The sequence below is a fragment of the Pongo pygmaeus genome, chromosome 8 (assembly GCF_028885625.2).
Source record: "Pongo pygmaeus isolate AG05252 chromosome 8, NHGRI_mPonPyg2-v2.0_pri, whole genome shotgun sequence".
NCBI classification, from domain to species: Eukaryota; Metazoa; Chordata; class Mammalia; order Primates; family Hominidae; genus Pongo; species Pongo pygmaeus.
The window spans coordinates 108596697-109660324 of NC_072381.2; the positions used below are offsets into that span (position 1 = coordinate 108596697).

General features: G+C 46.0%; 17 protein-coding genes, 3 long non-coding RNA genes and 1 other non-coding gene across 60 annotated transcripts; 9 read left to right on the forward strand and 12 right to left on the reverse strand.

The window, feature by feature from the left end:
- Positions 1–11867: 11867 nt before the first annotated feature.
- Positions 11868–59669, reverse strand: PCGF6 (polycomb group ring finger 6). The gene is made up of 10 exons (XM_054435973.2): positions 59189–59669; positions 57397–57496; positions 57211–57307; positions 55913–55968; positions 55756–55815; positions 53529–53637; positions 42874–42901; positions 35485–35583; positions 23252–23338; positions 11868–13033 (listed from the first exon to the last, which is right to left on the reverse strand). The coding sequence occupies exons 1-10, from the start codon at positions 59546–59548 to the stop codon at positions 12977–12979; spliced, it is 1053 nt and encodes a 350-aa protein (XP_054291948.1). The 5' UTR covers positions 59549–59669; the 3' UTR covers positions 11868–12976.
- LOC129007005 (U11 spliceosomal RNA) lies at positions 21510–21642 on the reverse strand. Its single transcript, XR_008492187.1, has one exon. It is a non-coding gene; the product is annotated as a U11 spliceosomal RNA (small nuclear RNA).
- A 17217-nt stretch (positions 59670–76886) lies between the features above and the next one.
- TAF5 (TATA-box binding protein associated factor 5) lies at positions 76887–98000 on the forward strand. The gene is made up of 11 exons (XM_054436519.2): positions 76887–77478; positions 82319–82556; positions 87202–87517; positions 88572–88735; positions 88848–88983; positions 90706–90826; positions 92219–92348; positions 94320–94484; positions 96121–96298; positions 96461–96638; positions 96945–98000. The coding sequence occupies exons 1-11, from the start codon at positions 76920–76922 to the stop codon at positions 97160–97162; spliced, it is 2403 nt and encodes an 800-aa protein (XP_054292494.1). The 5' UTR covers positions 76887–76919; the 3' UTR covers positions 97163–98000.
- ATP5MK (ATP synthase membrane subunit k) lies at positions 97985–105530 on the reverse strand. Of its 3 annotated transcripts, none has more exons than XM_054436522.1 (4): positions 105345–105530; positions 101302–101397; positions 101122–101214; positions 97985–98101 (listed from the first exon to the last, which is right to left on the reverse strand). In XM_054436522.1, exons 2-3 carry the CDS (start codon positions 101386–101388, stop codon positions 101125–101127), a joined length of 177 nt encoding a protein of 58 aa, XP_054292497.1. In that variant the 5' UTR covers positions 101389–101397; positions 105345–105530; the 3' UTR covers positions 97985–98101; positions 101122–101124. The 3 variants fall into 3 exon arrangements, with proteins under 3 accessions (XP_054292497.1, XP_054292495.1, XP_063526297.1); XM_054436520.2 differs by lacking the exon at positions 105345–105530 and adding an exon at positions 103140–103337; XM_063670227.1 differs by lacking the exon at positions 97985–98101 and having other exon boundaries at positions 100989–101214; positions 105345–105482.
- On the forward strand, positions 105519–156707 carry PDCD11 (programmed cell death 11). Of its 4 annotated transcripts, none has more exons than XM_054436523.2 (36): positions 105519–105666; positions 107350–107462; positions 109308–109439; positions 112013–112180; positions 113933–114094; positions 116649–116772; positions 117273–117454; positions 120372–120479; positions 123790–123996; positions 124656–124780; positions 124956–125016; positions 125691–125837; positions 127182–127433; positions 128475–128615; positions 129138–129332; positions 130237–130407; positions 132046–132265; positions 133363–133512; positions 133919–134034; positions 135363–135904; positions 137718–137780; positions 142484–142589; positions 144296–144385; positions 144595–144697; positions 145145–145322; positions 148399–148455; positions 149069–149191; positions 150128–150250; positions 150670–150961; positions 151114–151230; positions 152209–152358; positions 152593–152843; positions 153533–153701; positions 154286–154439; positions 154896–155061; positions 155791–156707. In XM_054436523.2, exons 2-36 carry the CDS (start codon positions 107361–107363, stop codon positions 155960–155962), a joined length of 5619 nt encoding a protein of 1872 aa, XP_054292498.1. In that variant the 5' UTR covers positions 105519–105666; positions 107350–107360; the 3' UTR covers positions 155963–156707. The 4 variants fall into 4 exon arrangements, with proteins under 4 accessions (XP_054292498.1, XP_054292499.1, XP_063526290.1 ...); XM_054436524.2 differs by having other exon boundaries at positions 152596–152843; XM_063670220.1 differs by lacking the exon at positions 120372–120479.
- A 493-nt stretch (positions 156708–157200) lies between these two features.
- CALHM2 (calcium homeostasis modulator family member 2) lies at positions 157201–163365 on the reverse strand. 6 transcript variants are annotated; one of them, XM_054436525.2, is made up of 3 exons: positions 162570–163365; positions 159803–160515; positions 157201–157982 (listed from the first exon to the last, which is right to left on the reverse strand). In XM_054436525.2, exons 2-3 carry the CDS (start codon positions 160355–160357, stop codon positions 157566–157568), a joined length of 972 nt encoding a protein of 323 aa, XP_054292500.1. In that variant the 5' UTR covers positions 160358–160515; positions 162570–163365; the 3' UTR covers positions 157201–157565. The 6 variants fall into 6 exon arrangements, with proteins under 6 accessions (XP_054292500.1, XP_063526292.1, XP_063526294.1 ...); XM_063670222.1 differs by having other exon boundaries at positions 157201–158060; positions 162570–163189; XM_063670224.1 differs by having other exon boundaries at positions 157201–158060; positions 159803–160547; positions 162570–162964.
- Positions 163366–163653: 288 nt separating this feature from the next.
- On the reverse strand, positions 163654–169283 carry CALHM1 (calcium homeostasis modulator 1). Its single transcript, XM_054436526.1, has 2 exons — positions 168585–169283; positions 163654–166151 (listed from the first exon to the last, which is right to left on the reverse strand). Exons 1-2 carry the CDS (start codon positions 169134–169136, stop codon positions 165666–165668), a joined length of 1038 nt encoding a protein of 345 aa, XP_054292501.1. The 5' UTR covers positions 169137–169283; the 3' UTR covers positions 163654–165665.
- Positions 169284–183311: 14028 nt separating this feature from the next.
- Positions 183312–227981, reverse strand: CALHM3 (calcium homeostasis modulator 3). The gene is made up of 5 exons (XM_054436538.1): positions 227886–227981; positions 225881–225942; positions 189266–190514; positions 186799–187054; positions 183312–184212 (listed from the first exon to the last, which is right to left on the reverse strand). The coding sequence occupies exons 3-5, from the start codon at positions 190048–190050 to the stop codon at positions 183721–183723; spliced, it is 1533 nt and encodes a 510-aa protein (XP_054292513.1). The 5' UTR covers positions 190051–190514; positions 225881–225942; positions 227886–227981; the 3' UTR covers positions 183312–183720.
- Positions 204314–302058, forward strand: NEURL1 (neuralized E3 ubiquitin protein ligase 1). 4 transcript variants are annotated; one of them, XM_054436533.1, is made up of 6 exons: positions 204314–205082; positions 281409–281650; positions 282038–282359; positions 295049–295738; positions 300045–300191; positions 300663–302058. In XM_054436533.1, exons 1-6 carry the CDS (start codon positions 204998–205000, stop codon positions 300899–300901), a joined length of 1725 nt encoding a protein of 574 aa, XP_054292508.1. In that variant the 5' UTR covers positions 204314–204997; the 3' UTR covers positions 300902–302058. The 4 variants fall into 4 exon arrangements, with proteins under 4 accessions (XP_054292508.1, XP_054292511.1, XP_054292509.1 ...); XM_054436534.2 differs by lacking the exon at positions 204314–205082 and adding an exon at positions 265587–265853; XM_054436536.2 differs by lacking the exon at positions 300045–300191 and having other exon boundaries at positions 204368–205082.
- Positions 302059–304585: 2527 nt separating this feature from the next.
- SH3PXD2A (SH3 and PX domains 2A) lies at positions 304586–563524 on the reverse strand. Of its 5 annotated transcripts, XM_054436528.2 has the most exons (15): positions 563133–563524; positions 508888–508968; positions 474901–474976; positions 443543–443619; positions 432040–432131; positions 401644–401672; positions 377181–377225; positions 369868–369999; positions 335497–335610; positions 330790–330873; positions 325513–325630; positions 321190–321527; positions 319913–319962; positions 316332–316451; positions 304586–314319 (listed from the first exon to the last, which is right to left on the reverse strand). In XM_054436528.2, the coding sequence occupies exons 1-15, from the start codon at positions 563202–563204 to the stop codon at positions 312346–312348; spliced, it is 3402 nt and encodes a 1133-aa protein (XP_054292503.1). In that variant the 5' UTR covers positions 563205–563524; the 3' UTR covers positions 304586–312345. The 5 variants fall into 5 exon arrangements, with proteins under 5 accessions (XP_054292503.1, XP_054292505.1, XP_054292504.1 ...); XM_054436530.2 differs by lacking the exon at positions 330790–330873; XM_054436529.2 differs by lacking the exon at positions 377181–377225 and having other exon boundaries at positions 563133–563423.
- On the forward strand, positions 454616–459193 carry LOC129006635 (uncharacterized). Its single transcript, XR_008492038.2, has 3 exons — positions 454616–454917; positions 455648–455922; positions 457616–459193. It is a non-coding gene; the product is annotated as an uncharacterized LOC129006635 (long non-coding RNA).
- A 1182-nt stretch (positions 563525–564706) lies between the features above and the next one.
- STN1 (STN1 subunit of CST complex) lies at positions 564707–626207 on the reverse strand. Of its 11 annotated transcripts, XR_008491981.2 has the most exons (12): positions 625962–626088; positions 625325–625519; positions 618387–618482; positions 613094–613159; positions 608046–608207; positions 606860–606983; positions 605532–605703; positions 600127–600249; positions 597079–597151; positions 590658–590854; positions 568144–568297; positions 564707–565285 (listed from the first exon to the last, which is right to left on the reverse strand). XR_008491981.2 is itself a non-coding variant. In XM_054435928.2 (11 exons), the coding sequence occupies exons 2-10, from the start codon at positions 625455–625457 to the stop codon at positions 590697–590699; spliced, it is 1107 nt and encodes a 368-aa protein (XP_054291903.1). In that variant the 5' UTR covers positions 625458–625519; positions 625962–626207; the 3' UTR covers positions 571848–578827; positions 590658–590696. The 11 variants fall into 11 exon arrangements, 10 of the variants coding, with proteins under 10 accessions (XP_054291903.1, XP_063526299.1, XP_063526302.1 ...); XM_054435928.2 differs by lacking the exons at positions 564707–565285; positions 568144–568297 and adding an exon at positions 571848–578827 and having other exon boundaries at positions 625962–626207; XM_063670229.1 differs by lacking the exons at positions 564707–565285; positions 568144–568297 and adding an exon at positions 571848–578827 and having other exon boundaries at positions 625958–626072.
- A 39188-nt stretch (positions 626208–665395) lies between these two features.
- On the reverse strand, positions 665396–675180 carry LOC134740180 (uncharacterized). The gene is made up of 3 exons (XR_010127462.1): positions 674865–675180; positions 667582–667659; positions 665396–666137 (listed from the first exon to the last, which is right to left on the reverse strand). It is a non-coding gene; the product is annotated as an uncharacterized LOC134740180 (long non-coding RNA).
- Positions 675181–675795: 615 nt separating this feature from the next.
- Positions 675796–737065, forward strand: SLK (STE20 like kinase). 2 transcript variants are annotated; one of them, XM_054435934.2, is made up of 19 exons: positions 675796–676037; positions 698590–698754; positions 700510–700558; positions 700900–701049; positions 706778–706850; positions 706997–707191; positions 707748–707829; positions 709321–709449; positions 710048–711406; positions 713436–713566; positions 713787–713910; positions 716059–716238; positions 718689–718781; positions 726055–726184; positions 726677–726801; positions 727624–727812; positions 728379–728504; positions 729514–729627; positions 733414–737065. In XM_054435934.2, the coding sequence occupies exons 1-19, from the start codon at positions 675888–675890 to the stop codon at positions 733558–733560; spliced, it is 3711 nt and encodes a 1236-aa protein (XP_054291909.1). In that variant the 5' UTR covers positions 675796–675887; the 3' UTR covers positions 733561–737065. The 2 variants fall into 2 exon arrangements, with proteins under 2 accessions (XP_054291909.1, XP_054291910.1); XM_054435935.2 differs by lacking the exon at positions 718689–718781.
- Positions 737066–739127: 2062 nt separating this feature from the next.
- Positions 739128–796167, reverse strand: COL17A1 (collagen type XVII alpha 1 chain). 2 transcript variants are annotated; one of them, XM_054435937.2, is made up of 57 exons: positions 795965–796167; positions 790870–790932; positions 788328–788372; positions 787236–787340; positions 786112–786240; positions 784003–784050; positions 783029–783064; positions 781852–781899; positions 780250–780393; positions 774276–774434; positions 773586–773657; positions 772085–772156; positions 771233–771301; positions 769950–770111; positions 769469–769549; positions 767996–768040; positions 766827–767027; positions 765632–765853; positions 765255–765284; positions 764864–764890; positions 763975–764001; positions 763803–763865; positions 762919–763023; positions 762040–762102; positions 761365–761400; positions 760732–760785; positions 760505–760540; positions 759984–760019; positions 759302–759364; positions 757967–758002; positions 757651–757722; positions 756665–756691; positions 755675–755710; positions 753755–753790; positions 753431–753511; positions 752350–752385; positions 751416–751469; positions 751234–751275; positions 750996–751049; positions 750310–750369; positions 749933–749959; positions 749585–749617; positions 749422–749496; positions 749048–749098; positions 748383–748505; positions 747627–747764; positions 747037–747105; positions 746486–746626; positions 743304–743393; positions 743093–743203; positions 742460–742606; positions 741777–742166; positions 741071–741208; positions 740739–740801; positions 740511–740591; positions 740041–740127; positions 739128–739434 (listed from the first exon to the last, which is right to left on the reverse strand). In XM_054435937.2, exons 2-56 carry the CDS (start codon positions 790919–790921, stop codon positions 740072–740074), a joined length of 4497 nt encoding a protein of 1498 aa, XP_054291912.1. In that variant the 5' UTR covers positions 790922–790932; positions 795965–796167; the 3' UTR covers positions 739128–739434; positions 740041–740071. The 2 variants fall into 2 exon arrangements, with proteins under 2 accessions (XP_054291912.1, XP_054291911.1); XM_054435936.2 differs by having other exon boundaries at positions 739128–740127.
- A 34399-nt stretch (positions 796168–830566) lies between these two features.
- SFR1 (SWI5 dependent homologous recombination repair protein 1) lies at positions 830567–836712 on the forward strand. 6 transcript variants are annotated; one of them, XM_063670233.1, is made up of 5 exons: positions 831417–832461; positions 832994–833102; positions 833274–833395; positions 834019–834429; positions 835827–836712. In XM_063670233.1, the coding sequence occupies exons 2-5, from the start codon at positions 833072–833074 to the stop codon at positions 836016–836018; spliced, it is 756 nt and encodes a 251-aa protein (XP_063526303.1). In that variant the 5' UTR covers positions 831417–832461; positions 832994–833071; the 3' UTR covers positions 836019–836712. The 6 variants fall into 6 exon arrangements, with proteins under 6 accessions (XP_063526305.1, XP_063526303.1, XP_063526304.1 ...); XM_063670235.1 differs by lacking the exons at positions 831417–832461; positions 832994–833102 and adding an exon at positions 830567–830628; XM_063670234.1 differs by lacking the exon at positions 832994–833102 and having other exon boundaries at positions 831526–831626.
- A 5688-nt stretch (positions 836713–842400) lies between these two features.
- CFAP43 (cilia and flagella associated protein 43) lies at positions 842401–946200 on the reverse strand. Of its 5 annotated transcripts, none has more exons than XM_054435944.1 (38): positions 946142–946200; positions 944419–944672; positions 939259–939355; positions 927946–928113; positions 925690–925840; positions 919754–919913; positions 918053–918123; positions 915764–915895; positions 910039–910155; positions 908968–909048; positions 905972–906120; positions 904299–904402; positions 900375–900515; positions 899429–899601; positions 898084–898233; positions 897130–897260; positions 894800–894947; positions 892279–892371; positions 891475–891552; positions 884872–884997; positions 881192–881296; positions 880069–880185; positions 878939–879166; positions 876533–876739; positions 874755–874844; positions 874400–874480; positions 873475–873600; positions 865043–865162; positions 860347–860454; positions 858718–858804; positions 857932–858020; positions 855883–856096; positions 854738–854850; positions 853289–853448; positions 846078–846242; positions 844572–844652; positions 843789–843942; positions 842401–842772 (listed from the first exon to the last, which is right to left on the reverse strand). In XM_054435944.1, exons 4-38 carry the CDS (start codon positions 928065–928067, stop codon positions 842606–842608), a joined length of 4539 nt encoding a protein of 1512 aa, XP_054291919.1. In that variant the 5' UTR covers positions 928068–928113; positions 939259–939355; positions 944419–944672; positions 946142–946200; the 3' UTR covers positions 842401–842605. The 5 variants fall into 5 exon arrangements, with proteins under 5 accessions (XP_054291919.1, XP_054291918.1, XP_054291917.1 ...); XM_054435943.1 differs by having other exon boundaries at positions 918053–918120; positions 946014–946196; XM_054435942.1 differs by having other exon boundaries at positions 946014–946191.
- LOC134740181 (uncharacterized) lies at positions 880953–905975 on the forward strand. The gene is made up of 3 exons (XR_010127463.1): positions 880953–881050; positions 882631–882753; positions 905604–905975. It is a non-coding gene; the product is annotated as an uncharacterized LOC134740181 (long non-coding RNA).
- Positions 946201–968551: 22351 nt separating the features above from the next.
- Positions 968552–981350, forward strand: GSTO1 (glutathione S-transferase omega 1). Of its 2 annotated transcripts, XM_054435950.2 has the most exons (7): positions 968646–968936; positions 969137–969245; positions 973557–973779; positions 975992–976075; positions 976978–977076; positions 979977–980083; positions 981147–981350. In XM_054435950.2, exons 1-7 carry the CDS (start codon positions 968903–968905, stop codon positions 981298–981300), a joined length of 810 nt encoding a protein of 269 aa, XP_054291925.1. In that variant the 5' UTR covers positions 968646–968902; the 3' UTR covers positions 981301–981350. The 2 variants fall into 2 exon arrangements, with proteins under 2 accessions (XP_054291924.1, XP_054291925.1); XM_054435949.2 differs by lacking the exon at positions 975992–976075 and having other exon boundaries at positions 968552–968936.
- A 1350-nt stretch (positions 981351–982700) lies between these two features.
- GSTO2 (glutathione S-transferase omega 2) lies at positions 982701–1013252 on the forward strand. Its single transcript, XM_054435946.2, has 7 exons — positions 982701–983162; positions 988637–988901; positions 989176–989284; positions 991735–991957; positions 993206–993307; positions 1011417–1011523; positions 1012962–1013252. The coding sequence occupies exons 2-7, from the start codon at positions 988868–988870 to the stop codon at positions 1013116–1013118; spliced, it is 732 nt and encodes a 243-aa protein (XP_054291921.1). The 5' UTR covers positions 982701–983162; positions 988637–988867; the 3' UTR covers positions 1013119–1013252.
- Positions 1013253–1026103: 12851 nt separating this feature from the next.
- ITPRIP (inositol 1,4,5-trisphosphate receptor interacting protein) lies at positions 1026104–1050231 on the reverse strand. The gene is given in 3 exon segments (XM_063670237.1): positions 1026104–1028400; positions 1028403–1030041; positions 1050208–1050231. Coding segments are annotated over 2 exon segments (1647 nt in total). The 5' UTR covers positions 1030029–1030041; positions 1050208–1050231; the 3' UTR covers positions 1026104–1028379.
- Between the last annotated feature and the right edge of the window lie 13397 nt (positions 1050232–1063628).

Sequence of the window (1063628 nt, forward strand, 5' to 3'; positions counted from 1 at the left end):
ATGGAAAATGTTCAGAATCAAAGCAGAGAGGTCAAGGGAAGGAAAGCAAGTGACATCAACTGTTACGTAAACAAGACAACAAAATGAATCCAAGAGATGAGGGGAAAGCCTTCCTGCAGCATGTGCTAATGATATCCCATATGACTTTCAGATTCATTAGACAATTATATCCCCTGCATCCTGAGACTTATTAATAACAGCTAAACTTTATTCAGTACCTATTTACTATGTGTCAGATGCTATATGAGGTAGTAAACACAGAATTATATAAACCTCACAACCACGCATTAGGTATAGTATTTGTATCCCTATTTTACACATGAAGAAGTAGAACTTCAGAATAACAAGGTTAATGCCCTGGTCTGATATCACACAGGAAGTGGCAGAGCTGAGCTTTGGACACTTGTCTTCTGTCTGACTCTACAATGCTTGCTTTTCTTCCCTATTTTTTTTTTTAATGAGATGGAGTCTTGCTGTGTTGTTTGGGCTGGAGTGCAGCAGCGTGATTTCGGCTCACTGCAACCTCCACCTCCTGGGTTCAAGCGATTCTCCTTCCTCAGCCTCCCATGTAGCTGGGACTACAGGTGTGTGCCACCACACCCAGCTGATTTTTGTATTTTCAGTGGAGACGGGGTTTCATCATGTTGGCCAGGCTGGTCTCGAACTCCTGACCTCAAATGATCCACCCGCCTCGGCCTCCCAAAGCACTGGGATTACAGGTGGGAGCCACCACACCTGGCTCTTATGTTTCCTTTCTACATAAATCCCCTTGCTGAAGGGAGTAGAAATCTTTCTTTTTATCTTGTTCCACCTCTTTCTCACCATGTTTTACTTAAGGTTTCTCTGTCCCAGAAACCTTTTGCAACACCAAATCCTCCAGGCAAACTGCTGCACTTGAAGACTTCCTCAGCCGCTGCCTTCCTGCATTGCCAGGAGGTGGTAGTATCTCAAAACTGGACTTTGGGCCCAGCCAACCACAAATCACCTCTGCTTCTGCCAAAAATTACATAGACTTGGGCACTCGTTTTCTATTAAAAAAAAAAAAAAAAGGGAGGTGGGGTGGGCTTTCTTATAATTTAGCAAAGGAATTCTGTAGCTTCCCATCAAGGGGCCAGGAAAAGAGGGTGTATTACAGACGGGACAATTCTACAAAAGGTGGTCAATCCAGGACACTTAGAATTCATTCTACCGCCTTGGCTATCAAGGCAAAATCTGAACAACTGTCTGGAAGCTACAGCCCAAAGTTTAGCTCCAGAGTTAATGTAAGTCACAAATAATTGTGGGGATAAGCTTCTAGAACTTACTTGTAAACGCAAACAGAGGACGAGTGCCACCATTAATGGCTCTAAGGACAAACATGAAATAGCTTTTAAAATGTATTTAAGGCCGGACGCGATGGTTCACGCCTGTAATCCTGGCACTTTGGGAGGCTGAGGCAGGTGGATCACCTGAGGTCAAGAGTTCAGGGCCAGCTTGGCCAACATGGTGAAACTCCATCTCTACTAAAAATACAAAAATTAGCCGGATGTGGTGGCACGCACCTGTAATCCCAGCTACTCAGGAGGCTGAGAGAGGAGAATTGCTTGAACCCAGGGGGTGGAGGTTGCAGTGAGCTGAGATCGCACCACTTCACTCCAGCCTGGGCGAAAGAGCGAAACTGTGTCTCAAAAAAAAAAAAAGTATTTAAAAATCAACTGGGGCCAAGTGTGGTGGCTCACACCTGTAATCTCAGCACTTTGAGAGTCTGAGGCGGGTGGACCACGTGCCTCCAGGAGTTCAAGACCAGCCTGGGCAACATGGCAAAACCCTATCTCTACAAAAAATACAAGAATTACCTGGGCGTGGTGGTGCACACCTGTAGTTCCAGCTACTTGGGAGGCTGAAGTGGGAGGATTGCTTGAACCCAGGAGGTCGAGGCTGCAGTGAGCCATGATGGTGCCACTGCACTCCAGCCTGGGTGACAGAGTGAGACCATGTCTCAAAAGACAAAATACAAGTCTGCAACAAAAAGCAGACTGAAAGTTGCCAAGGCTTGGCTGGGCGCAGTGGCTCACGCCTGTAATCTGAGAATTTTGGGAGGCCAAGGCGGGTGGATCACCTGAGGTCAGGAGTTTGAGAGCAGTCTGGCCAACATGGTGGAACCCCATCTCTACTAAAAATACAAAATTAGACGGGTGTGGTGGCAGGCGGTTGTAATCCCAGCTACTCAAGAGGCTGAAGTGGGAAAATCGCTTGAACCCGGGAGGCGGAGGTTGCAGTGAGCTGAGATGGTGCCGTTGCACTCCAGCCTGGGCAACTAGAGCAAAACACGGTCTCAAAAAAAAAAAAAAAAAGTTGCCAGGGCTGGAGAGAGGGGGCAATGGGGCATGACTATTCATTGGATATGGGGTTTTATTTTGGTGTGATGAAAATGTTTTGGAACTAGATAGAGGTGGTGGCGGCACAACATTGTGAATGTACTAAGTGCCACTGAATCATTCACTTTAAAATGATTGATTTTATGTTATATAAATTTCACCTCAATTTTAAAAACCCGCTGGTAGGAAATTTGGCCGGGCACGGTGGCTCACGCCTGTAATCCCAGCACTTTGGGAGGCCGAGGTAGGCAGATCACGAGATCGAGAGACAGAGACCATCCTGGCCAACATGGTGAAACCCTGTCTCTACTAAAAATACAAAAATTAGCTGGCTGTGGTGGTTCACGCCTGCAGTCACAGCTACTTGGGAGGCTGAGACAGGAGAATCGCTTGAACCCAGGAGGCGGAGGTTGTAGTGAGCCAAGATAGGGCCACTGCACTCCAGCCTGGCGACAGAGCAAGACTCCATCTCAAAAAAATGAAACAAAACAAAAAACAAACCCACTGGTAGGAAATTTATGGAACTATCAGAAAAATATAATCATGAACGTCTCATACACTTTCTGCTCCAGCTGAGACCACTGTGTATAGCCACCCTGGGTCAATCCCAGTTAGAAGGAATCCCATTAGGAAAACATAAATCAGATCTAATAAGAGTATTGATTTCAGCCAGGCGTGGTGGCTCATGCCTGTAATCCCAGCGCTTTCGGAGGCCAAAGCGGGTGGATCACCTGAGGTCAGGAGTTCAAGATCAGCCTGGCCAACATGGTGAAACCCCATCTCTACTAAAAATATAAAAATATTAGCCAGGCATGGTGGGGGACACCTGTAATCCCACCTACTTGGGAGGCTGAGGCAGGAGAATCACTTGAACCCAGAAGGCAGAAGTTGCAGTGAGCCAAGATCATGCCATTGCACTCCAGCCTGGGCAAAAAGAGCAAAACTCTGTCTCAAAAAAAAAAAAAAAAAAAAAAAAACATGAAAAAAAAGAGTATTGATTTCAAAACAAAGCCCAAAGAAAAAGCCAGAAATCTCTCTGGATGTAAATGGGTTTAAACACACACACACACACACACACATACACACAGACACACACAGAGAGAGCTGGAAATGTTGCTTACTTATAAGTACCATCACTAAATTTCAACTAATATTATTTTTATTATTATATCATCAGATGTCTCTAAGTTCCTGAAAAACACCTAAATTGTAGGAATACTTTTATTTTTTTGGCCGGGCGTGGTGGCTCACGCCTGTAATCCCAGCACTTTGGGTGGCCAAGGCGGGCGGATCACAAGGTCAGGAGGTCGAGCCCATCCTGTCTAACACGGTGAAAACCCATCTCTACTAAAAATACAAAAAATAAGCCGGGCATGGTGGCAGGCGCCTGTAGTCCCAGCTACTCGGGAGGCTGAGGCAGGAGAATGGCATGAACCCAGGAGGCAGAGCTTGTAGTGAGCAGAGATAGAGCCACTGCACTCCAGCCTAGGCAACAGAGTGAGACTCCATCTCAAAAAAAAAAAAAAACTTCTATTTTTCTTACAACAAAATAAGTTTATGTACCTGAAAGTTTTTTTGGTGTGTGTTTTTGTGTTTGTTTTTGTCGTTGTTGTTGTTGTTGAGACAGAGTCTTGCTCTGTTGCCAAGGCTGGAGTGCAATGGCATGATCTTGGCTCACTGCAACCTCTGCCTCCTGGTTTGAAGTGATTCTCATGCCTCAGCCTCCTGAGCAGCTGGGATTACAAGTATGTGCCACCACACTCGGCTAATTTTTGTATTTTTAGTAAAGACGGGGTTTTGCCATATTGGCCAGGCTGATCTCAAACTCGTGGTCTCAAGCGATCTGCCTGGCTTGGCCTCCCAAAATGCTGGGATTACAGGTGTGAGCCACCACACCTGGCCTGTACCTGAAAATTAACACAGTAATTTAAAATGGAAATAACAGAGAGTGGCTTCATGGGCGTTTAAAGCAGAACTCACATGTGACATTTTATTTTTCTTTACACACAATACTGGCTTTGCAACATTTTCAAGCTTAAGATACGGGTTACATTGAAGTCATCATGCATTTTGCGATTTTGCCATTTTCAAAAGGGTGGGTGCTCCTGAATCTAGCCAAATAAAGGACTGTTTTTATTACATTACCATGCCCTGCTGCATACTCTTAAAGGATGAAGAGAGTGATTACTATATAGATCAAAGGGCTTCTCTCCTCCTTTATTCATCTCCCATAAGATGGTTTGATTTCCCCCAGGTTTTATGCTGATATTTCACAGGCTTACTAGCTGGGGGCGGAGACTAGCTAAGATTTATAAACCCGTTTTTACATTCCCTTTAAAACACGCACATACACACACACACATACACACAGCAGAATTATGATAAAATGGAGTGAGTCACACTGCAGATATTTCAATACTTATTTTTTTTGCAGTGTCTCAGGGATTCTGAATGAAACAAAACAGAGGAAGCCCAAGCTACAAAGAAAACTGAAGATTGATGTTAGAGGGGTCTCTAGCCTTGCTTCCTCATTGATTAATCACTGTGGATCACCACATGGCTATTCTCTCCCATAATGAGGCAAATGGTCTCTGTTCTGAGTCTGAGACATTTCATTCTAGTTCTATCATACACTCCTAAGGGTTATAGAATGCTCAATAGAGTGTAACCAAGATCATTTGTATAAGGACTAGAGTTTTGGAATACTAACGAGTGGCAGCTTTTAGTCAATTGCTGATTATTGCACACAGCAAAAATAGCATATTTTCTTAGAAGTGCTTATTAAAACAAATTTAACTCACAGGTTCATTTGCTATGCTACATGTATGAATAAGTGAGAGGTGTAATTTCAATCTTCTATGGTTTCCTAGGATAAGAATTCATACACGACATTTAAAATTCCTGATATTCTTTAGGGCTAAACAATACTTTATCTTAAACTAAGACTTTAGCTCAACAACAGGAACTCTTTCTGACAACTGAAACTCTCTGTCCATGGAATAATCTAGTCATAAAGCAGAAGCAGAAGAGCTAAGATTGGAATTAGGGTGAAAGCAAAATGCAGGTCCAACTTCTGCTCCTGAGATGTTAATCGCCAAACTGTATCCCCATTCCTCTCCTGGTTATTGATAGAAGCAGGTAAGGTGATAAATATGTAAGAAAGAAGAAAGGAAAAAATAGATGGCTCAACAGCAATCTTGTAATATTAATGGACCCCCTTATTCATCAGAAAGGAACTAACTCAGCAAAGTAATCTGAGAAGTGAATATGTAAGGCCCATATTTGAACTTGATAATAGATTGTGCCAGGTACTGTTCTCAGTGCTTTATATAATCACTTGATTCTCATGACAACCCCTTGAGTTAGGTACCATTGTTCCCTTTTACAGAGAAGGAAAACTAAAGTTTACAAAAGTTAAATAATATGTCCAAGATCACAGAGTTTGCAAGCAGCAAAGCTGGGATTTTATGTTTTTTGTTTTTGTTTTGTTTTTTGTTTCTTGTTTTGAGACAGAGTCAGATGGAGTGCAGTGGCACAATCTCAGCTCACTGCAACCTCCACTTCACTGCAACCTCCACTTCAAGCGATTCTCCTGCTTCAGCCTCCTGAGTAGCTGAGACTACAGGTGCTTGCCACCATGCCCGGCTAATTTTTATATTTTTAGTAAAGATGGGGTTTCACTGTGTTGGTCAGGCTGGTCTCAAACTCCTGACCTCAGGTGATCTGCCTGCCTTGGCCTCCCAAAGTGCTGGGATTACAGGCATGAGCCACTACACCTGGCCTAAAGCGGGGATTTTAAGCTCTGTAGTCTGGCTCCATGGTTTATGTCCTTAACGTCTATGCAATACTGCCTTTACATCTTATTTTATTTTATTTTTTAAGAGACAGGGTCTCATTCTGCTGCCCAGGCTGGAGTGCAGAGTTATAATTATAGCTCACTGCAGTCTTGAACTCCTGGGGTCAAGTGATCCTCCCGAGTAGCTGGGATTACAGGCACAAGGAACCGTGCCCGGCTCCCTGCCTTTATTTCTATTTGGGGGAAAAAAAATGTTCCTGGCAGCCTTTGTCTTCATCTTCTAATTTAAAATATTATTCAACTAGCTTTTCTCTCAGGGAAAATGTTTCCTGAGAAACCTTAGAAGAAAAAAATTGTTTCTCATTTCAATGAAAATGGTGTCATAATAAGAAGCCCTGTAAAATCACAGACACCATCAGCACCAAATCAAAATGCAGTATTGATCAAGCCATAATACCCATTCTGTGTAAGTACCTACTTGGCAGGCTTTTGGGAGATCAATATGTCATTTCATTTGTGAGAGGACTATTAATCTCTACAGGTAATAAAATTTAGATTTCACTAGTCCATATACACAACAACATAATGACAAAGGATAAAAAATGAGGACTTCCTCTTAAGACATGGTCTACCAAAGAAAAGAAAACAAAGATGAACATTCAGAATCAGCATGTGCTTGAATCTTCTCTATTATCAGAGGTTTCCAAGATAACAAAATACAGCATAGTGGTTGCAATCATTAGAGGTTTTTTTTTTGAGACAGAGTCTCACTCTGTCACCCAGGCTGGAGTGCGGTGGTGCAATCTCAGCTCACTGAAACCTCCGCCTCCCGGGTTCAAGCAATTCTCCTGCCTCACCCTCCTGAGTAGCTGGGATTACAGGCACACGCCACCATGCCCGGCTAACTTTTGTATTTTTAGTAGAGATGGGGTTTTGTCATATTGGCCAGGCTGGTCTCAAACTCCTGACCTTGTGATCTGCCCACCTCGGCCACCCAAAGTGCTGGGATTACAGGCATGAGCCACTGCACCCAGCTGAGAGTTTTAAAGAAAAGAAAAAGAGAATAAAAAGTTTAACAGTGAGTTACACATACATCTGATGAGAAAATATCTCCTGGTGAAATTATAAGAACACTTATCTAAGAGTGGATAATAGGGTACACACTTTGGATAAGCTGAATTGGACAAATACATGGGTCCAAGGTGTTACTTTCAGGAATCCTAAACCAAGTCTCCATAGGAGAGGGGTAAGAGTATGTCCAGGTCGGTGTTAGCTTGGAGTCCAAAGGAAGAACTGTTGAAACTAGGTAAGAATGCATCTGACTCAAGCAGGAGAGAAAGGCAGTGCAGAGGAAGGAAAGTGACGCCCAAGGTCAGCGGAAATGGCTGAGATCTATATTACAGAGAAAACGGGATGGCATTAAAAGACGAATAAGAAAACTGCTAAGCACTCATTCTGCCAAATTAAAACTACCACGAATGGCCAGGCACAGTGGCTCATGCCTGTAACCCCAGCATTTTGGGGGGCCAAGGAGGGCAGATCACCTGAGGTCAGGAGTTTGAGAGCAGCCTGGCCAACATAGTAAAACCTCATTTCTACTAAGAATACAAAAATTAGCCGGGTGTGGTGGTGAGCACCTGTAGTCCCAGCTACTCGGGAGGCTGAGGCAGGAGAATTGCTTGAACCTGGGAGGCAGAGGCTGCAGCCGGCTGAGATTGTGCCACTGCACTTTAGCCTGGGTGACAGAATGAGACTCTGTCTCAAAAAAAAAATAAATTAAAAAAAATAAAATAAATAAATAAACTACCATGAACTATTCCTCTGGGCATCTTTGCTTAATATTACCTCAGATAGGGATTAGGCAAAAACAAAAGGACCTGCAAATTGTCCCAATCAAACAAATCTTTCTTTAGCCATTGAAGTTAGGCTCTAGAATCTGTACTTCATATGCTCTATTATAAACTTTTGTGCAGATTTGGGTATCTAGTTTTGTTTCTGTTTCTGTTCCTAGTAAAAACTCCTTTTGAAAAAACTTTCAACCAGGCACAGTGGCTCATGCCTATAATCTCAGCACTTTAGGAGGCTGAGGCAGGAGAATCGCTTGAACCCAGGAGGCAGAGATTGCAGTGAGCTGAGATCCAGCCACTGCACTCCAGCTTGGGAGACAGAGTGAGACTCTGTGTCAAAAAAAAAATTAATAAAGTAAACAATCATCTCAGCTAAACTAAATGCATGCTGCTGGTGGTGACAATAAGACTAACACATGTATTCGGGCCTTATACACCTTCAGCAGAGATAAAGTGAGAACAGGTAAGTGGGGGAATCAGAGTGAATCAAGACTGGGCATTTGAGCCTGACATGGTGGCTTATGACTGTAACCCCAGCACTTTGGGAGGCTGAAGTGGACAGAAACCCCAACTCCACTAAAAATACAAAAATTAGCCAGGCATGGTGGCATGCACCTGTAGTCCCAGTTACTCAGGAGGCTGAGGTGGGAGGATTCCTTGAGCTGGGAAGACGGAGCCTGCAGTGAGCTCAGATCATGCCACAGCACTCCAGCCTGGGAAACAGAGGGAGACCTTATTTAAAAAAAAAAAAAAAATGCTGGGTGTGGTGGCTGATGCCTGTAATCTCAGCACTTTGGGAGGCCGAGGCAGGCGGATCATGAGGGTCAGGAGTTCGAGACCAACAGCAACAACAACAACAAAAGACTGGGCATTTTTTTTTTTTTTAAAGAGACAGAGTCTCACTTTGTCTCCCAGGCTGGAGTGTGCAGTGCAGTGGCATGATTGTAGCTCACTGTAGCCTTGACCTCCTGGGCTCAAGCAATCTCCTTGCTTCAGCCTCCCAAGTAGCTGGGATCAGAGGAGCACACAACCACGGCTAGCTAAGTTTTTTTTTTTTTGAAACAGAGTCTCACTCTGTCGTCCAGGCTGGAGTGCAGTGGTGTGGTCTCCGCTCACTGCAAGCTCCGCCTCCCTGGTTCACACCATTCTCCTGCCTCAGCCTCCTGAGTAGCTGGGACTACAGGTGCCCGCCACTACACCTGGCTAATTTTTTGTATTTTTAGTAGAGATGGGGTTTCACCACGTTAGCCAGGATGGTCTCGATCTCCTGACCTCGTGATCCGCCCACCTTGGCCTCCCAAAGTGCTGGGATTATAGGCGTGAGCCACCTCGCCCGGCACGACTAGCTAATTTTTTTTTTTTTTTTTTTTTTTGAGACAGGATCTGCCTCTGTAACCCAGGCTATGTGCAGTGGTGCAATCTCAGCTGACTGCAACCTCCACCTCCTGGGCTGACCTCCCACCTCAGCCTCTTGAGCAGCTGGGACTACAGGCTCGCCCCACCATACCTGGCTAATTTTTGTATTTTTTGTAGAGTTGGGGTTTTGCCATGTTGCCCAGGCTGGTCTCAAACTCTTGGGCTCAGGCGATCCTCCCACATTTAAGGATCCTCCCACAAAAAAAAAGGGGGGCCAGTAACAACAAGGTGAAACCCCGTCTCTACTAAAAATACAAAAATTAGCTGGGTGTAGTGGCGCATGCCTGTAGTCCCAGGTACTCGGGAGGCTGAGGCAGGAGAATCGCTTGAAACCGTGAGGTAGAGGTTGCAGTGAGCCGAGATCTTGCCAATGCACTCCAGCCTGGTGACAGAGCAAGACTCTGTTTAAAAAAAAAAAAAAAAAAGAAAAGGTAGAATTTTTTTGACTCACAGTACTTAACCAATAACTGCTTTTTATTAGATTCTTAGAGGTGTTGTAACCCATAGGCTGTGAGTTCCTCGAAGATAGATCACTCCTCTTTGAATCTTCTTGTCCACACAATGTCTAACAAGTGACACTCTTAACTTGCTCATCACAGAAGTATTTATCAAATAATTACATTTGATATTCTACTTTTAAGGAGATAAGTATTTTGCCATGTTACAGTAATGAATGGGATGGTAATTGAGGAAAATAGGGGGAAAATGAATGCTTACTCCAAGTCTACAGTTGAGTCTCTGTGGGGATAATCTCTTCCCTGAAATGGTAAAATTTGTAATGTGGCCGGGCGCGTTGGCTCACACCTGTAATCCCAGCACTTTGGGAGGCCAAGGTGGGCAGATCACTTGAGGCCAGGAGTTTGAGACCAGCCTGGCCAACATGGCAAAACCTGCCTCTACTAAAAAAATACAAAAATTAAGCCAGGCTCAGTGGCTCACGCCTGTAATCCTAGCACTTCGGGAGGCTAAGGTGGGCGGATCACGAGGTCCATGAGGTCAGGAGTTCGAGACCAGCCTGACCAACATGGTGAAACCCCGTCTCTACTAAAAATACAAAAATTAGCTGGGCATGGTGGCGGGTGGCCTGTAATCCCAGCCATTCAGGAGGCTGAGGCAGGAGAATTGCTTAAACCCGGGAGGTGGAGGTTGCAGTGAGCCGAGATCATACCACTGCACTCCAGCCTGGGCAACAGAGCAAGACTCTGTCTCAAAAAAAAAAAAAAAAAAAAAAAAAATTAGCCATGTGTGGTGGCACAGGCCTGTAATCCCAGCTACTCAGGAGGCTGAGGCACAAGAATCGCTTGAATTTGGGAGGCAGAGGTAGCAGTGAGGTGAGATCATGCCACTGCACTCCACCTGGGTGACAGCCTTAAGACTTGTCTCAAAAAAAAAAATAATAATAATAATCTGTAATGTTGAAAACAACCAAATCTGGGTTCTAAAGACAATAATCTTAACATCTCTTCAACTCTCGGTCAACTCACTTGTTACAAGTGGCACATTCTAAGTAGCTACTAAAGATCAGGCTTTTTTGAGACAGTGTCTTGCTCTGTCGCCTAGGCTGGAGTGAAGCGGCAGGATCATAGCTCACTGTAGCCTTGACCACCCAGGCTATTGATCCTCCTGAGTAGTTGGGACTACAGCCATTCACCACCATGCCCAGGTAATTTTTTTTTTTTTTTTTTGTAGAGATAGGATCTTGCTATGTTGCCTAGGCTGGTCTTGAACTCCTGAGCTCAAGTGATCTGCCCACCTTGGCCTCCCACAGTGCTGGGATTACAGGCATGAGCCACCATGCCTAGCTTATTTTTTATTTTTTTTTTGAGATGGAGTCTCACTCACTCTGTCGCCCAGGCTGGAGAGCAGTGGCACAATCTTGGCTCACTGCAACCTCCATCTCCTGGGCTCAAGTGATTCTCCTGCCTCAGCCTCCCAAGTAGCTGGGAATACAAGCACACACCACCATGCCCAGCTAATTTTTGTATTTTTAGTAGAGACGTTGGCCAGGCTGGTTTCAAACTCCTGACCTCAAATGATCTGCCCGTCTGGCCTCCCAAAGTGCTAGGATTACAGGCATGAGCCGCAGTGCCTGACCTGGTTTTTTTTTTTTTTTTTTTTTTTTTTTGTGAGATGGAGTCTTGCTCTGTCTCCCAGGCTGGAGTGCAGTGGTGCAATCTCGGCTCACTGCCGCCCAGATTCAAGCAATTCTCCTTCCTCAGCCTCCTGAGTAGCTGGGATTACAGGTACCCGTCACCATGCCCAGCTAATTTGTGTATTTTTAGTAGAGACAGGGCTTAACCATATTGGCCAGGCTGGTCTCGAACTCCTGACTTCAGGTGATCCACCTGCCTCGGTCTTCCAAAGTACTGGGATTACAGGCGTGAGCCACTGCACCCAGCCCTGGCCTGGTTATTTTTTTTTAAATCCACAGTAAACACTAACATTCCCAAATAGGTTAAAATACATTTTTATTAAATGTTAGAATAAATTTATACACAATTCACAAATTCTTTATAAAGAATTGCCAATCTTTGTCCAATTTTGTAGTAGTCTCTATACAGATTCAGAAATTCTGCTGTTAAACAGGATTTATAAAATATTTCTTTTAGAAAGCATCACAATGCTAATTTTAGGCAAATAATGTTTTAAAACTGAAGTCTTCGCATGGAGGTGAGCTCAAACACCCTTATTCTTTATTGCAGTGATGAAATAATGAGAAAAATAAACATTAAACTGACTTACTAAGAAAACAATGAATAAGTAATTCTGTAAACTTCTCAAATTCTCCTAAAATTTTTTATTACTTTCAGAAGCAATACTATTGCAAGGTATCAACAACCACACTATGTACCCAAATAAAATGAATGTCAGAAATAAAAATACTGTCACAAAGAAGCACCCCTTATTGGAAGATGTATTGAAGAAGTCTTATTACACTGAAAGTTTATGTCACAGACCATAAACTCAGAGTCTCTTCACACATAATAACAATTCATCCATTTTGAAATGAGTAACTTCTCCTTTGTAGCGTTGCTAGTATAAAAAAAGATACAGGTTCAAAATATGCTGGCAACATACAAAAGTGGCCAATAGTTTTGGCCTTTGAGAGTACACCCTGCAGTTTAACAAAGACTGGCTTTGAATCTTCCATTCAAAAGCACACTTCTCTTCCAAAAAGATGACTGCCCAACTGATGCCATCCCAGAGAGCAGATATCCCAACCACCAACTTGAAATGGCTGAACAAAGAAATCTAACCGATTACTTCAAAGATGGGAAGCAAAATCAACGTCAAGGTATTTAAAATCATAAGAAATTTTAAAATTCAATTTTTGAAAAATTTCCCCTGAGCTTTGGCTGCTTTTTATATAGTCTCTAGTAACAGATGCATTCCATCGTTCCAAGTTGTACTTATAAACGCTATAATTCTTGGTGCTAAAAATAGGTAAGTTATGTCTTGAACAGCAAAGTGGTAGCAATTACATTTCATGGAAATCTTTGGTGAGATGCAGTCCTGCAGAAGCCTCCTTTGTTTCCCTCCTCATAATGTGCTTAGAATCTTCAAGTTATCTTCAGAGGAGAAACCACAAGACCATAATGAAGGACAAGCAGACCATCCTGAAAAGGGGAGAAAAAAAGACGATTTTGCAGTTCTTTCAAACCAGTAATGCAAATGATCAAGTCAAAGCTGGCTTATTTTTTTTTTAATAATCTAACACTAAGGTGAAATTCTTTAATTTAAAGAAAATAAGTGGACCATATAGTTTCTTATTCACCAAACACTCCTTGTGAATGTGCTTTTTTTTTAAGACGGAGTCTCACTCTGTTGCCCAGGATGGAGTGCAGTGGTGCAATCTTGGCTCACTGCAACCTCTGCCTCCCAGGTTCAAGCAATTCTCCTGCCTCAGCCTCCCAAGTAGCTGGGATTACAGGCACCCGCCACCACACCCAACTAATTTTTGTACGTATGTATTATATGTATGTGTGTATATATTTATTTATTTATTTTTCGAGTCGGAATCTTGCCCTGTTGCCCAGGCTGGAGTGCAGTGGTGCGATCTCTGCTCACTGCAACCTATGCCTCCCAGGTTCAAGCAATTCTCCTGCCTCAGCCTACCGAGTAGCTGCAATTACAGGTGCGTGCCACCAGGCCCAGCTAATTTTTGTATTTTTAGTAGAGACAGGGTTTCGCCATGTTGGCCAGGCTGGTCTTGAACTCCTAATCTCAGATGATCCTCCTGCCTCAGCCTCCCAAAGTGCTGAGATTACAAGCGTGAGCCAGAACACCTGGCCCGACACCCAGCCCCACTTTTTTTTTTTTTTTTTTGAAGACAGGGTCTTGTTGTGTTGCCCAGGCTGGAGTTCAGTGGCCAAATCTGGACTCACTGCAGCCTTGACCACCTGGGCTCAAGCAATCCTCCCACCTTAGCCTCATGAATAGCTGGGACAATAGACACGCACCACCACCAGACTCATTTTTGTATTTTTTGTAGGAGACGGAGTTTCACCATATTGCATAGGCTGGACTCAAACAATCTGCCTGTCTCAGACTCCCAAAGTGCTGGGATTACAAGCATGAGCCATCTAGACCAGCCTGTCAATGTGTCTTTTTAATGACTCTCAGGAGCCAATTCTGAAACTATCATGTAGCCATAAACACAAACTGGAGTGCAGTGGCGCGATCATAGCTCACTGCAGCCTCAATCTCCCAGGCTCAAGTGATCCTCGAACCTCAGCTTCGCAACTAGCTGGGACCACATGCATGTGCCACGATGCCTGGCTACTTAAAAAAAATTTTTTTTCCCAGTATAAACGAGGTCTTGCTATGTCACCCAGGCTGGTCTCAAACTCTTGAGCTTCAAGCAATCCCCCCATCTTGGCTTCCCAAAGGTGGCATTACAGGTGTGAGGCATGCATTCAGCCCAGACTCTTTTTTTTTTTTGACACGGAGTCTGGCTCTGTCACCAAGCTGGAGTGCAATGGCGCAATCTCGGCTCACTGCAACCTCCGCCTCCCGGGTTCAAGCGATTCTCCTGCCTCAGCCTCTTGACCAGCTGGGACGACAGGGGCCCGCCATCACGCCTGGCTGATTTTTGTAATTTTAGTAGAGACGGGGTTTCACCATGTTGGCCAGGCTGGTCTCGAACTCCTGACCTCAGGTGATCTGCCCACCTCAGCCTTCCAAAGTGCTGGGATTACAGGTGTGACCCGCTGCACCCAGCCCTAGACTTCTTAATAGACTATTTAAGCATTAGATTCTCCTAAAAAAGACTCAACTACTACAACGCATCACAGATCTGTTCATTTCCACATAAACGCAGCTCACCACTATAATAATTGCTAAAGCTTTGAAACACTTACTCATTTAATGAAAGCCTAAAATATATATGTTTTACTTCTTCCTTAAAGAATGCCCTCAGCTGGACGCAGTGGCTCATGCCTGTAATCCCAACACTTTGAGAGTCCGAGGTGGGCGGATCACTTGAGACCGGGAGTTCAAGACCAGCCTGGGCAACATGGTGGAACCCCTCCTCTCTACTTATATAATTTCTTTTTTAAAAAAAAAAGGAAAAATAATTTTTTAAAAGAGTAAAGAATGCCCTCAGGGCAGTTGGGCAACTTAACCCCCATACTATATGATTCCAGATGCTATGTGTCCAAGTCTTTTTATCTACTTTTTGTGGGGTTCTATCTCCTTTCTTGATACCAGGTCTTAATTCTTTGGCTCTCACCAAGGCTGCATCCAGCAAGCAATCCACCTTTTTTTTTTTTTTGAGACGGAGTTTTGCTCTTTTGCCCAGGTTGGAGTGCAATGGTGCGATCTCGGCTCACTGCAATCTCCGCCTCCTGGGTTCAAGCGAATCTCCTGCCTCAGCCTCCTCAGTAGCTGGGATTACAAGCAGGCGTCAACACCCCCGGCTAATTTTTGTATTTTGAGTAGAGATAGGGTTTCTCTATGTTGGTCAGGCTGGTCTTGAACTCGCGACCTCAGGTGATCCGCCTGCCTTGGCCTCCCAAAGTGCTGGAATTACAGGCGTGAGCCACAACGCCTGGCCGCAATCCACCTTTTTTTTTTTAAGGGACTATTTCTAATTTCCTGCAGACTGGATAACTAGCTAAAAGGAAAGGTCATTGGGAAATGTGCCACAGACCTGAATTGAGCAACACAGAGAAGGGGTTGCAGCTCACATATCCTGTATTTCCAGTGCTGCTCTGGCTATTACTCTCTTTGGCTTCTTTGCTAAGCTTTTCCATGGCTCCACTTCCTCACTCTTCAACTCACTGCAATCTGGTTTGTGTTCCTGGCAATTACAGTAAAAACTCACCAGAATTCTAGAAAAAGGTTCACAAATTCAAGTGCCCATAAGGGCCAGGCCAGTAACATAAATGAATACATAAGTTAGGTATGTGAAGTCAATAGAGAATGTTGAAGACCAGTGGTAAACCAGAGAGAGCAGATGTCTATCTAAAGAAATTTAAACTCAAGGCCAGGTGCAGGGGCTCACGCCTATAATCCTAGCACTTTGGGAGGCCAAGGCAGGTGGATCACCTGAGCCCAGGAGTTCAAGACCACACTGGGCAACATAGTGAGACCCCATCTCTACAAAAAATACAAAAATTAGCCAGGTGTGGTGGCACATGCCTATATTTCCAGCTACTCAAGAGGCTGAGGTGGGAGGATCACTTGAGCCTGGGAGACAAAGGTTGCAGTGAGCCAAGATCATGCCACTGCACTCCAGCCTGGGTGACAGAGCCAGACCCTGTCTCAAAAAAAAAAAAAAAAAAAAACAAAAAAAAAAACAACAATTAAACTCAAGGCCAGGTGTGGTGGCTCATGGCTCATGCCTGTAATCCCAGCACTTTGGAAGGCTGAGGCTGGAGTATCACTTGAGCTCAGGAGTTCAAGACCAGCCTGGGCAACAAAGTCAGACCCATTTCTACAAAAAATAAAAAAATTAGCCAGTGGCACACCTCTGGTAACCAGCTACACGGGAGGCTGAAGCAGGAGGATTGCTTGAGCCCAGGAGGTTGAGGCTACAGTGAACCATGTTCATGCCACTGCACTCCAACCTGGGCAACACAGCAAGACCACACAGCAAGACCCTGTCTCAAAAAAAAGAAAGAAAGAAAGTTTATTTCATTCATTTGTTATTTTGAGACAGGGTCTTGCTCTGTCACGCAGGCTGGCATGAATGATCAGAGCACACCACAGCCCTGAACTCCCAGGCTTAAGTGATCTTCCCACCTTAGCCTCCCAAGTAGCTGGGACTACAGGTGCATGCCACCATGCCCTGCCAGTTTTTGTATTTTTTGTAGAGACAGGGTTTCAGCATGTTGCCCAGGCTGGTCTCAAACTCCTGGGCTCAAGTGACCCTCCCGCCTCGGCCTCCCAGAATACGGGGATTACAGGTGTGAGACACCATGCCTAATCTGAGTACATTTTATGATGCTTGCACAATCATTAAATTGCCTAACAATGCATTTCTCAGAACATATCCCTATTGTTAAGTGATGCATAACTGCATATATATTTGCAGACTTAATGACTATGGTTTATTGTGGAAATCTTTATTGAATTTTTAAAAATAAAATTAATTAAAAATGTTCTTTTTGGCCGGGCATTCTGGCTCACGCCTGGAATCCCAGCAGTTTGGGAGGCTGAGGCGAGCAGATCACTTGAGGTCAGGAGATCAAGACCGGTCTGGATGTCTAGGCAGAAGCCTGCTGCAGTGGCAGAGCCCTCACAGAGAACCTCTACTAGGGCAGTGTGGAGGGGAAAAGTGGGGTTGGAGCCCCCACATAGGGTCTCCACTGGGGAACTGCCCAGTGGTGCTGTGAGAAGAGGGCCACTGTCCTCCAGATCCCAGAATGGTAGATCCACTGAGAGCTTGCACCCTGTGTTTGAAAATGTCATAGGCACTCAACACCAGCTCGTGAGAGAAGCCATGGGGGCCAAACCCTGCAAGGTCACAGAGGTGGAGCTGCTCAAGGCCTTGGGAACCCACCCTTGCACCAGTGTACCATGGATGTAGGGCAGGGAGACAAAGGATATTTTAGAGCTTTTTTTTTTCTGAGACAGAGTCTTTCTCTGTTGCCCAGGCTGGAGTGCAGTGGTGTGATCTCTGCTCACTGCAACCTCCACCTCCCGGGTTCAAGCAATTCTCCTACCTCAGCTTCCCAAGTAGCTGGGATTACAGTAGTGCACCACCATGCCTGGCTAATTTTGAGCTTTAAGATTTAATGAGGGCCAGGCATGGTGGATCACGCCTGTAATCCCAGCACTTTGGAAAGCTGAGGCAGACACATTGCCTGAGCCCAGGAGTTTGAGACCAGCCTGGGCAACATGGTAAAACCCCATCTCTACAAAAAAATACAAAAATTAGCCAGGTTTGGTGGTGTGCACCTGTAGTCCCACCAAGCTGGGAGGCTGAGGTGGGAGAATCACTTGAGCCCGGGAGGCAGAGGTTGCAGTGAGCCTATCACGCTACTGCACTCCAACCTGAGTGACAGAGAGAGAGACTCCATCTCAAAAAAATAAATAAATAAAAATAAAAAAATTAATAGCTGCTGTTATGTGTTTCAGACTTACATGGGGGCATATAACCTCATTCTTTTGGCCAATTTCTACCTTTTGGAATGAGAGTTATTTGCCCATTGTTTATACCCCCATTATATCTTGGAAGTAACTAACTTGTTTTTGATTTGACAGGCTCATAGGCAGAAGGGACTAGCCTTGTCTCAGATGAGACTTTGGAATTTTGAGTTAATGCTGAAAATGAGTTAAGACTTTGGGGGACTATTGGGAAATCATGATTGTCTTTTGAAATGTGAGGACATGAGACTTGGTGGGGAGGAGGGGGCATGATTTGGGTGGAATCATATGGTTTGGATCTGTGTCCCCACCAAATCTCATGTTGAATCGTAATCCCCAATGTTGGAGGTGGGGCCTGGTGGGAGGTGACTGGATCACGGGGTTGGATTTCTCATGAATGGTTTAGCACAATTTCCCCTTGGTACTGTCCTCACAAAAGTGAATAAGGTCTCGTGTGATATGGTTGTTTAAAAGTGTGTAGCACTTCCCTCCTTATTCTCTTTCTTGCTCCTGGTTCCTATCATGTTTTTGCCTTCAGCCATGATTGGAAGCTAAGCTGCTATGATTCTTGTACAGCCTGCAGAACTGTGAGACAATTAAACCTGTTTTATTTATAAATCACCCAGTCTCAGGTATTTCTTTATAGCAATGCGAGAATGGACTAATACAGTATGTGAATTACATCTTAACAAAACTGTTATTTTAAAAAACAGAGTTCAGGCATGGTGGCTCACACCTATAATCCCAGCACTTTGGGAGGCTGAGATGGCTGATTGCTTGATCTCAGGAGTTCAAAACCAGCCTGGGCAACATGGCAAAACCCCATCTCTACAAAAAATTTAAAAAATAGCCAGATGTGGTGGTGCACATCTGTAACGTCTGTTGTCCCAGCTACTTGGGAGGCTGAGGTGGGAAGAGATTAATTGAGCCCCCCAGGTTGAGGCTACACTGAGCCATGATTGTGCCACTGCATTCCATGCATTCCAGGCTGGGCAACAGAGTGAGACCTTGTCTTTTTTTTTTTTTGAGACAGAGTTTTGCTGTTGTTGCCTAGGCTGGAGTGCAATGGTGCGATTTCAGCTCATTGAAACCTCTGCCTCCCGGGTTCAGGCAATTCCCTGCCTCAGCCTCCCAAGTAGCTGGGATTACAGGCGCCCGCCACCATGCCTGGCTAATTTTTTGTATTTTTAGTAGAGATGGGGTTTCACCATGTTAGCCAGGCTGGTCTTGAACTCCTGACCTCAGGTGATCCCCCCACCTCGGCCTCCCAAAGTGCTGGGATTACAGGCGTGAGCCACCACACCTGGCCCGACCTTGTCTTAAAAAAAAAAAAGAAAGAAAGAAAAGAAAAAACTAATCTCCAGTGACAAAATCAGAACAATGGTTGCCTTGGTGCTAGGGAGAAGAATTAACTGGGAAACAGCATGAGAGAACTCTCTGGGAGTGACAGAAAGGTTCTGTATGTGAAGGAGGGGTTTCAGTTAAACAGATAGGTATTTGTTGAAACTCATGCATTTCATTATATGTCAATTAAAATATATCATATGTACATTATGCACCTATAACTATGCATATGTGTATATTTTCTGCTTCTTCCAAGGAATTGTACAATTTGCATTAAGAAAATAATTCTTGGGAACAGATTGTGAGGACAAGAAAAAAACAAAGATAATTCTTATAATATTCACATCTTCTTCTGAGCAGTTGTTCCATTGAGACAAATGAACATAGGCAATTATACGAAAAAAAAAAAAAAGAATTATATTTCTTTTCTTTCTCTTTTTTTGAAAAAGGGTCTTACTCTGTCGCCCAGGCTGGAGTGCAGTGGTGTGATCATGGATCACTGCAACCTCAACCTCTCGGGTCAATCAATCTTCTCCCCCCTCAGCCTTCTAAGTAGTTGGGACTATAGGCATGTGCCACCACACCTGGTTAATTTTTGTATTTTGTAGAGATGGGGTTTCATCACGTTGTCTAAGCTGGTCTTGAACTGTAGGACTCAAATAACCCTCCTGCCTCAGCCTCCCAGGTAACTGGGACCACAGGTATGCACAACCATGTCTGCTAATTTTTCTATCCTTTGTAAAGATGGGACTCGCTATATTGCCCAAGCGAGTCTTGGAACTCCTGGGGTCAAATGATCTTCCCATCTTGGCCCCACAAAGTGTTGGGATTATAGGAACAAGCCACTATGCCTGGCCAAGAATTACTTTTCTTTTCTTCTTGAAACGGAGTCTTGCTCTGCCGTCCAGGCTGGAGTGCAGTAGTGCGATCTTGGCTCACCGCAAACTCTGCCTCCTGGGTTCAAGCGATTCTCCTGCGTCAGCCTCCCGAGTAGCTGGGATTACAGGCACCTGCCATCACGCCCAGCTGATTTTTGTATTTTTAGTAGAGATAGGTTTTCAGGATGTTGGCCAGGCTGGTCTCGAACTCCTGACCTCAAATGATCTGCCCGCCTCTGCCTCCCAAAGTGCTGGGATTACAGGTGTGAGCCACTGTGCCCGGCCTCTTTTTTTTTTGTGACATGGTCCTGCTCCGTTGCCCAAGCTGGAGTACAGAGCCACTCATGGGTCATTGCAGCTGTGACCTCCCAGGCTTGAAGCAATTCTCCCACCCCGCCTCCCAAAGTGCTGGGATTACAGGCATGAGCCACCACCGCACCTAGCCGCATTTCTTGTCTTTAATAGAGATATTTACCATATGTTTTCTATACGTAGATACACAAAATGTTTGTCCTTGTGTTATAATCACCCACAACATTTAATACAACAAACCAATCACATAACATAGAAACAGTGCATCACACCACACAGCCCTAAGAGGGAGCAGAAACCTGGATTTACCCAACAGGCCATGACTGTCAGCCAGGTGTGGTGGCTCATGCCTGTAATCCCAGCACTTTGGGAGGTTGAGGTGGGCAGATCACTTGAGGCCAGGAGTTTGAGATAAGCCTCGCCAACATGGTGAAACCTCATCTGTATTAAAAATACAAAAATTAGCTGGTGTGGTGGGACACCTATAGTCTCAGCTACTTGGCAGGCTGAAGTACTAGAATCACTTGACCCCAGGAGGAGGAGGTGCAGTGAGCCGAGATCACGCCACTGCACCCCAGCCTGGTGACAGAGCAAGACTCTGTCTCCAAAAAAAAAAAAAAAAAAAAAAAAAAAAAAAGTCACGGTTGGGCACGGTGGCTCACACCTGTAATCCCAGCATTTTGGGAGGCTGACGCGGGCAGATCAGGAGGTCAGGAGATGGAGACCATCCTGGCTAACACAGTGAAACCCTGTCTCTATTAAAAATACAAAAAATTAGCCAGGTGTGGTGGCAGGCGCCTATAGTCCCAACTACCCGGGAGGCTGAGGCAGGAGAATCCCTTGAACACGGGAGGCAGAGGTTGTAGTGAGCTCAGATCGCACCACTGCACTCCAGCCTGTTGACAGAGCAAGACTCCGTCTCAAAAAAAAAAAAAAAAGTCACAACTGTCTAATTTACACAACAAATAAGGGCTCCATGACCAATGATCACCAGCTACCCAAGTACCAAAAAATCATGCTTCTGAAATCTCTTGATGTTGATTCTGGCACCAAGAGCAAACGATGCCCTATGTGTGCCACTCACAGCAGAAGCTCTTTTTTCCCAAGAATTATATTTCTAGCAAACAAAAATTTGTTTGAGAGTTCATCAAATCTTCATTAGTACTTCATAAGCTTCTCAGAGTCATATAGCTCTTAAAACAATTTTCATGGCTGGGCACAGTGGCTCACACCTGTAATCCCAGCACTTTGGGAGGCCCAGGCGGGTGGATCACCAGAAGTCGGGAGTTAGAGACCAGCCTGACCAACACAGAGAAACCCCATCTCTACTAAAAACACAAAGTTAGTTGGACGTGGTGGCGCATGCCTGTAAACCCAGCTACTTGGGAGGCTAAGGCAGGAGAATTGTTTGAATCCGGGAGGCAGGGGTTGTAGTGAGCCAAGATCACACCATTGCACTCCAGGCTGGGCAACAAGAGCGAAACTGTCTCAAAAAAAAAAAAAAAAAAAAAAAAAAATTTCCACTATAGGTTCAGAAATACATTAGAATATGTGGTCCTATTTTCTCTCCATTAAACTTGTAGATCCTATCTTGGTTTTTATTATTTTGACTAGGAGACTTCACATTATATTCCCACTCACATTATAGGTTAATTAAAACATCAAAATAGTTACCTTGAGTTCTTATCTACTGTACAAGAAAAGCTAGGTGAATCTCTAAAGCAGGGGTGTCCAATCTTTTGGCTTCCCTGGGCCACACTGGAAGAACTGTCTTTGGCCAACATAAAATATGCTAACACAGGCTGGGCGGAGTGGCTCACCCCTGTAATCCCAGCCCTTTGGGAGGCCAAGGTGGGCGGATCACTTGAGGTCAGGAGTTTGAGACAAGTCTGGCTAACATGGTGAAACCCCGTTTCAACTAAAAATACAAAAATCAGCCGGGTGTGGTGGCGCATGCCTATAATCCCAGCTATTAGAGAGGCTGAGGCAGGAGAACTGCTTGAACCTGGGAGGCAAAGGCTGCAGTGAGCTGAGATAGTGCCATTGCACTCCAGCCTGGGCAACAGATCAAGACCTTGTCTCAAAAAAATGCATAAATAAAAATACAATATACCAGTACAAACAGTAGCTGACAGAAAAAAAAAAAATCTCATCACGTTTTAAGAAAGTTTATGAATTTGTGTTGGGCCCCATTCGCAGCTATCCTGGGCCACATGTGGCCTGAGGGCCACAGGTTGGACAAACTTGGCTCTAAAGCCTAATAAGTACTTGCAAGTTTTTCTTCAAATGTCCTTCTGGATGTATTGGCCTAGAAGCCTTCAAAATCGTATTATAGCACTGGACAGGCGGAAAAAAACAAGGCTTTTAGAATCAAACTGCCTAGAGTCTGAGCCCTGTCTCACCCACTGACTGTAGGAAGTTATATGTCTTTACTGTATCTCAGTTTCCTTTATCTTTAAAATGGGAAATAAAAAACTGCCTGCTTTCTTAGAATAATTATGAAGAATAAATAAGCTAATCTACATAAATTACTTAGAACAGTACCTGACACACAGCAAGAACTTGATAAATATTAAATATAATTATTATTTATAGTGTAGGTAATTTTAAGAGTATTGTAGAATATTTATGGAAACTTACTGATAACATGGAACTTTGTTCTTTCACTAAGTAACTTATCTGTTAGACATGGGTATGTCTATAACCTACCTGCATTGCTGCATCACCTATTGCACGTCGGATTTCCCTTAGAGTTTGATACTGCTCCAACAGGTGATCACCACAGATGATATCTACCTATGGACATGAAGAGAGTATTAGATTGATTTCTTGCTTCAAAATACCATCTGAAGAAATGAGGAAAAAAAATCAACATAAATTGTTTCCAAACTAGATTTTGTAATTTTATTTTAGACTGATTAAACACTCTTGAAAAGAGAGTTTTAGAAACTTTTTACAGAAGTAAATAAGGTAACATGGGAAGAGCATTAGAGGATACAGCAGGACAACAGCACAGTATAATTGATATTCAAAATGATTTCCCTGAATCTCAAAGAAATTAAGTCATGTTAGATGTATTCAACGTCAGGTAGCAAAGGAAAGTATATCTTTTTAAATATCTGTGATAAAAATTATTAAGGGCGGGCGCAGTGGCTCACGCCTATAATCCCAGCACTTTGGGAGGCAGAGGCGGGCAGATCACCTGAGGTCAGGAGTTCCAGACCAGCCTGGCCAACATGGCGAAACCCTGTCTCTACTAAAAATGCAAAAATTAACCAGGCATGGTGGTAATCATGGTGCCTGTAATCCCAGCTACTTGGGAGGCTAAGGCAGGAGAATCACTTGACCCCAGGAGGTGGAGGTTGCAATGAGCCGAGATCATGCCATTGCATTCCAGCCTGGGCCACAGAGCGAGACTCTTAAAAAAAAAAAAAAAAAAAAAAATCATTAAAAAGTATTAATGCTTAAAAAGGCAATCATCCATTATTTGAAAAAATTCTCTTAGGAGGAATATCTCATTTTCCAACAATGCCATATAAATCACAGTACAACACTGACTTAAAGTTCACACTAAGGAAACTGTTTTGTAGACGGAACAATTTCAACAAGGTCTTTTCAGCCCTTTGGTAATTGCAAAGCTCCAAGATATATCTTTTTTTTTTTCCCCCCAGACAGGGTGTCACTCTGTCACTCAGGCTGGAGTGCAGTGGCCCAATCATAGCTCATTGCAGCCTCAAACTCCCAGGCTGAGGCAATCCTCCCACCTTAGCCACCCAAGTAGCTGGGACCAGAGGTGTGCACCACCACATCTGGCAAATTGTGTGCTTGTTTGTTTTTTGTTTTTGTGGTGGAGTCTCGCTCTGTCGCCCAAGCTGGAGTGCAGTGGCACAATCTCGGCTCACTGCAAGCTTCACCTCCTGAGTTCACGCCATTCCCCTGCCTCAGCCTCCCGAGTAGCTGGAACTACAGGCGTCCGCCACCATGCCCAGCTAATTTTTTGTATTTTTAGTAGAGACGGGGTTTCAGCGTGTTAGCCAGGATGGTCTAGATCTCCTGACCTGGTGACCCGCCCACCTCGGCCTCCCAAAGTGCTGGGATTACAGGCGTGAGCCACCGTGCCCGGCCAATTGTGTGGTTTTCTTTTTTCAATTTTTGTAGAGACAGGGTCTTGGTATATTGCCCAGGCTGGTCTCAAACTCCTAGTCTTAAGTGATCCTCCTGCCTTGGCCTCCCAAAACACAGGTGTGAGCCAGTGTGCTCCCGCCAATACTGACTTTTATATAGAATTCTCTAGAGAGAATATTGTTGTATATATACATTTTACTAAGACTCTACTATACTTACTTGCTAAGATAGAAATGCAAATCTTTAATCTTTCACTGAGTACTACTCCCTTCCTATTACCTTAAAATGGGGTTAGATCCTCAACAGCCTCTGTGTGTGTGTGTGTGTTTGTGTGTGTGTGTGTGTATATATATATATATATAGTGAGAGAGAGATATATATCTCACTTAACTGGCTCCATCTCCTAACATTACTATTTAGATTATGGTATGAAATTTCTCCTTGTCTTCCATACCAGAATGTCACCTCTGCTTCCTCTTTCTTCTTTTCCTTTCTTCTTACATGCAATCAATTACAAAGTCCTATTGCTTCTTTCTTCCTATCTCTTGAATTCATATCATACCTTTCAACTACTGCCCATAGGCTTAAACCACTAAAACCACCTCCTAGCCAGACTTCTTATCTTCAAATACTGTTTACTCCAATAAATTCTATACACTGTCAACATGTTAAACTCTAAAAACTTTCAGCATGGTTGGGAAACAACAGTAATAGCAGCTGAATTTAAATGAGCAGCCACTATGTACGATAAGTTACATATGTATTTGATATGTGTTATCTAATCCTCATATTCCTATGAACTAGGTAACTACAATTCCGAATTTTACAGATAGGGAAACTAAGAAGTGAAGACATTAAACTTTCCTGAGGTCACAAAGCTAGTAAATAGCAAAGTTCAGATATAAACCCAGGTCTGTCCAAGATCTAACTTTTTCCAAAGCCTAAATGCCATCTCAGGGGTCGGCAAACCGTTTCTGCAAAGGGCCAAATAATAAATGCTTTAGGCTTTGTGGGCCATAGCATCTCTGTTATATCTCTTCAATTCAGCTGTTATAGCACAAAAGCAGCCACGGTGTGGCTGTGCTTTCAATTCATTTTGCAAATACCACTCTGTCAATTTAAAAGCTAGTAAGTCTAAAATCCAAAAGTTGTTACTAATCTGAGATTATATAGAATTATGAGATAGAACCCGGGTTGGCATACTCAAGGGCCAAATCTAGCCTGTCACCTGTTTTTAGAGTGGTATTTCCAAAATGACTTAAAAGTAATGATACGAGATCTTGCACACAGAACTTAGATCCATAAAAAATTAAAGAATTTGGTACCATCATTGTTTTATTAATTTTTTTTTTTTAAGACAAGAGTCTCACTCTGTTGCCCAGGCTGGAGTGCAGTGGCACAATCTCAGCACACTGCAACCCCTGCCTCTCAGGTTGAAGCGATTCTCGTGCCTCACCCTCCCGAGTAGCTGGGATTACAAGGGCGTGCCACCATGCTCAGCTAATTTTTGTATTTTTAGTAGAGATGGGATTTCCCCATGTTGGCCAGCCTGGTCTCAAACTCCTAACCTTAGGTGATCTGCCCACCTCAGGCTCCCAAAGTGCTGGGATTACAGGCATGAGCCAAAACACCGGGCCTATGTTTCATTAAATATTTAGCAATCCAAAAACCATCACTCTTAGTGGGCTTTACCACGTGGTATACATTCATGGTATTATTACTATATTTTCAACTTTGAATTTTTACAGATCTTTAAATTTTTTGTAAAAAGCTTTACAAAAATCTTTAAAAAATAATTCACTGTAACAAATTCAGAAAACACAGAGGTGCTGGGTACTGTGGCTCTCATCTATAATCTTAGCTGCTTGGGAAGCTGAGGCAGGAGGATTGCTTGAGTTTGAGGCAATGAGATATGATCGTACCGCTCCACCCCAAGCCTGGGTGACAGAACGAAACCTCATCTCAAAATAAATAAATAAAAAGACAGGTATATAGTAACAAACTTAAAAAAAGTGTAGAAAGTAGAATGATAAATCCTCACTTCAATCCTAGTCTCTAAAGGGTGGTCAGTTTCTTTTTTCTTTTTTTTTTTGAGACGGAGTTTTGCTCTTGTTGTCCAGGCTGGAGGGCAATGACACAACCTTGGCTCACTGCAAACTCTGCCTCTCCCGGGTTCAAGCAATTCTCCTGCCTCAGCCTCCCAAGTAGCTGGGATTACAGGTATGCATCACCATGCATGGCTAATTTTGTATTTTTAGTACATGGGGTTTCTCATCTTGGTCAGACTGGTCTTGAACTCCCGAACTCAGGCGATCCGCCCACCTCAGCCTCCCAAAGTGCTGGGATTACAGGCATGAGCCACCGCACCCAGCTGGGGTTGGTCAGTTTCTAAGAGTTTGATGTGTATGATCCTAGAATGCTATGTGTGCATGTGGGTTTTTCTGTTATTCATTTTTTGCTTTAAAAAAAAATGGGATCAACTGGGTGTGGTGGCTCACGCCTGTAATCCCAGCACTTTGGGAAGCCGAGATGGGCAGATCACCTGAGGTCAGGAGTTCGAGACCAGCTTGGCCAACATGGCAAAACCCTGTCTGTACAAAAAATACAAAAATAAGCTGGGCATGGTGGCAGACACCTGTAATCCCAGCTACTCAGGAGGCTAAGGCAGGAGGACGACTCGAATCTGGGAGTCAGAAGTTGTAGTGAACTGGGATTGCGCCACTGCACTCCAGCCTGGGTAACAGAGGGAGACTCCATCTCAAAAAAAAAAAAAGAAAAAAAGTCCGGGTGCGGTGGCTCACACCTGTAACCCTAGCACTTTGGGAGGCCGAGGCGGGCGGATCACAAGGTCAGCAGTTCAAGACCAGCCTGGCCAAGATGGTAAAACCCTGTCTCTACTAAAAATACAAAAAAACTAGCTGGGCATGGTGGCGGTCGCCTGTAATCCCAGCTACTCAGGAGGCTGAGGCAGAGAATGGCTTGAACCTGGGAGGCGGAGGCTGCAGTGAGCTGAGATGGCACCACTGCACTCCAGCCTGGGTGACAGAGCAAGACTCCGTCTGGAAAAAAAAAAAAAAAAAAAAAGTTGGTTTTGTTGGCACTCGCTGTCTAACAACTACCAAATTGCAGTTAGAAAACTTTTCATATTAGTGTAGGAAACTTTTTGCAGGCCTAGTTCCTAGATAGCCAAAGGCCAGCTTTGTAAGCAGGCCCTTCTAATGACAGCAGCCTCAAGGCTGATACGTTAACTCTTTTGTGCATAATATCTTACCCTCTGGAGTATCAAGAAGAGATAACAAAAATATTTTTGAATCTCAGAGCAGAAATCAGACCATGAAAGTAGTCTTATTAAAAGGAGAAAAAGTCTTCATCTTTTTAAAAGCAAGATCATGCTAGAGCTTCCAAGTTAAGATTTTTCAATCAATGTGCTTTGATAAGCCACACTGGCTCATTCCTTTGATCATACATACTCTTCTTTTCTTTTTTTTTGAGATGGAGTCTCACTCTGTCACCCAGGCTGGAATGCAGTGGTGGGATCTCGGCTCACTGCCACCTCCGCCTCCTGGGTTCAAGTGATTCTCCTGCCTCAGCCTCCCGAGTAGCTGAGACTACAGGCGTACCACCATGCCCAGCTAATTTTTTTTTTGTATTTTTAGTAGAGACGGGGTTTCACCATGTTGGCCAGGATGGTCTCGATCTCTTGACCTTGTGATGTGCCCGCCTCGGCCTCCCAAAGTGCTGGGATTACAAACGTGAGCCACCAGACCTGGCCATACATACTCTTCTTTGCTACTAAGTTCTTTTTTTCTGTGAGTCTGGCAAATTCCTATCTGTTCTTCAAACCCATTCCTGAGTTAAATCATTCACTTTTGTGTTATCTCTACTGTTGCATTCATTACATCCTATTGTTAGTTAGTTGTTTACTTATATATCTTTCCTACAAAACTCTGAGTCCCCTGATGGCATGAATTTTGTCTCATCTTTGTACTCCTAAGGTCAAATACATAGACCCTCAATTTAGTAACAATATATAATAAATGGTATGGAAACATCATATATTAGTCCTTAAAAAATTATTTGGAAACTAAATTTAATAGAAGGCTTAATATCATACACCAAGTAAGTAACAATAATAAATAACCTAACTTTTTTGAGACGGAGTCTTGCTCTGTCACCAGGCTGGAGTGCAGTGGTGTGATCTTGGCTCACTGCAACCTCCGCCTCCCGGACTCATGTGATTCTCCTGCCTCATCTTCCCGAGTAGCTGGGACTATACAGGTGCGTACCATCATGCCCAGCTAATTTTTGTATTTTTAGTAGAGATGGGGTTTCACCATGTTGGCCAGGATGGTCTCCATCTCTTGACCTCGTCATCCGCCCGCCTCAGCCTCCTAAAATGCTGAGATTACAGGTATGAGCCACCGTGCCTGGCCAACCTAACTTTTAAGATGGAATTAGTTATGGCAGGATTAACAAAATCAAATATCACATCTTATAGAAGAATTTTTAGTGATCAATGTGAGGTATATGTTCTAGATTTCATCTCATAAAAGCAAAATAAGGTCTGAATATCAAAAAAAACAAAATACAATAAGACATCAAAGAGTAAATACCACTAAATCAACCACAGTAACCCTGAGACACTGGAGTCTCTATGAGAAAGAAACATATTTGGATAATTATTGATCTCTAAATTTTAAATGAACTTAAATCTTTCTTAAGAACACATGATGGCCGGGCACGGTGGCTCACGCTTGTAATCCCAGCACTTTGGGAGGTGGGCAGATCATCTGAGGTTGGGAGTTCAAGACCAACCTGGCCAACATAGAGAAACCCTGTCTCTACTAAAAAAACTACAAAATTAGCCAGGCATGGTGGCGCATGCCTGTAACCCCAGCTACTCGGGAGGCTGAGGCAGGATAATCGCTTGAACCCAGGAGGTGGAGGTTGCGGTGAGCTGACATCATTGCGCCACTGCACTCCACCCTGGGCAAAAACAGTGAAACTCTGTCTCAAAAAAAAAAAAAAAAAATCTGTATTTTTTAAACTTTCGGAATTGTCTTGTTTTTAAAATTTGATCTGCCACAAATAACTTTAAAGTTTAACAGTCCCATGGGAATTACTCATTCCTGTTAGTAAATAACCACAAATGAAGGTCACATATCTATCTGTAAACCATGCACACATTTCCCAGCTAGGACTAACCGGTTCAAAGAAAGTCAGCATAGCAGGCTCAAGTGACTGCAGGACACCAAGAATTATAGTCTGATGACTAGTAAACCAGATCAATGTTTTGTTCGCATTAGAAGTAACTCTTAATTACTTACTCTATCTTAAATTTAGGCCTCAACAATTTTAGTCCCCAATTAATGGGTCTGTATATTTGATAATTCTATTTTAACATTTTGGTTACATAATAATTTATGAACATTATCAGCTATACAGTAGCTGAGTGGTAGAATATTTATTTAGAGAGCCAAGAGCTGACAAAGAAAATTAAAGGTTGAAACAAATTTTATATCTTTTTTTTTGAGACAGGGTCTCATCATGCACTGACGCCTTGACCTCCCAAGCTTAGGTGATCCTCCTACCTCAGGCTCCAGAGTAGCTGGGATTACAGGTATGAGCCTTTATATCATTTTATTTCAAAATGCTAAAAGCCTTAAATTCTATGATGTAAGCAAAAAAGAAACCCACATTTTTAGGTAACAAAATCAACTTAGAAGAGATATACTGTACAAGATGGTGACTATACTTAATAATGTATTGTAGGCTGGGCGTGGTGGCTCACGCCTGTAATCCCAGCGCTTCGGGAGGCCAAGGTGGGCGGATCACGAGGTCAGGAGATCGAGACCATCCTGGCTAAATGGTGAAACCCTGTCTCTACTAAAAATACAAAAAATTAGCCAGGCGTGGTGGTGGGTGCCTGTAGTCCCAGCTACTCAGGAGGCTGAGGCAGGAGAATGGCATGAACCCGGGAGGCGGAGCTTGCAGTGAGCCGAGATCGCGCCACTGCACTCCAGCCTGGGTGACGGAGACTCTGTCTCAAAAACAAACAAACAAACAATAATAATAATATATTGTAATTGCTGAATAGAAATTTCAAGTGTTTTCACCACAAAAAATGTGAGGTAATGGTATGTTAATTAGCTCAATTTTGCCATCCCACAATGTATACATATTTCAAAACATTATGTTGTATACAATAAATAGATATGAGTTATTTCATTTTTTTTTTTTTTTTTGAGACAGAGTCTCACTCTGTCACCCAGGCTGGAGTGCAGTGGCGTGGTCTCAGCTCACTGCAACCTCTGCTTCCTGGGTTCAAGGGATCCTCCCATCTCAGCCTCCCAAGTAGCTGGGACTATAGGCATGTGCCACCACGCCCGGCTAATGTTTGTATTTTTACTAGGGACAGGGTTTCACCATGTTGGCCAGGCTAGTCTTGAACTCCTGACCTCAGGTGATCCACCCACCTTGGCCTCTGAAAGTGCTGGGACTACAGGGTGAGCCACCTTGCCTGGCCTTCACTTCACTTATTTTTATTTTTTTTGAGACAGTGTATTGCTGTCACTCAGGCTCAGTGCAGTGGCACAATCATGGATCACTGTAGCCTCGGTCTCCCCGGCTCAAATGATCCTCCCACCTCAGCCTCCCTAGGAGCTAGGACTACTAGCATTACAGGTGTGCGCCACCACACTTGGCTAATTTTGGTATTTTTTGTAGAGCTGGGGTTTCGCTATGTTGCCCAGGCTGGTCTCGAACTCCTGGGCTCAAGCTATCCACCCACTTTGGCCTCCCAAAGTGCTGGGATTACAGGTGCAAGCCACCACGCCCAACCCAAAATATTTTGTTTTTGTCAATTAAAAAAACAGGCTGGGCACAGTGGCTTATGCCTGTAATTCCAGTACTTTGGGAGACTGAGGCAGGAGGATCATTTGAGGCCAGGAGTTTGAGACCAGCCTGAGCAAAATGATGAAACCCCATCTCTACTAAAAAATACAAACAATTTAGCCGGGCATGGTGGTGTGCACCTCTAATCCCAGCTACCTGGGAGGCTGAGGCAGGAGAATTGCTGGAACCCGGGAGGTAGAGACTGCAGTGAGTCAAGACTGTGCCACTGCACTCCAGCCTGGGTGACAGAGCAAGACTCTGTATCACACACACAAAAAAAGTCCAGCCTGGGCAACACAGTATGTTATCCTTGCCACCAAAAAAAAAAACCCACAAAACACAAAACACACACACACACACACACACACACACACACACACACAGACACATAAATAGCCATAGAATAATCTATATTCTAGAGAGGGTCCTCCTGGGTATCACTTCTTATTCTATAATAAGGGCAAGTCTTCTGACTTCTGCTTTTAGAAATAATAGGTTGTTATGGGATCACTCATAATTCTTAATCCAGGAGTCACTAACCAGCTTTGTCTCTAACGAAAACCTAAGAATAACCTCAAGTGTGCTGTGGCTACAAGGTAAAAATAAGTCATTTCTAGTTTTCAGCTGCCATGAGATATAACCAGGATATATCAAGCTCAGTTAGAGAAGTCATATTTCATTGGATTTAGTATATATTTACTACCAGTAAATATTGGTACTAAAAACACTAGCAAACTTTCAGTCACTTTTTTTTTTGAGTTGGAGTTTCGCTGTTGTTGCCCAGGCTGGAGTGCAGCGGCGCCATCTCGGCTCACCGCAACCTCCGCCTCCCGGGTTCAAGCGATTCTCTTGCCTCAGCCTCTCGAGTAGCTGGGATTACAGGCATGCGCCACCACGCCTGGCTAATTTTATATTTTTAGTAGAGATGGGGTTTACCATGTTGGTCAGACTGGTCTTGAACTCCTGACCTCAGGTGATCCACGTGCCTTGGCCTCCCAAAGTGTTGGGATTACAGGCGTGAGCCACCGCGTCCGGCCCCTTTTCTTTTTTTTGATATAGTCTCCCTCTTGTCGCCCAGGTTGGAGTGCAGTGGCATGATCTTGACTCACTGCAGCCTCCACCTCCCGGGTAAAAGCAATTCTCTGGTCTCAGCCTCCTGAGTAGCCAGGACTACAGGTGTGCGCCACCATACCTGGCTAATTTTTGGTAGAGATGGGGTTTCGCCATGTTGGCCAGGCTGGTCTTGAACTCCTGACCTCAGGTGATCCACCTGCCTCGACCTCCCAAAGTGCTGGGATTACAGGCATGAGCCACTGCACATGGCCAGTCACTGTTTTAACATATCTATTAATTTAACTAACAATACAGTATTTTATTATTTTATTTTACTATTTTTTTGAGACAGATTATCACTCTGTCGCCCAGGCTGGAGTGCAATGGCATCATCTAGGCTGACTGCAACCTCCGTCTCCCAGGTTCATGCAATTCTCCAGCCTCAGCCTCCCAAGCAGCTGGGATTACAGGAGTGTGCCACCATGCCAAGCTATTTTTCATTTTTTAGTAGAGACAGAGTTTCACCGTGTTGGCCAGGCTGGTCTCAAACTCCTGACCTCAAATGATCCACCTGCCTTGGCCTCCCAAAGTACTGGGATTATATAGGTGAGTCACCATGCCCAGCCACAATACACAGTATTTTAGATAAAAATTATTCTATAAAACTTCACACATGATGGAGAATAACAAAAATGCTTTTTAAATTTGACTAATGAAAAAGCAAAGCTATATAAATGTTCATTTTTACTAACTGGACCACATAACTAGAACTATGAGTATATTTTACTTTTATGTTCAATGATACATGAAGTTTAAGGTTTCCATCGTACAACAACAAGAAAATATTATGGCCGGGTGCGGTGGCTCATGCCTGTAATCCCAGCACTTTGGGAGGCCGAGGCGGGCGGATCACAAGGGCAGGAGATGGAGACCAGCCTGACCAACAACATGGTGAAACACCGTCTCTACTAAAAATACAAAAATTAGCCAGGTGTGGTGGCATGGAACTGTAATCCCAGCTACTCAGGAGCCTGAGGCAGGAGAATTGCTTGAACCCGGGAGGCGGGGGTTGCAGTGAGCTGGGACTGCCCCACTGCACTCCAGCCTGGGCAACGGAGTGAGACTCCGCCTCCAAAAAAAAAAAAAAAAAAGAAAATATTACATAGCTAGAACAGGAGATCTCTTTTAATCCATTAAAAAAACTAATAGGGCCAGCTGGGCATGGTGGCTCACGCCTGTAATCCCAGCGCATTGGGACGCCGAGGTAGGTGGATCACCTGAGGTCAGGAGTTCAAGACCAGCCAGACCAACATGGAGAAACCCCGTCTCTACTAAAAATACAAAATTAGCCAGGCATGGTGGCACCTGCCTGTAATCTCAGCTACTCAGGAAGGCTGAGGCAGGAGAATTGCTTGAACCCGGGGGGCGGAGGTTGCAGTGAGCCGAGATCACGCCACTGCACTCCAGCCTGGGCAAGAGAGTGGGACTCAGTCTCAAAAAAAAAAAAAAAACTAACTAATAGGGTCCCTGTTAGATAAATATATTTCACTTCTCTAGGTGTCCTGAACTTTGCTTGTTTTTTTGTTTGTTTTGTTTTGAGACGGAGTCTCGCTCTGTCGTCCAGGCTGGAGTGCAGTAGCACAATCTTGGCTCACTGCAACCTCTGCCTGCCAGGTTCAAGCAATTCTCCTGCGTCAGCCTCCTGAGTGGCTGGGATTACAGATGTGTGCCAACAGGTCCGGCTAATTTTTGTATTTTTTAGTAAAGATAGGGTTTCACCATGTTGGTCAGGCTGGAACTCCTGACCTCGTGATCCATTCACCTCAACCTCCCAAAGTGCTGGGATTACAGGCGTGAGCCACTGCGCCCGGCCAAGCTTGCTCGTTATACTTGAACAACTAATAAATGCAAGGATGTCCTATAAAGAAGAGTGGATGATAAGCAATATCTTTCTCTACTACCAAAATGGAAAGAACTGGAACTGAGCCCTCTTTAATATTTCTATCTTCAGCTTTTCTCTGACACTAATAGATTGCCATCAGTGGCAGTAGGAAATGGATACTAGCCTGGCACGGTGGCTAACTCCTATAATCCTAGTGCTTTGGGAAGCTGAGGTAAGAGGATTACTTGAGGCCAGGAGTTTGAGACCAGCCTGGACAATATAGCAAGACCGCATCTCTTAAAAAAAAAAAAAAAAATTAGCTGGGCATGGTGGCATGTGCCTCTAGTCCTAACTAATCAGGAGGCTGAGACAGGAGGGAGGACCACCCAAGCCCAGGAAAACCTCAACGTTGTAGTGAGCCATGATCATGTCAATGTACTTTAGCCTGGGCAACAGAAACAGACCCTGTCTCAAAAAAAGGAAAAAAAAAGAAATGGACAGTAAATCAAAGTGATTAAAGCTGGAGGTGTGAATCACTATGTATCAATATCCAATTAGCATTAACAATGTCCAGGCACGGTGGCTCACGCCTGTAATCCCAGCACTTTGGGAGGCCGAGGTGGGTGGATCACGAGGTCAGGAGATCAAGACCACAGTGAAACCCCGTCTCTACTAAAAATACAAAAAAAAAAATCAGCTGGGTGCAGTGGCAGGCGCCTGTAGTCCCAGCTACTCGGGACGCTAAGGCAGAAAAATGGCATGAACCCGGGAGGTGGAGCTTGCAGTGAGCTGAGATCGTGTCACTGCACTCCAGCCTGGGCAACAGAGCGAGACTCTGTCTCAAAAACAAAAAACAAAAAACAATGTCTACAACATCATAAAACAAAAATAACAAAAATAATTGCATGAAACCCTACAGAGTTCTTTCTTCAGTGTGCTAAAGGTAAGCTCACAACTTTACCTATTCTTTTACATATATGTACTGTACCTGACAAGCTGGATCAAGACCCATTTTTCTTCTGAGGAATTTTTCTACATGTCCAATAGTTGCTTCTCCTGAAACTCGAACAAACTTCTTTTCCAATGGCTACAAAAATAGACAGATAAAACTATTTTTAGGTTAAATATACCTGTACATGCATGAGGTATCTGTATATATATGTAATGTGTAAACATTAAAGAAAATTTTATAGCAAAGATGATTCAATAGACTCTTGAAAAAACTTACTATGAAACAAGTTAATACACATATCAGAGAAGAAAAATGGAAATTCTGCTTAGCTTTCCCTTTCTGAAAAGTATGTCAACAATTTTTCTAAATAGGCTTGCTGGTTTATTTTAATGTTTCATTGAAAAAACAAAACTCAGAGTAAAATGTACTCATTCATTTCAAGTACTGAACTTACACTTTAAAGACACAGAGAAAACACCCAATACCAAATGTCTAAAACAACTTTGAGGCCGGGCATGGTGGCTCACGCCTGCAATCCCAGCACTTTGGGAGGCAGAGGCAGGCAGATCGTTTGAGGTCAGGAGTTCGAGACCAGCCTGACCAACATGGAGAAACCCCGTCTCTACTAAAAATAAAAATTAGCTGGGCATGGTGGCGCATGCCTATAATCCCAGCTACTCGGGAGGCTGAGGCAGGAGAATCGCTTGAACCCGAGAGGCAGAGGTTGAGGAGAGCCAAGATCGTGCCATTGTACTCCAGTCTGGGCAACAAGAGCAAAACTCTGTCTAAAAAACAAACAAACAAAAAACCCAAAAAACTGCAAGGAAGAAAAAGCAAGATAGAGGAGGAATGGTGAGACTAAAAAACATTAAGGGGTGTAAATGACAAATACATTAACCAATTACAATGTATGGACCTTACTGAATCCTGATTGAAAAACTATCAACAATTTTCAGGGGACAATCTAGGAAATTTAAATAGTACATGAATATCTGATCAAGGGATTATCATTAATTTAAAAAACTGCAGTATCATTATTATGTTGCCATAAAAGGACACTTAACATGAATTTATAATTATTGGAGTGGTGTGTACATGGGAGTTCATTATACTATTCTGCCTACTTTTGTATAAGTTTAAAAATTTTCATAATAAAGGGATTTTTTTTTTCTTTTCTTTTTTGAGACAGAGTCTCACTCTGTCACCCAGGCTGGAGTGCAATGGTGTAGTCTCAGCTCACTGCAAGCTCCACCTCCCGGGTTCACGCCATTCTCCTGCCTCAGTCTCCCGAGTAGTTGGGACTATAGGCGTGCGCCACTATGCCCAGCTAATTTTTTTTTTTTTTCATTAGAGACGGGGTTTCACTGTTAGCCAGCATGGTCGCGATCTCCTGACCTCGTGATCCACCCGCCTCAGCCTCCCAAAGTGCTGGGATTACAGGTATGAGCCACTGTGCCCGGCCAGGGATTTCTTTTTTAAGTGAAAAATAAAAAGATCACTATCTAGACACATGTGGCTGGAATGTGGGACCCAATAGTTTGAGGTGTAGGAGGTGGTAAGTAGATGACAGAGTTTGAAAGTAAAAACTAATGCTTACCCAGCTCCCATCTCTCTGAGACAACTAACGATGCTACGACCTCATGCAAATGAAAAGCTGAAGTAATCAGAACTAAACAGTCCCTTACAGGAAAAGTACAAAGTGTTTTTTTAGGACTTACAGACTGGGAGGCTAGAATGGCTACCTAGGGAACCAAGGCACACATTTGTTCCATGTTACAGCACTCAGCTTTCCTATCTGTACAGTAGTTTGTTCTTAAGAACTTTCCCAACTAAAACTCAGAGTCTATATTAGATAGGTATTTTATTTTTCTAGGTGTCTTGGGCTTGCTTGTTATACTTGAGCAACTGACAAATGGTCTGTCCGTTATTACCACAATACAGCATATAGAATAGGTGTTGAGTGTAGGCACTCCAGGCAGACACCTGGGCTCAAACCCTGGTTCTGCCATTTTCTAATAGTGAGTCTTTGGGCAAGTTCCTGAACTTGTCTGTCTCTATTTGTAAAATAGATAAAAATAGCACCTGCTTCATACAATTATCATGAAAATAAGTTAATGTATGTAAATAACTAATAAAAATACCTGTCACATAGTAAGCAACTGAAGAGTTGTTAGTGTTGTGAGCCATTTGTCTCTAAGATTATTTGCATCATTTTGCTCTTTATGTAAAGGATTTAAACTTTTTTTTGTTTGTTTTTTGTTTTTGAGATGGAGTCTTGCTCTGCCGCCCAGGCTGGAGTGCAGTGGAGCGATTGTGGCTCACTGCAACCTCTGCCTTCCAGATTCAAGCAATTCTCTTGCCTCAGCCTCTCAAGTAGCTGGGACTACAGGCGTGTGCCACCACGCTAATTTTTGTATTTTTAGTAGAGACGGGGTTTCACTGTGTTAGCCAGGATGGTCTCGATCTCCTGACCTCGTGATCCACCGGCCTCGGCCTCCCAAAGTGCTGGGATTACAGGCGTGAGCCACTGTGCCCGGCGGATTTTAACTTTTGAGATGGAGTCTCGCTCTGTCACCCAGGCTGGAGTGCAGTGGCACAATCTCGGCTCACTGCAACCTCTGCCTCTTGGGTTCAAGTGATTCTCCTATCTCAGCCTCCCAAGTAGCTAGGACTACAGGTACCCGCCACCAACGTCTGGCTAATTTTGTATTTTTAGTAGAGATGGGGTTTCATCATATTGGTCAGGCTGGTCTCGAACTCCTGACCTCAGGTGATCCACCCGCCTTGGCCTCCCAAAGTGCTGGGATTACAGGCATGAGCACTGCACCTGGCCCCAATTTCTTAAACCTAGTAGAAAATGATTTTATTGTTTTATAGGGCTGTCATTACTAAAAGAGAAAAACTAAAACAAAGATTTCATGAAAAAAATATAACCAGTAAGGGGCTTAAACAAAAATTCTAACATAAGCATATACATATGTATGTTTTTGAGATGGAGTTTCGCTCTTGTTGCCCAGGCTGGAGTGGAATGGCGCAGTCTTGGCTCACTGCTACCTCTGCCTCCCCTGTTCAAGCGATTCTCCTGCCTCAGCCTTCCAAGTAGCTGGGATTACAGGCACGAGCCACCACACTAATTTTTGTATTTTTAGTAGAGACAGGGTTTCATCATGTTGGCCAGGCTGGTTTCAAACTCCTGACCTCAAGTGAACCGCCCACCTCGGCCTCCCAAAGTGCTGGGATTATAGGCGTGAGCCACCGTGCCCGGCCAGTTTTTTTGTTGTTTGTTTGTTTTTGAGACAGAGTCTTGCTCTGTCGCCTGGGCTGGAGTGCAGTGGCACGATCTCGGCTCACTGCAAACTCTGCCTCCTGAGTTCATGCCATTCTCCTGCCTCAGCCTCCCAAGTAGCTGGGACTACAGGCGCCTGCCACCATGCCCGGCTAATTTTTTGTATTTTTAGTAGAGATGGGGTTTCACGGTGTTAGCCAGGATGGTCTCGATCTCCTGATTCGTGATCCACCCGCCTCAGCCTCCCAAAGTGCTGGGATTACAGGTGTGAACCACTGTGCCCGGCCTGTTTTTTTTTTTTTTTTTTTTGAGATGAAGTTTTGCTCTAGCCCAGGCTGGAGTGCAGTGGCACAATCTCAGCTCACTGCAGCCTCTGCCTCCCGGGTTCAAGCAATTCTCCTGCCACAGCCCTCCTGAGTACCTGGGATTACAGGCATGCATCACCATACCGGGCTAATTTTTGTATTTTCAGTGGAGACAGGGTTTCCCCATGTTGCCCAGCTGGTCTCAATTCCTAACTTCAAGTGATCCTCCCATCGTGGTCTCCTAAAGTGCTGGGATTACAGGCATTAGCCACTGTGCCTGGCCAAGCATATATTGTTTCAACCAGATACATTTTTATATCCCCAAAATGTTTACACCAAGCAAATTACAAACAATGTTTCTATTCAAAGTTTCTATCAAATCTTGGCTTAGGTATTAAAAAAAAAAATCAACAGCTTTTTTGAGATGTAATTCACATACCATTAAATTCACCCTTTAAAAGTGTACAATTAAATGGATTTTAGTATATCTACAAAATTTTGCAACCATCACTGCTATGTAATTTCAGAATATTTTCATTACCCTAAAAAGAAGCCTGGCTGGGCAAGGTGGCTCACACCTGTAATCCCAGCACTTTGGGAGGCCAAGGCGGGTTGATCACCTGAGGTCAGGAGTTCAAGACCAGCCTGGCTAACATGGTGAAACCCCGTTTCTACTAAAAATACAAAAAATTAGCTGGGCGTGGTGGAGCGCGCCTGTAATACCAGCTACTTGGGAGGCTGAGGCAGGAGAATTGCTTGAACCCGGGAGGCAGAGGTTACAGTGAGCCCAGATCGCGCCACTGCACTCCAGCCTGGGTGACACAGCGATACTCCATCTCCAAAAAGAAAAAAAGTAACCTGTACCTCTTGGTAGTCACTCCCCATTCAGCCTCTTCCCCAAGCCTCTGACAACCACTAATCTGCTTTCTGCTCCTGTGGATTTTCTTGTTCTGCACATTTCAGATAAATGAAATCATATAATATATGGATGGCCTTTTGTGACTGGCTTCTTTTCCTTAGCATCATGTTTTCAATGTTTACCCATGTCAGACTATGTATCAGTACTTCATTCCTTTTTACTGTCAAATAATACTGTATTATATGAAAATACATTTTGTTTATCCATTCATCAGCTAATAGGTTATATACACTGTTTCCAATTTGGGGTTATTATGTTTTTTGAGATAGAGGTTCGCTCTTTCGCCCAGGCTGGAGTGAAGTGGCATGATCTCAGCTCACTTTGCCGAGTTCTCCGCCCTCTGGGTTCAAGTGATTCTCTTGCCTCAGCCTCCCAAGTAGCTGGGATTATAGGTGCCCACCACCACGCCTGGCTAATTTTTGTATTTTTAATAGAGATAGGGTTTTGGCATGTTGGCCAGGCTAGTCTCGAACTCCTGAACTCAGGAGATCCACCTGCCTTGGGCTCCCAACGTGCCAGGATTACAGGCATGACCCAATGTCCCCAGCCCAATTTGGGGTTATTATTAAAAATATATATATTTTTCAAATCAAATCCAAATAATGTGCATACAATGTAATTAATTTATATGTCCCTTAAGTTACTTTTATCAATAGGTTTCATCTGTAGATTTATGCGTCATCTCTTTCCTTTTTAATTTATTTGCTGAAGAAACAGAATTGGTTGCTATGTAGTTTTTCACTATCTTGATCTGGCTTATTATATTCCTACAGTGTCATTTAATACATCTCTCTCTTTTTTTTGAGACGGAGTCTCGCTGTGTTGCCCAGGCTGGAGTGCAGTGGCGAGATCTTGGCTCACTGCAAGCTCCGCCTCCCAGGTTCATGCTATTCTCCTGCCTCAGCCTCCCGAGTAGCTGGGACTACAGGCACCCGCCACTGCGCCCGGCTAATTTTTTTTGTATTTTTAGCAGAAACGGGGTTTCACTGTTAGCCAGGATGGTCTCGATCTCCTGACCTCATAATCCGCCCACCTCGGCCTCCCAAAGTGCTGGGATTACAGGCTTGAGCCACTGCACCCGGCCTAATACATCTCTTTGTCCCCTGTATTTCTTGTAAATTAGTAATTAAATCTAGAAGCATAATCACCTTCCTATATGTTTTGGCAAGAACATTTCAAGGTGATATTGCTACCATGTTTTTTCATTTGTAAGAACCACAACTATATATTCTGGGTTGCACATGTGTTTTTGAGGAAGCAGTAGACTAATACTTTATCTTTTCTGTTTTTAAGACAGAGTCTTACTCTGTCACCTAGGCTAGAGTGTAGTGACGTGATCACAGCTCACTGCAGCCTCAAACTCCTAGGCTCATGTGATCCTGCCACCTTAGCTTTCTGAGTAGCTGGAACTACAGGCCCATGCCACCATGCAGAGCTAACATTTTTATTTTTGATAGAGACAGGGTATTCCTGTGTTGCCCAGATTGGTCTTGAACTCCTGGCTCCAAGCAATCCTCCTGCATTGGCCTCCCAAAGTACTGGGATTACAGATGTGAGCCAACGAACCTAGCCTAATATTTCAATTCATTCTCTAGTTCTTTCTTCATGAGGTTTTAAAACTCTGTTGGACTGACTACTACAGGTTATTAGATAGACGTCTTCAGGGAACACTGGTAGCATATATCCCTGTGCTTAAACCATACAAAAACGTATCTGCCACTATCCCACCCACTACATGGCTACGAGAATTTCCTAAAGCTGAACACCACTGGTTTGATGTTTTACAACTTAGAAGAGGTTCAACGCTATCAAAAATCATGGGGATTTGTGGTCGGGCGCAGTGGCTCACACCTGTAATCCCAGCACTTCGGGAGGCCCAGGTGGGTGGGTCACTGGAGGTCAGGAGTTTGAGAATAGCCTGGCCAACATGGTGAAACACCGTCTCTACTAAAAATGCAAAATTAGCTGGGTGTGGTGGTGCATGCCTGTAATCCCAGCTAGTCAGGAGGCTGAGGCTGGGTTCAAGAATCGCTTGAACCCAGACGGCGGAAGTTGCAGTGAGCCAAGATTGCATCACTGCGCTCCAGCCTGGGCAACAGAGGAAGACTCCATAAAAAAAAAAAAAAAATCATGAGGACTTAAAGCTGCATTCCCTCTATCACATCAGTCTCTGAGACACATGTATAATATGCTTCATCCAGAGAATTACCTATCTATTCCTATGCTTTAATTCATGTCTCTGAGCTAGTGTGTTCATAAAACAGTACAGTATATCCAACTAGGTATAATTCACCTAACTTTCAGTACAGGCTCTTGACAAAGTCACTGAAAATCTAAACAGATCAAAGTCACCTATTCCTTGTATATTTACCTCCCAAGTAACTACAAGGTCTGATTTACCCCTTTTTAAAAAGTTACCTTTTCCTGATGACTCACATTATAGTAGTAACACTGTATACAATGGTACCTGTGATTTCGGAATCTTTAAATCAACTCTGAACTTAAATATGTTACAAAGGAGTTCATTCTTACCTCTAAAACTTCAGTGAATAATTGAAGTAACAAGTAGGGCAAAATAACTTGAGCAAAAAATGTTACATGCAAATAAAATTTTAAGCTCATATTTAACTCTAAACGCCAACTATGCAAAAAATGCTTTGAGACATTTTTTATCACCAAATTAACATAGCATTTGGTTTTAGTTTTAAAAAGTATTCACTTAATTTTCCTTAGACTACTGTTCTGAATGAACAAATCCCTACTTAACTTTTATTCATAAATCTATAAAAATATTATTAAATGTACTTCATATTTAAATAACTTATTTATACAATCTCCATTTGGTTGCTAATCTGACTCAAATTTGTGTGCTACAGAGTCCTCTTGTGAAATGAATGAAAAAAAAAGTAAAATACCTTAAAATGTCCCGTGCCTTCATTAGCACTGAAAAATGAGAGCAAAATTAATCAATATTTAATACTTTAAGCTATATGTTTAATCATAAAACAACATATATAAATATTTGAGAAACATCAATTCATTGTAATTCTAGAACACAGTCACCTGAAGTTCTATGAAATAAACAAATGTAATTGTCATTTCTGCCACCTAGTGGTTAAGGCAAAGGCAGTTTTATCCAGTATTTTACACTACCTTCTATACTTAATTTTAGAAGTTAAAAGTATATTCTTTTTTTTGATGGAAAATATGAGAATTTACTTATTTCTTCCAGCTTTATTAGGGAATAATAGACAAATTAAAATTGTATATATCTATAGGTTTTAAGATACGTATATACTGTAAACTAACAAAATCAAGCAAATCAACATATCCATCAGCTCACATACTTATTTTACTGTAGTGAGAACATTTAGGATCTACTCTTAGCAATTTTCAAGTATATAATACATTATTAACTGTAGTCATCGTGATGTACAATAGATCTCCAGGAAAAAGTATATTCTTAAATATTAGATTCCCCCTCACCCCACATTTAGCATCCTAACATTTTACAACTTAAAGTCTAATTTCATGTTTTTCTTTTAATCATAATGAATGTGATTTTTCTCTCTATAGTCATATTTACAATATAAAATTTCTTACAAGAAGGCTGCTATGCTTCCTATTGCTTTTCTTGCAGAATAATTACCTGCACATAATTTTACTCAGTTTCCTTTTCACCTAGAAGCCTACAGAATTCTTGGTTAAATCAATTACTTTTAAGCCATGAGGGAGACAAGGGGATCTAACTTTTTGTTGAGAAAATACTATGTGCCAGGCACTGAATTAGGTATTCATATGCATATGCATGTTTTTCATTTAGTCCTCACAATAGCCCCACAAATGAGGTATTAGTACCCCTTTCTACAGATGAAAAAAAATTAAGCTCACAGAGGTCATAACTTGCTTTGGGTCACACAGATATGGTAGGTAATAAAACTGAAATTCACACTCAGGTGTGCGCAACATCAAAGCCAATGTTCTTTCTTCCTTATGTTGTGAAGATTAGACAAGTTCACAATTGCATCATCTCCAAAGTATTCTTTTTTCTCTTTCATTTTTTTCTTTAAGAGATAGGGTCTTGCTCTATCACCCAGGCAGGAGTGTAGTGGATCACTGCAGCTTCAACCTTCTGGGCTTAAGCCTACCTGAGCAGCTGGGAGTACAGATATGTGCCACCATGCATGGCTAATTAAAAAAAAAAAAAAAAAAAAAAAAATTTAAGAGATAGGGTCTTGCTGTGTTGGCCAGGCTGGTCTCAAACTCCTGGCCTCAAGCTATCCTCTTGCCTTAGCCTCCCCAAATGCTGGAATTACAGGTGTGAGCCACCACACCCAGACTCCAAAGCACTCATTTTTTTTTTTTTTTTTGAGACGGAGTCTCACTGTCATCCAGGCAGGAGTGCAGTGGCGTGATCTCAGCTCACCGCAACCTCCGCCTCCCAGGTTCAAGCGATTCTCTTGCCTCAGCCTCCCGAGTAGGTGGGACTACAGGCACCCACCACCACACCCGGCTAATTTTTATATTTTTAGTATAGACGGGGTTTCACCATGTTGTTCAGGATGGCCTCGATCTCTTGACCTCGTGATCTGCCCACCTTGCCCTCCCAAAGTGCTAGGATTACAGGCGTGAGCCACCGTGCCCGGCAAAGTACTCTTTGTAAGAAAAAAATAGGCTAGGCTTGGTGGCTGATGCCTGTAATCCCAGCACTTTGGGAGGCCAAGGTGGGCAGATAATAAGGTCAGGAGTTCAAGAGCAGCCTGGCCAACATAATGAAACCCCATCTCTACTAAAAATACAAAAAATTAGCTGGGCATGGTGGCGCATGCCTGTAATCCCAGCTACTCGGGAGGCTAAGGCAGGAGAACTGCTTGAACCCGGGAGGCGGAGGTTGCAGTGAGCCGAGATCGTGTCACTGCACTCCAGCCCAGTGACAGTGCGAGACTCCATCTCAAAAAAATAAAGAAAAAGAGGCCAGGTGCAATGGCTCACGCCTGTAATCCTAGCACTTTGGGAGGCCAAGGAAGATGGATTGCCTGAGCGCAGGAGTTCGAAACCAGCCTGGGCAACAAATTAGCCAGGTGTGGTGGCATGCACCTGTAGTCCCAGCTACTCGGGAGGCTGAGGCAGGAGAATCGCTTGAAATTGGGAGGTGAAGGTTGCAGGGAGTCAAGATCGTGCCACTGCACTCCAGCCTGGGCAACAGAGCGAGACTCCGTCTCCAAAAAAAAAATTAAAAAAATAAATAAATAAATAAAGAGAAAAAAGTAATAGAGATACAGAAATATATTATTTATATATTATAAATAAACCTATAAATGATATATTATTTTATATGAAATTATATCAATATATAAATGTAAACTGTAAATCCGTAAATGTACAAATAAAATATACACATAAATAGAATGTTAAATTATATTATCTTAGAGTTATAAAATAAAACATCCCATTCATTATAAGAATTATCTCTGTAGAATACCTGGTACATGGGCATCAGCTTCTGCCTGAATAGCTAGACAGCTTAACTGACAAGTCAGCAATTTCATTTGTGGGTGACTTTGTTAGAAATTACTTGCTTGCAGCCAGGTGCGGTGGGTCACGCCTGTAATTTCAGCACTCTGGGAGGCCGAGGTAGGTGGATCACTTGAGGTCAGGAGTTTGAGACCTGCCTGGCCAACATGGTAAACCTACATCTCCAATAAAAATACAAAAATTAGCCAGGCGTGTTGGCACATGCCTGTAATCCTAGCTACTCGAGAGGCTGAGGCAGGAGAATCACTTGAACCCGGGAGGTGGAGGTTGCAGTGAGCCGAGGTCGTGCCACTGCACTCCAGCCTGGGTGACAGAGCCAGACTCCATCCCAAAAAAGCAAAAAAAATTACTTGCTTCCACTTAATCAAACACGCTTCACCCTGTAACATATACCTAGAAGTCATAGTTTTGCCTTCTGGTATTGTGAATCAGACCAATTTTTCTTTTATTTGGTAACCCTTTAAAGATTTTAAACTAATTTGAGGGACTTACCATTGCTTTATTTCCAAACGAAATATTTTTGTTCCTTCCACTACCATATAGGACGTATTTTCAAACTTTTACCATTCCGGTTATACCTGTTTACCAATATCTCTCTTAAAATACGGTACCCAGAGCTGAACACAATACTCTTGTTGGACTAAGGCAGCATAGAGTGGGATACTACTCTTGGGTTTACTAAACACCACTGAGCTTAAAATGGCATTAAATTTTTACTGTATCACACATCTTGTAAGACTCCATTTTCTTTGGTATTCAGGTGTATGTATTATAGCACCATGGACCACTTTAACCTTTATTTTTGAATGGCCCTGCATTATTTCAATACTCATACTGATAATAATTCAGACTTAAGAACATCATATGTTGATTCTTACAACAATCCTTTGAGTTGCTATTGTAACCTCCAATTTAGAAATACAGAAACTGATGATCAGTTCAGAGAAGTTACATCCCAAGGGTTACCTACTCTGAGTTAGTCTTCAAAACCTATACTCTTTCAACATACCATACTGTCTGTCTTGGGTTATTTCTTTTTATAATCTACTTTACACATAGAAACTATAGAACAAAAAGGGTAAGAGTCTATCTTAAGATCATAAAGCTGGGCACGGTGGCTCACGCCTGTAATCCCATCCCAGCACTTCGGGAGGTTGAGGTGGGTGGACAACCTGAGGTCAGGAGATCGAGACCAGCCTGACCAACAAGGAGAAACCCCGTCTCTACTAAAAATACAAAATTAGCTGAGCGTGGTGGTGCATGCCTGTAATCCCAGTTACCCAGGAGGCTGAGGCAGGAGAATTGCTTGAACCCAGGAGGCAGAGGTTGCAGTGAGTCGAGATCATGCCACTACACTCCAGCCTTGACAACAAGAGCAAAAGCCTGTCTCAAACAAACAAACAAACAAAAAAATTGGTCAGGCGCAGTGGCTCACGCCTCTAATCCCAGCACTTTAGGAGGCCAAGGCAGGCAATGAACTTGGGAGGCGGAGCTTGCAGTGAGCAGAGATTGCGCCACTGCACTCCAGCCTGGGAAAGAGCAAGACTCCATCTCAAAAAAAAAAAAAAAAAGACCATAAAACACACATACCCTGTTGCGTGCAGTGCCTCACGCCTGTAATCCCAATACTTTGGGAGGCTAAGGTGGGTGAATCACCTGAGGTCAGGAGTTCGAGACCAGCCTGGCCAACATGATGAAACCCCATCTCTACTAAAAATATAAAAACTTAACCGCGCATAGTGGCACGCGCCTGTAATCCCAGCTACTCGGGAGGCTAAGGCAGGAGAATTACTTGAACCCTAGAGGCAGAGGTTGCAGTGAGCCGAGATCACACCACTACACTCCAGCCTGGGCAAGAAGAGTGAAACTCCGTCTCAAAAGAAAAAAAAAAAATACATACCCAATTTAGGGGAGAAATCTAATTTCATATTTCAGTAACAGAGAAATTAGTGCAGAGGCTGAACCCACCTCAGTGTTTTTCCTCCTCCAAGTCAAGCAGAGTCAAGCACTGAACCAAATTTGCCCCTGTGCTTCCATCAGACTAAAACACCCCTTGTCCTGTCATGAAAACAGTTTCCTACAGGTTACCCCCAATAGCCTAAGTTTTGTGGTAACATAAATGCTTTTCTATGTAATAAAAAGGGTGAGGTGCAGTGGCTCCCGCCTGTAATCTCATCACTTTGGGAGGCCAAGGCGGGTAGATTGCTTGAGTCAGGAGTTCAAGACCAGCTTGGGCAACATGGTAAAAAATTAGCTGGGCATGATGGTGTGTGCCTATAGTCCCAGCTGCTCAGGAGGCTGAGGCGAGAGGATTGCTTGAGTCTAGGAGGCAGAGGCTGCAGCAACCCGAGATTGCACCACTGCAGTCCAGCCTGGGCAGCAGAGCAAGACCCTGTCTCAAGGAAGAAAAAACAGATAAAGGACTATGTTATGAGGTACACTGAATACCCATCATAATCAACAATTTCTAAGGTTCAATTTTTATTTACACAGCAGGACCTTAATATATACCTTATGAGGCTGGGTGCAGTGGCTCACGCCTGTAATCCCAGCACTTTGGGAGGCCGAGGCAGGCGGATCACAAGGTCAGGAGTTCGAGACCAGCCTGGCCAACATGGTGAAACCCCATCTCTACTAAAAATACAAAAATTAGCTGGGCGTGGAGGAGGGCACCTGTAATCCCAGCTACTCAGGAGGCTGAGGTGGCAGAATTGCTTGAAACCGGAAGACTGAGGTTGCAGTGAGCCAAGATCGTGCCACTGCCCTCCAGCCTGGGGAACAAAAGCGAAATTCTGTCTCAAAAAAAAAAAAAAAAAAAAACTATATCTATATCTATATTATACACACACACACACACATCTTATGAGGAGGGTGCAGTGGCTCATGCCTGTAATCCGAGCACTTTGGGAGGCTTAGGCAGGCGGATCATGAGGTCAAGAGTTTGAGACCAGCCTGGTTAACAGGATGAAACCCCGCCTCTACTAAAAATACAAAAAAAAAAAAAAAAAAAAGGTCAGGCATGGTGGTATGCGCCTGTAATCCCAGCTACTTGGGAGGTTGAGGTAGGAGAACTGCTTGAACCCAGGAGGCAGAGGCTGCAGTGAGCCGAGATTGTGCCTCTGTCTTCCAACCTGGGCAACAAAGCAAGACTCGTCTCGGGAAAAAAAAAAAAAATATATATATATATATATATATATATATATTTTATATACATACCTTATGAATAAAGAAAAGCAATTTATTCAAGGTTACAAAGATAGAAAACAGCAGAGCTATGACTTAAATCCAGATCTCCTATTCCAAGATAGGGCTTTTTCCTCTACAGCAGGGAACACATTAATAATGTAACAACTTTAGTAATGGTAATGACTGCCTTGAGCATTGTGGTCAAGTCTCATCAGGAAAGCCTGCTATGATTAATTATTGATTTCTGCTACAAGAAAGAAGAAATGGTGGCACACCCGTCACATGTTTACCATCATTGTATTACAATATCTGACTTTTCAAAAAAGGTATAAAAAGTGGATCCAAGTTCCTGCTGTGATTAGTGGAAAGTGTTACATTTCCCCAAAATAATTTTTTTTTTTTTTTTTGAGACAGGGTCTTGCTCTGTCACCCAGGCTGGAATGCAGTGGTGCAATCAAGGCTCACTGCAGCCTCAAACTCCCAGACTCAGTCGATCCTCCCCCATCAGCCTCCCTAGTAGATGGGACTACAGGTGCATGCCACCATGGCCAGTTAATTTTCTTTTTGTATTTTTTTGTAGAGACAGAGTTTTACCATGTTGCCCAGGCTGGTATCCAGCTCCTGGACTCAAGTGGTCCTCCTACCTCTGCTTCCCAAAGTGCTAGGATTACAGGCATGAGCCACCATGCCTGACTCTCAAAATAATTTTTTAAAAATATAATTCCTTAAGTTGGGCGCGGTGGCTCACGCCTGTAATCCCAGCACTTTGGGAGGCCAAGGTGGGCGGATCACCTGAGGTCGGGAGATTGAGACCAGCCTGACTGACATGGCGAAACCCTGTCTCTATTAAAAATAGAAAATTAGCCGGGCATGGTGGCCGGCACCTGTAACCCCAGCTATTTGGGAGGCTGAGGCAGGAGAATTGCTTGAACCCGGGAGGTAGAGGTTGCGGTGAGCCGAGATTGCGCCATTGCACTCCAGCATGGGCAACAAGAATGAAACTCTGTCTCAAAAAAAAAAAAAAAATCCTTTTAATTGTCTTTTTTATTTTTTTTGAGACGGAGTTTCGCTCCTGTCACCCAGGCTGGAGTGCAATGGCACTATCTCGGCTCACCACAACCTCCGCCTCCCGGGTTCAAGTGATTCTCCTGCCTTGGCCTCCCAAGTAGCTGGGACTAAAGGTGTGCACCACCATGCCTGGTTAATTTTTGTATTTTTTGTTTGTTTTTGTATTTTTCGAGACGGAGTTTGGCCCTTGTTGCCCAGGCTGGAGTGCAGTGGCATGATCTCGGCTCACTGCAACCTCTGCCTCTCGGGTTCAAGTGATTCTCCTCCCTCAGCCTCCTGAATAGCTGGGATTACAGGTGCAAGCCACCACATCCAGCTTTTTTTTTTTTTTTGTATTTTTAGTAAACACGGGTTTCACCATGTTGGCCAGGCTGGTCTCGAACTCTTGATGTCAAGTAATTTGCCCACCTAAGCCTCCCAGAGTGCTGGGATTACAGGCGAGAGCCACTGCGCCCGGCCAACTCTTTTTAATTTTCAAATTTTAATTAGCTAGTCATTAAAAGATATTACTCCAGCCTTCTTTTGATTAGTATGAAAACAAAACAAAACAAAAGTCACACTGTCACATGTGTAAAAATTCAAACACAATGGCAAGTAAGACTTTTTCCCATCCTAGACTCAATAGACTCCAGTGCCGCTTCCTAGGGGCACTGCCATTAATATGTTTTTTTTTTTTTCCCAGCAGTCTTTCTCTGTCACCCAGGCTGGAGTGCGGTGGCACAATCTTAGCTCACTGCAACCTCCGCCTCCCAATTCAAGCGATTCTGCCTCAGCCTCCCAAGTAGCTGGAATCACAGCCGCGTGCCACCACACCTGGCTAATTTTTTATACTTTTGGTAGAGACAGTGTTTCACCATGTTGGCCAGGCTGGTCTCAAACTCCTAATCTCAAGTGATCCGCCCACCTCGGCCTCCTCAAGTGCTGGGATTAAGAGTGAGCCACTGCACCCGGACTTTTTTTTTTTCCTTCAGACAGAGTTTCACTCTCATTGCCCAGGCTAGAGTGCAACAGCACGATCTTGGGTTACTGCAACCTCCACCTCCCAGGTTCAAGTGATTCTCCCGCCTCAGCCTCCCAAGTAGCTGGGACTACAAGCACCTGCCACAACACCTGGCTCATTTTTACATTTTTAGTAGAGACAGGGTTTCATCATGTTGGTCAGGGTGATCTTGAACTCCTGACCTCAGGTAATCTGCCCGCCTCAGCCTCCCAAAGTGCTGGGATTACAGGCGTGAGCCACCATGCCCGGCCAAGATGTTCTTATATGGCCTTTCAGGAATAGTCTGTGCACATAAAAAGTATACATGTACGTGCGTATTTTCCACCATCCTCTTTTTAAAAAACTTAAGTAAGCACATGGTACGTGTGCTTGCCTTTCTGCACCTTGCTTTTCCCACTTAATACATCTTGGAGATTATTCCACATCGTCACACATATTATTATATTAGCACATACTCATGTATGGGTATACCATTATTTAACCTACTCCCTTATAGAGATATAAATTGCAATACTCTTTAATAATAGAAATTGCTGGATTAAAATTTGGAATTACATGATTTCTTCTAATTTTTCCAAAGGGATCTTTATGTCATTATCAACCACTACTATGGGCTTCCTGGGGACATAAGAAATGTCTCTTGCCGTTTAGGGGTTCTTTTTTTTTTTTTGAGACGGAGTCTCTGTCTCCCAAGCTGGAGTGCAGTGGTGCCATCTCGGCTCACTGCAAGCTCTGCCTCCTGGGTTCACGCCATTCTCTTGCCTCAGCCTCCTGAGTAGCTGGGACTATAGGTGCCCACCACCATGACCGGCTAATTTTTTGTATTTTTAGTAGAGACGGGGTTTCACCGTGTTAGCCAGGATGGTCTCGATCTCCTGACCTCATGATCCGCCCACCTCAGCCTCCCAAAGTGCTGGGATTACAGGCATGAGCCACCGCGCCCGGCCTTAGGGGTTCTTAATAACAGTTGAGAGCACGAAGTGAATATACAAGGAGATAAATACAACAAAGCACATGCTAGATAATAAATGATACAAGTAGCCTAGAGTTATAAAGAGATGACTGAGAAGTAAAATAGTCATCAGTGATACAACATGAGAAATCTAGATTTTTTCCAAGAAAGGCATTTCAGTTTACTGGGCCAGCCAGTTAAGCGTTTGAAAACTACAGTTCGATACATGCCAACTCTGGGACCATGACGGTCTGTTTAACATTGCTGCACTAAAATGGAGTACACCATATGCTACAGTGTATGAAAGAAGCAATTTATAAGTATCTAGCCGGGCAAGGTGGCTCATGTCTATAATCCCAGCACTTTGGGAGGCTGAGGTGGGTGGATCACCTGAGGTCAGGAGACCAGCCTGGCCAACATGGCAAAACCCTGTCTCTACTAAAACTACAAAAATTAGCCAGGCGTGGTGGCAAGTGCCTGCAGTCCCAGCTACTCGGGAGGCTGAGGCAGGAGAATCCCTTGAACCTGGGAGGCAGCAGTTGCAATAAGCTGAGATTGTACTACTGCACTCCAGCTTGGGCGACAGAGTAAAACTCTGTCTCAAAAAAAAAAAAAAAAAAAAGAAAAAAAAAGAAAGCTATCTAACTAATTTGGCAAAATCAGGTAAAGTTGAAGAGGAACATACCCTAAGACTCAGTAAATCTACACTCGTGGAGAACTATCTATGTCACATATACACAGGAGATACATATGAATTTGTTTACAGCAACATTGTTTAAAATAGCAACAAGTAAATACACCAACAAACCTGGAAACAAACCTAAATATTCAACAGAACAGGAAAAGATAAGAAATAATATATTAATTTTAATGGAATGTCAGATAATGGTGAAAATGAATGAACTAGAGCTATGTATTTCAACAGGGATGAATCACACAATACTGAGTGAAAAGTATACCATTTCAAGTTTGGCAAAAACAATGCTACATATTGCTTAGGAATAGATATACACGTGGCAACCATGTGAAAAAAAAAGGCATGGGAATGACAAACACTTTTTTTTTTTTTTTTTTTTGAGACACAGTCTCACTCTGTCACCCAGACTGGAGTGCAGTGGCACGACCTCGGTTCACTTCAACCTCCACTGCCCAATTTCAAGTCATCTTCCTGCCTCAGCATCCCGAGTAGCTGGGATTACAGGCGCCTGCCACCATGCCTGGATAATTTTTGTATTTTTAGTAGAGACAGGGTTTCACCACGTTGGTCAGGCTGGTCTTGAACTCCTGACCTCGTGATCCGCCCGCCTCAGCCTCCCAAAGTGCTGGGATTACAGGCGTAAGCCACCATGCCCAGCCTTTTTTTTTTTTTTTTTTTTGAGATGGAGTTTTGCTCTTGGCGCCTAGGCTGGAGTGCAATGGCACATCTTGGCTCACTGCAACCTCTGCCTCCTAGGTTCAAGAGATTCTCCTGCCTCAGCCTCCCGAGTAGCTGGGATTACAGGCACCTGCCACCACGCCCAGCTAATTTTTTTTTTTTTTTTTGTATTTTTAGTAGAGACGGGGTTTCGCCATGTTAGCCAGGCTGGTCTCGAACTCCTGACCTCAGGTGATCCACTCACCTTGGCCTCCCAAAGTGTTGGGATTACAGGCGTGAGCCACTGCACCCGGCCCTTTATACCTTTTTCTAATTATTTCTAATATTCAATTATTTCCTAATTTTCAAAGGGGATGTCAGAAAACTTGATTTTACCTGAGTTCAGAATGATTTCCTATTAGGACTTTTAACATTCTTTATTTTAAGTTAAAAGGTAAATTTTTAGGGTACTCACCCAATGAACTCCAGTAATAAAGACATATCAAGTTCAGGTGGAATACGAAACACTGATTCTAGGACTTTTTTAGATCTTCCTTTGCTTGAAGGGACTGGCTGTGGAACAGCTATTTAATAGTCAAACAAAAATGTTAATTAAGAATAAAAATGTCATAAATTGAGATCTTTGGAAAAATACACAAGTATTATAACTATGTTGAGTATTTAAAAGATCATAAACCACTCAATCTCCCTGTCTTTAATGACATTGGCTAATCTGTCAAAGCCAGTGAAATGAGAGGCAAGCCTGGGGACCACTCCACAATGGAAGGCAGACATGTGGCTGGCTTATTAGGGCTGCAGAGAGAGCTCATTAGAACAGCAACATGTGTAGACAACCTTGCATAAGCACTACTATGTGTCAGGGCTCATACTTAGCACTTCACATGCATCATCTCATTTGTCCTTACTATAGTCCCATGATATAGGTACCAGTGCTAGTGCTACTCTTTTTTTTTTTTTTTTTCTTAACTAATGAAGAAACTGAGACCGCCAGTCGCCATGGCTAATGCCTGTAATCCCAACCCTTTGGGAGGCCAAGGTGGGTGGATCATCTGAGGTCAGGAGTTCGAGACCAGCCTGGCCAACATCAAGAAACCCTGTCCCTATTAAAAATACAAAAATTAGCCAGGCATGGTGGCATGTGCCTATAATCCCAGCTATTTGGGAGGCTGAGACAGGAGGACTGCTTGAGACTGGAAGGCGGAGGTTGCAGTGAACTGAGATCATGCCACTGCACTCCAGCCTAAGCGACAAGAGCGAAACTCTGTCTCAAAAAAAAAAGAAACTGAGGCTTAGAGAGAGTAAGCAATTTGTGTAAAGTCACCCAGCTAAGTCAAAGAACCAGGATTTAGGCCAAGCAAGGTAGCTCATGCCAGTAATCCCAGCACTTTGGGAGGCCGAGGTGGGTGGATCACTTGAGGTCAGGAGTTCGGGACCAGCCTGGCCAACATGGTGAAACCCCATCTCTACTAAAAATACAAAAAAAATTAGCCGGGTGTGGTGGCACATGCCTGTAATCCCAGCTACTCAGGAGGAGAATTGCTTGAACCTGGAGGCAGAGGTTGCAGTGAGCCAAGATCACGCCACTGCACTCCAGCCTGTGCAACAGAGCGAGTCCATCTCACTTTAAAAAAAAAAAAAAAAAAAAAAAAAAAAAGGCCAGGCGTGGTGGCTCACGCCTGTAATCCTAGCACTTTCGGAGGCCAAGGTGGGCAGATCACCTGAGGTCAGGAGTTCAAGACCAGCCTGACAAACATGGAGAAACCCCGTCTCTATTAAAAATACAAAATTGGCCAGGCACGGTGGATCAAGCCTGTAATCCCAGCACTTTGGGAGGCCGAGGAGGGCAGATCACGAAGTCAAGAGATTGAGACCATCCTGGCCAACATGGCGAAACCCCGTCTCTACTAAAAATACAAAAATTAGCTGGGCGTAGTGGCAGGCGCCTGTAGCCCCAGCTACTCAGGAGGCTGAGGCAGGAGAATCACTTGAGCCCAGAAGGCAGAGGTTGCAGTGAGCCAAGATCATGCCACTGCACTCCAGCCTGGTGACATCTCAAAAAAAATCATAATAAATAAATAGAAATACAAAATTAGCCAGGTGTGGTGGCGCATGCCTGTAATCTCAGCTACTTGGGAGGCTGAGGCAGGAGAATTGCTTGAACCCAGAAGGTGGAGGTTGCGGTGAGCTGAGATCACGGCATTGCACTCCAGCCTGGCAACAAGAGCAAAACTCCGTCTCAAAATAAAAAGAACCAGGATTTAAATCCAAATCTATTTCACATCCATTCCGTGACATTACATCATCATAAAAACTAATGTTTGAACAGTTACTGTGTGCCAGGCACTGTTTTAAGTGCTTATATTACTCAATATATTTTTTTAAATGAAGTGGTATGATTATCATTATTTTGTAGATGAGGAAACAGACATTTACATATGTAACTGGCTTGGCTTAAGTTATACACCTCATAAAGTGGCAGGGCTAGGAACAAACTCAGAGAATCTAGCTCCACAGTCTGCAATCTCTAATTTTTATAAACAAATTGGATTACACACAGCATTACCTTCAAAATCTCTCTGATCATATAATAAGCTACCCCCAAAAGGAACTTCAAAGGGCATATATTTTATTGTTAGTATTCTTTAATCTATAAGTACATTATGGTATACACCCAAACTTACCAGGTTTAGGTACTTCTAGACCTCTTTCTTTATAGAAATCATGCATTTGCTTTTTTTCTCCTAAAAAATGATAAAACACAGACTAAATTACACTTAAAATGTAACTACTAGAGTCAGAGATTCTGGGATTCACAACCATGTAATAAAAGAAACTTACTTTCCTCTAGATTGATCACTAATTTGTACACTATGTCTTGTAACTGTCGGTCCAACCTAATAAAAGGAAAGGATGGAGAATACCTCAGAATTCAGAAAAATGCATTTTGGTACAGAGTGAGTTAATTGTGTTTTCTCTTGAGAGTGGATATCTTCTTTCTCAGAGGTGAGTTACTTTTAAGTAGCATTTACAGTTCCTAAAATATAACTCACTAAAGAAAACCTTAAGTAAATATATGTAATCATAGTATTCACAGATTCTTGAATGGGTCACTAAACTTTTGTTGTTTTTTGCGTGTGTGTGTGACTAGGTCTCACTTTTGTTACCCAGGCTGGAGTGCAGTGGCTCAATCATGGCTCACTGCAGCCTCCACTTCCTAGGTTTAGGTGGATTTTTCCCACCTCAGCCTCCTGAATAGCTGGGACTAAAGGCGCATGACACCACATCTGGTTAATTTGATTTATTCCCTTCATAAGAATAGGAGTTGAGGGCAGAGACTGTATTTTGAACTTCTATCATCTGCAAAGCACTCCTGTGTGAAGGCAGTAAAAATCAATAGTATTTGTTGAATAAATAACAGTAATCTACTGTTAGTATTTTTCCTCTCTTAAGAAACTGAGTATGAACTGGAAATTTTAATAATCCACAATGAGCTAATGACAAATGGGCTTTACTAAAGAGGCCAGTTGTTTCAGGTATTACTTCTAAAACAATAGAATTTGGAATACCTATATACTGGAAATGAAAAGCCTAAACTAGCCTCATTAACCTGAGTAAGTGATGGGATTAAAATTCTCAGGAAAGAGGCCTGTGCCTGTTTTAAGTCCTCAGCAGATATTACAGTGCCTAGTACATAGTAAGTGCTCTATACATATTTCTTAAAAGAATATGTAGTTCCCTTTTAATTTTGAGAGGGGTCAAGAGTTTTTTTTCTTTTTGAGACATTCTCATCACTCTGTCGCCCAGGCTGGAGTACAGTGGCACAATCTTGGCTCCTGCAACCACTAGCCTCCCAGGTTCAAGCGATTCTCCTGCCTCAACCTCCCAAGTAGCTGGGATTACAGGCATGTGCCGCCACTCCTGGCTAATAGTGGAGATGGGGTTTCACCATGTTGGCCAGGTTGGTCTTGAACTCCTGACCTCAAGTGATCCACTCACCTCTGCCTCCCAAAGTGCTGGGATTATGGCGTTAGCCGCTGAGCCCATCCTGAGAGGTCAAGAATTTATTCCAACTATATAACTTCAAGCTTTCAGAAAAAGTATATTTAAAATACAATTGTAACATATATTCTTCTTACCTTATGTTATAAAGAGGTTGTGTCTGATGTACTACTATATTGCATTTTGGACATCTGTTGCTGTAGTAAAAATGTCTTACGATGCAGCTTTTACAAACTGTTGAAAAAGAAAATGTTGAAGTCAGGATGCTTTCAAGACATTTCAAAAACTGAAAAATTATTCAGAAATGTGACCGGTATGCTTACAGGTATGAAGACATTCTGTGATGGTAGTTGCATCTATTAAGTAACCTTTGCAAATGGAACACAAGATGTATGGGGTCAGCTCAGAGAGATTAATCAGGCGCTGCAAATAAATGGAAACAGTTTTAAAATACAGGTCCTTGCCTTTTTCAAATTCTTTTTTTTTTTTTTTTTTGAGACAGGGTCTCACTCTGTAGCCCAAGGTGAGTGCAGTGATGTCATCTCGGTTCACTGCAACCTCCGCCTCCTGGATTAAAGCGATTCTCCTGTCTCAGCCTCCCGAGTAGCTGGGATTACAGGTGCGCACAACCACGCCTGGCTAATTTTTGTATTTTTAGTAGAGATGGGGTTTCACCATGTTGGCCAGGCTGGTCTGGAACCCCTGACCTCAGGTGATCCACCCGCCAAGGCCTCCCGCAGTGCTAGGATCACAAGTGTGAGCCACCGCGCTCAGTTCACCTTCTTCAAAACCTTAAACCATAATCTCAAAATGTCATTGCAACACGGAAACAAATACCTCCAACCCATTAAAAAACTGCTGAAAGTTACAATAATAACACAATATAAATTATTGTTTCTTTCTTTCTTTTCTTTTTTTTTGAGAGGGAGTCTGGCTCTGTCGCCCAGGCTGGAGTGCAGCGGCAGGATCTCGGCTCACTGCAACCTCCGCCTCCCAGATTCAAGTGATTCTCCTAACTTAGCCTCCTGAGTAGCTGGGATTACAGGCGCGTGCCACCACGCCCGGCTACTTTTTGTATTTTTAGTAGAGAAGGGGTTTCACCGCTTTGGTCAGGCTGAACTCCTGACCTCGTGTTTCGCCTGCCTCGGCCTCCCAAAGTGCTGGGATTATAGGCGTGAGCTACACCGCGCCCGGCCAAATTATTGTTTCAAAAGGATCTTTACGCCGGGCGCAGTGGCTCACGCCTGTAATCCCAGCACTTTGGAAGGCCGAGGCGGGAGGATCACGAGGTCAGGAGATCGAGACCATCCTGGCTAACGCGGTGAAACCTCCTCTCTACTAAAAATACAAAAAATTAGCCGGGCGTGGTGGCGGGCGCCTTGTAGTCCCACCTACTCGAAAGGCTGAGGCAGGAGAATCGCTTGAACCTGGGAGGCGGAGGTTGCAGTGAGCCGAGATCGCGCCACTGCGCTCCAGCCTGGGCGACAGAGCGAGACTCCGTCTCAAAAACAAAACAAAAAAAAGGATCTTTACTGCCTAGTAAGCAGTAGCTTCAATAATTATACAGGACAGGCTACGTGGCTCACGCCTGTAATCTTTCGGAAGGCAGAGAAGGAGAATCGCTTGAACCCAGGAGTTCGAGAACAGCCTGGGAACATAGGGAGCCCTCCTCGCTACAAAAAAAAAAAAAATGTTTAATTAGCCCGGCGTGGTGGCGCGTGCCTGTAGTCCCAGCTACTCCGCAGGCTGAGGCGGGAGGATCGCCTGAGGCCAGGAGTTGGAGGCTGCAGTGAGCCATGGTCGCGCCACTGCACTCCAGCCTGGGCGACCCTGTCTCAAAATAATTATAATTATTAACAGAACGAATGAGTCGGACTCGCAGAGCCTAAGTGATCTGCAGGAACTTCACAAAATAAACCGGTAAAGACCCGGGCCGGGCCGGAGGCCTGTCGGCGCCACACGCCTAGGCAGCCGGGGCAGAGGTCGGGGGAGGTTGGCTCCAGTGCTCCGCGCGGCGGCGGCGCACTAGGATCGGGCCCGCGCCCGGCCGACGAGGGCCAGCTACGTCCCTTACGCCGCTTGGGCCCAGCCGGGTCGCGTGGGGGCTCTAAATACCTCCTCCTCGTCCTCCGAGTCCTGCCGGCCTCCCTCCAGCCTCAACGAGAAGTGACTCATCTCCTCCTCCTCCTCCTCTTCTTCCTCCTCCAGCTCCTCTTCTTCTTCCAACTCCTCGTCCTCGTCCTCGAAGCGGCCTCTGAAGCGGCCCAGGCTGCGCTCCGGCTCCAGCTCAGGGGGCCGGGAGCTGGAGCAGCCGGGAGCCCCAGTCTCAGACAGAGGTGCCGGTCCCTCCTCACCCGCTGCAGGTGCGGGGGTGAGGGCGGGCGGGGAGACAGGAGGCGGAGGCGGCAAGGCTGCAGCTCCCTGGGTTTTGGCAGCGCCTACGCTGCCTGCCGTCACCACCGCGACCCCCTCCATGGTCGGGAGAGACACCAGGCGAGGCGAGGCGAGGCGGTGGGAGAGCGCGGGAGTTCAGCCTGCCTCGGACGCCACCACTGCGCAGGCGCGGCAGCCTGAGGGGCCAGCCGGGAAATGTGGTTTAGCGTCCCTCACCTCCGCCGGGCGCAAACCCCGCAGCTCCCGGGCAGGCTTCGGGGCGCGCGGGCCGCACTTTAAAGGAATCTCACCAAATTTTCCCCTTGGAAGGGGACGCTGTCTTCGCCGCCTTTTAAAAACAACAAAATTGCTACCTTTCCAAGCAACAATATTCTGTTTGCATCACCTAATTCACAGAGCACTGAACTAGGTAGCATGTGACGTTGCATTACAAATAATAATTTCCACTTGAGTACCAATTATGCATTTCTTCTGTGGCAAATCACCTCCATCCAAGATTATTTCCCTTAGGAAGTATGAAGTTCCTGTTCTGAAGTATGTACTTTTATTTATTTTAAGGAATTATATAGTGTATTGATACAAGATGAAAATCTAATCACTACTCAAAGATCACCCATGTCACCCCATCCCATAAAGCCCATTATATTGAATTCAAAAAACTTTTTTTTGAGACGTAGTTTCGCTCTTGTCGCTCAGGCGGGGGTGCAGTGGCGCTCACTGCAACCTCCGCCTCCCAGGTCCAAGCGATTCTCCTGCCTCAGGCTCCCAAGCAGCTGGGACTACTGGCGCCTGCCACCACGCCCAGCTAACTTTTGTATTTTTAGTAGAGACAGAGTTTCACCATGTTGACCACGCTAGTCTCAAACTTCTGATCTCAGGTGATCCACCCGCCTCAGCCTCCCAAAGTGTTGGGGTTACAGGCCTGAGCCAGGGCGCCAGGCCCAACAAACATTTATTGAGAGCCTACTGTAGCAGAAACTCAGACCCACCCAGGTACACTCCACCCCATTGCCCAATTTTATTAAGAGAGGTTTGGAGTTGGCTTAACATTATCCTTGCTAGTCCCGGCGCGGTGGCTCACGCCTGTAATCCCAGCACTTTGGGAGTCTGAGGCTGGCGGATCATGAGGTCAGGAGTTCAAGACCAGCCTGGCCAACATGGTGAAACCCCGTCTCTACTAAAAATACAAAAATTAGCTGGGCATGGTGGTGCGTGCCTGTAATCCCAGCTACTTAGGAGGCTAACGCAGAAGAATCACTTGAGCCCAGGAGGCGGGGGTTGCAGTGAGCCGAGATCACGCCATTGCACTCCAGCCTGGGCTACAGAGTGAGACTCTGTCTCAAACAAAACAAAACAAAAAAACCATTATCCTTGCTAAGATAATGCCAGCTAATGTCACGATGCCTGCAAGCCAGATTCGGGAAGTCAAATGCTCCTAATCAAATAACGCCTGGCAAAGTCACATTTAAGAGCTGAATGTGACCAGGCACAGTGGCTCCCGCCTGTAATCCCAGCACTTTGGGAGGCCAAGGCAAGCGGATTACCTGAGGTCGGGAGTTAGAGACCAGCCTGACCAACATGAAGAAACTCCATCTCTACTAAAAATACAAAATTAGCCGGGCATGGTGGCGCATCGCAGCTACTGGGGAGGCTGAGGCAGGGGAATCACTTGAACACAGGAGGTGGAGGTTGCGGTGAGCCGAGATCGCACCACTGCACTCCAGCCTGGGCAACAAGAGCGAGACTCCATCTCAAAAAAACAAATAAATTTTAAAAATATGGCCAGGCGAGGTGGCTCATGCCTGTAATCCCAATACTTTGGGAGGCTAAGTCGGGCGGATAACGAGGTCAGGAGTTTGAAACCAGCCTGACCAACATGGTGAAACTCCGTCTCTACTAAAAATATGAAAATTAACCGGTCGTAGTGGTGCACACTTGTAATCCCAGCTATTCAGGAGGCTGAGGCAGGATAATCACTTGAACCCGGGAGGCGAAGTTTGCAGTGAGCCGAAATCGTACCACTGCACTCCAGCCTGGGTGACAGAGTGAGACTCGTCTCAAAAAATTAAAATAAAATAGCTGAATGTGTGCCAGGGGTGGTGGCTCATTGCCAGCCTGGGCACCAGAGCGAGACCCAGTCTAACAACAACAACAAAAAAGAAAATGCTGAACGTGTTGTCTAGGGAATTGATGAGGAAATCAAGTCATGGTGTTTCCTTGGGGAACAGTGAACCAAGTTAAGTATTTCCATTGCTTCTGGACCAGACCCCACCTCTCCTTCTCCAGTCCCAACATCTGGTCAAGCTTGAGATACTGAAGTCTGCAAGACCCAAGAAGGAATGGAAGGAAGAAAATGTCTCCTAAAACATGGAGGAGGTGTAGACTCCAGAGGGTTGGAAATAAAAACGACTATAGTATTGAAAAAGAGTGCCTCAAGTGGATGTTGGTGGAGCTCTACAGTAATTCCACGTAGTCAGGAGTTCAAGAACAGCCTGGGCAACACAGTGACAGCTCATCTCAAAAAACAAAAACAAAACATGCAATCCAATTTCAAAATGGACAAAGAATCTGAATAAACATTTTTCCAAAGAGACTATATCAATAAGCATATGAAAAGATGGTCAACATCGTAAGTCTTCAGGGAAATGCAAATCAAAATTATGATAATATGCTAGTTCACCCTATTAGGTTTTTTGGTTGTTTTTTTTTTTTGAGACAGAATCTCGCTCTGTTGCCCAGGCCAGAGTGCAGTGGCATGATCTCATCTCACTGCCACCACTGCCTCCTGGCTTCAAGCAATTCTCGTGCCTTGGCCTCTCAGTAGCTAAGACTACAGAAGTATGCCACCACACCCAGCTATTTTTTGTAGAGATGTGGTTTTGCCATGTTGGTCAAGCTGGTCTTGAGCTCCTGACCTCAAGTGATCCATCTGCCTCTACCTCCCAAAGTGCTGAGATTACAGGTGTGAGCCACTGTGCCCGGCCTACTTCACCCATTAGGATGGCTATAATAATAAACAGATAATAAAAAGTTTTGTGGAGGATGTAGAGAAATGGGAACCCTCACACATAGCTGGTGAGAATGTCAAATGGTGCAGCAACATTGAGAAACATTCTGGCAGTTCTCAAAAGGTTGAACATAAAGTTACCATGTAAGCCAGCAATTCCACTCCTAGGTATATAAAGAAAAATTAAAACATATGTTCACACAAGAACTCTTACATGAATGCTCATATCAACATTATTCATAGTAACAAATAATTAGAATGAACTCCAATATCCATCAACTGATAACGGGTAAGTAAAATTTCATTGATCCACTCAATGGAATATTATTTAGCCACATTTTATTATTTCATAAAAATGAAGCAATGGGCCAGGCGCAGTGGCTCACGTCTATAATCCCAGCACTTTGGGAGGCTGAGGTGGGCTCGCGGATCACCTGAGGTCAGGCAGGAGTTTGAGACCAGCCTGGCCAACACGGTGAAACCCTGTCTCTACTAAAAATACAAAAATTAGCCGGGCATGGTGGCATGCGCTTGTAGTCCCAGCTGCTCAGGAGGCTGAGACAGGAGAATCACTTGAACCCAGGAGGCAGAGTTTGCAGTAAGCCAAGACCATGCCACCGCCCTCCAGCCTGGGCGACAGAGCAAGACTCTGTCTCAAAAAAAAAAAAAAAAAAGGAGCAGCAATGGCCAATCAGCGTATGAAAAACTGCTAAGTATCACTAATCATTAAAGAAATGCAAATCAAAACCACAAGGAGGCTACTCACGTCTGTAATCCTAGTACTTTGGGAAGTAGAGGCGGGCAGATCACTTGAGGTCATGAGTTTGAGACCAGCCGGCCAACATGGTGAAATCCTGTCTCTACCAAAAATATAAAAAATAGGCTGGAGGAAATGGCTCACGCCTGTAATCCCAGCACTTCAGGAGGCCAAGGCTGGCGGATCACCTGAGGTCAGGAGTTCGAGACCAGCCTGACCAATATGATGAAACCGTGTCTCTACTAAAAATACAAAATTAGCCGGGCGTGGTGGTACACACCTCTAATCTCAGCTACTTGGGAGGCTGAGACAGGAGAATCGCTTGAACTCGGGAGGAGGAGGTAGCAGTCAGCCGAGATCGCGCCACTGTACTCTAGCCTGAGCAACAAGAGTAAAACTCCATCTCAAAATAAAATAAAATAAAATAATTATATATAATATAATTATATATAATATATATAATTATATGTATATATGTATATGTATTATATAATATATGTATTATATAATATAATACATGTATTATATTATATATTATATAATATAATTATATAATACATATATTATATTATATATTATATTATATAATATATTATATAATACATATATTATATTATATAATATATTATATAATACATATATTATATTATATAATATATTATATAATACATATATTATATTATATAATATATTATATAATACATATATTATATTATATAATATATTATATAATACATATATTATATTATATAATATATTATATAATACATATATTATATTATATAATATATTATATAATACATATATTATATTATATAATATATTATATAATATAATATATATTTAATATATTATATTATATTATATATAAAATATAATATAATATAATATATATTATATTTAAATATATAATGTATATTATTATATTAATATATAATATATGATATATAATAATATATGTAATATCATATCATATATATTATAGTATATATTATATATATTTATAATATATAATATATATTATATATAATATATATAATATATATTATATAATATATAATATATATTATATATTATATATTATATATAACATTATATATATTATATTATATATAACATATGTTTATTATATAATATATAATTATATTTTATATATTATATAATATATTATATATAATATATTTAATATATTATATAATATATTTAATATATTATATAATATATTATATATAATATATTAAATATATTATATATAATATATTATATATATATGTAAAAATCAGCCAGGCATGTTGGCATGAGACTATAATCCCAGCCAAGATCACACCACTACACTTCAGCCTGGGCAACAGAGACTGCACCTCAAAAAAAAAAAAAAAAGACAAATACTATATAATTCCACTTATATGCGATACCTAGGGTGGTTAAGGTCATAGAGACAGAAAGTAAAATCCTGGTTACCAGGAGCTGGGCAGAGGAGGAATGGAGAGTTTCTGTTTTACGGGTTTGGAGTTTCAGTTTGGGAAGATGAAAAGGATCTGGAGATGGAGGGTGGTGATGGCTGTGCAACAATGTGAATGTACTTAATGACACTGAACTGTACATTAAATATGGCTAAAGTGGTAAATTCTATGTTTTAGATATATTGTACCACAATACAAAGTAATACATATGATAAAGAATTAAGGCTGGGCGCAGTGGCTCACGCCTGTAATCCTAGCACTTTGGGAGGCTGAGGAGGGTAGATCACCTTAGGTCAAGAGTCTGGGACCAGCCTGGCCAACGTGGTGAAACACTATCTCTACTAAAAATACAAAAAATTAGCCAGGCATGGTGGCACATGCCTGTAATCCCTGCTACTCAGCCGAGGCAGGGGAATCCCTTGAACCCGGGAGGCAGAGGTTGCAGTGAGCTGAGATCGTGCCATTGCATTCCAGCCTGGGCAACAAGAGAGAAACTCCATCAGAATAACAACAACGAAAAATTAAAACAACACGAGAAAGTATACAAAATAAAATATTGAAGTCCTTTCCCATAATCCCCGTTCATGGACTTGAACACACTTACGCTTTCTAAAATACCTGGTATCACACCATCATATTCTTCAGAGGACAACCCTGTGAAAGCCAGCGCATACCTGATAATTACTTCCATACTTCTAGCAGTGGAATTGGTGGGTCACAAGGTAGAAACATTTGTATTTTGGCCACATGTTGAAATTGGCAAGTTTTTTTTTAGTGAAAATAGGCCTTTTTTTATTGCTGTTGACAGTGTAATCTGTACAACCTTAAAGAAAGCAATTAGGCTGGTGTGTTGGTTCATGCCTGTAATCCCAGAACTTTGAAAGGCCAAGGCAGGAGGATTGCTTGACCCCAGGAGTTCCAGACCACCCTGGCAACATAGTGAGATCCCGTCTCCACAAACATAAAAAAAATTTAAAATTGCCCACAGTAGTGGCATGTGCTGTAGTCCCAGCTACCTGGGAGGCTGAGGTGGGAGGATCACTGAGCCCAGGAGGTCAAGGCTGCAGTGAGCTGTGATCACGCCACTGCACTCTAGCCTGGGCAACAGAGTGAGATCCTGTCTCAAAAAAAATTAAAAATAAAAATGAAAAGAAAGAAATTAGTTAACATATAACAAGAAACTTAAAAATATGTACAACTTTTGACAGGCATGATGGCTCACACCTGTGATCCCAGTGACTCAGGAGGCTGAGGCGTAGGATTGCTTAAGCCCAGGTGTTCCAGGCTGCAATGAGCTATGACAGCATCACTGCACCTAGCACTCCAGCACTCCAGCCTGGGTGACAGAGAGAGACCATGATCTCACACACACATACACACACACACACACACACACGTTTAAAAATTGGAAAATAAATGAAAATTATCAAAAGAAATAAAACCAAATAGCTGAGTGTGGTCCTCATGCCTGTAATCCTAGCACTTTGGGAGGCCAAGGCAGGCAGATTGCCTGAGCTCAGGAGTTCGAGACCAGCCTGGGCAACCCAGTGAAACCCTGTCTGTACTAAAATACAAAAAATTAGCCGAGCATGGTGGCATGTGCCTGTAGCCCCAGCTACTTGGGAGGCTGAGGCAGGAGAACTGCTTGAACCTGGGAGGCAGAGGTTGCAGTGAGCCGAGATCATGCCACTGCACTCCAGCCTGGGCGACAGAGCAAGATTCCATCTCAAAAAAAAAAAAAAAAAAAAAAAAAAGAACAGAAAAGAAAAAATGCCAAATAGATACAAGCTTTTTCATGGAAACAGACATGTTGATTTTAAACTTCAATACATCTATGATACGTGATAGAAAAAAAAAAATGCAACAATAGCCAGGAAAACACTACAAAGACAAAGCCCCAGCTTGGGCAACATGGTAAAACCACATCTGTATAAAAAATACAAAAATTAACCAGGTGTTATGGCCTGCGCCTGTAGTCCCAGCTACTTGGGAGGCTGAGGTGGGAGGATTGCTTGAGCCAGAGAGGTTGGGGCTGCAGTGAGCCAAGATCCTGCCACTGCACTCTAGACTGGGCAACAGAGTGAGAGTCTGTCTCTAAAATAAATAAATAACTTTGTTAGGCTGAGGCGGGTGGGTCACTTGGGCTCTTGAATTCAAGACCAGGCTGGGTAACATGGCAAAACCCTGTCTCTAAAAAGAATACAAAAAATAAAAGATTAACTGGGCGTGGTAGCACTCGCCTGTAGACTCAACTACTGGGGGAGGGATAATGGGAGGGTAGGCTGAGGTGGGAGGTTTGCTTAAGCCCACGAGGTGGAGTCTGCAGTGAGCCATAATTGTGCCACTACACCCCAGCCTAGGTGACAGAGCCAGGCCCCATCTCAAAAATAAAATAAAAATCTATAAGATGTGTTAAAACTCACAAAAGTACATCAAAAAAGTTCAACTTTATTACATGTAAATTAAATGATGATAATGACAATAATAATAAACCATACTGAGATACCATTTCTCACCTATCAGAATGGCAAAAATTTAGGAAGTAACAATTCACTCTGTTGATGAGGCTGTGAGGAAATAGTCACTCTCACACATTGCTGACAGGATTGCAAATTGATACAAACTTTATGGAGGGGAATTCTGCAACACCTGGGAAAACAAATTGTCCACTTATCTTTTCACCTAGCGATCACTCTTCTGGAAATTTATTCTGAAGATACAATCCAACAATATGAAAATACATACACAAAAGGTTATTTAATGCAGCACTGTTGGTAATTACACAATTCTGGAAACTAAATGGCCATACATAGGAGAGTAGTTGAATAAACAATTGAACATCCACAAGATAGAGTACTGTGCAATGCTAAAAAAAAGAACAGAATGAGGAATTTCTCTAAAGACAGTTACGATTTCCAGGATACATTTTTTTGTGTGTGTGAGATGGAGTTTTGTTCCTATTGCCCAGTCTGGAGTGGAACGGCATAATCTTGGCTCACTGCAACCTCTGTCTCCCCGGGTTCAAGCAATTCTCCTGCCTCAGCCTCCCAAGTAGCTGGGATTACAGGCATGTGTCACCACACCCAGCTAGTTTTTTGTAGTTAATAGAGACAGGGTTTTACCATGTTGGTCAGGCTGGTCTCGAACTCCTGACCTCAGGTGATACACCCACCTCGGCCTCCCAAAGTGCTGGGATTACAGGCGTGTGCCACCTCGCCTGGCCGATTTCCAAGATACATGGTTAAGTGAAAAAGAGCAACTTAAAAAAGAGGATCTGTCGGGCACGGTGGCTCACGCCTGTAATCCCAGCACTTTGGGAGGCTGAGGTGGGTGAATCATGAGGTCAGGAGTTTGAGACCAGCCTGACCAATATGATGAAACCCTGTCTCTACTAAAAATACAAAAATTAGCCGAGTGTGGTGGTGTGTGCCTGTAATCCCAGCTACTCAGGAGGCTGAGGCAGAAGAATTGCTTGGAGCCGGGAGACGGAGGTTGCAGTGAGCTGAGATCATGCCATTGCACTGTAGCCTGGGCGACTGAGCGAGAGTGAGACTCCGTCTCAAAAAAAAAAAAAAAAAAAAGAGGATCTATGATCTATAGTATGCCACCTTTTGTTTAAGAAAGAGAGGCCGGCCGGGCATGGTGGCTCATGCCTGTAATCCCAGCACTTTGGGAGGCTGAGGTGGGTGGATCACGAGGTCAGGAGTTCGAGACCAGCCTGACCAACATGGTGAAACCCCATCTCTACTAAAAATACAAAAATTAGCTGGGCGTGGTGGTGTGTGCCTGTAATCTCAGCTACTTGGGAGGCTGAGGCAGGAGCATTGCTTGAACCTGGGAGGCGGAGGTTGTGGTGAGCTGAGATCGTGCCATTGCACTCCAGCCTGGGCAATAAGAGAGAAACTCCACCTCAAAAAAAAAAAAAAAAAAAAAAAAAGAAAGAAAGGCCAGGTGTGGTGGCTCATGCCTATAATCCCAGCACTTTGGGAGGCTGAGGTGGATGGATCATTTGAGGTCAGGAATTTGAGACCAGCCTGGCCAACATGGTGAAACCCTGTCTCTACTAAAAATGCAAAAATTAGCCAGGCGTGGTGGTAGGCGCCTGTAATCCCAGCTACTTAGGAGGCTGAGGCAGGACAATCGCATGAACCCGGGAGGTGGAGGTTGCAGTGAGCCAAGATAATGCCATTGCACTCCAGCCTGGGCGACAGAGGTGAGACTCTGTCTCCAAAATAAATTTATAAATAAATAAATAAATAAAATAAATAAAAAGAAAAGAAAGAAAGAGAAAGAAGAAAATATACTGTACCTTATCTGCACATTTGAAAAAGAAACAGAAAGGATAAAAAGGTGTGGTTAGAATGGGGTGGAACAAAGGATAGAAGGAATGGGTATGACACTTCCCTGAATATACTTTTTTAAATAGTTCTGAATTTTACATTTAAAAAAAGATGGGAAACCTTCTAAAATTGAATACAGCCGGGTGCGGTGGCTCATGCCTGTAATCCCAGCACTTTGGGAGGCTGAGGCCGGCGGATCATGAGGTCAGGAGATCGAGACCATCCTGGCTAACACAGTGACACCCCGTCTCTACTAAAAATACAAAAAATTAGCCGGGTGAGGTGGCAGGCACCTGCAGTCCCAGCTACTCTGGAGGCTGAGGCAGGAGAATGGCATGAACCTCGGGAGGCGGAGCCTGCAGTGAGCCGAGATTGTCCCACTGCACTCCAGCCTGGGCAATAGCGAGACTCCGTCTCAAAAAAAAAAAAAAATTGAATACAAAGAGAAATAAATTAATCAAACCGTGTTTCAAATGATTAAGATAACCACTGTGAAGGATGGGGTGGGGAATAACTAACCCAAATTACTTTTCAGCATAGAATTTGGACTATATATCCACAAGCTAAACACAAAAAATACAGAAGTTTCTTGCTTTGTTCAGTTCCGACATGTATGAATTTCAATTAACACAGTTTAATTAAATAACATCAGTCCAACAATAACATGGTTCAAAGGTAGTTACCATAGTATATTAACTGTAATTGCATAAAGTATAAACTTTGCTACTAGCTCTTCAGTCCACAAATCTCTAAGTAAACAAGAGACACCTGGTGATCGGTAACCATCATCTCAGTTCTTTCTTTTCTTTCTTTCTTTTTTGTTTTTTGAGATGGAGTTTTGCTCTTGTTGCCCAGGCTGGAGTGCAATGGCAGATCTCGGCTCACCATAACCTCCACTTCCCAGGTTCAAGCAATTCTCTTGCCTCAGCCTCCTGAGTAGCTGGGATTACAGGCATGTGCCACCATGCCCGGCTAATTTTGTGTTTTCAGTAGAGACGGAGTTTCTCCATGTTGGTCACGCTGGTCTCGAACTGCCGACCTCAGGTAATCCCTGCGCCTCGGCCTCCCAAAGTGTTGCGATTACAGGCATGAGCCACTGCGCCTGGCATCTCACTTCTTTCAAAGTCAGCTGGTGATTGGTCATTGTACTTACCCTATTCAGTTGTAGTTTTCTTGTCTTCTTGTCTGCCAGTGACTCACACATTTTATAAAAATGAATAATCAGGCTGGCACAATGGCTCATGCCTGTAATCCCAGCACTGTGGGAGGCTGAGGCGGGCGGGTGGATCATTTGAGCTCAGGAGTTCGAGACCAGCCTGGGCAACATAGTGAAACCCTGTCTCTATAAAAAATACAAAAATTAGCCAGGCATGGTGGCTCGAGCCTGTAGTCCCAGCTACTTAGGAGGCTGAGGTAGGAGGATCCCTTGAGCCTAGGAGGTTGAGCCTGTAGCGAGACACAATCACACCATTGCACTCAAGCCCAGATAACAGAGTGAGACCCTGTCTCAAAACAAACAAACAAATAAATAAATAATCAGAAGAAAGAATTAATGAACAAACATGAAAGTGTAGTAACGAAAGGAAAAGTGTTGGAAGTCACATTTCAATCACCCATAAATGGCAAATTTATTGACATAAATGATGAAATTTGTTGTTATTAAAAGGATGAAGATATCCCAGAGGAAGTGTTGCCAGCAAAAAAACCTCTGCATTAAATAGGAGCTCTCAGAGACATTTCACAACATTGAAAGCACAAAAGAAAAAAAATGCAAACTTAGAAAGGAGTACAACAATTTGCTAAGGAACGAAAAACATGCTATCACTATACTGTAAATTATAAGAGAAGAAGGCAAGCACTATTCAAACTATTCGTAATGAGTTTTTTTTTTCCAATAAGCCTTTTGGACTCCTATTATTCTTGATGAGTTTTTAACAAAGAAATGAAGCACTTTAATCCTCAATGTTTCTTTTTTTTTTTTTTTTGAGACGGAGTCTCACTCTATCACCCAGGCTGGAGTGCAGTGGCGCAATATTGCCTCACTGCAACCTCTGCCGCCCAGGTTCAACCAATTCTCCTGCCTCAGCCTCCCAAGTAGCTGCGATTACAGGAGCCTGCCACCGCGCCCGGCTACTTTTGTATTTTTAGTGGAGAAGGGGTTTTACCATCTTCGCCAGGCTGGTCTTGAACTCCTGACCTCGTGATCCACCCGCCTCGGCCTCCCAAAGTGCTGGGATTACAGGCGTGAGCCACAGCACCCAGTCAATCCTCAATGTTTCTAATATTTTAAATTACAGTGTACCAAATAAATATTAGTTTTACTATGTTTTTCATTTTTGTTTTTTTTGAGACAGAGTCTTGCCCTGTCATCAGACTAGAGTGCAGTGGCTCGATCTCGGCTCACTGCAACCTCCACTTCCCAGGTTCAAGCAATTCCCTTGCCTCAGCCTCCGCAGTAGCTGGAACTACAGGTGCACGCCACCATGCTCAGCTAATTTTTTGTATTTTAGTAGAGACAGGGTTTCACCATGTTGTCCAGGATGGTCTTGATCTCCTGACCTCCTGATCCACCCGCCTCTGCCTCCCAAAGTGCTGGGATTACAGGCGTGAGCCACCACGCCTGGCCTGTTTTTCATTTTTCTATACATTTACAACCAACAGTAAGAGACTGTTGAATATTTTCACATTTTCTGAAGGTCACAGAGCAATGTTAACATTAACATTGATTATTAATATCACTTTGCATGGTTTCCACTTGCAAACTTTTTTTTGAGATGGAGTCTTGCTCTGTCACCCAGGCTGGAGCGCAGTGAAGCGATCTTGTCTCGCTGCAGCCTCTGCCTCCCAGGTTCAAGTGATTCTCTTGCCTCAGTTTCCCAAGTAGATGGGATTACAGGTGCCCGCCACCATGCCTGGCTAATTTTTGTATTTTTAGTGGAGATGGGTTTTCACCATGTTAGCCAGCTGGTCTCGAATTCCTGTACTCAGGTGATCCGCCTACCTCAGCTTCCCAAAGTGCTGGGATTACAGGCGTGAGCCACTGCACTCGGCCAGCACACTTATTTTTTATGGCCCCAGACTATTGTACAAAGCTAAAACTGCCAGCATTCTAAAAATGATCGAATCTAATTAGTATACTTCTTTTTAAAAAGAGACATAGGTTAGCAATTCTGAAGCCACTTTCTGTACATCCTAGGATTGAGCAAGTAAGTAAATATGTTGTGAACAATGACAGAATTCTCACTATTGGAAAAGAGTGTTAAAAATACAGAAAAGGGAATGGATAGAATAAATTCTGCTTTACTAGATTAGAATTGGAGACATTTAAGGTGAACTTAAGGATAAAGATAAATGGATATAGATAGATATGTGTACATGTAGATGTATGTACATTTCTCAGCACTATCTGCTGAGAGGGCCTAGAAGCAATTACATACCTCACACTCTGGTCTTGGTTTCTAATACCAATAAAAGAACTGGCCAGGCACGGTGGCTCATGCCTGTATTCCCAGCACTTTGGGAGGCCGAGGTAGGTGGATCACTTGAGCCCAGGAGTTTGAGACCAGGCTGGGCAACGTGTCAAAACCCCATCTCTACAAAAAACACAAAAGTTAGCCAGGCATGATGGCACATGCCTGTGGTCTCAGCTACTTGGGAGGCTGAGGTGGGAGGATCACCTGAGCCCAGGGAGGTCGAGGCTACAGTGAGCTATGAACATGCCACTGTACTCTAGTCTGGGACAATATAAAGGGAGTGTAGAATGTCTCATTGTGCTAGAAATTAAGAAGGAAGTGCTCAAACAATTATGTGGCCATGTCAAAGAAATACAGGAGCCAGTTTGAAGGAGATCCTAATGATCAAATTTGTGACAAACAATATTAAAATAAAAATGATGATAGTAACTGCGTGAATAAATAAATAGGGAGACAGAAAATTTTTCTTTTTTTTTTGAGACGGAGTCTCCTCTGTCACCCAGGCTGGAGTGCAGTGGCATGATGGCGGCTCAATGCAACCTCGCCTCTTGGGTTCGAATGATTCTCCTCTCAGCCTCCCAAGTAGCTGGGATTACTGGCGTGAGCCACCATGCCAGACTTTTTTTTTTTTTTTTTTTTTTTTTTTTTTTTTAGTAGCGATGGGGTTTCACCATGTTAGCCAGGCTGTTCTCAAACTCCTGACATCAAGTGACCCCCACCCCGGCCTCAGCCTCCCAAAGTACAGGGATTACAGGCATGAGCCACTGTGCCCAGCCAAGAGATGGAAAATTTCTTCCTTCCACTAGAAAACCAACTAATAAGTGTAGGAGAAATGATGAAATTAGAAAATTACCAATTGGTAACCATGGTATTAATAACTGACACAGAAAAAAATCAGCAATGGATGCTAAAACTAGTATGTGAAAGTGTGAGGGGTTATGCCGGGCGCAGTGGCTCACACCTGTAATCCCAGCACTTTTGGAGGCCGAGGCAGGTGGATCACGAGGTCAGGAATTTCAGACCAGCCTGGCTAGCATGGTGAAACCCCGTCTCTACTAAAAATACAAAAATTAGCTAGGCATGGTGGTGCACGACTGTAGTCCCAGCTACTTGGGAAGCTGAGGCAGGAGAATTGCTTGAACCTGGGAGGCGGAGGTTGCAGTGAGCCGAGATCACACCATCGCACTCCAGCCTGGGCGACAGAGCAAGACTCCATCTCAAAAAAAAAAAAAAAAAAAAGAAAGTGTGAGGGGGTTATAGAATTATTACTATTATTATTTTTTAAACACAGGGTTGGCCAGGTGCGGTGGCTCATTCCTGTAATCCCAGCAGTTTGGGAGGCTGAGGCGGGATGATCACTCAAGGTCAGGAGGTTGAGACCAGCCTGGCCAACATGGCAAAACCACATCTCTACTAAAAATATAAAAATTAGTTGGGCATGGTAGTGCACACCTGTAATCCCAGCTACTCGGGAGGCTGAGGCATGAGAATCACTTGAACCCAGGAAGTGGAATTTGCAGTGAGCTGAGATTGAAAAAAAATTAATTCACTTAAGATCAATTTAATGGGTCACACTCAGTATTTTATTTTATTTATTTATTTTTTATTTTTTTGAGCCGGAGTCTCGCTCTGTGGCCCAGGCTGGAGTGCAGTGGCACAATCTCGGCTCACTGCAACCTTCATCTCAACTCCTAAAGTGCTGGGATTAGAGGCATGAGCCGCCACCTCTATCCCTAGATTAGCTTTGCATTTCAGTCTTGAGATCACTTTTGAACATTATGCTTGCACTTTCTTAATCAAACATTTACAGAACACCTTTTAAAGTGAAGTAGAAATAACCAATGGCTATTTATTACATACTAGGTATTGCATATGCATTACTTCATTTAATTCTCAAAACACTATGACGTAAGTACTATTATTTTTTTGTTAGAAATTGGGCAACTGGGGCCAGGCATGGTGGCTCACGCCTGTAATCCCAGCACTGTGGGAGGCCGAGGCAGGCGGATCACCTAAGTTCGGGAGTTCGAGACCAGCCTAACCAACATGGAGAAACCCTGTCTCTACTAAAAACACAAAATTAGCTGGGCCTGATGTGGCACATGCCTGTAATCCCAGCTACTCGGGAGGCTGAGGCAGGATAATTGCTTAAACCTGAGCGGTGGAGGTTGCAGTGAGCCGAGATGGCGCCATTGCACTCCAGCCTGAGCAACAAGAGTGAAACTCCGTTTCAAAAAAAAAAAAAAAATTAGGCAACTGGGACATAGTAAATTAAGTAACTTGCTTCAGGTTATTCAGCCAGTAAGCAAGGTCAAGCCAGGTGGTCTGTGCCTGTAGTCTCAGCTACTTGGGAGGCTGAGGTGGGAGACTGCTTAAGCCCAGGAGTTCAAGGCCAGCCTAGGCAATATAGTGAGGCTTCAGATCTCTAATAAAATAAAATATTTTTAAAAAGTAAGCAGGGTCAAAGCACGCTGGTAAGACCTCAAAACCAATAACTTGAACGGCTGTGCTAGATTTTCCCAATGTCTCAGGCTCATTTTTCTCATCTGTACCTATTCCACAGAGTTACAAGGTTCCAATGAGATAAAATATGCAGGAGGGTTTTATAACCTATGAAGCACATTGCAAAATGGCATATATGATTTTGTTTTGTTTTTTTTCCTGAGACGGAGTTTTGTTCTTGTTGCCCAGGCTGAAGCGCAATGGTACGATCTCGGCTCACTGCAACCTCCGCCTCCTGGGTTCAGGTGATTCCTCTGTTTCAGCCTCCCGAGTAGCTGGGATTACAGGTGCCCGCCACCACACCTGGCTAAATTTTTATATTTTTAGTAGAGACGGCGTTTCATCATGTTAGCTAGGCTGGTCTCGAACTCCTGACCTCAGGTGATCCACCCTCCTCGGCCTCCCAAAGTGCTGGGACTACAGGTACGTGCCACTGCGTCTGGCCATGATTTTTAAATACAAAATTAAAATGGTTTATTTGTAATAACGGATAATAGCATGAATACATAACGTACATATTTCACAACCACAAAATTCTGGTATTTAAAAACTTTTTTTTTTGAGACGGAGTCTCGTTCTGTCGCGCAGGCTGGAGTGCAGTGGCGGGATCTCGGCTTACTGCAACCTCCGTCTCCCGGGTTCAAGCGATTCTTCTGTCTTAGCCTGCCGAGTAGCTGGGATTACAGGGGCGCACCACCATGCCTGGCTAATTTTTTGTATTTTTAGTAGAGGCAGGGTTTCGCCATGTTGGTCAGGCTGGTCTCTAATTCCTGATCTCGTGATCCGCCCGCCTCGGCCTCCCAAAGTGCTGGGGTTACAGGCGTGAGCCACCGCGCCTGATGTTAAAAACTTTTTATTGAAATGTAATGTACATGGGCCAGGCGCAGCGGCTCACGCCTGTAATCCCAGCACTTTGGGAGGCCGAGGCCGGTGGATAACCTGAGGTCAGGAGTTTGAGACCAGCCTCGCCAACATGGCGAAACCCCGTCTCTACTGAAAATACAAAAATTAGCCGGGCGTGGTGGCACACGTCTGTAATCCCAGCTACTCGGGAGGTTCAGGCAGGAGAATCGCTTGAACCCGGGAGGCAGAGATTACAATGAGCTGAAATCGGGCCACTGCACTCCAGCCTGGGCAACAGAGCGAGACTCCGTCTCAAAAGATAAATAAATAAATAAATGTAATGTAATGTCTATGGTGTAAAGTTCATAAAGCATGCAGCTCGATTAACTTTTACAAAAGTAAAAATTGCAAAAAAAAAAAAAAAAAGTAAGCACTATTCAGGTCAAAATGTAAAACATTACCAGTATCTCGGAAGCCTCCCTCTGGCAAATGGTATATGTTTTTGAGCTAAATACGTGGATTCGAATGTTGACATCTGGACTTTCTTCTTGCCTCTGGTAAGTTATTTAACCTCTCTTGGTTTCAACTGAGCCATCTGCGGGGTGGGGATAATATTACCTCATAAGAATATTTAATTGTAGCAGTGCGTGGTGGCGCATGCCTGTAATCCTAGCTACTGGGGAGGCTGAGGCAGGAGAATCGCTTGAACAGCCTGGGCGACAAGAGCGAAACTCCGTCTCAAAAAAAAAAAGAAAAAAGAAAAAGATTATTGAATTGAAGGAGATCACATAATGTAAAACATCTATCATAATGCCTAAATATAGCTGGCCTGCAATAAATGGCAATTATTCTCAGGCAAATGTAATAGGTGGTCACCAATGCCCACTTCCTGCCTTTCTTTCGCTCGTTTTTGAAAGTTGCTCTCTTTCCTATTCCGTTTCTCCTTCCTTTTCGCTCCTCCTACTGCCGTAAATGGCCTACTAGAGTTGTCGTGAAATGCTCCTCCCCGCCCTCCATGTGGCGAAAATGCAATCACGCTTGACGGCGCGAGGTGGCTCAGCCGCAAGATGGCGGCGCTGGCGGAGGAGCAGACGGAGGTGGCGGTCAAGCTAGAGCCTGAGGGACCGCCAACGCTGCTACCTCCGCAGGCGGGGGACGGCGCAGGCGAGGGTAGCGGCGGCACTACCAACAACGGCCCCAACGGCGGCGGCGGGAACGTTGCGGCGTCGTCGTCCACTGGCGGGGATGGCGGGACCCCCAAGCCCACGGTGGCTGTCTCCGCCGCTGCCCCGGCGGGGGCGGCCCCGGTGCCTGCTGCTGCTCCGGACGCCGGCGCTCCGCACGACCGACAGACTCTACTGGCCGTGCTGCAGTTCCTACGGCAGAGCAACCTCCGCGAGGCCGAAGAGGCGCTGCGCCGTGAGGCCCGGCTGCTGGAGGAGGCAGTAGCGGGCTCCGGAGCCCCGGGAGAGGTGGACAGCGCCGGCGCTGAGGTGACCAGCGCGCTTCTCAGCCGGGTGACCGCCTCGGCCCCTGGCCCTGCGGCCCCCGACCCTCCGGGCACTGGCGCTTCGGGGGCCACGGTCGTCTCAGGTTCAGCCTCAGGTCCTGCGGCTCCGGGTAAAGGTGAGCCGTGGGGTCCCGGGTAGGCACGGCCGCCGCGAAGGGGAGCAAGCCGGTAAGGCAGGGGCTGGCAGGCCTGCACCTCTGCGGGCTTGTTTTGAATTTCCTGGGCCCGCCTCTAGGGCCACATGCCCGCCCCTTTCTCTAGTGCGCCGGCTGCGCAGTCAAACCCCCTTCCGAGCTGTCAGTTCCAGCGAGAGGCTGAGGAGAGCTGTTGAGCAGAGGGATGTATGGGGAAGGTGAGCGCGGAGAGGCGGGGACCTTCACGCTTTTGGTCCCTTTCCTCTCATTTGGGCTTTTGAGCCTTGGGCAGGTCCGCATGACACTAACAGTGTTTGTACGGTTTCGTACTAGCGTACTTTAGGTACTATAAGTACTTTATTCTCTCTTTATTTCTTTAGTTCCTCTTAAAAGATGTGTTAATAAATATTTTATATAATTTTTTTTTTTTTTTTTTTTTTTTTTTTTGAGACGGAGACTTGCTCTGTTGCCCAGGCTGGAGTGCAGTGGTGCGACCTCGGCTCACTGCAACCTCCGCCTCCCAGGTTCAAGCGATTATCCTGCCTCAGCCTCCCGAGTAGGTGGGACTACAGGCTCCTACTGCCAAGCCCAGCTAATTTTTGTATTTTTAGTAGAGGCGGGCTTTCACCATGTCGGTCAGCCTGGTCTCGAAATCCTGACCTCAGATGATCCACCTGCCTCGGCCTCCCAAAGTGCTGGGATTTACAGGCGTGAGCCACCGCGCCCGGCCGCCATACAATATACACTTGTAACAGTCCTGCACATCATGTACCCCCTGAATCTCAGCTAAAAGTTGAAAAGTTTTTTCTTTTTCTTTTTTTTTTTTTTTTTTTTGAGACGGAGTCTTGCTCTGTCGCCCAGGCTGGAGTACAGTGGCGTGATCTTAGCTCACTGCAACCTCTGCCTCCCGGATTTAAGCGATTCTCCTGCCTCAGCCTCCCGAGTAGCTGGGACTACTGGCACGCGTCACCACGCCCGGCTTATTTTTAAAAAAATATTTTTAGTAGAGACGGGGTTTCGCCATATTGCTCAGGCTGGTCTTGAATTCCTGACCTCGTGATCCACCCACCTCGGCGTCCCAAAGTGCAGGGATTACAGTCATGAGCCACCGCACCCGGCTGAAACTTTAAAAATATATATGGGCTGAGTACCACCAGTGTTAAGTCTTTGGAGGATGCAGGTTCCTGGGCATCACTTCAGACTTAGTGAATCAGGTCCTCTAGAGGTGGAATCTGGGAATCTTCACTTTTGAATAAGTGCTTCTAAGGAGTATTGACATATGGCAGCTTGAGAGCCATGTGTTTAGGCATGGGCATTGGACAGACCTTTTTGTCTTTGCTGCATTTACTTGTGTGATGCTGATTGCCATTATTTTTTTACTTTTTAATTTTTTTTACCTTCATGTTGGCCGGGCGTGGTGGCTCATGCCTGTAAATCTCAGCACTTTGGGAGGCTGAGGCGGGTGGATCACCTGAGGTCAGGAGTTTGAGACCAGCCTGGCCAACATGGCGAAACCCCCTTTCTACTAGAAATAACAAAAATTAGCCGGGCGTGGTGGCGCATGCCTGTAATCCCAGCTACTTGAGGGGCTGAGGCAGGAGAATCACTTGATCCTGGGAGGCCGAGGTTGCAGTGAGCCAAGATGGCGCCACTGCACTCCAACCTGGGTGATAGAACGAGACTCTGTCTCAAAAAAAAAAAAAAAATTTTTTTTTTACATTAATATTGTCAGGAGGCAAGTCATTCTCATGTTGAATTTCCTCTCTCTTTTAAATGAGTGGTTATGAGGCTTTTTTTTTTTTTTTTTTTTGATGGAGTCTCGCTCTGTCGGCCAGGCTGGAGTGCAGTGGTGTGATCTTGGCTCACTGCAACCTCCGCCTCCCAGGTTCAAGCGATTCTCCTGCCTCAGCCTCCCGAGTAGCTGGGACCACAGGCGCGTGACGCCACGCCTGGCTAATTTTTTTTGTATTTTTATTAGAGACGGGGTTTCGCCGTGTTAGCCAGGATGGTCTCGATCTCCTGACCTTGTGATCCACCTGCCTTGGCCTCCCAAAGTGCTGGGATTACAGGCATGAGCCACCGTGCCCGGCCACTTGAGGCACTTATAATATATATATGTAAAATGTTTGGTATGGATAAGTTTATGCCTCTGTATATGTCCCTGAAACCTGAGCCCCTCCTTTCTCCCAGCAACTGTTGTCACAAATCCATGCAGTAAAACTCATATACAATATAAGGTCTCAAAGGTGATCCTGAGCTAACAATAAATGTTTATTGAATTACCCAGTGCAGAGCTTTTAGCCAAATTAGTCTGTATGACGCCTAATTTTTGCAGCATTGCCAGAAATGAAGTATTCACACATAGCATTGTATTCATACCTCATTGTAATCCATAAATAGAAATGTGTGCAGATGTGATTGAAGGCCGGGCGCGGTGGCTCACGCCTGTAGTCCCAGCACTTTGGGAGGCCGAGGCGGGTGGATCACTTGAGGTCAGGAGATCAAGACCAGCTTGGCCAACATGGTGAAACCCCATCTCTACTAAAAATACAAAAAAATTAGCTGGGCGTGGTGGCATGTGCCTGTTGTCCCAGCTAATCAGGAGGCTGAGGCAGGTGAACCACTTTAATCCAGGAGGCAGAAGTTGCAGTGAGCCGAGATCAAGCCATTGCGCTCTGGCATGGGTGACAGAGCAAAACTCCGTCTTTACAAAAAAAAAAAAAAAAAAAGAAATCTTTTTTGAATGTTGAATTTTGTGAATGAACTATAAGATGAATTATATTGTTGGTTATTTTGCTGTAATCTCAGATCTCTTCAGAAACTTGACCTAATTATAGATCATAACTGAGAAATCAGTAAAAGAGGCCATCAGAGTAACCAAAGAAATTATCACATTTGTGCAGTAAACAGCAAAGTGTACTATAATGGCAACTTACAAAAATTTCCAACAACCAAATTCTGATTTAATTGACAGATGTATTGTTAGGTGGTGCTGTATTACCAATAAATACTTACGTTTTCTGTTTTGAAATGGTGGTTATGGAAATTGTCGTAAGCATATAACTATCTTTTGAAGATATAAATAAGGCATGGTCCTTCCCACCGTTAAGTACTTATATTTTATAAAGGGTAAGAGATGTATATAATGTGAAGGGAACACAGGATAGGATATGTTACAAGAATGTTACACAGTGCTTGGGTGGCTCAGAGAGCTGGGAATGTTACTGCAGTGCATGGCTTAGTCGTGGTGGGTGCCATTTGCACAGAGCATTGAGAGAAAGTTAATGTAGTTGTTTGATTTGCACATATCATCTTTTATACAATTTGTCTTTTACATAAGGTAGTTCCAGGAGAAATACTGACTCCTTGTTATTGTTTTTTTTTTTGTTGTTTGCTTGTTTTTTTGAGACGGAGTCTTGCTCTGTCACCAGGCTGGAGTGCAGTGGCACGGTCTTGGCTCACTACAACCTCTGCCTCCTGGGTTCAAGTGATTCTCGTGCCTTAGCCTTCTGAGTAGCTGGGATTACAGGCACGTCCCATCACACCCAGCTAATTTTTGTATTTTTAGTAGAGACGGGGTTTCACCGTGTTGGCCAGGCTGGTCTCGAACTTCTGACCTTGTGATCTGCCCACCTCAGCCTCTCAAAGTGCTGGGATTACAGGTGTGAGCCACCGTGTTGGCCTGTTATTGTTATCTTAAGATATGGATGTGCTGACGGGTTTCGGTTTGGGTGACTGAAACAAGTGAAAAAAATTCCATTAAAAGATTATGGCTGGGCACGGTGGCTCGTACTCTTTTTTTTGAGATGGAGTCTCGCTCTGTCACCCACGCTGGAGTGCAGTGGCGTGATCTCGGTTCACTGTATCCTCCGCCTCCCGGGTTCACGCCATTCTCCTGCCTCAGCCTCCTGAGTAGCTGGGACTACAGGCGCCCACTACCACGCCTGGCTAATTTTTTGTGTTTTTAGTAGAGACGGGGTTTCACTGTGTTAGCCAGGATGGCCTCAATCTCCCGACCTTGTGATCCACCTGTTTCGGCCTCCCAAAGTGCTGGGATTACAGGCGGGAGCCACCGCACCCGGCGGCTCTTACTTGTAATCCCAGCACTTTGGGAGGCAGGTGGATCACCTGTGGTCAGAGTTTGAGACTAGCCTGGCCAACATAGTGAAACCCCATCTCTACTAAAAATACAAAAATTAGCTGGGCATAGTGGTGCATGCCTGTAATCCCAGCTACTCAGGAGGCTGAGGCAGGAGAATCACTTGAACTCGAGATGGGGAGGTTGCAGTGAGCCGAGATGGTGCCATTGCACTACAGCCTGGGCGACAAGAGTGAAACTCCATCTCAAAAGGAAAAGAAAAAAAAAAAAAAACTATGTGGGCCAGGTGCGGTGCCTCATGCCTGTAATTCCAACACTTTGGGTGGCCGAGGCGGGAGGATCACAAGGTCAAGAGATCGAGACCATCCTGGCCAATATGATGAAACCCTGTCTCTACTGAAAATATGAAAATTAGCTGGGCATGGTGGCGCACGCTTGTAGTCCCAGCTACTTGGGAGGCTGAGGCAAGACACTCGCCTGCGAGGTGGAGGTTGCAGTGAGCCGAGATCTCCCCGCTGCACTCCAGCCTAGCGACAGAGCGAGACTCCCTCTCAAAAAAAAAAAAAAAAAATATATATATTATGTGATTGTGTTGAGGAAGAGACAGTGGGAAGAAAGAGACAACAATCTGAGAAACAACTCACCTCTGGGCCTTAACAATACAGCCATAGTCACATGGTCATAATAGGTCATTTTCTTAAAAGTTTTTTGTTTTTTAAATAGTTGGAAGTGTTGCTGTGGAAGACCAGCCAGATGTCAGTGCCGTGTTGTCAGCCTACAACCAACAAGGAGATCCCACAATGTATGAAGAATACTATAGTGGACTGAAACACTTCATTGAATGTTCCCTGGACTGCCATCGGGCAGAGTTATCCCAACTCTTTTATCCTCTGTTTGTGCACATGTACTTGGAGCTAGTCTACAATCAACATGAGAATGAAGCAAAGTCATTCTTTGAGAAGTATGTAAATTTTTACATATATATACACACGTAGTGTGTGTGTACGTGCATATATGTTCACATCTGTAACCACAAAAATGTAAGACTGAGACTTAAAAAGTACGTTGTGAAGGAGAGGTACCTGAGGCTATGAGAACTTAAAATGTGGGGTTTAATCTAGCTGGAGAAGTCAGAGAAGGCTTCCAGAGGAAATGATACTTGAAGTGAGATCTGAGATCTGAAGATTAGGTAGGAGTTAACCAGATGAAGAGAAGAGGGAAAAGCATGTGTAAAAGCTCTCTGGTGGGAAGGATCCTGGTAGGTACAGAGGCTGAAAGATGGCCAGGGTAGCTGGAGCAGAGAATGGGATGGGGGTGTGGTATACCATGAAGCTGGGAATTGGTTAGGGACTGGAACAGTAGGCAGGTTCTATTGTTAAAGTGAAGGCATTGAAAAAAAAGAATAGGCAGGTTTTTGGGCCATGTTGAGGGTCTTTGTTTATCCTAAGAGCAGTAGGGAGTTGTATTGGGTAGGATTAGATTTCGTTGAGAGTCACTGAAAACTCATCAACAATGGCATAAATAAAAGTTTATTTTTGCCTTTATCTTAAGAAAACTAAGAAGCAGTGTTAGGATTAGATTAGAATAAGAGTAACTGAGAACCCAAACAACAGAGGTTTAAATACAATAAAAGTTTATTTATTTTTCTCATAAAGGTGGGACATTCGGGATTGGTGTGGTGGGTTCTTCATTACCAGGGCCCCAAGCTCCCTCAGTCTCGTTGCTCTCCCATGCTTTTCATGCAATTTCCACCTGGTGGCATAAGATGGTTTTCCTGCTCTAAGCAGTCACATCAGTGTGCCAGTCAGCAGGTAGGGCACACGGAAACTTCACACACTTCTTCCTTTTATATCTTAACAGTCAGTGGCCACACCTAGCTACAAGGGAAATAAGAAATATGGTCTTTACCTAGGCGTTTATGTGCCCAGCTGATATTCAGGTTTTCTTTTATGGAGGAAGCCAGGAAAAATGGATATTTGGGGAGAGTGAAGCCTTTTTGCTACATTGCTACAGAGTCGTTAAAGGACCTTGTCACTATTAGATATATACTTTGAAAGGACCTTTATGCAGTGGGGAAAACAAATGGAGGATAGAATGACTATAGGGACAAGTTTTGGAAGTTATTGCAGTGGTTCTCAACTGGAGGTGGAATTGCTCCTTCCGCTAGACCATTTGAAAATGTGTAGAGGTGGCCCGTCGCTGCGGCTCACGCCTTTAATCCTAGCACTTTGGGAGGCTGAGGCGGGTGGATCACTCTGACCTCAGGAGTTTGAGACCAGCCTGGTGAGACCCAGTCTCTTCAAAAAAATGCAAAAATTAGCTGGGTGTGGTAGCTCACTCCTGTAATCCCAGCTATTTGGGAGGCTGAGGCTGGAGAATCGCTTGAACCTGGGAGATGGAGGTTGCAGTGAGCTGAGATTACATCTGTGCACTCTAGCCTAGATGACAAGAGTGAGACCCTGTCTCAAAAAAAAAAAAAAAAAAAGAGAAAATGTGTGGAGGCATTTTTGGTTGTCATAATGACTGGGCGGAGGAGCAGGAATACTAAATGTTCTAATATATGCACCTAGGTAGTCCCACTTTACAAAGAATTATCCTGCCCAAAATGCTAGTAGCACCCTTGTTGAGAAACACTGGACTAGGTTGTGGTGGAGGTGAAGAGAAGTAGACAAAGTCATGAGACACTTGATAGATTAGCTATGGAAGTGAGAGAGATGGAGATATCATTGAAATCTCCAGTTTTCTGGCCGCTCTAGCTGGATAGGGGAGCCAATTCCTGACACAGAAAACCCTAGAAGAGGACTTGATTTGTCAGGCCTTGGAATAATTTTGAGTTCTGATTTGAATATGCCTTTGACTCATTTAAGAAATGTCAAGTTGATAGGTAGATGATATATGAGAGCTCAGAAGAGAGGTGGGGACTAGAACTATTAATTGGAGTTGTATGCAATATTGATGGATATGGATGAGGTTGACTAGGGGATAGTATGAAATAAGTCAGTCAGTGGGCTAGGCCCAAGGAGCTCCAAATTTAATGGCCAAGTAGAAGAGATACACAGGAAGAAAACCAGGGGAGAGTTGAGTTATAGAAGCCAAGGGAAAGGAGTATTTAAGAAGGAGGCAGGCCAGGTGTGGTGGCTCACGCCTGTAATCCCAGCACTTTGGGAGGCTGAGGTGGGCAGATCACCTGAGGTCAGGAGTTCGAGACCAGCCTGGGCAACATAACAAAACCCTGTCTCTACTAAAAATACAAAAATTAGCCGGGCGTGGTGGCGGACACTTGTAATCCCAGCTGCTTGGGAGGCCGAGGCAGGAGAATCACTTGTATCCGGGAGGCGGAGGTTGCAGTGAGCTGAGATTGCGCCATTACCCTCCAGCCTTGGTGATGAGTGAAAGTCCATCTCAAAAAAAAAAAAAGGAGGCCGTGCTTAGCAGTGTGAATAAATTTTTTTTTTTTTTTTTTTTTTTTTGAGATGGAGTTTTGCTCTTGTCACCCGGGCTGGCATGCAGTGGTGCCATCTCGGCTCACTGCAACCTCCACCTCCCAGGTTCAAGCAATTCTCCTGCCTCAGCCTCCCAAGTAGCTGGGATTACAGGCATGCATCACCATGCCTGGCTAATTTTGTATTTTTAATAGAGACAGGGTTTCTTCATGTTGGTCAGGCTGGTCTTGAACTCCCGACCTCAGGTGATCTGCCCACCTTGGCCTTCCAAAGTGCTGGGATTACAGGTGTGAGCCACCGGGCCTGGCCTGAATGAGAAATGTTTAATACAAGCAGTAGAGCCTGAAGTCAAGATTTATCACTTAACACAGGGTAGTAGTAATAGAGGAACAGTAGAACTTAGCACCCCTGGCTTCTATGCCATTATAGTAAATTCATTATACTAGGATGCCTAATAGGAAGTATATAAAGCAAAATGTTCTGTAGCCAAGTGCTTTTGAAAAAAAAAAGAAAGGCTGATGACAGAACTTCTACTCTAGAAGCTAATTTCTCTTTAAAGTACTGTCATCTAAACACTCCATCCTTGGCAACATAGACACTGTCACTTAAAAAATCAAAAACAGCCTGGGCAAAAGAGCGAGATCCTGCTTCTACAAAAAGTAAACAAAAATTGAGCCGGGCACAGTGGCTCATGCCTGTAATCCCACACTTTGAGAAGCCAAGGCGGGCAGATTGCCTGAGCTTGGGAGTTCGAGACCGTCCTGGCCAACATGGTGAAACCCCATCTCTACTCAAATACAAAAGATTAGCTGGCCATGGTGGCGCGTGCCTGTAGTCCCAGCTGCTCAGGAGGCTGAAGCATGAGAATTGCTTGAGCCCTGGAGGTGGAGGTTGCAGTGAGCTGAGATTGCGTAAACAAAAATTAGTGGAGTATGGTGGCACAGCAGTCCTAGCTAGTCGGGAGACTGAGGCAGGAGGAACCCCTGAGCCCAGTAGTTTGAGACTGCATTGAACCACTGCACTCCAGCTTAGGCTTCAGAGCAAGAACCTGTCTCTAAAAAAGAAGGGAAAACCTTTTTGCTCTTCCAGTCTCATGGTGTAGCTGTCTCCCCACATAGGAAGCTGGAATATCATAGGGGATTCTCTGTCTTCCCATTATGGACAGTCTCACCGCTTGCCAGGACCCCATCACCACAGGAGGATAATGGGCAGTTACTGATATAAGAGGCTGAGATTTCTAATTTTATTCGAATCTTAGATCATATATTGATGAGTTGTAATGGGGTAACATAGTTAACAGTTTAGAAATCTGTTGGCTATGTGTTTATCAGAGCTGGAGCCCTAATATGTTTAGTTATTGTTTTAAAAATGTTTTTGGATTGATTGCTGTTTTTAGTGAATGCCAAATATATTGTCTTTAATTTTACTTTTTTAGGAAAATTAAGAGTTGTAAAAACAAAAGTACATTTAAGTTTACTAGTTGTTATCAAGGCTAAAGGCTTTATTTTATTGTCTTTGGTAATAGTGAGTAAGTGGAAGTACTCATTGTTTGGTATCAACAATGAGTACTTCCACTTTGTTGTTTAGTGATCATATTAAAGTATTGATATTTTAAAAATGTCTGGTATATGTTTCCAATGAATATAGGAAATCATTAAAAATGATGGGTTTTATGAGAATGTTATGTATTGATTATTGTTGAGATGCTGAGTACTGTGTACATTGAGTTCATTATACTTTTGTATACCTTTGAAATTTTCATAATAAAACTTTTAAAAGTGGGTTTTGAGAAACCATAACATTTAGTAAAGCAAGGGTTCTTATATTTTCAAATGTCTACCAGTTTCTTTTAAATGTCTCCATTCTAAAGAAACTGTCTACCAATGGTGGGTATATTATTTTTCACTTAGGATATTTAAGTTCTTTTCTTAAAATGTTTGTGATACATTTCATTAGAGAATTACATTTGTTCATTTTTAGAATAAATTCAGAAACTGAATTATAGTCATTTTGAAATGAGTTACTTCTTATCCTACAGCTCAGTTCAGGATTATTTAGACTACTACATTGAAAATATTCTGGGATGGTTTATAAGTATATGGGGGAAAGGCAGATCCCTTAATGATTACATTGAAAAATGACTTTTTAAAATCACTGAAACAGGTTCCATGGAGATCAGGAATGTTATTACCAGGATGACCTACGAGTATTATCTAGTCTTACCAAAAAGGAACACATGAAAGGGAATGAGACCATGTTGGATTTTCGAACAAGTAAATTTGTTCTGCGTATTTCCCGTGACTCGTACCAACTCTTGAAGAGGCATCTTCAGGAGAAACAGAACAATCAGATATGGAACATAGTTCAGGAGCACCTCTACATTGACATCTTTGATGGGATGCCGCGTAGTAAGCAACAGATAGATGCGATGGTGGGAAGTTTGGCAGGAGAGGCTAAACGAGAGGCAAACAAATCAAAGGTATGGGAATGAACCTAAGAACTCTGTAATGCAGATTATGAAAAATTGTAGCATTTCCATCTACATAAGTTACACATTTTTCTTATAGCTAGCTTGGAAACAATTCTTTTTGTATGTTTGTTTTGAGACGGAGTTTTGCTCTTGTCACCCAGGCTGGAGTGCAGTGGCGTGATCTCAGCTCACTGCAACCTCCACCTCCCGGGTTCAAGTGATTCTCCTGCCTCAGCTTCCCGAGTAGCTGGGATTAGAGGCACACGCCACCACACCCGGCTAATTTTTGTATTTACTTTAGTAGAGACAGGGTTTCACCATGTTGGCCAGGCTGGTCTCGAACTCCTGACCTCAGATGATCCACCCGCCTCCGCCTCCCAAAGTGCTGGGATAACAGGCGTGAGCTACTGCACCTGGCCGCTTGGAAACAATTTTATACTGTATATAAAATTTTGTGTTCTAAGGTTGATGTTTTTATGTGACAATTTGGGTATGGTTGCATTTTATGGAACCCTGAATGCAGTGGCTGAAACAATTTTTCTCCCATAAAATGAATTTCAGAGGAAGGCCCTCCAGGGCTGGCATGAAGGCTCCACAGTGCCATCAAGGTCCCTGGCTCCTTCTGGTTTCTGATCCATCATCTTTAGAATGTGGCTTTCTTCTTTGTGCTCACAAATGGCTGTTGCAGTTTCAGCATTGCAGCTCCGTTCCAAGAAGGAAGAAGGGGGAGGACAAAAGGCATATCTCTGCTGAAGCTTTCCCTTTTTAATCAGGAAAACAATATTTTTTTGATACAACCATACCCAATATACTTATATGGACAATCCTAGCTGAAAGGGAGCCTGGGAACAGAAATGATTTAACTGAGCACATTGCTACTCCAATAAAATCAGGGTTCTGTTAGTAAGGAAAAAGGGGAGAATGGCTATTGGGTAGACAAGTACAGAACCCTGCCTCAGAGTGTAAATTACTATTTTGTAATTGTGATTTATCCTATCAAGATGTAAAATGGGTGTATTAATGAATAAATAATTTTAAAAATGTTGGCTCTTTTGACTTGTAGGTATTTTTTGGTTTATTAAAAGAACCAGAAATTGAGGTACCTTTGGATGATGAGGATGAAGAGGGAGAAAATGAAGAAGGAAAACCTAAAAAGAAGAAGCCTAAAAAAGATAGTATTGGATCCAAAAGCAAAAAACAAGATCCCAATGCTCCACCTCAGAACAGGTGAGGAAAAAACTTCAGGAACTTGTGTGTGGAGGTATGAGACAACATGTTATAGAGAGTTCAAGTTTGTTAATAGTCAAAAGGTAATTTTGACTCTCTTTTTCTTTCACAGAATCCCTCTTCCTGAGTTGAAAGATTCAGATAAGTTGGATAAGATAATGAATATGAAAGAAACCACCAAACGAGTGCGCCTTGGGCCAGACTGCTTACCCTCCATTTGTTTCTATACATTTCTCAATGCTTACCAGGTTGGTAAAAAAATTGGGCGATTTCTGCCTGGAGAGTCATGTAGGATGATGATTTACCATTAAGAGACAAACAAATGTATTAGCTAAAATGGAGTTTCGTTATTTAAACTCCTTTTTTTTTTTTTTTTTTTTTTCTGAGACAGAGTCTCGCTCTGTCGCCCAGGCTGGAGTGCAGTGGCGTAATCTCAGCTCACTGCAATCTCCGCCTCCCAGGTTCATGCCATTTTTCTGCCTCGGCTTCCCCAGCAGCTGGGACTACAGGTGCACGCCGCCACGCCCGGCTAATTTTTTGTATTTTTAGTAGAGACGGGGTTTCACCGTGTTAGCCAGGATGGTCTCGATCTCCTGACCTTGTGATCCGCCTGCCTCAGCCTCCCAAAGTGCTGGGATTACAGGCATGAGCCACCGCGCCTGGCCGTTAAACTCTTAATACAATTTAAAGACAGCATTCAGGAAGAGAGAATTGGATACTGCACAGAATAGATAGAAGGCAATGTTTAATGGCATTTGTTTCACTGATCAGAATTCTGCTAGCCTTTGAGGAGGAGCAAATTGTGGTTCATTTCTGTTGAATTTGGTTTAAGTACTTATGTAAACTTATTTATCAATTTTTTTTTTTTTTTTTTTTTTTTGAGACAGAGTCTTGTGCTGCCACCTAGGGTGGAGTGCAGAGGTGAGATCTCGGCTCACTGTAACCTCTGCCTCCCGGATTCAAACGATTCTTGTGCCTCAGCCTCGGCCTCCTGAATAGCTGGGATTACAGGCACCCTCTACCATGCCTGGCTAATTTTCGTATTTTTAGTAGAGACAGGATTTTGCCGTGTTGCCCAGGCTGGTCTTGAACTCCTGACCTCAAGTGATCTGGCCACCTCGGCCTCCCAAAGTGCTGGGATTACAGGCGTGAGCCACCGTGCCCAGCTATATAAACTTTACTTTATTTCATTATTTTAATTTAATTTAATTTTTTGAGATGGAGTCTCACTCTGACACCCAGGCTGGAGTGCGGTGGTGCGATTTGGGCTCACTGCAACCTCCGCCTCCCAGTTCAAGTGATTCTCCTGCCTCAGCCTCCTGAGTAGCTGGGATTATAGGCATGAGCCACCACGCCCAGCTAATTTTTGTATTTTCAGTAGAGACGGGGTTTCACCAGGTTGGTCAGGCGGGACTTGAGTTCCTGAGCTCAGGCAATCCACCCGCCTCAGCCTCCTAAAGTGCTGTGATTACAGGCGTGAACCACCACACCCGGCCAAACTTAATATTTTATTTTTGTTTTTGTTTTTTTTTTTGAGTTGGAGTCTCACTCTGTCGCCCAGGCTGGAGTGCAGTGGCACGATTTCGGCTCACTGCAACCTCTGCCTCCTGGGTTCAAGTGATTCTTTTGCGTCAGCCTCACAAGTAGATGGGATTACAGGTGCCCAGCACCCTGCTTGGCTAATTTTGGTATTTTTAGTAGAGATGGGGTTTCACCATGTTGGCCAGGCTGGTCTTGAACTCCTAACCTCAGGTGATCCACTTGCCTCAGCCTCCCAAATTGTTGGGATTACAGGCATGAGCCCCTGCGCTTGGCTAATATTTTAAATCAAGAATTTTAAAAGTCTTTATATATTCTTTAAAATAGAGAATTGAGAATATATTTAGTAGAGTGTGAAAATGATTAACATTTGCTTCCTATCTCTAAATACCCTAAAATAGTATTGTTTAGTCTAACCCTTTTATTGGCAGGGTCTCACTGCAGTGGATGTCACTGATGATTCTAGTCTGATTGCTGGAGGTTTTGCAGATTCAACTGTCAGAGTGTGGTCTGTAACACCCAAAAAGCTTCGTAGTGTCAAACAAGCATCAGGTAACTGAGATGACCTTTTGGAATGTGAACTTGCCATTAGTCTATACCAATCTTGATTCCACGGAAAATACACAGGAGATTGTGTTCTTTACAGAAATTCACTTGATTTTACTTTAACTCAAGATTCTAACATTCCCAACAGTGAAAAGCTTTGGAGTGACTGGGGTGCTAGACTGGTTTAATTTCTTTAGGCCTCAGTTTTCTCATCTGTAGAATGAGTGAGTATTAAGCTAAAAAACTTAAAAATCTAACATTTTATGATTGCTTGTAAATCTTAAAAAATCTTTAAATAAGGGATGGTACTTCCTGTTTTAGTCATAAAAATGGCTAAAAAAGAACAAATAAGGTCAGGATTTTATTTGAAAGTTTTTTACTTTTTGTTTTTTTGAGACAGAGTCTTGCTCTGTCACCCAGGCTAGAGTGCAGTGGTGCAGTCTTGGCACATTACAGCCTCTACCTCCCAGGTTCAAGGGATTTTCCTGCCTCAGCCTCCCCAGCTCCCCAGTAGCTGGGATTACAGGTGCCCACCACCATGCCCAGGTAATTTTTGTATTTTTAGTAGAGATAGGGTTTCGCCATGTTGGCCAGGCTGGTCTCGAACTCCTGACCTCAGGTGATCCACCTGTCTGGCCTCCCAAAGTGCTGGAATTATAGGTGGCTCACTGCAACCTCTGCCTCCCGGGTTCAAGCGATTTTCCTGCTGCCACACCCGGCCTGAAATAAAGTTTTTTACTAACAATATTATTTAAATAAAACAATATATTTTAAATTATTTTAATATTTCCATAGGTTTTTTTTTTTTAATTTTTAAATTTTTTTTAGATGGGGTCTCACTCTGTTGCCCAGGCTCGAATGCAGTGGTATGATCACGGCTCACTGCAGCCTCTAATCCCTGGGCTGAAGTGATCCTCCCCCTTCAGCCTCCTGAGAAGCTGGGACTACAGGTGTGTGCAACCACGTTGGCTAATTTTTTATTTTTTGTAGAGACAGGGTTTCTCCATGTTGTCCAGGCTGGTCTCGAATTCCTCTGGGCTCAAGCAATCTGCCCGCCTCGGCCTCCCAAAATTCTGAGACTACAGGTGTAAGCCACCATGCCTGGCCCATAGTTTTCATTTTTGTGGAACACTGTGGCATAGTGGGCAAAACTGAGTTTCAGTCCTGGTTCCCACACTGAGTAGCTGTGTGCACTTTAGCAAATTATCTGTTCTGAACGTCAGTTTCTTCTCTTACACGCTGAGATGATACTGCCTAATTTAGAGGGATTAGCAAAGTGTGGTTGGTATATAGGAGGAAATTTTCAAATGTTAATTCCTCTCCTGAACTGTGATATGATTACTTTAAAAGTTTTGATGAATGTACTTTTAAAACATCAATATTTCTGGACCATTTTAGATCTTAGTCTCATAGACAAAGAATCAGATGATGTCTTAGAAAGAATCATGGATGAGAAAACAGCAAGTGAGTTGAAGATTTTGTATGGTCACAGTGGGCCTGTCTATGGAGCCAGCTTCAGTCCAGATAGGTAAAATACAAACAATAAAAATTAAATACTGCTATGTTATATTGAAATTATATAAAAGTTAACTACTGGAAACATTATGCAAATGCTGGGAAAATTCTGATAAAAATCTCATGGTTGTCTGACGTTCATTATCTTTTGGAATCTTGCCATTTGCTAATTCATCTTTGAATCCTGGTGTTTGTACATGGTAGCAATTTAATGTATACTCACTTTTTTTTTTTTTTTTGAGACAGAGTTTCGCTCTTGTTGCCCAGGTTGGAGTGCAATGGCGTGATCTCGGCTCACCGCAACCTCCGCCTCCTGGGTTCAAGCGATTCTCCTGGCTCAGCCTCCTGAGTAGCTGGGATTACAGGCATGCACCACCACACCTGGCTAATTTTATTTTTTTATTAGAGATGGGGTTTCTCCATGTTGGTCAGGCTGGTCTTGAACTCTCAACCTCAGGTGATCTGCCCACCTCAGCCTCCCAAAGTGTTGGGATTACAGGCGTGAGCCACTGTGCCCGGCCTGTATACTCAAATTTATAGAATCAAAATGCACAGTTTCAGGGCTTACTGGTTTTAAAAATTAGCTTTAATATTTTCTTTTTTTTTAAAAATTATTTTTATTTGTTACCCAATGGTAAATAACCAACCAAAGCTTTAATTTTATAGAACTCCATTAGGGGTTGAATTGCTTCATTGGGTCCCTGCATTGTGTCTTCTGGCTGCTTCATGAAATTTAAGACAAATTCCTGACATTAATGGCATATTAGCTAGTAATTGAGGATTTATCTTTCTATAATCAAAAGTACTAAGAGTAAATGAAAAAGGAAATTCGAAATTGGTTTGCTTCCCTTTAGGTATATGATTACCATGTCATCCTGTGTGTATAGATATTTGCCTGTTTTTCATGATCTCTAACACTGTAAAAATGGGGGGAGGGCGTTTTGTATTCATAATACCGTCAGTATATTCCTTGGATAGATAATAGCTTTCAGGCCGGGCACGGTGGCTCATGCCTGTAATCCCAGCACTTTGGGAGGCCAAGACAGGCACATCACCTGAGATCAGGAGTTTGAGACCAGCCTGGCCAACATGGGAAATCCCGTCTCCACTAAAAGTACAAAAATTAGCAGGGTGTGGTGGCGCCCACCTGTAATCCTGGCTACTTGGGAGGCTGAGGCAGGAAAGTCACTTGAACCTGGGAGGCAGAGGTTGCAATGAGCCGAGATTGTACCACTGCACTCCAGCCTGGGTGATAAGAGCAAAACTCCATCTCAAAAAAAGAAGAAAAGAAAAAAAGATAATAGCTTTCCATCCATCAAGGTTTCATCATTATGAAACTTTGAGAATTAGGTTTTTTGTTGCTTGGTAAGGTTTTGCCAGATGATACATTTTTATTTGAGGGAAACATCTGATTTCAGTGAAAATTGTAATAACCTTCTATCAACCTTTTGTGTTTATCCTTGAAACAGGTAGAGAATTATTAGCATGTCTGTAGTGTTTTTTTTTTTCTTCAAAAGACATTTCCTTTTTAATTCTTACATAGCTTACACAGCATGGGAAAATAGCATCTTTATTTTAGGGTCAAAAATTGTTGAATTTTAAGTGACATATTACATTTCTTAAACTTTCTCAATTGACCTTATTTGACTATACTTTGTTAATTACCCCTGGTATTTTTTTCTTGTGAAGAACTGTGATTTTCCCTAAGTTTTTGTATCATATTACCTCATTCATTAGGTGCTTGGTATATGTAGAGTGTCAGGGTTAACATTAGTTTGGTTAGTTCTTTCGATTGATACCTACTGTGAATTGTGTGTATGAATTAAAAGTGAGATGTAGCATGTTAGGTATATTTAATTTAGTCAAGTGTATATAAAATATTCAAATGTATATAAAATATTTAATGTATTCAAATGTATATAAAACTGGGCAGGTGACCAAAGGTTACTCTGGGAGTCAAATATATCACCTTTTCTTCTCTCAGGAACTATCTGCTTTCCTCTTCAGAGGACGGAACTGTTAGATTGTGGAGTCTTCAAACATTTACTTGTTTGGTGGGATATAAAGGACACAACTATCCAGTATGGGACACCCAATTTTCTCCATATGGATATTATTTTGTGTCAGGGGGCCATGACCGAGTAGCTCGGTAAGAACACTGTGATCTTATGACTGGGTCTATTCAATGAATAGAATGGTTTCTTGTTGGGAATTACACAGCCAGCCAAATTCATTTACACTTCCATTCTTGAGGATCAACTTTCTGAGAAGCTTTTGCATTTATAACTTATTTGAAATTGGAGCCGGGCGCAGTGGCTCATGCCTGTAATCCTAGCATTTTGGGAGGCCGAGGTGGATGGATCACCTGAGGTCAAGAGTTTGAGACCAGCCTGGCCAACATGGTGAAACCCCATCTCTACTAAAAATACAAAAATTAGCCGGGCGTGGTGGTAGCCGCCTGTAATCCCAGCTATTCAGGAGGCTGAGGCAGGAGAATCGTTTGAACCCGAGAGGCAGAGGTTGCAGTGAGCCGAGATCGCGCCATTGCAGCCTGGGGGACAAGAGCGAGACTTCATCTCAAAAAAAAAAAAAAAAAAAAAGAAAAGAAATTGAGGCAGGAGTATTATTATATCTGCAATTACATCTATATAAATCTTGGTTTTTAAAAAATAGTTAAATCCTCCCTCCCACCCCCATCAGATGCTTAACCTTGTCTTCCATACCACTGTGAGCACCTTTATGTTTCTCTGTCATCTGCTTAGAAGTTGAGGTTAAGGTAGTTCAGGTTAGAAACTATTTGGCCAGGTGCAGTGGCTCACACCTATAATCTCAGCACTTTGGGAGGCCGAGGAGGGCAGATAACTTGAGGCCAGAAGTTCCAGACCAGCCTGGCCAACATGACGAAACCCTGTCTCTACTGAAAAAAAACAAAAATTAGCAGGGTGTGGTGGCACGTGCCTGTAGTCCCAGCTACTCAGGAGGCTGAGGCAGAATTGCTTGAACCCAGGAGGCAGAGGTTGCAGTGAGCCGAGATTGCACCACGGCATTCTAGCCTGGATGACAGAGTGAGACTGTCTCAAAACAACTATTTGGTGGCCAGAACTAGGGGAAAATACTTTTCTGTGGTTTAGACTAGGAATAGGGGAGGAAGAAGAATATACAGAGAATTGGAGTTCTAGAACTTAAGTTTTGGCTGGCTACAGTGGTACACACCTATAGTCCCAGCTACTGGGGAGGCTGAGGTGGGAGGATTGCTGGAACCGAGTTTGAATTCAGCTTGGGCAACAGAGCAAGACCTCAGCATTTTTTTTTTTTTTTTGAGACAGAGTCTCGCTCTGTTACCCAGGCTGGAGTGCAGTGTTGCCATCTCGGCTCACTGCAACCTCTACCTCCTGGGTTCAAGCAGTTCTCCTGCCTCAGCTTCCTGAGTAGCTGGGATTACAGGCGTGCGCCACAATGCCCGGCTAATTTTTTGTATTTTTAGTAAAGACGGGGTTTCACCATGTTGGTCTGGCTGGTCTCGAACTCCTGACCTCGTGATCTGCATGCCCCGGCCTCCCAAAGTGCTAAGATTACAAGCGTGAGCCCCCACGCCTGGCCAAGACCTCAGCTTAAAAAAAAAAAAAAATTGTACCAGATGAACTCTTAGGACTGTTAGTCTCATTTTTCTTCCCCTCAGAACTAACTTTTCATATGGATGTTTCTGTATTTATTTTGTATAGATTTTTGGCATTTCACAGCTATCTACTAATTGTCATCTTTTGCTTTCAATAACTTTATAAAAGGCTCTGGGCTACAGACCACTATCAGCCTTTAAGAATATTTGCCGGCCATCTTGCTGATGTGAATTGTACCAGATTCCATCCAAATTCTAATTATGTTGCTACGGGCTCTGCAGACAGAACTGTGCGGCTCTGGGACGTCCTGAATGGTAACTGTGTAAGGATCTTCACTGGACACAAGGTATTTTACACTCTTATTATTCCAGCATCCAAGGTTGCTTTCAAAATAAAAATATTTTTTAAACAAGTGACACATAAATTTTAAAGATACCATTCTTACTACAAAACTTTAAAATTTTGTCTTATTTTCCTAGTTTGATCCTTTCTATGAACTTTTTTCTAGGGACCAATTCATTCCTTGACATTTTCTCCCAATGGGAGATTCCTGGCTACAGGAGCAACAGATGGCAGAGTGCTTCTTTGGGATATTGGACATGGTTTGATGGTTGGAGAATTAAAAGGCCACACTGATACAGTCTGTTCACTTAGGTTTAGTAGAGATGGTGAAATTTTGGCATCAGGTAAATGACTATTAATGGCTTTACGGTAAATGCTATGTTAAGAGGAAACAGTGTTGACGATTGCAATACTAAGTCCTTATGTTTTAGGTTTTACTTCCCTTTAGCTATGATTCCAGAGTGTCACCCTACATGAATCACTTCTCAGGTTAAAGTACCACTTGAAATGCTCCTTAGGAAGGAATAGAGTTGTTGGTCAAGTTTAGATTTTTCACCCAAAATGTACAGTAAATACATAGTGTACTGGACAAAATGTCCGAATGTAAATATGATGGATGCAACTAATGGTTTCCTTTGACTTCCTCTTAGGTTCAATGGATAATACAGTTCGATTATGGGATGCTATCAAAGCCTTTGAAGATTTAGAGACTGATGACTTTACTACAGCCACTGGGCATATAAATTTACCTGAGAATTCACAGGAGTTATTGTTGGGAACATATATGACCAAATCAACACCAGTTGTACACCTTCATTTTACTCGAAGAAACCTAGTTCTAGCTGCAGGAGCTTATAGTCCACAATAAACCATCGGTATTAAAGACCTTTTGGAAGCTACTGTTTTTAAAAAGGGAGACTAAAAGCAAATACCTCAGTGATTAATATTTAAGCTACAGAGAATGTTTTTGTCTATATGGATCTGGAAGTATGCTGCTTGGAAAATCTGAACGGGACAGTTCCACGTTTCTATAGCAACCACATTTGACTAATTTCCGTTAGTTGAATAAGAGGTATTATGATCATGGAGGGGACATTTATGGTGCTTTGGATTGTGTGGAAACTATGCATTTTCTGTTCAAATGCTATTTTAATTTATTACATTTAGAAAAAAAGTTGATTTCAATAATTCATCCTGCTTCAAGATTCAAATTCAGAAATATACTATCATCTTGAATTTTAGCTGAAGAATCCTATAAGCATGTATGTTTCTGCTGTAAAAACGTAGTTACTGTACGGCACTCAAAAACTATGTTAAATGATCTGCTAACTTTTTTTTTCTTGGCCCATGATTAGTGGAATGTATGTAACTAGGTAGGGTTCCTTTCTTAGATCTAGATGAAGTACAGCCACCCACTGACATCTGAATTTATATACCTGTTGAGTTTTGAGTGCACCCAAACACTCGATAAACCAGGTGAAATTTAGCTTCCATGTTCTACTTCAGCTAAAACAGCTAAATACAACCTAGTACACTTGAAGTCAGACAGACATTTCAGTTGCTTACCTCCAGTACTGAGCCTTGCTTTGGGAAACTAAAAGATTTAGACCAAGTCACTGCCAGTTTTTGCCTTTGTTGCATTTTGTACAGTTTTTATATTTTTGATATCTTGTAAATAAAGACAACCAGCTTTTCCAGGTTCATAATTTATTGTACAAATTGAATTATCACATGATGAGTTGGCATTAGCTTCTCCAGGCATGGGAACTTAACAGATGAGGTTAAGAACCGTAGACAGTTTAAAATCCTATAAACAAAGCAAACAGTTTAGATACAAATGTGGTCAGCTTTACTCTTAAGACATTCAAGAATTACTAAGATAACATGAACCCACTGAAACTGAATGTGAATTTATTAGATTGTCAAAGACGTAACACCAAAAAAATTAAAGTGTATCTCAGATTAATACTTTTTTTTTTTTCTGAGACAGAGTTTGCTCTTGTTGCCCAGGCTGGAATGCAATGGCGCAATCTCGGCTCACTGCAACCTCCGCCTCCCGGGTTCAAGTGATTCTCCTGCCTCAGCCTCCCAAGTAGCTGGGATTACAGGCATGTGCCACCACACCCGGCTAATTTTGTATTTTTTAGTAGAGACAGGGTTTCACCATGTTGGTCAGGCTGGTCTTGAACTCCTGACCTCAAGTGATCCACCTGCCTCAGCCTCCCAAACTGCTGGGATTACAGGTGTAAGCCACTGTGCCTGGCCTCAGATTAATACATTTTAACCTAACATTCCACCTTTAACAAATAAGCTACCAACAATTTAGTATGATCCTAAAGATATACTATTGGAAAAGTCTAGCATATAAAGTAACATCTTTTTTTTTTGTTCAGAGACAGAGTCTCACTCTATCCCCCAGGATGAAGTGTAGCAGCACAATCTCGGCTCATTGCAACCTCTGCCTCCTGGGTTCAAGTGATTCTCATGCCTCAGCCTCTCAAGTAGCTGGGATTACAGGTGCCTGCCACCACGCCTGGCTAATTTTTGTATTTTTAGTAGAGATGGGGTTTCACTATGTTGGCCAGGCTGGTCTCGAACTCCTGATCTCAGGTGGTCCACCCACCTCAGCCTCCCAAAGTGCTGGGATTACAGGCGTGACCCACCACGCCCAGCCTCTCCATTTTTGTAATGGGGATACTACCACCCTCCTGAAGTTACGAGGTAATTAATATAAAAAATTGGGCAAAATACTACCTGTTTGTCAGGAACAAGCCAGTGATCACTGCATTCTGGGATATGCAGTCCCTAAGGCCAACTGTTTTGAGACTGGCAAAGCTCTTAAGCATAGAAGAGGCCAGGCACAGTGGCTCATGCCTGTAATCCCAGCACTTTGGGAGACTGAGGCAGGTGGATCACTTGAGCCCAGGAGTTTGAGAGCAGCCTGGGCAACATCACAAAACCCTGTCTACCAAAAGAAAATACAAAAATTAACTGGGTGTGGTGGCATGCACCTGAAATCCCAGCTATTCAGGAGGCTGAGGCGGGAGGGTCACTTGAGCCCGGGAAGCAGAGGTTGCAGTGATCCGAGATCGCACTGCTTCACTCCAGCCTGGGCAACAGAGCTAGAGTCTCAAAAATATCCGGGCTGGGTGTGGTGGCTCACGCCTGTAATCCCAAAACTTTGGGAAGCCAAGGTGGGCATATCACCTGAGGTCAGGAGTATGAGACCAGCCTGACCAACATGGTGAAACCCCGTCTCTACTAAAAATACAAAAAAATTAGCCATGCGTGGTGGTGTGTGCCTGTAATCCCAGCTACTCAGGAGCTTGAGGCAGGAGAATCGTTTGAACCGGGAGGCAGAGGTTGCAGTGAGCCAAGATCATGCCATCGCACTCCAGCCTGGGCAACAAGAGTGAAACTCCATCTCAAGAAAAAAAAAAAAGTCTGTGAAGGAGAGCTACAGCAGATGAAGATGTGGCATTTGGGCTTTCCACATATCACCCATTGCCAACACAACAGATATTTAAAGGATGGACAAATGGGGGTTGGTGGATTATAAGAAGAAAAACCTATGGGGATTTAAGGAAAAGATAGAATTACATAAAAATTGGAAACTAGAAAAAGAAATATTTGCAACTGATATAAAAGGTTGGTTAATGATTACATAAAGAGCTTCCAAGTCACCCAATTGATAAATAAAAACATGTATAGGATGAATTGTATTTTCAAGAAAAATGCAAATAGTAAACACACAGAAAAACATGTCCTTCAGAAAGCAAGAAACACAATTTTTTTTACTCATCAAATTAGCAAAAACCAGATACTTACATTTCACATTGGCTGGGCAAAAGACACACCCATTTACAAAGCTGGGTACCCCATAATTGGGAAAGCACTTTTGCCTAAGATGACAATCCTAGATACAGACAAGGCTTCATGCTCAAAAGCATTCATTGTAGTATTACTAATTCTAATGGGAGCGAGAGTTCCTTTCTGAAATAGTTCATATATTTATAAACAGACATGCATTCAAATTAAAGATATATTTGGTATAAGACGAAATTACAGACATGATCATAGTCACTGGAAACCAAACAAAATACATGTAACAAAAATTGTTAGGGTCTTGGGATATGGGCAATATTTTTCTCGCTTTTTTTTTTTGAGACGAAGTCTCGCTCGTGTCCCCCAGGCTGGAGTGCAATGGCGTGATCTCAGCTCACTGCAACCTCTGCCTCTTGGGCTCAAGCTATTCTCCTGCCTCAGCCTCCCAAGTAGCTGGGATTATAGGCGCCTGCCACCACACCTGGCTAACTTTCGTATTTTTAGTAGAGACGGGGTTTCACCATGTTGGCCAGGCTGGTCTCAAACTCCTGACCTCAGGTGATCTGCCTGCCTCAGCCTCCCATTCTGCTGGGATTACAGGCACAAGCCACTGCACCCAGCCTCTTTTTCTTTTTTTTGAGACAGGGTTTTGCTCTTTCGCCCAAGCTGGAATGCAGTGGCGTGATCTCGGCTCACTGCAACGTTTGCCTCCTGGACTTAAGCAGTTCTACCCTGGCTAATTTTTGTATTTTGGTAGAGATGGGGTTTCATAATGTTGCCCAGGCTGGTCTTGAACTCCTGGGCTCAAGTCATCTGCCCGCCTTGGCCTGCCAAAGTGCTGGGATTACAGGTATGAGCCACTACACTAGGCCTCTGTTTTTTTTTTTCTTGTATGCTATAAATTTTGCAAAATGACAATGGTTTATTTTTATACTAAATGTTAGGGAAAAATCCTAACATCAAAATGGCTAAGTTATAAAGGTCTAAATGTCAACTTCTTACCATTTATGTTGCTTTCACAGCTGGAGTTTTTTTGGACCTTAACTTGAAATATAAGACAATCAAAGCAATGCTTCCATAGGTGGCCAGTACACACTGAGAAAGAAAGAAAAAAGTAAACAAGACTTCTTGTTTCATCTATATTATTTTAAAATATAACTGCTTAAAGTTATCAATACTTACGTTCAGTCTACCTGTGACAGTATAAGAGTTGAAATATTTTTTAATACCAGTGAACTGGTATTGCGCATCATTTTCTGGGCCTGCCATGATTTCAATCTTTTAAAAAAAGAAAGAAAGCAACAATAAATTGGTTTGGATGTAATTTAAAAGTAAATAAATTTTGTCTTGTTTTAGTCTAAAAACTCAAGGTCACTGTATATAAATACTGTAAATTTTTATCTATATCTCACCCAACACAGTAGTAGCAAAGATGGTGGAAAAAGCCTTCCCGATAAGAAAAGCTTTTGGAAGTAGGATTTTACCTTGATTGCTATTTCATGAACACCTCAGAATACATCAAATCACACAATAGCCCCTGCTAAGTTCATTCTCTGACCCAATACAGCTCAATATTTTCATTCCTGGCTCCATCACACCACAGTCCATTGAATTAATCCATTTTAAGGCTACTCAAAAATTGGAGCTGGTATTTTTCAAACATTCAACGGATGACCATCAATTAAACAGCTCAATTACAACCCCCACTTTTACAATTTTTCTTGTTATAAGTAATTTAGGACCTCCACTGGAGAAGGGAGAAGGGATAATTTATTAAATGGAGTTAATAATAGCTACTGGTGGTAGTAAGGAAGCTGGAATCCTTGCACCACCACCAAAATAGATAAAAGATTTAAATATAAATAGTGAAACCAAAAAGTCCTGGAAGAAAACATGGGGAAATATTTAAGTCATCTCAGGGAAGGGAAAATATTAAGAAAAAAAGCCAAAAACCAAAAAAAACCATAAAAGGATAACCAACCTATTGGTCAAAGAAATGTAAAATGAGATCAATATTTAATCATCAAACAAGCAAAAATAAAATTATGGTAAGTAGTAGTATTAAGTATGTGAGAAAACTAAGAATTCTCTCTCTGTTGCTTGGAGTATAAACTGGTAAAACCAGCCTGGCACGGTGGCTCATGCCTGTAATCCCAGCACTTTGGGAGGCCAAGGCGGGTGGATACGAGGTCAGGAGATCGAGACCATCCTGGCTAACACGGTGAAACCCCGTCTCTACTAAAAATACAAAAAATTAGCCGGGCGTGGTGGTGGGCGCCTGTAGTCCCAGCTACTCGGGAGGCTGAGGCAGGAGAATGGCATGAACCTGGGAGGCGGAGCTTGCAGTGAGCCTAGATTGCGCCACTGCACTCCAGCCTGGGCCACAGAGTGAGACGCCGTCTCAAAAAAAAAAAAAAAAAGTAAATAAAAAATAAACTGGTACAACCTTCAGAAAGTGCAATTTGGCAGTATCTATCGAATTATAAAATGAGTATACCCTTTCATCTAGCTGGTTTTTTCCTCCAGGAATTTACCCTTATTGAAATATTACAAAGTGGAAACACAGTGTGTGGTTGGTTCAAAGATGGTCAATTAAATACTGTTTATGAAAATCTTAAAAGTCCATCTATAGAAGACTGATTAAAAAATGATGGTTTCCATTAAACGACACACAATATGCACAGATCTTTGTGTACTGACATTGGAAGATGTCCCAAGTAACGTTCAATTTTGTAAGAAAAAATCCTATTTCTGGATTTTATAAAGCACGTCAATGGTTCTGAGTCTTGTCCCTAGACCAGCAGCATTAGCATCACTGGAAACTTGTTAGTGCAAATTCTTAGGCCCTACCTATTGAATCAGAAACTCTGGGTCCAGGAATCTATTTTAATAAGGCTTCTAGATAATTCTAAAGCATGCTAAAGTTTGAAAAATACTGCAGTAAATGAAATAGAAACATAGTAAGTGTATTAAAAAAACTCTGGAAGAATATATAGCAAAGGCAGCTTAATCTATAGTACCTGTGTATTTTACAAAGGCATGAATTTCTTTTATAGACAAGACGTATTCAAAAGGTCACCAGAACAAGAGCTGAAAATTCGTATGCATGACCGCCTATCTACCACGACCGACGCCACGCCGAGTCGATTGGCAACACAGACGAGCCGGTCGAGGTCCGGTCGAGATTGGTAGGCAGTGACAGTGACTCAGCTGGGTCTTGATGAAATGGAAGAGGGAGATATCTGTCAGGGAGTCATTGCTATGGAAACTGGAACTCCCCCATTCAAAGGCTTTCAGAGGCATTCTCGTGTAAAGAATTGGCAATAAATATTTGAGAAAAATGACCTTAATTTTCAAGTTTCAAGAAGGTTCTTGGAGCAATGAAGGAAATCCAAACTTCCTTAGGCCTCTTCAGAGACCTTGGCCAGTCTAGCCCAAGTAAGAAAATCTCCATTAAAAGTAACTTTATACACTTGATCTTAGCCAACAGAAGCGATAAAAGCAACTTTATAATGTAGCTATCAACTGTTCTACTTTACTAAACTTACTAAAGACATACTTCCCCCCGCCCCCCTCCCACCAGCTCCATTCATTTCATGATACATTTCTTAGGGTTTGAAGTAGGTTTTTAAGAGAGACGCTACAGAAAATAAGGGCTTCACTTTGACCATTAACTGAAAACCTCCACTACATTACATCTAACTAAACTTTTTAGGAGGATACGCCCAACAATACTATGGCGCTTTAAATTTCCCTTTAATTTACACACAATATGGAAGGAAGGCTGATGTTTTGTGATATCCCACAGAAGACTATTTCTGACTGCAGGGAAGTGCAAGGTTCAAGAACTGAAATCAATCACTCAAGTTAGTCTGGGTCTTAAAGGAGGAGGACTCTTGAGAGGCTCAAATGGAGGGCCAAATTGGGAACGGGATCGTTGCTGGTGAGATAATGGAGTAAGGTCGAAAAATTTGGTTCTGCACTCTTCAGCACGGTGCAGGTTACTTTAGGGCAAAGATAAAGGAACCCTTGTGTTTACAGTGCTCTTTGTAAGACTCCTACTTGTGATTTAATGTTGTTAAATGGTGGTATGTTTTAATTAAGCTGCTAACTGCCCTTCTTGAGACAAGGTCTCGCTCTGTCGTCCAGGCTGGAATGCAGTGGCGCGATCTCAGCTCACTGCAATCTCCGCTTCCCGGGGTCAAGCGATTCTCCTGCCTCAGCCTCCCGAGTAGCTGGAACTACAGGCGCGCGCCACCACGCCCGGCTAATTTTTGTATTGTTGGTAGGGACGGGGTTTCACCATATTACTCAGTATTACTCAGGCTGGTCTCAAACTCTGGACCTCAGGTGATCTACCCGCCTCGGCCTCCCAAAGTGCCGGGATTACAGGCGTGAGCCACCGCGCCCGGCCACTAACTGCTCTTAAATGTAACTAATCCTTCCGTGCCTCTCTCCACCTGTGAGATGGGCACTTCATTAAAGGTCCAAAGTGACCAGTAGCTCTTGTTACTTTCTCTGTTCCTCGATATTGCTATTTTCCTTTCTAACTTAACACCTACCTGGAATGGTGAGATCACGAGGTAAGGAAGGCAAAGATGAGTGAGAACCACTCAGGTAACAGAAGCAAACCTCTTGCATTCAAGGAGTTTACAGCTCTCTGTTCTGACTACCTCCTAGGAAAGGCCTTCCCACTGATCGACTACAAACTGAAATCTAACCCTTTTACAGCGAGCCTGGCGAACTGTAGGGGCCGGGCCACATTCACTCGCTTTGAAAAAGGCTGCAGCGCACCTAAAAGAGGCCCGGCTGGCCAGCTTCCTAAGCACAGCTCGGTGGGAACAAATAGCTATGGACATACAGAAGAAAAGAGGTTAATTCGGCCAGTGATGGGGATCAGAAGCCCTAGTCCTCGTCCAATATTACGTCACTGGGTGACCTCGGAGGACGCTTCGCGGAGGGCCTCATTTTTCTCCACTGGCGAATGCAATCTAAGGGTCTTCGGAAACTGTGGGAGCCCTTGGGCGCACCTATCCGCCTCACCTCGAGGCTTCTCACTCGCTGGCCGCCACCTTGCGCCCCTCGTTTTTTCTAGCTCCTTTCCTATTCCCCACCCCTTCTCTCCTCCAAAGCTAAGACCTCGAGTTGCTCCTCGGCCAGAAACGGCGGGCGGTCCTGCAACGTGCAGGCGCGAGGCCCAAGCCCGGCCTCCCCTCTTCACCCACCTGCCAAAGCCGCAAATTCCGCAGCTTGTGTCCTTCAACGAACGAAACCACCTCTCGGCCCGGCCGGAAGAAGCCACCTCCCCCGCACGCGTTTAGCCGGCCCTCGCGATTCGGCCTAATGCGACGATTGGCTATGGCTCCAAGTCCCGCCCTTCCGATTCCTGTCTCTAGGTTAGCTCCGCAACACCGCAACGGAAGTAGGGTGTTGAGCCCGCCCACACTTCCGGAAGAATTGCAGTGGACTGTGGGTATCCTTTTCTCCGCGTGTGTGAGTACCGCGGCGCGAGCTTAGTGGTAGCTGGGTGCTGACGCCGCGACGCTGGTGAGTAAAGGCAGAGGCGAAAAAGGAGGAAACCTCATGGCTGCCAGGTCTGTCCCAGGCCTGGTTCCCTGCCAGGCACACGCTAGATGAGTGTGGTTCGGCCACCTTAGCCCCGCTTCGAAGCCGGCTGTGTTCTAGCAGCCCCTGTAACCCCAGGCTTTGTGTTCGGAAAGTAGCCTAAGTATCTTCTGTGCCCCTGGATCGCCTTACTTTTCGGAGCCTCAGTTTCCCCTTGTTTGAAAGGAAATTAAGGGTGAAATTATCAGCAAACTAGACCCCCCCAAACTTTCCTGTTTCTTTGAATCATATACCCATCCCTGATTCCATATCCTTGGCCCCACCCGGTCATCACTTCTCTAGTCTAAAGCCCTTCTAGAGTCTTATTGCCAAGTGTCTGTCAGAACTAACCTCTCCTGTCTTCTGTTTTCACTTATACCCAGTTCTGGTTCTCATGGTTTCTCTGCTGTACTGTATTTGAATCCTTTTTTTTTTTCTTCTGTCACTGAGATAACAGGAAACAGTGCATTTGAATCCTTCTACCGAATTTACTTGCCTTCAGTACTGTCTCTCTTCATGTCCAATCTGTAGCCTGCAGTATATTTTTATTGCTTACCGTTCTCTCGCTTTCCCTGCTTAAAAGTCTCTGACTTCCCAAAGCAAACTACCCATATCTAATTCAAGGTCTTCCACAAAAAAGCCCAACTTCTCTCCTTTAATGTTTTTGAGACAGAGTCTCACTTTGTCCCCCAGGTTGGAGTGCAGTGGCATGATCTCAGCTCACTGCAACCTCCGCCTCCCGGCCTCAAGCAATTCTCCTGCTTCAGCCTCCTGAGTAGCTGGGACTAGGCGCATGCCACCAGGCCCGGCTAATTTTTGCATTTTTGGTAGAGACGGGGTTTCACCATGTTGTCTATGTTGGTATCGAACTCCTGACCTCAGATGATCCACCCGCCTCGGGCTCCCGAAGTGCTGGCATTACAGGTGTGAGCCATGGTACCTGGCCTCCTTTAAAATTTAACTTCAATTTTTATGCTTTAATTTCCCAGTGGTCTAGTTGAATAATTCTTCAGAGACAACAGCAAGCCTTTGAGCAGTTGTTTGATAGGGAAATTGCTGGTGTTTATTGAAATAATAGGCTTTTCCCATCCATGTCTTTTCTCACATTCTTTTTCTACCTGTCAAGCTTCTGTTCATCTTTTACCCTTCAGCTAAAAAAGATCTTCTTTATGAAGCTTGCCTCCTTTACTTATCCCTTCCTACACTGCCTTGTCCCTTCCTACATCTTTGTGATCATTTATAATCTGATTTGCATTTTAAGTTACTTGCATAATTGTTTTGTCTTCCAAAAAGTGCATGTTCTTTGAAGGCAGAGGATTATATATTCATCTATAGAGCTACAGTGTATCTCTGACTTAACTGTAGCTGCTTAGTTAGTATTTGCTACATTGAATCTATAACTTCTTTTTCTGGAAGAAGGTGGGTGGACTTGTGGTTTTGAAGCAGAGACCTTTGGAAAGATGAAGTATGGATTATTCCGGGCCTGACATCTAAACCATCTATGTTGTAGTCCTGAATGTTGTCTAGCATATTGCTGGAACAGTCTGTCTCTTGCCCGTTGATAACACCTTTCTGAAATCTGCTACCAAGACAACATGTCACCATTATCCTTTGCATTGTTTTTAGGAGACCCAAACATGGCAAACCTGGAAGAAAGCTTCCCCCGAGGAGGTACAAGAAAGATCCACAAACCAGAGAAAGCTTTCCAGCAGTCAGTTGAACAAGACAACTTATTTGATGTAAGTAGTATGCTTGTTTGGTGACACTCGCTGGAAACTTTTACTCTAGTGTCTTGTGAAAAATGAGCCTTATTTGAGAATGTGTTATTTTTCCAGATTTTTTTTGCGTTGAAGTCTACTTCTATAAATTTAACTCATTTAGAGAGGACATACCACCACAAGGCTGTATCTTTTGAAGCTTGGCATTTAGTATTAAAGTACTGTTGTCATGCCTGTAATCCCAGCAGTTTGGGAAGCCGAGGCAGGCGGATCACTTGAGGCTAGGAATTCAAGACCAGCCTGGCCAACATGGTGAAACCCCATCTATACTAATACCAAAACTAGCTGGGCATGGTGGTACACCTGTAGTCCTAGCTACTTGGGAGGCTGAGGCATGAGAATTGCTTGAACCAAGAAGGCAGAGGTTGCAGTGACCCAATATTGTGCCACTGCTCTCCTGCCTGGGCGACAGAGTGAGACTCTGTCTCAAAAAACACACAAACAAAATGAATAAAGTGCTGTTCCTTGTTCTTAGACACTCTTTGCCATGTGCCATGTTGATTAAGGATGGAGAGGAAGCAGTTTTTTGTTTTTTTTTTGAGACGGAGTCTTACTCTGTTGCCCATGCTGAAGTGCAGTGGCGTGAGTAGCTGGGGTTACAGGTGCCTGCTACCATACCTGACTAATTTTTGTATTTTTGTTAGAGATGGGGTCTCACCATGTTGGCCAGGCTGGTCTGAAACCCCTGACCTCAGATGATCTGCCCACCTTGACCTCCCAAAGTGCCGGGATGACAGGTGTGAGCCACTGCACCCAGCTGATGTTTTTGATATTTTTGTTGTTGTTTTTTCAAGCAATGGGGAGAGATGGATGTTTCACTCTGTTACTCAGGCTGGACTTAAACTCCTGGGCTCAGTCGATCCTCCCTCCTTAGCCTCCTGAGTAGCTGGAACAACAGGCATGTTCCACTGTGCCTGACTGATCATTGCATTTTTACAGGGATTCCTTGCCACATGTAATGGTCAGAATTTGCATTAGACTTCACAGTCTCACCTAGACTAGGCTGTGCTCCAAATGCTTTGGGAAAGGGAACTAACATTTGAGTGTGTGGCTTTAGGTCTATATTATGTAATCTTTTCAACTGTACTATGAAGCAGTGATTGCAGTTCCATGATGAGGAACAGTGTCTTGCTCTGTCACCCAGGCTGGAGTGCAGTGTTGTGATCTCAGCTCACTGCAACCTCCACTTCCTGGTTCAAGCGATTCTCCTGTATCAGCCTCCCGAGTACCTGGGACTATAGGTGTGTGCTGCCATGCTCGGCTAAATTTTTTTGTATTTTTAGTGGAAAAAAAATACAGCCTGTTGGCCAGGCTGGTCTTGAACTCCTAATCTCAAGTGATCTGCCCGCCTTGGCCTCCCAAAGTGCTGGGATTACAGGCATGAGCCGCTGTGCCTGGATTTTATATAATTTAGCTGAAACCACATAGCTTGTTATGGTGGAAAAGATGAGAATTTAACTTGGGTCTGTGTAACTGTGGTGTCCATTTTCATGCACTATTCTACATTGCTTCTCAAACTGAGGAACCCCAGTGTTCATCCCAGTCAAGAGAGGAAGAACACAAGAGAGAAGAGACTTTGGGAACATGAAGGAGGCTTCTCAGACCTTGGGCAGAGGGAGCATTGGTGGCCCCCTTTTTTTTTTTTTTTTTTTAAGCAAGAATTAAAGGAACAATTGGGAGTGGGATGGGGTAGGGTGGAGTGAAGGAGTAACAAAGCAAGGTGAGTGATGACCTAAAATAGGAGGGAAAAGTCAGATTGCTTCTTATTCTTTTGGGTCTTTGTGGGTTCCCCCTACCCGCTTCTAGATTTCTACTGAAGAGGGATCCACCAAAAGAAAAAAGAACCAGAAGGGGCCAGCAAAAACAAAAAAGTTGAAAATCGAAAAGAGAGAAAGCAGCAAGTCCGCAAGAGAGAAGTTTGAAATCCTTAGTGTTGAGGTTTGTTAAAGTTGGTTTTCATTTAAACAATTGACCTTGGTTGCTTAAGTTTGTGTATGTTCTTTCTTTCTTCTTTCCATCTTTTTTCCCTTAATTCCATTTTCCCCTTAATATATTATATTTCATGCGTGTGTGTGTAGAGATGCTTGGAATTTATGCTATGGAGTGAGCATGATTTCCTTCCATTGCTAACCGATGCCAGGAATGTTTTTTTTCTTTGTATTTGTTTATTATTTTCCAGAGACAGGCCTGACTCTTGCTCAGGCTGGAATGCAGGCATGATCATAACTCACTTTAGTCTTGAACTCCTGGGCTCAAGCAGTCTTCCTGCCTCAGCTTCTCCTGAGCAACTGGGACTACTAAAGGTGTGTGTCACCATGCCCAGCTAATTTTAAATCTTTTGTAGGGCTTGGATCTTGCTATTTTGCCCAGGTTGGTCTCAAACTCCTGTGCTCAAGCAATCCTCCTGCCTCAGCCTCCCAAAGTGTTGGGATTATAGACGTGAGCTACCCACCGTGCCTGCCCCCTTTTTTTCCTTTAAAGCTGCCATGGGCTTGTTTGTGTCGTCACAGGACTTGAGTTCTGATATATTCAGAGGTTAGAACGGACAGTAACTTTAGCAGTCATTCTAATCTTACCCATTCATTTCATAGATGTGGAACCCATTTCCAAGAATTGAAGTGGTCTGTGTTCCTTACATTTTAATTTTTTATTTTTTAATTTTAATTTAATTTTATTTATTTATTTATTTTGAGACAGAATCTTGCTCTGTTGCCCAGGCTGGAGTGCAGTGGTGTGATCTCGGCTCACTGCAACCTCTGCCTCCCGGGTTCAAGCGATTCTCCTGCCTCAGCCTCCTGAGTAGCTGGGATTACAGGTGTCCCACCACGCCTGGCTAATTTTTGTATTTTTAATAGAGACGGGGTTTCACCATGTTGGTCAGGCTGGTCTGGAACTCCTGACCTCGTGATCTGCCCGCCTCGGCCTCCCAAAGTGCTGGAATTACAGGCGTGAGCCACCGCGGCCAGCCTGCCTTACATTTTTAGATGATAACACCAATATATGTTAGTTGTAAAAAAGAAGTTAAATAACTTTGAAGGGGAACATTCAGATTTGGCTAGATTCAGAGTCAGTATTTTGTTCTATATGATACTTTAAAAAAAATTGTTAGACTTGGTGCCCACATTAGAAAACTAAAATTTTTTTTTTTTTGAGATGGAGTCTCGCACAGTTGCCCAGGCTGGAGTGCAGTGGTGCCATCTCTGCTCTACTCACTGCAAGCTCCGCCTCCCGGGTTCTCGCCATTCTCCTGCCTCAGCCTCCTGAGTAGCTGGGACTACAGGCGCCCGCCACCACGCCCAGCTAAGTTTTTGTATTTTTGGTAGAGACGGGGCTTCACCATGTTAGCCAGGATGGTCTCAATCTCCTGACCTCGTAATCCGCCCGCCTCCGCCTCCCAAAGTGCTGGGATTACAGGCGCGAGCCACTGCACCTGGCCAAAAACTAAAATTTTTTTTTACATGAAAATGTGATTTCTGGCTTCTTGTAAAAATTTGAAAGTACCAATAGCACAAGGCCCGTATTCCCTCATGTTTGTAATGACAAGGAGCTGAGTAGTGGTTGTGCCCTTTAGACCTGGCATGGTCACTCCAGACTGCCATTGTCTCCACTAGCTGGCTTCCTTCATTGTGTTGTCTGCCAGGCATTTGAGTTGGCGTTGCTCAGAATAATGTAAAAGGCAAAGGTGTCCTCCAGTATCCCAGTGCTGTTAACACTATTGTATAATCTAGACCTTTTACAGTGCTCAGTCAGATATTTGAGAAGTTCACTGATACATACACATGTGTATTTCTTTTCATTTATAAAATTCCTGTAGGTTTTAATTTTTTATTTATTTATTTTTTTTTATTTTCGAGACAGAGTTTCACTCTTGTTGCCCAGGCTGGAGTGCAGTGGCATGATCTCAGTTCATTGCAACCTCCGCCTCCCAGGTTCAAGTGATTCTCCTGCCTCAGCCTCCCTAGTAGCTAGAATTACAGGCCAGCCACCATGCCTGGCTAATTTTTGTATTTTTAGTAGAGATGGGGTTTTGCCGTGTTGGCCAGGCTGCTCTCGAACTCCTGACCTTAGGTGAGCCACCCGCCTCGGCCTCCCAAAGTGCTGGGATTACAGGCGTGAGCCACTGTACCCGGCTTATTTTTTATCTTTATTTTTTGAGATAGGGTGTCACTTTGTTGCCAAGGCTGGAGTGCAGTGGTGTGATCACAGCTCACTGCAGACTCAACCTCCTGGCTCAAGCGATCCACTCACCTCCGAGTACCTGCGACTACAGGCGTGTACCACTATGCCTGGCTAATCTTTTTTTTTGGAGAAACTACGTTGCCCAGGCTGGTCTCAAACTCCTGAGCTCAGGAAGTCCTCCTGCCTTGGCCACTTAAAGTATTGGAATTATAGGGCGTAAGCCACTGTGCTCGGCCTTATAGCTTTTAAATCGAGACTAGAAGCCAGACCTTCCAACCTTCCCTATTGTTGTTCCCGTCCTTATTGTACACATTTCACTTTTTCTCTTCTAGTCCCTGTGTGAGGGAATGCGGATTTTGGGTTGCGTGAAAGAGGTGAATGAACTGGAACTGGTGATTAGTCTCCCCAATGGCCTCCAGGGGTTTGTGCAAGTCACTGAAATCTGTGATGCCTACACCAAAAAGCTGAATGAGCAGGTGACACAAGAACAACCTCTGAAGGTAAGGGAAATCCGACTGAAGCCTGTTATTGAAAATAAGTGGAACACAAATAGATTTAAAATTACAACTTTGCCAGGTGCTAAGAAGGGAAGGTACAAGGTCCCGTGAGAGTTTATTATAAAGGAATTTTTGACTAAGTCTGGGAGCCTGGAAGACTGTTGAGGAAGGGATGCTTAAGCTGAGATCTAAAGAATGAGGGTTCCCTAGATAAAGAAGGAAAGGCGTTCAGGCAGAGGCAATGTGATATATAACAGAGAGAAGGCTAGTATGGTTGGGTAAGGAGAACAAGGGAGAGTGTGATGTGAGATGGGCAGGAGAGCCTGAATGGGGGCCAGGGCATATACAGCCTTGTAGATCATTTTAAGGATTGTTTTTAAATTCTAGAATCAATGGGAAGTCCTTGAAATGTTCTCTTTGGGGTACAGCATAGCATGTAGATTGAAGAGGCATGAGAAGTTGCTTAGAGACAAGTTAGGAGGCTCTTGTAGTCGTTCATGCCCTGAGATTGATGGTGACCTGGGTTCAGGATTTCCTGAGGACTGAGGAGGCAAAGTCATTGCTTGGTGATAGATTCAATATGAATGGTGGGGCAGATAGAGGTATCAGGGCTGAGTTCTAGGTTTCTGTTTTGCATGATTTGATGCTTGGTCATGACATCCTGAGATAGGAAACCCTGAAGGGGACCTGGATTGGGAGAGATGATCATGGTTTTTCAGTTTTTGAGACAGAGTCTCACTCTGTTGCCCAGACTGGAGTGCAGTGGCATGATCTCAGCTCACTGAAACCTCCATCTCCTGGGTTCAAGCGATTCTCCTGCCTCAGCCTCCCCAGTAGCTGGGATTACAGGTGCCAGCCACCACACCCAGCTAATTTTTGTATTTTCAGTAGAAACAGGGCTTCACCATGTTGGCCAGGCTGGTCTCTAACTCTTGACCTCAAATGATCCACCTGCCTCGGCCTCACAGAGTGTTGGGATCATAGGTGTGAGCCATCATGGCTGACCTATGATTTTTTTTTGTTTTTTTTGTTGTTGTTTGTTTGTTTTTGAGATGGAGTCTCACTCTTTCACCCAGGCTGGAGTGCAGTGACACGATCTCAGCTCACTGCAACCTCCAGCTCCCAGGTTCAAGCAATTCTCCTGCCTCAGCCTCCTGAGTAGCTGGGATTACAGGCAGATGTCACCACACCCAGCTAATTTTTGTATTTTTAGTAGAGACAGAGTTTTACCATGTTAGCCAGGCTGGTCTCAAACTCCTGACCTCAGGTGATCTGCCTGCCTCAGCCTCCCAAAGTGCTGGGATTACAGGTATGAGCCACCATGCCCGACCCTCAAGTGCTTTTTAATGGTCATGTAGGAGATAGACTGCAAGACTGACCACTGGATTTAACAATATGGAACTCATTGGTGGTTCTATGGGGAGATAAAGTGGTGGAGTGAGAGGAGTAGAAAGCAGATTGCAGTGAGCTGAAGAATGAGTAAGAGATGAAGTAGAGGCAGAAAGTGTAGACAACTCTTTTGACAAGTCATTTTACATGCCAGTTATGTGGAAATATTTGAAGGCCTTATGCTGAAATTCAAGACTGTGGCTAGGCCACAGACCCAACTTCCTTTATGGATGGGGGGTTATTCCTCACCCACCTTTTGGGTTCTTTGGGGTCTGAGGATGAGAAGTTACTGAGCCAAAGCTGGGTAATGGATTTTTGGTTCAGGAGAAGGGTGTGTATCAGGTCTTTCTCATTTGTGTTATGCAGGACCTACTTCACTTGCCTGAACTTTTCTCACCTGGAATGCTGGTAAGATGTGTGGTGAGCAGTCTGGGCATCACAGACAGGGGTAAGAAGAGTGTCAAGCTGTCTCTGAACCCCAAAAATGTCAACAGAGTGCTGAGTGCTGAGGCCCTGAAGCCTGGCATGGTAGGTATCTAGGGTCGGGGAGGAAGAGTGGCAATGTGCCTTTTCCCTGCCTCTGAGGGAGCGTGGCTAGGCCACCTTTTACTTTCAGCTCAACTGTTACACATTGGAGTGTTTCTTTTTCTGGAAGGAAGGTCTCTTGGGTTCTTTGGGTACTTAATGGACATTGAAGACTTGAACCTAATCATTACATTGGAGAAGAGAAAAGAGAAAGCAAGTCCAAATTTCTTTTTTTTTTTATTTTTTTATTTTTTTGAGTCAGAGTTTCGCTGTTGTTGCCCAGGCTAGAGATCAATGGTGTGATCTCGGCTCACCATAGCTTCCACCTCCTGGGTTCAAGCAATTCTCCTGCCTCAGTCTCCTGAGTAGCTGGGATTACAGGCATGCATCACCAAGCCCAGGTAATTTTATATTTTTAGTAGAGACTGGGTTTCTCCATGTTGGTCAGGCTGGTCTCCCAACTCCCGACCTCAGGTGATCCGCCCACCTCGGCCTCCCAAAGTGCTGGAATTACAGGCATGAGCCACTGTGCTCTGCTAAGCAAGTCCAAATTTCACTGGTGGCAAAGAAAAATGCCTCCAGGAAGCCTTAGCAGGGGACTTGGTGATGGTGAGAAGGAGTTCCTCATAGTGCCTTACGTACTGAAATTTCCTCACAGATTTGGTCTTTTACAAAGGCTTCTGGCATTTGTGTAGAATGCTTGAAAGCTGCTCTCTGAGAGCAGGTGACGAGGTAGTCAGCCAAGTTAGTCTGTCATCTGTATTGGATATCTTACTACTTTGTGTTCAGTCCTGTGGAGATTCAGAAGATGTTAGTCCTGGCTCAGAGCCTCCAAGTCTAGTAGGTACAAAAGAGTACATTTACACTTATATAGATAATATAAGTGCTCTTGTAATTAAGAGGACGGAGATCAATATGATCTTTGCAATGTTGGTTAGAAGCAGTAGGATTTAGGAAAGGCCTAGAAAGTTTGGTAGGATTTAGTTGGATAAAAAGGGAATAAAAAGCGGCTGGGCATGGTGGCTCACGCCTGTAATCCCAGCACTTTGGGAGGCCGAGGCAGGTGGATCACAAGGTCAGGAGTTTGACACCAGCCTGACCAACATGGTGAAACCCCGTCTCTACTAAAAATACAAAAATTAGCTGGGCATTTTGGCGGGCTCCTGTAATCCCAGCTACTCAGGAGGTTGAGGCAGGAGAATCACTTGAACCCAGGAGGCGGAGGTTGCGGTGAGCCAAGATCGTGCCATTGCACTCCAGCCTGGGTAACAGAGTGAGACTCCGTCTCAAAAAAAAAAAAAAGGAATAAAAGTAAGTTAAGTTGCAGGAAGCTGAAAAGTGTCAAGAGCCTACTATATGACAGGTGAAGTTTTGGGCACTTTGATGAAATTCTCACAGCAACCCTGTGTGGCAGGTTGATATTATTCCTTATACGTTTGAAAAAATGGACTCAGAAAGGTTTAAGTGACTTACCAAAGACCAGATAGCTAGTAAGTTTCAGAGTCACACTGCTTCCCATGTAACATAAAGGAGATTGGCAATATTTTTTTTTTCTTTTTTTTTGAGATGGAGTCTTGCTTTGTTGCCCAGGCTGGAGTGCAGTGATCCTGGCTCACTGCAACCTCCACCTCCCAGGTTCAAGCAGTTCTCCTGCCTCAGCCTCTCCAGTAGCTGGGATTACAGGCGCATACCACCGTGCCCGGCTAATTTTTTTATTTTTAGGAGAGACGTGGTTTCACCATGTTGTCCAGACTGGTTTCGAACTCCTGACCTCAGGTGATCCACCCGCCTTGGCCTCCCAAAGTGCTGGGATTACAGGCATGAGCCACCACGCCCTGCCAGCAGTATTTTTTTAATGTCTTGGAGGTGCTCAGAAAAGACATACTATGACAGTTAGAAGGATTCTCTCAATAGTCCTGGCTCTGGGAGTGCCCTTACAGGGTCTAGCAGTTCATCTCTCTTCGCATAATGTAAAAGTCTGCTATCTTTTTTTTTAAAAGATAGTCTCACTCTGTTGCCCAGGCTGGAGTGGAGTGGCATGATCTCTTCTCACTGCAACCTCCGCCTCCTGAGTTTAAGCAATTCTTCTGCCTCAACCTCCTGAAGCAGGGATTACAGGTGCCATGCCTGGCTAATTTTTGTATTTTTAATAGAGATGGGATTTCACCATGTTGGCCAGGCTGGTCTCAAACTCCTGACCTCAAGTGATCTGCCTGCCTCGGCCTTCCAAAATGCTGGGATTACAGGTGTGAGCCACCGTGCCCGGCTGAAAGTCTGCTATCTTTTGAAACCACTCGAGGCAAGAGACTCTTCTATATTGTTCCATCGTTCAGCTGTGTTAAACATTCCTCATTGTCTGGCAACCGTCAGCTCCTTCAAGCCTGGGAGTATTGAATTTGATGTCTGCCGTCTAGTGGGATTGTGGCTTAAAGTTTAATGTGGGGGTGGGATAGTGGCAGAGTGTGAGCTTAGTGGCACTAACATTCAAGTTTGGATGTTTTGTGTGTGTCCCATTACCTTTGAATTGGAACTTTTGGGACTACATTCTCTTCCCCAGCTACTTACAGGTACCGTATCCAGCCTGGAAGACCATGGCTACCTAGTGGACATTGGTGTTGATGGGACCAGAGCTTTTCTGCCACTGCTGAAAGCCCAGGAGTACATCAGACAGAAGAACAAAGGTGAGGGCAAGAAAAGGGGCCAGTACATGGTGGTGAGGTGATACCTGTGGGGATTATATTTAAGTGCCATTTTGATGAGTAACATGACAGAATGGTGACCCTGAAGGTGCTGTGGCTTTGGTAAAACCAGCACTTAATCCTAGTTAATAGGAAAGGAAAGATGTATGAAGGGCCAGCTAGTGGCAGGGTCTCACTAAGGTCTGATGGAACAGTGTCAGTTTTTCTAACCTGGAAGATTCCACTGCAATTTGGGCCCCCATGGCTTCTGAACCAGCAGTCTCCTGGCTTGTGTATTTTTGTGTGGTAACTGAATTCCAGATCAATTAGGATAACTTCATTTCCTTCTTGTAGTTGGCCCCTTAGAGATTGGGAATGTGGGGAGTAATTGATGCTAACTGGGCAGGTAGGCCATGGGTCTTTTCAGGTATTACTTGGGCCCACGTTAAAAGTCCTTCTCACAGAGACATTTTTCCTTTTGGGGTCTGGGTCTGGGCTTACAGGTGCTAAACTAAAGGTGGGTCAGTACCTGAACTGCATCGTTGAAAAGGTGAAAGGCAACGGAGGAGTTGTTAGTCTGTCTATTGGTCACTCAGAGGTTTCTACTGCCATTGCTACTGAAGAGCAGAGCTGGAACCTTAATAACTTGCTACCAGGACTGGTGGTCAAAGCTCAGGTACAGAAGGTAAGCTGTTCATTGCTACTACTACTTTTTAAAATAAAAATAATTCTTTTCAAAATATTAAATGCATAAAGTCTAAAACTACTGTCTGATAAAGGTAGTCAGTAGTCACTTATGCCCATTGAGCACTTCAAATGTGGCCAGTGCCATATGTTGAAATGATAATATTTTGGATATATTAGGTTAAAAAACTATACTAAACAGTCTTTTGTTTCTTTGTAGTTTCTAAAATGTGACTGCTAGAAAACTTAAAATTACATGTGTGACTGGCATTGTATTTCTGTTGGACAGTGCTGATCTAAAAGGTCAAATGGAATTAAAAGGTTTATAATGAAGAACTTATCCATCATAACCCCCATCTTTAACTCTTTTAGCTTATCTTTTGAAATTTCTCTCCATATTTTTGAGTAATAAGCTTCTGCTGGTATCTCTTGATTTTTCAATCTTAGGCATTGAGTTTTAACTTTTCATCAAGGTAGAAAAGATTTGGATCTCTCTTTTTTTAATTAAAAAAATATATATATTTTCCCAGCACTTTGGAGGCCGAGGCGGGCTGATCATGAGGTCAGGAGATTGAGACTATCCTGTCTAACATGGTGAAACCCTGTCTCTACTACATATACAAAAAATTAGCTGGGCGTGGTGGCGGGCGCCTGTAGTCCCAGCTACTCGGGAGGCTGAGGCAGGAGAATGGCATGAACCCAGGAGGTGGAGCTTGCAGTGAGCCGAGATTGTGCCACTGCACTCCAGCCTGGGCAACTGTGTGAGAGTCCGTCTCAAAAAAAAAAAAAAAAAAACAACAAAAATACATATATATATATTTAATAGAGATGAAGTCTCATTATGTTGCCCAGGCTAGTGTTGAACTCCTGAGCTCAAGTGATCCTCCCACCCTGGCCTCCCAAAGTGCTGGGATTACAGGCATGAGTGACCTCGCCCAGCATACTAGCATGACTTTCTTTTTTTTTTTTTTGAGACGGAGGCTCGCCCTGTTGCCCAGGCTGGCATGCAGTGGCATGATCTTGGGTCACTGCAACCTCTGCCTCCAGGGTTCAAGCGATCCCCCTGCCTCAACCTCCCAAGTAGCTGGGACTACAGGCATGCACCACCACACCCAGCTGGTTTTTGTATTTTTCGTAGAGATGGTTTCACCATGTTGGACAGGCTTTTGTCAAACTCCTGACCTTAAGTGATCTGCCTGCCTGGGCCTCCCAAAATGCTGTGATTACAGGTGTGAGCCACCACACCTGGCCTACTATGACCTTGAACAGCTTTTTTCCCTTGGAGTTGGCAGTCAGCTTTGTTTTTGTCATTTGTGAAATTCTCTTCCATCAGTATTTTTTCCTATACCTTCAACTTATTTTCCACTCACTACAATTCTGCATGCTTTCAAACCCTTTAAGTAAACTACTAGTTTCTTTTTCTTCCCACCTAGAACCCTTTTTAATGTCCTTGTGCTCTAGGATGAACTAGTTGCTCTGTAGGGCTCCTGCATAGCCGGTATCCTAGGACTTCCCTTCTTCTGTCTCCTCTGTCTGTATTGGAGCCTTCTTTGGTCCCATGTATTCTTCTTTTTGGGTTTACTCCCTCGTTTTAGTGTGGCACATTATCCAGAAGCATCCTGGGAGAGCCTCTCAACTTTAACTTCCAATTCTCTAGGAAGTTTTTGTTTAGATAGCCATATTATGAGTGAGGTACTAAAAAACTGTGAGCAAGTCTGTGTGCCTGTGTGGGATTGTTGACTTTTAAAAATTTTTATAATTTTTATAATTATTGATTTATTTATTTTTGAGACAGAGTCTTGCTCTGTCACCCAGGCTGGAGTGCAGTGGCATGATCTTGGCTCATTGCAACCTCCTCCATCCAGGTTCAAGTGATTCTCCTGCGTTAGCCTCCCGAGTAGCTGGGACTACGGGGACCCACCACCACGCCTGGCTAATTTTTGTTTTTGTAGAGACAGGGTTTCACTGTGTTGGCCAGGTTGGTCTCAAACTCCTGAGCTCAGGTGATCCACCTGCTTCAGCCTCCCAGAGTGCTAGGATTGTAGGCATGAGCCACTGCGCCTGCCTTCTTGTTGACTGTTTAACTTTTCTGTCAGGAACAGGACTAGCAGATTTAATTTGGGCACCCTTCTAATGTGATTGTTATAGGTCTTCTCTGGCATGTTAGATTTGTCTAGAAAGGATCTGGCAATCTCCACCCATGAGGGTCTAAGCCTGGCTACCCGAGAATGAGTACGAGAAAGGGGCTGGGTATTTACATGATATTTAGAATTTAATTGACGTGAGAATATTTACATGATATTTAGAATTTAATTGACATTTTCAGAATTTGCACTTTTCCTGTTTTTTGAGTCTGGTAACAATTTTCCCAGAGAATAGATTTCGTATTTTTGGGGGAGGTAAGAGAGAGGACTTAGTTCTCTGATTTCATTCATCTCCCTTACCACTATCTTTTGAGGGGATTGTCACTTTTCGATTTTTGGTGACTCTGTAAGGGTGACTTGGCTTGCTTGTGGTCAGTATCTCCCTTTTGCAAGCATTTGAGTTTTACCTTCCTATACTGGGCAAATATCTAAGTTAGTAACAATCTATTCCAGTTGTCAGTCTGGCAGTTCCCCAAGGATACATGTACAAAGCTCCTTCCATCCCGTGGAGGACTCCCAGAGAGTGGGAGGATTGATGTCCTCTCTTAGCTGGAAGGGAGGTGAGCCTACTAAGGAAGGAAACAGCCAATGCAGTAATTGTTCTGCCAGTTAGTTTTATAGGAAGAAAAGATTGATAAGAGTTAGCTGGGAGAGGAGAGATACACAGTTAGGGATAATATGGCATTGAGTGAGCATATGACACTGTGAGCAGTGTCTCACATTCCTGGTTCTTTCAAAGAACTTTTTTTCATAACTTGTTCTGTTTATTTCTAGGTGACTCCATTTGGCCTTACACTAAACTTCCTCACATTCTTCACGGGCGTGGTTGACTTTATGCACCTGGATCCCAAGAAAGCTGGAACATATTTCTCAAATCAGGCAGTAAGAAATGTTGAGCCTGTATTTTCTTGATTCCAGTTGTGGTCCATTTGCTGTCCAGTATCATAGCTAGCTACAGGGAGGTCCTAGGACTGCATGCATACAGGTGTGCAGAGAGGAGAGGAGAGGAATAATGAAAAGTGTTATGGAGGCCAGGTGCGGTGGCTCACGCTTGTAATCCCAACACTTTAGGAGGCGAGGTGGGCGGATCGCTTAAGGTCAGGAGTTCAAGACCAGCCTGGCCAACATGGTGAAACCCTGTCTCTACTAAAAATACAAAAATTAGCCAGCCGTGGTGGCGCATGCCTGTAGTCCCAGCTACTCAGGAAGGTGAGGCAGGAGAATTGCTTGAACCCGGGAGGCCGAGGTTGCAGTGAGCTGAGATTGTGCCACTGCACTCCAGCCTAGGCAACAGAGAGAGACTCCATCTCAAACAAACAAACAAAAAAAGTGTTATGGAAGGAAAGTAAGAAACTCTCAGTGGCTGAACTGAAATTAGAGAAGGAGCAGGTGGAGAAGAAGGCAACTTTTAGTTTTTACTTCATAGTCTTCCATATAGTTTGATTTTTTTTTTCCTTTGGTAGTAGTAGTTTTTTTGTTTTTATAATTTAAAGTAGTTTAGAAGAATATTTAACGTGGGAGAATAAGATACGTTTTAACAGCAAAAGGTGATTTTAAAAGTTGTATGAGTAGTATAGATCCAATTTTGAAAAAAATTTTAAAAAGTACCTGTGGTTAAAATACTGGAATATTATGCAAACAGGTGTTAATAGTGATGAATTCTGGGTGATTTTTCTGTTCTTTTCTTTTCTTTTTCTTCTTTTTTTTTTAAGGTCTTACTCTGTCTCCCAGGCTGGAGTGCAGTGGCACAAACACGGCTCACTGCAGCTTCAATCTCCTGGACTCAATTGATCTCCCACCTTAGTCCTCAGAGTAGCTGGGACCACAGATGCGTGCCACAATGCCTGGCTAATTAAAAAAAAATTTTTTTAGGCCAGGTGTGGTGGCTCACACCTATAATCCCAGCACTTTGGTAGGCCAAGGCAGGAGGATCACAAGGTCGGGAGTTCAAAACCAGCCTGGCCAGCATTGTGAAACCCCATCTCTACTAAAAATAAAAATAAAAAAAATTATCCGGACCTGGTGGCGTGTGCCTGTAGTCCCAGCTACTCGGGAGACTGAGGCAGGAGAATCGCTTGAACCCAGGAGGCAGAGGTTGCAGTGAGCCGAGATTGTGCCACTGCACTCCAACCTGAGCGACAGAGTGAGACTCTGTCTTTAAAAAAAAAAAAATTTTACAGGCGAGGTCTCGCCATGTTGCCCAGACTGGTTTTGAACTCCGGGGCTCAAGGAGTCCCCCAGCCTTGGCCTCCCAAAGTGCTGGGATTACAGGTATGAGCCACAACCCTGGCTCTGCTCGTATTTAAATATTCAAATTTCCTACAATGAACATGGATATTTGGGAAGAAAATCCTAATATATGTTATTCAGAATTTTTTAGAATTCTAAAATGATTTCTTTTCTTTTTTTAAATAGTAATGTGTGCTATAGATAATTTATTTATTTATTTATTTTTTGAGACAAGGTCACACACTATTGCCCAGAGTGGAGTACAATGGCACAATCACAGTTAATTGCAACCTCAACCTCCTGGGTTCAGGCGATCCTCCCACCTCAGCCTCCTGAGTAGCTGGGACTACGGATGCATGCCACCACGCCCAGCTAATTTTTGCTATGTTTTGTAGAGATGGGGTCTCGCTGTGTTGCTCAGGCTGGTCTTAAACACCTGGGCTCAAATGATCCTCCTGCCTAGGCCTCCTAAAGTGCTGGGATTAGCCTCCTAAAGTGCTGGGATTATAGGCTTCAGCCACTACAACTAGCTGAGAATTTTTTTTTTTTTTAAGTGAAACTAGGATTTTCTACTACCTAGTGATAAGACTGTTAATATTTTCCTAAACCTCTTTTTAGTAATTTTTTCCACCCTATAACCATTTGTGTATAGAGTTGAGACATTTTACATCTTTTAATGTTGTGATGAGATCAGGCTTTTTCTGTTAGTTTCAGAGGAGCCTTGGATGTAGTGACACCAGTACATGGTTTCTGTTGTATTACAGATACATCAGCTCCTTGGTGTTGAGGGGACACTTGGTATATAGTTTTCTGGCCTTGAGTAAACTTTCTGGCTAATTTTTATTTATTTATTTTATTATTATTTTTTGAGACAGGGTCTCACTCTGTCACCCAGGCTGGAGTGCAGTGGCACGATCATCACTCACTGCAGTCTTGACCTCCTGGGCTCACTCAGGTGATTCTCCTGCCTCAGCCTCCCAAAGTGGTGCACGCCACCATGCTTGGCTAACTTTTTTTTTTTTTTTTGGGGACTGAGTCTTACTTCATCACCCAGGCTGGAGTGCAGTGGCACAGTGTTGGCTCACTGCAACCTCTGCCTCCCCATTTTAAGTGATTCTTGTGCCTCAGCCTCCTGAGTAGCTGGAATTACAGGTACGTACCACCATGCCTGGCTAATTTTTTTTTTGAGATGGAGTCTTGCTCTGTCGCCCAGGTTGGAGTGCAGTGGCGCGATCTCGGCTCACTGCAGTCTCCGCCTCCTGGGTTCAAGCGATTCTCCTGCTTCAGCCTCCTGAGTAGCTGGGATTACAGGTGTGTGCCACCACACTCAGCTAATTTTTTGTATTTTTAGTAGAGACGGGATTTCACTGTGTTAGCCAGGATGGCCTTGATCTCCTGACCTCGTGATCTGCCTGCTACCTGCCTCGGCCTCCCAAAGAGCTGGGATTACAGGCATCAGCCACCGCTTCCAGCCTGACTTTTTTTTGCTAAAACTAGAGATGAGGTTTCGCTATGTTGGCTGGGCTGTCTCAGACTCCTGATCTCAAGTGATCTGCCCACCTCAGACTCCCAAAGTGCTGGGATTACAGGTGTGAGCCATGATTCCCAGACTATTTTTGTATTTTTTGTTGAGACAGGGTTTTACTATGTGCGCAGGCTGGTCTCTAACTCCTGAGCTCAAGTGATCCACCTGCCTTGGTGCCCCAAAGTGCTGGGATTACCAGTGTGAGCCACCCATACCTGGCTTGAGTAAGCTTTGGTTTAGTCATGCATAGTCCCTGTGGGACATTTTGACTTTTCTGCATGCTGCTTGAGTTTGGAAGCCAGTTTGAGTACTTACATACTAAGGATGTGAGTACTCACATACCTGGTTAGCATGTGGAAAGGCTTGATGCCTGGAAGGTCTGCTCTAGGGTGCTCCTGTGTGCCTCCTCCTGCTCACCCTGCCCTTCCTTTTGTCTAGGTGAGGGCCTGCATCCTCTGCGTCCATCCTCGAACCAGAGTTGTGCGCCTGAGCCTGCGCCCCATCTTCCTACAACCTGGACGCCCACTCACCCGACTCTCTTGCCAGAAACTTGGAGCAGTGCTGGATGATATTCCTGTCCAGGGTTTTTTCAAAAAGGCTGGGGCCACCTTTAGACTGAAGGATGGGGTTCTGGCCTATGCCCGGGTAAGGAGGCCTCTTTGTTTGGTCAGGGATCTTATCACTGGAAGGACTTTTGGAGCACAGGGGGCCATTTCTGCTTCTTTCATCCCTTGATGCTAGTTTAAAATTTTTGGATATTGTAGTTCTAATTCCTGTTCTTAGTGATTAGAACAACGTCTGTTGACTGTATTAGGATGCCTTAGAACCAGCTTGCCATATCTGATACTTGGTTAATGGTTAAATTAACCATTAACCATAAATATAAAGATGAGTTAGGATCCAGACCAGGGCCCAGCAGTTTTTCTTAAAGGGCTATGTCATAAATACTTTAGGCTGTGGGCCCTGTAGTCTCTGTCCTAATTGTTCAATGCTGCTGTTATGGCATGAAAGCAGCCATAGACAGTACGTAAATGAACGGATGGCTGTATTCCAATACAACTTCTATTTACAAAAACAGGCACTAGGCACAGTTAACTGACCTATGTTATGGACTTTCTCTGACCTTGCTGAAATTCTGTGATGATAAAGAGCAGTTTTTTAGTGTGAAGAATTACTTAACCAGGCAATCAAAGTACTTTTTTTATGGTACATGATAAGTGTTGAGTCCTCTCTATGGGCTGAAAGGTCTCATTGGCTCAGACCTGTTTTCCCTGGCTTGTCCTCAATCACTTGGTACTTTGCAGCTCAGCCATCTCTCTGATTCTAAGAACGTCTTCAATCCTGAGGCCTTCAAGCCAGGGAACACTCACAAGTGTAGAATTATTGATTACAGCCAAATGGATGAACTGGCCTTGCTCTCTCTACGAACGTAAGTCTGTCATTAACAGGTAGGGGTGTAGAGATGTGCACCTGTACATGTTCATATTCCGTTTCTCCTGGCTGTGCTTGGGGAGGGTTTTTTTTCTTGCCAGCATGTGGTAGCCCTGAATTTTAGGCAACCTCTGCCCTAGTTTATTTAATTCTGTGTTTTCTCCTTGTCTTAGGTCTATTATTGAAGCTCAGTACCTTAGATATCATGACATCGAACCTGGGGCAGTGGTAAAGGTAATACCTCAATCATATAATTAAGTACTCCCTCACCATCAGGCGTTCTTTAGTTCACGCACAGGTGACTGTCAGCCCGTTAGTCCTCATGTTAACACATTGAATATCATGTTCCTTGCCTCTGCCTGCTGACTAGAATTTCTTTCTCTTTCTTTGGGTAACTCATAATTAATTTCAAGGTAAGATCTTACTAGCACCACCCAGCTACACAAAGGCAGTAGATCATAAATCCTGAGATTTGGGATTTGATGGTGGTTAGTAGAACAGATCAAAAGTTAGTCCTGTGATTATTGATCTACCTGGGATATTAGTGAGAAGCCAGTTCCAGGTACCTGTCCTCTCCGACCATTTGGCTCTAATCGAGCAGCTCCCTTTATATGTAAAGTTTATTCCTTAGGAGACCTTGACATAGTCCCTTCCTTTGGGGAATATATTTTAAGGCACACAGAAAGCACATGCTCGCACTGAAAGATGTGAAGCCTCCCATAAATAAAGCTGACAGAATAATCCAGCTCAGTGTGGGGTGTGTGCTTCACCCATGTGCCATCTGGAATAATAGGCACAGTTAGCCCAGGAAGGTGGCTGTGAAGGGGAGGTGTGACATGCCTTGTTGTAAGAGGTGGGGGAAAGGCCATTCTTGAGACATTGCGGCAGCTTGTCTTTGGATTCTCTAGGGCACAGTGCTAACCATAAAGTCATATGGGATGCTGGTGAAGGTGGGCGAGCAGATGAGGGGCCTGGTACCTCCCATGCACCTGGCTGACATCCTGATAAAGAATCCGGAGAAGAAGTACCACATCGGGGATGAGGTCAAGTGCCGGGTGAGCCTCCTGAAGGGTCTTGGGGTTTTGGCTAGATGGGAAGAGAGCAGTTCTCAACTGAAGTTTCTGCCTTTTTCCACAAAGTGTGTGTGTAATGTCTGCAGTGTGTGTTGTGCTATACCTGGCATTGGGAAGAGAAAAGTGAGTCCTCGTTTTGTGTAGTATAATTGGGAGTTAAAATATTCATACGTGACGAGAGAGCAAGCCAGCCTGTGATCTTTTGCCATGTGGCTTGGTGCACGTTGTGTGCTGTGGTCACACCTGAGAAAGGGGAGGTGAGGGTGGGCTGGAGCAGCCAGAATTGTTGACGTTATCAATAGCGACTGCCACTAACAGGTATTCTGTGCCAGTTTCTATGCTAGGTATGTGACAAGCATTATTTCATTTAATCCTTGAAACAACCCTAACAATTAAGTACTATTATCTTCATTTTGTGGGTGGGGAAATTAAAGCTTAGGAAAGCCAACCATCTTGCCCGGAGTCACACAGCTAATACATGGCAGAACCAGTTTTCAAATTCAGCTCTGTATGACAACAATGTTTTCTAGATTTCTGGCAGAGGTGGAACTTGAACTAGAAAGGATAGGTAGCATTTGGAAGGTTGGGGAGAGCAAAGGGTGTGTTCCAGGCACAGAAATAGCCCTGGCAAAGCTGCCAAAACATGAGTGATTTATGACAAAGGCTCGAATCCCAAGGAAAGCTTCATAGGGTTGTGAAGATTCAACATGATGATGCACACAAGAGTGCTCCACGGGCAGGCACTCAGCATGTTAGATTTTCCTGTATTCATTTTATCTCATCATTATTGACTCAGCAGAGGTAATGATTGCCCATTGGTGCAAAATTTTACAGTAGTGGGATCAAGGGTTAAAAATAGTTTTTCTGTCTTTAAGGAGATGACCTTCTGAGGGGGTGAAAGACAGTTGCATCTCCATCTTATTTCATAGCTAATAAACAGCAGTACTAAGGTGGTAACTTGGTTCATCATTAGTTCTGTTAGACTAGATGCAAAGCCCACCAGGAAGGAGCCAAGATGGTGTAGAAGTTAGTGTAACCAAGACTCCGTAGAGGTGCTGTAAGATAATTAATGTTGCTTCATGGTCAGGAGAGGGTAGTTTGCAGCAATTTATGGGAGGAATTACATTTGAAATAGTGATTTGTATGCTCCAGATTGTCATACAGCAGGAAGCAGGAAGAATCTGCCACTGAGATGATTAGAGGAAAAGCTATAGCAGGTTCTTGGGGAATGGCCCCGTGGCTTTTGGGTTTAAGAGGTTGCAGAGACCAGCTCAGTGGCTCTCATGATAACAGATAACTTGATGACAGCCTGTGTCCCTCCCCTAGGTTTTGCTTTGTGACCCTGAAGCCAAGAAGCTGATGATGACCCTGAAAAAAACCCTGATTGAGTCCAAACTACCTGTCATTACCTGCTATGCTGATGCCAAGCCTGGTCTGCAGATACATGGCTTCATCATCAGGGTCAAGGACTATGGCTGCATTGTGAAGTTCTACAACAATGTGCAGGGACTGGTGCCCAAGCATGAGCTCAGTACCGAGTATATCCCTGACCCGGAGAGAGTTTTTTACACTGGCCAGGTAACCCTTCCCCTAGACAGGTCCCCTTTACCCTTGGTGACCCCGCAAACACAAATACGAAGGAGCAGTAAGTAGTGGGGCTGCCTTTAGGAGGCTGAGGAAGAGAGCACATGGGGCAGTGGTGTGAGCCGGCTAAATGGAGGAGACGGGGAACAGAAGAGAGAGAAAGCCTCGGCAGGGTTCAGCAGAAGCTGGCAAGGTGGTGGATCTCAGGCACGCATGGAAGAGGTCAGTCTTTACCTGTAATAAACCTGTGCCTCTCATATCAGAAATTGTTTTGAGGTCAGTGTCACCACACGGGGGCAGCGCTGTAAAACTAGTGAGTCTTGGTATCACTAGGAAAAACACTTTTTTATTCCTTTAAACAGATAGATAATAATTGTACATATTTATGGGGTACAATGTGATATTTCTTTTTTCTTTTCTTTTCTTTTTTTTGAGACAGAGTTTCCCTCTGTCACCAAGGCTGGAGTGCAATGGCATGATCTCAGCTCATTGCAACCTCCACCTCCCAGGCTCAAGTGATTCTCGTGCTTCAGCCTCCCAAGTAGCTGGGACTACAGGCATGTGCCGGCATGCCCGTCTAATTTTTGTATTTTTAGTAGAGATGAGATTTCGCCATGTTGGCCAAGCTGGTTTCGAACTCCTGGCTTCAAGTGATCAGCCTGCCTTGGCCTTTCAAAGTGCTGGAATTACAGGCCTGAGCCACTAAGCCTGGCCACCATGTGATATTTCAATACATGCTTACAATGCGTAATGATCAAACCAGGGTAATTAGCATCTCCATCACCTCACAGAGAAAAATGATTTTTAAGACTTAGATTGTACAAAAAAAGTTACTTATGTCTTCCGTTTATCCCAAAGGCTGCCCTGGGGGATTGTGTACCTCTCAGTGTTTATTTCTTCTTTTCACTGCCTCCTGATCTGATCCAAAGGCTTGGTAGATCTCTCAAGGCCTCTGCAGCAGTAGTGGAGGGCACGCTGCAGGGCCTGCAAGGCTTGCTGGGAGGAGTTGGCCAAGCCTGTTTGGTTTCTCACCAGGTGGTGAAGGTTGTCGTGTTGAACTGTGAGCCATCCAAAGAGAGGATGCTCTTATCCTTCAAGCTGTCGAGTGATCCAGAGCCAAAGAAAGAGCCTGCAGGACACAGTCAGAAGAAAGGAAAAGCCATTAACGTTGGGCAGGTGCGTGGACTTCTCTGGACAAGCTATTTTATGTTACAGTGGCAGAGAGCAGGGCACCACTAACACATGGCGTATTGGAACCCATGAAGCGGAAAGATAGAGGTAGCTAGATAAGATTTTGGGGCTAGAGGGGTTCTTGAGAGAGAACCTCATATGCATTCCTTCCTGTGTGTCAGAACAAATGGAAGCTGTCCATGAAAGTCCTGTTACAGTGAGGATTTTCAGCAGTGGGCTGCTGACCTCTTTCCTCTCGGGTCCCTAGGGCCAGCCTGCAGTTCTGGCTTTCCTGGGGCTCTGTGGAGGGGCTTGAGAGAGGAGTGTGATGGGTCCACACATGAGTCCTGGTGCATGTACACATGCATGCATGCTGGGTGGTTGGGGTGGTGGGTGGGGTTTCGAAGAAAGCTGCCTCTTAGAGATCCTTGATGCCAGAGTTTGATGCCTCCAAGCCCTGCCTGATCCAGACCAAGTTGTTCTCTGTTCATGACAAGTGCTATTTTTGTCTTTCTCTTCCCTGGGTAGTTGGTAGATGTGAAGGTTTTAGAGAAGACCAAAGATGGGCTGGAGGTGGCTGTCCTGCCCCACAACATCCGTGCTTTCCTCCCTACATCTCATCTGTCGGACCACGTTGCCAACGGCCCATTGTTGCATCATTGGCTCCAGGCAGGTGACATCCTTCACCGAGTCCTGTGTCTGAGCCAGAGCGAGGGGCATGTTGTATCCTTGACTGGTCTGTGTGGAGCAGAGGAAGGTGGGGGGCCATGGGTGCTTGGATGGGAAATTCTGGGGAAATTAGACAGCTATTTGACCTCAGAAATACCTCCACAAAACCAAACCAGTGAGGAAGCCTGTGCTATGGAAAGTAAGAGCAGGCCTGAGTAAGTGCTGCCAGCAGATGCCGGTGGTCAGGGCGGAGTAGCCTGAAAGGTTGCAGAGAGGGGGACTCTCGGGGGCTGGAGAAGGAGGCCCAGTGGGGTGCTCGGGAGCACATCTAGTTTTCTTGGGGCTTTCAGTGCTTGCCCCTTGGGTTAGAACAATTAATAAGGTGGCTTCTGTCCCCCTTTCCTCTTTTTTTTTCCCCTGTGCCTTCTCCCCTTGGGGTTATAGGCTCAGGAATATTCCCTTTGGTCTTTGCATGGGTGCTTTGAAGGAGCTTCTTCTCACAGAATGTAAAGTTCATTCTCCTTGGAGTAAAAATGGGCAGAGGAGGGAAAATGAGTTCATCAGTGTGAAGAGGGAATGGTGGAGGATTGTGTGATGGCTGATCCAGCTGCCAGACCAGGGGGATGAGCCATCCCTTTTTGGTCTCCTCTAGTAATCTGCAGATTAGTGAATCGGGAATGGAATAAAACCGTGATTCTCAGCTGTAGTGTGCAGTTGGGCCATGCAGATGGCTGGGCCACACCAAAGTTTCTAATTCAGTAGGTCTAGGTGGTGCTTGAGAACTTGCATTTCTCCGAAGTTTTAGGCGATGTTGATGCTGCTGGTCTGCACACTTAGAGAATCGCTGTAGGAGCAGAGATCGGCCTGCAGTTCTGTCTTTCTCTGTGGAGAAAGGAGATGGGAGAGATGGACATTTCATCTGCCCTTTCTGGAATATTCCTTGATGAAGTACCACTAGCTTCTTTGCAGGAAGCCAGCCTTGGTCTCCACAGTAGAAGGTGGCCAGGATCCCAAGAACTTCTCAGAAATCCATCCTGGAATGCTGCTCACTGGTTTTGTGAAGAGCATCAAGGACTATGGCGTGTTCATCCAGTTCCCCTCAGGTCTTAGTGGACTGGCCCCAAAAGCTGTAAGTTCAACTCCATGTACAAGGGCTTTGAGGAGAGATACAAGGTCACAGAACCTGAGGGCGGGTGGGGAGGAGTAGGATACTTTATTCTTTTTTTTGAGACAGTCTCATTCTGTCGCCCAGGCTGCATTGCAGTGGTGTGATCTCTGCTCACTGTAACCTCCACCTCCTGGGTTCAAGCGATTTTCCTGCTTCTGCCTTCCAAGTAGCTGGGATTACAGGTGCCCACCAACATGCCCAGCTTTTTTTTTTTTTTTTTTTTTTCTGAATAGTAGAGACAGAGTTTTACCTTGTTGGCCATGCTGGTCTTGAACTCCTAACCTTAAGTGATCCACCTGCCTCAGCCTCCCAAAGTGCTGCGATTACAGGTGTGAGCCACTGCACCCGGCCAAGGATACTTTACTCTTTTGAAAGATTTTCAGGGGTACCTCTTAAGGTGTGTGTGTGACATAAAGGCACCTGGGAGGGGTGAGTGCAGCCGAGCTTTTGGCTCATGTTCCTCTTGCCCAGCTATGTGACCATCTGGAGGAAGGGACACCTTTCCCACTCCACACTACACATTGAAGGCCTTAGTCTCCAGTGTGAAGATGACTGCACTTGTTTTTATTCTCTCAGCACATTTAGACAGGGAAATTGATCATCCTGAGCTACTGAGTACAGGTTTTGCAGACTTCTGAGGTTTTTGAGTTGTTAAGGGACCAGAATGTCCTTGAAATTATTACCCTCACCACCGCCATGTCATTGAGTCCTGCACTTTCAGTTGGGGACAATGCCAGCAGTCCCCTAGCAGAGCCTCCTGGTGTGCCTGGCATGGCAGCCGAGGCCTAGATGGGGGATGGGACTCACCAAAGTCATGGAAGACAGCCGAGCAAATGGCGTGCAGCTGATTGCTGCTGCAGATCATTTATCAGTATTTCTTCCCCTCTGTAGGCCTGTCTCCCTGGTGTTTTGCCTGGGAAAATCTCATTTGCATCCCCTGCCAGAAACATTTTAAAAATGGGAGCAGAGGGGAGGGCCCCAGAAACAAGCCCAGTGAGGGGCAGAAGGTTCCTGTGGGTTGTTAGGGGTGAGGACAGCCCTGGTGTCTGCCTGGCTTGCCGTGAATGTGCCTTCTTGACTGGGTGCCCTCTCCTGGAGGCTCTGTTTTTTGTTGTTGTTGTTGTTTGTTTTTGTTTTTGTTTTCTGAGATGGAGTCTCACTCTGTCGCCCAGGCTGGAGTACAGTGGCACAATCTCGGCTCACTGCAACCTCTGCCTCCCGGATTCAAGTGATTCTCCTGCCCCAGCCTCCCGAGTAGCTGGAATTGCAGGCGCATGCCACCACTCCTGGCTAATTTTTGTATTTTTAGTAGAGTCAGGGTTTCACCATGTTGGTCAGGCTGGTCTGGAACTCCCGACCTCATGATCCACCCGCCTCGGCCTCCCGAAGGGCTGGGATTACAGGCGTGAGCCACCGCTCCCAGCCAATCCGGAGGCTCTGTTTTTATGGAAGGGGAGTAGAGCTGTTTTCAGAGAGGGCTTGGGGGAGCTTCCTGGGCCCCATTTCCCCCCACTCACATACCCCTTTCCAGGGACATCAAGTGGGTTGTCTTAATGAAGAGCTTTCCTCTTCTCATCTCCTGCCTATTCTTCTCTTCAGATCATGAGTGACAAATTTGTGACCTCCACAAGTGACCACTTTGTTGAGGGCCAGACAGTAGTGGCAAAGGTGACCAATGTGGATGAGGAGAAGCAGCGGATGCTGCTGTCACTGCGGCTGTCGGACTGCGGTCTGGGGGACTTGGCCACCACCAGCCTCCTTCTCCTGAGTCAGTGCCTGGAGGAGCTGCAGGGCGTGCGCAGCCTCATGAGCAACCGAGGTGGGGCACCTGTGGGGCAGGGGAGGTGCGCCAGGGGTGGGAGGATATGTTGTAAATTACACCTGTTGTTAGGTGAGTTGTTGGGCTTCCCAGAACATAAGAAAAAAAATTTTTGGTTAACTTTTTTTTTAATCCAAGTATGACCTGCATAAAGTGCACAATTTTTTTATTATTATTATTATTATTATTATTATTATTATTATTATTAGAGACCAAGTCGCACTCTGTCGCCCGGGCTAGAGTGCGGTGGCACAATCTTGGCTCACTGCAACTTCCGCCTCCCAGGTTCAAGCGATTCTCCTTCCTCAGCCTCCAGAGTAGCTGGGATTACAGGCATCCGCCACCATGCCTGGCTAATTTTTGTGTTTTTAGAGAAGACGGGGTTTCGCCATGTTGGCCAGGCTGATCTCGAACTCCTGACCTCAAGTGATCCACCCGCCCTGGCCTCCCAAAGTGCTGGGATTACAGGCGTGAGCCAGTGCGCCCGGCAAAAGTGCACAGTTACTATGTGTGCAGCTCAATAAATGTTTATATTACATCCCTTTAAGATAAAGGATTACAAGCATCCTAGATGTCCCCTTCTCCCCACTCCCAGTCCAGAGTAAAAATTTCCCTTAGTTCTGTGGCTTTATATTTGCATTTGTTGTGAATTCACTCGCCTTTTCACCTTTCATTCCTTTATTCAGCAGATGAAATGGAACTGAGACTTGCCAGGCTTTGTGAGGGGTTATTATTCTGACCCTCTTAGACTTTGAACCATTGTGTGGGGTGGTTGTAACTTTAATGGAATTTCATAGCAGGAGGCTTGAGAGGGGACAGTGAAAATTCAGAAACCAAAGGAAAGCCTGTCTTCCTGGTATTTGTTGGCTACTCCCATGAATTATGGTCAGGTAGGATTATTAGCAGGGGGATTAGGTCTGTCTGCTTGTGACAAGAGTTTTCATGGATACTGAACATTTTTGCAAAAAGTGATTTTACCTTCTCAGTGGTTCCAGTGCTCCACTGTCCTCCGTGGTGATAGCACACTGCCAGAGGAAAAGAACAGTGAGAGTGTTGTTTCATGGTACTAATCCGTGTTTCCCTTGGGTCTCTGGCAGACTCTGTGTTGATCCAGACGCTGGCTGAGATGACCCCGGGAATGTTTCTTGACCTAGTGGTGCAGGAGGTGTTGGAAGATGGCTCTGTGGTATTCAGTGGGGGTCCAGTGCCTGACCTGGTCCTGAGAGCCAGCAGATACCATCGCGCAGGTGAGTGCTTCTGTCTTACCCATTGTGGTTGGTGGGAGGACCATTTGCCCATTGCTCCCTTTCCTGGATATAGAATTTCTAAATACTTAGGGTAGATGAGTTGATTGAGTAGAGATTTTTGGCGTGCCTATCTTGTGTGAATGCAAAGGCTTAGGTCCGAATCCTTTAATTGTTACAATTGGGTAAATCTAGATTTTTATATATTAGGTTACATAAATTAAGGCCTACCTGAACTTGAACTATGGGAGATAGACCCTTGATTTCCCTAATTATGGCCATTATGGACCCAGGACATGTGTCCTCTTTGCTTTTTTTGGATCTAAGGGGTAGCAACTCCATGTGAGAGGTGCTGCTCTCCCTTCACCCTGTTCCAGAAGGATAATCACACTGTGGTTCTGCACTGCAGGGCAGGAGGTGGAATCTGGGCAGAAAAAGAAGGTTGTAATCTTAAATGTTGATCTTTTGAAGTTGGAAGTGCACGTTTCCCTTCACCAGGACTTGGTGAATAGAAAAGCTAAAAAGGTAAGCTTGCTCCTGACTTCCATTTCCATGGTTTCACATGATGTACCCTTCAACCCCACTCCAGTTCAGGGATTCCAACTCAGATGCCTGTAGCAAGGGTAGCCCTATGTCTGGATGGATCCAGGACACCCCCAGTTTAGACCTCTTGTCCTGGTGTGGTTCATAGTGCTGACTTCTGTTCTGGTTCCAGTGATAAGTTACATGGGCACTCCATCTTTAGGGCTAGACAGATAAATAGTGTGTGCAGGAGTGGAGCTGGCTGTGTGGGCAGGGAGTGGCTGGCCTGGGACTCTGATGGGCTGGAGAGTGCATGCCCAGCCCACGTGGGGCTGAGACTGTTCAGTCCCGCCCAGTTGTTGCCGGGTGGGAATCTGGGGCTACTGCTGCTAAATCTTTGATTTTTAAGAGAAGGCAGAATTTGGATTTTTATTTGAAATAAAAGCTGAAAATGTTGGAAACTTATTTTTTTAAAAACATCCCATGAGCCAAACAGCATGTCTGTGGGCAGTTGAGACCTCCAGGCTGTGCATCCACACCCTCGCCTGCCTTATCTTCTGGACACTTTTGTGTGACATAAGAATGGGTTTGAGGGAAAAATTATTATTTTTCTCTGGGTGATGAATATATTTGGTTATTGTCTAAAGCACTTATTAGGCACCTAGTTGCATAGAGTATGGTGCAGTATAGATATAATCCTTAATTTCTAGTTGCTGACAATGTTAAGAGTTTAGGATAGACAGAGAACGGAAAGCAATACTAACTTCTCATTCAGTTTTCTAGCAGGACCCTGTACCATTTTATCACCTAAGGGAAGCTTGGGCATACAAGAGCATGAGCACATTTTGGATTTTGAGGAAAGAGAGGCTAGGTGCCTTGCACAAAATAAGCTCTCAGTAATGACTCTATTCATTGCTTGGGTGGAAGAGTGATTAAATTGGGGGTGGGGGAGCTGCAGGACAGAGTCAGGAACCACAGTGTCTCTAAGCTGAGAGAGCTGTTGGAGGTTGCAAGGCTGTGCATCAGAATTATCTCAATAACTTGTAAAATTCAGATTTACTAGATCTAGGATAGGGTCTTGCGATTTAAATTCAAAGCAAAACAAAGACCAAGCCAAGGTAATTCAGAGGCAGCCCCATGAGTTTAGTGTACAGGAGAGGAAAGCTAGGTCCAGGGAGTGAAGGCTAGTCTGTTCCAGCTCAGACCAGCCTTGGGTTCGCCAGCCTTGGAACCTCAGAGGGTTTCCTCAGCCACACCCTGCCCAGTGGGGCCATGAGTGAGTGACCATGCTGTGTAAGGAAAGCAGAGATGGTGGCTTTTCTCTCTTGTAGCTGAGGAAAGGCAGCGAACACCAGGCGATTGTGCAGCACTTGGAGAAGTCCTTTGCCATCGCCTCCTTGGTAGAGACTGGCCACCTGGCAGCTTTCTCCCTGACCTCTCACCTCAACGACACCTTCCGCTTTGACTCAGAGAAATTGCAGGTGGGACAGGGTGTCTCCCTAACCCTCAAGACCACAGAACCAGGAGTGACTGGCCTTCTTTTGGCTGTGGAGGGGCCGGCTGCCAAGAGGACCATGAGGCCGACCCGGAAGGACTCTGAGACAGTTGATGAGGATGAAGAAGTGGATCCAGCTCTGACTGTAGGGACCATAAAGAAGCACACTCTCTCCATCGGGGACATGGTCACAGGGACTGTCAAGTCCATTAAGCCCACCCATGTGGTTGTGACTCTGGAAGATGGCATCATTGGCTGTATCCATGCCTCCCACATTCTAGATGATGTTCCAGAAGGCACCTCTCCTACTACCAAGCTGAAGGTTGGGAAGATGGTCACTGCCCGAGTGATTGGCGGGCGAGACATGAAGACATTCAAGTATGGAGGCTCTCGGGGGTGGGCTGGCTTCGAGGGAGATTGTTGTTGTTGTGGGAGGACTGGGAAAGTAGGTCGGCTCCAAAAAGTTGCATGTAAGTCAGATTCTCTTTTAGTTAACCAAAGGCATTCACCAAAGAATTATTTTGCATGATTCTTTATTTTTTCTTTTTTTTGAGACGGAGTCTTGCTCTGTCACCCAGGCTGAAGTGCAGTGGTGTGATCTCGCCTCACTGCAAGCTCCGCCTCCGGGGTTCACACCATTCTCCTGCCTCAGCCTCCCAAGTAGCTGGGACTACAGGCACCCGCCACCACGCCCGGCTAACTTTTTGTGTTTTAAATAGAGATGGGGTTTTACCATGTTAGCCAGGATGGTCTCAATCTCCTGACCTCGTGATTTGCCCACCTCCACTTCCCAAAGTGCTGGGATTACAGTGCATGATTCTTTTTAAAAATATGGAATATATGGTGTGGTTGTTAAGAACATGGGTTTGGAGTCAGATGCGGGTTTGAATTCTAGATTAACTGTGACCATGTGGCAGTAGTTACTTAACTCCAAATTTTATTGTCTTAATTTGTAACGTGAGAGTCATGGTAGCAACTACCTTGTAGGGCCATGGTGAAGACTGAAAGAGAGAACGTGTAGTCTGTTCTTTGCCTAGTGGGTTGCCTGCCTCAGTTACTGCGCTGTATACATCTGCAGTTGTCATAATCCGTTCTCCACCTCCCACTTTAATTATCTTCATTTACTTTAAATCTAGTGCCGCATGTTACTGTAGCAGAAATTCTTGCTATAACAAGAACAGCAAAAAAAGAATTCAAAGTCTGGCCAATAATTTGCATATTAATTTCAGTAGCTAACTATGGGGTCTTCAGTAAGTCATTTATCCTCTAAATAAAGACCTCAGTTTCCTTATTTTTAGAACGAAAGAATTGGAGTATATAGACTGTAAGGAAAATTGTTTTCAGGATCTGATATGACAATCCTAAAAGATCAGGCCAGGCACAGTGGCTCACGCCTGTAATTCCAGCACTTTGGGAGGCTGAGGCAGGTGGATCACCTGAGGTCAGGAGTTCAAGACCGGCCTGGCCAACATGGTGAAACCCCGTCTACTGAAAAAACAAAAATTAGCCGGGCACAGTGCCTGTAGTCCCAGCTACTTGGGAGGCTGAGGCAGGAGAATCACTTGAACTCGGGAGGCGGAGGTTGCAGTGAGCTGAGATCGTGCCATTGCACTCTAGCCTGGGCAAGAGAGTGAGACTCCGTTTCAAAAAAAAAAAAAAAATCAGATGAGGCTGTGCGTAGTGGCTGAACCCTGTAATCCCAGCACTTTGGGACGATGAGGGAGGTGGAAAACTTGAGCCCAGGAGTTAAAGACCTGCCTGGGCAACATGGTGAGACCCCATCTCTACAAAAAAAAAAATAATAAAATAAAAATAAAAATTAGCTGGGCATGGTGGCATACACCTGTAGTCCCAGCTACTTGGGAGGCTGAGCTGGGAGGATTGCTTGAGCCCAGGAGATTGAGGCTACAGTGAGCCATGATTGCGCCACTGCATTCCAGCTTGGGTGACAGAGTGAGATCTTGTCCCAGAAAAGAAAAAAAAAAATCAGATAAGCCTGCTCCTTACTATTAACTGCAAAGGTTGGGAATGGAAACCTTCAGCCTGACACATCTACCTTCAGTGGTGGTGTGACAGTGGAACAGCGTGCTTTTGTGAGCTTGGTTTGGTGGAGAGTAGGGAGAAATCCTGACCTACAGATTACTGTGTTACAGAGATGAAGAGAAATGATTCAGCTTATTTGTTTCTCCAGGTATCTCCCAATAAGTCACCCCAGATTTGTTCGAACCATCCCGGAGCTGAGTGTTCGGCCAAGGTGAGGGGGACATTAGCAACACTGTCTTACGGAAGGAGCACTGGGCTTTGGAATTAGGAAACCTGAGTTCGAATCTTGATTTTACCAGTGTTAGGATTTATTTTTGCCTTTCTCTGTGCAAGTTTTCTTGTTTCTCTAGTGGGGCTATTTGGTTCTCCTAGGGCTAGAGGGATCATATGAAAATTAATGCAAAAGCTGTGTACAGGTTTTAAGTATCAATTTAAACCCTGGTTTCAGTTCTTTTTGTCAGCCTGTCACAAAAAGAAACATTTTTGCTCTCAACCCATTTTTCTATAACTCAGTAATTCCCTAAATAAGCAACATGTATCCAAGAATACCTGTTATTTCAACCTGGACGACTGCGTGGTGGGCTGGAGGCTGAGCTGGAATTTCAGGTCATGCTGGGGTAGATTCTGAAGAGAAGAGTGTTGCATGAGATACTCTGTGGGGAGAACGAGGAGTTCTCTAAAAGAACCCAGCCACTCAGATTGATAGACCCTTAGTGAATGAAGCTAGATGCGTGTGACCTTAATTAAGATAGGTTCTGTGGCTCAGTCCTGGGATCCAGCCAGGTTGTAAATCTTAATGCACCTAGAGATTTACAGAATGGTCTCCAAAGTAACTTCCAGAGCCGGGCACAGAGGCTCACGCCTGTAATCCCAGCACTTTTGGAGGCTGAGGCAGGTGAATCACTTGAGGTCAGGAGTTCCAGACTAGCCTGACCAACATGGTGAAACCCCATCTCTACTAAAAATACAAAATTAGCCGGGTGTGGTGGCAGGCGCCTGTAATCCCAGCTACTTGGAAGGCTGAAGCAGGAGAATCGCTTGAATTTGGGAGACGGAGGTTGGAGTGAGTCAAAATCTCGCCATTGTGCTTCAGCCTGGGCAACAAGAGCGAAAGCCGTCTCAAAAGAAAAAAAAAAACGAAGTATTCCTGGTACATTGAGTTTCAGTTGCTAATAACACTTCTGGAACTTCAAAGTAAGCCCTAAACTAAAGTTTCAGAATAATAAGATTTGGGGGATGAATTACATTCCTATTTGTTAACTCTGTGGTTTCTTAGTTTTGTAGATGTTGATTGTGTTTACTCTCCAGTCTTTGTTGGAAAAATGAAGAAACCTCTTCATATTAATGGTTTCAGCCTGCAGTATCTTCACCTCTGACATGTGATGTCTTGTTTTAATTAAACCCTTAATTAGGGTTGAGGTTAAGTAGTTTATTCAAACTAAGTGTAGATATCTTAATTTAACAGATATATGGGGGATGAGTCAGTGAACTCTGTGGGAACACTGAGATCCTAAATGGTTTTTGATCCTAGGAGTACTGAGGAACCCCTCATTAACACCGCTGGTGTTGGAAGACTGTGGTATGAGCCAGAGTTGGGGTACTTGGCTGTAGCAGAGTGGGCCACGTCAGGAATTGAGTGAATTTGTTAAGGAGGTGGGAGATGTAGAGTTATAATAACAGATAGACAGATGGCCAGACACACTCCCAGACAGATGGCCAGACATCTTCCACTTCCTCCATGGACCTTTGTTGTACTGTGACTTGTTTTAATCTCAAGGCTCTTGAGAAACATAGTGATATTTCTCATGCTTATGTTTTAAAATAAATATTTTGAAGTCAGGATGAAAAACATTTAACTGACAGTTTTGACTTAACGGAGGAATTATAGCTGTATTTTTATTCCTCATTTCTTATGGGGATCTCGTTCACAAAGAGAATGCTGTCTGTTCTAGAGCTGAGTTCAGAGGTGTTGAGGGGCACTCAAGGTTAAGATTCATCTTACCTGGTTACTCCTCTGGAGGGCTGAGAGGAAAGAGGCAAGGCCATTCAGGAGTCTTAAAAGGTGTCTCTGGCATTCCTGTTAGCCAGTGAGTTTTCTCATAGGTCCCCATTCAGTACTGCCAACCCTTCGTTTTTGGGGGGTTGCTCTTTTTGGAGAGGAAGTTTCAAATCACTTCAGGAAAAGAACAAAGGATAACGCTATCAGTATATATGGTGGGTTTGGTTTGGTTTAAATAACAGAAATTTCTTTTCTCACGGTTTTGGAGGCTAGAAGTCTGAGATCAAGGTGTTGACAGGTTTTGTTTCTTCTAAGGCCTCTCTCCCTGGCTTACAGATGGCCATCTTCTCCCCATGTCTTCACATGGTCTTCCTTTTATATGTATCTGTGTCCTCATCTCTCATTTTAAAAAATTATAGTAATTTTTAAAATTACTATAACACATACATTTACCCTCAACAATTTTCAGGTATACATTACCTGAAACAACATGCGTTGTTAACTAAATGCATGTTGTACAGAAAATCTCTAGAAGTTTTTCGTCTTGTGTGACTGAAACTATACCTACTGAACAGCAAATCTGCTTCTCCCTCTCTTCTGCCCCTGGCAACCACCATTTCCCCTTCCATCTCAGTGAATTTGACTATTCTAGTACCTCACTCATATAAATGGAACACATACAGTATGCGTCCTTTTGTGACTGGCTTATTTCACTTAGTGTAATGTCTTTAAGGTTTATCCATTTTGCAGCATGTGTCAGAATGTCCTGTCTTTTCCTTTTTCTTTTTTTAGAGACAGGGTCTTGCTCTGTCACCCAGGCTGGAGTGCAGTGGCGTGATCATGGCTGACTACAGCCTTGACCTTCTGGGCTCAAGTGTTCCGCTTCCCTCAGCCCCCCAAGTAGCTGGGGCTACAAGCACGCACCAACATGCCTAGCTAATTTTTGTATTTTTTTTTTAAAAACTGGGTTTTGCCTTGTTGCCCAGGCTGGTCTCAAACTTCTGAGCTCAGGCAATCTGCCTGCCTCGGCCTCCCAAAGTGCTGGGATTACAGGCATGAGCCATTGTGTTGGCATATCTAGTCATTTCAAGGCTGAATAATATTCCATTGTAGGTATATATGCCACATTTTGTTTATCCACTCATTGGTCAACGGACATTTAGGTTGCTTGTGCCTCTTGGCTGTTGTGAATAGTGCTGCATTGAACGTGAGTGTGCAAATATCTCTTTGTGATCCTGATTTCAGTTCTTTTGAGTATATACCTTTAAGTGGGATCACTGGATCGTATGGTAATTCTATTTTTAATATTTTGAGAAACTTCCATATTGTTTTCCATAGTCGCTGTACCATTTTACATTCTCATCAACTGTGCACAAAGGTTTCTGTTTCTCTATATCCTTGCCAACACTCGTTATTTTCTGTTTTTTTTTTCTTTTTTTAATAGTGGCCATCCTAACGGGTGTAAGGTGATATCTCATTGTGCCTTTAATTTGCTTTTTGTGGTAATTGGTGATGTTGAGCATCTTTTCATTTGCTTGTTGGCCATTGGTATATCTTCTTTGGAGAAATGTCTACTCAAGTCCTTTCGCTCTCTTTTTTTTTTTTTGAGATGGAGTTTCGCTCTTATTGCCCAGGCTATAGAGTGCAATGGCACAATCTCAGCTCACTGCAACCTCTACCTCCTGGGTTCAAGTGATTCTCCTGCCTCAGCCTCCCAAGTAGCTGGGATTACAGGCACCCACCACCACGCCCAGCTAATTTTTTGTATTTTTAGTAGAGACAGGGTTTCATCATGTTGGCCAGGCTGGTCTCAAACTCCTGACCTTAGGTGATCCACCCGCCTTGGCCTCCCAAAGTGCTGGGGCAATTCTTACTTTACTAGATAGGAAAGTTCCCATTTTCTGCAGTTGGGAACACTTGCTATTGTATTTTACAAATTTACTAACATTACTTGTACCAGTTTGGTTCATTTGGGCTTAGAAATTATTTGAATTGGTAAGCAGGGGTGGCAGTTCTGTGATTCCTTTGAGGTGATTGTGGACTGACAACTTTCAGGCTACATCCCTTTGTGGCTTTTCTGAGAAGAAAAAAGAAAATCAAAGGCTGAGTGCCGTGGCTGACATCTGTAATCTCAGCACTTTGGGAGGCCAAGGCCAGTGGATCACTTGAGGTCAGGAGTTCGAGACCAGCCTGGCCAACATGGTGAAACCTTGTCTTTACTAAAAATACAAAGAAATTAGCTGGGTGTGATGGCGGGTGCCTGTAATCTCAGTTACTTGGGAGGCTGAGACATGAGAATCACTTGAACCTGGGGGGTGGAAGTTGCAGTGACCCGAGGTTGTGCCACTGCACTCCAGCCTGGGTGACAAAGCAAGACTCTGTCTCAAAAAAAAGAAAAAAAAATTACTTGAATAAATGAATGCTCATTTTATTTAAAAAAAAAAAATGCTAATGGAAGGGTAGCATAGGGCAGAGAGCCCTGGATTTTGAGTCCGAAGCCCTGACTTTAACTCCTGGTTCAATAGCATAAAATGGGCTTAATATCTACCCTGCTGAACTCACACAGTTGTCAAATTCAGTGAGAGAATTTTTGAATGCAGTTTTGCAAATTAAAGCAACAGCCAAAGTATTATGAAAGAAGTAAAACAATTTTGTTTCCTGAGTTTATAAAGGCTATTGTGGGCTACCTGCTTTAAAAGCAGCTTGTTCATAAGTAGATGAATGAAATGTAAAAGATTAGCCTCGGGCCAGTATTGTGGACATTCCCCTTTGAAGAGAGAAACAAAGCCTTGGAGGGTGGGTATGAGTAGGGGAGTCCCGTACAGTCAATCCGTGGCCACTTGGGAGAGATGGTTTCAAACTCAAAGTCTTATCCAGAGGTAGGTTTACTCTTTACATTTACTTTCTGCAAACAGTGAGCTGGAGGATGGCCACACTGCTCTTAACACTCACTCTGTTAGCCCCATGGAGAAGATTAAACAGTACCAGGCCGGCCAGACTGTTACTTGCTTCTTAAAGAAGGTAAGTAGTTTTGCCACTCGGCAATGAGATGTCATTCTTCTTTCAGGAAAAAAGTCGTAACATTGGAGAGAAAAGCCATTAGCAGAGAAAGCCATTTGAGTCTGTGCTACCATGCTGGGTTTGTGGAGATAGTACATGGCCTCTGCCACTAGAGAACTTCTGGTCTAATTAGGGAGCTAAAATATGGCTTACACACAATTAGCAAGCAGCTCATAATTCAATATGTTGGTAGGTTAATTGCAGAAATGGAAAGTAAAATATAGGGCAAGATTTAGAATATAAATGTATATAATTTGGATTTTAGATTCATGCTTTTCATGAAATTCAGGTGCACTGTAAAACAACATAAAATTGGGTGCCAGATTATGTGTTCCAACCCCAGCTGGAACAGGAGTTCAAAAAGGAAAGAAAGCAGCCTGTACTGGTTGAAACATGTAGGAGAGGCAGCTGGATTGGGTTTGACCTTGAAGAATAACACCTCTCCATTGTTGCCAGATTCCTCTTCGATGAGCATCTTTGAGCATGTTCGTCACTGATGCTTGATCCCTTCAGTTACCTATTGTCTATAGACATTCATACGCCCCAGATGCCTTAGCGTGGCAGATAAGGCTCTTCATAATCTGACCTTCCTTGCACCTTGTGTTGTAGTCATTCTGAAAAGCTTCTCTGTCTTTTTCCCTTCCTGTCTTTATTCATGCTGGTTTCTACATCTGGAGTACCTTCTATTCCAATTGCCTACTGCCCATCAAGGTTCAGCACAGATAACCTTCCCTCGTTACTAGTTCCTGTAGCATGTTGTACTTCCTACATGTTGCTTGCTGTTGTAGTTATTTGCCCACCGATTTGACTTACTGCTTGTAGGCTGTAATCTCCTTAAAGGCAGGCCCTGGCTTTTATTTGTCATTATGATGCCATGTACATAGCAGCTGCTCGATAAATGATTTGTTAAGTTGACTTGAAAATTGGAGTACGTATTTATGGCCAGGCATGGTGGTTCATGCCTGTAATCCCAGCACTTTGGGAGGCCGAGGTGGGTGGATCACTTCAGGTCAGGAGTTCGAGACCAGCCTGGCCAACATGGTGAAACCCCATCTCTACTAAAAATACAAAAAATTAGCTGGGCCTGGGGCGCACACGCCTGTAATTCCAGCTACCCTGGAGGCTGAGGCAGGAGAATCACTGGAACCCAGGAGGTGGAGATTGCAGTGAGCCGAGATTGCCGCCACACACTCCAGCCTAGGAGACAGAGCCGTCAAAAAAAAAAAGAGAAAATTGGAGTGCATATTTAGGGCAAGACACTGCATAAACAGTGAAGGATCCAAATCCAAATTGGTTTAGAAATTAAAAATTGGCCTCTGGAGATGGTTAACAATCGCTGGGCACAACTGAGCTTGGAGGAGGCTGCAGAGGTCTGTGGGATTGGTTCTCCAGCTTGAGGACATCTCTGGAGTCTCTCTTGCCTCCTGGTCAGCTGAGACCCTGGAAGAGATGCACATTCTGCTAGGCTGGCAAAGGCTCTGAGCTGGAGTCTGAGGGAAGCTGGTGAGAAGCGGAGGTTGGGCAAGGGCAGTGGGATGGAAGGGTGGATTCCTGTCTCTTGGAAAAGTATACTGGGGCCCTTTCCACCTTGTGGTTTTAGGAAAGTTTTAATGGCGGGAAACCTTGTATTTGTATTTGCCCTACTCTGGTTCCTTTTTTTCCCTCAGTACAACGTGGTGAAGAAATGGCTTGAGGTGGAGATTGCCCCAGACATCCGGGGGAGAATTCCCTTATTGCTCACTTCTCTGAGCTTCAAGGTCAGTGTGCTTGAGATCCCTGGAGAGGGGACCCAAATTCCCTAGCTTGGCTCATTGTCTGGTGTGTGAGTTTACAGTGGATTTGAGGAATCTTGTTCTTTATTTAAGGGTTGGTTTGGGAGATACTTGCTTTGGAGACTTAAATGCTGTGGTTTTGGATAAATGACAGCCTTTCTTCAAGCATCACAGGAGTTTTTTTATCCTTCCAGGTTCTGAAGCATCCAGATAAGAAGTTCCGGGTTGGCCAGGCCCTGAGGGCCACCGTTGTTGGCCCAGATTCCTCCAAGGCCTTCTTATGTCTGTCCCTCATAGGTGTGGGAATGAAACAGTGCCTGGTCGGGGAAGGGAAGCGGCAGGAAGGGGTGGGATGGGTTTTCAGCTATTGCTCAAGTTGGAGGACCCCTTCAGTATTGGAATCCTCAGAAAGCCTGGTGTGGGACCTTCTTGGAACAGTTTTTCTCTTGGGCTTTGCTCTGGCCCAGTTACTCCACTGCTCTCTGAGTTACCTTTACCTACACAGGTTACCTTTACCTACACATGTGTTTTTGTCGAGTCCCTGGGAAGGAGTTGTCCACCACTTGGCCCTGGGGTTCTTGGCTACATGGCAGGGTGATCTCAGTCTAGATGGTTCTGGATCACTCAGCCCGGATACCCCAAGTCTGGGCAGCCTCCACCTTCCCCAGCCTGTGTGTGGCCGGCATTCCCGCTCCTCCCTTAGCTCATCTCCTCTTCCCTGAATCAGGTTGGTTCTTCCACCAGGTCCTCACAAGCTTGAGGAAGGGGAAGTGGCCATGGGCCGAGTGGTGAAGGTGACTCCCAATGAGGGGCTGACAGTCTCCTTCCCCTTTGGGAAGATAGGAACAGTCAGTATATTTCACATGAGTGACTCCTACTCCGAGATGCCCCTGGAAGACTTCGTCCCCCAGAAGGTTGTCAGGTAAGCGAAGTGTTCTTCCTCTTTTCACCTGTCTGTGGAATTGGTGTATTTAAAAAAAAAAGTTGTTGTAATGCATGACTTTTTATCAGAAAAAACAGGTATATGAAATAGAAAATGAAAATTTCTGTAACCCCTCTGTTTCTCTACCACTTTTTGCCATTATGTACTTTGACTTCTGTCTTTCTAGACTTTAATGCATATATATATAGTTTTTCTTTATATAAATAAAAGAATATCATTTGATATACTGTTTTTTTCTCATAGCAGTTTATCATGGATTTTTTTCCTTTTCTATGCTAATATATCAAAATCTATTTTGCCCTTTTACCTTATTTTAAAACGTTTGTTTAGTATTCTGGGGTTTTTTTAATTGAAATTTATGTAACCAATTCTCTATTGATAATACTTTTTTTTGATAGACAATAATGTTGAAGTATCTTTGTACATATATTTGGGTTTTTTTTTTTTTTTTTTTTTTAATTGAGACAGTCTGGCTGGAGTGCAGTGGCGTGAGACACAGTCTGGAGTGCAGTGGCGTGAGACACAGCCTTTTTTTAACTGAGGCGGAGTCTGGCTGGAGTGCAGTGCACAGGCTGGAGTGCAGTGGCACGATCTCAGCTCACTGCAGTCTCCTTCTCCCAAGTTCAAGCAATTCTCCTGCCTCAGCCTCCCGAGTAGCTAGGATTATAGGCATGTGCCATGACGCCTGGCTAATTTTTGTACTTTTAGTAGAGACTGGGTTTTGCCATGTCAGTCAGGTTGGTCTTGAACTCCTGACCTCAGCTGATCTGCCCACCCCGGCCTCCCAAAGTGGTGGGCTTACAGGCATGAGCCACGGTACCTGGCCCTTTCGCATATATTTGGATACTAATGTAAGTATGTTTGGTAAATAAATTCCTAGAAGTGAAATTGATGGGTTACATACCCTCCAAAATGACTGTGCTAATTTATGTCCCCATTAACTGTAAATATGACTGTCCATTTCTCACACCACTATTGGCACTGGATATTTTAAATCTGTATCTTAGCCATTGGTTCAGCAAAAATTGGTCTCTTGTTTTTTTTTCCTTTTTTTTTTTTTTTTTTTTTTTTTTTTTGAGATAGAGTCTCACTCTGTTGCCCAGGCTGGAGTGCAGTGGCACAATCTTGGCTCTGTTTTGTTTTGTTTTGTTTTGTTTTGAGACAGAGTCTTGCTTTGTCGCCCAGGCTGGAGTGCAGTGGCACAATCTTGGCTCACTGCAACCTCTGCCTCCTGGGTTCAAGTGATTCTCGTGCCTCAGCCACTCAAGCACCTGGGATTACAGGCATTGTGTCACCATGCCTGGCTAATTTTTCTGTTTTTAGTAGAGACAGGGTTTCACCATGTTGGCCAGGCTGGTCTCAAGCTCCTGGGCTCAAGTGATCTGCCTGCCTTGGCCTCTCAAAGTGAGCCCCCGCACCCAGCCAATTTGAGTTTTAAGACCGTTTTAATAGCCTGAATAAACTAAACTTGAGGAGACAGATTTCAGCTGCATCCAGTAGTCAACTGACAGTAGAGTAGATGCCCTTGGAGGCAGAGACTGGAAAACAGTAACTGCCCTCTCCTGTCTCAGCTGTCCCAGCCACCAGCACCTACCTGCCTAAATTCCCAACCACTCACAACCACTGCACGGCACAAACACGCCCTGGGCCTGGGAGAAGACAAAGAATGAGTCCTAGAGACAACCAGGATCATCTCTGGTTTCTCTTGAGGCTTAGATAATGAGGTTGTGGTTTTAAATGTGTTTTATTGTGGCCAAACCTATGATAAATTACTTGCCTAAAGGTAGACGGTCCCTTGAGGTTCTGTCCAGCTCTGACGGCTATGATGCCACGTTATCAAAGGCAGACATCTGTCGTGGGAAAATTTTTGACTGGATTTTTGCTGAGATCCTTTCTACCTCTAAGATTCTGTATATTATGGTTTTGGACTACTAATTGCCATTTTAGATGAAATGTTTAGAGATGCAACCCTGCTGTCCCTCCTGGAAGCGCTGACCTACCTCCTCTGAACTGCTCTTGTGTGTCTGTGGTAGTACCTAGCTGATCCCTTGGGCATGATCTCCTGGGGTTAGTGTGTCTCTCTGCTGAGATCAAACATTCTCAGGATCTAACACAGAGCTGGTTCTTCTTTTAAGGACATACCGTATGCCTCTGTGAGACTTTCTTTTCTTCTTCCCTCCCTCCCTCCCCTTTCTTTCTTTCTCTCTCAGGGTCTTACTTAGTTGCCCAGGCTAGAGGGCAGTGGTGTGATTGTAGCTCACTGCAACCTCAAATTCTTGGGCTCAAACAATCCTCTGTCCTCAGCCTCCCAAGTAGCTGGGACTACAGGTGTGTGCCACCACACCTGGCTTTTTAAAAAAATTTTTTTGTAGAGACAGGGTCTCGCTTTGCTGCCCAGACTGGTCTTGAGCTCCTGGCTTCAAGCAGTTCTCCTGCCTCGGCCTCCCAAAGTGTTGAGATTACAGATGTGAGCCACTACACCTGGCCCCAACACCCTTGTTAGGTAAGAAGAGTAGGCAGTGTTATTTCTTTTTTTTTTTTTTTTTGAGATGGAGTCTTGCTCTGTTGCCCAGGCTGGAGTGCAGTGGCGCAATCTCGGCTCACTGCAACCTCTGCCTCCTGGGTTCACGCCATTCTCCTGCCTCAGCCTCCCGAGTAGCTGGGACTACAGGCGCCTGCCACCACGCCTGGCTATTTTTTTTGTATTTTTAGTAAAGATGGGGTTTCACCGTGTTAGCCAGGATGGTCTCAATCTCCTGACCTCATGATCCGCCTACCTCAGCCTCCCAAAGTGCTGGGATTACAGGTGTGAGCCACTGTGCCCGGCCCGGTAGTGTTATTTCTATTTAATAGACTAGTAAACTGAAGCCCACAGAGGTGACGTGACTTGTCCAGAGTCCCTCAGCAGGTTTTCAACAGAATGAAGAAACATGACCAGAGTCTCCTGTCTCCTCACTCATGCCTATTGGTCAGCCTGGAGGAGAGGAAGCTGAGACCCTTTGCTGTTCACAGATGCTGAAAATTGAGCGTTTCCTTCTCTTTTGCCTTCATTCAGATGTTACATCCTGTCCACTGCAGACAATGTATTGACTTTGTCGCTGCGATCATCCAGGTGGGTTTCTATGTTGTTGAAACAAGAAAGGAGGAAGACCAACTCAGGATCAAGGGGAGGCTAAGTGTATCTGACACAGAATTTTGGGCTTCCCACCTTCTCTGCTCATCACTTTTTATCCTGAACCTCTTTTACCCAGAAAAGCTGAGGCTGTTCAGATTGCTGCAAGAATCCTGTCTGCTCAGGCTCTTGTTTTCCAGGGAAAGGGTCAGATATCCAGATGTGGGTGTCCAGGGTTGCAGATGGTAGTCCTGGTGAGGGGAGATGCTTTAGCCTCCAAGGTTCCATTGTAGGGGTGAGCGTGCCATGTATGGAGTTGGCTTGAGGTCAGCTTGCTCTGTGGTCAGACATCAATGTTAATGAGGCCAAGGCTTTAGGTTTGACCTCTCTGGCTTGGTCCGCCTCTCCCCATTTCTACATAGCCGGGCCCCAGGCACCTGCTTCTGGCCTGGCAAGATGTTAGAAGAGAGTAGAGTTGGGCTCTAAAGGTTATATCCTGCTGACAGGTCCAGAGTCATATTCTTATTTACTAAGTATGATGGTTGCAGGTGTATTGGGGGTGGCATGGACAGTGGAGGTTAAAGGTGTGCATGTAAGCCTTTTATTTCTTTAGAACAAACCCGGAGACGAAAAGCAAAGTAGAAGATCCAGAGATTAACTCCATCCAGGACATTAAGGAAGGGCAGCTTCTGAGGGGCTACATAGGGTCCATCCAGCCACATGGTGTGTTCTTTCGGTGAGTGAGGGGGCTCTGCACCCGGACCCAAGTGCCTTCCCTGAGCCTGTGTTGCTGTGGGGTCCACTGTGTTTCTCAGTCAACTTCTTTGATGGGAATATGAAGGGAGGAGAGTTTATGAGTCCCCACTCGTTTTTAAAATTCCAAGTTTTCTAATACTTTTAAAACAAGTGTTGAGTTATTAGTTATTTGGTGTTTTGGACAAAGAATATGGCATTTCTAATTTCTGTTCTAAATAAATCTGGGGCCGGGCGCGGTGGCTCACGCCTGGAATCCTAGCGCTTTGAGAGGCCGAGATGAGAGAGTTGCTTTGAAGGCCAGGAGTTCAAGACCAGCCTGGGCAACAAAGCAAGACCCCCATGTCTCCAAAAAAAAATTAAAAATTAACCAGGTGTGGTAGCATGAGCTTGTAGTCCCAGCTACTTGGAAGGCTGAGGCGGGAGAATTGCTTGAGCCCAGAAGTTCGAGGTTACAGTAAGCTATGATTGTGCCACTGCCCTCCAGCCTGGGAGGCAATGATACCCTGTGTCTAAAAAAATTAAATTTAAATTAAAAAATACGTAAATGTGGATGTTCTGTTTTAGTGTTTGATGATGATTTGTAAGTGATCGTTCTGTGAAATCACCTCATGTTCACAAGCACCTGATACTGCAGCCTTCCCTGCCATGCTGTTTCTGCACTTTGTCCTAGCAGTTTGTGATTTATATATTGTGATGCCATGATGTGGAGTAAAAAATACCCTCAATCATATCTTCATTATGCTTGATGATGATTTCTAGTGTACAAAGCCCACTTCATCCTGCTGAATGCCAGGAACTTATGTCTGTCACAAATCCTTGTCACAACTTGAGTCCCTGTGAGAGTGAAGTCCCGAGGCCTGGTTGGAATTCTGTTGTTGCATTTGTGACCACAGGACTCTTGCCTCTCTCCTTTCAGCCTTGGCCCCTCCGTTGTGGGTTTGGCTCGGTACTCCCATGTCTCCCAGCACAGCCCGTCCAAGAAAGCCCTTTATAACAAACACCTCCCCGAAGGGAAGCTGCTAACAGCCAGGGTCCTACGGTAGGTGCCTTCCCGTTCTCTCTCTCTCTGTAATGTGAATCAAACCCCTTTCCAGGAGCCCTGGGAGGAGATTTCAGGGTGAACTGTAAACAAAATGGCTTGCGTAGTGGTGTTCAGATGAATAAAAGGCCTTTGTTTGGAACCTTCTCCCCCAGTGCCTGTGAAAACAGGTGGTAACTCAACCCTGCATAGCCCCGTTGTTGGGGATGGTGGAGGGGGCACCACATCTACCCCCTGTATTTTTCTACTAAGCATGAAAAATTGTGCAAATCATTCTTGAGAATATTGAATGGACTCCCAAGGCAGAAAGGGTAGGACCCAGAATCGTGGGCTGATCAGGAGGAAGAAGGCCTGGGCTGCCTGCGGTGCCCTCTGCTTTTTATGATGTCTTCACCTCCCTCTGTCTTGCTCTGTCATAGCCTTAACCACCAGAAGAACCTGGTAGAGCTGTCTTTCCTCCCGGGAGACACTGGGAAGCCGGACGTGCTTTCTGCTTCCCTGGAAGGGCCACTTCCAAAGCAAGAGGAAAGGAAAACAGAGGCTGGGGAGAGAGACCAAAAAGCGGAAAAGAAAAATCAGAAAAGGAACGAGAAGAAGAACCAGAAGGGGCAGGAGGAGGTGGACCTGCCCAGCAAGGAGAAGCAACAGCCCCAGAAGCCACAGGCGCAGAAGCGGGGTGGGCGGGAGCGCCGGGAGTCTGGGAGTGAGCAGGTGAGGTCCCGCGGAGGGCTGCGGCTGCCTATCCTCCTCCTGGAGGGACAGCTGCGAGGGCGTGGGGACAGGGCGCCTGGTGGGGCCGAGGGAGGGTGTCGTCTGGGGCTGCAGGAGGATGCTCCTAGGCATTCTCCCACCTGGCCTCTCAGGAAAGAGTGAGCAAGAAGCCAAAGAAAGCCGGCCTGTCAGAGGAGGACGACAGCCTTGTGGACGTGTACTATCGGGAGGGAAAAGAGGAGGCAGAAGAGACGAATGTGCTGCCCAAGGTGAGGGTGATGTCGTGGGGAGGGGAAGGCTGCTCCAGGCGAGGGAAGAGCTGGGCCATCCTCTGCCTCATCCTCTTTTACTTCATTTCCTGTAAAATACGAAAGCAGGGGCTGTCAGTTACCTCCACTGACCATCAGCTTCTTGAGGACAAGGGACCCTTTTTACCCAGAGCAGGCTACATAAAATAAATTCTAAGGAATATTTATTGGGTGGAACTGAATTAAATTAGGAGGCTGGGCAGAGAAAGAGGAGGCTGAGCCGTTCTGAGCCTGCATCTTCCAAAAGATGAGAATAGTAATACCTGGGCTGAGAGGACTGGGTATGGGACGGCTTATACCTGTCTGGGCAGGGCCTCCCTGCCACCCTCAGAATTATTGTCATATCTCTGTCCCAGCTCTACTGTTATTTTTATTTTTATTATTTTGAGACAGAGTCTCGCTCTGTCACCCAGGCTGGAGTGCAGTGGTGTGATCTTGGCTCACTGCAACCTCTGCCTCCCGGGTTCAAGCAATTCTCATGACTCAGCCTCCTGAGTAGCTGAGACTGCAGGTATGCACCACCATGCCTGGCTAATTCTTGTATTTTTAGTAGAGAGGGGGTTTCGCCATGTTGGCCAGGCTGGTTTCGAGCTCCTGACTTCAAATGATTGGCCCACCTCAGCTTCTTAAAGTGTTGGGGTTACAGGCGTGAGCCACCACGCCTGGCCTCTATGGTTATTTTATATACTGGTATGCATATACATGTGTGTGTGTGAAAATTTTGTTACCTAAATAAACGTATTTACAAAGAAAACTTTTATGTCACTGCTATAAAGTTTCCCCAGTGGGCTGGGGCCTGGCATGGCCTAGGAGGAGAGGAGAGGAAAGAAGGGGTCTCTGGGCTTGGTAGGAGTCCATGCTTCTCTAGGTGGGCTGGGGCGGGGGAACAGGGAGCAGCCTGAGCTAGGTGCTTTCTTTAGCGCCTCTGTGTTCCTCCAGGAGAAGCAAACCAAGCCAGCAGAAGCGCCCCGGCTGCAGCTATCTTCAGGCTTCGCTTGGAATGCGCGACTAGACTCTCTGACCCCGGCCTTGCCTCCCCTAGCAGAGAGCTCAGACAGCGAGGAGGATGAGAAGCCACACCAAGCCACGGTGCTGTATTTTGCAGGGCATGTCCTTTTTGCAGGGACCGCTTGGTGTCAGTCTCTTGTGCTCTGTTCCTAGACTGGGTGTCTTCCTGGGTGAGTGGGGGAGGGGGCAGCGGCCAGTCCCAGGCCAGGGTGTATATATAGAGCCCTGGGCTGCCCAGCCAACTCATGGCTTCCACCACAGACCTCCCCTAGGCCTTGAGGAACAGATGACTCACTGTGTTTCTGCCTTCCGTAGCAGAAAAAGAAAAGCAAGAAAGAAAGGGAGTTGGAGAAGCAGAAGGCAGAGAAGGAACTGTCCCGCATTGAGGAGGCGCTGATGGATCCTGGGCGGCAGCCAGAGTCCGCGGATGATTTTGACCGACTGGTGCTGAGCTCCCCCAACAGCTCCATTCTGTGGCTGCAGTACATGGCTTTCCACCTGCAGGCCATGGAGATCGAGAAGGCCCGTGCCGTGGCTGAGAGGGCCCTTAAGACCATCTCCTTCAGGTCTCAGCTTTGCCCTAGGGAGCACTGTGTCTCTGCACGTTCTGGGCTGGGAAGTTTCTCAGCCTGTGGGGTAGCTCCTCCTAGGCGGGCCGGCAGCATTTTGGGTGGCTGCCACCAGGGGCCCATGGGTCCCCAGGCTTTCTGCCATAGGTGTGGCCATCTGTGAAATAGATCTACTCATTTATATTTTATAGTCCTCTTCCCTGAAACTGCTAAGGGTAACCTTCACAAGAGTCTGTACACTTATATGAGGGAACCAGTTTGAGCAGAAGCACATTAAGAAAAGAACTCACTACATACCTGGGCGAAATCCCTGTGGTGGCAGTTTTTGAGGCATAATGAAGAGGGAAGGCAGTCCTTTGCTTTATCCTCTTAGCTTGAAGAGAGAATCAGACCCAGGACTCTGCGTCCAGCCCAAACCTCAGGCCCATTTGGGATCTGGTGGGCATCCTTTCTAGGAATGGAGGCAGAATCCAGGAGAGCCTCAGACCCAGCCATTGGGGTTGGGGCAGGGGTTCCTAATGCTGTGGGAGCTGTGGGGACACAGCCTTTTAGGGTCTGCATTTGGGGTGGGATCTGAGGACACAGATAGAGTCTGGGAGGGGGAGATGGTTCCTGAGTCTGTCTGGATGGGGCGGGAGGCTCACTGGTCTCATGTGGAGCCCATGTGCTGACTGGTCTCCCTCCAGAGAGGAGCAGGAGAAGCTGAACGTGTGGGTGGCTCTGCTGAACCTGGAGAACATGTACGGCTCTCAGGAGTCCCTGACCAAGGTCTTTGAGCGAGCCGTGCAGTACAATGAGCCTCTCAAAGTCTTTCTCCACCTGGCTGATATCTACGCCAAGTCAGAGAAATTCCAGGTAGGAGGTTGGGCCACAGACGAACTCCTGGGAGACCCAGGGCCACAATCTCAGGGAAGAGCCCCTGGGGTTCTGGGTCCAGTCCTGCTGTGAGCTTGCCACCCAACATCGGGGCCCCAACTTCCCCATCTTCCAAGTAAGAGAAGTCATTTCCCTCACCTCTTCTTCAGGCCTGTGGGGTCAAGGTGAGAGAAGGAGTGGCTTTGGAAGTGAAGGGGCAGTGGACCCCTGGTGTGTCTGCCTTGGGCTGTTGGCAGGGCATCACAGACAGAAGGGGACATCCCAGCCCAGCATCCGCTCTGGCGTCTCTCCTACTCCCCCTTGTCATTCTCATGTTCTCCTAGGCTAGGACCGCCCTCCTATGGGTGCAGAACAGCAGGGAATCCCCTCCATCATGTTGTGCCTGTCCACTGTGCCCTTCTGTGAGCCTCCCTCCCGCTCCTCTCAGGTCTCTAGCATTAGGCCCTGAGAGTGATTTGGTGTCTGGGAGCCCAGGTCTAGCTTCTTGTGAGTGTTGCTGCTTGTCTGTCTTGTCCCCTCTGTAGTATCGCACTCTCCTCAGCGCGCCTTGTCTTTTCCCACAGGAAGCTGGTGAACTCTACAACAGGATGCTGAAGCGTTTCCGGCAGGAGAAAGCCGTGTGGATCAAATACGGCGCCTTCCTTCTGCGGAGGAGCCAGGCTGCGGCCAGTCACCGCGTGCTGCAGCGAGCCCTGGAGTGCCTGCCTAGCAAGGAGCGTGAGTGCTCATTCCCAGCTCCTGAGCCCATGAGCACTCCAGGATCGGGGAGTAGGGATTGGCCGTGGCATTGCTTCTTCTGAGTCAGGAGAGCCTTGTGAGGGCTTTCCTCTTGCTGCCTGTTGATTCTTTGCCCCTCAGCATAACAGTGCATGTTACATTTCAAATGCCAGGCTCCAAAACATGGAGGAACAAAACGCAGTTAGCACTAGTTCTGTTGCCCCTGCGATCCCCCACCTCTTCTGTGCCCAGAGAGTGGTGTGTCTGCAGTGCCCATCTGTGTATTTGGCCCCAAACCCACCCCACCTTCCTTTTGGGTCTTTGTCCCTCTTGTCACAACCTGGGTCTTGGGACCGAAGAGCAGGGAGTCAGGCACACGCCGACCCTGCGGAACACTGTGTTGTGGTGAGGGGACTGTCTGCTTGTTGGGTCTCTTGAGCTGTCCTTTCCCTGCAGATGTGGATGTCATTGCCAAGTTTGCCCAGCTTGAGTTTCAGCTGGGGGACGCAGAGCGGGCCAAAGCCATTTTTGAGAACACGCTGAGCACCTACCCGAAGCGCACAGATGTCTGGTCGGTCTATATCGACATGACCATCAAGCACGGCAGCCAGAAGGACGTCCGGTGAGTGGGGCAGCCGGCCAAGGCCGAGTTCCTCAGGAGAGGGCGTGGTAGGCACTGGTCCCACAGCAGCTTTCAGCATCCCAGTCCTCTTACTTGATCTAGAAAACCAGCTTGTGGTGATGCCCCAGGCCCAGTGACATTCACTTCTTCAACTTCTCTTTCTGCCTCAAAGGCCAGCATCTCGTCTGTGTCTGAAACCATTGGTAGGAGGTAGCCTCGTCAAGAGACTCGAGTTTCTCTCATAATTAACACTGTTCCTGGCTCTCATTGTAGACCACTTTCACAGGCATTCTCTTGCTTTTGACCCCAGCATCTCCACAAGACAGGGAGGGTTTAGAGATGAGTAGACTGAGGTCCAAAAAGAACAGGTGCTTCACCCAAGCCCTTCAGTGAGCTGAGCTTTTCTCAGAGAAAAGCTCACTATGTATGTTTCTCACTGTTGTGTCCCCTATCCCAGTATCTTTGTCCTGATCACTGCGTGGCTTTAGGCAGGGAAGTCCCTTACCATCTCTGGGTGTCCATCTGCTCATCTGGAAGATGAGGGTGGTAGTGCCTCTCCTCAGAGCATCATGGGAGTTCATCATGGATTAATAAAGATAATGGTAGAAGTGGGAGTCCTGGATGGGAGAGGGTCCTGGTTCCAGGGCTGAGAGCAAGAGGGTGAGTGCTAGGCAGGAAGCATGTGGCCTGGGACTGAGAGGCAAATGCCACTCTGCTTTTCCTCAACAGGGACATCTTTGAGCGGGTCATTCATCTGAGCTTGGCCCCCAAGAGAATGAAGTTCTTCTTCAAGCGCTATCTGGACTACGAGAAGCAGCATGGCACTGAGAAGGATGTGCAGGCAGTCAAGGCCAAGGCCCTGGAGTATGTGGAGGCCAAGAGCTCAGTGCTAGAGGACTAGTGGCAGGCTGGCTCTGTGGGACACTGTCAACAATGGGCCAGCCTGGCCCTGCCTCGAGTGCCTGGGCACTTGGAAAACTGTTACCTCAGGACTCTATTTAAATGCTGCTTTTTCTGCAGCACCCTTGGGGGAATCCTGTCAGGATGAAAAGGAATTTGAGATTTTTAAAATTCCTCTTCGCTTGCTTTATTTTCAATACCAACTTGTTATCTTTTTCCTTATCTGAGGCTATCTGGGGATTGCAGGCAGCAGGCCCCTGGACTCCCAGAAATACTGAGGGTCCCTCTTCCAGGGAAGTTCCCTGGGGAGCAAGAGTGGAGGGGCTACTCCCGAAGGTCTTGTGGTCAGGGTCCTGCTTTGTCCCTGGCAGGCTGTCAGTCCAGCCAGAGGGGGTCAGTAGGCTCCAGGGAGTGGACCCTCCCCTCCGAACTTGGAGCCACTGGGCGTTCCTTCAGCCTCAGCCTCACTGGTACCTTCTGCCCTTTAGGGGAGGCTATGAGTCTGGGACAGGAGGACAAATTCAGAGCCCAGAGGGGAAAATGGAGAAACCTGGGCTGCTGAAGAAGGCCACGGGTGTTGGCGTGAACTGATGATGTCTCATCCCACGCCCACTATGGCCACATTACCTAACCTCTCCATATCTGGGCTACTCAAGGTCTTGGAGGCCAGCACAGACCCAGCTAGTTGTTGAAGCCCATTCTTTTTTGGCTCGGTCATGAGGGAATTAAAAGTTTTCTCTGGCAGAGCTTTAAGTGTCCTGAGAGCTTTTCCATGGGAAGTGACTGAGTCATATGCCAGGAAGCCGGACAGGGCCAAGGGAGAGCATCCAAAGGTCCTAGAGGTGGGGCGGGTGGCGGGCAGGGATGGGAGGAAGGAGAAGCTGGGGCTGGCCTGCTTCTTGGACATGAGCACTAGGTTACAAGAGCTAGTTCTGGCCTGCCCACTGAGCGCAGAGTCTTCTGACTCGTGAAATTTCAGACTGTTTCCTTCTGAGAAAGGCCAGGCTTCATCTGTTCCCCACACCAAATCAGATAATAGAACCCAACTGCAAAGAGATCATCAGCCCCAGGGCCTTCCCCTGTGTTGAACCCCTGGCACTCCCTGCACCCTCCCTGCCACCCCTGTGGGCCATTCTAGTCCTGTCCCCTTCCCTAACACAGGGCACAGGATTTGGGCCTGGCCCTATGACCACCAGCCTGCTGTGGCATGCCCATTCAATCACGCAGACACCAGGCTAGTCCTTTTAGTAAGAAAAACTTTATCAAAAATTTAAATATATAAAATAAGGCCAGAGGCTGCACTGGAGGCCACTTCCCAGTGGTGCACTGCTGCGCTGGGTGTCCCTATGCAGCTAGACACATGTTAACTGCATAGAGTACCATAAAGGAGCCCACTGGTAAGCTTCAGTGTCACCTGGCCCTGCTGGCTGGGGCTTCCATTGTCTACTGGGTCTCTCCACACCCCAGACTGCCTTGTGGTCCTTTCCCCTGGCCAAGAAGATACAGTTTTTTAAAAATCCTCTTCTGATATGGATGTGAGCAAGCAGTGGGGTTCAGTTTGGGACCAAGTAGTGCCATTTACAAAGAGCATGGGAAGCAGCTCCTTAGGAGGCGAGCAGGGCCATCTCCACGTTGTCAGGGGCCGCGCCGTTGCCTGCCAGACCCTGGGCCCACTTGTGCAGGCGGCTGTAGAGTGGGAGGCCCTGGTTCTCACGGTACAGGTAGACGCCGGTGATGGCATTCCACTGTGGCCGTGGCTGTGTGCCTTCCACTGGGAATTTGGCAACCAGTTCCTCATCATCCTTGTTGAGCGCCACAAAGCCAAAGAAGCGGCGCACATTGTTGGCAGCGAGCACCCGAGAGTGCACCTCGGCCGTGCGCTGGAAGAGCTGGTCCTCATTGGCGCGGTACTGCGCCCAGTAGGCCTCCTGGCGGTAGCTGAGTGGTGAGCAGTAATGCTTGAGGCACTTGGTCAGGAACACCAGGATGGCCACCACGCCGATGAGCAGCCACCCAAAGAGCTGGCCAGAGAATGGGCACAGTTCAGGAGGGGCGAGGAACTGCCTGAGCCCTATCCCCCAGAGCGAATGGGCCCTATCCTGCAGAGCAAATGGAAAAGGAGCAAGTTCCGCTTGCGTAAGAGAAGCAGGCCCTTGTGGCTGTGATTCCATTGCTTCCTTACCCCCTTTAACTCACACTCTACTTGCTCTTAGACTTAGCCTGTGTTTTCTGCTGCCACCCCTGCAACCTTAAGAGCACCTCCTTCCCCTGCCATCATCTCAGTCCATCAAAACCCAGCTCAACCTGTCAGGCTCAGCTCAGATGCCACCTCTGGGAAGCCTTCAATGGCCCCTCTGGGAGCACTTGTGCCTTCCCTGAATCTCCCGTGGCCTGGTTCCTCATCACCATCTGCCTTGTTTGGAGGTCACACATGTGCTTGTCTGAAATGCTTGGAGGGCAAGGACAGGTAAGGTCATCCTTGTTTCACCACTTGCTCCTGTACAGAGATCTGGGGGCATTTGATCAGCATCAAATAAGTATCATTTCTTTGTCTACCATCTTCCAGCTCTGGTGCTGTCTCCAGCCTTTTCTCTCTTTACGTTTCTTTTTCTTTTTGTTTGAGATGGAGTCTTGCTCTGTCACCCAGGCTGGAGTACAGTGGTGTGATCTTGGCTCACTGCAACCTCCACCTTCCGGGTTCAAGCAATTCTTCTGCCTCAGCCTCCCAAGTAGCTGAGATTACAGATGCCCGCCACCACGCCTGGCTAATTTTTGTATTTTTAGTAGAGAAAGGGTTTCACCATATTGGCCAGGGTGGTCTCCAACTCCTGACCTCCAGTGATCCACCCGCCTTGGCTTCCCAAAGTGCTGGGATTACAGGTGTGAGCCACTGCGCTCAGTCTCTGTTTACATTTCTTATTTACCCAGAGAAGAAACCTTTTAGAAAACCTGTGCTCCCTTGAGGTCAGGAGTTTGAGACCAGCCTGGCCAACACGGTGAAACCCCATCTCTACTAAAAATACAAAAATTAACTGGGTGTGGTGGCTGCATACCTGTAATCCCAGCTACTCGGGAGGCTGAAGCAGAATTGCTTGAACCCAGGAGGCAGAGGTTGCGGTGAGCCAAGATTGTGCCACTGCACTCCAGCCTGGCAACATGAGTGAGACTCCATCTCAAAAAAAAAAAAAAAAAAAAAAAAGAAAAGAAAACCTGTTCTCCTTCCTGTCTCTCCCTCACCCCCTGCTTCTCTAAGTTAACACTTACAGCTGAGATTTTCCGCTACTTCCCAGTTCTCTTCCCTTGCCCTCTGTCCTTTGACCAACCTCCTCTCCTTCAGAGCCCAGCTAAGGCTCAGGATGGCAACTGCGTCTTCCTGACTCAACACTCCATCCTGACCCAAGGGACTCCCCTTAGGTCAGCAACACTTGAGGCTGACTCAGTGCTTGGCTGGGCCCTTCCTGGGATAGGAATGTGTTCATCCCCAGAGCCAGCCACACTCCACTGTCAAGGGCCCATGCTCAATCTGGCTGAGGTAAGGGGCTTATCTGTGATTGGAATTAAGGCCCAGACCGAGCCAGAAGAATGTTCCTTTAATTTGGTCATGTACAAGTGAGATTTACAGTGAAAAAAAAAAAAAATTGATAAAACTCTCTCTTATTTGTGTCTGGAATTGGCCCTTGCCTCACCATGCACCAGTTAACCAGCCCTGATACCTAACGCTAGTGCTTTCCCACAGACCTCAGCCCCTGAGGACCAACCCCAGTTTTAGCACTAGGCCATACCTGGACCTCCCACCAGCCACCACTAGGGAAGAGGAGCTTCCCTTTGCACAGCTCCTTACCTGGGACTCATACCTGAGCCTGCGGCTGACCTCCTCCCGGAAGTCTGACAGGTTGTCAGGGTTCTCCTTGCAGGGGAACCTGGCCAGGATTTCGGTAGCGTGGACTGATGGGAAGTGCTCTTCCCTGGCCGTGAGTGAGGAAGGGTCCACGAACTCACTGAGAGCACAGACATAAGCCTCACCACGCAGCAGGGAGATGACAGACCAGGTGACGGGGGCCACAGCCGCACGGCCCAGGATGGAGCTTAGAAGGAGGAAGGTGGGGGCGGCGGAGCAGTTCTTGGTCCTCCGGTGCTGGCACTCGGCCACGAGGTTCCAGGTGTGGTTGTTGAGGATGATGCCAATGATGAAGAGCACTAGGGCGGGCACGCCGATGGCCGCCAGCCCGTACAGGTAGTTCCGGGCCGGCGAGCAGGGGCAGTGGAAGGCCACCACAGAGAAGAGCTCCTGGCTGCCCACCGTGCCTAGTGCCACCAGGCCGTTGAAAATCATCACATCCTTGCTCTTGAAGAAAAGTGACAGGAAGCGGAAGTTCTCTGCGATCAGGGCTGCCATGGCGTTAGTCGTGGCGGGGTGGATTGCAGGAGAGGAGGCAAGAGGAGACGGGATTGACGATTGCTGGTGGTACTAGGAAGGGGCACAGGCTGGGAGGCGCTGGACAGCAGGGTGTGGTTGTGCTATTTTATCCCCAGCTGTGGTTGGCCTGGTGTTTCCTGTGGAGCAGATGACCGATAAGTGTTTCCCTCTGAAAACCAGGAGTTGAGGAAGATGCTAGTGTGGACAGGCTGGGGAGAAAGGAAGGAGTGCAGGGCCCAGGAAAGTGACAGTTGCCACTGTTCACTGAGTTCCTCCAGGGCGCATGGCACCCCTCATTTCCCATCCTCACACTCCCACATCGAGCTGTGTGCCCGCCGTGCACTAGGGAAAGTGAAGGCTTCCTGAGGACAAGTGGCTCGCCAGGGTCACAGATGAGAGGCAGACTGAGATTCAAGCTTGGGTGACCTGCCTCAAATGCTTAGGTTCTTTTTGCCACCACGAGCTTCTCCTGGGGTAGGGCTTGGGGGTGGCCCATGGTGCTAATGCATGTGGGGCGCTGACCGGCTTTCCCTTTGGGAGTCCAGGTGGCGCACATTAGCAGAGGGGCCAGGGACTCCTTGGATCCAGGGCATGTCCTTAGGGCCTCAGCCTTGAGGTTGTAAAAACTAGAGTGAGTGTCCGGGTGGATAAGGGACTTGGACAGGATCCTGCCGTGTGGGCTGGGGTGGGCACAGCAAGATGCCAGAATCCCTGGAGTTTGCAAGGACCTTATCTTTTTGGAGACCTCAGGGTCTGATCACACTTCCTGACTGTTCTCTGGGCCTCGGTTTCCTCATCAGTGAAAAGAGGATAAATCATCCTGACCCTTGCTCTTTCCTAGGGATGTTGGAGGGAAAGAAAATAAAAGATGCCTGATTGTGTTCTGTGTGAAACTCTCCATCTCTCCCACCCTGTCTTGTCTTTGGGGTGGGGATGATTCTCCTGCCTGCAAAGATCAGGGAACTGAGACCTGAAGAGGATAAAGTACCTTGCTGAGGCCAAAGAAATATAAAGGTGCCACAGCAGGACCTCTAACCACAACCTAAGGAGACTTGGGAAGTGGACAAGGGTGATTCTGCACTAAGTGAACCCTCTTTTTTTCTGTCTCCTACTGATCTTGCCGTGTCCATCCACGAGTGTCCCGAAGAACCTCCTCTTCTGCAGCCGTGACTCCTCTCCTATCCAGCAGCCTCCCAGCAGCCCTGCTCCACCCCGCCTGCCAGCAACAGGAAGCCCTGGTGAGACCAAAGGCTCAGCGGTGCCACCAGCTCATCCGGAGATTATTCTGCCTTGGTCTGGGCTGCAGCGATGCTGGCAACCTGCCGGGAAGTGGCCATGGCCTCGGGCAACAGCGAAGTTTAGCCCAACTCCCTTCCCAGCCTCCACCCACACAAGCCTGAGAGACAGGCCAGGGTGTGGCCCCATGTCCTCCCCATCTGGAGGGTGAAAAACAAAACTCCCCAGGCCAGAGGAAGCCAGGGAGTGGAGGGATGGGGTGAGCGCCAGACACAGAGGGACCTGGCCCTGTTCCCTTCCATGCTTCATGGAGGGATCACCCCTTCTAGATCACCCCTTCAGTCCCTGCCAAGGAAGGCTGCCAGAAGGGCTCAGGCAGAGCCATGTGGCCATGTGGACTCCAAGAAAAGGAGAAGCTGGAAGAGGAGGACCAGGAGGAACAACAGGAGGAGGAGTAGGAGGAGGAGGAGGAGGAGTCTGATTCTTCCCCCACTTCACAGCCTGGAGCTTCCAGCCTAACTTCCTGGGAAAGGCAGTTTGCATCACTGCTGGGGATGAATGGGTTAAAGTCAGCCCCCTCTGCCCCATCCTTTTCCCTTCTTGGCTTCTAGGCTCCTAATTAGCTCCCTGTGGAGGCCCTGGGTTCATAAACTAGCTCAAAGTGGGGTACAAGACACCTGCACAGGGTGGGTGGTGAGCAGAGGATGGGCCAGGCCGTCTTCTGAGACCACTGCCCCCAGGCCAAGGATGGGTCACATCCAGACCCCCAGTGGGACCTCCTCCAACATCGCTGACGACAGGAGACTGGCGGCTCGGGGAGGGGCGGGACTGCTCCCTGTTCAGCCGGGTGGAGGGAACCTCAGCTAGGGGCCTCTCTCCCCTCTGGGCAGCGTGGGACCGGCCCCACCATGCTCCGCTGACACCTGGCACACCCCAGGGAGGGCCCCTTCCTTACCTGGGGCCAGCTGTGGGCACTTGTGGCCATGGCCTCCTCGGGGCCGGACTCTCCAAGTGGCCTCCAGGAGGGCGGTGCAGGGCAGCGGCAGCCTCCGCCGTTCCCTCCCGCTTTTCTTATGCACGGGGGCCTGGGGCTGGTGGCGGCTTCAGACTAATCTAACTCCAGAAAAGAGAGAAGAAAACAGTGGGATGGAGTCTGCGCGCCAGTGAGTGGAAAAACAGCCTCCCCGGCGCCACCAGGCAGAGGAGGGCGGGTCCCGAGGGCGGCGCGAGAGGAGAGGAGCCGAGAGGAAGTTGAGGTGCCTGTTCTGCAGCTGCTGCGCGTCCCACCGACCCGCTGCTCGCCGTCCCTGGGCCGTACTGGCCCTCCGCCCTCGGCCCAGACCCGGACCCGGCCGTGCTCCACACCAATGGGACCAGTCGGGAGGGCCACGTGGGGGTGTGGAGGCATTGGGGAGATCTGACCTAGACCTGCCCCCTATGACAGTTTCAAGAGCACCCCACTACTTGACCCCCGCTGGGCAGAAGCTACCGAAGGAGACCCCGCGAGGGTCAGGGGAGGGTGTCGTCAGACCCGCGCTGAGCCCTGCAGGATGCTCAGGGCCAGGGCCCCACCCTCTTCTGGCCCTTCTCCCTCAGAGTTGTCCATTGACTGGACAAACCATCCCCAATGCTGGCTCTTTGACCCATAGTCAGCTAACTCCCCGGCACCTGCTTCGGATCCCTGGAGGGCTGAGGATTGAATTCAGGAGCCTAGGGATTCTCCGGAGCCTGCAGGCAGAGCTCCGACTGGTGGGTGAAAGTTACAAGGAGGCAGGTTTCTGAAGGAAGCCCTGCGTAATAATCAGAGCTGCCCAGCCTGTATCTAAAAGTGGTCAAGATGCAGGCTGAAGCGTCACGGGTAAGGAATGCTGCAGAGGAGAGTCTACGGACAGGCTAGATGACCCTTAGCATGGAGGGAGAGGACCCCTCACACCTGTCAGCTCTGCAGTGCTCGTGGTTCCGTCATGGTGGAGCTGCCGAGTGACCCGCTGGCCTCCCTAAGCTGGGCTTGACCATATGTAGGAAGGAAAGAAAAGGTACCAAGTTTGCTTGTTTGTTTATTTGTTTGTTTCAGATCCCAGCATGTGCTAAACACAGTCCCAGATCCTTCCCTAAAAGTTATCTTCCTCTATCCTCGCCACAATCCTGAAAATCAAGTCTTTTTAAAAAAATAATGTTTTCATTTTAAAAAAATTATAAATCTTCTTTTTCTTCTTCTTCTTCTTCTTATTACTTTATAGAGACAGAGTCTTGCTATGTTGCCCAGGCTGGTCTCCAACTCCCAGGCTCGAGTGATCCTCCCTCCTTGGCCTCCCATGGGCTGGGATTACAGGCATGAGCCACTGTGCCTGGCCAACCAGGTCTTCTAATATCCATTTTATAGACAGACACACTGAGGCTTAGAGTGGCTGGGTGACTTACCACAAGTCCTGTAGTGCTGGTATTTGAACTCAGGTGTGCCTGACCCAAAGCTTTGCTCTCCTTCACATTTGTACCTCCTGATACCTCCGGGCCTTCTCTTCCCACTGGAAGTGCTGCCGCCCACCAACATACACCTTGTTTTTTGCTCATCCTAATCCTCCCTGACTTCAGGGCCCACACCAACTCCTACCTCCTGGAAGAGCCCTCCCAGCCCACCTTGGCCCACAAAGATCTGAGCAACTCCTCCCAAATAATTAAGAGGAAGGAAACTGGACCCTAGAAGTGGGAATAGAGGGAAGGATGGACAAAAAAGGATGGAATCATGCCAAGATCAAAATGAATTCTTAGATGCTTGGGACTTATGTCTCAGAGCTGAAGGCGGTGCTGAGAAACCTATCTGTACCTCTGTTTCCTCTTCAACAAGATGGAAGCTCGAGTGTTTGTGTTGCTGTCTCATCCCTGCCCAGGAGGAAGGAAGTCCTTAGGTTCAGAGATCAACAAATACATTAGCCACCCTGTGCTGGGTGCCTACTATGTGCCAAGTGCTTTTACACACAGCAACCCCATGATGGCGGGCAGGGGGGGCCTCATCCTCATTGTATAGATGAAGAAACGAAGGCACAGGCAGTGATGCAGCTGGCCCAGGGACAGGGTTTGTGAGTGGTAGAGACACCATTTGACCCAGTTCTGTCTCACTTTGGAATCTGAGCTGCTTTCCCTTTACACTGCTCTCCTCCACCCTCATCCCACCTGGGCTAGAGCCTCGGAGCTCCTCTTAGCCTCTTAGAACTCCATCCCCAAGAGGTGGGGTCTTTGAGAAAAATGGAGAGACTTCAGCTTCTGTGTCTAACTTCTCAAGCCTTGGGGATGGTCTGATTTCCCCCGGATACCTGGATGTGACAGGGGTATTAAGGTGGTTTTCAAAGACCCCTCTACAGGAGGACTTTTGTGCTTGGTTGGTGCTAAATAAACACGCAGTCCACCTGGACAATTGTCACGTGACCCCCATGGTGACCACACACTGTGGTCTCTTCCATGTGAACCTAGCTTCTGACATCTTGTCTCATCGCCTGTCACCCCAGGTGTGTCACACCAGGTAGGCTGTGTGTCATGTCCTTATGGACCTGCCCCGGCCCACCCAGTCTCACCTAGGACATGCTTACCCAAATCAGAGGGCTCCCACTTCATGAGACGCCTGGATGATTCCCACTCCCTGAGCCCTGAGCATAAAGGAAGAAAGGTACTGAAAAGCCACAGACGAGAGTGGACCCTAGGGCAGGGATGTCTGTTGAACCTGGGAGGAGATGGCAAACATCAGCCTTGGAAGGGCTGGGCAGAGGGGAGCCATCGGTCCCTGTACCTGCCATGACAGTTCTGACCCCTTTAGACTAATACTGCTCATGGGCCCACTGCCCTAGGGCCATCCAGGGCAGTGTCACACCTGAAGGCATCAGATCCCCTTCCAGCTCCAAATTTCCTGCCTCCAATGGGCAGGCGAGTGCTAGGAAGTGTGGATCTGCCTAGGGGAGTACTGCCCAGCACTGAAACCCTTCCTTTTTCCACCTGGTTTTGGGGGTTGGAGGGGCTGTGGGCTCAGATCCCCATTCCTGCCTCTTCAGCTGGCCACGCCTCACACTTTGCTGAAGTAGGTGGCCACCTCCTTACGCGGAGGCCGGGGTCCACCCCCAGCCCAGCCGTTGCCCATCAGCGGCGGCTCCTCCTGGCCCAGCCGCAGAGGTGGTTTGCATTTGTGCCAGCTTGTGAGCAGCCTGTTCATGGTGCCTTGATCCGTGATGCCACGCAGCTTCTCCCTTTCCTCCTCTGCACCATCGGGGGTCGTGGGGGCAGCTTCGGAAGCAGGTGCCGTGGCCAGTGTCCCGTGGGTGTGACCCAGCTCCAGGTCATGGTTCATGGCCTCGAAGAACTGCTGGATGCAGACCTTGGCGAAGGCCTTGGCGTGCTCTGTGCACGTCTCGTCGAAGAGCTTGCGCTCGATGTCGATATAGTGGGACCAGTATTTGCTCTTGAGGAAGGCGGCCTGTGTGAAGCAGGGCCGCACAGAGCGCACCACGAATGCCAGCAGTGTGGTCAGCAGCACGAACGACCAGCCCAGCGCCTGTGGGGAGAAGAGAGAGAGTCACGGGGCACTGTCCTTGGGCCTCCGAGCCTGTTCAGACTCCCAAAGCACTCTTTACGCCAGTGCCTCTAGGGCAAAGAGCACAAATTGGGCAAGTGAGCCTGCCTCTTGGCCTCCATTTCCTCGTCTGTAAAATGGGCATAGAAATTGAAATAATGGAGATAGGTGCACCTCATGGAAAGAAGATCACGTGGGTAAAGCACCCACCATGCTGGCAGGGCACCCAGGGCCCAGGAGTTAAGTGGGCAGACCCTGGAGTTAGGCTGCTTGGGTTTGAATGCTGTCTCCACTACTTACTAGTTGACCAGAAGTAAAGCACTCAACTTCTCTGTGCCTCAGTTTCCACACCTATAAAGCAGCTGTTGGTAGCACCTATCTCAGAGTGTTGTTGTGAGGACTGAATGTGATAAGCTTAGCGCAGTGCCTGGTACCCAGTGCTCAGTGACTATTAACCATTACTGTTGTGCCAATAGGCCCTCACTTACTTACTGTGCCTCTTCTTTCAGGAAGCCTTCCTTGATCTCCCCAGGCCATAGTGGCCCATTTTCCTCTGAGTCTTGAACCTCTCCTTTGGCTCCTGGTATTGTCACCAGTGCCGTGCCAAGTGAGTACCTCCTCTGTGTCGGTTCTGAGCTGGGCCTTCAGGGGTCATGGAGGCGAATCAGGCAAGAACTCAAACTCTGCGCTGAAGAGCACCCTGCGCTTGGTTCCAGCTCTGCTCTGTCAGCTCGCTGCAGGGCATGGGGCAGGATGCTGCCCTGGCCCATGCTTCAGCGTTAGGCCCCAGCCGCACAGAGAAGCACTTGGGCAGATCAGGACTGGGGCTGAGGGCAAGCCCAGATGCCTATAGGGCCAGGCAGGTCGTGACAGAGCACACGGGGTGGGGAGCCACTGAGTATGTGCACAGGCTGGGGGCAGCCCAGGCTGTTCCAGGAGTACATGCGGGCCCAGTGGAGCTGGATCTTCTGGATTTTCCAACTTGGAAATCACAAAAAAAATGATTTTTATGTGAAAAATTCCGATTTTTATTTTAATTTTATTTGCTGTTTTGTTTTGAGACAGGTCTTGCTCTGTTACCTAAGCCGGAGTGCAGTGGCACAATTACAGTTCACTGCAGCCTTGACCTCCCACTTCAGCTTCCTGCGTAGCTGGGACTACAGGCGTGTGCCACCAAGCCTGGCTAATTTTTTTCTTTCTTTTTTTTTGGAGACAGGGTCTCACTATATTCCCCAGGCTGGTCTTGAACTCCTGGGCTCTAGCAATCTTCTTGCCTTGGCCTCTCAAAGTGCTGGGATTACAGACATGAGCCACATCGTACCCGGCCCATTCTGGTTTTTAGAAGATGCCAACAAATTCTAAAGTTGAATCTAGAATTCAGTCTCTGAAGGCCAAATCAAACGTGTATAGGCCAGGCAGCCTGTGGCCTTTGCGGCCCACTCAGCTTATGATGTGGTGGCTTAAAGTTCAGGTGGAATGGCAGCTGCCAAGGCCCTGAGGCCGGGGACGATGGGATGAGTGCCCACAGGAGAGGAGGCACAGGTTAGGGAGGAGAGGGAAGTAGAGTTCAGTCAGGATGCTCAGAGCGTGACATTCACCAGGGCCATCTGGGTGGTGATAGGGGCCTCCCAGGAGAGAGGCCCCTGCTAAAGTGGGAAGCCAGGGGTGTCTGGACTTGCCAGGGCAGAGTTTCTCCAGCCCTTGCAGGGCAGGCTGGCCCCAGCCCCTCACCCTGACAGCACCTGGTCTGCCAGCTGTGAGGGCGGGCTGTCTGGGTGGTCCTCCCCACAGGGTACTGACTGGGCTGGAGGAAGCCCGAGAGGCTTGGATGGGTGAGCGTGGAGGGGCAGAGGATGCGGGAGTAGGGCTGGGGAGGACCCTCACTCTGGCTGACCCGTCAATGGGCTCTCCAACCTGCCTTTCTGTCACATCCCAACAGGGCCTCTCTTTCACCCATGCACCCCCTTCCAGGACACCCTGGTCCTCAGCTCCCACTCCCCAGCAGAGAAGCACCAGATGGGGGCATTTGCCAGGGAAATGTACCCAAATGGCTTAGCCACCCACTGGCCTCACCACTGCCGAGGCCCGGAAGAGGGAAAGCATGCAAATTCCTCCAGCTTCCAAGCTCAGAGATCAGGATAGGGATGCAGGTCCACTCTGGGGACCTCAGGACAGGGGTCAGGCCCACTCACCAGAAGCCTCTGGACAGAGGGAGCCAAAGCACGTTTTCCGGATGGCCCTGGGCTGAGGGCAGACGTGTGGCTCTGCCTTCAGCCTCAGTTGGGGAGATGCTCCCCACACCTCGGAGCTCCACCTGAGCAGAGGCCCCATTTTGAGAGGTAGGGGGACAGGGCCCTCCCAGAGGGACCTTGATCTGCCAGGGAGACCCAGCGTGAGGCCATGCAGCCCCCTCACCTGGGAGATGCAGCGGAGGTAGCGCACGGCCACCTCTCGGGCCAGCAGCCAGTCGCCATCGTAGATCTCAGGGCAGGGCACCCGGGCCAGCAGGCGGGCAAGCTCGGGAGCAGGAAGGCCGGGTGCCAGGCTGCCGTTGCCCAGTGCGCTCACAGGCACGGCAGTGCAGAAGGCACAGAGGAAGCATTTGCCGTCGAGTAGTGTGACGGCCACCCAGACGACGGGCGCGATGAGGGCGCGCTGGGCCATGGAGCAGAACATGTAGCGCAACACAGCGGGGTCCTTGGCCCGGCGGCCCGGCGGCCGCTTCCACTCTTCGGCCAGCATGGACACGTTGTTGTTCACGACCAGGCCAAGCAGAAAGAGCACCAGGGGTGGCGCCAACAGGATGCCCGCACTGTAGGCTGCATTGTAGCCCGGCAGGCAGGGGCAGTTGAAGTCGAAGGCCGAGTACATCTGGGCACTGGCCAGGGCCATGATGCCACAGATGCCGTTCATGAAGGACTCCTGGTTGGACTGCAGGAACTGGAAGATCATCCGGAACTTGTCCATCGTGCCCCCTGCGGGGCCTGGCCTTCTCTTCCCAACTCACTGCTGCCTCCAAGAGGGCCCCTGCTGCCCACCCTGCCCAGTGGGTGCCCACCTCATGACTCGGGCTCTCCTGGCTGGGACCAGCAGAGCTCAGAGGCTGAGGTCACTGTCGCTTTGAGGAATCTTTAGTCAGGTGCTGGCTGAGAGGGTGCAGATTGACCAATCCTGTGGGTTCAGCCAGGGCTGTGCCCCTCCCTCCTGGGCTTCTCTCTCTCTGCAGCCGCCTCCACCTCCAGCGCTAGCACCTGCTAGAGACCAGCTTTCTGTGGGTGTGGGAGGGAGGGAGGGAGAGGCGGGAGAGAAGGCTCAGACACAGGCTGGGAAGACACTGTCTCCAGCAGGGCTGGAGTTTGGAGAGTCCAGGGCTGCTGCAGGGGCCTGAGGTCCTGGACCTTGTCTTCTGGGCTCCTAGGAAGCTCATCGCCCTCCTTTTGCCCTTCTCACTGGGGGTCTCCTCCATGCTGTATCAGAATCCTAGAGGGCTCCTCCATCAGTTCCCCAATGACAGTGTTGTGCTGCGGTGGTGGTGGCTGCAGTGAGGGTGCTGCTGGTGGTTGTGGGGATACTGGCCACAGAGGGGATGGCAGTGGTGGTGGTGGGGATGGTGCTAATGTGGACATGGCTTAGAAAGAAACATCCTGGATTTGCTGGCAGAGGACTTGAATTTGACAAGTTGCCTGGGCAGGGGCTGTGGCCTGTGAGTGTGCTGTAGGGGTCCTTGTGTCAGCCTGCCTGTGTCTCTGTGGGTGTGCCTGTGTGTTTGTGGGCTGTGGACGGCAAACCCTTTCCTGGCTCCACCTCCGACCTCTACTTCCCCAATCAAAAAATAAAGGGGTCTGCATGCTGACAGCAACGGGGTGAAAAAATTAAATGGGTGGGGTGATGGGGTTTCATGCCTGGAGTCTGGGCCTCCAGAGTGCCTGCAGAAACCTGGCCAGCCCTCCTCCACTGACACATCAAAGAGGAGGAGCTGAGCGTGCTCACTCTGATGCCCAGGGCTCTCCCTGACCTCCCACGGCAGGTCAGATCCAGCTCCAGCTGGGCGGCTCCTGTCTGGGGAAAGGGGTGGGGTCTGGGGCTGAGACAGAGCCTGGCCAGGACATCTCCATGGGGCCCACAGATCTGTGCCTCCCCATGTGTGTGCCCACACGTGAGCTCACTGTGCCTTTGGGCCTCTGCATCTGTGTATCTGTGTGTGTGTGCGACCATGTTAGTGGTCTTTGTGTCTGAGGGTCTCTGTATCGCTGACCAGAACCAGCATTGACCCAGGCTTGCCCTGGGTGGAGCACTATGGCAGGCACTTACATGCATTGCCTGTGTAACCTTTGTACGATCCTATGGGACAGGTACTACCACCCCCATTTTACAGAGGTGGGGACTGAGGCTTGGAGAGGTTAAGTTATCAGCTGAGAGTTACCCAGCTTGTAGGTGGAGGAGTGGGACTGGAACCCAGGCTAGCCCTCTCGTGGGGGTGGGAGTGGGGGGTGGAGGAGGGATTAGGAAATGTTTTTTGGCCTTTCTCTTCTGGGCGAATCAGGCTCCTGTTCTGCTGGTCTGGGTGGAGATGCTGGAATGTCACCAATAGGATACAGTGGGGAAGGATGTTGCTTCCCTTGCTATCAGGCTGGGCTTGGGGCATTTGGAGCCCCCAGGCTGGTAGCCTCTGGAAGACCCTTGCAGAGGCTCCCCAGGGAACACCATAGGTGGATGGCAGGATGAGGGAGGTCCAGTGATGGAGGTGACCTACCCTGCACGTCTCCTGCAGTGTTTGTGTGCATGGCCAACAGCAGGCAGCAGGTGTGAGCTGATGCCAGAGCTGGGGTGGGCTTGGGGTGGTCCAGGAAACCAGGAGGGGTGGTTTCAGGGGGCCACCTGGAATTCTGTCTTGTATATTGCACACAGCTCCCTGTTTGTAGACAGCGTGCCTTTCTAGTAGTGCCCATGCTGCCTGCTCTAACCACATATACACATTCTGCAAATTCTAAGCACAGTGTTATTTTTAAAATACTTGAGGCTGGGTACAGTGGCTCACACCTGTAATCTCAGCACTTTTGGGAGGCCAAGGTGGGAGGATCACTTGAACCCAGGAGTTTGAGGCTGTGGTGAGCCATGATCACAACACTGCATTCCAGTCTGGATGACAGAGCAAGACCCTGTCTCTAAATAATAATAACAACAATAATAATAATAATAATAATAATAAAATACTCAATATAAGACAGTTTGATTAGATTCTCAATCAATCATTCTCATTATTATAAGAATTTTGGTTGCAGAGTGGGCACTGTGGCTCACGGCTGTAATCCCAACACTTTGGGAGGCCAAGGAGGGAGGATTGCTTGAGCCCAGGAGTTTAAGACCAGCCTGGGCAACATAGAGAGACCCAGTCTCTATGCCCGAAAAAAAAAAATGTGTTACAGTTGTCAATGAGAGTGAAGAGTGAAGATTAATTCTTTTTTTTGAGACGGGGTCTCACTCTGTCACCCAGCCTGCTGTGCAGTGGCAAGATCTCAGCTCACTATAACCTCTACCTCCCAGACTCAAGCCATCCTCCCACTTCAGGCTCCCGAGCAGCTGGGACTATAGGTGTGCATCACCATGCCCGGCTAATTTTTGTATTTTTTCCTTGTCTCAAAAAAAAAATTATCACCTACTTGGGGTAAGTTTTTTTGTGGGTGGTGTTTATCCAACATTTGAAGAAATCATCATTAAAGAGCCTTCACGAGGGCGGGTGCGGTGGCTCACACCCGTAATCCCAGCACTTTGGGAGGCTGAGGTGGGCAGAGCACAAGGTCAGGAGATCAAGACCATCCTGGCTAACACAGTGAAACCCCGTCTCTACTAAAAATACAAAAACTTAGCTGGGCATGGTGGCGCACGCTTGTAGTCCTAGCTACTCGGGAGTCTGAGGCAGGAGTATCTCTTGAACCCAGGAGGCAGAGGTTGCAGTGAGCTGAGATTGTGCCATTGCACTCCAGCCTGGGTGACAGAGTGAGACTCCTATATCTCAAAAAAAAAAAAAAAGACCTGATGAGTTGGGAGTGGTGGCTCATGTCTGAAATCCTAGCACATTGGGACACCGAGATGGGCGGATCACTTGAGATCAGGAGTTCCAGACCAGCCTGGCCAACATGGTGAAATCCCGTCTCTACTAAAAATACAAAAATGGCTAGGTGCGGTGGCTCATACCTGTAATCCCAACACTTTGGGAGGCCGAAGCGGGAGGATCACCTGAGGTCAGGAGTTCGAGACCAGCCTGGCCAACATGATGAAACCCCATCTCTACTAAAAATACAAAAATTAGCTGGGTGTGGTGGCGGGCACCTGTAGTCCCAGCTACTTGGGAGGCTGAAGCAGGAGAATCACTTGAACCCAGGAGATGGAGGTTGCAGTGAGCCAAGATCATACCACTGCACTCCAGCGTGGGTGACAGAGCAAGACTCTGTCTCAGAAATATAAATAAATAAATAAATAAATAAATAAAATAAAGAGCCTCAAATAGGAATTGCCTGTGGTCTTTTCATGCAAAAAAAAACACCTGATATTAAAAAGCACTCACGAAAGCAAGCTCATTTCTCATTTTGAGAAGTTTAGGAGGCTTCATTTGGATGTTTTACACAAATCTTTCCTAATACCTTATATTTCATTTTTTCCTATCATAATTATATAAGATAAAGAAATAGTAATCTTTTTGTTTTTTTCACCAGGCATCCTATGGATGTCTCCTAGTTCTCTCCCTGTGGCCCAGTGTTGTATATCAGTGCCATCATGGATACACCTGCTGTGGGTGGTGATTAGGCCATGAGGGTGGAACCCTTGTGAATGGGATTGGTGCCCTTATAGAAGGGACCCTGGACCCTGGACCTCCACTCCGCAAGGATACAGTGAGAAGGCAGAACCCAGCCTCAGGTACACTCATCTCAGACTTCCAGCCTCCTGAACTGTGAGAAATAAATGTTTGTTGTCTGTGGTATGTTTTGTTACTGTGGCCCAAGCTGTTGGACACAGGGACACCCCTGGGCTCCTGGGTACCACCCTTCCCTCACGCTGCTGCTCTCCTGGAACACGGTTGTGCCTCACTGCCCATCCAAAGCCACATCTGGGCCCCACCTGCTTGCTCCTTGTTTCTTCCACTCAATGGTCAAGTTTTTCTCTTACCGAGAAGCTGGCCGGGTGCGGTGGCTCACCCTGTAATCCCAGCACTTTGGTGCGGTGGCTCACCCTGTAATCCCAGCACTTTGGGAGGCTGAAACGGGCAGATCATTTGAGGTCAGGAGTTCGAGACCAGCCTGACCAACATGGTGGAACCCCATCTCTACTAAAAATACAAAAAAGAAAAAAAAAATTAGCCAGGTGTGGTGGTGTGTACCTCTAATTCCAGCTACTCAGGAGGCTGAGGCAGGAGAATCGCTTGAACCCAGGAAGCGGAGGTTGCACTGAGCGGAGATCACGCCACTGCACTCCAGCCTGGGGGACAGAGCGAGACTCCCTCTCAACAACAAAAAAAAGCCATGTCACAGAGCTAAGAGCAACCCAACTAGTGATCTGGGTTCAAGTCTCAGCTCGGCCACACACTAGCCAGGGACCTTGGGCAAGTCACCTAACCTCTGGGCGCTGCAGCGTTCTCATCCGTGAAATGGGGAGAATGATAGCGCCTGCCTCCCAGGTGATTGTGAGGATTCAATCAGCTGTGCAGGTCAAGAGTTTCGCAGTGCGCCAGGCACACACGGAGTGGTCGTGAACCATCCTTACAACACTGTAATGATAATAGTGATCATCTCCGCACCTGAGCTTCAGTAGTGCATTTTCAAAATCTGTATTAGTTTTCTATTACTGCTGTAACAAATGTCCACAAATACAGTGGCTTAAAACAACGTGAATTATTTTTCTTGTAGTTCTGAGGTCAGGAGCCTATAACGGATCTTTGCTGGCTAACATCAAGTGGCTGGCAGGCTGTTCCTTTTGGAAGCTCTAGAAAAGAATCCATTTCCTCGTATTCTCTACTGTGTAGAGGACACCCACATTCCCTGGCTTGTGACATCACATTCCTCCAACCTCTGCTTCCCTCATCACAGCTCCTTCTCTGACTGTCATCCTCCTCCTACCTCTCTCTCTCTTTTTTTTTTTTGAGACGGAGTCACTCTGTCGCCCAGGCTGGAGTGCAGTGGTGCGATCTCAGCTCACTGCAACCTCTGACTCCTGGATTCAAGTGATTCTTCTGCCTCAGCCTCCCTAGTAGCTGGGACTACAGGCGTGCATCACCATGCCTGGCTAATTTTTGTATTTTTAGTACAGACAGGGTTTCACCATGCTGGCCAGGCTGGTCTCGAACCCCTGTCCTCAGGTGATCCTCCTCCATCAGCCTCCCAAAGGGCTAGGATTACAGGCGTGAGCCACTGTGCCGGGCCCTACCTCTCTCTTATAAGGACATGCAGGACCCACCTGGCTAATCCAGGATCGTTTCCTCATCTCAAAATCCATAATTTAATCACATCTGCAAAGCCTCTTTTGCCATGGAAGGTAACATATTCACAGGTTCTGGACATTAGGCGGTGGACTCTTGGGGGCCTATGGTTCTGTTTAACTTCAGTAGGGGTCTTCAGTGGTGCATTTATCAGTGCTTAGTGTATTCTCCATCTCTTCCCTATAACTCCCAGGTCACGACTAAATAAATAAAAAGCAGGATGTCATACACATTTTGGAGCATGGTAGCAAACTCAGCCATGGTCACCACTGTGGGATGTACACTCGCCTCCTGCTTCCTGGCCTTGGGGCTGTTGTCCAGGCACCCAGAGGGCACAGCTGGTGAGTGCCCTCTGGTTTGGAGGAGTTAGGGATGTCATGAAAAGCAGCATGCAAAGGAGGCTCCTGGGGACAGCAGGTGCCGTAGTTTTAGGAAAATGCCCAATTTGCGTAGGAGAGTGTGAGCGTGCGGTGCATCCAGAGGTTGGAGCAGTGGAGGAGGCAGGATCCAACAGCAAATGTGGCTGCCAAGGCATCTCAGGTGCTGGTAGGCTGGGTTATCAGAGGTATGAAGTCTACCTAAGAAAGATAAAATGCTATGTTCTCCTTCATCAGCCAAACCCTATGGGGGTGTACGCTGTGGCAAAATGGTAGCACTCACCAAGTCATTCACGTGTTCCCTTATAATTCTCAGACTCTGTGCCAGGGAGGCTGGGGCCTTGTGCCTGAGTCCTGGTGCAGAATCTACCCTCATCCTTTACCATCTTCCCATTCTTCCCTGAGGGTGGCCCTGGACGCCAGGTGTAACAGACACCTCTGTGCCCCACCCACTCCCCTCAGCCCTCACCACTATCTTCTTTTTTTTTTTTGATATGGAGTCTCGCTCTGTCGCTAAGGCTGGAGTGCAGTGGTGTGATCTCAGCTCACTGCAACCTCAGCTTCCTGGGTTCAAGTGATTCTCTTGTCTCAGCCTTTCAAGCATCTGGGACAACAGGTGCCCGCCATCATGCCTGGCTAATTTTTGTATTTTTAGTAGAGATGGGGTTTCACCATGTTGGCCAGGTTGGTCTCGAACTCTTGACCTCAAGGGATCCGCCCACCTCGGCCTCCCAAAGTGCTGAAATTACAGGCTTGAGCCATCACACCCAGCCTTTCACCACTATCTTCTAAAGGTTGCTCACTAAAAACAGCCCAGACTGTCTGTCTGAGGGCTTTTTTTTTTTCTGGCACTGGGTTTACATTTGGCCCAAGGAAACCTGGAGGTGCCCAGCTAGTGCCCCAGCCAGTGACAGCCAGAGATTGGTGGAGACATGCCACCTCCTCATTCCTGGGGAGCGGTTACTCATGTTGTGCTCTCCCCGAGCTCCCCAGTGGGATCATGCTCTGGTTGCCCACGGTGGTAACTGGCTGGCGGCTCCACCCTTGGTTGGCTTTCTTCCCTCTCCAGTATCACTTCTGTTCCTTGCAGGGTTCCCTGGAAGCAACATTCTTGTAAGCTATGTGCACTCATTTCCTTCTCTCAGGACCTGCTTCTGGGAAATACTGTGGGTCTTTAAAAGTTTTATTTGTTTATTTAGAGACAGGTTCTTGCTCCATCTCCCAGACTGGAGTGCAGTGGCACAATCATAGCTCACTGTAACCTTGAACTCCTGGACTCAAAAGATCATTAAGTCTCAACCTCCAAAGTAGCTAGGACTACAGGTGTGCACCACCATGCCCAGCCAGGTTGTTTTTTTTTTTTTTTGTAATCTTTGTAGAGATAGGGTCTTGCTATGTTGCCCAGGCTGGTCTCAACTCCTGGCCTCAATGGATCCTCCCTCGCCTCAGCCCCACAAAGTGCTGGGGTTATAGGCGTGAGCCACTCTACCCAGCCATATCATGTGTCTTGATGGTGGCATCACAAGATGGTGGTGTCAGCTGGGTCCCCAAGCGACTGTGTGGGGCAGATCCCCCTTCTTCAACCTCTCTTCGCTGTTTAACTATATCAGGTTTTGCTTGAGTGAGAAATACATCTTTATTGTGTTACGCTACTGACACAATAAAGATTTTTGTTTTATTTTTACTGCATTTTATTTTATTATTTATTTATTTATTTTTGAGATGGAGTTTCGCTCTCTTGCCCAGGCTGGAATGCAGTGGCACGATCACGGCTCACTGCAACCTCCACCCCCCAGGTTCAAGCGATTCTCCTGCCTCAGCCACCCAGGTAGCTGGGACTATAGGCGTGTACCACCACCCCCAGCTAATTTTTATATTTTTAGTAGAGACGGGATTTCACCATGTTGCCCAGGCTGGTCTCAAACTCATGACCTCAGGTGACCCGCCTGCCTCAGCCTCCCAAAGTGCTGGGATTACAGGCGTGAGCCACCGCGCCCAGCCTAGTGTATTTTATTTTACATTCCTAGCCTAGCCTAATACAATGTTTATGTGTGAGATTTTAAGCAAGACACGCAGAGTCCATTCTAACTCTGAAATACCTCTAATCTATAGATTCTCTCCATCTCCATCCTACTCCAAGCCCCATCAGTTCTTGCCTGCCTTCTGCAATTCACATGGGCCCCTATCAAGACACTCCCAGGCTGTGGCCAGGGGAATCTTTAAAAAGTGAACATCTGACTAAATTACTACTTAATTCCCTCCAACGGTTTAAGTCCAAAATCCTTAACAGGGCCTGTATGACCACGTGAGAGCTGGTACCAGGGTAACTCTCCTCCCAATGCCTCCTCCCCAGCTGACCAATTTGCTTTCAGTTTCTCAAACAGGACAAGCCCCTTCCCATCTCAGGCCTTTGCACAGGTTCTGCACATTCCAGCAATACTTCTCCCCCTATTCTCACCAGAGAAATTCCTGTGAATCCTTAAGGTCTCAGTGTAATGATTGTGTTGGGGCTCAGAGAAACAATACCCTGAAATGAAGGTCTCAGAAGCAAAGGACTCTTTATGACCCTCACCTGTGCCCCTGTCTCTGGCCCGTCATTCTCCTCCAAGGTTAGCCATAGAAACTAGACTCCCTCTTCCCCGGGGTGGGTCATAGAAACCAGAACCCCGTTCTCCCTGAAGCCAGCCTTAAAACCATACAACCTAAAAATATTACTCTAGGCCCAGCGGGTAGTGGTTCACGCCTGTAGTCCCAGCACTTCGGGAGGCTGAGGTGGGTGGATCACCTGACGTCAGGAGTTCAAGGCCAGCCTGGCCAACATGGCGAAACCCCGTCTCTACTAAAAAATACAAAAATTAGCCAGGCGTGGTGGCAGGCACCTGTAATCCCAGCTACTCGAGAGGCTGAGGCAGGAGAATCGCTTGAACTTGGGAGGTGGAGGTTGGTTGCAGTGAGTTGAGATGGCACCACTGCAGTACAGCCTGAGTGACAGAGAGACTCTGTCTCAAGAAAAAAAAAAAAATTACTCTAATCCCCACCCCCAACGTTTCTGTGTGAAAACTGGCCATAAAGAAATGATTTGACCTGCCTTGTTAGATTGCAGGTCACAAGATCCCCTTCTCCCTGTCCCATGGGAGAAAGAAGTGCTGCCCAGAGAGGCCTGGGAGAACCTAAATGGAAGCCTTGCTGGGTTTTCCCCCCAAGTCTGTAACATCAGCTCAGATCTTTTTTATCCAATCGTATTTCTGCGTGGTTGTTTCCATACTCTGTTGAACCTAAGCATAAAAATGAACCATTTCCTCTGTGTCTTTGGGTCTTCATCCTAAAAACTCTGGCATCAAATTAATATGTATGCTTTTCTCCTGTTGATCTGCTTTTTGTCAGTGATTTTCAGTGAACTTTCATTGGGTGAAGGGGACGTTTTCCTTCCCCTACAGTTCCTTCTTTAGAGAGGACTTCCTGAACCTTCTGCCGAGACCAGTCCTGCGGGTTAGAGGCTTTCAGAGCCCCCTGGATGTACTTTCCCTTCCAGCACTGAATACAATCGTAATTACTTTTTGAGGTGGGTGGGTTATTTAATATCTAGGGGCTCCCATTGTACCATAAAGGCTAAAAGTCCTCATCTGTTTTATTCACTACCATATGCCCCAATGCTTAGCACAGTGTGCCTAGTACATAAAGGATGCTCAGTTAATAAGTGTGAATGAAGGAATACATGAACAAGTGAATGAAGAAAAGAAGTGACTCTTGGACCAAGATAAATTTGTAGGGAGGCAAGAATTCAGACATAAAAGGGAGACAGCACTCACCTGTACAGTTCGGCGAGGAGATAAGACAGTACACTTCTGAGATGGCACAGCTCTGTGAGATGAGTGGGGGGCGAAATGCCTGTACAAAGCTCACTGCCATGGCAGCTGCCACCAGATCACCTCCCACTGGCCTCCTCTAGACCCTCAGGGACCTCTCCCCATCCCACATGTCTCAGCCTCCCCCATCAGAGCCAGTCAGCACAGGCAGGGAGAAGTCATTTCATGTGGCTGCAAAGGGCTGGGCAGAGCTGAGCCCCAAACAGAGAACTCCCTCATTTTCTTCTTCTTTTTTATTTTTATTTTTTTGAGACAGAGTTTTGCTTTTGTTGTCCAGGCTGGAGGGCAATGGTGCGATCTTGGCTCACTGCAACCTCTGCCTCCTGGGTTTAAATGATTCTCCTGCATCAGCCTCCCAAGTAGCTGGGATTACAGGTGTGTGCCACCATACCTGGCTAATTTTGTATTTTTAATAGAGACAGTATTTTACTATATGTTGGCCAGGCTGGTCCCGATCACCTGACCTCAGGTGACCCACCCGCTTCGGCCTCCCAAAGTGCTGGGATTATAGACATGAGCCACCACATCCAGCCATCTTCTTTTTTTTTTTAGAGATGGGGTTTTGCCATCTTGCCCAGGTTGGTCTTGAACTCTGGGCTCCAGTGATCTGCCTGCCTTGTCCTCCCAACATGCTGGGATTACAGGCATGAGTCACCATGCCTGGCTAGACTCCCTCATTTTCAATGACAGCCTTGGAAATGGAAGCATGTTAGTGTGGACACGATTTCTCTGCTCCCATTGTAGTCTTTGGGTCCCAGTGCCCTTCCCCGTATGGGGATGCTGAAGGTCTCTCTTGTATCATCATCACAAATTGGGGCAGGTGCCCAGGGATTTATATGAATCATATAGAAACCTACCCATCTGCTTGGCCAGGACTACCTCCCTGGGTGAGCGGTCCCCTCCCCTGGGAAGTTGGCAATAACCGGTGACTTTCCCTCTGTCCTTCCCCTGCTTGGTTGCTCAGAAGCACCACTAGATTTGTTGGTTCTCCTTCCTCTGTCTAAGAATTCTCTCCTCCCTGGCCTGCCTCTGGACTCTGCCTCTGTGATTAACCCTTTCTCTCCCTTGTTGCCTCCTCTTCCCACTCCAAAACTTTAAAAGTCTTAGTCCTTCCTCATCTCACACAAGCCCCTCTTCTCGATGGCCCTATCCATTTTCGCAGCTTCAGCATCCTCTCCACATGGGTGAACCCCAAATATCATCACTCTTCCTGACCTTGCTACCAAGCACTTGTCTCTCATTCCCAATTGCCAGCAGGATAAAATCAAAGTCCTGAGCTAAATCCTCAAGTCTCCTGCCATCTTCCCCTCCTCTTGCAAACCTAGCTGAGATGGGGACTGCAGCTGCCCAGGCAGCATGAGGGTGGGGACTGGAACAGCCAATGCCCATGCCTCCAGTACATTCCTGCCTTGTCTGGCTTGCCACTGTGTCTCCCGAAGAAGGTCCACATACAGGACACGGTGAGGGGTTTGAAACCACATTGGGGACAGAAGAGGATGAAAGATACCTTTGAAAGCTGTCAAGGACAGAGGATCAAGAGAATGTATTCCCAGGTACCGAGCTCAGGGAACGTGGCTTGATGGGACTCCTGGGCCCTCTGGCCAAGGTCTTTTGCTTTTGCCGGGCTGGACTGCATGCCTCTCCACTTGGCTCTTTGTTCACTTGTTTTCTCTCTCTCTCCACTTCCAGACTCGAAGCTCCATTAAGACAGGACTATCTGTCTTGCTCTCTGGCCACTCTAGTCATTCAGTGAGTATCTGCTGAATAAATAAATAGAACATGCTCTGCCCCTTGACCAACTTTATGCCTTTGTTCCTTTTTCTTTCTTTTTTTTTTTTTGAGACGGAGTCTTGCTCTGTCACCAGGCTGTTGCAGTGGCGTGATCTCGGCTCACTGCAACCTCCGCCTTCTGGGTTCAAGTGATTCTCCTGCCTCAGCCTCTGGAGTAGCTGGGATTACAGACGTGCTCCACCACACCCAGCTAAGCTTTGTATTTTTAGTAGAGACGGGGTTTCACCATGTTGGCCAGGATGGTCTTTATCTCTTGACCTCGTGATCCGCCCACCTCAGCCTCACGAAGTGCTGGGATTACAGGCATAAGCCACTGCGCCCAGCCTATGCCTTTGTTCTTATTTCTTCCCTTGAGATGCTCTGCACCCTCCCTCCATCTTTCTTTCCACATGTCAAAATCCTTCCCATCCTTAAGACCCATTCAAATGGCACCTTCATCGTGAAGCCTTCCCTCACCCCCAACCCCCGCCCCGCTGAGAGCCTCCTTCTCCCTGCTAACTCCCCGTGGCACCTGGTTTGCCTTTATTAGATCACTTACACCTTATGCTTTGGATTCTCATAATTTCTGTACCCACCTCTGTCCCCCTAATAAAGCGCCAAGATGTAGACTTTGCTCTCCTCTGGGCCTCTGCCCCTTGCTGATGACTCCCTTTCTCCCCAATCCCTGCCCCGCAGACGTCCTGCTATGGCCTCCATCAGCACAGATGTTGGCCACAGACAGCATACCCGGTTCGCCCCATGCTTTTCTACTTCCTCAGCACAAGGAAGCACAGCTCCTTGAGGGCAGGGGCAGGTCATCGGTGTATTCTCTCTTCCCTATTCCCTGGCACAGTGCTTTCTATGCAGTAGGTGCTCTATAAGTGCTCAGTATAGGAAGGTAAGAGGATCGATTGCAGTCGGCGACTTTTTACTCCAGATGCTGCTTCCCTGGAGCCCAAAGCAGCCTCCCTGAGCCTCCTTTCCCCAGGCTGGGACCTCACTCATGCAGACTGGACTGCCGCCAAGGTCTCCCTCCTTCCTCCTCACCCTATCACTGCTAAAGCTTTGCCTAAACCAGGTCCCAACCCAGCGCTATTTCAGACATTTGCATGGCCTGACCACAACCATTAGGTGGGGGGAGGCTGAGCTGCAGGGATTTTCTGGTCTCACAAGGTCTCTTGTCAAGAGCCCAGGAGCACAAAAGTTGCCTGATGAAGGGGGGCAGGCTCCAGGGTGGGGGGCATCCAGGGGCCCCCGTACTTCCTGGGGTGCTGAGGAAGTAGAAAAGCATGGGGTGAACCTGGGTCTGCTTCCTGTGGCCACCATCTGTGCTGATGGAGGCGACCGCAGGGTGTCTGGGGGTGGGGGTAGGGAGTGGGGGCTGGATGAGTCATCAGGGAGGGGCAGAGGCCCAGAGGAGAGCAAAGGCTAAATCTTCCCCAAACCCTTCCTGTTCGGGCTGCCAGAGATGGAGTGGCAGTTTTGTTTTTTTGTTTTTTGACACAGAGTTTTGCCCTTGTTGCCCAGGCTGGAGTGCAGTGGTACGATCTCGGCTCACTGCAACCTCTGCCTCCTGGGTTCAACCTATTCTCCCGCCTCAGTCTCCTGAGTAGCTGGCATTACAGGTGCCCACCACCATGCCCAGCTAATTTTTATATTTTTAGTAGAGACAGGATTTCACCATATTGGCCAGGCTGATCTCAAACTCCTGACCTCAGGTGATCTACCTGCCTCGGCCTCCCAAAGTGTAGGATTACAGGCATGAGCCACTGAACCTGGCCTGGAGTGGCAGTTTTTCCAGCAGAACTAACACTGGCATTTCAGGGTTTTTTGTCTCTGAGCTAGACCCCACACTCCTACTTTGCTCTGAGGAAATCCTCACCAGGGTGCCAACCTCTTGCTAAGGGCAGCAGTAGATACCCCTGGGAATGTCTAGGGGAGGGGGTCATCTTAGGAAGGGAACTTGCTGAGCCCAGGGCTCAGGCTAGCGGTGAGGCAGGTGGTGCGTGGAAGGTGAGGGAGGAGCGTCTGCCCCCGCTGCAGGAGAGCAGAAGGCTGAGAGGAACTGCGTCTTGAAGGAGGAACCCAGGCAGGGCTGCTCGGCTTTGGTTGGCCAGAATTGGTGGGGCCTGGGAAGGTAGGAGCTGGGAGAGTCAGCCCCTTGACATTCAAACACAGAAATATCCCCTCAACAGGAAAATATAAAAGTAGTCATCTGTAGCAGCCAGCAAGAGGCACTAACTAGTGGTTTCAAGAGGAACTCAACTAGCAGAGCTTGCTTAGAACTTGCTATGAGAACCTTGGTATAAGCTGCTAGAAACCCCAGAGAATTAAAGACACAAGCCCGGGCATGGTGGCTCACGCCTGTATATCCCAGCACTTTGGGAGGTTGAGGCGGGTGGATCACCTGAAGTCAGGAGTTTGAGACCAGCCTGACCAACATGGTGAAACCCTGTCTCTACTAAAAATACAAAAATTAGCCGGGTGCGCATGCCTGTAGTCCCAGCTACTCGGGAGACTGAGGCAGGAGAATCGCTTGAACCGAGGAAGCAGAGGTTGCAGTGAGCCGAGATCGCGCCATTGCACTCCAGCCTGGGCGACAGAGCAAAACTTCGTCTAAAAAAAAAACAAAAACGAAAGACAATTACACAAATGAAATTATCGAGGCAGCAGACTAAGGTCATTATTATTATTTAGAATTGACATCTAGAACCCAGAACCCATGGCAGATCTATTTAGATTCTTGCTACTCAAAGTTTGGTTCACTGACCAAAAGCACATCAGCCTCCAGGAACTTGTTTAAAATGCAGAATCTCAGACTCGGTCCTGGCTACACTGTCTGAACCTGTATTTAATAAGGCCCTCAGTGAACCGAGTCTACATTAAAGTTTGTGAAGCACACTGAAGGCCACACCCAGAAACTAGGCAGAGATTGGGCTACTTTAAAAAGGAGGCTAACAAGAGTTAGGGTGCCTGCCGTGGGGTCCCCACGGCCTGGAAAGGCTCCAGACCTTTGTCAGCGCGGCATTTCACCTGTGAACACTGCCTCTTCAAGCCTGGCCAGGACCCTACACGTCGGTGTATTGGGACAGCCTCGTGCTCAGTGCCAAGGTAGGGGTGCGGTGGCTAAGGCCACCCCCGCAGAGCCCGGGGGATGCAGCAAGGTCCAGCGGCGGCTTGCTGGAGTACCAGGTGCTTAGGAGGCGGTCCACCTGCTCCCGGCTGGAGATTGCGCGCAGGTGGGCCTTCCCACTTCCACTGTCCAGGCCTTCTGGGGGCTCAGGCACTGCGGGGGGCTCGAGGCTCCTGGCTGCATTGTCCCGGCGCAGCCCCCGCGCCTGCAGCTCACTGTGCATGCTGGCGAAGAAGTGCAGCACGCAGCGGTGCGCGAAGTCCCGCGCATGCTCACAGCAGGTCTCGTCGAAGAGCTTCTGCTCCAGGTCCACGTAGTTGCTCCAGTATCTGCGCTGCAGGAAGACTGTCTGGTCGAAGCAGGGTCTCAGGCAGCGGGCCAGGAAGGCCGCGATGATCAGCAGCAGGGTGACGCTCCAGCCGATGGCCTGCAAAGTAAGGAGGCCCGAGGTTAGGTGTGAGTGGGGCCTAATCCTATACATATGTATTTATGAATACTTATGTGAATATTGCATATTTAATTTCATCATGTCTACATAATAATATTCTTCATTTTCCAGTGGATTCAAATACTCCTTAGAGAATTTAACTGCAGTATACCACTCCAAACATCATAATTCATTAATCAGAGTATTGAATGAAATGGGACCAAATAAAATAAATTGAGAAGAATGAACACAAAGAAAATTGTGTGATCATCAGATTACATGTCCTCTTTTGTATCCCTGTGTCCTTGTAAATTGAATTAACTCTTAGAGCATCTGCTACTTGGGGAACTATCCTGTATAGTGTGGCAAAGGTATTCCAAAGTCCCTCCTTTTACATTTCCCATCCATCCTTCCTCAAATCTATCCACTTTCCTATTCAGTCATCCGTCCTGCCAACCATCCTTCATCCATTCATCTATCCTCCCTTCCATTCATTCTCTCATCCTTGCATCTAGCCACCCATTCAACCATCTCTCCACCTATCCAATCGTCCATCCTCTTGTCTTACTGTAAATCCGTCATCTTCCCATCCAGTCAAGCTCCTAACTATCCTTCCATCTGTCCATCATCTATCCATCTCTTCTCCCATTCATTCATGCTCTCATATGCTCCTCCTTCCTTCCCTTGATCCATCTACTCATCCACGCCCCCATCCAACCATCCATCATCCATCCTCTCATCTTTTTATTTATTTATTTTTATTTTTTGAGATGGAGTCTTGCTCTGTTGCCCAGGCTGGAGTGCAATGGCGTGATTCAGCTCACTGGAACCTCCCCCTCCTGGGTTCAAGCCATTCTCCTCCCTCAGCCTCCCGAGTAGCTGGGATTACAGACGTGCACCACCATGCCCAACAAATTTTTGTATTTTTAGTAGAGACAAGGTTTCACCATGTTGACCAGGCTGGTCTCAAACTCCTGACCTCATGTGATCCACCCGCCTCGGCCTCCCAAAGTGCTGGGATTACAGGTGTGAGCCACCACGCCCGGCCCCCCTCATCTTTTTATCCAGTCCTTTGTCATCCTTGTGTGTCCTTATCTGTCTGTCTTCCCATCTAGGCATCCACTGTACTATAGTTAGTGGGAGGCACTGTGCTAAGGACTAGGGACTCAGTCATTGCTCTCACAGAGCTCATACCTTAGTGGAGGAAATAGATGATTAAATAGGCGATGACTGGGTACTTGTCATAGAGAGGGAGTCCAGAGGAGGGACACCCAACCTGACTTTGAGGGCCAAGACTGAAGGCTGAATGACAGTGACACACAATATGAACAGGGGACAGTGTTCCCAGCCAGGAATGAGGACAAACTGAAGTAGTTCTCTAAAGCTGGGGCCCACACCTGGCAGACTCCTCTCCCTCCTCTCTACCTTCCAAAGCCATAGTCTCTTTAAGGCCCAACTTGAGACGTGATGCAATTGTGTGGACCCGGAGCAGGGAAGTCATGTCTCTAAACCACAGGGACATATTTGAATCCTTATCATTTACAGAAGTGATTTCCACGATTTATAAAGCTCTCTCATTTGGCATCTCACAGGACTTCCCCCACATCACCAAATTTAAGGTGAGTATTTTATACATGAGAGCAGAAAACCAACCAACTTGCTAAACTTTACATGACTGATAATTTACAGCTGAGTCAGGATTCAAACCTCAGTCTCACTGCAAATTCCATGCTCTTTCCACCGAACTAGGGAAAGCCTAGAGTGTTGAAGCTTGCAGGAGCCATCAAGATGGAGGAGCTCAAGCTCCCCTGTATTTTGCATGATAAACTGAGGTCCAGAGGGGTAGTCCCATGGCCAAGGTCACAGTCTGAGCCAGAATCAAGTGCATCCTGCACCCGGGTCCTCCCTCCATCGCACCACTGGCCAGCCCATGAGCCTGTCAGACTCCCCAAGGGGCAGGGGCTGTGTCTTTATTGTCTATAACCCTAGTGGTGCTCCGTGTGTAGTGGGTTCACATAAATACTTTTTGGTGGACACAACTCAGTGCTGGGGCCCTAGGAGCAGTGGTGGTGGAATCTGGAGTCTAGGCTGGGGGTAGAGCTGGGGTTTGTCCCCCAGGATAATAGAGTTGGTGCCTTTTGGGAAGATCAGCATCTGGAGAGAGCCTATATTGTTGGAAGGTGGTTAAGAGGAATAATGACACTCCTTCCGATCCCTGCTCTGCCTCTTATAAGCTGTGTGACTTTGGCCTTATGAACTAAACTCTCAGAGCCTGCTTCCTCACCTGGAGAATGGGATGATAATGGTTGTTCCACAAAGTAAATGAAATAATACATATAAAATGCTCACTGCAGTGCCTGGCACATAAATGCTCAATAAGTGGAGATCAGTATTATTTCTCACGGGTGGGAAGAAAGTGCGCAGTGGGCGCGGGCAAGGCAGAGCAGTGGTCTCCAGTGCTTCCTGCCTCCTGGGAATGGGCTGAGCCCATCATCTGTCCCTCCTCACCACCCCCCCACTGCACTCCAGAACCAATGCGGGGGATTTGTGAGGGTACAAGGGCCGGGGGAGGATCACCCCTGTTACCTGTGACAGGCACCGCAGGTAGCGAGACACTGCCTTCCGAGCAGGGCTATCCCTGACCAGCTCATCCTCCTTGCAGGGAACCTTGGCCAAGAAGAGCTGTACCTGGCTGGGGGTCATGTTGGCAAAGTCCAGAAACTTCTCAGGGTCCACAGAGCTGCTGAAGGCACACACCAAGCACTTCCCATCAAGGAGGGCCAGCAGGATCCAGACCAGGGGGGCGGCCAGCGCCCTCTGCAGCACAGAGGAGCACATGTACCTGGGAGCAGAGGAAGGAGGGGGGTCACAGGCGGCAGCTGGAAGTCAGCTGCAGCAGGGGAGATGCAAGGATGGACTGTTGGGAAGTCCCAGGCTGGGTTACATCAGACTGCAGCTCCCAGTGTAGAGGTCTCAGCGACAGAGGCAGGGAGGAAGGAGGGCGGGGGCCGCTGGGATCCCCAGGACTGGAGCACTGAGGAGTTGGTATTCCTCTTGCCCTAGGCCTTGCAGCAGACACTGCTGGTGCCCTACCCATGCCAGAGGCATCTGTGGCTGCAGTGGCTGGTTCTGTTCACCTGGAGGGCCCGAGGGCCTCCTACCTCAAGCACCTGCATTGTTCTACCCCCGGGACTTTGGAGGATTTTTTGCTCCAGAGAGGGGTAGGCTGGAAGCACTGAAAAGTTAACCCCCAAATCAACCTTCAACCCCAGAGGGATGGGGCCTTGTGGATAAATATCCCAGCTTCTTAAATCCTCAGTGGGACAATTCTGAGATGTGTTCTATGCATGCCCTTGGGGGGTCCCTTGAAGGATTGAGCCCCCGTTGCCCACTCATTATCACATTCTTTCCAGAGCCTGCTTTTGGAGGAGAGCCTAAGCTAAGACAGCCCTGCCCAGTAACCCTCCAAAAGCAGCACCTCTAATACCCCTACCCACAAGGCATCCCAGGAGCCCACCCTCTGACTGGCCTCAGGCGCCTTTCCTGATCAACTCCGCCCCTGCCTGTAGTGACCTCGATTGGGTGTTGGCCACAGGACAGGAGCCCAGTAGAGCTGTGCCCACTGGACCCCAGAGGAAAACGCCAAAGACGCACCCAGTGCCTGTGACCCACCCTGCACAGCTGAATTGCAGGGAGATATAATCCCTGAGAACATGGAACAGAGGCTGCGGGTGCACCGGATGCAGATGTTGTTTCTGAATTGGATTGTACACAAAACATCCAATGGTGTGTGCCAGGCATGTGTGTGCGTGGCCTACCCAGTGTGAGCTGTAAATATGTTCTAGGCAGTGGTGGCTTTAGCATTTTCTTTTCTTTTTTTCTTTTTTTGTCTTTTTTGAGAGTCTTGCTCTGTCACACAGGCTGGAGTGCAGTGGCACGATCTTGGCTCACTGCAACCTTTGCCGCCCAGGTTCAAGCGATTCTCCTTCCTCAGCCTCCTGAGTAGCTGGGACCACAGGTGTCCACCACCACGCCCAGCTAATTTTTTGTATTTTTTAGTAGAGACGGGGTTTTGCCATGTTGGCCAGACTGGTCTCGAACTCCTGACCTCTGGTGATCTACTCGCCTTGACCTCCCAAAGTGCTGGGATTACACCCGTGAGCCACCGCGCCCGGCCCCCCCACCCAATCTCTGGCTCTTTATTCTCCCCCCAGGCTAGCCATAGAAACTAGAATCCATCTTCCCCAAGGTGGGTCATAGAAACCAGAACCCCTTTTCTCCAAAGCTGCCACCATAAAACCTAAAAATATGACTCTAACTTCCCCCGCGCCTTTCTGTCTAAAAACTGGCCATAAAGAAACGATCTGACCTACCTAGTTTCATTGTAGGTCATAAGACTCCCTTCTAGAGAGGGTCCTGCCCCGTGTCTGGGAGAAAGGAATGCTGTATAGAGAGGCCAAGAAGAACCTAGATGGCCTTGCTGAGTTTCCCCACTCTGTCTGTAACACTAGTTCATCCCTTTTTTTAATCCAATTCTATTTCTGCATGGCTATCCAGACCTTGTTGAACCTAAGCATAAAAATGAACCATTTCCCCAGTATCTTTAGGTCTTTATTCTGAAGGCTTCTGTGGCACATAAAACGGTAATCAAATAAATTTGTATGCCTTTTCTCTTATTAATCTGCCTTTTGTCAGTTGATTTTCAGCAGAACTTCAGAGGGCAAAGAGGAAGTTTTCCCGCAGCCGCTAGAGTGGCCTGGGTAATTGGGAATCCTGTGTCATTCCTATGTTTACAGCACTGGCCATGGAAAGGTGACAAATGATAGGAACAGAAATATGTTTCCAGAGTGGAAACTGGCAAGTGGCTCTCTGTGAGCTGATAATTCCTAGTTGGGGAAAGGAGAGGGCGCACCTAGCAGTACCTGTAGGGTGGGTGGAGAATCCCCTGATAATGAGGATGGTTGGGGTTTGGGGGTGCACTTGGCAGTGCCTGTGGGGTGGTTGGGGAGCCCCTGGCAAAGCCCATGGGTCACTGAGTGGTGTGGGACCGCACCTGATGATGCCTGGGTCCTTCCTCCGGTGCCCTGCGGGCCGGCGCCACTCCTCGACCATCACCACAGACTGCCGGTTGGCGAGGAGGCCGCAGAGAAACAGGGCGAGCGGGGGCGTGAGCAGCAGGCCCAGGCCGTAGAGCGCATTGTAGCGCGCCAGGCAGGGACAGTTGAAGTCAAAGGAAGAGTACAGCTTGACGGTGACCGCAGCCAGCAGCAGGCAGATGCCATTCATCACCGACTCCGAGCTTGACTGGAAGTGCTGGAAGAGCATGCGGAATTTATCCATGGCTCCAGCCTGGATGGGTGGGCAGCTGTCGGGTGGGCTCAGTGAGGCTCTGGCCACCTTCCTGGTGTCTGCTGCGCTGGAGATGAGCCTGGGATCTGCAAGAGGTTCTCTCTCTGCTTCCAAGGGCCTGAGGGACCAAGGAGGAAGCAGTGCCCAGGCCCCAGCCCAGGCTCCTGGGGTCCAGCAGGCACTTAAGGCAGGGACAGGCTCTCTCCACAAAGGCTCCCCTGCCCAGCCCGATGGTCCCCTGGTGCCACTCCCCTCCTCTCTGGGGGAATGAGTCACCCTCTGTGACCAGGCAGCCCAAAGCACCTCTAGGCAAATGGGCCCCGCCCTGTCACTCCATTCCTCCCCGCCCATTTCTCTTTGCTTTAGGGTCTGGATGCTCAGGCTTGACAGCTGTTGGAGCTTCCTTCGGGGGACAGGCAAATTCTGGGTGTGATGAGGCAAAGATGCTGATGGAGCCAAAGTATATTTTCTGGTCTTGATCAAAAGCATGACTTTGAACTTGTCTCAGAGGCGTAGTAAAACAACAGCAACAACAACAAAAAAATATGACGACTCAGCTCAGCCCAGGGAGATTTCATGTTGGCTTTCCGGCTAGGAGGAGCCAGAAGGGGCACCTATTCCTGACTGAAGGCTTCCTGGAAGAGGAGACCCTTGAGAGGAGTCTTCAACCATGTTTCAGCATTTGCCATGAAAGGGAAAGCGGAAGGGGATGGCCTCCCTGGGAGACGTGCTAACCATTGTGCATTAACCACTGGGTGCCCATGGGAGAGGCTGCTCAAGTGCCACGCCCACACCTGCATGGCTTTCCCCCCGCCCTTCTTCCGTGTGAGGGGCATGCATTTGAAATCACTGCTTCTTCTCCTAACTCTCCGACGTCACTAGGTCTCTCCTTGTGTCTCAGTTCCAGCCTCTCTGAAGGATGACAGCCCAGATGTTTGAGGGACCCCTGAAACCTGCAAAATGAATTTTGTAAAGGTCACTTAGCCCATATTTTAAGTCAGATCATCCCAAATAAGTCTTGCAAATTTCATGACAATCTGTGTGGTCTGTACTTCTGATGAAGACAGACAGAAACCTGGGTCTTACTTATTATTATTATTATTTTGAGATAGAGTCTTGTTCTGTCACCCAGGCTGGAGTGCAGGGGCACGATCTTGGTTCACTGCAGCCTCTGCCTCCCGGGTTCAAGTGATTCTCCTCCCTCAGCTTCCAAGTAGCTGGGATTACAGGCACCCACCACCACACCCAGCTAATTTTTGTATTTTTAATAGAGACAGGGGTTTCGCCATGTTGGTCAGGCTGGTCTCGAACTCCTGACCTCAGGTGATTCACCCGCCTTGGCCTTCCAAAGTGCTGGGATTACAGGCATGAGCCACTGAGCCCGGCCACTTAGTATTTTTATTTTCCATATTTGTATGTTACTCTGGGTCCTATGAGACAGATTTCCCTGTGTAAGGGAAATGAGGAGGCGTTGGAGAAGATGGGGAGAGCCACCAGCGGCCCTGCAAGTCTGACTCTGAGCGGAGGAGAGGGCGGGGCAGGGGTGAGAAACCCTTCAAGCCAGGAGGACAATCAAAACCACATCCTGAGGTGGGTACAGTCCCAGAGGGGCTGTTGGAGGTCACATACCCTGGCGGGGACAGAGCCAGGGAGGAAGCTGGAATCCTCCATCTGTGCCTTTCAGCCTTAGTCACCCACTGGGCTGCTGACCAGAAAAGGGGACTGTCCTGTCCCAAGGCCAGGCTTCGTGACCCTGAACCAGCAGGGCTGGTGCGGAGCAGGTTGGAGAGCTAACTGGGCTGGGAGGGTCGTGAGCACCCCTCAATCGCATTCTAGTCTCAGGGAGGGATAGAGTGTCCTAAGGGTCCCCAGCCACTCTAACCTTGAGAGTTCAGAAAACAATAGACAATGCTTCTGGAAGAACACTTTGAAGAAAACTGGGTCAAAGACTCCGGGCCAACCTTTTCACAGCTCCAGCCTCTGAGACATAAGACAGAACTACCAGGTCAGCCTGGGTCCCTGGAGCCCTGCAGGGCAACAGGTGCTGAGTGACTGCAGAGGGGCTGACCCTTGCTGGGTATTTATAGGAAATAATACTTCAGCAAAGAAACAGGCCAGAAAGAAGCCCACCACAAAAGGGATATTATTTGTCAAAGAGAGGAGATGGCTTACATTTTTTTTTTAAATCTCTATTTTCTGAATTGTCGGCTTTTATAATAGTAGACATAATAAATCATTATTATAATCATAATAATGATTTTTAACTATTTCCAGTAAAAATCATAAAACATTTTAATTGGAAAAACATAAAAAGATAAAAGGACAAGGCAAAAAGGAGAATCCCATTTTGTTGCCTGGAGCCTGGCCCTGCTGAACTAGTAGAGGGAGAACTAGAGGCAGCAATAAATGGAGAAAGTCTTCTTTTACTCACACATATGGAAAGATATTAAATTGCACATCTGGCTGGGCGTGGTGGCTCACGCCTGTAATCCCAGCACTTTAGGAAGCCGAGGCAGGCAGATCGCCTGAGCTCAGGAGTTTTGAGACCAGCCTGGCCAGCATGGCAAAACCCCATCTCTACTAAAAATACAAAAAATTAGTTGGGCATAGTGGTGCATGCCTGTAATCCCAGCTACTTGGGAGGCTGAGGCTTGAGAATTGCCTCTCTTGAGGCTGAGGCATGAGAATTGCTTGAACCCAGGAGGCAGAAGCTGCAGTGAGCCCAGATCATGCCACTGCTCTCCAGCCTGGGCGACAAAGAGAGACTAAAAAAAAATTACATTTTTCTTTTTAATAATGATTTAATCTTTTTTTTTTTTTTTTTAAAAAAAAACCAGTTGTAAATATGTGTTAATTTGCAATTGGAAGATCTTTATAGAATAAATCTTTGGTACTTTCTTCGTGTTATTTTGTTTTATTTTCAAATTGGAGTCTTCCAGATTTTTTTTTTTTTGATCTTTGCAAAGGAGTCTGGATATTATTTGAGAAACACTGGCTTCACCATTCTCGGAATTCCTGTTATTGAGAAGGCTGTTTAGGAATAGATGCCCTCTATTGGAGAAACTCATTGTATGTGATGTGTGAGAGATGTGTCTATGTACCTGTGTATGCATGTGTGTACACATGTATGTGTATGTGTGTAGTGCATGTGTACATATTTGGTGTGTGTATGCATGTGTGTTTTCATAAATATGGGTGTGGCCGTCTTCCTACTTTGTATATGGTGAGTATGCCCTCCCCTAACGGTTCTTTCTTTTCTTTTTCCTTCACAGGGAAGGCATTGAACGTGCGTCCCACTTCTCAGGACTCGGAGACTATTGTTCTGTGTGTCTATCAGAGTGTGGTGCCCTTTCTGTCTCTCGGTGGCCTGATTCTCTGCTTCCCTGAGGACACAGGCTTTTGAGGGGTCCTGGCAGACCTGCGGAAAGCAATGTGGCACTTCTGTGGGCCCCATTCTGGTGACTCCACAGAGCCGTGTAGCCCTAAGGGCGGAGAGAGGCTGGAAATGAAATGGGGCCATCTAACAGATGGCACTGGAACAACTGGCTAGCCATTCGGGAGCAATCTCTACTTCATGCTTCATACCAAAATAATTTTCACATGGTTCAAAGATTCAACATAAAAATTAAAATCATAAAAATTCTACAGGAAAACGTACGCGAATTTATTCATAATCAGAGGCTAAGGAAGGCCTTTGTGAACAGACCCCAGAATTTAGTAGCTGTAGAGGAGAAGATGGACAAGTAAGAGTCATAAAAATTAGACGCTTCTATGGGCAAACATACCAATAAACAAAACAAAAATAACAAACTGAAAGAAGGGTATTTGCCACACAAAGGCCTCTTTTTCTTAATTTGCAGAAGGCTCATATAAATCAATACAAAAGACGAATAATCCTACAGAAAAATGGGTAAAGGATTTGAACAGGTTATTTGCAAGAAAAAAAAAAAGAGAGAAAAAAGTGACCAAACATCCTGAAAAAATTCTAATCTTCATTCATAATTAAATAAGAAATGAAACCACCAGTTGCCTTTAAAAATTGCCAAGTGGTTAGCAACTGAAAGATTGATACTTCCCAGTGTTGATGAGGCTTAAGGAAATAGCTATTTTCATACATCTATGGTTGGAGTACAAATGGGTAGGTTTTTCGTGGAACAGTTTGGCAATACATTTAAAGCAAAAATGTAAATACATACGTCCTTTGACTCAGTAATTACAAATTCTGAATTCATCCCATGGGTAGCTTTGCAGAAGGAGCCATGATAAACAAACAAGAATGTTCATTATAGCTCTTTTAATGACAAACTGGAAACAATCTAAATTTCATCAACAGGGGACTGTTTAAATAAAATATGACACAGCCATAAAATGGGATCCATGCAGCCATTAAAAGAATGAAGTAGGCCAGGTGTGGTGGCTCATGCCTGTAATCCCGTCATTTTGGGAGGCCAAGGTGGGCGGATCATCTGAGGTCAGAAGTTCGAGACCAGCCTAGCCAACATGGTGAAACCCTGTCTCTACTAAAAATACAAAAAAATTGGCTGGGCGCGGTGGCTCACGCCTGTAATCCCAGCACTTTGGGAGGCCAAGGCGTGCGGATCACGAGGTCAGGAGATCGAGACCATCCTGGCTAACATGGTGAAACCCCGTCTCTACTAAAAAATACAAAAAATTAGCCGGGCATGGTGGCGGGCGCCTGTAGTCCCAGCTACTCGGGAGGCTGAGGCAGGAGAATGGCGTGAACCCGGGAGGCGGAGTTTGCAGTGAGCCGAGATCACGCCACTGCACTCCAGCCTGGGCGACAGAGTGAGACTCCATCTCAAAAAAAAAAAAAAAAAAAAAAAAAAAATTTAGCTGGGTGTGGTGGTGTGTGCCTATAATCCCAGCTACTCAGGAGGCTGAGACAAGAAAATCACTTGAACCCAGGAGGCGGAGGTTGCAGTAAGCCGAGATCCCACCACTGCACTCCAGCCTGGGTGCAACAGAGCGAGACTCCATCTCAAATAATAATAATAATAATAATAATAAGATTAAAGTATTATTATTGACATAAAACAAAATAATCAGGTTTAAATCTTAACATTGTTTCTGACTGAGGAACAGAAAATGGAACTGTTTCCCTGGTTGATAATACTTTTTTTATTTTTTCTTTTTGAGACAGGGTCTTACTCTGTTGCCCAGGCTGGATGCAGTGGCACGATCATGGCTCACTGTAGCCTCAGCCTCCTGGGTTCAAGTTATCCTCCTTCCTCGGCCTCCCAAAGTGTTGGGATTGCAGGCGTGAGCCACGGTGCCCGACCATAATACATTTTTAACTCCTGTTTTTCTAAGAAGAGATAAATAAGCCTGAATTTTAGAATATTATTTTCTCTTCCCTCTCTTACATGACTAAGAAACTATAAACGTAGATTTTCTGCCCAAAAGGAAATGACATTTCCAGACCCTGAAGAGCGGGGCTGGTGCTCTGGCTAGGAGATCTTGCGACCATCGCATGTGACACTACATGTTGGGCCAAATGCAGAGACCTGGGGGCAAAGACAGGCAGGCTTCTTTGGGGGAAGAGGGCACCTGGATAGAGTTTCAGCTCTGGGGGTGTTCGGGTGCACAGAGGGCCAGGCTAGGAAGCACCTCTGTTGTTGACTACACACCCTCAAGCTCTGGCCATGTAGTGACAGATGTTCCCTAGGCATCTGCAGAGTGCTGGGGGCTGGGCTCACGCAGATGCCCATATTGGGTAACTGGACACAGCCAGAGGGGGCATCCCGGTGTGAGTAGGGGGACTCTGGAGGACTGTGACTCAGTTGAAGTTTGGGAAGCCTCGGCCTCAGTCCTGGGAGAGAGTCTCTGCAGGGAGCTTTGGCCTTCTGTCCTACGGTCACCATGACAGAGAGAGCTCCTCTGCTGCAGGAGACCCCATCTCAGGATGAAAGGTGAAAAGTGGCCTCAGTGAAGGGCACATACTCAGAGGGGAACATCTCAGTGATTGAAGAGGGGGCCAGTTTCCTCAACGATCTATTTTCTTTACCATGAAGTAGCTAATGGAAACTATAAGGGTATATGTTTTCCCAGCAAAACTCTTTTCATTTTGAAAGAGGAAAAGAGCAATCCGTAAACATTTATTTATTTATTTATTTATTTATTTATTTATTTATTTATTTATTTTTGTTTTGAGACAGGGTCTCACTCGCCTAGGCTGGAGTGCAGTGGCATGATCACTGCTCATTGCAGTCTCAACCTCCCCAGGCTCAGGTGATCCTCCCACCTCAGCCTCCTGAGTAGCTGGGTCTACAGGTGCACACCACCACGCCGGGCTAATTTTTGTTTCTTTGGTAAAAATGAGTTCTCACTATGTTGCCCAGGCTGGTCTTGAACTCCTGGGCTCAAGCGATCCGCCCACCTCAGCCTCCCAAAGTTCTGAGATTACAGGCATAAGCCACCACACCTGGCCTCATAAACTTTTTTTTTTTTTAGACGGAGTTTCACTCTTGTTACCCAGGCTGGAGTGCAATGGCACAATCTCGGCTCACTGCAACCTCCACCTCCTGGGTTCAAGCGATTCTCTTGCTTCAGCCTCCCGAGTAGCTGGGATGCACCACCCAGCTACTTGGTGGCATGCGCCACCATGCCTCACTAATTTTGTATTTTTGGTAGAGATGGGGTTTCTCCATGTTGGTCAGGCTGATCTCGAACTCCCAACCTCAGGTGATCCACCCACCTAGGCCTCCCAAAGTGCTGGGATTACAGGTGTGAGCCACCGCGCCTGGCTCTGGTAAACATTTTTAAGGTGTTTTGAATGGCTTGAGGGCTCCCCAAAAACGTTTGTCAGAGACAAAGGGGATTCCAATGGAGTTGTAGTGTCACCTAGTGGTGGCTGGAGGGAGGAATTGGGGTGAGAGGAAGGGAGAGGCGGGACACACAGCAGGTCTGCTCTTTCGGCTGAGAGAAAACCTTCCACCAGCTATTGTCCCTGGGAAGAGAGCTGCCCTTGGGTGTGCCTCTGGGACTGCTCTGGGGAAGGGTGCGTGAAAGGGAGATGTCACACTGCCAGCAGCAATTGGAGAAAAGTCTGCTCCCTGTCCTGGGTCTCACGCTAAAGGCATTTGGTGTGATTTAAGGCTGCTGGCTTCTTGGAGAGATGCCTCCTAACTCCTATTTGTCTTTCAACTTTGGCCATGAAGGAGTGTTACATTTTTATGTGGTCATATTTATCATACTTTTCCTTTATGATTCTCTGGTCTTTGTAACATTCTTAGAAGGGCCACCCTGCCAAGTAAAGGCCACTTAAAACATCTGTGAGAGAAAAGAGGATGCTGGGGGTACTGCAGCCATTTCGAGCATCTTTCTTTGATCTTATTGTTTTTTTACTCTGTTTTGTGTTCATCAGTAGCTGTGTGCTCCCTGGCTAACTTCCAGAAACCTGAGCTGAAGCCACCAGGCATCTTAGGTGTCCTCAAGCAGAAGGGGGCTGGTTCAGGAGCTCAGTGAGGAGGCCTCCTTTGCCACAGGTGTTTCCCTCAGGCTGGGGACGCGAAGGAATTCCACCCTGGTACAGGCACAGTATCATGGGAATCAGGACTCAGGCTGTCCTAGGGCTGTGACTCCATGCCTCCCCCATCAGCTCCTAGACTACTGACAGCCTCCACAAGCCTCGGGATTTTTATTTGTAAAATAGGAATAATAATAGTAATAATAACAAGAACAAAAATAGTACCTATCTCACAGGGTTGTTTCCAGACTTAAATGAACTAATGCATCTGAAGTGCTTAGACCAAGGCCTGGGCCATATGAGTAAGTGCTTCATAAATGTCACCTGTCACAATTATCTGAGCAAGTGGCCCTGGGATAGATCAACTGATGCTGGACTTTGAAGTCAGTACACAAGTTTCTCAGATGGAGGCACACTGTCCTCTTTCCGACATGGGGCATTTTCTTTTTTTTTCCCTTTTTTTTTTGAGATGGAGTCTTGCTGTGTTGCCCAGTCTGGAGTGCAGTGGTGGGGGTCTCAGCTCACTGCAACCTCCACCTCCGGGGTTCAAGTGATTCTCTTGCCTCAGCCTCCCGAGTAGCTGGGACTACAGGCATGAACCACCACGCCTGGCTAATTTTTCATATTTTTAGTAGAGATGGGGTTTCGCCATGTTGGCAAGGCTGGTCTCAAACTCCTGACCTCAGGTGATCCGCCCACCTCGGCCTCCCAAAGTGCTGGAATTATAGGCGTGAGTCACTGTGCCCGGCCAACATTGGGCATTTTCCTTTCTGCTTCGTGGAGGAACCTCCTTCCGTCCTTTCAGATACAGTCTTGGGAGTGCTTGACCTCAGGTCTGGATTTTTTCCATGGGTGCTATGGGTACTTAAGCCTATGAACTTTTAAAGCATCTGCTTGAGACCAGAAAAAAACATTACTGTCCTCAAGTTATGAAAGGAAAACTTCAAACCAAAATTAATAAATGTTCACTTAAATGCCTTTGTTGTATCAATGTCATTAACTGCTAAATGTAGTACTCATAAACATTTCATTATATTTGAAGACAAACATAGGTTTTTTCTCACTTGGCAAGACATCCAGCACACGCATGATTGCTTAGAAATAAAACCAGTTGTAAATTCAGTGAGTCCCTTGTCATCCAGTGATTCCAAAAGCCAAATTTGTAAAAATCCTTTCAAAATGTTTACTGCAAGAAAATTATGTTTAATGTGGAATGTGGTATATTTTAGTACATTTGGCCTGATGGGGTTGGGCTCCAAAATAAGAGTTTGGGGGTCTATGAAGACCTCACAATTGATCCTGCATTCAGGGGCCACCTCCCAGAGGGCAAGTTTGTCTGTGGGGCAGAGGAAGGGGCTGGGATTCATCCCTGCTACCTCCGTGCACAGTCACCTCTTCCAGTAAGTTAGCCCTGCTTGTGTGGCAGCCAGCACTGGCCTGGTCCCCATGGGGTGTCCAGCTTTCCCCTGAGAAAGCCTGTAGGCCTTCTTTAAACACCGTCTTTACAACTAGAACACGTGACCATGTGGAGCAGTTTCCCAACGTGTAATCAATAAATGACCTGTATCAGACTCTGTTCAATCTAAGTCTCTCAGGGTGAGGTCTGGGAGTCTGCATTTTAGTAACTTTCTCCCCCTCTCCCCAAGGCCTCGTAGATGATTCAGATGCACGTTTAAGTTTGAGAATTATTAGTCTAGAGTTTGTGCGCACCCCAGGAGGGCAAGATGATCCCTTTTTCAATATCATTAGTCTATTTAGTCTATGTTTCATAATATACACAATATGAATACAGTAGTGTATTTTTGGAAATTATAAATAAAGAAATATACATATATTGGTGTACACACTTTAAAAATTTATTACTGCTAGGGGTGTGTGATCAAAAAAGTTTGGAGCTCAGAGCAACCTGCCCAGCCCAGCTATGCGGTCAGACCTGCTGTATGTTCAGCTCTGAACCTGGGCCTGGGAGGTGGGGAACCGGGACTGGAGTGCACAAAAAGCAGAGGACAGGCTGCCCCACAGTGCTAGCAAGGAAACTGCACCTCATCAGCACCAGGGATACAGGTAGTGCTCAATAAATGGTCACTGGGCAATGAGTGAAGCTGAATCCCCAAAATACCTGGGAATAAGATGGCATAGGGCCCATTCCATGCTAAAATGGGCAGCACAGACTTCTAACCTTCAGAGGGAGGTCCTGACAGGTTAATCCATCCATCTCTTTATTCATTCATTTATTTAATAACTAGTTATTGAGTATGCACTAAGAATCAGGCACAGGCACTCAGAGATCTACCCCTCCAACTTGTCCAGCCACCCCCTGAAGTTCAGACAGGACACCACCCTCTCCCCCCACAGCTTTTCTGATAGCCTGATTAACTACGGGCTGGTGGCTGGGTGGACGTGGTGGCACATGCCTATAATCCCAGTGCTTTGGGTGGCCTAGTCCGGACCTAAAGCCAGGAGTTCAAGACCAGCCTGAGCAAGAAACTGAGATCTCATCTCTTACAAAACATAAATAAATAAAAAATTAGTCTGGCGTGGTGGCACGTGCCTGTAGTCCCAGCTACTCAAGAGATTGAGGTGGGAGCATCGTTTGAGCCCAGGAGATCGAGGTTGCAGTGAGCTATGATCATGCCACTGCATTCCAGCCTGGGTGACAGAGTGAGACCCTCAACTCTAAATACCAAAACCAGGCGGAGTGCAGTGGCTCACGCCTGTAATCCCAGCACTTTGGGAGGCCGAGGCGGGCAGATCAATTGAGGTCAGGAGTTCAAGACCAGCCTGGCCAACATGGCAAAATCCTGTCTCTTCTAAAATACAAAAAATTAGCTGACCGTGATGGCACACACCTGTAATCCCAGCTACTCAGGAGGCTGAGGCACGAGAAGTGCTTGAACCCAGGAGGGGAGGTTGCAGTGAGCTGAGATCATGCCACTGCACTCCAGCCTGGGTGATAGAGTTAGACTCTGTCTCAAACAAACAACAAACAAATAAACAAAACCCAAACAAAACAAAACAAAACAATGGGCTGGGACTTGGGGAATGGGAGGGTGCTACTTGTCGTAGCCAGGGATAGTTGTGGCTGTTTCCCATTTTAAGGTTAGTTTCTCTGCATGGAGGGAGGTGTCATGCCATTGACTAGGGTGGTCTCAATTCAGGGGAGTCCAGCTTGGCCTAGAGGCACCTCACTTTTGTCTGCCTGAGGAAAGGTCATCCCTCTGGTTGGTTTCGAACTCAGCATCCAGAGGCTCAGGGAAGGGAGTAGACTCTCAGTCAAATAAGCTACTATTTTATCAACACGGTAACTCTTCAAGACTTGAATAGATCTGGAAGCTATGGAGAGAGAGAAAGAGGAAGGGAGGTAGAGAGAGGCGAACCAGGCAGGAGCGGACAGCCAGGGTGGGAAGAACAGAGGCTGCAAGGAGAGAAAGTGACCAGAGTGGGAAGAAGCAGAGAAGGAAGGGCAGGGGGAAAGACGAGAGGGGGTGGGAAGCGGGTAGAGAGTGAAAGAAACCAGCAAGGGCCAGGTGCGGTGGCTCACTCCTGTAATCCCAGCACTTTGGGAGGCTGAGGTGGGCGGATCACTTGAGGTCAGGAGTTAGGGACCAGCCTGGCCAAACAAGGTGAAACCCCATCTCAATTAAAAATACAAAAATTGGCTGGGCGCGGTGGCTCACACCTGTAATCCCAGCACTTTGGGAGGCCGAGGCAGGTGGATCACGAGGTCAGGAGATAGAGACCATCCTGGCTAACACGGTGAAACCCTGTCTCTACTAAATATGCAAAAAATTAGCCAGGCGTAGTGGCAGGCACCTGTATTCCCAGCTACTCAGGAGGCTGAGGCAGGAGAATGGCGTGGAGCTTGCAGTGAGCCGAGATCACGCCACTGCACTCCAGCCTGGGTGACACAGCGAGACTCCGTCTCAAAAAAAAAAAAAAAAAAAAAAAGAAAAAAAAAATTAGCTGGACATGGTGGTGCGTGCCTGTAGTCCCAGCTACTCGGGAAGCTGAGGTTGGAGAATTGCTTGAACCTGGAAGGTGGAGGTTGCAAGATTGCAGTGAGCTGAGATCGTACCACTGCACTCCCACTGGGCAAAACTCTATAAAAAAAAAGAGAGAGAGAGAGAAATCAGCAAGAAGAGAGCAACAGGGAAGGATGGGAAGGTGGGAGTGGAGCTGCTGTTGAAGGAAGCTTCCCCAGGTCCCTGCCCGGGGCCTCCCTCTCCTGCATGTGTGTGTGTGCACTCACAACACCTACACATGCACATACAAGGACACAGGTGTTCGCGAGAGTGCACACGTGTGCACTGACACCCACCCCCTCAGGCACGGCCCGCAGAATCTGCACTGCCGGGTGTGTGGGTGTTGCCACGGTGACTGGTGCTGGAGCATCACCTTGTGGGTATTAATAGCTTCCCCTGAAGCCATCAAAACAGTGACTTCATCAGCCCCAGTCTCCCTGGCAGTTTCCTTCTTCCTCTTCCCTTCCAGGATGGGTCTGGGAAGGGTTCTCTGGATCAGAGCCACCGCCCAGGCACCCCACCCCCACCAGCTGCCTTGGGGAAGGATGGCAGGAAGGCCTCTGAGTTCTGCCCAAGGTCTGGGGGTAAGGAGACTGCTGGCCTTCTTTGACCCTCTGAGCTGGGTCCACCCTAAGTCCCTGCCAGGGAAGAGTTGCTGGGGCACAGGACTCCTCAGAAGGGCCACGCTCAACTTCTCTGAGTACTATGCAGCCACACCAACCTCCTCTAGGTCCCTTCCTGGCCAGAGACCTAGTTGACTCTAACAGTGGTGTCCCCTCTTCCAGTACAGAGCTCCCTGAAGTACTAGGGTGAAGGTAGAGAGGGGCCTAGGGCGTGAAATATAAGAGGCCCTCATTCCCAGGCTCGCGCCAAGTGCAAGGTTGGTATCTGCATGACCTTGAGAGTTGGCGCCTTCTTCAGTTTTGCGCCAGGGATGCCTTGGCTACCTCATCCTGTCCCAGCCCTGTTGATACTCCGATCAGCTCCTCAACCCTCAGTTCCCTGCCTTTGTCCCTGACGCCTCTCACCTTCCTTTGGGACTCCCTGGGATCACGCTGCCCTGAGTTGCAGAACCTGGGCTGCCTCTGGACTCGGGTGAGCGTCCACCTCTGGCCCTCACTTCCCTCCTTCCCTTTGACTTCTTCCTCTCTCCCCTGCTTTGCCCATAGCCCCAGGTCTAGGCCATGTGGGGCCTGTGACATCCCTTTGTCAGGCGCGGTGGCTCATGCCCGTAATCCCAGTACTTTGGGAGTCCGAGGCAGGTGGATCACCTGAGGTCAGGAGTTCGAGACATCCCCGCTGTGCTCCACCTTTGGGGCCTCATCCCCTCCCCCATTGCCCTGCCCACACCAGGCTTCCCCGGAGCCACCGTCTGTAAATCCTAGCTAGGCCCTTGTACTTCAGACACACTCCAGCAGAACGAGTCTCAACTATGCAAAGTCCTCATATTTGTTCTAACTTGTGAAAGGCCTGATTCTAGTGGCCACTCACAGTGACTTCGTTCCGGCAGATTTCAGGGGGAATATGTGTGTGTGCTTGTATAGGTGTGAGTGTGTGAAATAGTGTAGCGGTGTGTTAGCACATGTGTGAGTGTGTTGCCATTAAGAGCCTGTGGATTTCTGATGCATGAGTCATTAGCTGGGAGTGAGCCTTGGGAAGATACTGCCCATAAATAAGACAGCCATCCCTGACCTGCTGTGGCCATCTGCAGCTGCCTGCACACGTGATCCTGGGCATCCGGGAGGCTGGAGGCCGGGGTCGGGCTGTCTTTCCCTGCAGATTCCAGAGAGACAGCGGCTGTCACAGATATTTCTAGCTTGCCTGGAGTCCCAGACATTTAAAGGTAGAATGCCTGGAATGGGGATGGAGAGAGGAGAGCAGGAGAGGAAAATAAAGGGTGGCTCAGGAGGCTCTGCCCCCAAGGATCTCAGTGGAGCCTCCTGGCCCACAGTGGGAAGCATGCATCCCACAATTATTTTCTGAGAATCTGTCACGTGCCAGGCATTCCCCCAGTGGGTAAGGACACCCTGGTGAACATGACTGACCTGTGCTCTCCCCTCACAGAGCTTATGTTCCAGCAGGGAGGCAGAAGATAAACGAGGAAAGGCTACTTGTAAACAAATTCCATCTAAAAGCTATGAGGAAAATAAAATGGAATATTGTGGAAAGTGACTGAGAGTGGAGGGGGTCCTTTAGTTGGGACAGTCAGGCAATGTCAGGACACGAATTTTGCCTAGATAATGAGGAGCCGCCAAATGGAGACTCCGGGGAAGAACCTTCTATTATAGAAAAGGATAGATGAGATGTCCCCCTGCCCGCCCATGTCTTCACTGGACTCTGGATCAGAGTTGCTGAAGCCAGAGCAGGGAGCTAGAGATGACTAAGAGGAGCAGGAAGTCTGATTCCCTGGGGGGAACCTTGGAACATCTTCCATCCCTGATAGACCAGGAGAGATGCCCCAGGTCCAGGAAGGAGAAGAATGACTTCCGTTTCGCTTCCTGCAGGCTTCTTGGTGCAGTGTTGAGCTACAGGAAGGCACTAGCCACACAAGCAGGGCACTTGCTGAAACCCCCTTCCTCCAGGAAGCCTTCTTTGACTGCCATAGGCTGCAGAAGCTCCTCTCCCCCACCTTGTTATAGCAGACAGAACCACTCAGTTCCGAGCTGGTGGTCTTCTGATAATCTGTCCGGGAGATCTGTTCCCTCAGCTTGGCCAGAGCTCCAGGCTTGTGAGTCTGGTCCGCGGGCATTCAAAGGCTCTCAGTGGCATCTGTGCATCAGTGAGACTGCCCGGGATTCCTGCTCTGAACCCTTGCCCTAGTGCCCCTACTCTGGCTGAGAACGGAGGGTCAAGTGCCGGGGTCCTAATCTTAATTACTTTATCTAAGCATCCGCTCACTCATTTACATGTTTCCCTGGGCTCTCCACTATGCGCCAGGCCCGGTACCTGGAGCTAGGGAAACCGAACATTAGCGCTGGCTCGCCCGCCCCCGCGTCCGGGGAGCTCGGCGTTCTCGCGGCCCTGCTCCCGTTGTTTTCAAGTGCAAGTTCCATGGTTCCGTGCTGGGAATAAGGCCAGCCCCGGGGGCCTTACTCCCAGGGCCTTACTCCCAGGGGGCCTTACTCCCAGGTAAGACATACTCGCCTGACGTCTTACCCTGACCCGCGCCGCCGGGAGCTTGCGGCTACGGGAACGCGGCGCGCCCCGGGGCCACATCTGGCCTAGCGGGCGCGCGCGTGTCACTAAGACGCTCATTCACCGGCGCAGCTGTCACCATAACAACCGAAGCGAGGGAATCCTGGCTACTGCCGGGGCGGGGAGCGGGGGCGGCGGTCGCAGGAGGGACCCGGCGCGGGCGGGACCGCGGCGGTCGGGGGACACCAGCCGCGTCGGAGCGCCCAGCACGCCCCGCGCTCCGCCGAGCCCCGCTCCATGCAGACCCGCGGGCGGGAGGGAGCCACGCACATCGCCGCCGCGGCCGTCCCCAAGGGGCGGTGACCGAGCCTGCCTCGGAGCCGCCGAACGCCCACGCCGGGGACCCTGACTCTATGGCCCCGGGGGAGCGCGCCGGAGCCGCCGCGCCGCCCACCCCCAGCCGGAACCCGAGCGTCCGGGGGAGCAAGCGGGGAGCCCCGGGCGTCCCCGGCCCCGGCCCAGGGCCCTGCTTGTGGCCCCCGCTCCCGCCACGGGGCATGGGAGGCAGGTAGCCCCGCTCGCGCCAGGACACCCGTGGCAGGCGGGACTCGCCAAGGACCGCGAAGTCCAGAGAAAGGAAGCAGAGGAGAGGCCAGCCCGCCCCCGGCCGCAGCCCCAGCAGCGCCCTCCCCCGCCGGCGCGCACCCGCGCGCGCACACTCGCACACCGCACCTCAGCTCCTGCCGGGCCTCGCCCCCACCCGCGAGCGCCGAACCCCCTGGGGCCGGATGCCATGGGTAACAACTTCTCCAGTATCCCCTCGCTGCCCCGAGGAAACCCGAGTCGCGCGCCGCGGGGCCACCCCCAGAACCTCAAAGGTAGGCTCCCGGCCCGGCGCTGCTGGAGGACTGGGGCGCAGGTGGAGGGCCAGGGAGGTGTGGTTGGGGAGGGCGGGCAGACGCCACCTGTTGTGCGTGTCTGGAGGCCGGAGATGCGCCTCTGGTCGTGGAGTGGGCTGGGGGTGGAGGGCAGCCGGCGATGACGGTGATGGAGGATGGCGTCCCGCGGGGTCTGCGCAGTTCTGTCTGCTGGCACTGGGAACATTACTGGAGTCCCCTCAGGCCATGGTGTTAGGCGAGCCTGAAGAGGTGGGAAAGGATGTTTGCCAGGTCGATAGGGGAGTAGGGAGTGAGGAGGGAAGCTTGAGTCGTCCGTCTCCAGGGAGGCACCTCGGTGGGTCTCCTTTCCATCGGCCCTAGGGCTGGAGAGACCAGGCTGGGAGCACTAGTTGCATTTCCAAAGGGAGGGTTTTAAAAATTCAGGATAGGATTACAGCAGTCTGGAAGAAAGGGTCAGAGCTGCTGGTTCCTGGGGTCCTTTGCAGCCGTTGGGTTTTTGCATCCATTGAATTAGTTTGATTTCCGGTTTTCCCAAAGACCAGATATCCAGTCAGAGCTCTAGAAAACAGGGTCTTGGAGCCTTGAAACAGAGGGACATTTACCAGGAATGTCTTTGCTTTCCACCTCCCCATATCCACTCAGCACCCTCAGGGTGGCCCTAGGCCCAGTCTCCCCGTTTGGAGCCTGCCATTCCTGTCTTGGATCTTCCAATGCTGTCTCTGACCTTTGGAAGACACTACTGGGTCCTCCCGGGCCCTCAGACCCTACTAAATTCCTTCCGGAAGGTGCTTTTCTGTCACCTCAGAACCAGTGGCACTTGTCCTGGGCATGATGGCTAAAAGCCAGGAAGGGAAGCCCTTGGGCTTTCACAAAGAATACCCCACTTCCTAAGCTCCTCAGGTTATGAGAAGGATAACAATAGTGCCCTTTAACACAAGGCATCGAACTTTCTCAAACACATTTTCAGTGAGCATGCACACTGCTTAGGGTAGTCAGCAGAACAGAGCTAATCACACTATACCCATTTTACAGATGAGGAGAACCAAGGCTTGCTTCAGGTTCCCAAAGCCAGCCAGACCTCGGCGCTAGGTGCTAGGCTGTAGACCCCTATCTTTTGACTTGGAATTCTGTCCCTTCTTTTGCTGAACAGTTAACTTTTAAGACCAGGGAAGAGGAGGAGAGACTGTCCTGCATTCTAATACTCCAGCTCTTTCAGAACTTCAGCTCTCACTTGGCTCAGGAAAATCAATGGATTTGTTGTGTCTTTCTGGAAATTAATATGGCAATACATGTCAAGATACTTTAAAAATATCAATTTGTTGGCCGGGTGCGGTGGCTCACGCCTGTAATCCCAGCACTTTGGGAGGCCGAGGCAGGTGGATCACTTGAGGTCAGGAGTTCCAGACCAGCCTGGCCAACATGGCAAAACCCCGTCTCTACTAAAAATACAAAAATTAGCTGGGCATAGTGGTGCGTGCCTATGATCCCAGCTACTTGGGAGGCAGATAGGCAGGAGAATCCCTTGAATCTGGTAGATGGAAGTTGCAGTGAGCTGAGATCGTGCCACTGCACTCCAGCCTGAGCGACAGAGAGAGACTCTGTCTCGCTAAAAAAAAAAATCAATTTGTTGACCTTGTAATTCTACCTTGAGGAATTGATCCTAAGGAAGTGGAGATGCAGGAATATATACTTACGGCACTAGGCTAGGATGTTCATGGCAGTGTTATTTATACTAGGTGGATAACCTAAATGCTCAGTAATCATGGTATATATTCTTGGTGGAGTACTATGCAGTGATTACAATTATATTTGTGAAGAATATTTGATGACTGTGGAAAATGCTCACAGTATAATGACAGAATACAAAGTTGTGAAGACTGTATGATCCCAATTTTGTTTAAAAAGTGGTATGAATGCACAAAGCCCCAACAAAAACAAAACAAGTAAAAATGCTTGTAAAGTTTCCAAAAGGTTAACAATTATTTCCTCTGGGTATGGGATCATATGGGATTGCATTTTTCTTTTTTATATTTTGCTCTTTTCTAAAATTTCTATAATAAGAAAGTATTACTTTTGTAATCAGAAATAAGCTATCAGTGTTAGCAAGTATGAAGACTGTTTCTGAGCATTGGAAACAGATTCCTAATGAACCTATGAATATCGTTCAGCTCAACCTTCTCTGCAAGTGAGAATAATGAGGGAAAAGAATAATTATTTGCCCAAATTAAAGTGGCAAAACTAGGCCCTGTCCTTCAGGGGGCAGGGGTTAGCTGGGGGCAGGGGTTAGTTGGCCCTTAATATTCACAGACTATCTTCCTGAGAAGGCCTTGCTCCATCCTTGACTCTATGGAAACCCAGAGAGCTCCCAACTAATTGCATCTTTTTAATCTAAAATTTGGAATTGTGGGGATGAGGTCTCTGTGGCTAGGGTCTTTGGCAGAAGGCAGGAGTGGGGGCCCCATCCACACACCACTGTAGGTGACCATGGGAATTTTGATCCCACTCCTACTAAGCCTGAAATGAAGGACAGAGGGTACCCATGAAGGCCGCCAGTTGTTGGCTCTGTCCTTCACCCAAGGTCCACTGATCCTCCTTCTCAGCTTGACTTCTAGGGACTTCTTCCCATCTTTCTACCCTAATAGAGCCATCACCTTTATTCTGTAATTGTTTAGTGTTTATTCCCAATTCCCTTCTAAATGTATCAGCATTGACCTACGAGTCTTCTCTGATATATCAGTGGTCAGCCAGAAGTCCATTCTAATTGTGTTGGTGTTGACCTGATAGGCTGTGATGCTAACTGCCTACCTAGAGTTCTGCTGGGATGGCGTCTGTACTCAGCCTGAATTCATCTCTAATTCTTGTCAGTGCTCATCCAGAAATTTGCTGGGAGTAGGGGTGGAGTAACTGTCTTGATTTTTTTCTCTCCTTACATAATTGCAGTCTCTTGATTCCTCACCATTTTAATTAAAACAACTGGAAGGGACCTGGTATAATGGGGATCTGGGACTGATTGGAGATCTAAGATTGGTCTGGCTGTTAGGCTGACATGACATGGGACATGGGACCCCACCATCGCCTCTCGGGTGGTAGACTTTGGTCTTCTTCCTGGGAACACACTGACCCCACTCTGCTGCTGGTGATTCCCACTGGGTTCTGAACAGCGTTGGTCTAGGAGTGTTCAGGGGAGAGGTCCACAGTGTAGCTCTGGGCTTAGAACCAACAGGCAGTGCCCAAGGAGCTCCCATGTGCCCAGCTTGGAGATAAGACACGCCTGGGCTTTCCCAGGCTGGAGATCTACTCGAAAGGCATGGATGAGGGAGTGAATGGAATCAAGTGTTTGCTTGGTTGTACTGTCGAAACCCAGATGTGTGGGCAGAGGTCAGAGAAGGGGTATCAGGGGAGGATCTGAGCTGGACATGGAGGGAACTGCAGGAACTGGATAGACAGCAAGGGATGCAGCAGAGTCCTAGGGTGTGGAAGAAGGGGGAAAGGCACAGACAGTAAAGGCTTGGAGGGCCTTGAGCGTATATCTATATATTACATGAAATAGAAAGTATATGTATATGGAAGTTATGTATATATTTTCAGTGAGGGGCACAGAGTGACTGGGGTAGGGTGCACAGGAGGTTCATGCTTCATGGAGAAAAATACAAAGAATAAAGATTTTCCTCCTTGCCCAGGTCTTTCTGAGTGCCTGACTGGATGGGCTACCTCCTTTTTTTTTTTTTTTTTGAGACGGAGTCTTGCTCTGTTGCCCAGGCTGGAGTGCAGTGGCGTGATCTCGGGTCACTGCAAGCTCCGCCTCTCGGGTTCACGGCATTCTCCTGCCTCAGCCTCCCGAGTAGCTGGGACTACAGGTGCCCGCCACCACGCCCGGCTAATTTTTTGTATTTTTAGTAGAGACGGGGTTTCACCGTGTTAGCCAGGATGGTCTTGATCTCCTGACCTTGTGATCCGCCGGTCTCAGCCTCCCGAAGTGCTGGGATTACAGGCGTGAGCCACCGCGCCAGGCCCATTTTTTTTAATTGTAAAATTTACATAACCTGAAATTTACCATTTTAAAATGTATAATTCAGTGGCATTTAGTACATTTACAATATTGTACAACCACCACCTCTACCTAATTCCAGAATATTTTTATCATCCCAAAAGGAAACGCCATGCCCATTAAGCAATCACTCCTGTTACCCTCTCCCCTGAATCCCTGGCAACCACGAATCTACTCTTTGTCTCTATGGACTCGCCTATTCCAGGCATTTCATATACATGGAAGGATACAATATTTGTCCTTTTGTGTCAAGCTTCTTTTACTTAGCATAATCTTTTCAAGTTTCATCCATGTTGTAGCATGCACCTTTTTTCCTTTTGTGGTTGAATAATATTCTGTTGTAAGAGTCAGCCACATTTCACTTATCCATTCATCAGTTGGTGGACTTTAGGATGTTTCTACCTTTTGGTTTTCATGAATAGTGCTGCTATGAACATCTGTGTCTAAGTCTTTGTTTGAACACCTGTTTTGGGTTCTTCTGGATATACACCTAAGAGTACACCTCCCATCTTTCAAAAGGTGGTGCTTCTTGAATTGGATACTTCACAGAGTCACTGGTTGTGACAGCTGTAGGAAGGCCGTCCCCCTCCAGCTCTGGCTGGGTGTGATGCCAGCGAGACACCTGTTGTTTTCAGTCTCTTTTCTATGATGGCTGAGGCTGCTGGGGGGCTGAAGGAGGAGCTGCAAAGGTTGACTAAGGGTCTTGATTCTTGTGGTGGGCCAGAGTGTCTGTAGACCCTGAATTTCCTCACTACTCTCTGGGGATGAGAGCAGGCACAGGGGAAGGCTCATCCTTGGACAAGATCTTAGCTATTTTTCTTTCTCTCCCTCCCTCCCTCCCTCCCTTCCTTTCTTCCTTCCTTCTGTTCTTTCCTTCCTTCCTTCCTTCCTTCCTTCCTTCCTTCCCTCCCTTCCTCCTTCCCTTCCTTCTTTTCTTTTCTTTTCTTTCAGCTGGAGTGCAGTGGTGGATCTTGGCTCATTGAAGCCTCAACCTCCTGGGCTCAAGTGATCCTCCTGCCTCAGCCTCCCAAGTAGCTGAGACCACAGGCACACACCACCACTCTTGGCTTATTTTTGTAGAGATGGCATCTTGCCATGTTGCCCAGGATGGTCTGGAACTCCTGGACTCAAGCAGACCTCCTGCCTTGGCCTACCAAAATGCTGGGGCCACTGTGCTCAGCCTCTAGCCATTTTTCTGCATTCACGTTCTTGCTGCTACTTCCCCTATCTGAGTCCTCATCCCAGATATTGCCACAGCTGCCATCCTAATTGGCTTCTCTGCCTCTGGTCCCTCCTTCGATGCTGCCAGAGTGATTCTCCCAAAGTACAATCTTCATCATACCCTTACCCCCTTCAGTCACCATAATGGGATATTCAAGGTCTCCATTCTTTGGTCAACTCACAGATCTGCCCTCAGCTCTTGTCTGGGCTCCTTCCTTGGTTGTCATGACGCCTGCAGATTAGGTGAGCTCATCCAGCTCTCCGCCCCCGGGAATGCAGCAGACGGATCTGGGGGATGCCTGGTGGCCTCCTCAGAGTGACTGGCTGCGTCAGCCCTGTGTTGAACCCAGAGCACCCATCCTGCATGCCCTGTTGGTTTTCAGTTCAGTTTTACCTTTGAACCCTGTTATGTTAATTATCATAATAATATTTACAATAGCTACCATGCACTGGGTGGTTACTATGTACCAAGTTCTTATATGTGGATTATTTCCATTAATACCCTCCCAACAATCTACAGAAGGAGGTAGCATTGTCACTGTTTTACAGATGCGGGAAAAGAGGCTAAGAGAGGTTAAGTAACTTATCCCAGTCCACACAGTTAGAAACTGATGAGACTGGGATTCAAAGCCAGGGCTCTCAGACTTTAGAGTTTATTATTGTGATCGCTGTATTATCCTGCCCCTGTAGCATTTAGCCTTGGGTGGGCTCTGTCTTTCATTGTGGGAGAGAGATGGGGGAGTAATTTTTGAGTCTCTGGACAGAGCCCCAGGGCCGGGAAAGGGCACACAATGGGGTTCTTGATGCTTTCTCCCTTGGCTAACCAGAGGATCAGGAGGGCTGTGCTAGTCTGGAATTCCCAGCCTCCTCCCCCTTATGCTTTCTTCAGGGTTTTAGACACTTTGGAGGAAACTTGCGGTTCTTTGGGGCCAGTGTTTCTCAGAGTGAGGTTTTTCTACTACCTGCATCAGCATTAGCTGGAAGCATGTCTACCATGCAGGTTCCCAGCCCCCAGCTCAGACCCGCTGACTCAGAATATATTGGGGATGGGGCCCTCAAAGCTGCGCGTTTAACAAGGTCCTCAAGATCTGAGAACTGTTGTGACTCTGGGGCCTCAGAACAGTCCTACTCTTGCATGCTTGGAGGAGGTGGGACCAAGCTTCTCAGAGGAGGAGAGCCTGGAGTTGGATGGGGGAGATTTGGAGGGGAGCTAGAAAGGTATCTTGGTGAGTGGGCTGGCAGCAAAGGCACAGAGGCAGAGAAACACAGGGTGTGTTCAGGGATAGTGAGCAGTCCTCTTGCCTGGATGTGGGGTCCCCAGTGGGGAGGTTAACAGGTCGATCTTTGAAGGTAGGCTGGGGTCATATCTTGGAGGGCCTATGATATTAGGACAAGGAGGTTAGATTTTATCCCGTAGGCATTGGGAGCCATGGACAGCTTTTGAGCAAGATGCATGTAGTGATTTTATTTCAACAGCACCAACGGTGGTGGAAGGCAGGCTGGGGAGAGGAGGAGATGAGGCATCTTGAGCTGCTGAGAGGTTCACAGAGGCTGTCAGCCTTCTGTCCTAGGCCACGCTGAAAGGGCTGGGCGTGACGGCCAAGCTGACCTGCTCATCTGGAGTTCCCATGGGCAAGTCTGGAAGCATTTCCAACCCACAGCTATGGGCAGCAGGACCATTGCTCATAGGTGGAAAACAACAACAACAACAACAAAAAACCCAGCAATGAAAGGATTTTTAAGAAGCCCAAGTTCTGATGCTACGTGTATTCATGTAAATAAATTCATTTAATCTCCCCATAAAGGAGAGGTAGGTATTATTCCCACTTTATTATTTATTACTATTATTATTATTATTATTATTTTGAGACGGAGTTTCGCTCTTGTCACCCAGGCTGGAGTGCAATGGCGCGATCTCGGCTCACCGCAACCTCTGCTTCCCAGGTTCAAGTGATTCTTCTGCCCCAGCCTCCTGAGTAGCTGGGACTACAGGCACCTGCCACCAAAGTCCAGCTAATTTTTGTATTGTTAGTAGAGACAGGGTTTCACCATGTTGGCCAGGCTGGTCTCGAACTCCTGACCTCAGGAGGTCTGCCTGTCTCGGCCTCCCAAAATGCTGGGATTGCAGGCGTGAGCCACCATGCCCGGCCATTATTTATTTACTGTAGAGACAGAGTCTCTCTATGTTACTCAGGCTAGATTCGAACTCCTGGGCTCAAGTGATCCTCCTGCTTCAGCCTCCTGAGTAACTGGGACTGCAGGCGCACACCACTGTGCCAGGCTCTTATTACTCCCATTGTATGCACGAGACAGCTGAGATTAATGGATGTGAAGAGTGCTGCCCAGAAACACTGAGCTAGGAAAGAGCAGGGCTGGGATTTCTACCCAGGACACCAAAGCTGATCAGCGAGGAAACTGATCTTGGGGGAGAATTTCTCCATATTAGGACTCTTTTCCTGGGCCCTCTGGGATGGTGTCTTAGTCGGCTTGTTCTGCCATAACAAAATACTACAGACTTAAAGAATGGAAATGCATTTTCTCAGAGTCCTGGAGGCTGGAAGTCAGAGATCGAGGTGCCAGCACGGTCAGGTTCCATTGAGGGCCCTCTTCCTGGCTTTCAGGTTGCTCCTTCTTGCTGTGGCCTCACATGGCCTGTCCTTGGTGTGTGCATGTGGAGTGAGAACGATCTTTCTCTCTTCCTCTTATTATAAAGTCGCTAATCCTATCAGATCAGGACCTCACCCCTCTGACCTCACTTAACTTAATTACCTCCTAAAGGCCCTATCTCCAAATATAGTCATATTGGGTATTAGGGTTTCAATATATGAATATTTGAGGGGGCGGGTAAAATTCAGTCCATAGCAGATGGCATGTGCTCACTTACAAGGTGTGCACAGTGGGCACAGGCATTTGTTCTAAATCACAGAGCCCAAGATGGAGGCAGGACGAGCAAAAGCGGTAAGAAAAGGAGGAAAAGTGAGGACAGGAAGGAGGGTGGGAGCTGGGCACTGCCCAGGGTGTGCCAGGGCCGCCTGTTTCCTGTTAGTTTGTGCCTGTCTCATTCCTGGACCTGCATACCCAGGGGCTAGAGCTGAGGGGCTGCTTCACGCTGAGCCGGTTGCTTTGGCAACCCTGGGCAGGATGCAAGTGGTCTCCTTGGTAACGCCTGGGAAACCTGCCTCAGGGATGGAGGGAAGTGAACTGGCCAGCATCAGGCTCGGTGGGACAGGCAGAACTGGCCCCGGCTGCTGAGACAAGCTGGCCAATAGGAGGGCCAGCTTCCCAAATAGCCTGGGCCGCCTTTTGGCCATTTCCAGCAAGCCAGAGTCCAAAGGCCCTGTGGAGCCTGTGGGTCCCGCCTGGCCAGACCAGAGGCGCTAATGGGCCAGCTCAGGAAGTAGGAGATGGTAGGGGGGCTGGGGAGAGGGAGAATATAGCTTCTGGATGACAGATCCAGCTCCAGAGTTTATTAAAAGATGCTTATCAGGAGTCATTCCCTGGATGGCTTTGGGAAATGAGCAGGTGTTGACACTTGTAGGGGGTAAGAGGGCAGAACTTAAGAGAAAAAGAAGGGCTAAGAGAAGAGGAGGAGGGAATAAGCAGGAGTCACTGGGAGGCAGGTGGGAGGCCTTGGCTTATTCTCTGCTCTAGTGACAGTTCCAAGGGGAGGTGGGGCTCCGGCACTGGGCTTGGGAACTGAAGTTCTCTGAGGATGAGTGTTGGGATTTGTGGGATGCACTGATGGGGAGGGTAAGAGGTGGGTGGGAGAGCTCATTTCATTGTTTAACAAACTAAGCATCAGCTGAGGGCCATCAGCTGTGGGCTAGACACCTTCCTGGGCACGCGGATATGGTGAGAAATGCAATAGGTGAGCACTCACCACTTCCAGCTTACCCTTTAGTGGGAAGGCAGTTGGGAACAAAAATGACAAATGCATAAAAATGAATCTGGAGATCACAATTGCTAACATATATGTGCTAGAGCTCATGCTGTGCTCCTCCCCACTTTTTTTTTTTTTTTTTTTTTTTTTGAGACAGGGTCTTGTTCTGTTGCCCAGGTTGGAGTGCAGTGGTGTGATCACAGCTCACTGCAGCCTCATCCCCCGGGCTCAATGGATCCTCCCTCCTCAGCCTCCTGAGTAGCTGAAACTACCAGTGTGCACCATCATTCCTGGCTAGTATTTTATTTTTTTATTTTTATTTTATTTATCTTTTTGGAGACAGAGTTTCACTCTGTCGCCCAGGCTGGAGTGCAGTGGCGCCATCTCAGCTCACTGCAACATCTGCCTTCCAGATTCAAGGTATTCTTCTGCCTCGGCCTCCTGGGTAGCTGGGATTATAGGCACACACCACCACGCCCAGCTAATTTTTGTATTTGTAGAGAGCTGGGGTTTCACCATGTTGGTCAGGCTGGTCTTGAACCCCTGACCTCGTGATCTGCCCTCCTCGGCCTCCCAGAGTACTGGGATTACAGGCGGGAGCCACTGCGCCTGGCCTGTTCTCATGTTTTCTTAGGCTCCCTCCTCTTGGTTGTGACAATTTCTCATACTTTCCTTGCTTTTGATGACCTTGACAGTTTTGAGGATTACTGGTTACGTATTTATAGACTGTTCCTCTATTGGGATTTTTGTGGTGTTCTTCTCATGATTAGATTGCAGTTTTAGGTTTTGGAGCGAAAGACCACAGAGGTAAAGTGCCATTTCCCATCATATCAACGGCACATGCTGTCAACATGACTCATTGCTGTTGATGTTGACCTTGAGTGCCTGGCTGAGGGAGTGCTTGTCAGGTCTCTCCATTGTGCAGTTAAAGTTACACTTTCCTCCCTTTCTATTGCATTCTTTGGAAGGAAGTCACTGTGCAGCCCATACTTAAGGGGTGGGGGGGTTACGCTCCACAGGGGTGGGGTGTTTACGTTCCACCTCCTGGAGGCCAGAGGCCCCACTATCTTTAACAGTTCTCCACTATTTCTTTAATTTCTTACCCAAACAATTATCTCTGGGTAAAGGCTTTGAAGGAGAAACTAGGGAGCTGTAAGGGGGGAACTTGACTTGGTCTTGGGGATCAGGGAAGGTTTCTCTAGGAAGTGACCTGAAAATGAGTAGGGGTTGGCCTCAGTTCCTAGATGGGAAGCTACTAGCATGTTAGGCGTGAACTGTTCATTTCTCATCCTTGGCCCTTGCCGATTAAATGCCACTGGCCGCTCCAAATGCCAATGTGCCATTAAAAAAATAATAGCTCTCCCGTATTTTTTTTTTTTTTTTTTTAAGAAACAGAGTCTTGCCTTGTTGCCCAGGCTTTGGAGTGTGGTGGTCGTGACCTTGGCTTGCTGCAGCCTCAACCTTCTGGGCTTAAGCGATCCTCCCACCTCAGCCTCCTGAGTAGCTGGGTCTACAGGCACACAATACCAAGCCCAGCTAATTTTTTTTTTTTTTTTTTTTTTTTTAGTAGATGGAGTCTTGCTCTGCTGCCCAAGTTGGAGTGCACTGGTGCGATCTCAGCTCACTGCAACCTCCGCGTCTGGGTTCAAGCAATTCTCTCTGCCTCAGCCTCCCGAATAGCTGGGATTACAGGCACCTACCACCATGCCTGGCTAATTTTTGTATTTTTTAGTAGAAACGAGGTTTTGCCATGTTGGCCAGGCTGGTCTTGAACTCCTGACCTCAGGTGATCTGTCCACCTTGGCCTCCCAAAATGTTGGGATTACAGGCTTGAGTCATTGCTCTCAGCCCCAGCTAATTTTTTAATTTTTGTAGAGACAGGATCTCACTATGTTGCCCAGGCTGGTCTCAAACTCCTGGCCTCAAGTGATCCTCCCACCTTAGCCTCCTAGGGTGTTGGGTTTACAGGTATGAGCCACCATGTCCAGCCAGCCAGCTCTTCTGTATCTTAAAAAGCACCCTAGAGGGGGCAGTAGTACCCCAGTTGAGCTGGGTATGGAGGCCACATGAAGGGTGTTCTTAGGAGAAGGAGCCCAGGACTGGCTCAGAGCTGCTGCCAGGTACAGCAGGGCTGAGCCCTGGCCAGAGTCCCCCCAGCCCTCCTGGCCAAGGAACTTTCAGCAGAAAATCATTAAGTAGCTGCTTCCTTGCCTCTCAGAGGTGTCCCCACCCCCTTCTCACTCATTCTGTCTGTGGAAGTACATTGCTGGTCACAGACTGTGTGGGAACAGAGGAGGAGGAGGAGGAGGAGGAGGAGAGAGGACCCTTCTTGGGATGGGGGGACAGAAGAAGGAAGTATGTCTGCTGGCTTACCCAGATGGCCTTCTTTAACCTTGTTGCCCTAGAATGCCATCCTGGCTGCTCCAGCGGTTGGGGTGAGGACGGAAAAGGGAGAATGTTGACAGGCGAGGTTGCTAGGATTAAGATGATGGCAGGTCCACATGCTCTTGGCTTTCACCTTCATCCTTCCCACTTGGCTTGCCCCAGCCCCTGCCTGGTGTCTGCTGAGAGGCTGATGTTCTCCAGGGCATGGGGCAGTCCAGAGTATGTGTGTCCAAGTATGGGTGTCCAGGTGCCCCTGAGAGGGAGGGGAGGAGGCACTCTGGCCCAATCAGGGTAGAATGAGGCTGTAAGGATATTCCAGCTGATTCATTTCATGTATTGGTGCCTGCTCTGAACTAGGTATGGTGCTGGGTATGGAGAATTGAGAGGTGAGTACTGGGCATGGTCTCTGCCCTGACATACTCACGGCCCTGCCTTGTCCAATTCAGTCGGTCCTTATTGGCAGGAGGGTCCTCCCTTCTTCCTCCTCCTCCTCCTCCTTCACATCTGCTGTCTGCTTTTTTTTTTTGAGACGGAGTCTCACTCTGTCGCCCAGGCTGGAGTGTAGTGGTGCAGTCTTGGCTCACTGCAGCCTCCACCTCCCGGGTTCAAGCGATTCTCATGCCTCAGCCTCCCAAGTAGCTGGGACTACAGGTGTGCACCACGACGCCCAGCTAATTTTTGTATTTTTAGTAGAGACAGGGTTTCACCATGTTGGCCAGGCTGGTCTTGAACTCCTGACCTCAAGTGATCTGCCTGCCTTGGCCTCCCAAAGTACTGGGGATTACAGGTGTGCACCACTGTGCCCGGCCCACTTCTTTCTTTTCCTTTTCTTGCCCTGCTCTTTCCCGCTAATGTTCCTTTAAACACATTCTTCCCGAAGGGAGAAGGTCTGGCAGCCTCATGGAAGGGCTGGTGGCCACTGATTCAAACATCAGAACCCAAATGTATCATGGAGATTGTTTTGCCCTACCTGCTTTCTCATCTCAGGTCCCCTTGGCCCCAGAGTGGGAAAGTGACCTGCCCAAGGTCATACAGCTGGATTGGACCAAGCAGTAACAAGATCCCCAGGCTCCGACCTTGCAAGATGATGCTCTTAGGAGCTGCTGGAAGCTGACTCCAGAGGAACACCTGAGGGGGACAAGTGCTGGCCTTAAATGTGATGCAGATGCTCATCTGCTTGGAGTGTGATGCCTGAGGGGAACCATTGAAGAGCCTTAAACAGAAGAGTGACAGGATCACTTAGATGTGCTAGTAGGCTCCTGGGGCAAGAGATGGGGAGGGGTGGAGAGGGGCCAGGCAGGAGTCCACTGCAGTCCTCTATGCAAGGAGAGGGGTGTGGCTTCTGTCAGAGTTGCACAGGCAAGCAGATTGACTCGGGAGATACTTTAGAAGGTCAACTAGAAGCTCTGGAGGTGGGTCCAGGAGAGGGAGCTGTTGGGGATCTGCTTGTGCCATCTCTTAATCCTGACGTCTGCGGCAGTGGTCGACGTGCACCCGGGAGCTCTGTGGAAGGTCAGGGTGTGCACACTTGGGACCTGTGCTCCTGCCATGGGTGTGAGGTTTTACAGCCAGGAAGAGAGACAGGTGAGCAGGCTGGGCAGGCTCTGAGCTGTGGTTCCATCCCTACCCCTTGGGACACCATCAATTATTAATGTCCCCTCTGCCTGTCACAGGTGGCTCCCAGGAGGGCAGAGGCAGCACCTGCGGTGTGATGTGCACCTGGCTTCTTTTCTGCCAGGGACCTGCAGCCCTGCCCCAGCCAGGCTTTCTCAGGTGGCTCCCCTCCCAGTGGGTGCCAGTTCCCAGCCATACACACACAAGCCCCTGAAAGGTGGCCATAAATCAGTCGGGACAGGCCAAGGTTGCTCTGGCTTTCCCAGAGTAGAGATCAAAGCCCCAGACCCCCACCCTGGGGCTCAGCACTTATTAAATTATAAAACTGTCAAGGGATGGACAAGCAAGAGGGACTGGATGGATGGCCCTGTAGTAAAACAGAATGCGGAAGAGTGGATGAGAACCAGGCAACAGCTGGGAAAGTGGGGAGAGGAGGAAACGCCTGTTTGTCTCCGCCCCTGGGCTTGGGGACTTCTCACAGGGTCGGGTCCCTCGAATTTGAAAAGCATGTAACCAACCCCCCTCCTCTCCCATGACAGAATTCACAGCACACTTTACAGAGGAGACACTGAGTCCGAATTGCCACAGGACTGTGAAAGTCCGATCTTCCAAATCTTGCTCACATTCTTCCTGGGTCTCTTCATGGGGCCTCTTTGAATCAGCATTAGGGTGACATCCATTCTCGACTCTCATCCTCAGGATACAGCCAGGACCTCTTTCTGTCTCTGAGCGCCCTGACTTCTCTTCCAGCCCCAAGGGACAAAGGCAGACCTTGGACCCAATGGAGTGCCAGCCCTGTCTGGGTGGACAGACTTTCTCACCCACCCCTCTGCAAGTCCCATGCAGGAAACCCCCTCTTTGGAGGGCTGAGAGGGCTTAGCCAGTGCCTGAGAGGGGCAGAAGGGGTTTTCCCTTTCTGAGGCTGGTGTTTGCAGATCTGTGGGACTGAGGAGACCAGCCAGACCTGCAGACCCTGATGTGGGCCCAGGGGTTGGAGGAAGTGGTTGGGATAGGTCATGAGGAAGCAGAATGCCACTTACATGAAAGTTTCGGCCTCAGAGGGCAGCCCGCCGGGAAACTAGGGCTCTGCGTGCACGAGGGAGTCCTGCCTCCTTCACGGCAAAATGTGAAAGAAGCTGTTTTAGGGATCTTGGGTTTCCTCATCTGATCCCCCAAGTTGAGATTGTGTTAAAGAAACCAAATACAGGGTTGGGTGCAGTGGCTCATGTCTGTAATCCCAGCACTTTGGGTGACTTTGGCTTAGCTTCACCTCCTTAGCACGAGGCTGAGGCGTGTGGATCACCTGAGGTCAGGAGTTCGAGACCAGCCCGGCCAACATGGTGAAAGCCCATCTCTATTAAAAATACAAAAAAATTAGCTGGGTGTAGTGGCGCACACCTGTTAGTCCCAGCTACTCGGGAGGCTGAGGCAGGAGAATCTCTTGAACCCAGGAGGCAGAGGCTGCAGTGAGCCGAGATCGCACCACTGCACTCCAGCAGCCTGGGTGACAGAGCAAGACTCTGTCTCAAAAAAAAAAAAGAAAGAAACCAAATACAGTTGTGTGTGGCTTAACAGTGGGGACACATTCTGAGAATTGTGTTGTTAGGCGATTTCGTCATAGGGGAACAGCACAGAGCGCACTTACACAAACCTAGATGGTGTAGCCTCCTGCACAGCGAGGCTATGTGTTGTGACCTATTGCTCCTTGGTTACAAACCTATATAGCATTACTGTGCTGGATACCGCAGGCAGTGGTAACACAAGGGTAAGTATTTCTGCATCTAACCATAGAAAAGGTAACGTAATGCATTGCACGATAATGTTATCATGGCTATGACATCAGTGGGTGATAGGAATTTTTCAGCTCCGTCATAATCTTATGGAATCACTGTCTTATATGTGATCTGTCATTGAATGAAATGTCATTGTGTGGCTCATTTCTGTATAAGAAGAGGCCGGATTGGCTTTTGAAGAGACAGCTCCCTCCCCAAGATTCAGGACTTGTTCTGAAAGTGCAGGTTTTCTTTCTGGTGCTAAGGTTCTCAGTTCCTGAGGCATGAGGTGGTATTTTGGGGTGAAGGTGCTATTTCTGCAGGCAAGATTCTGGGCTGATCTTGGGGCTCCCATTTGGGAGTATGCGTTCCAGGTTGAGGATGAGGGTTCCATTCCCGGAGGGCAGGTTTCCATTTCAGGGTCCAGGATTTGTGATCGTGTTTGAGTCTTGTGGTCAAGAGTCCATTTTGGAGCTCAGTATTCTGGAATTGGGTTGAGGTTCTCTCGTTGGGTGGGGTTTGATGATCAGGGTGGAGGTCTTGTACCCTGGGAGGAAGGGAAGAGCTAGAACCTTCTTCCTCTTCTAGAGGAGACTTCCTGGGGCCATCAGCAGATGAAGGGGCTGGTAGAGCAACCTTTGAGCTGACACCTGGGAGGCCCAGGCTCCAGCCCTGGCCTTGGTGTGAGACTGTTTGTGGGTAAGTCACTTATAAGCTCTAGGTCTCTGGCTGCAAGCTTTGGCCGGACAGTGATGTTGACTCACAAAGCACCATCCATGTTCACTTGAGCTTTCCAAAATGACACTAATGGTGGGCTCCGTAGACACCCACGGCCACTGCTTTGCTTGGTGAGTCAAATCCATGGTGACAGGACTCAGGCTGCCTTGGGCACTGCCAGCTTGGTCCAATTAGTGCCAATTGGATCTTAACGTGTGCTGAGCGGCCCCTGGGGAGAGTGAGCACACATCGAGTGGGACATGTTAAATCTGGGTCCCTGGGGCTTGGCGTGTGGCTCTGTGGGGCGGGAGATGGGCCAGGTTGGGCCAACAGCCCCCTCCTTGTAGGCCAGCTCTTACCTAGGCCAGGCAGTGGGCAAAGACATGTGGCAAGCTGGGTTCTGAAGGGGCCTAGCTGTCTCCCTTGTGCTGTGCTGAGGGGCTGGGACCCAGAGGGGCTGTTCTTCACCCCTGGCTGGGCTGACCCCTGCCTGAGAAACATCTGTGTCTATATAGGACTGCCACACACACCCCTCCTCTGTTTCTCTCTTGCTATCTCCAATGTGGATCCTTCTCTTAGAGAGCTAAAGTTGCTGGGAAGAAAAAGTTCCATTCCAATTGTCCTGGGCTTTGAGCTCTGGGAAGCCCTCTTCCTTCCCGGGTGTTGCTCAAGACCCCCCTAGAAGTTTCCGAGGCAGGTGGTCTTGGCCTTATTTCCTGGATGTTTGCAGGCCACCCCCCGCCGCTGTTTCCCATTCCCACTGCGCAGGTCACACCATTGCCAGTGGGCCTTGAATGGGGGCGCTCCTGACTTGGCCTCTTAGCCCGCATCCACCCTGCTGCAGGTGGACTTCCCCGTCTCAGAGGCCTTCCTTTGTTTTACCAAAACAGGTGACAGGACAGGACTGAGTAGGGGACATGCTTTCCAGGTCTAGGGCAATCTCTTCTGTGCTCTGAAAGGACATCTTTGGGATAGAGTCCTTTCCCTGCAGCCCAGGAAACTCAGGCACTTGAGAAGAGGGGGAACTTTCTCCACCAGCCAGTCTGTCCCAGGGACACAGGGGGAGCTCTGGGTCTGCAGGTACCCCCAGGCCCCCTCTCTTGGCCTGGCCATGGAACCTGAGAGGCTGAGAGGCCTGGGGGTCCCACTGGGCTATGGAAACCCAACCCACATGCTGATGCTGGTGTAGCCCAGCAGGCCTCTGGAATTCTCCAGCAGCATCCGAGGGGACCTGGGGTGCAAGGAGGGAAGAGGAAAGGCAGGCAGGATGGAATGCACCGTAGCCGAGGCATAGACTCTGGAATTGGACTTTGTCTTGGCTCCCTGGGCCTCAAAGCTTAACATCTCCATGTCCTAATTCCTTGTTTGAGGTAATGCTTGACTAGTAGTAAAAGCATAATAAATATTAGCTGTGGTTACCATTGTTGGGCTCATCCTTCAGGTCTTCGCTTAGCTTTGCCTACTCTAGGAAGCTTTCCCTGACCACCGGGTGGGTTAGATGGCTTCTGCTGCCCCTCTCTGGCTGTCCTGGGCTTCACCGTCCTCGCACTGATCACACTATCTGCCAGGCCTGTTTGCTTGTCTGTGTTTTTTACTGTCTCTCTAGCTTACTGCCGTGTCTCCACCACCAGTGCCTGGCACACACAGTAGGCACTCAACTGTGTTTTGAAATTAATGCAGGAATGGGCTGATTCTGGGGAATTCAAACCTTTCTTCTATGGGCTCTTCAGGGCTGCCGCAGCCACATCCAGTTCTCTGTTGAAATGACATTTTCTGAATACCAGGCTCTGGGGCCCAGACAAGAGCAAAATGGAACCATTGCTTCATTCATTCATTCATTCATAGATGGCACAGATGTTCTTTGGGTGCTCTTTAGGTGTCAGGCCTTGTGCCAGGCTCTGGAGACAGACATGGTTCTGCCCTCATAGAACTTGTGCTGCTGATCACTTGGGCAGAGGGAGGTCAGAGGTCAGAGGAGAGAGTGGTCAGTTAGGCTGAATGGAATCAGGGAGAACTTCCAGGAGAAGGGGTTTGTTTTGAAGAATGGTGGAGAAGTTTGGATGGGCAGAGAGGGGCTTTCTCTTGGGAGTGGGCAAGGAGCTGATAGAGGAGATGGAGCCACCTGTGTGTAGCCATGAGGCAAGGCTGACCAGTGACAGTGTGGCCTGAGGCTGTGCAGCCAACTCACAGGACTCAAAAGCTGTGGGGACCACTGGTCCTGGCTCTGCCAGCCACAGATGGGTGACCTTGGGCAGGGCACTTCTCTGTCCCTCCAAGTGTTAGTTTAGTCATTTCTAAGATGGGAACTGGCTGGGCGAGGTGGCTCATGCTTGGAATCCCAGCACTTTGGAAGGCTGAAGTGGGTGGATTGCTTGAGCCCAGGAGTTCAAGACCAGCCTGGGTGACATGGAGAAACCCCGTCTCTACCAAACAAACATAAAAAGGATGGGAGCTGTGCTCCTCGGCAGTTTCCTCAGCGCCTGCAGGGTTGGGCTGGGCTCGAGGGCAGGTATGTGTGGAGGGAGGCTTGTGTGGGAAAGGGGAGGGCTTCAGGTGTCTCTGTTTTGTAAATAATTAAATTCTTATCTTAAGCTAGTTGTGTCCACACTGAGGGAGGCAGGAGGGGGACTGGGAACAAGGTGCTGTGTTGTCCAGGAAGTGGCTGGGTCCCTTCTCTCCCCTCTTCCCTCCCTCCTGGCCTCCCCAGTCAAGGCAGGTGGTGGGGGCCCCTAGGGTCTTCTCGTCTCTGGCTGCCTCACTCCTTCCCTGCGTCTCTGTCTTTCTCTCTCCCTCTACCTTCTCATTTCTGGTTCCCTGTCACATTCCCACCTCTACGACATAAAGGACCCCCTGCTCCTCTCCACTGACACCCCCCCAGGCCACCGTGGCCACCATCACCTGGTGCCCACCCTGCTTTGCTGCCTGCTGAAGTCTTGCTCGCTCCCCAGCAGCCCTCCCTGGCAGCCCCCAGGTCTGCTGAGCCTCTTGGGAGGCCTCAGGGGAGCACTGGCCTCTCCCTTGCCCCGGTGCTCCAGAGACAAGCAGGCACGTTTTCATTTTTAGTGCTTACTACTGGGAATGTGAAGGTCTGTTTAGTCTTGTCCAGCTAACATAAACCAGCCGGAACTGGGCTGTGGCAGGGAACTTTGCTGTAGTTCCCTTATTTGGAATGAAATTCATCGTTTTTCACTGGGAGGCATTGGGGGCTTTGGGGAGGCCCCACTGGGCCCTGCCCCAGGGTGTGGCCTGAGTGGCTTCTCCAAGGCTCACTAAGGTGCCTGTGCCACAGAGGCTAGCCCTGGGATACCTCAGCCCCTGCCAGGTTCACAGACTGCGGACAGCCGTGAGCCACGCCTAGTGCCTCAGGAATGGAGAGTGTCTGGGGTCATGTCCGACTCTGTCAGTTCACAGAGGAGAAACTGAGGCTCACAGAGGAGCAGGGACCTACCCAGACTCACAGGGCAAGTTGAAGCAGGTGGAGGTCTAGAACCCAGGGCCCCTGGTCCTCTGGTTCTCAGACCTCTATACTATGGGGCCAGGGTGCCTCTGGCCTAGGAGCTGGTGAGGGTGGGGGGTGGGAGGACAGGGGTGCTGATGAATCTGGCTGGAGTGGTCTGCAGCTTGGGAATCCCCCAAGGCCTCTGGGGCAGCCTAGTGTGAGGCCTGGGGCAGTGAGGCCAGGGGAGGGCTGTGGGAGAGGAGGAAGGGGAGGTGAGAGGAGAGGGAGAGGTGTCCAAGAGGCTGGGAGAACTGGGTCTGGCCCTGACCCCGCTGTTGTCAGTGTGACTTTAGCCTTGGTTTCCTCCATCTGTCCCGGAGGCTCAGTCTTTTTTCTTTTTGTACCTCTCCCAGGAGGTCTCCTGGATGAACTGAGTTGGGGAGTGTTTCTTTTTCTTTTTTTTTTCCTTTTTTTGAGACAGAGTCTTGCTCTGTTGCCAGGCTGGAGTGCAGTGGCACGATCTTGGCTCACTGCAACCTCCGCCTCCTGGGGTTCAAGCGATTCTCCTACCTCAGCCTCACAAGTAGCTGGGACTACAGCATGCGCCACCAAGCCCAGCTAATTTTTTTTGTATTTTTAGTAGAGATGGGGTTTCACCATGTTGGTCAGGATGGTCTCGATCTCTTGACCTTGTGATCTGCCGGCCTCGGCCTTCCAAAGGGAGTGTTTCTTACCTGCCATGGACTGCGTCCCCGGGCTGGTTACTATCCCTCTCTGTGCCCAGGCTCCTTTTCCTTGTCAAGTGGAGTGTGGACTCTCCTTGAGGTCTCTGCTCTCTGACCCCTCCTGCCCCAGCCTGGGCCATCTGCCTCTGGGCTTCTCTTCACTCTAGACTCCTGAGTCTGCAGGGTCTGGCCCCTCAGACCCAAAAGTTTGTCTGGGGAAGTCCTCCTGCTCAGACCCCCAGCCCCTCAGAGAGGGCAGAGCTGGTGGGGTACAGAGGGAGTAGCCCCTGGCACTGTGGCAAGGGAGTGAGCTTGACAGGCAGATCTTGGGTTCAAACCTTGACTCTGACACTTATTAACTGGGCTATTAATTTGGGGCAGCTACTTCAAAACCCAGGGACCCTAAGGTCCCTACCCCATACATAGGGTAGGGAGTAGGGCAGGAAGCATGCATGCCCAGGGCCACCGACAGGGGTGTGCTCAACTCTAGGTGCCTCAGGCCAGCCTTGGGGCTCTCTCTGGACAGCCCCCTCTCCCCGTCCACCTCACCACCCTGTGGCCTGAGCTCTATCTCAGTCTACTCAAGAAACATCAGGCTGGGCAGGTGGCTCATGGCTGTAATCCCAGTACTTTGGGAGGCCAAGGCAGGTGGATCACCTGAGGTCAGGAGTTCGAGACTGGCCTGGCCAACATGGTGAAACTCTGTCTGTACTAAAAATACAAAAATTAGCCAGGTGTGGTGATGGGCACCTGTAATCCCAGCTATTCGGGAGGCTGAGGCAGGACAATCGCTTGAGCCTGAGAGGCAGAGGTTGCCGTGAGCCAAGATCGTGCCGCCGCACTCCAGCCTGGGCAACAGAGCAAGACTCTTGTCTCAAAAAAAAAAAAAAGAGAAACATCAAGTGTGTGTTTAGATATTCTTTCCAGAGGAAGTTCCCCACTTCACGTCCTTTAAAATAACTTCTCATTTACTCACTTATTCTTTTCACAGGAAACACACAGCTGGGATGTAGGAGGCTGTAACTGACCAGTGTGGGACTGGAAAAGAAAAGAGAGATGTTACAAAGTGTGGGCCTGGGGAATCCTAACTAGAAGGCCCCTGGTGCTGGGGAAATTAGGGCAGGAGATGCTGCATTGTTTACTATGAAAATTCCAGTCACTGCTCTTTTAGCAGTCACGCTAGTACATTAGCCAAGGCTGTTTATAAACTTCTGCAAAGTAAGTGAGACACTCATTTACAAAAGATCGTCTTGTTGCCAAGAACAAATCACCACCTAGTGAAACATTTAGCTCAGTCATGAAAGTGAAAGCAGATGACGAATGAACTAGTGTCCACACAGACCCTAGGTGTCTCTGGGCAGTGGGAGCTATTGAAAGTTTTAGATTTGCTTTTTGGAAAGATCGTGCTGGCTACCCTGTGGAGGATGGAGTTAAGAGGGACAAGTTGGGAGACCACTTATGAAGGAAGTGAAGTTGTCTAGGGGAGGGATGCTGAAGCCTGAACTACAGATGTGGTCCAAGAGAGGAAGGAACACGTTTGAAACATATTTAAGAGGTGTGCTTCAGCCGAGTGCGGTGGCTCATGCCTGTAATCCCAGCACTTTGGGAGGCCAAGGCAGGTGGATCACTTGAGTCCAGGAGTTTGAGACCAGCCTGAGCAACATTGCAAAACACCATTTCTACAAAAATATAAAAAATTAGCCGGGTGTGGTGGTGTGCGCCTGTAGTCCCAGCTACTTGGGAGGCTGAGGTGGGGGGATCGTTTGAGCCTGGGAGGCGAAGGTTGCAGTGAGCTGAGATTGCGCCACTGCACTCCAGCCTGGGTGATAGAGTGAGACTCCATCTCAAAAAAAAAAAAAAAAAGAAAAAAAGAAAAAGTTGTGTTTGGCAGCACTGATAACTGAATGATGCAGGCGGTGAGGGTGAGGGAATAATCCAAGATTATTCCTGGTGCCACGTTTTCAGGTGACTAGGGGGATGGTGATCCCATCAGGACCCCAAGCAGAAGGCGGGGGTTGGAGGGAAATATGATAGGTTGAGTTTTGGCCAGGGTGTGTCAGAAGAGCCCTGAGATATCCTGGGGGAGACGCTGGCTTGGCAACTCCATGTGTGAGCTTGAATCTCAGAAGAGAGATCAGGGCTACAATGAGTTGTCAGCAGTGGGTGTCACTTAAACCATGAGAATGGTTGAAATATCACAGGGTGGACAGAACGAAACCATGAAGAAGGTGTGGGAGAGGTACAAGGAGAATCAGCAAAGGTCAGAGGGCCAGAGAGGACAAGGGAGCAGAGTTTAGAGGTGTGATATGGCACAGTGCGGTGGTTCTCTAAGGGCCTACGAATTGCCTGGAGAGCTTGGAAAAATGTAGATTCCTCCTCAGGGGACCTGGAATAACCATTACAATTCTGGAAGAAAGAAAAACCTGGAGGACTTACACTTCCTGATTTATTTCCTTTCCTTTCTCCTTTCTCCTTTCTTCCTTCCTCCCTCCCTCCCTTCCTTCCTTCCTTCTTTGGAAGAAAGAAAAAGCTGGAGGACTTACACTTCCTGATTTATTTCCTTTCCTTTTCCTCCCTCCCTCTCTCCCTCCCTCCCTCCCTTCCTTTCTTCCTTCCTTCCTTCCTTCCCTCCATCCTTCCTCCCTCCCTCCCTCCCTTTTCTTTTTTCTTTTTTGAGACAGGGTCCTACTCTGTCACCCAGGCTGGAGTACAGTGGCGTGATCTCGTCTCACTGCAGCCTCCACCTCCTGGGCTCAAGGGATCCTCCCACCTCAGCCTCCTGAGTATCTGGGACTACCAGCATGTGCCACCACACTCAGTTAATTTTTAAACTTTTTGTAGAGATGAGGTCTCACTATATTGCCGAGACTGGTCTTGAACTCCTGGGCTCAAGCGATCTTCCTGGCTTGGCCTCCCAAAGTGTTGGGATTACAGGCGTGAGTCACCATCGTGTGACCTGCCTGCCCTATGCCATTACTCACCTGCTTCAAACTTCTAATAATAAACAAGAAATATCTACTGTTTAATGACCTCCTACTGTGTACCAGGCCCTGAGCCCCAAGACCCACAGCTCTGACCTCATTTACTCAACACAATGGCTTTGTGAGCTAGGAGCTAGGCGGGTCAGCCTGAGGGGCTGGTTTCCTTAGTGAGTCCTCACCTGCCCACATCTGGCCTTTGCCTGAGCTGGCCCCAAATTTCATCTCCTCTGTGTCTCCTCTGAGTTGATAGGACTGGAAGCTCCTGGCTGTCTGTAATCAAGTCCACAGAGGTTCATGAATCAAATCAGAAGTCAATGTACTGTTTCCCAAAGAGAAATTTTCTGTCAGATGGACTTCCTGGCACCTTCTCCCCTGCAGCAGCTCTTTGAGTGCTAGGTGAACTTGCTCTAGGCCTGGCAAGTTGAGAACACAGTCTGAGAGTTCAGTGCCTATGGGCTCTGAGCCTTGCCCAGGCCACTTCACCAACAGGGAAATGCCTGCCAGGATGACCCAACACTTGGGCCTGTCAGGCCACCATCTCCTTGGCTCTGCTCCCAGGGGCCTCACCACGGTGTGCCTCAGTGACATCCCCTTTTCACCGATCTTTGGCAACCAATGAGCACATCTTTTCTTCACCTCCAGCCAGGTCTCCTTTATGTCTCTTGAGGGTAACTTTGCATGCCCTGCTTCATGAACAGTCAATTTCCTAGACTGAAATTTGGGAAAGCTTATTGCCAAGAGCCATGGACTGGGAGTACCTTATTTTGCCCCTTTCTCCACTTACTGCCCACACAGAGTTTCAGGAAAGAAGCAGTGGGTTAAGTAAATGATGACATCTATTCACAGGAATACCTTGCAGCTTTTCACATTAATGAGGTACCATGATTTTTAAAAAAAAGTCTACTGTATTATTAAGAGAAAAGAGCAAATTGTGTAATATGTATAGTAATATGTATAGTTTGCATTTAGAGTGCTACATTTTTCCTTCCCCCTCTTCATCTCCCTTCCCTTCCCTCCCTCTCTCTCCCTCTTTTCTTTCATTCCTTTCTTTCAACCAGTATTTAGTCAATGCCTACTGTGTGCCAGGCACTGTTCTAAGTACTAGGATACAGCAGGGAACAAGTCCTCTGTCTCATGGAATTACATTCGTATGAAGAGAGACAGATTTTTAAAACCCAAAAACATGACATATGGATGTCAGATGATGAAAAATGCCCTAGAGAGAAAGAAACCATGAGTGAGGCCGATGCAGGGATTATGAGTTGGGGGGTCTGGGGAACAGCACTTTGAATAGGTTGGCCAGAGAAGACCTGATGGCATTTGCAGGAGGTGAGGGAGTGAGCAGTGCAGGTATCTTGGGGAACAACTCTATTCTGTGGTTCCATACCTTGATATCTACCTGTGCATCTAGTTATCACTCAGCCATATTTACTTTGTTTGTTTGTACACACACAGACCAAGGCTGAGTGGATACCCACCCGACTGTTACCAGGGGCTACCTCTGGAGAATTGGTTGGGGTTGAGTAGTGTTGGGGAACGGGATGCTTTTACTCCACACAAATCAGTACTGTTATATTTATTTATTTTTAACAGTAAGCACATATTGCTTTTACAGTTTAAACTTTTACAGGCGCGGTGTCTCATGCATATAATCCCAGCCCTTTGGGAGGCCGAGGCGGGTGGATCGCTTGAGGTTAGGAGTTCAAAATCAGCCTGGGCAACATGGTGAAACCCTGTCTCTACTAAAAATACAAAAAAATTAGCTGGGCATGGTGGCGGGTGCCTGTAATCCCAGCTACTTGGGAGGCTAAGGCAGGAGAATTTCTTGAACCTGGAAGGTAGAGGTTGCAGTGAGCCGAGATCGTGCCACCACACTCCAGCCTGGGCAACAGAGCAAGACTCTGTCTCCAAAAAAAAAAAAGAAAGAAAGAAAGAAAAAAATACTTTTTTAAAAAATGAACTTTTATAGCCCTGTCCCTTCCCAAAAGAGAGTATGGTCAGCAGAGTCGACTTGCTGCTTTGACCAGTTGTATTGAGGAATAAATGAGATAATTGATACATGATTGCTAGTGGTTGTGCCTATGTCTAGAAAAGGTTAAATTTTGTTTCTTTCTCATATTCTTCCCCTCAGTGCCCAGGCAGGGCTAGGTATCCAGAAGTGCATAATATAACTGTAGTGGAGTCCTGGGCTCACCTGCCTTGGCGCAAGTTCCTGGGAATCAGTGCCTGGGCTCCACGTCTTATGCATCTGAGGGCTGGTCGGGTCTGGTTCCCTCCATAGAGATTAAGGAACCCCTTAAGGGCTTATCCAGAAGATGCCAAATCTCCCTTGAGCCTGTTGTTTTGGGCCACCTGTCCTGGACATCACATTACACCATCGTCATCACTTTTGTCACCATTTTAAACTCTACTACCATCAACAGCGATAGTTTTTTTTTTGTTGTTGTTGTTTTGAGACAAGGTCTTGCTTTGTTGCCTAGGCTGGAGTACAGTGGCGTGATAATGGTTTACTGCAGCTTAACCCCCCGGGGCTCAAGCAATTCTCCCACTTTAGCCTCCTGAGTAGCTGAGTCTACAGGCATGCACCAGCATACTCTGGCTAACTTTTAAATTTTTTGTAGAGATGGGTCTTACTATGTTGTCCAGGCTGGTCTCACACTTCTGGCCTCAAGCAGTCCTCCTGCTTCAGCCTCCCAAAGTGCTGGGATAAGAGGTGTGAGCCACTGCTCCTGGCCCAGATAGTTGCTTTAAAAACAGTTTATTGCTTAAATTTTTATAAAGGTAACATATGCTTTTAGGAAAATCCAAGAACATATGAAGGAAAAAATAAGAACTCACTTATAAATGATTAATGTCAGTGTCACATGCGTCCGTGTGAAGAGACCACCAAACAGGCTTTGTGTGAGCAACAAGGCTGTTTATTTCACCTGGTTGCAGGCGGGCTGAGTCCGAAAAGAGAGTCAGTGAAGGGAGATACAGTGGGGCCGTTTTATAGGATTTGGGTGGGTAGTGGAAAATTACAGTCAAGGGGGGTTTTTCTCTTGCAGACGGGGCGAGGGTCACAAAGTGCTCAGTTGGGTAGCTTCTGAGCCAGGAGAAGGAATTTCACAAGGTTAATCACTCAGTTAAGGTGGGGCAGGAACAAATGGCAATGGTGGAATGTCATCAGTTAACACAGGAACCGACCATTTTCACTTCTTTTGTGATTCTTCACTTGCTTCAGGCCATCTGGATGTTTACGTGCAGGTCACAGGGGATATGATGGCTTGGTTTGAGCTCAGAGGCCTGACATTCCTGTCTTCTTATATTAATAAAAAAAATAACATAAAATAGTGTTGAAGTGTTGGGGCAGGGAAAATTTTGGGGGGTGGTATGGAGAGATAATTAGCGATGTTTCTCAGGGCTGCTTTGAGCGGGATTGGGGCGGCATGGGAACCTAGAGTGGGAGAGGTTAAGCTGAAGGAAGATTCTGTGGTAAGGGGTGATATTGTGGGGTTGTTAGAAGGAGCATTTGTCGTATAGAATGATTGGTGATGGCCTGGATACGGTTTTGGATGAATTGAGAAACTAAACAGAAGACACAAGGTCCAAATAAGAGAAGGAAAAAACAGGTATTAAAGGACTAAGAATTGGGAGGACCCAGGACATCCAATTAGAGAGTGCCCAAGGGGTTCAGTGTAATTACTTGCTTGGTTGGTGAGTTTTTGGGCTCTATCCTTGACAGAGTCCTCCTTTTTAAGTTGGAGGCTGAGCTTGGTGAGGTGTGTTTTTAAAAGACCATTAGTCCGTTCTACCTTTCCTAAAGATTGAGGACAGGAAGGGGTATGAAGGTTCTACTGAATACCCAAAGCCCGAGAAACTGCTTGTGTGATTTGACTAATAAAGGGCCGGTCCGTTATTGGACTGTATAGAGGTGGGAAGGCCAAACTGAGGAATTATGTCTGACAGAAGGGAAGAAATGATCGCGGTGGCCTTCTCAGACCCTGTGGGAAAGGCCTCTACCCATCCAGTGAAAGTGTCTACCTAGACCAAGAGGTATTTTAGTTTCCTGACTGGAGGCATGTGAGTAAAGTCAATTTGCCAGTCCTGGGCGGGGGCAAATCCCCGAGCTTGATGTGTAGGGAAGGGAGGGGGCCTGAACAATCCCTGAGGAGTAGTAGAATAGCAGATGGAACACTGAGAAGTGATTTCCTTAAGGATAGATTTCCATGATGGAAAGGAAATGAGAAGTTCTAAGAGGCGGGCTAGCGGCTTGTAACCTACCTGAAAGAGGTTATGAAATGACGATAGAATAGAATGGGCCCGTGAGGCTGGAAGGAGATATTTTCCTTGGTCCAAGAACCATTTGCCTTGTGTGGGAAGAGATTGATAGCTGGAAGTTTCAGTGGCAGAGTAGGTGGGAGTGATCGATGAGAAGGAGAAAAACTGGCTGTAAGGGACAGAAGTTGGAATGCTAGCTGCCCGGGTTTCGGCACCAAATGTCACATGCGTCCATGTGAAGAGACCACCAAATAGGCTTTGTGTGAGCAACAAGGCTGTTTATTTCACCTGGGTGCAGGCGGGTTGAGTCTGAAAAGAGAGTCAGTGAAGCTCAGAGATAGGGGTGGGGCCATTTTATAGGATTTGGGTGGGTGTGGGAAATTACAGTCAAGGGGGGTTTTTCTCTTGTGGGCAGGGGCAGGGGTCACAAGGTGCTCAGTGGGGGAGCTTCTGAGCCAGGAGAAGGAATTTCACAAGGTTAATCACTCAGTTAAGGTGGGGCAGGAGCAAATCACAATGGTGGAATGTCATCAGTTAAGGCAGGAACTGGCCATTTTGACTTCTTTTGTGATTCTTCACTTGCTTCAGGCCATCTGGATGTTTACGTGCAGGTCACAGGGGATATGATGGCTTGGCTTGGGGCTCAGAGGCCTGACAGTCAGCATTTTGGTGTGTTTTTTTTTCTGGGTCTTCATTTTTATGTTCTTAAAAGTCCTCTTGCCAGGGATGGTGGCTCACGCCTGTGATCCCAGAACCTCGGGAAGCCGAGGTGAGCGGGTCACCTGAGGTTGGGAGTTCGAGACAAGCCTGACCAACATGGAGAAACCCTATGACTACTAATAATACAAAAAAAAAAAAAAATTAGCCAGGCATGGTGGCACATGCCTGTAATCCCAGCTACTCGGGAGAATCGCTTGAACCCAGGAGGCGGAGGTTGCAGTGAGCCAAGATCACACCATTGCACTCCAGCCTGGGCAACAAGAGCGAAACTCCATTTCAAAAAAAAAATGAAGTCCTCTTTGTCTCATGGAATCAGAATGAAACCTTATTGGTTTTTTAGGTAAAACATCAATGTAGGGAATAGTAGTATAAAATAATACATACATAAATATTTTCACCAAAACACACGAATTTGCATTTACTAGTTGGTGTCTTGATGCAGAGCCATGATCCACTGGTTGGAATTCCCTAAGTACCTCTTGTAGGAACCCTCCTAAGGCATGCTCTCCAGTAGTCAGTTTTGGCTGCTTTGAAGTGCAACAGGAGCCTAAAGATGCTTTTGAATTATTTAGCGGCAAAATCCTTCTAGTTTTTTTTACTGAGGATTTTATAGTTGTCTTGCCTGTATATAATTTGACAGTAGTTTTTGGCCTTTATTATTTTTAGTTGTCACATAATAATTGTACATTTTATGGGGTACAGTGATATTTTGATATATATATTCAATGTGTTATAATCAAATCAGGGTAATTAACATGTATATCAACTCAAACACTTATCATTTCTTTGTGCTGGGAACATTCAAATCCACTCTCCTAGCTATTTGAAAATATACAGAGCCAGGCTTGGTGGCTCAAGCTTGTAATCCCAACACTTTGGGAAGCAGAGGCAGGAGGATTGCTTGAGGCTAGGGGTTTGAGACCAGCATGGGCAACATAGTGAGACCCCCATCTTTACAAAAAATAAAAAAATTGCCAGGCATGTTGGCACATGCCTGTAGTCCAAGCTACTCTGGAGGCCAAGGTGGAAGGATCACTTGAGTCCAAGAGTTTAAGGCTGCAGTGAGAGACGATGGCACCACTGCACTCCAGCCTGGGTGACATAACAAGACCTTGTCTCAAAAAAAAAAAAAAAGAAAAGAAAAAGAAAAAAAAAGTACAATAAATTGTTGTTAGTTATAGTCACCCTATAGTGCTATAGAACACTAGCACTTATCCCTTCTATCTAACTGTGCTTCTGAATCTGTTAACCAACCTTTGGTTATCCCTCTCCCCCTTCCTTTTCCCTGCCTCTGGTTACTATTCTGTTCTCTACCTCTATGAGAACAACTTTTTTCACTTCCACATATGAATGAGAACATTTGGTATTTATCTTTCTGTACCTGGCTTATTTCAATAATGTAATGTCCTCTGAGCTCATTCATATTGCCATGAATGACAGAATTTCATTTTTTTTAATGGCTAAATAGTATTCCATTGTGTATATATACCACATTGTCTTTATCCATTTACTTGTTGATCGACACAGGTTGATTTCATATCTTGGCTATTATGAAGAGTGCTGCAATAAACATGGGCGTGCAGCTCTTTGACATAATGATTTCCTTTCCTTTGGATATATACCTAGTAGAAGGATTGCTGGGTCATATGGTAGTTCTGTTTTTAGTTTTTCTGAGGAACCTCGATACTGTTTTCCATAATGGCTGTACTAATTTACATTCCCACCTGCAGAAAGAGTTCCCCTTTCTTTGCCTCCTTGCCAGCATTTGTTATTTTTTGTTTTTTTGATAATGGCCACTATAACTGGGGTGCAATGGTATTTCATTGTCGTTTTGATTTGCATATCCCTGATGGTTAGTGATGTTGAACATTTAAAAATATATACTTGTTGGTTTTTGTCTGCCTTCTTTTGAGAGATATCTATTCAGCTCATTTGCCCATTTTTTAATTGGAGGATTTTTGTTTGTTTTTTGCTGTTGAGTTGTTTGAGTCTCTTATATATTCTGGATATTAACCCCTTGTCAGATGAATAGTTTGCAAATATTTTCTCCTATTCTGCAGGTGATCTCTTCATTCTGTTGATTGTTTCCTTTGCTGTGCAGAAACATTTTAGTTTGATATAATTTCATTTGTCTACTTTTGCTTTTGTTGCCTGTGCTTTGAGGTTTTCTTTATAAAATCTTTGCCCAGACCAATGTCCTGAAGCATTTCTTCTAGGTTTTCTTCTAGTAGTTTTATGGTTTTGGGTCTTACGTTTAAGTCTTTAACCAATTTTAAGTTGATTTTTATATATGGTGAGAGATACGGCTCTAGTTTCATTTTTCTGCATATGGATATCCAGTTTTCCTAGCACCATTTGTTGAAAAGACTGTTCCATCCCCAATGAATGTTCTTGTCACCTTTATTGAAAATCAGTTTTGCTATAAATACATGGGTTTATTTCTGGATTTCCTATTCTGTTCCATTGGTCTATGTGTCTGTTTTTATGCCAGTGCCATGCTGTTTTGGTCTTTTTAATATATTTTGAGGCTGGTAGTGTGATATGTCTAGCTTTGTCCTTTTTGCTCAGGATTGCTTTGGCTATATGGGGGGTGGGGTCCATACAATTTTTAGGATTGTTTTTCCTATTTCTGTGAAGAATGTCTTTGTTATTTTGATATGAGTTGCATTGAATCTGTAGATTGCTTTGGGTGGTATGGTCATGTTCACAATATTAATTCTTTTAATCCATAAACACAGATGTCTTTCAGTTTTTTTATGTCCTCTTCAATTTTTTTCATCAGTGTTTAACAGTTCTTATTGTAGAGATCTTTCACTTCCTTGGTTGAATTTATTCCTAGTTTTTTTTTTTGTAGTTATTGTAAATGGGATTGCTTTATTCGTTTCTTTTTCCACTGATTTGTTGTTGGTGTATAGAAATGCTACTGATTTTTGTATGTTGATTTTGTATTCTGAAATTTTACTGAATTCATTTATTAGTTCTCAGAGTTTTTTTGGTGGAGTTTTTTTTCTTTCTTTCTTTCTTTTTTTTTTTTTGAGACAGACTTTCACTCTGTTGCCCAGGCTGGAGTGCAGTGGCATCACCTTGGCCCACTACAACCTCCTTCTCCTGGGTTCAAGCCATTCTCCTGCCTCAGCAACCCAAGTAGCTGGGATTACAGGCGTGCGCTATAATGCTGGGCTACTTTTTGTATTTTTAGTAGATACGGAGTTTCACCATGTTGGCCAGGCTGGTCTCGAACACTTGACCTCAAGTGATCCATCAGCCTCCTCCTCCCAAAGTGCTGGGATTACAGGTGTGAGCCATTGCACCGGCGAGTCTTTTGTTTTTCTATATATGATAGTTTATATGCAAATAGGGACAATCTGACTTCCTGTTGTCTAATATGGATGCTCTTTATTTTTTTCTCTTCCTTAATTGCTCTGGCTAGTACTTCCAGTACTGTGGTGAATAAAAGTGGTAATAGTGGGCTTTCTTGTCTTGTTTTGGATCTTGGAGAAAAAGCTTTCAACTTATCCCCTTTCAGTATGATGTTGGTTATGATTTTGTGCTATGTGGCCTTTATTGTATTGAGATATATTCCTTCTATACCTAACTTGTTGAGAGTTTTTATCATGAAGGGATGTTGAATTTTATCAAGTACTTTTTGTGCATCTATTGAGAGGAGCATATGGTTTTTGTCCTTCATTCTGTTGATGTGATATATTGTGTTTATTGATTTGTGTATGTTGTATCCCTGAGATAAATTCCGCTTGATCATGGTGAATCATCTTTTTGATGTGCTGCTAAATTTGGTTGACCAGTATTTTGTTGAGGATTTTTTGCTTCTGTATTTACCAGAGATATTGGCCTGTAGTTTTCTTTTTTTTGTTGTGTACTTGTTTGGTTTTGGTATAGGGTAATGCTGGCCTCATTGAATAAGTTTGGAAGAATTCTTTCCCCCTTAATTTTCTGGAAGAGTTTGAGAAGAATTGGTATTAGTTTTTCTTCAGATGTTGGTAGAATTCAGCAGCGAGGCCATCAGGTCCTGTGCTTTTCTTTGATGGAAGACTTATTATAGATTCAGTCTTGTTACTTGGAATTGGTCTGTTCTGGTTTTCTATTTCTTCTTGGTTCAATCTTGGTAGATTTCATGTGTCCAGGAATTTCTCAATTTCTGCTGGATTTTCTTTTCTTTTCTCTTTTTTTTTTTTTTTTTTGAGACAGTCTCGCTCTGTCACTCAGGCTGGAGTGCAGTGGCACGATGTCAGCTCACTGCAACCTCTGCCTCCTGGTTTCAAGCGATTCTCCTGCCTCAGCCTCCCAAGGAGCTGGGATTACAGGCACACACCACCATGCCAGGGTAATTTTTGTATTTTTAGTAGAGATGGGGTTTCACCATGTTGGTCAGGCTGGTTTCGAACTCCTGACGTCATGATCCACCCGCCTTGGCCTCCCAAAGTGCTGGGATTACAGGCATGAGCCACCACGCTGGCTGGTTTTCTTTTAGTTTTCTGCATATGAATGCCAGGTTATAGCCACTAGGCTTTCTAATTTGTTTGTGTATAGTTGTTTGTAATAGTCTCTAATGATCCTTTGTACTTCTGTGGTATCATCTTTTTTTTTTTTAAGTAAAAGCAAGTTTATTAGAGAAGTAAAGAAACAAAAGAATGGTTACTGCATAGATAGAGCAGCCCTGAGGTCTCCTGGTTGGCTATTTTTATGGTTATTTCTTATCATATGCTAAATTAGGGGTGGATTATTCGAGTTTTCCAGGAAAGGGGCAGACAATTCCCGGAACTGAGAGTTCCTCCTCCCTTTAGACCATATAGGGTAACTTAAGGATGTTGCCATGGCATTTGAAAACTGTTATGGCACTGGTGGGAGTGTCTTTTTAGTATGCTATTGGCACTTTCATTGCTATCTTGGTTTTGGTAGGTTTTGGCTGGCTGGATTTTTTTATTGCACTTTTTTTTTTTTTTGAGACCGAGTCTCACTCTGTTGCCCAGGCTGGAGTGCAGTGACACAATCTTGGCTCACGGCAACCTCTACCTCCCAGGTTCAAGCGATTCTCCTGCTTCAGCCTTCCAAGTAGCCAGGATTACAGGCATGCACAACCATGCCAGGCTAATTTTTATATTTTTAGCAGAGACGGGGTTTCACCATGTTGGCTAGGCTGGTCTTGAACTCCTGACCTCAGGTGATCTGCCCACCTTGGCCTCCCAAAGTGCTGGGATTACAGGCATGAGTCACTGAACCTGGCCTATTGTATCTCGTTTTATCAGCAGGGTCTTCGTGACTTGTATCTTGTGATTCCCTATCTCATCCTGTGACTAAGAATGCCTAACCTCCTGGGAATGCAGCCCAGCATGTCTCAGCCTCATTTTACCCAGGCCCTGTTGAAGATGGAGTGGCTCTGGTTTGAACACCTCTGACATATTTCTCCCTCCCTTTTACAAGGGGACCCTTAATCCTATGGGTTGTAGAGGGATGAATATCTATCTTCTCTAACTTCTGCTGGCTGAATAGGGGTGATGATATTTCTATCTATTAGGGTCTCTTGTATTTAGAGTAGAGAGGAACTCAGTCAGAAAACGTTGGTATAAAGACTGGGCATAATGGCTCACGCCTGTAATCCCAGCACTTTGGGAGGCGAAGGTGGACCAATCATCTTAGGTCAGGAGTTCAAGACCAGCCTGGCCAACATGGTGAAACCCTGTCTCTAGTAAAAATACAAAAATTAGGCCAGGCACGGTGGCTCATGCCTGTAATCCCAGTACTTTGAGAGGCTGAGGTGGGTGGATCACTTGAGGTCAGGAGTTTGAGACCAGCCTGGCCAACCTAGTGAAACCCCATCTCTACTAAAAATACAAAAATTAGCTGGGCGTGGTGGCAGGTGCCTGTAATCCCAGCTACTCAAAGGCTGAGGCAGGAGAATCACTTGAACCCAGTAGGCGGATGTTGCAGTGAGCTAAGATCGCACCATTGCACTCTAGCCTGGGCAACAGAGTGAAACTCTGTCTCAAAAGAACAGAAAGAAAAAAAAAATACAAAAATTAGCCAGGTGTGGTGGTGTGTGCCTATAGTCCCACCTATTTAGGAGGCTGAGACAGGAGAATCACTTGAACCCGGGAGGCGGAGGTTGTAGTGAGCTGACGTGGTGCCACTGTGCTCCAGCCTGGGCAATAGAGCGTGACTCCATCTCAAAAAAAAAAAAAAAAAAGAAAAAAGAAAAGGAAAAGAAAATGTTGGTATGGTGAAGGTCATTCATAACTCTGACTTCTGACAAAAGGTGATATCAGGAAGATGAATAAGTGTTCAATGTAAGAAATTGTTGAGTAAGCTTATCCTGCATTCCTGCACAAAGAGTACAACAGCAATATGTTTCACAACAGTAAATCAATATAAGTAAAAGCATTTCAACAAAACTAAATGAGAAGTCTTTCCAGGAACGGGCAAGTGTTGGAACCAAGCTGATTTGGGGTTGCTACCCAATTCCAGTATATGCCCAGAATTAGAAGACTGATCCAGATTTTTATATTACCTATTTCTCTTGTTTCTTCTGAGCAGCAGCCAGAAATCACTAACTAATTCACAGAAATAAGCAGGGTCAATCTAAATTGCAGAAAAAAACTAAAAAACAACAAATAAGAGTAGAATCTAATAACAGGTGTACCATAGTTTTTGAAACACAGATTTTCTCTCTCCAGTCTTCATTTTTATTAAAACCAAATCATGGTTTCATTTGCAAAATAAGCTTTAGTCTTATTATAATTGTCTTGATTGTTTGTAGAAGTGCAGCAAGAATAATTATTTGCCATATAGGCACCTTTTAAAATTGCCTTTGATGGATCTTTGTTCCATAAGGAATCATGGATTAGACTTTTTAAAGCCTTGAGCTGAGCCATGGGTTTGTGACTGCAAATACCTGTATGAGCTGGGTAAATTTCTCTCCTCTCGAGGTCCCAAGATAACTTGAGGCTCCTAAGCCTGCCAGAAAATGACATTCTATACTTACCACAGGTAAGGAACCCTGTACAGAGACTGTGTAGACAAGATATGAGGCCAGTTTTCCCAAGGGGCTTTTATTCCTTAAAGGAATCTGTTTATATCTGAAAGAATGCCATTCCAGTCAAAGCCTTGGTAAAAGAACCAGTCTCCAAATGTGTTCTGTTACAAAAGAAAACAGTTGCTTTTTGCACTTATGCAAATAACTATATTGCCATAAGTTAAGAATACTCACAAATAGTTTCCAAATTCTGGAGAAATCAAATAGAGAGAAAGAAATATGCTCCAAGTTTTGCTTACAGGAGGATTCTTTACTCAATTGCTAAAAGCTGTAAATAATTGAAAAGTTTTCTTGACTCCAAAGTTGGCCGATTGATGCTGCAATCTATTTCCTTTGGGTCAGGGGTCTCTTCAGTATCATCCCTTTGTGATTCACCATGGAAGATGTTACTGGAAAGCAGTCACAATTCAGACCCCAAGAGAGGGTTCTTGGATCTTATGCAAGAAAAAATTTGGGGTGAGTCCACAGAGTAAAGTGAAAGCAAGTTTATTAGAGAAGTAAAGAAACAAAAGAGTGGCTACTCCACAGGCAGAGCAGCCTCTGTGGTATCAGTTGTAATGTCTCTGTTTTGATTTCTGATTTTATGTATTTGGGTCTTTTATCTTTTTTTCTTGGTTAGTCTAGCTAATGGCTTGTCAATTATGTTTATTCTCTCAAAAAAACCAACTTTTTTGTTGATCTTTTGTATTTTCTTTAGTCTCAATTTATTTTATTTCTACTTTGGTCTTTACTATATCTTTCCCACTACTAACTTTGTGTTTTGTTTGTTCTTTCTTTTCTAGTGCCTTGAGATACTTTACTAGATTTTTTTTTTTTTTTACTGTATTCATTTATTCCTATAAACTTTCTTCATGATACTGCTTTTGCTGTATCCTATAGGTTTTGCTTTGTTGTGTTTCTATTTTTATATGTTTCAAGACATTTTTAAATTTTCTTCTTAATTTCTGTATTGAACCATTGATTGTTCAGGATTATGTTATTTAATTTCCATGTATTTGTACAATTTCACAAATTGTTGTTACTGATTTCTAGTTTTGTTTAATTGTGGTCAGAAATGATAGTTGATTCTTTTTTTTTTTTTTGCTCTGTCGCCCAGGCTGGAGTGCAGTGGCACGATTTGGGCTCACTGCAACCTCTGCCTCCCAGGTTCAAACAATTCTCCTGCTTTAGCCTCCTGGCTAGCAGAGATTATAGGTGTGTGCCACCACACCCAGCTAATTTTTGTATTATTAGTAGAGACGGGGTTTCACTGTGTTGGCCAGGCTGGTCTGTAACTCCTGACCTCAGGTGATCCACCTGCCTCAGCCTCCCAAAGTGCTGGGATTACAGGCATGAGCCACCACACCCGGCCATGATTTCGGTTCTTTTAGAATTGTCAAGACTTGTTTTGTGGCCTAAAATGTGGTCTATCCTGGACAATGTTCTATGTGCTGATAAAAATAATATATATTTGGCTGGGCATGGTGGCTTACGCCTATAATCCCAGCACTTTGGGAGGCTGAGCAGGTGGATCACGAGGTCAGGAGTTCAAGACAAGCTTGGCCAATATGGTGACACCCTGTCTCTACTAAAAATACAAAAATTAGCCAGGTGTGGTGGTGTGTGCCTGTAATCCCAGCTACTTGGGAGGCTGAGGCAGGAGAATTGCTTGAACCCAGGAGGCAGAGGTTTCAGTGAACCAAGATTGTACCACTGTACTCCAGCCTGGGCAACAAAGCAAGACTCTGTCTTAAAAAAAAAAAAAATGTGTTCTAGAGCTGTTTGATGAAATGTTTTGTAAATGTCTTTACATAGTGCAGTTTAAATTTAATGTTTCTTTGTTGATTTCCTGTCTAGATGATCTATCCAATGCTGAGAGTAAGGTGTTGAAGTCCCCAACCATTATTGTATTGGGTTCTGTCTCTACTTTTTGAAACTTTTTTTTTTTTTTTTTTTAGAGATGGAGTCTTGCTATGTTGTCCAGGCTTGTCTTGAACTCCTGGCCTCAAGCTACCCTCCTGCCGTGGCCTTCCAAAGTGCTGGGATTACAGATGTGAGCACCATGTCTGGCCCCCACTTTTTTTGAGACAGGGTCTCACTTTATTGCCCAGAGTGAAGTGCAGTAGCATGGTCATAGCTCACTGCATCCTCAGACTCCTGGGCTCAAGTGATCGTCCTGCCTCAGCCTCCTAAGTGCACACTACCATTCCTGGCTTTTTCTTTTTTTTTAGTAGAGATGAAGTCTCACTATGTTGCCCAGGCTGGTCTTGAACTTCTGGCCTCAAATAACCCTTCTGCTTCAGTCTCCCAAAGTGCTGGGATTACAGGCGTGAGCCACTGTGCCTGGCCTCTGTCTCTCCCTTTAGATCTAATAATTTATGCTTTATATATCTGGATGCTCCATTGTTTGGCACATATAATTTATGATTGTTTTGTCCTCTTGCTGAATTGATCCCTTTATCATTATATAATGACCTTGTCTCTATTTGCCATTTTGACTTAAAGCCTGCTTTATCTGATGTAAGCATAGCTTTTCCTGTCAATTTTGGTTTCTGTTTGCATGGAATATCTTTATCCATCCCTTCATTTTCAGTCTATATGTGTCTTTACAGGTGAAGTGAGTTTCCTGTAGGTAGCATATAGTTAGGTCATTTATTTTCTTATCTGTTCAGGCAGTGTATATCTTTTAAATGGAGGAATTTAATCTGTTTACATTCAAGGTTATTGTTGATAGGTGAGGACTTGCCCCTGTCAATTTGTTAATTGTTTTCTGATTGTTTTATGTATCCTTTCTTTCTTATTGTTTATGATTGTGGTTTGGGTTTTTGTTTTTTTGGTGGTGATAAGGTTTGATTCTTTTTCTCCTTTGTGTATCTGTTCTACCAGTGAGTTTTACACTTTTATGTGTTTTCATGATAGTGATGATTGTCTTTTTTGCTTCCAGATGTAGGACTCCATTGAGCATTTCTTGTAAGGCTAGTCTAGTGGTGATGAATTCTTTCAGTTTTTGCTTGTGTGGGAAAGACTATTTCTCCCTAATTTCTGAAGGATAGCTTTGCTGGAAATGGTATTATTGGCCGATGATTATTTTCTTTTAGCACTTTGACTGTATCATCCCATTCTCTACTGGCCTGTAAGGATTCTGTGGAGAAATCTGCTCTTAGTCTAATAGATATTCCTTTATATGTGACTCAATGCTTTTCTCTTGCTGTTTTTAGAATTCTCTTTTTTTTTTTTTCCTTTTTTGGAGGCTTTCTCTGTGAACTTTCTTTATCTTTGACTTTTTACAATTTGACTATAATGGCCTCAGTGAGGGCCTTTTTGGGTTAAATCTATTTGGGAATCTTTGAGCTTCCTTGATCTGGATGTCCACATCTTTCCCCAGACTTAAGAAGTTTTCAGCTATTATTTCATTAAATAGGTTTTCTACACTTTTTTCCTTCTCTTCTCCTTTTTTTTTTTTTTTTTTTTTTTTTTTGAGATGAAGTCTTGCTCTGTCGCCTAGGCTGGAGTGCAGTGGCACAATCTTGGCTCACTGCAAGCTCCGCCTCCTGGCTCCACGCCATTCTCCTGCCTCAGCCTCCCGAGTAGCTGGGACCACAGGCGCCCACCACCATGCCCGGCTAATTTTTTTGTATTTTTTAGTAGAGACGGGGTTTCATTGTGTTAGTCAGGATGGTCTCAATCTCCTGACCTCATGATCCACCCGCCTTGGCCTCCCAAAGTGCTGGGATTACAAGCTTGAGCCACTGTGCCCGGCCCTTCTCTTCTCCTTTTAAAACTACTGTAATACAAATATTTGATTGCTTAATAATGTCTCATAAGTCTTGTAATTTTTCTTGACTTTTTTGTTCTTATTTCTTTTTTTCTCTGACTGGGTAATTTCAAATGACCTTTCTTTATTCTTTTCTTTTTTTTTTTGAGATGGAGTTTCACTCTTGTTGCCCAGGCTGGAGTGGAATGGTGTGATCTCAGCTTACTGCAACCTCCGCCTCCTAGGTTCAAGTGATTTTCTTGCCTCAGCCTCCTGAGTAGCTGGGATTACAGGCATGAGCCACGATGCCTGACTAATTTTGTATTTTTTTTTTTGAGATGGGGTCTTGCTCTGTCGCCCAGGCTGGAGTGCAGTGGTGCGATCTCTGCTCACTGCAAGCTCCGCCTCCCGAGCTCACGCCATTCTCCTGCCTCAGCCTCCAGAGTAGCTGGGACTACAGGCGCCCGCCATTACGCCCGGCTATTTTTTTGTATTTTTAGTAGAGACGGGGTTTCACCGTGTTAGCCAGGATGGTCTCGATCTTCTGACCTTGTGATCTGCCCGCCTCGGCCTCCCAAAGTGCTGGGATTACAGGCTTGAGCCACCACTCCCAGCCTAATTTTGTATTTTTAGTAGAGATGGGGTTTCTCCATGTTGGTCAGACTGGTCTTGAACTTCTGACCTCTGGTGATCTGCCCGCCTCGGCCTCCCTAAGTGCTGGGATTACAGGTGTGAACCACCACGCCTAGCTCAAATGACCTACCTTTCAAGTTCAGAGAATCTTTCTTCTGCTTGATCAAGTGCTGTTGAAGCTCTCTGTTGCATTTTTTATTTCATTCATTTAACTTTTTGGCTGCAGGACTTCTGTTTGTTTCTTTTAAAATTGTTTCTATCTCTTTGTTGAATTTCTCTTTCACATTGTGAATTGTTTTCTTGATTTTTATCAGATTGTCTATCTGTATTTTTTTGTGTGTGTGTGTCTTGTTGATTTCCTTAAGATCTCTTTTTGAATTCCTTTTTTTGAAATTTGTGGATTTCCTTCCCATTTGGGTCTCTTACTAGTGAGTTATTATGTTCCTTTGGTGGTGTCATATTTTCTTGACTTTTGAGTTTCTTATGTCCCCACATCCTCACATTGATGTCTGTACATCTAGTGGATCAATCACCTCTTCCAAACTTTTTAGAATGGCTTTTGTAGAGGAAGGTTTTCATCTGCAGTTGGGTTGTAGTGTGCCAGTTGGAAAGAGTGTGATGACTCTGTTTCTGGATAGGTGCAATGGTATAGTCTCTATGCAGCTTTTTCAGCTGCACTGGACATCGGCAATAACTGTGAGCACCCCCATGGTCTAGGCTGTAGATGTTTGTACACTGGCATCATAGGTTGTTAATGTCCTCAGTGTTGAGGGCTCTTGAGGTCCTCCTATTCTCATTTAACCCACAAGGGGAAGACTTAGCTAAGGGGATCTCTCTTGGTATCAAGTCTGACATGACCTACAAGCAGCTGCAGCAGCCCTGAGTTCCAGGTGCAGGTGCTTAGAGTGGATGTGGGGCTGGGGTCATAGGCTGAGGGTCTTGCAAGCCTATTATGCCACCTGGGTCATGGAGTGCAACTTTGCTGTTAGTGGCAGGTTTGGATATATGTTGCCTACAGAGCCAGCATCTGTGACTCTGAAGCACCCCCTATCAGCTCAGCCCCATAGGCTGGGTTGTACCTGTGATTCTACTGCTGGGAGGGACAGGGCACAGTACTGGCCTGACTCCTGGGAAGAAGTGCTCTAAAGATTTGGGCCTGGGAAACAAGGCATGGCTGCAATTCAGGAACTTGAGCCAATAGGGTTCAGCAGCAACTCAGATCCCAGGGGATGAGGCATTGTGTAGTGTGACTCTAGAACAAGGGATTGTGGGGCTTGGCAATATTCCTGACTGTGTGATGCCACGTGCAGTGGCAGCAAGTATCCCAGAAAGGTGGGGCACAGCTGTTGTTTGGGCACTGAGGGGGCAAGGAACAGCACAGTGATGACTTGACTCCCCAGGGAGAGGGGTATGTCAGCATCTCAGATTCTAGAGGGCTAGCCCAGCTCTGGGGCAACAGAGTACTAGGGTTGTTTGGCCTGTAGGGCAGGATGTCTTAGTTCAGCCACAGCTCTATTTCCCTGGGACATGGGGTACTAGGTCAGCTCAGTTCTGGGATGCACAGTTGCTCAGCTTGGCCAGGGCACTGATTCCCCAGGGGCTGGTGTGCCACTTCAGCTCATGCTTGGGGGTGATAGGGGACATGACTGTCCTGGGAAGCCCAGGAACTATTTCCCTGAGATGCAGAGCACCACTTTAGCTTAGGCACTGGGGTGAGTGACTGCTCCAGGTAGCCAAGGTACTGTTTTCTGGGATGTAAGGCACTCCTTCAACTTAGGCACCAGAGAGATGTGACTGTCCTGAGCAGCCAAGGTACCGTGTTTAGGAGGCAGGGTACCTAGGAAATCAGTTAGGCTCTGGCCCAAGGGGGCAGAAGGAGGGGTAGATGAAGTGGCTCTACCTCTGCTGGGCCCTGCAGGGAAGGGTGTAACAGCTGCTGGCAGCTTGGCTTGGGGATGTTGGGCCACTGGGCTGGGGTGCAGGGTAGCTTAGCTTCAGGGATGAAGGGGACCCATGGCGACTCACCCCGGAAGCAAGACGTGCACCAGCTGTTGTTCCAATTCCAAGATGGCATAGCAGAGTAGCCAGCCATTTGGGCACAGGGGGCACGGCACAGCGTTGGCTTCTTCTTTGGAGGAGCACTGCTGTGTGGACTCCAGGCAGCTTCCTCAGCTGAGCTTGGTGCCTGTGAGAATTGCAGGGGACTCCAGTGGTGAGGTCTGTAGGTGGCCAAGGTGTTGATGGGGGTTGCTGGCACCCTCTTGCTTACCTCCTGGTTTCCAGCTGATCCTGGTGGGGAGATGGAGTGGTAGAGTCCCAGCATTTTCTTCTGTTCTCTGTGTAGCCATCTCAAGTTTCTGTCACCCATCTGATGAACTCTGGCACTCTCCCTCAGTTATTTTTGTTAAAATAACAATGTTGACCGGGTGCTGTGGCTCAGGCCTTTAATCCCAGCACTTTGGGAGGCTGAGGCGGGTGGATCACCTGAGGTCAGGAGTTTGAGACCAGCCCGGCCAACATGCTAAAACCCCTTCCCTACTAAAAATCCAAAAATTAGCTGGGCGTGGGGGTGGGCACCTGTAGTTCCAGCTACTTGGGAGGCTGAGGCAGGAGAATCTCTTGAACCCAGGAGGCAGAGGTTGCAGTGAGCCAAGATTGCGCCATTGCACTCCAGCCTGGGTGACAAGAGCGAAACCGCATGTCTCTCTCTCTCTCTCTACCTATCTATCTATATATATACCTATATCATTGTTTATTCATTGTTTTGGCTATCTTTGTGATGGGGAGGAGTGCTAGAGGGTTCTAGTCTTGTTCTCCTCCCGAGTGTGATAGCATTTTTAATGGACAATCCTTTAGGGCATCTTTCCAAAGCTTTCAACTTAGTTTTTGTTTCTGTACTAAAAAAAATTATGGTAAAATACACATAACATAAAATTTAAACATTTAATTTAACCATCTCAACCATTTGTTAAGTGTACAGTTCAGTGGTATTAAGTACCTGTGTTATTTTGCACCATCCATCTCCAGAACTTTGTTCATTTTCCCAAACTGGAACCCTGTACCCGTTAAACACTAGCTTCCCATTTCCCAGTGCCCCCAACCCCAGGCAAGCACCATTCTACTTTCTGTCTCTGTGAATTTGAGTACTCTAGGTATCTCAGATAAGTGGAATCATACAGTATTTGGTTTTTTTGTGACTTGCTTATTTCACTTAGCATAATGTCCTCAAAATTCATTCTTGTTTTAGCATATATTAGAATTTCTTTCCTTTCTAAGGTTGAATGATATTCCATTGTATGTATGTGCCACATTTTGTTTATCCATTCATCAGTCAGTGAACACTTGGGTTGCTTCCATGTTTTGGTTATTGTGAATAATGCTGCTATGAACATGGGTTTATGAATTCTGTTCAAGTCCAAGTCCTTGCTTTCCATTCTTTTGGGTATGCACCCAGCGTGGAATTGCTGGATCATATGGTAATTCTATTTTTAATTTTTTGAGGAACTGATTCATCTTAGTTTTTATAGAAGTAACACTTTTTTTCCCCTAGTCCCTCCTCTCACACTCTTATATATATTTTTTGAGACAGGGTCTCACTGTGTCACCCAGGCTGGAGTGCAGTGGTGTGATCATGGCTCACTGCAGCCTCCTGGGCTCAGGTGATCTTCCGGCCTCGGCCTCCGGAGTAGCTGGGACCACAGGTGCACACCACCATGTCCGGCTAATTTTTGTATTTTTTGTAGAGATGGGATTTCACCATGTTGCCCAGAGTGGTCTTGAACTCCTGAGTTCAAGCGATCCGCCCACCTCAGCCTCCCAAAGTGCTGGGATTACAGGCGTGAGCCACCGCAGCTGGCTTACACTTACATTTAATAGGCTTTAAAATACAGCTTTATTAAAGTATAACTGACAAAAATATACTGCACATATTTAAAATGCACAGTTGATGTGTTTTGACATATGCGTATACCTGTGAAATCATCAGCGCCATGAACTTAGTGGACATTTCTGTCACCCTCACAAGTTCCCTTGTGCCTTAAATAATCCCCTCTCCTACTCCTCCCTGCTGCACCCCCCGCCTCTGCCATAATCAAGTAACCGCCAGCTGCTTTCCGTCACTATAGATTAGTTTACAGTTTTTAGAGTTTTATATAATGGGAATGATACAGTATGGTCTCTTTTTTTCTCTAGCTTCTTTCACTCAGCATAATTAGTTTGAGATTCATGCATGCTATGGTGTATATCAATAATCCATTTATTTATTTATTTATTTATTTATTTATTTGAGACAGAGTCTCGCTCTGTCACCTAGGCTGGAGTGCAGTGGCGCGATCTCAGCTCACTGCAACCTCCACCTCCTGGGTTCAAGTGATTGTCATGCCTCAGCCTCCCGAGTAGTTGGGACTACAGGCGTGAGCCACCGTGCCCGGCTTAATTTAGGCACAAATTTACCCTGGATTAGGCCAAGCATGGTGGCTCACGCCTGTAGTTCCAGCATTTTGGGAGGCCAAGGCGGGCAGATCACCTGAGGTCAGGAGTTCAAGACCAGCCTGGACAGCATGGTGAAACCCCGTTTCTACTAAAAACGCAAAAACTAGCTGGGCATGGTGGCACATGCCTGTAATCCTAGCTACCTGGGAGGCTGAGGCAGGAGAATCACTTGAGCGCAGGAGGCAGAGGTTGCAGTGAGTAGAGATAGTGCCATTGCACTCCAGCCTGAAAGACAGAGTGAGACTCCATCTCAAAACAAACCAAACTTTTTTTTTCCAACCACCTGCTACCCACTGATGAGCATTTTTTCTTTTTTGTTTCTTTTCTTTCTTTTTTTTTTTTTTTTGAGATGGTGTCTCGCTCTGACGCCCAGGCTGGAGTGCAGTGGCACGATCTCGGCTCACTGCAACCTCCGCCTCCCGGGTTCAAGCGATTCTCCTGCCTCAGCCTCCTGAGTAGCTGGGACTACAGGGGTGTGCCACCTTGCCCCGCTAATTTTTGTAATTTTAGCAGAGGAGGGGTTTCACCATATTGGTCAGGCTGGTCTTGAACTCCAGACCTCAGGTGATCCACCTGCCTTGGCCTCCCAAAGTGCTGGGATTACAGGTGTGAGCCACCGCACCTGTTTTTTTTTTGTTTTCAGACAGGGTCTTTTGCTGTTACCCAGGCTGGAGTGCAGTGGTACAATCATGGCTCACTGTAGCCTCGACCTCCCAGGCTCAAGCAATTCTCCCACCTCAGCCTCCTGAGAAGCTGGGACTACAGGCATACACCACTGGGACTACAGGCATATACCACCATACTCGGCTGGTTTTTGAGCTTTTTGTAGAGACAGGGTTTTGTGATGTTGCCCAGGCTGGTCTTGAACTCCTGGGTTCAAGCAATCCTCTCACCTTGGCCTCCCAAATTGCTGGGATTAAGGCATGAGCCACTGCACCCAGCCAGTGAGCATTTTTTCAAGTGCTTATTTGCCAGTTATATATTTACTTTGATGAAGTGTCTGTTTAAATTTTTGCCCATTATTTTTCATTAGGTCATTTTCTTATTTTTGAGTTTTAAGAGTTGTTTATATATTCTGGATTCTGTATTAGATATGTGCTTTGCAATGAATTTCTCCCTGTCTGTGGCTAATCTTTTCATTGTCTTAAAAGAAACTTTTGATACTTTTTATTTCCTATTTAAATAAATCACACAGTTTTCTGGCATACCAACCTGTCATCAAGTTTAGGGACAACACAACTTCTCATTATGGGTGGCAGTTCAGCTGGAGGGAGCAAAGGGGTGTGTGGGGACACCAGAGAAGACACCCCAGCTTTGAAGTTTCCATGTACTAAGGGCATCGATCAGAATGTTCTCCAGAGGAAATGGAACTGATCGTATGGCTGAGGACCCTGTTTTTAACTTGAGAGGGCAGTATGTCCAATGAAAAGACCACACATTTCATCTTCTTGTCCAGCTTGGTGTAGGCATGTGACTACATTCTGGTCAATGAGATGCAAATTAGAATTGTTGGGTGGACTTTGAATAAGGCTCCTTTAAAGAGGGGCAGGTAACTAATATATGTCCTTTGGTTTTGGTTTTCTGTGTTCTTTCTGTTTCTTGCCTGGAATGTGGGCAAGCTGGCTGGAGCTTCAGCTTCTACTTCAGACTATGAAGCAACCTTGCAGTGTTATGTGGAAGATGGGGTAGAAAGATGAAAGAAGCCCAGGTCCCTGATAATTACAGAGCTGCCACACTAGCTATGTCTGTGTACCTGCAGACTTCCTATGTTAAAGAAAACACTTAATATATTTTAAAAGCTATGTTATTTCTGTTTTTTATTACTAGCAACCAAATGCAATTCCTAACAGACACAGCTGGTTAACATAGCAGTGCATCAGGAGGCAGTCAGCTGTACTGCATATATGCTAATATCATTGAGATCATAATGTGAGAACATTTTAACCCCTGCTTTTCTGCTTTACATGCTTTTAAAATTTTCTTTTATTTTCAGGCTTTTTTTAAATTTTTTGAGATGGAGTCTTGCTCTTTCACCCAGGCTGGAGCGCAGTGGCCCGATCTCAGCTCACTGCAACCTCTACCTCCCGAGTTCAAGCGATTCTCCTGCCTCAGCCTCCTGAGTAGCTAGGACTATAGCCGTGTGCCACCATACCTGGCTAATTTTTGTATTTTTAGTACAGACAGGGTTTCACCATGTCGGCCAGGCTGGTCTCGAACTCCTGTCCTCAAGTGATCTGCTCGCGTCAGCCTCCCAAAGTGCTGGGGTTACAGGCGTGAACCACCATGCCCAGCCTTCACACTTATTTTTGTCACTACTTTTTTCTCCAATACCATCACCATCTTCAACTTTATCATCTTGTGCTTAATGTCATTATCATTATGAATAAGAATCATTTTTGTTATCATAATCGTCTTTAGAGGATTCTCTTCTTGTTGATGGAGGGTGATTTGTGTATAAAATGTATTTTTTTAAATTAAATATTCCATTGGGGCGAAGGGAGGGGAGGCCGAGGGAGCCTTTGTCATTGAGGAACATCTGTGGAAAGGGGTGGAATTGGTACTCAGACTTAGGACAGCTTCAATATTCATTGGCCATGGGCCACATCGGTCATTTCTGTGCTGCCAATGGCCAGGATTGCTCCCACATGTGGATGCCCTCTAGGCATGTAAGTGAGACAACAGGGATGGATTTCAGTCTTCTGCCAGAGTTGGCTGGTAGGGCACGTCAGGGTCAGTACTGCTTATAAAGAAAGGCAGAAGTAATTGAACTTGATAGTATAAGAAATAAGAAACTGTTGGAGGGTCTTGAGTTGGGGAGTAGCATGGTTTGTGTAGGAAGGATTAGGGATGGGGTGGAAGGGACACACAAGTGGGTAGTAGTAGTCCAGGCATGAGGTGATGCAGGTCGTGTGTTAGGCAGGTCATGGGTTAAGTAGACATCAAGAGAGGATTAAACATACATACATACATGTCTACATACATACATAATCAGGGGAAATGCCTGTGTGAAGAAAAATAAGGAGGAAGCTGGGGGAGTCTGGGGGAGCCATCAGACCCCAGTGCAAGTGGGACCCTGAGTGAAGGAGAGGGGTAAGAAAGGAAGGAAGTTTGGTGGGAGCATATCAGACTATAGTGCAATTCTAAGAAAAGTTCTGCAAGACCTTGGAGTGTCCTCCAGCCAGAGCCACAGTCCCTGGCCAGTGGAGCCCCACATCTCCCAGGAATGGGCCTGCCTTATTATCCCTGCCACACGCATCACTAGCTGGGGTGAGCTGTGGGAAACATTGCCTTGGAGCAAACATGGGGATGGACTTCAGAGCTCCACAGCTGGGGCCGTCAGTCAAGCATGCACCCTGCAGTGGAAGATCCAGAGGCCCATTTTCCTGGATGACATGGGGATGACTGGGGTGAGGGACATGGGAAGGTGACTGCTGTTGTCTCAGGCCTATCTGTTGCAATAACAAATGCTGGCCTGCACTGACTTAAGCAGTAAGGAGCTATACTATGCAGAAAACAGGATGTCCCAAGGTGGGTGGCTTTCAGGGTTGGCTGAGTCAAGGCTCTAGGATGAGGTACTTCCCATCCCTCTACTCTGCCATCCTTGGGTTGGTTTCCTTCTAGACCAGTAGTGACATGGCCACGGTGGTCCCAGGAATTGCAGCTGGACACAGTGATATCTGAAGAAAGGAGAATGACCCCTATGTTCTGTGGAGCAAGGATCCCTTTCTCAGAGGGGTTCCAGCACATTTCCTACCGCTGGGAAATCTATGCCTCATTGGCCAGAAGTGGGTCACCTGGCCATTCTTGAGCATGTCACTGGGACGGGGAATGAAACCATTGTGATTGGCTTATTGCCAGGGAATGGCACCCTGGCTACATGTGAGAATTGCTTGGGGAGCTGGGCCCCACACTTCAGATTTCTCTATGAATTGGTCTAGCGTGGATACTGGGCATCAGTAATTGTTTTTGTTTTTGTTTTTTTTGAGACAGGGTCTCTCTCTTGCCCAGGCTGGAGTACAGTGGCATGATCTCTGCTCACTTCAGCTTTGACCTCCTGAGCTAAAGTGACCCTCTCATCTCAGCCTTCCAAGTAACTGGGACTACAGACACACACCACCATGCCCAGCTAATTTTAAATTTTTTTTTTGTAGGGACAGGGTCTTGCTATGTTGCCCAGGCTAGTCTCAAACTCCTGGGCTCTAGTGATCCTCCTGCCTCAGCCTCCCAAAGTGCTAGGATTATAGGCGTGAGCCACCACACTTGGCTCTACCAGTAATTTTATTACCTCCTAGGTGATGCTGATGTGCAACCAGGGCTGAGAACTGCTGTTGTCTTGGGGTGGTGTAGATGTTGGGCATCAGCCACCATGTCCATTACAGTCACTTACTAGTTTTTTGTGGCTTAGACAAGTCACTTACCCTCTTTCAGCTTTGGTTTTCTCATCTGTAAAATGGGGTCTGGCAATAGTTACCTCCTGTGCTTCCTGGGAAGACTGAAACAGTTCGTGAGTGCTCATAGGCTTTGCAAACTGTAAGTCACTGACACCCGGGGGCTGGCTGCTTATCATTCTTATTCAATTTGGAGGGAAAGCACAGCTCCCTCTGCTGCCAAGAACAGCCAGGGCAGAGATTTCTCTTGAGCACAGCTTCCTGTCATTAAAACAAAAAACGAAAGAGAAGGGAAAACGACAGACTGGGAAGCCACAGGCAATTGCAGTGGGCTTTTTTCTTCTTGGAAGGCGTGGGTTTGAAGGCGCTGCTATAAATGGTTTATGCAAATGAGCTGGAGGCGCTCTGTCCCCTGCTGCTTTAATCCGGGAGAAGCTGGGAGGGAGCCAGGCACAAGGTTTTCCGCCCCTCCTCCCTGTATTCCTGCAGTGGGGTGGCGGGGGGCAGGCAGATGCTCTTCTGCTGCCTCCCGGGAAGATGGTCAGATAAGGCTCTGCACTCTGGCTCCCCCATGTTCCAGGACACACCTGGCTGCGTGGCTTCTTGGCTCTTTCTGCCTGAGTGAGCACAGGCTAGTGCTGCCAATAGTACTGCAGGAACAAGGAGGGCCCCCACTGGTGCTGCGAGGTCATGGCCAGGCAATCTGTCACCTTTGGGTCTCACTGGGTCCACAGGGACCTGGGGCACTTGAGAGGAGCAGAAGGGGGAAGAGTAAAGAGCCCTCACCATTGGCTCCAGGCTTTCATCTTCCCTCCCTCCTCCTCCTCTTCCTCTTTTCTTCCTTTCTTCATGAAATCTACTTTGAGCATTACGGAGTGACCACCTTGTCAGATGCTAAGGATCTAGAGATAAAAAGATACCTTTCTACCTTCAGGGTGCTCCCAGTATGGGAAGGGCCTCCTGCCATGGCTGCAGGGCTGGGGCTGCACAGAGGACTGGCTGGACAGTCTTGGAGAGGGACGGTCTGGTCTATTCCATCCCGGGGCATTGGGATGATCTCAGAGGAAAGGCTCTTCTGAGCTGGGGGCTGAAGGTGAGGTGGGAATGTTTGTGGGACCAGTGCCAGGGAGGGGCACTCCAAGGAGAGGGACAGTGTTCAAAGAGCAACAGACAAGTGATGTGCCATGTTCTGGAACACAACCGGCTCGTGTGCAGCCATGTTCTAGAACACAACCGGCTTGTGTGCATGGAGCGTAGGTACATGGGGTGAGGTGGGGAGGTCATGGAAGGTGAGGCCAGACACATGGGCTGGGGTCAGTTCACAGAGGAACTTGAATAATCCCCAAAGTGGGGGTCGAGTTTATCCTGAGGTGCTCGGGAGCCACAGGAGCTAGAGGGCTGAGTCGGGCAGAGAGGCCCGCCTGGCAGCCCTGCGGAGGGGGACGGAGGCTGGAATGATTGTCCAGAGCAGGATGATGCTGGGGGCCTGAACCACGGGCAGAGCCAGGGGAGGGAAGGAGGGGATGGATTTGAGAAGGACACGGTGACCTCTTGGGTGGGGAATCTGGGCTGACACCAGATTTCCGGCCTGGATAACAGAACTCAAGGGATAAACCGGGCCCCGCAACCTTGGGGGTGCCCATATTGGGTGGGGCCAGGAGAAGGACTGAGAAGCAGTCACTTCCAGTGAAGAATGTGCTGCTGGCCCATCCTGGGTTTTCCACCAGACCCTGGTAGAAGGGGGAATGGGAGAAGGAGCTGCTGCTTCAGACAGTTTAGAAATTCTTGATTGCCTCCCCCCAGATGATCCCCATCCCACATTCCTGATTCAGGGAACTCCTGGTTCAGAGATAAAGTGAACCAGTCCAATGCCTCTGTTGTACAGGTGTGAAAACTGTGTCCCGAGAGGGGACTGACTTGCCCAAGGTCACACAATGAATTATGGCAGGCGGTGTCATGGTTAGTAAAAAAAAGACCCCCAAACAAAGTCTAATGTAGCCCACCTCCTTCACTTGCCCTGAGAACAAAGAGCTCTCTTCCCCAGAGGGAAGTGGGCTTGGCTAAGCAGGGTTGAGGTTGTGAGGGGTGCAGCATTTGTTTTAGAGAAGGGAGGGGCTCCTGGGGAAGAGACCTCCTGCCCCTATTTGCCTGCTGGTGGAGCCCAACCCAGGAGCTGCATTTGCTTTCCACCTTCTGGAGCCCTGACCGCCACCACCGCCACCAGGAGGGAGAAGCCACGGAGGCATTAAAAGGGGCTGCCCTCCCTAAATTCCAGAGCCTCAGGGCCTGCCTGGAACTCAGGAGTTCTGACTTCCAGGGAAGGCTTTGCTTTCTCAATGTTGACCCTGCACAGTCCTGGGGTCTCTGAAGGAAGTAATCCCGAAGAGGGAGGTGTCGGGGGACAGGAGCGTGAGAGAAGTTACTGGAAAGGGAAGAAAGGAAGGCGGCGGCAATGAGCCACGGATGAATGTGCAAACTGTGAGATGGGGCAGCTGCAGGGAACAGCTAGGAGCTAGAGCGGTGGGTTTCTGTCATTGCAGTCACCCTGTGGTGGCGCCCCTCCTTGGGCTGTCCTTTGTGCAGGAATACCACAGTCCTGACAGCCGCCTTTGGTGGCCACACCCGAACTCTCGCTCAGGAGGGTGGGGTAGCAGCCCTGAGCCAGCCACATGCCCACGGTTCCCAGGTCTTTAGGGACTAAAAGCACCTGTTTGTGGGGCTATGAGATGTGAGATTGTCTGGGGTTGGGGTCAGGGACTCAGTCTAGGGCTAGGACTGGAGGTGTAGTAGCAGGGGACAGAGTTCCTTCCTGGACTCAGTGGGGATGAAAGCCACTGGCCTTTCCTGAGAGGCACTGCATGGACCCCATTACTCACAGGTACCTTTGTGCCTGGGGATCTTGCCTGTGGCCCAGCAGCTGGCATGGCCGGTGTCCTCTGGGCTCTAGGTCATGGCCCATAGTGGTAGGCACAGAGCTGGCATAGTGCAGTGGCTGGACTCAAGTCATCTCTCACCTTTGCTGTATGAGAACAGAACTTCCTGTTTTTTGAGCCAAGCCAAGCCCTCTGCTCCTGCAAGGAACCTGCCACCCCCTTTTTCTTTTTGGAGCATTTTCAGGTTTATGCCTTGGGACCTGTGAGAGCTGGCACCCCTTGCCTCAATCCCCACTTTCTCTTTTGGAGACGTGTGTAGTGCTGAAGCTCTGACCCCTAGTGTGGGAGTGGCCCAGATCCTGGCTGGGGCAAGGCCTGCAGGTGGGTGCCTGGATGCATGGCGGAGACTCTGGCAAAGTAGGATGGTGACCGTGAGCACACTACAGTCAAAGTCCGGGGCAGTCAACATTGGGATCAAATTTCACTTTTTTTTTTTTTTTTTTAGAGACAAGGCCTCACTCTGTCAGCTAGGCCAGGTGCAGGAGTGTAATCATAGCTCACTGTAACCTCAAACTCCTGGGCCCAAGTGATCCTCCTGCCTTAGCCTCCCAAAGCTCTGGGATGACAGACGTTTGCCACTGTGCCCAGCTCAAATTTTACATTTGTGGGTGCAGTGGCCCTGGGTCCCTCTGACTGATGCTGTGTTTATTTAACCGAAGGTGGCTATTCTCAGGGGCAGCACTCTGCAGTAGACAAAGCCCAGGGGCTTGCACTCTTGAGTCTGAAATCTGGGTTCTGGCCCAGCTCTGGCACTTTATAGCTTTAACAATTAATTTCCACCTCCTTGAGCCTCTGTTTTTCTCTGTCTGTACAAAGGGATGAGCATCTGTCCTGTGGCACCTGATAGGTACTTTTGCAGATCCAGTAAGACATTGGTGACATTGTTTCATAGCTTTTAAGAGCTGGGTCATTCTGAGAGGCCATGTGGCAGAGGGGCAGGTGTTGGGCTCTGATGTCCAGTAGGTGTGTTTCTAAATCCCAGCTTAGCTGAGCATTAGCTGTGTGACCTGGGCAAAGTATTCAGTGTCCCCAAGCCTCAATGTTCCCATCTAGGGTGCTGAGTTCCTCCCCTTCTGGGGGCCCAGAGCAGAAGTTTCAAGATGCTGGCAGCAGATGTAATTTTCTGAATTGATTTGGGTACTTATTTGTCAAGTTCCTGCCTAGTTTTTTCAGAGGAAGAGGTGCCGGGACCCCCTACTGACGGGCTAAAGGCCCTTCAGGGGAGCCAGGTCAGAGGTGGGGTGAGACCAGGCCACTAGGCCTTTTGGGGCTAAAGAGCTTTGAGGGGAAGAAGCCCCCAGATAGAACAGCTCTGGGCAGACTGACTTGAGATCAAATCCCGACTCTGCCATTTCCCGCCTCTGTGTCGTGGTTTCCTCATTTGTAAGGAAGGGTAAGGTCGGGGCCTGTGTATAGAGGTCAGGAGTAGCTCATCTACAGTGCTACCACGTACTAGCGCTTCCCATGCACCCCACATTGTTCTGAGCACACGACATGCATGAGCTCATTTTATCTCCCCAGTAGCCCTAGGAGCTAGGCGCTATTACTATCAACCCTATTTTTCAGAAGATGAAATGGACACTTAGTAGATGTTAGAACCAAGGTTTGAACCCGGGAAGTCTGACTCTGGAGCCTACTCTTAACTGCCACCTGTACTGTGAAGCCCCTAGTGTAGACAACACTGGTGGCACTGAGTAGTATTTGCTGTGTCACAGCACTGGGATCCAGCTGCCAGTGGCCATACTGGGAGTACCCTAGCCAAGGGCCTGAGCCCCTGTTGGGTCCTGTACTGTCACTTTGTTGTAGCTACTGACACCCAGTATCTGAGCCCAAAGGTTGGAGTCAGAGGTCCCAGGAGGGGCAGCAGGCAGGGGCAGGGCCAGGGCATGGAAGCAGTAGAGGCCAAGTCAGCTGGTCCTGGGCTTGGCCATCCCTCTGTAAGCTGGACCTGGGAGGGGCGGGAAGCAGGCAAGAGCCAGAGGAAGCAGAATCCCCAGAGGAAGGAGGGGGGCCTGCCAGCTTTGGGGTGGCTTCGGGTAGCTGGGGGCCTGACACAAGAAGGAGTGGGCACCAGGAGCGTAGGCTGAGCCGTGGTGCTAAAGGTGTATATGTGAGTGTGAGTGTGTGCGTGGGGTGAAGGTGAAGGGAGGGATGGATTGAGGAGGATCTCTGCCTGTGGAGGAGGGATTTAACCTCCTGTTATCAGCTGCCAGCTTGTCTCATAATCCAGGCAGGCCCAGCAGGGATCAGCAGAGTGTGTTTCCGCATCTCGGATGGACGAGGCCCATGTCTTGTTCCAGCACATCCCGCGCTCATCCTGTCTCCTGCGTCACCTTGGGTCTCCTCATTTCTCTGCGTCTCTTCTCCCCATAAAGTCTCATTGCCTGCCCTTCCTCACCCTCCCCACCCAGGTTCTGGTGTAGGGAGCAAATCTTACGTATTCAGACCCTGCTAATTTATCACTTGTGATTGCTGGGACGAAGGCTAGCTTCCAGTTTAAAATTCATTCTATTCCTGAACAAAAACGCAGCACTAACCAGGTGACAAGGGACTGTTTATTCTACTTCCTTCGAAGAACTGACTGCTACCCAGTGCTCTGAAATGGCATTTGCATGTGAGGCACCCAGGCAATCATACATGCAAAGCTTAGAATGTGCCTGGTGCAAAGTAAGCAGGTACTGAGTAAATGTTTCTTATTAAAGCAGGTCTTCTATTTCTCCTCCTTGGGGTAACATGTATTTTTTTTTTTTTGAGATAGTTTTCAGTCTTCTCACCCAGGCTGGAGTGCAGTAGCACAATCTCGGCTCACTGCAACCTCCACCTCCCGGGTTCAATTGATTCTCCTGCCTCGGCTGCCCGAGCAGCTGGCTAATTTTTGTATTTTTAGTAGAGACAGGGTTTCACCATGTTGGCCAGGATGGTCTTGAACTCCTGACCTCAGGTGATCTGCCCGCCTCGGCCTTCCAAAGTGCTGGGATTACAGGTGTGAGCCACCGTGCCTGGCTGTATTCTTAGTGCTGTATGCATATCCTGTATCCCAAGTCACTCTTCTCCAAGGCTGGGACAGAGACTTTAGTCCTTCCAGTTCTATGTGGATTCCCGAGTTCTCTGACTCTCAAGCGTTGCTGTTATGGATGGAGCCAGGCAGTGGCCCTCACAGGTGTTACGTTATTCAGTTCTCACAAGTTTCTGGGCCATGTGATCTCCACCATGGAGACGAGATGGTGGAGGCTCAGAGAAGCTCAGTAGCTTGCCTGTCCAACCTGAAGACCAGAGCTCCCACCCTCCACGTGGGTGGGCTGGGCACATCCATCCACCCTTCCTGACCTGTGACACAGATCTTATCATAGGCAAATGTTTGCCTCCAGCTAGGGACTCAGTGGGTGTGGGCTTTGTCTGGCACACTCTGTCCTGGGAATAGAAACCTGGTTTCTTCCTTGTTCATCCTTTCTGCCTGGCATGGATGGTGACCCTTCTGTCCAGTCTAGGCTGGCCGTGCTGGCCCTGAGGCCTGGAACTGGGGAGCACGAGCAGGTGTGTTTGTGTCTTGGAGCGGCTGAGAAAGGGCTGCTTGGCAGTGGGCCTTGGCAGGGAGGGACCTCAACTCCATCCAGGTTCTGTTTGCTCAGATTCCCTTTCAGTCTCCACCCCGCCTCTGCACCTGTTGTGTTCCCATCCTCCTGGGCGGCTGGCAGCTGTCATGGCTGGGGCACCTGTCCCAACCCCCGAGGACGCCCTCTGGGCTCCCTGGCTCCAGTTTCTCTGCAGCACTTGGCTTGCACTCTCCATCTCTGAGTACTTTTGCTCTCCTCTCCCTCCTCATGTCTCACTCTTCCAGACTCGAGGCAGCAGCCTCCACTCTTGTCCTGGCTCTGGGCATAGAAGGACGCCTTCAGCTGGGGTTCCCTGCTTCCTATTCTCTACTGCCAGGCCCAGCCTAATGGGTGGAGAGGATGGGGCCCTGGCAGGATGGCCATAAGCCTCAAATACTGATGAGGCGGCTCATCAACTCAATCAAATTATCCCTTGTTCTTGATGAAGGAAACACTATAGCAGCAAGGGGCTGCCTCCCAGCTCCTCCACAGCAGGGTCACCTCCTGCTCCTGGCCTCCCCAGACCCTAGTCACTTCTGCCTACTTCATAAAAAGAAGTTACCCCCTCCCTTGTCCAGTGTTGTCTTCTATACCTCCTGATGCCCGGATTTATATGTCATATTAGGCATAGCAGCAGAAGACATTACTCCTGGGTCCCAGTCGCCTTGCCTTCCACCCACTGTGTGGCCTTGGCAAAGTCTCTATCATTTATTGGGCCTTCTTTGCTACATCTGTAAAATGGGCCCAGAACTTCTTTGCCTGCTTGAAGGTAGGGGCTGGCCCCAGTGCTCTCTGGAGGCTCTTCCCCCTTAGAGAGCTTGGTGACTGTGACTCTGTTGGTTTCTATTCCCCAGTGAATTTGTTCCATGTTTTATTCTGGAGTTGCTGGCTCTGCCTTAGACTTTGAGTTCTGAGAGGGCAGGTTTAGGCTGGGAATGAGGTGCTAGGCCTTGGGGAACCTGGATGAGATAGGACTTGGTGAGGAAAGCCTTGAGCTGGATAGACCATCATGGAAACCAAGATGGCACCCAAGGGAAGAGGAGCTGTCTGAAAGGGGTCGGGGACAGGAGATGGCAGGGAAAGGAAGGACAGCTATAGTAGTGGGGAGGGCCTTGGGAGCTGAATGGGTTCAGAGAACCAAGGGGCCTAAGGTTCCCTAGATGGCAGGAGAGGACAGATGCAGCTGGGGATTCTGTCAGACCAGGCCCCCAGGGGCACAGCCAGCCCTGCTTCCTCCCTGCAGGCTTTGAGGTATTATGTCCCCACCCAGGTCATATATGGGTCTGTGTTCTTCACAATTTCCAGGATGACATCTCCAGTGTCTGTCTGGGTCGCCTGTTAGCGGATGAGAAGTCCAGCCTTACTGCCTGTCTTCCGCCTGCATTTAGGCTTCATCCCTGGAATGTCACCTTCTGTCCACTGGAAAACGTCTAGGCTCTGCTGCCATACAGAACCCTTCTGCTTCCTTAAGGAGACGGTCCACTGTCCCCTTGTCTTCTCTCCTCTAAGCAAGAGGGGCCCCTGCCCTTTGCCCTTTCCTGGATGGAGCATGAGTTTTGATGTCAGGCAGGTCTGGGTTTGAAGCCTCGTTTGTCTTGCCTTCAGAATAACCTCTCTAAGCCTCAGTTTTATAGCCTGAAAATGGGGATGATTATAACTCCTGAAGGGAAGTTTTGGGATTGGCTGATACATAAGATACTTAGCACAGTGCCTGGCACACAGTAAGCGATCAATACATGGTAGCATTTATAGCTTCTGCTATATATTTACTTGTAGCCTCTCCATTCCCCTTTCACATCCTTTCCAAAGTGCGGCTATAGAATGGAACACAGATCATTTAGCCAGAGCTGAAAGAACCTCATTCCTCAATCCCAGCCTGGCTTCTGCTGGGATCTGGAACTGCCTGTTACTCCGTCCATGCCCGTTTTACACCCCTGGCTTCTGCAGGGTGGGCGTTGGGTCCTGCTCACCAGTTGGTGTATAGTGGGCACTCAGTGAATTGTTGATGAATGAATAAGTGAATGAATGATGTATGTTAGTGATTTTCTCATGCTTTTAGTAACAGAATCCTTTGGCCAAATGAATTTTTTTTTTTTTTTTTTTTTGAGATGGAGTCTCGCTCTGTCGCCCAGGCTGGAGTGCAGTGGCACAGTCTTGGCTCACTGCAACCTCCACCTCCCGGGTTCAAACGATTCTCCTGCCTCAGCCTCCCCAGTAGCTGGGATTACAGGCGTGTGCCACCACGCTCGACTAATTTTTTATGTTTTTGGTAGAGATGGGGTTTCACCACGTTGGCAAGGCTGGTCTTGAACTCCTGACCTCAAGTGATCCACCCGTCTCAGCCTCCCAAAGTGCTGGGATTACAGGTGTAAGCCACTGTGCCCAGCCCCAAATGAAATTTTATGGGATGCCCCAGTGAATAAAACAGAGAAGGGGTGCAGCTCTTTAGCCATATCCCGGGGCTGCCTCTCCCTCTAGAGGTCCTGGACACTGCCTGAGGAAGTGACAGGAGAGGGAAGCCTCAGACACAGGACATTGATTGCCACATCCTATTTGGGGAAGTGATTGTGGGAAACAGGCTCATACATCTGTGGGAAAACCCTTTTAGATCTCAGGTCGAAGGCCTGGGGGCCACTCGGGCCACCTCCCAGTTCTCTGTTCTGTTTCACTCAAGTGGCCAGAGTTGGGGCTGCTGCTTACCTGAAGGACTTCCAGCTCGTGGAGCCCCAAACTGCCCCCATCCCTGCTTGCTTACCACTTGGCTGCTTTCCCAGTCCTGTGTCTGAAAATTACATGATTTCAGGTCTGTTTGTGAGATGTTTTCTGAGTGCCTGCTCCAGGCAGGGGCAGGAGTGATGTGAAGCCCGAGGGGAGTGAGGCCAAGTCAGGCAAGGCTCACCCTGCGGGGTGCAGGATGCGGGATGTTGCTGCTGCTTCTCCCTCCCCTTGAGCCTCCTGCCTCCACCCTCACCCTTCACAACCAGATAGGACAGTGACTTTCTGAAATGTGGGTCTGGTCTGTTGCCTCCCTGCTGCAGGACTTCCCTATTGCTCTCAGGAAGAAGGCCAGAGTCTTCACCCTGCTCCTCAAGACCCTCCTGGTGTATCCCTGACCCATCCTGGCTCAGCAATGGAGCATTTCCTGAGGCTCCTCCTGCTCACCCTGCTCCATACCAACCTTGCTTCTGGAACACACCAGCTCTCTCCAGCCACAGGGACTTTGCCTATGTTGTACTCACTCTCTCCCCTAAGCCACCTCCACAGCACAGGGCCATTAGCCTTCAGATCTTGCCTTCACTGTTGCTTTTCAGGAAAGCCTATCCTGAGCCTCCCAGAACCTTGCTCCTTTCTTTCAGACCCTTTTTCTCAGGTTGTGATGATATGCTCCTTAGTGAGGCTACTGGATTCCTTCTGCACTGGAAGTCCACGAAAGCCAGGACCTGCCACTGAGGACCACCCTTGCATCCTTAATGTCTGACACATAGTAGGGGATCAATAAATGTGGGTAGAGTTGAATTAAATGGTTGAGGTGCACCCAGGAGAAGCTGGGGCAAGCAGATAGGGCCCCAGCCAGGCCATGGCTCTCTCTGTATAGGACAGAGTAAGGTAAGGGTTAGGAGATGCCCAGCTCAGGAGCTCAGAGGAAATATAAGTGCTAAGAACAGGGACTTACTCTTACCTAGGGCCCTAGGGAGGCTTCCCAGAAGAAGTGCTCCCAGTGCTGGGTGATGGGAAGGGGGCATTCCAAGTGAGGAGAAGGCAGGAACCAAGGTGAGAGGGAGGCTGATGTCTGGGTGTGGGGCCATAGGAAGGCCAGGCTGGGCATGTGCGAGGGGTTGGTGGGCAAGGGGCCAGCCGGGTGTGTTAAAAGGCAGGCAGGGTGTGGAGGGTGACTCTGCTGCTACAGGAACAGCCTCCAAAGCATCTTCTTTTGGCCTCAATTTCCTCATGTGTAAAATGGGCATACACATACACTGATCTCTTAGGGTTGTCATGAGGATTGAGCAAGTTAAATGCGTCACACGCTCAGGGCGGTGTGGATCACGCAGTAAGGCCTCGTGTTTGCTGTTATTATGATCATTATCCGACAAATGGAGTTTGGCTTACTTTCTCCTTGTCAGCTTCCCGCCCCCATGGGAACTGGGTATGTGTGCCAGGAAGTGTGTGCGTGTGTGTACGTGTGACTCTGCACAGCCACGAGCCGGTATGTGCCTGTGGAAAGTGGGCTGCCTTGTGTGGACTTGGGTGTCATGGCTTCTCCCGGAAGTCGTGGGCATGCCTCTGGCTCAGGGGAGCACCGGCCGACTGGGCTTGTTCTCCCCCAGATCCCGCCCAGCCCTCTGCTGATGACTCTAGGTCAGGCCTGAATGTCCCTCCTTGTTCTCCTAACCGCTTCCCCAGACCCACTCAGAAGTGGGAGCAGCAGGGTCTTGAGCTGCGGGCTCAGGACCCAGTCCAGTCCCTTACAGGGCCCAGGCCTCTGAGTTCCATCTGCTGTGGGGCAGCCTCCACCTTTCCCGTGGCCCCTTCCTCAGCCCCTACCCCTCTGTCCTCCCACCTGCCCGCTGGCTTTCTCTTCCCACCCAGCCCTTTCCCTGGGGTCCAAGATCCCAGACCTTGAGGACAGGGGCTGGTGTCCAGGCCAGGGCCAGGGAGGAGGGTGCTGTCCTGTTGTCCTGGTAGAGGCCCCTGAGCTTATGTTGGATGGTGACATTGTTCCTCAGACATGGCCTGAGTCCTGGTCCTGCCTGTGACCTGCTGGGTAACTTCAGGCAAGCTCCTTAGCCTCTCAGAACCTCCACTTTCTTCTCTGTAAAACAGATATCATCATAGCCGCTGCCACCCACACAGTTCCTGGTGCACAGTGCATGCTCATTGCATGGCAGCTGCTCTCTTGATGATGATCTGGGCTCCTGGCATGCCTGCCCAGGGCTGGAGGGGCCTGCCATCCCAGCCTCCCTCTTCCCCCTCTGTTCCCACCTTTCCCTCTTCCCTGAGTGTGGGGTGCCAGTGTCCACCTTAAGATTTCTCTGGAAACTTTGTGAGTCTGTGGAAGCAGCCGTATGTTGACTGTGGATATTGAGAGGTGTGTATGTGTAACCATGTGAGTACATGTCTGGTGGTCAGTAGATGGCTGAGTGTGCTCAGTGGTGAGTGCTCCCAAGTGCTTATGAGCCCATGTATATGCACATCTGTGTGACATGATGCAGAAGAATAGTGCAGGTCTGTGTTGGGGTGTGTGGTGTGTGTGTATGTGCATGGTTAAAGGAACAGGTTAGTGTGGGGGGAAAAGCCTGGATTCTGGTGCTGCACTGCCTGTGTTTGCATTCCAGCCTTGCCACCTTTTAGGTGAGCACCCTCTCTTTGTCTCAGTTTTCTCATCTGTAAGACCATCATCATCATCTTAGAGATGGTACCTGTTGATAATGACTGTAATACTGACCTCATCATTCAGCCTGTGAGGACCAAAGGAGTTAATACTTGCAAAGCCCTTGGAACAGAGCCTGGAAGAAGACAGAAACGGTGTTAGCACTTGGTTAACGGCTCCATCAGCTTGATTGTGAACCTCTTGAGGGCAGGGACAATGTCTGTTTTGCTTCCCAGGGGGTCCCCTCTCACCTAGCAGGACCTCTGCATGTAGTAGATGCATGAGGCTAGTGAATGAATGGCTGTCGGCCTGGGCGTTCAGGGAGGGCTGTGTGTGTCACTACATCCCTGAGATGGGGCTGTGTGTGATGGGGATGTGTGTGCGTGTGCGCGCCTCTGCTCGCTTTCTGGAGCTCGCTGCTATTTCAGGAAGCCTCCAGTCTCCTCCTCTTTATGTAAATAAACATGACAGATCCCATCGGCTGTACCAGCGCGGGAGGTGGGGAGGCTGGAGTGGGTGAGAGCGGGGAGGCGGCGGCCGGAGGGGTGTGCGTGCTGCGTGCGCGTGTGGCCGGCTGGCCGCGGGCGGGCGGCGTGCGCGTGTGCGGGAGGGGGCGCGTGGGGGCGCGGGAGGGGCCTCGGCCCTGCCATGCCGGTCTCCGCCCGCGGGGGAGGAGACGGGGGAGGAGGAGGCGAGCAGCCGGCCGGGGCGACTCGGTGACCAGCCGGCCGGCCCAGCAGAGGTGGCTGCACTGCCCGCCGCCGGAGATGGGGGGACAGATCACCCGGAGCACTCTCCACGGTAAGGCCCCGCGGATGCCTGCGGGCCCGCCCACCCCAGCCCGGAGACCGCCTAGGGAGGCCGGGCGGAGGGGCGCTGGGGCTGGGGGCTTGGTCATGCCCCTACTTCTCACTCCCTGGAGGGGTTTGGGGCTGTGTGAGGGGCACCTTTTGGTGGTGGGCACTGGGGTGGGGGCAGCAAAGGAGCTGGGTAGAGCAGGAAGAGGGGTGCCTTCCCTGACAGTGGCGCCCTCCCACTGATGGTGGGAGGTCAGGCAGCTGAGGCTCCCCACAAAGTCTCCTTGTCCTCTTACCTCCATGTCCTCTTACCAAGGTGCTGACTAGCCCCCAAGTGGGATGCGAGGTCCTGGGTGTCCCTACCCACCTTTTCCGCGACAGATACAGCCACAGTTAGTTACACAGCTGAGGGGACCTGCTTGTCGGCTCTGGGATGTGGGCCTTGGAGGTGGTGCTGTGTTCTATGCTGGAGCCCCGCAAAGACATGTGGGCACCCACATGTGTGCTGAGTGTGCATGTGTGTCTGTGCTCGTGAGTAGGCACTGAAGGTGCCCGTGGGTGTGCACCTGTGGCGGCTTGTGCCTAAGCACACGGGTGTGCAAGTGACAGCACCCCACAGCGCCTGACCTCGCTTCTCCAAGTGTGTGCTCTGTGGGGGAGGCCAGAGAACTTCTGAGCCCTGCAGGTCAGGTCCACAGTCAGACAGACCCACAGCCTGGAGCTGGAGGGGTGAAAGAGAGGGGGGCCACTGGCTGGCTCCCCATTTGCAGAGCTCCTGCTTGCTCCAACCCCTGTCCTCTTGTTCCCCTAGCTCTAGTACTGTGGTCTTGGGAGCGCCGTGGCTGATGTGGCAGCAGACCCGGAGAGGAGAAGCCTTCCTAGGGACTTGTGTGTCTTCCCTGGGCCCTGGGAACTGGGGTCCTTTACAAACCGGCCAGAAGAGAATAGGCTGACCTTGGGGAGTCCCTGACACACTCCCCTATGTACCCTGCTCCCTACTTGGATGGGGTATTAGGAGGTGGGACAGTGTCGGTCTGCTGAGTCCAGTGGGCACTGGGGAGCCTGGGAGAGGCTCAGGAAGGAAGGAGAGTGGCGGCAGGAGCGCGTGGGCAGCCGCAGCCGGAACTGGTGACCAGGTGGCTTCTCCCTTCCAGGCTCTGGACTTTGGGAGAGTAATTTCTAATTAAAAAAGAAAAAAAGACAGGGAAAGATGTAGGAAAAGCAAATCATTGGCTCTCTTAAAAGGAAATGAATTCCGTCCTGGGTTTGGAGGGCTAAGTGACAGATGGAAGGCCCTGGAAGACACATAATCCGGAGCCAGGCCAGGGGCACTGCCAGTGGCCTGGGCCTTGGCCGGAGAGTTGGATTGGGCTGACCTGAGCCTGGCCTTGCCCGTCTGTGGGGTGGGGGCTCTTCTCAGAGCTTGCTGGCCCCAGTGGGGCCTGTTGGCAGAGGGTCTGGAGCCGACTGGCATTTTCCACTGGAGTCAGACTTGGGCAAGCCTGTGGTCTGGGAAGAACAGAGAGGCTCTCAGAGCAGACTCAGGACATAGTACACTGTCCTCCAGCTGCCTGGAGCACAGGCTCCCTAGAGGGTGAGACCACCTTAGCTCATGCTCTGGGAGTGGGTAGATGTGTTTTGTAAGGAAGGCAAATGTCTTCCTGAGCCTCAGTTTTCTCACCTGTCAATGAGGCTGGTAATAGCACCCTCCTTCTAAGATTGCTGTGCAGGCCAGGCTCGATGGTTCACGCCTGCAATCCCAGACACTTTGGAGGCTGAGGTGGGAGGATTGCTTGAGCCCAGGAGTTCGAGACCAGCCTGGATAGTATAGCGAGACCTCGTCTCAAGAAAAAAAGAAAACAAGATTATTGTGAGGATTACGTGAATCATGTGAGCAGAGAACTCAACGTGGGGAAAATCAAGAGGGCTTGGAAAGGCATCCTGGGCTCAGGGTCATATTCCCTCCCTCTCATTTGTCCCATTTCCCTGGGGGCAGGAGGATCACTTGCGGTGCTCTGAGAACTCTAGGAATTGGGCATCCAGGCTAGGTGGCCATCAGTGAGGGCTCATCAAATGCCCCATCTGCCTTGACCTCCACCCTTTTGCCAGGACCGCCCTCCCAGGCGGAGCCTCCCTTAAGCTGGCCCTGGCCTTCGCCATTGCACAAGCAGAGGGGACAGGAGTTGGAAGGTCTGGAGAGGGAGTGTTTGCCTGTGTCCACACAGCCAACCTCCACCCCCATCAGAACCCTTGCATATGCGTCCTCATGCATCCACGCCTATGTGTGCCCACACCTGTACACACACCCTGGCTGCTCCAGCGGCTCTGGTTTCACCTTCTTCTGGGAAATGAGCTGGGGCCAGCGGGAGACACAGGGGTTTGCTCCTTCCTAGGGGTGCCGTAGCCTGTAGCTGGGCTCCTGAAGACACATTGAAATGGTCCTTGATTGTATTTTCTTTTCTTTTCTTTTCTTTTTTTTTTGAGACGTAGTCTCGCTCTGTCACCCAGATTGGAGTGCAGTGGCACGATCTCAGCTCACTGCAAACTCTGCCTCCTGAATTCAAGCAATTCTCTGCCTCAGCCTCCCGAGTAGCTGGGATTACAGGCACCCACCACCATGCCCGGCTAATTTTTTGTATTTTTAGTAGAGACAGGGTTTCACCATGTTGGTCAGGCTGGTCTTGAACTTCTAACCTCGTGATCCACCCGTGTCGGCCTCCCAAAGTGCTGGGATTACAGGTGTGAGCCACTGCGCTTGGCTGATTGTATTTTCTTTAGGGCCTTGGACTTTCGGCTTGATTCAGGCCAAACATTTTGGATTGCTGCGTTAAAGTGAGTGAGGGGAGGGTGACAGGAGGACACAGGACTCTGTATGTGTGTCGGGGGTTATCTAATTGTGTGTTTTGTTTGTGGATGTGTTTTGGCTCTTTGAGCTTCTGATGTCAACAGATGTGTATCTGTGTTTTAGATCTCTGTGTACCTGTGTGATGTGTCTCTAACTGTGGATTGAAGCGACTGTGTGTTGCCGTGCCTGTGTTTCCATGCAGGGGCAGCCACATCTGTGGTACACTGTGCCTGTGCCATGCCTCTGTGTGTGTGTGTGTGTGTGTGTGTGTGTGTGTGTGTAGTGGGGCTGGTGGTGAGGAGTCGGGCTCCTCTGGGACCAGCCTGGCAGGAGACCCATGGGGAAATGAATTCCCATTTGGAAAATGGTTTTAGCGGTTACACGCTTGATCTCTTCCATCCGGTAGGTTTCCAGAGCTGCTCCTGGTCTTGAGGGCAGGCTGACAGGGGCGGGAAGGGTAGTGCGAAGAGGGAGGCAGCAGTGACACTGGGAGGCCCCCCTCCTCTCGCCTCTGCCGTCCTCTCTTCTTCCTTTCCCCCCCTTCTTCCTTCACCTCCCTTCAATGCTCCCTCAGGGCAAGGAATGGACCCCTTGCTGATGGCTGATGTGTGGGTGACACATGCACATGCACCCAGACATACATGTCACCCTCAGGTTAGTCTCTGGATTTAACAAGCCTGAGTGTCAGAGGATGCTGGCGTACAGGGACCCGAGACATTGGCTCCCACCCCCTCCTGTCACAGAGGGAGATGCTGTGGCCAGGAAAGGGAAATGGCTAACTGAGGCCACACAGCTGGTGCCTCAGCGGGGAAGCCAGGCCTTGTTCCTTCTGCAGCCGGTCCCCCACTTACCGTTCTTGGGTTCCTTAATCCTCAAGCAGGCAGCAGCGGAGAAGGCATCCAGTGGCCTTGTGAGACCCAAGATTAGCAGAGGGAGCTGCCTATCTCCCAGCAGCAGCTCTGGGGGCTTAGACCAAGGGGAGCTCCGGAGCTTGAAGGTGCACATCCCCACACCCCGCTCGTGCCTGTGGGCTCCAGGAAGGTGGGCATCAGGTCACTCTAGCTCTGCATTCCCTTACCTCAGCCTGGCGCCTGGCATGCAGTGGCTCCAGCAGATGCTGGGTCAGTGGGTAGCGGGGAAGAGTGTGGGGTGGACAGAGGCCCTTGCCTGCTGGACGGCAGGGCAGTTGGAGCTGAAGGTGGCCTGAGGGGGTGGGTGGGGGAGCCATCAGGGAGGTGAGGCCAGGGCTGGGCAGTGAGGCCAGGCAGTATTTGGAAAGGAAGGGAAGGCGGAGCAGGTGTTCTCGGTGAGAGTTTGAATCCTGTTCTGCTCTTGCTGGCTGTGTGACTTTGGGTCAGTACCTTCATCTGTCTGCGTCTCAGCGTCCACTTCTGTAAATTGGGAAGGGTAAGTTTTACCTTGTAGAGTTGTAGGAAGGATTAAGTGAGCCAGTGGGCGCTAAGGGCAGTACACCTGGTACATAGTAAGCACTCCACAGAGTGTGCTTTTATGAAGGTTTTTGTGGAGGCTCCTCTAGGCCTGTGTGTGCTTGCCAGTGCATGCACACACATATGTGCGCACACATGCACATGTACACACATGTGCACACATATGCACACACACACACACGCGTGCATGCACACACAACACACACGTGCACGCACACATTACACACATGCACACATGTGCACACACATATACACAGATGCACACACACATACACATACATGCACACACATATATACACATATGCACATGCACACATATACACAATGCACGCACACATACACACACACCAAGTGCACACATAAACACACACGCACACTCACATACACATACACGCATGCATACACACGTACACACTCACCTGCTGCCTCTGTCCGCCAGCCCTGCTGGGCCTGCACAACATTGCTTGTGTCTGCCATGAGGCACACGTGCCATCTGTGTGTGTGCACGCATGTACACATGCATGACTGTGGATTTGATATGGGGAGCTAGGGGTGCTGATGTTACTGGGCTGCACTTCCCCTCATTCTTCAGGCCCGGCCTGGGGGGCTTTGGGGAGATGCTGGAAGGACAGGGGCAGGGATTGGGAGCTGAGCCCTGAAGAATTAACATTTGGAGTCCCCTCCTGGAATCTTGAGGTGGGACACAAGAGGGAGAGGAGGAGGACTGGTCCTTCTCCCAGAGCAGTGAGGAATTGGGAGGCACAGCTGTATACACCTCTGGCTGCTAGAAATGTCAGGATGGGGATGTTGCAGAGTGAGTGAGAGCAGGAGGCTCAGTTGGGGATTAACTTGGCTATGAAGGTGCCAGTCTTGCCCATTCCCTGCCACTTTCTTTCACCCACCCTGTCATGATGAGTTCTTTCATCTCCCAGGGAGCAGCAGGACCTGCTGTTCGCACACCAGGCGCTCTGTGGGAGGTGCTAGGGTGCTAACATGGCCCCCCACGGGCATGAACAGGGGCTGCGGTGTTCATGGAGAAACTGACTTAGGAGGAGAGAGGGGACTGAGCATGCCAGTCAGCTAGCTGGGGCCCACGGAGGAACCTCTGCACAGTGCGACAGATCTGAGTTCAGAGCCCAGCTCCGCCACTCACCAGCTATGTGACCTTGGGCAAGTTATTACCTCTCAGAGCCTCTGTTTCCTTGTCTGTGAAATGGGACTATTGACACTGTTTTAGTCATCTATTGCTGCTTAACAAATTATTCCAAAACTTAGCAGCTTAAAACAACAAACATTGAATGATCTCCCAGTTTCTGTGGCTGAGGAATCTCTGTGCTGTTTAGCTAGGTGCCTCCGGCTTCATGTCTGTCGTGAGGTTGCAGTCACATTGCTGGCTGTGGCTGCATCGGAAGGTTTGCCAAGCTTAACTCACGTGGCTATGGGCAGTCCTTGGTCCCTCGCCACACCATGGCGGCTGGCTTCCCCCCGAGGGAGCAATTCAGGAGAGGCAAGAGAGTAACCAAGACAGGAGCCACAGTCTTTTTATAACCCAGTCTTGGGTGTGACATTCCATTACTTCATCTGTATTCTTTTTTTTTTGAGATGGAGTCTCACTCTTCTCACCCATGCTAGAGTGCGGTGGTGTGATCTCAGCTCACTGCAACCTCCACCTCCTGGATTCAAGCAATTCTCCTGCCTCAGCCTCCCAAGTAGCTGGGACTACAGGCATGAGCCACCACGCCTGGCTAATTTTTTTGTATTTTTAGTAGAGATGGGGTTTTACCATGTTGGCCAGGCTGGTCTCGATCTCCTAACCTCAGGTGATCCGCCTGCCTTGGCCTCCCAAAGTGCTGGAATTACAGGCGTGAGCCACTGCACCAGCCACTTCCTCTGTATTCTATTCATTCGAAGCTACTTGTTAGGCCCACCCCACGCTTAAGGGTAAGGGGTCACACAAGGGCCTGAATGCCAAGAGGTGGATGCAGGGATTGTTGGGGCCATTTTAGAGGCTGTTCCCATAGACACCTGCCTTGCAGGGATTGGAGGGTGTGATCAGGTTGTGTATGAAGGGCAAATGCTGCAGCATTTGATACACAAGAAAGAATCAACCCTCATGGCCTTCCTTACCTGCTTCTTTTCTACTGCTGGCAAGTGAGGAGCTATTGAAGGTTCTTGAGCAGGCAGGGCTGTAGTCAGGCATGCTAGGCAGGCAAGGGAGCTGCTCCCTTTATTCCTTTCTTTTTCTAATTTCTCCACCGGACACCAGAAAGGGCAAGGCACAAAGTGGGTGCTGCCTGAACTCCTGCCAATTCATCAGTAGATAGAAGAATCAAACACTAGCAATTCATTCAGCAACTTTTATTGAGGACCTGCTATGTGCTGTGAACTAGGCTATAGGGATACAGTCGTAAAAAAGACAATGGCGCTGGGCACCATGGCTTACGCCTGTAATCCCAGCATTTTGGGAGGCCTAGGCGGGCAGATCATGAGGTCAGGAGTTCGAGACCAGCCTGACCAACACAGTAAAACCCTGTCTCTACTAAAAATACAAAAATTAGCCAGGCGTGGTGGCTCGTACCTGTAATCCCAGCTACTCAGGAGGCTGAAGCAGGAAAATCACTTGAACCTGGGAGGCGGAGGTTGCAGTGAGCCGAGATCACGCCACGACACTCCAGCCTGGGTGACCGAACCAGACTCTGTCTCAAAAAAAAACAAACAAAAAAAAGAAAGTGGTCTCTGCCCTAGGGAGGCTCACAGTCCATCAGGGGGAAAGACAGGCGCAAATAACCCTGCAGCCTTTCCCAGTGCAATGCTACTCTGCAGAGCACAGAAGATGATGGGAGTGACTTCTCAACTCTCCCGATGATGGCATAGAACCAAAACCATTCTGGATGCAGAAGAGACAAGTCAATGAATTGCATACAACAAGTGCCTCGGGGTATCTGGGCTTAATCTTGTGTAAGAACCAGGATTGGGAAAGGCTGCTTGGTGATGGGTGCTCTGTTAGGGGGCTTATGGGGTTCTCAAAGCTCCATAGTAAGGCCCCTAACCTAGTCTGGAGGTCAGAGAGACTTCTGGGAAAAATCTTTCTCTGAAGGATGCATGAGAAAGGCAGATACATAGATGGGAAGGAGGAAGGAAAGGTTCCCAGCACAGAAATGGGCCTGGGCCAAGCCTGGAAATCAGAGGCAGGTGTGGGAGGTGGAGGCCCCTTTAGGGAACCCAAAGAAGTTTAATTCTGCCCAGTTTTACAATCATCTCTGTCCCCTAAGTTCCATCCTCACCTGTCCTTCTCCCACCAGGAGTCAGGCATCCCCAGCTTTCCAACCATTCTCCTAAATCCTTTCCCCCAGAGGGAGCCCTGTTCAGTTAATGCAGATAAGCGAGTCCATATCAGGACCACCCTGGCAATCTGAAATTAGGACGTTTGGGGTAAAATAAGACTGAAGTTCCTGGTCTCCCACTGGGCTGAAATGAGCTGATCATTTCCTGCAGTAGTTATGTTTGCTTTTATATTTTTAAAAAAGACCTTATGTTGAGATCAAGTGTTTAAGTTTGCAAAATTCTTTCACATCCATAAACTTACCGGGGCCTCACTACAGCCTAGAGAGGTGGGCAGGGCAGCTATGATGAGCTTCATTTTACAGAGAAATAAATCAAGGTCCAGAGAGGTGAAGTAACTTGTCCAAAGTCAAACAGCAAGTCTGTGGCCTGGTCAGGGTTTGAACCCAGGGCCTCTTGCCTCCAATACTTATCCTCTGTGCCTCGCCCCACGGCCCAGAAAGTGAGACGAGACTGCCTCTTGGATGAAGATGATGATGCTAGCACTGGTATTCAGGACCACGGGTTCAGAACAAGATGATCGTGGATGCAGTGGGCTTCAGCTGGGCCTTGAAAGATGGGTGGGGTTTGGAGAGGCGCAGGTGAGGCAGAGGAATGGCTTGAGCAAAGGTGTGGGGATAGGAAAGCAGAATGATATAAATAGTAATAATAATAATAATAGCAACTACTGACTGAGTTTTACATACACCATCTATTTTAATCCTCACAAGAATCCCATGAGGGCCTGCCATGACCCCATTTTACAGATGAGGACAGTGAGGTTCCCAAGGTCTTACAGTTAGTGACAGAGCTGCTAGGTTTGGAGACAGCCAGCCCTGGGTTCAGATCTGGGCTCCTCACTCAATGTGTAAACCTAACTTCAGAAGATCTGTGCCAGAGTGGCGTTGGGGGCATAAATCAAGACACTGCCCTTGAAGCCATGAGAGGCTGGGCACTGTCATCAGTATCAGCGCCTCTGCTCTTGGCTGGGCTGGTGAGCTCCCCCCATCTCTCCTTGGCAGCCCAGCTGAGCCCAGCCTAGGGCATCTGGGGCTCTGCCAGTGGTTCTGGGGCAGAGCTTGGTGGGGGCCATGGGGAGGTCACTCTGGAGGCTATGTGTGTCCAGGCGTCTGCCCTGGGACCCCGCTGAGAGTCAGGAATGTGGTCCGCCAGCTGAGGGTCACCCGGAGAGCTGGCCAGGCTTGTGTCTGGCAGCTCATAAATGCCCAGGAGGAATGTGGCTGTCGGGGGAGTTTCCACCGTGTCAGCAGCAGCCTCGCCTGAGGAGGGTGCCCCCACTGGGGCTCCCAAGAAGCCTGTAAACCTGTCACTTGGGGGCCCTCCCTGGGAGCTCTGCTGGGAGCCAGGCGGCACAACTGGGGCTCCATCCAGTTGTGTGTGCCCCTGGTGGAGCATTTGTGCAGCCCACACGCCCCCCCCATTTTGAGGCCCTTTGCTGCAGCTGCTCCCCTAGCCCGGGCTGCCCAGCCCCTCCTGCACACAGCCTTCCCCAAAGTGCCTGCCGTCTTGGACTTGTGGGGAAAAGGAGCTCTAGTACCAGAGGCTGAGTAGGGTAAAGGACCCCAGATGTGGCCTTGGAAGACTAGGGTTCAAGTCCCAGTTCTGCCACATAACTGCTATGTGACCACAAGTAAGTTGCTTAACCATTCTGAATCCAACTCCTTCATTCGTAGAATAGGGACCTTAAAGGATCATAGTCCCAGTGCTGGGAGGGACCCTGTTAGATAGTGCAGGGAGGAAGCCCCACCTCCAGCTGCCCCCTCTGGACCCTTGGCATCAGAGCTATGCCCAAAGTTCATTCTCATTTTGCTTTCTGCTCGCCACCCCACTCCCTGCCCCCAAGATTTTAATGCCAGCCGGGATGGAGGAGGGGGTAGCAGGAGCAGGGACGCCGCAGTGGGGGAGGAGGGGGGTCACCCTGATGAAGGCTGCACATTGGACACTCATAGTCCATGAGAACAGCGCCCCCTAGAGGAGTGCTGGGCACAGCGCATCGCGGCCCCAGCCCTGGTTTAGAAGAGTGGCGAGGCCTGAGTTAGGGCTGTAGCCGCAGGGTGGACAGGAGAGGACAGAACCCAGGGGTGCTTATTCCTGAGGCAGGATTGGTAGACGGGGTGAGGGGTGCTCAGGGGCTCCCCTGGAGCCAGGAACAGGGAGGGGCAGGTCAGGAGTGCAGCTGGGGCCTGCCACGTGACAGGAGCCCACAGTCCATGGCAGGAGATGCCCAGCACACCAGAGAGGGTTTTCAAGTGGTCTCCCCAGAGGTGGCTCAGTGGGCGATGATCACACAGCCAGCTGAGTACAGAGAGAAGGGGCTGAGGACAGCTGCTCGGGCCGAGCCGGCCTGGCCTCCATGGCTACCCCAACGGCCTGCCCACACTGTTGGCAGAAGACAGGCACGGTAGTCAGTGGGTGGGGCTTTGCAGCTATGAAGTGCTCTCTCTCCATACCTGGGGCAGGGAACCCCCATTCTGTTTCACAGCTGTGGAAGGAACTTAAGGATTAGGGTGACAGGCCCAACCAAGCATTGGGGGTCTTCTGGTAGATGGCCACATCCTAGGCACTGCCCAGGGTGAGCTGATGGGGGCGCCATGGTGGTGAGAAAGTGCAGCCTCTCTTCTCTCCGTCTGAATGAAGATGTGACTTGTTAGTTGTATTATAGATTTTACTTTTAAATTTAATTTTTTGTTTGAGACAGGGTCTTGCTCTATTGCCCAGAAGAGAGTGCAATGGTGCTCTCACGGCTCCCTGCAACTTTCCAGGCTCAAGTGATCCTCCCGCCTTAGCCACCTGAGCAGCTGGGACTGCAGGTGTACACCACCATGTCTGGCTAAGTTTTGTAGTTTTTTTATAGAGAAGGGGTTTTGCCACATTGCCCAGGCTGGTCTCGAACTCCTGGGCTCATGTGATCAGCCTGCCTTGGCCTCCCAAAGTGCTGGGATTACAGACCTGAGCCACTGCACCCAGCCAGTTGTAGCTTTTAAATTGAGGTATAATATGTATATAGTAAAACTCGTCCTTTTCAAGTGTATAGTTTTGTGAGTTTTGACAATGTACAAGTTGTGTAACCACTACCCCAATCTCAAGATATGGAACATTATTTCTTTCTTTTCTTTTTTTTTTTACAGACAGAATCATGCTCTGTCACCCAGGCTGAAGTGCAGTGGTGCTATCATAGCTTACTGCAATCTCAAATTCCTGGGCTCAAGCCATCCTCGCGCTTCAGCTGGGATTACAGGTGCGAGACACCATGCCTGGCTAATTTTTTATTTTTATTTGTACAACGAGATGGGGTCTCACGGTGTTGTCCAGGCTAAGATATGGAACATTTCTATTGCCATAAAAACTTCCTTCCTGCCTCTTTGTAGTCAAATCTTTCCCCTGCTCTCCTTCTCTGACACCTACTGATCTCTGTCTCTCTCTAGTTTTGCCTTTTCCAAAATACCATACGGATGGAATCGTACAGCATACAGCCCTTTGCATCCGGCTTCTTTCACATAGCATACTTTTGAGAGCCATTTTTTTGGTCTATATCAGTGGTTATATTCCTTTTTATTGCAGAGTAGTGATTGCATGGAGCTGCCACATTTTTAACTGCTCACCAGCTGAAGGACGTTTAGGTTGTTTCTAGTTCAGGGTTATTATGAATAAAGCTGCTGTACATTTGTGTGCAGGCCATTGTGTGGACATGTTTTCATTTCTTGTGGGGAAATGCCTGGAAGTGTGAGTGCTGGGACATGTGTTAGGCGTTTTTCACTTCATAAGAAACTGCCAAACCATTCTCAACACTGGCTTTCCAGGTTGTGTCGTGTCCCAACAGGAATGTAGGAGGGCTGAGGACATGATTTACATTTCTGTGTTTTGGTGGCATACATATACATACATGTATCGTAGAGACAACATAATAGAATGCCATGTATTGCCCTGTGTGCTACATGAGATGGTTTTGGGTGGTACATGAAGGAAACTTTGTTTCTTTTCTTTCTTTTTTTTTTGTTTGAGACAGATTCTTGCTCTGTTGCCCAGGCTGGAGTGCAGTGGTGCTGTCTCGGCTCACTGTAAACCTCCGCCTCCTGGGTTTAAGCAATCCTTGTGCCTCAGCCTCCCAAGCGGCTGGGATTACAGGTATGCGCCACCCTGCCTGGGTAATTTTTGTATTTTTAGTAGAGACGGGGTTTCACCGTGTTGGCCAGGCTGGTCTCGAACTCCTGACCTCAAGTGATCCACCTGCCTCGGCCTCCCAAAGTGCTGAGATTACAGGTGTGAGCCACTGCGCCCAGCCTGAAGGAACCTTTTTTTTTTTTTTCATAGTTTATAGGTTATGAGTATTTTTTAATTTGCATTTTAAAAATTTATCCAGCACACCAAATCCATGAATTCTTGGCTATTAATGCCTTTTAATTTTTTTGAGACAAAATCTCACTCTCACCCAGGTTGGAATGAAGTGGCATGATCATGACTCACTGCAGCCTTCAGCCCCTGGGCTCAAGGATCCTCCTGCCTCAGCCTCCTGAGTAGCTGGGAATACTGGGACTACTGGGACTCAGTACAGGCACGCACCACCACATTCAGCTAATTTTTAAATTTTTTGTAGAGATGAGGTCTTGCTTTTGTTGCCCAAGCTGGTCTCCAACTCCTAGGTCTCAAGTGATCCTCCTGCCTTGGCCTCCCAAAGTGCTGGGATTACAGGTGTGAGCCACCGAACCTGGCCTCTTAATGCTTAATGGCCAATAACAAAGGCCTTGCAGTCAGATTGCTGGGTGTGGCTCCTATGTCCCTTTCTTACTGGTTCTGTGACCCTGGGCAAGCCACTTAATCTCCCTGAGGCACATATTTGTCACCTGTAAATTGGTTGATAATAAGTTTGTCGTAAGAGTGAAACCAGTAAGTGTACGTAAAACTAGTTCAGAGCTTGGCAAATGACTGCCACTATTATTTGATGCATATGACCCATGTGTGATAGGCGTGTGTTTTGTATGTATTGTTTTTCACATCCATATGTACATGACTACATGTGTGTGTCACAGTACACGTGTAAGTGTGTGGTTCCTGGTCTCAGGGATACGGGAGAGGATGAATGGCCTAGGGTTGAGGTTACTTTCGCATGCTCACAGGTGTACGTGTGTGCCCATGAGTGTGTCTTTTGGAGCCCACATGCCTGGGTGCACATGGTGCCCCTGGACCAGAGTCCTCCTGGCCCTACCTCCTCTGTCTGTTGTGCTGCCAGCCAGGGTGCTGGGCCTGTGCTGCCCCAGCCCCACCCTCAACCCCCTACCCAACTCTGGGATTGGCAGGGGTCCTCTCTGGAAGGGAGGCCTTGGGGAATGTCCTTCCAGGAGCTGGGTCTCTGGCCCCTTTGTCTCCACTATATTTGCCCAGAGTCAGTGTTTTCTGTGCCTTTACCCAGGGCCCCAGGACCTCAAGTAGGATAGGTGGGAAGAAGAGGAAGCATTTTGAAGGGATTGGCGGAAGCATTTTGAAGGGAGCAACTGCAGGGCTCCATGGATTCTGAGTGGAGTCTGGGGAGGGGGAACCCCAAAGGAAAGGCTGTCATCAGCAGCTGGGCTCAGCAGGGTTTTAAAAACTGCTTCGTGGAGGTGTAATTGACATATGCTAAATTGCACATGTTTAAAGTGTCCAATTTGATGAGTTTTGACATAGTGTACCCCCATGAAATCATTACCACATCAAGATAAGGAACACACAGACCACTGAAAACCACCCATTAAAAAAAAAGATAAGGAACACAGCCACACTGCCAAATGTCGCCTTGTGCTCCTTGGTAATCCTGCCTCTCTCCCCCCACCATCGCAGGCATCCACTTATCTGTTTTTGTTTTTTTGTTTTGTTTTGTTTTTTGTTTTTGTTTTTGTTTTGAGACGGAGTCTTGCTCTGTCGCCCAGCCTGGAATGCAGTGGAACGATCTCAGCTCACTGCAACCTCCACCTTCTGGGTTCAAGTGATTCTCCTGCCTCAGCCTCCCGAGTAGCTGGGACTACAGGTGCCTGCCACCATGCCCGGCTAATTTTTGTATTTTTAGTAGAGATGGGGTTTCACCATATTGCTCAGGCTGGTCTCGAACTCCTGACCTCAGGTAATCCGCCCCCTTCGGCCTCCCAAAGTGCTGAGATTACAGGCGTGAGCCGTGGTGTCCGGGCCACTTATCTGCTTTTGATCACTACAGCTTCATTTGCACTTTCTAGAATTTGATAAAAAATGAAAGGAGAGGAAGGGTTTTGAAGGGAATAGAAACTCTGCAGTTGCTCCATGAATCGTGTATTGCTTTGTTTTTAACAGGCTAATTTTACTCACATCGTTATTTTGAAATTCACCTATGTTATTCATATCAGCAGTTCATTGTGCTTTACTGCCAAGTAGTATTCCATTGTGTAGATGCACCATGGTGTGTTAGCCACCCACACAGCAGAGGTGATTTTTCTCTTATGCTTCCATTTCTACCCGTGGATGTGAACCTCAACAGTGTGTGATGTTGCCTTTCACCGGCACATATTTTATGAAACCAAGAGTCAAGCTGTGTCTGAGGCTGGCCTGAACCCAGTGGGCATCTTTTCCAGGCAGGGCACCTGTAGCAGTGCCACTCTCTGCCCTTTTTCCCAACTGTCCCCTTCCCTGAAATGGCTTCCCCTCCTCTGCACTATCCAGAGGCCATTCAACTTCTTCCAGGCAGCCTTTCCAGACTGTCTGGGTCTCTTCTGAGCATTTCCAGCCCTCATAGCCTGACCGCTTCCAAAGCTCTTGCACTGTCCAGCCGTTCCCGTCTTGTCTCCTTGGTGAGGACAAGGTGAACTCCTCCTCGCGCCACCCTCTCCTAGTGAGCCTGGCAGGCAGGAAGCTGCTCTAGAGAGGCCCAGGAGCTCATGCACAGGGTGTCCGGCTGGCCTGGGGCTTCGGAGACTGTGCTTTCTGGGGCCTCTGGAGAAGCGGTGATCGGAGATGCAAAGTGGTACACAGGGATGCAGACCAAAGCCAACACAGAGGGCTGGGCCTCTCCCTCTCCCTTCTCTCCCTGTCTTCCATCTCCTTCCTGGAAGCCGCTCCTCCTCCTCTAGGGAGTGAAAGGGTCTGGGGAGGCAGGCCCAATGCCGAGCTCTTTGCATCATTAAATTCCTGCCTTGGAGGACCAAAATTTGAAACATCCCAGAAGGCCTCTGTCACGTTTTGTGGCTTTCTATGGCTCCACCCACTTCTCCTCCATTCTTCACGGTTCTCTTTCCCCGCGATGACAGGACGGGCGAGCTCTGCTTGGGCATGGATCTTGGGGGCCCCACCAGAGTCCCCAGTCCCTGAGGCTGTGTATTAATTAATGCTGCCTGTGCTGCTGAGACTTGTCTTGGAGCCACAGAGTAGAGGCTGCCCATTGTGCCAGAGAGGGAAGTGTTGTCTTCCCCAAGGTCACAGAGCCAGTTAGTGACAGCCCCGAGGACAGGATCCATGTATGTTTCATGTCTGTGTCTCCAGTGCTCAGGACAGAGCTTGGTATTCCACAGATATGTCATAAGTATTTATTGAATAAAATAAATAAACCAAGGATGGTGGAGTGCCAGTGAGTGGTGGTAGAGGGCGGTAGTAAAGGCGATGTGCTACCATGGTAGGTGGTGAAAGGCAGAGGGTGGTAAATACTAGTGGGGAGAGGAGGTGGGAGAGGGTGGGGGTGGAAGGTGATGGAGAAGGCCGAGAGGAGAAGTGGTGGACAGTGAACCAGTAGAGCGTGGTGGCAGATGGTGGAGTGGGAGATGGTGAGAGATGGTGGCAGAAGGATGGTGGCAAGGAGTGGCGGCAGTGGTGGAAGAACTGGGCTCCGGGTGACTTCTGGTCATGCCCAGCCTCTGTCCTTCCCTAGGGGACTCTGGTCTGGCTCTTGGACCCACCAAGTTCTCTGACACCATGGCCTGTTCCTTTGCAGACTCTATCGGGGGCCCCTTCCCCGTCACTTCTCACCGATGCCACCACAAGCAGAAGCACTGTCCGGCGGTGCTGCCCAGCGGGGGGCTCCCAGCCACGCCGCTGCTCTTCCACCCGCACACCAAGGGCTCCCAGATCCTCATGGACCTCAGCCACAAGGCTGTCAAGAGGCAGGCCAGCTTCTGCAACGCCATCACCTTCAGCAACCGCCCGGTCCTCATCTACGAGCAAGTCAGGCTGAAGGTGGGCCTGCCCCCTGCCCCCGCCCCCGCCTCCTGCTTCCTGCTCCCCTCATGGCATCCCCTGGGCCTCTGGACTCTGACCCTCAGCCGCTGCCTGCTGCCACCCCCAGCACCACACCCTGCCCCTGCCTTTCCTCTCTGGTGACCCTCTTCCCTCTTCCTTATGCCTTTCTCAACCTCCCTGTGTGACAAGGAAGGAACCGGGAGGGCGGTGGCTGTGGGAACCCCTTGCTGTCTTCCCAGCAGGGAGGGTTCCTGGGAGGGAACCGTGCTGGAATCCTGGGCAGGCTGCTGTGGGATGCTCCAGGGAGTCTACCCCACGGAGGCTGCCCTTGGTCTGATTGACCAAGTGGGAGAGGGTGGGCTGAGGCCACCCCCTGCCACCCAGATCACCAAGAAGCAGTGCTGCTGGAGCGGGGCCCTGCGGCTGGGCTTCACCAGCAAGGACCCGTCCCGCATCCACCCTGACTCGCTGCCCAAGTACGCCTGCCCCGACCTGGTGTCCCAGAGTGGCTTCTGGGCCAAGGCGCTGCCTGAGGAGTTTGCCAATGAGGGCAACATCATCGCATTCTGGGTGGACAAGAAGGGCCGTGTCTTCCACCGCATCAACGACTCGGCTGTTATGCTGTTCTTCAGCGGGGTCCGCACGGCCGACCCGCTCTGGGCCCTGGTGGATGTCTACGGCCTCACGCGGGGCGTCCAGCTGCTTGGTGAGTGCCTGCCCCTCCGGCCCGTTGGTGCAGGGGACACCCCTCAGCCTCTGGGCACTGCAGCCTGGCACTGTTCAATCCCATCAGGCGTAGGGACCCCTCTCTGACTGGTGCCAAGGGGAACAGGGGCAGCCCTGGGAACCTTGGCATGAACTGCAGAGAGCTCCTTTACTCCAGGCCCGTGGCTTTGCAGTGGAACCTGGGTGTGATTTCTGCTCTCTGCAGCCTCTCAGGTGGTGCCCTGGGCAGTATGCAACCCTCACAATCATAAATGGCGACCTCAAAGACCACCACCCCTGGAAGTAATTAAATTAATCATCACAACCACAGTTCATAGAACACTTACTATGTGCAAGGCACTTGATTCTTGCCTGTTCTCATAGCAACCCTGGGAGGGAGACCCCTTTATTGGGCAGAAACTCAAGTCCAGGGAGGTTGCATCATCGTCCCAGGAGCCATGGCCCTTGAGGGGTAGAGCCAGCCCTGAGTCTGCAGCTCTAAAGCCAGCTGTCAGCCCCTGGGCTCTGCAGCCTTCCAGGAGACGGGGTTCCAAGCCCACCCTAGTGCCTTTTGCAGGGATATTGGATAAAAGGGTAGGATCCAGGGGCAGAAGGCACTGGGGGAGCTAAGACTCTTGGCTGCTCCCTGGCCCCCAGTGTAAGTTAGGCTCTTTCAGGAGAGTGAGAGAGCAAGGAGGAGGAGCCTCGGGAAGCAGCCTGGCACGCTCAGGGGCCAGGCTTCCCTGCAATGGCACAAGTACCGGGGCTGGAAGAGGACAGGAGAATCTCCGACTTCCTAGGGTCACACAGTAAGTTGGTGGTTAAGGTAGGACTAGAACTCAGGTCACCTGACTCCCAGCCCAGGATCTTTCCCACCTGGCTCTCCTTGTGCACAGGCACTCAAGTGCATGTGCGCACACGTAGACTCTGGGTACAAATCAGGCCATCAGCAAACTGGCTTTGTCTCCAGGCAGAGGCTGTGCAAGCCTCAGCTTCCTCAGCTGTGAAATGGGTTGGTGGGAAGATTAAGTTCCATCAAGGAGGCTGTGAGTAAAGTGCCCAGCACAGTCTCGGGTACCAAGTATATGCTCAAGAAACACTTTTTCCTTCGTTTCCCATCTCTACCTGCCTCTCCCTGCAGAGAAAGAGGCCATGAAGGTGGTTGAAAACCTTTTTGTTTTTCTTTCTGACTTCAGAGCCTAGAAACAGTGAGGTTCTTCTTTCCACAACACCTTTGAGCAAAAAGTCAGTGATAGTAAAAACAAAGAAATGAGTCAGAAGCCTGTTTGTTGAATTCCAAACATCGGGAAGCTGTTTTTATTAGCTGGTAGTTTGGGAACTTTCTGTTTTTCACCTCAACAAAAGTGCTTCTGCATTCACAATGACATGTTAAGAGCCTGGAACTGGGCAGTTCTGGGTCTCAGCAACTGAAGAAGGAAGCCCAGGTGCTTTGCATTTTCTCTGTGAAAGGGGTGTGCCTGCAGCCGGGGACAGAAAGGGCAGTGTTCATGCCCCTGAGCTACAGAGACCGGCAGATCCTAGCCTCACGCTGTACTAGGTGTGGGGCCTCAGTTTCTTCATCTGTAATGTGGGGCTAAATGCTTTCTCGGGGTTCTTTGAGGAGCAGCTGATGCACAGTAGGGGGTCAGTGGCTGTCATTCATCCCCACCCATTCTGGGGAGGACAGTTCTTTACTCAGGGCTCAAGTGAATGCCTTGGTGCTGCTCTGGTATCCTCAGGGCCCCACACTTCAAGGCACTGGAGTCCCAGCGCTTGAGTTTGAGCTCTAACCTGACCGCTTCTGCCTGAGCCTCAGGCTTCCCACCTGTATAATGGTTGTGAAGGCTTTGACTTAGCCCAGGGCTCAACCACATGGTGGAAGACAAAGTCTCTGCTCCTGAGAAAGCCACAGTCTTGTTGAGGGGTGAGCAGGTGAAGGCAGTGGGGCAACAGTCTTGCTTTTCCCTAAGCAAAAGGTGCCCTTCCTCACAGTCCCCACTCTGGCTTCAAGGCCAGTCCCAAAGCCCCCTCCTCCCTGAAGCCTTCCTGGGCGGAATTCTTCTCTCCATCGTTGTGTGCCACCAAGTGGTGCTGGTGCTTCTCTCAGTACTGAGCATCGCAGAGCCTTGGTCCGTCCATGTGTCCACTTCCCTGCAAGATGGGGAAGAATCCACATCTCACTCAGTCGGGCTGCTCTCCAGAGTGGAGGCTTCTGCCTGACCTGCAGAGGACGTGGAGGAATATTTGCAGGGTAGGTAGGGGAGAGTAGTGCGGGGAGGGACGAATGGGAGGGCAGATGCCTTGTTAGATGAAGAAAACGGCAGGTGGGTGGGGGCCAAGGGCGACCCAGCCCTGCCCACAGATAACCCAGGTTCATTGGGAAGTTAGGGAGATGAAGCAAACACTCCAGACGATGCAAGCACTCAGGGCACAACCCAAGAGAAGCCAGTAAATCACTAACCGCTGTGGTCATGGGATGCCTTCCATCTGCCGAGATGGTTTCTATCCAGTTATCTCATTTAACCCCTCTGAAGCAGGCCCCACAGGGAGTGTTTTTTATCCCCATTTGGCAGGGAGATAACTGAGCCCTAAGCAGGGCCTGGCTTGCCCATGTAGGGATGTGGCAGAGCCGGGACTTGAACTGGGTGTTCTGATGCCAAAAGCAACACCTTTCCCATTACCCTCCAGCTGGTTTAAACATAAAAGGAGGCAGGAAGTCAGAGGAGGCTGAGGTCAGTGGGGGAGGATGGAGGCCAGGAGGGCTTCTTGGAAGAGAAGACTTGGGCTGGGCCTGCAAGTTCCAGGAGGGTCCTGGCACATGGGAATGAAGTGGAACATGCCAGACGGGCTTCCCACCCTCAGGGGCTGAGGAGGGCTTGGAGAATAATCTGAAGGGCCCATCCTGGGCCAGAGCCCAGGTGGCCTGACCTGGTCCAGCCCCATCCCCCCGTGACTATAAATGGGTTTGCACACAGTGTTTTCAGTTGCATTTGGAGTTCCCGACAGGCTCCTCTCTGCACACCCGATAAGGCTAAGGCCCTAGCGGATTCCGTCCCAGCCGTAAATCACCATAATCCCTGGGTATTTTCAAACACTGATTATGGCCCCTAAATTCAGCTGGCAGATTAAGATATCCCTTCATTTTATTCTTCCTGAATTTTTTTTTTTTTTTTTTTTTTTTTTTTTTTGGTAAAGAGAGAGAGGGACACACAGAGATTCATCCAGAGATCTCCTGAGGTGGGCGTGTCTCTCCACCTTCGTGCAGTGCCTGTCCTCTGAGATACTCCCCTCTACCCCAGGTAGCCTCAGGATCAGCTTCCTTCCTTGCCTCCTCTTTCCTCTCCACCCCACTTCCCGCCCCTCCCTCTCTCCATCACCTGCCCCTTTACTGCACCTGTATCTTTCTGGGCTTTTCTCTCTCCCTCGACCTAGATCCTCTCACCCTTCTTGCTTTCCCTGGTCTTGGTGTTCTTTTCCCCGCTGCTGTCTCTCCTCTGAAGAAAGTCGCTGTCCATCTTGGTGGCTCTGAGGCTGGGCCAGTCTTTCCTGGGGTGATTGTCCCCCAAACCAATGTCTGATCTTCAGGGATTTTCTGCCAGGCCTGCCCCTGTCCCCTTTATCTGAAGCCTGTGGTCAAAGCCCTTCCAACCTTACCTGCTCTGTGTTTGTTCCTTAGACCAGAGGCTTCCCAGGGTAGCTGGCACATAGTAGGTAAGCAGGTCAGGCCATGGGTGGATGGGTTGTGTCCCTGGACAGAGTGGAGGCAGGGGCTGGTGTCTCTCCCCCGTGGACGGTCCTCCCTGCCCTGACCAGAATCCAAGCCCACAACGGTGCCCATGCCATGGCCCCAGCAGGCCCTCCTCCCTGTTATGGTGCCCATGCCACAGCCCCAGCAGGCCCTCTTCCCTGTTATGCTGGAGTTCCGCAGATCACCTCTTTCTTTGGGGCACCCTGGCGCAAGCCCAGGCTGGTATCGTCAAGAATAACAGCTTCCTTCCTCCAGGGAGAAGGACCCGCCAGCAACTAAATAAACACAGGTTTTATGGGGTGATTAATACATGGAAAAAGAAGCTCCTATCCTAGTGTCTCAAGGTCTCCTTGCTCCTCTCAGACATGTCAATTCAGGAAGAGCAGCTGTGAGTCCCAGCAGGAGGCTGGCGGGCCACGAGCCCACTTACAGGGCGCTCCAGAGCATCCCTTGGTGCCTACCACTGCTTAGGCACTAAGCGGGGGCAGGTGGGAGACAGAAGAATCAAAAACCCAGCCCCTCTCCTGGAATAATGTTTTCCCTGGGGGACACATCATATAACTGATGCAAGGTGGTCCAAGTTCAATTCTGCAATCAAGTGTGACCTGAAGAGTAAAACTGTGTGTATGTGTAGGAGGGGAGTGCAGCTGGAGAGCAATCCAGGAGGACTTCCTGTAGGAGACAAGTTTTAAGTCAGGAACTAAGTGAGGTGAAAAGAATGGATTGGTTGAGGAACAATTTAGGTCAGACGGAGGGGTGTCCACAGGCGCAGAGGTGGGGAATTGGCGGTCGGTAGGCGAGCAGATCCAGGAGGGGAAGGAATGAGGTGGAAAGGTTGTGGGTGACTTGTGGAGGTGAGGGGTGTGCACAGGTGTGGGTATCTGTATGCATCACAGGGGAGAGAGCCATGAGAGCTGAAAGCTTCTGGCAGCTTTTGTGCTGTCAAGTTGTTCAGTAAGAGGGACTGGCTGGTTGACAGTGGAGAAGTATGAGACCCAGAGATGGGGAGGGGCCTGCCCAAACTCCCCCAGCTGCTCATCAGCCAGGCCAGGCCTGGAACCCAGATCTCTCAGGCTGATCTGGGAGTAAGGTCAGAGGGAGGAGGCTATCAACACATCTAAATGGTGGGGCTGGGTCTGGGAGGGTTCTAGGAGGGGATGAGGTGGGGGCTCCTGAGGGCTTATGCATTCTATTCCATCCCTTGCCATGCACAGGTTCCCAGGTCTTGGTAAAAGACCTACGCCTGCCTACTGAGGAGAGAGCTGTATGGAGACTCTCAGGATGGGCTTCCAAGGGTCACGTGCTGCTGGGTGGGTTCTCCAGGCCCCCTGGAGATAGGGGCCTGGGTCAGGTCCCCTATGCAGGGTGTGCCTCAGCTTGGAGGCGCTGAGCATGAGTGATCCCCAGCCGAGGACCACACTGCCATCTGGGCCTTCTGCTTCCCAGGCTAAACCAATATTTACCCTCAGCTGTGGCTGCTAGGGGCCAAGAGGCAAATATTAGTTTAAGGAGCCTGAGCCAGCTCTTGGGCTGGGGGAAACAGCTGAGGCTGCCGATCATGATTTCTTCCTCTTTGATGATTTTCATTTCTTTTTGATTAAGAAAAAATCTTGTTCTTCCTTCTGCTTCAGAGGCTCTTCTGGTGCTTCCTTTCTGCTTACCCCAAATTCTGCCAGCTATATCAGTGCCCCACACCAAACCCTCCCCTCCATTAGGAAGCTTTCCCAGACCTCCCTCATTCAAAATGACCCTTCCTCCTCCTGACCATCGGAAGCACTTGGAGACCTAAGTGGTATAAGCAGCTTTGAGTCATGTATTGTCCTGCTCTTTAAAGATCCAGCATATATCCTCTTTGTATATAAAGGAAGGTATTATTGTGCCCATTTTGCAGATAAGGAACAGAGGCTGAGAGAGGTCTGATAACCTGCCCAAGGTCACACAGCTGGCAGTTGGTGGAGCTGGGATTTGAACCCAGGAGCTTGGGCTACATTACCTTCCAGCTTCTCTAGATGTGAGTCCATCTGATCTCCCTATTAGGTCTGGATACCCGACAACAGCGGGGACAGTGGCCCTCCTGTGCCTTCCAGAGTTGAGCTTACAAGAGCTCAAGGCATCAAGGATCAGCTGCACATGTTGGGCACAGATAGGCCACCAGGGCCCCAGCAGTGCTGGTACAAGGAAGAGGGGCAGTGCGGTGCCCAGGATGCCAGATTCAGTGGGGAAGGTGGGTCTGCCTGCCTTATAGTTCCCCGGAGGCTCCCGAGGGCTTTGTCTGGTTCGGTTGTTCCTGTGCACGCTGGTTTTCTACCACAATGAATATATATAAAGTTGATCATGTAATCACCAATATTGGACTATTTTTAACTTACAAAAAAGGCAATCTCATGTTTGCCCCTAGCATCTCTTGGGCCCAAGAGATTGTACTGGGGGCCTTGGAGAGAGTGGTGGGGCTCAGGGTGGGGTGTATGTGGAGGGAGGAGCTGGGGCCTTGCAGTACTGGGGACAATGCCTTCATTTAAGATGCAGGAGACCGACTGAATCAAGGCTTGACTTGGTCACTCACTAGCTCTGGGCAGTTCTCAGCTTCTCTGTGCTTCGGCCTCCTCATCTATTATTTGGGCATAATTATACACACCCCACTTACCTCACAGATGTGGAAAGGCATTTACACAAATGAGAAGGGCTTTTGTCTTTAGGTTAAAAAGGAATACCTAATTTAAAGACACCGCCCTCTCCCGCCAAAAAAGCCAACCCCTCAAACCAGCTCTTCAACTAGAAGAGGGAGCCTTGAACCCAGGGTCTCTGTATCAGGCTGAAAGGAAAACCATGCAATCAAAATTGCTCCTTGGAACAAGATCTGTGCTTCTCCAGCTGGGTTCCTCAGAACACTGGGGTTCCACAGAGGTGTCTTGGAGGCTGCAGAGAAGGCCAGAGAGAGGCTGAGGGGACAGGTGCTGTGTCCACCTCCTAGACTTCAGCCAGAACTTTGGGTTCTGTTGGACAAAAGGATTCCACTGCTTTTTAAATAAGTTTGAGACCCACTAGACCAGATGATTCTATAAATCTATGAGATCCCTTGGCTTGAAGATTCTCTGAATCTTAAAGTCTGTGACTGTGAGTGATTCTAGGATGTTCTGCCCTTCCCTCTGTGAGCCCCAGAAAGCATGTTTATTTCTCCTAAATTTCCCATGGTTGGGTTTAAAGGGAGAGGGTGGAGGTGGGTGCTGGGAGGGGTGGAGAACCCCCTTGCCTGTCCAAGCCAGGCACCCGCCCTTCCCGGCTCCCTCCCATGCCCCGTGCCAGATGCGGACCAGCAGGAGGATGTTTGTGGAGACAGTAAAGGGCTGGCAGTGCCTCCCAAACAGAGGCCAGCAGATAACTGCTAGCAAGCCAGGCAGCTGCAGGCTTACCCGTGGTTACAGATTAGCCAGTGCTCTGGATGTGAGAACGTCAACAAATGGGACTCTCAGGCTGATGGCAAGCTCTGCCTCAAAGGAGGCCCCGGCCTGCCCTGAGGTCCCCCACGCTCAGGTCCTGCCTTGGTTACCCTGCACTGCTGGCAGCATATGGCAGGGCCGGGTGGCTTTCTGGGCAACAGCTGGCCCTGGGGCCCTCCTCAGTCTGTCTCCTCCCCCTCCCACTCCTCCTCTTCACCAGGTGTTTGCTAACAGTTTTCTCACCTGTCAACCCAAACCCTCCTGTGCTTCAGCTCAGGTCAACTCCTCTGTCTTCCAGAATACCTTCCCTAGCCCACTCTGAAACAGGAAGGGGACTTCAGCCTTAGTTGGGGATCTTGATCCTAAAGGGGATATTTATTGTAAAGGAGAGAAGACTCAGAGGGAGCCCCAGGGAGGGTATTTGGGACACATATGGATTCCCACCAGGAGAGTTTTTCTAAGTCATAGTTATTCCAAGGTGGGGGATAGGTAGCCTTGGGAGATGGTAAACTTCCTGACCCTAGGGCCATTCTAGCTTCTAGCCGAGAGACTGGCAGGGATAAATGGATTTCCTAGTACCTTAGTTTCTCTAAAGTCCTGTCTAATCCTAGATGCTAAGACTCTGGTAACTAAATTGTATTCAAATATTTTCCTGACTTCGGGGCGGGCATGGTGGCTCACACCTGTAATCTCAGCACTTTGGGAGGCTGAGGCCAGCAGATCACTTGAGCTGAGGAGTTCAAAACCAGCCTGGGAAACCTAGTGAAACCCTGTCTCTACAAAAAATACAAAAATTAGCCAGGCGTGGTGGTGTGCACCTGTAGTCCCAGCCACTTGGGAGGCTGAGGCACAAGAATCGCTTGAACCTGGGAGGCAGAGGATGCAGTGAGCCTAGATTGTGCCACTGCACTCCAGCCTGGGGAACAGAGCGAGACCCTGTATCAAAAAATAATAATAATAATAAAAACATGTCCTGCCTTTAAGCCTTGCCCCTTCCACTGACTCTTGGCTCCCAGGGCCCAGTTCCTGGCTCCTCCCTCTCCCAGACTCCCTGCCCAGGGCTGGGCACACAGTAGGTCAGTGAGTAGGGCCCCCAGCACCACCTAGAGGAGAGGAAACACATGGCCGGGACCTCCCTGCCCTGGCAGGGCCTGCTTATTTCTGCTCTGGCCCAGGGTGTCGGTAGAGCCACTGCAGGGCACCAGAACAGGCAATAGCTGAAGACTGACAGGTTCTTTCCTGAATGATGGGACATGCAAGGGGAGTCAGCTTAGTGGCTTCTCCTCGTGGCCTTGTGCTGTCTCAGTTCCCATCATAAACACCTCCAAAGCAGGTGGGCACGTGTGCCGGCACCGATTATGTAACTTGTTGCTTCCGAATGTGGGGCCACCCCACTGCTTGGGGTGACAGGTTGCCCATCTGGTTTTCCTAAGCCTTACCCATCAAGTGGTGCAGTCTTGCGCCGAGGTTGGTCCCATGGTGTTCTCCCATGGCTTGGGGCCCCAAACACTGCCCTGACCTCTAACTTGGTATCAGCTCACTCAACTGTGACCTTTGCCGTCCCTTCTGCAGAGGGTGTTCCAACCAGCTCCTGTGTCTCGAGTTTCATCTATTTCAGGGCCTGGACACAGCTGGGCTCACTGATGGGATGGTTATTTTGGAGCTGCTGGCTGCCTGCAGCTGCTCCTGACCCTGAGGGGTGGAGAGGGAGAGAAGACAGACTTGGGCTGGGCACTGGCCCTAGGGATTCATTCCGTTTTTAGCTGTTTCCCAGCAGCTTTTGTCCCTCCCCTCCCAACTCTAGCAAGATTTCAAGCAAGGCTAAAGGGATCCTCTTCCTACCCCTTTCTCTTTGTACATCCTCCACTGTTTCTCCTTCCTTTCTTCTTTATCCTCTCACCTCTACATTTTAGCTGCTGCTTCTTGGTCTTTGGTGATTTCATTCAATGAATATTTCCTGGGTACCCATCATGACTGATGTGAAATCTTGCATTAAGGTTCAAAAAGCTCATGGTCTGAGGACAGGTGTACCTGACTTTTAGTTGAGACTGCTCAAGCCAAGCAAATACTAATATCTGAAGTTATCGGGTAGCTTCTGGGTGCCCGATCTTTCCAACAACAACTCAGGGCAGGTATTATTACCCCTATTCTCTAGGTGAGCAATTTGAGGCTGGGGAGGAAGGTTGCTTACCCAAAAGCCACCAGCCAAGTGCTGGATCAGACATTTAAACCTAGGCCTGATCCAGACCTGGATCACCCCAAAGCCCATGCACTTTCTTCTGAATCATGTGGCATTTCACATGCCAATAACAACGGCTTATATTAACCTAATGACTGTGCCAGGTCTCCTATTAGGTTCCCTGTGTACCTTACTCCTTTTCATCCTCACAGCGTCTCTTCTAAGGGGAGTTATTAGATACAGATTTTATGTAAATCAGTAGATGCTGATTTCACTGCTGAAGAGGCCCCAAGAAGTTCAGCTATTTATCCAGTCATATAGCCTTGTCATACAGGAAATGGCAGGGCCAGGATTTGAACCTAGACTGATGACTTCAAATTCATTGCACTTAACTGTGCTCCTGTCCTGCCTACTAGTATATGAATGTTGGTTACTGAAAAAAACCCAATGTACTTTTAGGTTGCATTATTAGAAGTATAGCATATATACCAAGGGAGGTGATGGCCACACTGTGCCTTGAGCTGGTTGGTGCACATCTAGAGTACTGAGTCTGGTTCTGTTCATTATCTAAGAAGTGGGAAGGTATGTGAGGAGTCTGAGTATTCCCTGAGAATTGTCTTCAGTACTGGGCTGATAGGCAGCTCAGGAGGTAGTGGGTTAAATACAGGGCGGTAGATTTCGGTTTAAAAGAAGGAAATACTCTTTAAAGACAGATTAACTCCACAATGGAACAGGTTACCTGGCAGTTAGTGAGCACCTGGTAGTGTGCATGTTTAAGTAGAAGGGGCTCCTGAAGGGGCAGAGAGACCGGGAGAGCTTGCATCCAGCCCCATTAAGAGCTCTGTTTTGAGGGTCTGCCCAGCCCCAGGAGCTCTGGACTGATTGTCCTGAGGGGGTGGTGTGGGCCCTGTGACAGCTGTGTTCCTGGAGGCTCTGGCTGGACTCTCTGAGCGACTTGATTCCTCTTCTCCCTGCTGTTACTGCCCCTTCCCCTCTCTGTCTCCCACCCTCTGCAGTTCCCAAGGGTCAGTGCCTGGAATCCCGGAGGGGTGAGGGAGCAGGGACTGTTCCCCAGGGTCCAGGTCAGCCCACTGGCTTTCCCCAGCTCTGCACCATTTGTCTCTCCCACCTGCCCCATGCACAGGCCCTCCTGGCCTCTGCCTCTCTGCAGCCCCCCAGCCTCTATGCACCATCAGTGTCACAGAGTCAATTCCCTGGAATAGTCACATTTTCCGGCCAGCTCCCTCCTCCTTGCCAACACGATTCCAGGAAACCCCAATCAGCCAGGCCCCAGGAGGCTTCTCCAGAGCTTCAGGAGGCTTGGGGGGAAGGGCCCACACCCAGAGCTTTCTGGGGACCAGACAACACAGTTCCTGGAAGGGGCAGCGAAAGGGTGAAAGAAAAGAGGGAGGTTTGGTGACCATGTCTACCTTCAGTTGGAGCTGAATTTTGGCCTCTGCTGTCCCTACCAGACCAATCCCCCAAGCTTTGCTGTCATACCTGAGAACCCCAGGCATCCTTAACCCAGTTCCTGAAGAGACAGCACAGATTCTCCCTTGGAGAGGTTCAGAGAGAAGGCCCGAAGGAAGGGATCGGTCCATGGTGCGGCTTACAGTGGCACCAGGCAAATTTGGAGAGATTGACTCACGCAGAAAGGCTTTAATAAACAAGGAGAGTCTGGAAGTGAAGAATGCGGCACTGGGAGTCGGACAGACCTTTTTTTCAATTCTGGATCTGCCACATGGCGGCTGTCATAATGCCGCTGAGCTTTATCTGTAAAACGGGAACACTTCCACGGGCTGCTGTAAGGATGAATTGCAGGGGTAATTCATGGAACATGGTGATCACTTTTATTGAAAGTTATAGGACTCCATAAAGCAGAACATAACACAGCCGTTAGAAGAATATGGTGTTGGAAACAGTTATTGGCATGGAGAGGTGTTCAGGTGCTGGGGATAAGACGGAAGGAGCCCAGGAGTTAAATTTTTGAAAATTTTGAAAAAAGCTACCAGGGTTCTTAGCCGGGAGTCCTTGCCCATGAATGGCTTCATGTAGTTCATGAATGCCGAGAAATTATCTACAGAATTTAGTGAGAATGTTCATTTTTCTGGGGAAATGGGTCAATGTCATCACATTTTCAAAGTGATGTAGTACATATAAAAGGTAAAAAACAAGTGATGTTTATATAGCATGACACAACTTTTGCACTAAAAAAAGTAACCAGCTGGGTGTGGTGGCTCACACTTCTAATCGTAGCACTTTGGGAGACTGAGGCAGGAGGATCGCTTGAGCCTAGGAGTTGGAGACCAGCCGGGCAACATGGCGAAATCCCATCTCTACCCCAAAAATACAAAAATTAGCTGGGCGCGGTGGTGCATCCCAGCTACTTGGGAGGCTGAGGTGAGGATGGCTTGAGCCTGGGAGGCGGAGGTTGCTGTAAGCTGAGGTATCTCCACTGCACTCCAGCCTGGGCCACAGAGCAAGATGCTGTCTCAAAAAACAAACAAAAACAAAACAAAAACAAACAAAAAAAACCACCCAAAAATACAGCCTTTAAAAAGGCTGAAAGATCATACATCCAAATATTAAAAATGCTTTTCTCTGGGTGGTGGGCTTACAGGCGATTATTTTTTCTTTTTGCTGAACTGAGTTTTCTACAAAATACCGTTTTATATTTTGTATAACTTGTATGATTTAAAAAAGAACGATGAGTTTGATTCCCTGTTAAGCCACTTTCAAAAGGGTATCTTGGATAGATCTACTTCTCTCAGCCTGTGTCCTGACATGGCAATGGTAGCCTCAAAAGGTGACTGTTAAGGTTAGATGAGACAATGTACGCAAAGAGGGTGTCTGTGTGTGTTTGCTGGGGAGTGGTTGCTCCCCGGCTTTCCAGGATGTTAGGCCTTCATCAGTGCACTCGACAGACTGTTACTGTTTGTCAACAGAATGCTCGGCGCTGTTCTAGGTGCTAGGGATAAGACGTAAGGAGCCCAGGAGTTAAATTTTTGAAAATTTTAAATTATAAGGAATACACGTTTACTGTAGAAAATGAAGAAGTACACATATGCATATAGCAAGCACCTGTGAGCATTTGGAAGCATCCACATGGTTTAAGTTTCGGTGCTTCCCCCCACCTATTCCTCTGTTTAAACAGATGTCCTGCAAGAGCCGTTTCTCGACTGTGCTCGCTAATTTGTGTCACAAGCATCGTGTGCGCCATTAGCCGTCCGGGATTGTAACGATGCGCGCGCAGGGACGGGCAGCGGGGCGCGCCGGGGCCGCCTCCCGGGAGCCCTGCGTGACACCGCACCGTGTCTCCTGCGCAGATAGCGAGCTGGTGCTCCCGGACTGTCTGCGGCCGCGCTCCTTCACCGCCCTGCGGCGGCCGTCGCTGCGGCGCGAAGCGGACGACGCGCGCCTCTCGGTGAGCCTATGCGACCTCAACGTGCCGGGCGCGGACGGCGACGAGGCCGCGCCGGCCGCCTGCTGCCCCATTCCGCAGAACTCACTCAACTCGCAGCACAGCCGCGCGCTGCCGGCGCAGCTCGACGGCGACCTGCGTTTCCACGCCCTGCGCGCCGGCGCGCACGTCCGCATCCTCGACGAGCAGACGGTGGCGCGCGTGGAGCACGGGCGCGACGAGCGCGCGCTCGTCTTCACCAGCCGGCCCGTGCGCGTGGCCGAGACCATCTTCGTCAAGGTCACGCGCTCGGGTGGCGCGCGGCCGGGTGCGCTGTCGTTTGGCGTCACCACGTGCGACCCTGGCACGCTGCGGCCGGCCGACCTGCCCTTCAGCCCTGAGGCCCTGGTGGACCGCAAGGAATTCTGGGCCGTGTGCCGCGTGCCCGGGCCCCTGCACAGCGGCGACATCCTGGGCCTGGTGGTCAACGCCGACGGCGAGCTGCACCTCAGCCACAATGGCGCGGCTGCCGGCATGCAGCTGTGCGTGGACGCCTCGCAGCCGCTCTGGATGCTCTTCGGCCTGCACGGGACCATCACGCAGATCCGCATCCTCGGTGAGTGCCCGCAGCTGCGCCTGGGCGTGTGCCTTTCCTGGAGGCGGGGACGATCCGGGTAGGAGACAAAGGGCGAGCTCCCCTTCCTCCAGGCTCATGATGGTGTTGCTAAGGAATCACAGACACCTGAGGTGAGTTCTGGGCGGGACTCGGTCATCTTGTCAGTAGCCCTTATATGTCACCTGGGAGACTCACCTGGGGGGTGAGGCGAGGGAAAGCGCGGATTATTGAGTTTGATGCCCAGAATCAGATCAACCCATAGTCTCACAGATACATAAACAGTCCAGAAGCACACAACCCAGTGACCACTCAAAAATGAGAGGAAAAGGCCGGGCGCAGTGGCTCACACCTGTAATCCCAAAATTTTGGGAGGCCGAGGCGGGCGAATCATGAGGTCAGGAGATCGAGACCATCCTGGCTAACACGGTGAAACCCCATCTCTACTAAAAATACAAAAAATTAGCCGGGCATGGTGGCTGGCGCCTGTAGTCCCAGCTACTCGGGAGGCTGAGGCGGGAGAATGGGGTGAGCCCAGGAGGCGGAGCTTGCAGTGAGCCAATATCGTTCCACTGCACTCCAGCCTGGGCGACAGAGTGAGACTCCGTCTCAAAAAAAAAAAAGAAAAAAAAAAAAAAGGAAAAAAGGTTTCCCCCAGCAATTAACTTTTTGAGTCTCGGTTACCATTTCTCCAAAGTGGAAATAAAGGTCCTCACCTTTAAGGAAGTTTGTGAGTCCAAATGAGAAAAAGAGGTTGGAATGTCAGTAGTCAGGTGGTGCAGGATGGTGTCTGATTGGGAGACTCTGGGGAATCCTTGAGCAGGCAGCCTTGGGGGAAGTGGGGCTGCAGAGTTCTGGGCCTGCCTTTTCTGGGGGGCAAAAGGTTTGAAAGGACTGGGGGATGTGCATTGAGTTAAGAAAAGGGAGGAAGATTCTTTACTGGAAGACTTCTCAGAGCCTTTAATATGCAGTTTGATTAAGGAGACGGTGATGGTGGTTTTGGTGTACAGTTTTTCCATACTAATTTGACCGGAAATCTTTTCACAAAGTGTCTCCTGGTACCTTTGTACCCCAGAGTGAGCAGGTATTCATGCTTTCCAAGTGCTGGTCTTTGAATCAGCTCTGTGAGACTGAGCTGGTTTCATTAGACTTACCTGGAGGACCTATTAAAGTACAGATTCTTGGACCCCACCTCCAGAGATTTTAATTCTGTAGACCTTGGACAGGTTCTGGACATCTGAATTGTTTTTCTTTAGTAAGTATGCTTACCCAAGTTTGGAGACCCCTGGGCCTCACAGCCCCTAGCCTAGACCTCAGCCCAGGAGGCTTGATAGATAACATAATGTGTGTAGGTGAGTGAGCATGAGGTAGTTACTCTATGAGATTGGCATACTGTGTATAGGCACATGTGAGTAACTGAATACACATATGTTAATATATGTAATGCTGTTGGCTTGTGAGAGCATGAGAAATCATATAAAAAACATTGGGGACTTCCAACTCTGGAAAGAGACCAAATGAAGATGGAGTGAAACATAAATACAAAGGAAATGAAAAGTCTGGGTGCGGTGGCTCACATCTGTAATCCCAGCACTTTGAGAGGCCGAGGCAGATGATTGCTTGAGGCCAGCAGTTCAAGACCAGCCTGGCCAATGTGGCAAATCCCCATTTCTACTAAAATACAAAAAAAAATTAGCTGGATGTGGTGGTGCACACCTGTAAGCCCAGCTACTCGGGAGGCTGAGGCAGGAGAATCACTTGAACCTGGGAGGCGGAGGCTGCAGTGAGCTGAGATGGCGCCACTGCATTCCAGCTTGGGCAACAGTGAGATTCCGTCTCAAGAAAAGAAAGAGAGAGAGAGAAAGAAAGAGAAAGAGAGAAAGCAAGCAAGCAGGCATATGAATCAGGCTTGGGTGAGAATTCAAGATGGAATAAAAAGAAATTAGCCTGGGATGCAAAAATATAAAAAATAAAAAATAGTCAAGCTGATTTCACTGACCAGGATATACTACTCCTCAGGGCAAGGAAATTACATAAGAGTAAGGTACTTTCTTCCCTCAGCACCATCTAATAATAGCTAAGCAGCTTTCCAGTAAGACTTCTGTTGCCCAAAGAGGTTTACTAGACTGGAGCAAAGGGGAGGCTTAAAAAAAATCCAGATTTCTCTCTCTCAAGAGGAGGATAGGCCAAGGTGGATGTTGAAGAAGAACCACCCAGAATTCAATATACATTCAACAAAGTGCTCCTGATCTGTTTGGAAAATTGGGCATCTCAACCAGCAAATTGCTGTTTGAAGATCCTGACTGACTTCAAAAGAATAACTAACCAGTGGCAACGTATGAAGGGTCATTATTAACCTTATAGAGGAATGCTTGGCTTTGTGGCTAGCCTAAATATACTAAGAATAGAAGGTTATTTCCTTCACTCATGTGTATCACAAAACATACAGCCAGTTCCATACTTATTGGTGAAACATTAGATATATTCTCATGAAAGTCAGGAATGTAATAGAGATGGCTTGCAGACGTTGTTCTGACAATGCTGGCCAATGCAACAAGGCAAGAAAAGTAAATAGGAGTTGTGAATAGGAGTGCTGAAAGAAGGAGATGATGATTAACTTGGAAAAATATTAACACAGTAAGAGAAACCCTGTGGGCATCTATTGAATATTCTTAGAAATAATACCACCACTAAATGAATTAGAATTAATAACTACAGATAAAAAAGATCTCATTGGGCACTTAGGTGTGTGCAGGGCATTATGTTAGGATTTGTAGGAGAGTCACAGGTGAATAAGATTTCCTGTTCTAAGAAAGCTCATGGGCTGGGCGTGGTGGCTCACACCTGTAATCTCAGCACTTTGGGAGGCTGAGGCGGGTAGATCATGAGGTCAGGAGGTCGAGACCACCCTGGCTAACACGGTGAAACCCCGTCTCTACTAAAAATACAAAAAAAATTAGCTGGGCCTGGTGGCAGGCGCCTGTAGTCCCAGCTACTCAGGAGGCTGAGGTAGGAGAATGGTGTGAACCTGGGAGGTGGAGCTTGCAGTGAGCCGAGATTGCGCCACTGCACTCCAGCCTGGGCGACAGAGCAAGACTCAGTCTCAAAAAAAAAGAAAGCTCATGGTTTTACTGGAGAAACAAAACTGGAGTCCTGGGCACAGAACAAATATTACCCCAGCCTTTGTGGTTGTGTAGTTGTATGTCTGTAGTGCATGTGTGTGTGTACTTGAGGGAGTAATGTGGTCTGGGGGTAGTCAGGGCGGCCCAGAGGAAGGAGTTTGAGGACAGCCCCCAGAGGCTCCCTGTACAGCCAGCTCTTTGAAGTCAGGGGCTGTCTCTAGCTTTCTGTCTGCATGGGGCCTGGTGCCTGGTAGGTCCTCGGTAAGGATTTGTTGAAGGGAGGAGAGAAGGAAGGAGGGAAAGAGGGAGGCGAGGATTGTTAAAAAGGAGAGGAAGGCCGGGTGCGGTGGCTTACCCCAGCAATCCCAGCACTTTGGGAGCCGAGGCTGGCAGATCACGAGGTGAGGAGATTGAGACCATCTTGGCCAACATGGTGAAACCCCACCTCTATTAAAAATACAAAAAAATTAGCTGGGTGTGGTGGCATGTGCCTGTGATCCCAACTACTCAGGAGGCTGAGGCAGGAGAATCCCTTGAACCTGGGAGGTGGAGATTGTAGTGAGCCGAGGTTGTGCCACTGCACTCCAGCCTGGCGACAGCAAGACTCTGTCTGAAAAAAAAAAAAAAAAAAAAAAGGAGAGGAAGTGAGTGACGGAAGGAGGAAGGAGGGGAGGAGAGAATCTATGATCAGAACAAGGTGGGAAAAGGTGAAGGCATTGCATAGGTGCCATGCAGAAAAGGTGGGTGATATCTGGGGACAGTGGTGAAGAGCTCAGGGCTCCGAACAGGAGGGTGAGGTTGCGGGACAGGGGAGATGGTAACATACATGCTCCGGCCCAGGAAGCTTTGCAGAAAGCATACATGGGGAGGGGCGGAGGTGGGTGCCAGGCAGGGGCCTAGTTTGGAGCTGCTGTTTTAACAAGAAGCAAGCAGGATATGGCCCTCCAGTTCATAGGTGAGAACAGAGGCCAGGCTGGGTGCTGACTGGGGTCAAAGTCTTTAGCTGATTAGCTATACTCCACAGCGGTAATATCAAATGATCCCCGCGCCAGCCTGCAAAATCCCACTCTTGGCCCTGTGGCTAGGCTGTGTGGTCAAGCCTGGGAACCCACTGTGAGGGACAGAGCTTTCTCCAGTTTGGCCTGGGCAGGCAGCTAGTGTGTCCTTCCCTCCCTCCCCTTTCACAGGCTCCACCATCCTGGCCGAGAGGGGTATCCCATCACTCCCCTGCTCCCCTGCCTCCACGCCAACCTCGCCCAGTGCCCTGGGCAGCCGCCTCTCTGACCCCTTGCTCAGCACTTGCAGCTCTGGCCCTCTGGGTAGCTCTGCTGGCGGTAAGTAGGCTGGCTCCTCTGTTCCTTGGTGACCATGTGGGACTGCGGCAAGGATGCAGCCTTTGTGTCCGGGCTGGGAGTGGAGAGGAGCTGGAGCTGGGCTCAGTGAACCCTTGTTGGAGGGTGATTTCTGGGGTCATCCCCTCCTGTCCCCAGCTGGGCAGTGCCAAAGGGTAGCTCAGGAGGGACCTACCTTAAAAGATTCTGGACCCTTTCCTTCCTCCATCTTGCCTTCTTTTCTCTCACTGCCTCCTAGCCACTCTGTCCCCTCATCTGGGGTTGGAGTGGGTCAGAAGTGGGGCTGCTGAGAGCTCAGCCTCTTCCCTTGTGCCCTGGAAGTTGGGTTGTCAGGGTGAACAGGCAGATCCTGATAAATGGAGGGGGACACAAGAGGCCGGGGAGCTCTCTTCCCATGAATCCAGCGCCGGGTTGGGCCATGTTTCCTCCTGATTGGTGCCCCCTTGTCCTCAGGGACAGCCCCCAACTCGCCAGTGAGCCTGCCCGAGTCGCCAGTGACCCCAGGTCTGGGCCAGTGGAGCGATGAGTGCACCATTTGCTATGAACACGCGGTGGACACGGTCATCTACACATGTGGCCACATGTGCCTCTGCTACGCCTGTGGCCTGCGCCTCAAGAAGGCTCTGCACGCCTGCTGCCCCATCTGCCGCCGCCCCATCAAGGACATCATCAAGACCTACCGCAGCTCCTAGCCCGTTGCGATGGCCCATCCCGCACACCCATCTCCTCGGGCTTCAGCCCAGCCCCAGCTGAGGAACAAGCCAGTGGGGCCCCTTCTCTTCCTCATTTTGGAAACTTTTCCTCCTCCATTAAACATGGGAAACTGAGGCCCTTGAAGGTTTGGGGAGAAGGGTGTATCAGGCAGGGAGGGGGCAGAGGCAAATCGCCGGGCAGAGGGAGGGGAGGAGAGGAGGCCACACTCTCCCTGTCTCTCCCATCTCTGCACCCAGCTCTTCTCTGCATGCTGAGGGCTAAATTGGGATCTCAGCCCGCCCTAATCTTTCCCCATCTGAGGCAGGTTTCTAGGAGGTGTCTGTAGTCCATGTGGCACCTTTGTGAGAATTAGAAAACATGTACCTTCCTCTGGGCAGCTGCAGCCCTGAGCCAGGGCATGTGGCCTGGCTAGTGCAGTGTGGACTGGATTTTAGGCTCATTTGCCCCCTCAGCCAACTGCCCTTGAGCAGTGTACAGCCTGCTCAACAACCGCCCTGGGCAGGCCGCTCTTGAGCTGCTGTCTCCCTCTCTGACCTATGCCTACCTTCTCTTTCCTCGTTCCCTGCCCACTGGGCATGGCAGCTGGGGGTGAGAGGCTGGTGGGTGCCTCCCGTTCTGGGCAGGCTGCAGCCTCATGCCATGTCTCTCTCCCACTACCCGATGGGCACATGGACAGGCTGCAGAGGGCTCCAGGTTCTGGGCCCCTGGCTGAGAAGGGGAGGACCCTGTCCTGGCTGTAGCCTTCCTGCCCCAATCATCTCGCTGGATGCCGTTGCCCAGGGGTAGCCCTTCGGTATGGGCTGGGGAAAAGGGTTGGTCTTCTGCCAGGGTCCCTAAGAACAGGTTTGCAGCTACCCTCTCTGACCTTTTCCCCACATCTTGTGCTGTCCAGGGCCTAGGCTGATAGTCAGAGCCTGTGGCACACCTGGGATGGGCCAGGGCACTGGGTGGGGAGGTGTGGGTTCCCTGGGCCAAGACCAGCCTTTTTCCTCAGCTTAATTAATTTATTTATTTGGTTTGTGGTTTTGGGTTTTTTATTTGTTTGTTTGTTTGTTTGTAGGTGAGTTCCCATCCTCTGGGCCCCTAGAAATGCTGCCCTTGTGTGTGGGGTACCTGGGAAAGGGTACGGCTGAGGCAGTCATAACGCAGTATCTTCCCCTGACTCCAGCCACAAAGCTCATACCCAGTCCTGCCAATCATGAATTGGAACTCCATAAGGAGGGGCCAAATTGGGAGGCCTTTTGGCAAACAGTGTCCATTTTACAGAGAGGCAAACCAAGCCTCCTTAGTGCCCTGGGGCTGGTGGTCACCCAGAGCCATAGAGCACCCTTCCTCCTGGGCCAGAGCTGGGTTATCATGGCTGGCTTAGGTACATCAGGTGGCCCAGGAGGTCCCCCCTCCATAAGGATGTCAAACTTCCAGAAGGGCCAGTGTTCCTAGTGTGGGCCAGGAACAGGACGGAGACCTTGTGATGGTGGGGCAGGGAGCCTGTTCGTAGGGAAGATGAGGAGGCAGGGGCTGCCTCTCACACCTCCAGGTTCTCATTCTAAGTTCTGGGGAGGGAGCACCCCACCTGCTGAGGTTGGTCCTCTCAGCCCTGCCTGCCCTGGCCTGGGCTCTCCCAGCCTCCCAGCCCTCTGCCCCCTAAGATGGCTTTTTGTTTTTGTTTTTTTTTTTGCATCCGTCAGAGACTGCTCCTCTGTGTGGCATGCTCCTCTGTGTGGCAGGCAGGGCATGGGTTTTAGTCCTGGCCACTGACCAGCTGTGTGGCCCTGGCCGAGTCGTAGCTCCCTGGAGCCCAGCTTCCACTTCTGTAAAATGGTTGTTTGGGGAGGGAGGGGCAGGCTTTCTGTGTGACTCTCAGGAGTTCTTCCGTGAGGGCTGCTGTGGGGTGGTGTGCCAGGACCTCAGGCTGGGCCTTTATGCTGGCCTTACAGTGGGCGTGTGGGGAAGTCACTGTCCCACTATGGGTCTCCACTACCCAGTCACTGACCCTGTTAGACCCCTTCTGTGGGAGGGAGCGGGGGCTGGCTAGCGGGCCCCCCAGCCAGGGATCCCAGAGGCTGAGGGTTGGGGAGAGGAAGCCATCATCTCATTACCTCTGTCAGTGCAGGGGTGGCTGCTGCTTCCCTTGTGCACTCGGGTCGCTATGATTGTGAATAAAAGTGATTTCGTACCAGCCTGAGGGCGGTGCTGTGCGCAGAGCACTGGGGAAGGAGGGCCAGCGTGTGCATGCACATGTGGGGGCAGGCTGGGGTGTGGAGGGCTGGTGTCCTGGATACTAGGGGAGTCATCAGGAGGTGTGGCCCTTCCCTGAGGGGTAATTGCAGGCCTCTGAGGCTTCAAGGTTGGCTGGGGCAATCAGGGAAGACTCCCTGGAGTCGGGGGCTGGAGCATGACTTGGGGCTAGAATGCCAGGTGAGCCTTGCAAATTGGGAGAGGCCACTGCATCTGTGAGGAGCAGGATGTGGTGGGGAAGGTGCCCTGGGATGGGGCTTCTCCTTAAGGCTGAGCAGGGCTCAAATCTGCCGCTTGTGGGGGGTGCGCAGTACCACCTAGGGGTTAATGGGAGGATGACAAGTGGTCGACTCAGGTCATCAGGGGCTGTGCTTTGAGCTCCCCAGGAACAAGGCTTCCACCTCTCTCCCCAGGCTCAGACCCCCACATCTGGAGGGAGCTCAGCTGTGTTCCCACTGGTGGGTGCAGAGGCCTATACCAAATGGGTGGTGCCACTGAGGAGAAAAGGGAGGCCTCTGGATAGAGTCCTTTAGAGAAGTGTTCTAGATGCGCTAAGTGATCCGAGTGGCGGGGAAGGCTGAGGGGAGAGGGGTGGTGGGGAGGAGGCAGCCAGACTGGCCCCAAGGTCTAGCCACAGTGTTGGAATTGAGCTCATTTGGCAGCACCAGGCCTCAGAGGCACGTGGGATACCTGCCTGCCCATCCTGTTCCCGGGAGGATGCTCAGGCTACCCAGCCTCTGCATGGCCTTGCACAGCCATGGCCTGTTCCTTGCATCATGGCTACCTGGTCCTGCTTACTGGGGTCCAGCAAAAGCAGGAGAGTGTCGGGGGGCCATGCTAAGGAGCCAGCTAGGCCTGCTGGATGTGGGTCCTTGGCCCCAAGATCTGCATCTTTCAAAGCCTTGGCCACTGCCCAGAAAGCCTCCCAAAAGTGGGGAAGAGGCTGGAGGAGCTTGACCACGGTTCTCACCAAGAGTGAGAGCTGGCTCTTGTCTGTAATCCCAGCACTTTGGGAGGCTGAGGCAGGAGGATTGCTTGAGCCCAGGAGCTTGAGGCCAGCCTTGGCAACATAGCAAGAACCTGTCTCTACAAATAATAGAAAAATCATCTGGGCATGGTGGTGCGCCTGCAGTCCAAACTACTCAGGAGGCTGAGGTGGGAGGATCGCTTGAGTCCGGGAGGTCGAGGTTGCAGTGACCTATGATCATGCTACTGCACTCCAGTCTGGGTGACAGGGTGAGACCCTGTTTAAAAAAAAAAAAAAAAAAAAAAGCGAGAGCTTACCTACCTGCCCCCACCCTCCAGTGTCCTTTCTTTCAGAGGGCCCTGGGATCCTGAAGTCCACCTTGCAATTTGGGATAATGAGACATTTGCTATTCAGCTGGATGGGTTTTTTTGGTAGGGAGAATTAAGAGGTGATTCTGTTCGGTTAAAAAGGCCCAAAACTTTATTTAGTTTTCAGGGAAATATAAGATACATGTAAACATAAACAAAATACAAAACAAAACCCAAATCTTACAGTCTAGAAGCATGCCAAGACAGAGCATTTTCTGCAGACCAAAGAGTCCCGTCAAAGTGATAAAGGACACCTGGAAAGTGGCAGGCCAAGGGGCTGGTCCCTTCCCCAAGGGCACTGCATTTTTGTGATGAGATTAAAAACAAACCAACTCCACTATTAAAAATGTTAGAAACATGGAGATAGTTTAGCACCACCATTGATTCTGGAAATATTTCAGCACTCAAATTGACTGCACTGAGTTTGATGTCCTTTCTCCAGTTTCTCTGCTGAGGAGGAAAGAAGGAAAACCTGGAGGAAGGGCTCCTCCTGACCCCACAGAGCCCACTAAGAGCTGGGAGGGGAATTCCATGAGGAATTCTCCAAGGTTCTGGAGCTCCAGAGACGTCCACCAGTCCCTACCCAGCCATGCAGTCCACATGCTCACGCTTCAGGGATTACTGAAGTCTGCCTTGCCTGGGAGTCACTTCCTGCAGACCTCTGAGTACCTGGCCGGGAAACCCATTTCCCATCCTGTGTTTTGGATTTAAAGAAAACCTGTTGCAGATAATGAGTTGTAAATTCAAGGAGGGTGCCTGTTTTGCTGTTCTTTCTCTGCAGTAAACTCTTATGGGGAGTGTGCCTTAGTTATAAGGCACTGCAAAATGGCAGGGTATATCCATGGATGAATGTTCATCACACCCAGTCTAATTCATACCAGGTGGCAGGCTCAGCAAACTGAACCACCACAGGTGTCGGAGATACTTGAGAATGACTGGTACCAACAGGACGACAAAGGAGGTTGCCTTCCTCCCAGATGTGCCCAATGGAGTCTGAACCCTGGTTCTAATTTGTGGAGGTGGGTCTCTACTATATGACCCATTGTGGTCACTGGTCTTTGAGCCATACAACTTGAGAGACTAGCTTTGGATTGGACAGTCAAAGGGAAGTGGGCAAAACCAGCTGAGAACCCGGGAGCTGGATGCATATATTCTGGAATCAGGGCCTGCAAACTCAAAGATTGGTTTGTGGCTGGTGACTTCTCCTCTCTGCTAAGTAAATCAATGACCATTCATTGAGAACTGATGGGGACCCAGCGTGTGGCCCAATGAGTGGCAGTTTTTTCCTAGCCAGCTTCTGTGGCCAAATTTGGAGGATTTTCCAACCTGCTGTGGCTGGACCCTTGTGTGTTAAATCATTAAATTCCCTTTCTACCTGCTCTTTTCTTCCTGAAACACTGAGAACGGACTTCTTCCTTCTTTCTAATCAACAAAGACAAAACTCCAAACCCCTTTTCAGCCTTCACACAATTTTTCTTTCTAGAAGACATCCTCTTCTGGAAGCCTCCTTCCCTAATGAAGGGACAGTAGGCCCCAGCTACCCCAAACATGCACATGCTCTTCTCACCAACGTGCCTCTCACTTGCCTCTGACGTGCTCGAGCCATCCTTTTGTTCTAAATAATTCTTCCTCCCTCCCTCCCTTTTTCTCTTTCACCTCTTGAGGCTCAGCCTATTGGCCAGGATGGAACTGGGAGCAAGGCAGGGACCTTCAGTGCAGGGGACCCCATTCTTTAAGGCCACTGAGTTCTAGGACTGGAGTAGGAGAGGGTGCTGATTGTCAAGGTTAAGTGCAAACTTGAGATTTTAAAAAGACAGGATTGGGGAAGGGGGATTGCATGCTAATCCCAACCTTATAGGCAGGCTGGGATCAAGGCCTTGGAAGGTAGGGCCCTCCACCCAGTCTGTAAGCACCAGTGTGCCCACCTTATGGCCTGGGGACCCAGGTTTGCGGAGGGAAGTTAACAGTGGGGCTGTTTTTCCCCAAAGCTGTGGGTCACTGACCCTGTCTTCGCACTGGCTCTGATCATGCAGCTTGGGAACCACAGAGACATGAGACTGCACCAAACTGGGATGATGATTTAGCCAGAAACTCAGGAAGATCTAGCAGAGCCCTCCACACACTTCCCAGGAAGTGTTCGGTCTGGCCCTGCAGTTGGGACTAATATGCACCTGCAGGTCTTGTTGGGTGCACCATGAGCAAGTTCTCACCCCAACCACCTGACCCACCCTCTGAAACAAGGACGAAAGGGCTGGCAGCTTTTATTATAAGGGGCTTCTCATACCCATGGCATGGCTGAGGGGAGGGAGTCAGCCTGTTCGATGACACATCTGCAGGGGGTGACTTAACTGAACCAACTCAATGTTTCTATACCCAGTGGCATCTCTTTTGCACATCTTCATTTTGGAGCCTGGGATGACTGCCTAGGCTGCTTATGCTAGACCTGTTAATGCCAGTGTGAAATTTCCAACTAAATACTTAATAAAATAATTACAAAAAGAAAAAAAAAGACACATTGCACTCTCCAGCCAGAATAATGTGTGTGAATGACACACACACTTGCTGCCAGAAGCTGTGAGTCCCTTGGGACCTGCCCATTGCCAAGGACTTGTTCAATGGAGACAGCTTGCCTGGTATTTTTTTTTTTCTCTAACCCCATGTTATTTAGTTCAAGTGGGAAGTTACCAACAATTGCATACACAGACACGCACGCGCACACACACACACGCACACATTCTCAACACATGGCCCTCAAAAAAGTGAGGGAATCTTAATTATTTAGCAATGTGGACAGTTCTCTTCCCAGAGAGCTCTGCATTGAGATTCTCAGACTGAATATCTAGATGGATATACGCCAAGGGAGAGACCCGCACAGGGCACAGTCCCATTCTGGGCACAGAGATCTGTGTCTGTGCAGAAATTCACCAAATAGGGGGTTGGAGCAGCAAGCATACAGTACTGGAGGTGGAGGGAACAAGCCACAGGGACGTCCCTGTCACCTTGAGGGGCAGAGCTCTGAGGCTCCAACCCAGAGGAAACTTCCCATTCTGTTGCTTTCTCTACTGGTGCTGAGGAAGGAGGCCAGATTGGTACCTGTTGTGGGAAGTTCTGTCTGCAGAGAAACTTGAATACACCCCCGACTCTTCCCAGAGCAGAATTTGTACGGACTGTCTGGGTGTGGAGCCCAGGCAGGGCTCACTCCTCAGGCCGAAGTCGCTGAGATGAATGGGCAGCCCAGGCTCAGCCCCAGGCCCTGCTGCAGGCTTGTGGGAATTGGTGTCTCACCAGGGTGTGCGTGGCTCAAGGTTCTCACATCCCCCAAAAAGATCTGGTGACTTCTAGGCTTCCTGCCTAGAAACTGAACTGAGGGCACCCAGTTTTAGAAAGATTCAAACATACACCAGAAGGATCATAGCCCAAACATCAGGACACTGGGGTGAGAGAGGGCTGCTGGGAGTCATTTTTAGGCCAGGTCTCTCTGAGCAGCTGGCTGCACTACAACAGAAATCAAAACAAGGAACAGCTCCCGAGGGCCTGCTTCTGCTCCAGGGACTGGGGCCCAGAGGTCAAGGGCCCCATGCCTGAATCCCTTTCTTCTGGGTGGATCTGGCACGGACCCCTATCATCTTCCCAAGGAAGGGGGAGAGGAGAACACTACAAGATCAAACTCCACCAACCCACCCACCTGTTCCACAGCTAGGATTCCTTCAGCACCCCTCTCCCTGCCTCTTGCTCTCTGAGTGCCACTGGTATTCCCTCCATTGTCCCCAACGAGCCCTGGCATCCATCTTGGTAATATTGCACTTTTCCTGTCTCTCAGATTGTTTCCATTTTTGATTGAGAATGCAAGGTATTTGGAGGGGTAGGGGAAGTGAGTAACCTTAAAGAAATAATATATTAGTTAAATACAGTAACAGGAAAAATAGGGGTTATTTTATCTTTTTCCCCTTATTAAAAACAAAAACTACCAAACCAAGGTCTAAACTTAAATAGTCCTACACCTATTCTGCAAACACTAGTAATAGGAAAATAATGCCTGACTGAAATTCCCTTGTCTTTTTTCCTTAGATGATAAAAGTTGTAACATGCCTTGCTGAGGAAAGCAATGGATATAAATGCCTGTAAAATATGCTGCTCTAACATCTGAAAGTGATTAAAGTGATTCTATATAATGCCTTCGTCAAGATGGAAAATCAAGGAGGAAGAAAGAGAAACCTTTGGGGCCAGGCTTGGGGTAGACGGGGCTGAGGCCTGGCAAGACAGCTCGTCTACAGTCACTGGACATAGGGGAAACCCACAGGGCGTGGGGCACACCTGCTGCTCGGGGTTGCCCCTTTCCAGCTCTCTCTCGCTGCCCCCAAAGTCCCATGGCCTGGTGAGAATAGCGAGGAGGAGAGGGGCAACACAGCCAGGCCTGCTGTCACAAAGAGGGATGAGGTGGGGGAAGATGACATTTTTTCCCCTTGAAATAAAAGAAAAAGGTCTTGAAACGGAAAGGAAAACAAAGCACCAAATGCTGCATCTTCGGGCATTATATGAACCTCAATAATGACCTCAGAAGGGCTCATTATGGTTAAAGTTGCAGTATACAGCAATACAGTGTCATTTCACATTTTCAATCACAACTCATGGGAAACTAGGTTTGGACACTGCGGAGATTTTGTTTTTCTTTTTCCTTTTTTAGTTCGATCTGGTTTTCCTCCAGATGGGTCAGAGCCCTAGGCCCCCCCCACCGCCTGCTGCCGGCAGTATCCTTCAGCATCACAAAGCAGCTCAGTAGCTCAAGGGAAAGGCCCTCTCGCCCTGGCTAGGGCTAGGAGTCCAGGCGCACAAGGCCTGGTACCCCCGGCCATGTCGGGGAAGGACTGGCATGCACCCTTCTTGCTTCAAGTATTAATATTCTCTTTGGGTTTGCAGGGTTTGTGCTGTGAGTTAGGGGGTGAGGGGGCGAGGTGCAAAGACTGGGGCATGGCAATCCCTGTTCACTGCCCAAATCTACATGCTGTCACCAGATGGCAGCATTCCCCACTTTTCCTGGATGCCTGAGCAACTCCCAGCCATCCTTGGGGCTGGATGTCACAATGTAAACATGACCACACAATAAACTATAATGGCGGTGAGGAGGAGCACGGGATTAATGTAGTGGGGAGATCTGCCATTAATTAGCTGTGGGATTTTTGGAAAAGTTGTTTCCTGTCCTTGGGCTGCAGTAACAGGAAGGGATGGGATAGAGACCTCTGAGGTCTTTTTCAGTCCTGCCTTTTAATGACTCTATCACTTACAGCACTGGGGATCAAGGAGAGGGGGGTCCTTGGAGGGGGGGCCGGGAGAATGTGGGGGGCAGTGCAGGTGGTGGGGAAGGGCAGGAAAGGCAGGCTCTGGGGAGCACTGTGGTCCAGTCCAACTGAGATGCTCTGTGCTTGGCAGACACGCTCTGCACTCCCTCCTGGCCTGGCTGGCACACTAGTGACTGAATTGGCTCAGTGCAGACATCTGAGGAGCGAGGCTGCAGGGCCCTCCCCCTGGAAGATAGCTACATTGAAGGTTCTTTACCTGACAGTCACTCTACTTTTAAATTTTATTTTAAATAGTCATAAATTACTTTTTTTCTCTTAATAAATATGTGCTGTTTAAAAATGAGAAAAGTATATACTGCATCTTTAAGTAATGCACTTTGCTCTCTGGGTTTTTTCCATTCTATCTTATTTAAAGTGCATTAATTAAAAAATAATGAACCACTTCTTTATCATTATTGTTCAAATAAGTACAAATAATATTAATATGAAGACACTAAACCACTACCATTAGTACTGCAATCTAGCAGATTAACTCAACATCCTGCTCTATTTAATACTGTCCAGCAGAAGAAAATAATTTCAATTTTAAACAAACTCACAAAACAAAAGGAAACAAAACAATCTCACCACAGGCCTTCGACAAAGAACACGAGCCATTTGCTCTAGCTGCCAGGCATCAGTGTATGGCGAGGGACAGGGGCTTAGGGTTGCCCAGGCAAGGCCTCTGGGATGGGGTGTGGTAGGGTAGGGGTGGGGGTGGGTTTTGAAGGCACTGAGACACTGGGTCCCATGCTACCCTGCCTGGGTGGGGAGCAGGGTGAGGGAGGGCCTTTCCTCCTCTACAGAAAACACCAACCCCCAGTCCAGGGACCCTGGCAGCTGAATCGGTGGCTGTGAGGCCCAATCTGTCCGAAATCAAAGGCACGTGTGGAAATCCACTCCCAGCGAAGGGGGAGTCCTTGGGAGAAGCCGGCTGGGCTCCTAGAGGGTCCCCTCTGAAATGTCAACAATTGAAAAACACAACCCAAAGGTGACAGAGGACCTACAGGGAACTTTATTCTTTTGCTTCTGTCTTCACTGGGGCACTGCCCCTCGGGAAGACCAGGTTGGCTCCTGGCACAGGGATCCTCCATCTTCTTGGGCACCTGTGGCATCGCCAGCAGGCCAGAGGGGGCGGCTGGCGGTGTTGGCTCCAGTCTGACCCAAGGGGCCAGCCGGGTCCCCCCTCTGCCCATAGTGGGGACAATGGCTGCTTCTCCACACTTCATACGTAAGGCTTCCAGCCCTGCCCAGCTGGGGAACACACGCAGAATGGCGGTCACCCAGCAGGCTGGGAGCTGCCTTCTCTCCAAAAGTCTGGGTCCTGAACACCCTCCTCCTTCCTGGGGACGGTTTTTGCCCCTCTGAGGTTGTGCAGGAACCAGAAGAACAGTTTCTCTGCTTCACCATGTCTGCAACCCGGGGCTTGCCTAGCCCCAAATTTTTCTGGCAGGCGCCAAGCTCCAGCACAGTCCACACAGTGGAAACCAAATGAAACGACTTTGGCTTGTGGAGGGGGAAGAATGTGAAACAAAAACAAAAGCAAAATCACCCGCCCACAAGATACAACAGAAACCCCATCTACTACCCATCCCCTTCCCATGTGAGGCCGACCACCCAGGCCCCCAAACAACCCCTAAAACAAGACGCAAACCAAAGGCCTGACATATAAGCCCGAAATCAACAAACCTCTCCCGAAACATGCAAAGGAACTGCCCGCCCGGAAATACCCAAAATAGTCTGTGCAGATTAGGAAGAGACCAGTGACTTTGCCCACCCTCTCTGTAAACTCTGGTACTGTGTCCTCCATGGCGTGCCCCGCAGAGAGCGGGCTCTCTTCTCAAGGCCAAGACAGTGACAGTTATGAAAGATGGTCCTTGCTGGCACCTGGGAACTGCTTTTTCTTCAACTAACAGTGACAATGGCCTGGCCCAGAAGCAGGCTTGAGCTCAGAAGACACCCCCAAGCCCCAAAGCCAGTGGTGGCTTCTAATGTACCCACCTATGGTAGGCAGTGGCAATGCCCAGGAAACCAGCACAATTCACAAATACAGCTTAGGACAATATCAGGGCTACCTGGGGTGGCAAGATGCCAGCAATCAAAACCGGGCCAAGCAGGGGCAGGATACTGGAGGCCCCCATGACCATGTCTTTTCCAGATCTGTAGCAAAGGCACAACTGGGATCTCCCACATGGCCTGTCCCAGATGGCATGTAATCCATTGGTGAAGTCCCTACGGTGCACAGGGGATCTCAGCTTTCTTGGCCCTGGGTCTCAGGCCTGGGACTCCCTGGTCCATTCCCTTCCTTACTCAGTGTGGGCACCCCCATCCCCTACCTTCCAGCTGTGGGATGGCTTGGACAGGGGGCATCTTTGAGGTCACCCATTCTGCAGTGTTGAATGTTGTCCACCCCCCACCCCTCCCGTTTTTTCCTTTCCCTTTTGTTCGTCTCACCGCTCATCCAGTGGGCGGCCAGAGAGGCACACTGAGGCTGGAAGAGCCCAGGCCCTCTGCTAGTTCTTTTTCTCAAGGTAGTTGGAAGGCACCCAGCCTTTGAAGGGCTTCACACCATCCAGGATCTGGCAGTACCACCAGCCATTAGGGTTCCTCTCCAGAACCTCCATGGACACTCCCTCCTGGAAGCCTGCTGTCTCCTCATCCCCCTCGTAGTCCGCGATAGAGACGTACACGTCTTTGAGGTTATTGTGGATGAACTGAGACTTCTCAATGGGCTTGGGGCGCACAGGGGACACGGGGATGCCATTGCGCTGGGCGGGCAGCAGGGGTGAGTCTGAACCCTGGCTGGTGGCCCGTTCGGCCAGGCGGCCCTTGGCCTCGGCGGCAGCAGAGCGAGCAGTGCTAAAGGAGGAGTTCCGTCGGACACCTCGGAGGCCATCAGTGGCCGTGAGTGACTCATTCCTCCGCAGGGCGCAGGACAGGTTGTTGTCCTTGGGTGGCGGGGACACAAACACCGACTGGGGCCTGACCGCCACCTGCCGCACTCCATTCCTCATCTTCACCGCTGGAGTGCCTGAGGTCTTGCCAAAGCCCCCGGGAGGTTTGGAGGGGATGGGGGGCGTGGCCTTCTTGCTCTGGTTGACGGTGTTCAGTGCTTGGACGCGCCTCTCGATCTTCTCCAGGCTGTCTGACTTGCCTTCGTTCTGCCTGCCCTTGGCGGGCACTGTGTCCTGCTCTTTGCCAGAGGGGTCAGGTTGCTCGTTCTCATCCAGCACCAAATAGTGGGAAGGGGCCCAGCCCTCCAGCTCCCCAAACCTCACGTACCACCACCCGCTCTCCTGCTTCTCCAGCACCTGCACCTCCACGCCCGCGGGGAAGCTGATCTCTGAGTCCTGGACCTTCTGGTAGGCACTGCATGTCATGTACGAGGTGGCTGGCCCTTCCCATTCCTTCTTGGTGGGACATGGGGGAGTGGTGGCTGGGAGGGTGATGAGGTCAGATGAGCCTCTCCTAGACCCCTCACTGGGAGCCTCAGAGGCCGTCTGCGGGGGCAGCTCCGAATCCTCACTCTTGGAGCCCTTGAGCCCTCCACGGAGCTGGCCCGTGGGTCTCAGCTGGCGCCGTAAAGTGCTGATGTCCATCTTCTCTTGGCTCTGCGACTCTGCTCGATTCAGGAACGGCTTGGGCCGGACCGATGGCTTCGCCCGGGCACAGGAGGTCAGCCCAGCGTTCGCATCAGCATCCTTCTTTGCCCTGACCTTGGGAGTGCCGCGGATGCCTGCGTCCGAAGCAGAGCGGGGCTTCAGGTCACCACTGGTTTTGGACAAGGAAGAGGAGGAGGAGGAAGAGGAGGAGCAGCAAGTGGTGTTGATGGTGATGGATGAGGAAAAGGAGGCTGAGGAGTGGTTCTTCCCCAGTTCTGCCTGGGCATTCTTCTCTGCCTTGAGCTTTAGCAGTGATGATGACTTGGGGGAGCCTGATTTGGGGGAGTTTTTCCTGGCCAGGGACAGCAAAGAGCTGCCTGGGGAGTCGCTGTCCCCGGAGGAGCCTCTGGCTGACAGGGTGTCCTCTGCATATGGCCGGAAGCCCTCATTCTCATAGATGGTCTCCTCTTCCAGGGCCACATCCTCTGAAGACTCACCCACCTTGAAGCGGGCCCGCTGCAGAGAAGAGGCTGGCGAGGGCCGGTGGGGCTGGGCAGGCCGCCTCTCCCCTGAGGCTCTCTCCTCCACGGGCTCCTCGCTTAGCTCAGGCTCTGAGTCAAAGCCGAATGCAGGGATGTCATACTCAGGCTCCTCGTACTTGAGCTTCCGTGGGGAGTCCTGGCTCTCACTGGCCCCCGTAGGGCCCTCCTCAGCCTCCTTGGGCTTGCTGGGGGGTGCTGGTGGGGGCACCTTGGGCCGGGTCAGCGTGCTTGTGCGGCGGCTCAGGTTGGGCTTCTTGCGCTTATCGATGTATGATGCGGGGGCCCAGCCCTCCTTCTCACCGATCTGCACGTACCACCAGCCACCTGAGTTCTTATCAATGACCTGGGGGACGAGTGCAGACAAGCCAGTGAGTTGGGAGGATCTGGAACCCTATGACATCCCAAGGTAGGAGTATCATACTTTGGCTCTGGGATAAATTATCTCCATTTTACAGATAATAGACCAAGCCACTAAGTAAGTGGCCCAAGACCCAACATAGTAAATAATGCACCAGAATTCAATCCTAGGTCTCTATCATCTCATGGTTGGCGGGTTCCCACTTGCCAAGTTCCCTCCCTGGTCCTCCACGTCTGTGTTAACAGCCGGGTTGAGCTGGCCCACTCCGCCTCCCCCTGAACTGCACTGTTCCCAGTCCCTACAATCCTGCCAGTAGACTAAGGACACGTATGAAGAAAACACTGCCCTTCTGCTGCCCCTTCCCTCCTCGTACCCTCGATGTTGCTAGGTCCTCCCTTTGAGGTCCTTGAAAGGGTCTCTAGGGTCAGAAGAGAATGGGAAGATGCAGATAAAGTGACCTGGGAGGTACAGGCCCGAGGCCAGAGCCTCTCTGCAGAGCCTCTCCCCAGGGTCCACCCGCTGTGGCCATTTTACTGGAATCCCACTGAAATCCCGCTCGCTGAAGAGATTTCTTTGGGTTGAATGGTTTCCTGTAGGAAGGGCAGGGGGCTTTCAGTCATTTCCATGTTAGTATAAACTGGTTTAAGGAGCTTCTTCCTTAAATTTTGGAGATCAACCAATGGCCAAAAGTGTGGCTGCTGGTTGTGCTGGGGTCCATTTGGACTGGGGAACATAAAGGGCAGATAATTGGGGATTGTGGGACACTCCTGGAGGAAAAGGTCCTGGGGTGGGGAAGGGGTAGCATGAAAACACTGGCACTATGGGAAGAGGGCCAAGGAGGGAGGGAAAGGTGAAGAATGCAAAGGCAAGAAGAGACCAGTCCTCTGCATCCCCCACCAGAAGAGAAAGATTTTCTCCTTCTTTGGGTCCTACATTCTGTCCTTCACCCTGCCCCAGCTCTGTACCTACAGTTCAAGCACAGGTGGCTCCTGAGCCGGACAGTTCTGCCACATTATGCTCTTTACAGACTCTCCTGGAAACCTCAGCACAGAGAGAATGATTTTTCTTGGAAATTTAGTTCCAAGTTCCAGGCATGTGATTTAAAACATTCACACTGGGAATGTCACCGCTTTAGAGGCAGAGACTGCCCAATGAGTCTGACAGGTTCACTTGTATTAGATGGAGTTAACTTAGTTACTACACAAAGCCACTCAGAGAATTGACTGAGTTACAGCTCTTCTCTGCTGCCGGGAATACCATGCTCAGCCCCAGCCACAAAATAGAGTGGCATGAATGCTGGAAGACATGCTTGGGGGGTGGAGGGGTGTCCCAGGATCTATCACCCCGTTTTGCAGAGAGAAATGCTTAAAGTTGGGGGTGGTGGGTGGGAGAAGTGACTGCATCAAAGGCCAGGGATCATGTGGTGTGGACTTGGCCAGAGCCCAGGTCCCCAGTATCTCAGTCTACCTGTCTGGTCTACATCCTCCTAACAACACTTGCTGATGTGGGTTCTGCAGGATCCTGGCCCTGAGATGTTCCTCGGAGAGAAAGCTTATGGGGTTGGGCAATGCTGCCTATTCTAGACCCCCTGTAGGTGACATTCCAGTGACATCCTTGTATCCTAGGCTCTGGGAAGCCCTGCAATTAAAACAACAAATGGGTTGGATTTTGTTTAACCCACTGTCCTGCAAGCTCATTTGACGAAAGAAGCCCTTTGTTTCAAGGCCCCGCCCCGTCACAAGCTCCGCACATGCTCTGGGAAATGTTGTTGTGAGACAAGCCCTGTGAGCTCAGGGTGGAGCGTGAGAGCTGGGATCTAGCCTAGGCCGTGGCACTGGCCAGCGCCAGGCAGATGCTCATCTTTGTGGGGCTCGTTTCTGTACCTTTCCTGCCTGCCCGCCCCTCAGGAATCTTACTAGCAAGGCCTAAAATGGGAAATGCAGAAGGTCTTCCACCATGATGAGTTAAAACCCTCGGCCTCATGGCCCGAGGCTTACCTCTGCCTTCTGTCCACCCCGAAAGCTGATGCCATCGGAAATGCACGACTGGAATTCGGCAATGGTGTAGTACTCCACCTCAACAGAAGGGGGCTCTGGTGGCTTTGGCAGTTGGAACCCCTAAGGTTAAGGAACACACAGTGGGCAAAACCCGCCTAAATCAGAAGAGTAACTTGGCCAAGGGTTGGTCCCCACTCAGTCCCCAGGGGGTGCGGATGGCCGTTTACACCAGCTGGACAGCAGCTGGCCTGAGTACGTATCTATCATGGGAGTCTCAGGGTATATATCGCCAGGGGACTGCTCTGATGAGGCTTTCTAATAATACTCAGGATTCACGGAAGACTTGTCTGAGCTATGAAAATGCTCACATTACTATTACCATCATCATCATCATCATCATCATCATCATCATCATTATTACTCTGAGATAGGGTCTTGCTTTGGGACCCAGGCTAGAGTGCAGTGGAATAATCAGAGATCACTGCAGCCCCCATCTCCTGGGCTCAAGTGATCCTCCCACCTCAGCCTCCCCAGTAGCTGGGACTACAGGCACACACCACCACACCTGGTTGATTTTTTTTTTTTTTTTGGTAGAAATGGGCTTTCTCAGGATCTGGAAGAATTTGCTAAAAAAAAAAAAAAAAAAAAAAAAGAGAGAGAGAGAAAAAAACTAGAGATAGGGTTTTGCCTGGTCTCAAACTCCTGGGCTCAAGCAATCCTCCTGCCTCTGCCTCCCAAAGTGCTGGGATTACAGGCATAAGCCACTGTGCCCAGCACAAAATGCTCATTATTAATACAGTAATTTCTAATCTTACATCTCTGGAGGTCAAGTTTTCAGATGCCTCAATAGCTGAATCTCAAAATGAAAATTAAAAAGCAGAGAAATCTCCTGTAATCATAGTGCTCTGGGAAGCCCAGGTGGGAGGATTGCTTGAGGCCAGGAGTTTGAGATCAGCCTGGGCAAATAGTGAGACCCCATTTCTACCACACACACACACACACACACACACACACAAAATTAGGTGGACATGGTATTATGCACCTGTGGTCCCAGCTACTTGGGAGGCTGAGGCAGGAAAATAGCGTGAGCCCAGGAGTTCGAGGCTGCAGTGAGCTATGAACAGACCACTGCACTCCAGCCCAAGTGACAGAGTGAGACTCTGTCTCTGAAAAAAAAAAAAAAAGAAAGAAAAAGCAGAGAAATCATTCTAACAAAGCCCTTGCACACTGCCCTGTGGGAGAGGAAGGAAAGCCACTGTCCTGGAGTCTAGGGGTCTAGAGGTGAGGGCTGCAGGTGGGACCTCTGACAGCACAGGCAAGGCAATGGAGCACAGTGGTCTGTAGTCTGGGGTGGGTATGTAAGAAGGCAGTGCGGTTGAGTGAGCAAAGTCTTTGGCTGGTCATCATGACAAGGCCAGATAGGCAGGCAAGCACTAAATAAACTCGCAATATTCTGTGGGCAGGGTAGAACTCATTGGAGATCCTCAATGCTTTTCAGACACTGGCACAGCAGCATCTAAGCATGACATTCAAGGACATTTAGAAGCTGGCTTTGGCCCATGGTTTGTGAGCCTCACCCATTCATTTAACAACTGTTTGTTGTGTGTCTATTGTGTGCCAGACACCGGTCTAAGGCACCGAGCGCCCACTAGGAGCTAATGGACAATCCCCTGCCCTTGTGGATTGTACATTTTTGCTTCAATAATCTTGTCTCTACTCAGCTAAAATGGACTTTGTACTCTGCTATTTATGTCCTCCCTCATGCAAAGGGGTTCAAATAAAGCAATTGGGAAAAAAAGGTGGGAGGGATGAGGAGACGGGAAGAAGTTTGGTGTAGCAGAAAGACCTGGAAAGACCTCAACCTTGGGGCTGGACTCCAATCACAGCAATTTATCAGCTGTGAGGCCCTTGACCTCTCTGAACTTCAGTTCTCTCATCTGTAAAATGGAACTAATACCAGCATCCTGAAGAGGATCCCTGAGATAACATACATCACTTTGGGCCCAGCGAGGGGCATAGGGAGAGCTCAATAAATAGAAGCCAGAGCTCACACTCCTTCTGAACTTCTCTTCTTTCCAGACTTCCTCATCCTTCAAGGCTCTGCGTGTCCTAACCCCACCAGTTGAAACTGAGCTGGGGGAGAGTGAGTGAGGGGTGGGAGGAAGCTGGTTTTGAGGGATTGAGTGAGAATCTGCCACCTTTCCTGGCCCCAGGGCCTGGCTGTGCAGCCGTGCATGTGAGCAGACACAGCCCAGGCTCAGCCCAGGCCACATCTCTGGCCAGGTGGGATGCAGCTGGGCCTAACTGGAAACAGCAGCCCTGCCTCAGAAATCCCCGCATTTGGTAAGTGTGGAAGGAATTACCCCATTCTTGCCAAAATCAAGTCTGCCTGAAAATAATTAGCCATGGCTAGGAGAGATGGTTGAGAGGGAGAATTCAGTGTTTGGGTGTGTAAAACTCAGGAGGAAAAAGAGAAACTCCATTGGGGTCCATGGCCAAGGCAAGGAAGGTCTCATCTCCAGGGATGAAATCTTTAAAAACCATATTTTTATGGAGGGCCTACTCTTCCATAGACTGGTGCCATCTCCCCTAGCCAGGGCTGATGTCACTGACCACAGTAACTCTTGTTGCTAAGCCCAGATGTGACTTCAGAATCCTCCTTAACCCAGTGCACCAGGTAGTACTACCAAGCAGGCAAGAGCTGACATAGGAAATGGAAACCCGTTTGCTAGCCCCCCACGTACATCATCTCATTTCATCCTTACAACAGCCCTAAGAGATGGCTAGTACTGTCCCGTCTGATAAATAAGGGCACTGAAGCTTGTAGTGGGCAACTGGCTTACCTACAGTCTCTCCGCCTCTAAGTGTCAGAAGTGAAATCCGAATCCATGCCTGGCACTTGAAGACCCACTCTTTCCACTACATCCCACTGCGCCTACTAAACAGTTCTTTGTTCCAGGGCTCTCAGCCTGCCACCAGCATCGCAGGCACCCCAAGCCCTGGCCCCTGATGCGTATCTACCTGCCCCAGGGTCTGGACATCAGGAAACCCCACCCACATGAGCCAGGGACCCTGGCAGTGTTAACCTCTTGAAGCTGGGGCATGAGCCAGTCCTTGCAACTCACATTCCTCCCTGGAAGATGTTCACTGATCTGCCCTCTGCCCTCCCAGACTCTGCCATCCACCACCTCCACTGGGCATTCCTGACGAGGGAAAGCTGAAAGGCTTCCAGGCTAGCATGGACAGCAGCCCCATTTCCAGCCCCTTGCAATGCCCTGGCTGGACACTTTTGCCGGGCAGTCTAAATGTTTATGTCTGCCAATGCAGTGGCTGGGATGGATTTATTTAGCTTTGGAGTGCAGTGTGTTTCCGATTATAAACTGTCCAGCCAGGCCCCCAGGAAGGCTGGGATCTGCAGGCTTCCCTCCTTGCCCCTAGCCCCACAAAACTAGAAGCCCCAGCAGGGCTCTGGAAAACCCCTGGATCAAGAGCCTCTGCCGCCAAGATAGCCAATTGATCGGGTGGCTATAGTGCATCCACAGAAAAGAAAGGAAAGGGGAGAAGAAATTCAGTACACATACCAGGCTGGATTCTCTGCGTGGTGGAGGTCTTGTCCGTAGGTTCGGGGAGCCTACAGGAAGAGACATGGCTTCAGAAATCCTAGTCAGACGATGGGCAACAGTGCCCATACCTGCCTTCCCTAGGTGAAACTAACGCCTGATCCTTCAAGTTCATGCTTTTGCTCAGCGTTTTTGAAGGACTTGACACTCTAAGTCACTATGGGCACTGTGGTTGGGCTTTTTCAAGGGGAAACTATAGACCTTTACCTTGGCTGTGCTTCCAGGGGATCTGTGAACCCTCTAAAATTATGTGCACTTTTCAAAACGTGCAGCTATGTGGGCATTTTTCAGGGTAACGGGTGTATAGATTTATCAGATTTTCAAAGTTGGGAGCAGAGACCATGTCTATTTTTTGCTTACTATTAAATCCGTAGAAGCTAGCATAATGCCAGGCAAGAGGAGCTGCCCAATAACTGTTTCCCAGCTGGTTCCCTAAAAGATTTCAGGCACAAGAGCTAACTTAACCCAGTGGAGCTAAACTAAAGAAACAGCTTTCCTCCAGATTTTAAGAATGGCTGGACACAAACAAAAGCTAGGTTCCTATAACACAGAAGTTTTAAGCCTCAACAAAAGGCATTATTGGGCCAGAGATGGAGGGTGCCAGACGGCCCAGAGTCTCCTGTAGAAATGAAAGTGATTCTTGAAGAACGCCCTGTTGGAACTGCCTGTGTAGAGTGGTAAAGCCTTAGCTCCCAAGTCTCTCAGGTTTCCAGTAATCGGTGGAAAGTCATAGGGAAGGAGCTGCTAAGGCCCAGAAAGACATTTCTCTATAGACTGTCACTCCATAGGGCAGCCCTGCATATAGCACCCATATTCAACAGCCCAGGGAAATGTGTTTTTTTGATTTTTTAAAAAAGTCAGCTACACATCATCTATCTTGATTTATAAAGCCTTTACCATAAGGAAAAGAAAACATTTCTTGCTCTTGGAACGCGTGTATCTGCAGAGTGACCATTGCTGGCTCTCCACTAGAGAAGGAGGGAACGCTACCACCCACATCCTCATGTGATCTAGCTTCCGTGGAGCAGCTGGGAGCAGTTGCGTCATCATACTCCTCTGCCTTCTCCACTCCTGTGATGAGCATGACACAAGTTGACAGAGTGAGGGTCAAAGGCCAGTCTGTAGCCCAGGAGGAAAACACCATGGGGGTCCTGTGCACCCCCCTGGCTTTCACGGCACCCATGCCCATTCTCTAAGGAGCTTTGCAGTGAGGACCTAGAGGTCAGCAAGGCTCTTACTGATCTGGGCCCGCTGAGGGGCAATCCTGGCCACAGCTGGAGAGCCCTGGGCCAGCCTGGAGACAGTCCTGTCAGGAACGCCCACAGCGCTGCCATTGGAGGCATTGCAGAGGATGGGCAGGCTGATCTCCTTCTTGGCAATGGGGGCCTCATGGCCCTCGCCTTCGGCTGGTGGAGTTTCCTTGTCCCCAGATGCCTTCTTGTTCAGCAGGTTGCTGATCTCCATGATGTTCCCGATGATCTCCACTGGGCCGGCCAGGTTCTTCTTCCGGGTTGGCAGGTCATCCTTGGCCTTCTTCAGGTAGGATGCTGGCGCCCAGCCCTCTTTGCCCAGGTATCTGTGGGGAGGAGAGGGATGTGCTATCGTTAGAGCACTCTGACCTCACACCCCACTCCCAGGCCCTAGGATCCATCTGGCCTTGCCCAGTGGAGCCTTCCCTACCATGTTCTGCAAGGCTTGACAATCCCACTACTCTGGAGAGAAATGGCACCAAGGGTAGGTGGAAAAGACACCCAGAACACCAATTCCCACTGCCCTCCCACCATGCTCCTTTTTCTTTGCCTGATCCCTCTTGGGGTGGGCTCTCATGCTCTGCAAAGTCAGGCAAACGTGGGAGCTTGGGATCAGATTTATCAACTTTTGGGTTACCCAAAGGAGGACTTCATAATGGCCTGCTACTTCCCACTCAGTTGAGGATAATTAGAGAGATAAGAAATGAGAAGGTGTGGATGTGGTATGTAGAGGTAAATGGCCTGTAGGAAGGGGAGGTATTATTAGAGAGGGAATTGACTCCAGAAGGTGAGAGTCAGGCAGTCTGAGTTCTAGTCTGTGGTACCTTGCACAAGTCCCTTCCCTAGAGCTCAGTTTGTGTCTCTTTTGCAAGATGCAGGGATAGAGTCGCTACTGAAAATGTACCCGGAAGGACAGGCACATTGAGATCAACTAAGCTGTCTCCAACATCTTAGCTGGAATGGCTCCTCCATGCCAGATGACTGAATGGGAGAGCTGTGGTGCCACTGCAGGGAGAGTAGGTAGATCCTCTATAGACTGTCACAGACCAAGTTCACAAACCAGGCTAAATTTACTGTAGTGGAACAAGGATGCATTATTCAATAAGTGATTTGGGGCTGGGCGAGGTAGCTCACACCTGTAATTACAGCACTTTGGGAAGCTGAGGCAGGAGGATCGCTTAAGGCCAGCCTGGGCTACATAGCAAGACCTCATCTCTACCAAAAAAAATTTTTTTTTTAAATTAGCTGGGTGTGATGGTGCATACCTGTAGTCCCAGGTACTCAGGAGGCTAAGGTGGGAGGATTGCTTGAGCCTAGGAGTTTGAAGCTACAGTGAGCTATGATCATGCCACTGCACTCCACTCTGGAAGACAGAGTGAGACCCTATCTCCAAAAATGTAATAAGTGATTTGGGGAAAACTGATGACCCAGTTAGGAAAAACAAGGCAGACAGACACTGGCTTTATAACATATAGCAGAATTAAAAAATAGAAGATTGACATAATGTTGGGGGTTGAGAAAATCTTAAGTGGGGCTCCAAAAGCAGAAACCATAAGTGAAAAGACAAAAGCACATGACTAGATAAAACTAAAACCAAAGCAAAACAAAAACAAAACAAAAGGAAACAAAACCAAAAGCTCATAAACAAAGGCAAAAGGCAAATGATAGGGCTGACTTAATTTGTGGTGATTCGATGACTTCTGAAAACAAGCTTTTCCTTTTTTCCTCGTGGTGTTGAGTTTTCACCCAAACCCATGGGGACTTCACTTCCTGGTCCAGTAGTCGCTGGCCAGTGCCCCCAAGTCTGGGTTGCAATGTCCCCATCTGCTCCCTGGACACATCTGGCTCTTTGGAATGGCTCCTGCACACCAGATGTCTGAACACCCGCCCCTCGTCTTCCTGATCTGACCTTGTTCTTGGGCGCTCATTAGGTGGGAGAAAAGGAATATGAAAGCTGAAGTTCCTATCAACATGTCTGAGCTTTGCAAGAAAGCTCAGGTAGGAGGTGGCTTCTTACGTTCGTGTCACAGAAACGTGCAGGCAGGCTGAGCCAAGCTTGCCTCCCCAGGGATTGGGAGGCAGAGGTGAGTTAACACGTGGGTGGGAGTCAGGGGCCTGTCTTGGATCCCTGATGCAATGGGTGCAAACAGAAGCACAGAATTTTAAGGGTGGATGGGAGCAACGAGTAAAAATACCTAATCTTATGTGAGCCAACAACTACGGCTCAGAAAAGCAAGGGGGTCACACAGTGAGCGCTTAGCAGCATCTGGCCCACAGCCTGGTGCTCTTGCATCTCAGAGAAAAGACAAAGATGAGCCCACTGGCCCTCACTGATAGTTTGTCTACATGGACACTGTAGAGCTATGGGGAGAGGGGGCTCATGGAGGTGATGGTCAGGCCTGCTTAGGGCCCCGAGTGCTCCTATTTGTGTTCCTTCAGCACTACATGGGTAAAATTAGATTCCAGGAGGAGAAACGCAAGGGAATCAGGAGTGCCTGTGTGTGTCTGGGTCCAGCTCTACTCACATCTGCTTTCCAGCTCTGGAGAATGAAATGACTCCAGCGGGAAGCAAGCTGGAAAGGGCGTGATGGAGAGAGTGCAAGGGTGTGTGTGTGTGGGGGTGTGTGTGTGTGGGGGGGGTGTGTGTGTGTGTGTAGGGGTTGAGGGAGGAGAAGAAAGACAGGAAATGAGGATCAACGTAGAGCCTGGAATGTTGGGAAATGGCATATTTAAGGGGGTGTGTGGCAGCCTTTTTAAGGTGGAATCTTTTCAGCTGGGTTTTCTCAGTCTAAGCTCCTGCTGGCTGTAAGACTAGGCCATGGGGACAGCAGCGGACTAGAAGCAGCTCAGAGTGACTTTGTTGGTCATTTTAGAAAACTAAAAAATAATAATAAAGCAGCCTTGTAGATAAGCGCCAGGCAAGTGAGCTAGGCCACCAGCCTGCCAGAATGTTTCCTGGCTTTCCCATGTCCAGCTCATGGCTGGTGGATTATTGGGTTGGCTCTAGTTTCCATTGCTCAGAGAACATAAAAGTCTAGGGGCAGTGCCTTTGGACAACACAAATGCAGATGCACAGTCCCATCCCACCCAAAGGGACAGAAAGGGACATCTCAGCCCTCCTGACTGATATGCAGCAGGGCTCTGGGTGGGGGGCAGGGTAGGGGTGGGGGCTGCGGTGCATGCCATGGAGCCATGTTCCATCAGGCCAGACTAAGGTGCAATCTCCATATGGCCAGTGACCTCAGCATGGACTAGCCTTTAATGCCATCATGTTGTACCATGTTCTGAGCAACTGTCCCATGAGTACTCACATCGCCTGGGGCACATTGGTGCCACTGCACAATCCTGTCCCCTCTGTGGGAGACCACCTAGAATGCATGTCCTGCCCACAGTGGGTCTGGGGTCACCAGAGCCCAAGGATATAGGACTATCCCTGTCAGCTGGGTAACTGGCAGAGAAGAGAGAAGGTGGGCAAAGTCATCACAGCTGAGCCAGTTCCAACGACACCAAAAGCACTTACTGAGATCAAGTCTCCTGGAGCATTTCTTGAGAGCAGGGGTCCTGGAAGGGTAGGTCTTGGCCAGGTAATGGTGAGTGAAACCCACGGGACTGTTTGCTTCCAGAAGGTCAGGAAAGACCCCACTTCCCTACCCAAACCATTCAATAGGATTCTAGGCTGGGAACTGTGATTAGGCCTGGGAGAGGGAGGGGCAAGAGAAGGAAGAAGCCTCCGATGGCCTGAGACAAGGCCTGACTTCTGCTCCAGCCCTTGCAGCCAGCCCTGCAGATTGGACAGCCAGTCCCCATCCACCAGGGACATGGCTGCAAGAGGCCTGCATCTGAGCCCGCCCCCGCCCCCAGCCCACCTCCCTGAGTACCGAGCCTGGGCAGCAGAGGTTGCCTGCTGGGACCTCAGCAAGGCCTGCGGACGCCAGTGCTCCAGGCAGCCCTAGCTGTGGAGCACACCAGGCAGCCAAGGCCGGACACACAAAACCAAATTCAGATGTGCTGAACTCTCTTGGCAGATACGTGGGAAGGGATTGCACCACAGCCTGCAAGCTGAGCCGGGGCCTCTGTGCCCCGCTGGCTGTGGCTCAAGCTCTGCTTTATGCGTCCCGGGAGAAAATTTGCAAGATGAGCACTCTCTGGTTGAGCTATTCAGCTGTGCAGAGGTGCAGCAGCCCAGCCCTGTGCCGTGGGCACAAAGCTGTCAGTATCTACCTGCCATCAGGTGGCCACGGCCACTTTGCACTCTGCCCAGGGCCCAGGTGGGTGAGAGGCATCTCGTTCATACATGTAAGGGTTCCCTACCTGATATACCACCAGCCTTCCAGATTCTTCCGGATCACCTCCACTGTGACGCCCTTCTCAAAGCCAATCTCGTCCTTGCTTTGGCTGGTGTAAGGCTGAACAGTGACATACTTCTCCTCTGGGGGTGGGAGCAAGAAAGCAAGGTTATTTGAGGTCAGGGTGCAGGTCCTGCTTCCTGTCCCCTCCTCCTGCCGTGGCCTGGCTTTTGCTCAGCTGCTTGCCAAGAAGGTGCACCGGGTCGGCTGTGGCTTCTCCCGGGGAGGGAAGGACCAGGCCCCAGAGGTGGCAGCAGGGAGATCATGGGAGCCGGGGTCACTGCTGCTCCCAGTGTGTGCCAAAGCCAGCCAGGACCCAGGTTGTCAGGCAAGGCCCTGGGAGCAGGGAGTCGGCTCTCCCAGCCTGATAATGGCAGCCAGGCTGCCGAGACCTTGGAGTCCACAGGGCTCAGAAGCTTGCTGGGCCGAGGGCAGGATTAGGAGAAGCCGGCCCCTCATGAGGTGTCCTTGCATGCCTTGAGGCCCCATGGCATACCGCCTCTCCTCGAAATGTGCCCTGTTTCCATCTGTGTCCCAGATGAGCTCTCAAATCCCTGCCCCCAGCTCAGCCTCTTGCATCCTTCCTCTGTCTGACCTTCAGAGGTTCTAGGGACACCTCCTTGGTGAAGCCTTCCCTGAGCACCCAGTTCATCCATTAACACCTGGTCATGTAATCTCCCAAGAGGAGTCCATGGAACCCAGGTCTCATGGGAGCAGTTATATGTGTTTTGTTAAGACAAGGGTTCAATGGCCAAATGAGCTTGGAAACACCAAGCACAGCACAATCAGGCAGCACCCTGGGGCCCTTATTGGGCCAGTGCGCCCAAGCGGCTTCTGTAGAACATGCTGTGCCAACCACGCAGCCAAGGCCCAGCCCCTCTGGAGGGCAGCCTGCTCTATTTTCAAGGATGTCACTTCAGGGTCTTGCCCAAGGTCCTCCCGAGGTGCTGGGAAAGAAGTGCCTTGCAGACTCTCAGGAAGGCTTGGGAGGGCAGGTGTGGGGAAAGTGGGGCACCACGGTGCCTCCCCTGGTTTCTCTCAGCCTCTCTCCTGGCAGGAGGCCTGGGTGCCTCCCGCTTGGGTCCTTGATCAGGCTTCCAGGAGGGTGTTTCTTCCATGCCTGCTGGGGTTCAGCTCTCCCTGTCCCAGGAAGCCCCTGATAGGTAGACCCCAGAGCTGAGTACTCCCTGGCTCTGCTCCTAGCTGGCTGGCTAAAGAGTCCCTGCCTCCTGGCTGAGACACTCCATAGAGGGCTGCTCAGAGTGGAACACTCCCCACCTCACCCTCTGGGGCAACAGGAGCTGAGAAAGGAGGAGGAAGTGGCAATCTGGCCATGCCCTTCCAAAGGGTCACCCTGAGCCAGTGTTGTCCTCTCTGGCGTGGGTGCTCCCCAGGGGCTGAGACAGTGCCTGGCAGACAGCGAGAGACTGTTGACTGCATCACGACCAGGCAGGGCTGAGCAAGGGTACTGATGGGAAGCGCTGTGAGCTCGAAACAGCGGGATGCTGGAGCAGACTGCTGGCCTCTGGTCTCTGGGACACCCGCCCCTCCTGGCTCCCAGCTGTGACAGCCACCCCCTGGGCTCCTTGGCTGGATGCTGACGGGCAGCCTGCCTAAGACTGGTGGCCGTGGGGGTGGGAGGCAGCTGCCACCCCAACCCCCAGCTGTGGGAGGGCCATCTGTCCACTCTCTCCTGAATTATCGGGGCCCTGTCTGCAGCCCTGTGCTGAGCCAAGATAGCAGCTCCCTTTGGGGGTGGTTGTGGCTGCCCTGGCGGGCTGTGAGGACAGAACTGATGGGCTACTAGCCAAATTCAAATGGCTGCCCAAAAGCAGAAGGAGGGTGATGACCCATGGGAGCCTGCAGGATTTTTCAGCATGCCCTTCTCTGCTGCAAAACTTGGTCAGCATCGACTCAGGGAGGGCCTTACTCCTGGAGGCTTTCAGATTCCAGCCCAGCCATGCTTCGGACTGCTGCCAAGGCGGCCTGAGAACCCTGCCCAGCCAGATTCTGACTCGGCCCTTTGAGAAGTTCAGGGCTCCACAGTCCAACCCTCTCTGCTCTCCTGCCTGCTCCTGGTTCTGCTCCATTTTCCAGTGAGGCATGGCAAATCCCGGCCCAGCGGCGGCCAGAGGGGCAGCACCAGGCTCCGGGAATCCAGGATTCTGAGGTTAGGATGAGGCGAGGCCTGGGCTCCACATTTTGCCTTTGTTCAGCTGGGCTATTTTTAAAAGTCTGTGGTTCGAGCAGGAAGCCATCATTAAGGTTTTCCTAGGCAAGGTTGCATTTGCAGGGAAAAATGACAGCCCTTCTCGTGGGAAGATCAGAGGAGCCCTGCCCTGCTTCATGGCAGAGAACAAGGTCTAGACCATCATGTGGGCTCAGCCTCCTGGGCCACTAGGGCCCAGCCCCAGCCTTCGCAGCCTCCCGGGGTGCGTGGAAGACAGAATCCGGTGGGCCATGTAAGCTCAGGCTTTCTCCTGACCTCTTGGGGGTGGGAGCAGAACCAGGGATATCAGTTCTGGCCGGTAAAGTTGAGCTGCTCCTGCAAAAGGTTCTTGGGGGCCCTGGGGCTGCAGCAACCACAGATGTCCAGGAGTTCATGTGCTGCTGGTGAGAGCTCCTGGATGGGAGGCTCATCCTGCCCCGGTCACTGCACAGGTTGCAGGGATGAGAACACAGAGCCCTCCTCCCTGGCAGGGCTAGGCAGGCAGACCAGGTCTTCCCAGCTCCTGGGTTTCCACCCAGTTGGCTCAGATGGCAGAGGCATGGACTTTCCATGTGGACACAGGCCTTGTGGGTCTCAGGCCTTCCAACTCACAGGTATCCCAAGGAAGAGAGACTTGCCTGGGCCACAAACCCCATCTGGGGGCGCCAGATAAGAGAAGGCCCAGACGGACGGACATGGCCTCAGAGGGCAGCTGCGTGATTCAGGGTGGTCAGGGTCTTGGGAAGAGATGTCCCGTTGGAAATGGGGTTGAGGGAAGGGAGGCTGTGAGCTCCAGTGGGATCCTCAGGGCTTCTGGGAAGCACTGGGGCCGTAAGCACTGACCACGCCACCAGGAGACGGTGGCAGCCTGCCCTGGGGAGGGCTGGCCAGGCGGTCAGCCGGGTGGGTGAGGGGGACAGGCCTGCTTTGGTTTTGGAGGCAGGGGCTGGATGCCCTGTAGTTTCCAAACCACAGAAGCCTCCTCTTCCCCAACACTTTCCCCTCTGTCAGCAGTCTCCCCACTCCCTTCCTGCCCCCACGACTTACCCAACCCCACTGAGAGGCCTTTTGGTTCCAAGGGCCTGGCTGGCTGAGGGAACGGGGAGTGGCGGCCATGGGGAAGCTCCGCTTTTCTCTTGTCTAGCTCCTCCACAACCTGCAGCCCGCCTCCCCCACCAGCTCTGCTGTTTGCAGCAAGCGTCACCAAGCCAACTCTCTGCAAGTTTTTCTTGGCTGCCTGGTTTAACTTAGCCCATCAGGCTGAGGCTGGGAAATTATGTTGTTTAGGTCTCTCATTTAAGAGAGAGAAAGAGAGAGAGCAAGAGCTGGGGGCTTATATTTGCTTAGGTATGGGTGACCAAGAATTAGACATTTCATTGCATATTTGTGTCTCCACATATCACTGTATGTCTGTGACTGGCATATATGTGGTGCAAGGCGTTGTGTGTATGAAACTGTATGTGCCCTTGTGAGTGTTGCTGCGGAGGAATGGGTGGCGTATGTGTGTATGTTGCGTATGTGTGTGTGTGTGATGATTTTGTGACTGTGTATGATGCATTTGTGATGGTATAAACAGAAGACACATGGCATGGTGTATGCGTGGCTGCATAACTGGAATTGTGTATGTGTATTGTGAGTGGCTGTGTGCCTGGGACTGTGGATATGTGGGCGTCAGGGAAGCTGGATGTGACAGGGCACACCGTCCTATCTGTGGCCATGAGGGCTGAACGTCTGTGGGGTTGTGGAGATGGTCGTGTTTGGGGCTCAGTGTGCAAGGGTGTTTGGAGCCAAACCTTCATCCCTGCCGCGCATTTCCAGACCTACGTCCCACTCTCCTTTGCCGCCTAGGCTTGAGCTGCGTCCCAGCTTTAGGGTGGCCATTGCTCTGTGTCCGACCTGTTCTATTTCTACAACTTGGCCCCCAGCCCTGTGTCAGCCCACAGGGTCCAGCCCAGGCCCTGCCCTCAGGACAAGCTGCACTCCTCATGGCCAGCTCTCTGTGCCTGATGCTGAGCCAGCCATAGGCTGTAGCCACCTGTATCCAGGCTTCCTGCTGCCTTGGACCTGGGGCAGACACCAAAACATGCTCTTACGGTCATTTAGAACCAAGCTGTGAGGGGGGGGGGCACTGGGTGTCCCCGCTTCTAGAAAGGCCAGTGTTTATGATATACCCCTCTCTGTGCCGTCACTGTGAGAAGCACACACACCCTGCTCCATGCGGGGCTGGCCAAGCCCTGACCCAGGGGGTCTGCAGATGTTTAGGGGTTTGTTCAGCAGCCCAGCCCTGGGGCTTTGTTCCACTCCCTTACCTCCCAAGTTCCTGGATGCTAGAAAGATCCTAGGCGAGAAAGCTCTAAACCCACAAACATCTGATCAGCCCATGTGCCGGGCCTGGGGGGCTCCCTGGACTCCCCTGGATCAGGCCCCTCCTGAAGCCCCAGCAGTTACTGCTCCTGGCTGGACCTGACCCTCAGCAGAGCCTGTTGGGCTGCACCCTGGTGCCAGGCTGGGTCTGGCTTTGCTCCCTTTCTTGTTTCTGTGGAGCTGGCAGGAGGAGCGTGAATGTGAGCCAGTCCTTCTTTCTGCTTTGTTCCCAAGAAACTGATAGAACAACTTTGGCCGAGGGAGCCTTTTCTCAGAGGACAGGGGCCATGAAGGATGGGGGAGTGGGATGGCCCAAGCAGAGGCTAGACACGCTTAGCTCCTTTAATCCGCAGCTTCCAGGGCCAATGTGGCCTTTCTTAAAGACCCGAGACCCCCTTGTCCCCTCCTCGAGCCCCTGCACCTTTTCAGGGAACCCACAACTGTGTTCCATGACCCTCATACCCAGGAGGCTGACAAAGCCAGAGCCACCCCCGATTCCCAAGCAGGCCCACCCCACACCAGCTGCAGTAGGTGAGAAAAAAGCCTGGCCCGTGAATCTGGGTGAACGAGGAGGCCACAGGGCAGAGAGCAGAGCCCGGAAAGAAAGAGCAGTGTTAGCGAGAGACAGGCGGTCGCTGCGAGGGAGGAGAAGCCAGCTCCCGCAGTCACCTCGGCTGTGCTGCCTGTTGACCATCCCGCCCAGGGTCCACCGGCGATCCAGGCGCCGCAGATGGGCCTTGCGTCTCTTGGACACTGGTGTGGGAGATGGCGATGGAGCATGCGGCCAACAGCAACCGGTGGAGAGAATGGAGATGAGGATGAGATGGGATGCGGGTGGGAGGAAGGGGCACAGGGAGGGGAGGCCCACACTTCCAGGTCACCATCACCTGGACTGAACCAAAGGGCACGCCCCTGTTGGATGGGGCATATGTGACAGGTCATCGTTGGCACACAGGGAAAAATTCAACCAAACTCCACAGTGTGTGCCCCTGAGCCTAGGAGTGGGCTAAAGCCTTTAGAATCCCAGCACCTTAGAGAAAAGAGGGTCCCTAGCTCCAGCCCAGTGCAAGACAGCCCCTCAGCTACAGCCTCCAGGGATGGTGAGATCAGTGTCCCTCACTGCTGGGCGGTGCTGATTCCCAGGAGGGTGTGGGGTCCTGCAACATCTGAGCTTATGTCCACTCGCTCACTGAGTACTGACTGTGAACGTGCTACCTTGGACAGGCACCACGCTTGGAAGAATCAGTGTGCCCAAGAGAGACTTGGTTCCCTTCCTTGCGGGGCTGAGAGCTCTTGCCATTCTGGGAACCTTTCCCTGTGTCTCTGCATTCCCAGGGCCTAGCACAGGGCCGGGCACACAGCTGGGTCCCAGGAAGCACCTGCTGAACGGAATGACACAAGGGTGGGTGCCAGAGGCCCTGGCTCTGCTCCTCCTCTCAGGCCACCCATCAGGACATCTGATGACAGGGGCCCCCTCCCCAGCTTCTCACTGCTCCTGACCCTGTGCCTTGAGCAGCATCCTGCACTGCTCCTCTGGTGGCTGCTGCTTGGCTCTGAGCCCCCTGCACCCTCTGCTCAGACCCCAGCTCCAGATGCCTCTGTCTTCCTGTGAGACTCCCAGATGGAATGGATACTGGACCAGGGCTCCAGGGTGCCAGCTGGCCTCACCTCCTGCCACCACAGAAAGAAGGTGCCAGGCTGCCCGGGTCTGGGGGTGGGAGGGGGGTCAGTGGCTGGAGTGAAAATAAAACCATTCCAGACCACTGAGGTCCTGGGAAAGCATTTGCTTTCCTGGAAGGAGAGGGACCTGTCTGACCTGCTTCTTATAAGGAGGAGGGCTGGACAGAAGGCTAGGAGGTGTGGACTCCAGTCCAGGCCCCACTGCCAGCAACCTGTGTCACTCTAGGAGGCCGGCCATCCATCTCTAAGCTTCTCTTTCCTCATCTGTCTTAGAGTGACACCACCTGCCCTGGCATGAGCCTAGACAAGGGGCTGAATGGGCTCTGGGAAACATGAATCAGGTCCTGTGCAAGGCCTCCTGGTGGGGCGGGGAGAGGTGGGGGAGGTGTGTAGGGCTTCTCTGCAGAGATGAAGGGGTTCAGCTCACAGCCAGACCAGAGGCAGCTTTCACAGTAAGGTGTTGATGTCGGCATTTACTCTGTGTGTGAGGCCCAGTTTAAACCATGTACAAAGATCATCTCACTTGGGCCTCACAAAAGCCCTATGTGGTTGGCATCTTACAAATGGGGAGACAGAGGCACAGGGCTTTAAGGAACACTCTGTGTCAGGCAGCATGTGAATCCAGGCAGTCTGGCTCCAAAGCCTAGACTCAGCATAGACTCTGCACCCCGAGCTATTGCTCTTCCCCTAACTCTGCTGCCCCTTGGGCTGCCAAGCCCTGGGAAGAAGGGGATGTGGGGAGGGGACAGGGTCTGGGTGCTGGGGGATCTGCTCACTAGCGGGGTACACGCCTTTGGTACAGCAGCACAGAAGACCGTGGTCTGTTCCGCATGTCCCAATATGCGCCCACTCTGGAGGAAGCAGGTCCATGCTGGTAGATGTGGGACACAGGAGCAAAGGCAGAGACTTGGGTTCTGGTCTTGGCTCTATCACAAATGAACCCGAGGGCTTGACAGAGGTAACACACCTCTCCTGGTTCACTGAAGCACCCTGCGAATGTCAGGCTTGGACCCGCACCTCTGTCAGTGGACAAGAAAGTCTCAACTCCCACTCTTACTACCATACTGAACTCCCACAGCACACCTGGGTTCAAGAGCAGCATGAACATACACCAGAGTGTCTCATGATAAGGACACACCAGAACAGCCAATCATCTTTTCTTCCCAAAGTAATGAAGATAAGCTATTAGGAAAGCTTTGATAGGATGCAGGCTTCCAATTTCTGTCTACAGGGCTCAGGGCACCTATGATGGGATGGCCATAGTGCTGGGGTAGAGATGGCTGGAGAGGGAACTAGTGTCGGCCAATCTCTTGGCCATGTGGCTGCAGGTGCAGAGAGACTAGCGGACACACCACAGCAGCTGGGGCCTTAGGCCCAGGGGACCCATCCCTGAGCCCTTCTGTAGATCTGGGTGGGAAATGCCCAAGATGTGATGGTGGAATCCACGGCTATCCAGAAGTTGCCAGGAGTACTGGCACACAGGCCCTGTCAGAGGTGTGCAGAGGAACCTATTTTAGGAGAATCACCCTGGGCACACACACACACACACACACACACACACACACACACACACACACACACACACACCTGGGCACACACACACACACACACACACACACACACACACACACACACACACACACACACACACACACACACACACACACACACACACACACGCCTCTGAACGCAGAACCTGCACTGGCTGCCTGATTCTTCCTCCATCAAGGTCAAAATCCTGCCCAACCCACTACTACTTGTTCTGCGCGCAAAGCACCTGCCTTCTGTTCCAACCAGGCTGGCATCTGTGCTCCACACCTCTCGGGAGCTTTCCTGCCCTGGCCTTCTCCCCACTCAGTGCCTAGGTCCTCCATAATCGACCCAACAGCTCCGCTCTGACCTTCCTGGTGCAGCCTTTTCAACTGGGGCTCTGATTCATACACGCACTGCCCTAGAGCTGCCTGTACTGCTTACAAGCAAAATGCTTCACAGAGAGGTGTGTGGCACAGCAGTGAGGACCACGGGACAAAGGAGGTGGACTAGGGTCCAAACCTGATAAACATCTTCAAGCCTCAGTTGCCACAGCTGGAAGGATGGGGATGGCCATAGCCACAGGGTCTTCCCAGGGTGGGGGCAAGGGCATTTCAGGACCTGGTCTAGCATCTGGTACTTTGTGAGCTCCTGCTGTTTTTGAGAGGCGCTGGCATGCCCTATAGAATGTGGAACTAGGGGCTGGGCACTGTGGCTCATGCCTGTAATCCCAGCACTTTGGGAGGCTGAGGTGGGCGGATTGCTTGGGGCCAGGAGTTCAAGACCAGCCTGACCAACATGGCGAGACCCCGTCTCTACTAAAAACAAAAATTAGCCAGGCGTGGTGGTAGGTGCCTGTAATCCCAGCTACTCGGGAGGCTGAGACATGAGAATTGCTTGAGCCCAGGTGGCAGAGGTCGCAGTGAGCTGACATTGTGCCACTGCACTTCAGCCTAGGAGACAGAGCAAGACTCTGTCTCAACAACAACAACAAAAAGAATGTGGAACTAGGTAGGAGGCAAGGCTGGGGACTGCAGGCATATGAGACCAGACCTAGCTCAGGGGCCAAGACTGTCCCCTGCTGCAGAGGTGCAATGGAACCAGAGGGGAGACAGGTGCAGGCTCAGCCCCAGGGCTCAGGGAGCAGCCCAGCCTGAACATGCGGGCCCTTCCCAATGGGGCCTTGTCCCCGGAAACCTGTCACACAGTGGAAGCACATGGCAGGGGCCGAGGCTCTGGACAAGGGGCTGAAATAAAGCCTCGACACAGGAGGAAGGGTGAGGCCCCAACCGCCCGCCGAGTAACTGACATTTAGGGGAAGGATGAATAAGGAACTGGCGCTTGGTGGCTGCTTACTTTGGCCTGGCAGCAGAAAGCAGGCCTGGAGGTGGCCTGAGCACCGGGTGGCGGCCTCGATCCCTCTGGCTTTCAGACACATCCATCTGGACCATCCCCACCAACCGTTAGGGAAAGAATTCCCGCAGCCAGGCCGTGGGAGGCTTGGAAGCCATTAGGAGCAGGCAGCCAAGAACTGGGGGTGGCGCAAATGGACTGAGCTCAGGCAGCCTGCTCTAGGGAGTACAGAAGCCACAGATAGGCCCAGGCCAGTGCTGGCTTAGAGGGCAGGGGCAGACTCTTTGAAATGCAAGGAGAAAGACCCTGAAAAACCTCACTGAGTAGTTTTTAAGTGTTTGGAATTAAAAAAAAAAAAAAAAAAGGAAAGGCTGGGTGCGGTGGCCCACACCTGTAATTCCAGCACTTTGGGAGGCCAAGGCATGTGGATCGCTTGAGCCCAGGAGTTTGAGACCAGCCTGGCCAACATGGTGAAAGCCTGTCTCTAGAAAAAAATACAAAAATAAAAAAAAATAAGAGAAAGGGGGGTGGGTGGGAAAACAAACCTCATGAAGCCAAAGCTAATCAGAGAGGCTGACTGTGTAGGGGTCTGAGCCATCCCTCAGTTCCTGAGCCCCTGAGACAGAGCAGCAGGGGTCGGACTGGGGTGGGAGGTGAGCTTTTGGGCCAGCCTTACTGAGATGGGATCCCAAGGGTGAAGGCTAGGATATGGCTCAGCTCACTTTAGGGGTTCTGTTGGTTCTAGGGGAAGAGTGAGAGAGCTGCCTCCAGAGGCCGCATTGCTCCCTGCCCCTTGGACCTGCAAGCCCTCACCTTCTCCAGTCTTAGAGGTGTTGATGTCGGAGTCATCCCGAGTACCATTCTGGGCCTCCAGGTAGGTGGCAGGGACCCAGCCCTGCTCCTCAGAAGTGCTCACGAACCACCAGCCTGCAGGGAGGACGAGAGAGAACAGGACTGTGAGAGACTGCAGGGTGGCAGGGGCGGCTCGGGGGCTAGGACGAGGAGGGAAGGAGAGGCACAAGAAGCGGAGCACGGAGCCAGACAGCCTGGGTACCCAGCAAATGCCTGGCCCAGCTCCAGCCTTGAGGAGCCTGCGTCTGTTCTAAGGCAGAAACGACCAGCACACTCCCTGAGAAGTGGGACCAATAAACTGTGAGCCACGCTAACAAATGTCTGATGGAAAATGAAATAGATATAGTGATATGTCCAGTGTGTGAAAATTAATCTCGCAGGAAAGGCCAGGGGAGCTCTGGCCATACAGAGAGACCATTTATGGTCTTTCAAACCCATTAGGATGACTGGTTTGCCTGGAGCTTGGCTGCCTTCTCAGCTTTCAAACTAAGTGCCTCACAGACAGTCTCTAACAGTCAATGGTTGCCTTTTCCCCATCACGGGTCAGTGGTACCTTCGCATTGGTGCCACTCACAGCTGTCCTTTAAGTGTGTTCACGTTGCACTCGCAGTAAGTGGGCACTGCATCCTCACATGATGCTTGATGATCTTGGCCAAGTGATAAAGCCTCATTCATCTTATTTGTTCATTCATACAAAGTCCTCTGAGCACCCGGGTCTTGGGACTCCACTAACTGCCTTTGGTTCCTTCCAAGAAGGTCCTCTTCACACGGTCCTGTCTTCCTCCTCATCCCTTCTTCCCTGACACTTCTTTGCCCCCAACAGTAATTTGGTACTGATTCTCTTTTCTGCTCATGGCCCAGTTCTCCATTTCCTGTCTGGAGAACTCAAGGCTTCTCCCTGGGCAGCACTTGAGGCCCTGTCACCACCCACTGCAGCAAGTGGCCGCCCAAGGATCTAGAAGGTATGTTGGTGGGAGGAGGCCCTCAGGTACCCCCAGGTGGGCTCAGCACTGGGAGGCAGAGAAGGCTCCGTGATGGCTGCTGTGAAAACAATGGAGAGGAGGGGAAAACCACCAGGTACCACTGCACAGTCGTGGGAAGACCTCAAGGACTTAGAACCCCAGCTTATCTCCTAGGTCTTCAACTAGGTCCCCACCGCCCCATATGACAGGTCTGGGATTGCAAACAGCCAGCAGTCTAGTCCTGAATGCCCTGTCTCCTACCCTTTCTGGGGAGTTCCACAACCTTCTGCTTGCAGCTCTGCAAAGCCCATGAAATGCCCTGGACCAGGAGTCTGGACTGTTGAGGTCCAGGCCTGTGTGGCTCAGGGGCCTCAGTTGGGTCACTGCCCTTTTCTGGTCTCGGTGTCCTCCTATCTGGAGAGGGGTTACCTCTGAGCTACTGGCTCAAGCACCATGATCCAGGGCCCTGCGGGCTGCCTGGACAGCCCACAGACTCTGTCCCTCTCTGCCTGGGGTGAGAGAAGAGAGGTAACAGGATCACTTCCAGAGAACCCCCGGTCAGGCCCTCTTGCGCCCTGTGCCCATCTCCCTCCCCTAGGCTCTGCCAACCTTGGAGACCACAACCTTCTCTTATGACACAACCCATACACACCTGAAAAAAGGAAGCCTGGGCCAGTGAGTCACAAGCCATCAGAGTCAGGAAGAACTGGGGATATGCCCCCACTGCAGGTGAAGCAATGCCACCGGTCCAATTCCTCTACCTCCTGCTCTTGCTCCAAACCCTGTGTCTCCCAGATTGCCCACTTCTCAGACTGTCCGTGCCTGGGCCACTTACTGCCATGTTTATTTCATAAACATGTACATAGGTGAATGAGACACTGTGGCACTGAGGGGCTGCAGAGCCTTGACTGGAGCCTAAGCAGGCTGGCCTCTAACCCCTACACTCTGCTGCCTGAACGGGACCAGGATAGGAAGGCAATCTCCAGGGTGAGAAGCCCACACCAATTCTCAGGTAAACTCTCTACCCCTGAGACCTCCTACACTGGGGACATTGGTCGGAGGCTGGAAGAGGGCAGGCGGGCATCATCAGCAGGCTGGATAGTTCTCTGGCTCACAGAAAAAGGTAGGTACCTCTTAGGAGTGAACAGCTGAAGTCACTGAGCAGCTCGTGGTGACAGGCAGGTGCTGGAACCCACTGGTTGGGGACAGGGCAACAGCCACTGGCAGGTCAGAGACTTCTGGACACACCACTAAAATTTATCGTCATTTCCCTGGCCTCTGGGGCTGGAGGTGGTTATTAGAGCACCAGATATCTGTACTCACTCAACTTCTGGGTGATGAGACTGCTTCCAGGTGGCTTGTAATTATGGGAACTCAGGAAGGGTCCAGACCATGCTTGGGGCATGCAGTACCCTTGAGAGCTAGCTACAGTGGGCAATGGATGCCCACACTGGGGCCAAGGTCAGGCTGGAGGAGGTGGACTTTGGCACCTAGGGAGCCCCCACCTGACCTCTACTTGCTCCTTGGCTGTTCTGACATTTGGATAAACAAGAGGTGCCATTCCTTCCACATTCGGCTACTGGGAGGAAAGCCAGTAGGACCCATTCGTTGACATGGTGGAAGGGGTTTCACTGTCTACTTTCCTTGACCCAGGAAAAGCCCAACCTTCACTAGCTAGTCAAGGAGTCCCAGGGCTCTGTCTCCATGAGAATGCCCAACAAGCTTTCCCTGTCTACACTTTACAGAGACATCCAGCAGAGGCAAAGGGCCTAGGCCTGTCCCCCTGGGGAGAGGAGGGGAGGAGCAGCAATGGATGCAGGGAGCATTTCAGCTGCCTCATTGCCCTGGGCCTGGAATGGATACCTGCCTTCATTCCCTCTGCGCGATTCAGGTTGGGAAAATATTACAGAGGCTTGCATGTCAAGTCCCCTGCCTTTTGCCTGAAGGTGGCTGGGGGTCACCCCCGTCTTGCCCACAGCCACTTGCACATTCTGAACCCAGCATGGGGCACTGAGAAGGCTGCCTGGAGCAGCACCACCATCCTCCCTGATGCCCAGGCCACCATGGTTTGGTTGCTCAGAAGCTGTGGCTGATGGAGGCCCCAAAGCAGCCAGAGGGCATGGACTTTGCAAGGGGCTCTGCCTGGGATGTTTTTCCCCCTTCTTGAGCCTCTGGGGGAGTACTCTCAGGAACCCCAGCAGCCTCTGCCAGGAAGCACCAGTCCCAGCTGTTCTCCCACAGATGCTGGCTGGAGGTCACAGAGCAGGGCTTTCCCGTCTCCCTGGGCTGCATGTCATGTGACCCTGCCTCCTTTACCACAGATGTGGGCACATCTGGCCACTCATCTCCTGATTAGTCTGTCATCTCTCTGGACACTGTTGATGGTTCCAAGCAAAGCCGCTCAGGGGCTTTTTTAGGAGCAAACGTGGGTGCTTTGATGATCTAAAACCTGAGTCCCACAAAACTCCGGAATTGCAGGGGGCATAGGGGGTGAGAAGGCCTGAGAATTAAGTCAATAAAGCAGCAGCAGAGTCAAGAGATAGAGAGCCAGAAGCGCTGGCTTGTGCCTGTAATGTCAGCTGCTTGGGAGGCTAAGGTGGGTCACTTGAGGCCAGTTCAGCCTGGACAACATAGCAAGACCCCTACCCCCTTCTCTTTAAAAAAAAAAGGAAAAAGATAAAAAAGAGATGGAAAGTGACTCAGTCCTGATTTCCATCATTTGAGCTCCTGGTTCCAGATGTGCTAAAGCTAAGCCATCCCATTAGACTTCCTAGCTGCAATGAGTTAACGAACTTCCTGCACTGTTTACCTTACAGTAATCCCCCTTATCCATATGGGATACATTCCGAGACCCCCAGTGGATGCCTGAAACTGCAGATAGTACCAAGCCCTTATATATACTACATTTTTTTTCCTATACATACATGTCTATGAAGAAGTTTAACTTATAAATTTAAGGCCAGGAGTTCAAGACCAGCCTAGGCAGCAAAGTGAGACCCTATCTCTACAAAAAATTTTAAAATTAGCCGGGTGTAGTAGCACACACCCGTAGTCCTACCTACTTGGGAGGCTGAGGTGGGAGGATCACTCGAGCCCAGGAGCTTAAGGCTGCAGTGAGCTATGATCATGCCACTGCACTGGAGCCTCGGTGACAGGGCAAGACTGCCTCTAAATAAATAAATAATTTATAAATTTAATAATAAATAGAAATTTACAAGTTAAGCACAGGAGATTAACAATAATTAATAAAATAGAACAATTATAACAATATGCTGTAATAAAAGTTATATGATGTGGTTTTTTTCTCTCAAAATACTGTAATATTTTCGGACCATGGTTAACCTCAGGTAGCTGAAACCATAGAAAGCAAAACTGCAGATGGTTGGGGGGACTACTGTGTCTGGAGCTGGGTTTCAATCATTTGAACAGAGACAGTCCTCGCTGATGCCACCCCTAACAATCACTAAGCATCATGATTGAAAGTCCCCCATCGCGAGCCAAATCTGAGGAACAAAAGTCAACCAGGCACCTGCTGCCACAGACCTCAGGAGGGAAGGACGGAGCCCACCAAGCCATTCTGGGCATGTGGTCACTCCCCACATTTCTGCTCACCAGGATGTAACCCCCAAGAATCCCAAAGAGCTGTCACCACAATTCCCAACTTGGAGTCACTTACAGGAGGCTCTTGAAAGCTGAGGCTCTCACATGCCTTCGCAGGTGCAGGTTCTAATGTCAGCAGCGGTCAGGTGGGGGTGGCTCATGCCTGTAATCCCAGCACTTTGGGAGGCCAAGGTGGGAGGACTGCTTGAGCCCAGGAGTTCCAGACCAGCCTGGGAAGCATAGCAAGATCCCATCTCTTAAAAAAATATGTTGATAGCGCATGGTTCTGGTTCCCATGTCTCATCCTGACACTTCCTGCACTAACCACCCTAGGTGGTGGTATGTGTCTGTGGTCCTTGCTACTTATGAGGTGAGAGGTGAGAGGATGGTTTGGGCACAGGAGGTTGAGGCTGCAGTGAGCTGTGATCACACCACTGCACTCCAGCCTAGGTGACAGAGCGAGACCCCACCTAAAAAAAAAAACAACCACATACTCTTGTCCACACCCCCCAGCACACTTCCTCTCCACCACTGCATTCTCAGATCCTGTGGGAAAGAAAACGGTGCCTCTGCATGCATCGGAGGGGAGCCTGGAAGCCCCACGGGGCTCACTAGCTGATGCCTGAGCCCTTCTGGGGAGCTGGGCCACATCCAGGGGTTCAGGTTTTGCTTGCTCCTCAGTGGCGCACCAGTGACTTTGGTCAGGAGGCCTGGTTGCCACAATTGACGTCTGAGCTGCTGGCATCTGGCAGAGGCCTGTCAGCAGCCATGGGTGGGGTCAGCGCAGGGAGTCTTTCCAAGAGGCCCAACAGTGTGACTCACGCCAGGGTTCCTGGAGGTCTGCATAGAGTCGGGGCGGGTGCCTCTGCTCATGTTAACCTGTGCCCACCTAGGTGGTATTTGAGCCTGTCTATCTTTGCTCAGTGGAGTGCCCATAGCCAACTTGGTGGCAGGCTCTTCTCTGCAGCTGTCATCTCCCCTGGCATCAACAAAGCCTGGGCCACCGTGCGGTGGCTCACACCTGTAATCCCAACACTTTGGGAGGCCAAGGTGGCCAGATCACAAGGTAAAGAGATCAAGACCAGCCCGGCCAACATGGTGAAACTCCGTCTCTACTAAAAATACAAAAATTAGCTGGGCATGGTGGTGTGCGCCTGTAGTCCCAGTAACTTGAGAGGCTGAGGCAGGAGAATCGCTTGAACCTGGAGGTAGAGGTTGCAGTAAGCTGAGATCATGCCACTACACTCCAGCCTGGCGACAGAGCGAGACTCTGTCTCAGAAACAAAAAGAACAAACCTCCCTCCAGCCAAAAAACAAAAACAAAAACAAAAACAGAGCCTGACACAGGAAGGACCTGAGACCTGAAACCACACAGCCGCACTCTGCACATGCTAGAGCTGGCATGGCAAGCCCAGGCTGGTGAGGATAAAAGTCTCAGCCCCGGCCAGGTGCAGTGGCTCAAGCCTGTAATCCCAGCACTTTGGGATCCAGGCAGACAGATTGCTTGAGGCCAGGAATTTGAGACCAGCCTGGCCAACATAGTGAAACCCTGTCTCTACTAAAAATACAAAAATTAGCCAGGTGTAGTGGCGCATGCCTGTAATCCCAGCTACTGGGGAGGCTGAGGCATGAGAATCACTTGAGCCCGGGAGCCAGAGGTTGCAGTGAGCCAAGACCATGCCATTGCATTCCAACCTGGGTGACAGAGTGAGACTCTGTCTGAAAAACAAAAATAAAAACAAAAACAAAAAAAAATGCTGGGTGTGGTGGCTCACGCCTGTAATCCCTGTAGCACTTCAGAAGGCCAAGGCAAGCAGATCACTTGAGGTCAGGAGTTCAAGACCAGCCTGGCCAACATGGTAAAACCGTGTCTCTACTAAAAATACAAAAAAATTAGCCAGGTGTGGTGGCAGATGCCTGTAATCCCAGCTACTTGGGAGGCTGAGGCATGAGAATCGCTTGAACCCGGGAGGTGGAGATTTCAGTGAGCCGAGATCGTGCCACAGCACTCCAGTCTGGGCAATGGAGCAAGATTCTGTCTCAAAAAAAAAAAAAAAAAAAAGACTCAGCTCCAAGTCTCGATGGCACAGCGGGAGAATAGGATTCTAATAGGATCCTAAGTTGCTATTAAATATCTTAGGGTGAGGAGCTCCTGGTCAGCAGTTAATGTGGTCCAGCCACCGTAGAAGCTTCTGGTGCAGCAGAGATGTTGAGATGGGAAGAACTCAGTGACAACCCTGGGCACATCCCTGGGCCAGCGGGCCCCTATGCCATACATTCGGCTCCACAGCAAATTTTGCCCAGCTCTCCTTATGTGCTGAGGCCTGTGTGGCAGAGGTAAGAGTAGGGGCCAGGCCTGCTCCGCCCCCGGGAGCTTCCAGCTGCCTGTGAGTGCAGACCCATCCTCCATCCCGGATCCCTGGCTCCTGGGGAAGGAAAGGAGCAGGACTTACATGGAAAGCTTCCCCAAGAATGAAGAAGAGGAGAGGATGCCTCCAGTGGAGAAGAGACCCAGATATTGGGATCAGGAGGCCTTTGGAGCCAAGGAGAAAGGCCCTGTGTGCTTGGACATGATATGCACATAGCACCAAGGCCGTGTGTGCACATGTGTGTATCACACATATTGACAGCTGAATACTGGGCAGGGCAGTCTGTGTTAGGCACTTGCTCTACATATATGACTTTGTTCACACTTTGAGGATCTTGAGAAATAAATCTTCTTGTCATCATCCATCCCACTTTGCAGATGAGGACTCTAGGCTTCACAACCAGGGAGTCCAGCTGCAGAACCCAGGCTCTTAGCCACTGTCAGCGGATAAGGTACAGGTCTGTTGCATGCACAAGGATAAGGTGATTCCTTCAGAATGTATGTCCCTGAATATTGGTACTTTACACAGATACTTGAGAGTGGACACATCTCTGAGCAGGTGTCTTGTATGTGCACACCATGAGGAGAGATGCCAGCCTGCATGTACCTGGGTGTCAATGTGTACAGCTGAGGGTCCTCTGGGAACAGAGGTAATTAGGGGTATTCAGTCAGAAAGACTCGAAGTCAGGTCCTGGCTTGCTGCTTCCTAGCTGTGTGACCTGAGGAAAGTTACTAAACCTTTCTGAGTCTCAGTCACCCTCTTTGTAATGACAGGAATGAATGGAGCATATTTCCTGAGGTTGTTGAGGGGAATAAAGGAGATACTGCAGGGAGGTAGCTTAGGTTGAGCTATTATCCACATGGCGGTGGTCGTTAATCACTAGAGGGTCAGCACCCATGGGTGGCCAGGTGGTATCTGTGCTGTGCACAAGCAGAGGACAGCCTGAGGGTATCAGGAGGCACTCGCTCATCTCGGGAAACTGACTTGAGTGTGTGTAGGCGTGTGCCCATGCATCTGCTCTAAGCTGGGCTTTTAGGGCTATCTTCAGGGGTTTCAGAAGGATGGAAGGAAGTGGACTGAGAAAGTGGCCCTATCTGTGCCCAGGTTCGAAGCAGCTGTTCTCTGGCTGGCTGCCACACCTGGCTTCTTCCCTGAGAAGTCAACCCTGGTTTCCAGGTACAAAGGAAGCAGGATCTGTTGGGAGGTGAGGCAGGGAGCATGGTGGCAGCAAGAGATAGTGGGGACCCTCCCAAGGGGCCTGGGCTGGCTGGGAGCCCCCTTAGTGCACCCTCCAGCCCAGCCTGGCAGCCAGGCCCTCTGATACCCGCCAGGTCATTTGATGCCTGCCAGGGCCTTGCTTAGGCAGGTCTTCTCACCTGGAGTGCCTTTATGCTGAGATGACCCCTCCCAGACAGGGGCCAGAGGAGGGGCTACCATGCTCATTCCCTTGAATGGGAAACTGCAGCCTGTTTTAGAGGAACCCTGAGAGAGGACCCCAGGTACACACGGTGTGTGGCAGAAACCTTTATTCTGGAGTCTCTAGCCCTGGTTTTCAGGGCTAAACCCCTAGACCGGAGAAGTTGTTTAGGAGAATCCCGAACTGGACAATACCCCAAAGCTGCCTCACCCTGACCTCTCCTCCCATCGGGCCATGTCTGCGCAGTGCCATCCCATCATCGGGCCATGTCTGCGCAGTGCCGTCCCATCATCGGGCCATGTCTGCGCAGTGCCATCCCATCATCGGGCCATGTCTGCGCAGTGCCATCCCATCATCGGGCCATGTCTGCGCAGTGCCATCCCATCATCGGGCCATGTCTGCGCAGTGCCATCCCATCATCGGGCCATGTCTGTGCAGTGCCATCCCATCGGGCCATGTCTGCGCAGTGCCATCCCATCATCGGGCCATGTCTGCGCAGTGCCATCCCATCATCGGGCCATGTCTGCGCAGTGCCATCCCATCGGGCCATGTCTGCGCAGTGCCATCCCATCGGGCCATGTCTGCGCAGTGCCATCCCATCATCGGGCCATGTCTGCGCAGTGCCATCCCATCATCGGGCCATGTCTGCGCAGTGCCATCCCATCATCGGGCCATGTCTGCGCAGTGCCATCCCATCATCGGGCCATGTCTGCGCAGTGCCATCCCATTGGGCCATGTCTGTGCAGTGCCATCCCATCGGGCCATGTCTGCACAGTGCCAGAAGGCCAGGGCCCAGCCCTTCCCAGGTGGCAGAGGCCCAGAAAGAGCGAACATGTAGCCCGGCATTTGCAGCCAGCCCTGCTCTGTGGGCCTTAAGTAACAACCCACTTTGCAAAGACCCAGGGGCTGAGGAGAGAAGACAGCAACATGGGGGGTTCTGGCCAGCACTTCTAGCTCAGGGCAGGGAAGGGAGGATGTCCCAGCCCCGGGAGGGAGAAGCTGGGGCCCAAGCACCAGGTCCTTCCTCTATCCAGGCTAAGCATCTTCAGTGAACCGGACCAGCAGAGTCCACCTGTTTGGCCAATTTAAAATCTCTCTCAAATTGACTGATGCTGACACCAGGGGAGGGAGGGAAAGAGTAGAGACGAAGCTGGGCACGGTGGCTCAGGCCTGTAATCCCAGCACTATGGGAGGCCGAGGCAGGCGGATCATGAGGCCAGGAATTTGAGGCTAGCCTGGCCAACATAGTGAAACCCCGTCTCTACTAAAAATACAAAAAAATTAGCTGGGCATGGTGGCGGGCGCCTGTAGTCCCAGCTACTCAGGAGGCTGAGGCAGGAGAATGGTGTGAACCTGAGAGGCGGAGCTTGCAGTGAGTCGAGATTGTGCCACTGCACTCCAGCCTGGGCAACAAAGCGAGACTCCATCTCAAGAAAAAAAAAAAAAGAGTAGGGATGGGAACTGAGGCACAGATTGACACACACAGAGAGACGGAGGGAAATGAAAGAGGGAGCCAGACAGAGCAAGAGGCCAGGAGAGGGACCAGGGCCTTAGCCTCTCCAGGAATGGGGGAGCCTGGCTGAGGGTGGCAGGAAGTGACGGGCACTCCCAGGCCACTGCTGTCCCCAGGGTGACTAGGCCACAATGGCCTCCTTAAGGAGGGAGAATAATGAGCTCATTAGGGCCAGAGTCAGGCCAGCTGCACACAATTAGGATGTTAATTAAGTCCTCTGAGGTCACAGCTCAGCCTAGGACAAAACAGCTGGTGGGGGGAGGGGAGACCCCCCCCACTCCTTCCTCTCCCTCTGAAATCCTCTTATCCTCCCCCCCGACTCCCAACCCTCCCAGCCCTGTTCAGCCCAGGATTGAGCCCAAGGATGCTTCTTAATCCCTTCTTCCTAAACAGACCTCGGTTAGGATCCTAGCTTTACCACTCACTGTTGGCGTGACCTGGGGTAGGTCACTGGCCCTCTCTGAGCCTCACTGGCACACCAGAGTAATAAATATTAAGTACCTGGGGATGCCCAGTGGCATCAGGAACATACGATGTATGCAATACCCAGAGATTTTCACCAGCGAGTATTTCCCAAGCACCTGGTATGGGCCAGGTCCTGTTCCAGGCACGAGGACACTGCAGTGAACAACACCCATCCGGGACTCATGCTCTCCTCCCCCATCACCGAGGCATGGCACACGCGGGGTTCGATTGCCGCCTGTGCCCTGGCCCTGAGGCCTGCTGGAGAAGGCTGGGCTTCAGGCTCTGGGCACAAACCCAGAGGATTTCAAGGCAGGATGAGACTCAGAGCTTGGAGTTTGGAAAAATCCAGGAGGCTTTAGATGACTTCCAGGCTTCATGTTTTCCTTCCCCGTGAGTTACTCTTGGTCCTTCACATCTGGCTTAACACCAGGTAATTCAGAGCTCAGAATGTGGGCTGCACTCATTCCATGCTCAGGCCTATGTAAGGGTTTTGGTATTTAGGTGGGGAAGGGTGCATAGTGGAGCTAGGAAAAGAGGAAGACAGGCCCTGCCTCAAACTCCTCCTCATACAGGCTTGGGGTGGGTGAACAGCAGCAGCCCACTTCCAGAACCCTCAGCCAGCACCCTGACCTGCTTCCCAAAGCACCTCTATTCATGATTTAAACCTGAGCTCAGATCTTGACCCTTTGGGAGGGTGATCTTCCTAGGCATTCCATGTTCTTTGCTTGGTGCGGGTTTGGAGAAGGGAATAGGGTATTTGCGAGCGCCAAGTGGCGATGGGTGAGGAGACACTGAGAGGAAGAAGGGGCTGAGGGCATCCTGGCCAGGCGCATGGCACCAGTGCTGCCTACTACCCATACCACACCCAGCACAAGGCTGGGCCCAAGTGAGTGCTGCTGTCCTGGACCCAGCCTGACCCCTTTCCCATGACCTCCAGGCAGATCTAAGGCTTCTGCCTTTGTGGGACCAGATAAGCTGGAAATGCAGGCTGTCTGTGAGTGCTGTGCCTTTAAGACCAGCGAAAGGCCGCCCACCCTCAGCCAGGCCTCCCCTGGTCAGAAAGCCCTGTCACTGCAGCTCTTGCCAAGACACGCGCCTCCATGGTCCAAAGCAAACAGGAGCGAGCGAGAAACTCCTCCAGTCCCTCCTGCGTGCACCCACGCAGCCCCTGCCTTCATGAGCCACTCAGCGGGTCCTACCTGTGCCCACCCTGCTTCGTTGCCCAGGGACTTCCCTCCCCTAGATGGGCTCTGAGGCCACCAGGGACACAGAACCTCCCCTGGGCGCCTGGAGCCTGGATTCCAAGACCATTAGCACAGGCTGCTACGTCACCATTTGGAAGGCTCCGTGGAGTCCGTGTCAAGACAGCCTGGGCTGCTGCCATCTCCCCACTCAGCTCCAGCCTGCCCACCTCACCGAACAGGCCCAGAAGCCAGTGCTAGGCTGGGTCCCCGCCAAGCCCACAGGGCTCTGGTGTGTCTGAGCAGACCAAGGTCATGGGTGAGGCACCCAGAAGGAGGCCTGACTAACAAGCATCACAGGCAGAGAGGGACACGTGGTTAAATGACAGGTAGCAGAGAATGGTTTCCAGCCAGGGCTCCAGAGCCAGGCTGCCTGGGATTGAGGCCCAGCTCTGCTACTTGCCAGATGCATGAATTTGGGCAATTGCCTCAATTTTCTCATCTGCAAAACCGACCCAAAGTACCCACATCTCAGTGTTGTTACGAGGATTAGAGGAGCTAATCCTTGAAAAGCCTTCAGAATAGTGCCTTCAGACGAGCACAAGTCGCAAAGCGCTGACATGAAGTGAAATTCTAAAGGAACCAAGACCTCAATGCGCCTGGGTGACTGGGGCCAGGGATGGCCAGGGAAGCAGGTAGGTCTTAGGTGTCTGGAGTCTCAGGGGGAGAGAAGACCCTCGTGGTGTCACTGTCATTTACCCTTGACCTCAGAAGGTCTCTACTGAAAATGTATGGGTCTGATTCTGTGCCTGGCACGGGTGGGGGTCGGAGACAAGTTGAGGTGGAGATTACAAGATGGCATGAGGCCTCTCCAGGAGCTGCAGAGCAGTGGAAGGATAGAAGGGCGGCTGCTCACAGGGGGACTTGGCACGAGACTGCTTGTGCTGGGTGCGGCAGGGCGACCCAGACAGCCCCGTGCAGTGGACATGGCGGTGGGTGGTACAATGCTTGCCAAGGAAACAGAGATATCCAGAGATGAGAATGACTAGGCAGGAAAGAATTCTTAGAGGAGAAGAGACTTGAATTGAACCTCAGAGTGACAGGCTGCATGGGCTCACTCTAATGGCTTCATAGGGGATTATTCCAGATGAAAATGAGGCATTCAAGGCCAGGCATGGTGGCTCACGCCTGTAATCCTGGCACTTTGGGAGGCTGAGGCAGGTGGATCATGAGGTCAAGAGATTGAGACCATCCTGACCAACATGGTGAAACCCTGTCTCTATAAAAAATACAAAAGTTAGCTGGGCATGGTGGCATGTGCCTGTAGTCCCAGCTACTTGGGAGGCCGAGGCAGGAGAATCGCTTGAACCCAGGAAGCGGAGGTTGCAGTGAGCCAAGATCGTGCCACTGCACTCCAGCCTGGCGACAGAGCGAGACTCTGTCTTTAAAAAAAAAAAAAAAAGAAAAAGAAAAAAAAAAAGAAAATGAGGCACTCACCTCAAGCTGGTGCCCTCTCTCAGTGCCATTATTAAGCAGAGCACAGAGGTGTGAGCCTGTGCCCAGATTCCTAAACATGAGGCGCTCAGGAAAGATGGAAGATGCAACAAGGTAAACTCTAATGTCACAACTGTAAATGATGTGGATGGTGAGAGAGACCTGCTGTCAAGGGCAAGACGATGGAAGATGCTGGAAGAGTGGCAGTCAGGGAAGAAGAGTGGGGCGGGAAGGGGTGGCCTGCTAAGAATCCAGTCAGGACACTTACATTTTCAGAGGTGGAGCCCTGAGGACGTGCTCAGGGGAACAAAAAGGGCGTTTTCCCTGCTGTTCCAGCAAGAGAAAGAGTAAGAAAGGGCTAAGTCGGCCAGGCACAGTGGCTCACGCCTGTAATTCCAGCACTTTGGGAGGCAGAGGCGGGTGGATCACCTGAGGTCAGGAGTTCGAGACCAGTCTGGCCAACATGGCAAAACCCCGTTTGTACTAAAAATACAAAAATTAGCCAGGTGTAGTGGCACATGCCTGTAATCCCAGCCACTTGGGAGGCTGAAGCAGGAGAATCGCTCGTACCCAGGAGGCGGAGGTTGCAGTGAGCCAAGATCTCACCACTGCACTGTAGCCTGGGTGACAGAGCGTGACTCCATCGAAAAAATTTTAAAAAAAAAGAAAGAGCTAAGTCTCTTTCCTGAGGAGGGTGTGGCACAGGGAGGAGGGGTCTCCTGGGCTCCTGTCTGCAGCTCAGCATTCGCTCTCAGAAGGAAGGGTCTCGGCCTGGCACACGGATCCCCGGAGGGTAAGTAGACCCCAGGTAGAGGTAGGGACAGCATGGACAGGCTGCCTCAATGCACTCTCACCAGCTGGCCGCGCAGAAAGGTCCCAAGAGCACTTGACAAAGAGCCCTCCAGTCATCATCAGCAATCATGGGAGACATGGAGATGGGAGCAACACCCAAGGACACAAAATGGGCAACGGTCCCAGCTTTTAGAGAAGAAGGCAGTGAATTCCAGAGTAGAGAAGGGCAGCCTCATTGCTGGTCGTGGTTAAGTAAAACATGGACTCCCTGAGGAATGCTGGGAGAGCCTGGGAAGGGGCTCTGCACACTCGCCCAGGCACTGTCGGTCAGAAGGGTGCAACAGGAAGAAAGGGGGCCTGGCAGTGAGTGAGCTACTGGACTGGTGGGCCCGGGAAGTATCACAGCTGAGACCTCCAGGTCCTTGTGTCTCTCATGATCCCCCAGGGCCCTGGGGGCTACAGGGCGGCACTGACAGATCCACAGCTCGAGGGCTGGCACAACCCAACAGGACGGAGTGGCTCCAATGGGAACCTGTCCTGTTGGATGTTTTAATCAACCCAGGATGAGGACAGAGACACAGTACTGGCAGCACGATCTCATTTAGCAAAAGCTGTGCCAGGATTAGGAGCCAAAAAAGAGGTCTGAACAGATGGTAATGACAGCTCAAATCTGACAAGATGCAAAGTCTTAAATGGAGAGACAAAAGGACATGGCTTAGTATGAGGATCTTAAAATTTACTGTTCAAACTTTTTGGAGCAAATGGAAGGGCAGTATCAATATTAACAACCATGACGCCAAAATCTTATGTGCAAGCTGGGAGGGTCCAGGTAGCCTGAGTTGTGCAGGTCCCCCTACTGGCAGTGAGGATGAGAAAGGAGTTCTGAGGACTGCGTGTTCAGTATGTCTTGGGGCAGAAGTCTGTCCCCAGGTCTGTGAAATCTTAGGCTGCCTTAGGAAACTCAGAATGGGGGACTTACCCAAGGAGTGTATGGCTAAGAAGGGGAGGTGCCAGGATTGGCACTCAGGTCTCATACCCAGTACAGCATTCATTCAGCCACCCTTAAAACCACTCCAGCTCAGCTGTTCATTGCCTTGCAGAAGGAAACCAGCAATGCCTGCTCTATTAGTGCCCCAAATGCCTGCTCTATTATGCCCCAAATTCCCATCTGACAGATGAGCCAAGAAACCCAGTCCCTCATCTGCTTCTCCTCCACTCCACTGGTGTCTACCAAGCCCTGAGTCTTGGAAGAGTCAAGGGTGTGGCTTTTCCCACTCCTCATGGAGAGGTGGTTTTCAGGCTTGCCTCCAAGTTGCCTCTCCTCTAAGCCCACATGGTAGGGCGAGGCAGGGACACCCAGGCTGAAAGAGCGTTCTGGCAAGAGATCTCACCCAAGGGCTTTGCCAGGCAAGAGTGACTCTGAATCAGCTTTCCCCAAACCTCAGGTATTTCCACACCACACACAACCTTTGCTATATCCTTGAATTACATATACTGTGGTTCATATAACATATACAGATGTGCCTTGACTTACAATGGGGTTACATTCCGATAAAGCCATCATTAAGTTGAAAATATCCCAAGTTCAAAATGTACTTAATACCCCCATTGACCCATCATAAAGCTGAAAAATTGTAAGTCACACCATCATAAGTCTGGAAATGGACTGTATATTTAAAGCAATTTGCCTTTTTTTTTTTTTTTTTAACTTTAAGAAAGAAATTTGCTAAGGAAACTTCAGATCGTCACCATGAATAAACAACGAGGACCACTGGCTCCAACCAGAAAAGCACACACAATGAAAACAAAGCTATGTAGTACATTTGAACCGTGCCACAAATGAAGAGGCTGAGTCTGTGGCCCGCTCTTTCTTTGCTACAAAGATTTACTAGACAGGGGTTAAAGATCATCGAACATCAAACTGAGATAAGTCAGAAGGCTTGGAAGAGAACTGCAATGAGACAAACTTTTCCCACTGTGTGATGCAGAAGGATTGATATCGCCTCTCTGCCACCTAAGATCCTCCCCTGTATCATGATGTTGGGTGAACTACAGCTTTAGGAAGCCAACATCAGACTAGTGTGGTGCCTGGTCCTTCAGATTGGCTGAAGGAAGCGACTGAAGAATGAGGCTTAAGTTCTCATTGGTGAGATGGGAATATGAAACAGCATGTATTTACTACCAGTGTTGTGGTGAGAAAAAGAAAAGAATGGAAAGTGCCCAGCAATGTGCCTGGTGCTTAATAGATCTATCTGCAGCCTGGAGAAGAGAGCTGTGGTCACTTGAAATATAAAGGTTATCCTTATCCATTTAACTAGCTTACTCCAGTGCCTAAGATGCGTACATGTATGAGTTTGTATATTTTTTCCCTTTCTCTCTTTGCTAAAAATGGAAGCTTCTTGGCCCCAGAATGGACTTGGTTTCAACTAAAAGCTGTAGGCTGACAACCATCCCCTCCCTCCCAGCTGAGTTCAGCCCCTCTTCAATTGGGCAAAAATAAAACGGGGGCAATTTAGACTTTAAAGACCATCTCCATAAACAAAACAAACCCACTCCACAATTTGTCTAGGGCATTCCTCCCTCCAAAGCCTCCTTATTTAATTTCTGGGGAATTTTAAATAGAGGGCTTGCAAAAATCCAGTACCGCCTGACGTTAGCAGCTCTCTGACAACGTGGATTCTTCTACTTGGTGTGGGGAGCAGCCACCACGAATGCCGATGCTTTTCCAGGCTCCTTTCCCAGTTGGAATTTGGGAGCCACTGGTGTCACCCTAGGAGACAAGAGGCAGAGGGCACCCTAGGTGCCCAAGAGACAGAGTCCCACTTGGGGTCGTTTAACTCTGCATTCCCCAAGCCCTCTGGCCAGGTGAACCAATGAACCTGAGTAACACCTATGCTAGTGTCATCTTAGTGTGTTTATTTAAGTTGACTTTATTTTTTAAAACTTAAACATGTATTTCAAAAAGACATTTTCCTATGCTACAATGGATGGAAAACCAGCATTCCTAGGTATAGACGGGAGATTCTGGAAAAACACATACAATGAAACAATGCCATGAAGTTCAACAAGAGACCAAGGCAAGTTCTAGCAAGATTCTAAGCCTGGGTCAGATTTGCTCTTGGTCAAACAAACAAATGACATCAGCCAGCGTTTGACAGATGTTAACAGCACAGGAGCCCCAAATGGAGATTTTCCCCTTGACCCAATGTGGAGTGAAAGAGAACTGAAAGGAAAGAACCTTCTTGTGACGAGATTCAATGCCACTCAATGCTGTGTCTGCCCAGCACATGTTTGCATGAGCCACTCTCTGGGAACCACTGATCTTCCTCAGGTGAAGCCTTGGGTAAATAATCTGCAGACCAGGCCGGGCGCGGTGGCTCACGCCTGTAATCCCAGCAATTTGGGAGGCTGAGGCGGGAGGATCACGAGGTCAGGAGATCGAGACCACCCTGGCTAACATGGTGAAACCCCATCTCTACTAAAAAATACAAAAAAAAATTAGCCGGGCGTGGTGGCCTGCACCTGTAGTCCCAGCTACTGGGGAGACTGAAGTAAGAGAATGGCGTGAACCACGGACGTGGAGCTTGCAGTGGGCTGAGATTGCGCCACTGCACTCCAGCCTGGGCGACAGAGCGAAGCTCCGTCTCAAAAAAAAAAAAAAAAAGAAGAATCTGCAGACCCTTGGTTCAAATCCAAGCCTGGCCACAAGCAAGCTCTGAGGTCTCAACTGTTTCCTCTGAAAAATGGAAACAAAGCCACCTGCCCTACTTACCCCTAGAGAGTTACTCTGAGATAACAGATGAGAAAAATGCTTTGAAAAGGATAGGCCAGGTGCGGTGGCTCACGCCTGTAATCCCAGCACTTTGGGAGGCCGAGGTGGGCAGATCGTTTGAGTCCAGGTGTTCATGACCAGCCTGGAAAACATGGTGAAACCTTGTCTCTACTAAAAATGTATTTTAAAAAATTTAGCTGGGCATAGTGGTACGCACCTGTAGTCCCAGCTACTCTGGGGCTGAGGTGGGAGGATCACTTGAGCCCAGGAGGTCATAGCTGCAATGAGCCGTGATCGTGCCATTGCACTCTAACCTGGGCGACAGAGTGAGATCAAGTCTCAAAAAAAAAAAAAAAAACAAAAACGTTCTCCAGGCTATAGGCTGGTGGGGGCAGAGGGGTTACTATTCCAAGCAATTTCAGAAACCCGACGGACTCCTAACTATCCCCTAATAGAACTTACTGCCTAAACTGGATGGTAGCCCATCCCTGTCCATCAGAGAAAAGGAAAGGAGGGTGAATATGCCACTTGACAATTTTCTTTCACAGTTGGCCTTTCCCAATAGCCACATGGGTTTCCAATATTATCCTCATGTTAACAGATATGGAAACTGAGGAGCAGAACGGCCACATGCTGGCCACAGAGTGGCTATTCAGTGGCAGAGTAGGATTTGAAGCCTTTCTTGGGGCCTGGGGGAAGTACCCCCTGTCTTGCTTTTTGAATGCACATGCAGCAGGGTTCAGAAGCCCCCAAATGTGTTGATGTCTTTGATTCATTGCTGTACCCAGGCCCCATCCGTTGAAGCCACCAACTTTGTGATGTTCCCCTGACTCTCCTGCCAGCCAGCGTTCTGCTTTCCTAACTCACGGCTCCCCCATCACCTTGACCTTAGGTTTGGGTTGGCCAGTCCCCCAGCTAGACCAAGAGCTCTCTGAGGACACAGGCCGAGTCTTGCTCATCTTGGCATCCTGGCAAGCTCAGACTCTCTGAAGCCCAGTTCCTGGGGCCAATGCGGGATCAGCACTGGGCATCTTCTCTCCAGCTGTCTTCCTGCCGGCCCCCCGCAACTTCTGCTCTGCTAGAATCCTGTGCGGTGACTCAGCCTCTGGGCAATGTTCCTTCTTCCAGTTCCCCAGTTTGGGGAAATGACTTTGACCCACAGCAAGCATCTCTAGCTTACCCAGGAGGATCTGTCTTGAAGGACCCAAGGCACAGAGGTTTTTGTTGCTTGTTGCATAATTTGCCCAGGATCATCCAGTGAGCTAATACTTCCAGTCCTGACAGCTCATGTAGTCTGCTCAGATACCTGACCCGGCCATTTCCATCTGGGCCTCTCTCCTTACAGGAATGGAAGATCAAAGCTCAGGGAGGCCCCACAGGCTAATCACCAGGAACAGGCCCACATTCCTGGAGGAAGGCAGGGGGTGCCACTAGCAGCATCTCCCAAGCCCATTCAAGGCAGCCCCATAGGTTGTTTGCAGGCCTCTACTGGGAATCTTGGTGGCACTGCCTCTCATCCAGGGACCACAAACAAAGTCCTCCTGGGTGCAACTCAGGGCACTGGAATGGGCAGCCCCAGAGACGTGTTTGCCCCAACTCCCAGAGGACAGTGGGGAGAGAGGTATACCAAAAATAGCTCCCCAACCATGGCACAAGCCTCCAGTGGATTCACCAAGAGGCAGCAGAGTGTACAGGGGAGAACTGTGGATGACCTGAACCGTCTGGCCCTTGGTTTTCTTAACTGTAAAATAGGCATCACAATACCCATACTTTACAGGGCAGTGGTGATAATTATAAGAAAAAAGGTGTTTCGTTCCCTGCCTGACATATAGGAGGTACTTTAATAATCTTTCTTGTCTTTCTCATCAGTTTCATCAGTTTCTGATATTAAGTCTCCAGAAAGCAGCAAATGGGTCTAACTTGAGCCCTAAATCCCCTTGTCCTGGGATAACCATCCTGGGGCCTCAGCTAGGTTTGTGGTGACCTAGGATTAGGTTCTCTCACTGAGCGGCTTCCTGCCCCATTCCCTTCCTGTCTCTTTTGCCTCTGGGAACCATCTTGTCTTCCTGGTTCCCAAGAATTGGTCTAGTACAGATCCCACCCCAATCCAAGGAGAAAAGGCCACACTCAAACCAGATACTCCCCTAGTCCAGATACCCCCCAAGACTGGCCCAGACCAGGTTTCTCATTCTAGAGACTCGCCACAGTTACACTGACTGGTCAGGCAGTGGTGACTGACACCCATGAGTACTAGTGAGTGATACAGCTCTTCCCACACTGACCTGTCAATCTCTGGTGCCTCCCACCCCCAGCACCCACAGGGGAGGGGCCTGCAGAGAGCCAACCACCTTGTCCCACAACCAACCAGCAACCACAGTCCCCTCAGCTGGTCAGAGTGGGCAACTGTCTGTGTGCACTCTAGACTGTCTGCTCCATAAAGATGGAGATCAAGTCTTTCCTGTTCACCTCTGTGCATCAGTGCCTGGCACACAGCAGGAGATAAAGGCTGGGGAATGAGTGAATTGAATGAACAAATGTCTGATATCTAGCTCCTGACTATACACTTGCTTGGTTGCCGGGTTCTGGTTTTCTCCACTCTGAATAAGGCCCAGCCTTTGATCAATATTCTACCACTGTTTAACAAGAAGATCCCAGTACCTGAGGGCAGAGAGACGGGTAGAAAGCTGGGGGAAGTCACTGACCTGCCTGCCACACCTCCATCTCCCAGCCTCCATGGGGTCCTCCAGCCACCTCTTGGGGGGGGCCCTTGGAGGGAGGCCTCTATGGGGAGGTCTAGATGGAGTCAGATAATAGGAGTCAGGGGTGGGGGGATGGAGGTAGGGGATTATTTTGCCCCTTTAAATATCCCCTGGCTGTGGCAGGCCAGGATACCCCCGCTGAGTCCCAGCTGTCAGCCATGAGGAGCCACAGCTTCACTCCCCAGGAAGCGGGCAATATTGCAATATCATGGCATTAGCTCCCGCTCCCCAGCTCTGGCATGGCCCTTAGATTGGATTTGGATGTCTCCGTCCCTCAAATCTCACTACCCTGTCTCTGGGTCAGAGTTCCTGCCCAACCTGGCTATGACTCCACCCAGCCCCTTACCCTGGAACCACTTCTAGAATGGATTTTCTCCTTCAAGGGCCTTGAGGTGGTAGGGTGACCTCTTGGGGGAGTGGAGAGACCAGGGTGTGGAGGGCAGGTCAGGCCCCTGAGGTCCAAATGCTCCTCTCACCTGGCACATGAGCACCAACAAGATGCTCTAGCTCCACTGAATGTAGAGGCCCTTTAAATCCAAGGAGGCAAGTTTGTGTCTGGTTGTGCAGTCAGGCCTGGGACATGGAGCCTCACTTGGTGCTTGCACATGGTGCTTGGAAACAGAAGAATAGGGTTAAATACTCCTAAGGGAGCCAGCGAGACCGGAACCCTGGATGCTCATTCTCCCCATGCAAAGCCCAGGTGCTGAGGTAACTATCCTCTCTCTCCTACAAGGAGCAGCCAGTTAAAATCCCACCCTGTGGGCAATGAGGTTCAAGCCACCCCTGGTTCTGCTCCGGTTATCAATGCTGGGGAAAGCACACCCCGCATAATGCCAGTGCTCCGGAGCAGCGTTGTTCATGCCCAAGCATGAAAGAGTCAATCAGATGCTTGCCCAGGAGGCACTGGTTAAGGCAGGGGGAGGGGAGGAGAAGAGGGTCCCCTAGGGGTGGGTTGGAGCCCGGAGGGATGAGAATCTCCTATTCTGTTATCTTCAGGAGCTGGTTAAGGTCTGCTCCAATGTGCTGAGCCACTTCGTTGCTATCCCTGCCCGACTTCCTTCCCACCCACATATCCACGCAGGAAAGATACATGGCAAGCACTCAGAGAATGCCAGGACACGGGCTCGTGGGCACGACACAGGTGAGGCGATGAGAAGGGCCCAGGTAGACAAGAAAGAGTCTGGGAAAACAGGATTCCCCAGTGCACACAAGGAGAAATGGGGCAGTAAAAGGGTCAGGCAAATCCCTACCCCGATACCAGTGGGGGTCAAGGGAGCCCTCCAATGTTTGGCTTTTGAGATCCCTACACCAAGCCTCTCTTTAAGCGCCAGAGCTATTGCTTTCATGGATCTTGTTTAACTTGAGAAGGACGGGGTAGGGGGCCAAGGAAAACTGCATTCTTCCCCATCAAAGCCAAGAGTCTAAAGTAATACTTCTGGTTGTAACTGATCCCAGCCTGTTTGTGATTACGGGCCCTCTGCTTGCTTTCTGGCAGGGCGGCCCTGGAACCCCGCAGCCCAGCCGACAGGGAGAGACACCCTCGTTCACTTGGATAATCTTGTCCTCATCTGACATAACCAAAAAACGTCCATCAGCCTCTCTGCTTTCAGCAGTTCTCCAGGGCAACTCTTCAAAAACATTATTTTAAAAAGGAGGGGAAGCCACCCCAAACTTCTATCATGAAATTCCATGACATTCATCATATTCTTTCTGTTCCCGGCACTATCCTAAAAACCACGAGAAGCACCAGCTGGCCCACTGGCTACTGCAAATTACAAGATCAGATCATCTTTTGCTTCTGCCCCACCTCCCACCCTTTTGTCAGGGGAGAAAACGCACACGCCCCCTTGCATGCGTACGCACACCCTTTTGCTGCCATAGTACAGAAGTGGCTCAGGGAAGCTCAAGACTATTTCTCAGCTGTTCCTTCTCCAGAAATTTAATCTGTGATGCATTTGGCTGCACAAAGCCCATTCCAAAGGTGTTCAGGAGTCCACGATCCCTGTGATCATCATTACAAACCCAAGGACGTTTGTAGCCAGTGACCCATTTGGCTGCGGGGAAGAGCTGGCTGAAGGCTTGCCAACATGGTCAAATTCCCCTCGTCTGCTGCCTCTGAGCTGAAACTGGCCTGTTTTCAGGTCCCTAGGGATAAGAGGGAATCTTAGGAGCTCCAGAACTACAGAGATAAAGTGGGCTTCTTGCCCAGCTTGGTAACAACACAATGGTCAGGGGAATGGGGTAGCTTGGTATCTGGAAAGCAACCATGGCCACTGTCTCCACTCCTAATCACCCCTCCATGCTGTGGATGAGCAAAGCTGGTGCTCACAGAGGTGAAGTGGCTTGCCTGAGGTCACTTGGTTGTTTGGTAGCTGAGCTTAGAGTCTGGGTTGACCAAGCTCCTCTTACGCAAAGCCTGGCCTTCCTCCCACGATGGCACGCCACTGCTCTGCCCGTTAACATGACACTCTGAGCACCATGCCAAGTGGCTATTCCTTGACCCAATGCCTCGAGCAAGAAGTGAGTGTCTAGAACTGGCAGAAAGCCCCACCAGTGCACAGAAAGGTCATTTGGCCAAACCAGGCATGGGAGACTCAAGCAGCCAGTGCTTCAGGTGCTGGCTTGCGGTCTCAAGCGCAAGACCCCAAGCCTTGTATCCTTGCCAACCTGCATGCTACCCCTGATCGCAGCAGCTCAAGATCCTGCTGTAATCAAAAGATGGTGAGCGCGCTGAGCAGAGAGAAGGCTGGGGCCTGTGAGAGTGCCACTTAAAAGTACAGAAAACAAGAGAAAGACATCATGTCCAGAAACACCAGAGCTGGATACCTGGCCAACCTCAACAGCGACCTTACCCCCTTCCTGGGGGAAGGGAGGAACACAAGGGGCTGAGGAGGCAGAGCCTCTGGACCTGAGGGGGGACTCACAGCCAGCTGTAGGACAGCCCCGCCTTCCCTGGAGCACACCATGCCTCCTTCCCAGCCTGACGCTGGCCCCCAGAAGCCTTGCTAGATGGGGGAGTCTGCATTCTCCAGTTGGGGCATGTGAAGCTGATCTTGCGGGGAGAGGAGAGGGGAGTTAGAAAAACAAGGCTGTTTAAACGCACAGGGGTGGGGAGGTGCCTTTGCCTGGCTCCAGGCTCTAGCCCTAGTAACAGGCGGAAGGGCCCAGGCCAGGTGAGCAGCAGCTCAGCAGCGGCGGCAGCAGCTGGAGAGCCCTGCTCCCCCTCCTCCCCTTACCTGGCACCTGCCACATCACTCCCCAGTCCTCCTGGGACCTCAGAGACAGCCACCACTGCACCAGCAGCCCACAGATGTGCCACAGCCCTGCCTCAAACTCACTATGATGCAGGGCACGTGGCTTCACTTTTCCAGGCTTCCACTCTCCCTCAGCCCCTCAGCGCAGTGGGGAAGAACAGAGGAAAAGCTCTCTTTGTTTATATTTAAGGCCCTTCAAAGCCCTTGACCAGTTCCTCCAGCTTCTCTCAGGCAACCCCCAGGCACTGTGGCCAGATCACACCTGTCCACTTTACCCTCCACACCTCCACATGCATCACTCAGGTTCACTCTGCTTGGAGCACCTTCCTCCTTCAGCTTTGCCAGCCACCTGGGGCCTGCCCCTTGTTCAAGGCCTACCTTCTCCAGAAGTCTTCCACCACCCACCCAATCCAGGCCCTGTCCCCGTCTCTGAGCAAACTTGACAGTATTCATGAAAGCTCACAGTGCCCAGAGAAGATTGTGCCATCCTTCTGAGTCCTATCTCCAGTCCTCAGCCATACCTTGCTTTCTGCCTTGCACACTGTAGGTGCCAAGTGAAAATGACTGACTCACTACATCTGGGCTTTTTACCTTGCAGGTAAAGAGACAGCCCTAGGATGCTGTCACCTTCAGCAATGGGAAGACAGGGACAGCTGCCTCTTGTCCATGTGCACCCCAGTGTTGGGCATGCCACAGGGCACACAGTAGGTGCTCGTATTTGTTGACTGAATGAGCAAACCGCATCCTATGGAAGCAGCCCCTGCATGTAGGATTTCACTGAGGGCTGAGATGTGATGAATGCTGGGGTAGGGGTGCGGAAGGAGAGAGGGTGGCAGGTGGCAGGTCTTCCTTAGGGGGTGTGTGTTTGGGGGAGTGGCCAGGATGGGTCCGCATAGTGGAAAGAAGAAGGCAATGTAGGCTGGAGTGCTGACCAGCACCACCCTCACACCCTTGGTGCTGCCCACCAGGTAAGCAGACTGACCTACCCACACAGACCAGCCCCTCCCCAAGGACCTGGTGAGCCAAAGGTGGGAACGCTTATGCAACTCTCTTGCGGGAAAAGAGTCAACATGCTTCTCTTCCCTTTCAGATTCCCTCTGACCTGCTGCCCCTGGCCTTTCTCCTGCCCCATTTGGCTTTAGCACAACTGACCGCTGCTTTCCTGCTCTCTGTGGCCAGGGAACTTACGTGGTGAAGCACTCTGGAGTTTGGCTTTGCAAAGAAGTGAAATCTACAATGCAAACATCCAGATCTCCAAAACTTGGTCAAATGGCAGTGACTGAAGCTCATGCCCCACCTCCCAGCTGTGCAACCTTGGTCACTTCACCTCTCTGGGCTTCAACTTCCTCCTTGGAAAGACAGAATGCCAACATCCATCCTGCCTCTTGCCAAGATGTTTTATAGACTGCAAGGTTTTATATCTTGTAAAACATAAAATACTGTGATTCAGAAAGAGATCACCTTTAAAAAAGTCCCAAATCCCCTCCTCTTAGCTAGCACGAGCAGGCATCTCTCCAGGTGGCCTTGACCTCCCCAGTAACCCTCCTGGCAGGAGTGTGGAAGAACAGAACATGCAGGCTTCTGGCCACTGTCCTTAGAGCTTTCCAGGACATGGGGATCCCAGGGCAACCTGTGGCACTGCCAATGGGCCCCGTCACGAGAGGAGAGAGGGATCTGCTATCGCACACTAGTCTCAAAACCCACCCACAGTTCACTTGCTTTACGGACAGTCCTTGGCAGACTTACTCTGAGTTTGGCCTTTGCTCATTTCCCATGGTGCTCCTGGGCCACTTCCCCACAATCCGATCCAATAAAAACTCAGGGGAGGCAAACGAACTTTAGCCAGAGCCTGAGAGATGCCCAGCTAAGAAGGGGAGTGTAGAGCTGGGGCTAAGACAGTTGGATGAAACAAAACCAGTGATAATCATGCATGGCATATTTCAGAGGGAAATGAACTTGGCGGTTCTATGAGCCAGAAGCTTCCGTCAGTTTCCTGGGATTCCATAGCTCAGCTCCCAGGATGGGGAGCCCTGCTGAGACCTGGCTCCCCCAGACTTTGCAGGCCATCTGGGTGAATTGGGTTACCACAGCTACACCCCCACAATGAGGCCAGGATTCTAGGTCAGCACTGGAAACCCAGAGGATGAGGTTATGGAATCTGAAAAGATGCTGAGAGGGACGAGGGCAGCCGTCCCCCACTCCCACCGGAACAATTACAGAAAACCCAACTGCTGAAGGGTGTAATATCACACGGCCACAGGATAAGCTGGGGAGAGAATGAGGAAGGGGCAATTTCCCAACCCGAATTCCCTGAGGTCCTGAAAAATTACACTCCCCAGAAAGTGTTTGCTTTACACTTTGCTGAAATCTGTTACGTAACAGTGGAGAAAATGTGTGGGGTGATCTTTTCCCTGCACTTCAGCTGGGGAGGGGGGTGAGAGACCTGTCATTTCTACTGGGGACAAAGGCAGTGTCTGTGTGTTGGGGGCAGGCAGAGGATCTCCAGGGCTGCCCACTCACAGGGCACCTGTGCAAAGGTACACCTGAGTCAGAAGAGGCAAGTCACCTCTGTCAGCTCCGCTGCGGGGCTCCGAGTAGGCATGCAGTCACAGCTGTACCTAGAATAATACTCCTTGGCCTGGCACCCGTCTCTGCCCTTGCTCACTCCTGCCCTCCCAGAACCAGTGGGCCTTCTGCTGTTCCCTGCATTCACCAAGGCCCACCTGTCCCCAGCTTTAACAACACCTCAATGGTGTCTTTCCTGACCACACCCCTGTCCCCTCCCTGCTGCTGACCTCTCCACAGCGCCTGCTTGTTTCCTGACTTGTACTTGTCAACACCTACAATTACTTCCTTGGTTTACTTGTTACATGTCTCTTCGCAATATTTGAGCCCCATGAGGGCTTTGTTGGCCTCTGTCACTTCTGGATCCCAGCCTGACACTTAGTCAGCTCATACAGATTTACTGATGACCGACTGACCAGCCATTGGAAGACTGGCTTCACAGGCCCCTTGGTGTTCAAACTTGGAAAAATAACATTTTGGAGATGCTCATGGGCTCAGTCAGTAGAAACCTGTTTGTCCCCCAAAGGGAAGGTGGCCAGGTATTGCCCTGAGGCTACAACTGGGGTGAGCAGTGGTTGTCACTCTGGCACTTCTGTGGGATTTCCAGGGCTGCATGCCACACCGAGGCCACCACTGACCCATATATTTTGCTGAGAAATAACTATTCAAGGAAAATGGCTTTGGAGGAGTTTGGGACACGAGAGGTCCACAGAGCCAGTAGGTCCACAGAGTCAGGCCACAGCAACTGGACACTAGGCCTGTCCAACCTGGGCAGGGTGACAGCGTGGTGGAGGGAGTACCCCCATACTCACTGCCCCACCTGCCTGCCTGGCAGCTGGCTCCACGCAGGTGGCTGGCAGCACTTGGCGTTGACAAGCCCTTGGATGCCTCCCTGACAATAGGCACTGCGGATCCAGCTGGAGGAAAGCACTATTTGCGGAGCCGCCCAGCCCCTGCCACACCTGTGCCTGCCACCCTCCTCCCCATGCAGCCCGGAGGGCTTGCCTCAAGGCTCACCCTTCTCAGGGAGCTCTCCTGCTCACCAGCTTCCCAAGGACCCACCCTCCCACCTCCTGCTGCCCAGCTCCCACTTTTCTTCTGCTTGGGGCACCTAGATGCATGCCTGCTTTGCAGTCGCAGCCCCACCACGCCCCAACTCCTCGCTCTGCCTGTCTAATCCCTTCATTCTCCAAGCCCTGCTCAATGCCTCCAGGAGGCCTTCTCGACTATGCTTGTCTTCATCCCTGACACTTCAGCTCTGCACCATGCAACAGGGCTACTGAGGGACCATCAGTGTGGGGTTGTCATGAAAGCCCCCGATCCCATGAGGCCACCAATGGGACCCTGATTTCTGTCGCCAACCCTTCTTCCTGCTGTACTCTGTTGATTAGGCTGGGACAAGGATAGCTGCCCAAGCAAGAACTCCAGGGGAGTGAGTCTGGCCCCAGAATGGGTTGTCCTGGCCTCACTGCCTGACAGTAAACCCCCCTGCTGCTATACACCTCACAGACCCTCAGGACTGACAGTCCTCAGATGCCACCAAGTCAGTTCTATGACCAGACAGGGAAATTGAGGCCACAAGAAACTGGCCCCCTGCAGGTCCCAGGGTCGATCTGTGGCAGAGCTCTCCCAATCAGTGGTCTTTCTAGTGGCTGTCACTTATTGAGCACCCACTGTGTGTCAGGCCCTGCATGAAGCACTAAATTTCTTTTGTCTTTATTATTATTATTATTATTATTTGTAGAGACAGGGCCTCACTATGTTACCCAGGCTGGGCTTGAACTCCTGGCCTCAAGTTACCCTCCCACCTCAACCTCCCGAAGTTTTGGGATTACAGGCATAAGCCACCATTCCTGGCCCTGAATTCCTTTTGAATTAGCATATACCAACCCTATAGCTGTGGGTACAATTATCCCCATTTTACAGGTAAGGAAACTGATGCTGAGAGGACCCAAGAAACTTCCCCAGGATCACCACAGGAAGTAACCAAATCAAGATGGAAAGCAGCCTTCTCTAACATGAAGCCCATGTTCCTAACTGCTAGGCTATCCTGCAATCTCCTTCTCAACATAATCTTGATCCTGGAGTGAATAAAGCTGAGCGGAAGGGCCCAAGACTGGGCTAGCATGCCTGCCTCTGCTCCTGGCTTTATGCTCCCAGGCCCTTTCCCCTCCAGCCAGCTCTGTGAAGTGGGTAACAGCTGCACACTGGAGATCGCCTTGGGCCAAAAGGGACTCTGCTGATTAGCCTGATATAGCAAGAACACACACACAGGCTGCACTCTGAAGAGAAGAGCTGTCAGTGCACAAGGCTTTCTGATGGCTGGGACAGGACCTCGTGGGGCCAGGCACCACCTCTGTGGCACCACATCTAAATGGAGTCTGGTTCACTGGAGCCAAACTCTTAAAAGACTGTTGCAGAAATAAGCATGTTAGTTCAGTTATCCGCAATGCAGACTACAATAAACCCGCCCTTCTAGAAACAGCCTAGCCTATCTTTGTTGGGACACTTCTTTTCCAGGAGCAGGCAAATGTGGAAGTCTGAATTATAATAGTAATCAGGTGGTTACATAGTAAGCACAGAATCTAAGCAAGATGTAGAAGATACACATAAAATCCATTTACGACAATGCAGGCTGGGCACGATGGCTCACACCTGTAATCCCAGCACTTTGGGAGGCCGAGGCAGGTGGATCATTTGAGGCCAGGAGTTCAAGACCAGCTTGACCAACTTGGTAAAACCCCATCTCTACTGAAAACACAAAGATCAGGCAGGCATGGTGGTGCACGCCTGTAATTCCAGTTACTCGGGAGGCTGACGCAGAAGAATCACTTAATCCTGGGAGGCAGAGGTTGCAGTGAGCCAAGATTGCACTACTGCACTCCAGCCTGGGTGACAGACCAAGACCCAGTCTCAAAAAAAAAAAAAAAAAAAAAGCAAAGTCTGTAAGGCTATCCCAGGCTCACAATACAGTCTACCAGAATGAGAACATCAATTAGACTCTAAGCTCCATGAAGGCAGGAACCTCATGGATGTATACACAATTAGCACAAAGTATTCAAGTATTCAAGAACGGTGAAACAAATGAGTGAATAAATGAACCACTCCTACATAGAGTATACTTCATCCTTACAGAAAGCCCATGTGGTATGTATCACTACCCCCTCTTAACCATCAGAAAACAAATTGATTTCTACTTATGTCACACAGTATAGACTTAGGTCTTAAACCCCGTACTGGAACTCTGGATTCTTCACCCTCTCCACCACATGCACAGGTACTGAATAAGTAAAATGGCTGCAGCCACCATGTTTTTGGGTAACTTTTCTTTAAAACCTGCCCACCAAGAGCCTCTGCTGAAGAGGTTGGTTAGGTAACCATGTTTATACTCTGATGGTTCTCCGGGACACAGCTTATTGGACCAGGACTGGACACCCGATCTAACGTTTGCCAATCCATTGCTGGTGAGGAAACCATCAGATTCAAACTTTGAATTCTGAACTCAGAGAACCAGAGGTCAAACTCAGTTGTTGGGAGAGATCTCAACTGAAAAGTCATGCAAGTCTGGTCCTGAGAAACCAACGCCACTCAAACAAGCTGCTGTCATAGTCGGATGAGAGGAGAAGGCAGGCTGGTGTACAGTTAGAAGAGCATAGCTGTGCTTTAAATCTGCATGGTAGTTGGGCGCGGTGGCTCACACCTGTGATCCCAGCACTTTGGGAGGCCGAGGCGGGTGGATCACCTGAGGTCAGGAGTTTGAGACCAGCCTGGCCAACATAGTAAAACCCTGTCTCTACTAAAAATACAAAAATTAGTCAGCTGTGGTAGTGGGTGCCTGTAATCCCAACTACTTGGGAGGCTAAGGCAGGAGAATCGCTTGACCCCAGAGGTGGAGGTTGCAGTGAGCTGAGATCATGCCACTGCACTCCAGCCTGGGCAACAAGAGTGAAACTCTATTTCAAAAAAAAAAAAAAAAAATCCACATGGTAAGTAAGAGAGACAGAGAAGCTGCTTTGGCTCGTGCTGACTTTTGGTTCCCAGTCCCAGCCCCCTAAGGCTGATTTACTTCTCACCCCTGGGTTTGGTGAGATTTTCCTTTATTGCTTCAGCAATCTCTTAAGAAAGTCTGAGTGAATTTCTGTCCTCCGCTCACAACTCAACTGGGACTAAAGCATTGACCCTAGAGGGGAGTAAAATTCTCAAATTCTTCCCAAGGTTTGGTTTTCTCACTTGTAAAAAAAAAAAAAAAAAAAAAAGATGGACCAGGAGCTCAAAATTTCTTGCTTCCATGGAAGTATAAGAACTCCCAATGTATCATGCCCAGTGCCAGGAAGTAAGCAAAGACTCAGAGAAGAAAGGTGAGGCAGGAAAAATTTTGTTGACTCATCTCCCCACTTCTTCCCCTGGCCTGCAGTCCTAAGAAGGAAACAATCCTAGGAAGTTGGATGCAGCTTTGCTAAACACACAAATCAGAGTGACCAGGACCCTGATGTCACCACGCTGCCAGAAATTATGCCTGCTGGAGAGGGAAGTCAATGCAGTATTTGAGGCAAATGAATGTCCTAAAGAGGAGGCATCTTATGCACTTTTGCTTATGTCAAGGGTAGAGGGGTTTCCAAAGACAAAGTAACAATGGCAGCTGCATGCCCTGGTATGGCTTGCTGGGTGGCAAAGCTACCAAAACTATGAATCTTCCTGCTCTATGTGTCCCTGTTGATCAATGGAGAAAAAGAGTCCTTTTCTGGTCTGGCCCTAGGCCCACTGGTTGATCACAAATGCTTTCCTTAAAGCTACTCAAGTCTCACTTTGGGTTTCTTTGACTCCTGTTCTCTGGAACAGGTTTGTCCTCAGTCCTAGGTACACATCACCTTCCTCAGACCCTCTCAGCTGTTTCCTGTCCCTAAGTTCAATGGATCAATGAACAACATGAATTCCCACTAGCTGGAAGGAGGGATGCAGAGACAACCTTCCCCACAGATGTTCCAGGGAGCTCTGCAGCCATCTCACCCAGCCTGCATCTTGCCTCAACCTACAGCATCGCCAGCTTGGACTTCTACCCTCCCCACCTGGGATGGGCCCATTCTCAGCCTCCCTGCATGGCCTCTGTTGAGGGGAGAGATCTTAGCTCTTGGACTCTAAGGCAAGTACTTAGCCTCTTAGCCTATTACTTCAGCCACAAATTGGTTAAACTGCCTTCTACTGCATGGTGTTATTCCATGATATCCCAACAGAATGATGTGTGTGAAGCATGTGGCCTGCCACCTGGTGTTTACTGACTCAGAATCACCTTCCATGCACATCTCTCTTTAGACCAATGAGAGCACAGAGGGGCTCTGATAAGCAGGCAGAGCCAGAGGTGGCTGGGTCCTCTTGTGGACATTCTACTTGAGGCACTCCCAGTCAAGTAAGAGGGGACACAGGCAGAGTCCTGGCACCCTGTGGGCAAGGCAAGGCCCAGGGAGGTAGGGATGGTGCTGGCTGGGGCCATTGCCCAACAATGCAAATGGAAATGCCTCAACACACCCACTGTGTCCCAAGGTCAAAGGCTTCACAATTGGGTCTTTGTTCCTGAGTTCAAAAGCTTCACTCACCACTCCTTCAGGATGCACAAGATGCCTCCTCTCCCCCACTGTCAGGCCTCCAGCTTCCCTGAACTGGGAAAAGACCCTCCCAGAGATCTGCAGCTTGGCCCTCTTCCTTTCTCCCCTCCACCCAACTTCATTTCTCTGGTTAGGCTGGATGTATACTCCAGGACTCCTGGTAGATAGCAACAGACGGGTTTGAATAGGTAGGCACAGCACTCCAGGTCCTGTGCAAACATCTGCAGCTGAGCAGCTTTCTCCACCAACGGTAAAGATACGAAACTCCCAGAAGTAGAAAAGCCATGTTCAGGGAAGATCTTTCTATCTGACACCTAGGGTCCCACCAAGTTTCCCAGCCTTGGAGTTCAGACCTGAGAGAGAGCTCAGGGAGGTCATTTGCTCCAGCCCCTGCTTCCAACCAGCCACAAAGTCACCTCCATTTAATGGAGGGAATAACTGAGGCCCAGAGAAGTTAAGCCCCCCAGCAGACAGTGGCAGGTAGAATGTGGCTTCTAAGAACAGCAGCTCTCTCGGTCTGCGTGCCAGACTGGCCTGCTCTGGCCACAGGTGGCCGTGGGGAGCTGGGGTGCCTGGGCCACCTCTAACAGCCATCAGCAGCTCCTCAGGAGAGCAGGCGTCTCCCCCTTTGTCTAGACTCCTTCCCCCAATCCTAGGACTCCAGTGTCCCAGGGTCCTGTAGATGGGATAGGAGGGGAGAGGGCGCATATGCCCTGGGAATCCTGGAGTCTTCCAGCAGGATGACTTCCTCTTGTGTGCTCTCATCTTCAGCCATCCTGGCCAGTGGCTGGCAGCCCCCAAAGACATGGGGGCTCACTACCTCCTGCTGCTCAAGGGTTAAACAGCTATGGTGTGACAGGCAGGCATGGTGGGAGAACCATTGGTTCTCTCAGAACTTCCCTAGCCAGAAGTTCTGAGAAGAACCACTTTTCCTGATGCAAGCTCTACAACAAACCTCTCCCTCACCTGAGGTGTCCCATGTCACCATTAGAGATCCACTGCTTTCCTGATGCAAGCTCTACAACAAACATCTCCATCGCCTGAGGTCTCCCATGTCACCATTAGAGATCCATTGCTTTGGGTCTTCAGGTGCTGGGGGTTTCCAGAGCCAGACCCCCATGACATTGCTAGCTTCCTTTGGGGGCAGGGAGGTGGCGCCATGAGCATGACAAACGCTAAGGACAAAGCTGCCCAGGAAGGAGCCCAGTGTGGGCACCTGGGACGAAGGGTTGAGGCCTCACAGCAGAGACATGGCTCTGCCAGGGAGGACTGTCACTGCCGACCACCTTGGTGATGACTCCAGGCACAAGGGCAGACACAGCCTGACCTGAGAGGGGAGCAGGCACTTCGAAGACCTCAGAGCAGGAGGGCCACAAGTCAGGCCCTATACGCATATCACAGCCCTGTTCTCTGGAGCCACCAGCAGCAGGAGCCTGCACCCACCTCCCCCAGGAGGCCCACTGGGATTTCCTCAGCATCTCCACAGCTCCTGGCCACCAGGAGGCACAGGGTTCTGCTTTGGATCCCAGGAGACTCGCTTCCCCGCAACCTCCCTGTGTCTGGGTTCCTGTCTCTATGGAGCAGGCACTGCCGTCCTATGCTTTGCCTTTCCTTTCCGGGTTTAAATACTGGCAAGGCACAGAGTGGGACTAGGAGAGGAGAACAGGCTCCTCCCCTCTGGAAGTATGCACCAAACACCATTCAGAGAGGCTCTGAGCACAGGGGCCTTCCCTGCAGCAAACCGAAACTGAAACAAAACACCCCAGAAACCCATGCAAGCCCTGGGAGGCTGCGAGCTGATGGATGTCCTGGGCTCGAGTCCCAGCCCTGGCCCTGCTGGGGGCCGAACAGGCCTGGACTGACAGGCTTGGGCTCTCCTCTCTTCACCTGCCATGACTCCTGCTGCCAGGGACACCAAGGTACCTTTGCACCCTCTGTGGCACCCTGAGAACCAGCTGCCCCGGGCAGCTGTCAGCATGGCCCCTGTCAGTGTGGGACCTTGCCCGGCCCAGGCCTGGCTGCATCCCCCTCACTGCGCTTGCTTTCCAGGTCCTGGGGCCTCCAGCTCGGCAGGGGGCAGTGAGATCCCCAACCAGATCCCAACCAACGCCCACAGGCCTGGCCCTTCCACAGACAACTCGCCAGAGACCCGGGGACCCTGGACCGCACGGTGACAGCAGGGCCTGCCTTCCCCACCAGCTGGCCGGGCTGTCCTGCCCCTGCCTGGACCCTGGCTCAGAATGTGGCTGTTGTTGGGCATCCCTGAGCTGAGAGCACCCTGCCCCACGGGCCTCTGAGGGCACGGGGACCCCAGCAGGGCTGGCCGTTTATTCCTCCGCTGTGCCTGAACGTGCATTAACACAGGCCGGTTAATTACCCCGAGCAAGGGAGACATTCTTCCACCACCAGGCAAACTGCTGGCCTGCAGCCCAAACCAACAGGGGGAAACTTCAGCCGCCTCGGCCCTCTCTCTGCCAGATGGAAATAACGTATAGCTGCAGCGGTGGGGGAGGAGGGAGGAACAAAAACCAGCTCGGCCCAGGGGCCAGACCGGAACCCCAGTGGACGGCCATTGGCCAGGGCACTCACCGCTCTCGTTCTTCTCGATGACATCCACCACCTCCCCGGCCTGGAGGCTCAGCTCCGAGTTCTCCTGCTTCTTATAGTTGGACACCACCACGTACTGTTCCAGGATCATGGGCTCGGCGGTGGCGTCGGCACCTGGCGAGGGCAGAAAGCACGCGGTGAGCCAGCGGCCAGCCATGGCCCCGCGGCCGGGGCGCCCCCTGTCCATCGGCCTCCTCGGGGGTGGCTGCTCTGTCGCCAGTGCCGCTCCCAGGGGCAGCCCGCAGCCGGGGCTCGCAGCTCACAGGGCGCCAAGGACAGGCCATATAGCAAGGCCCCACACCGGCCCGCTGCACCGCGGGGTCCGGGGGACATGGGGAGCCAGGGGGCCGGGGAGGGGACGGGCAGGAGGAGGAGGAACGAGAGAGGCAGAGCGGAGGCGGAGGCGGAGGCCAAGGAAGCTCAGAAAGAAGCCTTGTGCTGCGATGAGTTAGTCACAGCCCGGCATGAGGGAGCCTGCGGGGAGGCCTGGGGCCGACGGGGTCTCTCCGGCCTCCCTCTCGGGCCGGCAGGGGCATCGGGGAGGGCGGCGAGCCAGCGGGTGGGCGGCCCATGAGGGCTGAGGCCAGAGGCAAAGGAAAGGCAAGCAGGAGGCTCCAGCCTCTGCCCCCAACCCCTGCAAACCCGAGAGAAAAGGCAGCCCTGCTCCCTCGGGCGGGAGAGGGAGAGGAGAGAGCGGGAGAGAGCTTCTCCACGGCCCAGGCCCAGGCGAGGAGTCAAGAGGGTTTGAGGCCGCCAATCACTGGGGTTTACTCGCAACCCTTAAATAGAAACACATGAGACCCGTCGAATGAGGAGCCGGGGGTGGAGGCAGGGGAGGGGGAGGAGGCCCAGACTGTTTACTTGAAACCCAAGAAGAAAGTCCCCGCGCCAGCGGCTGGCGAGCCCAGCCCGCCCCCCGCCAACTTTTCCTCAAGTTCGCTCCGTTCCTGCTCCTCGGGCTCACCCAGGCGCTGCCACCAAGCCCAGGCCGGGTGCAGTCCGACCAGCCTCAGGCCTGCCCCCAGCCCTGCTTCCAGAGAAGGCCCTCTGGCTGCAGAGACTGACTCAGTTTCTCTCTGCCTTTCAGTGCCAGGGCTTGTGGTCAGGCCCCGGCAGTTTGAGGGGCTTGAGGGGTCAAAAGCTGGGTGCAGCAGAGGGAGGGCAGGCGGACTCCCAGGAGCAAGCAGCTTCTCTGTCCTCCTCAGCCACTGGACCAGCACGACATTTGCTAAGCAGGCACCAGGCAGGAAGGCAGACAGGCTGGGTGCCCTCTTAGCTTCCTAGCTGAGTGGCATTGGATGCTGCTTAAACCTCTGCACTTCAACTCTTCCCATCACCATTATTGGGGGGGGGGGGAGGTGGGGATAAGACACTTAAAATACGATGTGCTTTTAGCTAGGAGTGAAAAGGATCCACTAGCCAGAGATGGACTAGTCACCTCCTACAGGAAGCCTTCTTAGACCACCCCCAGCCCAAAGGGAATTCCTAGTACACTTTTTTTTTTTTGAGACAGGGTCTCTCTTTGTTGCCCAGGCTGGAGTGCAGTGGTGCAATCATGGCTCACTGCAGCCTTGACCTCCTGGATTCAAGCAATCCTCCCACCTCAGCCTCCCATGTAGCTGGGACCAAAGGCACACACCACCATACCTGGCTAATTTTTTTTTATTTTTTGTAGAGCTGAGGTCTCACTTTGTTGCCCAGGCTGGTCTTGAACTCCTGGGCTCAAGTGATACTCCTGCCTGGGCCTCTCAAAGTGCTGGGATTATAGGCATAGGCCACTGCGACTGGCATAAACTATGTCTGCCAATCTCCTTGAAGGCTAGGGGGCTTCATGTCACTAGCCTGGCTACAAAAATTGCTGAGTGTCTCCAAGCTCCACACAGCCCCCTTGGTGCCTCAGCCTGTAGCCACATTCCCCACACGCCTGAGTTTGACTTGGCAAATGTGATGTGCCAGGCACATTAACCGCCCCATTTCATGCCCACAACATCCCCTTTATCTTCCCATTTCACAAAAGACTAACCAGAGACCCCTCTAGAGCAGGCAAGAGACGACTCTAGCTCCCACAGCTGCTACGAAGAGCATCACATTCATTCAGTATGATTTTGTTCAGGCCCAAGCCCATCTGTCTTTCCATTGCAGAATAACTGCCTCTGATTTGTTTCCATCAGTCTGGTTCTTCTAGCACAGTAATCCTCAACTTGGAAGCACAGAATCACCCAGGAGCTTTTTAAAAGTACTGATGCTGGGCTCCAGGGAGACAGGTTTCTTTGGTCTGGGACTCAGGCATGAGTAGTTTTTGGACATCCCGTCTGTGTCCCTGTGGTGCGTGTATGCACCCAGGTGCAAGAAACACTACTTAGATCTTTGGGTCCTTCTGGGGGGGAGGCTCCCTCCAACCTAGGGCAGATGGCAATGGCCACAGAACTCTAGGAAATCCCAAGGGGAGGCCTCCTTCCAGGGAAAGAAACCCATTGCCCCTGGCAGTTTTCTCCCATGAGGTGTGGGCCCTGCAGGCCCATCTCAGCCCTTTGGAGAAGCAGAAGGGACCCTGCACAGCTGAGTGTGCCACATACATTCGCACGTGCACAGTTCTGAGCAGCCCTGCTAAAGCCGGGATTGTATTTCAGGCAGAAATGCAACCAACAGCTGGGCAGCAGGGCCTGCCCCGCCTCTGTACTTAGGCGTGCCAGCTTCTGTGCCTGCCCCTGCCAGCTGGGCAGAGGCAGCGCCGGGTGCTGTGCTGACGGACTACCTCCCACTGTGCCCCTAGGGGGACCGCAGTGCCTGTTCCATGCCTGGAGCCTCTGTGGCCAACAGCACTTCTTAAGTGCACCCGGCACAAGAAGGGTGCACTCCCTGCCCTACGAGAAATGGGGCCTCCTTTCCCAGTGTGGGGGCACTGGATGAGAAGAGTGGGAAAGAAAGGCTCCAGCAACAAACAGAAGAACAGAGAGTTCTGTGGCAGGTTAGAGAGCCCGCAAGGCCTGAGTATGGCCAGATCATAGCAATAGTGACAGCAAGCCTTCATCAGTGCTGACTTGGAGGCATCCAACAGCACTGAGCTGCCTCATCCAATCCTCAGAGCAACCCCGTGCAGTAGGTCCTGTGATGGCCCCGTTTCACGCATGGGCAAAGCAAGCCTCATGAGGGTAAGTGAATTCCCTAAGGTCACACAGCTGGGATTGAACCCAAGCCCACCTGACACCACTGCCTATGATCTTAACTTCCGCACTGTATGTGGCCTACAATGGGCCACCGGTGCCTGGTCCCTAGGGAAGGGCCCATTACATCCCAGATACCTGGGACACAGCTGCTGCTTAATAAAGACTAGAGTATGGGTTTCTTTCTCTCTCTCTTTTTTTTTTTTTTTTTGAGATGGAGTCTTGCTCTGTCGCCCAGGTTGGAGTGCAGTGGCGCAATCTTGGCTCACTGCAACCTCCGCCCCCCAGGTTCAAGCAATTCTCCAGCCTCAGCCTCCCGAGTAGCTGGGATTACAGGTGCCTGCCACCATACCTGGCTAAATTTTTGTTTGTATTTTTAGTAGAGATGGAGTTTCACCATGTTGGTTAGGCTGGCCTTGAACTCCTGACCTTAAGTGATCTGCCCGCCTCGGCCTCCCAAAGTGCTGGGATTACAGGCATGAGCCACCATGCCTGGCCTAGAGTATGGGTTTCTAGTTGACTCTTGCCACCTCTACTGACCAGATCACAGTGCCTGTTAGGTGGCAGGCACTCAATAAGTGTGAAATGAACCAGTGAAACGTGTGAACTGGCAGAAAGATGAACAGAGGGACTCACTGGTTTGTGGTGTCAATATGAATACCTTGACTCTGATATGGAATATGGGAAAATGAGCCAAACTCGAAGGGAGAAAGGGGAGATGGGGAAACTGAGGTAAGGAGGAGCAAGGAGCCCCAGCCTTGTGGCCAGAAGATGCTTGAAGGACGAGCAGGAGGTGCTGGGGAGTGGACAGACATCAGCTCATTTTAATCCAAGCCAAGAAAATCTGAGGCAGGGTTTCAAAGCGGAGTTAAATCCACACCCCTACACCCCTTCCCCCCACCACCTTCCTGGAAAATTGGCCTGACCTTCCTGAAGGCTGTCTCTGTGGGACACAGGTAGAAAAGTTAAGGAAACGTTCTCTAAGCACTGGAAAGCACAGACAGGCTATGGCCCCTCTCAGGAGCTGCTCCAAAGGCTGTGGGATGGACACACGGACACTCTGTCCTTCTGGCTGCCCTTCCCTCCCCTTGCACAGGCAGGCTCCCAGCTCTTCCCTCTGGCAGCTGCCTCTTAGGGTGTTCCCTGGCCAGGGCAGCTGGGCGGGCGGGAGCTGCGAGCAGGTATCCAGATGAGAAACCACTTGCAGGCCAGGCAGGCAGTGGGCGGTGATGTCATCCCACAGAGGCCACTCTGGATCCCCTCCCAGCCAAGGCCTGCAGAACTAGGGGCTGGAGGAGTCTGCCTGAGTGAGGAGGGGGCAGTGGAGGGAGCCTGGTGTCTTTAGATGAGGAGTGCTTGGCAGGAGCATGGAGAAGGGGTGTACCTCTTCTAGACAGCAGAGCCTCTCCTGGGTTGGAAGGGGCCTTTGCATGAGTCTCATCCAGGGATGGACCCTTGTGCTTTATTACAGAGCCCCTGGCTGGACCTGCTGGGGTCCCAGGGGTCCCCTGGACCCCTGCCCCACCCTTGCCTCACATCTGCATTCCTTCAACTACCAGCTGGATGGAACCCTGGCTGCCAACTTAAACTTCTCAACTGGGCTTTTGCCAAGTCAGTCCCATGCTCCAGCGCCTTCTGTGGCTCCCTCTTGCCTATAAAGGACAAATTCAAGCCCAGTCTTTCTTGCCAATCTGAGCTCCCCAAGTTCTTTGATCCCCGTCCCCCACACCACCATTCCATACATCATTCATGATTCAACATATGTATCGAGCACCCACTAGGCGCCAACACCCAACACCACTGCTCCATGCAGCTTCTTACTTTCCAAGTCTGTGCTCTAGCTGCTGCCCCCTGCTGGAATGCTTTCCCTTCTCTCTACCAATCCCAATTTCCCAATTCTCCCCAAGCATCTCTGTCCTCCAGGAGACTCCTGATCACTCTTGTTCCCTCTCTTCTGTTCCCTCCTGGACTTTATGTTGGGCATTGCTCCCCAACCAAAGCATGGGCCTTGGACAAGAGTCTCTCGACACCCCAGGACTGGTGCCACAGGACATGACATGGGACATAGTAATTACCTGAAATTCATGATGGAAATGCTTAGAATTAGAATCCAAAGGTCTGAGGTCCAGTCCTGCTTTGCCCTTACTAGCTCTGAGATCCTGGGGAGGACATGTAACCTCTCTTGAGCTTTAGCGTCATCTGGAAACAGGAACAATAGCAGTTCCTACCTCATGGGAATTGTTCTGAGCATGGAATGAAGTGACAGGGATTCAAGTCCTATGGAAACCATAGATGGTCATTTTTAAAGCAAATGGAGGGAATGGGAGATCTGGGGAGCAGCAAAGGTGTTGGTTCCTTCGTGGGCTCACCAGCAGGCAGCTCGGTGCCAGGGCTGCAGGTGCCAGGAGAAGGGTGGGGAAGGGAGGCCTGGGGCTGTGTCCCTGCAACATGCCCCTCCCAGACCCTACCTTCAGCAGGTAACACGTACTTGCCAGCTGGATTGAGAGGCAGCTCAGAGCCCCCTGGGCCTACTCTGGGGGGATGCCAGGCTAAGCAACCTGAGGCCCCTGATCTATAAGGATCTCCAACATCAGCCCTTACCTCTGAGTTTCCTGTCTCATATCTCAAAGAACCCTCCAACACTCCACATGGAGAAACCAAGGCCCAGAGAGACTCTGGCCCTGGACTCGCAGTCTGGCTGGGTTTTCCCCCAGCCCACACTACCTCCCCTGGGCCTCTCACTCCAAACAGCTGGGATCATCTTGAGACGTGGTTAAGTGTCCTCCCCAGGGTCACAGAGCTAGTAAGGCCGTGTGCTGGCCTCCACCCCAGGCTCCCCACGACTCCTCAACCCTGGGCATCCTACAAAAGTCCCTCTAGCCCCTTATAACTCGTTCCTCCTGGGCTGGACTGGGACTGCTGGCCCCTCCGCTATACGTTTGGTGAATAAAATGTATTGCTGTGGGCCAAGTGGGCTCTGGCTCACTGGCGTGTGGAGAGGGGAAAAAGGGACAGGAGCCCAGTGATTAGCTCAGGCCCAGGCCCTCGTCACAGGAAACTCCAGAAGGAGATTGCAACGCCCTCCGACCCACTGCCTTCTCTTCTCCTCTGGACTCCTCCCAACACGTTTACCTCCCATTCCCCGCCCACAGCTGCAGCAGGAGGGGCTGGGCTTTGGGCTCTAAACGCTGGGGCTGGCCCAGCCCTACCACCCTACTCAGCTCCCACCCTTCTGCTTTGTCCCCTATTCCCCCAGCCTGAACCTCTGCTCTCAGGTTTGGGGCTGGAGGGTCAGGGTGTGTAACAGTCTCAAAAATGGAGGGGTCCCATAGAAGACCCTTCTGGAAATTCCATCCCTCCTCCGACCATCTCCATCCAGGAGCTGAGAACCCTGCTGTCTGGGATTCTCTGCCATGGTCCCGTAAAACCAAAGGCTGAAGGCAAGTCCCTGACCCCTGCCCAGCTCCTCCCAGACACAGGCCAAGGCCCTAGTCCCTGAGGGCCATCTCAGCCAGGCAGGCCAAGCTCTGGATTGCTGGGCATGGGGGCTGTGACCCACCCTCAGTCACAGTCACAGAGCTGCCCCACTCCCTACCCCAAATCTGCAGCTCCCCAATGAGATCACTGGAAATGAGGCTTGGCTGTCAGGGCCCTCTGCTCTCTGCCTCAGTTTACCTGCCTAAAGTGAGATGAACCATCTTTGGCTGGGCTCTCTCACTGAGACAGCCAATTGAGATAAGGCTGAAGATGGCGAAAGCCCCACCACTGCCTGAGCACTTTCTGTGTGCCAGGCTCCCCACGAGGTGGGATGGCTTCCCCTTAGGGAGGTTACACACCCCACCCAAGGCAGCACGGCCAGGATGTAGCAGAGCTGGAATTCAAACCCACACACCCTGAGTCCAGAGCACATGTGCTTACACGCTGAGCTACGTGGTCATCACTCAGCAAAGGGCCCCATGTTCAGATCTGACCGGGGAGGTAGAGGGCACAGCAAGTGGCAGACCCCCTGCCATGCTGGCAAACAGCTGCTGCACATCACAGGGAAGCATGCGCAGGGCCTGCAGGCACCGGCTCCCGCACACACGGGCCTGGAACACACATGCTCACACACGCATGCACGCTGGGCAGTACCTGTCACGTCCTTCTTGGGCGACTCAGCCCAGCTGGACAGCCACACTTCCGAGTCCCCGAGAGCAAGCGGCAGCAGGAGAGGAGAACCAGAGAGAGAACGGTTAGGCAGGCAGGAGGTCCACAGTGAGTGGCTGCAGGCGCCGCGCTCGGCTGGCCGCGGGCGGAAGGCGGAGGAGGGAGGAGAGTGATTTCCTGGCCCTGGGCTGGCTGTTGGGCGTGGGCCTGTGTGATTACAGAGGCATTGGGACACAGCCGGCTGGGACAGGGATAATGAGGTGTCCGCCAAAACGCAGGACTCCTTTGGAGCACAGAGAATCCCACACGATCTTCCCTGGAACGGGGCCCGTGGTTATCACAGCCCTGTACAAGGCAGCCTGACCCTTCCTTTCTGGCCATGTGGGTGGCTGGGTCCCATGGGGCCTGATGGTTGCAAGGATCCTCAAAGGCCAGTGGGCTCAGTGGTCTGGACCCAGAATCTCAAATGTCAGGGTTGGAGCACCCAAGACCCATCTCTAGGCCCGGGGGCACCACACCCACTAGACCCTGATGTGTCATCCAGCCCTTACTGCAGCCCCCCCTGCACTGAGGAAGACAGATCGGCCCCAGCAGAGCAGAGGGAGCATCGTTTTAGGGAGTCTCGCTCCCCAACCCCAATGCAGAAGGACAGGGACCTTGAGTGACCAGAAAATATGAGGGCTCTACTCCAGGCTCAGACAGTGGTGTCCAATCTGGGCCTCAGTTTCCTCACCTGTGAAATGGGATTTAGAGTTGTCCTCCTGCCAAGAGGAAGGAGCAAAATCAAAGCAGCATAAAGAACTTATGATTGAGATGTGATACCGTTAACATCTGAATGAGGCAGAAAGCTCTTGGTCTAATCAATGGTTTGCGCATTTCTAGAATAGAAGAGAAGAGGGCCACTATGTCAAGGGCATCGACGCAGTCGAACTGCAGTGACTCATTTAGTCCCCATGGCAACCCCATCAAGTGGGTAGGCATGTTTAGCCCCATTTTACCGGGGAGGACTCTCAGACATGGAACCAGGTCTGGTGGCATCCCCAGGCTGCTGCTTTCTCTGCTGGGCTGCTCATCACCTCCAAAGGAGCAGAGCACTGGCTGCAGTGGGGACAATTAAAAGGCAATGCTGAATTGCAGGTCTGAGAGACAAACCCTCACACTGCCCACCAGGCGCTTGCCAGGAGAGCAGCCTGACCCATTCAGAGAGCACTGATAAATAGCAGCAGACACTTATACAGCATTTCCTGTTTGCCAAGCATCCTGCTGAGCACTTTGCTTATAGTAACTCGTATTTTTCCCAACAAACCTACAACGATGAGTACTATTATCCCCTCCATTTTGCAGATGAAGAAGCTGAACCAGAGAGGTTAAGTAACTTGCCCAAGGTCACACAGCTAGTACAGCAGTGTCCATCTCTTGCAGAGAAACACACCTCAGCTAATCAGAGCTTGATGCTGCTCTCTATTTAAAGCACCTGACTCTTTCTCTCACTCAGCAAGCCACCTTCCAATTGCAGCTTGGCTCCTGGTATAGAATTAGAAAGCCTGGCCCCCTTCCGGTTCTCATTGTAAATTAGCAGAGTGGGGTTTTGGTGGAGCGGTCTAGCAAGGCCTTTGGGGTCTGACTGCCTGGGTTCAAATCTAGGCTCTGCTCCTTTGAAGAAGTGACTTACCCTCTCTGAGCCTGTTCCTGAACTTGTAAAAATCTGGATGACGTGATATACTTACCTTCTGGGTTACTGTGAGAATTGAGTTAGATAATATGTAATAGTGCCCAGTGCAGTGCCTACTACATAGTCAGTGCTTGATAATGGTTAGCCGCCACTGGCAGTAACTCCCATGAGTGTGGTTAGCATAAGCCTGCCTCCCTGGGTTCAATCAGCTCTGGGAACACCCAGAAAATCATGCCCCCGGCCTGCAAGGACGAGAACTAGACAGTGTTCAATACTGGATGCACCAAGAAAAAGCTGGCACCCTGTTAGAGATACTGCCCCACAGTCACTCTCAGACACCGGGTTATCTGGAATGGAAGGTAGAGGGAATCCAGGGGACCTCACCCAGAGACAAACAGGGCAAAATCTGAGGTTACAGCCCCTCCCCAGGTTCAGCAGTCAGCAGCCTCCTTGGGGAGCAGGAGCAATGCTGGCCCAGCTTTCAAGCCCTGGTAGGGCTGAGACAAAGTAGACACACCAAGGGCCTCCACAAGGATTTAAGGTGGTATGGCCAAGGAGGTCTGGGTTCAGAATGTGGGTGTTGCTGCCTGGTGCCCACATCTTGCTGAAGTTTAAACTCCCTGCTGCTGCATCCCAGAGATGTGTCCAAGTGAGCTGCCTGCTGCAAGGCCCTGAAATGCCCCTGAGCAGGCCTAGCACCAGGCCCATCCCAGCCCCATCTGGCCCTTTCCCCATGCCACTCTCCACTTCAGTTTGCTTGACCACTTTGTCTACTTTGGGTTCCTTTTGGGTTCTTCATAAGGAGACCTGAGAAGCGCTAACCTCTTTCAGTGAGTCAAGGAAAGCTGTTTTGCCTGGGCCTGGAGAACCCAAGAAGACCTGCTCTGCTGCACAGGTGCTTGCAAAGGGCCAGAGAATAAACATTGTAGGCTTTGGGGGCCAGATGGTGTCTGTTGAGACTACTCAACTCTATTCTTATAGTACAAAAGTAGCCACAGGCAATACATAAAAGAATGAGTGAGCTGTGTTCCAATAAAACTTTATTTATAAAACCACAAAGGGGGCTGGACATGGCCTGTGAGCAGACAACTGGAGCTCATGCCTGTCCCCTTCAGTCCCCATAAGCAGGCCTTCCCATATCTCTCCGTAAAGGAAAATGGAAAGCAGACCAGAAGTAAGCCTGTCTTTTTAAAAAGAAACCTCTCTCTAAAGAAACCTCTCTCTAAAACATGATTTATTTCCCAGTCCCCTGACCTGCAGAATTAATCCAGTTCTGCTGCTCCCACTCAAAGTCCCTCCCCCTTCTCTCTAGCCCACCCTAGCAAGCTCTCAAGGGGTGGGAAGGACCCCTTCTCCCTCATTACAATGAACAGAGGAGAGCCCCTGGCTCACAAACCCTGGTTCTCCGGCCAGGAGCAGACAAGGCTGTTGGCTAAGGGCTGGGAAGACGGGGAGTTGGAGAGACAGAGGGACAGGGGTGAAGAAGCAGTGGCGGTGGGGGAGGGCGGCGCAGCCAAGTGAGCAGCTGTGACTGACACAAACCAACTGCTTCCTGCCTTCCCCCTGTCCCTGCCTTCCTCTCCTCTGGTGACCCAGAACCAAGGGCCCTACAGAGCAGGGTCACCGGCCTGCTAGAAAGTGAAGGGCATCAGACTGGAAACCTGTACCCTGGCTCTTGCTGAGAACACACTGTGTGGCCTTGGGCAAGTGGCTTAAAGACTCTGGGCTTCGGCTGGGCGGTGGCTCACCCTGTAATCCCAGCACTTGGAGGCCGAGGTGGGTGGATCACTGGAGGTTAGGAGTTCGAGACCAGCCTGGCCAACATGGTGAAACTCCGTCTGTACTGAAAATACAAAAATTAGCAGGGCATGGTGGTGAGCACCTGTAATCCCTGCTACTTGGAAGGCTGAGGCATGAGAATCGCTTTAACCCGGGTGGCAGAAGGTGCAGTGAACCAAGATCGTGCCACTGTACTCCAGCCTGGGTGACAGAGCGAGACTCTGTCTAAATAAATAAATAAATAAATAAATAAATAAATAAATATTCCGGGCCTCAGTGCTCACATCTGTACAGTTAAGCATTTGGGCCTATTGCTCCTGTCTGATGGCCTGCCTGAGGCAGTTGTCTGATGTTCTAGACCTTCCCAGCAAAAAACTGGTAGTCTCCATAACGCAAGGGGACCACAGCAGAAATGAATCTTTCCAGAGAAACGGACTGTCCTTCCTGGGAAAACCACTTGAATGCAGGCTCAATTGAGGCAACCCAAGTCCAAAATAGCAGATGATTCAGGAGGCACAGAGGGCAGAGATCTGGAGCAAGAATAAAAGCAACCTTGGTTCTTGTGCTGGCTTTGCCACTTAGCTCGCTGACTCTGGGATAGCTAGGAAATCTCCAAACGTCTGTTCCTTCTTCTGTAAATGGGGAAAAAACACCTGCCCTGCCTTCTTTGCAGGGTTAAGACTGAAATGGCCTAATGCCTGGGAAAGGTTTTGGAGGGCTATGAATTAGGCCTCTGGACACAAAGAGGAGTAAGTGGTAGGGACAAAGCTGAAAGCAAAAGCAGTAGGTTCCTGGAAAATGGCAGGCATGCCATGTCCCTCCCTCACACAGCCCACAGTGCTCATGTCCCTGCCATGGCTGTCCCTCCTGGCATTGCTCGCAATACCAGCGAGAAGCCAGGCCAGGAGAAAACCAGGGTCCTGCAGATTCCGGCCAAATACAGGGACCCAAAGGCACTTAGATGCTGAACCTGATTCTTGACAGGCCCAGGTGATGCTGAGAAACCAAAGAACAACACTGCAGGTGCCCCTAACTTTAAGGACAACCCACCCCACCCAGCACACATACATCCAAGGACTTCATAGGAACAACTGGATAGGCCTAGGTTAGGAGAGGGTCCTTGGCTGCTCTGAAGATGGTGAGTATCTCAACTGTTCCAGTGAGTTACACGTCAAACTTCTTCTTCCACTCTTTCTCCCCGTCTCACTACTGCACTCGACTGGTCTTAAAAATAATAATAATAAAGGCTGGGCATGGCGGCTCGCGTCTGTAATCCCAGCACTTTGGGAGACCACTGTGGGAGGATTGCTTGAGCCCAGGAGTTGGAGACCAGCCTGGGCAACATAGTGAGACCCTGTCTCTACAAAAAATAAAAATCTAGCCAGGTGTGGTGGTGCCTACCTGTGGTCCCAGCTACTCTGGAGGCTGAAGTGGGAGGATTGCTTGAGCCCAGGGAGGTTGAGACTGCAGTGAGGCATGATCACGCCACTGCAATCCAGCCTGGGCAACAGAGTGAGAGCCTGTCTCAAAATAAATAAGTAAGTATAAAATAATTTTTAAAAGGGCCCTTATAGATTCGTAGTAAGGCTTCTTTTAACCTTGAGTAACTCCAGAGCAGTGAGAATTGGGTTGAATTTATCCAAATCTAGTCTGAAACCATGTTTCCAGGAATGCTTCCCTGGTGTAAAGCAAGTTCCATCCATCCAAACTAATAAATCCAGAGTGGGCCATGAGCCCAGGTGGGAGAGACCGGAATGAGTACAGCCAACAGCGCAAACTCCACGGAGAATGAAAGAGAACCACAGGCTCAGGGGACCAGGGCAGGGGCACCAGCCTTGTCAGTTTCTTTCCACATCCCTGCCCTGGGCTCTGGGGAGGGGAGGGGCAACAGGCCGGGGGCCCGATGGAATGAACACCTCCTTGTCTTCTCCATGCCCTTCCATCCTTCAGTATCTCTACACACTGGAGTACTCAAGCCCTCTCTCTCTTTGGGAATACTGTTCTTACCTCACTGCAGTTTTGAACTGGTTTCTAAATAACTGCTGCAGTTTAGCCTTTCCTCTCCCATACAACTAAACTTTGTACAAGGCTAGATTTCTCAGGTTTCCTGCAGACTCCACGTTTCTTTTCCTTTCTGGTTAGGACACCAGGAAATTCGGCCACCACTTTCAGGCCATCAAATAATTAGGGCCTAAGAGATGCTAGTCCTATTATATAGTAGTAACAGTAATTGTCATTGTTGCCATGAACAGGGCACTTCCTTGTGGTAGGCACTACTGTATAGGCACACAGCAACTCAAATCTTTACGACAGCCCAATAGGGTTATCAGTCCTTTACAAAGAAGTAGTTTGGCCTATGTGATACTCACTTTAGAGGACCTGAAACAGGTTGTCATGCTCAGAGCAGCAGAAACTGAGGCGCAACAGTGAAAGCCATGTGAATGTCATCTGGGAAAAACATGGATGGCCAATTCGTAATTCTTAAAAAGTCTTAAAAAACATGGCACCAGGCTGGGCGCGGTGGCTCACGCCTGTAATCCTAGTACTTTGGGAGGCTAAGGCAGGCAGATCAGGAGGTCAGGAGTTTGAGACCAGCCTGGCCAACGTGGTGAAACCCCGTCTCTACTAAAAATACAAAAATTAGCCAGGTGTGGTGGTGTGTGCCTGTAATCCCAGCTACTCAGGAGGCTGAGGCAGGAAAATTGCTTGAACTCGGGAAGTGGAGGTTGCAGTGAGCTGACATCACGCCACTGCACTCCAGCCTGGACAACAGAGCAAGGCTTTGTCTCTTAAAAACAAACAAACAGACAAAACAAAATAAAACAAAACAAAAACAAACACCAATTAAGATGACAGAAAACAAATAGTTCAAGTATGACTTCCAATCCAAGCCCACCTGGGTGGAAGTCTGGTCCAGGGGGCAGTTGTTCAGTGTGTGAGCTGCTTCTGACATGGGCAACTCTACAAAAGCTTGTTCCAGGGTAAGCAGCAGCCAGCTGGTCAGAGATACCCATGGCATGAAAAAAGAGTGCCCTTGCACTGGAGGGCGAGGGGTGAATGCTGTTATTGCAGCAGCTCGGACCCCAGGCCTGCTCCTACACTCAGAGCCTCCAAGGCAGAGCTGGCTTCATGGAGGTATGATCTGGGCAGTGGCCTAGGGTCCCAGGTTTAGAAGGGTCCCTGCAGCTGATTTAATGCTCTTCTGTCAGGGGTTTCATCAATAATTTATGAATGAGATAGTCTTCATTTTCATTTTGCAGTGGATCCTGCAAATTATGTAGCTAGCTATGCCCAAGGCCTGAGGGTTTGGGGCCACTGAGCTAAATAAACAGAAGTACTCAAGAAGAAATCTAGTAAAGCTGAATTTCTGATGGATATCTTCTTAAAGACAGAAAGCAAATCCCAAATGGAAAGCCAGGCCATTGTTTGTCTCCAGGTCCCCTCTCTCTGCTACATCTTTGACTTCTTGGTGGAAGGACTATTTAGGGACTTCTTGGTGGAAGGACTATTTAGGGACTCAGAACCAGAGAAGAGACTTGCCTAAGATCACACAGCAAATAAGTAGTAGGGCTGGAGCTAGAATAATTATACCAGTTTCCACTTACTTAACATTCATGCTAGGTGCTGTGCTAAACATTTATGAGCATTTCCTTGTTTAATCGTCACAACAGTCTGTAATTTACAGATAAGGAAAGTGAGGCTCAGAAAAGTTAAGGCTCTGGCCTTGTGCGGTGGCTCACGCCTGTAATCTCAGCACTTTGGGAGGCTGAGGTGGGTGGATCATCTGAGGTCAGGAGTTCGAGACCAGCCTGTCCAACATGTTGAAACCCCATCTCTACTAAATATAAATTTAGCCAGGCATAGTGGTGCATGCCTGTAATCTCAGCTACTTGGGAGGCTGAGGCAGAAGAATTGCTTGAACCCGGGAGGCGGAGGTTGCAGTGAGCCGAGATCGCGCCATTGCACTCCAGCCTGGGTAACAAGAGCGAAACTCCGTCTCGGGGACAAAAAAAAGAAAAGAAAAGAAAAAGAAAAGTTAAGGTTCTTTCCCAAGGCCCTATAGCAAGAAATGATGGCATCAGACTTAAGCCCAGGCAGGCTGGCCAGGAATTGGGAACAAAGGGTCCTCATGGGGGATGTCATTTTCTGATCCTCCCTGGCCACTGGCCAAGGCTTTCTTTATTTCTGCTGCTTTTCGTAAATGCAGCAAGAAAGGACTTGCTTCATTCCCTGGAATCCAGAACACGTGTGGGGGCAGCCCAACCCAGGGTAGGAATGCGCTATTGACCCTCTGGCCCTGGGTTATGTAGTCAAGGAGCAGTTTCCCTGCTCAGGCGGGGGATGGGGTAGGATGGGGTACAGTGGGGGCTGGGTCGGGAGACCCTCCACAGCCCCTTAGGGACTAAGTCCAAGGGTGCCTGCCTAGGCCAGGCCTGGGGCCAGAAGGGTCAGCCCAGCCTAAGTGGGTGTGGATGGAGAAGCCAAGGACGCCCTAGGACCACTGCGGCTGCCTAGAGGGGGCTGCCCTGGCACGGAGTAGCAGGTAGTTCTGTCACCTCCCTCCACCCTGCTGAGAAGACCGGAAGCTTCCTGGTTAAAGACAGGTGGTGGGTTAGTGGGAGGTGCCGTGGGTGGACAGAGGGGTGCTGGCCAGGGAGGCTGGCAGGTTCAGAGCCTCTGTGCTCCCAGCAGCTGCTGCCCAACCCATGGCAGCCCCTTGGGTTGCGGCCTCCCCCTCAGTTCTCAGGTTCTCACCTCTCCCCACCCCAGGGCATTTGTGTGCAGAGAAGGGACAAACTCAAGTTTGTTCTGAGTTCCAGGATCCCAGCCACCTCCCTCCCTGGGGTGGCCTGCCTTGGTGGTCCTCCCCCACTTACTGGGAGATCCTCCCTCCAATTCCCCCACCCACCAGCTCCCCCAGAAGCCCGAGCTAAAGCCAGTATTTGAGTTCACACAGAGAAGGAGCAGCAGAGAGGCCGGCAGTGGGATGAAGTCAGCAGCCGCTGGTCTCCAGCCCCTAGTCTTGCAATCCGCCTCCTCCCTGGCTTAGTCTCCCTGAGAGCCGTGAGTGAGTGATGGAGTCAATAGCAATGGACTCAGGACAGACATTCCCCTCCCCGGACAACAAAATGTGGAATGTCTCCTTCTCTCCAGACTGGACTCTTGGTATCGGATTATCAATGAATCAACCACCAACTATTTCAGGAGCATCAGTGGCCGCTGGTTGAGACTATCTGACTCTCCACCCTCTGTCTCAAAGCATCAGACACACAACCACAGACACCCTCCCCAGCGTTCCTGTCTGCTTCAGGAGTCATGTAGGTTTGGGGAGACAGGCTGGGTCCCGGAAGGTCTGAGGGAGGAGACGGCAGGGCTGAGTCCTGGATGCTTTGAAGGTATAACTGGACCCATCTTTGGGGTAGGCCTCATGGAGCCTCAGGGACGTCTGGCTGGATGCTGCCATCCACTGGTGCAAGACAGGTGTGGGGATTGGGGGTCAGGGGTAGGAGGAGAATTCATTCCTGGACTGAGGTTGAGGACACCCACTTTTCAAGGTTTGCTGTCTCCCTCATCATGCCCTGGGCAGGATCTTTGTTCACTGACTGTTCCCACTGGCTCCAAATGTCCAGTTAGGGCTGTAGTCCTAGCAAGCGCATAGCGCATAGTAGGTGCTTAATAAAGATTTGTTATGAGTCTCTTCAATCAGACCTTTAGTTCCTTCAAGGCCTTAACCCTGTCAGCACCCCACAACACCTCGAATGCAGGAGGTGCCCAATTAACCCTCAGTGGCTGATGGAAAGATGAATACTCACTGCTCTGAAGCCCAAGGGTTCATGGAAAACTGAGGCCCAGCTACCCCACTGCCCCAGGACCCTCTTGGTGCCCACGGCTTTGCCCTCTCTAGTCCAGGCTTGGCCTCTGGAACCACATACAGGCATACAGGCCTGGCTTGTGCTGGGCACAGTGGCTCCCGTGCAGGCCTCCGAGCCTGCAGAACATCCTGAAGGGCTCTTGGCTCCCAGCATCTGCTTTAATGCCCTTCAAAGAGATTTTTAGAAAAATTACCCCTAACCAGTACAGTCTCTGGCAGGATGGACGCTACAGGAAACAGGAGCCCGAGCAGGAACAACCTGTTCATGTGTAATGTCTGGGGGGAGCAGGGCTTGGTGCAGCCTCCCATGGTGTTTGCTGGGAGCCCCTGAGCCTTTCCTTACCCCATCCCTCCCCTGCTCTGCGTGGGTCCAGACCAATACCCTGAGCGCTGAGATGCCACGTAAACAGAGCTGTGCATGTACGCAGTGCGCACGCACACACCACTGCTTGGGAAATCCCCACATCTGGCTCTCACGTGACCCAGCTATGCCCAGAAGGCTGCAGCTGAGAGGGCCTGGAAGATGAGAGGGTCAGGAGTGTGCGGCTCTCTGGGGAGCCCCGAGTTAACCCTTCAGCACCACAGCTCGGCGGCTCTGTCTAATGCTAAGCTTCCAGAGAGGGGAGAAGCCAGGAAGGAGGCCTGGTGCTCAGTGCTCAGCCCTGGCCCTGGCTGCCTTTCCCAGCGTGGGAAGGTTGGGACACTTCTCTGGGCCTCACTGGTCTTGACCTGGGATGTGAAAGGGCTGCTCTTTCCCTGTCCTGTCAATCCCGGTCAATCATCAGCCTCTCGGGAGTTCTCACTGGAGGGAGATTCCTTCCCTGATGGAGGATATTTCATGTGCATCTCCTAGTGTCAGGAACCTGGCTGTGGGACAGTGATCCTGGAATCACAAGGAGTTAAGATTCATGCCCTCCTTTGTCTCCCAAGAAACTACTGGGCTCTTCCTAACAATAAAGAAAAGGTGGGAGGTGGCTCCTGGGCCAACACATATTAATTAGAACTTTTTAAACTTCAATAATTTTATTGAACAAGTAGCAATCTGCAATAGCTCCTCTGAAACAGAACCACACAGTAGGTGCTCCAGGGCTATGAAAGAGATGTCCCACATGGAAGACGTGGCACATGGGGACAGTGGCTGCTACCATTGAACAGATGTCCTCTGCACAGGTACTATCCTCTTCACCCAGCTGACCCATTTAGAAAGCTCAGTAAATTAGGCTCAGCAGCCACGGCAGGTCTGTGTGCCTTGCTGAGACGCCTACATGGCGTGGCCCCAGCCCCGTGCAGCACTTGTGACACTGTTTTAAAACTGCTGTTTCCTTGCCCACCTCCCCTATCTGGCCAGGAGTCCTCTGAGGACAAGGACCTCATTGTCTCCATCTTGGTATCACTGAGGTTCCATCACAAGACCTGTCAGATGTGCAGTAGACAAACCTAGAAGGCAGGCACAGCCAGAGCCAGAAAAGCCAGCTTTAGGTCTGGCGGGAGCCACCTCATCCCAGAAGGAAGGCCTAGTACCAGTGTCCATTCAGAAACTTGCTTCCTATCCACTAGCCTTCAAGGGTACCCTCCCTGCGCCCCAGGAGAGAGCTGCCTAGTGTCCACTGAGCCATGGGCTTGGAGCAGAAGGAGTAAGCCAAGTCATGGAGGAAGGGTGGGGGAGAGGGGAGTTCCCCTGACCAGAACCCTGTGGCCAAATGCAAATGAGCAACTCAGAGCCAGCAGGCTCCAGGACTGTGTATGGCAGGAACTCACAGGCCAGAAGAACTTGTCCCACCCTGACAGATCTGAAATGAGGGATGTTAAAATCTGCATATTTGCAAGGTTCCCCTGGGGGTGCCATTGCCAACATACAAAGACAGTCATAGTTTGGTCTGTTGTCACCAGCCTGTCATCACTGCTTAGCATAGCAAGGATCTGACCCTCCAGGTGGGAAGTTATGCACCCAGACCTGATCCTCTTCCAACACTCAAAGAGTCTAAGGTGCTCAAGGGCTGAGTTGAGGACACCCTCAGTCACAGGGATCCAGAAGCAGTGACGACGGGGAGGATGGTGAAGAGATGGCCAGCTCTGCCTTCTCTTTTATTTTATTTATTTATTTATTTATTTATTTTTGACATAGAGTCTCGCTCTGTCACCCAGGCTGAAGTGCAATGGCACCATCTCTGCTCACTGCAACCTCCGCTTCCCCGGTTCAAGTGATTCTCCTGCCTCAGCCTCCTGAGTAACTGGGATTACAGGCACCCACCACGACACCCAGCTAATTTTTGTATTTTTGTAGAGACAGGGTTTCACCATGTTGGCCAGGCTGGTCTCAAACTCCTGACCTCAAGTAATCCACCCACCTCGGCCTCCCAAAGTGCTGGGATTACAGGCATGAGCCACCACACCCGGCCTGCCTTCTTTTTTTATGTTTTATTTTGAGACAGGGTCTTGCTCTATTGCCCAGGCTGGAGTGCAGTGGTGCGATCACCACTCACTGCAGCTTTAACCTCCTGGGCTCAACAATCCTTCTGCTTCAGCCTCCCGAGTAGCTGAAACCACAGGTGTGTGCCACCACATTGGACTATTTTTTTTTAAATTTTTGTAGAGAAGGGGTCTCACTAGGTTGCCCAGGCTGATCTCAAGCTCCTGGGCTCAAGTGATCCTCCCACCTCAGCTTCCCAAAGTGCTGGGATTACAGGCGTGAGCCACCACACCCAGCAAACTCTTTTTCTGAGCACAAGGAAGCAAAAGGACTTTCTAACATGACCCAGTTGTCTTGGTGCAAGACTTTATTCTAACGATAACAAAATACATTTTCAAGCCGGCTGCTTGGGCCACACATGGCAATGATGAAATCCAGGGGGCAAAGCAGAAAGAAGAGAGTCAGGGAGAATAGAAGCATGTTTTTCCTGTAAACTTCTAAGTTTTACGGAAACTCAGGAAAAAGATATTTTTTTCCTTCACATTTCGAAATAGACCAATTCTAAAAAAGCCACATGCCGACTAAGTTACACACACCACTTTTCTGTTTCTAAACAAAGTAACTTTAGATTAGAAAAAGGTGCTAAAACAATAAGTAATGCACATTTCCCCCACATCTTTGTTTTTCTGCCGGCTTCGTCATCACTGGAAAGATTGCCTCTTCTGTCACGTGTCTATAAACCAAACGCTGAAGTGAGGAACCAGTGACTTTCTGGCCGTGGGCCACGGTGGGAAACATTTCTTTGCTGGACCACAATTTGGGTATTTCCTTCCCCCAGGAACAAAACCTTCTGGAAATGAAAGGCAGACGGTGTCTCTCATCAGGTCAGGGCTGGGTAGGCCCCTCAGATAGCTGTTCTCCAAGGCTGCAAATGCTGGGCTGTGTTTCAGGGGTAAGAGACTTGGAGTCCTGTCCTCCATTCCTGCCCCCGTAGCCCACCCTCCCATCTCAGGAGACAACTGTTCTTCAAGGAGCAGTCCCATCCAGGCATCATCCAGGCACCATCCATCTTGGGGATGCCAATCCCTCTGCCATCTTGCTGCCTGTCTACCCTGAACATGGCCATCAACCCACATGGATGACCCATCCAAGACGCAACCCTGGCTTGATTTCAGAAGCCCTAGGAAGCCTGTCAAAAATGCAGATTGGCTGGGTACGGTGGCTCACGCCTATAATCCCAGCACTCTGGGAGGCCAAGGCAGGAGGATCTGCCTGGCCAGCATGGTGTAACCCTGTCTCTACTAAAAATACAAAAATTAGCCAGGTGTTGTGGAGGGCACCTGTAGTCCCAGCTACTCAAGAGGCTGAGGCAGGAGAATCACTTGAACCCAAGAGGCAGAGGTTGCAATGAGCCAAGATCGCACTACCGTACTCCAGCCTGGGTGACAGAGTGAGACTCCATTACACACACACACACACACACACACAATGCAGATCGGCCAGATGTGGTGGCTCATATCTATAATCCAGCACTTTGGGAGGCCGAGGTGGGTGGACCACTTGAGGAGCTTGGGAGTTCGAGACCAGCCTGGGCAATATGGTGAAACCCTGTCTCTTAAGAAAATGAAAAAATGCAGATACCTGGGCGTCGCTCCAGATACGCTGATTCAGTAGGTCTGGGCAGGCCCTGGGAATCTGTATTTCAATGAGCAGACTCAAGAGTCTGCAGTTCACTTTTGCCCATGCAGTTCCCTTTTGGACCAACTTCCTATTTTTCTAGCAGGAGAAACTGGGTGATAGGAGTGAGGGAGCAGAGGCAGCTGTGCAAGCAGGGCTGAGGGAATTGAGGCTTCCAACTAGCTCCCTCCTTCTGGGGATTCCAGGATCCGGGGAGCACTTGCCACGCCCCTGCCCCCTTCCCACTCGGCCTCGCTCTGTGTGTCCAGGCCAATCGGGCAGTGGGGCTCAGCCACCTCAGGCCAGGGAGCGTGGCGCAGACACACACATGAGCAGCACTCACTTTCTCCATCGCATCACCACCACGTGGGCTGGCCGCAGAGTTGCCAAATCAATCAGGCTCCTTTCATTTCCAATTAGATGGCTTTGAACTCCAAGGGTAAAATCAGGCTGAGGACCCAGAGCCATGAAATAAAAACTGTTTAAAAACACGAGCCCGGAGGCTGGCTGCGGTGGCTCATGCCTGTAATTGCAGCACTTTGAGAGGCCGAAGAGGGTGGATCACAAGGTCAGGAGTTCGAGACCAGCTTGGCCAACATGGTGAAACCCCATCTGTACTAAAAATACAAAAAATTAGCCAGGCGTGGTGGTATGCATCTGTAATCCCAGCTATTCAGGAGGCGGAGGCAGGAGAATTGCTTGAACCTGGGAGGCAGAGGTTGCAGTGAGCCGAGATCATGCCATTGCACTCCAGCCTGGGCAACAGAGCGAGACTCCGTCTCAAAAAAAAACAAAACAAAACAAACCACGAGCCTGGGTAAGATGTGCCAGAAGCCGACGCCTTCAAAAGACACGCTTACTTTTGAAATGGGCCATTGGAGGGCGGCAGGAAGGTCTTTGCCATGTTCTCTAAGTAGCCTGGGCCTTTCTCACTGAGGATGGGTAGCTCAGGAGGACAAGAAAGCCTCGGAAATTGCTTTAAAAGGTCTTGCTTATGATACACTCTCCATGACTTCCTTTCCAGACTCATCTCCTGCCCTACCCTCGCTCGTGCTGGGATGATGGGCACCTCTCCTTCCCTCAGACTTTTCAAGCTCATGCCAGGCCAGGTGTGGTGGCTCACGTCTGTAATCCCAACACTTTAGGAGGCTGAGACAGGAGGATCACCTGAGGCCTGGAATTCGACACCAGCCTGGACAACAAAGTGAGACCCTGTTTCTACCAAATAAATAAACAAATCAGTAATAAAATATAAAGGCTAGAAATGGTGGCTCACACCTGTAATCCTAGCATTCTGGGAGGCTGAGGCGGGTGGATTGCCTGAGCTCAGGAGTTCAAGACCACCCTGGGCAACACGGAGAAACCCCATCTCTACTAAAATACAAAAAAATTAGCCAGGCATGGTGGCGGGCACCTGTAGTCCTAGCTACTTGGGAGGCTGAGGCACGAGAACTGAGAAGCAGAGGTTGCAGTAAATCGAGATTGTGCTACTGTACTCTAGCCTGGGTGACAGCGCAAGACTCTGTCTCCTACATAAATAAATAAGCCAGGCATGGTGGCACACCAGTGGTTCCACCTACTTGGGAGGATGAGGTGGGAAGACCGCTTGAGCCCAGGAATTTAAGGCCGCAGTGAGCCCTGATCGCCAATGCACTCCAGCCTGGGCCATTGAGTAAGACCCCATGTTAAAAATTAACACCAGAAAAACCCACAACAACAAAAAAGCAAAAACTCATTCCAGCTCCACATCCTTACTCATGCCTGGCTGTCCCTCCTGCGGGGTGCCCCACCCACACCCTTCAGCCCATCACAATCTCCTCTGTCCTTCGGGGCCATCTCCAGCCTCTCCCACAATGGCCAGCTGCCCCCACTTCCACCTTGCAGATCCCAAGCCATCCTGCCTAGTATTAATGAATCCCTGAAAAGGTCCCACCTTCTCAGTTGAGCTGTGCACTATGTGGGGCCAGGAGCCAACAAACTATTAAGAGAAGTGAAAGCCTCACAAAGCCTGCGCTCTGGAGGGAGGAGGCCTGCTGCCACTGCCTCGTTTCCCTCCATCTGCCTCTGCTGCTGGTTGGGCAGGGCAGGCCCAGGAAGGGCCAGAGAGCCCAGCTCTGCTAGTGCCCTGCTGAGGTATTTACCTTGTGGGGAAGGGAGGTACCAGAGACCTCACAGACTGGCTTCCCCTGCTTCAGGGCAGCCCTCCTCACACCTCCACCTGGTTCCAGGGCTTGGTGGGAGTGCTGACCAGCAGAAGACCAGGTTCTGCCCACCCCATACCCTGGGCAAGTGGCCATCCCTCTCTTAAAAGCTTCCTCTATAAAAGGAGGAGAATAGAGGAACTTTTTCAGGTAGACTAACTCTTTTTTTTTTCAGACAGAATCTCGCTCTGTCACCCAGGCTGGAGTGCAGTGGCACCATCCTGGCTCACTGCAACCTCTGCCTCCTGGGTTCAAGTGATTCTCCTGCCTCAGCCTCCTGAGTAGCTGGGATTACAGGTGCATGCCACCACATCCGGCTAATTTCTTGTATTTTTAGTAGAGACAAGGTTTCACCATGTTGGACTTGAACTCCTGACTTCAGGTGATCCGACCGCCTTGGCCTTCCAAAGTGCTGGGATTACAGGCGCGAGCCACCACGCCCGGCCATAGACTCACCCTTAATAGTGGCCAGAACTTATGGGCGGGTCTTGCTCTAAGCAAATTCACTTTATTAAAAACCAAACTAAAATAAATAAATAAAAACCAAACTCATAAAAAGGAAAATTAGTCTGTGTGCTGTGGTTCACACCTGTAATCCTAGCACTTTGGGAGGCCGAGGCAGGATAGTCACTTGATCCTAGGAGTTCAAGACCACCCTGGGCAACATAGCGAGACCCTGTCTCTACAAAAACTAACGGGACGTGGTGGTGCATGTCTGTAGTCCCAACTACTCAGAAGGGTGAGGTAAGAGGATTGCTTGAAGCCAGGAGGTCAAGTCCGCAGTGAGCTGTGGTTGTGCCACCACACTCCAGTCTGAACGACAGAGCCTGGGGCCCTGTCTCAAAAAAAAACAAAAACAAAAACAAAACAAAAAAAAGGCCGGTGATGGTGGTTCATGCCTGTAATCCCAGCACTTTGGGAGGCCAAGGTAGGTGGATCACCTGGGGTCAGGAGTTCGAGACCAGCCTAGCCAACATGGTGAAATCCAATCTCTACTAAAAATACAAAAAATTAGCTGGGCATGGTGGCGGACGCTTATAATTCCATCTACTCGGGAGGCTGAGGCAGGAGAATCACTTGAACCCAGGAGGTGGAGGTTGCAGTGAGCTGAGATTGTGCCACTGCACTCCAGCCCAGGCAAACAGCGAAACTCTGTCTCAAAAAAAAGAGAGAATCCTGTGTCTGGTTGAGCTGGGGCAAGCAAGTTCCTTAACTTCCCTTTCCTGGTCTATAAAATGGGACAAGACCACCTACCCTGGTTGCTGCAGGGAGGCTCCTGGCAATGATGAGATAGTGCACGCCCCACCTTCCCCCTGTCTGATTGAGGAGTCACTCCTGAGAAAGGGCAAAAGCCGAAACCAGCGCTCTCTCCTGTTTGAGATGAACCCCTCCGGTGCTGCCTCCTCTTCATAGTAAAAGCTGCTTCACCCTTAGTGCTTCCTCTGGGCCAGGCACGGTGCTGGAGTTATCACTTCAGGAACTTTCATTCAATCCTCAACTCAATGAAAAAAACCTGATTATCCCCATTTTACAGGTGAAGAAATGAGGCACAGAGAAGGACTTGACCAAGATCACACAGCGGGCAGAGCCGGGACATGAAACTAGGCATTCTGGCTCCAGAGTCCGCGTTTTTAACTCAACGGAATATTCAGCAATGGCTGAGTCTACGCCCTGTCATCTCCTCCCGGGTCTCACAGAATGGAAATAAATGTCTCAACTCAAAGACCAACTTCTCCCCTTCTTTCTTAATCTATCAATAATGAAAACGGCAATAACAAATGGCAGAGCTGGGGTTCAAACCCTGTCTGCCTGTTGCCAAAACCTAAACTCTCAACCCCAGGCAACATTGCTTCTCTGCAGTGAAACTACATTAATGCTGATCTCATGAACTCAGCCAATAATACAGTTTTATGATCACTGAGATAGAAGTGGGGCTGAGCTCACTACTTTTCCAAGGAGAAGAATAAAGTAAACAGGATTTCATGAGGAACATCAACACTTGCCTAAGAGAACAAGCTTGCAACAACACTCTTGAGCAACCTCATCTGCATGTAAACGAGCTGGAGCTTCCACAGGACTCCTGGGTTGGATGAACCATCAGGCTCTCCTGACCACAGCCCCAGGGCCCTGACAATCCCGAGGCTCCGTGGCCACCTGTGCCCCCTAGTGGCGCACCTCAGAACTTCCCGGCTAGGCGCCCTGGCGAAATGCAGCTTTTTAGAGAACTGGGTGAGAGGCATGAGGTGTTTGCCGGTCTCAAGAGAACCCCTTGCTCTGGGGAGTCTGCTCCAGCCCCACTGGGGCTCCTGGAGCAGTGCCCACCTTGGGGAAGCAACAACAGCTAACAACAACAGGCCCTTCCTACTGCCAGGAACGGCACAAAACCCCTCAAAGGGCATCACCTCCTTGAACCCTGTGCACTTTGGGGCAGGCCAGGTCGCTGCTACTATAACAACCCCATTGGACAGGTATGATGGTCAAGTGGTACACATCAACCTGGCTATGCTACCGTCCCCAGTTATGCAATCACACATTAATTTAGGTGTTGCTGGGGAATTTTTTTTTTTTTTTGAGAGGGAGCCTCGCTCTGTTGCCCAGGCTGGAGTGCAATGGCGTGATCTCAGCTCACTGCAACCTCCGCCTCCTGGGTTCAAGATTCTCCCTGCCTCAGCCTCCCCAGTAGCTGGGATTACAGGCACCCGCCACCACGCCCAGCTAATTTTTTGTATTTTTAGTAGAGACGGGGTTTTGCCACGTTGGCCAGGCTGGTCTCAAACTCCTGACCTCAGGTGATCCACCCGCCTCGGCCTCCCAAAGTGCTGGGATTACAGGCATGAGCCACTGCGCATGGTCGGGAATGTATTTTTACAGTTATTAAAGACCATGACCGGATGACTTTAAGTAAGGGAAATTATCTAAAACACTCTGGGTGGGCCTGAGTCAGTAGCTGAAAGGCCTTCAGCAGAGTGGAGGTTTCCCTGAAGACATTTCATCTGTGGACAGCAGCTCCAGCCTGGGCCCAGGGGTCCAGCCTGCCCCCTTTCATGGCCTGCCATAGGATTTCAGACTTACCTAGCCAGCCCCCACAATTGTGTAAGCTAGTTCCTTACACTACATCGCTTAATATATACCTCCCACTTGTTCTGTTCCTTTAGTTGAACCCTGGCTGATACAACAGAACAGGTGAGATAACCTGTTCTCAGAGGCGAAGGGATTTGCCCAAGGTCACATGACTGGCAAGTTGTCCGCCTGAGGGTGGGACCCCAGGCAACCAGATGCAGGTGCTTCCCAGCTTCCACACAAACTTTCCCTCGAGGCCCACATCCAATCATCAGAGTCTGTCCAACACCTGCAGTGCCTTGCCCCCTCCACTGCTGCCAGAGCCCCCATCCTGTCTCACCTGGCTAGCCACCCCCTGCGACCTTGTACATCATAACCCATCCTGCCTAGTCAATCCCCATCATTCTATGATTGAAGCCAGATCATGTCTCTGCCTCTACTTAGAACCCTTCAGTGAATCTTTATCTCACTCGATGAAAGTCAAAATCCTTAGAATGTCCTGCAAGGCCCTACGTGGTGCTGCTTCACCCTACTCCCTCCCCACTGCCAGCTACATCTCTGCTCTCACCTCCTTCCACTTTACCCTCCACTATCCTTCATCCCAGCCACAGGCCTCCCTACTGCGTCATGAGCAGCCAGCACACGCCGTCACCCCAGGGCCTTTGCACTTGCTGTGCCCTTGGCCTGGACTGCTCTTCCTCAGGTAACCATGTTGCTCCCTCACTTCCCTCCATCTAATAGTACATTCTCCTATATAGCTCATCACCCGTAGCAGACTGCAAACTTCTCTACGGTAGAAAGGCATGTTTCTATAGCCTCAACACCTTGCACAGTGCTTGGCATAGTTGATGCTCAGTTAGGTCAGTCTCCAAACAAGCCACACTTAGTCCTACCCCTCTACCTTTGTGCATGTGCTCTCTCTGGATTACCAAAGCCTCCCGCTTTCTTCCCAAACCAGAAAAATGTCTCCTCTTTCCAGGCAATGATCCCCAATTTGAAGCCACAATGACCTTTCTTTCCTGACCCTGCAGAAAGTTCACTCATTCATGCGTGCTTTCTTCCATCCATCCACACATTCAAAAAGTACCAGTGGACCCTGGTGCTGGTGCAAGCCCTGCAGCCAAGGTCTTTGCTCTCGAGGTGGTGGGAGACAGAGAAGAAGCAAGCAAACACACAGGATCACTAGAGTGTGGGAAGTGATGAGGAGGGAAGAAGAGTAATCTCCGGGGGTGGCTGGCCAGTGCAGGATCAGGCAGCTTCGCTGAGAAGGTGACAGTTTTAAGCAGAAATCTTAAGGAGTCAGCCATGTGAAAGATCAGGGAAGAACCTTACAGGCAAGAGGGAAGAGCAAGTACAAAGGCCACGTAGAAGAATGTACTTGATGCGTTTAAGGAGCAGAAGGTGACTGGTGTGGCTGAGCAGAGTGTGATGGGTGGGGACGAGAGGGGTAAAGCCCAGGTCAGGAAGGCAGCCAGGGGCCAAGTCACACAAGCTCTGTGAGCCAGGGTGGGGAATTAGTTCTGGGTGGGATGGAGTCCCTGGGGGAATTTAAGCAGGAAAGTATGTTATTTTCTTTCTTTCTTTCCCTTCTTCCCTCCCTCCCTCCTTCCTTCCTATTTATTTATTTAGAGATAGGGTCTCTCTCTGCTGCCCAGGCTGTAGTGCAGTGGCACAATTATGCCTCACTGCAACCTCAAACTTCTGGGTTCAAGTGATCCTCCCACCTCAGCCACTTGAGTAGCTGGGACTACAGGCATGCACCACCACATCCGGCTAATTTTTTATTTTTATTTTTTTGGTAGAAAGAGGATCTTGCTTTGTTGCCCAGGCTGGTCTCGAACTCCTAGGCTCAAGTGATCTTCTTGCCTTGGCCTCCCAAAGTGTTGAGATTACAGGGGTGAGCCACTGCACCTGGCTGATCAATATTTTTTAAGAGCTCACTCTAGCTGTGGTGCGGAGAATGTCAGATAGAGATCTAATAGAGAAGCAGTGAGACCAGGTAGGAAGGTGGGGTCTTCCTGGAGAGATGAAGGGGGCTTCTAACGCATGTGATGGTGGAGGTGGGGAGACAGGTGGTTCTGCAGCTCGAGTTGGCAGGTAAAAGAAAGAGAAGAGTCAAGAATGACTTCTCAGCCAGGCACGGTAGTCACGCCTGTCATCCCAGCACTTTGGGAGGCTGAGATGGGTGGATCACTTGAGTTCAGGAGTTCGAGACCAACCTGGCCAACATGGTGAAACCTTGTCTCTACTAAAACTGCAAAAATTAGCCATGTGTGGTGGCAGGTGCCTGTAATCCCAGCTACTCAGGAGGCTGAGGCAGGAGAACCACTTGAACCCAGGAGGCGGAGGTTGCAGTGAGCTAAGGTCATGCCACTGCACTCCAGCCTGGGCAACACAGGAGAATCTGTCTCAAAAAAACAAAAAACAAAAAACGAGTGACTTCTAGATGTTGGCCTTGAGCCGTGGGGTGGATGGTGCTAGTTCCTGAGACGGGGAAGATGCTGGAAGGAGCAGGTTCAATGGAGGGAAGAAAGATGCAGATAAATTTGAGGCCAAACTGTCCTTCAGTTTTCAAGGTCACCAGCCTTGCTTCCTCCAGAAAGTTCCTGAGAACTTTCTTCTTCTGTTGACTCCACCATCCCTAAGCCTTGTCTCAAGTCTAAGCTCTATGCTCAGTAAGAGATTTACAGTGAACCCCAGAATGGCATCCATTTCCTTTGCAAAAACGTCCCTGGCTGGAGTGACCCTGGGAAGCTTCGTGAGTTTCATTACAGAGCAGAACAGAGCCCTAAACATGGACTCCAATCCTCAGTTTGCCAAGGACTGTGTGTGGGCAGTCACCCCATCGGAGCCTCAGCTTCTCATTTGCAAAATGGGAATCCCAGCACCCATCATGTACTGTGGCTCTGATCAGCAAATGAGGAAATGTCCTAGCACATAGTAGATGCTCATTCAATAACAGCATCTAGCACTTCCAGGGGCGCTTTCTAGGTGGCAGGCAGTGTTCTAAACATGCTTACATATATTAATTTATCTAATCTTCGTTATAACCATATGAGGTGTGTATTAGTCAGTGTTCTTCAGAGAAGCAGAACCAACGGGAGGTGCATAGAGAGCTTGAAGACAGAGGAAGATTTATTTTAGGAACTGGCTTATGTGATTGTGGAGGTTTGAGAGTCCAAAATGTGATGGGGGAGGCCGGCAGGCGAGACTAAGGGAAGAGCTGCAGCTGAGTCCAAAGGCGGCTGCTGGCAGAACTCCTCCTTGCTGAAGGCGGGTGTGTGTGTCAGTCTTTGTTCTATTAAGAGGCCTTCAACCAACTGGATGAGGCTAGCCTGCATTATGGAGAGTAATCTGCTTTACTCAAATTCCACTGATTTATTTAAATATGAATCTCACCTAGAAAACACCTTTGCAGAAACATCTAGAATAATGCTTGACCAAATATCTGGGCACTGTGGCCCAGCCAAGTTGACACATAATAAACCATCACAAAGTGGGTATGACTATTATCCCAAATGTACAGAAGAGGTAATGGGCACAGAGAGGCTAAGAAATCTATCCAAGGTCACAGAGGAGAGAAGCCAGACTCTCAACTCCTGCTGTTTGGCTTCAGAGCTGGCATTTTCAACCATGACACTAAGTGGCCATTATCATAAGCACACCAATGTAAATTAAATTTCTCCATTCATCCTTTTCCTGGCCTGAGAGTGGAAGGCAGAGAAACTGGGGGTTGGCTTTCCCTGGGGGAGGCAGCCTGGGTGTGGCCCTGCATTGCTTAGGAAGCAGCATAGAAGCTGAGCCCCAGAGATTGTCGCGGGGGACCTGAGAGGTTATTTGTTCCAGCTCTTGCCTTTATGGGGGAAACTGAAGCCCAGCATAGAGAAGAAATTTGCCCAAGGTCACATAGGGAGAAAAGTGGCAATGGAGGCAGGACGAGGTCCCAGGCCTTCAGAAAGTGCTGCTGCTGCTGCTGCTGCTGAGAACTGATACTTGTATAGTAGTTATTTGGTGCCAGGACTATTCCACATTAACATACTTAATCCTTTATGTGTAAGGCAGATAACATTAGCATCTTTGTTTTAAAGAAAATGAGGAAACTGAGGCACAGAGAAGTTATGGAACTTGCCTAAGGTCACACAGAGCCAGAATTTGAGCCCAGGTTCAACCAGGACACTATACCTCTGAGGCCCAGGGCAAGCTTCCTGTGGGGGCGGTGACAGAACACAACCCCCATTTTGCCCCACCTTCCATTCTCCCACCTGAGGCCTGCCTGGAGTGACAGTGGAGGAATGCTCTTCCCCAGGCTCACCCCGCAGTTCACAGGAGGAAATGGCCTTCTGCACCAGTGGGCGTGCCTGCCTGAGACACCCCAGACCCAGGTGATAGGCAAGTGCACACATACCTCATCCCACAGCTAGACACGTCCCAAACTGGTACAGAAATACACACAAGCACAGACTCCAACCCATAACCAGTTATATCTCAACCACACACACACACCCAGCCTATGCACCCAAACAAGTAAACATACCCTCACAGCACACAGCTATCATGACTCACACATGTGCACAGAACCCCACAGCCACACACGCCCCCAACACATAAACCAGGACACAACTTTCCCTGTCCCAATAGGCACGTGAGCAAGCACTTGTACACACAGAAACATACATATCATACAATTACATCTACCCCACTCTACATCCATCCACCACACAGGGGCACTCCCCTCAACCTATCCACAGGCCAAGGCACTTGGGCACAGGAGCCATTCACAGGAGCCACGTGTTACCTCCTACATCTCCAAGGGCCAGACCCCGGGATGACTGCCCAGGTACAGCCACCCTGTCAATATGGCCAGTCCACGTGTTAGCACAGATCGCTGCAGCAGTCTGTCCCCGCCCCCACTTCAGCACACACACAGCCCTAACTCCTAGGGACCACTCTCCCCCAGTTAACTACAGCCCGCCCACATCCAGGCGTTTGCCATTTGGGGAGCCCAGCCTCCCCCTTCCAGAGAGAATCCTGCTCTACCCTCAGCCCACAGCTCCGAGGGCTGGCCCGCCTCTCTTCCTGCCTCCAGCCCCTTCCAAACTCTGGGCGGGCCCTGGCACCTGTCAGGCCAAAGCGGGGGGCGGGGAGGGGGTTGGGGGAGTCGGGTCGGCCCCCTCCCAAGTGCGTCTCAGCTGCCAAAACGCAGAGCCCCCACCTCCGCAGCAAGGACACGCTCAGAGTTGGGGGAGGGAAGAAGGTCCGTGGTGCAGGCGCTAAAAACTCAAGTCACTCAAGGACGACCCCTTTTCAGTCCCGGATCTCAATTTCACCTTCTCGCAGGAAAGCCCCGCGTCTCTATTAACCCTTCTATCACCGCTGCACCGCGAGAGGGACCGGAGAAGTCTTAGCACTGCGCAGCAGTGGCCGCCGCAGCCCGGGGGTGAAGGACCCGGCTGCCCACGGTGCGGGGGCTTAGCCCCGTCACGAGCCACCCACGCACTCCCCATGCACCCACCCCCACACCCACTGGGGACAGCGAGGTAGCGGGAGCCCGAGCGAGTCGGTGGGAGGCGAACCAGGGTTCTAAGATCAAAGGTCTCAGGGGCCATGGACTGAGGAGAGCAAGTGAAACGAGTACCCCTGGCCTGGCAGGACCCGTGGGCTGGCGTGCAAGGACAACCCCCCCTCCCCGCCCCCAAGAAGTCCTCTGCAGGATCGGAGGGGCGCGTGCACGAAGCGGGAAGGAAGGCTGAAGGGAAAACGCCCGGAGGCTCCCTTACCTGATTTCCTCTTGGAACTGCCATAGTCCCTGAAAAAGAAGCAACAACAGATAGACATGGTTAGGGCCGGGCGCGAGCGCGGGGCTGCAGCTGCAGGGGCGCCCTCGGGCTGGCTGCGGTCGGTCCCCAGTGCCGCTGCTCATGTGATGCCCACGGCCGGCTAGCCGCGCGCTCCGCAGTCGCACGCACTGCGCGCCGCGCCTGCCCGCCCGCGGGCCCCCTGCCAGCCCGGCCCCCGGGCGCGATTCGCCCGCCCCGCCCCTCCCCGCCCTAGCCCGCCCCTCCCCGCCCCAGCCCGCCCCGCTAACTGGGGCTCACCTTCCCTAAGCCTTGGCGGGGGAGGGCGAGGCAGGTTCTCCTCACTTCCCAAACTGGGAAACTGACGCTCCGGGATGGCGCTCGCCGGAACCCGGGCCCTACCCAGCGCTGGGAGCCCGCTCTCCCCGCCACCGGAGCGGTTCACGTCCCAATTCTTTGCATGGCTTGCCCTAGTGATGCAAAGAACTGGGAGGTGAACCCAGCCCACTCAGCCCGTAAGTCACTACTGAAATGTCACCTCCTCAACGTGTCTTCCTCAACACCACCCGCCAGGTAATCACAGGTTTGTGTGACCCTTTGATTAAAGTCTGCCCCTGTCCTAGACCCGAGACCCGCTGCGGGCCACTGTGGCTGCTTCCTCTCACTGCACGCCCCGAGAATGGCAGAGGCCATGGATAAGGTCCTTCTCAAAGGCTACAGCTGGGGAGTCGGGATGAGGAGCGGAGAGCGGGGGGGACAAAGGATACTGCAAGGTTAACTGGGAGGCCAGGAACCGTAGGAACGGAAGTGGAGCTTCTGAGGAAGTGGGTTCAAATGCTGTCAGAGAAAGTAACTGCTGTGACTTTAGGCACTGAACCCTCCCAGCCTCCGTTTACCTGCCCTGCCCTCCAGCAAAGAGTCCAGACTCAAAGATGGGCAGATTTCCCAAATCCTGCCCTTGCTCCTGCCTTCCTTATCTCCCCACTCCTCCCACCCCCCTCCATTCACCAATCCTCAGGGGACTGGGAAAGGTGAGCTGGCTCCCTTAACCTGAGCCTCACATGCCCCTAAAGGCTGAAAGTTCTGTTCAGTGCTCAGGGAACAGCGGAGGGGCTGGCTGGGGCTCTCTCCGGAGTCCGAAGGAAATGCCTTCCATTTTCCCCAGGGGCCAAAGAAAATGCCAGTTGCTGCCCATCTTTGGTCGAAGCAAACTAGCCCGCTAGTCTGCCACTGGAAAGGCGGGGGTGGGGGGGTTGGGGGGATGCGGTGGAAGGGGGTTCTCTTGGAGGAAGAGGCAGCAGGCTCCCAGGGAAAGGAGCAGAGTCATCCTCATGGAGGCTCCCCAAGATTCCGATCCAGGGGGTCTAGGGGTGCCCTCCAACACTGGAGTATTTATTAATCTCCAAGGTGATTTGCCTGCACAGCCAGGAGTGCGGAGCTCCCCCTCTCCTAGGCATCGACTTTCCCAAAACTTAGAACCCACTTAATTAGAATGCTGGGGGCAAGGTCCAGGAATCTGCATTTCTGACTCTCTCCCCTTCCTTCCCCATCTTGTTTGAGAACCCCCTTGGTATTCTATGTCTCCTTCAATCCTCTCATCCACACTAAGAGGAAGGTCCTATCATCCTAATCCATTTTATAGATTAGGAAACAGAGGTTCAGCCATTGCCCAAGGTTGCCCAATCTGGGGAAGGACTATGGTTTATAAGCCCACTGGAAGGAATAAACACTGCAGCGTGGATGGTGTGGAGGAGAATCTGGGAAACTGTTGCCTTGGAAAGGAACTACAGAAAGGTGGGAGAGCTTCCATTTGCCCCTCCCCTGGCTCCCACCAGTCAGTCCAGGGAAGGCCTTAACAAAGGCATGCTTGCCCCCCTTGCAGAAGGGAGACTGGGCAGAGACTGAGTCCTAGCTGTGCCCCCCAAAAGCTCAACTGTGCAGAGAATTCCAGAGAGGAGGAGGAGAGTATTAGATCGTAGCTGTGTCCTGCCCAGAAGACTTTCCACTCCCAAGGAGGAAATTAGCTTTTCAGGCCTTTTCACTGAGGGCTACTGGGGAAGGGCAGGGAGTGAGGGCACTGAGGAGCTGCCCTCTGCTGTCCCACAATTTTCCTGCTGGTCCTGGCAGGAGAAGCCCAGGACCGATGGCCCACTGACCATCCCCCTGGCTGCCAGTAGCCCAGGCAGGGGTGGCTGCCTCATAGGGGTGGCTACCTTCTCCAGCTCTGAGCAGGTTCAGGCTACCCAGGCTGTTCCTATGAGACAGGGAGTTTGAGACCAGCCTAGGCAACATAGTGAGACCCCCTATCTCTACCAAAAATAAATTAGCTAGGCATGGTAGCAAGCACTTGTACTCCCAGCCACAAGGGAGGCTGAGGTGGGAGGATTGCTTGAAGCCCAGGAGGTCAAGGCTGCAGTGGGCTGTGGTGGTGCCACTGCACTCCAGCCTGAGTGACAAGTGAGGCTCTGTCTCAAAAAAAAAAAAAAAAAAAAAAAAAAAGAGCAGGAAAGAAACAAAACTCACATGCTTTGAGGGCCTCCTTTGTGCCAGGCCCTGGTTGGTGATTCTCAGCCTGCTATTCAACGGAATCATCTAGAAAGTGGTTAAAATTCAGATGCAGGGCCCCACCCCAACCTACTGCATGGTCTGCATCTCCAATAAACTCCCCTGGGGATTCTGAGGCTGCTCCAGTGTTGCATAATCTCCATCAGGCCCCCAGCCACCCCTAAGAAACATTTATGCTCAGTAAGAACAATGTGCTTGTAGTGCCAAAGGAGCCTCTAGAAAATATCTCTTGGCCTGCCTGTCTTTCAGCCAGAGTTCAGAGTCCTCCCCACCGAGGACTTCTGGGTCCCTCCCTGCAGGGGGTGTGGGCTCTCCTCTTGCAGGTGAGAAGACCAAAGCTTAGAGAAGCCAGACAACTTCCTCAAGGCCGTAGTGAGTGGGTGAGGCCAGGACTGGGGACCAGAAAATCCAGGCCTTGCTCTGAGGCTCAAGACAAATGCCCAGTCACCACCCCTTCCTGGAGTAGTGGGTGCAGGAAGTAGAAGGCAGAGCCCAGAGGGCCTGATCAGCACATGGGGTTAATGGGGTGGAGGCTGAGGTCTTGGCAGTGGGGGTCACCAGGCTGTGACTGAATGGTGGGAACGAAGAGGAACCCTGAATCCTTCAGGGTGTCTGGCCTCCTGCCCGAGCAGGCGCTGCCCTAATAGGAGACCTTCTGGAAGTTTCCAGTTGGGCATCCTTTAGCAAAGCCATTTCATATTTTTAGCTGCTGAATAGGGTGATAAGCAGTTTAGGTATCCAGTGGCTGGGACTCTCCCATCCCTCACATACGAGGGCAAGAGGCAAAGGCAGGGATCCCCCTTCACGCCATGACCACCTCCCACTGCCCTACAACCAGTCCCAGTCTGGCAGGACAGCAGGGCCCTCTGCTGGGGCTCAGTTCCCTAACAACTCAAGAACCCCTCCCCTTCCCATCAGTCCCCTTCTCCCATCCACACTCCCTCCTTGCTCCAAGCCTTGCCCTGAGCTGGTGCTGACAGCCCCCACCCTGCCGGTGACTCCACTCCTGGTAGGTCACAGTCTAGCCTGCTTCCGACTTGCTGCTGAATCACTATCAGCCAGGGAGCCACAGGAAGAAGGCGAGGGGAGGAAGGGCGGGGCTAGATCTCCCGCTAGCATTGCCAGGGGCTAATGTAATTGAAAAGGCCTCCCAAGCTGTGTCCTGAAACAGCTCCCATCAGACCACTCAGCCATTCATTCTCTGCAGCTGGTCCATGGGTGACTCAAACCACAGGTACAGTGACCCACAGTCCCAGGAAAACAGGGACATGGGACTTTCAGGGCTCAAACTGGACAAACTGGGATGGGTGATCGCCTGTGGTCCACAGGTTTGGCCTGGCTGGGAAAGGGGGGTGGAGTTCCTCCAACCAGCACCCATCCCTCCCCATCTAAACAAGGACTCCCGGGGCCTCCACTCCCACCCCGCCCCATCCCCAGGTGATAAGGTTCATCTCTTGGCCCCTCCCCGTAGGATGATGCAATCTGTGTCTGGATGAGCAGGTTCTGGAGACAGAGGCCTCCGGTTCAAATCCCCGCTGCTTGCAGCAGGGGCAGGGGGGTGCCCTTGATCTACTTTCTTGGCCTCTTGAGCCTCTACTTCTCTATCTGTAGAATGAGGACAATAATAGCACCAAACCCCTGGGGTTTGGGGAAGATGCAATGTACAGTGTATAGAAAGGGCTTCGCACAGTGGCCGGCACAGAAACTGCTATAAATTGTCTTTGTCATTATTCTTTCATACCTGGGCCCATCTGACCCATCTCAGTTGCTACACAGGTGGCAAAGACCTGTTTAAACCTGGGTCCTGCAGAACCCCCTGAAACAAAAGGAGCTTCTCCTTAAGGACCTCACCACGATGCTGGCAGACAGTGCCAGGCAGGGGTGATTCCAGCCCCACTTTCACAGTTTTGGGCTTTCACAAATGCCAGAACAACCACTGGTCTCTGTCTAGCGCTGAGCACCAGGAAGTGTGTTCATCCCCGACCTACAGGAATGGACACATGCCTCTGGACCCATCTATTAGGACACATTTAACCTCCCAAGGAGTGGCCAACTCTCAGAGCCCCAAAACCAAGAGATGTAAAGGGCTTGCATTTTCATGCTAACGCAGACCCTAAAGGGTTTTTCTTTTTTCCTTTCATTTTATCTTGGCCAGACACGCTGTGCTCCTTCCCCGGATGCTCTAGTGAAGTGGCTGATGTTGGAGACTGCACAGGGAGAGGCTGGTGGGGGCAGGAAAGGCACTGAACAATTCACATGTGTTGTCCTCCTGTTTTGACACATGGCTCCCCACACTCTGCCTTCCCCTTGAAAACTCCCAGGATTTATTCTTTGGTGTTCTGAAGCAGGCAGAGCAGGTGCTCACCCATTTCATGGATGAGGAGATTGAGGTCTGAGGCTTCAGTGGCTGGCCCAGGCTCCTGAAGCTAAACGGACAGTCCTGACCCACAATGTTCCCAAGGGGCCACGCTGAGGCCCACTAGGGATTGGGCCACAAGGAGAGGTTACACCAGCAGCGGGCAGCAGGCCCTCGCTGGGGAATGGAGATTGCCATCCTGCCGTTCAGGGTTCTCAGAGTGAGAGGTGAAGCCAGGAAGAACCACTGAGGCAGGGGAGAGAGAGGAAAGGGAGCTGGGTCTGGCTGGGCCAGCTCTGTGGAAGGGTGCTGAGTACCTGCCAGGTGGAGTTCTGCTGAATGCTGCAGGGTTGTACCCTCCACTGCCCGCCACACCCCTCACCACTCTCCCTCCCATTGGCAAGTGCCTTGGCAGAGAAGGACACACACATGGACTTCCAGCCTGATGTTCTCACCCTTCTGTCTGCTGGCTGACATTGGCTGCTGGGCCCAGGATGCCTGTCTGCGGGGCCTACAGCCACTGGGAACTGCTCAAGGGGCCGGCTGGGCTGCCAGACAGCTGACTTGGGGGTGACCTTCAGAGCCCAGCAGTCAATGGGGACATGGGCACTATCTAGAATATGAGGGCTGGAGAAGATGCAACCTCGGCCAGGGGAGTGACGTGGGGCTTCTGAGGTACACAATGATTTTGACTGCTGTTATCAACTTAAAAGCACTTTTTAAGCTCTCGCTGTAGGCAATCTCATTAAGGCCTGTGCAGGCAGGCAGAAGAGATATATGTGACATAAGTCCAACGAGAAAGCCAAAATTCTCAGACAATCCACGCTGAGAATTACAGGAGGGTACACTCAGTACAGAGAAAAGAGAGGTCCTGGGGGCTACAGAACATCCCAGGTAGCTTCCTAGAGGAGGAGGCCTTAAAGGACAAGGGGGTTTGGATCCACAGAGGGATGGAGCGGGAAAGCTCTACAAGCAGGAACAAGCAGCTCCAAACAGTTGCGGACTGGGCAGTGGGGGTAGTGGGTGGACAGTCCAGGAAAGGCCAGGCTGGGCAGGGCTTTGATGTCTGGCTGTGAAATCTAGAAGTTTGCAGAATTGGGGAGTGATGTGGTCAGATCCTGGCTGGGGGAAAATTTTTGTTAAGAGGAGAGGTTGACAGCTGGGGGTTGGGGGCAGGAGAGGGGCTGTCAAAGTCCAGTGCTGAATGTCCACAGACCCGGGTTCTGGGCCCAGCTCTGCCCCCTCAGGGGCTGGTGACCCTGGACAAGCCACTTCAAACTAGTGCTTTTCAAATGACAGGCAGTGACCCATTAGTGAGTTTCAGAAACAATTTAGTGGCCCCAATGAGCATTTTAAGAAGAACAGACTAGAAATGATCAGCGAGTCGCCCCTGGCAAGGCTGTTTTGTGGCACCTGCATCAGATGTCTGTCTGTGTATCGAGCTGCAGTGTGAAATTTCCTGCTGTGGCAGGAGCCCTCGGATTCCCCAGTCCTAACGGGAGGCTACTCTGAGTGTCCTCACAGGGCTATTGTGAGAATTCAAATTATCTGTGAAACCTCCATAGTGAGATGGAGCACGTTCTTCCAGAAACCAAGTGAGGAAGGTCTGAGCGAAGGGCTGGGCGAAGGGGCTTTGGGTCACTGAGGTCTGGAGAGTTGGGGTTTTTTTTCCACCCCTTAGCCCCTAGCTGGGTTTTTGTTCTGGCTTTTGAGAGCCTTTGCACGGAATGGTCTCCAGAGGCAGCAACCTCCAGGCAAGACAGACAGAGGGGCCTGCAGGCCATTCTCTGCCCCCATTTGCTCCCTGATCTAAATCGTGGCACTGAGGGCCCTTGTGTTTAACAAGAATCCGTCCTTTCTCCGCAGGGCCAGTGTTTTCCAGGGTTCTGAGAATGGACCCCATTGTGACCATGTGGCTTGTCCAGAGGGGCCGGAATTCCTGCCCTGGGTGAAAAAGCTGAATTCCTGCAGAGAGAAGGGGTCTCGGGGCTCCCCAGGCTGCGTCCCAGAGAGGCCAGATGCTATGGCCATCATAGACCCCAGAACCACCCCCCCCCAGGCATTTTGCTTGTCTCCTGAACATCCCAGAGGGTCTCTGCTGCTGCCCTGTCCACAGCAAAAGAACAGAGCACTGTCTGTCTGTCTCCTCTGACTTGTTCCACTATTCTGGGCAAAGGCCCTAAGTGTGTCTTCAGCCGCAGGACAAGCTTTAGCATGTCCAGGCCTCAGAGCAGGGAGCTAAAAGGGCAGGTGGGTTAGAACCCCGGTTCAGCCACCTAGTGCTTTGTGATATAAACAAGTGACTTCACCTCTCTGTACTGTTGGTTGTAAAAGGGGGTTAAAATAGTTGCTTTCTTACAGAGGTGTTGTGGGGATTACATGGGATAATGTGCAAAGCTCTTAAATGGCATCTGGCCCATGGAAAGGGCCCGTAGCCCAACAGCCTGGGTTCACAGGGGGCTAGACTAGGAGTGTGGATGGTGGCCGGAATACAGGAGGTGCTGACTGCCCACCTTCTCAGTATGGCCTGAGTGAGACCCTGGCTCTGTCATTCAGGGCACTGACGCAGGACCATGACGACAGACAGGCCTGGGTTCCCATCATGTGCATTCCAAGGAGTCCCACCTAGATGGTGACACTGAGCAGCAGTCCATGGGAGTGGGAGGAGGCAGGGTTAGGGGAAGTGGGGAGGACGGCAGAAATACACAGCTGATTTCCTAGAGGGCGAAATGGGGCAGGGGATTGCCAGTTCAGCCCACTGCCATGGAGTGCTGGGAGCTCCTCCTCAGGCCACCTGAGATCCTGCTCCCTGTGTACATGCCAGACTGCTCTTGGCTATGGGGGTTCCCTGGACTTCCAGGGGCTACAGGCCAGACCTAGGGAACCATGGGAGGGAGAGTGACAAAATGGCGTGATGGGGTTCAACAATGAAGTCCCTGAGGAGAAGGTCAAGGAGGATATTCTATATTTAAAGACCTTCCCTGCCTCTCTCCAAGTCCATCCATCATCCATCCATCCACCATCCATCCATCCATCCATCCATCCATCCATCCATCATCCATTTACCATCTATCCATCCATCCATCCACCATCCAGCCACCCATCATCCATCCATCATCCATCCATCATCCATTTACCATCTATCCATCTATCCAGCCATCATCCAGCCATCCATCATCCATCCATCATCCATCCACTATCCATCCATCCATCCATCCATCCATCCATCCATCATCCATTTACCATCTATCCATCTACCATCCAGCCATCCATCATCCCTCCATCCACCATCCATCCATCCACCATCCATCCATCCATCCATCCACCATCCATCCATCATCCACCATCCATCCACCATCCATCCATCATCCATCCACCATCCATCCATCCACCATCCATCCATCATCCACCATCCATCCACCACCCATCCATCATCCATCCATTCATCCACCCATTCATCCATCCATCCACCATCCATCCATCATCCATCCAGTATCCATCCATCCATCCATCCATCCATCTATCATCCATTTACCATCTATCCGTCTACCATCCAGCCATCCATCATCCATCCATCCACCATCCATCCATCCATCCATCCACCATCCATCCATCATCCACCATCCATCCACCATCCATCCATCATCCATCCACCATCCATCCATCCACCATCCATCCATCCACCATCCATCCATCATCCACCATCCATCCACCATCCATCCATCATCTATCCATTCATCCACCCATTCATCCATCCATCCACCATCCATCCATCATCCATCCACTATCCATCCATCCATCATTCATTTACCATCTATCCATCTACCATCCAGCCATCCATCATCCATCCATCCACCATCCATCCATCCATCCATCATCCATTTACCATCTATCCATCTATCCATCCACCATCCAGCCATCCACCATCCATCCATCATCCATCCACTATCCATCCATCCATCCATCCATCTATCATCCATTTACCATCTGTCCGTCTACCATCCAGCCATCCATCATCCATCCATCCACCATCCATCCATCCATCCATCCATCCATCCATCCATCATCCATTTACCATCTATCTGTCTTCCATCCAGCCATCCATCATCCATCCATCCACCATCCATCCATCCATCCATCCATCCACCATCCATCCATCATCCACCATCCATCCACCATCCATCCATCATCCATCCATTCATCCATCCACCCACCATCCATCCATCCATCATCCATTTACCATCTATCCATCTATCCATCCACCATCCATCCATCATCCATCCATCCATCCATCCACCATCCATCCATCATCCATCCATCCATCCATCCACCATCCATCCATCATCCACCATCCATCCACCATCCATCCATCATCCATCCATTCATCCATCCACCCACCATCCATCCATCCATCATCCATTTACCATCTATCCATCTATCCATCCACCATCCATCCATCATCCATCCACTATCCATCCATCCATCCATCATCCATTTACCATCTATCCGTCTATCCATCCACCATCCAGCCATCCACCATCCATCCATCATCCATCCACTATCCATCCATCCATCCATCCATCATCCATTTACCATCTATCCATCTACCATCCAGCCATCCATCCATCATCCATCCATCATCCATCAATCCATCATCCATTTACCATCTATCCATCTACCATCCAGCCATCCATCCACCATCCATCCATCCATCCATCATCCATTTACCATCTATCCATCTATCCATCCACCATCCACCATCCATCCATCATCCATTTACCATCTGTCCATCTATCATCCATCCATCCACCATCCATCCATCATCCATTTACCTTACCATCTATCCATCCATCATCCATCCACCATCCATCCATCTATCATCCAGCCATCCACCATCCATTTACCATCTATCCATCCATCATCCATCCATCCATCCATCTATCATCCAGCCAGCCATCATCCAACCACCATCCATCTATCATCCAGCCATCTATCATCCATCCACCATCCATCCATCATCCATCCATCCATCCATCTATCATCCACCATCCATCATCCAACCACCATCCATCTATCTATCATCCAGCCATCTATCACCCATCCACCATCCATCCATCATCCATCCATCCATCCATCTATCATCCACCATCCATCATCCAACCACCATCCATCTGTCTATCATCCAGCCATCTATCACCCATCCACCATCCATCCATCATCCATCCATCCATCCATCCATCTATCATCCATCCATCCATCCATCCATCCATCCATCCATCCATCCATCCATCATCCACCATCCATCATCCAACCACCATCCATCCATCTATCATCCAGCCATCCATCATCTATCTACCATCCATCCATCATCCATCCACCATCCACCCATCCATCATCCATCCACCATCCATCCATCTATCATCCAGCCACCTATCATCCATCCACCATCCATCCATCTACCATCCAGCCATCTATCCATCTATCCATCAATCATCCATCCATCTATCATCCAGCCATCCATCATCCATCCACCATCATCCATCCATCCATCATCCATCCACCATCATCCACCCATCCATCATCCATCCATCATCCATCCACCTATCATCCAGCCATCCATCCACCATCCATCCATCATCCATCCATCATCCATCCATCATCCACCCATCATCCATTTACCATCCTCCACCATCCATCCATCCATCACTCATCCACCATCCATCTACATCTTGACTGAAGGGCTATTGTAGACCCAGTCTTGTGTATGAAGTAAGAGAGTGGCAGAAGACACACTGTCCTGCCCTCTTTTTTATTTTTTTGTCCATCTAGCTGGAAAGAGATGGCAAACACCCACAAAAAGACAACATACAAGTTCCCTTGTGATCAGGTGCACCAAAGCTTGGTCAAAGGAAATATTGTATACAAATTTCCAGGACAGGGAGATCAGAGTGGTCTGGGGTGGTCAGGGAGGGCTATGTGGAATACGGGGCACTAGAGCTAGCCCTTGAAAGATGAAGACTATTTAAAAAGAGCAGAAGCAGGAAGGAGATTTGGGGTGGAAGGGATGGTGTGAGCAACGGTGCAGGGGCAGGAACAGATGTAAGCCTGTGTGTGTGTGTGCGTGCGCGCATGCTGGGTGCGGAGGGCAAGAAGGCTGCATGTCTTGGGGGAGCAGGACAGGCAGCTGGGGCTGGACTGAGCCCCAAAGGAAGCGGCTCAGATTTTAGAAGGAAGTTGCTGAGAACAACCCAGCAGCAATATTCCTAAAGAGAGATTTTCCCTGAAGGCAGCGGCACCAGCTGTGTGCCTGAGGATCACATTTCTAGCTCCTTCTGGTTTTCCCTGTTCAGGTGGTGGGGTGAGGACTTGTTTTGGGGGAGCCAGAGGACTGCTTTGCCCCTCAAGTTACATCGGCCCCATCTGCAGACGTGTGCCTGGTCTCTGTGTCGCGTGTGTGTGTGTGTGTGTGTGTGTGTGTGTGTGTGTGTGAGACACAGGGGCAGATACCAGGGCCCCACTGCAGAGCACAGACCTCTTGGGTCGATCCTTGGCTGATGGCCCCTCACTCCCCAGCCCTGGCCTAGTTTCGACCTGAGACTGGGAGCTTGGGCCAAGGAGCTCCCTATTTCCCATGGAGGCCAAGGAGCCCACCCAAGGCCAGGCTGTGCTTGTTTCTGCCTTGGCCTCTGTGGCAAAGGGGACTCGGAGGGCCCCACACTCCTCCCACACACCTAGCCCACCTGCATGGCCCTGGGAGGTCCGGGTGATCGCCTCTTACAGTGAAGGAACCTGAGCCTCCCAGACTTTCCTGGACACCATGTGACAAACCCACAAGCACCAAGCACCCAGATGTGCCCAGCCCAACAGAGGCAGCTGCATTAGCCCCATTTTACAGATGCACCTCAGTCAGCTTAAGTCACTTGCCTGGTGTCACACAGCTTGCAACGGGAGGCAAGGCTGCAGACTCGGTTGGCTGTGCTGCGACCACCACAGGCCCCCTCCTGCCCTGTCTAGTGTTTCACAACTTTCAAGGCCTAAGGAGGGGGCACCTCCTCCAGAAAGCCCACTCTGATTTTGACCCCCAATGGCACTGAATGTTCCAATTCTGTCCCCAACAGTGGTGCCCTCACAGGAGCTGTCCAGTAGAATTCTCCGGGGTAATGGAAATAGTCTCTATCTGTCCTGTCCAGTATGGTACCACTGGCCACAGTGGCGCTGAGCACTCAAACACTGAATTGTGACCAGTATGACTCAAACACTGAATTTTTCATTTTGTTTAATTAAGACTTAGATTTAAAGAGCCACCGTGGCTACTGACTACTTTATTGGACAGTACAGTCCAGACTCTGACATGGTATGGCCAGAAGGTTTGCTTGGCTCCCATGGTGCGTGCATGCGTGTGTGTGTGTGTGTGTGTCTGTGTGTGTGTGTGTAGCTGCCTAGGTTCAAATCCCAGCTCTGCCAGACAGATTATTTAGGGTCTCTGTCTTCATTTATAAAGTGCAGAGACTGAAAGGATCCACCTAATTGGATTGCTGGGGGATAAACAAGTTAATACTCATAAAGTCCCCCGTGCACAGTCAGGCTCAGTAACAGGGAGCGCATGCACAGATCCTCCACCTGCTCCAGGTCCACCTGCCAGTCACAGGGCCCTGCCGCCAGCACTGGTTCACCCTGGAGAGGGGAGAGGGAGGGACTCTGGAAGAGCTGTGACTTGCAGGGGAAATGACAGAACCACCTGGGACAGAATGGGCTTGGCCAAAGGAGGGCACTGAGAGAAGCAGCCAGGAAGGCGGGGGCGGTGGCCGCTGGAGGAGGAGCAGCGTGGGAAGAAGCAGGGACACGGGCCTGGCTGGCTTCAATGTGGGGGGTGCCAAGGCTTGGGGTGTCTGTACAGAGATGAAGAAACCCAGGCTCTGCAGGGTAAAGCCGCTTTGCTGAGACCACACTGGAGGCTGGTGGCTGGCAGCACTGGGGGTGGCAGAGCTGGGGACTTCCAGGCCCATCTGAACGACTGTTATCACTTTCACATTCCCCCAGAATCCCTTGCTGCTACCAGGCTGACGGGTCTCCCCAGAGGCGACAAGAGTGACAACCAAGCCTGGATCCCCCTCGATGCTGGACTAAGGCTGACTTAATGAGCCTGTTCTACAGAGGGCAGTGGCTGCCATGCTCCTCACAGCAGGCACTCAAAACGCAGGACAAAGGGGCTCCTGGCCAAGGGCCTGTGTGCCCAGGGATGGGTGGCTCCTGGGCTAGCCTGGGTGCAGGGCGGCCTGGGGGCTTCTCCAGGGTCTGCCAGAGCATACATGTAAAGGACGGGGTCTAGGGAGGAGTCCTGTAAGATGCCAAACTGGGGCCAGCCCAGCCTGTGAGGCCCGAGACCTGGGTTCCAGGCCTGGCTCTCTGAGCAGGCAGCATGACCTGGGTGGTGGCAGTCCTCTCTGTGCCTTAGTTTCCCTGATTGGGCTTCTACAAAGAGACCTCCAGCTCCAGGCTCACAAGACAAGCCTGTGTCCTGCTGTGTTGGGCAGGCTGGTCTCGAACTCCTGACCTCGTGATCCGCCTGCCTCAGCCTCCCAAGGTGCTGGGATTACAGGCATGAGCCACCGCGCCAGGCTATATTTCAATATTTTTAAATTAAAAACCATTTTTTTAGAGACAGGGTCTTGCTATGTTGCCTAGGCTCATCTTGAACTCCTGGCCTCAAGCAATTCTCCTGCCTCAGCCTCCCAAAGTGCTGGAATTACAGGCGTGAACCACCTGGCCCAGCTGCTCACTGTACTTCATGTACATTATTTCAGTTAATTCTCGTAGCCACCCACGAAGAAGAAGATGCTATCATTACTCCCATGTCCCAGAAGAGGAAGCTGAGGCATAGTCAGTTAAGTCACTAGCCCAGTGGCAGAGCTGGGATTTGACTCCAGTGCCAGCTGACTCCTAACCATCATGAGCTTTTGTGTGTGTCTCTCTCCACCTTCTTATCCTCCTGCCCTCCTCTGCTGGGAAATCTCCAAGCCTGCACTCAAGGTCACCCTGGCCCAGGCTCTCTCCCTCTCCTTTTGCCTCCAAACTCTCCCTCAGCACCCAAGTCCACTTGGAGGCCCAGCTCCCCGGCAGCCTTCCCTGCACACCCACAGCCCCCACAGTCTCTCTCCCTTTCCAGTGTCCTCCTGTGCTCCTAGCTTGAGCACCTGCGTGGGACATGCCTGGCCACCTCAAGCTCAATGACTGTCTCTGGTACCCTGATCTGGCTCTTCTGGGACGAGGGACACATGAGCCTGGCCTCCTGATAACCATGCAGGCCTTCCTGATAACCTTTGCTGGCGCCAACCTCAGGCCTTGAGTGAATCACAGTCCTGTCTCCACACTCTTGTTATAGAAACTCAGCTAATGACAAAGGGCCTCAGCTCGGACCCCCAAGCTGGGGTGGGGGGTGGTGGGGACTGCCTGACCTTCCCTGTGCCTGCCAGGCTCTTTCCTCTGGTTCCTGCAGCACCGACCAGTGGCTCCCTCAGTGAGAGGTTGGAGCCCAGGGCTCCCCAGGAGAAGGGCACCAGGAAGCCCCAGACAGTCACCCGAAGCACAGTAGGAAACACATAGCCAGCTCCCTCCGGCTATGTCTGGGGATGGCCTGGAGGGAGGGGAACAGCCTGAAGCCAGGTGCCAGTCCCTGCGAGATGAAGCTCATTGACATCACGCTTGGCAGCCTTGTCTTCCCTGCCCTGTGTCACCTTACTGATGCCTTCTAGTGTCACCTCCAAACTGCTTGAGCCGCAATCCTCAGCCTCAGATCTGCTTCTGGGAAATTCCAAACCAAGATGCCTGAATTTCCTTGAATTATTTCCTGTCTTGGGCAGCACAAAGTGTCCCCTGCTCGTGCCTATTAAGATCCTCGTGGCTGCCAGGATGTAGCACAGTGCCCAGCACTTGAGGGGGCCAGCAAGGGGATAAGGCATGTCCCCCATCCTCTGGCTCCTGAGGCAGCACTGCAGTTCTCCAGGGGTCTCAGACCAGGTGACAGGCTCATGGGTGCCCTCTCCTGCTTGGGGTGGGGGCCAGGAAGAGGTGCCCCCAGCAATTAACTTTCAATTCCCTGGCGTGCAGGCACAGCCTGGTCTAATCTGCAGCCTGCCTCTGCCAAATTAAATCAGACCTGGCCACAGCCAAGCTCCTGCTTCTGAGCCATTCAGAGGAGCCAGTCCCTTCTCCCTGTCCATCAGCCAGGCTCCTACTGGAATCTTCTCAAGGGCTAAACTCAGGACTCCAGGCACCCTCCCATACACTGCACCAGGGATGCTCTGAATGCTCCAAGCCTGGGGTTGCTCTTGAAATCGGCTGGGAAAGTTCTGAGAGCCAGAAAGAGCACTGGACTTGGAGCCAAAAAACCTGGTGCTAATCCAGTTTCTCTGAACTCAGGCAACCATTTCCCTTCTCTGGACTGCACAACCTGCAAAGGCTGGGCTGGATGATGTCTGGGGAACTGAGCTCCAAGGGCTGTGACTAGGGGCAAACCCTCCCACCTTGCCTCTCACTGGGACGCAGCAAGGATGGAAGGAGAGGCTGCTCCGATGACTCCAGAAACTGCAAACCCACATAGCTGCAAGATGAGTGGTGTTTTGTGGGCGCTGATGAGCCAGCCTCTGGCACAGCCCCTTCGACAACAATAGTAACAACTGGTACCATTCATTAAGACTGCATGCTGGGCAGCATGCTAAGCCCTTGCCAAGCTTCATCGAGGGGTAGGATAGGTAAGAGGTTCTAGCTCATATTTGCCAGTTATTGGCGCTGCAAGTCACATGACCTCTCTGTGCTTCAGTGGCTTAATCTGCAAACTGGGGGGGAAATAACTATACCCACTTCATAGAATGGATGCAAAAATCAGAGAATTAAAACATGTAGGCTGGCCGGGCATGGTAGCTCACGCCTATAATCCCAGCACTTTGGGAAGCCAAGGTGGGCGGATCACCTGAGCTCAGGAGTTCGAGACCAGCGTGGCCAACATGGCGAAACCTTGTCTCCAGTAAAAATACGGGCGTGGGGGTGGACACCTGTAATCCCAGCTACTTGGCAGGCTGAGGCAGGAGAGTCACTTGAACCCGGGAGGCAGAGGTTGCAGTGAGCTGAGATCACGCCACTGCACCCCAGCCTGGGTGACAGAGCAAGACTCCATCTCAGAAAAAAAAAAAAAAAAAATGTCGTCTGGGCACAGTAGCTCACACCTGTAATCCCAGCACTTTGGGAGGCCAAGGTGGGTGGATCACCTGAGCTCAGGAGTTTGAGACCAGCCTGGGCAACATAGCAAAACCCTGCCTTTGCCAAAAATACAAAAAATTAGCTGGGCATGGTGGCGTACACCTGTAGTTGGGAGGCTGAGGCAGGAGAATCGCTTGAGCCTGGGAGGTGAAGGTTGCAGTGAGCCAAGATTGCACCACTGCACTCCAACCTGGGTGACAGAGTGAGACCCCATCTCAAAAAGATAAACATAATTTAAAAAATATAAATCGCTTAGAAGAATGTCATCATATGGTGAGATACAGTAATTCAGCTCTTATTAGCTTTCTAGACCTCATAGTAACTCTATGCTGCCACTTCTATGGTCCCTATTTTACTCCTGGGGGAACATAAGGCCCACAGAGAGTCATCCTCTCCATTTACTGCATTTACTGTGTCCAGCCTTCAGCTAGCATGAGGGATACGGTAGATGCCTGGCAGTAATGTCCCGGCCCTCAGGGTGTGTGCAGCCTCTCAAGGAAGCCGGATGTTAAGGATTTAATTACCTCTGTGGTATACGCCACAAGTGAGACGTCCCAGTATTGGGGTGAGAGGTAGGGATGGCAGGCCCAGGTGTGGTGAGTAAGTGGTGAGTTTAGGTAGGGTTAAAAGATTGCCTGGGAGGCCAAGGCAGGAGGATAGCTTGAGCCCAGGAGTTCAAGACCAGCCTCAACAACATAGCAAGACCCCATGTCTACAAAAAATTTAAAAAATAGTGGGGCACGTTGGCATGTGCCAGTAGTCCTAGTTACTCGGGAGGCTGAGGCAGGAGGATTGCTTGAGCCCAGCAATTTGAAGCTACAGTGAGCTGTGATGGTGCCACTGCACTCCAGGACTGGGAGAGAGACAGAGACCTTGTCTCTAAAAATAATAATAAAAAAAGGTTGCCCCACCTGGCACATAGCTGGTGGGGGGCAGAGCTAGGATCTGAAGTTACACCTGTGAGTCCAAGGCCACCTCCCTTAACAGCTCTGCCACCTTCCTTCCCAGGAGCATCCCAAAAGGGAAAAATGATTATAAAAAGCCAAGCTGATAATCAGCTCCTCATGCACTTTCTGCTAAACAGCTGAGCTGCTGAACACCTGGAATTTCCCTGGGTAGAAAGCTGGGCATCACTGTGGTACAGCCTCTTGTCCTGTTGCCTGCACCTACTGGCCTTCTAAGAAGTTTGAGGGGAAGTAAGCATTGCATTTGATGTGGCCTTCCCACTGACCTGGGGCACCTAACTACCTGGGGTTGGGGATGAAGTTCAACGTGAACACCCAGCTGGACCACTGGAATCAATAGGCAGGGAACGTGCCCACCGTGATGAACACCCTCCCCCTTCACCCTGGGCGCCAACTCAGTGGTTAGTCCACCTCAGAGCTGCACCGGGAGGGCCGGGCAGGCCTCGTCCCCGGGCTACTGAGTAATCTGTGCAAGGGCAGTGCAGCAGCTGGAACTACCAGAGGGCCCAGAAATCACAGCAGCAGCAAGTGGGGCAGAGACTCAGTCCCTGGGAACAGGCATGTCCTCCCCTCACACAGGAGCAGAGGGAAGGGATACCAACAGGTCTCCAAAACCTGGAGTTTGGAAAGAATACAAAATGTCCCTCTGGTGGCTGGGCATGGTGGCTCACACCTCTAATCCTGGCACGTTGGGAAGCCGAGGCGGGAGGATCGCTTGAAGCCAAGAATTTGCGACTAGCAGGGGCAACAGAGCCAGACCCCCGTCTCTACAAAAAATAAAAATAAAAAAATTATCCTGCCATGGTGGTGTGTGCCTGCAGTCCCAGCTACTTGGGGGCTGAGGTGGCCTGGGACGTCAATGCTGCAGTGAGCCGCGATTGTGCCACTGTGCTCCAGCCTGGGCAATGGAGAGAAACCCTGTCTCAAAATTAAAAAAAGAAAAAAAAAAAAAAAAAAAAAAAAGGAAAGAAAATAACCCCAAAACCTCCCTCTGGGATCTTTTAAGGGAGATGGAACAGTTCTAAAATTGGATTGTGGTGATGGTTGCACAACTGTAAAAGTATTAGTAATCAATGAATTAATTGTACACTTAAAACAAGTACATATTATAGCATGTAAATTATACCTCAGTAAAGCTGTCTGGGGGAAACTCTCCCTCTGGCTCTGACCACTGAGCCAGGCTCCGGGCCATGTGTCCTGGGTGGGGTTTTGCACGTAGCCATCTGCGTGCCCTCTGGACTCATGACCTCCCACGTGCCAAATGGGCCATTCATAAGAGAGAGTGTGGGGGGCTAAGGGCTCAGTCTGTGGTTTGGGAGCGGGAAGGCTGGTTTTTCTGAGTGCTTCTAGAACCAGCTTCCCTGTGTCTGTTCCATCAGAGGAGGCTGTACCAGCCAGGCAGCACCCCTCCTCAGAGGCCTGAACCCTCCTGGGACAGGAAGCCCCTCCTTGGAGCTCCTGAGGCTGGGGGAAGGGTCTCAACAGGCTGCCCTGGGGGGCCTGGACCAGACTTGGCAGTCTCAGCAAACCTTGTACCTTTTCAGGATGTGGTCCGGCAGGAAACCTGGGTTCCCCTTAAAAGATCCCAAATGTGGCACATGCCCTCAACTCTACCTTCAGCCCCCGTGGTGACCATGGCAACCATGGCGTCCTGATGCAGTTATTCTGCCCTTCTGTCCGATGAAGAGTCCCATCCTGAAATTTGGAGCTAGTTGCCCCAGCCAAGGCTCAGGTGCTTCTCACTTCATCCTCAGCTCACCCCCATGTGGGGTGTGGACTTGGAGCTGAAGGGCAAGGGCATGAGCCCAGCCTCTGACACTTCCTAGCTGAGAGGTAGGTCAACCAGTCTCAGCCTCAGGTCCCTCATCTGCAGAAAGGAGCATGGGCCTCCCAGGATTATACGGATGCTCAAACAAGATAAACCATACTCAAGGTTCCAGCACGGTTTTAGTACAGCATCAGCCAGATGCTAGGAGCTGTAGTATCCGATGTGGCCATGGGGTGGAGCCAGATACACATGTATCTCATGAACTGAGGGCTTCAAAGTAACCCAAAGTTACAGACGTGCCCAAACTCCAATCACCCTCAAGATTCAACTTATAGAGCCTGTGAAGGGGAAGGAGTCACAAGGTCTCTGGATGCTTGTCCCTTTCATCTCAGACTATGTCTATGAATATCTCCCATTCCCACAGCCATCCAGCCCCACTCTAGATCCTGACTGTGGCATGCTTGGACCACTGCAATAGCCAACTGGTTCTGCTAGGACCTTAGAATGTCAGAGCCAGGAGATAGCCCAGAGACCCCTAGGTTCTGCCCATTTACCTGATGCTGATGTGTAGCAATTGTTAATGACTGCCTCAGGCCTATCTCTTCTTGGCCTAGCCCTAGCCAAAAATCCCTTACTTTCACGGAAGATGAAATTTCTTTCAATCCTTGAAACACAATCTCAGGGACTCCCTCTGGCCTGGATGCCCTCCTCTGCCACTCTCCTTGAGTAGTGAACTCTTACTTTAGTCTCAGCTTGAATGCCACCTCCTCAGGGAGCCTCCCTGACCACCTGAGCAGGCTGGCTTGTTGCTGCGCAAGGCCCTGCACCTATTACAATCAGTTGTTCTTTTTCTGCCTTCCCCATTATCAGCAGCTGTTATAAGCCCTGTTTTATAGGCAAGGAAATTGAGGTTTTGGGAGTTTAAATAATTCCCAGGCCACACGGCAGGTGGGGGAGGAGCCAGGGTTTGCTAGAGCCTGTAATGATCTGCTGCCTCCTATGGAAGCAAGCCAGGCCCATGCCATGCTATCCTCCCCCTTAGACCACCAGGGCCCCGAGAGTGGGGACTGAGCTACTCCTGAAGTCCCAGGCCTCACATCGAGATGATCTAGAAACGCTTGCATGAACACACGCCTCCCACGAGAATGCAACAGAGGAAGGCTGGTCTCAGTGGCTGAAGACCCAGGTTCTAGGTTCAGTTCTGACTTAAACTCCCCATGGAGGAGTAACTACCCAGGGACTAGGAACATGGAGGGCAGTGATAACCACAGGGGAACCAAGACCCACCTTGAACACAACATAACAGCAAAGCAGGCCTCGGCGCTCTTCCAGGGCTTACCCCTTCCGCCAGAGGCTCCAAAAGGCTCTGTAGGCCTTCCTTGCGGGTAAGAGAGCGGGCACATGGGGGTCTTGAGGTTTCAGAGAACATAGAATGCACAAGCCCAAGAAATTAATGGGGGACCCAGTCTACCCCCACACACTCCTGCACCGATACCCTTCCCTGCCACCTTCCTCCCTACCCTGCAGAAAATCCTGTGCCAGGCCTGAAAACAGAGTCATCTTCTCTCCCTGGACATGGGCCTCCCAGGCGTGTGCTCTATGAGCTGGGCTGGACCGGGGGTGTTTGAATCTGCTTCCCTCCAGCTCGCCGACCCAGCATGACAGCCGAGCCTGCAGAAGTCCTTGTTCCCCACGGCCAATGCCCCTTTCAAGTGGGTTGGACACAGCTTCCTTTGGGCACTTTCCTGCCATCTGCCCACCCAGGTTGAAGGGGGCATAGCAGGGGATGGACAGGGTTTATTTATCTAATGTTCTGTTCCCTCCCTCAGCCTCCCACAGCTCCAAGGTCCAGCCGGCCTTCCTGCCCATCAACATAAAGAGGCTATTTGTGCAGCAGCCAGTGGCAGGGGGCTGCAAGGACAGTGTGGCCCATGTCCCTGGCCAGATGGGTGGTGGCAGGGCTTTACAGAGCACACAGAGCCATCTTGATGATGGGTGTCTGACCAGAACGCAGCCAGGCATGTGTGGGTGGGCTTTCTACCCCAATCCCCCAGGAGAGACAGGGACGTGGGATGCCCTGGAGTTTCCAACAGCCTGCAGGGTGCTAGGGGCAGCCTCACTCCACAGGCAGCACCAGCCCTGGCCAGGACTCCCAGAGCAGAGAGGAACGCAGTGAGATGCTCCTCTCCCAGCTCTCACCTTCAGCTCAGCCAACCCAATTCCATTCCCCCAGCCTTTTTGGGGTGGCTGTTCTGTACACAGGCCTGGGCTAATGGAGGAAAGGGGAAGTAAAACAGAAAATCCCATTTCCTGAGCTTTTGTGATGGGTTAAGTACACTAGGGGCATTTTCTACGCATTTGCTCCCCTGAACCTCACAACCATTTTGCCACGTGTACCACGGGGGACTTGCACAGATGGGGAAACAGACTGGAAGAGAAGTGAGCCATTCAAGCTCACAAGCAGCGCTGGGTGTCCCCACAGTTGCCGCTGCAGTTAATTTAACTCAATTCAAAATTTCAGCTTTGACCCTAGAGGTGATTAGCCTACGTGGTCCCTGGCATACAGCCGGCACTCAATAACTACCTGCAGAGTGAAGGAAGGCTGCTGTGGAGAGGCTCCAGTGCTCTGTCCACAACCTTCCATTTGCCTCCTAGGAAAAGGAAGGGAGTAGGAGGGTGTATGACTCAGTGCCCAGTTTCTGATCCACACACATCATCCCAATTCATTCTCCCCAGTGCCGGAGCAGTGACTCCGGGTGACTTACAGAGGATGGAAGGCCACGCAGTCAACCCACGGTAATGCTGCTGGTGAGCAGGGAAGCCTGGACTCTAACTCAAGACTCTGGCAGCCAGACATAAGCCGAGCAGTCGCCCTGCCTTCCCGAACAGGCCAGACCTGGCATTCGACTGGGATTGGGGATGTGGGGCTCCTGGAGGAGACGCCCCACATTCTCAGTGCTATTCCGGCTGCACTGCCACACACACCACCTTGGCCCTCGTCTTCCTACTGGAACCCTGAGGCAGGGCTGGCAGAGTCCATCTGTCCTCCTGGGCTCTGCTTCTCCCAGGTGAATGGCAGCAACAACCTCTGTCCCCCTCACTGGACTCCCCACAATTTTACCATGCAGTCCAAGATGAAACAACCATCCCCAAAATATAAATGGGAGGGGAGGGTGAGAAAGCCATGCAGAGGAGAGTGTTTTCTTGAGTCTGACCTCCTCCCACCCCAGGCCCCAAGTAGCACCTGCCTCTGCCCTGGCCCTCCTTCCCTGGCGGCCTCCCTTAGTGTCCTAAACCAGCCCCTGCACCACCTTAACCATCCCGGCCCAGTTCCCAAACCTGTGCTCTGGCTGGGGCAGGCCTCCTGCAGGAGGGCCTCCCCTTTGGCCTGCCCTGGGGTTCCCTGCAGGAGGCAGGAACACTGGGGGTGGACTCTGCCCCATGGGGAGTGTTGGGAGCCCCTGAGGGGCAGGCTGAGGCAGGGATGGTTCTGGCCTGGCCTCAGTCCATCCGCCTCTCACCCCAGGTCCCTTGGAACATTGGGGCATTGTTCTACTGTACAACAGAGGGTGGCTCTGTGGCCCTGGGCTGAAGAACAGAAACCAGTTTAGCAGGGCTCTCTGCTCCTCCCATGCAATGTCAAGAATTTAACCAGGATCCTGGCTGGCTTCAGCAGGAAGAAACAAGCCAAAGGGACAAGCCCAGGCTGAGAGCAGGAAGTGGGAGCTGACCGTCTAACCACTGTGTGGGCCCACTATGTGTCCCATCGCAGGTAAGAGGTGGGCTGGTAAGGCCATTGGGCTGGTAAGAGGCCCGAGAAAAAAGATACTAAGTGAGTGACAAGAGCGGGGCAGATCAGCTCAGCCCTGGCCTCAGTCTTCCCCTCTGTGACATGGGTGCACCAAAGGCATGTGTGCCCACCCTGCCCACACGCTTGCACCGCCAGCAGTGGTCAAGGAGGCTGCAACCTCAGCCCTGAGGCTGCAAAGGCAGCCTTGTATCTCCAGAAGTGGAGAACGTGTGTGTGTATGTGGAGGGAGGTGATGTGGGCCTGCTGCTGCTGTGCCCTCCCACCCGGGGCCACCGTGATGGGGACAGCAAACACTGGCCTTGGCAGTGCTGACATCATGCCAGGTTTGTTCGGCACTTTATGTGTGCTAAAGCATCATCCTCACAACTGCCTTTGGAGGCAGCAATGATTCCCACTCTACAGATAAAGGAAACTGAGGCACACAAGGGCCTTGCAACTTGCCTGAGGCAAGTGGCAGAGCTGGTCTCTGACCCCTGGCCCCCTGACTCTGGAGAGGTTGAGAATCCTCCTGGCTCTGCTCCCCTGAGGTGGGCAGTTCAATGTATAACTCTATTAAATGGCCCAGCTTTATTCTGGCACAGTTGGGCAATCACCCAACACTTACTAGGTGCCAGGTCCTGGGGGTCCAGAGATGTGGGTTCCTTGGTGGGGAGAGATTCATAAACAGATCCCAAGGCTGCCAGGCTGCCAGCTCTAGGTAGGGCTTTCTGGAGGAGGGGCTCAAGCTGAGTCTGGAGACAGAGTAGGATGCAGTTCCAGAGCGAGTGGGGAGGAGGGGAGGGTGCTGCTGGTGGAGGGAACCATGGGGCAGGGCATAGAGGCTGGCGACAAGCTAAGAAAAGAATGAGGGCGTGGCCACTGGGCCAGGAGGCTGCAGAGATGCAAAGGTGGATCCCGGGGCCCTACGGCCAGATCTTTCTCCCACCAGAACTGCATCCTCCTGGGAATCTACAGACAGAGTTCCTAGCGTTCGTTTTAAAGACTTTTAGATTCCTTATTTCCATTGGATGAGAATTTAAAATGGAACACAAAGAGGCATTTCTGGGTCACGCAGTTGACCACGTGGTGAGTCCTGCCGGGCCAGTTTGGGCCTGCCTTTAGCTCCTGTTTGCCCTTGTTGACACCATATGGGAGGACTGCATCTGGGGGTGAGGGGCCTTGCCTGTGGAAGCAAGGGATTCTCAGGATATCAGCCAGAGCAAAGCAAGGGGGAGCTGAGTCAGTAAAGTGGCCTCAGGACACTGTGCCAGGAGGCAGGTCATGCTCACAGTGGGGTCATCTCAGCTGCTACAGAGGGTGTCTCTTGGTGTGGCTTCCATGTGTCTTTTTTTTTTTTTTTTTTTTTTTTTAAGATACAGGGTCTGTCTCTGTTGCCCAGGCTGGAGTGCAGTGGCGCAATCATAGTTCACTGTAACCTCAAACTCTGGGCTTAAGCAATCCTCCTGCCTCAGCCTCCTGAGTAGCAGGGACCACAGGCGTGTGCCACCATGCCTGGCTCATTTTTTTTCTTTTTTCTTTTTTTTGTAGAGATGGGGGTCTCACTATGTTGCTCAGGCTGGTCTCAAACTCCTGGGCTCAAGCAATCCTCCCGCCTTGACCTCCCGAAGTGCTGGGATTACAGGCATAAGCCACCGCACGGGGCCAAGGGCATGTCTTTATCTGCCTTCTTTAGGATTTGGTGACCAAGAGTCTCCTCATCCCAAGCTGTCACATGGCTCCCCAGAAATTCACACAGGAGAGACCAAGAAACTACATCAAGCTTCTCTTGCCCATCCCTGCCCATTGACCCCTCATGACGGCAGGGCAAAGGGCTGGGGGCTGGGGGAGCTGGAGGGGCCTAACAGAACTGCACCCAGGCTCCAAGGCCTGCCTCCCCACTTGGCTGCATGGCCTGGGGAAGCCAGGTAACTGCTAGCAACTTCGCTTCCCCATCTGCCAAATGGGGATAATAACATCACCTTTGTGGGCAGCCTAATATTTAAAGGAATATTTAAATAAGCATTATGTAGATTACAGAGGAGGTGACCAATACAATAAGGCAAATACTCTTCCTTTCCCTTTCTGCTCCCCTCCCTCCCCCCAATCAGGACACACACACACACACACACACACACATACACACACACACACATCTATTCAACTGCTGACTTTCCAAGAACACACTGCTAGAGACCAAATGTTTGTGTACCACCTAAATTCATATGTTAAATCCTAACGCCCAAGGTGATGTAGTAGGAGCTGATTAGGCTATGGTCATTAGCCTCATGAATGAGATCAGTGCCTTATAAAAGAGAACCCAGAGAGCTTGTTTCCCTGTCCACCAGGGTAAAGATGACTATGAACCAGGAAGCAGGCCCTCACCAGATACTGAATCTGCTGGTGCCTTGGTTTAGGACTTCCCAGCCTCTTTCATAATAACTGTGAGAAATTTATTTCTGTTGTTTATAAGCCACCCAGGCTATGGTATTCTGTTCCAGCAGCCTGAGCAGACTAAGACACACACCATCCTCAAAGGAAAACATCAAAGGGGCTGAGGCTAGTACCCACCTACTCTGGCTGGGGTGGAGGTTGGGGAGCGGGTGCTGCTGAGGAGGTTGGGAAGGCGTAGTGGGTGTGAGCTGAGTGATGGGTTGGGTCAGGGCTGTGGTTAGAACCATAGGTCTGGGGCCAGCCTGCCTGGCTTGGATCTTGGCCCTGCACCTGCCAGTTGGGTGACTTTAGGTGAGCTGCTTCATGTCCCTGAGGCTTCAGCTCCTTGGTAAAATCATGTCATAGTCGTACTTATCATGTAAGACCATAGTGAGGACTGAATGACAACAATCATTCATCCAACAGAGACCCTTTGAGACCCTGCTCTGGGACAGGCACCGTTCTGGGTGCTGGGGATACAGCTGTGAACAGAACAAAGACAAGTTCGTACTCTCCTGGAGCCTGTGTTCTAGTGTGAGGGGCCAACAATAAACACAGCAAGCGTCTTAGTCTGTTCAGGCTGTTATAACAAAGTACCTTACACTAACAAAGTACCTTATACTAGGTAATTTCTTTTTCTTTTCCTTTTTTTTTTTTTTTTGAGATGGAGTCTTGCTCTTTCACCCAACCGGAGTGCAGTGGTGATCTCGGCTCACTACAACCGCCGCCTTCTGGGTTCAAGCAATTCTCCTGTCTCAGCCTCCTGAGTAGCTGGGATTACAGGCAAATGCCACCACGCCTGGCTAATTTTTGTATTTTTAGCAGAAACGGGGTTTTGCCATGTTGGCCAGGCTGATTTCAAAGTCCTGACCTCAGGTGATCCGCCCACCTTGGCCTCCCAAAGTGCTGGGATTACAGGCTTAAGCCCCCGTGCCCGGTCACTCTAGGTAATTTCTTAACAACATAAATTTATTGCTCACAGTTCTGGAGGCTGGAAAGTCCAAGATCAAGGCGTCAGCAGATTTGGTGTCTGGTGAAGGCTGGTTCCCCACAGATGGCGCACTCTAGTTCCCATGGCAGAAGGGGCAAATGCTGTGTCCGCACATGATGGAAGGGGCAAGGGCCTTGCTGGAGCCTCTTTCATAAGGGCACAAATCCCATTAACCTTCTGGGGGGCGCCACGTGAGGAGGCAAAACCACCATGGCTGCTCTATGCCAGGCTCATCAGAGGTGTCCATGAAGAACATCCTTTCTGTGCAGGGCCAGTGGTCTGGAAGAGCAACCGCTAGCCGACCGGAGATGGGCCTGGCTCTCCGCCTGCAGAAGCCAGAGAGTGGCCTGGGATCAAAGCCGAGGCGCTCGGGCCTGCTGCCCACCTCCCCCACCAAGTCTGGGCTGTGACAGACCTTGTCTTCTCTGGAAGATGGAAAGGGAAGACGGTCCCCAACCCCAGCCCCCATGAATTCTCAATGGACCCTGCAGCAGCACACTTGAAAGAAGCCAGGGGTTATCTACAAAATTCCAATTAAATCCACAGGCTTTGATAATTTGATAAGCCACTCCACAGTCGCCCCAGAGTCAAAATATGCTGTTACTCGATCCTGTGTTTATGTTCTAGGCTGGAGGGAAGGGAGGCGCACAGCGGCCTGGAAAGGTCCATGCAGCCGGAGAGGGAGGAGGTGCAGGCACTAGGCTGACATACCAGCAGCCTGTCAGCCGAGGGTCACGAACAAGGTCTGGCTCTTTTGTGGCAGCCACACTCTGCAGGGGAACACAGGTCTCTCTTGGTGGGTCCTGGAGGCGGAGCAGAGACAGGGCCGGGACAGGGGAGGGGAAGCCCCTCAGAACTGCCTGACCACAGCTGAGCTCACTTCCTGAGCCTCAGACCTGCCTCGGGGCTGGAGGCATTCCTGTTCCCAGGCCCATAACTTGCCAGACCAGTGGTAAACTGGCCCACGTGGCCAATACCACCTCAAGAAAGAGGCAGATAACCCCTGCTGGCCTGGTGATGGAGCGGCCAAATGCTTCACAGGCCCTCCCTGCAAAAGTCAGGCAAGGGTAGAGCGTGCACACATTCCATTCTGTTCCCCAGCCTTCCATGGACACAGGTGTGGAGCACTTCCTGTGCACCAGTAGCACCCAGCCAGGTTATTTGAGTAAACCCTCTTGACCAGCTCGTGAGTTCTGCATTATCTCATTTTAGGGAAACAGAAATGCAGAGACATTGAGCAAATGGCCAAAGATCACTGAGCCTTAAGCGGCAGGGCCTGGCCCCAGAGCCTGGCCCCACAAAGCCATGGCCTGCTGCCTCCCCAGCAGCTAAGTGTCTCACTGAGCCTGGTTTCCACTGTTCCTCAAGGGCCTCCTAGAGGTGGGCAAAAGGTTAACTTAATGCCATGAATAAAGTGAGGCCGATGGATTCAGCTGACTGGCAAAGAGCAGGTTTGGAGGCATGGATCAGAGGCTGGGTCAGCTGCTTTTGTGGCGATACACCTGCTGCCTCCACCATCAACGATCCTGATCCTTTTCCCCTGCGGTGGGGCACACGATCACGGGGGATCCCAACAGCCACCCACGTAGGGAGGAGCATCTCCTGTCTCCCCATGCAAGGACAGAAAATTAGAGGCTTGGAGAGAACATCACAGCTGGGCACAGGCAGGGTCAGGTGAGGACCCAGGGATACTGCTGCCAGGCTCAGGGCCTTCCCTTGCCCTGAGGCAAGGCAAGGATGAAAAAGGAAGGGGCAGGAGCTCAGAGAGGCAGGGACAGAAAGGAGACACTGAGGAGCTTCAGGACCACAGCCCCCAAACCAGTGAAGCAGGCAGGAGAAACAGATGAGTGTGGGCTTCTGCTTGCAATCTGGAAGTTCTGGGTTCAAATTCCCGCTCTAGCTGTGAGCTCCTGTTTTCTAATCTGTAATGTGGGGATAAGAATATACAAGCCCTGGCCGGGCGCGGTTGCTTACACCTATAATCCCAGCACTTTAGGAGGCTGAGGCGGGTGGATCACTTGAACTCAGGAGTTCAAGACCAACCTCGCCAACATGGTGAAACCCCGTCTCTACTAAAAATACAAAAATTAGCCGGGTGTGGTGGCATGTGCCTGTAATCCCAGCTACTAGGGAGGCTGAGGTAAGGGAATTGCTTGAACCTGGGAGGCGAAAGTTGCAATGAACCAAGATCGCTCCACTGCACTCCAGGCTGGGTGACAGAGCGAGACTCTGTCTCAAAAAAAAAAAAAAAAAAAAAGAAAGAAAGAAAGAAAGAAAGACAGAAAAAGAAAAAAAAAAAAAAAGAATATACAAGCCCTGGTACAAACCTCTCCTACCTCTCATCATCTGAGTTTCATGGATAACCCTTGGAGGTAGCAAAAACAGGGCTTAATCACTATTCCCTTTTTACAGATGGTTCCCTATTTCTCGCTATTCTTTCTTTTGAAATTCTAAATTTTAAATTTTTATTTTTTGTAGAGACAAGGTCTCGCTGTGTTGCCAGGGCTGGTCTTGAACTCCTGGGCTCAAGAGATCCACCTGCCTTGGCCTCCCAAAGTGCTGCGATTACAGGTGTGAGCCACTATGCCTAGCTTTTTTTTTTTTTTTATCAGCTGAATTTAAGATTCATCCCCATTTCTCTCTAAATGTAGAAACTTCAGCCAGCACTGAGCCACTAGGGACCACAGGAAGGCTTGGGGAAGTTACGAGGGATCTGCCTGGACATTACACAGCTAGTAGCAGCAGCACTGGGATGTGAACTCAAGACCTTGCATCCTACACCCTGTGGCTTTCCACTGCTTCACACTGTGAACCAAGCTACTGATAAGCTCCTGATGGTTCACAGTGCTTGTTTCTTGCCTAAGGCAGCCATCAATGAAGATGGCCTTTGCTAGGCCAGGTGGGCCTCGGAGCTGCTTTTTCCTCCCTCAAAATGCCCAGGCCGTTTCAGGCTATTAGTCTTTTAGCATGCGTGAAGAGAGAAGGGTCCCTTTAGGCAGGACTACCATGTATGGGTGTGCAAGCCACATATTCTACAACCTCATGGGCACATTCACAGAAAGTGCAGTGTGAATGGCACCTCCAGAGCCATGCAATGCTCACCCTCATCTTCAGGCTTTCTCCTCCCCATCACCAGGTTCCCCCTGCCTCTCCCCACCTGGCCCAGAGAGTTCCTGTGTCCTACTCTCTCCTTTCCCTCTGTAGTAGCCACCCCATCTGCCTGTCTCTCACCCATCCGGTACTTTAAGCTTCCAGGGGATAGCTATGGAGTGAGGTGATTCATCAGCATCCCCTTCAGTCCTCTCCCCAACCCTCTCTCTTACCCAACACCCCTCCCTGCCTTCTGCTCACCAGCTCCTGGGTGGGAACTGGATTTTTCTCTCCAATGAGAACCTATGCTGGGGACTGCAGGTGAGCAGAACGCTCTGAGCAAGAGAGCATGGCCATCTGGATGGAGTCAGGTCCTGTGTGTGAGAAACCAGCATGGCTGAGTGGGCCATCTTTACCACCAGCCCACAGCATCCCAATTTCAGAGAAAAAAAGACCTGCATGGTTCCCTGTTTCTCTCCAAACATGGAAACATTAGCCAGCACTGGGCCACTAGGAACCACAGACTTAGGTTCAGGTTTTGGCCTGTCTCCTATCAAACCATCTGCATGACTTTGGGGGAAAAGCACCTGACCTCACCGAGCCATGGTTTCCTCCTCTGTAAATAGGACTATTGAATATGGTAATGCCTATCATAAAATGCTATACATAAAAGACACTGGGTAAATTCATTATGATTTTTTATGATGATTATAAAATCTGTTGAAGCAGCCCAGGACTGCTGTTACTCGGCAAGTGAGTTTTCAGCCTGGGCAGTGCACGCTGGGACCTCTGCAGCCATAACAGTGAAGAGCAAGGACTGTGCTAGCCCTGAGCGGTCTCAATGACATGACCATTATATTTTCTGTTATCTCATCTGCTCCTTGTAACAACCCTGTGAGCCAGAAAGAGTTTATAGGAAAATCTGCTCCACAAATGCAGAGACACCCTCGCTTGCAGCCCTGGGGTAAAGGAAAATGAAGAGTGGGCTCTGGCACTAGGAGCCTCAGGAATAATGTCCCCCATTCCTTTGGACCACTGTTCTTTAGCCCGGCTGGCCCTGCTAGCTCTCCTTCTGCTTGTGTTCCCACAGCCTCAGCCTCTCCGGGCTGGCCACCGCTTTAGCCCATGCCTCCCCAGCACACAGGAGAGGCCTGAGCTATTACTTACTCTTTTGGAGGGTTGACATCCTCGGGTCGAGCCTCAAAGAACCGGAAGACTTCGTCACACTGTGAGATGTGGGGGGGCAGCCGGACAAGTGCCTGTGGAAAGACAGGAAGAAAGGGCATTAGGTGTGATGAACTTGGGAACAGGAGAAGCAAGACAGTGTCACCTTGCACAGTGACCGACAGGCTCAAGAACTGAGCCACGGAAGACATGGTCAACCAACCACCCACCTGTCCACCCAGAAAACTAATCAACAAATCAACCCATCAAATAACGAATTAAACAAGCAACCTTCCTTCCTTCCCTCCCTCTTTCTATCCATTTCTCTCAACTAGCCAGCCAACTAACCGACCAACTAACTGACCAGCCAATTAATCAACAAACCAACAAGACAACAACAAAAAAACCCCTAACCAGTTATCCATTCAACCTACCCATCAACCATCCAGTCAGCCAACCAACCAACCAACCAACCATCCAACCAGCCAGTCAACCAACTAAACAACCGACTTAAAAACAAAAAAGACCACTGAACCCTGGAACCCTGGGTCTTAGGGTCCTCAGGAGCTAATCATTCTGCAGGAACCCTGAGGGAATTTCCTTCTGCACACAGAATAAGTCCAAGATCCCTAACCCAACAGTCCAAGGTCACGTCCTCCCAGCCTTGTCTTCCACTAGCCACGCTCCAGCTGCACCAGGCATTCACACTCCCTAAACACTGACCACAAAATTAATTATTTCATGACAAGTTGATAATTGCTGCCAAGGACAACAAAGCACTGTGATGGAGTTCGATAGAACCCAAGAAGATGTGGAAGATGGGGAGCCAGTGTTTCGGGAAGGACTCTTTAAAGCTAAGTTCTGAAGGATGGGTAAGAATTAACTGGTCAAGGTGGAGGTAGAGCGATCAAGCATGTTGGTTTCAGGAGATGAATGAAGGCCAGTGTGGCCTGAGGGCCCAGAGCAAGGGAGAGGGGCCATAGGAAGTAGGCAGGGGCATGACTAGCAGGGCCTTGTTTTAGGCCAAGCTGAGGATGCCTGGAGAAACAATGTAAACTGAAGAGTGTGGAAAGGTTTCTTAGAAGAGTGGGCAGGAGCACGGCTTGTGGAGTTTGCAGGGTTTGGACAAGCAGAGAGGAGGAGTGGGCATTCTATGGGAAACAGTAGTCATGGCAAGTGTGTGGGCCAGCTGTGAGCTTGTCATCCAGGCACGGGGAGAGTCTGCAGCTGGAAAGTGAGGCACTAGGTCAGGAGGTAGTCAGAGTTAGGCCAGGCGTGGTGGCTCACGCCGGTAACCCCAGCACTTTGGGAGGTCGAGGTGGGCAGATCACTTGAGGTCAGGAGTTGGAGACCAGCCTGGCCAACATGGAGAAACCCCGTCTCTACGAAAAATACAAAAATTAGCCAGTGTGGTGGAGGGCGCCTGTAATGCCAGCTACTCGGGAGGCTGATGCAGAAGGAGAATCGCTTGAACCCAGGAGGCAGAGGCTGCAGTGAGCCAAGATCGTGCCACTGCACCCCAGCCTGGGCAACAGAGCAAGACTCTGTCTCAAAAAAAATAAATAAATAAAATAAAAATAAAAATAAATAAAATAAAACAAAACAAAACAAAATAAAAAGAAGGTAGTCAGAGTTCATGCTGCACGACAGCACACAGGACCCTGACCTGGCCCAGTCCGACATGGAGGGGTTGGGGGTGTAGGGTGAGGCCAGGTGTAGCCCCGCTTTCTGGGCCCCTCAATTTAGTATGGGGAGAAATACCGGGGCAAGGAAGGATCCCCTGGTCCAAACAGACAGGAGAGAACACTACCAAAGAAGGGCTGAGGGACGGGGACAGGGAGCCAAGGGCTAGAGCCAGGAGAAGACGGGAAAACCCAGGACCAGAGGAGTCAACAAACACAGGGCTTGTGAGAAACTCCTGATGAGAAGCCTCCTGGTCTATAAGACATGACCCTGTCCCATGCCCCTGCCTCCCAAAACCTCACACATCACGACCAGCTTCAGATGCAGGGCCTGGATCCAGTGGCTCCTGGGCCAAGTACAGTGAGTCTGTGAGTGTCGTTCCAGGAAATCCTCATGCGGGTCCTCATGAAGGCACAATTCCCAGCCCCATACTATGGGTGAGGAGACAGAGGCGCAGGGAGACACGTGGTCTGCCCACAGGCACCCATGGAGGGTGGGAAAGACTCACTGGAAGGTAAGCTCCATGCAGGCAGGGATTTTAGTCTGTTTGGTTGATTTCTGTGTCCCCAGATCCTAGTAGAGTACCTGACAGAGCAGGCACTTGATTAATATTTGTTTAAAGAAATGAATGAATGAAAAATGGATAAGGTAGTGAAGGTTTCCATGTCTATAAGCCTAATATCCAGTAGCTATGGGACATGATAGTGGGGCAAAAAAACCCCACATATAATCTTAGGTTGCATCTATAGAATTATAATATTGAGGAAGAGGAAAGTAATGGTTTAGTTATTCTCTGAGCTGGTTAGATAACAATTCAAGTGTGCCATCTAGCACCAGGCATCCTATCAAGATGGGCCCTTCTCGATGCCAAACCCACACCCAGGCAAGATGAGACAAGACCAGACCATGGCAGATAAGAGAGCATGATGTAACTCCCAGTCATTCCTTTCAGGAGTCATGGCTCTCCGAGGTCTCTAACATAACACAACTCCATCAACAGGCAAGAAACAGAAAAGGAAAATTAACATTAAATGAGCAGCAATGTGTCAGGCCCTGCCCTTGGCCCCTTGACTCCTCCAGTCATCCACCAAACAGTGAGGACTTTGCAGTGTGTGCTGCATATGGGGCTTTGCCCCGTTTTACAGGGATGAGAGAGAGCAAATCTAATGACATGTCACCTGATTTTGTCATGGAGGTAGACATCATTGCCTCCACGTACAATGGGGACACTGAGGCTGCTGGGGGTGAAGCCATAAGTGAGGAAAGGGGCAGAATCCAGCCCCAAGCTGTGAAGGTCAGATGGGTGGAGCATGCCCCCAGTGTTCAAGTTCTCATTTAACGCACACTGTCCATGCTGTGTTCTCCTTGGGAAGGGTAGAAGGAAAAGGAAATGAAAAACTGGGGAAAGAGAGAGACAGACAGGGAGTGAGAGGGAGGGAGAGAAAGTCAGGGAGGACAGGGGGCCCCAGGAGGGAGTGCCAGTGGGATCGGGATGGGCAGAAGGCAGGAGGAAACCATTACCAGGGATCCCGGCTCTGTGCAAAGTCATTGCCGGGTGACCACCCTGAAAGGGAGAGGGAGGGACGCAGGGCAGGAGAGGGCGGATTTCAGCGGCCCACAGCGCTAGTGCCCTCCCAGCTCAGTGTGCTGCCACTTACCCTAAGCGCAGACCCTGGCCAGCCACGGCTCACCCAGCCCTGGCAGGGAACAGAGGGGCTCTTCATGCCGACAGAGACCCACATTCTGGAGGCAGAGGACGCGTGGGCCACGAGGGCCTCAGACAAAGAGGCCTTTCGGTGGAACAACCGTGGCATCTTTATTTAACGGGGAGCCCTGAGGGGAGCCGCGTGGAGGGCTCGTCCTGATTTCAGGCTGACAAGAGGCTCTCAGCCCAGAGCAGCTTCCATCAGAGCTGCTGCCAAAGCTCAGCTCTGGCTAAAATCATTTGGCAGGAGAGGGTGGTGCTGAGCAGTGAGTCCCCGCAGCCTGGGCTGGTGATGATGGCCAGGGCCAGGGCACCCCCAAGCCCGGCCGTTCTGAGAAGAGTAGGGTAGGGGGCCAGATAATGGGCATATCAGGTTTAGCAACCCCAGCTTAGGTCTAAAATTCCACCATGAGACATTCATGATGTATGCCATATGTGGTGGTAAAGTCAGGGCCTCAGAGCCTCAGAGCCTCAGGACCTCAGGGCTGCAGGCAGATGCGGGTTTGGGTCCTGGCTCTGCCATTTATGGGCTGTGTGGGGCTGGATGCATTACCTGCCCTCTCTGAGCTCTGGGATGCGATGTGGCACCTACCTAGCTGTTAGGAAGTTAAGTGAGATGAATACGAGAAGCCTAGCACAGTGGCTGGTGAAGAGTACACTCAGTAAATGTGAGCCGTGATAACATTAGTGTCATCGCTGCCATCGTCATTCTTTAGGAGAAAGCAGTGATGAACACTCGAAAGAGCACTGGAATGGGAGACAGGAGTCAATTCTAGTTCCAGTTCTGCAGTTATATACTTGCTGTGTGACCTTAGGCAGCTCACTTCACCTCTCTGGTTGTCATTTCTTCCAAGATAAAATGGAATCCCGAAGTATGTCTCACGGAAGAACTCCCTGATGAGGTGAAATGAGCTCTGTGAGCACATATGAAATCTGCCTTGAGGGTCCCCCCTTGGCCTTGGGGATCACCATGTTCGTTACCATCACAAAGCCTCTGAGAAATCCTGCAGGAAAGAAACCTGTAGAGCTTTGTACAAGCCAGCATTTACTACTCTACTAACAACATCCTGTGGGACTGTGTCATTTACTCAGCACATCAACTCTAAGAGCACAGTATGACTATGATTTCAGTTTTACAGAAGAAACAAAAGCACGGAGAGTTTACATAATTCCCTGAGGCCTCACAGCTAGTAAGTAGCAAAGAGTTTTTTTTTTTTTTTTGAGACAAAGTCTCACTCTGTCACCCAGGCTAGAGTGCAATGGCCCGATCTGAGCTCACTGCAACCTCCCCCTCACCGGGTTCAAGCGATTCTCCTGTCTCAGCCTCCTGAGTAGGTGGGATTTACAGGCACGTGCCACCACAGCAGGCTAATTTTTTGTATTTTTAGTAGAGACAGGGTTTCACCAAGTTGGCCAGGCTGATCTCGAACTCCTGACCTCAAGTAAGTGATCCACCTGCCTCGGCCTCCCAAAGTGCTGGGATTACAGGCATGAGCCACGGCGTCCGGCTGCAAGTAGCAAAATTTTGAATCAGGCTGAGTCCAGAGCCTATGCCCTGATCCACTCCCTCCCGCCTCTAGCTTTACCCACAGGTATTTGACTGCGGTGCTGATTTTCCAGACAACTCCTAGTGGCACCCTGTGGAACACAGCTGAGGCAAATCCAGGTTCAAGACATTTTGAAGTTTCTTCTAGCTCTAACTGTTAACAGCTCTAACTAAACAGCACCATCACCAGTGAATTCATTTGTCTGATCTATCAATCAACCTGATTGAGACTTTTTAATAGAGCTCAGGTGAGCTCAGAGGGTTCTGAAGGCCTCAGGTTGGAGAAGGGCTGAAATGAACACGACTTTCTAGTCCTCAGATTCTGGGGCAAGTGGCAGGAGGCATTGCCCTGCAGGGTTGCTAGAACTATGCAGGTCCCTGGAGAATGTCAGCTGAGCTGGCCTCAGTTCCCCTCCAACCCTGCCATTCTGTAAACCAGGGGTCAGTGAGCTGGCTGAGAGCAGATCTGCAGAAATGGCATGCAGGAAAGGGGCTGGGGTAGTGGGTACCTGGGTCAGGGGGGACTGGTAATGAGGTGCTGAAGAGCCATTCAGGTTTTGCCATCAGCTACCCCCTGCCGGTTTCCCCATTTCCAGTCCTAAACTGTCCTGCAGTCTCCAGCTCCTGCCCCTCAAGACCATTTTCTGGGGGCCATGACATGAGCCACCACTTAGCACCGAGTGTCCTCATGGCCAGTGGTGTAGGTGTAAACAAGAGAGAGGGTGGCTGCATTGTGTGGCTCTGAGACCTCCACTCAGATATGGTGGGCACAAGTCTGGTCTTGGCACATGCAAGTGGCACAGGAGGGGGCCCCGGCAGACTGTGCTCAGGCCCTCTGCCTCGAAATGGTCATCCTCCACAGAGCCCACTACTCCGGGTGATGCCTGCGTCAGGACAAAGAGCAAAGCTCTGCATTTGGCAAAACACTACGGGTGCCCACTGTTTACACAGGATCAATTGTTTCTCTCTTTTCAGCAGCATCAGTTTCTTTTCTTGTTTTTTGTTTGTTTGTTTGTTTTTGTTGTTGTTGTTGTTGTTTTTAATGCTCCTTCCTGCACACTGATTTTTTTTTTTTTTTTAATTTTTTTAAAGCATCAGTTTCTAATCCCTGGAAATCTTATGGGTAAAAGCCCAGCTGCTCTGGGCGGAGTTGGAGGTATGGCACAAGGGGGCTGGAATCCTGCCCCTCTGGCCTCCCACCTGTGTCCTTCCAGCCCCACCTCTGGGGCTGCCTCTAACCTGCTCGGACTGTTCCTCCTAGGTCACCATCTAGAAAGGTGGGGTCTCACTGAAACTTCTGAAATCAGAGTATTCAAAACACATGGGTTTTCTTTTTGAAGGATCCGAGCAGCGATTCCCCTTGAAATGTAAATGGTGTCTAGTTCTTGGTAGCAGTTTAAGCCATTTCACAAGGGATCCTAGTACATCAGGGCCTGGGGGATATGTCACTCTCTGAGGAAGTTTTGTCTACTTGTGATCTTTCCATCTTGTCATCAGGCATTGGCTGGACACCCCCTTAGGGCTGAACTTCCTGTTTATTAGTGAAGACACAGAGATGACAAATGTGGCCCTCAAGGAGCTCATAGTCTGGGAGAAGACAGACACACAGAAGTTACCCTCCTGCAGAGGAGAAATGCGCAGAGTGGGGGTGGGTGCAGTCCTCTGGGGGCAGAATGGCAGGAGTGATCAGCTTTTCCTGGGGAGTCATGAGGCTTATGGAAGGGCCCACTGTGGAAACTGAATGTGCACCCAGGCAGGGGACCAGCACAGGCTCGGGGGCGGAGGCCTGGCTTGCTGGGGATGGCCTTGTGTCTGCCGGACTGGACTACAGGATATGGAAGAGAGAGTTAGGAGCTGAGGCCCCAGCAGCACTTGGAACCAGCCCACAGAGGGCCCGGCTGAGGTGCTCAGATGTTCTTCTCGGGGGCAGCAAGACTCCTCTGAAGGAGTCCCGTTTTTGTTTTTGTTTTTGTTTTTGAAACAGGGTCTCACTGTGTTGCCCAGGCTGGAGTGCAGTGGTACAATCATGGCTCACTGCAGCCTCTGCCTCCCAGGCTCAAGTGACCCTCCCACCTCAGCCTCACCAATAGCTGGGACTACCGGTATGCACTACCACGCACGGCTACTTTTTGTATTTTTTGTAGAGAAGGGGTTTCACCATGTTGCCCAGGCTGGTCTCAAACCCCTGGGCTCAAGCAATATGCCCACCTTGGCCTCCCAAAGTGCTGGGATTACAGACATGAGCCACTGTGCCCCGCCCTCTGAAGGTCTTTAAGGAGAAAAAGGACATGATCTGCTTTATCTCACCCTAGAAACTCCTTCTCCTGGGTCTGTCAGGGAGATGGTGAGGTTCTACTATCTCGGTTCCCCCAGAGAACCAGGCCAGTCAGGAGGCCCCTCATGAACGGATCAGCCTTGGCCTCTGCCTAAGACTCCCCATTGGCAAGGCCTCTCCTGGGCCAGGTCTGCTTTCAGAACAAGGACCACAAGAACAACGTTACTCTCCCCAAGGGGAGAGCCAATGATTTGCTGTAGTGGAAAATCCCACAGTGGAAGGGAGAATACCTGGGACTAGGAACCACTGCCATGCAATAGCCTCAGTTTTCAAGTCTGGGAAGTGGGAATAAAAATGAATGAGTCTGGGAGGTGCAGAGAGGGAGGGTCAGGGGATCCTTTCCCTTCAGTGCTGACCTCTTGTTGGGCTCAGACTTCCTGCCCCTAAGTCTGACCACACCCAATCCCTCTTCCCTCCTACAAAGAAAGTCATTGATCCCTGAAATCAAATGTGTCATAGATAGATGAATAACAGAAACAAACTCAGCTATTTGGGCAGCAAAAAAATTCTAGTCGTACCAACCAGGAAGTGGAGACTTGTATAAATGTCATTAACATGTCAAAGGGTGAGTTGCTCATTCTCAAACACTCTCTCACACTCCTCTCTGAACCCCTCCCTAGAATATTTATTTTATCCCCTAGACAAACACTGCAAACATGTATTTCACCCCTAGGAACGGCGTAAATAGAGTCACTTAAAAAATTGTGAGTCCAAGCCTCTATGGTATAGCTTACTCTTGTTAGTCTGATGAAAGTCTTCAATTTGTTGAGGTCCCAGACCATTAAATATTAACTGCATTACCATGTTGCCCTTTAAATTAATTTATAAAGTTAAATAAATGCCTTTGGAACTCCTCTTCATAGACACCTGACCCTCAAGTGCCACATAAAACGATCACTGTCGGCATGTGGTAAATTTTCCGTGATTCCCATTCGATCTGCTGCTTATATGTTAAAAATTAACACTGATATTGGGCTGTGAAACCACCATTAGGTGGTGGGACTGGCTGGCCAGCAAGGGCAGGGAGCCCGAAGTCTGGGGAGGTCCACTGCATGGTCAGACTTTCCACATCTGAGTCCTCGCAGGGAGCTGGCTGCTCGGTGTGCAGAGCCAGCTGCACAATTTTGGGTGCATTTGAATTCCCATCAAATCCCAGACTCTGAGCCCACATTGTCTAGCAGGTCCAAGGATGATGACCAGCCAAGCAGGTGGGCTATGCAGGGCACTGTAAGTAGAAACTCCAGAGGCTCTAGGCAGTACGTAGACAAGGGCAGGTAGAGAGGGGAAGGGCTGGCCGTGGAGCAGACTGCACACGGCACTGTGCTGGCTGGTGTCGGGGGTGATGCTGAGTGGTCTGTCTGGAGGCAAGCTGTGAAATGCATAGCTAGGTGGCAGTGGCCATGGACTTGTCCCTAAAGACCATTCCAAGGTCAGTGGGTTTCTCAGACAATCAGACCACAGATCCCAGCTTCTTAGTTCAGCAGAATTAAAGGTCACTCTATACTGCCCCGCCCCCGCCATTCTCAGAGTAAATCACCGCCTGTGAGATAGATGGCTGTCTGCTTGGTGGGCCCATGGCCCCATTCCTTGTCTGGCTCTGGGCAGTTTCCATCTGTGCTAATCAGGTTAGGAGCCCCCTCCTCTTGCAGACCCCACTTCAATGGCTCCCCCAGCTACCCGTGGCACACTGGAGCTCCAGAGCCCCTCTGAATCAGGAGTCCTGTTCAAAGCCTGATCCCAGGAGATAAGATGCTATCACTTCCTCCTCCGGATGACCCAGCAGACAGCATTTCCATGGAGCCCAACTGCAGATGCGTTGGGCTGGCTAATCTGAGCTATAAATCCCAGCTGGAAAAGCCTTCCTCCCGCCCTATGCCCCCTCCTCCATTAGCTTTGCCCATTTATTTAACTTCTTGAGAAAGGAAAAAAGAGAAATAAAAGCTCAGGCTACAGCCATCAATTTAACCAGAAACAGTGAATGCCCGTTAAAGAAAATGAATATTGGTCTGAAGAAGAGAAGTTTCTAGCTTAAGGGAATCCAGCACTGGGGCATCCTTTTAAAATAAGGCAGAACATGTGACCCAAGTATAATGTTCCCGGTCATGAAATTCAAACTTCAGTTTAATGAAGACTACATTGTCTTTTCTTTCTATAGGTTTGGGAATGCCAGTTAATAAATTTAGCAAGTTGGTTCTTCAACAATTTTTATTTATTTATTTTATTTTATTTTATTTTTTTAGGGACAGGATCGTTCCCTGTTACCCAGGCTAGAGTGCTGTGGCGTGATCATAGCTCAATGTAGCCTTGACCTCCTGACTCAAGCAGTCCTCTCACCTCAACTACAGGTGTGTGCTACCACGCCTGGCTAATTTTAAACTTTTTTTGGGAGAGTTGAGGTCTCATTATGCTGCCCAGGCTGGTCTCGAACTCCTGGCCTCAAGTGCTCCTCCTGCAACAGCTCTGTACGAGGACACTGTGATATACATTCTCCCTACTCAGCTCCCATGTGAGATAGTGTTTTTATATTCATTCTACAGATGAGGAAACTAGGGCTCCAAGACGCAAAGCAGCTTGCCCAAGGTCACGTAGCTAGTAAGTGGGCACTGGGATTTGACTCCAGCTCTTCTCCTTCTGATACTCTAATACCAGCACTTGTGAAATTTTATACCTCATTTGCCACATTATAACACATTATACCACATATTCTCAACATTTTTGAGTCAGGAACCACAGTGGGTTTCATTTAACTACGAAATTCTAGCTCTATTAAAGCCAATAGTGCCCAGTAGAAACATTAAATTATTTTGTGTTTGCTTTATTTGTTTGTTTTTATTTTTTATTTGCTTTTTAACTTTTTATTTGCTTTTAATAAAGCCTTTTCACCAGTCTGGGCAACAGAACGAGACCCTGTCTCAAAAACATGTTAAAAATATGGCTGGGTGCGGTGGCTCACGCCTGTAATCCCAGCACTTTGGGAGGCCAAGGTGGGCAGATCACTTGAGGCCAGGAGTTTGAGACCAGCCTGGCCAACATGGCAAAACCACGTCTCTCCTAAAAATACAAAAATTAGCCAGGCATGGTGGCGCGCTCCTATAATCCCAGTTACTCGGAAGGCTGAGGCACGAGAATTGCTTGAACTCAGGAGGTGGAGGTTACAGTGAGCCGAGATGGTGCCACTGCACTCCAGCCTGGGCCGCAGAGAAAGACCTTGTCTCATCAAAATAAATCAATAAATAAACATTTTTAAAAAATAAAGCTTTTTCATTTGCTTGTTTATTTAATACAAATTGTTTGCCCTTTGTAAAAATAATAACAAAAGCATCTGCTGAATGCTTCTTCTGAGCCAGATGCTGTGCTGTTGCCTTACAATGTGCCAGCTCATTCCATCCTCATGACCACTGTGTGGAGGCACCCTGTGTATTCTCCTCCCTATTGGATGGATGTGGAAATAGAGGCTCAGGGAAGTTCAGTAACTTGCCCAAGTTCATGAAATTAGTCAGGGCTTCCCACCCGGAAAGTCTGGCCCTCCAGAGGCCATGTGCCAAAGAAACTGAGGGCCACTCATCCCCTGGTAGCCACTCATGCTCTCTGCAGCAGCGCTGGGCTCTAATCAAAGACAGACAGGTGGGCTCTGGCTCATGACACTGCTGTCCTTCTCCTGCCTGCTCTTTGGCACTGGCTGTGTTAATGTGCATGTGTTTGTGTGAACACCTGCATCTGTAAAGATGTGTATATGAACATTTGTAGTTACCAAGATTTAGGTGAATAAACAAATGTGTACTGCTGATGCTAGTGAACTGATCCCAACAACATCCCAACAGGAATTCAAAGAAATAGTTCTTCTATGTCCAGCAAAATCTCACATAGAGAAGCAAGCAGCCCTTCAGAAGGCGGCTCTTTGACTTAGCTCCGGAGCTCAGTTCACTTCCCAGAGGAAGTGACTTAAAACTATGTTTTGTTTAAAACTTAAAACTGTGTTTTGTAAACATGGACATGTCCTGACAGGCACAGAAGCTTAGCTGTGAACCTGAGGTCCTTGGGTTCACCCAGAGGGTGGCCCAGCTACGGGGTGATCCCATACCCACCCCTTTGGCCAGGAAACACCAGGCCTCAGGACGGTTCTGTACAGCAACCTTTCCTCACAGATGAACACTCAGGCAAATGGGCCCCTCCCCTCCCTGAAGCCCTCCCCGAAGCCCTCCTCGAGCCCCTCCCCCAGCCCCAGACACACTCTCACCCGGCAGTATTCATCGATAGGCTTCAGTCTCTTCACAGCTACGTCCCGGATGTGGCTTCTGCGGAAGAGGATCTTGCCTGGAAGAGAGATGCTCATGAGTGGGGGATTCCGGCTAAAACTGCCACAGAGACCTTCTCATTCCCCTCTCCCTTGGCTTCTCAGCATCTTAGTCCAGCACTACCTGCCACCACCCCTGTCCACGGTCAAGGAAACAAGAGAGACAGTCACCTTTCCTGGAGGGCAGGAGGCGCCCTAGGCTGAGAGCCCAGGACCTCTCTGGTGGGTGAGGAGCCCTGGAGGCTGCCATCTTGGGATTCAATGAGCGACTTGGCCAGGCTACCTCGCCTGGATCTAATGGCAGGATCAATGAATGCCCGGAGTGGGTGCGGCTCTCAAGTGACCTTGCAGATCAACACAAAGTAGAGCCCAGCCCACATGCTACGCTTTGTTTTCAGGCCCATCCCTCCTTGAGAAATCGGCATTCGTTCCTGCCAGCTGGGCAGGAATTCCTATTCTTAGTTTAGGTGGGTGGCTCCTTCCAGGGCAGGCACAAGGCAATACCAAGGGAAGCATGGCTGTCCCAGCCTGACTCTTCCCTGGCCTCGCCGCACACACAGCCTCCAGCCATACGGGCTGCTGCCAGCTGGGCTGGGACACCCCTCTACAGGTATGGGCAAGGCTTACAGGAAATGCCAGCCCCTCAGACCTTCCCAGCTGGCTCTCCCAAGCTGGCCACATTCAATCATAATGAATGCATCAAGACATAAGTCCTTTTCTAGTCTGAGAAATTTAGAATCTGAACTCCTTGGTTTGACGTTCAAGGTCTTACACAACTGACTTCTGTGCTAGGTGGCTGTCAATGTCTAGGGCCAAAGCCCCCTTTTCAGAAGGCCTTCCTTGATTGGCTGAGCTGGGAGTAATGTCCTTCTTTCCAGAACATCCACAACTCGTTGTCCATTCCTAGGCTATCTGCCACATTCTGCTGTGAGTTATAGCACTTGTGACCCATTTCAGGGCCCATGAGCTTGGCACATGATGAAGTGCTCACTTGTAGCTGTAACGGGCATCTGTTGCCTCAGTCTACCTAATTTCCCCCTGGAGAAGGCATCTTCCACTCCCAGGCCTTGTGGTGTCAGTAAGTCTAGCCACACCCCCTAGCAACAAAGGTAGCCACAGGATGCAGCCTAGTCAGCCAGAGTCACAGTGATTGGCTCAGCGGTGGGGAGGGACCCAATCCAGGCCAATGAGAGTCAGCCCTGAGACTGCTTTTTCCCACAGTTTCTAAGCTGGCAGGATGAAAGCCTGGCACCTCTAGTGGCCTGAGAAGCAAACAGAATGAGAGAAAGGAAGGGTGGCTAGCACAAGACAGGTGTTTGGTAAAAGCTTCTTGAGTGATTGAAAAGCCAAGTGGAGAGAGGGAGAGACAGAGCCCTTTGACATCATTTCAGCAGCTGGATGTCAGTAGCTGTTCCTAAACCAGGGTCGACCTGGTACTTTTCAGTTACATAAAACAATACCATTTTCTTTTTCATTTAAATGAGTTGAAGATGGGTTTTCATAACTTGAATTAAAGGAGACCCAATTTAGATCATTTCCATTGCATGTGAGCAGACAGGTAGACTGCACATGAATCCACACCAGCTGCTTCTGTCAAGGTCCGAGTGAAGTACTCAGAAAAGCCATCGCCTTGATTTAGATTATTCCCCCAGACACAGCCCCAGAAACAAGGATTTGACTTGTTTTGGAGGCAATCCCAAGAAATATCATTAAGGGAGTGGGATAGTAAGAGCAGGGAGGGGAAGGAAGTGTTATCAGGCCAGTTAATCATGGTGGGCAACTAGAGCTCAATTCTGCTTGGGGGTTCCAGGAGATGACAGAGAATGTACCTGACATGTGGAGGCTGGGGATCTACCCACCAACTCCCTGTTTGTCACTGAGGGCGGCCTCCGAGGGTGTTAACTCCAGCACGTCTGGCTGAATGTGTGCCCATGGCTAGACAAAGCCCTGAGGTAGAGGGCCCTAGTGGCTCCGGTGAGCAGCCTTTGGTAGGCAGAAGTGAACAGACAGGGGACCCAGGGGCCATGAAAACCACAGCTGCAGCCACCTCTGACTTCCCTGCCACCACAAGCATTGTTCGCCAGCCCTGCTGAAGTCAGACAGTGGAACGTGTGACTGCGTCCTATTGCATGTGACCTGCTTCCCGTGGATATCTCTCATCTCTCCATGATAGCTCTGCAGCTCACCCCTCCTGTCTGCCCCCACACTCCATGGAGCACTAGGCTTTGCATTCAGCAGATGCTCAATAAGTGCTTGTTCTTGTTCCTCTCCTGGACTCGCTCAAGCTCTCCTTCGTCATCTTTTCTCTGAAGCCAGAGAGCCGGGCCATCTCCCTGTCAGATGGACAACACTGTGCAGACAGACGACATCACCAAGATGAAGCGGCTCTGCCCTGCGTTCCTCTCGAAAGGAGATAAAACGTGATTTATCCAGACACTGGTGACGCCGCTGTTCCTTGGGGGAAGATGTCACAGATTCGGTATTCCTTGCCTCTTTGCCTCCTACCCTTTTTTGGTTGCCTGTCGCTTGATTGCTCGCATGCCACAGGCTACATGTGTGAGGCCAGGGGGAGGCTGTGTAAAAATAAAAACATGAGGAGACCTGAGCTCAGGACTGCCAAGAAGATGGGTGGCCCTGGGGCTGGAATTCTGGGCCTTTCTAATGAAGGCAGTTGTTTGTCAGAAGCTGAGGGATGCCCAGACCCAGTGACACCAGCGGTCCAGCCGTATGAGCAGGACCCTGAAGGACCGTCTGAGATACAGAGGAAACCCAGGGGGACCACAGGAGGGTGGGGGATGGCCCACAAACCTGCATGGAGCAGGGCCTCAGCCTCCAAAAATGCACTCCCGCCCTTTCTCATCCTGTTGGGGGACAAAAAAGAAAGCAGGGATATGGGAAGATAAATGGGGTCCCTCTCCCAGCCCCCAATCTCAAGGTTAGCCAAAGCTCTGGCTGAAGCTTAGATCATTCCTGTCCTAGTTGCAGACAGAACTCTCTCTCTCTTTTTTTTTTTTTTTTTTGAGACAGAGTTTCGCTTTTGTTGTCCAGGCTGGAGTGCAATGGCATGATCTCAGCTCACTGCAACCTCTGCCTCCCAGGTTCAAGCATTTCTCCTATTTCAGCCTCCCGAGTAGCTGGGATTACAGGCATGTGCCACCTCGCCCAGTTGATTTTGTATTTTTAGTAGAGACGGGGTTTCTCCATGTTGGTCAGGCTGGTCACCAACTCCTGACCTCAGATGATCCGCCTGCCTTGGACTCCCAAAGTGCTGGGAAGAACTCATTTTAAAAACTAGTTAAGGAGCACTGAGGCCTCCACAGGTGTAGGAGATCCAGAGAAGGGAGGGATAGGTTGGGGTGGGGAGGTAGGTGAGAGGGTGCTCCTAACTCCTCCCCATGCTGGCCCCAAGCACAGGACCCCGCCCTGCCCTCCAGTCTGCACTCTGAGTGAGGCCACCGGGCCACTGCGCCTGGGGCTGCCCAGTCCTCCCCACCAGGCTCCTGGATCTGCTGCTCACTTGCAAGGTCAGAGGAGAATTTCTGCACAAGCCAATTCCCAGCTGAGTTTTTGGAAGCCCAATGGGGCTTCCCTCTTTCCCGCTGAAATCCTGACAGGAGCAACGTTTTCTTTTCCCAGGGCTTTGGCACAATTGGCCAGTGGGGGAGAGAGGGAGGGAGAGAGGGAAGGAGGGCCTGGAAGGGATTCTCCGGTCTTGACTTCTCTGTTAGGAATCCAAACCACACTCTGAAAGCCAAATCGGTGACTGCATAAAAAGGGGGAGAGAAAAAGGAGGGGGAGGAAAATCCCCATTAAGGAAGCCGGGACCACAGGGCATTAAAGCCCTCTTGTAAATGTAGTGCAGCCCGTTGACCGCAGGGCTCAGCTTCTGCCAGAGTCTTCAAAGCCATCCAGATGCCGCCCTAGGAATCTGATGAGCATCACAAGGAAGATTGCGCGGGGCACGAAACAGACCTAACTCATCAGGATTAACTCAGTCCTGAAAGCGGAGAAGAAGCTGTGCAGCTGCGACGTCTAAGCAGTAACTGGAGGTCCTTCTTCCTGCCACTCTGGGCTGGGCTGGGGTGAGACCAGCGAAGGAGTGGGGGCCTCCAGTGGGAGTCCTGGGTTCAAGTCCTACCCGGGCCACAGGCTGGCTGTGTGACCCTGAAACAGGTCCCTTCTCCACTGGGACTGCTGTGTGCTCATTGGAGGCCTGGGCTCTATGGCTGCTCCCTCTGGAAGCCCTAAGATTGATTTACAGTGGGGACGTTAGCAGGCAGAGGAGGAAGGAGGAAAGGGTTAATGGTAGCTAAGTGCCCAGCACACACCTGGTGCACACTAAGAGCTTTTCACTGAATTCCCTCCCTTCATCCTCGCAACAACCTTGAAGCAAGTACTTTAACCAGGCCCATTTTGTCCTAGAGGAGATGGCAGCTCAGAAAGGTTGAAGGACCTGTCCAAAGCCACACAGCTATCTAGTGGCTGAGCTGGGATTTCAACCTGGGGTTTTAAAGCTTAGAGAGTGGGGGGGAGCCATGATCTTTGCACTTGGATCATGTCAAGCCTTGAGAGCCACCGTGAGGACTTTGGATTTTGTTCTGCACGTGAAGGGAGATGAGAACAGTTAAACCCCCAAACCAACCACAGCCTCCAGGGCTCTTCTTGGGAAAGTGGTACCTATGGGATGGACTCCCATGAGAGCCAGGGCCTGGGGCCCTCGACAAGTAGAATCACCAGACACAGTACCACCGGCCAGGGTCCCCACACCAGCCATGAAGAGTTTGGTAGCTACCTCCATGAACTAGGACCCATTTGTAGAGGCAATAAGAGGGCACTGATTATAGGAGACCTAAGAGAGGGCTGGCCTCAGGACCTCTTCTGGTCTGAGCAGGCTGATCTATTCCTGGCAGCCTCTCCTCTTCACACTCACAGTGTCTATGCATGCATGTACAACTCCTTCTTCCCTGTCTTTCTGCCACCTGGAACGCCATTCATTCTTGGAAGACTTCCCCCTGCCTTTCCTTCTTTCCTTGCCTTGATCCACCCAGCACTGTCTTGATGGAGGCCTGCTGTGCTGGGCTCTGTTCCAGGTGCTGGGAGCACTGCAGTGAACCAGACAGATGAGGGCCTTGCTCTCAGGAGTTTACCTTCCAATTGGCAAGGGAGTGGGAATGGGAAGAAGGCAGTACACATTTTCATAATTACTGAGTAATTTGGTTACACTTCCAGGTCTTCCCCCACCTCTACAAAGATAATAACACAGGGTAATGTGAAGAGGGGTGCCTGGAGGGAAGGAGAATTCAGAGAACGGGCAAGGAAATTTCTCTGGGCTTCAGTGGAGACTTCAAGGAGGAGAAAGAGCAGCTGTGCAAAGCTCTGGAACAAGCGGGCTTGGCCAGAGGAAACTACAACAGCCATAGGCCCTGGGGCACAAGGAACTGGACATGATGGAAGACAGAAAAGAGAGGAGCCTGCAGCCACAGAAAAGAGTTTGGTTTTATTCTAAGTGCCCTTGGGCCTGCCTACTTAACACTCATTCTGTCCTTAAGGCACAGTTCCACGCTGCCTGCCCCATGAAGCCTTCCGTGAATGCTTGTCTCGCCCTTCCTTGCCAACCTCTAGGGCCCTCTGGCAGTCACCCCACTCTGGCCCTCTCTCCCCTGCTGTCCTAGAGAATTTGTCGGGAAGCCACCCTCCTCAGGACCTCCTCTCGTCTTCTCAAGGGGTCCCCTGATTTACAGCAACAGGGTCAGCAGCCCCTTGGGCTCAAGGAGGGCCAGCTCCTCCCAGCCACCCTGGCCTCCAAGGATACAGATGCTCACAACCCCCTCCCCTCAATGCAGCCCAGAGAGCCCAGGCTGTCGAGGGAGACTTGCCTAAGAAATAGGGGATAGCATAGGCGGGCCTGGAGCCCACAGACCGCACGGTGCAGAGGCCTTGTGCTCCAAGGACAGCCCTCTTGCCCTTCTAACTGGGTCTGAGAACAGAAAGGAAGGTGGGAGGCAGTTGTCACCTAAGGCTGCTGGCACAAATTACCACAAACCCAGTGGCTTAAAATAACAGGAATTTGGCAGACCATGGTGGCTCATGCCTGTAATCCCAGCTGTTTGGGAGGCCGAGGCTGGAGGATCGCTTGAGCTCAGGAGTTCAAGACCAGACTAGGCAACATAGTGAGACCCTGTCTCTAAAAAATGCTAAAAAAAAAAAAAATCAGCTGGGCGTGGTGGTGCACAACTGTGATCCCAGCTACTCAGGAGGCTGAGGTGGGGGGATCGCTTGAGCCTGGGGGGTTGAGGCTGCACTGAGTCATGATCGTGCCACTGTACTCCAGCCTGGGTGACACAGTGAGACTGTCTCAAAACAAACAACAACCCAGGAATGTATTCTCTGCCAGTTCTGGAGGTCAGAAGTCTGAAATCAAGGTGCCAGCAGGGTCACGCTCCCTCTGGAGGCATCAGGGAGGGTTCTTCTGCACCTCTTCCAGCTTCTGAGGGCTCCAGGCATCTCTTGGCTCCTGGCATCACTCCGATCTCTGTCTCAGTCTTTACATGGCCTTCCCGCCCCACGCCTGTGTCTCACATCTCCTTCTGCCTTTCTCTTATAAGAACACCTGTCGCTGAGTTTAGTGCCCACCTTATATCTAGGATGATCTAATTTCAAGATCTTTGATTACATCTGCAAAGACCCTTTCTCCAAATAAGGCCAGATTCACAGGTTTCAAGGGTGAGGACTTGGATATACCTTTTTGGGAGCCGTTATTCAACCTACCACAGGGTGGTTATGGGAGAGTCACAGGGCATACCAGTCACCTGACAGGGCCCTATATCCCTAAGTGGATTTCAGTGGCCCTGAGGACAGGGGTGGTTTCTATACTCCCTGAATCCCTGGAAATGTCTGGCATGGCGCTGGGTGAAATGGATGTGAGTGCAGCCTGAAGAACTCGTAGGGGACAGGGGAGTGTCTGAACAGAGCAGCTCCGGAGTCTCTGAGCCTGAGAGGAGACAGGCAAGCTGTGGAGACCTGAAGCCGAGGGAATTGGGGGGGTGGGTCCTTCTCTGGCTCTGAGGGCTGATGTGACACCCAGGAGAGAAGAGACGAACAGATTTCCCAGATGAACTGGAGGAAAGAAGATGTGAGGATTCCTAGAGGGAACCTCCCTCCCCCCACAAGGGTGACATGCATGCTCTTGGGGTGATAAGACACAGGCAATGCAAGTGGGAGGAAGGAGGAGAGGTTAAGTTTCCTACTCCCACAGCTCTCTGTGGTCCTGAGACCTGACCAGGTTCCTGTGCAAAGTGGGCTAGACCAGCCAAGGACCCCATGTCCAGCTGCCCTCACCAGGCGCCTCCATCCGTGTTGTTTGCCGACAGATTGATGAAGACAGAAGCTCTTAAATGAAGGGCCCTGGGCAGGGGAGGGCAGAGAGAATATAACCATGATTCCACTAATGGGGCTTTCTTCACCATTAAAAACAAAACACAAATGACCCCTCTTTCATTCTAAGTCTGTCTGACTTCAGAGAGGCTGTTACCAACCCCCAGCTCACCGAGTCACTGAGGATCAGTGATCCAAGCTGGTCCAAGGAGAAGCAGACTGGGACTCTTTTTTTGTTTGTTTTTGAGAGAGGATCTCATCTGCCACCCAGGCCGGAGTGCAGTGGCTCTATCATGGCTCACTTCAGCCTTGAACTCCTGGGCTTAAGCGATCCTCTCACCTCAGCCTCCCAAGTAACAGGTGCACACAACACCCGGCTACATTTTTATAGCGATGGGGTCTTGTTATGTTGCCCAGGCTGGTCTCGAACTCCTGGTCTTAAGTGATCTTCTTGCCTCAGCCTCCCAAAAGGCTGGGATTATAGGCCTGAGCCACTGCACCTGGCCCAGGCTGGGACTTTTGGTGGTTTAAAGCAAGCAGACACCAAGAGGGTATGCCCTGGGCCCTAAGAATACCCAACCCTAAAAACAAACAAACAAACAAACTCACAATCTACTTCTTTGATGCCTGAGATTGCAGAATCAGAATTTAGTTTCTTTAAGATTTTGGTCAAGATATATAAACTTCTCCCTGGAGAATGGTACAGCGAGCCTTATTAACCATTCACACCTAAGTATGAGCAGGCACCGGCTTCTCACTCAATAACAGGGTCTCGCCAGGGAAGAGAGCACAGAGCAGAGAGGCCTTGATGGAAGAGGACGTAATGCGCAGGGGAGAAGAATGGCGGAACAGCCTCTACTGGCTCCCCTGTCTTCCTGAAAGCTGGCCCTGCTCTTGATGTTCAGCTGTTTCCTGACCATGGGGCCACCCAGCTTTCACCTGGGTTAGCCCTGCCTAGGCTAGGGTGGGAGTGGCTGATGGGCAGTCCCCTGCTTGTCTTTTTTTTTTTTTTATTTGAGACGGAGTTTGGCTCTTGTTGCCCAGGCTGGAGTGCAATGGCATGATCTCGGCTCACCGCAACCTCCGCCTCCCGGGTTCAAGCGATTCTTCTGCCTCAGCCTCCCTAGTAGCTGGGATTACAGGTATGTGCCACCACACCCGGCTAATTTTGTACTTTTAGTAGAGATGGGGTTTCTCCATGTCGATCAGGCCGGTCTCGAACTCCCGACCTCAGGTGATCCGCCCGCCTCAGCCTCCCAAAGTGCTGGGATTATAGGCATGAGCCACCACACCCGGCCCCTGCTTGTCTTTTTAAGTGCTGCCCCTGAAACTCACATGTCACCTCTGACCCTCTGCAGCCTGGGGACTGCAGGTCACCTGTTCCCCTGCTGGGCTGCCTCCAGCTTCTGGTGCAGCTGAGATGACATCCCTAGAGTCTACAGCCTTGTTCCTGGCTCAGATCACACCCTGACACCCAATCCTTCCTTCTTCACTTGCAACATCTGGCTTTGTTGCCATTTACTGGGGCTGGGGGAAGGCAGGAGTGAGGCCTAGATGCTGAGGCTGGAAGCAGTGGGCACATGCAGGTTCCGGAAAGACACAATCCCCATGGCGAAGATCAGCAGCCCGAGGCATACTGACGCCATGGCCTGAGTTCTGGCTCCCACGAATCTCTCTTTAGAGCCAAGACGCTGCCTCTGGCTTGAAGTCTAGCATGGTAGGCATTGGTAGGTTTTGCCTGCCAGCTTTTAATTATTACAGTGCCCTGATTTTCTTTTGGGAAACAATCCCTCCTTCATTCTCAGTCCATGGGATTTCAGTGGGGCTGATCCCATCCCAAACTCTGGGGCTGATCAGTCAGTACAGTCCAGCCATGGGCATGCAACCCACATTGGTCCAATGGGAATCAGCCTGGGACTATTGCTGGAACTACCAGGAAGAGATTTGTTCTCTCTCTACAGCTGCTAACTCATAAATGCCAAGCCCCAAGCTGCTAGGAAGCATCTTTATGTATCTGTTACCACCTGGGGGAAGCCTATCAGAGAATTAAGTCAACAGAAAAGAGAGCAAAGCTGAGGGCTTAAGAGACACAGATTTGGTCCCCTAGATCCAGCTATGCCTGAAACCATTACGCTTGGTTTTCAGTTATGTGAACCAATAAGTTTCCCCTTTTTTCTTAAGCCAGATTGAGATGGGTCTATTTCTTGTCACCAGGAGAATCCTGACTGGTGCATCTGGCTCTGCCAGTTACTGTTATGTGACAGGGGATGAGTCATAACCTATTCGAATCTCAGTTTCCTCAGACTACAAAATGGGGGGCAGTAATGTCTAACGCAAAGGACTATTGTGAGGAGCCAGTGAATGAGTCTGTAAAAGCATTTAGCATGGAGCCCAGCCCATGGCAAATGGTGAACAAATGGGATCTCTTATGAGTTGACACTTCCAGGTCAAGGAGGTGGGATGGGGTGGGGTGGGCCCTGCCTGTCTCCTTGCTGGCCACGTGGAATCCAAGTACCAGAAGCATTTCCCAGGCACCCAGTCCATCCGCCTGGCTTCCCACCAAGGCCAAACATGAGCTCCCCTCAGCCTGCGGCTGCCCCTCCTGATTCACCCACCCCATAAACACATCTGTGTCTCCCACACAGCTTCCGTTTCTCGGAGGCCCAACTCAGAGGGCAGAGGACGTGACACAATGGCGAGAAGGCCAATTGTTCATTCCACCCACCCCCTAGGAGCATTCTAGGGTGACTCACACAGGTGTGTCTCCCCGCTCCAGCACTCCCCACTCCCTCTCCCACACGCCCAGGGAAACACACTTGCAAAAGCCCACTGGGGTTCACGACAGAGTGAAGCCTTCACCCTCCTGCAGCCACGGCTTGCTTGCAGAAAGCATCAGCGCACCTTGGAGGGAAGAACGATCTCCCAAATTCTGGTTCGGAGGTTCCCATACCCAGCAAGCAGAGCCAGGCTGAAGGGAACAGTATCTTTCTCTCCCTCACCCCAGGTGGGTCAACTGGGATTTTATGGGTGTCTGCTAGTGATAAAGCACCTAGTCCCGGGCCCATGGAGGGACTAATACATCTTTGCTGAACCAAATGGAATGGAAGTCTTTTTGAGCAGCATTCTAGAGCAGTGGGACCAGAACCATTTCTTTCTTTTTTATTTTTATTTATTTATTTATTGAGACAGGGTCTTGCTCTGTTGCCCAGGCTAGAGTGCAAGGGAGTGATCTCGGCTCACTGCAATCTCCGCCTCCCAGGTTCAAGTGATTCTCCCACTTCAGCTTCCGGAGTAGCTGGGATTACAGGCGTGTGCCACCACACCAAGCTAATTTTTTGTATTTTTTTTTGTAGAAACTGGGTTTCACCATGTAGCCCAGGCTGGTTTTGAACTCCTGGGCTCAAGCGATCCTCCCACAGTACTGGGATTACAGATGTGAGCCACTGTGCCTGGCCTCAGAATAATATTCTCAAACCATAACCCTTGCTTAACCCTTTCAGTGACTGCCCAGGGCACTGAGGATAAAATCCAAACTCCCTTCTGCGGCCGGGCAGGATTCAGCTCCTGCCTCTCTCTCCGCCCGCCCATCTCCTGTCACTCCGCCCACGCCACAGACACATCCTGCTCTTCCCCACCTCAGGGCCTGCGTGCTCGCTGTCCCTGTTCCTGTTCCTGGAGCACTGTTCCTGCCGCCCTTTGCCCAGCCGTTGCCTTGCACCCCTCATCGGGAGGCCTTTGGTGGCCATGTGCCCTCTCTCTCCGGCCTCTGTTGTTTCCCTCCCAGAATCTGCCACCATTGATAACGATCTTCTGAACCTGCCTCTTTACAACGTTCCCTAAGGACAGAATGCAAGCTTCCTGCAGCCAGTGAAGCCCACAAACGTATCCTCAGGGCCCAGCACAAGGACTGGCACACAAGGACCCCGACCGTGACTTGCTGAACGGTGAGTGAGTGTGAGTGTGTGTTCACACTGGCTTGCTCTAGGCTGTCTCTCATTTACACACCCCCAGACCCCTGGCGGACTAGCAAATACAGCTCACCCTACACATTAGGGACGGCAGCTTCAGCCAGGGCTGGGGAGAGGGGTGGATTCGCCCTCCAGGACCCAGACACAGTGGGGCCAGAGTGTGGTTAGCTCAGAGGCCAGCATCAGGGCCAAGCTGTACCCCCTCCATGTGGGCGTGGGTGTGGTGGGCGTGGTGGGCAGTGGCTCTGCACCCTCCCTGTGGGAGCCGGGAATAAAGGGCCCCATTCAGCCTGTGCAGCCTCGGCTCCTCCCTCCAGGGGAGGCTGCCCTCCGGAAAGATGGTGGGACGCTGGGCAGAGCTTCCCGGCAGCCTCTCCCTGTGGCATGGTCCACAGTGTGGGGGGCTGGGCGAGGGGCACGAGGCCTCTGGGGCTCAGAGAGACACTGCAGAATGGCCTAGGCAGGTGAGGAGGCTGTGGGGCAGGCAGATGGAAGTCCTGGGTCGCAGTGATGATGCTGAAAGACACCCACTCACTTCTGAGGCTCTGAGACAGAGGAAAAGCCGCAGGAAGCAGAGGCCTGTCGGTAAAGGGCCCAAAACCACAGGCCTGGCCAGGCCAGCCACAGGGGAGTTTGCCTGGCTCTCTTGGGATGGACACTGTCCACCAAAGCCTGCTTTCATTTTGTTTATTTATTATTTTTGTAGAGATGAGGTCTCACTGTGTTGCCTAGGTTGGTCTTGAACTCCTGGACTCAAGCAATCCACCCACTTCGACTCCCAAAGTGCTGAGATTACAGGTTTGAACCACCGCGCCTGTCCCAAAGCCTGCTTTTCTTGAGCTTTGGTTCTGTTGGCAAAACTGAGCCCAGACAGTCAACTCTCTTCATCAACCTCCCACCAGCATTTTCTGTGGTTCCACCCCTCTCCTGCAAGGATGGTGACAGTAACATTAAGAGGACGTAACATTCATTGAACGCTCGGTATGTGCTAAGCCCTGTGCCGTGTACTTTATATTTATTATGACAGTTGATCCTCATAACAACCTCTGAGCTACATACTGGGTGCTGTTGTTATTCTCACTTTGCAGATGAGTAAACTGAAGGTAAGAAGAGTTGAGTGCCCCGCCCAAGGTTGCAAAGGGAGGAAGTGGTGGAGCTGGGATTGGCTGTGCCACAGTCTCTTTCTTTGGGCAGACTGAACGTGCCTAGGCTCCTAATGATTCTGCTATCTTCCTTCCTTTCCCTGAGCCCCGGGCTGTGCAACCTGTGGCCAGCTTTCCTGACGGGGTACATCTCAACCCTACCCCATCCCCGAAAGAAGGGCCAACACGCAACACCCATTCACTCCCTCCCAAATGCTGGTACTGTGCTGGGGGCTGGGGTGTGATGGTGACGGTCCCTGCCCTCGTAAAGGATACTGTGTGTGGGCACTGCGCTGTGATGTGTTGGCTGTCATAGACACTTGCAGGAGGCAGACAGGTCTGAGGAAGTGGAGAGAGTGAGACAGGCAAAGGGGAGCGGGAAGAGCGTTCCAGCTAGAGGGAGAGTCTGAGCAGAGGCCCAGAGACTGAAGAGACAGGCACATCTGAGAAGCTGGAGGGAGTCCAGTGGGTACGTGAATCAGGACACATGCTGGGAGGTCCCTGGGGTGGGGTTATGAAAGGTGCCAAAGAGACTGAATGGCCACACAGAGCACACTGAAGCCACTACAGTTGCATATTCAGAAATGCCTGAGTTCCTGGACCTCCAAGGCCGAGGACCATAATGTTCACGCTGAGAGGACACCAGAACTTTCAGACCCTGCCCAAAGCCCTTCTTCCTGAAGTCTGTCTTTCTTTCTTTCTTCTTTCTTTCTTTTTTTTTTTTTGAGACAGAGTCTCGCTCTTGTTGCCTCCCAAGTAGCTGGTATAACAGGCATGTGCCACCACACCTGGCTAATTTTTGTATTTTTAGTAGAGATGGGGTTGCACTATGTTAGCCTGGCTGGTTTTGAACTCCTGACCTCAGGTGATCCATCCGCCTTGGCCTCCCAAAGTGCTGGGATTACAGGTGTGAGCCACTGCACCCAGCCTTCCTCACATCTCAGGAGCTCAGGGAGCAGCCTGGGCCTGGTCACTGGCTGGGCACATACAATGTAAACTCACACCACAGCCCACGTGGAACACAGGGGTGAAGGTCAGGTGACCCCAGAGGCCATCTTGTCCAGCCTCCTCACCTTCTGAACTCAAAGCTAAGCTCTGAGAGGGTCACGCTTTGCCCACCTTCTCTTAGCAACTCAGTGACCAGGCTGAACTCAAAGGGCACCCGACCTGGCAGCCTGGTTCTGGCTTACAGACAGCCTAGCAAACATAGCCTATAAGCTTCTGTGCTTCTGTGCTTCCAGGCTACATCTGCTAGGGTCTCCAACTCGGCTGTCTTTCCTGCCTCCAATTTCTACAAATCCTAACCCAACAACAAGAGCTGCCATCCACTAAGTGTTTCATAGAACTGAGGACTCAAAGGAGCCTGTGGAAGTCAGCCTGTGAGATGGCCCCAGTGACTCTTGCCTCGTGGTCCCCTCCCATATTAACCAGGGCTAACCTGTGGAAGCAATTGGATATTGTGGGAATAATCGTATGACTTACAAGGCTAGATTATAAAAACATTGTAACTGCCTTCCTCATCTCTTTCTCAGATACTCATGCTGAGGGAAGCCAGCTTCCATGTTGTAAGGATGCTGAAGCAGCACTGTGGAGATCCATGTGGCAAGGAGCCGAGGCCTCTGCCAGCAGCCAGCGCCAGTCTGCCAGCGAGATGAGCAAGCCGTCTTGCAGGTGGATCCTCTAACTGCAGTCAAGCCTTCAGCTGAATCTCGACTACAACCTCATGAGAGATTCTGACTCAGAACCATCCAGTTAAGCAGTTCCTGAATTCCTGGCCCATAGAGACTATGCTGAGATAATACATTTTTATTGTTGTTGTTTGGAGACAGAGTCTCCCTATGTCACCCAGGCTGGAGTGCAGTAGCACAATTTTGGCTCACTGTAGCCTCGACCTCCGAGCTTAAGTGATCCTCCCACCTCAGCCTCCCAAGTAGCTGGGACCACAGGTGCATGACACCATGCCCGGCTAATTTTTAAAAATTTCTTGTAGAGATGGGGGTCTCCATGTTGCCCAGGCTAGTCTCGAACTCCCAGGCTCAAGTGATCCTCCCACCCTGACCTCCCAAAGTGCTGGGATTACAGGCATGAGCCACCATGCCTGGCCTTTTATTGTTGTTTTAAGCTGCTGATTTTGGGGGATGATTTGTTACCCAGGTAACTACTACAAGGCCTAGCACTCCTCTTGGGAGGATAGGGTCCCTGTGTTACCTGAATCAGAGATATATGGAACATTGGTAACGAATGAAGTTCCTAAAATTTGCCCAGACACCCTGAATTGAAGTGGAAGGGGATGGACAGGGCGAGAGTCTGCCTTTTTCATGAGCCCCCCGAGCGATTCTCATGTATCTCTGAGGCTGAGAATTACTGAGACAATCTAATACCTTCCAGACCCGGGGAGGCTCAGAGAGCTGATGGGATGGTCCCCATCCTACACACAAGCTGAGGCAGGCCTGAGCCTAGAACCCAGCACCTGACTCCTGGGTCAATGCTCTTTCTGCCTTGTCCATTCAGATTGCTTTGTTGAGGGGCACGGGCTTTTTTTTGTTTATTTATATTTAAAATCTGTATATAGCAAAATGCGACACAGCCAATTGTTTGTCTGCTTAAGAGCTTGCTTTGCTTTGCTTTGCCTGTGAACAATTTTGTCAGCATCACCCATTATGAGGGCCTAACACTAAGAAGGGTAGGGCAGTGCTAGGCCACGCAGAGAGGCTGGCACTGCCGCAGAACACCGCAGCGGGAAACGGACTTTTTCTACCACTGAGCTGTCTCAGCTCCAGGCATTTCCCCCAGACGAACAGAATGCAGAGTATGCAAGGCAGAGAAGATGAATGAGGATAATAAGGGAGTGTACCTTTAACCCTTGTCAAACTGTCACTCTAGTAGGTAAGAATAATATTCCCACTTTCATTTGTATAGAACTTTGTGGCTTAGAAAGAATTCATGCATGATCTTATTGAATGACTTTTGTAGACTACAAGATAGATAGGTCATTCAGTCATTCATGCTACACATGTATTGAGCAGCTACTACATACCAGGTAATGCTGTAGGCACAGGGGATATACAGATTTGTTTCCTTGCTTAATAAATATTTATATATGTCTACTATGTGCCAGACACTATTTTAAGCACTTTACAAATATTAACTAACTTATTCTTCACAACAGCCCAACAATATAGATACCATTATTCTTCCCATTTAACAAGGAAATTGAAGCACAGAGAGGTTAAGTAACTTTTCCAAGGCCAAACAACTAGTAAGGAGCACTATGGGGATCTGAATCCAGGCAATCTGGCCCTAGGTTCCACCCTGTTAACCAAGATAAAATGAGATACGGTTCTTGCTCTTCAAAATCTCCAGCTTTAAAAATCCTCATGGGCACAGATGAAAAAACTAAAGCTCAGAGATATCTTCTGAATTTCCCCAAGTCACATACTGCTGGGATTAAACACCAGATCTAATTCCAGGCAGTGTTAAGGAAGGTTTAGCTAGAGATGGGTGCAAGAGAGGCAACAAAGAGGGCGTTTCTGGAGTCCAGAAAGAGAGAAGGTTTCTCCAAGCCCACTGGCAAGTTGGAAGCATCCCAAGAGACACCAAAGCAACCGAATAACCCGCACTCCCTGTCCAGGCCCTGGTGATCTGTGACTGCCTGCTGCCCAGCCGGTATTCATGCCTCCTGATATTTTGGGGCACTGTTATTTATAGACCACGTTTCTATTTATATTTTCATTGAATTCCTACTAACCCTAGCTGATTCCCCGCCTCCCAAACCTAGAGAGGGGAGGATAAGAACTCTTTTTCACCAAGTCAGTGAGGGGCAAAGGTGAAGGTCAAAGTCTTGGCTGTGTATGCAGTCTTTCAGCAGGAGCCCTTTGCAGGGAAACATTCAGGACAAGGGGGCTTTCTCTGCCTTCCAAAGGAAATGGAGGAGTGGAACAGGGGAATGGGAAGGGCACAAGGCTGGCCTTATACAGAGGCAGCCACGTTCTGCCAGGACAGTGGGATTTGAGTCAGGCCTAGAGGACTCCTGTTCTCCTAAAATGTTTTCCCCTTTGCATGATATTCCATTATTAGGCATTTATTCCTTTGGTCTTAGTAGTTATTAGATCACTAAATGTTGGGACTATGAGAAAACCTAGACAGCATCAAGTCCAATCCTTGTATTTCACAGATGAGGGAACTCAGGCTCAGAGAAGGGCTGTGACTTATCCTTATGGGGGATTCTGAACTAATAAATACAAATCTATTACAATGCACAGAAGACCACCACCCTAATGTTGGAGAAACTGCTGTCATGCACAGCAAAAGAAACGGGACAGCAAAGCAGACCCCAGGCCCAGAGTTCCTCCCTCACCAAGTTTTAGGAATGAATAAGTAAAACCCTGCGACTTTTCCTAAGGTTCTATTTGGTGCCTCAAAGGAAAACTTCTCAGTTTTAGTGTCACATAGAAACATAACACTAAAGTGGGACATTTTTCTTCTTGTTTTCAGTACTCTGTTGAATCGTGGTTTAGGAAATAATATCTGTGATGATTATCATTACATAGTTACTTCATAGGTTTGGGTTTCCAAAGCCAGCTTTCCAGAATTCAATTATTTCCTTCTGGACACTATGCCTGCAATTCCAGCATCTGCCACTAGGTGGCTGGTAGCAGTTGATAGATTAAGTGAAAGGTGACTGAGAAAATAATGTAATCTAGCTAAAACTTTTACCATAAGAATGTGATACTTTATTAAAAGGACAACATTGATCAACCTCTAATATGTGTATATATATATTTATATTTAAATGAGATAATACTTGAAACAAGGTTTAAAGATAACGCAAACACCCTGGTGCAGGCAACATACCTGCCATTTTATACCAAATCTTAACTGTTAATCTCCAGACAGTACATCTTTGGTCAATCCCACTTTGTGGCAAGGACATAAAGAATAGTGGTCAAAGGCCAGGTGCAGTGACTCACGCCTGTAATCCCAGCACTCTGGGAGGCCAAGGTGGGCAGATCACTTGAGGTCAAGAGTTTGAGACCAGCCTGGCCAACATGGTGAAACCCTGCCCCTACCAAAAAAAAAAAGAAAAAATTAGCCAGGCATAGTGGTGGGCGCCTGTGATCTCAGCTACTTGGGAGGCTGAGGCAGGAGAATTGCTTGAACCCAGGAAGCAGAGGCTGCAGTGAGTCAAGATTGTCCCACTGCACTCCAGCCTGGGCAACAGAGTGAGACCCCATCTCAAAAAAAAAAAAAAAAGAATGGTTATCAAAAGCTTGGGCTTGGAAGTGGAGGGAACTGGGTTTGAATCCCAGCTCTGCCTCTTACTAGTTGAGCGGCCTTGGGTAAGTCATGCACCCCTTCTAGCCTGTGAGTCTTCATGTGTCAAGTAGACTTGTCATTAAATGAGACAACATAAGCACATGAATCCTTTGCACAGTATTTGGCAGAAGTATATGCTTAATAAGCAGTAGCTATAATCCTTAAGCAGACATTCTCTCTCATTTATGATAGTTTAATTTGTTAAAGTTCCAGGCCTCAAACAAAGTTCCTTAGAAAGCTGTTTGCAATTTTTTCCCTACAGCCAGTTCAACGAATTGTTATCTCTGGACCACTGGGCTCACATCGTGAACAGCTGCTCCACCCTCTGTCTTTCACCAGCAAGTTTTGCTGGTAACCAAGACCACATAGGTCTTATGTAAGCCATCTTCACAAACTACCAACTATTAAACTGGTTAATTCATCTTTCAGATCAGAAACAAGAGGCCAGGAGTAAAAAATGTGCCAATCAGAGAAGAATTACCTGGCCACCAAATTACCAGTCACTCACTTATCTCAACTCTCCTCCCTGGCTCCTTTACTTTGAAGCTTAGGTCTGCAATGGTTATTTTACATAGAAGAGCAAAATATGCTCCCTTCAAATTTCACTTTTTTTACTATTTTGAAATTAAAACCAATTTTGTTTAGAGACAGGGTTGCACTCTGTCACCCAGGATGGAGTGCAGTGGCATGATCATAGCTCGCTATAACCTCAAACTCCTGGGCTCAAGTGATCCTCCCACCTCAGCCTCCCGAGTAGCTGGTACAGGAGTGTGCCACCATGCTTGGCTTCACTTTATTTTGTTGACTTAACTTTTTCCAGAGACATCTTACAAGAGCCTGTTTTCCATCCTAATAGTACGACATAACTCCAGACATAGGCTTTAGACGTTCTCATGCCACCCTATCTTCAAAACCACAGAGAGTTCATGAGCCAGTCTTGCCCATCTCCAATCAGGGAACTTCTAAAATAAAAACCTTAGCAATCTCCTTGGCCCAAAACTTCACCCCATCTTGGAAGGGAGGGGAGAGAGAATGTTCTGATCTATATCTGATGAGGGCGTGTGGTTGGGACCTGAGCATCCTCCTGGTTGGGCTAGTGATGGGGAGAGAGGGCTGTTACTGATGACTCCCTCCCACAGAATACCAGAAGCAGGCAGGCAGCTCAGGTGTATGTAAGGATGTGAGGCCAAGAAACCAGCCCTCACCAAGTTATCCCTGTAAATCCTTGTCTCCCCATGCACCTCTACTTTGAGTCAGAAATGGATTCATTGCAGGCTCAGTTGTTTGTATTACGTGAATGAACTGAACGTAACCAAGCACCAAGAGAGCCCTAAAGACACAGTAGACCTCCTGTAGAAGGGCTCTGATGGACCTTAAAACATCGCTTCTCCAACTTTATGGTGCATACAAATCACCTGTGCATGTTAAAATGCAGACGGTGACTTAACAGGTCTTGGGGGAGGCCAAGTGTCTGCATTTCCAACAAGTTCCCAGATGATGGCCACACTGCTGATCTGAGGACCACACTTTGAACAGCAATCCTTAAAACACACAAGGCTGTGGGACCGCACTCCTGAGAAGAGACCTCACTCTTGGAAGGGATTCTAGGAGGCTGCATTCAAACCATCCCAGAGACAGCTCACAATTTTGTTAGGGACCTGATACTAAAAATTACCAAATCACAATCGTGTGCTGAGGGCTTACTTTGTGCTTGTCAGATGACATTTCATTTGATGCTCTCAATAACCCTGGAAGGGATTTCAGAGATGGGGGGGATTATGGTGGAGGTTCAGAATTAAACTGATTAAAACTGGCCCAGAGTCACACAACTATGAAGAGGCTGAGTTGGGATTTCTTTTAATTTTTATTTTTTGAAACAGGGTCTCACTATGTTGCCCAGACTGGTCTCGAACTCTTGAGCTCGAGCAATCCTCCTGCCTCTGCCCCCTGAGTAGCTGGGACTACAGATGTGAGACAGCATGCCGAGCCTGCTGAGTTGGGATTTGAACCCCAGGTTTGTCTGGCTGTAAGTCCTCCAGTGTGGAAGTAAAATAGCTACCCATCTAAGCCACGAAAACAGCAGAGTTTTGGTTCAGGCAAGTAGCACTAAGTAGAAAGCCCAGGTATGAACCAGATCTGCAGGAGCCCAAAGCCATTGCTCAGAACCCACCCCGTACCCCCTGAGAAGTTCTTCCTGTCCCTGGAAGTTCTCTCTGAGATCCACCCAAATGTGTCCTCACTAAGGCAAAATCTGGCTTCTCCTGTTTGGGCCTGGGGAGAAACATAAACCTAGCCCCTTTCCTTCACACGAGCTTCGATCTTGACAGTTGAAGCCTGCAGGGGTGTCACCAGGCCACCCTGTCCCTGACAGGTAGAGAAAGGCGAGGCTGCCAGCCAACCCCCACCCTCCACATTTGCCTCCTCCCTTCCCTTCTGAAGGTACATTCAGATGAATGGGCTCCATCATCAGGCCATGCCAGTCCCCTGGGGCCAACTGTGGTCTGGAGGCTGGGCAGCCTGGCATCCTGGGCCCTCCTCAGTGGACATCAGTCCTGGGAACTGTGGAGGTGAAGGGGGAGGAGGTATTTTCAGTGCCCAGAACGATGGGTCTGCTGGGTGCCAGGCAGCCCTGGATGAACGATACATCAGTTCACACAGGCGATGCCTAGAGCCAGCTCAGTGCCTGCCAGAGAAGAGCTCTGGCTTGGGGCTTTGTCCTTGGGCCTGGGTCCAGTTGAAGTGACCCAGGAGGGCAGTGTGGGGGATTAGGCCAGGGACACTGTGGGGATTTATCCCCTCCAGTGCCCCTCACCTCCTAAGAAGTTGTTGGGGGCTGGAGCTCCTTCTCAATGCGCCTCAGTGTTCCCCTCCACCACCACCACCCCCTGCTGCCCCTCCCGACCCCCCAGTGAAACCTGGACCCGGAAACCAGAGTGTCCAGTGCCCAGAGGCTCCTGGGGAGGGAGGCTGCCCACCACAAAGCACCTTTCATATGCTCCAAAGGCTTCGGCCACCTCAGGGAGGAGGGAGGAAGTCCTTTCCCTTCACCCCCACGGATGCAGCCCACAGGCAGGAGTGGGGAGTGGTGGTCCGTGAAAAGCTCCTCCTGCCATCTCGGCCAGGGCTCCCCAGACAGAGCTGTGGGCAGTCATCCTCGACCCCACCCCACCACCTCCAATCCATCAGCATGGCCTCTTGGCTTTCCTTCTGAGACAGACCTCAGTCTACTTCCCTCCACCCAGGGCCCAGCCTAGGCCAAGTCACCTTTGCCCTCTCACCTGCCTCTCCAGGACCCCAGCTGGTCTCCTCTGCTCCATGCAAGCTCCCACCAGCCCCTTCTCCAGACTCCACACAGGCCTTTGAGGCCTAGCACCTTCTTCTGTCTCTAGCCTCAGCTGCCCACTTGCCCTCTCACCTCTATCAACCCTGGTCTCAGTAACCATCCAGTCTGCCACCTACGCTAGAGTATGAGTTGGCTGGAAGCACCAACCCTGGGGACACCAGGGTATAACTGTACTCTCTCAGCATGGAGGGAACGGATCCGACCTTGTAAAAGGACATTTAGGCATCAGGTAAGGAAAGGATGTATTTCCAGGGGGAGGGATTGGAGGGTAAAGGACAGGAGTGTCACCGAGCCCTGAAATCATGCCTGTCACTTTCTGGTGACTTTGCCAACAAGCAAGGTGATCTCTGATTGCTCAAACTTAACTTCTTCAATTTTGTGCCATGGTAATTAGCATGCGGTGCACCAGAATCCAGGACTCTGGAGACCCAGGCCCGGGTGCATTTTCTGCACCTTAGATGACACAGACTGACTGAGACCATGAAAAGAGACAGGCTTTTCGGCCCAGATCAGAAAGTTCCTGGGGAAGATATCTAGGATACAATCCATCTAGGATGGAGGGTTTGGGGTAGGTGTTCAGGAGCTGATTCCCTTCTAGAATGATTGGGAAGGCACACGCCAAGTTGTAACAAGGTGGCCTGGCTCTTTTCCTGGTCTTGGAATGTGGGGATGTCACCGGGGAAGGGCTTGGGAGACTGATCTACATTTCAAAAGTAAAAAAGGCCCTTGTGTGGCTGACCCCTGCAAAGCTTGTTACTCCCCGCAAGACCTGGAGGGTCTGCAGCTCAGAGTCTGGAAGGTAGTGACAGTGACACTGCCATGTGATCAGAGGCCGGGTCCCCACCTTTCATCCCAGATCAGCCATCTGGGTCATCTGCTCTTTAGAAACAAGCTCCTTGCTGCTTCGCAAGTTACCACAGGCCAGGAAAGAACAGCAGGAAGTGAGGCTGTGCCTGGGCTGCGGCCTGGGCTGCGGTGGGAAGAGCTGACTCAGCAGAGAGTGGGGAGGGCAAAGGAAATCCCACATCTGTGTCCTGCGGCAAAGCCACCACGAGCACAGACAGGCTTGCAGCACCAGTCTTCTCCCGTTGCACGCCACACAGCGCTTTCCATGCATTAACTGCTTGCAATGTCACCAAACCATGATCAACCCATTTGACAGATGATGCTACAGAGCCTGGAGTCCGTGTGACTGGGCCAGATGGCACAGCTCACAAACACACAGGCGGAGCCGCTCTGGAGTGTCTTGGCTCCACAAGTCCTGTCTGCCCAGCTGTCTCTGGGTGACTCAGTACTCCTCACTGTTCCACACACTTCTTACTGTTCTTCAAACATATACCAGTGGTCCCACTAAGGTTACTGTTCTTGCTGTCCCCCCAAGTCTGGCACCCCTGAACCCTGATGATCCCAACCTACTCAGTGGAGATGTCACCTCTGCAAAGAAGCCCTTCGTGACCATCTAATTTCAGATGTCTTGAGCTGTAGCACCTGCCACATGACCTGGTTATTTTTCCTTCTGGCACTCATCACTCTTGGAAATTGCTCATCTATTTGTCTTCTTTCTGACTCCCACACTGGAAGGTAAACTTCCTGAGAACCACAACCAGGCCTACTTTGTTCTCAGTCATATCACCAGTGACCACAGCTGGCACACAGTATGTGTTCAATAAATATCTGTGATGGAAACGAATGAATGTAGCTATTCCACGCTGTGTTCAGAGTCAGCTGCTGACAGCAGGCCCTGAGAACTGCCCGTCCAGATTACAGAGTGGGAGACTGATTTTTGGGGATGCGAAACAGTAATTACAGCAAGAGAAGACAAAATACCTCCAGTGGAGGTTGGAGGAAAGCTGCGTTTAAGATGGCACACGGTGCCTCTCAGGCCTATAATCTTGTTGACCTTTTTAAACCCCAGAATTACCAACAGACCCTATTTTTCCTTCTCCATCACATAGTTTGGCTTTTCCTGACATCCCAGGTCACCTGTGGGACCCAGAAACTTCTCAACCTCTCTCCCTTGGGGGTTGCAGTCTGGTGAAATCTCTGAGCCACGACCTCCCTCATAGCATCCAGGGCGCTTCAGGAAGGGCTTTCTCAGCTGGCACCTGGTGGAGACACACACAGATACCTATAGCCCAGGGAGGGGGCCACGGACCAGCTCTAGTTAAAGACATCCCCTCCCCCTGCTTCCTTCTATGCTGGAACAAATACCGGATCTTCTGCACAGGGCTCTGGGGGCTGGGAGAGGAAGGCCCCGGAGAACATGCTTGCAATTCACCCAGCACCCTCTGCATTGTGGCTCCAAACTGCCTCCTCATTACGGTGCCGTTACATAAACTGGCGAGTCAGTACAAAAGAAGCAAGCATGCCTGCCGACTAAAAATATACCTCTAAGCTCATAAGGTCACAAGGCTGTCTGCAGGCTGGCAACGCCTACCTTGATTATGGTTATAGATTCACTTTTCTCCCTAAGCAATCTCACTTCTCCATGACTCATCAACCTGGGGATATGGATAGCGACGCATGGGACTAACTCAGCTATTAGGATGAACGGCTTTCTGGAAGCCCAGAGGCCCAGTGCCAGCCAGCACAGAGACACAGATGGCTTGCTAGTGGGAGGGGACCTCGCATAGCCTTTGCAGAGGGAGTGCAGCTCTTTTTGCTCCACTGCCTGGCTTCTGAAGTCCCTCGGTCCCTGGCTGCAGTGTTTGCTTTTTACATCAGCAGCTACACACTCTACTTCATGTCGTAATGACCATTTCCTCTCAGGGAGTCTCCTCAGGCCAGCAAACTCAGGATACACAGGAAATCTACTCCAATCCCAGGATGGGCAACAGGAGATGGATTTTCCACAATCATCTTCTAAAACAAGGCAGAAAATTCTAAGTAAACAGTAGGCTGCCCTGAGAGGCTGGTGACCCCGCCACGCTTGGCCCAATGTCCTAAGGAATTTGATTTCTGCCCGCCCCTCCAAAAAGCAAGAGACCTCAGAAAGCGCTAAGGCACACTTCTGAGCCAATTCTCCCTGGGCCTCCTGCTGTTGTACATGTCTTGTAAACAAGGCACTAACTGCTTTTTGTTTTGGATGATCTTTTCAAAGGTGCTTGCATAGCAAACAGCCTTAGAAGACAGAGGTAGCGCCTTGCTCTGGGGCATACGGCAGGTTTGCATATAGGCTTGGACTAAGGATAGTGTCCATCTTGGGAGCAAAAGGGCAGGTTTGCTTACCATCCATTATAAAAAGATGCAGGCTCCCCTCCTATAAAGTAACTCACTGCATATGCAGGCATTCATCTGAGCCCGTCTTGTCACACCTACGGAACTTGGAGGAAGAGGAGAAGTCCCAAAGTATAAAAATATATGTAAACCAGGCCAAGTGCAGTGGCTCACACCTGTAATCCCAACACTTTGGGAAGCCAAGGCAGGTGGATCACTTGAGTCCAGGAGTTCGAGACCAGCTTAAGCAACATGATAAAACCCCATCTCTACAAAAAAATACAAAAATTAGCCAGGCATGGTGGCACGCAACTGTAGTCTCAGCTACTTGGGAGGCTGAGGCAGGAGGACAGATTGAGCCTCCGAGGTGGAGGCTGCAGTGAGCTGTGACTGTACTACTGTACTCCAGCCTGGGCAACAGAGTGAGACCCTGTCTCAAAAAGATATATATATATGTATTTAAAATATATACATGTATATAAAATATAAAATATACAATACAATATATGTATATAAAATAAATATACATATGTAATGAGGGAAAGATGAATACTTTTTTTTAAATTAAAAGACAGCTGGAGTAAAAATATGTTTTTTGTTTGTTTTAGAGACAGGGTCTTGCTATGTTGCCCAGGCTGGTCTCGAACTCTTACCCTCAAGTGGTCCTCCCGTTTCAGCCTACTGAGTTGCTGGGAATACAGGCATGAGCCACCGTGCCCAGCCAAGAATACTTAAAAGAATATATTTTTTAAAAGTTCCTTGTTTTGCAACAGGATTTATTATATGCCTCTTTTGAATAGAATAACACTTTGGACACTAAAAGATCATGTGATTTGTTCCAAAGAGCTGAATTTGCACAGGTTCCTGGAATATGCCTTTTTGTTGAGGATGGGAATGCTGAGAGGTTGGGCCTGGGAGTGCAGTTTCTCAGGGACTATTATCAAACCACTGCCTCCTTCCTAAAGACCAGCTGACATGCTTGTTTAACAGCACTCTCCACCTCCATAAAATAAAAATCAATTACCCAGGTCTGTGGTCTAGTTAGTTGAGTTGTGCCAATATTAATTTCCTGGTTTTGATAACATACTGTGGTTACATAAGATGTTACCATTGGGGGGAAGTGATGTGATGATGGAAAGTGATTTGACCTTTCCTTCAAATGGGAATAATGCCAGCTACCCTGCAGTACAGTGGTGGAATTGGAGGGGGGGAATGTAGAGTGCCTAGTATTTTTGCAACCTCTTGTGAGTCTCTAATTACTTCAAAATAAAAAGTTTAAAAAAATGCTGTGTTAGGAAACCAAATAGCCAAACTTGTTAGATCATAATTAAAGGAAGATAGCACTCTGAAAGCCTTGGGACTATCTTATTTGCAATCATTAAAATAATAATAAGTTAAGTGGTTTAATTGCAAGAAAAATATCAATTACTCTGTGCTGGTGAGTAATTACCTCGGCCACTCAGTGGAATGAGAGAGCCTTTGCAGGTCACCTGAGTCCCTGTGAGGTTCCAGCTACCTGCCGCCCACACAGGGCACTCCTGAAACATGAGAGAGCAATGACAGCCTGAGGGAGGGGCTGGACCACCCGGTGCTCTGTCAGGCAGAACCTCTCAGATCCCTAACCTGGGAGGTGTGCAGGCAAGAAGGGAGGGACAAAGACAGAGTCTAGCTGAGGCTGTTGTGGCAATTCCTTCTTGCCCAAGGAAAGACATACGGCCCCATAGGAAGAATCGCGGCTCTACCACTGTATGGCTAAGTGATGGTGGAGAGTGATTTGACTTCTCTCTAAAATGGGGATAAAGCCACCTGCAGTGAGACTGGAGGAAAGGTATGCAGAGTGGCTAGGATAAGGCTAGGCACACAGTAGGAGCAATCAACACATCTTTTTTTTTTTTTTTTTTGATACAGAGTCTCGCTCTGTCACCCAGGCTGGAGTGCAGTGGCACAATCTTGCTCACTGTGACCTCTGCCTCCCAGGTTCAAGCGATTCTCCCACCTCAGTCTCCCAAGTAGCTGGGACTACAGGCATGTGCCACTATGCCTGGCTAACTTTTTGGTTGTATTTTTAGTAGAGATGGGGGTTTCACCATATTGTCTGGGCTGGGCTGGAACTCCTGGCCTCAAGTGATCCACCCATCTCAGCCTCCCAAAGTGCTGGGATTGCAGGTGTGAGCCACTGCGCCCAACATGTCTTAACAAAGCACCCCCCATCCAGCCTCATGATAGAAACATGACGGAGGCGGATAAGGGCCTTGTCTCAAAGGAAGGCTGCAAAGGCCAGCAAAAGAGATGGGTGTGTCTCCCTCAGTCTCACATAATACGGGGTTTGGAGGCATAGGCCTGGAGGAGCTCCCTTTCCTTCCCTCTACCCCTTGCCCCCACCACCACTCTTCAGGGTGTCTGGGCTCTGGAATAACTCTCCGTGCCTTCCTGCCCAAGAAATGTCTGGGTTTTCTTTCCCAGGATGCCTTGCTGGAGAACTGCCAGTCCCACATGGGTCCATAGCTTCTCCTTGCCCTTCCAAGGCTCTGCAGACTTCATAAAGGCTGGTGGTCCCAGACACAGTGGATTTTCACTGCCAGGGCCCAGAAAGCAGGTTCTAGCCCTGGGGAAAACAATTCGGGGGCTCTCTTACGGGCAGCTCCCCTACAAAATTTTCTGTAGGATTTGATGGATATGCCAGTGTCAGCCCCCGGGTCAGCAGTGTACTGGCTCCCCACTCTACCACCTCGTTGGCCCTACTCACAGACCCCCAATCCTTACCCCCAACGGCAGCACCACTGCACAACACTCCATCTGTCCGCCAAGAGCCAATGGGCCCTGTCTGGGTCGGCTTCTCCAGGGATGGAGCTTCTGCCTTTGACCACAGGAGCCCCAGGCACTCACCACTTTTCAAATCGACAAGCTGACCCTGAACTCTGACCATTACACCACCCAGACATATCACAAGCCTATGTCCTAGGTCCCAAGACTTACGGCCCATGTGTGAGATTTTCTGCCAGGATTTGACTGGCAGATGGGCAAGCATGTAACCAAGTCATGGGTTCCCTTCTTCTCTAATTTCTCTGTCAGCTCCACCAGCCAGTAAAATTTCTATGAGCCCTCAGCCATCAGCCTGCAGCCACATGGGCCAAAGCAAATCAGCTGGCCTAACACTCCAAGCACATCCCGCAGACTCCACACTTGGGCAGCAGAAATGCTCAGCACATCCCAGCATCTCTGGAGCTAAAATTGAGACCCTTCTGGAAATAATAGGTGCTCTCTGCTTCCACCCCTTGGGATTTCCTTGCTCTGAAATTTCAGGTGAGGCAAAGGGCTGGCAAGGCTATTCCCAAGGCTGGCTGCTAACCCTCCCTGGGGTTGAAAGACTGTTAAGTTCTCTGGAGTTCTGCTGAGTCACTGCTGCTGGGGGTGAGCCTGGGGGAATCAGCAGGGTCCCTTCAGACACCCTCCCTAGAGGCAGGGAAGCAGAAGCAGAGCCTGGAGCTGGTGTTAGTGTGTATAGCAGATGGTGTTCCGAGCCCCTGTACCAGCTGCGGCTCCTCTCCTCAGTGCTGTGAGTGTGGGCGGCTGCTAGGGGCTTCCAGCTGCCCCCTTCTTCAGATGCATGCCCCCGGCCATCAGAGCCATCAGGCTCATGCTCCACACCCTTTGGAAGAAGAGGCAGCCCATAGACAATGGATGACTGATGTGGGGGGGCTATAAAAGCTGTCCCCTAAGATGGAACAGTTCTGTGGTGCCATTCACCCTCCAGAGCTCCCCGTGGGATCAGGCGGAGGCTAGACTTAGCTGAACACACATCTCTGCCTCACTTCCTCTTCTGCCCCATCCTGTTTCCTTCCCTGCCACAGGAAGTTCACGTGAGAGCGTACCCTCAAAAGCCACATGCAGACGAATCCTTGTCTCAGGCTCTGCATTTAAGGAACTTGACCTAAGACAGGCAATGTTCATCACTGCCCTTCTCTGACACCCTCTCCTCCTGGAAGCCCTGTGCATCAGGGCGGTGGGGGTGGATGGGGAATCCTCACACCCACTCAACTTGCTCTGGCCAGGTTCTGATTATGTTGAGTTATTTTTCCTCCATCTTTTTCCTTCATGTCCAAGCTAAGGAGTGAGCAGAGCATAACAGGGTTAAGGTAGTTTCTAGTGAGCAGGAGGAAGGCCAGGGACAGGGCTTGGAAACCCCGGGGTGGGATTCCAAATGGCCAGCAATGTGTGTTCTGAAGTCCTGGAGAGTGAGTGAGCTGAAGAGGAGTCTAAGAGGGAACCCTGCCGGAGGAAGGCAAGAAAGAAGCCAAAGAAAAGAAGGGCCCAGGGTGGGGGCGAGTCAACCTCACTCCTCCTGACAACATCACCCGCTATGCACAGGTCACATTTGCACGGGAGCTGGAAGGTGTCCCCATGCTTGACTTCTCCCAGTAGGTGACAGTGGTGTGGGGGCAGGTGACTTTCTTGATTAACAGCTGCCATTTATTATTTACTGTAAGACAGACTTTGTGCAAAGTGTTTTGCATAAATTCTTTTAATCCTCACTGCAATCCTATAAGTGGAAACTGAAGTTCAGAGAGGACCTCAGTCCTGTGGCAGCTATTGTGTTCTCGGCTCCTGGGCGCTGATGTGAAAGGGAGCCCTGGCCCGGGAGTCAGGAATGACAGCTCTGGTGTGGGCTGTACTTCCTGGCTGTGTAGCCTTGTGCAAGTCTATTAGCCTCCCTTGGCTTCAGCTTCCTAATCAGTAAAATGGGGATGATCACCTTGTTGGGAGGATCAAATCAGATTATATACATAAATGTGTGGTGTAAAATTTTAGGCATGTATGGAACATTAGTAATAATAAGGACTAACATTTATTTGGCCCCTACTAGGAGCTGCCATAGTTCTAAGCACCTGAGATACACTCATTTATTTTATCCTTGAAACAGCCCCACGAAGTACATTCTATCATCATCCCCATTTTCCAGACGAGGAAACTGAAGCACAGAGAAGTTAATGCAACCAGTTATCAGCAGAGCCAGGGTTTCCAGGGTGAACTCGGGCAGTCTGACTCCTGAGACAAGGGGCTGAGGTAGCCGCAGTACACAAGCCTTTGCCCTGCGTTCCACCCTCCAAGCCTACCCATCCTGTGGGGGCCAGCTCCAGGCCCCCCTCGTTCAGGAGGTCTCTGCTGGCTTCCTCAGCTCACAATGAGGTCACTGTTCTCTGAGCTCCCTCTCCAGTCACCCTCAAATTGCACAGTGGTACAGTCACATCCTGCCTTAAATGGTCCTGGGATGATGGAGCAGGTCGTCTCTCCACTAGCCTGAGCGTTCCGTAGATGAGGAAAACAAATTCAGATCTCCCTTTAATTCACCAGGCCACCCAGCCCCATCAGCTCTGACAGGCTGAGCCCTGGTAAACAGCCACTGATGGAATGGTAATGGAGCGCTCTTTCTCTGGAGTGCTAGCTGAGGAAGAAGTGGGAGAAGCCCATTCTTCTGGAGCAAACAGGTGACCTTCATGCCTCAAGGCCAGGCTACCACGCTGTGGCCTCAGGTTGCCTCTAGGACGCTTGTGCCCACAGCATCCCAGCTGGGCAATCAAACCCTGGCACTGAGCTTCCAGACTGTACTGGAGCACCATCTAAGGTTGTCATCAACCTGGATGCTGGACATTCCATTCAAGACCCAGTGCAAAGCCAAGCAAGGCACGCAAGTCACCCCATATGAACTCCTGGGCCAGAAATGAAGAAGCAATCCTATGCCCCTGTGGAGGGAGGCCAGGGGCTGAGAGTCCCTACACCCTCACTGACTAGTTCCAGTCTTGCCCAAACTGTGGAATTTAGAAGTTCTTCCTTGTAGCTAAACTAATTATCTCTAGCTATAGCACAGGACTCTGAGGACAGGCGGTCATAGGGACTCACATCTTTCGCTGCTTTTGAGGATGGAGGAATGCAGGAGAAATGCCTTTCAGAGAGGAGCCGCTCTCTGAGGGAGGTGCCCCTACATTTGTTTTCAAGTCAGCAAGTAGGCACTGGCTGTGGGCTGGCAGTGTGCCAGGGGTTAGCAAGGTGCAGGCCCTGCTTCTTGCCAAGGTCTGACTGATCACTGTGGTCCTGACATGTGCAGGTCCAGGGCCAGTCTGAGCCTGGGGGGAAGCCCACTGTGAAGGGAGCTCTTCTGGGGAATGGTAGTGGTTCTGAAGAGCCAAGAGATAGCATCGCTTATCTGGCGCAGGGCAGAGCCAAACATGGACCAGGAGGCCTGAGTTTATGCCTCAGCTCCGCCACTTTTACGGGCAGTTCTTGAACCTGTCTGAACCCTAATTTCTTCACCCATTGGGGGAGATTATAGTACACACCTCAGTATAGAGATGCGCATATGATAACAAATAAAAAAGCACTCCATGGCTATAAATCTCTATACACACTTAAGACATCATCAAAATAACAGGTTATGATACATCTGAGAAGTTTTCCTCTAAATTACATAATGTAATTGATTGCCTTAAACACACTCCAAAATGGTGTAAGCCTCCTCTTCCATATAAGGTGACATGAGGACTGGAGGAGATCAGATCAGGGAGTATGCTCAATTTAAGGTTATCCGTGATTAGAATGGGAGCCAGTACAAACAGCTCAGCCTGTAGCTCTTCATCCATTCACAGAACCTGGTCTCTCTGTGCTTTTTGTGAAAAGGAAACCAAAGTCCAGGAGCCTGAGAAACTCCTCAGAAGCTACAGGCCAGGAGCCAGCAGAGACGGTCTTGCAATGGTGAGAGAAGCCAGTTGGAGGACAGTGGCCTTCACAGCCTGGAGCTTCCAAATCCCCTGGGGGAATTGTTCATATGCAGATTCCCGGGCATGCCCCGCCCAGAATTTGCCACTTAGTAGACTCTTTTCAGCCTAAGGGAAGGACCCGTCCTTCCCGGGTATCCCCCATCCCTGGGTGGAGCCACCCAATGCTTACCTGGGAGGAAGGGGATGATCCTTTGCTTGGGGTCCTTCTGGCCACCTTCAATGGGAAACTTATCCAAAAGCTGCATCTGAGAAGCCAGACAGACAGAGGGACAGGATTCAGAAGACCAGAACATTCCTCATCATCCCTTCCCCACTCCACTCCATTGCTCCAGGGCCCCAGTGTCCTCACACGGATGAGTGACGCCTGAGATCCCTCATTTCACAGACGATTAACAAACCACATGGGGCATGAGAGGGAGGAGGCCAAAGCTCTCTCTGCATCAAAGAGGGCATCTGATCAATCTCAGTGAGCGGGTAGGAGTGCAGAGGAAGGTGTCAGGAGATGACCCCGAGCAAGGCCGGGGTAGGGACCAGAGGCTTTCAGGCAAGGCTGCCTGTAGGGTTTCCAGAGGCTCCTTTGGGCCTAGTTTCTTTCCTACTTCATCTGTGGGGTGAATCCTTCAGCCACTGGCCATCCCAAACCCTCTTGCGCCAGGATTGGGGAAGGCCCCACCTGATACTTTAGACAGACCACCCACCTTCCAGAACCGTGCTATGGAAACAGACCCAGCTGTTATTTTAATTGCAAAACCAAATCCATCCCATTGCCCCCGCTGCCGGAAGACCATTCCTCCACTTCCTACCTTCCCACCCTGAGATCGCTGCTGTTTTTCCAAGGACGGACCCACTGGAAGAGTTTCCAGGGTTCTGGAGGAACAACTGTTTTTTTTTTTTTTTTTTTTTTTTTGCTATTCTGGGCTGAAATTCTATGTAAACTGGAAAAACACACAGGAGACAGGATGGATGAGGCCAGGGCCCCTTTGTGTGTGGCTGATTTCCTTTCTGAGGCATAGGCAGGAGGGGAGTCATGATCTAGTCCTGCTGCCCCAGCTGTGTGACCTCAGGCAAGGAATGGAGCCTCTCAAGGTTGGGCCTCAGGCCCCTCCTTGGTAGAATGAGAAGGATCAGTCACATGATCTTTGAAGTCCAATCAGTCTTTCAAATATACATTGAGCATCCACTTTACAGCACTGGGCACTAAGGAAAGGGCAGTAAAGAAAATAGACAAAGTTCTTGCGCTCAGGGAGTTTACACTCTAGTGGAGGGAGACAAACAGCAAACAAATAAGTATGTCATGTGCCAGGGAAGATCAGATCAGTGCTGCGGAGGAAAATCAAGTAGGATATGGGACTGGAACAGAACAGGAGTTGTCATTTTATATAGGGTGGCAAGGAAGTCCTGACCCCGAGCTAGCAATTCTACAGAGACCTGCAGGGGACGAGGAAGCAAGCTACACTGGAGAGGGAGAATGTTTCAGGCAGGGAAGCAGGACGTGCAAAAAGAGCCTGGCAAGGCCGATGTGGCTGGAGTGGTGTGAGCCAGGAGGAGAGGGACAGGCAATGAGATCTGAGAGGCAGGATAGGCCAGAGCACAGAGGGCCTGGTGAGGCTGTGTTGAAGACTCAGGGCTTATCGTGATGGAAGGGGAAGTCCTGGAGGGTTCTGTGCAGAGACAGATGATCTGCTTCACACTTAGAAAAGACGGCTCTAGCTATGGTGTAGGGAATGGACGACAGGGTGGAAGCAGGAAGACCAGTTAGGATCCTACTGAAGGCGACTTGGACCAAGGTGTTACCATTGGAGGTGGTGAAAAGTGGTTTGTCTTAGTCTGTTTAATGTTGCTATAAAGGAAGACCCAAGGCTGGGTAATTTATCAAGAAAAGAATCTTATTTAGCTTGGCTCGCAATCTACTAGGCATGTGGTGAAGCCTCAGGCCGCTTCCACTCACGGCATGGAAGGGGAGCAGGCATGTGCAGAGATCACAGGGCGAGACAGGAAGCAGAAGGCAAGGGGGAGGCGCCAGGCTCTTTTTAAAAACTGGCTCTCACTCATTACCATGAGAACAGGACCAACTATTCATGAGGGATCAGCCCCCCTGACCCAAACACCTCCCATTAGGCCCACCTCCAACACCAGGTATCAAATTTCAACATGAGACTTGGGGGGAACAAACATCCAAGCTATAGCACGGTTCTAGGCTAGATTGTGTGTGTGTGTGTGTGTGCGTGCGTGCGCGCACATTTATTTCCATCCATCCATCCATTTGTCTACCCATCCAGCTCTAACACACAATTTTAGGATTGTCTCTTGCATAATCATTACCCAATATACCTAGGTTATTTAGATCCCACATAATGAAGGGCAGGTCACTGGTGATTACATTCAAAACAAGACAAAGACTGCAGCATGATTAACTTTCACTTCCCTGAACACAGATGGATATTTAACAAAAGCTGGCTCATGAATTTATATTTTTCTTTCTTCTTTTTTTTTTTTTTTTTTTGAGACAGAGTCTTGCTCTGTCACCTAGGCTGGAGTGCAGTGGCACAATCTCAGCTCACTGCAACCTCCGCCTCCCAGAATCAAGCGATTCTCATAGCTGAGATTACAGGTGTGTGCCACCACGCCTGGCTAACATTTGTATTTTTAGTAGAGATGGCGTTTCACCATGTTGGCCAGGCTGGTCTCGAACTTCTGGCCTCAAGTGATCCGCCTGCCTCAGGCTCCCAAAGTGCTGGGATTACCGGTGTGAGCCATGGCGCCTGGCCACATGAGTTTTCAATGTTTTAAGTCAAACTCTCAAACATTTAATAATTGCCTGCTATGTGTAAAAACAGCAACTGGGCCATAACACTATAAACAGGATTTTTTTTTTTCTTTCCTACACCTTAATGCTCAGCAAAGGATTTTAAAAATTAATACATTTTCAAATAAATTCTATACAGATTAGGACTCCTATTTTCTCCTCTTACCATTTTCCTCACCCATATTCTGCTTTTGTAGATTTCATTTCTATATTACACTATGACATAAGTAATTCATGTTCGCTAAGGGAAAAAGCTAGAAGTTATAGCAGTGGGTGGTCAAAAAGAAACTAAGAATCACTCATAATCTCTCTCCCTGACATTAATATTTTGGGATATCTATCTTTGCTAGGCATTCTTCCATCCATGTAAATAAAATGAACCCATCAATACTTTTACACTATATAATGAACATTTTTCCATGTCAATGAATACTTTCATATCAATGTTCTTTTTTCTTAAGAGACCAGGTCTCACTCTGTTGCCCAGGCTGAGTACAGTGTGCAATCATAGCTTGCTGCAGCCTCAAATTCCTGGGTTCAAGTGATCCTCCCACTTCAGCCTCTGGTGTAATTAGGACTAGGTGTGTGCCACAATGCCCAGCTAGTTTAAAAACTTTTTTTGTAGAGATGGGATCTCACTGTGAGGCTAGTCTCAAGATCCTGGCTTCAAGCGATCCTCCTACCTTGGCCTCCCAAAGCACTGACATTACAGGTGTGAGCCACTGCACCCGGGACACCTCAGCATTCTCAGTCAGGACACAGAATTTCAATGTCTGGATATTGTCAGCTACAAGCGCCACACAGAATGAACTCTTACTTGGTTTGCTCTGGAGTCTGAGCCCAGAGATTTGCTTTCGTTGCAAGCTGACCTGTGGGCAGAAAAGGTGTCCCTGGCAGCTGGTTAGCTGTGCTTCCGTTTTCCATGGCCAGTGGTCCATGGGGGTGGGGGATGACTGACGGGGAGAGCAGCTCCGGGGCTCTGCTGGCTTATCCTGGTGGTGGGATATTGCTGCCATAGTGTATTTACCCACTTCCCTACTGTTGGATATTTAGGTTGTTTCTGACTTTTCACTACTATATATAGCACTGTAGTGAATCCCCTTGTTCACACGTCTATGCACACTTCCTTAATAACAACGTATTTCTTTTTACTTTTTATCTTGTTGTATTCCATGCATATTTATAAGTACCTTAAATCTTTTCCATAAGAAGAATGAGAATTCATAAATGGATAACTAACATGTCATTGGGGCCTCTGAGAAATGACTCCATAGGTTTCTGATGAAGAGGTATAGAGATGTCTGAGGAGAGAGTTTGGGCCCAGCAACACGCGCCCAGGTATGGAACGCTTTGTCCTTATCTCAACCACCTGTCTCCCAAAACAAGGTGACCCGCTGTTCCACCACAAGTGGTGGGACCTCACCCAAGGTGCTATATCTCTCTGGGGCTTGAGGGAGTTAGGCTACAAAAACTTGACATTTTTTCCCCAGCTCTGACTTGCATATGTTCTCCGACACCTCCATCTCTTTCAGACCTAAGAGTCTGAGATTCTCACAGTGCAGAGGGAATGTGGTGCTGTAGGGAGTGGTTAGGGGCAGGCAGGACTCATCATTCATTCCTTTCCTCCAAGAACAGTTACTGTATGCCTTCTCCATGTCAGGCTCTGCCTTAGGTGCTAGAAATAAGTTAAACTGTAGCCTTATGGCCAGGCGCAGTAGCTCACGCCTGTAATCCCAGCACTTTGGGAGGACAAGGCAGGAGGATTGCTTGAGGCCAGGAGTTCGCAGACCAGCCTGCGAAACCCCATCTCTACTAAAAAAAAAAAAAGCACAAAAATTAGGTGGGCATGGTGGTGCACATCTGTAGTCCCAGCTGAGGCAGGAGAATCGCTTGAACCTGGGAGGCGGAGGCTGCTGTGAGCCAAGATCCTGCCAACTGCACTCCAGCCTGGGCGACAGAGTGAGACTCCGTCAAAATAACACACACACACACACACACACACACACACACACACACACACCCTGCAACCTTCACATCAAGAAGCCAGGCTTCACAACCTTCAACATGCTTCTGAAACTCTTGGGAAGTTCTGATTCAGCAGGTCTAGGCAGGACCTCAGGTGCTGAGCCCAGCCACACCTGTCACCTAATCCCACCACCAGGATAAGCCAGCAGAGCCCCGGAGCTGCTCTCCCCGTCAGTCATCCCCCACCCCCATGGACCACTGGCCACGGAAAACGGAAGCACAGCTAACCAGCTGCCAGGGACACCTTTTCTGCCCACAGGTCGACTTTCAAGGAAAGCAAATCCCTGGACTCAGACTCCAGAGCAAACCAAGTAATACTGAGTTCATTCTGTGTGGCGCTTGTAGCTGGCAAAGCTGCACAATTCAGCATCTTGGCCCTCAATAAGTCAGAGCGGCGGGCGGTGAGAGACAGTTCAAATGTCACCCCTCCTAGAGGGCCAGGCAGGCTGCAAAGCGGGCTCTGTAACCTGGTCAGTACCCAATTTGCAGGGCTAGTTTCCACAGATAAAACAATCGGGGCTGAGCGGGGCTGTCTCCTGAACCTGCTGCCCCCGCCCTCTGGGAGGAAGAAGGCTGGGCGCGGGGGCGGTGAGGCAGGAAGGCCCCGCCCAGCAGAGGGTTCTGCGGGACCACCTTTGCAGGCAGGAAGCGGATTCTCCTGTCACTCCAGCACGGGCCTGACTCAGGCTGGAGGAAAAGCAGGGCCCATCGCCAGGGTCCTGGCTGGAGTGAGAGGCATTTGGCTAATGGAGCCCCTCGCAACCACATCAGAACCTCGCAGTGTGTGGAGGCGGCCAGGCTGTTTATCTAAAGGGTGGATCGTGTGAGAGATAGGGGACAGCTGGGCTCCACGCGCTGGCTCCAGCCAGAGAAAGCTGATTCGGCAGCTCTCCCAGGGCAGGGCTCCGCAGCAATCCACGCAGGGGAGAGGGGAGGACGGGCGAGCCCAGCTGGGGCACATCTGTAACCCAAGAGGCCGGCTCCTCGCCCCTCCCAGAGGGTGGGGCTCACAGCGACTCAAGCTTTCAGGCCCCAATCCTCAAATCTTCATCCTTGTGCCCTTTCTGTCTAGCTCAAGAAAAAAGGGTGGCTTTTTTACTACAAAAAGCTGGTGGCTTTCCTGACCCAGAAATTCCCCTTAAAAAGAGACAAGGACAGCCGGGCGCGGTGGCTCACGCCAGTAATCCCGACACTTTGGAAGGCCGAGGCGAGCGGATCATCTGAGGTCAGAGGTTCGAGACCAACCTGACCACATGGTGAAACCCTATCTCTACCGAAAATACAAAAATTAGCTGGGCGTGGTGGCGGGCGCCTATAATCCCAGCTACTCGGGAGGCTGAGGCAGGAGAATCGCTTGAGCCTGGCAGGCGGGGGTTGCAGTGAGCTGAGATCTCACCATTGCACTCCAGCCTGTGCGTCAAGAGTGAAACTCTCTCTCAAAAAAAAAAAGAGAAAAAAGAGACAAGGCCACCCAGTCTCTGCGGGAACCATGCAAGATTGCGGGAAACCTCAGAATTCATTTGTTCATTCAACTTAGCTGAGGACTAAGCAGTCCCTGTGTTACATGCAGGGGACACATCAGCGAGCATCACAGAAGAAGAGAGGGACAATAATGATAAGTGTGGTTTTTCTTCTCTTTTCTTTTTTTTTTTTTGAGACGGAGTCTCACTCTGTTGCCCAGGCTGCAGTGCAGTGGTGCAATCTCGGCTCACTGCAACCCTCTCCTCCCGGGTTCAAGCGATTCTCCTGCTGGGATTACAGGTGTGTGCCACCATGCCCGGCCAATATTTTGTGTTTTTAGTAGAGACGGGGTTTCACCATGTTGGTGAGGCTGGTCTCGAATTCCTGAGATCAAGTGATCTGCCTGCCTCAGCCTCCCAAAGTGCTGGGATTACAGGTGTGAGCTACTGTGCCCAGCCTTCTTTTCTTCCTTTGAGACAGGGTCGAGCTTTTGTTTCCTAGGCTGGAGTGCAGTGGCACAATCCCAGCTCACTGCAGCCTTGACTTTCTGGGCTCAAGTGATCCTCCCACTTCAGCCTCCCGAGTAGCTGGGATTACAGGTGTGCACCACCCAGCTAATTGTCTTTTTTCTCTTGTAGAGACAGGGTCTCACTATGTTGCCCTGGCTGATCTTGAACTCCTGGCCTCAAGTGGTCCTCTTGTCCTCAAGTGGTCCTCCTGTCCTGGCCTCCCAAAGTGCTGGGATTACAGGCATGAACCATCATGCCTAGCCATTTGCTTTATATTTATTCTCTGGGAGTTCACAGGGCTTCTTGAATCTGTAAGTTGATAATTTTCACAATATTTAGAAAATTTGTGGCCATTTTAAAAAAAGTTTTGTTTCTACTCCATTATAGTTTTCTTCTATTTCTGGGACTATTGTTACATGTAAGTCAGAAGACTGCATATTGTACTACATGTTTCTGGGACTCTGAGTGTGTTTCTTCATTCTTTTTTCTCTGTTATGCGGATTGGATCATTTCTAATGATCTATATTCAAGTTAAGTGATCCTTCTGCCATTTCCATACTAGTGGTTAAGCTCATCCAGTGAAATTTTCATTTCAATTATGGCACTTTTAAGTTTCAAAATTTCTATTTGACTCTTTTTTTTATAGTTTCCATTTCTCTACTATCTGCTTACTCATTAAATCCATATTTTCCTTTAGTTATTTAACGGTTTGAAAGTCTTCCAACATCTGGGCCATCTCTGTGTTAGTTTCTAGTACTTTTTTACACTATGGGTCATATTTTCTTATTTCTTTGACCGCTTAGTAATGTTTCATTTTATACTTGTCATTGTGGCTAATATGCTGTAGAGACTCTGGATTCTGTTATTTTTCTCTGAAAAGTGTTGATTTTTGTTCTAGTAGCCAATTCAAGTAATGGTTAATCACCTTAAACTTATGTAGGCAGAGTTTTATGCTTTCTTAAGGGGGATCTATGGAAAGTCCTAGGTATCTTCCAAGTACCTGTAACTTGATGTGACTCAACCTCCAAATTCTGTCTCCTCTGTGGATATTGTTAGGATTTATTCTTGGGTTTCATTAGGGTGAGTTTACAGTAGGCCTTACTTTAGGGTCTTACTTAGGTCCTTGCTGCTAAAGTGCAGCCCTTCCGGTGTCCCAGCTGGACGCCTGGAGTGTTATGCAGATTGGATCATTTCTAATGATCTATATTCAAGCTAAGTGACTCTTCTGCCATTTCCATACTAGTGGCCCCCCAGATAGGCCTGAAGGAACAGCCAGGGAGAGAGAGGAGGCAGAGAGGACCTGTCCACCCTGGCAAGGAGTTGGGATGCTTTTAGCTGGGACATGGCTCATGCCACGCTGAGGAAGCACGGTGCCAGAACACACTCCAACTTTGACAGGGAGCCCATTCCAGGTTCTAAAGTTCCTTAACGAGTCAAAGAAGTCTTCTTTGACCATTTTCTGGAAAACATGCAAGCCTTCACTACTTCAAGTCCCTTCCCAACCAGGCCTTTACCACATCAGCAGGTTTCAGGAGTGTCAGTCATGGTCTGTGATCCGAGTGGGAGCTGGGACACCCACATGGGTACAAGGGACTTACCTAGCAGCATTAAGTGGGTGTCAACCTGCTGAATGGTATGAAAAGCCAGGCGATGGGAGTTTAGGAAAGGACAGGATCAGTGTGGCTGGAGTGAGCAAAAGGATGTCTCAGAAGAGACATCAGAGCCAGGCCTTGAATAGAGAGCTGGGAAACGGGAGGAAGGCCTTCCAGGGGGAGGAATGGCAGGGACTTATGCTCGGCAGTGGGCCTGTCAGGATTGCTGCAGGAAGCAGTGGGATGGGAGTGATTTGCCTTGCTCACAGATTCCATGAAATGCTGCTGTGTGTCAGAGAAAGTGCTGGGATCCAGGATGGAGGCCCCTGATCATTTAATCCAGCGACTTGAGGATGACCACACAGCTGGCACCAGGGCTGGATGAGGGCAGATGCCTGATGTGCCACTCTCAGGGGGAATTAGGGTGCCCTAAAGCATCACCAGCAGTGTGACGAGATGGAGAAGTCATTTTCAGAACCCAGCTCAAGGACGGCACTACATGTGGCTGGAGTCTCTGGGATGGGGACTGGCAGGTGGGAGGTCTCAGATGCCCGCTCGATAATAACACACACTCACTAAGCTGCTGTCTACAGCGTCTGGGCTGGGGAAAGCAGAGCCATTTCCATCCCTGCGCTCTAGGGGAGCATCTGTTTCCTTGCCCTTTTTAGCTTCAAGAGGCCGCCTATATTATCTGGCTCATGGCCCCTTTCTCTGTGTTCAAATCATAAGTGTATAGCCGGACACCGTGGCTCATGCCTGTAATTCCAGCACTCTGGGAGGCCAAGGCAGGAGGATTGCTTAAGCCCAGGAGTTTCAGACCAGCCTGGGCAACACGGTGAGACTCCACCTCTACAAAATATATAGATTTAAAAATTAGCTGGGTGTGGTGGTGTGCACCTGTGGTCTCAGCTACTTGGGACACTGGGGAGGGAGGATTAATTGAGCCCAGGAAGTTGAGGCTGCAGTGAGCCATGATCATGCCACTGCACTCCAGCCTGGGTGACAGAGCTAGACACTGTCTCAAAAAAAAAAAAAAAGTGTATTGTGTGCATGCGTGTGTGTGTGTATTCTAACTGTATTTAGTTGGCTAGGGCCACTGTAACAAAGTACCACAAACTAGGTGTCTTAACAGGGTTTGATTGTCTCACAGTCCTGGAGGCTAGAAGCCCAATATCAAGGTATGGGCAGCTTGGTTCCCTCTGAGGGCTGTGAGAGGGTCTGTCCCATGCCTGTCCCCTAGCTTCAGGGATGTAAGTCATCTATGGCATTCCTTGGTTTGTAAAAAGGAGCACTTTGATCTCTGCCTCCATCTCCACATGATGTTCTCCCTGTGTGTGTGTCTGTCTAAATTTCCCCCTTTAATAGGGACACCAGTCATGTTAGATTAGGAGCCACCCTACTCCCGGATGATCTCAACTAATGACATCTTGATGACCCTGTTCCCAAATAAGGTCACATTCTGGGTACCAGAGGCTAGGACTTCAATATATGAATTTTGGGAGGAACACATAAAAACTTCAACCCATACCATTAACACATTAAAACAAAACATAACCATTAAAAGATAACTATCTGTCCGTATACTATGAAGAGTCTCTTCCTGAATCACAGTGGTGCTTGCACAACATTGTAGAAAATGTGAAGAGAAATAAATTGTGCATAGCTAGGCAGCTCTGCATTCAAATCAGTGTCCTCATCTGTGAAATGGGAACAGGGACAAAGCCTGACTGGTCGGGTGGGTGACAGGATTAAATAAGATAATGTAGGTAAAGTGCTTGGCACAGAGCCTGGCACTGAGTAAGTGCTCCATACACACCAGCTATTCTTATCACCCCTGTCACCATTACTCTTGTTATGACACCAGGCTGCGTCCCTCATGCCAGGGAAAGTGCTTAGGAAACTACAACCCTGAGGTCAGGGAGGCGGCAGGGAGACTGAGAGGGGTGGATGGGTCTGGGAGGCGTCTTGGCCTGGGCCATCTTGGCTCTGGGCATCTAGAGGCCCCAGGGGAGCTGCCCAGCTGGTGTGCGTGGGCCAGGGTTGGGGAGGAGGCCTCTGGCTTTCCCAGCAGCTCATTCCGTGCGTGGGGGCTGGCCAGGACGTGACATTTAACATGCTGGGCCTGGGCGGATAGCCCGACACCTGCAGTGAGATGTACACAGGGTGAATTAAGCAAAGATGTGCCGGAGGATGCAATCCCAGGGGAAATCCTCAAGCCACAGAAAGCCTCTCTGATGCCCAAAAGGTGCCCAAGTACTGATGCCTGTCTCCAAACCTACCCCAATGGGCTCATTCCACAGACCCCCACCTGCTGACCCATGGCCTTTGTGCAGGAGAGAAAGAGCACTAGGTTGGAGTCAACAGAGGAGGATTCCAGTTCTAGCCTGCAAGAAGTTGCTGGGCAACCGGGGCAAATGGCTTGGCCTCTCTGGATAACCACAGCCACATCTGTGAAATGCTGGACCTGCCTGTCTCCACAGGTGTTGTGAGGATCCAAGGAGAAGATGCAAGCAAGTGCTGCCAAATGCCAGGAGTCATTATTCCCACTTAACTTCTCTGAGCCTCAGTCTACTCATCTGTAAAATGGGGCCATGCCTGTTTTTCCCCTCCATGGTGGCTGAGGTTAAAAAGGGAAAATGGGCCAGGCGCAGTGGCTCACGCCTGTAATCCCAGCACTTTGGGAAGCCGAGGCGGGAGGATCACGAGGTCAGGAGATCGAGACCATCCTGGCTAACATGGTGAAACCCTGTCTCTACTAAAAATAAAAATAAAAAAAATTAGCCGGGCGTGGTGGTGGATGCCTGTAGTCTCAGCTACTCGGGAGGCTGAGGCAGGAGAATGGCGTGAACCTGGGAGGCGGAGTTTGCAGTGAGCCGAGATCGTGCCACCGCACTCCAGCCTGGGAGACAGAGCGAGACTCCATCTCCAAAAAAAAAGGGGGGGGGGATGAATAGGTAGAGCGCTTTAACACAGGCCAGGCACAGAGGAAACCCCCAGAAGGAGACACCTCTCTTGGCACTGTTTTACCATTATTAGTGTTCTAGTCAGTAGTGGAATGCTTGAGGGCTAAAGTCAGAACTCCAGCTTATTCTTTCCTAGCTACATGACCTTGGCCAAGTCACTTAATCTCTTTGTGACCCCACTTTCTCATCTGTAAAGTGGGAGTAGAAACAGCGCCCCATGGCACTGTGCGGATGAAATGAGAATACAGGTGAGCAGGTGTGCTGGCCTTACCGTGAGTGCTAGATGAATGGGGTCACCAGTTTGAAGGTAAAGAGACTCCAGTGGTGTTTCCCTGATCTCTGATGCCCACCTCCAGCCCTTCTGCTTTCAGGGAGCTGCTCAGGGCCGCCTGCCAAGCCCATCTAACCATAACTGCCAACGGCTGTAAGGCCTTTTGGGTTTTTCACCTATAATTTCACACCCTTTCTCATCCTAAGGCTGTTGAGCTTTGTCCCAACACAGATCGCTCAGGTGACTTCAGCTCCCTTTGGCCAAGAGGGAAGAGCATGAGGCCAGGGCAGCAGAGCACCTGGGGAGCTAGTGACAAAACGAGTCAGATCAGAGATTCTGCATGTGGCCAGCTCTGAGCCTGGCTCCTTGCAGAAGGAATAGAGTCCCCCCAGGAGTCACAGAACCTGAGGCATGGCTTCTTACTAAGTTTATGTTTTTGTTTTTGAGATGGAGTCTTGCTCTGTCGCCCATGCTGAAGTGTACTGACACGATCCCAGCTTACTGCAATCTCCGCCTCCTGGGTTCAAGCGATTCTCCTGCCTCAGCCTCCTGAGTGGCTGGGATTACAGGCACCTGCCACCACGCCCAGCTAATTTTGGTATTTTAGTAGAGATGGGGTTTCATCATGTTGGCCAGGCTGGTCTCGAAATCCTGACCTCAAGCGATCCACCCACCTGGCATGAGGCAATGTGCGGGGCTGGCTTCTTACTATGGATGGGAGCTACACCCTAGCATCCTCCTGATACACCAGTGTGCCAGCCCCGGCTGCTTGTGAACTTCCCTCCCTTTCGTCCCTAGGAAGTGTGAGAGCTGGGGGAGCCTGGTGCTGGAGCAGGGAGGGTATACGTGGGGCAGTGTGAGGGGCAGGGCTGCAGGGGTCATCTGAAACAGAGGAAGAACTCGGACTTCCTCCTCCAGGCAATAGGGAGCCCCTAAGGCTGCTGAGCAGAGGAGGAACATTGCGAAAGTGGAACTCTAGGAAGACACATCTGGCCAGTACAGAGGATGGAGAGTGGTAAAAGAAACATCTGTGTGTGGGACAGCCAGCCAGAGGAATCCTGGCACCAGCCCAGGGCGCCAGTGGTGACACTCCACAGAGAAGGAAGTCTGCCCAGATTTGAGGTGTTTTCTGGCAGGTTCCTGGCTGTGGTCACTCTGTTTCCTCCTAGGGGTCTCTAGCCATCCCCTAGCCTTGCCAGAGACCACTCACAGGTTTTTGACATTCTCCCCAAAGCTGCCTGACACTTTTCTCTCTCACACAAACTCCAAGGACTATCCAAAATAGGAGGAGGCCCTGAAGAAGGGGGAAGGGGAAGGAAGGCAACTGGCTTTAACCTTTTCCCAGCTGAACCACACCCCTAGCCCCAGTTGTTCTTGATTCTTCTCATCCTCCAAATGGCCTAGAACTGTGGTACCCCAAGTGCCCTGGCCACTATGGGATCAAATTCAGACCGAAATCTGGGACAAAGAGCACTTTTTGGCAAAGAGGAAGCCAAAACAGACCCTCAGCAGGCCTGGGTCCAGGCTGCTGCTCAAGGCAAGGAGATTCCAGAGCGGGCCCCCAGTGTGCAACCCTGATGGGCTTCCTGGAAAGGGAAGCCAAGTGGAACACTTCTAAATGACAGTCTAACATCCTTGCCTTTCTCCTTCCCTTCCCCAAGCATCTCCATTCCCCATTTTTTTCTCTATTCCAAATGGGTCAAGGTGCCCATAGGTCTCAGAACCTTCTTCCTCCAAAGTCTTGTCAAAAGGAAAAGCAAAAGAGTAGGCTACTGCAGAAGGCTGGGGTCAAGCGGGCAGAGTTCAGCTCCTCCCTGCAGCCTTGCCTGGTTAATATGGAGCCCTGGGGCTGTGAACCAGCACCAGCCTCTTTGGCCTTCCCAGGAAATAACAGTGGCTGGGCCATCCTAGAACTCAGGAGAGGGCAATGAAAGCATCCTTGAAGACACTGGAAGCCACCATCCAGGCCCTGTGCTGCTGAGTGGAACCCTCAAAGGTCAGGCAGGCCCAGCAAACTCCAGCCAGAAGCACTGCCTGCACCAGGTGACTTGGAGAGTCACCTCCCCACTGCCACCCCTTCCTCCTCTGTTAGAAACTTCCTGGCACGAGAAACCAAGATACACGTGAAACCTCTCTGCAGGTCCAGGCAAGGAGAGTGCTAAGTTTGAACCAGTCTCTAACGTTGCTGCAACTTGCTCCCCAATCTGCAGATTTCATCTTCGGCTTCACACCCTTTGTTGGCTCTCTGCTGCCTGTGGGACACGAGCCTATTCATGACCTCTGCTCAACTGACCTCTCTAGTCACACTCCCTGCCACCCTTGCTTGTCCGTCCCTGCACACTGCCTGGCCTACCTGAGGTCTCCCCAGGTGTAACCTGCTGTTCCACAGCTCCCTCCTCCCCAACACTCCTGCAGATCGGTCACACTTCTAGAACTATGCTTACCATACTGGATTTAATGACTTGCTTATGAAACTGTTTCCTTCCAAAAGCCTGTGAGCTTCTTGAAAGTTATGTCTGTGCCTTGATATTCCCACTGTCCATCATGGTATCCAACACATACCTGGACCTATGACTAGAATACATTTCCCAGCCTCCCTTGCTGGGAGGTGCAATCATGGAACTAAATCCTGACCAGTAGCTCGTGAGCAGGGTAATGTACCCCTCCCTTTGGCATAACCCACAGAATCTTCCTGCAGTCCTTCATATTCTCTCTTCCTTTGCCTGCTGGCTAGATGTAAAACTCCACGCAGGATGGGGTCACCAGCTGGGGGAGTCTGAGTTCCTGAATGACTGCCTGGAGCAGAGCCCTCTAGTGACTTGTTTTGGTCTGGGACCTGCACAGAAAATAAATCTTATGTTGAGCCACTGAGTTTGTTATACAGCAGTTAGCCTGCCCTGACTCATACAGAGGAGCTCAATCAAGGTCTATTGAAACAAACTAAAAGAGGGAAGGCAATAGAAAATGTAGATTCCTCCTGCGGTTCTATCCTTAGATCCAATCAAGTCAGGCATTACATTCCCTGCATGACTCAACCATTGCTGGAACTAAACCATCACTCCTCTCCCACAGCTGTATCTATCAAACCCACATGCACAGTGGTTAGAATGCCATGCTTTCCCCCGGAAGGACCGAGAAGGGTGGAGGACTTGCCAGATGGCCTCTGAAAGTCACTCTAGGTGAATGAGCCACACCTCAAGATCCTGGTTTCACAAGCTTGTAGAAAGCACACAGAGACACAAAGCTGAATTGCAGGGAGGAGCCTCCTCCTTGCCACAGGGGCATCAGCACGCCCGACACATGACCCTCAAGCTCAGAGGAACCAATGATGGGAACCCACCACCTCTCTGAGGCAGCCCGCACCATTCCTGGGCAGCCTCTGGGAAGTGCTGCAACAGGGCTCCTCACAAAGCCCAAGTTCACCAGATCAGATCCCCACCTGGTCACGAAGGGCTGTGACCTAACAAGGGAAAGATCACACTGGGACCGAAAGAAGAATAAGAGAGGAATGGAGAAGAGGGACTTCAAACATATCCTCCCAATGTTCCACGCCGGTGCTACTCAAGGCAGACTGTGGCACTGACATCATCTCAGAGCTTGATGGAAAAGCACAATGTCAAACCCCAGGCGGACCTGCTGAATCAGAATCTTTTAGCAAGGTAGCTAAGTAGTTCATGTGCACATGAAAATTTGAGAAGCCCTCATTGTTCTCTGCCATAAAGATTTCATCTAATCCTTAACAAGTGGATCCCAATAGTAAATCTAGCCCATAGGCAAAGATGGGCATACAAGAGGAGGAATGGGAGCTAAATAAAACCTGCCTTTAAAGCGGAGGAGGAGAACAGCAAGCCTCTCTCTCCCATTCCTTCATACCCAGCGGCAGCTCACTATGCATTCATTTATTCATTCAACAATGATTTCCCAAGCACACACTATATGGCAGGTACTGTTCTAGGCATCTGGAAAACAGAAGCTATGGAGCAGGCAAGATCCTGCTCTCTGAAAGCTCACATTCTGGGGAGAAGGGGAGGGAGGTGGGGAATGACATAGTAAACAATAGTTAAGAAGACAATGGGCTGGGTGTGGTGGCTCATCCCTGTAATCCCAGACTTTGGGAGGCTGAGGTGGGAGGATGGCTTGAGTCCAGGAGTTCAGCCTGGGCAACACTGGGAGACTCCATCTCTCCAAAAAAAAAAAAAAAAGATAATAATAGGTTGCAATAAGTGTTCTGAAGACAGTAGAATGTGACAAAATGACCAAGAGGACATGAATGCATGGCTGGTGGGGCTCTCTGATTCTGTGAGAGGTGCCATGTAAGCTGAGGCTGAGTGCCCAGGAGTCAGCTCCTTGGGGACCTGAGGGAAAGGACTGCACGCAGAGGGAACAGCAAGGACAAAGGCCTGGTGGCAGCACTGCGCTTGATGCCCAAGGAGCAGGTGAAGCGAGCGAGCTGGGTTGCTGAGAACAAGTGACAGGAGGGTGACAGAGACGGGTCTGGAAGGGCAGGCAGGGCCATCACCCAGGGCCTGGGGGCAGGCAAGGAGTTTGGAGTTCATTCCAAAAAGAAAGGGAGTCTTCAGAAAGGTTCAAGGCCATGGTCTGCTAGGATAGGGTTTCTGTTTTAGGAGGGCTCTGATTTGTGGGAAGACTGGATTATGGAGGAGGTGACAGTGAGAATGTGGAGACCCCTGAGGAGGCTGTCTCAGTTGCCCAGGTGACAGGTTGATGCGGGGTTGGACCACGGTGGGGGCAGAGTTGATGCAGAGGAAGAGGGCAGATCTGGGCTGTCTCTGGAGGGAAGTCTGAGAAGATGAGCTGAGGACGAGCTGACTTGCTATTGGGCTGGATATGGGACATGACTGGCCAGGTATGGGGTAGTCCCAACGGGGTTTGAATCCCTTTTGGCATCTTAGATGCACATAGCAGCTGATCCAGGCACAGGTGTGCCCCATACAGGTCTGAAGGTGTCAAAGCTGGCATCTGCTGCTTGGATGGCTTCCTCCCTGGTCACTGAGGTCAGGCATTTATTTTGCCCATAGACGTCTCCTATAACTTCTTTTTGGAATCTCCTTAAGCCAAGGACTTCCCAGTGTTCCTTCACAGTGGGAAAAGGGGAGAACAAGGTGGAGCCCAGATGGAAAAAGAGAGGAATCCCTAGAGCTAAAAATAAACCTTGGGCAGTGTTGCCAGGGAAGCCTTGTAAAGCAGCCCCCGCAGTAAGGCAAGCCGCCCGGGGCAGCCTGTGCTTCCCAGGCTCTGCTGCCAGCCCTTCTAATGAGGCTCTCCTTGGGGGAAAAACTGCCTCCTCCCAGGGACCTGGGAAATGCAACAGGAAAAGTCCCCCCGCAAAGCTTGCTGTCTTCCAAGCCCACCCTGGTGCCCAGCTGCAGGCTACTTCTCCAGGTGGCAGCCCAGCTGCTGACCCAGGTTATGGGCTCCTTTCAAACAAGGGGAGCTGCCCACCTGGAATGAGGTGCAGGAGGAGGAGGAAGTGCAGGGAGAGAAGGTGCTGGCTGCTCGGGGGTTGCTGGGGCAACTGTGTGCAGGCCTGCCCTTTTCCAGGTCCTGCCCTCCCTGGACTCCAGACCCCAAGAGGTCACAGAAGCAGGGGTCACCGTAGCCTCTGTGCATGCCCAAGGCGGTCCTGTCCCACACCTTGCCCACGTGGATGCCCGTGCCTGGAGCGCCTTTCCAGCCTACCTGAACCCCAGCCCTTCTCCACCTCCAGTTCCACTCCTACATGCAGACCCAAGGCAGGAGGAAGGAATGTAGCATTGACCAGACACCTCTTCTATCTGCATCATTTTATTTATTTAAAAAAGACATATCTGAAGCAAATGTGGCAAAATATTCACATGTGTGAAATCTGGGCAGTAGGTCCTCTCATGCCTGTGATATCATTTTCTATAGGATTGAAAACATTCATAATTAAAAATAAACACTGGAGAGAAGCTGAAGCACAGAGACGCACTGGCAGCGGCTGGCTGGAGGGCAGGACAGTCCCAGTAAAAACTCGGGGGGTGCAGTGAGGAGGCAGGAGGATGGGTCTGCTGGGGTGGAGGAGGAAGAAGAGGAAAAGAAAGGGAAGGAGGTGGGGGAGGAGGAGGAGAAGTAAGAGTGAGGAAGGAAGGGGAGAAAGGGGAAAAGGAGAAGAAGGGAGTGGGGAGGATGTGGGGACGGGTCCAGATGGCAGCTGGGTTTGGAACACACTGAGGTGGAGGCACACGTGTGGCTTACACGCAGAGACACCTGGGAGCGGCAGCCTACTAGGCGTGTCTGTTTAGACAGGTAACCAGTCTGCAGGTCAGCTTGGGTTGCATCTGTCTCCAGCCCCTCAGCCCCACTCTGAACACCAACCCTTGCCCTTAGCAGGTGCTCCACAAATGTGATCAGGTGCTCACCCCCAACCCTTCCTTCCAGTTGATGGCAAAGGCTTGGATCAGAGAAAACGGCTGTTCACTGATAGAAGATATTCAAGGGTGAGCAAAGCCCTGCCCCAAGCCTGTTCCTGACACCTACCTGACCTGGATCGCTGATAGCTTGGGGGCCAGCCTGTCCCTACAAAAGCCACTACCTTTCCTGGGCACCTGCCCACTGCTCAGCTATTTCTAGCAGGAACAGCAATGGGGCAGGTGTGGCCTTAGAGGAACAGCTAGCATGGGGGTGGGGAGGGATTAGGCAATGGAACAGACAGATGAGACCCGGGGACCCTCTGCCCAGTCAGATAAGGGGAAGAGCTGGCCCAAGAATCCTGCCCTCCGTGCCCCTAACCCCACCCACAGGGATTCTGAACCCCACTCTCCAGGGGTAGCCTGAGGGAGGGCTGAGGCCACTGCCAGCCCCTTGTACTCATAGGGCCCCCTGGCACAGCATGGCCCAGGGAAGGGAGGAAGTAGTCACCGCTCTTCTGGGAGGGGGACAGAGCAATGGCTGGCCATCACGGCTGCCCACAGGGGGCAGGACAGCCTCCACATCAGGTGCCAAGACTGCCGCCTGATTCCAAAAGGCGCGTGTGTACGTGAGCCACTCTCGGGAAAGCTGCCTCCCCTTCCCCACAGTCTCCTGAGGAGGGGAAGCAGCTTTCCTCCCCTGCAAGGGCTTCTGCCTTCACTAATCCCAGCCGGAGACTTCCATGCAGACCAGAGCAGGCTTCCACCTGCCCTTCTCCCAGACTCCTGCTTGGGATGCGGCCGCATCCTGGGATGAGACATGCAGACGAGACTGGCAAAGACAGAATCAGGGCGAGAGAAAAAGCCTCCGGGGAGGCTGACATGAGAGCGTAGACGGAGGCTCAGGGAAAGGTCACAGGAACAAACAGAGCCACAGCCAGAGATGGGCTCAGAGACCTCAGACAGACACAGAGAGAGTAGAGAAACTGAGGAAAGAGAGACAGAGAGAGAACACCACAGGGAGAATCCAAGACTCCTGAGCAGAGAAAGGAAACGAACATACAGAAACTGACCATTTCTCTCTATGCCCAGCCCCCACCTGCCCCTTCTGCTCTGTAGCTGAAGCCTTCTTGGCAAGGAAGGGAAAGGACTCCTCTCCTCTTCGAGGTATGGGGCCTCCCAGGCTGGCTCTGCAGCACATCAAAGTGGCAGCAGAGAGGAACGGCTTAGCGCATGGATTTCAGCACCAGACTGCCCAGTCTGAATCCTGGCTCCTCCACCTACCTGTGGTGAGACCACGACATCCTGTGTGACCTGACTACCCTCATCTCTTTTTTTTAAAAAAAGGGGGAATGTTGGGGGGGCGGTGGCTTGCATCTTTAATCCCAGCTACTAAGGAGGCTAATGGAGGAGGATCACTTAAGGCCAAGAGTTTGAGACCAGTCCAGGCAACATAGCGAGACCCCCCATCTCTACAAAAAATTAAAAAATTAGTCCAGCACGGTGGTGCACACTTGTACTCCCAGCTACTCAGGAGTGAGGCTGCAATGAGCTATGATTGTACCACTGCACTCCAGCCTTGTGACAGAGTGAGATCTCTTAAAAAAATACATAAAAAATAAAAATAAGTTTTTAAAAATGGGGGAGAGTGGTGGTGCCTACATCCCAGGGTAGGCTGTAAGCAGTTCAGGGGTGACTATGGAAAGGACATGGGACAGGGCCTGACACAAAGCATGTGCCAACACTGGTTCCTACGGAGAGTCCCCCCAGCCTGAGGGGCCACCACTGCTCCCCAACCTCCCCTGCCTCAAGAGGAGCAAGTCAAGTTTGTTCCTAGGTTATTTCCTTCCTTCTTGCCCTTCCTGAGCTGAGGAGAAAGTACAGAGGTGAGAGAAGCCCTTGGCCGCTGGGACTGAGGTCACCTGCAGGCATCACCAGCAGCTGTGACAGGGAGGTCCTCAGGCCCTAGGGTCTCCTTATCCCAACACTCCACAGTTCTGTCCGGCTTTGCATCCGATTCACTTATCAAGCCTGTCTGAACTCCAGACACAGGGACCCAGCCCTAGACAGTCAGATTCAGGAGGCTGCTGGGGAACAGGAATCCGGATGCATTTTTAATTTGGCTCACAGGTGAACCCAGATCACAGGTGATTCTGTCACCCATCCAGGGCACAGGCCCATGGCTCCAGCCCGCACCCTCGTTCTTGACTACACAGCCAAGAAACCCAGGTATTCCAAACTGTCCCAACTGCCAGACTCAGGCAGCAGCAGACTTTTCTCAATATGCACCAAATATATATATAAAGCAATGGATAGAGTCTCCCATTTTGGAGTCCTCCTACACAGTTTTCTTAAAACATTGGCACTTTGCCAGACTGCCTGGCCCAGTCTCTTCTGTCTTGGTCCCCACCCTGTTGCACTGCTGGATGGAGTGGGGGCAGGCACACACAGAGGGGTTTCCCTCCACCCTCCCACTGGGGATTCCTCCTCAAAGGTTCCAAGATGAGCAGTGAAGCCCTGGGAAACCCAGAAAAAAAACGAGCCTGTCTCCCTGGGGAGCAAGGCAGGCTGGCCTCCACCAGGGCTGCCCTCGGGAGGTGCAGCCAGGACTGTCTCAGCAGGAAGAATGGCCCCGGCTTGTCACCCACCCAAAGACCCTCTGCCAGCATCTCAGCTCCAGCCCAAACACCAGCCTCATGCTTCCTGTTTGGCAAAAAACAAACAAACAAAAAAATTCTCTTTGAACAAGGCATATCTAAATGGACCACATTCCTGGGCTCTTCCCGAGCCCCCCAGCCAGCACTGAGCACAGGACTGCCAGGGTGGATGAACCGGCCACTTTGTTTACTGAGCACCAGATCAAGGCTCCATAATTAGCAGATAGAGCCAACCCTGGTGGCTTTGGGGTCTGTCTCCTCGCCAGCCCCAAAGCATTGATTTACTGCAGGTTGGAGGTACCCAAGACCCTTCTGTGGCTGGGAAAAATGTTCCCCTAATCCAGGCTGGGCATGCATTTGTTCACAGGGAGGATCGGAGCCCCTTCCCCTCTCCAGGGGTGCCAGAGGCAGCACCAACAATCTCATAATAATAATGCTTCACAGCTGCTCCAGGCATGATGGCAAGGCTTTCCCGAGGCTCATCTTCACATCCCACAACAGCTCTATGGGACAGGCTCTGCGAGTACAGCCATTCTGCAGATGGGAAGGTGAAGACTCCTGCAGGGTAACTCAGGTTCACACAGCTGGTAAAGGGGCAGGCCAAGGCGCAAACCCAAATAAGTCTGGCTGATAACACAGCCTGAACTTTCCATCTCTAGGAGATGCTGCCCTGCTTGGAAAGCTGGGAATTTGGCACCAGGACTCCCACAAGTCCTTTGGAGAGACTGATGTCATCCATCTGTGGAGGTCTCTGGGAGGTCTAAAATCTTTTTTCCTTGACTTCAGCTAAATTGAGGGTATAAGGGAAAAAGCTCCAACATCCCAACTACTCTCACAATGTTCCAATCTAAACTAGTGTCCCTGAGGCCGGGTGCGGTGGCTCACGCCTGTAATCCCAGCACTTTGGGAGGACGAGGTGGGCAGATCACCTGAGGTCAGGAGCTCGAGACCAGCCTGGCCAACATAGAGAAACCCCGTCTCTACTAAAAATACAAAAATTAGCCGGGCGTGGTGGCAGGTGCCTGTAATCCCAGCTACTCGGGAGGCTGAGGCAGGAGAATCGCTTGAACCCGGGAGGCGGAGCTTGCAGTGAGCTGAGATCACACCACTGCACTCCCGCCTGGGCAACAGAGCGAGACTCTGTCTCAAAAAATAAAATAAAATAAACTAATTTCCCTGAGACACAGGGATGGCAGCCCCTAAAATCATCAGGAAGCTGAGGTCCAGCCTGGGGCGGGGGCTGCCGATGAGGGAATCAATGCAGCTCACATCTCCCGGTCACCACGCTGGTGGCAGATTGCCTCCCAGAGGGACGAATAAGTCTATCTTCCCTCAGAAAAGCCCACAGCTCAGGCTCCCATAGCTTACCAGACTGCCCCACATGCCTCATTCCAAAGAGTCAAAAACAAAACCAGCTGCTGCCATCGTCAGTGGGGGAGAATCGGGGGGTGGGAGGACCAGGATGTCAAGACCTTCAGGCCCCAGATTGAAGCTGCCCCCACAAGCTGAAGGGAATGCCCACAGCATGCGGGCATGATGCAGGTGGTCTACATCCCGGGCTGCCCACTTAGTGCGGCAACACCTGTCCTGTGCATTCCACCCTCATGCTCTTCCAGCTGAGGGCTCTTTCACCCAGGATGACCCTGGATTTTCCCCTTAGGGTCCCCAGCACCACGCATGGAGTCAGGCACGTAGCTAGTGCTCCTCCAGAGGAGCCAGGAGGCACTTGAAATTCCCTCCAGCAGGGAGAGAGTGACCTGGTCACACCTGAAGCTTCACAGGGTGTGTATATGTACACACACACGCACACACAACACTCACCTGGCCACCACCAAAGATCCTCCTTCCCTTCATTCTCCAGTTTGGAGGGGGGCACTGTCACCCAACACACTTTCCAGACAACTTTCCTGTTGGTTATCCAAAGAGGGGTAAGATGAGGGCCCAGTAGGGGCAGAGCTGAATTTTCTAAGTCGGACCTTTGGGCCTAGGAGCAGAGGAAGGAGGTGGCAGAGGCAGCAACTGCATTCCAACGCCTCCCTGACGTGACACCCAAACACACCCTGACATGACACCGTACACCAGGAAAACAAGGTGTGCAGCTCTGAGCAGTCATGCAGGTGGTGTGAGCCGACTCTGACACCGCTCCTGGCAAAGCTGGGGTTTATTATTCAACAATGAGAGAGGCAGGTGACGGTGGGCAGGAGATGTGGGCTGAGCTCCAGAAAGCAGCTGAGCCTGGGAGGGAGCCACCAGTGACCTTTCTGGGATCTAGAGAGAAGTCTTCAGCTCTTTGCAAAGGCAGCTTCTCTCTAGGGAGAGTGAATGGTTCCCCACCTCTCCCTCCGGGCACTCTCAGTGAGGCAACAGAAGCTTCCTGCCCTCATCAGCCAAAAACAGAAAGAGGACTTTTTTTTTTTTGAGATGGAGTCTCGCTCTGTCACCCAGGCTAGAGTGCTGTGGCGCGATCTCGGCTCACTGCAAGCTCTGCCTCCCGGGTTCACACCATTCTCCCGCCTCAGCCTCCCGAGTAGCTGGGACTACAGGCGTCCGCCATCACCCCTGGCTAATTTTTTTGTATTTTTAGTAGAGATGGGGTTTCACGTGTTAGCCAGGATGGTCTCGATCTCCTGACCTCGTGATCCGCCCGCCTTGGCCTCCCAAAGTGCTGGGATTACAGGCGTGAGCCACCGCGCCAGGCCCAGAAAGAGGACTTCTGAGTGGAAGGCTAGGAACCCAGATTGGAGTGAGCTAGAAGCGAGAGTACCGGAGTTCTAGTCCTGCTGTCACTTGCTGTGATCTTGGACAAATCACTCCCTGCTCGGGACCTCATTTCCTTGTCTGTCAAATAAGAGAAATGGGCAAGATCAGAGGGCAGCCAGTTAGTTTCATCTCAAGGTGCCATTGCCAACTGATAGGTAGCGACTTCCTAAAGATACTCGGTTTTGTTTTTTAGAAAGACTCTAAGACCATGTCTGGGCTCGTAATCAATTAACAATGCCTGCCATGGGTACAGGACTGGAGAATGCCATGATCAATTAGTGACGTCTGCTGTAGGCATGAGTGGGAGATAGCAACATGAGTGCCAGATACTTGTCATCCTGCTAGATATCTCTAAGGGCTTCCTGGTTGGAACACTTATAATTCCACCACTGATTTCCCAGCGGACATAGTTAACATCAGTTGACAAACATGTACCTCCCATATTGTGCTATTTGCACACAGCTGATTTCTCTCCCTGAAAGGGACATTCTCAGCCCTGCTGGACAGTCATTGGGGGAGCAGTGATGCCCCCAAGGCTCCTAGCACTCACACTCACAAGACGTCACCCAGAAGTTTAGAGCCAATGAACAGTGCCAGGGATTGACACCCAGAGGACATTCCAGCTTCTTACAATTTTCCCCAGTTTACAAAAGAGCTTCCTCTGCTGTATGAAAATCCCACATTGACCCCATGGAGAGGCTGGGGGTGCAGCAAAGGGCAGAGATGGCTTTTGATTTTCTACTGCACAAATGAAGGTCTGATCTGACAGGGCCTTGAGTCCATTAGGAACAGGATTTGGCCGAACACCCTGTGAACACTGTGAATACCCTGGGCCTGGATCAAATGCACACAACCATCCAAAATGAGGCTCACAGAGCGAGTCCTCATCTGTATAGGAAAGGTGTGATTTCCCATGCACACCTACAGCACGGTGCATATCTGACAACTCCCAGCAGCTTCAGTGTCACACAAGTTCCCCAGCTCTCTTGATGTCCACAGGCTCTGGCTGGGTGGAAAGTTCTCCTGAGGGCAGGCCCCGAGGCGGTGGTTCTCAGGGCCTGAGCTCAGCCCTCTGGGTCTTATTTCCCTTTATGCACAGATATGCAGAGACCTCTCCTAGATGCTCTATCTCCACTCTCACCACCTTCCTTCTGTACCTCTCTCCATCTGTTTGGAACCAGGTCCCAAGTTGCTCTGGACCTGAGAGGCCCCCCACAAGCACACGGGTCTTCCTAAACCCACAAGGTTGAGAAACTGCACGAGAAGTTGCAAACTCCATCTGCTTAAAGGGGAAAAAAGATCAACCCAAACTTTTCCCAACACCCTCCAGCCGGACCCCAGGTAACCCCAGGATTCAAACTCAATGGTAACTGGCTTTCCCATCCTGAGCCTGTCCAGAGGTGCCAATTCACCCTGGTCTTCCTCTCCCCATATTCCACAACCCCCTCACCTGCCAACAGGAACTGCCAAAGGGGAACTCAGGAGAGGCAGGAGGAAGCTGGAGTTCAAACTCAGGCCACAGGCACAAGTTGAAAGGGGCGCTGGAGCCCAGCCAGCCCCCAGGTGGAGCGGAGCCAGCCAGGGAATCCCCAAGAGCCGATGAAAGCCCCACAAGGCTCCCCTGGAACCCCTATGTGTTCCTTCAGGAATCAAAGATGCCTCTTTCCAGGAGCAAGGAAAAGCTGTCAACTAATAATTACTTTTTAAAAAACAATGTTTCCCTAACAGCATTGTTGGAAGGGAAATAGGTTTGTAGTTAAACTTTGAAGGTGAAAAGCATTTATCTAGAAAACCTTTAACACTGCCTTCTGCCTCTCTCCCCTGGAGGCATGCTGAGCTATTTGGTGAAAGTGATGTCTACATTAATGGGGCACAGGAAGAAACTTCTGTCTCTAGATGGAGTGGGGCTCTCTGGCTTTTTGGAGTTTTAAGCTTCTGAGGGCCTAATTGGTGACATTTCAGCTTACCTGTCTAGAGTCTCTGTGCCAGTCCTATCCTAAGGGTTTTCTTTATATGGACTGTGTCATTTTATTTTTCCTGTTACCCAGTGAGGCAGTTACTACTATACACCCATTATACAGATGAGAAATCAAGCACAGAGAGGTTAAATCACTCATCAAAGCTTAGACAGTAAGTGCTGGGGCTGGTCTTGAAACCCAAGCGCCCTGGTGCTGGAGCGCATGCCCTTAGCCACTGTGCCCCAGCAACACACAACTCTGAGTACCGTTTCGTCATGACACAAGAACCCCCACCCAAGTGCTTCCTGCCTCAATATGTAGTTTGCAGATTTTGAGTAATATCTGAATACAAGATTCCAGTTGGACAAGATAATTTGGACACGTCCCTGGAGTTGGTTGTAATGGGATCTAACCAGTTTACATTCCACAGGAATGATCTAGAATGATGGTCCAGGAAATATGAAGTAATGTGATTTTTATAATGAGTTTCATGTCCTCCTTGTTAGACATGTTCTTATGTTTACTTTTTTCACCTGTGCTTTCTGTCCCATTGTATCATAATGACCAGGAAAGACATATTTTATTTTTGACTTCCCACCAACCCTAGCTCCCCCCATTGGTGACTCTTTAACTATTCAATATTAATGTTGCAAATAATATATGAATGCATTCTTCTTTTCTAAAAGAGTAAAACATTAAGATAAGGTTCCCCCTTTATCAAGCCCTTCCTCCCACTGATATCCCTAACCCCCATCTAGAGATGACTCGGATACCAATCTGGAGTACAGCCTTCTAGATTAAAAAACATTTACATTCATATGCTGGATATGTAGCTGCAAAATATAAATCTTGTTGTTGGGGTTTTTTATATAATTATTATCATACTATAAATACTGTTTTGAAACTTGCATTGTTTGTTCAGAATGTTTCTTGGAGATCCATCCATGGATCAGTCTCATTTGCTTTGGCTGCTGTACTAAGTGCTGTGAGAATACCACAGTTGACTTACGAACTCTGTATGGATGGTCTTTTAGGCTGTTTCCCATTTTTGCCATTGCAGACAACATGAGGCTGTCTGTGCCTGCCTGGGACCAGTAAATGACCTCAGTCAAGGCTGATGTTCTCCTCTGTCTAGGGCATGTGAGCATTCACAATGACCCATGTTCAGCACATTCTGGAGCTGGCACTGCCACACCAGGTGTGCTGGAGCTCTCTGCTATCCTTGGTACAAGATCATTCTTAGAACTTAGCAAGTTACCTCCCCAGGCTGTGGCCTCATCGCTTTAATCTAGGGTCAGTAATCTCAAACAAATTCCCTCAATGATTAAACGGCAGAGTGCCTGCGGAAGAGACATTTCCTCCTCTTTTCTGCTTTCAGGTTGGTTCTTGGCACACACTGGGATCACCCCAGTTTGATCTCAGCTGAGGCCTGCTTTGGATATTAAACCAAATGAAAGCTTACATAAATTTAATGAATAGAAAAATTAACAGTTTGTTACCTGCAAAGTGAGGCACTTGGAATAAGAACTCCTCTAACTCTAAAAATGCAATGATCCCATAAAGCTCCGTAAGTGACATCAGTACACACCCACACCCATATACACATTCATTCCAAGGCTGGTTGTTAGTGATTCAGGAATTATAATTTTTTCACCCATCATGAGGTGGGCTGTTGGAGAGCTGGAAAGTGAGTGTGACCCTGGGGTGGGGTGCATGGGTGGAGAGTCTGGAGAGATGAATAAGGAATAGAGAGAAAAGCTTGTCAAAATAGGTTAAGTCCTTCAGAGCCAATGAGCAAACCTGAACAACCCTCTTAACTCTATCTTCCAAGTGGTGCAGGGGAAAATAAAGGGCCTCTCCCAGTTCTGATCAAATATTGACCCTGTGCACTCGCTGGCCAGAGTTCAGACTAAAGCACTAGCAGCCCAGTGGAGTTGGTGTTTGCAGAGCAATTACTGTAGCCCAGTGCCTTGTAGGTCAGATTGTGAAACAGCCGTCCATGGAGCCAGGGCTTTAGAGAACCTTCCGGCACCTCCTCAGTGGGACCAGGAAGGAGCGGTGCAAGGAAATAGACAAAGGCTGGAAACATGGTCCAGCCACCGGTGAGAAAGCAACTGAAAAGAGCATCTGCCACCCCTCCTCCCACCTCAACTGCACCTCCAAGAAACCCAGGCCCTTAATCACCAAATGGGCCTCAACATTAGGCCCTGTCCTGGTCAGCTTCCCCTGGGACAGGTCCTTTTCCTGGTCAGATAGGGCTGAGTGGTGAGTTATTTTTAGAAGAAACCAATTTCCACTTGGAGACTAAGAGCCTCACCTCTTCCCTGTTCTTAACTTGACATCTGAAAGGCTCTTAGAAGCCCTCTCGGGAGACTGACCTGGTTTCCAGAAGTGTTTGGAATAGCTGCTGAGCTGAAATGCTCTAAGGATGGGCAAACTGTGCAGGAGAATAATCTCCCTCTTCTTGCCAGGGCCCTAGAAGATTTCAGGGGGCAACTCAGGAAGGGGCTGGGAGGTGACAGATCATTGTAGGGTGGCCAGAAAGCCAGCTCAAGCCTGTTGTGTGTTCAAAGTTGTCTAAACTACCAGTCTAATAGAATTTTCTGGGATAATAGAAATGTTCTATATCTGCCCAATACACAATCACTAGCCACAGCCGCCACTGCGTACTTGTGATCTAGCAAGTACAACCAAGGAACTAAACATTTACTTTTATTTCATTTAATTTTTAAAATTTAATTTCAAAAATTTTTAATTAACTTTAATTAAAATAGCCACATGTGGCTAGTGGCCACTGCATTGGACAGTACAGCTTTAAAGCCTCCGTACCTGGGGGTTCTGAGTGGGCAGCCCCTGTGTGTGAGTCTGGCTCTGAAGTCTCATGGCAGGAGATATGGGGAGAGAAGAAGGTCTGGGGAAGAGCAGAGGGTGTTATCCTGGTGCTCATGGATGGATTTCAGGCAGGGTATGAATAACCAAAAAGGTTATTAGAATTATAGATGCACATTCATGCACTTGTCTGGGGAGTCTTTGGCTTTCATTAGAAGCACAAAAGAGTCTCTCATCTCAAAAGTAAAATAAGATAAATTAACTCACTGATGTGTCAGATAAAACTTACTTCTTCAGTAAGCCTGCTCTGATCCAGAGTATAAGGTTTCCCTATATGTCTATGGCACCTTCCTTTGTTACATCTGGAATGGTGTAAAACAATATTGTTTTTGTTTTTTAACTAAAATCTGTCTTCCCTCACTAAGCTGTGAGACCCATAAAGGCAGGAACCAGATCTGCTTTGGATCATCAATGTGTCCCAGAGCTGGCACACCGCCTGGATGTACAAGGCAGACACTTAATATTGGAAGGATGGGAGGAAGGAAAGAAGGAAGGGAGGGAGACAGGGAGAGGGGGAGGGAGGGAGGAAGGGAGGGAGGGAGGAAGGAAGGAAGGAAGGAAGGAAGGAAGGAAGGAAGGAAACTAGAGACATATTTTACCCTGATAAGGATTCTCAAAAAACAACCAAATCCCCCCAAACTAGAGTGTGGGTGTTTGGCTATGTCACCCTAGGCTACTGTCACTAATTAAGACCATATGGGGGCTGGGTGTGGTGGCTCATGCCTGTAATCCCAACACTTTGGAAGACCGAGGCGGGAGGATCACTTAAGCCCAGGAATTTGAGACCAGCCTGGGCAACATAGTGGGACCCTGTCTCTACAAAAAATTTAAAAAAAAAATTAGCTAGTTATGGTGGCATGCATCTGTGATTCCAGCTACTTGGGAGGCTCAGGCTGGAAGATCTCTTGAACTTGGGAGGTCGAGGCTTCAGTGAGCCATGATCACACCACTGCACTCCAGCCTGGGTGACACAGCGAGATCCTGTCTCTAAAAACTAAATAAATAAATGTAAAAAAAAAAAAGAGAGAGAGACCATATGGGCATCTTCTTTGTTCCCTCTCCCAAGAATGCTCTTTCCTTCCTCTTCATCTCATAGCATGTTGCTTGTACCTCAATCTAGTATTTAGTTCATCTACAGTGGACTTAACTGTTTCCAAGTTTGCCTTTCCCATGAGACGTAGACTCCTGGCAGGAAGAGACCTTGTCCTTCTCAAAAGTGTGTTCCTCAGCCTGCGCCACTTCTACTCTGTACAAAAGCTGCTGCCTGGGGGGCCTTAGCACAGGCTCATCCACTCTTACCCGGAGCCAGCCTGGACTCTCATCTTTCTACTTCCACCCTCGCCTCTCACACTCAGCCAGGCTGGGGCTCCCAGATTTAACAAGTGAAAATACAGGACGCACAATTAAATTTGAATTTCAGATAAACAACAAATAACATTTTTTAGTGTAAGTATATGCCATGCAACGTTTGGAACATCTTTTTTTTTTTTTTTTTTGAGATAGGGTGTTACTCTATTGCCCAGGCTGGAGTGCAGTGGCGCAATCACAGTTCGCTGCAGCCTGGACCTCCCCGGCCTCAAGCAATTATCCCAACTCAGCCTCTTGAGTAGCTGGAACTACAGGCACATGCCACCACACTCGGCTAATTTTTTTTATTTTTTGTAGAGATGGGATCTTGCCACATTGCCCAGGCTGGTCTTGAACTACTGAACTCAAGCTATCCTCCCACCTCGGCCTCTCAAGGTGCTGGGATTATAGGCATGAGCCACCACGCCTAGTGCCCACACTTCTTCTTAAAAAAGCATTTGCTGTTTATCAGAAATGTAAATTTAATTGGACATCTCATATTTATCTGGCAACCCTAATCCAAGGCCTCATAGGTGGCAGGTAAGCTGTGAGTGAAGAAGGTGGGTGGTGGGACGGGAAGGGGACGCTGAGATAAATGGCTCTGCTCTGCACAGTCCCAAGGCTTCAGAAAGCATAGAATGAGCAGTTACCAGGTGATCGGAGGGGTTCTTTCCATCTCTTCCAACCCTCTGACTTTCCCCATTTCCTGTGAACAGCTCCTCAATGCACCACCAGAGTTCTAAGTACCCTGTCCTTAATGCCATGAGTCACCCCAAAGGGACAGTGAACCTTCTCCAAGGACAGGCCTCAGGCTCTTGGCTCCCTCCTGCTTGCTGTTCTCAGGGCTGGTGTGTGCCTGAGACTGTTCATTTCCAAGGATCTACTGAGAGCTTCACATGCAGGGCAGTTAGGTCCAGGCAGGAGCTTTGAAGATAATAACCAGAGAAATGTTCTGCTTCAGATCTTAGAATCTGGGAGGGGGTGGGGAGTGTGGGGGTGAGGGGGTGGGGAAGGGCTGTGCTGATGTGGAAGCTGCTGTGGAGAGAAATAGAAAAACCGAAGAGTGTGGGGTTTCTGTTCAGATGACAGAGCACCCTTCAGGTGCTTCCTGGCCTCATGGCTGCAGAGTGTGAAGGGCAGGGTGCAAGTGTCCATCTCCCTGTGTGCTCCCAAAGGGAGAAACAGAGGGTCCGTGTGCTGTTCCGAATGAAACTGGATCTGCACATACCCCATGGCCCTCAACTCACGACCAGAGAGGGTCAGGGACCGCTTGGGATCGCTTTGCACTTGGTTCCCGGGCTGTGTGACAGAGTTGGGGACCCAAGGCCGCCTCGTGGGTGCCTGGCCTTCGGGAACAAAGGAAAACATCTGAAGAGGGAGACATAAGGGAGGGGAAGTACGGGGAGACCCACGCTGTGGTACAGGGAACCAACTTGTACAGGGGGATCCAGGGGTCTATCAAAGGGGTCAAAGGGGTGTCCAGGCCTCCTGTTGTTATCTGAATAGACCCCCAAATGCTGCCCAAGTAGTACCGGTTGTGAATGTATGATTCATGACCTAAACTGGTTTAGCTCAGCAGTTCTTTTTGTTTTTTTGAGACAGGGTCTCACTCTGTCACCCAGGCTGGAGTGCAGTGGTGCAATCATAGCTCACTGCAGCCACGACCTGCCAGGCTCAAGTGATCGTCCCACCTCAGCCTCCCGAATAGCTGGAACTACAGGCACACCATCACACCTGGCTAGTTCTTCACTGGGGGTCTACAGGGAGTCTGTGAACACTTGCCACTGTAAGTAAAATTGTATGTATCCACTCTTTTCCAGGGAGAGGGCTTCCATCAGATTCACAGAGGGGTCTGTGGCCCCCAGGAGGCTTAGAACCATGAGGTGGTGAAACCCGGGGAGCAGCTCCCTGGAGGCGGGCCTGGTAAGCCTGGGATTCTCAGGGTCAGCCAAAAAGGAAAGGAGCAAAACATTTTTGAGAGCTGCCCCTGGGCCACATCCCAGCTCCCAACGGGCTCCCACCCTGCCCCATAGGACAGCTTCAGAGAGGAGCCTGAGGCCTACCTAGCTCTGAATACACCGGCAGGGACTGGGCACAGGGAGCTCACCACAGAGTGATGCCAAGTGAGGGAAGCCACAAAGCAACATCAGTGAGAGGGTCTCCAGCCCCTAGACGCCCCCCAGCCATGCAGCCCAACATCCCTGCAACCTGGCAACACCAGGCAACTCACTAGGCAACTAAGTGTTGGGAGAAACATGGATTCACTCATTCATTCCTCCCAACAACCCTACCGGGCAGGCAATTCGAACCTTCACACTACAGATGAGAAAAGCAAGCCTAGAGAAGTGAAGGAGCCTGTCCGGAGTTACATGGTGACAGCCAGTAACCGGTCCCAGGCAATGTGCCCCCAGTGCCTAAACTCTAAGCTGCTCTCTTACACAACCTCTCAGGGACATGAGTTCTGAGGTGCACCAATGACCAGAGATGGAGCTAGCAACTCCCTTTGTTCTTCCTCTATAGGATCCATCATATCAAAATCAGCGACCTGATAAATAAGCAAGGCTTTTCAAAATGAACGCCACTAAAACTCATCATGGCAGGTAAAATGGGTTCGTAAAGATGCTATGCTTGGCTCATAAGTTAATTTCCAAAGAACGATTCCAACCCCTTCCCAAACTGCATCTACAGGTCAGCAATGATCCACATGGACAAGCCTGGCCAAGCTCATGGCCATTGCCAAGCTAGGGCCAGCATGCTGCACTAGCTGCTCCCTGCTTGCGTGTTCCCTTTTCACACACAGGGAATGAGCCCTCCAGGCAAGGGAGGTGGTGGTGGGGGAGCAGCATTCCTTTCTCCTGAGATTCTGCAATGCAGGAGGGGGTGGGGAACCATAAGGGAAGGGGGGAAGAAAAGTTCTGATTTGGAAGTTTCCACTGGCTTTCAGGCCCCCTCCAGCTCATCAATGAGTCCTTTCAGGGTTCCCTCTCCCCAACTGAGTTATCACTTCCTGTCCAGCACACTGCACCCATTGATGGAGTATCAGCAAACCCCACCAGATTACACCAGAATTAAGGAGACTGGACATGAATTGAGGAGGGAAGAGGAAGAAGGCTGGAGAGTAAGGAGTGGCTTTCAATCCCATATTCAATGGGATATTCAATCCCACATTGTTGGGTTAAGAGAGGATTTGTAATACAGGAAGCTAGCTCACCCTTGGCTTGTCTCATAGGTAGGGCAATGAGGACAATGAGATAGAATCAGGTACTGGGGGCAAGCACACGGTACCCAAGATGACCTCTCCAAGATGACTGACAACCAAAGGCCTGCCAAGAAAGGAGTGGACCCTGGCTGTGAGGGTAGAAGTGGGTGTCTCTTTGCGTTTTTATTGGCCTAAACCAGGCTCTCAGCCCCTAGAGGAATCTAGAACATCTTGGCTCTACCTGAAAGGGCCACTGCTCAGCTCACACTGATTCTCCCTTCTCTAGTACTTGCCTGTGATCCGCAGAGGTGAGTTCCCTAGTGGCCATGTCTGTGCTAAAAGACCCTCAACTCCCAGCCATACTGATTGGTCCAGAGAGGGCACCTCACCCAAGCCAGACCAATCAAAATTGTCCCTGGGATTTTTCAACTTGGAACTGGGAGTCAATTTCCCCTCTGTTGGAAGCCAAAAGATATAAGATTCTAGAGCTGCTGACAGCCACATTCCTCAGGGTGTGAGGTAACAGAAGCTGAGGGCAGTGCCAGAGGGAAGCAGAGACAAGACAGAGGGAGAGCAGATCCTGGTTTCAGGCATTCCTGAAGCCTCTGACTCACTGCCCTTCTCACCATGTGGTCGGCTGCACAAGCTTCCCTGGTCCCTCCTTCCAATCACATCTCCTTTGTGTCTAAGCCAGTGCAAGTGTAAAACTATCACTTGCAACCCAAAGAGGCCTGACTAACTTAGCTGGCACCAAGGGGGTGTCTGCAGGGGTAGCTGTGGGACCCATTTGTGAACATGCCTTTGTGTCTTAGAGACACACGCCTACCACGTACATGTACACACTGGGTGGCAAGTGCCTCATTCGGTCAGACAGACACCGTGGTATGTATGCCTAGTTTGTGCCTGTAGTTGAAAAAATTGCTTATTTTCTGTTTCGGTCTTCCCTGTGCGTTTGCTTTTCTTTGCCTGCAATGATGCGGTGGCTTCTGTCTCACCCTGGATGTTTAGAGACACACGTCTGGTCAGGCACACAGCACCGCCCGCCATCCTCCCGCCTCTCCACCACAGTTTCCTGCAGGCAAGGGAGGGTGACAAAGCGCGACTGTTAAGACCATCAGAGGAGGCCAGCAAAGCCCCGAGTGTCTGCCTGCAGTATGCAAGATTGAGACGAGCCCAGCTCCACCTTCGAGCTTCCCTCCTCTGTCCCTCTGCTCCCACCTGTACTCTGACCCTGACAGCTCTGTTGGGGGCTCCCTGGATAAGCGAGGGTATGAGAGAGGCCAGCCCACCAGAGAGACTCGGGCCACTGTCCGAGCTCTGACCAACTCACCTGCAGGTCAAAGAACTTGCTGTACCTCCGGTAGATGGTCTGGGAGGTGGAGTCAGACCAGGTCACATTGATGATGTATACCTGTGGGGAAAAAGGTAAGAGCAGGTGAGCAAGGCTGGATTTCAAGCTGTCCGTGCCAGGCATCATGTAACATGACTGCAGGTGTTCCATATGGCAGGACCACCCTTTTTCTCATCTCATCTGTCCCTAGGGGCTAGCACAGTATCAGCTACCATGTAGATGCTACAATATATGTCTAAACACACACACACACACACACACACACACACACACACACATACACACACACACACCCCTAGAGGGATATTTCATCAAATGCCAACAATGATTATCTTAGGAAAGTAGGATCAGAATAAGAATAAGTGGTTCTAATTTCCTTCTTTTATTTGTATATATTTCATACAATAAACATAAAATTGAGGTCATTGCATTTTTGTTTGTTTGTTTTTGAGACAGAGTCTCATTCTGTTGCCCAGGCTGGAGTGCAGTGGCGTGATTTCGGTTCACCACAACCTCCGCCTCCCTGGTTCAAGCGATTCTCTTGGCTCAGCCTCCCAAGTAGCTGGGATTACAGGCCCCTGCCACCATGCCTGGCTAATTTTTGTATTTTTAGTAGAGACGGGGTTTCGCCATGTTGGCCAGGCTGGTCTCAAACTCCTGACCTCAGATGATCCACCTGCCTTGGCCTTCCAAAGTGCTGGGATTACAGGCATGAGCCACCATGCCTGGCCTTTTTAGATAGCTAATTTCCACTGGTTCACAAGCTTTAGAGTGAATGAGACTACAAGAGGCCTTCCGAAATTTCAGGTGGACCCCGCTCTCTGAAATTCTGCAGACCTGGGTTTTGAGGGCTCGGATGTTTACACTTTTAACAAACCCCAGCTTGTTTTGCTACAGTGGATCCTCAGAACTCACTCTGAAATGCCTTTCAGGAGACCAGAAGTGCTCATTGATGTGTGATTCATCTCAGCATCCCTGTCTTTGCTCAGTGCCTGGCACAGAGCAGGTGCTCAGAAAACACTTTGCTATGTTGAACAAACACACTGGTCTTCTGGATGAGAAACGGATTTGAAGAAGAGGCTTTAGCACGTGGGAGACTGGAAAACTTTTCTCTTTGGGAGCCTCACAATGAAGGCATTTCGGGGCCAGGCTATCACCCCGGTTCCCAAGTCTCCATCAGGCTCTGCAAGAGCTCATGCCACTCTGGAAGGGTGAATTGACTTAGGAATCCTTGGAGAAGGAGAGAAAGCCCCCGGTCCACACGATCTGGCCTGCTCTTCCCACTATTTCTGTCCCTCCTGGGAAAGGCCTGAGTTAGAGGAATGGGTGCCCTCCCACAGCCTCAGGGCTATTCTGTTGAACTTCTCCCTGGGAGGGACACCTGCAGGGGTGTCTCCAGGAGGACAGTTAAGGGAGGGCACTGATAAGACACAGGTGAGACCTCTGCCTCCCTTCCTCCCTCAGGAGAGAGGCAATGGCTGTAGGTCCTCAATGGTGGTTCCCAGGCCAGGGCGCCCTTTAGGATCACCTGGGGCCGGGGGCGGGCTTCATAAAAATTCAGATTCCGGGGTCTCTGCCTAGTCACTGTGTCCTATAGGTCTGTGGGGGTGGGGCTGGGGGAACAAAATAGCCAGTGAGGCCAGGGATCTGGGCCATGATGAGAAGGAGGAACGTTAGCAAAGAGAAGTGGCATTTAGACACCTTGCCATCAGACTGGCCCACCTCCCAGGTGCCTGGAACAGGGTTTGCCACAGGCGTGGTGAGGCTTTGTGCTTGGCTGCTCAGGTGACACACAGGAAAATGAGCTGAATCCAGTCTCTTCTCCCTTCCTATCTCTAGGACACAGAGGCAGCCTCATGCCATGGTGAGTTTTTTCTGAAACGCAACCAAGGAGAGGTCCATAAAGCCAAAGCAAACAGGCCTGAGTGCTGCCACCCAGAGATGGGGCATTTATGACATGTGACCCTGATACAGAACATAAGGTAAAAGGCCACCCCTATCTTCATCAGCTCAAAATAGACTATTGGCTATTATTATAATAAATGGGGGTGTGCTGTGCTTTACATCATATGTAAATAGGTATCACATGATACATTGTAAAACCATTTTGATAACTTAATGTTACCTAATGTTTAAGCAACTAAATGTAACTAGTTACCAGTACAGCACAAAGCATGTATATGCATTAGCTCATTTAATCTTCAGCCCAATGAAGTAGCTACCACTGTTATACCCATATTGTACAAGAAGAAGGTGAGGCTCAGAGAAGCTAAGTAACTTGCCTGAAGTTACACAGCTAATAAATTACAGAGCAAAAGATTTGAACCCAGTTCTAGCTGAATTCTAATACCTATGCTCTTAACTGAACTGGACTATCTCCCTGTATGTAAATTTATCTAAATTGAACTACTTTGATCAGGACTGAATGACATTGTCAACCAAAAAGTATCTGAAACAAGTCTCAATCAGTTTAGAAAGTGTATTTTGCCAAGGTGAAGGACACACCTGCGATACAGCTTCGGGAGGTCCTGATGACATGTGCCCAAGGTGGATGGGGTACAGCCTGCGTTATACATTTTAGGGAAATACAATACATCAATCAATACATATAAGATTTACATTGGTTTTTTGTTCCTGCGATAGTTTACTGAACAAAAAACCAAACACCGCATATTCTCACTCGTAGGTGGGAATTGAGCAATGAGAACACATGGACACAGGAAGGGGAACATCACACTCTGGGGACTGTTGTGGGGTGGGGGGAGGGGGGAGGGATAGCTGTAGGAGATATACCTAATGCTAAATGATGAGTTAATGGGTGCAGCACACCAGCATGGCACATGTATACATATGTAACTAACCTGCACATTGTGCACATGTACCCTAAAACTTAAAGTACAATAATAATCATAAAATAAAAATAAATAAATAAATAAAATAAATAAATAAATAAAAATTTAAAAAAGTTTAAAAAAAAAAAAACCAAAAAACAAAAAAAAAAAGATTTACATTGGTTCCATCTGGAAGGAATAAGACAACTCTAAGTAGGGGACGAGGGGCTTCCAGGTCATAGGTGGATTTAAACATACTCTGGCAATTGGTTGAAAGAGTTACTACCATTAGAAAGGAGTGTCTGGATTAAGATAAGGGTTTGTGGAGATCAAGGTTTTATCATGCAAATGAAGCCTCCAGGCAGCAGGCTTCAGAGAGAACAGATTGTAAATGTTTCTTATCAGATCTTAGGTCTGCATTGATATTGATGCTGAGGGAGTATAATGAATCATGTCTGATCCCCACTTCCTGTCATGGCCTGAACCAGTCTTTCAGGTTCAATGTTAGGGTGCCCGGGCTTAGGAGGGAGTGACTTCAGATGGTTGCAGGGGGCCTTCAAATTTTATTTTTGGTTGACATTTTTTTTTTTTTTTTTTGAGACAGAGTCTGTCTCTGTCGACCAGGCTGGAGTGCAGTGGCGTGATCTCGGCTCATTGCGACCTCCGCCTCCTGGGTTCGCACCATTCTCCTGCCTCAGCCTCCTGAGTAGCTGGGACTGCAGGTGCCCGCCACCACGCCCGGCTAATTTTTTGTATTTTTTAGCACAGACAGGGTTTCACCATGTTAGCCAGGATGGTCTCGATCTTCTCACTTCGTGATCTGCTTGCCTCAGCCTCCCAAAGTGCTGGGATTATAGGCATGAGCCACGGCATCTGACCGGTTGACACCATCTTTTTTAATAAAGGTGTGGGTGGTCTGAGAAGCCTGCGGTGCTCTTGCTGAGGGAGTGCACCTAGAGGAACATGCAGGAACAAAGGCGACTTCCGAGAGCCTGAGACCAAGAAGACACAGAACTGGGGGCCCAGACAGAGGCAAATGGTTAGGAATGCTACAAAACTGACTGACGCCGAGGACCCCCTCAAACTCAATGCTGTGGGATTTTCCTGGGGGTTATAACCTACCCGGGTCCCCCTGCTGACTCCTAGCTCCATCTCCCCTCCCACCTGCATCTCTGCTTCCCACAGGTCCTGGGGCAGGAGCAGAGGCTGAGCCCGCACCAGGTGCTGCCTCTCTGACCTCCACCCCAGGAGCTAAATGTGAGGAGGGCCCAAGTGGCCAATCCGCCCCTGGAGAGAGGGCTGCACTCGCCTGCACGACATTAGACAGCGGCCTTTCTCCGGAACCAACCAAGCGGAGCCCAGGGGAAGGGCTTAACTGAGGCTTAACACACATCCTCCATCCCACTAGCAATTAGGCTTCCCTTCACCTCCCAGAGAGAATCAATCACAGGCTCACAGCCCCTGGCAGCTGGGAGGATCCAGGGATGCCTCTCCTTAAGCAGAGGAGAAACCCAGGGGCCAGGGTGGTGATTTGCCAAGGAAGGGGCATGGCCAGGTAGGAAGCAGCAGACTCTGGAGTCAGCCACATGTGGGTGCAGCACCCTCCTTATTGGCTGCAAGACCCCAGCCCAGCCGCTCAGGCCTTCAGACTCCTTTTCTATAAAAAGGACACAACCTTCAGGGCCGCCAGTACTGATGAAAACATGGTTATCACTGGAGTGTGCTCACATCCATTGGTGGCAGAGCTGGGACAGGAACCCAGATGTCCCACTTCCCAGCCTAGCCTAGGACTACTCTGCACGTGACCAGAGCATCCCCCCTCGGAAAAGTTATTTGCCCTCTACTCTTCAGAAATGTTGAAAACTGGCAGGGCATGGTGGCTCATGCCTGTAATCCCAGCACTTTGGGAGGCCAAGGCAGGAGGACCACTTGAGCCCGGGAGTTTGAGACTGGCCTGGACAACACAGTGAGGCTCTGTCTCTATTTTAAAAATAAAAGGGCAGGGCGCAGTGGCTCATGCCTATAATCCCAGCACTTTGGGAAGCCAAGGCAGGAGGATCGCTTGAGCCCAGGAGTTTGAGACTGGCCTGGACAACACAGTGAGGCTCTGTCTCTATTTTAAAAATAAAAGTTGAAAATTCACACGAAGTCATCTCTGTTTAACCCTTGGCCTAAAACCATACTCTCCCCGCTGGAGAGCCAGCCAGAGGGAAGAGCTGACAGAGAGCTGTCCTTGTGGCCCTTGTCGGCCACAGCCACCTGGCTAGGATACAGCCACGCTTCCCCCCAAAAAGCAGTTCTTTCCTTGTTTGGCAAAGGATTGTTCCTGCTAACATCTTGCACCCCACTTTCTATGCCCTGAGCAGCCATGAATGTGACTCAGTGTGAAGGATGGGGAAGCGAGCCCCCATTCCCAGGTTCTCCCAAACTTCGGGGATTTGCCAGAGGCCCCCCAGCCTACCCCCCTGGACAGAGTCTAAATCTTGGGTTGAGGAAATAGCAAGAGACCTCCCTGGAGATAAGCCCAGAGATACGAGGACAATCTCCAGATCCCTCTCTCTCGTCTGCTTTCTTCCAAACCTCGGACATCCTAGATTATCACTCCAGACAGGTGATGGGCACACAAAATTCCACCCCAGCCCATGCCTAGCTCCCTACCTCAACACCAGAGCTTCTTAAGTCTCCCTGAGCACTGGAAACTTCAGAGAGAAACCGCAGAGAAAGAACAGGTGACAGGGAAGGGGGACAGGGCAGAGGTCATCCAAGAAAGCCAGCTCTGTTTACAAGCCTGCATCGGGGGCCCAGATACACTCTCCTCCAGCCTCAGGAGCAGTCAAGATAACATTACCCGGCAGCTGGGTCTCAAGAAAAGTTTGGCAATTAAACATCCTGCTTCCAAACGCTTTACTTGGGGTTATGTTTCACGGGTGGAGTTTCTCTTCCTTCTGGATTTTAAAAACCCATGGATTCTATTTCCCCTGTCTCCAGCCATTTCAGGCAGATGGTAGGCGTCTATGAAGGCTCGCTAGAGGCTAGCAACTGCTTCCAGCTTCCCCTGGGTCAGTCCAGACTGAGGGGACCCAGGGGCTCAGGCCCTCCCACCACGCTCACCCTTGATGGAGGAGTGGAATCATCACCACAGACACCGCGTGGGAACTCTCGCTACACACCCAGCGCAATGCTCTGGCCCAACCAGTCCCACCCATCCGGAGGTCATCTTGGGCTGCCTTCTGTCTGCTCAGCTCACGAGGCCCACCAATGTCTGAGGCTTCCAAAATCGCCTTCCCAGTGGGTGCTTCTGTCCTCTATTAGCCTTGCTCCCTTCAACAAGAAAATGCCCTTGATGCAAACCAGACTTACAGTGCAGCTCCAGAGCACTGAGAATGAAGCCTAGCCCGTTTCTGTGGAGGGATGTCCATGATTTGATCTGGTCTGGGACCAATTAGCAACTGCAAATGTACAGCCCAACCATTCCTAGAAGGCCTAGGACCCGCCTTGTGTTTAATTAGAAAGTGCTGGTAAGTACCTGTTGCCCCCTTGGCTACAAAATGTACGATGAGAGGTAAGGAGTTAGGAGCTATGGAGGAAATTGCATATCTCCATGGTCCTGTGGTCCCATTTACTGAGGAAGGCCTTACTTTCCCTGGACTCCTACCAGCTGCCCCTGGCCCCAGGCCCCAGGCCAAACAGAAACTCAATGGCAATCTTCCTTCACCTGCTCACACGACCGTGGGGCTGGGATCAGCTGGCTGCACTAGGGCCATTGTACACAGTTGGGCAAGTTGTTCACCGCCCAGTGGTCAAGTGGACAAGTAGGTGTGAAATCTAACCTATGCTTCACACCCCAAACTGTGCACCCTGGCTCAGGACTGCAGCCACGCCAAGAAAAGCGTGCCTTATTCTAATGTACATGCGCCTTATTCCCCTGGGTGGGCTGTCAACGTTCTCTAGAGTCCTCGAGGTCATACGATCTCTTCAGGACCCTCAGCTCTTTAACTTACCCAAATCTTCGGAGTCTGGGGATGCAGGGATAGCTAACATTTGGGACTGACTGCTAAAGCATATGGTCCCAGAAATCAAAATGAACACGATCGAGCAGCCAGAAAAACGGAGTTCACGTGTGGGGACACGATCACTGCTCTGGCTTCCTGGTGGAGTTCATCATTGTCAGGCTCTTACCCAAGAAGATGCTGCCAGCCTGTCTAAGGTACTAATAGGCTCTAACCTTCTGTTCAAAGTGCCCCCATGTACAAGGTTCTATCATGGGGGGTTGGTAAGAAGGAGGCACATATACTCCAAATTAGTACAGGCTGGTCCCCTAGATGCAGACCACCCAGCAGAGCAGAGGACTCCAGGGCTGCAGCTCCCCATGAGAGTGCCTACACCAAACGCCGGCCCAGTGCCCCATCTCCTCCCTGCTGTGGCCCACTACACACCACCGGGAAGCAGTAAAGGCCCTGCTGTTAAAGACCCCTCTTTTTTTTTTTTTTTTTTTTTTTTTTGAGACAGGGTCTGGCTCTGTCATCCGGGGTGGAGTGCAGTGGCGTGATCTCAGCTCACTGCAACCTCTGCCTCCTGGGTTCAAGCGCTTCTCCTGCTTCAGCCTCCCGACTAGCTAGGATTGCAGGTGCCTGCCATCACACCTGGCTAATTTTTGTATTTTTAGTAGAGACAGGGTTTCACCATGTTGGCAGGCTGGTTTATAACTCCTGGCCTCAAGTGATCCGCCCACCTCAGCCTCCCAAAGTGCTGGCATTACAGGTGTGAGCCACCGTGCCCGGCCTAAAGACCCCTCTTGACATGGCTGCACCCAGATAAAAATCTCCTCAGAGTTCCGACATCTGATTTGGGCCTCTACTAGCCTAGCGAGTCTGTGATCATCGCTTGCGGTGCTCATAGTATGCTTTCCACGATTAGTCAATTATTATATCTGCCTTCGTTTGCTAATTGTTGGCTCAGAACACCCAGCCTGACACAGGCTGTGTTGGTCTCTATTTAACACGGGTGAGTCTATCTTCCTCCCAGGTCTCTCTATCCGCAGAAACTATCTTCCTCTTCTCCCCCGCGGCTCACTAGGCCTGCCAGTCTGCGGGACACACTGAGATAATGACTGGCTGATCTAATGCCAATCAAATTCACTGGCTCTGAAATGCCAAAGAGGTGGCTAGTAGCAACACTTGGAGACTGTCCCCATTCCCAGAAGCAAATCCCTGGTGGCCTAGGAGCAGAATACAAACACATCTTTGCCAACCCAAAACCCTGCCAGCAAAATCAAGTTCAACAGCCTGTGGCCACTTGGCTAAGGTTTCTGAGCTCAGCCTGAGAATGATGAGGACCTTCAGGGTAGGGCCCTATTAAAATTCCACCCCCTCCTCTAGAGTGGGTGTTCATTCTTAGGGTGGGGAGAGAGGTGATCCTGCAGATTTGGGGAACAACCACCACTTAGAAGCCTGGATGTAGTGGAGGGTGACCTCCATGGTAGCACACACTCACAGGTTGACTATAGGGCTAATGACCAGGCAGCAGCACTTTTCTAGTCCTGAGACCATCTGACACCAGGACTTTGTATTCAGAAGCAGTCATAGTAAATGCAGCAGAAGCAAACCCCAGAAGGGCTCTGGGAGTTGGACGGGGTATAATGTGCTAGGAGAAGGTTCTTCCCAGAACCACACATTCACCAGTCGCCTCCAAAACACAGATGCTTCCACTGCAGACCTGGGCCAGATGGACCTTCTCTGGGGAAAAGGGTTTTTAAAAGAGACTCAGAGGAGGGGACAATGGCAAATGCCTCTGCAGTAGGGAGCATCCTTCGAGAGTGTGTAGCAGGTACCCATCACACCCAGTGCCTGCCTTTGTTTGCTGGAATCATGGGTCTCCTTTCCTCCGTCCCTCCCTCCCTCCCTCCCTTCCTTCCTTCGTTTGAGAGAGAGTCTCGCTCTGTCATCCAGGCTGGAGTGCAGTGGCGCCATCTCAGCTCACTGCAACCTCCACCTCCCAGGTTCAAGCGATTCTCCAGCCTCAGCCTCCCGAGTAGCTGGGATTACAGGAGTGTGTCACCACACCAGGCTTTTTTTTTTTTTTTTTTTTTTAGTATTTTAGTAGAGACGGGTTTTACCATGTTGGCTGGGCTGGTCTCGAACTCCTGATCTCAGGTGATCCACCCGCCTCAGCCTCCCAAAGTGCTGGAATTACAGGCATGAGCCACCTCATCCGGCCCCACTATTTATTTAAATGGGAGGGTAGTGAGTAGGTGAGAGGGTCTGGAGGAAGCCTCCCTACTGCTGGAGCCTCTAATTATTACCCTGCAGAATGAAGATCGCAGTAGTTACCCTTTGGAGGCTCTTGTGAGGATTCAGGGAGCTGACCCTGTGTCTCCTTGATAGAATGGAAGCCTCCTGAAGGTGGATCATGGCATGCTAGTGCCCAGCACCACACTTGACACCTAAGAGATGCTCACTTACTGTTCCCTTCATCAGTGAAAGAACAAAGCAACCAACAAATACCCAGTGAGTGCTGACCTCGCGCCTGGTTTAGAGACAAGCTAAAGAGAAGATGAGGCAAAGCATCCAACCTCCAGGCCCTCACAGCCCAGCAGGGGCATCGGGACTCACACTGACAAATCACGGAGGGACAGTGCAAGATGAGTAATGGAGTACCAAGAAGTGAGCCTCAGAAGGGACCAGAGGCCATCTTGGCTTCACACAGGAGGAAGATGACTTGAAATTCAAATCTATCCACTTGATGGATTTGAATTTCAATCCATACATGTCCCTGCTATGTGGGCTTAGGCAAGTGTCTTAGACCCTCTGAGTGAGGGTTTCCTTTGCTGCGAAGTGTGGTTTCTAATGGGAGTGTCCCGTTAAATGTGGTGATATGCATGGGGCACCCAGCACAGAGCCTAGCAATGTGCAAAGTGGCCCAATGAATGGGGGCTATTTAGACACTCAGGAAGTGAGCTGACTTCTTCCCATTTGCCGTGAGACTTGGATCATGATGCTATGACTAGAAATAGGAGGGGAGCAGGAAGTAGGGCACAGGGACACGGACATACACGCAACACACACAACACACACACGGACACAAACATACAGAGACACAGACACACACAGGGACACACACACACACAGGGAGACACACACATGGACACAGGCGCACACACACACGGACACAAACATACAGAGACACAGACACACACAGGGACACACACACACACAGGGAGACACACACATGGACACAGGCGCACACACACACACACGGCAGTGGTGGAACCACTACTAATACCAAGGCCAGCCTGGGAGAGCAGAGGAGCAAAAAATAGCTCTGCTGCCCAGGGCTGGGAAAACAATGACGGTCCCCAGGAGCGTCCGCTGAAAGGATGAACATGCTGTGGCTGGCCCCTTTGGGACTGGACGCTTTTTCTTTTCTTCATGTTTCCTGGAGGGGAAATGAGTGTATAAACTAGGAACTCCCAGGATTCACAATCCTACACGGACCTTTCAAAAGTTAGGCAGTCACAGCTCTGTCCTTACAGCCCCCAGAACGAGAAGAAAAACAGCCCAAAGAGTCAGCTCTGCCAAACCTTCTTACACGCACAATGGGATTGATCGATCAGGAGTAACAGAAACACTAATGGCCATGCCAATGTATTGAGTACTGACTATGTTCCAGGCATTGCTAAGCACTTTGTTCGAATTATCTCACTTACTCTTTACAATAGTCCTATGAGAAAAGTGTTGTTATCGTCTCCAGTTCATAAGTGAAGAGACTAGGGCCCAGAGAGGTAACTGGTCTACCCGAGGTCATCATATTTGTAGCAAGTAACGAAGCTCAGATTCAAATGCAGCCATTCACTCTATATCCTGAACTCTTTGTCCTCTTTAATAACGACAGCAGACTGCCTGGAGCAAGACAGAGTCCCTGCCACAAGATTTGTCTTGGTGGTTCAATTAGCTCTGTAAATTGGTGACAGAGACAATGATCTATCTGTCAATACTGAGGCCGCCCATGAGGCAAGTGGCTAGGGATCCTTGCGGGGATCAGCACTCTATTTTGCATAGCTTAAAATCGATCAGATCAATTTCATGAAAAGTTATTATTCTCTCTGAGCCTCTATACCCCATAAAATAAACACATAAAATAGTGTTAAGAATACCTGCCTCACAGTGAAGATTAATGAGAACACAAGAACAACCACAGTGCCTTGGACACTGTAGGTGCTTAATAAATGTGACTTCCCTTCCTCTGCAAAGTGCCTAGCACAGTCTTTTGCACTCGATGAATTTTAGTCTCTTCCCCTAGAAGATTCTGGGGCACCAATAAGTGCTGGGCCTGGAAAGGAGCCCACTTTGCAATCACAGAGTTCTGGACATGTCCCCACTGGGACGTTCTCCAGAGTACCTGAGAGCATGCGGTCGGACATTTGTACCTTCCTCCTTCCAATCCTGCCACCACCCTCTGGTCCCAATCCAGCTTGGCAGAGCAAACAAGTCTGATCACCTCGAGCCAGCAGGCACTCCAATGGAGAGGCCCAGCAGTGGGCAGTGGACATCTTGGGTAATGCCCAGGAGCGCAGAGAGGGCGACAGTGTGCCTAGGCTGAGGTGATAAGGCTCACCTTGCAATGGAAATCAGGAGGAAAAGCTCAATGCTCCCGGACATTCAGGAGCCAGAGTCCTAGAAATTAAACAAATACATCCTCTCCTGAGCCATCAAAAAAATTACACTCCTGGGCTTCCAAGGGGCTTGGAAACAACCCAGTGGATCTAGGAAAGGGTCAGAAAAGGGGATTCTCATTCCACACACTCCCAAATCAATGACTGACCCAGGCCTACTGACCCCAACACACACATCCTGAAAATGTGCCCCACTCCATCGTCACACCCTGGAGAGAATGGCAAAGGTTAACACACACAGCTTGGTTTCCTTTTCCTGGGAAACACAGCAGTCAGAGGCCAGCAGCCGCCTCCACACACAGCCTACAGGGGAAATGACCCCTGGGCTTCCTCCCCACCATCTAACACACTCACACCTTCCTCTCTGCTGTGCTCAGCAAAGCTCAACTTTTGACACAAGGCAAATAGCTGTCATTAGAAATTTCGTTGCTTGAGAGAGACGAGAACAATCTTTTTGGAGAGCTTTTTGGCAATTTCTGTCGCCAAACTTGCATTCCCTTTGACTCAGCAATTTGACCGCTAAGAATTTATCCACACAATTGTGTGTATGCATGTATGTGTGTGTATATATGTGTGTGTGTATGTATATAAAGATAAGGAATATTGAATGTCTATTGATAAAAAAAGGTCAAATAAATTATGGTTCATGTACCTACTAAAGATAAGGTGGACTTTTCTATATCATTATGAGAAAAGGTTTATAGTATCTTGAGAAAAAAAAAGATTACAATGCTATGTATACCATATGATTAAATCTATCTGGGGGATGGACTGTATGGGGGGAAGTTTGCATATGTGTGTGTCTATGCACATTAAAAAGAAAAAAAGTACAACAAACTGATAATCATGGTTATTTGCACGGAATGAGAGAGAGGAGAAATGAGAACAGTTTTGCTTTCTACTTTATAGATTTCTTTTTTTCTTTTTCTTTTTAGAGACAGGGTCTCACTCTGTTGCCCAGGCTAGAGTGCAGTGGCACAATCACAGCTCAATGCAGCTCTGACCTCCTAGGCTCAAGAAGTCCTCCCGGCTCAGCCTCCCCAGTAGCTGGGACTATCGGCATGTGCCACCATGCTTGGATAATTTTTTAATTTTTTTGTAGAGATGGGGTCTTGCTATGTTGCCCAGGCTGGTCTCAAACTCTGGGCCTCAAGCAATCCTCCTGCCTCAGCCTCCCAAAGTACTGGGATTACAGGTGTGGGCCACCGTGCCTGGCCAATATTTCTATATTATTTCATTTCTTTTGAACATGTATAGCTTTCATAATTTCCATCTGAGAAAATAACTGAGTCCTCTTAGCCGGTCCTCTGGCTCATGCCAGCTCCTAGATGTTGTGCTGACATCCAGCATTTGCTCATTCTTGTGGGGCTGTAGGGAATTTCAGGTTCAATGCTGAGCTCTTGAAGCCAAGGTCTACAACCCTGGCCGTACATTACAATCACCTGGGGTGCCTTAAAAACACTACAGGATTTAAATCAGAATCTTGGAAGGTGGGATAGGCACTGATAGTTTTAAGAGCTCCCCAGTTGGGTCTACGGGTTGTTCCAGGGTTGAGAACCACTAAGCTGAACCAACATCAAAAAGACCACTGGACTAGCTAAAAACAAAACAAAACAAAACAAAACAAAACACCCTTTTAATAGAAAGCAAAGAAAGCAATATTACAGAGTAATTTGTACTACTAAGAGTCAGCTCTGCCTTTAAGATATCTAGTTAGGGAGTTTGTAATGGGTGCTTTTTCTCAAAGTTCTGCTTCCAGTTTTGGAATTCATCAGCTCAAAGTGGGGAAAGCAAACAAGGAGACTTGGGTTCCTTCGTTCTGAGCTGTGGCTATGCTGGGGCTTTCTTTGGCAGCCTGTGCCCACCCCATGTCTGTAGGCCTTCATCAGTGACTAAGGGGTCAGAGTCCAGCGCTTCTTGGCTCCAGGAGGAACAGCTGAGAGAACTAGAGGCACTCAGCCCAGAGGAGGTATTTAAGAGACATACGATAGCTGGTTTCAAATATTTAAAGGACTATCAAAATGTGAAGTTAAACTCCAGTTGTCCCTAAAGGAAGGCAGTGGCTAACGAGTGCCAGTGATGGGGAAGCAGGTCTCTGCCCAACATCAGGAAGAATTTTCTAATCATCAGAGTTGTCCAAGGATGGAAGGGGCTGTCTTGTGAAGTAATGGATGGCTGGGGCAAGGGACGAGTGACCACCTGTGACTGTGATGCTGGTAGATCCCCTCCCACTCAGCCCTCCAACTCCATGAGGCCAGAGACACTTACAAAGTCTTAAGCAAAATCCTCTGGGAATACAGCTCCTTTAACCAAAAGAAGCTTTCTACTCTCAACAAATAATAGTCTGAGCTCTGGCTAAGTGTCAGGCACTGAGCTAGGTGCTAGAAATGAAGGCAGTAAGCTAGACGGGGTCTGTTGTCATAGAGCTTATATGGGAGGCAACAGACGACATGTAAGACCATTTCTGACGGCCCCAATAAAATGGGGTGCAGTGACCGAAACTGCAGGGAGGCAGCTGCTTTAGACTGATGGTCAGGGGAGGCCTCCCTGGAGTGAGGATGTTTGAGCTGAGACCCAAATGCAGAAGGCAAAGTGCGGCAGGCCAGCTGAGGAGGTGGGGGGGCTCTTCGGTTTGACTCAGTACAAAATGAGAAGGACCTCAGATCATACACAAAAATTAACTTGAAATAGATGAGAGACCTAAATGTGAGAGATAAAACTATTAAAGTCTTAGAAGAAAACATAGCACAAATCTTCATGACCTTGAATTAGTCAAGGGTTTCTAAGACATGACACCAAAACCACAGCTCAAAGACAAATAAACAAACTGGACTTCATCAAAATAAAAAACTTTTGTGTTTCCAAAGACATCAGCAAGAAAGTAAAAGGACAATCCCCAGAATGGGGGAAAATATTTTCAAGTCATTTGCAAATATTCTAGACAAAGGACTTATATCTGGAATATATAAAGAACTCTTAGAAATTGTGGTGTATATATACGTATAATATATACACTGTATATATTATACATATATATTGTATACATTATACATACACACACACACACACACACACACACACACAGTGGAATATTATTCAACCTTAACAAAAGATATCCTGTCATTTGACAACATGAATGAACCTGGAGGACATTATGCTAAGTGAACTAAGCCAGATACAGAAAGAAAAATACTGGGCCAGGCACGGTGGCTCATGCCTCTAATCCCAGCACCTGGGGAGGCCGAGGCGGGCGGATCACGGAGTCAGGAGTTCGAGACCAGCCTGACCAACATGGTGAAACCCCATCTCTACTAAAAATACAAAAAGTAGCCAGCTGTGGTGGTGCATGCCTATAATCCCAGCTACTCAGGAGGCTGAGGCAGGAGAATCACTTGAACCCAGGAGACAGAGGTTGCAGTGAGCTGAGATCGTGCCACTGCACTCCAGCCAGGGTAACAGAGCGAGACTCCATCTCAAAAAAAAAAAAAAGAAAAAGAAAAAGAAAAATACTGTATGGTCTCATATATGGATTCTAGAGCCAAATATATAGAAGCAGAGAAGAGAAGGGTGGTGACAGGGGTGAGGAGGCGGGGAAAATGGTAGATGTTGGTCAAAGGATACAAATTTGCAGTATGTAGAGTGAATATGTCTGGACATCTAAGGTACAGCCTGAGGACTACCATCACTAATACCGTATTGCATACAAGAAGTATGCCAAGAGAGTAGATTTTAGTGCTCTCACCACACACACACAAAATAAAGAACCATGTAAGGTGATGGATGTGGTCATTTACTTGACTGAAGTCATCATTTCATTACGTATTATATATTAAAACATCATGTCGTAGACTTGAAATACATGCAACTTTTATTAAAAAAGAACTCTTACCACTCAATAATAAAAATATGTAATCCAATTTTAAAATGGGCAAAGGATCTGAATAGATTTTTCTCCAAAGAGGAGGTACAAATGGCCAATAAGCACATGAAAAGATGCTCAAAGTCATTAGTAATTAGGGAAATGTAAATCAAACCACAGTGAAATACCGTTTCACATGCACTAGGATGGCTATAATCAAACTCGCAGATAATAAGTGATGGTGAGGATGTAGAGAAATTCACACCTGCATACACCGCGGGTAGGAATGTAAAATAGTGCAGCCACCTTGGAAAACAGTCTATCAGCTCCTCAGGTGGTTAAACATAGCGTCACCGGATGACTCAGCAATTCTATTCTGAGGCATCTACCCAAGAGAAATGAAAACTTACATCCACACAAAAACTTGTATGCAAATGTTCGTAGCAGCATTATATTATAAAATATTATATACATTATGTAATGTTATGTAATAACTAAAACATGAAAATAACTCAAATGTCCACTACATGAGGAATGGACAAATAAAATGTGACTTATCTATACAATAGAATATTATTCTTTTTTTTGAGACAGAGTCTTGCTCTGTTGCCCAGGCCAGAGTACAGTGGTGCCATCACTGCAATCTCCACCTCCCTGGTTCAAGCAATTCCTCTGCCTCAGCCTCCTGACTAGCTGGGATTACAGGTGTGAGCCAACACACCCGGCTAAATTTTTTTTTTTTTTTTTTAGTAGAGACGGGTTTCACCATGTTGGCCAGACTGATCTTGAACTCCTGACCTCAGGCAATCCACCCGCCTCCTAAAGTGTTGGAATTACAGGCGTGAGCCACCATGCCCCACCTATTCTTTTTTTTTTTTAACTTTTATTTTAGGTTCAGGGGTACATGTGAAGGTTTGTTATACAGGTAAACTTATGTCGTGGGGGTTTGTTGTATAGATTATTTCATCACCCAGGTATAAAGCCCAGTACCCGACAGTTGTCTTTTCTGCTCCTCTCCCTCTTTCACCCTCCACCCTCAAGTAGGCCCCAGTGTCTGTTGTTTCCATCTTTGTGTTCAGAAGTTCTTGTGCTCTGTCACCCAGGCTGGAGTGCAGTGGCACCATCTCGGCTCACTGCAACCTCTGCCTCCCAGGTTCAAGCAATTCTCCTGCCTCAGCCTCCCAAGTAGCTGGGATCACAGATGTGCGCCACCACACCCGGCTAATTTTTGTATTTTTAGTAGAGACATGGTTTTGCCATGTTAGCCAGGCTGGTCTTGAACTCCTGGCCTCATGTGATCTGCCTGCCTTGGCCTCCCAAAGTGCTGGGATTACAGGCGTGAGCCACCATGCCCTACCTGTGTTCATAAGTTCTTATAATTTGGCTTCCACTTACAAGTGAGAACACGTGGTATTTGGTTTTCTGTTCCTGTGTTATGGAATATTATTCAGCTATAAAAAAGAATGAAGTTCTTCTGATACATGCTACAACATGGATGAATCTTGAAAACATCATGCTGAGTGAAAGAAGCCAGACACAAGCAACCACACATTATATGATTCCATTTATATGAAATGTCCAGAAAAGGCAAACATATATAGGGAGAAAGTAGATTCGTGGTTGCTGAGAGCTGGGGGGTGGGTGGGTGGCTGTCAGGGATAATGAGACTGCTAATGGGGCCTCTTTCTGGGATGACCAAAAGTGTTCAAAAATGACTGTGGTTGCAAGTTGTACTATCTGCGAATGAACTAAAAACCATTTAATTGTACACTTCAAATGGTTGCATTGTATGATATGAATTCCATTTCAACAAAGCTATTGTTTAAAAAATTAGAAGGGAGACAATGCACCTCTTGGTTAAGGGGTTCTTGTCAGAAAGAACTCTATTTCTCCATCTTCTCAGCCTGTCTAATTCCTGCAAGAGCCAAACAAGACCCACCACCTCCTAGAAACCTCCCTGGGCTGCCTCAGCCCTGGTGCTCCCTCTGCCCCCTCCTCCGGTGCACAGCATGCTTGTGTGGGTAGACATCATACTATGTCCATCAATCTTGGGAAATGTATGCTGGACCTCTGCAATCATCTCTGCAGTGATCACATTGCCCATCACCAACTCAGGCACACAGCAGCAGCTGTGCCTGGCTGGTTGAGGAGAAAGGCTGATTTGAAGAGAACACACCTGGTTCCCCAGGCTCAGCAAGAAAGAAACCGGCTCTTTAACACAGAGAATTGGAAAGAACTGATTCCTAAAATATCCTGCTCTCTTTGCCTGGAGAGATCACTGGCCCCGGTAGACCCTGACGTGCAGTAAAAATTTCCCAATCATGCGGCAAAACTGGGAACACCATCAGCTCCTGTTTGGCCTCCAGGATAGAGAAACTGCACTTAAAATCCACTAACCCTGTTCTGACACTGGAAGATCCTATGGCTAGGTGAAATCGGCTCATCTTCTCTGGAAACATATTTCTCCCCTAGTTCCCAGTCCTGACTGTGAGTTTGGCCCAGCCTTCTTCCATTGGATCTCACCCACCCTCCACCCCTTCTCCAGACCTCACTGGGTCCCCCTCTACCCACAGTTCTCCCCTTCTCTGAAACCTTTACAAGGCACCCGCAACCATAGTGCCCACTGCAGCACTGGAGACTCAGATGGCCAATTTCATGCCTGACTGTTCCCCCAACCCATTCCCAGAATCATTCTCAACTGGATTACAAAGTCCTTGAAAGCAAATATTTGATCCAGGCTTCCTTTGTTTTCTCTACAATGTCTAATGACTTGGTAGATCCTCAGTAAAGCCATGTTACTTGTCTGATAAAATTCAGTCCAGTCCAGTCAAGAAGGATTGGGCGCTTACTACGTGCGGGGCTCTGTGCTAGACACTGGCAACACAAAGTCAAATAAAATACAGCTCCAGTACCCGGGAGCTCTGGTGTGGTGAGAAAGGGCAGTACTAAGGGACAATGTACTGTAAGGCTACGTCAAGAGCTGTGCCTGTTCCCAGGGAACCCCAGGAGAGGCACCACGCTGGAAGGCTTCGTAGCAGAGGTGATGCCGGAGTGACAGATAAGGAAGGTAGGCTGGGTGAAGAGGTGAGGGTTGTGGTGGTGGAAGGGTACCCTAGGCAAAAGAAACAGCATAGGCAAAGGCTGAGGGCTAGGGGAGGGGGCATGACACAGCCTGAGTTTCCTGGGATAGCCAGGGCCAGCTGGGGTGGCCAGAGCCTGGAGCCCAAGTCAGTGAGAGGCAGGAGGTAAACTGAGTCCCAGCTCTGAGGCTTGAGGGAATGATGGGGGCAGAAGAGGGAGGAGGGCAACGGGGCGAAGAAGCACAAGGTCAAAGCCAGCTAAAGTGTTTCTCCGGTGGAAAACTTGGCATAGTTTGGGATTGGAGAGAGAGGCGAGAACAGGTGTCAGGGAGATCTAAGGGCTGAAGGAGGAATAGGTGAGGATGAGGGAGCCTAGAAGGAGCCAAAGAGCCCCGGAGCAGGGGGCAGGCAGGACGATGAAGCAGGCTTGGCAATGAGAGAGAGTGTGGGCAGTGAAATGCGTGGGGTCCTTAGAGGAGGAGGGGGAGATGGGAGCCCAGGAGGGGCTGTTTAGAGATCAAGAAATCCCACCCCAAAGGCTCTGGGCCCCCAGATGGTCCACAGTCAGGATGCAGTGGAGTGAGTGGAATAGATCTCAGAGTGGGAGTGCGTTCCCCAGGGAGACCCTAGTTCCTGGAGGGGCACACGGTGCTTCACCTGCTCACTTTTAGACAGTTCAGAGTGACTAAGACCCTGAGGCATTCAAAGCAGGGAGCGTTAGCGACTTTTGAAAAATGAGAGAAACTAAGTGCCAGAAGTCAATGACTTTGTTTTACGCTCAATTCGCTCCCAGGCACCGGATCTGAGAGCAAACCTTTTAAATCTCCCCTCCTGCTCCCCAACTTGGTTCAAAATGTGGAGCAACTGGAATGAGGGAAGGGGATTCTTTTGAGCCCCCAACCTGCTTCTCCCTGCCCCTTCCTTCCGTGTGGCCAGAGGGGACTCTCCTCTCTGCCACAGCCAACTCCAGGACGTCATCTGCTCCCAGGTCCCCTCGGGAGGGGAAGAAAGGACCTGCCAAGCTGGCTGGAGAAGAGTCCTGCGCAGCGGCCAGGGCAGCCTGCCAGGGGCTGCATCTGGTCGGGCTTCCCGCCCCAATTCCCCGGTTCCTCATCAGGCTGAGGTTGAGGTGAGAGGAGAAACACACAGCCAGCCCTCCTCCCCCAGTGCCCCCTCAAAGTCACGTCATCCAAGCATTCCCTGGGGAGGGCGGCCCCCTCCCTCTGACCTCAGCCTGTTTCGCTTGGCCAGAGCCCACCCCCAGTGAGCCTGTCCCCTCCCCACACCCTTGCTCACACCCAGGCCCATGCAGGGAAAGGCGTGAGCTATAGATTCCAGCCCTCCCAGGCTGCACACCAAAGCCCCCAGATAAGGGGCGGGGGGGTTGGGCGCCCCTCCCAGCCATGTCTTCTGAGATGCCAGCTGGGCTCCAGAGGGTGGCTGGTGGCTGGGGCACATGGCCAGAACTTCCCTTGTCTTCTACCCTCTAAGTGGCATCTCCCCGAGCTTTAACCAAGGTGTCAGGGCCAGGGAGAAACACAGGAAAGCCCAATGTGTACAGCCAAAACCAATTCAGGGATTAAATCCTAGCTTTGCCTCTTAACTGGTGTAAGATCTTGGACAAATCAACTAATTTCTCTGACCCTGCATTTCCTCGTCTAGACAATGAGGGTAATAAGAGGGTATGCCTCTGATGGTTTGAGTGAGGATTAAATGGGATAATGCATCCAAAGCACTTGGCACGTGCCTGGCTTAATGTATGGTAGTTCATTCTTTTTTTTTTTTGAGACAGTCTTGCTCTGTCACCCAGGCTTGAGTGCAGTGGTGCGGTCTCGGCTTACTGCAACCTCCACCTCCTGGGTTCAAGCGATTCTCCTGCCTCAGCCTCCCGAGCAGCTAATTTTACACACCCAGCTAATTTTCATATTTTTAGTAGAGACAGGGTTTCACCATGTTGGCCAGGCTGGTCTCAAACTCCAGACCTCAAGTGATCTGCCTGCCTCAGCCTTCCAAAGTGCTGGGATCACAGGCGTGAATCACCACATCTGGCATTCATTCTTTTTATTTCCTAGATTTCCTGGGAATTCTAACACCAGTGGCAGTGCCAAGGGAGGCTTAATCCCCACCTTTGCAGTCTCCATCAGCCAGCTCCAGACAAAAGTGGGAGATCTGTTGTTCTTATTATTATTTGAGACAGGGTCTCGCTGTCACCCAGGCTGGAGTGCAATGGCATGATCTCCGCTCACTGCAGCCTCGACCTCCTGGGCTCAAGCCATCCTCCTGCCTCAGCTCCCCTGCCCCCCACCACCAGTAGCTGGGACTACAGGGGCGCATCACCATGCTGGCTTAATTTTTTGTATTTTTCGTAGAGACGGGGTTTCGTCATGTTGCCCAGGCTGGTCTCAAATTCCTGGAGTCAACTGATCCTCCTGCCTCGGCCTCCCAAAGAGCTAGGATTACAGGCATAAGCCACTCCACCTGGCCCTGTTGTTATATTTTATTCTTTATTTCATCCTTCTTTTTTTTTTTTTGAGACAAAGTCTTGCTCTGTCACCCAGGCTGGAGTGCAGTGGCGCGATCTCGGCTCACTGCAACCTCTGCCTCCTGGGTTCAAGTGATTCTTCAGCCTCAGCCTCCCGAGTAGCTGGGATTACAGGCGTGCAACACCATCCCTGGCTAATTTTTGTATTTTTGGTAAAGACAGGGTTTCACCAGGTCTCAAACCCCTGACCTTAGGTGATCTGCCCGCCTCGGCCTCCCAAAGTGCCGAGATTACAGGCATAAGCCACCGCGCCTGGCCTTATTTCATCCTTCTCATTTGACTTATTTGTGTAATTATTTCTCTGGAGTAATAGGCCATTGACCTTTTCTGGATGTTATACATACTGTGTACAAAAGCAACTTTATTAAACTTGCTATTTTTTGTCATTTGGAACACACAGTCTAAGCAAAGACAGGGTGCTTCCTATGCAGATGTAACCCCTAGCTGTCCAAGTCCCCCGCAGAAATTCTGGAGCTCTCACACAGCTGCACACATACACAGGTTCTTCCCTGGCATCCTGCCATGGCCCCCCATTCCCTAAACCTAACACCAAACTCCTCATTCAGCCTCACACAAGCTCTGCCCTGATGCACTGCTCGGCCACGAGGGCGTGGGGGGGTGGAGCAGCACTTTCATGCCTGTTGACGAGGACCCCAGGAAGCCTGGAGCAAGCTCAGGGCAGCCTCTTCCCAGAGAGGGTGAAGAAGCTTACTTCTAACTAACTCACAGCCTCAAAGGAAACTGATCTGAATACCATCACCAAGCCCCCTTAGAGAATACCCCCTCTCTCCAGGGAACAATCCTCTAAACCCAAAGTAATGAGCTGAACCACCCAAAAGAAAAATTTTAAACGGACCAAGTATATAAATAAGCATTTACCAAAGAAGAAATACATATGGCTAACCCATACATGCAAAGACACTCCATTATCTCATGTGTAACTGAAAAAAGCCAAATCAGAACAACAAGATGTTATTTCTTTTCTATCTGGCTGGCAGAAACAATCAAGTTTGGTCAGATCAGTGCTGAAGTTATGAGGAAATAGATAGGTCTCAGACTTCGTGGGAGGGAGCTGAATTCTTTCAGGAGGGCCATTTGCCAACATATATCAAAATGAGAAATGCAAACTGACCCACCAATTCCCCTGCTAGGAATTTATCTTGGGGAATAAATTCACAAAAGTGTGTCAAGTTATATGTTCAAAGATGTTTTTGGCAGGATCCATCAAGTTGTCCTGGGAATCCTCAGAATAAATACTTTGCAACCATCTCAAAATCTAGGTAGCCTAGGTTTGCTGACAGGGAGAGAGGATGTGCCACGGATGCCATGAGAAAAGTGGCATGCAGAAAAATCCGTCTCTTTTGCATAAGTCATCTTGAAGGCAATGCTGGCTTTGTGTAAGAAGGTGGCATTCCTGATTCAGGCCAGAGTCGACCCTTAACACCCACCTTGATTGAGACTGGCTTTAACCACTGCCCTTACAGGGTTGGGAGCATCATTCTGGCTGGTCTCATCACAGGGCTCCACCATTTCAGGGCAACCGAGGCACAGAGGGAGGCACCCTAGCAAGTTCCATGTGCTAGGCTCTGCACTGGAGGCAGCCATACATCATTAAGCCCACGTAACCCATATACACATCCTTGGGATGGGTACAAGCCCATCTAACAGAAGAAGATGCTGAGGGTCCGAAAGGATCAGTGACTTGCCCAAGGTCACACAGCTGGGATGTATTAACAGTAGAGCTTGGATTCCAATCCCGGTGGGACTGATTCCAAACCCTGTGTTTTGTCCCTGCCTCATGGCGTGGCCTCACACTACAACTCACAGACTTTGGAAAGCTGACGGAGCTTGGGGAGCCTGGGGAGTGGGAGGCAGGGAGGTGCCTGCAGATATGGCTGAGATGAGGGAAAGAAGGGCAGCGGGCAGGGGACAGGCTTCAGCTGGCACAGCCATGCCAGGCCAGTCAGCATGTCAAGGCTGCACTCACTCCTGCAGAGCAATGAAAAGAGATATCTCAGCACCCACACCCTAACGCCCCACTCGAGAGTGTTCCCTGGGATGTGTCCCTCACATTGTCCCTTGCCAGCTGACAGCCACTCCCCGACCCCTGGGAGGAAGTGTATTGGCTTGCGGGGCTATTTTGAAGCTCTGAGGAATGTGCCTGACCTGGCACTCCCCTGGGAAACCCTTCATCCACTGACTGGCTCAGACCGAGCACCCTCCTTCTGCAGAAACCTCCAGGCGGCCCCAAGGGGAGAATGCGCAGGCATGGAGTTTGGTTCTTTTGGTGGCTTGGAGCTTTGATTTCCTCGTCTTTAAAATGGGAAGGCAGGAGGAAGGGCAGAGTTGGGAAATGACTGCAGGCTCTCCCTTAGCTTCTAGTATTCTCTGTCCTCTGGGCTTTTCTGTGGCCAGGGGAGGTTTATTTGGAGGAATGCAGAAGCAGTCCTGAACTCAGACCTTGCCCAAGCAAGTCCAGCTTCCAGCACAAAGGCTGGGTCAACCCGGAGGGGAAGCCACACAGCATCCACCAAGCTTCTGAGAACATCTTCCTTATCCTGATCTGAATCTACTTCCTGCTAATGCCCGCCCATATCCACTAGTTCTGCCTCTGGGGCCACAGAGAACATATCAAAATCCTCTCCCGAAAGAGGACATTTCACATTTCACCCGGCATCTCCTCGGCTTGAGGATAACCGGCCCTACTTCCTGTGGCTTCTGGCGACCAGTCCTGTGTCTCCACCATCCAGGCTGCCCTCCTGCCCTGCTCTCATAAAATGTGCACCAGGAGCTGAATCCAACCTTCACCTGTGTAGACCCGGTGTACACAGGCAGAGAGGGCAGAATGGAGGCAAATCTTGCCATGTCATCTCTATTTTTTGAGATACAGTCTCACTCCATCACCCTGGCTGGAGTGCAGTGGCACGATTTCTGCTCACTGCAACCTCCACCTCCTGGATTCAAGCAATTCTCGTGCCTCAGCCCCCTGAGTAGCTGGAGTTATAGAAGTGCACCACAAGCTTGGCTAATTTTTGTATTTTTGTAGAGATAGGGTTTCGCCAAGTTATCCTGGCTGGTCTTGAACTCCTGGGCTCAAGTAATCCACCGGCTTAGGCCTCCCAAAGTGCTGAGCCATTGTGCCCAGCCTCTCTCTAAACTTTCTAAATCCTAAACTTCTACAAATGCATTCCAAGAAATGTGAATTCTGTGAATGCATCCCCAGGATTTGGAGAGGCATTTATACTGCTGGCTTCTGCTGGCTCCCAAACAACCCCAACCCTGACACCTCACACACCTGCTTCCATGAAAACCAAACCTTCTGCTGCCTGCACTTGGGCCACTGATTTCATCAGGGCCCATTATATTTTTTTTTTTCTAGGACAGTATCATTTGTTGAGAATTTACTCAAGGTATAATGGCTGTTAACAGGCATTGCAGGTAGGAGGGAAAGGGGAGTTATTATTTAATTGATACAGTTTCAATTTTGCAAGAGGTGGGTGTTTTATTCTTTTTGATGCTAATAAAAATGGAATTGTTTTCTTAATTTCCTCTTTGAATTGTTCATTCGAAACTCATTACATTTACATCTGTTCAGTTCTAAGCACTCTCTCTCCTTCCTCCCTGGTCACCTGTAAATGTGAACAGGATGCCATCAAAATATCATCCAAGTCACTGACCAACATTCCAGGTCAGAGACAGAGGATAGAGTCCTGTGGAACGCCCCTAGAGACTCTCCTTCCGGACAGCACTGACACACTTGGCTTAGTTCTGTATGAAGCTGAGAACAGGGTGCTCCTGGGTAAAACATAGCATCCATAACAAATTTTTTTTTTTTTGAGATGGAGTCTTGCTCTGTCGCCCAGCCTGGGGTGCAGTGGCGCCATCTCAGCTCACTGCAAGCTCCACCTCCCAGGTTCTCGCCATTCTCCTGCCTCAGCCTCCCGAGTAGCTGGGACTACAGGCTCCCACCACCACGCCCGGCTAATTTTTTGTATTTTTAGTAGAGATGGGGTTTCACCATGTTAGCCAGGATGGTCTCGATCTCCTGACCTCGTGATCGGCCCATCTCGGCCTCCCAAAGTGCTGGGATTACAGGCATGAGTCACCGTGCCCGGCCAATTATTTTATTTTTCAAACCATAAGAGGAGCTCCCAATATGAAAGTATTGTCAGCAAGTTTTTTCATAAAATGAGAAATCTTGTAAATTAAACAAATCACAAATTGGCCTGCTTTGCACATCCAGAGTTTCATGACCTCTAGCTAATAAAGATGCCCATGTTTGCTCAGGTCACCATGTGCTGGGCTCCTGGCTGGGCATTTCAGGCACATCCATGCTATCATCATCCCTATTCTCCAAGTGAGGATACTTGGGCTCAGAGAGGTTCGGTGACTTGCCTAAGGTCACACAGATATAAACCCAGATGCATGTCCAGGTCTGTTGGACTCCAAAACTGTTCTTTCCACTGTGTGGTGCTGCCTCTCAGGTTTCCTTAAGGAGGCTGCACCTGTTTACATATTCTCTCCAGACTGAGCCCAGAACTCCATCCCAGGCCTCCAGCAGACTCCCCAGCTCCTGCAGGTGATCAAACAGCTTCAGATCTACTGAGAAACATGCAGACCCTAGGAGACAGAGGATCCCAGGATTCTGATGGAACTGGCTTTCAATGCTAGAATTTTCCCCCTAGTGAGTGTAATTCCTTCCAGGTCCCGGAGCACATTTTAGAGCTGGGCACTATGTAACTCTGGTTAATGTCAGTCATCTCAGCTACTCTGTAACCTCCCTTCTCTTCAGGCATGAAATTGTTTTGGTTCACCCATGAATCTTCAGCACCTGATATGGTGTGTGGCACACAGTAGGCACTTAATAAATGCTGGTTGGAAGAGCAAAAGATCAGATGAGATAACGGACATGGCCATGCTTTTCATAAGGTTGGCAAGGGGTAGCATGGTCACCATTAGGTAATTAGGAACCCCTGTCTGGAGGGTGCTTCAGCCCGGCTAATGGAGGGGTAATTTGTAGAATGAGCAAGAGGTAGGGAGACCCACAGGGCATAGAAGTGATCAAGGGATGAATCCAGTTCCTTCCACAGGAGGATGTCCTCAGGCAAATCTGTCATCTTGACAGGTCCACATCCATTGCAGATGACCACTTTGAATAAATTAACCAGGGAGCTCAGGGTGGACCAGGGGTGGGAGGCAGATGTCACCTCTTCGGAGCCATGGAAACTAGGCCCTCAGCAAGTTCATGTACACCAAGGTGATGTATTTCGGATGGTGATAAAAACTGGGCCACTTGTGGGCGGGGCTGGTGGAATTCCTGCTGCTCCTCAGGCCCGCTCCTCTTCCTTTCCCTCAGCCTAGAATACCCACTCCCTCCTTTCTCCCTTCTCACCTCTCACCCATCCTTCAAGGCCTTCACTCCCTGGTAACGCTACTGAAATGGAGTGTCTATCATGGTATCATGCAAAGAGAATGTGGTTTAGAGTTAGAAAGACAGGTGGGTTCAGGCCCAGTTCCATCACCCATGAGCTGTGCGGTGTTGGGCAAGCTATATGACTCTCTGAGCCTCAGTCCTGTATTTGTAAAGTGAACCTCAGAGGAATGCTCTGAGAATTAAAGAGGTCATGGACACACAGGTACATAGCACACCGCCTGGCACACCACATGCTCAGTGCACCATGAGTTCCTTCCAGTCCCTTCTTAGACATCCCATGCGGTTTGTGGTACCCAGTTCTGCTGGGCCTGGTGGATTATTTGTCCATGCAAGGAGCTCAGCTCTCTACAACTAGACTATGAGCTTTTGAAGGTGGGGCTATGCCATCTCTGCACAGTCCTCAGATAGAGCAGTACTGAAGTCACGGGGCCTAGATTTGAATTCCAGCTCTGCCACACAGTCTACGTGACCATGGCACATGTCCCAACACCTGCCAGAGCCACTGGTTCCTCAGCTGTAAAACGGGGATGACAAGAGTGGATGAGAACAGTCGTGACCCGCAGAGGACCGCTGTGAGGCTCTAGGAAGGTGCACAGAGCCTGGCCTGGTTCCCTGTGCAGAATTACAGCTCAGTAAATGCTAGAGACCATGATCATCATCCCTGCAGGGCCTGGCGTGGCAGGCAGGGGCACTGGCACATCTTTTGGGAGAGAGGAAAGTCTATGTAATAAGATGCTACAGTTCTCTGTTTTTGCATTTTGGGTAATGGAGATGATGGGTAGGTAGCCAGACTCTAGGCAGGAAGCGAATGCTTACGCTAGGGAGAGAAAGTTAGTAAGCGAGTTGAGTGCCAGGTCCCAAATCAGCTGAAGGAACAAGAGTCCATTCTCCATACCTGGGAGTTCTTCCTGATGATTCATGAACAACATTCTCATGTTGCAAGTCCAGTGAGCGATTTTACCACCACTCCTCAAATGAGCTTCCCCAAGCTCATTAAAGTGGGCAGCTCAGCAGCTCAGAATTTGGTCAGCTTGGAAGCATCACCCTCCCTGGGGGTGGCCCTGAGATAACCCAACCTAACTTTTTAATTAAAACAAGTTGACTCCTGGGTCTCTTTCCATGAAAGTCAGGCTGCCTGGCCCTACAGACTTTTCAGGCTTCACAAGCTCTACCTGATGGTGGAAAGTGGGTGGGAGAAGCCAAACTTCTTATCACTCGATATTCCACTTCCAGAGTCAGGGACCCCTCCTGGCTGAGATGCTGCCTAGATCCCAAGGGCAGGGCCTCTGCTAGAGCCATCAGCCCTATGGCCAAGTGTCTATCTTCATTTCAGACCAGGATGAGGAATCTCTTCCTGTGAATCTGCCTTTTGAGTCTTTGGAGAACAAAGAATGTTTGTGTTCTGTACTTCGTCCTCTCTCCTCCTAACCTCACCCCCAGCTCGAGTCACAGTTGGACCACTGCTTGGGTGAGCCATGATACGTACATTGGTGCATTCATTTATTTCCCAGTTGAAAGGTGGTGTTGCGATTTCTGCAGCTGCATCTGGAATACACACACACTTGCTTTTTTTAATGGGGCAGTCACCCGTTGCAGCTCAAGCTGTCTTGATGGTTCTTCCACCCTTTTGAAGTCTCCACCACATCTTTTGCCTACTGAGTGGGAAGTTCCATGCTGCTGGGTTCTTATTTTCTTAACACAGTGGAAATATTTGGCCTTTTCCATAATATTTGGCTCTCCTGGTACAATACATAGACAGCACTTTTTAATGTTGTGATTTCAAGGGACTGTTTATTTAATAGTGATCTGTAGGATACCACACACTGCTGTGGGAGGCCAGCCCTGCAGACAGGGTGGGGTGCAAACAAAGGAGCCATCTAGAATTCTGTGCTCCTAACGCACTTCTGGGAGGTACGCAGGCATCCGATCTTCTCTTAAAGACTAATTTATTATGCCTCTTTTAAGTTAAAGAGGCTCTCTGAGTTACTCCCTTAAGACCCCCTACCCCAGAAAGCAATAAAGGAGACTAAAATGAACCTTTGTGAGGGTAAGAAGGTAATGCCACTTTTAAAAGGAAGGATTTTGTTTGTTTTTTTAAATAGGTCTGGTTCTAGCCTTTGAAGATGATGGATTAACATGTAATCCTGTGTCAACCACCCAGCAAGTATTTACTGAGCACCTGCTAAGTGCAAAGCTCCATGAAGCAAGGCAGTGGAAGGACGAAGGGAGGCAGGAAAGGGCAGAAAGACCATAATGCCGCCTATGCAGAGTTTATAATGTAATCAGAGAAATCAGACAATCACATAACATGCGCATAACATAGGACCTAAAGCTATGCTTAAGCCTTGCTGGAACAAGGCAAGGTAAAAGCAAGGACAAAAAAGGTAAGACTTCAGTAATGGTCCACTCCAGCAATACACGACATCATAGAGCAGTTAGGACTAATTATCCATTGAACGGCTCAGGCCAAAAGTCGGATTGCATTAGGTAGGATTCTTTTTCATATAATTATCCCCAGCAAATAAGACCAACTTATTTCCATTTGCAAGCAAAGCTACAGGTCCCAATTTAAACAGAGCTAAATCCCAAAACTGGCTTCTGTGAGTGGGTGACATCTGGCGAAGGTCTGCAGCTCCGCCCCCACCCCAGGTAAACTCAGGTGAAGCAATATCTCTCAGGGGCCATTCCTGGAGCAATCCACAAGAATGGCCAGTGAGGCTTCCAGGCCCTGAGCAAAGAGGGGAAAACAAGATAAGAGAGGTTTATTTCAGATTAAGTCAAAAAACAAAGGAGGCTTAGTTTTGAAAAGCTGGCTGAGTTCTTAAGATAATGGAGGAAGGTTTCGGGTTTCTGGTCCTATCAGTGAGAACTGGGTAGGAAATTATAAAAAGAACTTTCATTCCAGACAAGGGAGACAGGCCAGGAAGGAATGATAGGAAGAGATTAAAATTCACTATGTCTTCCAATGTAGGCTGAATCGGTCCTTAGGGAGAAGTGCCAATAGCCTGGACGGTCTTCCCGCTATTACCAAGTGTTGATGAGGATGTAGGAGAGCTGGGAACCCTCATGCACACAGACTGCATTTAAGTAAATACTGTCATACTGCTTTTCAGTAGCAATCCCACTCCTGGAGAAATCTTTGTGGCGATTTTAAGGGCTGCAATATATAAGGATGTCTGCTGCTGCAATGTTTGCAGTAGAGGGTGTTGGAGGCAACTTCAGCGTCCATCAAGAGGGAGAATGAGTAAGTGTGGTGGACATGAGTATGGAATACCATGCAGCAGTCAGAAGCAATAAAGTAGAGGCATACAACCACTTAAATGGATCTTATAAATATAGTATTGAGTAAAAAGGGAGATTACCAAACAAAATCAATAGCATAACACCATGTATATAGATTACCAACCACGCACACCAACAGCATAACCTATTTTCTGAGGACACACAGGCTTAGGTTAAACAAATTAGAGAGGATGGCTAAGAGGAAAAGGGATAGGATTGAGGATTAGGGCTAAAAGAAAAAATAAAAATAAGTCAGGATGAGGGTTTGCAATGGTGAGAATACGCAATAAATTGAAAAACAGGATGAATTTCACCAGTTGGTCAGAAGACCCAACACATGATCTACATTTTTAGGTGGGAACAGCCATAATACAAGACAGGCATGAAGCATCCTTCCAGTCTGTGTTTGCATGCTTTTACTACAAACATATGTAACCATACATTACACACTATTGTTTTGTGAATAACTTTTAATTTACTTAAATTGATCGATATTTCCATAAATAATATTTACATAAATGGTATCAGAGATAATATTCTACTTCTTGTTTTTTCATTCAATATTGTTTTGGAGATCTTTTCATGCTGACACTTATAGATCTTATTCACATTAACTGTACAGAATTCCATCAGTGAATATCCCATACCTTATTTATCCATCAATTGGCATTTGCACTGTTCCAAGTGGTAGCCATTAGGGCTGTTCACTGAATATACCAATTCTTTTCCTTCCCAGGCACATGGTAGAATTGTGCTTCCTCAACAACCTGAAGGTATGTGTGGCCAGGTGACCTCTTTGGCCAAGGGATGTGTTACTTTTGGACAGAAGCATTTTTTTTAAATTGAAGCATAACTCATATACTATTAAGGTCACCATTTTAACGTGTACAATTTGGCTGGGCAGGGTGGCTCAATAAACCCAGCATTTTGGAAGGCCAGTGTGGGAGGATTGCTTGAGCCCAGGAATTCAAGACCAGCCTGGGCAACATCATAAGACTCAGTCTCTACAAAAATAAATTTAATTAATTAACTAAAGTGTGCAATTCAGTGTTTTTTAGTATATTCACAGAATTATGCAACTAATACATCACCACTATCTAATTCCAGAACATTTTCAACACCCCAAAAAGAAACCTCATGGCAGTTAGTAGTTATTCTCCATTCCTCAATACTTCCAGCTCCCGGAAACAACTAACCAACTTTCTGTTTCTATGCATTTACCTGTTCTGGGCATTTCATATGAATATAATCATACAACCTGTGGCCTTTTGTGTCTGACTTCTTTCACTTAACATAATGTTTTCAAAGTTCATCCAGGTTGCAGGATGAATCAGCACTTCATTCCATTTTTATGGCAGAATTATATTTCATGGACAGAAGCATTTAATTGCCACTGCCGGACACTGCTACACTCTCTCCCCATGCCCCAGGGACCATGGAAGCACTCTAGGCCTTTGCAAGTCTCAGTCTCCAAGTGCCTACAATGAGCAGCAGCCCCTAATGACTCCAATGGACAGGGAGTAAGAGCAAGAAATAGAATTTGGGGGCTGTTTGTTCCTGTAACATAACCTATCCCATTCTGACTGATATACCAATTTGTCTGTCTTACAAATACATAGCAATAAAAATCATTGCACATGTTTTCTCATGTGCACTTGGTAGATTTTCTCTATACCCTAGAATCTAAGGTATATACTTAGAAGTAGAAACTAAAAAAAAAGAAAAGAAAACAAGGTTCAACCAGCTGATCTGGAGGAAATAATAAATTTCTATCTACTCTCTAAATAATATCTAAAATACTACACACTATTCACAATAGCAAAGACTTGGAACCAACCCAAATGTCCATCAATGATAGACTGGATTAAGAAGATGTGGCACATATACACCATGGAATACTATGCAGCCATAAAAAAGGATGAGTTCATGTCCTTTGTAGGGACATGGATGAAGCTAGAAACCATCATTCTCAGCAAACTATCGCAAGGACAAAAAACCAAACATCGTATGTTCTCGCTCATAGGTGGAAATTGAACAATGAGAACACTTGGACACAGGAAGGGGAACATCACACACACACTGGGGCAGGGTGGGGGAGGGAAAGCATTAGGAGATATACCTAATGTAAATGACGAGTTAATGGGTGCAGCACACCAACATAGTACATGTATACATATGTAACAAACCTGCACATTGTGCACATGTACCCTAGAGCTTAAAGTATAACAAAAAGAAAAAAAAATAGAAGTAGAACCACCAGGTCACATGATAAGCACACCTTCAAATTACTAGATATTGCCACATTGTTTTCCAAAGTGGTTAACCACTTAAAATTCTACTAGCAGTACATAAGTGTTCCCACTTCCCCGTATTCTCACCAACACTTAGCATTATTAGGCTTTTCATCCTGTACTTTCTAACAGAGAATCACAAACTCTCTTGAACAAAATTGCTAACTATGGCACTCAAGGGTATAGAATATTCTAAATATCTGGTGGTTAACCAGGAAGCCCTTTATGTTACATCTTTTCCATCTAAGCATTATTTTAGCCTGCTGCCCAGCCATAAATGGGAAAAAATGCAAAATAATACAATGTCCATGAAGTGATTCCATAAGTATGAGGGATCCACAATGGTCTTCACTGTAAACATCACTTCTCATTTGATGGATTTAGATACAGATGGTATAGGACAACAGATTAAATGTGAACTGACCTATCTGACATAAATCCTAACCTGTCTTATTTATTAATGTCACTTCAATAATTTATCCTACAAAAATAGTAGCTGAAGTTCCCAAAGACATATATATATATTTATATCTATATATCTATATTTATATATGGATGTTTAGAGCAGCATTGTTTGAAGTGGCGAAAAAAGTTAGAGACAGTCTAAATGTTCATTAATAGAGGAATCTTTTTTTAAAAGTTATAATTCCTTACTATCTACCTGAACTGCCTTGAAAGTGAGATGATAAATTTCCACATGGCTTAAGATTGTTTCAGCTGGGATTTTGTTACTTGCAACTGAACGCCTCCTCACGATTCACTGGTTTTGCAGTCGATCTGCTTTGCTAGAGGAAAAGCAAACGCAGCCTGACTCTTGTGTGTGGAACACTTGGCCACTTCCCTATTAGTTGCCCCCAAGAGAGAAGTCCTATGACCCTGTGTTTTGAGGGAGGACAGCGTGACCAGGAACCCAGCAACTTTCACCAGAACTTGGTAAGGGAGCTGAGGAGTTAGTCAACATTAAAAACAAATAAAGATGCTTTTTTGTCTCTCTCTCCCCTCCCCCTCCCGGAAAGAGAGTCCCTGGGGGACAGATCAGTAAAGGCTCTGCCCAGTTTCCACCCCTCCCCCACGTCTCTAACCAGGCCAGAGGAAGCAATGGGAATAAACTGCAGGAGAGTTCAACACTTCCTGAAAGACCCAGCTCTGGCCAGCTTTAAGGTGCTGGGGCAGGGGAGAAAATCCACACACTCTGCAAGGTGGCTAGAGGAAATGCTCTCATGGAACCTGAACTCAGGAGCAGAGGCCAACCCTGCAAGGGCCATGGGGAGTGGCTGTGTCCAGGACCCCTCGGCCACCACAGGGAAGGAATCCAGCTCACCCTACAAGCCAATGAAGGGGCTGGTGGTAGATGAAAACGTTATGCTGGTGAAAGAAGCCAGTCACAAGAGACCAGGTAGTGTATGACTCCATTACATGAAATGTCCAGAACAGGCCAGTCCACAGGGACAGAAAGCGGGTTCATAGCTGCCTAGGGTGGTGGTCACAGGTGATGGCTAAAGGGTACAGGGTTTCTTTGGGGGACATGAAAATGTTCTGAAATTGACTGTGGTGGCTGTGCAACTCTGAATATACTAAAAACTCTGGAATCACACTCTTTAAGTGAATTGGTCCTATGGTATGGGAATTATATCTCAATAAAGCTGTTCCAAAAAGGGAGGGAGCCAACTGCTTCGGCATGGGCCACCACTCAGGGAGCACAGTGGGGATGCCAAGCACCTGCTGTCTCTGGTATTTTTACCATTAACATTGCTTTTATGCCAGCCACCAACTCTAGGAGTTGGTGCTACTTTATCATCCTCATTTTAGAGATGAAGAAACTGAGGCCCAGGCAGATTAAGTAATTTGCCCAAAGTCACATGGCCGGTGGTGAACTCCAACTCTCTCCAGCAGCCCTGCGGCCTGTAACCACTACGTGGGCCGCTACATCGTAATCTAAGTCAGTAGACAGCTGAACCAACATGCAAGTTAATGCTGTATTAGGTTAACACTTATCTTAATAGTTCTGGGCCTGGGAATTTATTGCAGGATAATTTTTCAACATTTGTGCTGCTCAGGCTGCCTTGAGTGAGTCCGCCTGACTCCCAGACTTGGCTGATGTTGGAGCACACAGGTGGGGCAGAGGTGGCCCTTTAAGGTTCTTGGGGACACTGGCAGAAGCTGTCTGCTTTCAAGCAGTTGTTTGGAGTCACAAGCTGCCTAGGTACCAGGAAGCCCTCTCTCAGCAGCTCTGGAAACCAAAGGGTATGAAAGGCCCAGGCTGGGAGTAAATCCCAAATGCCCCATGCAGAGTCGCATCTGGGATTGCAGCTTCCGTGGGATTTCCCACTGCTCTGACGTGAGCTCGCAGGGGTGGGAGCAGCCAGGCAACTCGGGTGGCCCCATTGCCTCTGTCTGCCAAGAACTCACAATGACGAAATGTCCACCCGCGATCACTTCCAGGAATCCAGACTGGGAAGGTCTGTTTCTCTGCCATTCCCTTATTCGAAGTGAAATCGCTTAGCAGACAACTGACGGATCTGCATCGCCCCATCCTCACACACCTGGATATGGAAACTCCGCACGGTGGAGAAATCAGACGACGCAAACAAACAGGTTGACAGATGCTCACAGAGTATGAAAACCAGACATAAAGTTCCTTACCCAGCTAGAAGTTTCTATAGTCTCTTCTCCTGGAGGCCCAGGGTGAACTCAAGGACATCCTGGTCTTTTGGCCACCCCCGCACACCCCTCACCAAGTCTTCCCTGATTTTCCACAGTCTCCCTTGCATCTCTACCCTCCTCTGGGTCACAACAACTTTTCCCTGAAGCAGGTCCTCACAGCATACCTGCACCACTCTATAGTCCATGCAGCCAGGCCTCAGAGCCTTCTGCTCCCAACACTTCCTCCTTGGCCTTCACTGAAGCCAGAAATCACGTTTCTACAGCAAGTGCCCCGAGTGGAGAGGGAGGCCCCTTTCAGCATGCGCAAAGGCTTGGCCGAATCTCACCAAGCTCCCCCTTCACTGGACGAGGAACCAGCAAAGGATGGACTAAATGTTGGTCAAATCCCAGTACCGCGTCTTCCTAGTTATGTTACCTTGAGTGAGTGACTCAGCCTTTCTGATTCTCAGGCCCCTTATCTATAAAGGGAAGAAACACAGTCTCCTTTGAGAGCATGAAATGAGGTCTATGGGCACCTGCCTGGCACCAAAGAGGCACTGGAGGAAAAGATCAAAGGTGGCTATTTTAAGTATATGCAAAGATCTATGAGACCCTTTTATACTAAAATCTAAGTATTCTTGGACCCCCTAGCCTGATCATAGGGGGCTCTCAAGGATAAAAGATTGCCCCAGGAATATGCCAACAGCTTTTATTACACACACACACATCCTCCAGCACACACATGCGCACACACACTGCACTCACAGCTACACACAGGCATGTCCATACACAATACATCCCCAACACACACATTCCACACTCAAGCCCACACACAGACACACCCATACACACATAACACATCCCCTAACACACACACTCCACATTCAAACTCACACACAGACACATCCATACACACACAACACATCCCCCAATACACACATTCCACCTTCAAACTCACATACAGACACATCCATACACACACAACATATCCCCCAACAAACACAGTCCACACTCAAACCCCCACACAGACATGTCCCTACATATGCAACATTCCCCAACACACGAGTGCACACACACTCCACACTCACAGACATGTACACACACACTCACACACACACCCCTTCTTTTCTCCCTTTGTTTTCTTAAAGATGTTCTCACCATCTCTAAAAACACACTAGTGTCTCCACAATTTGAAACACCGTCACAAGAAGCTTTCATGTTCATAATGTCCAATGCTCTGCCAACTAGCCCAATTTTACAGAGGGAATTTTACTACAAACAAGCAGAGTGTCTTGCTCATATGTCACCCTGCACCTGGGCACAGGAACCGGCAGCCCCTCTCCGTTTCCTTAGACACTTACTGATGCTGCTCCTCCCAGCCTGACGAGTGACGGATGAAGATATTAGATTTCTATTATTCCTAAGTCTCTCGTTTGTTTCCTGAGGCAAGTCTACATAAGGCCGGGTTCCCTTGTTTCCAAGGCCCGCCCATCATGTTTGCACTGACTGAGCCCCTCCCTGGTGGGCCCCTAGAAGCTGTTGTACTTATCAAGTATTCTTCAGCCCTCTATTCTTTTACCTACTCAGGAAATTGCCCTCTTATTAGCAAGAAGACCTCATCAAACAAGTTTCTTGTCTGACTCCTCTATAATGAGAAACCCATAAACCTCAAGACAGGCAGCCTGGTGTAGGGACCTGGGAATCCCAGACAGAGGTTTTCAGTCCTAGCTCTACCATTTGCTAGCAGGAGAAGTTTGCTATCCTAGTTGGGTTCTTCCTGAAGCCGACCCTAAGACAAGGCCTTGGATCCAGGCTGATAACTCCCATTCTCCACCACTTGAGTGTGGGTTCCAGGGATGACAATTGGCCCCCTACCTTCCCCAAGTCTTTCTCAGGTGCACCCACTTGGGCAGAGCAAGCTTCCCTGGGGCCATGGCCCAGGAGGGAGTGCTCACACAGACAGGTGAGGTGGGGAGCTGTCAGTGTGCTGGATGCCACAGCTGGGGCACTGCAGGTGAACTCAGGTGAGCCCAGGGGACATGGGGCAGGCATCAACAGTGCCCACCATATTTCCAGGAGTCACGGACCCTCTCTGAGCCTTTCCTTGTCTGTGAAATAGGCAGGAGAACTGTAGCACTTCCCAGCAGCACCCCTCAAAGAAGGTGTGGATGTGAGGAGCTCTGCAAACTAGGACACAGAGAGTACCTGCAGAAGACACCGTCACCCGCTGCACCCACAGCCCTGCACAACTCAGAGCTGCTCTCAAGAGGAGGGTGCAGGGAAGAGCGGGAGAGTGCGGGAAAGAGTGGGAAAGGCCAGAGCCCACTGAGCTGCCTCTTGGGGCCCTCGTCAAGCCTCACAGCTGTTTGAACGGCCGCCGTGAAGGAGAGTGACTACCAGATGTTTCATGGTGTCTCTGATTCTGCAGCCAACTGACAAGGGAAGCACGGGCATGGTTAGCTGCGGAAACTGAGCCCCCAGGGTGAAGTACTCCTCACAGACACTCAGCTAGGAAATCCCCTGCTGGCCTGAATCTTCACACTCGCCCTTCCTCTAGAACATGCCACAGGCTCCATCCAAGACACCTCTGTCACAAATACCATGTGGCCCTCTCAAGGGCTCTAAATATATACCTGTCAGGCCCCAGGGGCTCTGGGCTGATGAGAAGCAGACTCACCTGCGGTGTGGGTGCCAATCACGGCAGGAACATGGAGCACTAACTCTGCACCAGGCACCTTAGCAGGGCTTTTGCCATCATCGGAATTTAATCCTCCTAACGACCCTATGGGGAAGGTACTATTATCCTCATATTAATGGAAGAGGAAATCCAAGCACTGAGGGGGTAAGTGACTCGCCCAAGGCCACATAGCAATAAATGGCACAGCTGAAATTTGAACTCAGGCAGTCTGGTTTCAGAACCCCCACTCTGAACTACTTTGCTGCTTTCCTCTCTAAGGTTCAGACCATTCTCTTCACTTATGCGTCAGAAGGCAGTGCCCCAAATGTTGGGAATGGAGCCACCATTGCCCTCTCTCCTTGGACAAGGACTGACAAAGGCCAGGGAGGCAAAACAGCACAGGCAGCCACCTCTCCTACAGGACAAGGCTCCTGGGGAGACCGTGTAACAGCTCAGTCCTAAGTGGGGGATCTTTACCAGGCATCGGTGTGCCCACGGCGGCACCTGGCACTGTGGCCCAACATAATCAGGGCCAATGACTTTTTTTTCTTTTTGAGAATAAAGATTTTTCCATTTGGATGTTCTAATGGGGGTTCCCAGTACAATCTTTCCAAAATGGAGAGAAAAAGCAAGGAAAAGCCAAAGACAGCAAGAGTTTCCCAGAGTACAGAGCCAGGGAGAGGCCAAAATGAGCTGGCCCCAGCTGCCAGCCCACAGGGAGGGTGTCCAGAACATCAACATACATACAGATCTAGAAGAATGTCTTGGGGCATGCACATCAGCACAGATAAATGGTCAACCCCACGTGGGATCTGCTCACCAGCTCTGAAGGCTGCCCTTGGCTGTGGACATAATCTTCTTTCCATTTCTTACATTACATCAGCAGAACCACTAGCAAGTAGAATAGAAATCCCAACTCTCTCTTTTCATGCGTCCAGCCTCCTTCATCCCCAGCTCCACCAACACCCCTACACCCTGAAGTGGAAGTTCTAATCACAGGTTCGACACAAGGCCAAGCAAATTAGCTCGGTAGTACAGACCCAAAAGTCAGGTCAGGAGAACAGCAATTGTGTCAGCTCTGAACATGCACATGCGAAGGATTCTTTCGGGGGATGCTCCGCCTTCTCTGACGGAGAGCATATGCTATTCCAGTCACTGAGCTCTTGCTCTGTGCCTGGCAGTGTTTTGAGTGTTTTCTGTTTTACGTTAATTAACCCATGCCATCCTCGTCACCAGCCTGAGAGATGTTTTTATTATCAACGTTTTACAGATGAGAAAACCGAGGTGCAGAGAGCTGCAGCCCCTCCCGCAAGGCGCTGCAGCCCCTCCCGCAAGGCCACACAGCCCCTCCCCCAAGGCCACACAGCCCCACCCCCAAGGCCACACAGCCCCTCCCCAAAGGCCACACAGCCCCTGAGTGGCAAGGCTGGGATTCCCGTCAGGCAGTCGGCCTCCCACTGGCTGCCTCGACATAATCTTCACAACATCCTGTGATACAGATACTAATAGCTGCCCTTACAGAGAAGGAAACTGAGGCTGAGCATTAAACAACCTCCCCAAAGTCACCAACTAAGCAGCAGAACCAGGGGGCAAATGGATGTCAGATTCTGGAGTCCGAGTTTGCAACCGCCATGCACACATGCCTCACTACAGGGTCGGAGGGGACAGTGCCAGTGGGCAGCCACCAGGCCTGGGAGAGGGCATGCTAGGGCACACCAGCTGGTCAGCAGGGCAGGCTCCGTAGGGCAAAGCTAAAGGGCTCCCAATGCCCAGTGCCATCAAATCAAAAAGGGCAAGGCCAGGCAAGAGCCCGGCGCTGCTGACAGACTGGCAGAGGCAGAGATGATGGCGTCAACAACAGCTGCTGTTTATTTTGGGGACCAGGGAAGAGAGGAAGGACTGGTTAGGACCCATCTCATTCCAACAATAAACTGAACAGGGCAGGGTGGGGAGGTTGCCCCGCTTCCAGCTAAAGCAACAGCCTGGCCACCTGTTGGGTTTCACTGAGTGGAATGGTCTAGGCGTCAAAAACATCTTGCCAGACACCCTAATCTAGCTTCCACCAATAAACACATCGCCACCCCAGCCCAGCCCCCTCCCCAGCCCCATGTGCTGCACTTGTAAATGGCCCAGGAAGGCGGCCACTTACACCAAGCCCACCCCCTGCAGTGTCAGGTTCCAGAAACAAATGGTTTTTCCTGTCTGGGAGAAGAAAGAGAAACTGCTCAAACTGGCCACCCGTGGCTTTTGTTCCCTCACCCTGACACTTGTTAACACCTAATGACAAGTGTCCTGAACGTAAGGTCTACAGACAGCCACCCTGGGCTGCAGCAAGGCTGGCTGGCGGGATTCCCGGAAGGCCAGGAAGCAAGAGGTTTCGCGAAGGAATCTGGAGTCCCACTGCCTGGCTCTGAACCCCGCTCTGCCCCTTCCTAGCTTGTGACCATTGGTAAATGCATCTCATGCATCTCTCTCTGCCTCTGTTCTCTCTGAGTAAAGGAAGGACCATAGTAGTGCTTTTCTCATAGTCTGTTGCAAGCATTAAATGAGTGATGTGCTTAGTGGCGGGCACATCATTCATGCTGCTGTTGTTATGGTTGTTACTGTTATGTAGCCTTAGGGTTTCCTTCTCTCTGTGAACAATGGAAGACAGTTTCCCTGGATGTTACACACAGCATTTAGGCTCCCAGGTTAGCCTATGCTGTAGGTGAACTAGAGATATCTGGTTGTCAGGAATACAACTCTACTCTGAGGATGAGAAAAGTTTTGGTGGGCTGACTTGAGAATCTTAACACCATTTATGATATAATACTGATAGGAACATGTGTTTTGAGTTTCTAACAACCAACTTCAGCAACTGTAAGTTAGAAGCTTCGGTAAAAATAAGAGTGTGAGGTCGGGGGGGAAGGGGCTTTATTTAGTAGAATGAAGCCTTTGTCCAGGGATTTATCACACTGATCCAGGACGCACCATGATCCAGATCCTCTGCTAGCATGAGGAGGGGGCGTTAAAGATGAAAGGATTTGGTAGTCACTGCTTTTGCAGGAATTCACCCCCCCTACCCGCCTCCTGGCTCCCAGCTGGAACACTGCTTTCAACACAGTGCCTTGCACACAGTAGGCACAAAACTAACGTTCAGCCAGTGAAGCTTCCTGGTGTGTACCCTGCCTTTGGGGCCCTGGAGTTCCTACCCATGACACTGCTGATGGAGACTGTGTTTCCCCAGGAGGTCTCTTTTAGGGGGTCAGGGTCAAACCCCAAGTAGTCCTTGAAGCCACCTCTCTGGCAGTGTTTTGGCCAGTTTCAGTCTCCAGTACGTCATCATGAGGCCTCACTGCTGAGCACAGCATGCTGTGCGGGGCGGAGAGGGATACAAGGCTCAACGTGACCCTTTTCCCTATCTGACCCCATGACCTGCTGTTCTCCCCTCTCTCACTCCACTCAGGCCACATCAGCCACCTCGGGGCCTTGGCACCTGTTGTTCCCTCTCCCTCAACCACTGTCCCCCAGATAGCCACAGGGATCACTTCCTCACCTCCCTCAAGTCTTACTCAAAAGCCACCTCTACAGTGGAGCTGTCCTTGGCCACCCTCTACAAAATAACACAGCAAGGCTGGGTGCAGTGGCTCACGCCTGTAATCCCAGCACTTTGGGAGGCCGAGGCGGGTGGATCACGAGGTCAGGAGTTCGAGACCATCCTGGCCAACATGGTGAAATCCCGTCTCTACTAAAAATACAAAAAAATTAGCCGGGCGTGGTGGCGGGCGCCTGTAATTCCAGCTACTCAGGAGGCTGAGGCAGGAGAATGGTGTGAACCCGGGAGGCGGAGCTTGCAGTGAGCCAAGATCGCACCACTGCACTCCTGCCTAGGGGACAGAGTAAGACTCTGTCTCAAAAAAAAAAAAAAAGCACAGCAACTCCCACCATCACCAGCATGCCTGTCTCCCTCACCTGGCTTTAGTTTTCCCTGCACCATTCATCCCCCATCTCACACGCTATGTATGTGACCTATTTTGTTTATTTTATTGTGTTCTTATTTTTAAATGATATATAATAGTTATACATATTTTGGGGGTACATGTGATATTTTGATACCTGTATACAATGTGTAATAATCAAATCGGGGTCATGGGGATATCTATCACCTCAAACACTTATCTTTTATTTGTACTGGGAACATTCCAATTCTTCTAGTTACTGTAAAATATGCACTAAATTATTGTTAACTACAATTTCCTTACTGTACTATCAAATACTAAAACGTATTATTTCTACCCAACTGTATTTTTGTATTCATTAATCAACCGCTCTTTATCCCTCCCACGTGGCCTCTGGTAGCCGCCATTCTTCTCTTCGCTACCTCTGTGAGATGTACTCTTTTTAGCTCTCACCTACGAGTGAGGACAGCAACATTCGTCTTTCCGTACCTGGCTTATTTCACTTCACATAATGACCTCCAGTTCCATCCATGTTGCTGCAAATGACAGGGTGTCGTTTGTTTGTTTATTGTTTCCTTTCCCACACCAGAATGTAAGCTTTAAACGGGCAGGGATTTTTATCTGCCCTGCTGTGTTCCCAGCGCTTGACACATAGTAAACATTCAAATATTGACTGAATGAAACAATGAATGAATGAATATGAGTAAGTATCAGCTTGCCAAAGGCTGAACAATCCAAGGTCATTCTTGGTAAGTGTTAAATGAGAGGTAAAACAATTAACATTATAAAAATTCATAGACTGGAAATGTCATTTTAAGATGAGAGGTCAGGGAAGCTTCCAGGAGATGGCAGAAACTGAGCAAAATCAAGAAGGATGATAACGCTGGTGATAGCAATAGTGCCGTTTATGGAACGGTTATCACATGAGTAACAGCCATATGGGCTAGGTAGGTATTATTATACCCATTTTACTTAGGAAACTGAGGCCCACGGAGGTGAAGAAACTTGGCCAAGTGAAACAAGCTAATGAGTGGCAGGGCTGTGATTCATAGCCAGCTTCAGAGCCAGAGCCCATGACAGCAGCTGCCGATGCTCTGCCCCTATCCTCTTGCCCTCAACTTCCAACTGCTGGCACCCAAGTCCCTCTCTTAGTGCTTACTCTGGTTTCCAGAGCCTGGTTTTGCCTAAGCAAGCATGGGGCTGAAAATACCAGGAACTTAAACTTCTCCATGCTCCCTACCACAATGCCATGCTAGCCACCATCCCCAAGAGGAGGATGTGGAGACTCTGGCAGCTGAACCCTCTGAAGGGCCAGGCCTTCAAAAGTGGCCCTGGGCAAGAGTTCAAGGGGAATACAAATTTGAACCTGCAAATAGAGGCCAGACCTTGGCACAGATCTGTTCCTACAGCAAGCTTGTTATCATATCCTAACATCCGCTCCAACTACATCATGTTTTCAGGGAGAGGCTCAGAGGGAGGGTCACATGGGCAGGTGACCTGGGGTTTAATTCAGCCCCTTGGGGTTTTATCCAGGACCTATGTGACGAGCTCCCTAGCTCCCCATCCCCTAGGGAAGCTGTCAGACAAAGCCGTCAGGCTTTGTTCCTGAAGAGATCTGGGATGCAACCCTGGCTCCCACTGTTGCTGCCAGTGATGGGCAAGATGCTGCACCTCCCTGAGCCTCAGTTTCCTCCCCTATAAAACATAGGTGACGACCAGGGTTTGCTGTGGGGATTAAATGAGACAAGTGCCTGCATCTAAAATGGACTCCACCCATACATTCTCTAACCTGACATCCCCACTTCCCCTGCCTGGGAGCCGCCACATTCAGAAATAACAAAAAACATGAGGCTGCTTGCTTCAAGTTGCCAATGAGTGATGGCTAAAGTCAGTAATTAATCCCAGCTTGAGACCAAAGTGCAGACATTGTTCTATTACGGACCTTAACTCTGCAAGTTTGCCAGCCCACTGGGGCTCTGACCAGCAGAAATCCCTGGACTGCCACCTCTGGGAATCTCACACTCATCAAGAAGTGATTCTATCCCTTCTGGGTGCCAGGCACTGTGCTGAAGCCTCAACTAATCTGTTCCAGCCCAGGAGGCAGAATTCAGGACAGAGTTTCACCCTCTCGGAGCTCCACTGCCAGCCCCATGCCAGGCCGGCCAGGCCTCCTCCTCTGTTGTTCCAGAGAGAAATTCTCCCACACAGGCAAGTCCCTTAAAATAGCCTTTTGGGTCTGGGCCATTAGGAAACGGGATAACGCTGGGTCAGAACTGGGCCTACCATGAAAGAGTTTACAAAGCAGCCACTTCAAAGGACAGGGACAATCCCTATACGCTCTGAACACTTAGATGGGGAAAAGCAACCAGGGCAAGTTCCCCACGAGGAGCACCTTCTCACAGAAGCCCCTGTAGCCCTGCGTGCCCTGAAAAGGGACCAAGTGTGTAAGACACAGTGATGGTGTAAAACCAGGCGCAGGCTGGGGAAGGGGAGGGAGGTCACATCTGCCTGGGTTTGTGCTTTCTTAACAATGCTACCTGCACTCTCCAAACCTCAGGTTCCACACGAGTCAAATGGGGTTAAAAATGCATACCTTCATGGGCACACTGGGGCCAGAGGTTATAAATCAAAGGCCAGGCAATGCCTGGCATAAAATGGGAATTCAATATGTGGTAGCTGTGTCAGAGGCATGTGAACCAGAGCAACTCCAGCTTGAATAGGGGCTGGGTAAAACAAGGCTGAAACCTACTGGGCTGCATTCCCAGATATTTAGCCATTCTAAGTCACAGAATGAGATAGGATGTCAGCAGAAGATGCAGGTCATAAAGACCTTGCTGATAAAATAGTATGCAGTAGGCTGGGCGCGGTGGCTCACACCTGTAATCCCAGAACTTTGGGAGGCTGAGCCGGGCAGATCACCTGAGGTCAGGAGTTCGAGATCAGCCTGGCCAACATGGTGAAACCCCGTCTCCACCAAAACAAAATACAAAAAATTAGCCGGGCATGGTGGTGCGCGCCTGTAATACCAGCTACTCGGGAAGCTGAGACACGAGAATCACTTGAATCCAGGAGGCGGAGGTTGCAGTGAGCCAAGATTGCGCCACTGCACTCCAGCCTGGATGACAGAGCGAGACTTCATCTCAAAAAAAAAAAAAAAAAATGGAAAACAGCATGCAGTAAAGACGACAGCTAAAACCCACCAAAACCAAGATGGCAACGAGAGTGACCTCTGGTCATCCTGACCACTACACTCCCACCAGCGCCATGACAGTTTACAAATGCCATGGCAATGTCAGGAAGTTACCCTATATGGTCTCACAAGGGGAAGCATGAATAATCCACCCCTGTTTTAGCATATCATCAGGAAATAACCATAAAAATGGGCAACCAGCGGCCCTCGGGGCTGCTCTGTCTATGGAGCAGCCATTCTTTTATTCCTTTACTTTCTTAATAAACTTGCCTTCACTTTACTCTATGGACTCGCCCTGAATTCTTTCTTGCTGGAGATCCAAGAACCCTCTCTTGGGGTCTGGATTGGGACCCCTTTCCTGTAACAGCTCTATGATGATGGTGGTGATACAATACGGGCCAAGGTCTCCTTTAGTGAGAGCACTCCTCAAAAAAGGATAACAACGTGGGTTCTCCATCAGGGACCACACACTGATGGGCAAAAGTGCAAACCAGCCCACATTCCATCAATCCCTACCCCACCTGGTACACCCTGCAAGTTCATTCTGAACATGGGGCATTACTTCCACTCCTGACTCCCTGAAGTTGTGGTCAGATCTGATAAGAGTGATCAGTTTCCAACAGGTCTGAAGTTCATGCTCCAGGGATCCCAGAAACAGGATAAATGGTCCCACACGCCCCACTGCATAATTTATGCTGTATTGACACACACACACAGAGTCTACCCCGACCCAGCCATGGGCCTCCGCCCAGGCTTGGGGAGGGTGGCTTCCTCGCCAGCCAAAGGGAAATGACAGCACAGGGACAGAGAAAGCAACCCAGTGGAGGGGCAGAAACCACAGCTGTTTCCCCTTTGCTAACTCAGCCACTTAGATATCACTTCCTCCACTCAGGTAACAGCAGGGAGAGATGGGACTGGGAATAACTCTGTCTTTTCCTGTTCACAAAAAAATGATTGGTTTGGAAAGAAGGAAAACCAGAGGCCGTTTTCTAGAAGAGATCTTCACTAAGAGCCTAAGTACTCCTGAGTCAACTCTGTCTATGAGGCTTCTCAGGAGAGGTGGCTGGGCAGGTGAACCTTGTTTAAAAATTCCCTGAGGTCAGGAACAACTCGTTTTGTATAGCATCCCTGCCCTAGATAATTAAGAACCCAGACTGGGGGATCAAGGGACCCGCTCACACAGCTATCATTTCTGGGCTCAGTGCTTTCCAAAGCAGCTTTTATACCTGTCCTCCCCTCTGCAAGGCAAGCCTGAAAAGAAGCAGTTGCCCCATTTTCTAGATGGGCAAATGTAGTTCTAGAAGGGGGAGGTGACATGTGGAAGATCTCACGGCTTGAGGAGCCAACCAACTAGGCCTAAGGTGGAACCGTGGGGCCCAGGCATCCTGGGTGTATAATGTGTCATTAAGCGGTCTCTGTGGGGACAGCGCAGGCTTTGGAGCCAGCAGACCTGGGTCAGTGCAGGCCTCTCCACCTGCAGCTCATCCTGCGTGGCATCTGGCAATTCATTTGAGCTCTCTCAGCCTTTGTGCTCTCACCTGTACAGTATGGATGCTGGTGGGAGCTACATGCTGTGTGGGGCTTTTCTGAGAACATCCATACGAAAGTCTTAGCACATAGAAAACATTTAGAAAGGTCAGCTGTTATTTTTATTATCATATTTTCCCTAAGAATAAGGTTTACTAGACTATCTGGGAGTGTAGCAGAGGTCAAATAAATGAAGAGGTAGTTTGAAGCATTGCATTTATTTATTTGTTTTTAGAGACAGGGTCTTGCTGTCACCGAGGCTGGAATGCAGTAGCATAATCATAGCTCACTGCAGCCTCCAACTCCTGGGCTCAAGTGATCTTCCCACTTCAGCCTCCCGGGTAGCTAGGACTACAGGTGTTCATCACCATGCCTAGCTTTTTAGAATTTTTTTTTTTTTTTTTTGAGACAGGGTCTCACTCTGTCACCCAGGCTGGAGTGCAGTGGTGTGATCACGGTTCACTGCAGACTCAACCTCCTGGGCTCCAGCCATCCTCCCATCTCAGCCGGCTGAGTAACTGGAACTACAGGTGCATGCCTCCACACCTGGCTTATTTTGGCTTATTTTTTAATTTTTTTGTAGAGATGGGGTCTTGCTACATTGTCCAGGCTGGTCTGAGCTCCTGGCCTCAAGTAATCCTCCCCACTTTGGCCTTTTGAAGCACTGGGATTACAGGCATGAGCCACCATGCCCAGCTGAAGCACTGCATTTAAAACTAAAACAAGTTCAGGCCAGGCGCAGTGGTTCACACCTGTAATCCCAGCACTTTGGGAGGCTGAGGTGAGTGGATCACCTGAGGTCAGGAGTTCGAGACCAGCCTGGCCAACATGGCAAAACCCCACCTTTACTAAGAATACAAAAATTAGCTGGGTGTGGTGGTGCATGCCTGTAATCCCAGCTACTTGGGAGGCTGAGGCACGAGAATCGCTTGAACCCGGGGGGTGGAGGTTGCAGTGAACCAAGATCGCACCACTGCACTACAGCCTGGGTGACAGAGCGAGACCCCAACTCAAAAAAAAAAACCTAAAACAAGTTCAGAGAGATCCTGAAGTAGAAGGCAACATTAGTGTGAATGGTTCAGAAGACACAGACATGCTGGGCTCTGCTCAGACTGTGAGGTATTGGCCCCCAGAACCTACGAGGATAGGCGCGTTCTCGCTCTTGCCACTGGGGTACTGTGGATGGAAATTACTCCACCTGAAACACTGCTGCATCAGGCCCTCCCATACAGGGTCCTATGCTAGTTAAGACCCAAAGCAGCTGACACCTCACTTCCTGCTGCTCCCTCTTCTCCTCCTCCTCCTCCTCAACCCTTCCTCCCCAAGAGCCCGGGTGCAATCAACTTTTTATGGGGAAGCCAGACCCCTAGGAGTGAGAGCTGTAAACAGGAGGGGTGGGACCCAGCTGGCCAACTAAAGAGTCCCCCAGGCAGAGCTAGAAAAAGATTCCAGTCCTTACCTAGCTCTGTTCCAGGCACAGTCGCAAAAACAGCGCTGGAGCCCACCAGGAGGACCTCAAAGTGACTATTTAGCTCCCTTTCCCTGCCAAGCCCTTGGGAGAAAAGGAAGGTTCCAAGGTGTCTACAAAATAAACTGAATTCCCTCTGCTGACATCAGAGCCTCTCAGAGCTGGCCTGAGCTTTCCTGTCATCCTTCTCTCCCTCATCCACCCTCGGCTTTGGCCAGCTTTTCCTTGCACGTTCCACCTCCAGCACCTTTGCTTTTCCCTTTCTTGGAATGCCCTTCCTCAGTTTTCCCATCTAAATCCTACTCTTTCCCAGCCAAATCCTAATTACACCTCAAGGCCCATCATGAAGCTGCCTTCTCCAGTCGGTCTTCCCTGGAAACTTCAGTTCACAGAGTGCTCTCCCTTCTCTGAACAGCTTCAGGACTTAGTGATTGTGATAGCAAATACTTATGCTGAGCTCCATAAGGCACCAGGTACTGGTCTAAGCTCTTTACAATTACAAACTCATTTCATCTTCATCATAACCCTAAGAGCTAGGTCCAACTTTCCCCATATATTCTTTTTTTTTTTTTTACTGATGAGGAAACTGAGGCTCAGAGACATAAGTAACTTGCACTGTATCCCACGGCAGTGAGTGGTGGGGCCAGGATATCCCAATGCTCAGCCAAGGGACACGGTACACAGGAGCTCTGGGACAACACAGCCTCCCAGGTGCACCCCTTATCCCCAGGTGGTGCTGCCTGGACTCGCTGCTTATTTTCTCTCTCACCAAGCCAGCTCTGATGGGGAAGAAGTGGCATTCATAGACGTGGGTGTCAGAGACCAGGGTGAGAATCCCAGCCCTGCCACGGAATTACTCTGAGTAGAATGACACGAACCCTCTGAGCTTCAATTTCCCCATCTATAAAATGGGGATAAAAACACCTACCTAATCACATGGGGTTGTTATGAGGTTCAAGTAAAATCGCCTCTAAAGGCATCTTCTGCATTGCCTGGCACATAGTAGGTGCCTGTATGTTAGTTCTCCCCCTTCTTACGGGATCTTAACCCCATAAGCCTTGCCGGACTCTGACCAGCACCATGCACACAGCAGGAGCTCAGTCTCTGCGGCTGATGTGGTGACTTGCCTGGGGGTTACCCAGAGGCACAAGAGGGATCCTCCTGCGGCCCCCATCCCCTTCGCAGCTGGGCTCCTGACCTTTCATTCACCTGCCCGCCTGTGACTGGCTGCACTACCGGCAGCAGAAGCCCGGGCCAGGCAGGAAATAGCACGCTGCTCTGGGAACCCGCCTCTGGAAGCCCTGACCACTCTATTGGGCGCTTCCATTATTTTTGGCAATTGTCACGGCAGAGAACACCTCTGGCCCTCACTCAGAACCTAGTTCCAAAGCCAGAATCTCCACCTCATTTCCCACACACACCCCTTGTCCTTCCTGTCCCCTGGATCCCTATCCTAATCCACTATCCCTTTCCTGGATTCTAGAACTCGAGAGGAGTAAGTGGGACTACCATGTGTATAACTCTATTATTTGTTTCATTTTGTCTAATTAAGAGGTAAAAGAGAACACAGTTGCCCGTTAGACTTTTTCTGGCCAAGAAATAGTCTGGTCAGTGACTCAGGCTGAGGCAATTAGAAGGCAATTTACAGGGAACTGCTGTGCAAACCCAAAGTCAGAAGTCCTCACAACACTTCCCTAATTCATAGCCTCCACGGTCAGTTAACTCATGCTGGCCCCGGAATATCTCTTTGGAAAATACAGCAGCTGGGGCTTGTATTTCTGGGCTGGAATCGGTCTCCTCTGACATCAAATAGGTTTATTTTTCCCTTCTCTTCCCTTCCCCTCTGCCTGCCACCACACATGGTAATTTCTACCCTGGTTTGCCCCCCAAAAGCCCTCACTCAGCTCGACACAGGGTTGCGATAAATGGCTGGCTGTGCTCCCTGTTCCAACGGCCTTGAAGGATGTGGTTGGTTGTTCCATGAGCAGGGAGCCTTGTCAGACCCGTGAATCACCCCTCGATCACTTCCCTCCCCAGAGAAGAAACCGTTCCCATGCTTGTGCATGTGTAAGAGAGACAGAGGGACAGAGAGAGCAGGCAAGAGTGCTAACCCATGTGTGGTGCTGACCTTGGGGCTAGGATCCTATTTGACCTTGCCCTTACCCAGAGCAACCTCTTTCCTTCTCTCCTAACCTCTGTTTCTTCCCAGCTTACCAGAAAGCCACCACCAGATCCCAATGCTCAGCTCCAGGAACCCCTCCAGGTCTGAACAGCTGCTCTGTGTTTATCTGTTCCTCTTGGAGGCTGGGTGTTTTCCATGGGGCGTGTAACCCACTTCCCCATCAGACTGTGAAAAGCTGGGCCGTCCTTCTTGCCTCAGTCTTTCCTTTTCTCTCAGATTCACCGATTGTGTCCTAAATCACCTGCAGTGCCTTGGTGATCAGGAACAGCAGATGGCAACTAGTATATGGTGCATGCCCATGGTGGGGTCAGGCACTGGGTAGACACTACCCCAAATTATCTCAGGCCAACTTCCCAAGAGCCCTGTGAAGTTACAGGTGAGGAAACTGAGGCTCAGAGTGACAGCCCAAGGTTGCGCATCTAGGAAGTGCCACAGGTAGGACTGAAGCACTGATCTGCCCAACACCATACTCATTCCATAATGGAACTGGCCCTGAAAAAGACCCTTGCAGGCTGTGGCTGCACGTTCTCATTCCTGTGGGGCTGGAGTCACAACCTAAGGGCTGAGAAAAAAAAAAAAAGAAGGGCACAGAAATGAATGAGTTTGGGGCCAATTCCTAAGCATGTAGCTCCCAAGACCAAGAATAAAATCTGGGATGATCTAAACAGAGGAAGAATATATTATTTCCACAAGGTCAACCCTTAATTTATTACCCTAAGCATTACTGGGGACCAGATACCAGCCTGAAGTTGCTCTACTCCTCCTGCCTCACAGTGACCCGCCTGCGTTGCCCACCACGAACTCACCTGCAGGGCACATGGTAGATGTCTCCACAGTGAGGCAGTCCTAAAGACAACCCTGCACTGCTCTGTCACCATGGAACAGGGCTGAGCCTGGCCTTCCTGCCCGGATTCTAATGGAAGAGAAGGGCCCCACCTTATATCCACATCCTCCTTTGGAGCTAACCTGACCTGCATTGCCCTAGATCTGCCTTGTGCTAGCTGCGAGACCCTAAGCAAGTTGGTGAATTGCTCCAAGTCGCAGTTAATTCATCTGTAAAACGGAATCCAAAAACCTACCCCACATTAGGGTACATTCAGTGACCTGCAGGAATCACACGAAAACACGAGTGTTAAGTATGTTTCACCATCGATGGTAACTGCTAAACTGGCTATTATTTGCATTCCCCAAAGAGTCCTGCAGAGGATCAGAACATTCATGATTGGTATTTGTCTGAAATAAACAATTAGGAAATAATAAAACAACTGTGAAAGTGCAAAACCTCCCAAATCCAAATAGATATAATTTCTTGTTTGTTTTAGATAAACGAGCTTTTCTCCACCACACGAATTGACATATACCTACACCTGCCTGTGAGCACAAAGAATCCGGTGGACCTGAATTCAAATCTTTACTGAAAAACTTTCAAATGAAGGAATCTGCATTCTGCATCCAGCATCATCAGGACCATTTTCGAGACAAGTGGTCAGACGCCAAAGCCAGTTTACCTAGGGTCTCCCCAGGCACAGCTCAGAAAGCCAGGAAAGGAGCCTAGCTTCATGCCAGGGAGCCTGACCTTAGTAGCAGCTGCGTGCCCTTCTCAACCCCACCCCAAGCAGGGGCCTGGCAGAGAGGAAGGAAGCCAGGGCTGAGTGCCATCCCCATGATGGAAGCTACTTGCGTGCCTTCATGAACGGACGGACAGCACAGGACCCTTCGTGTTCAGGCAGCTCCCCCTCCCCGTGGGGATGAGCAAACTCTTTGCAGAATGTCCTGACAGAACCTTTGCAGTGTGTTCCCAGCACTCTGGAGCCAGCAGAGCTCCTCCTGCGTGGGCCCCAGGCCTCTCATCGGCTAGCTCTGGCTAACACGCACATCCCGTAAAACCTCTCTGCTCTGCAGTTTACCAAACCACAGACTCGGAATTCACCATCAGCAGAGGAGAGGCTGGAAGGAGGCTTGCTCCTCCAGTGTAGAGGGTTTCCAGAACATAGGCGATGGGTGCAGCATGTCCTGCCAGCTGACCACACCAGAGGGCCTTACCCACAACACTTGAGCTTCTGGTGTGTGGTATCCACCGTGCAAGGGCCAGGAGAGGAAGAGGCTGCAGCCTCCCCCAACCCGCTCCTCCTGCCCCTGTCTGTCCCACCAGGCCCTTTCTATTACTTTCTTTCCCCCTTTCTATTATTGGATATGCTTATGTTATGTATTAATATATACGCAATGCCCCAAATGGGTAGAAACTTTTTGACCACCAGTTATTTGTCCTCTTAGCCAAACCCAACCAGACTTAGGGTACATGCAATGAAAAAAACCCAGCTGTGAGTAGCTGTGTTGCAAGTTACTTTACCCAATCTGGCTCTCCATTTCCCCATCTGTAAAATGAAGGAGTTGAGCCAGATGAGTCTTCGGGTCTCTGCCCGTTCCACAATTCCACAACATGTAACACTTTCTCCTCTCAGTGTTTTCCAGAACCCTAGTTCAGAACTCTGCATGGCCCCATCTGTTCAGTGACATCACTCCCTGCCCCAAACATAATGTCATCGATTCTTACTCGGGAAGCGGAGATGTCCCGGGAAACACTTTGTCTGTAAAAAGGAAGGAAATGATCATTTCGAGGGAACTGGACAGGACTTCTTTTGTGTTTTTCACATAGAACAAGTTATTATCAATCTTAAAACCCAAAATCTTTCTTCCTTTTTGCCAGACCATTAATAGCTGCTTTTCAAAAATACTTTCTTAGTCAGAATCTCACCAATAATAAGCTACCATTTAATAAGAGCTCACTGCGTGCCAGGAACTGGGCTAAGTGCTTTACATAGATGATCTCATTTAATTCTCCCAACAAGTACATACTATTATTATCCTTACTTGAAATTGAGTAAACTGAGGCTGGGGGAGGTTTAAATAACTTGCCAAGGTGGCACAGCTAGTTAGTGGCTGCGTGCCAGGCTTTGAGCAAGACCGTCTAACTTCAGAGCCCCAGCACGCAACCTTGCCTTTCATCCTGTCTGCGGTGGGCCCCGGTTCTAGTTTTTTACCAGTGTGTCCTGCATCTGCAACCTTGGGCACCATCGGTGGGAGCTGAAATGTGATGTTTCATTTAAAATCCAGAGATGGAAATGCACCTGCCTGGGTCTCAAAGCAGAGTACCATCTGTTGAATGCAGTGCCGAGCTCAACCGAGGACTACAAATGAGAACCCTTAAAACTTAGCCTGCAACATTTGAGAAAAATAAACCCTGGGATATACAAAGGGACATCTGTCCACAGAGCAGGTTGACCACCTGGTGACCCAAGACCTCCAAAAAGAGCTTTCTTGTAACAGCAGCGGAAGATGCTTGCTGGACCAGATGACATAAAAGAAACAACTCTAAGGGTGTCAGGGACTGGACCCGACAGGCACCCACCTCCCTGCCTAGTCAGGAACCTGCCTCCACATTTACCTCCTCCCCATATGAGCCCAGCCGCATTTGCTCAGCTGTAAAGAAACTCAAAGTTCAGAGCTACACTGGTGACAAAGGCAAAAAGAGTAGCCCGAGGCTGACATTGCCACAAACCCCAGTCCCTTTGCAACAGTGGAAGAAAAGGCACTTCAGAGATCAATGTACAATCCAGGGCAGCAACCAGCGCCTGTTTTAACTGTTAAGATTAATGCTTTGAGCACTGGAACTGCTCCTCTAAATACCCAATTTGCAAATAACATGCAGTCCTCTGTGCTTGGGTCTCTTCTATCTCAAGTACAGGGGCACAGACGCTCAGAGGGGTCAAGGACACCGTGTTTACTTCCTAAGGTGTGAGGGATGGGAAGACAGGACCGGCTGAGATGAAAGGGGAACTGTCACATAGGCTCTGGAGCTGCCCCAGTCAACCCTAACCCCTTCTCATTAAAGTTTGGGGGAGGAAGGGGGAGGGGCGGTTCCTCGGAGACCACAGCAAACATTCGCCTCCTCGTGTCTGGAGATGGAGCATCACTTAAGAGGAAATGAACCCGGTTAAGGGTCACGTCCAGAGGAGGGATAAAAGGAAAAGCCACAATTCTCCTCACACCGACGGACACAATGGCTTTAAGAGGGAAATCAAAGCTCAGCGCGGAGGGTGGAGGTTGGGCCAGGGGGCGGCGGCTTCCTTCTGCCCCCAGCCCCAGGCCTAGGAAGGCAGAGACAGCTGGCGTGGGAGGCAGGGCGCGAGGCTTCCCCTCCCCAGGGCGAGCTCTGAAAGCATCCCAGGCTGTGTGAGCGTGAGCGCCCAGGGCCCCTGGGGAGGGCCGAGGAGATGCGCTTTCCCGACGGGGCTGCTCTGCGAGGGGTTGACGAAAGCTCCCCCCACCATCCATCAAAGGCGGACAGATGACTTCACCGTTGTAACAGACAAGGGCAGCCACTTGCCAATTCCAATGCCAAAAAAAGAAACCGGGGGGGGAGGGGGGAGGAGGAAGGACAGAAGAGGCTTCCCTGGAGATCACAGCCCCGCGAAGAAACTCCACGGCTGCTGGTTGCCCAGTGGGCGCTTAGCTTCGGGACCTCACAGCTGGGAGGGGCGAGGGGCCATCCGGGGCCCTCCCGGGACCTCGGGTCACTCCCAGCAGGGTCGGCGGGGGCTGTACTCACGTAGTGCTTGGAGGGGTTCCTCCGCTTCTCCACGTCCACCACGGTGGCATCCTGCACGCAGTAGGCGAGCATCTTCCCCCACAAAGCAAGTGGCGCCCCCGGCGGCGTCACCTTCTCATCCCGGCCGGGCTCCGGCTCCTTCTCCAGCTGCACAGGTCCCGGGGCCGCCCGCCACCCCGGCCCGGCGCTCCGAACGCTGCCCGGACTCCCGGCGTCCACAGGTCCGGGCCCAGGGACGGGGAAGGGTCCCGGAGGGCGCGCGGGCTCCGTGCGCCCTGGGGAGCTCCCCGCCGGCCTGCGGCGCGCCCCTTCACTCCCGCGCGGCCGCCGCGCTGCGCTCGCCCGCTCGCTCGCTCGCTCTCTCCGCCGCCCGGTAGGTCCGGCGGGAACTGGCGGAGCAGAGGAGGGGCGGGGGTGTGTCCCGCCGGCGAGGGGACGGGGCGGGGGCCCCGGAGCCTGCTGTCAGCGTCCTGGGGAGGGGCCGGCGGCTCCCCTTCGCCGCTCTCCGGCTCGGGCTCCGGGGGGATCGGCGCTGGCGGAGGCTGTGGGCGCAGGAGGCGGAGGCAGGGCCTGGCAGGCAGGGAAGGGAAGGGAGGGAGGGGAGAGAGGGGAAGCGCGCGGGGAGGGGCTCCGGGCCGGGGGAGGGGCTCGGGGCGACGGGGAGGGGGCTGCAGCCCGGCCCCAGTGGCAGGGGCGGGCCGTTGAGCCCCCACCCGAGCCCAGCGCGCAGCCAGCGGCCTGGCGCGGCACCGGGCTAGTTCGCCGGGTACAAAAACTCAGGGTGGCTTCGGGGGGAGAGGGAGCGGGGAAAGTGAGCCCAGCGCGCCCCCAACCTGGCTTTCCGCCTCGGAGCGGATCTGTGCCTTTTTGTCCCCACTTTTATGTCCCCCTACCACTTCCACCCCCAGATCTTTTTAATGAGAAGTAGTTTATTACCCGGCTGTTACTGCCCAGGCCCCGGAGGAGGAGATGGGAATGGGGAAAAGGCCAGCTTTAAATCCTTCAAGCCAGAGCCTCTTTGGACGAACCACCTGACCCTCTGCAGGTCACAAAGGGTGAATTCTCCCCCGAAAAGTGATCGATTCGTTGCCTGAGTCGTCCATCGATCTGGGCTTGTGTAACTACCATGTGCATCATTTACCAATGACAACGTTACAGACTCTGCATAACACCACTGCCTTAAGCCCAGGGCTCCCCTGGGGACCCTCCCCAGGCTGGCGACAGGGAAAGGAGCATACAATGGTGGGAAAACCCACCCGGTTGGAGGCCAGCTCACCATGAGCCCCAGGCTCTGGCATTCTCACCCCTCCCTCTAGTCTGGAAAACCCACTTTCCAAGCCACTTGTCCGTGGTCCCTGGACTTGGAGCACAGTTACTACTTAATTCAATGTAGCTTCCCCCCTTCTAGTTCAACATTTTTTTCCCATTCTGCTTTCAAACATTTAAAGGGTAGTGTTTTCACAACTACTCCAGTTGTTACACAATCACAATAAAGCTTTGTGACTGTGGACCAATGTGAAACATCTGAAAAGAGGACAAATAATTTTATGACCTAATTGCATTAATACTTTCTTCTGTGCGTTCTCTAGACTGTCAGAACCCAGGCACAGATCTAAGGCTTTATTTAGTCACATATTTGCTCTGTACAGAGTAACCCACTATTCCTCCAACCTTCCTGGGGAAGGGCGCCAGGACACCAAACGATGGCACAGGACAAAGAAAAAAAAAGATGGATGGGCCTAGGGGTCTCAGACTGTGCGAGATCTTGGCACCAGGCCAGAGCTTCTTGGTCAGAGAAGATGACAGAAAACCTTTGTGAATGTTGGAGTAGGAGTCCTGGGGGAAGGTGCACCTGGTAATGTTGCTCAGCTGATGGGAAAATGGGAGGACAGGGCACTACCTCCATGAGCAAGGATTATTCCCTGAAAGGATGAGAGGTAGACCTGGAACAGGCCCTCCATATTGAGCTCCTGAACGTGGGAGGGTGCTGGCCAGCTCCAGGTCCTCTCTGATGATGGATCAAGACAGCCTGTGAGTTTGTGAGGAAGAGATTCATCATGGCTCTCGGATAACTCGTCTTCTGTGGATGGCAACGTCTTCTGGAAGTGCTAATAAAACCTGAGAAGCCACCAGTGAGGGGAGCTGGTGTTTAGCTGTTGTGGGGGGAAGAAGAGGAGGGGGTTTAGTTTGATTTGGGTCCCCTTGTGAATCAAAGCAGTCAGCTCACCTAAAACAGCACCAGTGGTTTCCTTATTACCCTTCTTTCGGACCCAGATCCACAATGAACACATCAAGCACAATAAATTTGTAGGAGAGAGGGCCCAGTTCTTCCCCACTTCCTAGCGGCCTACAAGGTGGTAGCCTTTCTCCTGCCTAAAAAACTCCCTGCAACTTGACATTTTATAAATTCAGGCCTTTAAGCCTGACTTGAGCATACTCCCAACCTCCCCCTTTGTTCCGTAATTACCTTTATTGGAGGGAACAACTGAGTGCTCCCCACTCAACCCCATGGTGCCAAGATCTGGGCAGAAGTTATTTCTACCTGTGGGAGGAAAATGTCTTTTCTGTACTGGGGCCGTATGTCCAAGGGGATTTAAGTATGAAATGGTGCAGGCTATCTTTTCTCTGGGTACATTTCAACCTCATGCAGATTTATTTCCCACAGTGCCTTGGGAATTCCTTTCTGTTCAATACACATTTATTGAATGCCTCACATGTGCCTGGCAATCCCCCAAAAATGACAGAGCCTGGGGGAAGTTTCCTTGGAAACAGGGACTGTGCATCATTCATTAAATACCCCAACTATGCGTGGCACACAGTAGGTATATAGGATGGCCTGTGTTGAAAACATCTGCTCAAAGAGCTAGTGCTAGAAAGGATTAGAGAAACCCCTATTTTGCCACCTCCGCCCATGAACTGGAGATGACTCCAACCCAAGGACATTGTGTGAGTTAAAAATGACAAAATATAATTGTAAAAAAAATTTTTTTAAGTTTAGGATAAGTAAGGGAAAGAGAAGCCAACATAAAGATGCAAACTGATACCTGAAAATCTGATTTTCGAAAACAGGTAATTGTAGAATGCTTAGAATCAAAGAACTTTCCAACTAGAAGGGACAAGAGAGGTTATTTATTTCTCTTATTTTACAGAGGAACAAACCAAGGCCAAGAAAAACTAAGCAAGTTGCTTGATGCCACATAGCCAGTTAGTCCCAAACCAGCTGTCTTTCCCCTCCACATTTATGTGCCTATACTAGGGCAAGAAGAGCTTGTTTAAAGGGCACACTTAGCACACCTGCAGGTCTAGAATGTTGCATTCACTCAAACCCTGGAGTCCCTGGTTCCAGTTCTCCATTCACACAAGCATACGAACTCGTGATGCCTGGACTTCCCAATAAAGAGGACTGTACACTCCTCTAGAGCAGAGGCTGTGTGTGTCTCCATGGTCCTCTGTGTACGTGCAAATTCCATCAGCTCCCCTAAAGCAGAACCCGCCCTACCTCCTCTCCCATGAAGGGTCTTTGTGACCACGCCCAAAGAAGACAACATGCAGGAAAGCACTGGAAATCACAGCGTGCTATATGAAAGCACAGGAGAACCTTCTCTTCCTCTTCAGAAATCGAATGACAATTGCTAATCATACATTTGTTTACTAATCATACATCACCCTGTGACAGCTCAGCCTTCACTGTATTGAACCTTATTTGTATCTTTTATTGTTATTTAACTTTCCTGTGCTTTAGGTTGTGCCTTCTAAGCCAGTAAGAAGCCTTTGAAGGCCTTGAGGACCATGAACTTAGACTTGGACACCACCCTTTCCCTCCCCACCCTCATCATCCAGCACCTCTGCCACCTGCCACCTGCCACACACACCTGCCCACTCAGCGCAGAGCTTTATACATGCCAGGCCCTCAATAAATGGTTGTCTTTTTAAATTACTGGGATCTCAGCAGATATTTGTAGATACTGCTGGGGCTAAGTGATGCCTAAGAAGAATTGGAGGATAGAGTCTCAGAGCAGGAATTACCCAACCTGGGTTCTGGTCCTGGCTTAACCACAAACCAGCCTGTGACCTTGAAGTTCTTTCCCACGTCTGGGTCTCTGGCGCTCTTTCTGGCCCTTTCTATGCTGTACAATGGTGGATAACTTACATGAACTGAGGTCTAGCCAGACTCTCCCCCAGAGTTGTGTAAATTTGAGTGAAATTTGGGGCCCTCTTCTGGCCAAAGTTGTTTTAGCACTTTTACCTCCTGCCGCAGGGACAGGCAGGAGGGCTACAGACTGTAAGCGGTCCAGCGCTCATGCTTCTCTCTCTGCTTCTTCTCATCCTCCTCCTCCTTTTTCTTCTCCCCCACTCCCTTTCTCTCTCAAATCAGCCCTGATCTATTTATTGACTTATGTTTGGGGAGTGTCTTGAGGATGGTCCCGCCTGAGTGTGGAGCAGACAGCAAGGCCAACTGCCCAGAGAAGTAAATTGCTTGTCAGGCTTCTCCTCTCCTTGCTGGGGAACAGGACCAGGATATGGCCCCAGAACTGCCCCACCACCCAGCCCCACTGTTCACGAAATCTAGCCATACTAACAGGCCCCTCCTGTTGCCAAACCATCAGATGGTGGAAGCCGCCTCCGTCTGACACCCAGCACAGTAAGTTCATCAGCGAAATCTCAACATGCTTCTTTACACGGTCCCTTGAGAGTCTCACTCTCCTGTCTTAGCCTGGATGCCAGTGAGGGTACGTGTGCAGCAGCAGGTTTTGATAGAACCACTTGAAATTCCAGCCTTAGCAAGTGGCCATGCCCCTGGAATACCAGAGGGAAATCTGGGAACTTGCACAGCCAAAGAGGCCAAGGACATAATTAGATTCACAGAGGAAAACAATATTATTCCATAACTCCAGGCTGCATCCCTAACCCTGACCAGACATCTGGCCCCCAAACTAGTGCATTGTGTTTTAAGACCTTCAGGAATGAGTGTGGATGGTTTCATACACTCTATCTCAACAATTGAACATACCTTGACGTGTATTCCTGGCTGGGAGGGGGTTGCCAGCATCATCTGGGTATAAAAGATCAGCCTGTATAGTTCTGTTTTAGTGATAAACCACCACAGATTTTCTTTTTCAAAATCCCCTGGATTTTCCAGAATCCAGCAAACCCTGAGTTGGCCTCTGGAAGACAAAAAGAACAGAAAAGAAAAATACCACGGGGAATTCAAAGGCAGTTTCTTTAAAAATAGCCTGAAGCCACAAATAACCAAAAATATGAGTCTGGTTTTGGTTTTATCCTCTCTTTTTTTTTTTCAATTCTTTATTCAGAAATGGCATAGAAATTACTGTTCTTTGTCCTGTTTGAATCCACACGTCTCTTTCAGGTGAAAGATTCAAGACCCTCAAAGTCAAGTCTAGCTTCAGCTCAAGCCCTGCCCTATCTAAAGCAGAAGATACCCCGCTAGTTGGTTCTTTTCTTGCCCAATAGGTGAGAGACAGAAAGCCTTAGCAGGCTGGGTTTTGCCTACATGGGTGAATCTGGCTGGGATTTGGATGGTCATCAACAAGGTATTGCCCTAGGCAGATTGCTATGATCTTACCTCCTAACAAATGAACAGTGTATGTCTTAGTTAAGACTCGTTGCTTTACAAATACTAAAAATTGAGCTAAGCTAGCTTGGAAAGGGGGAGGGGGCTTATTTCCAATATATAGTAGTGTCTCATGGAATCCACACACATCCTGGCTTCTTGAAGTAGTAGAACCAGGAAGTATCAAATCTTCAAGAACATGAGCAATAATAATTTTCTTCATCTCTTATCTCTGCTTAGCACTGTGTGCCTGATTTACTTTTTTGACTGCAGACTTTTTCTTGTTTCTTCACTCATGTAGCAGGAGTCCCCCACAACACATAAGTGTCTACCAATCTCTCAATTCCAGACACACCTGAAGACTCGCTGGCTGCCTCTGGAGTCCAGTTCCCCCGGTTTGCTGGGGAAAAAGAATCTGATTGCCCCAGCTTGGGTCATGCGTCCACCCTGTCCAGTCAATTACCATGGGCTGGAGTTCTGTGAATTTGATCATAAACCAACACATTTGTTTAGGGAATCAATTCTAAGAATGAGGGCCACATTGGGGCCCCTTCAAGTTACTATTCTTTAAATATTTATTCAGCATTAATTTAATGAAGCCTGGGAGAAATAAGTGTTCTATTAAGTGTGCGCCTCTTCCTGTACACTTAAAGTAAGGCATTTATTTATTTGTTTTTGAAAACTAAAACAGTTTTATTGGATAGTCTAAAGTGGATTATGTATTGCTACCAATTAATGTCGAGACCAGTTCTTATACAACAATAGTGATCTTTGTAAATACTTGTGTACTCAAGAAATAATGGTAGTCCTAAATTTGTGTTTAGATGTGAATAATAGCACACTTGTAAGTTGACTTAAAATTCTGAAATGATGCTTCATCAGACAGGGTTCCTATATCAAAGACAAGAGTCATGAGCCTGGAAGGGAATAAATAAGGGACAATGACGCAGAGATTAGCAGTATTGGTGAGTCATTCATTACCATCCTCCAGGCTGACCAGTCCAAGGAGAGTTGGAATCATGGAGGAGAGATTATCTGGAGGAGCTATAGTTTTGGGGGATGCAAAGATTTAGGATGGGGTGGGTGGGTGTGGTTAGCATCTAAATTAGTTTCTCCTTAAATTTCGATGTAAAATAAGGGATTTATTACATGGACTGAAAGCAATGTTTTCTGAATCATTTTTTACTTCATGGTTTTTCACACCTGGATAACGTTACTCACTTGCTTACCATAGATACATGTAACTTACATGAATACAGCTTCAAAGTCTTTTAAAAGATATCTTAAGAGTTTTTGTTTGTTTGTTTTTACTTTCATGGAGGTGAGATGTTTCCTGCATTTTTGGAGTTATTGCTTTTCATTTTTTATTTGTATTTTTTGCAGGGGAGAGGAATCAGTTTTCTGAATAGTTAACTTCTTGGGAGGCATATTAATAGGTTTGAACTTACTTAAAACAAATCATTCCTTCCAAGTAAGCAGCACTAGCCCATGCATTTTTGCACATTGGCCTTGCACCTGAGGTGATTGCTGCTGATTTAAAGGGCTATTTGGGGCAGGGGTCAGAGCTGATGGTCCAGGTCAGTCTACAAGTACAAAGCATCCTGCACATGCACACTCCAAGAATACTCCCTGGAGCAGGGCACAGTCACACACACCTGGACTCCCAGCTACTCCAAAGGCTGAGGCACGAGGATTGCTTGAGCCCAAGAGGTTGAAGCTGTAGTGTGCTATCATCGCACCTGTGAATAGCCACTGTACTCTAGCCTGGGCAACACAGCGAGATCTCATCTCTAAAAATTAAAATAAATTTAGAAAATGAAACTCCCTGGAGATGAGAGGTGCTTGTGAGGAAAGATTTTATATTTCCACTTAAGAGTGTTGTTTACTGTGGTAGGAACTGGACCATTTGTGCCAGGAGACCCTTGGAAAAATCCCTGTCTTTTGGGCCAAGACTCTTGGCCATTTGTCTATCTTATCTAACTCATGAGGGGTGGCCACTGCTCAGAAGTTTATAATCGAAATAGAAAAATCTTGCCGATGGAGAGCCAAGAAACCATGTAGACAATGTCTGATTATTAATTAATGATTTTACTAAAACATAAGAATGCAAACTCTATAAGCACAGAGATGTTGGCCTGGTTTGCTCATCATCGCACACCCCCAAGTGCTGAGAACAATGTCTGACACATAGCCAGTTTTCACTCAATGTTTGTTAAATGAATGAATGACTGAAATAAGACATAAAGATAATTATTGAAAAACCTTTCAAATGAAATCTGACTCTTAAGAGTTCTGAATCTTTTGCTCATTGCCGTATAAAAAGCGCCAATAAGCCAGCTGCAGTTGCTCACGTCTGTAATCCCAGCCCTTTGGGAGGCCGAGTCGGGCAGACCACTTGAGCTCAGGAGTTCGAGACTAGCCTGGCCAACATGGTGAAACCTCATCTCTACTAAAAATACAAAAACTAGCTGGGCATGGTGGTGGGTGCCTGTAATCCCAGTCACCTGGGAGGCTATGGCAGGCGAATTGCTTGAACCCAGGAGGCAGAGGTTGCAGTGAGCCAAGATCGCACCACTTCACTCTAGTGTGGGTGACAGAGCGAAACTCCATCTCAAAAAAAAAAAAGAAAAAGAAAAAAAAGTGCCAATTAATTACTTCTAGATTCTGTAAGGAGAAGAGAGTGTCTCCTGATCTCCTCCCAAATTTCTGCAGCACCAATGTATATTTCACCAGTTACATAGATAGAGGTACATGTGTGGAAACTTGAGCCACCTGCTATCATACTTCCAGTTTATTTATCACAGTGGTGTTTTTGCATGCCTTGTGGATTGATACCGCAGGAAATGGACCTGGCTTTGTCCAGTTCTGATGAGTAGGGCTCCAGAAGAAATACAGGGAGCCTCAGGAACACAGAGCAGAGGCCCCATCCTAGGCCGAGGGCAGGAAAGACTCCCAGTAGACACTGACCAGCAGCATGAAGGATGAGCATGCTGCCCCTCTCCTCTTGTTGGATGTTAAGGGTGGGCTGAAAGTCCCAACCCTCTAATCCTGCCTTGGTCTTTCCAGTGACCAGCCCCCATCCTGAAGCTACCCAGAGTTACTAGCCACCAGTCAACTCATTTGCATACAAAAGGACACATCACTTTGAAGATACCAAATATTTTAGGAGTTTTATGTCAAGAACAGAGGACTAAGGCCAAATATATTTCACAATATCACAAATGTTATATTCACACAACAGAACACTATATACCCATGACAAAGACAAAACTACTGCCTCATGCAACACACTGGATGAAGCTCACAGACACAATATTGTACCAAAAATAAAAGACACACTCAAAGGGTACATACTGTGTGATTCCACTTATATAAAGTTCAAGTCAGACAAAATTAATTGATGGTGCTAGAGGTCAGGACAGTGGTTGCCTCTGAGAGGTATGAGCTGGGAGGGGCACAGAGACTGCGGGGTGCTGGAAACGGTCTCCACCTTGATCTGGGTGGCGGTTTTGAGCTGGGCACTAGAGTTGTGTATTCAATGTATGGATGTGATACCTCAATAAAAAAGAAAAGAATGAATGAAATAAAACTAAACAAATCAGCAATCACCTCTTAGATTCTGGTGAGTAAAAACAATGCAAGTTGCAGAAAGATATGGACAGTATACCGTTTATATAAATGTTAAACATAAAGAACAATACTATACATAATATACATATTTTAGGGATACATACATCTGTGGTAAAAGTATTAAGATGGACAGGAAAAGCTGGCATGGTGGTGAGCACCTGTAATTCCAGCTACTCAGCATTGCTTGAGTTCTGGAATTTGAGACCAGCCTGGGCAGTATAGTGAGATCCTGTTTCAAAAAATGAAATAAAATAGGCGGGGCACGGTGGGTCATGCCTGTAATCCTAGCACTTTGGGAGGCCAAGGCAGGTGGATCATGAGGTCAGGAGTTCGAGACCATCCTGGCCAACATGGTGAAACCCCGTCTCTACTAAAAATACAAAAATTACCTGGGCATGGTGGCATGCACCTGTAACACATACTGGACTAATCAGACACCCTCCTTGGGACTTTTCTAACTGGTGCTGTGGGAAGAGAACCTCTTTCCTCTCAGAGCTGTGAAGCTATGAGCCCAGAGCTGACCCCAGCCATCTCTCTGACAACACAGAGGATAATGTTCACAGTGAGAGAGGATACAGCCAAATCTCAGAGGCAGGAAGAGAGAGAAACAAGTGCATCTTCCCAGCATTTGGATTCCTAGGGCCAATTGACCCTAAACCAGTGCCACTCTATCCCTCCCCACGGTTTCATTAGGTATTCTCTCTTATACCTTACCACCTTGGCATAAGCTGGAGTAAGATCTTTATCATTTATAACCAAAGACTACTACAGATGTTTAACTCCAGGGCAGAAGGTTGGAATGGGAGTGAGGATGTGAAGCAAGAGATTCACTTTTCAGATAGTATGTTTTTCAGTTCTAGGATTTGCACATAGTTATTTTTTACAGTTTCCTGATCTCTTCTAAATTTCCCATCTCTTTACCCAGTATATGCATCTTTTCCAAAGACTCTTTAACACATTTATCAAAGGTATTTTAAAGCCCTTCTCTGCCAGTTCTGACATCTGAGTTGTCTGTGAGTCTGTTTCTATTGACTAGTATATCTCTTGATTATGGGTCCCATTTCTCTCTTTCTTCACATATCTAATAATTTTTATATAGTGAACATTTAAATGGTATGTTGTAGAGACTGGAGTCTGTTATCTTCCTCTGGGATTCTAATATACACTAAAGTTCAAGAATGGCTGCCCTTAGGGGAAAGTCATACAAGTGTGGATCTTCCTTCTTTCAAGGAATAAGTCCCCTTCCTTTAGTCTGGTCATTGTCCAGTGGCATCAAACAGCTTTTTATTTTCACCTTGTCCAGAGTTTGTAATTATGATCTGTAGGAGGGGTTAGCCTTCTACAAATCACTCTACTCTGTTAGACCAAAATTTGGATATTCACATTTTAGTTCAAATACTATATTAAATATGGTTTGATGTTGTTTACACTGTCATTTAAAAATAAATTTAAAATGCTTTTAGTTGTACTGGGCATGGTGGCACACATCTGTAGTCCCTGGCTACTTGGGAGGTTGGGGTAGGAGGATTGCTTGAGCCCCAGAGTTCAAGGCTATAGTGTGCTATGTTAGTGCTTGTGAATAGCCGCTGCATTCCAGCCTGGGCAACACAGCAAGACACATATATTTAATTGCTATATGAATAAAATGTTTGTGAAATCCTGGAAGCACCTTACAGTTTTATGAGATACAGCTTGAAAATCTCTAGTTTAAACCATATGATTGACCATTATGGGTATGGATTAGCGTCAACCAGGCATAGGAGTATCTCTATGGCAACTGTCGCCATAGCATCAGGCCTATGACAGAGGTGAAAAATGGGCTTGTGAAGAGTGAAGAGGAATACAGGGTAATATCTTCCTGGTCCCCATTCCAGGAAATCCAAGAGACTTGCTTTGCACCTTAAAAGAGGAAATCTACAGATGGTGATTAGGTAAAAATGAGCTTTTTGCTAAAAGCAGCCACATTTCCAGCATTCCAACCTATTTTCAGAAGGAGGCTCCTCTTAGCTCCTGTGGGCTGATTCATATCCACTTGGTTCATCAATCTGTACCTGTTAACCTGCTCACATGCCCCAAAGTGCAGAGGGTCCCTGCTCCGCAACGAGAAGCAGGGACTCCCACTCAGGAGGGAACTGGCCTCAAGTTTCCCAGTATTTCCACTCTCTCAGACCTATGGACTGGAGAGAAAGTTCATCTAAATAAATCATTGCAGCCTCTCCTTTCTCTCCTCCCCATTCCTAGTCGGACCCACTAGTGTTTTATTTACCAGGGAGCAGATCTGGACAAGCTTCTCCAACTTTTTGTTTGTTTGTTTGTTTTTTGAGACAGGGTCTTCCTCTTTCACCTAGGCTGGAGTGCCGTGGTACGATCTTGACGCACTGTAGCCTCGGCTTCCTGGGCTCAAGTGATTATCCTGCCTCAGTCTCCTGAGTAGCTGGGACCACAGGCATGCACCACTACACACAGCTAATTTTTTTTTCTTTTAGAAATGGGGTCTCACTATGTTGTCCAGGCTGGTCTTGAACTTCTGGGATCAAGCAATCCTTCTGTCTTGGCCTCCCAAAGTACTGGGATTCCAGGCATAAGCCACAGTGCCTGGCCCTTCTCCAACTTTAATGTGCTCACAAGTCCCTTGGGGGTCTTGTTAAAATATAAATCCTGATTTAGTAGGTGTCATGGGCCAAACTGTGTCTACCCCTCATTTTTTTTTTTTTTTTTTTTTCTGAGACAGGATCTGGCTCTGTTGCCAGTGGCAGGATCTCGGCTCACTGAAACCTCCACCTCCTGGGCTCAAGCAATTCTGCCACCTCAGCCTCCTGAGTAGCTGGGACCATAGATGCACGCCACCACGCCCAGTTAATTTTTTGTATTTTTGTAAAGATGGGGTTTTGCCATGTTGCCCAGGCTGGTCTTGACCTCCTGAGCTCAAGTGATCTGCCCACCTTGGCCTTCCAAAGTGCTGGGATTTCAGACATGAGCCACCATGCCTGGTCATACCCCTCAAAATTCATATGTTGAAATCATAATCCCCCACCTCATAATGTGACTGTATTTGGAGACAGGGTCTTTAAAGAGGTAATTAAGGTTAAATGAGGTCATAAGAGTGGGTCCTAATCTAATAGGACTGGTGTGCTCATAAGAATAGAAGATGAGGCTGGGTGTGGTGGCTCACGGCTGTAATCCCAGCACTTTGGGAGGCCGAGGCGGGTGGATCACCTGAGGTCAGGAGTTCAAGACCAGCCTGGCCAACATGATGAAACCCTGTCTCTAATAAAAGTACAAAAATTAGCCAGGTGTGCTGGCGGGCGCCTGTAATCCCAGCTACTCAGGAGGCTGAGGCAGGAGAATCGCTTGAACCCAGGAGGCAGAGGTTGCAGTGAGCTGAGATCGTGCCACTGCACTTCAGCCTGAGTGACAAGAGCGAGACTCCGTCTCAAAAAAAAAAAAAAAAAAAAGGAGGATAGATACAGAGGGAAGACCATGTGAAGACATAGGGAGAAGGTGAGAAGGTAGCCATCTACAAGCCCAGGAGAGAGGCCTCAGAAGAAACAAACCCTGCTGACACCTTGATCTTGGACTTCTGGCCTCCAGAACTGTGAGAAAATACCTTTCTGTTGTGTAAGCCGCCCAGTGTGTGATACTTAGTTATGGCAGCCCTAGCAAACTCATACGTGTGTGGGAAGGCACTGAGCTTTCTGCATTTCTAACAAGCTCCTGGATGCTGCTGATGCTGCTGATTCGAGGACCACACTTTGAGTAGCATGGACCTAGAGAATCTGATTCCTTTTTATTTTATGACATTGTCAGCAGCTTCCTAAGTCATTAGCAGGTGGGGAGGAGGACACTTTTTCTCAAACTCTGCCTTCCTAAAGATAGCTAAGGTAATTGTTCTCTACATTTTTATTCGTGGCACTTTTGAAATTTTACAAATAGAGTGGCACCTTTCAGGTTCTGTAAGTGAATGCAGTGGGCTGGATATACCCACAGGGCATGGCAGGCATAGTAGGCAAATTGGGGCACTCATGCTGTATCAACAGTGGGCAGTTGCCACTCTGTCCCCATGCTAGAATGTGAGCTTAATGTGGTCATATTTTCCAAAACTTCAAGAGCCAGAAATTTGAATTTTTACATTAAGTCTCTAGATTTTAAAACTTTCAAATGTTGGCACCTCCATCTGCTTATTTTTGAAATAATGTGAAGCAAAGGAGCTCTCTGAGGTGGTGCTGGACATGTTCAGTATCTTGATCTCTGCCTTGTTTTAGGTGTATACACATGTAAAAATTCATCATCCAGGTATAGCGTAAGCAAAAATTCATCAAACTGTATCATTAAAATTTGTACAACTTACCACTTGTAAGTTATGCCACAATAAAAAAGAAAAAAAACCTGCATGGGAATGATACACGTGACAGTTATTACCTCTAGGGGCAGAGGCAGGAAAGGAACAGGGTTGGCCTTATGTGTATTTCTAACATGTTTCTTCAAAGAGATAGAGGGCTGAAGCATATAGGGGGATTTCTTTCTTTCTTTCTATTTTTTTTTTTTTTTTTTTTGAGACAGGGTCTTGCTCTGTTGCACAGGCTGGAGTGCAGTGGCACAGTCATAGCTCACTACAGCCTTGATCTCCCAGGCTCAAGTGATCCTCCCACTTCAGCCTCCCAAGTAGCTGGGACTACAGGACCATGCCACCACGCCTGGCTAATTTTTTAAATTTTTAGTAGAGATGAGATATCACTATGTGGCCCAGGCTGGTCTTGAACTCCTGGGCTCCAGCAATCCTCCTGCTTTGGCCTCCCAAAGTGCTGGGATTACAGGTGTGAGCCACCTCGCCCAGTCAGGGGAAAATATTAACAGCTGTTTCATCTCAGTGATACTAGGTATCTGCTTTATTATTTTGTGTGTTTGAAATATTTCATAATTAAAATCAACTATTTTTTAATATTAAAAAAAAAAGCCTGGAAAGACCAACACTGTATGAACCAAATAAAAATCCTCGGAGGCTACTGCACCATTCTCTTGGTCTCCCTGTGGGACTGCACAGTTGTTTATGTAGGAATGCTTACTGCCCTGACCCAGGGCTCCCGCATCTTCAGTAAATACCTGCTTCCTCTTTGTCACGGGTGTGATGTGATGTCACCCCACCCACTCAGCCCAGCGCCCTCATATGCCATTCATCACCAGAAGTGTGTCCTCGGTGCAGCCTCAACTGTGGCAAAAATAACATTTATATATCAGCCCAAATTTGTAGACACTCTGTATTGGGTTCATAGTTTAAAGCTACCAGAGAACAGACTTCTCTGATCCTGAAAGCAATTAAAGCCTAGTGGTTGAACTCACTAGGTAGAAGCCTGGGTTTTCCAGTTTACTAAATATATGCCCCTGGGAAAGTTAGTTTCTCAGCTTCTATTTCTTCACCTGTAAACTGGGAATGACGATAGTATCTACCCAGTTGGGCTTATGGGTAGATTTAAATTTGCTGAGTTATTGGTGCATAACTGTTCATTAGTTATTATTAAGTAATTAATACTGGGTTGATTTTACTTTAACTATCTTTCTTATATCATAGATTGTCTGAGGCCATGCCAGTATGAAATCAACAGCTGGCCACCAAGTCTCAAAGGGAAGATATTTTCAGCTGGGTGTGGTGGCTCATGCCTATAATCCCAGCACTTTGGGAGGCTGAGGTGGGCAGATCACTTGAGGTCAGGAGTTTGAGACCAGCCTGGCCAACATGGTGAAACCCCATTTCTACAAAAACTAGCTGGACATGGTGGTGTGCTCCTGTTGTCCTAGCTACTCAGGAGGGTGAGGCAGGAGAATCGCTTGAACCCAGGAGCCAGGAGGCGGAGGTTGCAGTGAGCCGAGATCATGCCACTGCACTCCAGCCAGCCTGGGGGATGCACAGCAAGACTCTCAAACAGAAAAAAAGGAAGATATTTTCAACTCTGCTTCAAGTGGCAAATGTAATTAAACATTGTCAAGTGCAGGGGCAGTAAAAACTTCTTTCTGCCTTCAAGGAATGGACCTGTTTCTGTCCTTCATGAAAAACCCTAAACGGCCAAAGCAACCTTAACAGAAAACAGAATTGCAGAATCTCCAGGTTGGTTCTTTTCCTCTGGCCTCAAACCTGAGGGGTAGGGCGTTGGCCTCTCCCCTTGGACAGCAGTGTTGCCAGGACAGCCTCCCTGCTGACATACCCGCCTGGGCTGCTTTTTGGGGCTTGTTGCTCAAGGTAATCCTCCAGGAACAGCACCCTGCTGGCAGCTTAGCAACCCCAAAAGGGCTTTCGCAATGACTAATAAAGCCATAAAGGATGAACACAGATCCAAGAAAATTCATTCCCTGAAGGAATATGATTTTGACTACTTTTCACTTGGTGCTTCTTTGTCTTTTAAGCCACATGCATTCAGTTTCTGTCTGAAATTCCAGTTCTCCCACGTTGCAGTCTCCAGAGGCCATTTTCTCTGGTAAACCCGTGAAACACTCTCAGAGCCTGGAAAGGGGTAGAAGAGCCAATTACTCATGAAAGCCCATTTTCTCTGTGGGTTTTCCCTCACATTTCAGGAGATGTATTCCTTTAGCATTTCTGCTATCACCAGTTCAGACCCCCAGAAATCTCCTGAGTCCCCTTTTCCCCTCCCATTAATTTAAAAATCCTGTAGCCGTTACTGTGGTCTGCCTTGCAGAACCTGGCAGTTCACCTGGCCTTTTCCACTCTCCCCCAAATTGGTTACCTACCTGTTGGTTCTCTTACACTAATATCCCTCGCCACTGTCCAGTTCAGGCCCTCCCCACCCCTCCCTGGATGACGGCAGCAGATGTGTCTCTCTGGTCTACCCGCCCCTGACTTCGCCCTCAAGCAGTGCTCCTCCACTCTGCTGCTAAAATACTTTCTAAAATACAAACCTGATGCCCCCTCTCAGCTGAAAATCCTTTAATGCTGACCTCCCCCGACCCGTTTCCAGACGAAATGTTCCCAGTCCTGCTAGAGCTTCTGCATTGTCAAGAATAGCCAAATACCTGGATTTTTATGTGAATTCCCCATCCTTTTTTATTTGTAAAATTAATACATTTTACATTTAAAAAAATTATAAAACATTGCAACAAGTCTCTCACCCATTCCTGCTCCCCGAGTCCCTATTTGAAGAGGCCATCACTGTGGCCGGGTTCTTCTGCAGTGCTGTCTTACACACACACACCCTACAAACATACACATATACAAGCACACACTGCCTTTTTTTGCATATAGACGGTAGCCAATTTTTAAACGTTGGTATAAAGTTTTAAAACCCTGAGGGTCAAACAAAAACACTTTTGTTCCCCTGAGGGTCAAACAAAACACAGGCATGTGGCTTATGATCCACTGGGTTATAGATCACACAGGCATGTGTCTTTTGATCCACTTGACTGACAGTTCCCTGAAGACAGGAAACTTTGTCCTGGCATCCTCTTTGGTACCTGGGACGATGCCTTGCACACAGTTGGCACTCAGTAAGCACATTGCCTGTCCATGGAAACTTTTCTTAAGCACCAGCACTGTGTCTAATGTTGAGTCTACCACAGACTACGGGGTGAACTGTGGCGTGGCCACCCAAGAGGGAACACTCAGGAGAGTTAGTTGTCTGGTTAAGTCTCAAGTCCTGTGGAAACAACCAGAATCTGCCTGCTTCCCATATTTCCTGGTCACCTGGGTCAACAACAAATGGGCAGAAATAGCAGATTACAGTCCCCTTTCTCAGTTCTCAGGCCCACCCTAACGGGGCATCTGCTCGTGCTGAAGGCCTAAGCCGTGGCAGAAGTACCTCCACGCCAGCTGTCATTCCCAGGAGCGGAGCTTCTAGGTCTCGCCCTCCGCCAGGACAAGTCAAGCCGGGACAGGACCAAAACCACAGGCGCAGGCAGAGCTTGCTGACTCTTCCTGAGGCACTGGGCTGGGGTGGGCAGGGCAGGGCTGGGCTAGCTGCTGCGATGAGTAAGGCGTTCAAGCTTCTTCATGTTGGGAGAAGACTCATTGCTCAGGTGGTTTTGGAATCTCCTAGAATAGATTCTATTTGCTCACTCTCCTGAGTCCCCTGCTTGCTCCCACACAGCCTGGCAGGAACAGGGCCTGTGTTCACAGGTCGCTCTTCCCCTCTGGCAACAGGTGTCATGGTTGTGGGACAAGATGGCATTTTCATTCATGATGAGGTGGACCCCACTGAGGAATCGCAACAAGATCTTACATATCTCTCCCCCATTCTCAGAGGCAGCGATGTCAAATCCTGTGTCAGCAGTGATGCAGGACAGGTGTTTCCTGTCGCAGCACACTCCCGAGGGAGGGCCATAGGCAATGTCCCTGGAACTGTACAGTGACGTCCTCCCCTTCTCCCTCACTCAAGAGCATTCTGGCAGGGAAGGGCACGGGGAGCACAACCTTAAGGTTCACCTTGAATATTATTCTAATTGTGGTGCAGTATGAATCTTACTACCAAAACGCACGTGGGTGAGACTTGTCATAGTCCTTTTTTTCTTTTTCTTTTTTTCTTTTTTTGAGACAGAGTCTTGCTCTGTCACCAGGCTGGAGTGCAGCGGCACGATCGCGGCTCACTGCAACCTCCGCCTCCTCGGGTTCAAGTGATTCTCCTGCCTCAGCCTCCCGAGTAGCTGGGACTACAGGCGGGTGCCACCACACCCAGCTAATTTTTGTATTTTTAGTAGAGATGGGGTTTCACCATGTTGGCCAGGATGGACTCGATCTCTTGACCTCGTGATCCGCCCGCCTTGGCCTTCCAAAGTGCTGGGATTACAGGCATGAGCCACCATGCCTGGCCCCTTTTTTTCTTTATTTCAAGTTACCTCAGCCTTGATGCCCTCACCCTCGAGCCTGGCACGAAAATTAGATTTGTGGTAACAGGATGGAGCAGGTTCCCCTTCCCTGGAAATATGTGAAAATCCAGGAGGTTACAGGGTACCTGGAAAACAGGGACAGGCCCACTCTTCTCCTGAGACCAAGACCGCTGTGGAAATCCCTGGGGCTCCAGCCTGCATGCAGCTTTAGGGAAGGGCTTGTGGCCGCTTCCTTTCCAAGCTGACATACAGGAATCTTGCTGAAGCCGAGAATCCTAGGCTAAGGCTCTGACCTTCTGAGAGATACCACAAAACCTCTCCACAGAAGTCCTGCCATGGGACTGTCACAGGGAGCACCTTCCCATCCGCGATGCCTGGGGGCCACCAATCTCCAATCCTTCCCCAGGCTTCAGGCTTCCAGAAAACATAAAGCAGATTGTCAGACCAGGCACACTGGCTCAGGCCTATAATCCCAGCACTTTGGGAGGCTAAGGCAGGCGGATCACCTGAGGTCAGGATTCAAGACCAGCCTGGCCAACATGGCGAAACCCCATCTCTACTAAAAATACAAAAATTAGCCGGGCGTGGTGGCACACGCCTGTAATCCCAGCTACTCAAGAGGCTGAGGCAGGAGAATCACTTGAACCCAGGAGGAGGGGGTTGCAGTGAGCTGAGATAGCGCCATTGCACTTCAGCCTGGGTGACAGAGCGAGACTCTAGTCTCAAAAAAAACTAAAAAAACAAAAAACCAAAAAAAAAAAAAACCCCAGAGAGTCTGCGCAAACAACTTCTGAATTCAGCCCCCAAGCCAAACTTCCCTGAGGCAAGGCTAGCTTCCAGCTTGGAAAGAAGAAATAAAATACAGGAAAAACAAAACCCACACCAATAGCTCAATATATTATCCTGCCACCTAACTTATATTAGAATAATCATTCACAATTTCAGTACAGTGTAACATTCAGCCCTTGTCACAAATGCCTGTGCCCCACATCAGAGCTCATGCACCCCGCTGCTGCTTTGCTCTAAAGCAGAGCTGAAGAACTGAAGGATATTCTGTCCTCACCCTGCTTTATTTCCTCCAATCACAGATTGTCCTCAGAATAAAAAATAAATGCCTTCCTCCCCAAGGGAGCAATTTCTAGCCAAGAAGATGATCAAAAATGGTGTTGCCCAATGCCCCAATTAACTGTACCAAACCCAGTAAATGATGAAAGTGAAGCCTCAGCTTATGATGATAATTAAGCTATGTTGAGTCAATGGCAGCTGCTGTAAGACCACTTCTATTACTAAAACTACCTTCTCCACTTAATTAGCACTTTCTTAAAAACATCCTTAGTTTTTCACATTAATCTGACCGGGGACAGTGTCACTGAACCAGAGCTAAATGGCATCTGGTCTACGAGAGGTCTGAGTCGATAATATGGTCGCTGGTTTTAAAAAGATTGCTGTCCTTTCTTTGCTTGATGACTTATGATATAGAAAAAAGAAAAATAAATAAAACCATCATTGTTGTAATACATTATTATTTTTAATATTTGGGTGGGCATGTGACCAAGCACTTGGAGTGGCAGGTTTGGAATTTTGAATTTTGACCTCTTCCGGATGTTTATTCCAGCTGTGTATTAACTGGCACCTTGGCAGCTGCGCTCTGGGCTGGTTCTGCAGTAGATACCACTGCTAGAACACATGCCTGGCCGTCTGTAGCCCCTGCTGGAAGCAATGGCTACTGTCCAGGGTAGAACTTTATCTAAAGGCTCCCATGATGAACAGATGCTCAATACTACTTATACTAAAAAAACATAAAAGCAAACAGAAACCAGAAATCATTTTCACCTATCAGATGGACATGGAATAAAAATACTGATAATACAAAGTGTGGGTGAGCTCGTGGGCAAACAGTAGACGCATAAATCATTGATAGGAGTGTACGATGGATCAGTCCTTTTACTGGGTAATTTGTTAGTGCCTAGGCAAATTTTAAAATGCTCATGCCCCTTTTCCTGGCAGTTCCATTGCTAGAAATTTACCATACAAACATACTTTAAACATATACTAAGAAAAGAAAAATGTTTCCTGCAGAATTGGTTGCAATAGCAACAAATCAGAAACCAATTAAATGTTTTTTAATAGGGCCCTGGCTAAGTGCATTATGGAATAGCAATATGATGGAATTATGTCACCATTTTAAAAGGTGCTGATTTTGCATGCTAAAGTGAAAAAGAAAAAAAGACTTCCAAAATATAGTATTAATAAAAATGTGAAGTGCATATAAAATGCTGACTTTTTTTTTGGAAGGATACACAAAAATATTGTAAACATGGTTATTTTCCTAACAATATACACATAATCTTAAAAATATACACAGTAAGCCGGGCGCAGTGGCTCACACCTGTAATCCCAGCACTTTGGGAGGTTGAAGTGGGCCGATCACCTGAGGTTGGGAGTTCGAGACCAGCCTGACCAACACAGAGAAACCCCATCTCTACTAAAAAAACAAAATAAGCCAGGCATGGTGGCACATGTCTGAAATCCCAGCTACTTGGGAGGCCGAGGCAGGAGAATTGCTTGAAGCCGGGAGGTGGAGGTTGCGGTGAGGCAAGATCATGCCACTGCACTCCAGCCTGGGCAACAAGAGTAAAACTCTATCTCTCTCTCTCTCTATATATATATATGTATGTATACATACATCACCTAAATACACACACACACACACACATATATACACACATACATATATATATAGATATATATGTATATACACATATATATACACACATACACACAGTATTTGGGAAGTGGTAGACCATTCTTTCCCCTTCTTTGTACTTTTTTGGTATTTTTAAGACTAGCTCTTTAAAGAATGATGCTGTATTTATATAAAAGCTGAAAGATATCTGTGACTGTATTTTCCACCGTGGCCAGGGTAATATTCCCGGACCTATGTGCCCTTCTAGAACCTCGTTACTCCCCATCAAGAGGTGGAGTTTATTCCTCTCCTCTCGAACCTGCATGGGACTGTGATAGCCTCAACAATTAGAAGACCATGGAAGTGGGGCTGTGGCTTCTGGGGCTACAGAAAAAGGGCCATGTGGCTTCCACGTGGCTCTTGCTATTTCTTGGAATGCCCACCCTGGAAACCCAGACACCATGATGTGAGGAATCCCAACCTAGCCCATAATTCTGAGTCTGTTCACAGAGTTGTGCACACATCACCACTATCTAATTCCAGAACATGTCCATTAACCCTAACAGGAGCCCTGTACTACCCAATCCCCACCCTCCCCATGCCTGGCCACACCATCTACTTTTTTTTTTTTTTGAGACAGAGTCTTGCTTTGTCACCCAGGCTGGAGTGCAGTGGCATGATCTCGGCTCACTGCAACCTCTGCCTCCCGGGTTCAAGCAATTCTCCCTGCATCAGCCTCCTGAGTAGCTGGAATTACAGGTGCCCACCAGCACGCCTGGCTAACTTTTGTACTTTTTAGTTGATACAGGGTTTAGCCATGGCCAGGTTGGTCTTGAACTCCTGACCTCAGGTGATCTGCCCACCTTGGCCTCTGAAAGTGCTGGGATTACAGGCGTGAGCCACTGCACCCGGCCTCATCTACTTCTTCTCTGTGTATGTGCCTATTTTCTGGACATTTCATATAAATGGAATCATACAATATGTGGCCTTTTGTGTCTAGCTTCTTGCACTTAATTTCTTCAAGGTTCACCATTCTTTAGCATATATCAGTACTTCATTGAGTAATATCACATTGTATGGACAGCCCCCCTTTTGTTTATCCATTCATTGGCTGATGGACATTTGGGTTGTTTCTACTTTTTGGTTATTAGGAATAATGCTGCTGTGAACATTTGCTTATAAGTGTTTGTGTGGCCATGTTTTCAATTCTCTTGCGTTGAAGTACTTTTACATCACCTAAATATTAAATGATAAATACATAATAATCAAATGATACTAATAACTGATACACAATTAATTCTTATTAAAGCAAATTCCCTAAGAGCAGAAACCTGTTCCTTCGTGGTTTAATAAAGACCACTGGGTAGACCTGAAGTAATAAAACAGCACTATTTCCAACCCAGATTTTTCACCAATTCACACTGACATTTTCTCAAATCAGTCTGAAAACAGATCGTCTGTTTATTATCTCTATGCAAAAACCCCAGGGCTATGCTGTGGTCTTCAAAATCCCTCTTTATGTTCCAAAATGAAAACTTATCATTTAAATTTGACATATAGGAAAGGACTAGAGCCTTTTCAGGAATTTGGAGTTTGATTAGAATTCTGGGGAACACAGAACCTTTTGCTGTACTGTGATTTACCTATTTAGGTTTATTTAATAAATACAGTAGAGGTTAACAGATGATAGTGCAAGTTCAATAGAAGTAGGATGATTTAAAAAAATTCTGGATTACAATGAAAACTTACTTATGTGGGAGTTTGAGCTCACATTTACAGCCTCCACCAGCAGAAATCATGCAAATAAGAATCATTGCAGAGTTCTTTGTCCACAGACACCATCTCCCTTCAGGATGGTCCTGCTTTTCCCCCAGCACCTGTGCAGGCATCTCTGGCGAGCCTTATCACAGTCTTTCTGAGTTTGCCTCTATACTTCACATAAATGTAGTAAGAAAACAACGAGACACTTCTTTGGGGCAACTGCTGTAGAGGCCACTAATGAGAAAGTGTAGATGTTTCCATCACGGAAAATTACAAGTTTACTTGGTTTCAGTCCTTGGCATTAAGTCTTAGGTTCCTTGTCACTGAACAGCCTTCTTTCCACTTGGCTTCTCTCGGCCAGCATCCTGGCACACCATTAGAGGAGAAAATAATGAGAAAGAAGTGTCTTACAGGGATGGGGAGCACTGGTAGCTTACCATATGGGCATAATCATGGCTCTTCAAACATCCTTGACCAGACAGTAGCACTATTTGTCTTCTTGCCTACACAAGCTACATGTGGGGTTCACACCTCCTGAAACATGTGCACACTAAGAGAACTGGAGAATGTTTGCTCAGTTTCCCTCCTTTTCAGGGGAACCCTCTGGCTGGTCTTCAGTACATGAGCAGTGACCCAACTGTGGTTAGCTCCAGAGAGTTTTCTAAGAGTCCCTCATGTTCTTAGAGTTCTGATGTTGCTGTAGAAGACAGAGGCCTACCTCATTCTTGGTTTACTCATGCTTCAGGTTACATGAGTGTGGGGTGGGGAGTGGGAAACAGCTTTATAATTTTTGTAGAAATTATATAAGGAGTCAGGAGTTTGAGACCGCCCGGGCCGAGTCAGGCTTATACACCAGTTGAATTCTTGTCCAGCGCCCAAGAAGAATGAGAATGTACTGACAGTGAAAGAGTGAGCACTTGCTAATTATAAAAATGCCAAAGGATAGCTATGTGGGGTAAAAAGCACCTGAGATCTTACCATGCAGAGGTAACACGTCCATCCCTTTGGTGAGCATTTCTAGTAATCTGTCTGATGTGTATAATTATTCATCCAGCATTTCCCAAATATATTTGTGAACATAGTGTTAGTTTGTGTTCATCCAGGAGCCAATCCTGAGACAGAGACCAGAAAGCAAGAAATGCATTTGGGAGGTCAGCATGTGGTAAAGGGGAGCAGGGAAGTAAGGCAGGGAGGGTGAGGCTGGTGGTTATCAGGTTAGCTGCTCTTGTGGGTGGGTGGATGGATGGTGCTCAGTCTCACAGAGGAACTCTGGCAAAGAGTATGGAACGTGTGCCTCAGCAATGCTTACCTGAGGGCGAGGGAGCTGGGGCATTTATACCCAAGGTGCTGTTGGCTGAGGCTGCTCCCTGGGGGTGTGACTTCTGAGCACTTCCAGCCTGCACAGCCTACTAAGACGTGTGAGAAAGCACCCCTGCAACCACTCCCCCTAGGAAAGAGGCAGACACTGGCAGCTGGAAGGCAGCCAGACACATACTTATTGGTCATATTGCTTAGGAGATGCGTCAGGCACTGTTCTAGGTGCTGGGGACATGGAAGGAAACAAAACAGAGAATTCTGCCATCATGGAACATTCTGTCTATTGGGGGAAAATAATAAACAGGGCAAGTAAGAAACCATGGAGCGTGTTAGGCAGTATCAAGTACTGTGAAGAAAAATGAAGTAGGAAAGGGAGTTCTGGGAAGGGGGACAGGAGGTGGGTTACAAACAGCAAAAGAGGAATGAGGGCAGGCCTCACTGAGAAGGTGACACTCAAGTAAAGGCTGGAAAGAGGGCAGAGGGAGGCACTTCACATGGTTACCTGGGAAGAGGAAATAGCAGGAGCACTGGCCCTAAGGCAGGAATATGCCGAGGCATGTGTGCAGCAAGGCCCGTGCGGCTGGGCTGGGAGGGCAGGGCAAGCGGGGCCGTGCTGACCTCTATGCAGCCTCAGGCTCCTACCTGGGGCAAGACCAAAGGCTGTAAGAGAGTGGGAACGTTAACAGCTGCTGTGCAATAGCTGCTGTGCTGTGAACAGCCCAAGAGGGGCCAGGGCGGAAGCAGGGAGGACTGAGGAGGCCGGGGAGGAGGGTGAAGCAGTTAAGATTCTGGAGATATTTTGAAGGTAGAGCCAAAAGACTTGCAGACAGATTGGATGTGAGGTATGATAGAAAGAAAGAAGCCAATGGATTTGGTTTGAGCAACTGGATGGAGCTGCCTCTTCCTGAATTAGGGACATTTTCCAAAGGAGTGGCGCAGGATTTTTTTCTCAGTCACTTTGCAAGCCAGGGACCTCTGGCTGGTGACGGCCCACCTGGGCCTCGTTTGACCATGCTACCTGCTGCAGGAGACGGCCCACCCACTTCACCCACCTGGGCCAAGTATGGCTTCCACACTGGTTGAGTTCTTGCCCAGCACCCAAGAAGAATGAGAATGTGCTGACAGTGGAAGAGTGAGCAAAGCTGGGAGTTTTATTGAGTGATGAAACAGTTTTCAACAGAGAGGGGACGTGGGGGTGGTCCCCCTACCCAAAGGCAGGAAAGTCCCCCTAATATGGCTGAGTCTGGGTCTTTTTATGGGCTCAGAATGGGGGAGGGGCAGGCTGTAGGTATTACTGGAAAAGGCAACATTCGATTGGTTAAGGCATTATTCAGAAAGAACAATTGGGAAAGGGTGGGCAAACAGGAACAGAAGTTCCCACTCTGGGTGGTGGGTTTCATTCAGGACCAGCAATCTGGTCTTTTAGCCTTCAGGCTGTTCTTCGCTTGAACGTGGGGTTTCATTTGGGACCCGCCCCTCTCTGCCTAGGCATTTGGCTGCCTCATGTCACTATCAGGAGCAAGCCTGGGGTCAGGAGTAATTGGGAGCCTGGCTTTGGGCCTATGAAGTTTGAGATGTCCATTAGAGACCTAACTGGAGATGTCAGTAGCAAACTGAATATAGGGGTCTGCAGTTCAGGGAAGAGGCCCATTCTGGGTTTAAATTGAGGTATTGGACAGCATATAGATGGTATAATCCATGTGGCTGCTGGAGACACCCCAGGGAGCAAGCCAGATAGAAAAGAGGTCTGGGACTGAGTCCTCAGGGAGGCAGAGCACTGAACAAAGGAACCTGAGAAGGAGCAACCAGAGAGCTCGGTGTCTTGAAAGCCAAACGTGGAAAGTACTTCCAGGAGAAAGGAGTGGTCGACCGTGTGTGTGTATATGTGTATATATATATATATATACACATATATATATATATATACACATATATATATATATATATACATATATATATATACATATATATATATATATATATATGTACATGTGCTACATTTATAAAGACCTCCATGCAGAAATATACACTCTCTCTACGGATATATACATACACACAGGGAGCTGTAGATAATGGTGTTATACTATAGAAACAGATCTATAACTCTATCTACTTCCCACTAAATCTATTGGGGACAGCGTGCCATGGCAACACTGTCTGTCTGCTTTCATCATTTTTTTCATGGCTGCATAGTATTTCATTGTGCCCAAGAACTGTAATTAACTTTTTCCCTATAGATATTTTCCCCAATATAGAATTCTAGATTATACAGCAATGAACATCTTGTGCAATCATCCTTTCACACTTGTGTAGCCATCTCCTTGAGACAAACCCCTAAGAGCAGAGTTGCTATAGGCAAGGGTATGCCCTTTTTACCTTCTGATTCTGAATTCCTTCCTGGGCAGCCCCACTAATCAGACGCATTCAACATGGAACAGCTGCTGACCTCAAGGAAGAACTGCCCAGGACATCATTCCAGGCAGACTCTATTCTAGGGACCCTTCTGTACACAGAGAAGATGCAGGGCAGCCACTACATAATCACTGTTAGAAATCAGCAAAGGTTTGCATCATTACAAAAGTCTATTACAGGAGGCAATCTACTGGTCCTAGCTCTCAGCCTGACGTATCGAGCTGCAGCGGACTTCTGCGTATAAAGACTGTCCTGTTTCCACAGAGAGAGGAGAAACTCTCCAGGCCTAAAGGATCTCCAGCTGAGCCACGAAGAGCTTATTACATCAAGAGCAAATGCGGCAGATGAAGGCAGTGCCTTCTGTGAAATGACTGTAATTAACTCCAAATCTTTCTCTACACTTTATTTTTGCTGGCTGGATTTGTCATTTTGCTGTCAGAACAGGCCTACAACATACCTCAGATGTTTTTCCTTTACCTTGTCATTCTGAGCAAAAGCATGACTCCATCACCTGTCTGGGCACATACCGAATCTTTGTCTGGATGGTGTCAGCACATCCTGCACACTCAGCGGCAACCCTGAAAATAACATCTACTGCCTGCCAGGCAATTGGCTGACTGCCTCCGTGATCTTCAGGGGCATCGAGGGACAATGTATTTAGTCATGCACCTCTGTAAGTGCAGGGAAATGTACTGGGACACCTTTCGATTCCCAAGGAAATAAAAGGAAAATGACAAACACATAGTCACGCTGTGGATCCCTGTTTATTCCCATCTCTGGGCAGGCCTGTAAAGAGCATCGACCCAGGTCTCAACCCCACTGCTGGTAACTGAGCCACAGAAACTGTAAGCAAGTGACACTCATTCAGGGAGAACTACTCCCCTAAACCGGTTCTTAGCCAGCAAGAGAGGCCCACAGGAAGGTCTCTGATAACCTGAAGTTTTGAAAAGCTTAGAACTGTGTGATCAGGCCATATGCCCCTGAGTTCCTGAATGTTCACTACCCTGTGGTGTCCCTTTGCCATGGTAGAGGCTCCAACCACACACATCAGTTAAGCTGCCAACACTGTTTCCTCCCCATTCTGCTCTGCGAACAATGCACAGTCCAGCCAGGAGCTCAACAGGGAGGGTTTTCTTGTTGTGTCATGGCTGAGATCAAAGTCATTGTACCCCAAGGACACAGTGGACAGAAGGGAGCCAACATTTATGCCAAATCCCATTCCCAAGATGACTATATTTTATAGTTTATTACGAGGTAACTGCCTCCAGACAGATAAGCCCCTGCATGATGCTGAAAGTCAGAGCCTGGGGGTGAACACCACCTTATCTTTGTCCTCCTCAGCTGGTCTGCGTGTCTCTGCTCAGAACGCTGTGTAGTAGTGCTCCATTGTGCTGACAATGTCACTCTGGTCCTCCAGGAGCTCCAGAACTTGCTGCAGCACAGCCTCGCTCAGGCCCGGGCGGATGCTCAGGCGAGCGCAGGCCAAGATGTGCAGGAAGTGACAGCCCTTCTCCATGTCTGCAGGAAAAAGGCAGGTGGCTGAGTGTGGACACAACTGTCAGGCCCTCCTCTGTCCTCTCCATACCTCCTGACTTGGCATCTGCATTCTGACCAGATCCCCAGATGATCTTTACGCACATTAGAGTCAGAAATGCATGATCTACATGATCACAAAAACAAAACAGAAACACCTGTTCTCAGGCCCCTGATGTCACCACGGCGACATGGAGCCACTGCTCAGGGACTCTGAACTTCAACCTTCAAGGATTCCCAGTCAAAGATTTTTTATCCGTAACCTAGTGGATTTTTAGTGCTTGATAAACTTTTTTCTCTGGGGTAATTACATGTATAAGTGTAACGTATTCAGTGCCAAACCTCTAGTTTCTCAGGGAGGAGCCCTCTTGAGACTCACAGCAGAGCTGGTTTGCTGCAGCCTCCGGAGGTATGCTTCCTCCTAAGTCCTGATTTGATGCGGCTGCCTGGTGAGAAGGGATTCCTACCTTTGGCCTGTTCTCATTCCTCTCTTCCTGGCTTCCAAAAGTCTTATCTGTGATGGTTGTATTCCTAGTAACCTCCTATGCTCTGCCCCAAACTAAGACCATTTAGTATATAACAATACAAATTCAGAGTTAGTAACCTCTTTCCTAGTTGAAATCAATGACTTAAACATTGGTAATGAGAAAATAAAATAACTTTTATCTGAAGAATGCAAGTCCTTTTAATTATCAGGCCTAGAGAGACACGACCATGGAATGGCAATCACGCCCTACTCCTACGTATTCACCTCGGAAACTGCTTGCTATTGGCACAGTTATAAATTAGCCTAATAATGCCAAATTGAACACTATAATCCACACCCTATGGCTTAACAATGTATAGCCAGTCACCAATCAATGTTATCTATAAACCAATGAGAATTCCTGACAAACAACTTTGTATCAGCCCACTCCCTGTCCTCCTTTTTGGCTTTTAAAAATCCACTTATGGGCCAGGTGCGGTGGCTCACACCTATAATCCCAGAACTTTGGGAGGCCAAGGTGGGCAGATCACCTGAGGTTGGGAGTTCGAGACCAGCCTGGCCAACATGGTGAAACCTCGTCTCTACTAAAAATACAAAAATTAGCCAGGTGTGGTGGCGTGGACCTGTAATCCTAGCTACTTGGGAGGTTGAGGCAGGAGAATCACTTGAACCCAGGAAGCAGAGGTTGCAGTGAGCCGAGATTGCGCCACTGTACTCCAACCTGGGTGACAGAGTGAGACTCCATCTCAAAAAAAAAAAAAAAAAAAAAAAATCCACTTATCACTGCTGCTAATCAGAGTGTATATTCAGAGAAACCTGAATCTGTGCTCCCCAGCTGCAATCCTGAAACTTAGCCCAAATCAACTCTGCTTGTATTAATTTTGCCTCAGCTCCTTCCTTTTAGGTCGGCAGTAGTCAAACTGGGGGTTGTGCCTATTAGGGGATAATGAAACCAATTTTTGTAGGTTGCAATCAGCATCTTTTTCTTACCAAACTAAAAGACAGCAGAAATAGAACATTACAGAATATCTTGCATTGCAATTTTGATACATATTAATTCATGAAACTTTATTTCGTATATATCTTATGCATTAGAATTATATAATTTATTGGGTCATGATGTAAAATGTATTTCTAACTTTGAGTCAAAGTCAAACTTCTTTACCAAAAGCAAACCCTCTCCAGTTGTCACAGTTTAAAACTCCATGGCAGGGCCAGGCATGGTCTCTCTCTGCCATATACCCAGTATCTGGCACACAAAAGGTGCTCCACACAGTCACTGAAAGTTGTTTTCAGATGAAAAATGCTTTAGGCTTCAGGAAGGTGCTTGAAGAGGTATTTCAGTGTAAGGCAAAGCATGGTTCAAGGTTTGGTGCACTTTTGTAGCTTTGGGCAAGTCATCCCTAGGCCTAAGCGTTCTCAGCTGTGGTGAAAACCACTTCCAAGGCCCTTTCCAACCCTAAGGTTCAGAGACTGCTCCTGGGCTGACAAAGATTTGCTAAATTCTGACCTCTAGTGGCTGTGTCCACTCATTACTCCTCCCGACTGGGATTGCTGGCATCTATACTTCCAGGCGGTTTCTTCAACATTCACTCCATAGACTTCCTGAACACCTACTATGTGTGCAGTGCTGAGCAAGGAGCAGCAAGTAGAGCTTGGCAGACCGAGAGCTGCCACTGGAGTCCACCACACCAGAATTCAAGCCCTGGCTCTACAACTAGGACAAAGTCACTCCCGGGAACAAAACCACTTCCTTCTCAGGGTAGCTGTGTGGATGAGAGACCAGGGGGAACTACTATGATTTGGTTCATCATATCTATAATCCAAGAAGATGAATGTAACTTAGTTCCTGCTCTAGAGAAGCTTCATCCTTTCCCAAGAAGAAAAGCCTCTCAAGGAGGAAGAGCTGACCAGCAAGCAAGGATAGGTTTGATGATGGAAGGTGAGGGGCTCCAACCACACAGACCTGCAACACGGTAGGGAGGAGCAGAGGAAATTTAGTGCTTCTCAGCTTTTAGTTTCTGCAAGGCCTGGATGCTTGGACCCAGGGCTCGAGATGACTTACAGGCATCCGTGGGGCCTGAAGCAGTGATGCTGACTGTCTCAGAGGCCTTCAACTATTTAGTCAGAAAGGCTGTTCTGCTGAGGGTTATCTGGTAAGGCTGTTCAAAAGTGATCTCCGGTCACATCGGTAACGTGAACTTAGACTCCTCTCTATTTTTAATTTTTATTTTTTGTAGAGACAGGGTCTTGCTATGTTGCTCAGGCTGGTCTCGAACTCCTGGCCTAAGCAATCCTCCCAAGCACTGGGATTATGGGAGTGAGCCACTGTGCCTGGCCTTAGATTCTTCTCTAAATGAGAAATTATTAGAAAACAGTAAAAGTAGGAAAGGCCAGAAGGAGCTCCCCAGTGGTTAGCACAATTACATAATTCGACTCTTCTGGAACAAACCTACAAGCCGAAGCAGACTTTTCTGAAAAGTGTTTGCCTAGCAGACATAGTTATCTTATGATGGATCACTATGAGCGGTGATAACTGCGCCCTATATTTTCCCAAGAACTTTCACATGTAGCCTGATTCATACTATACCCCATCATACCTCTACCAGAAACAACAAAGGCTAATGTTCTAGAGACCCAAATGACATAAAGATACATTTCAGATATAACCTACTACTGTAACTACAAAAGGTTAAACTTCTTTAAGTCTTTTTTAAAAGTTCGCCTTAAGTAAAAAAAAAAAAAAAATCCTCCACTATGAGTAGTGTTATATGGTACTCAGTTTCTACCAAAAGCAGCAGTTCTCTCCAGCTCTGGGATAGTAAAAAATGAACCTGAGCTAAATACATGGGAGATTTTTGAAAAGCTAATGGTATAAGGTAACATTTAGTGAAAGGCTGCCATTTTGGAACTCATCAAATGTTAATTTTCTTAGGTGTGAAATGATTTGGTGATCAAACAGGAGAATTTCCGCATGCTTAGCAAATACAAACTGAAGTTTTTAGTCAATCTAGGCGAAGGGTATATCGGTGTTTATTGTACCAGTCTTTTAATTTTTTTTGATAAATTGAAATATTTTCAGAGTAAAAAGTTAGAGATAAAAAGACATGTTCAACATAGAGCTCTTTTGGATAATTTGCCATTGTTGTACCCATACTGAAAGCCAAAATCCAGATTTTGTCAACTTTACTCCAACAATAATACAGCAAAATCCACATACAGATTCTATCTGAAACTGCCTCCTTCCAGATCAATATTAAACCAAGTAGAGGGTGAGCCTTCAGGCCTCCAGGCTAGAGAACTAGGGGTTACCACTTGTGCCATTAGGAAAGAGAACTTCATTTTTATTTAACACTTTTTGGATCATAATTATGCAGAGTATTCTTCTAACTTTGTAAGTGCCAATTCGTTTACTTCTTATAAAAACCCATCGTGTAGGTACTATTATTATCCCCACTTTGCATTTAAAGAACCCGAGGCACTTGCCCAACGTTACACAGCTAGTAAGTGGCAGAGCCGGGATTCAAACCTAGGTAAGGTGGCTCCAGAGCACAACTCCTCACAATGCCGCCACATTGCCCATTTTCAGAAAACAAATATCAATCCTTCAGGGACCTAAGACAGGCTTGATGTTCACAGTCCTTTCATTACGGAAGGGTTAGCCTTTGTGACACACTCATAAATGACTTCAAGTCCTTCTACCAATCATCCTGACAAGGAAACACTCCAGGCTATATTCTGTATGAAAGGCTAGAAAGGAACTAAAGGCCCAGTAGGTATGGTTAGATTGAGGGTGGGATATTTACCTATACATATAACAGCATGCTGTCCAGCTAATGAAAAGACATAGGCACTTTCATGTGTACTGTTGACCTCTAGAAGGCAATGTTAGATCTAAAATACAAGGTGTAGGACAATGTATATCGTCGGCTAAACTTCACTTGTGTTTTCTATCACGGATAAATAATACGATATGTTTGTAAGTGCATATCTGTATAGTTCATCCTTGATAGAAAACACATATTGAACAGGATATGCAAGTAACTAATAACAACCACTGCCTTTGGAGAGCGGAACACAGAAGCTGGGGCTCAGTGCTGGGGGGGAGTCTGGCTTTTTGGTGTGGATTTTTACACTGCTTGGCTTTTCATGAGGGGCATACATTACTATTCTGAATTGCTATGTTATGACATTATGAAGCAGGGTGGTCACAGCAGGTTCCAACACAGTCCTTATAACATCTTTTATCAGCATTCTCAGTAACTCAGGCTTCAGAATTCAGCTCCTGGGAGTGTAGTAGTGCCAGGTGATTGGCTAGTGGCTTTTAGAGGCTCCCATTCACAGACTGAGTGGCAGGGCCTGTCCACTTGATGAGCTGTGGGTAGATGTACATGTTAAACCTGCCACTTTCAGGACACTTCAGAGAGCCAAGTCCAAATGAAATGTGAATTCTTTTCATGTGCTTTACTAGCCCTAGGGTTCAATCCATTCTATTCCTAATGCAGATGAAAATAAGAACCTGGCCAGGAGGCCTGCAAATAGGGTGACTGCAGCGATGTTATCTTGGGAGCATCTTCTCATCCCTTCTTGGCTGAGGAATCCCACATTGCACTGCTCTCAAAAGCTCCTTCAATTGTGGACAGACGGGCTTTTCCCTCAACTAAAGGATATTTGCTTTTATTGTTCTGAATGAAGTGAACAAAGTCCATTCACTTGCATTGAAATAATATATTGCTTTGAGTTTATTTTAAGAGCTGCTGTCACACCACTCTGGGATCCGACCTCATGGTTTCTTAAAGGCTAACTAGGGCTGTCTACCATAAACACTGGTGCTGGAAACCTGGCCCAGCTTCACCCACTGACTCAACCTGGCACAGGTCCAGGCCCCAGGGATGTATGGGCCGAAGGACTGGAGGTGGAGTTCACTGGCAGATCAGGGACCTGAGGTCATTAACAAACCTTTCCAACACTTCTTATTATAGTATGTGTTTGCAAAAGCTAGACTTTGAAAAGTCACCTTTAAGACCAGTCAGCTTACATAGGATTTAAAGATAGACTAATGCTTCCTTCTCTTTCTAACTAGTGTGGAAATGGTATTGTTCCTTGTCAGAGTAGCTACAGTTTCAGTGTCTAACCACTAGGGGCTGAACTAACTCTACCGAAACTATTTTCTAAACCATGTCTTTTGCAAATTAACAGTTTCCAAGATGACTGAATTACACTGTTCATAAACTGTCATGTCTAGAACCATCCCTTCCAACACTGAAAGGCTTTGATGTTAGAATAGAGGGAAATGTCAGGTTTGTGTTCAAAGAAAAGGGGCAAGCATGAAATAGGAAATAACACAAATCAGAGAGAACATGAGAAGCAGAATGACATCAAAACGTCCTAGTGTGGTGACCTCACCGTATCAGAATTCCTTGTCTAGCCCCCACCTCATCCTCTATGGAAACAAAATCCCCAAGGTAGAATCTGGGCTCTGAATGTTTAGAGAGCTCCAAGGTTGAACCTTATGTACAGCCAAGATCACAACAATTGTGCTAGCCTAACACTCCTTTAGAGAGGAGATGGAGGCTCAAGGTGGGCAGGTACTTTGACTATTACCTTTCCAAGTCACTACTGGGAAAAGTCCTGGGTCTCCTGACTCTCCATCCAGTGCTCCCCAGGAGACAGTATCCCCTTCCAGGGCACCAGGGCATCACTTGTACATTATACCACTTACGATTTGGTTTCTGGCAGTCCTGCTGAATGATCCGGTGGATCTTTCTGTGCAGGTCTTTGTCTTCTCTGGTTACCTAAATAGGAAAAATAGTTGAGAGAGAGAGTGTTCTTAGGTAACACAGCAGTTGTGTCATCCAGACTTCCAAATTAGTATTCAGGATAGTTTCTAAAGATTACATAATAATCATCTTCCCTACACCATTAATGTGGTGTTTGATACTTGGCCTAGTGTCATACCAGTTCTGCCCAGGGGACACGTCCTTGGGAGTTGGTTCACTGGGGCAATGAGGTTAAAACAAAAAAAAGCTGGAATTGCATACTTTTAAGGAGCAACTAACTTTCTTCTTCAACACTCACAACACATTTCTCTTATTTGTTGTTATAGTTTTGAGCGAGGCACAGTGATCAAGGCCTCCGATCTCCACCCCATGACTCCTTCTTCTGGGCCCTGACACCTGTCTTGTGTTGCATCAGTTTTCTTGCTTCTCCCAACCACAAGGAAAAATAAAAGGAGAAAAAAAAAAAAAACCTGCAAGGACAGGCTAGCATGAGAGTAAAGCTAGCCTATCCACTGAAACACATTCTCCTCTCAAAGGCAGACATAACTTAGTCTTTTTCTTTTTCCTTTTTTTTTTTGAGATGGAATCTCACTCTTATTGCCCAGGCTGGAGTGCAGTGGCATGATCTTAGCTCACTGCAACCTCCGCCTCCCAGGTTCAAGTGATTCTCCTGCCTCAGCCTCCCGAGTAGCTGGGATTACAAGCGTGCACCACCACGTCCAGCTAATTTTTGTATTTTTAGTAGAGATGAGGGTTTCACCATGTTGACCAGGCTGGTCTTGAATGCCTGACCTCAAGTGATTCCACCCGACTTGGCCTCCCAAAGTGCTGGGATTACAGGCGTGAGCCACCGCACCTGGCCAACTTAGTCTTTTTTAACCAGCTCAGATAAGAGGGAAGCAGCATGCAACGGGTTTCACCTTCATGTTCCACAGTGAATCTAGTAACAAAAAAAGAGAGAAAGAGAAAGAAAAAAAAGAAACAGAAAAAGAGAGAGGAAGAAAGGAAGAAAGAAAATAGGCATGCAAACAAATAGCTGTAAGTTTCCTCCTTAAAGACAGCCCAAGAATGCCTGTCTGACCTGCCTTACTGGAGGGGGCATCTTGAGAACACCTGCCTTCTCTCAGCTCACAAGGTTATGACGAAGATTAAACAAGGTCATGTGTGAGAGCTGCTGAACCTAGGAAAGCACTAGGCAAACAGAAGTGTTGACTTATTTTAACCATTTCCCTGAGGCAGGGCTTCAGGAGAAAGGTGACTACAAAGCAGTGGAGAAGTGAAGTCAGAGATGGCGACAAGAGATCTATTTGTGCTTGATCACAATGATTCACAGGAGGAAGTGCCCAGCCCCGCCATGCCTTGCCCTGGACTGCTGCTCCTCAGGAAGGGCTGCTCTCTAAAGGCCTGGGAGGAAATGTGTGTCCCAGAGCAGGGCTCAAGGTGAGCTGCCCCCATGAGCTTCTCCAACTTCCAGGAAGCAACCAACTCCCACCCGGCCTTCCCATGCCAGGACTCCCATCCTGGGATGGTGTGGGAGGCACTTGCCCTTATGTAGACTGGGATACCTGTTTCAAAAGTTATGTAAATGGTATTGTAATTTCTAAAATCTCTCTAAAGTGGGGAGTCACTAGGGTAAATCAACATCAGGAAATGTCATATTAAGAAGAAAAGCTCTCCGTCAGGAATCTTGCCTGTAAATAGTGAGACTTCTGGAATACCACAGAATTTGATCAGTCTCTGGGAGAGCTGTACATAACGGAATCCACACCCACTGATGTCAGTGGTCCTGAGAAGGCCCATTTCCAGCTTAGCTCCTCCAATATTAAAGGTATGCAGCAAAAGGTGAACTTTTAACTTGAAAGAGTGAGGCAAACAAGCACCCATATTTCTGCTGGGAGTCAACTGGTACAGCCTTCAGGCAGGCCCATCACACTGTGTCGACTAAAAGCTTAAATGGCCATGCCCTCTGCTCCAGCAGCTCTTCTTTTAAGAGTCAACCTTACAGAAATACTGACATGAGTTCACAAATATAGTTGTGCAAAAATAGCCACAGCAACACTATTTGTGACAGCAAAAGTTAGAAATACCCTAAGTATCCATCAAAAAGGAATGTCTAAAAAAATACACAACAGGTACCCATAGTATGGAATACCCTGAGGATGTTAAAAAGAACAAGGTAGATTTATAACTACTAATGTGGAAAAGTGCCTGTCATGTGTTATCTTGGTACCAAAAAGGGTACAGAGCATTATTTACAGTAGCAAGTCTCAATGGTCCCAGAAGACATCCAGAAATGTCCAGGGACATTTTTGGTTGTCACAATTGGAGTGTTGCTCCTGGTCTCCAGTAGATGAAGGTCAGGGATGCTGCTAAATATCCTGCAATGCACAGGATAGCTCCCATGACAATCAATCACCTAGCCCAAATAGTGTTCAGATTGAGAAATGTTGATTTAGAAGATGATCACATTTTTTATAAAGCAAAAAGGCTCTTGCATAACTCAGGGATTTGAAACAATTAAAAAGCCACAGAAGCACATTTGTATATGTATGCATCTGTAAATGTACAGATAAATGTCTAGAAGGATATACAGTTGTCTCTCGGTATACTCAGTGGATCAGTTCCAGGACCCTCAGGTATACAAAAATCCACACACACTCAAGTCCTGAAGTTGGCTCTGTGAAACCTGCATGTACAAAAAGTTAGCCCTCATATGTGGGTTTCACATCTGCAAATACTGTACTTTCCATCTGCATTTGGTTGAAAAAGTCTGCATGTAAGTAGACCCACGCAGTTCAAACTTGTGTGGTTCATGGGTCGACTGTATTATTAAAAGAGATACCTTGGGGAAGGATAAGGGCCAACTTTCACTTCTGATTTTATGTATCTCCTTAATGATTTTTAAGAATAATTAAGTAGTTATTCGTAAGTAATAAATATATTTGTAATTGAAGCTACGAAGGAAAAAAGTTAAGTTGCAAGTGTCTTACATAGTATAGGTTATCGAAACCATCATCTTTCTGGAAAACAAGTCCTTTTTCCAGCAGCAGTTGTATAGCATTCTTAAATATACTATGAATTGCCTTGGAAGTGGTGTCCTTCTTAAAATTCACCTGTAAAGACAGGAAAAAGAAAAAAAGAAAAGAAATAAGTCTCACCTTACAGCATCTGAGAACAACTCCTAGACCAACTGGTTCATGAATTTGTCCAACAGGCCTTTTAACTGCTGAGTCAAAAAGATCCTGGTATGTACCGGCCTAGCAGGATGGTATTTAAGGAGGACTGAGAAGTGTGCCCTGGCAGGTCACCTTTCATAACTGTTCCATACCTTAGTTGTGATTTTTTTTTTTAATGAACTCAACACTCTGTAGTGCAGAATAAAAAAAGCTACCCTCACTGTTGGACAATCTTTGACTTATTTTTTATATAAAACCAAAACATTGTATATATATATATATATTAGCCCCCTTTTCCATTAAAATCGAGGCTGTATACAATCTCTTCCTAGGGACTTCAAAGATTTTTATGTATGTTGGAATAATTTGGGGATTCCAGCATGAAGTATTAAATAGCCTCATTATTTTAAATGGAGGACAACAGAGGCTGTGCAGAGATCCACCAAGGGGAGTCCACAAGGCTGAAGGTAGACAGCTGTCCTGGTAAAGCACAGTCCCCACCTAGAAGTGACCTCTGCTGCTGTCAGCTCTCCCCCTCACTGTCAGTGTTTCTTCCCTTCTCTGGAGACAGGTTTGCCTGGGGAGGGTCATCCAGGTCATCCTGCTTCTTATCCCCGAGGAAGCTAGGCTATCAGCTATGTCCCCCTATGCTTGACCAGATGGGATGCTTCTTGAGTCAGGGACTTTGTTTCATCTTGGCCACCTCCTCCCTAGCACACGTTAGGTGACTGATAAAGTATCTGTGAGACAAATGGAAACAAATACACATTAGAGAGTGTGTATTCTTCTTATTATTCCATTGGGGATTTTCCACTCCTTCCTAAGACAAAGAAAAGGGCAAACAACAATTGCTCTTCAAAGTACAGATCCTTTTTTTTTTTTGAGACACAGTCTCACTCTGTCGCCTAGGCTGGAGTGCAGTGGCATGATCTCAGCTCACTGCAAGCTCCACCTCCTGGATTCACGCCATTCTCCTGCCTCAGCCTCCCGCGTAGCTGGGACTACAGGTGCCTGCCACCATGCCCGGCTAATTTTTTGTATTTTTAGTAGAGACAGGGTTTCACCATGTTAGCCAGGATGGTCTCGATCTCCTGACCTCATGATCCACCCGCCTCGGCCTCCCAAAGTGCTGGGATTACAGGTGTGAGCCACCGCGCCCAGCCTACAGATCCATTTTCAATGTGACAGAAATTTGTCAAGATATTGAAAAGATCAGAGTTCCAAACAAATGTGGCAAAGCTTCCAGAAAAGCATTTGAAGGCCAAGTCCTACCTCTATTGAAAGGTACTTACAAAGGCTACGTGGGGCAGCACCCAGAGGTGCTGAAAAAGAGTGGCTGAGATTTGCTAATGACATTTCCTCAAGGGAAGAGGAAAGAGCCTCCACAGGGTCTCAAGTGTTCACAAGTCCATCCCAAAGTAACCTTCTCTTTCTAGAAGAGACCTCCCAAACAGGCTTTCTGTTACTCTAATAGATCCTGGTGATGTTTCACAAATGTGTTCTCCTGGGCTAACGATAACAGCCTAACACTCTAATTGAATTAACAGTTTAAGTTTTTCCTTAAAAGAACAAGCTGGAGAACCTCGTCATTAGGGCCCCAAAACTGACAAACATTCCAGGTTATGACAGCTTCCATTCGGAAGGGAGTATAAGGCTGAGAAATATTTGACAACTCCCACAGGCAGAAAAGCTCTCTGGGTGTGTTTAGAATAAACACCACACCTAGCAATCCTTAGCCACACATCTTTTTATTCATGAGGCTTAGGGCAAAACTATTCTTAATTTAATACATGAGTGCTCTTAGGGGATGCACCATCAGCGCGATATAGACTCCTTTGCAAACCTTCATAACTACTTTATCTTTATAATTCTAAGGAGATCTATCTTCTTTAGTCAATTTAACATAAGGATCCTAAAGGTTAGGTTTATTACATCTCTTAGCAAGATAGAAATAAATTGGAAATTAACTAGAGATGATTGTTACATGAGTATTCCTGTCTTTAAAAATGACTCTTGGTTATCCCCAAACCATATAAAAAGCCTAGTTCCCCCTCCCAGATTTCAGTCAGATCAAGCAGCAGGAAGAGACAATGCTAGGCCTGGGAGATTAAAAACACAGTTTCAGCTGTGAGCAAGGATGCAACAGAAATGGCGCTCTGTAAATATAAACAATACTTGAAGCTTCCTTTCCAAAAACATTTGCCTCAGCTGACCCTGGGACATATTTCCTTGGCCTAGTTATAAAGACCATAGTCTCAAGGGTAAAGCCACTAATCGTCTCTTCCAGCCAGCAGCTTTTCCTGGACTGGGATCTGTGTCTTTCTTGTCTTTTTCAAAAGAGCAATGACAGAGTCATCAGATTTAGGAAACCGAAATTGCTCACAGGCAAAAAAAAACCAGTGACTAGCTAAACGTGCTGAACCTTACCCAGCCTCGCCTCATCTCAGGTCAGGAACTGGGTGGATCCCTGAAATATATATAGTCTTCATTCCCAAACAAACTCAACATTCATCCAGCTGTCAAAGAAACAATGGTTTTGCAGGCCCTGCTTATCATGTTGCTGGATTTTCTAAGAAGGACCACTATGAAAAAAAGGAGGAAACATTCAAGCCTGCTCTCTCTCTGCCTCTAAACTATAACACCATCACAATGATTTTTTCTGTTAAGCTTTCATCTGTATGACAACAGAAAGTGCCAAAGGATCTAGGGTTTCAGTCTCATTGTAAAGCACCTTCAGTCTCCCAGGAATCTATTAAACAGAACTCAATTTAATCACACTGACCTCCCCAACCAGAGCAATGTGAGGGACTAATTCATAATTGATAGAAAAAAAGAGTTTCCAAAGACAACAAACATAGTGCCATATTCGATTCTTTTTAAACATATAGCACTAGGCAGACACAAGTTTCTGCTGTAAGCATTTTCAAAAAGATATGCCAAAGGTTTCCCACAGATCATTTTGAATGGAGGAGTCTTTTAGCCCTCAAAGAGTCCTTAAGTCTCTCTCTTTACTTAATTATAGCTATCACGAAAGAGCTGGCTTCATGAGAAAAATATGGTCTTCGCTAAGCTTTAAAGTTTCTTTCCAAACATGCTGATAGAATCATCAGAAGTCCTAGGAGGTCAATTTGGCTTTGAGCCGCCTCTAAATGATTAAGTGGGAAGAAGGTCAATCTTGCTGTCAGCCGACAGCTGGAGCGCCACAACTGTTTAGAAGCAACCTTGGCAAAGAACAAAGCAGCCAGTCATGACCCTTTCCACCTTGGTGTTTTCTGAAACGATATCCCTCATCTCCTCGTATGAAACCATGGGTCACTGGGCACATCAGGCTGTTGCCCAGAAGAGATAATTAGGAGCACAAACAAAACTGAGAAGCAGTGGTCATGCCCAGGAGGTCAGGATGTGACTCAGTATCTGTTCCACCAAAATCAAGAACAACTTATGTTACCTAGCAAGGGTGTTCACAGCAGCCTTGTTGGTAATGGCAAGAGATCAGAAAACATCCAAACAGTCCAGGAATGGAGAGACTGGTCACATACATGATGGTACACGTGACAAAGACTGTAGGGGCCAACCTATATGTACGGCTAGGAAAGAATCTGTAAGACATACGTCAATGAAAAGTGTGGTCTCTCATAGTATACTACGCCATGCTACCATCTGTGTAAAACAGAAGGGGCTACAGTGACTTAGAGTACACACAAGCACAGACGATCTCCAGAAGGATATTCCAGAGACTAGTACTGGTGCTTGTCTCAGGGGAACGGGAGTGAGAGGGAGGATGGGAAAGAAACTGACCTTTACCTTTACACTTTGTGGGGCAATTTGAATTTTTAAAAATCATTCATTCCTTCAATCAGCAAATAATTAGTGAGAACCTGCTTTATGCCAGCCCTGTTCTAGGCCCTGGGTAGAGAGCAAAGAATAAGACAGACAAGGCCTCTGCTCTCACAGAACTTAAATTCTGATGGAGGAACAGGCAGGCAAACAAATAAAGACCAGTGACGTCAGATACAAAAACAGGGTATAAGGGTGAGGGGCCACGTGGCAATCAGAGCAGCTAGACGGCCAGGGAGGGCAAGGAGGGACATTTAAGCTGAGATCATTCCCTGGTGGGATAAAGAAAGTAAATAAATGAGTCACGTTACAACAACAAACCTAAGAACTGTAATGAAAGGGAAAGCCTAAAACCAATGTCTCAAATAATTCTTAATTCCAAGCAATACGTCAACACTAAGCAACAAAACAAGTTACCCAAGTAACACTAGGGGTAAAAACATGGAGATAACTTTTTCTTTTTTTTTTGTTGGGACAAGGTCTCACTCTGGGTGACAGTCAGGGGTCAGGGTCACCCAGAGTGAGACCCTGTCTAATTTTTGTATGTTTAGTAGAGACAAGATTTCGGCATTTTGGCTAGGCTGGTCTTGAACTCCTGGCCTCAAGTGATCTGCCCACCTTGACCTCCCAAAATGCTGGGATTACAGGCATGAGCCACTGCGCCTGGCCCCTCGTTACTTAATCTTATTATGCTTAATATTTGAGTAGAAAAAAATAATAATAGTCTAAGGTCCACACTAGTAGGTTGTTAGTATTCATTGAGATGGATGTTTAATCTCAGCAGAAGCCAAGTGACAGGGAAGTAGATAAGAGGAGGTAATTATCCATCCAAGATGATTTATTCATCAGCAAAATGATTCGTGAACTTGAACCATGGTTTTTAATGACTTGCTCTGTCTTTTTCAGAATAAGATTAACCCATTGTGTTTTAGGAGTTTAAATAAAGACCGAGTTGTATTCAGTCTCATTTGTAAGTAAAATTTCAAGGAACACTTAAGTAATTTTTTATTCTTTAATTTTTTATTCCTCTTAGAAAAAGTTATCTTGGTTAGCCAGGCATGATGGCACATGCCTGTGGTCCCAGCTACTTGTGAGGCCAAGGCAGGAGAATCACCAGCCTGGGCGACAGAGTGAGAATCTGTCTCCGAAAAAAAAAAAGATTAGGTAAGGAAGGGGAAGGGGCAGGTCCAGCCTTATGCCTCATTTCAAGTTCTTAGTGGTCAATGACCTTTCCAGAATAGAAATAATGTGTGACAGAACCATCCCCTCTGTTCCCTGGGTCAACTCTGTGAATCTTCATGCCACAGTCACTTTCACCTACACCTGCAGTTGCAAATCTGGGGCAGGGAACCAGAACTCTCACATGGGCATGCTGCACTCACTTGGTCGGAGCAGGCACTGTGAATCACAGGCTGATTGGCAAGGGACAGCAAAGACTCCACCATTTCCAGCTCCTGCTGGTAAAAGCTCTGCACTCTGTTCTCCATGAGGAATTCTTTGGCTTTTTCACTCAGCAAACTCGTGAGATTGGGGAGGTCCAGGGCGCCTGGATTGCTGCGGAGGAAAAGTTTTAAAGAGCTCTGCAGAAAACCATTACCTTTGTTCCTTTTTGGTGTATGAAAACCAGAAAATTAGCTAGAAAATGCAACACTATATTGGGGTTTGTTTTTCATATACAGAGTAATACATACAGTGAACATCATGTGGTTGTTTAAAATGATGAGGCAGAACTACAGGAACTAAGATATTCATGACAGATTAGGAGAAAAAAGTCAAACTGCAGAACAGCATGTAAGATATGGTCCTATTTTTATATTAAAAAAATGGAAACCCACAAAATCTATGGGTGAATATTCATGCTTGTGTAAGCACAGAAGAAACTAATTTAAAAAGACACACATTGGCTTATGAACATTGGTAATCTCTGGGGAATGGTCCTGAGGCAGGAGACAGGAAAATGGAGAATTTTCACTTTTTATATGAGTCTATAGTTGTGCTTTTAATATACTTTTTTGAATATATAATATATTCACGTTAAAAAAACATTAAAGGATATGCAGTGAAGTCTCCTTTCTGTCCCCTTCCTGTCCTATCCTCCGGTCCCCACCCCCCAGGGAGCTGCTGTTACCGGTTCTCTGTGTCTCCTCTCAGAGTTCTTTTATGCATATATTAGCAAATATGCACACATTCTCATTCCTCCTGGGTTTTCTCCCCTATAAAAAAGTAAAATCATCCCTGGTTGAGAATGACCAGTGTAGGTTTTTTTAAAACACGTTTTTGATTATGACGTGCTATGGTATCATATTTTGATTGAGGTGACTTGGTGCATTTTTCTTCAGGTTTCTTGCCTTGGGGTTCATTGAGCTTCCTGGATCTGTGAGGTTAAAGTTTTTATCAAACTTGGAAAAATGTCAGGCATTATTATTTCTTCCAAGTGTTTTTCTCTGCTCCTGCCTCCACTCCTCCTTCAGTGACTCCAATTACACATATAATTTCCTCACGACAACCCTAGGACATCTGTGCTATTATTCTCTTCACGTTGCAGTTGAGGAAACTGAAGCATAGAGAGGGTTAGAGGGCTTGCCCAGAGCCCCACAGTGCATAGGTGGATGATTTGGGATTTGAACCTAGGCCAATCCCAGCATCTGGGCTCACCTGCTTGGCTTTTCTGCCATGGTCACGTGCTCAGCAGTGATAAGGCACCACTTACCTTAGTGCCTCTTCTTTCTCTAGGGCTGAGCTGCGAAAAGGCTGGTCATAAACTTTCCTGTAGATAGTGGGCAGCTCAAGCATCCTTGCAATTTGAATGTTCCACACTGGGTCGTCCACTTTATCTAACAAGTGACCGGAAAAAAGATGCCACAGAAATTGCAAATTACATTGAGATCAGTTCTTTCCCAGGCCCAAACTGCTGCTAGGACAACAGTAAATGAGGTGCTAGGTGGGCCTCCTTCCTTGTGAATGCCCAGGGATCACAGTCTAGATGCACTAAATGGCTCCCAGTCATCCTGCATGAGGGAATGCGATGCCCTAAGTGTCATGGGCTTGGCCAGGGCCAAGGAACCAGGAAAGCACATCAATGTATTGATTCGTCTGCTCCTCTGGTGGACAGCAGGGGCTGTCCTTGAGATTTCCAACTGAAAACCAGCCAGCACAGTGCAAAGGGAAGATGACGGGGAACTGTTATATTTCTGATTAGCTGTTTTCATTTAAAGTTAATGGACTTAATGGTATTCAAGAAATTTCTGGCCAGGCACAGTGGCGCACAGCTGTAATCCCAGCACTCTGGGAGGCTGAGGTGGGCGGATCTCTTGAGCTCAGAAATTTGAGACCAGCCTGGACAACATGGCGAAACCCCATCTGTACAAAAAATTAGCTGGGTGTGGTGGCGCATGCCTGTAGTTCCAGCTACTCAGAAGGCTGAGGTGGGAGAATCTCCTGAGCCCAGGAATTTGAGGCTGCAGTGAGCTGTGACTGTGCCACCGCATTCCAGCCTGGGCAACAGTGTGAGACCCTGTCTCAAAAAAAGAAAAAAAAAAAAGAAAAAATAAAGAAATTTCCATTATTTTGAAGAATATTCATATTTTGCCCTAATGGATTGACATTCTGAACTTGAAACTGCTTTGGAAACTCTACTATGTCATCCAAATAAACTTGCCAACCATATATAAAGTAAATAATTCATTTTCTTTCCCAACTTATAATTAGCTGTCTTCAAAATAAAATTAAGAAACGCTGATTTTCTAAAGAAAGCATGTTAAACAATGTAATTCACTCATTAAATAGACTTATACCTTAACTGAACTTTTTGAAAGTTTGACTTCCAGCTGAACAAGAGGTTTACTGGATGCACATCCAGAAAAACCACCAATTTGGTAGAAATATCTTGTGCTTACAGTAAGCGGTGGCATGAATCTCTCGCTCTTCTCTGTATGTGCGGATACTGCCTCTGACTCGGATCGTGTCCCCAATCTCTATCTTTGTTCTCTGCTCAATGGTCTCTTGTAGCTTCTTAAGTTGTGAGGTTAAGCTGAGCTCTCTTGCTGCACTTGGAGCAGCTGTAGTTGTTTAGAGCCAGAGGGAAAGAGAAAAAGTTATAACACAATCACTCTACCACATCTGTGAGACAGTTTTAGGGTAAGACCAATACAATATGCTTACTTATTCTACTTCTGAGTAATTGTTCTCCTGTTGGAAATCCACATAACCTTTTGGAGTACTCCACTGAGAACAAGGTATAAACTGTAATTATTCAAGAGCGGGGTGAAAGGAAAGGAGTCTAGACTGAGGTCCAGCGGGCAAGTTCCGACAGGCTCCGAGGCCTTCTTTCCTGCTCTGCATCGCCGGTGCAGTCAAAGGGCTCGGCATGGCCTTGAGACGAATTCTGTACAATGAGTTCAGCTGGGCGTGGTAGCAATAGCTTTAGACAACCTTTCAAATGTCCTTGCGAGGAGACTTGTCCCACCTGAGTGCTCAACATCCCAATTTCTCGCCTCTCATCTCTGTTGGGAAACTAGGCTAATCTCTCTGTCTTTCTCTCACACACACACACACACACACACACACACACACTCTCACACTTTCTCCACTTTCTCTCTCTCTCTCGTACCACTTAAAACTATAAACTCGAGCAACTTCATGATGAAAAAAAACCCAATGTACACTCAATTCTAAATAACTTCTATCACTATTTTACTTCCAAATTGTATTAGTTAAGTAAGAAGAATTGTCACGAATGTCTGGGTACTATAGATGCTGTTCTAAGGAGTTTACAATGTATTAGCACATTTAGTCCTCACAACCACTCCTGCTCATTATTAGTCCCATTTTAGAGAGGAAACTGAGTCACAGAGAGGTCAAGCAACTTGCCCAAAGTAAAACAGCTAGTTAGAGACAAGGCTGGAGTTTGAACCCAGGCAGTCTCTAGCTCCAGAGCCATCCCACTTATCCTTTACTCTCTGCTGCCTGCCCCAGGAAGATACTCACATTTCCCAGTTACGGCTGGTAGGTGTAAAAGACTGTGTGTTCTGTTTTCCTGTCTAGCATAATTGCAAATACACATATGTATCCAAAGAAGCTACACAGCCAAGCATTTTATATTTATTAGAGACAGGGTCTCACTATGTTGCCCAGGCTGGAATTGAACTCCTGGCCTCAAGCAATCCTCCCACCTCACTCTCTTGAGTAGCTGGGATTACAGGTACAGTTTTATAATTTTTTACTTTGGTTTTTTTCACTAGCACTGTATGGGGGCAGTACAGCTTAGCCATCAGCATTTTGGCTACGGGAGTCAGAAAGACCTGACGTGAATCTCAGTTTACCTTCTACTAGCTGTGTAACCTTGGGCAGGCTGCTTAACCTGCTTAACCTCACTGTGCCTGTTTCCTTTCTACTCTTCCACTTCAGTTTCCTCAATTATGAAATGGAGATAACAGTAGAGTCCACCTCATACATAGAGTTGTTGTGCATGATCTAACTGAACACTTACATTCTGCACTTAGCACAATTCCGTATTTATAGGAAATACTCAATAAATGTAAGCTATTTGTGATAATGAATAATTAAACCTTCTAGAAAAAGTATCTTGTTTTTTGGGGGTCTTTCTTTGGAGATTATTACTGGATAAAAAATTACAAACTGGTTTACAGTTCATTACATATTGTCAGAATGCTTGCCAGAAAAAAATGATCAAACCTCTCTGTTTTTAGACAACGTTGTCAGCAATGCATGCAGGCTCACAACTCCTCCACCAGCTTCAGTCATTTGGATTTTTAATACCTTAACAAATACATAATTATTCTGTACATCTTATTTTGCTTTTAAATTGCAGGAGAGGCTGTGTTTTTACACAAGATGATCTGCTCTCTGTATTTCTTTATAGAGAAGCCCTTCATCAAAATCAACCTAATACAATTTTGACAACTGTGGCTCTGTAATGGACAGAGGCATTAATATTCCTTGAACACACCTACTATACCCAGGGAAACAGCAATGTAGGGAGCACAAAGAACTCTGTGCATTCAGTGAGTCCAGGTAGGAACCTGGACGCAATCAGCATTACCGCTGCTCAGAGCTTATTGGGTTTCTTCAAAAAATCCCCAACTGCTACTTTTTCAAAAGGCTGTCCCATCTGCGTTCCTATCCCCAAGTCCTCTTCTACGTAGGCTGAATTTTAAAGGTATTTATAAATCTCACTGTCATTATGCAGACATTATAGGTGATAATAAATGCTTCACATAGCACCACTGAAATGATCAGACCGATGGTTGGTGTGAGAAAAAGAGGCCCACCTTTCACTTAAAGGGTGAGCCAAGTTGCTGAAAGGAGGCTCAAGCTGTGTAATTAAATGAATACAATGAGAAGACTGGAGCCTGACAGAACTTCACTTTCAGTGTCTATTCCATCATGAAAGATAAATCCCCTTTAACATTCAAATACTCAGGGCCAGGAAATCTTAACTTTGCTCATAAGCTAAGTCCAAATGGTATACTCAATGTGACATTTATGGGAGCTAATATTATATTCTTTTACTTTAACTGACTGGAACATGATTTTGACTCAGACTAAATTTTGTTTAAAAAATTAGTCTTTGCTGGCCACCTTCCAATGGAAAGCTTTTAAACTAAGGGCAATTAAATTAAAAGGAGAGAATGGGCTAGTTGGGAACAATTTAAAGATGATGAGAATCATTTTTAGGTTTTCTCCTTCTACTTTTACCTTCTCGTTATATTTGCAAAGCAATCTTAAGGCTACCTACTGTGATTGTTCATCCATTTATCTACTTATCGATATTTTAAAAATCTGACTCTCAGTATTAATAGCCATTTTGTTGATCTAAAAATTTACGAAGTATAAGAATTATATATTCCTGATGATGCTATCTCTTTAAAAAGAGTTAATTTTGAAAACTGAAACAATGACTAAAACAGGGGTCTGCAAACTATAGCCCATGGACCAAATCCATCCACAGCCTGTTTTTTAAAATAAAGTTTTATTGGAACACAGCCATGCCCATTTGCTTATGTACTACCTATGGTTACTTTCTGTTATAATGGCAGCATTGAATAGTTGAGACACACAGATTATAGGGTGCACAAAGCAGAAAATACGGCCCTTTACAGAAAAACTTTGCTGACTCTCCATCTAGAACAAGCACGCATATTCAAACTACACCTTCCGACTGAAGATTGTGACAACAACCAAAAATCTGCAAATGATTTTAATACTGCTACAGTTTGACAAAAACAAGTTTGAATGTTTTTATCCCCTCAAAATCTCATGCGTTAGAAATTTAACCCCCAATGCAACAGTGTTGGAAGATGGGGTCTAATGGGAGGTGTTTAGGTTATGAGAGCTCCACTCTCATGAATGAATTAAGGCCACTATAAAATGGGTTTGCAGAAGTGGTTCTCATTCTCACGCTCTTCTGCCATGTGAGGAACAGTTCTCCTCCCCTCCGGAGGATGAAGCATTCAAGGTGCCATCTTGGAGGGGGGACCTGGACCTTACCAGACACCAAAACTTTGATCTTGGAATTTCTGGCCTCCATAACTATGAGAAATAAATTTCTTTCTTTATAAAATTACCCAGTCTCAGGTATTCTGTAACAGCAGCACAAAACAGATTAAGAAAAACACCTCAGACATACATAAAAATCCAGATACCTGATTGTCTCATAGGTTTATTTCTTGCCTATGAGGTATCTGCCTAAAAACATGTTGTCTCCCTTAAATCTATCTACAAACCTTCCTTACCAAAGCAATGCCATTGATTTAGATGTTCCCAAATTAGGAATTAGAATTCCAAAGTTACATGAAACTGATGGCCAAATTCTAAATGTAAATACATCAGAAAATTAAGCAAATGAGCATTCCATTGATCGGTATAGTCAAAGTACAAAGTTGAGATTCTGACACATAATGGCAAAAAAGAAGAAACGACTCTAAGCATTAGATATTCTTACCATACATAATGCAAGTAGATAGATACTAGATGTTAGATATTAGAGCAGGCAGTGTTTACTGAATAACCCCACTGTGTATGGCACTAGACTGTGTATGTTGTAAAACACAGGAAAAACAAGATTCCAGTTTTCATAGCTTCTCTAGAATGAAAAACCATCACTAATATTGCACGATATTCTTTCATATTATGAATTTAACTTTAAAAAGTATCTAAAAATTCGGCCGGGTGTGGTGGCTCAAGCCTGTAATCCTAACACTTTGGGAGGCTGAGGCAGGAGGATCACTTGTGTCCGGGAGTTTGAGACCAGCCCTGGAAACACAGTGAGAACCTATCTTTAAAATAAAAAAAAAAAAGTATCTAAAAATTATTAAAATATATTCAAGCAACTCCAAATGTTGTTTCAGTTATAGTCAATGTGTTCACTATACAATTTTAAAGTTCTTTTAATTTATATTACTTAATGGATAATTTCCAAAGGAATCCTATCTTACCTTCTCAATCTTAGAATTCCTGGTATTATTTGTTTGAACACAGAGATTTTAGAAAATCTGGACCATGGCAGCACAGAAGTTAGTGGCAACCATGTGAGAGAAACAGTCTTCAAAATGTTCTTTGGTCAAGTGATACGGCTGAGACAAGGGGATTCAGACCTGACTAGCAATTAGGCTAAGACACCTTGACTTATATAATAATGGGCATGGTAAAAATGAACTGCTGAAACTCCCTGTAACCTATTCACATTCCTGTAGGCTTAGGAAGCAGTGAGCACCAAAGAGATGGGAGAAAGAAAAGCAACTGGCTCTCCTATGGCATCGGTTTTCAGGGCAGCTAAAGTTCTGGGTATAGTGCTTCAGGTAGATCAATGTAACTCACCAGCAGATAAATGTGAAAATTTAGCCCTATAGCTGTTTTGATGAACTACATTGAGTAAAATCCGTTAGTTAGGTGAAAAGTAAAGGAATGTGACAAATAAAATTACCTGATACAGACTCAGTATTCAACTTTTTCCAGCAGATGCAGTTTATAACTCCAGTGCTGTCATCCACTGCAAGAGAAAAGCAAAAGGGTGTAAGAGAGATTTGGGCAAGGCTGGTGAATTAGCATGCTGTCATTGCATTCAGCCATACTGAAAGATGACCTCTTTCAATAGCCTGGAGAAGCAAATCCCTTATCAAACTCTCCTTCCACCTTTGAAACTACCTCTCACTATATACGAGTATAAACTGCTTGTCTGCACCAGTCAATGTAATACACAAGCCCAGTGGGATATGGTCAGCATTTCACTTATCCTACCTCAAGGTACTAATGATTAGTACCCTCAAGGGTACCCTCATGATGCTGGTCTACATCTCTCTACTAAAAATGGTGGCCTTGGGAAGTTAAGTGCAAAAACTGAATGACTGCTCACATAAAAAATCAGCCTTTCTCTCCCACCCTGAAACAAGAGAGCATCGTGTGGTCTGTGGTTAGAGGCACAGGCACTCAGGGCGCAGCCTTCTGTCACAGTCTCTTTGCTAGCATGCTGACTTCCCAAGACAAAGCGTTCCAAGTCATCTGGCCTGGGTTTCTCTTTGTGAAAGATCTTTTGCCCAGTCCTCACCACTGCAGGGGCTGTAAGGAAAGCCAAGCACATCACAGAAGGGCACCGTTTTATTTTCATTATAGAAAATAATTATATCCTGGCCACAAAAACAGTACTAGTCTGGCTTATGTTATTCCTGGCTTATCTCATTTTTGCAAAAAATCAAACAATTCCCATTGCAGTTATATTTACAACTATAGAGGAATTTGGAGATGTTTGCTAGGGAATAACAGGCATTTTCTCTTTGCCTAATTTCTGACAAACTCAGAACAGAGGTTGCTAAGCATGGGGTCAGCGGGTCTCATAATTTAAAAAAAATCATCAACTAGACTGTTGTAAAAGCACACATAATCCTGAAGAAATCTAAGGCAAAATTTTTTACTGCTGGCCTAAATCTATGCTGAAGAAAAAGCCAAAAAGAGTACTTCCTATACTAAAATAAATCCTAGATGGGTTTCATTTTATTAAATATAAAAGAGGTAAACTTAAGATGAGAAGAAGATATGGGTGAATACCTTTAACCCTGGGCTTACAGTGGGTGGGGTGAAACTTCTTTAAGCAGAATCTTAAAATCACAACTCATTAAAGAAAGTCTGATAAGTCTAACCACCTAAAAACTAATACTGGATAGCAATATTCCAAATGATAGAGTTAATGATTTAATATATAAAGAGCTCATAGGCTGGACATGGTGGCTCATGCCTATAATCCCAGCACTTTGGGAAGCCAAGGCAGGAGGATCACTTGAACCTAGGAGTTTGAGACCAGCCTGGGCAACACAGGGAGACCCCGTCTCTACCAAAAAAAAATTTTTAAATTAGCCAGGCTTGGTGGTATGTGCCTGTAGTCCCAGCTACTTGGGAGGCTGAGGTGGGAGAATTGCTTGAGCCCAGGAGTTCAAGGCTGCAGTGAGCCATGATCATGCCACTGCATTCCAGCCTGGGCAACAGAATGAAACCCTGTTTCAAAAAATAAAAAATAAATAAAGAGCTCATATAAATTAATAAGAAAAAGATCAACATCACAAGAGAAAAAGTGGCAAAGAAAATAATATGCGATTCATGGAAGATCTAAAAATGGCCAATAAAAATACATCAGTATGATAAGTTCACTAGTTACCATTAAGAAAAGCAAGTATACATAATTTATCAACAATGAAATTGACAAATATTAAAAATACTGATACCCTCATATGTTGATAGTGGGAGTATAAATTAGTAACACATTTCTAAAATTTAAATCTTAATGAGCAAGTTTGGAAACATGCATCGGATTGTGAAATGTAAGCCAAGTGCGGTGGCACATGCCTGCTACTTGGGGGGCTGAGGCAGGATTGCTTGAGTCCAAGAGTTTGGGGTTGCAATGTGCTATGATTGTGCCTGTGATAGCCACCGCACTCCAGCCTGGGCAACACAGTGAGACCCTGCCTCTTAAAAAAAGTTGTTTTTAAATGTATATATCCTTTGACTTAACAATTACTTCCAGATAAAACAAAAACAAGTACACAGATACATACATCTTATGTGAGGCTGTCTTTATAATACTGACACCTGGAAATACCTAAATGTTTATAAATATGGAACTGGTTAAAAAAATTACAATGACGTAGTATATGAGAATAAAAAGATATACATGGCTCATTGTAAAACAGAAATATATAATCCAATTTATGTGCAACATTAAACAGTGTATTTTGACAGAAATGATTTTAAGACATTAAATACTAACAGCAGTTTCTCTTGGAGTGTGGGAAGGAACCCCACATTCAATGTATACGTTGACTGTAAGCCTAATTTCAGAAACACTGAGAAAGAAATATGCATAATAGTACTAAGGAAAGGCATTTCTATATTTCTTTGATACTGGGAACATGTTTAGAATGAGGAAGGATGTTCACCCAAACACTGACATTGTTTTGCCTGATTTATAGTGTTTCATATGATTTTTATGTACTTCATTAAAATTATCTCTAGTTTGAAGTTTATTTTATAATGAGTAAGTACCATTTTAAGAATCCAAAAAATGAATAAGGACATTCTGCGTTAAAAAAATGCATGACACTTCTAGGCACACCACTTCTCTGCAGTTGAAAAGCTTGATTTATAGTATAATAAAAAGTTAAAAAAAAAAATTAGTAGGCCAGGAGCAGTGGCTCACGCCTGTAATCCCAGCACATTGGGAGGCCAAGGTGGGCAGATCACTTGAGGCCAGGAGTTCGAGACCAGCCTGGGCAACATGGTGAAACCACATCTCTACTAAAAATATAAAAATTAGCTGGGTGTGGTGGTAAGCACCTGTAGTCCCAGCTACTCGGAAGGCTGAGGCAGGAGAATCACTTGAACCCGGGAGGCGGGGGTTGCAGTGAGCCAAGATCACACCACTGCACTCCAGTGTGGGCCACAGAGCAAGACTCCATCTCAAAAAAAAAAAAAAAAAAAAAAAATTAGCACATGAACATTTGTCCTAGAGAATGCGAGGTCATTCTGGTCTTGACTGTAGCCTGGTCTTGACTGTAGCCTTCCAATATTCTAGGTCTAAGCTCGAGTTGCTACCAAGTGTTCTGTGCACTCTGGGCACTGTCACCAACCCCTGGACTTCCCAGGTTTGTGACCTCTCCCAGCAGACCCTGTGCCTTGGTGCCCAGAGGTCTGGCTGCTGGAATGCCCCTGAATGGAGACACCCTTGCAATGCTGCACAATGTCCTCGGCAGCTACGCAGCACCGCCTGGGCCGCTGGCCTTTTGTTTCAGCTGTGGGATGAGTCAGTGTGAGCAGGAAGCACCCCCAGCACAGGCCTGCGGTGAGTCAGGGGAAGCAGAACCCAGAACAGCAGGGAGCGGCCACCTGGCAGGTGGCCCAAAAGCCATGTTGTGCCTGAGGACAGCAAGGAGAGGGGCAGCTCTTCACAAGAATTAAAGTTGCAAAAGCCTCTCTACTCTCAATAATTTCAGCAGTCAGATGCTTTTTATTTTCCCAAAGCCCACAGATGTGTCATGCTCCTCAGACACTCACTCAGAGGGAAATGCTTACTGGAGAAGAGGCAATCATAGTGCCTTAATCTTTTTATAATGGGAAAACGGGTTAAGTGAAGCTCCTTTAGACACAGGCTTAATATCTATCCTGGTTCTAGGGCCAGGATTTTAAAGTCCTCAAACAGCCTCATTTATTTGATCTGAAAAACAGAAAACTAAAAATCAAATGCAGTTAATTTTTTTTTTTTTTGGTGGGTGGGGGATGGAAGAAAGGAGGAGGAGAGAAAAATCAAACTGAGTTACATGGAGACCACAGAACACACTGGAGTCAGTAAACAGAATGGACCCACAAATCTCCATCAGTGGAATCCTGAGCAAGTTACTAAGCCTTAGTTTTCTCATCTACAAAATGGAAATAGTACCTGTACTTTCTATTTCAAAAGACTAGGGGGAGAATAATATGAAATTATGCATATAAAAGTGCTTTATAAACTGAAAGACGCTATTATTTCGTTGTTGGCATTTGGACAGGAAGCACTGTACCATACCAAAGTGTACTGCCCATAGCTGGATACACTGTAGGAACTTAGTAAATATTTGTTGAGTTGTCTGGAGAAAAACAGGACCAATATCTTTGGTAAAATAAAGCAGAGAAGAGATTCAGTACGGGAATGTCTGACAGGATGATCCTTTTCAGAATTAAAAAAAAAAAAAATATATATATATATATATATATATATATATGCTGAGAAAAAGCAGAAAAAATAAGAGCTTTTATTTTTCACATCTTATTTTATTAAAAGCACAAGATAATACTCTTCAGGAAAATGAATACATGTAAAGAAATGCAATAATATTGTATCTACAAATTATCAATCATGCAGGGACTGCCAATGAAATGCTCTTGGTCACAAAGTTCAACTGCCTTCTATCTTTCCTCAAGAAAAGTAAGAATACAAATCCAAGGCATAGCACAAAAAGTGACAATGTCAATTTCAGCAAAGGTTTGGAATTTAAAGTTAAGTTTCCCACAAAATATCTAGCTTGGGCTCTTGACTATAGAGAAGCTTGGAGTTGTACAAGGCAATGTATTAAATGCTTAAAAATCAACTCAATGAAAAAAGAAAGACCTATTACACTAAAATCACATTTGAGCAATTCTCTGGTGTCCAAAATATAGAAACCCTTTATTAAGCTTCCATCATGAGGGAAAATAAATTTTCTGATAATGGGTATTTACCCCTTTGAGTATCAAAAGGCTTTCTGTTAACTGCTCTGGATATAAATATTTTAAAATTATTTTTCACACCTTCCTGTATTGTTAAAGAATCTGCTTTAACATTAATCTGGTCTTTGCTTTTTAAAGTGATCCACATAACCATATATTACCACCCTTTGCTATTTACAGATATACCCTTTGGCATCAGGTGCCCCCCTGCCCATCCATCGATGCTCCTAGGGGGCTGTATTTTAATTCTTCCACTTCTTAGCACCTCAACAGCTGTCACTTCACTGAATTCATCAGTATCATTCCTACCCGTTGCCTCATTTTATCCTTAGCCCGTGTCTGGGGCTATAAAGGTCACTCCATAAAGAAAGTACATGCCCTTAGTGAGGGTCCCCAGCTACTCTAAACGTCTGGGGCTGCTGAAATCCAACTTTCAGCCCAGAAGGGTCAGCCTTCTACATCAACTTCATTTCAGACACAATTATTCTTACCTCCATAACTGTAGAAAGCATCTCTTTCTCTCACTCCAATGACAGTTCCCAAGACATCTACCTGTTTTATTGGATGTCCATTGTACAAAAATACACCTAAAATTCAAAAAAAGCAAAGTCGACATAATGTATGATTACATTTTCTGCTTCATTAAATGTTAACTTGTAGCGGGGAAGGGGGTGTAAAAAAATCAATGCTATGCTGTTTGCTGAAATTCTAGACTTAAGAATCAGTCCTTGACAAATGACAATGCCCCAAGAAATTCCAATGTCTTTTCCTCACAGGTCCTAAGTAGAAAGCTTGGCATTAAAGCTTGCACTAGACGGGAGAAAACCAACGCTGTCCAACTAGATTTGGTTAATGCACCCCATGCAGAATGCTGACAAGGGGCCTGAAAACAGTCATTATACTAGGGGACCAAACACAGGACTATATTTGAAGCAACTAGAAGGAAAGAGAGAGGAAACCATGAGAAAGGCTTCTTTGGCTTTTTTTTTTTTTTTTTTTTTCAAACAAGTGTTTTTCTAAGAAACCAGTCATAATTTCTTTGAACTGGCAATAGCATTTTTTTTAAAAAGACAGTAAGTAGGTTACAAAACGCTACCCTTTGGGGCCAGCTTACAACCCCAAAACTTCTCTTTTTACAACTCTGTTTTCAAAACCTAGGCTACAGATGGCAGCAGGCAACTTCCTGCCAGAGGAGAAAGCTGAGAGGGGGAACCTACCCACTGATACCCAGAGGCTTTTTTCTGACTTGGGGCCAGGACACAGAGGGGCTGCTCAGAGCAGGGAGTCCCTGATGGTCCCAGGGCTGTCCTGGCTCCTGCAGGGCTTCCCTTCTGCCTGTCCCCCAGTAACCTAACCCGAGCTCCCCACTTCACCTTATGCTACGCGCACTGTGTTCCTGTCACCTGCAACTAAAGAGTCCTGTCCAATCTCTTTTCCAGCCTCTTTCCCCCACCCCCATGATGGCTAAATTCTTTACTTTCAGAAACAGTTTATAAACTTTTATATGGTGATTTCCTTTTTCTTTTTTTTTAATTAGACATGGGCATCTCACTTTGTTGCCCAGACTGGTCTTGAACTCCCAGCCTCAAGCGATCCTCCCGCCTTGGTGTCTCAAAGTGCTGGGAGCCACCACACCCAGTCAAGTCCTTTTTAAAATAAATATACGAATTATAAATTAAGAAACAACGATCACCTCAGGCATTTGGCCAGTCTTCCCCTCACATCAAGCGTAGTCACAGCCTCTATTCTCTCCATTCATGGGGGGACCTGTGGCCTGAATCCCAATGCCCCTTAGAACCCCCAGACTGGCCTCTGCTGATGGTTCTGTTTCCCTTGTAGACAAAGGGACTGAGGAAGAGTCCAAAGAATGAACAAGGAGCTTCTAAGCCTCAGTTACAGAGAGACACCTGGTGAGTGAGATGTGGTTTTAAGAAATAAGAGGTGGCAAATTTAGCCAAAAGCAAGACCCTCTCCCTCCACAGAGGCACACTTCTAAAGATAACCTGGTGGTTGGAGACTGTCCTCAGGACAACCTTGCAGGCATGAGCTAAAGATGGCAGGAACAAAGAGGGAAGGAGCCTGGGTCACTGTGTCACCCCCAAAAGAGAGTCACCTCCATCTAGGAAAACTTGAATTGAATGGAGACAAAGTGGTTCCAGTCTCAACTCCTGGTCTCAAGCAGGAGCCCAACTAATTTTTAAAATTTTTTATAGAGATGGGGTCTCTCTCTGTCGCCCATGCTGGCCTCAAACTCTCAGCCTCCCAAAGCACTAGAATTATAGGTGTGAGCCACTGCACCCAGGCTATAACATTTTAAGATGTAGCCAGTTCCAACTGGCTTCTCCCAAGTTCTCACAATTGAAACTTAGTCTTTTTCATAACACCATTGAGGAGATCTTCAGTCCCCTGCCCCTGCCTGCCTGCACTGACCAAACGCAAAAGGACAGGGAGCCTGCAGAGAAGGGAGATCCCTGTGTCCCGTGTAGTCAAGGGAAGGCTTCCTTATGGCAGAAGCAAACTTTAAACCAGGAAAATGAGCCTCACCCAGGGATGCCCTCTACTGCTGTACACCCCACCACTCAGCTTTGGAGTGCCTGTGGGCAGAGCAGGGCTGAGGCATGGTGCAGCTGTGGTGGTCTAGGTTTGCTGCAGGGCCAGGTGGTCTGAGCTCCAGGCTGTATCTCTGGCTGCACTCAGCCCTTTCTGCCTCCCCAAATGCTCTATATCACTATTTGTACACTGAGCAGATTAAAGTTAGAGAGAACAGTTTTAAAGAACAGGGCTGGCCTCCCCCTCCCCCGGCCTACGTGATGGTCTATCCTGGCTGCCAGGTACTTGTTTGTATTAGAGACAGACACTCCACAGGGTCTGTTGTGGCCCACAGCACATAGGCAATCAGAGGCAGAAAGCAGAGCTGTTTGGACCCACAGAGGACCAGCTGTCTGCCACTGAAATGTCTTTCTAGTTGGTTGAGAAGCAGCAGGATGCTCTGCTGGTGATGTCTGAAAGTCCCAGGATTCTTTGGGTCTCCAAGGAGATCCTAGCATATACCACTGTCATGGTTTTAATAAAGAGCAAAAACACTTTCAGATGGGGAAAAGAGTGGAACAAAAGGTATTCTTCCTGGGTTGAAGCCTGGGGGAAAGGCATTGAGAAGACTAGGCTAATGGCACAAGCCAATGAAGTCCTCAAGTCACCTGTGATGGAGGCCAGTCATCCAATGGTACCAACTTTGTATGTGGCAACACTTAATAAAAATCTGAACAGGTCTTCACTTGTGGACACAGTAGACTTTCTTGAAAAAGGACAGAAAAGTGAGCCCTGTGAATTTTCATCTCACGGACTGACAACAATGACTTGCCTTTAAGGACAAACATGTTCACTCAAGATGAAGATGCAACAAAATCCTTCCAGTTCCAAGTGGCTGATGAAAAAAAAAATCTTAAAAGCATCACAGAACAATGGAGAAAGAGATCAGAAGAATATAACAGATAGTTTGAATTTTAAAACTCAGAGAAAAGCAACTGAGGAGGAAATACACTGCTTAGAAAGAAGAAACTTCTCCAAGAATATAGAAACATGAACTACACGTATCAGATGCACAGCATCTACAAGAAGATGGCTGAAGACATGGAAAAAAGAATTAGAGAGCCATTTTCTTCTATCAAAGTGATCTTCTATAACAAGAGAGCTCAAGAAAGTTGGATGGCTGCTCTGTCAACTGAGAGAAAGCTTAATGAACTAAGAAAAGAAAATGGTAACAAATACTAGATAACAGAGCTCATGTTCCAGCCTGTCCCAAGGCCCTTGTGTTCCTGCTGTTCCACATGCAGTCCACAGAGGCCTAAAAGCATCAGAGGACCCCCTGGATCATCAGGCCCCCAAGAAGGAGGAGGGTCAAGCTATAACGGTTCAGGGATCTAGGGTCACAGGCAGGTTGACTCGGATTTCAAGCAGCCGACCCTGAACATCCACAACCACAGCAAGACATTTGACTGTTTTCTCTTTTTAAAAGTACTTTTGATTGCTCTCTTTTTAGTTTAACTGCTGTTATTTAATCGATGCTATGTTATTTACGTTTGACAGCATTAAAACACGTAAGATAATCTTTTTCAACCAGACTTAATATAATTCTTATGAATATATTATTTCCACTTATTGTACCCACTAGAGTAACAGGATAAGTAATATATGATGATTTAAATAAAAGAGTCACTATTATTTAACCCATCATTAAAGTTTGACATGGATAGAGATATTTAAAACAATATGACTTCTGTATGTTATGAGCTATTATTAAAAATACATACATATATATATATATATATATATATTTTTTTTTTTTTTTTTTTTTTTTTTTTTTTTTTGAGACAGGGTCTTGCTCTGTTGCCCAGACTGGAAGGCAGTGGTACAATCACAGCTTACTGCAGCCTTGACCTTCCAGGCTAAAGTGATTCTCCCACCTCAGCCTCCTGACTAACTGGGACCATAGGTACTGCTTTTTAAAACTCAGACACGGAGTCTCACTTTGTTGCCCAGGCTGGTCTTGAACTCTGGGCTCAAGTGATCCTCCCGCCTTGGCCTCCCAAAGTGCTGGGATTACAGGCATGAGCCACCGTACCTGGGATACTTTTTTTTTAATGCAAAAAACAAAACAAAACAAAAAGAACCCACACAAATCTAAATACCACCACAATCAAATTTCACAGTATTTTTCTTAGTTCAACTCTAAATTCAAATTTTGAGGAGCTGACATTTTGCAATCATTTTGCAATGCAATTCTGATGCTAACTACTCAAAGTTAGGTTAAATTTCACAGGTGAAGGGCACAGTCCCCCACAATACCACCCTCATTTGAGTCATGAGTCCCAAGTTTTGTGAGAGTCCTCAGGCCATCTGCACTTCTGACCAACTAGTTATAAATTTGGGGTTCCCCAACACTCCCTCAGGTTTGATAATTTGCTAGAATGACTCACAGGACTCAGGAAGGTGCTATACTTATGATTATAGTTTTATCCATGAAGGATCCAAATCAGGGCCAGCCAAATGAAGAGATGCTAGGGCAGGGTCTGGGAGGGCACAAACACAAAGCTTCTGTGTCCTCGACACATCGCCCCCTGACACACCAACACATGATTATCAACTAGGGAAGCTCATCTGACCCTCAGTGTCCGGAGTTTTTACTGAGGTCTCATAAGGTAGGCACAATTAACTGAATTATTGGCCACATAACTGAACTCAATCTCCAGCCCCACTCCCTTCCCAAAGGGTCAGACTGATATGATCTGGCTCAAAACCCCCAACTCTCTAATCAAACAGTTGGTCTTTTAGGCATAGACAGCCCCACCCCAAACTATCTAGGGATCCAGCATGAACCACCTGATTTGCATAAATTCAAGTGTGGTTCGAGAGGGCACCATGAATAATGATGACGCTTCTATCACTCAGGAAACTATAATAATTTAGATGTTACCCTGCAGGAACCAAGGGCAAAGGTCAGCAAAATTCTTTATCACACAACACATTCATTTCATATTTTATCATTTTTGGGGTTTGTCTTTGTTATTTTGTTTAAGATATTCTTTGCTGTTTAAACAATCCTAAATTTTATGTAGTCAAAAGTTTTGTCTTTATAGTAAATGAAACCAAACCCAACAACAAAACAAAAACCTAGGAGTGGAATTCCCCACCCCCCAGAACACTATGGTATAGTCTAAAGCAGTGGTCCCCAACCTTTTTGACACCGGTTTTGTAGAAGACAATTTTTCCGGGGATGGGGGTTGGGGTAACGGTTTGGGGATGAAACTGTTCCACCTCAGATCATGAGGCATTAGATTATCCTAAGGAGTGTGCAACTAGATCCCTCACACGTGCAGTTCACAATAAGGTCTGCGCTCCTAAAAGAATGTAATGCCGCTGCTGATGTGACAGGATGTGGGGCTCAGGCAGTTAATGCTCACTGGCCAACCACTCACTTCCTGCTGTGCGGCCCAGTTCCTAACTGGCCATGTACCAGTAGTGGTCTGTGGTCCCAGGGGCTGGGGGCCCCAGGTCTAAAAGTATCCAGTCTGTCAGCTGATGTCTGCTTTAACCATGAGGTTTCATTTTTAAAACACCTTGGAAACATTCTCACCAGTGATAAATCAAAGATCACTGGTCCTGTTTTTGTTGGTTTGTTTTTAATACATCATAAAGTCTTTTGCCTACAGGTAGAGTTAAGCCCCTGTCATGTCCTTGGTACCTGTTTTCTCACCTGCAGAAGATCATTAAGCAAGGCTAGAATTTGGTGTGAATTAATTTCTTCCTGAAGAGATGAGCTATGAAGAAAACCAGACCGGAAAATGGAAAACTGTGCAGGAGGTTGGCTGCCTTCCAAGGGAAAAAACAGACCATTTCCAACAATAATTAGGAAATAAAGGTGTGGCGAAAAATCTGTACAAAAGGCATTAGCATAAGGTCATCCAAATATATTTGTACATTTAACTGGAAACAAACAAAACCTTATCTCATTAAAACTGTGGATGCTTGAGATTCTTGACTACTTCTAACTCATAGTTTGTTATTCAGAAGGACCTTGACTGGAAAGCTTCACTCAAAATAGCAAAGAAAGTTTAACCAAACTTCTCAAATAGCACAGTAAACATGTGGCTATTTGTGAATTATTACACAGCTACGTGAATTATTTAAATCCACCCCAAACTATACTTGTTATATTTTTAGGTAAGATAAGCCTATCTCTAGTGGCCACTATTCTAATAAAAAAAAAAAGAAAATTTAAACTTTACATGTATAATGCCTTGTTGCTTCAACTGCTATTTCTATTTGAGGGCCCACTATATGCCAGGCACTGTTCTAAGCCCTGGGATTACACAGGTGAACAAGACAAATGATGTCCTTCCTCTCAGGGAGTTTATAATATTTTGATTCTGCTTAATTCAAAAGAAAACAAACCCCCATTACATATCAGGAATCAAAAGATTCCATTACACAGAGTTAAGCTCCATTTTTACAAAGAAACCCAAACTTTGCAGAAGGTGAGTCACACGCCCGGACCAGGTAAGTGGCACATTTCGGAAAGGAGCCAGGCCTAGGAATACCTGGCCTAGCGATCTCTCCAACAGGAGCAGGGCCAAAGAAAAAGAAAAACAAATGAGCATTTTCAAGTATGAAAGATCCTAAATGGAGGTAAAAACCTCAGTACAAAGGTTACTCCCCCAAACACCTACTAAAAAAAAAAAAAAAAAAAAAAAGATTTAGACTGTTTTTTTACCTTGCAAATAAATGAACTCATGCGAAGGTCCAGGCTAGGTCCCTTTCAAAGCCTGCAGCAGGGAAGGCTCTCCTAAAAGCCTCTAATCCCAGCTTTCTGAGACTTTGGGAAAGGGTGGCAGATGCAGCCCAGGGCATCCCAGGGTGGCAAGCCACATACCTGGCACCTGGCGGGACTCCTTCATGTCCAGGATATCCCTGATGTAGAGTTTTGCAAAGGCTAGAAACACAGGATCCAAACCCCACAAGAGGGAAGGGGTCTCCTCTTCACACCGGCTGGATCCAGGCTGCATCAAGAGGCAGGGCTGTGGCTTCCAGCTAACTCTGAAAGGTTCTGCATCACTGAGTCAAGCATCTAGATGGGACACAGAAATGAGGATGCAATGCGTTTAACGTGGGTCAAAGTGGCACGGCCCTGACGCTGCTCCCAGGTGGGCGTCCAGGACTCCAGGAGGGGTGAACGCAGGGATCCAGGGCCCTGTCAAACTCCATGCCACGGGGCGTGTTAAGAGGCGTTCCTTACGTCAGGAAGCCTGCGTTCCTTACGGCTTTCCCGCTGTTCTCCTTCCCACAAAGCACCAACTTCGGAACGGCTAAACATCAACTTTCACTCTGGGAAGATACGTCCAAACAGGCGTACCAGAAACCGCTTGGGGTCCCGGGAGGAACGGGAGCCCTCGCAGCCCTGCACGTGTTGGGGCATAGTGGATGGGTCTGATTGTCGCTCTGCCCTAAACTTTCCGCTTTTGGGGATGAGCCAAGATAAGGAGGAAAAAAGATACAAAAAACGGACCCACTTGTAGCCCCTCCCGCCGCCTGCAGCTCCAGGAGCCCTGAGACCCGGCCCTTCCGGCGCTCGGAGCCGCTGGCGGCGACGGCCCCGCCCGGCGCAGGAGCAGTTGGCTGAGGTCGCCTCTGGAGTTCCGGCCTGAGCCCGCCCCCTGCCCCGCCGGGGACCAACCCCGGTCTCCCGGCTAGCGCATTTCCTTTCTACTGCAGCGCCTCGCCACGGCTCCGCCCCATCTCTCCCGAAGTCCCGCCTCATCCCACCCAGGCCCCACCCATCCCTCCAGGGCCACGCCCCATCCCGCCCGAAGCCCCGCCCCATCTCGCCGCGGCCCAACCATCCGCTCGGCCCCATCCAGCCGAAGCCCCGCCCGTTCCGTGCCCTGCCACAGAGCAGCGTACTTTTCGTTCAGGCAGCGCTGCAGCCCCGCCTTCGTGCTAGCCTCCACCGCTGAGGCCTAGGAGCCGAGCTTGAAATTCCTGCAGTTCTATCGCCGCTATTCCAGTCACCTTTCACCCCTCCTCCTGCTGGTGGCTGGACCCTGAACCTGGGCCTCCTAGAGGTTGGGTCAGGATCAGACTATTTTTCTTTTTGATTCCTGATATGTAAAACAGACAAAAAGTAAGCAGTGCCACGAGTGCATCGTGGCATATTTTAAATGTTCATTTATAGTTGGTAAGTGACCTGACACACACACTTAGGACTCTAGTTTCACTTGGAGATGTCAATATCTAACTTTGAGCCCTCGAGTGAATGTGAGGTCTTGACTCTGCCAGAGACTAGCCGTGCAAAATCATGACAATACATTTTGTCTCCTTTACCCTTGTTCGGTCTACAGTCTGGAAGGTTGTGCACTCAAGAACTTTGAAAAGCTGGCATTTTGGTAAATCATGGCCATCTTGATGGTGCTTAGTCTCCAGAATTTCTGTTTTAAAGTGAGGAAAGATAGCCACGTTCCACTCCCATAAAGAGCTACGTTACCCGAGACGTCAGGAATTCTTCCTAATTTACAGAGACTCTGGAAAATGGCAGGGGAGTACAGATCACCCTGGCAGACCATTCCCGGGGGAGGCAGGTGGTGGCCAAAGAGATAATTGCTAAACTGTTTATCAGAGAAGGAACTTGGAGCCGCTGGAATGGAAAATGTGTGTGTCATTAGACCCACGGCATTTAATTACCTCCCCGGCCATTTAAGAAGCTCAAAAACAAGAGTCCTTGGTAAAATACATTGCCCAGATTCTACTGCAATGAACACTAGGAAATGTAGGGTTTAAGATTTAATTAAGAGAAGACACCGGCTGGGCGCGGTGGCTCACACCTGTAATCCCAACACTTTGTGAGGCCGAGGCGGGCAGATCACGAGGTCAGGAGTTCAAGACCAGGCAGGCCAACATACGGAAACCAACCCCGTCTCTACTAAAAATACAAAAATTAGCCGAATGTGGTGGCGTGCGCCTGTAAGCCCAGCTACTCGGGAGGCTGAGGCAGGAGAATCGCATGAACCTGGGAGACAGCGGTTGGAGTGAGCCGAGATCGGGCCATTGCACTCCAGCTCGGGCAACAGTGTGAGACTCCGTCTCAAAAAAAAAAAAAAAAAAAGAGAGAGAGAGAGAGAGAGAAAATGCCTTCTCTTATAGGAAGAAGGCCCTTGCAAAGAAAACATACCCAGTAGGACAGGTGCTTCCTGCTGACCTGTCAGATGGGGAGAGACAGGTTGGGTGACATTTTCCTGACTGTACACATCTGCTCCAGGGTGAAAGCCAAAGGAGGAAATCACTACTAGGTGTTAGAGCCTGAGATGATTTCAGGAATAATGCTCATGGCTCTCAAGGGTAGAGTGTTGGATATAAGAGCCCTTTCGGACTCCACGCTTACTGTCAGCCTTGGGAAGGACCACACCCAGGTGGTATAAGCAGAGCAGAATGTCCCGATGTCATCTTTTACAATGAAGGGAGGACTCCTTGGAGTCTAAGGGTGTTCCTTTTGATCTGAGCCCCAAACCTGAAGGAGTAGTTTGTAACTGAAACCTAAGGTGAAATGTAGAAAAGAATTTCCAGACTGCAGAAGCATTTAGAGGAATTTGGGAGGATCCTCTTCCCTTTAGTCTCCATCAACACAGATTTCACGTTCCCCAAGCCACCACCTGGACATGCATGAAGGGAATCCTAAAATCCTCAACACTGCAGGGCTCCTCTGGTTGGAATTCTGCAACACCGCAAAGCAGATATTTCAAAACCCAGCAGTTAAGACGTAATGCTAGGAACCCATTCTTATAGCTTCTCAATGTGAAACTTGTGAACTTGGTTTTGAAGCCTTTGTGACAGAATAGACAATTCTTTCTAGAAAGTTAAGGTTTTAACAAGTTCTTCTGGAAACGAGGGGATTGAACTGGATATCTCATACCTCAAAGCTCAAACTATGATGTTTTAAACATGTTTTACATCTTTGCAGGTGGAATTGAGTTTGTCCACTTGCAAAGTGGGTTAGATTTTCTGTTTGAAGTTTACAATTGACAAAAGATTCTCTCTTTGACCAAACTCTAAACAGGCTCCTTGAGTCCTCTTCCCAATTTGTCCTCAACCTTGGCCTATAAAGACATGAGCAAACGCTACATAGTTTCAAACAGCTCAAGGCTACATTCCTAGAATGACCCTAGATCCCTTTAAAGTGCCTGCCTGAGAAAACTCAAGGCTGCCAAAAGTAACAAACCTGCATGTTGTGCACATGTACCCTAGACCCTAGGACTTAAAGTATAATTTAAAAAAAAAAAGAAGAAGAAGAATTTACTGTTTGTTCCAGCCAATACCTGAAGGCAAGGCCTTGTCTCCTAGCCTTTGTTGGAGGGTAGGAGCCTAACTCCAATAAGCACCAGTTAGCAAGCCTAGATGGGTCTCACATGGACTGGTCCCCTCCCTTCTCATTTTTTGTAATTTTTTCGCTTCGCAGACTCTTCTCAAGCACCTGCAATTCTTCCCTGCCCCATTGCCCCCCAATTCATTTTCTCTTTAAAAAGCCCAGTGACCTCTCTATGAATCTGAAGGGAACTCAGCTCTTTCCCCTACTGTCAATAGTTATTCAGTTAAGTGTTTTCACTGCTTTAACTAAAGTCTGACTGTGCTTATCTTTGACATAATAAAGACAACCTCTCAACATTTTTCTTATGCTACTATTATAACCCCAGGGATGGCAGGTGGGGGGCGGGGACATCTTCAGTCATTCAGCATATCTTGAGCTTTCTCTGTGTGCTTTGGCACTGGGCTGTGGAGGAGCAGTAATTATGCCACTGGAGCAAAAAGGGTGATGCATGTAATATATTAAATAACAAAGTAAGAGGCTAAATTGTGATTCAATATGAAAGGAGTAGCATGGATAATTACTGTATGAGTTACAGGAGGTAAATTGAGGGACCTCATTAAGTGAGATAATATATGTAACCACTGGAACAAGGTAAGCACTAAATAAATGTCAGCTATTATTCATATTTACTATGGAGGTGGGATTTAAGCTGGGTGTTGAGATTATGGAGGAGCTGTTCATTCATTCATGCTTCATTCATGAAGCATATTTTAAAGGCATTTGTCAAGCACTGTAATAGACATTGAGGGTAAGAAAGAGACAAGACAGTGGGGTTCCAGCCTTTATGGAGCTTCCATTCTGTAGGGGGAAAGTGGAGGGACAATAAACAAATTGTTCTCAGTGCTTAGATGAAGTGACGTCAGGTTGAGACCTGAAGGGTAAAAAAGCCAGCCACACAGAGCTAAGCAAAGAGCATTTCAGGCAGCAGTCAAAGCAAGGGCCACTGTGTGGAGGCAGCAAAATACTTCCCTGTTCAAGGAACAGAAGAGAGAGTGGGGAGAACGGTTGCATATGCAATGGAGAGATAGGCAGGAGGCAGATCCGAGGGACCTTGTAGGCCATGGTTGGTTTGGATTTTAGTCTTAGTCTCACTCTATGTGAAAAGGGTACTGTGATGCTGTGATGGAGTGGGAGCAGGGCATAGGCAGCAGGATGGGCGAGTCATGTTCCTGGGTAAGCCAACACAGCAGCCTGGCTGGAGAGGGAGGCTGCAGTGGAAGCCAGCTGGAGACCAAGATGTTAGTTAGATTCTGAAGGTCTTGAGCTAGCTTCTACCTTTATTCCTGTAAACAACGGGAGTTGTTAATTATTCATCAGAGGAATGATTTAATGAATTTAAAAATTGTAGTCAGGCTGGGTGCAGTGGCTTACCCCATAACCTCAATATTTTGAGAGGCCAGGGAGGGAGGATTGCTTGAGCCCAAGAGTTGAAGACCAGCCTGGGCAACATAGTGAAACCCCATCTCCACAAAAAAGAAAAATATCAGCAGGTCATGGTGGTGTACACCTGTAGTCCCAGCTACTCAGGAGGCTGAGGTGGGAGGGTCGCTTGAGCCCAGGAATCCAAACTTGCAGTGAGCTGTACTTATGCCACTGCACCCTAGCCTGGACAACAGAGCAAGACTCTCTCAAAAAAAAAAAAAAAAAAAAAAAAAAGAATTGTAGGTATACCTGCCACATCTAACATACTATGGTGGGGAGTACAAAAATGTATAAGAAGTGTTCTCATTCCAATTTACTAAATCTATCCTAAAAATTGTTCTTACGGATATTTGTCAATTGGTGGTGAAGAAACTAGAATAAGAAAACATTTCTGGGCCTAATGCAGTGGGCCTCATCTGTATCACTTGTCCTCCTGCCTCCTTAGCAACCTTGCTCAATCCCCTATGATGTCATCCTCCCTCTCTCTCTGGCTTCCCTTTGGCCCATAAGCACGCTCTCCTGCTCTCTTTAACATCATCCAAACTTTCCAAAAACAGCATCTCTGAAGACCCTCTTCTCCCCTTTAACTACTGCCCTCCAGCTCACTCTCATCTCCTTTCAAAGCAAAGCTCCTTGGGAGAGTCCTAAATGCTTCCTGTCTGTACTCCTCTGTGGTAGGTCTCTAATTCAACCCACCATCATTTGGCTTATGTTGGTCTTCAACCTACCCCACCACAGCCCACCACTCGACTGACATTGCTTTCCTAAGACTCACAATAACCTTAGCAGATTCAAATTCAACTAATACTTTTCTTTCCTTATCATTCTGTATCTTTTTTTTCTTGACGTACTAGTATTTGATGTTGATTTGATCATATTTTCTCTCAGTCCCACCTTGGCTTCCTGATGGGTTTTCTCACCTTTTAGGTTTTCCTCCTACTACCTCTGTTTCTTCCTTCTCAGTGTCCTCTCCTGTTATCTCTTTTACATGTTGATGTTCCCCGAGGTTCAATCTCCTGCTCATTTCCCTTCTTACCCTATGTACTTTCTCTGAGTGGCCTTATCCAAACCTATGACTTCAGTGAAAACAATCTTCTAGTGACTCTCAACTCTTCACATCCAGCCCAGAACACTCTCCTGAGTCTGCCATGTGAATTTCCAACCAGACTCTCCTGGGTACCTCAAAGTAAACCTCTTCCCCATTTCTCCCTTCTAAGTCAGGATGAATGTCAGGATGAATGTCACCACCACCTGCCAATTGTCTAAGTCAGAAACCTGGAATGTTTCAAGAACACCTCCCTCTCTTTCGCCCTACAATGTAATTAGTCATGAAGACCTGTCAGTTCTGTTTTCTACATGCATTTTCTTAACTTAGCCTCTCTTCCCTGTTTCCACTGCCATAACCTGAGCCCAGGCTTTTATCATTTATTGCCTGGGTTACTGACACTACCTTCCAACTAGTTTCTTTGCCTTTAGCTTGGCTTTCTTCCAATTCATCATCTGTGCTACTGCCAAGGTGAGCCTTATAAAATGCAAATTAAACTATGTTACTCCCTTGTCTGAAATATTTCAATGGCTTTATGTGGTCTGCAGAATAAGTTCAAATCTCTTAGCATTTCCTACCAAGTTTGTCCTGGCCTGGCCTCTCCAGGCTCATCTCCCATCAGTCCCTCATAGCCATCCTACACTTCAGGCCATCATCTCTCCAATGCTGTTCTGAAGAATACATCCTCAAAATATTGAAGAAAGTTTGGCCAAATAAGTTTGGACTTAAATCCAATGAATAGTTTACATTGGAATACACAACTCAAGCTATTTGGAACAACTTACAGTTCCTACAATATGCCACGCTGTCTTTTGCTTCTCCCCCTCTGCCTAGAATACCATTCACTTATTAATTAATTGATTACAAAAGTCAACTGTTCTATATCTGCTGAGCAGACTGAAAAAAGTGCTGTATCCTGGGCGTACAAAAGGAAAAAAGGCTCCAGGTGAGCCAAACAAGTAAATAGACAATTACAATATGTCATGATAAATGCTGTATAACTTAGCAGCATAAAGTGGGGGCCCTGAGTTGGAGTAATCAGAGGACAGTAACTTTTCCCCCTGCTTCATGTGAGTTATCTCTGAGAAAGGTGTCAGTTTTACTTTATGTATTTTGAGCTTAGTTGTTAAAGGTACATATATTTCTAATTGTTATGTCTTTCTGATGTATTGACTCTTATTGTTATGAAATGTTCCTCTTTGTCTCTAGTAATATTTCTAGTTTTAAAGTCTGTTTTGTCTGTTATTAATATAACCATTTCAGTCCTCTAATAGTTACCCTTTGAATGGTATATCTTTTTCCATCCTCTTACTTTCAGTCTATTTGTGTCTTTGAATCTAAGCCTCTTATAGATATCATATAGTTGGCTCTTGTCTTTTTATTCAGTCTAATAATCTTTGCGTTTTGATTGAGGTATGTAGACCATTCACATTTAATGTAATTGTTGATATGGTTAGATTTATATTTGCTATTTTTCTATTTGTTTTCTATATGTCAACTTTCTTTTTTATTAATCGGTTAATCCTTGATTGCTTTCCTTTTTTCTTTTCTTTTGTGTTAAATATTTTTAGGGTAATGTCTGAATTACTCCACATTTTGAAAAAAGTTTTAGCTATTTCTCAGAGATTGTAGTCTAAGAATTACAATATATGTCTTCATTGATCATAATGTACTTCAGATTAATACTAAATTCCTGAAAAACGTAAAAATTTTGTTTCAATATTCTTCTATCCCTCCCACCTTCTTTGTGCTGTTATTTTCATATATGTTACATCTACATGTTATAAACACAGCAATACAATGTTGTAATTATTGCTTTATACAATCTCATGTCTTTGAAAAAAGTTAGATAAGAAATGAGAGGCCGGGTGTAGTGGCCCATGCCTGTAATCCCAGCACTTTGGGAGGCTGAGGCAGGCGGATCACCTGAGGTCAGGAGTTCAAGACCGGCCTGACCAACAAGGAGAAACCCCGCCTTTACTAAAAATACAAAATTAGCTGGGCATGGTGGCGCATGCCTGTAATCCCAGCTACTAGGGAGCCTGAGGCAGAAGAATCGCTTGAACCTGGGAGGTAGAGGTTGTGGTGAGCCGAGATCATGCCATTGCACTCCAGCCTGGGCAACAAGAGCGAAACTCCGTCTCAAAAAAAAAAAAAAAGACATGAGAAGAAAAATTACCATAGATGATTTTGTAATAACCTGTATAACTATTACTTCTGTGCTCTTCATTTTTCCCTGTAGGAATGGGTACTCCAAATTGAATGAGCCCTTTTGACTGTGGTAGAGGTGCTGCTTGCGCTGACAGCTTGCCCTTCCCAGACAGAACATCTACATTAACCAAGCTGGGGTCAGCAAGGGGAATGAGAGAGGCCCCAGGCCAAATGCATCAGATGCTCACTGTTCTTACCTGGGGTTCAGTCATTTTCAAGCATAACTGCTTTCAGACTGTTGTGTGTCTTTGATCTCAGAGTGCTGAAATGGTTGTTTTGGTCAGTTTTGTCCAGTTTTATGTTTGCATTTTGGCAAGATGATTTGCTGATCTTGTCAATCACCCATAACTAGAAGTTATTAATGATATAGCTTTTAGTTAACAGCAAGTCCATTTGGTCAGGGGGCATAAGGTGGCTCAAGAATTTAAGGAGTGAAGGACTGAATTGTAGAACAAAGTCAGAAATTGCCTAGTTGTAGATAACAGTTACTCACAGCCCATCCCGCCTCATGGACTTTGAAGGAGATTCCTGTGTCAGCAGAAGGCCCCAGGTGAACCAGGGTGCAATTCGCATTTCTGCTTCTGCTCATTCTTGGAATGAGCAGAAGCAGACATGAAAGGGAGAGATGGCTGAGAGTGAGATACCCTCTAGGTCCTTACACTTATGAGACTGACAGTGCTGCCCACTGCACCAAGAGGGCTACTTGGGTCCTTACATGTAAGTCAAATAGCTCCTCCTTCCTGTCCAAATGGCAGGAGCTTGACCAAAGGATCATGACCCTTGCAAAGATGAAGAGGGCAGGAGGTAATGGGCTAGGGTTCATTCTGGAGAGCAGAGAATGACTTTAATTAAGGAAAATTTGTGTCCCGAGAGACTGGATTGAGTACACAAGAGAATTTTGCGTTTTGTGCTTTAAAAATCTGCATCTTGAAGAAAGTGGAATGATGGTTTTCAGGGGCTGGGGTGGGGGGATGAGGAGTTACTGATTAATGGGTACAGAGTTTCAGTTTTGCAAAATGAAGAGTTCTGGAGATGGATGGCAGTCATAGTTGCACAATAATATGGATATCCTTAATACCACTGAACTGTACGCTTAAAATGGTTAAGATGGTAAATTTTATGTTACATGTGTATTTTAACACAATTTTTAAAATTAAGAAGAAAATTAAAGAATTTTTTCAGAAAGCCTGTATCACAGGGCAACACTGTGCATGGTTTGTGGAGTTTATGGTATAAAAATCTATGTGACAGTTGCCTGTGTTCTACATTATGCCTGGTCATTTAAGTCATAAATCCACAATGTCTTGCCAACTTTGGAAGTTCCCATGGTTACTGGTAGTTTATGTGATAGGTGAACTCCCTTTTTTTTTAACTGGACTCAGGCTCATAATTAAGTGAATGGAAACAATCAACCAAGTCTTGATGCACATGCACTCTTCTGAGAAAGTCCCAGAGTATTGCTCTGACAGATGACAGATGTCCTTACAGGGACAGAGCTGGCAACACATCGACCTCCTTAGTGGCCACCAGCTGCTAGTGAGTCCACCAGCTGGAAAACACCTTTGTGTTATTCTTATATTTCTCTTCTCATAAAAATGCTACAAAGATTGTAAGGCATTTGGAGCTGGGTAAAGATGAAGTTTTGGAGAAATTGGATTAATATTCATTATAATAGGCCAGGATAAAAGAATTAATGAAAATGTCAAAAAGAAAAAATAACTGTTCTTTTTAGGCAGGATGTTTATAAAAGTTTATAGTCTTGGTCAAATAAATTGTGTACAGACATACATACAATTTTTTTTTTTTTGAGATGGAGTCTTGTTCTGTCACCAGGCTGGAGTGTGATGGCACGATCTCGACTCACTGCAACCTCTGCCTCCTGGGTTCAAGCGATTCTCCTGCCTCAGCCTCCAGAGGAGGAATTACAGCTGGAATTACAGGCGCCCGCCACCATGCCCAGCTAATTTTTGTATTTTTAGTAGAGATGGGGTTTCACCATGTTGGCCAGGATGGTCTCGATCTCTTGACCTCATGATCTGCCCAATTCTGCCTCCCAAAGTGTTGGGATCACAGGTGTGAGCCACCGTGCCCAGCCCATATATGCAATTTTAAAAGTAATCTAAAGTGATGTTTTCCAATTTTTTTTTTTTTTTTTTTGGGTAGAGATGGGCGTCTCACTATATTGCTCTGGCTGGTCTTGAACTCCTAGGTGCAAGTGATCCTCCCGTCTCAGCCTCTCCAAATGTTGGGATTACAGGCCTGAAACACCACACCCAGCTCTAATTTTTTAAATGTTGAGTATATATTAATTACAAAAGCTATTTCTCTTGAATCTCTCAAATGTGATGTGGAATGAAAGAAGGCAAACACAGCAGACAGTACATATCATATGATTCTATTTATATAAAGTACAAAACCAGTCAAAGCTGTTCTATGCTATTAGAGGTAAAGAAATCAATTACCCTTTGATGAAGGGTGTTGACTTCAAAGGAGCATGAAGAGGGCTTGTGGGGCTACTGGTTATTTTATATTTCTTGATCTGTAGCTATATTATATTTCAATAAAGTATTTTTTTCAAGTTTGCATTCTTCTTAGTATTTACAGTTACATTTAAAGTTGAGAGGAATTAAAAAGTGAGCGTGTGAATGTGTAAGATCCCACATTTTGCCTTCTTGTCACTTGTATGGAAAAACTGATCGTTTTTCACGAGGTCAGGAGATTGAGACCATCCTGGCCAACATGGTGAAACCCCGTCTCTACTAAAAGCACAAAAATTAGCTGCGAGTGGAGGCGCGTGCCTGTAATCCCAGCTACTCGGGAGGCTGAGGCGGGAGAATCCCTTGAACCCAGGAGGCGGAAGTTGCAGTGAGCCGAGATCGCACCATTGCACTCCAGTATGGCAACATTGTGAGACTCTGTCTCAAAAAAAAAAAAAAAAAAAAAAAAAACCTGGTCATTTTAAATGTTAATGTGATTCCAGAGAAGACACAGAGCATTATTTTGTACTTTGCTTTATTTTTCAACATGTGCCTGTAAACCAAAGAGTATCTGAGACAAGACTCAATCAATTTAGGAAGTTTATTCTGCCAAGGTTAAGGATGCACTCGTGACATGGCCCCTTCAGGACAGGAGTCCTGAAGACATGTGCCCAGGGTGTTTGGGGCACAGCTTGGTATTTTACATTTTAGGAAGACACGGGACATCAATCAATATACATAAGACGTACATTGGTTTGGTCCAGAAAGGCAAGACAACTTGAAGTGTGGTGGGGGCTTCCAGGTCACAGGTAGATAAAGGACAAATGGTTGCATTCTTTTGAGTTTCTCATGAGCCTTTCACTGAATACAGCAATTTACAGGAATAGTCACTTAGGCCTTAGTCTGGCTTAGTGAAACAATAGGCCAAAGGTAGCAATCAGATATGCATTTGTCTTACGTGAACAGAGGAATGACTTTGAGTTCTGTCTGTCCTTTGTCCACAGGGAATTTTCTTACGGGCAAATTGTAAGGGAGGTATATAGCTTTTTTATCTTTGTAGCTATCTTACTGAGGAGTAGAATGGGAGGCAGGTTTGCCCTATGCAGTTCCCAGCTTGACTTTTCCCTTTGGTTTAGTGATTTGGGGGTACTGAGATTTATTTTCCTTTCACATGCCTATAGGTTCAAGTAGCCATGATGTTTCATGAGCTTTAGCATAAAGCTGGGCGACTGAATAGAATTTTGTTTCTCTTATCAACTTATAATTTTCCCCAGGGCTACTTTCAATCTAGGAAAAATTTAACTCCCCAATGATGTCAAAGACAGCATATTCCAGAGATTAATTAACCAGTCACCCGGAGAAGATCGAAGTGCTATTATGCTGACATGTTCAAGAGCTAATCGGTTCTGATGATGTAATTTGCAGTAGTGCTTGATGTATATTAGCCTGATGGGTGACAGCTGCTCTGGGCCCAGATGATTAAAGTGTGAAGCACGAGGGTGGGGTGGAGGGTCATCGGGGTGTGGTGAGTGCTTTCAAATGGAGAGAGAGATATTTTTATAGAGCCAGAGTGAATACAGCCTGGTTATGCTGGTTACCTCACCTACCACCTGGAAAGCCTGTTTAATCATCTCTTTATCTACACAGACTTTATCAGGCCTAACACAATCTCCACTCCCGCCTCCCCTCAGCCAAGACCGCCCCAGTCAACACTGGCTGATGCTCCCTTCCCCAAACAACTGTGCAACTTATAGTCAGCATCACACACTTTAGCACCTATTTCTTCAATAGTTATTTCAGGAATGTGTACCATGTTCCCCAAGTTAAGCATAAGCTACTTAAGAACATCATTTTTTTCTATGTTCTCCACAGCATGGGGGATAAGCATAAAAGTTCAATAAAAAAATAACTGGAGCAAAATTTTGATAATTATTCAAGCAGAGGGATGGTTACACGTGGGTCTATTCTACTTTCTTTCTATTTTTGTGTATGTTTGAAAATTCCCTTGATAGCAGGGCTGGCAGATTTAGCCAATCAAAATGCAGGATGTTCAGCCACATTTGAATTTCAGGTAAACAATGAATAGTTTCTTCTTACTAAAAACTTCTATTATATTTTATTATAATTGTTTATTTATGTCTATTTGATGTGATCATTTAATTTGTAACAGTATTATTCATATTCTAACATTACATTACTATTATAGTATATTATGTTTTTATATTATTAATATTTTATGGTTCCATGAGACATACTAAAAAGCTATTTGTTGTTCATCTGAAATGCAAATTTAACTAGGTGTTCTGTATTTTATCTGGCAATCTAACTTGCTAAAACTTAAGAACATAATTGGTGATTAATCTATGGGCTAAAAGAAAGTAGATGGTAGAAACATTGCAGTGCCTCTTAGAGTGAGATCTGGTGTCACTTGCATTAGTATCTTCTATGGAACCTGTTAAAAAGGAAGCCTCCGGTGGCCTCCTGTCCCGATCCTGGAGCCACCAAATCAGGTTATTTCTGCTGGTGGGACTCTGCATTTGCAGTAAGAGCCCCAGGTGGTTCTGATGCTGTTGCTAGCCAACCTGATGCCTTTGATGTTTCTAGTTTTTCTGATGTGATCTTTTATTTCCTTGCAACTTGTTTCCTTGGCCTTGTTTCAGCAACTTCTACTCCATTTTTATGTCAGGGACATGACCTAAGAGATGTTAATATTCCTACTCAATGACTCGCTAAATATTACAAATCAAATATAGTCACATAGTCACAAATCTTCTAGCAGCACTTTTTAGTTGAGCTACTCCTTAGAATGCATCCAGTGGCCCAGCATCTTAACTACTGATGTATATTCTATTCATATCTATTCATTTTGTTGTTGTTGTTTTGTTTTTTAAGAGACAGGGTCTTACTCTATCACCCAGGTTGGAGTGCAGTGGTGCGATCATAGCTCACTATAACCTTGACTGGCTAGGCTCAAGAGATCCTCCCACCTCAGTCTGCCTAGCAGGTGGGAGTACAGGTGTGTGCCACTAGGCCAAGCTAATTTTTCAATTTTTTGTAGGGATGAAGTCTCACTAATTTGCCCAGGCTTTTCTTTAAGTCCTGGCCTCAAATGATCCTCCCGCCTTGGCCTCCCAAAGTGTTACTATTACAGGCATGAGCCATCACAAACAGCCACATATATTCATTGTTATTGATAAATTATAATTGACAGAATCGCAGCTCCCTGTAGTGTATTTTAAGGCCAGGGCTTATGGACAGATGCCGTAGAGTGACCAAACCTTCTTGCGTGCTTGGGACTGTTCAGTTTTAGCGCTGATGTTCCCATGCCCTAGGCTGTTCCTCAGTCCTGGTTACTCCTGGTCATCCTACCTGTAGGTCAGGTTCCCCACTCTCAGACTCTGAGGATCCCCTGTAGGGGAATATTAGCAAACGCTTTCAGGAGCTGAGCCCTGACTGGGTGAAGGAAGCAGGATTGAGTAGAGGGAAAAGGGGCTTTCAAGGTAGGGTGACCTCATCCAAAATTATGCCTTGCCCTCAGGGACAGTAACCAGTTGACACATCCCCAGACCTTAGTGCATGACATTTCTGATTAACTATCCTAGCTCTAGAACTTTCTGTGGGATCAGCTGAGGCCTCTACTGTAACTGCCTTTCAATTCGACTTGTCCTTCTGTGCAATCCTGCTTCCTTCATGCCCTCAGGGCTCAGCTCCTGAAAGCGTTTTCTAATATTCCCTATCAGGCAAATCTCAGAGACTGACAGCCCAGAGGAAGCTGACCTACAACAGCAGGCACAGGGGTAAAGTGGTCCTAGGAAGCAGCGCCTAACGTAGGATTTTGAAGCTGGGTCGCTGCTGACTGGCTGGTGATTGGTGATGAGAACCCTTCCATAGTGGTAGATGGAGTCCCTGGTGGGGCAAAACTTTCACCAGTGGTAAACTGGAATGGGCTGTAGGCCCATCCAGAGGTTTGGGGAAAGTGGTAATTTAAGGACAATAAAATGGCATGGTTGTTACTGGCCACTCTCAATGCATTGGAGAGAGACGATGAAAGGTTGCGGGTGATTAACCACCAATTTCAGGCTGAATGTAAAAACCAGAAGATCTTCTTGGCAGCACAAGAGACTCTCATCTCCTGCAGTCAGAGTTTGGACCTCCTGAAGATGAGACCCAGAACTTAAATTAGAAAGCCACAGCTGGGCGCTGGGGCTCATGCCTGTAATCCTAGCACTTTGGGAGACGGAGGAGGAAGTATTGCTTGAGCTCAGGAGTTCCAGAACAGCCTGGGCAACATGGCGAAACCCTCTCTCTACAAAAAACACAAAAATTAGCTGGGCATGATTGTGCGTGACTGTAGTCCCAGCTACTTGGGAGGGTGAGGTGGGAGGATTGCTTGAGCTGCAGGTTGAGGCTGCAGTGATCCGTGATTGTGCCACTTCGCTCCAGCCTGGGTGACAGAGTGAGACCCTGTCTCAAAAACAAAACAAACCAACCAACCAAACAAACAAAAGTCGCAGAGCTCCAGTGAAGGCAGAATTCTCAATCCTAGTGAGCTGTCTATGTCAAAGTCACAATCCTAGTTGGGAGGGACTGGGATCCTGAGATTTGGGGTGAGGACATATGGGCAAGTGTCCTTGTAAATTTTGACTTCCCAGATTTCCTCTGAATTATCTGGGCCTGCAGAAGGGGCCCACTCTCCTGGTTGGTTAAAGGTTAACACTCCCTACTTTTGAAGTCAATATAGAGATTTTTGCCTTGCAAGAAAACAACTTCTTTCCCCACAGAATCTCAACGTCTCCCTTCATCCTGCCACCAAACCAGTAATGAGGGTGAGGTTACAACATAACTGAGGAGCCTGCTCAGGGAGAAAAGAGACCATTCCTCAAAGGAGCTGAAGGACCTGGACAACATATATTGTCAGAAGCTGGAAGAGTACATAGGGATCCTGTTAAATTCAGTTTAGCCTAAAGCTGCCTCTTCACATATTTTAAGTTCGGCCTAAAGGTTTTTCTGTACATAGTGAATTAACTGTAACCTAACTGGATGTGTAAACAGACTGTAACCTACTCTTGTAACAAGTAGCCGAGTCCCAGCCAATCACAGAAACCACACTTCCACCACTCACAGGCAGCCAACTGTTCGAACAGTATTCAAATAAGGCAAACACTGAGCTGTAACCAATCCATCTGTTTCTGTACCTCATTTCCATTTTCTGAACATCACTTTCCTTTTTCTGTCCATAAATCCTCTCTGGTTGGGAGGGGAGGGAGACGGGGTTGGAGAGAAGTGGCTGTCTGATTTGCAAATCATTCTTTGCTCAATTAAACTCTGTTAAATTTAATTTGTCTAAAGTTTTTCTTTTAACAATCCTGAGTATGCATAATCGAGGGAGGTAGAGCATACAGTTGGAGAAAGAAGAATTCATTGATAAGAGAGCACTTTCCCATGATGTAGGAGTTCACCTCAGCAAGGACCCACGAAACACTAGCTGTTGCACTGCTAGAACGCCTCTTGGAAGTTAGAGAGAACATCACATCAAATTGATCTACTATATCAATGATACCATGTTAATCATACTGGGTGAGCAAGAAGTGCAAGTACATTGGAGGCCTTGATAAGACACTTGTGCTTCAGAGGCTGGGGCTCTGCCATGTCAGTGAAATATTTAGGCCACACAGTGCTACATCAGTACAGAGCCCGGGTTTCCCTGGGACATCCCCTTCAAAGTAAAGGACAAATGTCTGCATATCATGCCTCCACTACTGAAAAGGAAGCACAGTGCCTGATAGGGTTCTGGAGGCAGCATCTTCCACACTCAGAAATACTGCTTCAGCCCTTTTGCTGGTAACTGGGAAGACGTCCAGCATTGATCCAGGCTTTGAAGCCGGTCCAGGATGTAGTGACAGCAGCCCTGTCACTTGCGGCCTTGTAGCCAGCAGGCCTATGCATTTGAAGTCATTTGCATTGCCATGTAAACTCCTCCATCGCTCTCCCCAAATCTTTTTTCTTGTTTTGAGGTGGAATTTTGCTCTTGTTGCCCAGGCTAGAGCGCAGTGGCGCAATCTCGGCTCACCGGAACCTCTGCCTCCTGGGTTCAAGCGATTCTCCTGCCTCAGCCTCTCGAGTAGCTGGGATTACCGGCAAGCACCACCACGCCCGGCTAATTTTGTATTTTTAGTAGAGACAGGGTTTCTCTACTCAGGCTGGTCTTGAACTCCAGATCTCAGGCCATCCTCCCGCCTCGGCCTCCCACTCCCAAAATCTTTAGTGAAGAGGTACCTCCCATCAAGGGTGGGTGTGACAGGCGGTGGAGTTTCGCATCCAGATTCATGTGCTGTAAAACAGAGACTAATATGGACATGTAAACTCCAAGACCATGGAGAACTTGAGTACCTCTGGAAATTTTCAGAAAACCAAAGAAACTCAGCCAAGGATGGAATGTGCAGGGAGGCCCCAGTTGATAACTGGGTTACACATCTAAGTAATCACCATACAGATTAGGAAGGTGGGGAGAAGTTGTTAAAAAATGAGAAAAATGAGTTTTTTTCCCACAAATTTTTGAATCACTTAAAATGTGATTTTATTGTTTTTTTTTTAGACTTTGATTTTAAGTTCAAGGGTACATGTGCAGGTTTGATACATAGGTAAACTTGTGTCATGGAGGTTTGTTGTACAGATAATTTCATTACGCGGGTATTAAGCTTAGTACCCATTAGTTATTTCTCCTGATCCTCTCCCTCTTCCCACCCTCCACCCTTCGGTAGACCCCAGTGTGTGTTGTTCCCCTCTTTGTGTCCATGTGTTCTCATCATTTAGCTCCCACTTATAAATGAGCATATGTGGTATTTGGTTTTCTGTTCCTGCATTGTTTTGCTAAGGATAATGGCCTCCAGCTCCGTGCATGTTCCCACAAAGGACACGATCTCGTTCTTTTTTACAGCTACATAATATTCCATAGTGTATAGGTACCACATTTTCTTTATCCAGTCTATCATTAATGGGCATTTAGGTTGATTCCATGTCTTTGCTATTGTGAATAGTGCTGCAACAAACATATGCGTGCATGTGTCTTTATGAGAGAATGATTTATATTCTTTTGGGGATATATCCAGTAATGGGATTGCTGAATTGAAGAGTAGTTTTGTTTTTAGGTCTCTGAGAAATCGCCCCACTGCTTTGCACAACGTTGAACTATTAGGTTGGTGCAAAAAGGAATTGCGGTTTTTGCCTAATAATTTACACTCCCACCAACAATGTATAAGCATTTCTTTTTCTTTGCAACCTCACCAGCATCTGTTATTTTTTGACTTTTTAACAGTACCCATTCTGACTGGTGTGAATTAAATCAAGGTGGATTAAAGACTTAACTGAAACCCAAAGCTATAAAAGCCCTGGAAAACAACCTAGGCAAAACCATTTTGGACGTAGGAATGGGCAAAGGTTTCATGATGAAGGTGCCAAAAGCAATGAAAACAAAAGCAAAAATTGGCAAGTGGGATCTAATTAAACTAAAGAGCTTTTGTACAGCAAAAGAAACAATCATCAGAGTAAACAGATAACCTACAGAATGGAAGAAAATTTTTGCAAGCTACACATCTGACAAAAGTCAATATCCAGCATCTATAAACTTAAACAAATTCATAAGAGTAAAACAAAGAACCTCATTAAAGAGTGGGCAGGTACATGAACAGACACTTTTTAAAAGAAGATATACATGCAGCCAACAAGCATATGAAAAAAAGCTCAACACTACTGATCATTAGAGAAATACAAGTCAAAACCACAATGAGAAAAATGAGTTATAAAAGGCAACAAGGCCAGGTGCAGTGGCTCACGCCTGTAATCCCAGCACTTCGGGAGGCCAAGGTGAGCGGATCACTTGAGCCCAGGAGTTTGAGGTTACAGGGAGCTATGATCACATCACTGCACTCCAGCCTGGGCAACAGAGCGAGACCCTGGCTCTAAAATACATACATACATACATACATACATACATACATACATACATACATACAATCCTGTTTGTTTGGCTTTTTCCCCAGATATCAGGTGGCACCGCCCTGGTCCTCCTCCTGCTCTGCTCCAGCTCCCTGGGAATCTGTCTGCTGTCGAGGCTGCCAATGTCTGGGCCAAAAGTGCCCAGTGTCTCCTGCAGATGCCTGGGCTGAAGCTGACAGCATGCTCTTCACCACCACAAGGGCAGTGGGGCCACTGTCAAGGCTGCCAGCCCTCACGCCGCCACTGCAGCTGCTGCCCTTTGGGCTCTCAGCACCCTACAGAGAGCCCAATGAATGCTGCCTACACAGCCTCTCCCCAGGACAGGAGCTAGCTGGGGGATCCCCTTGGTAGTACACACTCGGTTATACTTGGCAGTGGCATATCTAATGATTTGATGCCCAGAGGGTATAATTTTAAAACAATCTTCCACATGACAAAATAATTTTCAGTAATAATCATGAAAAAAATGAATGGTAGTAATGGTCAGAAATGAAATGCAACAGGAAATGTTTTTTAAAAACTTTGTATATATAATCATGCCTATAAATAAATAAGGAAAAAAGAAAGATGACAGTGCAAGAAGAAAAACATGAGCAACATTAATAACTCTGAATTATATTAATATTCTTTTTGCCAACATTTTATTGTGCATATTTTCCAACATGCAGTAAAGTCAGAGAAATTTTACAGCAAACACTTGTATGCCCAGCACCTAGATCTTACCAATAACATTTTCTTATACTTTATCACACAGCTTTATCATGCAGCTATCTATCCATCCGTCTATCCATCTACCACTTATTTTTTAGGTTTTAAACTTTTTACTTTACAATAGTGTTAGTAATTCTAGCACTTTGGGAGGCCGAGGTGGGTACATTGTTTGAGCCCAGGAATTTGAGACCAGCCTGGGCAACATGGCGAAACCCCATCTCTACCAAAAATACAAAAATTAGCCAGGCATGGTGACGCACTTCTGTAGTCCCAGCTACTCAGTAGGCTGAGGCTGGAGGATCTATTGAGCTCAGGAGGTCGTGGATGCAGTGAGCTGTGATGGCACCACTGTACTCCAGCCTGGGAGGCAGATGGAGACCCTGTCTCAAAAATAAATAAATAAAAATAGTGTTGGCTTTACATAAAAGTTGCAAAGATAGTACAGAGTTCCCACACATCCTGCATCTAGTTTCCCCTATTATTAACGTCTTACATTAGTATGGCACCGTTTATTACAACAAATGAGGAAACAATAGTAACACATTTTTATTAACTGAGCTCTCTGCTTTTATCAGATTTATTAATATCTTTTTTCTGTTCCATTATCCCGTTCAGGATATCACAGTCCATTTAGTTGTCATGCCTTCTTTTTTTTTTTTTTTTTTTTTTTAAGATGGAGTCTAGCTCTGTTGCCCAGGCTGGAGTGCAGTGCTGCGATCTTGGCTCACTGCAGCCTCCACCTCCCAGCTTCAAGCGATTCTCCTGCCTCAGCCTCCTGAGTAGCTGGGATTATAGGTGCCCGCCACCACATGTGGCTAATTTTTTTTTGTATTTTTAGTAGAGATGGGATTTAACCATGTTAGCCAGGATGGTCTTAATCTCCTGACCTCGTGATCCACCCGCCTTGACCTCCCAAAGTGCTGGGATTACAGGCGTGAGCCACCGCGCCCAACCTGTCATGGCTTCTTAAGGCTCCTCTGGGCTGAGACAACTTCTCAGACTTTCCTTCTTCCTAGACTTTCCTTGATGACCTTGACAGTTTTTAGGAGGGAGTGTTGGTCAGGTATTTTGTAGAATGTCCCTTAATTTGGATTCATTTTCTCCTGGTGAGCCTGGTGTTAGGTGTTTGGGAAGAAGACCACAGAAGCTAAGTACATTCTCAACACATCATATCAAAAATACATGCTATCAACATAACTTATCACTGATGGTGTTAACCTTGGCTGCCTGGAGAAGACGGTGTTTGTCAGGTTTCTTCACTGCCAAGTTACTTCTCCCCTCCTTTCTGTATTGCGCTCTTCAGAAGCAAGTCACTAAGTGCCGTCCACACTTAACATGGGGTAGGGAGTTACCCTCTGCCTCATTGCAGGGCAATCATCTACATAAATTATTTGGGCTTCTTTTGTATGAGACAGAGTTGTCTCTTTTCATCCATTTACTTATTTATTCGATAATTTATGCATATTAGTACGGGCTAGTGATTATTTATTTTATATTTTGGATTATAACCTAATACTTTTTTTTTTTTGCCCCAATTTTTCCAGCTTTGGCCACTGGGAGCTGTTCCACTTGGCTTCTGTGTTCCTTTGAAATACCTCCATGGTTTTATATTTTGAGCATTTCCTTACTTTCTAGCAGTAGAAGATGTGCCAGCGTCATCTGGAATACTCTCTGACCCAGTCTTAGAATCAGCCATTTCTCCAAGAAGTCCTGGCTCCTTTTGTTAGGAAATGGCAAAAGAAATCAAGATATGGGCATGAGATGTGTGTGTTGCTACTGGAGTATTGTTGTCTCTAGGCCCTCTCAGTGGATAGGGATAAGAAATATATGACGGTATACTAACCTGTATATATACCCATATTCATCATTTCTATATCTATCCATTAATATCTATATTAATCTAAACATGAGTTCATATTTATGTTTCTGGTTCTAATCCACAACCACATATGACATTAGAGCCTCTTCCTCTTGTTTATCTGTGGCCTCCCTCCCTGAGAGTGAGCATGTACCAGCCATTTACTTATTTGTTCAGTCCCTGCATACATGTACAGCAGTCTCAGAATTGTTAACTGGTACCCCTTGAGAAACGCCTTTACCAACTAGAGTATAGTGCTAAGTACAGTTCCTTTTGTCTTCAGTTTTCCAGTTTCCATTATTTCCACAGTTATAGAATACCAGTCCTCTTCGGTGTGGTTATGTTATAAATGTGTAATATAGTTAGGCTCTTTTGTCATTGCCTGTATTTCATCCTGGGATCCCCCAGCCTCCTAGTTGATTTTGTAAAATTTTGCAGACATTAAGGTTCACTGTTCGTTTTGTAAAGTTCTACGGTTTTCCACAAATGATAGTATCATGCATCCACCCCTACAGTAGCATATGGAATAGATGCCCCCCAAGATCCCTTGTTCTTCACATAGTCAACATTCTTCTCTCCCAAACCCCAGCAACAACTGGCTGATTTGTTTCTGTCTCTATAAGTTTTGCCTTTTCCAGAATATAAATTTTTCCAGGATGTAGCCTTATCATTCTGGCTTCTTTCACCAGCAACATGCATTTAATATTCGTCCATGCTGTATGAATGAATAGCTTGTTCCTTTTGGAAAAGGGAAAATATGCCAATGTTAGTTCTGTCTCAGTGATAAATAGTAATATTTTATGACTTAACTTTTGCAAATTAGGTAACTTCATCAAAATTGATCTTTGTTTCTTCGTATTCAAAAGACAGTACATTATCAACCAGATTTGATAATCTATATTTACTCATAGTTGATCAAGAACACTTTTGATTAATTTTCATTTTGAAAAGCTTCTTTCACATAAGATAGCAGATATGCAAAGTTTACAGAAGAGGTATAATCTTAGTGCTGTTACAAAGGAAAAGATGTTCAATCTCACTGTGAGATAAATGCAGATCAGAATTGTGCAATAATATTTGCACTTCTCAGATTGGCAAAGATCAAAGAGTTTGATGACATAATGTGTGAGTGAGGAGGTGGGAAAGCTGGAACTCTAACACATTTGCAAGTAGAAGTGTAAATTGGAATATACTTTAAAATTATGGCAATGGCTATCAAAATTACAAATGCACATCCCTTTGCTTCCACATTCTGTATATAGGAATTTTTTCTATAGAGGTGTTTTCATATTTGTGAAATGAGGTACATAAGAGATTATTTATTGCAGCATTGTTTGTAAGGGCCTATGATTAGAAACAATGAAAATGTTCATCAATAAAGGGCAGAATAAACAAATAAAATCAGTTAAATTAAATTGTGGCCAGGCACAGTGGCTCACACCTGTAATCTCAGCACTTTGGGAGGCCGAGGCAGGCAGATCACCTGAGGTCAGGAGTTCGAGACCAGCCTGGCCAACATGGTGAAACCCCATCTCTACTTAAAAAATACAAAAATTAGCCAGGCGTGGTGGTGGGCACCTGTAATCCCAGCTACTCGGGGGCTGAGGTGGGAGAATCGCTTGAACCCAGGAGGTGGAGGTTGAAGTGAGCCAAGATCGCGCCACTGCACTCCAGCCTGGGCGACAAGAGACTCCATTTCAAAAATAAAAATAAAAATAATTAACTAATTAAATTGTATAAAAATCATAAAAGGATGACATGAAAAGATCTTCCAGACATGTTAAGTGAAGATTGCAAGGTGTTGAACAGTGTGTATAGTATACTTCCATTTGTTTACAAAATACTCATTCGCATATGCAAAAATGATCTTTTGGGGGACAATTAAGAAATGTATAATGGTGCTTGACTTTGGCAGAGCAGGTAGACAACCTGGGGTTGAAGGAGGTCTGCTTTTCATTGTATACCCTTTTGTGTATACATCCTTGTGTGCACCATGTTAATGTACATGTGACTGCAATGTAAATAAATGAAATTTAAATTTTAAATTACTCTTTGAGAGTATAGACTAACTGCAGAGAGTAGGAGAGGGATGAGAGCCCCATATATCTGGATTTAGCAACATCCTGCCTACAAGACAAAAGGACTAGTGGCATTGAATACAGCAAGGGGAAAGGTGGTCAATATCCCAATGATCCTTTGGTCAGTTAAGGAAATATCTACGTTTAAGGATCAAACATGTGTGCAAGGAATGCAACATACAGGTAAATACGGTTTTTTTTTTTTTTGAGACAAAGTTTTGCTCTTGTTGCCCAGGCTGGAGTACAATGGCACAATCTCGGCTCACCGCAACCTCTGCCTCCTGGGTTCAAGTGATTCTCCTGCCTCAGCCTCCCGAGTAGCTGGGATTACAGGTGCACAACCCCACACGAGGCTAATTTTGTATTTTTAGTAGAGACGGGTTTCTCTATGTTGGTCAGGTCAGGCTGGTCTCGAACTCCTGACCTCAGGTGATCTGCCCGCCTTGGGATCCCAAAGTGCTGGGATTACAGGCATGAGCTACCGTGCCTGGCCAATATGTTTTTTTTTAAACAGATAAGAGAAAAAATTCTAACAAGGTAAGGGAAATATTTATATTACGGATTCAGGCCTAGGAGTCACCCCGGATAGTCTGTCTCCTTCCATCTACCTATGTATGAACCATCAAATCCTATCTATTTAGCCACCAAAAAGATCACAAATATCTAGACTTTCCTCTACCAGTTCCCTAGGCCAAGCCACCACCAGCCTAGCTTTGCATTCCCTAACCCTTCCATTCTAAATTAGAATTCCTAGTAGCCTTTATTCTCTTTCACAACATCTTTTATTTTTCTTCATAACTCTTATCCACATACAAGAAGTTTAATGGTATACCTATTTAATTAATGTCTATTCCCCAGCTGGAATATAAACTCCATGAAGTCAGAGACTGTGTCTGTTTTGCTAGTTACTATATTTCCAACTCAAACATTTGTGTTGAATGAATGAATAAACTAGACTATGGAACTCCTTGGAGAAACAGAGCTGTATGTGTAATGGAAAATTTTAAAAATCACATTGAGGAGACTATCAGGAGATAAATTATCAGAAGCAAATTGTGATCATAGAAGAGCCTAGAAAATATGCTAGGTCTTTTCATCTCTGACCTCCACAGATTTGCCACACATTGAGAACTGTCAGCTTAGGCATTTCACCAATGTGGCACAAGACTTTAGTACTAGCAAGCTGAGCAAGTCTCCTCTCCCTTGGGAACTTGGTTCTCTCAATTCTGCTTTGGGGTAGATGAGCAAAGAACTTCTTATATGAAGACATGAAGTCTAAGAAGACTATTGTTCTAGCAGCATCTCCCTAGCAAGTCTGTACAGGCTGAGTATGAATCAGGGAGAGTTTAAGACAAGGTTTTACTTCAGGCATTTTCTAAAATCACTCTACAAAAGTTCAGCTCTCATAATTGAAGATGACATTGATCTCATGCATTGCTAATGTACATTTTAAAACTCTCAGGGAGTCAGGACCATCATGAGTAAGTCTCCAGTGACTATGTTACCAGGTTATAATGGTCAGGAGCACTTTGTATATAATTTGCTTCATGTCCCATTGTATTGTAATAATTTATGTGTCTCTCTTCTACCATTGCACTGTACACTCCTCAAGGCTCAAGGGCAGGAATATAATAGGAGCTCAATAAATATTTCTGGTTTTTTGGGGGTTTTGTGAGACAGAGTCTCACTCTGCAGCCCAGGCTGGAGTGCAGTGGCGTGATCTTGGCTCACTGCAACCTCTGCTTCCTGGGTTCAAGCAATTCTTCTGCCTCAGCCTCCCAAGTAGCTGGGATTACAGGCACCTGCCACCACGCCCAGCTAATTTTTGTATTTTTAGTAGAAACAGGGTTTCACCATGTTGGCCAGGCTAGTCTCAAACTCCTGACCTCAGGTGATCTGCCCGCCTCAGTCTCCCAAAGTGCTAGCACTACAGGCATGAGCCACTGTGCCCGGTCAATAAATATTTCTTGAATGAATAATCTGAATACAGTACGTGGATTTGACTTTTGAAGGAAGACAGTTTATATAGAGACAGTTATATTCAATCCACCACTTATTAGATCTGTAAACCAGAACAGATAATTTAATCTCTCTTTATTTTCCCCCTCTTTGAAAAATTATGAAGTATTTAAATATATACACAAATATAAAGAAGGGTAAAATTAACATTTATCTGCTATCTAGCTTTATATTATTTTGTCAAATATGGCTGAGAGAATGCCATGTGTTCATCAAATCTTGTTTCATTTTTCTCTTTCTGGGCACACAAAAAGATTGCCTTTCTCATCCTCCTCTGCAGCCAGATGGGTATCATGAGACTAGTTCTGCCAATGGACTGTAAGCAGATGTGCTATGTGTTACTTCCAGGGTAAGCATAGAAGAATGACTGAGTTCTCTGTTCTCTTTCCCTGCCGCAGTGATCCTGGAAACCACGTTTGAAAACAGTGTTATCAGAAGACCCTGGAGCCTCCATCAGTCTATACCCCTGAATATCTGTATGGATCAGTGTATGAGAATCGCCTTTGCGCTACGTCTTTATCAATGCTGAGTTTTCCCAGCTTTAAAAACTTTTCTGACAGTTTGATGGTGTGAAATCATTGTTTAAATTTGTGTTTTGCTGATCCCAAATGATGCTGAACACCTTTCCAAATGCTTGTCATTTGGGTTTTTCTGTGAGTGCCTGTTTGTATCCTTTACCTGTGGTGGACGGGGGAGTTCATTATTCTAGTGTTCTGTGGGATGATTTTATATATTTTGGAAACCAATTTCGTAGCAGTTGCATTCATTGCAAATACTTTCTCCAAGTGTGCAGCTTATCTTTTTACTTTGTTTAAAGTATCTTTGTTGTATAGAAATTTAAATTTACCAGTCTACTTACGCTTTGTGTAAGAATTTTTTCCTATCCCAAAGTTCTAAATATATTTTTCTATATTCCCTCTTGAAAAAATTTTTTCTTTCTACAGTGATGTGAATTTGAAAGTTTTAAAGGCTTGATTGTCATTTGTAAGTCTTTAAGCTACTGGTACAGTAATAGTTTGTGTGTGTGTGTGTGTGTGTGTGTGTGTATGGTGTAATGTAGAAACATATTTTTTCCATAAAATAGCCAATTTCTCAAGGCCATTTATTGACTAGTTCATCATTTCCATTGATGACAATACAACTTGGCCGTATATCAAGTTTCCACTGATGCACAGGTCTGTTTATAGTCTCTTTAACCTGTTTGACTGGTTTATTCATTTGTCCCTGGGCCAAGGCCACGTTGTCTTAATTGCTATAATTTTATAATAAGTTTTGATATGTGATAGTGTAAGTATCCCTCCATTTCGATCTTCATTATTGTCTTATCTTTTGTTGACCCTAAGTATTTCAATATGAACTTTAGGATGAGCTTGTCAAATTCTGCAAATAACTGAGTTGGGATTTTGGTTGAAATTGTATTTGCATCCTGTTGTTACTGTGGTTGAGAATAATTTTTTTTTACTATTACATTTTTTAGTTAATACTAATGATGCATAGAAATGCTGTTGGTTCTCATACACTGATTTTGTATCCAGAAATCTTGTGCCCTCATATTAATTGTGTACATAGAGTCCTTGGAATTTGTCCACAATGTATATTCTTTAATAAGAGTAACTTATATAATACATTTTCAGTTCTTATAGTCCTCTTATACAGTATTGAATAAAAGTGGTGAATCTTATTGAATCTTATTCTTATTTTAATAAAAATGTTCTTACAGTTTCACCATTAAGTATTTTGTTTGCTGTATGGGTATACTTAAGCTAAAGAAATACATTCGAATTTTTTATGCCTCAGTCTCTTCACCTGTAATATGTAGATATCACTACCTGTTTTATTTATTTTTCCAGTCTATTGTGAGAATTAAATAAGGTATCATACAGGAAAGATCACTGGAAATAGTGAAGTACTATATTCAAATGTCAGTTAGTGTGTATATATTGTTTGTTCACTTTTGTGTCCCAGTACCTAAAACATTTTCTGGAACCTAATTGGTGCTCAATAAATATGTGTTGGATAATTGTGGAAAGCAGTATTAATATTAAACATATGTTTCATGCAAAGTATTATTTCCTTACATCTTAACAGGGATGGCAACACTGAGATATTCATGCTGGTATTCCCTGCATTGCCTGCCAGTGACAAAAAATTACTGAATTATCTCAGAACGCTTCTTCTGAGTTCAGACTGTCAACCTCAGAATCCATTTCAACTTAGTGTTCTAGGCAGCTATTTCCAATCTATTATAATTGGAATATGAAAAGAAACTTATTTACTTATTTACCAGTTTACTACTGGTTTGGTACCAAGCCAATAACATTTAATCTCTACTCAATTAGGCATATGGTACTGTTATGAAAGAGAAATTTAGGAATCAAGGGTTTCTCATTCCCAAAAGTAAATATCCACAGGAGGGCTACATAATCACCAGCATTTAGGAAAGCTCAGTCTGTTTAATTGGGTTATTCTTCTTGTGTATTTCTCCATAAATTGAAAACGCAATGATATCTGTTAAGTAAAAAGGCAACGTCAGGCCTATGAAAATATTTCCTCCTTATCAGTAAAGTGCTTTGTTCCTATGTTTATCTTTGTTATTATATTGCAGGCTGGAAATGAGAACTGTGAGCAACATTTTAATAAGTGGATTAAAGGTCTTTATTTTGAAAAATTTTTCCACGAACCTTGCTGAGTCTTCTATTTCTGACAGCTAGAAGTAGAGGTGAATCATGTCATCCCCTTATAAACAAGAACAAACAGGCACTAAATTTACAGAGTAATTGTAAAGCACGTCATTTTATGTTGTACATTTATGTTGCTTCTGCCAGCCTATTTGCTATTTTCACATCTTTTAAGGTTATTAATTTATGATTTCCTATAAAAAGGGACATTACTGAATTTCTCCTCCCAAGCATTTCTACCTTCCCTCCCATATACCACAAACCCCTGTCAATTTTTGCCCTAGAATATACAAAATTTAGAAATTAAAGATATAAATGCAAGGCCCATGTCACTGGAAGGACTTGTTCATTTATTGAGAGCTGGCTGATTGTTTCATTAAGTAATATCTCATATAAAAACACAAATATCTGATGCCTGAAAAGATTATGGGTGTCCCTGTGGCCCTTGATACTGTCATTTCCCACTCCGGCTCCTGGGAGGTGGATGAGCTCCAGCGCGGCACCCGCATTGCTGGGCTTTTAGGAAATGTGTCTTAATTTTAAAACAACTCAGATGCTATATTCTCCAACAACCAACTTTGCCAAGATCAAGCCTTGAGACTCTTATAAAAGATTAAAATTTCAAAGCTAGTACTTTTCAGTGAAGGGCACACATCATTATTTTGTTCTAATCTGCAAACACCTGACAGGCTCAAGAAGCAAACGTGGCCAGGAACCAGAAATCCAAATATTGCGAAGTCATTGTTGCTTTTCAATTTTGATTCAGCCTGTTCAAAAGCTATTAAGTAATGAAATGTACATGATATAATACTACACAAAAAATGGAGTTTACAAAACAGTATGAGATATATAAGATAGATGTATAAGATATATGCATAACTTATATGGCATTATATATAAAATATTAAGTTAGCTGAGGTCTCCAAGCCTCAATTTCCTCTCCCGTAAAGAAGGTAATCATATCTATCTCATAGAGTCATGATATTAAATGAGATAATCCATGCAAAGTACACAGTATAGTGCCTGGAAGGTATATAATAATATATAGTCTATATTTTATTACCAATATTTTAGAAAAAAGGCTAGATAGATATATACCTAAATCCTAAAAATGGTTATTTTGGGGTTGTGGAATTGCAGGTGGGTGCTATTTTCTTTCCTTTGACAGTATTTCTAAAATTTCTCTCATGAGTCAATATTACTTTTTTTTAATAAGAAAATTCAGAAGTTAGCCTCCTTTGACCAAAAGTACTCAGGTGGTTCTCACTCGCTGAATGATGAGGGGTAGAAATGGGATGAGCAGTGTTAATGATGTCTGTAGAGCTTCCTGTGACAGATCATTAGAAAGGCCCTTGGTTAATCCCACCTTTCTAGTTCATATCCTTTTGCTATGTGGCTTTGCTGCTCTTCCCATCAATAAATGGAGTCTAATTTTCCACCCTTTGAATCTGGGCTTGCTTTGTGACTTGCTTTGTCTAATGAAGAAATGTCTGACAAAAATGATGCTGTGTGAATTCCAGAACCTGGTTTTTAAGAGGCCTGGCAGTTTCCACCTTCACTATCTTGAAATCCTGAGACTTTCTCTGCTGTGAGAAGCCTTGTTTAGTTTATAGGAAGGATTGCTGATGTGCCTCAACAAACAGCAAGCACCAACAGCCAGACCTGTAACTGAGACCATTTTGGACCCTCCAGCTCTAGGCAGGAGGTTGATGACCAGAGCTACATAAGTGACCCCAGGTGAGATTGAAAAAGAGGAGCCCAGGAGTGTGAGACACAATATAACATTGATATTTTAAATGACCACGTTTTGCGGTGGCTTGTTATGCAAGAGCAGATATCTAAAACGCTGCTCTTCATAGATGTCTGTGCTACCCAAACACTGTCTACTTCAAAGGGGCTGCAGAAAGAAGGGATTTCTATCCAAAGACATTGATTTATTGTTCAATTTGTAGAGAGTAAAAAAATGCTTCCTTTTACTTTTGCTTTGTAACCTGAACTTAAATGTACACTATTGTAAATCTATATGGCTGGTAAGTATGGAATTGAGGGTCCTCTAACCAACTACTCCAGGGGCAAGTGTCCTCATATCAAGGAGCCCATTAGCTGGGCATGGTGGTGGACACCTGTAATCTCAGCTACTTGGGAGGCTGAGGCAGGAGAATCACTTGAACCCCGGGAGGCGGAGGTTGCAGTGAGCCAAGATCGCTCCACTGCACTCCAGCCTGGGGAACAGCGACAGAGCAAGACTCTGTCTAAAAGAAAAAAACAAACAAACAAAAAGGAGTCCAGTGTTTAAAACTTTTGAGAAACAATGTCTCACTCTCACTTTCCTATTGTATAATCTTCATTTTCTGGGGCTACCCTGGCTGGGATATCAAGGAACCAAACATTCATTTATTTGTTCATCCATTTTTCAGATGTATATTGAGCACACATTATGTATGAGACTGGGCTAAGCAATGAAGCATAAAAAGACTTTAAGACATGGTTACTGCTTTCCACAACAGGAAGATATGACATGCAGATAATGTCAATAGGAAGTAATGCATGCTAAAGCACTAGGTGAATGTACAGGCAACTCATAAAACCACATGAGTTTCAGGGAGGAAGAGAAGCCTTCCAACCAGGATGACCAGAGTTGGCGTTATAGTAACCACACAATTTGATTTTAGTCTTATAGACTGAATTAAGAATTTGGTGGAGGTGAGATGGGGAGAGGCCATGCAGACAAGGGAATCTTCATGAGCAAAGGGCAGGAAAAAGACACAAGACACATTTGAGAGAGGTATCTAGGAGACAAATTTAACTGGAGGGTTCATTTACTGACTCATTTATTGCTTCAGCAAATATTTACTGAATGCCTAGTAGGTGTCAGAAACTTTGCTAGTCTCTGAAAATGCTGAAATATAAATGACTCAGCGCCCATCTTTAAGGAATAAGTAATCTATTGTGCAGGCAGCAAATCAGCCATTGCAGAGAATGGGATGGTAAATTCATGGCTGAACACCAAGGAAGACAAGCCTGGAAAAGTAGGTTAAGGCCAAATTGTGGAAGGCTTTGAAAACCAGGATTTCTCTCCTGCAGTTCAGAGAAAGTTCTACTTAAAAAAAAAAAGTGGAACTTTTAAAATAACAAATAATATTGTTATTTGGAACTGCAGCATAAAAGACAGATACAAGTGGATCTGTTTGGATTGAAGAGGAGGGGCCTGGAAGGCTTACCCGCCTTACCTCTCTTTCAGTGCTTTTCCCTGCGGCAATCCCTAGGGCATCTCTGCAGTTCAAAGGAACACAGTGTCAAACATAATCGTATTGTGCTGGCAATAGAGAATTGCTGAAGTTTGTTTCTTTAAATCAGGAGAGTTCCATAATGTACATAAGATGCCCTGTCAACATAACTCACAATTGTTGAGCACTTACTGGGTAGCAGGTACCATGTTAAGTGACATACTATTTAATTTTTACCATCACCCCATCAGGAATGTATTAATAATAATAAAAATAATGATGATAATAACGTTCCCACTTTAGAGATGAAGAAGCTAAGTTTCAGAGAGGCTAAGTAAATTCTCCAAGCTACACAGTTTATAGAGCAGGGATCAGAATAGAACTGATCAGACCGCAGAGCCTGTGCTGTATGTTAGGCACATCTGGTGAGGGTATGAGGCTTCTAAGCTCTCCTGCCTCCTAATCTGTTTTATTAGATGCTTGATTAATGGTATCTATTATCATTACCATTATCTTTATTACCATCAAAAGAGGACAGCTCTATAGGAATTACGTTATACATTTGGATATGCAATTTTAGTTGAGGCTGATGAACTAGTGGCCTAAAATCACTAAATTTAAAGATGACTTGTTTCAACATAGTACATAAAGTACGAAATATTTTCATTTACCATTCACTCATTCTATTGGGATAGTGTACAGAGTCATGAAAATATTGCCTCAATGGATTCTGAGCTACTCAGAGTAGCTCTCCATAAAGAAAAAACAAAACAAAACAAAACACAAATGGCCAATAAAAAATACTAAAGGATGTTCGGACTTACTCATAATTAAAGACATATCATTCAAAACAGTGAGGCTCCAGGGCTGCCATGTGTAGTTGTTCAGTTTGAGCACTGTGTAAGGTGGCTGGCCAAAGGGCAAGTGGAGTGGAAATGGAGTTCTGAATGGCAGACTCCATGTTCTGTCATGGTCTCAGTCCGCCTAGGAGGTTATAGGGAGCAAAGAGAGGAGGGAGATTTTTAAATTTGTTTGCCCAAAGGGGATTTGAAAAATATTAATGCAAAGGCACGTGTCTTAGTCAGTTTATGTTGCTATAAAAGAATGCCTGAAGCTGGTTAATTTACAAAGAAAAGAGATTTATTTGGCTTATGGTTCTGCGGCTGTACAAGAAGCATGGTGCCAGCATCTGCTTCTAATGAGTGCCTCAGGCTTCTTCCACTCATAGTGGAAGTGGCAGGGGAAAGGGAGGTGGTGTGTGCAGGGGTCACATTTCAAGAGAGCAGAAGCAAGACAGAGAGGAGGAGGTGCCAGGCTCATCTCAACAAGCAGTTCTTTTGGGAGCTAAGAATGGGAATTCACTCATTACCATGAGGCCAATCATGAGCATCCACCCTCATGACCCGAACAACTCCAACATCGGTGATCAAATTTCACATGCGATTTGGAGAGACAAACATCCAAACTATATCAGCACCCCATATATAATATTTTCACCTCTTATTATGGACAAAGGTTTAAAAATTTTGTTATGTCCACATCTAGTGAGGGTGCAAGGAAAGGGGCATTTTCTTGCATCGACTATGGAAATTTTTGGAATTTAAATTGGTGCTGCTTTTTTGGAAAGCAATTTGACAATTAAAAAAGAGTTTAAGTTCTCACAACATTTGATCAGGAATTCTACGTCTATGAATTTATCCTATAGATATACTATAAAAAAGGGCAAAGAGGATATTTGAGGATGTTCCTTGTAATCTTATTTGTAAAAGTGAAAAACCAAACACTATCCGCATATTCATGTAGGAAAGTCTGGTTAAAAATTTACGGTACATCTATGTAGTGGAATAATATGAAACTACTATGAAAGTATGTGTATGCACTGATATGAAAAGACATATAGAATATGTTAAATGAAATCAAGTTGCAGAGCAGTTTACATGTGATACTCTTACTTCTGCAGAAAAGTGACATAAATGTGTGTATATGGTTGTAGATTTATTTTCTGGAAGGATATACAAACAATAGTTAACAGTGATTCCTTCCAGGACATGGTGCTAGGGGAATAGAGGTACAGGATCTTAATCTTTTTTTTTTTTTTTTTTGAGATGGAGTCTCACTCTTGTCACCCAGGCTGGAGTGCAGTGGTACAATCTTGGCTCACCGAAACCTCCACCTCCTGGGTTCAAGTGATTCTCCTGCCTCAGCCTCCCAAGTAGCTGGAACTACAGGTGTGCACCAACATGCCTGGCTAATTTTTGTATTTTTAGTAGAGACAGGGTTTTGCCATATTAGCCAGGCTGGTCTCAAACTCCTGACCTCAGGTGATCTGCCCGCCTTGGCCTCCCAAAGTGCTGGGATTAAGGGTGTGAGCCACCATGCCCAGCCTTGGGATCCTAATCTTTAACTTTATATCTTATTTGTTCAACTATTTTTTAAGAATAAGATGAGAACAAATTAATGGGTTTTGGGGGAAAACAGGTGTGAGACAAGAGTGTGCTGAAATGCAAATACTCTTGGACTTAATACCTATGGAGGGCAATGGAGGGGAAGGAAGCAGGATTGGGCAGGAAGAAGTTGGATCATGAAACAGTCTCAATGAAGGCCTCAGTTAACCCCACTGAGATATCTGAAGCTGGAACAGCCCTTCAGGGTTGTCCTAAGTTGAGACAGGGGGGCTAGACCTTGACAGACCCTGGCATCAAGCAGTCAGTGGACGAGGGCTGTCTCAGGAAAAGGATGTGGCCTAGGGAGAGGAGGGCCTCAGCTGGGACAGTTCTGAAGAGTCCTGAAGGGGGCACATTGTAGCACCACTTCTGTAGCAAAATTGTTTTCCACAGGTCCAATAACAATTTAAATTTGTCAAAACCCCACTTAGACCTTTCCAAGGCAGCCGCTGCAGCTGAGAACTGCACTGGATTTTGGCTCTTTCTCCTTGGCTCTGGCTTCCCATATTAAAATATTGACGTATCATTTGATTGCTGGTCTCTTTGAGTTCCTACCCCCAATGCTCAGCAAACTGTAAAAAGATGAAACGTCTTCCATATCAGAAACATCACTGTTCTTTTTCTTTTTTAAGATGGTGCCTCCACTTATTATTTAAAACTCTAATAAAGGGGGTTTAAATCTGCTGGTTAATTTGCTACATGGTCTTGGGAATTAAGGGGATACTGAATTTTTCCTTCTGTGTAGCCCATGAATAAGTAATACTTTGACTACACAGAAACCCTTGTTCCTTAATAAAATGATGTTTTATTGAAGCTGAAGCAGCACATCACCTTACAACGCTTTTATATCAAATACTTGAACTAGTTTGTTTTGCCCGCTCTAAGAAGGAGTGAATAATTTGAAAACAACTCAGTTGGCCTGGTTTATAGGCATATAACACATTGTAAATAAGCTTATCTGGAGAATCTGGATACTATCAAACCATAATGGAACACAGGCTTCCTTGGGAAACTAAATCGTATGGTTTGAGGGGAGGACAAAGGAAAGCTCTCTGGAAGGGAACAAGTGCTTCTGAGTTTGTTGGTTTAGCAGGATTGGTTCTGGTGTGGGATGGCAGTAATATTTGGCTTCAAAGCAGTCTTTATCCCTTAATAATTCCCTAATCCTTGCTGTTATGTGAACCAGCAAACATTTGAAAGGCAAAGCTGTAGAATAGAATTAGGATGGTCTCCTGAGTGAGGCAGAAAGATTCAGTGAGAGGAAAGGACTTTCAGGGTTCCAACAGAAGCCTATATTTTGTGAAAGTTAGTAAATATCAATTATGAGCAAGATGCTCTACAAATCTCAGTATGATTATCGGCGCTAATCAGGTATAAAAACCACCACAGTGGCTCCCTATTATGGAAAGAATCACGGAAAGGGAAAGGCCTCCCCTAGTGCTTGCTCAAAATCATATATGGAAGAGGCTTGGGGGGGTCTAAACTATTCGTTTGGAACTGGCAGACTTACCTCTAAGCTGTGTTTACATATCACTTTACATAATGTTGAGAAAAACTATGTTGATAATATTAATACTTGTCCATGTCAAAGAATGAAGGAGGTGGTTGTCAATGGTAATGATGGGGGCGCCAAAATCCATTCACATCATCCCTACATGCTACCATTTTTCTTTCCTATGAAAATGAAATTGTAATGAACAATGTGACCAATGAAAGGTGATTTCTTAACATTTTGCTTGGGGTCTTTGAGTGTAAAGCTATGTTAACTGCAGAACAGTAATGTAAATTTGGGTTTATTAATATCATTAAGGTAAACTTATGAATTTGCCTTTGAACAAGATACAAGGTCATAAAATTGATTATAATCAAACAAAACTGTAGTGACAGAAAGCAGATCAATAGTTGCCTAAAGATAGAGGAGGGAGGAGGGAGAGATTCTACAGGAACATACAAATTTATAATTCACAATTATGAAGTTATAATTCAGCTTTATAATAAAGTTTTGACATATATATTCACTTGTAATCTCTCCTCCCTCCTCTCTCTATAGGCAACTATTGATCTGCTTTCTGTCACTATAGTTTTGTTTTCATTTGTTTCCGTTTACTGTACAAATGGAATGTACTCTTTTTTTGGGGGGGGCCTGACTTCTTTAACTTAGCATGATTATTTTGAGATTGATCCACATTGTTGGGTGTATCTATGGCTCATTCCTTCTTATTGCTAAGTAGTATACCCTTGTATGGATATGCTGCAATTTGTTTATCTATACACCTGTTGATAGATATTTGAGTTGTTTCCAACTTGGGCTATTATACACAAAGCTGCTATAAACATGCATGGGCAAGTATTTGGACATATACCTTCTTTTCTCTAAATACTTAGGAGTGAAATGGCTGGGTCATATGGTAAATATATGTTTGACAGTTTGAGAAACCATCAAACTGATTTTCAAATTAGTTGTACATTTTACATTCCCACCAGCAATATATGAGTTTTTCCAGTTGCTCAGCATCCTTGCCAACACCTGATGGGGAGAGTCTTTTTAATTTTGGCTATTCTGGTGGATGGGGACTGGTATCTCATCGTGGTTTTAATTTACATTTCCCTTATGATTAATGATGTTGAACATATTTTCATATGCTTGTATGCCCTCCGTATGTCTTTTTTGTTGTTGAAATGTGTGTCTAAATATCTTGCCAATTTTTAAATTGGGTTACTTGGCTTGGAAAAAACACCCCAGCCAGTTAGGACACCTGAGTTCTATTTCTAGATCTGGTCCCAGTGTTGCCATACTATTTGACCATAGATTTCTCGCCTCTCTCGACCCTTTGCAAATGAGGTTAAGCCCACTGCTCTATAAGTCTTCTTTGAGTTAAGAGTCAAATTATTTGTTGGGTATATGTTTTGGAAATTTTCCCCTGAGTTTGTGGCTTGCCTTTCTTAGTAGCATTTTTTAAAGAGAAAAAGTTTTAAATTTTGATTAAATCCAATTCATTAATTTCTTTCTCTTATAGTTTATGTTTCTTGTGTCATATTTAAGAAATCTTTTCCAAAGCCGAGATCACTAAGATTTTTAAAAGATGTTTTATAATTTTATAATTTTTAATTGTAGCTCTTACATTTAGCTCTATACTCCATTTAGAGTTACTTGTGGTATATGGTATAATGTGGGGGTTGAGGTTACTTTTTATTTTTTCGTGTGGCTGATTGTTTCAGCATTATTTGTTGAAGATATTATCCTTTCCTCATTGAATTGTCTTGGCAACTTTGCCAAGAATCAATTGACTATATGTGTGCATGTGTGCATATACATATGTGTATGTATACATATACATGTATGCGTGTGTATATATGTATGTACATCTAATGCTGGTTTCTCTATTATGTTTCATTTTTGCCCATCTTTAGACCAGAACCTCTCCTGATTACTATAGCTTATGATAAGACTTGAAAACTTGTAGTGTAAATCCTGTATCTTTGTTCTCTTTTTCTCTCTTTTGTTATATGGTAGATTGTTTGCTTTTCCATATTTAGCATTAGCTTGTCATTTTCAGACAAAACCCTGAAGGGATTTTGATTGTGAATGCATTGAATTTAGACATCAGTTAGGGGAGAATGAACATCTTAACAATATTAAGTCTTCTAATCCATGAAGATGGTATACCTCTCCATTTATTTGGATCTCCTTTTATTTCTCACAGTAAAATATCTGGTTACAATAATTGGTTACAAAAATTAGTTGATTATAAACTATTATTAAAATGTATGTTTGAAATCAAGGTCTGTATTTCCTCTTAAGAAGCAATAGACTAGAACTGTCTCAGAATAGAGGGAGGCCAAAATATGTGAGGGCTGCATGAAGTTGTACCTTTGCTCATAGAACTTTTAAAGAGGAAAAGTTTTTAATTTTGATTAATTCTAATTCATTAATTTCTTTCTTTTATAGTTTATGCCTTTTGTGTTATTCATTCTTACAATAAATGGTATCCTCCTTCCCCAAAGTTATAATATCATTTTATATCACCTAAACAAGAGATTACAGATATGTTCAACAATGACTGTCATTCACCGACTTTGTTTTCATTAAAAATTCAATGAAAAGATTATATATGAGTGAGATATATATATAGCATGTTAGTATTATTTTAGGCTTTCTTTAAAAAAAAAACTTCATTAAAAAGTGATCACAGACTTCCACTATTTTAAAAGTTATAACCTATGTCAATAAGGTTTACCTTTAAAATTTAATTTGATGTTTGGGCATCTCCAACTGAGGCTGTTGTAAAAGGTGATAATGTTCAGATGGGTGAGGAAGAATGGGAACTTCTGATGCAGCAGGTGGGTGGATGACAGCCTCTCAAGTGGAGGGGATAGGGCACCACATCCATAAGAAGAGGGGGGATAAGAAGAACGGCATATAAAATCATGAAACTTGAGGGTAGAGGGAGATCTTTAAAAGTCACTCAGTCGGCCAGGTACAGTGGCTCACACCTGTAATCCCAGCACTTTGGGATGCCGAGGCAGGCAGATCACCTGAGGTCGGGAGTTCAAGACCAGCCTGACCAACATGGAGAAACCTTGTCTCTACTAAAAATACAAAATTAGCCGAGTGTGGTGGCGCATGCCTGTAATCCCAGCTACTCGGGAGGCTGAGGCAGAGAATGGGGTGAATCTGGGAGGCGGAGCTTGCAGTGAGCCGAGATTGCTCCAGCCTGGGAGACAGAGCGAGACTCAGGCTCAAAAAAAAAAAAAAAAAAAGCAAAACTCCATCTTAAAAGAAAAAAGATCACTCAGTCAAACTACTCACATTTAAAGGGAACATCTGAAATACCATGGAACAGGACAGAGAAGAGCCTAAGGCAACAGATAAGATCTTTTTTTTTTTTTTTTTTTTTTGAGATGAAGTCTTGCTTTGTCACTCAGGCTGGAGTGCAGTGGCGCGATCTTGGCTCACTGCAACCTCTGCTTCCCAGGTTCAAGAGATTCTCCTGCCTCAGCCTCCCAAGCAGCTGGGATTACAGGCACCCGCCACCATGCCTGGCTAATTTTTGTATTTTTAGTAGAGATGGGGTTTCACCATGTTGGCCAGACTGGTCTCAAACTCCTGACTTCAGGGGATCTGCCCGCCTCAGCCTCCCAAAGTGCTGGGATTACAGGCGTGAGCCAATATGCCCGGCCGATCTTGGATGTTCAAATGGCTACACCGAGGTCTATGTCACAGGCCAGGACTAGACTACTTTATAAGTCACCTTTGTAAAACTAGAAAATAGTGTTCCTGTGGGCCAACACAGATTCACCGCACTCACCCTGGTTAATGAAGTGCGGGCTAGATTTCAGTCTTCCCTTATCCCCTTTGCTATGTGTGTTTATGTGGTTGCACAAAAGCCAAACAAATGGTCTTTCCATAAGCCAAAGAGAAATCTAGAAACCAGAATTCCTAACTCAGTTGATTTGAGAGTGAGGTGATGAGAGTCAGCACAGTTTAAACCCAGAGGTTTCAACAGAAAATAACTTTTCCAGCAATCAGGTAGAGATCAGAGTGGATAAGACTTGGTGGTGGCATCACAGGATAGAAATCAAGGCACTGTTGATGCAAGATAAGAGTGGAATACAGAAGATGAAATGGAGAACTCTATCTCCAGGTGTCACATTTTGTTGGAGTAACTGAAAGGCTAAAGAACAATGACAAGGGGCAGCTGGGAAACCGTCAGCATCTTAGCCCTCATGAAGCTATGCTTTGTCTCTGTATTTCTATTCCAAAGTTCCCTCCTGCTGAAAGGATACGTTTGAGCTGAGATATGGTGGAGATGAATGTGTGTTGCAGAGACTGAGAATTGGCCTTTGGTAGGAAAACTAAAGAAGAACCTCCATTTGGAATTGCTTGAACCCAGTGGGTGGAGGTTGCAGTGAGCCAAGATCGCACCACTGCACTACAGCCTGGGCGACAGAGCAAGACTGTAGTGCATCTCAAAAAAATTAAAAAAAAAAAAAAGAAGAAGAAGAAAAGAAAAAACCTCCATTTGATTTTGATTTTGAATGATAGCAAAAAGGAATAAACTTGGCTTCCACCAGACATGAAACAGGATATATCTTCTTAATTTATTCACTTAAGTCCAATGTTGTTTTTAAGGTCTGGACAAATAAACATACAACTTTGTATCAGTATATTAGAAGTATGTTGTGTAAGATCAAGAAAGAATTTAAGGAAATGTGGAAAGCATTCAACATCTAAATCAGCATATACATTGCTACTATTACTTTCCAAGGAAAAGCAGAATTTAGGTTTTTTTTTAAAAAAACTTATGTAACCATTGATTATGACCTCAGGGACTTTGGAATAACTACAGAAGGGTCATCTAAGTTTTTTTTAACTGTCATCAAAGCTTTGCAAATAGTTTAAAAAAACATTGAGGCAAATTTAGGGTATTTTACTTTATTACCAGAATTAACTCTATAACATACGACTTTTCAAATTAAAACTATCCTAATGTAAACTCTGCAATTTTAAGAATTAGAATTTCAATTATTGAATTACTGAAAAGTTCATTTGGTTTTCTTAAAGTCTGGCCGTTGAACCCAAATCTTGCAAGATGGCACTTTACAATACAGATTCTGTGGTTAAAAATGTTTGAGAAACACTGGATACTCTTGTGCGGGAACATGAAACACATTAGCCCATTAAAAGCTCTGCAGTAAGGGAAATTTTTAAAACTTTAACCAAGAGTTTCCCAAAGTTATGTGGCTATAGTATGCCTTCTTAAAGTAAAATTTTCATTTATTGACCATTGTTCTAGTTATAGATCGCTGCTTACTAAACATTCCTAAAATTTAGTGGCTTAAATGAACAGCAATCTTTTTTTTTAGTTTATGAATCGGCAATTTGGGAACGGCTCAGTAAGAATGCTTGTTTCTTCTCCACATGGTGTCAGCTCATGTAGATTTACTCAGGGATGGATGATGAACTTCAGTATGGTTCACTCATATGGCTGGCAAGTTGACATTGACTGTCAGCTGAGAGTTCAACCAGGACCGAGGGCACAGGTCTCTCCATGCGGATGTCTCCATGGGTTGTTTGGGCTTCCTCAGGGCACGGTGGTGGGTTCTAAGAGTGAGTGTCGCAAGTGATGGCAAGTTGAAACAGCTAATGTTTTAAGGCCTGGGTCTGGAAACAGGCACAATATTACTTCTGTTGTATTATATTGGTGAAGCAGCCACAGATCCAAGATGCAAGAGGAAGGGACATTGATCCCTAACTCTTAGTGGGAGGAGTTTCACAGAACGTAGGGGTTGTATGTCAACATCATACGCACAGGAAAATGCACAGATCACAAGTGCAGAAGCTTTTGACATAATAAACTCACCACTCAGTATCCAGAAGACCTCCCCTTATGTCTTCCTCCAGGCACCACCCCCTCATAGGTAAACAATATCTTGACCTCTAACACTAAAGATTAGCACAACCTCAGTTGGATAATTCTTTGTGCTGTCCTGCATATTGCAGAATGTTTAGCAGCATCCCTCGTCTCTACCCGCCAGATACCAGCAGCATCCCCTCCCCTAGTTGTGACAAAAAAAAATGTTTCCAGAAATTGCCAAATATCACTGGATTAGAAAATAGTATCTATTTGTCTAAATCCCACTTAGTCATTTAGATATAAGTTCCAAGAGATTTTTTTGTTTGTTTTGATTTTGACTGATTCCTCAGTTCCTAGAATACTGTCTGACATATAGGAGAAAACTGATGACTATCTGTTGAACAAATGAAAGAATGAAAGATACCAATTCTAAATAGTTATTTAAAGAGTCAACTCTAAAATACATACTATCTTTATTCTACCAAACCCTCAATCGCAAATCATTTGGTTCATTTTTGTTAGAAATGATCATTTTATGACAACATTGATACAAAATACAAGAATATATTTGCCTCTAACAGGAATCTATATTGGTTAATTTCCTTCTGTAACAACATGAAATATGAGTCATGGAAATAGAAAAGATTAGGATTTACCAGACAAATAGGCAGTGTCTCATGACAGTGTTAATAATGTAATAAGCCTCAAATTGTGGTTTGTAATGATCATGACAGCTTTGTGAAAAAGGAATGCATAGTAACAAAAAGTTTTCATTAAAAACCTGGGAGAGGTACTAGGTCCTGAAAGATTAGAAGGGGGAAGGAGGAAATGTATAAGACAGTAGTAGGGACTTGAGTAGTTATTTCTTTACAGGGGAAACTGAAAATTTCTTTTGCAAAATAGCCTCTGATATTACTCTGAAAAAAATCTCCACTCTCTCCCCCATTGCCTGTGGCAGGCATTTCCTATCTCACCAGGTAAATTTCTTAAGGCTTACCCCAAGAACAGTGTTCAGTGGAAATAGTGTTCTCCATGAATTTTGATGGATACTGTATGTCCTTCTTTTTGAAATTCCTAACTGCACGTATTTACTCTTCAGTCACCATTATGTCAGAAAAATGAACACAATCACCATATAATGCCGCTAAAATTAGGGGCACAATAAAAATCGAATTTTACAACTGCAAAGGGTCTTAGAGATCACATGGTCATTTTGATGAAGCAAACTACTACACATTTATAGTAACTTACCTTAGGAATTACCCCGTTGTCTAGGTCATTCTGAATTGTTTCATCTCCTTGAAGACACCTCTGTTAAACATGAAATTCCTGTGTAAGACACAAAGTGCAGAGAAGTTAGTGACTTGCCCAATGTCACAGGGTTAACAAGAGGACAAATAATTTGGAGCTAATGATCAAAATGATCATATCCAAAATACGTCTCATGAAACAAAGAACAAATGTAATACATAAAAGTAGGGGGCAACGGAGTAGCACAGAGGCTTTTATCAAGCCCAAAGTGTTGGTTGCCAGATGATGCTGTGGTTGGGTTACTCCTATTTAGTCAGTGTCTGAGTGAAACACATTTAATATTGACCATTCAAATACTTAAAGTTCAAAAGATGTTATGGAGTCTAGATTTTTAAACTGGAATTGGAGTACCACTTGTAAAGAAGGATGTCTATCTAGTTTTTATTTTCTAATTTCCCAAGATTTGGATGCATTAAGCCTTCTCATTGCACTGCCAAATGCTTATGATTCATTTTAGCAGAAGTTACTAGGGATGAGGAGAAAGTGGGAGTATGTGTGTGTAACAGTTCTGTATGACGCAGAAAGAGAAACAAATTAGAAGGGAGGATATTTTTAGATTCCTTTTATGCAATAAAAAAGAGCTTAAATCAGGTGACTTGTTTACTTTTTCTTGTTTTCAAAATAGAAAAAAGAGAGACCCAAAACTTGATTTGGAATTTTCTGAATGACACACAATTCTATTTCAGGAGAATAATTGTCATAATCACAGGTTAGTTACCTTCTTAAAATATCTAAAAAATTCCTTTCTAAAAGTATAACTCCACAAGGATAGAAAACTGTATTTACATCACAGAATACTTGTATATCAAAGGAATTTGCTACTTCCATCTAATCTACAAACAGCATTTAAAGAACTAACTAGTGAATTTATTGTCTAAATAAGGAAGGGGAAAGGAATTGACATGTAATTTCTTTCACTAGGTGTAAAGTTTTATCATTTTCATTTATTCATTCAAAAACAATGTATGGAATACGAAGACACTGGGTTAGATGTAGGAGGTACAAGGATGAGCATGACAGTCCCTGCCCTCAAAATGCTTTCCATGTAGAAGGAGAAACATACACAGCCTCCCATACATATGCAGATATATACACGCTCACATACAAACACATTCACACATACCCATACACACATATATTCATACACATACACACGTTCACACAATATGTACATGCATGCTCACACAGGCATATACCCTCAGTACTATACACTCACACATGTACACACATATGTATTAACATATGAACATATATACATATATCCACATATACACACTCACATGCATATATACATATGTGGGAGCTGAGCTGACAAAGTGGAGACAGTGAGTAGAATGTTTTCAATTTAGAGGAAGGAGAAAGACAGCATTGGCAACGATCTTATGAGACGACTATGGCAAAAGCTCAAGGAGGCTAAGGAGACCGTCTTAGTGGAGTTGCTAAATACTGGAGAGTTAGGTTTTCCGAGATCTGGATTCAAGTGCAAATCTGCCATTACTATCCGTGAGGCCATAACCAAGTTACATAACTCACTGCCTCAGTTTCCTCTCTCTTACATAGGGATTATCATAGTACCTACTTCACAGGGTTGCCATGAGGTTTAAATGAGATGATGCATATAAACCACTATGCACAATGTACTAAATTTCCATTTATTTATTTATTTATTTATTTATTTAGAGATAGGGTCTCTGTGTTGTCCAAGCTGGAGTGCAGTGGTGCTATCATAGCCCGCTGCAGCCTCAAACTCCTGGCCTCAGGCTCCCGAGTAGCTGGTGCATAACATCACATCCAGCTAATTTTATTTTTGTAGAGACGAGGTCTTGCCATATTGCCCAGGCTGGTCTTAAACTCCCAGCCTCAAACGATCCTTCTGCCTAGGCCACCCAAAGTGCTGGGATTACAGGTATGAGCCACCGTGCCCAGCCTAAATTTCCAGTTTGTAATGATATCCTTATTATTACCAGAGAAGATTATTTACCAGGTAAATTGTGAAGATAGTATTCCTCTCACCAAGCTGCTTAGTGAGAACGTATTAAACTATTTTTAAGGTGGGTAGAGCCAAAAATTACGTATTAAATGAATTTATTTGCATACCAAAGTATAATCCAAAAAATTTTTTTAAAAAATGAATACATGATCGCTGCTTCATCTTTACTTTTAAAGTTCTAAAAATTCAGTAAAGCCAAATTATCATTTATAAATAACACAAACATCTACATGTCATGGCCTTCACTGGGAAAATCTGATCTGATTAAATGACATCACACCCAGTGTTACTAAGTAATTTCTGTGGCTATAACTTCATGGTGAAAATATATAAGCTATTATTAACTCTGTGATCATTTCATCAAAGTAGGTTAGACTTGCTCATGTCATTTACAGAATACTGACAGACATTATTTGATATTATTCGTTGATATGATGAGGCAATTCATAAAATAAGAAATAAAAGTGGCCAATATACAAATGGAAAAGTGTTACATCATTAATAATCAGATGATTCTAAATTAAGATAAGTTATTTTGGGGCTATTAGCTTGGTAAAGATTAATGGATAGGCCAGGTGCGGTGACTCACGCCTGTAATCCCAGCTCTTTGGGAGGCCGAGGTGGGCGAATCACTTGAGGTCAGGAGTTCGAGACCAGCCTGGCCAACATAGTGAAACCCTGTCTCTACTGAAAATACAAAAAATTAGCCAGGTGTGGTGGCAGGCGCCTGCAATCCCAGCTGCTTGGGAGGCTGAGGCAGGAGAATCGCTTGAACCCAGGAGGTGGAGGTTGCAGTGAGCTGAGATCACACCACTGCACTCCAGCCTGGGTGACAGAGCAAGACTCTGCCTCAAAAAAAAAAAAAAAAAAAAAGATGGATAATACCTGTTGCTATTGAGGGTGTGGTGAAATTTGACACTCTCATATATCAACCTTTTTCTTTTTCTTTTTTTCTTTTTGAGACAGGGCCTTGCTCTATCACCCAGGCTCGTGTGCAGTGGCACGATTGTGTCTCACTGCAGCCTTGACCTCCTGGGCTCAAGTGATCTTCCCTCCTGTCTCAGTCTCTCATGTAGCTGGGACTACAGGTATGCGCCACCATGCTTGGCTAATTTTTTAATTTTTTGTAGAAATGAGGGTCTCACTATATTGCCCAGGCTGGTCTGGAACTCCTGGGCTCAAGCAAACCTGCTGGCTCAGTCTCCCAAAGTGCTGAGATTAGAGGCATGAGCCACCATGTTTGGCCACCAATCTTTTTAGAGGCCAGTTAGGCAATACAGAGAAAAAAAATTTTTAATATGGTCTTTGACTCATCAATTCCACCTCTTGAATTGTGTCTTAAGGGAATATAATCAGACAAATACACAAAGATGCTTGTATATGCACGCTCACTGTGGAATTGTTTATGATGACAAAAAAATTGGAAACTACCTAGATGCCTGTCATGCCTGTCAATACAGAAATGCTTAAATAAATTATGGTATAGTTAGACACTAGAACTCTGTGCAGCTATTAAAAAAGGATTAGACAGATCTACTTGGGGTGACTTGGAAAGATGTCAATGATCTGTATTGGATGATGCTGGTTTTATATTTTAAAAAATGTATGTGCGGCCAGGTGCGGTGGCTAACACCTGTAATCCCAGCATTTTGGGAGGCCGAGGCAGGCAGAATACTTGAGGTCAGGAGTTTAGGACCAGCCTGGCCAACATGGCAAAACCCTGTCTCTACTAAAAATACAAAAAATTAGCCGGGCTTGGTGGTATGTGCCTATGATCCTAGCTACTCAAGAGACTGAGGCAGGAGAATTGCTTGAACCCGGGTAGTGGAGGTTGTAGTGAGCCGAGATCGCACTACTGCACTCCAGCCTGGGCGACAGACGGAAACTTCATCTCAAAAAAAAAAAAAATATATATATATATGTATATATATGTGTATATATGTATATATGTGTATATATATATAAATACACACATACACATACACACACACAGAAAAAAAGTATATATGCCTAACTTTTTCAAAGTAGCTTTATTGAGGTATAATTTACAAAGCATATAATTCACCCATTCTAAGTGTACAATCATCACCATAATCTAGTTATAAAACCCTTTTTTATTGCCCCCCAAAATTCTCTCATGCTCATAGGCTTAACTTTTTTTATTTGGCCATGTGTATTATGTTATTAAAAGGAAAAGCTTTTTTTTTTTAACTTTTTTTTTCTTTTTTTTTATTATTGTTATACTTTAAGTTTTAGGGTACATGTGCACAATGTGCAGGTTAGTTACATATGTATACATGTGCCATGCTGGTGTGCTGCACCCATTAACTCGTCATTTAGCATTAGGTATATCTCCTAATGCTATCCCTCCCCCCTCCCCCCACCCCACAACAGTCCCCAGAGTGTGATGTTCCCCTTCCTGTGTCCATGTGTTCTCATTGTTCAATTCCCATATATGAGTGAGAAAAGCTTTTACAAGAGGCTCATTTCCATTTCTTTTTTTCATAATATATGAAAAAATGTATGATAATATTTCTATTTCTTTTCTTTTCTTTTTTTTTTTTTTTTGAGACAGGGTCTAGCTCTGTCGCCCAGGTGAAGTGCAGTGGCATGATCTCAGGTCATTGCAACCTCCACCTCCCAGGTTCAAGCGATTCTCCTGCCTCAGCCTCCCGAGTAGCTGGGATTACAGACCCATGACACCACACCCGGCTAATTTTTGTATTTTTGTTAGAGACGGGGTTTTGCCATGTTGGCCATGCTCATCTCAAACTCCTGACCTCAGGTGATCCACCCACCTCAGCCTCTCAAATTGCTGGGATTACAGGTGTGAGCCCCCATGCCCAGCCTATTTCTATTTCTTAATGGTGTCAGAACTTTATCTTTGTTTGCTAGTGACTTTTTAAAAACCACTTATTAAATTATGATTGACATACAATAAGCTGTTCATACTTAATGTATATAACTAGATGAGTTGGGTGATTATTGTACTTCACCACTGTCTATTACATAAACATATCCATCATCACAGGCTTAACTTTTAATAGTGGTTAGGTCGAGGGTAACTATGAGTAGGGAGGAAGGAAGGAGGACAGAATTATAGACAGCTTCCTTGTTTATAATTTCTGTATTATTTGAATTATTTACAACAAAAATATACTATCTTTCATTTTTATTTTTTCTTTGAGACAAGTTCTCGCTCTGTTGCCCAGGCTGGGGTGCAGTGGCACAAACATAGCTCACTGCAGCCTCATCCTCTTGGGCCCAAGTGATCCTCCTGCCTCCGCCTCCCCAGTAGCTGAGACCACAGGTGAGTGCCACCATGCCCAGCTAATTTTTCTGTTTTTAATTTTTGGTAGAGATGTGATCTCGCCATGTTGCCCAGTCTGGTCTCAAATTCCTGGGCTCAAGCAATCCTCCCACCTCAGCCTGGGATTATAGGTGTGAGCCACCCCACCCAGCCAATAATATACTATCTTTTAATTGACAAAATAGTAAAGTCTTTTCTATTTTGAAAAGAACAAAATAAGGAAACAGACATATACCCATTGACCAAAATCTACTTCTGGCAATTTATCCTAAGGAAATAATCAAATATGTGGAAAAAGATTTGTATACAAAGATATTTATCTATATTTTATTAAAAACAGAGAAATTATAATCTAAATATCTCATAATGGAGGAGAACAATTATTAATTGTATTGAAATATGCGAAGTGCAGGATGCAAACCTTTGTATGTAGTACTACCTCAACCATGTTGAAAAAAGTTAATGCACAGCCAAAAAAATCCTGTTTTGAAATATAAGTTCTTATCAATGGTTGTGTCTGGATAGTAGAATTATAGTACTTTTAATTTAATTTTATTTTTTAAGCATTTCATTTTCTCCATAAATGATAATAATTAAAAATAATTATAGTATTGTTTTCACAGGTCTATACATTTGTCAAAACATATAAAAGTGCACATTTGCAGCAAACCACCATGGTGCGTGTATACCTATGTAACAAACCTGCATGTTCTGCACGTGTATCCCAGAACTTAAAGTATAATTAAAAAAAAAAAAGCAAACAAGTACTAGCAAAAAAACCAAATGCACACTTTAAATATGTACAGCTTATTATATATCAATATATTGCAATAACACTTTAAAAAATAGAAGGATCTCAAGGAATTGAATCATCTTAAGCATCTTACTGGAAGGGGGGTTTTGCTATGCCATTTTGGGGCTGGAGGGCAAAATGACTGGGGGGGCGGACATTATATAAATAGCAATATATACATACATTGTCTCTGCTCCAGATACCGCCATTCATTCATTCATTCACCAGATCTGCCTTCCTATTATATGCCAGGAATGTTGCCGGGTACTTAGATATCGTGATGAACAACAAACCACTGGCCTGAAAGAGCTCCCGTCTGGTGGAAGAGGGGAAGGTAGGTCACCACCTGACGGATTCCAGCCAACGCCCACACTGCCCCACCAGGGAGTGCTGCCCAAGGGGGCTGGAGGCAGTTCAGGAAGTGGGGGCCTTAGTTGAGGTGGAGTCACCAAGAGTGACACCAGGTTTACAGTCGTGGAGGTGGCCAGAAGTTAGTTTTACCCTCAAGGGAGTGTCTCAGTCATCAGTTGAGAAGTGGGGGCCCGGCGCGGTGGCTCACGCCTGTAATCCCAGTACTTCGGAAGGCCGAGGCGGGCAGATCACGAGGTCAGGAGATGGAGACCATCCTGGCTAACACGGTGAAACCCCGTCTCTACTAAAAATACAAAAAAATTAGCGGGGCGTGGTGGCGGGCGCCTGTAGTCCCAGCTACTCGGGAGGCTGAGGCAGGAGAATGGCGTGAAGCCGGGAGGCGGAGCTTGCAGTGAGCCGAGTTCGCGCCACTGCACTCCAGTCTGGGCGACAGATCGAGACTCCGTCTCAAAAAAAGAGAAAGAAAGAAAGAAAAAAAAGAGAGGTGGTCTTAAACAGTTTTTATGTATCTGTGTCTATCTTGCCTGCGCACTTAAAACAACAAGAGTAAGAACTAAGATTGAGCGTTTGCGGGTGCAGGGGCCGCGCAAAGGGCTTCCATCTATTGCCTCATTCACAACCTTCTGGTAGGGACTATTAGGATCTTCATTTTACAGCGAGGAAACTGAGGCTCGGAGAGGTTACCTGCCCAAGGTCACAGATCTCTCTCTCCAAAGCTCAAGCTCACAACCACCACACAAACTCCCCTCTCATTGCACCTGGGGTCCGTCTGAGAGAGAAAAAGTCCGCTTTCAGGTCCCAACCCTAACAGGTCCGGCTTTCACTCCACAGTTTTTCCCAGATCCAGAATGGAGACAACATCCGCTAGTACAATCAACAGGGTCTTCCCACGGGGGCCGCCCCACCAAGGCCGTGGACTGACAGGATTTGGGACTTGGAGGGCAAATGAGAAACAATCGTCAGGGACCAAAGAACAAATGCGTCCATCACGCAGCCCCCCGCACCCCGAGCCCCGTGCTCGGCTCACGCGAACCCTCGGGGGCAGCCAGTCTGCGGGACGTAGCGCGCGTGCGCGGGGCCAGAGGGGACGCCCCCACGCGAGCGCGCGGTGAGCAGGGCGCGTGACCGGGCGGGCGCGCAGCCGGGAAAGCGCGCGGGCGCGCTACGGAGTCGGCGTCGGGGCGCGCTCCAGGCCGAGGCTGTGTGGGCTGGGGAGGGAGACAGGCGGCGGAGGCGGCGGCGGCGCCCCAGACCCGAGGGGACGCGCGGGCCTTGCGCCGCGGGAGCGGACGGTGGCGGAGGAGACCCTAGGCTCGCGGCCCGAGGCGGGAGGGCTCGGCTTCTCGACTGCCCGCCTCCGAGGCCGCCGGCCGCTTCTCTCTCCAGGAGTGGCCGCCGCCCCTAGAGACTCGCCGTGACACGGGCCTAAGCCGCCGCCGCCGCGGGCGTCCTGACCGCTCGGACCCGTCGGACCAGGCCGGGTGGGAGCGAGCTTGCGGGCAGGTGCCGCTCCCGGAGGGTGGGCCGGAGGCGAGGCGCCCACCGCGCGGCTCGCGGGCCGGGCTAGGCGGAGGGGCCGCTCGCGCAGCACCCCCACCGCGGGCCGGAGCCCGGGTCGCCGCCCCGCCTTCTCCCGGGACCGCCCGGCCTGAGCTGCGGGGGCCGAGGGACGCCGCGCCCGCCGCCGCCAGCCGGGCTCGCGCGGGAGAGCAGGGAAGAGAAACTTTGCCTTTTATTGTTTTTAGTCCTTAAGTGCAAGGAACTCTGTGTTGGGAGGAAAAATGTCCTTCTTCAATTTCCGTAAGATCTTCAAGTTGGGGAGCGAGAAGAAGAAGAAACAGTACGAACACGTGAAGAGGGACCTGAACCCCGAAGACTTTTGGGAGATTATAGGCGAACTGGGCGACGGAGCCTTTGGGAAAGTGTACAAGGTAAGGGGGAAAACGGGAAGTTGTACTGCGAAGATAAAACAGCCACTGGCCTGAAGTGGCGGGAGGACTTCTGCTCCCCTCGTCCCTTTCCTGCTCTTGCTCCTTCTTTTGACTGTTACGGTTCGATGCAGCTTTACTTGGCTGATCATCCAAGGAGTAGCTAAGAAGTCGGGTTTACGGTGGAACAAAATGGGGCCTGGATGGAGTTTAAAGAGCGATTGGAAAGGTTATAAACATGGTTATAAAGTCTACTCTTTCAAACTTCAAAGGAAATGAGAGTGTTCTTTAATTTATAGGAGGGGTCTGGTTGTGCCCTTCGAGTATTTTAGAATGAGAAACTCATTGCACTTTGCAGTGGATTTGTCTACTGACTGCATTCGCGTGCATGCTTGTACTCCAACAGTTCCCTTTTTAGGGTCCAGGGTATATATTTGGTTCTATCTAGAGCTAATACAGAACTAGTTGGGATCAAAGTGATTGCTACTTGCAGTCTCTTCTTGAGTTGGTTGCTTGACAGCCTACTATAAAATGGAATGGAATTTCTGACAAAATTTCCAAAAGAAGACCTTCATGTGGTACTAGTTTTAAATATATTTATGGTAAGCATTGACTAGAAGTCAGTATCAGCGCTTAAGAAATTAAAAACACACACGCATGTATTTATTTCAATAGAAAGAGTCTTGGCGTTTCAACCTGAAGGCATTAATGTTAACTATTTACTGTCTCCTAAGGAGCATATGAATGATGTCATTGGAGTATTTTCATCCTGAAGGGCGAATTTTTTATGAGACAGCGTTTAGGGGAAGGACCCACAGGGTTGCCTAGAAGTGAAAAAGAAAATAACGTTTATACAGGACTTTGAAGTTTTTAAGTACTTTCAAATAATTTGGCCCCCACAAAAATCTTGTGAGGTAGGCAGGTCAGTATTAGTATCCACATTTCACAGATGAAGATACTGAAATTGTTCACAGTCACATGAGTCTCAGCCTAGACTTGAACTCAGGTCTTCTGAGCCCATATTTAGTATTGTTTTTTATTTTAACAGTCACTGGTAGAAATGAGAGCATTTTGTCTACTACTTTCTTTCTTTTTTTTTTTTATGAGACGGAGTTTCACCCTTTTTGCCCAGGCTGGAGTGCAATAGTGCGATCTCGGCTCACTGCAACCTCCCCCTCCCGGGTTGAAGCGATTCTCCTCCCTCAGCCTCCCGAGTAGCTGGGTTTACAGGCATACACCACCATGCCCGGTTAATTTTGTATTTTTAGTAGAGACAGGGTTTCTCCATGTTGGTCAGGCTGGTCTTGAACTCCCGACCTCAGGTGATCCGCCTGCCTCGGCCTCCCAAAGTGCTAGGATTACAGGAGTGAGCCACCGTCCCCGGCTGCCTACTACTTTCTAAGCACCATTACACTTCTGCCTTTGCCCTGCCTCAAATGCATCTTGTCAAAATCCCAGTCCTCATTCTTTATCCAGGCTAAAATATCTACTCCTCTCTGTGTGCTTTCAGAACACGTTGTTCACATGGCTGTTATAGCACTTGTCACTTATTACAGTTAATATGTTTATGTTTCTATAATAAAATTAAGGGCAAAAATTATGATACATATTTGGGTTCATTCACTGCCTTAGCATATAGTGATGTGTCTGTTTGTTGAAATGAAAGAATGTGTTTTATCTACATATGAATGCTGTCGTGGAAGCTGTCATATGCTGTGGAAGTTGGCAAAATAAGCTTTGTTATTTGTGTGGAGGGTAGAGTATGGGCTTCAGCAAGAGCTACATAAGATGCAAGGCTTCGTTGTAGTGGGAAGATCACTCCTGGGAATTAAGAGTTGTGTTTTAGTGCTGGCTGTCACAAACCAGCGTTGTAATCCTGGACAAAACACTTAACTTCTCTGGACCTCCGTTTTCTTAGCCATAATATTGACTTTCTTAGAAGTTTAGATTCTTTCACCCATTAAAGTTCTGTGAGTATGTAATTAGCCTGGAAAGGCAAAAATGAATCCTCAAGGCACCTAGAATCTTGTAGTTAGAAGGTGGTAGGTGATTATGGGCAGTTTTCATGGTGTAAATAAGTTTTATCGAATATAAACAGCTTAGTAGTAAGAGCACTGGCTCTGGAGTTGGAATATAACTTAGCTCTCTCACTCAATAGCAGCATATGACCTTGAGCAAGTTTCTTATTTGTCCTATGCCTAACTTTGCTCATCCATAAGACATCCTCAGTGTGAGGATTGAAGAAGATAATAAATATAAGGCACATGGAAAGGGCTCAGTAAATGGTAGAAATTACTGTTATTACATTTAGAGCTCATAGATGCAAAATTTGGGATGAGATAGGAAAAGGAACCAAGAAGATAATAAACCATTTTGTTGGTTTCTAATGGCATGGGCGGACTGTATGGAGATACTAAAGCCCTGTGTTATTCTTTCATGACACTTTCTGCAAAACGTGATCTATCTTCCTATACTGAGACATTAATTGAAAAATTTCTGAAAAACAAGAGTCTTATTTCATGTAGTTATTTTAGCACTATAAAATTGTGTCAAGGAGAATTTCTGTGATCTTGATGACTGTATTTTAGTATGATATTTGAAGAGCATGGGCTGGCACTATTTTTTCTTTTTTCATTTCGCTACTCTGCTTCTAAGGAGGAGGGTATGAGTTTTTTAAAAAATAAAATTTGAAATTAAAACTTATCTGACTTCTTATGGCCTCTTTTTTTTAAAGTTTTTGTTTTTCAAGATTCCATAGAAATTGAGGATTTATAAACTTCCTTATATTTGCAAGAAAAAGCAATGGAACCTTAACGTTGTACATAGTAGTATGTAGTAGAAAACTGTTTATAAACTTGATTCTAACTATCATTTGCTTACAGAAATTAGTAACTGTTACAAAGATTATATTGTAAATAGAGATGAGGTTGAGTATTCCATTTCCCAAATGCTTGGGACCAGAAGTGTTTCAGATTTTGGAATTTTTTGGATTTTGGAATATTTGCATTATACTTAGTTATTGAACATCCGAAATTGAAAATGCTCTAGTGAGCATTTCCTTTGAACATCATGTCATGTTAGCATTCAGAAAGTTTCAGATTTTGGAGCATTTCAGATTTAGGATGTGTAACCTATAGGTAATCATGTTGTGTATTTAGTTTGAGTCATTCTTCCATCGTATACTTGTTGTATTCCTTCCACTCAGTCCAGCACTGTACACATTTAACAGTTACTTCCTTGCCTGAAAAAGCTTCACTACTTTAAATTTATTTTCTCTTTTAAAAATAGTATTATTTGATATATAAATGAAGATATGTAATATCCTTCACAATATTTTATCTTTGGATTTCTCTTTTTTTGTTGTTGTTGTTTTTTGTTTTGTTTTGTTTTGTTTTGAGATGGAGTCCCTCTCTGTCGCCCAGGCTGCAGTGCCGTGGCGCAATCTCAGCTCACTGCAACCTCCGCCTCCCAGGTTCAAGCAATTCTCCTGCCTCAGCCTCTGGAGTAGTTGGGACTACAGGCACGCACCACCGTGCCCGGCTAATTTTTTGTATTTTTAGTAGAGATGGGGTTTCACCATGTTTGCCAGGGTGGTCTTTCCTGACCTCAGGTGATCCGCCTGCCTTCGCCTCCCAAAGTATTGGGATTAGAGGCATGAGCCACTGCCCCTCCCCCGCCGCTGGATTTCTCTTGTTTTTAACAGAAAAAAAGAATGACATAAGGTCATGAATTGAATTGCATTTCTAGAAAGCTATTTTATCTATTAAACCAGTTGAAACTAAACTCTTGGCTGTGTGCTGGATGAAAGTAATTTTTATATGACAACTGATGGCTGTGTGCCTTTTAAAAAATAGTAAAATATATAATCTTTGTATTAAAAAGTATGGAAACATATACATTTAGCAGATAATAAAGTGAATTATTATTAACAATGGTCAGTGTCAAGGAATTCTGCTAACATCCGAGAATCCCTCTTGCCTCCTTTCTGTATCTAATATCTTCTCTCTCCCTAAAGGAAACCACTATCCTATCTTTAAGTTATTCATTTATTTGCTTTTCTTAATCATTTACTGTCTAGGATTATATCCCTAAATGTTATAAATTTAGTTTTGTATGCACTTGAACTTTATATGAATGGAATCATATTGAGCATATTCTTTTGTGTCTTGCCTCTTTCAAAGTCAGTATTGTGTTTGTGAGGTTCATCTTTATCACATAGAGCTGTAGTTCTTTTTCGATGTAGCATTGTATTCTATTATATGATGATATCACCGATTATTTACTACTGTACTATTAATGGATATATTGGTTGCTTCCAGTTTTTGGCTCTTACACAAAATGGTAGTTGCACATATGCATGAGTTTCACTAAGAGTTAATCCAGGAATGGAATTGCTAGGTTATAGGGTAGTGTATCTTTAATTTTACCAGATGATGCCAAACTAATTATACAAGTTTACATTCCCACCAGCAGTTTAAGAATTTCCTTGCCCTGCCAGGCACGGTGGCTCACGCCTGTATTCCCAGCACTTTGGGAGGCTGAGGCGGGCAAATCACAAGGTCAGGAGATCGAGACCATCCTGGCTAACACGGTGAAACCCTGTCTCTACTAAAAATACAAAAAATTAGCCAGGCGTGGTGGCAGGCGCCTGTAGTCCCAGCTACTCGGGAGGCTGAGGCAGGAGAATGGCGTGAACCCGGGAGGAGGAGCTTGCAGTGAGCCGGGATCGCACCACTGCACTCCAGCCTGGGTGAAAGAGCAAGACTCCGTCTCAAAAAAAAATAATAATAATAATTTCCTTGCTCTGCATCTTTGCTAACATTTAGTATTGTCAGAATTTTAAAGTTTTGACAGCCTGATAATGTGTTACATTTCTCATTGTGCATTTAATTCACCTTTCACAGATTACTAAAAGTAATTCTTTTAATATGTTTTTGGTAATTTGAATTTTGTGTTCAGGTCTCTTATTCATTTTTCTCTTGAAGTCTTTTTGTTTATATGTTGATTGTGTGTGTGTACAACATATGTGTTTTGAATTTTAACCATTTGCTGGTGATAGTTATTGCAAATATATTCTCATTCTGAGACCTGTCTTTTCATTGTCACTGTAGTGTCTTCTTATGAATTCTTTAACATGGTCCAATTTGTCAGTTTTTTCCTTTACAGTTGATGCTTTTTGTGTTATGTTTAAGACATTTTTTCCTAATGTGTGATCATGAAGATAATCTTCTATATTATCTTCTAAAAGCTTTATGATTTTGCTTTTCTTTAACAATTAGATCTACAATCTACCTAGAATAGATTTTTGTAAATGGTATGAGGTAGGGGTCCAGTTTCATTTTTTTCCCCATATGGATACACAATTGTCCCAGAACTATTTGCTGAGAAGAAAAATATTTCCCCACTGCTCTGCAGTGCCCTGTTACGTAGCATATGTCTGTTTCCGCATTCTCTGTTCTCTTCATTGATCTATTTGTCTATTCCTATACCAGTATCCCACTGTCTTAATTAGGAAAGCATTAAAATAAATTTCTGCTGCTTCTTCAACATAGTTTGGTAGTATTCTTGGCCCTTAGGGCTTCTATGTACGTTTTCGAGTTAGCCTGGTTGAGTGCCACAAAAAATCTGTGTTTTTTTGGAGAGATTTCATTGAATTTATAAATCAGTTTTGGAAAAATTAACCTCTCTTTGATATTGAGTCTTCCCACCTGTGCATGTTTTATCTCTGTTTAGGTCTTTTTTACTATCTTAATAATGAGTTACAGTTTTTTTCCCTAGAAGTGGGAACACAAACTACTTCAAGGATGTTTTAAATACTTTGTTTTTCCTGTTAGAATTTCCTCCTTGTTTTTGTTGTGTACAACCTTTAGTAGCCTTCTGAGAAAGGATCTGTGGAAGACATATTTTTTAAGAACTTGCCTGTCTAAATATGTCTTTATTATAAGGTCACAACTTATATATAATTCTAGTTCAAAAGTAAGTTTTTAAAGAATTTTTAAGATTTAGAATTTGTTAGTTTTGAAGACTTTCTTCCATTCATTATCTTTTGGCTTCAAGAGTTGCTGTTGAATGTCTGATGCCATTTGGCTTCCTGGATCCTTTGCCATCTTTTTCTCTTAATAGCCTTTAGGATTTTCTTTTATCCTCTGTTCGTGGTGATGTGCTTTGATGTAGGTCTTTTCTTCTTTCCTTTGCTGGGCTCTTGGTTAGTCCTTTCAATCCAAAGACTTATGTCCTTCAGTTCTGTGACATTTTCTTGTATTATTTATTTGACAGCCTCCACCCACCACTTCCCCCAATAATGACTCTTGCCATGGTTAGTCCTTTCAATCCAAAGACTTATGTCCTTCAGTTCTGTGACATTTTCTTGTATTATTTATTTGACAGCCTCCACCCACCACTTCTCCCAATAATGACTCTTGCCATGGTCTTAAGATTCTTCATGTCCCTAAATTCAGGGGACATTTACCGTCTTACTTGACCTATCATTACCATTTGAGATACTTGGTCATTCTTTCCTTTAAAAAGTTCATCTTTTGGCCTTTTTTTTTTTTTTTTTTTTGAGATGGAGTCTCGCTCTGTCGCCCAGGCTGGAGTGCAGTGGCGCGATCTCAGCTCACTGCAAGCTCTGCCTCCCGGGTTCACGCCATTCTCCTGCTTCAGCCTCCTGAGTAGGTGGGACTACAGGTGTCCGCTACCACACCCAGCTAATTTTTTGTATTTTTTTTTTTTAGTAGAGACAGGGTTTCACCATGTTGGCCAGGATGGTCTCGATCTCTTGACCTCGTGATCCACCCACCTCGGCCTCCCAAAGTGCTGGGATTACAGGTGTGAGCCACTGCGCGTGGCCAATCTTTTGGCTTTTAAGTCACCATACTCTTGATTTTCCTTCCACCTCTGTGTCTGTTCGTCACGCTCCTTTGCTGGCTCTTCCTCTTTCTGACTTTAAGGTCTGGGAATTCCACAGGGCTTGGGTATAGGCCACCTTCTCCTTAAGAGAACCGGTCTTCTCCCATGGCTTCAATTACCATCTAAATGCAATTTCTATCTCTACCTTAAGACCTCCCTTTCGAACTCCAGATCCACACATCCAACCGTCTATGAGAGATTTCTGCTTGGATGTCTCACAGATACCTTAAACTGCAAGTCCAAAACATGAACTAATTCAGCTCATGATGTCAGTCACAAATTTGCTCCTTCTGTCTTCCCAGTCAGTAATTACCACTTCCATCTACCAGTTGCATAGGCCAGAGACCTAGAGGTCATTTTTAACACCTGTTGCTGCCTTCCCCACCAAACCTAATTAAACACCAAGGCCTGTTAATTCTGCCTACTAAATATTTCTCAAAAATACTTCTTTTTTTCTTCACTGTCATTTCGCTAGTCAAAGCTGCTGTCATCTCTTACTCAGACTACTGCAGTCTTATTGGTATGTTTTTGGGCTTCATATAAATAAAATCATTTACATGATTCTTTTAATCCTGTAATCATTTAATATATTCCTTTGTGTTGGGCTTCTTTTGCCAAACATTATATGAATGAGTTTCATCCATGTTGTTGCATGTAGTAGTAATTTGATCTTTTTCTTTGCTTTATGGTATTTTATGAAATATAGTTTATCCATTCTGTAGTATTCGGATTGTTTTCACTTTTTGTATGTTAAAAATATGATTCATGGCCCGGTGCAGGGGCTCACGCCTGTAATCCCAGCACTTTGGGATGCCAAGGTGGGAGGGTCACTTGAGCCCAGGAGTTCAAGACCAGCCTGGGCAACATAGGGAGACCCCATCTTTATTTGTTTTATTATTATTATTTTTTCTTGAGACAGAGTCTCACCTCTGTCATCCAGGCTGGAGTGCAGTGGCGCGATCAACTCCCCGGGCTCAGGTGATCCTCCCACCCCAACCTCCCAAGTAGCTGGGACTGTAGGCACCCGCTACCATGCCCAGCCAATTTTTATATTTTTTGTAGAGACCGGATTTTGCCATGTTGCCCAGGCTGGTCTCAAATTCTTAGGCTCAAGTGATCTGCCCACCTCGGCCTCCCAAATTGCTAAGATTACAGGTGTGAGCCACCATGTCCAGCCTTAAATTTTTTTAATTAAAAAACAAAAAATATGATTCATGAATATTCTTGTGCATTTTGGTGCACATGTGCCATTATTTCTGTTGGATATATACTGGGAAGGAATTTTCTAGGTCATAGGTTATACATATCTTCCAAAGCGGTTGTACCAATTTACACTCCCATCAGTAGGGTATGGGAGTTTTCCCAGTTGCTCTGTGTCTTCACTTACACTTGGTATTGTTATTAATATTATCTTCAATGTTTTTTGTTAGCCGTTCTGTTGAGTGTAAGTGGTTTTATTTACATTTTCCTGATGACTAATGAAGTTGAGTGCCTTTTTATGTGCTTATTCAATATTTGGGTATCTTTTTTTGGTGGAATTCCTGGTTATTTGCCCAATTAAAAAAAAAAGCTGTATTTTGAGGTATAATTTATGTACCACAAAATTCACCCATATAATTTTGTGAGTTTTAGTAAATCTGTATAGTTTTGCAACCATTACTACAATCCACCTTTGGAACCTTTCTGTCACCCCCAGAAAGTTCTCATGTGCCTATTTTGCAGTCAGTCTCTATTCCCACACCAAGCTCAAGATAGCCCTTACTTGCTTTCGGAATGGCTCTGTAATTTTGCCTTTTCTAGAATTTTTTAATAAATGGAAACATACAATATGTATTCTTAATATGTATGGCTTTTTGCACTTAGCACAGGGTTTCTCAGTGTTGGCACTACAGCCGTTTTGGACAGGATAATTCTTTTTTGTGGAGGGCTGTCCTATGCACTGTAGGATGCATCCCTGACCCTACCCCTTTGTGACAACCTAAAATACTTCCAGACATTGCCAAATGTCTCCTGGATGGCAAAATCAGCACCACTGGTTGAGTGTAATTTTTCAGGATTCATCTGTGTTATTCATTTGTCTATTAAAATTTTTGGTTATTTATATTTTCCTTAATGATTTGTAGGATATGAGGTCCTTTTTCCACAATGTAGATTGCTTTTCATTTATTTAATTTTTTCCTGATCCATAGAGGTATTTTAAAATTAGAAAATAAATTTATTAGAAAACAAAGGTTGAAAATAAACAGAATGAACAAACTCTATTTTTGCTTGCCCCAAAACCTCAGTAAAAACTGTTATCTGGCCAGGTGCAGTGACTCATGCCTATAATCCCAGCACTTTAGAAGTTTGAGGCAGTAGGATTGCTTGAGCCCAGGAATTCAAGAACAGCTTGGGCAACATAGCGAGACCCCATGTCTACGGAAAGTAGTAAAAAAAATTAGCTGGGCATGATGGCACTCGCCTGTGGTCACAGCTGCTGGGGAGGCTGAAGTGGGAGGATCCCTTGAACTTGGTGGAGGCTGCAGTGAGCTGTGATTGTGCCACTGCACTCCAGCCCTGGTGACAGAGCAAGACCTCATCTCAAACAACAACAGCAAACAACTATTATCTCTTAAAATTTTAATATTTTTTCATATAAGTTCTGCATTTCCTTGTTAAATTTTTGCCTTGATATTTTATCTTTCCAGCTACTATTTTGAATGGGATGGTTCTTCCATTATGTTTTGCAATTATTGTTTGGATATAAGAAAGCTATTACTATTCTGTAATATCTTAACCTTATTGAGTGCTCTTATTGTTTATTTTCCCATCAACATTGAAGCTTTTCAATCCTATAAAAATGTTGATATGTAAAAAAAGTTGTGTAGAGAACATACACATATCAACTACCTAGATTCTACAGTTGTTCATATTTTGCTATACTGACTTTATTACACACGTCTATCCATCCATTCATCCATTCATTCATTATCTGTTTCTCTTTTTCATTTTCTTAAGGATTTTCTCTTTTTTCAATTATTTGTACCTTTGTTTTTCTCACTTGTCTAATTATGTTGATTAATCCTTCCTGAACAATTTTAAATAACTCGACATTGGAAATGTTAGTAATTTAGTGAATTATTTTATAATAAATTTCTGGCACAGTTTTAAAGTTTTAAACTTTCCTTCTTAGTTTTCTGTTTTCAACCAGAAAGTTATTGTTTATGTGCTGACATAGACTTCTAGATAAAGTGGCATATTACTTTATTCCCATGTTTCTTATTTGTAAATCTGTATTTAAATTCACACAGATCTTTAACACAACTCTGTAACAGAAGCAGTTAATTCTTATTTTGCCACAGTAGTGTCTCTATGTCAAGGTACACTTCTGCTTGAATATAAGATGCTATTGCTGTTACTGTATGAAATGTTGCCTTTTTATTATAAAAATCTGTCACTTTTATGTACCAAAATGAGAACTGAGATGGTTTTGAAATTTCAGAAAAAATTTTAATGAAAAGAACTAATCGATTCAGTGAATATATATATTTTTTTCTTAAAGAGGAATCATTTTCAGAAGTAGTTTTTAAGTGATAATCTCATCTCAAGATAATGGGAAGAAAAATGTCAAGACCAGGGCATTTATTTTATATCCCTGTGTTTCTTACTAACGTGTTTTTTATCTGTAAGGATATAACTACTGAATGTACATATGGAGTATAAAAACAATATTTTATTGTTCTTTTAATTTATAAGATGATCAACTTTTCTAATTTACCAGCTTATCCGCTCACATTTCTTCCTATAAATTAATGCTGAAATATTAGTTAATTTGAGTGCTTTCTTTAGAAGGGGAAGGTATTTGAATCATCCCTCCTTCCGTCCCTTCCTCCTTTCTTGGAAAGTGTGAGCAAAGTTAATAAATTTCATTTCTCTTTGTATGTTGTCATTTTAACATCTCAATTTTAAAGAAATGTACTGGAAATCAAGATACTTTATTTTTTAATTTTAATTTTAATTTTTTTTTGAGACAGGGTCTCGCTCTGTTGCCCAGGCAGGAATGCAGTGCCGCGATCTTGGCTCACTGCAACCCCTGCTTCCCAGGTTCAAGTGATTCTCATGCCTCAGCCTCTGGAGTAGCTGGGATTACAGGCGCCCACCACCACACCCAGCTAATTTTTGTATTTTTTAGTAGAGATGAGGTTTCGCCTTGTTGGCCAGGCTGGTCCCCAACTCCCGGGCTTAAGCTATTCGCCCGCCTTGGCCTCCCAAAGTGCTGGGATTACAGGCGTGAGCTGCCGTATCCAGCCAAGATATTTTATTTTTGCTTGTAAAGCATGTTTTATTTCCAGTTGGTATGTTGTATGGCATGAGCTTTATAAAGTCTCTTAAAATTTTAAAGGTCTGTGTTATGGCTTATTAACATTTAAAGATAAAGTAATATTACATAATTTATTTCAGAGTATCCTGCCAAAGTTTTATAAAGAATGGCCAAGAAACTAGCATACCATGTCTGATTTTGGATCTTTAAATTAACCTTGATAGAATCTTTTTTCTGGCCCCCTTTTTTTTGATCTGTGCCCTGATGGATGTGAAGTAATATCGTCCCTGATTACTAATGAGGTTGAGCTCATTTTCATGTTTGTTGGCCATTTGGATTTCCTGTTCTCTGAAGTGATTGTTAAAGTCTTTTGGGCTCTCTTTCTTTTTCTTACTGATTTATGGGGGTCATTATACATTTTGGATACTTATCCTTTGTCAGTTATATATGATGTACATATTTTCTTTTGCTTTGTGGTTTATCTTTTCACTCTCTTTAGGATTTTTTTTTGTGTAGACATTTTAAGTTTTAATATAGTCCAATTTATTAACTTTTCCCTACATGGCTAATGTTTTTGTCTTAAGAAATTATTCTCTAACCAAGATGGTGAAGATATCCTGCTGTGTTATCTTTGTAAAGTTTTATGGTATTGCCTTCTACATTAGGTCTGTAATTAAACTGGTGTTGATTTTTGCTTATAGAGTGAGGTAAGGGCCGAATTTTATTTTTTCTATGTAGATACCCAGTTGTCCCAGCACCATGTACTTTAAAGACCATCCTTTTCTTACTGCTTTGCAATGCTTCCATCATATAATGGATGTATATTTCCATGACATTCTTTTAGGTTAAATTTTTAGGAGAATTGTTAGAGCAAAACAAATGATTATTTATTAATGCTTATTTTTAAATTACAAAATTTGTGCACATTTATTTTTCAATTTTTTAATTGTAGTAAAATGCACGTAAAATTTACTGTCTTGACTATTTTTTATATCCTGTGAAGATTCACCATCTTCATGATTTTTAAATGTCTAGTTCAGTGGTATTAAATACATTCGTAATGTGCAACCGTCACCACTGTCCATCCTCATGCCTCTTATCATCTTTTAAAATGAAACTCTACCCTGTTAAACAGTAACTTCCTATTTCTTCCTTCCCCCTGCCCTAGGCAACTGTTCTTCTACTTTTTGATACTATGATTTTGACTACCCTAAGTACCTCATTAAATGGAATCATACAGTATTTATCATTTTGTGACTTCGTTCATTTAACATAATAAACCTTAAAGTTCATCCATGTCATAGCATATGTTAGAATTTCCTTCCTTTTTAAGGCTGAATAATATTTGTGGTATGTATATACACATTTTGCTTATCCACTCATCTATTGATGTCACTTGGATTGCTTCCATGTTTTAGCTGTTGTGTATTTAGCTACGAACATGGGTGTACAACTTTGAGACCCTGCTTTCAGTTTTTTAGGGTATATACCCAGGAGTGGAATTCCTGCATCTTGTAGGAATCTATTTTTAATTTTTTGGGGGAACTGCCATATTGTTTTCTGTAGCTATACCAATTTTACATTTCTATCGATTTGTGCACAAAACAAGAGTTCTGATTTTGCCACATCTTTACCTATACTTGTTCTTTTCATTCTTTTTTAAAGTAATAGTCATCCTAGTGGGTGTAAGGTGGTACTTACTATAGTTTTGACTTATATTTCTCTAATATTAGTGACGTTGAGCATCTTTTCATGTGCTTATTGGCTATTTGTATATCTTCCTTGGAGAAATACCTGTTCAGCTCCTTTGCCTGTTTTTGAATTTGGCTAGTTGTGGTTTTTTGTTGTTGTTGTTGTTGAGTTTTAGGAGTTCTCTGTATATTCTGGATATTAATCCTCATCAGATACATGATTTGTAAATATTTTCTGTCACTCTATAGGTTGCCATTTTACTGTAATATTGTCTTTTAAAATGTGTAACATTTTACAATTTTCATCAAGTCCAGTTCTGTGTTTTCTTTTGTTGCCTGTGCTTTGGTGTCATATTTCAGAATTCATTGTCAAATCCAGTATCATAAAGCTTTTGCCTCATGCTGTCTTCTGAGAGTTTTATAGTTTTAGGTCTTACATTTAGGTTTTTCTTTGGTCTATTTTGAGTTAATTTTTGTTTATGGTGTTAGGTAAGGGTCCAACTTCACTGTTTCACATGTGGATATTCAGATTTCCCAGTACCATTTTTTGAGAAGACTGCCCTTTTCTCATTGACTGGTCTTGGAACCCTTGCCAAAAATCATTAGACCATATATATGCCAGTTTTTTTTTTCTGGTCTCTATTCCATTGGTTTATATTTCAGGACTGCACTGTTTTGATTACTGTAGCTTCGTAGTAAGTTTGAAATCAGGAAGTGTGAGTCTTCAAGCTTTGTTCTTTTTCAAGATTATTTTGGCTATTCAGGATCCATTGAGATTCCATGTGAATTTTAGGATAGGGTTTTCTATTACTGCAAAAAATGTCATTGAGATTTTGATAGGGATTGCATTGAATCTGTAGATTGCTTTGGGTAGTATTGACATTTTAACAATATTAAGCCTCCAATATATGAACATGGGATGTGTTTTTATTTATGTCTTTAATTTCTTTCAGCATTGATTTTTTAGTTTTCATTGTACAAGTCTTTCATCTCCTTGGTTAAGTTAATTCCCAAGTGTTTTGTTCTCTTTGATGCTATCGTAAATGGGATTGTTTTCCTTACTATTTAAAAGTCTTTATTTTTTTTGAATTAATTTCCAGACGTGGTACATTTTTTGTCTTATTTTAAAATATATTTTTGAAATTGTCTTTTTGTGTTCTGTTTTTCATCTTTTCCAACTATGCAATCTATGCACATTTCTCAGCTTCTTTATTACACAGTTGTGTTTGTTTCTACATATTCATGCTGCTCAGAGTCAGTAAGTCCTTGAAATGAGCAGGAAAACTGTGTGATCTGAGAATTGGTAAAACATTTTGGAAACTGCAGACTTAGCCAAATTTAACTTATTACTGACACCATTTTGTTGATATATTTTGACTGACCAGTGACTAAATTTTGAATACATAACCAGAACAATATAAATAAAATAGAGTTTGGGAATGTGAAGAAAATATAAGGAGAATATAAAGTATAGTTCTTTCTCTTTTGCAGATTTCAGGAAATGACATAATCCTTTGAATTTCTGTAATATTTTACAGAAATTACGGAAAGAATATGTACAGTTGATCCTCATTATTTGCAGATTTTGTATTTGTGAATTTGCCTACTTGTTAAAGTTTACTTGTAGTCCTAAAATCTATACTTGCAGCACTTACTTGGTTATTTGTGTGTATGCGCAAAGCTGCAAAAAAATTTGACTCCTCTGACAAGCACATTCCCAGCTAAACTTGAACAAGGTGACACTGCCTTGATTTCACCTCTCATGAAGAGATGACCAGAGGATGGAGACAGCAGAGGGCAGTGTAGTGAAGTGCAAGAAGGTCTGACTGGGGGGCCAGTTGGAAAGGGTTTGAATCCCAAGTCTGACATCTGTTTTTGGGATGGCCTTCCGCAAGTCACTTAACACTTATACACCTCATTTCTCTTTTGTAAAATAAAGAAAGGAGAATCTCCCTGGATGAATTGTTTTCAGGATTTAAGAATATAATAATCTATGTGAGGGTGTGTGTATGTGCATGGTTTTCCCTATGAACAATGTTTCAGTAGTCGCTAATTCAGTGCTTGCAGTGATTTTATAAAACATAACTACCACAAATAATGAGAATTAACTATGTGTTTGCAAAATGATGATGAGTAATTTTATTCTTTTTTAATATTGATACTTGTTCCTACCAAAATCTTAGCAGGACTGAAAAGATCACCATAATTTGCATGTAATTTAAAACAGATAACAGTATTAACAGTCTAAAAGTATATGCTTCCTTCAGTGCGGTTTCCCCTCTCTTCACTTAATAGCTTTTTGGAACTTTGGATATTTATTACCCAGACGTTTACTCTGCTCTGTACCTTAGCTCTCCCATCTGTGTTGCTCATAGGTTTTGAAGGATTATGCCAGTTCTTAATCTCAGTTCCAAATACGCCCTTCTATGCTTTGTGATGCTGGTTCAAAGACTGCAGATCACATTTCTGCCTTGCTAGCAGCTCATTTCTGTTTCAAAAGTATAGGGCACTAGAGGGAGGCTGCAAGGAGAAGAAGGAAGAAATGACTTACACCTTTGTCTTGTTTCCTGTGAACTTCCTGTCTGCTTTCTTGTTACTTTGACCATCACCCTTGTAGAGGTTTTTTTTTTTTTTTTTTTTTTGCTCCAGCATCAGCAGTTTCTTTCTGTAGCAGCTGTTGAATACAGTTTGTAGTTTTTCTAACACTCACAGAACTAACCTCATCATAACCCTTCATAACACCAGCACCAGTTGGCTGGTACCCTGTTCCTCAAAAGTTTGGGTCCCAGTCTCACAGGACCCCTCTTCAGAGACAACAGCACCAGCTGAGCAGCACTCTGTCCTCAGAGGTCCGTCTGAGTTTCAGCTCTGTGGAACCCTTCCTCCAGGCTTCTGAATTTTAATAATTCCAGTCTTTTCCCTTTGTTCCCATAGTTCTAGGGGTGGAAGCTTTTGCCTGTAGTTGTTACCTCCCTGATCCTTTGTATTATTTTTTCAGTTAGCAACAGAGTTAGTCATTGTTTTTATTAAATTTTCTCTATTAAAATAATCATTGTGATTTTCCTCTTGTCTGGACCCTAACTGATACAAGGATTAAGTAAGTTACTAAATGGAAAGTGCAGAGAACAGTGCATCTTCTAATAGCACGATGGATATTACTATATAGGATAACATACTTGAAATAATTTGAGATTTTTCTTACTGATTTCTTTGCAAAATACTAATATTTCCAATTTATATAGGTAAAAACATTAAAATAATAATTGAATTTTACTGATATTAATATGCTCAAATATCACCTCAGTTAGACCTAACTTAACTACCCTATTTAAGTTGTAAACTCTGGCCTGTGTGCTCTCATACCCCATTTCCTCTTCTTATTTTATTTTATTTTTTTTGAGACGGAGTCTCAGTCTGTCAACCATGCTGGAGCACAATGGTGCAATCTTGGCTCACTGCAACCTCTCCCTCCTGGGTTCAAATGATTCTTGTGCCTGAGCCTCCTGAGTAGCTGGGATTACAGGCGTGCACCACCACACCCTGCTAATTTTTGTATTTTTTGGTAGAGACAGTATTTCGCCATTTGTCCATGCTGGTCTCGAACTCTTGGGCCCACCCACCTTGTCCTTCCAAAGTGCTGGGATTCCAGGCATGAACCACCACGCCCAGCCTCCTCATCTTTCTTATTAGTTTACTTTTTCCCACAGTACTAATTGCTAATATACTGATTTATTGGTTGACTGTCCACTCCCCAAAATTGTAAGTACCCCAGCACAGAGAGATTTTGCATATTTGCACATTGTCAGCATCTAGAACAGTAACCTAACATATAGAAGGCACTCAGTAAGTATTTGTTGGAAGAATGAATGGATTTCAGCAGATCAACTCTTTTGGTGAAGATTTGACCAAGATTTTTAATAGATTTTTGTGCAGTAGTTCCCCCTTATCCAAGGTTTCACTTTCCATGGTTTTATTTACCTGCAGTCTGAAAATAGGTGAGTACAGTACAGTAAATGTATTGAGAGACAACATTCACATAATTTTTATGATAGTCTATTGTTACAATTGTTCAATTTTATTATTGTTGTTAATCTCTTACCGTGCCTAATTTATAAATTAAACTTTATCATAGGTATGTATGCAAGGAAAAAACGTAGTATATATAGGGTTTAGTACTATCCAAGATTTCCGGCATCCGCTGGGGGGTCTTGGGATGTATTCCCTGGGGATAGAAGGGACGGCTGTATTGTGTTTCTTTTCGAGAGCACATTTCACTGGAGTGTTGTTTGTCTTTGTGTTTTCCGCAGCTTGGACCAGTGCCTTGTAGTGGATGTTCATGAACATTTTGAGTTGTTCGTGAACAATTTGAGTTGTTTAGTTTTTACATTTTATGGTTAAATGTTCTTACACACTGGACAATTAGGCTCTTCTTCTTTTGGTGGGGGAAGAATACCTCAGCCTTGAGATGAAATCATCCAGATTGATAGAATCAGTCCCAGTGATTATTTTTTTTTATTCCTTGTTTTTTAGATTCCTTTTGTATTTATCTTACATGGTTTTTGTTTGTTTGTTTGTTTTTTGCCTTTGATTGACTAACACCTCTGTGGGACTGAAATCATCTCTGTTTTCTGTGCTCGTCTTTCAGTTTCCAGCTAAAAATTTTATTAAAATATATTCTTCACTATGAAATACTATGTAATGTTAGAAAATGTAAAAATATAGAAAGAAAATAAATGAAGATTTAAAAATTATTCCTGTACTCACCACCCAGGGAATACCTTCTGTTCAAACAAGAGTAATATGAGGGTGTAATTTTTTTAGAATATGAAACCAGTATGGAACATTCAGACAACTTATGTTTCCCAGTGTCCCTCATTTGTTTATGTAATGTGGCCAAGCTCTATTGATGATTCATGAAAATAAAAACAGTGATTTTAGGTGATCATGACTGATATTTGAAATCTTTTTATCAACAGAAGTTATATTTTTAAATTAAGATTGGGATTTGTTATTCCATTCTCGTTTTTAACATTTGTTTAGTTCAGTGGTGCCCATCCTCTTTGGCACCAGGGACTGGTTTCATGGAAGACAACTTTTCCATAGACTGGATGCGGGGATGTTTTGGGGATGATTCAAGTGTGTTACGTTTATTGTACACTTTGTTTGTATTATTACTACATTGTAATGTATAATGAAATAATTACACAACTCACCATAATATAGAATTAGTGGGAGCTCTGAGCTTGTTTTCCTGCAACTAAATGTTCCCATCTTGGGCTGATGGGAGACAGTGACAGATCATCAGGCGTTAGATTCTCATAAGGAGCGCACAACCTAGATCCCTCGCATACGCAGTTCACAGTAGGGTTCACAGTTCACAATAGAGTTCATGCTCCTCTGAGAAGCTAATGCTGCTGCTAATCTGACAGGAGACAGAGCTCAGGTGGTATTGTGAGCAATGGGGAGTGGCTCTGAATACAGATGAAGCTTTGCTTACTTGCCTGCTGCTGGTCTCCTGCTATGCGGCCTGGTTCCTAACAGGCCATGGACTGGTACTAGTTTGTGGCCCCGTGGTTGGGGAACCCCAGGTTTAGTTATTTCATTAAGCCTTTATGTGAAGAGTTTTGTTGTTGTTTTTTTTTTTTTTTCCCCTGAGACAGAGTCTTGGTCTGTTGCCCAGGCTGGAGTGCAATGGCACGATCTTGGCTTACTGCAACCTCCATCTCTCGGGTTCAAGCAATTCTCCTGCCTCAGCCTCCCGAGTAGTTGGGATTACAGGCATCCGCCACCATAGCTGGTTAATTTTGTATTTTTAGTAGGAATGGGGTTTTACCATGTTGGCCAGGCTGGTCTTGAACTCCTGACCTTGTGATCCGCCTGCCTTGGCCTCCCAAAGTGCTGGGATTACAGGCATGAGCCACCACGCCTGGCCTATGTGAAGAGTTTTTATGCCTTTAGATATTAGGTAGATAAGCTCTTTTTTAAAAATACTTTATGTCCCAGTTATATTAGTGTAGAGATTAGTGTCACACACTTGTAAATATTTATTTCAGTTTTGTTTCTTTAGAGTTTTTTAGAACTAGATCCTGATGAGTAATCATGTTATTTTCAAGCAATAATTTGAGGCACTGTTCTTTTAATGTAACTTTTATTATTTATATTAAACCAAATGATATCATTGTTGGTATAATCAGTATATGACAGAATTTGTTACTGTGAGGAATTTTAGAGGTTATCTAGTGTGAGTTATTTTTCTTCCTTCATGCCAGCCCATTCACAAGTATAAAAGATACATCTTTAAAATCTCCAGGACATCAGTCAATTAATTTTAGTGGCTGCGTAATTTTTCATTGTAGAACTGTACTGCATGATTTAAGCAGGTTCCTGTTAAGGGACATTTAGGCTGATTCACTTTTTCGCTATTGCAAATGGTGCTTTGATGAGTATTTTTGTATATGCATGAGTTTTATTTTATGAAATTATCTCCTTCTGATAAATTCTTAAAAGTGAGATTTAGACATTTATTTATTGAAACATTTATTAACTTTAATGTAATAAGTGTTTTTGTTAATGTAATAATCTGTTTTTAATGTAATAAGTACAGTTTTGCTGAAGTGATGTTAACATACATCATAGTGAAATGTCTTATACAGACAACCTAGTTAGCATTTTAGGATCTGATTCCTAATGTTAAAAATGATCCTAGTATCTACTACATATTTGGAAACCTTTCATTTATAATAAATGATGGTGAGAAGTTAACCAAAGAAAGAAAACAAGAAAGTTAAAGTACTAAGAACAAGGAAAAATGACCAAATGATAGAAATATGGGGAGACTGGAAAGGGTATAGAGGAGGCAAAACTTTGCCTCCACCCTCTTAGCATCCCTGCTGGGCCTGAGAATTAAATTGACACAAGACAGAGTAGAGGAGAAAAGCATAGACATTTAATATAAGTTTTATGTGACATGGGAGCCCTCAAAAGAAAATGAAGTCATAGAGAAATGGCAAAACCTACATGCTTTTGTGTTAGGTTGAAAGAAGAGAGGCGATTGTGGAAAAGTAGGTATGTTATATGGGGAGGCTAAAGGAAGATGTTTAATTTAACAAGGTCTGTTTGTACACAATTCTCTTGACTATGACTCCCTATCAAAGAATGTTTCTTTTCCCCTGGGATAGAGAAGACGTCTTTTACAGGAACATTTGCATCTCCTAGTTTCAGGAAGAAAAGGTGGAAGATTAGAACGCCCTTCTTGCATCTGCTATTTTTCAAGTGCCTTTCAAACTCAAAGTGATCCTTATGTCAGAGTGGCATGTTTGAAGTGGTGTATTCTGCCACCCTTCACGGGTAATGATTATGCCTAGTGTTCCACTAATGGAACGCTAAGCTTGTGGGGGTTATTTATATCCTACTGCCGAAGGTAATTGCCAAGGTCTGATTTTTCACAAAAAAATTTGCAACCTCTAGCATAAATGGGTTAATTTCACACACAAAAATTTGCAACCTCCGGCATAAATGGGTTTCAACCTCCAGCAGAAAGGGCTTTGGAAACAGACCTGGATTTAAATTCTGTTTCTGCTTCTTACTAGCTGCATGACCTGGGGAAGCCTTTTAACCCCTCAAAGCTCATTTATATCCTCCTTTAAAGTAGAGATAATAATATATCATGGGGTTGTTGTGAAGATTAAATAGTAATTACAGCTAACATTTTTGAATCCTTCTATATATGCCAGATAGTATATTAAATGTTTATATGTGTGGTTTTTTTTTTTTTTACTTGGCAGATATATGTTATCTTAATTCTCACGAACTTGTGAGGTGTAGATAATTTTTACTGATGAGGAAACTAAAAGAGGGATTTAGTAAATTGCCCCAAACAACACAGCTAATAAGTGGCAAAACCAGAATTTAAATCCTAGCGATCTGACCTACCAGAGGCTGTGATTTGAAATGCTGTCCCCTGTGTATATGAAGCCCTTAGCACAGTGCATAGCCATAGCATGCATTAATTCATATTTATGTTTAGGCTGTCTTTTAAAAATAGTATGTCAAGAGAATGAGAAGACAAGCCACAGACTGAGAAAATATTTGCAAGACACATATTTGATAAAGGAAAGTTATCCAGAATATGCAAATAACTCCCAAAACTTAACAATTAGAAAATGAACAGCCCAGTTAAAAAATGGGCAAAAGATTTGAACGGACATCTCACCAAAGATTTGAAAAATAAGTATATGAAAAGATGCTCAACATCATATGTCATCAGGGAATTGTAAATTGAAAAGATACAAGTACTACTATGTAGCTGTTAGACTGGTGAAACCCATGCTTGCTGGGAACCCCAAATGCTGGTGAGGATGTGGAACAACAGGAACTCATTCATTGCTGGTGTGTATGCAGACTCTTTATCAGCCGTTTTGGAAGACAGCTTGGCAGTTTTCTTTTTCTTTTTTTTTTTTTTTTTTTGAGACAGAGTCTCGCTCTGTCACCCAGACTGGAGTGCAGTGGCGCAATCTTGGCTCACTGCAAGCTCCACCTCCCGGGTTCACGCCATTTTCCTGCCTCAGCCTCCCGAGTAGCTGGGACTACAGGTGCCCGCCACCATGCCTGGCTAATTTTTTGTATTTTTAGTAGAGACAGGGTTTCACCATGTTAGCCAGGATGGTCTCGATCTCCTGACCTCGTGATCGCCTGCCTCGCCTCCCAAAGTGCTGGGATTACAGGCGTGAGCCACCGCGCCCGGCCGACAGTTTGGCAGTTTCTTAAAAAACTAAACATACTGTTACCATATGATCCAGCAGTTGTACTCCTTGTTTGTTACCCAAATGAGTTGAAAAACATGTCTACACAGAAACCTGCACATACATGTTTATAGAAGCTTTATTCATAATTGCCAAAACTTGGAAACAACCAACATATCCTTAAGTAAGTGAATGGATAAACTGTGGTATATCCAGACAATAGAATATTACTCAGTGCTAAAAAGAAATGAGTTATTAAGCCATGAAAACATTAAGGAACTGTAAATACATATTTACTAAGTGAAAGAAGCTAAACAGAAAGGTCTATACACACTCTGATTCCAAGTATATGACATTCCAGAAAAAGCAAAAGCAAAACTATGGATGCAGTAAAAAGATCGGTGGTTGCCAGGGGTTGGAGGAAGGAGGGGATGAGTAGGCAGAGCACAGAGGATTTTTAGGGCAGTGAAACTATTCTGTATGATATTATAACGAGGGCTACATGTCATTATACATTTGTTGAAACCGTAGATGCAAGAGCAAACTGTAATGTAAACTTTGGACTTGGGATGATAATGATGTGTTAATGTAGGTTCATCATAGTAACAGATGTATCACTCTGGTGTGCAGTGTTGATGTGGGGCGATGGTTATGCATGGAGCACGAGAGAACTTTCTGTACTTTCCACGCAATTTTGCTGTGAACCTAAAACTTTCCTTTATCAAATATGTGTCTTGCAAATATTTTCTCAGTCTGTGGCTTGTCTTCTCATTCTCTTGCCACATTATTTTTAAAAGACAGCCTAAACATAAATATGAATTAAATATGAATTAAAACTTAAAATCTGTTAAAATAATAAAAAATTAGAAAATGATGCATTTGAAATGTGACGCTTCTGATACTTTCATTTTCAGGCCCAGAATAAAGAGACCAGTGTTTTAGCTGCTGCAAAAGTGATTGACACTAAATCTGAAGAAGAACTTGAAGATTACATGGTAGAGATTGATATATTAGCATCTTGTGATCACCCAAATATAGTCAAGCTTCTAGATGCCTTCTATTATGAGAACAATCTTTGGGTTAGTATTTTCTGTTGATCTAAAGGAGTAGCCAAAATGAGTTAATTGTCCTAAAGAGATGTTTATGGATTGTTAAAACCTATTTTATGTCTTATCTCTTCTATTTAGTTACTTGTGTCACTTGAATGAGAGTTGATCTGCTGATAAGAGAGTAATAACAAAGTTATTCTCAGCTTCAACAGATGTTCAGATTTATGTTTCAGATTGTACAGTTTCATCATGATTGTTTGACACTGGATCCACGTGGAAAAATTTGGTTAAGAATAATAAATTTCCTAAAATATGAAATTAGATGTCCTTGTTTATAATTTAAATTTAATCATTTAAAAGTTTTAAAAGTTTCTCTTAGAAATTGTTTATAATTTTTTATCCTAAACTTTATGTAAATCTTGTAATAAACTATAAAATACTAGAAATGTTAAATATTTATCATATTATCAGATTCAACTTTAGTGCATGATGTGATGGCTAAAGCTGTATGTATAAATTTTATTCATTTTCAGAAAATATTAAGGTACAAGTAGATATAGAAATAAAACTTTCATATTCATTATAATAATCTGTCAGTCACTTGTTCTGTACCAACATTAGTTTAATCAAGAGGACTTTTTAAAATACAGCTTCAGTCTTTCTTCTTGAAGGAAGAAGCAAAGTTTTATGAGAGAGAAGAGTAAGTAGTATAAGGAATACCTGACTGGATGCCTAAAGGTCTATATTTTTTTATCCTAGTGCTACCACTTACGGAACTTGGATAAGTCAGTTAACTTTTATGAGTCTGTTTACTCATCTGTAGGATGAGTAATGATCTACCTCCCAAATTATTTTCTGAATAGTGTAATGAATTTGAAAACAATTTCTAATTGGCAAGCACTTGTAAAAAAAAAATAAAAGCATTATGCTGAGGGAAAAAAGGCAGGAAGCTACCTAATTAGTTAAAAATATGTTATTTTTAAAAATTATGGTTATTATTAATGTGTTTTCTGAAATTATTGTTCAGGGCTGTGGCAGAATGTTTCCAAAGATTGTAATGCAAATGAGCCCCTAGACTAGTTAGTAAACAGATAAGACCTTTACTTGGGACTATTGCACAATAAAAATTTAGACAACTGTGAGGGGAAGTTTAGTGGGAGACATAAATGTTAATTAATCAAATAATCACAATAAATATAAAATTACAACTGTGGTAAGGGTTAAGAAGGAAAGGTACGTGGTGTTATGTCTTACCAGGGAAGTCAAGATAAGCACCTATCAGCAGGTAATAATTGAGCTAGGATCTGAAGCTTTTGTGTGTATTTCTTCTGTTTTTTTTTTTTTTCTAAAAGAAGTCTCTGTATAAATATTTTCAAGATTTATTCCTATTTAATACAGTTTAAAAAAACAAATGTATATTTATTCACTTAAAGCACAAGTTGCCTTAAAAATATAAGTAATAAAATCTTTCATTGGTGACCAAATAGCTGTGCAGTACAATACCAAATGAAAAAGTTCTGTACCTGGTAGTTGTAGAGAAGCAGGGACACTAAACATGGCAATTAACAAAAACGCCCACGCTTTCACAGTGGGCTTTATCAAATGTATATTGTTTGAGATTTGTAACTCTTTTGACAAAATCTTCGTTGAGTATATAGTTTCCATAACCAGATTATTTGATAGCTATTTCCTTATCTTTTTTGCTAAGCTGAAGAAAAAATACTGAAACTCAAAACTCCATGTAGTTTTAGACACAAGCTTTTGTTTTTTTTTTTTTGCATGCAGATCCTCATTGAATTTTGTGCAGGTGGAGCAGTAGATGCTGTGATGCTTGGTAAATACCTTTTTGTTCTTTATGTTCATATCTTAAATTATACTTGATAAGATGAAAGAATTTCAACCATATATAAATATATTCAAATATATAAGTATTGAGTGAAGTTCAATAAGTTAAATCAACTCAATTATATTTTTATATTCTTGGATAATTACAGTAAAATTCTAAAATGTTGAGTGTGTCAAGAAAGTGATCTTTGTAGATATAGTTCTTTTAAAATAAATTCACTGCGTATGATCTTTGACAGTGATGATATATACAGAAAGGTATACAGCCTGCTAATATGTTTTCACTGTATAAAAAGCAGATTTTTTTTTTTTTTTACTTTCTCCTTATAGAACTTGAGAGACCATTAACTGAGTCCCAAATACAAGTAGTTTGCAAGCAGACTTTAGATGCATTGAACTACTTACATGATAATAAGATCATCCACAGAGATCTAAAGGCTGGCAACATTCTCTTTACCTTAGATGGAGATATCAAATTGGGTAAGTTATTCACTTAAATAAAACATTAGAATTTTTACTCTGAAATTTCCATCTTTATGTATGTGACTTAATGTGGTTTTATTACTACTTAAATATGTGAAACATGGAGAACTAACTCCATGCTAGTTTTTAAAAAACACTTTTTTGGATAAATACTCATTTTTCTATAATTTCTAAATATCAGCACCTACTTGAATGCTTTAAAAAGAAGATAAGAAAGAATGAATTTTTATTTTCAAAAAGGCAAGCTTTTTAAAGACCAGTTTCAAGTTTGTACCCTTAAATTTTTGTATGTAGACTTAATACTTGTAAATGTTTTATGTTTAGAATATAATATAGTATGTAAAACTGCTAACTCAGTTTTTTCTTTATTTCCAAAGCTCATGTCTAGTGAGTTTTTCCCCATGTTTAGTTTTATATTCTATTTTACTGATATGGTACGTTGAGTAAACTAACGAAGTAATCTTAGTTCTGAAGAGAATACCTAAACATAAGGACTAGAATTTTTAATTTTACTGTTTATACTGAAGGGAGAAATGTTACCTTCATAAGAAGAATTAGATGTAGGTTTTATGGAAGTTATAGCACTCTTTACCCAAGATAGGAATTATTTAAAAAGTCTAGAGATGTCCAAATTTGTATATTTTGGAAGGCTATTCAAAGGACAAAATATATTCAGAAGTCAAGTTGATACCAGTGACTATAGTCATTTCACTTTACTTTGTCAAGACATTTAAACAGATGGTGTACTAAATTTTACTCTTTAAAATTTTTTTTTTTAACGGAGTCTTGCTCTGTTGCTTAGGCTGGAGTGCAGTGATGTGATCATAGTTTACTGCAGCCTTGAACCCCTGGGCTCCAGGGATCCTTCCACCTTATCCTCCCTAGTAGCTGGAACTGCAGGCGTGCACCACCACGCCTGGCTAATTTTTAAAAATTTTTTGTAGAGATGAGGTCTTGCTCTGTTGACCAGACTGGTCTTGAATTCCTGGGTGCAAGTGATTCTCCTGCCTTGGGCCTCCCAAAGTGAATTTTAACCTTTTGATTGTGAAATAAATACAGATATAGAAAACCACACCAGAAATTGTGTAGCTTAACTTTAGTACTTTGTAGACATAGCTTTGTAATCACTACCTAGATCAAAAAGTAGAACTTTGGCAGGCACCCCAGAAGCTCTTCCGTGTGCCCATCTCAGCCACTGCCCTTCTCTTCTCCACACTTTATCCTGACTTTTATATTATTTCCTTCCTTGTGTTTCTTTGTGGCTTAGTCACCCAATATTCATCTCTAGATGTTAGGGTTTAAACTTGCCCATATAAAACTTGGGTTTTTAAAGTCTCTTAACTTATAGGCCTTCCCCCATTCCTTTCTTTTCTTTATATTATGGCATGTATAATGGGGGGATGAGGGCAATATCACCCACATGGGGGCAAAAATTAGTTCTTTAGGGCCAAAAAAAACCTTATGCATTACAATGGTTTGTGACCTTCCAGAGGCCCCCGTACGTGAATATAACACTGTATCTGTGGCATTAAAATTTTGTGGGAGGAGGGGTGACGTGAAAAAAATGTTTAAAATGACTCCTTAGAGGGGCTAGTAATGAAACACTGATCCATGGAACCTGGGCTGTTTGGCCTGTTGTGTTTCCCTCAGACTGCATTTTGCTATTGCATACTCCTGATGATTGAAGTTCCTCTCTGTATTTCCTTCAGTTTGGCAGATGAATCCAAAGGCTTGATCAGTCTCAAGCCTGATCCTTTGGCAAGACTTACAGGTGGTTTTGCATTCTTTCATTGGGAGGCACACCGTGTCTGCTTTGTGCCCTTTTTTGATATTGCATCTATTGAGGCTTAATGCCTACACCTCTGTCTTTTGGGGTTGCAAAACGAATTCCATTATTTTGTTTTCATTATTTTCGATAATGATTTTGATATAAACACCAATTATTTCATTATTTTCATTCATTATAAAATTAGTAATGAAGATAATGACTTGGCTGTCTCTTATCCTCAATTGATGACCAGTGTTTTAAAAAATATTGTTAGTTCATGGATTTAATTTTATTTGGTTGGTTTCAAATCCATTGCAGTTTTTATTCTTATTGAAGCTCACATTGTTCCATCTTTAGTCAGTGGGGTCTTCTTCGTGTCCGCTTGTTGGTCTTCTTGACAGGACTAGTAATCTTTGATAGCTTACTTGACAGTTCTGAGATGTTTCAGGCTCATCTGTGTATTTCCTGTGTCAGACCTGTAATTAACCATTTCTTTTTTCTTTTCTTTCTTTTCTTTTTCTTTTTTTAAGACAAAGTCTTGCTCTGTTGCCCAGGTTGGAGTGCAGTGGCTGATCTCAGCTCACTGCAACCCCCACCTCCTGGATTCAAGGGATTCTTGTGCCTCAGCCTCCTGAGTAGCTAGGATTACAGGCATGAACCACCATGCCCAGCTAATTTTTGTGTTTTAGTAGAGATGGGGTTTCACCATGTTGACCAGGCTGGTCTGGAACTCCTGGCCTGAAGTGATCCGCCCACCTCAGCCTCCCAAAGTGCTGGAATTACAGGTGTGAGCCACTGCACCCAGTGTAATTAGCCATTTCTTCAAGAAGCCCTGGTTTCTTTTAGTAGAATATAGTATTTCAAGACCACAGTCTGGTGTAAGAGATGCTTACAGTTTTCTATATTGGCCATTGTTATAGGACTTTTCAAAGGACAGAGCTAGACCCCTCATGAGTTCATATATATTTCCTATTCAAATTCAGGATAAAGGTTTTTAAAATCTAACCTCTGTAATACATGTGCATCTCCTTTCTTCTATATTGAGAGTTCTGGTTCTCAAGGACATTGATAGGTTTAGGATACCTCATAATTCATTTTAACCCTCATTTCTATATTTAATGCTCACCACCACTCCTTATGTTGATGATGTTGGTTATCTGAAGCTCAGCTTTTGGTAGATTCCTCTGAAAGGGCTCTCTGAATTCTTACATAGTGATAACAGTTGTACCCTTATAGTTGAAGGTTAGTTTTGCTGGATAACAAATCCTTGGCACAAATTTCTTTCCTTCAGCATCTGAAATATGTTACTCTGTTTTCTTCAGTCATGAGGTGTTGCTGTTGAAAAGTCTGATAATCTGAATTTCTTCATTGTAAGTCGTGTGCTCTTTTTGTTTAGATGCTAGAAGTTTTTTTTTTTTTAAGACCAGTAGTTTGACCAGTCTTTTCTAATAAATATTTTTTTCTTTTCTTTTTTTTTTTTTTTTGAGACGGAGTCTTGCTCTTTCACCCAGGCCAGACTGCAGTGGCGCTATCTCGGCTCACTGCAAGCTCTGCCTCCCAGGTTCACGGCATTCTCCTGCCTCAGCCTCCCGAGTAGCTGGGACTACAGGTGCCCGCCACCACGCCTGGCTAATTTTTTGTATTTTTAGTAGAGATGGGGTTTCACTGTGTTAGCCAAGATGGTCTTGATCTCCTGACCTCGTGATCCACCCGCCTCAGCCTCCCAAAGTGCTGGGATTGGCATGAGCCACCGTGCCCGGCCTTCTAATAAGTATTATGCTCTTACAATATTCAAGTGCTTTCTTCCCCACCCCCGACAGGAAAGTTTTCTGGAGTTATAGATCTGAGCATTTGTTCGTTCCCTTGCATTGACTTGCTTCTTTAGAGACTTTTAGTATTTGTTTGTTGGGTCTTTGCCTGTTGTCCATGTTTGTAACTTTCTCTCAAGTCCTTTTTTAGCTTTCTTTCTTTTTTATTGTAGGAAAATATATAGAACATAAAATTTACCTTTTTGATCATTTTTAAGTGTACATTTCTGTGGTATTAAGTACATTCCCATTATTATACAACCATTACCATCACCTATCCCCATACCTCTTTTCATCTTGCGGCAGTTAAAGTCTATACCCATTAAACACTTAGTTCCCATTTTCCACTCCTCCCAGCTTCTGGCAACCACCATTCTGCTTTCAGTTTGTATGATTTTGACCACTCTAGGTATATATGTATGTGGAATCATACATCATTTGTCCTTTTGTGACTGGCGTATTTTACTTACCATAACATTCTCAAGGTTCATCCATGTTGTAGCATATTTCACGTCTTCCCCTTTTAAGATTGAATAATATGCCATTGTATGTATATAACACATTTTGTTTATCCATTCATCCATCAGTGGGCCCTTGGGTTGCTTTCACTTTTTGGCTATTGTGAATAATACTGCTATGAATGTTGGTGTACAAATGTCTGTCCTACTCCTTGCTTTTAATTCTTTTGAGTATGCACCCAGAAGTGGAATTGCTGAATCATATGGTAGTTCTGTGTTTAATTTTTTTGAGGGACCACCATACTGTTCTCCATAGCAACTGCACCATACATTTCTAACGGAAATGTACAAGGCTTCCAGTTTCTCCACATGCTTGTCAACACTTTTTTTTTTCTATGCTACACTCATCCTACTGGGTGTGAAGTGGTAATGGGTATGAATTTGTTGTATTATTTGCTTTTGCTTTCCCTAGTTTAGCCTTTGTTTCTAAAGTGGTTTTTTTTTTTATTTTAAATTTTTTCTGGAGTTCTGTCGCCTTTCAGAATTTTTCTAATTCTGACTTACATGGCTCTTTTATGTTTTCCATCATTTTTAAAAGTGTCCTAGCTTATTTTGAAATAGGATGTTATAGTTTTGATCAATTTTGGGGGCATATTTTTTTGTAAATATATTGAAATTTTATTTGAATATAGGGACATACTTGTGTAAAATAATGTGTACCTTATCAATATACTGAAGGTTTACAAATTGTAAAATAATAGTTGACAATTAAAATATTTGTAATTTCTGTTTAATTTACAAATACTTCCAGAGAACCTTCCATTTCTGCAACACAGATATATAGAACATTCTTATCCCCAAGAACCATATAATAGATAAAAGTAATTCAGGCAGAATTGCATGACCTTTAAGAGTTCTACAACAAAAACAACAAAGGTTAGAATTGTGAATATGGCTAATAGTAGCTACCATTTATTGAGTATATACTCTGTGCTAGGCATGAGCATCAAATACTGAATTTTTGGTACTTATTCAACTTTGAGAATTGTCGCATCAAATGTGAAACTTAAAAATTTGTGCATTTATAGCATGAGGTGAATTATGCAGCAATAGCAATTTTATGTTGCTGTTAATGTTGTGTGAACTCCAAGCTGAAAAGGTGGGATTAACAACTGAAAAGGCTATAATGTTACTGTTCTGTATAATTTAAATCAGAAAACATAAGGTTCCCAATTTTTTCTTGGCAATATAATTTTATGAGGAATTTAGCAAGACATATACTGTCATAAAGGTTGCTTTAGTATAATTTCTATTTTTCACACTATAGAAGAAATGTTAATGACTCTTAATTTAATTGTGCCACATAGCACTAGTTGGCATTTATTTTGAAGTGGATAGACTGGTCTGCTTTTAGAGTTACCATTTTTTATTTTCAATTTTGAAGGATTTGTCATCTGAAGATATGGTGGTATTAAATGTATTGATAATGGGATCTTTAGCAGGTTTTTTTGGGAGATGGTAGAAAGAGATGGTCAAGATTAAGATGGGAGAGACATCTTTTTCTTTCTGTTTAACTTACTTTTTACAATAAGATTAGCCTTATTAAAGGTTTAAAATGCTTTTTCTCTCCATTGAATACAATGAACAATGCTTAAAAGTTCTCATTAATGCTTTTGTGTGATTATTTCAAGCGGATTTTGGAGTATCAGCTAAAAACACGAGGACAATTCAAAGAAGAGATTCCTTTATTGGTACACCATATTGGTATGTATTCAGTTTTATGAATTTATAGTATTAGTCATGTCAGCAGTTATAATTACTCATGAATTTTGTCCACATAATTGATTATACCATGTGTTTTGCAATCACTGTTCTTAAACGTGTTGACTTTTAATTACCTGTCTTCATAGGATGGCTCCTGAAGTAGTCATGTGTGAAACATCTAAGGACAGACCCTATGACTACAAAGCTGATGTTTGGTCCCTGGGTATCACTTTAATAGAAATGGCTGAGATAGAACCACCTCATCATGAATTAAATCCAATGCGAGTGCTGCTAAAAATAGCAAAATCTGAGCCACCTACATTAGCACAGCCATCAAGATGGTAAAAATATTCTTTAAAAAGCTTAATAAGAAACAAATGATACTAGGAAGCAAAACTTGATGTTATATTCTCACAATTTTCCAAGAGTATTTAAAATTGGGTACATGGTTCGAAGACTGTATGAATTAGAAAAGTGATTTTTGGTATATTTCTCTTAAAGACCATTAAAACTCTTCGAGCTCACTTTTCCCATATATCTGAAAATATGAATGATTTGAGTTTTGCATGAGAAAGGTATTTTCTGTACTGTGAGGAAGTGAGGCATATACATTGATCTATATTTGTGAAATTTATTAGAAATTTTGTGCTTTTTGGCATACTTGTGAGTATATGGCTGTCTCAGTGATTATGTACCTACTTACATATATGTCTAACATGTATTTACAGATGAATAAGGTTTATAAAATCTTAATAGTCTCATTAACTAGTTTTTTAAATGTTGAATTAATAATATTACATACATAATGAAACTTAAGCATAACTTATCAAAGAGTTTTGTTTGATTTGATTAACAAGAAAGTAAAATAGAATGTTGTTGTTAAAATTTATTTTAAAGGTCTTCAAATTTTAAGGACTTTCTAAAGAAATGCTTAGAAAAGAATGTGGATGCCAGGTGGACTACATCTCAGCTGCTGCAGGTAAGAGAGTATGACACCAGCAAATAATACAATTATTTTAACATCTCTCTAAGAATATAATTTCATGTTCAGTGTGCTTTCTTTCCACTTAAGTTTTCCTGTGGAGAGTCAAAATGGCAGTAGTTAACATTTGTTTTACAAAATAAATGCTGCTGTTACCATCACGCATTTAGCTTAAACGTTATTCCTCCTGTGCTTTTTTGATTCAGTTTAATTATGTTCTTTTCATTTTGGTAGTTACTTCCATTATGTCTCTCCAATTACTAGAAAGCAAGCTCCTTGGGGACAGGGGCCGTGAACTAATTAATTAAAAAATGTCTTACAGTGAGGGTAAATAGTAAATATTGTTGACTTTAAAAAAATGTTGTTAAAGTGATTGGGTAAATTTAATTTTGCTTTATAGAAGGACTACTTGTAATATATTAAATAAAAAATTGTCAATTTTATAGGTGGGCAAATAAAATGACAAATCTTGAGGCAATTACTGTTAGGTTATTATGTAACTCCATCATAGTGTTTTAGGTTGACCTATTTATCTGGGGGAATAAAGCAGGAAAAAATTGCTTTGTTGTGTGCAGCAAGTATACCCCTGGAACACACTTTCTATTATTATTTTGTTACCCCCACACTTGAAGCCCTTAGTCTGTGACAGACTCTGTTAAATATTGAGAATACAAAGACGAATAAAATGGCTTCTCATTCTCAAGAATTTCAGAACCATGTCAAAAATACAGGTGTTTGTAGATACTTCTAACAGAATTCTAAAGCTTTTTATAATTTTGAGGCTTTGATAGGGTTTATAGAGATGGTTACTTTTTAAGAAGTAATAATGAGGCCAGGTGTAGTGGCTCATGCCTGTAATCCCAGCACTTTGGGAGGCCGAGACGGGTGGATCACCTGAGGTCAGGAGTTCCAGACCAGCTTGGCCAATATAGTGAAACCCTGTCTCTACTAAAAATACAAAAAATCAACTGGGCATGGTGGCACATGCCTGTAATCTTAGCTACTCGGGAGGCTGAGGCAGGAGAATCGCTTGAACCTGGGAGATGGAGATTGCGTTAAAGCTGAAATTGTGCCACTGCACTCTAGCCTGAGTGATAGAGTGAGACTCCGTCTCAAAAAAAAAAAAAAAAAGTAATAATGTAGTGACCTGACACTTGCTTTAAATTTCAATTAAAATTTTTTATTATAAAGTTTTCAAACATACAGAAAGTACATGTACCTACTACCCAGATAAAACAATTCTTATCATTTTTGACAAATTCGCTTCAGATTCTTAAAAATGTACAGATCCAGTTGTAGGCAGTCCCTGCTTTTGCTCAAGCCCTCTCCCCTCTTTCTTTCTCAGATGTAGCATTATCTGAAGTTGTCTGTCATTTTCCTGCCCACGTGTTCATATTTTTTACCACATAAGAATGTGTGTTGTGTGTGTTTGAAACTTAGTTTAGTAGTATTCCAGTTGTTGAGTATGCTCTTTTTAATGATCAACAGCATCCCTTTGTTACTGTTGATTCCAACAAACCCATCCGAGAATTGATTGCAGAGGCAAAGGCTGAAGTAACAGAAGAAGTTGAAGATGGCAAAGAGGAAGATGAAGAGGAGGAAACAGAAAATTCTCTGGTCAGTATTTAGGAAAGAAATTTCATTTAGTGAATAGAGTTGGGTTTTGACGTGTAGTTGTACCTGTATCTAAGGATTGATGGATGGCAACGCAAAACCTTTAAATTTAGACCTGAAGATTAGTAGCAAGGTTGCTCCTCGCTGCACATTTTTGTTATATTTCCTTTTTTTTTGAGATGGAGTCTCACTCTGTCACCCAGGTTGGAGTGCAGTGGTCACCGCAACCTCTGCCTCCCGGTTTCAAGTGATTCTTGTGCCTCAGCCTCCTGAGTAGCTGGGACTACAGGCGTGCGCCACCATGCCCAACTAATTTTTGTATTTTTAGTAGAGATGGGGTTTCACCATGTTGGCCCTGCTAGTCTCAAACTCCTGACCTCAAGTGATCTGCCCTCCCCGGTCTCCCAAAGTGCTGGGATTACAGGTGTGCGCCACCGCACCCAGCCCATTTTTGTTATATTTCTTATGAGAAGAATTGTTAATTCTTTAAATTCAGCAACATTTACTGAATAAAGATCCGAAATCACTGTAGGTCTGTAAACATTGTTTTGGTCACTCTAAGTCATGTTTTAACACTAAAAATACATTAAATCTTTTTTAGCCAATACCTGCAAGTAAGCGTGCGTCTTCTGACCTTAGTATCGCCAGCTCTGAAGAAGATAAACTTTCACAAAATGCTTGTATTTTGGAATCTGTCTCAGAAAAAACAGAACGTAGTAACTCTGAAGATAAACTCAACAGCAAAATTCTTAATGAAAAACCTATCACTGATGAACCTGAAAAGGCTGTGGAGGATATTAATGAACATATTACCGATGCTCAGTTAGAAGCAATGACTGAACTCCATGACAGAACAGCAGTAATCAAGGAGAATGAGAGAGAGGAGAAGAGGCCCAAGCTTGAAAATCTGCCTGACACAGAAGACCAAGAAACTGTGGACATTAATTCAGTCAGTGAAGGAAAAGAGAATAATATAATGATAACCTTAGAAACAAATATTGAACATAATCTAAAGTCTGAGGAAGAAAAGGATCAGGAAAAGCAACAGATGTTTGAAAATAAGCTTATAAAATCTGAAGAAATTAAAGATACTATTTTGCAAACAGTAAATTTAGTTTCTCAAGAGACTGGAGAAAAAGAGGCAAATATTCAGGCAGTTGATAGTGAAGTTGGGCTTACAAAGGAAGACACCCAAGAGAAACTGGGGGAAGAAGACAAAACTCAAAAAGATGTGATCAGCAATACAAGTGATGTGACAGGAACGTATGAGGCAGCAGATGTGGCTCAGAAAGCGGATGAAGACAGCGCTGAGGATACGCAGAGTAATGATGGGAAAGAAGTGGTCGAAGTAGGCCAGAAGTTAATTAATAAGCCCATGGTGGGTCCTGAGGCTGGTGGTACTAAGGAAGTTCCTATTAAAGAAATAGTTGAAATGAATGAAATAGAAGAAGGTAAAAATAAGGAACAAGTAATAAACAGTTCAGAGAACATAATGGACATCAATGAGGAACCAGGAACAACTGAAGTTGAAGAAATCACTGAGTCAAGTAGCACTGAAGAAATGGAGGTCAGAAGTGTGGTGGCTGATACTGACCAAAAGGCTTTAGGAAGTGAAGCTCAGGATGCTTCTAAAGTCACTACTCAGATAGATAAAGAGAAAAAAGAAATTCCAATGTCAATTAAAAAAGAGCCTCAAGTTACTGCAGTTTCACAGCCCACTGAACCTCAGCCTGTTCTAATACCCAGTATTAATATCAACTCTGACAGTGGAGAAAATAAAGAAGCAATAGGTTCTTTATCAAAAACTGAAACTATTCTGCCACCAGAATCTGAGAATCCAAAGGAAAATGATAATGATTCAGGCACTGGTTCCGCTGCTGATACTAGCAGTATTGACTTGAATTTATCCATCTCTAGCTTTCTAAGTAAAACTAAAGACAGTGGATCGATATCTTTACAAGTAAGTGTACATGAGTCATTGTTTGGGATTTCCTTTGCCATTTTCTCAATTCAGAGTTTATGTGAAATTGATGTCTTGAAAATAAAACAGCATTAAATTAATGTATTAACCATATAAATTCTTACAGCCTATGAAAGCAATTAAAAAGAAATAAGGAGATTGTGGATGTAATCTTTAAATTTTGTGGTAGGATCTACCTATTTTTGCAGACCTGATGCAGATAAACAGTGTAATATGGTTGCTTGGTGTGATTAGGTTCCTTTATTGGACGTATCTAGATGCAACATTAGCAAGAATCAACAATATATGAGAGAATTAGAAATTGAAAGAATGATCTCTTTTTAAGCACATTTAGGGTGTAAACAGTCCTTGATTTACCATTGGCCCATACAGTCACAGACATTGCTACTGCCATGAGAACTATTGTGGGGAAAACAAAACAAACACTAAAGCCCAGAACACGTGGAGCTTTGAGTGTAATTCTCAAATTTTAGTGTGCTTAGGAGTTACTAGCGGCTATGTAGAAGTCTGGAGTGGGTCCCAAGAATCAGTATTTGTAAAAAAAAAAAAAAGATCCCACAGAGTTCTGATGCAGGTGATCCATGGGCTTCCCCTTGGAAAATACTTCCTAGACCCTCTGGGTTGATAGTAGCAGAAGAGAAGACAGAAAAGCAGGAACAACCTAGGAAAACTGACATAGATGGACCTCTAGGGCATGAGTGATTAGTCTGCCTATCTGCCCCAAATTGTTACATGTATTCCTAGGATTTTCTTCTTTTTTCAGTTTACTTTCTTTCACTGACTGAAATAACCACCACTCTGAAATTCATTCACTGACTTAATAGCCTCTTTTAAAAATGCAAATAACTTGTATAAGAATGAAGAAGATATTAATTATTGAACTTTTAGTGGGAGCTGAAGAAATGTGAAGTTTGGAGGTTAAGGTGTAGATAGGTGTATTTTTTGGAGTGTGCCAACTTTAGATTTTGGAGGAATCCTGGGTAGGGTACCATAGTCCTGGACTCTGGAAGAAGAGCATGAGGATCCTGGAAGCTTGGAGAAGAGAACAGTAAGAGGAGAGGATGCAGAAAGGTGATTGGAAGGTGCCAAAGGAAACTGTTTAAAATTTGGATGCATTTTGAGTTTAGCATTTTCACATTCCATTTTTGCTTCCTCTGCCTTCTAACCCTTTCTTCCATATCAACACCCAGTAAGTATCTGCCCTGAACACTTAATTTGTTTACCAAAATGTATTTGTAGGAGTCTTATATGTCTGTTATTTCTGTTTGCATTTAGATGTTTTTGGATACCAGTTGAGGAATGAAGAGTTTAGTCTTGATAAAGAATTTTAGGTCATAGCTAGCAGCCAAATCTGGTACTTTTGGGTGCAGTAGAGGCACTGTCTTTCTAGTAACCCTAAAATCATACATATATCTCTGGCCCTGAGATGGAGGGAGGGGCTGTTGATATTATTGTTACTGATTAAGTAGATTTTGATCCCCAGTGCTGGCAGTGTTTAAAAATTACCTGAGAGCTTTTTCAAAAAAAAACAGATTTCCAGCTACCCTCAGACTTGTCAATTTAGTTTTTTTTTTAAGAGATGAGCCCCACAAATTCATTTTTAATTGTTTTGTCAGTGAAAAAGCAGAGGTATCTGAGAAACTACAAATTGAAAAGATGAAAAAAGGGTAACATGTAAAGTTCTACTGATTAGCCATGTGAACTGCTCATTATCACTTATGCCTAATTATAATGTGTCATAAAAGCTGTACATGAACACGATCAAAATGCATACTTTGAAAAAATTTGATTTCATCTGTAAAGACGTGTAAGTCAGATGACGTTTAAGGTGTTATAACTGATTCCACAGATGAGTCTATTGCTTTATATTTATACTTTCTATGTGTAGTCTGCATGGCTGTTCAGTTATTTTGTTTTAAAAAAGAAAGAAATGTTAAAAGAAGAAGAAAATGTTTTCTACCTCCAGTATTCCCTGTACAAAGCCTAACTAAAATAAAATCTCACTCAGGAAACAAGAAGACAAAAGAAAACATTGAAGAAAACACGCAAATTTATTGTTGATGGTGTAGAAGTGAGTGTAACAACATCAAAGATAGTTACAGATAGTGATTCCAAAACTGAAGAATTGCGGTTTCTTAGGTGAGTAGAGAAACAACGTAATTAAAACTGGTTTGTGACTTCTTTTCAGTCTCTGAAAAGTCAGAAGAATAGAGAAACAAGGGTAAATTATTGGCTGATTTTTTTTTTATTCTTTTACTACCGTTCCACTTGAAAGAAAATTTTTAAAGCTTAAAAAAAAACGTATTTCAGAAGTGTAATTTTTGCTGTCTTCTCTATCATTACCATTAAATTTTATCAGACGTCAGGAACTTCGGGAATTAAGATTTCTTCAGAAAGAAGAGCAAAGAGCCCAACAACAGCTCAATAGCAAACTACAGCAACAACGAGAACAAATTTTCCGGCGCTTTGAGCAGGAAATGATGGTAAAGTCTGATTGTTATACCATTTTATATCATTTTGTGTTAATAATGACATTTACTGCATTAAAAACAGACCAAAAAAACAGGTTATAGAACTTGTTCTCTGATTGCCAGATTTCTCTAGCTTTGTGATTTATTTCTGGCATTTTTATCCTTTTGGTGTTCTGGATGCCTTTTATTGATTTATTCTTTTTTCTTGAAAGGATTTTCTATCCCAGTCTACCTCAAGCTGGTTTATGGTGTGATGGGTTGTTTTTTCTCTCATGAAAACTTAAAATCATGAAGCCAGTAAACAAAGTTCCTAGATTTGCCTATTGCTGGATAATTTTTCAGTGCTCTAATTCGATCTTTCAGATTTGGAATCCAAGATTTTAAGCCAGTTTAGAGCAATTGCCTTCAAACCTAGCTGAGCAGTAGGACTCCTCAGGGGCTTTTTAAAAATGTACTTTATTATCTGGCTTCTACAGTTAAGCCTCCACATCTCTATTTCCTGCTGCTAGAGGAAATAGTGCCAGCTAGTCCTGGGTAGCTGTCACTGAGTCCTTCAGTTTTTGCCTTGTGTCCAAAGTTGGAAAAGGAATTAGTAATGTAATATAAAATTTTTGTAATTTATGTTGACTATCTGCCTTAATGTAGGTTAGAAAAAGTATCATTTGAAATGTTATAGTACTCATATTTTGAATATAGTCCTCGTGTTGATTTGTAATTTTAATCGATAAAGATTGTTTTGTGTGAACTGTGGATTGTTGATTACATGAGTTGGATCATAACTGAGATTTCCTAAGAAAATAGTGAACTTTTGTTCTCATTGAGTATTTTTATAGTACTTATATTGTTTTCCAAAACCTTATAAGATCTGTATTTCTCCCCCACCATACTTTCTAAAATGTTTTACTTTTCAATTTTTTTAAAAAGAAAACATCCATTACAAATAAGTAACTATACCTGTATTCAAAAAGTGTTACTGAGTGTTATATAAACAGGAGTCTTGTTGCAAGAGTAGATTTATAATTCCAAAAGATCTGTTCCAATAGAATAAGGTGTTTATTTTAAGAATCTTAATGTGGAAGAGTGAATCTGAAAATGACAATCTTATTATTAAATAATGGTGATATTATTAATAATATTTTATTAAAGTAGACTTCAAATAAGCTCTTTGATTTATCAAAAATTTTATTGGATAATTATTGAAATTTTTCTAATTTGCCTTACTACTTCACAACAATTAGCTATTCTTCTGGATAATCTAAAAACTTTGAACATTCTACTAGTATAATAGAAAACAAATTTTGGGTTGGACGCAGTGCCTTATTCCTGTAATCCTAGCACTTTGGGAGGCCAAAGTGGGCAGATCACTTGAGAGCAGGAGTTCGAGACCAACCTGGCAAACATGGTAAAACCCCGTCTCTACTAAAAATACAGAACAAATTAGCTAGGCAGAATGTCACATGCCTGTAATTCTAGCTACTCAGGAGGCTGAGGCATGAGAATCATTTGAATCTGGGAGGTGGAGGTTGTAGTGAGCGGAGATTGCGCCACTGCACTCCAGCCTGGGTGACAGAGGGAGATCCTGTCTCAAAAAGAAAAGAAAACAAACAAACAAAAAACAGAAAATTAAAAAAAAAAAAAAGACCAGGCACAGTGGTTCATGCCTGTAATACCAGTATTTTGGGAGGCCAAGGCAGGAGGATTGCTTGAGCGCAGAAGTTTAAGACCAACCTAGGCAACATAGTGATAGCCCCATCTCTCCAAATAAATAAATAAATAAAAAGATAAGCTGGTCATGGTGGCATGCACTGTAGTCCCAGCTACTTGGGAGGCTGAAGCAGGAGGATCGTTTGAGCCCAGGAGGCCGAGGCTGCAGTGAACTGTGATTGTGCAACTGCACTCCAGCCTGGGTGACAGAGTGAGACCCTGTCTCTAATAAATAAATAAAATAGAAAAAAAATTTCCATGTTAGAAAAAAATGAACTCATTTTTTTGAGAATTTTCATAACATGTTTTAGTGGATTTGACTTTTTCAGTATTGTGAAGGTTGTAGTACATTACTAAATTTAAATACTAGTTATGTTCTCTTAGGAAACATCTTTACTATAAGGTGTTAATATGGGTGATGGAAAAATTATCATCTTGAGCTATATTGTTTTACAGAGTAAAAAGCGACAATATGACCAGGAAATTGAGAATCTAGAAAAACAGCAGAAACAGACTATCGAACGCCTGGAACAAGAGCACACAAATCGCTTGCGAGATGAAGCCAAACGCATTAAAGGAGAACAAGAGAAAGAGTTGTCCAAATTTCAGAATATGCTGAAGAACCGAAAGAAGGAGGTAAGTGTAAACTACTGTTTTTAATTACTAAAGCTTTTTTTTAAAAAAAATTGTTTTAAGACTATCTAAGGATTTAGGAATACTAATAATACTTGAGAGTTAAATAGCATTCATTCTTTCATTCGGTCTTCTGAACAGTCATATAGAGTTGTAATAAGGTCAGTCATTCCCATTTTACTGCCAAGAAAACTAGAGTAAGAGAGGTTTTAGTGACCTGTTTAAGTTCACCTCAAGAGAGGTTTTAATGACCTGCTCAAAGACTACCCCTAAATATTCAGCTAAACCTTGAATCAAGTCTTCAAATTGAGTTTAATCCATCTTCCAGTCTACCATTGTCCTTAATGCAACACATTTAAGTCCTTATATAAAAGTATTTTTTAGAAAACTTACTATGTTGTGTTTGCCAGTGGCAGCAGTGATTCATTTTATTATTTATAAGTTATTTGTCATCTTTAATTCATACTTTTAACAATTTTGTTTGTTGATTAGCTTTATTGCCTTTCATGGGTATTGTGCCAAAAAAAGAGCTGAATAACCTGAAATTTGACATGCTATCTATAACTCATCAAATTGTGAGGTACTTTGAAGAACTAGAAGTGGAACATATCTGTAAAGTCATTTGATTAGAATGAGTTTTTTCATTGTTTCCTGAAACTGTTTCATATTGTTATAGAATCTGTTTGCAGTATAAAAGATTGTCATTGCTTCAGAAGGAAGATCTACATATTATATTAGCATCTTTTTTTTGTCCCAAATTAAAACTAAAAGAGCTTTACATGTAGGTAATTTTCAGAGATAATTTTATAATTTATTAACATCTTCACTATAGGAAGACGATTTGCCTTGTCATGATATAAAAGACACCAGAGACAATGATTGTGATCAATTTTATTAGGGTTGGAACAAACAGAAACCTCAGCCAAACTAATAAATGCATTTTCACTTTTGTTACACATCTCAAATACCCAGATTCATTGACCTCAACATTTAAATTGAGAAGAAAATTGAATGTCATACTGCTGAATCTTAAGGATTTGCTTTAAAAAAGATAGAGTCAAACATTAATAAATACAGTGATTTTATGATTTCTTTAGATAAAGATGAATGAAATGATATGTAATTTTATTTGATGTGGCTTCCATTTCTAAAAATCACTATTTTATTACTATTTCTTATGTTTTATGTGGAGTTGCTGTATATACTGTGAGGTATGACATTACTGGGGCTACATGTTAATTTTCTCACAAGTAGTTTTTGAGATATTCTTTATATCAGTTAAATTTTAAAAATTTTACAGATAAATATATGGTTTAATCCTAAATATAAAAGTCTCAGTTATTGTTTTTGTTTGGGGGTAGGAGAGTTTCAGCCACTGAACATGTTTGAGATCATGATATGCATATTTTAAATAATTACATTATGTATTTTTTTTTCCTTATTGCTAAACTTCTTGCGTTTGGGGAGTCTCTTCCTTTTAATGGTGATTTGGTTTCATGAGGGATTACTGATGGGAAATTTTAAATACACGATGTTAAATCAAAATCAGTCTCTTTCACAGACCATCAATAGCATGTGGTGATTTGGAATCTGGTTTCTTTTGGTGCTTCTACTTGTAAACACATGATTGTTTTTCGTAGTTGGATTACAGATCTATTGTTAGATGGAATATACTTCTAGCATTTTGAAATGATTAAAAGAAGGAGCTCTAAAATGTACTTCATTCTATATTTTATCTGCTATAATAAATCATAGCTTACTAAACTTACTTTTAAGAGTGCTTATATTACCAATTTTTAAGTTGACAGGCTTGGCTTAACTTGTCAGCAAAGGGGAATATTATTTTAATCCTATTCAAGATCATCAGATACATTCATTTTTACCACACCATGTGTAAAATGGTGTGTTTATGAAAAAACTTAGTATCCATTTATTTCTCCTTTGTGTATTCTAAGACTTGCTTTCCTTTTTTGTTTTTGGCCTCATTAAGTAGATTTTATTTAGCATTATTTCTTTAGTATGATCAAGCCAATTATGAAATTTTGCACTTTTATAAATGGCATTAGCTTTCCTTATGTTCAGTATTTCCAACTGTGTCCATAGATACATTTATAATTTTATGATCTTTCAACAAGGTCAGTTGAGTTTATCACCTTAGTTCAGCATCAGTGCTGCCAGTAATTCTTCGCTGGTTGTCTTTGGACCTTTAAGAAAGAGAATGATACATAGGGTTATTAAGCAACTAATTAACCTTTGTGTGGTGTAATGTCCCTTTCTGCACTGAGAATATGCATGTTCTGTTCTTTCATTCTTTTTCACCAGACTAACACCTATGCTAATGCATGTTGAAAGGAACTTTTTAACAACTTTGACTTGTAGCTTATCTGCTCTCATAAATGCTTGCTGTGGAGAAAGTATTATTTCCCCACCTCCTGCATGCTTATACACTGTAGGTTATAAATGAAGTGGAGAAAGCACCCAAAGAGCTGAGAAAAGAGCTCATGAAACGCAGGAAAGAGGAGCTTGCACAAAGCCAGCATGCTCAGGTAACAGCAGCAGCTTAATGCTACTAAAACCAGAAAGCACCATTTTCTCACAGCTTGATAAACCATGGTTGAAAGGGTAAATTTTAAGTGTTGTTATTATATGATGTTGACTTCTCCCCATTCAAAAACTCCTGGAATCTTCTTTATTTTAATACTAAATTCATACTAATGGTGACATTTAAGTTGCTAATGTGAAATTAAGTGGAATGTTTGCAAAGTTGACTCCAGATGAAATAAACAAGTATATGAATGTATAATCCACTGTTATCTGATTTTAATCTTGATGGGAGCTTATAGTTTTAAGTAGTAATGCCAGTGTTTGATAGAAAACTTTTAGGACATAAAAACAGAGGATGGTATATAAGCTTTGTGCTTACAAAAAGTATGCCCATTAAAACGCTATTATTTCTATAAAGTGCAGTTAGAAGAAAAATAGCAAATGGTAACTTTAAATGGTAGTTCAAACATGTATTACTTTTAAGCTTGACAACATAAGCAACTTTAAGACTGGATTTTAAATATTAAGTACCTTATTTTTCTTTTTGGTTCACAATCCAGCAGTTAAACAAATAAGACTATTTCTACCTATATAGAGTTTAAAGCAACCCGATCTAGGTGATGATAAAGTTAAGCCTTGTCATAAGATGGGTGAATTCTTTTTTTTTTTTTTTTTTTTTTTTTTTTTTGTGAGTCAGAGTCTCGCTCTGTCTCCAGGCTGGAGTGCAGTGGTGTGATCTCGGCTCACTGCAACCTCTGCCTCCTGGGTTCGAGCGATTCTCCTGCCTCAGCCTCCCAAGTAGCTGGGACTACAGGCATGCGCCACCACACCCAGCTAATATTTTGTATTTTTAGTAGAGACAGGGTTTCACCATGTTGTTCAGGATGGTCTTGATCTCTTGACCTCGTGATCTGCCCGCCTCGGCCTCCCAAAGTGCTGGGATTACAGGCGTGAGCCTCCACCACCGGCTTGGTGAATTCTTTACAAAGTGAGATAAATTAGTATTTTTAACAGAATTTTCTAGAATTATCTCACATGACAAAGTCTTTCATATGAAGGAAGATGAATCTTCTGATTAAATTTATACTAAGCCTGGAGGCAAGGATAAATGAGCTCAATTTTCCATTACGTAAGTCAGTGAAAGGAAGAAGAGATGTGGATCGTGTATTTAATTGTTCCTTTGAATTATCTTTTTAATGTCGTTTTATGTGATTTAACAAGTGGTTCCCAGACTTGTGGATTTTATAGACCCATAAAAAGAAACATAGAAACAATAAAAACCACTGGGGACCATGACATGGGCTGCCATTAAAAAAAATTTTTTTTTTAAATTTTGCTAAGTAAAGATATTTTAAAACTGCCATTTACTTATCACCATCATTTCAAAGGAGAGAATATTTTTAACACCATGAAAAATAAGGAAAATATAATCTTAGAATTTAAAAATTAAATAAAACTAGCTTGTCTGAATAAATTTAGTTTGCTTTTGTTTTTTTCTTGCTATGAGCCATTGAAACATTTTGTCTTGGCCTGGTGTGGGTATTCCTAGTTTAAGGTGGTTAATAGCAAACGCAGCATTTACTATATGTCAGGCATTGTTCTAAATGCTTTATGTGTATGAACTTATTTAATCTGAGCTAATTATCCTTGTAGTCTTATTACCCCCAGTTTACAGTTGAGGGAACTCAAGCACAGGAAGGCTGAGTGACCCTCCCAAGGTCACATACCTGGGTAGTGGTAGAGCCAGGATTCTCATCCAGATAAGTTTGGGTACATGTTTCACACACTGATTCGCTGCACCATGCTGCCTCTCATATTTAAGCTACCTACTTGTGCTGCAACTTAAACTCTCGTCAGCTTGACTCAGTGGTTCTTGGCCATGTCTTGTTACCAAGTGAAGAGGAAGTCCTTGCTGGCCACACATGTACTTTTGGTTAATTTGGATTTCAAACCAGATTAGAATAATATGGTTTTTGCCTTATAAAGGAATATAGGCGTTTATTAATTCCAAAAGGCCATGTATCAAATTCTAAAGTCGAAACTGAGAATTAATGTTGAATGAATTAGGTAATACTATGTTTTAATAAGACTTTGTTGGTGATTTTTCATATAATTTTGGGAACAGGCCAGTATTTTCTGAGTAGAGCTGAAGGTAATCATAAATTCCTTCAGTAAATCTAATGAGGAATTTAGTAATCTAACAAATATTAAAAGTATTTCTATCTACTGCTTTAAGTGAAGGTACAAAAGCTTTATAACTTTACAGTCTATTTCATACTTTTTTTGAGAATTCATAAGTAATGGTCATACAGTCATGGAGCTAGAACATATTTGATCATTTAAGTCCAGTGGTTTTCAAACTATACTAACAGGAACTTTTGACTTTGGAAGAAGCAACTCTGGGAGTCCCTAAGAAGGCAAGGACTCTGGGCTGTGAGCCCCTGCTTCTGCTTCAACTCAAGCAGCACCACTTTTGCTGTGTTTTGTAAACTGCGATTTTTGGAAGTGAGTTTTAAAAAAGGGGGTTCTACTAGCTTAAAAAACAACAGCAACACACTAGAGTTTGGAAACCACTGATCTAGTTCAAATCCTTCATTTTACAGATGGGAAAGAGGTCCCTCTGTTAAGTGACTTGTTCTGGGCCTCAAGAAACTCAACATTTGTATAATTATTCTTTTCATTTACAAAAAGTCATTCAGATATATTCTCACCTGGGAGGTGCATTCTATTCTGATCCACAGGGTGTTGCTCAGATCATGATTCAGTCTTTTCAGTTGTCATCTTGTGCAGTCTTCAACGCCCAAATGCAGGACGTAAGTCCCACGTGCCTGTGGGAGGATGGCTTCTCCTGTTTTACCTGCCTTTTCACATGTGCCTTTTCATTGTTGACTTCATTTGCCAAAATCTAGATGATTGATACATGATAATGTTTGTAATGACAATAATAGTGATAACCTGACTTTAGAGTACAGTATTCTTCAGAGTTTTCACATTTGATTCTCATTGCCACCACCCTAATATAGGGATGGAGTCATATAACCATTTTACAGAAGAAGAAATTGAGGCACAGAAGACTGTGATCTGCCTCAAGTCACATAAGAGATTAACGGTAGAGCTGGAACTAGAGCACTTTTAACACAGTGTTCTGTCTACCCTGCCACAAATTCTAATTTGGGATTTTCATGTTTTTCGAGAAAATAAAATATCCTCTCAATAGTATAAGCTTTGCACATGTGAGAAATTGAATGCTGTGATTAGATTTTTATTTTCGTGTGAAGTGACATTTTGATTGCATATATGTTTATGTAGATATTTTAATTATGGATATGGTCAGAAAAGCCATGTTAAAAGTAGTGATTTTCATTCCATTTAACTCTATTTTCCATTTATTCAAGTAGTCAATAATGGATAGTGAGTTGCTGTTCTCCTTATTGTAGTTTTAAGTTAGGTTGGAAATGCCAAGCTGTATTCTTTCTTGCAGTTTCTATAGGGAAATAACTAGCTCATTTAACACTGTAATTTTTGTTTGTGACGTTTGATATATACAACAGGAGTAGATAGAATACAGCTTGATTTCAACCCCTCCTTTTTCCTCTCCTGAAATTAGACTTGTTTTTTATTATTGGCAGCTGTTTGACTTTTTACTGTTTTCTAAGAGAGTAAGTAAAACATTGATTTTTAAAAGGAGAGGGAGAAATTATGAATTACGATCACTTTTCTGATCATTACCATTTTTAGCCTTTCTTTTCATTTAAAATGATCAAATTCTATACAAATAGCCCAATATATCATAACCCTTTCTTACAGTTTTCTAGACCCCAAAGTTGTATTTTTAATGTTTATAGTTATCTGATTAATATGATAAAATTGTTTATCCACATTTAAACTTGTTCTTTTAAAGGGCACTCATTTTACAATTTATGTGTTTACTTTAAAAAATGATTTTTGGCCTTAATAGTTTGGGTTCTTTTGTTGTTGTCTTTTATTTGTTAATCCAAGTGATTAAGTTCATCTTTTTTTTTTTTTAAAGTGTGTTTGTGTAATCTTTTTGAAATGTGAGTGCTCTTTTCGTACCTGAAAGTAATTTCTAATTATAAATTCCATTGTGAATGTTATTGTATTTGGCTTTTGAAGTTAGGGAATTTAGTGAATGTGTAATAACATTAACATTTTGTTTGTTTTGAGGTAATGAAATATGTTGATTAGTGTGTAAGGGACCTTTTCAGATAATTTTTAGCTTTAATATAAAAAATCCTTTATACAGTGTCTGACTACATAGTCATCCAGATTCTGCTTAATTTTTCAAGTCTACAGCTCTGTAAGGCAGCTGGGTTCTTTGCTAACTCTAATTGTTAGGACTTGTATACATTGGACTTACATCTGCCTATCTTCACTTTTACCTGTTGATCCCTATCTTACTTCTGCAGCCACACAGTGCTAGTTCTGCCTGCTTCGGTATATAAACAGTCATAGCTCTTCTTTACCCTTTGTGAGTTAGCTGCTTTAAGGAACACTTCTCTAGTTCTTTCAGGCAGTCATTGTGAGGCATGGTTTCTGAACCCTTTATTCCCGGCTTTGAGTTTTCTGTGGTTTACTTTTGAACTTTTAAAAATGTGATACTAAGGGAAGGGACCCACTACTCTTTATGTGGACTGAGACCAAGACTGTTGATACTTGGGACCAATTGAGTGGAAGCTCCTTGAAGGCAGAACTCTCTTTCATTAATTTTAGTAACCTTCTAAGTAGTATAGTGCCCACCATTTACTAAGTGCTTAATAAAGATTTTCTTTGAATTGAACTCTTACCGTGTTTAATTTAAACATAAATAAAGTAATATGAACAAAAATTGCATAGATGAGAAATTACATTTACTGTTTTAGTGGCACTGGCTTATATTTACCTTTTTTATTTTCCCATAAGTATTTATTCACCCCATCCTTTAGTTTTGTGTTTGATTTTTTTGTGCCTAAATGTAAGATTTATATTTATGCTAGTTAATTTAGACCCATTGTTTCTGTCTACACAGATTTTTTTTTAATCCTATATGTAAACCAATGATAAAAATGTTGAACAAAAGAAAACCCTTTGATATTTTTGCAGGTTACGTTGTTTATTGAACAAGTTTGTATATAGAAATTTTACAATTGAGGCTGGGCGCGGTGGCTCACGCCTGTAATCCCAGCACTTTGGGAGGCCGAGGTGGGCGAATCACAAGGTCAGGAGATCAAGACCATCCTGGCTAGCACGGTGAAACCCTGTCTCTACTAAAAAATACAAAAAATTAGCCGGGCTTGGTGGTGGGTGCCTGTAGTCCCGGCTACTCAGGAGGCTGAGGCAGGAGAATGGCATGAACCCGGGAGGCGGAGCTTGCAGTGAGCCGAGACTGCGCCACTGCATTCCAGCCTGGGCGACAGAGCAAGACTCTGTTTCAAAAAAAAAAAAGAAAAATTTTACAATTGAAATTAGAGAAACAGTTTAATTTTGTTACAAATAGTAGGAAAAAGAAAAGCTTGAACAACTTTGTTATAACTACTTAAAAGATAGGCTTTGAGATTTTGCATCTCTTTATTAAAACTCAGAAGCCCTTATTCTAAATAGTTGAATTTAAATATTCATTGAAAATTTTTTCATAATTTTCTTAGTGATAAAGTTTTACAGGTGACTGTAGCCAAGTTGGTAATTGCATTTTATAGAGGCATTCATTAGTCTTTTCTTTCTCTACTGTGTATGTATTTATGCTAAAATGCAAATGAAGATGCAGATGAAACAGCAGCATTTACAACACCAAATTAGTTCACTCTCTGACAGGAACTGTGCCACCTCCAGAGATTCAGGATGGTAGCAAGGCCATCCTGAGGAGTGGAGTGAGACTCTCTGTGCATTTGAGGAGCTGCCTGGCAGTGATCCAGACCTCATCAGACTCTAAGGCCTCAAGAATAGTTCCAAAATGCATCTTAGGTTTTGATCTTCTCGAGGATGTGCAAGAGGGGGGATTACAAGTGAAATTCTGCTTCAATTCTAAATTCTAAATCCACACAAAAATTGATTGAATAGTCCGTGAGCCAATCACCACCTGCTATAACTGCCAAGAGAGGGATGGACAGATCCAAATTTACATTTCTTTAATTTGGATGTTGTTCCTTTTCTTCTGTAGATGTATGATTCTAGCAGAAAGACCATAAGTCACTTTAACGTTTCCTTTTTTTGCACAATAATTGAAGGATGTTTTTCTAAAGCAGAAATTTGGCATTTGGGTAGATAATATGTACTCAATAAATATTTGTTGAATGAATTAGTGAATCCCAAACATGTTTGTAGAATTCTGTGATTATACAAATTTTCTTGATAGATTTATAGTATGTAACTCACTTTCCTATCCCCAGTTTGCATTTCTCTAGCAATGCATTCTCATTAATTTCTCAAATTATTGTTCTTCTTTTTAGGCACATGCTGTAGATACAGAAACTATCTTCTTCTGTTAGGATAGCCATGGTATTTCTTCCTAAAATTTATCTCCTAAAATTCTTCCTCTTTAGTTCCCCAAATTCTGGTATCTGTTTTACCTATTAGCTCTTAATTGCCTTTTTTCCTAGAGGGTCTTTCTTTTTTTTTTTTGAGATGGAGTCTCACTCTGTCACCCAGGTTGGAATGCAGTGGCATGATCTCAGCTCACTGCCACCTCCACCCTCTAGATTCAAGCAGTTCTTCTGCCTCAGCCTCTCTAGTAGCTGGGATTACAGGCATCCGCTACCACATCTGGCTAATTTTTGTATATTTAGTAGAGATGGGGTTTCACCATGTTGGTCAGGTTGGTCTCGAACTCCTGACCTCAAGAGAACCACCCGTGTTGGCCTTCCAGAGTGCTGGGATTACAGGCATGAGCCACCACACCCGACACTTAAAGAACATTTCTTATTTATCCTTGTTTCAGTCACACCATAGTGGAATGAGTAATCAGTTTTAGAAGCTGCAAATTTACTGTTCTCTCCAAGATGCTAGTGTAATAGGGCACTTTAATTATGAGTGGGCTATATGCTTATTCTGTATGTATCCTTCTTAGTGAGTTTAGAATATTATGTATTCTACTGCTTTTTTCTTAGACTGAATTGGGTGACTAAATACATTTGTACTATATAATTTTGGTGATTTTAAAATCCAGCTAACTTTGCAAACTTGGTTTGGAAATCTTGTTAACCACTAATATATACAGCCATATAGATAAATGGATGTTTAGTTCATTAGATACTTACTAACTGACAATTAACTTTTTAATAGGAACAAGAGTTTGTTCAGAAACAACAGCAAGAATTAGATGGCTCTCTGAAAAAGATCATCCAGCAGCAGAAGGCAGAGTTAGCTAATATTGAGAGAGAGTGCCTGAATAACAAGCAACAGCTCATGAGAGGTAATTTTTTTAAAATTAAGAAATACTGCAAAATGTAGAATTCCTTGTGACAGTAGAAGTGAATGTAAACATATAACCATTAAAATTTCTTCTTGCCCTGATGGTGCTGGAAATATATCTGAATAATTTTGTGTACTCATTATGCCTTATAGTTGTTAGTATACCTAATGGTCGTGTGTTAGAATGGGATTTAAAGTACTTATCTTCCCTAACAAATTAGCTTAGATTTTTTTTTCTTTCTTATTAAGATGATTAAATAGGATTTTGGTGTTCAGAGTAGGACATTCTCTGTTTATACGACATTAGAACAGACTGGAAAGAGGTAATAGATATTGCCTTACATTGGTTACAGTTGCACTTACAGCTCAGAATGTCAATATGTGTGTACAAGTTAGTGTATTTAGAATACTTCTATGTAAATATTAAAATGAAGAGCAAAGTACATTAGTAAAAAAAGAGCAAAGTGACATTTTGAAAACTGCTGTCTTCTAGCTCGAGAAGCTGCAATTTGGGAGCTCGAAGAACGACACTTACAAGAAAAACACCAGCTGCTCAAACAGCAGCTTAAAGATCAGTATTTCATGCAAAGACATCAGCTACTTAAGCGCCACGAGAAGGTTAATGAAAGGAAAATTTCTTCATTTTTTTGTTCGTTTTAAAGTTTGCAAAGCTATTTAGTTTTGAAACTTAAGTTTCTTAGATACTGAATTTTAGATTTCCTTTCTGTCTTTTATCCTACAATTTCTTGGATGAAGTTTGGAGTAATTAATTGTATCTTGATCATGATTGCAAACTTCTTTTCTACAAATTATAAGGAAAGTAACTAATTAACAATGCTTAAAGACGTTTTACACCTTGTAATCTTCATCTTGGCTCTCAAAGGTAACTATTTTGGCTCTATTTGTGGTTCAAGTACCCTAAAGTATGGACTCCTTGTACTTATTAAAAGAGTTGCAATATAAAACTCTCATCACTAATAACTTTCTTTTCTTTTTATTCTTTTGAGACAGAGTCTTGCTCTGTCACCTGGGCTGGAGTGCAGTGGCACTCAATCATAGCTCACTTAACCTCGAGCTCCTGGGTTCAAGGGATCCTCCTACCTCAGCCTCCCAAGTACATTCATGCACCACCACACCCTGCTAATTAAAAAAAAAAATTTTGTGTGTGGAGACAGGGTCTCACTATGTTTCACAGGCTGGTCTCAAACTCCTAGGCTCAAGTGATCCTCCTGTGTCAGCCTCCCAAAGTGCTGGGATTACAGGTCACCAGACCTAGCCTAACTTCTTACAAGTTATTTTGTGCCTAGTATTTTGCTGGTCACTGCAACAAGGGAGAGGGTAATTATAGGAAACAACAATAACAAAATGACATATTTAAATGTGCATGTGGGTACTAACTATTGTTTCTATGTCACTGGATTCTATTTAAAACTTTCATAGGAAACAGAGCAAATGCAGCGTTACAATCAAAGACTTATTGAGGAATTGAAAAACAGACAGACTCAAGAAAGAGCAAGACTGCCCAAGATTCAGCGCAGTGAAGCCAAGACTCGAATGGCCATGTTTAAGAAAAGTTTGAGAATTAACTCAACAGCCACACCAGATCAGGACCGTGATAAAATTAAACAGGTAAATATGCAAATTAGTCTCTCCTCTTTTAGGTTTTAAAGTTTTGAATGACCATTAGAAGTTCTACAAAATTCCTTTCTTTCTAAACAATTAGAGCCACCTTAGGCTTGTTGATGTTCACTTTAACTCTGTGGCCTGGGGCTATAGATACATAGCATATACCAATTAGTCTTCCCCAGGATGGTGGTCACAGAGAGCAAAGCCTTTCCTCCTATACCCCATACCAGCTCCTGAACTAGACTGGTCCTAAGACCAGCCCTGGGAATGAGATGACTTGGACAACTTTTCAAGTCAAGATATATGGCCTCACTGTGATACTTCTGTAGTCATGGTCACACACACAAATTAACTCGGATCACTAAGCAGATAGGAGGATCAAGGTTTTAATCAGAAGTTCCTGCTCTCCCCTGAAGCTGTGATGTGGACTCCAGATTTGAGTCTCAGCATGTTATTACTTGTAGCTTCAGTTTATTGTGGCCTTGTTTTGTTAAATTCCTTTATATCTTCAGAATTTATAGAAATCACATGCTTCTGAACTATAATTTATCTTTTTTTCTTATTTATAGTTTGCTGCACAAGAAGAAAAGAGGCAGAAAAATGAGAGAATGGCTCAGCATCAGAAACATGAGAATCAAATGCGGGATCTTCAGTTGCAGTGTGAAGCCAATGTCCGCGAACTGCATCAGCTGCAGGTCAGATACAGAAGCCTGACAGCAAACCCCATAGGATGCAGCAGCACAAGTGGCTGCTTTTGAGAGAACAGTAGCTAGCCAAAGTCAACTGCATCATACTTACAAACATGCTGGGTTTGAGAGGTTCTGTTTTTTGTACAGATCCAAATGAAGATCAGTTTAGTATCATAGGCACTTGTGTAGATTATATATAACCAGGATTAATGTAAACATGAAGCTAAATTGTAACCTACGAAATTAAGTCTTTCAAAAGCAGTATTGAGTATGGTTTTTAGTATATTTTGCAAGAAGATGTGGAGAGTTTCAAAATGATGTAGACAGTTTTGTTGTCATATTCTGAATTTTTTGTCAGATTCTAAGTTTAAAATTTCTTTTCCATTTAGAGGGAAATAGTTTATTTTCTTCTAGGTTTTTGAAATAAGTGATAAGTTAAATATATGGGAATTTTTCTCCTAGGAAATTTAAAGGTTACTTGAGAGAGGGCTGATTTAGGACCTTACATAGAATGTACAGCCCATCTAAAATGTTTAAGATTTCAGAGTAGTATATAAATGTGGGTATCTATATATTTGCTTAATTTACTATAGTAGAACAGATCCTAATAGATTGGCCTAATGGGCCAATAGATCTATTACAGGAATAGATCTATTAGGCCAACCCTTTAGTACCAGATCCCACATTCTGTACTCATGGGTAAAATATATGCAAGCTGCCTTCCGAAGTGTCAGTTTTATGAGCAAATCTTCTTAGAAAGGAAAAACAAAAGCTCAAGCTAGTTCTTTTTAAGTTCTTTTTATATGGTATGTAATAGTTCTAGCTTCTAAACTTGTAAAAAATGAAGCTATGATTCATTTCCTAATTCATGGCCCTTGGTTTTTATAGAGGAAAACTTGTATCTCAGTAATAGCGTGATATTTGATGAGTAATTTATTATTATGGAAGATAATTGTATTTGTGAAAAATTGCTTAGTTGATCTGAAATTTTTTAAAATCCCAACTTTATTTTCAGAATGAAAAATGCCACTTGTTGGTTGAGCATGAGACTCAGAAACTGAAGGAGTTAGATGAGGAACATAGCCAAGAATTAAAGGAGTGGAGAGAGAAATTGAGACCTAGGAAAAAGGTAATTTTAAAAGCTTTAATTAAAATGATATGTGTGTACTCGTCCGTCTACCCAGCTATTGGCTCTTTACCTACTGTGTGTCAGGTACAGTGTCGGGGCAGGAAACATAGAGATGAAAAGACAAAGTTTCTGTCCCCAGAAGGTTTGGAATCTAGTGACAAAGAGTTATGAACTGGTAGGGTCATTGCTCTGAAGGAGGTGAGTACAGAATACAAGGGAAAGGAACAGATTTTGTAAGCAGAGGAGGAGGAGAGCTTAAATCTGCCTGGGTAAGTCAGGGAAGGTCTTCAAGAGGAGATGCCTTGCAAGCCCAGTGAGTCTTGAAGGATGAGTAAGAACTTGCTAAGCGGATGGGCTGATTGGAGTGGAATGGGATGATTTGAGTAGAGAGAAGAGAATGAGTGAAAAGGAAGCGTACAGAGAATTGTAGATCGTTCTCTGACATTGGAGTGTAAGAGGGAGTGTGTGCCAGTGTGTAGTCATTAGGGAGGAAGAAAAGGAAGGAAGGAAGGAAGGAAGCGATGACAGCTGAGTCTGAACAGGTCAACTGGAGCCATATTAAAAGGCCCTGGTATTGATGTAAACTTGAAATCTGGTAAAAATAAGGATGGTGTCTTCCCTGTCTCACCCCTTTCCCTTGTTTTTACTTGACACCCTATTCACCTGGTCTTACTGGCTAACCATTTCACCTGAGTTTTTGCTATCACTGTATGATCTCTGAGCCTTCGCTACTCAAACTTAAACTTTTCTTTTGGGGGGGCTTCCTGCCTACTATACATTTCCACCATTCCTTTCTTCCATCCATCCAATCAATCAAGGAAATACGTATTTAGCTATGTGCCAAAGGAAGTGAAATGACTAAATGAGTTCATAGTGTGGCTTTTTGTTTGTTTGTTTGTTTAGACGGAGTCTCACTCTGTCGCCCAGGCTGGAGTGCAATGGTGCGATCTCGGCTCACTGCAACCTCCGCCTCCTGGGTTCAAACAATTCCTCTGCCTCAGCCCCCCATGTAGCTGGGATTACAGGCATCTGCCACCACACCTGGCTAATTTTTGTATTTTCAGTAGATACGGGGCTTCGCCATGTTGGCCAGGCTGGTCTCGAACTCCTAACCTTAGGTGATCCACCCGCTTGGGCCTCTCGAAGTGCTGGGATTACAGGCATGAGCCACCATACCCGGCCCATAGTGTGGCTTTTTAATTTAAATTTTATTTATTGTTAAACTTTTTGAATAGGTAATGCATTCATGTAGTTTAGAATTCAAAAGGTACAGAATTGTAAACGGTGTAAAATCTCCTTTACCTACTTGCAGCCTAGCATCTGCTTCAAACACCCTAGTTGAACTTGTTGACAGTGGTCACAAGTGAGTTGCTAATAATCAGATCCTATGGCCTTATCTAACTGTTCTCCTTAAAAGTCTTGTTTCTTAAAATTCTCCTCTCACCTGGCTTTTGTGACACAGCTCTGCTCGTTCTCTGTGTTCTTTATCCCCTTTTGTCTCCTGAAATGTAGACATTTCTCAGTTTTGCCCCTTTAGTAAAGAACAGTCTTTACCTTGATGATTTTATCGCTAGTCATGGTTTCAACTGTTGCATATAGACAACCCCAAAACTTAAATGGTAGCGGTTGTATAGAGCACGAATTGTAAAGTCATACAGATGTGGGTTCAGATCTCAGTACTGACACTTACTGATTAATTTTCTCACTTACCATTTCTAGGCCTAGTTTTCCTAATTTGTAAAATGAGAGTGACACTACCTATTTGGTGGTGTTTATATAGCAGTTATCTAGTACCTGAGCTATAGTAATGGTTCAGTGAATGGTCGCTATTGCTATTATTGTTTCTTGTTTTTATTATCAGTTTGAGCTAAGTGCCCATTTTCCATCTGGGTGTTCTGCTCCTCCTCATTTCACCTAAGCCTTGTGGTTCCTTTTCTTGGTCACTGTATCTCAGTAGCACCTATACTGAACCCCAAACGTTCTGTATCTGCTCTCCTTTCTTTGTTTTTCTTTGTAACAATTCATCACCACCAGACACATTTGTTTATTGTCCCCTCTTGTGAGTGAGCATATAAACTCCTTAAAAGCATGCCATGATTGCTTCATTTATTGATATGTACCCAGTTTCTAGAACAGTTCTGGCACATTGTACAGATGACTACATACCTGTTCAGTGTTGACTGAAGAGTATAAACTCAGTAGAGAGAAAACCAAACTCAGCATCCTTTTCCTTCATCTCCATCTCACCTTTCCCCACTCACTGCAGCCCACTCACCATCAGATGTTCTTTTCTGCATTCCTGTTCTCTTAACTGACATCTATGCTAGAAACCAGAATTATTTTTCATTTCTGTCACACCCTACATTCAATCAGGTGCCAATTAATTTGGACTCTTTTTCATAACGTGTCTCCTTTCTTTCTCACTGCTATCCTGGTGCTTGTTTAAATTGTTCAGGAATGTCCTAATGGGCCTTCTAGTTTCTAGTTCCCTTTCCTTTCTTCCCACTCACCTGCCATCACTGGAGGATTTTTCCTCAAGAACATGTCTCGACACTGTCATAGTGATGTTGAGAAATCTTCAGTTCCATCAGAGTAAAATGTAAATTAATTGCCTCAGTTTGACTGCGAAGCCTTCATAGTGCCACACCTGAGTCACAGTCACCCTTTCTAGCTTCCTCTCCCACTAGCCACTTTGTTCCCAGTCCAGGTTCCAGCCTTGGGTATAATGGCCACTCCTCATATCAGCTCCTCGGCTTCCTGCCTGCTGTGTTTCGGCTCTGTTTCTGGCATGCCTTCCCCATACTGCCTATCAAATTCTTATCTTTCCTTCAGCACTAAGCTCATGTTTCATCTCTTTTGAGAACCCCTCCTATATCCTTCCTTCTTTTCCTGTGCTTTGTACCTCTACAGCACCACTTATCCCTGAATCACTTCTCCACAGAGTCATTGATACCTGTAACAAAATGCCATAAACTGGAGGCTGGGGAGTCTGAGACCAGGGTGCCAACACGATCACGCTTTGGTGAGGGCCCTCATTTGGGTTACAGACTGCCGACTTCTCACTGTGTCCTCACATGGCGGAATAACAACTCTCTTTAGCCCCTCATGAAGGCACTCATCCCATTTGGAGGGCTCCACCTCATGACCTCATCCCCTCTCAGAGGTCCCACCTTCTATGCATAGTACGCGCACATTAGGGATTAGGTTTTTATATGGATTTGGGGGGCACAGACATTCACATCACAACGGTGCCTCTTACATTTCTCAAGCACTTATTTTTGCTCTGTATTATGGGGGTAAAAATGATTCTGGTTTAGGTTGTACCTTTAAACAGCTTATATTATAGTCTAGTGTGAAAGAAAATACAGGCGCATCGTAACTAAAATAACAAGTAGACAGGGGTAAGTGCCATGTGGGAGAAACAGATAATAGTTAATGATAGGTACCATATATTAGAGTGCATAGTATGTGTAAGTACATCATTATCACATTTAGACTTCATATAGCAAATTATCCCTATTTTTACAGCAGAGGAATTGAGGAATTAAATGGTTCTCTAATATAGGGAAGTTAAGGAATGGACCCAAATTGTCCATTTATGTGGCTGAGCTGGACTTGCACATAGGGCTGTGCAAGCTTATGATCTTAAAAAATTGAGTGGGCGTGTCTTCTTGAGGATTATATACAAAGAAAGTGTTTTGGACAAGTAGTTTTATCTTGGCTGTCAGCATAAATTCTATGTATAATACCAGCACATAACAATTTCTTTTTCCCTTTCTTTTTAAGACACTGGAAGAAGAGTTTGCCAGGAAACTACAGGAACAGGAAGTATTCTTTAAAATGACTGGGGAGTCTGAATGCCTTAACCCATCAACACAGAGCCGGATTTCCAAATTTTATCCTATTCCCAGCTTGCATTCCACCGGATCATAACAATGGGAAGCATTCTGTGCGTGGGTTTGGCTCTTTCAGTATGTCATTCTGTTCTCATCTTCTGCCACAGTCTTTCAGATAGCTCACGAAGACAATCACCTGCCTCACCTTCTAGGTGTTTTCCTTTTTTTGTTTTTTTTGTTTTGTTTTTAAGCAAAGATGAAGGGAAAACGAACTAAGACAGATGCTAGGCCATGTTGGCAAAGTAGCATCTTGGTGACTAAGGTGACTTTGTATATTCATCTTAAAAATTATGTTCTTTAGACACTGCTACCTGAAAACTGTTGGAGAAATAATGTTTAAAGTTATTTAAGAAAAACTGTTACATCACTAAGTATTAATAAATTCTTCTTACCTGACGTAACTTCTCAATGATGCCTAAATTCTGTAGTTGAAGCTCTGCTGCAGAGAGTTGGGATAATTTTCTTTTGGTGGATCAGCTCTCATAAAAAAGCTATGATTTGTTCAAATATGCTATTGACTCAGTAAATGAATATTTTTTTTCTTTAAATAGGAACACCCTCTTTTAAAAGAGAAAAATTATTTCAGTGATTTGTCAAAACGAATTACCTCTTTAGGCATGAGCTAATAATTGAGGGTGCTAATTTTCTTAAGATAGTGCCTAAAACACTAAATTTCAGTCAAGTCGTAAGTAGGATTTTCTTTTTGATCAACAGACAAAAACATCTTTAGAATTAAACATGGTTGTTTTGGAATTTTTGCTTCTCTTACCATTTGATAGAAATTTTCATCCTAAAATACATGTACCAAAGTTTGGAAAGATGAAAAAAAGAGGTAGCTTTTACATTGCAAATTGGAAATGTAAAACTCATGAAATTTAAGCAATATAGGTTTAGCTATCTGTGTTTATTTTCTAAAATAATACCTGAGCTGGTTAAATGATTTCTCTCCATCTTAGCTAATTCTGTTTAAAACTCTGTCAGAGGCCTGCAGGCTGTGAGTTATATTTATAAATATATCTTCAGAAATTAATCTTAAAAGAGGCATTTGTTCAGAATACTTTTTTAAAAGTTTAAATTAAATATTTAGGCACATGTCAGAAATTACTTTTCCTTATTTTGAAATGAGGCTACTTATGTCTTGGTTTTATTTTGTTCCATGTTTAAATCATTCACTTTGATTTGAGTGGGAAAAGCCTGAAGCCTTTATCATGTGGTTGCTGATGTGTGTAATTATTAATGAAATGTTCACTCCTAGTCCCTTATGAGGCTTAGAATTTCAGCCACATGTCAGGTCAGACAGTATTATAAACTGTACTTTGCTGTCTGAGACAGCACATTTGTGAATGATGCTTGCTGCCTGCCATTTTCAACCTATTCTCTCTTAAGAGTGCTAGGTACCAAATTGTGAAAGTTTGTTTTCAGTTATATTACTTTTGAGGCTGGTGAAAAATTTAAATGTAACTTTGTGGTAACACTGATTCATATTTAGAAAATGTAAATGTCTGTAGCACTTTCTTGCAGTTAATTTGAAAACTTTGGATGCTGAACCTTGTTTGTCAGTGATTTAGGTGATTTAAAAATGCATGTGTGATTTTAATTTTATAATTGTTTTGACAAACATAATTTACTTGGACAACTTTGTAGGTAGCCTTAACTTCTGGCCAAGTTTGTTTTTTATATAAATATATATACATATATATACATATTATGTATGGTTGTAAATTCATACACTTATCACATGAATGTGTTACTGTATACAAAACTCTTAATGCTTTATTCTCAAATGCTGGGTTGAAAAATGTTTTGAAAGCCTTTTAAAATATATATCTTTATAAAGTAATATTCAGGATGATAAAAGTTGTTTATATTGTTATGATAAAAATGACAGTATAATGTTGCCCAGTGTATTTAATGATTTATTTGAAGAGGGATTGGGAAGGAACGTTTTCATACCACTTTCTCTTTTGAAATTTTCAGTTTATTGACTTTTAAAAAATGAATACCTCAGGCAGTAGACATTTTTTTCTAGTATCATTTAATTGATACCCTGTGTGCTAAATAGTGTGTGGTGCCTGATTAATTTGGTCTGAATATTTGATTCTTTCTGTTCCTTTCAACTTACATTCAGAGTATTGACTCAAGGAGAGAGGCTCAGAGTGGAATGGTTGACGCTGTGGGTAAGGTTGGATCTCCCTTAAAACTGCCTTTTGGATTCAGTGTTTGTGCTTGAGTTCGCTTTCAAATATGACCATAATCGTGTGAGTGCAAGACTGTACAGTGATACATATGTAAAGGTAAAGCATTCATTTTAATACTTAAAGTTATATAAATCTTTTCAAAAAGTGTTTTGTTATAAAATATGCTGTTTGTACCCATACCAGCCCACCTCTTCTGAGGCCCTGTATTCAAATAGATGATAGTGATCTATCTTTCCTGCGTGAGGTGTAGGTGGCGAGTGGGCGAGGGGCGCAGACTTCTTTGAAATCGAAGAGTACAGTCAAATCTACTGCTGATTTGGTTGTTTTGTTGCTGTGGCAGAATATGCCATGAAACACATAAAAACTTCTCTGAACGTGCACCGTCATCAGCCACCTCCTCCCCTCTTTCCCTGAGTGCTGTGAACACAGCAGACCTGCACACTTCTGCAGATCCAGCTCCTACAGCTTGGGGCACCAGGCTGCCTTTCCTAGTCCTGTCAACAACCATACAGTGTGAGTTGCTGAATTAGCTGCTATTCTATGTGGAGTCACATTAAGCTTTTTCTTATCTTTTTCTATGGGGAAGCTATAGGGTGGGTAAGGAAAAAATGTTGAATGCTTTTACTTTGCTGAAAATATTAGAACTCTCTTGTGACAGGATACAGCAAATTATAATTAAGTATAGATTACCAGAACCAGAGCTACCTCTTAAGTCGTACTTCCTCAAGCACAAAGCTCTCAGGCATATGAGACCCACCTTAATGAAGGGTCTCTGATTTCTTGAGCATCAGCAAGTTTCAGAAGTGACTATTTTTTTGTACTCTTCTAGTTTCCTTGTAACTACACACTTTTTCCCATTCCACACTATGCTTAAATGACAAAGACTCTTCTGAGAAGCCAAATTCTGTCCAAGTATTAACTAGAGATATTGTTGATGAAAGAAAATCTAGAACTGAAGTGAAAGAAGAGTTCCAGTTCTAATAGTCTTTTGATTAACAATTCTTTTCTGAGAAATGATTTTTGTAAGAAATGGGGTGATTCTTTAAATGCTTTTCTTAAGTTGAAGGCACAACAGTTAATGGCTGTATTGTTGCTATTCCGTTGCTGACATGTTTTTGATAAAGCTTTAACATTCCTGCTACTAATTTTGGCGGAGAGTGTTTGCCAGGTTTCAATGTGGGCTGCAGCTTTTTGTGCTCCTTCTCTGGCTTGCAGTGTAATGAGTTCATAAGCTAAATTTTGAGAAAGAATTTTGTTTCAGATTATGCCTCTTATCTACTTGGGAGCAACATGTCTTTTCAATCATGGGATTGACACATGAAAAATAAAGTTATTTCTTAATCAGTTTTGGGAAGCAGTCTTTTATTGAGAATCTTTGAAACTGGAGTGTCCTGCCTGAGAACACTTTGCAGTTGTTGGTCCTAGTTATATTGTAAAACTTGCAGTCCCCCCAGGTCTTCTGATCCTTCCAGAGTTAGTATTCCTAGCTGTCTGTAGGCCACAGCACACACGCAAACACACACACACACTCAAATGTAGTTTTTAGTGGTAACTTGCTGGGGGTTGTCTTTCAGCATGCAAACCCCTCCTTTGGGAGGTGCTTAAAATATTTCTATCAGCCTATGTATATATGTGTATGTTTTTAATTTCTTTCCCCCTTGGGATGGATGATTTTTCTCACCAAGCATTTCACAAATCATATGACCTCACTTCTGCAAAAATAGTCTCTTCGTCATTGATAATGTTCATGCAAGATTCAGTAGACGCTAGGCAGCATCACTCGGCACGTGTCCAGCTAGAGGGAGGCATGGAGTGTCATTTTCTAATCTGGGAGCGTTGTGCACTATTGAGCTCATTCTTGACTAAAAAAAATGAAACAAAAGAGGCTCACATCCATTGCCATACAGCTGAGGACATAACCTCATATCTGCCCATCCTCCTTCTGAGTTTTGTCCAGAGAAGGTAGTAAGTTTGGACTTGTACCCTATTTTACTTGAACATAAAACTTGATGAAGACTTTGGGTATCTTAGGTAAATCTAGTAACAACGGAAAAACGCCTATGTCTTGATTAATCGAGATAAGGATCACTATTAAAGGGGATATAATACTTGAACCCCTAAAGCTACTTTTTTTAAAAGGGTCAAAACATCTTTTTCCCCCCTTTTTTTGGAACTTACTTTTAATAAGTGTAAAAGCTACAATTAAAAAGTAAAAAATTCAGCCTTTGGGTAAAACTAATGAATTCTTTTGAAAAAAAATTATTTAAAAGGCACAATTCCTTTATTATACACAATAGTTTTCATTAGACAGTAAAACTCAAGTTGTTTGAAATCTAGAGGCTGTATGAACTAATTTTTATTTTATTTTTGTTTTATTTTATTTTTTGAGATGGAGTCTCACCGGCTGGAGTGCAGTGGTGCGTTCTCGGCTCACTGCAACCTTCACCTCCCGGGTTCAAGTGACTCTTCATTCTCAGCCTCCCGGGTAGCCGGGATCACAGGTGCCCGCCACCACGCTGGCCAATTTTTTTGTATTTTTAGTAGAGATGGGGTTTTGCCATGTTGTTCAGGCTGGTCTCGAACTCCTGGGCTTAAGCAATCTGCCCGCCTCTGCCTCCCGAAATTCTGGGATTACAGGCATGAGCCACTGCACCCAGCCTCATTTTTTAAAAATTCTCATTAATTCATAGCAGGCAATTATCAGGATATAATAAAACAGGCAAAAAGACCACATAGAGTGTGTAGTGCTTGACTGGTTGTTGCCGTTAGCGGTTGTTTGATATAGAGGTAACAAGTGGAGTGTTTTTTCTGGGCTAATATGAGACACTCAGCAGAGACCTTATGGAAAATAAAGTCTTTTTAGAAGAGTAGTGGTGTAGAAATAGATGTAATTTAATCCCATTTTTAATTATCCAGCAATTTGAGAGTCACAACTTGTAACAAATTCACCAAATGGCTAAGTATAGTCTCTTCTGAATTGGAGTATCTGATGTTACTGTGCGTTTCTTTGGGGCATTTGAGATTTGTACATTTTTCTTTAATAGAAGTTTCTATATTCCATATATTACTTGCCCTACAATCATAATTCCATTGCCCCAGGATAAAGCACTACCTAATTGCAAGTAATCTTCTTGCTCATTTGTTGCATGTTTATTTCAAATAACTTGTGCTTAGGGAAAACTTTCATGTGCTTTGTAAAATCCCCAGATTGAGTTCATAGTTGCAGGTATCTGAAGATTTGCCTTTAAAGACCTCAGGGATTGAATGAAATACCAGAAGCTGTGCCCCAAAATACAACCACTTTTGTTTTCTTGTGTTTGTAATAAACAGTGTTAGAGTCAGACCCAATGAACCCAGACTATTTTTTAATCTTTCTTTGGTCAGATGAATCACATTAAACATGATATTAAAAAAGAAAAAGACTTTAATGGGAAATTTTACAATTGAAATGATGTTTCATCTTACAGACCACAAACAAATGTTTTTAGACATTGAAAAGTGGTTAAAGACCAACTGCGCCCAGTCCCCCAAGTGCCATTTTCTGAGTGCAGAATGGAGGGTGACATCTTGAGCTGATGCTGTGTCCCCAGCATCAGGTTTTCTGTTTTCCCCCTTCTCCCTTTATTCCTTCCTTGTCCATTGCCCTTCACCCTTCTTTTTCTGTTTGCTCTGGCCTGGTTCAGTATAACATATCTGTGAACTCTAGCATGGGCCTATGGACAATCATAGCTGCAATCAGACTTTCTAAGCAAATGGGAATGTGATATACATATAACCATTAGAAACCCTATCACCTCCTAGAGGGGAAGTGAATTCTTAATTTTTTTAGTTGCAAGAGTCACTTCTTAGCCAACTGACTAGGGAATGCAGAATGAACAGGGGAGGAAGGAGCTGATGGTGCAGCCTTAGAGCAGTAACCAGAACACACCCCCATCAAGTGTCACCTCCAGGAAGGCACCCCACCCCCATCCTCCCTTTTCTGGGCTCATATTTAGGCAAAGCTCTAAGACTCCTCAGCCAACTTTTATGTAACTGGCTTTCCTAGGCTGGGGCTTGAACTAAGTAAAGAAGCCAAGGAGTTCAGATCTAGATAGCAGAGAAGTAAGTCTCATTCTAAAACATTGCAACTACTCTTAGAGTCCATCCCATGAAGCTCTTTCAGATTGTGTATCTTTGACTGAATTCTATGAGTATATATTGTTCAGACTAAAACAAATGTTGCTAGCTAGGTTGGCTGTGCTGTCTCAGTAGGACATTGACAGACTCCAGCTTTCACCCTCTAGAGAGCTTGGACCTAAGTGCCACATGCATTATGAGACCTGGTCCAGGAGCTGTCCTGCCATGGCTAGCTCACGGCTTGACAGCAATACTTCTTCTCCTTCTCCGCCCAGCATAGACTTGGTCACCTGAAAGTGAGAAGATCAGTAGGAAGTTAAAACATATCTTGTGGCCTGTGGGGATCTTGGCTTGGGCAATTATGGCAACCGTGACTACTGCAAAGATGGCTTCAAAGGTGAAATCTTTTGTAAGACTACATTTATTTAACTTGTTTGCCCCATTTCAACACCAGCTTGGTTCTCCTTTTCCTCCCTGCTTTGACACTCTCCTTTTCTTCCTCACTGTGAATGGGATTGTTATGCAAATTCTGCCTTTGGCAGTGTCTGCCTGGAGTAATTGGCATTTGCCTGAATTTCTCAGGCTTGCTCTGGAACAAATCATCTGCTTCTCTACTGAGCGTCAGCCTTGCAGCTCTCCAGAACATGCAAAACATGGAGCAGTCAACACTTACCTTTGTCTCCTTTTTCTCCCTTGTGCCCTCGAGGGCCAGGTGGCCCAGGATGACCTGGTGGCCCAGCAGGGCCCCTGTCACCTGGAAGGAAAAATGGGGCGTAACTAATACATGAGTCTGGGGACTGAGGGCACAGGTAGCCGGTGTGGCACCAGCACAGGAGCTGCTTTTCAGTACGAGGTGGGTGTTAACACAGGATCCAGGGACTGGCTCTCTGCCACCACTTACCTTTGGGTCCTGGAGCGCCCATCTCTCCTTTTTGCCCAGGGGGTCCTTGAATGGCTCCATAAGCTGCAAAAGCAAGGAAACACTGGCCTTAGAGTCTTGATCACCTGGAAGCTTGGGACATCAAGTCATTTGTTCAGAGTAACACAGCGAGATAGTGATGGAGTTTGGACATGTAAGAGGAAACAAAGTTCAGAATGTATAGCATTTGTCTGATTTTGAGCATCTCAAATGTTAATAACTGGAGGTTTCTCATGAGATTGGTGTCTCTGGAGCAGACCCGTGGGAACCTATAAGGTGAGGCAGGTGCTGGGAAAGCAGTTGGATGCTCTTACTTCGGAAGAAGTCCATGAGGTCCGCAGTCACGTTGCTGTAGGCAGAGAAGACCTTGCTGATGCCGGGTGGCCCCTGCGGCCCAGGCCGGCCTGGTGGGCCCTGGACAGTGTAGGCCATCCCTTGCAGTAGGCCCTGACCTGTAAAACACCAGAGCTTGGGCACAGGAAGCAGGGATCGCCCAGTACCCTCTTCAGCAGGAGCACAGTGCCCTCCGAGTGTCAAACTCCCAAAGCAGTTGAACTAGATCAAGCCGCAGCAAGGGTGAAGCCCTCCAAATTCCTTTGTATTCCACTGTGTGACTGGCACAGGTCTCTTCCTGCTGCGGGCCGGCATCAAAAGCTTGTTGACTGCGTAACTGTGCTGTTAAGCTGCACAGGGAAAGGACTCTTAGCCAACACCCTTCTCTCGGCCCCAGCAGGAAAACCAGCATGGTCATATGACTCATCTGGGACCCAGAACGAGTTAGGTGTTGGGAAAGCAAAGTACAAACCCCCAGCGTGCTCTGTTCCCCACAGCTCAGGTCCCAGGGCTGGGGCTCCTTAAGCTGAGTGGGCTGCGAGCTAGGCTGGGGCTGCCTGTCCCCTCCAGCCCCTGCCTGCCTGATTCTGTCTTCACAGCCTGGGGGTTCCACAAACAAGAAAGCCAGTCTGGAGATGCTCCCACGCACCTTCCCCCCAGCACCAAGGCCTAAATGTCCCCACTTACGCTGCATGCTCTCTGACACCCTCACAGCCAGCTCATTGTAATCCAGACCTCCAGCAAAGTCAGCCCCTAATAGTCCGCCATTGCCACCATACATGCCGCCTTCTGCTGCCGCCCCATAGCCTCCGCCTGGGCCGATGTCAGTGCCATAGGGGCCCCCATCTCCTGCAGCTGCACCAAAGGCACCCCCTGTACCCAGGGAGCCTGCACCACCTCCTCCTGTGCTCATGGAAGAGCTGTAGGAGCTGCCCCGCCTGACAGATGAGCTGTGTGAGGAGGAGCTGCTACCCCGACTGTGGGAGGCATCCGTGGACAGGAGGCGGCTGTCCCCAGGGGGTCCCTGCGGCCCAGGAGGGCCTGGGGGGCCAACAATGAAGCTGCGCACATCAGGACCTGCAGGGTGAGAAGCTGCATGAGTGGGAGCTCAGATCTCGGTGGAGAGAAAGACTTGGGAGTTAGGGAGTCTCTCCCAGGGTGTCAATGCCCCTGAGAGACCAGAAGTGAACTTCAGGGTTCTTGTACCCGAGTGGGAGAATTTTGGTGTGGAAGGAAACCGGGCTTACCCCACCAGTGACTCTCGTGTGTGGCCTTCCCGTCCCTTTAAGTGCCTCCCTGCCCCACTTAACAGGGGAAAGCAAGGCCTGCCTGCAGGGTGCCTGGTGGGGCATCACCGTCGGGGCACCTACTTGTGAGGTAGCTGATCAGCTCGCTCCGGAAGCTGTCGCTGTTTTCAGCTGCATAGGTTGCCAGGGCTCCTGAGACACCCGGGGGCCCTCGAGGCCCTGGGGGACCAGGAGGTCCTGGAGGGCCTGGGATGAATGACAAGCCGGCAGCTGGGCAGAAGGAAGAGAAAGAAAGGTCGCGGTAGTGCTGCGGAGGAAGCTGAATTCCCAGCCTGTGCTCGGGGCGCTGTGGGCCCCACCTGAAAGGAGGGGATGAGGCTGGGCCTCCCGGGTGATGGGAGGAGAGAAAAGCAGGAGGCCAGAGCCTGCTGTTTCCTGACATCATCCAGGAATGGCTGTTCCCGTCAGGCTCTCCCACTCCCAATTCTGGGCCTCATTCAACTCAGCCCTCCAGTCACTGAGAGGTGGAGCCCCAGGTCGGCCCTAATCACACACCGGGCTGCACCTGGGAAAGCCATCTCTCCCTATCTCTGTCCCTGCCACGGCTGAAGGCCCCTTGCCAGCACATGTGGCGCTCTCCAGGGCCCTGCACCCAGCCCTGTACAGGCTCTTGGACTGCCCTTGCTAAAGCCCATGGGAGCCCCCAAGGCCCGGCTGCATCCCCTGCCCTCCCCATCCCACTCCACAGTGCCCTACTATGTAAGTAAGACGAGAGGTCCTCCACGCTGATGCTGGACCACACATTGCCTGGGATCCCTGGTGGACCCGGGGGACCTGGGGGTCCAACGATGCCTCTGAATTCAGACCCTGAGACACCAAGGGAGGACACGGAGTCAGTCCTGGCCTGGCCCAAGGGACTCTGCTTCCTCCCCAACCAGTTGGACAGATGTCCCCTGCTGGGCCTTACCTCGCAGCAAGGAGAGGAGCTCCTCATAGGAGGTTCCCGGCAAGCCAGGGGGCCCCGGGGGACCAGGAAGCCCAATGCTGATCCCAGAACCTAGGGATGTGATGGATTCAGATCAGGCAGGGGGAGGCAGATGGAAACACCTGTCAGAGAGGAGGTCGGACACAGAAGAGGTTTGGACAGAAGTGGGGTCCAAGAAAGAGAAGAGATGGTGGCAGGAAGAGAGGCAGAGAGGAGGAGTGCAAAGGAGGAGCGGAGGGGCCCACGGGGCCGGAGAAGCAGGTCCAGGTGCTTGTGTGCTTCATTCTGTGAGTGTGTGTGTGTATGTGTGTGTGTATGGGAGTGTGTATGTGTATGGGAGTGTGCGTATGGGAGTGTGTGTGTATGGGAGCGTGTGTATGGGAGTGTGTATGGGAGTGTATGGGAGTGCAAGTATGGGAGTGTGAGTACGGGAGTGTGTGTATGGGAGTGAGTGTATGGGAGTGTGTATGGGAGTGTGTGTGTATGGGAGTGTGTGTGTGGGAGTGTGTATGGGAGTGTGGGAGTGTGGGAGTGTGTGCATGGGAGTGTGTGTGTGTGTGTATGGGATGAGTGGGAGTGTGTGTGTATGGGAGTGTGTGTGAGAATGGGAGTGTGTATGTGTGTATGGGAGTGTGTGTATGTGTGTATGGGAGTGTGTGTATGGGAATGTGTGTATGCATGTGTGTGTATGGGTGTGTCTGTATATGGGAGTGTGTGTGTGTGTGTGTGTATGGGAGTGTGTGTATGGGAGTATGTGTGAGTATGGGAGTGTGTGTGTGTGGGAGTGGGTGTGTGTGTGAGTGGGTGTGTGTGGGAGTGTGTGTGTGTGGGAGTGTGTGTGTGTGTGAGTATGGGAGTGTGTGTGAGTATGGGAGTGTGTGTATGGGAGTGTGTGAGAGTATGGGAGTGTGTGAGAGTATGGGAGTGTATGGGTGTGTGTGTATGGAAGTGAGTGTGAATATGGGTGTGTGTGGGAGTGTGTGTGTATGGGAGTGTGTGTATGGGAGTGTGAGTATGGGTGTGTGTGTATGGGACTGTGTGTATGGGAGTGAGTGTATGGGAGTGAGTGTGTGTATGGGAGTGTGAGTATGGGTGTATGTGTATGGGAGTGTGAATATGGGTGTGTGTATGGGAGTGTGTGTGTATGGGAGTGTGAGTATGGGTGTGTGTGTATGGGACTGAGTGTGTATGGGAGTGTGAGTATGGGTGTATGTGTATGGGAGTGTGAGTATGGGTGTGTGTATGGGAGTGTGAGTATGGGGGTGTGTGTGTGTATGGGAGTGAGTGAATGTGTGTACGGGAGTGTGAGTATGGTATGTGTGTGTATGGGAGTGAGTGAATGTGTGTATGGGAGTGTGAGTATGAGTGTATGTGTATGGGAGTGTGAATATGGGTGTGTGTATGGGAGTGTGTGTGTATGGGAGTGTGAGTATGGGTGTGTGTGTGTGTGTATGGGAGTGAATGTATGGGAGTATGAGTATGGGTGTGTGTGTATGGGAGTGTGTGTGTATGGGAGTGTATGGGGGGGTGGGTGTGTGTGTATGGGAGTGAGTGAATGTGTGTGGGAGTATGAGTATGGGTGTGTGTGTGTATGGGAGTGTGTGTATGGGAGTGTATGGGGGTGTGTGTGTGTGTATGGGAGTGAGTGTGTGTATGGGAGTGTGAGTATGGGTGTGTGTGTGTATGGGAGTGAGTGAGTGTGTGTACGGGAGTGTGAGTATGGGTGTGTGTGTGTGTGTGTATGGGAGTGAGTGTGTGTACGGGAGTGTGAGTATGGGTGTGTGTGTGTATGGGAGTGAGTGAATGTGTGTACGGGAGTGTGAGTACGGGTGTGTGTGTGTATGGGAGTGAGTGTGTGTACAGGAGTGTGAGTATGGGTGTGTGTGTGTGTATGGGAGTGAGTGTGTGTACGGGAGTGTGAGTATGGGTGTGTGTGTGTGTATGGGAGTGAATGTGTGTATGGGAGTGTGAGTATGGGTGTGTGTGTGTGTATGGGAGTGAGTGAATGTGTATGGGAGTATGAGTATGGGTGTGTGTGTATGGGAGTGTGTGTGTATGGGAGTGTATGGGGGGTGGGTGTGTGTGTATGGGAGTGAGTGAATGTGTGTGGGAGTATGAGTATGGGTGTGTGTGTGTGTATGGGAGTGTGTGTGTATGGGAGTGTATGGGTGTGTGTGTGTGTGTATGGGAGTGAGTGTGTGTATGGGAGTGTGAGTATGGGTGTGTGTGTATGGGAGTGTGTGTATGGGAGTGTGAGTATGGGTGTGTGTGTGTGTATGGGAGTGAGTGAATGTGTGTACGGGAGTGTGAGTATGGGGGGGTGTGTGTGTGTATGGGAGTGAGTGTGTGTATGGGAGTGTGAGTATGGGTGTGTGTGTGTGTGGGAGTGAATGTGTGTACGGGAGTGTATGGGGGGTGTGTGTGTGTATGGGAGTGAGTGTGTGTACGGGAGTGTGAGTATGGGTGTGTGTGTGTGTGTATGGGAGTGAATGTGTGTACGGGAGTGTGAGTATGGGGGGGGTGTGTGTATGGGAGTGAGTGTGTGTACGGGAGTGTGAGTATGGGTGTGTGTGTATGGGAGTGAGTGTGTGTATGGGAGTGTGAGTATGGGTGTGTGTGTGTATGGGAGTGAGTGAATGTGTGTGGGAGTATGAGTATGGGTGTGTGTGTATGGGAGTGTGTGTGTATGGGAGTGTGTGTGTATGGGAGTGTGAGTATGGGTGTGTGTGTGTGTATGGGAGTGAGTGAATGTGTGTGGGAGTATGAGTATAGGTGTGTGTGTGTGTGTGTATGGGAGTGTGTGTGTATGGGAGTGTATGGGGGGGTGTGTGTGTGTATGGGAGTGAGTGTGTGTATGGGAGTGTGAGTATGGGTGTGTGTGTGTGTATGGGAGTGAGTGTGTGTGTGTGTGTGTGAGAGAGAGAGAGTTGTATGTAGACTCCACACGAGACAGTGCCTGAGACCCCCTTTTTGGCTTTCCTTGCCATGCTTCTTGACCTGCTCCAGGCTCCCAGGTTTGAACGGCTCTGAGCACTGCTCATTGCTGGGGTTGGTGCAGTCTGGCAGGTGGGAGTCAGTGGGGCGATCACAGGGACGTTTATGATGCGAGTCCTCATCCCAGTCATCCCAGGCCCTTCCCAACCACCCCTCTTGTAGACACTTACTCGACATGTAGCTGAGAATGCGACTACTCAGCTCTGCATAGTCCAAAGACAGGAGGGACCCATCTCCACTGGCTCCTGGTGGCCCTGGCGGACCCCGAGGGCCCATCAGGTACTGACGCAGGTACTGACGCACGTCATCCCCTGGAGAGGAGAGGATGCACTAGCAGGACCCACCCAGGCCATGGGGGCCCCAGCCATGGTCCAGCCACAGCCTGGGCTCCTCTGCACAGACTGGCTCTGCGTGACATTTGTGAGTTCCGGGTCCGCAGGCCCACAGTGTTCAGGGGGACACCAGCAAGCTGCCAGGTTCCTGAAGGGACACCCGCCACCTTGCCTGGCATGGGGGCTCGGGAGGACATTTCCTGCCCCGTTTCCAGCCGGTTTGCTGACTCAGCAAGCAGATCAGAGCAATAAGTGGCTCTCTGTCCAAAGGACTCTGCCTCCCTCTTGCAGCCCTTCCAAGGCTCAGACGAGGACAAGGTTTGCCTGACGAGCGAGGCCAGGAGAAAGCAAAGATAGTCCCACCCTCGATCCCCCCACAGGTCACTCACGCTGCAGCACAGCCAGGATGTCTTCAGAAGAGATGGAGGATGAGAACAAGCTGACGCCGTACCCCGAAGCTGTTGGGGAGAAAACCTCAGGTTACCTGCTTAGCAGGTACTGAAGCAACACCCTCATTATTCCAGAATCTGAAAGGCCCGGTCACCAAGCTGTTTGTCTTTGGGGGAAATGGATGAATGGAGTATTATGAGGCTATTTTGAAAGCATAACAAAGTCAAATACTGTTGTTGGGATTTTTCTTTTTTTGTAAGAAAGGAAGTTTACTTTCAAGAACATGCTTTAGCCTAATGCCTGCCAGATGCTGCCAACCTTCCTGCACAGGTGGGAAGAACCTATAATGAGGAACACATTAGTCGATTGCAGGAAGGCTCACTCGGTGTCTCTCCAGCGTGGCCGCCCTGAATCTGGACAGACCCTTGTTGACACTGTATCCCAGTGGCCCGATTATTATGAATTCAGAATTAAAACTCATATTCCAGAGAAGGGCAAAGCAAACAGCAAATGAGGAGATGAGGCTCTGGGAGCAAAAGCAAACCCACAGGAAGAAGGTGCCAGGTGCAGGGCGTGGGGAAGGGCTTACTCCGTAAGTAGCTCACAACGTGGCTTGCCAGCTCTGAGTAGTCGAAAGTCTCGCCTGTGATGGTGGTGACAGGTCCTGGGGGACCAGGTGGGCCTGGGGGACCCTGAACTCCGGATAGGTAAGATCTAATACTGTCACCTGCCAACCAAGGAACAAAGCAAAGTCAAGCCTGTCCCAAGAGGACATGTTCTCCCCACGGAGGTGACCTGAAGCACATGATAACAGGCCTGCCCCGCCCCACACGTGGGCCCAAGGCTGGGCCAGGAGGGAGCCTAGACTTCCCCTCACTGTCCTTCCCCCAATTACACATAGGGAAACTGAGGCAGAGGCCTGAGCTGGGTCAAGTGGCCCATGAGGGCTGTGGGCCAGCAAGACTCCAGCCAGCCACCCATTTGACAAATGAGCACATGCAGGTGCGGTGTGAAAGCACGTGCAAGGTGCATGGGGATGAGCATGTGTGCCAGCCTCCTCCCCAGGGTGTGGGCGAGGGGAGGTTGTGTCAGGGGCAGCTATGAGAAGGCTGGTGTTGGGGAGCTCACAGGCCTGTAGGCCTGGCTCTGCAGGGGGAAGACCTGAGCCTGGACACATAGACACACACACACACACACACACACACACACACACACACACACTCCCACTGCCCTACATCGTTCCATGTCTCTTAGCCTCATTTCTGTGATGATACCACAGCTCCCTTGCAAAGAGACTGTATCTCCATGTTCTTGTCCCCACGGCTTGCGGTGGCCGGCTACTCACTCTGCATGTACTCAGAGATGTACTGCTGAATCTCCTGGCCGGAGCTGCTGATAGAGCCCGGAGGCCCAGGGGGCCCAGGGGGTCCTGGTGGGCCTGACACGTACATAGTACTTGATGATCCCCCTGCAGCAAAGAGAAAGTATCCTGTGTTGGTTTCTCCACCCTAGGGTCAGACAAATGGGCCGAGGAATAGCTTCCATGGTCTGAGGAGGGAGGGTCTTCTCAGGGGGAGAAATAGGATAGTGGCAAGGAGAAGCGTCCCCAAGAAGAGAAGAAAGGACAGCCTGTAGCAGCCACTGTCTGAAAGTAGCACAGAGCTAGGAAGCTGCCCCAGGCCAAACCGCCCTTTCCTTCTGCAATCTGCTGAAGGACCCCCAACATCGCATCCCCCTTCTCTCAACTCCCCAGCACCCTGGGTCTGTCTGTTCTCCATCATGCGGTGTCTGCATTGTTAGGTATCATCATATGTGCCTGGGTCCTTCCCCTCAACCCAATAATTCGTAACCTCCTTAAAGGCAGCTCATAGGTCCTAGCACATGGAGAAGATAGCCAATCAACAATGAATCATGGAGAAATGAATGAACGAATAGAGCAACATCCTCGTTGGAATGATCAGCCTTCACCAGAAGAAGCGGAGAGGAACTTTGGTCACTTTCAGTTCTTACCTTCAGAAGGACCACTAGGAATGCCAAGAGCCCCTGGAACACCTGGATCACCTGGAATCCAAAATGAGAAGTTTGCCTCACCTCCTCCAGGAAGCCTTCCCTGATTAAGCCAAACCACACTTATTAGTGTGTGTCTCAACAATCATCCTATGTCTCTTGGCCTCATTTTTGTAATAATACCACAGCTCCCTTGTACAGAGGCTATATCTCCATGTCCTTGTCCCTTCCTCCCTCTGGCCTTTCCTTCCTCCAGCCTCTTCTCTCTCCTAAGACTTTACACTGATAAGTACTTGCTGCCATCTCTTCAGGCTCTGGGCTCTGGGCACCAGGCTCACCCCTATTCCTCACCAGCTTCTCGCTGCTCCCTCACTGACCTTTGTCACCTTTGGGTCCCTGGGGGCCAGGTGGGCCTGGTGGTCCCTGAAGGTTGAGTCCGAAAGAACTGGACCCTGGAAGCCAACAACACACACAGTGCAGTCAGCCAGGGTTTGGAGAGGCTCTGGCCAGAGCCAGAATGGGGCGGGGCTCAGCCCTTACCTGAGGTTGAGAAACCTGGGAGTCCTTGCTCGCCTGAGGAACACACCAAGAGAGGGACAGTCAGTCTCACTTTTCTCACCCACTAACAGCCCCGTAGAGCCTCCCCAGGATCCATGATTGCTGGCGCTGCGTTGCCCTTTGTCGGTATCTAGAGATGCCACACACATACACACACATGCACATTTGCACTACACCCATGCACACACTCAACCATTCCTAGAGACACGCTGCTCTACTCTTGCTTATTTGCACCAGGTGCCTTTCTATCAAGCTCAAAGCTCTTGGGAGGTGAGCTTTTGCCACCGCCACCCCTACCCCAGGTTTTGTTTGATGCCAGCTCTACTGTACCTTGGTGTCCTCTGGGGCCTGGGGGACCTGAGGGAAAAAGGCAGAGAGCTATGAGACAGGTACCAACCAGGTATTGTGGTTTCAATGGGCCCATGGAGGAGGGGATAGGGGCTCCAATGCTAGAGCAGATATAGAACTTGGGGTTCCTTGTGCCTCTCCTCTCACTAGGCCAATGTTGGGTGTCTATCCTTTGTAGAGTTTCTGACTACTGTGCCTCCCCCCTACCTTTGCTCCAGGCTGCTGAGCTCCTAATGGGATAAGGCAGAAGGATGCAAAAATGCCCCAGCTCATTCAGCTTCATCCAAACCCTCCTGGCAACCAGCAGGTAAACAGAGGATGCATACTGGCTTCTGGGTTCCCTGATACACTGTTCTCACCTTGGTCTCCCTTGGGACCTGGGGGGCCGGGTGGGCCTGGGGGGCCAGAGAGGAAGGTTTCTGCAGAGGAAAGAAATAGTTTGAGTATGGACACCGATGTTTGTGAAGAAGCAGCACTTAGCACAGCACCTGACAACACAGATGCTCAATCAATACTTGTCAAATGGATGGATGGGTGGATGGATGGATGGATGAATGGGTGGGTGGATGAATGGGTGGGTGGGTGGTTGGATGGATGGATGGTTAGGTGGATGGGTAGATGGATGGATAAATGGATGGGTGGATGGATTTTCCACTAAGAACAGGTTCTGGCCTAATGTTTGCTTTAAAGTTATTTCCATAAGTTTCTATGTTGTACTGTCAGCACTTACTTCATGTGCATGTATCCTGCCTACTTTATCAGATCTGGGCTCCCCAAGGATAGGAACCAGGTCTCCCTGGTTAGGCCAGAAGCTCCCCAAGGGCAGAGCTGGCTCCCTCCCTCAGGCCAGACTACCAGGGTGGTTGGGTTGACATGGTTATTCCCTCCATGTGCAGCAAGCAGGAAGATTATATAAACACATCCCCATGGAAGTCAGGAGCAGGAAGCCTGGTGAGTGGGTTGTGACCACAAGGCTACGGCCACAGTTTGTGGCAGGACAAGGGCTGAGGTGGAGAACAGGTGCGACTTGACTCCCTGACATTACCTGAGTTGGGCAGGAACGATCCTGGTGGGCCTGGTGGGCCTGGCAAACCCTCCCCTAGGAAAGAGAACCCCCAAGACTTATTAGTGCCAAGAGGGGAGTTAGGAACCCTCTGCTCAGGAGGAGGCAGCAGGGAAGCTGTTTCCTATAAGCCAGCCCAGAGGGCCCTGGGCTCAGGGTCCCATTGCTACCCACCTCTCACCTCCCCCTCCCACCTCCCAATGGTAAGCTCGGCTCTCACCTGGTGGGCCTCGGGGTCCTGGTGGGCCTGGAATGGAAGGCCCTGCAGAAGAGAGCAAGGGAGAGGCCATGCTGAGCTCAGGGAACTGATGCCACCCCTGAGGATCTTGGCTTCCTCACTAAGTGCATTGAGCCTCCTGTCCTCCAAACTCCCCACCTTCCAAAGTTCCCCAAGATACTCACCTGGTGGCCCGCGTGGGCCGGGTGGGCCTGGGGGACCTTGTAAATTAAGAACTTCTATAGAGAGAAGAAAACAGAAATGAGCAAAAGCTGTCACGAGGCTGCTCTCTGCCACACTTCTCACCTCTCACTGGATCTGCAGTCCCAGGCACCCCAGGCTACCCTCACACCCCAGACACCAGGCCCTGTGCCATGGCACAGGAGCCTGCAGCACCTCATCTGCTAAGGGTGCCCCCTCACTCAGAGGCAGGGCAGGACCATAGTCAAGCTCCCTGACAGCTGATAAGAGCATGTGGAATGACAGGGATACATTGGATTTCGGTGTCAGAAAGTCTGAGTTCAAATCCCTGCTCCCACACGTCTAGCTGGTGACTTTGGGCAAGTTCTCAACCTCTTTCAGCCTCAGTTTCCTCCTCTGTAAACCAAGGTCAAAAAGATCTACATCACAGGGGTATTGGGAAGACTCGGTGAAACACTGAAGACCAAGCTCCTAACACAGTGATAGCTGAGTGAGCGCTGGACCGGGTGGGCTGAAGCCTCTGCTGTTCTGCACTCCAGATGTCCAGGTGGGAGGCCCAGCAGTCTCCACCTGGGCTCCTTAAAGGACCCGGGAGTCAGGCCTCTCAGCCTGGGCCTGCGGCCGAGAACCCACAGATGCTTGTCATTGCTCTCTGGGTCAGCGGTGCACTCTTGCCAGATACTCATCTTCAAGGCCAAGTCTGCCCCTGGTCCTCTTGGAATCCCAGAACTTCTCTGACAGCTGCCCCAAGCTCCAGGGAATCACCTTGCAAGACCCCGGCGAAGAGCCCTGGCCCTGTCCTCCTTTTCTAAAACACACCTTTCACATCTTCTAGAACAGAGGGGCCCATGTCCACCCTGAAAGGAAAGTCCTCCCGACTGGGCCCATCGCCTTGCGTTCTTGCAGGGTGTGACATACCTTGCTGTCCTGGGAGACCAGCTGGGCCGGCAGGGCCTGGAAACAGGGTTGAGGAAGAAAAGGCTAAATCACGCGTGTAGGGTCATAGGAAGAACTAAAGGCATAATTCCTCCCAAGGCATGGAACAGAGACCCAAAGAGGCCACCTTGCTTATTTGAGAGCAATAAGCAATTCGAGACCAGCCCTGCGGTCCAGCTGCGTGAGAACATCTCTGATAGGTACCGGGACCCCGGGACAGGCGGGACTGCCCCCTCTGCTGCTGTCCTGTAATGGTTAGGGATTTCTCCATGCCTCTATGTACTCCTTCTCACTGGAGCTTGTCAGGAGGGAAGGCTGGTACATTCTGGCCTTGGTTGTGATAAGTTGTGTACTTCATTTGTACATACAAATTTAAAATAATTAAAAATACATATAACAAAATAACAGGCACTTTGGAAAGGTAGGAAACAAATTGTCCATAACTCTTCAATTTGTGGGCATTTTATTTTCTTCCAGAATTTTTTCTTTTTTGCATCTTGTATTAATACAGTTGAAACCACAGAGCAGGCATTAGTGAGTGTCCTGCTCTTTCAATAAACGTTTTATCTCCTAACAACTTTGTTTAGAAGTTTTCATATTTTTGTCACCATCCCATGTGGAGATATTTTCTTCAAATAGATACCTAGCATTTTTGTTGCCCTGGATGCAGAATATCAAATTGTTTTCCAGGAGGAAACAAAGGGCTCAAGGACTGAGTCTTCTGATTGGCCACAGGCTCTGGAGGTAGACTGATCTGGGCCAAATCCTTTGTCCTGCTGCTTATTGGCCGTGGGACCTTGGGCAAGTCATTTACCCACTCCAAGCCTCAGCTTCCCCTTCTGTAAATGCTGAGAGCACATTCGCCTCCTATGCTGTGAAGTAGGATAACTGATCTACCTCATTGTCTGAGAATGCAAGAGTTTGCTTTTCTCAGGCCAAACTCCTTATTCTCTTTACCAGGTTCAGTTCCTGCCCTGGGTTTCAGGATCTGAAGAAATATGGCTAGAGTCACTACCGCCAAGACCTACTGCTGATTTGGGGCAAAGCAAGAAAATAGACTGACCTGGGGCACCTGGAGGTCCTGGGGGTCCCATGGCTCCAGGAGGTCCTGGGGGGCCTGGGACAGTGAGCATTGATGACCCCTCTGAAAACAGAAGGCACATGGAACATTGAGCCCTACTCTTCTCACTCAGAGGCGCTGGCACCCAAGCCAGGTTGTGGTGGGCAGCCTGACATTTCTTCTTCTCATCACTGCTTAATTTCCCTCCTCCCCCACTACTGATCCAAAAAACTCCCTGCCACATCCTGCCCAGAACACTGCAGAGTCAAGGTAGGTGCCCAGCATAAGAAAGACACAGAAAGGAGGGTCCCTCTAGGACCTGCCTACCCGAAGTCACGATCTTGCCTGGAGCTCCTGGTTCACCTAGGAAGAGAGGAAAAGGCTGAGAGTGGTTGTTCTGAGGATCAATTCGTGGCTCAATATGCCATTTTCAAGGCTTCTGATTGCATTTGGGACCCACTTCTGGGCCTCTCACCATCAGGCTAAAGGCATTTTAATGAACTGAAGGCAAGCAGGATGCATTAAGCCCCAATCTTTCAGCCAGAGCCCCTGGAGGCCAGAGCATCCGTCTTCATTCAGAGAAGTGGCTTCACTTGAGGACGTGGAAAGCTTGCCTTTCAGTGAGCCCAGAATGAGGCTGACTGGAGAGTCCTTCATGCTCCCACATTCCACCACCTCTGCCTGGGAATCGCCTTAGGTGGGAAAATTACTCAAAGGTCAAAGGACAGAGGCGATGAGCCCACCAGGTGGAGCGGGATTCCCAGAGTGCTCTGTGGGACAGTTGTAGGGGCTGTGCAGGATTAAAGGGGGGCTCTGCAGTGGGTAAGTCTGAGAAGGTCTGAGTTATATAAAGGTTAACAAGATCTCTTTTCTGCCTTGTGTCTCAGAGCATTGAAAATACAAGTGTGCGTGGAGGACTTTTGAGAAGAGGACATTCCCAAACGTATCAACAGTGCTGAGAACTGACAATCCACGGACTCACTTGGGGAAACCATTCTTTAGGGGCCCTTTTCTTCATTTCTCAAGTTCTGTGAGCAATTCAGTCATTCACACAATGAAAGGAGACTATTGCTCTCTCCCTAAAGAAAAGCAGATGGATGGTCTCTGCTCACCATCCTTCAGCCAGGGCTCATGAACAAGACAGGAGAAGCACTTGAGTTTGTTTTGCTGGGATGCAATCCAACGTTAGGTAAAATGGCCCCTCTTGTGCATGTTGTCCAGGCAGGGTCTGAACTCCCCCTTGGACAGGAAGTCACAGGCCCTCAAAAAGGGAGCGTTTCTGTTATTCTTGGGAATTCCAAAACCTATGAGACTCTTACAAAAGGTACCATCCATTCGTGAACAGATCCACGGACCTAGTGTGGTCTGCCTGGGACCTATAAACTCAGTTATCATTATTTTGGAATTACATTTCGTTAGCCCTAAAGAACTCCTTGGCCCAATCAGTCATTGGAAATGATTTCTGGAAAGTGGTTATTTTAGGGTCCCACCAAGAATGACAGTGACTGCTCATGACAGAGCACAGCTCCATAGAATGTCAAAGTTCAGGAGCGTGTTGGGGTCAAAGGAACAGAAGGAGAAAGACCGTCCCTGAGCACTGTGGGTCCCTGAACTTGCTCAGGGTTGGAGTCTGATAGGCAGAACTGGACAAGAGGTTCACTGTGTGCATGGGCATCACCACGTTGCCCCAGTCAGACCCCCGAGGATGAGCTCCCCTCTGAGTACCCGACTTGACCTCTCAGTAGCATCTTAACACTCCTCTCTGCCTGTACTAAAGCCTCCACTCAGGAAGGGTCTGATGTAGCCATTCACACCAACGCTGATGTGAATGATAAGGGCAAAGGTAGCTCCTGCCCCAGGGGAAAAGACTTGTTAGGAGGGACCAAGCCTACATACCAGGGGGATGAAGCACTAATGGCCGCATTTAGAGGCAAAACAGGACATGGAAAGGCTTTGGGGAGGGCAGTGCCCTTCTAGAACCTCCTGCAACAATGGCCTGGAGACATCCAAGTATGAAAGCAAGGCTCAGGTTTGTGGGGTGGGGAGGTGTTTGGGGAGGGGTGGGGCTTGAGGACTTGGCTTGGTTCACAAATCCCTGGGCTCCCAGCCTCATAGCCCTCTGCTGGAACCACTAGATGCCACTGTTGATCCAGGCTCTGGCCAGAGAAAGGCCTCCTCCTGTCCATCCCTTCCTTCCACAAAAATGGCCAGTGAAAAGAAAGAAATCTCATTTGGAAATTCACTTACCTTTTATTCCTGGTCGGCCAGGGGTACCGGGAAGTCCTGATGTGATTAGAACAAGTAAGTCAGGATGATGAAGGCCCAGCAATTCCAGACACCCTCGGGTAGTAACTAGTGCTCTGTCACTCAGCACAGCCACACTGATGATTGAAACCCTGGGACGCACCAGCTTTGTCTTCTGCCTTAGTCTAGACAACCCCGGGAGCCTCTTGCTCTGAGCCCTTGTCCCTCTTTGGGAAATGGGGCAACAGCTTGGCTTGGAGCAGGCAGAGGCCCATGGGCTCAGCTTTGGAGGGGTTCCATCCCTTGGGGTTATGAGCCATCTGGAGCCTGCAGGGCAGCCTCTGTCTCCCCTCTCCCCTGCAGGGGAGGGGCTGGGCTTCCTGTGTCCAATGCAGCATCACCCTCTTGCCTTTAACTACTGAACTCCTCTGTGAGAGCATCGGAAGCATGTCCCTATGCATTCAACTGCTGGGGAGCTGCTGCCTGATTTCATTTTCAATCTTTGCCTTATTTCTTTCAGGAAATTAGGGGATGAGTGTAGTGATACGGGGGCACAATGGTCCAACTACAGGACAGGATCTAACACTGAGGCTGTCCCAGAGAAACTGGGCTTTCCTGAACAAGGGTGAGCGCCCACGCCCTGTCATGCCAGTGGGGGAACTTGGGCCTCTGGACTAACAGCTCTCCTGGCTAGCGGGAGCTCTGCTATGAGCTTGGGGTTCCTCTCAGACTCCTGCACCCGAGGGGAACAGGGCACAGGCAGACAGAATTGGCACACAATCTAATCTCATTTCTACTAGAATGGTGTTCTAGATTGTTCTGTGCCTATTTTTCCTTCCTAAGGTGCTTCTCAAGACTCATAGTGAAAGGGAGTGTGTGCCAGGGAGTTGGCGGAGGAGAGGAAACTCTGGTGACTGCAGGAAAAGCCCTGGCCCAAGCAGTTACCCCAGGAGGAGGAGGGAGACAGCAGGTGGGAGTGATCCAGCGACTCACCCTGAGGTCCCTGGGGTCCTGTGAGACCTACAGAAAATCAGACAGACACAAGAGGGAAGAGTTGAAGGGTTGAGGCCATCCCTGGTAGCCACATCCACACCTGCAGAAACCAGTGGACACTGCAGTGGAGGGGTCAGTGGGTACAGAAGGACACGTCTCATGCCGGGGCAGCCAGCATCCATGGACCTCTCAGCTCTGGATGGAGAGCAGTTCTTTGGGCTTTGCAGTGAAGCGACCCACCACTTTCTCAGGCAATGGTGCTGAGCCTATTTGGGTTCACAGACCCTTTTGGAATCTGAGGAGAGCCACAAACCCAGAATGCTCAACACTCACGGATCCCAGTGCTGCCCCAGGTTCCCCCTCTATGGCTCCTGTCTGGGCACCTGCCAAAGGAGGCTGAGGAGGCCCCTGCTCTCAGAGGCCCCCGATGAATGCCCACCCGCCTTGACTACACAGCTTTCTTGGCTGGTTTTCATTTGTTCTTCCTGCAGCCCTGAGAAGTTTGCTCTTTGCTCTTGGTGGAGACTCTAACAATGGCTTCCTCCTCGGCCTGGTGGGTGTTGGTGAGGGCCCAGTACAGTCCCAGGAGAGGAGGACAAGAGGGGAAGGGCTCAGAGGAGCAAGATAGTGAGGTGACCTTCAAGTCTGCAGTTTTAAGAGTGTCCTTGCCCCTTTCTAGAAATTCTTGTATTCAACTGTTAATCCCACTATTCTGAATTGCCAGACTTAGTTACCCAGAGGTGCCAGGGCCTACAGCCACTGCACACAAAACAACCCAACACTATGGCAGTTCCCTGCTGAGCTGCTGGAGGAAAACGGGATAAGTCACACATGGGTGCATTTGTGCACGCCTGCATGCACATATACACCCCTTCCCCCACAACCTGCACACCTGCGCATGCACACGCACACACATGCCTACATCTGCACACACAAAGCACACACACACTAAGCAGGGCCATGGCTCCCTCTTCCTGCTCTGTTACCTGGCTTTCCTGGGTCTCCAGAAGGTCCTGGTGGGCCACGGATTCCAGGCATCCCCATAAGACCTTGTTCACCTAGAGAGAGAAGTGTTTACATTTAGGAAAGCTAAACTGGTCATCACATCTGAGCTGAGAGTTTCTGAGGGTTTTCCTAATTGACTTGCTGGCAGGTGGAAAGGAGAAGGGGAACAGAACTGGACACTGCACACTTCCACATGCTGTATGCTCCTCTGCACTATGGTTAAGGGGACTGAGGGCTGCATGCTGGAACACGGGATATGACGGGAGTGAGGCTGGGGGCAGCAGATCAGTGACCAACCTCTTGGGCCTTGGTGTCCGTCTGGGCCAGCAGGACCTGGTAAAGTAGAAGCAAGGTCTCTCAGTTGCTCCTGGAGTGATTTCTGTGATTCCTCCCTCTATTGTCCCAGCGGCCTTGAAGCACATTGTGTCCCAGGAGCCCACGCAGCCATCAGCCATGGGACAGCCCTGTCTGTCACACTCTCTGGATACAGTACTCCCACTGCCCCTTCTCCTAAACCAGCAATTGTCTCTTTTCCTGTTGAGAATTGTTCAGTGCCTTCCCATTGCATCTCAGGAGCCTCAATGCTCAATGCTTGTCGCGTTTACTTGACAGCCTAGAAGTCAAGGTCCTCTATGTTCTTGTCTCCTCTGCTCTAGGCATTACTGTAAGCTCTCTCCAAAATGGTGGCCTTCTGGGACCATATCTTGCTCTTTCCCATTTCTTTGTTTTTCCCTGCTCATGCCGTCATCCCTGCATGGAATTTTCCAGAGTGGTCATGATTAAAATCTTTCTAACTTTTTGGGACCAGTTGAAATGTCCCCTCCTCCATCCTTCCTATTGGAAGAAATCTCTCCTTTGACTGTATCCTGATACACAGCACTCTGTACCTTGCGTGACACTTGTCACCTCATGCAAGTCTTATCTCCCCTTGAGGGAGGTAAAGCATCTCACTTGCCTAGCACAGTGTCAGCACTCACAGCTGGGGAAGTGAACGAGAGTGCAGATGCTGCATCTCCACAGGTAAGGCTTAAACCCTTCTTGGGTTTGATCCTCAACATGGGCTTTTTTTTTTTTTTTGAGAGATGGATTCTTGCTCTGTCACCCAGACTGTAGTGCAGTGGTATAATCATAGCTCACTTTAGCCTACAATCCTGAGTTTAAGCCATCATCCTGAGTCCCTGAGATTACAGGCGTGAATCACTGTACCCAGCTACCTCTGAGATTCTTGGTCAGTTTCTGCAGCCAGGCTGACAGGCACCTCAGGTGAACAAAAGGGTAAAAACCTGGATTTGGCCATGAGACTAGCCCTGGGATTCCTGGAACACTTGAGGTTCCTAAGGACTTCAACACTGTCTTCCCCAGGGTAGTGGGGAGCTCACAGGCAGCTCTTAGGTGAATGGACCATGGCCTGCAAGGCCTCTCCCAAAGTGGAAAGAAACCCACAGAGGTACCTGCAGCTCTCTGATCCCCAGAAAGGATGCCCAGACACAGAAATGACTGGTCAAGGGAGACTCTACCAGGAGTGGGCAGATTAGAGAGTAGGAGAGGCAGCTCTAGAAGACAGATCTCTCTAGGGTCGTGGTGACCCCTCAAATGGGGAACTCACTGAATCCATTCCTTTGGAACACTTACCCATTGCTCCTTTAGCCCCAGGCTCACCAACAGCACCAGGCAAACCTCTCATGCCAGGCTCGCCTGCAAAGGACAAAGAACTAGCTTGTTGGACACTTGCAAGCTGTGTAGGCTTCAACAATGGTGGTCTGCTCCCTCCTCCAAGAGGTCAAGGAGTCAGCTTCTGCTTTGATTCCATGGTCAGGGCCACTTGGAACCCCTGGGCAGTGGCATGGGCTCACCCAGAAACCACAGCTAATCAGAACCATGGGCATGTGCATGAGTCTTATTTCCTTGGAAACTGAAAACCACCCCTTGAGTCACAGCTTTATTACTATCAATTTCCTTTATAATCATGCCAGTTGGCAGGAGGTCAGTAGTTGAGAGGATACCAGGGGTGCAAACTTTCTGCTGCTTTGGGAAGAGCTTAATTTTCTCAACTGTATTCCCCAAAAGAATCAGAGACAATCCTACACTTTCTTTTTTGCTCCAAACATTTACTGTTTGGACTATACATCTAGATACCTCCTTATCCTCCACTCCAGGCTTTATTTTCTCGTCTTGTGTTTTTTTCTAGATCACAAGTTCCCTGAAGGGTTTTAAACAGATTCAGTCTCTTACTTCTGGATTTTTTCCAGCCTAGTGACTGATAGATTTACAAAAGTTGTGGATAGATTAAAGTAGATTCCCAAGACAGACTGACCTGTGAGGCCTCGAGGTCCTTTCTCACCCTGGTCACCTAAAACAAACAAGGGGGAGGCAGAAAAAGCCACAGTTGTGAGCAAGGAAAACACTCTCATCCAGTAACAGGGTCCCTGGCTGCAGGGTAGTTCTCACTGTATCTGTGAACTCCTGTCAGCGGATGTTGGTGAGAACACATCATTAATGCAGCCAAAGGAGCACATATGATCTTTGGCAGAGTCAGTTCCCCACTACAAACTGACTCCCCAGCCCCTGCTGTTGCACAAATTGGTGCCATGGTCAGATGCCTTGGAATTCTGTGTCTTCACCACCCCGAGAACCACTCGCCACCCCAGAATTCAATGTGATGTTAGTGCTTTGTTTCCCTTCTTTGTGCCTCAGTTTCCCTATCTGAGAGGTTAGATTAGAATGAGATCTTGGTCCAGGTCCTGTGCACCCTCAGACCCTACAGTGAGGGTCCCATCTGGGCTCCCAGGAGTGAGGCAGGCCCTGGTAATGATGGAGCAGCAGTGAGTGACATACCTTTGGGTCCTGGTGGTCCCATTGGTCCTTTGTCACCTAAAAAGGAAATGGACACCTTGGTGTAAAGTGCCCTACAGGGGACAACCAGGAAGGGGCAATGTCTGTCTCTGAAGACAGGCTCCCTCAATCCTGACTTCTCCTTCCCCTCTTGCACTTGTCAGCCTGCATAGGCTGTGGGTCGTGTCCATCAGACCCTCACTGTCCCCCCATGCCTCCCTCCAGCTTACCTTTGACACCAGGAAGTCCCACTTCACCTCGGAGCCCTTGGAGACCTACAGGACCTGCCCGGCAGAAGAAACCATGCACGCAGATGAGTATCCCTAGCTTTGGAATGATGAGACATGTATGCACACACATGCACACATACAAGCACACATATGCACACACCCTATAGTAAAAGTCAAAGGATGCTTTCCATGGACTCCTTCCCAAGACCTTTTTAAGTCATTTTGGCCCAGGTTCCTTGCCCCTGCTGATGAACAGGCATTAGAACACATTGTAGAGCCTTGGCAGAGGCACTGGCCACAGCTCAAGATTCTCAAGACAGCAGGACAAGCTCTGTGGCCATAGGGGACAAGACAGAGGCAGGTGCTTGCTCAGATGGAGGCAGGATGGGGACTTCCATTGCTGAAACTGCTGGAGGGTCTCAAGTCCTAAGCCAGGTCAGAAGGGATCTGGACAGGACATATCAGGGAGCCCAACCTCTGCCACAGGAGACACACATGCAGACTTGAATTCTATATCTATAGGAGGCTTGCTTTATAATTGCTTCTTTGGCTTTAAAAATATTTGGTTTTCCTTTTAACATTGCCACCGCTGCCCCAGAAACAGAACCTATTTACAAGAAGCAGTACACTGACCTGGAGGGCCCTGTGGGCCAGGAGAGCCGCTGGAACCTGAGAAGGAGGATGAGACAGCAATCAGCAGAGGGGCAGGTACAGGTGGGGACATCTGGCCCCGGTGCAGGGCAGGTGGGGGTTGGGGACGCTGTCTTCCAGGTGAGGGCTGTGTGAGTGTATTGCAGGCCAGGAGTGACCCCAGTGCATGCCCTCCTTAGGGAGGGGGCTGCAGCTGAGTGGGATCAAACTACCCTTTGCTCTTTCCTGGTCAGAGTAGAACATTTGGGCTGGGGCAGTAGAACATTTGTGTTTTGAGAAGGGGCCCATTCTCCCTGGGTTGCCCAGACATGTTACTTTTGGTGTGTGCATCTGGGCCGCAGTCAGTCAAGGAAATGGTCTAACTTCTGATTTCCTGAATGATCCATCCACCCGCTTAGGGATCACATAATGGGGCCATTGAAGAGAGATGGAAACATGGCCCCAAGCCCATTATGGGGCTAAACTTACAGCCCTAGTCTTCACTCCTCAGGGACTGCTTTTCTGGGGGATGCTCTTTGGACCCACCCACCACCCCTGCACAGGCCTGGGGCAGGGGGTTAGGGCTGTCTGGGGTCCCAGGGCCTCTTCTCTGTGATCCATCCTGAATGTGGCTTCTCCTCTGGAAAACTTTGATTCCTTCCTGCACACTGGACTTACCTTTGGGACCCACAGAACCTGGAACACCAGGTGGGCCATGAGGACCTGGTTCACCAGCAGCCCCTGAAGAGAAACGGAGGGATGAGCACTTTGGGAGAGGCCCCAGTGTGGCTGCCCCCTATCCTGGCACTGTCATTTGGAGGGGATGCTTCCCACCGTGCTAGTGGTCTTGGATCCATTTGGTGCCCCAGTGAGGCCACTTATCAGCAAAACTCCTTAGTTTATACCACCAGAGACTTTATAGTCTATGGAGTTTGGCACCTAGTAGGCACTCAATAAATTTTATTGTCTGGTTGAGCAATATTTTAAAGAGAAAGTAAAATGGAAAATAAAGCTTCCTGCTCACAGTCTGTTAGCATTAAGAAGATTTCTGGTATCTGTCTTGGTTTCCCCTGACAAAAGCAGTCTCATAGTTAAGGATGGAATTGCAACACCTTCCCCAGCCTCTCCAGCACTGAACCTACGTCTGGGGCCTTCCCCACCTCCCTCTTGGCCTCCTTCCAGCCAGGAAAGGCTCAAAGGTCTGTGCCCCACTCCACCTTACAATTGACTCTGCCCTGCCCTGCCCACTGAGCCCCACCTCGGCCTGACTCCTCACCCTCCTTACCACCCAACTCCGGGAAGGCCACTGCTCCTGCGACCACTTTCCCGGTGGATTCCAGGGATGTCAGATGGGTTCTCAGCCCTAGGCCTGGCCCTGCAGCCCAGCCTATGCCCAGCGTCTCTGCAGGGCCTAGCACAGACCCTGACTCAGGGTGGGTGCTCAGTAAATGAAGGAAGGAGGGAGAGAGGGAGACAGAGTGAAGGAGGGACGGGTGTTGACAGAGAGAAGGAAGCACAGGCATAGCTAACTCTGCCGGTGAAGGAATTGCCTCTTACCTCTTTCCCCTTTCTCTCCAGATCCAGGAGGCCCTGGCTCACCACGAGGTCCCATGGGGCCTTCTCGCCCTCTCTGGCCCATGGGGCCTTCCATGCCAGGATCTCCTAAAGACAGGGATGGCCAGCCTCCAAGTTAGGATCCTGTGCCCCAGCTAAGGGCTCCACAGGCAGCCTCCCATGGCAGACGCTTGCCTGGAGCCCTTCCCTGGCCTCCCTGCTTCTCTCCTGGACCCCATAGCCTTGGCTCAACCTGGAAGCCAGAGTGACCCTTTGAAAATGTGAGTAGATCATGTTCTACCTCTGCCCCAAACCAGCACATGGCTTCTCAACTCACCCAGAGTCAAAGCCGAAGTCCTTACCCTGGCCTCTGAGGCCCCACACAGCCTGCCTCCTCTCGGCCCATCCCTTTGGACTTTCCAGCTCAGAGGTCTTCTCCTCCCTGATGCTCCTTAAAAATCGCCTGGGGCCTGGGCCTTGGCCTTGGCTGCTCCCTCTGCCTGGAATGTTTTCCCTAGATCTCTCCTGTTTGGCTCCTTCTTGCCCTTCAAATCTTTGCTCAAATGGCGGCCCCTCAGGGAGGCCTTCCCTGGCTTCCCTGTATAAAATTACTCTCCCCAGCTCTCATTCCCAAAATCCCTCCAGGCTCTCCTTTCCCATGTCATGCATCACCCGTAACCTGCTATAGACTTCACTATTTCTCACAGTTACTGTCTTTCTCCCCAACCCAAATCTCAGCTCCACAACAGCAGGGTTTCTCTGTTTGGTTCACTGATGTCTCTCCAGAGCCTAAAACAAGGCCTCACATACAGCAGGCACTTAATGAATGTTTATTAAATGAATGAAATAATGAGGAATAAATGAATAAAGAAAAATGTGTTTCTTACCCATGCTGCCTTTTTGACCCTTTGGTCCTTCTGGACCTGGGTGGCCCAAGGGCCCAGGGATACCTGTGGACACACAAAGATATCTCAGCCCCTGTTTTCCTCCCAGAAGTCATCAGCTAGGATTGAGCAGCTGCAACACCGGCAGGCCTGGAAGTCATCAGACAGTACATACCTGGAGTCCCAGGGAACCCTCGATCTCCTGCAGGAACAAAGGCAAAAGAGAGAGTGGTCAGCCAGAAGACTGTGCCCAATTCCCAAAGAAGTCACTAGTGGGATTTGGGTAGGGTTGCCAAACTTAGGAAATAAAAATGCAGATGTCCAGTTACATTTGAATTGCAGATAAACAACACATAGTTTTAGTTATAAGTATGTCCCATGAAATATTTGGGACAAGTTATAGTGAAAAATTATTTGTTGTTTATCTGCAAAGTTAACTGGGAGTCCTGTGTTTTATCTGACAACTGCAGGTTCAGGTACTCTGGCAGTATCAGTCCCCACTGCTAACATGGTCAGGAGGGGTGTGCAGGCTGGAGCCTTGGGGAAGGAAGCCTGGGACAATGACCCAGGTATATGCGAGGGTGTGGGTGGCAAGGATCTGAAGGGAAAGAAGAGACTCGAGGGCCCCAAAGTGGAGGAGCTGACTTCCTGCCCTGGGGTTGCCTAGGAAGTGAGGGGGGAGCTGGAGAGAGGTGGGATCCTGTCATCTTGAACGTGGTGCTCAGTATTCTTCTGGCTGCAGAATCACTGAGGATGACTAAGATAAAGAGTCCTGCCCACATCCATAACCCCTGAGTCAGAGGCTTGGGAAATGGGGCCCAAACTCTTTTGGAGATTCCTGTGCACAGGGAAGCTCACCAACCCCGGTCAGCTGGACAAAGGAGAGCTGCTCTGTGTCCAGCCAAAGGTCCCTGGGATTGGAAACCTCTCCTCCTCACACACCTGTCCCATCTGTTGTCAAATTACTTCTTGGAGTGCAAGGTGGGTTTTCTGACACTTGCTGATTGTTTGAAACAATTAACACTTGCTAATATTTAAGGTAAAAATGCCCATGTTATAATTACCTTTAGGGCCTGGACTTCCCATGTCACCTGAAACCAGAAAGATATGAAAACTGTGAGATGGGGCAAGAACCCAAAGGCCGTACTTTGCCTTGTATTTTAAAACCATTTGACAAGATGTAACCTGTATTTCAAGGTGAGGCGACATGAGGCAATTCCCTCCCAGTCCCAGAGTCTATGTCATTTGGGCTCATTGCTGGGCTTCTCTTAGATGCTGCCTTATCTAAGATATTCTGACTAAAACCAAATCTCAACCCTCCCAACAGATACCATAAGATCATTCAGTTCTTCATCCTTCCATTTAGAACAAAGAAAAAGTTTTCTAATCCACCCAGAAAACTCACTTCCAACTGCAGGAAATGAATCAGAGACAAGGTTCAATCCATGGCAATACCTTTAGGGCCAGGGCTTCCTCGGAGATTTCCTGCAAGAAAAAGCAAATCCTGAGTCAGCTTCACATCTCCTGTCACACACACACGCACAATAAGGGGATCATGGTATGGGAAGAAGAAACTGAGGCAAAGACTAGAGATCAGATTCTAAATTTGGCTAGTCCAGTGATCTTGGGCAATTCTTCTTTCCAGAACTCAGTTTTTCCAGGAGTAAAGTGGGACCACAGTCTTGGTCCCACCTACCTCTCAGGGCTATTGAGAGGAGAGAGGCTGAGAGTGGGCTAGATGATGGTGCCCACAGCCCATGCACACATACCACATAGATGCAAAGAAGAAAGGGACTCAGGGGAGCTGGCCCTGTGCCCAGCGATGCTCTCACCATTTTCCTGTTCCATCATTAGCTTCTTCCTCACGAACATCCAGAGCTCCTCCTGGCTGTCGCTGTGCAGCCCAATTTTGTCCAGGTCTGCTCCCGCCGCGGGTGCCATGCCCTGGAGGCGGTTCTTTTCGATTCTATCCATGCTGTCTCCATAGGGCAGCATGCTCCTCCTGATCCTCTCCAGCTCATCCACACGAGCCTTCAGCTTCCTCACCTCCTCCGCTGCAACAGACACACGCTACATCACTGAGGGCCCGGTCCTTCGCCTTCATACACTTGCTCCTTGTGGGGAGCCTGACACAAGGGACTGGGGCCTGTGGTGGCTTCTTCACGCTAGAATACTCAGGCAGAGATAATCTGCCGTGGCCACCAGCAGGATTAGCTGCTCAGCACCACAGCAGAGCCTTAAAGAAACCTGACCTGGGAGTCAGTCTTCTTATCTGAGCTGGGTGACAAAGCTTGTCCTCACTCTCCCTGTGAGGTGGTATGAGAGCTGACAGAAATAGATATGGCTGGCCGGGCGCAGCGGCTCACGCCTGTAATCCCAGCACTTTGGGAGGCCAAGGGGGGCAGATCATGAGGTCAGGAAATTGAGACCATCCTGGCTAACACAGTGAAACCCCATCTCTACTAAAAATACAAAAAATTAGCCAGGTGTGGTGACATGCACCTGTAGTCCCAGCTACTCAGGAGGCTGAGGCAGGAGAATCGCTTGAACTCAGGAGGCAGACGTTGCAGTGAGCCAAGATTGCACCACTGCACTCCAGCCTGGACGACAGAGCCAGATGCCGTCTCAAAAAAAAAAGAAAAGAAAGAAAGAAAAAGAAAAGAAAGAAAAGAAACAGATATGGTTGCTGGGAAACAGCAAAAGTCAAAAAGGCTAAGAAAGTTGTGACCTTGTTACTAAGGGCAGCCAGGTGCTTAGACCAGGGCCTACAGGTGCAGCAAGGGTGGGGCTGGGCATCAGGTGCTGCATCCAAATTCAGCTCCACCACTAAGTGGCAGCATGTCTCTGGCCAGGTACCTCCTGGGGCCTCAGTTTCCTCATCTGTGGTAACAAGGGTCTGTACCAATGCATTCAGGTCCCCTCGCGCCCTAACACGTGGGCCCACTCACAGATTCCTGCCTTTCTGACAGGCAGTGGGGCCGGCCTGCCTCCTACCACACAGGCTGCCCTGATGCCTTTGCCACATACCCAGAGCAATGAGGCCGAAGAGCAGCCCCAGGAGTAGCAGCCAGGTGAGCAGCAGGCCCAGCAGCCACTTCCACCAGCTGCAGCAGGAGCCGCAGGGGCACCAGGCTGGCACTGCTCCCCAAGGGCCGCCTCCAGCGCCACCAACACCGCCACCTCCTCCACTGCCACCACCACCACCACCGCTGCCGTAGCTGTGGATGTCTGTGAAAGAGACAGGGAAAATTAAGCAAATGCAGGCAGCTCCTGCCTTTTCCCTCCAGTTTCTCTGACTTTTGGTGACTTTCTGGCCTGAGTGACTGTGACTGGGGGCTTTCAAGTTCCTGTGCTGTTCCACGCAGGACAGGGCTGGCTCCTGGACTGAGCACAAGGCCTGACTGGTGCTGACCAGAAGTCTGGCAATCCTGGCTCCAGCTTTGTGACCCTGAGAAGGTCACTTCACCTTTGTTTCCGTTTTTATAACATGGGGTTAAAAGATTGCCTACTTCTTGGGAAGGTTGTTGAATGAAATGGGACAAGGCATGTAAAACAGCAGAGGAGTTAGCAGCACAGCACGAGGCTTAAACATCTTTATTTTGAATATAGCATTGATCTGCATCTGACTGGGCCCAAACCTAAAGCGTTCCCATCTCCATGCCTCAGTTCACACAGTGCTTTCTTTAATCCTCACAGCGCCTGGAATTATACTCAGCTCTTCAGGGGTGCCTAGTGAATTAAAACAATGTTTTTTGTAATGAAAAGTGTTTTTAGTTCCCTAAAATGGCGTGGTAAGACTTGACCTGCTTCTATCACAAGGCAGTGGAAGGAAATGAGGAAAGGCTAAGGGGCTAGAGGCGTGCATGGCTTAGTCTCTTCTTGGGCTGCTGTGTAAAGACACAGTCACCCTGCCGTGTTAGGAGACAACCTAATTAACAAGTGTTAATTAGGGGCAGCTGGGGGCGAGGGGCCTGTTAGCTTCATCCCCTGAGCTAAGCTCCTTCTGCGGCCACCTCTGACCCACAGCCTGCCGCTCCCCTGACTCCCACCCTGCTGCCTTCTGAGCCTTTAGGGAAACTCTTTAGAGTCTGGTGGCTTCTGTGCACTGCTTCCAGGCGAGGGACCATCATCTGGTCCATTAGCCATAAGCAGCCCCGTTGGATCCTGTCACTGCAGGGTTCGCGGTTCTCACCCACCTGCAGTGGTGGTCTTGCCCTTTGTGGACACAGTCTTCAGGTCTCCTGAAAGGACAAACACAGGTTGACCTGAGTTTTAAACTGGAGGAGCTAGCTGCTCTGCCTATGGAGTAGCCATTTTTTTATTCCTTTACTTTCTTAATAAACTTGCTTTCAACAACATGCAGGAACATCCAGCAGCTCAGTCCTCACTCTGATATTTGTGATAATTACATCCATGAAGACATGGCTTGGCAAACAATTAATGGTGAAAGAAAGCACTATGTTTTAATTCTCTTATGACCTTAAACCTTTACACCTCAAAACATTTTTGTAACACCAAGTTACAGGTGCCGCTTGCATTCAAACAATAAGTGTGGTTGTGAGAAATGACTCTGATTTCTTGGTTAAGGGACTCTGAACACAAGTTCCTGACCTGGGGTGGAAGGAATTGGGAATGAGAAGGATGAGCTTGGAGGAGGATTGTTCCTGAGTCCATGATGCTATTTGAAAGTTGAGTGTTTAGGCCAGGCACGGTGGCTCACGCCTGTAATCCCAGGACTTTGGGAGGCCGAGGTGGGCAGATCATGAGGTCAGGAATTCGAGACCAGCCTGGCCAACATAGTGAAACCCCGTCTCTACTAAAAATACAAAAAAATTAGCTGGGTGTGTGGCACATGCCTGTAGTCCCAGCTACTTGGGAGGCTGAGGCAGGAGAATCGTTTGAACCCGGGAGGCAGAAGTTGCAGTGAGCTGAGACCATGCCATTGCACTCCAGCCTGGGCAACAGAGCGAGACTCCGTCTCAAAAAAAAAAAGAAAGTTGAGTGTTTGTGGGCATGTGTAGAATTTACTGGGCAATTTGTTCATACCTTTCATCAGATTCTGAAAAGGATCTTTTGACTCCACAGCCCTAGACCTACCCCTAAAATGTCAGGAACTGCTAACTTTAAAGACTTACAATCAGGTTCCAATCTCTCACCTTGTTAAAGTGATAACTGATTTGATTGGCATTTATTTGAAAATGTTCTATGACTTAATATTTTCCTTCCTTTACTGACCTCCCTGAAATCAGTGATTTGGAGAGAGTCCTATAGGGCATCGTGAAGAAATGTGGTTATCGGACAAAGAACGCAGATATTTGGGAAGAAAAAAAAATAAAGCTAACAAGCGCTTTGCAAAGCATTTTTCTATTAGTTCTGAAGATTATGGAGAAAAAGTAAAATGAGAAAACAAATGCCATCGTAGACATGGCAGAGGCAGGCTTTTGCTTCAATAATGCAAATGCAAATCACCTGGGAAGCTTGTTGAACTGCAGCTTCTGACTCAGTAGATCTGAGCTAGGGCTGGGATCCTGCTTTTCTAACACACTCCCAGGTGTGGCTGATGCTGCTGGCCCATGGACCACACTTTGAGTAGCAAGGTCTCCGAAGACAATGAAATGAAATGTGGCCTGGCTGAAGTCAAGGTGGACAATAATCATATTTGTTCTTACCATTAGCTTCGGCTTTTAGGCCTGAGTCAGCATTGTAGGCAGCTTGCTTTTCTTTTTTTAGGGTGTCTTCTGAAAAAGAAGCTATGCACAGAACCCATTATAACCTGGCATATTCTCTTCTCAACCTCTCAACTCTGTCCTATGTTCCCCCCGCTCTCGCCCACTACCCTGCTTGGGAGGGTCTAGGTTAGACTCGTAAGAAGAGCCCCTCTTTCCTGGGGTTCATCTCCCCTGATCTGTGTTTGCGGTTAGACTTACTGTCGCCCAAATGCCTCTCTGAGAGCTCTTTGCCTGAATTTTCTCAGCTCATCTGCATTCAAGGCAGACCCTGGAACATACTATTCAGACAGGTGCTTTTCATTAGAATGGGATGGCTGTGGTTTCATTACTCATAGGGTCCCAAACCACCTTGCTAGGACATTTGGTCTATTACACTATTTGCCTTTCTTCTGAAACCCAAGCCACACAGGATCTGACGCACTTGCAGCGATGCTGGCGGGGGAGGCCGTAAAGACCTTCCCGCTGTCCTTGGTCATGATGAGCAGCTCCATCTCCTTCTTGGCAGGTGTGTTGTCTTTCTCTAGGATCAGGAACTTGCAGTCCTTGTGCAAAAGGTCATCGCTCTGCACACTTGTGGTGCAGGCTGGGGAGAAAGAAAATGGGTAAGAAGGAAGGACATGTGCCAGGAGAAGGGAGAGGGGAGAAAAGACAAGAAGAGGAAGCAGAAGAAAGAGAAGGGGGAGGGAGGTAAATTAGCAGGTGTGTATGAGGGTCTCCTGTTCTTGCTGTCAGTGGTTACTATGAAGCATCTTGGGGACCAAGGACACCCTCTATGCCTGGCTGGGCCTGGCCACCAAGAGTTTGGGTCAATGTCAGAAGCTCTGGATGGCTGGTTTATGGGGCTGCCTCCCCTCCTGGAGATAATAGGATCTTTACTGAATGGGTAAAAGTCCCCCAGTCAGGCAAGTACTTCCTTAACTAACTTGGATTCATTTTTATCCTCCAGGTCTTAAGAGTTGCCTTCTTGGGGAGGCTTTAGCTGACTACCCCACCTAAAGCACTTCACCCTCATACACACACTCCCATCTCTACTACATTACTTATTGCTGTCCTTATAATCTGTATCCTTTTCTGTAATTATCTTGCATACTTTGTGTTTGTCGTCTGCCTCCACCACTGACATCAGCTTAGTGAAGGCAGGAATCTATCCTGTTGTGTTCACTGCTGTACTGTCAGCACTTAGAACACTGTCCATCTGACACAAAGAAGGTGCTCAGTAAAGGCTTTCCAATAAATGAATTGTTGAATGGAAGACAACACACTAGGATTAGAACAATGGAGGAAACAGCTCACTGTATGGTGCTGAAATATGTGGACAAAGTTGATATAGATTCTGTAGAAAGTAGGGAGGGTGCCAGCAGTTTCTGAGGGCTCCATGAGCTGCATGTAACAGGTGAAGGCCAAAGGCTTCCAGTCAAGGGCAGTGGCTAATGTGCAAGTGCCTGGCCCTAGGCAGGTATGGAGGGTGGAGCTTCCTGCCCCCTTCTGATAGGAACATTCATGGGAATGTTCACCTTTATTCACTCATGGAAACATCCAAGAGGCCCTTGGGGCAAGTTGCATTTGCAGGCCTAAGACCACTTATGGGTCCTATTTCCTCTTCCAGTATACCATGTGTATTGGAAGGATACACAGGCAGGATTACTGCAGAGTAATCCTGCCTGTGCACCAGCCTGACCCCTGACAGCTGGGAGCAGCACTCACCGGCAGAGGTGGAAACGCCAGTGTTCACAGCCGCAGGACTCTGGGGCATGTTTTTCTTCACCCCATATGCTGCAAGAAAGGAAGCTGGATCAGCATGGGAGGGTGGTTCCAGGTGACTCAGGAGAAGCCTGGTCAGCCCTGGCAGAGAGGTACCCCGACCCTCTCCAGTGAAAAGCAGATGATGAATCAACTCTCTCCAGCCATGGGGACAGTAATGAGGGTTTAGATGGAACGTTCTTAGGTATAATCCTCCTCATCCTTCTAGCTACTTCCAGGAAGTCCTCCTAGACCTTCATGCATCTCCTTCTCTCCTGAACTCCTACAGCCCTTAACACCTGCTCTGCACAGCCTATCACTTGTTCCCATTGTCTTATAGAGCCTCTCATTGTCTCATGTGTGTTAGACTTTCTCCTACAATTAAGTAGCAGGCAAGTTGGAGGCAAAGGCTGACCTAGGTTTCATGTCCCCAGCCACCCCCAGGTTTGCACAGCGGCAGCAACCTATAGGGGGTGAACCATAAAATCAACCAGATGATTGATTTGCAGTGACAGTGGGCTGTCAAGGATAGCAGTGAGCTGGCGAGACCACCAACCTAACCAGTTTGGCTGTGAGAGACACAGGAACATACAAGTGATGCCTTACAAGGTGATGCTGTTGACAGGACAGCCTTCCCTGTGTGCTTGACTCATGTCTGAGCCAGTTAATGATCAAGATTGATATCTTGAGTGTTGTGTCTTTGGTGGGAAAGGTCAACTGATTTTCAGGGACGTTTTGGGTCTGCTAATTCAGTGAGTTGTAGCTGCAAAGAGGTGTCACTTCCCAGCGCCTAAGCTCCAACCCTCGCCTACTGACCTGTGGAAGTAGTGGTGGTGCCATGGGACAGGGTAGTCGAGCTGGGGGCCAGATTGTTCTGCATGCCAAATACTGTGAAAACAACCGAGGTCAGGTGAGTACAGGGAGCACGCAGGATGTCCCGTGGCTTAGGATGGCTCCCAGAGTCCCAAACCACTTTCATAATCAATGCTTTTGCTGACAGATTCCCAAACTTCCTCGATTCTCACACTCTTTGTAATGTAGTAAATTTGTTAATACCCCCACCTACCTACCCCAGGCCAAAAATTACTAACAGTTCTACTTATCACGTAGTTAGGTCCATCCAAGTTAAAAGCAGTAGTTTGCACAAGGTCTGACAGATGTTGCTGACAGAGCTCTCAAAATTTAAAAATATCGTAGGGGTTCCCTGTTTCCTGTGACACCCTGGGGTGCCTTGGTGCACAGTGTGGGAACTGTAAGCTTAGGATATGGACACAGACACCTCGGGTGCTGAGAGGCACTAACTTGGCAAACTCCTAGTATTCCCGTTAGCCCTTCCTTCTCCTGACACAAACACATAAAACTCCCCCACCTCCACTATGATTTCAAAGGCTCCTTGTTTATTTGATTGCTTGTTTGTTTGTTTTCAACAACGTGCAGGAGCTTATTCCTCCTGGCCAGCAGCTTTGTTATTTGGGGCACAATATCAAGGATCTGATATCAGCCCACCTTCCCTTGGGACCTGGTTTTTTATCAGGACTTTGCAAAGCAAAATAGCAAAGGCAGAAGAAATAAAACATGTAGCCAATGTCTTCTGGATTTGGTGGGCCTCTAGTCAACTGGAGGAAGGTGCTGAAAATCTGAATGCAAAACTTGTACTTGCCTCTATGTCAGTCAAGTAAATAAACAAGGCCCACATCATTATGTTTATTAGTCACATTATCACAGGGAGAAGGCAGACTCCTTTAAAAAGAAAAGATGTAGGCTGGTAATATTTACATATAGGCTCTTAAGATGTATGTGGAAACATAGCAAATAAATATTTCTTTAAATATTCTTTAAAAATTGTTGTATGTTTGCATTGGAAGCTAAGCAGTAACATTATTTACCCCAATGTAGTTACTCCAACAAACTATGTGTTATATTTATAGAAAGATCTGAAAGTAGTTACTCAACGAATTCTATTTTTCTTTAAAAGATCTGAAATAAAATCCTTCTAAATTAACAACGCCTTTACCCTGAAAATGTCCTACACTATGATTCCCTTAGACCCTTCATTTCCAGTCCTCCAACTCTTCCAGAAAATAAAGGCACCACCTTAGAATACGCACATCAATGTGGGCTCATGTTCACTCGCCTGAGGCTTTTCCCTTGAGGTCTGAGTTCTCCCTGTGGTTGAGGGCAGGCTCTGTGCAACCCTGTGCCTCTGCTTCTGGGCTGCAGTATGCATGGAAGAAAGGCCTTCACGCTCTCAGGTGAAGCATCCTAACACTTCTATGCAAATAGCCTGGAAAAGTCATCTCAAGATGGTGACACTGACCTGAGGAGGAAGTGCTGAGTCCAGGGTGCAAAGTGGGTGAGCAGGACGCCATGTTATTTGGAACTCCGAAGACTGCAGGGGCAAGGAGGAAGGCTGGTGAGAGGGACATCTGGCCCAGACAGGGATAGAGATTCGGATACCACAGAAGCACCAGAAGAAATGCCAGGATTGGGTTTTTATATTTTGGTAAATTCTTGTTTTTAGGAAAAACAGGCTCTTGCCTTGCAGCAGAGAATGAAACACTAGCCTGCACTGCACCTTGGGTCACAGCCAACAGGTGATCTCAGGTCTGTCAGACCTGGAGTGAATAGTGGGTCCAGCCAAAGGCTCTCTTGTGAGTGACCCTACTTTACAGAGATGGTCCCTGAAGCTCAGAGAAGTCAAATGTCTTATTCAAGGCCCCACCGTCAATTCATGTGAAATGAAACTGATCTCCTACATCCATTTTCAGTGTTCTTTCCAGTTTTCCTGATACACTGTGCTATGTATTCTAAAGGGGACGCACCAGAAGAAACACCTTCTAGATTGAATTGAACTGAAGTTCCAGGGGGAATCTCCTGGGATGTTTGGCCACAGAAAGCCTCTCCAGGAGGCCCTGAGGATGGCAAACATTCTGAGGGTCATCCAGCTCCAGGATAGAGGCATGATGAGTTCAGGGGTGAGAGAGGGTGTGGGCTGCCCGCCAGATACCTGATCCCGCAGAGTAGGCATTGGTGTTGAGGAGGGACGAGCTCTGGGTTGTCATGTTGTTGTGATAGGTCCCCATGGAGGACCCTGCGGGCAGGGTGGAGGACCACACATGGGACGGAAGGTTAGCATCCAGGATAGTTGCATCGTAGGTGCCTGACACTGGAAACAGACACATGCACACAACCCAGTGAGAGACAAGTCAACACTCCCTGCTGGGGAATCTAGTCACCTCATTTTGCTGGGATTTCCTGGTTTGGGCATTGAAAGCCCCACATTTCAGGAACTTTCTCAGTCCAGGAACCTGGGGTAGTTTCCATCTGAAATCTCAGAGCTGGTGAAATCATTATCTCTTGGATTAGAAATTTTTGCTGGCTCCTGGTAAAATTTGAGGTAGCCAAATTTTGCCTTGGGGTCCACCCATTTCTCCTTCTAAACCTGGCTCCCCATCTCCTGGTGGGCTGTCCCACCAATGGCATTCCTCTCCACCTGTTGCTGACTCCTCCATCTTCAAAGACACTGAGGGAACAGTTCTTTCAGGAGCAACAAATAAGACCCCAAAACGAACTTCTTTCCAGTCACCATGGCCATTGCAGGGTGCATGCCTGGGCAGGGGAGCCCTTGGTCTGGGGCCACACTGCATGCATGGCAGCCTTTTCTGGTTCCACCCTCCTTAAACATTCCTATGTACCAGCCAGACACTGTGCCCCCAAGAGGGGATTTTCCTGCTTCTTCATATTTGAGGCCAGTTCTGCTTATTTGTCTATGAGAGGGAGCCAGCCATGCAGGTCAGAAAGTGCCCTGATGTTTTGGCTTTAGGGTGAAAAACAAGAAAGATCACAATCTCTAGGCTTTTCTCCAGTAGTGAATGGGAGGGATGTTTCCTATCATAGTAGATCTGGCTTTTTCCCTCACCTCCCTCCATGGCTCTGCTAATTTATATTTCTGCCTTCCACAGAACCTACCTTGCACTTGGAGGACATGTAATATGGAACTGCTGAACAATGCTCATCCTACTTGACTGGGACATGTTGGTTTTCTGACTTCCTCCAGAGACCCACTGTCCGCAAGGGCAGTGACTGTGTCTCTCTTGTCCATTGCTTTTCCTCAATGCCTGGTGCTTGGCATAGAGGAGACATTTAATAAATAGTCACTGAATGAATACATGAAAACTCTACACATTTCCCCAATATTCTGCATTTGGGGGATCTGGCCAACATACTGTCCTGGGAAAGAATCTCTAGGATTTAGGGCTGGGCTATGCATATGAAATGAGTGACCAGCCAGGGGTAGGATAGGTACAGCCCACATTTTTCACTGCTTGAAGAGCAGATACTCAGTGCTTTTCAAGGTCTCTGGCAAAGCCTGAAAGGCCTGCCAAGGCGTGGTTGAATCCCCAGGCCAGGATAGATCTGCCACCTTGTTGCCTTCCCTCCTGAAGGAAATAATGTATACAGTGGTCCATTTCCAAGACAAAGTGCCTTAAATCGGCTTAGGTCAGCAAACTACAGAAGAAGCAGGATATACTAGGCCCCTGCTTGGATAGCTAATGCCTGCTTATTGTTCTCCCTTTCCCCAGCAGTTCCCCCCACTTAGTTTCCCTCACTCAGACAGAAGTTTAGTCTAAGGTAAAAGTTTACTAGACTACAAAATAGCTCATTTTGTCTGTTCTTATCAGCTTGCCCAGCTACTTAGGTCATAAGTCAAATACTTGAAGAGCCCCTAAGCTAACTAAGATTGCAATGCATTGTGGGCTGCAACAAAATGCAGCAAGACAACCCTAAACAAACACCTAAAGCCCCTGCCCAACAAAAGAGGGAACTAAAAAGACACCCTCTAACATTCTCCCAAATAGTCCATTAGGGAAAATGCTGCAGGTTTTTAAGGGCTAACCCTCGAACCAGGGACAAGGAAAAGCAAAAAATGATAAAGTATTACTGTGTTATCTGGGCCAAAGAGCCCATTCATCAGCCTTCAGTCTTTTGGCCTAAGTTTGGCTCAGATGAGGATTGGGTGTGCCAAGCTTTAATTCTCTATGTGAATAATAAAACCCCATCCTCATAAGAGGAGATGGGTTATGCTCTTTGTTAAATTAGTGAATTAACCCCCATGCTCCCCCTTCAAGAGGAAAAAAAAGAGCATAGTAAAAAGTCCTCACCCAATAAAAAGCTCTGGGATCCCATAACACACTTGCCTCCACTTCACATCTCACAAAGTAGAGGACAGGGAAATCAGGGGGTAACAGGAAGGCTGGAGGAAGGGGAATCTGGGGATCATAAAGAAGCTAAACCCAATGCTCCTGTAAATCCTTATCCAAACTTGAGGAAAGAATTAGAACAATGTAAGAAGGACATTGAGAATTTCCCTATTCCTTCTAAACAGCAGATGTCTAATATGTACCCTCTTAGAGAAGTCCCTGTGGGACAGGGAGAAGTTGAATATGTAAGTGTGCCTCTAACAAGTACTAAGGTTAGGAATTTTAAGTAGGAAATAAGGCCGCTCTTGGAAAATCTCCTCGGTGTAGCAAAGCAGCTAGATCAATTTTTAGGACCCAATTTTTGTACTTGGGCTAAGATGATGTCAATTATGACTATTCTGTTTATTGGGGAAGAGAGGGGAATAATTAAAAGGGCAGCCATGACCATTTGGGAAAAACAGCATCCTCTCGGGCAAAGAGTCCCGCCAGCTGAGCAGAAATTCCTAAATGCAAATCCCAGATGGAATAACAATAACCCCAAAGATCGGGCCCAAATGCAGGATCTAAGGGGATGAATAATTAAAGGGATTAAAGAGTCCACTTCAAGGACACAGAATGTCTCAAAAGCATTCGAGCTTCAAGTAAAAGAGGAGACTCCCTCTGCATTTCTGCAGAGGCTCAGGAATAAAAAAATAAAAAAAATAAATCAGGATTAGATCCAGAGGACCTAGTAGGGCAAGGCCTTTTAAAGTTTAATTTTATGACTAAAAGCTGGCCTGATATTACTAAGAAACTGCAAAAAAAAATTGATGGATGGAATAAAAAGCCAATTAAGGAATTACAAGGTTTTTGTAAAAAGTCAGAAACAAATTGGAAAAAGAGAAAGAGAGAAAGCCAAAGCTGTCCATCTTGCAGACGGACAGAGGGAGCCACGGCATGGCTCACGCTGGTGCTCAGAAAGAGAAAGAGTTAAGCTGCTGACCCTGAAGGCAAGGGGGAGCCGGCTGTGCAGCTGCAGGTGTGGGGGTGGCAAGAGCCACAGAGCCGAAGCAAACAGCCGAGATAAAGGTGGACAGTGTGAGAGAGCTAATGTAAGTAAGCTGTTAACATGGCGAGTGTGCTGGCACCCAGAGAAAGAAGAAGAAACTGAGTGTAAGGGAAAGAGAAAACAGGGATGACAGAGACAGAGAGATTAAAAAAAAAAAAAGAAAATAAGCAAGAGAGAAAGAGACTGGAAAAGACAGAGATCAAAGACACAGAAGGTGAAACTGGGGAGACAGATAATGTAAAAGGAAAAAAGAGTACAAGATGAAGAGAGAGAGACAGAGAAAGAGAGAGAGGCCATGGAAGACGGGCGATGGGGAGACAAAGGTGCAGGTGGGCAGTGGCTGCCATGGCCCTGCTGGTGGAGGGGAAACTGAGGTTGATCTTCGGCAGGGCCCTGGTAGTGAGCACCCCACATCAGGTCAGGAATATATTAAATCAAAGAGTTGGGAGATGGTAAACTAATTCCCAGGTTTTAAAATATGAAGCCATATTATTACAAAAAGATAATTTAGTCTTGACAACATGTATTTGCTTGAATCCAGCCAGCTTCTTATGAAAAGGAGAGGAGAATAAAGAGGCATCAAATCATAACTGTTTGGATATCACAGAATGTCAAACTAAAGTTAAACCAGACCTTAATATCAAACCAAAGTTAAACCATCCCATTACATGATGGATGAGACTGTTTGTAAATGGGTCATCCCAAGTAATAAATGGTAAAAAACACAATGGCTATGCTGTCATTAATGGAAACAAATAATCCTTATGTGAAAAAGGTAGATTACCCAATAATTGGTCAGCCCAAACCTGTAAATTTCATGCTCTTAAACAGGCCCTCAAGCTTCTAGAAGGCCAAAAAGGCACTGTATATACTAATTCCAAATATGCCTATGGAATAGTACACATCTTTAAAAAGATCTGGACAGAGCGGGACCTAATAAATAGCAGGGAGAAATAATTTGTACATGGGGAACTGATCAAACAAGTTTTAAAAAGCCTCTTGCTTCCAGCAGAGATAGCCATAGGAGACACTGTAGAAGCTGTGGGGAACAGGCTTGCAGATAAAGCTGCTAAGCAAGCTTCCCTGGAGGAAGAAATTAGATTGTTTAGCCTAATCCCAAAGATCCCTAAGGTGATATTAAAACCCAAATTTTCTAAAGAGGAGGAGGAAGAGCTGGGCAAGATAGGGGCCACTCAAACTGAGGATGGGAGGTGGGTGCTCCCTGATGGGAGAGAAATGATAAGCAAACCCATAATGAGAAAACTGATGTCCATACTGCATAAAGGAAGTCACTGGGGTCCCCAGGCCATGTGTGATGCAATACTCAAAAATTATGGGTGTATAGGGATTTATACCCTTGCTAAACAAGTGTGTGGGTGTTGTGTAACCTGCCAGAGAATAAACAAAACGGTAGTTAGAAAACAGACTACCAGAGGAAGACCTCCTGGGTTAAGGCCATTTCAAAGCATTCAAGTAGATTTTACAGAAATGCCCAAAATAGGGAGACTAAAGTATCTACTGGTAATGGTAAGCCACCTCTCCGGCTGGGTGGAGGAATTCCCCCTTCCAACTGCCACTGCCGGGAATGTGGCAAAAATAATCTTAAAACAAATTATACCTAGATTTGTCCTGGTAAAAAATATTAATTCAGACAATGGGAACCACTTTACCTCAAGGGTGCTAAGGGGAATTATGGAAAGTTTACACATTAAATGGGATTACCATACCCCTTGGCATCCCCCTTCCTCTGGAAAAGTAGAAAGAATAAATCAAACTCTCAAAAAGCATATTACTAAACTAATCTTTACAACTAAAATGCCTTGAATGTCTCCCAATAGCACTCCTTAGGATTAGAACAGCCCCAAGCAAAGACTTGGGACTGTCCCCTTACAAGTTATTATACGGACTCCCATATTTAGATAGGACTACTGATCTTCCTACTAAGGAAACCAAAAACCAATTTTTAAGAAATCATATACTGGCCATATCCTCCACCCTGTCATCCTTTAGGTTAAAAGGACTTCAAACTCAAACCCCGCCTCTTGAGTTCACAGTTCACCACTTCCAGCCTGGCATCTCGGTGCTAATTAAGACTTAAAAAGAAGATAAGCCCCACCCAAGCTGGGAGGGTCCCTATCAAGTGGTCCTAACCACTGAAACGTGAGCACGAACAGCTGAACGAGGGTGAACTCATTACATTCAAGGGACTGGTAAAAGAAACCCCAGAGGAAGGGAAAAGGGCAAATGGGAAGTGTATAAATCACCTAAGGAACACTTAAAGCTAACTCTAAGGAAAACCTAGAAGACAGCTATAAGCAAACCCCTTCATTATGGGTGGATATGGTTAGGATTAATCCTAACACAAGGGGTAAAAGAGGACCTGAGTATTGGATAGGGCCCAGTACTAGGGGTGGAAAGTAGGGAATATCCAATCAATCTAATAATCAACATAACTAAAACCTCTACCTGCTAAACCATAAAATTCAATGCCTGCCGAGTCTTACATTGTGGGAACTTAGGAAACCAAAGGCAGCTGTCACAAGCAAACAAATATCTATGCCCTAAAACAGGTTGCTATTGGGGAAAGCCCTGTGCTAGCTGGATTGAGGTTTGGTGGGCCCCAATTTCAAGTCTCACTTTCACTGTTCTCTGGGTCTCTGAGTCCATTCTTTGGGTTTGGATGGGTAAGTTTGTTTCTCACACTCCTCGGCAGCCTGGGCTGTCAGACTTACCCGACTGGGAGCTCGCTGTCACAATTTTGGTCTCCACAGTGCCTTTCTTGGGGATGGGGAGTGTGTTGGAGGAATTCCGGGTGGGGCTCACACTTGCGGATCGACTCCCCTTGAGCAAACGCTTAACATCATCCAATTCTGTCCCTGTAAAAGAATCCACAGACGTTTCTGTTAAGTCCAGGGTTCTTTCCTGAATCCCTGTGCAACTGGGGGAACATTTGTGGCATTCTGACTACTAGGGAGAATGGCATCTGCCTCACACATTGGGACTTTTTGCTTGGCTTTATAATATTCACATTTTACTAATGAATAGCACTTATCAACTTGGTACTTTGTCATATTAGCCTCATAAATCTTCTGCGTCTCACAAGGAGGTCAAGGTGCTTGGGAGATATTTCCTAATCAGACCTCATCAAACATCACAGGAATGATTCTGTGGCTGGAAGACACTATCATCTAGGATCAGGCAGTTAGAGAACCAGGTCCCTTGAAACAGATGCTTCAACAGCAGTCTCATCCCCTGCGCAGGATGCATCTGATGTTGGGTCCTTGACCTTGTATGCCTGGGGCTGTCAAAATGAATTTGTGGGCCATAACTCCTAAACATTATGCTGTGTTCACGTGTGATCTAATTTCAAGTCTGTCTGGCTGATTTAATTTGTAGCAAGGTGAAAAGTGGAGCAAACTCCCTGTGCCTCCCACACAGGAAGCAGGGAAGCAGGAGAAGTGGGAGGCACCGTGCATGGGGAATGCATGAGAGGATGCATGGGGAGTGCATGAGAGGAGACACAGGTTTGCAGACACTGTATACTGAAGGAACTCTCAGCCCCAACTCCCTTCGCCTCACCACCCCTAAGCCTGGAAGGACTCAGGTGAGAAGGTGTCAGGCCTGGAGTCAGATTCCACACCCCTAGGTACTGAGCTCTCTGGACAAGCACACATCTCTGTCCTGAGCCACTGACCCTGTTCTTTCTTCTCCTACTCCTTGAACATGACTGCTGTCCTAAAGTTAAGCTCATTTCAAAACGTTGTCAAATACCTCTAGCAAGAACAACAGGTATCTAACATATTCCATCGACAGAGACTGGGGGGTCTCTGACATTTGAAATAAAGTTCAAATTCTTATACTCTACTACTGACCCTTCTCTAATCTTAAATTATCCCATTATGTCCTTGCTTTGAACTGTTCCTTCGATGTCTCATGCAGGCTCATCCCTTTGAGCCGAACTGATCCACTGTTCAGTTTCCTTTCAGGTAACACCTACCCCGGGAAGGCTTCTCTGGCCTGATCTCCATGGGCTGCCGTGGAGCTGCTCCTCCCTGTTCCCTCACCACACTGAGTTGTGATGGTTGGTTGACTTACTGTCTCCCTATTAGTCTGTGAACTACTATACAGCAGGAACCATGGTTTACTCAGCAGCTTAACCCCAGCCACCTAGCCCAGGGTCCAATTCACAGAAGGCCCTTAAAGATGTTTTATGATTGCATGCATGCACATACACACACATACATGTACACACACACACACACACACACACACACACACAGCACTAGCCCTGGATTTCTGGACCGTTTCTTTCCAGCAATATCATGACCACTTACATCGGGTGGATGGGGACGCACTCTGCAGTCGAACTCGAATTTCGCTCTCTGTACAAGGGAAGAGATAGAGAAGGGTGTGAATGAAGGAGCTTAGATCACAATCCCTGACACTGAACTCCTAGCAGCAGATGACCCTTTAGGCTGCTCTGACATTTCTGAGATCTGGAAACAGGAAATCTAGGTGTGCCCAAGAAGAGTGCTGCTTAAAAAGGGAGACCTCCCTACCTCCAACAATTCTCCATCCTGCCAACTGCATACCTCCCAGCAGCTGGAGAAGTTCTAATAAAATTCCAGGCTGAGCAAGGAGGTTCCAGTACAATCAGCAATGGTCAACCCTTTCCCCATCATCCACCTCATGGCTGCCAGAACCAAGGTTATCTCCTGCCTCCATGGTCTCAGGCATTGGCAAAAGATTCTAAAAGCCAGAGTGTTTACTTGCCATTTTGGCCTCTTCAGAGATGGGAGGGGCAGGAAGCTGGTAGCTAACATTATTAGTTAGCTTCAGGTGGAGAATTGGCATCTTTCAACTATCAGCCTAAAGTTGTGGGTGGTTGGCGTACTCCTAACTTCCAAGTTATTGATGATAATAAGGCCCACAGGAAGTCTAGGTGGGTCATTGTGAAGAATTCTGCCTTCAGCTCAGCCCTAACATGCTGCCCCCCACCCTGCCCAAAGCTTAGCAAGAGCTGCTTCTCCCAGGACCACATTTCTCTCCTATATCATTGTCTAGATGACTAGATTACAAAACTGTCATGGAGCTGTTTATGTCCTGGATGAATTTTGAAAAAATAGTTGGGGAGATTTTGCTCATCTTTTGATGTGTAAAGGCAATTAGAGCATATCTTGTTAAAGTCAGCCAGGAGACCAGAAGTGAAAGCAGATGTGGTATCTGCATCTTCAGATGATCCACAGCAAGACAAATGATGCCCCACATTGTTATCATGTGTTTTGCTTCCTGCCTCTATGTGCTTGTTAGATTACTGTCAAAAGCTACCCTTCCCCTCCCAAAAGAGCCAGTGGAAGATTCCCAGGATACTCTAAGCTCCTCGAAAGCAGAAAGCATGCCTTATTTATTCTTCCGTACCCCTTACACTCCCTGGCTCAAGGCTGGACACACATTAGCTGCTCAGAAAATACTTGTTGAATGAATTGGACTGAACCCAGTGACAGCACTCACCTCGTGTTTGACTCCGTCCTCTGGTTGAAGAAGATGCTGAGAAACAAAGAAATGCAATTTTAGGCATATATAAGAGGTGGCATGCTAAATACTTTTGACATGGAGGCAGATATATTTGGGGAGGGGTTACTTTCATAGTGTGTCTAAATCCAGATAGGGGCTTTTCTGTATAGCAGTTGCTTAATAAATGATGATCACTTAGCAACAGCAGAGAATGTTTTGCAATGCCCTAGTACATTTATGATGTTAAATTAGCTAAATGAATGTTAAGTTAGCTAACATTTTGAATGTTAAGTTAGCTAAGGTAATCTGTTGGGGAGCATGATCCATTTGGACTGGCTGACTACACCGATCAAATGTATCAAAAAGCTCTCAAGTCTTCCCTTTGATTTTTTATTTGAGACTGCCATGGTTTCCCCACTGTAAGAAAATACAGAAAATTATAATCACTGTATAATCAATGATCCTGGCATCAATTCATATGCACAGTGAGATTCCAAGAACATGGAACAAAAACTTAAGGCCAAGTGAAGACACAGCCTGGGGGTTCATGAAGCACACACAGTTCCCTTGAAAGCAAGCAATAGTGGAGGTGCCGGGATGCCTGGCATTTGTGTGTTCTACTTGCTGCTCTGCTTCGTTGGGAGGCCTCTGTGCATCTCATGGAAAGAAGAATCCCTACAATTATTGCTTGGCCTTAGGGGCTTATCCATCCAAGCCTGAGCCTTATATATAGCTTACCATTTCTATAGTGCCACGAGCAAAGGCTTATGACAGCAAGTTAATGTGGCTGATAGTCCCCTTAATATGCTTCAGGATAAAGAGCAAGGGAAAAATAGGTCAGCAGGGGTCAAACTCCTTTAGAAGAATCCATTTAACTCATGAGGTCCCCTACTCCCACCACTTCATCTCCCCCAGGGATTTTCCTAGTGCCTCGTTTGACCATTTCTTTAGAAAATAAGGAGAGGACATACCAAATTCCTTCCGAGGGTACTCCGGAGAAGAGTTGCCACTGGAGCTCCCTGGAGAGAGGATTAAACACTTAGAACAAATGGCCTCTTAGGCCCATAAAGCTTCCAAAAGGGGAGGTAGTGCCTGTTACTTCTTTCTGGACCTCCACAGCCCTCAGTGTTTCGGGGGGAATGAGGTATGCTCTTCAGCATGCATGTCAAAGGAGCCAGGCTCATGATGTAAAACATGACCCATCATGGCCCTGGTCGCAGCACTTTGCTCTGGTCAAGGACCTACTTCAGATGAGGCAAGGATGAACAAAGGAGAGCAGGAGGTTTTGGTTTCTTTCTTTTTTGTTTAGTTCCTCCACCGGCTTGTCCTGTGTCTGTCCTAGGGCAAGTGACCTGCCCTGATCAAGTAACCTGCCCTCAGCACCAGAAACCTCTCTGACCTTATGAGGCCTGTCCCAAACGTGGATCCAGTTAAAATAAAGGTACAAATCCCTGGTCAGGCCCGACCTCAGAAAGCACTGTGATGATGCAATTCACCTCACCTGGATTTGGGGCTTCCCAATGGCCTGGCAGCTCTTGTCCTACAGTGGCAGGAGGGAGTCTGCTGTGTGCGTGGGATGCCAGCCTGCTGTAATCATTCACTAGAGTGTCTGGGCCTTACTCCTGCTTCTCCAACACCAGCACCCATCTCTTCTCACTGTTAAACTCCTTGGCCACCTGGCTGGTCAGTTTCCCACATAAAACTGCTCCTGCAGATCACCAGGAACTCAGGAACCTTAGTAATGGAACTCAGGTGTCTTCTATGACTCCTTCTTGACCCTGAGCACTCCCTTGTGTTGACCTCAGCATTGCTGCATGTTCCTGGTCTCTGCATGTCCCTAAAAGACTCTTCCTCCTCTCTCTGTTCTCTGGCTCTTCTTTCTCCTTATTCCCTCCACTTTATCTTTCTTTGCTGCCTTCAACTTTTATACTCTCTTTCTTGGCAAACTCCTTTAGTCTTCTGACTTCCTCTAACACCTGTTTGCAAATGGCTTCCACCTGGGTATCTGGGCCCTGACTTCTTCCCTGAACTCAAATCCTGCATCACCCACTGCCTGCTTGCTACCCTCGCCAGAGAGCTGGGCAAGTGGCTGACTTCAGGATGAATTAGCTGGATTCATCAAGTGGAGTCATCCATCTAGTTCCCTGTTTCAGTTGTTGGCACCACCGAGAACCCAACCTGTGTGTGAAGCCTTCTCCTTACATTTAATCAATTGCCAAACCTGTCAATTCCACCTCAGTGATACCTTTCACCTGTAGCTCCTGACCTCCATCATTATCAACCTGGTCCCAGCCAAAATGTCCCTTCTCTGGATGACTGAGGATTTCTTTTTAACTTGTCACTGTGTTTAGTCTCTTTCTCACCAATTTTTCAACACATAGCTTCCAGAGTTCCAGTCCTGACTTCAAATATGATTGTTTTGCTAAAAACTGTCTGTGGCTTCCCATTGTATATGGAATAAAGTCTAAACATCTTATCCTAGCACTGAATCTGAGTCCCTCAAACCTTTTGCACATAAGTACCGCTAAATTTCTGACTTAAGTCCTGGACTCTCCTGGCTGTCTTTGCTTATGCTGCTGCTCCCACAGCTTGGACAGCCCCATCTCTCCATCTTTGGGTATCAAACTCTTACTCATCATGAGGACCCCACTCAGATGTCACTTCCTCCATAGAATTTTCCCTGATTTCCTCAGCTTAAAACGATAATCTCCAACTACTTTACACAACTGTATTTTATCTGTCATCTTAACTTGTCTATTAGACTATAGGTCCTGAAGACAAGATCCATGTCTGATTCATTTAAGCATTCGTCAAGGCATTCTACACAGTGTTGAACGCATAGCAGGTACTGGATAAAATACTAGTTGGAAAAGTAACTAAATGGGTGAATGAATGAATAAATTAGGTAGTGAATGAATGAATGAAGTCTTCAAGTAATGGAAGTCCATAAAAGAAATGAAGGAGGAATGGGGAGAAAGGTGAGGGGCAGACACAGGTGGCCAGGATGTAAATCTTCAAAGAATAAGTGAAGTTGCTTGGGGAAGAGAATGGTTCTCTTATATGGTTAGTGGGACTGATACCTTCATACGCATGGCGGGTAACGTGAGTTTTCCTTTCAAAGGTTGAGCCTGGGGAGTTGGGCAGAGTGGAGGCAGGTGAGTGAGCTCTCCTGTAACTAGAGGTGGAGGCATGGCCTCGTGTGCTTCCAGCTGCAAGAGGGGAAAAGCATAAGTTATCAGTGCTTCAGCAGAGAGGTGAACCAAATGGCTACTGTGACCCAGCTATATTAACCAAGTACACTCAGGGAGGGTCTTCGGGAGGGCACAACTGAAAGGGGCCACCTCAGCATTCCCCCAGCTGTTCAGAAATGGAAAGGTGGAATTATTGGCCGGGAACGTCCTTCCTGTGCATGGTTACCATGCATGGAAATGGAAAGGATTTGGCAGGATTTTTCTTGTAGTCCATCCACGCTTGGATGGACTAGAATATAATCCAGCGTGGAAGTGTGCCTCAACAGGTAAGGGCAGGTGTTTCTTTGGTCAACCTGGCTGTTCTAATGTCTTGGGGCTTCCTTTTTAGTTTTACTTCCAAGTATTTTAAATGGCTTCAGGGGCTATCTGGGTGCTTCTTGTTTTTGTTTTGTTTTTGCCTTGCTTTGCTTTGTTTTGTTTTAGTTTGAAAGAGTACTTCACTGGGAACAATAGGCCTGTGTTGGATGCTTGCCCAGTGGAATCTTGCACAGCATGGGATCACATGTCACCAGCTTCCCTTAGCACAGTAACCCAATCCTTAAGTTTCTTTTGTTGTTGTTAATTCAAATTGTAAACCCTCAGGCGTGCACATTGTTTTCTAAAGAGATGGCTTAAAGCGAGTGATTTAGTGAGGAAATAGCTACCTACCCATGAAGTCTTCTTAATTAATGATAGTTATTTATATTGTGGACTTAATGAAAATGGATCTGATTTTAAGTAGGTTTCAAATGCTGATGATTTATAATTTGCACCCCCGGTCTCCACCCCTGCTGCCCAATGGCTGTGTGTTATTTAGATAACTCTTGAGGGCATTTGGAATGGATGACAGGTGATTGTAATTGTCCGTCTTGCGCACTGATTCAAAATCGTGTCTGCCCCGTGTCCTGTGTAGGACTTTCTTGGTGTCTCTGTCACCCATTCTTCCCTGACCCCTTGCACTAGTGGGCACTCACTTGAGTTTATGTAGCCGCTGCTGCCATGAGTCAGGCTTTGTTTCTCCAGCCGGCTCCCTCCACCAAGAGAGCCTGTTTTAGCATAGCCATTGCTGGTCCCGCCTTCTGCCAGGAACAAAAGCAGGTGATAATTTCAGGGTGGAGTCCGGCCAGAGGATCCCCTGGTCCCCCACTCTGTGGAAGCCTTCCCTGGTTTTTCACCAGGACCTTCTTAGTTTGGGGTCCCTTTCCCACCTACATTATAAGATGCAAGCTGCCATGCTCCAGTTTCGTTGTTGTTTTTTTTGTTTTGTTTTGTTTTATACAAATATCTAGAGTGAGTATTCCACCTGATTTAAAAGAAAAGTCTCCTGGGTGGAATATAGCAAGTTGTGTATTAGGAAATTTTAAATATTAGAAAAGGCTGAGCGATGAAAGCTCCTTGAGTCCGGGACCTGGTTGGGCTTGCTTTTTCTGAGTGCTTGGTCAGTGCCCAGGCATGGCAGCCACTAAAAGTGCTGGAGGGGCGTGTGGCAGCTCTGTGTTGCTGGTGTTCCACCTGGCAGCCCATCACTGCTCCGACTTCACCTGCTGGTAGGTGGGCTCTACCCATCCCCAGGGAACTAGGCTCCCTGGAGGCGGGGGTAGGGGGTAGCTTTTGGGCTCAGATCAATATTACAGGAGTGATAGGAGCTCCTGGAAAAAAAAATAGCCTCAACAAGAAGCTTGACTGGTAGACCCCAATCCTTGTTCAGGTTAGATCAGACATCCAATATTTTAGCATCTGGAATAGGCAAATCTACAGAGACAGTAGATTTGTGGTTTCCAGGGGCTGAGGAGAGAGGAGGGAGAATGAGGAATGATTGCTAATGGTCACTTCTTTTTGCGGAGCCATGGAAATCTTCTAAAATTGGACTGTAACCATGGCTGCATAACTTGGTAAATATACTAGCAATCACTTCAAACTGGTGAATTCTGTTGTATAGAAATTAATGTCAATATAGCTGTTAAAAAAGATTTCAAAAATTTTGGAGCTCCCATGGAAAAGGTTACAGGTGTGGGGCCCTTCAAATGTGACCTACTGAAAACAAAGCTATTGAGGTAGTTACTTACTTGGTGGTAAGGATGTAAGTCTTGTGGTTACTGTTTCAGTGACAACTAGAAAAAGACAAAGAAAAGATGAGTTCTTATGTAATGCACTGACATCTCTGGATCTTGGTAAGGTCTAAGCTCTGTCACAGGCTAAGCATATTAAATTAGGTTCAACATTGATTTTTCTATCCTTGTGCTTTAAGGTGTGTGATCTGAACCACTGTGCAAAAAGATATGAGCAACAACAATGGGTTTAATATGCTTGGAAAATAAGTTTATATCTCTTTGGAGCCAAAAGAAGTTACGCACTGCGTTTGAAACATGAGTTGTTTTGCTGTTGATGTCTCTCCTTGGACAATTAGATCCAATCCAGGCCTGGTCTGAGGTTGAAGGAGGACCAGGCCCTCTTGTCTCAAGTCACTCTGTTTCTCTGCATTTCTCCTTCCCCACGGTCTCTCAGTTCAGCTGAGACCAACACCCTAGCTGACTTCACTGTGTACTACTTCATGAATTTGGAGGTGTTCAAGAACATTATGTTTTGTTCTAATGTCTTCAGGGCAACCCCTGAATGTGGGGAGTTGTGGGAAGGAAGGGTGCTCCTGGTAAGTCACATTTGGGGTTTGGCAAAATCAGTGATCCGGGCACATCACAGACAGACTTGAAGAACCAGTCCCTTGGCCTCTGAAATTTAGTTCCTGTAGGTCTGAGAGATGGTGAATCCATCACTCATGCTCTGACTGTGGCCCTCACCACTACCTCCGTCTCTGGTGGGTATACAGAAGCCCCTACCTATCTGGGGCTTTTGTTCTTTAAAAGCAAGTTTCCAGCATGCTTGTATGCATGCATGCATGTGTGTATGTGTGCATGTATGTGTGTGTGTGGCATGCATGCATGTGTGTATGTGTGCATGTGTGTGGCATGCATGCATGTGTGTATGTGTGCATGTGTGTGGCATGCATGCATGTGTATGTGTGCATGTATGTGTGTGGCATGCATGCATGTGTGTGGCATGCATGCATGTGTGTGGCATGCATGCATGTGTGTGGCATGCATGCATGTGTGTATGTGTGCATGTGTGTGGCATGCATGCATGTGTGTATGTGTGCATGCATGCATGTGTGTATGTGTGTGTGTGGCATGCATGCATGTGTGTATGTGTGCATGTATGTGTGTGTTGCATGCATGTATGTGTGGCATGCATGCATGTGTGTATGTGTGCATGTGTGTGTGGCATGCATGCACGTGTGTATGTGTGCATGTATGTGTGTGTGGCATGCATGCATGTATGTGTGTGTGTATGTGTGTGGCATGCATGCATGTGTGTATGTGTGCATGTATGTGTGTGTGGCATGCATGGGCACATATGTGTGGGGAAGGTGGTGAAAGGAGAAAAGAGTAAAGGAAGATGGTGCAGGATCATTTTGTGCTACTTTCAGCTGTGCCGCTGACACCTGCTCCATCCCACATGACTCTTATTCACACTGTCCTTCTTCATACTGCATTTTGCTAATTAGTTTGGTTGTCCTAGCAAGAAGATGCGGTTATGGACATGCCAGAAACATTATTTAATGCATAAAAGGAAATGTTGGCCAGGCGCAGTGGCTCATGCCTGTAATACCAACACTTTGGGAGGCCGAGGTGGGCAGATCACGAGGTCAGGAGTTTGAGACCAGCCTGGCCAACATAGTGAAACCCGATCTCTACTAAAAACACAAAAAATTAGCTGGGTGTGGTGGTGGGCACGTGTAATCCCAGCTGCTTGGGAGGCTGAGGCAGGAGAATGGCTTGAACCCAGGAGGTGGAGGTTGCAGTGAGCCAAGATTACGCCACTGCACTCCAGCCTGGTCAACAGAGCAAGACTCTGTCTCAAAAAAAAAAAAAAAAAAAAGGAAATGTTTTTGTAGAGTACAGTGGCAGCTTGATTTGAATAATAGTCCTTCAGCTTTCACTAAACCTCTCATTGTATAGACATTTGGGATTCTTTGACACATAAAAGTGAATTATTTCCTAACTAAAACTTTCAAGTCTATGGAGCCGGAATTTTTTTTTTATTGGAGATATATGAAAGTCACAGAATAAGTGAAAGAGTTTCCTGACTTAGAGTTGGTAGGAGGAGAGTTTAAATGTCTCTGAATTTATTATTTGGGCAGTTCCACAAAATAAATGTATTTGTTTTCAATTTTCAGTGTAGAGGTCAACTATGATACAATAACTAGGATGTTATTTGTTTAGATTTCTGTTGCCCTGTACCCCTAAATTTGGAAATGATAAAATAAACTATGGTGAATTCATTTAGCAGAATGCTATCCCATCATTAAAAATGAGGGTTATAAAAACTATACATGGAAATGACAACCTTCATCATTCAGGAAAAAGCAGGACATCTTTTGACATAAAAATCAACAAGAGCTATCTTATGAGAAGGATTAAAGTCCATTTAGGAACACATTTAAACATGATACAGTCGTTGTGGTAGAATTATTAATGAATTACTTGTTCTGTTTCCAAATTTTTATTACTTTCATAATAAAACACATAAATTAAAAAATTCTGATGCTCTTACTTCTTTCAGTGAATTCAGTTCCATCTCGTTTGTTTTTCTTGGTTACATCCATACCATAGCCACCTGCAGGAAAAATCAGAAACCATGATAGTCATACTTATCATTGTTTTTAGTAATTATAGGTCCCCACTGTTGAAGCTGATAACCAAAAACATGATTTCAAGAATTTAAAGCATAATTCTTTCGTGTGAATATTTTTTATGAGTCATTCCCATTTCTTATAACAGGTATAATAGAGATTAATTTAATTGTTCCACTTTGGATTCTATTTCTTTGTGTTGGGATCTTGTTTTTCAGTGTCTAATTGATCAGCCTGCCCCCTGCTGAGCATCAAGAGGCTTACATAGCAGATTAGGTGTCCTGACTTTTGTTTGACTATAAAACCTCCATTCTTTTCCATGGTAATAAATAGCGAAGGGGTTCTGTCAAGGCACTTAGTGCTATCAACTAATTCATTTTAATGTCTCCCATAATGTTCAATGTTCTTTATGGAACTCTATGCATATGAGACATTCATGCTTCATTATTTAAGAGTCTGGAGGTAAGAATGGCACTTGATGGATTTAAATCAGGATAAAAATAATTATATTTGTCGTACTTGTATGGAACTTTGCTCTTCTCAAAGTATGAAACATTCACTATAATCGGCTCTCACATGCTTATCTGCAGACATAAGTATGAAAAACAGTTGAACAAAGCCTGTAAAATCTATAGAAGCATGTAGGAAAATACATATTTGTATTTTTTATATTCTCCCTTCATTCTTACTCTGCTTCTGAAAAAGAAAACCAGTGCAATCTTGTCCACTGTGTCCCTCAGCATGGATGGTATGAGGCAGGGCTGTTGCCAAAGGGTGGTGGGGACGAAGGCTCAAGTCTTAAACACACAGGAATGCACAGCAAGGGTCCCGTCCCAACTGGGCTCTTCTCTTCTTGCTGTGCTGCCTGGCCCCAGGTTCTGAAAGGACCTGAAATCTGACTTACCCTGTGGTTGTCTCCCTTCCTCTAACTTTCTCTTCCTCCTAGTTTATTTTTTGGTTGTAGTTGGAACTGGGTTCTAGAATGCTGAGGCACACTGCTTTTGCCAGGTGCTCCTTGCTTGAAGAGCTCTCCTTCCAGTCTCTGCCTAGTGCCTTCAGGCTCGACTTACCCAGTAGGCAAAGTGGGCACAGTGCCTAGGCCCACAGCACATTTTGGGGCTCACAAAATGTTTACTTTTAACATCAGAAGGAAAAATGATCAGAATCTAATCTGGATTATGTCCTTCTTTATACCAATGCAGTTGTAAAATAGAATTTTAAAAAGTTTTTTGATGGAGGAAGGGGCCTACAAAGGCAAAAGTGTCTAGGGACCATGAAAGTCATACTGTGGCTCTGGGTGACTTCCCTGATGAAAACAAAGACCAAATGAGACCAGCTGATCAACGATCTGGTGGAATAACCAAGACTCGTACACTTAGCTTCAGGCCCTGGTAAATGTGCCAACTTCTTGCTCACTGGTGTTTCTCAAACACAGCTCGAGGCAAGGAATGAGGCATAATGGAAAAAATCCTAGCTGGATCTGAGAAGCCAAAGAATGTCTTTACAGGTATGTTTCCTGGAGCCCAGAGGAGGGGCTTCATACACAGTTTAACAAAGGAGTCTAGCCTCATTACAAGGACAAACCTGACCAGTGAATCTGCTGCATTCCAGCTATAACCTATATGACTTATGTCATGCAAACCTACGTGCAACTGGACACCTTCTTTGCAATCCTTCGTTTAAGCATCAGTTTGATACCTCTGAAACCCTTCTGTGACTTTCTTTTAAAAAAATAGATAATAAGCTGTGGATCAGGAGGCATTTGGGGAGATTAAACTTTAAATGCACCTGGCAGTCAGTGGGGAGGTGACTAGCTTTCTAGGATGGTACCTGAACTGATATGAAATATTATCCTGAAATGAACTGTTTATAACAATCCATGGAAACATTTACTTCCTTCAAGTTATTGCTTATTTTGATCTTTCAGTGAAAGTTGCTGCTGACAGCTGTACATTTGGGATTGGCCAGATGGATTCCACTTGCAGCCATTTAGGCAGATGGATCATGACTCTGTTTGCTAAGAGTACAGTCTCCAGGCAGCAAACCTGGAAAGTTTTGCTTGGTCTTTCTTTATCCAAAACATAGCAGGCATTTCTAGGCCCTCCATTTTTTCCCTGAATCTCAATGACAAAGCCTTGATTTCTGCAGTAAAAACCTAAGGGTTCCCCAACTTCCAGAGGGCACGAAGTGATGACCTACTTAGAAATCAGATGCCCTCCTTCAGCGCCTGGGAGCTCCTCATTGGAAGGTACTTTGTGGATATAACCTGCTCTAGGCAGGTACAGGTAGATGCCTCTCTCTCAATCTGAAGCCACCCCAATGTCTGTGTGTCCCACAGCCAATCTGAGGTGTCAGGTAGGTGTTTGGAGACTGATTCCTTTAAACCAAATATAAGAGGAAACTTTCTATAAGTGAGTTATATTAAATGAAGAATGATGGCGTGGGGCACAAGCCTGGACTAGGATCTTCCCATGGGACCTACAGTATATTCCCAGGACTTCTTTTTTACACATTTTAAGTACTGATAGTTTTTAAAAGTGTAACGTTAGGAAAAGGAATGTTTCCTGCCAAGGTATGTGCCTGAGCCTGCCTATCCTAGCAGGATTCACCAGTGTGTTCATCTTCCAAAAGTCCTACTTAATGGAAGCACTGTCAAATAACATAATTTTTAACTTCTCAGATATTTGGGCCACTTCACTAGAACTAAGGATGAGCAGATCATTCAAGCTCTCAATTCTAAAATTATACTAATTTCCATCCATAGTTCTAAAGGGTTGCTTTGTGGTTATTTCATAGCTAATGTTTTTGTGAAGGTGTAAAAATGATCCCATGTCCCTCTTCTAGGCAAGAAGACACAATTTTAAATCACTTTTCTACTTTTATGAGTTTTTTCCCTTCCTCTTTATTTAAATGATGTCACATCTACCTAAAACTATTCAGACAATGCTGTCTAACATACACACACACAAGGACAAACCACTGTTAGTGACAGTGAACCATCACGTTAACTGTTTACCATCACTTTTGGGTTTAAACCATCACATTATCTTATTCTAATGACACATGAAACACTTTGTTCTTGATACAACAAAGAGAATGAAGGAGCTAAGTATTTTTCTCTCTATTTTTTGTTTTAGGAACAAATGTTCCTATACTCTGCTAATGAATTGCAAGTATTTTTATAGCTTCTATTACTCCAATCTCTATACACTTTAAAATTTAAAACGAAACAACAACAAAATTGCCAAAGTATTAGAAAACCATCCACTGGCTATTGACCTGATAACACAGAAGGGCCCAGCAGTTTGATGCCAGGAAAGCCAATGCCCTGGAGTTGACTATCTTGGAGGCTTTGTCTCTATAACACCCCAGAGATGGGTTTGCTGCTTGCTACATTCGGTATCCTGGATTTTCATGACTGGGGGCAGGTGGGATAGGGCACCAGCTTTGTGATTATGCTGGTTTGTTTACAGTTGTGTCCTGCCACTGTTAATAATGGCAAATGAAACAAACAATGTAAACACAGACTTCTTTTTGTTTTTCATAATCTGAGAAGGTGGTTAGTTCTTAGGTCAGGTCAGTTTCACCAATCTAATGAGTATTTTTTCCTTTTTTTTTTTTTTTTTTTAATTGAGACGGAGTCTTGCTCTGTCGCCCAGGCAGGAGTGCAGTGGCGCAACCTTGGACCACTGCAATCTCCGCCTCCTGGGTTCAAGCAATTCTCCTGCCTCAGCCTCACAAGTAGCTGGGGTTACAGGCATGCACCGCCACGCCCAGCTAATTTTTGTATTTTTGTATTTTTAGTAGAGTTGGGGTTAGTATGAGTGTGCACCACTACGCACACCACTACGCTTGGCTAATTTTGTATTTTTTGTAGAGTCAGGGTTTTGCCATGTTACCCAGGCTGGTAAGTTTCTATGCAAGCTTGAAGCAGAGCTGTTCACTTTAATTGTTCCTGTGTAAACTCTGATCAGACTCATGTGGGTGTTTTGCAGGGCCTAAGAGTAAAGCAGGACACCTCTGATTCTCTGGAGTGAGTCTGTGTGGGGATAGACATCTGTCTTAGGTTAGTTCTGACAGATCTGTGCCTTAGCTCTAAGAGAGAACATACGGAGGTAAAAAGAAACTACTCTGCTTTTCGAATAAATACCTTTTAAAAATCTCGCTACGTTTTACAAGTCCATATTAGACTACTGATTAACTACTTCTCAAAAGAAGGAATGTGCCAGAGGTTTTGCCTCCACTTCAAAAAGTAAAGTGATAATTTGTCAGTTACCAGTTAACGTCGTCCACTTAGGTATCTAAACTGGTAATTCTCATCTCAAAGTGAATTTTTTTGGCAGGGGGAAACCCAAGTTGACTCGTAAGAGTATATATATGGGAAACAATTTTCTTCCTTTTTTTATTCCTCTAAGCTTGATCCTGGAAAATTCCTGAATTAATTAGATCATTTCAAAGATCATACTTTTCTTTAGATTAGAGGTAATTTTACAGCATGGTAAATAGCAATGTTTACCATGTATGGCTTAATCAGAGAGGCCCAGTCAGCACAGGGACTGTTTCTAGAAGGCCCCCTTACCTATACTTTAACTTCACCTCTGAGCTGTTCTCTTCGTCCAGTGGAGAGAGAGAGACAGAGGGAAGAGGAGAGCAAGATAGCGAGAGAGGAAACTGAGATTGGGAGAGAAGGAATTATAAGCCCGTATCATATTCTAAATAAAACAACACAAGTCATTTAACAATGCTGAAAACAATACAGAAAGATCTTGCCTCTAAAGCCCGGTATATTTTAAACAGCCTTCTCCTTTTCCCCACTTATTTCTTTTGAAAGAACTACCCTAAGCAGAATGCATACACCAAAGTCATCTTTTATAACCAATTAATCACTTTAACCAGAATGCTAGAAACTACAGAACTTCATCTTCTTTTCTCCAATAAACATTTAATTTCTAAATGGCAAACCTTAAATCAAAGTCTCAGAGAAAAGGAGAAAGGTCAGTCTTCCTGTTTACTTACCTGGTTTGAGGTTTTGAAGGAATTGGAAACAACTTTGAATAAATCCCCCTCTCTCTTTCTTCCCCTGATGTTTTCTTCTAGAAATTTGCAGTGCTCACTTTTTTTTTTATCCAGACCCAGCCAAGGTGTGTTAAAGCTGAGTGATCTTTCAAAAATGTTCACTTCTCTTTCTCTCCACCTTGTTTCTTTCAACTCTTTGCTTCCAAACATGTCCTGACAAAGGTGTGTCATGGTTTACAGCGTTACTCCACCCTTCCAATTATCTGACACTTGCTGGATTTAAAAAAAAATCTGCCTCCAGGAATCAAACTTTACTGGAGGCAGAAAGCTTCTCCTTCCAGCTTAGGTAGATTAACTATTTATAGGCCCATGGGGAAAAGGAAACAAAGGGCCAGCATAAAGGAAATGCTTTTTTATTGCCTGCCTTCTACAGCTGGAGAACTGCCACAATTTTGTGGCAGTACCCTTCCTCAGTGCTATGGGTACTGGAATCCCACTGCGTGATTCATGAGTCTAGGCACGTGGATGGTCTCATGGATGGGCACGGTCTAGGCACATGGATGGCCTGTGGTCATACTGCCTGAGCCCTAGAGAAACTGAAGTTGGCAGGATTTATATTCAAGATCTGTTTCCCCTATAGATGTCTTTGTCCTCTGTTCCTGTGTCCTGTGTCCTTTGTCCTGTTTCCCCTATAGATGTCTTTGTCCTCTTTCCCCTCTTGTGACTCAAGCCAGGTCAAGCCCATCTGGAGAAAATAGTTGGTGAACTAATTCATAATATGCTAATGACTGAACGTACGAGCAATTGGTGGGGTAGGGGTTCATTTTACAAAAGAGGCAACCAGATATAGTGATGCTGACCTAAAAGAGTGACATGTTAGTGATGAAATTTTAGGCATTTAGCCACCTAATAATGGAGAGAGGTGCTGTTGGGGAGGGATAAGGACCTTCTTGTCCTTCAAATCAGGTGACTACATAGTCTCCATACACCTAAAGACATGTGTGGGCTCCCAGATGTCCTGCAACTCCAAGTACATCCTGGGGACCTTTAGATTTCCCTAGAGGGTCAACTTGCATCAATCAGGATAATTCTTATGAATACCTGGACAGCATCTGGCTTTCCAGGGAGCCCAAAAACTAGCTTGAGACCCTTGGTGTTGGTAAAATGGGAAGTCTGAACCTGGAACTCACTCAGGCAGTCCTTTGAGGCTATAGCACATTCCTGGGACCCACCATCACACTGGGATTCCCAGTTCTGAGGCATTATCCTAAGATACTGGAGGGGAGCAGTGGGGCCCCTACAGCATAGCACCGACATGCGCACCTTGCTATTGTGGGCACTGCATCCCATGGAAGGGTAACAGACCACGACAACACCTGTGGGGCTCTTGCTCCAAAGCTGCCCATATTCCACACTGGAGTCATGCATTTCAGAACACTTTCAATTATGCAGAATTTGACACTTGCTTTCTAGGATGTTCTTGCCTTCCCCAAATAAATACTCAACATGTCTTCCATCAGTTTCATAGTAGAAGAACACTGAAGAACCCAGAACACACAGAGCTTTCAGCATAAAATAGACATGCCCCTGCATCATTTATTTCTTTATTCATGAATTCAAGAATTAAACAAAAATATATTGGCTCCTGCTTGGAGCCAGACATTAAACTATGTGCTAAGAGTTTGGTGGTGAAATATGGACATATTCCCTCTGCTTATGGAGTTCACAGTCTAATGGAGGAAGACAGGCCTTACATAATGTATTAGTCGGTGAGGGTTCCCATAACAAAACACCATGGACTGGGTGGCTTAAACAACACAAATTTATTTTTTCACAGTTCTGTGGGCCAGAAGTTCAAGATCAATGTGTCAGGAGGTTTGATTTCTCCTGAGACCCCCTCTCCTTGGCTTGCAGATGGCCGCCTTCTTGCAGTGTCCTCATATGGCCTTCCTCTGTGCATGCACATCCCTGATGTCTCTCTCTGTGTGTCCTAATCTCCTCTTCTTAAAGGACACAGTCAGATTGAATTAGAGTCCACCCTGATGGGCTCCTTTTTTACTTAAATTTAACTACTTCTTTAAAGACCCTATCTTCAAATAAGTTCACTGAGGTACTAGTGGTTAGGGCTTCACATATGAGTTTTGGAGGGACACAATTCAGCCTATAACAGTTACGTACAATATATAATTGCAGATTTTATATATATATATATATATATATATTATAAGAACAACTGCAAGAATGTGATAACTATTATAAAGAAAGTGTACTGACTTGAGGCTAGGAGTTCAAGACAAGCCTGGGCAGCATAGCAAGACCTTGTCTCTACTAAAAAAAAAAAAAAAATAGCTAGGTATGATGGCATGTACCTGCAGTCCCAGTTACTCGGGTGGTTGAGACAGGAGGATCGCATGAGCCTAGCAGTTCAAGGTTACAGTGAGCTATAATGGTGCCAATGCAGTCTAGCCTGGGTGACAGAGCAAGATCAGAAAGAAAGAGTACTGGCTACTGTGAGAGCATAAGAAGAGACATAATCTTGGAGAGGGGTGTTAGGAAAAGTCCTGCTGTGTAAGTGATACATGAAGGTTGAAAAGAGATCACACAGGTGAAGGGCAGGGTGGAGAGTGTTCTAATATCTAGAGGGGGCAAGAGTCTGAGAAGGCTCTCAGGTGGAAGCTGCATGGTGAGTTGGGGGAAGAGTGATGAGGCCAATTTGCTCAAAAGCATCAAGTGAAGGGAGGCAGGCAGCGGGCGAGAGGCTGGCAAGGGAGGCAGGACTAGATCACACAGGGCCTCACAGGCTGTGGAGGGACGTGTTTTGGGTTATGTGGCAAATGTTCTTCAGTTGACATTAAGGAGCAACTCCCTACAGGCACTGTGTGGGTGTTCGGATTATTGATCCCAGGAAAGAAGAACGACTGCAACTAATGCTTTCTAGAACTACTGTAAGCCAGATATTTTACATCCATTCTTTAACACAATCCCCACAACGACTCCGAGAGGTGTGTACCATTATTATATTCATTTTATACCTGAGAAAAGTGAAGTTTGAGAGGCCGAGTAACAGGCCAAAGGTCTTCTGTCTCATAAGTGGCAGAGTCTAATAGATTCCACTTGACTCTTGAACCTTCATTTCCCACTGCCTTGTGTATTATTAAAATTTAAGTCTGCCCATAGCTTTGAACTGAAAGAAAAGAGGCAATATTAGAACAGATCAGACTGAGGGCAAATTACAACTAAAAAAAACCCAAAACCATCTGAACAGTGGGGATGTTTTCAGTTAACAGCAGTATGGTATTGGAATAATTTATTGATAGTTTTAGATAGAAATTTGTTTATAGAACTCAGCAACCACAGACCAATCAATTATTCAACTATAACAACGATATAAAACCAAACACACAGGCCAGGCCTTGTGGCTTATGCCTATAATCCCAGCACTCTGGGATGCCAAGGCAGGAGGATCTCTTGAGGCCAGGAGTCTAAGAGTAGCCTGGGCAACATAGTGAGACCCCCATCTCTACAAATAAAAATAAATTAAAAAATAAAATAAAGCTAACATGCTAAGCAACCATCAGAATCAGCATGGATGGTATTTTCCTCCCCTTGGGTTCCTATAAAAATATTGGTATTCTCCAGGTACAATAGAACAGTCAGATCTATAACAGATAACCCCCAAAGTTAATTAGTCAAGGATCCTCTAAGCTAACTCAATAGCTAATAAGACTGCATGTCTGTGTGTGCATGTGCAGGTTCTCACATATTCAGATGTGCATGTGTGAGTAGTGTTTACAGAGTCCTATATTAGGCACTTTGGGGGAGAAGAAAAAAATTCAAGTACTCACATTCTAGTTATTCAATGTTCACAGTTTATTGTACTTGGCAAATCTGTGAGTAAGACGTGGTACATAGAGTGAAAGAAACTTCATTTAACATTTATGTATTAAGTTCCTACCATATGCCTGGTAGTAAGGGAGCTGTCTTTTAAATGTTTTTAAATTAACCAGAAAACAACAAAATTCTTGCCAAAATGAAGAAGCAAAGAGTCAGCTTTAGGAAATAGAAGTGACTAAGATACTGGAAAGGGGTTTTTTGCTCTCTGACTGCGTTTGGAGATGTGTTAATGAGTCACATTAATTCATTTTTGATGGACTAGAAAGGAAAGTCCCTTAAAAGGCAACCTGGAAAAATAGTTATACTTCCAAAATTATCTACTGACTTTTAAATAGGCTGGGGAGAAAGAGTGTCTTTTTACGTGTGGCCCAGATTGGCACCAAGTGACCAGACGCATCACTCTCTGAGCAGCGTGAGTACAGGCAGACTCTGCTTTATGTGGCTGATGTGTTTCTGAAAAGGGATTTGTTTTTGGTGACCAGGGTGAGTGCTTTTGCCAAGTGACTGTTCACTACCTTATGAATCTTTGTAGATGCATATTTTCTTTATGTGTTTGGTTTAAAGGGGTGTACCCAATAGGTGGATTTCTACCTATTCTATGACTCTTCTCTCATAAAAACAGTATCACATGATAGTGCCATGATGGCTTATGATACTTTCACGAGGTATCCTCTAGCTTTGGGACACATTTTGCCCTCCATTCTCAAGAGACAATAAGAAATAAAGTTCTCTGAGAAGGAGGTGAGAGAAAATAATTTTATATTTACTGAGATAATTCCAGTGTCTACAATTGTTGATTCAGCACTTTTGTTGAACAGTAAATCCACTGATTTTTTTAAAAAAACCAATTGTCACATATTAAATAAAAATAATACAACAATTATTTGTTAGTTGTCTACTACTGTTCTAAGACTGGAAGACCATCTTCCAGCTTGGCTTCTTTGCTTAGCATGTGCTACTAGATAAGACTTCTCTATACACAATTATGACAACATCATATGCCATGGTGTGTGCAATAGTTTGGCTTTTGGAATGACATAGCTGAGTAGTACGAACTCCTGCCCTTCCCATGTGGGCTTCTTGAATTATCGCCAGTTGTGTTCCTTGCTGCCTTGATTATAATAACAAAGCACCCTGGTTTCCTTTTCTTCTATTCCCAACTTCAGATGTATTCACTCATTTTTCCATTCAAGACTCATACATATTTGTTGAGTGAGTGGACTACCACCTATGGAGTGTCTATCATGAGCAAGGCATGAGGTATAGAAATACAACTGAGGGTGAGATATAAAACCTGCCTTCCGGTAATTTACAACATAAAAAGAAAAAATATATGAACACAGTCACCACATATACCAATAATTACAACATACGGAAGAATATAAACCACAAGAGAACAGTTAAGAACAACGAAAATCCACTCTCAGCTGTGAACATCAGCCAAAGCTTCACAAAAGAGGTGTCCTTTGAGCTGGGCCTTAAAGGATCGGGGATGGTGAGAAGCCAAGGCTGAAGAAGATATTTCAAGCACAGAGTCCAGCACGAGAGGTACACATGCAGGAAAGAGGAAGGCTTGGGTGGAGAGTGGTGGAGCATAGTGTGAGAAAGGAGAGAAGATGAGGAGAGGTGGGAAGGGTAGGATGCACCTACCCTTCAGAGAGAGTCTGAAGTGCCAGTCTGTGGCATGTCAATGTCATTCTGAGGGTGAGGGGGAGTTGCCGAAGGTTCAGCTGGGTTGAAAAAAGCTAAATTTGGTGATAGTGTAGACAGTGGAGTAGAACAGAAAAAAGCAAGATAGACTGATGGGGATGCTCTGGCAGTAGTTTAGTGAAGAGCCTGAGCTTTAGCAAGGCAAGGATGAAAAAGAAAAAGGAACCGAGCAGCGCAAGGTCAGCAAGGTTGGACAGAGACAATGATATTTAGTGGTTGCTGTTAAGATGAGGGAGACTGCAGGGCCTAGGATGATGCTGAGATTTTTCCAAGCCAACCACTGACTACAGCACTTCTCTCCCCTTCTCTGCCAAGTTACCTTTCTCAAAAGTCCCCATGTTAGAGCTTACCTTCTGGTGGAGGATATAAATCAATAACAACAACAAAAAGTTTATTCGCTTTGGTTTGCACTCTTCCCTGCTCCCATTTTGTCCTGTGTTCACCACCTAAGGTATTATCAATGGGAGATGTGTAAAAAAACAAAAGTTTCTGTTCTCTGGACTTGAAGAACTTAGATATTAAGACTATAGGATCATATTAGAATATATCACCTATAGATGATGCATTTAATTAAAGCTACCATAGGTTATTTCTAACACATGGCCTACTAAAGTATCTGTAACTTATGTCTAATAATTTAACAATTATAAATTAGCTTTATCAAAAGACAAAAATGAGCCAAAGAAAAATCTGTGAAGTGTTAGCCTTAGCAGTTGTTCCCCTTTTGCTAGAGTTTGAATATGTCCCCCAAAGTTAATGTGTTGGAAACTTAATCCTCAATGCAACAATATTAAGAGGTGGGACCTTTAAGAGGTGATTAAGTCATGACTCTATCCTCATTAATAGATTAATGACATTATCTCAAGACTGGATTTGTTAAATCTGGAGTTGATTCTTTATAAAAGGATGAGTTTGGCCCCCTTCTCTCTCTCTCACCCATATGAGGCCTTCTGCTATGTTATGACATAACAAGAAGGCCCTCACCAGATGCCAGCCCCTCAATCTTGGACTTCCCAGCCTCCAGAATTGTGAGAAGTGTTTTTTCAAATAAATTACTCTCTGGTATTCTGTTATAGCAGCACAAATCAGACTAGGACACCCTTTATAATCAGAGAAAAATATCCCTTTGATTCCAAAAGATTCCCCTTATTAGCAGAAGAAATGAAAATCCTCCCATCAGGATGGGAAGTCACTTCTAGTTTTATGCTTGGCAGTGTTTACCTACCCACCCTGCTAGGGTTAAGCTTCTCCAAGAACTGGGGCAAGCCAAGTCATCTGTACTTTGTTTGCTCAGAAATGACATGGGAGGGATGTCAGGAGCAGCAAGAAGAGGAAAAGTTTAATACTGCTCACAGAAAAAGATAGGCTCTCAAAATCTGATTATTTTATATAAATAGACCAATTCTTTGAAATTTGTGTTAGGCTTGAATCCCTATTGGAAGGGCAACAAAAAATTTCAGCAAAACAGCTGGAAGCCACCTGATAGATGGATTTGCCAGAGAGCTGAAAAGTCTGCATAAGGATGAGCATTCTCTTATGCTGCAGGCCATGATTCAGGAGATGTGCTTAGTTTTCACAAAACATGTCTACACAAGGACTATCTTCATTAATATAAAGACCGCACCCTATTACCTGGCTTGTGGTTGCCACTATTTTCCTCAAGGGTATATCTGTAGTACATGAACTCATGCTGAGAATCAGGTCTCATTGCCTGACATACTCATTGACTTAACATTCTACTGATTGTAACAGTCATCTAAAAGTTTTTGAATTGTCATTATGCCAGTGGTTTCCAATATGAGTTTTTGAGGACCCTGGTGTCAGCAATTTGCCAGAATCAGATGCAAATCAGAAAACTCACATTCGGTAAAATTCACTTTTTAGTGGTCTAGGAGCTTTGACAAATGCATATAGTCATGTAACCACCACCATATTTAAGATATAGAACAGTTCCATTGCACTGTAAAATTCCTTTATGTTCCATTGTGGTCCACTCCCATCTCCAACCTCTGGCAGTATCTCTATAGTTTTACCTTTCCAAAATGTCATATAAGTGGAATCATACAATATATGTAACCTTCTGAGTCTGGCTTTTTTGACCCAGCATTGAGATTCATTTATGTTGTTGTAAGCATCATAATTTATCTCTTTTTATTACTGAGTAATATTCCATTGTGTGGAACTATAATTTTTTTATACATTTATATGTTTATGGACATCTGGATTATTTCCCATTTTGTCAATTATGAATAAAGTTGTTATAAACATTTATGTATATGTTTTATATGAACATAAGTTTTCCTTTCTCTTGGGTAAATGCCTAGGAGTAAGATGCTTGCCTAGGTAAATGTATATTTAACTTTATAAGAAACTGGCAAACAGTTTTCCAAAGTTTTATACGATTTGCATTCCTACTAGCAGTGTATAAGAGTTCTAGGTGTTCTGCATCCTTGTCAGCTTTTGGCATTATCAGTTTGTTTCATTTTAGCAATTCTAATAAGTGTGGAGTGATATTTTATTGTGATTTTCATTGGCATTTCTCTAGTGACTAATGATGTGGGTCATCTTTTCACATGCTTATTTGCCATTCATGTATCTTTTTTGGTAGTGTCTGTTCAAATCTTTGCCCATTTAAAAACTAGGTTGTTTTCTTATTATTGAATTTTGATAGTTCTTTATATATTCTGGATACAAGTCCTTTATCAGATAGATGTTTTTGCAAATATTTTATCCCAGTCTACAGCTAGATGACCGTTTTCTTAACAAGGTCTTTTGGAGAGGAAGTCTAATTTGTCATTTTTTTTCCTACTATGAATCATATTATTGATGTCATGTCTAAGGAATCTTTGCCTAACCTGCATTCACAGGATTTTCTCTTTTTTTTTTTTTTTTTTTTTTAGACGGAGTCTTACTCTGTCGCCCAAGCTGGAGTGCAGTGGCGTGATCTTGGCTCGCTGCAACCTCCCTCATCTGAGGTTCAAGCAATTCTCCTGCCTCAGCCTCCCGAGTAGCTGGGACTACAGGCGTGCACCACCATGCCTGGCTAATTTTTTCTATTTTAGTAGAGACAGGGTTTCACCGTGTTGCCCAGGCTGGTCTCGAACTCCTGAGACCTGGCAATCCACATGCCTTGGGCTCCCAAAGTGTGAGGATTACAGGCATGAGCTACCCCATCAGGCTAAGGATTTTCTTATATATTTTTTCTAGAAATTTTAATATTTTCAACTTTACATTTATGTCTATGGACCTTTTTGAGCTAATTTGTGTATAAAGTGCGAAGTGTGGACCAAGGTTCATTTCTAAGAATTTAAAAATTTTTTTTAGAAAATGGGATCTTCCTATGTTGCCCAGCCTGGGCTGAAACTCCTGGGCTCAAGTGACCCTCTGGCCTCAGTCTCTGAAGCAGCTGGGAGTAGAGGCAAAAGCCACTGTACCTGGCTCAAGGTTCATTTTTAAATATAAGACTGTCTATTTGTTCTAAAACCATGTATTTAAAAGATTATCCTTTCTCTATTAAATTGTCCTTCCAAATTTGTCAAAAATCAACTACTCGCATAAGTAAGGATTTATTTATCAACTACTCACATAAGTAAGGATTTATTAAAATTTATTTATCAACTACTCACATAAGTAAGGATTTATTATTACCTCTGTTATGTTCCATTGATCTATGTGTCTACCTGTCACCAATACCATACTGCCTTAATTGCTGTAACAATATACTAGTCTTGAAATCAGAAATTACAGATCCTATGAATGTTTTCCATTGCATAATGGTGTATGTTCTGGACTCTGAATCGAGAAAGTGTAAATCGTCCAACTTTGGGGTTTTGGCTATTCTAGTTCCTTTGTTTTTTCATATAAATTTGATTTCCACGGAAAATCTTGTTTGTCATTATAGGGATTGCATTGAATTATAGATCTATTTAGGAAATAAATGGCATCTTAACCACAGTAAGTCTTTTAATCCACAAACATGGCATATTTTTCCATTTACATATATCGTTTTGACTTCTTTTATTAGTGTTATAGTTTTCAGCAAACAGATTTTACACATATTTTGTTAGGTTTGTACCAAAGTACTTAATATTTTATGGTGCTATTTAAAATGCTTTTTAAAAAATCTTATTTTCTAATTTTTCATCAGTGATATATAGAAGTACAATTAGTTCTTATATATCGACTTTTTATACTGTAATGTTGCTAAACAATGGTTCTAGTACAATTTTGGATATTCTTTGGCGTTTGTTACATAGACAGTCATGTCATCTGTGAATAGTTATATTTCTTATTTTCTAATAAAGAAATACTCTTTACTTATTTTTTGCACACTGGCTAGAATCCCCAGTGCAATGTTGAATAGAGTAGTAAGAGAGGACATCTTTGATTTATTCCCATCTGGGAAGAGAAGCACTTAGTGTTTCACCATTAAGCTAAATCCTATGTTAGCTATAGGATTTTTGTAGATCCCCACTATTAGGTTGAGAAAACTCCCTTCATTACTACTTTCTTGAGAGTTTGGTTTCTTAAAATCATGAATGCATGTTGATTGTCAAATGCTTTTTCTGCATCTATTAAAATAATTACATTATTTGTCTTCTTTGGTCTGTTGATATGGTGGTTACATTCATTTAAAATTTTTTTTCTTTTTGTTTCTTTTTAACTATTTACTGCTACATCTCACAGAGCTTACAGATTGGCAAATTCTCTTCTTTTTTTATTTTTTAAAAATTTTTTGGCTGGACACAGTGGCTCACATCTGTAATCCTAGCACTTTGCGAGGCCAAGGCAGGAAGATCACTTAAGGCCAGGTGTTCAAGACCAGCCTGTGCAACGTAAGCAAGACCATGACTCTACAGATAAATTTAAAAATTAACCAGGCAAGGTGGTGCACACCTGTAGTCCCAGCTACTCAGGAGGCAAAGGTGGGAAGATAACTTGAGCCCAGTTCAGGCTGCAATGAGTGGTGACCATGCCACTGCACTCCAGTCTGGGTGACAGAGTAAGACTCAGTCTCAAAATTTTTTTAAAAAAAATTTACCATCTTTACTACTTTTAAGTGTACATTTCAGTGATAATAAACACATTTATATATTTTTTTACCTTTATACCCCCTCCCTCAACAGAATATGGTTCTTTTTTATAATTTCTATCTCTTTGTTGATACTTTCTGTTTGGTGAGCCATTGTACTCATACTTTCTTTTAGTTATTTAGATATGGTTTCTTTTACCTCTTTGAATATATTAAAATAGCTGATTTAAAGTTTATGTCTAATAAATCTAATGTCTGGGCTTTCTCAAAGACAGTTTCTATTAATTGCTTTTTAAAACTTTATATGGGTTATAATTTCTTGTTTCTTTGCATATCTCATAATTATATTGTTTTTGAAAACTCAACATTTCAAATAATATAATATGGCAACTCTGAAAACCAGATTCTCCTCCCTGTCCAGATTTTGTTGTTTTTGTTGTTTGCTACTTTTTCTTATATTTTGGCCATGATTTTCCTGGACTAATTCTGTAAAGTCTGTATTCTTTGCTACATGTGGCCACTCAAGTCAAGTCTTTGTGCAGTTAGCTCAGTGGTCAGTTAATAATCGGACAGAGATTTCCTTAAATGCCCCGAACCAATAAGTCTCTGAATAATTGCCAAGCGATTCTGTGGGCATGCAGGGACACACATTCAAGATTCAGCCAGCCAGTTGACAGCTCTGCCTTAGCCTTTACTTTCTGCTTTCACAGAGCCTCAAAGTCATCCATAGGGCCTTCTTAGGTCTTTCCTGAGCATGCTTACAGCCCTAGATATGTACACATGTCTACGCATGTACATGGTCTTCTAGATTTCCAGAAATATGTTAGAACTTTTAAAAGCCACTATGGATATCTTATCCCCAGTTTTTCCTTTTAAGCTTTTTGGTTAGCCTCTTATTTCCCTCAACTGTTATCCATTTCCTTGGGTAGCCACAATGTTAGACAATTGCATTGAATTGTTTTGGACAAATGCCCCATGGAAAAGGCTTTTCATGCTGAATGAGCTCTGAGACAGGTCAAATAAAGACAATCTTGTAAGTGGAATCTTCTAAAGAACCACCAGACGAGTCAAATAGTGACAATGCTCTGTGAATACAGCTTTGAAGGAACTCCGACCTCATTCTGTCCACTCCAGTGGCTGCCAGCCTCCTGCTTCTCACCATGATTGTGAGCTATTGGTTTTCAAAGATACCACAGAGTTGGGAGGGAATGGAATAGGGCAAGTTAAAATGCCACAAAGCTTGCTGCTCTTACTGAGCCATTTTCCTGAAAAAATACTTCTCAGGTTTCTGCAAGACTTTGGTTAATTTTCAGAGTTCTGAAAAAGCTGTTCTGACTATTTTTCCCACTTCCCCCCATTACTTCATAGAAGAGAAAATCATTAAGAGGTCTTTGGCTAGGTGCGGTGGCTCACACCTGTAATCCTAGCACTTTGGGAGGCCGAGATGGGTGGATCACCTGAGGTCAGGAGTTCGAGACCAGCCTGACCAACATGGTGAAACCCCATCCTTACTGAAAATACAAAAAAATTAGCCAGGCGTAGTGGTGGGCACCTGTAGTCCCAGCTACCTGGGAGGCTGAGGCAGGAGAATCACTTGAATCTGAGAGGCAGAAGTTGCAGTGAACCGAGATTGCACCATTGCACTCCAGCCTGGGCAATAAGAGTGAGACTCTGGCTTAAAAAAAAATAAAAAATAAGAAAGAGGTTCTTACTCCATCATTTTCACTGATATAACTCCCATTGATTTATTTACTTTGTTTTATTTTTATTTTCTGGAGATGAGGCCTCTCTATCCATTGATTGGTTTTTGAATGTAGAATCAACCTTGTAGTCTCTGAATAAATTGCACTTGGACATGACATATTTTCCTTTTAATATATTGCTGAATTTTATTACTGATGTTTTACAAAAAACTTTTCTGTCCTTGTTTATGAGAGATATTGGTCTGTAGATTTTTCTTTCTTGTAAATTTTTTGCCTTATTTTGGTCAGGGTAATACTGGTCTCATAAAATAAGCTGGGAATTGCTTATTTTTTCCTTATTTTTCTGGAATAATTGGTGTAGAATTGGTATTATTTCTTTCTCAAAAGCTTGATAGAATTTTCAGTGAAGCTATCTGAGCATGGGGTTTTATTTTCTAGAAAGATTTGACCTACAAATAAAATTTTCTTAATAGATGCAGAATTATTCAGGTTATCTATTTCTTTTTGAGTGAGCTTTGATGGCTTGTGTCTTTCAAGAGCTCGTCCGTTTCACTTAAATTATAGAATTGCATCATATGTTCTATTTGTTGCAATATTTGAGATGTATCCTCTAGGAAAGACATACACACAAGTTAGGGTGATTTACTTTGGAACCATTAATTTCATTTTTTCCTCACAGAATACAAATCATTAGTAGTGTAGCAACAGTAATGGACTTTGGTCTTAGAGTGACGAATTGACCAAGAATTTCCAGAATGTTTGGGAGCAGAAGTGTTCAGTACATGTAGCATTATGACAAGGAATCTGTGCACAAGCACTATCTATGGACTACGAATATATTATGCATTATTGCGATCATAGTGGTTACCTTCCCATTCTGCCCCCAAAATTGTTAATTTTCATCCATTCCTTTTAGTGGTGGATTTAGGAAGAAATGTAACTCATTTGTTGGCCAATGGTAGATGAGGAAAAGTGTTTTCAGGACTTTTAGGAGAAGTTTATTGCTTCTAAGGAGAAAAAGCAGAAACAGCCATTTTCTTTTTCAGGACATTGGTACATCTGCATGTGATGTGGACGTGCTAATGCATTATACTCACATGGGTATCACCACAGTGAGGAGATGAGGATTGAAAACATCCTTGCTCCTCAATGACAACATTGAGAGCCTGAATAAACAATCATGGGACTACCCTACCTCTGGATTCTTTGTGTGTGAGATAATAAACTTCCTTATCATTTAACCTAATTTGAGTTGGTATTTTCAGTTATTAAATTTGAAAGCATCGTCACTGGTTCATAATAATAAGTAATAGTATTCTCCAAATATATGTAGGTACTGTTATGAATAATAAACGCAAATTCATTTAAAGTGTTACTGGAGTTGGAGTAGCGCCCTGGCATTGCTTAATTTTTCAATCAATTGATTACAGAAGTACAAGTTACATCAAGTGAAACTGAAAAATATTTTGACTTCACAGAGAGGTATTCACATTTACAAAGGGTGAGAGTGATTCACCCCATATATAAAGACTATAACTTCCTCTTGATAAAGGCCACATAGACACCCACGATTTAAAAGTACTATGAAGAGATTACTCACAGAAGATGTTAGGAGCTTTGAGAGTAATTTTAGTAAAAGTGGGCATAATTCTAATATTAATATCATAAAATATTAGAGCTTAAGGAGACCTTACAGATTACCTAGTTTTGGTCACCTAGTTTGCAAAATGAGAAGGTAAACTAAATAACGTGCTGAAGGTAGTTAACAGCAGAGTCAGGACTAGTATGCAAAGCTTTTTGTTGTCTTGATTGTTTTTCCTATGCCATTCTGTAAAATTGTTAAAGTAATTTTCCATGCTCTTAACTATCCTAAATCATGAGGCGCTTAAAGAATTATCAAAAATTTACAGAGCAAATCTATGCCACTAAAATGCTGTGCAAGTTTCAGCAGTTCTCAATGAAATGTGATAGTGGTCACGAACTTAAATAGAATAACCCTGTTCTGGTTTTTTTGTTGTATGTTTTTTGTTTTTGAGACAGGGTCTTGCTTTGTCACCCAGGCTGGAGTGCAGTGGTGTGATCATGGCTCACTGCAGCCTTGACTGCCTGGGCTCAAGCAATTCTTCTCCTGCTTCAGCCTCCTGAGTAGCTGGGACCACAGACATATGTCACCATGCCAGCTGATTTTTTTTTATTACTTGTAGGGATGAGGTCTTGCTATATTGCTCAGGCTAGTCTTGAACTCCTGGGCTAAAATGATCCTTTTGCCTTGGCCTCCCAAAGTATTAGGATTACAAGCATGAGCCATTGCACCCAAACAGAATAACCCTATTCTTGATGGTCTTTACCATCCACTCATTCCTCTTGGAAGTAAGAACTAGGCTCAGCTAGCCTATATACTTATAGAACACTTGGCAGTATAGTTAGGATGGCATGTAATAAAATATACTTCATAAGATAATGTTTTTTGCCATATACCATACATTAATCAGATTGTGTTGATTTCATCAATATTAGGTGAAACAGCAACAGCAGGAAGAGTACCTGAAAAGAGATATTAACATTTAAAAGAAAATGTTATTATTCTGGAATATCTCAAATTCTCCCTCTTTGGCCTGGAGCTGACATACTTAATTAAATTTTTAAATGAGCTAAATATCATAAACGTTCAATAAGCAATTCTTCTCTCTTCCTAGAACAAACAAGAAGCAATGTTAACTTCAACATAAGTATTTATAATCATCCTGCAGAACTTGCAAGAATATCCTAAATAAGGTTCAAGAAGTGATTCATAACATATGACCATAATTTAAATTACACATTTTAATAGGTAATTTTGAAACCAAGTGAACAATCTAAATTGAAAACCTGGAGAAACAAACCCAGACATCTCTGGGAAAAGATATCCCAGTTGACTGCAGCTGTATAGATTTACCCCATGTGGAACTCCACGCCAGTGCGCAAAGCTGTCTGTTTTTTTAGCAATAACTCGTGAGTAGAGGACAATGTCCTTGCCACAGAAAAAGCACAAAAGGGGACTTTTCCTTTAAAGGGCTAAAAATGCCCCAATATTTGTCTTTTGGGTTTCCATTTTTAGTTTGTCTAGGTTAACTCAGGCAGCTGAGAAAGGACTGGGAGAACCAAGTTGTTTATATAAATCTTAATTTACTTAATTGGCCTATGAGGATTTTTTAGGCTAGGAGGAATAGACACAAATGGACGGCTGATGAAAAGCATGGGAGTTTTCTCTGATGCTCACACAAATAGAGTTGGGGTGGGGTAGGGTGGGAGAATTTCCATTAGCTCCAAGATCTGAAAAGTTAATGGTCAAAGGGATTTCATCACAAAGACTGAAAAGTGTTTCTAAATTAGAAAGTTAATTTCATTAGATCTCACAAGATGGAAAACTCCATGGCAATGATCTTCTTATTCTCTCAGAAAATTTTTGCAGCCAATCAGACTGCCAAATTTATTTAAGTCTGTACACTTACCCCAGAACACCCTTGGGTTTATTCTTGGGCCTATAAAATAGAAAGAAATGTAAGAGACCATGGGCTATTTTGCCAAATCAGCATAGTGTTAAGACTCATGGGAAGGAGGCCATGGGTTTCCCTTCCCCATCTAGAGATGGAGACTGTTCTGCTAAGGGAAGATCAATATCCAGTTAGAGAAAAGAGAACACAAATCTGAAAAGCTAACACTCCATGGGTAAGCCTGGCTGGAACAATTTAGCATCAACAGAGCGTCAAGTGCCAACTCCACGCATAATGCCTACGGAGACCCTCCTGGCTGACTGGCTCTATGAAGCCAAGGGACTGGCTGACTTTTCCCATTCCCCCACTTCAGTTTGATCTGACTGCTTTGCTTTGTATCTCCTCAGCATCTGCCCATGCTTTTATCTGGGCACCTCAAACACTTTAACGCTCTTGCTTGTTTTCTTAAAGCCCTTGGAAAAATGGACAGGTTTTATCTTTTCACTGTATTCCCAACTCCAAACACAGTATATATAGTATTCAATAAAACTTCCTCTTTCTTGAACTCCTGCTTAGCATACCCAACCACTACTGTCTACCTCCATAGATGTCCAACAAGTACTTCAAACTCAACATGTTAAAAACCAGACCTGTTGCTTCTTTCTCCTCCTCCCTCTCCTCCACTTGGCCATGACTCTGATGTTGTAGCCATCTTTGTGTCTGAAGGGCCTCTCTGTATTGGGCTCACTATAAGTATTCATTGAAAGTGGAATGAGTAGAGACCTAAGGAAAGGAAGGACAGGAAGAAAATGAGAAAAAAACAGTAAAATAAAGAAGTCATGAAGGCCAGAATGAGGGAAAAGGAGAAGAGGAAGGTGGATAATAGTAAGAAGGCTATTTTAGGTTGGTTTTCCCCAAACCAGGAGGGGTAGAAACAATCTAGAGCCCTCCAAACAAGAGTTTGATAGAAAAGAACAATTTTTCATCTCATCCCTCTTCCCTTCCAGTGTTTTCTTAACTGCATGCAGTTTGGGTTAGACTCTGAATGTTTTGTGGGTGTGACGAGAGAAAGGACTTATGGGCAGACTTCCACCCTTTTCAGCCACTCCTGCAGATAATAGCAGCTGAGTTCTTTTTCACTATGAACTATGACTCTTTATAACAGTGGACAAAGTAAAAAGTGTGATCAGATGCCTCATTCCTAACCTCACAGTTCCTGAGATGAGGCCCTGAAATGAGCCTGGGGCTGGGGTTCATTTGTCTTTCCCACAGGGAACAATCCCCATTTTGCTTTAGGTAGGTAAAGGGGCAAGCCCTGCCTTGCTCTTCTGGTCCTGGACTTTTTGCAATAGTGTTAACTTACTCTATGTTTTCTTTTTGGGGTTCTGTTGCCCGCTTATTTTAAGTTTGATGCTCTAGTCTCCTTGAGTGATGACATGTCATAACTGTAACCCCAAGACATTTTCAGGTAAAGGCAAGATGCAGGCACTCCTTGATTTTATTTGTGGGAGGAACTTTCTAGCCCACAGGGAAAACTATAAGAAATATTCCGTCATTGTAAGGAGCTTGGCATGCTGCCATCTGGTAGTTTTAAAGGGCGCTTAGATCTATGAAAGAAGCATTTTCCTGAGAAATTATTTATTTCAACACTTGCTCTGAAAAGAAGCTTAGAAGACTCCTGTGATTTTTTTTAACCCAGTGAAAGTACCTGCTATTCTTAAGGTAGCTGTCCTCACGTGCTATCAATCTATACACCACAGCTTCTGGTATCCTTGGGAGAGCCTTTCCTATTGGCATGAAGAGTTTTACTAAAATGTAAATGGCAAGAGTTTGTGAACTAACTCCCTCAGTCAGCAACAGGAGGTCTCTTCTTGCTGAACCCTCGGATGGCCCAGAGACTTGAGGCATATTCTTTTTTTGCAATCTTTTAAGCAAACGGCACAAGTACTCCTAGAAATAAATTATTTACACTGTTCAAACTCTATCAAGAGTTTTATTTAGGTTTCTAATCTAAATGAATATTAAAAGTACAACACAGCTTCAGGCATGGTGCTCACAGGAAATATGGCAACAGTGTAGTTTAGGACACAACAACTTCATACAACTCAGAGGATTGTCCTAAAACATTGGAGTTCAAAGGCAAGAATTATTTTCATATAAAAACAACACATCCTTTCTTAATAAAGCAAATGACACCACACAGCAAATAGAATGAGCACAGAGCCCACTTTTACATGGGTCCTGATAGTCCACAAATCATGCTAACCCCATGGATAAATCCTGTATTCCATTGCCAGTGTTGATATTTGTGCAGCTCTATTTACCTAAACATTTCTGAGAACTCTACCCTGTAGAAAGCAGCTAATGGCATTTATTAGAGAGCAGACTTGGCCTCATAAAGGGAAGCATGTTGGTATCTCAAAGACCCTTTCAGCTACACCTGAATGCACAGGTCACGATTTACCATCAGGTAAGAGTGTGTTCAGAAAAGAAGGATAATTTTATATATTTACCATTTTAAAACAAGACTTGTGATATGGTGAATGGAAATCTCTACATAACAGCAAAGATGACTGATAGAGGAGGCTACTCTGAGAGCTCCTGTGAGCTTCATGTAGAGAAGTATGATATAGGAGAAAATCTGAATTAACCAAGGTCCAGAGTTTACTTTCTGACTTTCTGTTTTGTAGTAACTGAAACTCAGGTACCACCCACATTGCTTTGTTGTAGCTCTTGGAGGCACTGTTTTACTGAGTAGGTAATTATCATCATGATTGTAGGTGTATGAATAGATATTAAAGTGTTTAATGATAATTTCATTTTCTTAGAGCTCTATATAATTCTCCATAATCTTGTTGTTTAAATATTTCCATGAAGAAAAGCTCATTAAGCCTAGGGTAAACATCAGTCTAATCCTTCTCTTTGATTTGGTAAGGTGCTTCGATTTAGTAAAGTTAGCATTATGAAGAGACTGTGCTAGTGGTCATTTTGATATCATCTGGTTTAAAATGTTGGCAAGCCCAACTCGTGACAACTCTGAGCTGCCTTTGATGTTTTTCTTGACTTTAGAATTCATCAGTTCTATTTGTGGATTTTGTTTGTGTGACAAGGGTTTTGGTTGTGGTTTCATTTTGTTTTTGTTTTTGTGATAGGGTCTCACTGTCGCCTAGGCTGGAGTTCAGTTTTGGTTGTTTTAAAACATCTTTGAGTATATCTGCTTTCTCTTCTTTCAACATATAATCAACACTCCCTGTATGTTGTTATATTTAAGGACTAATAAGTGGGTTTGTCTCTTACCCAGTGCTCATAGTTACAGGTCCAACAGAGTTCACTCTAAGACTAAAATGCAGTCATTAGAGTTTTTCCTTTAGTCTTTAGTATTTATTAGAAGCCACTGCTACCTGCTTCTTTGTGAACTAAGACAGGTGAGAACAGTTGTCTTCCTTTCCTTACATAGTGTTAGTCATTTCTGAGATGCTTCGAATACAGAGGGAGGAGCAGGGGAAGAAATTTGCTGTGAGACCCACTCCAGGTTGGGTGTGGTTGATCTTCGCTTATTAAAGTATACTAGATCTTTTGAGACAACTGTGCTGGAGCAGGACTTATACATCCTGTCCTGAGTCTTATGTTGATTCAGAGCATGACTCAGTGATCCCTAATGTGGAGGCCAAGGGTAGAATGGCCCATGGCAGGTCTTCCCTGAAGCATTGTGATAGAATCTTTCACTATAATGTCGACATATCATCTAACTGCCAAAGGTAAGTGGAAAGTCAGCTATTCTAGAAATTTTAGGCCTGGGCAAATCTTTTGCCCAAGAACTTGGCCTTAAATCCTTATCTTGATGTTACTTGACTTAAACCATTGGCTAATGGCATAAAAAGAAATGTGCATCCTCTTTCAGAAATAGCACTAATTATAAAGAAGATAAAATCAATCAGTAATGTGAAGGAATAATTATTATGGAAATGGTATGAATTTAGAAACCAAACACTAACAAATTGTGATGGTAGATATGTATCATTAGGCATTTGTCAAAACCCACAGAATGTACAACGCAAAGAGTGAACCCTAGTATAAATTACGGACCTTAGTTAATAATAATATATCAATATTGTCTCACCAATTGTACCACAGTAATGATGCTAGTTGCTATTAGTAGGGAAAACTGTGTTTGGGGGTAGAGGTAAAGGGGTATATGGGAACTCTTTGTACTTTCTGCTCAATTTTTCTGTAAATCTTAAACTGCTGTAAAAAATAAAGTCTATTAACAAAACAAAGAGAAAAACACTTTATATGTAAAATATGTATCTAACATATATTATTGTTGCTGCCTCAAAAAGCCTAAGTTCAAAAAAGGAATAAATCTTGAGACATTTTAAAAATACTTTTTTAAATATGGAAGAATAATACATATACAGGGAGATATTTTAGTCATAAGTATAGAGTTTTATGAATAATCACAAAGTGAACACACCCACGTACCACCACTTAGGGCAAGAAATAAAACGTTATTAGCACCTCAGAAGCCCACTTTTTAGAAGCATTTAACACAATAAATTAATTTTGTCTGCTTTTGAATTAGTAAAACGGAATCACATAGTGTGTAATCTTTTGTATCTGGCTTCTTTTGCTTCACATTATATTTATGAGATTCATCCATGTTGTTGTGTGTAATTTATTTTTGTTGCTGTGAAGTTTTCTGCTGTATGAATGTATTACATTAAATTTATTATATATTCTATGTTGTAAACCCAAAGTATCTGAGACAGGTCACAATCAATTTAGAAAGTTTATTTTACCAGGGTTCAGGATGCGTGCCAGGGAAGTAGGCCTGTACCTTTCTCCAAACATGATTTTGAGGACATCAATATTTAAAGGGGAAAGGGTGGATATTGGGGAAAGAGGAAGACATTTGTAAAAGATGTGGGTAGATAAGAGAGATAAATGGTTGCATTCTTTTGAGTCTTTGATTAGCCTTTGACCAAATAACAATTTACATGTGAGAGGTGGGTAGAGAAATAGTCACTTATACATTCACCTAGCTCAGTGAATCTGCATTTTACATTAGAGGAAACAGTCAGATAATGCATTTGTGTCAGGTGAGCAGAGGGATGACTTCCCAGTTCTGCCCCACACCTGTGAAGATAAGCAATCAATATACATTGTCAGGGTAAAATTCAACAGAACCATTTTAGGGTAAAGACCTTAGGGCCCACAAGGAATTTCCTAGTGGGCAAAATGTGGGGAAGGTACGTAGTTTTTTTTTTTTTTTTTTTTTTTTTAATCTTTATAGCTCTCTTTTTAGGAATAAAATGGGAGGCAGGTTTGCCTGATGCAGTTCCCAGCTTGACTTTTCCCTTTGGCTTAGTGATTTTGGGGTCTTGAGATTTATTTTCCTTTCACATTGTCGATGGCATTTGAGTTAGTTCCCGACTTTGACTATTATGACAAATGATGCTACAAACATTGTTGGACATGTCTTTTGTTGTATATATGTACAAAATTCTCACTGGATTTATACCTAGGGGTATACTTACTGAATATTAAGGTACATATATTAACTTTAGTAAATAATGCCAGATTTTCCACAATAGTTCCAGTTGCTCTATTTCCACATTAACACTTGTTACGGTTATTTTTCATTTTTGCCATTTTGGTGGGTGTGTAGTGGTATTTATTTGTGGTTTTAACTTGAATTTCCCTGATTATTAATGAGGTTTCCTATATTTTCATACATTGATTGGCCATCATTTGGATATTATCTTTTGTGAAGTGCCTATTCAATTCTCTTGGCCATTTTAAAGTTGGGATTGTTTGTCTTTTTGTTATTCGTTTCCTTTATCAGCTATATATGTGGTAAATACCTTCTCCCAGTCTGTGGCTCCCATTTCAACTTTTAAAAATGTCTTCAATAAACAGAATTCTTACTTTAAAAAAATTTTTTTAAGATGAGGTCTTGCTATGTCGCTTGGGCAGTTCTTAAACTTCTGGCCTCAAGCAATCCTCCTGCCTCAGCCTTGCAAAACACTGGAATTACAGGTGTGAGCCACTGTGCCTGGCCCAGAATTATTTATTTTAATACAGTCCACTTAATTAATTCCTTAATCATCAGTGTGTTTTGTGTTCTACTTTAGAAATCCTTCCATTTCCCGAAGTCATGAAGATATTATCTTGTATAAATCTCCTAAGTTGTCACTTAAATTTTTTTTTCACATTTGGGTCTAAATCCTCTTGGAACTGATTTTTGTGTATGATGCGCGGTATAGGTCAAGTTTCATTTTTTTCTATATGACTATTCAATTGACCTACAACCATCATAAAAAGATAATTCTTTCCCTCATTTCTCTGCAGTGCCACCATTATCACAAATGAAGCCCCTACACATGCAAGGGTATGTTACCGGACTATATTTGTTTCACTGCTATTCATCTGTCTTTGCTCTAATTCCGCATTGCCTAGCTATTAAGATATCTAGTAAAGCAAGTTATTCCCTTTTGTTCTTTTTCAAGACATGTTGGCTGTTCTTGGGTCTTTGCATTTTAAACTTCAGAATCAGCTTGTCAATTGCATACGTATACACACACATACACACACACACACACCTGTCAAGAATTTTTAAAAATTGAAATGGCACAAAATCCATGTATCAATTTGAGGGGAATCAACATCTTTTTTTTTTTTTTTTTTTTTTGAGACAGTCTCGCTCTGTTGCCCAGGCTGGAGTGTGGGGCGTGATCTTCACTCACTGCAACTTTCGCTTCCTGGGTTCAAACAACTCTCCTGCCTTAGCTTCCTAAGTAGCTGGGTTACAGGTGCGTGCCACCACGCCCGACTAATTTTTGTATTTTTACTAGAGACAGGGTTTCACCATGTTGGCCAGGCTGGTCTTGAACTTCTGACCTCAAGTGATCTGCCTGCCTTAGCCTCCCAAAGTGCTGGGATTACAGGCATGAGCCACTGTGCTCAAGCCGGAATCAACATCTGTAAAACATAGAGTCTTCCAATTCATGAACCCTGTCTATGCCTCCATTTATTGGGGTCTATAATTTTTTGTAATAATGTTTTAGTGTTTTATGTATTTTACAGTTTATATGCGTTATGAACATATATTTTACGTTTTAATGTTTATCGTTTATATACTTACATGTTTTATAAATACATCGCTTTTATGTTTTATAGTTCATCGTTCATAGTTTTCTGTGTAGAGGTTTTATGTCTTTCCTAGGTATTTCATGTTTTTGATGCTACTGGAAACAATGTCTTTTGAAATTTTACTTTCTTTTAGAAGTCGAATAGATTTTTTTTTTACTATATTCACCTTGTATGTAGTAAACTTGCTATACTCACATATTACTTTGAACAATTTATTTGTATATTCTTTCAGATTTTGTATATATTCAATCATATCTCCTGCAAATAATGAGTTTTATTTTTTCCTTTCCAATTCTTATTCATTTTGTATCTTTTTCTTATTATTATACTTTGTAGGAGCTTCAGTACAACGATGAATAGAAACGATAATAACAAGCATCCTTATTATTCTCAAGTTTAGGGGAAAAACTTTCAACATTTCATTACTATATTTATCGTAGATCTTTTGATTAAATCTTTATCATATAAAGAAGTTCCTTTTAATCACTAGCTTGCTTTTTTAAAAAACATGAATGAATGTTGAGTTTTATTAATGCTTTTTATTAATCATCTATTTGGATAGTCATATAACTTTCAATTTTTTTATTCTGTTAATATGTTGATAATCAAATATTAAACCAGCCTTGCACTCCTGTAATAAACCCAGTTTGGGGTCATTCTTTTTATACATTAGAGATTTGACTAGTTTTTTTGTTTAGGAATAAAAAATGTTAAGATTCTAATTCCTTAAGTGCAAAGATGATAAAATGTAGAAAAAGATTTTGTGGACTTAAGGATTTCTTTGTGGTATATTTAACAATATCAAGGTTCACATAGCTACAATAAAGAAGATGAGTCTTCCAGGAAACTTTTCCAAAAGCGTTTTGAATTATTCTTGTTTCAAACCAGAGCTTAACATCTAGATTTTTTAAAATGAATCCAACTGTGGTCTAGGTACAGAAGCATTAGGAAGATGGGTTGCTATTCCTAGCTTTTGTTCGCATATTAGATTCACTTTAATGCAGTAAAGCCAGCAATTGAGACAAGCAATTAATAAAAATACAAATTAAATTTATGACTATGATAGCTTCCTGAATGTAAATAACCACTTTCTAAAATGAAACTTTAAACTGAAGTAAGGTTCATCCAGACCCTCAGCAGGGTGAGACCACCTGGAAAAGCTGCACTTGGGTCCAAAAATGTATGCCATGTCCTTTGAACCTTTCCATCTGTGTCTGGATAATGAGCCTTCCCAATCTCTTATCTTCCATACCTCTGAATAAACATAGAAGACTTACTAGGATAAACACGGAAGAAGTAACACTGAGCCATACCATGATATGAGAGCTGCCCAGGGCTATTTGACAGATTGGCTCCCTACAGTCCTCAGAAATCTGTCAGGCTTGTCAACACATAGAAATGTTCTAGATTCATTCCTTATCAAGAACAAGCAATAGACAAGTTACTTTGAGACTCAGAGGATTTCTGAGAGGAAGATGAGTCAAGAATTAATCATCTGTGGTTTCCAAACCTTGTTCAATCATTAGCTGTGAACAGCTTGGTTTTCTCTTCTTGGGGATGACTTATACAGAGCATGGCTGGAGCAGGGCATGTTTTCTACTTCCCATGTCTTCTTATTCCAACTCTTTGGAATATCCCAGTGGACAGTGACTCCAGGAGGTATAGACGTACTCTTTTATTCACGGTATATGGCACAAATAATACATGCAGCAACGAAGATTTTCTTTGTTTTAAAAATCTGTATCTGTAAAGAAGTGCTCCTCTAATGTAAGAGGAATGTGGAGAGGAATGATTGGGCTTTCCATAGAAATTGCAATAAAATCTTAAGTATGTCTTAAAAACCAGGGCTCCAAAGCTTCAGACAATGGGATGATGGCTAGCAGATCACAAACTCCTGGTCAAGCATGGGGATGTCATGGTGCTCTTTGCAGAACAGCAAGAAATGCAGCCATATTTGGTTTTGTTGAATGAACTAGGAGCAATAATACTAGCAAGAAAAATGACTAAACTACATATGTATGAATCTTTACAAAACAGATACACATACAACCTTTTAAAAAATAAATATTTGTTGAATGTTGAACAAACATTTAAAATAAATCAGGCTTAACATGGTGGTTCACACCTGTAATCCCAGCACTTTGAGAGGCTAAGGAGGGAATATCACTTGAGACCAGGAGTTCGAGACCAGCCTGGACAACATAGTGAGACCTCATCTCTACAAAAATTTAAAAAACTAGCTGGCATAGGCCAAGCACGGTGGCTTATGCCTGTAATCCCAGCACTTTGGGAGGCTGAGGCAGGCAGATCACGAGGTCAGGAGTTCAAGACCAGCCTGACCAACATGGTGAAACTCCGTCTCTACTAAAAATACAAAAATTAGCTGGGCATGGTGGTGCGTGCCTGTAATCCCAGCTGTTCAGGAGGCTGAGGCAGGAGAACTGCTTGAGCCAGGACCTGGGAGGCAGAGGTTGCAGTGAGCTGAGATCGCACCACTGCACTCCAGCCTGGGCTACAGAGCGAGACTCTGTCTCAAAAAAAAAAAAAAAAAAAAAATTAGCTGACATGGTGGCATGCGCCTATAGTCCCAGCTACTTGGAGAGCTGAGGTGGGAGGATTCCTTGAGCCTGGGAGGTTGAGGCTACAGTGAGCCATGATCGTGTCACTGCAGCCTTGCCTGGGTGAAAGAGTGAGACCCTGTCTCAAAAAACAAAAACTAAAACTAAATAAATCAGTTTACTGATTTTTCTTCTTAATATTTATTTGTAACCTATCCATTCTAGTATCTGCTGTCATCCACTTGCAGACTCTAAAGTTTTAAGGAAAGGACATCGAAAAAAATTAAAAGAGAAAACATTCTACTTCTTTTTAATTTTTTCTACAAGCCTGGAAAATATCACCTAAATTTTATTTTACCTATGAAACACCTTAGACCAGTTCATAGAACCACTGTGCCCTTGGAGCACAATTTGAGACATTGTGCCTAAATGAAAGAGATAAGAAAACTCTCATCAAGCATCTCTCTCTCGTACTGCCCCATCCACCTATCTCCATCCCTGGCTTCAAGGTAACCACCACTTCTGCCACCACGACCTTCACCACCATTATGTTGAGTGTCACTATATGCCAAGTTCTGTGTTAATCGCTTTATTTGCAGCATCACATTTAATGGAGTAGATATTATTACCCCGTTTAATATATGAGGAAACATTTAGGAAGATTATCAACAATAGACTTTATAAGGGCAGAGTTGAGATTTAAATCCAGGTATGTCTAACTCTAGTGTACATTCCCTTAAATGCTACCTTGTGCTTTCTTCTCTATGACCCAACAAGAGTGGAAAATACCAACCTATGATGTTATATATACCTGTCAATCATCCCTTAGGAAGGTGTTTAAAAACCTCTCAATCATAAATCTATTACTATATCACCCAAGGGAGATCTGTGTTCTGTTATCAGGTTTGTATACTTATAGAATATATTTTACAGAGTTAGTCTTAGCAATTTTTTAAAAATGTTGATTGAGAAGCAAAAAGAATCTATCGAGATTATTGTGGCGACAATAAAATACAACTCAAATACCATTTTTTCCATGAAGTCTTCCTTGACTCAATCTTCTCTGAACTCCCTTAGGACTTTCCCTGTGTATTCTTAGCACTTCATCTTCTGCTTGAACCCAAAAAAATCTGCTAAGCTTTTTGTTGTGGGGGTTGCAGTTATAGAGATCAAAGACACAGTTCCTGTTCTCAAATAGCTCATGGTAAATATGTATTATGACACCTACAGGGTACCATGGAAAAGGAAAGGCATCTAACTCTAGCCAGAAGATTCTGAGGAGGAAAAGAATAAAAGGAGAATGTGGGCCATTGGGAAGCAAGTGAGAGGGAGTAGGGATTTTGACACAAGGTCCTAACCTTGAGATTGGAGTAGACATTAGCCAGATGATGAAAGCATATGTGTGTGTATGTGTGTGTGTGTGCGCGCACGTGCACGCATACACATGCCTGTGTCTTCCAGGCAGAAGGAAGTAGCGAGATGATAAGGAGAGGAGCTTGGTCCATTCTGGGAATTTTAAGTACATAATTCGGTAAAGCTGGTATGCAGGGTGGGTGGCAGGGAGTGGCACGAGATGAAGCTGGAAAGATATGCACGAGTGATTTGGTAAGGAATTTGGATTTATCCTAAAGAGAATTGAGAGTTATTGGAAGATTTTAATATCTTTAAAAAAATCATTCTAGCAGCAATGTAGAGAACTGATGGGCATGAGAAATGGGATGGTATAGGAAAAGTGGAAGAAAAACCCAGAAGTCAGGAAACCAGTCAGGAGGCTATTGTAGGCAGGCAGGCTGGACCTGAGCTCGAACAGCAGCAGTGATGTTGAAGAGGAGTGAGAGACAGGACATATGCAGGCAAATAAAGTGGAGAAATGAAGCAAATCATATAGTAACCTCAATTTTTCAGATAAAAAAATTAAACTTATTTACCTTGTTATTTTATCCCTGAAAGGATGCACATTTCTCCACCTTTTTCAGAAGTTGTACTACAGGTATACAGCACAGTTTGCAGAATTAATAAAATCAGGATTCATTTTTAAACTTTTACTTTAATCGACAAATAATAATTGTATATATTTACGGGGTACAATGTGATGTTTTGATACATGTATGCATTGTGGAATAAAAATCAGTATTCTTTGTATACCACCCAACATATATCTACTTCCTGCTGTAGTATCTGACTTGTTTTCCTTAGGCTGAAGTTATGGTTGGTTTCCACAAACTTGATTTACTTTCACTCTGTTTCCTGGCTACACAGACTGAAAATTATACTACCTCTCACAGAAGATTTGGGTAAGGGGAAGAAAAGACAAAGCTGTTAAAGCCCATCCCATTGTGAACAAAAGGCACCACTTTCAAAGATGGCCGATATCATCATCTGGAAAGGAACCACATGTTTCCTGTATGTTTCTACTCTGGTAAAAGTAATCTTCCTTGGTCCAATGACAGAACAATACAAAGCAATGATAAGAAATAATTAGAAAATATACAGCTGAAGGGTTTATATTAGATTTGAGGAACAGTTTTCCCCTTAGAGAAGCTGTTACACAAGGTATCAGTTGCATCAAAAATATTCTTCCCTGGAAACTGCTACAGCATCACTTCCTCTTATTTTGGGATGCTCACTTTCTGAATTACTGATTAAATAATTAATCAATTCATTCTGAAATTCACCCATTCAAAACATTTATTGAGCACCAATTCTATGCATCCAATGTTAATAAAGACAGGGGCATGAGTTCCGGAAGATGACAGTACAAGTAAGCAAAATAACTTGGAGTATGCCCTGCAATGGCAAGAGGTGGTTGATGAGAGTAGCCTAAAACCCTGGGCTTGAAAGGGTTCAATTAGGATAATGTGGGAGGCCTGTGAAGCGGAAAGAAAGGTTACTGAAAAAAAACAAAAACAAAAACAAAAAAACCTCTGTGTGCTAGTTTTTCCCAGAGCTGGCTATGGTTTAATCAATGTGATAAATACTGGTGTCCATTTGTAAACTCCTAAAGAATATATTTATTTTTCCATCCACAGCACCTAATACATCTTCCATCATATTATCATAATGGTTATTTCTATAGAGAATTTTACCCGTAACTTCATTTAACACTCTGGTGGGAAGTGGTAATTTCAGGTGTACCAAAATGACCCCACCTGGAATAGTAGGAACTAACTCAGAGCCAGGGAAAGATCACTTTTCTCTTCACAATTTATAGATGAGAAAACTGAATTGAACCCCCCAAAGTCAATACAGCTCATTAGTTTTTAGTGATAGAGTCAGTAAATAACTCAGATGCTCTGACTTAGGCCTATCCCTTGCTGCAGCCATATTTCCAAGAGAATGAATGACTTGGAGAAAAATGTTGTAAACATCAATGAGTGTCATTTTTATTCACCAAAACTTGTATTCAAACAAAAATTCCAAAGACTTCCCCATTTTCCTCAATTTAAACTGACAACCCATGATTATCTCATTTTTAGTACAGATTTAAGCAACCTCACCTTCACAGTTTGTGACCACAGCCCATTTCATCCCCAATTGACTCCATACAGCAAAAAAACTCAACAAAGACAAGATTTGGAATGAAAAAAAAAATAGAAAAAAAAAACAAATAAGTAAGGTCTGTGGCTTTATGGCTTTACCCATTCAAAATTTCACCTACTGTGAAATGGCTTATCTAAGTTACAAGGTATAATCAAGTTTAACCTGATCATTATAATATTCCACCAGTGCTAAGAAAGTACACATGTATCTGTAATGCATGCTTATACCTGTATTAAACACAAAATCTTGAACTTCCATAATCCTTTTAATTCAAATGTATCAAAAGGCCTTAAGAACATGAAGAACACATTTCTCATTAAGAAAGAAATAATGACTTTGTCAGAATTTGGCCCAAATTAAGCGTGCCCAGGATTCTTGGTGTTTGAGCTGATGCTAAGGCCTCAAAACACAGGTCAAATCTGCAGAATAACTTTAGTATGGAGTAAACAAGCCTAGTAATCAGTAATTTGTTATGAAAAACATCATTTTGGAACACTAGTTTTTGTTCTGCTTAAGGGCAAGAAACATGTAGTAAATATAGCCCCCTTCCCTCCCTTCCTTCCCTACTGCCCCTACCTCCTCAATTCTTCCCTCTCCTCCTGCATAATTCTTGGCAGAAAATATTTGAACACTCATGACAACTGACTTCAGTTATGAACGCAGTGGTCCAAGAAAGCTTCCTGTAATCTCAGTTTAAGCAGTTATTGATTGGAAGGTGAGGGGTTTCTAAGACTTGCCTTGAGAACTGCTAATTAGTATGCAAATGTTTAATTTCAGCTTCGTAAGTATTCTCATTAGTCCATGTAATTCTTACCTGTAGTGGTTCAAACCTGTGATAACACGCTATTTTTCACCCATCAAAATCAAGTCACTATAGGTACTGGCTTACTGCATCTAGTGTTTGATATGTCTGAATTTCTCTTTCTCACATTTGATTTGGGGACTTAATCCCATTCTGAGCACAAAGGAATTTTATCTAGATTGAGGGGAGCAATAAAACTGATCCTTCTCAACTATAAAAATGAAAAGTATTCATAGAGATATTGGTGGGCAAATGTGGTTGATTGATTCATTCCAAAAACTGGTGACTGAAAATAAACTGCTATCCTTGCAGACAATTACTGAAATAAAACACAGTCAGCTTTACATCTCTTCAAAACCCATGGGAAACAGCTTTGAGTGAAAATAATACATACTGGTAAAACTGCTTTTTTAAAAAAGAGAGACATCTTGCAAAAGATTCAAACTCATTCTTTTCAGGGCAACTTAATTGCATAAGCTTTATGCTAATTATTGTTACATTAAAGATTTGGCAGCTTTACAAAAATCCTAAACTTGTACATGCAGGTTTAAAATCTCTATTTTAATTCTCCAGAGTTAGACTACGAAAGCATTTCAGACAATGCCAACCTGTAGTAATGCTTGCTTTTTTTTTTTTTTTTTTTTAACCTATCGGTACCTTATAGTTTCATAGGAATTTGCTTAACAAATGTGGACGTGATTAGTTGCCTGGCCTCCAAAACCCAAACCTGTATTCTTTGGTATCATGGGATGCTGTTTGCCAAATGACAGGCCTCCAAAAGCCTGACCATCCTAAAGACCATCTTTGCTGGTGGGTGTTATTCCTGTGCTTAGTATGAATTCCCTTCACACCAGACCTTCAGCAACAGAGGCGTGTTTTCAATATCCAGCATTCATAAAAGGGTGTAGATTCATGTCATACCAGAGCAGAAGAAAGGGAGTAAATAGCAAAATGGAGATATATTAAGCCATCATTCCCATGTAGTAGGGAGTGTTAGAAAACAATTGTTTAAATCACCCTTCTCTTGATTAAAATAATAATAATAAAAGAAAGGTTTGAAAGTGGCTGTAAGAAGAGGACAAGTTGATTCAGAAGTAAGTACTTAAATCAAGTGAAAAATAGCTTAGATAATGTGCTTGATAGATGATATAACAACCAGAGTGGAACATAAGGGGAAACTTTGTGGGGTGGGACAGTTTGGAAAGGTTTGAATTAAAGGTTTACATTGTTGAAGGAAAAGTATTATCTGTCTTAATCTTGCGCTAATAAAGTCTAAATAGCTGAGTGAAATCTTAGAGGACTATGTCAGAGTGAATGATTTTTTATTCTATACTTCTTTTCCAAGACCCTGTTTCTGTAAGAAAGACATATTTTTAGTATCTGTAAGAAAGACATATTTTTAGTATCAAAAAGTAATAATATCACTTGCCAATTGAGGATCACCAGCATCATCATTCAACTTTATACATTTTATGTTGGTAGCCACAGATGTGTCATGGAGGTGGAGAGCTGAGTGATGTTGCTGTCACTGACAAGTGGTATAATTTAGACACGGTATGGGGGACATGAGCATTCGACACAATCTTGGAGGTGGAAGGGAGAGGATCCATAAAGAGGTGTCTTTGCTCAAGCCACCTCGCCCGTCTTTGATCATGCCTCTCCACCTGGTCCTCATGGGGGCTTCAGACGTCCTGGTCAGGGGCTCTGCATTCAGCGGGTTTGACGCTGCTCCTAAAGGTTGATGGTGTTAATGTAATGTTACCTTGCCTTTGGGAGTGGAGACTTAGTGTTTTCTCCTGATTGGTAGAGTGGTGGGAAAGGGATTAAACTTCAATCTAGCTCTCATCTCCTGACGTGAGCCAGAAAATTTCTGGTTAGGCTAAATTCACAGATTTTCTCTACTACTATACTTATCATCAAAGTTTGCCAAGAGGTGGAAGAGCAGAAGCACGAAGATCAGTAGTATCCTAGAATATGGTCTCTTAATTCCTTATTTTCCTGGCACCTTTAGACACTCTTGCTCCCCCATCTAAAAAATACCACCAAGAAGAAACCTTTTATACCCTCAAGACTGAAACAGGAATGAGAGGCAAGGGTAGAAAACTGAGTTGACTTGTTTATCGGCACTTTGAACAGATTTCAATACTGTGAAATTATCTTGGGGGTTGTTTTCTCAAACTTCAAGGTGTTTAAAGATGATTAAAAGACATGTTCTCTTGCTTAAGGATTTGCTGACATGTAATGCTTTTTTTTTTCCTCCAAATAAATGAAGGAGTGACATTTAATAAAGAGTCTGAGAAGAACGTGGCCCTGAGCAGTACTTCTATTCCCATTACCTTTTAAGAATCTAACTCCTATGCCACTATCCCTCCCCCTTCACCCACTTGCCCTACCTTCTCCCTCACCATTATTAATCTAACCTGAATCACTCTATTCTTCTCCAAGGGAACACACCCAATAACAGCAGTGAATCATAGACACTATTGCCTCTCTAGTCTCTAACGGATTTGACAAAATGCCAGATCTGGGAGAATAAAAGGACAGGAAATTCAGGTGAAGGGAGCTTTTTAGGTTCTTGTTTAGTACATTGTCCTGAATATTAGTTATTGATACATTTTCTAGCTGCTGGTGATGGAAAGGTTTCATTGTGCTAATAATACTGATCCTCTCCGTATCTCCATGTTCTAAGTAACCACCCTACTCAGTGAGGCAATTGCTCCGGCATGCCTAACAGCTATGTCAAGGGCCCTTTTCTCTTGAAGTTGAAAATAAAACCCTCTCTTGCATATCTTGGCTAAAGAATATGAAATAGTTAAATCATAAAGGTCAATGTTTGGTAACAAAGTCTCTGCAAGTGCAGCCATTACACATTATGGAATTCCATGTGAGATCGTTAAGGTAATAGAGAAAAAAATAGAAATATTTGTCAATTATTCTCAAAGAGAAATTTATGAAATTACAGAGCACTAAAATATCACTTTACCATGGATAGGTCTATAAGATGCGACTTGAATTCATGGCAAGAGAAACCCAGAGAAGAGTTTTTGAAGGGCATTTTCAACTTTTGTACAAATGTCATAAGTATTGAAAGTCAGTTAAGAGAATTTGGCAGATTTTCTTGTGTTATAAATTTGTATTAAATTTAGTTTGTTTAATTTGTCCTAATGGACATTATAAATCAAGTGAATCATGTGGATTTTACACAATTCCTCACCCAAGTGAATTTTAATCCTAGTTTCAGAAGCGTATATTTTTATCTTTGTTTCTTTTTTTTTTTTTCAGAAGGAGTCTCTGTTGCCCAGGCTGGAGCGCAGTGGTGTGATCTCGGCTCACTGCAATCTCCGAATCTCCGCCTCCCAGGTTCAAGCAATTCTCCTGCCTCAGTCTCCCAAGTAGCTGAGACTACAGACGCCCACAACCATGCCCAGCTAATTTTTGTATTTTTAGTAGAGACAGGATTTCACCATATTGGCCAGGCTGGTCTTGAACTCCTGACCTTGTGATCAGCCCGCCTCGGCCTCCCAAACTGCTGGGATTACAGGCGTGAGCCACTGCGCCCGGCCTATGTATTGGTTTCTTCAAAAAAAAAAAAAAAAACCTATGGGTACTAGTTATGTCCACATGACACAAAAATTTTTGTCAATACAGAAAAGTCTATGGTAATATAATTTAGGTTACCTTGAGACTACTGTTAAGATTAAAAAAAAATACTAAAGCTGAGAATTTAAAAATTAAAATGAACATTTTAATTGTGGCTAAAAAGTACGTGTGTTTGTGCTTTTTTGTATAGGTAGAGAGAGAGACTGAGAGACTACTATTCTTTTCTTGCCATTAGACAAGAATAAGAATAAAAAAAATTTTTTTAAAAACCTCATAAAGATTTTAGGTCTATATCATCATCCCACCAACAATAATTACAGACAAGAACGAAGCATTTTACCACTCCCTGATGAGTAACAAAGTAGCCAACAGTAGCCTTGGGTATTGAAGAAATTTTAAAACACAAGGAAAGCCTGACTTAAGTTGATATTAATTACTATTATTATTGGATTCTATTGCTTAAATTGTTCTCTATGGTAGGGTAAGGAGTCTTTGCTTCCTGGCTCACTGGGCCAGTATTTTTTCCTGCCTGAAAAGTTTCATACGAAACATACAGTGTCCTGTGTCAGAAACACCAAAGTCTTCACAGGCTAATAGATTTCAAGTGACTTAAGACATTGAAATGTACGCTATGCTTTATCTAAAGGTACAATTAAAAGTATAGGGGCTATATTCCAGATCTCCGACATGAAACCGAGAGGAAACTGGGTTTCCAATTTGTTATGTGAAAAGGTTAAGTAAAATACAAACTTATGTATAGGGAGATAATTCAGTTCTAATAATGCATGAAAGCCAGCGATGTAGATCAACAAATGCACATTTCTGAAATACAGGTTTTTCTGAGTATTTGTTCTGAAGTTCTTTGAAAATCTGGCCAAACAATCTTATTTTAAGATACCAGTTCACATAATAAGCAAGTCAGAACATTTGCAAGGCAAAATGTTGTTTTCCTTTCTGCAGCCAGGAAAAACACAGCTCTAAGCTTAGGTTGTAATGGTAAAAGGATTTGGGAGCAGCTGATTTTAGAGACTCATAAAAACAACTCGCCCTTATGCCGGGAGGTATAAAGAATATGCAGAGTCTGCACTGTGCTTCCAGTGTCAGGACAAATCATTCTGCTTTTTCTTTAAGATTAACTGATGCCAGTGAATGAGTAAAGGGAGAAATAAATGTACAGACTGAGACCTGCAGCTTGGTGAGGTGAGTAACACCTTTATCACAAAATCATGAGTTCTCTCTTCCACTTTGTAAATTCCTTGGGGTTAACTTATGTAATTTTAAAAAATTTTAGGAGTGAAATATGTATTATTAATCATATGTGAGGCTCTACATTTTCTGCTATTTATGGTTTATATTGTGTGGGATCTTACAGATCACAGCATCTTTTAAAAACATATGTGCTTTTTTTGGGGGTGGGAGATAAATCAAGGGGTGAAACTGAAGGTAATACATTCCCTTAAATCCATTAGGGAATGGTGAATACACTTGCATATATAAAATAACCACTGAGTACTTCCTAGATACCTAGCTCTGTTCCAGCTGCCTCTCACCAGTTCTCATTTAATTCTCTAATCCCATATTAAGAGATGAAGAAACTGAGGCACAGAATCACCTCATTAAGAAGCACATAAAGTATGGTGCCAGGATTTGAACCTAGACAATTTGACTGTAACGTCTACGCCCCTAATCATTCCCTTAGGTAGTCCTCAGGTTCTGTAATTATTATACCTGACTGCTTAAGACTCAGGTAACTCCCTTTTGGCCACTTCTAAGCCATTATTGTCAGATGTTATTAATAGTAAAGAGACGATATCAATGTTTAAAATGGCCATTCAATAAGAGGACTGAAAACACTGGCCCCTGGAAATTCCCAACCTCCACGTGACTCAGAAGTTACTCAACTCTTTCCCTAAACCCAGTGCTCCACCCAATGTAGCTAACTTTGTCGTCGCATAGCAACAGAACCTCGCCACACTGGAAACGGCGGTGGGGAGGGGGGATTTTCTCGACTGAGGATGCTGCTGCCCGGTGGCCGGCAAGGGCCCTATCGGTCTCAAACGTGAATTTTGGACCGACACAATCTCATATAGTGATTGTTCTGCTTCCTGTGTTGCGCCACAACAAATTTCCTTGGGCTACATTTTCCCTCAGATTTGAGGAAAAGATTTGAGGTCACGCTAAGGAGCCTGAATACTGAGGTACAGAAACGGTTTTTTGTTCACAACAAAAAAAAACCTAGCGACGGGACCGCCGAGTTTGCGGCAGCCAAAAAAGCTAGCGATGAGCTCAGCTAAAGTGCCGGGACTCTCGGATAGATTTCTAACATGTTTGAAATCTGGACCCCAACGCTGGAACCCAACGCTGGTTGGAACGCAACGCTGTTCTTTTGTGGTCCCTGGAACCAAAACGCTGGAACCCAACGCTGTTCTTTTGTGGTCTCTGCCTCTGGGGAGTCCACAAGCTGTAAATCTAACAAGCAGCCAGCCGTGCGGCTTTTGGCCGCGCCACGTCTGAGAAAAGCCTTTTCTGTGATGAGCGGGGAGAGGAGACTTGACTGGAGCCAGAGAATGGAGGCGGCGGGCTGGCGGGGGTTGGGGGAGGCACTTTCTGGCGCACTTCACAGACGCACAAAAACAAGGAAGCCCGAAGGGAAGGCGGTCGAAAATAAGGCAACAGAAGCCGCGAACGGAAGCGCGCCCCCCTCAGGATTGGTTTGACATTACGAAGCTCAGCCTCGCTCGCCCCGAAGACCTGAAGCGGATCACGGCCGCGCGCGCACTCCCGCTGCTCCCGGGCGCTGGGCGGAGAGAGCCGCGCGCACCGGTTAATTCTGCCAATCATGCGTCTCGGCCGCCCATCGTGTGGGCCAAGCCCCGCCCCAACCGCTCGCTGGCGGAGGCGCGCGCGCAGTCCCGCAGCTCTGAGTCGCTGAGTGAAGCGGCGCCTCGCGCGTCAGTCAATCTGGCCAATTGCGCGTCTTTTCCGCCTACCGCACGGCCCCGCCCCTGCCGCAGGATCGATTTACGGCCGCAGGTGCGCGCGCTTTTTTGCTCTCGCTGGGAATGGCGGAGGGAGGTACTCAGCTGAGGGGAAGGGGGATCCCTGACACCTGGGCTTCCCCAGGAGTTGGCTGTGGAGTCGAGTTGAGCTCCCTTTCCGGGTCTGGGGAACTCAATCTCACCTTATGCCTGGGGTCTCCGGGGAACTAGTGGGCTTTCTGCAATGGGGGGAAGGAGGGGACGACTCCCGCCCCTGGTTTGCCCCTCAAAAGTTGATGCCTTTGTCGGAGGAAGCAATTTCAGTCCTCTCTCCTTTTCAGTCCTTATTTGCTGCTTAAACTAAAAGGCTACAGACGGGCGTAAGTGCATCTCCGCTGTGTTTCTTATGCCTCGGGCCGGCAGGGTAACGGGTTCTAGTCACAGCTTGTAGAGTTCAGGATGGGTGACATTCAGGTCCTATTGTTTTTGAGTCAAGGTTTCGGCTATATCTTCTTGAATTATGAAGCTGTCATAATAAAGAATTCCTGATTATCTAAAGCTGTTATTCTTCCCTCCTTCCAAGGCAGAATTTGAATATATTTTGGTGGATGAGACGAAAACAAGGAGAGTCTTGTGACTATGAGATACTAGCTGGTTGATGTGTCATGAAAAACTTAGTGGTCCCTATGTGGGAAGGTAAATGGAAAACTGCAAAAAGAGCAAGAATGAATTACAAAGTGAAATTAGAAGAAATATCTGGCTTACTTGTGGATGCTTTGTACACCATTAAAATATATTATTTGATAAAAGTCGACTATAGAGAGGTGTGGTTAATTTGATTCTTATTTTATAATTTTTCTTTTTTAGAGAAAAACCAAGATTTCACTTTCAAGATGGAAAGTCCGTCAGACTCAGCTGTGGTTTTACCTAGCACTCCTCAGGCCTCTGCGAATCCATCATCTCCCTATACAAATAGTTCACGAAAACAAGTATGAAAATCTTTGTTCTTCCAGTGGATCCATTCTGTGTTTCTAAGTATTGTGGCAGTGGTGGTTTAAATTCTACGGAAGGTTGTTAATTAACATAATGTATAGCATAAATAAGTAGACATTTTATTAAGTAATTTTGTTTTTCTTCTAAGGTGACATATATGACACCCACCAGCCCCCTTCCATATTTTCCTCTTGAATCAATTCATTTCAGTTTCAGATTAGGTTATTACAATACTCCAAATGGAGAAAGTTTGAATCTGTGCAATATTATTATGAAGGTCTTTAGTGGCAGAGTCTAGGTCTTTTCCTTACTCTGTAATTCTGAAGCACCTGGAGTACTATCAGGCATGTGCTTGTTACTGAACAAATGTTCCTTGATTACTGGGATAAACCTCTCAACACTTTTAGAAAGGTGTTGATCTTGCTGAAGTAAAAAGGAAGTAAAACAAATGGAGCTTCCTGAAATTAAAGCCATTTTGTGATGCCTTCTTTAGATGTGGAGTCAGAAAGCCATCTAGTGGTGTCTAGCATAGAAATGGAAGGCCTTTATTTCTGGTGATTTATTGACATGAAGAATGTTTTTCTTGATTCACATTTTTAATGTTTTGTGCTCTTTACAGCCTATGAGTGCAACACTTAGAGAAAGATTAAGGAAAACAAGATTTTCATTTAATTCCCGTTACAATGTGGTGAAACGTCTTAAAGTAGAGAGTGAAGAAAATGATCAGACCTTTTCAGAGAAACCAGCATCTTCCACAGAGGAAAACTGTTTGGAATTTCAAGAAAGTTTTAAACACATAGACGGTGAATTTGAAGAAAATACAAATTTGAAAAATACTTTGAAGAATCTCAATGTCTGTGAATCTCAGTCACTTGATTCTGGATCATGCAGTGCTCTCCAAAATGAGTTTGTGAATGAGAAGCTTCCTAAACAAAGATTAAACGATGAAAAAGCCAAATTGGTGAAGCAGGTTCAGGAGAAAGAAGACCTTCTTCGGAGGCTAAAACTAGTCAAAATGTATAGATCAAAGGTGAGAAGAATTTCAGGACCATTGCATAATTTTTATTTTTACATAAATTGCAGGAAAGTAATTTCAAAAATAGAAAATAAGGTTTTTTGGGTTTTTTTTAACCATAATAAGCCATAAGCCAAATATTCAGAAACCTGGCTTCCAACAACTTTAATTCAACTCCAGATTTAGAGTAGAAAAGGCCCTTAAACACCAGGTAAAACTTTTTAAGAATCTCAGCTCTTATTTAATATGCAGTTAAACTTTTCTCTCTAGTTTCTAGCCCACAGCAATATTAGAAGTATTAAATGTTAGATGCAAGTACAACAGGAACAGAAGTGAAAGCTGACAGTGAATTAGTAAAACTAAAAATGGGCTGTAGAGTACAATAAAAGGTATTTTTAGTAATGATCTTGTGTCTCCCCCAAATAATTAATGTGATTCAGCCATTTTATTTGAGAAAAAAAAATATATATATATTATATTTTAGATTTCAACCCATATAGGTTGAATTAAATAGAACTTGGGTACTTGGAAGGAGAATAACCTTTATTACCTGGAAAATTCATATATATGCAGCAGCTCATTTTCCCTGAATTATGTGGAATAAGTGATGGGATAGTGTATCTCATTTGTTCTCTTGAAATTTTAGGGTTTTTAAAAAATAAAATTTAGGAGTATTGAATGTTGAAAAAATATATTTTATTTATTTATTCTTTATTTTTTTAGAGACATGGTCTCTGTTGCCCAGCCTGGAGGGCAGTGGTGCAGTCATAGCTTACTGCAGCCTTGAACTCCTGGGCTCAAGTGATCCTCCCAACTCAGCCTCCCTAGTAGCTGGGACTACAGACATGTGCCATCACACCTGGCTAATTTTTTAAAATTATTTTTTGTAGACATAGAGTCTTGCTATTTTGCACAGTGTAGTCTTGAACTCCTGGGCTCGAGCAGTCCTCCCACCTTGGCCTCCTAAGGTGCTGGGATCACAGGTGTGAGCCACCATGCCCAGCCTAAAAAAATATTTTTAACTTGAATATTGTAATTTTAAAGAGCAGTTTTAGGTTCATAGCAACATTTAGTGGAAAGCATAGTGTCATTTTTAAAAAAGTACAGTTGTAATACAGTAGATTTTTCCCTGTATTATTCTTGACATAGTTTTGGCCCTATTTAATGATTTGATTTTTCCCTTATAAGGATGGCCCAGAGCTTAAGCCAACAAAATAGCCATAGAACTCAAGTTGAGTGACATTGTAACCATTCTACATATGACCATCCTACTTTTTCCTAGATAGAAGTCCCATTCATCCCTGTGTATGTTGGCCTTTAAACCTGCACATCCACTAATTTAACAACTTTAATTAAGTTGAACTAGCATGACTAGTTATTGACATACATATGGTTTTTTTTTTCTGTTTCAGAATGATCTGTCTCAGTTACAGTTGTTAATAAAGAAGTGGAGAAGCTGTAGCCAGCTGTTGCTTTATGAGTTGCGGTCAGCTGTGTCTGAAGAGAACAAGAAACTAAGCCTTACTCAATTGATAGACCACTATGGGTTAGATGATAAATTGCTACACTATAACAGAAGTGAAGAAGAATTTATAGATGTTTAATTCCTGATTTTTGCTCCAGAATATCTTTGAGAATGACAACTTAATTAAAAGATACTTAGGCACTTTTTTTTTTTTTTGAGACTAAGTCTCGCTCTTGTCACCCAGGCTGGAGTGCGATGGTGCGATCTTGACTCACTGCAACCTCTGCCTCTCGGGTTCCAGCAATTCTTCTGCCTCAGCCTCCCGAGTAGCTGAGATTACAGGCGCCCGCCACCATGCCCAGCTAATTTTTGCATTTTTAGTAGAGGCTGGATTTCACCACGTTGGCCCGGCTGGTCTCGAACTTATGACCTCAGGTGATCCACCGCCTAGGCCTCCCAAAACCATTAGGGCTCAGAGGAAGGTATCTCGATGAATATCAATTATGGGCACTTTAATATATAAATTATAAACTAAGTTCTAAAAGGAAAATTAGTATTTTGGATAGATTTGTCAAAGAAAACTTGACATTTAAATCATGTTTAAAAAGTCATTTGGGCAGTTCTGGAAACTAGTTTTAATACATTTGTTTTGTTTTTTATGACAAAAAGTTTTATTTTAAATGTTAAAAATTGTCCAATCTGGTGAATGTCTAAACCCTGAAGTTTAAAAATTTGTCTCTCTCCTAAGTTCATGCACCTTGTTTCCATCCATTTACCACATATTTCCATCTGCTAATCTAGCAGGTAATTAAACTCATATGTCCAAAACCATATTCTTCCCTGTCTCTTCAAATTTGTTTCTCATATTCATCATTTAGTGAAACAACCATCTATTTCTTTTTTTTTTTTTTTTTTTTTAATTTCTGAAGTATTTATTGATCATTCTTGGGTGTTTCTCGGAGAGGGGGATATGGCAGGGTCATAGGATAATAGTGGAGAGAAGGTCAGGAGATAAACACATGAACAAAGGTCTCTGGTTTTCCTAGGCAGAGGACCCTGCGGCCTTCTGCAGTGTTTGTGCCCCTGAGTACTTGAGATTAGGGAGTGGTGATGACTCTTAAAGAGCATGCTGCCTTCAAGCATCTGTTTAACAAAGCACATCTTGCACCACCCTTAATCCATTTAACCCTGAGTTGACACAGCACATGTTTCAGAGAGCAGGGGGCTGGGGGAAAGGCCATAGATCAACAGCATCCCAAGGCAGAAGAATTTCTCCTAGTCAGAACAAAATGGAGTCTCCTATGCCCACCCCTTTCTACACAGACACAGCAACAATCTGATCTCTCCTTCCTTTCCCCACACTTCCTCCCCTTCTCTTCAACGAAACCGCCATCGTCCTCATGGCCCGCTCCCGATGGTCGCTGTCTCTTCGGAGCTGTTGGGTACACCTCCCAGACAGGGCAGCCGGGCAGAGGCGCTCCTCACCTCCCAGACAGGGCGGCTGGGCAGAGGCGCCCCTCGCTTCCCAGACGGGGCCGCCCGGGCAGAGGCGCTCCTCTCCTCCCAGACGGGGTGGCCGGGCAGAGGCGCTCCTCACTTCCCCGACGGGGCCGCCCGGGCAGAGGCGCTCCTCGCTTCCCAGACGGGGCCGCCCGGGCAGAGGCGCTCCTCAGTTCCTCCCAGACCGGGTGGCAGCCGGGCAGAGGCGCTCCTCACCTCCCAGACGGGGCGGCCGGGCAGAGGCGCTCCTCACTTCCCCGACGGGGCGGCCGAGCAGAGGCGCTCCTCACTTCCCAGAGGGGGCGGCCGAGCAGAGGCGCTCCTCACTTCCCAGAGGGGGCGGCCGGGCAGAGGCGCTCCTCACTTCCCAGACGGGGCGGCCGGGCAGAGACGCTCCTCACTTCCTCCCAGATGGGGTGGCGGCCAGGCAGAGGCGCTCCTCACCTCCCAGACAGGGCGGCCGGGCAGAGGCGCTCCTCACTTCCCAGACTGGGCGGCCGGGCAGAGGCGCTCCTCACCTCCCAGACGGGGCGACCAGGCAGAGGCGCTCCTCACTTCCCAGACGGTGTGGCGGCCGGGCAGAGGTGCTCCTCCCTTCCCAGATGGGGCAGCCAGGCAGAGGCGCTCCTCACTTCCCAGACGGTGTGGCGGCCGGGCAGAGGCGCTCCTCCCTTCCCAGATGTGGCAGCCAGGCAGAGGCGCTCCTCACTTCCTCCCAGACGGGGTGGCGGCCAGGCAGAGGCGCTCCTCACTTCCCAGAGGGGGCGGCCGGGCAGAGGTGCTCCTCACTTCCTCCCAGACGGGGTGGCAGCCGGGCAGAGGCACTCCTCACCTCCCAGACGGGGCGGCCGGGCAGAGGTGCTCCTCATCTCCCAGACGGGGCGGCCGGGCAGAGGTGCTCCTCATCTCCCAGACGGGGCAGCCGGGCAGAGGTGCTCCTCATTTCCTCCCAGACGGGGTGACGGCCGGGCAGAGGCACTCCTCACCTCCCAGACGGGGCGGCCGGGCAGAGGCGCTCCTCACCTCCCAGACGGAGTGGTCAGGCAGAGGCGCTCCTCACTTCCCATATGGGGTGGCGGCCGGGCAGAGGCGCTCCTCACTTCCCAGATGGGGCGGCCGGGCAGAGGTGCTCCTCACTTCCTCCCAGACGGGGTGGCAGCCGGGCAGAGGCGCTCCTCACCTCCCAGACGGGGTGGCCGGGCAGAGGCGCTCCTCCCTTCCCAGACGGAGTGGCCAGGCAGAGGCGCTCCTCACCTCCCAGAGTGGGCGGCCGGGCAGAGGTGCTCCTCACTTCCTCCCAGACGGGGTGGCGGCCAGGCAGAGGCGCTCCTCACCTCCCAGACGGGGCGGCCGGGCAGAGGCACTCCTCACCTCCCAGAGTGGGCGGCCGGGCAGAGGCGCTCCTCACTTCCCAGAGTGGGCGGCCGGGCAGAGGCGCTCCTCACTTCCCAGAGTGGGCGGCCGGGCAGAGGCGCTCCTCACTTCCCATAGGGGGTGGCAGCCGGGCAGAGGCGCTCCTCACTTCCCAGAACAACCATCTATTTCTTCTTCTTCTTTTTTTTTTTTTGAGACAGAGTTTCGCTCTTGTTGCCCAGGCTGGAGTGCAATGGCACAGTCTCGGCTCACTGCAACTTCCACCTCCGGGGTTCAAGCGATTCTACTGCCTCAGCCTCCCGAGTAGCTGGGATTACAGGCATGAGCCACCACCCTGGCTAATTTTGTATTTTTAGTAGAGACGGGGTTTCTCCATGTTGGTTAGGCTGGTCTTGAACTCCCGACCTCAGGTGATCTGCCTGCCTCAGCCTCCCAAAGTGCTGGGATTACAGGCGTGAGCCACCGCACCCAGCTAAACCATCTATTTCTTATAAAACTACATTTCCTTATCTCCCACCCACATGAAGGTATCATATAAGGTTCTTCGCATTTGTTTGCCTTTCTAGCTTCATCTCTGAAATGGGTTAAATTTAGATTGTTTATTCTATTTATGAACCCACCTCCACAGGGTTGGGTTTCTGCTGCCAAGTTATACAGTTGTACCTATCATTTTGGCCATATATGGAGATAGGACCCAAACTGGGCCAGTCTCTGAAAATTTGGAATTTAGCTCAGGAAAAGAAAGCCCATCTCTTTTTGTGACTGCGGCTGTTGTATATATACCTGGAAGCAGCAGAGCTGACATGCTTAAGGGCAGTGAGTGTGCTTACCGAGAAAGGCAGAGGTGATAGGAGAGAATTTTATGGATTAGTGGCTTCCTGGTTTTAGTTGCTAGTCATTCTTAAGAGCTTTCTGGATTTCTGCTTTTGGGTCCTTTTAAGTGTTAAAACAGCTTTACTTAGCTTTTTCAAAAGCCCTTCCCTACTAGTTTAGCACTCCTCTGAACCCCCCTCAAGTACATCCCACTTTCAGTCCAGTCCCTCCACATAATCTAACCAGTGTTGAATGTTTGGCACAGCAGGAGACGCCAGGGCCGTGCTTTTGTGTCCATTCTAATTGTTAGTGCCATGCCAGTAAACTCTTACCCTGCCCACATACACAAATTCCTGTGGCGTTGGCCTTTGTGAATCTGAGGAGACTGGCCCAGACCTCATATGAGCCGCCTCTGGCACTGGGATTCCTAGATGGGCACCCCTGTGGACTTCTACTGTTCTAGTGCTTACCAGCCAGCCTCTTATCACTGCTTGCTGCCAACCAGGGGCCTAAATGTGGCAGGGGAAATGTTGCCCCTTGTGGTGGTGCTGGCATTTTGGTAGGTCATTATGGTACTTCTCCAGATCTCAGAGGCTGCAGCTGCCCCCTGCTGACAGGCATATCACCTGGAGCCACCCATATATATCCACTTGTGGGAAATACAGCATCAGTGAGACTCTGGTTCTGGGAAAGCTTAGGGGCATGGTAATGGGGATTTCCAAGGCATTGACTGGGTGCTGAGGTTCCAACAGCACAGCAGCTGCTCTGTTGAATTTAATGGGATGCATTTATTAAAAACCACTGACTATGAGAGCTTTACTTATAAAAATGAGAGCTAATACAACATAGCACTTGTTTTTAATTTTAAAAAACTAGAATATTCCAGTTTTAAAGAAGAAGAAATATAAGATAGTTATTTCAAAATTAAGTGGTTATTTAAAACTCAAATGGCAGAGCCAAGATTTGAAGCCCAGGAATAGATCCTATTATTTTAATTCCTATGCATAAAGCCATACTGTTTCTGATCCAGTTAATTATATCACTAGTTGATAATATAAATAATATATTAAAGGACTATAAAATATGAATATATTTGGTGTTCAGCAGAAGCTGAGGAGTCAATGAACAGTATTAAGAGAGGAGTTAGTGTGCATGACCCACGTGTCCTTCCAAAGCCCCAAAACCAGAAGGTATCTCCCGTTGAAAGGGCTTCTGGAATATGGTTTGATGGCAAGAGGTGCCCACTAAGCCCCACTCCATCCATGCCTCAAAGTAAGGCAGTCAAGCAAGGAGCATTGCCAGAGTCAACAAAGGTTGATGACTAAGAAATAGAAATGATGCCGGCTGCTTTGTTAAGACCTGGGAATCCACAGAGCATTATCTAGTGAAATTTGTGGCACTGACTACTAGCAAATGGAGTCTCCAGACAGCTAACTTAGGTGAAAATGGAGTTTGTGTCACCAGAAAAGATTGTAAAAAAAATCAAGTCTAGTACATCTATGGTTGACTCAAACCAACAGGACAGAGAACTGGCAATACCATCTTAAGTATAAAGTATTTGCACCCCTACCCTAGGGTCTATCCCCACAACTCTCATCTCAGGGATAATTTTGAAGGACCCCAGATGTAGGAAATGGTACCCATGGGCACTTCCCTACTGAATAAGCCAAACTGACTACTTCATGAGTCCGTCTAGTACAAAGGAGGGGAATCATCAAAATGTTGGTCCTATCATTTCCCTTACCATCCCCATCCAGCACAGATCACTATGTGGGTGATCAATTACATCTTCTAAAGATTTTTTTTTTTCTAAACAGAAGATTTTATAATAGCTCTCTTGCTTTATCTATATCAGTGTATATTGGATATGGTACTGAGGATTAAACTTAACATTGAGTTCATAAATTGCAGAACAGTGAGACAGTGATATCACTTGGAGATTGTGGTCCATGATCCCTGTGGACAGCAGTCCACAGGTTATGGTAGGGCAAAGAAGTTTTCTGGCCAATTATTCATCTCATTATATAATTATCACCATCTAAAAGTGATAAACTACTTCATGGAAATAAGAAAGTATTTTTCTGTTTGTTAAACCCTATTGGGTAGAGCACAAAATTGAATTTTCTATTACAACATAAAAGAAATGTAGATTATGTCTCTAAAATACGTTGTAATTTTTTTTTGAGATGGAGTCTCGCTCTGTTGCCCAGGCTGGAGTACGGTGGCGCAGTCTCGGCTCACTGCAACCACCTCCCGGGTTCATGCCATTCTCCTGCCTCAGCCTCCCCAGTAGCTGGGACTACAGGCGCCTGCCACCACACCCGGCTAATTTATTTTTATTTTTATTTTTTATTTTTAGTAGAGACGGGGTTTCACCATGTTAGCCAAGATGGTCTCGATCTCCTGACCTCGTGATCCACATGCCTCGGCCTCCCAAAGTGCTGGGATTACAGGCGTGAGCCACCGCGTCCGGCCAAAATATGTTGTAATTTACAAATGATACAACGCTTGGAAAAAGCTAACAATTTATCTTGTTCTCGTTGGTGAAGCAGAGAATAATCTAAATACTCTCGTAATTTTTTTATGATTATGAAAGAAATGCTTTACTGAAGAAAATGAGAAACAGAAGAGCATAAAGATAAAAATTATCCATAATCTCATAACTTTTCTGACAGTTTTATAAAATTAGAAATGCTAGTTTGGCAAAGAATTTCTTTTTAAGACTTTCTATACCATAACCATGAAAATATCTTTGATCCAACTCAGATTAAATGAGTAAAATCTTAAATACTTTCTGACTTCAAGTCTTGTTTATTCTTGAATAAAAACAGCAATTCATGATACTTTACACATTTATTCATGCAGGACAAAAATGTGTATACAATTAAGGCTAAAATTAAACAATTTTTTATCTAAAACATGCAACTCAGAGGACATGCTACTTCAATTTCCCAGTAAGAAAGAAAAGGAAATCATTTTACTCAAATGAAATGATTTTTTAAATGATTGATTTCGCCTTGTGTTTTCCTGCCAGCGTTTTTACATTTGAACAAGAGCAGGAAATGTTTTCATTCTTAATCTTTCAACTTCAGTCTGCAGTACTGAAATCTGTTCAGCTTGTTGTTTTGAAATATTTGTTAACTTCTGCTGTTGCATCATGTTTTCATACCGTTCTTTGACAATCTTTTCACAAGTCAGTTTAGACCCTATCCCAAAAATGAAGAAAGGAATTCGATTATTTATCAATACTTTCAAATGCAGAAGCAGCACTGAGAATCATACATGTGGAAGAAATGCTGGTAGCAAAAAGGCATATGCACTTGTATGTTTATGGCAGCACTATCACAAAAGCAGACATGGAGTCACCCTAGGTGCCCCATCAGCAGTGGACTGGATAAAGAAAATGTGGTACATATACACCATGGGACATTACACAGCCATAAAAAAAAGAATGAAATAATGTCCTTTGCAGCAACATGGATGTAGCTGGAGGCCATTATCCTAAGCAAATTAACACAGGAACAGAAAACCAAATACCACATGTTCTCACTTATAAATGGGAGCTAAACAGTGGGTACTCATGGACATAAAGATGGTAACAGGAAACACTTGGAGGCCAGGTGTGGTGGCTCACACCTGTAATCCCAGCACTTTGGTTAGCTGAGGTGGGTGGATCACTTGAGCTCAGGAGTTCGAGGCCAGCCTGGCCAACATGGCAAAACCCACTCTCTACAAAAAATACAAAAATTAGCTGGGCATGGTGGTTCCCGCCTGTGGTCCCAGGCACTTGAGGGGGCCGAGGTGGGAGGATCACTTGAGCCCAGGAGGTGGAGGTTGCATTGAGCCAAGATCATGCCACTGCACTCCAGCTTGGGCAACAGAGGGACACCCTGTCTCCAAAAAAAAAAAAAAAGAAAAGAAACACTGGGGACTACTAGAGGAAGGAGGCAGGGAGGGAGGAAGGGCTGAAAAATTATTGGGTACTATGCTCAGTACCTGTGTGATGGAATCATTCCATACCCCAAACCTCCGCATCACACAATATACCCAAGTAACAAACTTGTACATGTACTCCCTGAATCTAAAATAAAAGTTGAAATTATTTTAAACAATGTATTTTTAAAGAAATGCTGATAGCTTTTTAACTATTGTATACATTTTAGGATTACTGATTACTTTTAAAGAAACCTACAGTTGGTTAAAGAAAAAAAAGCATGCTTACCCATTGCATTACAGATGTCTTTTCTCTCTGAGACAGCTACCAACTCCTCTCGTAGATTGCAGCTTAGGGTATAATTTGCTATATCTTTTTGATTGCTGAACTTTCCAAGTTTTTTGAGTAGTTTCTTGCAGTTTTCTACATTCTTTTTGTGGGTCTGAAATTTTTGTTCCCATGACACCCCACAAAATTAATTTTGAAAAATGTAATTTATCCTATAAAGACATTAGTCTTATATTTTAAATACATTATCATCATTAAGATAACATCTTACCACCATATCTGTAGTGCCTGGCATAGCAGACACTCGAGTTAGTTGTTGAAAGGTAGAATGGTATGTTAATAACAAATTAGAAAAAACATTTTGTATATTCTTAAACTGAGAGAATATTTTAAAAGCTTGAGATTGCTTTGTTTCTAATATATGCTACATAATAAAAACTGACCATTTTTATTCAGTGATGATTAAATAAAACCTTTCCAATGCCAAGGAAAGACTACCAACACTCCTATTACATAAATCCTAACCTAATGTAAAATAGAAAATCCACTTACACTCAGATATGTCCCCAGAGGTTAATTCTAGTATTAAAGGAAGTGCTTAATTTTATTTCATTGGTTACGGTTGCAAAGACACTACTTAGGGACTTTTAATTACCTCATGAATACTAGTAAATAACCAAGATTTTATTAGGGTCTAGGTAAATTCATGATTTGAAACACTATTACTTTGCTGAAATGATTTACAACTGTTAGGATATAATAACCAATGTCTTTGAGACTTACCTTATCTAAAACAGCAATGGTTTGTTCCATTATTCCAATCTGAATACTAATCAGAGCCTCATAGTTTGGTTCATTTAGGTACTTTGAGATTTAAAAAAAAACATGTAAGGATATTTTTCTCTCTCTCAATAGATAACTTTATAAAGGTTGTTTTAGCTTTGAAAGTTACTGTTTTTCATAACAAATATCTATGTAAGTTAAGATTGATTTGGCTTGGCCAGGCGTGGTGGCGTATGCTTGTAATCCCAGCACTTTGGGAGGCTGAGGCAGGTGGATCACCTGAGGTCAGGAGTTCAAGACCAGCCTGACTAACATGGTAAAACCTTGTCTCTACTAAAAAATACAAAAAATTAGTCGGGCATGGTGGCACATGCCTGTAATCCCAGCTGCTCGGGAGGGTGAGGCAGGAGAATTGCTTGAACCCAGGAGGTGGAAGTTGCAGTGAGCGGATATCACACCATTGCACTCCACCTGGGCAAAAAGAGCAAAACCCCATCTCAAAAAAAAAAAAAAAAAGATTGATTTGGCTTTTGTGCCATAATATTTCCCTGTATTTAGCCATCAATACATTCATGTACACTAATTATTACATCAAAGCACCAATTATTACAAATGCCTACTTTATTTTCTCATTCATTCATTCATTTATTCAACTCACCAAACATTTAAGTGTTCCACTTGAGTCCCACATTAACAAAGTCCTAGTTAAAGACACTGAGGGAGATACAAAGATAGATAACATGTCCTAGTCTTCATGGGAAAATGATCACATAGATATGATTGGTTGCCAGAAGCCATGTAGAGTGTCATGCTAATTCAAAGGTGGTTTGTAATGAGATGGAATTTCTCCAGGCTTGGGAAATCAAGAAAGGTTTTATGAAGGAAAAGGTGGTATTTAAACTAGACCTTGAAAAGTAGATTTGGGATGTACAAAAAAGGCAAACTAAGAAGAGCTGCTGGGAGGTGAAAACTATAGAAATGGGGTGTGGCTTGGAATCCACAGAACTTGGATTAGTTTGTAGAAGTGATCGTTGAAGTTAGAAAAACAAGGGACATCACCCAGGGAGAGGTATGGAAAGAAACACAAACATAGCTAACGGCAAAATCTTGAAGAACGGCTATATTGAAGTGTTAGAGGCAAAAGAGAATCCAGTAAAAGAGGCAGAGTGGTATGACATGTTGGAAGAAAAATTAATTTGGGGTGATGAAAGCCAAAGGAATGGGAAATTAAGATGGTTAAATGCTACAGAGAATTGAAGGACCACTGGGTTTGACAGGAAATCCTTAGTGAGCTCTGAGTAGAATGATTCTACTAAATGGGTCAGGAAGAACTGGAGGCTGCAAATGTAAACTATTGGAAGAAAAATAACTCACAGATATATTTTGAAACACTCCTGGCTTAGAATATGCTTGATATCACAGAGGCTTCTTATTAAATACTGGTTAAATGAATGAATACATTAATGAATAAAATTAAAACTATGTAGGGGGGTAGGGAGAATTTACCTTTTGACGATCTCTTGAAAAAAATAGCATCTGAATATCCCAAGCCTTCTGATTTAGATCTTCCCTTTCCATCTCCATTTTCTTATGTTCCCACTCAATCTGAAGTATTCTTTTGTGTACATCTTTACTTTCCATCATGCTAGCAACTTTCTTTTGTCCTTGAGTCTTTAAAAAAGTACATTAGATATCCATATAATATGATTCTGCATATAGAACATAGAATATTTGAGGCTGAATGCTACTTTTAGAAAACACTTGGATCACAGAGATAATTCTATCTTCTTTTTAAGAAACAGACATTAAAAATGGCTTCTTGGGCAAAATCTGATCACTATAAAGCATGATAGTCACTAAACAGAAGGGATTATAAGATACATTTAAATAGCAGAGCCAATTTACTTTATATGTCAACGATTAGGCAGGAACTTTTTTTTGCCGTCACCCAATCTACCAACCTGTATGCATTTGTATCCCTACTCATTGTCCTCCCACCTGATGCTGGGTGTGGTGTCTCATGCCTGTAATCCCACCACCTTGGGAGGTTGAGGCAGGAGGAATGCTTGAGCTCAGGAGTTTGAGACCAGCCTAGGCAACCGAGCAAGACCTCAACTATATGGAAAATCAAAAAATTAGCCTGGAATAGTGGTGCACGCCTGTGGTCCCAGCTACTCAGGAGGCTGAGGCAGGAGGATCACTTGAGCCCAGGAGGTCAAGGCTGCAGTGAGCCATGTTCATGCCACTGCACTCCAGCCTGGGTGACAGAGCAAGACCCTGTCTCAAAAAAAGAAAGAAAGAAAATAGAAAAACAATAGTCAATGATGAAACCAAAGTTGGTTCTTTTAAAAAATCAACAAAATTGACAAACCTTTAGCTAGACTGACTAAGAAAAGAAAAGGCTCAAATTGCTAAAATAAGAAATGAAATCAAGAATATTACTACCAATATTACAGAAATTAAAAGGATTATAAGAGAATACTATGAAAATTCTACACCAACAAATTAGACAACATAGATGAAATAGAAAATTCCTAGAAACACACAAACTATAAAAACCAATTCGATAAGTAATAGAAAATTTTAATAGACCTAAAACAAGTAAATAATTGAATCAGTTATCAAAAACCTCCCAAAAAGGAAAAGACCAGGACAAGAAGGCTTCACTGATGAATTCTATCAAACATTTAAAGAAAAATTACACCAATACTACTCAAATGCTTCCAAAAAATAGGAGAGGAGGGAACACTTTCTAATATATTATATGAGGCCAGCAGTACCTTGATACCAAAGCCAGAGAAAGACATCACAAGAAAATTACAGACTAATATCCCTTATGAATACATACACAAAAACAAAAACGTTCAATAAAATACTAGAAAACTGATTCCAGCACCACAATGAACGGATTATAACTATGACCAAGTGTCATTTATCCTAGGATTGCAAGAGTAGTCCGCATAATCAAACAATATAATATACCTCATTAACAGAACAAATTTAAAAACTCACATGATCATGTCAATTGATGTAGAAAAAAAATTGACAAAATCCAGCACACTTTAATGATAAAAAAAATATGCAACAGACTTGGAATAAAAGGGAACTTCCTCAACATCATACTGGGAATTTACAGAAAACCCATCATAACTTCATACTCAATGATAAAAGACTGAAAGCTTTCCAACTAAGATCGGGAACAAGACAAGGATGTCCCACTTTTTGTCACTTTGATTCAACACTGTAATAAAAATTCTAGTCATGGCAATTAGGCAAGAAGAAAGAAAAGGCACCCAAACTGAAAAGATGTAAAACAATTTCTATTCACAGATTAATGAGTCTATATATAGAGAGAAAGTCATATAGAATCCACAAAAACCCTACTAGAGATAATACATAAATTTGGCAAAGTTGCAGAGTATAACATCAACATGCAAAAATCAGTTATATTTTTATACATCACCACTGAAAAATCTGGAAAAGAATTAATAAATCAATTCCATTTACAATAATATCAGAAAGAAAAAACCTAGAAATAAAGTTTATCTAAAAAGTGTGTGTACAAAGAAACCTACAAAATATTGCTGAAAGAGTATAAAGATTAAATAAATGGAAAGTCATCCCACGTTCTTGGATCAAAAGACTTAAGACAGCACTCCTCAAAGGAATCTATAGATTTAATACAATCACTGCCAAAATTTCAATGGCTTTTTTTTTTTCAAATGGAAAAACCTGATCCTCAAATTCATATGAAGCTGCAAAGGATCATGAATAGCCAAAACAACACTGAAAACAAAAAGTTGGATGGCTAACATTTCCCTACTTCAAAGAAGAAAACAGGGACGGAGGCCAGGCACAGTGGCTCACGTCTGTAATCCCAGCACTTTGGGAGGCTGAGGCAGGCAGATCACCTGAGGTCAGGAGTTTGAGACCAGCCTGGCCAACGAGGTGAAACCCTGTCTCTACTAAAAATACAAAAATTAGCTGGGCATGGTGGTGGGCGCCTGTAAATCCTAGCTACTCAGGAGGCTGAGGCAGGAGAATCGCTTGAACCTGGGACGTGGAAGTTGCAGTGAGCCAAGATCATACCACTGCATTCCAGCCTGGGAGACAGAGCGAGACTCCATTTCTCCATTTCCAAAAAAAAAAAAAAAAAAGGAAAGAAAAGAAAAGAAAAAAGAAAACAGGGATAAATCTTCATGAATTCAGATTTGATTCTTAGATATTTACTTATTTTATTTTATTTTATTTTTTGAGACAGAGTCTTACTCTGTCACCCAGGCTGGAGTGCAGTGGCGCCATCTTGCCTCACTGCAACCTCCGCCTCCCGGGTTCAAGTGATTCTCCTGCCTCAGCCTCCTGAGTAGCTGGGATTACAGGTGCCTGCCACCATGCCCGGCTAATTTTTGTATTTTTAGTAGAGACGGGGTTTCACATCTTGGTCAGGCTGGTCTTAAACTCCTGACCTAGTGATCCCACCTCAGCCTCCCAAAGTGCTGGGAGTACAGGCATGAGCCACCGCACACGGCCTGATTCTTAGATTTAACACCAAAAACATGAGACAATCCATAGAAGGGGATAAAATATTGGCAAATTATATAAGGGTTTAATATCCAGAACATATAAAAAAACTCTTATAACTCAACAACAAAACCCAATTTGAAAATGGGAAAAAGACTTCAGTAGTCATTTGTCCAAAGATACACAAATGGTCAACAAGCATATGAAAAGATGCTCAATGTCATTAGTCATTAGAGAAATTTACATCAAGAATAAACCCACTAAGATGGCTGTAATTAAAAAGCAAGCAAGCAAACAACAAAAAAGACAGAAAATAACAAGTTTTGATAGGGACGTAAAGTGAAACCCATATACTTTGCTGGTGGGAATATGAAATGGTGCAGCTACTATGGAAAACAGTTTGCAGTGCTTCAATCAGTTAAACATACAAGGACCATACGATCCAGCAATTCCACTTCTAGGTATATATCCCCAGAGAACTGAAAACAGGTTTTCAAAAACTTGTGCATGAACAGTTATAGGCACCACAATAGCCAAAAGGTGGAAATAGCCCAAATATTCACCAGCTGATGAATGGATAAACAAAATGTGTATCCATAAAATGAAATATGATTTGGTCACAAAAGAAGAATGAAGACTGATACATGCTACAACATGGTTAAATCTTAACAACATGCTAAGTGAAAGAAGCCAGAAAACAAAGGCCACATATTGTATGATTCCATTCATACAAAATACTAAGAATAGGCAAATCCATAGAGACAATGCAGATTAGTGGTGTCCAGGGGCTAAGGGAAGAGATGAATGGGGAATAATTGCTTAATGGGTGTGGGGTTTCCTTTTAGGATGATAAAAAATGTTCTGAGGCCAGGGGGGGGTGCCTCACTCCTGTAATTCCAGCACTTTGGGAGGCTAAGGCAGGAGGATCGCTTGAGCCCAGGAGTTTGAGACCAGCCTGGGCAACATGGTGAAACCGCATCTCTACCAAAAAAATATAAAAATTAGCCAGTTGTGGTGGCACATGCCTGTAATTCCAGCTACTGAGGTGGGAGAATGGCTTCAGTCTGGGAGGCGGAGTTTGCAGTGAGCTGAGATCATGCTCAGGCACTCCAGCCCAGATGACAGAGCCAGACCCTGTCTCAAAAAACAAAAAACAAAACAAAACAAAAATGTTCTGGAACTAGATAGCAGTACTAGCTGCACAACTTTGTGATGTATTAATTGCCACTGACTTGCACACTTTAAATGGTTAAAATAGTACATTTTATGTTATGTGTATTATACCACAATAAAAATATCTCTAAAAAACTAAGTTACAAAGCAATCAACACACCTAGAACAGAGATGACAGGTGTTAGAACTATCAGATGGGAAATTTAAAATAATTATGACTAATTTCCTTATAAAGAGTATATAGCATGGAACAGTGGAGAAAAAGTAACTTTATAGTAAAGAAGCCTGACAAAACTCTACCTCAATTCAGGTGGTCAAGATTCAATAAACAGTGATGACATGTTGATAGCATGTATCCTTGAAATCATGTGCTGAGAGGGCATTTTACCTCTGTGGTCTCTTTCTCCATACTCCAGGCAAATAGTGATAAATACATCAGAGAAACCACAGTTGAGGCACATTCTACAAAATAACTATTACTCTACAATAAACTGTCGAGGTCATCAAAAACAAGACAAAACTGAGAAACTGTCACTATCTAGAAAGAAATGACAACTGGCCGGTGGCACGGTGGCTCACGCTTGTAATCTCAACACTTTGGGAGGCCGAGGTGGGCGGATCACCTAAGGTTGGGAGTTCGAGACCAGCCTGACCAACATGGAGAAACTCCACCTCTACTAAAAATAGAAAATTAGCCAGGTGTGGTGGCACATGCCTGTAATCCCAGCTACTCGGGAGGCTGAGGCAGTAGAATCGCTTGAACCCAGAAGGTGGAGGTTGCAGTGACCTGAGATAGTGCCATTGCACACCAGCCTGGGCAACAAGAGCAAAGCTCAGTCTAAAAAGAAAAAAAAAAAGAAAGAAAGACATGACAACTAAATAAAATGCATCCTGATGCGATCCTGGAACAGAAAAATGACCTTAAGTAAAAACTAAGGAAAAGTGAATAAAGTTTGTACTTTAGTTAATAATAATGTGTCAATATTAGTTCAATAGTTGTGACAAATGTACCATATTGAAGGAAAATAATAAAAATATAAGAAACTGGATAAGGGGTATATGAGAATTCTCTGTACTATCTTTACAACTTTTCTAAAACAAAAATTTTTGGAAAGGATAGACAATATGCATGAACAAATGGGGAATTTCAGCAGAGGGATGGAAACTATAAGTTAAACAGAAATACTAAATGTAAGTCTATCTGTCTATCTATCTATCTATCTATCTATCTATCTATCTATCTACAATAATATGGTAACAGAAATTTTGCCTTTGATGGGCTCATTATCAGACTAGACACAGAATAAGAAAGAATGAATGAACTTGAATATAGGGCAATAGAAATTATCCAAACTGAAACATAAAGAGAACAAAGAGTGAAAAACAATGAGTATGGAATATCTAAGAGACGTGGAACAGTATCAGACAATCTGACACGTGTGTAATTGGAATCCCAGTAGAAAAAGAGAGAGCGAACAGGGCAGAAGAAATATTCAGAGATAATCAATGAGAATTTTCCAAAGATAATGACAAATATCAAATCACAGATTGAGGAAGCTCAGAGAACCTCAAGAATCTCACGCACACATGTGCATACCGCCCCCTATCCCCACCTAGACACATTGTGTTCAAACTGCTGAAAAACAAAGATAAAAAATCTCAAAGCCAGACACATGAAATTCAGATGAACAAAGATAAAAAATATAGCAGAAACCTTGTCAGAAACTATCTAGATGTTCAGAAGAAAATGAACATCTTTAAAATGAAAAGAGAGAGAGAGAGAACAAATGAATGAACCTGGCAATCCAGTGAATCTAGCAAAGTATCTTTCAACAATGAAGGTGATTAAAAACTTTTTCAGATAAAGAAAAATGGAGAGAATTCATTACTAGCAGGCTTGTACTTCAATTAAGTTAAAGGAAGTTCTTTAAGCAGAAGGTAAATGATACAAGATGGAAATTTGGATCTACACAATGAAATAAAGATCTTTTGAAATAGTGAAAATAAAGGTAAATAGAAAATACCTCTTTTCACATTTTTATTATTCTAAAAGATAATTGTCTAAAGCAAAAATAATAGCAATATGTTTTGTGTTTATAGCATTTGTAAAAATAAAATGTACAGTAGCATTATCATCTAATTCGCAAATAGCACAAAATCCCCAAATATTTAGAAATTAAACAACACACTTTTAAATAACCCATGAATCAAATAGGAAGTCACAACAGAAATTAGAAAGTATGTAAAAGAAAATTAAAACACAAAATATTAAAATTTGTAGAATACAGATAAAGCTTATAGGGAATTTTTTTTTTAGGACTCAATTATACCTAAAGCTTATACAGAAATAACATTAAATGTTCATATTAGAAAAGAAGTAAGGTCTGAAATCAACTAACTAAACTTATCTAAGATTATCTTTGCCTGAATAGGCTGGGCCTAACAAAACGATGGCATACCAGAATGGACATTTAGCTCTGTGATCCTTCTTGATCCTTAGAATTATGGAGGGAGCTTTTAAAAAATACTCATCCTGGGGGTGGGGTCTGGGCACATTTATAAAGTTCTTCAAATGATTCTAATATGCAGCCACAGTTAGGAAACCACTGACTTAATTGAATTAAAATTACTTATGAAAATCGGAGAATAATGTAAAATATTTGGTATAGCAGGCAATATGTTTTTTCTTTAAAAAAGTATAATTGGCCAGGTGCAGTGGCTCACGCCTGTTAATTCCAGCACTTTGGGAGGCCAGAGCAGGAGGACCACTTGAGCTCAGGAGTTTGAGAACAGCCTGGGCAACATATTAAGACTCTGTTTTTACAAAAAACTAATTTTAAAACAATTAGCTGGGTGTGGTGGTGTGAACCTGTACTCCCAGCTACTTAGGAGGTGAAGGTGGGAGGATCTATTGAGCCTAGCCAAGGGTTAAGGCCGCAGTGAGCCATGATTGTGCCACAAGACTCTAGCCTGAGTAACAAAGCAAGACCTTGAATTAAAATAAAAATAAAAAGTATAATTACCCGAATCACAGAATTCAAATCTTCAATTATGCTCTTGTTGATGAGAATTGCATCAGAATACTCCAGTACTAGCTGGAAATTTTCCAGTTCTACTTGTCCTTGTTTAAGAAGAATTTGAATTGTCAAATTCAACTGGAATCTCACTTTCTCTTCCTGTAATCTAAATTGAAAAGGACTTCAAAGCAAGTAGTTGTAATATATTTCAAATTTCACCTATAATCTGAGAATATAAAAATCGAATCAGCTTAAGGAAAACATGCTGGAGATTAGTGTGGAGAATATTTTCCTGATGATGAGCTTTCCTAGAGGTCTCTCTGAAACCTCTTCCTATTGATGCAGAATTACACCTGGGTTGCTCAAAGAATGGTATGGACAGAAATACATTTATAGATTTTTACTTTAGGATTAAGAAAAGATTGTATAATTTTGATGGTAATAAAAGTAAAGTAAAAATGAAGAAAATAGAGACGCTTTTACCTAACAAACCTGGCCAGGCGCAGTGGCTCATGCCTGTAATCCCAGCATTTTGGGATGCCGAGGTGGGTGGATCATCTGAGGTCAGGAGTTCGAGACTAGCCTGGCCAACATGGTGAAACCCCATCTCTACTAACAATACAAAAATTAGCCAGGGGTGGTGACAGGCACCTGTAATCCCAGCTACTTGGGAGGCTGAGGCATGAGAATCTCTTGAACCTCGGAGGTGAAGATTGCAGTGAGCCGAGATCCTGCTACTGCACTCCAGCTTGTGTGACAGAGTGAGAATCCATTTCGAAATAAATAAATAAATAAAATAAGATAAATAACTCTATTAAAATTCTGAATTTATTGATTTCTGATACCATACTAACAATATTTAGTATGTAAGTTACTTAACAAATCTATTTCTGGGTAATTCATATCTTCGCTGTAGCCTAGATCTAAAAATGATGTGTAACAATCAATTTGGGAACATCAGAGAAGTATTTATCGATGAGGCTACAAATATAGCCAAAAAATGAAGCAAGGACTTAAATATCTTAATCACTTAGTAAACAACAACAATTTCCCCTAAAGAAAAATATATCAGTTGGCTGGGTGTCTACATGGAAAGTTCTTAGACATCTGCTTAATTTTCCACATGGTTAGCTTACATGCCTTGAGCCCCAAAGTACTGACTGGAAAAAACAGATTCTTTGTATTTTTATGTGGAAGGGGCCGACTTAAAACAATACTAAGATTTTTCTGAAACTTGCTTATTTGTAACAAGAGCAACAAAACGTGGGAAAGTTCCATCCTGAATCAAGGTCTATGTAACAAAGCACGCTTTTTAAAATGGAAATTTTAAAGCACAGTGCTGGAAGGGAGATAGCTGTAAAGCAGTCAGTAGGCATTCTCCCCAGTGATAACACAACCTGATTTAGCCCTAATTAGACTTTGAATAGGTGAACATGAAAGAAAGCTTCAAATTACAGGATAAGTTCATGGAACACTCTCTCAATCTCCTGTTGCACCTTCTCTTCCTCCTCAACTCTCTTCCGGAGGAAAGTTGCCATTTCCAATAAGTCAGCTGCTTTCTGCTTTACCTAAAGAAACCGAGCCAGAAACATGTCAGAACGTATGGAGCTTCAATTTCAGACAACATACATCTTTTAACTTTTTAAATTTAAAAACCTTAACAGGTCTATCTTTCAAAGAAAGTAATAAACATTTAAATTTAAATGTCTAAAACGTACATGGTATGTAACAATTTGAACGATTTGAAAAGTATCAAATTTGCTTCTTGGTGAAAATCAAGTATGCAAGCAACTATAAATTCTTTTATATCTTATTTTTAAAATTTGTTCTCATCACTTTAAGTGAAATTATAGAATCATAGGTACTTTAACAAAAATATGCCAGCCTGATGCATGTGGGCATTAAATTTAGGGAATTTGGGGTAGTGGTCAAGAAGCAACAAGAGGAAGGATTCTCTTCCCAAATAAAGACGCTCTTAAATTTTTACTCGTTGCTACATTCTAGCAAAACTATAAAGTTGGTTCTGCTGAGCCAAATATAATTCTAATCTATGCAAAATGAGATAACCTACAACAGTGCTGTCCAAGAAAAATATAATGTGAGCCATAAATGTGAGTCACATATGTAATTTTAAATTCTGTAGTAGCCACATTATAAAAAGTGAAATCAAAGAGATGAACTTAATTTTACTAATATATTTTAATTCAATGTATCCAGAATATTATCACTTCAACGTAAAATCAATATAAAAATATTAATGAGACATATTTCTTTTTGTTCATACTAAGCCTTCCAATGTGTATGTTTTCCACTTACAGCACATCTCAATTAGGACTGGCAATATTTATTTCAAATGCATAATAACCACTTGTGGTTAATGGACACTATTTTGAACGGCGCCAGTCTAAAAGCAACAGGCCTACACTTAGCCTTCAATAGCACCAGGGTTAATATAGTATTTCATTATCTTATTACTATGACCAAATACTACCCTAGCAGGGAAACCTAAATAATTAGCTTTTTTGGTTACACTGACCAATGTAAACTATGTATTTGATGTTAGTACACTAAAAATTAAATTAAGTTAAAATAGTATATACTTTCTGTTCATTTTCCACTTTTGCTCGTCTTGTCATGCAGAAATGATTCCAGACCAAAGGGTCCAAGCCTTCTGGCATGTTACTAATATTGTCCAACTCATCCATGGCTTTCATTAACTGGGCAAAGGCATCCTTATTCAACTTGTCAGATCCTGGTAGTTCTCCGAAAGGGACAACGCTGGTTGTTTCTGAGTGCGTTTTCTGTTTGGAAATCCTGGTATTACCAAGAAAAGCCCATCAACATTTCACATTCTCACAAAAACATCAATGTGAAACAATTAGGCCCTTAGCACAGGCATAACACATTGTATGGCTCTTCCCTTTGGCATGTGACGGCTGGTAGGTGGGTTATCCACAGATAAAGGGATCCACTTTGCCCTTCTTCCATACTCTTCAGGTTCTCAGACGTGACCTTGGCTAGACTACAGATGTGTCCAACTATTGTCAGCACTGATAGACAGTTGTACCTGTGCTAGGACACATTTCCTTTCTGTATACTGTAAGCAGGCAAATAAATCAACCCATCATTTCACCTCAGCCTCCCAAAGTGTTGGGAGTACAGTGGTGAGCCACCACCTGGCCAATTCTGTTTTTATCTACATTAATAGATTAGTTTCATTTCCCTGTGCTTCAGCTGGAAAGGGAAGGAGGGTACAAAGATTTGGGCGAGGCACTCACTATCAAGATGCTTTACATTACACTGTGAGGTTGAAACTATATTATCATCCCCATTCTCTAGATGAGGAAAGTCAGCCTGGGAGAGAAGCTCATGGCCCAAGGCTATCAGTCTGACAGGTGATGGAGTTAGGATTTAAAGTTGATTCTGTTCGACAAGAAAGCTTGTGCTTTTCCCACTGCTGCAGGAGGTCTCACTTCTTTTTCCACAAGGACAAGGTATGTAATTGGGCTAATTACCACTCACTCTTTTAAAAATAGGAAAACCGCCGGGCGAGGTGGCTCACGCCTATAATCCCAACACTTTGGGAGGCTGAGATGGGTGGATCACGGGGTCAGGAGATCGAGATCATCCTGCTCAACATGGTAAAACTCCGTCTCTACTAAAAATACAAAAATTAGCTGGGCGTGGTGGCGCGCGCCTGTAGTCCCAGCTACTTGGCAGGCTGAGGCAGGAGAAACGCTTGAACCCGGGAGGCGGAGGTTGCAGCGAGCAGAGATCGTGCCACTGCACTCCAGCCTGGATGACAGACAGAGACTCCGTCTCAAAAAAAAAGGAAAACCAGAACAAGAGGCACGTTCTAGGTTAAATTCCCTAGGTTGCCTGTAACCTGTCAGAGTTTGTATCTCAAACACAAATTAGCCGACTACATCTTTGTGACAAACTCCATGATTTCTAGATTACATTTGATTGAAAACTGGAAATCTGCATTTATAATGGTGGAAATCAGTGATACTTTCTTAGAACTCTTTTCAAATGGTTATTTTCAACCAATTATACTGGCACCTTTCAAACTTTGAGCACAAGCACATGAGATACTCTGAGGAAAAGCAATTTGTGGTCAAATAAGTTTGGAAAACACTGCTTACTCTGTTTCTTACACTTGGAGATCCAAAGGCCAATATTACATTCTGCAGTAAAAGAAAAGCTGCTTAACTTCCTTTTTTTAACCCAGTATTTTCCCCAAACTTATTTAGTCCTGGAAGCCTATTACAAGTAGTTCCGATATATACATCAGGGAACTTGTGTTTGTTTGAACGCACTTTAGAAAAAACTGTTTTTAAATCTGTGTGCCATCTATGACGTAAGAGGAACTTCCTTAATGTACAAAGCAGAAGCTACAATAGCACCATGCTTACACAGATCCTTAACTATTTTTAAATAATGAAAATAAATCATTATTCTCTACCTTAAGATATAGACATAATCTCAAAAAATACTGAATTAGGATCAAAACCCTTAAACATCTCCACCTAAAAGATATTACACTGAATAATTCCATTTAATTGGGAGAAAAAAGCTGAAATCTAGTAACACTCCTGTTTATTTGCAAACTTTTTTCTCAGAAACACAATAGTGAAGGAGAAACAAACCTTGGTCGGCGTTTAAAAAGTTTGTAGAGTATATCCACTTGATGACCGGGAATTTCAGAAAATTCCTTTTTAAAGCTGCGATCCATAACCTAAGGACAAACATGATATTTGAGGATTGCACCTTGGTTTGGAAACCTTTTATTTGTTGACAATACTCTTCAAAATACAGGTGGTAGCACTTTGGTTTTAAAAATCCATGAAACCTTGATTCATAAAGTTGTTAGACATTAACCATTCTCTGTGCGATGATTTCTCAAAGATTTGTTTTGATAAGAAGCATCTAAGTGTATTAAAATATTATTTCATATAACAGGTCTTAGAAATCATCCAGAAGTTTCCCAAAGAAGTGTCCCAAAATATATTTACCCAAAAAACATGCATGTTACTCTATTCTTTTCTTTTCTATTCCATTCTGTTGCATCTGTCTTCTTTATGCTACTCTATCCTATTCTTTTCCGTTATAAAACTGCTGGTCATAACCTACTAAATTGATTTCATGGCCAAGTAATGGGGTCTGCAACCTAAAGTTTGAAAAGCCTTAAAGGCTAGATGATTTTCCTGTATTTTGTATAAGGGAAAGCTTAAACCAGAGAAGCTTATAAAAATTCATTTTACACATGGATTTTCAAAAATATACAATGGCATAGAATGAAGTTCACCCATAGCTGAGAATTAAGTGGGAGAAAAATCTGCGAGAAAATTATATTATATCCCCTTTAACCTTCCTCCAATCCAGACAGCAACAACTCTACTGCACTGTTGAGTGGGTAAGACAACGACTCTCACTTTGTCTTCTGCCAGTAAGTTGTCATAGTGCTCCTTGTACACATCCAGGTCTTCTCTAGATTTCCGAACAGCTTCTGAAGTCTGGCTCTGTAACAGCATCAGGAATAGTTGATGATTGAAACTGGAGACTTTCCAGCATAAACAAAAATATTGGGGATACTAAAAAAGAGCAAGGAATTTCCTAGTACAAGAGAAATATGTCTGTGAAGTATTCATTCATGAAGATAAGATTTACAGAAGAAAATAAACCAACTGGGGACTTTGAAAGAACACCCAATCACCTGTTTCTAAGTACAGCTAACTCTGTGTATGAGTGTGTGAGTGTCTATGGAGCATACTGCATTCTCGGTAAGTCAGTGTGGAGGATGACAGTGCACAGGCTTCGGAATCACATGGACCTGGGTTCTGAGAGACTGGATATACATGCAAACAAGGGCCAGACCATATGTAACAACAGAACTCTGACCCACAACCTCTACAATCATCAGCTGGGAAACTAAACCACAGCCTTTTTAAGGATTGGCCTCAAACTTTCAGGGCTTGATCATAACCACCAGCTTCTACAATTTTGTCCCCATTTCCAACCTAGGACCATCCAGAGAAAGCCAAATATGTTCCCTAAACCAGTCAAATGAGTTGTCCCGCTTCTAATTGGTTTGCCTCTAGCTTCCTCATGCCAACAACTTCCAATCATGTTACACCTGAAGCCCTCTCTTCTTTGCACTATAAAGCTTTCCTACTCCTTTCCTGCCTTTGAGTCTGCCAAAAGTAACTGAAGATGGATGAGTCCCTTGCTGTGCCAAGCTCTGAATAAATAGCGTCTGCTCATTTGCATTTGGATGTTCACTTATTCCCACAGTTCCAGCTGCTGTTGTATTACACACTAGTGGCTGACTTAGGCATGTTACCCAGACTCTCTGAGATGGTATCCTCATCTGTGAAAGAAATCTAGTATGCTGCAGGGTTGCTATACGTAAAGTTGTATTTAGAAGAAGCTTTGCATATGCTGTTTAATAGGCTCTTAGAAAAAAGTTCATGTCATTTATAAGTCACACATTCATAAATGCTCTTTACTAATACTACTAACAAAAGCTGACATTTGTTGAAACATTATGTGATAAACATTTTGTATTCATTGTCTTTTAAATGAACCATATCTATCCAAGCTCATATTTAGAGTTTTTCATAATACAACAGTTTTTCATTCTATACGCAAGCCCATTGCTTACATCTTAGTAAATCTTAGTGTGTCCAGAGAGAAAAACATTCCCTAAATAAGAGCTTGTAAACAGCTTAAAAGGTTATATGCCTTGTCCAAGGTCCCACAGCCAGTGCTTTCAACCATGAAGCTATATGGCCTCATTTTATAAACCATGTCATATGAAAGCTACACAGTTCTTTTGGCTAAATGATTGCAGATGCAGAATCACATAACTTTATTAACAGATTGGCATGGTTACTTTCACCTGGCCCTGGAGCAAAGTTCCAGACAGGGAGCCAAGGGATGTACATAGTTATGTAGGAATAGTGGAAGGAAGGAAGGAAGGGTCTAGACACATGAGCTCTTGCTAAATGAGGGGCATGTCTATCAGGAAATGCTTGTATTCAGATTTCAGACACTATTCTTACTTTCTCGTGCTGTTTCCTTATAAGGTAGTTGTTCAGGAATTTTTCTCTGGAGCTTAATTCTTCATCCAACAATAAAGAAAATGCAAGGTTACTTATTTTCAATTCCTCCTGTAGAAATATTTAAGAAAAATGTTGGCGGAAATACCTCTACCTGAGACAATATTTTCTATAGACTTGGCACTAATCAAGCAAGTTTATGACATACAGGTAAGAGAAACATTTTAAAGATAAAGGGAATATAGCTTATTGCAATAACTTCAGTTATTTTACCTTCTTCATAATTTCATTGTAAGGTAAATCACATATACAAAAGATACATAACATGAACATATAATTTAATGGGTTATTATAAAGGCAAACACCACTTATTGCAAGAAACAGAACTTTACGACTGCAGTTGCTTCTTCCAAGAGTCCTCATCAAAATCTCAACCCCAGTACTAAACACTATCTTGACTTTTTATTATATATTGTGTTTCTTTGTAGTTTTATTACCCAGGGGTGTATAATGCTGTAGTTTGGATATTTGCCCCATCCGAACTGCATGTTGAAATGTGATCCCTGGTGCTGTAGGTGGGGCCTATTGGGAGGTGTTTGGGTCATGGGTATGGGTCCCTCATGAATAGATCAATTCTCTCCCTCAGGGGTGAGTGAGTTTATACTCTATTAGTTCCCCCGAGTGCTGATTGTTAAAGAGAGCCTGGCACCCCCCTGCATCCTCTCTTGCCTCCTCTCTGACCATGTGATTTCTGCACACCCCAGCTCCCCTTCACCTGCCATAAATGGAAGTGGCCTGAGGCCCACATCAGATGCCCAATCTTGAACCTTCTAGCCAGCAGAATTATGAGTCAGATAAACCTCTTTTCTTTATAAATTATGCAGCCTCAGGTATTATTTATAGCAACATAAAACAGACTAAGACAGAAACCTAGCCACTTCAGTATAACTTGTTCATAATTTTTTTTCATGTCTTTTAAATCTCTTCTTACTACCTGGATGATGAAATAATCTGTAAAACAAACTCCTGTGACATGAGTTTACCTACGTAACAAACCTATACATGTACCCCTGAACTTAAAGGTTAAAAATAAAATAAATCTCTTATAATCTTCATGTTCCCTTTCATTTCTTTTCCTCACAATTTATTTGTAGTTATCAGCAGTCTCTATAGCATTGCAGAGTCTGGTTTTAATGCCTATATATTCATGGTGTAGTTTATCGAGGCTTCATCCTTTTTATTTCTTGAAAAATGGCAGCTGGGTCCAGAGGCCTGATCAAATCTAAGTTTGATCCTTCTAACAAGACTATAGGTGGTATTGTGTTCTTTGATCAGGAGACATATATCATCTGATTGTCTTTCTTTCTGTGATGTCAGCAGCTGCAGATACTCAATGCCCAGGTCCATTAATCCGTTGAGAGATGCAAAATGGTGAAAATCTGGTTTTAGTTTCCCTTTTCACTTATTAATTGAAATACTTTTATAAAGAGATGCTTCTCATCATCTACTATTTGGTTTCAAAGTGGTACACTTCAGTTTATATAGGAAAGGCAGACTAAATACTTGATGCTTTCCCTTTATCAGTTTTTAGATAATGAATTTGTTTTCACCCTCTGAAAGTGACTGATTGGCACTTCTATTTTTAAAATATCACAAATTCATAAATTTAAATAAATGTGATGGGTTTAATTAATTGCAACTATTATCATCTTTGAATCTTAAATTGTCTCATTTAAGGGAAATGTTTTAAGTTAGCTCCTGAATTATTTTGATATTACCGAGTAGTCTGTTAGTTTCCTCATTATCTTATATGACAAGAGGATCTCAGCATACCTTTAAAAAAATAACGACTTTGTGGAGATATAATTCACATACCATACAACTCACCATTTACAGTGTACAATTCAGTGTATTTCAGTATATTTGCAGAGTTGTGTAGCAATCACTACAATCAATTTTAGAACATTTCATCATTCCCCAAAAATTGTTTAGCAGTCATTTCCCATCTGCCCCTCTGTCACCTCCTAGAGGCCTCCTCCTGCCCACAAAAGCAACGACTTTCTAATTTCTGTCTTTATAAATTTGCCTGCTTTAGAAACTATATGATTCCACATAAATGGAATCATACAATACGTGGCCTTTGTTGTCTGGCTTCTTTGACTTAGCATGTTTTCAAGGTTCATCCATGTTGTACCATATATTAGCACATTCCTTTTTATTGTGGGATAATACTCCCTTGTATGGATACACCATATTTTACTCATCTGCTCTCAGCTGTTGGATATTTAGATTGTTTCCACCTTTTCGCTATGACTAATGCTGCTGTTAGGCTGGAGCATTCATTCCCAATCTCCCCCCTCACTCCCAGTATATCCATACATCCACTCCCTGCCAGGCCAGTGATTACATTCTTCTATCTGTGGCCACAACTCCAAAGAGCAGCCCCTTTCCCAAAGCTACATGTCTTGCTGGGTTCTGGGAACAGCTCTCTTTCCCTGCCTCTTTAGCTCTAGAGATAGTACTGGCCTCCCATTGTTTCTAATTACAACATGTTTGCCACTCCTTGCTGTTTCCCTTAACCCTGCTCATACCTCTGTAAAAAGTCACTGAGGGAATTTAAATGTAACCCTTTCAGTGTACCATTCCTGTTGGGATCCTGGGGATATAGTCATCCTCCTGAAGATTCCCTTCACATCTCTCCAGCGTTGCACCATCTTTTCTCATTAAGCCCCCTGCTTTGGTCAGACATCTTTCAAAAGCTCTCATCAAATGAGTGCATGTAAATTTGGGAGACCCGGCATTTCTCAAAATATCATTATTCTCTTTTTTTAACTTTTATTTTAGGTTCGGGGTACATATGCATGTTTGTTATCTAGGTAAACTCGTGTCATGGGGGTTTGTTGTACAGATTATTTTGTCACCAGGTACTAAGCCTAGTACCCAATAGTTATTTTTTCTGATCTTCTCCCTCCTCTCACCCTCCACCCTCAGGAAACCAGACACCCCAGTGTCTGTTGTTCCCCTCTATGTGCCCATGTGTTCTCATCATTTAGCTCCCACTTATAAGTGAGAGCATATGGTATTTGGTTTTCTGTTCCTGTGTTGGTTTAATAAGGATTATGGCCTCCATCTCTATCCATGTTCCAGCAAAGGACATTATCTCATTCTTTTTGATGGCTGCACAGTATTCCATGGTGTATATGTACCACATTTTCTCCATCCAGTCTATCATTGATGGGCATTTAGGTTGATTCCAGGTCTTTGCTATTTTGAATAGTACTGCAGTGAACATATGCGTGCATGTGTCTTTATAATAGAACAATTTATATTCCTTTGGGTATATACCCAGTAATGGAATTGCTGGGTTGAATGGTAGTTCTGTTTTTAGCTCTTTAAGGAATTGCCATACTGCTTTCCACAATGGTTGAGCTAATTTATATATTCCCACCAACAGTGCATAAGCATTCCCTTTTCTCCACAACCTCACCAGTATCTGTAATTTTTTTACTTTTTACTAGTTAGCCATTCTGACTAGTGTGAGATGGTATCTGGTATTTCACTGTGGTTTTGATTTTCATTTATCTAATGATCAGTGATGAGCTTTTTTTCATATGCTTGTTGGCCACATGTATATCTTCTTTCAAAAAGTGTCTGTTCATGTCCTTTGACCACTTTTTAATGGGGTTGTTTTTTTTTCTTGTAAATTTAAGTTCCTTGTAGATGCTGGACCTTTGTCAGATGCAGAGTTTGCAAATATTTTCTCCCATTCTGTAGGTTGTCTGTTTACTCTGTGAATAGTTTCTTTTGCTGTACAGAAACTCTTTAGTTTAATTAGATCCCATTTGTCAATTTTTGCTTTTGTTTTGATTGCTTTTGGTATCTTCATCATGAAATCTTTGCCAGTTCCTATGTCCAGAATGATATTGCCTAGGTTGTCTCCCAAGATTTTTATAGTTTGGGGGTTTACATTTACATTTAAGTAAATCATTATTCTCTTCTTAAACTCAATGGATAGTTTGGCTGGGTATAGAATTCAAAGCTAGAAATAATTTTTTCCTCAGAATTTAAGGGCATCACTCTTTGATCTTCTTGCTTTTAGTTACTGTATACTTCATTTTTATTCCTACTGCTGGAGATAATTAAGACAGATGTTTTTTCACCGGATCTTTTGGGACATGAGGATTACTTTTTCATTCAACACACGATTTGAACAAAGCCCTTTGCTATTTGCTGGAGATACAGGGATGAACAAGACAGACTTAGTCTCTACCCTCATGGAGCATCTAGTCTTGAAAGCATTAAAAATAACCTCACATAAATTACAATTCAGTAGCAATGAATGGTAGAAAGGAAAAAATACAGTATATAATAGGAAGCTATTACCTAGTCTGAGGAGCTGATTTTTGAGCTGGGATCTGAAGGATGAATATAGTTCAGGAAGCAAAGAAGTGTTGGTAGACAGTATTACTGGCAGAGTTGGCAGAGGCATGAGGAGGGAGGGTATTGGGTGTGTTCAAGATGTTGAAAGAGGAAGTATGGCAGGTAAAGGGGAAGGTGTACAAGATGAGACTGGAGAGGGACCCAGGGCCCAGAGCATACAAGATCTTAGTACCTGGTAATGATGTAGATCTTCATCCCAAGAACTATGGAAGGGCCCTGCAAGCTCCTTAAAAGTCACATAAGTAAAGCTTTTCTTTACCTGGTTGGTAACCATCTCTGCCTTCACTCTCCTTTCAAAAAGTCTTTTCAAATGTTCATCAAAGGCCTGTGTGCTTTCTTGAATAGAGTTTTGAAGTTTCTTCAGTTCTGCTTCTAATGACTAAAAGGAAGCAACAGTAAAGTTAACGTTTAGGAGTATTAAAGGTTCCTAGGAAGTGATGTTTACATTTCACCACAAGGGAGGGGCAGATGGAGGGCAGCCCTTGCAAGGTGTTCTGGGCTCTGTACTCTCTTAAACCAGAGATGCTCCCACTTGGATCTGTTTAATATACTGTGTGTTGAGATTTTTGCTTAGAAAACATTACATTGGGAAAAAAAGCTTAAAATTACTGATCATGGCTAATGATACAGGCAGAAGTAGGCCTAGGAAAGCAAATTGCAGCAAATCTTTCTAGAAAATCCTCACTCTTTATATAGGACAGCAATCTCCAGACACATGATATAGCCCTAAAAAATTTTTATTGTTTTCAAGCACTGGTCATTTTCATGGAATTATTTCTATTTTAAGGAAATAAGAAGTGAATGTACATATATGTATATTTATATATTTGTACTCTCTTGTTTTCTGTATGTTTTGTCTCTCCAAACAGTTCTATATCAAAAGGAAAATGTTCCCTTGTCCTCTCTTTTTAAAAAATTCCACCAGGACGTAAGTGAAAAGCTATAAGTTTATATTTTTAAAGAGAACAACATCAAAATATGACGTAAAATTTTGATTGCACAACAGGGTGACTATAGTCAACAATCACTTAACTGTACACTAAAAAATAAGTAAAAGAGTGTAACTGTATTGTTTATAGCCCAAAGGATAAATGCTTTTGGGAATGAATACCCCATTCTCCATGTTGTGATTATTTCACATGGCATGCCTGTATCAAAACATCTCATGTAGCCCACAAATATATACACCTACTTTGTATTCACAAAAATTAAAAATAAAAAAATACGAAGTAAAAAACATGTAAAAAATGAGGTATATTGCTATAAATCATTTTTATCTTTAAATTTGTTTGTAACTTTTTATTTTGATACAACTTCAAACTTATAGAAAAGTTGCAAGAATAGTACAAAGAATTTCCATATACCTTTTTCAAAGTCACCAACTGTAGACATTCTACCTTATTTGCTTTATCGCTTTTCTCTCTGTCTCTCTCTCTCTTTTCTCTCTCTCTCTCCCATGCCCCCTGCCCCACTCCCTGCCTATCTACTTTCCTTCCTACACTTTTCTGAACCATTTGAGAACAATTTGCAGACACTTGAGGACAGGCCACTTATTTTGTAGAATGCCATTCAGTTTAGGTTTGTCTGATGTTTTCTCAATTGTACACCCAGGTTACACATTTTTAGCAGGAACACTACGTAAGTTATGTTATGTCCTTCTGTCTCTACCCCATCAGGAGATACATGATGTTGGTTTGCTTAATTATTGGCGATGTTAACTTGGATCACTTGGTTAAGTAGTGTCTGCCACTTTCTCTATTGTAAACTTAGTTTTTCCATTTGTAATTTATTAATTTGTGGAAAGATACTTTGAGACTATGTAAATATCTTGTTTCTCATCACACTTTTATCTACCAGCTTTAGCATCCATTGATAATTCTTATTCAAATTAATTATTACTATGATAGTAATAAATAGTATAAATATATACCAGTTTAGAAAGTTTAAAAAGCCAAGTTCTCTCTATGCCAGATTAATAAGGAAAGAGACTGATTCTGGGAGGATAATGGAGAAAGAGGTTTAGCAAAAATAATAGAGGCATATGATGCCAGGACAAAGACCATCCAAATTAAGCTACCTAAAAGTGAGGAGATATAAAAATAAAACAAACAAATATGAAAAAAACACATCTCAGGGTCATTTGCTTGTAATAATTTATATCGCTATCTCATAGCCACAGAAAAGTCCCACAGATTGTGTCCTTCTGGTGGCCCTTTATCAAGTTCACCTGTTCCTAGATAATGAAAACATCAGCATACGGCAAATGGCCACAGACCCAGCTGGCTGAGGCCAGATTGTCTACATGTCTTAGATCCACCCTTCTTTAAAAACACTGAGATTCTGGGCCTTTTGAGGGTCTCTGGTCCTGAAAGAATCTTTTTGTAATGTAAAATGGCCCTTTGCCATTTCTTCTTTAAATGTCCCAAATTCTTCCCATTGCAGGTCCTTCTCACAGGCTCTTCCATCTGCCTATGCTTCATTTTCCACTCTTCGGCCTCTTCAGTCTTTCTCACTTTTCCAATGCAAGCATAAATGCCATGTTCTCAAGGAAGAGTTCCTTGGGCCCTGTCTTAAGTCTCAGAAGCAAGGCCTGTAACAGGATTCCAGGGCACATGATTTCTGGAGGGGGCGCCCTTTAGGAGACACCTGTAAGGGGGTGAGGGAAGCAGGGCACGCAAGGGGCAGGAGCTGAGCAATGAAGCCATCTCAGGTGGCCCAGCCTTGGCCTGATTCCCAGGGTTGGGAGAAATGAGAGGGACTCTGCTGAATTGTCTCATCTTGGGGTGAGGAGGCTGGGCTTTTGTACCCCCTTCCCCTCGGGCTCCATCAGCCCGTCATTGGCTGCCCTGGGTGAGGGTAGTGGTGTAAACTTGGGGATGTCTCTGGACGAGGAGGCTCCCTTGATCATCCAAGGGCAACAACATTCCAGAGAAGGTCTCAGGTGTAAAAGCCTCTATCAGGAGCACTCATAGCAGTGAGGGGATGGGCACAGCAGCCGGCAAAGGGGATCTGGTGGGTACCAGTGGCTGATCTAAGTCAATGTCTGTGTTCACCATCATAGATGGCATCCTGAACTTGCCCTTCTAATTTATCACATTGCAGTTAAATAACTATCTTGCGAATGCACAGTTACTATATAACCATCTCCACTCCACATAATGGTCATCTTGAAGGGGGTAGGAGAGGAGAGGCACAGGTAAAAGTGAACTCAGCCAGGTGGTGATAAGTACTATGGAAAATCATAAGGCAGGGAAAAAGGGACATAGGGCAGGATTGAGGAGAAGCAGGAATCTCCACCATAATAGGAAGATGAGGTGACAATTGAGTAGAGATCTCAAAGTGGTGAGAATGCGAGTCATGTAGCTAAATGGGGGAAGAGTGCTCCAGGCCAAGGATACAGTGTGTCAAGGACCTGCAGCGAGAATGACCTATGGGTGTTCAAGTCAAGAGTTTGCTGGGTATCTGAGGAACAGTAAGGAAATCAGTGGAAGTGGAAGAGTTGATGAGGGAAAGAATGACAGGAGATGAAATGAGATGGGATATAGGGATTGGGGGAGGAAGCAAGGGGCAGAGGAACTAAGGCAATAAATCCTGGGAAAGGTGACAGACAGTAGTTTGCATTAGAGTGGTAGCTGTAGAGGTGTCAGAAAAGCAGCTACTTTGAAATAAAAAAGAAGGGACTTAAAAGGGCAGAGGTGCGGTCTCAGGGTAACTGCTTTGGGGAGAAAAGGGCAACTCAAAAGAGGAAAGTGACCTGTGGAGACTTGGGAGTAAAGGCAAAGAAGGAAGAGGTGGAAATTAGGGGGTCATATAGAAACAAAAGAAAAATCATAAAATCAGAAGACACACCAGCCTCTTCCCCATTGCTTAAAGAAGTCAACTGTATATCAAACTGGTAATGTTATCCTCACAGAAAGGGGAAAAAAAGAATTAGTCAAAGTAATTCTCAACATAATATGTTGGTGTATTCTTAGTGGGATATAGTCTAAGAACAAAAAAAAGCTACTAGGAAATCTGAAAATTGCTATAGTATTTGTTTTGTTTGTTTGGAGGGACTGTTTCTTTATTTCCAAAAAGATACCTGTTAATATTCAGAATCAAAATGGTTGCACTATTGGTTTCTCTTTCTCCCAATTGGCCCCAAAGAGACTACATCAAAGAAGAGTACATTTTAAGCCAATAAGCTTCAGGATGTAAACCTAACAGACCTTACACAAAAACCTTACCAAAAAGTGGGGATTGAGTAGGGAAAGAATCTTTAAACGATCAGCAAACTGCCAGCCCACAGACTGTAGAGAGCTCTCACAGCCAAACAGGGTGGCCTGGATGCCACAAACCCAAAAGAGCAAAGTTCTAAAATAATATAAAATTTAAAAGGTTTTGTATATAACCTGTTCAAAATTTCTCCAGCACCAACTGATACCAAGCACAGTGATATGGCACTTTTAGAGACAGCAGCTCAAAACCCAGAAAAGGGCAAGGAGATGGGGTTTATATGGCTAAATCGGTGGCAAAAACACAATCTTATTTCGTTCTTTCAAGGAGGCAGGAGAGCAATTAAGTGGTCCCCTCAACATAAGGGGCACACGATCCATTCTGTGGGCAATTGGCAAGGGGATAGGGATGGGACAAAAATTTGGTCTCAGAGGTCTCACCATCTTAATTTTGGTCACTTCTAATGAAAAAAATAAAACAAGTAAAAATAACATTGTCCAAAGATATCTTAAAGCTGAAAATCTGAACTGCACATTTTTTTTTTGTTGCTGCTGTTTGGCTAACCCCTCCTGGAATCACCTTTCTGGTTTAGCTGATACTTTGTAGAGAACAAAGTGGTTTGCCACAGGGGAGTCTTTCCCTGGACTCTGTTTAGTTCTCAGTAAGGCAGGCCCATACCTTTTTCCTTCCTCTATAGAGAGGGCAATGTGCATTAAGCTGAAAAGTCACCTTCCAAAAGCGACAAAGGGATTAGATTGCAGAGCTGTAGAACTATTTGGAATGTTTTACATATGGTTGCTATAAAACAACAAAAAAGGTAATTACAAAATGTGCACACCACAACACGCTTTTAAGGACATTATGCATTGTGCTCATGTTCCCTTAAATGTTGTTACCAAAGGGGCTCAGCCTCTAGCCCAGCTGGAATCTCTGGGAAGAGGCAGAGACAGTTTGGTGAAAAAAACATAGGGGGTAGATGGGACAGCATTTTTGATAGAGGTATTTTATGTACATTGTAGGACTGAGCAAATCAGTAAGCATATTTATATTTTGGGAACTAGAGTTTTCACTGAAAACGGGAGACCTAAATATTAAATGAAGGAAAGAGAAAAGAACCCTGTGCTGTCGAATTGGAATTGAGTTGGAATTGGAGCTAACTGGATGTTTGTGTGTGTGTGTGTGTGTGTGTGAGAGAGAGAGAGAGAGAGAGAATGACTCCTAACCCCTATAGCAAAGAGCACATCTAGTACCCAGATCTTGGTCGTTAAATACCAATTGCCAATAAAAGGAATCCAGGATTCTCTAAAAAGAAAAATAGCTGATTTTTGGTGCCTAGAACATCTTGCCGTGTTAGAAAGGGAGAAAGTGCTCAAAAACTGATGAGGACACATGAAAAGGATACAGATAACAACTTGAAGAAGCTCCAAACACTTAGAACAACAGAAATAATAATGATAGTCACGGATTAAAACACATTAAGTTAGAGTATGCCTCTGGTAGGGCAGAGGAAAAACTCTTCTTTGCAGAAGAATACTAACTAATAAGTATAAAATAAATGATAAAAACTAGGAAGGCACCATTTTGCAATCACTATAGTAATAATTGATTCAGTCAAGGTTCATCAATGGATGCCAAAAGACAGAATGAACAGAGAGTCAGATTCAAAATGTCACCCCCATAGATTAGCTATTACACACGAAGGAGAAAGAGAACTTCTATAATAAAGAAATCTGGAGAAACCTTCTTTCCAGTGATCATACTTAATGTTACCAACAGCGGGACTGACTGAAATTAGGAGCCTCCTGATATGATGCACCAAAGACACAGCATCATCTACTTAGTATGATTGTCAGAAATATTGCACCTAAATCTAATCATGAGAAACCAATCAAATTCAACTTGGGGGACATTCCACAAAAAAAATCAGCCTCAATTTTTAAAAAATGTCAATGTCATGGAACACAAAGTTGTAGAACTGTTCTGGATTAAAGAACATTAAAAACTAAGTGAAATTGATTAGTTTTTTGATAAACATCAACAAAAAAAGCTATGAAGGACATTACTTGGACAACAAGGTAATCTGAATATGGACTTAATTAGATAATCATATTTATATTAAGCTTCTTTTGTATGATAATTTTACTGTGGTTATGTAGAAGAATATTTTTGTTCTTAGGAGGTTTAAGCTGTATTATTTAGGCATATCATGATATCTGTGATTTATCTCTAACTATTCAGGAGAAAAAGAGAACAAATGTGGCAACATAAAAAACTGGTGTGCACAGGTACATATATATAATATATATATATTATATATATATATAATATATATATGTTATATAACATATATAACATATATGTAATATATATGCTATTGGTACAAATATATGGTATACAGATGGTACTATTCATGTAACATTTATGTACATTTGAATAATTCTAAAATAAAAATTGGTGAAAAAAATAATCCAATGTTAGGGAAGGAAGTGGAGGTATAAAATGAATTAAGATTGGCCGTGAGTAGATAATTGCGGAAGCTGGACAAAGGGGTCATTATACTGTTCTCTCTATTTTTATACATGTTTGACATTTTCCATGATACAAGATTTTTTTTTAATTGAGAGAGAGAGAAATTGAAAACCATCAACATAGATTTTTTTGAGTTTTGCAGTAAAGGAGAGCAGAGACATTGAGTGATCCAGGGGGAAAGAGAGGCCAAAGGAGTTGAGTTTTTTCCTTTTCCTTTTTGTTTTGAAATAAATTTATACTGACCCAAATATCACAAGAACAGTAGAAAGAACTCTAGCATTTCCTTCCAGGAAATTTTTTTTAAATAAGATGAGAGATGTATACAATTATAGCACGTGTCTACACTGACAGGGAAAATCCACAGGGTGGGAAAAATTGATGATGCAGGAAAGAAGAGGGTAAATTGATGAGTAATGACATTGAACAGGTGAGATGGGATGGTGGCTAGTGCACCAGGAGAGGACCAGGCTTAGGTGGATGCTAGGCCATTTCACCCATAAGCAGCAGAAAGGCAGACGCCATGGATTCAGTGCAGCTGGCGGGTGGATGCAGCAGTAGAGGAGTAAGGGAAATCACTTTTAGTTGTCTCTCTTATCTTAGTAAAATAGAAAATAAGGTGAGAGTGAGTTGAAGGTGTCAGGTGTTGAAAGTTTGGGAGACGAGCAATGGGTATGAAATGGTACTCTAGGATCCTGCTACTTAAAGTAGGGTCCACTTGCCAGCAATAGCCTATTTGGAGTGCAAAATCTCAGCGTCCTTCTATTTTCGCAGAGCAACAATGAAATCAGAACCTGCATTTTTAACAAATCCCCCAGGTGATGCAGATTCACATTCAAGTGTGAGAGCACTTGGCTAGGGGAAAAATGGAGCAGCATTGCTGACCAGCTCTAAGGACCCAGTTGAGATTAAGGTCATAATTTTGAGTAAACCCAGTCAGCAGTTTTTCTTTATCCACTTCATGGGTGCAGGTGCAGAGAAGGCAGAGTATCGGATTTAATGAAGGCTGGGGGTTCAGCAGGTGAGTACGAAGAAGGTGCAGGGACGTGAGGGTGCAGGCAGTGGACTATCTTACAACACAAAACTGTGGAGTAAATGTAGTTCATAGGTCACTAGCCTTTATTCCTTAGGCATCTATACTCCCTAACTCTTTGAAATCTTTACTTCTTTTAGTATTACTGATTTTGGCTTTGAGTAAGAACCATTTTAGGTTAAAATATAAGGGACCCTACAGGGCCGCAGTGAATAAAAATGCGGACCCGTTTACAACAGATTCAAAGAAGCTCTTCATGAGATACAGCCACTAGCAAGCTGGCAAGCTGTCCTACCTTGAATGATGGTATGACTTTACTTCCTTCATAGAAGAATAAATATTATTTACTTGACTGCACATCATCATCTTTTATATCTCTACTGTAATTGTGAGCAATTTTAATGTGACAGTGTTTCCTTCTGATGGACGGGGATAAAAGTAGCAGAACTGCACTGTAAAAACCTTGAATTTGAGTTGTAAATAATGTACTGCATTGATTGTGCCATTTGTTCTTCAAACTCTTTTCTTGAGATGGAGAACAAATCAAGCAAAAGTATTACTGAGTTCAAATAAATGTACACAACACAGAGCAATACCTTGCTGTAACTTGAACATGTTGTAGTAGGTGTTCATTGAACACCTGAAGAATGAATGAAGGGCCAAATGAATTGTAATGACATGGGAAATGCTGAAATCAATAAGAGCTTTAAAAAAACTATTGTTATATGTTTCTTGGCTTTAAAATTGTTTTAACTCCTTAAATTTATCTCCACCTACTTCTCTAAATTCTCTTGAGAATTTAAGCTGAAACACTGTCCTTAAGCTATTAAAGATATCGAGAAAATAGAAAACATTTGAAAAGATATTTAAACAGCACTCTGGATATGGTAGGTTATATTAATTCTTTGCCTTCTGACCTTTCTATACTTATCTCTTTCTTCATTTAACTCCTTTACTTTTTTCTCATAATCTTTGAATTGTTTTCTTTCTTCTTCAGTCCACACAGCATCAGGTTTTGCCATGAAAGCAGGCTGAGGAATCACCTGAAGATATGAAGAAAAGCATATATTTCAGCTCAAACGTAAATGCAGTAGTACAGTAAAAGCTCAGAGTTTTTTTTTTTTTAAAGCCCTTTAAAAGGATACAGTCCTTCACAGTGGCAAGGACAACGACCTGACATCTTGGGCAAAAGATATTTTAAAATTTTACAACAGTTTTTCTGTGACTTAGGTGAAGGTGAGCAGGGCGGGATATACCTGGCTCTTAGGTGATAGACTCAGAGGGGTGTGTTGGTATCTTTATAGCGAGAACTACCCCTGAGCTCCAGGAACACCTATGTCAGGTATCAAAGAAAATGTTTACTGGTATATCTGGATAATTACCGACGAAGCAGTATTCCTGTCTTCAGTAGAGACTAAAACCACTGTAGTTACTTATTTTTATTGATTTGTTTGTGTCTTGTCAGATTGGAAGGCAAACCTGCATTTTCAAATTTATTATCTGTCTAATGTGGTACGGTTTTGGTTTTCTGAGATAGGGTCTTGCTCTGTCTCTCAGGCTGGAGTGCAGTGGTGTGATCACAGCTCACTGTAGCCTTGAACTCCTAGCCTCCTGCCTTGAATTCCTGGCCTCCTCACTTAGCCTCCTCAAGTGCTGGGATTACAGGCATAAGCCACCATGCCAGGCCCTAATGTGGTAGGTTTATAAGGTACTATGGAGGTTGTATAATATTTGTTGCTGTAGAACTTCTAAAACCCAGGTTTATATAGGACAAAAATAGTAAAACTTAAGTAGCTCTTTCCACCCCATTCCACCTTCCATAAGGATGAACAGAAATATCACCATTCTCAAAATATCTTCCTTCTTGACTTCCAGAACTCCTCCCATCATGTCCATCAGAGCTCGGAGTCTTGTGCTGGCACCCTGGAAAAGAGCCAGAATCAGAGAGGAATGCTGAGACACAGACCTGACATTCCAGGTGGCTCCAGAGGCAGCTTCCCACCCAACATTAGAATGACTGCATTTGGGATTGGGGAAGGTAGGCAGTGCCTGGAGGAGAGAAGGGGGAAGGAGGCCAACTGAGATTCAAGCGACCTCTGACCATGACAAATGTGTTGATGGGTTATTAAACCAAACTAGGAAGCAGTGTTCCTAAAGCAAAGAGGGTCTTAGGTCCTGTGTAAGCAAAGCTGCATGCCTGTATCAGAAGCCAGTGCTCCGCTTCATGATTCATGATCAATTCTTCTTTGGCTTTGTGCCACGGCTTAATGTGTTTGTGGGCTGTAATCTGAAAGAGAAAATGTCATTTCCTACTATTATTCTTACAAAATTCAAACTAAACTTTCCTTCCACATACTGGGAGGAGGCTAGAAGATACTAAGGGGATTAAAGGGACTCTGCAGACTTTGCACCCAATTTTCTGTTTTGGAATAAGATGAGGTCTAAAATGAGAGTTGGAAACATAGATCTTTACTTCTCTATTAACTCTCAAAGCTTGTGTCCACCACTAAAAAGATTGTAACAGGGAACCTGATAGATTAAGGAGGGGAGGGAGGGGGCTCAAAGAAGTGCCATCTAAGCCAAATTCTGAAGGATGGGGGTCCCAAGAGGTCGAGAGCTTGGGGCATTCAAGGGACTGTGTGAATGAAACTGTGACCAGAATGGAGCCAGGTGGGGGAGCAGCTGGGCAAGAAAGGGGGTGGGGGTGGGCATTTACGAGGAGGCTCCTGGGCTTTAGCCCAAGTGAAGTGAGCAGCCACTGCAAGGGGTGAGGCAGAGAAGGGACACAGTAAGTTTGGCTTGCAGCAAGAGCACTCTCCTAAATGTAGGACGGATTAGAGCCCAAGGAGAAGTAGGTACAAAGTGACTGCCCCAAGCAGGGCCCTCCAGAGAGCAGCAGAGTGAGGTCCTTGCTGTCACCTTGCTCCAGAGTTTTAGGTCACATAGTGAAAGTCTGGTTTAGGAAAAATGACTTGCTTAAACAAGTACAGCAGAGTGCACAGGTTAAGAGGATGAACTCTAAGGCATGATGGTTTGGGTCAAAACCCCCAACAATGACACTTACTAGCTTTGTAACTGTGGTCAAACTACTCAAAGTCTCTGTGTCTCACTTTCCTCATCTGTAAAGTGGAAGTAATATCAGTACCTACCTTATGATGACTTACAATGATAAATTCATTTCAATCCATCTAGGGCACCAGGAATGGTGCCCAGCCAACATCCAGCAGAGACTGTTAAAATATTTTCTATTATTTCTAAACACCACTATTATCTTTCCCCCCAGGAGTCAAGTTGGTTTTATGTGAGAAAAGGTCTTTCTTTGAGTATTCTTTAGCATTTTTTTTTTACTTTAAAAAAATGAAATATTGTCAGATTTTAATTGCTCTCTTTAGGCATTTATTTTCAACTGCCTCTGTGCCAAAACCTTTAAAGAAGGCTGTCCAGAGAGCCCCTTTCTCTGGGATCCACACCGCCTGAATGACCTAGATCACTACTGGAGCTCCACTGGCCTTGTTCCCGCAATGTGACCCAACCACTCTGGGTACAGGCACTGGACCCCAGCTGGGCCAAGGAGCCCCTTCCCAAATGAGCTGGGAATTGGGACTAAGAGATTCTAATTCAGACCAGCTACTTTTTCATGTGGAGGAGATACAAAGTAGAAATTGCTAGAGGAAGTAGAAATGTAGAGTGATGTGAACTAAGAGATGAAGACAGAAGGCTTCTGGACCTCCCATGAGTCTCTAGTCTTTGGTTTCTGCTTCTTCCTGGGCTCAGTGTCCAAATCTTCCCTGGACTCCACAGGATTCGTAAAAGAAATTCTCATCATTGCTGAGGCTACATCACCTCTTTCTGTTACCTGCAACTGAGAGTGCTACCCAGTACAATCACTTCCCATAGAGTAACCAAGGTGAACAAATAGGAGCTGGGGAAAGTCTCCTGAGAAAGAAGGGAAGGGAGAACACAGCTAGCCAGTACCTCCTCATCTTGCACAACAAGTGTTCTCTCTGGCGTCTCACAGTCTTCAAATTCTGGTTGCCAGACTGCTTCTTCCAATTCCAGATCTAAAATAATTTCTCGAATTCGAACATTTCTTTCCTTCACGCGTGCAATTTCAAACTCTTTTTGTTTATATGCAGCGTCAAACTCATTATTGAAAGCAGTTTTTACCTTGTAAATGATATCCTGAAATATTAACATGTTACTGAAAACACATCACATATTATATCTTTACTGGTAACATGATCCCACAATTAGACTTTCCCTCTAAAATCATTCCACAAATTATCTTTTTTTTTTTTTTTTTTTTTTTTGAGACGGAGTCTCGCTTTGTTGCCCAGGCTGGAGTGCAGTGGCGTGATCTCTGCTCACTGCAAGCTCTGCCTCCCGGGTTCACGCCATTCTCCTGCCTCAGCCTCCTGAGTAGCTGGGACTACAGGCGCCTGCTACCACGCCTGGCTAATTTTTTTGTATTTTTAGTAGAGACAGGGTTTCACCATGTTAGCCAGGATGGTCTTGATCTCCTGACCTTATGATCCACCTGCCTCGGCCTCCCAAAGTGCTGGGATTACAGGCGTGAGCCACCGCGCCCGGCCCCACAAATTATCTTTTAAGAAGGTAAAATTAATCTTTCTAGAATACTACTTATATGAAGTCATTTCTTGGCTCAATAATCTACAGTGGCATCCAAGTATGGGTAGGATTAAGGCTACCACATAATTGTTAGACTATAACCTACTTCCTGAAATGTAAATTGTAACTCCATGTGCAGGTTGACAAATGCTGAAGTGGGTGATGGGTACTTAGGGGCTCATTGGGCTATTCTACTTTTGTACAAAATCCACTATAAAATATTTAAAAAGCAATATACAGGATTTAAGTTGGCACATGTCTTTTCTTTGGAACCTGGGTTGGGGTAGATGTGGAAAAGAAGAGATAGTTTGTAGAAAGTATTTGGAGAATCTGCCAGAGAATCACCACCACACACAATACTCTTTTTCTATATGAACACATCATTCTCAGGTAGGAAAGAAACCTGCACTAGCCAGCTGGAGTAACCAATTCCTAAGGTGCCAGTGGGACCAACTGGATTGCCCCCACTCCTGGTGATGGGTCAACCCAAAGTGGCCTTTATGTTGCCTTGGGAGTTTAGTCTATGTCTATCCTACTGAAGATGAAACCATTAAAGCAGGGTGAAAAAAATGATCTTAACAGCTAGCACGAAAATTTCTCCTGGGCCGAAATTACCTCCTTGTAGGAAAATACCTTAATTAAAAGCAGCAAGAAGGTGAGACCCGGAAGGCAGAAGCTGAGCAACAAATGAGGTAACTAAATAGCTCTGAGTGTAAATGAACAGAAATTTCAGGGGCTAGAGCAGAAAAAGAAAAGGATAGGAAGAGAGAGCTAAGAACATGGCAGGAGACTAGAATTCAAATTGCAGACATGGCTGGAGGGTTTTCAGGAACAGGGATTGCCAGCATTCAATTTCAAACTATCTTCATTGGCACAATCTCAGTCATTGCATTTTCAAAAACCTTCAGTCAGGGTTTCTACATGTATAGATGTATTCTGAGACTGTTTGGTGGAAAGTTAAGGAGTAGGAGCTTAGAGCCAGAGGGACCCCACACCTTATCCTTGAACCCCAGAATTTACAGAAATTTAGAGGAAATTGTCTTTCCCCAGGTTAAGCAGATAGATAAACAATAACATCTTGATCTTACAAGGAAATCCTAATTGACATTTGGGTATACTGAGAAAACGGAATTCTAGTGTTTTCTTTTCTCTTTGAGCTTACTGAAGTTCAAAGCAGAATGGTTTGTGGTGTCAGCTGTTGTGGAATGTTCTTTCGAAAACTTGGTATCACAGTAACCTAGTCCAAATGGTTGAACGCAACTCTTGTACACAAGATCTGTCTAAAGGACATGGACAGTATCTGTATATTCCTCTATGTATTGTTATTTATTTGTTTGTTTATTTTGAGACAGAGTCTCGCTCTGTCGCCAGGCTGGAGTGCAGATCCAGCTCACTGGCATGATCTCGGCTCACTGCAACCTCCACCTCCCCAGTTTAAGCGATTTTCCTGCCTTAGCCTCCCGAGTAGTTGGGATTACAGGCACACACCACCATGCTCAGCTAATTTTTTAATTTTTAGTAGAGACAGGGTTTCACCATGTTAGCTAGGATGGTCTCAATCTCTTGACCTCATGATCTGACCTCCTTGACCTCCCAAAGTACTGGGATTACAGGCGTGAGCCACTGTGCCCAGCCTCCTCTATGTATTTTTAAATCATCATTTGATTGGCATTAGTTTTCAGTGTGAGGTCTTGAAAGCCACCTAATGGGGAGTTCTAGAGATTTTTGAGGATAAAAAGAAAATTGACCCACTTTCAGTAATATAATTTGGTTGATTTTCTCTTCTCTGGAATGAAGCTCCAATTGGCTTGACAATAAAGAGGTATCTACCCCAAAATCAGTACTCAGACTACCAAGCAGGTAATTGGGCAAATTGCTATATTTTACTGTCTTGTCTTCCTCTTCCTCTTCATCATCCTCTTCGTGACGCTGTTTAACCAACATAACTCCAGACTGAGCCTCTACAATTTCCTTCCGTAGCTAAATGTAGAAAAAGATGACACAGAAGTTATGCAATAATAAGAATCCTCTAAAGGGAAATTTTGTGACAACTTAATTATTTCAACAATCATTTTAATTTGTTGAATTGTCTTGCCAACAACTGAATTCAAAGTGATGAATAGATCCCAGAACTGCTGCAGAAGAGATTAAAGCTTCAGAAACTGATAAACGATAGATAAATCAAAGGAATAAAAATTGTCCTGGATGGTGTGTAATATTTATATCTTTCTGTCAGTATGACACCTGCTTGTAAGTATTTTGAGTCTTTTTTGGTACTTAAGTATTAAGAAATATATATTCTCTTTATATTTTACAAAGAAACCTGTTCACAAAGGACGGGTGGGTGAAGGTTAACAAGAATTAAGCATGCCTTCTTTTTGTTTCAGAAAAAGAGTGGGTGCAAAATTCTAACCAAAACAAAACTACATTAAAGGTCAGTGTTTTTTCAGTGGTTTGACAGAGATTATTGCTTAAAAAGTTGGGATTTAGGAAAACCATAATTCCATCAAAACAAATTCTACTTCATCCTTGATCAATTATCTTAAAATACAATCCCTAGTGACAAGGGAGGATGAAAAGGATATGTGTGGATGAAGACAACCTCTGTGCAGGATAAGAGCAAAACCCCAAATCTCATTTTTTAAGGTATATCCTCATATTTGAGGGCTAGCCAGTGTTGTACAGGATACAGGCTCCTTGATTTATTGTGTGGATATAGGCTCCTATAGTCATTAGAATATATTCTACAAATTAACAAGAAATAAAAATATAAATACATACAATACCTAAACTTAAATTATATCCCAACTCAAATCTGAACAAAAGAGACTCTAAAATAAAGCACATCACTTATATAAACACATATATATTTAAAATAGTACTTTAAGACACTCTGCTTCAATCTTCTTTTGCTGTAAAACTCTTTCCAATTCTTTCAGCTCTTCAACCGTGCGCGCTTTCATCGGGAAGTTTTCAACCACACAGGGGATATGAAAACACTTGGGGAAAAAAACGCAAGACAAAATAAATCCATTTGTAGCATAGTTGTGTGTATCTGGGGTTGAGTAGGGGATGTTTTCTATGATTAAAATTAACCCATAGGTTATCATGCATGAGTAAAATTGATAATGGAAACCTTTTTAAAAATAAAACAATGTATTCCATGAGTATTGGTATAAACTGTATATAAAATACTGTGCTTTTGTGAAGAGCTGATTTTTAGGTCAGTAGTTCTCAACTAGGAGCAATTTTTCTCCCCCCTTCTCTCCCTATCCTTTTCCCCCAAGACATTTGGCAACATTGTTTATTGTAATTACTGGAGGCGAACAATGCTACTGTCTCCAAATAGAGGCTAGAGATGTTGCTACACACCCTACAGGGCATAGAACAGCCCCCACAACAAGAAACGATCTAGCTCAAAATGTATGGCTCATGAGGACCCTGTTTTAGAGCAATACTCAATCACATAAAGTGTAGGGTGGCCGTATACTTCATTGTCCACATTGGGAGCATATTTGAAAGTGAAAAGGATGCTGATAATAGTTACTCTGGGATTGCAGACATGACCTGAGACTTTTGGTCACCCTACACAAAGAGGGAAATTATATTGGAGGGAATTTCAATGAGAAACAGCTCCTTAGAAAATGGGAAGGCAGGCACAGGCAGAAACATGAACCAGATTTCGTCTACCTTTCAATCTGTGTGAAATGTGAGTGAGCAGACAGCTATTAAGACCCAGATGCAGGGGGTGTCTGAGAGGAAAGGAGGAAAAGAATGCTAAGACGGATCTTCAGAAATGCTGGCTGGGAAGCACACGGGGACTGAGCACAGAGGGAAGGAACCAAGAGACAGGGACACATCCAGGTGAGATTCAGTATAGGAAGGGGCAAGCCATGCTCTCAGTGCTTTGCTATGCCTGAATTTTCTTAAATTTATTTTTAAAACTTTCCTGAGCTTTTGATGACAATTCTCATCAGGTTTTGTACCTAGGGTTCTATCTGTTACCTTAAGAGCTCGACCTTTCACAGCCATTGAATTCCAACACTCTTCTTTGATAAGTTCAGCCAAATAGCTCTTGGCTAAGTTATGCATCTCTACATCATTTATCATCTTGAAGAACACAGACAAAGGGAAAAGACAAAAATGAAAGTGTGGCCTCAGAAATAATAATCTCCATTGTAAACTCACTAAGTAGTCATTAACTGCACCTTCAGTGGTAGAGTTTAGTTGTCTTTCTCCAACACTTTGAGCCACCTTGCACTGAGATGCACTTTCGGGAAACACATCTCTGCCTTTGAGAACATCTCCTGAAGTTTGTCTGTAGGCTTGGATTCTCTTCCTTGAGGACACACAGTACCTCTAAGGATGGTTGGGTTGCATACACGAGTGAAGTGGGGTGTGAGGATGGATGCATTGTGGTGGTGAGCTGCATGGCTAATGTGCACAAAGCCTGCTGGTTGGAACAGCAGGGAAGCAAAACCACTGAGCGAAGTCTTCCTGTTTTATTAGAGGGTTTGGAATTCATATTTTTAAGTGAAACTGCCAGATATCTAAATGTTGGCTGAAATCTTGCCAACACACATTTGAAGTGCCAGTTTGTGACCTCTGTCTGGGAGTCTTTACTGTACTTAATTCTTCTATTATTTACGTCCACAAGAAAAAGAACCCTCTACTACTCTTGGGGATCATACAATTTGTGTTTTTTTCCACTTAAAAACATGTTACTTCAGTTAGTTTTACTTGCGTACATAATCCTATTGCTTATTATTTAAATAATTAAGTATTCCTATTTTAATAGAGTTTGCTGAAAGGCCTGGTGTGGAAGTGAGATCTAACAATCTTTAGTCCTTAGAATCCTCTTCAGGACCTTTGTGCACTTCATTTTGTTGGCAGAATTATTAGCAAACTAGCTAAGAATAATATCTTGCAGATTTAAAATGTCTTTTTTAGTACTTCTTGTGAATTTCTATTTATTTTATTGTCTGATTAAATGACTTTAATTTGCAATTCATTTCTCTTTGATTCTGATCCAGTGAGTTAATAGCTAATATAGTTTTAAATTATTTCTTTCTAAATAGACAGCTGGCTTGGCATATCAGTTGTCAGAGCCTGCCTGATTCCCAGCCCACTCGGCCCTCCTCTCTCCACTGCTGAGGCTGTTTGATCAACTCCTCCAAACTCAGTCCCTAATACTGTATCCAGATTGTCATTATCGGGCTTTGGTCTTTTTCCTATCACTGGGATCCTGGCCGGGGTAGGGTAGTAGCCTAGTCTCTCATTCACATCCTTGACTGGCAGGTGCCACTTACTCCTCCCAAGGACTAGTATTCTGATCCTAAACATGCTGAAAGCTCCTAAACAGCTGAGTTTATGGTACCATCTGCTAACACTGTTCTCTCCTGGGCCACTATTGTACCTAATCTGGTGTTAATATCTCTTCAAAGGCACAGAGCTCAAGAAAAAAAAATAAACAATATGAGGGAAACTAGCATATGGAAGGCCTTTCTCTGCACCAAATCCCGCCTCAGAGGATCAAGGAGAACTCTTGAGGGATGAGCATGAATTTGGTAAGTGGCAAGGAGGGGCATCTGGGGCAGAGGCACAGGGTGGCGGTGGGGTAGGTAGGATGAGTTTGGCAATGGTAAATAGTTCAGCGGGCCAGGGGAGCAGGTTCACTGTGTCAAGTAGTTGTATACAGCTTGGAGAGAGAAGCAAAGATACGGTGAGGAAGGGTGCAGGCACCGAACCCACACACATTGCTGAGTGGTCAAGATGAGTGGGCTGGGAGAACCTGGTGCAGAATAGCAGGGGGCATTCCAAGCCTGAGCCAAACCAGAGCCAAGGAGGACGAGCCTCCAAGGAGGAAGAGTCAGGATCTTCCTGGCTCTGATCTTAGCCAAGTGACTCTATCTCTCTAAGCCTCTATCTAAGCCTCAGTTTTTTCACATGGGGCAAACTATCACCTGCCTTTTTTGATTGTGATGATCAAAATAAATAACATTTAAAAAACTCCTAGATTGGTGCCTACCTCTTGTGATAAGAAAATGGGATTTTTTTCATAGCTGCCTGTTGCACAGTCAATAAAAAAGCCAAATTCTTTACCGCAATATACAAGCTCTTCAGGGGCTAGCCTCTGCCTACCTCCCCCACCTCATTCCATGAGGCTCTCTCCCATCCACGATGCTTCAGCCTTTCTGGCATGCTGTTCCTGGAATATCCAAGCCATTTCTGCCTGTGGGCCTTTGTTCTTGCTGCTCCCTGTGCTTGACATTCTCTTCCCTCAGATCTTTGCACAGCCAGATCTCTCTCTCCCTTTAGCTCTCAACTGAAATGTCAGCCCTTTGAAGTGGTTTTCTTTGACCACAGAAGTAGATCTCCCACATCTATCACAGCATCCAGTTTGTTTCCATCATATACTATGTAGAGATTTGTTTACGGCCTGTCTTCCTCAATACATTAGCCCCATGACAGCAGAAATGTGTCTGTCTTCTTTATTGTATTCCCAGCACCTAGATTAATATGCCCAGCACATTAATAAATGTTGCAGAATGAATGAAGGAATGATTATCCCAGGTAAATTTTATTGTACTAAATCAGTCTGTTGAGATACTCTTGTCCTAATTGTTATCCACTACATTTCCTCACCTTCTCAGTCTCATGTCATTCACTAATTTGACAAATCTCCTCATTTCTATATCTTCACCCCAGTCATTAATAAACATGTTTATCAGGACCAAGTCCTGGGGCACATGGTGGAAACCTCCCTCCTAGAGGCATCAGTCAAATAATCAACCTCCTCTTGGTGTAGTTGTTTAATCTATTATAATCCACCTTAACTGTCCTTGAATCCAGCTATCTTTCATTCTCCTGTGTTTTTATATTTGCACATTCAAAAAATTAACCTGTACTAGCAGGTTGAGAAAGAGGTAGCTTCAGAATATCCTGTGTAAAACACACTTAGGGCTTTTATTTAAAATAAAATCCATATGAGCAAACAATTTGATGTGACTGCCAGAAGATAATACAAAGGCTGAATTAATAAAAGTATAGTATGAATGGAGGTTTCAGTTTATGCTTTTCTCTACACTGGACAGAAAATAATTTGAATTCTTCTGTGGGTACCATATGCAAATATAATTAATCCAGAGGAAAACGGCATGATGATGATGAGGCTATTGAAACTATAATATATGATGGTCATAGGAGCTGGGATAATTAGCCCAGACAGGAGAAGATCCACAGGGAACATGGAAATCTCTAATCCTCTACCACTCTCAGAGGGGCCATAGAGTAGGAAGTGCTCAAAGAGTAGAAGGATCAGTGAGTACAGGAAGAAAGATTTCAACTCTAATTAAGAAAGGGCTTACTAAACCAGAAGCGTCCAAAGCTGGCATGAGGTGGCTGAGAAGACTTCCAAAAATGTTCAAACATATGGCTGACATGAATGTTATGGAGGGGAAGCAAATGTCAGATGTCTGGCTGGCCTAGATGTTCTCCCTGCTCCTAACCCCCAAATTCGATGATCCTCTGATTCATTACACTTATATGTACTACGTTTGCTTTATTCACATTATACTGGAAAAGGTTTTGTCGTATTCACATTATTATGAAAAAGTTCCCTTTCCTATTATCTTTTTACTTCTTTCATCATAACTTTATGGTGCTTAAATTATACTTTTTCATACCTTTGCCACTTCTTCCTGACTTTCATCATGAAGTCTTTCTAGTTCCTCAAGATCCAGACCAAATTCCTGTTGGTCTAATTTTGCAATATTTTCTAGTTTGTCATTTTCTTCCATCATATTCAGAATCTGAATGTTGAAATAAAAAAGGGTGGTGACAAGTAAAGAATTAAACAGTAATAAGATAATTTTCTTAGTTTCTTTTAGGCAGCAAACAATAAAAAATAGATGTTCTATTTATCAAAATGTACTACTAAGTAAATAATTAGATTATGGGCTTATTCTGGTTATTGAAGTTTTAAGGTTTCATCCTTAAAAACTCTTTCATCTAATAAGAAAAACTACAAAAATATATAAGCTCATCATTTCATTCAATGATATTAAAGCACTGTTGCTAGTTTGAGGTACACTAACAGCATTGTAGTTATGTGTTTTAAGAGTCTTTATCATTTAGAGATACATACTGAAATAATTAAAGATGATATGATGTTTGGGATTTACTTCAAAATAATCAGGGGAGGGGTAATGGATGGAAGCATTGGTGAAATGATATTGGCCATTGGATGTATTATATTATTCTCTCCAATTTTGTATAAATTTGAACTTCTATACAATAAAAATTATCTTTAAAAGTTCATAACTTAAAAAATTCAGGGGCAAAGGATACACACTACAACACATATGACAAAATATTAATGTCTTTAATATATAAAAAGCACTTACAAATAAACAAAAACAAGGCAGACAACATGATAGAAAAAATGGGACTTCAGTTTCAAAATGGTAGACTGAGAATGAGTTTAACGATTTTTCTTTTTTGCTCCAAAATATAAAATTAAGAGAAAAGAAGTATAGCATAGATAAACCCATTACTACAATGAAAAGGAAAAAAGGAATACAATCCTTCAGGAGCATGAAAACTATAACAACTGAAAGATGGAAATCAGATGGATCAGCAGGATGCATCACACCCCTGAATGCCCTCAGCACAGCACTCAACAGCAGGTGGAAGCTACACCAGATACAGGAACAAGGGTTTACCTAAGAGTGCTGGCAGGTTGATTAGTTGGGGGTGCTGCATCAGAAACAGACAGTAGAACCTGCCTGTACCCCCACCTGGTGAAGTTCCCTAGGGTCCAGCAGTAGTAACTGGAGTGTTTGTCTCCAGGTAGAAGAAACTGGAATGAATATTTGGATGGGAGAAACAGGGCAAGGTCCAAGGAATCTGTTAGTGGCTAGAAAAAATAGAGAACAACGTCCACCACACAATGGGCTGCCAAGACACTTCCCAACACCACCCACTCCTTCTCTTTTTACTGAGAGCAGACAGAATACCTGCTAAAGTCAGATCTCCTACACTTCTTCCAAAGCAGACTGAGCTGGTGTCATGGAACTATAACGGAGCTTCAATTATAAACACAACCATGAAATAATAACAATAAATCACTAAATATTTGGGGAACAACAAGACCACTGGAGACAGACAATAAATTCAACAAATAGAAGACTTGTTGCCCAAAAGAAAAGAGTTAATTAAGTGAGAAGGGTATAATTTTACAGTAACTAGGGATGCAAAATATTGTATTTCACAAAAAGAATCATAAGACAAGAAAAATAAATGAAGTATAAAGACTGATGAGAGAAATATGTTATTTTCAAAAGATATGATAGTCTATCTAGATAATCTAAGACAATCAAGTGACAAAATAGAACTAAAAAGAATTCAACAAGGTGGTCAGAAAAAAATCAATAACATTCACATATACCAATAATATATACCAATATATAACATATGCCAATTGTATTAGTCTGTTTTCATGCAGCTGAAAAAAGCATACCTGAGACTGGGCAATTTACAAAAGAAAGAGATTTAATGGGCTTACAGTTCTACATGGTTGGTGAAGCCTCACAATCATGGCAGAAGGTGAAAGGAAAGGCATGTCTCACATGGCAGCAGACAAGAGAAGAGAGCTTGTGCAGGGAAACTGCCCTTTTTAAAACTATCCGATTTCCGGAGGCTTATTCACTATTGCAAGAATATTATAAGAAAGACCTGCCCCCATGATTCAATTATCTCCCACCAGGTCTCTTCCACAACACATGGGAATTATGGGAGCTACAATTCAAGATGAGATTTGGGTGGGGACACAGCCAAACCATATCACCAATGTAATAGAAAAACATTCCATTCACAAAAATGGTATAAACTATAAGATACCTAAAATAAACCTAATAAGAAATTTGTACAAAGTCACTTTCAGAGGAACTATAAACTTTCACTGGAGATTACCTTTTTAAAATTGAATAAAGATAAATAAATACGTAATATACACATATGTAAGTATTATATATTTAGTGAAAACATAACTGGCCAGGCGTGGTAGCTCACGCCTGTAATCCCAGCACTTTGGGAGGCCGAGGTGGGTGGATCACGAGGTCAGGAGATTGAGACCATCCCAGCTAACACGGTGAAACCCCATCTCTACTAAAAATACAAAAAATTAGCCGGGCGAGGTGGCGGGTGCCTGTAGTCCCAGCTACTCGGGAGGCTGAGGCAGGAGAATGGCGTGAACCTGGGAGGCAGAGCTTGCAGTGAGCCAAGATCGTGCCACTGCACTCCAGCCTGGGCGACAGAGCAAAAGCGAGACTCCGTCTAAAACAAACAAACAAAAAAAACAAAAAGAAAATATAACTTTAAAAGTTACATATTTTAAAAGAAATAAATATACGGGCCTGGTGCAGTGGCTCATGCCTGTAATCCCAGCACTTTGGGAGGCCAAGGCAGAAGGCTAGGAATTCAAGACCAGCCTGGGCATCATAGGGAGACCCTGTCTCTTCAAAAAAATACAAAAATTACTTGGGTGTGGTGGCGCATGTCTGCAGGCCTAGCTACTTGGAAGGCTGAGGTGAGAGGATTGCTTGAGCCCAGGAGTTCAAGGCTGCAGTGAGCTACGCTTATGCGACTGCACTCTAGCCTGGGTTACTAAGCAAGATCTTGTCTCTAAATAAATAAATGAAAGATGTAAATATATAAATATACAGATGCTCCTCAACTTATGATAGGGTTATGGCCCAATAAACCCATCATGAGATGAAAATATCATGTCAAAAGGGGCATTTGTAGACATGATGGGCTGCGAAAACATAAAACACGATATCCAAAAAATGCTGGCAACACAGTACACTTCAGAGTATTCATTGTTTACCTTCGTGATTGCATGGCTGACTAGGAGCTGTGGTTTACTGCTGCTGCCCAACATTGTGAGAGAGTATGGTATCACATATTGCTACTCTGGGAAAAGATCAAAATAAGCCTGCAGACATAAGCCACCATGCCCAAGTTTCTACTGAATGTGCATTGCTTTTGCACCATCATAAGGTCGAAAAATTATAAGTTGAACCACTGTGAGCTGGGGACTGTCGGTATATATCTTAATTCAATTTAAAAAATATTCTTCAGTAAAGTTTTATCACAGATATTGATATATATATACTAAAGTTCAGAGCTGGCAGATAAATTCTCCTCCAAATCAAACTATAAGCAATATATTCTCAATCAAAATCAAATCAGAGTTTTTCATGAAGTTTGACAAGCTGATTTTAAAATTCCAATGGAAAATTAAGTATACATAAAAAGGCCATTTTTTTTAAAGAAGGGCAAAAGGAGAATTATTCTCAAGATACAAGAACTATTATAAAGCTATAGTAATTAAAACAGCTTGGTATTGGCTCAAGAAAAATCAATATTCAATCTTAGAACAGAGTCCAGAAACAATCTTATATCCAGGGATTGATAGAGGAGACACTGCAAATCAGCAGAGAAAGGATAGTGTATTAAATAAAACAGACTGGGGAAATGGGCTATTTATTTGAAAAAATAAAATTAGAACTATATGTCATACCATTCACAAAAATAAATTATAGGTGAAGTCAAAGAGTATTAGAAGAAAATATGTGTGACTTTGAAAGGTCATTTAAAATCAGATGTAAAACCTAAAAGTTGTAAAGAAAATGATCAATAACTTGGATCACGCCATAATTTTAAAATTCTGCTTTATAATAAAATTATTTAAAATTTGGCACATTATGAAAGTTAAAAGACAGAAAGTATTTATAATAGGATGAGCCATATACTTTTCTAGAAAATATTTGTAGGTTGAGCCATATAAAACAGCAATTGCATGAAATTCCACCTAATAATAAGGGCTACCTTTAGATATGTCCCATTCACACTTCCACGCTCTTCTCCTTTCCAACTGACTCAAATGAGATCGAGCAAGGCAATCTTCGAAGCCCTGAGTTGAAGATAGCAGGGTCTCCAACGGCCTGGGTCTCTGAATGACTGCATGGAACAGAGCAGCTGCTGAGCTAAATACCCACCCAGGATGGTTACATGGGAATGAAATAACCTTCTCATCACTGTGCCACTATGTTTTTTTGAGTTTGTTACCATAGGCTAGCTAACTCTAATTATCATAAATACGTATAAATAAAAAATAAAAATAAAGAACTCCTATAATCAACAAGAAAATGACCAATTATCCAATAAGGAAATAGGCAAAGAATATAAACAGGAAATTCACAAGAGAAGAAATACAAATAGTGTTTAGAGTTATGAAAAGGTGCTCAGCCTTATTAGTAATCAGGAAAATAAAAACAAAGGCCAAGGAGATGATTTAAGAACTTTTTCTAAAACCGAGAGACAAAGGTTTCCTATTAAAATGCCCATCGAAGTCTACCACATGAAAGAAGAAAACACCTAGGGTCCTGGTAGCAAAAGGTAACACATTCAAATGGGAAAACTGAAGAGAGAAACTTAAAAGATTTGGCAGAGTAAGGAGAGCCAGGAACACATGATAAAGCATTAGGCTACCAACTGCGGAAAGCCATCTCTGCTCCTAGGTCTGAATGGCAAGGGCTGGGAGTGGTTAATGAACCTGGAGAGACCCACAAATGTAGGAGAAGGATGGCGGTCATTGCCAACTCATAACCCTACAGGGAGGAAACTGGGAGAATGAGGACCCTGGTCTTAGTCTCCTGCCCTGCAATCCATGCTCTGAGCCCCAAGAGGCTGGCCGTCATGAACAGCAACAATGAGGTTCTCCTGATGATGCCACTTATTGCCTAAACCCAAGAGAAAGCCAGAAGGCAAGAGAGTGCATTGCTACTGTCCATAAAGGTCAGCCTCTCGGGGATCAAAGAAGAGTGGAAAAGGGAACAGAGTCTTGGTTTGCACCAGCAAACCTAGAATACCCATCGAACATATCAAGGTGCATAACTGTACATTTCCAAACACTAAGGATAAAGAGAGGATCCTATAAGTCTCCAAAGATAAAAATCTGGTTACCTACAAAGAATTGGGAGTCAGGCACTGGATTCTCTGAATGAAACACTGGAAGCCAGGAGACAATGGAGCAAGCCTTCAACATTCTGAAGGCAAACCATCAAATGGATATGAATGTAGGATAATCACATTTTAAGAAAAACCACGTCTCACAAAATGTACCTCCCATGTACCCTTTCTCAAGAACAGAGCCAAATAATCTGACAGGTCTAGCAGCAGGGCATCATTCACAGTGGATTCCACTTGGGTGGCACCCCAGAAGCACAGGTGTTATAAAGGATGTTCCCAAGCATGGCGCAACACAGCAGTCCTGCATAGGAAGCTACTGAAGGATACACACCAAGAAAACAAAGAAAATCACGTGGGACTCAGGAAACAGGAGCTCTGACTTAGGAGGCAGATCTCTAGGACAGCAGCCATACACCTGGTCTACAGACCAAGAGCAAGGTGCTTTGACTGGAGCTGGAGGATGGAAAGCTCTAGAAGGGAGGTTGCCCAAAAAATGCACTCACAGATTGATCACTTCAGGTATTTGATTGTATTGAGAAGAATTTGTTAGCATTTTGAGTTTGAATAGGTCATAGAAAGGCTTACCCAAAACAAAGGCAACTATTAATTCTAAGAAAAATCAAGTTGTAAAAGCAGAAATGTAATAATAATATACCATGTGGCTCAGCATTGAAGAATATTCAAATAACTATCATAATGTGCATTCCAAGCATGGATTTATATGTGTGCTATAGTGGGGATGGGGAGGAGTAACAAGCATAATTACTCATGTTCCATACCAGGACGCCCATAGTTAGCATCAAAACAGAAATATCAAGAAATAACAACAGTATTAAGAAGACTATTTAGACAGAGACAAACAGCCCAAATGAAAAAGTAGAAAGAAGAGAAAACAGTTACCTCAGGAGTACAGGAATCAGTCAAGAGAAGTAGGGCAGTTGCTGCTTAAAAAATATTATTTTTACCTACACAACTCAGTATTATATAATCTGTAACAATATAAATGCATAACTTTGATAAAAATCAGTATTATAAAGACAAATAAGACGGTAATTTGGGGGAAGATGGGGAAAACCACTGTTGATATGGAGTGCGAATTGGAGAAATTTTATCTTGGTAAAGAACCTCAGAAAACTGAGCTTACAAGCAGAGAAAAGGGAGGTATAGTTCCTCAGGGTAGAACAAAATTAAGTTCAAAAAGTAATTTTAGAACCAGGGCCAAATGTATTAGAATAAGAAATTACAACACTTACAGTTTTGGAAAGTGATTTGATTCCTTGTTTTATCTCTTTCCTTTTCTTGGAAAACAGATTAACCTCCTTTTTGATGGCCTGAAACAGAACAAGTGTATCACTTAACAAAGCAAGAGAAATATCAGACAGAGAGAGAGAGAGAGAGCAATTCTCTAGAAACAGAAACTAAAATTTGTAAAGACTAATATAAAAGTGTACACAAAGTAATACCACTGCAGTACTTTGCTTAAATCTAACTGCTACTACGTAAGTGACATTAAAGCAACATGAAACTGACGTCAATTATATGGCCAATGGAAAGAAAATAATTAAGTAGTGAAAAATTAGTGAACAGTTGATTAAAGAAAACCAGCATGCACTTTTATTGGGAACTTGAGACTAGATCAATAGGCTAAATCCAGACACGAGCTGTAATCAGTCGGTCGCCTTCCTAAACAGCTGCAGCCACAGCATCCCTTCCCCTGTTCCTGGTCCACAGGACAGAGGAAGACAAACATCCCCTAAAACTCACTCCACGGTGGAGTACCGCAGTTCATTCTTTGCGGTGGCTTACCTGGACACCATTGTTGGGTTGCATGTCAGCCTACATACAGTACTTAAAGCTCATATAACTTGATCTAAATGATTGGGCTGTGTTTAGGGTGTTTATTTGCTTTCAGAAAAGTTACACCTGTATGTTGTAATGCTCTGCCAAGTGGTGTCTCATTCCATCTTCTAACTTTCCAGTAGGTTTCCATAGGAAACTAATCTATTTGGTGCATCTACAGAACACTATTTCAAATCTACCCCATGTTTCACAAATACCTCTTGGCTTTTTTGTTGTATCCAAGGTATTTCCTTCTTAACATCAGTTAGAACTAATTCATCTTGTGATGAGTCAGTGCTTGCCTTCTGTTTCTGATACATGTTAGAAAAAGACAGACACGTCTTAAAGTTAAAATTCATCAAGTTTTTCCCCTCCCACCCTACCACGTGTAACTGTTTGAATTCCTTTGCATTTGTTGCAGTTTTGAAAATAATCTCAAACATTTTGTCTGCCCAAGATGTAACATTTTATTCAGGTAAGTCCCACCAGTCTGCCCTTGTATTAGCCACAGCTTCCACTGAGGAAGCAGAGATGATCAGACCAGTCGCACTGTCACCACTCTTTGCCTTCTTTGTTACTGTGACCCAAATGTTCCTGCCCATCAGGGCCTGTGCCACCATCTGTGCTTAGGATCTTTCTTCTTCTTTTTGAAGTCTTAATACTTAACAAAATTTTTTTTCAATGCCATCTCCTTCTGTATCATCAATTTCTCCCTTTTACAGGATCTTTCCCAACAGCATCCAAACATGCTCTACTATCTCCTGTTTTAGGAAAACTACTCTCACTTGACCATCACATTCTTCTTCAGCCACCACCCTATTTCTTTTTTTTTTTTTTTTTTTGAGACGGAGTCTTGCTCTGTCAACCAGGCTGGTGTGCAGCGGTATGATCTTGGCTCACTGCAACCTCCGCCTCCCGAGTTCATGCCATTCTCCTGCCTCAGCCTCCTGAGTAGCTGGGACTACAGGTGGGTGCCATCACACCTGGCTAATCTTTTGTATTTTTAGTAGAGACAGGGTTTCACCACGTTAGCCAGGATGGTCTTGATCTCCTGACCTCATGGTATGCCCACCTTGGCCTCCCAAAGTGCTGGGATTACAGGTGTGTGCCAACCACCGTCCCCGCCGGCCCACCACCCTGTTTCTATGCTCCCCTTTGCAGCAAAATGTCTTGAAAGAGTTTGGGATGCCACGCTCTCCCGGTTCTCCTGTAACCTCACTAGCTACCCCTCCTCAGGGTCCTCTGCATCCCTGAACTCTTCTCCTGGCTCTCCAGAAGTTGCTCTGTCCTGGTCCTCTTCTGCTTCTTGCCATTCATGCTTCCATGATGTCCTTACCTAGTGTTATGGCTTTAAATCCCATCCGCATGCCCTTGACTCATATCAACATATCCAGTCCCTACCTCTCCCTAGAACCCAAGATTCATCTATCCAACGGCTGAACTGGCATCTTCACGTGGATGTCTAACAGGCTTCTCGAGCTTAGTGTGGGTAAAACTGATTTTGAATTCCCTTCTTTCTCTTCATAGCTGTCCCCTTCCCCCAGAGTCTGCCCCATCTCCATGAATGACACCATCTTCTACATAAATGTTCAAGTAAAACAATCTAGGAGTTCTTGGGCCCTTTCTTTTCCTCTCTCTCTACGTCCATCAGTGAGTTCTATCAACCCTACCTCTGAAACCCACCTGGAATCCACCACTTCTCTCCTTGGCACAAGACTCCTCTACCTCCATCATTGCTACCTGAACCTCTGCCTTAGCCTCCTGAGCAATGTCCCTGCTTCTTATCCTTCTTATCACCTACAGGAAACACTCTCCTCATAGCATCAAATAGTCATTTCAATAATGTCAATTATACCTTGTTAATCCTCTGTTCAGAACACCTGACTCAGTTCTCATTACATGTAAAATAAAATTCAAACTCTTTACCTAGTTTACAAAGCCCTTCGTTACCTGGTCTCCTCCCACTTTGAAGACCTCACCTCCCACCACTTTCTCCCTTGCTCGCTTCAACTGCACAGGTCTTTTTTAGGTCCTAACATACCACATGCCAAGCTCTTTCCCCCTCTGCCCTGAATACTCTTGCTACCCTCCCATTGTCTTTGCATGGTGGTATTCTCTTTTAATTCAGATCTCAGCTTAAATGTCTGCTTGGAGAGGCTATCCAGCCCAATACTATCACATCAACCTATTTTTATTCGCTGAATAGAACTTGTTACTATGTCATTGTTTCTTCTGCATTTGCTTGTTTATCTGTCTCTCCCTGCCCATCTCCAACCCCCAATTAGGATGTAAACTCCATGGAAGCAGAAATTTTTCTTTCTTGTTCATGGCTATATCCCCCACAGCCTAGCACTCTGTAGGCACTCTATAAATATTTGTTAATTGAATGAGTGAATACTGCTTTTTAGCTAGACACTTCCTAAATAATATCTGTAATATGAAAGTATAGAGAGACCATTTTGACCAAGCACGAGTGTGGGTAGAAGATTTTTTTTTCCAGGCAAGCCTGGATCTTGTACTATGGTTTAAATGAGATCTGAAATGTAGTATTTGCAATTGCTTTGAGAAAGGCTGAATATTTTCTCTCAGACGTAGCTTATTCTCTTTTTGAAAATCATGGGATACCTGGATAAAGAGAAATATTACTAAATATCTGCTTAAAGAAAACCACAAACCGAAAACTTCTGATTTACAAAGAAAGAAATGTAAGCAAGCAAGCTAGCCATATAGGAACTCAACTGTGTGTTCAGAATCGGATCCCAAATCTACGGAAACTTTTGGTGTTGTGCTTAAATAATGATTCTCCTTGTCCATGGTGCTGCTCAGGGAAATTAATAGTTTCTGGTAATAGTCCAGAATTTCACTGGCTAGGTGTCCTCCAAATCGCCTATATTAATAAAAAAGAAAACACAGAGGCTACAAAAATCATAATTTAAAAAATCACATTTAGCTGTATTATTTTCAGGTAACTAACCATTTCAGTTTATAGGTAACTAACCAAGGAAATATGTGGACAATTCTTCACAGTGCCTTGTGGAAACTTCTTCAGTGCCTACTTCTTTTTCAGGATTTCTTTTTTTTTTTTTAATTTTTATTTTTTAAAGAGAAAGGGTCTTGCTCTGTCACCTAGGCTGGAGTACAGTGATGTAATCACAGCTTACTGCAGCCTCGAACTCCTGGGCTCAAATGATCCTTCCACCTCAGCCTCCAGAGCAGCTGGGACTACAGGGGTACACCACCATGCATGGCTAAAGGACTCTGTTTCTTACAGGAGAACCTTTCATGGGTTCCAGGCCATGACAAGCTTCTTGACCTTTCTAGGGTACCCTCTCCTCACACTGTCCTCATACCCTTACTCAGCATGCCCTCTGTACCTGCCCTGGCCATTGCACAGAAGAGCCAGTGCACTGGCTGAGCTCTCGGAATGCACCAGGCAGTGTGCTACTTCACACACATAATCACATGTGGCCCCCTCATCACCCCACCCTGCATTGAGAGTGGTATTATTACTTCCACTTAATTCACCAGGGCATTGCAAACTTTGGATGCATCAGCATCACTGGGAGGATTTAAAAACAGATTCCTGGGCCCCACTTGCAGACATTCTGACTCAGAAAGTCCAGATGGATCCAAGAATATGCATTTCTAACAAGCTCACAGATGCTACAGACCCCCTACCTTAAGTAACATTGTAACAGATGATTTAGAGGGGTTGTCATATGCCAAGGTCACAAAGTCAAAAGTCCTAAACCATCGTTTTAAACCCAGCTTTGTTTTGAGTCTGAAGTTTGGGTGATTACCAATGGATCAAAATGTCCTTATTTTTGAGCTGCATAAATAAGGCTCCAGCACTTGTTTGTTGTTGCCTGAGATAGTATTTGTTTGCTGGTTATAAACAATATGTTAGGACTTACATAATGAGATAAAAGTTAATATTCTATTCAGAATCCCATGTATAAAATGGGCATGATGATGCAATCCTCAAATGAGTTTTTGAGGTAAGTGGCTAGCAAAATTGTTATGATACAAAATCTCCACAACATTTAACATTTTCACAATGTTGCAGAGAAGGGCCATATTTTATTACTGCTTTGATCACAGGAGGTATCATGAAATATTATTTTTTCTAAAATGAATTGCATGATTGAAACCACCTTTGCAAAGATTACGGCAGTGAAAGAAGTCTAGCATGGCTGACTCCATCTTGTTTCTAGTCTCACAGGCTGGATGTTCTTGTTCATTCCTCCTAACCGTGGGAGGAATTTAGTTTATAGTTTAACTTGGAAGCAAGGATGATAATAGTACCTCCCTAAAATGGATCCCCTCCTTGTGTGGGGACTGAAACTGTCTTTGACATAATCTAAGCAAAATCTAATTAGGAAAGTGTGTGTATATATACATACATGTATATGTCAGGGATAAACAGGAGTTTTAAAAGTTATCTGAGGGTCAGAATTGTCCACATTTCTTATGTTATGAGAGATAGGACTGATCACTCTCAGATATATATTAACTATGTCTTTTTATTTTTGTATTTTGATGCTCTGGTATCTGGGGCCTTGCTGACTTCTGGAGGCTAGCCAGTCTCTGAAGATAGTAAACAATTTGCTCTGGAACACGCTTTTCAAATGCAAACCGATCAATCAAGAGACCATACCCCCAACCACCTCCTCTAGTGGGCTTTCACAATCAGGGCCACCATTTCCCCACTCTAATCACCCCAGGGCCAAGTATGAGACAACTACAGCCAGCCCCTATGCCTCAGAACCCACTGATAATATTCAAACTAGCCAATCCTAAACCTGCCCAATCCTCCCTGTGAAAACCATACTAGAGGATCTCATCCATGTTTTCCTCCCTCTCTCAGCCTCCTGACCCACCCCAGGTCTGCCCCATGTCATCCCCGAGCATGCAGTGTACTCTTCTCTTGGGATCTGTGCGTATAACAAACTTTCTTTGCACTGGCAGAGGTCTCCCAGCATGTTGACCTTGCTGTACTTAAATAATAATAAAATCTCTATTTTAAAACACTATACTACATGGGGTTACTTACTGAATACTGTACGTACTTCCACTTTAGGTAGACGAGGGTGCCATCATCTCTCCCATTCACCAGAATGTTTTGTCCATCCATTGAAATTCTCATTGACTGAATCCCATGACCCTGGTGAGAATGACTCCGACACCGAGCAAATGTTTCCTCAATAGTTAAGAAATAAAGCAGAAAAATTACAAATGCAATTCTACCACATGGCTTTTCTAATGGGGTTATATGCCCCTTTTTTTGTGGATAAATCATTTTCTATTTGTTAACAGCATTTTAATTCGTATGGAAATAGGCAATTGGCAATACATAGTATTTAAAATCCCCAGTTCAAACCACATTCACCAATACTAATTTGTTCTTCCACCACCTTTGTGTAGTATGGAAGGACAGGGATTATTATCACCAATTTATAATAGGAAATCAGACACAGAGAAGTGAACGGATTGCAGAAGTCTATAAAGCTAGGGAAGCGGCCTTCAGCAAGCAGAGATGGTGAGTTCCGATGGCTTTAAGAGTCAGGGAGGTTCTATTTATGTGTGAAGTAGCTGAGCATAATGAGAGAGGGTGACGGGCACTGTGAGGAATGGAAGATAACATGCTCTGAAGGATGCTAACAGCCAGTTTGATTAGAACTTAAAATGCATCATCAATTTGGTACATAGGGCAACAATTTAAAAACTGAGATTTCTGAATCATACTGGTTCTCAACCATGATGCCTTTTCTCATTTAGCTTTTTAAATAGGCAATACATTCAAATGGTTCAAAATTCAAAAATTATAAAAGAGTATTCTGTGAAATCTCCTTCCTGTTCCCATGACCTAATACTTCCAATGGCAAGCAAGGTAATGAGCACCTTCAATATCTTTTCAGAGTTTTTATGCATATATAAGCTAATTTTTATATACATATAAAATGTTTCCTATATGAGATCAATATATACACCCACAATATTCTTTTTTTAAGAAAACAGCTTACCAAAGTATAAATGTCTCGGATACACAGAATTCCACATTTAGCTATTGTTATGAGCCACAATCCATGTGAAGACAGATAGAGCATTCCAGGTCCATACTGTCTGCTTTGTACTTTTTTGTATGGTTTAAGAATGTAGATATTGGTATGTTCCTGCCAATCAAAGAAAATAACCACATTATAGAAAAGATCAGGTAAGCAGCACCTTTGGGTTTGCAGATGTACATGCCTATTGTATATTGTCATTGTAAATAAACTGATATGGGATAAAGTGCAAACATTGTCATTGTAAATAAACTGATATAGGATAAAGTGGGCACCTGCATTTGCATCATGTTTCCCACTTTTGCAAATAAAAGTTTGTTTCTGCCAACTAAGTAAAGTCTTCTTTATTTACTTGCCATTAAAAATCCTAGCCTACACTGATAATCTTTGCTTTTACTAATCATTTTCACATATCTTCATGCTTAAGTCAAAATAATGTAGTCAATATTCCCCGTATGTTTCATGCATTCCTACCTCCAAGCCTCTGCACGTGTCCTTCCTTTTGTCTGGAATGCCCTTCTCTACTCCATCCCCACCAGTCCTGCCCTACCTCCCTATATGAGCGCTGCCCACCAAAACTGTATGCAATATCTCTCCATGTCTAAATCTGACGTCCTTTTCAAAGTCCAGATCAAATATTGCTTCCTTCCTGAAACTTTTCTTGAATCTCTCTTGCCACTAATCATTTATTCCTTCTCTGTGTCTAATCCTGGCTACTCTGGCAAAGAAGAGCTTTTACTGAAGAATTTAGAGGAAGGAAGGTAGACCTTATCAAAGTGGGTAGACAGACGTCAAGGGAAACTGACAGGTCAAGGGGCAGCAGCAGGAGGGTACTGGGCCATTATGTGCAGCAGGAGGTGACACAGTGCATGAGAAGTCTGAAGCGAGTGTAATGAAAAAATGCCAGAAACACAGTTTAATTATTTTTTGTAATTGTGGTTATGGCTTAGATGCAAAGTTCCACTGCAAATCAAATCATCTACCTTGTAGCCCTTGGCATATGTAGAATAGATTTCCTAATGCTAGGTTGTTTTTTAAGGCACTAAACTAATATTGTGTCATCTGCATGTTTATCTGACAAAGATGATGTATGTGGCACAAGTATCAGGTTGCTTAAATATATTGTATGATGGATTAACAAATAACACTATATATCTAGCTCAAGGGAATTATATTAATATAACGAAGGCATTTGTTAACTGAACTATTCTGTTAAAGTGATCAAGAGGATCACATCTAATCAGTATAATGTATCAATCTTGATTGCTAAGATAAATGAGAGCACACTTAAGTGTTGACATACTTCTTTAGGAAGAAGGTAGCTACAGATGTATGGCACTTGACTACAGAAGCCATATATTTGGTTACTTTGAAAGCCCAAGATTGCAGAGGACAGAGTGTGCTCCAACTCATACAGGTACTTATGAATGATTTCATCTTTCAGCCTTCCTCTTTCATCAGCAAAGGTTGTGGAAACTATTAGATTTGGAAAAAGAAGAGAAATCACTTGCACCATATATTAATTTTTTTTTAAAATTATGAACAATTATGAAAAGCAAAATAAAATTTAAATGCTCAATTAATATTGCGGAAGCTAGTAGGTGATAAAAATGGTTTAAAAACACTTGTCTCCCTAGAAATACTTGAGTATTAAATGACTGATAGTGGGTAAAATATTTCTGTAATGCCTTGATTAATTTTTAATCAATTAACTTAGAGACATATTAAAAGAAACCCATGGTAGCATAGAGATTCTTATAAAAACATAAAAGTACTTGGAGGTTGTCGGCTCTCTTCTGCTCTATAATTATATATTTGCAAAACTGCTAACCTGATATATTTGTCATTAAAACAAGGAAAGAGTATCTATTTTCTCATACCTTTTTATCCAGAAAACTTTCTTTATAATTTTGTCAGTGAAGGGAACTACACTGTAATCTATCTGAATTTAACCTTTCTATTCAAAGCTACAAAACAAGAGACATCACAAAAATAACAAATCAATTTGATGTGTCCATTGATCCTATCTCTTTTCCTATGGTAATAAAGCAGACTCACGAGTCAGGAAGCCCAGAGGAAAAGTCCACACTTCAAACGGTTTAGCATGTTGGTTTTACTTTGTAAAGATAGACAAAAGGTAGCCATTTTACCTCTTCACATGCCAAGAGAAAAACAAAACAAACCCAAAAAACAATAACAATTATGTATCTGGGCTCAGGAGCAGAACTGGCTGCTTATGTTTTCTTTACCTTGTGGCAGTAATGCAGGCAGTGTGAACATCTCCAATCTGCTTCTCCCTGCTTCTGGAAGCGAGGAAAGCACCATCACTTCCACTATGTCTGTTTCTAAAAGAGACACTGTGGATATCTGTAAAATGTCTTTGGCCACCTCTGAAAGCAAACAGAAATCAACACCAAAAGTGGTCATTGATAAGTTTAAACAATCTTTTACCTTTCCAATTAAGATATCATCCATGGACTTGCCTTCACTATATCTTTAGAATCAAATTATTTGCTGGACATTTAAAGTGACCTTTAAACATAAGTTACAGGGACATTTTTGATGAATGGATGAGGGATTCTCCTGATTAGATGTCTGGACCAGCAGATTCAAACCAGCCCAGTCTGTCTGGGTTTCTTTCCCAGCCAGGGTGGCCCCAGAGTGCACCATCTCCACCCCCTATCCCTCCAAACCAGCATCTGCATGAGCTGGTCCCCACAAGTCTACTCTAGCCAGGTTACCTAATCCTAAGATTGGGTAAACTCAAGCATCGGCCTTCTTTGCATCTGTGGTCAAGGACTGTGGGTGTGGTGGAAACATGTGACTTTATGAGCTTGCTCTACTAGAAAGCCAGCTGATACAATCTCTGCAAGGTGTGCCAGGCCTGGAGCCCACCTTGGATTTGTTCCAGATTCACTCTTCCACTCTTCATGGGACTGTGCTGCAGGTGCCCACTTTCTCAGGCCCTTCCCCAGGCGGTCAGTAGATGACCTTCCCTCTTCCTTAGCAAGGAAGACCAAGGACATCTACATAAACTCAATCTCAACTTTCTTATCCTGAGACTCACACTTTCCCCCTGTCTGTTTCCATTTTCTCCCTTCATTTCCTGACACCGATGTAGGAACAAAATGTAACCCCTCCCTGTCTGTGACTTTTGAGCCCATTCCTCCAATCTCCTATTAGACCATACATTATCAATCACCACTTTTTAGCTTCTTGTGTCCCTTATGGTTCCTTTTATTCAGCCCTCATGACTCCCCTGTCTTCAAATAAGAACCTTCCTCCAACTCTGCTGTCCCACAACAGTTACCATCTGACTCTCTTTTCTCCACTGCAAACTTCCTAAAATAGGTTTGGCACTTTCTGACTTAATTTTCTTACCTCTATTCCCTCCCTAACCTTCTTCATTCCAAAGAAGTAGCTCTCTCAGGGATCATCTGCTGACTGGCAAATATATGAGAGCCTATCCCAGCCCTCTCCCTACCCACACTTCTGTGTCAGCCTGTACTTTCATCCGCCTTCCTTCTTTAGGCTGCTTCTGGAGAGGATGACTCCCAGTTCTCTTATTACTCTGGCCCAGCCTCAGTTTTCTTCAGTGCCTCATCTTCCTCTGTCCACAGCTTCAATATAAAATGTGGACCAGGGTTCTATTCCCAGCTTCTTCCATCCCACCCTCTGGCCAAACAGATATATTAAAAATGGGGCCGGGAACAGTGGCTCATGTCTGTAATCCCAATACTTTGGGAGGCTGAGGTGGGAGGATCGCTTGACTCCAGGAGATCAAGACCAGCCTGAGCAACATAGAGAGACATTTTCTCTACTAAAAAAAAAAAAAAAAAAAAAAAGGCCAGGCGTGGTGGCTCACGCCTGTAATCCCACCACTTTGGGAGGCCAAGGTGGGCAGATCACAAGGTCGGGAGATCAAGACCATCCTGGCTAACACAGTGAAACCCCGTCTCTACTAACAAATACAAAAAATTAGCCCGGCAAGGTGGCGGGCGCCTGTAGTCCCAGCTACTCAGGAGGCTGAGGCGGGAGAATGGCGTGAACCCAGGAGGCAGAGCTTGCAGTGAGCCAAGATCACGCCACTGCACTCCACCCTGGGCGACAGAGCGAGACTCCGTCTGAAAAAAAAAAGTAAACAAAAACAAAACAGAAAACAAGCCAGGCTTTGGGGCATAAACCTGTAGTCCCAGCTACTCAGGAGGCTGAAGCAGCAGGATTGCCTGAGCCTAGGAATTCAAGGCTATAGTGAGCTATGATTGCGCCACTGCACTCCAGCCTGGGTGACAGAGCAAGACTCTAGAAAATAAAATAAAATAAATGAAATGGAATATTTAGGAAGGATATACATCCACTCTGAGGTCAGCCACAGACCGTACCACACTCAGTGCCATCTAATTTGCATATTTAGTTACCTCTTTTGCCCTGTTAAGCATCCAGGTTTACTTCTACTCTGTTGAGCCATCTCATCAGCTACCATGATTTCAAGATCAGAATTCTATCATTAAGCCTTGAACTACATATCCCGATTTCCAAACTTACGCTAAATATGCCCAAATGAAGAGTTTATTGGCTTTAAACCTACGGAACTCAACAGCTCAACCTATTCCTCAACCTCTAGAACTTTCTTCCTCAACTAATGGCATTGCAAACTTCCACCATTCAGGCTAGAAATTTTGGAGTTATCGCTTATCCCTTCCTTTCGCATCAAATACCAAGTCCTACCAATTCCATCACTCATGGTTGTGCCCTCTTTTCTCTTTCTGTAACTGCAGCATGAGTTTGTGCATTGTGGATAAGAGCACACGCCCTGAAACTGGACTTCCTTAATTGGGCTCTGCCACTAACTAGATGCATGGCCTTGAACAAGTACTTAGCCTCACTGTGCCTGAATTGCCTCATGTGAAGGGATAATAGTAGTATCAATTCATGAAAGTTGTCTAAGAATTCAATGGGTGGAGACATGCTGAGGGCTTAGAATACTGGCTACCACATAGTCAGGCATTCCTCAATAAGTGTTGGCTGTTGCTATGATTATGACTATGATCATCTCTTGCCTTGGCTAGTATTATAGCTTCCAATCCCATCTTTTTAATTTCATTCTTTTGCCTTTCTACTCCATCCTTCACACTGGTATCAGAATCAGTCTCTTAAAACCAAGTCAAATCATGCCAGCTCCATCTTGAAACCACTGATGATGGCTCATTAACCACAGAACAATTCCAGACTCTTTGGAATGATATTCAAGGTCCTTCCTCTTTCAGACTTCATTGCCATAGTCATCTTCTAGTAAACTCTTCCATTTACCTGTTATTCCAGACTTTTTTTTTTTTTTTACCATTCCAAGTACCTTTGTTTGGGTTATTATTTTGAGCAGGAACACTAATATGTCCTATCCCACACCTATGAAAATCCTTCAAACCCACTACTTTAAGCCCTTGGAAAACTCTCCTCCAATCCTCCACACCCCCTGACCAGTGCCCACCTTCACCTCCACTCCTCTCCTCACACTTGGCAGAATGAATTGCTGCTGTATCTGAGCCTACACACCATTCTGCATTTTCCTCCTCTACTAAATTGTCTCCTTAATATTTTCATCCCCCTACAAGGCCTAGGTTTTGCATTTTGCACGTTGTAGGCACTCACTAATTTTTATAAGTCAATGATAAACAAATTTAAAAATTTAGGAGTGGGACTTGGCAAAGTGTGAGGAGCAAAAAAAATTTTTTTAAGGAGAATTAAAAAAAAAATTGTGTGTATGGGGGGAAACACATATACAGTTGGCATGTAAAGCCAGAGAGAAAATAAAGAGAAAATTCTTTATTAGAGATAAAATATTAAAAAATATTTTCAAGAGAAATCAACCCAACTTCTCTGTATGTTAATATTAGACATGTTCAGCCATTTCATTAATGTATTCAATAATTGATTCAAGAAAATTTATTTAGCATCAACTATGTACCAAGCAGATAACTCTAATATTCCAAATACATCAAAATATAATGTGAGAATTCTCCTAAGTAACTTTAGTTATTTAAAGGTTTCTCTTTCAGAAAATATGCCATAAATAATTGTTTCAATATTCAATATGAAAATTCCATTTTCATAACCTTAAATTCTTTGAAATAAACTAACCAATATTTTAAATTAATTAGCATTCTATGTTGTACCTGTGAATCCAATAATCTGAAATGAGCTTGAGGAGTTGGCATTGATAATAAAGACTTTTCCTTCTGATGTTCCAACTAACAGAAATATTCCTTGCTGATCGTAACTAGAAAAGAAGAAATCTGATGATCAAATCCCAATTGTTTCACCAGCTAGATGGTGAACAAGTTTATTGAATGGCCACAGAGATATGTTCAAAGCCAGTCATTTTTACGGTTTGCAATTTTTAATATTCTCTGACCTTATAAAAGTGGAGTGATTACATGTGGATATAATCATTTTACTTTAGGCCAATGCTATTTCCAAATTGCAACTTTAATAAATACAGTCAAGAAGATTCAGTAAAGATGGGCAGTTGGTTCATCATAAGTGAATGAAACATGTCGGTAGAGCTTTCTTGATGTTTCAAGTGCAAATAAGCAATTTTCAAATTAGCGGTGGGTGTGACATTTCATTACCCTGTGTCTGGTACCTGGCAGTGGGAGGAAGAATGTAATGAAACATGTCTACAGGTCTACAACTTTATCAAATTAGAAAAAGTGCGAAGACACAAATTAGAATAAGACGATCTGAGAAAGGAAAGGCACAAAAAATGACAGTGCAGAAAGGCAGGGAGTAAATGGAAGGAGGTTATCCATCCTTCCCCACTGAGCTAGGGTGGTGGAGCTGGGCAGTCCACAGTGGCAGGGCCAGCTCCTCAGTGTGCTAGCTGTGTAATGTGTAATCTTGGACAATGCTTTTCTTCACCTCTCTCACCCTGAATTCCCTAATTTGTCTAATAGGGATAAGAATAACACCTTTCTGACTGGTGTTTTGAGGATCACATTCCACAAGCTACAGTGATCTCAAGCTGTAAAGCAGAATACAAATGTCTGTTCTTATTAATACCTAATAATATAATAAATTAAAAAGAAAGAGTAATAATGATAGCAACTACAAGTCCAAATATAATGTCTCTATATTACCATCTTAAAAGTATTGCTTCAAAAGTTTTGAAATACTCTAAATGTTCATTAATATACTGTTTTTAAAAAATGATAGTATATTCATATAATGGAATACTATGTGGCTATACAAATAATCAGGCTGGTCTTTACGTGTGGATATAAAACATTCTCCAAGATATACCATTAAGTGAAAAAAGAAATGAAGCATTGTGCATAGTTTTCTTCTTTTAAGAGCAAAGGCAGTGACTCTGGAGCCCAACTACCTGGGTTCAAATCCCAACATTTGCCATTCGCTATCTGTGTACTATTGAGCAAGTTATTTAAAATCCTTGTGCCTCATCTTCCTCACCTGTCAAACAGAGACAACAAGAGTGTTTACCTCATGGAGTTAATACAGCAGAAGTGCCTGGCACACTATACACACATGATGGCCATTGATACAAGTAAAAAGAAGTGCTTATTATTTTTTGCTTGTTCATGGATAAAAAAACATCTCAGGAGAGACATGAGAAATTGGTACCAGGCTGCCTGCCAGGAAAGACCTGGGTATGGGGGGTACTTTACTACACAGCCCTCTGTACTTTTTGAGTGTTGAACTGTGTGAATATATTAACATTCAAAACAAATGAAACATGTAAAACTTAAAATTAAAAGAAAGGATGGCTTCACTAGAATTTTCAACAGACGGGTGTGACACAGAGCCGCTTCTGGAAGCAGAAGGGACTTACACGACGTGCTGCACGGACGATTCAGAGAGAAAGGCCTTGTGCACGACCTGAGGGGATTCCTTATCATATACGCTGATGAAGTAGACAGAGCCACCCTCCGTGCCCACGGCTGCAGAGAGGGAGGACGGACAGCAAGCCAGGACCGTCGCCTGTTTAAAACAAACCCCAGATGTGTATCTTCATTGTGCCTGCTCTCCTACACGTAATAATACTATTATACAATGTATTTGAAAAGCCTGCAGGATGAGAAAAGTGGCAAGTGTTGTGTGGTGGGGCCTTTCAAATTACAGCCTCAACGTTCCTGAGCTGATCAACTGCATAAGACGGCACAGGAACCTGTACATCTTATTCTTTTATCCTAAAATTAGAGTAATAAAAATTATAGAGAGATTTCTTGAAATTTAAATCATGGCTTTGTTTTTATCCCTAAATGATGATGAAATGATTATGCCAATAATCTATTTAAGTGATTGTGAAACAATTAGACCAATAATAGTGAAAAATAAAACAAGAAATTTAAAAGAAATTCTTAGCATCTTTTAAACATTTTTAAATTTTTATTTATTTATTAGCGATGGGGTCTTGCTCTGTTTTGAACTACTGGGCTCAAGTGATCCTACTGTGTCAGCCTGCCGAGTTGCTGGGATTACAGATTCAAACCACCATACCTGGCTTTTTAAAACATTTTTATAGATCCTGAGATGCTGGTATGACTAAGGAAGACTTAAGAAAATAACTATATCACTGGAAGATGTATTCAGTCACCAAAGAAATGCGTAACAGATTCCCATTTATCTCACAATGATTTATACAGAATATGATGTCTAAGAGAATAAATTGACTTTCATAATACTAGAGAAATCAGTATTCTTTCTCTATAAACACTTTGTAGATTGTTTTGAATAAAATCATGGAACTTAGGACTGAAAAAGAACATAAGAGATCATTTTGCAAAACAGAAAACACAGGCCAAGGAAGTCCAGCAGCTTGCCCAAGGATCCCATATGTGGTGACAAACTTCAGATGAAGCACCCAGGTGTTCTGCCTTATTAGAATGCACAGTCTCCCAATTGAGTGGGCTTTTTGTAAAATTGAAGACCTCTATGGGAAGTGTGTGTGTGTGTATGTATGTGTTCCCAAAATAAAAATAATCATCTGAAATTCTCCTTCATTCCAGGGCAATGGTGTGCTAGTCTGAAAATGTACAGCAAGGGCCAGAGGAGTCTTATGTACCCTTGCAGGTACCATCAGGGGATGCTGCTAGTGTTCAGGTATCTTGACACTGTGCTGCTGGACTGGGATCCCCCAGGACCACTGCCTGAAGGAAGGCAACACAGTCCCGGACACAGGCAGAGAGACCTGGCATCAGCATTACTGTGTCTGGATCAATTCTCTATAGGGTAATGGTAGCTGTATCCCTCCTTGCCCAAGAGGAACAAGGTATATCCTGATTATATGGGCCCCTGGGTGGGTTGTTAAATGTTTCTATGTCTCTAATGTGTGAAAGGACATGTGATTAAATGCACTTGTAAGATCTCTCCTAGTTTACTATTTCTAATAGAAATGAATACATATAACCCTTTGTCACACAGACTATGGAGTCTTTTCATATTTCAAGTTTTCTCAGTAAGAATTTTTATCTTTACTTTTGTGGGAGAGTTGTATTTATCACATTGAGTTATGTATCTTTGGCATCTTATGTAAAATATGATGCTTAGTCTTTTATAATTAAGATTTTAGTTTTATAAAAGGGAAGGATTGAAACTTCCCTACCTAATACCAAGATCCATTTCTCAACTAGAACTGTGTAATGCAGCAAATAATATTATTTTTTTAAAAAGAAAGCATTACCATTGTTTCTTGGTCCTTTTAAAATGTTATTTTATGCAAAATGCACTGTGAACATGGCAGAAATAATGGTATCACATTGTGGTAGGTGTTGTGGGCAGTGTGGTTTGCAACTCAGCATCCATACACCCACCTTCTGGAAAATCTCTTGAATATTCACTGAGAAACTATCCCTCCCCTATCTTCAAGGATGAGTGGAATGAATCTAACTCCCATTTCCAGGGCTGAGTTTGTGCATTAATTATGCACTGAATTGCATTTCTCATCCCCTGTGCATATGATTAGTTCACAGATGTTATTAAGACATTGCAAGACATTTACTGAACCTTCTGGAAAGAAAGAGCATCTTTGTTCTTCCTCCTCCTACAGCAGGAATTTTTCTTCCCTCTCTGACAGTATGATGTGAGGTTGGCACCTGTGGTATCTGGGTGTACCTCAATGAAGCCTAAGATGAAACTAAAGGCATAGTGTGGAGACAGAAAGACAAGGTCCTTGGTATAGCATTTAAACTGCTGGATTGAGGCACACATGAGGCCAGACAAGTTCTGTATTTCATAGTTGATTGTGCCAATAACACTTACTTTTTAATTTTTGGCTTAAGCTGGTTAGAGTGGCAACTTTCTTTCATTTCTAATTGATTCCCATTAAATGGGACCATTTAACCAATTATGGCCAAAGAGATATTTCATTTCTGAGAAAAAGCACTTACTTGCTGATTCAAGAGCACCCCCTCTCCCTACAAAAGACCTTTCAGCACTCTCTTCCTCTCCTGCCACACAGCACAGAGGAAGTATTCTTTGGTGGAACCCCCATCAGCCTGGCTCCCTGAGAGACTGTGCAAGAGGGACCCCTGCCAATCCACAATGAACTTATGGCATGAGTAAGATATAAACTACTGGGGTTTCAAAAACAACTGCCACCACAGAAAAACTTATTGTTTTCTATAACCAATATTGTATGCTATGGTTCCACTCTTGGGGCTGTGGCATATACTTTACACACAAGGATTACTGTAAATCTAGAAGGCAAAAATACAGTGAGGCTTCTGTAACAAGTATTTCTACAGACTACTGACATGTGAATATGAAAAGGTAGATTGGATTAGAATTCAATATATTTTTAAAAATCCATTTATCAAGTATACTTACTGGGGTATTCAGATAAATCTTGCTTACACAAGCACAATCCTCCAGCCACCAAACACAAATTTCCCCTGAATGTGTAAGTGTCTGTAACAAAAAGAAAAACAAAAACTCTACATGGAAAATAAGACTTTCCTATGGAAGCATGTTCTACCTCCCTTTCCAGTGTGTCGATGATTTAGTATAAAATTTCATTTTACTTACATGGATTATAAATACTTATTTTATCATTTCAATGCCAATGCTTTGTTTCTGAACAAATATTAACTATTATCTTTAATGTAATTTAATACATAATAACTAATTAGTATTAGAAAAGTAAAATAAAGATTTTTCATGTAACATATTAAAGATAAAAGTTGCTTATAAAAATCAGTAAAACTATTGCCTAATGAACAAATGTAGAAATAGGAAACTATACATTGTTCTTTTTTAAATTACTAGAACTTTTTTTTTTAGAGCAGTTATAGGATTACAGAAAAATTGAGCAGAAAGTACAGAGTTCTCCTTCACCTTCCCCTCCACACACCTATTACCCTACTATTAACGTCCTACATTAGCGTGGTACATCTGTTACAACTGACAAGCCAATATTGACATATATTATTGACTCCTTAGACTGAATTAATGTATTATACATGGCAACTATTTCATTTTCAACCTCAGGTGGTGCTGCTGCATCACCCGGAAAAAAAGATACGAAATAAATACTAACAGTTTACTGAGTGCTGATGACTCATTAGCAATGAACGTGTTTTAAAAACGTGTTAAAGCCTGGCTTGCAGAGCTTGGGTGGTGAAAACCAAAAGATGGCTCCTAAGATATCAATTGTGTTGGCTGTTTTCAGAAGATGATATTATGAAGTCACAATATGAGGGTATCATTCTAACCGGCGGGTAGATTTGAGGATGGAAGTGTCTGGCATCTCCACCACAGTCTTCAAGGACAGCCTCTGCCTCCTATTCGCATTGCTTTGCTCATGAACTTTCAAAGTTACCCAATAACATATAAATAGGGATTTAAATCTTGCAACATCATCGTATCTTTAGTCCTGCGACACAGTAAAATATTCTTTACCATGAAGTGTTGGGTTCCAGGTGTGATAAAGTCAATTGCCTGAAATTTCCCATCACAAGCATCTAGGACTTTATTTAAGGTTGGCTCCTTACCAAAAGTGTAGATATAAACAGATCCCTGATAAACATACAAAAGAAAAGAAACACATTGTAATTGTTGTGTATATAGTTCAACAAATATTTATTAAATGCCTACTGTAACCAAGAACCTATGTGGAAACAGAATATGGGAAATCACAGATCAACTCAGTAAGACCTTGACCCTGAAGGGCTTAAAATCCAGACACTTGATTTGTTTGTTTGTTTATTGATTGATTGGCTGATTCATTCATTCATTCACTTATTCATCATTTTATTTTAATTAATTAATTTTTTGAGACGGGGTCTTGCTATTGTTGCCCAGGTTGGAGTGCAATGGCACAATCTCAGCTTACTGCAATTTCCACCTCCCAGGTTCAAGCAATTCTCCTGCCTCAGCCTCCTGAGTAGCTGGGATTACAGGCATGCGCCACCACGCCCGGCTAATTTTGTATTCTTACTAGAGACAGGGTTTCAATGTGTTGGTCAGGCTGGTTTCAAACTCCTGACCTCAGGTGATCCGCCCGCCTCGGCCTCCCAAAGTGCTGGGATGACAGGCATAAGCCACTGTGCCTGGCCTCATAAATAACCATAAGACTTTCTTCTTCAATTCCAGACATTCGTTTTTTATTTTTAATTTTTTTTAAATTTCATTATTTTTTGTGTGTGTGACTGAGTCTCCCTCTGTCGCCCAGGCTGGAGTGCAATGGCGGAATCTTGGCTCACTGCAATGTCTGCCTCCTGGGTTCAAGAGATTCTCCTGCCTCAGCCTCCTGAGTAGCTGGGATTACAGGTGTCCGCCACCGTGCTCAGCTAATTTTTGTATTTTTACTAGAGATGGGGTTTCACCATGTTGGCCAGGCCGGTCTCAAACTCCTGACCTCAAGTAATCCACCCTCCTCGACCTCCCAAAGTGCTGGGATTATAGGCATGAGCCACCACGCCTGGTCTCCCAGACATTTATTTTTTAATTTACAAAACATAACAAAACATTTTTCCTGTTTCAAAAATAATATCTATTTATGTAGAAAATTTGGAAAATGTGGAAAACCCAAAAAGTTGTTAAGATGTACTAAATCCTACCACATGCTAAATATAATGGAAGGAACACTAAACATTTAAACAAGCCTTTGTAGAAATAGTTGAGGTATGGCTGAAGCTGTCACTTTATGCTTATTATTTTCAGCTCCCAAACTCACCTCTAAAAAAAAATCTGTTCTGTAATGAATGCATCTCTACCAAGTAGCTGGTAATATAATATGGTCACTTAACCAGAAATAAGAAGTCTCCTTTCAGCTAATCACAAGTTCTTCGCATTTACTTGAGTTAAACATAAATATTTCTGGTCTTATTTATCTAAAAAATATGACTTTATAGGAGTTCAAAATTTGGTAGATATTTACTAATTTTATCTTTCTTTCATTTCTTCAATAAATATTAAGTGGATACACAGCACCAGTCACTGCTTTAGATGCTGGGGTTACAGCAGAGGATAAAACAGACAAAATCCCCGGCCCTCACGGAACTTACCTTCTGCTGGGAGATTCAGACAATAAATAATATAACCAAATAAAATATACTGTAAGTTAAACAGTGATAATTGTAAGAAGAAAAAGAAAATATAACAGAGAAGGAGAACATTATATAGCAAAATAAGAGGGTGAAATTTTAAAGTGCATGTTTAAGAAAGACTTCAGTGAGAGTGTGGCAGGCCAGGCCTCGCTAACAGCTGAAGAGGCAGGCCTCCATGACAACTGTTTGAGCAATGACTGAGTGGTTAAGTTAAATATTAAAAGCTAATAGAGCCAGTGCCCTTACACAAATGCTTGAATGTAACAAAACCCCACCAAGAGTTTTGCCTAGGCCTTTCCTGGGCCTTGAAGCATGACAAGATAACGAAGGAATTCTTAACAGGACCCACTTAGGATTAAATAAGTTTTATTGGGGGGTCTGAAGAAACTCCCCAGACCTCCACAAACAAGCTTTATCGGGGGTCTACAGGAACTCCCCAAACCTCCATGATTTAGCAGGAGACAAAATAAGGGTAATCATCCCTGGCACTTGAACCCATCTAGATTAAGTAAATTTACTGAGGCTCCAGAGGAAGGTCTTCAGGACTCAGGCCTTAGTTATATATTAGAAGTTGATCACTTACGTCTTTAGATGAATGCACACTTGCATGTAGACATATAGCTTAGAAGGTATATAAGCTCTGGAAAGCTTTGTAATAGAGTTGGTCCAGTGATATTTTCCCAGCCTTCTCCCTGTACCTGGTTACAGAAATAAACTCCCTTCTTTCCCAGTTCATCTGCATCTCGTTATTGGGCCAGGAGAACAAACAGCCCAACCCTCAGTTCAGTCCGGGAACAAAGGTAACTTTAGAGAAAAGACTTGAAGGTTCATGCCTGTAATCCCGGCACTTTGGGAGGCTGAGGCGGGCGGATCACTTGAGGCCAGGAGTTTGAGACCAGCCTGGCCACTGTGGTGAAACCCCATCTTTACTAAGAATACAAAAATTTAGCTGGGCATGGTGGCGCACACCTGTAGCCCCAGCTACTCAGAAGGCTGAGGCATAAGAATCACTTGAACCTGGGAGGTGGAGGTTGCAGTGAGCCCAGATCGCACCACTGCACTCCAGCCTGGGCGACAGAGCAAGACTCTGTCTCAAAAAAAAAAAAAAGACCCAAAGGAAATGAGGAAACAGTCCATGTAGATTCTGTGGGAAGAGCATTCCAGACAGAGGGAAAACCCAGTACAAAGACTCTGAGGGAGAAGCATGTCTGGCAGATTCAAGGAAACAGCATGATGGCCAGTGTGGCTGGAGCAGGATGGACAAGAGTTCACAGTAGTGGCAGATAAGGCCAGAGGTGGGGATTGGAGTCCACGTCATGAAGGGCCTTTAAAAACATAGTAAGGATTTTGGCTTTTTCTCAGAATGACAGGAAATCACTGGAGGGCTTTGCCTAGTAGAGAAAAATGCTTTGCTCACCTTGGCTGCTATGTTGAGAATACATTGTTTATTCTATCACGTAATGAAAGAACTGTATTAAAATGTTCCATTAATATCAAAGCTTTGTTTCTCCTTGTCACTCTGTCATGTTTTGTTTTAAATCTCTAAGGCTATGCTATTAGGTACATACATATTTTAAGTATTCATATATTCCTGGTAAATTTAATATTTTATTATTCTGAAATAAGCCCATTTATCTTTAGTAATGATTTTTACCTTAAAGCCTATTTTGTCTAATGTTAATATATTTCCACTGGTTTTCTTTTGGTTAATGTTTACATATCTTTTTCCATCTTTTTATATTTGGGTTTAAACATAGATTTTAATTTATGCTTTTTGTTTATCTCAATTGTTTTGCATTTCATTTTATTTCTCTTTTTTACCTTGTTTTGGGTTAAACTTTTTTTTTACATTTCACTTTCTCTAGTTTGGAAATTGCATCTACTGTTCCTATTCTTTTAGTGGTTACCTTAGAAGTTGTGACATGTGTACCTAATTTATCAATGTCAAAAGTTACTTTAAGCTTTATTCTCCTCCTGGGTTATACGGGATCCTTGGAACACTTTATTCTATATACCCTGCTCCCCCCCCAACTTATATTATTGTTATTTGGGATTTTAGTTCAATATTATTTTTAAACCTACTTTCACATATTTTTTTGTTGCTGTTGTATGCAGTGTTCATTTACTGTACATCTTCTACAATGTGTCATTCTCCACCTATTACTACTGCTCTTTATTTTTGTTGCATCATAGACCTTCCCACCTGGGATCATTTTCCTCTGCCTGAAGTAAATTCTTTAGAATTTTCTCTAGTGATAGTCAGCTGCTGACACACTCTTAGCTTTGGAGAGTCTAAAATGTCTTTTTTCACCCGCATACTGAAAAGATGTTTTCATTGGGTATAGAATTCTAGCTGGTAATTATTTTCTTTCATTACATCAGGGGTCATCAAACTTTTTCTATAAATAGGCTGACAGTAAATACGTTAGGCTTTGCAAACCATGTAGTCTCTGCCACAACTATTTAATGCTGCCATTGTGGTGTGAAAGAAGCCATAAACAATACGTAAGTGGGTGTGGCTATGTTCCAATAAAATCTTATTTGAAAAACATGCAGCAGGCTAGTTTTGCCCCATGGAGCCACAGTTTGCTGAACCCTGCACTACATTGAAGATATTATTCTACTATTTCTTACTTACATTATTGCCACAGAGAAGTCAGCTATTAGTCTAACTGAAATTCCTTAGAAGTAATCTGTCTTTTCTCTGACTGCTTTTAAAATTTTCTCTGTCTTTGGTTTTCAACAGTTTCACTTTGGTAAGTCTAAGTGTGGATATCATTTTATGTATTCTGTTTGGGATTCACTGGACCTCTTAAATCTGTAAATTCATGTCTTTAAGCAATTCTGGGAAATCCCCAGTCAATATCTCTTTAATTATTGCCTCTGTCCCACTTTCTCCTCTCTGGACTCTAATCAAACATATGTTAGATCTTTTCACTGTATTGTTCTTATCTTTTATGTTCCCGTCTGTATTTCCTACCCTTTTGCTTTTCTAGGTGTCATTCTGAATAACTTCTTCTGATCTATCTTCGAATTCATTTATTCTCTCTTTGGCTATGTCCAACCTTTTGTCAGACATGTTCATTTAATTTTTACTTTGCTAGTGTGTTTTTCTTCTTTAGAAGTTCTATTTGGGTCTTTCCTCCTTCTTTTATGATATCTTTTTCCTAGTTTCCTATTCTCCATAGATATTTTAAGTTAATCATTTATTTATTAAAACATAAGTTAGCATAGTTTAAAAAAAAAAAAACTTCTGGTAATTATCAGAAACAAAAGTCTTTCCATACTTAAGTTTCTTTCAGGCAGAAAATCATTGAATTTTGTTTGCAACTCATCTAAAATGATTGTCTAACAATATAAATATCTGCTAATCTTGATGTCTGAAGATCATTCCATTAATTAGGAATCTTCCTAACAGTATAATTGAAGTAAATGTTTGTTTTAATCTTGCAATAATTCATTTTTCTTCTTCTCTTATAGAACCCACATTTTCTTTGGAGAACAACCTATGCCCCAATCTCAGTTCTCATTTAAGTGGGTTGACTCTACCTGGCATCCAAGGCTATGCATGTGACTTAGGCCTGGCCAATCAGAGCTTAGGATTCCTATGGTACAAGTGATTGACCCGGGGTAGACACGTGATTCAGTTAGTCAACGAGTCTAGATTCCAAGATTTTTTTTTCTAGCTGGTATCTTTCCACCAGGGACATCAAGCAGGCAGAAATATAAGCTAGAGCTACATATAACTCTTAACACCATAAGCGGAGAGTCTGCATGGAAATGGAGGCAGCAGAGAGGAAACAGAGCCAAGAGATGGAAAAAAACAAGGCTTGGTGGCATCATGGTAGCTCTTTTATTCAGATTCACTCCTTGCCCTTTCAGTTACATACACGAAAATAAACCAATAGCTCTTTGTAATTTAGGCCTTTTAAATTGGGTATTTTTTCATTTACAACCTAGAGTCTTGACTAGTAGAGTACCACTGTGCAGCATACTCTGCTCCTCATTCCTGTCATGTAATGATGATAATAATATTATCTGAAAATCACATATCAAGAAATTACCATCCAACATACCTTGTCTGTTTGAATCAGCAACATTGTATAATTGGGAGAAAATGTCATATGTTCTACAGGTCTTTCAATCTCAAGAAAATCCTCGATCATGTAACTTCTATCTTTAATAATAAAAGAATACACAAAGCCATCCTAGAGATGCGTGAGATAAACATAGAAAATCAGTCTTAGTCAATGCATAGTATACTTGCCTCATCAGACAAGCTAAGGCTTATTGATTACTTCTACTGTTTATTTGGAATCATCATCTATGTTTGCATAGATGCACTGTCCTCTCATCTTTATTCAGACAACTTTTAACTATGTTCCCTGGTCAAGCTTCAGTTTGATCTCTTTTGTGATAGATTTTTCAATTACCTAAAACTTTACTAACCTCTCCTTTTTTTGAGTTTCTCTAGTATCCCTCTTCTTACTACATTCTTCACTGCACAGGAGGTAGGAAAAATGAAGTAGAGTTTGTGTGGCTTGCGTATAGCAGTTTCTTTCCTTCAAAGGACACTAGCCCTCCTGTATGCTCTTTAATCATTATTATGTGCATTTCTTATCTCCCTAAATGACCCAAGGTAGGCAGTGTGCCTTTTATTCCCTTCGGATCCTCTTTTTCTGTTCCTCACACAGTAGTAGAACACGGCAAGTATCCAATATAAACGGGTTGGTTGATTGGCTGGTTGTGAATAGATTTAGGTTAATTTTATTATTCTCAAGAGGAATTTGAGTTATTTTTACAATAGTGAAAACACTCTGAGGAAATGTATTTATCATTTTCTAGATTAGATCTGTTATAACTAAGCGTGGGGACTTTAGATGGCTGGGTTCAAATGCTTGGGCCCTGGAAGGGAAAGCAGGCAAGGTGCTTTTTTTGAGCTCATCTCCATTCTCCATTACTCACCAGAGCAAATGCTATAATAATTCCTTTAAAGGGGGTTAAACAAACATCAAGGGTGGTCTTGAAGAGGACAAGAGTCATAAAAGGCATAAATGCAGACTAAATGGAGGAGGAGGAGGGGATAGTCCACTGCAAGGTTGGGGAAGCTAAGTGTAGGTGTATGTGCTCCAGATGGCTTCCTGAGGGTAGAATGTCTCTCACCCTGATGTCACTGCCTAGCTACCCTCAAGGTCCTGGAGATGTCATCTGTGGCAGTGAAACGGACTATGCTAACATCTGGGATAGTTACAACTAGACCTAGGTTTTAGTATAGATCAGTTCCACACCTTAGCATTGTTTACATTGATTACCATGGCATGGAAAAACATGGTCTGGGCTGGGTGCGGTGGCTCACGCCTGTAATCCCAGCACTTTGGGAGGCTGAGGCGGGTGGATCATGAGGTCAGGAGATCGAGAACATCCTGGCTAACACGGTGAAACCCTGTCTCTACTAAAAATACAATAATTAGCCAGGCGTGGTGGTGGGCACCTGTAGTCCCAGCTACTGGGGAGGCTGAGGCAGGAGAATGGCGTGAACCCGGGAGGCGGAGCTTGCAGTGAGCTGAGATCGCGCCACTGCACTCCAGCATGGGAGACAGAGCGAGACTCGGTCTCAAAAAAATAAATAGATAAAAGGAAAAGAAAAGAAAAAGAAAAACATGGTCTGACCCCTTTTATTACTTACTGAGGCTGAGTTCTAATAAATGACAGCAAAGACTTTGGAGTTTGATACACCTATGTTCAAGCCCTAACTCTTCCAATTACTTGCTGGTGAACTCTGTAAGATTAGATTACTTGTCTGTAAAAGGAGGAGGTCAATAGTTTCTATTTGATAAGGTTGTTGTGAGGACCTATAAGATAATACAAGTAAAGTACTTAGCTTGGTGCCTGGCACAAAGCAAGCACCAAGTAAATGGAGACTATTAATACTGATTCAAATATCAACAATAACATTATGATACATGTAAGCTAAATGGGCATTCACAAGAGTCGAAGCTGCAGCTTAGACAAAGGGTTCCAAATTCATGTCTGATAACCTAATACATTAAGTGCAGAAATTAGTATGCAATTGGGTTACAGATATTAGGTATTTTTTCATTGCGGAAGGGCAATGGATTTTAAAATTCTATTTGTGTTTGTTTGCAGTAATATATGGTAGTTCATTATATCGTTCCCTCTATTTTGTATAGATTTGAAGCTATTCATAATAAATCTTTTTTAATAGTACCCAAAGAGGAAACCATTTTAATTAATAATATGACAGATCTGACATCCTAAAATATGGCTCATAATAGTAAATGGCAACAAATGGGAATTGTGAATTTTCTTTAAACCAATTAATTTTGAAAAAAAGAATACATTACAATTCCAGAAGCCAGCACGCCCTCCTTCTGATATACCAAGGTTACTGGACTGATAAAATTTCTTCTGTCTTCTGGAAAAGAAAAACAAGGTAAAGCAGGTGACACGTAATTAAAAGGACAATGTAACAATGAATAATAAAAGCTGATTTTACTGATGTAAATCTTACAAGTTGTTTTTGAATTCTCTATCATCAGATCTATGTAACTAACATAGTTGCTAGATTAGAGAGAGGAGCAAGGCTGGAGGGTACAGTAGGAGTAAAGGGAAGAGAGAAAGGGAGTAGGGAGGGAAGCCAAACCTCATGGCCTCAGTTTTACAGGGAAAGTGAGTCAGAGAATAGGATAAAAGGCAGAAGAGGGACAATGCAGTGGGGAAAACTTGCTGGAAGGAGTGGTATTTGAGCTGGGCATTGGCAGATTCATACACAATAAGTGCCAAGGGAATGGGCTAGAGGCATGTCTGTGAAATGGTGAAAATAAATGACTGGCTCAGAAAACTCATACCAGGGCATAGTTGGAAATAATATTAATGGAGTAGATAGGATCAGATTAGGGAGAGCATGAAATCAAGGCAGAGCAGTTCTTGAGCTGGGTGTTAAAAGTGGCCTTCAAAAAGGCAATTTGACAGAGATAAGCTGCATAGTTTGGGTCAGATGTAGATTAAGGTCAGTGAAGTCCATCCTAAGGTTGTTACAGAAATCAAGGTGTGAAATAGTAAGAGCAATTGAAATAGAGAGTGCTTTGGACAGGTTTGAGGAGCTTGTCTTGGCAAGGCCCCCTCCTCCCAGGGTCTACATCTACTGCTCAATGAGTGGACAGTGGCTCCTGTGACCCAGGCCCAACCATGGCCACAGCTGATGGGGTCAGGAATAGACACTATATCTAGGGCAGAATAGATCAGGTTCTCTTTCAAATTCTAGCTGAGCAATATGGCAGGGTGTGGTGGCTCCTGCCTGTAATCCCAGCACTTTGGAAGGTCAAGGCAGGCAGATCACTTGAGGTCAGGAGTTCAACATCAGCCTGGCCAACATGACGAAACCCCATCTCTACTAAAAATACAAAAATTAGCCAAATGTGTTAGTGTGTGCCTATAATTCCAGGTACTTGGGAGGCTGAGGCACGAGATCGCTTAAACCTGGGAGGCAGAGGTTGCAGTGAGCCAAGATTGCACCACTGCATCCTAGCCTGGGTGACAGAATGAGACTGTCTAAAAAAAACCAAAAAAACAACACTTCTAACTGAGCAATAGCAAGGTAATTTTCAAGATGGCTTTTGGGTTTAAGAGACGATCAGCCTGGAGAAAAGGGTTGGGGTGGGGGCAGGAAAGCGTATGATTAGCAGACTAAGCAGAATGGGCATATGTATAGAAAAGGATACAGCACAGTAGCCAAGAACTTGGACTCTGAGGTATTATTGCTTGGGTTCAGGTGTCAGCTCCACAATTTACGTGGACTGGGGCATGTTTCCTAACATATCTCTTCTGTATCATGGAGATTAAGGTGTCTCTCCTCATAATGTTGTTCTGAGGATTACATGAAATATGCATATAAAGTGATGGTAGAATGCCAACAGCATTGTAACAGCCAGAGGATTAAGAAGAAGGAGGATTCAAAGATGTCTCCAAGAAAGAGAAAAATAGAGAAAACCAAAAAAACCAACACCCATGGCTATACAGGAATACGAAGCAGGACAGTTTCTCACCCAATGGCGATTCCTCTTCTATCTTATTAAGTACAGTCACTTTCAAGGTGTCTCCATTAACCATTAAAAGATGACCCTCTTCACAGCCAATGTACAAGTCACTTGTTGGAGTCCAGCAATGCATAGTTGGGTGAAGCAAAGGATATAGATCATCTTTCGGCTTCAGGGAGAGAATAAAACCTTGTGTTAAGAAAACAATTGAGAGGTGACACCGTGCTGGCAGTCCTCACAGCCCTCACTCGCTCTCTGCGCCTCCTCTGCCTGGGCTACCATTTTGGTGGCACTTGAGGAGCCCTTCAGCCCACCGCTGCACTGTGGGAGCCCCTTTCTGGGCTGGCCAAGGCCGGAGCCCACTCCCTCAGCTTGCAGGGAGGTGTGGAGGGAGAGGCGCGAGCGGGAACCGGGGTTGTGTGCGGCGCTTGCGGGCCAGCTGGAGTTCCGGGTGGGAGTGAGCTTGGAGGGCTCTGCACTTAGCCGGCCAGCCCTGCTGGCCCCGGGCAATGAGGGACTTAGCACCCGGGCCAGAGGCTGTGGAGGGTATACTGGGTCCCCCAGCAGTGCCAGCCCACCGGCGCTGCCCTGGATTTCTCACCGGGCCTTAGCTGCCTTCCCGCGGGGCAGGCCTCGGGACTGCAGCCTGCCATGCCTGAGCCTTCCCCCGCCTCCGGGGGTTCCTGTGCAGCCCGAGCCTCCCCTACGAGCGCCGCCCCCTGCTCCATGGCGCCCAGTCCCATTGACCACCCAAGGGCTGAGGAGTGCTGAGCACACAGCGCGGGACTGGCAGGCAGCTCCACCTGCATCCCCGGTGCGAGATCCACTAGGTGAAGCCAGCTGGGCTCCTGAGTCTGGTGAGGACGTGGAGAGTCTTTATATCTAGGTCAGGGATTGTAAACACACCAATCGGCACTCTGTATCTAGCTCAAGGTTTGTAAACACACCAATCAGCACCCTGTGTTTAGCTCAAGGTTTGTGAGTGCACCAGTCGACACTGTATCTAGCTGCTCTGGTGGGGCCTTGGAGAACCTTTATGTCTAGCTCAAGGATTGTAAACACACCAATCGGCACTCTGTATCTAGCTCAAGGATTGTAAACACACCAATCAGCACCCTGTGTTTAGCTCAAGGTTTGTGAGTGCACCAATCGATACTCTGTATCTAGCTGCTCTGGTGGGGCCTTAGAGAACCTGTGTGTTGAAACTCTGTATCTAACTAATCTGATGGGGACATGGAGAACCTTTGTATCTAGCTCAGGGATTGTAAACGCACCAATCAGCGCCCTGTCAAAACAGGCCACTTGGCTCTACCAATCAGCAGGATGTGGGTGGGGCCAGATAAGAGAATAAAAGCAGGCTGCCAGAGCCAGCAGTGGCAACCCGCTCGGGTCCCCTTCCACACCGTGGAAGCTTTGTTCTTTCGCTCTTTGCAATAAATCTTGCTACTGCTGACTCTTTGGGTCCACGCTGCTTTTATGAGATGTAACACTCACTGCGAAGATCTGCAGCTTCACTCCTGAACCTAGCGAGACCACAAGCCCACCAGGAGGAACAAACAACTCCAGACGTGCTGCCTTAAGAGCTGTAACACTCACCCCAAAGGTCTGCAGCTTCACTTCTGAGCCAGTGAGACTGTGAACCCACCAGAAGGAAGAAACTCCGAACACATCCGAACATCAGAAGGAACAAACTGCAGACGCGCCACCTTAAGAGCTGTAACACTCACCGCGAGGGTCCGCGGCTTCATTCTTGAAGTCAGTGAGACCAAGAACCCACCAATTTCGGACACACAATCACGGCTAAAAGCCTGAGAAATACTCACCAGAACAACTGACAAAAAGGAACCATCCTTAACCCCATAGACACAGAAAACATAGGAACATCGAGCATTCATCATAATAATTTTTTTAAAGGACAGATTGACTTTAATTTATTATTTGTGCATTTCATGCCCTCACAGCCTTAGATAGTTAGAAAATAAATAGTCTGGTAACAGTCTGGTCACCCAGTGGATCAAGAAAAAGGCAAACCACCTTTCCCACTCCAAAAAATTAAACTGCTGCTGAATAATGACACTTCTGTGGTGTCTGATTGAGATTTGACTCACAAGGAAGAGATTTATTCACTGTTATCACCATTACTGAAAAGTTTCCTGAGTTTTTTTTATGACATCTAACCTTAAACTATAAATCACAAAGACAGACTTATCTGGAATGACAATAGGATCAAAATCTTAAACAAAACAACAACAAAAAAAACCATGTCTCTAATTTGCACAATACCAGTGAATCTGTGTGTATAAAACAAAATGTGAAGATTAAAATTTGAAATTTTCTGGCCTTGGTATGTTAAACTAGTATTGTATGTGGCTTTTTTTTCTTTAAGACAAACCTGGGCTTGTCTTCCTATTACTTTCTCATCAATAAATATATTCGATGACATTTAAAAATGAATGTGAGAATATGGATTATGTAAGCAGAAACAATAGTTTATAATTCTGAGATATTTAAAAATAAAAGGTACCAGCAGTGTTTAGAAATGTTTGTTGATAATACCATCTCCTTTTTCAGTCCTCTAGAATCAGAAATCATTTTGATCACATGATGACAAAACATGAAAAATTGCAGTCCAATTTAATCCTGCTTTAGAAAATGTGAAAATCCATATATATTTCAAAATATTTGAGTTTCTAAAAGAGATTCCTATTTAGCAACATCTGTTTGAAAAAATTAAAAAGGTAGATGGAAAAAAGAAATTAGACACTTGAGATTAAGTTCATGATCTTGGATCCAATTTCTGCCCAGATAACATCTGCCTTTGATTTCCCCCATGCTACGACTTAAAACTGGATACATTTCTAATGCCCTAAATAAGTTGTGTAATGTGACTCAGGGCTATTTAAAGGCCTGTAATGTACCCTTCTGGCATTAGCTATGAATAGATAATGGAATTATTTAATGTTTGTAATTTTTTAAAAGTCCACAACTTATCCATTTTTAAGACCTTATATAGAGCGAGTCATTATTGATTCCCTTGCCATTAGTACCCAGGTCACAAGAAATGACATTGAAGGAGGGAATAGAATCAAGACATTTGAGATCTATTTTTGGTTATGCTTTCACTCATTGTACAGACATTAATTAATGTTTTAAACATTTTCCTCACTTTATTTTGCTACAAAATGAAAAAGTAAACTACTGGGAAAATGTCTAACTTAAATACAAAATATATGGCTTTATTAATAATCCCTGAATGATTTAGGGATGTCAAACTATAATATTACATTTCTGCTTCCAGAAAAATTTAAAATACACTGAGTGCACAAGTCCTAGGAAATAAAGATGTCTGCCCAGACAATATATCCACATAGCAAAACTGCATGTGTACCCCTTAAATTTATACAAATAAAAAAGGTTTTAAAATAAAGATGTCTATTATGAGCATTTTAAAATAATAACTCCACATTTGAGTATTTAAAGAAGGCATTTCATAGCATTTCTCAAATGACAAGGACAATTGCCTGAATTTTAAATGTTTTATGCAGAGTTCGTTATGTTTGTACAAAATGTGAAATATAAGGGCTCCTACACATATTTTCTGCCCAGAAAAACCCAAATTGAGATAGTAGAAATTTAGGGGCTCTAGGCACCAAATACTAAACATAGAAAAATTTGAGTTGCAAACCTTGATGGCTGATCTCTTTGTTCTTACTTTGCTGCCCCACTGTGGCTGAATGCAGTTATATCTCCAAGGCTGAGACCTGTGCTATAAAAGGAACTACAGTATCCACAGGAGATGGGTTTCAGGACCCCCCACCGATACCAAAATCTGTGGATGCTCCAGTTCCTTATATAAAATGGCATAGTATTTCCATATAACCTACATACATCCCCCTGTAAATTTTTTCTTTATTTTTAGTTATTTTATTTTATTTTTTCTCCCATATACTTTTAAGTCATCTCTAGGTTACTTATAATACCTAATACAATGTAAATGTTTTATAAATAGTTGTTATACTGTATTGTTTAGGAAATAATGAGAATAAAAGTGTGTATATATTCAGTACGGATGCAACCATACAACTTTTTTCTGAATATTTTTGATCTGCAGTGGGTTGAATACACAGAAGTGGAACTCATGAATGCAGGAGATTGACTATAATCTCTTTCCATAATTTAAAAAGGTGAATCATTGTCATTCATTAGAGGAAATATTAAGGGCATATAACCCTTTCTCTTGCTTGCCACAGAGATTTTTAATGAACTAATCCTCACATTGAATTATTTTTATTTTAGTTTAGTTTAGTTTAGTTTAGTTTATTTAGTTTTTGAGACGGTGTCTCGCTCTGTCACCCAGGCTGGAGTGCAATGGTGCAATCTTGGCTCACTGCAACCTCCGCCTCCCGGCTTCAAGTGATTCTCCCACCTCAGCCTCCCGAGTAGCTGGGATTGCAGGCATCTGCCATCATGCCCAGCTAATTTTTAACACAAGGGTAAAGCATAGCAGGTTCAAGAGGGCCAAAAAAGTGGAGCTTCTCCCTTCATCCCAAAGGTCTTGCAGGTGCTGCCCTCTGTTCCCTGCCTGTCTCTTGAATAGCACCTCACACCTCACTTCCTCTTCATTTATCATGCTCCAGCCATATGCATCTTTTCTCAGTTCCTTACAAGTTATATATACCAAGTTCTCTTTTTCCCTTAGGGCCTTGCACATGCAGGTCCACGTGAAACACTCTTTTTTTTTTTTTTTTAGACAGAGTCTTGCTCTGTCATCCAGGCTGGAATGCAGTGGTGCCATCTCGGCTCACTGCAAGCTCCGCCTCCCAGGTTCTCGCCATTCTCCTGCCTCAGCCTCCCGAGTAGCTGGGACTACAGGCGCCCACCACCATGCCCGGCTAATTTTTTTGTATTTTTAGTAGAGACGGGGTTTCACCGTGCTAGCCAGGATGGTCTCGATCTCCTGAACTCGTGATCCGCCCGTCTCGGCCTCCCAAAGGAAACACTCTTTATCCTGCTTGTAACATGAGTAATGCCTCCTTGTCCTTCAAATCTCAGCTTAAGTGTCATCTCCCCAGAGGCCTTCCTTAACCAGCCCATCCCTTCCTTGCTTCCCTGTCTCCATTTATTCTGTTGTAATAATTACATTTTGTAATGATTTAATATATAATTGCAAAATGTGATAATTATTACAAAAGAGCAATACTCTTTACTTTTGTTGTTGTTGTTGTTCTGTCTGCCTGACAAGAATGTAAGCTCCATGAGAATTACATGGAGCCTGCTTGGCCACCATGCGAATCCCATCGCTTAAAACAGTGTCTGCTACATAGAAGAAACTTGATAAATCTCTGTTGAATGAATGAATGAATGAATGGGTGTGTAACACCTGGCAAACTCCCTTTTGAAACTTTCTTCTGCTGTTTCCTATGGCCTTGTTCATCCCTCCCGGGTTTGTTCCTACTTCTGTGACTGTGCCTTCTCAGAATTCCTTTCGCTCCTGAGTTCAGCAGTCAGCTGGCTCTGGCTCTCTTCTCTTCCCTTGCACCATTTCTCTCTTTGCTCATCACACCCCCTCAGTGCTCCCACCGTCCTGTCTGTGAGAATGACACTGACAGTCCCACCTCTCCTCCCTAACACTAGGTCCACTTTCCCAACTTCCACCCAGCATCTCTACCTGGGTGTCTTCTCTGCACCCCAAATTGATTACACCCAAAATGGAAATCACACCTGGGCCCCCTGTTTCTGTTAGCAATGCCATCATCATCCCAGTCATCCAAACTCCAAACTCCAGAGTCTTCATCTCTCACAGTCTCTGCGGCTAATCTATATTAAAAACCAAGATGATCCTCTGTATCCTGCATTTCTCATGGGATGGTTATGCCAATCAAATGAGATCAGGCTTCCTAGATCTCAACCCATTAGGCAAACAGGAAGAGGTGCCAGGTAATTACCCGGAAAGTCTCTGCCTCTTCGCCTACCAGCCCGGCGATGGCTGACAGTGGCAGCACGGGTCCATAGATGAGATCTTTCGGCAATGACTGGGGGAAAACGACATCCGTTTCATTAAAAAATGACCCATCTTCTAGAGGTAATTTCACCGACCTGTAGACAAAAGAGGCATCAGAACAATCAGATGAACAGAAACTTCTTATTGATGCAACCACTGCATATCAGTTTATGTGAGGTGGGGAGGTATTATAACTTATAAAAATCAAATAAGAAGATAAAAGCCAAATGATAGATTAAAAAATATATAACAGGTTGTAAAAAGACAAGTTATACAGTTTTAAATTAAGTACTGAGGGATTATAAAAATTTTTGAAAGTTAATATCTAAAGCAGGAGTTGTAAATTTGAATACTGGATGAGGGTCAGGCAGGTGATATGTGACTGGTGAGGATAGTGGAAAATGGGAAAATATCTGTCCCTCCTCAAGGTGGTGGGGACCACTCAGTTCAAGCCAAGAGGGTTGTTGACATGTGAGAATTTTGATTCCAAAATTTCAAGAGAATACTATAACCTGGATATTTATGAGAAATCTCTCAAACTTTAAATGTTGGCAACTAATTCAAATGAAAAACACTGTAGACTAAAATTAATATATATTTAAACATATATTCAGGCTGTATTCAGCTACTTTTATAATCTCTGATATTGAGTTCATTTTCAAATTTATCATATATCTACTTTTAATTTATAATATGGTTATAAAGGTTAATTTAGAGAATTTGTGGTTTCATGCATTAAATTCAAAACTTCTTTGCCTAGATTTTATGAATGATAAACAATTTTGAAAAACAATCACATAAAAACAGCACCTACTACTCAAATGTAAGGCTGAAGTGTGTTTGAATCCTGCTTGCTTTGTGAACTAGGACAATCCACTCATTTTATCTCCCATTTTATTTGCTTATAGAAAAGTCACAACTCAGTATTCAGAACTTGAGTAGAACGTTTGAGGGAGGCAAAGGGAGAAAAGGGTGTGATAAATTACTTGCCTGCACTCACAAGGATCTGATAGAGATATCACCCACTTTTATTAAAAGGTGCAGTGTTGTCAACTCTCACTAGAGACAGATTTGGCTATTCAATGGGTTATTGTGAAAAAGAAGTTGAGACATAAAGAGCACTGAGCAGAAAGAAGTGCTTCTCTTAAGGCTCTCCATTTCAAAAGCTTTATTTACTAGCTTTAGATTCTCTTAAGGCGATTTATCAAAAATTGCTATTTCAAGGGAATACTTTCGAGATCTCTTAAAAATCGAGAGATCCAACATCTCTTCAACTTTGACTTCATGGAGTACACTGAAAATGGTCAGCTCAGTAGCACCTGGAGTCTCCGAGCTCTTTCTCAACAAAAGCACCCATTATCACCACGGCATTTGTCACAGAATTTCTCTTTGACCCAGTTCTATTTAAACAGGTAACTCCCATGGCTCCACTATACACAACTACCCTTTTGCTTGTGGATAATGTGTCTGAATGTATAATCTGCATTTTTTTTTTTTTTTTTTTGAGACGGAATCTTGCTCTGTCCCCAGGCTGGAGTGTAGTGGCATGATCTCGGCTCACTGCAACCTCCACCTCTCGGGTTCAGGCGATTCTCCTGTCTCAGCCTCCCGAGTAGCCGGGACTACAGGCATGTGCCACCACGCCCGGCTAATTTTTTGTATTTTTAGTAGAGATGGGGTTTCACCGTGTTAGTCAGGATGGTCTCGATCTCCTGACCTCGTGATCTGCCCGCCTCGGCCTCCCAAACTGCTGGGACTACAGGCGTGAGCCACCGCACCCAGCCAATCTGCATACTTTCTATATCTAACCGTTTCTTATTTTTGAAATTCCAGTAGGGCATCCGAGTAATAGCAAAAGTCTTAACTCTCCTTTTTATACAACAGGCGTGTTTTAAAATAGTAAGGACAAATAAAATTTTAGAAAATTAGATCATGTTGGAAAAAGCTCTCAGAGAACTTAATATTTTAAATAAATTCATTGGGAAACAAGTCATAGAGAATTCTTTTGAAATGCAAACAACCACTCCAAGGTAATCACGCATGTAGAAAGATGTTATAACAAGATAAGCTGAATGTGTGTGTGTGTGTATGCATAAATATGTATGTATAAAGCCACTTAATTCATCAAATTGACCCAATCACATTACATGAATGCAGACAAAGACCACCATGTTGCTACTGTTGTAACAAAGCCTCCTACCTTGCTCTGAAATAATGCTCCTGGTTACTTCTTTCAATGGTCCACACGCTCACTGTACTTGGACTTGATAAGCACAGCTGGCGCCAGTTCATGGGGTTAAAAGACATTTGGTTCACATCCATTCCAGGCTGTGATTTCTTACACAAAATGATACTCGATTCCCAGTTCCTTAGAGAAAAATAGCATTTGATGAAAAAAAGTTCATGTGAATTTCATGTATTTAGAATATTTATCTATTTTTTAATTTACATAAATTGGGATATAATTTATGATACAATTTATATAATCGATGACTTTAATGTCAAACTTATAAATAATTATGCTTATCATTGTATTGTATCCTAAGAAAGCAAAAAAACTATGTTTTAAAAACACTATACTGTCATATGCTATACCAAGGCTATTTTATCCTCTTTAATAATTTTGCAGTTTAACTCAGCCAAACCTAGAAAATGAAATACATCATCACATTTGCTACAAAACAAGTGTAACGAACTCCAGAGGACACAGGAAAAGTTGAGGAGCAGGGGATGGTGTCAAAAAAGAGACTGCAAGGAGCTGTAAGTACTACATGTACTTACATGAATCTGTAAGTACTACATGTGAGTACTCCATATGGATCTGGCGGTACTGTTCTCATCTGTGCCAATTGATCATTTATTGAGTTTTTAAAATTAAAGTGGTGCCGGGTGCGGTGGCTCACGCCTGTAATCCCAGCACTTTGGGAGGCCAAAGTGGGTGGATCACGAGGTCAGGAGTTCAAGACCAGCCTGGCCAATACGGTGAAACCTTGTCTCTACGAAAAATACAAAAATTAGCTGGGTGTGGTGGTGCACACCTGTAGTCCCAGCTACTTAGGAGGCTGAGGCAGGAGCATCGCTTGAACTTGGGAGGCGGAGGTTGCAGTGAGCCAAGATTGTGCCACTGCACTCCAGCCTGGGCAACAGAGCGAGACTCCATCTCAAAAATAAATAAATAAATAAATAAATAAATAAATAAAGTGATGTATTTTAAAATGGATTTATTCATTTACCCATTTAAGAGAATATCCTGAACTCCTACCATGAACAAAGTCCCTTGCTAGATGAAAGAAAAGAAAAAAATTAAATGTGAGCTATGCCCTCAAATGAGGGGCCAGAACTCCATTCAGAGTTATGATTAGGAAACTGGAGCTAATATTTATTGAGCTTAGCTTGTCTTTCACTCCCTCCTGCCCTCATCCTTCATTCCCTATCACAAATGCCCTGCCCATCACATCAACCACACTCTTGCTGGAATCTCTGGTTCCCTTGATCCTTTGACTTTTTGCATCAGGTAACCTGGCAAAGACCGTCAACCCTGGATGGAGACAACTGAAAGCCTGGGCTGCTGGAGACATGGGAACAAAGACTACAGGACTGTGCATGGCAGTGACACCATAAATTTGTGGTTGCCACCCCCACCAGACCTTCCAATCCTGCTATGTTTCTCTGGCCAGTTCTCTCTCTCTCATTCTCTAAAATGGGCATTTAAAATATTGTCCCCTCTCCTGAAACCTCTAGCCCCTCTACTCCCTTCTCAATCTCAGTAAATGGCTTTGATTCCCATGAATAAAATAGAGGCCATCAGCTGAGAATTCTTGCTCTCAAGTATAACTACCCATTTGGGTCTGCATGGTTCTCTCTGCCTCCTCTCCCCTTACAACGGAAGGTGTGTCCTTCCTCCTACCTAAGGCCAATTCCACCACCTGTGCTCTGGGTCCCACAGTCTTGCCTTCTTAGGGACATTGGTTTACCCATGATAACTGCATCTTCCAACTCTCCCTCTCGCCTGACTTCTTCCTGCCAACACACAAGTGCTCATCCATACCATCCTCAAAAGAAGCCTTCCGTCAGTCTCACCTTTCTATGTCTCTCCCCTCTCCTTGGAGTCAAACTTTTTGAGCAAGTTGTTCTAAAGTCACCGCCATAGCTTCCTCAGCTACACTTTCCTCATCCCAGGATATCTGCATCCTGTCACCACCATTCCATTGACATAGCTATATCCACAGATACCTGCCTTCATCCTAAATCCAAAAGGCACTTCTCAGTCATTGTCTAACTTTACCTCTGCAGAACTGGGCACTGTTCACCACAACCACCTTCTGGAATCACTCTTAGACTCTCTGTCACACGCCTCTTATGGGACACCACAGATCCTCTCAATTGTGTCTGGGCCCTTGACCACCTCTTGTGCCTCACTGACTCAGTGGCTGTCCAACTGTGTGTGCACTTTGACTAACTTCATGTAGGCACGCCCCACCTGTGCCTCACCTCACACCCACTTCACATGCCCAGAGGCTTCACTGGGGCTTCACTGGGGCTCCTGGGGACAATCACGACAAACCTGCAAGTGTGAAGGAATTACCACCCTGTGCAGTGAAGCTTCGATCGATGGGATACAGGAGTCGGTGGATAAATTCTCATCTCCTCCCTCTCCCCTTCCCCACCCACAGTCTGTCACTGCCTGAGGACTGTCCTGATTCACAGCAGTTCATAGAACCTCTCAGAAGACCACCTTCGAGATAGAGTAACCAATTGCACTTGGTACCAAGTGGTGGCCAGCAAGGTAATACGCCCTCATACTGGCTCTCCTGCCCTGGGATCACACACCCTGCTAAAGATGGGGTGCATGAGCTCTTGCCTCAGCCTCTGCTTTCTGTGGAACCCAGGCTGAGGCACATTCTGGAACCCTCCCTGCCTAGTGTCCTTCCTCCTTTCATAGCTACTCCTATGAGTCTCCTAGGTGGGTCCCTTCCATTGATATTCCTCTAGGTTCCACCCTAGGCTCTTCTTGAGGTGTTCTTACTTACATTTAGCACTTTGACTATCCATTGACTTAATTATTCCCAAATGTTTATCTCCAGCCCTCTCTCCTGAGCACCAGTCCTGGATATCTGTGGCAAGGGCATGTGTCCCTCAACATTTATTCTCCATTTCTCCCTCTGAGTAACAGAATCCCTGAATATTAGCCAGGCACATACGGCCACTCACAATGAGGACCTAATATTACCCAGCCGCCCTTGAAGCTGGCTGTGGCTTATGGCCGAGACGGTCAATGAATGTAAGTGGCAGTCGTGTGTGCACCTTCCAAGCCTTGTACTTCTTTCTTTCTTTCCTTTCTTTCTTTCTCTCTTTCTTTCTCTCTTTCCTTCCTTTCTTTCTCTTTCTTTCCTTCTTTCTTTTCTTTCTTTCTGTCTCTCTCTCTTTCCTTCCTTCCTTCTTTCTCTTTCTTTCTTTCTCTCTCTCTCTTTAGTTCTTTCTTTTGAAATATCATTACTTTAGTGTTCCAGGCATTTTAAATATTCATACAATTTCCTTATTTCAGCAGCCATTTCCTCTCCAGTATAGATTTTGTGTCCAGGATCAGAGCCATGTACACCACTGAATTTTCTCTACAGCACTCGCATGCTACATGGGACCCACTCCGGCACTCATGTCTTTGTTAGTAGAGCCTCTCACCTTCACTTGCTTGACATAGACTCCACTGCGAATGAAAACACACTTCGTAGCTTCGACCCCGGTACATTTCCAGCACTCCTAGGTGTTCCATGTATGTGGCAATCATCCTGCAGAGCTAGTGATACATCATGTCAGCTGGTACCTATGCCAGCACCTGCTCCACTTTATCATACAGATGCTGAGGCACTTAAGTGTTCTGGGTAAAATGGAGTTCATAATTGCCATAGGAGTTGAGTGTGGAGGAAGGGGACTTTCTCTCAATAATTAATACCCTTAATACAAATTTAGCAGATTTATAATTTCATGTCTGTTTACATTTGTTGTCAAAGCTTCATAAACTATTTACATAAATGAAAGCATGTTCGAGTTTCTAAATGCCGCTATGACAGGCAAACAGAGAAACTGCTTAGACAACACTTGCTTGCGCCATAAATACATATGGCAACATCTGGTCATTCTTAAAGAAATGCTTGTTTCCAAAGCCGGGCGCGGTAGCTCATGCCTGTAATCCCAGCACTTTGGGAGGCCGAGGTGGGCGGATCACGAGGTCAGGAGATTGAGACCATCCTGGCTAACACGGTGAAACCCCGTCTCTACTAAAAATACAAAAAATTAGCTGGGTGTGGTGGCGGGCGCCTGTCATCCCAGCTACTCAGGAGGCTGAGGCAGGAGAATGGTGTGAACCCGGGAGGCGGAGGTTGCAGTGAGCTGAGATCGTGCCACTGCACCCCAGCCTGGGCGACAGAGCGAGACTCCGTCTCAAAAAAAAGAAAAAAAGAAAAAGAAATGCTTGTGTTTCCAAAAAGAATTTTTTTTCAAGTCATAAGCCTTATGCAATTCTTGCAAGGTAATGATGTGTTTGTCCTTCCTTCTCAAGCAGTGGTTCAAGGCATCGCAAGGCACATTGCTATCTGAGGCTCTGATTTAACTGGCCGGGGGGAGAGGGGAAAAGTGGGCACCAACATTTTTTAAAAGCTTCACAAGTCATTCCAGCATGTAGTCAGTGTTGAGAACTTTGGTACTAAAGGCTCTTGCATCTTCCTGCTGTCACTTGTCCTCACCAAAAGCCCTTGAGGTAGTCCCTGGGTCAGGCAATGATCTCTTTCATGCATTTCAACAGAAGGTTTGTGCCCTTCCCCTCATCCTTTTCCCTCCCCATTGGCTCCCAAAATACACCAGTGGTTTAGGGTTCCTCTGCTGTTCCTAGGGTGTTGCCCTCATCTCTACTATTTTACCCATTATAGACCAGAGATGAGAGCAACACCCTAGGAACAGCAGAGCAGCATGACAGCGGGAGACTGGATGCTGACCCCGAGAAGCCACCACACCATCCACAGCTGTTCGTGCCCGGACAACTGCATGTGAGAGAAGGAAACACGTGTTGGTGATTTGGGTTTCTGTGACCACAAATGAACTTAAGTCCTAACTGATATATCAGCTGCCAACTAGACATCTCCGTTTGTTCATCTCAAGCACTCTCAGTTCAGTTTGTCCCCCAGCTCATCTTCCCCCATTGCCTCCCCTAAATTCCCTGCCCCCAAGCCCTCAGTATCTCTCTGAATAGCACCACAGTGTCCCTAAGTTGCCCAAGTCACACACAGCTCTGGGTATAACCCTAGACCCACCCCTCTTCCTCGGCACGACACCCAACATTTAGTCAGTTACAAGTCCCATGATGCTACCTCCTAAACACTTCCCAAATAAGTTTCGCTTCCCTCCATCCCTACTCCCACCCTAGTCCATGCCACAGTCATCTCTCACCTGGACCACGACAGCCTCCTAATTGATGCTCATGCCTTGTTTCCTTCCAATATACCTTCCACAGTATGAAAGTATTGGAGATACTTTCATTGGAAATAATTGGCTGAAAGGAGTCTTCTTAAATGCAGATATAATTGTGTCAAATCCCTGTTTAAAACCCTTTAGTAGCTCCCCACTGCCTTTAGGATAAAGAATTTGTCCATTAGCATAGCTTATATGGAGTGCGAGTATCCTTCCCAGTATGCCTAGGAGAAACCCAGTTTAGGCTAAAGTGCCCTGCATTCATCAGCAACACCTTCTTTCACTCTCAAAAGCATCCTGATTTGGATGATAAACCACATGGTCACCTACATAAAGGGCTACTCATGAGCTCACCTCTGACCGTCCCTCCAAGCTTGCCTCTCTCATAGCAAATCTCTTGTTCCCATTATTATGACCTTTTCATTGAAACCTACTGTGCTTTTTCTACTTCATGGCCTTTGCACATGCCATTTCTCTGCCTGGGATGTTCTTTCTTCTTGTCACAAGGCTGATTCCTGCTCATCCTTTAGGTATTGCTATGGGTTGAACTGTGCCTCCCCCAAATTCCCATGTTAATATCCTAACCCCTAGCATGTCAGAATGTGACCTTATTTGGAAATATGGTCTTTACAGAGGGTAATCAAGTTAAAATGAAGTCATTAGGATGGGCCCTAATCCCATAAGTCTGGTGTTCTTATATAAAGGGAACATTTGGAGACAGACACACACAGGGAGAATGCCACGTGAAAATAAAACCAGAGACCTGGGTAATGTGTCTGTAAGCCAAGGACTGCCAGCAAACAAGTGAGCAGAAGTTGGTGAGAGGCGTGGGGGCAGATTCTCTCTCACAGCCCTCAGAAGGAATGAACCCTGCTGAGACCTTGATCTCAGAATTCTAGTCTCCAGAACTGGGAGGCAATACATGTATGCTGTTTAAGCCACCCAGTCTGTGGTGCTTTGCTATGGCAGGCCTAGCTAATTAATACAAGTATCTGCTTAAACATTACCTCTCCTTCCAGGAAGCCTTCCCTGACCATTCCCCTCCACCATTAGACTATGTGAGGTGCCCCTACTACAGGTTCCCATTGTGCCTTAGATCAATGAAAGCTATAAAAGAGCTTACAAACCAAATGAGTTTAAAGCCCACTCAGCAACTCACCAACTATGTAAGTTTAGGCAAGCAGCTATAAAAAAAAATGAAACTTGGAAAAAAGAAAAATTGTGTTGGCTTGATTTCTCATATCGTGCTGGGAAGCATTTTCCAACAAGCCTCCTCGAACAAAAACCAGACTTTATACCTTGCTTTGCCCCATATCTGACACTCCTGGGGAATGTAACTTTGTTGTCATAATATATACTAACAGCCCCGATGTGATAAAGGCAGGCATGCTTTTACAGGTTAAACTCTAGAACATGTACGATGCTATGATTGTATGCCCTGGTAGAATAGTTAAGTTTAAGGTGCTAAGGTTTTAGAGACCTCTGGAAAGATAATCATTCATATATCTAACCTAGAAATTTTATGTAACCACTCCTTTTTGTAACTGTATGTGAGTAAGCATGTGTGTGTGTGTGTTCATTTTTTTTTTTTTTTGAGACGGAGTCTCGCTCTCTCACCCAGGCTGGAGTGCAGTGGCACGATCTTGGCTCACTGCAACCTCTGTTTCTCAGGTTCAAGTGATTCCCCTGCCTCAGCCTCCTGAGTAGCTAGGATTACAGGCACCCACCACCACATCTTGCTAATTTTTGTATTTTTAGTAGAGATGGGGTTTCGCCATGTTGGCCAGGCTGGTCTCAAACTCCTGACCTCAGGTGATCCACCCACCTTGGCCTCCCAAAGTGTTGGGATTACAGGCATGAGCCACCATGCCCAGCTGTGTGTGTGTTCTTTTAAGCACTCAGGAATTGCTATGGTCTGTTTGTGTGCCGCCTCCCCCCGCCAATTTATATGTTGAAATCCTAACCCCAGTGGTGATGGTATTGGGGTATTGGGGCTTTTGGGGAGTAATCAGGTCAAGGGTGCAGAGCCCTCATGATTGAGATGAGTGTCCTTATAAAAGAGAGCTAGCTCATCCCTTCCACCATGTGAGGACATGGTGGAAATTATCATCCATGAATCAGGAAGCAGGCCCTCACCAGACACTGAAGCTGCTGGTGCCTTGATCTTGGACTTTCTAGCCTTCAGAATTGTGAGAAACATATTTCTGTTGTTTATAAGCCACCCAGTCTATGGGATTTTGTGACAGCTTACTAAGACAGGGACCAGCTTCTTCTGTTTTCCTGCTGGTTCCATTATTAAGGAGTTATATAAAACCATCTTACGTCTTACAATCTGTTTGAAAATTCTGCTTTAACATCCCATCTCTCTGAAGTTTCAGTCTCTTTCTTTAAAATGAGGACCATCATAGATGTCTCATGGGGGTTGTTGCAGGGGGGAGGCAAGGATTAAATGCACTAACCCATTGGAAATCTCAGTGAATGCCTGTTTGATGAAACTGCTAGTGGTGGTATTGCTAGTGTATAGCACATTGTCTTTGCTTATGAACCCCAGATGTCCCAGACCCCACCAGCCTGGGACTACAACCATGAGACCATTCCCCACCTATTTTAGATTCTTTTTCAAAATTGTTATTTTTAATTACACAAATAATACATGAATCCATTCTGCTCTTTTAAAACATTAGAACCTAAAGGTAAAGTCTTCTTAGACCAATTTACTTCCAGGAGTCAAATCATGGTACTTGAGCTCCTCCTGGTCTGACTTCCAGAAGTTCACCTCTTTTGAACTTTTACTAAATTATTTCTGGGAGTCCCCAGGGTCCACGGACTAACTGCTGTCACCAAGTGAGTTGCATCCTCCTCCCTGTTCATCTTCTAGCTCCCTCGTGTTTAGGCCCACTGCTGGCAAAGCTACTTGGTGAAGAGGACTATTGGGCCTCATCACAGGATTAAATCCCACTCACATTTCTATGCAGCACCCGAGGGTGCCATCGGGGTTGCTCCCAAAGCTTCTGATCTTGGGTGTCCAGAGCAGAGGCTGGAGGAGTGTCTGTCTCCCAGCTCTGTTCATACTCATTCTTGGGCCCCACGGCACCTCTGCTACCGCAGAGCCTCACTGAGAATCTCCTCATGAGACAGCAGTGTCTGGTCCTCCACACAGCATCTGTCCTCCCCTGCCCTCCTCACTCCTGCCCCCTTGTCTCTCCCCTCTGACTCAAATGTCCTAAATAGAAGTGCACATGAATATTAAGACATACAAACAAATCTAGGGGAAGGGTTGGGACCGGGAAGAGATACTACCTACCCATAGTCTCAGTCTCACCTCAGCTTATCAAAAATGCCCTCTACAGAAGGCTCAGATATACCTAAAATGTACCTGAGATACATTTTATATCCAGCAGGAAGCAGGAGATACAAATTTATTGAATGAATTAAATCCATTGAGCAAACTCAAATGCTTATAGGGGCCAGGAAGTTAATAGAAATGAATGAAATGTACTGAGTATAAACACCTCTAGGACAGGGGTTGGCAAACTCTTTCTATAAAGGACCAGGCAGTAAATCTTTTCAGCTTTGCAGACCATATATGGGCTCTATTACAACTCAAGTCTGCCATTATAGAGCAAAAGCAGCCACAGATAATATATAAGCAAATGAACATGTTCCAACAAAACTTTACAAAAACAGGTGGTGGGCCAGATTTGGCCTATGGGTCATCGTTTACCAACCCCTGCTCGAGGTGGTGGGCATCTAGAATAAGCACCCACTTACTAGCCCAACCAGACTGTGACCATGTGGGAATACAGGTCCAGGGTTGCCTGTGTTTGAGAAAGCCTATACAGATAACTTTTTCTTTAAATTTTTCCAACTTTAAAAACATTTTATGGCCAAAACAAAATACACTGGTGGCCCAGAATTAGCCTAACAATCATCATTTTTGAAACTCTGACTTAAATAAACATACTGTAATAGACACTATTAGGTATGATGCATACTTTTAGTCAATGAATTATTAGAAAAACCATATTTAGGAGACATTGATGTATCTATTTTACAGAGGAAGAAACTAAGGCTCAGCCTTTCTAAGATCACGCAGCTAGTAATTTGTGGAGCCAGGATTCAGGTCTAAGTCTGTTACACTAACAGATTTGTGCTCATTCCACTTCACTGCTTTTTTAATATTCACAGATTGTTCTTAGGAAGGAAAACTGGAGCCTTCTGCTTTTGGAACTATCAGAATTTATGCACTTGTCATCTCTCCCCAGCTGCTTCCTATCCTGTGTATCCAGAACTGTGAGATAATACATTTCTGTTATTAGAGACACTCAGTTTGTGATACTTTGTTACAGAAGCCCTAGCAAGCTAATACAGTACATCCATCAACAGGTGAATAAAGTATGGTATACCCATACCATGGAATAGAAAGGAATGACTATTGGCACATACATGCAACAACATACAATAATTTCAAAATAATTATGCTGCATGAAAGAAGCCCGACAAAAGAATATAAACTGTGTGACTCCCTGTATATGAACTACCAGAAAATGCAAACTAGAGTGACAGAAACCACATTACTGACAAAGGCTAATGAAGCAGCTCCAAGGGAACACAAGGAAACTTTTGGGGTGATGGATGAATTTATTTATTTATTTACAGACGGAGTCTTGCTCTGTCGCCAAGGCTGGTGTGCAGTGGCGCAATCTCGGCTCACTGCAAGCTCTGCCTCCCGGGTTCACGCCATTCTCCTGCCTCAGCCTCTCAAGTAGCTGAGACTACAGGTACCCACCACCACGCCCAGCTAATTTTTTGTATTTTTAGTAGAGACGGGATTTCACCGTGTTAGCCAGGATGGTCTCGATCTCCTGACCTCATGATTCGCCTACCTCAGCCTCCCAAAATGCTGGGATTACAGGCGTGAGCCACGGCACCTGGCCGATGGATGTATTATCTTGATTACGGTGATGGGTATATACATAAGTCAAAACTTATCAAAGTATTTACTTTATATATGAACAGTTCATTATCTGTTAGTTATACCTCAATAAAGCTGTTTTAAAAAAATTTTAGGGCCGGGCGCAGTGGCTCATACCTGTAATCCCAGCACTTTGGGAGGTTGAGGTGGGCGGATCACCTGAGGTCAGGAGTTCAAGACCAGCCTGGCCAAAATGGTGAAACCCTGTCTCTACAAAAATACAAAAAATTAGCCGGACATGATGGCGGGTACCTGTAATCCCAGCTACTCGGGAGGCTGAGGCAGGAGAATTGCTTGAACCCGGGAGGCGGAGGTTGCAGTGAGCTGAGATCGCACCACTGCACCTCAGCCTGGGCGACAGAGCAAGACTCTACCTCAAAAAAAAAAAAAAAACATTTACATAAACTAAATGTGGCTCCCTGAATCTAGGTACTTACATTTTTGTATAAGAAATGTTGGTATGCTATCCTTTAATCATTTCTGGAATATTTTGTACTTCCCCTTAACAAGAAAAATATCCTCTTGAAGGGGCTTACATCATGGATAGAAAAGGGAGTACAGCCTTAAAGTTGGCCACATGAAATGATCCAGGAAAGACCAGAAATGTGTCTTAACCACAGGATTTCCCATACAGTGGGCAAAACTGGTATAATGTTCCACTCTCTGAACATATAATTGTTCTAATGTCTCTAACAACAATTACTTTAAACTGAACTCTGATATAGAGACCATCTCAATTTCAATATTAGCAGGAAACATGCGAACAACTCCAAGATGCCATTTGTTTTTTTAAGTGAAACTTTATGTATTTATAAATATATTCTCGATCTGAGAATACATAAAGCATGTTAATGAAAGAGAATGACAATAACTAATTTAGTTCTTATATAGTTTTTGCTCTGACTGCCAAATTTTATGCCTAAACATAGCAACTGTATTAAAACTTATGATTGGGATTTTTTCCTTCTATACTTCCTTGTTTCAGATTTTTCATGTCTATTTCGTTCGATAAAATCCAGAAGAGTAAGAGGAAAATGTAACCCAGTAAAAGGAATTCCACAGGATGCTGAAACTTACCAAAGGGCCAGTTCAAATTCTGGGAGAGAGGAGTAACTAGCCAGGTAGGTGCCACAGTAACTGAATGAAAGTAAAGTGTAGTCCAGGAGAATGTTGCCTAAAATATAAAATCCATTATCAGGATTTGATTATGTTAAGACCATGTTCAGTTAACTATGGTCTTACAGTTTATTTTCCTTTGCTAATGATTTTCATGTAATTCAAAAACATTTAACTATTAGAAGAAGAAAGATCCTGGCTAATTTCTAAGACCATGAACAGAAAGCTTAGAGCAAAGCTAAGATCCATTTGTAAAATATATTAAAGTGAATTAAGACCATTAGGTTACTGTCTCTAGACTTCAATGCAGAACTGCGCATACTGCACCATGTATGTCCCAGCATGGTCTGAAATGACCCAAGAATTATCTCATAAATATATGAGACATTGTAATTAGAATAGTTATTTAGACATCTTTAAATATCTTGGGAAGTTGTAATAATTCTAGGTTACTTCCTTATTTCTATTATCTTAGGCCATATCTGGCCCTTAGCTTAATATCTGCCAGCTTTTGGAACAGCTATAAAAAGTGACATACTCCTTTGTACCTATAGTTGACGAAAAGCAACATGAATTCCAAAGTCTTAGCAACGACATGTTTTAAAATGCATATCATGGGGAGGCCAAAACAAGAAGCGCCTGTCTCTGCTTCCCAGTGCAGAGTGGTCTGATTTTCCCTCTTCTTCATCTGCTGTTCTTCAGTGGGGTTCCACAGGTGCAAGCTTTGCCCTCATCTCAGTCTGTCTTTGTATGTTTGTGTCTCTATTGCTTGTTCTGTGGATTTTTAATAGCTGTTTTCTGCCTTTTTTCTCATTCTCATTTTAATTGACCATAATATAATCCTAAAATTTTGCTTTTGTCATTTATTGAATATATTTAGCATAGTCTAATCAACAAAGAAAAAATGTATTTATTGAGCATTCACTACAAAAACTAGTTTTTCTGTAGTCAGAGATCTTAATGATTTTTAAATGCTTGCTAAACAGACGTTTCCCCCCACAATTGAAGATGACCAACTTTAGATATTTTTTAAATCTTAGAAAATATGGTATTTGAAGAAAATGCCAAAAAAAAGAGAGAAAAATATATCCGCTATAATCCTACTACCAAACTTGGTAAATTTCTTTCTAGTCTTTTCTTCTGTTTACTTGAAAAAATACATACATATATATTTTCTTTAAATATAACTTTGCTTTTTATAGCTATACTAGCCATAGATTAAATATTATATATGCGGCCAGGAGAGATGGCTCACACCTGAAATCCCAGCACTTTGGGAGGCAAAGGCAGGTGGATCACTGAGGTCAGAAGTTTGAGAGCAGCCTGGCCAACGTGGTAAAACCTCGTCTCTACTAAAAATCAAAAATTAGCCGGGTGTGGTGGCAGGCACCTGTAATCTCAGCTACTTGGGAGGCTGAGGCAGGAGAATCGCTTGAACCTGGGAGGTGGAGGTTGCAGTGAGCCAAGACTGTGCCACTGCACCCCAGCCTGGGTGACAGAGCAAGACTCTGTCTCACCATATATATATATAATATATGATAATCCATTTTTAAATGGAATTGGATCATAGTGTTGCCTCCTATTGGTTTTTTATTTATGTTATATTGACCATTTTATCATTATCTTAACGCTTCTTTAAAAGTGTGATTTTTAATGTTTGCATAATACCCCTTTATAGTATTTATTTAACTTTATTTAACTATATCCTTTATTTAACTATACCCTTTATTTAACTATATCCATAATACCAGAGATGTAGGTTGCTCCAATCTTGTGCTATTATCATAGTGCTTTTTAAACTCCTTTGCATGTAAATCTTTGACCATATTTCTAACCATTTCCTAAAAACTGAATTCGTCTTGAAGTGAGTATACTGGGTCAAATAGAGTCAATATTTATTTCACAGAAAGACTCTATCAATTTATAGTCCCACCTTCAGCAAATAGTGCTACCAATTTCACTGCATTCTACCTAGCAATTATGATCATAAAAAAGTTGTGACCTTGATAGGCAGAAAAATAGCATCTTGGTTTAAATCACGCTTTTTAAAACAAATCTTGAGATGAAACATTTTTTGATGTATTTGGTCATTTGGAGTTTAGTGATTTGTCTGGGTTAATTTCTTTTCCATTGTTCTAAGAGGCTGTTTGTTTTGTTTTCGTTTCATTAATGCTCTGAAAATATTTGATCATATTTGTTCCAAATATTTTACCCGGTTTATTATTTCCCTTTTAATTTTTCATGGTGTTTTTGATGTTAATCAGTTTAAAATAGATATACAATCAAATATGTCTGTGTTTTCTAAGTTTTTGTTTTGTGTGAAAAGTTCTTCCCCTTCCTGGAATCACTCCTCTATTCTACCATATTTTCTACTATTTTTTTTTTTTTTTTTTTTTTTGAGACAGTCTCGCTATGTTACCAGGCTGGAGTGCAGTGGCACGATCTCGGCTCGCTGCAACCTCTGCCTCCCGGGTTCAAGCGATTCTCCCGCCTCAGCCTCCTGAGTAGCTGGGATTACAGGCACGCGCCACCATGCCCAGCTAACTTTTGTATTTTTAGTAAAGATGGGGTTTCACCATGTTGGCCAGGATGGTCTTGATCTCCTGACCTCGTGATCCACCTGCCTTGGCCTCCCAAAGTGCTGGGATTACAGGCGTGAGCCACTGCGCCCGGCCCATATTTTCTACTATTTTCAAGTGGATTTGTTATTTATATTGAATGCTTATTTTCATCTGACATAGACCATGAATATCTAACTTGATACTTTTGTTAAAATATGCAGTTTTCTTAACCACTATTGAATAATCTATATTTTTTCTTCTCTCTTCCTCCTCCTCCTCTTCCTCCTTCTCTTCCTCCTTCTTTTTGGTGGTAGCCTCTTTCTTCATTTACTCAGCTTTTATATACTTTAGATTCTGTCCCAAGTCTTCAACTCTCCCACTGATTTGGTGATCCCTGCACCAATGCCATACTTCTAATTACTATGGCACCATAATATTAAAATGACCCTCTGCCTTGCCATCATTCTCTTTCAAATTATTCTCATTCTCTATGTTTTATTTTCCAGATGAATTTTGGAATCATTTGAGTACTCCTTGCTGTCTAAAACATACGATAAACCTACAAATTACTTTCTATGACAAATCTCAGAAATATATTTATAATAACCAGGCTTTCCATCCAGGAATACATTTCTATGCATTTAAATATTTTAAATCAATGATTTTTGTAGTTTTCTTCACCTAGGTCACTCACACTTTTTTTGGAATTATTTCTAAGTATGTATATCTTCTAATTGTATGGGTACTTATTTCAAAACCAGCATCTTACTGAGCATTCGTTTGTTAGTCCTAGCAGACTATTGCATTATCCATCATCCCCTTTCCCATAGCTATATTATTTTCAGTTTTATATTTTGTTTCATTGGCTAGAACTTCCAGGTTGATATTAAATAATAGTGATAACAGGTCTCACTGATTAATATTACTGGGAATTCCTCTAGGGCATCATTATTCAGTATGACTCCTGGGTATTGGTTTGAACTAACTTTCAATTGGTTCGAACAGAACTACAGCCAAATAACCAACCTGGGGAAATTTTAAAGATAAAGGGGAAATTTTAAAGATAAAGGGTATAGTCCACCTAGATAGTCCCCAACATGTGAATGGGTTATGTTTTAAAAGTTGTCTTAAACTGTTGAGAATGCAAATTTCACCACAAACAAAGTATTATAAATTATAGTGAAGTTCCCTGACTTCACCCAAACACTTATTTGACCCTTAAGACTACAGAGCTAAGTCCAGCCTCAAGCATGAGCTTTCTGCCCATGGGGTGTTAAATGAAGGAATCATTAGCTGGTGGCTCCAGCAGACGTGCAGCAGCTCAGTGTGGGTCAGCTGTATCTAAGAAAGAGTCATTAGGCCGGGCACAGTGGCTCACGCCTGTAATCCCAGCACTTAGGGAGGCAGAGGTGGGTGGATCACTTGAGGCCAGGAGTTCAAGACCAGCCTGGCTAACATGGTGAAACCCCATCCTCTGCCAAAAACATAAAAAAAAAAAAAGCCGAGCACGGTGGCACACGCCTGTAATCCCAGCTACCTGGGAGGCTGAGGCAGGAGAATCACTTGAACCCAGGAGGTGGAGGCTGCAGTGAGCCAAGATCATGCCACTGCACTCCAGCCTGGGTGATAGAGCCAGACTCTGTTAAAATAAAATAAATAAAATAAAATAAACAGTAATAATTCAAATGGTAGGCAATAGCACTTGGCATACATACACATACAGCATATTATATAATTTCATCTATCATCATCACCGCAGCCTTCACATTAGACACCATCTTTATCCCTATTTCATGAATGAGGAAATTGAGGCTCAGAGACTTGACTTTAGAAGCTATACAAACATCAATTCACCTGGATTTTCAACAAATATTAGGAAAGAAAAAAAATCATTGTTCTGAAAAAGGCAATAGTCTTCTAGCCCAGTGCTTCTCAAAGTTTAATATGCATATGAATCACCTGGGGAATTTTGTTAAAATGCAGATTCTGATTGAGTAGATCTGGTGTGGGAGCCAAGTTTCTGCATTTATAACAAGCTTCCCAGGTAGCACCAGTGTTGCTGGTAAACAGACCACACTTTGAACAGCAAGGCTCTAGCTAACATAATACAAATCCTCAGTGATCAGCTTGATTCCTTCTTTAAAAATGTATATTAAAAAAAAAAAAAAATGGGGCCAGGCGTGGTGGCTCATGCCTGTAATCCCAGCACTTTGGGAGGCCGAGGCAGGCGGATCACTAGGTCAGGAGTTCGAGAACAGCCTTACCAACATGGTGAAACCCCGTCTCTACTAAAAATACAAAAATTAGCTGAGCGTGGTGGTGCGCACCTGTAATCCCAGCTACTCAGGAGGCTGAGGCAGGAGAATCACTTGAACCTGGGAGGCAGAGGTTGCAGTGAGCCAAGATCGCACCACTGCCCTCCAGCCTAGGCAACAGGGCAAGACTCCGTCTCAAAACAAAAAAAACCTTTCAAAAAATAAATCTTTACTTATAATAGATTTAGTCAACTCTTTAAACAAAATCCTTCAATTATGGGCAGAGGAAGGGTTCTCCAGAATACCTTTCAATTTGGTCCTTCTGGTCAATCCTGGAAAGCTGTATATGTAGATGAGAGGTTTTAGCTTCCGGTCAGAAAAAGCCACAACTTCACAGGGGATGTTAGTTGCCACGACGCCCACAATTCCATTACTACACTGCAGTACAGTCTTTTCCTTGGTTTCAATATTAATAAATATTACATAATTCCCACAAGGGTAGCAAATAGTGTTGTCGTTGACAAAATGAACATTCTGCTTAGGGAATCCTTGCACCCATCTTTGGGAAAAGATATGTCAACATCAATATAATACATTTCAAATACTTTTTTTTTTTTTTTTAACAAAGCAAAGGGTCATCAAAATCTTTGAAACATTTCTATTTTCATGTGCTTTCTGCCCCCAATTTCTAAGATAAAAGAACACACATGCTGGCTGTGAGATCCATTTGAGTCAATGAATTATAGAAATTTAAATGTAGAGCTAAAGTTCCATAGGTCTCCCAGGCCTTCTTCAGATAACTTTTTCAGCAAAGGAAACTCTCTGACCAAACCTGAGAAAGTCTCAGAAGGACTTCTGGGGTCTTCTATACTTGGAAGACAAAAAGTGAAAATAACAGAGAAAAGAGCTTGATCTCAACACAGTGGCATCCTGGGCCATTCTTTTATAATTAGTTTGATTTTTTAAATAAACTTTAAAAAACAACTTTGCATAGGACAGCCTGCTTTGTGGTTGTAAGCGGAGTAGGAAAACTGCTTATTTACACAGATGAAGAGTATGTGGCCATATTTTAGATTTAAAAATACAGATAAACGTAGAAAATAAAAGGAATGAAGTCGACGTGAACGAAAGGCTAGCACACAAAAAGAACATACTCTCAAGTAAGGAGTGCGTGCTAGGTGTATGCTAGAAAGGAGAGGAGATGAAGGAGATTCTATTTTTATTTAAATATTAAAGATATGCTTGAAGATGGTGGAAAAGGCAAGTGAAGGACACTGGTTTGGTGAGAAACTTCGAGACATTAGAGTGTCCAGGACTAGCAGGGGATGCTGTACAGAGTGGAGGTGGGGGCTGGGAGGAACACTCTAGAATGTAGAAAAAAAAAATGCCACCTCTATCTGCGCAGTGCTTGATGCTTTTCAAAGGCTACTATAAATGCAAATAAATCCAAAGCTAGTGGATGGGAGTTAGAAGGAAGGGATTCAGGGACCTAATTTGGGGAAAATCACCAAAGGTAGCAAGGACGGGATCCGGGCTGTCGCCAGGTGGAGGGGGAGGGGTATGTGATCAGAAGACCCGGATCACTAGCGGGAATCCTGAGCTAGAAGGAAGAGATGAAGGGTGCAGGGGGCGTTGCTGGGTAAGAGACCAAGGGTCAGGGTCGCAGAATAAGGAGTGGGAAAGACAACTGGGGACGGGGTCAAGAAACAAGGGGATGGGGAGCGGACAGGGGAGGTCACACGGGGAGGGAGGCTGAGGGAAGGCACTGGGGGCAGAGGGGAAGAGGTCGAAGCTGCGGGGAAAGCCGCCCTAAGGAACCGGAGGGAGAGGAGGGAGGAGGGGACGTGGGGCAGGAGGTTCCGCGAGACCCAGATCGGTCGCGGGGCCGTGAACACCGCACCTCACGGACAAGGACGCGCCGCCGGCGGAGTGGGGGCCTTCGTCGCGCTCCCGGCCTTGCGCCATGGGCAGTGTTTTCCTCAGGCGGGAGCAGGCAGCGCACGCAGCACCCCAGGGCGGGACGATTACCTTTCCTTCGCCGCGGGGCTGCTGGCCGCGACGCCGCTGCTGTGTACAGCCGTATCCCGGAGACCGTAAGCCCCGCGCCCATTGGTTCTACGCTTTGACCCTCTGCCTCCTGAGCCGAGCAGATTGGTGGAAGGTCCGCCGCTCTCGGCCAATGGGTGAGCGGCAAGCCAAGCGAGGGGCGGGCCTCTTGCTGTTCAAAGTGTGGTCTGTTTACCAGCAACATTGGTGCTACCTGGGAAGCTTGTTATAAATGCAGAAACATGGCTCCCACACCAGATCTACTCAATCAGAATCTGCATTTTAACAAATTTCCCCAGGTCCGGGCCAATAATTGCAAGTAAGACTCATGCCTACAATCTCCGCGCTTTCGAAGGTCAAAGCGGGAGGATCGCTTGAGGCTAGGAGTTGAAGACCAGCCTGGACAACATAGCGAGACCTGCCGCGCCCGTGCCGCATCTCTACAAAAAAATTTAAAAAGCAGCCGGGCATGGTGGTGCACGCCTGTAGTCCCAGCTACTTGGGAGACTGAAGTGGGAGGATCGCTTGAGCCCAGGAGTTCAAGGCTGCGGTGAGCTGGGATGACGCCACACAGCACTCCAGCCTGGGCGAGAGAGCGAGACGTGTCTCTAAAGAAATAATTATTTTAAAAAATTAATAAATTTCTAAACAGACTGTCATTTAGAGTGCTGACTGTGCCAAACATTGTTGCAACGTCTTCACATCTCCCATCAGCCCCATTTTACAGGTAAGTAACGTGAGGAAAAGAGAAGCACATAATTTTCCCATGGCTACAAAGTTGAGTGGGACTTCATTTATTTATTTATATTATTTATTTATTTATTTATTTTCGAGACAGGATCTCACTCCGTTGCCCAGGCTGGAGGGCAGTGGCTTGATCTTGGCTCACTGCAACCTCCACCTCCTGGGTTCAAGTGATTCTCCTGCCTCAGCCTCCCAAGTAGCTGAGATTACAGGCACTTGCTACCACGCCCAGCTAATTTTTTGTATTTTTAGTAGAGACGAGTTTTCACCATGTTGACCAGGCTGGTCTCAAATTCTTGACCTCAAGTGATTAGCCTGCCTTAGCCTCCCAGAGTGCTGCGATTACAGGCGTGAGCCACCTTGCCCGGCCCTGAGTGGGACTTAAATGCAGGTCTAGCCTAATTTAGAGCTCCAAGCCCTTAAGTACCACATAACACTTTGAAATGTACCCTCTTGCTTCCTCAGGGAAGCAGACAGCTCTGGAAGTAACCTGATTGAATGGTTGGCAGCTTGTCATTCCTTCTTCTCTCCCATACTTTCCCTTAGACTCCCTCCCTTACCCTTCTCCTTCCTTTCCCTTCAGTCATCTTCCCTTCTCTACCCTTCCTTTCCTTTCTTTAGGTCTTTCCTTCCTGTCTTGCTTTCTTCTCTCCATTTCTTTCACAAATATTTACAGAGCATCCCGCGTGCATTCATGCATATGCTAGTCACTTGGAAAAACAGAAAAACAAACAAAATTTCTTCCTTCTTGGAACTTAGAGACTGGTGGGATCCAGGGAGTTGGGCTAGATATCCACATTGTCTCAGATGGTCTGTGTAAGTTGTGAAAGGATTTATGAAAGTGATTTTATGCAAGAAATGTTGTACAATTCACAGATTGTTAGGCCTCCTAAATGCTTCATAAAGTGCCCTATGACTCTTACTGTACAACTTGCCTGCTTAAGTAAGGGTGAGCCCTGTGGACATGTGGAGTTAGGCATGCCCTCTGGCTATGCTAGAGAGTCAGCTCTTACCTGCACTTCTGCCTGGTGTGTCCTAGGCTAGGCTCCACACCTAGTACACAATTAAAATCTCTTACTTACCAAGGTTTTCACCCAAAATAAAAGTTGCTAAAAGTTAACATTATAACATGTAATTAAAACTACTAAAGAAACAATTTTACATGCAAAATGTGTAAAGAAAGTAAAATGTGTTTTTGGTGAAAGATTATAAGAAGTCATGGGAATGTGGATTTTTCTCTGCCTACATTTAAGTGTTAAAGGATTGCTTTAAGTAAAAAAGAAAACTAAAGGTTTAAATAAGTTGTGGAAGGTTTATAAAAATTAATTGTAAGAGATTCTGTGTGTGAACATATTGGCTAAAGTTACAGGGGTATTATTCAGTTTTTTGATAAATTAAACATTGGAATAAAAGCACAACAGGTTTTTCTTAGAGAGTTGATCTGCTCTTTCACACACACGCACACACACACACACACACACACAAAATTGTAAAGAGTTATACGAGGTTTATAAGACTCTTACCTTATGGTTAACATTAAAATTGGGTAAATATGTCTATAAGGTTTTATTAAAAATTGGGTTTAACATTAATAGCACATTAATGTAAAGGTAAAATTTGGCTTATTTGCTATAAAAATCATACAGGAAGCATTGCCAAATGTGAAATGGTGTTTTGCTTTTTTTGGACTATATTTGCATAAATGTGTTATTGGTATATGTTACAAAGTTATGAGAAACTCTTATAATTCTAATATGACTTAGTGTAGGTTATTAATAATTATAATTGTTATGTAAAATTTTGTGTGCCACATAAGCAAGTTTCCTTATCAATTGTGGCTTTAATAGTGGCTATCCTAAAACTTTTTATCATCCACAATTGTTTTCTTGTTCTAATCCTCTTTAGAAGGTAGTTTATAATCAACTATAGAACTCCAGCAGGTGTTCCCAAATGCAGGTTTCTAATAACTTTGGAAATTGTAACATTAGAATAGAGGAAACAACTTTCAGAACCCTCATGTAGAGCTGGAATGTTCATGAATATCAGAGTCAAGGAAACTTTTCTTTTGAGCTATTTACAGCTTTTAGCAATTGAGTATACTTCTGTGAACAAAATTTGGAGTATATTTGTTTCTCTCTACCTGATTTTTCCAAAATTTGGAAACTATTTGTGAGTATTCTTAATTTATGGCAATATAGTTATTTGCATACATGCAATAAGGATCTGTTTTCTTTTGTAACAGAACACAATTGGAGAAATTGGTTATTTCACCAAGGCTTTAACTGGAATGGTGTGCTTTCCTTTAAGGAATCAAACTTGACTTGTAAAGCCAATAAAAGCCCCTTGGAGAATTGGCCTCAGATCTTGTCTGCAACTGTCCCTGTAAAGGTAGGTAAAGAATGACCTGTGATAAGTAAAGAATGTCACTTTCTGACAGATCCAGGAGTCCTAAGTTATCTTGGGACCCCAAGAGAACAGGAATTTACTCAACTCATAGGTATTTGAGGGTACAAACACATGGCCGAGCTTGGCTTTACAAAGTCTTGTCTAAGATTACTTCTATAGAACAGATTTCCATCAAACCTAATTTAAAAAGAGCCTATGTGAAAAATAATTATTTTTGTTCCACTTTATACAAATAATCAGGCCAAGTATAACAAAGCAAATCAGTCTTACTATGATTTGTCTTTAGTAAAAATGAGAAACTGGAGATAGAAATATTATGTTTCAAGAACTGTGGTACACTTGTTATTAAATTCTAGTCTCATTAGTTGTTTTTAAGTTCGTTTCTGCAATTTAGGCTAACCCTGCTTATTCCTGTGAACCAATCAATGATCTCTGACTGCTGCTCAGAAGAAACAAAAGGGATGGGTAATGTAAAAATCTGGATCAGTATTCTAATTCTGGGCACATCACATTCAGCTAATAACCCCATATCAGCTTAGTTCCAACAGCTGCCCAGTTCATGAAAAAGCCTTCTAATTTAGCTTACTTGGAATAACTTTACTTATTTTGCTTTACACTTGTGGAATATATTGCTGTTATTCTCTTTGCGTAGGAATACAGGACAAGCCTACTAAATGTTTTCTTAAACACGTATTAATCTTCCAGATATCACCTTTTGTCAAAACTCAAGAGTTATGAATGGACCTTACCATACTGATGCTCTCTGACTGAACTCCTCTCTACCCTGAATGCAAGAGACCCTCATAGTTAGGCAGGAATATCATCACCCCTATTCAGCCTGAAGAAGTTACAAAAGATGGATCTTCATCCCTCTGCAACCCTTAGGATTAAGGGTTCTCTTATAAAAGAGAGGGGGGAAATGTCAGAGGCATGTGAACAAGAGCAACTCCATCTTAAATAGGAGCTGGGTAAAATGAGGCTGAAACCTACTGGGCTGCATTTCCAGATGGTTAGGCATTCTAAGTCACAAGATGAGATAGGAGGTCAGCATAAAACACAGGTCATAAAGACCTTGCTGATAAAATAGTTTGCAATAAAGGAGCCGGCCAAAACCCACCAAAACCAAAATGGCGACAAGAGTGACCTCTGGTCATCCTCACTGCTACACTCTCACCAGCTCCATGACAGTTTACAAATGCCATGGCAACATCAGGAAGTTACCCTAGATGGTCTAAAAAGGGGAGGCATGAATAATCCACCCCTTGTTTAGTATATCATCTTTTATTCCTTTACTTTCTTAATAAACTTGCTTTCACTTTGCACTACAGAGTCGCCCTGAATTCGTTCTTGCGTGAGATCCAAGAACCCTCTCTTGGGGTCTGGATCAGGACCCCTTTCCTGTAACAACATCATTATGCAAATAGAATTATAGATTGAAATAAGAAAAGAAACATGATAGTATGAATGCTTATGTTAGGATCCTCACCTAGTGACAAAGACTCTCTGCCTGAGCCTTTCCCTAGGCTTGTTTGTGTCCATCCTTGTAAGATCTGGTTTTAGCAAAGAACACTGCTAAGTCAGTTTGGCAACACTGCTAAGTCAGTCAGTCAGTGTCCTCAATGTCTGATCACCCTCCATGTCTGATCAGGTTCCTCATTCTCTGCCGTCCCCCAGGTGATGTCTGATTACCTTGGCCTATGTGAACCCAAAATATCTGAGACAGGTCTCAATCAATTTAGAAAGTTTATTTTGCTGAGATTAAGAACATGCCCATGACACAGCCTCAGGAGGTCCTGTCATGTGCCCAAGGTGGTCGGGGCACAGCTCTGTTGTGTACATTTTAGGGAGACAGGAGACATCCTACACAATATGTTTAAGATGTACATTGGTTCACTCAGGTCATAGGGAGATAAGAGACAAAAGATTGCATTCCTTTGAGTCTCTGATTAGCTTTTCACTGAATACAACAATTTACATATGAGAGGAGGGTAGAGGAATAGTCACTTATGCCTAAGTCTGGCTTAGTGAAACAATAGGGCAGAGAAAGCCATCAGATATACAGTTGTCTCTTGTGACCAGAGGGACGACTTTGAGTTCTGTCTGTCCTTTGTCTACAAGGAATTTCCTTGTGGGAAAATTATGAGGGAGGTGTGTAGCTTTTTTTTATATTTGTAGCTATCTTATGCAGGAATAAAATGGGAGGCAGATTTGCCTGACACAGTTCCCAGCTTGACTTTCCCTTTGGCTTAGTGATTTGAGGGCCCCAAGATTTATTTTCCTTTCATACCTGTCTTCAGCAAGAATCCCATTAGGTCAATTTAGCCAGAATCCTCCATCAGCCCTGATGGTTTCTTATAGTAATTTTCCATCCACTGACCCCCACCCTGCTCCTTGGCTATAAATTCCCACTTGCCCATGCTGTATTTAGAGTTGAGCTCTGTACTCAAACTTCCATTGTCATGGTTCCTATACCTTTCATGATGGTCCTGAGTAAATGTGGCCTTACCATGCTTTAGCAAGTACCATTGAATAATTTGTTCCTTAACACGAGCTGAATGGGCAGTGTTAGGGATGGTTTCTGTGTGCATGCACCGCTTTCACTGAGGGTCAAACAATGAGGAGTGATTGCTGGATGGGGGTGGGATGGGCTGAGGATAATTTTTATGAAGACACTGAGACAGGGCCACAGGTTGGATGAACTGGGAAGGGCAGTGTGATTGGCGCAGAGGGAGATAAGAAGAAAATACTTAAGATGAGGCTAGTGAAGAAACCAATGGCCAGGTGAAGGACAAGTTGAAAGTTCTGGCCTTTATCCTAAGAGCCATGAAAAGACTATTGGGGCTTAGAGCCCAGGAGTTCAAGACCAGCCTAGGCAACATAGTGAGACTTCATTTCTACTAAAAATACAAAAATTAGCTCGGCGTGGTGGCATATGCATATAGTCCCAGCTATTTGGGAGGCTGAGGCAGGAGGATCACTTGAGCCTTGGGAGGTCGAGGCTGCAGTAAGCCATGATCTCACCACTGCACTCCAGCTTAGGTGACAGAGTGAGACCCTATCTAAAAAAATAAATAAATAAATAAGTAAATACAAGTATGATGCTTTGGCATGCTGAATACTTTGAATTAAATAAGACTGGAAGGCCTCAGAAGCAAAGTTTCTCTCTGACCTTTTTCTGTTCTCCTGTCTCCTGCCCCTGTTTCTCCCCCAAAGCAAGTCATAGACACCAGAATTCCTCTTCCCCAAGGTGGGTCATAGAATCTATTAATATATATATATATTATATATATTATAGAACCCCTCTCCCTCAAAGCAAGGCATAAAAACCTGGAAATATTACTCTAACCTTCCCCCGCCTTTATTTGTAGGAACTGGCCATAAAGAAATTCTCTAGCCTACCTGTCTAATGTAGATCATAAGCATCTTATTCCAGAGGGGTCCTGCTCTGTACCCAGCAGGAAGGAATCCTACTCCGAGAGGCCAAGAAGAATGTAAACAGACGGGCCTTGCTGGGTTGCCCTTTCAGTCTGTTACCATTAGATCATAGCCTTTTTGTCCAATCACATTTCTACACAGCTGTCCGTTCTTCATGGAGCCTAAACCTAAAAATACTTTTCCCTGGGACTTTGAGTCTTTATTTCTGAAGGCTCCTGTGTCGTGTAAAACTTTGATTTAACAAATTTGTCATGCTTTTCTCTTGTTAGTCTGTCTTTTGCTGTAGGAGTGTCAGCTATAACCCTTATGATAGACGAGGAAAGGTATCACACTTTCTCCTCCCCTATAAGACATTAAGTGGTTTTCAGCAGGGGAGTGACAGGATCAGGCCTATGCTTTTAAAAGATCATTTGGCTGCAGGATTATCAATTGGTTGGGGTGGGAGAACAGGGAGAATCGAAACAGGCAGATCAGTCAGGAGTCTATTCCATTCTCCTAACAAGTGGAGCCAATGCAGGATTTCTCAAATTCAGCACTATCGGTATTCTGGGTTAGATTTGGCGATTGTTGCCATCCCCTGGATGGCAGCATTGGCAGGGTGTTCAGCAATGTAGCACCTCTGCAGTTGTGACAACCAAAAATGCCTATGCACATTGTCAAATGTCCCCTGGATGGCACAATCACCCCCCAGTTGAAAACCACTGGTAAGTCAGTGTATTAAAAAGTTATTTTAAAAGGTAAAAATCTATAGGATTTGGTGATGGATTGATAAAAAGAGGCAAGGGAGAAAGGAGAGTCAAGGATGTTCCTAGATTTCTAATTACCACAGAGATGGTGGTGCTCTTCACTGAGACAGGGTGAGGAGGAAATGGAGACACGTGTTTCTATGCAGAAATGTGAGTGGCAGACACACACCATGCTTAGTTCTTAAAAACTCATAAAACTGACTGACAAAATCTCATGTTGCAGAGTCCCAGGGAGAAGTGGCAAGAAGGAAAAGTCAAACGTTCTGTTGCCACCCCTGATGACTTTGCTTATTTGTGTTTTGACCAAGCCCTCTCCACCCCACCCTCATACCTTTAACCACAACTAAGAAAGAAAGGCCACTCATCCTTCTGCAACCAGGCCCGGTGTGGGAGTCAGGGAATCTCCTGAATATCAGCTATGGGTATCCCCAGAAACCCAGCTAGAGACTTCCCTTAATTTTAAAGCCAACCCTAGAGCAGAATGTGAGGAGGCCAGTCTTGCCCTGCTCCCAAAGTAAGTGACTGGCAGAGGATGAAAGGTAGGCAGGAAATACAGACTTTGGGAAAGAGATGCTGGCCTGGAATCAGCAGTGACCCTGGGAAGCTGAACTTACCCTGTGTTACAGCAAAAGAGGAACTGAATGGAATCAAATTGAAAAGGCAGTCTCGTGTGTATCTTACTCTTGAAATCTTGGTGTTATGGTTTAGATGGAAAGGGAGGTCTCTGGCTGGGTTTCTGGGGATACCAGAATGTTCTGATATGCAAGAGATTACCTGACCCCTACACCGTGCCAGATTACAGAAGGATGAGTGGTCTGTCTTTCTTATTCTGGAAGGGGAAATGCAGATCATCCTGGAGAATGGACTGGGAAGGATAAGTTAGGAAAATCGGTTCCAGTTCTCACATTGAAAGATTTATGGGTATTAGAAACAAAATCTAAGACACGCAAGTTTTTCTCTAATCAGTGACCCAGTGAGCAGTCCTGGGCTTCCTAAAGTAATAACCAGTGTGTTCCACCATTTTTAGGAAGGGCTCAACTCCCCTAAACTGGCCCTGCCCCTCCCAATCTTCTCTTCCCTGGCAAATCTCCACCTTGCCACCAACAGCCTAGTCCTTGACAGAATACGCCTAATCCTCAGTGTGAGGTTTTGTAGCTTTGTAGAACTCAGCTTGTATTAAAGGCTAAAAGAGCAGTGGTTAATTCAAGTTCATTGAGCAAACCCTAAAACTAAACTAGCCCACAGCCAGTCACAGAACAAAAAAATCCTTATTTCCCACTAAGGGATCATTTCAGTCCTGGCTTCTGTAGGGTTCCAGCCAAATTCCAAGGTAATCTGTAAGATGAAATTTCACTAGGTTTTTCACCCATTAATTAAGTTTTCTACGACCATTTAAACATGGGAAAAGATCATACAGCATACTAGAACTTATTTTATTAAGTAGATGAGTAAATGGTTTCCTGTTTTTCAGCTAATTATTTGCTTTTTGTGAAATGCACCTTGTTTATGAGAAAAGTCGAAAAAAGAAGTTGCCATTGTTTCTCTGTGTAAAAAGAAATGTAAATAATGAATATTTTTAAATTAAAGGAATAATCTGCTATGATAGAGAGTATCTAGTTATTCTATGGCAATTGACCCCTTTTATAGCAGCGATGACCACAATTTACTAAGCTGCTATTATGTATTTGGAGCTCCATAGAGTCTGAATCCTCCCACCAACTATGCTACATAGGAACCTGCAGCTCAGAGAGATGAGTGAGACTCAAGATTACACATTTAGTTAGTAGGCAGAGTTGGATTCAATCATGAGTTCACCTGCCCCTGAAGTCTATGCATTTCTTTTTATTTTTATTTTTTAGAAATGGGGTCTTGCTATGTTGCCCAGGCTGGTCTTGAACTCCTGGCCTCAAGTTATATTCCCACCCTGGCCACCCGAAGTGCTGGGATTACAAGTGTGAGCCACTGCATCTGGCCTAAAGTCTATGCCTTCTGCACAGGTTTTCTCTCTGCTCTGCCGCCGCATCCACGCATGTTTGTATAATAGCTAACCTATATTAAGCCACTCCTCTGTGCCTGGCATTGTACATCCTTATAAAACATGTATTATTTAATCTCCATTGTAGAGACAGGAAAATTGAGTCTCAGAAAGTTAAGATTTTTTGCCCAACATCTCACAAGTTTCAAATGAACTTGAATTCAGGTAGTTAATTGTCTTAAAAGAACTCTTCTTTCCAGCAGACTTGTAAATTTCAAAGTAAATTGAACATTTAGTTTAAATTTTGCATTTTTCTGGAAAAAGGGAGGAAAAATAGGAAATCTTTCATAATTTCCAAAAGTTTTAGAATAAATAATATGGGAAGAGGCTACATTGTTACGGAGATCCTGGGCCACTTAGTGAAAATGGCTGAATGTTATTATTTAGTGCATTTAATTTACAAATTCAGACTTCATTTTCAAGCTTCAAATATTTTGGAGATATCTGTGGAGTATAGCTTTATGACTAAATTTTGTGTCCTAAGATGCTTCCTTTACTCTTGATGCTGAAATAACTACACTAGGTTAAATACAGAAAGGGTTTGTAGGTCAACATTCAAGAAAATAACACACTGAATGTGTGGTTTTAAATAATGTTTTAATGAAGAAGAATGAGAAGGTTATTTTGCAAGACAGAGGGGATTGTCACATCATGCCCACCTAGAATTCTAAGGCAAGAATATAAATGGAGACTCATAAATCATTTGTTCAATTATTTTCAAATTAGTTCTTAAAATTTTAAAGTCAAATACAAATTATAAGATTGAAAATTAAAAATTCAAATCAAAAAATTTTAAAGCAAATATTTTTAATTTAAATGAAATTTATTACATATTTTTATATAAAAATTTGCAATTCTAATATTTATTATTCATCTAGTTGTCAAAGAATTGGTATCAAGCTTCATACATGTTATATCTAGACCTACATACCTACAGAAATGTAGGACTAATACTTTTTTTCTATATTGCAAAACATTCTTCAGCATCCATGTGCAGCTATTGCCAATACCACACTAACTCATGACAACCCCTGGAACCAAATGGAGTTGGAATCAAAGAGACGCAAGAAAATAGTCACTTGATTGTACCGGGAAACAATACTTAATTATTCACAAAGCAATACTGAATGAATGAATACATTCATGCTCTCTGAAAAAGGAAGTCAACAAATTCCTTAATGTATTTTTCTGAGATGGAGTCTTGCTCTGTCGCCCAGGCTGGAATGCAGTGGCACGATTTTAGCTCACTGCAACCTCTGTCTCCCAGGTTCACCCTATTCTCCTGCCTCAGCCTCCCGAGTAGATAGGATGACAGGCACGCACCACCATGCCTGGCTAATTTTTTGTATTTTTAGTAGAGATGGGATTTCGCCATGTTGGCCAGGCTGGTCTGTAACTCCAGACCTCAGGTGATCTGCCCACCTTGGCCTCTCAAAGTGTTGGGATTACAGGCATGAGCCACAGCACCCGGCCAATGTCCTTTATCTTATCCAAGCATTCCCACCCTCCCCATACTCCTTAAGTAGTTTCCATCTCTGATGTTGAAAGAGGCACTACACACAAACCTCACAGTGTCCAAACACAGTAGCCTTTTGTTTCAAGGACATGGGGCAAATGTGAAGTCGTGTGGCAGATCTTTAGAGTCACATCACGCTGGGAGAGTGTTGAGAGGTAGACCCCACATGACAGCAGTGTGGGCCCTCTAAAGGGTGGGGCCCATGGCAGGAGCACACCTTGTGGGGTCTATGGGTGGCACTATTTTTACTGGTGGAAGGTATTTGAGTTACGGGGGGCAAATCAGAACAGGTGTGTAACTCAACTCTTGCCTCCTCAGAAGAAAGAATTTGACTGAGGGGCATAAAGCAGAAAAAGAGACCGAGGCAAGTTTCAGAGCAGGAGTGGAAGTTTATTTTAAAAGGCTTTAGAACAGGAAAGATAGGAAAGTACACTTGAAAGAGACCCAAGCATGCGACTTGAAGAATAAGCGCAATGTTTAACCTTGATCCTAAGACTTTATAGGCTAGCCCCTTTCCCATAATTCTTCCCTTAGGGTGGGCTGCCCACATGCACAATGCCCTTTACCTTTGGGAACTGAGCACGTGCAGTGTGTTTAGGAAGTTGTACACATGGCCATCTGAGGCTTTCTGCCCTTTTCTGGGGGAATGCCCCTGGAAGGTCATACTCTACCACTTTGTCTCTCTTTTTTTTTTTTTTTTGAGACAGAGTTTCGCTCTTGTTGCCCAGGCTGGAATGCAATGGCGCAATCTTGGCTCACTGCAACCTCCGCCTCCTGGGTTCAAGAGATTCTTCTCCTGCCTCAGCCTCCCAAGTAGCTGGGATTACAGGCATGTGCCACCACACCCAGCTAATTTTGTATTTTTAGTACAGATGGGGTTTCTCCAGGTTGGTCAGGCTGGTCTCAAACTCGCGACCTCAGGTGATCTGCCCGCCTCGGCCTCCCAAAGTGCTGGGATTACAGACGTGAACCACTTCACCCGGCCCATTTTGTCTGTTAATGCATATGCCCAGCAAGTTGCTTCTCTCTGGTGCCTGCATTCAATTAACACTTTAGTGCAATAACTGTGGACCATCAGAAAATGGCCTCTCCCTGGCTCCAGCTGCCAATTTATCACTTTTAGAGAGGCAATGTGATAATTGCTGAACAATCACCTGACATTCCTAGTGGGTGGGGGAGAGCTGTCTCCTGCCCTGCTCATGCCTAACTACCTGTAACACTATGGTATATGTTTGAGAAACTAGTACTTAGTGAAAAATAAAATAACATAAGAGGAAGACTTTGTAGGAGACAACAAAAGGGGAAGACAGTGGAATTTATAAGAATGACAAAATACATTGCAGAGTAATAAAAAGTAAGGAATTTACTCCCTGGAAGTACTTGGTTTGTGATGGGCATGGGACTTCTGATATGTCTTGGAACCTTGGATGCCAGGTTTATCAGTTTTGCAGAACACTGACATCTATGGACTCTAACATGGATGAACACCAAGGACGATTAATAAACAAAAACACAAATCAATTTGCACTGTTGCCTAAATATCACCTAAAATAGCATGTTAGGAAAGCACCAAGTACCAAGTGTGTGAAGACATGGTCTGAAGAAGTGTCTGAAGACCATCATTCCACATTTCACATTGAATAATATCATGAAGACTTAAGATCCTCTTCAAAAGCTTCAAAGCTCATCTTTATTAATTTCTCACAAAAGTAAACCTCCTCCCAAAAGTATAAACTTAAAACCACTAATGTATCAATATATTCTATTTTGTGTCATCTCATCGTGAGAGGTGAGAGCGTGCTGGCAGCCCTTGCAGCCCTTGCTCGCTCTCAGCGCCTTCTCTGCCTGGGCCCCACTCTGGCTGCGCTTGAGTAGCCCTTCCGCCCACTGCTGCACCCTGAGAGCCCCTTTCTGGGCTGGCGGAGGCCGGAGCCGGCTCCTTCAGCTTGCGGGTGTGGAGGGAGAGGCCTAGGCGGGAACCGGCGCTGCCCATGGTGCTTTGGGGCCAGCGCGAGTTCCGGGTGGGCGTGGGCACGGCGGCCCCGCCTCCCCGGGCAGTAAGGGGCTTAGCACCCGAGTCAGCAGCTGCGGAGGGCACACAGGGTCCCCCAGCAGTGCCGGCCCACTGGCGCTACCCTCGATTTCTCGCCGGGTCTTAGCTGCCTCCCCATGGGGCAGAGCTCCGGACCTGCAGCCTGCCATGCCTGAGCCTCCCCACTCCACCCTGGGCTCCTGTGCCACCGGAGCCTCCCCAACCAGCGCCACCCTCTGCTCCACAGTGCCCGGTCCCATCGACCACCCAAGGGCTGAGGACTGCCCGGCACACAGTGCAGGACTGGCAGGCAGCTCCACCTGCGGCCCCATGAGGGATCCACTGGGTGAAGCCAGCTGGGCTCCTGAGTCTGGTGGGGACTTGGAGAATCTTTATGTCTAGCTAAGGGATTGTAAATACACCAATCAGCACTCTGTATCTAGCTCAAGGTTTGTAAATGCACCAATCAGCACCCTGTGTTTAGCTCAAGGTTTGTAAATGCACCAATCAGCATTCTGTGTCTACCTGATCTGGTGGGGACTTGGAGAACCTTTATGTCTAGCTAAGGGATTGTAAATACATCAATCAGCACTGTATCTAGCTTAAGGTTTGTAAATGCACCAATCAATGCTCTGTGTCTAGCTAAACTAATGGGGACTTGGAGAACTTTTATGTCTAGCTCAGGGATTGTAAATGCACCAATCAGCACCCTGTCAAAACGGACCTATCAGCTCTCTGTAAAACAGACCAGTCAGCTCTCTGTAAAATGGACCAATCAGCAGGATGTGGGTGGGGCCAGATAAGGGACTAAAAGCAGATAAGGGACTAAAAGGCTGCCGGAACTAGCAGTGGCAACCTCCTCAGGTCCCCTTCTGCACTGTGGAAGCTTTGTTCTTCTGCTCTTTGCAATAAATCTTGCTGCTGCTCACCCTTTGGGTCCACACTGCCTTTATGAGCTGTAACACTCACCACGAAGGTCTGCAGCTTCACTTCTGAAACCAGCGAGACCACTTCTGAAACCAGCGAGACCATCAACCCACCGGGAGGAACGAACAACTCCAGATGCACCGCCTTAAGAGCTGTAACACTCACTGCGAAGGTGTGCAGCTTCACTCCTAAAGCCAGCAAGACCACGAGCCCACCACAAGGAAGAAACTCTGAACACATCGGAACAAACTCCGGACACGCCGCCTTTAAGAACTGTAACACTCACCGCAAAGGTCCATGGCTTCATTCTTTAAGTCAGTGAGACCAAGAATCCACCGATTCTGTACACAATTGGACTTCCCTTCAATTTCTTTGGCTTTGAGTTTTTCATATTGCTTGTGTTCCCTTAGACTAGAGACAAAGAAACAATACTTTCCAAAAAAAATACATGTTCTGTGGCCTTTTTCACGGTTAAAACCTGACATAACAATAAAACTGCCTTTGCAAAGATTATGACAGTGAAAGAAGTCCAGCATGGCTGACTGCATCTTGCTTCTAGCCTCACAGGCTGCCTGTTCTTCCTCATTCCTGGGTGTAGGCCAAGCTAACCACGGGAGGAATTTAGTTTATGGTTTAACTTTGAAGCAAGGATGGTAATAGTCTCTCCCTAAAACTGATCCCCTCCTTATCTGGGGGCTGAAACCACCTTTGTAAGACTAATAAAAATCCACAAGATTAGGCTTGTGGGAGGGGCCTGAATTCTAAAATGTAGGCATGGTGAAATGATAACTATTGTTTTCTATAATCCCTGACTATTAAAATGTAGATGTAGTTAAGCAGTAACCAGCAGTTACTATTTTCTAGCTTGCTTTTCTATAATTTCTTACTGTTCAGGAGTCACGAAGTCAGAGGTCATAAGATTTGTAATTGCTTCTACAGATGACATCACTATTGTCAAAACCTAAGACTGGTTTTTGAAATACTTTCCAGACTTCTGCATTCTGGTAACTGACTCCACCCAGACCCATGATTCGTATCAAGGAACTGACTCAACTGGTGGTCCCCACCCAGAATTGATTCAGCACTTGAAGACAGTTTGGACACGCCTATGATTTCATCCCCAACCAATCAGCAGCACCCATTCTCTTAGCCCGCTGCACACCAAATTATCCTTAAAAGCCCTAGCTTCTGAGCTCTCGCAGAGGCAGTTTTGAGAATTATCTCCTGTCCTACCACTTACCTTGCCCTGTGATAATTAAACTCCTTCTCTACTGCAACACCACTGTCTCAGAGAATGGCTTTATCTGTGCAGCAGGCAAGATGAACCCATTAGGTGATTACAGTAAGTTTAGAAGTGGTGTTTTGTTGTATTCTATGACAAAAATTTGAGTCAACATAAGAAGTGAGGATGAAGTGGTGAAAATATTTGAGTTCAGATTATACTCTCAGAGGCTATGTGGCGTGGAGAAAAAAAGCCCTTGACCTTAAAGTTCATGGTTCTTATTCTATCTCTGCTTTTTACTAGGTATGTTATAACTAGAAAAGCCACTTAACCTCTCTGAATCTTAACTTCATCTGTAAAGTGAATCTGATATTTCCCTGTCTACCCTCACAAGATTGTTGTGAAGATCAGATAAAATCATGTACATAAAGAAGGACTTTCATACAAAATGTACAATACAGATATGTGGTCTTGTTACATAGTTGCAAGTCATTTCCCCTCAGCTATTGAGTCTGGGAAGGAAAGTTGTTTACATGTACACTGAAACAATATGCCCTGTCTAGGCAGGATACATGGTAACAAGACTATGTTAGTTTTTAAAAATTTTTTTCTGAGTTCATAGAATACTATTGTGAGCTAATTCTAAGAAGGAAGACAATAAATTTCCCTTAAATTGTTAATTAGCATTTATAACACACATTTGTGCTCTAGAGCAGTTCTGAGTTGGAACGTATTAGTGGTTGGTAAGATCTGCTAAGTTGTAACCAACATGTCTTTAAAATGAACAGAACAAAAAACTTCACAATGCATCCCAATGGTAAGTGTAAATTCTGTTTTAGGGGTTTGTGTGTGTATGTGTGTGTATGTATTTTTTTATTGGACATTAAATACAATACATTTTTTTCTTTAAAAATGTCAGTAAATACTTTAGGGGGACTGTGAGGGAGATAAACTGTATTTAGTCAGCTCTAAGATCAACTGACAAGGAGGGAATAATTACATAATTAAATAACCAATTAAATTACAACAGAATCCTAAAATTTTTATTTTACGCTTATTGAAAGAACGCTTTTAAGCCCAGATTTTTAGGATAAAAGAACTCTTAAGCTCATTTAGAAATGATTTTTATCCTATCTTACACTTGTGCAAGTATAAAAAGGAAAATATGTTATATAAAGTATTCATTCAATTTTTAGAATCCAGCTCTTTTGAATAATGTTTAAAATCAGCATCATAGGCATTCATTTCCCCAACTCATTCATCCCACAGCATTGTTCTCTGTGCCAAGAAGAACATTTAATTCCATAATGCAGCAAGAGTGTTCTATTATCTCTGGGATTTTCTTCCAAATCCATTGACAGCTACCCCGCAAGTCCAAGCAAGAGCAATAACATCAGTGTCAAAACTGCTACACAGCCTGCTGTAATTTTAGATACACTTCCACTTTTAGAGGTATTTAAACATGAAGAAATGTGAATCTTAGAATCCATGAGACATGGTAGCAGTCTTAACTGCTACCTGATCTCTTGATCAGACTTAGGTGTCAGACTGGGAGGTGAAGCCAGCTGGGCTTCTGGATCTGGTAGGGACTTGGAGTATTTTCTGTCTAGCTAAAGGTTTATAAATGCACCAATCAGCACTCTGTGTCTAACTAAAGGTTTGTAAATGCACCAATCAGCACTCTGTTAAAAACGGACCAATCAGCACCCTGTAAAATGGACCAATCAGCAGGATGTGGGCGGGGCCAAATAAGGGAATAAAAGCTGGCCACCTGAACCAGCAGGGGCAACCTGCTGGAGTCCCCTTCAACAGTGTGGGAGCTTTGTTTTTTTGCTCTTCACAATAAATCTTGCTGCTGCTCTTTGGGTCTGCACTACGTTTATGAGCTGTAACACTCACTGTGAGGGTCTGTGGCTTCATTCCTGAAGTCAGCGAGACCACAAACCCACCAGCAGGAACAAACAACTCTGGATGCACCACCTTTAAGAGGTATAAGACTCACTGCAAAGGTCTGCAGCTTCACTTCTGAAGTCAGCGAGACCATGAACCCACCAGAAGGAAGAAACTCCGGACACATCTGAACATCTGAAGGAACAAACTCTGGACACACCATCTTTAAGAACTGTAACACTCACCGCGAGGGTCCCCAGCTTCATTCTTGAAGTCAGCGAGACAAAGAACCCACCGGAAGGAATAAATTCCGGACACAAGACCAGAGTTGACAACCCATCTCCACCATACGAAATGTATTGATTTTGAGAAAATCACTTAACCTGTGCCCCCAGTTTCCTTATCCCTGAGATGGTAATATTAACAGTACTTAAATCTTAGGATTGTTGTGAGGATTAAAGACTTTTCAGGTAGAACATTTAGGAGATACCTGGCAGGACGTGTACATTCAACAGATGAGATTACCTCCTGCATGCTGTTTTACAACGTTTTTATTTAACAATGTATCTCTGGCATGTTTCTGCGTCAGTATATATGAATCTACTTCATTACTTTTAACAGTTGTCTTTTAACAGTAGGTTTTTTTTCCTGTTCTTTAAAAAATATTTCTTAAATCTTAATTTTTCCCAATATAGTGTATATTAAGAGTAAAAAATCAAAGTGAATAGAAAGCTTTTCAAATGACAACAGTCGCCACCTCATTTCTCCCCACCTGATCCTTTCCCATCTCAATGCCATTCTCTAGAAGCCACCTTCCAGCTGAAGAAACAGAAGGGAACCAATACCGTGGAAGCACCTCCCTACATCATGCACCCACCCTTTTCCATTCCCTTCCTTTCGCCTGGATGTAGCTACCATCCTGAATTCCGTGATTATTGTTCCCTGCTTTTCAATTCTGCCTTGTATGCATGAGCCATAACTAATGTGCTGTTTCACTTTGCCTGTTTTTAAAGTTAACATATGTAGAGTCGTACCATATATATTATTGTGACTTGCTTTTCTGGCTCAATATCATGTTTTTGAGAGGGATTTAAGTTGATAACTATAGCTGTAGACTATTTGTTTTCATTGTTGGGTAGATGTCCATTATATGAATACAATACAATATATTTATCCATTCTTCTTTCAATGGACTTTTAATATCCCCTCAATTTTTTTTCTATTCAAGCTTCTTTTTTTTTTTTTTTTTTTGGGACAAAGTCTCACTCACTCTGTTGCCCAGGCTGGAGTGCAATGGCATGAACTCTTGATCTTTAACCAGCAGAATCCTCTCAGATTAGTCTCTTAGGTTGATTATTAAGAATTGTTGTTGTAAAAATGCACGTATTGTTTCCTTTTAACTGTGGCTATGGGCAGCGTGTCAACATAAAAAGAAGAAGGTGAACCAAAATTAATGCGATTAGAGAGGTAATTTGAGCCAAGGTTGAGGGTTGCAACCCAGGAGTATAGGTTCAAGTTGCTCTGAATAGACACTCTCATTAGCAGCAGTTACAAGTGGATTTCTAAAGGCAAAAAGGGGCTTGAAAGAGTGGGCTGACATAAAGTTGTCTGTCAGGAATTCTCATTGGTTTACAGAAATAACATTGATTAGTAGCTGGCTACACATTGTTAAGCTATAGACTGTGGGCTACAGTGTTTGCTGTGGCATTATTAGGTTGATTTATAGCTACTTGTGGCTATAACAAGCAGTTTCAAGATGTGAATACATAGCTCAAAGCGGGGAGTGGGGCATGATTGCTGTCTCATTTTAATGTCTCTTTGGGCCTAATAATTTGAAATGGCTCACATTCCTCAAATGAAAGTTCTTTTCTTTCCTCAGGTGTATATTCAGATGTTTACACAACCACAAAGGACTTGGAGAGGATCTATTGTAATGCACACCAGTAATATAGTATGATAGTTTACTGGGAGAGTATATTTTTAATTTCTTCCTTTAAGGAATTAACCTTTTGATTTATTTATTGATGAGGTGGATCTTTCAAATCATTGCAATAAAATATTACATTATTCACACTAAATTAGGGGACAGGTCATTCCAAGTAAAACTTTTAAAGTAATACCTTGATGTGAAATTGTTTTTGGCCATTCAGAAGTTTTACCTTGCCAAGTTTCAATTTACAAGGTTATTTGCATGAAGTCATTAGTGTGCTAAAAAGTCAATATCCTTAAAAAGAGTTAAGCAGTGCCCATATTTTAGCAAAAATGTGGCGAATTTTTAAAAATTTATATCTATTTCTTGCCTATTTACTAAATTAAATAAAAATATGTAGTGATCACATTTATTTAACATATTCTATGCCAAGCGCTGCTGTAAGTGCTTTCTGTATAGTAACTAATTCAATCCTGCCACAGACTCTATGTCAGAGACGTTTGAACCAGAGCGACTCCATCTTGAGTGAGGGCTAGGAAGATGAGGCTGGGATGAGGCTGGGACTTGCTGGGCCGTATTCCCAGAAAGTTAGGTATTCCTAGCCTCTAGATGTTTATGGTTAAGGGAACAGATTGATAATGTTTACTAAACAGACCCAGACTTGGGAGTGTCCAGATATCCCGATACCTTGAGAACAAAGGCATTCCTAATTTTGCTTTAAAGATAATAATATTGATTCTTGCAAAAGATAGTAATTATGAAAATTAATCTTTTATCACAAACCCTTGTAGCAGAGCGCATCTCCCCATGATCTTTTCATCCTATATATACAGGCATTGTACCTGGGGTGGATGCCTTCGTCCTCTTACTTTCGGGAACACCCTACTCTGTCTATGCAGTAGCTGTTTTTTCCACCACTTTATTTTCTTAATAAACTTGCTTTTGTTTTGCACAGTGGACTCGCTCTGAATTCTTTCTCATGCGAGATCCAAGAACACTCTCTTGGGTCTGGATCAGGACCCCTTTCCCGTAACATCTATGCAGGAGGAATAACATGTTTTCCACGTTATTTTACAGGTGAGGGAACTGAAACACACTGAGGTTAGTGACTTGCCCATGTTCACAGTTAATAAGTGCTTGTTATGGGTTGAATTGTGCTCCCCCCAATTTCATACATTGATGTCCTAATTCCCAGTGCCCCAGTATATGACCTTATTTGGAAATAGGGTTGTTGCAGATATAACTAAATTAAAACGAGGTCATAATGGAGTGTGAATGAAGATGAAGGCACAGATGGGGTGGGTGGTGCTTCTGCACTCCAAGGGACACCAAAGATTCCCTCAAACCACCAGAAGCTGGGAGAGAGGCATGGAACAGACTCCCTCACAGACTCCCTCCTCAGAAGGCAACAACCCTGCTGACACCTTCATCTTGGACTTGTAGCCTCTAGAACTGTGAGGCAACACACTTCTGTTATTTAAGCCACTCTGCAATACTTTGTTACCTTAGTCCTAGCAACTGAATACAGGGGTGGAGCCAGGATCAAAACAGGCAGGGTGCTCCGAGACTTGGTGCTTTTCACCTCATTCTCTGCTCCTCCCATAATAGGGCTAATCAAAATAAAAATAAACATCTACCCCCATCCCACCCCAATAAATGGCACAGGCTTTCAAATTGTTACCAGCTTTCAAATCTAGGCAAACAAGGAAATCATTGAATAGTCTTTTTCCTCATCTGTATGGTGGCCCTGGAACCCCTCTTTCCTGACCCCTAAGTTAAAAGAGCTGTTTGAGAGGACTCTCCGGCCAGACCTTTATTCCCAGACCCAAGACTAAATTCATTCATCCCACCTGCTTGATTCCAAGCCTGTGTGCCCTTATTGTAACTGAAATGCAAGTTCAGTTGCTTGCTGCTTTCAGAGTCCAATTATTAATAAGAAGAGCAAAGTCTGGTATAAAGAAAGTGATTTTTTTATTCCAAAGCTAGCTTAGGGGAAGAAAAACAGGCTTCCTGCCTTATGGGTACCACTTAGCTTCTGGGGCAGAAAGCAGGGGCTTTTAAAGGGGGCAGTTGGTATGAACTGCATGCTGGGGAGGGACTGAGTGGGTGGGGGTTTGCATGACTTACTTTGGTGCTTTATCTACTGGGTGGTGCCATCATGGGCAGAAGTCATTTGTAAAGTGGCCTCATCTCAGGCATACTTTTGGATGTAAATTGACTGTTATCTCTGGAGGCAGTCTCCTGGTGGGTGAGAGTCCTGCTCTGGAGCTTTTAAGTAAACACCCAGTTAGATAAGCTTGCCCTGTAGGGAGTGTCAGGTGAAGGGAAGGTAAAAGATGATAATTGCATTTCTAAAGAGCTAAGTAGGAAGTGGGGAACAGGGAGAAAGAAGGGAAGAGAAAAGATGGGAGAAATAAATAATGTAAAAAATAACTCATCCTCTATCTCTTGGAAAAATGGGAGTACTCAGTTATATTACCAGGGCTTCAAAACACAAATGTTTAATAAGTGGGAGAGTTTTGAAAGCAGCACCATTATTCTGAGGTTGATAATATCCAGGTTTGTGCTGTCTCCTATGGGTTAAACTGAAAAGGATGTATCCTACAGGTGACAGTAGGGACAGAGGCCCTCCCAGTAGTCACGTTAAGCTAGTACTGACAGAAAAAGGAAAAGCCTGTCCAGGTGTCTGGGCAACCCTGCAGCGAGGCATAGATGAGCTTGTAAATCAAAGGAAATGACCAAGGTGAGTCTCAATCCTTTTAGAGGTTTATTTTGCCAAGGTTGAGGACACATCTGAGAAAAAGGAACACAAAATCACAGGAACATCTGTGATCTGTGCTCTTTCCAAAGAGGGCTTGAGGACTTCATTATTTAAAGGGGAAAGAGCAGGCAGTAGGGGAAAGTGGAAAGTAAAAAGGGAAGGTAGATAAAAGGGGCGAGTAGTTGCATTCTTTGGGGCCTTTGATCAGCATTCACTGAATGCACATGTTACATTCGTGAAAGGAGGTCGTAGAGGAATAGTCAGTTATGCATTCATCTAGTGCTTGGTGAATCTGCATTTTTACAAGATTAAATATAGGGTAGAGGAAGCAGTCAAATATGCATTTTTCTCCAGCGAGAGGAAGGATGACTCCTAGACCTGTCTTTGTCCCGTACTTGGGAAGATAAGCTGTTAGTTTACATTACCAAGATGAAATTCAACTGATCTGTTTTAGAGTAAAGATCTTGGGGGCCAACAAGGAATTTCCTTGGGGAGGTGTGTGGCCTTTGATCTTTGTAGCTATCTATTTAGGAACAAAATGAGAGGCAGTGTTGCCTGACTCAGTTTCTAAGCTTGACTCTTCCCTTTGGCATAGTGAGTTTGGAGTCCAGAGATTTTTATTTTCCCTTCACAAGCTGAACAGGAGCCTTTGGAGAGAACGCTCTGGACCGGTGAGTGAGCCAAGAGCTCGCGCCACGGGCTCTGAAGTCGTGAAGCCTTGGGACGGAGCGGGTGGTGCTTCGAGGTCAGTGTCACTGGAGGGAGGTCAGGGCCAGGGTCAGACGTGGAGCCCCGTGAGGGCGGAGTGGTGACCCCTTCGTTCGGGGGCGGAGGGATGACTGAGCATTTATAACTTTTGTGCATCTCCCCGTGGGTGCATCCCTTGGCCAGCGAGATGCTTTGACACAGCCCCTTAAGATGTTTTAAGGGCTATCCCATAAAGCCCGGAAGGCACAACGGGTGGAGCTGGCGGCCGCCGGGGGCAGGCACTTTTAAGCTAGGGAGAAAGCGGGGGAGGGAAGGAGGGCGGGAAGGACGCGTGACCTACTTCCTGAATCGCCTGCAAACCCCAGAGAAGCTCGGCCTGCGCTGCGCCACGATGTCCGGGGAGTCAGCCAGGAGCTTGGGGAAGGGTGAGGCCTGCCCGCCGCGAAGAGGGGGTGATCTCGGCCACCCCCGGCGGCATGTTCGAGGCTGCTCCGGGAGCCCAGCCGCCCGGGAGCGCCCCACCGGCGGGGAACGGGTCGGAGCTGCAGTGGGACGCGGGGGCGGTGGGATACCGGGGGTCTCAACACCTCTCTGGGCCGTAATCGCCTTCGCTTCTCCCCGGCAGGAAGCGCGCCCCCGGGGCCGGTCCCGGAGGGCTCGATCCGCGTCTACAGCATGAGGTTCTGCCCGTTTGCTGAGAGGACGCTTCTGGTCCTGAAGGCCAAGGGAATCAGGTGGGCACCCAGGCAGGGACGCTCCCCGAGCCGTCCGGGAGCTTGCTGCAGGCGGCGGGGTGGGGTGGGGTCTCAGCCGCCTTATATCCCCCTCCCGCCATCGTCCTTTACTGCACATTAAACTATTCTCGGCCCTTTGGCAGATAGCAAGTTATAGACCATTCCCCTAGGAAAAATAGGCCACAGATTCCAACGGTCTAGGACACCTCATTTAGATTAACCAGCCATTTAATGGATTAGAAAAGCTGAGGCTCCAGTGATGTTAGTGATTTGCCCGGGTAATAACCGTAGCAGCTCTTTCAGCTTTGGTACGTCGCGAATTCCTGGTCCAGAGTCCTTTCGCTTTCGCCCTACTGTGATTCCCCATTCTTATTCCAGCTTAACTGTTAGTTGTTATTCTGAATATATTGTTCCCTCCTAGAATAGTAATTTACCCCAGTACAGCAGAGTTTAGACCCTGACCCTCCTAGGGTAGTGCTGAGTTTACTGCACATATTTCTGTGGATTGGGCTGTTGGTTGAGTCAAATAGAGGGAAGTGTCTGTCTAGCTCATCCTTCTGCAGAGCCTGTTTTGAAACTAGCATAGTTTTTGACTTACGGGCTATCCACAGGACATGTGCAATAGTCACTTGACTTTTCTCTGACACCAAGTATCCATTGGAACCACTTCCCTTCCCATGACCTTTGGATGTCTGTTGATTAGACATTTATTAGATACCTGAGGTGTGGAAGGCTCTGTGGAAGTTTAAAACAAACCCCCCATTCTTAAGGAATTTTCTGTCTGTGTGCTTACTGTTTGTGAACTAATTTTAGTCTTCTAAGGGGAGAATCTTTAGGGGTAGGCAATTATTTTCCCTAAAAGAAAGGTAACATGCATTTAAAAAATACATTTGAAGGGGATTCGTCATTACTTCACTAAGAAATGCATCTCATTTGGATGAGATTATGATTCTGAACACATAGAATACTTACTATTTAGTAATGTTTCTCAAAAACACTGTCATATTTGCTGTGATAGAACTCTTTTATTGTACGAAGAGAAATCTAATGTAACCGAAATTGAAAAAAGACATTTTTTTGGTACTCATTTATTTGAAAAGGCCAGGAGCATGACACAGCTGGATTCAGAGGCACAAAGTCCTGGGTTATGTGCTTCACCCTGGACCTTTAGTTTGAAAACAACCCTACCTTATTTACTGAGGCAGTTTTCCAAAGGAACATTGAAACTATCTTCCCCTAATAGTGTGGGGTAGAGGAGAGGAAGAGAGTGGTTAACAGCTTCCAGACAGTGCAAACAACAAAGGTCTACTACATTAATAGACCAGTTTTAAGCTTGAGCCCCAGGAGGCTTTTACTGGGAAAGTACTAGATTTTAACCACATGATATGACTTAACAAAGCATGGTTTTCTCTAAAAGATGCATCTTCCAACTTGCTGTGGCAGGTGTGTAGACTTGTTGGCTCACAATGCCAGGTTACCAAAATTCATGTGTGTTCTGACATACTTTTTTTTTTTTAAATAACAAAAGCCCAGGATCTTTTTGTTTTCATAGTAACAAAAGTTTTTGTTTCATAGTTCAAAAATGTTGATAATTCTTTGGCAAGGAGCCAAATAATTTTTTTTTTTTTGCAATGGCTGGTACCTCACTGTCCAGTATTCTGTCAGCACATGAACCTTTTAAATTACATACACACCTGTGCTCATGTTCAAATTGGATGTTCCTTTGTTTCCATGGGGAATTATGTATTTAAATCCTCAAATGAAATACTGTTCTAGCTACAGCTGTGGATGGGAAAATAGAAAACAAAAGGTATTGGTGTCTATTTTTTTTTTAGTAATCTGTTCTATTGAACATTTATTCAGCCTTAACAATCATGTGGACCTAGCTCCTTTCTCTTAGTTCCTCTACAGTCTCAGGCCACATACAAGATAGACCTGAATACAATCCGACTATAGCCTGGAGTTCACCTGTTTTCTTCCTTTTTGGTTTACTTTGTATGATTTGCTCAGACAACATTTTTAAAAAAATCAGTACATGGAGATTTAATCTGAAAGCTTATTTTGTGGGTGGATTTTTTTTTTTTTTTCCAGACAGGGTCTCGCCCTGTCACCCAGGCTGGAATGCAGTGGTGCAATCATGGCTCACTGCAACCTCTGCCTCCAGGGCTCAAGCAATCTTCTCACCTCAGCATCCTGAGTAGCTGAGACTACAGGTGAGTAACACCACACTTAGCTAATTTTTATATTTTTTGTAGAGATAGGGTTTCATCATGTTGCCCAGGCTGGTCTTGAACTCCTGGGTTTAAGCAGTCCACCCACTGCAGCCTCCCAAAGTTCTGGGATTACAGATGTGAGCTACCAAGCCTGGCCTTGTGGGTGGATTTTAAGGATTCCTTAACATCTTCATAAAAACCAAGAAACTTTTTACCAAATTAGCAAAATAAATTGAATTTTATGTTGGTTCTCATATAGTGGATAGTGGTCACAATTCAATTAGTTGCCTCATATGATTTATAACTATGATACTATGATACCTCTTAGCCATAAATGGAGTATCTTATTGACAATTTTGAAGCATTTCCACAGATTTATTCATTAATTTATATGAAATATTTCAAAACAAAAATATTTACTGAGTCCTCATCTGAAACTTTTTATTTTCTTCAGAGCATTTATATCTATATAGCATTTTGCTCATTTACATGTTTGTTTATTACTGTGAACAGATACACAAGATCCCACCTTTCGTGGAGCTTACATTCTAGGAAGATAACAAACTTGTAAATAAGTGAGCAAAGTAATTTCAGATACATATTATCAGTTCAATGAAGAAAGTAAACATGATAATCATGTAATAGAAGCTGCTCAGCAACTTCACAGCTATGGTCAGGGAGGGCCTGGGGATGTGTGTTTGACCTGGGAAGACCTGGGAAAAGGCAGGCAGAGGAGGCAGAGGACCATCAGGTGCAAAGACTCTAAGGTGGAAACACATCTGGCAAATTCAAGGAATATAAAAAACACCAACGTGTAAAAGAAAACATAGGGGAAAAGCTTCATGAAACCAGCCTTGGCAATGATTTCCTGGACATGACACCAAAGACCAGGCAACAAGACCAAAAATAAACACATGGGACTACATCAAACAAGCTTCCACACAGCAAAGGAAATGATTAACAGAACAAAAAGGCAACCTATGGAATAGGAGAAAGTACTTGCAAACCACATACCTGGTAAGGGGTTAATCTCCAAAATACATAAGGAATCTCTACAACTCAACAACAAAAAAACCTGATTGTAACATGGGCTAAGATCTTAAACAGACATTTCTCAGGCTGAGCATGGTAGCTCACGCCTATAACCCTGAGGCAGGCAGATCACTTGAGCCCAGGAGTTCAAGACCAGCCTTGGCAACACGGCAGAATCCTGTCTCTACAAAAACATTAGCCGGGTGTGGTGGTGCACGCCTGTGGTCCCAACTACTGGGGAGGTAGGAGGATCGCTTTAGCCCAGGAGGTCGAGGCTGCAGTGAGCTGCGATTAAGCCACTGTACTCCAGCCTGGGAGACAGAGTGTCAAAAAAAATTAAAAATTAAAAAAATAGACATTTCTTCAAAGAGGACATAAAAATGGGCAACACATATATGAAAAAGTGCTTATCACTAATCATCAGGAAAATGCAAATCAAAATCACATAATAACCTCACACTTGTCAAGATGACTATAATTAAAAAAGACAAGTGTTAGCAAGGATGTGTAGAAATCAGAACCCTTGCACACTGTTGGCGGGAATGTAAAATGGTACAGCTGCTATGGAAAACAGTATAGATGTTCTTCAAAAAATTAAAAATAGAACTACCATATGATTCAGCAATCTCACTACTGGGTATATATCCAAATTAAATGAAATCAAGTTCTCAAAGAGATATTAGCCCTCTCATGTAGACTGCAGCACTGTTCACAACGGCATAATGTCAATGTCCATCAGCAGATGAATGGATAAAGAAAATGTGGTAATGCTATTCCGCCTAAAAAGGAAGGAAATTCTGCAATATGTGACAACATGGACGGACCTTGCGGACATTATGCTAAGTAAAATAAGCCAGACACAGAAAGACAAATACTGCATGATTGTACTTAAAAGGTGTATCAAAAGTAGTCAAATTCATAAAATCAAAAACTAGAATGGAAGGAATCTAGGCAGACTCCTAAATTTGGGGTCTGATCAGCTAAGTGGATGGCAAAGCCAGTGAGAATTTATCCAAAAGCACAAAAGTTGTTTCCCTCTCTTCATAGTCTCCTATGTGTCTTTCAGGCATGAAGTCATCAATATCAACCTGAAAAATAAGCCTGAGTGGTTCTTTAAGAAAAATCCCTTTGGTCTGGTGCCAGTTCTGGAAAACAGTCAGGGTCAGCTGATCTACGAGTCTGCCATCACCTGTGAGTACCTGGATGAAGCATACCCAGGGAAGAAGCTGTTGCCAGATGACCCCTATGAGAAAGCTTGCCAGAAGATGATCTTAGAATTGTTTTCTAAGGTTTGTACATAAGAAATTTCAGCTCCTATTTGAAAAACCTATTTTTTTAAAGTGAAATCAGTGCTGCCATTTATGGTTCAGTGATTTGGGAGAGAAAAACAAAACAGGAATATGCTTGTCAGCTCTGAGTGTCCTGAAAGTCCTTTCACGATCCAGTTCCTGTTTACCTCCAAATTATCCCTTTTCACTCATCTCCTGACACTTTATATATGCCAGCCATACTAAACTTTTCTCAGAATTCCCAAATTCGCCCCTTTCTCTCTCAATTCTTGCTGTCAGATTCTTCCCACTTCTCACCGTGCTTGGTTATCTCCACGTCATTTTTCACATGTCTGCTCAGACACTGCTGCCTTTTCAGGAGCTTGGCAGGCTGGTTAGTGCTCTAGCTTCTGAATTCCCATCCATGTGAACTTTTGCCTGCCTTCTTGCCTGTGTACTGCACTGGGGCTGTGAGCTCCTTGAGGGTGAGGGCTGTGTTTTGATCACTGTTAGTTCACTGCCTAGTTTTGTGACTGGCTCTGCTACTTTCCTGTGACTCTGAGCAAGTTACTTATTACTTTGCCTCTCCGTTCATCATTGGTAAAATGGATATAGTAACTGTTCCCACCTCATAAGATAAAAACCAGTTAATATAAAACACCTAGAACAGAGTCTGACACATGGTAACTACTTCTTGTCCTTATAGCCACAGCATCAAGCAGTGAGCATCTACTTTGTGTTGGCAATAACTCAGATGACTGAATAAATGGCAATCCTGCAGAAGAACTGTTTGTACCTTACTTAGCATCAACATTGTGGATCAGTTCAAACAATTAGTATTAACAAAGAAATGACTAACAGATGTGTGTTTAGACACCAAGAATAGCATGTCTGGTTATATGCCTATAACATTGTCACCTTGGTAGTATGGTCAGTGTATAAAGGATTATCTTTACAGAAAAAGATGGTTAAAGAAATGCCCTAAGAGAGAGTTATGGAAAACATTCTGTTTTAGGAGACATTATAAAGGGAAGCCAATGGGAAAGGAAGAGTGAGTCACCTGCTTAGTAAGATGAGGGTGAAAGAATAGTAGAGGCGGCTGCTGTGAAAGATAACGTAATGGGAACATGACATTTTCAAGAACGATGCTGGAGAGTTTTACAAAGTAGTAACAAGTTAAAGGCATGCAGCTTCAAGACGCGAAGTCATCAATATCAACCCAAAAAAATAAGCTTAAGTGGTTCTTTAAGAAAAATCTCTTTGGTCTGGTGCCAGTTCTGGGAAACTTTTTTTTAGTATGGCTGGAATATAAAGTGTCAGGAGAAGAGATAAAAGGGGTAACTTTGGAGAGGTAAACAGGAACTGGATCGTGAAAGGACTTGTAGGACACGTCAGAGAAAACGAGCTTTAAAAGTAAAGCTTTTAGACATCGAGCTTTAAAAGTAAAGCTTTTAGACATGAAGCTTTACTTTCATGCATAAAGCTACTACTTTAAAAAGTAGTCACAAGGGATTCATTGTACTATCTAGAAAGAAAATGAGATTTAAAAGTAATGCCGAAGATGCCCACCTTTACTTCCCTGCTTGCTTTTAAAGGAGAGGTGGCTTTATGTACATATGACCCTGCTCTCCTCGCCACAGCCCATCAGAACAGAAATGTACCCCACCCCCACACCTGGGCCAGTTATCTTCTCTCCTGGGAACTTGGAAATGAGACACAGAACTAAGACAGTAAAGGTTAGGACAGTAAAGACAACTAAGCGTTGGGGCTCAAATACAACATTAGAGGCTAGGAAAACCAAAGCCACTTAAGAAATACATTTTTAGAAGAGCAAGAATTAAAAGCATTGCAAAGGGACTGAAATATGGAAAGTAATATGGAGCAAAAATGTAAGGAAAAACAGATGAAAGACCAGGCAGACCCAGATGGAAATGTGGATGAAAGGGCTGCCTGAAAGCCTTCAGTCCCAGTGAAGGCAGGCTGAACTGATGTGGATGGGATTTCATGGGATTCTGTATTTTTACAAGTGCCTGTTTACTTAAACTAGGATGAGTGGACTTCTGCCTCTTGAATAAAATGATACCAAAGACCAAAGTATTAAAACACATAAACACCATCACGAGCATTAAAGCATCTGATGCTACACCCGTCAAGTCTTTAGGTAGTCAGTCCCTTTTGAACAGTCTCCTGGCATCCTCCCCAACAAAGAAATCAGAAAAATTCTCTTCCCTAGGTCTTTGCAGTTGGGGCCAAGTTTTGTGACCTAGGCTCTTCCTGTCAGACACACACAACAGAGTTCAAATCAGAAATGAGCAAGGTAAGGAAACAGGCTTGGTGGGATATCTGCTTAAGATATTCAGCTCTCCACTGGTTCTGCTGGTGAGAGCGGCGGCAGAGCCTCTGGGTTTCAGCAGTGTGGGTTACAAGATAAAATTCCAGAGTAGAAATGGCATCACTGCCAGTGGCGTTAGCAGTTATCTCAGACTCTACTTTCTGGCAGCTGCACAAATTGAAGCATCTGGTGCTCAGCTTGCACTGGCAGCAGTGGGCGCTTCCCATTAGGCCATTTCTCAGCATGAATTTGGGATTTTCTGTCTTAATTCCAAGCCTGTTTGTTCAGCCTCCCAATAACTCTATGAGCCACTCAGTCTCCTTGAAAGAAAGTTGTGTTGGCTGGGTGTGGTGGCTCAAGCCTGTAATCCCAGCACTTTGGGAGGCTGAGGCAGATGGATCATCTGAGGTCAGGAGTTTGAGACCAGCCTGGCCAATATGGTGAATCCCCATCTCTACTAAAAATACAAAAATTAGCCGGGCATGGTTGCGCACGTCCATAATCTCAGCTACTAAGGAGGCAGAGACAGGGGAATTGCTTGAGCCCGGGCGGTGGAGGTTGCAGTGAGCTGAGATCGCGCCACTGCATTCCAGCCTGGGTGATAGAGCATGACTCCATTTCAAAAAAGAAAGAAAGTTGTTTCTTGAAAGTGCCAAAGTAGGTTCTGTTATTTATAATTTATAAAATCCTGACGAACCCAGCATTTTAGGCCACAAAACTGTTCCTAAGACCAGTCCATTACCTCTGTGAGCACAGGAACTTTGTGCACCCTTGATGTTTCTAGAACACCTGATACCAGGACTGTAAGGGTTCTATCATGTTTTTACGTGAGGGGGCCGATATAGTTAGCTGTAAACTGATAAACTAATAAATTATTCTCTGTCTAGGTGCCATCCTTGGTAGGAAGCTTTATTAGAAGCCAAAATAAAGAAGACTATGCTGGCCTAAAAGAAGAATTTCGTAAAGAATTTACCAAGCTAGAGGAGGTAATTATTTCTCCTAGCTATCATCAGAGTAAATGATAACTATATCTACCCTCCTTTACCTCCTATTCTTTTCTTCATATTCCCACTTTCCAAATGACTTTAAGGTAATTAGGAAAATTCCCCTAAACATTTTTGTTTACAGCAGACTGCCGTTATAAAGCAGAAAGCTCTTCTGCTTAAGATATAAATCAAAACACCTAAAAATACTTTGTCATGGGCTTGCTTTTAAAATATTCTGCTAACATTAAAATAACAAGGAAAAAGGAAATTGTACCCACATTTCCACAAGTTTTTATGTATCCAGTTTTCTATGCTTGTTTGCAGTCCTTGTCCATATATTTAAAAAAAATTAATGTAGCTCTAATCAGAGCATAGATATCATTCTGTGTCCTGCTTTTTTTTCCTGTGTCCACTTAGTATTACATACTAAATATTTCCCACCAGAAAGTTTGCAATGAACAGACACTTGAGGGAAGCCCAGATGTATTTTACCTTCTTTTGGGGAAAGCTGACATTTGGGCCTTGGAGCCTGTCTCTTGGCCTTGAAATATTTCATTCATGCTAAGCCTGAAGTTTTTACTGACAGAAGACATAGTTCCTATCTTTCATGGGAATGCATTTTAACATTTTATCAGTAAGTATGACGTTTGCTGTAGGTTTTTCAGAAACCTTTTTTTATTATAAAGTTCTCTTCTATTACTAGTTTGCTAATTTTTAAAAAAGTCATAAATGTTGAATTTTATTGAATGCTTTTTCTGCATCTGTTACATCTATTGAAATGTTCATAGAATTTTTTCCTCTTAATCTGGTGAATATGGTGCTATTGACAGATTTTTTTTTTTTTTTTACTGTAGAATTAGCTAATAAATGATTTTTGTATGTGTGTTCATAAATGAGATTGGCCTATACATTTTCTATTCTTATGGTATTATTATTGGCTTTTGGTATCAAGGATATTCTGACCTCATAAAATGAGTTGGGTAACTAACCTGTTTTTCTAATCTCTGAAACCATTTGGTAGGGACTAGTGGTTTCTTTAAAACATTTGAGCCTGGTGTCTTTAACAGGGGTAGATTTTTCATTACTAGTTTGATTTCTTTAATGGTAATTGGTTTTTTGGTTTTACATTTCTTCTTGAATCAATGTTGGTACTTTATATTTTTCTGCTGAACAGTGTGGGAGGTGGAAAGTAAGATGCAGTCCATATTCTTCAGATAATTAGTTTAGTAGTAGACAGAACACAATAGGTCAATCTAAAATGCATATTATGCATTGAAAAAACTATGGAGGTTATTTATAAAGGGCAAATTAGTTTGGTGGTTTAAATAGCCAGATAATATTCTCAATCACCCCCTTTGGCAAACCCTGTAACCAATTCGCCTTCTTAAAATTTCAGAAACATACAACTCGTGTTTTGTTTTCAAATGATTGTCATCTGTTTAGCAGTTAATCTAATCTATTTCCAGTATATTTTAAGTACAAATGCTTTTGCACTTACAATGGGGTTACATCCAATAAACCCATCGTAAGTTGAAAATATCGTGCATTTAATAAACCCAACCTACAGAGCATCATAGCTTAGCCTAGCCTGCTTTAAATGTGCTCAGAAAACTTCCATTAGCCTGCAATTAGGCAAAATCATCAAACGTAAAACCTATTTATAAAGTGTTGAAAATCTCATATAATTTATTGAATACCTGCATCCAAAAGATGCTGGCAACACAGCACACTTTAGAGCATTGGTTGTTTACTCTCTTGATGGTATGGCTGCCCAGCATCAAGAGTATCATACTGCAAATAGATAGCCCAGGAAAAGAGCAAAATTCAAAGTTCAAAGTACAGTTTTTACTGAATGCTTGCTTTTGCACCGTTGTAAAGTTGAAAAGAATTTAAATTGAACAATCATAAGCTGCAAACTGTGCATTTTATATTGAAAAGTTAATATTTTTAATTTTTAATGCAGAGAAGTACCCAAAGCATAAGAATACAACACATTTTCACAAAGTCAACACAGCCGTGGAACCAGCACCCATATCAACTAACAAAATACTAGTTTGGGCTTTTTTGTACTTTATACAAATGGACTCATATAATGCTCATCTTTTGGGTCTGCCTGCTTTCATTCAATATTAGGTTTGTGGGTTCATCTCTGCTGTGTGTAGTTCTTTCCTGTTCTTTATACAGTGTTCCAAAGTATAGTATATTACAGTTTGCACATTCTACTCTTGATAGTAAACGTTTTCACATTTGGGCTATTACAAATAGTGCTGCAGTGAACATTCACATACATATCTTTTGGTGAACATGTGTTACATTTCCAAGTACAATTGCTGGGTGATAAGAGTATGCATACTCTTAAAACATGGTTGTACCAATTTACACCTCTGTGACAGTGGTTCAATACCCTTGCCAACTTCATTTTGTTCATTGTAGGCATTCTCATGGATGTATAGTGTTATTGCATTTTGGTTTTAATTTGCATTTCCCTAATGACTAATACAGTTGAACACCTTTCCAAATGATAATTGGCCATTTGGACATCATCTTTTGTGAAGATCAAGTCTTGCTCATTTTTCCCATGGGTCGTTTGCTATTTTTCTTACTGATTCCCAGGAATCCTTTCTATATTCTGAATACCAGTCCTTTGTATTACAAATATGTTGTACTCTGTGACTTGTTTTATTTTTGTTTTCCAGTTTATGTTGTTGATTGTTTTGCTTCATCCCAGACCAACAGATTCTAAAGCTTAATTAAGCTTTTTGATCAGACAAAAACCCAACTTGGATACATTGGAGTAAAAACTGCTTCTCTCACCTGCTCTCCTTATTTCCCTTCAGCATTTCTAGTGAGTCTTACTACATGCACAAGTAAGAAATACTTTTATGCTGTTTAATGTTCAGGTTTTGACTAATAAGAAGACGACCTTCTTTGGTGGCAGTTCTATCTCAATGATTGATTACCTCATCTGGCCCTGGTTTGAACGGCTGGAAGCAATGAAGTTAAATGAGTAAGATATTTGAATATTTTGTGCATAATTTAGGATGACAGTTGGAATAGTATATATTGACCTTTCTTTTTAACAGAAGTTGAAATATTTAATACAACTGGTCTGAATGAGAACAAGCAGACAGGGGAATCTTGGACTATCCCGGGCATGTCATATACCTACACTAACTACTCTCCATCACTGGGATGGGGCAGGGGATTTCTGAGACATGTAGTGAAGTGCTTTAAAATTTACTCCTTCCTTCCTGATTAAAAATCCATAAGGGGAAGGGTATGGTAGCTTACGCCTGTAAGCCCAGCACTTTGGCAGACCGAGACGAGTGGATCATCTGAGGTCAGGAGTTAGAGACCAGCCTGGCCAATGTGGTGAAACCCCATCTCTGCTAAAAATACAAAAATTAGCTGGGCATGGTGGTACACACCTGTAATCTCAGCTACTCGGGAGGCTGAGGCAGAAGAATCACTTGAACCCGGGAGGCAGTTGCAGTGAGCTGAGATCATGTCACTGAACTCCAGCCTGGGCAAGAGCAAGACACTTTATAAAAAAAAAAAAAAAAAAATTCCATAAGGTTGTAAATTTTTATAAGGATGTTGTTGCAGGATTGTATGACCAGTGTTACCTCCTATTTACCATAAGATTTCCACATTATTTTCCAAATTCTGTTTTGAGTTTGGCAGCCACCTTGCCTTACTGCGGCTTCTTGGACGTTAGAGCTATTCAGGGTTACTTTTGGTCATAATCTGGGTGTAGAATAATTAACATAGAACATTCCTGATTGTATTCCCTGTTCTTATTTTAATACATTGTCAGTTTCTCTCTTTGGGCAAGTTTTCACATTAACTGAACAAATCGCTTCACTCTAGTCTCATTCCTTTTGTGTAAAAAAGGGACCTCTATAATGTCTTTCAAATTGAGTATTCTATTACATGCATTTTTAAATATTTTTAATGAAATATTTAAGGGAAAAAAATGAAACTGTAGAGTAATAATGACATATGGGAGACTCTGTGATGTCATCCTAGTTGACCTAGCTCACACCTTTCATTTTTTCCTCTTCCCACAGGTGTGTAGGCCACACTCCAAAACTGAAACTGTGGATGGCAGCCATGAAGGAAGATCCCACAGTCTCAGCCCTGCTTACTAGTGAGAAGGACTGGCAAGGTTTCCTAGAGCTCTACTTACAGAACAGCCCTGAGGCCTGTGACTATGGGCTCTGAAGGAGGCAGGAGTCAGCAATAAAGCTATGTCTGATGTTTTCCTTCACTAATATGAATAATAGCATGCTTTTATTTTACCAAGGGTTCAGGTTGCATGGGATCATCTTCTCTGACTGATTTGACATCAACAGCCTAACGGTGGGGTCTCCTTAAGGCCCCCCTACAGAAATGAAAATGCATTTCCTGTCTCAGGATGCTGAAACGACTCTGAGGGTTCTATCATAGTCCATGCTGAAAACCCCCAAATTATCATCTTTAGCAAAATCTGGACTTGAATCTTTTTTTTTTTTGAGACAGAGTTTCACTCTTGTTGACCAGGCTGGAGTGCAATGGCCTGATCTCAGCTCACCGCAACCTCTGCCTCCTGAGTTCAAGCGATTCTCCTGCCTCAGCCTCCTGAGTAGCTGGGATTACAGGCATGCACCACCACGCCTGGCTAATTTTTTTGTATTTTTAGTAGAGAAGGGGTTTCTCCATGTTGGTCAGGCTGGTCTCGAACTCCTGACCTCAGGTGATCCGCGCGCCTCGGCCTCCCAAAGTGGCATGAGCCACCGCACCCGTCCACAATCTAACTTTGTAACTGCTCACAGGAAATATCCACTCAGTTACCCTGTTGTGTGATTTCATGAGATGCTCTCTTGTTGCTTGTCTTCTGGTTTCTTAGTTGAGAAGCTTTCAATTCCTCCTTCTTTCATTTCCATCATCAACTTAATTTCACATTCTCTCTATTGTTGGCACTTAAGACCATACGCGCATTACCCCAAAGCTGGGTGGCTGGGCAGACTCCTATTTGGTCTCCCTGTCTCTAACCCCTTCAAATCCTTCCTATTAAATCCCATGTTGGGCACATAGGTGGTGTCCCATTTATGTAATTAAATACTGTGTAGGCTGCATCAGTCAATTCCGCCTATAAGGTTGATGAGTAATAGGTAAGAGCCCCACTGAGAAATAGTAATGCCATTTTCCACACATTTCCATAGCCCATTGGATTTCTCACTATTCAATTTTTATCATCACATCACCACCACGAGAAGGTAGGCTGGAGAGCATCATTTCATTCTACAGATGATACAACTAAGGTCCTGAGGTTAAGTGAGGCCTTAAGGTGCTGGCAGAAAGATCACACCCAGCGCACTGCTCTTACCATTGGAATCAGGGCTGTCGGTCCGCTCCAGTTGTCTGGTTTCCTGAACTTATTTTCAAGTTCACCATTGAGAGAAACCTCCGAATGACTAATTCTTAAATTTAAGGGTGCATAATAATCACCTATGGCTCACCGCTGCATTTCCGATTCAGCAGGCTAGGGTGGGCCGCGAAGTCTGTATTTGAAATATTTCAATACACCCAGGTGACGCAGGCGGTGTGGGGACCGCACTCAGAGGGCGACCTGGAGCCGATTGACTTCACAAAGGCCTCCTGCCGCAAACCTTCAGTGGCCACCAAAGCCCCGGCTGCCGGCGGCGGACCAGCTCTGCCGCCGCGCGCCTACCGGAGCCGCTCGGCCCTAGTACTTTCCAGCGGATTTCCCCTCCGGTGCGGAGCCGGGTGCCGGGGTCCCACAGCCAACCACTACCGGTTCCTCTTTCGTCAGCCACCAGCGCCGGCAGGACCCGCGAATCCCGAGCTCCAGGAGCCTGTAAGGCGGCCGCCCATTGGCTCAGCCGCATTGCTGGGCAGGCACTTCCAAAGCTTCGAGGATTGGCTGACGCTCCCGGCGCCGGGGCTAGTTGGTGGGTAGGATCACGTGCGAGGGGCAGGCCCCATCTAGGCCCCGCCTCCTTGCTGCTGCCGCCGCCGCCAATCCTGGTCCCGTTTCCTGAGTTCCCGGAGGTCCCTCGCGGGACGTCTCTCACCGCCACCGGGTGGGTCCGTTCGGCCTGCGTTGTATTTGAAGGGAAGAGGGGTTTGAGGTCAATTCTGTTTCCTGGGGTTTTCACGAATTTCGGGGCCCACAGTAGGCTTGCCAACTTTAACTTTTGCCTAACACGTTACGAGAAATCCTATTTAACCTTGGCCACTGTTGCATCAAAGAATTTCACATCCAAAAAAGTGCAGCCTAAGAATAAAGAACAGGTCTTTAAACCGCATACCTTTAATTAAGGTGTTCTTATTTTTTCTGATTTGGCTGGAAACAGGCAGAGACCACCCCAGATAACCAGTTCTCAGCCTTGCATGGGACACCACGAATCCCATGTGTTTACGTGTTTAAGGCACTGGCAAGCAGGGGAATTTGGTTTCTGGGAATGTGCTGTCTTTGTGAAAACTATGAAAAGTCCTCCCTGCTACATTGAAATAATCATAAAAGTAATAATAGCTAATGTTGAACACTTACTAGGTATCAGACACATGCTAAGCACTCAATGTTTCTCATCCAGTTTTGAATGAAACCTTCGCAAACCACATAATTTACTGGTACTATTAGCTACGAATTACATATAAGAACACCAGAAAGTTGTTGTCATTTGCCCAAGGTCACCCAGCTAATAAATATTGAAGAGATTCGAATCTAGCCTGAACTCTTACAGTAAGACCGTTCTTGAGATGAATTTATATGTGCTATTTTTCTAGTCTCTTTTTATCCAACAGCTCTCAGAGAGGATAGTATCTACTTTTTTTTTTTTTTTTTTGGAGACGGAGTCTCGCTCTTTCGCCCAGGCCGGACTGCAGTGGCGCGATCTCGGCTCACTGCAAGCTCCGCCTCCTGGGTTCACGCCATTCTCCTGCCTCAGCCTCCCAAGTAGCTGGGACTACAGGCGCCCGCCACCGCGCCCGGCTAATTTTTTGTATTTTTAGTAGAGACGGGGTTTCACCGTGTTAGCCAGGATGGTCTCGATCTCCTGACCTCGTGATCTGCCCGCCTCGGCCTCCCAAAGTGCTGGCATTACAGGCGTGAGCCACCGCACCCGGCCTGTCTCTACCTTTTTGACCACACCATTATTCCTGGGATTTAACAGGAGTTAATGAGATAATGTTGCTTTTCCAAACTCAATGGTTTTGATTTTACAAATTATTTGACTTTTCCTGATTTCAGGATCTTGACAATTTGCCTTTACTTATTCAAATGTTATTATACCAAATATTTATTTTAAAAGTTTTTTTTTTCTTTGATTCAAGTTGTAGAGAGAAATAGGGATAGAGAAGCAGAATCAAGTACTTAAAAAGATAGCCTCATTTGACCCTGATTTCCCAATTGGGAATATGAAATTTTTCCTGAATATAGACACATTTGAGAATAGAACCTTTTACCTAACTTATCTCACTTTTTGAACTCATTGGACAATAAGGGAACACCCAGTAATATAACCTTTCATATAAATTAGGCTTCTAACATATTAAGAGGAATGTACTCCAGTTTCTGCTACTATGAAGAGATGGCATGACAAAAAATTTTGAAAAGTTGCCGAATGCAAACCACAGTTCCTCTTCTCAAAACAAATGCATGTAAATAGAGTGTAAGCTATTTCTTTGGTGGCATTATTTTCCTAGAAGGCTTAAGTCATTAATCACCCATGACCAAAGATCCAAACATTTTCAAAGCAGATCCGATTATATTTCAGGTGGCTGAAGATGGATTTGGAGTAGGTTTAATATGGTCTAGTTACAATTTGTTTCATGATTGAGTGGGTCAGTATAATAAAGGTATAAACATGAAATAACATAGAAGAAAAGTTTGCAAAGAGGCTTTCAAAGAAGTACCTGTTGGGTATTCAAAAGAAAGTAGGGATAAGCTTAAGGTTAAAATCTTTCTAGGGAAAGTATAGTGTTCAGAGGTAAGATTAAAAACCACATTACTGAAATGGAGTCTGCAGCATCCAACCCATTCAATTGGCATTAAACTGGTAAGTGGTAAAATAAGTATTGTGAGTTGAACTTTAATTCTAATATGCTTGGCAAAGGCGAATCACAGTGTGCTTCATCTTTATGGAAACAAAATTGGAATGCACTCTGCTATTTAAAATGTGTTCTTACTCACTAGCGTTTGTCATTAACTTTGACGTATACTGAGCTCTTACTATACTGATGATGCCCTGGACTATTTGATTCAATACTTACAACTCATAAAGTAGGTATTATTGGCGTTCTCATTTTGCAGGTGAGGAAAGTGAAATCCAAAAAGGTTAGATAGCTTGCCTAAGTGCCAAAGCTGGGTCTCAAAAAGTCAGCCCATTGGGCTCCAGGGCCTGTTCTGAGAACCTTGACACTAGATTGCTTCCCTTTAGAGGAGAACAGCTTCCATCCCTGTCTTCTAACTCTACCAAATTAACTTGGCATTTCAGAACTTGATTTCCCACATACAGATATACTTTTCATGAACATTTCCCAACTCTCAGAGTTAGTTTCTTTTAAAAGATGGGAATGAAAAAACAAAACTTGGAAAATCATCCTCTTCTGTCAAAGTAGAAAGGTGGATCCAGGAACGTTTTAATTTACAAATGGAATTGCCAGTTTGGCCATTGTCCAGAGACCATGGATGGGCAAACTAAGGCCATTGGGCTAAATCCAACCAATTGTTGGTTTTTTTATAGCTCAATATCTAAGAATGATTTTTTACATTTTTAAAGGTTGAAAAAAAAAACCAGTCACAATGTGATATGTGAAAATTATATGAAATTCACCAACAGTGAGCCCTAATATATTAACTATGGATGTTGGGTGATAATATGTCAATGTGGGTTCATTGACTGTAATAAATGTACCTCTCTGATTGGAATATTGATAGTGGAAGAGACTGTGCATGTGCGGGGGCACAGGGTATGTGAGAAATGTGTATTTTCTGCTCAATTTTGCTGTGAATCTAAAACTTTTTTAAAAAAAGGCTATTAACATATATATATGAAGTTCAAATTCAGTGTGTCCATAAATACAGTATGTGAGAAATGTGTATTTTCTGCTCAATTTTGCTGTGAATCTAAAACTTTTTAAAAAAAAGGCTATTAACATATATATATGAAGTTCAAATGCAGTGTGTCCATAAATACAGCCACACCCATTTGTTTATTTATCATCGCTGGCTGTTTTTACACTGCAAGTGTAGAGCTAAATAGTTGAGACCAGATGGCCTGAAAAGCCTAAAATATTTAATATATGGAAAAACATTTGCCAATCATTCAGTTCATGGCATCTGATAAAGACTAAGATACTGGTTGAGATTGTTGCCGCTGGAGTCAAACTTCCAGGGTTCGCAGTCCTCTCTCTTCCACTTACTAGCTGAGAAGTGCTTAACCGTGCTAGTCTCAGTTTACTCATCTTTTAAAGTGAATCAAAATAGAACAGTTATGGGACTTTTTTTTTGAGACGGAGTCTCGCTCTGTCGCCCAGGCAGGAGTGCAGTGGCGCAGTCTCGGCTCACTGCAAGCTCCGCCTCCCGGGTTCACGCTCTTCTCCTGCCTCAGCCTCCTGAGTAGCTGGGAATACAGGCGCCCGCCACCACGCCCGGCTAATTTTTGTGCTAACGGGGTTTCACCATGTTAGCCAGGATGGCCTCAATCTGCTGACCTCGTGATCCGCCCGCCTCGGCCTCCCAAACTGCTGGGATTACAGGCATGAGCCACCGCACCCGGCCCAGTTATGGGACTATTTTAAGAATTAACTGGGTCAATACACATGAAGCACCAAGTATATATTAGTAATAATTTATTTTGATTTTGAGATTTTGCAACCCTCTTATGGCCTTTTTTAGGCTATGGATATATTTTTCTCAACTATCTTGAAATCTGCTTTGTTTATATGAGGGATACATGTGTATGCCCAGAAGTCATCTTATCTACCAGGAGCTCTAAGATGACATGGTTGTGTTTCTTGCTTCTATTTTACCATCCAGTTTGTCCTTCTTGATCAGAATTAGCTCCAAAGTAGAAGTTACTCTGTTACTTTCTCTGTCTTCTTAAATGAAAAGTTGTCAGTGTAGCAAGCCAGGAACCAATATGTCTTCTCCAACACCAGATTTCTTGCTGACATATATGCATTTTATTTTCAGAGAACATTTATTCAAACATTTTTGCCATTCCCTAATTCTTATAAAATGTTAATACTTTCCATATTATTATCTAAGCTTATTTCGCATGAAATCATTGAATGACAGCAAAAAATGTAGTTGAGTCACTATTCTGAAGATTTGCAAAAATTCTTATTCACTAGCAAAAAATGTTAACACTATTATTAACCAAGAAGTTCTGGATAGACTGGAACTCCAAAGGCCAAACAATACCCAATTGTAAGCTACATAATTAGGCTCTGTCATTTTAATAAAAGATATTTAGATTAAACTATTATTTGTTGAGCCTCCATTATGTGCTATATCTTTTCCTGGACTTAAAATCCTTTCCTCCCAACACTGTTACCAGTTTTAAAGGTCAAGACAACGAGTCAAGCTTTGGACTTTTAAAGTTCTTCAACTCTACTAGCTGGTCACTTTGGGCAAATAATTTCATTTTTCTGAAGCTGTTTTTTGTTTTGAAAAGTAGGAATAATATGAGTTGCCTGACTGAGCAATTGTAGGAATCAAGCTAATCTATGGAAATAATTTAGTCAGTATGAGTGAGACACAGAAAATATTTTTCTTTCCTTCATGATCTGTTAATCCTACAAAATGCATTTAAAAGCAATTCCCACATCAGCTCAATTCTGGAAAATTTAAGGAATTTTTTTTTACCTGCTGAAATTCAGGATCTCAGCTTATCAGTATCAGAGCCAAAGCCACGTCTATTATCTCACATAAACAGAAAAGCTGTGCAAGTCGCCCCTATATGGCTGAGCTGTTGGCAATGTATCCTTAGCAACTAGTAAGAGTGTTCTCAAAAATTTATGCTGGGGAAGGGGGGAAGCTCACAAATTGTTCTTTGCCTCCAGGTATCTTAATTTTATTCATTGCCAGTTTTTCAGAGCTTGGGTAAAATCTCACAAGTAGGACCAGCACTGGGATGAGGCAACTGAGGTGTCTGGGGTGCAAAATGTGAGTTGTCTAGACACCAAAGGTGTCTAGGTGTCTAGGAGGCCCTCACTCTCTGGGGTATGTGAGATTTCAACACCAATAACTTTTTCTTTCCTAGTTGCTGTATCATGAGAATGTTTGGCCTTATTATTTTTTAAAGCTGTACTTACTTACCGAAGAGTGGCCAGTTGTCTTAGTGATGCAAGAGATTCAGAATGGGAAAGAAAAAGTCAGCGTTACCCTAGTCAGTTTTGATTAAACTCCTTTGAAATCCATGTTGGAGTTTAAATGCCCATTCTTGAGGGATTCTTGATGTAGAGGAGGCCCCTCCAAAGCTTTAAGCACATATCCAGAGCAAGGGGGAGCTTTTCAGGTGTTATTTTTTCTTGTTTTGTTTTTTGCCAGCTCCTACTCTCGGGCTTCCAAATCTGGGGCGATGTCTCCCCAGGTTAAATTACCCTAGCTCCTGCTCCAGATCGCTTCCCCTCTGCCCCGCCGGAGCCCAGTAGTTCAAAAATTAAATTTGGGACAAGAGGTGCGCGCCAGAGCGCAGCTGTTTCTGGAGCCTGCGGCAGTGGTGGCGAGCCACAGGGCGGCGACCGTGAGCTCCGGGAGTTGCGCAAATACCTGGAGACCATGTCTGAGGATGCGACCAGGACCCTGGGGAAAGGTGAGTGCTCTCCATGAGGTCCGCGAGCTGGGGGCGCCGCGTGACAGAAAGTTGGCTTCAGCGGAGCTGCCTGGCCTTGGCCTGCAGACCGGCGGGGCAGGAAGGGACTTGGAGGGCTCTCCTGAAGAAAAGCCACATGCAGCACTGTCCTCTCTGGGCCTTGGGAGTTGGAGCTCCCACAGCCATCTTGGGATCCGGGCAAGTGAGCGAGCTCCTTCTTCACCGGGCTGACTAGCCTCTCCTTTCCCTGTCCCCCTCTATCGCTGCTCTGCAGGAAGCCAGCCCCCAGGGCCAGTCCCGGAGGGGCTGATCCGCATCTACAGCATGAGGTTCTGCCCCTATTCTCACAGGACCCGCCTCGTCCTCAAGGCCAAAGACATCAGGTGAGAAGGGGGAACCCAGAGCCCCTGAGCAAACTCAGCATCTCACAGGAGCCTGGGAATGTTTAACATCTGGGGTGCCCTGCTCAGATTTTACAAGGGGCTCCCTGTCCCTTTTCTCGGAGGCGAAGTTAACAAATAGCAAAGGGCGAGCTTTTTTTTAGCCGGCCCTACTGAAATGCGGAGCCCTTTTCCGAGTCACGCCTGTGCATGAAACTTCTAGGCCAGCGCAGAGTAATCTGAATGATGGGGCTGGTGAACTGGTTCCCTCCCAGAATGTTTAAGGGCACAGCCAACGCTACTGAGGCCTCCCCTGACTGCCCCACAGAGGTAGTTCCCCCACCACACCCCAGGCATCTTAGGTCACCTCTGTTTCCTTTCTTTATTGAACTTACTGCATCCAGCATTTTCTTATTTGTTCAGCCATCTCCCCTCCCCAGTCCCCTTCACCCATGTGCGTTCTCGAGGGCAGGAACTCTTGTCTCTTTCAACACACCTAGAAAACTTGAGAAATGGGTACAGATTCTTCCAGAAGGAAGTTTGCAAAACCAGCTCCTGCAGATCTGGATTTGGAGGGGCAGAGCAGCTTTGCTGGGATGTGGACTGCATAATGCAGCTGACCTCGAAGCTAGAGTGTTGAGAATGTGTCACTCCAGGCTCCCGACTCTTGTCTCCGAGAGTCCATCACAAGGGGGTGACTTCAGAGTTTCAGACTCATGTCAGAGAGATACAAAGACTAATATAGAGATGTTTTAAATAAAATTATGTAAATCCACCTTGTTGAGTATATAGGGTCTGTATTTCCAGATTCTTCCCTTTTGCTCAAATTAAGTTGACCTTAAGGTTACCTGTTTTTTGAGGAAAATAACAACAACTGAATGTTTTGCCCATTTGTTGATAAATTATCAGCTTAGGAGCTGATGTATTTCCTTAGGTCAGGGTTTCTCAAACTTGGCACTGTTGACAATTTGGGCCAGATAATTCTTTGTTGGAGAGGTGGGATAGAAACTGTCTTGTCCATCACTGGATGTTTAGCAGTATCCCTGGTCTCTACCCATTCAATGACAGTAGAGTCCCCCTTCCCGACCCGCTACCTTCAGTTGTGACAACAAAACAATGTCTCCAGACATTGTGATATGTCCCTTGGGAAGGAGGCCAAAAATCACTTCTAGTTGAGACCCATTGCTTTAGGTTGAGACCCACTGCTTTAGGTCTTGCTATGTGGCCTATGCTGGTCTCAAACTCTTGGGCTCAAGCAACCCTCCCACCCTGGCCTCTCAAAGTGCTGAGATTACAGGTGTGAGCCACCTCATCCAGCCTCTGCTGAGGGTTTAAGACAGTCTCCTAGACTAAGCAACGAACGTTCCCATTTGTTTCCTTTCATCTTTTTAAACATATGTTCATGCTTCTGGTAACTTTATAGTTATCTAAATAATAATTGTATTATTATGTGAACATTAAATAATAATAGTATTATTTGAATATCTAATAATTAGAAGAAGAATCAAAAAGTTATTGCATGCTTATGTGCCAGGCACTGTCCTAAACACTTTATACATATTCCCTTACTTGATCATCACCACAGTACCAAGAGATGGGTGTAATTATTAGCCCCATTTTATAATTAAGGACACTGAGCACAGAGAGGTTGGGAATTCGGTTAAGGTCCTAAGCTAGACTGTTTATTCTGATGCCAAAACTCATACTCTTAATTATTAACATTTACCATATTCTGTTGTGACCTGTTAATACCAGATTTGTATTTTCAAGCTGTAAAATGTACTAAACTCTCTCATGCCATGGTTAAGTGTGTGAGCTCTGAGTCTGTCTGCCTGGCTGTGATCTTGGCTCTACTACTTTTTTTTTTGAGATGGAGTTTCTTGCCCAGGCTGGAGTGCAGTGGTGTGATCTCAGCTCACTGCAACCTCCACCTCCCGGGTTCAAGCAATTCTCCTGCTTCAGCCTCCCGAGTAGCTGGGGTTACAGGCGCCCGCCACCACGCCCAGCTAATATTTTGTGTTTTTTAGTAGAGACGGGGTTTCGCCATGTTGGCCAGGCAGGTCTTGAACTCCTGACCTCAGATGATCTGCCTGCCCCAGCCTCCCAAAGTGCTGGGATTACAGGTGTGAGGCACCGCGCCCGGCCAGCTCTGCTACTTCTTAGTGGGTGGTATTGGGTGTGAGATTCAACCCCCTTAAGTCTTGTTTCCTATGAGGTGAGCCTACTTCATGGGGAATTATGAGGAACAACTGAGATAAGGCATAGAAAACATCCAACACATCTTACTGCAGGAAGGAAGATGATGATGTTATGTATTTTATACAAAACTTAAACCTTAAAAAACTAATTGCAAATTTTAACTTTTAAACTGATTGCTTCTGCTTTCAAGAAGAGGGCCTGCCTGCAGATGCCTCTCATTTTTGTTCTGTCATGTTTTCCTTTTGCTTTTTAAGACATGAAGTGGTCAACATTAACCTGAGAAACAAGCCTGAATGGTACTATACAAAGCACCCTTTTGGCCACATTCCTGTCCTGGAGACCAGCCAATGTCAACTGATCTATGAATCTGTCATCGCTTGTGAGTACCTGGATGACGCTTATCCAGGAAGGAAGCTGTTTCCATATGACCCTTATGAACGAGCTCGCCAAAAGATGTTATTGGAGCTATTTTGTAAGGTATATTCAATTTAAAAAGCCACTTACACTGTATTTTACTTTGCACGTCTTTCCCAAACCTCAACCCATTTTAAAGCCAAATCACTGGTGAAACTGTTTTGTTTCGATACCATGTGATCCTCAGGAGATTAGCTAGCATGGAATTAGGGTAGAGCATGGCCACTGATATTAAAGGCTTAACTGCTAGGTGCTTCTCCATTTCAACTGGCAGGCTCAGGAGGTATGGTTATGACATGGCAATGACCGTGTGACTTGAAGCAGGAATACTGAAAGAACTGAAAACTGGTGATCCTTAAAGGGAGTATTTCTCCGGCTTCAGGTAAAAAGTAATGGAGTGTGAAGATTATGCATAGAAGGTGATGCTTTTTTATTATTTTTTTTGAGACGGAGTCTCGCTCTGTCACCCAGGCTGGAGTGCAGTGGCACCATCTCAGCTCACTGCAACCTCTGCCACCTGGGTTTAAGCAATTCTCCTGCCTCAGCCTCCTGAGTAGCTGGGATTACAGGCGCATGCCACCACACCCAGCTAATTGTTGTATTTTTAGTAGAGATGGGGTTTCACCATATTGGCCAGGCTGGTCTTGAACTCCTGACCTCAAGTGATCTGCCTGCCTCAGCCTCCCAAAGTGCTAGGATTACAGTCGTGAGCCACTGCGCCTGGCCAGTGATGCTCTTTAGAGGCATAAGAGTGCCTGCTGTCCAGGAAATGTGAAGAATAGATAAATGGTGGCAGCTTTGATAATGAAAGAAAAAAGAATGGAGAAATTTTAAGATGGTGTCTTTGAAAAGGAATTTTTAAAAACCTCAATGATATTAACAGCTGACATATATCGAGCACTTATGATGTGCCAGACACTGTCCTAATTACTTTGTAGGAGCTAACTCATTTAATCCAACTGCCCTTTGAAGTGGGTACTGCTATTGTATCCATTTTTCAGATAACACTGAGGCCTAGAGAGGTTGAGTGTCCCACCTAAGAATGTATAGCATGGAAGCAGCTGATCAAGTAAGGAGCACTGGAGAAACCCTCCTAAAGCACCCTGTTTTCCCAGGGTACTATAAGAAGTAGATTCCTACTGAGAACCGGAACCATAGAGATAACCTAGTGCCCTCACAGGGAGCTGGGGGGTCTGATGTGGGTGTTGCCCTGTTAGGCTGGCGTTATAAAGCTTTGCTGCCTTTTCAGGCAGAACAGGAACTGGAAGTTTCCACAGACTTCTCCACTGATAACCTGTGTCCTCTGATTAGGTCCCACATTTGACCAAGGAGTGCCTGGTAGCGCTGAGATGTGGGAGAGAATGCACTGATCTGAAGGCAGCCCTGCGTCAGGAATTCGGCAACCTGGAAGAGGTACAAAAAGGGGTCCCTCTCCCGGTCAGCTACAATGGAGGAAGCTAGGCAGGGTCACTAACCTGGTCACTCTGACACCGGCTTTTACAGGCTTATTCTTTCTGCCTTTGATAAGTCAGACTCCTGATCATCTGATTGCATGTTTGCCCTCCTCTAACCTGCTCTGGAATTATTCTGGAAAATCTGATGAGGAGATGGGGAGGACATGCCATGAATTGCTTCCTTTCCCAGAGTCACCCCATCTCCCTGAGTAGCTCTGCATGGCTTCTGTAGCTTCTGCCAATGAGGTCAAGGTCTGTAAAGGTTAGGGGTTGTGTTTGGCTGCTGAAGTCTAACTACTGTAAATTCATGTTGTAAGGGTTTACTCTCTCACATAACATTCTTTCTCACGTTTTATAAGGGTTTATTCTCACACATACGGTGGCTCACACCTGTGATCCCAGCACTTGGGGAGGCTGAAGCAGGAGGATCACTTGAGCCTAGGAGTTTAAGACCAGCCTAGGCAACATAGCAAGACCCCTCCTTTACAAAAATACTTTTAAAAATTAGCCAGGCGTGATGATGTATACCTGTAGTCCCAGCTACTTAGGTGGCTGAGGCAGGAGGATTGCTTGAGTCTGGGAGGTCAAAGCTGCAGTGAGCCATGCTTGTACCACTGCACTCTAGCCTGGGCAACAGAGTAAGTAAGACTGACAAAAAAAAAAAAAAAAAACAACCCAGAGGTAGGCTGTTCAGGCCTATCCTGTTGTCTTCTTCATGATGTTATCAGGAACTAAAGCTTTTTCTCTTTGTGGGCTCTGTCATCCTTAGCACAACTTAGTACAAGGGTATTATCCTCCAAATAACAAGATAGCTGCTGTCACTGCAGCCATCACATCCAAGTTCCAGGCTCTGAAAAGGAGAATATAAAGAAAAAAATGGCAAATGGCCATGCCCCTTTAAGGGGCTTTAAATCCTACCAGAAATTCTACTCAATGGCTATTTACATTTCATTGGCTAGAACTTAGTTGTGGGGTCATAACTATCTTAGAGAAAGCTGGGAAATACAGTCTTTTAGCTGGGATACCCTGAATAAAATCAGGGGTCTATAATTAAGGAAGAAGGGGAAAATGGGTGCGGTGGCAGGAACACTCTTTGCCAGTAGATCCTTCATTAACCTGGCAGTAATGGAGCTACTTATCCGGTACTTCTAGAATAATCAGGAAGGCAGTTCTTTTACTTCCTTTATTTTTGCTCCAGAAACTGATAAATTCACCTTATGGGTGGGTGGTTCCTCTATTAGCAGCCAGATAATACAATTTTTTTCCCCTTAAGGGAAGACTGGTTATTATTACTCTTCCATTTGACCTTTATCAAGTGGAAACAGATTAAGTGTATTGATATTTCCAATTGCCTATCTCAAATTTGTACAATTAAGTATTTATGGATGACGAATGGTCATGTGTAGGAAATGTCAACCTTTTGTCCTGAGGTCACCAACTGTGGCCTTGACCCCAAGGAGGCCGTATGATGTGGTGGAAAGAATCTTGGATCTTAGGCTTGACTTTACTGAATTCCAGAACCTTGGGCAATGTTCTGTACCTCTCTGGGCCTTGGTTTTCCCATGTGTAAAATGAGGGATTATTTTGAAATGTGTGTTCCTCAGAGCCTCTGGGTTCTGCAGGGGACTGCCCAGCGAGTGGAGGCCTGGTAGATTGTTCCAGACACTGCTTCACTCAGGTCAGCACTGCCTTTAACCACCATGTTCAACCTGACATCTAAGAAGATGGCATTTGGGGAGAGAGGAGAGCTGCTGCTTTAAAAAAGAAGTTCAAAAATCTTGTGAATAGAGAATTTATAGTCTATTTTAAAGATCAGCTGAATGGACCCCATCATGCCTGGTTACCTTCTCACAGATAAACAAATACTGGACGAGGGAAAAGGAGCTGGGAAAAAAAAAATCTTTGAATTCAACGATACAGTAATTGAAACATTTTCATCAGTTTCCCTTCTACCTCCATTTGGATGATGGATGAACTTTTTAAATTACAGATTGCTAGATGAAAGTATAGGGTTATGATGGAGATACAGTTCTTCTTCAATCAGGGGTCTTTTCCAGGGCAAATGAACCAGTATTTTGTGCCATGAATCATGCTGCAGATACTTTGCATACATCATCTCATTCAATCTTTCCAACAACCTTCTCAGGTACAAATGGTACTAGTCCTGTTTTGCAAATTGGAGTGGCCTGTCTGTAAAGGCTCAGAACTAGGTACTAGGAATACAAAAAATTAAAGACCCTCAAGGAGCTCAAAGCCTGGACAGGGAGATAGGCTGTTAAGCCCATTTAAAACCTGGGTGTGTTGAGTGCTAGGCTGGAGACATGCATATGAGAAGGCTGGTCTGTGGGGGTAGATAATGCCTCTGTTGACTCTTAGGATGAATAAGAGGCACAAGGGTGAGAGCCTGGTGTGTTCAGCAAACAATAATCAGTGAGGGGTTGGCAGCGAGGGAGTGATTGGTAAGAGGCGAATGTGGAGGGTGGTCCAGAGTCAGATGCTAAAAGGCCTTTTCCACTGTGCCCAGGGATTTGCACTTTATTTCAGAGTTGATGGTGAGTAGTTGAAGCCTGTCAAGCAGGAGAGTGGTGTACTTCTTCATGCTTTTAAAAGTATTCGGCCCATCACTTGAACCCAGGAGGGGGAGGTTGCCATGAGCCAAGACTGCACCACTGCACTCCAGCCTGGGCAACAGAGTGAGACTCTGTTTCACAAAAAAAAAAAAAAAAAAAAGAAAGGAAAAAGTATTCAGCCCAGCTGAGCACAGTGGTTCACGCCTGTAATCCCAGCACTTTGAGAAGCCAAGGCGGGAGGATCGCTTGAGCCCAGAAGTTTGAGACCACCCTGGTCAACATGGCAAAACTCCATCTCTTAAAAAAATACAAAATGTTAGCTTGGCATGGTAGCTTATACCTGTAGTCCTAGGTACTTGGGAGGCTGAGGTGAGAGGATCACCAGAGCCTAGGAGGTTGAACCTGCAGTGAGCTATAATTGCACCACTGCACTCCAGCCTAGACAACACAGTGAAACCCTATCTCAAAAAAAAAAAAAAAAAAGAAGTTCAGCCCAGCAAGAGTGTAGAGGATGGATTAGAGTGGCCAAGAGGAGGGACTGGGAAGGGACAAAGAGGACCCCACTAAAGAGGGTTGGAGAGGGAGGTTTAATTAGAGAAATTTTGAGGAACTAAGATGAAATGAAATCTGAGGAAGGAGTAGAAGTTATCGAGGATGGTTTCCAAGTTTGTGGCCGGTAAATGTGATGCTTTTCACTAAGAGTTTGAGGGAAGACACATTTTGTCAAATTTGAGATGTTGATGGGATATTCATATGCGGGCAGAGCTTAGAAGAGCAATGTATGGTCTCTACTGGACCTTTGGAATGGTTTTATGGGCTAGGAGCTTTAACCAGACAGTTTAGGAATGACATTAGTGGTGTGGTGATAAATGTTTAACAATCAATTTTCTCTTAAAAGAGAAAGAAAAAGAAAAAGCACTGACTTATAGCATTTGCTGATTTGGGTGGTGTAAATACTTCCGTCAAGGCTAATTTTGAGCTACGAATGTGCTATTTCTAAACTCAAGAGTTGGCAAAAGATGTGGGCAGCTCCAGCATGTCACTGAATAAGAAATTTCACTTTATCTTCAATAACTGAGCCCCAGAAACACCGTTGTTAACCAGCCTCTATATAGGTAGCTTTCACAAACCAGCCTCGGTGTAGGTAGCTTTCACTGATGCTATTTAAGGACCACTGAGTATTCCACATTGTCCTAACAGGTTTGAATGTGGTTTTGTCCCATAGAATGTTAGCAAGAATTGTAACTATGGCTGGGCGTGGTGGCTCACACTTTGGGAGGCCAAGGAGGGAGGATCACTTGAGGCCAGGAGTTCAAGACCAGCCTGGGCAACACAGTGAGACCATGCCTCTACTAAAAATAAAAAAATGAACTAGTCATGGTGGCGTGTGTCTGTAGTCCCAGCTTCTCTAGAGGCTGAGGTGGGAACATCTCTTGAACTCAGGAGTTTGAGCTTGCAATGAGCTATGATCATGCCACTGCACTCCAGCCTGGGTGACACAGCAAGACACTGTCTCAAAAACAAACAAACAAACAGAATTATAACTACAATGTAGGAAATATTGAAATCTGAAAACATGACCAATGAACTTGAATTATGTAGTCCGTTCCTTTAAATGCCAAAATATTTATTCCAGGAGAGTCTAGTGAAATTGAAATTTATCAGAATAATTCTAATGGAGAGGATCCCCTGATTTATGCAACTCTTTCACATGGTTTTGCAGAATCAGGATTTTTTGTGAGCTAAAAATATATTAAATACTCTTTGTCTCTCTTGAGTGATAAGCAAGCCAAGATTTCATGCATAATCTTCTGCTATGTTATCCTCAAACAGAAGGTTCAGTTAACCTTTTGTGGCCTTAAACTCTGACACTTTCTTCTTTTGAAATAACTGCCTTGTCTAACTTTTTAAGTTTTGTTTGTTTGTTTGTTTTTTGCTTGTTTTTTTGTTTGCTTGTTTGTTTTTTAAATCTAGTTTCAGGTGGGTTCAGTGGCTCATGCCTGTAATCCCAGCACTTTGGGAGGCTGAGGCGGGCAGATCATTTGAGCCCAGGAGTCTGAGACAAGACTGGACAACATGGCAAAACCTTATCTCTACAAAAAATACAAAAATCAGTTGGATGTGGTGATGCACACCTGTGGTCCCTGCTACTTGGGAGGCTGAGGTGGGAGGATCACTTGAGTCCAGGAGGTCAAGGCTGCAGTGAGCTATGATCATGCCACTGTACTCCAGCCTGGGTGACAGAGTGAGACTTTGTCTCCAAGAAAAAAAAAATTAAGTTCCATCAAAATCAAAGATTTATTGTGCTTGTTATATAACCACATTTTTCTCTAATATCTTTTACAATTCTTTGAGATATATTACTGCCGCTTTTATTATCAAACTAGCAGCCTGCTCACTGGTTTTCCTGTTCTGAACATTGGCATGAGTTTTAAAACTATGACACTTGTCTTGTCTTGCTGCACTTTATGTCTTCAAGCAGATTTTCTAGCCCTTACTGAATCATTACTCTAAGCAGCACACATTTTTTAGTTTTATTCTTTTTCAGGTATTGACTTTCCCATTTCAGAGTGGGACTTGAGCCAGGCTTCATTTGATCTTTGTGGATTTGAATGCGGCAGGACCTCTGGGTGTCACTTTTTATCTGTGCCTTCCAAAAATATTTTCATTATGGAAGTAGTCAAATCAAGTCCAAGTGCAGTGAAAGGTAGGATTTGGTCAGATTTCCTTGAGGCTTTGGAGTTTTGCTTTAAATCTAGAAAGTGTTCGTGGCTTATGAATTGGTTCTGCACTCTGACTATTGCTTGGTCCTTTCTTCGTCATCATCAGAGCTCCATAAAAGAGAGCGGGGAGGGGATAACATAAATAATGCTGAAATAGCCCTGAGGGATGAGACCTGGCCCAGCAACTGAAGGCTTCGTCAGCCCGTGGCCACAGGGCACTTTATGATTTTGCTTCTTGTCATTCAACCACCTGCCTTGAGGTGCTTCACTTTGCATTTCCATGCAGAGTTTCCCGCATTGCCAAATCTGATCATGTGCCTTATGTGTAGCAGTTTGCATGAGGTGGAATTTGCATAAATTATGTGTGCATCACCCAGGAGCATCTGTAGTTAAATACTTTATTGATTCTAAATTTCGCCCAAAATCTTAATTTTTTAATTATTTTATTTTCTTTTCCTCTTTTAGAGATGGGGGTCTCTCTCTATTGCCCAGGTTGGAGTGCAGTGGCACAGTCATGGCTCACTGTCATCTTGAGCTCCTGGGCTCAAGCAGTACTTCCACCTCAGCCTCCCGAGTAGCTGGGATTACAGGCTCAAGCCACCGAGCCTGCCTCCATTATCTTAATTATTATTATAATTATTTTTTTGAGTCAGGATCACACTCTGTCACCCACGTTGGAGTGCAGTAACACATTCATGGCTCACTGCACCCTCAACCTCCTGGGCTCAAGTGATTCTCTCACCTCAACCTCCCGAGTAGCTGGGACCACAGGTTCAGGCCACCATGCCCAACTGTTTTGTTTTTGTTTTTATTTGTTTTAATTTTTTTGTAGAGACGAGGTCTCACTATGTTGCTCAGGCAGGTCTTGAACTCCTAGGCTCAAGTGATCCTCCCACTTCAGCCTCCCAAAGTGCTGTGATTACAGGCACGAGCCACTGCACCTGGTAATCTTAATTTTTAATCTGTTCTTTCTTCTCATCAAAAAAGACATTTATTCAAGTTAGATTATATTGTCTTGGTTTAGTTTTGCTTTTGCTCTTTCTTAATTTTTATTAATTTCCAGTGATGAAATTATTTATATATTGTTTAATTGTTTCTCCTTTGATATCACCAGGATAGGAAGGAAAGAAAGTTTATACCTGGTTAATTCGTCACTGGAAACAATTTTCTGTATCCTTTTATATATAGTAGACTACAAGCTAAATTTTTTGTCGTCTAAGTTAACATGTCTACAAACTAAATTCATTATTACTAGCTATTTTTAATAACAGAGTTATTGAGATATAATTCGTATGCCACAAAATTCACCCTTTTCAAGTGTACAATTCACTGGCTTTTAGTATATTAAGTGAGTTGTGCAACTATCACCAGTATTTAATTTCAGAGCGTTTTTTTATCATCCCCCAGAGAAATTGCTCACTCTTAAGCTGTCATTTTCCATTTCTTCTCAATCCCCTTGGCTGTACGCAGCCACTAATCTGCTTTCTGTCTCTGTGGATTCACTTATTCTAGACACTTCATATAAGTGGAATCATACAACATGTAGCGTTTCATGAGCTATTTTCACATACCATAATGTTCTTAAGGTTCATCCTTCATGCTTTTTTATGGCTAAATAATATTCCATGTGTGAATACGCACATTTTGTTTATCCACATCTGGGAAGGTTCCACTCTTGGAACTAATATGGATAATGTTGCTGTGAACACTGTGCAGGTTTTTGCATGAATATACATTGTTATTTCTCTTGGATTTGCTAGCTGATTTAGCATGTTTACCAACATGCCATTTTAGTTGTAACCACCATTCTTTCACACTTGGGAACTGGTTATCCCTGACTCAGGATGCCTCGTTAAGTGTATTAGTGTGGTTGCTAGATTGGTTACTTCATTCATCATCCAATTCTGACAGCTGCTTTCTAGGTAAACTAATATTTGCTGTACTTCTTTCAATAGCCTTCTGATACACCCTTTCCCATCACATAAATAATAGAATAATCATTATTCTTATTTAAAAATTAATTTTACTCTTCTCCAATTATAAAGTAATACTTGTTCATCAGAGAGAATTTGGAAAATACAGGAAAACATAGAAACTAAGGAAAAAAAATTATAATCCCACTACCCAGAAACAACCACTGTTATTATCTTGGGGACTTTTTTGTTTTTGTTTTCTGTCCTTTTCTGCTATGTATATTTTATGTAGTTGAAACTTGGTTACTATTATGATGTAAATATTCCCCACACCCCCTGCCATTTTATTTTGAGACAGGGTTTTACTCTTGTTGCCCAGGCTGGAATGAAGGGTGCAATCACGCCTCACTGCAACCTTGAACTCCTGAGCTCAAGGGAGCCTCCCAACTCAGTCTCCTGAGTAGCCGAGACTACAGGCGTGTGCCACCATGCCTAGCTAGTTTTCTTTTTAACTTTTGTAGAGACAGGGTCTCCCTTGTTGCCCAGGCTGGTGTCGAACTCCTGGGCTCAAGTGACCCACCTGTCTTGGCCTCCCAAAATGTTGGGATTACAGGTGTAAGCCACCACACCTGGCCAATTTTTATAAACTCTGTAAATGCTTATTTACATGTATAAGAGTGTTTCTTGGAGCAGCAGCATTATTTGTGATGATGACAAATTAGGAAACAGTATTCATTAGATGGTGAGTGGTTAAGCAAATCATGTCTGCCTTGTGGAATTCTGTGGAACGGCTGAAAGTGAATGAGGTAAATCTATGTGTACTGACATTAAAAGATTGCCTAGAAATATTAAATGAATCACACAGTAATACAGGTGGTATGATCCCATTTTAGTAGAAGAAAACAAAACTGAACCATGCAGATGTGCATATACATGTAAATAAGTGGCTAGAAAAGTATCTAGAGAGAAACACATCCACCTCCTGGTAGTGTCTCACACTGGGAAGGGAACTGATTAGAATTGGGGTGGGTAAGAAAAGTGGTTAAGGGGCAGGGATGGGGAGGGAAGATTTTGCCTTTTACACTATTTTCTGTGTTTGATTTTTTTTTTAATGATGGGAATGTATTTCTGTATTAAATATGTAATTTTTAAAAGTAGAAAAAACACTTTTTTTTTTTGGGGGGAGACGGAGTCTCGCTCTGTCACCCAGGCTGGAGTGCAGTGGTGCTATCTTGGCTCAATGCAAGCTCCACCTCCCGGGTTCACGCCATTCTCCTGCCTCAGCCTCCCAAGTAGCTGGGACTACAGGCACCCGCCACCACGCCCGGCTAATTTCTTTTTGTATTTTTAGTAGAGATGGGGTTTCACCGTGTTAGCCAGGATGGTCTCCATCTCCTGACCTCGTGATCCGTCTGCCTCGGCCTCCCAAAGTGCTGGGATTACAGGCGTGAGCCACCGCACCCGGCCAAAAACACTTTTAATGTCTGCATACTTTGCCATATTTATAAACCATAAAGTTATTTATCCAGCACACGAATTAGGAGTGTTTAGATGGTTTTCAGTCCTTTACCGTTTTGAACTGTGCTGCAGGGAACATCAGCTTCTTTGCATAAAAAGCATATTCTCTATTTTAGAATATGTTCTTAAGCTGGACTCTCAGGAATGGAATTACCAGATCAAAGGGTATAATGAGCACATCGGAGGCTTGGACTGTATTTCACTAAATTGCTTCCCAAAAGACTTGTGTTGTTTGCCCCTTGCCAGCAGTAGGTGAAAATGCTCTTTGCCCTATCTCCTTTTCACTGGTGGGAGAGTTCATTCAAAAAGATATTCGTTTGTTGAATAATATTTGCTGTGGAGATACACTGTAGTTCCTCATTGTTGACTTAATGCATATTTCTTTGATTGCCAGGGAAGTGGAAGGTTTTCCCCGAAGTATGTCATCTCTTGCTCCTGGTCTTGTAAAATTTGTCTGTTCAGTTCAGGGGCTTTGCCTATCTGGCCATCAGAGTCTTACTAATTTTCTTTGTTGATTTGTAAAAGTTCCTTTTAAAGTGTTCCTTGTATAGAAAAGATATTTGACTGGTTTTAAAACACATTTTTGTTTTCTTTTGACTTTTAATTTGGCTTGTATATTTTTGCATATGGAAGTACAGCATTTGAAAGTATTGTGCTATAAGGCTTTCCTGCTATGATTTCCTCCACTGTTTTATGTGTAGGAAGTCCTCTCCCCACTTCAGAGACTTGATAAATATTCATTTATATTTTCATCTACCACCAATCGCTTTACAGACATTTGACTGGTCAAGCATTACCCTCCTAGCTTTTCCCCCACACTATCTTACAAATATATTGTGATTTGTTTTAGTTTTAGTTTTTTGTTTTTGAGACAGGGTCTCACTCTGTCACTCAGGCTGGAGTGTAGTGGCATGATCATGGCTCACTGCAGCCTCGACCTCTCGGGCTCAGGTGATCTTCCTACCTTAGCCTCCTGAGTGTCTAGGACTACAGGCACCACCATGCCTGGCTAATTTTGTGTATTTTTTGTAGAGACGGGATTTTGCCATGTTGCCCAGACTGGTCTCGAACTTCTGGGCTCAAGTGATCCTTCCACCTTGGTCTCCCAAAGTACTAGGATAAAAGGTGTGAGCCGCCACACCCAGCCCTACAAATATATTTTGAAGATAAGAATTAAGCTCATTAAAAGGATGCCAGCATAGAATTTTCAGAGTGGTCCTTTAATCCCCAAATTTTGACGAGTTGTATTCTGCACCTTCATGGAGAATCTAGGTCATAACTCATGGGCAGCAAGAGGGGCATGTTCTGCTGCAGGTCCTCCCTCTAAGGCTCCTTCCCAGAGGAGAAAATGGTCTTAAATATGCCCTAGGTTTGTTCCACACCCTAGTTTTGTTTTACAGGGAACTGGGTCATCACATGGTTAGCTCAGCCTCAGCTATATCATTTTAGCAGGGATCTGAGATTTGAAATCTTAAGAACCTCCACTTATCTTTTATGAGCTCAAAACATTTCTGCCCTGCAAAAGATTTGAATAGCCATTTCTCAAAAGAAGACACACAAATGGCAAACAGACATATGAAAAGGTGCTCAGCATCATTGATCATCAGAGAAAGGCAAATCAAAATTACAATGAGATATCATCTCACCCCAGTTAAAATGGCTTACATCCAAAAGACAGGCAATAACAAATACTGGTGAGGATGTGGAGAAAAGGGAACCCTCGTACACTGGGGTAGGAATGTAAATTAGTATAACCACTATGGAGAACAGTTTGGAGGTTCCTCAAAACACTAAAAATTGAGCTACCATATGATCCAGCAATCCCACTGCTGGGTACACACCCAAAAGAAAGGAAATCAGTATATCAAAGAGATACCTGGACCCTTATGTTTGTTGCAGCACTGTTTACAATAGCTAAGATTTGAAAGCAACCTAAGTGTCCATGAATAGAGGAATGGATAAAGAAAATGTGATACAGGCCAGGTGTGGTGGCTCACTCCTGTAATCCCCAGTACTTTGGGAAGCCAAGGCTAGTGGATCACTTAAGGTCAGGAGTTCGAGACCAGCCTGGCCAACATGGTGAAACCCCGTCTCTACTGAAAATACAAAAATCAGCTGGCATGGTAGTGCCTGCCTGGAATCCCAGCTACTCAGGAGGCTGAGGCGGAGAATTGCTTGAACCTGGGAGGCAGAGGTTGCAGTGAGCTGAGATCACACCACTGCACTCCAACTTGGGTGACAGAGTTGTCGACACTCTGTCTCAAAAAAAAAAAAAAGAAAAAAGAAAATGTAACACATATACACAATGGAGTACTATTTGGCCATGAAAAGAATGAGATCCTGTCATTTGCAACAACATGGATGGAACTGTAGATCATGTTAAGTGAAACAAGCCAGGCACAGAAAGACAAACATCACATGTTCTCACTTATTTGTGGAATCTAAAAATCAAAACGATTGAACTCATGAACATAAAGAGTAGAAGGATAGTTAGCAGAGGCTAGGAAGGGTAGTGTGAGCTGGCAGGGAGGTGGGGATGGTTAATGGGTACAAAAAACACAGAAAGAATGAATAAGACCTACTATCTGATAGAACCACATGGTGGCTATAGTCAATAATAACTTAATTGCACATTTTAAAATAACTTAAAGAGTGCAATTGGGTTGTTTGTAATTGAAAGGATAAATGCTTGGGGGAGTGGATACCCCATTCTCCATGATGTGCTTATTTCACACTGCATGCCTGGACCAAAATAGCTCATGTACCCCATAAATATATACACCTACTATGTGCCCACAAAAAATAAAATTAATAAAAGATTTCTGCCATGGAGTTGAGTACTTTTCCGCTGCTTCTGGAAAAGGGCCAGTATTGCTGATGTACTGGCGTGTTGCTTTGTGTCTTTTTAGGGGCCACAGAGGGTGGAGGATGGCTTCTGCTTTTTGGGGGGGCAGAGAGTAGGGGATGACTTCTGCATTTTCAGAACGATTTTCTTGAGGAAAAACTCTTTCTTCCTCCTCCAGCAAGTACAGCATCTCCCACTGGGAGCCACCACACTGTTTCGAGACTGGGGGCCTGGGATTTCTTGGCAATGGTGTAGATGGTGGTGAAGGTGAGGTGGCCGCTTCAAGGTTTGAAGCTCAATTATTGAGGCTGAACCAAAGAGTTGAAGACTGGAGCTCTCTCGAATGCCTGGTTTGGAGATGTCTGGGATTCGCTTCTCCTAATGATCTTGCTTCTCTCGCGAAAACTGCAGATTTCTTCATCCTCCTGTTGAACATTCTTGGGGAGCCGCGGCCGACGCGCCTCGCACTGATGGCCACTAGGGGGAGCCCCGCGCGCTTCCCCCTTCCCCTTGTGTTCCAGGGCGCACCTCAAAACGCTGACGTTCACCTTCGTCCCTCTGGCGGCGCCCGAGGGGCCCTCGCAGAAGATGAGGTGCCTTTCCAGCCAGGCTTCTCGCGTGCAGGGCGTGAGAACAGTGCACCCCCGTCCTACCAAGCAGTCTCTTCCTCTTCATTTGCATCGCGTCCGTAGTCTTATTTTTCAGTGAACTGGAGAACAGAAAATTTTAAAATAGATTTTTCTAATATTCCAGAAGGTCAAACACCTTTCTGCAAAATATCTAGCATACTAAAGGGGAAGTAATTTTACATGTCTGGAAGGTACCATGTTTGCATTAGAAAGGAGCTCTTCTATTGTACTAAAGACTCCAACAAACCTCTTGAACTCTTAAGCCTGAATTGAAAATGTGTCAATGTTTTCAGAATATCTGAGGCCTAGAAGCTAGAGCCTCAGTTCCCTCCCCTGCCATTTGTAGAAGCCTTATAGGGGATATCTGGGGTCTTTGAAGAAAAACACTTTCTAAGTAGGCTATTTTGCTTTGCTTGTTCATACAAAAGACAGTGGTTCTGAAAGTGAGGGATGCCATTGTGAGGGAAGCTATTCAACATTAAGAATGGCCAATATCTTTGGGTTTTTTTTGTTTTTTTTTTTTTGTCTTTTGAGAGGGGGTCTTGCTGTGTTTGTTGCCCAGGCTGGAGGGCAGTGATGTGATCATAGCTCACTGCAGCCTCGAACTCCTGGGCACCACTACACCCAGCTAACTTTTTTATTTTTTGTAGACACAAGGTCTCACTATGTGCTCCAGGCTGGTCTCGAACTCCTGGCCTCAAGAGATCCTTCCACTTTGACCTTCCAAAGCACTGGGATTACAGCCATAAGCCACAGCATCTGATCACCAATATCTTTTTTTTTTTTTGAGACAGGGTCTCACTCTGTCACCTAGGCTGGAGTGCAGTGGCATGATCACTGCTCACTTCAGCCTCTACCTCCCAGGCTCAGGTGGTCCTCCCACCTCAGCCTCCCAAGTAGCTGGGACTGCAGGCACACACCACGATGCCCAGTTAGTTTTTTTGTAGAGACAGGGTTTTGCTGTGTTGCCCAGGCTGGTCTCGAACTCCTGGGCTCAAGCAATCTGTCCACCTCAGCCTCCCAAAGTGCTGGGATTACAGGCGTGAGCCACTATGCCTGGCTGTATCTTTATATGTGATATATAATCAGGTGGGAGAACTCAACATAGAATTCTTTAAAAGGATGGATTGGATATTAACATAACTACTGCTAAGTGGATCTAGATCTAACACCCATTTTTCATTCCATTTCTGATGATAAAACACTTAAGAAAGACAAGACATTGGATGTTAAGTCTGTCAATTTATTTTGCCTCTGCCTCTATCCTAAAATTTTTTCAGAGGGGTAAATGCAAGGGACTTATTTTAAATTGAGTACAAGAAAGAACTATTTTAGTAAAGTTGCCTGAAGATCTGCTCCTCGGTGGAATAAAACAGGAAGGAGAGAATTCTGATAAGCTCTTTCATCATGACTATGTTGGAATGTCTCATCCCTCTGTCAGTTGCTTTGGCTTGAGCTTCTGATTCAGAGAGCATGAAAGGGTGAAACTAAGGAGGAAATTCTTTTCACAGAGAAGCTCAGAGCCGAACCAATCCTTGGCTGTAGAGAAGGAGGAGCTTTCAGAGTTTGCTGGTTCCAAGCTTTTTTCTGTTACTTAAATTTAAAGCTGGAACAGAAGGTCAAAAAACAGGAAGGAAAACCATATCGAGATATCAAGTCATGGTATTCTTTTTCATTCTTACAGAAAAGAATTCACAAGAGACTTGAGGAAGCTTGTTTAATTTTTATTTTGTTTTGTTTATTTATTTATTTTAAGATGGCGTCTCACCCTGTTGCCCGGGCTGGTCTCAAACTTCTGGGCTGAAGTGATCTGCCCACTTCGGCCTCCCAAATTGCTGTGATTACAGGCGTGAGCCACTGCGCTTGGCCAATTTTTTTTTTTTTTTTTTTTTTTTGCGACAAGGTCTTGCTGTGGAGTGCAGTGGCATGCTCACAGCTTACTGCAGCCTTGACCTCCCAGCCTCAAGCAGTCCTTCCACCTCAGCCTCCTTAGTAGCTGGGACTACAGGCATCACTGGGACTACAGGCGCCACCACCATGTCCAGCTAATTTTCGTACTGTTTGTAGAGACAGGGTTTCACTGTGTTTCTCAGGCTGGTCTCAAACTCCTTGGCTCAAGCAATTTGAGGAAGCTTTTCATTAGATTCTAAAAATACATATTTGAAATTGAATGACATAGGGTTGACACTAGTCTGAGAATTAGGAAAATGTGATATGCGTGTTAGTTCTGGTGCAAACCAGAGAGCCCGTTAACCTCCCTGGGACTGGGTTTCCTCCTCTGCACAGCAAGGCTCCCCTTACGTCTCCATGGGAGACAGGAATCACATTACCAGCATGTTTTCCTCTCCCCTTTGGCTGCCAGGAAACTCAAGAGTCAAATTCAAGGCTTTATTGAAGGAACTCTGCAGGACCCAGGACGTGATATCTTGATACTGTTTTTCTTCCTGGTTTTTGACCTGTTCCAGCTTGCGTTTTCCCTGATTATAGCATTTTATTATTTTTCATATTTAGTATGTAGTACACATTTTTACACTACACTTCTAATCCTTTGTGTAATGATTATGGTAGAAATAAATGGTGAAATGAGGAGGTCACACTTAGATGAGTTTCAGGGGTCCTTCCAGTCCCAATTTTCCAGGATTCTTAAGGGGAAGAAGTAATTTTACATGTCTGGAAGGCTCCAGGTTTGCACAGAAGGGAACTCTCCTATCGAGAGTCCTGAGGACTTCAGCAAACCTCCAGGGAGGCCTGTCCAGGATGTTCTCCTACGTCTGTAAAGGAGTGAGCACTTTGTGCTAGTTTAGGGAAAGACAGCTTTTCTGTTGGGATTTTAGACTTACCCTGCTTGAAATTGGTGGAGAAATACCTGTCTGGGATGGGGCTCAATAATCTGCAGCTGTATTAGGAAATGCAAGTAGTTTTGATGTGGGTGGTTTCAAGACACATTTGGAAAATGTGAGGGAAATGTGTATGTGCATTTGCTGAGCGGGGGACTGGTGAAGGATCACCAATCCGTTTATTCCTAATGCTTATCTCAGCTTTTTACTGTGCGGAGTACCTTGATAAGGCTTGGGTTATTTTATGAGTGTTTGTATATAAATTGATAGTGTCCATCAGATCATGTATATTTAGAGGCATGCTCCTACTTTGAGTAAATGGAAAGCTTTAGAGATATACACTAAATAAACATCAGTTACTAATTAAAAACTCCCTCATCACTTTACCAAAGGACCCACCATGGGTTCCATTAAATGTCTATTTATGATTTGTTTTGACAAAGATTTTTCCAAGAACACCTCTGTTCTGTAAAGCAGAAGAGCTACGTAGATGTTCCAGAGTTGCTTGGTGTAGATTTGGTTCTGATTTGTGCCATGAAGTCCAATAACAAACTAGAGGCACACATTTCAAAGTCAGTGATAACAGTTTGAGTTATGATCATCTATTCCTGAACGTAAAGTCTGGAGCCTTCTGGAATCCTTAAAAATGGAATGATTTGTTCCTTTCCCCTCTAACCAGATTTTATTCATACCTGGCTATAAATAGCTTCTGTTTTGAGTTTTCACTGGTCAGACTCTGCTGTTTTAGTGCCATCCTGTTAGCTTCCTTGAACAAGGTAATGCCACCTAACATGTTTTTTTCAGACTTCCAGGACAATGATCAGGGGGACTCCTCCATGCCACACTGGGAGGTATGAAGGCGTAGGCTTTAGGGCAACCCCTCTGAGAAAGGATGGCAGGTGTAGGAGCCCATTGATCCTTTCTATCAGGGATGGATTTGCTTTCTGTGGGTGTCACCTTCAGGGGCCTGTGTTCCCACTCATCACAGGAGCTCACATTTACTCAGTGGGGCCAGAGTGTTCTTCATACACGGTGATTTTACTCCTCACCATAACCTCTGTGGTGCACACTAACGTGACCACCATTTTGCAGATGAGAACATGGAGGCTTGCGGGGGAGGTAACTTCCCCTGGGTTCCATGCTGAATCAGAGGTCAAGCTCAGCACACAGCACAGGACCAAGTCTGCTGGCTCCTGAGCTCACGTCCTTACCTACAACTCTGAATCACCCCACAGCAGAGTCAGCAAGCTGGCCTGGCATGTGAAGAAGCAAGCCTGGGTGTCTCCTGGCTGCCAGTGCCATCCCTGCCCCGGGACCCTAATCCACAGTTTGATTCTGGTCCTTTTGCCCTCTGTCCCTCACCAGAACCCTGATATTTCCAGATGAAAACACGAGTATAGCTTATTTCCACAACTCACCTGGGCCCAGCAATCAAGATCTGTAGCTACAGGGAAATATTGAGTTGATTATGAGTTATATAGGTCAAAATGAGTAGCTTGCTTGAGTGAACCAGGTAATTCGTGCCATACTTTTCTCTTTGGGAAGACCTGTACCAACAGTAACCTCTGCTAAACACTTTTGCTTTTTTAAATTTGCAGGTACTTTTTTGGGGCTGTCTTTGGCTACCTGTCTGTTGAGAGTTTGTTTTCTTTACAGTCCATCTACCTGGGTTGATTTGTCTCATTTGGGAATGAGAAATTTTATTTTAATGCATTAAGTAATAGTATTGAGTGGCCAACAAATGTGAAGTTTGAAAAGCTCAAATGAAAAAAAAAGTGTGATAGAAACACAGGGTTGGGGGCCAGGTGCAGTGGCTCAAACCTGTATTTCCAGCACTGTGGGAGGCCAAGACAGGAGGATCCCTTGAGCTCAGGAGTTTGAGACCCCTGGGCAACATGGCAAGACCCCAAGACCCCATCCTTACAAAAAAAATGTAAAAATCAGCCAGGTATGATGGCCTGCACTTGTAATCCCAGCTACTTGGGAGGCTGAGGTGGGAGGATTGCTTGAGCCCGGGAGGTTGAGGCTGCAGTGAGCTGTGATTGATCTACTGGACTCCAGCCTGGGTGACAGAGCAAGACCCTATCTTAAAAAAAAAGAAGAAGAAGAAGAACACAGGTTGGAATTTGAGGGGGCCCATTAAATAGGATGCTCTTTTCTGCCTTAGTTTTGAATTAATTGAGACGATAAAATAATAAGGCATGGGGATTAGAGCATCCCCTTTCCTTTTTTTCTTTTTCTTTTCTTTTTTCTTTTTTACTTTTTGCTCTTGTTGGCCAGGCTGGAGTGCAATGGCGCAATCTTGGCTCACCACAACCTCCGCCTCGCGGGTTCAAGCAATTCTCCTGCCTCAGCCTCCCCAGTAGCTGGGGTTACAGGCATACGCCACCATGCCTGGCTAATTTTGTATTTTCAGTAGAGACAGGGTTTCTCCATGTTGGTCAGGCTGGTCTCGAACTCCCCACCTCAGGTAATCCGCCCGCCTCGGCCTCCCAAAGTGCTGGGAATACAGGCATGAGCCACCAGGCCCGGCAGCATCCCCTTTCTTATTGATAAAGCAGATCTTGGAGAATGGGAGATCCTGAGTGGGGTTCCTAATGCTAGCCTTCAACATCAGGCTGAGGCTCACCTTGTCCTCAAGTAATGGGCAGTGCTGGCCTGAGGGGTAGCCTCCTCTGTCCAAGGCTCAGCTTATCCTTGGAAGGCTTAGCACATGGAGGAGCTGCTCCAGGCTAAGAGGGAGGGACTGGGCTACTCTGTAGGGGTTGTTCTTCCAGTTTCTTCAATCAGATGAGCCACACTGTCACTCTAGTGTTGAAAGGAGGGAAGGGACAGAGGTGGCCAGGAGTGTGACCCTAAAAGAGGCAGAGGAGACCTCAGAGAAAGAGAAGAAGCATTTTTCTAACCAGAGAGAGAAGGATAGGGGCCTCAGTTCTCCCTCTCTGGGAATTAATTTGAGATTTACATTTAGTGTCTATAAACATGTCAGCAGATATATAAACTTATTTGCTTTTGTTTTGTTTCCATTTTTAGATTCTTGAGTATCAGAACACCACCTTCTTTGGTGGAACCTGTATATCCATGATTGATTACCTCCTCTGGCCCTGGTTTGAGCGGCTGGATGTGTATGGGATACTGGAGTAAGACATTTGACCTCGTGGTGGTAAATTCCCGGAGTCACACTGAGTAACAATGGTTAAGATGGTCTGCATGCCCCCTGTAGACATGTTTCAGGATGTCTGTGAAGCAAATCAGGTTTCTAAACGGCAGTGTGTGCTTCCTTGTTAAAAACACATGTGCTTTTCCACTGCTAACTTCAGACCCACACTTTGCCCGCATTTCTGCAGATAAGACCCCTAGTCCAGGAGCCTCCCACAGACTTCAGAGCCTGCTGTCCTCACCAGTGCCCCCACATGGCCGGTCTGAGAGCAGATGGAGAGTCACAGTCACAGTCACAGTGCCCAACGCCTCCACCTGGTCCTGCTGGGTCCCCAGTGGACACCATATACCTTAGTCATGTCTCATTGCCCGGAGGAATCTTCCCCCAGATAGGAATAACCTTATAAAAAAGATTTGTGTAGTAATATATGCTTGATATTGGAACATACAAACAAAATGGCAGTGACACTATGGAAGTATGGAAGTGCAGGGACATTAAAGGAGAAGAAATAGCTGTGTAAGGCTCCTGGTCAGAACAGTGCTGTGTTACTTCAAAGCTCAGTGAAGTTGGATGTGTGCGGACGTCCACCCCAATCCAAGCCACCCTCATGGTGGGTGCTGGACATTTCTGGCACTTGGAAATCCGGCCCTGCTGAAGCAGAACTGTGTCTGCACCTTCATAACCCGTGGGCTGGAGCCCAGCCAGCCACTGTCTCCCGCACTTCCGACTTCAGCTCTCTTTGTCAGGATATTTAAAACTCAATCTCAAACATAAAATTTACAAAAGGCTGTATCCTCTGAAGACAGAGCATGGAGTCACAGGTTAGGAAACCTCACTTCTAGTCCTGGATTTCCAACAACCCACTCATATTATCTTCAGCTTATTGCCTTATAAACCCCAGAACTACATATCCTGGTCGAGCTTTGAAAGAGCCCTGTCGGCTCCATGATTTCAAGGTTTCATCATTGTTTTATTCATTTAAAAAATGTTTTGGAAATTATTTGTCTTTATTTTTTTGTATCTCCTAAAGTAAAATCTGAGAATGACCCAAGAATATTTGTTTCAGAGGGTTGTCTTTTTGTTGGCAAACAGTAAACCACATGTAAGTTTTTCAAGCTTTCAAATATATATATATTAAAAAACAAAACAAAAAAAATGAAGCACAGACATGTTATTTTCCCAGAGCCATCAGTCCAAAGTATTTCACTGTATTATTAGAAGCAACAACTTCTAAACATTCAACTATTCCAAAAATAAGATTTTCCTCCAGTAAGTTATTCTCACTTGATAATAAGATAACTAAGATAACTCCCCAAATAAACTCATTCTTCATATCTTGCAAATCTAAAAAGCAACGTGCATCCCCTTTCCTGATGCCTCCCCCTGCGCTGTGCTGACGCTTCTTTCCTGTCTTGCAGCTGTGTGAGCCACACGCCAGCCCTGCGGCTCTGGATATCAGCCATGAAGTGGGACCCCACAGTCTGTGCTCTTCTCATGGATAAGAGCATTTTCCAGGGCTTCTTGAATCTCTATTTTCAGAACAATCCTAATGCCTTTGACTTTGGGCTGTGCTGAGTCTCACCGTCCACCCCTTCACAATCCAGAATTCCCCAGCTTGTTGGGAGTTTACATCACGGATTGTCTTGGGAATCAATCCGTCTTTCTTTCTTTTCTTTGAAGTTCCCAATAAAATGAAAACAGGAAATGTATTCTTCCGATAATCATTTGTCTGACTCCTCTAGCCTGTAGCTGCTGCTGCTGCTGCTTTTTTTTTTTTTTTTTTTGAGACAAGATCTTGCTTCGTTACCCAGGCTGGAGTGCAGTGGGACAGTCACGGCTCACTGCAGCCTCGAACTCCTGGGCTCAGTTGATTCTCCCGCCTCAGCCTCCTGAGAAGCTAGGACTACAGGTACGCGTCACCACGCCCAGCTAATTTAAAAAAAAAGTGTTGTTGAGACAGGGTCTCACTATGTTGCTCAGGCTGGTCTCCAACTCCTGGCCGCAAGCCATCCACCCAACGTGGTCTCCAAAGTGTTGAGATTACAGACATGAGCCACCTGACCTGCCTAGCCTGTAGCTTCTAACTATTTTCTAGAAAGTGCCTGGTGCTAATGTCAGAGCACATTTTGGGAGCCTGTGTGCCTCCTAACTCCTTGGCCTTCGGCCTAGTTTGATCTCCAGATTATTGGTACAGATGCTGATGCTGAGGTTCAGGGTCAACCTATGATTGATGCTTGTCACTACAGATTGGCACCCTATGAAGACCTCCCTGGTGAAAGCTTAAGAAGAGAGAGAAGGAAGAAGAAAACACTCAAAGCCCAAATACCTTCCATTTGGCAAATGAATGTCGCTGTCCATGTGGGCGAGTATGAGTGTAATTCTCCAAACTTTGGCCATGGGCCTGGAGACACCGAGGGTCTTGTGACTGGAAAGAATTCCAAAGCAGGAAATGAAACACTGGTTTATCACCCAGGACTAACTACGTCAGAATTTCACTGGTGCTGTCAGGGCTCAGGATGTCTCACAAAATGTTCTATAGCCGGCATCCTGCCTTAAAAAAATACACACGCCCCAAACCCAGCCACAAGCAAAGGTCATTCCGTTGGATTTGCGTCACACTCTCTTCCAATTCATCTCAACAAATGCCTCTGGTTGCCTGTTGTGTACCAAGCCCAGGGGCACACTGGGGATAAAGTTGAAAAAGACATTGGCTCTGTCCCTGGGAGCCCCCATCTCTCCTCTTATCTCGGTTGAGGTTTTAAACCTAGCGCTTTGGAGCTGCTTGTCTGGTGTGGGGATGCTTGTATCCGATGTGGCCCCTCTGCCAGCTTCGCCAGGCAGTACCACCCCACTGAAGACAGCAAAGAGCTGAGGATGGCTGGTGCCAGCAGGTCCCTTGGGCTGGGAGCATCTACTGCCTGTACCATGGGAGGGAGACCAAGTTTGTCCAATGCCGTTTCATCTCAGTGTCTGAGGATCAGCCTGTGATCATTTCAGCTTTGCTCATGCTGGATCCTTTCCCATCCTCCTAGCTGTGCTGAGACACCAGGCAGCAACAGGAGCGATGTTTTGCCTTGTCTGTGCCCCCTAAGGAGCTGTCTGCTGCCTCTGCCTCTGAGACAGCCCAAACCAGCCCTCCTCTCTCCCCACGTCTCAGCCTGGCCCTGCCATCTGCTGGCTCTGGGTGTATTTTCACCCATGTAAATAGTTACCAGGTGTTACTCTGTGCCAGCTGGACAGAAACAAGCCTGCTTGGTGAGATGGCCAGAACTTCCAGAAGAGGCACTGCATGACAGGGGCAGTCTGCCACACCATCTGCTCCGGATGTGGAGCCCTGTTGCCATGGCACCCTAGTTAATGCTGAGTGAGGTCTGTGAATCACCGTTTTCATGGGATCTTTGCTCAAGAAGAGGGGAATCTTCTCCTGTGGCCTCTCATAGGACTTAGGAGATTGATCAGCCTTTTGCCGGTACAAATCCTGCATGCTAGTGAGTGCTTGGCATAAGACCAAAGTTACAACTGATGCAACAGGAAATGGCATGCCTCTGGCTCACCAAAATGAAGGTGTTCTCTTTTGGGGCTCCACACACTAATTTAGAAAGCTTGAAGAACCAGGCATTATAGAATGGAGAAAAGCACTCATGGGGGAGGTTTGCAGCCTGGTGGCCTATAGCCCAGTTTGGGATTTGAGTGCCTCTTGGCCAGACATACTCCCTGCAGTTTACCAGGGTCCTGGTCACCTGCACGTCCTTACACTTCCTCCATCTCACTTCTTTGTCACTCGTCTGACCCACAGAGAAAACTGAGTTGTCAATCTTTGAATAAAACTAGAAGGATGTGGCCTGGAGAAAAGAGGGAAGGAGGTAATTAAATAATGCTCCATGAAGAACTTTTAACATATGCTTCTTAAATAATACATGTGGAAAGGTAATACATATGGGTTAAAAAGACAATAATGTAAAAGAATAGAAAATCTTCCATTATCTTATGTCCTAGAGATAATCACTTTTAGTAATTGGTGTCTACCTTTTTTTCCCTTTTCTTTTAAATAATAGAGATGGGGTCTCGCTATGTTGACCAGGCTGGTCTTGAAGTCTTGGCTTCAAGTGAGCCTCCTATCTCGGCCTCCCAAAGTGCTGGGATTATAGGTCTGAGTCATCATGCCTGGTGGGTGTCTATCTTATAAAAAGCACTAAACTTAAGGATTTAAAGGTGAGAGCCTGTATTAGGCCATTCTCATGGTGCTATAAAGAACTGCCCAAGACTGGGTAATTTATAAAGGAAAGAGGTTTAATTGACTCACAATTCCACATGGCTGGGGAAGCCTCAGGAAACTTTCAATCATGGTGGAAGGGGAAGCAAACATGTCCTTCTGCACAAGGTGGCAGAAGAGAGAAGTACAGAGCCAAAGAGGGAAAAACTCCTTATAAAACCGTTAGATCTCAGGAGAACGAACTCACTGTCATGAGAAAAGCATAGGGAAAACACTCCCACAATCTAATCACCTCCCTTGAGGTCCCTCCCCCAACATGTGGGGATTATAATTCAGATTAAAATTCAAGAAGAGATTTTAGGTGGAGCACAGCCAAACCATATCAGAGCCATTCTCTATCTTTTGCAGATTGGAAAAATAAAAAAATTAGTTTAAACCACAGCATTTAAAAGAAGTCGTTGTCATAGATGATGTTAACATCGAAATGGAGGTTGTGTGGAGTTCCCCTCCTTGGAGGTTCTGAGCTACAGCCTAGCCTGGACTGAGTGCAGTTACAATCTAACATGGCTAGGGGGAGGAGGGAGCATAGTGGGGCGGGGCTTGTGTGGCTGGGACAGCTGGCTATGGTCGTGGTGCTGGTGACTAAATGGTACTTGAAATTTCTTTTAGATCTAAAATTCTGTGATATGGTTTGGATCTGTGACCCCACCAAATTTCGTGTTGAAATGTAATCCGCAATGCTGGTGGGAGGTGATTGGATCATGGGGGTGGATTTCTCATGAATGGTTTAGCACCATTCTCTTGGTGCTGTTCTGATGATAGTGAGTGAGTTCTCATGAGTTCTGGTTGTTTAAAAGCGTGCAGCATCTCCCTGACCCCTCTTGCTCCAGCTCCCACCATGGGAGATACCTCGCTCCCCCTTTGCCTTTTGCCATGAGAGGAAGCTTCCTGAGGGCTCTCCAGAAGCAGAATCTACTACACTTCTCATACAGCCTGCAGAACCATGAGCCAATTAAACCTCTTTTTAAAAACACTTTTAAGTTCAGAGGTACGTGTGCAGGATGTGCAGGTTCGTTCCACAGGTAAACATGCATCATGGGGTTTGTTATACAGATTATTTCATCACCTAGATATTAAGTCTAGTATCCATTAGTTATTTTTCCTGATCCTCTCCCTCCTCCCAGCCTGCACCCTCTGATAGGCCTCAGTGTGTGTTGTTACCCTCCACATGTCCATGTGTTCTCATCATTTAGCTCCCACTTATAAGTGAGAACATGCAGTTTTTGTAAACCTGTTTTCTTTATCAATTACCTAGTCTCAGGTGTTTCTTTTTAGCGTGTAAGAACAGACTAATACAGAAAATTGTACATACTGAGGAGTGGGGCATTGCTGTAAAGATGCCTGGAAATGTGCAAGTGACTTTGGAACTGGGTAATGGGCAGAGGTTGGAAGAGTGTGGAGGGCTCCAAAGAAGATAGGAAGATGAAGGAAAGTTTAGAATTTCCTAGAGACTGGTTGTATTGTTGTGACCAAAATGCCAGTAGTGATATGGACAGTGAAGGCCAAGCTGAGGAGGTGATGGAAATGAGGAACTTACTGGGAACTGGAGCAAAGGTCACTTTTGTTATGCTTTAGCAAAGAACTTGGCTGCATTGTGCTCCTGGCCTAGGGACCTGTGGCACTTTGAACTTGAGAGTGATGATTTTAGGGTATCTGGCAGAAAAAATTTCTAAGCAGCAAAGCATTCAAGATGTGCCCTGGCTGCTTTCAACAACCTATGCTCATATTTGTGAGCAAAGAAACGATGTTAAGTTGGAACTTATATTTACAGGGGAAGCAGAGCATAAAAGTTTGGAGAATTTGCAGCCAGCTTTGTGGTAGAAAAGAAGAGCCCATTTTCAGGGAAGGAATTCAAGCAGGCTGCAGAAATTTGCATAAGTAAAAAGGAGCCAAGTGCTAATGGCCAAGAAAATGGGGAAAAGGCCTTGAAGGCATTTCAGAAACCTTTTTGGCAGCCCCTCCCATCACAGACTCAGAGGCCTAGGAGGACAGAATGACTCTGAGAATTAAAGTAGATTTAATCTAAATCATAAAGTACAAGCTAGAGCAATCCCTCCAGTGCTGCAGAAACTGCCTGCATGTGGCTCCCACATTGTTCCTTGGAGCTTTGGTGGTGGGGGGGCGGTGGTGGGGGCAGGTGTTATGTTTCTTGGTTTCTCACCTTCAGGTCTCCTTACCCATGTTTCCTCTGTCAGAGTCATTGGCCTTGATGGAGGGGAGACTAGGTTACTCTGAGTTGAGAACCAAGCTTGACTGCCCTGTGATTTATATCAGCCTAGCTTAGTTTGTTGTCTGAAGTCTTCACAAATAACCAAATATCCAGTCCAATGCAGTTCTCAATGAGTAGTCTCCAGTTCCCATCCCCCACCACACACACACACCGAACACTGTGCCCACCTGGGAGATCCATTTCCATTTATCTTCTTTGAGTGCCTGGAAGGCTGAACATTTGATCTTTTCAAACATTTTGCTCTCATCTGGCCTGTTAGCGCTCTTGAGCCTTTGAAAATGACATTTCCTCTACATACTATTTTTCCTCAGAGCAGCCCTCTGTTTTTTTTTTTCCAACCAGTCTTTTCTCTTGCAAAGTTCAGATCAAAATTCTTCTTTATGTAAAGAGAAGTGGTGTGCCATAGGGGTTACAAACAGGGCTTCAAGGTTAGCACTGGGATCAAATTCTGGCTTTGCAACTTAACTTTCTTGAGTAAGTTGCTTCAGCTCTATTAGCCTCAGTTTCTTATCTGTAAAATGGGATGGCTAAGTACCTATTTCATAGGGCTGTTGTATAATGATGGTCTCATCTATGCAAGGGCTTAGTACCAGCTGGGTGAAACTCAGTGAATGGCAGGCAACCCTATTATGACGAGGCTTCTGCCAATGATCAGACTTGAACCCTGTGCTCTTCCCCCCATCACTTTGTGGAACTAGATGTCCTACATTGCACATGGCTTGATTCATGGTTTGGAGTTGTTTTCTGGTTGTTTCCTGTGTGCAGGTTTAATCTCAACCTGTGATCCCTTGAAAGCTGCGATTTTATCCGTCCCCGTCCTCCTCCCTCTCACCCCAAGGCCAAGTTTAATACTGTGCATTCTGAAATCTTGCAATGTTGTTGATGATGTAAAATAAATATTCTCTCCCGTGTTTCTGAAGAATACTCAGAATCTCACTACTCTCTGTTAAAGAAAAAAATCATTCACTGACACTTGTTTAAAGCATGTGAAGGAAGACTTACTCATAACCATCACGATAGGTATAGGGGCTGCTGCAATGAGACTTTTGCAGTTGGGGAGGGAGATTGGGCTCAACTCTGAGTACAAGATGAACAAGTGGTTATTTATAGCCCAGAAGTAGAGCGGAGGTCAGTGGATTGAAAATCACTCGGAGGAAACGTCAGGGATAAGGAGGATTCTAGCTAAACTGACCTAACAGGATTCTTGCTGAAGACAGGCCAGGATGATCAGACATCACCAGAGGGCTGGCAGAGGACAAGGAACTTGATCAGGTATCAAGGATGATCTGATATTGAGGTGGGGGTGTTCTTTTGCCAAACTAACTTAGCAGGGTTCTTTGCTAAAACAATTTTACAAGGACACCCACAGATGAACCTAGGAGGAGGTTCAGGAGCCTGACTAAAGTTTGGTCAAGCAAAGAATCTTTGTCTCCTCTTGGAGCAGGTTATCTCTTTCCGAGGGTTAAAATGTGAGGGATTTGAAATGCCTGCAGGCCTGCCCAGTTACCAAGCAGCTTGGATGCTGAATGGAAAACTAAAGCACACCAGTACCATGCTGCGCATAGACAGGATGGTTACACATGTGCTCCAGGGACAAGAACTGTGCAATACTCTGCCCTGCCATTTCCTCCCAAGGATTCCTGCCATGCCCAGGAATCCCCTTGCAGACAGCAAGGGTCTCCGGCCTACTGTGTCATTAGCAGACTGCCCCCTCCAGAGGGAGCAGTCGAGCAGCAACAGTCAGCTCCCTGCTATAGGAGCCAATATGAAGAGCCATTTCCAGTCCTGTCGTGGGGCTGAGATGGACAAAGCAATGGAGGTAGTGGTTGCTTAGTGATGACGCTGTCCCCCAGGGAACCCTGAGTAGGGGCAGCCTCTGTTCCAGCATCACAGGACTGGGGCAGGGAAGTGGGAGGATGACTGTTAGCAGGAACAGCTGTTGCTAAATCTGGGCATATTCAGGTTACGTTCACAGGTGAAGAATATCTCTCAAAGGGAGTGTGTGTGTGTGTGCGCATGTGCAGCACAGGCACCCTTTGTGCCTTTCTGCCATAAGAGGAGGGTATCAGGATGAATAATGAGGAGCTGTAGAAAGGTAAGGGCGGGAGGTATTTTAAGTATTTCACTTAATGGTTTTTGGCCATTTATTTGCTAAACAGAAAGACCCTCTTTGGGGACTTTATCTGAGACACTGTCCCAGGTGATCTGATAGCAGCAGGGAGGTGGAGAGATGGGGACACACAGACATCCCAGGTACAGTGGCAGCAAGGGCTGCTTATCCTGGAAGCTAGGGGAAGAGTTAGTTGAGGAAACTGCAGGAAGCCCTAACCAGAAACTTAGGCTTCACACTTGGGTTTTGGAGGAGGGAATGTAGGGTAGATTCAGAACAATAGTAAATCTTGTTTACTGAGCACTTACTATATGCTAGGTACCTTATGTATACTACTAATACCTCCAAACCTTATGAGGTAAGTACCAATTATTCCCATTTTATAGATCAGTAAACCGAGATTTTGAGATGGAGTCGCTTGCCCAGGTGTTACATAGCTAGTGATGAGCACAGCGGAGGTTTGCTTGCGGGAAGCTGACTCTGGAGCCTGTGCGCTTAACCTCTGCCCTGCTTGGCCTCCCCACTACCAGCACTACCTCACCTCCTGCCCTTGCTGCCTTCCTCTTCTGCTTTCCCTCCTGGACTGGGAGCTCTCTCAAGGCGGGAATAGTGTCCCACTTGATTTTGTTTTCCTGGTGCTTGGCACAGTGCCTTGTGTATAGCAGTGATGAATGACTGAGCAAATGGAAGGATGGATGGATGGATGGATGATGTAGAAACCCAGGCCACTTCCAGGAGCTCACAATGAGGCCGCTATTATAGCTGTTTCCCCACTTTGCTGTCTAGAAGAGGTAGCTGCTTCTCTGGAGCCACGGGGATGCCCTGCCTTGTACTCCCTCTGGCTCTGTTGTTGCTATGACAACTGCAGGTCTAGGCTCTGGCTGTCCTGCAGAGGGACGAGGAGAACAGAGGGGTCAGAAGGGCAGAGGCAAGAGACCCTTTCTGTTCCCCTAAACAGGGGCATGCCCCAGACCCCTCCTGTGAGGTGCACAAACATTTTCTGAGCACCTGGCCAGCGTCTGGCCCTAAGGGAGGTGTGTGAGGGAACCCCCAGGGAAGACAGACCCCCATGTGGGAGGAGGCACTCCCATGTGGAGGGACAGCTCACAGTGCTGGGGGAACCAGGCAGTAGGAGTTGGGCTGTAAGGAGCCCTCCTCAGAGCAAGTGGAAGAATCTCCACAGTTTCTGTTGTTGAGTTTGTCAGGCCCGAAGCTAAGTGCATCACACACGCCCCTTCATTTAACCTTCTCAATGGCTCTACGAGGTGGGCAGTATTATTCCTATTTTACAGTTGAAGAAACTGAGGCACACCCAAGGCTGTTAGAAATGGTGAGACTTGCTGAGCTAGGACATGGCATAGCAGAGATTGAACACACAGCCCACACTCTTAGTCCCTGTGCTGTTTATAGTGAGGCTCTCAGTCTCCTTGGCCTTAGCACCAGCTTTGTCATGAAGGCTGGAACCTCGTGGGCAGGACCTTGCATAGGCCTCCATATTGAGAGGGTATATGGAGAGAGGGCAGGGGACCTGCTCTTGTTTCTCTCTGGATTTAAACGTTCAGGCTGAGCAACCTCGCAGCTTAGTGTGGCATCTTGTGTTGCTCTGGATGTATGGAGCTTGTGCAGCTTCCCTGCCTGGCCAGAAGCCCTCTCCATAGATTTGTTTCCTCTTTGTGGCATTTTGTCCCTATGGAGAGGGCTTCTTAGAAACTGCACCGGGCAAAGCTGTAGATATCCAGAGGGCTGAACACCACTGACCTTCTCCCTGGCCCTGAATCTGGCTCTACATACAGCACCTGCTCTAGTCTCACTTGGCTCTGATTCCTGGGGTGGGAGTACATGGGGTATGTATGGGCTGACTCACTGTCCTTGGCTGGGAGAACTGGGGGCTGACCTACAGCTTCCAGACCCTTGTGGGGCTGATTCAGCACTAGCCATGCCTTTTGGAAGAGATGCAAGGCCACTGTCCCAGGAGACCTTTGGTCTAACGTAGCCCAGTCCTTTCTTCAGGAAGAAAGCCTTCTTCGTGGCAGCAAGGCTGTGGGGTCTATGAGCATCATCTCTAGGCAGTTGGGAAGATAGCCAATGGCAGCTAATGGGAAGAAACAGGGCGTGGGTCTTTGCTATTTCTACTTTAAATAAAGTTGCTCCAAAAGAAACCTAAAATACCACTGACCTGTGGGTTTGAAAGAAACAGATGGGACGAAACTCTTCCAAACTCCCTAACCCACCGCTGTGCTACAACTCTCACTTCACACTTTTAAGGCCCACCTTTTCCCATCATGAAGAAATGTCTTTGAACATCTCTGAGGTTTATGTGGTTCCCTCTTTCTGAGAGATAATTTGTTGTTGACAGTTTTATTTTCTGGTTTCTTTGTGGGGCTGTAGAGAAACATCAAAGGGTGGAAAATGCCATTTTCACCTGTAAAGTAGGGCCCCACATTGTGCAGGAGGAAATAAACCAGACCCGGGCTCAGATGAATGGAGTGAGTACAAGCATTTGAGAGACAGAACAATTATGTGGATTTGATTTTCTCTGGGGAGGCTCTTCACAGTTTCCCATCTGTAAGGGAGCAAAAGAGGTTACAGCTGAAACTCAAAGCTGATCTGTTTTCACATTCCGCTCATGCGGACTTCAGAGCCACACAATTTCACTTTCAATTACTTACCACACTTCATTGATCTCTGACTTACTTTGCAGCCATTGGTAGTCTTCCTATTAGACCCAGTTCCTTGGGGACAGAGCCCCCATCTTATACTTTTGTTCCCCACATAGAGCCAGACCCAGGCAGAGCACATGCTGTTGCTCAGTACTTGGTCAAACACCTTTTCCTCACTGTTGATTCAAAATTTATTCACTGATGATTGAATAAATCCCAGGCAATGGTTATTTTTATAATAAGATGCTGGTGGTGAATCCATATACAGCAAGTACAGAATATGGAGCTTACTGGGAGAGGAAGGATCATTTCAAAACAGGATTTGTGTACAGAGATGTTCACTAGAGTGTTGTTTATAACAGCAAAAAGTGGAGACAACTTAAGTGTTCCTCAGTAGGGAAAGTTGGGCAAATTATGGTATGTGCATACAGACAGTGAGATAGTAAGCAGCTATATATATACATATATATATATATGTATATATATATTTTTTCTTTTTTTTTAGACAGGGTCTTACTCTGTCACCCAGGCTGGAGTGCAGTGGAGTGATCACGGCTCACTGCAGCCTCTGCCTCCCAGGCACAAGCGATCCTCCCACCCCAGCCTCCTGAGTAGCTGGGACTACAGGTACACGCCACCATGTCTGGCTAATTTATGTATTTTTTGTAGAGACAAGTTTTGCCATGTTGCCCAGGCTGGTCTCAAACTCCTGGGCTCAAGCGATTTTCCTGCCTTGGCCTCCCAAAGTGCTGGGATTACAGGCGTGAGCTAATGCACTCGGCCAGTAAGCAGCTAGTTTAAAGGATAAGGTAGAGCCAAATGTTCAAAAAGATAACCAAGAAGAATTAGTCGGTATGATGTCATTTATGTAAAAAGGGACTAAAAGGATCCATACATATATACATACACGTGACACATACACAGGAAAATTTTGGAAGGATACACCAAAAACTTCATATTGGTTATCTCTGGGGAGTGGACTAAGAAGTCAGAAGTGGGACCGTTAGTCTGTTACTTAATTTTCCTGTTAGTACTTGAATTTTAAAATTATGACTGTATTATTGCTTTTATGTTTATTTTTTAAACAACAAACAAGTTAAACAAGCAAGCTATTTTTGGATGGCAATGAGAAAAGTTAACTCTAAAGGATGCCCTTCCCAGGGGCAGGGGTGGGGCAAGGCAAAGTGGGGCGGAGAGGGAGGGCCCTGTTGAAGGCACACATTGCCCTTCACTCTGTGACTCTTGGCTCCCTCTGCTTTCGGTCGCTAGCCAAACCAAACAGCCTTCCAGCTCTGTCCCATGAGGTGGAGATGAGACGGACCACGAAAATGTTCTGAATCACAGCCTTGGGGCGGCTTGAGTTAGGACTTCCTGGACATTCACCAACCACTGCCAGCTGCCACCAACCCTGCTCTGGAAGCCGGCCATGTACCCTACAACACAGGACATGGATGGCACTGATCACATAGATAAGGACTCCATAGTTTGGGGGTGAATCAAGTTACTGTCTCACTCAAAACCCGCCAATGGCCCACCTCTGCTTGTTGTGAGGTCCAGATTTACCTTGTATTAGCATTCAAGGCTTTGCATGGTTCAGCCCCACTCTTATCTTTTCAACCTCATTTGCTACGACTTCTCAGTATATGCCAACATATACACCAGGACTGCCTGGGTTGGAATCTGGGCTGTGCTACTTACCACTCTGACAGTAGGTAAGTCACTTGCTCCTTCAGTGCCTGTTTCCTTATCTGGAAAGTAGGGAGGATAAGAATAGCACCCGCATCATAGGACTGACACGGAACTGTGTGCATTAACAAATGTGTGCGCGGAACGGTGCCTGCCATACAGTAGGTGCTGCCCACCCTCGCTCCGTGGTTCTGGCTGGAATGCCTTTCCTGGCCACAGTCCTGGTCATTTTTCAGAGGCTCTATCTGGCAGCGCCCCACCATGAGGCCTTCCCTAATCACCCCGGGTACCAGTGGTTCTTGGACATCCAGAATCACGTGGGGAACTTGGTGAAGTGCAGATTCTTCTACCTAACTTCTCAGGATCCCACTGGAGTCTGTGACATGGCCCAGGAAGCTGCACCCAGGTGACACCCGTATGTGTAGTACAGGGTCACACTTGGAATAGGTCAGTACTTGGAAGGCCACCTTCTGCTGCCTCTCTTAGGGAACAGGCTTGGTCCTATTCATTTTCCCATCTTCCACAATGTCTCATGCACGTTAGGCTCCTGACAAATGCTTGTGGACTATTCATGACCTGCCTGGGAGAAGGGCTCACCATCTTATACCTTCCCGCCCTCTCTCTGATGCTTACGGCACTAGCGTGAATGTGGGTGCCCTCATGAGAAGCTTGTGGTGTAGCTGATGCCACTTAGACCACAGATTCCAAGCAGGCTCACTGGCTTTTCCCGGGTCTATCTATCTTCCAGTAGATCTGTAGGGAAAGTAGTCCACTTGGGTTTTAACTTTCCGTTAAGAAATAAAGTGAGAAGGCTTCCTCAGCTAGGGGTACCATCAGTCACTGGGGGAAATCTTGAAAAATCGAGCCTAGCCTGACCACTCCAGACTGGATTCTGAGCACCATGTAGGTTCAAGGCGGGATCTGGGGAACGGACCAGGTTCTCTGGGTGATTCGGATGACACCCTTGATGATGAACCAGAGCTCCAACCCCAGGTTCTCAACGGGGGCTGTGCTTCAGCCAGCTGTGCTTCAGCCAGGCATGCAGAGGGGCTAGCGCTTTTGAGGACATAAGGCCCTTCCCCAACATAACCAGCCTCTTGGCCTAGGGGCCAGCTCTATTCATTTCACCCTTGTTATTTTGCAAAGCAAATGAGCAGTCAAGCACCCTTGGGAAAGAGACTCTGGGGAAAGAGGGCAGGGTTGTCCTTAGTGGAAAGGCCGAAGTGCCCTAGAGGACTCAAAATCCTCTATTTAAAATACAATCTCTTTCTTTAAAACCCAAAAGCTTCCTGTTAGTTCCAGCTCCTATATTTCTCAGCTCACATCAGCTCTGTGAAATAAGGTCTTAGGCTGGAATCCACCCTACAGCCAGGTTTCAAAGGCCCTTTCTGGAACTCTGCAGGCAGCACACAAGTTGCCTGAAAGACAGGGTAGAAATGTTCTGTTTTGTTATTTTTTAAAGTTTCCTGAAAGTGTAAGAATAAAAAGGGAGTGAAAGCTTCTGCTTTGTCAATAGGAAATCCACTCCTCTGTCCCCAACTCTGCCCTGGGAGCCTCACAGATTTCCTGAAGTTAAAAACAAACACTGTGACCATTTCTACTCCTTGCAAGATTTAGTTCTTCCTTTAATATAAATAAGGCAGCATGAAACACCAAGAGCCCCACTGCTTTCTGCTTTAGAAGCAGCTTTGGTGCAGAAGATTCCCGTTTCCCCACCGAGTTCTGTTGTCTCTGTACACACAAGAAGCCAGAAGATACTTTTTTTTCAGTGCACTTTCTCCTGGAAGCAAAGGAGAAGCTGTGGGAGATCCAGGCATGGTTTTGGCTTCTGGAGGCTGTTTTTTGGTTATTGGGGTCTCTTCAAAGCAAAACGGGATCAGGATGAAGAGGGGTAAAGGCATGGGCCATAAATAAATATGGAAATTTGCCCCAATTCTACAAATGCATCTGATGGAATGAGGAGGGTCAGGCTGTGCGGGATTGGGGGTAGCTCCAGAGGCTGCTGTTAGGGACACACTTGAGCTGGTTCATTCCCTGGAGTGCCCCGCAGCTGGGTGTAGGAAGAGGCAGGCCCAAGCACATGTTCAGTCTAATTCCAGCTCACACTGGAAGGCTTCCTATAGGTTTGGTTGCCCTGATCACAGCCAAGCTGCCCCACCAGGAATTAACCCTGGTGGGCAAGGGGTCCATCTTCTCAAGCTTTCTGAGGCTGGTTGATAGCACTCCTGGGGATGGGGGAAGGATCTCCTTCCTTCAGTTTGTGGGGGAACTGGGCACCCCTGTCGAGTTGGTTATGCTCTCTGGAAGGCATGGCCAGCTTAAACCCTGGAGGGAGAACACAGGTATATTCTTGACTCCCTGGCCCCCTGCAAGGGTAACTGAAGTGATGATGAGATAGGAAATCTCAAAGGGCCAGTGAAGCCACAGGTGGAAAAGAGGCTTCCTGATCCCCCTGAACCAGACCTGGAGACGGAGCCCAGCTCCAACCACAGAGCTTCTGCCAGGCTCTTTGGGTCTGGGTCATCTGTGTGGTCAGCAGTGCCTACACAGAAGGGCTAGGTTCTGTGCAGTGAGGGAGCCCCACTGGAGTGAGGAACTAGGGGCTCAGAGCCTACAGATTGGAGCTAGGTTTCCATAGTTCTTGCTTCCATGCACACTCTGCCCTAGGATTGGGACCCTGAGGACAACCTGGGGCTATGACATCCCTGGCCCCTGATCTCTGCAACTTTCTCTGAACTGGGCCAGACTGCAAGCCCGACCCCACCACCCCGGGTAGCATTTTTGAGCACCTCATCGAAGGAGTCCACTGCCTTAAGTAGAGACTTCGCTGCAGGATGCAGGGCCAGAAGAGGTTGAGAGGCTTGGCTCTGCACACAGCCTCTGGGAGTGCCATGACCTCGGGCGCCTTGCGGTTGCCAATGAAGAAGTGATAGAGTTTCTTTTCCAGCTGTCCTTTGCCACAGTCACCCCGTGTGTCTCTTTCTCCAGGTCAGCTTCCACCTTTAGCATCTGTCCTCCCCCTACCACAATGATAGTCAGAAAGACCAGCTTTGGAGAGAATAAAGAGAGGTGGGGGGCCGCTGAGCTGGCACCCAGTGTGGCAAATGACACCCACCACGCTCAGGACCCAGTATGTTGGGGAAAGGACAGCAGAAGGGGGTGCACCTGAGTGAGAAGTGTAGGGTGCACCTGAGTGAGAAGTGTAGCTGAAAAAGTGGCTAACTGTGTTTCTCTATGCCACCAAGTACCCATTTCTGTGTGACAGAGACGTTAGTCACTCGGGCCTCGAATTTATACAAGGTCTTTTCTCCAAATAGTATAAAAAAGTGGCAGCCATGGTGGGACCACTATTGTGCAGGATGTGGATCAAAGTTGGACATTCCCACATCTGTGCCTGTTAGTGCTTTGGCTGCAGATGGTCAGGCCAGGAGCTCCTGGGAATAGGGGTGCTGGGTCTTAACACGGTTCCCTGTCAGCATTCTTGTAGATCCTCTGCTCATATTCAAGTACAGACTGGATCTGGGATTCAAAAAGAATTACACCCAATCCAACATTTGCATTGTCTCTAACTCAGGGTCCACAGCGTGTTCTGCCACCATCTTGGCCATTCGTGGTGATCCAGAAGTAAACTGCAAGGGATCAGTCCCTAAACCCAAATAACAGCTTTACCAGCAGATCCCAATGGTATGAAGCAAACCAGCCTCCCGTTGAAATTCTGTTTCCTCTGCACTGTAGGGCTTGGCTTCCTGGCAGGCTGAGCACGGCTCCCACGAAAGCCCACCTTGTCCCCAGAACAGGGCTGGCAGATGCCACCAGGGGTGTGAACGTGCGGGGTGCCCTCATCCTAGCTCGAGGATCCCACATGCTCTACAAGACGTCAGCTTTTTGGGGTAGGCTGGTGTGGTCTGAGGGGACATGTAGGGAATACTCGCTAATGAGCGCTGGGGCATTCTTGAGCATCTCATAGAAGGAGTCCAGTGTCTTACGGTAAAGGCTTCGCTGCAGGACGAAGGGCCGGAAGAGGTTGAGGGGCTCGGCCCTAAGCACGGCCTCCGGGAGTCCCATGGCCTCAGGCACCTTGCGGTTGCCGATGAAGAAGTGGTGGAGCTTCTTCTCAAGCAAGCTCTTCTCCAGGAAGCACAGCAACTCGTGCAGACGAGCGTCCAGCTGCCCCGCCTTCCAGTCGGCGGCCTGCCGGAGGAGTAGGAGGTGCAGCAGGGCCGTCTTCAGGTGGTAGCTGCTGAGCCCGCTGGGGCCGGTCAGGCGGCTCTGCTTGGAGAGCAAGAAGGAGGCTATCTGCAGGCAGCTGAGATGGCAGGCGCCCTCGGGCAGCGCCTTTAGTGTCGTCCTGAGGAAGTGTCGCTCGTAGACAGCAAAGGACAGGAGCCAGTCTGTGCTGGAGGCTGGGGTGCCCTCAGAGGGCTCCCTGGGAAGGTGGGAGACAAAGTACAGATCTGAGTCATCACACTGGATCACAGGAATCAGGTTGAAGGGCATGAACTTCCCCGAACGGAACTTGATCTTCAGCGACCCTGGGCTGTCCAGCTGGCCAAAGGCCAGGTCGAACTCGTACTTGTGGGCGATGCCGTGCCAGGCTCTGGTGAGGGCCGTCTGGAACCACTTCATGACCTGCATCGTGTCCAGGTACAGGGAATCTGTGGCACACAGCAGGTTCTCCATGTCGCCGCAGGGAGGCGCCATGCTGTTCCTGCCGTGCAGGAGACACAGCATGTCTTCCCCAAGCTTGGTCTTGCCGCAGATGCAGCTCAGTGTGTCCCCATCGGCGCGGACCACCTTGATCTGGCCGTAGCCCTGGCGATCCAAGGGCACTGAGCGGCCGGAGCACCAGAGCTCTGGGTGGAAGCGGTAGGGCTCGGGGGGTGTGAAGGGCACGAAAAGGTGGCACAGCAGCGGCCTGTCCACCTGCCAGTTCTCGTACATGCTGTCCACGCCAATGAAGTCCTCCACCTCCATGTCGGTGTCCCGGTTGCAGAGGCTCCTCAGGGCTTCCAGCAAGTCATCCACGAAGCCTTCCAGGAACTCCCGGGTACGGGCTGCATCGGCCGTGGCCCCCCGGATGCAGCGCTCATAAAAGTGGCCAAGCGTGGCCTTGTTGGGCAGGGTGAGGCCCTGCAAGGGGGCGCCCCCCAGCCCAGGCAGCTCATCCTCCTCACCGCCCAGGCACTCAGGTGAGGGCCCCTCCTGGTGGTCCTGCCGCCACACCTCGATCATCAGGAAGAGGATCATGCAGAGGGTGCTCCAGAGGTCCCAGGCCACGCGTGTCTCGTTCTGCTGCCTGCTCTCCTCCGCCACCTGCTCCAGTGCCTCCTTCTCGGCCGCCAGCCGAGCCACCTCCTCCTCCAGGCGCAGCTGCTCCAGCTGCAGCTTCTCCTGGTGTGCCTGCATCTTGCGGATGATCTCCTCCTCGTTCTCGGGGACCGTAGCGTTCTCCCGCGGGAACAGCAGCGGGTGGTTGATGATGGCCGTCACCACCACCAGACACACGCGGAAGAGCCCCATGGCCATGGTTGGAGCTTTCCTGGGAACAGAGAGAGACAGATGGTCACACCAAGCTTCCCTCAATGCCACTTCGTCCCTGGACCCCGCACCAACCTCAGCCCCTCAGGGCTGGTTAAAGTCTTAGTTCTCCCACCCAACCCATCGAGAGCTCCCTGCGGCTGCCTCAGGAGCTTCAGTCTAGCCATGGAAGAGCCCCAAAGGCCTACCCTGGGGGGAACATCTGTCTTTGTCCCACCCAGACATTCCTGGATGGCAGCAGCACCCCACTGTCCCTAACCCTTTTCTCCTACCAGTCCTTGTGGCCAGGGCGAGGTTATACCCACCTCCAAGCTCCTGGGGTGGGCTCAAAACCCAGGCCCAAGCCAATCAGGCATTCTGCTGCCCAGCTACAGCTAGAGCCATTGGTTCTAGGATGAGCGTTTGATCCAATTCGGGCCAATGAGAGACAGATGTAGGGTGTGTTGGGCCCAATGGGAAGAAAGACTCATCCTGTTGCTAGTTTGGTTGCTAGGTTGCTGAGGGAACAGGATTATACCTGCAGTGGGCTCTCGGGAAGGGAGCCTGCCTGAGAAAGACACCAACATAGAGGAAAGCAGAACCCCCTCTCCCCACACTCAGCTCTGCTTGAAGGCATTGCTGTCTGAGCTCTTTAGTCATACAAGTCAATAAAGAAATCCCTTTGAAGTCAGTTTGAGTGGCCTTTCCACCACTTGAAATCAAAATAGTCCTGAATAAAATATCCCCTTCTCTCCCAAGTGAATGTCATCTTCCTGTAATACAGTGAAGCCTAGTGGTTAAGGGAGAAAGGGCTAGGTTCCAAACCAGCACCGTCAACTGAAAAGCTGTGTGACCCTGGGCATGTTAACACACCTCTCTGAGCCCTGGTTGCCTTCCTGCACAAGGAGAAAGCAACAGTATCTCACAGGGTCATGGTATTGATAGATGCAATGATCCCTGCAAACTGCATGGCCCAGTGACCAGTGCGCAGCACATATTCACTGAACAATAACTGTTTCAGAAGTAGATTTGAGCCCTTATCCTCCTCTTCCGTAAACGTCTCCTTCTGACCTGGAAGACCTTACCCCAAATTCAGACACACTCTCCTGGCTTTTGTCTTTCCCCAGGACAATCTTGATGATGACCAGAGAGCAAAGAGTCACTAGTTTCTTCTCACCAGGCATCCGAACTTTAAATCTAACTTCTTAATTGTGAAAGGAGGCACTCTGTTCCCCTAGGATAAGTGGATTTTTAAGCCTCAAGTGACTTTTGGAGAAAGGCTAATCCCTACAATCTTTGCAATTCGAAGTGTGATTCATGGACCAGCAGCTGCAGTATCTCCTGGGAGCTTGTTAGAAATGCAGAATCTCGGCCCCACCCACACCTACTGAATCGGAATCCACATTTTAATACCATCCATATAAAAATCTGAGAGGCACTGTCTTACGCAGCAAGCCTTACTTACACCCTCTCCTCTCCTCAGCAGGAACCCTGGGACTTAACAATTTGCTATTTCCACACTTGAACTACCCCCCTCCTTGCTTGGGACCTCGATGAAGGAAGCAAATGGCCAAATGCAAATCAGTTGAGGTCCTGAGATTGTTGAGAGCACAGGGCTCCTCCTACCACCCCCTAGTGCACACCAACACTGGCTGATAGGAGCTACTATGCCAGCCTGAGCTGGCACAAATTCCCTTTGGCTTGAGCGCCTGACCTGGAATTTGCACAATGAAATTCTTGTCCTAATGGTGCCTAGGAACAGGGATTTGTCCCCAGGTAAAGATACCTCTGCAGGTTGTCCCTGGCAAATGGCAGGATGGAGATGGACTGAGTTGGCTGCTGATCACGCCTAGACAAACTTGCTGCTCAGATGTGACTCAGACAGTTCCATCCCATACACAGCTGGACAGGTCTGCAGGAACCAAAAGGGTTGGGGAGTGGAGAAGGTCCGACCTCCACCCTGAGGATTCTCAGTGTGGGCCTCAGAGGTGAGCTCTGAAGCACTTACAGGTTTCCACTGGAGGAGCAAAGCGGGGACAGGATAAAGTGGAAGAAGTCACACTGCAAGGTGGGTGGGGTAAGGAAAAAGTGCAGGGGGCAGCAAGCCAGCTTTCCTTCCCCAAGCCAAGGAGCAGCTTGCTGGATAATGACAGAAACAGGTCAGCCTGGTTTCTACATTAGAGAAACATCAACGGAAAGTTTTGCCAGGGAGGGTCCAAGGCATGACTAACTGCGAGGCTGGGTGATTAACATGGGTGAGAATGTTAACATAGGCCGGGCGCGGTGGCTCACGCCTGTAATCCCAGCACTTTGGGAGGCCAAGGTGGGTGGATCACGAGGTCAGGAGTTCAAGAGAATGTTAACATAAAGGAGGAGAGTACTCATAGCAGAATATCAGACAGCAGCCAGTTAGGAGATAATTTGGGGGGTTTTAGGGTCCTTCAAGGCGCCTGGATCACAGGCAGCCGCCTTTGGACACAGTGGGCCTTGACCAGTCACAGTAATAGCCCGGACAACCATCTACTCAGGTTCCTTGTCAACTCAGTGCAGGATGCCGTGAACAGGGGAGTGGGGCCATGGCCAAGCCCTATGGCTGGGAACCCTCCCTGTGTCTACACCACACTTGACGGTGCTACTTGCTACATCCTCATTCCTGCCAGAGGAGGAGGAGCTGTAAGAGCCTCCTTGTACTGGCACAGGCAAGGTTCAGAACTCCAAACCAACTGAAGGGACCAACTGTGTGTGCAAGAGGAAAAGAGGATAGACTCGAGAGGAGACAGACTGGGTCAGAACCCAGTATGTGCACCTACTGGAAGTGACTTCGGAGAAATCAACTTCTCAGAACCTCAGTTTCTTCATCTGTAAAATGAGAATAATCATATCTGCTGTTATAAAGCTTGAACAAGATAATGCATGTAAAGCACTCAGCAACGTGCTTGCTCCTGAGCAAGTTTTGTTATAAAAGGAACTGCGATGGGATGGAAATACACAGATGACCCCACCTGGTGGGGTTCAGGGTGGAGTGCGCCGCAGACGCCCCTACAAGGAACTCTGGCAGGATGTAGGCAGCGCATAGTAGCACTGATAATTGTAGGATTACAGACAAGACTCAACAGAAGCACCAGAGAAACAGGGCACCAGCCCGGGGAAGGACTGCAAGGAAAGGGGGCCTGGGTTGTAGACGCAGCAGACCTGTGTTCTAACTTTGAGTGACTGTGGGTGGATCGCACAGCTTCTGAGCTCTCACGCTTTCCCTGTGAGGAGGAATTAATAACACTCACTCCTTCACAGGGATGTTGGGATGGGTGAGTGAGATCATACACCTTGGGTGCTTAGCACCATGCCTGGCACAGGGCAGGCTCCTCTCCTTAGCATCTACAGGCTTCTGCTTTCTCACCTGCTGAGCACAGCAGCCCTGCCTGAGCCCCAGGCATGGGGAGTAAACACACGCTCGAAAGTGCTCTGAAAGCACAAGATGTTCCACTGCTATTTCTCTTCCTTGGCACACCCCTGAGTCCGCCCTGGCCCCCAGCAAAGGGGAGAAGGCTCCAGAGCCTGGGATCCTCCTGCAGGTCAGGGGTTCCCTCTGACTCACTTTCTCACGTAATCCATCTCCCCGCTTCCCTGGATTGGATCCCAGCTGTCATTTGGCTCCTTGTTAAACTCTGCACAGGCTGGCTCTGTCTGCAGCACCCTATGGGATAGGACAGCCCGAGGCAGATAATAGGGCTGTGGCCGCTCAGGGCCTACTAGATGGGGCTCAGTTTGAAGCCTCTGGTACTTCCCCTTCCCAAACCCAGTCATAGGAGACACTGCCCTGGGGACCCCAGGGGTCAGAAGAATGTCCTGCAGGCCAAGAGGATTCCAAAATAAACCTTAAAAACTAGTTCATGCCATGATGGGAAGGAGGAGCCGACAAACCCCATTATACCCTTCTCCCTCTGGAATTCAGGCACAACTGAACAGCATTAACATTAAAACAGAGATCCTAGGAGTGACAAAACAGACTCTGTAGCAATAAGATACCTAATTTCAACCCAATATAGCATCACGAGATAGCAGGCCCTGAAAGAAATCAAAGTATTTTACCTCAAAATATATTTCTTTGACATATTTTGAAATGGCCCTGCAAAGCTGCCTATTGTCGGGAAAATCTACATTCTGTACAGAATCTCCTTCCCTTTCCAGGTCTCTCCTGATCCAGGAGAGATGAACTAAGAGTCTGATCTACATTCTGTACAGAATTTCCTTCCCTTTCCAGGCCTCTGCCTGATCCAGGAGAGATGAACTAAGGGTCTGGCACCTTTTTAGGTTTGACAGACACTTACCACCTCCTTTCTCTGAAACTCGCTTCCTGGGACTTCATCTACATAGTAAGAACCATGGTCTCCATACCCCTTATCCCAGACACTCCTTTCTACTGATTCCAGGTCTTTAGATAATAACTTAACTCGTTCAACCAATTGCCAGTCAGAAAATCTTTGAATCCACCTATGACCAGGAAGCCACTCCTTGCCCTCACTTCAAGTTGTCCCATCTTTCCACACCAAACTAACATATTCCTTACACATGCATTGATGGATGTCTGCCCGTAACTTCTGTTTTTTTTTTTGTTGTTGTTGTTTTGAGACAAAGTCTCACTCTGTCGCCTGGGCTAGAGTGCAGTGGAGGGATCTCAGCTTACTGCAACCTCTGCCTCCCAGGTTCAAGCAATTCTCCTGCCTCAGCCTCCTGAGTAGCTGGGACTACAGGCATGCCCCACCATGCCTGGCTAATTTTTATATTTCCAGTAGAGACAGGTTTTCACCATGTTGGCCAGGCTGGTCTTGAACTCCTGACCTCAAGTGATCTACCTGGGATCACAAGTGCTGGGATTACAGGTGTGAGCACCTGGCCTGCCTGTAACTTCTGTCCCCCTAAAATGTGTAACATCAAGCTATAACCCAACTGTCTGGGGCACATGTTTTCAGGATCTCTTGGGACTGTGCCTCAGGCCTTGGTCATTCAGATGGGTTCAGAATAAATCCCTTCAAATATTGTATAGAGTTGACTTGTCCACAAAAGGGAAGGAAGCAGGGCATTCTGACATTCTGAGACAGTACAGGTAGTGAGGAGCCTCTCACAAATCATGCATATGTGTATATATGTGTATGTACTTGCACATACCAGCACATGCCTCCCCAAAGAGTCCCCTACTCCCAATTCCAAGGATGTCCACCTCTGCCTTGGCCCAAAGTTCTCACCTCTACCAGCCTCCCACACCTGTGGTCTGAGACATCAGCTGGTGGGTTTGGCTTTGAGAATAAACCTGGCTCACTTGGCGGGCTTTTTTCTGTCTGCTTGCCAGGAAGCCTGCTGAATTCCTCTCCACCTCCGCCTTTGTCCACAGAGAGGGGCGGCCCATGCAGTTCACAGCTAAACTTAGCCTGGCAATGCTGGAGTCACGGGGTGACAGGGGCTGAGGGAAGACGGAAGCTTCTGGGTGGCCCGGACAGAGGGCTGCAGGTGGCTGGCCAGGACCAGTGGTTTACTCAGACCCTTACTGTGAGGCTGGCCAGAAGCCAAGACCCTGGGGGAAATCCAAGGCTTCCTTCCTTCACTGGGGCCCCTCACTCCTGGGTCCCCCAGAGCCTGCAGCACTCCCCACCATAGCTTAATCCAATGAACACCACAAAGCATTGCCTAACACCCATAGCTCTCCCATTTCTCAAGCCCTCACTAGGATGTGCTGGGCACTGCACACACTGACCACTGTAACTTTCTGCTTTTTTTAACCACTGTAACTTTCTAAGAGGTGGGTGCCATCCCTGTTTTGCAGATGGGTTAACCAAAGCCCAAGAGACTGTCATTTTCTAGCCACAGGACTAGAAAAGCCATAGCTGGGCTGAGATTCAAGCTCATTCTGTCTGTCTCTGCCAGCAAAGCTCAAGTTTTTCCACTGTGCTACATGTACGGAGCACATACTGAGCTCGAGGAACATGCTGGATGCTTCAGGGCCTGCAGTGATGAGTATGGCCTAACCCCTGGTAGCAAAAGCATTACAATCCACGCAGGAAGGTAGACAGCCACTACGTATGGAGTCCCCAGACAGAATGAGATGTGGGGCATAAAAGGCACGTGCGCTACAGGCTGCAAAATGCAGAGGAGGGAGGGAGCTTCCTTCCTGTTCTCTGAGGGCCTCTCCTTGTCTGGAGCTCTCCCTGCCCTCACCTGTTGGGGAGATGTCGGTGTGCAACCCCTTGGCTCCAACTTCACCTCCTCCTCTCCTTCCAGACAGAATTCCTACAACCAACCAGGAACAGTAGGAGCCTGTGTCCGGCCCCACAACCTGTTCATCACACCGCTTTTGCCCCACTGCCCATCTACTCCCACTGAGGGTTGACGGACCACAGCCTTAAGCAGCAGCGGTGCCCAGGACCCATTTCTTGGCCACCTGGTATTCCCTCTGGGACAGTGGTTCTCAACGTGCTTAGCAGCAACAGTGCCACCTGGCAACTTGTTAGAAATGCAAATTTTCACAGGCAACCTGAAACCCGCTGATCAGAAATTCCAGGGCTGGGCCCAGTATCTGTGTTTTAACAAGCCCTCTAGGTCATTCTAATGCTCGCTCATGTCTGAGAACCATCCCTTCCCAAACCAGGCGTCCTCTGGGTAGGAGGGTGGGGCTCCTGCAGTGTCACAGCAGCCCACATCCTGGAAATTGCCAAGGGCTTGCCCAGCACACAGCCTGGCAGATGCAATTAGCTCTGCTAATTACAACAGCAAAAGAAGGCCTGGCCCTGGCGTCACGTTCAGAGCCAAAAGGAGTAGCTGATAGGTTTCCTTTATGAAATGGAATAAAGGACTGGCTGATGGCAGGGGAGGGCGCTTTTAGCCCAGGCCTTGGGGGTGACTTGGGTCCCTTTCACTCTCTAGGTTCTGGGTCCTCCAAGAAAGAAGGAGCCGGCCGGGCGCTGTGGCTCACGCCTGTAATCCCAGCACTTTGGGAGGCCGAGGCGGGCGAATCATGAGGTCTGGAGATCGAAACCACAGTGAAACCTCATCACTACTAAAAGTACAAAAAATTAGCTGGGCGCAGTGGCAGGCACCTGTAGTCCCAGCTACTCAGGAGGCTGAGGCAGGAGAATGGTGTGAACCCGGGAGGCGGCGCTTGCAGTGAGCCGAGATTGCGCCACTGCACTCCAGCCTGGGCGACAGTGAGACTCCATCTCAAAAAAAAAAAAAAAAAAGAAAGAAAGACAAGGGAGGCCAAACTGCCGTGAATTTGGGCTGAACTCCTTCTGTATCCTGGCCTTGTGCTGCAGTTTCTCAGCCCCAGCTTATGAGGTACACAGTTGTTGGGGGGGAAATCAAGCCAAACATTTAAGAAAGTCAGAATATAGAGTTGAATTTAGGTTTCTTTATTTTACAGAGGTAGAAACCGAGGCCTCAAGAGGAGACATGCTAGGCCTGGAGGGTGGGTGGAGTGGAAGAAGCAGGCTGGGTATCATCCCGTGGACCCTCCCAGGGGGCACCTGGCAGTGATTCCAGCACAGAACAGGGGAAGGGTGGTGAAAGGTAAAGATGTTTACATGACCAGCCATTTAGGAAGCAGGTACCCGATACCAGGCAGGATGCTAAGTACTCTGCACATGTTTTGTCATTTAATTGTCACAACCTCATTTAGGTACTTGCATTAAAACTCTTACAGATGAAGAGACTGATGTTCTGGGAAGGTCACTGGGTGGCCTCTAGGATTCCTAAGTCTGCAGTGCATGACTGAATGTGAGCAGCACCTAGGCTGAGTCTGCCCCTCCCTCTGGTCTCCTTCCATCCCCTCAAGGGACTGATGGAAAACTGAGTGGGTCCTGCCTCTTCCCCTGCCTGGGGGCACTTCTGCAGCATCATTGTCAGTGGTGACCACCAAAACTATCCAGGTTGGCTGTCTCCTGAGCTTCCCAGGCCTCAGAAAAACAGGACTATGAGAAAGGAGCATGAGTTCTATCTTGAGTCTTGGTTTTAGAGTTTGGAACCCATGGGCGGGTGGTCTGAGCCATCGTGAAACCCTCCTCCCATGGCCCAGCCTACTCGTCTCACCCTCGATTCCATGCTTCTCTCTAGCAGGGCTCACGCCCCACGCTGCAGTGACACCAGCTTCCCATAGCACAAGGCCAGCTCAGGGCCCTTCTCCAGGCGCCTGCCCCTGGATCTGGCCTATCTCGCCCTTCCTGGAACTCCTGCAGGTCAGGCCACCTTCCTGCTCTTTACTGTGTCACCCACCGGTCCCTGCCTTCCTACCTACAGTTCCAGCATGGTCAAGAAGCTGAATGTTCTCCTGCAGCCCCCGGGGTACCACGCACTGGGCTGGGCACACTGCAGGCTCCCAACATGTAAGTAGAAGTTGACTTATCGCACATTGGGAGGAGGTGGCTGGAGGCAGATAGAGCTGTGGGAGTGACATGTCTACACCAACTCCCTCCTTGTTGCCTAACTCAGGACAGAGGACACAGCACAAATGGCTCAGTAACACTGGCTCTGAATGTGTCACTGCTCAGCCTGATTGGCTCCCATCCTTCCAGGACAGTGGGACAGGAGAAGGGCTTTGCCCCAGCAAGTGCAAGGCCTCAGAGCTGCTCCCACCAGGGCATCTCTGGCTGGGTCCCTCTTCACTTGCACTCCAAGTGGGGACAGGAAAGGGAATATAGGGGGGCAGTTGAGCAGACTGGGGCCGGAGGCTGGGCCCTGGAAGGGGAGGCAGGGACAGGCAAAGAAAGGAAGTGAGGAAAGAGGAAGGAAGAGGACCAACAAAAAGATCATTGAGAAAGTAGGTGGAAAGGGTGCGTTTGCGGCTCTGGGCTTGCCGCACTTCCTCTTCTCGGCATCCTTGCAGCCCTGACCCCGTCCAGTCACCTGCCCCTCTCCCACTGGGCAGGACCATCATGTTGGCCAGCCCACCTTCCCCAGACCTGCCACTCTGTGGCCACTGGGCTCCTTCCCTTCCTCTCTCCATACACCTGTCTCGAGGACCCGGATTGTAAAATCAAGTGTCTGGGAGGGCCAGCCCGCAGGGAAGATGAATGAGGCTGCAGTGGACAGCTGAGAGGAGGGGACACTGGTCAACTGGATGGCACATGCTTCATCTGAAGGGGCGAGTCCCCACGCCACACATTCTGTGCACCCGGAATGACAAGATCTTTTTTTCCCAAAGAAAAGCCACTCATCTGGACTTTGTCAAAATCCCCCCCATTTTTAAATGTTAGCTGCTATTTCAAAAATTCTTTAAAAACCATGTGAGCAACACTGGGTGCAGTGGCTCACACCTGTAATTCCCAGCACTTTGGAAGGCTGAGGCAGATGGATCGCCTGAGCTCAGGAGCTCGAGACCAGCCTTGGCAACATGGCGAAGCCCCGTCTCTACCAAAAATATAAAAAAATTACCTGGGCGTGGTGGCGCACGCCTGTGGTCCCAGCTGCTCAGGAGGCTTAGGTGAGAGGATCGCTTGAGCACGGGAGGCGGAGGTCACAGGGAGCTGAAATGGTGCCACTGCACTCCAACTTGGGTGACACAGTGAGACCCCGTCTTGAAAAGAAAAGAAAATGAAATAAAATATGTTAGTGGCCACCCAGAGCCAGTGGGCTGTGGTCTATAACCCCCCATGAAGCGTTCCTCAAGGTAACCCCTAACCCGGGACTCTCCTTACTCCTACCCCATCAGCAACTACTCAGCAAACCCACTATTTCCTCTGAGTCCATGACTCCCTGAAATACCGGCTCCACCTTTCTCCCCAAACCCAGGCCTGATTACTCCCATGTCTCCTCATTGGCCCCAGCAGCCATACTCGGAATAATCCTAACCAGCACTTATGAGGGCTGACTCTGTGCCAGGCCTTGTAGGAGCTTAGTGTAAATGCCAGAGCAGATTTTCTTCCTTCCCCACGGGCTCTGCAAGAACTAGAAGAAAAGAGAGAAGAGGCTTTGTTGGGTTGATGTCCTGGTGACTTTTTTTAAGTCCCTCCCCTCTTCCTAGAGTGGGCCTTGAGGACACTTAATGCTTTGGGTGGGGGGAATCGGGCACCCCGAGTCCAGCCAGCGTGTGCACATGTGGACAGCAGAGGCTCGCCTAAGCAAAAAGGCCTCATGGTGCCACGCTAAGAAGTGCTTGGTATTAGAGTAAGGCCTGTGGGCCCCAGGAGCCCCGACTGTCCCTCCCTAACCCAGGGGAGAGCCCAGACTGACTGAGTGGGATGCTGGGCTCAGAATCACCCAGGGGTCAGTCTGGACTCTGGTGAGGTGGGGCAGCAGGACAGACAGCAGAGAGGGGAGAGCTCCACCCCAGTGCCCACCTGAGGTGGCCCTACCACCGAGCTGGTGCGGAAGTACACACGGGGCAGGAGCTGCCTTTTTTGCTCCAGCAAGCCTCTGTTGTCTGCACGTGGACACGCTAGCCGGACTCACAGGAGGTGCTGCTCACACCCATCCAAAGCATTAAGTGCTCTCAAGGCCCACTCTCGGAAGAGGGAGCGGTTTCAAAAAGTCACCAGAATGCCAACTCTGTTCTCAGGACTGGGTCATGGGGGTGGTCTGCCAGCCAGCAGAGACACAGGAAGGACAGAGGGCTGGACTCTGCCAACTCTGGGTAGGTGAGCCACATCCTTCCTGTTCCCGCTCCTCCGCCGGCTGATGCACGTCCCTTGGCGAGCAGATGGAGAAGGCAGGGAAGCCATCCTCTCCCAGGAAGGACAGAGTGTCCCTCCGTCCAGCCACTCTGCCTGCCTCCTCCAGCAGGACATCATAGAAATCACAGCATCTTGGGACAGACAGACAAAGGCCTGATCTCTACGGCTGGGTTGTGGAGAGGACAGTGAGAAGAGACTACAAGGAGTAAAACAGTAGCAGAGACAAGGAGGGGGCTCCCCTGCAACCCCTGAGCTCTGGCCCACACCTCCTTGTCTCCCACCCGTTCCCTCCAGGGCATCTCAGATCCATTCAACTGTGTAGGTTGAATGGCAGCCCTCAAAATATACATCCTCGCGCTAATCCCCAGCCCCTATGAATGTGACCTAAAAGGGTCTTTGCAGATGTGATTAAATTAAAGAACTTGAGATGAGATCATCCTGGATTACCCGGGTGGGCCTTAAATCCAATGACAAGTATCCTTATGAAGTGACAGGAAAGAGAGAGACAGAGGAGAGGTGAGGGGAGACGGAGGCCAGGATGGGAGTGACACTGCCACAGCTGAGGGTCATCTGGGCCAACAGGAGCTGGAAGAGGCAAAGAGGGACTCTCCTCTAGAGTATTTGGAGGGAGTGTGGCCCTGATACCTTGATCCTGGTCTCCAGAACTGCGAAAATAAATGCCTGCTGTCTTAAGCCCTCCCGGAGTGTGGCAACTTGTTATGGCCACCCCAGGAGACTACTGCAGTCTCAAAGCGCGATGCACCCTCCTCTCTCCCAGCCAGCTCCCCTCACTGACCTTCCTCTTTGTTGGGGTATCTCTAGTCTCCCCAGCCACCTCTGACCTGGCCTTTGCTCTGCACCAAAGCCCGGGGATTCCACGTGAGATGGAATCTCTCTCACGTGCTGGCCAGTGTAGGCCTTTGGGGTCAGCTCATCTGAGCTCTCTCTAACACCCCAAAACCCCCAGTTAGCTCCCCAACCCTGCATGTCTCCCCTCCCCATTTCAAGGGAGTCTTGTTTCCACGGGACACAAGTCAGCGCTTTAAGAATGTTCAAGGCCTGGCCCAACCAGCCTCAGAGGACCTCTTGGTTCCCTCTTTGCCTGGCCCGGCCACTTCAGATCATCTTCTGTCCCCCAGATGCCTCCTGCACCTCCCCACCATTCCTGGAAACATCCATGCTTCACCTCTCTGCTGGCCAAAACCCTACCCAACTGACCTCACAGCAAGCCCATTTCAGACTCCACTTCCAAGGAGCCTTCCAGGATCCCAAGACAAATCCCACTTTCTTCCAAGGGATAGAAGAACAGGGGAGGGAGAGGGACATACGAATTCGGCCCCACTGAGTGCACCAGGCACCTCATGTAGGTCAGGTGGCTCTGTAGATGCACCGGCACACAGCAGGCACCCAACCGAGGCTGGTCCCATGTGTCTATATCCTTGAGTTATTGCATTTAGCCCATGCAGCAACCCCGGGGGAGGGGGCCATCAGCCTCACGTCCCCGGCAGGAGCCCAAGGTGCTGAGAGGTGAGGCAACGTGCCCAAGGTCACACAACAGCCTGGCTCCAGGCCCCGTGTCACCCTGGTGTGCCCAACAGTTGCCCCTTTGTCTTGCCCCATCACCTTCCTCACTGTGAGCTCCTCCAGGGCAAGGGCAGGGTCCTGTTTGTCTTTGCATTCCCCAGAGCAACTGGCATAGACCTGCGCTCCATGCTAAGGACACACACTATCCTGGCCCACAGCTCACACCACGCACTGGAGGCACCACTTTCACTAGAAAGTTCCCCACAAATGTCCACCACTTGCAGGAAGGATGACTCTCCCACAGCCAGCCTGCGGGGGAAGGTCTCCCTCGGCCTCCAGGATTCCCACCTCCGGTTTCTATGTGTGAATCACAGTCACAGCAATGTGCCCTCACCACTTCCCGTTGTCCTACATTGGCTTGGTCTGGGCTCATATTCCTCCGAATTTGCCCTAGCCCTGTGGCCGCATCTCACTCACAAGGGTGCTGGTTTGGAGAGAACATGAATACCCACCTTGGGGCAGGACATGCCAGAGTTCCCAAGAGCCATCCCCTTTCTCTCTCTCCACCCCATGATCTGCACACCCCCTGCCTCCAAGCAGAGCCACAAACATTCAGGCAAAACCACACTTTCTCAGTGGGGCAGGGAGGGGAGGCTGCGCGCGCGTAGACGCAGGCTCCACACAACAGCAGACACACTGACTCAATGGAAAGGGGAAGGGACTGGAACAGAACCCGGAGTAAACAAGGAAGTAACAAGGAAACAGAGTAAACAAGGAAAACAAGGAGGGAACAAAGCCCTCCCTTGGCCACTCCCCACCCCCTTCCACTTTCCCCCTTTCACTGAGAAACTAGGATGGATGGAATTAAATAAAGGGCCAGCACCCAGCAGCCACCTTCCGTTTGACCCCTGGATGGGAACAAAGACAGCCCAGCTTAGAAAGACACCCTGCCCCTAGATGGGGGAGGATGAACCCCCCAAGGCCTTGTCCACGACCTCGGAAAGGCTTGTTCCCCACCTTAGCCTCCCCACCCCACTGGTCTCTTACCCACGTCCTGGCTTCCTGAGATTCTGGGCCCCACACAGCGAAAGAAATCCCAGACTGTTCTTCTACCCGAGTGCCCTGCGGCTTAGGCGGTACCTGACACAAAGCCTGGGCCCCAGCTGGGCTGGGGAGAGCGGGGAGGGGAGACGAAGGGAAGCGCTGTGGGCCTCCTGCACGCATGCACACACACACACACACACACACACACACACACACACATACATACACACATGCACGCACACACACACTCTCCCTGCAAAGATCTAAAAACCCCTTTCATCTCAATAAAGGGGAACAGTAACAGACACAAAGACAAAGGGGAGGCCAACCCAGCTGTAAAAAAATTAAGAGGTCTTTGCTTGTGCTCTGCTGCAAGGATCTGGGCTGAACAATAGAGCCGGGCCTCTGCCAGCCCTCCCACACCAGTTAGTCAGAGCAAACCAGTCCTCCTCCTCTCTGGAGAGCAGAGGGCTCACATGGTAAGGCTAGGAACAGTTAGCAAAATTGCTCCCAGAATTACCTATGACTACTCAGAGTCACACTCTCTACAGATTGCACAAAACAACCCTACTATGACATCATTTTCTAGTCACAGGGACGGAGCAATAAGGTGTGATGCGGGTGCTCCACCGAGGCTGTGCTGGCACCCAGTAGATGTCCAAATAATGCCTGCTGAATGCATGGACCCATGACTCATATGTGTGTCAGTCAGACTGAGGTGGGCAGCAAGCAGCCACTGATAGTGTCAAGTTCACATGGGCTCATTTCTACTCCTATGGTCACCGAGAAAGAAACAGCCCAAAGCTCGTCAGCTAAGAAGAGCTTAACAGTTTGCAGAGGCTTAGAGAACCATTGCTAAGGAGTCAAACTCTGGAATCAGAAGGCCTGGGTTTGAATCTTGGCTCTACCACTTGCTATGGCAATAGTGTCCAATTTATGGCCTTGTGGACCATCTCACAGTCACTCGGCAGTGCTTGGTAAATGATACTGCTGTTGGCACTAGTACTGGTGCTGTGGTCAGGTCTCCTTTTTGATTTGTTAAATCGTCATGGTTGCATGTTAAGGAGTCCTCTGGGAAGAAGTGGGTGAACAACATCCCTGCAGCTCCTCCAGAAGTCTGGGGAGTATGACTAAGTTGTCTCCTCCACCTCCTTGTCTTCTTCTAAAGGCCCCAGGGGCTGACACAGAGGAAGAGGAGGAAGTTTGGAGACCTAGGAAGGTCAGCAGCACCCTCCCTTGCTCCCTCCAATCTGGCATCATTGACACTGACAGCTCTTCCATTAGGTTCTGAGTACCCAGCATTGGAAGAGGGTAGTTGCTATAATAAATGCTTGCTGAATACATGAATGGAGTTAGGATTGGGAAAAGAACCTCACTGCCTTTACTCCCAGGAGCAGGAATCTGAAATTCCTGGAGTGAAGTGGGAAGCTCTGGATAAAGTAACTTCTATGTTCTTTCTTCCTGGGAGGCACGCTGCAGTCAGAAAAGCAAAGTGCTAACAGTGTAAGTGCCTTGGAAAATCCCTTCCAGCAAAATCCCTTCCAGACGTAGCCCTGGAGACAGAGATGGTTGCAGCCCCGTTTGGTCTGGACTGGCCTTCATCTAACTGCAGGCAGACTCACTGCCAACGTTTAGAAAATGGCCCAGGAATGAACCCTGACACGTTTTCTGACCCTCAGCTGCCTTGCCGTGGACACCTCCCTTCTTGCTCAAGCTTCTTGTAGAAATGGACGATAAACAGGATTACAGGGTAAGAGAAGGAGCAGAGAAGTAATTCTTCTTTCAGGAAAAAACTGGACAAGCCTCAGGGCCCTGACACACCATGGGAGGGTTGAATAAATTACAACTACTGCATCCCATTTATTGAGGCTTAAGCATTGTGCAATAATGCTTTACATGTATCATTCTCACATCAAACCTCTGAGGCAGGCACTTATCTCCATTTTACAGATAAGGCAACTGACGCACAGAGGTGAGGCCACTCACCTACATCGTAGAGCCAGGATCTGAATCCAAACCTATCTGACTTTCAAGCCTATAATCTTCCCATGAAGCCACGAGCTGTGCTGCTCAGTGATCTGGTATCTGTGAAACATTAGACATGTACCTATGGACTTTCCTCACGCGGACTGTTTAGGGAAGGGTAGGTGACAATCTAGATGAAATGTGGGCATGAAGCAGGGAGTAAAACCTAATGAACTTATGAGACTCCTTCTACCAAGATTCTGTGAGTGTGGCCTGGGCTATTTGAGATAAAAGGAATGGAAAGCCTTCTCTGTAAAAAAGGGAGTGAGGGCTCTCTTGACACTGGCAGGTAGGCATGTGTTGGGGTGAAATGTCAGGAAGTGGCATGGGTACATTAGGGACATTTTGGGGCAGCACACAGGGGTAGGACCCAGGCAGCCCCCGCTCTCCTACCCTCCAGCCCAGGCATGCTGCACCCCTGCCTCCTTGGGAACTTTGGAACAAAGTCTCAGCAAACAAAGGACGCGTTCATAAACTTCAGGCGGGTCCCCTGACTGCTGCTAAGAGGCTATTGAAGCCGGCTCCCATGAGAACACTATGTTATGAGCACATGGTTTTGCACCAGCGGGCAGGGCCAAAATAATGACAACACCTTCCCTGCTGCTTTGATACAGGAGGAGGGGGCGAGAGTTGGGGGGACTCCTGCATCAGCTTCAGGGAAATGACCTAGAAGGGAGAGAAAGCAGTAGCAGCCCAGGGTCGCTTCCAAGCTGAGCCCCTCTTCCCAGGCAGTGAGTGTCCCACTGTGTTATGCACCTGGAAGTGAGTCATTTGATAATTATGGGGCTTTGTATTTTTCCTAGGGACTTCCAGCAGAGGACTGCAAAGTGCTCTGAATATTATCAGGAACTGGTTGTTACCGTGCCCATTAAACAGAAAAGAAAACAGTGCTGGAAGGGAAAGCCTTTCCTTCCTTTCATCCTCAGATAGCTCAGGCCACACTCACAGAATCTCTTGGCAGAAGGAGTCTCCAAAGTTTACTAGGTCTGCTAATATCAGAGTGAGTCATAGCAGGAAGGGACCAGAAGTCTCAGGTCTGGAGTTGGTGATCTGCTTGCTGTTTTCTCAGTATTGACACTTAAAACTTTGTAGGATTCTTTATTGCCATCTGTATGTTTTCTGGGCTACGGTGTCCAGGCAGACGCCTGAGGTGGCAGAAAGAGTCTAAGGCCCTGGGAGAGAGCAAATCTAAATTCGAATCTCTTCTCTGTTGTTTTCCGTTTGGGGCAAGTCCCTCTGAGTCTGTTCTTTCACCTGTAAAACTAGGATAACACCCACCTTGAAGGGCTGTTGTGAGGAGGAGAAAGAAATATGTGTAAACCCCTAGAACGGGGCTTTGCTCAGTAAATGAAGCCACTATTTTTTTTTTAATAAGGCCATTCTACTTATATGAACAATGTCACATCCATAACGGTGGATTCTGCAGATTAATGATACTCTAATTTTCATTTATAAACCTGAAAAAGCTAGGTGCATACAAGAATCAGGGCAATGACTTTAGCCACTGATATGCTGGACATCAGGAAAAGCACCTGAAGTTATGCCTAGTTGTACAAAACAAAAACTTTAATCAGGTGCCTTCAAGTGGAAGGACAAGGCGATTCCTGAAACCTCTATAGAGAGACCTACTATATCATCTAGTTTTTCATCTTTCTTCAGGGCATGGAGTCCTCCCTTTCCTGCCTCTTTCGTCTCCTGTGCTGACATTTGGCAGCCCTTGCTTAGGAGGAGCAGCAGGCATCACCTGATAAGATGTGGCGGAAACACAGGTCACCAAGTTGAGAGCATCAGAACTGCTGAGTGACCTCAGCCTTGTAAACAGTGCCATCCCAGGGACAAGGTGGACATCCATGGCTGCCCCCTCTGACTCCACTCTCAAATTAGCAAGTGTATCTCAAGCACATCCAACTGAAAGCATTCCATGAATTTAGTTTAACCCATCTAGAATTCCACAGGGAATGCTAAGTTGAGTGAGGTGAATTGTGAGACTGGATTCCTGTCTCCAGTTGGTCCTGCCTCTTGGGGCAGTGGATTCCATACACTCTTCCTCTCCACGTGCATTTCATCATAAGGCTCCATGAGGCCACTGAATCCCTGGAACAGGCCGTGCACAACATAGATGCACAATGGCTGCTTGATCAATGAAGCCCCTGTAATAAGGATGTGAGCATCCTATTTCTCACTCTCTTTTGTGGGGAGGCTGAAGAATAGAAAGTCACTTTTCTGATGTCCCCAACACTGCTCCAGCCTGCCCTTCCCCTAACCCTCCTTACAGATCTAGGCTGCAGGAGGCCCCCTAAGGAGTCCCATTCAGAGAACTGAAGGAGACTGCAGCTGTCAGCACTGGGCTCTCTGACCCAAGGCCTAAAGACCCACCACCAACTGACACAGCCCAGATCTGAGACTGCAGCACCTCCCTCTTCTCTTCACCCTGCCGCTAACTGGGCCCATCCTCTCCCCAGCCTCTGAGAAACACACCTGTGAACGTTACACCTTCTATGTCCCTTCCCTTCAATATGCGTCTCATACTTGAGGCCGATTTTTCACCTCACCGTCCGCCTTAGGGTGGAGGCGTTGCCCTGAGCAACAGTGATGTCACCTGCAGGGTGCTTCCGTTTCACTGATGTCATGGGGTGGGCCTAATGGATAGAGAGGGGATGTGCTCTCTGTGGGAAAACGTCACAGGTCCTAAACTGTTGAGGAGGGCTCTACAGGCCTCTGGGGCACTCCCAAATGACCCCTTTCCTCCCCCAGAAGAGCTCCTCACCCTTCCTTCCTCTCTGGATGCCTGTTAGAGCTCAGGCCTCAAATCTGACTTTCCCTCTGCCAGAGTCAGCCAAAAGATCAGGACAAGCAGCTCCAAACAAACTGCTGGAAAGAGCACTGAGGATAGATGTCCTCCCCATCTAGGACAGTCTAGGTCCCTACAGCCTTGTCCTTCGTCCAGACCTCAGAGGAGGGAGCAGTGACCTGATGGGGAAGTTGGGGCCCAAGTCGGCAGAGAAAGTAGGCCTCCAACTGACCTCTGCTGTCCTGAAGAGCGCACACTGGCCAGGTTTCCAGTCTGCGCCAGGCACGGTGCTCAGTGCCTTCTGTGCATCGTCTGGGTCAACCCTCCCCACAGCCCTGAGGGTCATCCCCATTTTACTGATGATGTTACTGAGGCTTGAAGAATCAAGGCACCTGCCCAAGTACTGAGAACGCCCAACCACTGAGTGGTGGAGCCAGGACTCAACTCAAGTCTGCCCCACTTCAAAGCCCGTGCAGTCACACCTCCTTGGCTCTGGGCACCTGGAGATGCAGCTCACTAAAGATGAGCCATGAAGGGCCTGGACAGAGACCAGAAAGAGCCCTTTAAATCCAAAGAGGCCAGCTGAGCAGGGCAGGTTGCCTGAGGCAGCCGAAGCAGGCACTGCTTTAGGAATGCTTCACCTCCTGGCCTACGCGGGGGATGTAACAACTGGCCAGCCTTAGCCCAGCCTCCAGGCTGATTAGAGACCATGTGTCTTTGCTCTATGCTTGGCTTTCTATTGATCCATCCAGGTTACCGGATCATCCTCTTGATTTGCATATAGCACTTACTCTCATGGCCTGGCCCTACAACCCTGAGATTGTACAGTCGTTACCGAATTTACGCAAATGCAAATCTATGTCTCTGGGAGCTAATGCTTGCAAAGCACTAAACAAATAGGTAAATAAAATAAAAAATTACTACATTATGAGAGAGGAAAGGGAGAAATGCTACCAGGATTTCTCAGGGAAATACTGCCCTTGAGGCACTGGCCAAGGAGATGCCCACAGCCAGGCTGACCTGAGTATCCCGTCTACCTGGCAGCTATCTTTCTGCTGGTGAGAGGGCTGCAGAGGTAGACAAAGCCCTGCACTATTGGACATCACTGTCCCCCACCCCCACCCCATGCTCCTCCTGCCTGGTTCTGACTCCAGCTTTGATAAGCGCAGTCCACCTTCTGGTCTTTGGTTTCCCATATGGCTTGTCTAGGACGCAGGGAAGAGACGACATTCAGTCTGTGTGATGTTTGCAAAGTCTCCCTGCAAATTAATAAACCAGCATTCTGATTCATACACCCTCTTCTGGGAGCTTTCTCAGGGTGAATCAGTAGCTTGAGTCCAAACCACTCTGAAAATTATGGAAATCGGGTTTCTGAGTGGGCATAGCTAAGAGCCATCCCCTGGGACAGGTGACATGATCCAGGTAAACACCACCCTCTGAGCAATCTGCTGGGCACCAGCTGGCCCCTCCCAGGAGGCATCTTGACTTCCTCACTGATGAGAAGCCTATTTTGTTTAAAGTGCCTATCGACAGTACACAGTGAAATGCTCGGTTCTAGCTAATTAAGCGCTCAGCTGTACAGTGTGGAAACTAAGAGATCATGTGTATGGAACTGTGAAATGGATTTTCAGGAAGGGTTCTTGGACGAACTTGAGAAGGGCATTTGTGGGTGAACAGGACTTCAACAAGGAAGCAAGAGACCACAGATGGGGATTAGGGGTTTGGAAGGTCAGGACAGTTGTCTCATCTCCTTCCACTCGCTCTCTGCCTAGGTCAGGACCCTTTGTGCAGCCACCGCCGTTTCCCTCTGAGCCACACCTGGGGGCACTTACTCATCACCCTCATGCCAGGCCCCAAACTGGATCTGCCACCTCACACCGCCCAGAGATTAAGGGAAGTCACTTGATTCTTGGGCCAGGCTCCCCATCAGCCATCAAGGCCCGGCTTTCCTCTTTCTTTCCTCCTCTTCCTCCCGCCAGATGAATTTCCCCTCTTCCTCCATCTGGACTGAGAACGGGTATTTCCTCTTTTGACAAAGAAAGAAAAAGGCAACTGTTCTTCCCCCTTTCCCACGAGGGTTCCCAATTAAACTAGCTTTTTAAGCTTAAGTTGCTTCTCGGTCTATGAATGCCCAGTGATTAAGACTCACCTTCCAGGCTCCAGAACACTTAACATCCCTGTGCCTCAGTTTCCTCATCTGTAAAATGGAGTTAACAGTAACTAACTCATACGGCTAGTGTGAGGATTAAATGAGTTAATACAGGCTAAGTACTTTTGGGGAAAAAAAAAAAGCCTGGCAAATGTTAAGCCCTCAATAGTGTTTGTTTATCAGGGCTGCTGTGTGAATGGTGGACCAGGCAGTGTACTGCTCAAGGCACCTGGCTGAGGGGTGAGGATAAATCCAGCTCACATGCCACTTACCCAGCTACATGGCTTGGCTATGTCCACTCAAGTAAGGCCAGTATTTCTAAGAGGCATCAAATCCCATCCTCTTGCCAAGACAGAGCACCTTATTCTAATTCATGCAAAGGACTGAATAGGCTAGCAGCAGCCCTGGAGGTTATCATGAACAGTTCTCAGCATCCTCGTGGCTCTGTACACCTCCCCAGCAAGGCTGGGTGAGAGAAGGGTCCAGGATGGCCTGGTGTCATCCCTAATAAAGTCCTGCTTCTCAGCTCCTAGAACACTTGGAGCACCCGTCCCTTCCAAGCAGATTCTCCATTAAAGCCCCACAGGCTGCCGTGCCACCTCAACCCTACTGGGGCGGACTCTCAATTCCAAACATGGAACCTGAGTCTTGGACCTGAAAGCACCTTCTCCTGCCCAGTTATTTTTTTTCTGGGCGGGCGGGGGGGGGGGGGCAGCGGCGCATTGGGGGGTAGGTTGAAGACAGGGTCTCAACTCTGTTACTCGGATGGAGTGCAGTGGCACTATCCTAGCTCCAACCAAGTGATCCCAGCTCTAAGCCTCGAACTCCTGGGCTCAGGCAATCCTCCCACCTCAGCCTCCCAAAGCGCTGGGAAGATAAGCACGAGCCACCCAGCCCAGCCTCTCTCGTAACTGTTGATGGCCACCTGTCCCTGCTGACAGCTGTGAAAGGAAAATACAACCTCAGGACCCCAAGCTCAGGATGCCAAAGGGAAAAGTTAAGCTTGGGAACTCAGTCATGCAAAAAACAAAACCGAAAACAAAACTGCATTCCCCTTGTTGCCAAACAGATAGCTATAATTTCACATGCTGACTTTATCTTACGTAAAATGTAGATTTACTGAGCATGAGAAGAATGCACCCAGGGAGAGCAGAGGGTCAGTATAACTACTTCATGGTTACCCACAAGTGGAGAAAATCTGAAGGCAGAATGGCCCGGAGCAGCAGCAACATACAGGGAATTAGCAAACAATGAAAGCCACTTAGGCACGTGGGCTAGAGGGAGGACTCAAAAACACAGCCTATTCTGTTTTCATAAGGAGGAAAGACAGCAATCTACTTTTCTGATACTCTATTTTCAGGGCTAACCTGGGCCTAACACTGCACCAACCACAGATGAACTTTAGCTGGCAGTCAGATAGACTCGATTTGTAAAAGGCCAGAGCCCTGGGTCATATCCAAAAAAAGAACAAGAAAATAGACCGCGACCCCGATTTAGACCCAAAAGACCAGAGTCCAGATTGCGACCAATATCTGGTACTCCACTATTTGTGAAATGAGACCAGTATCTGGTACTCTACTAGTTGTGAAAGGGTGCTTTTCTCATACCAGCAGAGGGGCAAAAGGCAAAATGAGGCCCCTGCCTGGTTCCGTAAAATATTTTACCTTCTTGGTCGGCGGCTTTTTTTTTTTTTTTTTTTTTTTTTAAGAGAAAGCGTTTTGGATGGGGAGTCCCGCCCCGGAACTCCTTGAGTCTTCACCTGGCGGCCAGAATGGCAAAGTCACAGGGATGGGGTTGAGGGTGGGGTTAGGGGTGAAGGGGCAGAGAGTTATTTGCAGCCCAAGAGCAAGTCTGCACAGCATGAGGTCTGGTCCACTAATAGTCCCGAAAGAGGAAGCGGCAGGGACTTTATCCGGCCTGAAGCAGCCCCATAACTTCACTACCATGAACCGAGAAAAAACAAACTTCACGCCTATTCCTCCCTTACAGGAAGGGAGGGAAGGGGAAGGGGAAAAGGGGGCAGCAAATGAGCAGGGCGAACCGGCTTTTCTTTCTGCGGCAGCGCTCTGCTCAGATGTGAGAAGTAACGGGTCACCTGGGCACTAGGAACAAAAACGTGGTCCCGCTCTGGGCTCCGAGGCTGCACGCGCCTCGAGGAGGAGCTGCCCGCAGCCCTGGCTGGAGCGAGCGCCCGGGACGCATCCCCCGACGCGGCGGGAACAGGACGCGGGACCGCGAGGAGGCAATACGCCCGCCTGGGCACGCGCGTTTTAAAGGGGTCTCCAAAGTCAGCCCCCACCCGGGGGCCGAGCAGGCGCCCGCGCTCCCCACACCCTCCTGCGCCCCCTCTGCCGGCAGCCATCTCCGACACAGCTCCTCCGAGCTCGCGGTCTCCATCGCGCTCTTCTTCCTTCAGCACACTAGGCTGCCCTGGGACTTACGATTGGCTTGGGTCCCCGGTCCCGGTCCCCGCCGCGGGAGGACGGCTCCAGCACAGGCTTTGCGCTCGGGTCGAGGGCCGGGGCGCCGCTGCTTGCAGGCGGCTGCGGCGGAGCGTGCGGCCGGGCACTTAGAGGGGGCGCGGGCGGCGATGCCCCCGCTGGCTCCCACCTTCTGGCCTGCAGAGGCCGGCTCTACTGGACTTCAGAGTTACTTATTTCCTGGATGTCACAAAAACTTTTTCCTCCTTATAAGAACAAAACACCCGCCTCTACCCGCGGCCGCGGAAGCTCCTTAAGGAGGACCGTGTGGTTTTCGGTGGTTGGTCCCAGGATCCGCCGGGAAGATCTGCCCAGTGAGCCCCCAGAAACTCCCCCGGCACGGCAGAACTGGAGAGTGACTGGGAGAGACGGAATCAGGCCACTGGAGTAAACTGGAGAGAGTGGACAGGGGCGCGGGGAGGACGCCCTTAAAAGTCGTTCTAAGCCGCGGAGCGGAAGGGGTTAAGTTCTTACAAGTCTGGGAGAGTTTTCTGCGGCGCGTTTTACAAGTGGCGGAATTCCTGGGGCCACCTATTTAGTCTCTTGGAGGAAAATATAACTCTAGACAAAACGCCAGCCTTTTTCTCTTTTGCAGCTTGAAAGGATTAAAATAACTCGCTAACTTTTTTTTTTTTTTTTTTTTTTTGAGAAGGAGTTTCGCTCTTGTTGCCCAGGCTGGAGTGCAATGGTGGCGCTATCTCGGCTCACCGCAACCTCCGCCTGCCGGGTTCGAGCGATTCTCCTGCCTCAGCCTCCCGAGTAGCTGGGATTACAGGCATGCGCCACCACGCCCGGCTAATTTTGTAATTTTAGTAGAGAAGGGGTTTCTCCATGTTGGTCAGGCTGGTCTCGAACTCCCGCTTCGGACTACCGAAGCGCCTGGGATTACAGGCGTGAGCCACCGCATCCGACTTTTATGATACTGAAATGCATGGTTGCTTTTCTCCGGGATTAACCGGGCACAAAGGAGAACAGTGACCGGATGCTCTACAGGGACTAGTTTCTGGTTACTGTTGTGACGGTAGATCAAGTGTTACTAGCCCTATGTTAGAAACGAGAGAACTGAGGCCTGGAGGAGCAGCAGCAGCAGCAGCGTTCTGGTCGAGCTTAATAGTTTATGAAATCCATAACTTCTATTGTCTTCCCGTTGACCTGCCCAAATCCCACCATCAGTAGAAAAGGCAGAGCAGGGTTTGAATGAATTCTCCATTAAGCGGCTTTGGGGGCACCAAATGCCAGTGAAGGCACATTGGGGAAATTGGAGCACACTGTCCAAAATGATCACCATTGCTACTGCTATTTGGTCTTAGATCACCTTTTTTTCGTCTTTTCCTTTAACACTCGCCTGGAAGACTTTTTGGCTGAGTCTGAAAGATAAACAGGCAATGAGAAAATGTTCTAAAAATAGACTCCCTGGCCCTTGGCCCAGGGTACTTTTGTTTTCAAGTTTCTACTGCTGCTCAAATTCTTTCCTTACGTAAGAGGTTATGGCAGAATTTTGGGGGCCAGTGTGTGTGTTGGAGGTGGTGGGGGCGATCTGGGGAAACAGTCTTGAAAGAGCTGTGTATTTCCAAAATGTCTACAAGTTGGTCCGGTGGGTTACTCACACCCTCCGCAAAGCAGGTGGGGGAAATTTCTGTGAAGTAAGAGCGCTGGGCTGAGCTTTGTAAACCTTGGGCTAAGAGTTCAGCGTTGTGCTGGAATGCCAAGGTTAGTGCTTGAATGCCCTCTGGGATTGTCATCCCGTCTGCAAAGTTGTTTCAGCAATTTCTAAGCAGCCATGTATATTTATATAAGGAATATTTATCATATTTGTTTTGCTTTTAACCTGATGATTTCATCTTCTGTGTTCTGATTGGTTCCTGTCTGTTCTAAGGTCCACGGTTCTACCTGGCATGTAAGTCGTTCATGAACTGGCCTCTGCTTATCTCACCAGCCTCATATCTCACTCTGTGTTCCACACAAAACTTGCAGTTCTTGGAACCTGTGCTTCTCAGAACGTGATATGCTCTTTGATATGCTGTTTGCATGATATGCTTTTTCTCTCCCCTTGGATATTCATATGTACTCTACTTTCTGCCTGCCACAGCCACCCCACCTCCTCCTCCAAACTGTCACCCCAGTGCACATGCATGTTATTTTGCCCGACTAATTGTATGCTCAGTCTTCCTGTCTCAGAACAGGCAGTTACTCCTTCAGGAAGTCTTCCTTGAACCCCCATGTCTGGATTGGACACCCCTCCTGTCATTTCTACAGAACACTGTGCTAACTCTAGAAATGTTTTTTAAAAGATAGGAAAGTACAAAGGTTCAACTTATGGGAACTTGAGGAGTCAAGAAGTCAGGGAACTCCTGCTTCGAACAGTGAAAGGCTGAATAAAATATATCAACAACGGAAGGGAAGAAAGGGGGTCTCCAGGTGTGAGATAGGTCAAGGGAACTCAAAAGCATGACATGAATATAAGCCCAAATGGCTAAGGACCAGGGGTGAGTACCCACTTAGGGATTGGGGTTAGTATCTATTCAGGCCTTGAGTTCTATAAAGACAGGGATCTGGATTTGAGATTCCTGCCTAAGGCTGGAACCCTGGAAAGGCTGCCCTTTAGTAACAGGAGGATAGAAAAAAGCCCTCTTCCCATTGGCTCAGGGTCGTGGGAAGGAAGCTTGTGATTTATCCTGGCCCTGGATGAATTTTAAAATGTCTTCTATAGAAATGAAAACCCCTAGCCTGCCTATACTATGCATAGGTGTGAGCTCCCAATTTATACTACCCACGTGCTGAGGGAATCCTAATGTAAAGAAAAAACAGAAAAAACCTGTTTCAAAGTGGTAAATCCCCTTGGCCCTGTCAGAAGGAAATGTAAAATTCGGTTGTTTATCCTGGTCCCTAGCAGAATAAACAACTCCCATTGAAGTTACAATAAGAAATTAAAATGTTTCATGATAAGAAATTAAAACATTCTTTATATTATTTTAATTATATTATTTTAATTTCTTAAAATTAAGAATTATTAATAATCATTAAGCTTATAATAAAAAATTAAAAACCAGACTAGGAAATGAACCACATGAGGGTGTGAACTGGTAAATGTAATAAACAGGCAAATTAGCCCCTTAAGTATCTGAGACAATAGAACAATTTGAAAAAGAGTATAAAATAGTTATGGTCAAAATACAGAGATAAAATGATAGGACATGGGACTATGAAAAAAGAACAGGTAAATTTGAAAAAGTACAGCTATAATATGTAGAAATAAAAGGTTTAGTCATTTACATTTAAAAAACCTCAATGATTGAAAGTCTTTTTTATTAAGGCAGTTGGTAATATATCAGTCAAAAATCTAATAAAAATAGCTCATTGAAAAGGGGAAAGAAAAGTAATATATTAATCTCCTTTATAAATATATAAATTATTTCAGAAATTTAAAATAATATATTAACAAATAGAATTCCAGCAGCACACCAAAGAATATTACATCATTAATAGATTAAAAGAGAAAAACAGAAAGATCATCACCATATATGCTGAAAAGCCATCAGATAAAATTTGGCATCGATATATAAACAAACCCTCTGTAACATGGTAAAAACAAAGGGTAAAGTTCAGCCCCCAAACCAGTGTTATGCTTAATGGGGAAATACTAGAAATCTTCTAAAGTCAGTGCAAGATATGAATGTCCTCCTTCACCCCTATTCTTTTAAAAAATTATCAATTAGGAATATGTTTAGCTGCAAGTAACGGAATACCAGACTGTAATTTTTATAGTGTCTAAGACTATAAAAGGCTTAAACAAATAAGGATTTGTTTTTCTCACATCAGAAGCTTGTATATAGGTGGGTATTTTGGGTCAGTGCCTTGATAGTTCCAGGGCTGATCAAAGGATATGTGCATTTATTATTTTGATATATATTACAAAATTGCCCTCCAAAGAGATCTCACCAATTTGAACTATTTCCCATAGTATGACGATTGCCTTTTTCTCTACATTGTCGTCAACATTGGCTATTTTCTCTTATAACTTTAATTTAGTTTGCTTCTTTTATAGGTGAAAAAAAACCCTAATCTCAATGTTTTGATTTGCATTTTTTAAATTATGAATGAGGCTGAACAGAACATCATTATTGGCCGCCTTTATGTGTTTATGTGTGAAGACTCTGTTACAACATCCCCCAGTTTTCTATTGGCTTGTTTATGTGTATACATGTGTATGTGAAAGTAGATGGAATTTTCTTCATGATCATTTAAGTGCTAGATGAGGTTTCACATTCCATAGTGAAAGGTGACTTGTCAGCTGGGTGCTGTGGCTCCTGTCTATAATCCCAGCACTTTGGGAGGCCAAGGTGGGCGGATCACATGAGGTCAGTTTTAGACCAACCTGGCCAATATGGCGAAGCCCCGTCTATACAAACAAAAAATACAAAAATTAGCCAGGCGTGGTGGTGCGTGCCTGTAATTCCAGCTACTCAGGAGGCTGAGGCACGAGAATCACTTGAACCTGGGAGGTGGAGGTTGCAGCGACCTGAGATCGTGCCACCGCACTCCAGCCTGGGTGAGGGAGTGAGACCCTGTCTCAAAAAAAAAAAAAAAAGTGACATGTGACAAAGTCTGAACCAACTGCAGAGCAGCTTCACACCACATCTCACGGTCAGGAGTACTGGAAATTTTTTAAAGATTAAATACACAGGGACAGATTTCCTGTTCACCCCTATGTGTGGTTATTCCAGTATATGGAATAAAATGCATGACAATGGGAGAGACAGGAAGCCTATGCTAGTCATTAAGCATCTGATGGAGGGGAAAAAAGGGCACTTCCCTTGATTTGGTCAATTTCCCACTACCCTGATTTCAACTTCACATGGAATTTCACAAGATAATAGCAAGTTAGTTTACAGGATGTTTCACAGAACAGGCTGCTTTGCTGAGACCTCAGAGGTGTCAGTTGAAGAAGACGAATGATTTGCATTTGGCTATTTCATTCCTCAAGGTCGGCGCTGGTCACGTCCCTCCTCTGGGAATGTCGGAGCCCACAGGGCCTTTAGAGATTATTTACTGACAAAAATTAAGTCCATAGAAGTTAGGTCACATACTCAAGGTCACATTGCTGGTTAGTGACAGAATAATAATAGCTAAAACTTGTGCCATGTGCTAGGTATTACTCAAGCATTTTATACCTACCAACTCATTTAATCCTCATATCAACTTGTGGTAGGAATCATTAGATTCTACAGAACCTATGTTTTTCAAAGATTTTTGAAAATACATTTTATTTCACAACCCAGTATACTCACACATGCAAGTGCATTATAATTGAAAGACAGTTTCCTTAAAAACAATTGTTATGTTTACTGAGTGTGATACAAACTGTTATATTCCCTTTTCTTTTTACTCTTCCTATGTTACCCTCTTTTGAAAAAAATGCAGGCCACAACTTATTAAATGAGTCAAGATCCAAAGTTTGAAGAAAATGCTTATTTATTTATTTAATTTGAGCTAGAGTCTCACTTTGTTGCTCAGGCGGGAGTGACAGTCGGCTTCACTGCAGCCTCAACCTCCCAGGGTCAATCAATTATCCTGCCTCAGCCTTCCAAGTAGCTGGGACTACAAGTGTGTGCCACCATACCTGGCTAATTTTCCTATATTTTGCAGAGATAGGGTCTCACTATGTTACCCAGGCTGGTCTCAAACTCCCGAGCTTAAGTGATCCTCCTCCCTCAGCCTCCCAAAGTGCTGGGATTACAGGAGTGGGTCACTATGCTTGGCTAAAAAATATTTCTTTAAACTACTCTTCTAACTCACATCTCTGTTTTGAAAACTGTTATTGGTTTATGTATGTTAATCTTCCATCTACATACACCACTTGGTGTGGGAAAAAACTGTCAGATGATTTCCATCCAACTTATTTCTGGTACAGTAGATATTCATTGCTCTCCTTGTAGTTAATGTCTAAAGATGGTACCCTTGCCTTTGACACAAATCATTATGCTGTAACCTTAGGAATACCTTAATTCACTTATTCATTCATCCATCCATTCACTCAACAAATATTTCAGCACCTAATCTATGCCAGCCATTGTCTAAATCAGGAGTTGGCAAACTATGGCTGTCAAGCCCAATCCAGAGTGCCACCTGCTTCTATAAATACAATTATATTGGCTCAGCCATGCCCATTCATTTATATGTTGTCTATGGCTGCTCTGGGGCTATAACAGCACAGTTGAGTAGCTGCCACAGAGACCATGTGGCCCATGAAGCCCAAAATATTTCTTTTTTTCCTACCTGTCCTCAGGATAGTTCTATTTTTTTTCTACCTCAAAATATTTCTTAATGTGGTCTTTTATAGAAAAAGGTTGCAAACCTTGGTGTTAGATTCTAAAATACAATGGTATCTTAGACTGGTCTTTACTGTCCTAGAGGTTTAAATTGTCCTGCTTAATTTAAAAAGGTTTGAGGCTTTTTGCCTCCCTTGCGTTGCCTCAAAAAGCACCTGTTCCCAGTGAATGCTCAGCAGGCATTTGCTTCTACTAAAATTATCCAGTAGGTCTTGCAGCAGGTATTGGCAAGAAAGCAACATATCTAACAGGTAGAAAAGAGGCATGGTGGCTCACGCCTGTAATCCCAGCACTTTGGGAGGCCTAGGTGGGTGGATCACCTGAGGTCAGGAGTTTAAGACCAACCTGGTTAACATAGTCAAACCCTGTCTCTACTAAAAATACAAAAATTAGCCGGGCATGGTGGCACATGCCCATAGTCCCAGCTACTTGGGAGGCTGAGGCAGGAGAATGCCTTGAACCCTCAAGAAGGAGGTTACAGTGATCCGAGATCGTGCCATTGCACTCCAGCCTAGGCGACAGAGTGAGACTCTGTCTCAAAAAAAAAAAAAAGCTTATTCCTTTAACAATAGCAGATTTCATTTTATAGATGCCTATCCTTGTTGCCTATGAGAGTTCAGTAGTCAACTTTTTTTGAGTACCGATTGTGTGTCCCACCTTGTGGGTAAGACAAAAAAGACATAGTTCTTTGGTATTTAGATTGAGGATAAGAAAAAAAATGAGATAAATGCATTTTTATTGTAATCCTTACTACCTGTACTTCTGTTTGGGACCTTGGTGTGTACTTGGAAGTAATTTTAACTACTATAGAATCTCAAATGTTCGTGTACTGATACCTTTCACCTTCCTTTAGTCACTAATCACTCCCAAGAGTAATTGCTGTGTGCGTGAGTTTATAAGTTAATTGTATTTTGCATTCATTCATCAAACTTTTTACTTCTAGTGTCTCCTATGGGGCAGCACCATAGATGTATTAAAGAAAAGACTGGTCCTCCCAGTCTGGTGGGGAGACATAGAGGTGAACACACAATGATAATGCAGTGAATTGACAAAAGATGCTCAGTCTTTCCAGCAGCACAGAGGAGAGGTACTTAACTGGGTAAGATTTTTTGGATGAGGCAACACTGAGCTGACACTTGAAAGAGCTAACTGGACAAATAAGGAGTCATTGGATTTTCCAGAAAAGGGATCAGCATTTGTAAAGTCTAGAGGTGTTTGAAAACAGAGACTTTCAGGGGATAGTAGATATAAAAGCATTGGCCCATCATCAAAGGTATTTTGTGCTTTGGTTTTTAAAATTTTTAAAATGTATTCACTGTGTTCATCTGTTTGTATTGCTATAAAGGAATATCTGAGACTGGGTAATTTATAAAGGAGAGAGGTTTATTTTGGCTCACGGTTCTGCAGGCTGTGCAGGAAACATGGTTCTGGCAACTGCTTCTGGTGAGGGTCTCAGGAAGCTTACGGCCACGGTGGGAGGCAAAGTGTGAGCTGGTGTGTCACGTGGCAAGAGAGGAAGCAAGAGTGAGAGAAAGGATGTGCCTGACTCCCTTAAACAAACGGGTCTCATGTGAACTGTTAGAGTGAGAACTCACTCATTACCTCTGCAACAAGCCGTTCATGAGGGATCTGCCCCCCATGACCCGAGCACCTGAGGTAGAAACATTGGAAGTCACGTATCAACATGAGATTTGGAGGAGTCAAAGCATCCAGACCATATCATTCACTTATTTACTTTTGTTTGTTTGTTTGTTTTTGAGACAGGGTCTTGCTCTGTCACCTAGGCTGGAGTGTAGTGACATAATCATAGCTCACTGTAACCTCAAACTCCTGGGCTCCAGTGATCCTCCCTCCTCAGCCTCCTGAGTAGCTAGGACTATAGGTGTGCAACACCATGCCCAGCTCATTAAAAAATTTTTTTTTGGTTTAGATACCAGGTCTTGTTATATTGTTCAGGCTACTTATTTATGCACTCATTTATTTATTTATTATTAGTGGGAATAGGTTGTATGGAGCCATTTAGTCTTTTTTTTCTTTTTTTTTTTCCGAGACCAAGTCTCACTCTGTCGCCCAGGCTGGAGTGCAGTGCTGCGATCTTCGCTCGCTGCAACCTCTGCCTCCTGGGTTCAAGTGATTCTCCTGCCTCAGCCCCCTGAGTAGCTGGGATTGCAGGGGCCCGCCACCACATCTGGCTAATTTTTGTATTTCTAGTAGAGACAGGATTTCACCATGTTGGCCAGGCTGGTCTCGAACGCCTGACCTCAAGTGATCTGCCTGCCTCAGCCTCCCAAAGTGCTGGTATTACAGGAGTGAGCCATTGCGCTTGACCCACTTAAGCTTTTTAACCAATCTGGTCCACCGGTTGACTTGTGCACGTCCTTACCAGTCCTGAGTAGGACATCAAACTGCAACCTTGGTGTCTTGGGCAAGAAGCACCAACTGAATGATCTAGCCTAACCAGTCATACCCAAAAGTAATCTGTGTGGGAGAAGAGAGCAGCTGCTTTCAAGCCAATAAAATTCAAGGCAGGTAAGACGACTGGGTAGTTTGACACTGCTGTCTCCTTCTCCTGGTGAAAATGCTTACCCACTGTGGCTGCTCCCTTGGTGCTTCTACCTGGCACCTGACCTTTCAGTCTTCCTAATAAATCTGCCTGAGCTTCGTTGCCTCCTCAGGTGTCACGAGGGGAGTTTGTCTGGAGACCCTTTGGGAGCTGATGTCAAATGCTCAACAAATGTTCTGTTAAGTTAGTGCTGCAGTAGGCTGGAAAAGGAGAAGATTAAAGGAATAAAATATGCCCCGAACAGTTTTGGAGAACACTAGCCAGTGGGGACTCTGCTCTGTCATCTAAGGTGACCATATGGTTGGCTGATAAATGATAACAATTTTCTGTAACACGTGGGCTTTTAATCTTCCCAACAGTCTGGAGGAAAAATGTTAGATATGATGACAGGAGCAGTTTTTACCATGTCGTTAAGGGCCCCAAATGTAGTTTTTAGATCCCACAGACACTAAATCCAGCAATGCCACAAGAATGCCTGTGCAAACAGGATCTGTGTTGATGCAGGCTTTACCATTTTTTTTTATTTTTGATATATACAAAGAAAACTCACTTCATCTAGCTTAAACAAATAAGGTTATTTTGTTAGGAGGATACAAAGTATCTAGCAGAATCCAAGAGAGCAGGTGTTGCTGGGTCTCTCAAGGGACCTGCCACCAGGTTCCCACAGGGCATCAGCCACCAAGAAAGAAGCTCTCTCCCCCATCTTTCACTTCCTGTTTTTGGTCTGTGGATTCCCCTCATTTATTTGCTTTATTCTTCCCTCCATACAGCCTGCCTTTCTCTGCCTCTCCTCGGCTTCACATGCTCAGTTCCAGACCTGAGCAATGATTGGCTTACTCTTGGTCCCTGTTATAAATTTCCAGGGAAAATAATAGAACTGGCTTCATGTGGGTCAGGCCTCCACCTTGACCCATCAGCTGTGGCCCTGGGGAGGTAGGTAGGGTGGCCTAGAGCATCATGGCTTCAGAGAGGGACGCAATTCTGGGTGGGAGTTAATAATCTCAGAGGAGATTGTGGATGATACAGACACCCCCAAAATAGCCTCTGGGACCTCTCTGATCTATTACAGAGGTAGATTTCTGTTAGGGCACAATTGCTTTGCATTACAGGCTAGGAATTTACATGTAGGCCTGCAAGTCAGTGTTTCTGCTTTTTTGGAGGTTTACTTCATATCTTCTCTGGGTACTATTGAAGAGGTGAACACTGGGTATATAATACTGTTCTTATTACTGTGTTACAGCACGCAACTGAGAAGTTCTAAGAGGCGATTCTATCCAGGTTTAAATAAGGAGCTTTGCAGAGGTAGTATATCTCATGATCATATATTTGAGATGTCTGGCAGAACAAATGGGTGGGTTCTTGACTATCCCTAGTCCTTGAGTTTGGAGGCACTTCTCTGCTATCCTTCCAAGGCTCTCTGCTATTCACCCATGCCCTCTTATCAACTTTAGTGTCCACAAGTACCTGATAGGGACCTCACCCCACCTAAAGCAGGATTTTTGGATTCTTGCCTTGGTTTCTGCCCAGTGCTGTTCCCCATACTTGAGATTCTTTTAACTTCCTTCCATGTCTCTAACTCATACATATCATTTAAGGTCAAGTTCAAGAGACATGTCTACCATGTACCTTTCTTTAAGATGTCATGGTTCACTGGGCTTCCTTACTTTAGAACTCATTCAATAGTGATTCACTGAACAGTTATTTATACAGCAGAGTGCTGGCTGGTTATGTTAGTTCGCTAGGGCTGTTGTAACAAAATACCACAGACTGGGTGGCTTAAAAAACAAAAATTGAGGCCAGGTGTGGTGGCTCACACCTGTAATCCCAGCACTTTGGGAGGCCACGGCAGAAGGATCACTTGAGGTCAGGAGTTTGAGACCAGCCTGGCTAACACGTTGAAACCCTGTCTCTACCAAAAATATAAAAAATTAGCTGGGTGTGGTGGTGTGCACCTGTAGTCCCAGCTACTCTGGAGGCTGAGGCAGGAGAATCACTTGAACCCGGGAGGCGGAGGTTGCAGTGAGCCGAGATTGTGCCACTGCGCTCCAG

What these genes read in the sequence shown, in the direction of transcription:
- GSTO2 (XM_054435946.2), top strand. Translation starts at nt 988,868, where the DNA reads ATGTCTGAGGATGCGACCAGGACCCTGGGGAAAG. An exon ending in CTCAAGGCCAAAGACATCAG is followed by an intron (nt 989,285 to 991,734) that starts GTGAGAAGGGGG and finishes TTGCTTTTTAAG; the next exon opens with ACATGAAGTGGTCAACATTA. An exon ending in AATTCGGCAACCTGGAAGAG is followed by an intron (nt 993,308 to 1,011,416) that starts GTACAAAAAGGG and finishes TTCCATTTTTAG; the next exon opens with ATTCTTGAGTATCAGAACAC.
- CFAP43 (XM_054435942.1), bottom strand. Translation starts at nt 946,078, where the DNA reads ATGGCGCAAGGCCGGGAGCGCGACGAAGGCCCCCACTCCGCCGGCGGC. An exon ending in TGAAAGGTCGAGCTCTTAAG is followed by an intron (nt 880,186 to 881,191) that starts GTAACAGATAGA and finishes TTTTTCCCCAAG; the next exon opens with TGTTTTCATATCCCCTGTGT. An exon ending in TTTCAAGAGATCGTCAAAAG is followed by an intron (nt 844,653 to 846,077) that starts GTAAATTCTCCC and finishes TAAATCTCAAAG; the next exon opens with TACCTAAATGAACCAAACTA.
- CALHM2 (XM_063670222.1), bottom strand. Translation starts at nt 160,357, where the DNA reads ATGGCAGCCCTGATCGCAGAGAACTTCCGCTTCCTGTCACTTTTCTTC. An exon ending in GGCTCAGGTATGAGTCCCAG is followed by an intron (nt 158,061 to 159,802) that starts GTAAGGAGCTGT and finishes TTTGCTCTGCAG; the next exon opens with GATAGGGCCCATTCGCTCTG.
- CALHM3 (XM_054436538.1), bottom strand. Translation starts at nt 190,050, where the DNA reads ATGCTTTTGATCAAGACCAGAAAATATACTTTGGCTCCATCAGCATCT. An exon ending in AAGGACCCAGGCATCATCAG is followed by an intron (nt 187,055 to 189,265) that starts GTGCGGTCCCAC and finishes CTCTGCTCCCAG; the next exon opens with GTACATGTGCTCCTCTGTGC. An exon ending in ACCTGCGGTGCCTGTCACAG is followed by an intron (nt 184,213 to 186,798) that starts GTAACAGGGGTG and finishes CTTACTTTGCAG; the next exon opens with GCCATCGGCTGGAGCGTCAC.
- CALHM1 (XM_054436526.1), bottom strand. Translation starts at nt 169,136, where the DNA reads ATGGACAAGTTCCGGATGATCTTCCAGTTCCTGCAGTCCAACCAGGAG. An exon ending in ACCTCCGCTGCATCTCCCAG is followed by an intron (nt 166,152 to 168,584) that starts GTGAGGGGGCTG and finishes TTCTCCCCACAG; the next exon opens with GCGCTGGGCTGGTCGTTCGT.
- NEURL1 (XM_054436533.1), top strand. Translation starts at nt 204,998, where the DNA reads ATGGGTAACAACTTCTCCAGTATCCCCTCGCTGCCCCGAGGAAACCCG. An exon ending in ACGAGCAAGTCAGGCTGAAG is followed by an intron (nt 281,651 to 282,037) that starts GTGGGCCTGCCC and finishes CCTGCCACCCAG; the next exon opens with ATCACCAAGAAGCAGTGCTG. An exon ending in GCGGGGCGTCCAGCTGCTTG is followed by an intron (nt 282,360 to 295,048) that starts GTGAGTGCCTGC and finishes TCTCCTGCGCAG; the next exon opens with ATAGCGAGCTGGTGCTCCCG.
- PDCD11 (XM_054436523.2), top strand. Translation starts at nt 107,361, where the DNA reads ATGGCAAACCTGGAAGAAAGCTTCCCCCGAGGAGGTACAAGAAAGATC. An exon ending in CAGCCTCATGAGCAACCGAG is followed by an intron (nt 132,266 to 133,362) that starts GTGGGGCACCTG and finishes GGTCTCTGGCAG; the next exon opens with ACTCTGTGTTGATCCAGACG. An exon ending in CCACATGGTGTGTTCTTTCG is followed by an intron (nt 149,192 to 150,127) that starts GTGAGTGAGGGG and finishes CTCTCCTTTCAG; the next exon opens with CCTTGGCCCCTCCGTTGTGG.
- STN1 (XM_054435928.2), bottom strand. Translation starts at nt 625,457, where the DNA reads ATGCAGCCTGGATCCAGCCGGTGTGAAGAGGAGACCCCTTCCCTCTTG. An exon ending in GGAGTCCCGCCAGGTGCCAG is followed by an intron (nt 618,483 to 625,324) that starts GTATGTGGCTTG and finishes TTTGAATTTTAG; the next exon opens with GTGTATTTTTGTACAATGGA. An exon ending in GAGAAAGAAGAGGCACTAAG is followed by an intron (nt 605,704 to 606,859) that starts GTAAGTGGTGCC and finishes TTTCCTCCGCAG; the next exon opens with CAATCCAGGCGCCCTGGACC.
- PCGF6 (XM_054435973.2), bottom strand. Translation starts at nt 59,548, where the DNA reads ATGGAGGGGGTCGCGGTGGTGACGGCAGGCAGCGTAGGCGCTGCCAAA. An exon ending in AGTGATCAATCTAGAGGAAA is followed by an intron (nt 55,816 to 55,912) that starts GTAAGTTTCTTT and finishes ATCATTTTTTAG; the next exon opens with GAGAAAAAAAGCAAATGCAT. An exon ending in TAGGTGATGCAGCAATGCAG is followed by an intron (nt 13,034 to 23,251) that starts GTAGGTTATAGA and finishes TCCCCTTTTCAG; the next exon opens with GATGGTCTGCTTGTCCTTCA.
- COL17A1 (XM_054435937.2), bottom strand. Translation starts at nt 790,921, where the DNA reads ATGGATGTAACCAAGAAAAACAAACGAGATGGAACTGAATTCACTGAA. An exon ending in GTACCCTCGGAAGGAATTTG is followed by an intron (nt 783,065 to 784,002) that starts GTATGTCCTCTC and finishes TTTGTTTCTCAG; the next exon opens with CATCTTCTTCAACCAGAGGA. An exon ending in GGGACTTCCTGGTGTCAAAG is followed by an intron (nt 760,541 to 760,731) that starts GTAAGCTGGAGG and finishes TTTCCTTTTTAG; the next exon opens with GTGACAAAGGACCAATGGGA.
- SFR1 (XM_063670233.1), top strand. Translation starts at nt 833,072, where the DNA reads ATGAAAAACTTAGTGGTCCCTATGTGGGAAG. An exon ending in AGTGGTCCCTATGTGGGAAG is followed by an intron (nt 833,103 to 833,273) that starts GTAAATGGAAAA and finishes TTTCTTTTTTAG; the next exon opens with AGAAAAACCAAGATTTCACT. An exon ending in TCAAAATGTATAGATCAAAG is followed by an intron (nt 834,430 to 835,826) that starts GTGAGAAGAATT and finishes TTTCTGTTTCAG; the next exon opens with AATGATCTGTCTCAGTTACA.
- ATP5MK (XM_054436522.1), bottom strand. Translation starts at nt 101,388, where the DNA reads ATGGCAGGCCCAGAAAATGATGCGCAATACCAGTTCACTGGTATTAAA. An exon ending in CTGTCACAGGTAGACTGAAC is followed by an intron (nt 101,215 to 101,301) that starts GTAAGTATTGAT and finishes TTTCTTTCTCAG; the next exon opens with TGTGTACTGGCCACCTATGG.
- GSTO1 (XM_054435950.2), top strand. Translation starts at nt 968,903, where the DNA reads ATGTCCGGGGAGTCAGCCAGGAGCTTGGGGAAGG. An exon ending in CTGAAGGCCAAGGGAATCAG is followed by an intron (nt 969,246 to 973,556) that starts GTGGGCACCCAG and finishes TGTGTCTTTCAG; the next exon opens with GCATGAAGTCATCAATATCA. An exon ending in TCTTAGAATTGTTTTCTAAG is followed by an intron (nt 973,780 to 975,991) that starts GTTTGTACATAA and finishes TCTCTTCCCTAG; the next exon opens with GTCTTTGCAGTTGGGGCCAA.
- SH3PXD2A (XM_054436528.2), bottom strand. Translation starts at nt 563,204, where the DNA reads ATGCTCGCCTACTGCGTGCAGGATGCCACCGTGGTGGACGTGGAGAAG. An exon ending in GCAAGTTCTTTGACCTGCAG is followed by an intron (nt 474,977 to 508,887) that starts GTGAGTTGGTCA and finishes CTGGCTTCTCAG; the next exon opens with ATGCAGCTTTTGGATAAGTT. An exon ending in CACCTCTAAGACTGGAGAAG is followed by an intron (nt 330,874 to 335,496) that starts GTGAGGGCTTGC and finishes CTCCCACACCAG; the next exon opens with TGTCCAAGAGACGCAAGGCC.
- SLK (XM_054435934.2), top strand. Translation starts at nt 675,888, where the DNA reads ATGTCCTTCTTCAATTTCCGTAAGATCTTCAAGTTGGGGAGCGAGAAG. An exon ending in GCGAACTGCATCAGCTGCAG is followed by an intron (nt 728,505 to 729,513) that starts GTCAGATACAGA and finishes CTTTATTTTCAG; the next exon opens with AATGAAAAATGCCACTTGTT. An exon ending in AATTGAGACCTAGGAAAAAG is followed by an intron (nt 729,628 to 733,413) that starts GTAATTTTAAAA and finishes TTTCTTTTTAAG; the next exon opens with ACACTGGAAGAAGAGTTTGC.
- TAF5 (XM_054436519.2), top strand. Translation starts at nt 76,920, where the DNA reads ATGGCGGCGCTGGCGGAGGAGCAGACGGAGGTGGCGGTCAAGCTAGAG. An exon ending in TCCTGCGGCTCCGGGTAAAG is followed by an intron (nt 77,479 to 82,318) that starts GTGAGCCGTGGG and finishes TTTTTTAAATAG; the next exon opens with TTGGAAGTGTTGCTGTGGAA. An exon ending in GAGAGGCAAACAAATCAAAG is followed by an intron (nt 87,518 to 88,571) that starts GTATGGGAATGA and finishes TTTGACTTGTAG; the next exon opens with GTATTTTTTGGTTTATTAAA.